The sequence below is a fragment of the Globicephala melas genome, chromosome 7, assembly GCF_963455315.2.
Source record: "Globicephala melas chromosome 7, mGloMel1.2, whole genome shotgun sequence".
NCBI lineage: Eukaryota > Metazoa > Chordata > Mammalia > Artiodactyla > Delphinidae > Globicephala > Globicephala melas.
Window position 1 is genome coordinate 75,906,534 of NC_083320.1, and position 1,153,433 is coordinate 77,059,966.

The 1,153,433-nt window shown below is 36.3% G+C and overlaps 2 protein-coding genes and 1 non-coding gene across 8 annotated transcripts; 2 read left to right on the forward strand and 1 right to left on the reverse strand.

Moving 5' to 3' along the window:
• Positions 1-34,287: 34,287 nt before the first annotated feature.
• GALNT13 (polypeptide N-acetylgalactosaminyltransferase 13) lies at positions 34,288-595,121 on the reverse strand. 6 transcript variants are annotated; one of them, XM_060302436.1, is made up of 13 exons: positions 594,860-595,121; positions 558,350-558,420; positions 527,400-527,645; positions 383,136-383,304; positions 261,759-261,925; positions 260,928-261,135; positions 258,371-258,541; positions 235,967-236,084; positions 207,728-207,908; positions 101,283-101,422; positions 81,159-81,257; positions 55,462-55,596; positions 34,288-35,721 (listed from the first exon to the last, which is right to left on the reverse strand). In XM_060302436.1, exons 3-13 carry the CDS (start codon positions 527,539-527,541, stop codon positions 35,581-35,583), a joined length of 1,671 nt encoding a protein of 556 aa, XP_060158419.1. In that variant the 5' UTR covers positions 527,542-527,645; positions 558,350-558,420; positions 594,860-595,121; the 3' UTR covers positions 34,288-35,580. The 6 variants fall into 6 exon arrangements, with proteins under 6 accessions (XP_060158419.1, XP_060158420.1, XP_030708621.2 ...); XM_060302437.1 differs by having other exon boundaries at positions 594,740-595,121; XM_030852761.2 differs by having other exon boundaries at positions 594,733-595,121.
• Positions 595,122-792,404: 197,283 nt separating this feature from the next.
• Positions 792,405-792,530, forward strand: LOC115851139 (U6atac minor spliceosomal RNA). The gene has a single exon (XR_004038637.2). It is a non-coding gene; the product is annotated as a U6atac minor spliceosomal RNA (small nuclear RNA).
• An 81,295-nt stretch (positions 792,531-873,825) lies between these two features.
• On the forward strand, positions 873,826-875,258 carry RPRM (reprimo, TP53 dependent G2 arrest mediator homolog). The gene has a single exon (XM_030849951.2). It carries the CDS (start codon positions 874,093-874,095, stop codon positions 874,420-874,422), a length of 330 nt encoding a protein of 109 aa, XP_030705811.1. The 5' UTR covers positions 873,826-874,092; the 3' UTR covers positions 874,423-875,258.
• Positions 875,259-1,153,433: the final 278,175 nt, after the last annotated feature.

The following is a 1,153,433-nucleotide window of genomic DNA, read 5'->3' on the forward strand; positions in this document are numbered from 1 at the left end:
TATTGTGTGTAGATTTCTTGGTGATGTCTGTTCTGACTGGTGTGAGGTGATATCTCATAGTTTTGATTTACATTTCTCAAATAATTAGCGACATTGAGCATCTTTTCATGTGCCTCTTGGCCATCTGTATGGAGAAATGTCTAGTTAGATCTTCTGCCCATTTTTCAGTTGGGTTGTTTGTTTTTTGGTTTTTGAGTTGTATGAGCTGTTTGTATATTTTGGAGATTAATCCCTTGTTGGTGGCTTTGTTTGCAAATATTTTCTCCCATTCTGAGGGTTTTCTTTTTCTTTTGTTTATGGATTCCTTGCTGTGCAAAAGCTGTGAAGTTTAATTAGGTCCCAATTGTTTATTTTTGTTTTTATTTTCATTACTCAAGAGGTGGATCAAAAAAAATCTTGCTGCAATTTATGTCAAAGAGTGTTCTGCCTATGTTTTCTTCTAAGAGTTTTATAGTGTCCGGCATTACATTTAAGTCTTTAATTCATTTTGAGTTTATTTTTTGTGTATGGTGTTAGAGAGTGTTCTAATTTCATTCTTTTACATGTAGTTGTCCAGTTTTCCCAGCACCACTTATTGAAGAGACTGTCTTTTCTCCATTATATATTCTTGTATCCTTTGTCATAGATTAGGTGACTATAGGCGCTTGGGTTTATCTCTGGATTTTCTATCCTGTTCCATGGATCTGTATTTCTGTTTTTGTGCCAGTACCATACTGTTTTGATGACTGTACCTTTGTAGTATAGTCTGAAGTAGTAGTCTTAGTATAGTCAGCCCGATTCCTCTAGCTCCGTTTTTCTTTCTCAAGATTGCTTTGGCTCTTCGGAGTCTTTTGTATTTCCATAAAAATTAAAAATGTTTTTGTTGTAGTTCTGCGAATAATGCCATTGGTAATTTGATAGGGATTGCATTGAATCTGTAGACTGCTTTGGGTAACATAGTCATTTTGACATATTGGTTCTTCCAGACGAAGAATATGTTATGTCTTTCCATTTGTTTGTGTCATCTTTGATTTCTTTCATCAACATCTTATAGTTTTTGGAATACAGGTCTTTTACCTCCTTAGGTAGGTTTATTCCTAGGTATTTTATCTTTTTGATGTGATGGTAAATGTGATTGTTTCCTTAATTTCTCTTTCTGATGTTTGTTGTTAGTGTATAGAGTGCAACAGATTTCTGTGTATTAATTTTGTATCCCACAAATTTATTGAATTCTCAGATGAGCTCTAGTAGTTTTCTGGTAGCATCTTTAGGATTTTCTATGTATAGTATCATGTCATCTGCAAACAGTGACAGTTTTACTTATGCTTTTCCAGTTTGGATTCCTTTTATTACTTTTTCTTCTCTAATTACCAAGGTTAGGACTTCCAAAACTATGTTGAATAAAAGTGGCATGAGTGGGCATCCTTTCTTGTTCCTTATCTTAGAGGAAACGTTTTCAGCTTTTAACGAGTATGATTTTAGTTGTAAGTTTGTCATATATGGCCTTAATTATGTTGAGGTATGTCCCCTTTATGCCCACTTTCTGGAGAGTTTTTATCATAAATGGGTGTTGAATTTTGTAAAAAGCTTTTTCTGCATCTATTGAGATGATCATATGGTTTTTATCTTCAATTTATTGATGTGGTGTATCACACTGTTTGATTTGCGGTTATTGAAAAATCCTTGTATCCTTGGGATAAATCCCACTGGATCATGTTGTATGGTCCTTTTATTGTAATGTTGGATTCAGTTTGCTAGTATTTTGTTGAGGATTTTTTCATCTATGTTCATCAGTGATATTGGCCTGTAATTTTCTTTTTTTTTGGTATCTTTGTCAGGTTTTGGTATCTTTGTTGGGTTTTGGTATCAGGGTGATGGAGGCCTCATAGGATGAGTTTGGGAGTGCTCCTTCCTCTGCAATTTTTTGGAGCAGTTTCAGAAGGATAGGTGTTAACTCTTCTCTAAATGTTTGGTAGAATTCACCTGTGAAGCCATCTGATACTGGACTTTTGTCTGTTGGGAGTTTTTATCACAGTTTCAATTTCATTACTTGTGATTGTTCTGTTCATATTTTCTATTTCTTCCTGGTTCAGTCTTGGGAGAGTGTACCTTTCTAAGAGTTTGCCCATTTCTTCTGGTTGTTCATTTTATTGGAATATAGTTGGTTTTAGTAGTCTCTTATGATCCTTTGTAGTTCTGTATCCATCGTAACTTCTCCTTTTCATTTCTAATTTTATTGATTTGAGTGCTCTCCCTTTTTTTTTCTTGATGAGTCTAGCTAAAAGTTTATTAATTTTGTTTATCTTTTCGAAGAACCAGCTTTTAGTTTCACTGATCTTTTCTATTTTTTTCTTCATCTGTTTCAATTATTTCTGTTCTGATCTTTATGACTTCTTTCCTTCTAATAAGTTTAGGTTTTTGTTGTTGTTCTTTTTCTTTCTCTAGTTGCTTTAGGTGTAAGGATAGGTTGTTTATTTGGGATTTTTTTTTTGTTTCCTGAGGTAAGATTGTATTGGTGTAAACTTCCCTCTGAGAACTTCTTTTGCTCCATCTCATAGGTTTTGGATCATTGCACTTTTGTTTTCATTTGTCTCTAGGCATTTTTTGATTTCTTCAGTGATCCCTTAGTTGTTTAGTAGCATATTGTTTAGTCTTCAGATGTTTGTGTTTTTTACAGGTTTTTTCTTATAGTTGATTTCTAATCTCATAGCATTGTGGTTGGAAAAGATGCTTGATAGGATTTCAGTTTTCTTAAATTTACTGTGACTCACTTTGTGGCCCGGCATATGCTGAATCCTGGAGAATGTTCCATGTGCACTTGAGAAGTATGTGTATTCTGCTGCTCTTGGATGGAATGCTCTGTAGATATCAATTAAGTCCTTCTGGTCTAATGTATCATTTTAGGCTTGTGTTTCCTTATTGATTTTCTGTTTGGATGATCTGTCCATTGATAAAAGTGGGATGTTAAAGTAGCCCACTATTATCATGTTACTGTTGGTTTCTCCCTTTATGGCTGTTAGTATTTGCCTTATGTATTGGGGTACTTCTATGTTGGGTGCATATATATTTACAATTGTTATATTTTCTTATTGGATTGATCCCCTGATGCTTATGTAGTGTCCTTCTTTGTCTCTTGTAAGAGTCTTTATTTTAAAGTCTATTTTGTCTGGTATGAGTGTTGCTACTTCAGCTTTCTTTTGATTTCCATTTGCATGGAATACCTTTTTCCATCCTCTCACTTTCAGTCTGTATGTGTTGCTACATCTGAAGTGGGTCTCATGTAGACTGCGTGTATATGGATCTTGTTTTTGTATTTATTCAGCCAGTGCATGTCCTTTGGTTGGAACATTTAATCCATTTACATTTAAGGTAATTATCGATATCTATGTTCCTACTGCGATTTTCTTAATTCTTTTGGATTTGTTTTTGTAGGTCTTTTTTCTTCACTTCCTGTTTCATTATTCTCCTGTGATTCGATGACTAATTTTAGTGTTGTGTTTGGATTCCCTTTTTTTTTTCTTTTTTTTACTTTTTAAAAAACTTTTCTAAATTTATTTTTGGCTTCACTGGGTCTTTGTTGCTGTGCACGGGCTTTCTCTAGTTGTGGTGAGCAGGGGCTACTCTTCATCACGGTGCATGTGCTTCTCATTGTGGTGGCTTCTCTTGTTGTGGACCATAGACTTTAGGCATGCAGGCTTCAGTAGTTGTAGCACGAGGGCTCAGTAGTTGTGGCTCATGGGCTCTAGAGAGCAGGCTCAGTAGTTGTGGCATACGGGCTTAATTGCTTCGCGGCATCTGGGATCTTCCTGGACCAGGACTTGAACCCGTGTCCCCTGCATTGGCAGGCAGATTCTTAACCACTGTGCCACCGGGGAAGTCCCTCCCTTTCTTTTTATGTGTGTATCTCTTGTAGGTTTTTGGGTTGTGGTTACCATGAGGATTTGACATAGCAGTCTATATAAAAACAAGATTGCTTTAAGTTGCTGGTTTTTTAATTTCAAATTCATTTCCAATATCCTTCATTTGTGCTCTCATCCTCTCACAGTTGCTGGTTTTGATGTGATTTTGTGTTCAGTTGATTTCCTACCTTTACTTTATGTTTGCCTTTACCCGTGAGGTTTTCCATTCATAATTTTCTTTTTTTCTAGTAGTGGTATTTTCTATTTTGCTTAGAGAAGTTCCTTTAGCATTTGTTGCAAAGCTGCTTATGTGGTACTGGAATCTCTTAACTTTGCTTGTCTGTAAAGCTTTTGATTTCTCGATCAAATCTGAATGATAACCTTGCTGGGTAGAGTGTTCCTTATTGTGGGCTCTTCCCTTTCATCACTAAATATTTCTTGCCACTCCCTTCTGGCCCACAGAATTTTTGCTGAGAAATCAGCAGATAACTTTATGGGAGATTCCCTTGTACATTATTTGTTGCTTTTCCCTTGTTGTTTTTAATATTGTTTCTTTGTCTTTAATTTTTGTCAGTTTGATTACTATATGTCTTGGCATGTTCCTCCTTGGGTTTATCCTGCCTGGGACTCTCTGCCCTTCCATGACTTGGGTGAATGTTGCTTTTCCCATGTTCGGGAATTTTACAGTTACTATCTCCAAATATTTTCTCAGTTCCTTTCTATCTGTCTTCTTTTTCTGGGACCCCACATAATACAAATGTTAGTATGTTTAATGTTGTCATCTCGTAGACTGTCCTCATTTCTTTTCATTCTTTTTTCTTTATTCTGTTTCATGACAGTGATTTCCATCATTCTTTCAGCTCACTTATCCTTTCTTCTGCCTCATTTATTCTTCTCATTCCTTCTAGTGTATTTTTCATTTTAGTTATTGTATTGTTCATATCTGTTTGTTTGTCCTTTAGATTATCTAGGTCTTAATTAAAGATTTCTTGTATCTTCTCATTTGTGCCTGCATTCTTTTCCTGAGATCTTGGATCATCTTTACTTTTGTTACTCTGAATTCTTTTCTGGGTAGATTGCCTATCTCCACTTCAGTTAGTTGTTCTTCTGGGGTTTTATCTTTTCCATTCGTCTGGTACATATTCCTTTGCCATCTCATTTTGTTTGTCTTCCTCTGTTTGCAGTCTCAGTTCCACAGGCTGCAGGATTGTATTTCCTGTTGCTTCTGGTGTCTGTCCCCTGGTGGGTGATGCTGGTCTAAGAGGTTTTTGCAGGCTTCCTGGTAGGAGGGACTGGTGCCTGCCTGTTGGTTGGTGGAACTGGGTTTTGTCTCTCTGGTTGGCAGGGCCATGTCAAGTGGTGGATTTAGTGGGAAGCTGTGGGCTCAGGAAGATTTTTGGCAGCCTGTCTACTGATAGGTGGGGCTGTGTTCCTGCTCTGTTGGTTGTTTGGCCTGCAGTATCTCAGCACTGGAGCCTACTGGCTTTTTGGTGGGGCCAGGTATTGGTGAGAAAATGGTGGCCTCCAGGAGCACTCATGCCAATGAGCAGTCCTCAGAACCACTGCCATCAGTGTCTCCTCCATCCCCACAGTGAGCCACATCTGCCCCCCACCTCGCCATGAGACCCTCCAAGACCAGCAGGTAGTTCTGGCTTAGGCTCCTTTTTTTTATTATTATTTTTTAATAAATTTATTTATTTATTTTTGGCTGTGTTGGGTCTCTGTTGTTGTTCACGGGCTTTCTCTAGTTGCGGTGAGTGGGGGCTACTCTTTGTTGTGGTGTGTGGGCTTCTCATTGCAATGGTGTCTCTTGTTGTGGAGCACAGGCTCTACGTGTGCAGGCTTCAGTAGTTGTGGCACATGGGCTCAGTAGTTGTGGCTCCCGGGCTCTAGAGTGCAGGCTCAGTAGTTGTGGTGCACGGGCTTAGTTGCTCCACTGGATGTGGGATCTTCCCGGACCAGAGCTCGAACCCATGTCCCTTGCATTGGCAGGTGGATTCTTAACCACTGTGCCACCAGGGAAGCCCTTAGCCTCCTTTTGAAGTCACTGCTTTTCCCCTGGGTCACAGTATGCACAAGACCATGCGTGTGCTCTCCAAGGGTGGAGTTTGTTTCCCCCAGTCCTGTGGAGTTCCTGTGATCAAACCCCACAGGCCTTCAAAGCCACATGCTCTGGAGACTCCTCTTCTGCCCTCCTCCCGATGCCAGACCCCGAGGCTAGGGGGCCTGACTTGGGCCTTAACCTCTCACTCCTGTGGGAGAACCTCTGTGATATAACTATTTTTCACTTCGTGGGTTCCCCATCCGGTGGGTATGGGATTTGATTTTTATCACATTTGCACCCCTCCTACCATCTCATTGTGGCTTCTTCTTTGTCTTTGAATGTAGAATATCTTTTTTGGTAGGTTTCAATGTTTTTAATCGTTGGTTGTTTAGCATTTAGTTGTGCTTTTGGTGTTTTGGGGAGAGGAGGTGAGCTCACGTACTTCTACTTCTCCACCTTGTCTCTCCCCTCCTGTAATTCTGTGATTGCATTGTCAAGAACTCAGGTGCCACCTGTATTTCTTTGAGTTTTCACTGACAAAATATTCTAGCCCTGAGAAAGTAGAGAGTAAACCATGTGGGAGCATCAGAATAGGATGGCTCTGTGCTGCTATTTAAGAAACAAATGTCCTGGATAAGAATTGGCACAGCCCCTCCTTAGATATTGGGACCCAAATAGGAGCACTCTTTTCCTGCAGATGTGGCCACACACGAGCCCTTGTCCGAAAGCCACTGTGGTGCCTCCTCAGCTGGTCCTGAAGAAAAAAAGATCTCTTGACCTCAGGGAAGAATGACTAACAAGTATCTAGGTGCTGAGATGTAAAGCAGTTGGCAGAGACTGGAGATGATGAGGTTTTCCTTACTGCTGCACACTGGAGCAAAGATATATTTGCATATGAGTCACCCTCTTCAGCAAGCTTTAGTTTCAGAGCTAATTACATGTGTTGTCTAGAATAGCACGAAGAGAATTAACCCAGCAGATTTTTCTATATAAGACTAATGTGTTAATATGGACATACACAATCATTTTGTAAGAATATAGCCCAGAAGTCCTCAGTCAAATTTATATGAATATTACATGGATTGTTTGCTTCTAATTTTGATCAAGGGGAAGTACACTGTGTTAGAAGAATGAGATAAATAAAAATAAATCAGTGCCAAGTTCACTGCTGTTTCCCATTGTAGTGATAATAAGTTTCATTTTTCCCTTCTAATATTCTGATTTATCTTGGGAAAAAGACTAACTCACATTCCACATTGTATGTTCTGGATGGTCTTACTGTCTGTTAATCTCATTGCCATACTTAAGAAATATGGAAGAAACTTCTTTTACTGGCTGTATAGCAGAGGTTTAAAAAAAATTCCCTTGACCTTTTCTTTGTTCAGGGAAGAATAAGAAATAAAAATGGATGCTTTCTTGAGAGCTAAAGAAAGAGATGCTCTTTCTTTCCTCACTCACTGCCCCAATGAAATCTCTTTCAAGGTTATTCCTTCAAAACAGAATTTGGTATTTCCTCTACACTAATCAATATTGGAGAAAAAAGGTCTTTGACTTCAAGTGTTTTCAGTGCTCAATATTTCTTTAAAAGTCAGTCTTTGGGCTTCCCTGGTGGCACAGTGGTTGATAGTCTACCTGCCAATGCAGGGGACACGGGTTCGTGACCTGGTCCGGGAAGATCCCACATGCCGCGGAGCGGCTGGGCCCGTGAGCCATGGCCGCTGAGCCTGCGCGTCCAGAGCCTGTGCTCCGCAACGGGAGAGGCCACAACAGTGAGAGGCCCGTGTACCGCAAAAAAAAAAAAAAAAGTCAGTCTTCATGTTTCTGCTTCTAGAAGCTATGTTGTTTTCTTCTTTCTAATCATCAAGTTACCATCTCTTCTACTTTTTAAAGAGAGTTCATGAAAAATTTTAAAATCTAAAATTTAATTGGATTTTTATTTTTCATTGTTTCTTTGTCATACAACTTGTGTTCCTTACGTCTCTCTTGCTTCCCACTGTATCTCCATGCCTGATGCCTGATATGCAAAATAGATACTATTTGTTGAATAGATTGATGTTTTCTATTTCTGTAGGAATCACTTCCCATCCCCAAGACAAAGGACCTAAAAATCCTATCAGTGTTAATTTACTTTTTATGAGTTGTGATAGAACACATGCTTCTTAAAGTTGAACTTAACCAAAACGAAACTTTAAAAAATTAACTGCAAATGCAATGTTCAACGGTCGATTTGGCATAATTTTCATATTTAGCATAGAGTAATTGTCAGGAACAGGGTCTGGATTCATAAGCTTTGGATTGAAATTCTGGATCCGACACTTAACATTGCTTATATGATTTGGGTTAATCACTTGAAATGTTATGTGCTCTGCTTTCATCATCTGTGATAACCAGCTCATGGAAGGCAGGCAGCTTAAATGAGATTATTTATATAAAGGGTTTTGGAACAGTGTCTGATCCTTAGGAAGCTGTTACCTGTATTATATTTATTTCATCTTATCCTGATATGGAGTAGCCTCTGGTGCCCATGAACCTCCCAGTTGGATATAGAGGAATCAGAGTTTATTGTGAGTACAGAGAGAGCAGGTTCACCTTAAATTAATTGGTCATCCCAGACCTAAATGCTACTGCCCCAAATTGTTTTTTTTTTTTTTTTTTTTTTTTTTTGCGGTACACGGGCCTCTCACCGTTGTGGCCTCTTCCGCTGCGGAGCACAGGCTCCAGACGCGCAGGCTCAGCGGCCATGGCCCACGGGCCCAGCTGCTCCGAGACATGTGGGATCTTCCCGGACCGAGGCACAAACCCGTGTCCCCTGCATCGGCAGGTGGACTCTCAGCCACTGCGCCACCAGGGAAGCCCCCAAATTGTTTTTATACCATATACTTGGAAATGGCATGAAGAATAAGCATACAAAAGGAAGAATGCAAATCAGAGAGGACAGGAATGGACACCTCTCTACCCAAGTTGGAGGGCCAGAATTTTCATGCTCCTAAAGAAGGTAGTGATGCTGCTGACCTTATTGCTTTTCCTGCCTTCCTGAGCCTCTTGTTTCCTTCTGTGAAAAAGTTAAGAAGTTATATGAAATGATCTCAGTTCATTTCAGCTCTAAAGTTGTATGATTTTACAATCATACAACTTTATGAGAAGTGTGTGAGTGTGTGAGAAGTGTGTGAGTGTGTTGAGTGGAGTCTCCCTTCTCACACACTCCTCAGAATGGACTACTTTGACATGATTTTCATGAATTTCAAAATTATTAAGCAAAATTTTATTTTGCTTAATAATTACAATATTATACAGTAAACATTTTGTCTTAATTTATAAGCAGTAAATACCACTGACTTGTTCACAGGTAAATAACTATATTTCTCAAATGGAAGCATATTAATTCTGACCATTATGATTATTTTAATCAACATCATTACTAATGTTATTAGAATTGAAAAGAATTGGTTGCAGAGGATTTTATATTAAACGGTGTTGCTGCTCTTTGGGGAAAAATGAGACTTGTGTTTAAGAATCTTAACATTGGGTGAATCTTTAGCTGCACATTTGTGAGGATTTTGATTTTCTACATTTTAGTAACTCTTTTCTAATTATTGGAAATGACCTGTGACAGGAATGAAGTTATATTGGGTTGGCCAAAAAGTTCATTCGTTTTCCCATAAGATGGCTCTAGTAGTGCTTAGTTGTCTTTAACTTCATTCAAAACGATTTTGTTAGATTGTATTGTGACAGCTGTCATATCAGCATGCATTTAAAAAAACTTATCAAAATTGGTGAATTTTTATGTAGCAATTTTAAGATTGAAGATGGAAGAATAAAAGTAACGTTTTTGGCATATTATGCTTTATTATTCCAAGAAAGATAAAAACGCAACTGAAACGCAAAAAAAGATTTGTGCAGTATATGGAAAAGGTGCTGTGACTGATCGAACGTGTCAAAAGTGGTTTGTGAAGTTTTGTGCTGGAGATTTCTCGACGATGCATCACAGTTGGGTAGACCAGTTGAAGTTGATAGCGATCGAATCGAGACCTTGAGAGCAGTCAACATTATACCAAGCGGGAGATAGCCAGCATACTCAAAATATCCAAATCAAGTACTGAAAATAATTTGCACCAGCTTGGTCATGTGAATCGCTTTGATGTTTGGGTTCCACATAAGTTAAGTGAAAAAAACCTTCTTGACCATATTTCCGCATGTGATTCTCTACTGAAATGTAACGAAAACATTTCGTTTTTAGAACAAATTGTGCTGGGCGATGAAAAGTGGATACTGTATAATAACGTGGAATGGAACAGATTGTGGGGCAAGCGAAATAAACCACCACCAACTACACCAAAGGCTGGTCTTCATCCAAAGAAGGTGATGTTGTGTATATGGTGGGATTGGAAGGGAGTCCTCTCTGATGAGCTCCTTCCAGAAAACCAAACAATTAATTCCATCCAACAAATACTGCTCCCAATTAGATCAACTGAAAGCAGCACTCGCCGAAAAGCACCCGGAATTAGTAAACAGAAAACGCAGTCTTCCATCAGGATAACACAAGATCACATGTTTCTTTTGATGACCAGGCAAAAACTGTTACAACTTGGCTGGGAAGTTCTGTTTCATCCACTGTATTCACCAGACATTGCACCTTTGGATTTCCATTTATTTCTTTATAAAATTCTCTTAATGGAAAAAATTTCAGTTCCTTGGAAGACTGTAAAAGGCACCTGGAATAGTTGTTTGCCCAAAAAGGTAAAAAGTTTTGGGAAGGTGGAATTATGAAGTTGCCTGAAAAATGGCAGAAGGTAGTGGAACAAAATGGTGAACAGGTGGTTCAATAAAGTTCTTGGTTAAAATGGAAAATGTGTCCCTTATGTTTACTTAAAAACTGAAGGAACTTTTTGGCCAACCCAGTATTTTTGGAAATATGCAAAATGGTTTGGGATAGGAGTTTAACAACATATATCTTAAGAACTTCAGCCCTGATTATACTGAAGGAAGGTATGTTGCTTCCTTTGGGAGTGACCATATCTGCAGAAAATGAAGGCTGTCTTGATAATGACGTGTATATAGGCTTATTGTATTTTCAGCTATCAATTTGAAAGGAAGTGTCTTAACATTTCCAGCCATCTCGTTATTTTCTTAGTTTCAAGAAGATTCCAAATGACCTTTAGAAACACTTTGTAAGATATCCCGTGTTGCAAACTTTAGGGAAAAAAAATAATTCCCTGAACATTTGGACACAGCATGCTACTATTTGCCTGCCATTAATATACCGTATGGATCTACAGCAGGAGGCAGAAGCCTAGAGGATATATTTTCCAAACTTTGCAGGGTGAAAGCTGCCCTACTCGATGGGTCTATTTGTGCAGCTGCCTTGGAAAACATTCCCTGATGGGGCTCTGGTGAGCAGCTCTTCACTTTTTCAGCAACTCTGTTAGTTGTTTAACCTCTTAGAGCTGGTCTGGGCATTCTGATCTCTAATTTCTCCTACTTCATTCATTCCTTATTGTCCACCCGTTAACCATAATATTTTCAGGTGGACTGGAGAACAAAGGGCAAGCCACAAAGGCACAGTTACTGTCCTTAAAAGAAAATCATCGGGCTTCCCTGGTGGCACAGTGGTTGAGAGTCCGCCTGCCGATGCAGGGGACACGAGTTCGTGCCCCGGTCCGGAAAGATCCCACATGCCGCGGAGCGGCTAGGCCCGTGAGCCATGGCCGCTGAGCCTGCGCGTCCGCGGCCTGTGCTCTGCAACGGGAGAGGCCACAACAGTGAGAGGCCGCGTACCGCAAAAAAAAAAAAAAAAAAAAAGAAAATCATCAAGATACAGTTTCTTTAGAGAAAAATGGGTTTGCAAATGACTTCTGTTGATTACTGTTGTTAGGAAGCTTGCCCCTGCCCACCCATTACCTGTTACAAGGAAACCTGAGAACTTGGAATTCTAGGGAAGAGTTTCCCAAACTCATTTAAGCTTATTATTATGCCATTGTTATATCTCTGCCTATGATTCTGAGCTCATTAGATAAAACTCACTCATTGATTTAAAATGACACACACTTTCATAAATTCACTGCTAGAAGAAATTTTCAAAAAGAAGAAGTAATCAAAATCTGAACTTTGGACCCAAACAAAATTAATAGTAGTGACACACATATTCAGTAGTTTTTTACCACTAAGATTTTTTTAAGGTTTAAAAAAGCAGAAGTCTTTCATTTTTGTAGTTTTGTTACAAAACATGAATTTAAAAACATTTTAAAACCAGAATAGTGTTTTATTTTCTTTTTAGTAAGTCACACATTGCACAAATATTAGAAATATTGCCAAATTTCTCACTTCAAGGGCAACATCTTATTATAATACTTTGTTTTCATTATAGAGTAACATGTATACATACCATTCTTTGTAAAATGAGAAGGAAGAAAAGTATGGAATCATACAATTTGCAGAGTTTCAAAGGACCTTAAATTAAGCTGCTCCTTAAAATGTTTCTTCACCAATATAGAGATATTTCTTTACCAGTGTTACACATAGAAATAAAGAGAATAATAAAACAAACTCCCATGTTCCTATAGCCAAGCTTCAACAATGCTAAACTTTCTGCTCTGATTAATTCATCAATGATTTTCTTTATTTTCTGTGAATAGGTAGCTAGATCTACTTGTTGAGCATCCTCTTGCATGCCATCAAGAGACACGTTTTACCTGGTTGTCTAAATTTATTGTAAAGATTCATCACTAGGTTCCCACAGTGCCATCTCTCTCTCATATATCTATCAAATTTTTAACCTAAGGATTTTAGCATCTATTAATGGTATTGCCTAGATATTTTATTTGATATTGAAAAATAGTGACTTGGTAGTTTTATCATTATCCTTGCATTTATTAGCTGTGATTCTTACATAATGATCTTTATATCCAATTTTATGACTCTGAAACTCTATTGAAGACAGGTAGGCTAGATGCTTGATTGTTCTTGCCAGTTCTCAAAATAATGATGTGGTGCCCTTGTATACTCTTAAGGAGACCAATAATTTGTGCTCTGCTTTGTCATTTAAAATTTTTGTTTTGTTTTCAGAACTCATGGATTTTAACATTTTATGATTTCAGTCCATTGCAGCCATTATTCTTTTGGATGTCCAAGCTGTCCTGTCAATGCCAGAGGTTCTTGGCTCCTCTTTCTTTGATGGATTTCTTCCTTTTTTAGTTACAAATGGGTATTTCAGGTTCATCTTTTATATTTCCTGCCCTAGACTCTGAGTCAGCCATTTGTCCAAGGAGTCCTGCTTCCTTTCATAGGAAGTTGCAGTAAGAAATGACAGTGTGAGCATTAGAGATGCTTTTTGCTTCTAGGACTTCTCAGGGCACAGAGTCAGAAAATATACAAATTTTAGGAAAACAATAAATCTTGAATTCATACTGATATTTGGAATTGGCATTGCAGAGTTTTACTTAATGTATAAAACTTGATTTTTAAAATATGTGTATTTTTTCCCTTTCTGAAAATTTTAGACATTAACATAATTATATTTGCTTTATTTTACAATAATACATATGTATATAAAATAGTTTGTATATACACAAAGTATAGTTACCTGCATTGTCATTAAAAATAAACCTGCCCGCTGAAAGCATTTTAAAATCTGTGTGGTTCTTTTCAGTCCTTAGAATATGTAATTCTGCAATTTTTATTTAAAGTATTGTGTTTTTTAGGAATTCCCTGGCAATCCAGTGGTTAAGACTCGGCACTTTCACTGCCATGGCCTGGGTTCAGTCCCTGGTCGGAGGAACTAAGATCCTGCAAGCTGTGTGGTGTGGCCAAAAAAAAAAAAAAAAAAAGTATTGTGTTTTAAAAAATCATTTGAAATAACCCTTCCATATCTGGTTATTCCACCAACCTTATATACTGTTCATTTTATTTTTGTTCATTTCCATTTTAAGGGATTGCTTTGGTTTTTGTTTTTATTTAATTTTAGCTTTTAATTCATGAAAAATATTGACATAATTCCAAAGTCAAAACTATGAACCAAAATAATTTAGGTTTCCAGCTTCACCTTCTCCCCTTCTTACTCTTTCCTTCCGATGGAGTAACCATTTTTTATTACTTTCCAGATAATCCTTCCACTTTTAAAAATTGAAATACAGTTGACAATACAATATGTTTCAGGTGAAGAATATAGTATATTTAAATATATTTCAAAATGATCACCACAATGAGTCTAGTAACAATCTGTCCCCATGCAAAGTTATTAAGATATTATTGACCATATTCCCTATGCTGTATATTATGTCCCCATAACATTTATTTTATAACTGGAAGTTTGTAACTCTTAAACTCCCACCTCCCTCCCCTCTGGCAACCACAGGTTTGTTGTCTGTATCTGAGTCTGTTGTTTTGTTTTTTAGATTCTACATATAAGTGAGATCATGTGGTATTTGTCTGTCTCTGACTTATTTCCCTTAGCATGATACCCTCTAGGTCCATCTATGTTGTCAAAAATGGCAAGAGTTCATGTTCTTTATGGCTGAGTTATATTACGTTGTATATGTATACCACATCTTTATGCATTCTTCTCTCGGTGGCACTTACGTTCCTTCCATATCTTGGCTATTGTACATAATGCTGTAATGAACATTGGGGTGTATATATCTTTTCAAATTATTGTTTTTGTTTTCTTTGGGTAAATACCCAGAAGTGAAATTGCTGGATCATATGGTGCTTCTATTTTTAATTTTTTGAGCAATCTTCTTACTGTTTTCCATAGTGGGTGCACCAATTTACAATCCCGTCAACAGTGCATGAGGATTCCCTTTTCTATACATCCTCCCTAACACTTGTTATTTGTTGTCTTTTTGCTCATAGCCATTCTGACAGGTTTTAATTGCTGTCTGTATCTCACTGTAGTTTTGATTTGCATTTCTCTGATGATTAGTGATGTTAAGCATCTTTTTATGTGCCTGTTGGCCATCTGTGTATCTCCTTCGGAAAAATGTCTATTCAGGTCCTCTGTCCATTTTTTAACTGGATTGTTTGTTTTTTAGATATTTAATTGTATGAGTTCTTTATATATATTGGAAATTAACCCTTTGTCAGATATATTATTTGCAAATATCTTCTCCCATTCAGTAAGATGCCTTTTTGTTTTGTTGATAGTTTCCCTCACTGTGTCCTTCCACTTTTTCTCTTAAAAAAATAAATTCAGCATACTATACAAGCTCTTCCTTATCTATCAGGATTTGGTCAATGAAGCAGAACCACTGTGAGTGATGTAAAGGATTTATTGTAAGGATTAGACATTACACAACCTGGTTTAGCTGTCTGTGTAAGCCCAGTACCCCTGGATCGGGTCTGGGCTTGAAGTCAGCAGGACTAGCAGTCAGGAAGGAATGATTCACATAAAGTTAAGAGAACAGGGGTGAATGGGTGGGGAGGGCAAACCAGAACCTATTAAGACCTACATCCATCTCTTAACCTGAACCAGCAGTGGTGTGTCAGAATCTCCAGGTCCCTGACTTTGATGGTGTGGGCAACCTGCAAAAGAACTAGGATACTTTGCCACAGCATTAGCACCCAGCATGTGTTCAGAGAAGTTGAAAGAGGAGATCCAGGGGAAGTTGAAGGAGCTGCCTGTCAAACAGCTGCCCTATGCAGATCCACCACAATGTCATAAACTGTTTGAGCTGCAACAGTGTCTGATCTCACACTGACCTGAGTGAACCTAGCAGCTGATTCTGATCAGTCTTCAAATCCTATGCCAGTTTTGCTTGTGGCCAACCCTAAACTAGAACTGTGCATGGGAGAGAATACTGGGAAACTTAGTTCCAACTAAGTTAAGTTGAAACAGTACAAAGCCACCACAGTCCGTCTTTTGTCAACTTGTCATCCAATATATATCCCTCTTCCGCTACATCTACTATTTCCACTTGTCCTTGGCAAGCACCTTGATGAATGGTGGTTCTTTGCCTGGACCTAAATCTTTATTCCTGAACGTCTGGGCTACTAGAATCAGTGCCTCATTGGAGACATGGGTGTTCTCAGCAGTACCCTAGGGGATCTCCTGAATTCAGCTGTCCTCTTTCTTAGCCCCATTGTGTAGTAGCAACCCAAATTTCCCTTGATATTCAGGATCAATCTATCCAGCAAGTACCATAAATCAGTCCCTTTCTTGCCTGCTAATTCTAATTTAATTATTCATTGCTGTATGCATTGAAGGTGGAAACATTTCTCCCTTTTAATCTAAGACCTCTATACTAGCAGAGTCCAGTGTTACAGATATAGGAAGCAACTAAAATATCTCAGAGGTTACAGAGAGACTAGCCACTCCTATTTTCATCCCTTGAGTCCCAGACTCATAAATCCTACCTATGGGAGAAACCGTACACTCATCTAGAATACATACTGCATCCTGGAAAATATACACCTCTACCCCACAAAGTGTTGTAAGCCAGTTGACTCCATAAGTGAGTTTTCAAAAGGCCAATCCCAACTATAAGCATGAACCTATTGTACACTTGCTGCAAATGAGTTTCTTGATCAGAAGTGATACTGTGTGGAATATCTTGAAGGCAAGTAAGGCATGTTATGAATCCAAGGATGGTAATTTTGGAAGAAGCATTGTGGAAAGGAAGGCAAATCCACATCCAGGATTAGTGCCATCCCATCCATGGTGAATGTGGTCAAAAATAACCTGGTGGCTGTAGAAGTTAATTATCTTGGAAGTGACATAATGCCACTTCCACCATACTCTATTAATTGAGACAGTCAAAAAGTCCTCCAGTTTTCAAAGGGAGGGATAAATACATGTATATTCCACCTCTTGAAGGACGAGTAGCAGAGTTCTGATGAACATGTTGGATATTTGATGAAAAATATGTTGCACAATTCCTGGAAAATATAACTGGCTATTTTTCTGCAACCTGATATTTTTATCTATTTAATTTTTATCTCAACTGAGATCATTACAGAGTCATATAGACCAGGGACCGGTTTCGTGGAAGACAGTTTTTCCATGGGGGGGTGGGGGGGGAGGGATACGGTTCAGGCAGTAACGTGAGCGATGGTTCAGGCAGTAATGTGAGCAATGGGAATGATGGAGAGCGGCAGATGAAGCTTCGGTCGCTCACCCATCACTCACCCCCTGCTGTGCGGCCTGGTTCCTAGCAAGCCGAGGACTCGTAGCGGTCCACAGCCCAGTGGTTGGGGACCCCTTATATAGACAACCCTTGCTTATTTTCTAATAGTGTATAATATCCCATTATGTGATTATACCAAAGCTCATTCAACCTGCTCCCTAATGATGGATATTTTAATTTTTTTGGTATAGAAAGCAGTTTTGCTATACAAAAATATTTTTATACAAATAATGATGTAATGCCTAGCCTTGTTTGTAGTCATTTCTTTTTTGTTTTTATTTTTTTGTGTATCTTCAGTGTGAAAAAGTGTGCATCTGTAAATTTTTTACTTTTGCGATTCAGGTACAGTTCAAGGAACAAAAGATTCTCTTCTTTCCTTGAGATGAGCCCCTTTTATTTAAATCTTTTTATTTTATTTATTTAAATTTATTTAAATCTTTTTATTTAAAGATTCTTAGAGAAATGCATTTGTTGGCTATTAATTAACATTATATAATATACATTGAATGATATCCCAGACTATTTTGAAATTGTAGTTCATATTACATAACAAAGAAGCAATCACTGAGTAAACTGTATTAGAATATTCATTATGCAGTATTGTGTTATCTGTACCTTGATGAAAAAGATTAATCCTTCTAGCTGCTCAAACAAGTCCACAAAAAGAAAAAGTTTTTTAAAAGTAGTACTGATTTGTTGGGAGTCAGCATGACATTTTTGACTTCATGGGATACTGCAGAAAACAATGATCCATGATGTTTCAGATCTATTTAAAAGTGGGTCCAACTAATTCTCTGGTGATCACCTAAACATCACACTACATCTTCCTCTGTGAAATGAAGATTTTCCTATGATTCAAGTACAAAACTGATTCAGCCTGTTAAATCTAAGTCCGCAAGTGCCAATTTCATTGAACTTTTCATTTAAAAATAGTATATATAACTCAGCTATAAAAACTGAAACTGATAATTTTCCTTGCTTTTTTTTTTAACACTAAGTTACTCTAAGGTGTTAAGCAATCTAAGAAGTTTACAATAACTGAAGAAGGATCTTAAGCTGATATGAAAGGAAGCTGAATAGAAACTTTTGAAACTGATGAAAATTCAAAAATTACTACAGAAATATTATTATTCAATCATATTAACTCATAAGTTCATAAAAAGTAGGGAGTGGGGGGGTCTATTAAAATCATTTAAAAATATTTAGTTTTGGTCCTCAGAAAATAGGTGCTTACAAGTAGTTTAAATTATGACTATTACTTAATATTCATGTTAATCACATTACTGATATTGTTAACATTAAAATATTTTTAGTTTAATTTTTAGTTTATTTTGGAGTATAGTTGATTTACAATGTTGTTAGTTTCAGGTGTACCACAAAGTGATTCAGTTATACACATACATTCTTTTTCAAATTTTTTTCTCATGTAGGTTATTACAGAATATTGAGTAGAGTTCCCTGTGCTATATAGTAGGTCCTTGTTGGTTATCCATTTTACATATAGTAGTGTGTATATTTAATCCCAAACTCCTAATTTATCCCTCATCCCCACCTTTACCCTTTGGTAATCATGAATTTGTTTTCTAAGTCTGTTAGTCTGTTTCTGTTTGTAAATAAGTTCATTTGTGCAGTTTTTTTTAGATTCCACATGCAAGGGATATCATATGATATTTGTCTTTCTCTGGCTTACTTCACTTATCATGATAATCTCTAGGTCCATCCTTATTGCTGCAAATGGCATTATTTCATTCTTTTTTATGGCTCAGTAATATTCCATTGTAGACATGTACCACATCTTCTTTATCCAATTTTCTGTCAATGGACATTTAGGCTGCTTCCATGTATTGGCTATTAAAAGTAGTGCTGCAATGAATATTAGGGTGCATGTGTCTTTTCGAATTATGGTTTTCTCTAGATATATGCCCAGGAGTGGGATTGCTGGATCATATGGTAGCTCTATTTTTAGTTTTTTAAGGAACCTCCATACTGTTCTCCATAGTGGCTGTACCAATTTACATTTCCACCAACAGTGTAGGAAGGTTCCCTTTTCTTCACACCCTTTCCAGTATTTATTGTTTGTAGATTTTTTTGATGATGGCCATTCTGACCAGTGTGAGGTGATACCTCACTGTAGTTTTGATATGCATTTCTCTAATAATTAGTGATGTTGAGCATCTTTTCATGTGCCTCTTGGCCATCTGTATGCCTTCTTTGGAGAAATGTCTGTTTAGATCTTCTGCCCATTTTTCTGTTGGGTTTGTTTTTGTTGTTGTTTTATGAGCTGTTTGTATATTTTGGAGATGAATCCCTTGTTGGTGGCTTTGTTTCCAAGTATTTTCTTCCATTCTGCGGGTTGTCTTTTTGTTTTCTTTATGGTTTCCTCTGCTATGCAAAAGCTTTTAAGTTTAATCAGGTCCCATTTGTTTATTTTTGTTTTTATTTTCATGACTAGGAGGTGTATCCAAAAAGATGCTGCTGCAATTTATGTCAAAGAGAGTTCTGCTTATGTTTTCCTCTAGGAGTTTCATAGTATCTGGTCTTATATTGAGGTCTTTAATCTATTTTGAGTTTATTTTTGTGTATGGTGTTAGAGAGTATTCTAATTTCATTCTTTTACTTATAGCTCTCCAGTTTTTCTAGCACTACTAATTGAAGAGACTCTCTTTTCTCCATTGTATATTCTTCCCTCCTTCGTTGCAGATTAATTGACCATAGGTGTGTGGGTTTATTTCTGGGCTTCCTATCCTGTTCCATTGATCTATATTTCTGTTTTTGTGCCAGTACCATACTGTTTTGAGGACTGTAGCTTTGTAGTATATTGTGAAGTCAGGGAGCCTGATTCCTCCAGCTCCGTTTTTCTTTCTCAAGATTGCTTTGGCTATTGGGGGTCTTTTGTGTCTCCATACAAATTTTAAGATTTTTAAATTCTAATTCTGTGAAAAATGCCATTGGTAATTTGACAGGGATTGTACTGACTCTGTAGATTGCTTTGGGTAGTATAGTCATTTTGACAATGTTCTTCCAATCCAAGAACATGGTATATCTCTCCATCCGTTTGTGTCGTCTTTGATTTCTTTGATTGTGTCTTACAGTTTTTGGAGTACAGGTCTTTTGTCTCTGTAGGTAGGTTTGTTCCGAAGTATTTTCCTCTTTTTGATGCATTGGTAATGGGGTTGTTTCTTGAATTTCTCTTTCTGATCGTTTGTTTTTAGTGTATAGAAATGCCACAGATTTCTGTGTGTTAATTTTGTAACTGCAGCTTTGCCAAATTTATTGATGAATTCTAGTAGTTTTCTGATAACATCTTTAGGATTTCCTGTGTATAGTATCATGTCATCTGCAAACAGTGACAGTTTTACTTCTTCATTTCCTATTTGGATTCCTTTTATTTCTTTTTCTTCTCTGATTGCTGTGGCTAGGACTTGTAAAACTATGTTGAATGAAAGTGGCATGAGTGGTCATCCTTGTCTTCCTGATCTTAGAGGAAATACTTTCAGCTTTTCACTGTTGAGTATGATTTGAATTGTAGGTTTGTCGTATATGGCCTTTATTATGTTGAGGTATGCTCCCTCTATGCCCACTTACTTTCTGGAGAGTTTCTATCTTAAATCGGTGTTGAATTTTGTCAAAAGGTTTTTCTGATCTATTGAGATGATCATGTGGCTTTTATTTTTCAGTTTGTTGATGTGTATCACACTGATTGGTTTGCGTATATTGAAAAATCCTTGCATCCCTGGGATAAGTCCCACTTGATCATGGTGTATAATCCTTTTAATGGATTGTTGGATTCGAATGGCTAGTATTTTGTTGAGGATTTTTGCATCTATGTTCATCAGTGATATTGGCCTATAATTTTTTTTTTTGGGGGGTGTGTGTGTGTGTGGTATCTTTGTCTGGCTTTTGTATCAGGGTGATGGGGGCCTCACAGTATGAGTCTGAGAGTGTTCCTTCCTCTATGATTTTTTGGAACGGTTTCAGAAGGGTAGGTGTTAACTCTTCTCTAAACTCTTCTCTAAATGTTTGATAGAATTTGCCTGTGAAGCCATCTGGTTCTGGACTTTTGTTTGTTGGGTTTTTTTTTTTTTTAATCACAGTTTCAATTTCAGTACTTTCAGTACTTGTGATCTGTTCGTATTTTCTGTTTCTTCCTGGTTCAGTCTTGGGAGCATGTACTTTTCTAAGAATATTTCCATTTCTAACAGGTTGTCCATTTTGTTGGCATACAGTTGGCTGTAGTAGTCTCTTATGATCCTTTGTATTTCTGTGATGTCAGTTGTAACTTCTCCTTTTTCATTTCTAATTTTATGGATTTGAATTCTCTCACTTTTTTGCTTGATGAGTCTGGCTAAGTATTTATCAATTTTGTTTATCTTTTCAAAGAACCAGCTATTAATTTCATTGATCTTTGCTCTTGTCTTCTTCATTTTTGTTTCATTTATTTCTTCTCTCATCTGTTTGATTTCTTTCCTTCTACTAACTTTAGGTTTTGTTTGTTCTTCTTTCTCTACTTGCTGTATGTGTAAGGTTAGGTTGTTTATTTGGGATTTTGTTTGTTTCCTGAGGTAAGATTGTATTGCTGTGAACATCCCTCTTAGAGCTTCTTTTGCTGCATCTCATAGGTTTTGGATCATTGTGCTTTTATTTTCATTTGTCTCTAGGTATATTTTGATTTCCTCTTTGATTTCTTCAGAGATCCATTGGTTGTTTATTAGCATACTGTTTAGCCTCCACATGTTTGTGTTTTTCACAGTTTTTTTTTTGTAGTTGATTTCTAATTTCATAGTGTTGTGGTTGGAAAGGATGCTTGATGTGATTTCAGCTTTTTTAAATTTACTGAGGCTCACCTTAGTATTAGAACTTATTAAATATTAGGAAATATGCTAATAAGACATGGGAAAAGTTAATGGTCTAATTTTTGATCCTTGATACTAATTAATATTTTTAAGTTCAATACTATTGGCAACTTCAGCTCTTAAAGTTAGAAATAACTTATATAATGATTCGTGTACAGGCACATGTACATTAATATGAACTTTGATGCTAATTGCATCTTTTGACAAACCATGCAGCAATAACCCTAATAGCATTGGATATCATTTTAAAATATTCATCTGTGAAGGCTGGAATTTAGGATCAATAGAGCTTATCATAAGCAGAGTTTTTTATTTCAGTACAGGAGCTACTGAGAGATGGCCAAAAATGATTTCATTCTGGGCTTACTTCTGCAAATGTAAAGTGATAATTTTCAGAGAAGCTGATATGAAGAGTTTCTTACGTAAAGTGCCTATAATCCAGAATGTGACTGCCCCAGGATGCTCTAGTTTAAACCCTACTGCACTGCCTGGGGGGCCACAAGGGGTAAGCGCAGGGCTTTTAGTCCATTTATGGTACAAAACAGAAGCCAATTTTCATACATGCTGGGAAAATGAGGGAAAAGATAGATACAAAATGCCTGGACATTTTTTTTTGAATTTTTTTTTTTATACAGCAGGTTCTTATTAGTTATTCATTTTATACATATTAGTGTATATATGTCAATCCAAATCTCCCAATTTATCCCCCCCCCACTTCCCCCCTTTGTGTCCATACATTTGTTCTCTACATCTGTCTCTGTTTCTGCCCTGCAAACGGGTTCATCTGTACCATTTTTCTAGGTTCCACATATGTGTGTTAATATACGATATTTGTTTTTCTCTTTCTGACTTACTTCACTCTATATGACAGTCTCTAGATCCATCCACATCTCTACAAATGACCCAATTTCATTCCTTTTTATGGCTGAGTAATATTGCATTGTATACATGTACCACATCTTTATCCATTCATCTGTTGATGGGCATTTAGGTTGCTTCCATGACCTGACTGTTGTAAATAGTGCTGCAATGAATATTGGGGTGCATCTGTCTTATTGAAATATGCTTTTCTCTGGGTATATGCCCAGTAGTGGGATTGCTGGGTCATATGGTAATTCTATTTTTAGTTTCTTAAGGAACCTCCAGACAGTTCTCCATAGTGACTGTATCAATTTACATTTCCACCAACAGTGCAAGAGGGTTCCCTTTTCTCCACACCCTCTCCAGCATTTGTTTGTAGATTTTCTGGTGATGCCCATTCTAACTGGTGTGAGGTGATAATCTCATTGTAGCTTTGATTTGCATTTCCCTAATAATTAGTGATGTTGAGCAGCTTTTCATGTGCTTCTTGGCCATCTGTATGTCTTCTTTGGAGAAATGTCTATTTAGGTCTTCTGCCCATTTTTGGATTGGCTTGTTTGTTTTTATAGTATTGAGCTCATGAACTGTTTATATATTTTGGAGATTAATCCTTCGTTGATTCATTTGTAAATATTTTCTCCCATTCTGAGTGTTGTCTTTTCATCTTGTTTGAAGTTTCCTTTGCTTTGCAAAAGCTTTTAAGTTTCATTAGGTCCCATTTGTTTATTTTTGTTTTTATTTCCATACTCTAGGAGGTGGATCAAAAAAGATCTTGCTGTGATTTATGTCAAAGAGTGTTCTTCCTATATTTTCCTCTAAGTTTTATAGTGTCCGGTCTTACATTTAGGTCTCTAATCTATTTTGAGTTTATTTTTGTTTATGGTGTTAGGGAGGGTTCTAATTTCATTCTTTTCCATGTAGCTGTCCATTTTTCCCAGCACCACTTATTGAAGAGACTGTCTTTTCTCCATTGTATATCCTTGCCTCCTTTGTCATAGATTAGTTGACCATAGGTGCGTGGGTTTATCTCTGGGCTTTCTGTCCTGTTCCATTGATCTATATTTCTGTTTTTGTGCCAGTACCATATTGTCTTGATTACTGTAGCTTTGTAGTATAGACTGAAGTCAGGGAGACTGATTCCTCCAGCTCCGTTTTTTCCTTCAAGACTGCTTTGGCTATTCGGGGTCTTCTGTGTCTCCATACAAATTTTAAGATTTTTTGTTCTAGTTCTATAAAAAATGCCATTGGTAATTTGATAAGGATTGCATTGAATCTGTAGATTACTTAGGTAGTGTAGTCATTTTCACAATATTGATTCTTCTAATCCAGTAACATGGTATATCGCTCCATCTGTTTTTATCATCTTAAATTTCTTTAATCAGTGTTTTACAGTTTTCTGCATACAGGTCTTTTGTCTCCTTAGGTAAGTTTATTCCTAGGTATTTTATTCTTTTTGTTGCAATGGCAAATGGGAGTGTTTTCTTGATTTCACTTTCAGATTTTTCATCATTAGTGTATAGGAATGCATTAATTTGGTATCTTGCACCTTCACCAAATTCATTGATTAGCTCTAGTAGTTTTCTGGTGGTATCTTTAGGATTCTCTATGTATAGTATCATGTTATCTGCAAACAGTGACATTGTACTTCTTTTCCAGTCTGGATTCCTTTTATTTCTTTTTGTTCTCCGATTGCCTTGGCTAGGACTTCCAAAACTACGTTGAATAATAGTGGCAAGAGTGGACATCCTTGTCTTATTCCTGATCTTAGAGGAAATGCTTTCAGTTTTTCTCCATTGAGAATGATGTTTGCTGTGGGTTTGTTGTATATGGCCTTTATTATGTTGAGGTAGGTTCCCTCTATGCCCACTTTCTGGAGAGTTTTTAATCATAAATGGGTGTTGAATTTTGTCAAAAGCTTTTTCTGCATCTATTGCGAAGATCATATGGTTTATATTCTTCAGCTTGTTAATATGGTGTATGACATTGATTGACTTGCATATATTGAAGAATCCTTGCATCCCTGGGATAAATCCCACTTGATCATGGTGTATGATCCTTTGAATGTGTTGTTGGATTCTGTTTGCCAGTATTTTGTTGAGGAGTTTTGCATCTATATTCATCAGTGATATTGGTCTGTAAGTTTCTTTTTTTGTAGTATCTTTGTCTGGTTTTGGTATCAGGGTGATGGTGGCCTCATAGATTGAGTTTGGGAGTGTTCCTTCCTCTGCAATTTTTTGGAAGAGTTTGAGAAGGATGGGTGTTAGCTCTTCTCTAGATGTTTGATAGAATTCACCTGTGAAGCCATCTGGTCCTGCACTTTTGTTTGTTGGAAGATTTTTAATCACAGTTTCAATTTCCTTACTTGTGATTGGTCTGTTCATATTTTCTATTCCTGTTTCAGTCTTGGAAGGTTATACCTTTCTAAGAATTTGTCCATTTCTTCCATGTTTTCCATTTTATTCACATAGAGTTGCTTGTAGTAGTCTCTTAGGATGCTTTGTATTTCTGCGGTTTCTGTTGTAACATCTCCTTTTTCATTTCTAATTTTATTGATTTGGTCCTCTCCCTCCTTTTCTTGATGAGTCTGGCTAATGGTTTATCAATTTTGTTTATCTTCTCAACGACTCAGCTTTTAGTTTTATTGATCTTTGCTATTGTTGTCTTTGTTTCTATTTCATTTATTACTGCTCTGACCTTTATGATTTCTTTCCTTCTCCTAACTTTGGGTTTTGTTTGTTCTTCTTTCTCTAGTTCTTTTAGGTGTAAGTTTAGATTGTTTATTTCAGATTTTTCTTGTTTCTTGAGGTAGGCTTGTATAGCTATAAACTTCCTTCTTAGAACTGCTTTTGCTGCATCCCATAGGTTTTGGATCATTGCGTTTTCATTGTCATTTGTCTCTAGGTAATTTTTGATTTCCTCTTTGATTTCTTCAGTGATCTCTTGGTTATTTAGTAACGTATTGTTTAGCCTCCATGTGTTTGTGTTTCTTATGTTTTTTTCCTTGCAATTGATTTCTAATCTCATAGTATTGTGGTCAGAAAAGATGCTTTATATGATTTCAATTTTCTTAAATTTACTGAAGCTTGATCTGCGATCCAAGATGTGATCTATCCTGGAGAATGTTCTCTGTGCAGTTGAGAAAAAAGTGTAATCTGCTAGTTTTTGATGTAATGTCCTCTAAATATCGATTAAATCTGTGTGGTCTGTTGTGTCATTCAAAGCTTGTTTTTCCTTATTAATTTTCTGTTTGGATGATCTGTCCATTGATGTAAGTGAGGTGTTAAAAGTCCCCCAGTATTACTGTGTTACTGTTGATTTCCTCTTTTATAGCTGTTAGCAGTTGCCTTATGTATTGAGGTGCTCCTATGTTGGGTGCATATATATTTATAATTGTTATATCTTCTTGTTGGATTGATCCCTTGATCATTACATAGCGTCCTTCCTTGTCTCTTGTAACATTGTTTATTTTAAAATGTATTTTATCTGATATGAGTATTGCTACTCCAACTTTCTTTTAATTTCCATTTGCATGGAATATCTTTTTCCATCCCCTCACTTTCAGTCTGTATGTGTCCCTAGGTCTGAAGTGGGTCTCTTGTAGACAGCATATATATGGGTCTTGTTTTTGTATCCATTCAGCGAGCCTGTGTGTTTTGTTTGGAGCATTTAATCCATTCACGTTTAAGGTAATTATCTATAAGTATGTTCCTACCATTTTCTTAATTGTTATGGGTTTGTTTTGTAGGTCCTCTTCTTCTCCTGTGTTTTAAAATGCCTGGACATTTCTTATCCATCAAAACCATCCTTTATATCAGCTTTTCTTCTAGATGGAGAATCAACACTCAACATGTCATACATACTATAAACCTGCCCTTAGGTAGCTCATATTTTTTTTCAAGAGGCACTCTACCTGAGTCATTGTTAACTCGTTCAGGTGCCCTTCAAGGAATACCCTTAGTGGGCATGTTGACTGATAAGGACCAAGAAGCTTGCCAGCTCAGCCCGCAGAGAGATGGCAATGTAACTCACCAGGCTTTAAAATTCTTACTCTTCCCACGACACCCTAATTATAGGATTAAAATATCAGGATCTATTTCAAGGTTAAAAAAACTGACCTGAGTTGTTAACTTCACAAGAGTTGTGAAGCAAGAGTACCAGTCTACTGCTTGACTGGTAATGAAAGAGATTTCTGTTGGGTGCAATCAACGATCCTTAGGTCTTCAGAGTCTGCCACCAGCACTTCTACCTCTTGCCAAAAATGATACAGTGTTAGGGCCTCCTGGATCTGTCGGTGGTAGGTGGAATAGAAAAGAGTGTCAAGGTGGAGAGCTGATACTTCAGGTTTGAGAAACAGAAGAGGGAGAAGCCCATCTCCCTACTCAACTCCAGAGATTCGTGCACATAAATGTTGACTCTAATAAAGGTTGCTGTAGGGAGAATTTAATTATCAGTATTTTTAAAATTTGGAATTTATAAATTTATATCTTCACTTTAAATGTATATTCCTAGGAATGTGTAAGTAGTATGTATATAGTGTTTACAAATAAACCTTAGAGAGATATAACAATATATATATACAAATAAAGTTAGTCTGTGATAGCAAATGTTATTTTATGATTCAGGGGTTGATCACATCTCCAGCTGCCTTGTCATCCTAACATTTCATTATCTTATCACAAAATACCATGCTTCTGTTAGAGGGAAAGTGCCCATCTGAGTCATACCAAATTTAATTACTCTAATACTCATATAATTATGGAGTTGTCTTAAGTTCCAAATACATCCATTCCCTTAAAAATTAATAGTTTTGCAATGAAGAAAGACAGTGTAATCTTAGTAGGAGGACATTTAAAAAGTAAAGAGGAAGTTAAAATGTATCAACATAAAAAGAACAAGAAAAATATCAGTCCTTTTCTTTCTGCCTCACCCTAGGCATGGAATATAGTACACCAGTAGAAGGGAGAAAATATGGAATTCATTTGACACACAGAAAATATTTATTGGGTGCCTAGTATGTGCCATGCATTGTTCTAGATACATGCATTATCACAATGTAATTGAGATCCCTGCCCTTTGGTATTTTTTATTCAAGTAGTGGGTGCTTGGTGGGTGTGGAAGGTGGAGAAAAGGAGGCAGTAAGTAAGTGAGCATTAAAGGCAGTAAGTAAATTTTTTTATATTCTTGTTTTAAAATTTTTATTGGAATATAGTTGATTTACAATGTTATGTTAGTTTCAGGTGTACAGCAGAGTGAATCAGTTATACATACACATATATCTACTCATTTTTAGATACTTTTCCCATATAGGCCATTAGAAGGTATTGAATAGAGTTCTCTGTGCTGTACAGTAGGTCCTTATTAGTTATCTTTTTTTCCTTGCGGTACGCGGGCCTCTCTCTGCTGCGGCCCCCCGCCGCCGCGGAGCACAGGCCCTGGACGCGCAGGCCCAGCGGCCATGGCTCACAGGCCCAGCCGCTCCACGGCTTGTGGGATCCTCCCAGACCGGGGCACGAACCCATGTTCCCTGCATCGGCAGTCGGACTCCCAACCACTGCGCCACCAGGGAAGCCCTAGTTATCTATTTTATATCTAGTAGTGTGCTATATGTCAATCCGAATCTCTCAAATTATCCCTCTCCCCTTCCCCCCCACCCGGTAACCATAAGTTTGTTTTCTACATCTGTGACTCTATTTCTGTTTTGTAAATAAGTTCACTTGTAACTTTTTTTTAGATTCCACATGTGAATACTATCATAAGATATTTGTCTTTCTCTGTCTGACTTACTTCACCCAGTATCACAATCTCTAGGTCCATCCATGTTGATGCAAATGGAATTATTTTTTTTCTTAATGGCTGAGTAATATTCTGTTGTTTCAATATATATGTACCACCACATCTTCTTTATTCCTCTGTTGATGGACATTTAGGTTGCTTCCATGTCCTGGGTATTGTAAATAGTGCTGCTATAAACATTGGGGTGCACTTGAAAGACAAGGTTGTGCTTTTGGACAAGAGTAACAGAAAATAATGTAGCAGAAAAAAAGGTGTAACTTGGAGTCCCACCATGTTAGAGAAAGCCAAGAAGGGACTTTTTGGGTGTAAGATATAAAATCTAGACAATATCCTTTACTCTTACTGACAATTATAGAAAAAGTTTTGGAACCAATGTGTTATTCATAATGTTTTCAAATCAATGAGCTTCTCAATCATGCAAACATAATGCAATATTTTAGTTGAGTTTTCTTCAGAATAAAATTATGAAAATAGATATTAGAATCCTCCCTCCCTCCCTCCCTCCCTTCCTTCCTCCTTCCTTCTTTCTTTTCCTTCCTCCTTCCTTCTTTCTTTTAGCTTAGCAGATGAAATGGTATTTTATTATTTTATCCCTTGATTCTATGTGTGTCTAGGAATGTAGGGCTGATCCTGGGGAATCACTTCACTGTAGTGTGGGTAGCCTCCATCTGCTCCTCCAAACTCTGACAAGACTTGTCTTCCAGGATCCCAGCACACGAATCAAGGAATTGGGTATGATGCACAGTATTCTGAAAAATAATTTTCATCATATAATAGCAAACGTTAACTTTTCTATTTGAAGTCATTTTTATAAACAGAAAAAGAAAAAAATCAAACAATTTTAAATAAATGATAAATTTAAAATATGCACATTTTAATGTTTCTATTTTATATATATTTGGTATCAAAATTGTACTGGGACCACAATATTTTTTTACTGCCAAAAGATATCAATAGGCACTTATTATTTATTTAAATAATCTACAAAATGGAACATAAGCATAAAATATTGAAATTATTTGTTTGAAATGCTGACAAAATTTTTTAAAAAGACAACATAAAGGAAGACTAAATTGGTATATTTTAATTCTACAAAAATGTATAAATATTGAAATTTATAGCAGAGGAACAATTATTTAGTAATGCTTACAACATTTAAAATGTGTAATTCTTGATGCATAGTCTACTTTTATAAATGTTAACTGTGTGCCAAGCATGAATCTAAAACAGTTTTGAAATTGTTTCTCCTTAACTGTGGCTATACTGACCAAAAAAGCAAAAGCTCCAAAAAAAAATCATAAAATCATCATGTCCTTTTTTTCCCCACTTGTGCTATTTTTAGCTAAAAGTACAACTGAAACCAAGCAGCAGCTTACATTCATTTTATCCCAAATTAAAAGCATGATGAAAATTTCATTTTTTAACCATTATAGATATAGCCTTAATCATCTAATTTCCCGTCCTCATTTGTGCTCATTAAAAACAGAATATTAAGTGATTTGTTTTCCCTAGCTAAAAACAAAAGCAGAATGATAACTTTTTATAATGATGATATAAATATCATAGAAGTGGTCTTTATCTTAAAAGATAGTAAACAGAAAAGCTGCCCTGCATCACTAGTATTTCAGAAGGATTTTTTTAAACAAATACAATTAAAATTGCCTTTAGAATTTATTGAACAATATAAAACAAAAGTTGGACACAAATTTATACAAACTATTTAAAACACATTGCTGGTATTCATTCAGTACCTTAAATTCATACAATACCTTATACCTAATAGCAGTTTGACCATGGTGTAAGTCACACCAGATGTGTTTATGTGCTATACAGAAGAGTGGCTGATTTATTGATTCCATATTTTGATATATTGAGGAAAAATGGGAAAAAATGGTAGTGGCTGAATCCTGAAACACAAACTGTCTTAAGACTTAACCAGATTTTTGCTGCCTAACTGATTGGAAATTTATTCAAGATTTGTAGATATCAGCTGTGCATAAAGACAGATTGTAGATGATGACACATCTGTTAAGATCTTGAATTTCCTAAATTCTTCATATTTATTAAATCAGCATGCATTGTAACTTGAGAATGCATACAAGTTTTGCCTCTTCTGAAACTAGTTTTAGCATCTGTAAATAAGATGCCAATAAAATGGTTGTGATCAGATAAGATCATCATTTCACAAGTGGTGAAAACAATGTAGGGGGTTAGCCAAAATTTTAATTTTTACGGAACCAATTTGTACTATATTCTTAACCTCCCACCAAAAAATTAAAAAGGTAAAATCTTTCCTATTGTTTTATTGTTGTATTCTTTTCTCTCTTTACTTTTTTTCCCCTTTTTATTATTAGGCTGTTTCTAAGCACCATGGCAAAATTGAAATTGTGGGTTGTGTTTATGACAGTCTACAGAGCTCCACTGGGGCGCTTATAAGTCTCTGCCTATTACCCTGCAGTCTTTGAAGCTGCATAACCTAGAACCTACCCAATAGTCACAGTAATGGATGGTCTAATTCTGTGCAAGCTGTAGGCCAATCTTACTTTTACTTTGAACATAATTATAAGGAAAATAGAAGTGAGGGGGGAGGATGCTCTGTTAGTTACTGCGGAAGAGGCTATTGCCCAGTAATACTAGAATGTTCTGTAATCATGCTGTTTCCTGTTAATCTCTTTATTTTTTGCTGCAGGTCTTTATTTGTTGTCTATAGCAGTATTTTATAGAACTAATCTTATTTAAGCACGAAAGATAGTGAGAATTTTTATATCTCTGAATAATCAATGTACTTAACATAAAATGTTTAACAAAGACATTTTCCTCATTATTGTGCCTTTTTGTTGGAGTGCTTTTTAATTGAAGACAATATTAGGTTATATTAACAATGATGAGTCCTGGCAACACGGATTACAGCTATATGATCTTTGGGCAAGCCACATTACACATCTGGGTATCAGGCTTATTATCTATTAATAGGTAAACAAAGACTAGGTCATCTGTAAAGTCCTTTCAAAGATTCTGCAATTGTGTTTTTTTCATAGACTTGCTCATAGAAAATAAATTTAGTAATTGCTCCTGTGAAACCATGAAAATACATATGATTCTTAAGAGAATGGTATGTCTCCCCTCTAGAAATAAAAGTCTATGCCTTCAAATGGCCACCGAACTCAACCAAAAAATAAAAATAAAAATTATTTTATCTTAATAGAGCAACTTACATAATACAGCAGCATGTTTATAAATGTCTTGTTTCACTTCCATAAGGCAGGATATTTTATCATACAGAATAAAACATAGTCCATACATGAATGTGAAGAATATTAGTAAGAAAATTATATTTGGAGACAGTTACGCAAATCCTGTCTAAATATATTACTAGACTTTACTTTAAAATATAAAATAATGTGCCCAAAATATGATATAGTAGCACTTAGCAAATTAACACACGTTTTTCAGTTCATTAATTCAATAAATGTTTAAAGAATATTTACCATGTGCCAAGAACTCTACCGGGAATATCACAGTGAATAAAACTAACAAAGTGCAGGTTTTTAGGAGGCTTACATTCTAGGGTATGAGATGGGGATGTTGGGGGGTGAGGAAGTAGAATGATAGACAAAATATAAAGAAGCAAATTTGTAGTTTGTCAGAGTGTACAAGGAATAGAGAGGGCAGGAGGGAGAAGGGTTTGCCTTACTGATGAGGTATTTGAACAGAGACCTAAAGAAAATGAGTGAGAGTTCTGTTGGGCAAGAGAACAAAACATTAAGACAGAAATTTGCTTGGCAGTCACAGTAGAATAAGGGGCAATCAGAAATGTGTGTGTGTGTGTGTGTGTGTGTGTGTGTGTTTGTAGAGGGATATCATTCATGAAGGACCTTGAGGACCACTGTAAGAAGTTTGGTTGGAGAAACATGAAGTCACAGGGTTGTGAGCAGAGAAGTGAAACAATCAAATTTATGTTTATCAGAATGACTTTGGCTGTTGTATTGAAAAAAGACAATTAGGGGCAAGGATTGGGAAATTAGGAAACCAAATTATATGCATATTTCAATTTAAAAGGTTACAGGTAGTGACACAGTGGATGTGTGCCAAGTCGTTGATTCATGGTTATATTTCAGATACCGAATCAAGGGAATTTGCTGATGAATTAAAGTTGAGAGAGAAAGAGAGGAGTCAAAAGTGACTCTAGGGTTTTGATCTGAGCATCTGGAAGCCTGGAGTTGACATTAACTTCAATGGGGAAGACCTCAGATGAGGAAAATTCAGGTCATTTGAAATATTTATTAGTCTAGCTCCATAGACAAGGAGTGTATTAGATGAATGCATTGTGAATCCACTCATGATTTTAATTTTCTGTATTGAATACAGTATTTTTTTTTTTTTTTGAAGGGTTCATTTCTGGTTTTTTTTTTTTTGCGGTACGCGGGCCTCTCACTGTTGTGGCCTCTCCCGTTGTGGAGCACAGGCTCTGGACACACAGGCTCAGTGGCCATGGCTCACAGGCCTAGCCACTCTGCGGCATGTGGGATCTTCCCGGACCGGGGCACGAACCCATGTCCCCTGCATCGGCAGGCAGACTCTCAACCACTGTGCCACCAGGGAAGCCCTGAATACAGCATTTTTGAAAAGAAAATTTAATTAGTCATTAGTTTTGGGTGGTTTGTAATATTTAGTATTATTTTTTTTTTGTTTGTTGGACACTAACAGCATTTGCTGAAACCATATGAGGATTCTTTGAAAATTCTTCTCTGGCATTCAAGCTCAGGCAGTTTTCATATTTCCTGTATTTTTGCTATGACCATAATGAACTTTCAGATACTTAAAATGCTTCCAAAATGTGTCAAATTCAGTTTCAGTGGAGTAGCTGTATTTTTAAAAACTTGTCATTGACTCTTCACTAGATAACATATGCATTTTGATTGACAAATCCATAATAAGTGAAACAGATTGTATAAAAGAGTTCTTGAGTGTTTAAGCTTTTTAAATTTAAGGAAGAATGCCTTGCAGGGACATTTTGTCATATTTTAGTCAGGACGAGGAAAAGAGGGAAGAAGAGAGTTAAAATGGAAGCTGTGATTGTCAAGTCAGACCTCAGTTGACTTGTGAGGCCACTGTCAATTTAAGGCAGTGGTTTACTAGCTCTTAGGAGTCACAGCTTCCTTAGAAATTTGCTGTAAGCAATGGATTCTCTCGTCAGAAAAAAATGCCCCGACATTAAAATTTTGTTTGTAATTTTAAATTTAAATAAATTTAAAACATATCAGCACAAATTTCACGGATAGATTTTTCTTCTTCCTTTTCGTGTCTTCTGCTCAAGTACTTTGAATGCAAAGGGTTTTAAAGATGGAAAAAAATTCAGGTATCCTCAGAGACTTTGAGGTGAGGGATGTCTACACTTTAAGGAGTAAACCTGAAATGCTCCATGTAGTGTAATTCTTCCTTAGAGTTATATCAGTTTAAAGCCATAAAAGGAAGGAATGCTAGCTGAGAAAATCGTACAGGATATTACTAGCTTTTACAAAGTGAGCTCCGTGTGTGTGTGTGTGTGTGTGTGTGTGTGTGTGTGTATGTGTGAGAGTGAGGAGAGAGAGAGAGATTGCCTGTAGCCAACCTGATCAAACTGATTAATATTTTCTATTAGAGCTTTTAAAGAAAGGATGAGAGCCAACGATATGACATTCTCTACTCTAAGAGGTCACGTCTTCCATTCCCCCACCACCCCCTCCCTAAAATTTCTCTTAGCTGCTGAGTGCATTTACAATGAATAAAATACATATGTAGAGCAAGTTTATGGGCATTTTAAATGGTGTCACAGATTTTTCTTTTTTTTTCATGTTTTCTACTTACGTAGTTTGAATACAAAGTGTTTTAAGATGGAAAAAGAACATGTGAAGGTAGCCTAATTATGACTGTGTTCCTTGAGTCATAATTTATGGCAAATGATATCTAGCATTTCAGGTAAAATAAATGTTTAATGGATATATATTGAGTTCATTCCCCCAGTGATGAAAACTTTAGATATTCTGGCATAGCAATGAAATTCTGATAGTAATGCATTATTTTATTTAAATATAAAAATAAAGTAGTCACAGTGACTTAACTAAAATCCTAAATGCCAAAGAATTAAAAATTAGGGCTAATACTCTACCTTTCACCTACAATTCTGTGTAGCCTAAGTGACAAGTCCCAGTCTCTAGAGTGAAGAGAAAAACAACTGTATAGTTTATGAGACAACGTGGTTAAAAATTGAGTTTCCCACATCAATTCTAGGACCAAGCTGATTGTTACACTCAGCCTGTGTTAGAAGTGATTGCAACCCAAACAGAATATCTTTTTAAAATGTTTCAATTGTTTTTTAGCTTCATTTTGCTCCCCTCAATGACTAGCTAGTTTCTTCTGATTTCATGTACTTTAAATTGAATTTTCAAATTCTCCTCCACTTTTTTGTTTAAATGTGATGTTTTTATAAGAACTCTATTAGATGTCAATATCCAATTTAAGTTTTTTCCTGGTACAAAATTTGGAACTGATTTTTGAGCAACAAATTCATTGCTTAGAAGTAATTCAATGTAATGGCCTTGCTGTTGACATAGAAATTCAACATGTTTCCATGAAGGTCCAGTAGAAACAGAGTTTATAAAACAATTTATAACATTTCATAATGAAGTTATAAGGCATTTACATTGTCCCTTTTTCCACATTATAAGAAAAAAATAAAAATAGCCCCCCCCCCCAAACTAATCCTGTGACATGATGGCAATAATTTTTTTTTAAAAGGAAACACAATTCGTTTTTCAAGTTGTTCTGATGTTTAATAACAGTTTGCTGTTATTTATTCTATGTGCTTTTTAATCAGATACAAATTTTAGTAGGGAAATAAGCAAACATTCCTAAAAATGAATTATAAACAACTGTGTTTTAGAATACTAAAAGGATTTTAAAACTTTCAATTCAACAAAGTTAATATTTTTTCCTAATTGAAATAATGGAAAAGCATAAGTGTAGACACTTTCATGGCTTAGGGGAAATGGTCTTCATGCCCCCAGAGTCATGTTCCTTAGCAGCCATTGTTGAGATCTGCTTCCACTACAGTCCTGCATGGTAGGCACCATTTTATCGTCTTCAGAAGGTTCATCTAGACATTGATTACTGTTAACATGTCTCAAGGTGAGTCTCTGTAAAAGATAACCAATAATCAGTGCAACATATTTTATCTTAAACTTCACTAGCACATCAGATTAAATCTGCTCTTTAAAAAGTCCTTTTTTTTTTTTGGTATAAACATTGAGATACGTTTGTAAGAGGAACTGTGCACAGGTGGCTCTGAATTAATTATTATACAACTTTCACTGTTATGGTTTTATCATTGTCTAATGCACCTTTGTTTGCAGATGGTTAAAGAAATTGGCCGACATTTATCATGCGTTGCCAAGAATTCAGGCTCCTTTGCAAAAAGCCCATTTGTGAGTTTAGAGTTCAGTTGAGGAGTGCAAATATTAACAAGCTTTTACAGAATCTTAGTTTTCTTGGGCATGTGTTACTTAGTAACCATTTGGCAAATACGAAAAGAGATGTCACAGCTGTGACCCAGATGAACAAAACTGCTGGAGATGTTCCCTTTTCAAAATACTATACAAGCCATAGTATCTGTGACTGTGAGACATTCATTGTAGAAGAGTAATTACCATAGCAACAAAGATCTATCTTACTTGATGGTGTGCTCACCATATTTAGTTTGCATTTTTAAGGATCTTAAAAAATACCAGCATCAAGTAAAAACAGATGTGATGGACATATTTTTAAAATATTATACCTACATATATTTTCATAACAACAGTATTAATAAGCATCCTCTCAGTACCCAAATGCTGAAATGTAATTCCAATAATTGCACCAGGTTAACCAGTCTTCTCTTTTGAGTTCACATTTACATTTTGAAGTCATATTTTTGGACTTTTCAGATATATATTTTAAGTCCACATGGTTTTATATACTAACTTATGCACTAATTGTATACATTATCATATACAGTTCTGCTTAGTTTCATGGGCAATGCCTAGAACCATACTACACGAAAAACTCCCCAGCCAGAAGAGACGTGTTTGAATATGGGAGGTGATTTGGAGATATATCTTGAAAAAAGTATCCATATATTATACTCTTGTTGCAAATTACCAAAATTAAAGGTAGACAAATACTTTTTTTTGGGGGGGGGTGGGCTCTTGATATTATATTGAAAGTCAGAAGATAAAAAATGCAGGGGGCATGCAAAAAAATGGTGGTGAAACACTGCCTAGACACTTATAATTTGTTTTGGATTAGGACTACAAACACCCCGAACTGCGCTGTCCTGAGAAAAGATAGAATGGAAAATAGGCTTGTGGTAAAGGATGCTTAATAGACAACAAACAGGAAATTAAAAGAGCAAGACTATTAGATGTGAAGAAGATTTGAAGATTTAGGCCTTTGTTGTTGCTCTTTTCAATACATGGAATCAAGCCATTTATACTGAAAAATGGACAAAAGAAGAAATGGCCAAAGATAGGCAAGAAGATAGTTGATTTATGCTAATGATGCCAGAAATTATTTTGTTCATTTATGAACCAAAAGCCAACTTGGAAAAAGATACAAAAGAAAACAAGCATTTTTTTCTAGAAAGTTCTAGTTAAAAAATCAAAGTGTTCATTTTTGTTACGTACCTGAGGTCCTCTGTGTATATATGTCCTTTTCCAAAAAAGCCACTTACCCTTGTTTGCTTCTATTAGATCCTTTTAAAAAACACGTATATGACTTTAAGGATTAGATTGAATATGTGTTGTCAATTACATATGTGATAGTTTCTAAAATATTAGTAAGTATTCTTTCTAAAAAATGCATAAATATTTTCTTTGAAGGAATTCATTAGTAGTCAAAAGCCACTGCTGTTAAGATAACCAACCAAGGAAAATACTCTCCTTTTCAGTGTAGTGGAGTAGAAAGATCAGACATTTTAGGGTTAGATAGCCCTAAGTGTGAATTTCTGCTTCCCAAGTTACTAGCCATGAAAATTTGGGCAAGCTACCAAATCATTCTGAGGACATACTTTGTCAGATGCTTAATTATACTTACTAATATGTAAAAATGCTCTTTCCCTTACTGCTTAAAAAATTTGACTTTTAGTCAGCTGTGATCACTTGCAACCTAAGGGTAAAATTGTTAACTATGTTTATAGGCATCAATGACTTACAGTAAAAATGACCTCTGATTGATTAACTGCATCTGCATCTGATAAACTGCATTATAATACCAGATAGGAAGGCAAATAGTGGGCCTCTTAAAGTGCAAAAGACTTGTAATTTTGTGAGACTAAATAGTTAAATCTGAGATGACCACTTGGTGGGCATTGCATCTACCAGGTATGGTTTCTTGGAAAACAAACTAAGATAATATATGCAAATTGCCTTGTGCAAAAGGTCCGGACTTCTTCAGCTTTCCAATGTATGTTTGGAATGCCCTGTCTCATATGTAAGTCTAATCTAAACAACATCCCTCTTCCCCCTCCTCTCCATACTTCCATTCTCAGCCTTGTCACAAGTATCCCAAGCTCAATTGTGTCCTCTACTAACAGCCTTTAACTGATTCATTTGAACCAGAATAACTCCCTGACTTCCCATGTGTTCTCATAGCAAGGTATTGGACAATATAATAGCTTTTATTTACAGGACAATAATCCCCTTAAGATCAAGAACTAGGACAGGTACTTATTGGACTTGAACTGAATAATAATTCATTTTACTGTCTACTGCGAAGATACTCACAAATCATACAAGTCAGAAAAGTACAATTTTTAAAAGCTTTTATTATTATAATTATGTCATTTAACCAGCCACAAAGAAATGCTCAGAAATAATTTACTTCATAAAGTTATTGAAAATTACATCTTAGTCTTCAATAATGCATTTGCTTTAAGTTTCAGGTTAAAATAGTAAATTTTAGAAAGGATATGTTGTATCTGCACACAAAGTATCTGAATAAAAATTAACAATTTAATAATTTCAGTGTTCCAAAAACAATTTTTGGGCTATGTTAGTTTTTTTTTATTGGTTTTTTCAGCTCTGTTACAAAATCTGTTGTCATATAGACATGGCTATAGTTAGAGCTAATATGTCATAATATATTCCATCAGTTATACTTATGCATATGTATATTTGAAATAAAATACCTATTAATAATAAATAATACACAAATACCTATTAATAAATAATAGACAAACCTATTAATAATAGACAAACACCACTTAATATATACCTATTATACCTATTAATACCTATTAGTAGGAAAATACCTATTAATAATAGACAAACACCACTTAATATATACAGCCTCCAAATTAATGAGCAGCTAAGAAGTAAAAGAGAAAAATAACTCCAAGGAGAAATAGCACATAAAGATTTTTTAAAACCACATTTTAAAGAAATAAGTTTAGATTTCAGTACCAAAACACAAGAAAAACACTAAAATAAATTTAATAAAGTCTGCAACACAAACCTCCAAAATTATTTGAGAAAGTAATCAGTAGAATTCTTAAAAATATTTCTAAAAATTTCCTTTCTTGTATAGTTTCTTAGATGCCATTTTTGCAAAGGGTTATCATTACATATTTCCACAGTGGGCTGTTGGGAGCCATCAGCTACTTTGCTTACTGAGAGACAGGACTGGGTGAGTATGTGAAGAAGAGTGTGGGTCTGTTTGACAAAGAAAATAATGAGTAATGACAAAATCTAGTACAAAGGCAGTAATAAATCAATCATTCTCAGCAACATACAATTTCTACTGGATAAGCACTGAAAGCACATGTCACAATAATTGCATCCATGGAGCTGTGAGCCACATCCCTTTAGCTGACTTTCATGTCAACTGTATTCAGTAGGAGTAACTGAAGATAAGACTGAGAATACAGAGAAGAGCCTGAGATCAAATGATGAAACATTTGGGGCAAAAGTTTATTTTGGATAGAAAAGGTTATATTCTTAGTGTTCATTCCAGCAATAAAATGCTCTTAGCATTAAATGAGTTATTTTGTGAGTGCATATTCAAAACCGTTGATTAGTCCAGTGAGTTTTCGATTATGGTCTTTGGCTCCCTCATTCCTTTGCCCTAAACTTGAGTGGATGCCAGGGAAGAATCTAGGGGATAATTTAGCTTTAGGGCTTGGCTTTACTTTGTACAATATGGTACTCAAGTTATTTCCACTGTGTTTTCACAGGGCTAACCTGGTGGCATTAAAAGTGTTCCACATATGCATTGGTGCATTCATCTAAATGTCAATTAGAAAGTTAATGAAGGGAGGAAAAAGAAAATGATTAACTCCATTTGGGCTCTTAATTTGACATAATTCTCCTAATTAATTTGTAATTAATTTATTTGCCTGTTTCTTGTTTTCCATCTATTTCCTCCACAGGAACATAAGCTCCAGGAATGCCAGGGACCATGACTATCTACATCATGAAGTCCAGTGCCTGCTCACATGAGGTACTCTATAAGTTTGTTGATTGAAATATTTAGTGGAAGACCAATGCAGAAAATAAATTCTGATAAAATTAAACTACATCTCTTGGGCAGCTTACTGGATACAAATCATTGGATTTTTCCATTTCAAGGACTTACTTTCTACAGTCAAATGGTAATAAATGATTTACAAAGATAGGAAAGGTAACATTATCATATATAATAAATTTTATTTGTGAAATGATACTGTTCACCATATAGTTGATTTGTTAAGGAGACTAGTTTGGGGGGCTATTTATGAAATCAGGCTTGCCTTTCCTATCTATACTGTTTTAAATTTCTGGGTTTGATAATCCTCTACCCTTAGTGATTTTTGCAATGAACATTTTTTTGGTAAATGTCATGTTAACATCAAAGACCACAGTGTTAGTGAGTATGAATTTCATGTGTTATTAAAAAGAAAAATGAATTATAAAGTTTTCCTTGGTTTAAAACAAAAACTTTATTTTACTTATACTCAGGAAATGTACCTCCAGAATATGAATACAATATAAACTTTTCCATAAAAAATATATTTGTTGAAAAAAATATATATTTGTAATATTTTCCCCCCAAATGTTTATCACATGAATGACAATGAAACAAACTCAAAGAAATTTCACTCTAGGTACTTCTGAAAAACCATAAACCAGAAGAAATTAGAAATCTGAAACAACCCCTTTGAGATAAAAAATTATTTTTCATTTTTAAAAACCCACAAAAACATTTAGTGCTTTCATTTGTTTGGGAAAAAAAAAGTATAGTTTTTTTTTTTTTTCCTGAGTATTCTGTTTAGAAGAGATACCAATTGTTAATATTTTATTGGTTTTCTAGTAATTTTAATCCCTTATGCAAATTTATGTAATTGAGCTCATCTAGTTAAATAGACTTCACTTTATATTGTGGGCATCATTCTTATAATTAATATTTTAAAAACCTAAAAAATAATTTCTACAAAGGAGACTTGCCAAAAATCATTTAACTTTTCCATTGGGGTTGGGGGATAGCCAATTTGGAGCTACTATAAATAATGCTGTGATAAACATCTCTGAACATCTCTCTCCACATCTATAATCATTTCTTTAATGATTCTTAGATGTGAAATCACAAGATCAAAAGGTATGAACATTTTAATACATATTAGTAAATTAAAAAAAAATCTGTAATAATTATTTTGCAATAATAGCAACAGCAGTTTTCTTGTGATTACTCTATTCCAAAATACTGTATTTGTGTCAGTTTCACTGCATCTGCATCAGTATTGTGTGTTGCCACTATAAACATTTCTTGACATATGGACAGGATAAATAAAGAAATGGATAAAAGAACACATATGAAATGACTTTTTTTTAACAGTTATTTAATGGCTTTTTAGTTATTTAAATACCTTTTTTTTCATTTTCATTGGTTAATTTATATATCTCCTATGCTGTGTTCAAGACCTTGGATATTTTTATATTGGATTTTTTTATATTGGATATTTTTATATATATATATAAATGTAAATAAATATATTGTATATTTATATTTTTTCTTTTAAATGCTCTTTTTTAAGCATACCAGCCCTTTGTCATATTTGTTACAAATGCCTCTCGCAGCTGTAGGAAACTGTCATATTAACTCAGTTTTGAAGGCAATGTGACATACAGGCTGACATGCAGCATACTGCCAAATATCATTTCCTATAGCATTTTTTAAAATATTGACTAGAAAACAGGATAATATGAACCCTATGCTGGTATTGGTTTCTCTTTATAACATAGCATTACTTAATTGTTCTCTATTGAAATATAAAGCATTAGTATTTCCTGGGATTTTACAAAATTTCAATCATACTATTTTAAGATGCATAAGAAAAAGTTAATGCTTCCTGCCTTTAAACATATTTTTGCTATCTGAAACAAGATGTGTCATGGAGTATCCTAAATCTACCCTTTATTATTATTTTTTTTTTTGCAGTACGCGGGCCTCTCACTGTTGTGGCCTCTCCCGTTGCAGAGCACAGGCTCCGGACGCGCAGGCTCAGCGGCCATGGCTCCCAGCCACTCCATGGCATGTGGGATCTTCCTAGACGGGGGCACGAACCTGTGTCCCCTGCATCGGCAGGCGGACTCTCAACAACTGCGCCACCAGGGAAGCCCTAAATCTACCCTTTTAAAGGTACAATTACTACTGAAAGCCAACTGGAATTAGGCTAGGGAAACAATTTTGGTGACAAAATAAGAATCATAAAATTATAAAATTAGGTCATACCTTTGGGTAAAAAAGCACGAAGTAAAAAAATTGATATTTTAATGAACAGATAGAAGTGACTGTATGGTTGATTGAAGAACCAGTCATACAGGTCTCAGTTTAAAAGATGCCATACGAAAAGTTTAAAATGAAACTTGGTCAATTTTATTACATATAATCATAAAGAAAGAATGAATTTGGACTGTTATAGGTATTTAATTTAATAGCAAAAACAGGATTTCCCCTATTGATCAAGTACAGAATAACAATTTAAATATTAATATAATAAAGTTCTTATTTAAAATTTTAAGTATGATCTTCTAACAAGGTGATCTGTGCACTTGTTAGAATAGAATATGAGTATTAAAAAAAATAAGTGTACAGGTGTAGGTATTTAACAAACAAGAACTAAAAGCGTAATACTAAACTACTGAAATTCCTATTTACTAATTGTTTCTACATAAGAAATCACAGCTCTGGGTCAGTGGGACTATGGAAATATAATACTTGTCTGATATACACAGCTTTCAAAAGGTAAATAAAGCCACTATTTTTGTTAGGAATCCTACTCAGGGAAATGGCTGGGTTGGCAATTATAGATGACTTACCTTGAAATTATATTCCCATTTACCTGCTTTCTGATAAAGTGAAATAAAAGAGGAGGTATTAAGTAAAATCTAAATACAAGCTTCTGTGATTTCAGTAAATATAAATCCCATATATTTTACCTACTGAAAAAAAATTCCTGATATTGTGTCTCTGAGAAACATTTGACACAGATGGATATCAAATTCATAACAAGCATTTTCTCAGTCAACTTGCTCAGTCACATGAAAAACAAGACTTATTTTTAGCATCATATTTTGCTTCCTTTTTTTCTTTGTTGCATAGTGTTTGTTGAGCATAAGTGTTCTGTTCTAAAATTAGATTCTCACACTGTATGTAGCCGCCTGAATGTTCAAAAAGAAATGTGATTATGTGCACTTATTGCAGGAAAATACAGATTTCAAATGGATTGGAACCCAATTGCAATGAAATAGAATAATATAAGACAACTTGAATACAAGAGAGTGGATGGATGGCAGACCTTTATAACAGTAATCTTTAAAATACTTCAGTGAGATGAAATATAGGTTGTTTTTCCTTTTGTTTTAACTTTGTGGCAATGGGCTTTCACAGCACCAAAGTGTTCAAGGAATTTTTTCAAGAGATTCTAGACCAGGTGGGGATTTTCCAGTTTTGCTAATGATGCTCAGGTTGCCCCCAAAATGAACATATTTGGCCAGGTATAAAGTGATACTGAATTAAATGCATGGTTGTATTGTTTAATAAATACTTAGTTAGGAAAGTGGGAAACTCCATATTTCAAATCAGAATTGGCCAAAGACATGTATTTATTACCAACAAGTTCTTAGTTTCATTCAAATGAAAGGTGAAACAATTAGATATTAATTAATTATATTATGAATACATGTGGCTAAAATTCGTAAGCAATCAGACCATACTGACAAAGTAGTTTTATGACTGCCTGTTTAAATAGACAAAATTTATTGCAGTACATCTTTGCAGTTATTAAGGAAAGGAGAAATTCTGTGTGAATACAATTTGGTACCACAAATAATTGATAATATTTAACCATTTCTTTCATTTGTAATACTGTACATTTAACTTATCAAATTGAGATAGGCTGGGACCTGGGACCCTTTGCTGCAGTGCTTGCACCTGGACAAACATCTGAGCTACAAATTACAAAGAAACTATATAGGACTAAAAAAACTGCATGCACAGGTGGGGCAAATTATGGACAAAAAGACCAAAAATACCCCCAACTGCCACTTCTGAAGAGTGGGGAGCAAAAGCAGGGTACTGTGCATGCCCCCTGTGCACAACACCACCAAAGGGGTGGGAAAAACACCTAAGCCACCCCTCTGGCCCAACCCCTGAACACAGCCCTACCCTCACCCCATGTAAGGAACAAGCTCGCACCCCCCACCCCCCACCTTGGGGGAGCGAGCAAGGGAACCTTTTCACTCCTGTGGCCTTTCCAAGGTGGGGAGTGGCACGAGCTGGTGTGTGCAGGGGGCATGGGCAGTACCCTGTCTTTGCTCCCGGCTCTTTAGAAGTGGCAGTTGGGTTTTTTGGTCTTTTTGTATTTTTTTGTCCATAATTTGCCCCAGCTGCGCATGCACACAGTTATTTTTAGTCCCTTTTAGTTTCTTTGTAATTTGTAGCTTGAGGAGACATTTGTCCAGGTGCAAGCATTGCAGCACTGCAGCAAAGGGTCCCAGGTCCTGCCTGTCTAAGGATCATCAATCATCATTTGAAAGCATCCAATTATATTTAGTTTTTCAATGACCTCAGGAAGCAAGGTAGTGTAGTGGAAAGATTGCTGGAGTTAGTGCCAGAAACCTGGGCTGTGCAGATGTAGACAAGGAATTTAAACACACTAATCACTACTTGATTGATGTGAAAAATACAAATAATAATATCTTACAGAACTGTTGTAAGAATTGCACGAGAAAACAGATAGAATTAAAGACATTCAGTAAACTTTATTTCCTTCTCTTTTCTCCCCCCACTCACTTAAGAAGTAAACAAACCAAAGCAGCTGCATAGATTCCATGTTTTGAGGCTTTATGATACCATTAGGGGAACCACTGACTGAAACTGCACCCTGGCCAGGCCCCATAGTAACTACTTGCATGAGTTATCTTAACAGCAGGAGGTCCTGGTAAGGAACATGGAACTAACAAGCCACCACCAACCGGAAGAATTCAGGAAAGGTCAAATGGAGACAGGAGACGCCAGTCCATATGTCCTTCCAGAATCCTTCTCTCTGGAATCCATCTTGGCTGAGTGATGCGCATACCACCAGGAAGAACCCTGAGTCAGAATGTTTGGCCAGAGACAACCAGAAACTAATCCCATCACTGTAAAATCTGAGACTGTGCGCCACCTGGCAGAGCAGTCCTCCTGGGTTCCCTTACCCTCCTGCTCTCCACCCAGGTGCCCCTTCTCGATAAAGTCTCTTGCTTTGTCAGCACATGTGTCTCCTCGGACAATTCATTTCCGAGTGTTAGACGAGAATCCACTCTCGGGCCCTGGAAGGGGTCCCCCTTCCTGCAACAAATGGCGATTTTGGTGGGACCTCTTCTTTGCTATGACTGACATCCTGACCACTCAGGGTACGCGGGGACCAGCTCACCTGCCGAGGGACCAGACCCAGTGGCCGCAACCGGGACCCTTTTTTCCGTGGTCTCCTGACGTGGATGACTGGCCAGAGTGCCCCAACTGGGTAAGGAACAAGAGATTGTATTGACCTCTTTCCCCTTCCCTCTCTTTCCTCTTTTCAACCCCTCCTATCCTACCCTTTTTTCTTCTGTCCTGATCCTGTATGTAGGAGTCTGCTTGAAGGGCCTCAGCCTGAACTGAGGGTCGGAGCCTGATCACCTCTGGTGGGCAGAGAACTCGAATTCTGGTTCTGGTCTGGTCTCTTGTTTCTGGTAGGGTTGAGTTCCCATCCTCCCTTCCTAGAAGCCCAGGGAAAGGTCCCATGACACCTGGGTGTCTGCAGGTGGCAGGAGACATCCATAAGGCCACCCCTTTTGTCCCCCTTCCTTCCCCTCTTCCTTCAACCTGGCCTCCTTTCCTTCCTTTGAGATTTTTGAAGACCTGAGATATTTCCATTTACTCTGTTAGTACTCGGATCTGAAGTTCTGTGTCTCTATAGGAGGTTTTCTGAGAGACTGCAATCTTGTGCTTAAGCAAGTGTGTGATTAGGATGGCCAGGCCTGTGTGTGTTTAATACTTTGTGTTCTGTGTTGTGATTTGTGATGGCCATTCTGCCTTGTGAAATGGGAATATGTGTGGCCACCATATTGTTTAGACTCCAGAGAAAGTTGGTTTAGGTAAAACTCTTGAAAACTGGTTTTTTTTTGCATATACAGTTAGTCAAAGCAAGCTTGATCAAACGTCTTTTCAGAATTTTGACCCTAAGGGAACAAGTCCTACTAGGAGAACATGATTTTTCTCTCCCTGTGCCTTGAGACCAGGGCTCTCAGGAACCCTTATCTAGACCATCTCTAACTCCTACAACTGAGAGGAAAATGGGAAGAAGCCTTTAAAAATTTTACTTATTCCAACTGTTATTTATAAACTAGTGAATTTTATATTGTGATACCTGATTTATGACTAAGTTTAGAAAATGAAGCTAAATCTTTCATTGTGTCTGTCTGGATATTTGTATGTCTCAGTATGTGTCTTTGTCTTTGGATAATATTGCTGAGGTTAATTTGTAAATGAGCTCTGTTCAACTGACTTAAAGAAAAGTAACTGAATTTCGGGTTCACGTGAACTGGGAAATATTCAGTATTAAATTAATATCTGGTATTAATGTATAAGTTTGTCAATCTAATTGATATAGACATGTCTTTAGAGTTATCAACATTAAGTGTAATACTTTTATTGCACCTAGGTTTAATATAAGCTAAATAAAATCTTGTTATATCTGTTATAAAATTGTCAGCAAAAAACAAAACAAAATTCAATGTAAAGAAACTTTTAAGGAAAGAAAATATAAATGAGATAAGAGCTTTTAGATAAACTCTATTAAGAATAATTATGCTTTAGGAATGTCTGTCTAAAATAGTCTCTCCAGATTCTGGTAACTTGAAATTCTAGAGTTGTGCTAAATTAAGTGATGGAAGGTTATTGAATAGCTAGGTCATTCCCAAATAAGATACTGAAAAATTAATTACTGAACATTGGCTTCCTTTTGCAGAGAAACAAAAGGTATTTAGGACTGTTAATAAATATGTTTGGTGCCACACTGAGATATTTTCTATAAGAAAGCACATTTTTCAAGAAATTATTTGGGTTTATGTTTACCAATCTACAGAGTGCTGATATAAAGGACAGTCCATGGTTGCTTAAAGTAGGGTGTGTGTTTTCAGTAAAAAAGGTATGAGGCATGGAATTGCATTTTATTAAGGGAAAAGGAAGTAGGTCTGACTTACAGGTGGCTGTTTCTGAATGGAAAAATAAAGTGATGGATACAGAAAGTGATAAAAAGTTTTGTGGAAAGTGGGCCCCAAGAAAAGAATTTTGTGCATGGTCAGGACTGACTGAGTTTAAAATAAATTTGATTGAGTAAATGAATTTTAAAAGTAAGCTGGTACAAAACTTGAATTTGCCTTTTCTCTCTGTTAAGAGGACAAGTTTTCTTAAAATGCTGAACTGCCTTTGATAACAGATTTTAAGTTTCTTTACCTTTTGAGTGATCTGTTCTGTATTTGCCTTTGAAATCCTTTATTGTTACTTTGGCTAAGTGAATAACTATTGTTTCACAGTGACCTATGATATTATCTGTTTTAAACCCTTTTGAATTTTTTTGACAAAAGTTCCTAAATCAAATTCTAATGAAGTCCTTTTGACCTCTAGCTAACTTTGGAATGCTTCAAAGGGCCCCTGAAACATCCCAAAGAGAGAAGTAAACTAATTAGGTTCATTTGGTATGTTAAATTACATGGGAACTTAATCTTCTTAGGTTATATTGTGTGGTACATGTTACTAATATAGATATAGAGATTATATGGAATTCCTAAAAATCTGATATGTCCTGGTAAAATATTATCAGTCATAATTCTAGTTATTATCTGAAAGTGTGTCACAGCAGTAACCAAGTTACTTTGTCAGTTGTATTGTAAACAGATTTAAACGTACCTCCTGAAGTCTTGTCATTATAGACAGATATGTTTTCATTCTGATGCCTTTGCAAAAATGCTTCCTCTTCAAGAAGATTTATAGAAAGGACTTTTGGATAAATACAAGTTTCTGACTTTCAGACCATAATGCTGAACTGGGTAAGAAATTGAAGAATTCTAATGGGAAACCTGATGGCTTCGTAAAGCTGTTAACAAAAAGGATTAGTTACACAGGACTGAGTGAACTGGTGAATATGGTTGTAATTTTCATGGTTTCTATCTGAAAAATTACTGGTTTAAATCTGTGTTTTCCAGGTATAAGGAAAACCTTCTCCTTACACTAATTATGACTTACAGTAATTTGGTAAATTATACCTTTGTAAGCAGAATTGAAACATTTATCTTTTCTCTCTATCTGCTCCTTCAAGAGTGAAAGCCCTTAGGTTCCCAGCAGCTTTATCAGATAAATTAGGAAGGCTCCCTCAATAACAGGTACAGAAATCTCAAGGTATTTTGGGGACCTTGAAAAGGAAGGCATTCACTTAGATCTGTTAGGCAAAATCTGTGACAAGCCCTTGGTGTGACTTTCCTAGCCCTGAGAGGACTTTTAAAAGTTCAGTCTGAGACTCCTTATAAAAGTTTCAGCAAGCAGAAAACCCATATGATCAATTACAATTATATAAATCATCAGGCCAAGTTTCTTGAGACCAAACTTATTTTGCAAACAGACTAGTCTTAATTTGGTTATATTTGGTAAAAACGAGGGTAATTTTAGAGAGAAAAAGATTATGTTTCAGTGAATATTAAATTCCAGTTTTGTTAATGGCAGTCTGTTATTTACTAAGACTCACCTCCCAGATAGTTCCTTGCTGTTATGTTATATTAATGTAAAGTTTAATTGAAGGACACTCTAAGTTTGTTTCTGAAGCTTATCTCAGTAATCTATCTTTGGATGAAGATCAGATGCCCCACAACTAGCAACCAGGGGATTATGCATGCTGGAAAAGGCATAATTGAAAGGACTGTCTCCAACATGGACGGAAGGGCCCTTATCAGGTACTCTTAACTAGCTCATGCACAGTGAAACTGAAGGGAATTGACTCTTGGATTAATTTCCACTTACAAAGGGCCCCTGCACCGGACTGGTCTATAGAGAGGACTGCTGACCTCAAACTCACCTTAGAACAATGCTCAAACATAGGAGAAACTACATTCCTCCTAGGATGAGAAAAAGACAATATCAGAAATAGACAGCTAGCCCAAGATCCTGGACCTGACTTGTATGATCATTTATAATGTTTTCTTGATTCTTGGACCTTTGCATATGAATCAGTTGCCTTTCTATCATAGGCACGATCCTATGCTAGTTTGAAAAATCAGTCCAGTTGTTGGGCTTGTGGCCAGTTAACCTGTGTCTAGTACTTCTGGGTTACCTTGCTGGATTTCTCCACTCCAGGGCTCTAATTGGTTAGCTGTGAGGAAATTTACTTTCAAAAAAAAATTATAGTTATGTTCAGGTTACTATTGATATTACTAGATGGAATCCCCTCACCTGGTCAATTAATAATGCCTGCTCTGACCCTGGCCATAAATACGAGTTTTCTTCTATTACGCAAGCTCAATCAGAGCAACAAGCAAAGTTTCAGCCAAGGAATAAAATCTCCCACAATTATGGGGCAGATTTAAGTAGATAACACCAGGCTATGGTAATTTAAGGTAAAAAGCTCCTCTCTGTTGGGAACAAATAAATCATACTAAGGATAATCAGTCTAGTAACACTAGGAAACTGCACTGGGTGCCTTATGGACAATGCCAATATATAATTTCCCTTAAAGATAGGGATTGGTACAGAACAGACTAAGTCAGATGACCTGCGATATACTGGGCTTCACCTAATGGAAGTTCTTGACTTATATTCCTACTTATGACCTCACTAATCTGCCAGCTATATTGTTTTTTATATTGCCTGTTTTACAACATTTTTGTTTCTTGTATTACCAAATGTGTGACTGAGCCTCTGATAAAATGATGATATGTAGTTCCATATGAGATCAATGATTATAATAGCACAACTCAAGATATGGGATGAAGCAACAAGAGGGAATATTTTTCTGGACTGTAAGAGGCTAGTAAGACAGGTGGCCCAGAGATTTTTGGCTACTGTTAATAAGACCTAGTCCAGTAATAGCACACTGAGTGGCCTATCAGCGAAATCTTCACCAGACCTGGGAGTGAGCATTCCCAGCACAGTGGGACGAAATGGTCATGAAATGCCCCCCCAAACCATGGTCGAATTTACCAAATTTATGACCATGAAGGGGCCCTGCTGACTGGAAACTGGCACTTGCCATCTGCTTCTGCAAGGATTAAGTCAATGGCCACTGTGGCCACTGACCTTCAACACCCCCTGAAAGGAATTCAAGGTGGAGATCAGGAATGAGGCACTCTGTGCTCTGAGAAAAACTGACAGAACAGGCCTTTAGATAGTTAAATACTTTCAGGAGATTTTATGAGCCCAAATTCTTACATCTTCCCATATCTAGAGAAATACTAACATCATTAACGGTGACATCTGCTTTATTAAGGATAGTATTACAATTAAAAGTCAAAATGGAGTAGCTGTGGTTCAGATATCCAATGAAATAACTAGGTGACACTATGGGTGTGATTTCAGACAAGTCCTTGTATTGCTAAGAACTTGAGTTTTCTGAGCTGTGTCAGAATTGGATGCTACCAGCCATCCTCAAAACAATGTCTGCTGGCAGCTGGTAGCTGCAACCTTACTTTTTAAAGGTCTCCTCTTGTAACTATTACATTTTAGACAATGGAATTGTTTTAGATCATACATTAACAAAAAGAGACATGTGTGGTGACCAGTAGCACCTGTTATCTATGTGTTAACACCACATTAAAAGTTAAAACCTACTTAGATAAAACTAGACAACTGGCTACATGGCTACAAGTCTCTCCAAAGTGCCTGGTCCAGACTGGGTTTCAGGCTTATTCTCCTGAAAAGAAATGAGATTTATTTTGCCTATTAAAATTCCAGTTGTCACTCTTCCAACTACTTCTAATTTGGTCTGTTACACTAAAATGGCAGATCCAGGGACTGAGATTTGAATCATACAAGACTCAGATCCAGGACTTGGAACTCAGAAATATTTCCAATTCAGTGTCTGTTTTCCAAATTGAGGCAGGACTAGGCCCCATTTTAGCAGGAAGTGGCCAGAGCTGTCATCACCCAGTTTCCTGAATTAAAACTGATAGGACTCTGTGGGGCTCTGGAATACAAATCCTTTCTGTGTCCCCTGTTTCTTGTTTATAGGATATAGACTTCATTCAGCCTCCCAGACCTTCCCTGAGCTCCAAAGGGCAGATTCAAACAGTTGTTAATCAGGGAAGGGAGGGGATGCAAAAACAGGGGAGGAGCCGTCAAATGGTGGTACAGCCTTGGGGCAGGGTCCTGGTTCCTCCTAAGGAGTATGCATAAGAACATCTTTGAGTTTTTCTGCAGGAACTAAGGCCCCCACCCAGGTAGAGAGGATGGTAATTTCAGGCTGAGCACAAGGTTCCTGGAACCACCACCCTGTTACCTCACCACCAACCAATCAGAAGGAAGTCACACACCCTGCAGCTCTCACCCCAGATTTTGCCTTCCTTTTCTGGGCCTGGTGATGACCATCCTGTTAGACCTCCTGTTTGGCCCCTGTCTGTTTCATCTCCAACAGGCTCCAAGAGTTTCAGGCTAAATTGTTACCATGAGGGTGAATGCTGGTTTTGGGCACAGAATACCTTGATTTAGATCAGGTGGAGAGAGACTTCTACTCTACTAGGCAGGACTATGCCTATTCTCAGCAGGAAGTAGTTACAGAAGAAAGAGACCTCTACCCCAATTCCCAAGAAGTATCTTGAGTATGAAGTCTCTCCGGGGGAGTTATTAGGGGAACCACTGACTGAAACCACCCACCCTGGCCAGGCCCAATAGTAACCACTTGTGTGAGTTATCTTAACAATAGGAGGTCCTGGTAAGGAACATAGAACTAACAAGCTACCACCAACCGGAAGAATTCAGGAAAGGTCAAAAGGAGACAGGAGACACCAGTCCATATGTCCTCCCAGAATCCTTCTTGCTGTAATCCATCTTGGCTGAGCAATGCACTTGCCACCAGGAAGGACCCTGAGTCAGAATGATTGGCCAGAGACAACCCAGAAACTAATCCTATCACCGTAAAACCCGAGACTGTGAGCCACATGGCAGAGCAGTCCTCCTGGGTTCCCTTACCCTCCTGCTCTCCACCCAGGTGCCCCTTCTCAGTAAAGTCTCTTGCTTTGTCAGCATGTGTGTCTCCTCAGACAATTCATTTCCAAGTGTTAGATGAGAGCCCACTCTCGGGCCCTGGAAGGGGTCCCTCTTTCTGTACCAATACTGTTTCAATTTTTCTCTGGATATTTGAAGTTCTCCCATTTATGACTTGCTTTTTTAAGATTAAAAGGACTGTGTGAGATAAGGTGTGGAATGTTTCAGTTGTTCACACTGTGAGATTCACAATTGTATTGATAACTAGCTTTCTTTGGTTACTTCATTAGGACCTAAATCCTGCCTCAGCCATGGGTGGTGTAATCTTTGTACTTTAGCCTCCTCCTAATAAAGGCTAAAAGGAGAGAATTGAAAGGTAAATTTCAGCTCTGTAATTCTGTGAACTCCTTATTCTGCTTTGAAAGTGCGCCACCTCAGAGGTTTCTCAAAGAAGAATTAATTTGCCCTTGATAGCCGTAGATAAAGAATTAAAAAAAACAGCAAGTGCTATTTCTACTTTCCACTGGTTGTAATATGAAACTAGAGCTGCTTGGCAATTACTCCCCTTTCTCATCTCAGCAACTCTCACCCTTATGCTCCATTTCCCTCCTCTCTCTCCTGGAAGCCTTGTCATTTTCTAAAACATATTTATGCTTTTTCCTAACTTTGCAATATTTTTCAGTAGTGCATATAAAAAGACTAAGAAAGATAAGCAGATGTTTGGCCACTGTCTAGACTTGTCCTTCCTAAACTCTTACCATGTACATAAATGACCTGGGGATTTTGCTAAAATACAGACTCTGACTTAGTGTGTCTAGGGTGGTCTCTCAGATTCCTGATTTCCAACAAGTTCCCAGGTGATGGCACTAGTCCTAGAATTACACTTTGGGTAGCAGTTGTTGAGACTATTTTGTAGACTTAAAGTGATCATAAACCTAAAACTTAAAGAAAAGGTAATTATAAAAAATAGATATTGTATTTCACTTTCATTAAAAAAATCATGTCTTTCTGCTGACCTCTTCACAAATAAAATCAGTGTTTTCTTTCAAAGTTGAAATTTCCAGGAAGGCAGTACATTATTTCTATAATCTATTCTTGTGTGTCTTCGCTACATTATGATTCTACATTTTTTAATTTGGCAAAAAAATCTACATTATGATTTAAAATTTAGACAAGTTGAACATCACAATTCTGAAAACCTAAACATATAGGAGAGTAAATTAAACTTATATAATTATTAAGATGATTGGATTATTTATTTAAAAATAAACATTTCTCAACATTTATGACATAAGCTTTATTGTATGTGTTTTAGAAATAATGTTTACATGCCACAGAACATAACAGTGCTCTAAAATACTGCAACAGAATAACTTCTAGTTATCCAAAATAGTAAATTTACAAAAAACTATATCTTAGCTGAAGCTAGCTATTTTTTTCCACTTTTCTTTCAAAATCCCCTAATATTCAGTAATCTTGCTACTGGCTGATAAAAATATAAACATATACAGAATTACCAAAAATAGTTATTTCAAATATGCAGGAATTTGAATTATGACTATAGAAGCTGTTGTCACTTAAAAATTATAGAAAAGTTTAAAGATTAGATGTGGTATTCTGAAATTCTGCTTCATCTTATAAAAAATATGTATGCTCATTTCCCTTTCCTTTTAATATATACTAGATTTCTTTGTTTTTTTAGCACAAGCCCAGTAAAGTCCTTGTTTCCTAGTGAAAACTAAAGAGCAACAACAGCAACAACAACAAAAGTTTTTATTTTAAAACTTGCATTGTTTCTCCTTTATTTGTACATTTATCTGTACTTTTCCTCATTGAAGAGGTAGGGAGCTCAGGGTCCAGGATTACCCCCACACATATTATTGGAGGAAACAGCATCCATCCCCAGGCTTAACCTAAAGGATGGTGATGGATGATAACAGTTGAAGAGAAAACTTGGTGGTTAGACAGAGAAGATGAACAACGTATTAGGAAGGCAAGAGTCTGAATAGAACACACTGGTGCAATATAGGAAGGGTTCAGGGTGTTTGTCTTTAATAATGTCCCAGAAGAAAAATATTTGTTGTCTAAGGAGCTTGGTAATCTTGTATAAATTTTAGGGCCCAATTTTAACCCTACATAACTAGTTTCAGATCACATTAGAATTCAGTGTTTTCTTGATATTCCACTTAAGAAACTATATCTTGCAAATTAAATTGACATTCAAAAAGTGTTTAAAAAGATCTTGTTAAACTATCAGTAATACCAACAACTCTGAAGGTTGGTTTTTAAAATGTTACTCTTGCAGAGTATTATAGGCTTGCATCTGCATCTGTGAAATTCTTTTATCTCTATTGTATTATTTATCTTGTAAGAATAAAGTTTACTTATCTTTGAATAAGTCACCGATCATTTAATGATGTGGAAAATGTGGCAAAGATGACCAATTCATTTTGCTAAGCAAAGAGAACTGAAAGAAATGCAGCTGTTTCAATGCACCTTCCTTATGCAGAGGAAAATATTTCTTTTTTTATTAGCTCCATCTGATGGTCGATCTGGTTTTTACACACTGCCTGGCTATAAATTCCCAACAGTAATTTCACTGTTTTCTATCCCTCTCTTCTATCAGAAAAATGTGCTATATTGTGAAGATACTCCTTAGCTGATTATGTATCTAATTAATTCATTGAATTCTGCAAAGTATTTACTAATGTAAAGAACACTAATTCATGCTAATTCTTGTGGCTATTTTCTTTTTCCTTTAAGTTGAGAAGCATAAATATCACAGATTACGTAAAATTTGAAAATATGAGAATATTAGTGATATTGTCCTGTATGCACATTTTCATACAGGACACACATACCTCTCAGATAGGCTTGGCCTGCCCATTACCTAATTTATGTTGAGCATGTACATGGTGATAACAGAGTTTAAGCACATAAAAATGACTTTATTTTCCTTATGTATATTTTCTACTAATGGACTAGTTTGGCAAAAACCTATTTATATGATATACCATCCTAATGTTTTCAGCTATGAGCATGCATGCTTGAAAATACAATTCTTTCAATGCAGAGAAAAAATAGCTTAGGATTTAAATGTATTTGAAATACATAACTGAGTCTAAGCATTAAATAAATAAATTAAGAAAATACTATACCTCAGCATCATACTCCCATAACTGATTTCCTCTCATGTGGTGGCATTTTAACATGATTACAGGTCCGTTGAGTCTAGACACATCCAAGCACAAGTCATCGGTTCTGATTTCTTTGTCAGCAGTATAAGAAAATACCTGAAAATATAAGAGTCAGCCAATAAAATAATATATTCTTTAAAAAAAAAAAAGTTGCAGTATAGCAGATTTATCTGTGGAAGCTTTCATATCAGATAAACTTGTGTTTTCAAATGATCTCTGCTGTGTGATCTTGAGAAAGCTAGTTCATCTCTCTGCGTCCTTTTCTTCAACTACAAAATATGTACAGTGTCATGTGCTTTTTGTGAAGACTCAGTTTAACAAACTAAATTATTATTATTTTTGTAATTCTAACCTTTTTTTCCTTTTTTAAATTGAAGTAACAGTTGATTTACAATGTTTAGTTTCAGGTGTAGAGCAAAGTGATGTATATGTATTCTTTTTCAGATTCTTTCCCCTTATAGGTTATTCCAAAATATTGAGTATTATTCCCTGGGCTATACAGTCGGTCTGTGTTGGTTATCTGTTTCATACATAGTAGTGTGTATATGTTAATCCCAAACTCCTGATTTATACCTTTGCATCCCTACCCCTTTCCCCTTTGGTAACTACAAGTTTGTTTTCTATGTCTGTGAGTCTGTTACTGTTTTGTAAGTAAGTTCTTTTGTATCATTTTTTAGATTCCACATATAAGCAATATCATATGGTATTTGTCTTTCTTTGACTTATTTCACTTAGTATGTTAATCTCTAGGTCCATCCATGTTGCTGCAAAGGCATTATTTCATTCTTTTTATGGCTGAATAAAATTCCACTGTATTTATATACCACATCTTCTTTATTCCTCTGTCAATGGACATTTAGGATGCTTCCATACCTTGGCTATTGTAAATAGTGCTGCAGTGAAGATTAGGGTGAATGTATCTTTTCGAGTTATAGTTTTCTCTGGATATATGCCTAGGAGTGGGATTGCGGGTCATATGGAAGTTCTATTTTTAGCTTTTTAAGGAACTTCATACTGTTTTCCATAGTGGCTATACCAATTTACATTCTCACCAACAGTGTAGGATGGTTCCTTATTCTCCACACACTCTCTAGCATTTATTGTTTGTAGAGTTTTTGGTGATGGTCATTCTGACTGGCGTGAGGTGATACCTCATTGTAGTTTTGATTTGCATGTCTGATAATTGGCGATGTCGTACATCTTTTCATGTGCCTTTTGGCCATCTGTATGTCATCTTTGGAGAAATGTCTGTTTAGATGTGCCTATTTTTTGATTGGGTTGTTTCTTTTTTTGATATTGAGCTGTTTGTATACTTTAGAGATTGATCTCTTGTAGGTCGCATCGTATGCAAATATTTTCTCCCATTCTGTAGGTTGTCTGTTTATGACTTCCTTTGCTGTACAAAAGCTTTTAAGTTTAATTACATCCCATTTGTTTATTTTTGTTTTTATTTTGATTAGGAGATGGATCCTAAAAGGTATTGCTGCGATTTATGTGTTCTGCCTATGTTTCCTCTAGGAGTTTTATAGTATCCAGTTTCACATTTAGGTTTTTAATCCATTTTGAGTTTATTTTTCTGTATGGTGTTAGAAGATGTTAACTAAATTATTAAATTCTTAGTATTTGGTGACATTGTATTTTCTGAATTATATTTGCCTTATAAAACTTACACAACAGGTTCAATAAAATAAAGTTTGTAAGCTTTATGGAGCTCCGTAAAGGGCAGTCCTTGTTGCCACCACCACATGACCAATTCCCTAAGTCTAGAGACAACGATGTTTTTCATCAGTTTCCTTTCTATAACATAAGTACATCACATAAACTTTATTAAATATTGTCAGTGGGTTTCTGAAGGTTGTAGAATTATCTTTAGAGATCTCCTTAAAGGCAGGCTCTATGTTTACCTTTCTCATGTGGTTTTGGCTGGGCTTGACTATAATTCTTCTCAAAATATCCAAGAAATGTCAAGGTAGATAGCAGACTCATTGTTAGCTAATTCAAACTGATGCTTTAATAATCTCTATTATTTTGTTCCTAGTGTGAATAATTTATTTATAACATTGATTATTAAAGTTTTGTAAGGGTTATTAAGTACATAATTATAAAAGTTGTTTTCTTCTGTTATGATAAGCATGCTTCAGTATTCTGTGGGTATTTATTTTTTCTTTGCAATGTCAAGAGGGAGTATGATGAGGAAGGTCATTTCAAGGTCTTTTCATTTCCCAAAGCAACCTGATGAAATCTGAGGAAGTCAGCTCTACAGATCACTTATAAACTCTGAGTCCTAGCCTGTAAGCTGACTAAGTTAGTCTTGAAATGGTTGCCTCTGTAGCACTGGTACTCAGGGCTTCTAGGAAGACTAGGAAGATCACAAGTAGTGGTAAGAGGGAGATGCAAAGTCAGTGATGGAACCCAAGTACCCTCTTAAGCCAACATCTTAAAAGGAAAATTTTCACAAAGGTTATACATTTTACTTAACAATATAAAAACTTGGGAAGTGTATAAAGTTCATTTATTTAAACAATATAAAATATATTACAGATTTCATGTATTGAATTCAGAAAAGATTTTCTTATCTTTGAAGAATCATGTATATGTGTATACTTTTTATACTTTTCAATGTATATACTTTTCATGGAAAAAGAGTAACCAAAAGAAGAATGAAGGAAACACCCATCTAAGATAAGTATTTATATCCTTCCCAAACGTGGCTAGTATTTTTTTAAATACAATTACAAGCATATTTAATTAAATAAATGAATCTGGTAGTACACCTTGATGTGAGAGAGGGTAGTTTCTAGAGAAATTTCTTTTGCCCATTATAGGATTATTTCAATGTGAAGGATAATTTTCCACTTTGAAATTGCTTTATTTTAGTTGTATACAGATGGCAATGTAAACGGAGACACCAAAGCATCCATATTCACCATTAATTTTGCATAATGAGTATAATCATGGCCTGAGCATCAATTATCCTCAGGTCTCTAATGATAGTTTGGAAACTTTAACTATTGAAAGTTCTAGAGAGAAGTCCACAAAGCATTCTTTGTTCCTCAATTTCTAATTTTGATTCACTTTTGGGTCAATTAATAGATATGTAATTTACATCACATTTAAGAAAGATATCTATAGAATACTCTCTGACCCTATATATGAAATTATCTTTCTTTGGACTTTGCAATTGAAAAAAAATTAACTGATGCATCTACAAGTCATGGCGATTGCTGGCAAACACCAGAAGTTAGAAGCAGCAAAGAATGATTCTCCCTTACAGGTTTCAGAAAGAATATGCCCTTTCTGGCACCTTGATTTCAGACATCCAGCGTCGAGAATTGTGAGTCAATAAATTTCTTTTGTTTTAAGCCATCCAGTTTGTGATGGTTTGTTATAGCAGTTTGAGGAAACGAATACACTTCCTTTTATTCCTAATGCTGGTTGAAGCCTTTAAAAGTAATGGGATTAGTTTTCCAAATGTCACTGCAAATTTTTCAAATCTATTGTATCTCAATATCTGGGCCTAAAATTGTACCATCCAGTTATACTTTCCAAAAGCGTCAGAGCAATCATTTTCATAATCATTTTTCCATTTAAATATATCTTTGTAAAGTGGTTCTTTACTATGACTAGATGATTTACTTGCTTTTATGTATACTTTATTGAGGTTAGATTGATTTCTGTCTCTGAACTGATGCAATCAAATGAGTTTAGGAATAACTCCCAACATATGAAAGATGATAGCCAAGCTCAGTCTCAGTTCCTTTTAATCTTAATATTTTTTCAGAGAAGGTAAACTTTTTCATTATATCACACATGCATACAGTTTGTTCTGGATTTTTCTTTTTGGGAAGTGTGTCCAAAGGTATTTTATGATTCTTCAAATATCTAAAATTGAAATAACATTTAAACATTTTTTAAGACTGTGTGAGAATTATCTAAAATATTCTGGAGTAAATTAGTACTTTACTTCGCACAATGAAAGAATGTGTCAATACGTTCTTTTAAAAATTGTATCTTGCTTAAAATCCTAATGTATACCTGTTTCTTTAAAAATACTCTTATATCTTTACCCCTTTGAATAATTGCGAGAGCATAGCAGACATTCACAAAACCTTGTAGAGCAGCCCAAGTTGCAAACCAAGGACACTGTTCTGTTACTGGGACCTGGACCACGCCTCCTTCAGCAAGAGGCTTGGGGACTAAACGCCCTCTGCTGGCTCTGTCTCAACATAAGGTTTCCTTCCTTCTTTTATCCTTAGATAAAGAAATATTTTGCCAAAAAATATGTGTGTATTTAAAAGGCTCACATGCGTATTTGATTCAGCTTTGTTAATTATACAGGTTGTGATTTCCCTAGATTTAGTTCAGAATTTATAAAATACTTTTCCTGTCGAGTTCCTCAGGACAATATTTACTCTAAAGGTTCACAGTTTGAAGAGACTATGTTACTCTATGCCAGCTGCTTCACTTTCTAGATGAAGAAACTGAGGTCAGTAAAGCTACAGGGTTCACCCAATTTGCCAGAGCGTCTTAGCGAAAGAGGTCTCTCTGGACCCCAGGCTCATTGTCACTGTTCCTTCACTTGACCATACTGCCCTTTACATACCCATTTTGGAGCTTTGGGCCCTCTGGGAATCCCTTTAGGTATTTGAAATACAGTCAGTTTGAGAAATCTGTTAACAGCCATCCAGAAGGACAAATTATAAGAAAATAAACATCATAAGAGTTTTTCCCTCATTCTGTAAAAATAGCCCAGGAACATTTGTATTGAAATAACAAAGAAAATTGTTTAGCAATAAAAATTCAACATTTAGCAGTGATTTATTTTTTAACACGTTCTCTCTTACTATATGTCACACCATCCTGATATTAGCATGGAGAATGCATAGATGGAATTGAATTCATCAGTGGAGATGCCAAACAAAGAGACTTTTGCTCTCAGACAAAAGATTTTTGTCTTAATTGATTTCAGATTCTGTTTATAGCCTGTTAGCCCAGTGGTTTATATAGAAGAGGGTAAGGAGATGTAGGTAGCTTCTAGCTGTGTACTCTTATCTTACATGCATACATGGTATCTATGGTCTTTTACAGTTTTAATGCTCTAAAAGACTTGTTAAAAACAGGATGTGAGTGTGTATCTCAAGTTCAGTATTCCCAGTCTGTCCTCAGTATCACCTATGAAGGCTTAACTCTTTCCCCTTTCACTTCAATATAACTATGTAACACTGTGATAGTTCCCTGTTTGTACTCAGCAAGTCACCTCAGTCTTCCATCCCTGACCTGGTATGTGCTGATCATATCATTCGGACTATCCATTTCACTTTGCCCAGGAAAAGATCACCTCCTTAAAGTCTTAGTACATTCGTCACTTTCTTCATGTAGCGTTTTTGTAACTACTCTTACCCTGATAGCTTATCTGCACTTTATTGTAGGTATGATATCATCTGTGCATATCTTTGGAGCAGAACAGCGCTAACACAATGGGCTTTGGAAAATGACACGACCTGGGTTTGAGACCTTCCTCCACACTCTTCAGAAAGAATTACTGTGAGACTTTGACCAAATCTTACCTTCCTTATCTGGGAAAAGGGATAAAGATGCCTCCTGTTTCCTGGGCTATTTCAGAGGTTGAATGAGGTAATTCTTCTAAACTCTAAACACAGTACTTAGCCCAAGTGACATCTCAGTATCAGTAATTATCTGTGCAAAATCCAGGCATATAATCTACATTTGATTACAGTTTGTTTCATCTTTTTGTTTTATTTTTTAAACCTCTTTGCCCCAGTAATAATGCTAGAGATATATTTTGAATACCTTTGGAAACAATTCTAGGAGAAGAGTATGTGTCCAGTAATTACTTGCTGAATTTCAATGAAAGCAATTTCTCTTTGGAGTTCTTTAGTACACTTTATGGAAAACAGAGCAAGAGAATAAGGTAATAAAATAAGCAGGATGCACTAATATAATAAAATGTGACTGTTGTTTCTATTTTCTTTCTACTTCATTGTTAAATCCTCCTTTTTTTTTTTTTTCTGTGTTACGCAGGCCTCTCACTGTTGTGGCCTCTCCCGTTGCGGAGCACAGGCTCCGGACGTGTAGGCTCAGCGGCCATGGCTCACGGGCCCAGCCGCTCCACGGCATGTGAGATCTTCCCGGACCGGTGCACGAACCTGTGTCCCCTGCATCGGCAGGCAGACTCTCAACCACTGCGCCACCAGGGAAGCCCAAATCCTCCCATTTTAAACACTACTGGTGTTAAAGTTTATGTATGTTTAATAACTTACTCTGCCTTGAAGGGTTTTAAAGGAAGTCTGCAATTCAGGAATCTATACTCAAATATTTTCCAAATATTTACTCATATTCTACTATTGTAATGTTGAAGAATATAAATTGCAAATATAAGCCTAGTAGGAATTCCTTCCAAAAGATACCTCAAGATATAATACTTGAATGGTAGATATTGTTTTTTATGTGACTGTGGTAGAATTCTCAGATGGCCCCAAGATTCTTGTCCCCTGGTGTACATGCCCTGTTTAACACCCTGCCCTTGAATGTTGGTGAGAGTGTGACCATGACAGGAAAGTTACTTCATGATTACATTATGTTACATAAGACTGTGTCTTTGCAGACTGAGAAAGATGGGCCCTCAGTCCTCCAACTTCAAGGAACTGAAATCTGCCAATAACCAGGAATCTTGGGCCTCCATTAAGATCACAGCTCTGACCAACACCTTCATTTCAGTCCTGTGAGACCCTGATCAGAGAACGCAGCCACGTCGTGCCTGAATTTCTGACCTATAGCACTGTGAGTTAATAATTTTGTGTTGTTTTAAGCCACTTAATTGGTAGTAATTTGTTATACAACAATAGGAAATTAATACAGTGATCATCAGGTTAAAGGAGATGCATGCAAAAACTAAATTATTCTCACCATGTAGAACACCTTCTCCCATGCTATGTCTCTATCATTTATCTATTCATTCAGTGATTCGTCCATCTATTTATTCCGTGATACTTTTGAGAATGTTAAATGTTTTCAGGCTTTATCTAAACCATATAGGCCATTCATGAAACTTTGATAGCAGACATCCAAGCAAATGCCAACATTTCTGTAAGAGTTTCCTCCACTATTCCAACCTGCTTGAACTCTGTTCTTGATGTTCTCATTGTATTGATTTTCTGTAACAAATTAGCTTTCTCTTGATGATATTCTTTCTTATGTTTTCCCCCACTGAATTATTCCTTAAATATTTTTTATCTGAAGAACTGGCCTTCACACATATAAATTGCAAGGGAAGTAAAGTAAATTCCTGGATGGGATATTCTCCTTCAGTCATGGGCAATTTTATACATACTTTCCCTTTATGACTATATCATTAGTTGGAACCATGGAGCAGCAAGATATCTGGTCTTTGAGGTTCTTACTCATTTATGCCTGTGAATGTAAAATAAACATAGCAGTAATAATATATATTATTCACATGACATATATATACGTATATATATAGACTATACATTCATTTTAGTGTTTGTTTTATTAGCCACAGATTAATGATAGAAGACTTTGTGATATCATTTCTGAATGTATTTTTACTGGTATTTTATATTATTTCAAAACTTTTCCACATACATTGTATTATTAGACACTTCCTAAAACTGGTATGTTGCATATAATTAGAGAAAAATTATATTAAATATATTAAAAAGAAGGCAAATTATAATGTCCTTAAGATAGCACAAAGAAACTTACTGTGTATCTGTTGTAACTGCATCTTATCTGTAAAGGTAAACTACCCTTTAGTTTAAATTAGACATAATTTTTAAAATTCACCTCCATATTGTTAGCACAACATTGGCACTGAATCAAATAATACTGAACTTTTCTAGATGGTTTCAAGCTTAAAGAAATCCTACTTATGTCATTCATCATTGCTGCCAACTAAGATCAATTTAGTTCGGCTTCCTCCAGAAGCTGACATTGAACAAGGATTCAAGTGCAAGTAGTTTTTATTATGTGGATGATCCCAAGAAAGACCAGTAGGAGTGCAGGGAAGGCAAAGCAGCCAATAAAGGGTATATTACAAATTAGTTACACTGTAGATAACTGGAGCCTTATCCTGTTGGGAAACTGGCAACCAGGTGGAACAAGCCTCAGATTCAGTTCCCTGGAAGGGTGAAGGACCTGGGATAATTATACCACTTGCCCTCAGCTTTTGCTTGAGGCGTGCTTCCAGGGAGTAGAGTTGATTAATTCCCCAGGTGTGACAAGGTGGGCAAAGCAGCCTCTGGCAGAGAAAACCAGCAGGCAGAGGGACAGAGATTCTGGCCTTTTGGATGTTGGGCTGGAAGCAGGTAGAAGGAGAGAAAGCCAACATTTTGGGATAATCTGCCATGTGTTTGGCAAGATAGCAGTCATTTTAAATATTAGTATATTAAATATGATATAGCATATATCATAAATTTCTTCAGTAACTTTTCAGGGTCAGTATTATAATTTCTTTTTTTTCAAATAAGGAATGTGACATTCAAAATGGTTAGATAAATTCCAGGTCACTCAGTTTGCAAGTGGGAAAACCTGTCTTTGATCTGTGGTCTGTCAGGCCCCAAATCCCATGCTCTTTTCACACAGTTAACATTTTGCTTCTGGGATATTTAAAAAACTCCAAACTTTATTCAGATTTCACAGGTTTTTCCTTAAATTTCCCATATGGTCCTATGTTCATTTTTCCAGGATCCCATCCAGGATACCACATTACATGTAGTCGTCATATCTCCTTAGCCAACTCTGATAGATGCTCAGACTTTACTCTTTTTGATGACTGACAGTTTTGAGGAGCACTAGTTAGGTATTTTGTGGAGTGTACCTCAGTTTGGGTTTGTCTGATGTTCACCTCATGGTTAGATTGGGGTTATAGATTTTTGGGGGGAAGATCACAAAAGTGAAGTGCCATTCTCCTCACATTTTATCAGGGGTACATGGTATTAACATGACTCACAGTGTAGAGCCTTGATCACTCACCCAGGGCAGCATTTGCCATGTTTCTCCACTGCAGAGTCACCACCACACCCTTCCATATTCTACTCTTAGAAAGCAAGTCAGTAAGCACAGCCCGTCACACACAAGCAGGAGGAGAGATAAATTCCATCTTCTGGAGGGGGACCTGTCTACATAAATTATTTGGAATTCTTCTGTATAGGAGATCTCAGAGATCAATATTAACATGTCCTAAAAACTTCAGTCTAAAACTGGGGGCCATGTCTTTATATCAGATTCATATGTAACCACATTAAGATTCTCATAGTAAAAAATAAATCTAGCTCATGGGCCACTTGTTTGGGCCACTGAAGGAAGAAAAGTTCTCTTTAGTGAGCACATTGTAACGTAATGATTTCCACCACCTAGAAATAGCACTTGGTCTCATCAGTGTGTAAGACGTGGATTGAACACTGGCCACCGTGACCTAGGGAGACCACTTTGATCATTCTTTGGTGTTACAGGGACCATACAGTGCACCTCTGAATTTGCTAGCTGCTGTTTTCTTGGGGCGGGGGGTGGGGGAAAGTGCCTCTTAAAACAAACAATTTCTGCATATCCCAGCCAAATAAGCACATTTTACTTCCTTTAAATAAAAAGAACACTGCAAAATCTGTGCGAGGGCTTTCTCTAGCTGTGGCAAGCAGGGGCCACTCTTCATCGCGGTGCGCGGGCCTCTCACTATCGCGGCCTCTCCCGTTGCAGAGCACAGGCTCCAGACGCGCAGGTTCAGTAATTGTGGCTCACGGGCCCAGTTGCTCTGCGGCATGTGGGATCTTCCCAGACCAGGGCTCGAACCCGTGTCCCCTGCATTGGCAGGTAGATTCTCAACCACTGCGCCACCAGGGAAGCCCCAGAAGTTTGAGTTTTAAGTGTATATTTATTTCCTCTTGGTGCCCATATATTACTGGGTATATATATATGGTGTTCAATGAATTACTGATTAATAGGTTCTTTTTTCTTTAAGTCATTACTTTTTTGTGACTGGCAGGTTGCTCAAAATTTTCACATTGTTCTATCTTCTAAAAACATTTGTTTTCTAAATTTTTTTCCCCTAAATTCAAGCTTTCTAAATTCGTGTTCCTGTCACTGGACTGCAGGTTTCACAAATCATCTGGACTTGTCTCTTGCCTATCTAGCAATAGTGATAAAGAATATTAACTGAGAATGTCTAGTTCAACCATATCAATTTACAGATTAGAAATTGAGGGCCAGAAAGGACAAGGGACTTCATAACACCTGTGGTATGGACTGAATGTCACCCCACCACCCCAATTCATATGTTGAGCTATAATTCCCAGTGTGATGGTGTTTGGAGGTGGTGTATTTGGGAAGTAATTAGGTTCAGATGAGGTCATGAGGGTGGGGCCCCGTGATGGGATTAGTGCCTTTATAAGCAGAAGAAGAGATCAGAGCTTGCTTGCTCTCTGTCATGTGAAGAAGTAGCAAGAAGGTGGCTGTGTGCAAGCCAGAAAGAGGGCCCTCCCCAGAACATGACCATGCTGGCACCCTCATCTAAGACTTCCAGCCTCAAGAACTGTGAGACAATAAATGTATGTTGTTTAATCCACCCAGTCTATGGTATTGTGTTCTAGCAGTCCAAGCAGACTAAGAGTCACAGAGGGATTTTGACACTCAGGTCCTCTGATGTTAACTTTTCACCAAAGCTGACTCAGATTAAGTATGGTGTAGTGTAGTAGGGTATATGAAGTGTATAACCTAATTATGATACCTTCCTCTCAGGGTTATTGGGAGACTCAAATTATATATACATACTTAAAACACCTGCAAATGTTTACTATAGGAGTAGTGTTCAATATAATTTCCACCCCCATCACTGCCATAGGCTTTTGGGAAGAAGCATTCATAATATACCCATAAAGAACTTAATTAATAACTAAACCAACTCATACTGCTGATATATGCTTTAATTTAGTGTAGGACGCAATTAATCCTAGAAAAATTTAGAAAAAAATTGTTTTGTGCAAAGGAGAAATATTGGCTTACATCCATATAAATAAAAACAATAGTTTGTAAAGATGAGGCTAGATTGTTAACTAGGAGAAATACCTAATAAAAATTAGAAAGATTTGTTCTTCATAGTTTATACAGAAAAATGATGACAATTCCATGATATCTTAGGTATAATTTTTTTATTTGATACAAAGAATGTATAATTAGGGTCATTAAAATATGGAAGATATTTTGTTGCTATCTTGTCATTATTGTTATATCAGGATTTCTAACAACAAGGCAAAATATATATGGGATGTATAGTTATTTGGGAACAAATGAAATATTTAAAACATTTTTTTTCTGCCATGTAAGTGTATAAGCTTGCATTTGATTAGTCTCCTCATTTTGGGTTATCCTCAATAAAATCTTGTATATGATGACATCTTTTAAAAATTGGTGAGTTTTAAGCAAAGAATGCCTTAAAAATCTTGGTGCTATAAAAATATACCTGACATTTTATTTGGCTTGCAGATTTCTTAGACTTTTTTTCCTTTTTCTAAACTTTGTTTCTCTTCCTTGCATTGGTTAGTCAAATATTTGAACATAAATTTCTTCTCCAGTTTTTTGTTATCTAGGCTTCATGTGTTTTCTTTCCCCAAAAAACAAGTTTTCATATTTGGAAGGGAAAAAAACCCTAGGTATACCCTTACTTGTTACTTTCTTCCAATACTGTAAGAATTTATTAACTAGGATAGAATTGGGAATACAGTAAGATGAAGAAAATCTTAGGTATAGCAAAGCATATAATCATGAGTATGGGCTCTGCTTGGCTTCTGGTGAATATAAAACTGGGGTAGCCAACACTGTTAATTTAGAAACTATAGACATTATTTACCTTACTTAGAAACTAATAAGGTGGCTTTTTCTACTAGAGTAAGCCAAGTTATTACTTTAGCTATTACAGAGTGCTTCAAATATTAAATAATAATTTATGTCCTCAGTAAAATTTAGGCACACACACTCTAAGGGAGAAGAGGGGATCATTTCAAAGGACCTTAATATTCTTCATATATAGTAGATTCATGCATTCAATCCATTAAATTTTTTAATATTAAATATACTAAAATGTTGGTAGGAAGATGACTTGAACAAGCAAGCAGCTCAGGGTAATGATTAAGACCAGAGTGTTAAGTCAAGAATTATGCATTAAGACAGGATGAAAGCATTTGAAGATAAAATAGAGAAAGGAATGAGGTTCAGAAGATTGAAAAAAATACAGAGGAGAAAGGTTCTTCTGGGACTAAGTTGTTCAGTGGAGACAAACCTATCATGATGAAGTTAGCAGAAAGCTTATAGTCCATCTCTAAGTAACAGAAGCTTCAGAAGAGATAAACTGGTGGGCTGAGGGAGCTAGTAGCAAAACTGCTAGTAGCAAAACATTTTTCTTTTAGTAAGTTTTTCGGTTAACAGTCTACCCTTGTCATTAAGAAAAGTTCTATTGATGGTGTGCAATAAGAGAAGTACATATGCCTGTGTGTGTGTGTGTGTGTATTTTGTAAAAATACAGTAGTATTAAAGTTTCTGCTTTGTGAAAGTGTGTGATATTTCACTTTTCAAAGGGGGTTTTTCAAAATATTCTGGAAATTCCATTAATAAAATGAATACAAATTTATGTGAATTTTCCCAAAGATCTTAAAGTATTTTAATATTTAAGCTTTATAGAAATTTAATTTTAAGCTTTTTAGAGATGGGCTGATATGATGATACACTTTAATTGATTAATCAATAGAATAAGTATTTCTTTTGTCCACTATATGCACATACTTTGATATCATCATCATTTCCTTAGATGCCCTCATAGAGACTGTTGTCCCTTCCAGGTTTAGTCCAGTGCCTTTCCTTTTCCATATAATTCTCTCCTTATCAGGAATCAGGGTAGACATTTTTATTATCTGAACACCAGAAATAATTGAACCTTTTTGAAGCTGGTTTGTTTTTATATTATTATATGGGTATATTATATGGGTATATTATTATATACCCAATAAGTCATATAACCAGTGTTGTACTTACAGCTAGAAAGCTTGGAGCCAAAGTTGTGGCTTATTTAAATGAATGTAGGATTTCAGGTATTAATTTTAAACACTTTACAGTAAAATAGTAAAAGTGGTTTCTAGGTTGACTTGCATTGCCAATTTTTCCGTTGCTTTAAAAAAAAGTGTCAAATGTGATAGATGTTAACTATCATTAAGCAGAAATTCATAAAATTGGACTGTACAACACTTAGAAGAAAAGATAGATCTAAGAAATAGACAATACTAGGGCTCAGTTTTTGGAACTATTAAGAAAACAATCTCACAATCTCTGAGTAACTCCTACAAGGGGAAAGAAAAGGATTGAACACAACAGATTTGCCATTTATTTCTATGCCAGGAAACACTCTGGCCAGGCAAAACTAGGCAGAATAAGATCATTAGTTTAAGTTCCTGCAAGTTTTAATCAACTCCAAGCTTAATACGTGTTTCTTTAATACAAAAGATAATATAATTTGTTTGAATTAAGAAAATGTTACCTGTTGATTGTTTACTCAGTTCTTGAATTAAGATTTGAAAAAACAATTTTAAAACTTCTGTGCAGAAGTTATTAACTATTAATGGAAAAGGCCATCATCATTTAATATTTATGGATTCACTTTTAGTTATTTTATACTTTAAAATTTTTATTAATATAGGATTTAGAGGTATTGACAATTTCATTTACTACTACAATTGCACTAAAATAGAATACAAAAACTCAAGTTAAAATGGAATATCCAAAACCAAATTTTCTATAATTAAAATATTCTGTAGGACCAGTATAATTTAGAGCCATTCTTTGTAGCTACTACTTGATTTCTTGAAGTAGCAAGATAAAGTAATACATGTTTTTAACTTTGAGGAAGGTTTCGTATCTTGTATCTTAAACCTCCGAAGGGGTGGATTGCTTAAGAACACTGAGCTAGAGACTTCCTGGAGTTTTCTTTGTGAGGACCTACAGTAGTTTCCTGTGGCTGCTGAAACAAATTATCGCAAACTTGATGACTTAAAACAATGGAGATTTATTCTCTCACAGTTATGGAGGCCAGAAATTTGAAGTCAGTTTCACTAGGTTGAAATCAAGGAACCAGCAAGGCAGTGTTCCCTCTGGAGTCTCTAGGGGAGAATCTGTACCTTGCCTCTTCTAGCTTTTGGCAACAGACTGTATTTCCTATGCTTGTGGCCACATCACTCCTATCTCTGCCTCTGTGGTCTCATTTCCTTCTCCTTGTCTATGTGTGTGTCACATCTCCCTCTGCTTTCCTCTTATAAGGATACATGTGGTTGCTTTTAGTGCCAACCAGATAATCCAGGACAATCTCCTATATCATGATCCTTAATCACATCTGCACTGTCCTTTTTGCCATATAAGGTAACATTCACAGGTACCAAGGCTTAGGATGTGCATACGTTTGGGGGTCATTTTTCAGCCTATTACAGCCTCAAATCTAGGCATTTTCATAGGAACAGTTTCATCTTCCAGGACGATTTTTCTTTATGTGGTTTCCCCAAAATTTTGAAGCTATTTCTGTGTTAACAGCAGGTCCTTGGGTAACTTTGAAAATTTTGTATGAATTTGTTTATCCATTCATTCTTTCAATAAGCACTTATTACTGTAGAAGGATTAAGAAAAGGAAATTAACTAATACTTGTTTCAAGAAAAGTTTACAGTTTGTTTTTGGAAATGAGTTGAATAAACACAATTGAATGCAAATATGAGAGTTAAAAGAGAAACATGGAGATATGGTATATGAGTAAGTAAAAAGCAAATGTGAAAAATTAAAGTATTGTGAGTTCAGCAAAAGGAAGTATCAATGTATATTGAAAATCAGAAAAAAACCAAATTATTATATGGAGGATGGTGAATTTTGAAGTGGAACTAGAACAATGTAAACTATGGAATTACGTAAACTAGAATTTATGTAGTTAGAAAAGTGGAGAAAGGTGATATCAGGTGGGTAAGAGAAAAGGCAAGGATATGATTTTAAAAAATGAATTTCAGTAACAATTTTTAAAATGTTCTGGCTATACTCAATAGAGTTGATAGAGTTGAGAGTTTGTATGGGTGAGCAACAGGAGATAAAATTACAGGGGTAAGAAGGAGTCAGACTGTGTAGAGCTTTGACTAGTAAAGAATGTTAATTTTATCTTGTAATAACAGGGGGCTCTAAAGTTTTTTGTTTTTCCAGTTGGGAATGGTATTTTTAAAGGAGTTTTCATTATTGAATGAGGGTGGAGTAGACAGGCTGGAGCTCTGGTGAAACTATATTGAAACTATTGTGGTAACTCAAATATGAAGCAATCAAGGCCAAGATTTGGAAAGTAGAATTATTAATAAAAGAAAAGAAGTAATAGGGAAAAAGGACATGTAGAAAGAATCCACAAGGCTTAGTGCCTAGTTCGAGAAGGGCAGGGTGTGTGATAAGAGATAAAAGAAGAAAATGTAAAAGATAGATGAATACAAAGATTGAAGAAAAAAGGCTTTTCATGAAAGATGAGTTAATTATAGACACACTGAATTTGAGGCTACACTTGGTCCTTCAAGTAGAAATGTGCATTAGTTTGAAGCAATGGGTGTAAGCCCAGGAATTGGTATGATTTTGGAGCTTTAATTTCCTGGGAAAATAGAATGAAAAGAATCAAGAATAAACAGAGTAGCATAAAAATAATGGTCTCACTGACTTGTATATGTATCCCAAAGGTTTTTTTGATACCAGACTGATCCCATGATAGCAGGCCCTGCTGAGACTTACTTGGAAGGGAACTAATTTCTTGTATTGATGGACTTGATGAACAGATACCACATGACCCCCTGAAAAACGAGGTCAATGTGAAATGTATGTCTTTAGGTATTTTCTCCTACTAACATCATCTACTAACCTCATCTAGAGTATCTATTATAGGCTAGCATAACCAGGTTTTGTTGGATGAGTGATTGAGACAATTTACCATTCCATCCTCAGTATATTTTAGTCTCCTGGTAGGAGCATAAGCCAACCAAAGTCAAGAGAAGTTCTCCCAGCCAAGCATTCATGAGACTGAAAGGCTCTTGGAATAATCCCTATTTCTATAGAGGTTATAATAACTGCTCTCTTCTAGCTCTCATGTATCCAACTCATTTAAACATTTAATGAATGGTAAATGTTCTTTTTTTTCCCTCACAGGCCGTTTTGGGATTTTACTTTGTGAAATCCCTGGTGAATTTTAATTCCAGTGTGCAAGTTATTAAAAGGGGACCAAACTAGTGTAGAAATGGCTTATAAGTAATTATAAGATGTAAACTTTACGTATAAAAAGGTAAACTTTAAAATGAATACATATCTCTTGAATGAATATATCCATTACAATCTATGAGTATATTAGAATGTATTACTAAAATAATTTTCTCTAGGAGAGGGTCTGTAATGAGGAGAGAAGGTATTTGTTTACTTTCAAAATTTTTAATGTACCTGTCATAAGGTTAGATTCTTCTTAAGTATAAATGATCACGTTTTAGAGGAAGAGGAGACATTTGTATGAAAGTATAGATAATACCTAATGATCTCTTCTTTATCTTGACAGACAATGGGGTTTTAATAAATGGCTAGCATAAGCTTCCCTAAAGGCTTGCTACCTTGAAAAATGGCTGTGAATCATTTACTGCAATAAATTACATGGAATGTTTCCATGTGCTTTCTAGCTCTCTCCAAATGAATGGCTACAGGGAGAAAGAGAAACATTATAAATGCATTTGCTAAAATGTGAGTGTTTTTCCATCACTATATTTTTGGCCTTTTAGAAGGAATAAGTACAATATGTACAAAGGCTGCTTTTCTCCCTATTTTTGATTAAAGATATATTGCAGTTCAAAGGGAAATACCATTGGTTTTTAAAAAATTTTATATTGATACATTATATATTATGTATATGATATATTTATATTTTATCAAAGAAAAATGTTTATTTTATAAATAGTATATTAATCTAATTTGACCCACTTATATAAATTTATATATATTTTAAGTAAAATTTATATAAATTTTAAATAAAAATTAGTGTCAGTATTTGAGTAGATCTAGTGTATGCCCAATGAGGCTAAGGCCTATTTACCATTGACTCCTTTAAGATGATGTTAAATGTCATGTAAAAGCACCTCATTAGAAAAGAATGGTATTTTGACATCAAAAAGAGAAAACATAAAGACAGACATTGGGATAAACTGTTTAAAAGTCTTTATGTGAAAACACAATGTGAACAAAATGTCAAGTCAGAAAAATATCTGTAATGTGTATGACAGAAGATAATAATCTTAATAAAGTGTTTTTATAAGTGGTGAAGAGAATAAAGAACCACCTCAAACTCCAATGAAAGCATAAGCAAAAGCATGACTGAAATTCATGAAGTACTAATGCCAACTTTAAAAATGCTTATGTGCGTTGATAATGTTAGAAATATGATTTAAAGTAAGATAAAATGTTTCTTCCATACTAAACTGGCTAAGATGAGAAACAAGAAAAATACAGTATCCAGTTAGGGTTGGCCACTGTGATCACAGTCCTGGGGAAGTGTGGCTGGGAATCAATACAGATGCAGTGAATATAAAACTGGTGTGGAGTCAGGCAGATTTAGGTTCAAACTGGCTTTACCACCTCAATCACATTATTAATCTCAGGGTTTCCATTAAACTCATGAGTAAAATCAGGATAATAACACCATGTACTTCATTGATTGTTGTAAAAACCAAAGAGGATAATGCATGTTAAATGTATATCATAGTACCTCTTCCTATTTTAGCTATTTGTCCTATTAAATTGGTGAAACATTAAAGAGGACAATTTGTCACTATATATTAAAAACCTTGAAATGTTGCATAACCTTTGATCTAGCAAACTTACTTGTAGACATTCTTCTAAAGAAGTAAATATGGATGGAAGCTCACCAGATTTTAGCTACAAGGGTATTGATGAGCCTGGGGTATAACAATAAAAAGTCATAAATAACATTGTGTGTTAAACAGTACAGGATTGATGAAATAAATTATAGTTTGTCCATTAAAATATGCCTTGTTTAGGGTAAGAAGTTGTTAGCCAATAGGTAACAGAAAAGAAGCTAAATTATTTGGGTTTTAAACAGTGAGCATGTCTTAAGTTTGTGAGTGGAGCAGTATTTGGCCAATAGTGCAATTAGAACAGTATTAGTGAACTGTAGAGACAGGAACGTGCACAGAGCATGCAGGGAATAAAGAATTATCAAACATGTCTAGAGCACAGGAACTATAACATCAAGGGAGATTAAGCTGGAAAGCCAGATGGGGATGAAATTATGAGGGGCTTTGACTATCATAACTAGGGAATTTGTACTTTATTTTTGGACAGAGAAGAATTGCTGGAGATTTTAATTCTAATATGCCATGGAATTTCATATGCTTATGGAATTTCATATGATATATGGAAATAATGAGTTGTTTTTTTGTTTTTTTACCATACAGGTGAAAGAAGTTGTAGGCTAGGACAAAGAGAGAGGTCCTGGTTTTAAAGGGACTTAGAGGTAGGAGTCAAGGGACATTATTTTCATAGAAATAGGGGATTTGGTGGCCAATGAAATTTCAGAAGTGAAGTGTCTATGTCAGATTTTAATTTTGGATGGTTGTGTGAAAGGGAAGAAAATGAGTACAGTTTGGAAAGCTTTGATTTTGAGATGCCTGTAAAGAATCCCAATTATTAATTAGCAATAGATTCCAGAGCTCAGGAGAGAGGTTGGGGATGAAGATATAAATCTGAGTCATTAGTACTGTAGGGGACATGAAACTGCTTCCAGGAATCCACATCATCTTTTCAGAAGTATAAAGAAGACAATCCCATAACTTCTAGTAACACACTTTCTACCAGTAAATGGTTAAGTTCTTTCTTTCACTTGTAGAAATTTATGTTCAAGTTTTAATCATATTCTTATTTTCATTCTTGTGTTTTCATTTCATGTGTTTAATGATCTTCATGATATTACTTGCTAATGAAAAGAAAGCATTTCGAGAGCAGATAGGAATGGAGTATCAAATTTTGTCATTATTCTTTGAGGTAGAAGACTTTTATTAGTAAGGTTTTAAAGAGACCACCTCAAGATGATCAAGTGTTGAATTTAATAATTCTCCACTTGCTACCCTGTTTTTACAGTAATCCTGATAACAAAAACATCCATGCATTCTTTCATCTATTTACTTGACTAATTTTTATTAGGTGCCTACAGTATCCCAAGCACTGTGCCAGGTGCTAGGAATGAGGAGAGAAGAGTATGCTGGCTATTTGATTATCTAAATGTTTAAGAAAAATATTTCCAAGAACTACTGAAAAGTTTCTTTCTGATATCTCCAAAATTAAAAAAACCCAAACTGCAAAAATACCCTTGCAAGGAGAAATGGTTAAAGGTATAATTGTCTAGAAATATAAACTGCATTCTATTAGAAAGGTAACTGAGTAAAACATGCTTAAAAAATGAAACAGCATTGGGCTTCCCTGGTGGTGCAGTGGTTGAGAGTCTGCCGATGCAGGGGACATGGGTTCGTGCCCTGGTCCGGGAAGATCCCACATGCCGCGGAGTGGAAGGAACAGCATTAACATCTGTTCTGACTTTTGTGTAAAAGCAGGAGAAAGAAATTTAAATTTAAAAAAATAATACATTTATTTATTTATTTTTGGCTGCATTGGGTCTTTGTTGCTGTGTGTGGGCTTTTCTCTAGTTGTGGAGAGCCGGGGCTACTCTTTGTTGTGGTGCATGGGCTTCTCATTGCGGTGGCTTCTCTTGTTGCGGAGCATGGGCTCTAGGCACGTGGGCTTCAGTAGTTGTGGCACATGGGCTCAGTAGCTGTGGCTTGCAGGCTGTAGAGCGCAGGCTCAGTAGTTGTGGTGCATGGCCTTAGTTGCTCCGCGGCATGTGGGATCTTCCTGGACCAAGGCTCGAACCTGTGTCCCCTGCAGTGGCAGGCAGAGCCTTAACCACTGTGCCACCAGGGAAGTCCGAGATTTGAATATTTTTAGGAGTTGGGGCTACTTCTAAAAATTCAAAACTAAATAACCATAAAAATAGATGCTGTTTCCATGGTAACATAAAAGAATAGCAATAAAAGAGAAGGTAGCTCTCTCAATAATTTATTCATTCTCAATAAAATCCTAAGATCTGTTCTTTTTAAAAGTAAGTCAAAATTTTAAACATGTCTCTAGTATTAATCATGCTAGAAATATTCAGTTCCATCAAAAAGATATCATAATAGGGTTTTATGTGATGTTTTATGTTTTTCATAATATATATTTGTTAGAATAACAGGAGAGGCAGTGCATTTTATTGAGCTTAACAATACCATGAAGTGTCTTGTGCTTTTATCTTGCCTCTGGCATTAGCCACTGAATAAACATTTTATTTTTTACTTTTAGAAGTAAAAACAGAGATAATTGAGAACACAAATGGAAATAATAAAGAGAATAATTAATAGCAGTAGACCAAAATGTACTATTTAGTATATGCCATGCTAGTATTAGTTGTTTCATAAATTTTTACTAATCTTTAGAGAAAAAAATTGAGGGAAAACTTTTATGCATTTTATAGATAAAATACTGAAGCTCAAAAATACTAAGTAACTTATCATAAGTTACCCAATTAATCAGATCTGAATAGTGTTATAAAATGATCTTTTATTCTCAACAGTTCAATTTCTCCATTTTTATTTGTTTAATTATGAAAGTAGTACATATATAAGGAAAAATATGGGGTAAAAAGTAAAATGTCCTGTACCAGCTTAATCTTCTCTCCAGAGGTCATTTGTATTCCAAATAGATATGTATACATTTCTAATAAATTGTATAGCATTTACATATATATATTACAGATGCTATATAGAGGGAAATGTTCACGTACATTTTCCACAAATGAGATCATTCAAAATTCAAAGTAAGTTGTACTGTGCGTTATTTTTCCCTCTTTTCAATGTTTGATGACAGTACATTTAGACCTCTCAGTCATTTTGGTGGCTATGTAGTAATCTGAACTGTGGATACACCATGATTTATTTAAACATTCTCCTCTTGGTAAATATTTGTTTCCATTATTTGTGTTGTAACAAAATGGGCTTCAATAAGCATCTTCAACATTTGTAGACACGAATAAGTATTCATATAGATGAAAAATTATTGGTTTTAATTTTATCTGATTAAGTAGATAACATAGAGACATTAGAAAATATGTAGGTATGGGTTTTTTACTTACTGTTTATTTGTTCCCTTTATTTATGAATCCCTGAGATTGGTGTCTGTCCATACTTTTGGTTTCTATGATAATAACAGCATTTTTGGCAATGTCTACATAGTACTAAGGTATAAATACATTATTCTGACCATGAATTCTTTCATCTATTTACTTGACTAGTATTTATTAAGTGCCTATCATATTCTAAGTGCCACATGCTGGGGAGGAAGAGAGGAGTTAAGACATAGCCCCAGCCAGTAGGAAGTTTACAGTAGAGTAGGATAGTTTATTTCTGGTTATTATTCATGTAAATGAATAATGTAATTTTAAACATTTATGATCTAGGTGTTCCATGTCATTTAGACAAATTTAAGTATATGACTGGTTATCCTTTTTAACAGTAACCTTGGCACCTTAATGATTCCATGAGGATAATTCACCTGAAGGATCTTCCTCCCTCATTTTCATCTGTATTAGAATCAGAGTGATTTCATAAATAGTGTTTCCCTTTTTGAATTCTGCAGGTAATCACTGTGCAGGTGATGAGCTGGATTTTTTCATAAGCTGTTGAAACACATTATGGGGGACACTTCTAAATGTCCACCCAATACCCATGGTAAATAAACTGTGAGGAGAAGCTGTGATGAGTGTGAGGTGAAGTATTTAGTGTTTTTGTGCCATGAGGTGTCCAAGTAACACATTTCTGGCCAAAGAGACATACATGGAGATGTGTTGAGCCTTTAGGAAGGCATTTGCTTTTGCCTAATAAAAGGACAGACATGGCTATTTCAACTCTTCTCTACCCCCACTTCTTCCTGCTTTGAATGTGGACATGATGTCTCGAGTTTCAGCAGCCCTCCTGTGATCAGCTGATGATAAAAGTTAACTTTAAGAAGAATGGAAAGATAGAAAGCTTCTGCTTTCTTGGTGGACTTATTGAGGACTGGAACAAATTATCAACAATTGACTACTTTCAGATTTCTTATTATGTGAAAAAATTAAACCCCTATATATTTAGTCCTCTGACAGCTTTTGCCATAGGACTGCATTGGGTTTTGGTAGTAGAAGCCTCTCACACTCGTCAATCAGTATAGTAAGCTGGACCATTTTTGAATGCTGTCATTGTTCTGCCTATGTGGTTGTTTCCATCGTCTTCTTTCATATGGTCATTTACCCATGCTGCAATTTAGAAAGTTTGACTCAAGTATTTTCTTGGTTAAATTCAAACTGTGTAGCACTAAGTAACATTTTAATAATTAAGTTTTTTTATTTGTTTGTTTGGTTTTAGGGAGAAACTTCATTTTAGTGTTCTCCATTGAATCATATAAAAGTCTGATTTGAAGTACGGTGCCAAAATTCAACAGGGCCATTTCCTTCTGGCTTTTTCTCTATGGATCCTTTTTTTTTTCTTTAAATTTTATATTAGAGTATAGTTGAGTTACAACGTTGTGTTAGTTTCAGGTGTACAGCAAAGTGATTCATTTATACACATACATACATCCATTCTTTTTCAGATTCATTTCCCATATAGGTTATTACAGAATATTGAGTAGAGTACCCTGTGCTATACAGTAGGTCCTTGTTGATTATCTATTTTATATATAGTAGTGTGTATATGTTAATCCAAAACTCCTAATTTATTCCTGTGTCCCACATTCCCCATTTGGTAACCATAAGTTTGTTTTCGAAGTCTGTGAGACTGTTTTTGTTTTGTAAGTAAGTTCATTTGTGTCATTTTTTAGATTCCTCACATAAGCGATATCATATGATATTTGTCTTTCTCTGTCTGACGTACTTCGCTTAGTATGATACTCTCTAGGTCCATCCATGTTGCTGCAAATGGCATTATTTCATTTTTTTTTATGGCTGAGTAACATTCCATTGTATATATGTACCACATCTTCTTTTTCCATTCCTCTGTCCATGAACATTCAGGTTGCTTCCATGTTTGGGCTATTGTAAATAGTGCTGCAGTGAACATTGGGGTGCATGTATCTTTTCGAATTATGGTTTTCTCTGGATATATGCCCAGAAGTGAGATTGCTGGACATATGGTAGTTCTATTTTTAGTTTTTAAAGAAACCTCCATACTGTTCTCCATAGTGGTTGTACCAATTTACATCCCCACCAACAGTGTAGGAGAGTTCCCTTTTCTCCACATCCTCTCCAGCATTTATTGCTTGTAGACTTTTTGATGATGGCCATTCTGACCAGTGTGAGGTGAAACCTCACTGTAGTTTCGATTTGCATTTCTCTAATAATTAGTGATGTTGAGCATCTTCCAAAGCTCTGTTGAATAAAAGTGGCAAGAGTGGACATCCTTTTCTTGTTCCTGATCTTAGGGGAAATGCTTTCAGCTTTTCACAGTTGAGAATAACGTTAGCTGTCGGTTTGTCATATATGACCTTTATTATGTTGAGGTAGGTTTCCTCTGTGCTGAGTTTCTGGAGAGTTTTTATCATAAATGGGTGTTGAATTTTGTCAGAAGCTTTTTCTGCATCTATCGAGATGATCATGTGGTTTTAATTCTTTAGTTTGTTGATGTGGTGTATCACATTGATTTGCGGATATTGAAGAATCCTTGCATCTGCTTCTGGGTCTCGCAGCGGTAGTGGCATCCCGCACACTACCGGGGCAGCAGGGGCAGTGATTGGCGACTGCTCGCTGCTCATGCGTGCTCCCCAGATGGCAGGGGCAGTGAGCAGTGCCCACTCCTGGGTCTCCCAAAAGCAGCGGCAGTCTGCGCACTCCCGGGACAGCATGGGCAGCGATTGGCACCTACTCCTAGTGGCAGTGGTGGCTCACGCCCACTACTGGAGCTCATGTAGGTCGTGTCCTATTGCCTAAGAGTGCGTGCAGGGAAAGAAGCTCCAGTGGTGGTCCTACCCCCCTCCTTGCACGTTTCCCCAACAATGGCACCTTGTCTCTCTGGTGTGTCCAAGCTTCTTCTGAGCACACCCTTGGTTGCCACACTCCAGCCTCTTCGGGCTGTCTCTGCACAGCCAGTCCCAGCCAATCCTCTACCTAGATCTGACCTCTGAAGCCTGAGCTTCAGCACCCAGCCCCTGCCCGTAGTGGTGGAAAAGCGTCTCAGGCTGGGGAGCACAGGGCGGAGGTGACCATCTGTGCAGGTCACCCTCCGTCTTGCCTTCCTCAAACTGGTTGCTGCACTCTCCTCCGAGGCTCTGAAGCTTCTCCTCCATCCTGGCTGATCTCCTCACCGTAGAGGGGACTTTCCGGGGTGCAGGAACATTTCCTGCTTCGTAGTTCCCTCCCTGGGGTGCAGTTCCCATCCCAGTTCCTTTCTTTATTTTTTTCCCTTTTTCCTTTTGTCCTATCCAGTTATGGGGAGGTTTTCTTGCCCTTTCAGAAATCTGAGTTCTTTTGCCAGTGTTCAGTAGATGTTCTATGCAAATCGTTCCACTTATAGATGTATTTTTGATGTATTGGTGGGAGTAGGTGAGTTCCACGTCCTAGTCCTCTGCCATCTTGATCCCTAAGATCTCTCTATGAATTCTTGATACATTCACCTGCCTTACAGATACAACCATCATGTTGTGCTGATCAGAATAATTTTTGCTTCCTCAGTTCACTCTAAAGCATTAAACAGCTCACTCCTGTGCTTCATCTTGACCCTTTTAGACAACTTGTGTACAGAGGATTAGTTATCTCTAACTGTGCTTTGTTATAAGTTCCCACGAACTCCAAATTTGGCCTCTGAAAGTAGCCATGGCGGCAAGACTCACAGCCAAGTAGCCTCCACGTGGCCCACCTTGCCATGCCACTTTCCAGTGCTTACAGAGAGCACAAGAATCCTTGTTATAGTATAAGTTTCTGCTAATTAATTGGACTGTCACACAGAAAGAGGTGTCCTAGAATTTCAGTCAAGTATAAATCTTGTTTAAAGACTACATTTTTACCTGGTCCAAAGGGCGTCTTCAGATAGCCAAAGCAAAGTTGTAACAGATGTGCTTATCTATGTATGCACTTTAAAATTTTATTAAACCACCAAAAGTCACAGAAAATATGACATATGTAACCATTTGAAAAAGAAATTTAGGATAATCACCATCGGGAAAACATCATAGTTATTGAGTGATTATATGATTCAGTTAACAACAGAATAAAATGTAGCCCTCGTTTTCTCATACATGGTAATATGAGTCTCAAACATCTGGCCTCATTCACCATACGCTCATTGAAGGTGTTGCTCTTTTTATTAAATTCTTCAGTGCTTTCTTACAATACTTGGGATGATAACATAGGCAAATTAATTCTTGATTAGAATGCCCATTAATTTACTAAACTAAGCCGTAGTCTACTTGAATAGTTTATACAACATTTTTCCCCCCAAATATGAAGCTGATAAAAAAAGGGAGAGTTTACCTGATTTCCTCCCATACCATGACAGTTGAATATACCCACTTTTTCATTTTCCTTGCGGCCCATGTTGTCTAAACATTGATTTGTTTCAACATTTCTTATCTAAAGGAAACACACAAAAATGTAAGTCAGAAGGTCTTTCTGATATTTTCAAATTGCAAATTGGTAACAAAATGAGTTTGTAAGGAAATTGCTCCAAGGAGAACACATTGCTTTAAATTTTTATTTTTCTATGTCCATTCTGAGATCTGTGTAAGATTCTAAACTCTCATTCAAGTAAACTTGAATAGCATGAGCATTGTCATTAGCATCCAATCAAGAGGCACTCTTTGTTTATAGCATAGTATCAGAAAAGAAGAAAACCTCTACATATTATAAATTAGGAATTCTTCCCAAAATCCTTTTAAAATTAGGACAGTTTCCAAATTCCACTCAGATAACTATAGTGTATTCGTGATGTCCTATAGAGAAAGGAATAGAAACAAATTGGTCAAATATTCAAATTTATGTATTTTTAGTTGCTTCATTACTAGATGCTCCATTCTGTACATTTATAAAGATTAATTACACTGTTTATTTCTTTAACTAAAATATACACAGCTTTTTTCATTCCCAGTGCCAAACTTAGTGGAAAGCAGCTGACCCTAAGAAAGACTATTACAAGGCTAAATGGTGATTTCACATGAAAATTCTTCAAAACCAAGATTAAATTGCCAACTGTAAACATAAGATTCATGGTTTACACTCAGACACTGCATTAGTCCCATAGTTAACATAACATTAATACATATTTGCGCCAGATGCAATTACAAAAGCCATTTATTGAGTTTCAAGATGCCCAGATTACTAAATCAAGCACAAGTGAATGTAAAAAAGAAGAAAAACCTTTCTAGTAGATGCAGTGTTTTAGAATTTTTTCGTTAGTCTTACCTCCAAGTAGTATGTTTTGTACTTGTCCACTCTGCTTCTGAAAAATTCTTACCTCTGACTCTTATTTGGACACATATTACTGTTCACTCACACATTACGTGGATATATTTATTTATAATAGTTATCTATGCTTTAGGTACATGTTTTTCCCTACTGGCAAATAGGTACATGTTTCTCCCTACTGGCAAATGAATATGATTAGAAACTTCTATAGAGGCTGGAGTAGGTTTATACAATTCAACTTTTTTGTATGGTACAGAACCCTATGGTCAGGTAATGGTTCCCAGAGTTAGGAAAAGTACTGTCATTTGCAGTAAACCCCAATCAGCAATTGAAATTAGTGGGGAGTAGAATTCACACTTGGTAAGGGGTTGGGCAGAACTGAGCAGTGTGGTCAAGCCCTGTTCCAATGATTAGAGGGAGGCAAGAGTGGAAACAGAGAAACAAATAAGGAGACTATTGAGTCATGCCAGCAAGAGATGATGGTTACTTCGAATAATAGGATAACAGTGGAGGTGGGGAGGTCAAATTTAGGATGTTTTTAAGGTAGAGCCAGTAGGACTTGCAATTAAATTGGAAATGAGCTAGGAGAGGAAAAAAAGGCATCAAGAAGCATTACAAGGTTTTGGCCTGAGCAAATAGGTAGATGATGTTTCCATTTACTGGGAACAACATTCTGAGTTCTTAACATTGATAACTGTATCTGTGGTCTTTATGCTTGAAAATCCATTTTGTGGATCTGAAATCCTTGGCTTACAATATATTTCCTTGAGTATCTTTAAAATGTTACTCTATTCACTTCCAGCATAAATAGTTGCTTTTGAAAAGTCTGATGATAGTCTGATTTTCTTTCCCTTATTCTTACAAATGTCTGTTTGCCTGAATGCCAAACTAAGTCCAATAGGTTTACCACAACATATCTTAAAATTCATTCTGTATCATTTGCCCAGGTATATGGTGTTCTGTTTCAATATATAGTTTCAAATTTATTTTCAAGGGTAAATGTTGAACAATATTGTATTATATATAATTGAATTATATATAATTCAATAAATATTGAGTTATAATTTTTAGTGTTTATTTTGTTTCATTGCTTTTTCTCATTAGGAAATTCTATTATTTTGGACCTTCTTGCTTCTCTATATGTCATTTTCTATTCAATAGTTTTGTCTTTTATTTCTTTTTTATTTTTAAAAGTTTCCTCCTTTCTCCCCTCTAAAACTCTATGGCATTTTCTCCTGGGATTATTGACTCATCTATTCTTTAAGTTTATCCTTCATTTCTGAAATGATTCATTCTTTAATTTCTAGTTCTTTCCTGCATTTCAGGCCCTCATTTCAGAGGTTTTTCTAAATTTGATTTATATTTTTCTTTTACTTATTTTATCATTATAAAATTTCTCTTGACTTGTTTTGAAATATTAGTTTACAATTTTCCTCTGTCTTATAAGCGTAAAGTTTTGGTGTGCTTTCATTTTTTGTAGAGCTATCATTTTACTCTTTATTATCTTTATTCTTATGGTAGTGATCCTTTTCTATTCTTTCCTTTCCTTTTTTTTTTCCTTTCAGGAAACAAATTCTCTGGATCTTTTAAGAGGGAGAATTTGATTAGGAAGTAATTTTTCCTCCTTCCTCCCTCCCTCCCTTTCTCTTTCTCTCTTTGTCTCTTTCTTTCTTTCCCTTTTTCTGTCTCTCCCTCCCTTCCTTCCTGATGGGGGGAATCACTTGACATCTTTAAACTATTCTGGTGCTTGGTATCTATGCCCAGATGATTCTCATTTAATTGGTATAGGGTGTAACCTGTCCATCAGGTGTTGTAAAGTCTCCCCAGGTGATTAAAATGTGCAAAGTTTGGCAAACACCATTCTGGAGGAAGGTATGGCATGTCTTGATATTGAATGGTGACATTACAGTTACTTTTCCTTTTTTGAGCAACTTCTTTTTCAGTGGTTTCCACCTGGGCTGCCCTGTAGACTCACCTGGAAAGCTTTTAGAATGTACTTCTACTTTGCTTCACCTTCATAGATTCTGATTCAGATGGTCTAGAGTAGGACCAGAATACAGTTAAAAGCTCCCCCGATAATTCAGATGTGTAATCAGGGCTGAAACTCCCCTTATCAGGAAAACACAACAGAATAGTTGGTAACTAGAAGCCTGTTAATTTTGTGAATCATTTTGAAAACTCAGTGCTGGTGGAAAGGTTAGGAGGTTTTCATAGCAAAGCTGATTTCCCAGCTACCCGTTGGGTATGTTTAAGAATAAATGTTTCCAGCTGTACCTACAGGAAATGTTTACACTGGAGACCATTTCTAACTTCACAAATCTAGATCTGTTCCCGTATTTTTTTGAAGAGTTGAAAAAAATTGCCTTCTGTTTTTTGAAGTCTCTTGGTTCTGTTCAACTCTGCCATTTTTATTTTTAAAAAATGTTTACTGAAATATAGTTTATTTACAATGTTGTGTTAGTTTCAGGTGTACAGCAAAGTGATCCAGTTATATATATATATAATATTATATATATATTATATATATATTTTATATGTATTATTTTTCAGATTCTTTCCCATATAAGTTATTACAGAGCATTGAGTAGAGTTCCCTGTGCAGTACAGTAGGTCCTTGTTGATTATCTATTTTATATATAGTAGTGTGTATATGTTAATCACAAACTCATAATTTATCCTTCCCCCCACATTTCCACTTTGGTAACCATAAGTTTGTTTTCGAAGTCTGTGAGACTGTTTCTGTTTTGTAAATAAGTTCATTTGTATCATTTTTTTAGGATCCACATATAAGTGATATCATATGACATTTGTCTTTCTCTGTCTGACTTACTTCACTTAGTATGGTAATCTCTAGGTCCGTTCATGTTGCTGCAAATGGCATTATTTCATTCTTTTTTATGGCTGAGTAATATTCCACTGCATATATACCACATCTTTTTTTATTCATTCCTCTGTTGATGGACATTCAGGTTGCTTCCATGTCTTAGTTATTGTAAATAGTGCTGCAATTAGCATGTTTGTTTTTGAATTATGGTTTTCTCCATATATGTGTCCAGGAGTGGGATGGCTGGACATATGGTAGTTCTTTTTAGTTTTTAAAGAAACCTTCATACTGTTCTCCATAGTGGTTATACCAATTAACATCCCCACTAACAGTGTAGGAGAGTTCCCTTTTGTCTCTACACCCTCTCCAGCATTTATTGCTTGTAGACTTTTTTATGATGTACATTCTGACCAGTGTGAGGTGAAACCTCACTGTAGTTTTGATTTGCATTTCTCTCATAATTAGTGACATTGAGCGTCTTTTCATGTCCTTATTGGCTATCTGTATGTCTTCTTTGGAGTAATGTCTATTTAGAGCTTCTGCCCATTTTTTGATTGGGTTGTTTGTTTGAGATTGAGCTGCATGAGCTTTTTGTATATTTTAGAGACTAATCCCTCTCCATTGCATTGTTTGCAAATATTTTCTTCCATTCTGTGGGTTGTCGTTTTGTTTTGTTTATGGTTTCCTTGCTGTGCAAAACTTTTAAGTTTAATTAGGTCCCATTTGTTTGTTTGTTTATTTTTTTCATTACTCTAGAAGGTGGATCAAAAAAGATATTGCTACAGTTTTATGTCAGAGTGTTCTACCTATGTTTTCCTCTAAGAGTTTTATTGTATCTGGTCTTACATTTAGATATTTAAACCACTTTGAGTTTATTTTTGTGTATGGTGTTAGGGAATGTTTCATTCGTTTACATGTAATTGGCCAGTTTTCCCAGCACCATTTGTTGGAGAGACTCTTTTCTTCATTGTATATTCTTCCTTTGTCATAGATGAATTGACCATACATGGGTGGGTTTATTTCTGGGCTTTCTATCTTGTTCCATTTATCTATATTTCTGTGTTTATGCCAGTACCACACTTTTGATGACTATAGCTTTGTAGTATAGTCTGAAGTCAGGGAGTCTGATTCCTCCAGCTGCATTTTTCTCTCTCAGAATTGCTTTGGCTATTCGGGGTCTTTTGTGTTAACATACAAATTAAAAAAATTTAAGTTCTAGTTCTATGAAAAATGCCATTGGTAATTTGATAGGAATTCACTTAATCTGTAAATTGCCTTGGGTAGTGTAGTTATTTTGACAATATTGATTCTTCCAATCCAAAAACGTGGTATATCTTTACATCCCTTGGTGTCATCTTTGATTTCTTTCGTCAGCATCTTATACTTTTCCAAGTACAGGTCTTTTGTCTCCTAGGTAGGTTTGTTCCTGGGTATTTTTTTCTTTTTGATGCAATGGTAAATGAGATCTTTCCTTAACTTATCTTTCTGATCTTTCGTTGTTAGTATATAGGAATGCAAGAGATTTCTGTGTATTCATTTTGTATCCTGCAACTTTACCGAATTTATTGATGAGCTCTAGTAGTTTATTGGTAGCTCTTTAGGATTTTCTATGTATAGTATCATGTCATCTGCAAACAGTAATAGTTTTGCTTCTTCTTTTCCAATTTGGATTCCTTTTATTTCTTTTTCTTCTCTGATTAACATGGTTAGGACTTCTAAAACTGTGTTGAATAAAAGTGGTGAGACCATACATCCATGTTTTGTTCCTGATCCTAGAGGAAATGCTTTCAGCTTTTCAGTTGAGAATGATGATAGCTATGGGTTTGTCATATATGGCCTGTGTACCCTCTATGCTTGCTTCTGGAGAGTTTTTTTAATCATAAATGGGTGTTGAATTGTGTCAAAAGCTTTTTCTGCATCTATTGAGATGATCATATGGTTTTTATTCTTCAGTTTATTAATATGGTGTATCACATTGATTGATTTGTGTATATTGAAGAATCCTTGCATACCTGGGATAAATCCCACTTGAACATGGTGTATGATCCTTTTAATGTATTGTTGGATTAGGTTTGCTAGTATTTTGTTGTGGATTTTTTGCATCTACGTTCATCAGTGATACTAGCCTATAATTTTCTTTTTTTGTGATTGTCTGGTTTTGGTATCAGGGTGATGGTGGCCTCAAAGAATGAGTTTGGGAGTGTTCCTTCCTCTGCAGTTTTTTTGGAATAGTTTCAGAAGGATAGATGTTAGCTTTTCTTTAAATGTTTGATAGAATTTGCCTGTGAAGCCATCTGGTCTTGGACTTTGTTTTTTGGGAGTTTTTTCATCACAGCTTCAATTTCAGTACTTGTGATTGGTCTGTTCATATTTTCTATTTCTTCCTGGTTCAGTCTTGTAAGGTTTCACCTTTCTAAGTGTTTTTCCATTTCTTCTATGTTGTTCATTTTATTGGCCTGTAGCTGCTTGTAGTAGTCTATTATGATCCTGTGTATTTCTGTGGTGTCTGTTGTAATTTCTCCTTTTCCATTTCTAATTTTTGCTGATTTGGCCCTCTCTCTCATTTTATTTTATTTTTTTCTTGATGAGTCTGGCTAAAAGTTTATCAATTTTATCTTTTCAAAGAACCAGCTTTTAGTTTCACTGATCTTTGCTATTATTTTCTTCATCTCAGTTTCACTTATTTCTGCTCTGATTTTTCTGACTTCTTTCCTTCTACTAAGTTTGGGTTTTGTTCGCTCTTCTTTCTAGTTGCTTTATGTGTAAGGTTAGGTTGTTTATTTGCAGTTTTTCATGTTTCCTGAGGTAAGAATCCACTGCTATAAACTTCCCTCTTAGAACTGCATTTGCTGCATCCCATAGGTTTTGGATCATCGTCTTTTCATTGTCATTTGTCTCTAGGTACTTTTTGATTTCTTCAGCAATCCATTGGTTGCTTAGCAGCATATTATTTAGCCTCACATGTTTGTGTTTTTTACAGTTTTTTTCTTGTGTTCAGTTTTTAATCTCATAGTGTTGTGGTTGGAAAAGATGCTTTATATGATTTCAATTTTCTTTAATTTACCAGGGTTTTCTTTGTTGCCCAGCATGTTCTCTAACCTGGAGAATGTTCTGTGTGCAGTTGAGAAGAACTGTGTTCTGCCACTTTGGGGTGGAATGTCCTATAAATATCAAGCCCATCTGGTCTATTGTTGTGTGTGTCATTTAAAGCTTGTGTTTCCTTGTTTATTTTCTGTCTGGATGATCTGTCCATTGGTGTAAGCGGGGTGTTAAAGTCCCCCAGTATTCTTGTGTTACTGTTATGGCTGTTAGCATTTGCCTTATGTATTGAGGTGTTCCTATGTTGGGTGCATAAATATTTATAATTGTTATATCTTCTTCTTGAATTGATTCCTCAATCATTGTGTCGTATCCTTCTTTGTCTCTTCTAACAGTCTTTATTTTAAAGTCTGTTTTGTCTGATACGAGTGTTGTTGCTTCAGTTTTTTTTTTTATTTCCATTTGCATGGAATACCTTTTTGCATCCTGTCACTTTCAGTGTGTATGTGTGCCTACCTCTGAAGTGGGTCTTTTGTAGACAGCTTATATACGGGTCTTGTTTCAGTATCCATTCAGCCAGTGTACATCTTTTGGTTGGAGCATTTAATCCGTTTACATTTAATGTAATTATCAATATGTATGTTCTTCTTGCCATTTTGTTAATTGTTTTAGATTTCTTTTGGTAGGTCTTTTTCTTCCCTTCCTCTTTTATTATCTTCTCTTGTGATTTGATGACTTTTAGTGTTGTGTTTGTATTCCTTTTTCTTCTTTGTGTGTATATCTATTATAGATTTTTGGTTTGCAGTTACATGAGGTTTTGATTTGGCAGTCTATATATATATACACAAGATTGTTTTAAGTTGCTGTTCTCTTAATTTCAAATGTGTTTCCAATATCCTGCATTTGTATTTTCCTGTTCTCACGATTGCTGATTTTGATATCATTTGTGTGTGGATGGTTTCCTATGTTTACTAAATGTTTGCCTTTACCAGTGAGCTTTCCCATTCCTAATTTTCTTGTTTAGAGTTGTGGCTTTTTCTTTTTCACGTAGAGAAGTTCCTTTAGCATTTGTTGTAAAGCTGGTTTGGTGGTGCTGAATTCTCTTATTTTTTGCTTGTCTGTAAAGTTTTTGTTTTCTCTGTCAGATCTGAACGAAAGCCTTGCTGGGTAGAATATTCTTAGGTTTTTTCCTTTTATCACTTTAAATATATTTAAAGTGACACTCCCTTCTGGCCTGTAGAGTTTATGCTGAAAAATCAGCTGATAACCTTATAGGGATTCCCTTGCATGTTACTTGTTGCTTTTCCTTTGTTGCTTTTAATATTTTTTCTTTGTCTTTAATTTTTGTAAGTTTGATTAATATGTGTCTTGGCATGTTCCTCCTTGGGTTTATCCTGTATGGAACTCTGTGCTTCCTGGAGTTGAGTGAGTGTTTCCTTTTCCATGTTACGGAGGGTTTTGGCTATAATCTCTTCAAATATATTGTCAGGCCCTTTCTATGTCTCTTCTCATCCTGGGACCCCTATAATGCAAATGTTGGTGTGTTTAATGTTGTCCCAGAGGTCTCTGAGACTGTCCTCTTTTCTTTTCATTCTTTTCTCTTTGTTTTGTTCTACAGCAGTGATTTCCACCATTTCTGTCTTCCAGGTCACTTATCAGTTATTATGCCTCAGTTATTCTGCTACTGATTTCTTTCTAGTGTATTTTTCATTTCAGTTATTGTATTGTTCAACTCTGTTCTTTATCTCTTCGTTAAACTGTTTTTGTATCTTCTCGGTTTGTGCCTCCATTCTTTTTCCAAGATCTTGGATCATCTTTACCATCGTTACTCTGAATTATTTTTCAGGGAGATTGCCTATCTCCACTTCAGTTAGTTGTTCTTCCAGGGTTTTATCTTTTCCATTTGTCTGGTGCATATTCCTTTTCCATCTCATTGTGTCTGACTTTCTCTGTTTCCAGTCTCAGTTCCACAGGCTGCAGGATTGTCCTCTTGCTTCTAGTATCTGTTCCCTGGTGGGTGATGCTGGTCTAAGAGGCTTGTGCAGCCTTCCTGGTAGGAGGGACTGGTGCCTGCCTATAGGTGGGTGGAGCTGGGTCTTGTCCCTCTGGTGGGCAGGCCATGTCAAGGAGTGTGTTTAATGGACAGCTGTGGGTTCAGGAAGGTTTTAGGCAGCATGTCTGCTGATGGGTGGAGCTGTGTTCCCACCCTGTTGGTTATTTGGCCTGAGGCATCTCAGCACTGAAGCCCTCAGGCTGTTGGGTGGGGCCAGGACTTGGTGACAAAATGGTAGCCTCCTGGAGAGTTCATGCCAATGAGTACTCCCCTGTACTTCTGCCACCAGTGTCTTCTTTTCCACAGTGAGCCATAGCCACCCCCCTGCTCTCCAGGAGACCAAGACTAGCAGGTAGGTCTGGCCCAGGCTCCTATGGAGTCCCTGCTTTTTCCATGGGTCCTGGTGTATACCCTCCAAGGGTGGAGTTTCTCTTTCCCCCAGTCCTGTGGAGTTTCTGCGATCAAGCCCCACTGGATTTCAAAGCCAAATGCTCTGGGGGGCTCCTCTTCCCAATGTTAGACCCCCAGACTGGGGAGCCTGATGTGGGGTTCAGAACTCTCACTCCTGTGGGACAACCTCTATGATGTAATTATTTTCCAGTTTGTGGGTCACCCACTCAGTGGGTATGGGATTTGATTATTTTGCACATGGGCCCCCCTTCTACTGTCTCCTTGTGGCTTCTTTGTCTTTTAGATGTATCTTTTTTGGTACATTCCAGTCTTTTTTCAAGTCCAGTGGTTGTTTAGCAGTTATTTGTGATTTTGGTGTTTTTGTGAGAGGAGGCAAGCTCAAGTCCTTCTACTCTGCTATCTTGTCTCTACCGCCACCCCCCTGCCCTCTCCCATTTTTATCTGGACTTTGTCACTGTTGTCCCTACCTCCATAAGCTGGGCTTTATTCCCTGAAGTTTCTCCTGAAAAAGAGCTTCAGTTATTGAGTTGTAAGAATTCACAGGCTGCAGAGTTTTCAGACCGTTCAGACATTTAGAGAGGGGACTTTTCACTGACTTGCACATTGGATTTTATGAAAACACTTCTCCCAGTTTCAACTACTATTTTTAAATTGGCATAAAACAATTTCTCATGAGTATCTATTGGCAACTCAGGTGTTATCCTGGTCTCATTTCCATCAGGCACCCCATTGCTTCCCTTTTTTCCTACTGCAATGATTGTATTATCATATGGTCATGAATTTTACCGGTCATATTTTGGGATTGGTGAGAATACCTTGTCACCTAATTTTATTGTTAAAGTTGTCCATCAGTTTTTGGTTTTGCTAACCTGGATGCTCTCTCTGCCTCAATGGAGGAATTCAAAGAGTTTCAAAACAGTATGTCACTGCTGCTGCTATTTTTTCAGAATTCCAGAATAGACTCATTTTGGGGACTTCATGAAAAGGAGTCTGTTTTATTCATGACATGTTCTAACTTTTCTAAAAATTGGTTTGATGGTTTCCAGACATGTAATATTAATTGTCCCTTAGAATGCAGCAGGTGCTAAGAGGATATAGTATAGGAACCCAAGTTGAATCTGGTGAGGCTGGCTGGACATGGGTTCTAGGAGACTAGAAATAATTAGGAGTCAGTGGTTTTAGGAAAGCTGTCAGAATGAGACAGGAATGGCAAGCACCACAACCACCACAATAATTATTATTATTTATAATTGTAATTGTATGTGCCATGAACTGTCCCAAGCACTTATGTGTAATAACTAATTCAAAACCAACCTATTACCCCAATTTTACACATGAAAACATTAAGATACAAAGAGGTTAAGTAGTTTGTCCAAATAAGTTATTGAAAGTTATTATAGTGAGTTTGGGAATTGCCTGGTCCTGCCATCCAGACAGGTAGGCAGGCAGTGTTGTTCAGAAAGGAGGCCTATAAGGAGGATTAAGTTCTAGTTGAATAAAGGTAAATGACAGGTCATCCAGACAGTGGCAAAGACACATGGAACATGAAAGGGGCCTAGGATCAGACCTGAGGAAGCAGGTCAAAAAGGCTAGAAGCAGGGGCTTCCCTGGTGGCTCAGTGGTTGAGAGTCCGCCTGCTGATGCAGGGGACACGGGTTCTTGCCCCGGTCCGGGAAGATCCCACGTGCCGTGGAGCAGCTGGGCCCGTGAGCCATGGCCGCTGAGCCTGCGCTTCCGGAGCCTGTGCTTCGCAACGGGAGAGGCCACAGCAGTGAGAGGCCCGTGTACCGCAAAAAAAAAAAAAAAGGGTAGAAGCAAAGTGGTTTCCATGCTGAGTGTCTGTCAGACTGTTGGGCCCCTGTCATGAAAATGACTTCTGGCTATCATGACATTGGATACAAATATGGAGTGTCAGGGAACAGGGCTAGCAATACCCATCTTAAAAAATTGAGAAGGACATATCATCTGGATAGAGACAGTATCTGAGAGGTTTTTGTGAGTAGTCCTATGATATCCAGAGTTTTTTAAAAAAATGCATGTACACCTAGAAGGCAGCCTGATGTACATCAGGTTATTCTCAAGTCAATGAGCCTAACAGTGGGAATCTGTAATATTTTCTTCAAACATAAAAAGAGTCACTAGTGTCTTCTGACAGTCTTCAACAAGCAAATCTTAATGCACAATATAAGATACTGGCATACAGGAAAGTTCAAACTATGCATCTCATCTTTTGAGATGCAAAGGATGATCAGATATAGGATGATTTTGCATGATTTTAAAATCAGAACCATTGTAAGAACACTCTGGAACTGAGGTAAATATATATATTCCCAAAGAATGTTATTTAAGCAGAGAAATGAAATTTCAGGAAAGATCCTGATCTTGTCACTGGTGTCATATTACCTGACAACACCAATTGCTTGATCATGCCATTCATTAATCCTGAGAAAAATCTAGGCAAACAAACATGGAGGAACTTCATCCATAGAAACTCCTTACAGAATCCAACCTGTATCAACATATGGGTAGTTCTGCATTCTGAGAAATTGTTGTGACTCATTCCTTATGTTGTGGTATAGCTTTGAATATATGGTGTAGGGCCAGTGTAGTTTTAACTTTGTTGTCTGCTTTGACATTTCTTTGTTTACACATAATCTTTTATTGCCTGAGAACAATCTTTCATGACATAAACTTGGGAGTATTTTTCCCACTTGTGTTTTGATGTTTGAAATCAGCAAGTCTTTTTCTAAATGTTTCTACTCAGTGGTAGTATCATTGGTAATGTTCTTACCACTTGCATGGTTTGTTCATTAGCTTTTGCTCCCTCTGCTGGATTGTAACAGCAAGCAACAATGAGAACTCCAATTCTAAAAAAAGAGTCATAAACTCCCACCCCCACCACCTTTGAACTTCAAAACTAACAGGTAAGCTTCATTCTAAAATAAGAGTCTAAACTTAAACTAGCTTTTTTGGGGCTTTAATTACTCCAACACATGCTTATCTTTCAACTGCACATTATGTTACTCATTATTTTAAATATGTCAACCTCATTTGGTTTCTCTTTACTTTGTAAAGAAGGAAATTGGCACATTTGCAGTGCATTCCAGAGTTTAATGTTAATATTTGCATGTAATTAATTGCAGTGAATATGCATTTAAGTATATTTATTTTCTCTTTACCAAATTATGAATAAATCAGAAGGATGGTTTTACACAGATTTGCAAAATCTATTTAATTAACAAACCCAAGCTGACTTCTCTTATGTAAACCTGGGTTTAGAATGTCCTGTGAGATTTAAAAATTATAAGTATGTGATATCTTAACCTCCTTCAACAAAACAGTAAAGAATACAGAAAACTGAACAATTTCATTTATTTTGGTGGATAACAAAAGCAATCAAGAATCCTAGGAGAATTCATATGCCTAACTGGAATATAGTTTGTTGCAGTTGTTTGTGCCAATACATATTTAAGTGATAGAATTGATTCTAATTTATTTATCAGCAGTGTAAAGTAAAAACAAAAAAAATTTTTTCTAGTAGGATACTTGCTCATTTTGTCCATAGGTGGGTTACCCAGCCCAACATTCTTTAAGGTTAACATCTGATGAAGAGTAATATATTCTGCCTGTATATGTGCATATTTAGTTACACTGGGATGAAAATCAGCTACTGGTCCCAAAGAGTTTCGGAAATATCATCATGGGCAGAGAGAATGCCCCCACTTGTGCCAAGTTGTATAAAATGAGGCTTTCTTACTGGTTATCCTATTAAAGGGTCAAGAAGATGGTGAATTTATAAATAGATCTCCTGATTACCAGCAGAAAGGGTAACACTCTCAAGGTTTTAGCCTCTGCATTTGGCAGTAACTGATTTTATCCTTAATCCCTGCAGTCAATAGATGTCTATTTTTAGTTAAATTTGCTCTTTAACAATATTTAAGGAATACAGTGTCAGTGTGTGCAAGGATCTTAACTAGCTGATAAGGTTAAAGAATACAAGAGGAGAAGGAAGTGCTGAGGTCAAGCAGGCAGTACAAAATGCAGAGACTAATGTCAAAACGTCTTCCAAGCAACATGTAAATGCAAATACTAAGCCCCAAGAGTTAAAAGTCACTTGGCTCCAGCAATCCTCTTCTCTCCCTTCTTGCCCTCTCTATTCTTGTGTTCTATACAGCTCACATTTTTCCAAAATGCTGGCCTGTCTGAGGCCAAAAATTTAGGGTGAAGCATTACTACTTTAGAAAGCCATTTTTCAATCTTATACTTGAATTAGCTTTTACATTTACAAGATCAGAAGCTGACATGCTAAATATACATAAGCTAAAGGGCTACTTAAGAGAGAATTTAATGCTGCAAGAAGCTCTACTTCCTTATTCCATTATGATCTGCTTACTAAGTCTAAAAGGCATATGCTTCATTAAGCTACTTAATTAAAGGTTTTAGTTCAAAGCAATTGCACAGCTTTTAACTTCCCATTGGAAACTGCATGTAATTCACGGGCTGGGTAAAGTAATATTTCAATTACCTGAGTAAAATGCAAATGTAAGAAATTAAGACAGCTATCTGATATCAATACTGATGATTATTTTGGTGACAATACACGATAATAGAAACTGAATACCATGTTTGCCTCTATCTTGCAATACAACTAGGAAAGTTATAAAGAGAAATTGACATGAAAATATTTATATTCATCAATGCACTGCAATATTAAATATCTAGGCTTTGAAAAACACTGAAACTCAAGGAAATTGTAAATTGTTAAATCCTAACAATTTCATTTGAAATTAAGTGAGGAGTACATATGAATTACTACAAAGAAATAACTTTGTCCTCTAGATAAGTAGCTTTGGACACCTGATACCACTTTGAGACTTTGAGAGATAGTACCTTCATATATAAGGAAAGGTAGTTTTTTACATTTTTAAATTGATGGTTAATGACAGGTAGTAAGAAAGAAAAAGATTTAAGTAAATGACTGTTGTCCATTAACAGTTCATCCCGAACTCATTATCAAAGTGTCCATCAAATTATGTATACATGACTAGGCGAAATTGAATTAGAAAGCAGTGCTTGGTGAATTTGTCCTTCTGTTTCCAAGGAAACAGGTGCAGGATTGCATCTCTTTAGGATGGTTTTAAAGTGGAAAACTGCAGTACGTTAATATTCCAGAAAGTTCAAAACTTAATATATCTCATAGAGTTTTGAATTTATTGGGTTTTTGAAATAGCAGCTTATAGCATGCCTATATACCACATGTTTATTTCTACTTAATTTCTTATCTGTTTGTTTGTTTGATGCTCTTTTGCCATCCCCCCACCCCCATTTCAGTAGAATGGCTTAAGAGTAAAGGTCTTTCCTTATTGACTTTGCATCATTAGCATATAACACAGGTTCTAGTTTAATCTCTTATTTAATAAAAGCATTTTGAATGAATAACATATAGTAATATAATCTATTTTCTCCTTCTAGTTATAAGAAAAAGTGAGCTTTAGTGTCAGACTAAAATGTATTGAATCCTGACTCCAATATTTAATTAGCTCTATGAACATTAGGTCAATCATGTGAACTTTCTCCATACAGGTTCCATATTTAATTGGGGATAATAACAAAACCTAAGTCATGGAATTGTGATTTTTAAATACTGCAATTATTATTAAGCATCTAGCATAATGTTTGACATAGTAAGAAAACAATAAATAGTAGCTATAATTACAATACCTGTAACTACTGGTGCTGGTACTAATTCTTGCTAGGTGGTGTTGTAGATGCTCTCTATCCTCAGTCATCACTATAACCTTGTATGATTACCTTCCTGCTGCTGACAGGTACCAGAGAGAAGACCTAGTGCTACTTGAGTCCTAAACTGTGAGGTCAGTATTTAAACCCTCCTCTGCTTGATTCCGAAGCCTGGGGTTTTTTCAGTACAACGTGCTGCCTCTTCTGGATATGTTTCAAAAATCCTGAAAGGTGTAATCTCTATCTTTAAAAGTTTTCCAGACGATTTCTATAAGATTCATTACAGAAGATAGTTACTTTAAAATCAGTAGGTTGTATAAAGGAATTTTCCCACACTTCATTTTCACTTTTTCAGAAAGTCAGTTAATTAGGTTTCTTGCTGTAGTACAGGAAAGCATAAAACTGAATTTTTAACATGGAAGTAAACATCTAGGTTCCATTTCAGAGTCCTGAATCTTGCTCAGGAGTCACCCCGGTGGCCTCAGAGAATTTCCAAAAGCCCTCTTTACTCATGTCTGTCTTGTTATCTAGGCCCTGGTCATCCTTCTTTTAGAAAGAGTTATCAATGTTTACTCATCAGCTGGGTCCATTGATTACCATGGGAGAAATACTCTACTACAAGAATAGAAAAACTCCCTTCTTCTAAAGGTACAGTCAGATTCACACTTGATCCAACAAACTTTTCAGTAAAGAAATGAATGTTAGATATTTTGTTGGGGATCTTCAGTAGAACTAGATTATAATAACTCACATGCAAACAGTGTTCCAGTTTAAAAAACACTCATATATTTTATGTACTGAATATAAATAAATCCCTGTGACATTAGTGCTAACATGGGAATACTGCATATTTGAAAACAGCAATGACACCCTCCCAATGAAAACAAAAAAACCGCAAAACACCAGAGGCCCAGGACTAGTCACTAAAGTTACACCTAGAAAGTAGTATATTCAGTGTTATTCCACATGAACCTTTGCACTACAGTATTCAGATTAATGTTGAATAGATGTAAACTGAAAAATTCTATAGAGAGATACTTACCTGGCTGATGAGTAAGTGGAGATTTGGCAAACAGTGCAATGATAAGGCACAGAAGAACAGCCTTTAAAAACAGTTCAGCTAGGAACAAATTGCATTTTTTTCTTTAATTATTTTCTAGTTAATCACAAGTGATATTTATAGTTATAGAGTGGATAAAGTCATAGATATCTTGGCAAATGCACCAAAAAGTATTAGACTGAATTTTCAGATATTCTACTGTTATGACCTATAAAAATGGCAGATTCAACAAACATAATAAATATTTTTGGAATGCATGTATTATTGCTGTTGAAATGCTTTAATTACAACCAATATTAAATTAGTTTTGATTCTCAAACCTAATCCCCATTAGGTGGGAAATTAACAGTATGGAACATACAATTCATAAAGGAATAATTCTTATTTTGAGCAATTGAATATGTATTAGGAACATATGCTTGTACAGTTATTTTTAAATTTCTAAAGATAATAGATATTTTGTGACTATATTACCCAATCTACAGATTCAATGCAATCCCTATCAAATTACTAATGACATTTTTCACAGAATTTGAACAAAAACATTGTAATTTGTATGGAAACACAGAAAGACCCTGAAGAGCCAAAGCAATCTTAAGAAACATAGAGCTGGAGGAATAAGGCTCCCTGACTTCAGAATATACTACAAAGCTACAGTCATCAAAAGAGTATGGTACTGGCACATATACAGAAATACAGATCAATGGAACAGGACAGAAAGTCCAGAGATAAACCCACGCACCTCTGGTCACCTAATCTATGAGGAAGGAGGCAAGAATATACAATGGAGAAAAGACAGTCTCTTCAATAGTGGTGCTGGGAAAACGGGACAGCTACGTGTAAAAGAATGAACTTAAAACACTCCCTAACATCATACAGAAAAATAAAATGGATTAAAGACCTAAATGTAAGACCAGATACTATAAAAGTCTTAGAGAAAATATAGGCAGACATAAATCGTAGCAAGATCTTTTTTGATTTACCTCCTAAAATAATGAAAATAAAAACAAACAAATGGGACCTGATTAAACGTTTAGCTTTTGCACAGCAAAGGAAACCATAAACAAAATGAAAAGACAACCCTCAGAATGGGAAAAATATTTGCAAACGAAGAGACCCACAAGGGATTAATCTCCAAAATATACAAACAGCTCATGCAGCTCAACATCAAAAAAACAAACAACCTAATCAAAAAATGGGCAGAAGATCTAAATAGACATTTCTCCAGAGAAGAGGTAGAGATGGCCAACAAACACATGAAAGAATGCTCAACATCATTAATCATTAGAGAAATGCAAATCAAAACTACAATGAGATATCACCTCACACCAGTCAGAATGGCCATCATCAAAAAATCTACAAACACTAAATGCTGGAGAGGGTGTGGAGAAAAGGTAACCCTCTTGCACTGTTGGTGGGAATGTAAACTTATCCAGCCACTATGGAGAAGAGTGTGGAGGTTCCTTAAAAAACTAACAACAGAGCTACCATAGTATCCAGCAATCCCACTCCTGGGCATATATCTGGAGAAAACCATAATTTGAAAAGATACATGCACCCCAATGTTCACTGCAGCACTATTGACAATAGCCAGGACATGGAAGTAATCTAAATGTCCATCAGCAGAGGAATGGATAAAGAGGTGGTACGTACATACAATGGAATATTACTTAGCCATAAAAAAGAAAATACTGCCATTTGTAGCAACATGGATGGACCTAGAGATTGTCATACTAAGTCAGAAAGAAAAAGATATCATATGGTAGGGCTTATATGTGGAATCTGAAAAAAGGTACAAATGAACTTATTTACAAAACAGTCACAGATGTAGAAAACAAACTTACGGTTACCAAGGGGGAAAAGGGGGGAGGGATAAATTGGGATATCTAACACACTGCTATATATAAAATAGGTAACTAATAAGGACCTATTATATAGCACAGGGAACTGTACTCAATACTCTGTAATGGTCTATATGGGAAAAGCATCTAAAAAAGAGTGGATATATGTATATGTATGATTCACTTTGCTGTACACCTGAAATTAACACAACATCGTAAATCAAGTATACTCCAATAAAAATTTTAAAAGTCATAGAGAAAGAAGAAATAAAGAAGACAAAGGCATTCTTTTCTTCTCTAGATAATAAAGTTAGGGTAGGGTTATTCTCTGAATTGCACATGGTAATTAGAAAAAGTAGCTTTCTGGATGAGTGTGAGTGAAAAACTTTTATTAAAGAAGTGAAAATATTTATAAAAAATAATATTTTGAAAAAGGATGCTGCAGATCAAGGGTTCTCAGTGTGTCCACAAAGTCTATATGATTTTGATAATAATAAGATAATACTTTTCACTCTCACTTCTCATGAATGTACAAGAAGTCTTCTGTAGGCTACATGGTGTGTTATAATAGACAATATAGAAGCATTTGTAAGAATCCACCTATCTTTTTTTGACCAGTTTTTAATGCAATTTAAAAAAATAAATAATGCTAATCTTACTATTTGGTTTTGCTTTATAAGATATATTTCTTTTTCAAAAATATGTTACTTATATTGTGTAATGGATTATTCAATAAATTAATAAATTTTAAAGTTTCCAGTTTGTTTCAACATAATAAATATTAATAATTAGAGCCCACATAAATAAAAGCTCTTCATGCTCTTCATGGGTTTACAATAAATTTTAAGTGTAAGTTCCATATGACTAAAAAGTTTGAGAACTTTTTAAAGTTCTCTAAAGAAACAAGAAAATACTATTTATGCCATCTTAAACTATGTTCTTTCTTTTTACAAATCCCAGTGATATTTATGAGAAGTCATTTAAAATAGATCTGATTAAAAACCCTTAAAGCATTTTATTCATGACATAAAAAATAAAAACTTTTGCACAGAAAAGGAAAACATAAGACAAAAAGACAACCCTCAGAATGGGAGAAAATATTTGCAAATGAAGCAACTGACAAAACATTAATATCCAAAATTTGCAAGCAGCTCGTGCATCACAATATCAAAAAAACAAAGAGCCCAATCCAAAAGTGGTCAGAAGACCTAAAGAGACATTTCTCCAAAGAAGATATACAGATTGCCAACAAACACATGAAAGGATGCTCAACATCACTAATCGTTAAGAGAAATGCAAATCAAAACTACAATGAGGTATCACCTCACACCAGTCAGAATGGCCATCATCAAAAAATCTAGAAACAATAAATGCTGGAGAGGGTGTGGAGAAAAGGGAACCCTCTTGCACTGCTGGTGGGAATGTAAATTGATACAGCCACTATGGAGAACAGTATGGAGGTTCCTTAAAAATAAAACTACCATACAACCCAGCAATCCCACTACTGGGCATATACCCTGAGAAAACCATAATTCCAAGAGTCATGTACCACAATGTTCATTGCAGCTCTATTTACAATAGCCAGGACATGGAAGCAACCTAAGTGTCAATTGACAGATGAATGTCTATAGAAGATGTGGCACATATATACAATGGAATATTACTCAGCCATAAAAAGGAATGAAATTGAGTTATTTGTAGTGAGGTGGATGGACCCAGAGTCTGTCATACAGCGTGAAGTAAGTCAGAAAGAGAAAAATACCATATGCTAACACATATATATTATATGGAATCTAAAAAAAAGAAAATGTTTCTGAGGAACCTAGGGGCAGGACAGGAATAAAAATGCAGGCGTAGAGAATGGACTTGAGGATATGGGGAGGGGGAAGGGTAAGCTGGGACGAAGTGAGAGAGTGGCATGGACTTATATATACTGCCAAATGTAAAATCGGTAGCTGGTGGGAAGCAGCCGCATAGCACAGGGAGATCAGCTCGGTGCTTTGTGACCACCTAGAGGGGTGGGATAGGGAGGGTGGGAGGGAGATGCAAGAAGGAGGGGATATATGTATACATACAGCTGATTCACTTTGTTATACAGCAGAAACTAACACAACCACTGTAAAGCAATTATACTCCAATAAAGATGTTAAAAAAAATATTGAGCTCCTTAGAAATTGCTCCTTTTGCAAAATATATTTATAACTTAACCAAAATAAATAATTCATACCTCGCCAAGTGAGTAATAACGTCTTGGGATCTGGGAGTCCGGATAGATGTTTTCAAGGTACCAAGAAAAGGGCTTACACTTCAGATTTTCTCTTAGTGTTCTTCTGACTGACACATCTCCATAATCCACTTTGACAACACCTGCAATTTTGCAGAGAAACACACAAATCAGCTTGTGCTATTTTCATTTCAGCACTGTTTCACTCTGTTTACTTTGCTATCAGTTTTTTTCTCTATAATTAAAATTTCATCAAATTGAATTGCATATGCAGCTGCTACTACACTGATTTTCTTAGTATCATCCAATTAGTACATTAAATGGATATTAAAAGGTTTTCCATTGGTTATGACTTTTCAAATGCAAATATTTATCACCAAGTACTTGTACTTCCTAGATTGAATAACTTAGTTAAGTGTAATTTGGTATTAATTTAATCTCTCACAATCAAAGCTTAATTGAGCTGTGTGATAATGTGGTTGTTTCTCTTTAATAAAAATTTCAGTAGCTTCACTTTTTATTATTGCTCATATTTTTCCTTTAGTATAATTTATTCACCACTTGTGGATTTCATGAGAAATTTACATAAATATAATCCTCACAGTGGACGGCACATATGTGTTCTAAATTTTCCTTCTTGAATTTTTATTCTATCTAGGTTTACCATAGACCTAATATTTTTTTTACTGATTTTTTTTCCTATCTTATTTTACAAGTTAGCATAAACCACTTCAAATCCTTGAGTAAGTTAGTAAATATATAAGCATAAAGAAACATAAGTAAATGAAATACACTTACATGTGTATTAAAATTGCTTAATTGTACTTCATATAATAGACTGAATATTTCCATTGAAGATCATAAAAGAATGCTCTTTAGTTGAGAAATTAAAATAACAATGCCACTAATTTTTATATAAAAGATATGGTGACATGAATTGCTCATTAATATTAAAATGACAATTGAAATGACTAAACTGTGATAAGATGACAGTTATTTCTTAGATTATTTTGAAAAGGTCTCTGTTTAACATGTTTAAGACTAGTAAGCAACCAGACTTTGGCACAGGAAGAAAATGGGCCAGTATTTAGTATATTCTATCCCAACCAAACAGCAAAGCCAATTAGTCATTTTGTAAGAAAGGAACAACTGTTTAGGAAATTGAAATGTCTGTAACTAATACCATTATTTGGGTCACTATTTTCAAATGAGGTGATACTCTTGAAGCTCAATCACCTGCCAGTCCTTCCCTCCCCCCACCACCCCTGTTTCTTTCAGAATTTTTGTTTTCTCAAAATTAAATGTCTGACTGTTGTTAGAAAGCATTCTGCTGTGCTTAAGCAGCCAAAGTATTTCCTTCTAAAATAAAATATTGATTTTTCTAGCTAGTGTTTGGATGAAAGCAATGTGATCTTTGTGCTTTTTAGACAGATAAATACTTTCTTTCAAAATAATTCTATCCAGAACTTCCAATCTGGAGTGCAGCTTTCAAAAGAAGAGGTTCAAAAACATTTACAAAATAGATCACGAAAAGAATTTCTCTTTGTGTTAAGAGCCACACATATAGTCTTGAAAATCTTATAAAAAGATGCTATTGGACCCAGAAAAAAAAGGCACTGCTGCTTCAAAGGACTTAGTTCAACAGTTAGTTTTACGGTTCTGGTTTCATTTTCAAGGTTGGCAAATTTAATCAAAGTGTCTTATTTATATATCAGTATGCTCCCTTTTCATCATGTTAAGATTTAGTATTCCTGGCTCCAGAATTGTTTCCTAGGAGGCTTTTATGAGCACTTTCCTGATTGGAAGAAAGTTTAAAGGTTCATTTGCATATATTTTACATGAGATAAGAGAAAATGTTAACTGCCCACATCAGATTTTTCAAAGGGTGGTTGGTGGAGAATGATAGAGCTTATTGAGCTTATTACCATTAGAAATGCACAGAAATACTGTGGACTTAATATTTTGGTAAGCATTCCTTTTCCCCTCTGTATGGATATTTTCCTACTTAGAGGTAAGATATTCAATATTATGTAAGACACAGAAGTGCTCACCAAACATTCATCAATTCCTCCACATTTCTCAGAACGCTGCAGTTAGGCAAGAACATCTGACTGGTTCTGACCAATGTCCCTCTGGTTGTAAGAATAGAAGGACTTGTTTGAGACCCATCAGCTCTCTTTTCCTCTGCTACAGCCCTCATACTCCTGTATGTGCAGCTACAAGATGGTGAGACCTTTGTTAGTTTGTGTCAATGAGTGACTATGAAATAGAATCTGAATTAGATTATTCATTTCCATGGCTTAAAATACTATCTCACTTGTTTCCCAAACTCTTTATTGCCAACCCAAACCTCTCTGAAGTAGTTTATCCCATTGTTTACTCAGCAATTTTACTGGGATTTCTAATAGGCGCCTCAAATTTGACATGTCCAACAAGGTCCTCTTGATTTCCCACATGATCCATCTTCAAGGTTCTACATTTCAGTAAGTAGCACAAATATCCACCCATTTTCTCAAGGCAAAAACAAGGGAGTATTCCTTTTATCTCACAGACACATTCAATTCATTAGCAATTCACAATATGGATCTTTCTACTTACTATGGAGTTACATCCTGAAAAACCTATCATAAGTTGAAAATATCGTAAGTCCAAAATGCACTCAATACACCTAACCTACCAAACATTATAGCTGAGCTGAGCCTACTTTAAATGTGCTCGGAACACTTACATTAGCCTGCAAGTGGGCAAAATCATCTAACATTAATCCAATTTTATAAAAAATTATTCAATATCTCATGTACTTTATTGAATATTGTACTGAAAGTGAAGAACAGAATGAATGGATACAGAATAGCTGAAAGTGAAAAACAGAAATGATTGAGTAGATACGAAATGGTTTTAAGTATATCAGTTGTTCACCCTCCTGATTGCACGCTGACTGGGAGCTGGGACTGCCTAGCTTCTCAAGAGAGCATCACACTGCATGTTGCTAGCCAGGAAAAATATCAAAAACAAATTTGAGAAGTACAGTTTCTACTGAATACATATTGCTTTCATGCTATAGTAGAGTCAAAAAATTAAGTTGAATCATCATGAGTCAGGGACTATCTGTATATCCCCAGCCCCTCTACCATCCCCATTACCATCCTGGTCCCACTCTCTCTCATCTCTTGCCTAGACTAGCATTGCCGTAGCCTCTTCACTCGTCCTCCTGACATCTGACATTTCTCCATCTATCCTTTATTTACTATTGCCTGCTCCCTAGGCGATATATTTGAAATATAAATAAAATCATGTGCTCCTCTGCTCCAGAGCTTCCAGTAGTTTTCCACTGTGCTAAAAATAATTGACAATATCCTAGCCATGGCCAAAGCTTCTTCATGAAATGACTCTTGGTTATCTCTCTGAATTAATCACCTGTATTCACTTCATTGTAGCAACACTGGCTTTCTCTTTCTCTTTTTCCCCCCTGTCTGGAAAGGTATTACCCTGGAACTTAGGTGAGTTGTCCTACACTTTGTCCAAATCTTTGCTCAAACTTTACTTCCTCAGGCTCACCCTAACCTTCCTATCTAAATTGATCACCCTTCCTATCATCCTGGTAATGCTCTATCCCTCTATCCTGCTTAATTGTTCTCCAGCACACTTGCTAGTACTTGATATCATATCACAGGTTTATTCTCTCATTGCCTCCCCAACGAAAACTTTGGACAAATTATTTAATCTCTTGAAGCCTAAGGTATTCTGTCTGATGATATCTTGTACGATGGTGTGAATACTAAATAATATCTGAAAAAGGCATAGTACAGTGCGTGGTATATAATAATTACTGAATACATATTATGTATTTTAATGGACACCTGTTGTTTTTGCCTGCCCAACATCCATTCTGCATTTTGGTAAGAGCATTCAGGTTTTCTTTGGGCAACGATCACAGCCCCACTTTCACTTTGTGTGTCTTGGTGACCGCGTTCCCCTTCCTGCCTTTCCAGCTCCACTGGGATGATAAGAATAAAGGCATTATCACCAATGAATCTTGCTGAAATTCACATTCTGATTCAGGTGGTCTAGAGGTAGGCCTAAGAGTCCGGATACCTAACAAGTTCCCAGGGGATGCTGCTGTTGCAGCAGGCCAAATTCTGAATAACACCCAAGACAATCAAAGCAGTCCATTTCTCAGCCTTACTCAACAACCCATCATAATGATTGGCTCAGGAATGGGCATGTGAACTATCTAGGCTAATAAAAGTATACTCTGACAACTTTCTAGGACTGTTAGGAAGTTGAAGCTCTGTTTCTTCTGGAATTGCTAGCTGTAAAGATGATTAAAGCCTGGAGCTGCTGAGGCTACCATATAGAGAATGCCTAAGACAGTGAAGCCAATACAGGAGTAAGAAACAGATGGAAAGAAAAGCAGGCAAAGATAGCATAAGCCAGGCCAACATTAAGTCAGCAGATATTTATCATGTTCCAACTATATACAGGGCACAGTTTTCTAAGCACTTGGGATACATCAGTGAACAAAAGTATCTTCCTCAATGGAGTTTACATTCTAGGGTAAGGAAACATAAGCAAACAGTAATACATTAGAAGGTGATACATGCTATGACAAAAATAGAATAGGGTGAGGGAAGAAGGTTGCAATAGAAGGAATCAATGAATTATGATTTTTTTCAAAGGCAACTTAGAAGAGTTGCAAGTTTTTAAGGTAAGTCTTTCAATGGGACTTGAACAAATGCTGGAGAGGCTCTGACCGAGTTTCATGATGAATTAGAATAAAAAGTATTTTAAGTAACTCTACATTTGCAGGTTTGCTTAATAGGTAAATGATAACATTTATGGGCAGTTATATTTTATTTAATAACCTGTCATTCATCATTTTAAAATCTATTTCACGGTAGTATTGAATTTAGATACATAGAACAATTATGCTTTAATTCTTTAAATAGATAATAGATAAAAGGTCATAATAATCTCAGTTAAGTTCTTCCCAAGTAGATACCTAATAAGCCTAATAGTTCTGGTTACCTATAATCAAAGTACCTGATGACACAATAGCCTGATTATAGATTAAAGTTTAGAGTTTTGTGCATAAGAATACATATTGCAGCATAGCTTAAAGTGGAGAAAATGGGAAATAATTTCCTTCAATAAGAGAATTCTTAGGTAAATCAATGGTATACCTAATTGACAAAATATAATTGCTGTATTGAAATAATTATGTCTGTATAAAATATGGGAAGTGTAAATAAAATATAAAGAACTTTTATTACACTGTCATTATAACTGAGTAGAATGAAAATATATGGAACAAAAATAACTGAAAAATAAAAACAGTACATTCCCTTTGCTACTAAAAAAAAGAAAAAAACGTTAAAAAATCTTTTTCCTTAAGCACAAAAGTTAAAACTGTACAAAGTTTTTATGTACAATGATATATTAATATACTTATAGATACAATGATATATTAACAATATACTTGCTTATTATAGATATGTATACATAGTTTCAGCTAAGAATTTTTTGATATTTTCAAAATTCCTTATAGAGAGAAAATCGTCCTTATTTTGTTATTTTCTTTGAAAACTTGTCATCAAAAGCTTTTTGAATAAGGATCTACATTTCTTTCTTCTCAAGTGTAATAAAAAGATAGATCATTTTTAAGCCAACTAGGGATTACTGTATTCTAGAGTATCTAAGTACTATATTGTGTCAGATGTTTAGCAGATTAGTTGGAATATTTTTTTTAATTTAAAAATACTCTTTTAATCTGCCATTTTAATTTTTACCCATTCTTAATTTGCATATAAGTTACCCAGGCTCATAACCGTTCATTGAGAAGTCACTGGATAGAACTATATTAAGAGGCTGATGACCCATGCCAGCTAATAATACACAGTGATTATCTGTTAAATTTATCATTTACTATTATTACTTCAATTTTATTTTAACGGAATAAAAATGAGATAATGAATTGTACAAAGATCACAGCTTCTGCTGAGAGCAACAGCACATAGAACAATCAAATATCAGACAACTTCTCAATTTATTTAAGTTTATCTGATCTTTATAGTCAAAAGTGTGGGCAGGTCAGAAGGTGGCAAAGACGGTGGAGTAGGAAGACCCTGAACTCACCTCCCAGAGACAAACCAAAATTATAACTATTTGCATAATAACTATCTATGCAAATGACCAGAAGATTTATTCCAACTGAAGACATAAAGAAGGAACCACATAGTATGATATGAGTCACAGACTTAGAGAACGAACATGGTTACTGGGTGGGGAGAAGGGATAGATTGAGAGTTTGGGATTAACATGTACACACTGCTATATTTAAAATAGATAACCAGCAAGGACCTACTCTGTAGCACAGGGAACTCTGCTCAATATTCTGTAATAACCTAAATGGGAAAATAATTTGAAAAAGAATAGATACGTACATATGTATCACTGAATCACTTTGCTGTACACCTGAAACTAACACAATATCGTTAATCAACTATGCTCTGATATAAAAATTAAAAAAAAAGGAACCACAGTAAGATTAGTAGGAATGATGGAGACACAGTATAGTCAGAACCCAAAACTTCAGGGTTGGCAACCCACAAATAGGAGGGATATCACAATTATAGAGGTTCTCTGCAAGGAATGAGGGGTCTGAGCCCCATATTGAGCCACCTAGCCCAGGGTTCCTGCACCAGGAAGATGAGCCCCTAGAATGTCTGGCTTTGAAGACCAGCAGGGCTTATGTTCAGGAGAGTGGGAAGGCTATAGGAAACAAGAGATTTCACTGTTAAAGGGCTCATGCAGAATCTCATACAATCCAAATCAAAGCCCAGAGAGGGTAGTTTGAAAGGAGCCTGGGTTAGACCCATTTGCTGATCTTGGAAAGGCAGGAGACAACTGGGCCTCCTTCTGGGGATGAAGAAGGAGTTGGCCACTGGAGGCAGCCATTTTGGGGGGCTCATTTTACTCCTATAATATTATTGCTGGCAAGTGACATTTTGAAATCCTCCCTCTACCCTGTAAGTGCCAGGGGCCAGCAACAGCCCCAATTCCCCAAGGTATGCAGATAGCTGAGTGGGGACTGGGCCATGCATACCAGCAGGCCAGCACCAGTCCCATGACCCCCGGGCCCCAGAGTCAGCCATGCTGGGATCCAGCCTGGACCATCAGTGGGCTAGCACCAACCCTGACATCCCTGGTCATCAACCAGTCACTCTTAAGACCTGGCCCTGCGCACCAGCAGGCAGAAACCAGCCCTGCACCCCACTGGGCTCTGCAGCCAGCCACTCCAGGACCCAATCCTGCTCACTAGGGGGCCAGCAGCCACCACACCAGGCAAGGCCTGGCAATCAACCTGGCTAGGGACCAGCCCTGCCTATGAGCAAGCCAACAGTAGTCGGCTCTGCCACAGCAGAAGGCAACATGCTGCCCGCATAGAGCATAAAGAACACAAAGCTCTAGTGATCAGAGGGGAGTGTGCTGCTGGGCCCCATAGGAAGTCACCTAAATAAGGCCACATTTTAAACACTGGAAGACATAACATCCCTAATTCATAGAAATAAACACAGAAAGTTAGGCAAGATGAGGGTAGAGAGGAGTATGTTCCAAACGAAGGAACGAGATAAAACCATAGAAAAAAGCTAAATGAAGTGAAGATAGTCTACCTGACAAAGGCTTAAAGGGAATAACCATAAAGATGTTCAACAAACTTGGGAAAAGAACAGATGAACTTAGAATTTTAACAAAGAGTTAAAAAATATAAAGACTCAAAATGAGCTGAGGAGTACAGTAACTGAAATAAAAAAATACACTTGAAGGAATCAACAGTACAGAGATGACACAGAGGATACAGTCAGTGGACTGAAAGAGTAGTAGAAATCACTGAAGCTGAACAGAGAAATAAAAAAAGTTTTAAATGCTGATAGTTTAATGACACCTCTGTGAAAACATCAAGTATACTAACATTTGCATAATAGGAGTCCCAATAGGAGAAAGGGTAAGGGAACTTACCTGAAGAAGTAATAGCAGAAAACTTCCCTAACTTGGGAAACAGACATCTAGATCCAGGAAGCACAGAGAGTCCCAAACAAGATGAACCCAAAGAGGTCCACAGCAAGACAATTTATAATTAAAATGGCAAAAATCAGAGATAAAGAGAGCATCTTAAAAGCAGCATGAGAAAAGCAACTAGTAACATTTTTAAAGGAAACTCCCATAAAGGCTATCAGTTGACTTTAGCAGAAACATTGCAGGCTAGAAGGGAGTGGCACACTATATCCAAAGTGATGAAAACACCTGCAATAAAGAATATTTTACCTGGAAAGTCTATCATTCGACTTGAAGGAGAGATAAAGAGTTTTACAGACAAGCAAAAGCTTAAGACCAGAACTAGAAATATGAAAATTACAAAAGGAAAAATCTCATTGGTAAAGGCAAGCACACAGTAAATCAACCACTTATAAAACTAGTAGGAAGGTTAAAAGACAAAAGTAGTAATATCTATATCCACAATAAGTAATTAAAGGATACATGAAACAAAAAAATGTAAAATATGATGTCAATAACAAACATGAAGGGGGAGTAAAACTTCAGGTTCTTAAAATGCATTAAAACTTAAGAGATCATCAACTTAAAATATTTATATATAAAGGCTGTTATATATGAACTTCATACTAACCACAAATCCAAAACCTAGAATAGATACACACCCAAAACAGAAAGGAATTCAAACATAACACTAAACACAGTCATCAAATCGCAAGGGAAGAGAGCAAAAGCAGAAAGGAACAAAAAACTACAAAAATAACCAGAAAACAATTAACAAAATGGCAGTATGTGCATACCTATCAGTAATTACTTTAAACGTAAAATAATTCTTAAATTTTTTCACTTCATGTTTTTTCCTAAAGTCCACTATAGATACTCTCATACATACTTTCTCGTTAAATCTCTGTAGTATCCCTATCTATTATTATTTTTAAGGATGAAAGAATTGAGACTTTAAAAGGTTAAATAACATGCTCAAGCTTACTTAGAAAATATCAGGAGGAGGATTAGAAGTCATTCACATCCATTTATCACAGTCCAAGCTCTTGCCCACTCTACTAGAATAACTTCGAAAAACTGGAGAAACTTTGAAAAACCTGTACAGAGATATCTTTCCCTGGATGGTGGTACATGACATGGTAATGTAGGATCCACTTGGCAAATTCTTCCAGTCCTAACAGATCAATGTGATCCAAGGTCCAGGACAAACTTGAATTCACAGAAATAAATGATCAGTAATGACATAATTGGGAGTTTTTCTACTGATTTGACAATTAAATACAAGCCAGAAAGTTTCAGTGTGCAATTGAATGATCAACCAAAATATTTCCATAAAATGCTTCACGAATTTTGTACTATCCATTCCTCGTTCTGCAGGATGCTGGAAGTAACTGTTTCTTCAGTTTCGTGACACATATTATTATATGTTCTCTGAAGTAGTGATATATTTTATAATCAATGGCATCTTACAATTGCTCGAGCGGAGAACACATTGTATTGTAACTGATGCTGCTTGAACATGTGCAAACTTGTTTTCCTCTTTGTAGAATAAAAAGCCAATTGCAGTTTCAGTAATTAATTAATGCAAATTTAAATCAATAGGCATTTAAATACATCCTGATTATTGTCTGAAAAACTTTCCTTTGATACTTCTGGTAAGATCAAGAAAGTGCTAAGATGAAAATTTCGTGAATGGTTTTAGGGACTTTAAAGAAAATCCCAGGAATAACAATGTTTTAAGAAAGCCCACATTATCAATCATCTTGATGGTACTGAGAATGACAGTGGATGGAAAACACATACAACCAGTAAATCTGCATTGAAAAGTGATTCAAAAGGGTCAGCCTCCAAATATGAAGAAGTTGCTTTACCAATTTATTTTGCTTATTTAAAACAAATTCTTTGTAGTACAAGAATGACATATGATCAAAAAGCTATCTGAATAGTTTATGTCTGAAAGAGTTCCCGTAATAGGGACAAAATAATTTTAAGTGAAAAGGAAGTGATACATTATACTTAAAGTGGAGACTTTTTCTCAGCAGCAAATAAGAAAATGGTGATCTTTAAATTGATGACAGTTTAAATTAGACGAAATATAGTATTTAAACATTTATTAGCTGGTCATATTTTAATAGAAACAATGAGCTAAAGTCAAATAAGTATCTTTACTACAAGACTTCTCATAACCTTTACTATGTTACAGTGCATTTTGAATACAAAAATAGTATTTCCCAGATTTAACTGTCCTTTCTGAAAAATTTTGACAATAATACTCCATTGAAAATGTATTGAGAAACATAGCTTTATTGTATTTTCTATGTCTAAGCAAAAAAATTAGTCATTTACAGGACATAAATTGATCCTGTTAGAGAAGAACCTTTGTTGGGGGAAAAATTCTATATGCTTTTCAAATTTTTTCATTAGCAAGTTTCCATTGCAAGATTTTAATTAAACCGAGACAATGGTAGTAAATACAAACACATATATTCATTGATGCGTGTATTTATGTTCAGTTCCTAGAACAGTACCTGGTGCCAATAGTTATTCTTTAAATATTAGTTGTACTAATCTCTGGCACATGTTCTCTCTTCCCTCTTTTTCATTCCATCTCATTCTCTCTCTCTCACTTTCTCCCATATATGTGTGTGTAAGAAGTATGTCTTGGGAACCCTCCTACACTGTTGGTGGAAATGTAAATTGGTACAGCCACTATGGAGAACAGTAATGGAGGTTGCTTAAAAACCTAAAAATAGAACTACTGTATGATCCAGCAATCCCACTCCTGGGCATATACCCAGAGAAAACCATAATTCGAAAAGATACATGCACCCCAATATTCATTGCAGCACAATAGCCAGGACATGGAAGCAACCTAAATGTCCGTCATATACATATATACAGTGGAATATTACTCAGCCATAAAAACGAATGAAAATGCCATTTGCAGCAACATGGTTGGATCAAGAGATTGTCATACTAAGTGAAGACAACATAGAAAAACAAATATCATATATGATATTGCTTATATGTGGAATCTAAAAAAAAGGGTACAAATTAACTTATTTATAAAACAGAAGTAGAGTCATGATATAGAAAACAAACTTATGGTTACCAGGCGATAAGGGGGAGGGGGAGGGATAAACTGGGAGATTGGGATTGACATATATACACTACTATATACAAAATAGATAACTAATAAGAATCTGCTGTATAGCACAGGGAACTCTACTCAGTACTCTGTAATGGCATATGTGGGAAAAGAATCTAAAAAAAAAATAGAGTAGATATATGTATATATATAACTGATTCACTTTGCTGTACACCTGAAACTAACACAACATTGTAAGTCAACTATACTCCAATAAAACTTAAAAGAGAGAAGTATGTCTCTATTTAAGAAATATGCCTCTATTTGCTTTCATGACTTAGAATTACTACTTAACACTTACTGAAAGTGTTGAGAGAGAGAGGGAGGCGGGGTGGGGGGAGAAATAATTGTATACAAAATTTGGCTCCAGAGCATTACCTGGTTTCATTAACAAAGAACATCATTAACAATTTTAAATATTTGAGTGCATTTTCCTAGTCTGTATTTTGTCAGCCTTGTCTGCAAAGCCAATAAGTAAATCTAATTATGTTTTTGGATTGTGAGTTATTAGGAAAAAAAAAAAAAACTAATATGGCCCAGGAAGACTAGTGTGAATTGGTTATTACATTTTATAAACTAAAGCAATACCTGTGATTATATTGTGGAGCACGTTTCAAACAGAAGAAATACTAAGTACACATAGTCAGTTCTTCATTATTTAGGCTAACAAAATGTAAACCTACTGTGTGTGTGTGTGTGTATTTCAACAGGGATGACTTCTGTACCTTTTAAATATTTGTTTATTCAGCAAAGGAAAATAAGCCTGAATATGTGGAGATATGATTAAAGAAGATCAAGAACACACCATTTCACTTAGAGAGAGACTGGTTCTCACTGCCTGGGTTTGAATTCTGCTCTGCAATGTACTAGATGTGTGATATTGAGCAATTTATGTAACCTCATAGGGCCTCAGTTTTTTCCTCTATTAGATGGGCATAATAATAGCATCATCCTTAGAATGTTATTGTGATTATTAAATGAGTTAACAAGTAAAACACTTAAACAGTGCATGATACACAGTAAGTGTTTACTAAATGTTACCTCTTATGTTTGCTATTGTTTTAATGTGGATAATTGTTTTAATGTGGATATGGACCTCAAGGGGCACATCATCCCATCACAGAAGAGTAGGCTAGTAATTCTCTGAGCCTGTGCACTTCTGTTGTATATCAGATGGAGTGGGAAATCAACAACTTTAACATTGGCCCTGATGCCCTTTCAGTGGGAAGCACAGCATACCTCACTTTCAAGACTTCTCAGAATTGCACTCCTATAGGTATCATTTAAGGTCTCAATCCAAGCATTTTTCTAACCCCAAAGTACTAGTAAAATGAAGCTGCAGCTCCACACATCTCTGTACTTTATATTTCCCCTCCCTACGTTTGTGCATTATGGTGATTTTGACACATACGCCACACAAGAAAAACACAGATTCCGTAATCATGGTTTTTCAGTTAAGAAGAACACTACTAATAAAAACAGTAGGAATTCAGATTAAAAGAAAAAAAAAACTTCTAAGAGAACATATTGATTTCTGTTTTGAAATAAAAATTATAAAAATATTCTCAACCTCCATTGTCAACAACAAAATTTCCCCCTTCTGTCCTGAACTACTACACATGAGTGAGCTGAAAAAGGCCACAGAAGAGTCATTAGTCACCCCAGGGATACTGTGCACTCTTACTATGGAGCAACCCGTGACAAAAATTTCAATAAGCATGAGTTTGACTTATGATTGGGAGGAAAGGTAGAGTAACATATTGTTCCTGGGTTTCCCATGCAGCATTTATCTTCTTCTAGCACCAGTCATGTCAAAGACTTGATAGTGAAAGCAAAGCAAAGTTTTGCATACAAAAGATACAGTTCACAAACCACACTTAACACTGCTTGGTATGAGAACTTCTCCGCAGTTACCAAGTAAGGGCAACGTTCAGTAATGATGAAAACAGGCCAAGTGTGTCAGCTGTACTATTGTGATGCTAAAATATTCTTCTACATTAGAGTCTAGTACTCCATTACACAGAGAATTCTAACATGCCTCTCTTCTTTTTTTTAGAGCTTCGTATTGTTCTTAGGATGTCACCGGTCTAAGTCTATGCTACCATCTAATTCAACAAACCCTCTGGGGAGTTGGGCAGCTGAAGGGGAAGGCAGGATGCCAACATCTCGAAAGGAATAGCATGTGTATAATGTAGTTTTTTGTTTTCTGGTGAAGGTTTGATTTGTCTAAGGGAAAGAAAAGCATTTTGAATCATACCATAGCTATGGTATTCAAATGCACAAACTCTGAAGAATATCAGGAGAGTTTCTTAAAATATAAACTTGCAAATGTTGATTCAAGTGTCTCACATTATTTCTCCTGTCCTTTGATTTTGCTTGTTGCAAATAGGTTAAAACCTCAACATCATTGGTCAGAAAATAAAGGAGGTAGTTACTGAAAACTTGGGGAAAAAATTTCAGTGCAGTAAATATCTACTGATAAAGAGCTGTATAAAATCACAAAATTGCATCAAAATTGTAACTGAGTTAGAATTGACCTTTCATAGTTGAAAAAAACCCCCTAAGGCTCAGAAAGCTAATTGGACCTGCATGAAGTAGCACAGCTGACAAGTGAAAGAGCTTGCATTGGAACCTAGGTCTCTCGACTTCAGTTCAGTGCTTTTAACGTGTTTCTTCACACAGTATGTTTTCACTGTTTCTCTCTCTGTGTTATATACTGTACTGGGTGATAGAAATAAAGTGTTGAACAAAAACTACATACAGTTTCTTCCCTCACGGCTTAGTAGTGAATCAAATAACCAACACAAATGAAAATTACCAAATGTAAAATTACAAATGTATCTGAGATATGTTCAGAGTATAAAAGCATAGACTAGGCAGCTGATCCTAGCTGGTGGTTAGGGAGGAGAGGTCAGGAAGGCTTCTCCAAGGAAGTGATCATTGAGCTGAAATGTTAATCAACTATGGGTGTGGTGAGATGGAGAGTGAATTGGATGGGCTTTACACAAAATGCCATCTGGTTTTATTTTTTAGGAATATTTAGGGAAATAAAAGTTATTTTTCTTTGTCTATTACCAAGGATTAATCATTCTTTATTTCTGTATTATTTTCTGTGACAAACAGACTCTAAAACGGCCCTGATTGTCCCCACTTTCTGGAATTCAGGTCCCTGTTGTGGTCCCTTTTCCTTGAGTGTGGGCAGAACCTGTGACTTGCTTTTAACAAAGAGAATATGACAAAGGTGAGGGGATGTCACTAAGGTGATGACGTTACATTAAGATCGTAACTTACATCTTGCTGGCAAGATATCTCCCTTGATGGCTTTGGTGAATTAAGCTGCTGTCTCCCTTATTGGCTTTGGTGATTTAAGCTGCCTTGTTGTAAGCTGCAATGTGCAACTCTTTCAATGGAGAGGCATGAAACTGCTGGCAAAACCAGCAAGGAACTGAACCCCTCACTTTGACAATCTGCAAGGAGCTAAATTCTGAAAACAATCATGTGAACTTGGAAGCAGATCCTTCCCCAGTTGGGCTTTGAGTGAAACAGCAGCCCTGGCTGAGATGTTGATTGCAGCCATGTGAGAGGCCCTGAAGCAGAGGACCCCATTAGGCCTTGCCCAGACTCCTGACCCACAGGACATGTGAGACAATAAAATGGGTGTGGTTTTAAGCCACTAGGTTTGTGGTAAGTTATTACACATCAATAGATAGTCCATTGCCTTTCTGTGTCATTTTAGACTGTATCTGAAATGTTTTCTTTATCATCTTAAAAAAACTTCCTAGAAAACTACAAAAAACTAAAAAAAAAAAAAATTAGGGGGAAATATTTTGAAATTATTTAGATAATCATTTACTTCTTAATATATACATTTAAAAAGTCTTTTAAAGTTGAACATCTGGATGTATTAATACATGATACATTTAAGTATACATAAAGAAAGATATTCTAACACCATTTTTCTCAAATATCGTACTGGAGTCTAAAAAGGATTAGGCTGGGGCTTCCCTGGTGGCGCAGTGGTTGGGAGTCCGCCTGCCGATGCAGGGGACACGGGTTCGTGCCCCGGTCCGGGAGGATCCCGCGTGCCGTAGAGCGGCTGGGCCCGGGAGCCATGGCCACTGAGCCTGCGCGTCCGGAGCCTGAGCTCCGCAACGGGAGAGGCCGCAGCAATGAGAGGCCCATGTACCACAAAAAAAAAAAAAAAAAAAAAGGATTAGACTGAAAACTAGAGCAACAGAAACTTAGATGACTAATTACAGTATTGCATGTGTGAATGATCCACCTGACTATGAATTCCAGATCCACCACATACTAGCCATATGACCCTGAATAAACTACTTTACTTGTATAAGGTACAATAGAGGTAATAACTGTAACTACTTCATAGAATAATTGTGAAAAAATAGATACTGTATACAAAGTACCCTGGCACAAAGTGAGAGCTCGAATATTTTAACTATTGTTATGTCAAAAACTTATAAACGCCTTTTGTTCAGTTATATAAACTTTACAGTAAAGTATTTCATAATCTAATAATAGATTACAGTCTTATTTATTCCACTTTTTGAATTTTTAGATACAAATGGGAATTTTTTAAAATATAATTGCATTCCTTCTGCTGGCTTGGAAAAATTTTAAAGCAATTTTCAGTGATTTGAGTCATGGATTAAGAAATTTGCTACTTCAGATAATAGTTATTAGTTATTAATACTTTCACAGGGCTCACCAATCTTAATCCCTTTCATCTTTTTTAGGTAGTCTTCAATCTTGTATTTTTTTCCTTCCCAATGTTCAGTGTTTACTGAGTTAAGAAATACTCTGCAAGGCAGTATTATCAAATTCATCACAATTTTTTAAGAACATTAAAATTGTATGGTTACTTACTATATGGTATAATTATAGACTTCTGCTTGACAATAAACCAATGCTGTTTCAACATTTACAGAATACAGACACTATAGGACTTATGTAATATTAGGTAATTAAGTAATATTCAGTAATTATTAACACATCAGTATGCTTTTACATTTAAATAGTTTCTAGGTGATTATTAAAAGTTTCTTCTAGATATACAACATGAGAATCCAACAGCCTTCTATGGAACTGAAAATGTGGGAGAATACTGATAATGGTAATAGACCAAAGATGAATTCCTTTAAAATTATTTACACTAAAGCAATATTTTAACTTTCACTCATAGCTTCATAACCAAGGTCTCTACTCTTAAAGATGGTTAATAGTAACACTAACAAAAGATTAAGAACATTTGATCAAACCTTGTTAATAAAATCCAATTTAAAGCTTTCTTAAAAAGGAGGAAAAGCTACATAGCATTTTGGATGGTGGGTTTATTTTATTAGAACATACTGTTAGTCCTTAGCCAATATGACATATGTTTTATTAGCATACACAAATACAAATTTTTCAACAGTCCTGCCAAAATGGGCAAATGACTAAAATTTAGGTGGTTTTGAAAACAAGTGCTGCTGATGTAGTTTTGTTTTCTGCTTAAAAGAGCTAGGTATCATCTATTAAGCACACATTATGTATTTCCAGCCACACAGGTTCTCTGAAATTATTGCTGTTATTATGGTTCCATTTTACATAGCATAACAAGAAATCTTCATGAGACTGGGCATTTAACATTTTTTCTAAGTCACAGTTTATCAAATTTTAAGTGCAGAGAGAAGATTCCTAATTATGTAAGACAAACTAATTATGGTTAATCAGAGAAAAACTCTTTGACGTTGTAATACATGACTTTACATACATGCCTTTGTAATACATGAAATTGTTGCAACCAACCTGCCCTCTGCATTGTTTAACACAGAAAAAAGGAAATGCAATTTTTATGCATGTGTAAACTACATTAGATTTGGCACCTGCAACAGAGAAGCTGAATAATTGTTTTGAAGTAACTTTCCTAGAGTTCAGGCTTTCTTATTAGAAGGAAGCTCATGAAGAAGACATTCTCTCTAACATATTAGTTATAATACACTTCTAGGCTGTCTCAAGAGAAGAGGCACAAAGCAACACATTTCAGGTCATTTGTAAGGTAGCCAGCCAGGAGGGCACAGTAACATCTGGAACAAATAATCAATTTTAATCTGAACGTTGAGCAAGTATAGCAGAGCAACCTCCTGCTATGATCCCTGTGAGCTTCTTGAATGGGGGTTGAATGTAAGTGTGGTATATAAGGATAGGATTCTCTTACAGAGAATTGGTGTTCCCTGCGTCAGTTCCCTGGACAGGAAACTGGAGGTGAAATGGTCATGGGGTCTGAAATTTGAGTAGTCTGCTTGCGTTTAAGGGTACTCCCAGATGATGGGGGTCATAGGAACCTGGTCATGGGGAGGTAGGTCAGAATAACCCAGCTAAAATGGGATGCACCTCAAAAGGCTGGCATGTCCTTAGAGACCCCTGAGCTTCATTCCAGCAGGAGTCCACTGTGCCAGGATGGTCAAATCACTAAAGTTTTTCCGTGAGGCCTTTCTTGACCACCCTATCTAAAATGGCATGGCCATTCCGCTTAGTCGCCTTTCATTATCCACTGATTTCCTTAGCTACTATCATAATCACACATACTATTTACTTATCTCATTTATTGTCTGTCTTCATGCTACAAGGTAAGCTCATAAAAATAATACCTTTGTCTGTTTCTTGTGCTTCTACATCCTCAGGACCTAGAAGAATGCCTGGTACATATTAAATAATGAATGTTTGTTAAGTGAATGAGTGAGTGAACTATTACTTTTAAGTCAGAGGAACTATGTCTGTATAACTTCATTTTATTTCCTTTTTAAAGTCTCTTTTAAATAATTTAAGGTTAATGCATAGACTAAAGCTACAGAGTGATTTTTCCTTTATTGTTAAATTTAGAAGGTCTAGGATTGATTTTGTTAGTGGACCAAGTGCAAAGGCTAATCTTTCTCACAAATGCCAAGAAATCATCTGATTTATAAATAAGATTAAAAAATTTCCCAGGGCTTCCCTGGTGGCGCAGTGGTTGGGGGTCCGCCTGCCGATGCAGGGGACACAGGTTTCCGCCCCGGTCCGGGAAGATCCCACATGCCACGGAGCAGCTGGGCCCGTGAGCCATGGCCGCTGAGCCTGCGCATCCGGAGCCTGTGCTCCGCAACGGGAGAGGCCACAGCAGTGAGAGGTCCGCGTACCGCGGAAAAAAAAAAAAAAAAGAGTCATGTACCACAACGTTCACTGCAGCTCTATGTACAATAGCCAGGACATGGAAGCAACCTAAGTGTCCATAGACAGATGAATGGATAAAAAAGATGTGGCACATATATACAATGAAATATTACTCAGCCATAAAAAGAAATGAAACTGTTATTTGTAGTGAGGTGGAAGGACCTAGAGTCTGTCATACAGAGTGAAGTAAGTCAGAAAGAGAAAAACAAATACTGTATGCTAACACATATATATGGAATCTAAAAAAAAAAAAAAAAAAGGTTCTGATGAACCTAGGGGCAGGACAGGAATAAAGACGCAGACGTAGGGAATGGACTTGAGGACACGGGGAGGGGGAAGGGTAAGCTGGGACAAAGTGACAGAGTGGCATGGACATATATACACTGCCAAATGTAAAACAGATAGCTAGTGGGAAGCTGCTGCATAGCACAGGTAGATCAGCTCGGTGCTTTGTGACCACCTAGAGGTGGAATAGGGAGGGTGGGAGAGAGACGCAAGAGGGAGGGGATATGGGGACATATGTATACATATAGGTGATTCACTTTGTTATACAGCAGAAACTAACACAACATTGTAAAGAAATTATACTCCAATAAAGATGTAAAAAAATAATAATTCTTCTTAATAAGCATGTTCACTCACACTCCCATATGAACATGTACATTTACATGCATGTATTAACATATGCATACACATATATCATTCGTGAGAAACTCATGAAACCCACACACCTACAGAAGGACAAATTAGTTAAGACATACATGAGATGAGACTTCATTGGTGGAACAGTAGTTAAGAATCCACCTGCCAACGCAGGGGACACAGGTTTGAGCCCTGGTCCCAGAAGATCCCACGTGCCGCGGAGCAACTAAGCCCGTGTGCCACAACTACTGAGCCTGCGCTCTAGAGCCCACGAGCCACAACTACTGAAGCCTGTGCACCCTAGAGCCTGTGCTCCACAACAAGAGAAGCCACTGCAATGAGAAGCCTGTGCACTACAATTAAGAGTAGCCCCTGCTCACCACAACTAGAGAAAGCCTGCGTGCAGTAACAAAGACCCAAAGCAGCCAAAAATAAATAAATAAATTTATTTAAAAAAAAGACATACATGAGATAGGTTTATTAGTATAGTAGAATTAAAAAAAATTATTTTGGTGTCTGGGAACACATGTTTAATATAAATATTTGACTTAACATAAATAAGATATATATGTTTGGTTTTTAAAAATTATATTTCAATGGATCTTTTTACATATGAAAAAGCAACAGGTTTTGTATTTTTAAAAATTAACTTTTATTAAAATACAAAGTTTAAAAAAAAATTCCCAGTGTCAATCAACATGAGTCACAGATATGTGAAAAGGTTGGTCACAAAAAAAGACAACAGAACACAGAAAACTCAAAAAGAGGAAGCCACAGGAGTAAAGTAGGTCCTTACTAAAGAGGAACTACTATCACATCATTTTATAATTTAATATCTGTTACATATACCTACCAAGCTAATATATGTAAACAAACTATTTACATTGCCTATTATTCTCAGCAAATCATTTCACTGTCTTCAAAAGTACTATTTTAGGAAATCCTGCAGGTACACTTAAGGTCCTATCTTGACTGGGTCAATCCTAACATTCTAGTATAGTCCAGATTCTGGTGCTAACAGTATTCAAAATGAAGTCTATAGCAACCCTAACAGAATTCTACTTTCCCAAGATTTATTCTTTTCTAGGTATAAAATTTATATTCACTACTTTAGAAGGGAAGGAATTAGTTAAAGCCATAGAGAACCCATCTGGCGATCCTTAGACATTTGTTGTAACTTAGGAGACAGATACTAAGATATTTCTGCTTTATTTCTTCAATCTAGCCTCATGGGACAATGGAAAAACCACAAATAATACTGTCTTCAATATCTATGTGTTTGAGGTAAAAAAAAAAAGTCATGGTTTTAAAATTTTGTCTAATTTTTCATATAATGGCCATAGTTATAAATGGACATTAATCTGCCAATTCTTGCTTATTTTTATTCAGTGTAAAAGATATTCAGTATGATTTTGACATAAATTAGGATTACAAGTTCATGAGAGTTCAGTAAGACCAGACACCCAAAAGTTATGCTGCACCCACATCTTCATTCTGTTACATAATTTGTTTTAAATAAAAGCTCTAAACTCTTACATTCTTTTTAAGAATCCAACTCTACTGAGGAAAAAATGATCTTTACCTCTTCGTACTGACTCAGTGAAAGATTACAGAAAAGAAATATTACATGAATTATCTTAAACTGTATATATACCCTCTAGTATACTTCAAAGTATGTCCCCAAAAGATTCCTGCTATTATCTAAATGTAAGATTATCTAACTGGGTGATGCAACATCTGAACAAGATGGTATGTCATTAAGTAGCATTAGCTGAACTCAAAGTAGGGGCACTGTGATGAAGATGAGATTTGTTCACGAAAAGATAATTTTTAGAAATGAAGAAAAGTGAAGTGACTATAAATAAAACGCCTCATTTTTTCCAATCATCTTGATATTGCAGGAAAGGTTATTTTTATTATGAATTTTCTTAATAAATATAACTATTGTTGATTATATTACTGCTCCATATCACTTTTTCCAAGTGAAAAGAGAGGCAAGTTATATATTTCTTTTGACTCCTTTGTGTGACATAAAGTGGGGTTTATATTTTGTAAAAGCTGAATGTCTTCATTAACAGATAGATTCTTCAAATAAAATGCAATTTAAAAGAACTACGAAACCTCTAAGTGGACATGCCAGGTTATGCATGGCCAGCACCAAAAGAAAATCTGCTGTGGACTCTCATACTCTTTATTACTCAAAGAATCCAGTAGATGGAAGCCTTTTCCTTTTAAAACTCAAACTGCTTCCAAAGCATGCAGTTGGACTTCCTATTCCTGCTGAAAGGGTAGCTGGAAATAGCTGGGAAAAAAGCACTTGCTCTCCTGAGACCATATCAGAAAGACCACAATTTACCTGCTTTGTAAGTGGTTTGAAAATTTCATTATCAAAGTCAAGTTGTTCTGACCCCTATGAGCTGAACGAGAAAGGAAAGAATAAATAAATCGTTGACTCCTGAAGCCGGGCTCTTGGCGGCTGTAATTTTGCTTGTCTTCCTGCATTAGTGTCCACATTCTTGTTGCCCTTTCTCAGTGAAACATTCCTTAGGCTAGTGGTTACATCTGTTTCCTTACATTAGAGTTCTTTTGGAGCAATCCTCAGATGAGCAGAGGAAGACATTCTGAATTAGGCTTTCTGGGATGAGCAAAGGCTTCTTCTGAGGGGTGAGGCTCGTGGGCATGGCCACACGGTGTTTTCTCTTTGTCCCTGTTTATGGCCTCTTTCTGCCTTTCTTAGGCTGGTCACCTCTGCCTTCTTACCAGAGTCCTGAGCATTATCTCTGAGAACATCTGTAGATTATTGTTACACTTGACTGTCCAGGGAATGAATGATTGCATTCTAAATAACTGATCAGATTTAATCATTAGATGAATTAAACCACTATTAGTCTATTAGATTGCTCTCTGTCTCTTTTAAAGGTATGAAAAACCAGGGTAGTTTAAAGAGTCTGGGTTTGGGGCATTCCCATGTACACTCTAAGCTGGGTATTTTTATTTTTTCAGTTCAAATCTCAATATGGAATTTACACTTTGACAGAAAAAACACACTTTTCTTTAATTCTAAATGTGTCACTGAATGTTTTTTCCATGTTTTTATAAATCGAACTAATGAAACAATTATGTATGGTGGCAACCTCTGCAAGGGCAGCCAGGATACCTGACATCAGTACCACCCTCTTTCCACTGAACTGCACCACAGTTAGGTATTGGGTCCCCCACTCCCTTTTCATTGCTCAGTTTTGAAGTGTACAGTTAAGCTTTAATTTAGAGCCTTATCTCTGGTAATGGCTTCTAACTGCTCATCACTTTTCCTTGTACTAAGCAAGGGTCATCAGGTCACATCTCATTGAAAACTCATTTAACCATCTCCTGTATACTTTTAAGGTCAAAAAGGCAATATACTGAATTCAGATGTGAAAAGCAACAACTACTACAACGTCCCTAGGTTAACAGTATGTAAGTGTCCTTTCTCTAGCAGGAAGAGATCTGGATAAACTATTTGGATGTTGTTTACTGAATACTGGAGCTTCGCCATGTATCTAAATGGCTCATAGCAATACAGTGAAATAATGTTCCATTTTGCAAAATGGAGGGTTTCATCTCCCAGAGCCCCAATTTCTATACTGCACAACAGCCAAGAAAGAAGGAAAAAGGAAAAGGGAGGAGGACAGAAATAAAGATAATACTTTGTTATAACTGGTGAACTGCCTCAGCTGACAAGTCTGGAGGAAGAACTCACAAAAGTCTTTGGGAAGTTATAGCATATCTGAACTCAACTGTCGTCTCACAACTTAAGAGACCAAAACTGGTGCTCAGATGTATGAAATCTGCCTTAAACCAACAACGCAACTTACACATAAACCACACAGAGCTCTGAATATCTTTGTTATTACTCACACTCTATTTATAAATCCTTAAAAGTCATCAAAGCAGTACTCCTGCCACACTTGTAAAGGCCAAGGTGAGATTCATACTTAAGATGGAAAAGCATTTGCTGTTACCACTCTGTGATCAAAACTGATTTTGTGTCTTTGACTCAGCCATTTTGTAAGACAAAGCAATTTTTTAAAAATTAAATTAAAAAAAAAGAAACACAGGATGCTTATTTTAAAAGCAGGTATGTTATTTCCTGTCTTTTCGTTGATGGCCGTCCTGACAGGTGTGAGGTGGAATCTCATTGTGGTTTTGATTTGCATTTCCCTGATTAGTGATGTTGAATACCTTTCCATGTGCCTGTTGGCCATCTGTATGTCTTCGTTGGAAAAATGTCTATCTAGGTCTTCTGCTCATTTTTTGATAGGGTTGTTTGTTTTTTTGATATTGAGCTGTATGAGCTGTTTGTATACTTTGGAAGTTAAGCCCTTGTTCATCACATTGTTTGCAAATATTTTCTCCCAGTCTGTAGGTTGTCTTTTTGTTTTGTTTATGGTTTCCTTTGCTGTGCAAAAGCTTTTAAGTTTAATTAGGTCCCATTTGTTCATTTTTGCTTTTGTTGCCCTAGCCTGAGGAGACAGACCATAAAAATATCGCTAAGACAGATGTTAAAGAGCATACTGCTTATGTTTTCTCCTAGGTGTTTTATGGTTTCAAGTCTTACACTTAGGTCTTTTATCCATTTTGAGTTTATGTATGTATATGGTATGAGAAAATGTTCTAGTTTCATTCTTTTACATGTAGCTGTCCAGTTTTCCCAACATTACTAATTGAAAAGACTGTCTTTTCCCCATTGTATATTCTTGCCTCCTTTCATATAGATTAATCAACCATGTGGGTAGGTTTATTTCTGGACTCTCTATTCTGTTTCATCGGTCTGTGTCTGTTTTTGTGCCTGTAGGATACTATTTAGAATACTGTAGCTTGAACCCTAGTACACTGTTGCTGGGAATGTAAATTGGTACAGCCACTATGGAAACCAGTGTGAAGGATCCTCAAAAAATTAAAAATAGAACTACCATGTGATCCAGCAATTCCGCTTCTGGGTATTTATCTTGAAGAAAATGAAACACTAACTCGAAAAGGTATCTGCACCCCCATGTTCATTGCAGCAGCATTATTTACAATAGCCACAATATGGCAGAAACCTAACTGCCCACTGATGGATGAATATATAAAGAATATGTGATATATATACACAATGGAATACTACTCAGCCATAAAAGAAGAATGAAATCTTGCCATTTGTGACAACATGGATAGAACTGAAGGGTATTATGCCTAGTGAAATAAGTCAGACAGAGAAAGGCAAATACCATATGTTTTCACTTACATATGGAATCTAAAAAACAAAACAAATAAAAAATATAATAAAACAGAAAGAGACTCACAGATACAGAGAACAAACTAGTGGTTACCAAAGGGAAGAGAGGTGGGGAGAGGCACAAAATAAATGAAGGAGATTAAGAGGTAAAAACTACCAGTTATAAAATAAATAAGTAACAGGATGTAATATACCATACAGGTAATATAATCAATATTTTATAACAACTTTGTATGGTGTGTTGTCTATAAAAAATATCAAATCACTACATTGTACACCTGAGATTAATATAATATTGTAAGTCAACTGTACTTCAATAAATAAAATAAAAACAAAATAGGTATGGTTTTTATATAAGATTTTGAAGAAAAAATGTCTACTGAGGGAGCTCTCTGTTCTATCTCTTATTATCTTTGTGAACTTCAACACAGAATATGACTTTTGGGACACTGCTTTTTTTCTTAGTAAATTGGGGAGGGGCACTGGATTAAATGACCCTTAAATTACATTCAAGGCTTTGAATTATAGAGATGTGAACAGACAGAATCAAAGAAGAAAGGGACAGAAAAATGTTGGTGTTTTTCAGATTCAAGTCTCAATTTAAATTGTGAGAACTTACGTATAATACATCTTCAATTTTGTCATATCATTCCTGTATTTAGTTTGATTACTAAAACAGCTAAATTCAATGTTCTTTTCCCTTTTTAATTAGTATGCTTTCTCATATATTATGCCAGATGTCTTGATCTCAGCATTAGCATCTGGTAATAAATTACAGGTGGTGAAGCGTTATTATAAATTGAGGAATTCTTTTTGCACAGTATTCATTTTTCATAATGTTTTCATGACTCTGACTTTGGTTTTAAAATACTTTTTAAAATTAGTGTTTTGACTTTATAAAACCAAAATTCAATTTTAGTTTACCTTAGTTCCTGGAAATAGTGTCCTTAAAAAAAGTTCTAAAATATTTTTAGACATATATTAATGTTTATATGAAAGATGGAATCCACCTTTTAACTTATTTTAACATATATTGAAAAGGAATAAAAAGTAAGTGTGGTTATTTATAACATTTTCATGATTTGAGTTCACCTATAAAAGTCATGACTTTTTTTTTAACATGGGGAAGTGTATAGTCATCATGGAAAGTTTCAGTGGAATATATGGAAAGGAAGGATATACAGAAAATATACAGAAAAGAAGAATAAAGTAATAATCACATATAATCCCACTACCCAGAAATGAGCAAAAGAAACATTTTATGACATTTCCTTTTAGTATTTATCATCTATGTATTTTTCATCTAGCTGAAAACCTACTGTATTTTGCATTTTTATTTCACTTTGTTTCCTAAGCAATTTCCTAATAAAAAACACTTTGTAAATATTTGAATGGCTGCATGATAATCTATTAAATGTACCATTATTTAGTTACTCAGGTCCCTACTGTTGTCAGATCTTATCCCTGAACAATATTACAAATGACAGTGTGATAAATGCATTTGTACATAAATATTTGCATGAATTTTGTAATAACCTCTTTCCTAATAGGGCTTCAGAGACCAAAAATCTGTTTTCTATTGCTTCTAGTTACTAGGAAAAAGGTACAACCACACAAATATATCAGTAAAGCAGAGGAAATAGTGAATTCTTCCACACCCTAAGATCTTGAGACCTTTAGGATTATTAGTCTGAGCAAATTCTATTCTCCTCTCTAACTAAACAAGCTTCAAGTTAGTGTGACAATAAAGCCTCACTCAATTTGATGACTCTTGGAAGTTTTGAATTAAACCATCCGTTTTGTATAAATCCAAGTAATTTTCTTATAAACTGGAAAAAAAAAAGGCTTATTTGTTTTTTATAAAGCCATTAGGCTTTAGAATCTTCACAAAGATGTCTGGACTATTAACCAAAAAGTAGCCTTCTGTATCTGCCAATTTTGATGAAAGCATCTCTTCTTTTCTAATACGTTATAATACTTATCAAATTTGATTTTAGGTAATGGCTTTTCATTTTGTTTATGCATGTGTCTGGGTGAGGTATAAGGTCTTAGGCTTGTGCTCTTAAACTTTGAAAAGCTCTGTATCGAATAAATTGTTCATTCCTAATTAACTAAATATGGGATAGATGAGTATTTCTACATGTTGATCATAATGACCCCAAAAGACTAATGCTTCTATGGAAAATTAATATTTAACTAAAGCACTAACATGTATGAGGACTGTCTTTTCAAAATGATTTTTTAAAAAAGAAATTAAAAATTAGAGACAGCCTTTAAAATTGTTTCGGGGAAAGCATTTTTTTTTTTTTTTAAACTAAGGACTTGTTTCATACCTTTTCCCCACTCAGGATCAGACTATAGCCGCAAATTGGGCAAAATGTATTCCTCCAGTGGTGGGAAATAAAAATGTCTACTCCTGCCAACAGAAGATAAGGTGGTTGAAATTATACAATTTCTGTCCCCTCTGGCCTCCTCAAGGACTTTCCTCTTGCTATTGTTTACCTTTACCCTGAATCATCAATTTCTCCCTCTTTACTAGATCTTCTCATGGGTAAATAAATATCCTCCAGTAGTTTTGATTAAAAAAATATCGTCAAAACTACAACAATAATAAAAAAAACAAACACTTTTCTTGCTACATAGTCACCTCCCTGCTCTCTTTCACCCACACAAAACAACTTCTGAAAACATTTGTCGATTATAGTGATTCTCAGTGCCAGCAGCATGATTAGATTTATCTGGGGAAGTCTAAAAATACTCACAGCTCCGAAATACTTCCAAAGTTCTCCCCCTCCCTCCCAGAAGCTCTTTTATGATTGATTTGAGATTAGCCTGCTCTGAGACTAGGTATTGGAAATTTCCAAAGTTCAACAGGTGATTCTAAGGTGAATCCAGGGTTGAAAAACATGGGTGTGTAATTCTCTGTTTCCAATTCCACACTTCCCATTCGGTCTTCAATCTACTCTAAGATGGCTTGCATCAACAGCTCTCCACTGAATCTCAGCAAGGTCACCAATCACTTCCACGCTACCAGATATACTAGTCACTTTTTATCCTCACTTTATATTCTCAGCAGCACTCCAGGAAAGTGATTATTCTCTTTCTGCCAGCTGATCTTTTCTTAGCGTCCACAACACGACACTCTTCTGGCTTTGCTCCTATCTCAGCAGCTACCCTAGGTTCTCTGTGGTGCCTCCTCCTATGCTAGCCTTCTAAGTGTTGCTATGCCCTGAGGTTCGATTCTGAGACTCTCTTTGTTTTAATCTAAGCTTTCTCGTAGGAAATCTCATGCAGTTCAATGGGTTTAAATGCTATCCATAAGCAGATGACACTCAAATTGTTAACACTAATCCTAACAACTCAAGATTTGAGTCCAACTGCCTATTTGACATCTACACTTGAATATCTAGGGGGGTCATCTCAACAAGTCCAAAACAAAACTCCGGATTCAGCCCTACCCAACCTGAAACTGCCCTTCCTCCAGTCTCTCCATCTTAGCAAATGGCACCTCCAACCACCCAGTAGCTCATAAGCAACTAAAATCTTAAAGATTTTTACTTTATTTCTCCTAACATTCCTCTCCATCCAATCTATTAGCAAACTCTGTTGACTCTATCTCTATGGCATATATTAATTCAGATCACTATGCCCTCCCTCTTACTACTGTCCCAGTTGAAGCTGCCATCAGTTCTCCTTTTGACTGTAAAAGTAGCCTTCAAACTGGTTTTCTCAGTTATTCTCTTCCCCCTTTATGTTCAATATTCTACAGAGCCACCACAGTAATTTTTCAAAAATGTAAGGCATATTTTAATATGCTTTAAAAATCCTCCAATGAGTTCCCATCGCTTAGGATAAAATCAAACTCCTTAGAATAATCTAGAAGACTTTTCACGACCTAGTCTCTCTACCTCTCCACCTGTATCTTGTATCAATCCCTCCCTCATTAATTATGCCTCACTAGCTGCTACAGACTGATGTCCCTCCCCTACCCCCCCATTCATATGTTGACACTCTAACCCCAAATATGACTATAGCTGAAGGTAGAGCCTTTAGAATGTAATTAATGTTAAATAGGTCATAAGGGTGGGGCCCAATCCAATAGGGATTATAATCTTACAGACTTCATAAGAAGAGGAAGAGAGAGAGAGGGAGAGATCTCGTTGTGCACCCACAAAGAGGTTTGGAACACACAGCGAGACGGCAGCTGCCTCCAAACGAAGAGGAGAGGCCTGGGAATGAAAGCTGTCTTGCTGACACCTTTATCTTGGACTACTCAGCCTCCAGCACTGTAAGAATATAAATTTCTGGTGTTTAAGCCACCCAGTCTACAGTATTCCGTCACGGCAGACTGAGAGGACTAAGACAGATTTTCTTCCTTTTCCTCAGAAATATCAAGCTCATCCTTATCTAAGGGTTTTGCACTTTGTCTTCTGCCTTAAACATTCTCTCCCAGATTGCTATACGGTTGCACCTACTCATTGGTTAAATGCCACTTTCACGGAGAGGCCTTCTTGAATCATTCAATCAAAAGCAGCCATCTCTTCCAGTTGCTCTTACACTATTTTATTTTCTCAACAGTGCTTTGCCTTTGAAACTGTCCTATTTATTTTCTTACTCGTAAATTATTCATCTACTCCACTAAATTTAAACTCTGTGAATGGTGGAACTGTATCTACCCTGTTCACTGTGGCATCACTAGCATTTATTTATTTATTTATTTATTTAATTTTACAGTTGGTCCCTGTTGGTTATCTATTTTATTTATTTTTACGTCTTTATTGGAGTATAATTGCTTTACAATGGTGTGTTAGCTTCTGCTTTATAACAAAGTGAATCAGTTATACATATACATACGTTCCCGTATCTCTTCCCTCTTGCATCTCCCTCCCTCCCACCCTCCCTAGAACAATGCCTAGTATGTAGTAGTAGCTTAACAGATGCTTGTTGAATGAATAAATATCTGGAACTCAAACCAAAATTTAATAAAGCCAAAAGGCCTTGGGTAAAAGGAGACAAATTCCATGATCTGAAAAACATTCCAGTGATTTCAAAGAGCTATGTGAGGTATTGATACAGTGTTGGCAAACACACAATAATTAAACAGAGGTCTTCGACTTCCCTCCTTTCCCAAGAGCTGACTGGATAGACATTTTGTATAGTTCTTATATACCTGTTTATTAAATAATTTTCACAAAACTCAGGCACATGTGTATTATGATATCATTTCATTTAAGGAAACTGAAGCTCATATAAGTGAACCTTAACCAAAGTTACAGGTAAGTGAGCAGGATTTAGCCCAGGCTGTTTAAAAAGTGTGTGCACAGGAAAGGAAGCCATAAACAAGACGAAAAGACAACCCTCAGAATGGGAGAAAATATTTGCCAATGAAGGAACTGACAAAAGAGTAATCTCCAAAATATACAAACAGCTCATGCAGGTCAATGTCAAAAAAACAAACAATCCAATCAAAAAATGGGCAGAAGACCTAAACAGACATTTCTCCAAAGAAGACATACAGATGGCCAACAAACACATGAAAAGATGCTCAACATCACTAATTATTAGAGAAATGCAAATCAAAACTACAGTGAGGTATCACTTCACACCAGTCAGAATGGCCATCATTAAAAAATGTACAAACAGTAAATGCTGGAGAGGGTGTGGAGAAAAGGGAACCCTCTTGCTTTACATTCCCTCTGCTGGTGGGAATGTAAATTGATAAAGCCACTATGGAGAACAGTAAGGAGGTTCCTTAAAAAACTAAAAATAGAACTATCATATGACCCAGCAATCCCACTACTGGGCATATATCTGGAGAAAACCATAATTTGAAAAGATACATGCACCCCAATGTTCACTGGAGCACTATTTACAATAACCAGGACATGGAAGCAACCTAAATGTCCATCAACAGAGGAATGGATAAAGAAGATGTGGTACACACATACAATGGAATATTACTCAGCCATAAAAAGGAACGAAATTGGGTCATTTGTACAGATGTGGATGGACCTAAAGAGTGTCATACAGAGTGAAGTAAGTCAGAAAGAGAAAAATAAATATCGTATATTAACGTATATATCTGGAATCTAGAAAAATGGTATAGATGATCTTATTTGAAAAGCAGAAATAAGAGATACAGACATAGAGAACAAACATATGGACACCAAGGGGGGAAAGGGGAGGTGGGATGAATTGGGAGATTGGGATTGACATATATACGTTATTAATACTATGTATAAAATAGATAACTAATGAGAACCTACTGTATAGCTCAGGGAACTCTACTCAGTGCTCTGTGGTGGCCTAAATGGGAAGGAAATCCAAAACAGAGGGGATATATGTGTACATATAGCTGATTCGCTTTGCTGTACAGTAGAAACGAATACAATATTGTAAAGCAACTATACTCCAATAAAAGTTAATTTTCAAAAAAAGCAAAAAAAAAAAAAAAAAAGTGTGTGCTCACTCAACAGCACCATGCAGCCTCTCTCAAAGTCCTTTTTAGATACAACTAGACACAATGTCATCTGAAAGAAATTCTGTCTCGGGCTTTTAGGGCTTGCCAAGGAAACATTTGCCTTGAATAAATTAAGCACAACCCTCAGGAAAGTAAACTTGGTGGCCCCTTAAAGTCTCCACCAGATACTCTATGATTCTAGAACACAAGGGAACATTCACTTGATGAACTGTGGTACAAAACCAGCAAGATCTGACCTTTGATGGAAGTTAAAGAGAATGGTACCCCAGTAACATCTTGTTGCCCTCATCTCTTACGAGCTGCCAGAAAGTGGTGGAGAATTTTCTGGGATGTTACACTGAGGTAATAATGACAATAGTCAACATTTATTGAGAATTTCCTCTGTCCCAGGCCCCGTTCCCATAGCTGTATCATGCAAGTGTTATCTCTATTTTAGTAATAAGAAAACTGAGGCTCAGAGAAATCAACTAACTGTGAGCCATCTGACAGCAAGGCAATGACAGAAAAAGGACTCAAGATGACGAATCTGACTTCAGAGCTCTGGCTCTTAAGCTCCACAGTTAGGCCAACTGAAGCCATCTCCTTGACTCTGGCCAATTCCTCCAAAGTTAAAATCCAGGAGGTTTTTACCCCACAAAGAAAACATAAACAAGGTAATGTTAGGGAAACATCTGACTGAATATCCTTCATAGAAGAATTTTCTTCACCCCGCGTAAGCGGTGCCCATGGTTCCTTAAGAGAAAGATTGGTCTGCTCTGGTCAGCCACTCACCCAGAGAGGGCTTTGCCAGTTTCTCAATGTTGGCAGGGATTTCTATGTTGTGGCCAGCTTTTTCTGAGCAATACCGGGCCTTTTCGTTGTCTAATCTCCTATGGGAACAAGCTCTTATTAAGAATATTAGTAAAAAAAATTCATGTGGGCTTCTCATTATCAAGAAGTAATAATATGTTGTGGTAGCAAATCTGTGAGATTTTTCATCAGAGCCAGAAACATTTTGTTACATGTTTTATCCAACTTATTATCCATTGGATTTTCTTTTAATCAAAGTGAATTCATTAGAGACATATACAAATAGTTCATTCTAAGGAAAAACAAACAAACAAACATCAACCTTTTAAAATTCATTCTTTCCCCAAACTCAATCTTTCCTATATGTATTACTGGCTTATTGACTGCTACAATCTACTACTACTCATTTTTATTCAACCTCATTTCAGAAAATATTGTGTGAAACTCTATTATCATAAATTTTCACACTTTACTATTGAATTTTATCTCCCAGTATTCCCATTTGCTATGACAAATGTTTTCATCCTTAAATGCTTTTGTTCCATAGTTGTTCTACTTTGAACAATTTTTTATCCATACCTGTCATTTAAAAATGTTTCTGGATCATATCTTCCCTTCCTACTCTTGCTTTATCAATAGAGAAGTTGACAAGGTCCTAAAAATTTAGCCTTATTTTTTCATTAAGATAGAAATTATAGGGCTTCCCTGGTGGCGCAGTGGTTGAGAGTCCGCCTGCCGATGCAGGGGACACGGGTTCGTGCCCCGGTCCGGGAGGATCCCACATGCCACGGAGCGGCTGGGCCCATGAGCCATGGCTGCTGAGCCTGCGCGTCAGAAGCCTGTGCTCTGCAACGGGAGAGGCCACGACAGTGAGAAGCCCGCGTACCGCAAAAAAAAAAAAAGATAGATAGAAATTATAGCCTGTTGATTATTTTATAGTCAGGACCATCCTTATCATGTTTGCAGTAGAAACCAGGAAAACGTGATTTTCTAAAATATGCAGATGGGAAAACAGCCAATTCCATTGTTATTTTTTACTCATGAAATTGTAAACAATGAAATTGTACATCAGGTTAAAAAATAACAAAGCTGACCTTTGGCTTCAGAGAGTAAACCATCTTCTTAACAATTTACTGGTAACCAGCTAGGGTTTTCAGGAATACGTTCTGACTACTCAGTTGGGGACAAAGGTAACCAGCTCTATGTAACTGGTGGCTAACAAAATCATGCTTTCTGTTGTCTGACTCATTTCTGGACCTTTTGTCTACATTTATCGTTTCCTTCCCTTAATTTTCTTTTAATTTCTTAATATTATTTTTCTATTTCCAGGTACCACATCCGTTTGGGAGGTTGTTGATATGGTTAACTTCCCTTTCCTTGCATATATGAAGGTTCTTAAAGTCTTGAACTCCTTTGTTCCTTGTCAGTAAGCCGAATGATCCTGCTTAGATTTGCATCACTTGTGTTTTATCTCTTCATTCACAGTTTAAATATCCCTTGTCGCAAAACCAGGAACTTTCCACACTATATAAAGCAAATTCTATTTCTACCCCATTACAGAAATTTTAGTTAAAAAACAAAGCTCATTTCTTCATTTTATTGCCTTCAAACACCATCTTTTATTGATATGTTTCTCTTTGATTTGCAACACATGTTTTCTCCTGCTCTTTTAGGATTCACTTTTCCTTTAATCTTTTTTTAAGTCCATTTTCTTTTTTTTATTAATTAATTAATTAATTAATTTTTGCTGCGTTGGATCTTGGTTGTGGTGCACGGGCTTCTCATTGCAGTGGCTTTTCTTGTGGGGGAGCACAGGCTCTAGGTGCACGGGCTTCGGTAGTTGTAGTGCTCTGGCACAGTAGTTGTGGCTCGTGGGCTCTACAGCACAGGCTCAGTAGTTGTGGTGCATGGGGTTAGTTGCTAGCGGCATGTGGGATCTTCCCAGACCAGGGCTCAAACCCATGTCCCCTGCATTGGCAGGTGGATTCTTAACCACTGTGCCACCAGGAAAGCCCCTCTTTAATCTTCTTAATATGTATTTTTAATGGTGATCTCTAAAACCTTGTCATAACTCAGAGGGTTACACCACTAATAAACAGCAACAACAACAACTGTTTATTGAGATTTTACTATGTTCCAAGCTGTGGTGAAAAATCACCTTATGTATAGTAATTCATTTAATCTTCTTTCAAATCTTTGAGATAAAAAGTATTTTCTCCATTTTATATATTAAGAAAGTGAGAATGAAAAAGGCAATATTGCCTTCTCAAGGTCATATAATTAATAACTGATTGGAGTCTGGATGTAAAGGCAGATGTGCCTGATCTGTGCTCTTAACTACTTTATTTTGATTCCTCCAAGGATATAGTCAAATTCTATGCTATTCATCTCCAAGGATAAATTCTATTCTGCAGACCAAATCAACTTTGGGCTCTATTATTTTATTTTATTTTTTTCTTTTTGCAGTACGCGGGCCTCTCACTGTTGTGGCCTCTCCCGTTGCAGAGCACAGGCTCTGGACGCGCAGGCTCAGCGGCCATGGCTCACGGGCCCAGCCGCTCTGTGGCGTGTGGGATCCTCCCGGACCAGGGCACGAACCCGTGTCCCCTGCATCGGCAGGCGGACTCTCAACCACTGTGCCATCAGGAAAGCCCTGGGCTCTATTATTAATATAATAGATAACTTGGTTATGGATAGCCTAAATTTAAAAAAGATATCACGGTGCCTATGGTACTTAAATAATTGAAAATAAAAGGTAGTTGCAATGAAATTCCTTCTTCTCACAGTATCCAACCAGGCATCAAGGAAAGAGTACTCCACAGTATTTCTTGATTTACATCACCCATAATCCAAACCAATCAGTCCCCATATGCTTACTTTCAATATTTGACCCAGTTTGTTAGGGTTCCTGCACCTTTAGTGACATCTTGGAAGTGACTCATTTATGACTGTCTGACCTCAAACTTGGCCTTGCTTTTCTTGTGTAACTATGCTCTCCTCTCCTCCCTGGTGACCTCTTTTAACACATTGGTCATTGTTCATCTCAGTCTCTATCCATCTTATGGACAGGGTTCCTCCCATTGTGTGTGTATTTCTCCTTAGTCCCTTTACAGATCACCTTAATTTTCACTTGATTAACTGTGCTCAGAAGTCTTGATATAACACATTTTGGAAATTGATGCTGATTTGGAGCAGATTTGAATTTGCTTTAACAGTTTAACTCATTGCATTTGTTATCCCATTAGTCCAAAAGAGGAGATGTCTGTTGGCTTACCCAGTCTTCCTACTGGGTTCTGGTTGTCAGTATCACATTCCTCTCTTTAGTAGGTGAACCTAGCATGACTTTTGTCTGAAGCTGTGCATGTATGACAGGCATGGTGTTCATGACTAAATTCTCTCTGTTATATATACATATGTGACAAATGGATAAAATTTGTATATATATATATTTATACATATAAACGTGCATATACACACACATATATATGCATTGTTGTGTATATGTATGTATACATATGTATACACATACATATAATACTTTCTAAACTATATATTTTAGACAAAGACACAATTTTTGAAATCTTTTTTTTTTTAAAGGAGGCAGGAGCCATACTTTCATTTCAAATAAAAATATCAGATTAGTTCATTCTTGGTGACTGGGACATTATTTGATGGGTAAGGAAGAAAAAAAATAAAGAAAAGAATAACCTTGGCTGTGATATGCCACAAAATCCTTCCTAATGGCTTTGGCATAAATCAATGTTAAGTGATGTATGTGCACACAATCAGGAAAATATTTAATGTATTATTAATTAAGATTAATTACAGGAACACATCAACAGGCTATAGTTCTCATCAATGATATTTATTTCTCAAGTACTCTAGTGGAAAGAATAAAAGCATTTGATGATGTCAATAGCATTGACTTTAGAATAATGGACATAGGTCTAGGTCTCTTCACCAAGATATTAGATCAGTTTTCTCTGGAGGGAAATACTCATTCTTCTTTGCACTGAAGACATCATTCAGAAGATCTGGCTACAAAGGGGGTTCCTTTTATAGAGATAGTCCCTTCAGTGCAGTAAAGACTGTTTAGTCAGTCAATCAATCTAATTATATGTATTGAATAGCTAACAGGAAAGAATGTAGTCAATGGAATCCTAGGCCTATGGCTGTTTCTACTTGCTCTGAATAAAACGAGTGAGAATGGCAAGTCTCAGTCCCTTTATAGGATGATCTTGTCATAGCAGCCCATGTCACTTTATGAAATTGATATGCTTTTTGTAAACCGAACCTTAACTTTATTAGGAAAACTTCTCCTTTCAAGCAATTTTGGTATGAGAGTCATTATAGTGCACAAATGAGACTGAGGAGATTTGTGTAATATAAATGGCACAATCTAAGTTCAACATTTTTTATTCTCTTTGCTAAATATTTTAAGCTTATAAACAGAACAACTATATGTTTCTTTCTATTCTTTGATAATGGTATAGTTGAGTTTTTCTAGTTTGTTTAAATTGAAGGTTACCGCAGGAATGATTTGTATAAAAACTATTTACATCCAACAATTGATTGGATTATGGGAGGAACATGTCTATTCTTGTATTCCCAGAACCTAATGTAGTAACAGACTTGACAAAGGTGTCTAGTGAATGGAGTAAATGGATAAATAGAGCCTCGATGAAGTTAATGATTTTACCCATTCAAGAAGAAGAAAGCAGTAGAGCAGAATGGGAAAATCACCGCAACTAAATGGGATTCTATTTCTCATATGTAAAGTAAGGGGGTGTTGAACTAGATTATCTATGAGGTGCAAAACTGGCAGTTATATTTTTGCAGAAAATAGAAAATGCAAATGCACAAAGAAAGGGTAAGGTAACAATACTTAACAGTCGTAGAGGAAAATGGATTAAAAATTTCTAAAACACATCATTAGAAAACAAAGCATTTTAGGTAAGATCTGATTTCACTGGGTCCAAAGTAGTCTTTCTAGGATATTACTTTGCTGTACTTTCTAATTGCTATCACACAATTCTCATAGCTTTGGTGGAATTCCTGGAAATGTTATGCTATCCCTTGAACCTTTAAGCCCCCTCCTCCATAACCATCAAATTTTGCTCATTTCCCACAGGAGAAGTAATATTGAACAATATGTTAATACATCATAAAGTTAGGTTAGGTTAAATGTCTTCTTGCCAACAACAAGTTGTATTATTAATGCTCCCAGAACTGAGGTTAATTAATTGAACATTAAGTTTCTATTTTAACTCCATGAGATAAAATTAGAAATGATCTTTTCATAATTATAAAAGTTGTAAATTATTTCTTTGTCTCTCAATGCAATATTGCTTGCTTACAAATAGATATTCTGTTATCATCTGAATTCTGTAAAGACAGAAAACAGTATCTCACCTCTATTTGCTCAATATAAAATACTTTTCATTGTACTCCATTCAATACATAACCTGTGTGATTTTCACCTTATGTTATTTGCAGCTCAAGGATGGTGAATTTTAAATGCTTTTTACATCAAAAAATAATTATTGAAAGGTAAATGATTTAGACTGTTTCACTTTTTTAGACCACCAGTTAGTTTCATCTGATGGCTATAAAGGGATTAAAACTTTTATGCCAACCCACTGAGCAGTGCTCAACTGTGATTCCTTTGTAGATGGGATAAAGCACTTGGGTGATATTTTCAGATGAATAAAGACACTGACTTAAAAACACGATTGCATAAACATGATGTAGAAGGCACAGGCCTGGGGGGTCAATTCAACACTTCTATTTAACTCCAGTCTTTATCTTTTATATTTATTCTAAAAGAGCTTCACGTAAAAACTCCCTGCAGACAAAGAATTTGCCCAACATTTAAATTTAAGGCTACAGACATAACCGTTTCATTTCAACATGCTGCTCTTAGCTTTTTTTCATATTTCGGAGCGTGGTTTAATTTTCTTTCATTACTATAATGGGTCAAAGTGTGCAGAACAGTGATGGCAGCAAAATTGCATTTGTAAGAAAAGGTCGTGCAATTAGCTGATGCATTGATAGAGATAACTATGGCCGGCAGAATCCTCACTAGTCCATCACAGAAATCCATAGAATAAATGATCAGGACATTTACCCAAAAAAAAGATGAAGCAAATGCCATAGACAGTTCAGAGTGCCACTCCGAGAAGGCTGGAAGCAAGCCAAAGTTTGAGCACATCTAAGCCATAACGTGAAGATGGGTGATGAAAGAGCAGTGATTCAAAATGGGGTGAGCTGGCCGGACAGGCACACATCTATCTAGTCTACTAAGCCTGTTGGGTTTTTGATGCAACTAAGGTATGACACAACTAGAGAGAGTTAGAAAAATAAAAACTGGATTCAGAAAACGTTAGCACCCCAGAGATCTGAAATGCTTGGCGAGAAAGCGAACAACCAAAACAGAGAAACGAGCTTTGAATGCATTTAAGCCTAGAAAATATTACTGGGTTAAAGTAAATCGGACATCAAAATGAATACCGGACAATGACACTTTAAAAGCTGCACAATGGAATTTAGTACCTCGAAAACAGACTGCAAATTTTGTGATTGAAATCTGTTACAGTGCTCCTATCCATCACCCAGCCCCACAGGTGGTACAAAGGAAGGAGAATACAGTTCTTATTCTGAAGTTGGGGATGGAATATGACAGGGGTGGAGGGAGAAGTAGCAGAAAAGTAGCAGGAAACCCAGAGGGGAGGTGGAGTTTAAATCCTGCTAGTTCAGTGATCTCCCAACTCAATATTCCCAAACTGGGCCAACAAACTGTGGCCATCTAGTCAGCAATTTCCTGGGGGGGAAAAAAAATCTGTTATAGTGAAAACTCAATGAAGGTATTTAACATTTTAAAGGACTTTAAAGATTGACCTAAACTAATTATTGAGCCAGTACAGTCTCCTCAGTCATGAAAATGAATATGGGGAAAATGAATGGAATCTCTTCTTGAATGCAAAAGCTAGTTGGCCACTTGTGGAGGATGTCTGAGAGGTGCTTCCTGTATTGGTAAATGTAGCAGTTAGCTTTTGCTAGAGCACAAATCGTCCCCAACTTAGTGCCTAAAACAATATCCGATTATTTAGCTCACCATTCTTCAAGTCAGTAAGTAATCTGGCTGGGTTTAGCTGGGCTTTTTGTCTCCTTTCTTTCTTTTGTTCCTTTTGCATTTGTGAGGAGCTGCTAGGTTGGTGGGGGCTGGCGAGTTTATGAGGACCTTGGCTAGGAAGGCAGGGATGTAACAGAGCATCTCTCCACATGCCTCAGAGCCTCCAATGGGCTAGAAGTGGTCTCCTCACACAGCCAGCCTTCTCCCTTTCAAAAGAGAGAGATGAGCCTCTTTCAAAAGAGATGGGCCTCTCCAGTCCTAGGCTCAGAACTTACTCTATGTCACTTATGCCACAAAGGCAAAGTGCATACTCAAGAGGTGCAAAACTAGACTCACTTTTGATGGGAGGGGAAGAATCTGTGGTCATTTTTGCCACTCTCTCACAATGCATGTTAGAGTAGAAACTTCTAAGGACCACTCCCATTCTTTTGTTTCTGTGAAAAAAATAGGGTGCCACATTTCTCTATGGTCCCTCAATTCTTTACATATCCTCACTGCCTACTTTACTCCTTATTTTCTATTTCTGAAGTGATAGCCTAGTCAGTGTCAATTCCGTGCAACTAGGTTAACAGTGGTGGTACCTCTTAGCCAGAAGTGTGAACAACTAGATCAAGTTTGGCAGTCAAGGGAGAGTTACCTTAAGAAATGGGTCTAGGGCTTCCCTGGTGGCACAGTGGTTGAGAGTCCGCCTGCCAATGCAGGGGACACGGGTTCGTGCCCCGGTCTGGGAGGATCCCACATGCCGCGGAGCGGCTGGGCCCGTGAGCCATGGCCGCTGAGCCTGCGCGTCCAGAGCCTGTGCTCCGCAATGGGAGAGGCCACAACAGTGAGAGGCCCGCGTACCACAAAAAAAAAAAAAAAAAAAAGAAATGGGTCTAATTAGTTTTTCCAAAAATAAATCAGACCTTAGGGGAGTAACAGAAGCTGAACTATGAAGTCCTAGGAGAGCCAGAACTAAAATGCAAGCCTGAGGAGTCACTGACCAAGGCTGAGGTGAGTCATATTGATAAAAAGGCAGGTTTTCTACATTCAAAGGCTAAGAAATTAAGTGGACATTATTATTTTACTAACCAATCCAGTATCATCATAATAATAGGTAGCATTTGTTAAGTACTCAGTATGTGGCAGAAAGTAACCCAAACGCTTTACATTTAACCTGAAGGCAACTTTATAAGTAGGCACTATTTTTTTTTTTTTTTGCGGTACGCGGGCCTCTCACTGTTGTGGCCTCTCCCGTTGCGAAGCACAGGCTCCGGACGCGCAGGCTCAGCGGCCATGGCTCACGGGCCCAGCCGCTCTACAGCACGTGGGATCCTCCCGGACCGGGGCACGAACCCGTGTCCCCTGCATCGGCAGGCGGACTCTCAACCACTGCGCCACCAGGGAAGCCCCAAGGCACTATTTTTAATCCTATTTTATACAAGAGAAATTTGAGGATTAGAGAGTACCCCCGTATTACAGCAAAATGAAAACATTTACACAGCAGGTAAGCATCAGAGGTAGGAGTTGAACCCAAGACAGTCTGACTCCAAATATTCTGCTTTGAACCAAAAAATTATATGGTCACTCCAAAGAACGTTATAGCTGAAATAAATATTAGAGACCATCTAGTTACATTCCAAAAGGGTTAATAACTTGAGCAAAAATTACTTATTTGGCCAGTGTCAGAACTGGAACTATAATCTAATTAAGGCCACACACACACCTTAATCTAATTAAGGCCACACACACACCTTGAAAAGAATGTTTATACTATAAATGTATGTTTGTACTATAAACTGTATATAAATACATTGTTAAATCTATTGATCTACAGATATGCCCACTCTATTACACCCCACAGTGGTGAGCATATTTTGCTCAATAAAATCTTTCTCAAACTTAAATAATCAGACAAAAATAAATAATTTTCCTTTAGGTTTTAGTCTGAAAAATATACAGGGAAAACAGGCTGTATATTCAAGATCCCTCTAGGTTATTTTCCCACCAACCATTCTCTGTTCTAATTACTTATTTAACCCCCCTTCCAAATTTTGCATTGTATCTTCATTTCTCTTTTTTGAATTCCCTAGCTTTTTCACTAATCCCATCTTCTCCCTGCTATTCCAATCCTCCAAAGTGTGATTCATCTTTAACCCAATTCAAATGCTACAATCCTCCCTGGCTGGATTAATATCACATTCTCTCCTCTGAGCTCTTGGGGCATCGTATTCACGCAGCTTGCGTAGGGTTTATATTGCCTGATCGTTATCATGGAGCCACAACAAACTGCGGGTTCCGTGAAAGCAGGAGTTCTGCTTTATGTTTCTTTAAATCCTGAGTGCACAGTATACTACTTGGTACAAAATATATACTCAATAAAGATTTACTGAGCAGTCTCATTTATGAAAATGGACTTTCGGGGGGATATCTATCCACACATAGGTACACTGTTGCAAATCACTCTAAAAATGGACATGGGATCATAAGCACAACCCATGTGATGAGCATCTCTGGTAGGAAACCAAAAGCCCACAATCATTTTAGAACGCGTTTCGCTTTTCGGCCAAAGCAGCACACCGTACTGGGCTAAAACCCTGTCGGCTGCACCCACTCTGGCACCTACCTCTCCTGCCTGGCCTTTCCAAACCTCCAAGATCTAGCTAGGAAAAGACCTGGACAAAGAATAGTCTATTCCTTTAATATTTAGGGACTTGAATGGCTAGACCTTTTTGCGTGAAAGGAAGGAAGTAGCCTGAATAGGGAGCCAATGGACTGTACACAGATTATCATTTTCTTTACATTGTAAGCGACAGCAGTAAACAAGGACGTACATATTAATGACTTTCCTTTAACCGAAGCCATCCAGTCAGCACTCTTGCATTCAGAACAGTACAATGACTCAACTACTGTGATATATATATATATATATATATATATATATGTGAATATTTGCAAACACCCAATCTAGGAAGAAAAGCAGTCAATGTAATACTGTTTAACGCAAAAGAACATGATTATCTTTCTTTTGTACAAGATTTATTGCCAAGCATTTTTTTCCCGAGATTTGCTAAAATTCATTAACTACACTTTCAGAGACACAATATGGTCCCTTCATCTGATATTTATGTCTCTGCTCACTAAATCATATGTTTCTTTTGCAATGCTGACTTTTAAGATCAAGGGCTACATTTTGAGTCAGTCCACCTTAACAGATTGCCTTAGACAACAATTCTATCACATTAGGTTTAAGAAAATAGCCATTTTCTTATAATCCATTCTAACTCATAATCCATTTTACTGGGGAGCAGCGATCGAATTCACATTGATTTTGAGTAAACCTTGACATACACATCTGCCCCATTTTAAGCTGGGCTTGTACAGATCAATGCATCTCTACCGTCCACATGCACTCAGTAATCAATGGGTAGGGAAAATCATTATTTATTGCTCAGTAATTGTGTTTACATTCAAATAAAATATAATAAAATGTGCAAGGCCATTTTGGAGAAAGAACAAGTGACCCATGAACCACAAGCAGATTGTCTTCCTTTAGTCTGTCAACTGAAGCAGAATATCTGAGGAATTTTACCAGGAGTAAGGAGAAAGTCCTGTTCTCACCTTCGCCTAGTTTTATTCCTCAAGTACTGAAGCAGTTGTCAACATTTTCATGATCTTTTAATCCTAGGAAACCTCCGGTTGGTAAACAGTAGTTCCAGCCACCATGGCTCCAGGCAGCAATCCTCTTTGCTGGATTATGATCAGCTCTGATGCCGATCTGGTCTCTGCCCACCTGCTCACTGTTGGCTCTGAACCCTCACTTTAATTATCCCTCTTGTCATCTGAACTTGGAGTATATAGTTGGTCTCTCTAGTGATTGAATCTCAGTTCTCCCTAGCGGATTATAGTTTGGATTCATTCCACTAATGCATTTTGGTCAGGACCGCCTTGAACAGGATACCTGGTCTATTCCAACTCCATCTGAGCTCTCATCTCTGGTATCACCCAGCTACCTGATTGCTGCCTAGGTGCTGCTGTGAAGGGCGGGAAGGGGAGTCAACCAACAGCATAGAGATAGAAATAAATGAATATCTTTGTCATTCTGATTCTCCACACTCTAGTAAGGCAGCCCTACAAGCAGTGGGACAGATAAACCCAGGTTTCTGCCTCACAGCATAAGTAAACAGATGGGCTGTGGTGAAATTGCCTATCAAAATTTGTTTTGTCCTATTTTATTACAGTTATTCAGGCAAGGAATGCAGATTGAAACAAGGAATGGCTGAAAATAGGTTCTGTTTTTAGTGAATTTCAGTGAGTTAAAAATACTTCATAGTACTGTGAATGAAGGCTATGCATTTCTTTCATCGTAGCTACTCGTAGACTTAAAAATGCTGAAGACTGCACTTGGCAAGTATCTAAGTACCAAAGTTAGATGTATGAAAATTGGAACAACATAAAGAAAATGGGCAGGCCCTTTGTTAAAAGATCAAACAAATTTGTGGATCAAATCAGCAAGTGAGGAAGTATTTTGAAAAATGGTAAGATTCATTTCTTTAAATTCTGAAAAGATAAAAAAAAGCAAACCAATAAACAAAACCAAGACAGCACCAATTATGATTCTTACTTTCAGTCCTGTGTAACCTTTTCCCATTGTTTAGAGTATTGCATGGAAATGTCAAATTACGTGATTTTGAACCTAGACATTTTCATGTAAAATTTTACATAAAAGTGAACATAGTTCTATGGATGTTTATAGAAATGACTTAGCATTATAAGTGATCTCTCAGTTCACCTAAAAGAAATCACCTTATGAAAAAAATGACAGAGTTTTCTAAGTTGAGTAATTCTCTAAAGGAAATAAGAGGGAAGAAAAATAATATCAAAGGTAACTGGATCACTCTTCTATGGTAACAAAACTTGCTGTTTGGAAGAGCAGCATTCTTGCTTTTAATATGTATATTTAGAACACCATGTAATTTGTGTCAGGGCAAAGCAAATCAGAGGATGATTTTAATATGTCAAGTATTCCTTAAGCAATATGCAAAAACCGTCACATTTTACAGAAATATCTACAGTTTGCAAGGGCATCGTCCACTTAAAGCTCACATATACTCAAAATTTACTGATATGAGTAAGCTGGAACCTCAGTATAGAGGACCAAAGAATAATTAGTAAATAAAAAGAGAAAAGTTAAAATATTTGTAATTTATCTTAGTTAGTCATTTAACTAGCAGTCTCTTTTATAAGGCCCATTGGAGCATAACAGAGGTTCATAGTCATTCTTTATCCTTTATAAGGTGCACACCGAAAGACCAGTGATATCTACCTACTCCTGCCATCACTCTAGCTGAATGTCAAACATGACTGATATCGGGGTGTTAGAGAGTGTCCTGAGCACCCCACTGAATGATCAGCTATCCCTTGACCAATACTTTCATGGCAGTTTTAATAAATGTAGCTTTGTTACAGGGGAGAATGTGGAAGACCAGAGTATTTGAGTAGCTTTCCCAATGTTACAGAGAATATCAAAGTCAAGTCTTTCTCCAACTGTTCTCTGCCAAAGCACAGTGCCTCATCATTGCCTCCTGGTAGTGACTAAACTCAGCCAACTAAAGAACTTGCATTCATTGAATATCAGAAGCACTATGTCCTCAATTGAACATGTAGCCAAATGAGAAACCACGAATCGACTTGGAATCCCAAGGCAGACAGTGAACTCTAATGAGGTTACAAGAACTCAGATTGATTATTAAAACAAAGGGTAGCACTCTTATCAGTGCTTCAAGACAAGAAAAACAAAACCAAAAAAATAGTAATAGTAATAAAACTTTTAAAAAAATGCATTGCCAAATATTAAGCACTCATCTTTCAAGAGTGCTATAAAGCATTTTTGACTCCCCTAGAGAGTTAAAAGCTAGAAGGGATCTTAAAGATTATGTAAGTGAATGTATACTTTTAATGTGGAGATGAAACAACTGATTTTGTCTCAGAAAAATATGTACTCAAAATTTATCACAAAAAAAAGATACAAAGGGAATTAGAGGGTAGATCTAATTTACCTAATTTCCAATACAGTATTATTTTCAACATACTGCCTGAATCTTCACATCTTTATTTTCAATCAACCCCCAGGTTAATAAAAACAGGTATTGTCAAATGCATGCATTTATATATAATAGATCATATAAGACAACTGAAAGCTTTTCTTAAACAGAGATACCTGTACCACTAGTGGAAAAAATGATGACTTCTAGGTGGTATATGGATATCAATTTACATCTTGATAGCTAAGTATTTATTTAACATGTATCAACCTATAATTTCATAGTTTAAGGCTCAGTTAAATTGTAAGGAGATTTAAAATCAATTTTAAAAAATGTAAATATAGATTATGATATGGCAAAAGTAATGAAAGAGATAAATTAAGGACAGAGGTTCGGGGCATACTGATCCAAAGTAGAATATACTGGCCATATATAATTGAAAAGAGTGCTTATTTGCCAGAAGCTGTACCAGTGATGGGGTTTCCTAAATAAAATAATTTAGTGTAAGTGACAAAATAACTTACTTAAATAGGAAATGACCTAGAATACTCCATGATATCTACCCTATGAATTTCTTTAAAATAATTTGTTTCTCATGTATTGCTTTATTGCATTACTGATTTCAAGAACTAATTAAAAAGCACTTTTTCCATGGATCTAGATTTCTCACAACTAAAATTTAATCTGAACATACTGAAAACTGGCAGCAGTTCTCAGGCTCTTAAGTGAAAGCACAGGACTTTAGAGTCTGAGTTTAGAAAATCAGAATAATACACCAGAGACACATTTCTTCAAGTTTTTCTTTTTTTTCCCAAAGAGTGCTAAGAAAAATCTACTTAATAGCAGTTAGATTTAAATTTACTTGCTTAACAGTAGACAGCTAAGGGGAAAATCTGTAGATAACTTTGTAGAAAATAAAGCAAAAAGGTTTTCAACCAACTCAGAGGCTTTGCTCCCAAATAATAATAGAACGGTGATCAAAGAGAAATCACTAGAAATTGTGTTTAGTAGAGATTTAGTGAACAGTATCAGACCTAAATGAAGTCCACTTGAGATGTTTGAAACCATTTTAATTTCAAGGGGAATGTGATGACAAACAAGAAACTGCTCTCAATAAGAACAACTGGCAATTAAAGATACTGGCAGGAAGGAAGGCAGAATGCTGAGACTGTGACTCTAACCTCTAAACAGGAAAATTTTAAATCCTCTCTTTGGTCCGCAGGCAGCAAGAAGAAAATGTGACCTCGCAGTCCATTATCAAAAACAATTTAACCTCAGAACACAGTGTCTAACTTTCTAGAACATTATTAAGTAGATAATTTTGCTTGAGGAAACTACTCATTTTATGCAGTCTCTCAAAATGAAAGCTGTCCTGTGGATGCTGTGAGATTTTATTATTAAACTTATAAATAAACTCTGGGGTTATCAGTTAAGCATATCAGCAATAACGAAAATGAACGACTTACTTTTCACTGTTGTATAATAAACTTTTACTATATCGTACATATGTTTTATGATTATGTTTCATATATATGATTTCACATATGATTTTAAAAGGCAGATTGCACTGTATTATGTAACATATATTCTAAGGTATCATCCACCAAAATCTGAAATGTATTTCCTAAAGACAAATTTTAAACAATGCCAAACAGAGTTGCAATTCCTCTCATATAGCTAAGGATTTGCCTAAAGAGAGACAATAATCACATTATCTAAAATAAGAATGAAAATGCAATCTGGAATTATCTGCAGTAGTGATGATGGTTCAAGGAACTGGGGCTCTCATCAATTGTACCTAAGAACATATCCCAGATACCTACTAGGTGCCTAGAATTAAACATGTCTTATTCAAAACCCTGGGTTGTCCCATCAATTTCATTAGGAATACATGGCATCTTCTTTTAGGCTCAAGAGTTAAAATAACCAACAAGGCCAATAAATTAGGTCCATAGACAACTTGTTGTTAGGCATCTTAAGAGTTACCATAGTACAGGGATGAATAAGAAATAGCCCAGGGACTTCCCTGATGGTGCAGTGGTTAAGAATCCGCCTGCCATTTCAGGGGGCATGCGTTCAAGCCCTGGTCCGGGAAGATCCCACATGCCGCGAAGCCGCTAAGCCTGTGCACCACAACTACTGAGCCTGCGCTCTAGAGCCCACAAGCCACAACTATTGAGCCCGTGTGCCACAACTACTGAGGCCTGCGTGCCTAGAGCCCGTGTTCCACAACAAGAGAAGCCACCGCAATGAGAAGCCCGCGCACCGCAACGCAGAGTAGCCCCTGCTCGCCACAGCTAGAGAAAGCCCGTGTGCAACAACAAAGACCCAACACAGCCAAAAATAAATAAATAAATTAATTAATTAAAAAAAAGGAAATAGCCCAGACACACATGAACATTATAAGAATCAGCATTATGCTTATGTAATCAGAAGTCTCTTGTAACCATTCTTATGCAGAAATCATGTTACTTTCAACGTTTGAGAAGTTTTACATGTTTTACTACATTAAATTATGTTTAAATAATTGAAGAGTATCTTATTAGGAACTTTTAGAGAATCCCTACCTTCTAGGGAAATATTTTGAAATATTACATCTTCCTAAGATGACCAATCCATTAATGACAAAACTCTAGTTAAATTTTTAGATATATAGACACTGAAGAGAAACAAAAACCGAGTTATTTTAGAAAAGTATTCATATAAAGTGAATATTTTTTGCCAGTTCCTGCTATACCTCCCAACAGTGTAAAACAGCCAATTATTATTTTTAAATGGACAATTAAAATGATGGGACCTACTCTACCCAACACAATCTTGAAAAAGAACCAGTTTAGAAGATTTAAACTACCTGATTTCAAGACCTGTAAAGCTATAGTAAGCAAAGCAGTGTGGTAGGCAAAAGCACAGACACACAGGTCAGTGGAACAAAATGAGGAGTCCAGAAATAGTCATATATTTAAATGGACATTTGATTTTCAACAAAAGTGACAAACCAACACAATGGGGAAATGAAAATATTTTCAAAAATGGTGCTGAAATAACTGAGTAACTTTACAGGCAAAACAAAATAAAACAAAACACTCAACCCCTACCTCACACTACACATAAAAAATAATTTAAGATTGATCACAGACTTAAATATAAAAGCTAAGCCCATACAGCTTTTAGAAGCAAACCTGTGAAAATAACTTTGTGACATGGGTGTAGGGAAAAAACTCTTAGGATATTATAAAATAACCATTGACAAATTAGGCTTCACGAAAATTCTAAAAATTCTGCTCATCAAAAGACATTATTAAAAAATAAGATGCAAACCACAAACAGAAAATACTTGCAAAACATATTTGGTAAAGGACTGATATACAAGATACATAAAGCCCTCCTACAAATCAATAATATAAAAAGACAACTCTATTAAAAGCTGGAAAATATCTGAACAGAGATATTTCAAATAAAAACATTCAAATGGCCAATAAGCACACAAGAAAAGTACTCAATATCATTAGTTACCAGGGAAATAAAAATTAAAACCACAATGAGATACCACCATACATTCCCCAGAATGGTGAAATATAAATATCTTAAGTGTCACCCGCTACCTGATTGCTGTCTTAGCACCGCTTGTTCATAAGTGTTCATAGCATTTTGATTCATAATGGCAAAACAAGACCAAACAGAACAGGAAACTACCCAGACATTCATTAATAGGAGAATGGATAAACAAACTGTGGTGTATTTGCACAATGGCATTCTCCTCAGCAACAGAAAGAGACCACTGAGACATGCAGTATCATAGATAAGTCTCAAAAAACTTGCACAATAAACGAGGCCTTACTATATGATTTCATTTATATGATGTTCTAGACCAGGCAAAACTAATCCATGGTTCAAAAACATCAGCCTTCGGAAGGATGGACTGACAAGTAAAGGGCACAGGGGAATTTTCTGCAGTGATGTTCATGTGCTATAATGAATAGAGTCTTGGTTTACACAATTGTATACATTTGTCAAGACTCAGAAATATGCACTTAAGATATTTATATTTCATTGTATGTAAATTTCACCTCAAAAAAACCTCTAAACAAATACTGACTTTAGTTGGTGCTATTTAAGTGTTTAGTGCTTTTAAAGTACTTAAGTATTAAATATTTAATATTAAACATTTAGTATTTACATACTTAAAGTATTAAATTTAAGTATTTATGGGCAGTGTACTGATGTCTTCAATTTGCTTTGAAGTTGATTAAAAATAGGATGGATTATTAGATAGAAAGCTAGGTAGATGGATAGATATGTGATAAAGGAAGTATATAGTAAAATGTTAATAGCAGAATGTAGGTGGTTGGGTATACAGCTGTTCTCTGTAAAGTTCTGTCAACTTAGCTGTGTGTTTGAAAATTTTCATAAAATTTTGAGGAAAAAATATACTATTTTATCCACAGATAGAATAGTAGACAGGTAAAATCACTGCTAGGACACAAAAAATTTACTGAATAACATATCGCCACAAAACAAAATTATTTAGGGTGTTTTAGCTTAATATAGAGGCTATAAGGACAGTGCTATTATTCATTAAAGTTGTCTTGATAATGACAAAGACTTCTGTGTTCCTCATTGAACACTACACTCACCAACAAGATTTTAAAAATCATTTAAATTCTGTAATAACATCCTCATGAGAAGGTTAGAGGCACCCAGTGGCTTTTGTAAACTAAAGCATAAACAGTATTTTTGTAGTACTTGTCCATGTATCCTTGATCACAACTTTAGTGAAAGGGTGTTCATACAAAAACTACCTTTCTCTTTCATTTTAAACATAAGCTTTGAATTTAATTAGAATATAATCATAATTATTCTTTGCATTTAGAAAAAAAACTTATGCGACTCTCAAGAATCTTGTTTAGTAGTGCTAAGAAGTGTTTATAAAATAAATCAGTAAAAACACAAAGACTTTTAAGTAAAGCGCCCAAGGCATAATGTCTAATTGATGTACGTTATTTTATCTATTCTGAGAAAATTAATGTTTTGGTAACATGATTTAGCTAATTTCATACAAGAGAATATCTCAGAACGAATATATTTCAGAAATCATTTACTTTCAGGTTCCTATTTTTAACAGAATAGATATGAAACTATTTTACATAATAAAATATTAATACACTTATACTACTCATTAAGTTGTACCCAATTAAGTTATTTTATTTAATTTATCAATTCAGTTAAAGACGATTTGTTAAGCAGTTTACAGTGTGTCACTTAACTGTGCTAAGAAGGATATATTGGTTAATACTGTGTTTTATAGGTTTCCACAAAAGGTTACCAGTCCTTCTCATATCGAACACTTAACAGAAGAAGCGTTAATGGATATAAGACTAGGTAAGAACATCTAGGCAACCTTCTAAGTATGGCCAAGAATTTAGCTTCTTGAGTTCTAGAAGAGAAGCAATAAGCTGAGGAGGATTTCATGTTGTGCCAGTTGATGACATCAAGACAGCATCTGTCTTTTGGAATCCTGTGTTTTGTGCCAAAGTAGAAAGCTTCTCTCATTTCAGTGTGGCAAATACCATAATGTCAGGATGAAGTGTGACATTTACAGGTACCTGTGCTGATGCACTTCAAGAACCCAGAAAAAGAACTCACATCCTGCATGTTTAAGAAGGTATTAGATTGAATCATAAGAAACTGTGTAGGTCCAAAATGTTCAAATATCGGCAATTTCATACAGTTAGATTAAATATTATTTTAAAAAGGCAGGTCTCTATTTCTTCATCTGACCCTTTACAAGCCATCAACTGACTTATTGAAAGAATCAAATGAGATGGCAAATCCAAAAGTACTTAGTACCTATATCTACAGGCAATACAACCTGAGCTTGGGAAGAAGCAAGACATGGGAGTCAGAATGGCTGCAAGCCTGGGGGGCATTATTCTGCTGGCAGGTGAGTGGGGACTAAAGCTTAAAAGTTGTTCATAAATTCAAAATCAGTCCACAGAAGTTAGGAACTGTATGATTATTATTAAATTCCAACTAGTAATTCCAGTCTAATTTCTGTCCTTGAAGGATTATAGCAGAGATCCAGACAGCTAGAGAATTGGTATCATAGAAACAAACGGGACGTCGCAGGCATAGAAACACTAGTATTCAAGTACGGGAACCCAGGCATGAAAGAGCTGGAGTAGAGAGGAGAGAATTGGTGAAAACCTAGAGTTAGGAATTATGATAAGAAGGGCTTTTTGAAGCCTAACTATTGTATACAGGGGGCACTATGCTAATGTCCTTTATATCCATTATTTAATTTGAATTGACAATAAGGCTAATGGGCTATATTTTATAGTAATACCATTATACAGATAGTAAAATTAAGCTTAAAGAGTTTAAGTCACTTGATGAAAGTTGCACACCTAGTAAACGACTGAGTTGATGTTTGAAACCGGGTCACTGTAATATAAAACTCACAATCTTTCCATGACTTTATACAAGAAAATTACCCATTCACCAGAGAAAAGGCCAGCACTCATTCCGAGTAGATGTCATTCAAAGTTAGTCTCTAGTTGTCAGAGGACCAGAGCAACAAGATAAGTAAAGATACTACTGGTAAGATTAACTGGATGCTGCCCAGAGAAGATGCTCTCAGTTAGACTCTGCACTGGACTTGTTAAGTCCTCAGAGTGCCTAGGGAGGCTAAATAAGCTTTAGTAGGCAGAGCTGGAGAAGAGCAAGTGGAGACATGGAGGAGGAGGGACACTGAAGATTCCTACACTAGTAAGTACACAGAATAAACATAAGTAGGAGGATTGAGAATCATTTCTTATAATGGTGGCCATGGAAGAGAGGGGCAATGCGGTATTGGCAAGGACACCAGCCCTGGAGTCAGACTGACTTGGATTCAATTCAAGCTTTGCTCCACCACATCCTATGTGGCAGACCCTCATCAGAAGTTCTTCCAGATTTTTGAACCTCACATTTCTCATTTGTAAAGTGAGAAAAATAAAAGGACCTACCTTGGGACTTCCGTGGTGGCGCAGTGGTTAAGAATCCACCTGCCAGTGCAGGGGACACAGGTTTGAGCCGTGGTCTGGGAAGATCCCACATGCCGCGGAGCAACTAAGCCCAAGCGCTGCAACTACTGAGCCTGTGCTCTAGAGCCCGCGTGCTACAACTAATGAAACCCGTGCACCTACAGCCCGTGCTCCACAACAAGAGAAGCCACTGCAATGAGAAGCTTGCGCACCGCATCGAAGAGTAGCCCCCGCTCGCTGCAACTAGAGAAAGCCCGCGTGCAGCAACGAAGACCCAATGCAGCCAAAAATAAATAAGTTAATTAAAAAAATAAAAAAGGACCTACCTCATGGGTTATGAGGCTTAAATGAGATAAGGCACGGACAGCACATAGAACTATGACAGTATTAACAAACACTAAATAAATAGTAGCATTTGTTGACTAGAAGGCAACACAGTTTACTTTTCAATGTGTAAAGGTAACACCTATTTCATTTACCTGAGAATTGAAAATAAGTGTTAAGGAAACCAAAGTTGGTACAAAGTTAGAGAGAGACTGGCCCAGAAGAGGGGCAGGTTGGGTAGAGCTATGGGAGGGCAGTTACAATGACACATCAGTGGTTCACTTTATTGTTTATTAGAGCAAAGGCAAGGCCGGCTGACTTACATGGGGTTGAGGCATGTACATGGAGTGACACTGGGTAAGTCTCTTTTCCTCTTTCGGCTTCAATTTACTCATTTATTAAAAGGGGTAGTGATACTTATTTCATAGAATGTTATAAGAATTACAACCAAATTGTGTAAATATACTCCTTAAATTGAAATAATATGTAATCTAACTTTGTATTATTATTGTCAACCACCACTGAAAAAGTATGAAAAAAAATATCCTCGTGGAACTGAAATGTAGAAAAATTTCACATGAAATAATTAGACTTCCCAAAAGATGGTGCATTTAGTAAATAGCTTGTTTCAAAGAAAAATGACATTATGGTGAAGTTTTTATGGTTTCTATGATTGATTAATATGTGTATTTTATTTTTCCTTTTTTATATGCTTATATAAAACTACTTGTTTCATTGATCAAAGTGTTTAGAACCTATATTTTCCTTGTGATAGAGATGCATGGATAAATATGATTTTATAACAGATATATTTGTGTACTAGGGACTGAATGATCTCGTGAAACAGAACTCTGGCCTTTACTGAATTTTTTTTTTTCAGTTCAGCTCTAGAAGCTCACAACTGAAAACTTCTACAACAAGATGAAAAAAATATTACAATGCTAACTCATGGTTCCAAATGAAATTTTTTCAGGTTTATTAAATCTGAGATCTTTCAAAAACTAACGTCATGTTTACATCATTTCCAAAAGATATTGCATGGCCTTGCCATTAATGCTTAGACTGAGTCGGAATGAAAACTGTGCTGTCATTCCTGTGGTTAAAAGTCCTTCAACGCCTCCCTATGTTCTTCATGATAAAGACTAGAGCTCTTTATGTGGCATACATGGACCTTCATGAAACTGTAAACATTCTTTCTCTTCAGCTTCAAATTCTGCATCCACACCTCCAGCTCAAACCCCTTTTCCCATACATGCACCTCAATCTTCAGGAATAGCAATTACTATACTCCAATAAACCAAGCTTTTACACACACACACACACACACATATACACATTTCCTCTGTCTTACATATTCTTCTTGAAGTGTAACTACCAGTTTCTACTTGTCACTTAAGACATGATGCAAGTGTCAAGTTCTCTGGGAAGCCATTGCCTCAACCCCACGTGCCTGTGCTCCCCGCCACACAATACTACTTCCTGTCTGTTTGCCTGCATGTCTCCTAACTAGAATGTGAGCATATAAGGGCTATTGTGCCTTTTATTGCTACATTCCTGAAACCAGTATGTTCATTTGTCCAGAGTAGGGAATTCATGAATAGTTTTGAATGAACAAACAAATAAACAAAAGTCACTCTTACTGCTATTCTGACTCTGAATTAACTGTCTATTTTTAATACAGCTTTATTCTTTTGTCTTTGAATCTCAGAGGCTCTAGGTTAATGAGTCTCCCTCTTGCTCTTAGTAACACCTAAGAGAACTGACATCTATTTCTGATCTGCACACAGTCTAATGAGCAGAGCCCTGACGCTTTGAGCAGACTCGACTGGCACGGTCCTCCTCCTGCTTTTCATCTAGCTTCATTATGCTCTTCAATCATGAGCCAGACTCAGAGTTACTTAATGCTGGATCCATTTTATGTTGACTTCGGGCCTGGGTGGCCACCTATTATCAGAGTCCATAGATTTAGGATATTAAGTCTGTTTGTTAGATTTGACACTTCCTAGCATCAGATTCTGGATATGTCCATCTCCTTCCCTCCTGGCTTCTTTTTCTGCACCTGTGTCACCCTAGTGTTTGGATTTAGATCAGTTCTCAGGTCTTTACCAATTTGAATGATTTCACAGTAAACTGAGCCATGGTCAGCCACATCCTAAAACATGACTTGTGACAATTTTAATGTTGGACCTAACACAGTATTGTTTGCGAATAATTTGATTTTATGCAAATAACATTTTGATTTCTTCCACCTTCTAAGGGAAATATTTATAACTAAAAACTTTTATCATATTCATCTATATTTTGGCCAAGGAGGAGAAAGACCTGGAAGTCAGTCCCTTTTGTTAAAACTGCTTTAAATTATTCCACATGGTACTTTACATGATCCTTGCAATGTTTCTGTAAGCAAGATAAGATAGTGTTATTTTACCCACATTTCATGGATAGGAAATTATAACAGGATAAATCCAGTGACTTGTTCCCTCATTTATGTGTTTAATTATTGATGATAATTAAATGGAGATCCTTTGATTCCCACTTTATGGCTCTTTCCTTGGATTATACAAATCAGTTTATTGATGATTGTTCATGTGAACATTCTTTGGGACATTCTTGGTACTCTCTAGAATGGCATTTGATTAATAGAACAAGTATAATTTGTTATGATATTTTAAAATACTATGATAATTTCAAATAATTTGGTATCTGAAGTATTTTAGTGAACCTGCAACAGCGGTGATCTTGAAATCACACTATATGTTTCTAAAAATTTAGTGGAAAATGGAGAAAAGAAGAATTATTAGAATGAATCCACTAGTCTTTTCATTTCCATGACCCTTTAAAAAGTTCTGGAAAGGCTCTGTTTGATTCTGACTATGCTTTTTCATCCTTAATGCTCACCTCTGAATAACATGCAGACTCCAGAGAGCCAGATATTCGAGTGCATTTCCAAGACCTTGCAGATTTAAAAGTGTCAGAGACTGCTTTGTGAAGGCTTTCCGACTGTCTAGTATAAAATAGTATTGGGACTTCCTCAAATAGATTCCCCTGCCGGGACACACGGTCAGGAGGCAGCTCATAGCACATCAGAGACAGGCCAGGCCCAAACATGAAACAGACACTGTGGCTTTGTTATGAATATGACAGACTTCAGGGTCAACACTCCTGTGTGGAGGGAATGCATGCTGTTTTTCAAAGGAGCTCTAGGACAGGCTCGGTAACCTAACACTGGTGTTAGTGTTTTTTCCCTCTTGACTGTAAATTCTGTCTGGTAAAAATACACTTAAACAAGCAAACAAAGAAAGCACATTTTAACACTGAGAAACTATTAAGCACTACTAACACTATTAAATTGGCAGTGAATATATTAAGAGTGCCTAATCAAAGAAGTGTTCTAAAAAATTATTTGAGCAATGATTCATAAGAGTAGGTTTTTTTTTTTTTTTGCGGTACGCGGGCCTCTCACTGTTGTGGCCTCTCCCGTTGCGGAACACAGGCTCCGGACGCGCAGGCTTAGTGGCCGTGGCTCACGTGCCCAGCTGCTCCGCGGCATGTGGGATCCTCCCGGACCGGGGCACGAACCTGTGTCCCCCGCATCGGCAGGCGGACTCTCAACCACTGCGCCACCAGGGAAGCCCAAGAGTAGGTTTTTTCCACTCTCAATGACTGGGAAGTCATTTAAAGTATGAGACAAGAGTCAAGTACATAGTAAGTATGAGGCAGGATTATTGAGTGGTTAAGGGCCAAGAGTTAGGAACAAGACCATGGTAATAAGCCTCTAATACTTCATAACTTTGTTACCTTCAGTCTCCATTTCCTCATTTTAAAAATAGACATATAATACCACTCTACATTACTGTGGTCATTATCAAATAAGAGAAAGCATGACAAATCTTGAGCAGAGTGCTTGCTTCCTAGGAGGGGTCAGTAATTATTAGCTATTTCTGAATCATTATTATTACCATGAAGGTACTGGATAAACAGAAAGTCCTTGTAAGGTTAGAGACTTTAGAAATACCTGTCTGGTGAAGAGAATACTGACTTGGAGCCAGCTGGATCTGGCTTAGGAAGCCAGCTCCTCTGATTTCTGGCTGTATGATTTTACCACTGTACGCCTCTCATAGCCTCAGTTGCTTCCTCTGTAAATAAGAATAATACCTACTTTTGAAAGCTGTGGTGAACATGAAATAAGGTCACACATGCCAAGTACCTACTGTAGTACTTGGCTAGTCTCTTGAGCCTTCACGAGAAACCTATTGCTATTAATTTTTGTCCATCATTTCAGTTGGGCAGAAGTGAAAAGACTAGACATTTCCCTTCCATGACTCTTTTCTGGCAATATAACCTCTTAATTCTATTAGCTTCAATATTAGCAGCAAAAGCAAAGTTAAGAAGAAACAAAATATACTGTATAGGCGGCTGATGGGTATGGAGAGACTAGATTTCACAGTAATTGGTTAAACCACGGAAGGATGACTGATTTATAATGTTGAGAAGATATAGAAAAAATTACAAAGAAGAATAATTACAGGTAAAGCAGAAAACAACACACCATTGTAAAGCAATTATACTCCAATAAAGATGTTAAAAAAAAAAAGAAAAATAATTGCAGGTTTTGAATACATAAAAATTTTAAAACCAGATCTTCAAAATGCGTTACCAAAATAAGAACAAAAAAGGAATAAATTTGGATAATTTGGAATACTTTGGAATAAAACGTTATATTTATAACAAACATGAGAGATCAAGGGTTATTATCTTTTATATAGTATGTGCTCACATAAATGATCATTAATGCACTAAGGCCTTGATAAATAAATGGGCAAAAGGACAGACTTTACAAAAGGGGAAATACAACTATTAAATAAACATAAAACGAAACATCCAGAATTTTTATTAATCCAAGGATACAAACTAAAATATTGAGAAAGTATTAATCACCCGTTAATTATTTTAAAATTTAAATTAATGATGATTACTGCTGGTGTTGATGCCTAATAAAACTCTAAGTTTCTAACACTGAATTTCCCCTTTCAAATTTTCTAAATGAGGTTATACTATTCTTAACTGTAAATTTATAATAAATAATTGGATAAAAGATGAACAGAGGCAGGAGTAGTGGACAATTTTCATACCAGCATGAGACCATGGAATGCACAGCTGGTTGCTGTGTACAATGATTATGTATTATATTTTTTTTGAGACTATTTCTGGGAACTCTAAATTGCACAGACATTCAATCAGAGTCTAAGAGAGAATCTATGCATTAGGCAGTAAATACATGGTGTTATATTTAAAAGTATGTTGAAAAAATAATGTCTGCTGTGAATATTAGGGATGCAACTTTAGAAATGGGAAGAAGGGGGAAGTCTGTGAGAAAGCAGATGACTGACAAAGTAATTATAATTTTTGATATTTTCCTAGTATTCTATTTATTTTTTTCTTGGAAAGCACCGTCATATATATTTCTCTAATTTAATCCCTCTAATGATTCTGTACAATATATATTATTTCATTTTTACAGATGAGGATATTGAGTTTCAAAGAGGTTAAATAATTCCCTGCCCCAAGCTCAGATACCAGTAGAACTACAGCTAGGGCTTGGACCTAAGTCTCCCAAATGAAGGTTCTCTGCTTCCCACTATGTTGACCTGGATATAAAGAGTATTACTATATGAGCTTCAATGATAAAGAATCAAGTGTTACTGTAGACTATCACAGAGATTTTGGACAGAGGATGAGGGTAAATAGAGAAAGTGAACACATATAAATGAAGTTTTCTCAAACTTGCTGTTTTGACAACATTGGGATAAAAAGTCCTACTGATGGCTAAAGGAGTTAGACTGCAGTGAAGCTTAGAAGCATTGTCAGTAAATGCTGACTTGAAAGTCTTTACAACAGAGACTCTGAGAAGGTCCATTCCAGAGTTAGTGAGGATCCTAGAAGAGACTGAACGTCTGTAATTATTGGGAGTTTGTGACACTAGCATTCTAGGTCTCAAAAGTGACTTGATTTTAGGGCTGTGCTTTGGGTCAAGCATCATCCTGTCTTTATTCTAGAGCTGTGCTGTCCACATAATTAAATTTATATTAATTTAAATAAAATTAGAAATGCAGCTCCTTAGTCATCTTAGGTACATTTCAAGTCCTCAATAGGCACATATAGCTAGTAGCTACCATACGGAACAGTGCAGGATTATAAAGCATTTTCATCTTTGCAGACTATGCTATTGAGCAACAAATTTCCTACTGACTGGCTACTTCTTTGTTGGGGGAAAACCTTCAACTCAGGGAACATGGGAAGTTATTGAACCATTTGGTGAGCTTGGATTCTTTCTGTGGGATTATTCTTGATCTCAGGGGATCATATGTCTCATGCTCCAGATGTTTGGGAATTATTTATGCACTTTCCACCTACTAAGGAAAGAACAGAAGAGGATAGAAGAATCACTCTCAATCAATAATACGTACAATTAGGAGTGAAGTGCATAGTTATCTAAGAGTTCTTTGGAGAGTCCTATCTCAGGAGATATACAAAGGCTGCTCATGGGAAAATCCTACCCTTGTTGACTTAATTCCCCAAATAGTGGATCCCAAGGCATTTCCAATTTGGAGCAAATTCTACAGAATGTGGAGTTTGCTTTTAGCAACAGTCCCCTATTGTTCTGAGTCTCTCTCTCTATTTTTCCATATTTTTAACCACAATATGCTTGGAGCCCATACAATATCCTCCCAGGGTCTTGAAGCCTATCACCTGATCCTAGTGAACTCTTTCCAAGCTTAAAATTTATCCTGCCTCCTCTACCCTCCACTGGCCAACAAAATACACCTTTCTAGAATTCTATTCTCTCCAGCTAATTGCATTAACTAATTCTTGTCTGTGTAGTTAATGATTAATGGTGATGGCATAATGAGAACACCTTAGAAATAAGAGTACTTGGATTTTCTGGTGTGGGGAGTAGTATTCCAAGACTATATATATATATATATATATATATATATATATATATATATATATTTTAATTCCCTGACCCAGGGCCCCCTTAGTGGAAGCATGGAGTCCTAACCACTGGACCGCCAGGGAATTCCCCAAGACTATATCATTGGAAGAACAAAAAAATGGAATAAGAAAACCTGAGTTCGGTTCTGCCTCCACCATCTCTTAATTATGTAGCTACAGGCATAGTATTTAACTGTCTTGAGCTGAATTCTTCATATGAAAAATGGGGACAATAATACCTACAATACATGGTTTCTGTGAAGATTAAATGGGATGATGGATTTCGATATAAATCCATCTTAACAATTTTTCCCCATGATGTCAAGCTAATATCTTTGCCAGTGTTATTTTATGCCTTTGTGAAAGCACTGATGTCAGCTCAAGGCTGCTTTCCGCGGAAAAATTCAGATGTCCTTTAACACTGTCAGAATGTTATTTGTTAGTTCGAAGATTAAAGGATGACAATAACAGCAATATAATGGCGTGTTAAAAGTCTTTGTCAGGCCAGGCAACAAGCAAGAACCCCTTCTATTTGGAGCTGTGTAGTATGAGTTAATTTACTTTAAGTTGTATAAATTTACACCATGTGATTATAGAGTTTGCAAAGTCTTTTGTGTTTTAAAAGCAGACAGTTTTAGATGTGAGCTTACTGTCACTGCCTAATAAAGAATTTGTAAAGATCATGGAGACAGGAAGCATAAAACCTTTCTTTAGAAACATATTTTATCAAGTAAAGGGTCATAAGCCTCTCAAAAGGCAGAGAAAAGAGTGTATATTTGCAGCTGTATTCATATTTACAAGCCACTAAGGTGCCGCTCAAAAAATTGAAATATCGTCTATAAATAGACAAGTGACAGAATCACATGTCTTCTCAAAATGAAATACGTTCTTCTCAGGGGTGGATTAAGTACAGTAACATCAATAAGAACAGCCACCTTCCCAAGCTTGAATAGCTCATGAAATTTTTTTTTTCAAAATATTTTCATAATCTACTATCTCATTTCAAGCAACCAAAAACCTGTAGGAGGATTCATCTCTTTCTAATTATACCAGTAATTATAAGTGCATTTTACTGAGCATGATGTTGTATCCACAATTTGGGATAGCACATTCAAGATTACCTAGGACTTCCAGGATGTCATCATATGTAAGGTTCAGTCAAGTCAGAATGCCGTTTGAAAGATGCCACAAAAGGCATGCTGGGAAGGGTATGGCTGTAGTTTGTTGACTGACTTCTTATAAATGTCAAGGGTTAGGAATGAATATCTAAATACACTTTAAAAACATGAAATGTCTCATATTTTAATGCATCAGACCTATGAGATCACATTTTATTTGTACCTTATTCGTAATAAAGTTGCCTGTTTACCTGCTCACTGGTTTGAAAATTTCTTGGAGTCGAGGAACGTGTCATTTACCTCTTTTATCTCCAGATCTCAGGAAACTGCCTAATACCATATATTAAAACTATTTTCTTAAAATGAATGAACGTAGGAATGAGTAAATGTATGCACTTACTGATAGCACTCAAGTCCCCACTAAAGCACATAGTTCTAAATCTTCTGAGTCAGGTAACAGCCCTTTAACATTGACACCTTAAAAACCATTTCTCTCACCTTTCTCCAAATTTCTGAATATTCCCTAAATCTCTGGATCTCCTCTGTGAGGACCTGCTGGCTCTGCATACAGTATGTCAGGTGCTGACGCCCCATATGCTTAGCTCCACATGGCAGGGCTGTGGTAGGCTAAAAGAGACCCCAGACTTAAAACCCAGATCAGCCTGAGTTTGTATTCTGATAACATATTCAGTCTCTCGGATCCTCAACTTTCTTGTCTGTAAAATGGGGATAGCAAATTCATACTAAATGTGATAACTTACAAAGCACTAGGCACATAGCAGATGCTCAAGACATGATAATAAGTGCAGTGAGCTTAACTCAGGTGAATTAAATGTATGCTCATTACAAAATAAAAAAATGTTTTAAATGTCTTTAAAAATGCTGAAGAATTATATCTTGCATATATATATATATATATATACATACTCTTAATTACATAATGCACTTTACTGTACATACATACATACAACTGTATAGAATTGTATGAGCCAGGCCTTTTCTGTAAAGGGCCAGGTAGTAAAGATTTCAGGTTTTGTGGAACATTCAGTCTCTGTTGCAACTATTCAGCTCTGCTCTTGGAGTGTTAAAGCAGCCCTAAATAATGCATAAAAAAATGAACATGACTATGTTGTAATAAAACTTTATTTATGGACACTGAAATATGAATTCTACAGAATTTTCATGTGTGATAAAATATTATTCTTCTTTTGATTTTTCCTAGTCATTTAGAAATGTAAAAAACATTCTTAGCTCTCATTTAAAAAAAGACAGCAGGCTAAATTTGTCCCATGGCCATAGTTTGCCAACCTCCGGCATAAACCAAGCCATGTATACTGAAATTTATGGGTGATTTAGGGAATTTTTAAGATTAATGTTTACTATACAGTTTTTCTTCCTTATATGCTGACTTAATAACTCAATCACCTTTTGAGAGGTGAATTAACTCTTCTATTATTAGTGTCTTTGAATTGCCTTAGCACTCATCACTTACTAGATCTCATTTTCTCTACACCTACTCTCTTGGTGAGCTCATCCAGTGTTCTGACCTGATACAAGTTGATGGCTTCCAATTTATATCTTCAACCTGAACTTTTTTCCTGAACCCTAGACTCATATTTCAAAAACCCTGCTTAATATCTCCACCTGGATATCTAAAGTTCATCTCAAACTTGACATGTCCAAAACTAAACTCATGATCTTTCTCCTAAACTTATTTCTCTCATAGTCCTTTTATCCCAATTTATGGCAACTCCGCTTTCTATTCGTTCAGGCCAAAACCTGAGTCTACCCTTGATTCTTTTATTTTTCTTACAGCACAACATCTGTTCCACCTGCAAATACTCTTGGCTCTAACTTCAAAATATACCCAGAATATAATCGTTTCATGTCGTCCCTACTGTTATCATCATTACCATTTACCATTACTGCAGTAGGCTCCCAGTTGGTGCCACTATGTCCCCTCCCCTCAGCCATCTACAGTCTATTCTCAATACAAGATTCAGAGTGATCTGTTACAATCTAAGTTAGATCATGTCACTCATGGGTTCACAACATTCTAATGGCTCTATTTCAGTCAGAGAAAATGCCAGAGTCCTTGCTGTGTCCTACGTAATTCCCCTACATTCCCCATGTCCTCTATTCCCCCTTCCCAACCTGTCTGACCTCATCTTCCTCAGCTCTTGCTGCTGCTCACCTTGCTGCAGCCAAACTGGTCTCCTTGTGGCGCTTGAAGCATGACAGTCACACCTCTGTCTGGAATCTAATGATTGGAACATATGTTTTTGCTCAAATGTTAATTTCTCAATGAGGTATTTCTTGATTATTGATCGATTTCATACTACATCCCATATCTCCAATCCCAGTATGTTCCTGTTTTCCTGCTTCTCTCCATCACATTGTCACCATTTGACAAATACTGCACATTTTAACTATTTAAATCACCTTACTAGAATGTAACCTCCATGATAGTACACATGTTTAATTGCTTCTTTCACTGTACTTCACCCTAGTAGAGTAGAATTGTACCTGGCATAGTAAGAATTCACAATGTATTTGTTGGATAACTGAGCATTTTTTGGTGATGGAATTGTGGGCAACCATTATTTCTTTTCTTTGTGCATGCCTGTATTTCCTACTAAAAAGAAGAAAAAGTAGGGCAGACTTTAGATCAAGAGACACACATATTGGGCTCTAGTCTTGAATATGTCACTTTACATCTGTGTGAACTTCAGTAAGTTCAAAAGTGTATAACTTGAATTTTTATCTGTAGGACTAAAATAAGATAAAAAGTTATCTATTATATATATACACACACGTGTATACATATATATACCTATATATGCATATATACCTATATACACATATATATGATAAAGCAAAAAGATATTCTATAACTGCCTAACATATGTATATTATTGTGATGATAAAATATGATAAATGTTTTTGAAAATATTTTATAAATTAAAGGCTGCTCAACATGAGATCATTACAAAGAGAGGTTACTATATATTTTTCTACTAATCATTTTACAATAAGCAATAGACTCAAGTACACTCACATATTTATTTCTGTCTCATGGCCTCTGTAATCTGAATTTAATGAAGGACTAGTTTTGAATCTAAATTCAAGGTGATGGCATAGTGAGTTTTCTCCAGATATGGAAGGAGCAAAGGCAGAAGAATATTAAAAAAATTCAATTTCACCATCAACAACACTATAGTACATCAGGTGACACAAGGAACAATAAATAAGAAATGAATCAATATTTAAAATACCAAACAACCCAATTAAAAAATGGGCAGAAGATTTAAATTGTCATTTCTCCTAAGAAGACATATAGATGGCTAAAAAGCACATGAAAAGATGCCCAACATCACTAATAATTAGAGAAATGCAAATCAAAACTACACTGAGGTATCACCTCATACCAGTTAGAATGGCCATCATCAAAAAATCTACAAACAGTAAATGCTGGAGAGGGTTTTGAGAAAAGGGAACCCTCCTACACTGTTAGTGGGAATGTAAACTGGTACAGACACTATGGATAACAGTATGGAGGTTCCTTAAAAAACTAAAAACAGAACTACCGTATGATCCAGCAATCCCACTCCTAGGCATATACCCGGAGAAAACCATAATTCGAAAAGATACATGCACCCCAATATTCATTGCAGCACTATTTGCAATAGCCAGGACATGGAAGCAACCGAAATGTCTATCAACAGAGGAATGCATAAAGAAGATGTGGTACATATACACAATGGAATATTGCTCAGCCATAAAAAAAGAACAAAATAATGCCATTTGCAGCAACATGGATGGACCTAGAGATTGTGATAGTAAGTGAAGTAAGACAGAGAAAGACAAATATCATGTGATATCTCTTATATGTGGAATCTAAAAAGAGGGTACAAATGAACTTATCTACAAAACAGAAAGAGAGTTACAGATGTAGAAAACAAACTTATGGTTACCAGGGTGTAAGTGGGGGAGGGATAAACTGGGAGATTGGGATTGACATATACACACTACTATATATAAAACAGATAATTAATAAGGACTTATAGCACAGGGAACTCTATTCAATACTCTGTAGGAAAAGAATCTAAAAAAAGAGTGGATATATGTATAACTGATTCACTTTGCTGTACACCTGAAACTTACACAACCTTGTAAATCAACTATACTCCAATAAAAATTAATAAAAATTAAATTGAAGTCATTACGGAAACAGTGTCAAGTGGCATTAAGAGCTAAATGCTTTTCATGTATCGCTTTTGAAGAATATACGTGTACTATGCACATGAGGAAGGATGAGAAGGGATAAAGGGGTTCAAGTACAGTGAGTGGAGTTGTAAGCAGAAGATGGGGGATGAAGGAACCATCGTCTCCTAATCGTTAGAAAGTTGGGGCAATGGAGATCTGCTAGGAGACAGGCAATGGGAATAACACAGTACTCTGCTGGCTGGCTTAGAAAGTGTCAACGGGTTCTATTACTTCAAAGTCACATACAACATTCCAATTCTTTCCCTATCATTTAAAAACAGAAATAGGATAGCTGCTTTTAAAATCAGTTTGTATTATATCAAGGTATTAATGTACCTGCAAAATATTCCTGTGATAAACAAACATGAAACATATGTTTATAAGACATGTATTACAACTGAAAGTATATTTTATCTACCAATAAACTTCTAGTAGATTGAACATAAAAATCCCTTCTTGTCATTGGGAGGTGCGCCATCAATCTGAGAAACTCTGGTGTATACAGAGAGAGAAGGCTTAGGAACCAAAACTGATTATCAAAATAGAGTTTTCACTACTAAATGGGGTTGAAATCATTCTTAGGGAATCAGAATTTATATCAGTAATTGGCAAAACCTAATCATTTAATTCCCAATGTCATTAAAGTGGATATCCATTTCTGCATGTGAACTGAATAGTATTCAAGGCTAAAACTCTCCCTAAAAACTCAAAGCAGATGTTAACCCTTATTATTCATTATTTCCAGTCAAGTCTGTCTGTGTGAAAACTTCTACATTAGGGAAAAAACGCCTGCAGTTTCATTCCAAGTATAATGGAATAGTAGCCTAAAATATGTTTATTAGTTTATGGAGTCACTGCAAAAAAAGCTTGCAATTATCTAAAATTCCTCCAAATTGTGATCAACAGATTATAAACTATTATCTCTGTTAAAGAGCAAGACAAACTTGAAAAACTATCATAGATAGAGGATATAGAAAATAATGGTAGGTGTACCAACTACATGTTAGTTACACTTGGTTCTGAAACTTCTTCTATTAATATAAACTATGAGAAAACTACTCCAGTACAACGTGTTTGAAAATGAAGTTCAGAGTATATGACAGAAGGGCCTGCATCTGGTTTTGCCCATGACTGAATGCCTAACATGTAGTAGGTGCTCAGAAAATAACTGCCTAATGAATGAGTAAATACTTTTCACAACCACTTTATCTTTGGTCTAGTTCTCTTATCCACCAAGTGCATTACGCACACCTGCTCATCCTTTAGAAGCACCACATTTTATATTAATTTGTATTAACCATGCCTTCTTATTTTCTGTATTCTGATGCAATGACATCTGAGACCTTGCTGACCCTGGATGGACTGACCCTTCCAGAGTCAGTTACTTTCTAGAGATAAACAACTTAGCAGGATGTGTGCCTGCCAAATGCAAGCCAACCAGTACAGAGCTCACACCCCAACCACCTTTTCCACAGGGCTCTCAAACTCTGGGGCCACTACTACCACTTGCTCCAGTCACCCAGGTACCAGACAACTAGGGACAGTCCATATATATTAATACTAGAGCCTAATGAAAATATTCAAATTAGCCAGTCCTAAGCCTGCTCACCCTGCCTTCCCATGGAAACCACAATTGAGGCTCCTGTCTACATTTTTCTCATCCCCTCTGCCTCTTGACTGATTCTGGAACTTTCCCAAGTTGCCCGCCTGTATGGTATGCCATGCCTCCTGTTTCTAGGGATCTGTGAGTATAACAAACATTTCATGACAGTCGTTTCCATGTCCACATGTTTTACTATACCTGATTAAAACATACCGGTATCCTTAAAACACAATTTCTTTGGGACAGTATTTCCATTTCAACTATGGGCAAATTAAACACAACTCCATATTTGGGAAAAAAATTAGTTTCATATAAAAGCAATGAGAGATTTTTCACCTATGAAGTTGGCCAAGATTTTTAAACTGATCATTCTGAGTACAGTTTCATGCAAATGTCGTAAAAGACATTTTGGAAGTACTTAAATCAATATTGCAACAATTAACTCAATTTGTGATAAAAAAAAAACTCTACAACTAAGTAAAATGCCTAATGGAATAGAGTGATGTTAATTCTATCTATCTATCTATCTAAATATGTAGATATATGTACATATATAACCTATAATATGTATTACATGGAAACATATAACACATTGTTCAAACACAAAGATAAAAAAATTACAATTCCACATTTATAACAAAATGTATTTGGTTACTCATATAACAAAGGCTGGAAGGTTGAACACTAAAATGCTGAATGAGTAACACTCTGTGGTGAGTTTATGGGTGTTTTAAAATGTTTTATTTTAGGTTTTTAAATGTTAAAAAATAGATAAGTTAAACCATGTACCCAAAATCTAGGTGTAACACAAGGCAAATAGCTTACCACGTTAGCTTGCGATCTATTTTTAAAAAACAAAGTATTACACAGCTAAACGCCCCACTTATCCCTCTCTTTTCCTGCCTCCCCATAATTTACCTATAATGCCATTATCGTCCATTTATACTTAAAAAATTTCTTCAGTGAATATATATTACTTTGTAATTAGGAAAATCGAATTAAATATATCTGGTGTGGCATTCTAATGTCTCTTCATACTGAACTAATCTGCATCACCATTTTACATTTTAAATGGTAGCGTTTCCACTTAAACCTCGGCCCTAACATGGAATGCTTAACATATGGGACATGAAACTCCACCAGAGGCTGCCAGGCATATCAGGGATTCTTTGATGGAAATACATACATAAGTCATTATAGTAAAATATTTAACCATTTAAAATTTATATTCATTTATTAATAGACATAGTATATTTGTAAAGTTACTGATTATAACTTTTTTGCTTAGATAACATTTCGAGCATGAAAGCAGAAAAGAACATTATATTTATTTATTTACTTAATGAAATATAGTTGACATAAAATATTATGTCAGTTTCATGTGTACTATATAATGATTTGACATTTGCACTCATTGCAAAATGATCACAAGTCTAATAACCACCTGTCCCCATACAAAGTTATTACAATATTATAGATCATATTCCTTATGCTGTATATTACATCCCAGTGACTTATTTATTATATAACTGGAGTTTTGTAATTCTTAATTCTCTTTACCCATTTTACCCACCTCTCCACTCCTTCTGTTCTGGCAACCACTCTTTTGTTTTCTGTATCTGTGAATCTGTTTTCATTTTGTTTTATTTGTTTTTTTAGATTCCACATATAAGTGAGATAATGCAGTGTTTGCCTTTCTCTATCTGATTTATTTCACTCACCATAATATTCTCTGGGTCTATCCACACTGTTGTAGCAAATGACAAGAGTTCATTTTTTTTAATGGCTGAGTAATATTCTATTGTATATATGTACCGCATCATCTGCAACCATTTGTCTATTGATGAACACTTAGCTTCAATAACTCTGGGGAGAACCTCAGCAATTGTGATTTTCCTCCTGTTTGTGGGACACCTACAAATGGGGGTGTGAGTCTTGACTCTACTGTGTCTCTGCCCATCCTTCCTGTCTTGTTGTGGTTCCTTCTTTATACCTTTAGTTGTAGAAAATCTTTTCTTCTAGTCTTCAGGTTGTTCTCAAAGATATCTGTCTATAAATAGTTGTAATTTGGCTGTGCCCTTGGGAGGAGGTGAGCTCACGGTCTTCCTACTCTGCCATTTTGGTCATATCCCCCAGAAAAGCACTCTAACACTCTGAACTAATTAGAATTGTTGCTCCAGGGATTTACACGGTTAGGTATACCAGAAGTTTCTTGCAGTAGGAAGTCCCACTGCAGAGGAGTGCTCAGTTAATTTCACTGTAGCTTCCCTTACGAATAAATATTGGGATGTTAAATTTTTAAACTAGATGCCAAGTTATAATTACAAACAAGGGCTTTTAATCAGAAAATGAATTTGATCATTTTCAAAGTAATGTTATAAATATATTTAAAAGATTGTGGTTTTATTAGTTTGCTTAGACAAAAGAAATTGTCCATGATCTCTGAATTCTAAAAGCATCATTTAAATATAACCACACTGTAAATAAAATGTTCTGCCTACAGAATAACTTTGTACTCCTTTGGTGCTTAATAGGAGAAGTTCTACAAATGAAATAACCTCAATTGATGATTTGAAATTGAAATTGACCCCTGTGGTCTCACAAGTGAGCTAGGAGCCAAGAATATCCTTGATTAGAGCACAGGAGTTATCACCCACGCGCACGGTCTCTAATTGCCTGGGTTGGCAAAGCTTTCTGGTTTCCCTGATGGTCTTTGTGTTGGCCAGGTGAGGTCCACTTTTAAAAGAAAAGCGAAGTCTATGGCTGTTGACTATGCAAACTGTATCTCTAATTTAAAATATTTTTTACCACTAACCATTCCAGTTGTGCCTCATAGTCTGTTCTTTTAATCCCAAACATAGCAGGAGCTCACTGAATCAAAATTCTAGGTGTGCTTAATAGTTCTGTATGCAGATAGCACTCACTTCCTTCTCTGACCCACTATGCATGCTATTCTGCCCTTTGGTATTATTGTGTATTTGTCATTCATCCTGATAGACATATGCTCATTTATAGCCATTATCTATACATTATTCATATTAGAATCCCTAAGGTTTCCTAACAAATTAAAGTACCAAGTAGATACTTAATGAATAGACACAAAAAGACATAAATGTAGACTTAAAGGAGATAAGAGAGATAAAGGAAGCTGTCAGATCATGAGGAAACTTGATTCTTTTATTTTACTAGATATCACAAAATTTTAATTTCTAATAATTTATACTAAGGTTAGGTAACGATTTAATTCCAAAAAGTTCACGGCTATACCATTTATAATAAATGACCCAGAATCCTAGTAATTAGGGTTTGAATAAATAATTTTGATTAATCCACATAGTATAACATAATGTAGTCATAATGAAGTATAAATATAATTTCTGAATTGGAAGATGTTCAACATATGTAGATTACTTGTTTTTCTTTCTTGTTTTCTATCTGGAGATTACAAGAGTATATACAAAAATGGTCATAGTGATTATCACTGGTATTAGATTTATAGTTGTTTATCACTGACTTTTTCAAAAAAATCTTTTTATTTCTACTTTTCCTGCACAGACATATTCTTTTTATGATAACAGAAATATAAATTATTAAACATGATTAAATGAAGTGGTTTAATGATCAAAGTGATTCTTTATCTAGTTGCTCTAGTGCTGCATTAAAGAAAATGCTTTATCTAGGGCTTCCCTGGTGGCGCAGTGGTTGAGAATCTGCCTGCTAATGGAGGTGACACGGGTTCGAGCCCTTGTCTGGGAAGATCCCACATGCCACGGAGCAACTAGGCCTGTGAGCCACAACTACTGAGCCTGCATGTCTGGAGCCTGTGCTCCACAAGGGGAGAGGCCACGACAGTGAGAGGCCCGCGCACCACGATGAAGACTGGCCTCCGCTTGCCACAACTAGAGAAAGCCCTTGCACAGAAACGAAGACCAAACACAACCAAAAATAAAAATAAATAAATTAAAAGAAGGCTCAACATTAAAAAAAAAATGCTTTATCTAAAAAGCTTTATTCGGGCTTCCCTGGTGGTGCAGTGGTTGGAAGTCCGCCTGCCGATGCAGGGGACGTGGGTTCATGCCCCGGTCCGGGAGGATCCCACATGCTGCAGAGTGGCTGGGCCCGTGAGCCATGGCCGCTGGGCCTGCGCGTCAGGAGCCTGTGCTCTGCAGCGGGAGAGGCCACAACAGTGAGAGGCCCGTGTACCGCAAAAACAAAAAAACAAAAAATAAAAACAAAAAGCTTTATTCTTTGAAAGTAAGAAATACAATTATATTATTGGGTTCAAAATAATGATGTTTAGCATTTGCCATTTGTTGAACAAAGTCACTGAAGGAAGCAAATAATTTTGCAAATCTTCAATTGTGCAGGCATTTACTTTCTGTAACACTGCCCTACTTTCCTCTGTTATTTCATATTATAATATTAATTTTGAATTCATTTAAAATAGCAATGAATTCTTTATATCTCTGATTTATAAAAGAAATGCCAAAAATGGTTCAAAACATCAGTGTTGAGCAATGACTAAGTTATAAATGAATAGTTCTTGCTACTGTAAAGGCAATTAGCAGCTTATCCCTTCTCCTAGACAAATTAAAATGATGAATATTTCTCTCTGTGAAAGGAAAAAGTGAGTTGTTCTCTTACCAAATCTGAAAGTGGCAGCTGATGCTTTGTTTGAAACTAGCCTTTTGTTTTAACAAATGAAACTTATCCTATGCCTTTGTTTGGATACTAATCATGAAAGATCATATCAGAGAGGCCTTTATCTACAATTGTAGTAACTTGCAAAGCTTCAAAGACAGCTGAGTTCATTATGTTAGAGCTGCCAATCATACAGCCAGTCATTTATATAGCTTTTGAACTCTCACTGTCATGTTTCCTCATGGACATTTTTTTTCTCTTCTGTTTTATAAGATGTTTAAACATTCCATTCCATCTCCTTACAAATGACATTCTAGAAGATTCCCATAAGATTTTCTTCGCCATAACAGAAAACTAAGACATTTATTCATTCCATTAGTGTTTAAGATATGATTCTTCAAGCTAATCTCAAATTTTTAAAAATCATTTTCCCTGTCATCTTGAGATTTTTGTTTTGCCTGCACTTTGAAACACTGTAGGATATCATAGTATTTGACACACCATAAGCTCAATATGGATCCCTATAACATCCACCAAGATAACTCATTGATGTCTAAGAAATCAATAAACAATCTTTAAACTGAATCAGAACTAGAAGTATTCTAAGCACTTAATAAATTTGAGCCATAAATATGACACAGCAAAAAATGTTGGGTAATGGATGTGGATTTTCAGCCCTTGTCATCTAAACCCTATAGCCACTACCCCAGAACTTTTTCCTGGGGTCCCCATTCAAACAAAGGCACTAACTATCCATCTAGTTGCTTGCTTCAGAAGACTTGCCACCATCTTTGACTCCTTCTCTCTCTTAATTTAAAACTTTCAAGCATTCACTACCTTTTGTTATTTCTACTTCACAGTATCCCTGGACTTTTTGTACATCTCTCCATTCTCACTACTATACAGATTTAGGCGGTCAACATTTTACACTTGGTTTAGAATTCATCCTGCAAACTTCAGTCTCATCCCCACTGCAATTCCTTTACCATATAACAGTCAGAGTGATCTCTCAAAATAATTCACTTTTCACTTATGTCCTTCAATGACACCCCATTGCCCTTTGAGATAAATTCCCATGCTGCTGCTTAACTCTTCCAAACATATTAAAGTTCTCACTTTCAGTTCGTGGAAAGCATCATGCTCTCTCTTAATTCCCTGCACTGACAAATTTTGATCCTTCTGTCAGGAAAACTCTATTTTTCCCACTGTCTCCTTTGTTGCTGGCTAACTTCTGCTTATCATTTATGTTTTGGCTTTGAAATCGCTTCACTCAGAAAGACTGCTCTGGCTTCCTAAAGCTATTTTCAGAAGACTTTCTATACATTCTGTTCCACATCTCTCCATCCCCCATCCTACTTTTTTTTTTTTTTTTAAAGATGTTGGGAGTAGGAGTTTATTAATTAATTTATTTTTGCTGTGTTGGGTCTTCGTTTCTGTGCAAGGGCTTTCTCTAATTGTGGCAAGCGGGGGCCACTCTTCATCACAGTGCGTGGGCCTCTCACTATCGCAGCCTCTCTTGTTGCCGAGCACAGGCTCCGGACGCGCAGGCTCAGTAGTTGTGGCTCACGGGCCCAGCCGCTCCGCAGCACGTGGGATCCTCCCAGACCAGGGCTCGAAACCGTGTCCCCTACATCAGCAGGCAGATTCTCAACCACTGCGCCACCAGGGAAGCCCCCCCATCCTATTTTTTAAACTGCATCCTAATGCCTTATTTACTTGCTTTCATTCACCTCTATGTGGTAAAATTAATGAGAATGGGGAGTATGATTTTTAATTCAACATTTCTTCATGAAAAAAATGAATGCACTCAAGATTTCATAGCAAAAATTATTCATATATGTTTCATTACAACTCAAATTTGTTACCACATAAACAGAACTACCTAATTTTCTTCCAGCTCAGGGCTTTAAACTCCTTAGCCCTATCCTAAGTGTCTAAAATAATATCATTCCAAAGGCATCACACTTCTTTTACATTGTTCCAATGTTTTTTTATTCTCCCCTTTCAACGGCTGGGTTATTTTCTGCTTTCTGCAGAAATAAAATCCATTTTTCTCTCACAAGCATGTTTCCTATTTGTTCTACAGCTGAGTCCTTACAGTGCCAGAACACCGAGGATATTAAGCTTAATAACAGACTCCTAGGACCCTTCTCTGTAATGGCCTTTGTTGGAGTTGCTCTCTCTTTCCTATGTCCCTTCCATAAATGTATTCACATGAACAGAGAGCATTGCTTTGACAAGTGAAAAATCCTCATTTGCTCAGTGCTAAGTTGAAGCAGCGACACAGCCTTCTATTATTACTAAGCTTTCTGAAAAATAAAGTCATGTGCTTTTTCTTTTCCCAAACCTCTCCATTTTCTGCCATGTATTCAAGCTGTCTTCTCTCCTTGCCTCCTTCAGAACATACTTAATACTAAAGGGTCTGAAGGAAAAGTTTAAAACTTTCATTATTTTTCAAGAGTCAGTGTTTCCTGAGGCCCTTCTGAATCCCAGGTGCAGATCTATGCAGGTCCTGGCCATACAAAGAGGAAAAGACTGGCTTCCTAAAACACGTCCCTGTTGGTGGGGAAGGCAGACTCATAAACAGATCATTTCAAATCACTACGACATTTCCAAGGTTTGAGCAATTCTACAGAAGCACTGAGAATGAAATGCCTAATTCTGCTCAGGAAGAATTAGGAAAAGGAGACGTGAGAGGTAGGAAAGTTTCCAAAGGAGGCAGCACATACCTCTGTGCTTTTTATTTTCCTACAACAGAATATTTGAGTAATAGAAAACAGATATATGGTAATTAGATTTCTTATTTTTCATTCATTTTCTTTTGCTGTCAGATAAGAAAACAAATGAATTTTCTTCATTTGATTTTAGGCTTGAATATACTTTCATAACTCTGCCGGATCTCAACAGATACCTTACCAGACATCTGGCTCTGGGAGTGGGGAAGCATAGGCTGCAGCTACTGACAAGTCTGAGCACAGGGAGACCCATTCACTTTCTGGTGATACCTCTGTTGCTGGGCAAGCAACTAGAATAGGTAGGTGTGTTATTGTAAAGCGTCTCTTCAACTTGTTTGTTTGAACTCTCAGCATCTAGAATATTGGGTCCAGTAAAGAATATTACTTAAAAAAAAAAAAAAAGAGATCTCATTTGAAAACCATGAAACAGGGCTTTATAGACAACTTATCATTTCCTTTAATGTCTCACTTGGTTAGATACTCAGTTTTTCTGTGGGGTAGCTAGGACAGAATTTATTATTCCCATTATCCAGATGGGTTTCTGAGACCCATTAAGTTTCAAGGATTTACTGTAACTAGACAAGTCTTGTAAAACCAGGCCTTGAACCATCTGGCTACAAAGTCTGGGTTTATGTTATCTAGATTCAGCTGATGTAGAACACAATATCTCTTTTATCTTTTATACAACACATATACAACATTCATATTCACATGCATTTAATGACAACCTCAATTCTTTTCTCTTTAATACCATCAAACCCTTCAGCTTTTCTCAGAGGTCATAATATCTGAAGCAACTTATATGCTGGACAATATTGGGTGATTAGACATAAATTATAAATACACAGTGTTCAAATATATTCGAAAATATAAATACTACTTTTGTTCGTTTGTTCATTCATTTACCACTTGCCCATTCTCCTATAGAACAGCATTTGCTCCAGGTGTGTGTGTGTGTGTGTGTTTTAATTGCCTCTGACTGGGCTCCTAGTAAGATTGTGTCTTCTCTGGAATCTTGCTTTGAAGATGGGTGCAAATCATCTGCCTGGCTATGATGTGATCTTTGTTTCCCATATAGCTATTTTTTTCTTGTCTGTACACTACTACCACTAAGAACTCATTAGCTACAATATGAAGGGGGTGGGTCCAGGTATGGGAACCTGACTATGACTTCTGTTTCCAAAAATGTAAATAATTAGATGCCCAAAGGAACCAAACTGGCAAAGCACACAATCACACACACACACACAGACTGATGGTCATTATAACAATTGATAATTTCATTATTATTAAAAATAAGAACTACAGTTAATTAACAACCTCATAAAGAGATTAAAATTACAAGGCCCAAACTGGATGAAAATACTTTCAACACCTGTTAGCCAACAAAGGAATAATAAACAGAATATATAAAGAATACCTTAAAATCAATAAGGGAACGATAAAAAGCAAACAAATAAATGAACAAAACATTGATAGCCAACTGAAGTTCAACCTCATTAACAAGAAGACCCAATAGAAGATTGATATGTAAACATCAATTGCATTTATATAAAGTACCAATAATCAGAAAAATAACACAATTCTCACATTCTCCATGTCATACTATTTTAAAGCCTGACAGTGCCATTGCTGGTAAAAGTGTTAGGGCAAGGGGAACTTTGCTGGTAGCAATTAGAATTGGCACATTAACTTGGGAAAAATGCTGGGCTTTAGCAATTTCACCCCTAGATATATCCCACAGACTAGTAGTGCATTTCAACCTTTAATAGCCACAGAAGATACAGTAAGATGCAGATTCTGATTCAGTAGATCTAGGGTAAGGAATTTTTAACAAGTTCCAGGTGATGCAGATAATCCTTGGACCACATGTTTTTGGTATCAAGCCCTACAGAATCTCTTGTACCTGTGCTCCAGGAGCCATGTCAAAGAATGTTCAGAGCAGCATCATTTACAATGAGATAGTTGGAGACAACCCACATGACCATGTTTGGTAGCAGGAATAAACACATTATGATATAGCCAGACCATAGAACACTGTGCAGCAGTGACAATGAATCAGTGTGGAGGAATATTAAAAATATAATACTGAGCAGAAGAATAAGGTTCAGAAGAATACATACAAAATAATTCTAGTTACGTAAAAGATCAAAAGCAAGCAAATAAACATGTATGTAGTAAAATTCAGTAAGCAAGAGAAGCAAGAAAATATTTATCACAAAATTTAGGATACCACTCAACTCTAGCAGCAGGATGGTCAATTTGATGCAGTTAAGAAGAGGCCCACAGGTGATTTTAATGTACAGTTAGTAGCTCTTAAACAGCATTTGTGTAAAAAGATGTTTATTTTGATATTATTCTTCCAACTGTACTTTATCTCATGAATGTTTGTTTGCATAATAAAAACAAACAAAATCTTCTACACTAGGTCCCTAATATAAATATAAATTAATATAAATATTATGTAAATGTAATATAAAAGGGGAAAATGAGGTTAACAAGACTAAAAAGTGAAAATTTAAAAATGCATGCAACTATATCTTATATGACAATTGATAAAATTTGAAGGCAAAACCTAAAAAGAATTCAGAAGAGGCCATTCTCCCAGTGATATGATTACATTTATAGCATTTTGATGTTCTAATTTGATCCAAAAATAGACTTTAAATATACAGAGGAGTGCATTGTTAGCAGCATACGCCTTAAATTATCTTCTATGAGACTTTTGGTAGAAACTACAAATTATACATCAATAATACTCCTGTAGTCAGAGTTTAAATTGCAGTGATAATATTGCTGATTAAGGTCATTTATCTAAGTTCTGGAAACCTAGCGAGCAGGGACAGACTTTACATTATTGAAATTAGAGTGCTCTCATCCAGTACTTTCATTCAAATAAAAGTGCACTTCATCTCCATACAGAGTTGGGCCCAAGGACAACCAATAAAAGATTTCTTCAGGAAAGCGTCTTAGTTACCCCCCAGCACCAATCCTGTATTCAACTGCAAATTACCAGCACAGATTATAGCAGAGACAATTCTGACCTTAAAAAATCCACTCAAGGGCTTCCCTGGTGGCGCAAAGGTTGAGAGTCCGCCTGCCGATGCGGGGGACGCGGGGTTTGTGCCCCGGTCCGGGAAGATCCCATCATGCCGCGGAGCGGCTGGGCCCGTGAGCCATGGCCGCTGAGCCTGCGCGTCCAGAGCCTGTGCTCCGCAGCGGGAGAGGCCACGGCGGTGAGAGGCCCGTGAACCGCAAAAAAAAAAAAAACAAAAAAAACCCCACTCAAAGCAGGTGTTACCAGTTATCCTCCAAGACTAGAGGAACCTTTAGTAGTGATCCAGCAGAGACAGTATCACATTTAAAGCAAGAGGGACTCCTGATGGGCATGCCAGAATGACTTAGCTGTGAAATGTACCCTTGGCACCTGAAAGGTTTAATCTACTGCAGAGAGTTAGTTGCTACCTGTATTTTATGTTGGAGAATATTTTCAAAACAGGATTTTTTGGCTTTTCATAGTTAATTTTAAGTCCTTTCTTCTGACAAATGTTAGAAAGTAGGGTGTTTTGTATCTCAGGGCCAGTTCCTGTTTAAGATAATAAGGCTCTGTTCAATGACATCTTTTGTAGGTATACAAAGGCATACAGATGCTGGCTGAGTAGAGGGCAGAGACCAGGATTTCACTTTCTGTCTGCCAGGAGCTGAAAAACTGTTATATAAAAAGATACAACTGTTTTAGCAAATATTCATATTGATGCTGACAGAAATTACTAGTTTTACAATGGGGAGTTTTGGTCTATAGGTAGAGTTGCTAGATGTAGAAAATAAAAATACAGGATGTCCAGTTAAATTTGCATTTCATATTATCAGCAATTAATTTCTTGGTATACATATGACCCAAGTATCAAGTATTACTCAGAACATTAAAATATTATTTGTTGTTGATCTGACATTCAAATTTTACATGGAGTCTTATTTTGGGAGGAGGGGGACTGGAATCCCTTTGCATATGGAGAAATCATATTATAAAGCTTAGTGCTTTGATCTTAGAATTAAAGGACTCCATGGTGAATAAAAACCTGTGCATCTGTTACAGGGGCCAGAGGAAAACAAGAGAGCCAACCAAAGGGGATAAAAATGAGGGCTTAAAGTTCTCTCAAACTTGAACATGAACAAGAATCACCAGAGATCTTGTTAAAATGCAGGTTCTGTTACAGTGGTGTCTTAGTTAGTTCCGGCTGCTATAATAAAGTACCACAGACTGGTACTTAAAGCTGCCTTGAATAACTGTGTCTCACACTGGGGGCAGGAGGAAAGCTTTCTATTCTGGGATGGCTATGAGCCCTGAGGTGGTACTTTGCTCTCCTGGGAAGCTGATCTGACTCCTTTCTCAAGCTTAGGCTCAGGGATGAGGATGTTCCTATTCAAAGTGGCCAGGCTCTCTACTGGGAAGCACTTTTGATTTCCTCAACCAGCCACTTCTACTCGGTGCTAAGATGCCCCAGGATATGACCTCATAGAGATGAGGTGGTGGAGATTCCAACTACAGTGGACCAGTGCCAGCAGGTTCAAGACTGAGGGAGGAATGCTGGCTGGGTCCCCCATAAAGAGACAGAAGTGAAAAGGAGGCAAACACTTTTAACAGGGTGAAGCATCTCATAAATAAGGTCGAGTTTCTTCATTGGAAACCGCCTACTACTTCTGGAGACCATGTCCAGGGCGCTGTGGTGGGGCTGAAATATTTCCACCTACTAGTCCCACTTGCCAGTCAAGGATGACCACACAACTGCCGGAAGCAGCCAGCCCCAGGAGCTCTCAGTTACAACTGGCAGCCTCATCTTTGCTCTGTGCACCAGAGCCACTGTGCCCACTCCCACATTTTCTGATTCAGGGTCAGAAAAGGCCCACTGGTTCTCCATACCTTCATTGCAATTTAGCTGCTTTCTTGTGGCCACCCTAGTTTAACCCCTTAATTGTGGAACTTGAAACAGGATTGGTTCTTTCCCTTCAGGAAGATCATGGGCTCCTGAGGCAAATCAATCCGCCTTATCTCCACAGATCAGAGCTGCAAAAAAGATGCTGATGTAGCATTTGCCAAGTCATTTGCCAAAGCTTCTCAAAAAGTGTCATTTAAATATAGCAAAATATAAAAACAGAAATCTTCATGCATTGTGCTGCTCAATAACCTCCAGAGGAAAAAGATCAGATTCTATGTATTAAAAAATTAGTAAAGTAAAATTGTACCCTTTGCACATGATTTTAAAGTTAGTAAGAACAAGACATAATTGAGAATATTTAAGACAATACAATATCTCATACTAATAAGATGATAAAGAACTGAAATGTTAAAGGAAAGAATAAAAAATACTAGAAAATGTTTTCTAAAAAGTCTTCAAGAGGGGCTTCCCTGGTGGCGCAGCAGTTGAGAGTCCACCTGCCGATGTAGGGGACACGGGTTCGTGCCCCGGTCCGGGAAGATCCCACATGCTGTGGAGCGGCTGGGCCCATGAGCCATGGCCGCTGAGCCTGTGCGTCCAGAGCCTGTGCTCCGCAACGGGAGAGGCCACAACAGCGAGAGGTCCGCGTATCGCAAAAAAAAAAAAGTCTTCAAGAGCATAAACCAAAAGGCAGGAAAAAAAAATCAACAAATCTGATTACATCAAAATCAAGGATTTCTCATTGGAATGATGCAGAAGAAATTAAGACAAAGAATGGAAGAGGAATGGGATAGGTGGAAATGGGCTTGGATCAAGATTTCTCCGTATTGACCTCGTTATATTATTTTTATTTTTGAACTCTTTGAATACATTATGTATTCAAAATAGAATAAACATTTAAAAGTTATTTTAAAAAATGAATCCTGCTTAATGAAAAAAACATGGACAGTTAATAGGAACCTGGAATAAGATACTTACTGGGATTCTGAAAAACATCCGATGAAATTCTATGACTCACAAATTTTGCTCCAGAGCATAAATCCCCTTTCCCATTCTTATATAAGTTCATAAAAACATGTATGTTGCTACTACTTAGAACAGTGTCTGTCACACAGTTAATATTTGATACTATTTGTTGAAGAAAATAATGTTAATGGTGGCAGGGAATTGGAGCCACTTTGAGTAATCATCATTAAGAAAGTGAATAGTTAAAATGCAGTGGATTCTCACCACTGAGTGCTTTGCAGCACATAGATGTGTGCTTAAAACCCTGGAATGGGTGTTAAAATCACAATGTTCATGTTACAAAGAAAAGAAAAAATGACATATATAACTCAATGCCATTTATACTAATTAAAAATAAATTAACCCCTAACAATACACAGTTTTCAATAAATCGTTCAAACAAAATATACATATTAAACAAATTATAATGTTATCTATAATGAGGGATAAAGGAAATTAAAAAAGAAGGAAGGAAAGAGAAAGAGAAGAAAGAAAGAAAGAGGAGAGGGAGGAGGAGGGAGAGGAGAAGGAGGAAGAAGAAAGGAGGAAGAGAGGAAGGGCAAGAAAGAAAAGAAGAAAGCAAGCCATAGCCATGAACCAAAAAGTATGATTAACTAAATCCTCTTTACCCAAAGTTTAGGGGGAAAATCTGTGATAGATGAAAGATGGTCGCAGATACTTTGTTACTCCTTCCTTTGAGACAGAAGTAGGGTCTAAAATCTCTCTCCTTGATTCTGTCTGCCTTAATGACTTGCTAAACTAATAGAATGTAGCTGAAGGATTCTCAAGGCTCTCAGTTATAATACTTGCGGCTCTGCCCAGGCCCCTTGAAACATTTACTCTGGGGGAAGACAGCTTCCTTGACAGTTAGCTGAGTACCTTGAGAGCATTATGCTGGAAAGGCTGCTGATAAGCACTTCAGCTGACCAGCCTCCCTCAGTCCAGCCTTTCAGCCATCATAGCAAGGGGCCAGATATGCAACAGGAGCCATTGTGGACTCTCCAGACCATCCCATGTGCTGGCTGAATACCACTGAGTAACTTCAGTCAATGCCATAGGGAGCAGAGGAACCACTGTGCTGAGCCCTGCCTCAATTCCTGACCCACAGAATCATGAGATATAATGAAATCTTCTGTTTTAAGCCACTAAGTTTTGGGATAATTTGCTATGCAGTAATAGAAAACAAGAATCAACACTAACTAATAATAATACCTGACTACCACCAATTTTAAAGTCTAGGTATCAAGGATAAAATTATGAAGGACTAAAAGACAAACAAAATGGTATTATAACTTCTGAAACTGCTTTCTACCCTGAGTCAGAGCCTTTCAAACTAAGGCTGCCACAACATCCAGATATATTCCTATTTAATTGTTTTCTTAGTCTCTGAGAGCAAGGCTTTGATCCTCTGTTTCTGGCTCTTGCGCCCTGTGCCTTGTCCCAATTTAAAAGACCTGAGTTGGAGGAAGGCATACCTCCTTAGTGAGTACTGCTGAATCATCCCCTTTATATCAACATAATCAGGTGGCTGAAAATGGTCTCGTCTTTCAAAAGGAGCGGAGAAGCTAGTTGTCTCATAAGAATATAGAAAGTTAGAAATAAAGTTAGAGATCATCATTTTCAGCTGCTAGTTTAAAGAAAATATTCAATACCCCAGAGATTGTCACTTTCCCAAAATAATTTTAAAAATCTACATGTTTAGATCTTAAATTCAAATAGAAGATTTCTAATTTACCTTCTTGCCTTTAAAGCTAGAGTCCTAGACCCAGGGTCCTGGGCTCTAGGTACCTTCAAATTCCATAAATAGGAATGAAAGCTTCCATGAATTCCAAATCTGTATGAATAAGGTTGTGTATTTATGTATCTGACTGGGAATAGTTTATTATATACTTCACAGATTTTCAAAGCAGTTTGTGATCTCTGCCCCAAGTTGACAAACATTGCCTTAAAGTAAGCCAGCAGTGTATTCTTATATCAAAGAAGATGTCATTTTATTATATAAATATTTTGCCACATATATGTTATTTATCAACAATATTTTAAATAACTTTTCCAAAAATAATAGAATACACACATATTTATGTATAAAATACTTGACCCTTGGCCAGTGCTTTCTTTTATTATTTCTTCAGATATTTATTATTATCTATAATTTATTAAGTCTTTAGTATGCTTCAGATACAGTTCCAATATCTTTACATAATTTATCTCATTATTGCTCACAAAAATGGAATATGTGAGATCAACAAGAATCTCAAAATATCAAAAGAGATTCTGTGAGATAAATATTATAAAATTCCCACTTCATAGATGCAGAAACTGAGGCATAAAGAGATTACATATCTGTCCAAGGTTACATAGCTAATTCTGGATTATGACTTTGCTTCTATATTAATACATGTTTGATCAAGAAAGTTGAAATATTTTCTCTATTAATGTTTTAATTTGCAGAGAAGACAAGAGGATGAGAAGAAATAGCAGTTATTGATTACATTCAACTAACTAAGGAGTTTAAAAAGATGGTAGAATAAAAGCAGTTGGAAGAAGGTATGGAAAAATAGGGGTCACTTGGCAAGGATCATGGATTAGGAGAAAGGAAGAAAGGCTGATAATGGAAAACACCACCAAAGCTCCACCTGTAAAAGACAGCTACTATTGTTCCAACTCTTTCTTCATCCAGACGTACTGCCCTTCATCATGATGTAGCCAAGCTGACTCCTGGGTTACAACCCTAGGGTCTCTTTCTCCTCTTCCATCTCTACTCCTCCCTGGCCTATAATCACTTATGCTAGATCCTGGCATCCCCTCTCATCTTCCATTTACCTGGACAACTCTTAAGCAAAACAGATCTATGATGCTAGTAGTTAATACATTTTCCCTGAGCTGGTTTTCTACTTACTTTCCCACCTAGATTTGAGGCTTTTCCCAAGTGAAGCCAATAAATACCAGAAGAAAATGGGAAACCAAAACATCAAGTAACTCTTACTGGAAAAGTTTCTACAGGTAAAAAACATCCTTTCAGTGTTAATGTCCCCAGGAATCTAATCTGGGATGAGGTTAGCAATCAAATTTAAAATCTTGGATGACCTAGGTTTGTGCAAAGAGAGATCTGGCTTTCAGTACCAGAATGAGATGGCATATGAAAGCAGAAGAAAAGAAGAGCCTTCTTGAATCTCTCTGTTCCATGCCTAGGACAGGCTAGACTGGCCGCTGTAAGATAATTAAGAAAGCTGTGGAGACTGAATGTGGAGAAGGTTCGTCATGGGGAGCATTAGTATTTTTACAAATAAAATAAAGCTTTTGTGGTTGGGTTTGTGTTAGACCATGCATTTGTGGTTTTTACCACATAGCCACCAACCTCCTCTACTGCTCTTTACTGACAGTCACGAGGAAAAAGACTCCTGTGTGCACATTGTGGCATGTGACACAAACATTTCTGGACAACATCCCTATGGTACATGCACTTGGAAGCCTGCCAAGAAGCCCGTACCTCATTGCTTTCCTTCCTGTTCACTTCTTTGTTAATAAAATACAGTGATTCTAAACACGGGAAAGCCCAGTGAAATAAAAGAGAGCCAAATAGATGCTAAAGTAGAGCTTTCCATCAAGTGACTCAGAGCCAGGCAGTTATCAATATGGCAGCCACCTGCTCTTAGGCATTGACAATCCACATCAACCGTAACTACTCCATACTACTGCTGCTTCTGAAAAAATTATGCAGAAAGCCTATTTGTTAAACAGCCATCCTACCTTTTCAGAAACTGTCTCCCCTTCCCTTTGCAAAGCCCTCCCCTTTTCTCCCTAATGCACCTTTTCATCCTGGTCTATATCCATTGTTCAGCATTCCTTCCTACCAAGGACTTGATGCAAAGCTCTCTTCAACTCATAACCCCACTAGATAAAGACAACTATGAAAAATAAAATTTTTATTTTCTAGAGAATCTGTGTCATTATGCTAAAGAAGAGCTACTCCCAAGGGCAATGGATTGAAGATTATTAGGATGCTGAGGTAGTCTTTCATTAGAGTTGAATGTCTGGTAAGCAAGTATGTGGGTAGGTTATTTATTTATTTTTTTTGGCTTTGGCTTATTTTTTCAGGGTACTAGTTAAAGAGCCTCAACTTAGCACATCTGAAAAGTTTAAACTACCTGATATATCATTACTGGATCTAGAAAAATTTGTGTTTCCTAATTCTCTAAAAGTTATCCTTGACACTGCTCACTTTCATGAGTTGATGTAACTAAGTAATTCCAGAATTAAACTAATATTTTACTATTTTATTTTAAAATAGCTAAAGGATGATGATAACATAGAAATTAGGCAAAGATGGTCCACCAGAACACCTTATGAGGGGGACTTAAACTGCTAGTATTAGAAATCCGAAATCTGCAATGTGTAACTACCTGACTACCAGTAAATTTATGTAATGACCACTGCTGAGTATTGAGTGATCCACTTAATCCAGTTAAGAATTAGGATTGAAATGCAATGTACTGACTATATAATTTTTAAGCTGGTCAATTTTAGCTATTCTAAAATTAAATAATGAAGTTAGGGCACTCTGAAGACGACAAGATGGAAATAGGTATGATAAAACCTCTGTATGCACCTGAGTCATGTTTGATTCATATTTAATGCTCTTACATAAAACAAAAACTCTCAGCCAACTCCTGACAGTAAAAACCCATGAATCTTACAGAAGTGTTCTTGATCATTTGTACTAATTTAAAAAACATTGACATTTTCTACTTTGACTAGTTGAACAAGCCTTAAGGAAATGAAAATTAATCATGATCCATCCGATCCGACTGGGGTAGAATTTACAAATTGGAAACTTCAGAGGACCACATTGGTTGCATACACACATATACACACACACTGATTAGACTAGGGCCATACACACTTTGTTTGAGGGGGGTGCAAAAACTAAATGTATAAATGATTCTGGTATCTAAACCCTAGAAGGTACTGATTATTCTGTGAACAGATATATACTAGAACTTAGGTTATATTTATTCACTCTAGAAATACTTTGAACTTGCCCAGATTTGATAATAGTAACATTATATAAGGGGTTAATTATCAGAAATAGTTGTTGAATTGCTAATCAAAGACTTTGACAATACAATGATCCACTCTTACTGTTCAATTCAATATTTTTGTAAGATTCAATAAATATTGTTTATACCATGTTTATTAATTTTATGAACCATGAATACAATTCAAGACACTTGGAAAGAATAACTGTAACGGGAACTGATATAATCATATTAATAGATTTATTTAAAATCATAACTTCTATGGCTGATACTTTTATTTATGTTCCATGGATAAAGATAACAATATTTTGTATAAGGAGTGTTATCTGATTCTGGCATTCTGCTCATGCTTATTGCCCAGAGAGCTCACTGACCACTTAAAAAAAAAAAAAGCGTGCATTTTACTCAATAAAACCTAAATCATTCAACAAATACTTCCGGGGCACATAAAATGTACTAGGCTTGGGGGAAACTGTTTTTACAAAAACAAATAATCCCAAATGCCATAAAGCCTAAGATAAACAGATTTTACATAAACAAATTATTTTTTTAAATATCTTTTTTTATATCAGTTGAGTTACAATATGTGTAATAGTCTGGGAGAAAACCCTTGAAATGTATATAACAAACAAAAGGTGAATTCCCAGAATACATAAAAATCTATGAATATATAAAAGAACAAAAGAGATCCAAGAGTAAAATGAACAAAGGATATGAATGAAAAGAAGAAATCCAAATAAAAAAAGTGGTGAAAGACGTTCATTTCTAGCAGCAGTGTGAGAAGAGAAACTGTATATACATGTAAATATATGCAAATATAAATGAATGCATGCATATATGTACACACACAAATATATTTGCAAAAATAAGGATTGAGAATCTGGAATATTAATAGTATAGTGTAAGTGCTCAAGCACTGTTGCAGTCTTTTGGGATGGAAGTTTTGAAAATGTCTACCAAAATATAAATGTACATATCCATTGATCCAATAAATCTACTTCTATGAATCTATCTGGTCAATAACTACAGAAATATCTAACACTAATTGAATGTTTAATATTTGCCAGGTGTTGTTCTAAGTGCTTTATGTATCTTTTTTCAATTAAGTCTCAAAAAACTCTATGTGGAAAGCCCTATTATAATATTTCCATTTGACAGTAAGGAAACTAAGTACTGAGAGGTTTAGTAAATATAGAGGGGTTATATGGAACAAAGATTTAAACTAATCCAGGCAGTCTGCCACCAGAGCTTTCTTTCTTCTTTTTTTTAAAATTTTTATTGGAGTATGGTTGCTCTACAAAGTTGTGTTAGTTTCTACTGTACAGCGAAGTGAACCAGCTATACGTATACATATATCCCCTCTTTTCTGGATTTCCTTCCCATTTAGGTCACCACAGAGCACCTGAGCTATACAGTAGGTTCTCATTAGTTATCTACTTTATATATAGTATCAATAGTGTATATATGTCAATCCCAATCTCCCAATTCATCCCACTCCCCCTTCCCCCTTGGTATCCAAATGTTTGTTCTCTACATATCTCTATTTTTGCTTTGTAGATAAGATCATCTACACCAATATTTTCAGATTCCACACACATGTGTTAATATATGATATTTGTTTTTCTCTTTCTGACTTACTTCACTCTGTATGACAATCTTTATGTCCATCCATCTCTGTACAAATGACCCAATTTCGTTCCTTTTTATGGCTGAGTAATACTCTATTGTATATATGTACCACTTCTTCTGTATCCTTTCCTCTGTTGATGGACATTTAGGTTGCCTCCATGTCCTGGCTATTGTAAATAGTGCTGCAATGAACACTGGGGTGAATGTGTCTTTTTGAATTATGGTTTTCTCTGGGTATATGCCCAGTATTGGGATTGTTGGGTCACATGGTAGTTCTATTTTTAGTTTTTTAAGGAACCGCCATACTGTTCTCCTTAACGGTTGTACCAGTTTACATTCCCACCAACAGTGCAAAAGGGTTCCCTTTTCTCCACACCCTCTCCAGCATTTATCGTTTGTAGATTTTGTGATGATGATCATTTTCTGCCCGGTGTGAGGTGATATCTCACTGAAGTTTTGATTTGCATTTCTCTAATAATTAGTGATGTTGAGCATTTTTTCATGTGTTTGTTGGCCATCTGTATGTCTTCTTTGGAGATATGTCTATTTAGGTCTTCCACCCATTTTTTGATTGGGTTGTTTGTTTTTTAGATATTGATGAGCTGTTTGTATATTTTGGAGAGTAATCCTTTGTCAGTTCCTTTGCTTGCAAATATTTTCTCCAATTCTGAGGGCTGTCTTTTCATATTGTTTATGGTTTCCTTTGCTATGCAAAAGCCTTTAAGTTTAGTTAGGTCCCATTTGTTTATTTTTGTTTTTATTCTCATTACTCTAGGAGGTGGGTCAAAAAGGATCTTGCTGAGATTGATGTCGAAGTGTGTTCTGCCTATGTTTTCCTCTAAGAGTTTTATAGTGTCTGGCCTTAGATTTAGGTCTTTAATCAATTTTGAGTTTATTTTTGTATATGGTGTGAGAAAATGTTCTAATTTCATTCTTTTACGTGTAGCTGTCCAGTTTTCCCAGCATCACTTACTGAAGAGGTAGTCTTTGCTCCACTGTATATTCTGGTCTACTCCATTGTATATTCTGGCCTCCTTTGTCATAGGTTGGGTGACCAAAGGTGTGTGGGTTTATCTATAGGCTTTCTATTCTGTTCCACTGATCTATATTTCTGCTAGAGCTCTGTTTCTTAATGCTATTACTTTCTCAGAATTAATCTCTTAAGTTCACAAAAATGTTGCTTCAAGAATGTTTCTGGTCCTTGAACACAGAGAGTTGGCACCGCACGCAATACTTTTGTGGACTGTGTGCTACTCGAGGGTAAAGAAATCAAAACAGAGCAAAGTGCATGTAACATAAGGTGTGTGCTGTTTCTCATTAAAGTCTGGATTTCTATCTGCCAGAGTTATTCAAAACTTAAAGTATAAGATTGAGGTATTTAAGGTGTCTTTTTGGCACCTTAATTCACTGGCAAGCATCCCTCATACCAAGTTAAGCCGTGTGGCTGACAGGGTCTTGGTGCTCTGGCCAGGTGTCAGGCCTGTGCCTCTGAGGTGGGAGAGCCAACTTCAGGACATTGGTCACCAGAAAACTCCCAGCTCCATGTAATATTAAACAGCAAAAGCTCTCCCAGAGATCTCCATCTCAATGCTAACACCCAGCTCCACTCAACGACTGGCAAACTACAGTGCTGGACATCCTATGCCAAACAACTAGCAAGACAGGAACACAACCCCACCCATTAACAGAGAGGCTGCCTAAAATCATAATAAGGTCACAGACCCCCAAAACACACCACTGGATGTGGTCCTGCCCACCAGAAAGACAAGACCCAGCCTCAACCACCAGAACACAGGCACCAGACCCCTCCACCAGGAAGCCTACACAACCCACTGAAACAGCCTTAGCCACTGGGGGCAGACACCAAAAACAGTGGGAACTACGAACCTGCAGTCTGCGAAAAGGAGACCCCAAACACAGTAAGTTACAATGAGAAGACAGAGAAATACGCAGCAGATGAAGGAGCAAGGTAAAAACCCACCAGACCAAACAAATGAAGAGGAAAAAGGCAGTCTACCTGAAAAAGAATTCAGAGTAATGAGAGTAAAGATGATCCAAAATCTTGGAAATAGAATGGAGAAAATATAAGAAACATTTAACAAGGACCTAGAAGAACTAAAGACCAAACAAACAGTGATGAACAACACAATAAATAAAATTAAAAATTCTCTAGAAGGACTCAATAGCAGAATAACTGAGCCAGAAGAATGAATAAGTGACCTGGAAGATAAACCAGTGGAAATAACTACAGAAGAGCAGAATAAAGAAAAAAGAATGAAAAGAATTGAGGACAGTGTCAGGGACCTCTGAGACAACATTAAATGCATCAACATTTTAATTATAGGGGTCCCAGAAGACGAAGAGAAAAGAAAGGGTCTGAGAAAAAATTTGAAGAGATGATATTGAAAACTTCCCTAATATGGGAAAGGAAATAGTTAATCAAGTCCAGGAAGCACTGAGAGTCCCATATAGGATAAATCCAAGGAGAAACACGCCAAGACACATATTAATCAAACTACCAAAAATTAAATACAAAGAAAAAATATTAAAAGCAGCAAGGGAAAAACAACAAATAATATACAAGGGAATCCCCATAAGGTTAAAGCTGATCTTTCAGCAGAAACCCTACAAGGTAGAAGGGAGTAGCAGGACATATTTAAAGTGATGAAGGAGAACAACCTGCAACCAAGATTACTCTACCCAGCAAGGATCTCATTCAGATTCAACAGAGAAATCAAAACCTTTACAGACAAGCAGAAGATAAGAGAATTCACAAAACCAAACCAGCTTTACCAGAAATGCTAAAGGAACTTTTCTAGGCAGGAAACACAAGAGAAGGAAAAGACCTACAATAACAAACCCAAAACAATTAAGAAAATGGTAATAGGAACATACATATCGATAACTACCTTAATTGTAAATGGATTAAATGCTCCAACCAAAAGACATAGACTGACTGAATGGATATGAAAACAAGACCCATATATATATGCTGTCTACAAGAGACCGAATTCAGACCTAGAGACACATACAGACTCAAAGTGGGGGATGGAAAAAGATATTCCATGCAAATGGAAATCAAAAGAAAGCTGGAGTAGCAATTCTCACATCAGACAAAATAGACTTTAAAATAAAGAATATTACAAGAGACAAAGAAGGACACTATATAATGATCAAGGGATCCATCCAAGAAGAAGATATAACAATTGTAAATATTTATGCACCCAACATAGGAGTACCTCAATACATAAGGCAAAGGCTAACAGTTGTAAAAGGGGAAGTCGACAGTAACACAATCATAATAGGGGACTTTAACACCCCACTTTCACCAATGGACAGATCATCCAAAATGAAAATAAATAAGGAAGCACAAGCTTTAAATGATACACTAAACAAGATGGACTTAATTGGTATTTATAGGGCTTTCCATTCAAAAACAACAGAATACACTTTCTTCTCAAGTGCCCATGGAATATTCTCCAGGATAGGTCATATCTTGGGTCACAAATCAAGCCTTGGTAAATTTAAGAAAATTCAAATTGTATGAAGTATCCTTTCCGACCACAACGCTATTAGACTAGATATAAATTACAGGAAAAAATCTGTAAAAAATACAAACACATGGACTCTAAACAATACACTACTTAAAAAGCAAGAGATCACTGAAGAAACCAAAGAGAAATCAAAATATGCCTAGAAACAAATGACAATGAAAACACAATGATCCAAAACATATGTGATGCAGCAAAAGCAGTCCTAAGAGGGAATTTTATAGCAATACAATCCTACTTCAAGAAACAAGAAACATCTCAAATAAACAACCTAAACTTACACCTAAAGCAATTAGAGAAAGAAGAAGAAGAACAACAGAAACCCCAAAGTTAGCAGAAGGAAAGAAATCACAAAGATCAGATCAGAAATAAATGAAAACGAAATGAAGGAAACAATAGCAAAGATCAATGAAACTAAAGGCTGCTTCTTTGAGAAGATAAACAAAATGGATAAACCGTGAGCCAGACTCATCAAGAAAAAAAAGGGAGAAGACTAAAACCAACAGAATTAGAAACGAAAAAGAAGAAGTAACACCTGACACTGCAGAAATACAAAGGATCATGGGACATTACTAGTAGCAACTCTATGCCAAAAAAATGGACAACCTGGAAGAAATGAACAAATTCTTACAAAAGCACAAACTTCTGAGGCTAAACCAAGAAGAAATAGAAAATATAAACAGACCAATCACAAGCACTGAAATTGAGACAGTGATTAAAAATATTCAAACAAACAAAGCCCAGGACCAGATGGCTTTACAGGCAAATTCTATCAAACATTTAGAGAAGAGCTAACACCTATCCTTCTCAAACTCTTCCAAAATATAGCAGAGGGAGGAACACTCCCAAACTCATTCTACGAGGCCACTATCACCCTGATACCAAAACCAGACAAAGATATCACAAAGAAAGAAAACTACAGGCCAATATCACTGATGAACATAGATGCAAAAATCCTCAACAAAATACTAGCAAACAGAATCCAACAGCACATTAAAAGGGTCATACACCACGAGTAAGTGGGGTTTATCCCAGGAATGAAAGCATTCTTCAATATACGCAAGTCAAACAATGTGATACACCATATTAACAAACTGAAGGAGAAAAACCATATGATCATTTGAATAGATGCAGAAAAAGCTTTTGACAAAATTCAACACGCATTTATGATAAAAACCTATCAGAAAGTAGGCACAGAGGGAACTTACCTCAACGTAATAAAGGCCATGTATGACAAACCCACAGCCAACACTGTCCTCAGTGGTGAAAAACTGAAACCATTTCCGCTAAGATCAGGAACATACAAGGTTGTCCACTCTCACGACTATTATTCAACATAGTTTTGGAAGTTTTAGCCACAGCAAACAGAGGATAAAAAGAAATAAAAAGAATCCAAAATGGAAAAGAAGAAGTAAAGCTGTCACTGTTTGCAGATGACATGATACTATACATAGAGAATCCTAAAGATGCTACCAGAAAACTACTAGAGCTAATCAATGAATTTGGTAAAGTAGCAGGATACAAAATGAATACACAGAAATCTTCTGCATTCCTAGACACTAATGATAAAAAATTTGAAAGAGAAATTAGGAAACATTCCCATTTACTATTGCAACAAAAAGAATAAAATACCTTGGAATAAACCTACCTAAGGAGACAAAAGACCTGTATGCAGAAAACTATAAGACAGTGAAGAAAGAAATTAAAGATGATACAAAAAAGTGGAGACATATACCATGTTCTTGAATTGGAAGAATCAACATTGTGAAAATGACTCTACTATCCAAAGCAATCTACAGATTCAGTGCAATCCCTATCAAACTACCACTGGCATTTTTCACAGAACTAGAACAAAAAATTTCACAATTTGTATGGAAAAACAAAAGACCCCAAATACCTAAAGCAATCTTGAGAAAGAAAAACGGAGGTGGAGGAATTAGGCTTCTGGACTTCAGACTATAGTACAAAGCTATAATAATCAAGACAGTATGGTACTGGCACAAAAACAGAAATATAGATCAATGGAACAGGATAGGAAGCCCAGAGATAAACCCACACAAATATGGTCACTTTAACTTTGATAAAGAAGGCAATAATATACAATTGAGAAAGGACAGCCTCTTCAATAAGTGGTGCTGGAAAAACTGGACAGCTACATGTAAAAGGATGAAATTAGAACACTCCCTAACACCATACACAAAAATAAACTCAAAATGGATTACAGACCTAAATGTAAGGCTAGACACTATAAAACTATTAGAGGAAAACATAGGCAGAACACTTTATGACCTAAATCACAGAAAAATATTTTTTGACCCACAACCTAGAGAAATGGAAATAAAAACAAAAATAAAGAAATAGGGGCTTCCCTGGTGGCACAGTGTTTGAGAGACCGCCTGCCGATGCAGGGGACACAGGTTCGTGCCCTGGTCTGGGAAGATCCCACATGCCACAGAGGGGCTGGGCCCGTGAACCATGGCCGCTGAGCCTGCATGTCCGGAGCCTGTGCTCCACAATGGGAGAGGCCACAACAGTGAGAGGCCCGCATACGGGAAAAAAAAAAAAAAAGAAATGGGACCTATTTAAATTTAAAAGCTTTTCAAAGCAAAGGAAACCATAAACAAGATGAAAAGACAACCCTGAGAATGGGAGAAAATATTTGCAAATGAAGCAACTGACAAAGGATTAATCTCCAAAATTTACAAGCAGCTCATGCAGCTCAATATCAAAAAAACAAACAACTCAATTCAAAAAAGGGCAGAAGACCTACATAGACATTTCTCGAAAGAAGATATATAGATTGCCAACAGACACATGAAAGGATGCTCAACATCACTAATCATTAGAGAAATGCAAATCAAAACTACAATGAGGTATCACCTCACACCAGTCAGAATGGCCATCATTAAAAAATCTTCAAAGAATAAATGCTGGAGAGGGTGTGGAGAAAAGGGAACCCTCTTGCACTGTTGGTGGGAATGTAAATTGATACAGCCACTATGGAGAACAGTAAGGAGGTTCCTTAAAAAACTAAAATTTGAACTACCATGTGACCCAGCAACCCTACTACTGGGCATATACTCTGAGAAAACCATAATTCAAGAAGAGTCATGTACCACAATGTTCATTGCAGCTCTATTTACAGTAGCCATGACATGGAAGCAACCTAAGAGTCCATCGAGAGAGGAATGGATAAAGAAGGTGTGGCACATTTATACAATGGAATATTACTCAGCCATAAAAAGAAACAAAATTGAGTTATTTGTAGTGTGGTAGATGAAACTTGAGTCTGTCATACAGAATGAAGTAAGTCAGAAAGAGAAAAACAAATATCACATGCTAACACATATATATGGAATCTAAAAGAAAAAAATTGTTATGAAGAACCTAGGGGCAGGACAGGAATAAAGACTCAGTCATAGAGAATGGATTTGAGGACACGGGGAGGAGGGAAGGGTAAGCTGGGATGAAGTGAGAGAGTAGCACTGACATATATACACTACCAAATGTAAAACAGATGGCTAGTGGGAAGCAGCTGCATAGCACAGGGATATCAGCTCCTTGCTTTGTGACCACCCAGAGGGGTGGGATAGGGCCGCTGGGAGGGAGACACAAGAGGGAGGAGATATAGGGATATATGTATATCTATAGCTGATTCACTTTCTTATAAAGCAGAAACTAACACATCATTGTAAAGCAATTATACTCCAATAAAGATGTTAAAAAAAAGTTTCTGTAATTTTTTATAATAGCAGACAACTGAAACCTAATACTTGTTGATACTGGTTTGATTAGATACATTTTGATAACTTTGTATAGTATAATATTATTTAGCTGCAATGTCAAATGATACAATCCTTTGTGAAATATGTGAATTATAAAATACTTCAGAACATATTATTAAATTAAAAGAATGGAAATCAAAATAGTACTCATTGTACGATCTTATTTACTTATATATGTGTTTGTATATGTATGTATAGTTATGCAAATGCATAGCAAAAAGATTTGAAGGAAGGGTGACAGAGGCGGTGATGGAAACACATTTTATTTGCCTCTGGACATATGTTATAAAATTAAAAAAATTTTGAGCTTAATGAACTGTATCTAAAAACAGAACCATATTACTCAGCCATAAAAAAGAACAAAATAATGCCATTTGCAGCAACATGGATGGACCTAGATATTGACATACTGAATGAAGTCAGATAGAGAAGAATATCATATGATATTGCTTATATGTGGAATCTAAAAAAATGGTACAAATGAACTTATTTACAAAACAGAAATAGAGTTACAGATGTAGAAAACAATCTTATGGGAACCAGGTGAGAAAGGAGGGAGGGATAAATTGGGAGACTGGGATAGACATATATGCACTACTAAATATAAAATAGATAACTAATAAGGACTACTCTACAGGGAACTCTACTGAATATTCTGTAATAACCTATATGGGAAAAGAATCTAAAAAAGAGTGTATATATATATATAACTGATTCAGTGTTCTGTACAGCAAAGGGTAACACAACATTGTAAATCAACTGTTACTCCAATTTAAAAAAAAAGAAAAATCATAGGCATTCAATAAATATTTGACTGACTGAAAAAAAAAAAAAAAGGAACCAAACAAACACATTAAAAAAGAGAGAGAGAGATAGATCCTTTATTCGTATAGCTTAGTAGAGGAGAAAAAATACTTTAAAAATGAGTAAATGCTACAACAGGGGAAGTACAGGGAGCCATTGGATTTCCTGGGGGGAAATTATACCAAACTTTGTACATGAATGATGAATGCAGATGGATGATGATGGTACTTTATACAGATGTAGCAGCATTCATTAGCTCATCAAATACTGTTTTAGACATATGCAAAAACCTAAAAGCAGGAGGGAGCGTGTTGAGCTTTGGATCTGAATATAGTTCAACATGGTTGGTATGTGGACTGCTAGGGTTGAAAGTATAGGGTGAAAGACTGGTAAACTGGACAAGTACCAGATCACATAGAGCCTTGTTGGCCATGTTCTAGACTTCTGACTTTGTGTTAAGAGGTCCTTAGGTAAATGAGAGATCAAAATTTAGGAAGGTCCTCCAGCAGCACTGTAAGGGTGAGTGAAGGGAAGGCAAGCTTTGAGGCAGGGAGAGCCATCAGGACAGTTAGGAGGTTATCAGGATGCAGGACGAGTGTGAGAATGAGGATAATTGATAAATCTGAGAGAACTTAGCAGGTGGAATAGAAAGAACTTGAGTATTTATTTGACTTTGAAGTTTGTGAGTGAGAAGGAGGAAACTAGGAAAGTGTAAGCAAGTTCATATAAGTATCCCCTTTAATTGCTGTCTGTGTGTTCCTCACATACTATGACTTAATATTATTTTCCACTTAAACTAATTAACTGTGATGATGTAGACAGTTCACTCTTTAAAGGCAAAGGCAATGTCTTTTCCGTGTTTGTATCCCTTTGCCTGGCACAGTGCAAATCAAGAACTTAATAATTCTCATCAAATGAAGACAGAAGCAAGGTAGTATCATTATTATAAAAATACAAAGAAATACCCATGCAATGCTAATAACAATACCAACAATAAAAATTGACCAGTAGACGGCAGACAGCAGAAGCAAGAAGAACTACAATCCTGCAGCCTGTGGAACAAAAACCACATTCACAGAAAGATAGACAAGATGAAAAGGCAGAGGGCTATGTACCAGATGAAGGAACAAGATAAAACCCCAGAAAAACAGCTAAATGAAGTGGAGATAGGCAACCTTCCAGAAAAAGAATTCAGAATAATGATAGCCAAGATGATCCAGGACCTTGGAAAAAGAATGGAGGCAAAGATGGAGAAGATGCAAGAAATGTTTAACAAAGACCTAGAAGAATTAAAGAACAAAAAACCAGAGATGAACAATACAATAACTGAAATGAAAACTACACTAGAAGGAATCAATAGCAGAATAACTGAGGCAGAAGAACGAATAAGTGACCTGGAAGACAGGATGGTGGAATTCACTGCTGTGGAACAGAAAAAAGAAAAAAGAATGAAAAGAAATTAAGACAGGCTAAGAGACCTCTGGGACAATATTACACGCAAGAACATTCGCATTACAGGGGTCCCAGAAGGAGGAGAGAGAGAGAAAGGACCAGAGAAAATATTTGATGAGATTATAGTCGAAAACTTCCCTAACATGGGAAAGGAAATAGCCACTCAAGTCCAGGAAGTGCAGCGAGTCCCATACAGGAGAAACACGACGAGACACACAGTAATCAAATTGGCAAAAATTAAAGACAAAGAAAAATTATTGAAAGCAGCAAGGGAAAAACGAAAAATAACATACAAGGGAACTCCCTTAAGGTTAACAGCTGACTTCTCAGCAGAAAATCTATAAGCCAGAAGGGAGTGGCATGATATACTTAAAGTGATGAAAGGGAAGAACTTACAACCAAGATTACTCTACCTGACAAGGATCTCATTCAGATTCGATGGAGAAATCAAAGGCTTTACAGACAAGCAAAACCTAAGAGAATTCAGCACCACCAAACCAGCTCTACAACAAATGCTAAATGAACTTCTCTAAGTGGGAAACACAAGAGAAGAAAAGGACCTACAAAAACAAACCCAAAACAATTAAGAAAATGGTCATAGGAACATACATATCGATAATTATCTTAAACGTGAATGGATTAAATGCTCCAACCAAAGACAAAGGATTGATGAATGGATACAAAAACAGGACCCATATATATGCTGTCTATGAGAGACCTACTTCAGACCTAGGGACACATAGAGACTGAAAGTGAGGGGATGGAAAAAGATATTCCATCCATGCAAAAGGAAATCAAAACAAAGCTGGAGTAGCAATACTCATACCAGATAAAGTAGACTTTAAAATAAAAAATGTTACAAGAGACAAGGAAGGACACTACATAATGATCAAGGGATCAATCCAAGAAGAAGATATAACAATTATAAATATATATGCACCCAACATAGGAGCACCTCAATACATAAGGCAACTGCTAACAGCTATAAAAGAGGAAATCAACAGTAACACAATAACAGTGGGGGACTTTAACACGTCACTTACACCAATGGACAGATCATCCAAAATTAAAATAAATAAGGAAACAGAAGGTTTAAATGACACAATAGAACAGATAGATTTAGTTGATATTTATAGGACATTTCATCCAAAAACAGCAGATTACACTTTCTTCTCAAGTGTGCATGGAACATTCTTCAGGATAGGTCACATCTTGGGTCACAAATCAAGCCTCAGTAAATTTAAGAAAATTGAAATCACAGCAAGCATCTTTTCTGACAACAACACTATGAGATTAGAAATGAATTACAGGGAAAAAACCATAAAAAACACAAAAACATGGTGGCTAAACAATACGTTACTAAACAACCAAGAGATCACTGAATAAATCAAAGAGGAAATCAAAAAATACAGAGAGACAAATGACAATGAAAACACGACAATCCAAAGCCTATGGGATGCAGCAAAAGTAGTTCTAAGAGGGAAGTTTATAGCTATACAATTCTACCTCAAGAAACAAGAAAAATCTCAAGTAAACAATCTAACCTTACACCTAAAGGAACTAGAGAAAGAAGAACAAACAAAAACCAAAGTTAGCAGAAGGAAAGAAATCATAAAGATCAGAGCAGAAATAAATGAAATAGAAACAAAGAAAACAATAGCAAAGATCAATAAAACTAAAAGCTGGTTCTTTGAGAAGATAAACAAAATTGATAAACCATTAGCCAGACTCATCAAGAAAAAGAGGGAGAGGACTAAAATCAATAAAATTAGAAATGAAAAAGGAAAAGTTACAACAGACATCGCAGAAATACAAAGCATCCTAAGAGACTACTACAAGCAACTCTATGCCAATAAAATGGAGAATGTGGAAGAAATGGACAAATTCTTAGAAAGGTATAACCTTTCAAGACTGAAGCAGACAGAAACAGAAAATATGAACAGACAAATCACAAGCACTCAAATTGAAACAGTGATTAAAAATCTTCCAAGAGGGCTTCCTTGGTGGCGCAGTGGTTGAGAGTCTGCCTGCCGATGCAGGGGACACAGGTTCATGCCCCGGTCCGGGAGGATCCCACATGCTGTGAAGCAGCTGGGCCCGTGATCCATGGCCACTGGGCCTGCACATCTGGAGCCTGTGCTCTGCAGCGGGAGAGGCCACAGCAGTGAGCGGCCTGTGTACCACAAAACAAAAACAAAACAAAACAAAAATTTTTCCAACATACAAAAGTCCAGGACCAGATGGCTTCACAGGTGAACTCTATCAAACATTTAGAGAAAAGCTAACACCCATCCTTCTCAAACTCTTCCAAAAACTGCAGATGAAGGAACACTCCCAAACTCATTCTATGTGGCCACCATCACCCTGATACCAAAAATCAGACAAAGATACTACAAAAAAAGAAAACTACAGACCAATATCACAGATGAATATAGATGCAAAAATCCTCAACAAAATACTAGCAAACAGAATCCAACAGCACATTAAAAGGATCATACACCATGATCAAGTGGGATTTATCCCAGGGATGCAAGGATTCTTCAATACACGTAAATCAATCAATGTGATACACCATATTAACAAACTGAATAAAAACCATATGATCATTTGAATAGATGCAGAAAAAGCTTTTGACAAAATGCAACACCCATTTATGATAAAAACTCTCCAGAACGTGGGCATAGAGGGAACCTACCTCAACATAATAAAGGCCATATATGACAAACCCACAGCCAACATCATTCTCAATGGTGAAAAACTGAAACCATTTCCACTAATATCAAAAACAAGACAAGGTTGCCAACTCTCACCACTCTTATTCAACATAGTTTCGGAAATCCTAGCCACAACAGTCAGAGAAGTAAAAGAAATAAAAGGAATACAAATTGGAAAAGAAGAAGTAAAACCGTCACTGTTAGCAGATGACATGATACTATACATAGAGAATCCTAAAAATGCCACCAGAAAACTACTAGAGCTAATCAATAAATTTGGTAAAGTTGCAGGATACAAAATTAATGCACAGAAATATCTTGCATTCCTATACACTAATGATGAAAAATCTGAAAGAGAAATTATGAAAACATTCCCATTTACCATTGCAACAAAAAGAGTAAAATACCTAGGAATAAGCCTACCTAAGGAGACAAAAGACCTGTATGCAGAAAACTATAAGACACTGATGAAAGAAAGTAAAGATGATACGAACAGATGGAGAGATATACAATGTTCCTGGATTGGAAGAATCAATATTGTGAAAATGACTATACTCCACAAAGCAATCTACATTTTCAATGCAATCCCTATCAAACTACCAGTGGCATTTTTAAGGAACTAGAACAAATTATGTTAAAATTTGTATGGAGACACAAAAGACCCCGAATAGCCAAAGCAGTCTTGATGGAAAAAAACAGAGCTGGAGGAATGAGAGTTCCTGACTTCAGACTATACTACAAAACTACAGTAATCAAGACAATATGGTACTGGCACAAAAACAGAAACATAGATCAATGGAACAAGATAGCAAGCCCAGAGATAAACCCATGCAGCTATGATCATCTAATCTATGAGAAAGGAGGCAAAGACATACAGTGGAGAAAAGACAGTCTCTTCAATAAGTGGTGCTGGGAAAACTGGACAGCTACATGTAAAAGAATGAAATTAGAACACTCCTTAACACCATACACAAAAATAAACTCAAAATGGATTACAGACCTAAATGTAAGTATGAAACTCTTAGAGGAAAACATAGGAAGAACACTCTTTGACATGAATCACAGCAAGATATTTTTTGATCCATCTCCTAGAGTAATGGAAATAAAAACAAAAATAAACAAATGGGATCTAATGAAACTTCAAAGATTTTGCACAGCAAATGAAACCATAAACAAGACGAAAAGACAACCCTCAGAATGGGAAAAAATATTTGCAAACGAATCAACAGACAATGGATTAATCTCCAAAATATATAAACAGCTCATGTAGCTCAATATTAAAGAAACAGACAACCCAATCCAAAAATGGGCAGAAGACCTAAATAGACATTTCTCCAAAGAAGACATACAGATGGCCAAGAAGCACATGAAAAGCTGCTCAACATCACTAATTATTAGAGAAATGCAAATCAAAACTACAATGAGGTATCACCTCACACCAGTTAGAATGGGCATCATCAGAAAATCTACAAACAACAAATGCTGGAGAGGGTGTGGATAAAAGGGAACCCTCTTGCACTGCTGGTGGGAATATAAATTGATACAGCCACTATGGAGAACCGTCTGGAGGTTCCTTAAAAAACTAAAAATAGAATTACCATATGACCCAGCAATCCCACTACTGGGCATATACCCAGAGAAAACCATAATTCAAAAAGACACATGCACCCCAATGTTCATTGCAGCACTATTTACAATAGCCAGGTCATGGAAGTAACCTAAATGCCCATCGACAGATGAATGGATAAAGAAGTTGTGGTACATATATACAATGGAATATTACTCAACCATAAAAAGGAACGAAATTGGGTCATTTGTTGAGATGTGGATGGACCTAGAGACTGTCATACAGAGTGAAGTAAGTCAGAAAGAGAAAAACAAATATCGTATATTAACGCACGTATGTGGAACCTAGAAAAATGGTACAGATGAACCTGTTTGCAGGGCAGAAGTTGAGACACAGATATAGAGAACAAACGTATGGACACCAAGGGGGGTAAAACTGCAGTGGGATGGGGATGGTGGTGTGCTGAATTGGGCGACTGGGATTGACATGTATACACTGATGTGTATAAAATTGATGACTAATAAGAACGTGCAGTATAAAAAAACAAACAAACAAACAAAAACTAACACTAAACTTTCTTTGGGTTATTTGTATGGAAATATGTTAATATAAATGTTTCAGACATTACATGAAATTTCTAAAAATTTATATGTTCTGGTACAATGTTATAAGTCATAATTCTAGTTATTACTTTAAAATTTATATCTCAGAAATAACTAAATTTCCTTGTTAATTGCATTATTATGAACTTTCATCAAATCTTTAACCATGGTCATTTTTAAGTCTTTTGACATTTACAGACAGTTCTGGGTATACTCTGATGCTTTTGCAAAAATGTTCCTATAAAAGGGTTTCATCTTCAAGGAATTCATGGAAAAGAATCTGACAAGTACAGGTTTCTGGTAACTGACTATACTGCTGAACTGAATGAATAAGCATTTTCAGAACTCTAATGGAAAACTGATGAATTCATAAAAGTGCTAACAAAAGATCAAGATGAAAAAAAATGACATGGGACTGAGTGAACTGATGAGGATGATTATAATTTTTGTGACTTTCTGTTTGAATAAAAAAAAAAATCCCACAAGGACTCAGAAGCAAAAAATATACAAATCAATTTTCACTGCAAAGTAAAGGAGCTGTTACAGTGGAGGATTACCTGACTGAATGTCAATATTATGACATAGTGTGAGTGTGTTTCGTGTTTGGTAATTGCAATCATTGTTGCTTTTGTTCTGGTCATCCATTTACAATGCTTGGTGTCAGTTTATTTATCTCTTGTAAAAATAAAATACAGTGTGTGTGTGTGGACAAAAAAGAACAAATTAGACTTATGAACAGAACAGAACTTGCTTCTATGTAGGGGACTTACTGTAGATCTTAATTTCTTCATTCGTAAATAAATTACTATTTTAATAAAAAAAAAAATGACCAGTGATCGACTACAGCAAGGAAAAGCTGTTGTCTGTCCACTACATCATTAACTTCAACATTTGGCTTTTCAAGGGAATCACACAGGTATATGAATTGTGTTATTACAATATAGCATATTAAAATGATTCAGAATTAAATGATTCATATTAAAATGATTCAGGAATCATTCAGAATGATTCCTCCTCATAATATCATATTCGCTCAGTGATACCATGGTTGATACTGCTAAAAAAGCATTTATTAAGTAATAAAAATCCAAAATTCATAGGTACAAACATACTTTACTTTCATAAATGCCACACTCTTTTCAGATGAATTCATGTTAACTCAACCAAAAACTGATATCCCTGGATTATTAAAAATATATATATTAAAAATATATATATCTATGTGCTGCACATTTTGCTGGAAACATCAAAACCTGGGCTTATGAAATCAGCCTGGAACCACATTTTTATGACTCATAAAAGAAATTAGGCCCTAAACGCAAAGGGCTGGTTATTAAATATTGTATCTTTAAAAAAATCAGCGTGTTGAAAAACATTTATATTTTGTAGGTACAAATTTCAAGAGATAGAAATGAATAAAGTCCTTAAACTTTAATAATGATCCGAAGATGCTATTAACAAAGACTACCTTTGATGAGCTGAGTTTTCGAAAGCATTTTTGAAAGGTTAGCAATTGAGAGTTAACCTTCAAAGTAAGTTCAAGGATCCTTCTTTAAATGCTTACTTGGAATACAGATAAAAATACTACAATAATGTCAAGGAAAATAAGCTGTTTTCCCAGTTACATATAAATACTTTTAAAGGTATGTTTGGGGAGTCTTTACCATTTTATCTTCAATTTGTGCTCAAAACAAGAGCACAGCTGTCCATTAAGAAAAGGAAAAAGAACAACCGGAGGTTATGAAAGGACAGCTGCATCTAATCACCATGTCAATTGATACACTGTTAGAAATCTACCTCCGCAAAGAAAGAAAATCAATATTTATAGAACAGCCAGCATTTCAAATATATGGTTAGTGCTGTGACTACACTCTATTTTAAAATTCTTAAGCTTTTTACCTGTGGCCAATAGGATAAAAACGTTGCCATTTATAATGGGGTGTTCTGTGCAGAGTGGTTTCTGCTTACATCACGTCATTTCAAAGGACTTGCTAGGACAATCAGGTTGGCTCAAGCTGAAACTGCCCAATTACTAGTAAAAACTGCCTCAGGCTTTAAGAGCCTACAGGGCGTTAAAACTGGTGATGCTATAGTATTTGCATCCTTAAAAATACAGCCGGAAAGCAAACTAAACAAATGTTGAAAATGCATTCTTCAACACTATTTCAAAGTATTTCTACTCTTCATTCATATACCCATTTAGGAGACATAATTAGACACTGCAACTCTATCAGTATTGTCAATGGCTAATGGGCATAGGGCAAGACAATTAGGACATATAGTAAATACTTTGAAAAAAATCAGATAAAAGTAATTCAGACATGTAGCTATTTATATGACTCCTTTTAACTTTAAAGTAATGGGGGTCATGAGAAAAATACAAATCAACATGTGTAAAAGTATCTTATTTTAAGTTTATGAGCTCTTGTATTATGCTGCTCTATTAGAAAATGTCATTGTCCTTCTAAATTGTCCCTATTAGACTTTTATATTAGTCCTGGAAGGTAAGATTACATGACTGTGTGTGCCAGTGATTACGGTGGAATCATAGAACCCAAAGCACACGGGTAAGCCAATGGAACCTTCTTGTCTGATGGCAGACTCAGAGGAATGACAGTGCAGGCATAGGAAGAATACCTTTCACCTCTCTTTTATCAGTGGGTCCTTTCTCAGGTTGGATTAGAGAAGTGGGACAAAGGGTTCCCATTTGCTGCAATTCTTATGAAGAAATTCCCTGGTATAGAGGAGATATCCATGGAGAATTCAGTAGAAAAGAAGAAACAAAAGTGGCTCCCTTCAAAAATTCACTCATTCATTTAGTCATTCACTTATTCTTCTAATTATTCAACACATATTTTCTTTCAAGGACTGCAAAGTGACAGGAAAGTTGCTAAGCATGGTAAATACAAGTCTCTGAACTACTCTGGCAATAGATATAGGTAATAAAAATTAAACAATGTAGTACATAGCAATGATGGATTGGCCATGGTATCGAAACTGCAGGAAATACACCTTTGAGAGAGAAAGAATACCCAGTTAGTTCAAGACAGAACTGAAGCATCCCTGAAACCAAAAAATAAAGTAGGTAGGAGCATATTGGAAGGAAGCAAAATTGTTGTCAAAATTCAATCATAAAGACTCAGTACTTAAAGATCACATTTCGAACAACTGCATAAGTGGAGAATAAGATGTAGTACTAGAAGCCCTGGTATAAAAAAAAATGGGAGTCTCCTTATAAAACATCTTGGGCAAATGAACAGATACGCGGAGGTGCTGCTAGAAAGAACTGTAACATTTTCCTTAGCCAGATTATTATGGAGGTTCTGGAGACTTAAAAAACTCAATATAAACCATTCTAGAGTTTTTTGTAAACATGTGTGTGTTTGCGTGTGTGTTTATGTATACTATAGAAAAAGATATAATTCTAAGCAAAAATGTGCAACCATGTGTCCCTCCCATCTCCCCCATACCAACTTCTCTTCTTACAAACTTAGATGAAAAACAGAAACCCAACAATTTTAGATGATAGCGAAGAAATCCATGATTTTGATTTTAAGAGTGACAGAAACTGCCAGTAATGACAAAAATAGTTATCCACTCAACAAAGGCTTGCCATCATACAAATGACAGATTCCTGACTTCCCCAATACAACCTACTTTATCTGATTTTTGGATGATCTGAAACCTGCCTAGGGCTAGCATTGTTTATAGGCATCCAACTCTAGTTTCCAGTTTACTTCCCTCCTTCCCTTTCCACTGAGAAGAAATTTATTGTTTCACATTTTTGGTTTTCCCTCTTTGCCCACACACAGCAGGCAGGTTCCACACTCAGCGATGCTGTCTCTGAGACATCCAGAAGCATAAATGCCCCTTAGGAAATTCCCAGATACTTTCAGCATATTCCCCAAGTGTCCTTTTACTGCTTTCCAAAGTAATTTCTGGGCTTAAATGAGCCCATTTTATAAGAATAATAACCTTCCAAATGATATTTATTGTAATGTAAAAACTACATTTTCCAGAATATACAAACAGTCCCTCTTGAGCAGCAAGTCATTAGTTCCAGATAGCAGGCATTTTCTTTCAACCTTTAAACTGTAAACTTGTCATTTCATTACATTTTGAGAAATGGTTCTACCACTTATCTGCCTTTTTCACTCAATGGGAAATTATACAAAAGACTAATACCTGACTTTCTACAAATAATATTCATCATGAGTGAATAGAATACATATGGTTACAATTATTCTCAATTGCTTACATTCCTGAATGTACGCTGTATATAATCACACATAACACATTTCTTCCTTGCATTAATTCTTTCTTCATATTTGAGCTTATATATTTCTACAAGTAATGATCTGAATTCAAAAAGTATCATCAAAAGAAAATGAAAAGGTTATATAACATCTGGACTGGGTTTCTATTGTAAAGAGAAATACATCTATATGCGAAATAGTGTTCCTGGCAATAGCTTCTTGACATAGAGGAGGGTTAAAAATGTGTGAAAAAAATCCATCTCCTAATCACACATTTACACATGCATTGTCCCAATTTTTCTTTTCTGTGGAGTAATGTTGGATCTTAATAAGAAAGTTGATACTGCTCGTTCCCTTTTTCATCTATAAAAGAAGGATGTTCACAGCCTCATATATACTTTCAGAACCAGAGCATGTCAATTAGAACCCACACTGACTTTTCTAAACCTGTGATAGATGATAATGTAGAAAAGAGGATGTGGGCATGGATTTTTGCTGTTGTTCTTTCAGGTTACATAATAATGGCATTGATGACCATAAGGCCTATCATAAACTATCAAAAATAGAACATTACAAATTATTTTATAAATACAGCTGAATTCCTGTTATATTAATTTATGCTTTGGTTTCTTTGGACTTTGAGATCTTGAAGATAAACCTGTGTCTTCCTCTTATTTGTATCTTCTCATATGTTTCTTTTTTTCCTTAAAAAATGTAATACCTCAGAGGTTTTTTTTAATAATTAATATGGCTGTTGGAGAAATCCTAAAAAATTTTAAAGAATGCAATAACTCATAATGATGCCACCCAGTAATGGGATTTTCTCACAATGATTTATTTATTTTCTCCTTTTTAATGACATTTAAAATTTTCTTTTAATTTTTTAATTATTTATTTTCTTTTAAAATTTGTTTTTAATGAATTTTGAAAAATAATTGCTTTATAAAGAAAATTTATAAAATATAGAAAAGTATAAGGAAAATAATGAAATTACTCATAATCTCACTACCCAGCGATAGCCTAAATTTACTTCTATTTCCATAACTATCCTTCTCTGTAACTAAAGTAGGATAATATTTTATTGTCCCATATTATGCTTTTTCACATATTTATCAATGAGTAATTTACTGTCATTTAATATTCTTTAAAAATATAATTTTTTATATCTGCATAGTTTTCCATCTTGTTTCTGTAGGAAATCATTTCACCTTTCCCTACTCAGATATTTAAGAAAACAAGGCAGTAGAAAACATCTCTTTATAAACATTAAAAAAATTCCTTACCAATTCAGTCAGCCTTATGTGTATAACACAGAAATAAAGACTTACTTCCCTTAAAAATTTTTTTTCTTAAATTGAGCTGGTACATGTCAGTTAAATTTGGATGGCCTTATATATTGATTGCTTCATTTTTTTTAGCATAATACTTGTGCCCAGAAAGAAACAAAGAAAAAAGAATATTTAGGCATTTAAGATAAGTATAGTCTTTCTCATTTTAGGTCAAAATTGACTTCATAGGACAACTTCTCAAACACAATTTTCTACAATATTATGGTGATAAACAATATCTTATTTAAACTAGTAGAAGAGGAGCAATAATGCAACACATACTCAGCATGTTTAAAATTGTATTTTCCCCTGCAGAGGAAGAAAATGTCAGAATTGCTTACCTGGGGATATGATATAAAAGAAATCTTTAAATTCATCCATCCAAACTTCTGCCAGTCTCCTGTTGTTCTTGTTGATGACATGACCAGTGCCACCAGGGAAAGTGTATGGAGTTGCCTTCCGAAAAACGTGACCCACGTGGGAGCAAGTCACAATCTCCAATGAGCCTCCACATTGCCAAATCTGGAAAAAAAGAGCAATTGTTATATAGTAATCATTGCAGATAATGCAGTAATATTGTCTGAGAAGCAACTGAGGCTAACTCAGTTAAGACCAAATCTTCAGATCTTACATTGTTCAAACAACGTCAGATGAACACAAAATTTAGAATGGGTATACTTGGGTTTGGCAAAGGATTCTAATTTGGAAGAGTTTGATGTATTTAAATATTGTAGTATTGGAACTGTGGAAGATGTAATTATTTTTATGTGCCTTTATTAGACTACCTAATTTTCAGTTTCTAATACTTAACCTAATTTCTATTTAATAGATATTTGGTATCCAAAATTTTCTATAAATAAATGAATTTGTACATGTTGGATGCCATGGTCAATAACTAAATCTGATTTGGAGAAAATCAATCTGCTATACCCCATCCACCTGGAACTTCAAGTAACCATTCATTTTCACCTCTCCATATCTCCTGTATCTTAGGCTTTTGCATATGCTATTATTCTTATTAAAGCATGCTAAGTATCCTTTAAATCTATTCAACTTCTATGCATCCTTTAAAGCCCACTTCCAGGATCATTTCTTCTAGGCAGCTCTGTGGGGAGATTTAGTACTGTGTGACTTTTCTACTTTAAACACAGTTTTATTAAGAACATATTACAATGTATTGGGTTGGCCAAAATGTTCATTCGGGTTCTTCTGTAACATTGTATGGAAAAACCCGAATGAACTTTTTGGCCAACTCAATATTTTAAATTGTTCACTTCACTATTGCTCCCTTAAAATTATGAACCCTTGAAAGACAAATGCTATATATTTCTTGGTATCCTAGATTTACTGTGCAGTTGAAGATAGGTATTAAGTGTCCATAAAACATTTATTTCTATAAAATTATATTATATAGCCATAGGTTACAATAGCATGTATGTGTATGTTATATATGTATATCATACATATAAATATAATATATATATATACATATAGTACATTTATTCATCCCAGTAAATTAAAGTCATAATTATTGCCATCTGTAATTGGAAGGATTTGGCTTTATACCATAAATAACATTATTCTTATTTTAAGAAGAGCTGTTGGGCTTCCCTGGTGGTGCAGTGGTTGAGAGTCCACCTGCTGATGCAGGGGACACGGGTTCGTGCCCCGGTCCGGGAAGATCCCACATGCCGCAGAGTGGCTGGGCCCGTGAGCCATGGCCGCTGAGTCTGCGCGTCCGGAGCCTGTGCTCCACAACGTGAGAGGCCACAACAGTGAGAGGCCCGCGTACAGGGGGAAAAAAAAAAAAAAAAGAGCTGTTTATTTTGGAAGAAAAGGTTTTCTCCTATTGATCCCTCAAGTAATATTCATCTGAAGATGGGAGAAGAGGGCTGCTATTGGTCTTGGGTAGCAGTAAGAGACATCTTTTCTAGAAGATGAAAGATGATAAATAAGTTATACTCATCAACAACGTTTGTGCATTACATGTACAGTCTATTCTATCTCATTTTCCAATTGTTTAAACAGTGTGATGCTAATAGAAAAGATGTTCCAACCCAACGCTGAAATGATGGACAATATAAAAGAGGAATGGAATTCACCATTTCCCTAGAAAGACGGGTAGCTCATTCTTAAATAATCAAATTACTTAATTGATTGGTAACTTTCTCATCTTTCTAGCATAAAGTCTATAAACTGTCTTGTAATTACACAACTCTTTACATTCCTCCTTTCTATTAAAATGGAGGAAGTTAATCCTTCTCCTACCAAAGACAAATCAATACTTGTATGTCAGTCTAGAGCATATTACTTAAGTCTGTCTTAATGACTTCATTGATTTGGTCCTCCCCTTGAGTTTCTCCTGAAACATCAGTCATTTCCCTCATAATTGGATTATGCCTATCTTTGCATAATACCTCCTAAACCTCCTATCTTTCAAACAGATTTAAAATAGAGATAAACAAATTTTTAAAATTACAAAACACAACAAAAGGTTCATCCCTTGATCTATATTCCCATCCAACATATCTCTTTTTTGTTTCCCCTTACTATAATTAATATACATTTTTTACTGATACACGTTATATCCCTTCCTCAATTTTCATCTGTTCTTCTACTCATCATGAAATGCTGTTTATTTCCGCAGTCCCACAATATTGCCATGATGAAAATCACAAATTTTTCCTTTGATGAATATCTAGCAGACTCCTTTCTTGGATCCTCTTTTCATCCTACTACTTCACTATTTATACATTTTCACTCTAAATTTTTATTTAAATGTTGGCATTATTCCTTCTTTGTTCATTCTCTAGGTGGTCTTATTTGTTCTTATTATTTTATGCATGATCTGAATACACAAACCCCCCCGCAGTAACATCTCAGCCCAGACTTTTCCTCTGGGATCCAGACTTGTGTATCCAAACACCTACTTGATACCTCCTCTTGCAAGACTCAGAGGCATCCAAATAAACGTGTCTGAAGTGGAATTGTTAATTTATCTCCACCTTGTCAGCCAGATCTTATTTTCTTTCCGTTTTTTTTTTTTTTTTTTTTTTTTTTGGCGGTACGCGGGCCTCTCACAATTGGGGCCCCTCCCGTTGCGGAGCACAGGCTCCGAACGCGCAGGCTCAGTGGCCATGGCTCACGGGCCCAGCCGCTCTGCGGCATGTGGGATCTTCCCAGACCGGGGCACGAACCCGTGTCCCCTGCATCGGCAGGCGGACTCTCAACCACTGCGCCACCAGGGAAGCCCTCAGTTTTTTTTTTTAAACCATCAATAAATGGAGCCACTATTCACCCAGGCAGTCAATCCAAAAACAAAACAAAGCAAAAATGACAACAGAACTCCCTTCTCCCCCCAAAAATCCCCTAGAAGTCATCGCCGATTTCTTCTTTTCTTTCATCACTTATATTCCATCCATTAACAAATCCTGGTGGTGCTATCTATAAAACAATTCTCAGTATATCCATCTCCTTCTGTCTCTACTGCCACCATCCTTGTCCTAATCATCAACATCTCTTGTCTGTCAGTTGTAATAGGCTCTTAATTGTTTTTCTACTATCACTGTTGCTCTCCTATAATTTGTTTTCTGCTGAGAAATCAGAGTGGTCTTTAAAATTCTTAATCATGTCATTTTACTTCCCTGCTTCAAATCCTTCAATGGTTTTTCACTGCACCGTGAATATAAATAAAATCCTTTATCAAGGCCTCCAAGAACTACACGACTCTCCCCTTCTGCCAATAAACTATGGCGATATTGGCCCTCTGCCATTTCCTAGAATAACAAATCACATATTTTTTTCACACACCAAAGCTTCAACACGCGCTTTCCTTATACCTGGAAAACAATTCTGTCAGCCCTTCACTGGACTGCCTCTTTCCCATACTTCTCATCTCAGCTAACATATCACCTCATCAGATTTTCCCTAACTGCCATATTTTAAGTGCCGCACCCAAGTTATTTTCTCTAATAGCACCCTATTTGTTTCCTTCATTGCTTATCACAATCTGCAATTTATTTCTCTAACTGTTTGGCTATGCACATATTCTCCCAACTAGAATGTAGACTTTAGAAGGGCAGTGGAGAGGTTTACTCATGGTTGCACCCCCAGAGCCCAGCCCAGTGCTTGTTACATGGTAGGTGTCACTGTATGTTGGTTGAATGGAAGAATGGAAACTCAAATTTAACTACCAAGACTAACATTAAAAAAGCAACCCTGGGGCTTCCCTGGTGGCGCAGTGGTTGAGAGTCCGCCTGCCAATGCAGGGGACACGGGTTCGTGCCCCGGTCCGGAAAGATCCCACATGCCGAGGAGCAGCTGGACCCGTGAGCCATGGCAGCTGAGCCTGCGCGTCCGGAGCCTGTATTCCGCAGCGGGAGAGGCCACAACGGTGAGAGGCCCGCGTACCGGAAAAAAAAAAAAAAAGCAACCCTGGCAGAATGATGAGATTTAAACAGACATATTTTTGGAGGGATTTTAAATTACATTTTTTAAGGAAATATTTTTAGTACCAAACTAGGCAGAGTAGTCTAGTAAAATGATATGCAACTGCTGTTCCACATGTCTTGGGACCTGAGGAAGGTCTTTGGAGGTCACAACACAAAAAATAAACATCAGAAATGGTTGATGGTTTGTGGCAAACAAGGTTGCTAAATAACACATTCTTAATTTTTTTTTTTTTTTTTTTTTGCGGTACGCGGGCCTCTCACTGTTGTGGCCTCTCCCACTGCAGAGCACAGCTTCCGGACGCGCAGGCTCAGCAGCCATGGCCCACGGGTCCAGCCGCTCCGCGGCACGCAGGATCCTCCCGGACCGGGGCACGGACCCGCGTCCCCCACACCGGCAGGCGGGCTCCCAACCACTGCGCCACCAGGGAAGCCCCACATTCTTTATTTTTAATGTGTTTTCAAAGTAATCATTTAGTCCAACTGATACTATCTCTTAAAAACATGATTTAGTAAAGTACTCAGGTGTTTGTACGGCGACCACACCATTCAACAAGGTGACCTGAATTCAGAAGAAATAGCATATGATATGTTATACTTGAGGGGGAATTGAAAAACTTTTCCTTATCGTGAGGAGCACAGTGTTAGTGGTAGAGCTTTCCCTTCTCCTCTATGGATTAGGTATGACTAAAGAGTTCCTTTCTTCCTTCACCCAAGTCATATAAGGGAACTAAATGAATGGAGAGACTGGCATTTCACTCCTGGCTGGACACTTGCTGAGCAGCAAAATCAGCAGATTACCCTGGTGCTCCCACTGGAACATAGCAGAATATGGTGAGTGAGTCTATGGGAAAGCCTCAAGTGTGCGGAAAAACATGACCCTAGTAAAATGGGGACCACCTCTAGTCTAGAGAATCCTGAAGGTGGGCTGGGGTTTATTGAACAGCTTGTTCCAGCAAAATTGATAGGTCCAGTGATGCAGTGACCCTGGGAGGGAGTGGTCTTGGGAGACAACTGGACAAGACTTCAGTGGTTTCAAAACTCTATAGAACATGGAATATAGACTAGAAAAAAAGTGATCTGTGGGACTAGCAATATGGCAGATCAGCAAGGAGATGTACCACTGGAAAAGGCAGCTGGGGACCTCACAGGGTGAGGTGAGAGTAAGATTTCCCTCTTCAAAAGGGCCTTGTATAACAGACGCGGTAAAAGGTGAAGTTCAGAACACTTTTAAGAAAACAGTGAAACCATGTACAGAAGCCTGTCATATAAATGGAGGCCACTAGTAGCAAGTGGAACCACACTGAGCCAACAACAGTCAGACATCATAAAATATATCAGTTAAGACCTGCTGTTTCTCTAGCCCTCTTATTTGACCCCATACACTGTAGAAGTGGCAACCCAGAGAACCCTGACCTTCCCCATTCCAAGAGCTTCTATCAGCATTGTCCTGGGGAGAGAAGAGAATGTGAACTGTGATTGCTTACAAAATCAAAGCCTTTAAGCTGAACATTACTAGTATTTTTAATAACTGAAAGTGACCAGAAAGCTATAAAATCTGTGCTAAATGATGTCAGATTGGAAAGGAATATTCTTCAGAGCATGAAGCAATGATTGGAGAAAAAGTAAAACCATTTTAAGTGTGCATGCTTACTAAATTCAGACTATGCAATAAGCCCTACTGCAAACGAACCAGTGATGTACAGCTGTCCTCGGGGTTCCCAATTTGCCTTTTTGCAAATATGGATTAGCACTGTGGTTGTGTGAGGCCACTTTATTTCTACTCTTCCACTTCTTGGCCCTACCCTGGTTTTGTATGCTTATGGCTTCTATGGCCCAAGCTTGCACACAGAAAAGGAAAAAAAAAAATCTAGTTTGAAATCCTTTAAAAGTAGAGTTCCAGTGGTCTCACTCCTTATACGAAAGTGCTGATTTCTGGTTATCCTCTAAGCAATGAGATCTTTGTGTGTACATGTAAAGGTGTAATTCAATAATGACTGTTGATTTATAAGACAGAAGGAAAACCTGCCCCTGATGTTGATTCTCACAGATAGAGGCAGATTTTTTAGTATATTTAGGAGAGGTAACAGAGGTGGAGGTAACTGTTCTATAACTCAGTGGATACTGGCCTGTGTTTTGCTTGTGGATCATACTCTACTGACTCCTGGAATAAAACGCGTACTTTTCCCATTGCCATCTGTGCTCATAGAATGTGTGAATAAATACTCATATTGCATTTCCAAAGTAAAGCATCTCCCCCAAATTTACACTAAAATAAAAAGATCAAGGTAGAAAAGCATAACGTTATGCATTAATTAGGCTGATATCTGGTCATGCTAATACCCAGTTAATATGAAAACAAAATATTTAATTGATCAAATATTGACCAGACAGTTGCCATGTACTTAGTAGACATTTGGGTAATGTGAAATAATTAAAAAATAAACAGTTCCCAGAAAACTATATGATTAAATATTAAAGTGGAGAGAATTCTAATTGAGTGGAGTCCCTAATGACTACCATGATAATTTCCCTTAGTGTATCTTTAACAAATATTTTGGAAGGATGGATGAAAGGAAAGAAAGAAGAAAAAAAAAGAAGGAAGAGTATGACACAGCCATTAAGAATTTGGGCTTGGAAATAAGCAAACAGAATTTTCTAGGGGCTCGCTCACTTACTATCTATGTACACTGGTGAAAATTATTTACATCTCCAAGACCTTGATGTTCCCATTGGAAAACAAGGATAATAATAACTGCTTCCGAAGACCATAATGAGATTGTGCGTATCAAGCACCATGCCTGACACCTCATATGGGAGGAAATAAAATGTTATTTGTATATTAGTTCCTGCTGTTCAGGAAAACCAACATATGTAGATTATTAGCTGATTCTTGCTTCTTAAAAAATATTTAGCTACATTTTGGTGAATTTTGCCTCTTTTTGAAATTGCAATATCAATGTCTGGGGACTTAGGTGAGGAGTTTAAAAGAATTGCCAATTAGTTCCCAATTAGAATACTACATTTTGTTCTCTGAAATTAATTTACAATGTTTAAACACAATATATAAACTGAAATGTCTCATCCACATAAACATGTGATGTCCGAATTACTTTGTATCATTGAGCATATCTGATTGTTATTTTCTAGGCTTCCAAAAAGATTAACATTTGTATGTTACTTCTCTCAAATAAATTTGACCATGTGTAACATACAAACTGTCCTTTTATCCACAGAGGATTGAAGCTAGCTGGTTACTTGTCTTGGTTCCCAGATATTTTTATGAGAGTCTTTTGATGATGGAGAAGGTTATTAATCAAAATGCAAAATGCCCATTGCTCATTTGATTATGTACTTGATTTTCTTCCCCTAGAAAGAAGACAATTAACTAACATACATTATCCTTTTCATGTTTTTTGGTACCTACATCAGTGACATTTTTTTTAACATCTTTATTGGAGTATAATTGCTTTACAGTATTGTATTAGTTGCTGCTGTGTAACAAAGTGAATCAGCTATATGTATAACATATATCCCCATATCTCCTCCCTCTTACGTCTCCCTCCCACCCTCCCTATCCCACCCCTCTAGGTGGACACAAAGCACCGAGCCGACCTCCCTGTGCTATGCGGCTGCTTCCCACTAGCTATCTATTTTACATTTGGTAGTGTATATATGTCCATGCCACTCTCTCACTTTGTCCCAACTTCCCCTTCCCCCTCCCCGTGTCCTCAAGGCCATCCTCTACGTCTGCATCTTTATTCCCATCAGTGACATTTTAATTAAGGTTCATAAACTTCACAAGCTCCAACTTTGCAATCTCAGTTCTGGTGCTACGATTGTTTCTAGCTGTCCAGATATTATGCCAAACTCATGCAGCTGCTTGATTTTATACTAACCTTCACCCCCCACCCCCGGCCCACACACGTACTGTCACTGGCACCAAGTCACTGCTTAATATGGCTTTAATAGCAACCACCACAACAATATATCATGGAGGGCACGAAGCACAATGGTTATGAGTGTGTAGGCTCTAGTTCCTGAGACCATATCCCAGCTCTGCCACTTACCAGCTGGGTGAACTCATCTTTCTGTGGTTCAGATTTCAGGTAATAACATGACTTGAAGAAGCCACCTCAGGGGGTTGTTGTGAGGAGTGAGGCAAAGCAGTGCACGTAACAATACTTAGCCTTTATATGAAAAAGAATTGGAATGAAGCAAATAGGGGAGATTTATTAAGGGGTTATTGTAATCATCTAGGAAAGAGATGAGAATGACTGGGACCAGAGTGATGGCAAGGGAAATAGAAGGGAATTCAATAACTTGACATAATTTGGGGGATTAAAATTAAGAATTATTGTATGTGCTTTCCCTTATCTATTTTGTCCTCTCTAATAAGCTCATTTTATATACATTTTCTTCCAGTAACCAGTTCTTAACTATGCTTTCACTGATCTTAATTTTCACTGACTCATAGCATTTACTACTGTACATTCATCCCACTCTACCCCATTTAGCTCTCAGTTCTATATAGTATGCCATCTTGATAAATATTTGTGTGTGTGCATGTATATTTATCTGTGTGTATACTGACATAAATATATTATTTGTATATATTAGTCTTATCTCCCTGACCACATTATTATCTCTTTGAGAAAAAATATCACACATTTCACTTTATGAAACTGAACTTCATCGTCACATGAAATTGAAAGTCACTTTATGAAACTGAATTTCATCATCACGTTTCACTTTACGTAACTGGTATAATTCACACATAGTGAAAAAAATCACAACTTAAATATACTGTTACATAAGTGTGTGCAAAGTTTAAAAAATGCTTGAAATATTGGTGCTCAGTACATATTAACTGATTGATCTCTTAATATTGATATAGAGGAATCTGGAAAATTACAGAGTGTACACAAAATGTATCTATTATAAAGTGGAATTGGGAACAAAAGCTTTTCTTTTCTTAGTTCTGGCAAAGCGAAAAATGAAACAAGTTACTATGACTCAGTTTTCAACCTATCTCACTCTACATTCATTGTTTGTTTCAAATAATCCCCATCGGCACTTCAAGTCTCCACTTTGTTTATACATATTCAAGTAGACTGATGACAAATCCTTTAATTCTTACAGTTGAAACAAAGTCTAAAAGAGCCTTCAGTGAGACCCTGAAGACGCTGTGATCTTTGATAAGTTGGCAGAAACACAGGAGGTATGGAAGTCATGATAAGGGGCTCAGTAGGCATTTTCTATTCATTCTGGACAAGAAACTTCCCAGTTATTCTTCATAGTCAGCTTGATTTGGGGAATGTCTTCTTTAATTGGCTGGTTTGTCTCTTAACCTAGTTTTCACTTCATAGTGTAATTGAGGTCATTTATGCAATCTGGAAGAGGTCTCTAGAGCTCAAGTCATATCCTGATATCACCATAACATCTCAAGATGAAGACTCTTGTACATCAAGCTTCTGTGGCCTTTAAGTGCTCACCTGAGTTGCCAGAGATCACAGATTCAACATGTCTGAGGAATCTATCCAGTACTTGATAATTTTTTTTTAATAGAATGATTATTTGTATGAAAAAGAGAAGGAAGCATCTGATTTGAAATTGGAAAACTGGATTCTGGACTTCAAATAAACACAAATTGATTGCAGGATTTGGAACAAGTCACTTAAGCTTGACAGTCCTCAGAAAATTCACATGGAAAAGAAGACTAGGTTTTCTTCTGAGTTTCTAGGATTCAGATTAATCTCTTTGTATAGAGTAAATACCACTTTCAGAGATCAGATTTTTAGATGGGAATGATAAAACTCTCCAAAATTTGAATCCACATTTTCCTCCTTAGATGAGCTTACTTTACTTTAGCTGTATTAGAAGTACATGGTAAAGATACCATTCTCTGAGCAAGAGAAAGTCTGAGTTTGCAAAACTTATTATGAGGCAATCAATGTGTCTTCTCCCTTCAAGTCTGGGAATTCTATTTTAGAAAGGTCACAAATGTTATGAAAACAATGAAAAATACAAAAGCACTTTTGTTCTCCATGAGTTTTTCAAGAAATAGCCATATATTAGAGTAATTTGTTTGAAGATTTTGTTTTCACCTTGGCATTAAATGTAGAAAATTCTGAGTTGAATCTATACCATTTCATATATCCCATTAATTTGGTTCTAAAAATATCCAGTTATTAACTGCTTTCCCTTCTAAAGTACTTTGCCTCTTAACTTAGAACTGAACCTCCTGAAAGCCCCACATTCAAAATGGCCCCTCTTATATCTACTCATTTGATAAAGGACTTAACAAATTAATCCTGAAATGAGTTTAAGGGCAGTCTCCCAAGCCAGTTCATTTTTTCCTTTGCCAAAGACTTAGCAAGTGATTCTTGGGGGTTGAGGTGTAGGGGATGAGGTACAAGGAAGGGAGAGAAGCAACATAGAGCAGAAGCACGAAAAGGTGTGCTCATACTGGGTGTGACGAAGTGGAGGAATTCTTCTGAAAAGGAACTGAGGCAGTCTGTGTGTGAACCAGTGTGCACACAAGTATAGTGAGGTAGTTGTGGTCACAGATGGAGTCCTTTTATCCTCGTCTCCCACTCCTCTCAAACACAAACACCCATTCTCAGCAGTTAAAATGAATAGTGGAAATACCTTTAATGTACACAGGCCAACATTTTAATATATAAATTCCACTATTACTTTTTGCCTCTCAACAACTTTCTTAGCCTTGGAGCATTCTGACCTTCAGAATTACCACACATTATGGCCACTGTGTTTCCTGGCATCAGGAGAATTGTTACCTGTCGTTATTCCACATCTTATTAGGACGGCTGGTATTGCAGAATTTCCCAGTTCCCCTTTAGATCAACAGAGCAACACATAGTCCTGACTGTGTTATGGCAAATCTCCCTCCTGCTGCTTAAATGACATGTGAAAATGAAGACCATCGAGTAGCCTACCGGATATTGAAACTCCGATGTAAGATAAGGTGACTCTGCTTAAGAAAATTAGGGCCTAGTTTTTCATATTTACAATAAAGTATTGCTTTTTTATTAGCATAGATGGTCACAGGCAGATAATTCGTGAAAAAAGAACACAAATAATATGCAATACAGTGACGCTTTTTCATCTTTCAATAATCAATAATCTTAAAGTTTGATAATACTGGAGGTTTTGGAATATTGTCAGTGCTTTTAAGGGGACTAGTGACTAAGAAAAATCTAGAATGATTGGAATTTGTGCGTTCCTCATTGTATAATTAATCCTACAAATACATTTAAACGGTAAAAAATTGTATGTAGGTGAGATTTTTGAGAACTAGATGGAAAGGGTCTGTGATTATTAAATGAGATTTGGGTCAGATATTTTGCATTTTACACTGGTGTCCTCTTGTGTCTGACGATCTGACCGCCTGTCAGGTATCAGTAACATCTGCCGCTTGCAGCCACAGAGCAGCCCACGACAGCTGTGTGATGCTGCCCTAGAATTCATGCCAGAACAGTCCCCTCTGAATACCAGTAGACCACCTGGGTATCCAGCTACAGTGTGTGACAACATCTCCTGCTCTTTATGAATGCCAGAGATACTTAAAAAGAACTTGCATGGGGTAGGAAAAGAAAACCTGGTACCTCCAAAACCGTTATCCTTCAGTTACTCAATTTCTCCATCTTTAAACCATCCACCTCCCCTGATTGCAGCTATAACATTTTAGTTTAAATGAAACTTCCTGTATAATTTGCAAAGCCGTCAAGTGCTTTTCAAATGGAAGGCCCGTGATAAATTTGAGGAGAGGGAATGACCTCTCTCCCCTCAAGCATTTTCCCTCAGAACTTGGCTGGCATCTACCGAGCAAATATTTACTAGCCATTGACTTTGTGTCAAGCACCATGCTGGGCTCTGGGGCTTAGAGAAAGGATAATAAAACACGGCTCTCTGTCTTCAAGTAGCTCACAGGCCAGTCTTAGGTGTTGTGAGTGTTAGGACTGAGCATATTAATGTCTAGTCATCAGTTTGCACTTGACGAGCAGTTGAAGAGCAGTCTCTCATGCCTACAAGGAAAGGACTGTCTTAAGAGTACTCACTCCAACCATAATCCCTTCATGGACAGAATTTTCTTTTCCTGGTTTTTAATTAGCTGGAGACATTTTGTTTTTTTATCAAGGACCTGAGACATTTTCATACAAAGGTATACGTTTTGCTTCAGATAAAGAATTTCCCTTGGCAACACCTATAAAACTCTAATGCCATCTATGGAACACTATGATTCCCTTCCAAAAATCATCTTACAGGTATCTTTTTTTTGCTATAAAATGTTTAGTGAGATAGACGTGAAACACATAAAAATATCCGTATTGATATCGCCTCAAGCGCTCATTACAAATACCCACAAAACCCACTATGAAGGGAAGTTATACTCTACTTTGACAGTTTTAAATTTTTTAAAAACAAATTGGTAGTAGTCAGTGTAGGTTACATTACACTTTAGAAGAAGTGTGATGCATCCAGATATGATGCTTAAAGCACAGGGAAGATAATTTCCTCTTCTCTGTTTCATTAAAATTGCAAGATGTCATTCTTAGGACATTTAAAGTTTGTTTCATAGAGAACATCATTGCTCATTCAGGTGCTTGCTGAAGAAGCTGCCTTTAATCCAAAACTGTCTCCTCTCATCAAGCTCCCAATATCAATCTCATCCTCTCTGTAGATAACCTCCTGCTTTCCACTTTTCTTGAGCTCAGAAACAGTTGAGCCAACTTTCTATTCATTTCCACCTTGAAATATCTCATATAGCCTTAGCTTCTTTTCTCCATTTTAAGAAAAAGAGTCAACTCTCCAAAGATAAATATCCTGCCTTTAGGACCTTAAACTCAAATAGAGGAATTCTAGAGTAGGAGCAGAAGGTGTGGGTTTGATGCTCAGCCCTTACAACTTCCAGCCACATGACTTAGTTTCTTTGCAACTCAAAACCTTTAATTATAGAATAAGACAATAACAACAACTCATCCACAGTGCTGTGGTAAGAACGTAGTGAAATAGTGAGCATAAAACTGTGTGGTAAACTAAAAAGAATTACACAGGTGTACTTTATTATATCTAGAATATTCTTCCAACATCTGTAGATATTTATCTCATCAGTTGTGCCTTTCTCTTTCTTTTTCAGTACATTTTAGATGTTTAAATCCTTTCTATCAGCTTACATTTACCTTATCTCCTATGATAAAAGAATAGCAAACATAAAATAATTACCTTGATCATATTTACCCTTTAAGTTACCATGCATTTTCTTTCCTGTTTGCTGAGAAACTTCTTAAAAAGTTTGGCTTTTCTCTACGTTATCTTTACAATTCAATTTTCTTAACATCTTATATTCTAGTATCTCGATTCTATCATCTGAAACTACACATGAAACTTTTTATGAGCTTTCATTATTCTTTCTCACTTCTCTGCAGCATTTGACACTGTTGACAATCACCATAACATTCTAAGTTCTTCTGATGTATATATTTGTTCTTCCCTGACAGCTTTGTCCTAGCGTTTGCTTTCTCTTTTTTTCTCCCACCCCTAAATGCAGGTGCTACCTAAGGACATGCCTTGCTATTCCGCCCTCTATATTTTCTTTCTTGGCAAACATCCATTCTCATATGCTCATTAAACTATCAACTCTGTAAAGCTAACTCTCAAATCTGTCACCTTCCTTATACTTTGCCTCCACTCTGTAACACATTTCCAACTTCCTCAGGTACACCTTTAACTTTCCATGACCTTAAAGAGCCAAGTTTCCATTCTGTACCCCCAAAATGAAAAGAAAGCTTGTAGTTCCTGGGGTCTTCTCTTGCAGGGCCAGGGAAATGATCAAGGAGCACTAGTCTTTCATTAGGTCTAATTACCATTCATCATTACAGGGTTAGTGTGGGACATTTTACCCTTAAACAATTTATTTATAGATTCCTATCTTAATTCAGGAATTCCAGAGGTTAAGATGATTTCTCAAACCCAAATAAAAATATAGAATATAGAGTTGGTTGACCAATTAAAATACAGAGTTTAAAAACATAAATAAAACAACAAGGTCCTACTGCATAGCACACAGAACTATATTCAATATCCTATGATAAACCATAATGGAAAAAGTATAAAAAAAAGAATGTCTGATGTGTATAGCTGAGTCACTTTGCTGTACAGCAGAGATGGGCACAACACTGTAAATCAACTATACTTCAATAAAAATATTAAAATAAAACAAATAACATTTTGGTTGACCAATTAAAATAGAGAAAATATATAAGATCAAGACTGCATATTGTTGAACTACGAAATAATAAAATGAGTAGAAAAGTGTAGTCAAATCTTTGACAATGGAGGAGCTCATGTAGAAACAAGTTTTAGTAGCCAGGCACATCATGGTGGCAATAGAGAAATGCTACACCAAATTTTGATTTCAATTTTAGCATATTTGCAGTGTAAACCAGTGGTAGTTTGGTAATAAAATATTTTAAGAATTTTTAATTCATCAAGTTTGAATTTTTGCAGATATAGTGAAACTTTTCAACATAGATATATTTTTAAGGGTAATTTAAAAATCTATTTAAAAAGCTCCAACTACGTTTTCAATGGCACTTAAAATTCAATTTCATTGGTACATAATACTCAAATTCTGAACAGTTGGATCAAAGTCTTCCCTCCACATTATCTCACACCCTCAAAAGAATCATTCCTGGCATCTAGAATCAGTTATTGCTGAAATCATTCAGCCTTATTTAAATAAGTCTCATAATAGGTTTCCTTTTTAAACTACATTTCTGGTTGACTAGAACAACAGTGAAACGACTGGTAGTCATGTACTTAAGACAGACATCACTAAGAGTGACAGTATAATCATAGCTTAAGATGTACATTTACTGCAGTGGTTACCATAGAGATCTAAATTTGGCTCTTTAATAAAAAGTACATGAATTTGATTTTGAATGTGTTCATTTTGGTTAGCAAGGTACACCAGGTTTCCAAATTGAATGAACATATATAGAAACAACAGTTTCGGAATTTTGTCCTAGAAATCTTCAAGGGGTCAAATATAGGTATATAAAAAAGTAATAGGTTCAATTTCTGGAGTTTTTAATGGATACTTCATTAACTCTGTCATGTGAAGCCTAGTTTGGCAAAATATATATTTAATGGCTTACTGATATTTTATTCTCAAGAGGGAAAACAAAAGGCGGGGGAACCAGACATTCTAGCCTAAACATAGGTATGGCTCAAAGCACAAAGTAGGATCACAAGAGTAAAGATCTGAGAGTTCACTGATTTCTGGCCCCTGCTCCTCTTCTGTCCTGCTGTCTATAAGGCAAGACTCTTGAATTTTTCATTTATAAATTCTTCCCTGGTTATCTTAGATCACAGAAATCTCTCCCTTCTTTGAACTTAATGAGTTTTATGTTTGCAACTTGAAATGATCCTAGATGCCATTATACTCTCCAAACTCTCAATCAATTTGGAGATGGTATACCTTGCAGATATACCATCCGGAGTGTCTAGTGCAGGTCTAGGTATGTAATTATTTACATTGATTGATGGATAAGATGAGGGTAGATTGATACCTGACTGCTATAGAGAGGTAATCTGAAGTATAATGCAAACATAACAAATGCATTAAAGTTAAAACCAAATATATGGGGGGAGAAAAGCTACTGAGATCCATTACGATAATATGTGTAAAAGAATTCTATAAAGCACTATTCAAATGTAAAGCCTCATCAAAAAATAAAGTCCTAGAGGAGTTTAGTTTGTTCAGCAAATGTTGCTCTGAGAGAATAAATTGTTCTTAACTGTTGAATAAGAAAGCTTTTCTTCCCCCAAAGCATTAGGATATTTGTGCTCCTACAGACTTGGAATGAGAGTTGTAATACTCTGTCTTGCATTATGCTCTATATTGAATGTTCTCTTTGCAAAGCCTTGCACAGCTGGATTCTTCCTGTCCGTTTGGTCTCAGCTAAAATGCTTCCTTAGAATGGTCTTCCCTGACCACTCTAAGGAAATGCAATGCTCTACCTCTCATTTTACTTTCTTCAAGGCACTCATCTTGATCTGAATTTAACAGACTATTTTTCTGTTTACTCATTTATTGTCTATCCTCTTCCCCTAGCACAAGTTCTATCAGACCAGGGACTGATCTTCTACATGTCTGTATGTCCAACTACTAACAAATATTTCTGAGTTAATTAGTGAATTCTCCAAACTAAATTTACTTGCAAACTTTGTTTGAATTTAATGGCAGGTTTATTTCATTTCACCAAACCCAAGATATATAAATGATCCTTAAAATTTCAAAACTAGAAATATTTTTGGAAGTTATTTGCTTTAACTTTCCTGTTCCATTAAGAAAAAAAATGGAACCTTGATTTGTAAAATAAATAGTTCAAAGTTAATTCACTGAGCACATATTTAGATACAAAAAGAAAGTTAAACATTTCATTATCAGAATATTTTAGGCACACTTTAAATGTAAATCAGCAGGATAAATGACTTAATTCTCAGCGCCATTTTGTATGATTAAGTACACTTAACGGGAAGCTTTAGTAAAATAAGGCCATGGCAGAAAGTGTCAAATTTTTCTTTGCAATAATTCTGAGCACATTAAATTCTTCAAAAAGCTCTTTTTATTGCAATAAATTCAAACAGTTAAATTGAAGTCCTTCATATTTAGGATCAGAAGGATCATAAAGATTTTTATAGTTAACATGAATACACATGGGGTAGCAGCACATTAGCAGAGAAGGATCAGAAAACAGTCACAGAATTGGAGTGTGTTTCCCAAAAGTGACATTTCAGATATTTGTCTCTAATAAAGATTGTTGGTTTCTTAATGTGCTAAAACTCAGTAAAAAACTAGGTACATCTGGCTTATTGCTATTGCTATATACAGGGAAATTCCTCTTAGTATCTGTGAAATGTACCTGCATTTGTTAAAGAATAACATCATCAAAAATGTTTCTATCATAGTTCAGAAATCAATAGTTTCTCTTTCCCGTATCTTTATTTCCATTTAATGGTTTAATTCAAGAAGACAGAAGAAAAATTTAGAGTGATCTTTCAGTAAAATTTATTCCCAATGAGTATTTCTGAATAAACCCCGTAAAAATATCACTCAACTCTGGTTTATATATTAATGGAAATAAAAATGTAGATTTTACAGATAACTATTTTTATATCATTTTCATTCCATTTCTTTCTCATTTTATGCATTTCATTTCTATCTATCTTCAGAGTTTCACAGTTCACTAATTCTCCTAATTATCTGAGTCCCAACTCCTTCAGGATGTCTGGTGAGTATCTCTCAACACTCATTTGCAATAGAGATCATTTAAGCTGTAAACTTTAAAATCCATATATTTATTGTCACATTATATCCTTTACAATAACTATGAGACTTGCATTCCGAGTCTTCATGAATATTTAATTATTTGCACTCAGACTCACATACACATAAATTTAGATAGATAGGTAGATCGATAGATGATTGATAGACAGATAAATGGATAAAATAAACAGAGAGCAGACAGAATAAGCTGGACATTAGATGAGTACATTTGCAGGCTGACATATATAGTATATGTTTACATTTTCAGAGAATCACTCATATGATAAGACTTTATGAGGTCATGAAAAAGAAGCAATGAATGTTATTGGTTCAAGAGGTACTAAACTGTGAGTGGTACTAACAACCCCAAAGAATATTTTTCAAAAAAATCACTTTAAGAGATAACTAAGTGACCGTAAAAGGGAACCAGAGATTAATAACAAGTCCTAGTGTACCTAAGTCTCCTACAATGCCTTATATTTCTAAAACTAAGTATGTCTCCATGTAGTGTATGTTTACGAGGTGAAACATCACATAGATGACTATCCAGTGTAAGTCTGTTCTCACATTCTGCTTCAGTGAACTAGAAAGTTCAAATGAAGAGGTAGAGTTATGAAAATTACCAAGCCTTAGGCTATTATAATTTTAAAAGCAAAACAAGTTCTGCTAACATTTTCTAACACTAAAGTTTGATTAATATCTAATTTTCCTGTCGTTAACTTGTGCTTTCTAAGGGAGCACAGGAAATCAGGTATGTATTGTACTTAACATTCAAAATAAAATTCTAACCCATTTATTTTGGTAAAATAGAGTTCTCTATAGACACCTTAATTAAATATCATTATATGATCCTACTGACCCAATGTTCTAAAAATATATAATAGATGTAACATAGTCCCTAGAAACAAAGTCTCAGCTATCCCTTATCTAGAAATATTTTATTCTATAATATCAATTAAACAAAGGATAAGGAGACTGAATAAAGAGAGATGTTTAAACAATTGTTTAAGTTAGAGTGGTGGTCCACATGCCAGAAAATCTAATTGTAAGCACAGAAGCAAAAATTTTAAGCCACATGCAATGTGTTTAAGGTTTATCCTGCACCAGATAGGTAAACTTAGAGTAGTTTGCTGGACTAAATCATTGATATTGGTTTATATTCTTTATGGAGGCTGTACATGAACATGATCTCTTGGACTTTTATGTCTAAGTTTATGACCTCTTAGACTTTTTTTAAAAAAGAGGCCAATAAGGTACAAACTTTCAGTTATAAGATGAATAAATTCTGAGATCTAATGTACAGTATGGTGACTATAGTTAATAATGCTGTATTATATACCTGAAATTTGCTGAGAGTAGATCTTAAGATAACTATGTGAGGCAATGAACGTGTTAATTAGCTTGACTGTGGTAATCATTTCCCACATCACATATGCATAACATCATGTTGTAAACCTCAAATATATACAATTTTTGTCAGTTATACCTCAATAAATCTGGGGGGAAAAAGAGGCTAAGAAATCTCTATGTTAATATTAAGAGAGTACTTTATTATATTTAAATCAAACTATTTCACAAAACCATCTCCACCAAAATCGTGGATAACACATGAACTTAGTTAGATTAAGCTAACTTAAAGATTTCTATTATAGTCTGATTTCTATGACCAGGCAAATAAAAACAGTCAAGTTTTATATATGATAGACAATCCAGTATGCTCAGATTTGCATGAATTAAGTTTAAATAAAAGCAAAGAGTGCTAACAGAAATAATTCAACTAGACTTTTGTCAAAATTGATTTCTATTTAACAAGTTATTATGACTGACATTTTCATTTGTCAAAATTAGAACTGCATGGACATTTCTAGAAAATTCTTTACTTTCTTTCAATACTTTGAAAAGCCTGGGTACCACAATCCCCAAAAAGTCTACAAACATTTTCACCTCATTTACCATGCTATTCTGTTCAATGAAAACTTCTGCCTTTCATTTTTCCATTATTTATTATGTCAACTCTCTTTTCTACTTCATTGCTTGTGCAATTTGGAAATAAATGGATTTCACATCATGAAACATTTCACTTGGTTATGTTCTTCAGATAAATATATTGCTGCTTACAGAGTGACTTGGAAGGAAAGAAAATTGGGGTATTTAAAGTAAATTCCACCTTGTTAATTAAACTATTGGTTGTTGACAAAACAGCTTACTTTTTAAGGGTAGTGATAATAATAAAATTAAAATGTCCACAGTATGGTACAGTTTATAAAAAATTCAATAAGTATTGTCTTATTTAATCCACATAGCTGTCCTGAGAAGTAGATTGTTAGAATCATATCTAGCGTATTTAAAAGAAACCGGTATACTCCAATAAAGATGTTAAAAAAAATAAATAAATAAAAGAAAACGGGCTAAGATATAATGAGAATCTCCCCTAAACTATAGAGGTCTACAGCTGACTAGTTACCATCAATTACAATTTTCCTTCATTTGTTTCTCTTTGGAAGATGCCTCTGTGTGTGTGTGTGTGTGTGTGTGTGTGTGCATGTTTTACTACTTAACAGCTTTACTGAGGTATAATTAATATACATCGGACTGCATATATTTAAATTGTACCATTTGATAAATTTTGGCATATGTGAAATCTGTGAGGCCATCCCCACAATCAAGGTAACGCATATCTCCGTTAGCCCCCAAAGTTTTCATATGACCCTTCGTAATCCTTCCCTCCAGCTCTTCTCTCCCACCCCAATCTCCAGCCCCTAGACAATTTATCTGCTTCCTGCCATTCACAGGTTAGTTTACAGTTTCTAAAATTTTATGTAAATGGACTCGTATGTTATCCTTTTGTCTGGTTTGTTTCATTCATTCGCAATTATTCAAGATTCACAATGTTCTAGGGTGTATCAATAGTTCACTCACTTTTCTTACTAGAATTCCATGTATGGATAAATCATAGCTTATTCACCTTTGATGGAGATTTGCATTGTTTCTGGATTTTGGCTATTCCAAATAAGGAATTTGAAAATTACTGTACATCTCTTTGTATGGACATGTTTTCCTTTCCCTTGGGGAAATACCTAGGAGCTGTTTAAGAAATAGTAAAATTATTTTCCAGAGTTATTGTACCATTGTACCATTCCCACCTCAATTGTATGTGCTCTTCTACATCCTCACCAACATGTTCTTTTTTAATTTTAGCCATTCTGATAGATGTGTAGTGTTATCTCATTATTTTAATTTCATTTCTCTAATAAAGAATAATGTTAAAGATTTTCTCACGTGGTTATTTGCCATCTATCTGCCTTCCTTAGTAAAGTGTCTCTTCAAATCTGTGAGCTATTTTTCCTTGGGTTGTTTTATTACTGAGTTTTGAGAACCTTTGGGTTTTTTTGGATACAAGTCCATTATCAGATATATTATTTACTAACAATTTCTTCCTGTCAGTGACTTGTCCTTTCAATCTCTTAACAGTGGCTTTGTAGAGCAAATTTTTTTCATTTTGATGAAGTCCAGTTTATTGATTTCTACCTTTATGGGCTGCCTAATCAAAGGTCACAAAAATTTTTCTCCTATATTTTCTTTAGAATTTTATAATTTTAGGTTTTACTTTTAAGTTAACTTTTTATATAGTGTGAGGTATGCATTTTAGATACTTTTTCCACATGGATATCCAGTTGTTCCAGTACTATTTATTAAAAATACTATCCTGGGCTTCCCTGGTGGCGCAGTGGTTGAGATTCCGCCTGCCGATGCAGGGGATGCGGGTTCGTGCCCCAGTCCGGGAAGATCCCACATGCCACGGAGTGGCTGGGCCCGTGAGCCAATGAGCCTGCGCGTCCGGAGCCTGTGCTCCGCAGTGGGAGAGGCCACAGCAGTGAGAGGCCCGCGTACTGAGAAAAAAAAAAAAAAAAAAAAACAACTATCCTGTTTCCACTTAATAGCCTTTGCCTATTTCTTTTAAATTAGTTGTCCATATATGTGACATCTTAATAGCATATGGAGTCTTCCAAATCATAAATGTATATATATCTCTCCATTTTTGTAGTTCCTCTTTAATTTCCCTCAGCAATATATTGTGGTATTCAGAGTAAAGGTCTTTGCATATCTTTTGTCAGATTAATCACTATTTCATATTTTTGATTCTATTTTAAATGACTTTTTATTTTAATTTTGATTGTTTGTTACAAGTATTTTAAAATACAACAACTATAGTATTCCTGTATCCTGCAAACATGGTAAGATAATGTTTTAGTAGTTTTTTAAAAACACATCTGCTGAATTTTCTAGACAATCATGTCATCTGTAATGACCAGCTTACTTTCTCCTTTCTAATGTTTTGTTTATTCTTCTTGCTTTATTCCACTGCCTACAAGCTCCACCATAATGTTAAGTAGAAGAGGTAAACGCCAATGCCCTTATCTTTTCCTGATCTTATGGGGAAAACATTCAGTCTTTCAACATGAAATATGATGTAGGATTTTTACAAAAGCCCTTTATTAGGTTGAGGAAGCTCCCTGTTATAATTAGTTTGCTCAGGGCTTTTTCTCACTTACTTTTTATTTTTTAATCAGGAATAGAATTTGGGTTTCATCAAATACTTTTCAGCATCTGTTCCAATGGTTGTTTGATTTTTCTTTTTTTGGTTTGTTAATTTGGTGAATTAAGTTGATTGATTTTTGTATGTTAAGCCAGCCTTGCTTTCCTGGGATGAACTTCAGTTAGTTATGATGTACATTCATTTTACATATTGAGAAGATTGATTTACTAAAGTTTCATTTAGAATTTTTGGATCTATATTCATGAGGGACATTGGTGTGTCGTTTTCAATTCTTGTAATGTCTCTGTCAAGTTTTGCTCTTTGAAAATGCTGACCTCATAAAATGAGTCAGGACGTATTATCTCCTCTTCAATTTTGTAAAACTTTGTATAGAACTGTTCTTATTTCCACCCAAAACGTGTGGTAGAATCCACCAGTGTGGTCATCTGGCAATGGAGTTTCCTCTGTGAAAAGGAATTTTAAACTACAAATTTATTGCTGAATATACGATTATTGGGTTGATTTATTTCTTCTTCTTTGATAGTTTTTATTGTTTAAGGAAATTATCTATTTTATCAAAATTGCCAAGTTTATTGACATAACACTGTAAATAATATTGTTTTCTAATCCTTTAAAGAATTGTAGAAGCCATAATGATGTGACTGTTATCATTTCCAATGTTGGTAATTTGTATCTTCTATTTTTCCTATTAAGTGTGGTCAGAAATGTATCAGTTTTACTGATCTTCTCAAGGTAACAGCTTTTGGTTTACTTACTTTTATCTAAACTTTTCCTCTTTTATATTTCATAATTTCTATTTTGATCTCTATTATTTCCTTTCTTACATACTTTGGATTTACTCTCCTCCCTTTTTTCCAGTCCCCAAAGGAAGAAGCTGAAGTCATTGATTTTAGATCGTTTCTATTTTCTTCTTTTAACATAGACATTTAGTGCTCTAAATTCCCCCTAAGTATTGCTTTTAGTGGCACCACAAACTTTGATATGCTTTATGCTCATTTTCATTCAGTCCAAAATATTATTACTCTTACTTTTGACTTCTTTTTGTTGCATGGCCTATGTCAAAGCATATTATGTAGTTTCCCAATATTTACTCTACACCATGCTCCACAAATCAGTCTGGTTGGAGGGTACAGGCATTATTGCTGGTCCTAAGTGAGCACTGGGGCAGTGAGACCTCTAAGATTTATGAGTTTCTTCCTCAACCTTGGGTCATCTTCTCACACATGTGCACTGTTCAGTACTCCATATTTCATGAGTTCTCTGTGCAGCTCTCTCCTCTCCATTACTCTGTCCACTAAATTCTAGCTGCCTTGAGCTCTCCAGACACTCTGGCCCATTTCCTCAACTCATGGAGTCCACTGGGATCTGGCTATGTCTCCCTTCATGTTGCTGAAGTCTAGACACTATCTCAAAGCAGTAAGCCATGGCAACTCAAGGCCCCTCCTTGTTTGTTTCCCATCTCTCAGAGACCATCATCATTTATGACTTACTGTCCAATGTCTTGAAACTCTTTTTTCATATATATTTTGTCTGTTTAAAAAATTGACTTCGGTTTGTGTGTGTGTGTATGTATAAATTCAGTACCTGTCACACCAACTCTAGATGACACCTTCCTGGTTATTTTAAATTCAGTTGTTTTATTTATGCCATTTTATGAGTGTAGGTAAACAGTTTACACTGTAAGTTCTTAGAATGTCAGTGGTTATCTCAGAGGATGTTGCAGCAGTCTAAAAAGAAAGTTTTTTTGTTGTGGTTGTTGTTGTTTTTTGTTTTTTTCTAAAATGTAATCTCTTTCTGGTCAGGAGAGATTTAGAACCACATATTGACTAACACTTAGAGCAGCAGTATTTTATATATGTATTGCATATTCTGGTTTTAAAGGGCTTTTCATGAACATTCTCTCATTTGATTATCTATGGTTAAGGCCTAGATGCAAACATACTAGAGCTTAGGAGACATGCCACCTTACCCAAATTCGCACAGCTAATAAGTGCTAGAGCTAGGTCTTGAACCCAGGCTGCCTCCCTCCCAGACCATTCTTGTAACCACTAGTCTACGCTTCAGGGCAGTGGGACACTCTTCTGAGTCTTTTGCTGCCTTCTGACTCTTTTAAACGACCTCAGTTGGTTCTACAGTGACAGATTATCTCACATATTGTGCGCTTTTGGAAATAATGCTCTTGTGCTATTGCCTAATGCAAGGCAAGGATTTCAGGTGGTGATGCTTATTGGGTGGTACTAATAACATCAGGGATATTATTCAAAGATAGATGAATGGCTCTGTGTGCAATGGATAGTGCACTGGACTTCTAAAGATAGATGATACCTTTGATGATAAATTCATACTATACTGGGTTAATTTTGTCATAAACTATTTTATATGAATATTCATTTCTGAGTTCTTCCTATATAAAATTTCAACCCCTAACAATTTCCAAGATCTACCATTTCATATTCCTCTTCTCTTCCTTAGTTTTTTCTCTTTAACACTTGTCACCAGTATATATATATATTTTAATAAATTTATTTATTTTTGGCTGCGTTGGGTCTTTGTTGCTGCACACAGGCTTTCTCTAGCTGCGGCGAGTGGGGGCTTCTCATTGCGGTGGCTTCTCTTGTTGCGGAGCACAGGCTCTAGGCGCACGGGCTTCAGTAGTTGTGGCTCACAGCCTTCAGTAGTTGCAGTGTGCAGGCTCTAGAGCACAGGCTCAGTAGTTGTGGCAAATGGGCTTAGTTGCTCCCTGGCATATGGGATCTTCCTGGACCAGGGCTGGAACCCATGTCCTCTGCATCGGCAGGCGGATTCTTAACCACTGCGCCACCAGGGAAGCCCTATCACTAATATATTAATGTATTTTGCTTCTCTTGTTTATTGTCTGTCTCCTTCACTAAAATATAAGTTCCATAAGGACACACAGTTTTGTCTACTTTGTTCACAACTGTATGTCCTGTAACTATTGAGTAGGAAATCAATAATATCAGTTAAAATTTACATTTACATCTTGGAATTTATGTTATTTTGATGATTGTTGTGTAAAGGAGTGGAGAACTGTATCCGAGACTAAGTTTTCAGGAGCATTAGGATCTACTTGTACATATTCTCACTGCTATTGGACATGTATTATCCATAAGAGGCTAAAGCATATAAGAAGATGATAAAGTCACTAGATGAGACAACCGTCTCGGCATTGTTCAGGAAGATTGCATTTGCATGTTAGCTTCTACCCCTCTCCTGATAACACCATCAGCTGTCAGGGCTGTCATGTTACGGAGGGATGGACCTTTACAGGGGAGGTAGTGGTACAGTAATTAGCAGCACGGCCACTGGTCACAGAATGCTGGGGTTCAATTTTCAGCTATTATATTTACTAGCTCTATAAATATTAGAAGTCATTATTATTTTATGCCAAGAATTTTTATCCAGAGACTTCAAGGGATTTTTCAACCCTTTGAAACTGTGTTCAAACCTACTGTGTGTAGGAGACGGATGCCTCTTTCTTGGGAGGTCTACAGTTTTCATCAGATATTCAAGGTCTGTCAGTACTTACAATACTCTGGGAATCAAAGATCAAGTGATACTGTTATAAATAAATCCCCCAAAGTGTATTCTTTTGAATTGGCTTAAACTCCCATAAGGCCAGCCAGACTACTAATTTTTTGCAGGAATTTAATATTTCTATGTTTTTCATCCTCAAATCTACATAGACCAGAGCTATAAGATAACTATAACTTTACTATTATTATAATCACCTTTTCACAGTTGAGGTTAAGTAATTGGTCTATACTAACATGATGGAGACAAGAAAACCTCATACATAAATCTACAAAAGAAATGATGACATTTTACTGTCACTGATACCTATGTATCTCTTCTTTGATATGCGCTTCCCTGAGAGTAAAAGCATAAGGCCTTCTTCACTTTGGCAGTCTCAGGATCCGGAAAGTGTAAAGGACATACTACATGTTCAATATAAGTTTGTTGTAAAATAATTAAGCTGGATATTAGACAAAGATCTTCTAATTATAAATCTCCAACATACTGTCATTTCTTGAAGTCACACATCTCGTTATGAAATTAATCTAAAGGAGAGTTATGAAATTAATCTAAAGGAGAGTGTCCTCCCTTTGCTAATGTACTGTTCCAGCATTTTCTCTCACTCAATATCTTCCTCAGCCAGGGTATCAACTATTAAGCTAACACATATTCATGTCATAGAAAGAAAAGTAAAGTAAAACATGAATCAGGAGTCTAATAAAAAGCAAAATATACATTTTGTTTCTATTGATAGCATACGGAAACTAAATCAAAGACCAGTCACTTAGGAGTACTTTATCTCTTAATAATCTTAAACAACCAATCACAGAAAACCTCCTGTGTTATTATTTAGTGATCTGATCATTCTTTTGGCCACTAGTTGCATTCACTCTGTTCACCTGGTATCTGCATCACATACCATATTTTCAAATCTCCCTTTCTGATACCTTAATATCTCTGTTGTATTTCCTGATTATGTTCTCCTGGCATATCATATTATTCCACTAAATTCCTTCCTAATACATTTCTCCCTGACACATCTTTCAATCAGTTAGATGAAGAGCATCCATCTAATCTGGGAGCTCTGTGAGGAAAGTAAGGGGAGCCTAGTGGCAGAGAATCAAGCTTAACAGGTGAGCAGAAAAGAAGTGAATAAGAATGTTAGGAAAGAAGGAAAAAAAGATGGGCAATAGGATCACTAGGTAAGAGTAGTATTGCTATGTTGATATTTTTTCCTTATGAATTTCCAGCATAGCATCCAAGGAATATTGGTTAATGAATGTATAAATACTCTCTTCATTAAATCTAAGGGTAAGAGAAAATTGTTTTTAAGGTCTTGAGTATACTATCTTTCCTTTCTTCCCCCCTCCCTCCCTCCTTTCCTTCTTTCTTTTTTCTTCTTCCTTTTAAACTGTCAGCTCTTATATTCTGTACTTTGAGAACTACACTGAGTAAAAAAGTTGGGTCCCCAAATGTCCCAAAGATTGTGCAAAGATGTATTCTGTACTTCATAACAAGAAGACATTCCTGAGTATGCTACTAAGTCTTGTGGGGCAAGCTCGGTCTGACTATGAGTATATAAGCAAATATGGGAAGAATAAAATTTCATTAACTAATGATCTTCTCAGACATTGGACTATTAGGAAGATTTATAGGCAAAAAGTTGTATAACAAGGACATCCTAGTCCTTCTAAAATAATTCAGATTATCCAAGATCCATTAACTTCCACATTATATAAATTCAAAGTAATTCTTATTCTCAAATTTTGACATTTGCTTACACAACATCAAACATATTTATATTTGTGAAAAACAAAGTTTACTTTCTAAATAAGAAATTAAAAGGCATAACTCTTGAACTTCATAGATTAATATATCTAAACTCTAATAATTTTGTTGTGCAAATAATGCCAGCAAAACGATAGAGTGTTTCAAATCATTCAGGTTAAATTATAGGCAAGAAAAAACAACAGTATTATTAATTTGACTCATTTTAAAAATGATACTGAATGTGGTTTGAAGAAAAAAACAGTATGTTAGCCCTTATTGTTTCTTAGTAAGATGGAACATTTATGTGTATTTAAAATTTTTGAATGTAATAATATATTAAAATTATTCATATGCTTCCTAGTATTGGTTATACGAGGGATTAATTCTTAATTTTTGTTTGCTTGGAAGGCCATTTAATAAGTGCATTTGCATTATTAAAACTGATTTATCAAACAATAATGTCTATGATTGTGAAAAATCATGTTACTTGAATTATCCAGAATTCCTTTGACCACAGGTTATTCTTAAAGGTATTTGAGAATAACCTCAAGCAGCACTTGCAAATTTAGATATCATAAACACTTCCAAGTTTCAGTTCAAAAACACAAAGTGATTTCATAGGATAATGCTTTATTAAAAAATAAAGCCCGTCTTTTTAGAAAAGCCCTAGTGTCTTTGAATTATGTATAAAAGAATTATTTTGAAAACTTAAAAAATGCCTCTAATTTCCCATTTAACAGTAAATATTGCATGCAAAAAGACTCTAGCAGAGTTTCTAAACAAGTATTAAAATGACCAACTGATCAGTAATTTGTATCACTTTACAGAAAAGATTTGACAGTAAATTACTGAGTCTATATGTGCATGCTACAGCATAGTATGTTCAGAGTCAAAAAATAAAGTAAAATGCAATTACCCTAAAAGACATTTCAAGATTCTCTCCACCCCAGATATCCATTCCTGCATCGTAAGTTCCTATCTCTTCAAAGTAGTTTCTGTCAATAGAAAATAGGCCACCAGCCATAGTAGGGGTCCTAGTTGAAAAAAAACAAAAAGAAAAGAATATCTTTTGAAAACAATGTGTGGAGTTTAATGAGACTACAGCAAATATTTTTGAGACATTTTAAATTAAAAAAATAGTACTCAAAAATCTCAAACTGGAAACATAAAGCCAAGTTGTTAGAGGTTTTAAAATTAATAAATAGCATTTTATTTCACACTTTCTGTAAAACTAAATTTAGATTAGTCTATATTTTTCTTACAGGTGATCAAACGGATACAAGGAAGGAACACTGGCCATTTAAGACAGAGGCACATACATCCTTTCTGAAAGGCATAGTGAAGAGAAGTTAGTGCTCTTAGCACTATCCTTAAAGAGATGAACTGGTCATGAAACTACCAGTTGTCTTTTGTCACCTAATTATAAATTATTTGAATATGAACTCTAGAAATGTATGGAAGTGGTTTCTCTATGAAAAGATCTATAGCCTATTTAAATATGAAAAATATTAAATGCTGTAAAATGTTTATAGGCAATAAGTATCTAATGATAGTCACATAAGTATAAGTACCATAGAACTTTATATCTAACTGTTTACAGCTCTTTACCCAGTTAAAATGATAGAATGAATCATATAACCCTATGGATAAACATAAATCCTGTATGCTATTCACAGTTTTAGAAGGACATTTGGCCAAGATCCAAAAGTTGTTACTAGGAATAAATGCTTTTGGTTCTCATATCCAAACTTTCTCTATAGAAACTAAGAAGTCAGGTGTTAAGTTTCAAAAAGAATAATTTTTAATTTTTAATCTAAAAAGTTTCATTAAAATCAGTGGTTAATGTGTGAACCACACAAGTTTTCTGTATAAGCAGTGTGAATTGAAACTGAAAAAGAAAGTTCTAGTTGTTCACAAATGAATCTATACTAGCAATGATTATTTTTGAATAGAGGTTTTCAACCTTTGTAGCACATTAGCAGCACCTGAAGCACCTTTAAAAAATACATTTCCATGCTTGGGTGCCACTCTCTGCAGATTTAGATTTAATTGACCAGGAGTACGGCCAGATCTTTGATATTGTATAAAGTTCCCAGATGAGTCTACTATGCTGCTAAAGATGAGAAACTGATCTAGTAACTTAGATTTGGAATGCTCATCCAGGTACAGTTGACCCTTGAACAACATGGATTTGAACTGCTCAGGTCCAACTATATGCAGATATTTTTCAACAGTAACTACTACAATACTACAGAACCCATGGTTGGTTGAATCCTCGGATGTGGAGAAACCTTGGATACCAAGGGCTGACTATAAATTATACTCAGATTAACCCCTGAGTTATTCAAGGGTAGTTTGAGATTGTTAGAAAACCAAATGTTCTATTTTTCTCAAAATTATATCCTCTTCTGCCACCGGATATGACCATGTCCTCTAACTGAACAGTGTAGTTCATTGAAAAACTACCAAATAATATTGTACTTGGATATCTACCATATCACAGAGTTCTCTATTTCCCCCAGTGCTCTCACTGTTTTATACTCAGGTAATTAACTGTCCATCAGTTGGAGTAGCAGAGTCTCACTTGGTCTGAGCTGTTTTATTACTTTTGGTCTTGCTGGGTTCCTATCAAGAACAGTATCATTGACCTACCGAGTAATAAAGAGAAACACTAACAAAGCTAAGCAGATGGTAATTATGGAGTAGCCATGACCCTCACCTGATTGGGGTTTTGGAACTCCATGGAAATAACTGTATAAGGTATTACAGTGCTGAACAGTCTAATGAAATGAGGAACAGAAATTGCTGCAATTGCCCTATCATAATGTAACCAGGTGCTTAAGAATGTTAAGGATGCATTTTTAACGATCAGAGTGCCTGTTCACTTATCTATTTACTAATAGGGAACTAATGCATTTAACTTAAATACATGTATTGACTTTCGTCTTACAGTTGGTGATAATTCCTACAAATATGTGAGAAATATATTATAAATGGCTACAATAAATTATATACTTAACCATAAAAATGACTCAAATAAGTTTTACTTTTAGATGAAAAGTAACAAAAGCTTAAAAAACAATTGCTCAAAAAATTCCTGTATTTTCTGAAGATGGATGTTCCTAGGGAGAATTTTTTTGTGTGTATTTGCAATGTCAGTTAGCTCTCTCAAACAGTCCGGGGATGGTGCCTTAAATAATACCTACAGACACAGACAGTGTTGTATAGCATGTTCTGTTCTAAGTTAACTGCTTTGTAATGTCCCCCCATGAACTATTTACATATTCCTGTGCAGACCTTAAGTGTTCAGGGTACCTAGAAAATTAAAAACCTTGATTATAGTTGAGTTAGCTAAAATTGTCTTTTTAAGGTTGTGTCTCTGCAATGTCGGACCAACCAATTCCATCAATTTTATTGGGGAAAATATCATCAGCCCAATGGCTGCAAATATTACCTACCACACAGTAAGTAGGTGAAGATGAATTGAGTTAATAGAACTAAAGCACTTGGCACAGTGCTTGGTACAGTATAAATAGTTAATAAGGCTGGGTAATACATCTTTCTTGTTGTTGCTGATGTTAATCATTCAATCAAAATCTTAAGTGTCCTTCAATTAATTTTGGCTCCCCACACACATGTTGTCATTTTGGATTTAAAAATCATTTAAAAACACTTCAGATCCAAGAGGTTGAACTCTGCCTCTCTGAACACACCTTTTAATTTTTTAACCCCTCCTATTTCAATCCTATGGAAGTCACTTTTTATCCTTCATTGATGGTTATCATTCCTAGCTACTCCGTATTCTCACAGAATAACTCCCTGCAGAAATCGTTTGCCTCCCTCCTCCCATCCCCTCTCCAAGACCCTGCCATGTCAGTGAACACCTAACTGAGAACCCTAGGTTCTCTGTCCTTGCCTGACTGACCCCATTCTCTTCTTATAAATATTGGTTCCTGGGCAAACTTACCCTTCTCATCTACCTCTGCTCCTAAGACCTAGAGAATCACTAAAAAAGTAATAAGCTGAGGTCATCTGGTCCTGCTACAAGTCCATGTTGTTGACCCTCTGCTAGTCCAGAAAGACCTAACAATCCTTTTACCTCTATTTGTTCACCTGTCTCATTTTTAACTGAATATTTTCCAAAGGTTTTGGACTATTCTCAAGAAGTTGAAGATTGAGGCAATGCATAAAATCTAAACTCTCTCAATCATGAACTCTGAGCTCCGTCAATCTCTACGTTAATATGTGTATGTTTCTCAGGGCCTCTTCCTTCCTCTTGTCTCAGAGAAAAGAATGTCTCCTTTCCTCTCACTGTGGGATAGCATTCACCCTTTTGCCCTCAGCCAGCTCTTTTCTGACTATAAGCATACTTTTTTTGTTTTTATTACCCCTTGATTTACTGAGATTTGCAGATATTGTGTATTTTACAAATTGAAGGTTTGTGGCAACTCTGAGTTGAGTAAGTCTATCGGCATCATTTTTCCCAAAGCATTTGCTTACTTCATGTCTCTGTGTCATTTTGGTAATTCCACACTATTTCAAACTTTTAAATTATTATTATATTTGTTGTGCTGATCTGTGATCAGTGATCTTCGTTGTTAACTACTGTAGTTAGGTGCACCACGAACCACGCCCGTATAAAACAGTGAACCTAATCAATAAATGTTGTGTGTGTCCTCACTGCTACACCATCTGGCTGTTCCCCTGTCTCTCTTCTTTTCCTTGGGCCTCCCTATTCCCTGAGACCAATTAATAATCCTGCGATGATCTCTAAGTGTTCAAGTGAAAGAAAATGTCCTACATCTCTCACTTTAAATCAAAAGCTAGAAATGATTAAGCTTAGTGAGGAAGGCGTGTTGAAAATCGAAATAGGCCTAAAGTTAGGCCTCTTGTGCCAAACAGCCAAGTTATGAATGCAAATGGCAAGTTCTTGAAGGAAATTAAAAGTGCTACTCCAGTGAACACATGAATGGTAAGAAAGCAAAACAGCCTTATTGCTGATATGGAGAAAGTTTGAGTGGTCTGGATAGAAGATCAAACCAGGGCTTCCCTGGTGGCGCAGTGGTTGAGAGTCCGCCTGCTGATGCAGGGGACGCGGGTTCGTGCCCCGGTCCAGGAAGATCCCACGTGCCGTGGAGCGGCTGGGCCCGTGAGCCATGGCCGCTGAGCCTGCGCGTCTGGAGCCTGCGTGTCCGGAGCCTGTGCTCTGCAACTGGAGAGGCCACAGCAGTGAGAGGCCCGCGTACCGCAAAGAAAAAAAAAAAAAAGAAGATTAAACCAGCTACAAAATTCTCTTAAACCCAAGCCTAATCTAGTGCAAGGCCCTAACTCTCTTTAATTCTATGAAGGCTGAGAGAGGTGAGAAAGCTGCAGAAGAATGCTTCTAAAGCTAGAAGAGGTTGGTTTATCAGGTTTAAGAAAAGAAGTTGTCTCTATAACATAAACCTGCAAGGTGAAGCAGCAAGTGCTGATGTACAAGCTGCAAATTATCCAGAAATCTAGCTATTATTGAAGTTGCCTACACTAAAACACAGATTTTCAATGTAGATGAGACAGCCTTATATTGGAAGAAAATGCCATCTTAAGACTTTCATAGTTAGAGAGGAGAAGTCAATGCCTGACTTTCAAAGCTTCAAAGGATAGGCTGACTCTCTTGTTAGGGGTTAAGGAAATTGGTGACTTTAAGTTGAAGCCAATGCTAATTTACCATCCTGAAAATCCCAGGGCCAGATGTGCTACATCTACTCCACCTGTGCACTATAAACAGAACAACAGAGCCTGGATGATAGCAAATCTCTTTACAACATGGTTTACTGAATGTTTTAAGCCCACTGTTGAGACTTACTAAGGTGAACCTGGTCACCTTAGTGCTCTAATGGAGATGTACAACAAGATTAATGATGTTTTCATGCCTGCTAACACAACATCCATTCTGCAGCCCATGGATCAAGGAGTAATTTTGACTTTCAGTTCTTATTCTTTAAGAAACCCATTTCATTAGGCTATAGCTGCCATAGATAGTGATTCCTCTGATGGATCTGGGCAAAGTTAATTGAAAACTCTCTGGAAAGGATTCACCCTTCTAGATGCGATTAAGAACATTCATGATTCATGGGAAGAGGTCATAATATCAACATTAATAGGAATTTGGAAGAAGTTGATTCCAACCTTCAAGGATGACTTTGGGGGGTTCAAGACTTCACTGTAGGATGTAACTGCAGATGTGGTGGAAATAGCAAGAGAACTAGAATTAGAGATAGAGCCTGAAGATGTGACTGAATTGCTGCAATCTCATAACAAACCTTTAACAGATGTGGAGTTGCTTCTTATGAATGAGCAAAGGAAACAGTTTATTGAGTTGGAATCTACTCCTGGTGAAGAGTCTGTGAAAACTGGGAAATGACAACAAAGGATTTAGAATATTACATAAATTTAGTTGATATAGCAGTGGCAGGATTTGAGAGGACTGACTCCAATTCTGAAAGAAGTCCTATGGATAAAATACTATCTAACAACATTGCATGCTACAGAGAAATAATTTGTGAAAGGAAGAGTCAATTGATGGGGTAATCTTTACTGTCGCTTATTTTATGAAAATCCCACAGTCATTAGGCATCAACACTGAGGCAAGACCCTTCACCACCAAAAGATTATGACTTACTGTACGCTCAGATAATGGTTAGCATTTTTTAGCAAGTATTTTTTACCTAAGGTATGTATATTTTTTAGATACAATGCTTTTGCACACTTAAAAGACTACAGCATAATGTAAACATAACTTTTAAATGCACCAGGAAACCAAAAATTTGTGTGACTTGCTTTATTGTGATATTTGCTTTATTGCAGTGGTCTGGAACCAAACCCACAGTCTCTGAGCTATGCCTGTACTCTTTCAGCTACCTGTCCATTGACTATTACATTTGTGTTTTATGTGTTTGATTTCTAGATTGTCCCCTTGAGCTTACAAAACTGCTCATCTAAGTTCTACCCTAAACCATAATACATCTTCACTCCATCCTACTACTCATTCAAACCAGGGACATATATTTTCTATTCCCTTCACTGGTGACCTTATTGAAAGGATACTTTCTAACGTACTCCCTCAACTCCTCTTGACCTTCTCACTAGAATCTGGATCTTGCTCCCATCTCTATAATAACCTCTTTCTGAAAGGGCCCATTGATGATGAACTTCAACAGCCTTTCCCTGCCTTCTTCCTTTGAAAGCATTTAACACAATTTACCAACCTCCTTGCTTAAATTCTTTTCACTTCTGACTCCCATTGCATTGTTCTAGAGAGGTTTTTCCTTCTATCAGTTTAAATATTTATTTTATGATGCTTATTGATTCCCCTTCCTCTTCCTTTCCCTTGCTGGCTATCAGATCTCAGTCAAGCTTTTAGTTTCACATCTGTGACATGAGTATAATATACCACTACAGTATTGTTTTGCAGACATATGTGCTTAATAATTATCTTATTTTCCCCAAAATGTAGTCTTCTCAAGGGTCTCTCAGTGGCACTTTTCTCTTTCTCTTTACCTGTGTCAGATCATCGGTCATATGCCTTTAACCATCACCTCTATGAGGATGACTCCTGATCTCTGTTGTCTTTTCTCTCTTCCCTCCTCTGCATTGGTTGTGCTTTTCTAAGTACTCACTAGATGTTTACTTAAAAAACTCCTTCTGACTCTGCTCAGTGTATGTAACATAGAACTGAGAGTGTGCTACCACATCTGTTTCTCTTTCAAAGTCCTCTATTTTTTTCTAGTGTCCTAAGACTTTATTCATCAGACCTTATTTCATCAAACCACCTTCCAGCACCTTTTTCTTTTTTGCCTCATTCGGTCATTTCCCAAATACTTCCTTTTTTTTTCATAAGTATTTTTGACACTTATCTCTGTTATCAGGGTCACTTTCCAATTTTAGTCCTTTTATTTCTAACCATTTGTTAATGGAACTCTCATGCTTCTAGAGTCTGCTACTTCTAAAATTTATCCTACAAATCACAGCTAGATTAACTTCTCTATATCAGAATTCCTCTAAAACTGTTGACCAGATGTTTCAAAACCTATTTTAATAAATGCCAGCTTTTTAGGGCTTCCCTGGTGGCGCAGTGGTTGAGAATCTGCCTGCTAATGCAGGGGACACAGGTTCGAGCCCTGGTCTGGGAGGATCCCACATGCCGTGGAGCAACTAGGCCCGTGAGCCACAACTACTGAGCCTGCACATCTGGAGCCTGTGCTCCGCAACAAGAGAGGCCGCGACAGTGAAAGGCCTGCGCACCGTGATGAAGAGTGGCCCCTGCTCGCCGCAACTAGAGAGAGCCCACGCACAGAAACGAAGACCCAACACAGCCAAAAATAAATAAGTAAATTTATAAAAAATAAAATAAAATAAAAAAAATAAATTCCAGCTTTTTATCCTGGCAGCAGGGATCTGGACCTACCCAATGAGCTCCTCCATTCCCTTTAACTATTTATCTGTACTTAAAGTGTTTAGTTATACCAGTAAATGCTTCACACTTTCCCACCTTGGTGCATTTGTTCACATCAATTTCCCACTTGAATTTTCCTTTGTAAAATCCCCTTATATGTTCATACCTGCTCCATTCTTAAGTCAATGCAAAGTTGATATATTCCATACAGGCTGGTCTTAGTACAAGCCTCTTCCCTCCAGTTTGGTTGTACTCTTTCCCTTCTACCTTGTACTATAGCACTCTGTTTCTCTCAAAGCAATTGTCACTTCTTATTGAGTATTGTGAGTACTGAGTATTTGACTTCCATATTTGAAAGTCAAAATTACCTGCAATTTTACTTCTGAAATTGCAAAAAATTCTTTGCTTACATCTGCTAAATTGATAATAAAGATGCCTTCACTAATTCTAGGGTGTTTAAAGACCTTATCCTCTACTTAGAGTTCTGGGGATTGAGTTTGATAGTATATTAGAATTACAGATATAAAGCTTTATGACAATGCAGACTAGTAAAGAACTCAAAAAGTAAGTATTCGACATGGAAAAATACTGAAGCTTTTCAGCAGAACTTGATAAGTCCAAAGAAATTGTGATAGAATACATTTGATTATTCAGTAATGCTAAAATGCAAGGCCTGTATTTTCTCCAATAAGACAATATAGCCCATACTTCACACTGGGATAACCACCATGTGTGTGAAAAGCAGGTAGACAATAAAGAGACTCTAAGAGGCAGCCAATTAGTTTTTAGGAGTATAGACTTTGTATCTAGATTGACTGGGTTCAAAACTGAGTCCCACAGTGTGACCTTCAGCAAGTCACTTAAACTCTATGCTTTAATTTGATCATCTATAAAATGCGGAAATACTTTTTTTTTTTTTTTTTTGGTATGCGGGCCTCTCGCTGTTGTGGCCTCTCCCGTTGCGGAGCACAGGCTCCAGACGCGCAGGCTCAGCGGCCATGGCTCACAGGCCCAGCCGCTCCGCGGCATGTGGGACCTTCACCGGACCGGGGCACGAACCTGTGTCCCCTGCATCGGCAGGCGGACTCTCAACCACTGCGCTACCAGGGAAGCCCGGGAAATACGTTTTAATGTAATACTCTTAGAATAGTATCATCTCAAAGCAAGTACTGCACATTTAAATACTAATTTTAATGAAGAAGAGGAAAACATCTGTTTATCAAGATTATAATCAAGAAACACAAATACCATATGCTAAGACATATATATGGAATCTAAGGGAAAAAAATGTCATGAAGAACCTAGTACGGTAAGACGGGAATAAAGACACAGACCTACTAGAGAATGGACTTGAGGATATGGGGAGGGGGAAGGGTAAGCTGGGACAAAGTGAGAGAGTGGCGTGGACATATATACACTACCAAACGTAAAATAGATAGCTAGTGGGAAGCAGCCGCATAGCACAGGGAGATCAGCTCGGTGCTTTGTGACCACCTAGAGGGGTGGGATAGGGAGGGTGGGAGGCAGGGAGACGCAAGAGGGAAGAGATATGGGAACATATGTATATGTATAACTGATTCACTTTGTTATAAAGCAAAAACTAACACACCATTGTAAAGCAATTATACTCCAATAAAGATGTTAAAAAAATAAATAAATAAAAACATAATAAAAATAAAAGCTAATGGAGCCATGAATAAAAATATCAGTAAGTAATATTATGAATAGTAATAATAAAAACAGATTATAATCAGCTTTACCTTATTGTTTTCAGAGTCTAATCAATTTTCAATAGAACTGTAATATTTTAGAGCTTTAAAAGCCCTACAGATTTGGTCAACCAAATTTAATTGCAATGTATTTATATGACTTGTTCAAGGACACCCCCAGGTAGTTAGTGGTCCAGTTAGGAAAACAATTTCTTTCTACATATAAATTATCTATCTATTTATCTATCTATCTATCTAATCATCTGCCAATCCATCATCTCTCAATTTATCCTTATAACTCACACAACAAAAGATTTGAGGTAGCTAATTCAAAATACACTTTTTCTGATTTCAAGCTCCAAATTTATGTACCACGTTTTCCTGTGAATGTTAGTACTGCTCTTCAAAGCAATTTCTTTTAAAGTTATTGAAACATCATTTCTTCTCACTAATCCTTTGATATATCAGGATTCTATTTAATCTTACTTGGCAAATAACCAAGATCGCTGGAGAAAAAGTGTAAAGAAGATTTGTGAGACCATAGCTCAGCTTTAGGCTGTTATTTGAAACAGTCAAATTACACAATATCTAGACTGTTAATGTTTAGCTCTGTATTAATAACATTTCTCACATATTATAAACCATGATAAAGAAAAAGGATAAGCATAAATATTTTATTATTTACACAAATGTGAGGCAAATAGTTGAAATGTTTCCATAATTTTGATTTTTTCAAATCATAAAATACAATGACTTCATTTTGTTAACCTCTGTGAAGGTTTAGAACCCAAAGGAAAATTAGACGCTGTGAGTATCTCTCTGTCCTTCCATATTCTGTCAAGTATACTCAATACAGAAAACAGAAGAAAGGAATCAAGGGCATAGCCACCCTTTTACTAGAGTAACGAATAATTGCATGTTGAATGTAATTAAAGTTTTTTTCAGAGAAAAAAATGGGAAGTTTAGTGGAATACTGCACACCACAACACTCATTTGAACATATGCTGAGTAAGGAGATGCAGATTTTGGTAGAGAAGAAACTGTTACTTTAAAAGTTTATGCTGACTTAGGCTCTGAGAAAGGGAAGCTTGCTCAAATCCTGTAGAGTTTATGGAACACAGTTTCAAAGCTATTTTTATTTTTTCTATATTTTGTTTATTTTATTTTTTTAGGTTTTGACAAGGTTTAACTTACTTTTCTTTTTTTGAATTTTATTTTATTTTATAGAGCAGGTTCTTATTAGTTATGTATTTTATACATATAAGTGTATATATGTCAACCCCAATCTCCCAATTTATCCCACCACCATCACCCAGGCCCCACCCCATTTCCCACCTTGGTATCCATACATTTGTTCTCTACATCTGCTTCTCTAATTCTGCCTTGCAAACCGGTTCATCTGTAGCATTTTTCTAGATTCCACATGTATGCGTTAATATATGATATTTGTTTTTCTCTTTCCAACTTACTTCACTCTGTATGATATTCTCTAGGTCCATCCACTTCTGTACAGAAAAAACAATTTCATTCCTTTTTATGGCTGAGTAACACTCCATGGTATGTGGGTACCACATCATCTTTATCCATTCCTCTGCTGATGGACACTTAGGTCGTGTCCATGTCCTGGCTACTGTAAATAGTGCTCCAATGAACACTGGGGTGAATGTGTCATTTTGAATTATGGTTTTCTCTGGGTATATGCCCAGTAGTGGGATTACTGGGTCATATGGTAGCTCTATTTTTACTTTTTTAAGGAACCTCCATACTGTTCTCCATAGTGGCTGTATCAATGTACATTCCCACCAACAGTGCAAGTGGGTTCCCTTTTCTCCACATCCTCTCCAGCATTTGTTGTTTGGAGATTTTCTGATGAGGCCCTTTCTAACTGGTGTAGGGTGATACCTCATTGTAGTTTTGATTTTCATTTCTCTAATAATTAGTGATGTTGAGCATTTTTTCATGTGTTTGTTGGCCACCTGTATGTCTTCTTTGAAGAAATGTCTATTAAGGTCTTCTGTCCATTTTTTGATTTGCTTTTTTTTTTAATCAAAGCTACTTTTTTAAAATTTTATTTTCTAACATTTTTATTGGAGTATAATTGCTTTTCAATGGTGTGTTAGTTTCTGCTTTATAACAAAGTGAATCAGCTATACATACACATATTTCCCCATATCTCCTCCCTCTTGCATCTCCCCTCCCATGCTCCCTATCCCACCCCTTTAGGTGGTCACAAAGCACCGAGGTGATCTCCCTGTGCTATGCACCTGCTTCCCACTAGCTATTTATTTTACATTTATTAGTGTATATATGTCACTGCTACTCTCTCACTTCATTCCAGCTTACCTTTCCCCCTCCCTGTGTCCTCAAGTCCATTCTCTACATCTGCATCTCTATTCCTGTCCTGCCCTTAGGTTCATTAGAACCATTTTTTTAAATTTTAGATTCCATATATATGTGTTAGCATTAGATATTTGTTTTTCTCTTTCTGACTTACTTCACTCGGTATGACAGACTCTAGGTCCATCCATCTCATTACAAATAACTCAACTTTGTTTCTTTTTATGGCTGAGTAATATTCCATTGTATATATGTGCCACATCTTCTTTATCCATTTCTCTGTTGACGGACGTTTAGGTCGTGTCCATGTCCTGGCTACTGTAAATAGAGCTGCAATGAACATTGTGGTACATTACTCTTTTTGAATTATGGTTTTCTCAGGGTATATACCCAGGAGTGGGATTGCTGGGTCGTATGGTAGTTCTAGTTTTAGTTTTTTAAGGAAGCTCCATACTGTTCTCCATAGTGGCTGTATCAATTTACATTCCCACCCACACAGCAAGAGGGTTCCCTTTTCTCCACACCCTCTCCAGCATTTATTCTTTGTAGATTTTTTGATGATGGTTATTCTGACCGGTGTGAGGTGATACCTCACTGCAGTTCTGATCTGCATTTCTCTAATGATTAGTGATGTTGAGCATCCTTTCATGTATTTGTTGGCAATCTGTATGTCTTCTCTGGAGAAATGTCTATTTAGATCTTCTGCCCATTTTTAGACTGGGTCGTTTTTTTGATATTCAGCTGCATAAGTTGCTTGTAAATTTTGGAGATTAATCCTTTTTCAGTTTCTTCATTCGGAAATATTTTCTCCCATTCAGATGGTTGTCTTTTCATCTTGATTATGGTTTCCTTTGCTGTGCAAAAGCTCTTGTTTGCTTAGGTCCCATTTGTTTTTTGTTTTTATTTCCATTTCTCTAGAAGATGGGTCAAAAAGGATCTTGCTGTGATTTATGTCATAGAACATTTTGCCTATGTTTTCCTCTAAGAGTTTTATAGTGTCTGGCCTTAAATTTGGGTCTTTAATCCATTTTAAGTTTATTTTTCTGTATGGTGTTAGGGAGTGTTCTAATTTCATTTTTTTACATGTAGCTGTCCAGTTTTCCCAGCACCACTTATTGAGGAGGCTGTCTTTTCTCTACTGTATATTCTTGTATCCTTTATCAAAAATAAGGTGACCATATGCATGTGGGTTTATCTCTGGACTTTCTACCCTGTTCCATTGATCTATATTTCTGTTTTTGTGCCAGTACCATACTGTCTTGATTACTGTAGCTTAGTAGTACAGTCTGAAGTCTGGGAGCCTGATTCCTCCAGCTCTGTTTTTCTTTCTCAAGATTGCTTTGGCTATTTGAGGTTTTTGTGTTTCCAAACAAATTGTGAAATTTTTTGTTCTAGTTTTGTGAAAAGTGCCATTGGTAGTTTGATAGGGATTGCATTGAATCAGTAGATTGCTTTGGGTAGTAGTGTCATTTTCACAATGTTGATTCTTCCAATCTAGGAACATGGTATATCTCACCATCTGTTTGTATCATCTTTATTTACTTTCATCAGTGTCTTATAATTTTCTGCATACAGGTCTTTTGTAACCTTAGGTAGGTTTATTCCTAGGTATTTTATTCTTTTTTGCTGCAATGATACATGGGAGTGTTTCCCTAATTTCTCTTTCAGATTTTCCATCATTAGTGTCTAGGAATGCAAGAGATTTCTGTGCATTAATTTTGCATTCTGCTACTTTACCAAATTCATTGATTAGCTTTAGTAGTTTTCTGCTAGTGTCTTTAGGATTCTATATGTATAGTATCATATCATCGGCCAACAATGACAACTTTACTTCTACTTTTCTGATTTGGATTCCTTTTATTTCTTTTTCTTCTCTGATTGCTGTGGCTAAAACTTCCAAAACTATGTTGAATAACAGCGGTGAGAGTGCACAACATTGTCTTGTTCCTACCTTAGAGGAAATGGTTTCAGTTTTTCATCACTGAGAATGATGTTGGCCATGTGTTTGTCATATATGGCCTTTATTATGTTGAGCTAAGTTCCCTCTATGCCTACTTTCTGGCGGGTTTTTTATCATAAATGGGCACTGAATTTTGTCAAAAGCTTTTTCTGCATCTACTGAGACGATCATATGGTTTTTATCCTTCAATTTGTTAATAAGGTGTATCACATTGATTGATTTGCGTATATTGAAGAATCCTTGCATTTCTGGGATAAACCCCACTTGATCATGGTGTATTATGCTTTTAATGTGCTGTTGGATTCTCTTTACTAGTATTTTGTTGAGGAATTTTGCATTTATGTCCATCAGTGATATTGGCCTGTAGTTTTCTCTTTTTGTGACATCTTTGTCTGGTTTTGGTATCAGGGTGATGGTGGCCTCGTAGAATGAGTTTGGGAGTGATCCTCCCTCTGCTATATTTTGGAAGAGTTTGAGAAGGATAGGTGTTAGCTCTTCTCTAAATGTTTGATAGAATTTGCCTGTGAAGCCATCTGGTCCTGGGCTTTTGTTTGTTGGAAGATTTTTAGTCACAGTGTCAATTTCAGTGCTTGTGAGTGGTTTGTTTGTATTTTCTATTTCTTCCTGGCTCAGTCTCGGAAGGTTATGCTTTTCTAAGAATTTGCCCATTTCTTCCAGGTTGTCCATTTTATTGGCATAGAGTTGTTTGTAGTAATCTCTCATGCTCCTTTGTATTTCTTCAGTGTCAGTTGTTACTTCTCCTTTTCCATTTCTAATTCTACTGATTTGAGTTTTCTCCCCTTTTTTCTTGATGAGTTTGGCTAATGGTTTATTGATTTTGTTTATCTTCTCAAAGAACCAGCCTTTAGTTTTATTGATCTTTACTATTGTTTTCCTCATTTTTCATTTATTTTTGATCTGATCTTTATGATATCTTTTCTCTGCTAATTTTCAGGTTTTTTTGTTCTCCTTTCTCTAATTGCTTTAGGTGTAAGGTTAGATTGTTTATTTGAGATGTTTCTTATTTCTTGAGGTAGGACTGTATTGCTATAATCTTACTTCTTAGAACTGCTGTTGCTGCATCCCATGGGTATTGGGTCATCATGTTTTCATTTTCATCTGTTTTTAGGTATTTTTAGTTTCCTCTGATTTCTTCAGCAATCTGTTGGTTATTTAGTAGTGTATTGTTTAGCCTCCATGTGTTGTTATTTGTTACAGATTTTTTCCCATAATTGATATCGAGTCTCATAACGTTGTTTTTGGAAAAGATACTTGATACTATTTCAATTTTTTTAAATTTAGCAAGGTTTTATTTGTGACCCAAGATATGATCTACCCTGGAAAATGGTGTATGAGCACTTGAGAAGAAAGTGTATTCTGTTGTGTTGCGATGGAATGTCCTTTAAATATCAATTAAGTCCACTTTGTTTAATGTATCATTTAAAGCCTGTGTTTCCTTATTTGTTTTCATTTAGGATGGTCTGTCCATTGGTGAACGTGGGGTGTTAAAGTCCCCTACTATGATTGTGTTACTGTTGATTTCCCCTTTTATGGCTGTTAGCATTCGCCTTATGTATTGAGGTGCTCCTTTATTGGGTGAATAAATATTTACAATTGTTATATCTTCTTCTTGGATTGATCCCTTGATCATTATGTAGTGTCCTTCTTTGTCTCTTGTGATAGTCTTTATTTTAAACACTATTTTGACTTTGAGAATTGTCTATTAGAACTGCTACTCCAGGTTTCTTTTGATTTCCATTTGCATGGAATATCTTTTTCCATCCCCTCACGTTCCGTCTGTATGTGTCTCTAGGTCTGAAATGGGTCTGTTTTAGACAGCATATATACTGGTCTTGTTTTTGTATCAATTCAGCCAGTCTATGTCTTTTGGTTGGAACATTTACATTTAAGGTAGTTATCAATATGTATGTTCCTATTACCATTTTCTAAATTGTTTTGGGTTTCTTATTGTAGGTCTTTTCCTTCTCTTGTGTTTCCTGCCTAGAGAAGTTCCTTTAGCATTTGTTGTAAAGTTGGTTTGGTGGTGCTGAATTCTCTTAGCTTTTGCTTGTCTATAAAGGTTTTGATTTCTCTGTTGAATCTGAATGAGATCGTTGCTGGGCAGAGTAATTTTGATTGTAGGTTTTTCCCTTTCATCACTTTAAATATGTCCTGCCACTCCTTCTGGCTTGCACAGTTTCTTCTGAAAGATCAGCTGTTAACCTTATGGGGATTCCCTTGGATGTTATTTGTTGTTTTTTCCTTGCTGCTTTTTTTTTTTTTTTTGAGTTTCCTTGCTGCTTTTAATGTATTTTCTTTGTATTTAATTTTTGATAGTTTGATTAATATGTGTCTGGGCACGTTTCTCCTTGGATTTATCCTGTATTGGATTCTCTGCTCTTCCTATACTTGATTCACTATTTCCTTCCCATATTAGGGAAGTTTTCAACTATTATCTCTTCAAATTTTTTCTCAATCCCTTTCTTTTTCTCTTCTTCTTCTGGAAGCCCTATAATTCGAATGTTGGTGTATTTAATGTTGTCCCAAAGGTCTCTGAAACTGTCCTCAATTCTTTTCATTCTTTTTTCTTTATTCTGCTCTGCAGTAGTTATTTCCACTATTTTATCTTCCAGGTCACTTATCCGTTCTGCCTCAGTTATTCTGCTACTGATTCCTTCTAGAGAATTTTTAATTTCATTTTTTGTGTTGTTCATCATTGTTTGTTTGCTCTTTAGTTCTTCTAGGTCCTTGTTAAACGGTTCTTGTATTTTCTCCATTGTGTTTCCCAGATTTTTTTTTATCATCTTTACTGTCATTACTCTGAATTCTTTTTCAGGTAGATTGCCTATTTCCTGTTCATGTTTGGTCTGGTGGGTTTTTACCTTGCTTCATGTGCTGTGTGTTTCTCTGTCTTATCATTTTGCTTATCTCACTGTTTTTGGGGTCTCCTTTTTGCAGGCAGGTTTATAGTTCCCGTTGTTTTCGGTGTCTGCCCCCAGTGGCTAATGTTGGTTCAGTGGGTTGTGTAGGCTTCCTGTTGGAGGGGACTGGTACCTGTGTTCTGGTTGGTGGGGCTGAATCTTGTCTTTCTGGTGGGCAGACCGCGTCCGGTGGTATGTTTTGGGGTGTTTGTGACCTTATTATGATTTTAGGCAGCCTCTCTGTTAATGGGTGGGGTTATGTTCCTGTCTTGCTAGTTGTTTGGCATAAGGTGTCCAGCACTGTAGCTTACTGGTTGTTGAGTGGAGCTGGGTCTTACGTTGAGATGGAGATCTCTCAGAGAACTTTAGCCATTTGATATTACATGGAGCCAGGGGGTGTCTGGTGGACCAATGTTCTGAACTTGGTTCTCCCTCCTCAGAGGCACAGGCCTGACACCCAGCCGGAGCACCAAAACCCTGTCAGCCACACGGCTGCTAGTGTTGGAGGGTCTCCTGCAGAGGCGGGGGTTGGCTGTGGCATACCACGGGGACAAGGACACTGGCAGCAGAAGTTCTGGGAAGTACTCCTTGGCCTGAGCCCTCCCAGAGTCTGCCATTAGCCCCCTCAGACCTAGGTTTTTGTTTTATGGGATAAAATTTTCAACATGTAGTTAAAGCTGGTCTTCCTAAAGCCAGGCTGCCTGCAGCAGCAAGTTTTTCCAGTCCCTCTTCCAAGCCTAATCAAAGCTATTTTTAAGTTCTGCTTAGTATGGGCAAGTGGCTCGTTTTTCTGCCAAAGAATCCATTTACCAAGAAATACTGGAATCAAATACCTTAACCTGTGCTTAAAGACCTATATTACCAAAAAAGGAATAGTTATTTTTTCCTTTTTCCTTAATCCTTTTTCATAATCCTCACCACCTGATAAAACTCTAAGCTTCCAAAGAGAATGTATAGTAAATGGTGCAAATTTTAATCTTTCCTTTTGCTTTCATTTAATGCATCAGAGGGGTCAAAATAACGATGGGGCCAGATGTTTTTAAATGTTTTTGTTAATGTGATACAATTATTCAGTATATAAATGTGATATTTAGTTCATCACCCTGTAATCTTTCTATACCACTCCTGTTTTCTTCTCATCTCAATAGACTGCTAGGAACATCTTGTAAATTATCTTCTAAACCATTAGGAAGTAATATACTGTAAATGTACTATTTTCTCCAAGGAATACAGATTTAAAGATTCCACTTGAGGTAGAATTTTTCTTTTTCTCAAAGTCAACATATATTAGATTTTAACACAAGTAGGGTTGAATGTTGGACTGTTGAACATTCTGAAGTCCTTTCAAAGTCTGTTCTATGCACAGCCTTGACCTTACCCTGTGCTGTTGCTTTAGTATCTCCTATTGTAAAGAAGTGTCTCACAGGCTTTATCTGTTTCTGCTTTCTTTCCTCCAATTTAAAAGTGTATTTTCATTGGACTGAGGAAAATACAATAAAGAAAACCTGATAGATAAAAATTAAGAAATATATTACTAGTTGCTATTATAGAATTAGAAATATTATCATATTTGTATAAGATTTTACAGAATAAACTAGGTGTTTTTCATTTATTATACTTCCTAGAAGAACTATAAATTGGAGTCAGTAATGATTTGGGGGGAGAAAATCAAATTGGCAAAAGTTATACAAGAATACTAAATCAAATTTCATATTGCTTGATTGCATAATTCTAAAGAGACTACATTATTGCAAAAACTGTGGATCACAGACATACATGGCAAAAACATAAAGTATAAAACTCTTAGTTGACTTTAGACTATTAAAAATAGAGACAGGGCTTAGTAAAAAATTTAGATATTAACCACCATTAAAATTTTTATTTGTGATAAAATGTTAATGGTATAGAAAAATACTAATGATACATCAATTTTTAGATTGTGTGGAAATGTATCTGGAAAGAAATGCTCTGGAAGTAAATATAACAATATACTAAAAGAACTGGTTCATTGGTGTTCTGCTTCTTTAAACTTACAGATACTCATCACATTTATTTTTCAATGCATATATCTGTTACTTATATTACCAGAAATAAATTTAAAATAACTATTTTCAAATAGTTTCAAATTTCATTTAATATTTTATAGCACTTCACCAGTTAAGCAAGGCAGGGAGAATAATTTTCCACTTTATAGTTGAGAAGAATTGGGTAAATTCCCAATAGGAGGAGCTTGAAATAAAACCCAGATCCTCCAAAGCCAGCTTTAATCCTTCTTCTATGATATCACACTAGAAGGATACAGGAAATAATATATGTGAATATTCTATGAGTTTTTCGCAATGATTGTAATCCAAGTTGTTATTAATACCATTGTTTAATTTATTTGATCTTCTTTATAAATTCCTAATTCCAATTGAGGGAAAAATAAATGTATGAGATCAGACAAATGTTAATAAAAATGGATACCAAAGTCAAATGTGTCAGAAGTAAAAACTCATAATTATCAATACATCTGTGTTTAATTTATTATGCTAGCATGGATTAGAAGAAAATCTAAAACTCTTTTGTTTTACTTTAGAAAAATACTGAACATGGTACTCAATGTAAGAAAGAGGGGAGTCATACTGAGAATATTAATAGTGACTAAATGTGAAAAAAGTCCATAAGGTAAGACACAAAGGGTAAAGAAAGATAAATAGACTTGATAAATAACTCATAGGCTTTTAATTAAGTAATCTATTTCAATCAGTGAGAAATTAAAGTAGAGACTAATACTTTTATAACTATTTATTTAGGGTTACTTACAGAGCATAATTAGGAGACTAATGCCATCAATAAGATTAAAGAGCCAGGGTCTTTTCCAGAAGCACACACCACTCTATCCGTTGACACAATTTAGCTCCTGTACATCCACTTGCTAACCAGTTGTCCTGGCCTCTTCCCCTTATCCAGCAGACTTACAGCTGGTGCCAGATAGTGAGCAACTTTAGTGCAGAGATAGCTCTATTCAGCTTTGCATGTGTAGAACCTAACACAGTGCTCAACAGTGTTTGCGTATGTGTTTTTTCATGTGGAAAAACATGCAAAACTAAACTATTGCTCATTTCAATAGCCTGAACCAAATCAACTGAACAGTTATATTTATTATATAGAAAAAATGCATACTACACCCGCAAACTAATTAAATGATTTGGGAGATTATCTGCACTACCAGATAACTTATGCTACCAGTTAAAATATCTCATTTTTAAAATGTTGGTAATTTTAATAAGTGCAAAACATTATGTAGGCGAAAGAAAACACATCAACAGAGCATATTTGACACACAGCCTCTTGGTTTATGACCCCTGGTTTAACGATTTGATTACTGTATTGTTGCACATATAATTGAGATATTCCTGAAAAGTCACATAATTTGACTACTAAAATATCAAGGACAGTTTACTGATTAAAGAAAACTAAATAGAAAGAAGAACAAAAGCTGGACTATGTATGCTATGCTATTATTCCATACTCATAACTTCACAATTGCCAAGCATGTCGCAAACTCCACTTATTATCAAAAAGAAAATATCAAAGCCCAGAGGTTGGGCTTCCCTGGTGGCGCAGTGGTTGAGAGTCCGCCTGCCGATGCGGGGGACACGGGTTCGTGCCCCGGTCTGGGAGGATCCCACATGCCGCGGAGCGGCTGGGCCCATGAACCGTGGCCCTTGAGCCTGCGCGTCCGGAGCCTGTGCTCCGCAACGGGAGAGGCCACAAAAAGGGAGAGGCCCGCGTACCGGAAAAAAAAAAAAAAAAAAAAAAAAAGCCCAGAGGTTGAGAATAGAATAATAAGTATAACGATTATAAACTTTACTTTAAATGAGGTATAACTAAGGTTAGGTTACAAGTTCAAGTTGTTCCTCTATGTATGCAAATGCATGATTGTATTTCTAAATGATGACTAACTAGCCAATTACAGTCACTAGAAAGTTCTGTCATAACTGACATTTTAAATAAAGCATTATAAAGAAAACCAAAATTTCAACCTAATTTTAATCACTTTAGCTATTCAGAATTCTGTTAATCAAGTAGGAAAAAAATTGTCTTTAACACCTAGAATGATTTATCTGTTTGTATGAATGTGAGAAAAATGATCACATCCTCGAGTAATAGATTACAAGTACAAAGAAAGTTCACATTACAGCTATGCTGATGAAAATTACCTGCAGGCTATTACAACACAGCCAGTGAATTAATTAACCTTTTGCCATAAGAATCTAGAAACTTCAGCAAAGACTGAGCTTTCTCTTTCTCTTGCTCCAGCTCTCTTAGCATTGAAATACTGCTCCTTCACAGTGAAATACTGTGCAGTTACTAAGGCAAACAAATAAAATATACTCAGATTTCATCATCTCTCCATGTTATTACAATAAAATCACATAAATTGTGATGAAAATATAGCAATTTGGATGTTTCCTCTTTTGCTTTAGTTAATGAAAGATGAGAAATAATGGTAGATTTCTATGTAGATCTTTACTTTTATGAATAAGATGAGCAATTTCTTACTATGAATGTTGGCTAGCTCTTAATTATTTACCTTTTGATTCTGTGAGAAGATAAAGTTTAAAAAAGTATGTCTTTTGCCAATGTGTTAAAAAAGTAAGGATGCACATGCAATCTTTAAACCTCTTTTTCAAATAACACATTGTCTATATTTGAGTGTATTGGTCATGTATTTCGATAATTTTCACTTGGGATCTGAAGCTGAAAAATTATCTAACACTAAATGAAACCATGATCTAAGAAAATAGGATTTTTAACAAACAATGGTAATATGAGCCATTGTATTTCCTCAAGTTGTTAGAGGCAAGGATCAATAAGACAAGATGAATGTGAAGATGACAGCAAGAGTTAAGGACTGCTAAATTACACTCCAAATATTGACATAATAATTTCACATCCTTACGTAACTGTTTGGAACTACATGTTATTTTCTTTTTGATGTAGTTAATATATCCTTAAGAGGGTTAACAGTGCCAATATTTAATTGTCCAATAACAAGTATTGAGAGCTGTTCACTTCCATTAGCCAATTTTTTGAGCTAGTTTTAATTAATTCATTATATAATTAGTCTTGTCAATAGATAAGTCATTCTCTCAGTAGGCTAGGAGACATTCTTGTCTAGATAATGCGTTATATATATTGTTTTAGAATGTTAGGGTACTTCTTTATTGTTCCAACCAAATGATGATTTACCAGATTCATCTTTAAAGAGCTAAACTAGTGAACTCCCTCCCCAAGTATTGTTCAGGAAATCAATTTTTGGTTGCAGGCAAGAGGCACACAATAGTATCTTAAAATAAGAAGGTGATAATTTTATATTAATAAATCAGATAATGCTTATCTAGACAACTAAAGATTTATATGATAGTTCTTATTTTGTATTAAGGGCAAACATATTTTAAACGTAAATATTTCAACTTAAGTAGCTTTTTAAATAATTTGGAACAAACAATAAATCCTTCATAATTGTTCATATATTAAAATTTTCCAAATGGAGCTTTCTTTTGTATCTATAGGGAAGATAGCTCTTTAAGGTTGGTAAATTTAAAATATTTACTAAAACATTTTTGGTTATATCTCTGTTATAAACTATATTACATCTACCTGAAGTATCAAGGTTAACACATACCTGTCACATAGAAAATTCACAATACATATGTTTTGAATATAAGAATACACAGTTTCAAAAAAATTGGCACTTCTTCCAGTACTTAAATTTGTCTGTGCAATTTAAAGTAGATTTAATATTGTCATTGATTCTTATATGATCATGTAAAACGTGATAATACATATATGCATATGAATAAAAAGTATATGTCTTCAAAAGTCTAAAAAATGATCATACAAATTGATAATATTCCTTAATTATTATAGGAATACACATGCTATGCTTTGGAAGATATGCTCTACATACCTAACAGGTAATGTTCTGTCTCCTTTCCTTCTATCCATTTCTCTTTGGGGAACAGGATACCAACGGAAATTCAGTTTCCAGTTAAAACCCCCATAAGTCATGTCTGACCCGGCCATATATTCAAAGGTATCATCACTAATCACATCAATGATGGGGCATACAACTGTTTTCCTGCAGAAAAATTAAAATCAGTTTACATATAAATAATAATTTAAATGTTACCTTAGCTTCTTTAAACTTAATATAGCTGACATGTTGAAATTTATTTTGTGACTTTAATTTGCCTTTATTTTCATGTTATCCTTTTTCTCTGTAAAATTACTTCCTTTTACTGCATCTTACTTCAGTCTACTTTTATTCTATCATGTATAATCTAATCAAATATACTAATTGATCTTCAAGCTGACTTCCAAATGCATTCTAGATACTAACTCAGCGGGATGAACATGGTCTATTTTTCATAAAACCTCCACTCACAGCATGATTAGCAGAGCTGCTTTGATATTATGCATCATTTTAGCTATAGACCACTGAAAATCAACAGCATGCGGGGAGTGATGAATGAATGATGGCAAATTAGATCTGGTAGTTTGACTCTCAAAGGCACTAGGTAAGTTTAAAGAGATAGTTCACAGAAAACCTTCATAGAAAAACAAACAAATGAAAATCCAAGAAGCAACGATAAAAATCATGATCATGAGTACAAGTAAATATTTCCTATGAATGACATTAGTGTCATGACAATTTCTGAGTGAACTGTCCTAGACTTATAGTTTACACTAAAATAAAAAAAAAAAAAGCTTACACTAACAATCTACATATTTTAAGATGGGAAAAGATAAGCAACTTCAGTTTCTGGTGTTTTATGATCCATTTTTTCTTAAAGTAAGAGGAAGAGCCAGGACATTTGGGTTTTTTTTTTATTTTATTGAAATATAGTTGATTTACAATGTGTTAATTTCTGCTGTACAGCAAAGTGATTCAGTTATACAGATTTGATACTCTTGATGGTGGCTTTTTACGGTAAGGAACTTTTCACCATGGGAGATCATTAGGTACTCTTTTAATCCATGTTGTGCTTTCTCCAGTCTTCTCCTACTCCAGGTTTATATGTTTTATTATGGGATCAAGCTTTTGTCATCTTCACAGTAAATGTTCAAACAACTGTGCCTTGTTTGTAGCTAATTCCTAAGAGTAGAGCTTGCTTTTCATATAAGATAGAAGGTGAACATACAACTGAATCACCCATAGATGTAAACATACAATTGAATCACCCATAGATGTGGAAAGCAAGGACATGCTGTCCATTATTTATTCTGGTTTTGTAACACCAGCATCACCAACACTCATTTTCTATTTGGTCTTATATGCCACACAATTGGCCCATGCATAGAGTTCTCTGAAATTAATAGATTTAATTTAGCCTTGGAAAAGCTTCTTGGTAACTTTGGTCCTTATAAAAGCAATATCTTTCTCTCTTTCTTCATTACATTTAATAATTTAAATTATAGGGAGATGAAATTAGGTCTAATAACCTTGAATAGGACTTTATTATCTAGTTATGGCAACTTTACAACATATAAGTAGGACAAGGCATTAGAGTTCATTATATGCAAATACAATCTAAATATGTTGTTAGATGAAAAAAATAAATGATCCATTCATGACCATAGTGAAACAACATTGTATTAAAAACTCACTAAGTTGAATACGAAACACATGTTTTAAAAAGCAGCATAATGTATGAAAAGCTGTCAGGAAATGAATTTAAGAGGTTCTAAGTTCATTATACTTTGCCAACCTTACCTTCCTGTGCATACTGTACAATACACAGAATGGAAAAATGTTATTAGCCATATATTACACTCAGTTGACTAAAAGGTTCCCACTGCTTTCTTCAACTGCTATGGTTCATTTTACTGACAACTTCTATCCATCTTCCTGGCAAGTACCAAATCCTGCCATTTATGTGATATAGCTGCACTAGTTCACACTAAGCAGCCCCTGTCTTGGAAGCTTAATTAAAAACTTCAATTCTAAAAAGACCTTTCGACTGTAGGTGAAATGACTACACAAGCAAAGTGTTATGCAATGCTTTGTTCCTGTATCAGACAGCAATCAGCATAGCTGTCTTCATTAGGCGCTTAGGAATGACACTCATTTTATTTAACTCATTTGTTCCTCCCTATTATTAAATACAGACAAGAATACCTTTATTACCTACCTCACAGGGTGATGGAAGACAAAGGTGCTTTGAAAATGTATTTTATAAAATATGATACTATTTTTGATTGGACTGATTTCCGTCACCTATAAAATGAATATTCAGCACATCTTTACTATTTGAATTGTTTGACTATTTCTTAACCAAATATTCAGATTCAGCATAAATAAGCCAAGGTCTTTATTAAATAAGGAGTAGGGGGCCTACTTTTTTAAAAGCTAGGAAATAAACATTCTGAAAATAGCAACTTGGAAGAAAGGTTTTGATGGACAGCTGAAAATGTCCTAACGGGTTCAGTCAAAACCCAGACAGACATAACACATGAATTCTTACCTGTCTTCCTTTATTCTTGCCAGCAAGGGCTCCAACCATCCTAACGTGCATTCACAGTGTGCATCGAGAAAAGTTATGACCTGTCCTTTTGAAGCAGCTGCTCCTCGAAGGCGGGCACGTATTAACCCAGAGCGCTCTTCCATTCTAATAATTTTCACCGGCACTTCTAAATTTTTCACATAATTATCTAATGTCAACTTGAGAAAATCTGTAATGTGCAATAAGAATTTATAAAGTTTTGAAACTGTTTTAAGACAGAGAAGAGATACTACTACCCAGATGGAAATTCAACATGCAGAAATGGTGGTAAACTCCTATCAACATTTTTTGCATTGTACAAAAGAAAGATGTAGAGATTTCATCAGTGAATTAGTATACAGTTCATTATGATTCTGTCACTTGGCTGACAAGGATAAAGATATACTAGGAAGCTAATATACCAGAATCTAATTTAGAAACTGGGCCACAATGGCAAATGCAATCTGCTTAATTATAAGTTATTTTTCTTTTACCTTCACTAAAAAAAATAAAAAGACCAATATCCACAAAGTCATATAAATGCTCAGTCACAAGATCAACTGAGTTTGGAAAAAAAAGAAACACTCATGAAAGTCATTTTGGCTGATTTCTTAGGTTAGTAAGAATCATGGAATCATGAGATAAACTGAAAGAATTTGTTACTTGTTTCTGGAGTTGGTATATTAATGAAAATTTGATAGGTGGTTACAGAGTTAGTATAATTACAAGGAAAATACAGATCATTGCCCACTTACCTTTTTGAACACAGTTAAGCTTTCTAATTAAAAAAATATACAAAAAAAATATTTGTACCTCTTTCACTGGCATCATCTACCAAGATGACCTCAGAGAGTAGATAGTGTGGAGAACGATTTATAACACTGTAAACAGTTCTAAGGAGAGTGCTCCAAGCTTCATTATGAAATACAATGACTACACTTGTGTTTGGAAGTTCATCAGGGTAGACCTTTGTCTTGCATCTGGAAGAGAGGAAAGAAGAGGGACATGCTAAGAAGTTCATTTTTCATTCTGATCATTGTAATAAAAATATCCATTATGACACAACTTTAGACTTGAAAGCCCCTTACTACAGAAACACTTTATGATTATCTAAAATTATTTTCCTTTTAATATTTGCTGTGAGTAATCACTTGGCACTTTGAAAATTAAATATGTATACTTACTAATATTATTTTAACTGATTTTATTTTTGACTAATTTTACATTAACTCCAGGGAACAAAGAGGCATGACTTACACAAGTCTAAGAAAGCTAAAATAGCATTCTGAGTCTATCAATAGAAGACCAGGTACAACAGGGACAGATGAATTCACTTAGTAGATATAATTGTCTTCTTTGTTTAGAAAAAGAGTTATTGTATAACTCAAAAAGTCTTAAGAACATAAAAAGGCATCTGTTCACAGGGTTTTGAAGCTTGTAAAACTGAAATGATTTTTCTATTCTAAAATCTAGTCACGAACGCTTCCTATTCTGTTTGAGAATGCCATAATCCATGTCTACTTTGAGGTAAAGATTTAGGGGCCAGGATACACTTTACAGATTCTCAATGAGTACTATACAATTAAAATCGGAGATTATGAAAGGGTATAGGCTACCAGAACATCTCAAACTTTAATGTGCAGAGGAATTGCCTAGGGATTTTTTAAAATGCAGATTCTGGTTCCGAAGATCTGGGGTGCAGCCTGAGAATATGCAGCTTTTAAAAAGTTTCTAGGGGCTTCCCTGGTGGCGCAGTGGTTGAGAGTCCGCCTGCCGATGCAGGGGACGCGGGTTCGTGCCCCGGTCCGGGAAGATCCCACATGCTGTGGAGCGGCTGGGCCCGTGATCCATGGCCGCTGAGCCTGTGCGTCCGGAGCCTATGCTCCGCAACGGGAGAGGCCACAACAGTGAGAGGCCCACGTACCGCAAAAAAAAAAAAAAAAAAAAAAAAGTTTCTAGGTGATTCAGACGCTTCTGATCACTGGAGCACACTATTTAGTAAGAGCTTACATCATAATTGTTATTACTTTTAGAACTTGATATTTTGAGAAAAACTTTTAATTTTGCTTATAAGTTAAAAGAACTCCAGATTTTACTTTTCAAGCCATCAATTGAAAAAGGTACATTTTGATAAATAACATGCAGTGTGTTCTAGGTGGTCATCCCAAATTTAACATGCAGATGGCTCTCACCCATATCAACTTTCAACATTTAGACATTTCTGTCATGTAATGTTAAATCACTGTGATTACAGAATATTAAGAAAAGAATGTCACTGGGTATCCAGAACAGGAATAGAAGTTTATTCACCTTAGGTTATTTTTTCCTGTAAAATATTCTAAACAGCTAGAAAATTAAAATAATTCCATAAAGTAAAATGAACCAGATACAGCCTGCCACCAATAAATGACCTAATCTCTGACACAAAATTAGCATCGTTAAAATTAGTCCCCTTCACAGGTGAGTGAAAAAAAATCCACTAAAGTGTGGGCATCAAAGGCATGTAATAAAAGTCTGCTGAGATTTTAATCATCTTTTAAAACAGTCTAAAATATCACCTACTCAGTGAAGTGCTCTGCAATATAGCCAGATAAGAATGTGCATGTGTCTAACCATAACATTTTTTCAGCAAATAATTATTTGAATAACATTCATTAAGCAGCCACACTATATAGGACACTGTGTAAATAAGAAAAATCAAAATGTAGGGGGTGAAAAGTAGGTTGATTCATAGTCATCTCATCCCATTCTGGTAGCAAGATTCAAATGGTTTCTATACGCTTCATCATCATTTGACCTGTACCTCCAGGCAGTTCATCACTAAATGAACTTAGAAAGCTGTCTTGGTAAGTCAGAAAGGTTCTTGCCATGATTTTCCTCAAACCTCCATTCTTCTTCCTCAGCAAAACACCCCCTCACTTTCAGCATGCTGAACAAAATGTATCATAAAGATAATCATTATCATCAATAAAGAAGTAAAGCTGGAGAAGCAGGCTGAAATCTGTCCAACAGTCAACAAACACTGGTTTAACCCAAGGATAACAGTCTATAAAGTCTACTTAGTATCATTTGGATAAAAATCATTTCTTTTAAATTAAATCTCTCACATGTTACACTAAGTGCTAATAAAGAAAAAAATGAATGAGATATTAATTTAGATAAATCATTTAAAATATCGAAATAAAAGCAGACATGTAGATCCAGCTTCTTAAACTATTTCCGGCATGCTTTATTTTTGCGGTTAAAAAAAGTCCACTCACAAATGTTAATTTTATATTCATCATATGTGACGAAGTTATAATGAACTAATTTACTATTAATGTAGCTATTTTGCTTACTTAGAGAAAACTTCCACCATGTCATTATTTAATGTAGCATAAAAATAAAATGTGGCTAATATGTTATTAATTCTTCCTCTTCCTCCTATGTATGCAGTTATTTAGCAAAGAAAACTTTATATAATAATAAAATAATTTATAGGATAATTCTTGTTACATAAATTAATCATTTTCTATGTCAGTTTATCCAGTTATCTCAAGTGCATAGATACGTATGAACAAGAGTTTTTATTTTCGTGGTTTTTAATGGATTTGTGACACACTGAACTTGAATTATTGTCCGTAATTCATCAAACCTATTGTTTCACCTAGGGTTAGATACATCATGATTTTATGTTCCACTAGGAAAGAAAAATGTTTCACTAGGAAAAATTTTATGTTCCACTAGAAAAATGTTGTCAAATAAACTATAATATAATGCTTTCTTATCTTGAATAGGCTCTATTCAATACCTAAGTAAAGCCTATAGAAAAAGCTTTTAAACTTATTTGGACATAGATTCCTATCAATATTTTCAGGTTTGCTTATAAATCAGTCACACTAGTTTCTTGTTGCTTTGAAGTTTCTTTCATCTATTCTAAGGGGATTTCTCCAGCTTTAGGTTGTATTGCTTAAATGAGAGGCATGCGTTTAGCACGTACCTCAGTAACAAAATACAAAACAACTTCATCTTGTGAGTATCCTCCTTGGTACTATAAAGCTGTGCTTTGCAAAATTTAGCTGCAAAAGAATTATGTTGGAATCTTGATAAAATTCAGATTCTGATTCAGTAGATCTGGGATGGGCCCAAGGCCCTGAATTTCTAATAAGATGCCTGGTGATGTGGACACTGCTGGTCCTGGGCTGACATGATAAGCAACAAGCCTATGTAAATCAGTTAGCTGTTGATTAACAAGAAAATATGAAATTGCAGTCATTTCTCCAACCATAAATATTGGCTTCATCAAATGAAATATAATTTTTGCCACTGTTTCCTTGTCTTTCTGTTCAGACAATAACTTTTTGTTCTAATACTGAATCATATTGTAATCTTTCTGAAGAAATGTTGAATGACAAACTCTACACATACAGTACAAATACTGCACATAACTTAGTTGAAGTTTAACTATGTAAATGGCCATGACCACATTCACACAAACTTAAGGAATATTGCCTACATGACAACTGCCAGCTGGTAGACAATGTTTGTAACTAATCATTAACTGTAAAACTCATCCTGATTTCAGACATATAAAAGGTATAAAGTGTACACTTAGAACAGGTGACTACAATAATTTTTCTTTAGCCACAGAAAAGTACTAAAGTGTTGTTTGATTTTTTCAGGTTTTTTTTTTTTTTAATGTCTTTAGTATCTAAACTGGCATAGTTTTTTTTTAACTGGCTGATTTTTCCAGAAATAATTAAAAACAAAAAAAACAAAACAAGGAACCTATATGATGTAGGTGGAGGTAAGTACTTAAAATAAATAGATAGTTTGGATTTCTCTAATAATCTCTTCACCCTCACACATGACAAACTCCTTCTTCTGTGGTATTACAGAAGAATTTCACCACTGTTCACCTCATCTTTTACATCTCTCATAATAAGATTAAAGTATGTACTCTGAAATGTGTGGTAGACATTGCTTGGTCTACACAGCTGAGTAAAGCTCAGAATCTCCAAAAGGTGGAATTGCAAAGGACTTTCAAAGTTGACTAATTCAAATATTTATTTCACAGAATACAAGTCTCAAGTCACAGAGCTAGTTCAATACTCTGCATAATAAAGTAATAAATAATACCACTAATAAAATAATTTATTATTTAATAATATTAGTAATAGTAATGATTTCTGCTCCATATTATATGCTAGATGTCTTAAATGATGTTGTTGGTATCTGAAAAATTAGAAAAAAAGCATTTTTATGCCTTTTAAAATAATTTATATCTTTATAAATATCTTTAAGTCAAGAGAAGTAGATTCTCCTAGGATCATTTTATTAAAACTAAGCATAGAAAGACAGCTTTCACTGAAATTAGGTACATATAGATCAAATACTCTTAGCAACCTGTCTTTCGAAGATATTATTTCTTTTATGTGAACATCTAAATAGAACTGGAAAATTTGACATAATTGTGGGGACACAATGTGCATGTAATTAACTTTGAGAGTAAAAGTGGCAGACTGCAACAGTAATTTTCATCAATTTGAAAGGAATATCTGATACCCAATACTCAAATTAAGCTCCTGAAATCTGGTATTCCAATAAGATCATAAGCTTTATCATAGCAGCATTTCATATTTGCACTATATTTTGACATTCTAAATCTATAATAGTTGAAATAAAATGAAGGTTTATTTCCTTTTAATTCTGTAATAATATATCTCTGGCTCTAATTCTTAGCTGCACATAGGAATCATCCCATGAGCTTGAAAAAAAATTACTGATATGTGGGTTTTAGCCACAGAGATTCTGATTTAGGGGTCTGGGGTGTGGCCATGGGTAATGGGATTAAAAAGAAATCTCTCCTGGGGATTTGAATGTGCAGCCAAGGTGACAACTGTTACCGAAATGTATTTAACAGAAACACTGATATGATATACATACATATATATGTATATACATACATGTATGTATGTATATGCATACATACATATATAAAACCTTTTTGCTTACATCAACATTTTAAAATAGGATGTATAAGGTTAGTATCTCTTGTTGTGTTTGTATGAACTAAAATAAGGCACTATTTCCTTTAATTATAAGTACTGGTGTCAGAAAGTCTCTACTTCAATTACAATCTCTTCTGTCATCTGGATACATACTAATGTTCATCCAGTTTTCTGTGTATCAGCTGTTGATTTGTAAATATATGAGAAATAAATGCAACTGCTCTTCTTTGGAGAGAATTCGGGGGTAGAATCACTTTTCCACTGTCTGGAACATGGAAATAGTGAGATAGTGTACCTATTTACCATCTTTTCCCTTGGCTATGCCCACATTATGGGAACATAGACTGTTACAATTTGATTTTATCCTTTTCAAAACCATATTGATGATTTCAGATAAGCTACTGGAACACAACATGCCATATCAAAGAAAAATTGACTACAAAATGAGAATGGGAAATCACAAAGGATCCATAATTACACAGTGGTTTAGGTAGATACAGTGCATTTCGGACTCCAAACAAAGGCTGTCAACACTGTAGTTTGCATGACTTTTTGGATCGCTGCTCAGTGAATCAGCGGCTACCTTTAACTGCCTCAAACAAAGAAGAGTAATAACAGTGATTTAAAATAAAGACTTACAAGTCCTCTATACACTTCTTATTTTTAAGAGCTGTGGGAATTGCATTGAACCTTGCAGAATTATGTGTGGTTTCCATGTTTCCCCGTCATTAACATTTATATTCACAGAGAGAAATTCCATCATTTTCCAATGCACCCATGCAAGAAAACTTGGGCAACAGGAAAGTGTTTCTTCCATAATTGAAAGCTTGGTGCCTCAGTAAAATGAAGCACTTAATTTTGCATGGGTTTCTATATGTTGATTTGTACTTCCGTGGTGTTAAACCTTCCAAAAGTTAAGTTCCTGTAAGTCACAATTACTTGACTATTTCAATTTTTTTCTTTTTTTACAAAATCAAATTGTTCTTCACCTGTCCCAATCACCTTTATTTTAACATCCAGGTAGACCCTGTACTCATCCTTAGCCTATTTGCTATCAGATCTATTCTTTGCTCCTTCTGTTTTCTTCTAAGTATTGGGGTGGGGGGAGCAGGAGAGTTTTTGAGCAGGATGCTTTTCCAAGACTCCCTTGCTTGTCAGTTTCTCTTTGAAATACGCCACGAGAACCTTGGGTGGAGAGCGCTGTGCAGCAGAAAGGAGGAAGAGGGAGCCAGGGAATTTCTTTCTCTCTACTTCCCTAATCCCAGAGAAGACTACTCAGCCCCTCCCCCAACCTTGTACTTCATATATGCCTCAATCCTTTTACTTATTATACTCTTTCACAACAAATACATCTAATCCAGTAGACTAGGGGCTTCTTAAAAAGAAGAGGGAAGGTTAATCTTATTTATCTCTGTGCTGCCAGAAACCAGCCTTCTGCATGTCACAAAATATATTTAGTAAGGGGTTGATGCATGAAAACTTCACCAAGAGGCAGGCTATTGTATTAATTATCAGATTAACTTCCCAATTGTAGTTTTTAAAAATAAATTTATTTATTTATTTCTTAATTTTTGGCTGTGTTGGGTCTTTGTTGTTGTGCATGGTCTCTCTCTAGTTGTGGTGAGCGGAGGCTACTTTTTGTTGCGGTGCGCAGGCTTCCTCATTGCAGTGGCTTCTCTTGTTGTGGAGCACGGGCTCTAGGCGCGAGGGCTCAGTAGTTGTGGCTCACGGGCTCTAGAGCGCAGGCTCATTAGTTGTGGCACACGGCCTTAGCTGCTCTGCGGCATGTGGGATCTTACTGAACCAGGGCTCGAACCCGTGTCTCCTGCATTGGCAGGCGGGTTCTTAACCACTGTGCCACCAGGGAAGTCCCCCAGCCATAGTTCTACACTATTATAATCTGAACTAGAGGCGTAGAAATACCCGTTTTTCTACATCTTTTTATATTTTCAGTTGGTTTTGGTTTTCAAGCTTCTAGAGCCACGGCAAATAAATGAGCTAGGGATAGAAAAGAGGAGGAGTATCAGCAAATTGGTCTGCAAGTCATTTTATTATAACACATTCCCCTCAAACATAAGTAACATCGTTCTATTTTGATATACTGGAGAAGGCTCTGTGTCTGGAAAATCTATGTTTATCTCCTCATTCTGCCATTAGGATCTATGAGCAAACTCTTGAAGCTTCAGTTCTGGCATTGCCTAAATTGGAGTAAAACTGCTTGCCACATCTATACCACAGGACTTTTGAGGAAAGAAATGGAATTATTAAGGAATTATATGAATGTAAGTTATTATTATGCTATTCTTATATTATCAAGTACTATATGAAATATTACAGATAAGGTCTTTGGTTCAGCCTCGCTGCTGATAGTATTCTGACCATAGCCATATTAACTTGTCTTTTATTCTTAGTTTCTGTGGCCAAGCATCCATTTTATTCCTTACTTCCAATGCATTTTCAATAACAGGTCTGGTGTCTAGACCATCCTGGCTTGAGAACTGCTTTATTTCTTTGTCCAGGGTAGCAGTGTGGAATAAAGGTCCTGCCTCTTTCGCTTTTAGTTCTTTCAAATCATTTATTGCCGTAATCTGAAATTTCTGCTGCTGGCTGTGGCTGCTTGCTATTAAATCTTCCTGCTTACCTTAATCTCTGCTGGAAGATCTCAAAGGGTCAATTTCTGCTGAGATCTCTGCTTCTTGCCTGCTCTTGAATATCCATGAGTTAGGTCTATCAACCTGTGTTCCCTCCTGTTACCAAAGCTGGAAGAGATCCCCACCCTATAGGTCGGTCTGATTATCCAATCCTGCATTTCTCAGCTAGGGTTAGGCCACCTCCTCCTGTAGTCAAGCTCTGATTTAAGAAACATCATAATAAGAAAGCTAGTACTAAGTGGCGAACATTTACTGAACTCTTAGTTACGTAGCAGACATTTTACTATACGTTTTCTATGTATCATCTCATTTGACCCTGAGAACTGAAATCTCCTGCAACCACACAGGTTAAATATCAGAACTAAGAGAAGGCTATGAACTCATAAATAGCTTCACTGCATGCTTCAAGAACTTCCAGAAAATAAATTTATTCAAACAATTAATTGGTCAAACAATCCCCTTTTAAGGAGAGTACGTTGCTTGGTTGTCTTCTCAGGACAATGTATATCTTAACTAGACAAACTGCTTGCCTATCAGTTGACCTCAAGACGTTTTCCTCAATATGTCCACCAATCCTAAACTATTACATCACACACTGACCAGGCTCAATAAGATTCCTGCATTAAAAGACCAGTCTTAAGCCACTTAAACCCAGACCCCCAATCTCGATAAATCACTAATGTGGCCTCTCTTTCCAAGACTACTAGAACTCATCAGAACTGTCTGTTAAGGGTGGTTATTCTGGTGATCTTTTATGGAGTCCTTATACTATTCTTATAATAATCATTAATAACTATATATTATATAATAATCATATAATAATATTATATAATCATATAATAATTATTCTTATAATAATTATAATTGCAGTCCCTATAATATTCTAAATTATTCCCATTTGATAATAACTTAATGTTCAGATCAGTTAAGTAACTTGCTTCTAAATGACAGAGCTGGGTTTCAAACCCCGGAGATCTGACTTTAATAGCTGCTATTCAACCTCTTTCCTGATAGGATAAGGCCTTTCTCATTTAGAGAAGAAACTGCCTTTGTTAGGGAGAATTCTTAGAATAGGTACTTGGGGAGCCTGAAGGTATGCATTCCCAGAAAACAAAAGAAAACATTAATTGCTTTGAATGAGGTGAGGGGAAATTTTGCTTTGCTCCAGCGGGGGTGGGCACTTGAGGTGGGAAAGACTAAAGAAAGGAGTAAAAAGGGACTAGGGAGAGGAGATGAGCAAGTAAAATGATGAGAGGCTAAAGTGGCCAGTGGACTTTCCTCAGTGATGAGACAACTGCAAGAGGTTTTAAAGATGAGTTATACCTAAAATTCATATTTGACTACAATGTTATAATGCAACCCCACCTCCCTTCCTACTATCCATTAAATTTGCCCTACTCATAAATGCACTGCATTGGTGATTACATAAGTATGTCTCTCATTTAAGAAAGAAGCCAGGTGTAGCATCTGTATTGCACTGTGAGGAATTGAGACAGCAGTCACAAAAGCAATCATAAAAGAATGTCTACCAGGGAAATGAGTAAATCTTGGGAGGACGATTCTTTTGGCTTTAAGCTGACTTATCTTGACAGACTAGGTACACTAAGTTGACATCTGCTTTATATTAAAAAATAAAATATCATAAATCTAATTTCTACCAAATAAATGGCAACCACATACTCCCACTGGAGTTACTTCCATGTCAACAGTTGCTAAACAATCTCTTTTTTCCAGCACATAAAAATAAGTACTGTACAAGCAAGTTTTATATTTTTTCTATTGTGAAGAATTCTCTTTTTTGGAAATGAATTATAATTCAACACTGTATCTAGAAGTAAAAGAATACCATTCAAGTAAGTGTTGTGGCCTTTGTTGTGCTGGAACATGAATTTAGAAGGCTGTTCTCTTTCTATGACCTCTGAATATAATTCTTTCATGCTATTGAAAGTACTTAACAATGAGTTGTCTAAATTGAATGTGCTTATTGAATGCAGTAACTATAATTAAAGTGACTTTGCAACAAAATTACTCACTATTGTCATTCATAAGTTTAAACTCTCACATATGTTAGTGAAAATAACACTGATTTCAATAAGGCCTGGATTCTGGAACAAGCTTTGCTTCTGTCCTCATTCATGGCCTTATCCAAGTCAACTGACCACCCTAAGCCTTATAGGTTTCACTTCTCTTAGACAATGAAACCACCGCACAGGTTCACAGGCAGAAACTTTGATATTGACATTATGGTGGTGATGTTGACATCATGAGTCACCAATCCTGATGATTCCTCCCTCAGTATCTTTCTTATCCTTCGCAGTAACTATGTCCTCTACATAGACTATCATCCCTTCTCTAAGTTATTGCATGGCATCAATATGGTGCATTTGGGGGACATTTTGACCCCCAAAGTATATCCTTCTCATTGCAGACCAGAATGCAGATCTAAGCAGCCACTCTTTTATTCAAATGTTCTGATGGCTCTTCGTCACCTAATGTTAAAATCTAAAGGCTTTTCCTGGCTTAGTCTCACACATGTCACCTTCTCCTCTCGTCATGGCATTTAACTCTTCTGCAATACTGAACATCTCAAAGTTCCTTCAATAAACAAAGCTTTCTCATGCCTTTATCTTCCTCAATCTCTAGAATTCCTTGTATTTGGAATGCTATCTTCCCTGAAGTGCTCACACACATTATTCATGGTAGGACTCAAGTTGCACTTCCTCAATGAAACCGTATTTCCTGCACAGATATCCAACTGTTCACTCTCCTAAACTCCCAGAACATTTTATGTATTTATTCCCTTTTCCTTCTCTTTCTTTTCATTTTCACAAGGGTTTTTTTCCTGGTCCTTGTGCATTTACATCTTTTGCATGATTATGACCACATTGCAAAATTTGGGTTTTCAAACATTTTCCAGTTTCAATGTAATCTACGTAACTATCGAGAATGGAGTCATTCTGAAGTGTGTGGAAAACTCCCTATCATACTGTAGCTACTGTTTTCAAGAAAAGCTCTGAAATGTTCCCAGAAAAGATCCCTTTCTTCTCATTATTCTTCTAATGAGACTTTCTAGCTAAAGGATTCTCTGAATATAAAATATTCATTTGTGAATCAAGTACATACATATATATATTATAAACCATACCTTCTTGAGGAAAGATGGAGTTATAGATAATGAAAGAAAGTTCAATTGGTCAAGTGGCGCTCTATATCCAGAGTGAATTGTGATGGATGCTGTTTCAGAGTACAAGTCTGTATCAAGAACAATGCAGTGGGGTAGACCTTCAAGATGGAGGAGGAGTAAGACATGGAGATCACCTTCCTCCCCACAAATACATCAGAAATACATCTACATGTGGAACAACTCCTACAGAACACCTACTGAACGCTGGCAGAAGACCTCAGACCTCCCAAAAGGCAAGAAACTCCTCACATACCTGGGTAGTGCAAAAGAAAAAAGAAAAAAGAAACAAAAGAATAAGGACAGCACCTGCACATTGGGGAGGGAGCTGTGAAGGAGGAAAAGTTTCCACACACTAGGAAGCTCCTTCGCGGGCGGAGACTGCAGGTGGCAGAGGGGGGAAGCTGTGGAGTCACGGACGAGAGCGCAGCAACAGGGGTGCGGAGGGCAAAGCAGAGAGATTCCCGCACAGAGGATCGGTGCCGACCAGCACTCACCAGCCCGAGAGGCTTGTCTGTTCACCCGCTGGGGCGGGCGGGGCTGGGAGCTGAGGCTCGGGCTTCGGTCGGAGCGCAGGGAGAGGACTGGGGTTGGCTGCGTGAACACAGCCTGAAGGCGGCTAGTGTGCCACAGCTAGCCGGGAGGGAGTCCAGGAAAAAGTCTGGAACTGCCTAACAGTCAAGAGACCATTGTTTCAGGGTGCGCGAGGAGAGGGGATTCAGAGAACCGCCTAAACAAGCTCCAGGGATGGGCACGAGCCACGGCTATCAGCGCAGACCCCAGAAACGGGCATGAGATGCTAAGCCTGATGCTGCTGCAGCCACCAAGAAGTCTGTGTGCGAGCACAGGTCACTCTCCACACCTCCCCTACCGGGAGCCTGTGCAGCCTGGCACTGCCAGGGTCCTGTGATCCAGGGACAACTTCCCCTGAAGTTGAACACAGAGAATACAGAGAACACACGGTGCGCCTCAGTCTGGTGAAACGTCACGCCAGCCTCCACTGCCGCAGGCTCGCCCCGCATCCGTAGCCCTCCCTCCCACCGGCCTGAGTGAGCCAGAACCCCCGAATCAGCTGCTCCTTTAACCCCGTTCTTTCTGAGTGGGAACAAACTCCCTCAGGCGACCTACACGCAGAGGCAGGGCCAAACCCAAAGCTGAACCCCAGGAGCTATGCCAAAGAAGAGAAAGGGAAATTTCTCCCAGTAGCCTCAGGTACAGTGGATTAAATCTCCACATTCAAAGTGATGTACCCTGCATCTGTAGAATACCTGAACAGACAATGAGTCATGCCAAAATTGAGGCAGTGGACTTTGGGAGCAACTATATATATAATTTTATCCTTTTTCTCTTTTTGTGAGTTTATATGTGTATGCTTCTTTGTGTGATTTCCTGTGTATAGCTTTACTTTTACCATTTGTCCTAGGGTTCTGTCTGTCCATTTTTTTGTGTGTTTTTTTTAGTATAGTTTTTAGTGCTTGTTATCATTGGTGGATTTGTTTTAGGTTTGGTTGCTCTCCTTTCCTTTTTTTATTACTTTTTAATTTTTTAAATTTTTAATAATTACTTATTTTTTATTTCAATTACTTTATTTTATTTTATTGTATTTTTTCCCTTCTTTCTTTATTTCTTCTCCCTTTTCTTCTGAGCCGTGTGGCTGATAGGGTCTTGGTGCTCTGGCTGGGTGTCAGGCCTGTGCCTCTGACATGGGAGAGCTGAGATCAGGACACTGGTCCACCACACACCTCCCAGCTCCACGTACTATCAAATGGAGAAAGCTCTCCCAGAGATCTTCATCTCAATGCTAAGACACAGCTCAACTTAATGACCAGCAAGCTACAGTGCTGGACATCCTATGCCAAACAACTAGCAAGACAGGAACACAACCCCATCTATTAGCACAGAGGCTGCCTAAAATTATAATAAGGTCACAGACACTGCAAAACACACCACAGGATGGGGACCTACCCACCAAAAAGACAAGATCCAGCCCCACCAACCAGGACACAGGCACTAGGTCCCCTCCACTAGGAAGCCTACACAACCCACTGAACCAACCTTAGCCACTGGGGGCAGACACCGAAAACAACGGGAACTATGAACTTGAGGCCTGCAAAAAGGAGACTCCAAACACAGTAAGTTAAGCAAAATGAGAATACAGAGAACACACAGCAGATGAAGGAGCAAGGTAAAAACCCACCAGACCAAACAAAGGAAGAGGAAATAGGCAGTCTACCTGAAAAAGAATTCAGAGTAATGATGGTAAAGATGATCCAAAACCTTGGCAATAAAATGGAGAAAATACAAGAAACGTTTAACAAGGAACTGGAAGAACTAAAGAGCAAACAAACAATGATGAACAATACAATAAATGAAATTAAAAATTCTCTAGAAGGAATCAATAGCAGAATAATGGAGGCAGAAGAATGGATAAGTCACCTGGAAGATAAAAGAGTGGAAAAAACTACTGCAGAACAGAATAAAGAAAAAAGGATTAAAAGAATTGAGGACAGTCTCAGAGACCTCTGGGACAACATTAAACTCACCAACATTTGGATTATAGGGGTCGCAGAAGAAGAAGAGAAAAAGAAAGGGACTGAGAAAATATTTGAAGAGATTATAGTTGAAAACTTCCCTAACATGGGAAAGGAAATAGTCAATCAAGTCCAGGAAGTGCAGAGAGTCCCATACAGGATAAATCCAAGGAAAAACAAGCCATGACACATATTAATCAAACTATCAAAAATTAAATACAAAGAAAAAATATTAAAAGTAGAAAGGGAAAAACAACAAATAACATACAAGGGAATCTCCATAAGGTTAACAGCAGAAACTGCAAGCCAGAGGGAGTGGCAGGACATATTTAAAGTGATGAAGGGGAAAAACGTACAACCAAGATTACTCTACCCAGCAAGGATCTCATTCAGATTCGACGGAGAAATCAAAACCTTTACAGACAAGCAAAAGCTAAGAGAATTCAGCACCACCAAACCAGCTTTACAACAAATGTTAAAGGAACTTCTCTAGGACAGAAACACAAGAGAAGGGAAATATTTACCATAAAAAACCCAAAACAATTAAGAAAATGGTAAAAGGAACATACATATTGATAATTACCTTAAATGTAAATGTATTAAATGCTCCAACCAAATGCCATAGACCGGCTAAATGGATACAAAAACAAGACCCATATATATGCTGTCTACAAGAGACCCACCTCAGACCTAGAGACACATACAGACGGAACGTGAGGGGATGGAAAAAGCTCTTCCATGCAAATGCAAATCAAAGTAAAGCTGGAGTAGCAATTCTCATATCAGACTAAATAGACTTTAAAATAAAGACTATTACAAGAGACAAAGAAGGACACTACATAATGATCAAGGGATCGATCCAAGAAGAAGATATAACAATTGTAAATATTTATGAACCCAACAAAGGAGCACATCAATACCTAAGGCAAATGCTAACAGCCATAAAAAGGGAAATCAACAATAACACAATCATAGTAGTGGACTTAAACACCCCACTTTCACCAATGAACAGATCATCCAAAATGAAAATAAAAAAGGAAACACAAGCTTTAAATGATACATTAAACAAGATGTACTTAATTGATATTTATAGGACATTCCAACCCAACACAACAGAATACACTTTCTTCTCAAGTGCTCATGGAACATTTTCCAGGATAGATCATATCTTGGGTCACAAATCAAGCCTTGGGAAATTTAAGAAATCATATCAAGTATCTTTACCAAACACAATGCTATGAGACTGATACGAATTACAGGAAAAAATCAGTAAAAAATACAAAACATGGAGGTTAAGCAATACACTACTTAGTAACTAAGAGACTACTGAAGGAATCAAACAGGAAATCAAAAAACACCTGTAAACAAATGACAGTGAAAACACGATGACCCAAAACCTATGGGTTGCAGCAAAAGCAGTTCTAAGAGGGAAGTTTATAGCAATACAATCCTACCTCAAGGAACAAGGAACATCTCAGATAAACAACCTAACCTTACAATTAAAACAATTAGAGAAAGAAGAACAAAAGAAACCCATGGTTAGCAGAAGGAAAGAAATCATAAAAATCAGATCATAAATAATGAAAAAGAAATGAAGGAAACGATAACAAAGATCAATAAAACTAAAAGCAGGATGTTTGAGAAGATAAACAACATTGATAAACCAATAGCCAGACTCATCAAGAAAAAAAGGTAGAAGAATAAGATCAATAGAATTAGAAATGAAAAAGGAGAAGTAACAACTGACACTGCAGAAATACAAAGGATCATTAGAGATTACTACAAGCAACTCTATGCCAATAAAATGGACCACCTGGAAGAAATGGACAAATTATTAGAAAACCACAACATTCTGAGACTGAACCAGGAAGAAATAAAAATATAAACAGACCAATCACAAGCACTGAAATACAGACTATGATTAAAAATCTTCCAAAAACAAAAACCCAGGACCAGATGGCTTCACAGGTGAATTCTATCAAACATTTAGAGAAGAGCTAACACCTATCCTTCTCAAACTCTTCCAAAATATAGGGAGGGAGGATCACTCCCAAACTCATTCTATGAGGCCACCATCACCCTGAGACCAAAACCAGACAAAGACGTCACACAAAAAGCAAACTACAGGTCAATAAACACAGATGCAAAAATACTCAACAAAATACTAGCAAACAGAATCCAACAGCATGTTAAAAGGATCATACACCATGATCAAGTAGGGTTTATCACAGGAATGAAAGGATTCTTCAATATACACAAATCTATCAATGTGATACACCATATAAACAAATTGAAGGATAAAAACCATACGATAACCTCAATAGGTGCAGAAAAAGCTTTTGAGAAAATTCAACACCTTTTATGATAAAAACACTCCAAAAAGTAGGCATAGAGGGAACTTACCTCAAACATAATAAAGGCCATATATGACAAACCCACAGCCAACATCATTCTCAATGATGAAAAACTAAAACCATTTCCAATAAGATCAGGAACAAGACAAGGTTGCCCTTGTCTCACCACTGTTATTCAACATAGTTTTGGTAGTTCTAGGCACAGCAATCAGGGAAAAAAAAGAAATAAAAGGAATCCAAATCAGAAAAGAAGAAGTAAAGCTGTCATTCTTTGCAGATGACATGACACTATACATAGAGAAACCTAAAGATGCTACCATAAAACTACTAGAGCTAATCAATGAATTTAGTAAAGTAGCAGGATACAAAATTAATGCACAGAGATCTCTTGCATTACTATACACTAATGATGAAAAATCTGAAAGAGAAATTAAGGAAACACTCCCATTTACCACTGCAAGAAAAAGAATAAAATGTCTAGGAATAAACCTACCCAAGGAGACAAAAGACCTGTATGCAGAAAATTATAAGACACTGATGAAAGATATTAAAGATGATACAAACAGATACAATTTCTATATATAGAAATATACTATGCCCCTGGATTGGAAGAATGAGAATGAACATTGTGAAAATGACTATACTACCCAAAGCAATCTACAGATTCAATGCAATCCCTATCAAACTACCAATGGCACTTTTCACAGAACTAGAACAAAAAATTTCAGAATTTGTATAGAAACACAAAAGACCCCAAACAGCCAGAGCAATCTTGAGAAAGAAAAATGGAGCTGGAAGAATAGGGCTCCCTGACTTCAGGCTATACTACAAAGCTACAGTAATCAAGACAGTATGGTACTGGGACAAAGACAGAAATATAGATCAATGGAACAGGATAGAAAGCTGAGAGATATACCCATGCACATATGGTCAGCTTATTTTTGAAAAAGGAGGCAAGAATATACCATGGAGAAAAGACAGCCTCTTCAATAAGTGGTGCTGGGAAAACTGGACAGGTACATGTAAAAGTATGAAATTACAACACTCTCTAACACCATACACAAAAACAAACTCAAAATGGATTAAAGACCTAAATGTAAGGCCAGACACTTTAAAACTCTTAGAGGAAAACATAGGCAGAACACTCTATGACATAAATCACAGCAAGATCCTTTTGACCCACCTCCTGGAGAAATGGAAATGAAAACAGATATAAACAAATGGGACCTAATGAAATTTAAAAGCTTTTGCACAGCAAAAGATTCCATAAACAACACGAAAAGACAACCCTCAGTATGGGAGACAATATTTGCAAATAAAGTAACGGACAAAGGGTTAATCTCCAAAATTTACAAGCAGCTCATGCAGCTCAATATCAAAAAAACAAACAACCCAATGCAAATATGGGCAGAAGACCTAAATAGACATTTCTCCAAAGAAGATATACAGATGGTCAACAAACACATGAAAGAATGCTCAACATCACTAATTATTAGAGAAATGCAAATCAAAACTACAATGAGATATCACCTCACACCAGTCAGAATGGTCATCATTAAAAAATCTACAAACAATAGATTCTGGAGAGGGTGTGGAGAAAAGGGAACCCTCTTGCACTCTTGGTGGGAATGTAAATTGATATAGCCACTATGGAGAACAGTATGGAGGTTCCTTAAGAAACTAAAAATAGAACTACCATATGACCCAGCAACTCCACAACTGGGCATATACCCTGAGAAAACCATAATTCAAAAAGAGTCATGTACCACAATGTTCATTGCAGCTCTGTTTACAATAGCCAGGACATGGAAGCAACCTAAGTGTCCACTGACAGTTGAATGGATAAAAAAGATATGGCACATATATACAATGGAATATTACTCAGCCATTAAAAGAAATGAAATTTAGTTATTTGTAATGAGGTGGATGGACCCAGAGTCTGTCATACAGAGTGAAGTAAGTCAGAAAGAGAAAAACAAATATCGTATGCTAACACATATATATGGAATCTTAAAAAAAAAAAATAGTTATGAAGAACCTAGGAGCAGGACAGGAATAAAGAGGCACACGTAGAGAATGGACTAGAGGACATGGGGAGGACGAAGGGTAAGCTGGGACAAAGAGAGTGGCATGGACTTATATACACTACAAAATGTAAAATAGATAGCTAGTGGGAAGCAGCTGCATAGCACAAAGGAGATCAGCTCGGTGCTTTGTGACCACCTATAGGGTGGGTTAGGGAGGGTGGGAGGGAGATGCAAGAGGGAGGATATGTGGGGATATATATGTGTATGTAAAACTGATTCACTTTGTTATAAAGCAGAAACTAACACACCATTGTAAAGCAATTATACTCCAATAAAGATGTTAAAAAAAAAGATTAAAAAAAAAGAACAATGCAGTGTTGGCAAGGGGTGAAAGCACTGCCATGGAATGCCTAGAAACAAGCAAAAGAAAAATACTAACAGAGAAATCAGTGATATTTTTGGGAATAGTATCAAGTAAGAAGGATCAAATCCAGGGGATATATTCAGAAATAGAAGACCATAGTCCCTGAAAGTTCAGAGAAAGTAAAGAATTCACTCATGAAAAAACTGGGGTTCTGCTTTATTGGGCTAAATGTATTGACACACAAGTACAGGAAGCACGCTCAGTTCATGGATTAGGGGATAACACAGGAACTACGTCTTAGGATCAAAGTGGTAACTGAAAGTGATACACAGGATGAGGGAAGATGTGAAATGGGCTTGTTGAACTAGAATCAGGGCCACTACTAGCTTACACTGTGTGATTAGAAAAATGTGTGCCTTCTGGACAGAGGAGTCCTGCTACAACAGATTTAATAGCAAATTTGGCTTTTGTACCCAGAAAGAGGCACTCTTTCTTCCAGTAAGACACAGCCCCTCACCGAGGTCCACAGCATCGTTAGACTGCACCACTCACTCCTTCAGCTGGATGACTTTGTGCAGTGCACACACTGGACAACTCTACAGGGGTGTCCTAAGCTTTAAAATACTTTAATTACCCTGACTACAGAGATGATTAGCTCTGTTTTCAAATGCACAGTTGTATCTTTAGATTAAGAATTGGGGATATGGGCTTCCCTTGTGGCACAACGGTTGAGAGTCTGCCTGGAGATGTAGGGGACGCGGGTTCGTGCCCCGGTCTGGGAGGATCCCACATGCCGCGGAGCGGCTGGGCCCGTGGGCTGTGGCCGCTGGGCTGGGCCTGCGCGTCCGGAGCCTGTGCTCCTCAGCGGGAGAGGCTGCAGCAGTGAGAGGCCCACGTACCGCAAAAAAAAAAAAAAAAAAAAAAAAAAGAATTGGGGATATAATGAATAGTGGGGCAAAATAGCAGGCAGGTCATTGCACTTTATTTGAATGCGGTAAATGTGCAAAGCCTATCTATATGGAGTAAAGTATGTGGGCTTTGTAAGAACTTATTTTTTTCCACTTTGGCTTAGTGTTTTCACTTATTTCTAGCTTTGTTTGCTATAATGCACTACATGTCTATATACCTATCTATAACTATATTTATATTTATTTATAAAAATAAGTAAAACAATATAAGTTATACTCAATAGTACTCTATGAAATTGAATATCATGGATTCCTGACACTGAAGGAATGATTCAGGGAACAACTATACTTTGTTCCCCTATCACAGAACATAAATACCATATGTTATATATTTTTACAAAAATATTTTAAATCCATGAATGAGAACAAAATTAAGATCAAAGTCTCATGTATGAAACAAGTGAAGAAATTAAATAATAGAAACTAAGTTTCATTATCTACTAAGATAAAAATTTAAAAATATCAAATAGCAGTTGCAAGGCTTAATTGCTACTAAATTAAGTATCAATTAAAAGACTATATGCATCACGAAATTCTTTTTTTATATATTTCTCCCACCCAGTTTTAAATAAGAAATAATTTCTTTTCTGTCCCCATTATTTCCCATTAAATACAACCATTCTTATCAATGGCAACAACAGGCACATCATTTTGGGGGAAGGGAGTTTTGTCTGCTGTTTCTACATCATTAGGTCACCATCTGGGGGCAAGAGTACAACAGAAGTGATGTTGTGCCATCCTTAGTGCATCATAACAGGAGGCTCATGATGTTGATTTGTGTCATTGCTAATATTAATGTTGACCACTTGAGTAGGGTGGAGTCTGCCAGGTTTTCCCAATGTATTTTCCCATTGTAATATCTTGTGAGGAGATAACTTGAGATTTTGTAAAATATTCTATTTTATCAAAATTTCACTCCCTAGTTATACCATCCATTGATGATTATTGTCTCTAATATATGTCTTGTGCATGTATATTTTTCATATATTTCAAGGGGTTGTCTCAGGGTAACTATCTAGATGTATAATTGCTGATTCAAAGGTAAATGTATATACAATTTTATTAGACATTGACAAATTTCTGACTATAAAGGCTGTGCCAATTTGCTTTCCCATCATCAATGCTTGACAGCTTTTGTTTTCCCATAGTTATGCAAACAGGAAGTGTTATCAAACTTTAAAATTTTTACCAGTCTGATAGGTGAGTAAAAATATCTCAGAGAAGTTTTAACTTGCATTTTTCTAAGGAGGAATGAAGTCAAACATCTTTCAATGCGCTTAACATGTTTAAAAGTCAACTTTCTATCTGTGTGTGTGGTGTGTGTAAACATCTGTTCTAGTTTTTTGTCCATTTTTGTATTGAAGGTTTTTTGTTTCTTTGCTTGTTTGTTTTGCTTTGTGCCCTTGGATTCTTCAGAAATCTTCAATTATAGAAATAATGGTCCCTTTATTTGTGATATATCTGCTAATATTTTCTATCAGTTTGGTAGTTATATTTTTATTTTACTTATATTTTTCCATGTGAAAGGCTTTTTATTACATGTATTCAAATGTATCAATATATTCTTTTATGCACATGCATTATAATGATAAATAGAAGAGTATTTCTCTTCACCAAGGTTATAGAGGAATTCACCTTTTTTTTAAAATTTAGATTGCTGATTGATATGGTGCTTATTCTTTAGCACGGTGTGAAGTATGGATCCAGTTATATCTTTTTCCAAATGACTAACCAATTATTATTATTAGGAGCAGGACAGTGATTTGAGATGTCACTTTGTTATATTAAACTTCCATTTATTCTTGTTATTTATCTCTATACATCCTATTTCATTTCATTGTCTGTTTTTCTATGTTCCACTACCACACTGTTTTAATTATAGAGCTTTATACAGCTTTTTTTTTTTTGCATCGTTATTCTGGCATATTTATTCCCTGTGTGAGGCTCTCTATCCATCTTATGTTAATGCATTTCAAAGTATAAGTGCACTCCCCCCTAAATTTTGCAGCGCAATTATTAGAGTTTGATTTTTAATTACTTTTTTCTTAGTTTTTTTTCTTTTAGTATAAAATGTAAATAAAGTGAAATATGTAAATCTTATGTCCTCTTTTGTATAAGACATTATATTCTCTCTTGGTCTCTCTCTTTACACACACACACACACACACACACACACACACCCCCAATTAAAAAAAAATGTAAACTTCTCTTTCTACCTAAAAAATCTGAAGAACAACATATTACCAAGCATTTCCTGAATTGTAATGAATAACTGAAGTCAAAGCAATCTCCATATATCAGTTACTCCCTTCTCATCATTACACTTCATAAATGTCCTGAGCCTCAATTGTTATTGCTAAATGTAACATAAAATGTCATGCTTCAGTGACTGCAAGCAATATCAAAATGTCAAATACATCTATTCTTAATTTCAATGTAATGTTAGTTAAGAGCAGCTATTACTATTAAAGAATGAGAATCCTGGGTGATAAATAGTTTTACCTTAATAAGATAATTTCCAAATGATTTATTAAAAATGAAGTAAGGAATTCTAGCAAAGTAGACCACTATTCATCTACAATCACTTAGTGAAGAGAAATAGTGACTATAATTACTGCCAGATAGGTTTGTTATCTGTCCAGCAGCCTTTGCATGTTGCTGATGTCTGCTGTATTGAGCTATCTAAAACATGTATGTGCTCACTTAATTTCAGTATTTAAAAAATTCAGATCTGTATTCTATAAAACAAATTGAATATCAGTATAATGGGTTTCTCTTTTAAATCATATTTAAGACTTTAGACCACCTGATTAAATACTTAAAGGTGAATACTTTTCTAATTTTATATGCTAAAGAAATTATAGATACTATGTTCAAATAAATTAACCAGGAGCTACAATTTTATATTTAAAAAATAGAAATCACATACCTAAAATAAGTATTTCTGCTCTGCCACACATAAGCTCTGGACTAGGCCTGGAAATTTTTCATAATCTACTCTTCTTTATGATTTATTTAATTGACACGCTCCTTTGCTTTGTTCTTAAATCCTTTGGGAATAAAGTAGGGAAATAAAAAACTGTTTGCCTCTCTCTTCTGTTCACATCTGTATTTCCTACTCCATCAATGGTGCTCTCTTGCTCATAAAGCTACTCCATACACTTACATTTGCTCAATCAGTCCCTACCTGAAGAGACAACATTTGTGCACTGACTCTTTTTCCTAACTTCTCCTCCTGAGAGATAACCACATTGGGGAGGTTTAGCTTCTACTTTCTCATTGCAACCCCTGTTTCATTTAGTTTTTAGATGGCTTAGACTCCTGGTACCAGCAATGGAATTTACTCCCTGGGACAGTTAACCCAATTTCCTTTCTGGACAATTATATCCATAGAGACATTTGGCCCCATGATGTAGGGAGCAGAGGTGGAAGCTAGCAAAAGAGGAGGGGGAAATGACTGATATCAAGACTAGGTCTTACTAAGGAACCAAGACCCTTAAGAAACCATGCTTCTTGCCACATGAGCAAAGCTGTGTGTGAGTGTATATTTCCTATTCCCTTGTTTTATATTATATTTGTAATAGTATTCACAGAATCACAGACAAAGAAGGTGCCTTACAGACCACCTAATAACTTTAATTTTATGGATGGGGCAACTGAATCACAGACAAAGAAAACAATCTGACAAAATCTCTCAAATAGTTGGTGGCTGTGCTGTGATCAAATTCTAGGTCTTTGAAATCCCTGAACAGTGACCTTGTCTCTTTAGTATATCTAGGAGCTACTGGGGCAAATTCCCCCATAAAATACGAGTGCTTTACATATTTCACCTCCTTTGAAACATATAGCAACATATTAAAAACCAAAGGAACAGGCCATCTCAAAGTTCATTCTGGTTTTTCAAAAATAATTTTAGGGATTACTATAAGGTACTTTTTCTTTCATTTTTGTATAGTCTATCCTTATCTGGTTTTCTTATTATTAAACCTTGTTTATCTCTCATGATGTTGGCTGTTTAAAATACATATTTTCATTGAAACAACATAGTACTGATTAGGAAAAGCAGTGAAAGTTTTCAAAAGCTTTTCTCACTAACCAATAATTTTTATAATTCATTGTAGAATTTACTATAGCATTCTTTGAGGAATTTAAATTTTATCTAGGTTAGATACTTGATTTCATTAAGACTTCCTGTGTAGGATTTATAGAGTAAATACTCAATGCTTTCTTCTCTAGGGAGAGTGAGATCAACATGTAAATTGTACAAAGGGAGCAGGCAGGAATAGAACAAAGGTATATACAGAATAAATGGTGAATAGAAAAGATAAAAATGTTCCTGAAATGTTAGTAAAAGGCAGTCATACCTAGCATTTAAAATTTTTCCCAATATAACAAACACAGCTTGAACCGAGACAACTATGGAGGAACTGTAAACTATTACAGAGAAATGTTGGGGTGATCCCATCTCTTGGAGGACTACAGTAGTGTAGCCTCTTGGGAAAAAAGGAAAGGCCACTTTGTGCCCCACTTCAAACACTAATAAAAAGTAAGACACATGATTTGCTATAATAAGAGAAATAAGAGGTGTTTTTAGCCAGGACAAGAACAAACTTCATGTTAACAGCAATCTTTGTGTTCCGAAAGAGAATGTCTCCAGGCCGTAAGAAAGGTTTCAAGAGCAGTGAGTAGAGTTAGGGTCAGATCTAATTCCTTTTCCACATGCTGAAGGAATAAGTGAGTTATCATTAGAATCTGTTACTAGAAACCTCAACTAGTATTTACTGCCTTTCATACTTCAAGGAGAAATTACTGCAGTGTGATTGTCAAATTGTTACATACTCAAGGTCACTCCTCTCTCAGATCTCAAATGGTACATTATGGATTCCAATTTTAGGAAACAAAATTAACCTCAAGCCAACAGTCAAAAGAAATACCCATCCCCAAAACAGAACAATTCAATTAGGTGAAGTACTAAGTCAAGGATTTATTCTCATAAGAATCCTAATTACAATAGATACTGGCTTTGAACATAGTGATGAAGATGATTCATGCTTGACTACTGATGTTACAACTTGCTTTTTAGTGTTATTAACACCAAAATAGAATTCATAATAAGAATTTCCAGTGTAGGATTTTGTATAATACTAACATTTTAAGAACTTCTAACACAAGATCATAATATAAATATCCAAGTTAAAATAACATTTGATTCTTCAGAAATACATATATTTGTTTATATGCACATGTACATGTATGCATATGTGCACATGTATTTTTGAGATCTCAAGTGAAGAAATAAACATAAAGGAAATTAACATAAGAGCCTGTGATCTAGAAGAAAATGATTTGATAATTTCTGAGAGAATGTGAGTACTGGAAAGTGGGTGATTCCTTTTTGTTTTTTTTTGGTTTTGGGCACGTCACTGAGTAACTTAGCTTCTCGTCAGTTTTTTGAGCTTCAAGATTTTCCTAATCCTAATATTTATTTTCAGTTTCTTATTCTAATTTGTAACCTCTAAAATCACTTCAAGTCTTTTTTTTACTATACATTCAAACTTCTCATTTATGTCTCATGGATAAAATTTATTCTTGGAACATATGGAACATTCACTCATGGGGGGAACTGTTGAGTCAACATGATTCTGATACTTAATGAAGTGGATCGAGGCAGACGTACCATAAAGCCAAAGAAGATCAAGCATCAGAGCCCATTGCACAGCCTATTCAGCACACTATCGAATTTCATAATCTCATTTTTTATTATTTTTCTCTTAAAGACCACAAAATAGTTTGTTTCAAGCCCCACAAACATAGATCTGCTCTGGAAGCTGAGTAGGAAGTATATGAGATATTTCATCATTCCTCACTTATCAGAAATTAGCTTCCTTCTTGCTGAACACAATCTTGTCTCAGTGCATCAGGCATCTAGAGGTCATCTGTGTTCACAGACTGAGATTTCAGCACTAAATGTTTTAGAAAACCACAAACTGTGCTAAAAACCATCATTCTCAAGTGGAGAGTGGCATTCTTCTACCTCAGCAGGGAACAGGGTCTGATCATGGCATATTTGGGGCCAGAGACCATAGAGGTGTGTTGGCACTCTGTTAGCTCCCAAAGCGCTCCCAAGGCCAAGGCCATCTCAAAACAGCTCAACTGGGAGCAGGAGCAGGTGAGGCATGGCTTCATCACAAGTAGAAGCTGAAGTGGTTTATTTATAAGAGAATTTTGAAACAGTGAAACCAAACTTGAGGCATGCTAGCGGTGTAAAACATACTATTAATGTGGATTTCCAACTGGTATTGCCTTAAAAATATGCATAGCAAGATTTAAATTTAGACTTAAGTTTGGGAAGTGGTAATATTTGAAAGATGGAGACAGATAAGGAGATTAGGAGGCAAGCTTTGGAATCAGAACGCCTAGACTCAAACCTTGACCCCATCATTTACTTGGGATGGCAAATTGCTAGAGTGACCTTATCATCTTTCATCTTTTCTCATTTTAAAAATGGAATTAATTACAACACATAAAGATGTTGTATCAAGCGAACTGAAACATGTAAAGCACTTGGCACAGTGACTGCATCACAGTGAGAACATAGCTAATAATGTTAGCTATTATTATTATAATCATTATTAAAATAGGCTAGGAAGAAGATAAAAATTAAAGAAACACAGTAGATATTTGAGTCTTGGTGATTAATTTTGATGTGTGGGGGAAGATATGGAGGAGTTTGAGATGACCTCAGATTTTCAAGTATCACTAACAGATATAAGCAATACCCTAAGAGGAACTGGTATGGAAGAGGCAAAGAGAGAGATCATGCATCATTTTAGGTTATTTGTTGACTTTGATTTTGATAGATACAAGAAGATATGGCAAGCAAAAGATAAAATATTTGACCTTGAAGCTCTGGGGTTAGTCAAATGTAGAGACAGATAATGGGAAATTATCAACAGATAATTGCTCACAATTGGTAATAATGCATGAAAAAATATGTGTCAAGAATGGATTCTAACGCTCAAGATGTGAGAGGCAAAAGAAGAATTCATGGAGGAGCCTTGGAAGAACTCAGAGAAGTTAGATAAGATTCAAGATAAAGTGCTTTCATGGAAGGCACAGTCAGTAGCACATAGTAAGACAAAGACTGAAAACTCCCTGCTGGATGTCTCAACACAGAGACCCTCTGTAACCCTAGTGAGAGAAATTTCAATACAGAGTCTTGGGGACAGAAAGATTACACTGGATGAGTTATAAATTGGAGGTAAGTAAGTCGGGACAGTCAGTGAAGACTACTTTCTCTAAAATCTTGGCTGTTAAGAACAGTGAGAAATAGTGCAACACATGGAGGATTGGGGGTTGAGGGCATATTTCTTGTATGTAGGCTTATTTACCTGGTTGTTTATATGATAGAAGTGATGTCAGAGTGATTATAGGCTGTTGGAAGAGTCAGTAGAGAAGGAGAGTTCAAAGAATGAGGAAAGAACTGTGGTTACTGACACATCTATGTCTATGGCTGATATCAGAACGTGTAGATAGCATCATCTCTTCACAGTCTCTGAGTAAATTGAGTAAATATCAATATAATCCTGCTTGAATGCCAGTGTCTCAGGCTGACTACTGACACTCCACTGTCAGACCATTCTCTGTTTGGGTTCACTGATCTATGTATTTGACCTTCTACTGACTAGCTCCTTCATCAGATTTCTATTATTTCCTGGAATCTAGTATCTGATCCATATCTGCTGTCATTCTGGTGTCCTGGAAGTTGAAATGTCCTCATGTCCCCATACTATGTCATTGTTAGATGCTTCCTGTTTGGTGACTATTCCTGGTCTTGCCTTGCAGTGTATACCTCCTAGACTGCTTAGGTGAGATCTTCTTTTGGATGATTTTTCTATTGTCAACTAAGGCCAGAGGTTTAGTCTAACAAATTCTGTTCACACACTCTTTTGAAAGTAAGTCTTGAAATGTTTTTCTGAAAAGGGTTTTTGTTTGTTTGTTTACTTTCTACTTTAAATACTGTGCAGTTTTAATTTGTTGCTTTTTTATTTTTAGCCATGAGCATTCACTTTGCTTAGAATCATGGAAAATGAAAATTATTTTAATCTTGACATTGCATAATTTTTATATTACTGGAGTGCTAATTCCTCAGCAAGGGATTTTTTTGGATAGCTATTTCCAAAGCTTTGTGTACGTAAGGGAATTATCAGAGCCAGCCTGGGCTATAAAATTCGTGAAGCTAACAACCGCCAGAACGTGTGTATAATATCATTTGATGCCACTGAAATCAAGAGGTATATAAATTAGAATAAAGCATACAATATACAAAATTAACATATACATTTTAAAATGTTGATAACCTTTCTTTCCACTAACTTATACAATTACATTTTCCCTTCAAACACACCAGGCTGGTTTCCAAGTGTATGGCCAGATATAATCCCCTCCAGAAATAGTACTTTGCTCAATTTTATGTTTCAAAATAAGAGGTTAGGGCTTCCCTGGTGGCGCAGTGGTTGAGAGTCCGCCTGCCGATGCAGGGGACACGGGTTCATGCCCCGGTCCGGGAAGATCCCACATGCCGCGGAGTGGCTGGGCCCGTGAGCCATGGCCGCTGAGCCTGCGCGTCCGGAGCCTGTGCTCCGCAACGGGAGAGGCCACAACAGTGAGATGCCCGCGTACAGCAAAAAAAAAAAAAAAAAATAAGAGGTTAAATGTGAGTTATGTACTAAATAGTGAGAATTTCATCACTAGAAACTGAATTTTAAATTTTATTTGATATTTGACATGTTCTTCAAGGTAGTGTTTACCAGAGGTAAGACAAATGATAAAGACCTTTCCTATCTCCCACCCTCCCCATTAGTACAAAATATAAAAGTCTTTTAGGAAGATAGAAGCAAATTGAATAAATTTAAAAAATAGAAATAAAAATAAATGGAAGATATTTAATATATCTGCCGTTTACAAAGCACTTTAAAGAAGGGAAGTAGATTAATATTGTATTTTCTTCCTAAAACATATATGCAAAAACATTGATAAAAGTCTATGGAAAGTGGTTATCCTGAAAGTTCTACCTATACAAAATTGCAATGATTTAAAAACAAAGAAAAGTGGGACTTCCCTGGTGGTGCAGTGGTTAAGAATACACCTGCCAATGCAGGGGACATGGATTCGAGCCCTGGTCCAGGAAGATTCCACATGCCGCAGAGCAACTAAGCCCATGCGCCACAACTACTGAGCCCACGTGCCACAACTACTGAAGCCCGCACACCTAGACCCCGTGCTCCGCAACAAGAGAAGCCACCGCAAGGAGAAGCCTGTGCACTGCAACAAAGAGTAGGCCCTGCTCTCCACAACTAGAGAAGAGCCCACGCACAGCAACAAACACCCAATGCAGCCAAAAATAAATAAATTAGTTAATTAATTAAAAAAAAATAAAAACAAAGAAAAGTGCAATAATATTGTAATATTTTGGATCTTCCTGGTTTAGTCTCATTTTAATAAATAGAAGGGTAATATTTGGAGTATTTTTGAAATGGAAGTCATTTACATTTCAAAATTTGTTATAATGAATAATCAGAAAAACAATTATGATTTTTTTCATATGGAGGAAATAGGATCTATAAAACAACTACATTCTTACTAAGTTCTTTTTTTTAGTTTTTTTATAGTTAATGAACAAAAATGTTTAATTATTAAATCTTATCTAGCCGTTTCAGATAACTGCTTACTTAGAAGATAACTTAATTGCATGGGGATATGTCACAATAGATAAAATTAAAAACTAGATCAATTTTTAAAAAATAAATTACACATGCACTTAAAAAGTACTGGAAACACTGTGAAAGGTTGGGATTTCTTACACTGGTGGGATTGTAGGTGATTTTTATTTTCTTGTCTCTATATTTTAAAATTTCTATTATACACATTAATATTTGTACAACTAGAAAACAATATTCAAAGAACTGCCCATGTGGGCTTCTGTGCAAGTTACTAGAATAATGTCAGTATAAAGCAAATTAAAGAATTGGACCTTTCACTTTGGAGCATGCATTTTCAAATGGTAAATAAATGAGTTGCAGGAAGAATCTTAGCATTACTGTAAGTGAGATCTTAAAGGCACCTTAGAGATCATTGCATCAACCTCTTCATTTTGCAGATGAGAAAACTGAGAAAAGAACAGGAGAAGAAAGTCAGCATTCTTGACCCAATAAGTCATCACCCTCTTAACAAAATTGAGAATGGACATTAATTCCTTAAAAGGTTTTTGATCTCTTCCTCTTCCGAAAAATCAAAATCAAAATTAACAATGTGATCTTTAGCCTCTGCCCTGAGGGCAGAATTTAACTAGCATAGAAAAAATGAGTGTTTTGTAGAATTCATTTTCTCTTTAAAAGCTACAGAGATTTAAAAAAAACCAAAAAACCAAAAAACCAAACGCTGTTCCTTCCCCTCCACCAAAGCAAGTGTTGTTCTTGCTTCCATTCCTAAGAAGAAAAAGACCCCTTGGAGGACATTCTCTTTCTTTTGCATGCGTGCACGTGTGTGTGTGTTATTTCTGACTGTGAAAGCATTAGACATCCATTGTGGAAAATGTCGAAAATGCTGAAAATGATATAGAAAATCTTACGCATATATTATATCGTCACTCCAAAACAATGATAGTTAACATATAGTTCTTTTTTTTTAGTTTTAATATATTTTATTTAAACTAGTATGTCCAAAATATCATCATTTCAACACATAATCAAAATTAAAATTGTTGAAGTTTTTTACATACCTTTTTTGCACTGTTTTCAAAATCAGTGTATATTTTACACTTATAGAACATCCCAATTAGGGCTAGCCATATTTCAACTGCTTGATAACCTCATGTGGACAGTGGTACTCTATTTCACTGACTTCTTGAATATTATTGAAAAAATACTCAAAAGTCAATCAGTTTTTATACCTGGAAAGTGATGAATATGGAAATATATAAGGAAAACAGCTCTCTAATATTATGCGGTATTTGCAGTATAAATAGGTTTTTAGTCTATAAGAATGAAGAGCCTTCAGTCACTCCTTCAGATGCCACAGTTTATAATGATGACATACTCTGAATCTAGTCTTGAATATCCAATTTTAAAAGAAAAACATTCACTCAGGGTGTCTTCTCTACTGTTAATATTCAGCTTCACTTTTGTCACTTCTGATCACCAAATGTGGGATAGTCTTTTCAAATATCAAGCAATCCTTGCACACAGCTGGATATCCTACAGTTTAACTCAGTTCTGACACTAGCTGCCTGGAATTGGGAGTCAGATCTCACAGATTAAGGGCTCAGTTCCACAAGACTGCCTACCCCCGAACTTCAGAGGCCAATCACAAATTCAGGTTGTTCCCTGTGCTTCTGACTGATTTGCTCTAGATCAGATGTTCCCACAACCCCCTCCTCAGGTTTAGTTAATTTTCTAGAGCAGCTCACAGAACTCAGGAAAACAGTTTACTTGTTGAATTACTAGTATATCATAAAAGAATATAACTTAGGAACAGCCAGATAAAAGTGATGCAAAGGCAAGGTATGAAGGAAGGGGCATGGAGCTTCCATGCTCTCTCCAGGTGTGCCACTTTCTCCACAGCTCCATGTGTTGACTAACAGAAGCTCTCTCTCCTTTTGGGTTTTTATGGTTTTCATGAAGTCTTCATTACATAGGCATGATTTGTTAAATCACTGACCAGTACTGACTGAACTCAACCTCTAGCCCCTCGTCCCTCCGTGGAGGTCAGGGGAAGGGGTTGAAAGTTGCAACCCTCTCCTCCGTCTAGGTTCAATTTTCCTCTATGTTGATTTCCCTTTCCACATGTGGTTGCAGAATTAGCCACCAGAAACTTTTGACTTATATACACCACTCAGCTCAGCAATACTTCTGAAAAATATGGCATTTCCCCAAGCAGCCCAAATTCAAATTGAGTGAGCGTTCTCATAGATCATCTTTAGTCAAGTGCCATTCCTGAATCCAGCACTGTGGCTAGAGGAACACACTGCTCTTAACAGCACACCCATCACAAGCCCACCCCTCAAGGCAGGGAGTTGGCAGCAATTCCACTCTAATCAACATAGACTGATAGTAGCGAATGGATGGTTCCCCTTATTATGAGCTGGGATAATGTTATCTAAATAAGATGAGAGTGAGGATGAGAAGGAAAAACAAAAGCACAACAAGCTAGTTTCACATGGTGGATCACGAGTGAGAAGGTTTTAGTAAACCATGTAATAAATGATGAGGTTTTACACTAAGGAGATGGAAAATTAGAGCTGGATTCAAGATAAGCTTAGGACAAGTGCAAAGAATGGACGTACTTGTTGGATGTCGCACAGATATCTCAAAAGTAACAGGCCCAAAATTTAACTATCAAACCTACCACGCTTCTAGTTTTCAGCATCTCCATAAATGATACCCACATCCATTAAGTTATTTAAACTACAAACCTATGAGTCATTTCTAATATTGCCCCACCCGCTCTCACTCTGTCAACTGTATTTCCTAAATATACCTTGAATCTATCTACTCCTATCATCATTATACCTCCTTAGTTCAAATCACCATAATTCCCTTGCCAATAGTAGAAAAACATCCTCCTAAAGGCTTTCCCTGCCACCATATTTGTCCAATTCCAACCCACTTTTCAGAAACCATTCAAACAATATTTTAAAAATGGAATTATGATCATATAATTCCTCAGGGTGAAACCATTAAATGGTCCTCATTACATTTAAATAAAATACAAACTCTTCAACATAACCCTCAACACCCTGCATAATATGGAATAGGCCTATCTCTCAAACCACGTTGTCTGACATTCTCTCAGTAACTTATATATGTAGGCATATGGACCTTCATTTACTTCCTTAAACGTGCCAAGATTTTTCCAGCTTCAAGTCAGGTTTTTCTCTTTAATGCAAATTTTATTCTCTATTTTCATCTGGCCAGATGCTAGTCATTCTACTGTTCTCAGCTTGAATATATATATTCCCCCAAATATTATAAACATATATTATCCCAGATATATTTGTGAACTAAGTCCCTTCATAAATTATCTTATCTCATAATACCTTGACATTTCATTTCCACTTGTTATAAATTATAGTTACAGGTCCCTTTTGTGGCTTAATGATTTGCCAGCTATCTTCTTCTCAACTGTAGGCCTCACTGGGGCAGAGTCTATTTTGGATCAGTCACATTGTATTCCAGTAATGTAGCAAGTTCCTGAGTATATATATTCCATAAGTACATGAATTAATAAAATGTTATTTAAAACGCACTTTACACCTTATCACTAAGAGTTGGTAGCATTTTCCACTAAATATTCATAAAATATGAGGAAAATACAAAAATCAGGGAAGAAAACCTATGAACACCATTGTTAAGATAAACGACCTGAATATTCAAGGAAATTTAATGATCTAAATTTTTTACATGAACATGTAAGAAAGTTAAAATACAGAAAGACTGTATATCACTCTAGTGTAGAAACAAGAAGGTTGACATAATATCCCTCAAGAAGTTTAAATTTACTGATTTTGTCATGAGAGATATATAGACATACGACTAGAACTGAAGAAACATGTAATGATTACTCAGATGTTCAAATACTGTCCTAGGCATGTAGGACAATATTTGAAACATTGAATTTTGTTCTAAAACTTTTTACTGGGAACAAACCTTCTAATATTAGCATTATGTAAATGATGGGAGGAGATGAGTGCTAAAGCACTAAATAAAAGAAATGTTGTAGCTTAGAAGGAAAACATCTTTAGCAGGAGAGAGTGGAAGCTGAGGGCACTTCAGTAAAGTGAATCTTAATTTATAGATATGGTCAGAAGTTATTTACCTAAAGTCCATCCTTTGGGTCCTATTCCCTGAAATTATATGAAAAAAATTTGTATTTATTTGAATGCATGCATTTGGCTTGGGAGAAAAGAATCTAAGCTTTCATTAAATCCTCCAGTGAGGATCTGTGACCTAAAAATAGGTCAACAACAACCATAACAGCAGAACCCCATGTATCCTGAGATTTAATTAAATTGACTTTTATGAAGGATTTGGGTATTCTCATTTTATCCAGTCAGAAATCCTATTTACTTCCCTTTATTGATTTTCTTTTTCCTGAACTTTCAAGAACTCTTTTCCTTTCCTTTTTTTTCCCTTTAATTCTTCCTGTTTTTGTTTTAATACATCAACACACCAAAGATTCTGACTCTCTGATCTGGAATTAGGACAGATTGATAGGGACTTGATCACTGTTTTTAAAGTCATACAGAAAATATACAGGGGATAGATGGACCTACTCATCAAATTCTTAAATACTATCATTATGGGTACCCCTTCCAGCACAACAGAGACCTAGTTGAAATAAAAGAAATTCTACTTCTTTGTACTTCAGTACAAGTAACACAGTCATGGTCTCCTTAAAAAAATATTCAGGTGGGATATAAAATATATGTAGATTCAAAAGGATCATGAAGGGAAATTATAATGTGATTATGAAAAGCTATGACACGTGAGGGCATTTATGGTGATAAAAACATATCACGCTCATCTAAAGTATGACTAGCACTGTTCTAGGCATAAATATTCAATAAGCTACACACACACACACACACACACAGACATACACACATAAGTGACTAAAAGAAGACAGTGCAGTGCTTCAAATATCAGACTACAGGGTCAAACAGATCTAGATTGGACCTTGTGCTTTTGTGACTTCATGTCTCCAGGAAACACACTTAATCTTAGCCCCATCTTATTGTAAAGATTAAATAAGAAAACATAATAATCAGTAAAATGATCTAATATTATTAGATTTTGTATACCATTTCATATATTACATTTATAACAAATATATATTCAATACTACTATATTCATTTTTATATAAATACAATATACAGATTCATTTTTTCTGACTCTAAGTTCTATTTTTCTCATAATAAACACTCAAAAGCCCAGGAACTAGGCCTATCCTATAAGTCAACATATTATGTTTACTGAATAATGAGTGTCAGGCACAAAGAGAAAACCAACAATTAATACAGGAGGAGCTTCAAGATGGCAGAAGACTAAGACACGGAGATCACCTTCCTCTCCACAAATATATCAGAAATACATCTACACATGGAACAGCTCCTACAGAACATCTACTGAATGCTGCCAGAAGACCTCAGACATCCCCAAAGGCAAGAAACTCCCCACGTACCTGGGTAGGGCAAAAGAAAAAAGAATAAACAGAGACAAAATAATAGGAACGGGACCCGCACCAGTGGGAGGGAGCTGTGAAGAAGGAAAGGTTTCCACACACTAGGAAGCCCCTTCGCAGGCGGAGACTGCGGGTGGCGGAGGGGGAAAGCTTCGGAGCCGCGGAGGAGAGCACAGCAACAGGGCAAAGCAGGGAGAATCCCGCACAGAGGGTCGGTGCTGACCAGCAATCACCAGACCGAGAGGCTTGTCTGCTCACCCACCGGATGCGGGTGGGGGCTGGGAGCTGAGGCTCAGGATTCTAAGGTCAGATCCCAGGGAGAGGACTAGGGTTGGCTGCGTGAACACAGCCTGAAGGGGTTAGTGCACCACGCCTAGCCGGGAGGGAGTCCGGGAAAAGGTCTGGAGCTGCTGAAGAGACAGGAGACTTTTTCTTGCCTCTTTGTTTCCTGGTGCATGGGGTGAGGGAATTAAGAGAGCTGCTTAAAGGAGTTCCAGAGACGGGCGCAAGCCGCGGCTATCAGCACTGACCCCAGAGATGGGCATGAGATGCTAAGGCTGCTGCCGCCACCACCAAGAACCTGTGTGCGAGCACAGGTCACTATCCACACCTCCACTCCTGGGAGGCTGTGCTGCCCGCCACCACCAGGGTCCCGGGATGCAGGGACAACTTCCCCGGGGGAACGCACGGCGCACCTCAGGCGGCTGCAATGTCATGCCGGGCTCTACTGCTGTAGGCTCGCCCCGCACCCGTACCCATCCCTCCCCCCGGCCTGAGTGAGCCAGAGCCCCCGAATCAGCTGCTCCTTTAACCCTGTCCTGTCTGAGCGAAGAACAGACACCCTCAGGCGACCTACAGGCAGAGGTGTGGCCAAATCCAAAGCTGAACCCCTGGAACTGTGCAAACGAAGAGAAAGGGAAATTTCTCCCAGCAGCCTCAGGAGCAGCAGATTAAATCTCCACAGTCAACTTGATGTACCCTGCATCTGTGGAATACCTGAAAAGACAACGAATCATCCCAAATTGAGGAGGTGGACTTTGGAAGCAAAGATATATTCTTTTTTCCCTTTTTCTCTTTTTGTCTGTATGTGTATGTTTCTATGTGTTATTTTGTCTCTATAGCTTTGCTTTCACCATTTGTCCTAGGGTTATGTCTCTCCATTTTTTTTTTGTTTTACTTTAAAAATTTTTTTAAAATAATTATTTATTTTAATAACTTTATTTATTTTATTTTACTTTATTTTATCTTCTTTCTTTTTTTCTTTTTATGTTGTCTCCCTTTTATACTGAGCCGAGTAGAAGAAAGGCTCTAGATGCTCCAGACAGCCGTCAGGGCTGTGCCTCTGAGGTGGGAGAGCCAACTTCAGGACACTGGTCCACAACAGACCTCCTAGCTCCACGTAATATCAAACAGTGAAAATCTCCCACAGATCTCCATCTCAACGCCAAGACCCAGCTCCACTCAATGACCAGCAAGTTACAGTGCAGGACACCCTATGCCAAACAATTAGCAAGACAGGAACACAACCGCATTCATTAGCACAGAGGCTGCATAAAATCATAATAAGGCCACAGACACCCCAAAACACACCACCAGATGTGGACCTGCCCACCAGAAAGAAAAGATCCAGCCTCATCCACCAGAACACAGGCACTGGTCCCCTCCACCAGGAAGCCTACACAACCCACTGAACCAACCTTAGCCACTGGGGACAGACACCAAAAACAACAGGAACTACCAATCAGCAGCCTGAGAAAAGGAGACCCCAAGCACAGTAAGTTAAGCAAAATGAGAAGACAGAAAAACACACAGCAGATGAGGGAGCAAGGTAAAAACCCACCAGACCTAACAAATGAAGAGGAAATAGGCAGTCTACCGGAAAAAGAATTCAGAATGATAGTAAAGATGATCCAAAATCTTGGAAATAGAATAGAGAAAGTACAAGAAACATTTAACAAGGACCTAGAAGAACTAAAGAGCAAACAAACAATGATGAACAACACAATAAATAAAATTAAAAATTCTCTAGAAGGGATCAATAGCAGAATAACTGAGGCAGAAGAACAGATAAGTGACCTGGAAGATAAAATAGTGGAAATAACTACTGCAGAGCAGAATAAAGAAAAAAGAATGAAAAGAATTGAGGACAGTCTCAGAGACCTCTGGGACAACATTAAACACATGGGAAAAGAAATAGTCAATCGAGTCCAGGAAGCACAGAGAGCCCCATACAGGATAAATCCAAGGAGAAACACGATGAGACACATATTAATCAAACTGTCAAAAATTAAATATAAAGAAAACATATTAAAAGCAGCAAGGGAAAAACAACACAAAAGGGAATCCCCATAAGGTTAACAGCTGATCTTTCAGCAGAAACTCTGCAAGCCAGAAGGGACTGGCAGGACATATTTAAAGTGATGAAGGAGAAAAACCTACAACCAAGATTACCCTACCCAGCAAGGATCTCATTCAGATTCAACAGAGAAATCAAAACCTTTACAGACAAGCAAAAGCTAAGAGAATTCACAAGACCAAACCAGCTTTACCAGAAATGCTAAAGGAACTTCTCTAGGCAGGAAACACAAGAGAAAGAAAAGACCTACAATAAGAAACCCAAAACAATTAAAAAAATGGGAGTAGGAATATACATATTGATAATTACCTTAAACATAAATGGATTAAATAATCCAACCAAAAGACACAGACTGGCTGAATGGATACAAAAACAAGATCCGTATATATGCTGTCCAAAAGAAACCCACTTCAGACCTAGGGACACATACAGACTGAAAGTGAGGGGATGGAAAAAGATATTCCATGCAAATGAAAATCAAAAGAAAGCTGGAGTAGCAATTCTCATATCAGACAAAATAGACTTTAAAATAAAGACTATTACAAGAGACAAAGAACGGCACAACATAATGATCAAGGGATCGATCCAAGAAGAAGATATAACAATTGTAAATATTTATGAACCCAACAAAGGAGCACCTCAATACATAAGGCAAATACTAACAGCCATAAAAGGGGAAATTGACAGTAACATAATCATAGTAGGGGACTTTAACAAACCACTTTCACCAATGGACAGATCATCCAAAATGAAAATAAATAAGGAAACACAAGCTTTAAATGATACATTAAACAGATGGACTTAATTGATATTTATAGGACATTCCATCCCAACACAACAGAATACACATTCTTCTCATGTGCTCATGGAACATTCTCCAGGATATATAATATCTTGGGTCACAAATAAATCCTTGGTAAATTTAAGAAAATTGAAATTGTATCAAGTATCTTTTCTGACCACAGCGCTATGAGACTAGGTATCAATTACAAGAAAAAATCTGTAAAAAATACAAGCACATGGTGGCTAAACAATACACTACTTAATAACCAAGAGGTCACTGAAGAAATCAAAGAGGAATTCAAAAAATACCTAGAAACAAATGACAATGAAAATGTGACGATCCAAAACCTATGGGATGCAGCAAAAGCAATTCTAAGAGGAAACGTTATAGCAATATAATCCTACATAAAGAAACAAGAAACAACTCAAATAAACAACCTAACCTTACACATAAAGCAATTAGAGAAAGAAGAACAAAAAGCCCTAAAGTTAGCAAAAGGAAAGAAATCATAAAGATCAGATCAGAAATAAATGAAAAAGAAATGAAGGAAACGATAGCAAAGATAAATAAAACTAAAAGCTGGTTCTTTGAGAAGATAAAATTGATAAGCCATTAGCCAGACTCATCAAGAAAAAAAGGGAGAAAACTCAAATCAATAGAATTAGAAATGAAAAAGGAGAAGTAACAACTGACACTGCAGAAATACAAAGGATCATGAGAGATTACTACAAGCAACTCTATGCCAATAAAATGGACAACCTGGAAGAAATGGACAAATTCTTAGAAAACCACAACCTTCTGAGACTGAACCAGTAAGAAATGGAAACTATGAACAGACCAAACACAAGCACTGAAATTGAAACTGTGAATAAAAATCTTCCAACAAACAAAAGCCCAGGACCAGATGGCTTCGCAGGCGAAGTCTATGACACATTTAGAGAAGAGCTAACACCTACCCTTCTCAAAGTGTTCCAAAATATAGCAGAGGGAGGAACACTCCCAAACTCATTGTATAAGGCCACCATCACCCTGATACCAAAACCAGAGAAAAATGTCACTAAGAAAGAAAACTATAGACCAATATCACTGATGAACATAGATGCAAAAATCCTCAACAAAATACTAGCAAAGAGAATCCAGCAGCACATTAAAAGGATCATACACCATGATCAAGTGGGGTTTATTCCAGGAATGCAAGGATTCTTCAATATACAGAAATCAATGTGATACACCATATTAACAAATTGAAGGATAAAAATCATATGATCATCTCAATCGATGCAGAGAAAGCTTTCCACAAAATTCAACACCATTTATGATAAAAACCCTGCAGAAAGTAGGCATAGAGGGAACTTTCCTCAACATAATAAAGGCCATATATGACAAACCCACAGCCAACATCGTCCTCAGTGTTGAAAAACTGAATCATTTCCACTAATATCGGCAACAAGACAAGGTTGCCCACTCTCACCACTTTTATTCAATATAGTTTTGGAAATTTTAGCCACAGCAATCAGAGAAGAAAAAGAAATAAAAGAAATCCAAATGAGAAAAGAAGAAGTAAAGCTGTCACTGTTTACAGATGACATGATACTATTCATACAGTATCCTAAAGATACTACCAGAACACTACTAGAGCTAATTAATGAATTTGGTAACGTAGCAGGATACAAAATTAATGCATAGAAATCTCTTGCATTCCTATACACTAATGATGAAAAATATGAAAGTGAAATCAAGAAAATACTCCCATTTACCACTGCAACAAAAAGAATAAAATATCTAGGAATAAACCTACCCAAGGAGACAAAAGACCTGTATGCAGAAAATTATAAGACACTGATGTAAGAAATTAAGGATGATACAAATAGATGGAGAGATATAGCATGTTCTTGGATTGGTAGAATCAACATTGTGAAACTTACTACCCAAAGCAATCTACAGATTCAATGCGATCCCTATCAAACTGCCCCTGGCATTCTTCACAGAACTAGAACAAAAAATTTCACAATTTGTATGGAAACGCAAAAGACCCCAAATAGCCAAAGCAATCTTGAGAAAGAAGAACAGAGCTGGAGGTATCAGGCTCCCTGACTTCAGACTATGCTACAAAGTTACAGTAATCAAGACAGTATGCTACTGGCACAAAAACAGAAATATAGATCAATGGAACCGGATAAACCCACACACATAAGGTCACCTTAAGTTTGATAAAGGAGGCAAGAATATACAGCGGAGAAAAGACAGCCTCTTGTATAAGTGGTGTTGGGTAAACTGGACAGGTACATGTAAATGTGTGAAATTAGAACACTCCCTACACCATACACAAAAATAAACTCAAAATGGATTAAAGACCTAAATGTAAGGCCAGACACTATCAAACTCTTAGAGGAAAACATAAGCAGAACACTCTATGACATAAATCACAGCAAGATCCTTTTTGACCCACCTCTTAGAGAAATGGAAATAAAAAGAAAAATAAACAAGTGGGACCTAATGAAATTTAAAAGCTTTTACACAGCAAAGGAAACCATAACAAGACCAAAAGACGATCCTCAGAATGGGAGAAAATATTTGTGAATGAAGCAACTGACAAAGGATTAATCTCCAAAATTTACAAGCTGCTCATGCAGCTCAATATCAAAAAAACAAACAACCCAATCCAAAAATGGGCAGAAGACCTAAATAGACATTTCTCCAAAGAAGAAATACAGACTGCCAACAAACACATGAAAGAATGCTCAACATCATTAATCATTAGATAAATGCAAATCAAAACTACAATGAGATATCATCTCACACCAGTCAGAATGGCCATCAACAAAAAATCTAGAAACAATAAATGCTGGAGAGGATGTGGAGAAAAGGGAACCCTCTTGCACTGTTGGTGGGAATATAAATTGATACAACTACTATGGAGAACATTATGGAGGTTCCTCAAAAAACTAAAAATAGAATTACCATATGACCCAGCAATCCCACTACTGGGCAAATACCCTGAGAAAACCATAATTCAGAAAGAGTCATGTACCAAAATATACATTGCAGCTCTATTTACAATAGCCAGGACATGGAAGCAACCTAAGTGTCCATTGACAGATGAACGGATAAAGAAGATGTGGCACATATATACAATGGAATATTACTCAGCCATAAAAAGAAAAGAAATTGAGTTATTTGTAGTGAGGTGGATGGACCTAGAGTCTGTCATACAGAGTGAAGTAAGTTAGAAGGAGAAAAACAAATATGATATGCTAACACATATATATGGAATCTAAAAAAAAAAAAAGGTCATGAGGAACCTAGGGGCAAGATGGGAATAAAGACACAGACCTACTAGAGAATGGACTTGATGATATGGGGAGGGGGAAGGGTAAGCTGTGACAATGAGAGTGTCATGGACATATATACACTACCAAATGTAAGGTAGATAGCTAGTGGGAAGCAGCCGCATAGCACAGTGAGACCAGCTCGGTGCTTTTTGACCACCTATAGGGTGGGTTAGGGAGGATGGGAAGGAGATGCAAGAGGGAGGCTATGTGGGGATATATATGTGTATGTAAAACTGATTCACTTTGTTATAAGGCAGAAACGAACACACCATTGTAAAGCAAGTATACTCCAATAAATATGTTAAAAAATTAATATAGAATTATTCTTTTTACAGCTCTTTCTGGGATGATCTTTTGGTAATTAATGCTGTTTTTAGAAATTACATGATATACTTCCTATTTCATCTAATTGAAAATTTAGTAAAAATTGCTAACAGCTTTACTCTTTGCTTAAAAAATTACCCTATTTATTGTTTAAGTAGAAAAGAGTCAAATTAGTAGTACAGAACTGTAGGAAGTAAATCAGGATATTGCTATAGAGGGTACACTGAAAAGTCCCATTTCATCATTACATACGCTCCCTTAATCCTATCCAACATCAGCTAATACTTACTATGGTCTCTGAGGGAACTTATAATGACTATGTGAAAAATGAGTCCTCAGGGGACAGTCAAACTGAGTGATCAAAGTTCAGACAAGGATGGAGGCATGACTAGTTTTAGCTGAGGTTTTCTGGCCTCAAACTTTCTTATCACAGTTCTGTCTTTCTTAATTCAATCACTTCTCTTCCTGTCCCTTATTCTGGGTTCCTCAGTGAAGTTGATTACCTAATTTTATTCAGTCTACATGAGTGCCTACTATGTGTCAACAAAGTGATAATAACAAACTATTACTGCTATTGATAATTATAATAACGACAATATAATCTCAATATAACTAAAACAATGAACACTGACTATTTGCCAGGTACATGTATTAACTCACTCCATCCTCCTACAAAATAAGTAATGTGTCATTCTCACTTATGAGGAAACTGAGCCACAGAAAATAAGGCAAGATCTCAGGCTTATAGTAAAGTCAAGTGGGGAGATTTATAATAAACAGATACATAATCAAATGGGTTTGGAAATGATAGATAAAGTAACAGGTTATTAAGGAGAGAGCAACAGAACTGAATAATGGCAAACAGAGGAGCACAGAGTGGAGATGAGAAAGATGCTATTGGTGTTGCTAGAAAATGTCAGGAAGTAGAGAGTAGGCAGCAAGACACAATGCTGGCGAAGCAGCCACAAGTTCAACTACACGGGAGCCATGAATGCTCTATCAAGGGGTTTAGACTTCATCTCTGTACTTAATGAGCTCATAGTTAATGATTAACAGGGGCTCTTACTTAGAAAAGTGGTATTTTCAGATTATAAATATTTAATCATCTCTCTGGTAGTCATGTGTAGGGAGAATAAATTTGATGAAGAGAGTACTGGGTAGCAGTTAGGAGATTTCTGAAGTCATCCAGGTAAAAGATAAGAAAGTCCTAGAATAGGACATGCTATCAGAGGTGAGGTGGATGAACAAATTTGATACATGCATCCTGATGGCTGATTCTACCTGGTGAAGTAGACTCTTTACTATTGACCTTATACTTACTCCTTAACTCCAAAGTCCACTGCCTCTTTCACTCTGAGACAAATGTGACCCTAAACTTAGGATGTTTAGTAGGTAAATATCTGTGCCTGAATAAGTAGATCTTTTCAGAACCACAACTTCAACTCAAATGAAGAAAAAAAATACATAAAAGTTTTCAAAAACCGAACCTGCCTTACTATAAGTAAACATAAAAATCATAAATGTCTCAAACCGTGTAAAGCAGATCTTATACATAGGACACAATGCAAAATAAAACATTTACAAATAAAACTGAATGAAATTTAAATAAAGAATACTAAAGCCGTAAATTTTTTTCTGATACTACAGTTGGGCATATTCCAAAATTTTGGAAATAAATAATCTCTAGAGTTTTCAGGTGGTGGAGCTAAAAATGAAACTGAGTCACTTGGTTATTATGACTTGGGAGGGTTACTGATAGAGACACTCATCTGAGTTCACTATTTAATCTTGACAAAAAGAAAATACGATGAAAAGAGCAACTCCTAGAAATAGAATGGCATCATGGGCATAAACACTGCATGCGTCAGAAATGACTGCTGTTAACAAAAAGAGACATGTTGGAAAAAGACAACTACAGTTGTAATAAAATAAAAATAAAACACAAGTCATACATGTAACTACATTTTTTAGTTTGCCAAATCAAAGAAGAAAAAAGTAACATGAATTGATTTAAATTATTTAGCTTATGTAACACAATATATCCAAACTATTAACATTTCAATATGTAATCCAGTTAAAGTTATTACCTAGCTAATTTACACTCTTCGTTTTTTTCTACAACTATGCAAGTATTTTATATGTATAGCACATTTCAGTTTGAACAAGCTACATTCTAAGTGGTCAGTAGAATCAAGTGACTAGTGGCTACTATATTAGAGAACACAGGTGTAAAAGACAGGAAAATATACTTTTTTAAGAGGAAAATAATTTTCCTTCAGATAAAGATATTAGAATACCATTATTTTAACCACTTAATAAGTAATTAGGCAGTCCCTCCCAACAGGAAACTTGCACAAGCCTCTTAGATAGCCTCATCCACAAGAGGCAGACAGCAGAAGCAAGAAGAACTACAATCCTGCAGCCTGTGGAAACAAAAACCACATTCACAGAAAGGTAGATAAGATGAAAAGGCAGAGAGCTATGTACTAGATGAAGGAACAAGATAAACCCACCAAAAAACAACTAAATGAATTGGAGATAGGCAACCTTCCAGAAAAAGAATTCAGAATAATGATAGTGAAGATGATCCAGGACCTTGGAAAAAGAGTGGAGGCAAAATGGAGAAGATGCAAGAAATGTTTAATGAAGACCTAGAAGAATTAAAGAACAAACAAAGAGAGATGAACAATACAATAACTGAAATGAAAACTACACTAGAAGGAATCAATAACAGAATAACTGAGGCAGAAGAAGGGATAAGTTACCTGGAAGACAGAATGGTGGAATTCACTGCTGTGGAACAGAAAAAAGAAAAAAAGAATGAAAAGAAATGAAGACAACCTAAGAGACCTCTGGGACAACATTAAATGCAACACATTATAGGGGTCCCAGAAGGAGAAGAGAGAGAGAAAGGACCAGAGAAAATATTTGAAGAGATTATAATCGAAAAACTTTGCTAACATGGGAAAGGAAATAGCCACCCAAGTCTAGAAAGTGCAGCGAGTCCCATACAGGATAAACCCAAGGAGAAACACACTGAGACACACAGTAATCAAATTGACAATGCCGAGATACACAGTAATCAAACTGACAAAAATTAAAGGCAAAGAAAAATTATTAAAAGCAACAAGGGAAAAATGACAAAAAACATACAAGGGAATTCCCATAAGGTAAACAGATGATTTCTCAGCAGAAACTCTACAAGCCAGAAAGGAGTGGCATGATATACTTAAAGTGATGAAAGGGAAGAACCTACAACCAAGATTACTCAACGCAGCAAGGATCTCATTCAGATTCGATGGAGAAACCAAATGCTTTACAGACAAGCAAAAGCTAAGAGAATTCAGTACCACCAAACCAGCTCTACAACAAATGCTAAAGGAACTTCTCTAAGTGGGAAACACAAGAGAGAAAAGGACCTAAAAAAACCAAAAACAATTAAGAAAATGGTAATGGAACATACATATCGATAATTACCTTAAACGTGAATTGATTAAATGCTCCAACCAAAGGACAGAGGCTTGCTGAATGGATACAAAAAGAAGACCCATATATATGCTGTCTACAAGAGACCCACTTCAGACCTAGAGACACATACAGACTGAAAGTGAGGGGATGGAAAAAAATATTCCATGCAAATGTAAATTAAAAGAAAGCTGGAGTAGCAATACTCATATCAGGTAAAACAGACTTTGAAATGAAGAATGTTACAAGAGACAAGAAAGGACACTATAGAATGATCAAGGGATCCATCCAAGAAGAAGATATAATAATTATAAATATATATGCACCCAACATAGGAACACCTCAATACATAAGGCAACTGCTAACAGCTATAAAAGAGGAAATCAACAGTAACACAATAATAGTGGGGGACTTTAACACTTCACTTACACCAATGGACAGATCATCCAAAATGAAAATAAATAAGGAAACAGAAGTTTTAAATGACACAAGAGACCAGATAAATTTAATTGATATTTATAGGACATTCCATCCAAAATCAGCAGATTAAACTTTCTTCTCAAGTGCACAGGGAATATTCTCCAGGATACATCACACCTTGGGTCACAAAGCAAGCCTCAGTAAATTTAAGAAAACTGAAATCATATCAAGCATCTTCTCTGGCCACAACGCTATGAGATTAGAAATCAATTACAAGGGGAAAAAGGTAAAAAACACAAACATATGGAGGCTAAACAATACATTACAAAATATCCAAGAGATCACTGAAGAAATCAAAGAGGAAATCAAAAAATACCTAGAGACAAATGACAATGAAAACGCGAAGATCCAAAACCTATGGGGTGCAGCAAAAGCAGTTCTAAGAGGGAAGTTTATAGCTATACAAGTCTACCTCAAGAAACAAGAAAAATCTCAAATAAACAATCTAACCTTATACCTAAAGGAACTAGAGAAGGAAGAACAAACAAAACCCAAAGTTAGCAGAAGGAAAGAAATCGTAAAGATCAGAGCAGAAATAAATGAAATAGAAACAAAGGAAACAATAGCAAAGATCAATAAAACTAAAAGTGGTTCTTTAAGAAGATAAACAAAATTGATAAACCATTAGCCAGACTCATCAAGAAAAAGAGAGGACTCAAATCAAAAAAATTAGAAATGAAAAAGGAGAAGTTACAACAGAAACTGCAGAAATAGAAAGCATCCTAACAGACTACTACAAGGAACTATATGCCAGTAAAATGGACAACCAGGAAGAAACTGACAAATTCTTAGAAAGGTATAACCTTCCAAGACTGAACCAGGAAGAAATAGAAAATCGGAACAGACAAATAACAAGTAATGAAATTGAAACTGTGATTAAAAATCTTCCAACAAAGAAGAGTCCAGGACCAGATGGATTCACAGGTGAATTCTATCAAACATTTAGAGAAGAGCTAACACCCATGTTCTCAAACTGTTCCAAAAAATTGCAGAGGAAGGAAAACTCCCAAACTCATTCTATGAGGCCAACATCATCCTGATACCAAAACCAGACAAAGATACTACAAAAGAAGAAAATTACAGACCAGTTTCACTGATGAATATAGATGTAAAAATCCTGAACAAAATACTAGCAAACAGAATCCAACAACACATTAAGAGGATGATACCCCATAACCAAGGGAGTTTTATCCCAGGGATGCAAGGATTCTTCAATACACGTAAATCAATCAATGTGATACACCATATTAACAAATTGAAGAATAAAAACCATATGATCATCTCAATAGATGCAGATAAAGCTTTTGACAAAATTCAACACCGATTTATGATAAAAACTCTCCAGAAAGTGGGCATAGAGGGAACCTACTGCAACATAATAAAGGCCATAAACAACAAACACACAGCAAACATCATTCTCAGTGGTGAAAAGCTGAAAGCATTTCCTCCAAGATCAGGAACAAGACAAGGATGTCCACTCTCACCACTACTATTCAACAGAGTTTTGGAAGTCCTAGCCATGACAATCAGAGAAGAAAAAGAAATAAAAGGAATACAAATTGGAAAAGAAGAAGTAAAACTGTCACTGTTTGCAGATGACATGATATTATACATAGAGAATCCTAAAGATGCCACCAGAAAATTACCTGAGCTAATCAATGAATTTGGTAAAGTTGCAGGATACAAAATTAATGCACAGAAATCTCTTGCATTCCTATACACTAATGATGTAAAAATATGAAAGAGAAGTTAAGAAAACACTCCCATTTAACACTGTAAAAAAAGAATAAAATACCTAGGAATAAACTTACTTAGGGAGACAAAAGACCTGTATGCAGAAAACTATAAGATACTGGTGAAAGAAATTAAAGATGATACCAACAGATGGAGAGATATACCATGTTCTTGGATTGGAAGAATCAATATTGTGAAAATGACTATACTACCCAAAGCAATCTACAGATTCAATGCAATCCCTATCAAATTACCGGTGGCATTTTTTACAGAACTAGAACAAAAAATCTTAAAATTTGTATGGAGACACAAAAGACCCCCAATAGCCAAAGCAGTCTTGAGGGATAAAAAGTGGAGCTGGAGGAATCAGACTCCCTGACTTCAGACTATACTACAAAGCTACAGTAATCGAGACAATATAGTACTGGCACAAATATGGAAACATAGATCAATGGAACAAGATAGAAAGCCCAGAGGTAAACCCACACACCTATGGTCAACTAATCTATGACAAAGGAGGCAAGGATATACAATGGAGAAAAGACAGTCTCTTCAATAAGTGGTGCTGGGAAAACTGGACAGCTACATGTGAAAGAATGAAATTAGAACACTCCCTAACAACATACACAAAAATGAACTCAAAATGGATTACAGACCTAAATGTAAGGCCAGACACTTTAAAACTCTTAGAGGAAAACATAGGCAGAACACTCTATGATATAAATCACAGAAAGATCCTTTTGACCCACCTCCTAGAGAAATGGAAAGAAAAACAAAAATAAACAAATGGGACCTAATGAAACTTAAAAGCTTTTGCACAGCAAAGGAACCATAAACAAGACGAAAAGACAACCCTCAGAATGGGAGAAAATATTTGCAAATGAAGCAACTGAGTAGGATTAATCTCCAAAATATACAAGCAGCTCATGCAGCTTAATAACAAAAAAACAAACAACCCAATCCAAAAATGGGAAGAAGACCTAAATAGACATTTCTCCAAAGAAGATATACAGATGGCTAAGAAGCACATGAAAAGCTGCTCAACATCACTAATTATTAGAGAAATGCAAATCAAAACTATAATGAGGTATCACCTCACACCAGTTCATCAGAAAATCTACAAACAACAAATTCTGGAGAGGGTGTGGAGATAAGGGAACCCTCTTGCACTGTTGGTGCGGTATGGAGGTTCCTTAAAAAACTAAAAATAGAATTACCATGTTATCCAGCAATCCCACTAGTGGGCGTATACCCAGAGAAAACCATAATTCAAAAAGACACATGCACCCCATATTCATTGCAGCACTATTTCCAATAGCCAGGTCATGGAAGCAACCTAAATGCCCATTGACAGACAAATGTATAAAGAAGATGTGGTACATATATACAATGGAATATTACTCAGCCATTAAAAGGAACGAAATTGGGTCATTTGTTGAGACGTTGATGGATCTACAGACTGTCATACAGAGTGAAGTAAGTCAGGAAGAGAAAAAGAAATATCGTATATTAACGCATGTATGTGGAACCTAGAAAAATGGTACAGATGAACCGGTTTGCGGGGCAGAAATTGAGACACAGATGTAGAGAACAAACGTATGGACATCAAGGGGGGAAAGTGGCGGGGGCTGGTGGTGGTGGTGGTGTGCTGAATTGGGAGATTGGGATTGACATGTATACACTGATGTGTATAAAACTGATGACTAATAAGAACCTGCTGTATAAAAAAATAAATAAAATTTTAAAAAAACTTATAAAAAACAATAATTAGTTATTTTACACAGTCGTTTGAGAGTGTTAAGACCTTAGCACGTTTAAAGCCCTGTGTCAAGGCAAAACTCAGATGATTTAGAAAGGATCCTGTCCACATGATAATCATGGATTACTAGGAAGACATCTTCCATCCACCAATCCATCTCTCATTCAGTTTGCACATTTGGAACATGTGCTGATCACTATGTTAGTCTCCAGAGCTACAATAGCATATAAAGAGTTAATGACCATTTGGCATAATAAATGCTAAGATGGAGACTTGTACAAGCCATTAACTGCCCATGAAGAGGGGAGAACTGACAAGGAGGTGAACATCCATAGAAATAATGTACTCACATGGGCAAAGGCATGGATCACAGAATACTATGGTATGTCTGAGACTATACATAGTTTTATGTGATTGGTTAGTAGGGTTCATAAGGGGAAGTAGCAGAAAATGAAGGTAGAAATAAAGATGGAGACTAAACTACAAAATGCCTTTAGGCTGTGCTCAGGACTTTGGACTTTATCTTATGGATTTGGGGAACTGTAAAAGTCCATCATCTTATTGGTTTAGCAAATTAACTTTGGCAACTCTGTGGAAGACAGACTGCAGAGAAATCAAAACTGGAGAAAGGAGAATTGTTAGAATATTAATAATTGGGAGTTTAATAAAAGAAAACATACTGAAGTCCTCTCATAATTCAGGAGATTTTAGAATGGAAAAAAAAGTCAAGAATTTAAGTTACCATGCATTGAAATGTATTAATTCATTTATCCAAATAATATTTATTATGTACCTACAATGTATAAGGCACTTTTCCAGGGTGAGGGATATGGTAATAACAGGACAGAGAAAATCTCACATTTCAAGGGGAGCAAGGTTTTTTGTTTTGTTTTGTGTTGTTTTTGAAGTACGCAGGCCTCTCACTGCTGTGGCCTCTCCCGCTGCGGAGCACAGGCTCCGGACGTGCAGGCCCAGTGGCCACGGCCCACGGGACCAGCTGCTCCGCGGCCCGTGGGATCCTCCCGGACCGGGGCATGAACTCGCGTCCCCTGCATCAGCAGGCAGACTCTCAACCACTGCGCCACCAGGGAAGCCCGGGGAGCAAGTTTTGATTAAATCAATATACAATTTAAAAAAGTTAAATTCCATGAAACAATTAGATGGGGTAAAGTATTGAGAGAGAGAATGGAATGGTAGCACTATAGTTAGGCTGTTTAGAGAAGGCTATCTGAGGTGAAGGCTATCTGATGTTTGAACTTAGACTTGATTAACAAGGAGTCAGTCAGGAGTGAAGTGCCTCAGAGGATGACAAAGGGCAGTGGTCCAGAGGGTATGAGCTTCAATGTCCAAAGAGCAGTATTATGTCCTGTATGTCTGACCACAGTGAGCTCATGGGACTGTGATAAGTATGGTCAAAGAGGTGGGCAGAAGCCATATTGTTGAAGACCTAGTAGGTAAAGATTTTGCATTTCATTTAATGTATTTAGAATCTACTGGGAAGTCGCTACTGAGTGGTCACATTGTCATACGTGATTTTTATGAGGTCCCTCCCTCTTGCTACTCTGTGGAAAATGGATTGGAGATAGGCAACAAGGGCAATGGCAGTGATGTAGGGTGACAGCTTAACCGTCAGAGAGAAGTGGACTGACTCAGGATGCATTACGGAGTTAGATGAATAAGTGTTTCAGATAGTTGAAATTGAGGGTGGGATATAATTGAAAGAGAAATATCTAGAAAGACTCTTGGAGTTTTCTCCAAAGCACTGGGTGGAAGGTGTTGTTACTCACTCATGTAGGGAAGACTGGAGGTCGAACAGATGAAGGGGGTCCCCTAGGATTTAGAAGTTAGGGCAAGCCTCAGGCTTCTAGTGTGAATGACTGAAAGAAATTACAAGAGTAGGAGGTGGTTTTGAAGCAAAAGGAAAAATTGACATTAAAAATATACATATATGTAGAAATGTGACATGAGACATATAACAGAAAAGACAATTCAGTTACAACTGGGGATGCCAATCCTGATAGCTTGACAGCATGGTTTTCAACCTTGAGATATTAAGAGCTTCCTAAGGCAAAATATTAATAAGTTATTAATCATCCAGATGTTTAACAGGAAAACAGAATTGGAAGTGAACAAGGAGGAATAAAAAACACTCACATTCATTCTCCCATCATCTTTTGCCAGGGCTGCTCAAGACAAAAATGGCTGACTGGTTATGAGTACTCACAATGAATTTAATTATGAAGTATCTCCCCTAACTGGGTTGCAGTAAGTTTTAAGTGCTGGGATATTTTTGTTTGGGAGCTAATCACAGCCCCTGAGAACAAAAGCACAGACGAGAAAATGTAAGAAATGCATATTTCACCAACTGGTATACAAAATCTAAATCAATGGTTTCCAGGCCCAGTTCACAGACTAACAATGAGAATCACCTAAATTACATATTCAAAGTCCTTATTTTATTTTTCTTCCCCAGACCTACTACAGCAAAACTTTCAATGCTAGGCTCAAGCTTCTGCCTTTTTATTAATTTCCCTGGGTGAATGTGATGCCCAGTTAGGTTGAAATCACTCACAGTGGTCAATTGGGATTATTAATGTATATCATGAAGTGCTAAGGAATATGGTCTTAGCCTATTTGGAATATCAAGAGTCTAGATTCTAAACATAAAAAAGCATCTCTCTATATAGAATGTCATGGTGGTGAAAGATGGATAAAATTATGAGATTAGTAAATATTTCAGTGACAGAAGCTTGGACCTTTGTATTGGCCATCAGGTTGCCAATAAAACCCCTAAATTCTCTCAAGCTAATAATCTGTTACTTCACCATATGGTTTTAAGTTATTCTGGTACTGGTCAAAGAAAGAGGATACTGTTAGCCATCGTCCTAATCTGTGAAGAGTCCACCTGAAGGATCTGTATTAAAAAAAAAAATTGCTGCTTTCATTAATTTTTATACTAATCCAAAAGCAGAATTGTGTTCTCAAGGACATTCAGAGATGCAGTGTTCCCTGAGAAAAAGATCCTTAATCAGGGAACATACCGTACTTGCTATATGCAGTTTAAATACATATATCTTTCAAAGTCTAGTTCAAATATTCCCTTACTAGGATTTCTCTGACTACCCTAATTGAGCCTCTTCCACTGAAAGGCAAAGTTTTCATTTTCTCCACTACAGATACTCCATTAACACTTTATATGTGTCTGCATTTTTCTTCAGTCATGTATTTATCTATCTGTCTTCCCTGCTAGACATAGAGCAACTTCTCCTGAAGCCAGACATAGAGTCAGTGTTTCATAAAAGTATTTTGGATTGAATTAAATTTCAGGGTAAGCAGTATCAGCAGTATAAATGACAGAAGGTTACTTTCCTCCATGCAGGTTAGTTGTAAAAATGTGACTGTCAAGAGACAGATTGTAAACAGCAATAATAAAGTTAGGTAAAACTCTCAGTCTTTGAGATGTCAAGCACGAATCACAGACAGCACCCAGTAACCTTCAACATGAGTCACTCCAGCTGAACAAGAACTTAGGCAAAAGGAAACCACTGACAGACAAATGAATCTTTTTGGACATACCTGCTCAACTAGATGCCAGTTCTGTAAGTGAAAAACAAAGAATTCTCAAATACACATGCTTGTGGCAAAAAACATTTAGCACGGGCTCTTAACCGTTAACAGAACACAAATGAAGATAAAGGAAGCCTGTGAAAGGAGCAGAAAATGAAGGATGTTTTAAAAAAAATGTGGCCTAAAGAACAACATTTTATGGCTTATGATTTTGATTGTCTCTGTGTTTAAGTGGCAAAATTATCTAAGCCCATTGGGGTTAGTTATTTGAGGGGACCAATCCCATGTCACTCTAAATAAAGTAAGAGGGTGACAATACACATGTGTGCTGTCATCACGAATGTCTTCTTGTCATGACTGCTAATAGGTGTGAGACAGCTTTCAATGCCATGCTTCACAAAGCAAGTAACAGATGCGTTGGTCTTAGAACTTCCTTCCTAAATTGAATTTCTGTCAAGAAAGCAACGTCAACAAATCAGACAAAGCCCCTATGACACGCCAGGGTTTCAAAAGTGCACCTAGAGAGAATTATTCTCCCACAGCTGTCATCGATATACATTCATGCAAGACTTTCTATTGCCTTTATTAACTACTGTCATTATGATTTCACCACTGCACAGTCATTCAGATTAAATTATTAAAACCTATGACAGAGGAATTGGGAAGCTGGCAGAAGAGTAAGACGAGGAGATCACCTTCCTCCCCACAGATACACCAGAAATACATCTGCATGTGGAACAACTCCTACAGAACACCTACTGAACGCTGGCAGAAGACCTCAGACCTCCCAAAAGGTAAGAAACTCCCCACGTACCTGGGTAGGGAAAAAGAAAAAAGAATAAACAGAGACAAAAGAATAGGGACGGAACCTGCACCAGTGGGAGGGAGCTGTGAAGGAGAAAAAGTTTCCACACACTAGGAAGCCCCTTCGCAGGCGGAGACTGCGGTAGCGGACGGGGAAAGCTTCGAAGCCGCGGAGGAGAGCACAGCAACAGGGGTGCGGAGGGCAAAGCGGAGAGATTCCCGCACAGAGGATAGGTGCCGACCGGCACTCACCAGCCCGAGAGGCTTGTCTGCTCACCCGCCAGGGCGGGCAGGGCTGGGAGGTGAGGCCTGGGCTGCGGTCGGAGCACAGGGAGAGGACTGGGGTCGGCTGCATGAACACAGCCTGAAGGGGGTTAGTGCACCAGAGATAGACGTGAGGGAGTCTGGGGAAAAGTCTGGACGTGCCGAAGAGGCAAGAGACTTTTTCTTACCTCTTTGTTTCCTGGTGCTCCAGGAGAGGGGATTAAGAGCGCTACTTAAAGGAGCTTCAGAGACGGGCGCGAGCCGCGGCTAACAGCACGGAACCCAGAGACGGGCATGAGACGCTAAGGCTGCTGCTGCCGACACCAAGAAGCCTGTGTGCGAGCACAGGTCACTATCCACACCTCCCTTCCGGGGAGCCTGTGCAGCCCGCCACTGCCAGGGTCCCGGGATCCAGGGACGACTTCCCCGGGAGAACACACGGCGCGCCTCAGGCTGGTGCAACGTCCTGCTGGCCTCTGCCGCCGCAGGCTCTCCCTGCATCCGCACCCCTCCCTGCCCCCAGCCTGAGTGAGCCAGAGCCCCCGAATCAGCGGCTCCTTTAACCCCGTCCAGTCTGAGCGAAGAACAGACGCCCTCCGGCGACCTACACGCAGAGGCAGGGCCAAATCCAAAGCTGAGCCCCGGGGGCTGTGCGAGCAAAGAAGAGAAAGGGAAATCTCTCCCAGCAGCCTCAGAAGCAGTGGATTAAAAGTCCACAATCAACTTTATGTACTTGGAATACATGAACAGAAAACGAATCATCCCAAACTGAGAAGGTGGACTTTGAGAGCAAGATTTATCATTTTTTCCCCTTTTCCTCTTTTTTGAGAACGTGTATGTGCATGCTTCTGTGTGAGATTTTGTCTGTATAGCTTTGCTTTCACCATTTGTCCTAGGGTTCTATCTGTCTGTTTTTTTGTTTAAAAAAATTTTTTTTCTTAATAATTATTTTTTATTTTAATTATTTTATTTTATATTACTTTATTTATTTTATCCTCTTTCCTCTTTCTTTCCTTCCTTCTTTCCTTCCTTTCTTTAATTCTTCCTTCCTTCCTTCCTTTCTTTCTCTTTCTTTCTTTTTTCTCCCTTTTATTCTGAGCCGTGTGGATGAAAGGCTCCTGGTGCTGCAGCCAGGAGTCAGTGCTGTGCCTCTGAGGTGGGAGAGCCAACTTCAGGACACTGGTCCACAACAGACCTCCTAGCTCCACGTAATATCAAACAGTGAAAATCTCCCACAGATCTCCATCTCAACACCAGCACCCAGCTTCACTCAACGACCAGCAAGCTACAGTGCTGGACAACCTATGCCAAACAACTAGCAAGACAGGAACACAACCCCACCCATTAGCAGAGAGGCTGCCTAAAATCATAGTAAGTCCACAGACACCCCAAAACACACCACCAGACGTGAACCTGCCCACTAGAGAGAAAAGATCCAGCCTCATCCACCAGAACACAGGCACTGGTCCCCTCCACCAGGAAGCCTACACAACCCACTGAACCAACCTTAGCCACTGGGGACAGACACCAAAAACAACGGGAACTACCAATCAGCAGCCTGAGAAAAGGAGACCCCAAACACAGTAAGATAAGCAAAATGAGAAGACAGAAAAACACAAAGCAGATGAAGGAGCAAGATAAAAACCCACCAGACCTAACAAATGAAGAGGAAATAGGCAGTCTACCAGAAAAAGAATTTAGAATAATGATAGTAAAGATGATCCAAAATCTTGGAAATAGACTAGACAAAATGCAAGAAACATTTAACAAGGACCTAGAAGAACTAAAGAGCAAACAAGCAATGATGAACAACACAATAATTGAAATTAAAAATACTCTAGATGGGATCAATAGCAGAATAACTGAGGCAGAAGAACGGATAAGTGACCTGGAAGATAAAACAGTGGAAATAACTACTGCAGAGCAGAATAAAGAAAAAAGAATGAAAAGAACTGAGGACAGTCTCAGAAACCTCTGGGACAACATTAAACACACTAACATTTGAATTATACGGGTTCCAAAAGAAGAAGAGAAAAAGAAAGGGATGAGAAAACATTTGAAGCGATTATAGTTGAAAATTTCCATAATATGGGAAAGGAAATAGTTAATCAAGTCCAGGAAGCACTGAGAGTCCCATACAGGATAAATCCAAGGGGAAACACGCCAAGACACATATTAATCAAACTATCAACAATTAAATACAAAGAAAACATATTAAAAGCAGCAAGGGAAAAACAATAAATAACACACAAGGGAATCCCCATAAGGTTAACAGCTGATCTTTCAGCAGAAACTCTGCAAGCCAGAAGGGAGTGGCGGGACATATTTAAAGTGATGAAGGAGAAAAAACTACAACCAAGATTATTCTGCCCAGCAAGGATCTCATTTAGATTTGATGGAGAAATTAAAACCTTTACAGACAAGCAAAAGCTGAGAGAGTTCAGCACCACCAAACCAGCTTTACAACAAATGCTAAAGGAACTTCTCTAGGCAAGAAACACAGGAGAAGAAAAAGACCTACAATAACAAACAGAAAACAATTAAGAAAATGGGAATAGGAACATACATATCGATAATTGCCTTAAATGTAAATGGATTAAATGCTCCCACCAAAAGACACAGACTGCCTGAAGGGATACAAAAACAAGACCCGTATATATGATGTCTACAAGAGACCCACTTCAGACTTAGAGACACATACAGACTGAAAGTGAGGGGATGGAAAAAGATATTCCATGCAAATGGAAGCCAAAAGAAAGCTGGAGTAGCGATTCTCATATCATGCAAAATAGACTTTAAAATAAAGACTATTAGAAGAGACAAAGAAGGACACTACATAATGATCAAGGGATCGATCCAAGAAGAAGATATAACAATTGTAAATATTTATACACCTAACAGAGGAGCACCTCAATATAGAAGGCAAATACTAACAGACATAAAAGGGGAAATCGACAGTAACACATCCATAGTAGGGGACTTTAACACCCCACTTTCACCAAAGGACAGATCATCCAAAATGAAAATAAATAAGGAAACACAGGCTTTAAATAATACATTAATCAAGATGGACTTAATTGATATTTATAGGACATTCTTTCCAAAAAAACAGAATACACATTTTTCTCAAGTGCTCATGGAACATTCTCCAGGATAGATCATACCTTGGGTCACAAATCAAGCCTTGGTAAATTTAAGAAAATTGAAATTGTATCAAGTAGCTTTTCCAACAACAACGCTATGAGACTAGATATCAATTACAGGAAAAGATCTGTAAAAAATACAAACACATGGAGGCTAAACAATACACTACTTAATAACAAAGTGATCACTGAAGAAATCAAAGAGGAAATCAAAAAATACCTAGAAACAAATGGCAATGGAAACACAATGATGCAAAACCTATGGGATGCAGAAAAAGCAGTTCTAAGAGGGAAGTTTATAGCAATACAATTGTACATTAAGAAACAGGAAACATCTCGAATAAACAACCTAACCTTGCACCTAAATCAATAAGAGAAAGAAGAACAAAAAAAACCCTAAGTTAGCAGAAGGAAAGAAATCATAAAGATCAGATCAGAAATAAATGAATAAGAAAAGAAGGAAACAATAGCAAAGATCAATAAAAATAAAAGCTGGTTCTTTGAGAAGATAAACAAAATTGATAAATCATTAGCCAGACTCATCAAGAGAAAAAGGGAGAAGGCTCAAATCAATAGAATTAGAAATGAAAAAGGAGAAGTAACAACTGACACTGCAGAAATACAAAGGATCATGAGAGATTACTACAAGCAACTCTATGCCAATAAAATGGACAACCTGGAAGAAATGGAGAAATTCTTAGAAAACCACAACCTGCCAAGACTGAATCAGGATGAAATAGAAAATATGAACAGACCAGTCACAAGCACTGAAATTGAAAATGTGATTAAAAATGTTCCAACACACAAAAGCCCAGGACCAGGTGGCTTCACAGGCGAATTCTATCAAACATTTAGAGAAGAGCTAACACCTATCCTCAAACTCTGCCAAAATATAGCAGAGGGAGGAACACTCCCAAACTCATTGTATAAGGCCACCATCACCCTGATACCAAGACTAGACAAGGATGTCACAAAGAAAGAAAAGTACAGGCCATATCACTGATGAACATACATGCAAAAATCCTCAACAAAATACTAGCAAAGAGAATCCAACAGCACATTAAAAGGATTATACACCATGATCAAGTGGGGTTTATCCCAGGAATGCAAGGATTCTTCAATATATGCAAATCAATCAATGTGATACACCACATTAACAAACTGAAGGAGAAAAACCATATGATCATCTCAATAGATGCAGAGAAAGCTTTTGACAAAATTCAACACCCATTTATGATAAAAACCCTGCAGAAAGTAGGCATAGAGGGAACTTTCCTCAACATAATAAAGGCCACATATGACAAACCCACAGCCAACATTGTCCTCATTGGTGAAAAACTGAAACCATTTCCACTAAGATCAGGAACAAGACAAGGTTGCCCACTCTGACCACTATTATTCAACATAGTTTTGGAAGTTTTAGCCACAGCAATCAGAGAAGAAAAGCAAATAAAAGGAATCCAAATGGGAAAAGAGGAAGTAAAGCTGTCACTGTTTTCAGATGATATGATACTATACATAGAGAATCCTAAAGATGCTACCAGAAAACTACTAGAGCTAATTAATGAATTTGGTAAAGCAGCAGGATACAAAATTAACGCACAGAAATCTCTGGCATTCCTATACACTAATGATGAAAAATCTGAAAGGGAAATCAAGAAAACACGCCCATCTACCATTGCAACAAAAAGAATAAAATATCTAGGAATAAGACTACCTAAGGAGACAAAAGACCTGTATGCAGAAAATTATAAGACACTGATGAAAGTAAATAAAGATGATACCAACAGATGGAGAGATATACCATGTTCTTGGATTGGAAGAATCAACATTGTGAAAATGACTCTACTACCGAAAGCAATCTACAGATTCAGTGAAATCCCTATTAAACTACCAGTGGCATTTTTCACAGAACTAGAACAAAAAATTTCACAATTTGTATGGAAACGCAAAAGACCCCGAATAGCCAAATCAATCTTGAGAACGAAAAATGGAGCTGGAGGAATCAGGCTCCCTGACTTCAGACTATAGTACAAAACTATAGTAATCAAGATAGTATGGTACTGGCACAAAAACAGAAATATAGATCAATGTAACAGGATAGAAAGCCCAGAGATAAACCCACGCACATATCGTCACCTTATCTTTGATAAAGGAGGCAGGAATGTACAGTGGAGAAAGGACAGCCTCTTCAATAAGTGGTGCTGGGAAAAATGGACAGGTACATGTAAAAATATGAGATTATTTCACTCCCTAACACCATACACAAAAATAAGTTCAAAATGGATTAAAGACCTAAATGTAAGGCCAAAAACTATCAAACTCTTAGAGGAAAACATAGGCAGAACACTCTGTGACATATATCACAGCAAGATCCTTTTTGACCCACCTCCCCGAGGAATGGAAATAAAAACAAAAATAAACAAATGGGACCTAATGGAACTTCAAAGCTTTTGCACAGTAAAGGAAACCATAAACAAGACCAAAAGACAACCCTGAGAATGGGAGAAAATATTTGCAAATGAAGCAACTGACAAAGGATTAATCTCCAAAATTTACAAGCAGCTCATGCAGCTCAGTAACAAAAAAAACAAACAACCCAATCCAAAAATGGGCAGAAGAGCTAAATAGACATTTCTCCAAAGAAGATATACAGACTGCCAACAAACACATGAAAGAATGCTCAAAATCATTAGAGAAATTCAAATCAAAACTACAATGAGATATCATCTCACACCAATCAGAATGGCCATCATCAAAACATCTAGAAACAATAAATGCTGGAGAGGGTGTGGAGAAAAGGGAACACTCTTGCACGGCTGGTGGGAATGTGAATTGGTACAGCCACTATGGAGAACAGTATGGAGTTTCCTTAAAAAACTACAAATAGAACTACCATATGACCCGGCAATCCCACTACTAGGCATATACCCTGAAAAAACCATAATTCAAAAAGAGTCATGTACCAAAATGTTCATTGCAGCTCTATTTATAATAGCCAGGAGATGGATACAACATAAGTGTCCATCATCGGATGAATGGATAAAGAAGATGTGGCACATATATACAATGGAATATTACTCAGCCATAAAAAGAAACGAAATTGAGCTATTTGTAATGAGGTGGATGGACATAGAGTCTGTCATACAGAGTGAAGTAAGTCAGAAAGAGAAAGACAAATACCATATGCTAACACATATATATGGAATTTAAGAAAAAAAAATGTCATGAGGAACCTAGGGGTAAGACAGGAAAAAATACACAGACCTACTAGAGAATGGACTTGAGGATATGGGGAGGGGGAAGGGTGAGCTGTGACAAAGCGAGAGAGTGGCATTGACATATATACACTACCAAACGTAAAATAGATAGCTAGTGGGAAGCAGCCGCATAGCACAGGGAGATCAGCTCAGTGCTTTGTGACCGCCTGGAGGGGTGGGATAGGGAGGGTGGGAGTGAGGGAGATGCAAGAGGGAAGAGATATGGGAACATATGTATATGTATAACCGATTCATTTTGTTATAAAGCAGAAACTAGCACACCATTGTAAAGCAATTATACTCCAGTAAAGATGTAAATAAATAAATAAATAAATAAAATAAAAGGCATGTTTAGTCCATTTAAAACAAAAAACAAAAAAACCTATGACAACTCTTCATAGGCTGACCATGATTCCTTCAATCAGGCAGTTGAACTTGATAACAACTCTCAGGAACTAATACAAAACATATTATTTACACATATACCACCCAATATGATAACACATACACACACACACACACACACACACACACACACACACACAGTGACCTCAAATGTAAGAACTGATAACATTCCAAAACATCTTTTTAAAGTTCATTTAATTGTTGCAAAATTGGATTGCATTTTCTTAGAAAAACAAAATTATATAAGGTGTTGAATTTTATAGGCTAAGCCCCTAAAGCCTCTTTAGCTCACAGTATAGTTAAAAAGATGAACAGTATCATCATATACATTAGCCAAACTGTATAGCATTGATTCCATGGGAAAACGCATTTACAAGTAGTGTAGTGGCATTCCTCCATCCTCCTGGCACACCCTCAGCAAACCACACATTCCTATCTTTGGAGGGATCCTCTCCTTATTCACCACCCCACTGCCACGGTTTAAGCAGCAAGAGCTTTTAATTAGAAGGAGACAAGAGAAAGTATTCTTCATGCCTAAGTTTAATATCTAGAGAATTGACTTCAATATGCAAGGACAACATGTAATTCTATGCTCAATGCCCAACATATCATTATGATTCCTAAAATAAAATCTTTATGGATAACAATTTATAGAAACTTCAATGCCTTAATATTTAAGTTTCTTTGAGTTAATCCCTCCACCACCTTCAGCCAAAAAAATTGTCTTGCTAGTGGAAATAATTTTACGTATGCTGAAGATATGATTTCTGAGGAGTCTATGTGGAATATGGCAACTGTGCATGTCTCTGGGATTCTTGCTCTGCAATTATAAGATGAAGGACATACTGCATATTTGAATAATGTATTATACTTTCAATCCAAGCCTTGATTATGACAAGTCTTAGAAAATTCAAGACAGAGTTCAGATAAAAGATTTCTTACCCTGGGGTCAAAAAATCTTGTTTTGGAATCCAAAAGAGACACATTTAAAATTAGATTTAAAAAAAAATGTAGAGTCTCCGAACTCTAATAGTATTACACTCTCCGGTTTTATGTCCCTAATCAAATTTTACGACAAAATTATAAGACATTATTTTTGCACGAATAAAATATTTTAACATATAAATAAGCAAAAATGACTTCACTCAGACATACCTTGTTTAGCTTCTACTGTTAAATAGTTGCAAAATCATCTCACTAACTACTTTGTCTTAAATTGCATAAAAGTTAAAAATCAAATTAAGTAAACCATTGTGATATTGGATAAAGTGTTAAGGAAAGCAAAGTGATTAAATCTCAAGCTTCCTGAAGTTTAATGTACACACTGTGTGCTTGTGTTTGATTATAAAGAAAGCATAATACAGCTTAAAATCTTCCCTAAAATCAAGGTATTTCAAATATACTAAACCTAAAAACATTTATTTATAATGTATTTTATTCTACTTCTTAGAGTGAAAATATTTTCCCTTTCCTCTTGCATTCCATTTTTTACAGTAATCCTATAATAGGTTTACTCTTCCATTAACAAAAAAAATTAAAATTTAGATATAACACACATTTAAAGAGTCACTAGTATATAACACACATTTAAGAGAGTCACTAGTGGCAGAACATAATCAGTTTTCTGAACTTAAAAAAATGATTGAAAAAAAATTTAATAAAAGCAATACATATAAATGGTTAAAGGAATTATAGAGAAACTTACAATTAGAAGCCATAATCTCCTGATTATCCTCCCCACTGTGTCCAGCTCCTCAGATATATATACTTAGAGCCCCTTTCTGTTGTTAATTTTCCATAGCTGCAAACAATAAGCTATTATTTTTTTTTAATTTGAACATATATGCTCATTTTTATTCAGTTATTTAACAATAACCATTGAAATTCAGCTATAATAGGTTAATATTTAGTTTATTTATATCATGCTCCTCTTTGCAATATAGTTTTAACACTATTGTCAATTACTCTATTAGTGATATTTGTATATTTGTAAGTACCATATTTAAATCTCTATTTCTTGCTCTGTCAACCACAAATAGTGTATCTTGATTTTCCAGTTTTTAAGATGAGCATATTAACGCCTCAACCCTTGAACTCTACCCCATTCTGTCTTCTTGTTGCTGTCATTTTACTTTTTATTTTGTTGAGGTTAATAACATTTATATTCTGTTCTGTAATCTCAGCTGAAAGGGCTATGTGCTCAAAGTATCCCTTAGAACTCTAAGTCACATTCCATAAAAGTGGAGGAAGTTACAATCTCTTTCAGTTACCTTCTCCATCCCAATTTCCTGTTCCAAGATTGTAGTCACATCCTTAAGGGGAAAGCACCCTGTTATATTTATAACACATTGAAAAGTAATCAAAAACTTGAGAATGTTGAAGGAATTTATCCTGAAGAAGATGTTAGAGGTTGGGGAAAAAAGAGTTATGAAATGTATGTTTAAATTTCTAAAAGGCTTTCATGTGTAAATAGAATTTCTATTGGGCACCAAGGGAATGGAATAGCAATGGAATAATTCATGTTTTGATGTAGAAAGCAGGAGAATAACAGAACCAGTCAAAATTAGAACTCATGGGGCTTAAACATAGGCTGATGACCCCTTAGCAATTACACTGCCAAAGGTATTCAAAAGAAAGTTCATGAAATGATGGTTTTAACAGAACTTCATTATTTGAAATTGGAATACAAAGAGCATCAAAAAACAGAAAAGTCCACATCTATAATTACAACGTTAACTATTCAAACATGGTTTTATTTGTAATTATCACAGTTGATATAATTAAAAGTAAACTTACCAACAGTGACCAGTAGTAGCCTCCTATTAGCTTCACCATTGCTTTCAAATACACATTGATCGTTTGACTTAATCAAAGCCTTTAAACATGAATCAAATTATATTATATTACATATTTCTGTCTTGATGTTACCTCTGACTCTATGATTAGATAAGGAATTCACTTCTCTGTGTCTTTGGTGTGACTAACACTGGTAGCTTAAAAAAAATTAAAAACAAATAAAAGAACTACTGTAAAGATTTATAATTCAAGAATGAACTCCTCTTTTTCTCTCTTGAAGTATCATTAGGACTTTTTATGTTGTGTGTAATCAAATTCCCAGACAACATAGCGGTAAGCATGAAAAGTTCAGGGTTCTCTGACTTCCCATATGGTTTGATCTGAATTCTCGCAATGCTGTTAGAGATTATTTTTTTCTTAATATCATATCCTTCCTAGGACTGGCTTTTCTCTCTCTCTAGTAAATAGCTGCAACAGTCCCTTTACAATCTTATATCCCAATGTCCAAAAGAAAAGAGCCCATATTTCCCCATGTTTCCTCAGAGGAAAGAGGAAGCTTCATACTCAGAGGACACCAGCAAATATTTGCAATGTCTTATTGGTTCAAACTGACTCACAGACCCAGGCCTGATGAAATGAATGTGGGCAGGAGAGTGGGCTTCATAAATTCAGCTTCTAGCCTGGTTGGGTCAATATTACCCAAATCATTGTTCTATGAATAGAAGTAGTACAGTTCTTCAGAGTGAAGTTGGGGTTCTGTTACCACGAAGTGGGTGTGGGCAGCAGGAAGAATGTTTGCCAGTGGCAAAATCATTTCACTGTAAGAACTTAGTTGTGCAGGGTTGGTTTGCACATATAATTATCCACTAGTCTAAAATTTGAGACAGAATAATTCAAGTCTAATAGCTGCGACGTTTTCAAAATTTGAAGAAGTTCATGTTTAATTACCACTAAGAAGCTATGTGCTATGTTCCCCATCTGTTGGAAGGCCTTAAGCACTAAACAAAGAAAGATATATGAAACCTTCTTTGTCAGACCAAAGTGTTGAAAATCTGAGAAGTGCTAAGGGCAGAGAAGATTGGAATGATATGGTTAAAGTTGAATTTAAGGTGAAGTATTTTATCTGAACAATTTGAAGTGAGAAGCAACTTTAAAACTTATGAGAATTATGGTTTCTTAGGAATTCCCTGTTTCACCTGGTTGAGCACATATATTGATATAGAGTATTTAATCATGTCTAAAGGAAAGAACCCTGAAGGAGAAATGGCTGTATTTCTCCCGTGGTAAATTTTTAGAAGAAAATGGAAAACAGTTCTCAATAGCATTCAGGCTTGAAATGCTAAGAACAGCCATTTCAGCTAAGGAGGTATGGTACTGGCCAGATCTGGGAGCTAAAGACAAGTCAGGAGAGAGAAATTCCTAAGGAAGAATATTTTCATTTCTCAGAAACAGTAGTCTATATAAAGGGATATATTTATCTCAGAAGGATCTTGCTGAGGAATTGCAGTTGGGGGAGACAGCAGCACAGAGCAGTGGCTAAAAATGTGGCTCTGGGGTTGACTCTTTAAGGTTAAAATGCTTAAAATCCTGGCTGTATCACTTCTAAATTGTATGGTTTTGGGCAAGTTGCTTAAGCTCTTTGGTCACACATCCCTTATAGGTAAAATGGTGATATTACTAGCTCCTGGTTCATTGCATTGTTGTGATAAAATCATGCAAAGCCCGTACAAGTATAGTGTTTGACTCCCAATAAATAGTGTTTGACTGCCTTTAATAAATCTGAGCTAACAATAATAATGGGGATAACCCAAGAAGTTTATCCTGAGTGGAGTGCAGTTGTACTCTGGAAGGAACTGTGGAAGTCTAGGGGAAAAGAAAGACATAAAAAGATTTAGATGCACCATTTGGTTCAAATAGACCCAACAAGTTCACCATCAATCCCCTAGGAAATGATGGTTCATTCCAAGGCGCTTAACAGAAATCTTGATTTCTCTCTTTGTCTACATTTTCTTTTCACGGCTAAACTTTGACCGCTTGTGCACCTTTTTCTAATTCCACTGTTTTCACTACATGTGTATGGAATAGATAAAATGAGTCTCATCCCCTCATTTGAGATCGCCAGGTAAATATAGATATTAAATAGCAGTCTAGAATCAAAACACAGCGTGCTCGCTGTTAGTACATGATCAGTTTATAACCACTCAGAACTGGACATCCATTAGAATGATAATGTCTCCTTAAAGCAGTCAGTCTCCAACTTGGTTGCATATCAGAAACACTTGTAGTACTTTTTTAAAAAAGAACACATGATGGAGGTTACTTCTCAAGATCTAATTCAGTAAGTCTAGGTTGAGGCTAAAATACTGTGATTTTTAAAAATTTTTTGGGGTAGTTCTGATGTACAATCTAAAAATCACTGCTGTGAGAATACTATTATCCTGTAATGATAGTAACTGATATCCATTGGTCGTTTACCAAGTGCCAGGCACTATTCAGTGTGGTTTACATGAATTAACTCATTTGACCCTCAACTCATCTAATCCTCACAATTATCCTAACAGGTAGGCTGCTATTGTTATTCCATTTCACAGATGAGAAAATTGAGGCATGGGGAGGTTACCTAACTTGCCCAAAGCAGCATGGCTAGTAAGAAGTGGAGCTGGGATTGAAACCCAGGAAGGCTGGCTCCAGAGGCCACTTATTGCCTGGAAGTATTAGAAAGCAAAGCAAACTTCTGGCATTCACCCTCAAGGAATTAGTGGAGGTAAATTAGGTGAGGAAAATTATCATTAGTTATTATCTCTATGGCAAAGGGGAATTCTGTGCAGCACTACAGTGGGAGCTTCTTTGGACAGAGCAGTGTGTTTCTGTCACACCCTGTCAAGAAAAGAGTGTGACTGATCACAGACCAGGTGTCTGGAGGAAATCAGGCCCCCTGAGGAATGTTGTAGAAGGAGGAAAACTTCTAACGTTCAAGTGATATTTAGTCATGGTTCTTCAGGAACTAATTGCCTACAGCAGACTGGTCAGCTCTAAGGAAGGCCAGCAACTGTCCCAGAAAGATGGTCGCCCTAATTCTGGAGAGACAACTGAAGGAGACAAACTTGGATACCTTCAGCCTGAGTCCATGGGTTCTATTTAGTAATAATGAAAAACAACCAGCTAGAGCTATCAGTACCATCTAAGTTTGTTGGAGAGAAGATGGGGTGAATCATATAGGTGTATACATATATTTATGCTTATCTGATTCTGTGGGCAAGAATTATAAGTTCTTTACAGGCATTTTCAAACAAAATTATTGGCCATCGTTGTTCAGAAATAGCCAGAGACATCTGATTTCTTATCGTGATCTGAAGCAAAACACATGCATGATACTCATATTTTTTTGTTCAGAAACACATATGTGATATTTACTCTTTACTTTAATGTTTGTCAATGGCTCTTTTATGCAAGGAATGGAACTTAGAGCCAATTTAAAGAACTTGACAAATTTCAATTTGTGTTGCTGTGAATGTGAATTATTAATGTCATTTTTAAGTTAATGTGTTTCTAAAATACTGAAGCAAGCCCTTGGCAACAAAGGTATTTTAACATTTTATTCAAGCTACACCTAAGTCTTAAGTAAATCACGAAACAACAACCTTAAAACTTTTAGAATTTGCTGAGAAAATTCCTCGTCTTCCAAGTACTGACTTCAAAAAATTTAAAAGGTGTTTCTGAAAATGTTATGTATTTGACATAAACAAATGGAAATTATTTATTAGAAACCTCTATGAACATCGACCTAATTTCTAGCTAAGAAGGATAATGAAAAAGCAAATTTTATAAAGATAAACGTAGTGTTTTTCCAAGTTCACTTACAAAATCAAAAAGGCAAAACACAATTTTAGTTCGTATTTCTGTCAAGTATAGACAGTTGTGTACACTATTTAACTGGTGACAGGCACACTCAGTTAAAAATAAAGCTATTCCGTCCATCACTTAACCCCTGTGAATATAAACGTAACCCAAATAAACCTAGCCAGCTTCATAAGCCATCTAGGTATCACGTCACATTCTAAAAACCATTAATTCAACATCTCATCACGCTGAAAAATGATTTAAGTCTTTACCAGAGGCAATGGAATGGATAATTCAGGGTGATTACAGTCCCATCCCACAAGGAAATGTTCTCTTCCTTCAACCTCTCCCATCACTCTCCCAAAATCTCATCCAACAATGACACTTTTCCTGCTTCCAGCTGTAACCTTTCCAGATCTACCTTTTCTTCTGAAACAGTAGTTTTCTAGCCTTTAAAATCTAAATAAATCTAAACTTCTTAATCCATATTTTGCTCAAGACCAGGAAAGTAAGTAAGCCAGGGAAAGAGTGCTCTGTGTGTGTGTGAATATTTGCTATTGTTTCCATTGTACATGAAAGGAAACATCCTTTATAGCCTTATCATATTGAAAAAGGCCCCAACTAAAGTAAGTATCCTTGTCATTTCCTCTCAACCATTCCACATCTCCAGTGTTTGCCACTTATTAAAGGGTTCCAAGAACTCTTGAGTCCAGATTGTTTTAGGATTTTAAGGATAATGGACCTGTACCACCCAATAACAGGATCATGTAGCTACTGAGTATTTCAAATATGGCTGCTTCACACTGAGATTACAATAAGTGTAAACTAAATCCCACATTTCAAAGACTTAGTATATAAAAAGAATATAAAATCTCTCATCAAACATGGTTTTTACTCATTGCATTGAAATAATCATGTATTTGATATATTGGGTGAATTAAAATATATGCTACTGAAATGAGTTTCACCTGTTTCTTTTTACTTTTTAAAAGTGACCCCTTAGAAAAAATAAAATTACATATTCGGCTCGCATTTGTGGTTCAAATTAGATTACTACTGAACAGCTCTGTACACTATTACCTTTTTCAGACTTCACAGGCCTCAGTGGAAAAAACAAAACAAAACAAAACAAAACAAAACAAACAGCACTTAGGGTGTTTAAATTAATGAGGAAAAGATAAATTGACTGTTTCAGCATAGCAGATGGTCAGAGACAAAGCTGAGCTAGACTTTGCCTCCTTTATAATTTTTAAACCTGGGAGAATTTTTATTAAAAGAAATTTGTTTATATCTAATGAAAACATTTTCTAGTCAATTTAAAAAATACAACATCTTCCATCTGTGCTATAATCCTATCTGGTTCTTTTTAACCCAGCATGTTAATCACATAGTGCTTAGATTCTAATAAAAGCCCCATATCTATTTTCACCTTGTAACTGTCGGTAGAGGCATATTTTCTTCAGTAGGGTAAACAGAAAAGCTTAACTCTGATTCCAGCAACAACTGGTTGGGTCAACAACTGTAATCACAGTAGACATCAAGTCTTTGAGCCTTGATTTGCCAGGCAAAGGGGATTGCGCTACATGAAGGTGTTAATTTCATGCTTGAATAGCCCTGCACTATTAAATCAGAAAATTGCGTTACAGTCCTCTCACATCATGGAAACTGCTGCAAGCAAGCCTGCCTCTAAGGAGCATTTGAGAGAATTTCACTGAGAACAAGACACTGAAAACACAAACACACAAGAAGAAAAACAAAGTTTCTTTTATGATTGGACACTTTGGCTTAAAACTTTTATTTTCATACTTTTTATGGTTTGGATTACCACTTGCATTTTTCAAGTTAAAGCTAATGACAGAAGAATTCAAGCAGCACTATTGTAGTTATAAAAATGTGCATCTTTCTCTATTTTTTTTTCTCTGAGGTGAGGCAATTTTTACTAATGTTGGTAAAACAGCTTTACTTATCACGAAAACATTCTCCCTGCACTCCACCTTAGTAAGAGCGGGTGATGTGTGTTGTTAGTCATACATATTCAGTCTCAATCTATTTTTTTCTAAATTAACTTCTAATTTTTATCCCACTTCTTAGTTTTATATGCCCTATTTATGACTAAGAATGTCTCCATTCTCTCTATATGTGCTATTATCAGAAAGGTTAGAAAAAAAACGAAAGGTCAGGAAGAAGAATTATGTATGAAGAGAAACACATTAATCATCCCAGTTCAAAGTGTTTCCTTTATATCACCTCATTTAAAACTTTCACTCCAAAAAAAAAAAAAAAAAAAAAACTTTCACTCCTATGACATAGGATTATTCAATCTGTTTTTCATATTAGGAAACTGAGGCACACTACATTTAAATAATTGATTCAAGACTATTATAGTTAGTAAGTGGAGAAAGCAGAGACTTAAAAATAATTTCAATTTAAGGCAAGGTGCAGAAAACTGAAAGGCTGTATTTTGAGTATGAGATAATGCTTTATATTTTAAGAATGAAATAAAATACTTGTTTTCCCTATGATGACTTTTTGTTTCCAACTCAGAAGTAAACAAAAATAATAAAAGTCACGTCTTACTCCATTTGTTATATGCAAGTATAAATGAAACATTCACCAATCTAATTTAGAAATAGTCTGCTGTTTATCAAATGTTCTTTGCTGTTAGGAGATTAATATGCTTATCTTTTCCTGCTTTAACATTAATAAGTACTAATTAACTTACATGCAAAGCTTCAGCTGGGCTAATAATCATAGCATTTTTTTGTGTTTTTGTTTTCCTCAGCTGGTAGTCAGCCTAGTAATGGATTTTACTTTTATTCAGAATGGATACATTTTATGACTATAATTTATAATAACTTTTAATAGACTAATTTAAAAAATCTTGTAACAATGAATCTCTGCAGTGCATACCTTTATTTTTCTGCCTACTAGCTACTCCCTTCTTCAGGGACAATGCTATTCTTTATCTGGGTATTGTCATCATCCTATACTCTATCCATTTAGTACAAATGGGGACTTTCGTGATTTCAGTTCTTGGTCATTATTCTGTGTGGTCCAGAGTGTTTGTCTGACCAAAGGTGGTCCAATGAGTCCCTTCCCTGTTAGTTTTTGGCCATCTATCCAGAGGAGTCAAGTTACTATAAGATAAAAATTTGGAAGGCCATGTTTTCCACTGTTTGGGGAAGTGGTACAACAGTGTGAGCACATGAAGTTAGTGCAGAGAAAAGAGTGGAAATGAGAAACAGAGAAAGATGCCCAATTCCCAGCTGCATCACTACTCTTTCCTTGGCTTAATTATTCTGTAAAATAAGGAAATTCTTCTCATCAACACTAACAGAGGATGACAATGTACATTATTTACCTCATATTGGTGAACTAATGAGTTGTATTTCTGTTACTTATAGTCAAAAGAACCCTGATAAAAATGCCATAGGAACAGAAAAGATTTTTACTTTATTTTTAACTGTAATATAAACAAAATTCCATCTTTAATATATTCAATATGTACTTCAAATTAGTTGTACTTCTTTCCCCCATTTTCAGTTTTTAATTTCTAAGTGTGATCTCAGGTAGTTGTTCAAGCTTCGACTCTAATAGTTTTGAACTAATATGTATCCCTGTTCTACTAGAATTTTTAGCATGATTACTGAGTCATGTGCTGTAGTAATTATAAAGGATAGATTATCTATACTTATACATTTATAAATGTACCACTGGACTTACTTGCCTCAACTAGCATTGTCAAAAGAGGGAAATGTCCAAAATCACCAAGAGGTGAGCACTGATATATTAGATGCTTGCTCTTGCTCAAGCCCCTCAGAACTGATTCCACCAGAGGTTTCAACACACGTTTCAAAACATTTTTTCTATCTTGTCCTTATTCATTTACTCATCTATTTCAAGAAGTTTCTAAGAATGATTAAACAAAAGAAGTTATTAAAATTATATTTAAATAATCAAAACCACATTTATGTGGACAGTTGAAAATAACTTGAAATCATATATATTTGACACAAAGCATCAAGTTCAAGGATTTTATTATGTCTTGATTAAGCAACATGGATTGGCAGTCCAGAATTTGCTGTTCCTCGTATACCCATGACAGTTTTCTGTAGCACAATAAATTCACCAATTCAGATCGTTGTTGTAAAATGTATAAAACTAGAAATATCGCAAGACTGCTTAGGTGCCATTTCATTTTCACAATAGACTCAGTCTCTTTTGGTTCTCTTATTTTATCATGCTTCTTACATTTACTCAGGTTAATATGGTGGCTAGCGAGAAAAGTGCTCTCCTAATATACAGTTTGTTTATATAAATTTTGAAGAGATGATGGAACACTTCCTTGACATCTGCCTTCCTATATGGTTTAGCTTAAGTTTGAAGACAAAGAGAGGGACTACAAGTAATGCAACCCATTATTCTATTTTTGAATTTTAATTAATTAATTTTTATTAAAAAATTTTTTATACAGCAGGTTCTTATGCAACCCATTATTCTAAATTAGTCCTCCTGTGCATTCAGGATCAAAGTCATAGGTTTAATCTGAAAATCTCCTTAAAACTGTGAAAAACAATTTTACAACTTTAGCTCACAAATATCCATAGCTAATTTCAAGGAGAATCAAGTAAAGAAACGTGGATGGATTGTTGCAGTGTTTCTCAAATAGCTTCCAAACAAAACTAAGATGTTATTTGCCTTTATTTCAGAGTTGACATTTGCACTGATGGTTTAAAATCAATGGTGAGTGATTGTTGGCTCCTTCAGCATGAAACTGTATGAGAGAACATTAAATCCTTCAATATACCTCCCAGTAAAAAGCAATAGTAACACATCTCCCAGAAAACAAGCGATACAAACACCTTTAAATGTTCTGTGTGATGAAATGGAAAGTACGCCTCTGATAGTTAATTTTATGTGTCAATTTGACGGGGTGAAGGGATGCCCAGATAGCTAGTATAACATTATTCCTGGATGTGTCTGGGAGGATGCTTCCAGGAGAGATTAGCATTTTAATTGGTGAACTGAGTAAAGCAGATGCCCCCCCACCACCACCAATGTGGGTGAGTATCATTCAATCTGTTGAGGGCCTGAACAGAACAAAAAAGCAGAGGAAGGGAGAATTTGCTTTCTCTCTGTCTGAGCTAAGATATCCATCTTCTTCTGCCCTTGGGCATGAGCACTCCTGGTTCTTGAGCTTTTGGACTCAGATAGGGATTTATACCATCAGCCTCCTTTGCCGCCACCCCCAACTCCCATTCTCAAGTTTTAGACTCAGACTGAATTACACCACCCACATTCCTGGTTCTCTAGCTTGCACACGACAGACAGTGGGACTTCTCAGCCTCTATAACTGAGTGAGTCAATTCCTATAATAAATCTCTCTCTCTCTCCACACACACACACACACACACACACACACACACACACACACCCCTTCTATGGTTCCATTTCTCTGGAGAACCCAGACTAATACCATGCCTACAGCACTCCTGCAACATACCTAAATTTAATGGCTGTCCAAAGAAAAGCACTCTTGAGACCACCTGAGTTGCAAATTAACTAGCTGCTTGTTCCATGGAATGTTATTGTTACCTGAAGGAACAACTGACAGACAAACTATCATTTAACAACTGGGAATTTGCCTGATGTTTTCTTGAAAATTAACAAAAATCATTGTTTTTTTCAAGGAAAACAAATGACAGTAGTAGATTTTTGCCAATGATAAAAAGTCAAGACTTAGAGCAAAAATTACAATCTGGGAGAACTTGGATCCATCTCTTTGAGCTCAACAGCTTCATAAATAGCTTAACAGCTACATAAAAGTTATATGATGAGATTGGTTGTGATATTTACCAATGAGATTTTTTGCTACTGTAAATCTGTCAAACTGTGTGATAGGAAATGGGTTAAATTTGGAAAACAAACATAATTCAGTGAACAAATATTTCCCTAGTGAACAATAAATAATGTTACCAATATTGCATGAGTAGAAGACTTTAATACAGCAGAGTATAGAAAGTTCACTGATGTTGTTTCAGATGCTACATCGCAGGTGATCTTTAAGAAACTACCTTTCTTAAAGTTTTGGTGTAGTATCTTTGAGTTTTGGTAGAGTATTAAATTTTAAATATCCATAATTATCTTCAAGGACTATTAAAATACATCTCCCCTTTCCAACTATTCATCTCTGTGAGGTCTAATATTCCTCATATACTTAAACCAAACCAACATTTCCAACAGATTGAACGCACAAGCAGATACAAGATTTCAGTAGTTTTCTAAGACTGCTATTAAAGAGGTTAATACTACTCAGTTTCTAAATTTGTAAAATACTTTTCATAAAAACATTTTATTTAACATACAATGGGTTTATTGTTATTTTAAATGAATCAATAAATGTTTACTTAAAATTTTCTGTTTTATTTTTTAACACAATAAATATCATTTGTTATAATCGATATATATAAACCATTTGAGGGTCCTTTAACAAATTTTAAGATTAAAGTTCGAGAACTATTAGTTTATTCTCCACATTGATAGCGGGAAAGAAGTATCCTTAATGACTCCAGAATAGAACCGATATCACTGTAAACCAGAGCAGCCCTTGAGGCTCACACTAGTTCTGACCATGGTATGTAGAATAGGATGACAACTTTCAAATATCTGAAATACTGCTACCGTATTCACAAAACAACTGTAGTACTCTGTGCTTTTGCCCCTGGTGTAACTAGACATGCATGGAAGAAACAAAACATTGTCATAGAATGAATTGGTAGTCAGATGATGGGCACAACTTTGGAAGCCAGACAGCCTGAGTTTGAAGCTGTTTCTCAATTTACTAGCTCTGTCAGCCTGGTCCATTTACTTGACCTATATATCATAAGTCTGTTTCTTTATAAGCAAAGAGAGCTGTGATAGTACCAGCCTCAACAGCCCTAAGATTTAATAGACAACGCATATAAAATATTTAGCGAAGCATCTCACAGTCAGTAAGAATCCTCTAAGTATTAGTATTTCAATTACGCTATCACTCTTATTTATTGTTCTTATTAGGTTTCCAGATTAAAAGACTTTCTGAGACAGGAGAGATACTAATAATATAAGAGTAAAAAAAGAGAACGTCTGAAAATGTTATTAAAGAATACACTAATTAGTGGACTTTGACATTCATAATATTGGCTTAGATATTAAGGGAATGACTAAAATGATGAAATACTGTTAATATTAAGTATTTATCTGTCATGCATTTTTTTTTTTTTTTTTTGCGGTACGCGGGCCTCTCACAGTTGTGGCCTCTCCCGTTGCAGCGCACAGGCTCTGGACGCGCAGGCTCAGTGGCTATGGCTCGCGGGCCCAGCCGCTCCGCGGCATGTGGGATCTTCCCGGACCGGGGCACGAACCCGTGTCCCTTAGCATCGGCAGGCAGACTCTCAACCACTGCACCACCAGGGAAGCCCATGTCATGCATTTTTTAAAGTAAGAAAAATTGTTGACACCCTCCAAGAGACATGTAAATGTAACTTGCAGTTATCCTGGATCAAATAAGAAAATAAATGATTTCTATTTTTACTTATGAAATCTAGTAGCTGTTTAGAGTTAACTGCAAAAAGTGTTTTGTAGTGAAAACTTAAAAGGTGGTATCTCTCGCTAATGGGTTGGGTCTGAGAAGGGGCGTGGTCACAAATCCCTTAGGCTGAGGGACCACATCTTCTCTGAGCCCGGCTCTGTACTGAGGGCGGGGCTTTGGGTGGTCCGGGTGTCACACTGGAGACTCAGGCCTGTACCATTCTCTCGTCTAGGCCGGGTTAGGTATATTCTCTGAGGCTGACAGTGTCTTATGTTCCCCCATCAAACTCAGAGCACGCTGTTATCACTGCTTACATGGATGGATGCTCTCCCATCCTCCACCCCTCCTAGATAGATGGCGGCGGGGGAAGACAGGGCCTAGGTCAGGGGGTCCCCGGCATTGCTGAGCAGGGGCCCGGCACATGGGAGCTGCTTATGAATGTCTGATGAACGAATGAATGGCGGGCCCAAGATTATTCACAGGGAAGGGAAGCGTGGGGGGGATCGCTAAGGCTGGGGAGGGAGATATAGAGGCAGTTACGGATGGGGGGCAAGACTTAGAGAAAAGGACAAGTTTCCACCCCAAGATGCAGGGGTGGGCCCTGGAGGGTGGTGGGACAGGGAAGGACCCTCTCACAGAAGAGAGGGTGACATCGTAAGTTCAAACTGGAGAGACAGAAATGGAAACGGGGAAGGCTGGCACCCGGAGTGCGGAGTGTCAGGACCTTCTGAGGTTTGAGATCTCAACCTTCTAAATTGTAGGTAGGGGGCTCCTTCTGGTTTTGGGAGTGGTGAATGACATACAGCCACGCTTTCTGCCCCTGTCCATCCGTCTCCGCCTCTGTCTACGCTCTGTCCCGTCTACATTTTGCCTTTGTCTCTTCTCTCTTTGTCTGTGTCTCTACTCTGAATCTGTCTACACCCTCTCTGCCACTGTCTATACTCCCTCTCTGTGTCTTCCCTCTCTCCCTCTCTCTTACTATCTATTGTACATTGCATCTATTAAAATTTTGGAACTGTTAAGAAAAGCTTCCAAGCGTATTTCTAAAAACTCTGTGGTAAAAATAATTATAATGAATTCCTTCTCCCCCACATGCCCATATACCCCCATACCCCATTTTTTAAAAAGAACATATCTTTGGGACTTCCCTAGTGGTGCAGTGGTTAAGAATCTGCCTGTCAGTGCAAGGGACATGGGTTTGAGCCCTGGTCTGGGAAGGTCCCACCTGCCGCGGAGCAACTAATGCTGTGTGCCACAACTACTGAGCCTGCGCTCTAGAGCCTGCGAGCCACAACTACTGAGCCCTTGTGCCACAACTACTGAAGCCCGCACGCCAAAAGCCCATGCTCCGCAACTAGATAAGCCACTGCAATGAGAAGCACGCGCACCGTAAGGAAGAGTAGACCCTGCTCACCACAACTAGAGAAAGCCCACACACAGCAACAAAGACCCAACGCAGCCAAAAATAAATAAATGAAATTATATATATATAAAAGAACATATCTTTGATTCCCTGGCTGTCCAGTGGTTAGCACTCCATGCTTTCACTGCCAAGGGCCCAGGTTCCATTCCTGGTTGGGGAACTAAGATCCCACGTGCCGCAGGGCCAAAAAAAAAAAAGGTGGTATCTCATGCTGTGAAAGTTTATCAAAAGTACTGGCTTTAAAAAAGTAAAATGGCATTGCTTCATCTTCAAGTTTTAATTATCTTTTTGGGAAAAGCACGTATTCAATTTAAATCACGTAATAAAACCTAAAATTGTTATTTTACTAAAGTACTTACCAGAAAGGAAAATGTTAATGTAAATGGGAGAAATGCTACAAATATGAGTATTAAATAAATGCCTTATTGGTCATGAAGCCTTAAAATGTTTTCTTCTTGTCAAAGATAAAATACTTTTATTTTAAAGACTAGATTCTCATTTTCTTAATGTGCTTCTGGATTCTGATCTTACTTCTAAAAACTATTCTCCTATTAAATGCTTGTCAACATGGTCTACAACAACATAAAAATGACTCAATATACAACAATGAAAGAGTAATTAAATAAGAGTATATCTATTCAATACTTGTTTTATCATTATCATAATTATGAAAATCTACAGTTAATTGATATTGAAAGATAGCCGTGAAATTAAATACACAGAGCAGATTTTTTAAAAAGTATCCATAAAATCTGCCTAAGTAATACATAGACAAATTGCCTAGTTATATGTACAGATAGAGATAGTTATATGAGGTATTAGTTTAGAAAAAGAAGTTTGGAATCATGAATAGCAAATGTCTATGCTTATTTGGGCAGTAATTTTTAGATTTTTTTGTTACGTGGTTATAAATTTTTTAGAAAAATTCCCAAATGCATTTATTACATTTATAAGCAGAAATAAATCTACTTGCTTCAACAAATACATAATGATAGAAATGTGTACCTTTCATTAAGAAATTGTAACTGTAGATATTCAGAAGGAATATTTACACTGATTTTTTAAAATAAGTGGTTTGTTGAACTGAGAAACCACACACACACACACACACACACACACACACACAAACAAGGAAAGAAACTGAACTACCAAAACATATTTAACATACTAGCTATGTTAAAGTAATAGAAGATTACAGAATAATTATATACAGTTTTTAATTTTTAATGCTCAGGAAAACAATTTCCATGTTGCTATGAATCTCCATGTATTTGAAATAGCTTAAAATAGTCACTGAACAAAAATCACAAAAACCTGAAATGATTATGAGAAGGCTACAGATGTCACAAATTATTTTTCAGGCACTGATGCCTTCAGTGTCGTCTGTATTATGTGTGTTTGGGTTAGTTTAAGCAGCCTGGTGACACCTTCATAAATCGGGTATTCATGCTGAGTATGTGAATTACACTACAAGCTAAGCAGCATATTTCTGTAAATTTTGCTGTGATATTTGTCTTCAAATCAAGCACATAATACAATGCACTCTAAGTCAGCTATAGAGAAATGCGTGTCCAAAAATATCTGCCTCCCAAAGTATCTAATTGGATATGCAGTCAAGTAACAAATAGAATTATGTCAGAGTTAGCTGAAAACACTCTTCAAAATTTTCATCATGAAGGAGGGCCCCAAACCCAGCAACACTGACAGTTAAATGTTTTTCTTGAAACGCTGTTCAGCCTGGATACGAAAGTATTGCTGAAGCCTCTTTAAGTTATAAATGTCAGATGAAAGGAACAGCACTTAAAAATTAACATTTAGCGTATCCTCAGGGCTTATTTCAGAGTAAAAAAAAAAAAAAAAATTTACAAGTGTGTTAGTAAAGTCATTTGACACTCAATCCTACAACCCTGGAAAAATCACTCTGTTTCAGGGATTATCTTCCACATTTTATATAATTTCCCCCTACCCTCTCTCACTTTGGAAAAACTACGCACACTTCTAATTTTAAAGTGACTATGAGAAAACCTACAAGAAGTTAAATCATATGTGCAATTTGCCACAAAATTTCCTTTTCTGTAATTTAACTGTAATGAAATCAGGCTGAAAAAAATAACATTATGGATTTCACATGCAGATTAATTCACCCATGTATGCATGTATCTGTTTGCTGACTGGTTACTCAATATTTACTATACGTTAGGAAAAGAGAAACGAAGGAAACATAAGTCCCTGATTTGTACTTTAGAGGAGGGAAACAGACATGTAAAAAAAATAATCATAATAAACCATATAATAAGTGCTATTAAAAAGGTGTAAAGAGGGTGCTCTGGTTAGGGGTACTTCTTACCAGACCTGGGGTAGAATTAGGGGTGAAAGGAATTAGAAAAGATTTTAGAGGAAGGAGATGATTTTGTTGGGTGGTGAAGGATGAGTGGGAGATTATCAGGCAGACTTGGTGAGGAAGGAAATTCTAGAAAAGAGAACAACATAGTAAAAAGGTTATGTCAGTAAGAGAAAACTGAGTGCTTTAAAAACACCAAGTGCATCCTGTATGTCTGGATCCTAAGGCACCTTTGGAGCAGTGGCCGCAGATGAACTTAGAAAGGCTGTCTGAAGGAGTTTTAAATGATGCCAAGGCATTTCGACTAGGATGTCAGTGAAAGATGTTAGGTAGGGAGCCATATGATCATATTTGCATTTAGAAGATAATTCTAGCAGACTTGTGAAAGAAATTGGAGCTGGCTGAATGGGGAAGGAAGTTGACCGCAAAGCTGACGGCAGGGAGATAAATTAAGGAGCTATTGCAAACCCTCAGGCAGCAAATGATGAGGACAGTGCAACTGGGAAAGTAGGGAGAGACTTGAGGAATATGTCATTGATAGAATTAAGGACACAGTGACTATCAATATGAGATAGTCATATGAGAGGGAAAACATGCAAAGTTTTGAGTTATTTCTCAAACTTAGCAGTTCCCATGTTTTAGCCATTATTTCCTCATTCTATATTCTACTTCCCATTTGAAAAACCCCTGTCAAACCTGTCGAATGCAAAAGTTGTCAGGCACATTTTGGTCAAGGCCGGCAATTCTGAGCACTGGCTTTGTATGCTGGTAGGCAGGTAGACAAGTGCTACCACTTCTTCCTTTTAGTGCTCCTATGACCTCAAGCAAGTAGCTTCTATCTTTTAGCACGTAACTCATAGAGGTCAACCTAAGAGTAGTAAACCAGCTAGAATAAGCAAGGCATTTCCTGGTCCATCCGAGGAATGATCACAGCGAGGTGTAGGAGTAGCAGATATGGAGGCAGGTCATTTCACCGAGAGTCCTCAAGAGCACAGGACTTTAATTATGGAATGAATGTAATGACAATTCTGCTCTTAAAACTTACTTTTGGATTATTTGAGTGATTAAGGTGTGAGGGCTTGGAGTATATAAATCAAATTACTAAAATGGCAAGTTGGGCATTGAGGCAAACTGATGTGTCTGGGCCCTTCAGAAGAGAATGGCTACTACTCAGCTGCAGGGTATTATTATACTAAAAATCTAGCCCAGTGTTGCTAGATCCTTTTTTTGGTCTGGTGTCTACATACATATTTAACAGACTTTATTTTTTAAAGTAGTTTTAAGTTTGCAGAAAAAATGAGCAGAAAATATAGACTTCCCTTATACCACCTTTCTCTCTACACCCCCGACCTGCACAACACAGTGTCTACAGTCATTAACAACCTGCATGAGTGCGGGATATTCAGTTACAATTGCTGAGCCAGTATAGAGACATCATTATTAACAAATGCATAATGACATGTATCCACCATTATAGTGTCATACAGAATAGTTTCATTGCCCTAAAATCCTGGGCTACACCTATTCATCCCTCCTTGCCTAGGCCCTAAGCCCTGGCAACCACTGATTTTTTTTTACTGTCTCCATAGTTTTGCCTTTTACAGAATGTCATGTAGTTGGCATCATATAATATGCAGCCTTTTCAGACTGCCTTCTTTGACTTTACATTATGCATTTAAGTTTCCTCCATGTCCTTTTGTGGCTTGAAAACACATTCTTTTTATCACTAAATAATACTCTGTTGCCTGGATATAACACAGAAGATTGGCCTTTTCCTTTTTTTCATGAAAACAGAATTCTAGATTCTTATAATGTGAAGTTCTTTTATTGTTTAAATATTGGCAACTAATTCAGGTTGTTGTTACTGTTGTTTACCATTCTCTGTGTCTGTTAAAAGATTGATCCCTTGGCCATACTCCCCCAAATTATGACTCAACACAGATGATAAGGGAGCTCATGAATTTGCATATCTAACACTTTCCCAGCCAGTGCAGATGCTGCTGGTCCCTGGCCCACAGTTTGAGTAACACTGGTCTAGATCATCCGAGCTATAAATATGGCTTAAGAATAATTTTTGGATAAAATTAAGTCACTGATAATATTCTCATGAAGAATATTTCCTTAGCTTTAGTTGACATGTTAAATGAGACATAATGGACACTATTTTCAACGTCCACATTTTTAGGGGAATATGAATACAGCAATAACCATAACAGAAACACTACAGAATAAAGAAACATCTCCATCAGAATTGTTTCCTCTTTTCCATTTTGTATAAAAGCATTCATACCAGTATTCCTAATAGACTTGTACCTTAAACCAAAGTAACTGCTTTTCATTCTTTTGATACCAGGTTTACTTAAGATGATTATTTATTAATTAAATTATATGTTCCTCTACTAGAACTTCAACAAAAATATTCTGGATCGCGCAGACTTTCCAAGAGGCACATAACCTCATAAAAGAGGGACAGAAATTCAAATACAAAATGGGAAACATTCCTTTTTTTCCTGCGTGTGTATGGGACAGTGGTGTGTGTGTGTGTGTGTGTGTGTGTAATCTAAGTAGCATAGTCCAAGACTTATTATAATTTCTACCTCTCAGAGGAACGATTGACACAAGGTTGCCTGTTGTGGATTTCTATTACCCCAAAGAGGGTGCATGGATATAAATCAGGGTTTCATAAACTTGGATAGCAAAAAGTACATATTTCTAAATGAGAAACAGCATTTACTTTAATTATAAATGTAGGCAACAAACTATGGACATATTGTAGTACCTGTTACTTTCACTCTAATAGTAATCATAGATATTTTCATAAGCATATCATAGTTGCATCTCTATTTGACACTGTTTTGAAATTATGGTAATTATTAAAAGTACCTCAAGATAGAAGTAACATGGCAGGCCATATTATTCTATTACAAAATTCATTTTAAAATAGTTTAGGGGATATATTTCTGTATAATTGGCTTTTTTTCCCTTTTCTTCATATTTTTGTATATTCTGAGAAAGGGCCCATAGGTTTAACCAGATGTCCCAAGGAGTCCATGACACCTAAAGTTTAAGAAACCCTGCAGAACTTGGTAAAAATATTCTTCCTGTTCCAAGTTAGCCGTAAGGATCCCATTGGCTTGAATTATTCCATCCAGAATAGTTCTCAATCCTGCCATTTGATTACTGCCTTTTATATTTGGTATGTACATTAGAAATGTGGTTATTCAGGCAATAGGAAGACTCAGGTCTTTCTCAATGAACCTCTGGATGTCAAAAGTGATATGATCAATGTGGTTCTCTGTAAATTGAGTTGACCAGGGTATTGATCAGGAGAATAGCCGAAATGAACGGATTAGTTATGCCACACACAGATATATTCGTTGCACAAACCAAGCTTCCTCAGAAAGTGAGGAAAGCTAAAAGGAAAAATTTTCAAATTATTAGTTAAATTCCTAATGATGTCATAGATTTATTTGGTAAGACAAGGCAGATGTTTGGCTCACTGGTTCTTTTCAAAGACTAGAAAACCTGAATTTACAACTTCTCTAATCAAACTAACAAAATGATAGGAAATATTACCACAATTTGCTTAGGAAAAAGATAATGGTTATTACAACCAAATTGAAATGAAATAATATCAGCTCAAGTTTTCACAAGAACTCATGATAAATCTCTTTTTAATATGCAGAGACTTTTTAATCAAGCATATGGGCAGCAATGTAGTTATGTTGACAAGAAGAATTTCCTTATTTCCCTAAGACTAAAAACATTTCCTTATGATAGATATGCAGCCAGAAAAGTGTGGTGATGATCTATTGTAGTCAATAATAAAAAATGAGAGAGAGCAAAAAGAAAATCCCACTTTCACAATTGCTTAGGATTTTCAAAAAGCTTCCACTTTATTTCTCAAAGCCAAATCTGAAAAGCGAGTAAAGCAAAAGTCAAATTTCCTGTGGATCTTACACAGAGGCTAAAATATATAAGTTATACCTTCAAGTAAATCTAATAAAAGTCAGAAACTCCCATTAGTCTTGCTTAAAAACTTCCTTTGACTAAAAAGAATTATTTAGACAAGTTTTCAAATTTTATGTGTGTCTACTCCATTAAATGCTTTCCAACAGGCTCATAGAACTGGATGCAAGCTTAGAAAATCCTAAAATTTATTTCCCTGAATTTCTTATTTAATCATACCCCCTATATCCCATATTTCCCTGATTTCTCAGCCTTTTTTACTCTATAGCCTGGTATCTGCTTTCTGTGTGGCTCCACAGATTTCGTGCTCTAGGCTAGGGCTATGTATCCTAGCTCACACAGTGGCTGCAGCTGCTTCACTCCATGTCCCCTTAACACGGCCACTGGTATTTGAGGAGAGGTTTGCTGACACTGTCTAGCTACTCTTCGACCATTCAACCTATCAGTGAAGAGACTGAGCCTGCACAATCTCAAGGCAACTTAAATCTCCTTCGTGAAGATAACAAGCTAAGAAAATCATACACTGTAAACATGTTGCAATTAAATTATGCCTAATTTAAGTTCAAAGATTTTTATTGGGGATGGCCATTTGAAACTGACCCTCAAAATTCTTTTTAAGTAATTTAAAACTCAGTTTTAAGGAATCCAGATTCACAGTTGATATTCAAACTCAAGGTCAAGTAAAACCTCACTTGCTTAGCTTAACACTGTGTGTGTATATGTATGTGTTTCTGTATTTCATTCTATATTGAGCACAAATACCATGTCTAATAAACAACAAAGTATCAGATGGAAAGTGAGGGCAAGTAATTAATAAGAAACTCCTAGCAAAGTTATCATAACCCACAATTTACCACCACTTGCACAAATGGATTATATCATTAGTGACTCACAGCAGGCCAGAAGTACAAAACTCTCAAGTGGAATAATCTTGAAATAGCTGATAAAACAAGTTGTGAAGCTGAGAAACAGTTTAGCACTTACGTGTTCATACTTCACTGGTGCTCACCTTGATAAGACATCCAGGAGCTTCTATTTCAAAGTCAAGGACCTCAGAGTGTTCAAAGTAGACAGACACTTTGGAGTCAAGAAAACTAGCTTTCTATCCTGCATGTCTCTTCCAATTATTAATGATATTGGCTATGTCAAGTCAGTTAACCTCTTGGAATTTCATATTTCCCATCTGTGAAATGGGATTATTATCTAACTTGCCAACTCACGTGCTGTTATGAAATTCATCTGAGATGCAGTATGTGAAACCATTTTATAGATTGAAAGCATGCAAATTTATAATATAGTTATTATAGGTTATTATGTTTCAAGTTATAGGGAAATGGTGGGAAGCAAGTGGGATTGAGGAGGAGTTCCTAGAATGGCAGGTAGTGTTAACCCCTTCCCGTCCCACCCTGTGAATGAGAATTCTGTAACTTGATAAAGAGCGGTTGGGGTTCCTCTGGCTGAGGAAGTTTGTTTAGAAGACTCCTTCCAAGCCCTTTATGTAGTTGTGCAGTCTGAAAAAAGATTTCTAGGCTTAGTCACTTTTTTCAGCCAGGAGAAGGAAATCAACATGGCTGAGTGTCTAATAAGGCCAGCCAGATACTATGTGCTTTAAAGATATCATTTTTGATCATTAACAACCCAACAGTTGAGAAGAGCGAGGATGAGAAAATTTAAGTAAAATACCCAAGGCACGACTACTGCTTGTTCAATTTTGGAGTTGACTAAGGCCTTCAGAATCCAAAGATTTCCCAGCAAATTACACAAGTTGTTCTGGAGGCATAATTTGTTAAGTTAAACATTTCTTTAATCACCAGTGCTGGATGTTTTCATGTTGGAATTTTATTATAGGGTTATTTTATTATTTAATCATTTTGGGAGAATACAAAATGACATCACAAGGAAAATGTAATAATACTCAGATGCTGTTCCAATATTTTAGCATTCATATTTTTGCGTATTTTAGCTCATTTAAATCTCACCACAATCTTAAAGGTAGGCATTATTATTATTTCCAGGTTACAGATGAAAGAGGAAGTCTGTGACACTAGCCATGATGCTATGCTGCCTCTCTGGCAGAAGCAATAGAGTTATAATAACTATACAATTTCTTGTCCATACTGGGCTCTTAATAATTAGTAATTATTCCAGGCAGCAGGTATAGACCTGAGTCAATCAGATTTATGGTCACCACAAAGTGGAGAGCCGTCAAGAATGACATCTCCTACATCCCCCGCATTGACCACAGTCTTGGTAGACCTATCAGTTAAAAGTACACCTTTTCTGTGACCCAAGTTGGACAATAAAAAGCTTGTTTTTGGAATCTGAATCTTGGCCTGCCCAAAAGCCAGGTGAGCTTCATTCATTCCAGAAGTCATGCCCCTACTCCCCCGATCTCTGGACACGCTTGGGGTTCTGTGCATTTAGACGTTCGCTTTTCCTCTTCCCTTGGATTCTGTGTATTACTTCATATACTATAAATATATTTAGTTTGTGTTTCAGTTAGAAATGGCTTCTCATCCTTGAAACCAAAGAAAAATAGTTGGTACAAAGGTCAACCTAGAGGACTCCTTACATACCACGAAAGCCGCTCATCACCTACAATCAGCATCTCAAGTCCTTGTAATCCTTAAGCAGATTTTGAATGCCGGACCTAGAAGAACACCTTCAACTCTGGGGCTCTCCTTTGGGTAGGTTGGTGTATTCATATCTTATGGCTACTGTAACAAATTACCACAAACATGGTGGCTTAAAACAGCACAAATTTATTCTTTTATAGTTCTGGAGGCCAGAAGCCTGAAATTAGTTTCACTAGGCTAAGGCTAAGGTGTCAGGAGGGCTGGTTCCTTCTGCAGGCTCTGAGGGGAGAACCCACTGCCTTGCCTTTTCTAGCTTGGAGAGGCTCTTACAGTCTGCCTTGCAACTCCTTCCTCCCTCTTCAAAGTGTGTCATTCCAGTCTCTGCTTCCATTGTTACATGGCCTTCTTTCTGACCCCTCCTGCAGCCTCTTAAAGACCCTTGTGATTATACTGGGCCCACCCACATAATCCACGATGATCTCTCCATCTCAACATACTTAGTCACAACCACAGAGTCCCTTTTGCTATATAAGATAATGTTCACAGGTTCTGGGGATTTGGATGTAGACATATGGGGCAGGGGGAGGGGGGAATGACACCATTCAGCCTCCGAAAGCTGGCAACTTAATGAAACACTATGGGAATAAAGATGGACTATCATTGCAAAAAGCTACGACCAAAGAGGGAAAGAAATTGCTTTTTCTACATATCCCAGATTATCATTCTATTTAAAAAGATTCTTCAGAATTATAAAAATGCACACTTTTCATAACTTTTTTGTTTTAAATGTCATTGAATGCACTAAAGTTAGGAGTTTTAAGTAAAACTGACTGGAACTCCTGATATGGTGTGAGCAGATACAGAGTTGGGAGTGAGAAGAGTTTCTTAGAGTCTGTCTCTCTATCTCTCTCTCCATATGTATATATATATATATATATATATATATGCTCCCTGATTTCTTCTTGTGAATTGAGGAAGACCCAAATATGAGGATTCATCACTGAACGTGATGGGTGCTATGATGTGCTGCCTAGATTCTTCATACAGGGGAAAACAAACAAACAAACAAACATCCAAATGCTTGAGTGCTGCTGGCAAATAGCCCCAGTTGCCAGGCTGGCTTTGAAGACTGCCTGGGGGGAAGAGAGCTGATTTTTCTCAATAGCATGCCCTCTTCCTAAGGCATCTGTATTCAATGGTTGATCAATCCATGGGTATAGTGATCTGGCCCACTTGCGCCAATCTGGGACCATTTTGAAAGTGCGTTCTATGTTCAAAACTCTTCCCATAGGACTGGCTGAGGCTTGCATTCAGACTGCATCACAGCTCAACTCAGTGATGTGCTGGAACTGGCTAGTACCAGCACACCAGAGCTGGTTTGTGCATCTAACTGCTCCTCTACTTCACGTCCAGTGACGTCAAGTGGGTACCTTAAAATCTGCCAGAGTGAGAGTACTTACACTATGGGAAAGTATAAACAATATAAATCAGGGCTTTAAAAATATCACCATTATTTCAGAGAACCATATATTAAACATTTGTCACCAAACCACTGGAATTTTCCATCTGCACAATCCTGCTTCCTTCTCTTCCTGCCCAAAGACATTAACCCCAAGAGCACTCCCTAATAAACCTACTGTAAAATAATCTTCCTAAGGAAACTAATCTATAATACTTAAGATACTACAAACATATTTTTTTCAGCTTCTGAAATAATTTTGAACAAATGACCCATCTTCAATTAAGTCAAGACTTAAAAAAAATTGTATTTTCAAAAACACAAAGTAGCACAAATGATGTGAGATAGTTATTCGCATGATGAGCCATCAAATTCAATACTTTAGAATTTTCTGCAAATAAGGATATTCTTTTATATAACAATTAAAATAAAGAAATTAGAATTGATCCATTACTACCACTTAATCCTCAGACACTATTCAAATTTCACCAACTGTTCTAAAAAAGTCTTTATAGCAAAAGGCTCAAGTTCAAATTCATGAATGGCATATGACTATGTCTCATTAGGCTCTTCAAACTCAGGCTATCCTTGACATCTATGACCTTGACATCTTGAAGTTTACGGGCCAGTTTTTGTTGTTGTTGAATGTCCTTCAGCTTGGATATGTTTAATGTCCCTCATGATTAGATTCAAATTACACATCTCTGGCAGGAATATTGAATAAGAGCTGCTACACACTATCAGGTGGGGTAAGATTTTGACTCATCCGATTGCTGATGGTGTTCACTTTCATTAATTAACACAGTGTCCTCTATTTTCCCTTTGTAATTAATAAGTATTTTTGTATGGAGGACAATTAGAGCTGTTTAGATGTTCCATTGCTCACCAGAATGTCTACTTACGTATTCATTTATTCGCAATAGTATAGATTCATGGAATCTTATTTTTTTTTTCCATAGGTTATGGTCCATTCATATCATTATTTATTTGACGTTAAATTTGTCCCAAATTGGGGTAGTTGGAGCCCCTTCACCTTGGCTTCTGGATCCTCCATCACTCTGTATGCCCTCCCCTACTCTTGGTACAAGATGTTCTAAACTCACTTACACTATCCCTGACCCAAGACAGCAATCAGGCATTTCTCTAAGGAGCTCTGATTCCTTTTAGATTTATTAAGAAATTCAAGATACGGGTGATAGGTATGCTCACTGTTATTGGGAGGTCACTGTTCCCAAGCCCTCTCAGTGGACAGCAGTTGGAATATATGTGTGTGTATGTGTGTGTGTATACACACATACACAAACACATAGGATGCACGTGCACACTTGCCTTTAAAATGTCTTTTCACCTTTCTTTCTATAATAGAATCTAGAAGTTGATATTGATATCCCCAATTGCATTCCAATTCCACAGGGTTCATTCTAAATTTTCCCTTTCCATGTTTTTATCTCCCTTTTTTGACAGTAAGAATCCTGATTGATTTGATCAATCCCACTGTATGAAACCAATCTCCCATCACCTCTGTCGTCATCTCCCCCATACACATGACCTCTGAAACTCAGCATAGGGTGCTGCCCTAACTCTATGTGGCCAGCTTCCTCCACACCTTATCCATGCAGCTCTGGACTACCCTGACACCCAGCAGTCCTCCTCAACCTTACCTAGAATCCAACATCCTGCCCTGAATCAGCTTCTGCATGGAAACCTATTCACCCCACTTGGACTCCTCATGCAAAATGCCTCTCCTCATGCATTGATGTCCTGCAGATCTGACTTGGCTATGAATCCGCAAACAGGCTGGCCCTCACGTGAAAGCACTCTTCACCTCAATCAGGTGCTAACCATTCTTGGAAGCTCTCCTGTGAGGATGCTTTCTTAGTGCTGGTCACGTTCTGATATGCCATTCCAGGCCACCTCCCACAGGACTGACATCTGAACTTACACAGCTTCTGATACCCCATACAAGTGTACTTAGCTATGAGGCCTTTCTCCTCACCCTGCTTGGGCTCGGATGCCTGTGTGTTTGTCCTCCTTGTACTCCACACGCTCTGACACTAGCACCACACATGGACACTTTCCTCATCCTGCATGGCCTCTGACTCTGGCTGACCATGGCCCTCCTCCCATGCTCAGCCCTACCTAATGGCTTTTGGACCAAAATGTTTAGGAAGAGAAGGGGAATGAGCAGGAAAGGAAAAAGAAAAAAGCCTTTTCCTTTTTTGAATGCAAAAGGGAAGTTTGCTGTTGGCAAAGGAGAAGTTTGCTGCTGTTGTGACTACGTCCAAAAGCTCATTCGAAGAAAATTTTGCCTTTTCTTTTTAAACTTTCAGATGTTTAAACTAATTCCTCAAAGTTGCTTAATCATCAAAAGCTCAATTAGTATTAAAAGTCTTCTATCAGCCCTTGAAAAATACAATTAAAAAAAATTTGATTTATTTACTTTTGGCTGTGCTGGGTCTTTGTTGCTGCGCGTGGGCTTTCTAGTTGCGGTGAGCGGGGGCTACTCTTGTCTGCTCTGTGTGGGCTTCTCATTGCGGTGGCTTCTCTTGTTGCAGAGCACGGGCTCTAGGTGTGCAGTCTTCAGTATTTGTGGTTCACGGGCTCTACAGAGCAGGCTCAGTAATTGTGGTGCACGGGCTTTTCATTGCGGTAGCTTCTCCTGTTACAGAGCACGGGCTCTAGGCGCGTGAGCTTCAGTAGTTGTGGCGCACGGGCTTAGTTGCTCCGCGGAATGTGGGATCTTCCTGGATCAGGGCTCAAACTCGTGTCCCCTGCAGTGGCAGGTGGATTCTTAACCATTGTGCCACCAGGGAAGCCCCCAAAATACAATCTTTAAAAGTGCTATATGTGTGTGTTAGAGAAACAGATCAATTGATCATGCAAAGTTTTCAAACATACAAGGTGTTTCTTGTGTATGTTTCTCTTTACCTCAGCTAGAATTTAAATCCCACAGTGGCAGGGAATATGTCTAACTCATATTTGCAGTCATAGGATCTGGCACAGTTCCTGGCATGTGGTAGGCTCTAATAACATGTATTTCTTGAACGAGTTAGTTGAACTAGTTTGGTGTGCTCTGCATCAAAGAATGCACAGCTATCATATGTCAAATGGAAACCTGCCCCAATGGTCACATAGCTGCCCAGCCTAGGTGACAAATGGACAACAGCAGTGAGATGGAGAGGGAGCTCTTATGTATTCAAAGACTGTGGGTTGAGACATAGTGTGGTCCTTTTTCATAAATGACTTTGGGAAACTCAGCTAACCATTATAAGTGATGATGATGACACTAACTCATCTGACATTCTGTGTACTGGACGTAATAAAACATGTGAGTGGGAAATATAATTGTAAGCGTAAGGGTCGCTACAAACACAACAAGGGCCATGTGAAATCTATTCGCATCTTTAAAAGTGGCACCAAACCAAAACTTTCATCATTATAAGTTCATAAAGGTAAAACTAATAATCTACCCATAAGTATTTTGGGTTGTCATTTTTAAGCATAGTGAAAATGGGTACCCTGTGTTACTTTATCTCTTTCCAACAATGTTCTCTGTAAGATACAAATATTCCATGCATATATAAAAACAAAGGAATATGCTTTATTAGGGAGACCCTATCTCTGTCTACCCCCTATATTATCAAGAATAAATATGAAAATATGGTAGTTGTGTAGCCCCAGCCAGGCTCTCCCAGAAGGTATCTGCCACAGCCAGGCTATGGCTGAAACATATGCATCTCATGTCTACCTCATGTCTTTCAGCCTCCTGTTTTCAAGTTGCAGTTTTGTGACACAGTCTATTAAACACACAGTTGAAGCAATTTACTTCTGTTAAAATCACTCACAGCTGAACTGACTCTCAGATGATTGAAACTGTTTATGAAAGGTACTAAATGTCTTTTTTTTAAGTTACTATATTATTTTGGAATTGTACATGACACAAAAATTTTGCAATTAAATCGACATTTCCCCACATATGCACATTGGTGGCTCTTCTACCAATGAAATTTTCTTTATTACTTAAATTCCAGGTATATGACAAAGTTTCTCACTCAACTTCAGTTTGTTTGTTTGCTTCTGATGGAGTATTTATGTTAGGATGGAAAACCAACAATTTTTTCTAAAAAGATACACTTGATTCTGATATGTTGCTCAGTCTTATCTTTTCTTATTACCTGATTCTCTTGACTATAATAAGAGGTTATAATAAAAACACTGAAAAAAACATTCTTCCAAGTGTTATTTGATCTTGCATAATATTTATTGTCAAAGGTAGTAAACATTTAAAGTTTACTTTAATAAACTTTATAAACTATTATTGTCAAAGGTAGTAAACATTTAAAGTTTACTTTAATAAACTTATAAAGTTTACTTTAATAAACCTACTTTCCCTGAATTCTTAAAATGGGGTTGTCCATGGCCAGTTTTTCCTTACTCCTCAATGCTACCCTCATTATTATTTACCCACCACCCTGTGGATTTCTTTGTTTGAAGTCTACACCATCTGTCTCAGACACCTACTTAATCAGTCCTGTTGTTCCTCTTATCCCCACTCCCACCACAATGCATGTCAATTCTGAACTCCCTAAAATGGTACCACTGTAGGACTCACATTTATTTTCCTTTCTATTCCAGAGTTCACTTAAATCATCTGGTCTTGAGATGCATTTGGCATGAGCTTCTAGATGCCTTAAACGCAGACATATCCATTCTAGCTGAATACTCATTAATAGTACAGTACACAGTAACTGGACCTCAAGTTTACATTGAACAAGATACACTGCAGCATTTCATAGATATGTATGCTTGCCCTTTATCATCTCAATCTCCTTACCATTGCCTCCTCATTGTTCTACACATATTTCATTGTCCTCTGCCCTCTCAAGGAACTCAAGTAAGGAACATCTGGAAGGGTACAACTTCGGAGTCATAGAGCCTTGTACAAATTCTGGCTTTACAACTTGTATGCTGTCTGATAAAAGATAAATATAGATAGGTATAATGGCATAAGAAAAATACTTTTTTGGAATTTCAGCAAGTCTCAAAACTGAAGCCAGCAAGTGATAGGTAACCCAAATTCTAAAAGAAACTGCTGGGAAGATATCAGAGTGGATACTGTGACTCTGAATCTCTATCACCCCCCTACAGACTCTATGAGAGAAGAGTAGGAATTTGAAGAATAGTTCAATGAAGTAAAGAAATTCAAAGGCATTGGATATGTGGTGGTAGTTCCTACTTCTGGGGCAGGGAAGAAAGGTACTTTTCACTTCTCAAGCCAAATGACAAGGATCCCAAGATATTAATTTTCAGAGGTTGTGACTGCTTTTTAGAGATCAGCACCTCACTCTTGCATAGATATTTATTGGCTGTGAAACTGTAACCTGTAGTAATGCGCTGGTCTCATACAATGAGAAAGCACTTGGGGAACTGTGACAAGACTTCCTTGATGTTTGGAGATATGTGAGGCAGGAAATATTCTAGGGGAGTCTGAAGGACCAGGTGGGGAAAAGAAGTATAAGTGATTGAAGAAGTACATTTCCACACTTTCTTGTGGCAAGGAGCCACGGGTTTCTAAGAACAACTGGACAGGGTAAAAGGTAGCTGGATTCAAGCCCTCGAGATTGGGCTCTGCACTATGGGACTGTCTGCTGAGGCAGGGAGCCCCAGAAGCAAGTCTTTGGCTGGTTTATTGCCTGAAGAAGAAACCTGGGCTGGGGCGGGAGACAGAACGATGTCAGATGAGGTGTTTGGTCCATTTTGACAACTGTTCAGTGAAGAAGTCTCCAAAATACCCCTCACTAAAAATGAAATCATGGATGCCTGCCACATTGGAGAATATGATGGCCACTCACTTTTACCCAAAAACTAGGTTACACCATTACTATTTGAAAATGTGGCTTTTGTACTAGTTGAAAATAGCCAGAAGATGCAACTAAATCAATCATCCAAAGACTGGGAAGACAGTTCTGGCAGCAAGTTTAGAAGAAATTTGGAAAAAAAGCCATTTCCAATAGTTCAGCCTAAACAAAAATGTCTCTTCTCCCCTCAGTTCCCTTAATTGTAAAATGGGAATAATGCCACTTACTTTTAAAGCCCAACTTGAGTATTGAGAAGGAGAACTGAAGGTTGATGGTTTATAAGTACCTAGCATAGTGATTTGCACCCAGTAATTTCTCAATAAACGGAAACTAAAAAAAGGAGGACACTTCAACTTAAAAGTTAACAATTTGTTAGCACTGTCTTAGCTAGCACTAAATTCTAGCTATTCATTTTTTTCTGATCTTTTTTCACAGAACACATTGTAGTATTCCCAACATGGAACTATTTCCAATTTTCATTCTTTTCTTATTCTGCTCCAGGCTAACTGTCCTGCTGAAAGAAAAGATGACAAAAATGCCAGTTTAGCCCAATGCAGATCTATACCTCTGTCATCATGTCAGTTTCCCTCTGAAAACCTGTAACAGCTCTCTTTTGATTACAGAATCAAAGTCAAGATTTTCCACCTGTCACATCCCCTATATACCATCAGAATATATACTATCATTTATTAATTTATAAATTTGCTCAAGAAATATTTATTGAGTGCCCATCATACAGCAAAAACTCTTCTAAGAGCTGGGGATACAGCAGTGAAAAAAACATAGAAAGATCTCTGCATTCAGTGAACTTATGCTCTAGTGTGGGAAGCAGAAAATAAAGAAGATAAATAAGTAAAACATGCTCTATGTTAAGTAGCCAGTAGTATAAAGGAGAACAATAAAGTAGAGAAAGGAGATAGAATGTGTCATGGGTGTATAATTTTATATAATGTGGCCAAGGAAGAGCCCAGAGAGAAAGCGACATTTAGCAAACACCTTGAAGGTAAGGGAGCAAACCATAAGAATATTCAGGGAACAAACATCCCAGACAGAGGGAATAGAAAGTTCTAAAGCCCTGAAGTGGGAGTGTTCCCCGTGTGCTCCAGTGTTGACTGTACCTGGAACTGAGAGAGAAGGTGGGTAAGTACTAACACAGGATGTGGGAGATGTAATGGGAAGCTAGATCATGTAGAGCTTGGTAGGATATTAAAAGGACTTTGGTTTTTTCACTGAAGGAGATGAAAAGCATTGGAGAGATTTAAACAAAGTAGTAGCAAAAACTAGCTTAAATTTTAATAGGATCACTCTGACCATTATATTGAATTAGAGACTGTAGGGTACACCAAAGGAAAAGCAAAAATCAAAACAAAACAAAAAGCACATAGTAGGTTACTACAATAATTCAGGGGAAAACTGTTCATGGCTTTGACTAATATGGTAGCAGTGGGGATGATGAAAAGAGCTAATATTTTGAAATTGCTGATGTGTCAGTGTTGTGGGTTGCAAGAGAGCAACCAAGGTTCCAAGGTTTGGCATGAGCAACTGGAAGAGTGACGTTTCCGTTTCCTAAGATGATGGACTCCATGAAAAGAGGGGGTTTCATGGGATTATCTGGTGCTGAGTTTCGGAGATGTTAAGTTTCAGATGAGTGTTACATATTCAAATAAAGAGATGAACATTAGATGTTCAATTCTGGATGTCAGAGGAGAGGTCTAGATTGGAGGTCAAGAGGATATTTATAATGAAGAGACTACGAAAAGGGAGTGAGTACTGACAGAAAATAGGCCCACTCCAAGGACTTATTCTTGGGACATACCTATGTTTAGAGGTTAGGGAGAGAAAACAAAAAAGCACCAGTAAATAACAAGGAGATATAAGGCCATAGAGGTATAAGAAAATTAGGACAGCCTAGTAACTTGAAAGCCAAGTGAAAAATTTGTTTCAAAAAGGAGATAGAAATCAACTGTGTCAAACCATGCTGCTAGCTCAAGAACTATGAAATCTGAGAATATATGATTAAATGGAACAACATAGAGATCATCAACAACCTTGGCAAGAGCAGTAGTGCCGGTATTGTGAAGAATAAAGTTAGCTAGAGTGGGTTTAGGACAAAATGGAGGTGGGGAGTGGTTGAAGACAGTGAATGTAGACAATTCTTTCAAGATTTTGAACGAGAAGTGGATATACCTGTGAGAAGTGTTGTCTCAAGAGGTATTTTATTTATATGTTTGTTTGCTTTTAAGGGAGAATAAACAGTTTGCTTCCATGCTGCTAGGAATAACCAAGAGAGAAAAAACAATTGATGTCAAAGAGGTGGGCAGAGTTGTTGCAACGATGCACTTGCGTAATTTAGAGGGGAGGGCATCAAGTGTGCAATAGATGGGCTGCCTGTAATTAGAAGCAGGGACAATGCACTCATAGTAATAGGACAGAAGGCAGAGTACAGGACTGCAAATGCAAGTAAGAGGGTGAATGTGATGGTGGGACTAGTGGAGGTTTTCTTCTATTTCCTTCTATTTTTCTCAATAAAAAAGAAAGTAATATCATAAGCTGAGAGTGAGGATTGGAGAAGAGGTATTGAAAGTGTAAAGGGAGTGCTGAAATTATGAAATAATAATGCACAAAGTGGAAGAGAAAATAGACAAGGGCAGTTTCATGTAATTGATGGACAGCATCAGGGGCTTCCTTGAATGTAGTGATCATAACTGTATGAGTCAGAGTGACTACACGAGCAGTCCTTAAAATAACTCACTACTGGGCTTCCCTGGTGGCGCAGTGGTTGAGAGTCCGCCTGCCGATGCAGGGGACGTGGGTTCGTGCCCCGGTCCGGGAAGATCCCACATGCCGCGGAGCGGCTGGGCCCGTGAGCCATGGCCGCTGAGCCTGCGCGTCCGGAGCCTGTGCTCCGCAACGGGAGAGGCCACAACAGTGAGAGGCCCGCGTACCGCAAAAAAAAAGAAAAAAAAAAAAAAAAAAACTCACTACTGTGTTAGGTCATTCTCTTCAGCACACCATATATAGTCATCGTATTTTGTCCACTCCTCATCTCTTCCTCCCTTGGAAACTCTATGCTCTCTTATATCTGTATGTCCCACATAATTATTCAAGGGCTAACTCGTGGCTCATGTTTTCTACAAGGCTCTCTGTAACATAACTCTCTATCTTGTTTTTTCCCCTGTTACATTCATTGGTGTTCTCTGGTGGTTGAGAGCACACACTGGGAGTTATACTGCCTCGAATCAAATGTCAGCTGCATGAGCTTGGAGAATTTCCTTCACCTCTTGGGTATGTTTCTAAATCCATAAAACAAACACAATAAAACATAGGATATACTTCATGGGGCTTTCACTGAGAATTTGATGAGATAATGCATGTAAACTACTTAATGCAATGCCTGTCAGGTAGTAAAAATTCAACAAATATTGACTATTAGCTACATTTACTATTATTACAGAATTTATTAATTCATGTATATTAATTGAGTCATGGGAGAAAAAAATCTTTCCCTAACCACCATGTTATGCAAGCTCATTAAGGATACGGATGGTGTGCTATATTTGCTTGAAAATTTCTCACAAAATACTCATCAGAAAGGAGGCACTGGATGAGTGTTTATGAAATTGAATTTTACTTATTAACTTACATTGTAAAATTTAACTTTATCTTACTTAGTATGATGATAAAATAATTACTTTATACTGGATCTTTCCATCTGAATTTCTTAGAATACCATCTTAGAAAATTATCTCATAAAGTATAACCAGATAGCTTCCTATGACATTTTAGTGAAAATGTCTGTATCTATGTCTATACTTTTTCACTGCTAAGAAAGAAAAAGACAAAAAAGGAACAGAAAGAATGCCTTTCCTCAGGGGAAAAATAAAGCAAGATGTGTTAAATGCAATAAATAAGGGTATCGTAGGACATGTATTTGTACACATATATTTTCTGTCCTAAAATTATAACTATTACATATGCTCCACACAGTTCAAGTTGAACTTGGAGTATACATAGTGAAATTTATTTTTGACATTGTTTTCAATGTTTTGATACAACAAAATTACATAGCATTTAAGATATTAAACATTTAAATTCAAAGACTAAGCACAAATTGTCTTATTTATAAAGCAACTGTAATTCAGAAAGTGGACTGGCTTCTATAGGAGACATTTCAAGGTCATGAAAATATTAATTGCAATATACTATGAGAATTTTAGACATGCCAACATCTCCATGTCAATGAAACTATCTTACTTTCATGGGTTAAATTATATTAACTATGAAATCAAATTCTTCCTCAGAAAAATAACATTGCAAGTTGGCATTAGACCAATTTAGCCTTCCTTTAAGGCACAAATATGTGTATAGAAAACATCTGTCCATGGAAAAAAACTGGAAGATTTTTATATAGAAGTCATATATTTCTTTGACATAGGATTTTTGTAGCAAAAGCAGAACTACATACTTTCTTAAGTTGAATCAATATGCAAATGTTTCTTAAAAAACTTTCTTTACTTTTGAAATCGGATTTTTTTCATACAGTAAGGAAAAAACTCCACATTTTAATGAGAAAATCCACTTGCAAGGGCCAGTTTTAGAAATATTAGAATCTTAAAATTTTCTTAATTTATATTTTACTCAATTTTGCTAACACTGTAAAGATAAATATAGTAATGATTTCACAAAGAAGAAATAGAAAATGAGAATATTAATTGGATTTCCAATCTTTGTTCCACATCTTTTCTTTTTAATTTGAGAATTACTACAACTTTCATATGCTGGCAAAAACTTTTATAGAAACTAGAGATAACAATAATTTCTATAACCCTTGGTTTTATCTAATGTGTACATTTTAATTTCACTACCCGGATTAAAAGTGGTAGGTATGCCTCTGTATATGTGAGAGAGTGTATGTGTGAGTGGCATCATGTGTGTGTATGAAATCAGCAATACCACCCATCTCCTGGTCACTCAAATTTGAAACATTAGAGTCATCTGTGACTCCTCTGTTTTCTCTTGCCTTGTATTCAGTCAGCAGTTCTGACATATCACTTCAAAATATACTTGGGATCATCTCTACTTATGGTTCCTGTCCCTCGTCCTTATCTGCTTCAGGTTCAAAACACAAACACATGCACACACACATAAAACTGAAAATTCAATTACATGCCCATCTCTCCTGAAGCTATCCTGAATTTGTTCTTTACCATTTCCCTTCATTTTAGCACATTACTACACATTGCTTTATATTTCTACGGCAGCTGCTATAGACAAATTCCTATCTAATCATATCTACATGAATATAATAGCCAGTAGGGAATCCTATTAAATTCAAGATTCTCCTATCTATAATATTTGCTATATAAAACTTCAGATATATCTCTTCCTAAGTATCATTTTGCTCATGGCATATTTCTGCTCCAATGCCTCCAAGTTGCCTACCATGACACGTCTAAACAAAGGCAGAGGTATTATTTTTAAGATTCTTCATCTTCTCTAGGCCTGTGATCCAGAATGGCTGGTTACAACTTCCATTCTAGTTGTACAAGGTGTAACAAGGCTTCGTACAGTTTCTGTCTAGCCTCTATCACATTTTTCCATTTAATCATCCAAAATCTCTGCATTTTAAAGACTGCTTTTCTCATTACCTTTTAAAATTTTTCTTTATTTTTTAGAACAAAAACTATCTCATTTTATTTATATGAGCCTATTTTTAATGAAGATTAAAAAATAAACGTTCTGCCCCAAATTACAGAGCATCCATATGTAGAAAACTATATATATATGTGTGTGTGTGTATATGTATACATACATGTAATAAAAATATATATACACACACAGAAGAAAACATTAACAGCCATAATAGTGGGTAAGTATAAAAACCCTTTTAGTCCTAAATTACGTGAGGAAACATGTAAATAAAAATATAATTGCCATGGTAGATTTAGAAAATAAAAATTAAATTCTCTGCTTTCTCAATCATAATTTACAAAACAAAAGAAAAAATGTATCTGGCCAGCTTGAATATATAAACTCTTAAGAGTAAAAATGAAATAATAGCCAGATACAAAGCCCAGTTTGCTTATAATCCATGTTCTTAACAAGTTGTTTCACTGTCTTTGATCTAATCAGAATTGGCTTTCTCCTCAATATGCTTTTCTTCCTGCCCCAAAAGTTATCTCCTTTCTACCTAATGTGGTTCCACACATATCCACCCTATAAAGCTTGGCTCCAAATGCACCCTCTTATAAAGCTTTCCTTCACCTCACCTCCATACAATGGTACTTCTAAACTCATATTTCCACATACCATATTTTTTAATACATTTTCTGTCTTGCATGCATAACATTCTCTAATGGAGAACTGTATCATTTGGCTTTCATGGCTACACAACTAGATCTTGATAAGTGCAAATATATAAGCTAATAGAAGATTTTTATACAAAGATGAGGCAGTGAATGAAAGCTGAAAACTATAATTGCAATTCTGGGAAGAAAGCGTCTACCTTTAAAAAAACTGTTCAAAGATCAAAGTTGGAAGTCTTACACTTCCAGATTTCAAAACTTATTACAAAGCTACAGTAATCAAAAAACTCTAGCACTGGCATAAAAACAGACACATAGACCTACGGAATAAAAAGAGGGCCCAGAAGTAACCCCTTTCAGATACAGTCAAATTGTTTTTGATGAGAGTACCAAAACTACACAATGGGGACAGAACACTCTTCAAGAAATCTTGGTAAAACTGTATATATACATGCTGAAAAATGAAGTTGGACCCTTACCTTACAACACATAGAAAAATTAACTAAAGTAGATGAAAGACCTAATCACAGGAGCTAAAACTCTTAGAACAAAGCATAGGGGAAAAGCTTCATGATATTAGATTTGGCAATATTTTCTTATATATGACATCAAAAGTGCAGGCAAAAAATACAAATAGATAAACTGAACTATATCAAAATTAATAACTTCTGTTTTTAATCAGAGGATAAAATCAACAGAGTGAAAAGGCAATCTGTAGAAGGGGGAAATATTAGCAAATCATATATCTGATAAGGGGTTAATATCCAGAATTTATAAAGAATTCATACAACTCAATGACAACAAAAAAAACAAATACCTCAATTAAAACATGGGGAAAGGGCTTCCCTGGTGGCGCAGTGGTTGAGAGTCTGCCTGCCAATGCAGGGGACACGGGTTCGTGCCCTGGTCCGGGAAGATCCCACATGCTGCGGAGCAGCTGGGCCCGTGAGCCATGGCCACTGAGCTTGCGCGTCCGGAGCCTGTGCTCCACAACAGTGAGAGGCCCGCGTACCGCAAAAAAAAAAAAAAAAAAAAAACAAAACAAAAAAAAACATGGGGAAAGAACCTGAATAGACATATCTCAAAAGACATACAAATGGCCAAAAAAACACATGAAAAGAAGTTCAACATCACTAATCATGCAAACCAAATCTACAATGAGATACCACCTCACACCAATTAGGATGGCTACTATTAAAAAAAAAAATTTTTTTTAAATTTTGGCAAGGATGTGGAGAAACTGGAACCCTTGCGCACTGGAATGTAAAATGGTACAGCCCCAAGGTTCAGATCAAGACGATGGAGTAAGAGGGCATGAAGCTCATCTCCCACCATGAACACATCAAAAATACATCTACATGTGGAAAAATTCTCATTGAAAACTAACTGGAGACTGGCAGAAGAACTGCTGTACAATGAAGATCGTAAGAAAGATATACACATAATTGGATAGGAAGGGAAGAAAAGCAATTAGTTTGGGAATTGTGCCCCTGGAAAGGGACTCAGAGGAAAATGCAGATTACAAGGGGGGGACACCCACACTGAGGAGTGAGCAGTTTGAGCCACATACTGGGCACCCCAGTCCTGGGATCCTATGAGGGAGAGACAAGCCCCCTTGGCTGGTTGGAGGACCCCTGGGACTAACGGAAGGGCTGTGGGAAGCCCGGACTCTGCTCATAGGGAGTACGCACACTGGCTTGCCCCTGAGGCAGGGAGGAGAGAGGTTTGCTCTACTGGCTGATGAGTTTCTTGAGACTGCCTCACAGCACACCTCAGACCAAGTTGGGCAAAAATTCTGGCCCCACTCACACCACATCACAGTGCAGCACTGGATCTGGGACAGTCATGACCAGGGAGAAGACTCGACTGTGGGACGCAGATGCGACCTGGTCCCAGGGCTTAGCATCAATGGGGAGGGAGTGGCATTGTTGGAGCTTACTCAGTGCAAAAAAAAGCGGCCCAGATCTCTGATGGCAGCCACTAAACTCCAGCTCACCTGCCCCATACACACTGAGAGGCCACAAGGGCCCCACCTTCCCTGCAGAACAGTTCACAATAGGGTGGGGGCAACAGAGGCTGGGGACAGTTATATGCTGTGAAGCACAAAAAGGACTTACACCCAAGGCTGCATCTGAGCAGAGCCGTGGTCACCTGCACAGGCAGTGAACAGGACTTCGGTCTGTAGCTAATATGAGCTGAGAGTCCACATGGATTCCACTTGTTTCAGCACACTGACCCTCTGAGGCAAGGATCCCAGTACAGGGAAAGGGGAAAACACACACTTAAAAGGAACAGAGCAAGCTTGAACTCATCCCTCAGAGTTTCTGCTCCAGCAACTTGGGATCAGACCACACCCTCTATAGGGTGGTGATGGCCACTGAACTGAGAGGAAGTCCCAACTCACACCCGATGCCAGCTCTATCCCCTCTACCTCCAGACCCACATCAAATCCAGCTCTCTCACAGAGGCATTGGGCATATGTAGACTGCATAGGGATGCTCTCACACAAGAGCCACAATCAGTAAATGTTTAACCTAAATTAAAAGAGGCAGAGAAAGTTAAGCAAAATGAAAAGGCAGAGGAACTACTCTCAACTGAAAGAGCAAGAGAAAAACCTTTGAAAAAATAAATAATGAAACAGAAATAAACAATTTACCAGATAAAAAATTCAAAGCATTGGTAATAAAAATGTTAAAAGATTAGGGGGAAAAATGATGTATACAGTGAGCACTTTAACAAGGAACTAGAAAATATAAAAAAAATTTTTAAATATTTTAAGAAGACCCAATCAAAAATGAAGAAGTCAACAGCTGAAATAAAAACACACTAGAAGGAATGAATAGCAGACTGAGTGATACAGAAGAACACATAAGGAATCTGGAAGATAGAATAATGGAAATCACCTAATCATACCTTTCTTTCACAAAGAAAAAGTAAATTTATAAAAAATGAAAAGAATTTAAGAGGTCTCTAGGATAATATTAAGTATACCAACATTCACATTATAGGGGTTCCAGAAGGAGAGAGAAGCAAATCAAAAATGTATTGAGGAAGTTATGGCTGAAAACTTCTCAAAGCTGAAGGAAAAAAAACAAAAACAGATGTCCAGATACAGAAAGCACAGAGGGTTCCAAACAAGATGAACCCAAACAAATCCACACAAAGACATATAATTAAAATAGCAAAAGTTAAAGTTAAAGAGAGAATTCTATAGGCAGCAAGAGAAAAGCAAAAAGTTATATACATGGGAACCTCTCTAAGCCTATCAGCTGATTTATCTGCAGAAACTTTGCAGGGCAGATGGTAGTGCCATAATATACTCAAAGTGCTGAAAGGGGAAAAACCTGTAACATAGGATATTCTACCCAGCAAGATTAATTGACTACCAGTTTGAAACAAGTAGATATAATTATGGGTCAACAACTATGAACCCCATGGCAACCATAGTGTGACCACCTAGAGGTGTGGGATAGGGAGGGTAGGAGGGAGATGCAAGAGAGAGGAGATATGGGGATATATGTATATGTATAGCTGATTCACTTTTTTTATAAAGCAGAAACTAACACACCACTGTAAAACAATTATACACCAATAAAGATATTTTTTAAAAAAACCCTGCAATAGATTCATAAAAACCAAAAAGAAAGGAACACAGCATACTATGAAAGAAAATCATCAAACTGCAAGGGAAGATACAAAAAGAAGAAATGAACAGAGAAGAACTACATAAACAACTGGAAAACAGCAATAATTACATACCTGTCAATAATTATTGGGTTGGCCAAAAAGTGCCTTCGGTTTTTAAGTAAAAATAAAAGACACATTTTTCATCTTCACCAAAAACTTTATTGAACAATGTATTTACCCTTTTGTTCCACTACCTTCTGCCATTTTTCAGGCAACTTCATAATTCCATCTTCCCAAAACTTTTTATCTTTGAGCAAAGAACTGTTCCAGGTGCCTTTTACAATCTTCCATGGAATTGAAATTTTTTCTATTAAGAGAATTTTGTAAGGACCTAAATAAATGGAAATCTGAAGGTGTAATGTCTGGTGAATACGGTGGATGAATCAGAACTTCCCAGCCAAGCTATAAGTGATTTTGTCTAGTCATCAAAGAAACATGCAGTTTTGCGTTATCTTGATGGGAGATTATGCATTTTCTGTTGACTAATTCTGGATGCTTTTCATCCAGTGCTGCTTTCACTTGGTCTAATTGGGAGCAGTACTTGTCGGAATTAATTGTTTGCTTTTCCAGAAGGACCTCATAATAGAGGACTCCCTTCCAATCCACCATATACACAACATCACCTTCTTTGGGTGAAGACTGGACTTTGGTGTGGTTGGTGGTGTTATATTTTGCCTGCCCCATTATCTCTTCTGTTCCACATTATTGTACAGTATCCACTTTTCATTGCCCGTCACAATTTGTTTTAAAAACAGATGTTTTCATTACGTTTAAGTAGAGAATTGCATGTGGGGATATATGGTCTAGAAGGTTTTTTTCACTTATGTGGAATCCAAACATCAGGAGATTAAAATAACCAAGCCGGTGCAAATGATTTTCAATGCTTGATTCGGATATTTTGAGTATGTCGGCTATCTGCTGCGTGGTATAATATTGATTGTCCTCAATTAATGTCTCTATTTGATTGCTATCAACTTCAACTGGTCTACCTGACCATGGAGCATTGTCCAGTGAGAAATCTCCAGCACGAAACTTTGCAAACCACTCTTGACATGTTCGATCAGTCACAGCACCTTCTCCATACACTGTGCAAATCTTTTTGTGTGTTTCAGTTGCATTTTTACCTTTCTGTAAATAATAAAGCATAATATGCCAAAAATGTTGCTTTTTATCTTCCATCTTTGATATTAAAATGGCTACACAAAAATTCACCAATTTTAATGTCTTTTTTTAGGTGCACACTGACATGACAGCTGTCACACGATCTAACAAAATTGTCTTGAATGAAGTTAAAGAGAACTAAATGCTACTAGAGATATCTTATGGAAAAAACCAAACAAACCTTTTGGCCAACCCAGTACTTTAGATGTCAATGGACTAAATGCTCCAATCAAATGACATAGGGTGGTTGACTGGGTAAAAAAATAAAATCCTTATGTATGCTACCTACAAAAGACTCACTTCAGAGCTAAAGACACACAGACTGAAAGGGAGAGGATGGAAAAAGATATTTCATGCAAATGGAAACAGCAAGAAAGTGAGGTTAGCAATACTCATTTCAGACAAAATAGACATTACAACAAAGGCTATAACAAAAGACAGAGAAGGGCATTACATAATGATGCAGGAATCAATACAAGAAGAGGATATTACATTTGTTAACATATCTGCACCCAATACAGAAGCACCTAAATATATAAAGCAAATACTAACAGACATAAAAGGAGAAATTGACAACATTATAATAATAGTAGGGGACTTTTAACAGCCCACTTACATAAGTGGACAGATCATCCAGACAGAAAATCAATAAGGCAACAGTGGTTTTAAATGGCACAATAAACCAGTTGGACTTAATAGATAGCTACAAAATTACATTCAAAAACAACAGAATATAAATTCTTTTAAAGTGCACATGGAACATTCCCCAGGATAGGTCACATGCTAGCCACAAAACAAGTTCCAACAAATTTAAGAGAACAGAAATTATATCAAGCACTTTTTTTTCTAACTACAATGGTATGAAACTAGAAATCAATTACAGAAAGAAAAATGGTAAAGAACAAACACTAAACAACAATAAGATTAACAACATGCTACTAAAAAAAACAATGGTTAATGAAGAAATCAAAGAGGAAATAAGAAATTAACTCAAGATATAAGAAAATGGAAACACAACAATCCAAAATCTATGGGATGCAGAAAAAAGTTTCTAAGAGGGAAGTTTATAGCTATACAGGCTTTCCTCAATTAAAAAAAAAATCTCAAATAAACAACCTAACCTTAAAGGAATTAGAAAAAGAAAAGCAAACAAAGTCCAAAGTCAGAAAAAGGAAGGAAATTATAAAGATGAGGGAGGAAATAAATAAAATAGAGATTAAAAAACAACAGTAGAAAAGATCAATGAAACCCAGAGCTGGTTTTTTGAAAAGAGAAACAAAATCAATAAACCTTTAGCCTGGTTCACCAAGAAGAAAAGAGAAAATACCCAAAAAATAAAAAAAAATAAAAAAAAGATGAAAGAGGAGAAATAACAATTGATATCATAGAGATACCAAAAAATAGGAGAATAAGAATAGTTATAGGCCAACAAACTGGACAAGCAAGAAGAAATGGACAAACTTCTAGAAACACACAACCTGCCAAAACTGAATCAAGAAGAAACAGACAATTCAAACAGACCGATCACTAGCAGTGAAATTGAATTTGTAATAAAAATTTCTCCCAGTAAACAAAAGCCTAGCGTAGAATGGCTAGGGGAATTCTACCAAACATACAATGAAGAATTGATACCTACCCTTCTCAAACTATTCCAAAAAACCAAAGAGAATGAGACACTCCAAAATTCATCTTACAAGGCTACCATTACCCTGCTACCACAATCAAAGACAGTACAGAAAAATAAAGTTACAGGCCAATATCTTTTATGAATATAGACACAAGAATCCTCAACAAAGTATTAGCAAACCAAATTCAACAATATAGTAAAAGGATCATACATCATGATCAAGTTGGATTTATTCCTGGAACTCAAGGATGGTTCTATATTTGCAAATCAATGAATGTGACACACCTTATTAACAAAAGGTAGGATAAAAATCACATGATCATCTCAACATATACACAAAAAGCTTTTGAAAAAATTCAACATCGATTTATGATAAAAACACTCATCAAAAAGGATTTCAAGGGACCATATCTCAGAGTAATAAAGGCCATTTATAACAAACCTTAGCTAATCTCATACTCAGTGATGAAAAGCTGAAAGCCTTCCCTCTAAATTCAGGAACAAGACAAGGATGCCCACTCTTGCCACTTCTGTTTAACATAGTATTGAAAGTCCTAGCCACAGCAATCAGACAAGAAAAAGAAATAAAAGGCATACAAATTAGAAGGGAAGAAGTAAAACTGTCATTATTTGCAGAAGACATGATATTTTACATAGAAAACCCTAAAGTCTCCATCCGAGGACTATTAGAATAAATGAATTCAGCAAAGTTGTAGGATACAAGATTAATATACAGAAATCTGTTGCTTTTCTATACACCAATAATAAACTATCAGAAAGAGAAAGTAAAAAAAAATCCCATTTAAAATCACATCAAAAATAATAAAATACCTAGGAATAAACTTAACCAAAGAGGTGAAAGACCTATGCTCTGAAAACTATAAAATATTGATGAAGGAAATTGAAGATGATATAAAGAAATAAAAGGATGTCCCATGCTCTTGGATTAGAAGAATTACTACTATTAAAATGGCCATAGTACACAAAGTAATCTACAGAAATCCCTATCAAAACATCCATGAAATTTTTCACAGAATTAGAACAAATAATTCTAAAATTCATATGGAACGAAAAAAGACTCTGAATTGCCAAAGCAATCTTGAGAAAAAAGAACAAAGCTGGAGGTATCACATTCCTTCACTTCAATCTATACTACAAAGCTACAGGATTCAAAACAGCATAGTACTGGCATAGAAACAGACACATAGATCAATGGAACAGAACAGAGATCCCAGAAATAAATGCACACACCTTTTGGCAATTAATCTATGGCAAAGGAGGCTAGAATATACAATGAAGAAAAGACAGTCTCTTCAATAAGTGGTGCTGGGAAAACTGGACAGCCACATTATAAAACAGTGAGATTAGAAGATTTCCTCACACCATATACAAAAATAAACTAAAAATGGATTAAAGACCTAAATGTAAGACCTGAAACCATGAAACTCCTAGAAGAGAACATTAACAGAGCACTCTTAGGCATAAATTGTAGTATTCTGTCTCCTAAGCAAAGGAGATAAAACAAAAATAAACAAATGGGACCTAATTAAACTTAAAAGCTTTTGCACAGCAAAGGAAACTGTTGACAAAATGAAAAGACAACCCACTGAATGGGAGAAAATATTTGTAATGTTAATATCCAAAATATATAAACAGCTCATACAACTTAATATTAAAAAAACCAATCCAATCAAAAACGGTCAGAAAACTCGAATAGACGTTCTTCCATAAAAGACATGCAGAAGGCTGACAGGCACATGAAAAGATGCTCAACATCACTAATCATTAGTGAAACGCTAATCAAAACAACAATGAGGTATCACCTCACATTTGTCAGAATGACTATCATCAAAAAATTGACAAATAACAAATGTTGGAAAGGGTGTGGAGAAAAGGAAAACCTTGAACATGGTTGGTGGGAATGTTAATTGGTGCAGTCACTATCAAAAACAGTATGGCGGTTCCTCAGAAAATTAAAACTAGAGCTACCATAATTCCACTCCTGGACATATAGCTGGAAAAAGTAAAAACACAAATTTGAAAAGATACATACACCCCAATGTTCATACCAATACTATTTACAATAGCCATAATACAGAAACAAACAATATAAATATAAAAAACCCGATATAAAAAAGAATGAAATTCTGCCATTTGCAGCAATATGAATGGACCTAGAGAATATTACGCTTAGTGAAATAAGTCAGAGAAAGATAAATACTGTATGATATCACCTATATGGGGAATCTAAAAAATGATAGAAATAAACATATATAGCAAAATAGAAATAGACTCACAGATATAGAAACAAACTAGTTGTTACTAGTGGGGAGAGGAAAGAGGGGCACATTAGGGGTATGAGATAAAGAGATACAAACTACTATGTATAAAATAGATAAGAAACAAGGCACAGGGAATTATAGCCATTATCTTGTAATAACTTTCAGTGGTGTATAATCTGTAAAAATACTGAATCACTATGCTGCACAACTGAAACTAATATGATATTGTAACTCGACTATGTTTCAATAAAAAATAAATAAATAAAAATAATAAAACCATTGCCAAAACCCAGGATCAAACCAGGGGCCTTTAGATCTTCAGTCTAAGGCTCTCACAACCAAGCTATTTCAGCTACTTCTGGAGAACTTTTCCTACATATCTATAATGAAATGTTTGTTTAACTGTAACAAAAAAGGTCAGTATATAGGTTCAGCTGGAGGTGGTCATTTAACAAGTATTACAGTGGTGATGAGGCAAGGCCTCGTTTCTAAGCTAGAAGTGATCAATAATTTTACTTTTCTCAGTTGTTTTTTAACTGCCCTGTAATTTGTTTTTCTCATTTAAAAATAAGCCATAGGGACTTCCCTGGTGGTCCAGTGGTTAAGACATCTCCTTCCAATGCGGTGGGGGTGGGGGGTACAGGTTTGATCCCTGGTGGGGGAACCAAGATCCCACATGCCTCGTGGCCAAAAACCCAAAACATTAAAGAAAACAGAAGCAATATTGTAACAAATTCAATAAAGACTTTAAAAATGGTCCACATCAAAAAAAAAAACTTAAAAAAAAATAAGTCATAGACTTATTTCATGTCAAAAAATAAAATAAAATAAAATGGTACAGCTGCTACAGGAAACAGTATGGTGCTTCCTCAGAACATAGAATTAGCATATGATCCAGCAATTCCATTTCTCGAAAGAACGGAAAATAGGATCTTAAAGAGAGATTTATACAGCTATGTTCATAGTAGGATTATTCACAGTAGGCAAAAAGTGGAAGGAAACCAAGTGTCCACTGACAGATTAATGGATAAACAAAAGTGGTATATACATATAATGGAATATTATTCACCTTAAAAAGTTAGGAATTTCTGACACATGCTGCAATGTGGATGAACCTTGAGGACGTTATGCTAAGTGAAATAAGTTACTCATAAAAAGACAAATGCTGTATGATTCCAATTATATGAGTTACCAAGAATATCCAAATTCATACAGACAGAGATTAAAATGGTGGTTGCCAGGGTCTGGGGATAGTGGAGAATATGGAGTTGTTGTTTAATAGGTATACAGTTTCAGTTCTGCAAGATAAAGAGTTCTGGAGACTGGTCCCACAACAGTGTGCATATACTTGTAGGGGAGTGAAAACACTTTGGGTTATTCACCTTGGGTTAGTACCAGAGGCCAGCCAATTAAACGACAAAAGAAAGAGTAACAGGAGAAAATGCATATAAATTTTATTTTGATGTTAATGTTTTGGTTTTTATGTATACGGAGGTCTTTTAGAAAATAGAGGAAGACCCAAAAGAAGTGGTTAAACTCGGGCTGGGGTTGGGGGTCTTAGATGTCATTTTAACAAATGGTGATGAATCATGGAAAAGACAAAGGAAAAGGTATTTGGGATTTAGGGGTGGTAAAATGTGGGAAGGCAAATATATGGGGGAAACTAACAGAAGATAAGGGTTATTTAGTAAGGTGGAGTTTATGCAGAGTCATCTCAGTGCCACGTCCATCACCAGTGATAAAGGTTATTGATCCTTTTCTTGTTCAAGAGACAGGGGCATCTTCACAAGGGAAACTTGCCTTGCTTTTAGGCAGACGAGGGAGGGAGGACAGCTTTTCCTGTGCCTGTTTTTTCTAAATTGCCTTTAGTCAAAATAATCTTCATGCCAAAGTGGTATATTTAAAGATGGCATATTCTGATCCCTTTCATAATTAACACTACTGAACTATATATTTAAAAATAGTTAAGATGGTAAATTTTGTTTTGTATAGATTATAATTTTTAAAAAGTCAAAGTAATAGTTGTTAGAAAATTAAATAGATTGTTGAGAGGTAGTTCAGGTGTAAATGGAGTTATGCAGCATGCTTTCTACCTACAGTGGTACACAAATGTATCCCTGAAAACATACCCAGACACGTTGTAATCAACTTTCTTATTTGAAAGGAAAGTTACAGTGAAACAGTATTATTATTTCAAACATAATAATAATACCTATCATCTCTATCTTCTTCAAATAAATATATATAAATGTATATATTTATGTGCATACACAAACACACAGAGACAGAGATTCTTACATACCACTTCTAATTGGGGAAGTGAAATTAATTTTACACATGAGCACATTACATAAATCAAAGTATTATAGAAATTATTATTATCTTCAGAGGCAAAATTTTTGCCAGCATATGAAAGTTGTAGTAATTCTCAAATTATAAAGAAAAGATGTGGAACAGAGTTCAGAAATCCAATTAATAGTCTCATTTTCTATGTCTCCTTGTGCAATCAATGCTACATTTATGGTATTTTAATTCATAGGAAAGACAATCCATATAAAGGTATACTTATGAGATTGAGCACAGAAAAAATATATACTATGGCTTATTTCTGACGTAGTAAATAAGGTCTTTGTCCTTTGAGAGCATCTTATTCAGAATTTGTATGCTACAGCTCCTTTCCACTAATATCGCAAGACCGCTAGAGTCTTTTTCTCTTTATCAGCTTGCAAGTGTGCATAAGTAAGAAGCAGTTATTTGTCTAGGATATAAATAGCTGAAATAAATTTCCAATTTCCTCATTTTTTCCCTGATGAAATATATTTAAATGCCAGCTGCATTATAACCTTCAAACAACTCAATACCAGAACTTGAAGTGCTATTAAATGTCTGAATACAAGTAAATGCTAAAAAACCTTAACATTTTGTTTTAATTGGCCACAGCTATTTTATAAATATTCACTCAATAATTACTGTTAATTTCTTATTCAAAAAGAATGGCAGAGTAAAGGGAGAAGCCAATTGCTTAAAAAGTTTCCTTGCTTAGTCCAAAAAAAGAAGGCTAGGACATAAAAGAATTCCACAGAATAATAATGATAATGAATCTAAAAATTTCACTAGGAACTCAGCACAATTCTATCCTTCATCATTTTTGGTGTGTTCATACGATACTATAATTTGTTGTTTATGTAAATATATTCTTTTTACTCTTCAGTCAGGGGCTATTATATCCATTTTCTTGTTCTCAAGGCTAAACCTATATTAGGTAAATGACAGGGATTGGCTGGTTAACTAACTGATTACTTCGTTTCATCAGTAAAGCAAACTGGGGCTTAGAAAATTAATGGCTTACCCAAGATTCAGTAGGAAGCCATAGAGCCAGATCTTAAACCTATGTGTTTTGGCTCCATACCTAGAGATTTTCCCCCTAATTATTTAAAAAATTTCTCCACTGTAGGCTTTTTGTTCCACCTATTTGTTTTGCATATAATGGAATAGAGTCATGTATGTCATCGATTATAATCATTGTCATATTGTTTTCTCTGCTTCAGAAAAGCCGAGGCATGGGATAACATTGGCTACAGACAGCTTCTGCAAACCAAATTGTGATTTTTGCTGGATTTCATGGAAATATAGCTCAAACACTCTTTTCAAAAAATGATACAAATACACACACATGCACAAACAAACATACATCTATGCATTTGCTTAACATTTGTTCCATTGCTTTTGTGTCTTTACGGAGTTCTATATATGCATAAGTCTGCTATATTTCTAGCATTGTCTGTTTCAGGATCCCAGTAAATATGTAACAGCTCTGTGTATCACTAAAGGAAATTATAACATTTAGTTGCTTAAGGTCCACTCAGGTTACTCAAATGAGAGTTTCTTAAAGAGGCTTCCCCTTACTGCTCTATTCTCTATCACTTACCATTCTTCATTCTTTTATTTGTTCTAAATTCCATGAAGCAGAGACTTACTATTAGTTTTATTTACTGCTATATCCCCAGCACACAGAACAGTATTTGGCACATACCAGCATATTAGGTGCTAAAATGATGTGTTTAATATCACTTAATGGGTTTCTTGAGTTTGGTAATATATTCTCTCTCTCTCTTATTTAAATATTACTTGAAAACTCTTACATTGAAAACCAAACAAAATGACACTTATTTACTTGCTTATTTAAACAGAAATATTTAGGCCCAGTTTCTTAAATTCAAACTATATCAATTTACAAAATATTAGACCCATAATAGATGAGAAACATGCTAACTAATCCCTAATACTGATCCATCGACGCAAGTTGCTAGTCATTTTTTGCAATGTTCTGAGTAGAATTTTATGACATTGTACTATTTTTTCTTTTAATTTATGGAGGATGGGCAAAGGGGAGAGAGGATTGGTTATATTTGTCAGGAATTTAATTTATATAGATATAACCAAAAGAATCCCAGAAACTGAGGGCCTTCAAAAAAGTAAGAAATTTGGTAAGTGCTTCAGCCTTGACTGTACTTAAAATATCCAAGTACCATGATTATTTGTGATACTATCATTTTATGTCCCTCAAATAATAAAGATAATATATAAGTGTAATATAAAATTTAATAAATATATTAAGTAAAGAAGCAAATTAATATAAAAATTTAAACATCCCTAGGGATGGACATTCTAGAACTTAACTCCAATTTGTCCTGATGTTTCATCACAATTGCCTCCATGGAAACAGTTTTTATTTAGTTTCTTCTCTTTGAAAACATGGGATATTTACTTAGATTTATTCCTCTTGTAAAACAATTAATAAAGACAAACCTCAATTAAACAGGGTCAGGATATCAGAAGGGGGAGCTCTCATGCCCCGCATTGACAGTGGAGACCAACAGGAAGAAGAGAGACTCCCCTTCTTTCCCAGCAACAACTCAGCCAATGAAAAGCCATAGACTTTTTTTTCCCACCCTCCCAACTTCCTTTTCCTCTCTATAATAGTGTCTATAAAAGTGTCTCCCTTTCCTTGCTGTGCAGGGACTTGCCTGTGGTTTGCCATGTTTGTAGACCCTGAATTGCAATTCTCTGCTGATCTGAATAAGCGCATCTTTGTTGGAGATGGCAGTCTATTTGCTTCAGGTCAAAATTTTGGTGGCTCTTTCAGGGACCAGAGGAGACTCCCTATGGCTCCAGGGCTGGGGAACAAACAGGGGTGGTACCCACAGTTGAGCCCATTGCTTCTCACTGCATTTCTCGCCAGCACTGGAATTTGAAGTTTTCCCTGGATTCAAGCTCACATTCTCTTGTGTTTGAAGCCCTGCAGGCTTTATTCAGGATCTATTTAAAGCCTTTGTCTTTCTGCTTAAGGTTTTGTTCTGTGTGTAACTACTCCTTTGGCACTTTGGTGTGATCTTGAGATCAGACTGTTTCAACTGAACCTGTCTAAAAATGCCTTTGGCTCAATTCTTTCAGGAAGGGGCCGCTTCAGATGAAATTGTTCTGGTTTTTCAACTTTTGGCCTATTCCTTTAGAAGGGCTGTCCTCTGAAGACTGCCTAAAAAACAAAAAAAAGCCTTCAGCCTGGCTCCTCCAGGACCAATGTTTTCTAAGGACTGGCTAGGACTGGCTTGCAAGCTTTTGAATTAAGCCATTTGTTCTACAAACTGTTTAGACTGTTTGAAAATTTTCTTTGCTCTAAAGGAAAAACCTCTAGGAAATGGGATCCCAGTTATCTAGCTTTTTTGAGGGTGCCTTCCCTATAGGGACTCCAGCTAATTTTATTTTTAAAACCAAGGTCCTTCCCCATGCACAATTTCTAAATAAATGGACTGACTTTACCAAAGGCAATTTAGAATCTCAATGGCCATGATGGGGAACTTCTGAAATCCCTAAACTTAATTTCCTTAAAACTGAACTGGTTCAAAAATTTCCAAAACTGACTGGAACACTTATTTCAATTGGTATTTTGAGGCTTCCCAATGTTATCAGGTATCTAAAATTGCCTCTCTGCAAAATATGATTTTAAGGTTAACTAAGGCAAACAAATGATTAAAGAGAGAAACAATGGCTCCCAAAGCCCCAGGCTCTCCTTCCTTGGCTTCTTTGTCTTAGGCTCTGCTTCTAGTCCCATCTTGTCTCGATGCTCTTCTCCTTATGTCTAGACTCCACCTTTAGTGCCATCTTCCTCCATCCATTCTACGTTGCCTCCAATATACCCTCAATTCCTCCATACTTAATTTTCTTGCCAATCTTTCCCTTTTCTCTGAAACTCTCCCCACTCCCTTTTCCTCTTAAAGTTGTCAGAACATGCACCTTTAAAATTAAGCTTTCTGAGGTTCCAGAGGCTAAACCCTTAGGTTCTTATCTCCCTTGACTAAAGCTGAACTAGGAGCCATAGTCAAAGATTTTCTCAAAGTAACCAAAGGTTCTCTCAGATGGTGGAGAAATTTATTATAGTCATTCAAACTTATCACCCTGGTTTCTCTGACTTATAACAGCTAGATCATATGCTTGTCAATTAAGGTCAGGTCTAGTATTAGATGAAAACCACTAATTGGGAAAGTTCTGCAAGGTCACTAGAATTATAACCAGGCGAACAGCCCACTAACTTATCACATGATCAGTCTCAGGCAATTGCTAGATGATGTCATTGAGCAATTCCTAGAGTTTTTCCAAAGCCTGTTGATTAGAAAAGAATTCAGGCTTGCACATAAAAATATGTTGAACCTGTTCATGATTTTTTATTATTAAATTCAGATTGTTTTTAAAGAAAATTCTGGTCTTCCTTCAGATGTTGATTCCATCCAAGTAGCTCTTAACTCTAGTTTATTAATGGGCTGAACCGGGACCTCTTCCTTCTAATAAAAAGGACCCAGATGGAATGGGAAACTATGTCCACTCCACATTTACTTAATCTGGAAAGTAGCTCTCTTACTCTAGATGAGTCATCTCTGGAGAAGGCCACCAAATTCTTCATCTTCAATTCCAGCAAATGGAAGCTCTGACACAAAACGAAAACCCTCTAGTTTCTGCTATTAATGCAAAGAGCCAGAACACTGGAAAAGAGACTATTACAAATGTAAGCACTTCAGGCACCTTCAGCCCGCTAACCAGCCTTCCCAACGTCCTTATGCTCAATGACAGGGTTCTGGGGATCTACAGGGGTTCTTCCCAGTTCTCCCTCCTAACTGACTTGGAGAAACATTTCTTCTGATTGGGGATGAATTTCTTCCCATCCTAAATGACACCGCAGCCACATGCCTAGTGCTCAACCCCACTATTATAAAGCAACCCCTCCCTCGGAGTACTAAAACAGTTCAAATAGTGGGGATTTCTAATGAACCTCAAGAGGTCCTTGTCTCTGAACCTATTCCCTTTTGTTTAGGCCCTCTGAGAGATGCCCACTCTTTTATCCTTAGTTCCTCTGCCCCTATTCACTTACTAAGCAGAGGCTTAGAGAAGCATCACGCCAGAATTTATTTTTCCCAGAGGGGAAATAATTCTAGAAATTGACAGTAGTCATCAAAATAACCCCCAGGTGAATTAAATAGCCCTTTGACATCTTTTATTTGTTCCTACTCTGATGGTACTAAAGCAGATTCTGAAAACACTGGTCACTTGTCCCTACTGAATCAACTACCGCTTTCCATATGGGCAAAATCTCCAACTGATGTGACAAAATTCACAGCGCACCTCCAGTCAAAATTCAATTAGATCCCTCAAAACCTCTTCCCAGAATGAATCAATATCCTATACGTAAAGAAGCCCTTCAAGGCATAAGCCCATAACAGAAGATTATGTGGCTCAAGGACTCATTATCCCTTGTACTAGCCCTTGTAGCACTGCCATTTTACTGGTGAGAACACCTTAAGGGCTGAGGGTAGAGGTTTGTCCAGGACCTCAGAGCAATAAATAACATTGTTATCCCTGGACACCCTATTGTTCCTAACCCTCATACCTTACTAACATCCATTCCCACTGGAAGTAAATTCTTTAATGTAATTGAGTTATGCAATTACATGCACTTGGGAAGAAAAAACAATTCACCTGGGCAGTAATGCCTTAGGTTTTACTGAGAGTCCTTATTTCTTGCAAATCCTGAAGGCGAATCCGGATGACATCAAGTTCCCTAGAGGTTCTACTCTGTTGCAATATCTGGATGATTTGTTTCTTTACTCTCCTTCTCAAGTCCCCTCACAGGAAGACAGCATCCGCTTGTTAAAGCCTTTAGCCTTAAAGGGACATAAGGTCACCAAAGGAAAATTGCAGTTTGGCCAAACCCAGGTTTGATATTTTCTTTTTTAAAATTTTTGGCTGCATTGGGTCTTCGTTGCTGCACACCAGCTTTCTTTAGTTGCGGCGAGTGGAGGCTACTCTTCGTTGGCGTGCATGGGCTTCTCACTGTGGTGGCTTCCCTTGCTGCAGAGCACAGGATCTAGGTGCACGAGCTTCAGTAGTTGTGGCATGCAGGCTCAGTGGTAGCAGCTCGCGGGCTCTAGAGAGCAGGCTCAGTAGTTGTGGTGCATGGGCTTAGTTGCTCCATGGCATGTGGGATCTTCCCAGACCAGGGCTTGAACCCATGTTCCCTGCATTGGCAGGCAGATTCTTAACCACTGTGCCACCAGGGAAGTCCCCCAGATTTGATCTTTAGGGCATATGCTATCAAAAACAGGGCTCTGCCTAGATCCACAGAGACTTCATGGTATCCTAAGTTTCCCCAAAACCAAAAGTAAGCACCAACTGTGAGGTTTCCTTGGGCTACTTGATTCTTGCCAAAATTGGATTTGAAATTTCTCTCTTATAACCAAACCTCTGTATGTTTTACTCAACAATAACAACCCTAACCCAATTTTATCCAGTTTCATGGAAAGAACTGGAAGACACAGCTTTCAAGGCCCTAAAGGAGAGTTGATGAAGCAACCTGTCCTTTGGCATCCCAATTATCAGATTCCTTTTTCCTTTTTGTATATGAAAAGGAAAGGAATGCCGTTGGGGTACTCACCCAAAAATATGGAGACCACCATCGACTCATAGGTATTATAGCCAGCAACGAGACCCTGTGACACCGGGATACACATCTTGCCTTAGTGCCATATCAACCACTGCCTTTTTGGTTAAGGCCACCAAGAAAATTGTTGTGGAATTCCCTTTAACTATTTTTGTACCCGATGCATTAGAAGCCCTCCTGAATTCTCACCACATTCAATATTTCTCCGCCAGCCATCTTACCTCCTATGAAGTCCTTTTGTTAACTGCCCCTCACATAACTCTTTTCTTTTATAACAACCTTAAACTGGCTACTCTTCTCCCCTCCATCACCCACAAAGTTCCTCATGACTGCTTAACACTGATGGACCGCCTCCTGACTCCTCATAATGATATATCAGAAATTGCATTAGGTAATGTTGCCTTCTGAAGGTTCACCAATGGTTCTTATTTTAAAGGTGACAATGGCAAATAGTGCTCTGAGTATGCTGTCATAATTTGTTTTGATGTTGTTGAGGCAGCGTCTTTATCTGTGGCTACTTCAGCTCAACAGGCTGAATTACACACTTTTACATGGGCCTGAACTTTAGCCAGGGACAAAACTGTTTATACTGACAGCAGATAGGCTTTTGAAGTAGCTCATGATTTTGGAATGTTGTGGAAGCAACATTTCCACAACATCCTTATTTCCAGTGGAAATAACATTGAAAATGGCCCTTATGTTCAGGAATTATTGTGCACAATAATGTTACCTGCCATTTTAGCTATTATTAAATTCTGGGATAGTCTAAACTTGAAATCTCTGGACGCTAAGAGAAATTACCTTGCTGATATTTCTGCAAGGAATGCTGTCCTTAAAGGGACCAACAGCATCCAAACCTCTGTCGTGGTCCAAAAGGTATTTCCAAATTATCCAAATGATAATTTAGAAAAACTGGCTAGAGAGGTCCAACAATTGGCCTCAGAAAAGGAAAAACAAGATTGGAAATTCAATTATTGTTGGTTTGATAAAAAGAGAAAGCTCTGGTTTGAACCAAATAACGATGCAGGCCTACCCGAGACTCTAAAATGCTCACTTCTCACTACTATACGTGCATTAAACCATTGATCTACTGACAAAAATGATAACCTTCATGAATCAATATTGGTGGGGAAACATTAACAGGGCCACAAAAAGTGCCTACCTCACTTGTTCCACTTGTCCAAAGTACAGCCCAGGGAAGTCTGTTCCTACCGCTCCCAGACATTTTAAACTGCCAAATGGACCATTTGAGGTCTAGCAACTGGATTTCATACAACTTCCTCTGTCTAATGGATATAAATATGTTTCAGTCACAGTCTATATGTCTTCACCGTGGACTGAAACCTTCCCTTGCAGACCATTTACTGCCTATTCTGTGGCTAAAGTTGGGAAAGATTATTCCTTCCCGGAAGAAGTCTTCTTGAGTTTCATAGTGTTCGAGTAACCCATTTTATTGGCCGGGTGCTTTGCCAAGTCTTGGCTGTTTGGATGGTTTTACAGCACTGTCACTGGTGTGGACTGTTGCCTCAATCCTCTGGTTTAGAAGAACACACTCAGTGCATCATTAAGACTCAACTGGCAAAATTTGTAGAGGCTCTCCAAATAGCTTGGCCAGAAGCACTGTGGTTGGTCCTTCTAAATCTCAGATTCACCCCTTTTTGAACTCATAAACTCTCACCCTTTGAGATAGTGATAGAATCCCAGTGCACTTGGCTCTTGCTTCTTTTGACCCACAACTGCTGAAAGGAAAGACCCTCCAATACTGCAAAGACCTAATTCATTCTATTAAAAACCACTATGAGTTTTCGAAGAGCAATCTATTCACAGTGCACCCTTGCGAGACGAAGACCTCAAGCATCATACCTTGCCACCTGAGATTTTTTCTATTGAAAAAGACACTTCCAGAAGTACTCTCTTCAACCTTGCTGGAAAGGTCACTATCAGGTTACTGCTAAGCAACTCTTGTGCCACGGAACCCCAAGGAATAGACTCTTGGATTTTCATGACATACCTAAAAAAGAGCGCCAAGCACTGACTGGACCTGCATATAATTTGGTGGCCTAAAAGTAAAAAAAAATTCCCAGTATTGGAGGAGAGAGGACATCTGATGAGACAGTGTTCCCAAGATATCCAGAGCAGGTCTGTTGGAAGTTTGTTGCTAAACCTTTGATAATGATATAACACAGCAGATGATCTCCAGTTTCTATGATCTTGACAACATAGAGACTTTAAATAATAATGCCTGAGAGTTCTCCCTCCTAACCCTCCTTGTTACCTGAATATGACTTTAATAGGTTTCCAATCTGAGCACTTTCCTTCTGACATGAGACACCACCCAGGAAAGATCCTTCCTGACACTGAGGGACAAAAAGCCACTGAAACCTGAAAACCTGACTCTTGATCAGTGATGCTTTTAGAGAAAGATCATGATCAAAAGAGGGATATGTAAAAAAATTAATAAACAGAAACCTCAAGTAAAAATAGAGCTTGGGCATCAGAAAGGGGAGTCTCATACCCTGCAAGAATAGCAGAGCCCAACTGGACAAAGAAAGACTTCTTTCCTGGCAAGAACTCAGCCATTGAAATGCCATGGACCCTTTGTTTACTACAGCCCTCCCAACTTCCTTTTTCACTCTATAAAAGAGTTCTCCTTCCCTTGCTGTGTGGGGACTTGCATGTGCCTTGCCATGGTCACGGACCCTGAACTGCAATTCTCTGCTGATCCTAAATAAACCCATTTTTGCTGGAGAAATATCTAGCAGTCTATTTGTTTCAGGTAAACACTCTGAACACATCTTCAAATATTTGTAGATTGATATTAAAGCCAAACACAACATTAAACTATTTGGACAATTTTCTGAATGCAGTCATAAAATATGCTGAGATATTTTAATAAATTCACAGTATGGGCAGTTCAGACCCTTTCTAAATAAATATCAACTCAAGTTTTCACTAAAATAAGATCTTTTTAAACTAATTATTTATAAATCCCATCTTTTTATATCTTGATATTTCAGTCATCACTGAGGCTAGCTTTATGTGTCATCTCATGAGATGTAACTATCCAAAAACTGAACTGTAATACCAAAATTGGAAAAAATATAGTTTTCTACATCAAATGAGTATTAACAGCTTTTTACATCTTTTAAATAAGTTTGGATATCTGATTCATTGTGTGTTTCTCAACATTAGTTGTTCCCAGGCAGTCACACAATTGAGTCATTCAAGATGACTTGCAAATGTCCTCAGTGAACTTCACACACACTTTATGATTTGTCTAGAAATTGTAGATGGTATTTCTTTCTTTCTTTCTTTCTTTTTTCTAATTGCATACACTGTGATGTCATAAAAATAAAACAGGAAATGATTTATTTCACTACTATTATTTGCAAAATCTCAAAATTCAAGCAATAATATCTACAGTAGGTATGGCATTTTTTTATAGTTTTTATACTGAGATTTGAATCCTACATTTTTTAACTTTTTTTTTTTTTTTGGTGGTACGCGGCCCTCTCACTGTTGTGGCCTCTCCCGTTGCGGAACACAGGCTCCGGGCGCGCAGGCTCAGCGGCCAAGGCTCACGGGCCCAGCCGCTCCGCGGCATGTGGGATCTTCCCGGACCGGGGCACGAACCCGTGTCCCCAGCATCGGCAGGTGGACTCTCAAGCACTGCGCCACCAGGGAAGCCCTGAATCCTACATTTTTTAAATGTTGAATTGTTCCATAGTTTAAGACTTAAATCTTCAACTACTTAATACACTCAGTAATTCTTAAAACAAGTAATACCACTGGCCACAAATATTTTAAATGGAAGCTCAATAATGATGTTGCTTCTTTTTTACTTTTGTGACAGCTCTGTATTAAAATAGTTCTTACCTTAATTTTATACCAGATCTGATATAAAATTTAATGTTATATGTTCTGATAGTTGAAAATGAAGGTTTAAAAAAATTTGAAATAGTGTGTACATGGTTTTCCTGAACACATAAGTATCACATTTTCCCATTTTATCACAACATAGTATATAAAACAAGGTAATAAATGCAACATTATAACATTATGAACTCAGCATATAAAATGCTCAAAATTACTTAGAAGAATATGCCCACTGTATATCTTTAAAAATTCAAATGTATCTACGCATATACAAACACACACATACAAATAAGGACAGAACTACCTGTAAAATTATTTAGGCCTCTGGAATGCAAAAATGTTAAATTTGATGCTTAAGCTATTTGCTAGGAACCAAAAATATCCATAATATGTAGTTACTTGTGGTTTAGTTGAGAGAGACATTTCAAAAGCATACAGGGGTATACAAAACCAGTTACTTTGCTATCAAATGAACCTTCTGACAACCCAGGCCAGCATCTCAACAAGGCTTGGATCAATTTATTTTGATCTTATTTGAAGTAATTCAGAAAGGAAAAAAAATCATGTTTAGTAAATATGTTAATGTCACCATCGCACTAATGTAATATAACCCATTATATGTAGCAAACTTTGTAGGTATCAACTATGTATAGGCCATTACATGTCTAAAAGAACAAGTTCGTTTTAAATAGAAGTGTGTTCTGGAGGATATTTGTAAACTTGGAGATTTTCTAAAAACTGAGGACATATCTTTTCTAAGTGCCAAGAGTTTTCTTTATAAGGACTATATACAAGGATGACTATACTGCCACTAAATATTCTGATTTTTATTACCTCCATTTAAAATATGTTCAACTATCTAGAGCATGGCTTACAGTTAATCACGTAAGTGTTAAATTCTTCAACATAATTTTTCATGCAGTATTATTATTTCCAAGTGAGTATTTCCTCCATGGCTGATAACTGAGCTTTCTAATTATATCGATAAATAGCATCATAAATTGCTAAAGAGCCCACAATAAATAATTTTAAAGGGTCAAAGAATCACACAGGCAGTTGGCTATTTTTATGCTGGAATAGCAAAGCGTATAGTTTTTCAAAGCAAAGTATAAGGGCTTTTTATACAGGCCAGAAAATAATTTATCAAAGATCATGTTTGCTCTATTTTTAGCAAGATAAAGCAAAGCAAAACAAAAAGACATCTCATGAAGGAAAAAACCTGTTAGGTTGGTGTATTCTGCAATGTCTTTGCAAGTAACATATTTTGCTCTGCCAGAGAAAGACAGTTCATATCTCTCATCATAGCACAGTTAATTCCTGCTCTGGCAAAGGTATTCAGAACCATTTAGTTCTAGATTTCAAATAATCTGAGTTAATTGAAGTTCTGAGATATTCTGAAATTCGGGGATTGCTAACATATAAGATTATAAAACAAATGTAAACTCACCCTTCTAATCTTACATCCGGCAAACTTCTGTTAAGGGCAATCAAATCGCTGGCCATAAGGTTAAACTGATTGATTTTAAACAGTTCTTTCATTTTCTCCTGGTCATCTTTAGGAATCAGCACAGCCTTTCCCATTTCTCCTGGCCCTTCTTGGTTTCTTGAAATAACAGCTGTAAGACACACACAGGTACACACATACATACAAACATACAGATAATGAACTGAAAATATAAACTCATGTGTTGGATTAGATTCTAAAGGGTATCACTTATAAGCTGGCTTAATCATAAAATCATCAAATCTCTATTGCCACTTACAAACCATGCACTACACTAAAGAAACAACTTATTTTAATTCATTAACTCAATGCTGCATGTTGTCCTTCAAGTCTATCACATATCATATGATCTGACTAATCATTAAGACAATAATTAAGCAACACAAAACACCAAAACTTAAAACTTCTCTTTCATGTTTTTTAATACACTTATTAGAGAGGGATGAAGTTGAGCTCTGGGCAGACTAAGTTGTACAAAATGATAAAAGAGAAATTTTAAAAACTTACCAAGATTAATTTACTTGTACATCCACTTAAATATTTTGGTATTTCAAATATCTGCTGCCATTATATCTTTATAAAAGCAAGCAAGGTTGGCAACGCTTTATCCCCATCAGAATTTGATTTCTTTGTCAAATCGTTTTCAAATAAGTGAAAAGAACTTTCATAGCAGTGACATATAATTTTAAATGTCAAGTTGGATTTGGAGGCTATGTGTTCCATAACTGGAATTTCAGAGCAATATTCTGGGCTTGATTGTTTTTATTAAGAGCATTCAGGATTCTATACAAGCTCATGTTCTTGCCATTTCCTCCAAGTTATCACCACACAAATGTCCCTTCTAGCTATAAAATCATGGTTCAATGTGTGTGTGTGTGTAGGCACATGCATGTATGCATATGTCTGGATGTATGCTAATATATAGTAATAAGACAAGGTTCCAGTCAACCCTAATGTACCCTTAATTTACTTTTCATAATGATATTAAATTAGGTTACCATGAAAGAAACGTAGTTCTGGTCTTGACTCTTCCAATGTTTTGCTGTATTATAGCACCTAACACATTAATCTTACTGAGTTTAATTTCCATATACTTTAAAGGGCAAATATATGGACCCTGATTACTTTAAAATGTATTTAAAATTTAAAGAATATTAAAAAGCTAAAACTAGAAATATCATATGATCCAGCAATTCCACTCCTGGGTATACATCCAGAAAAAACTAAAACAATAATTTGAAAAGATACATGCGCTGTACCTCAATGTTCATTGCAGCACTATGTATAAGAGCCAAGATATGGAAGCAACCCAAGTGCCCATCAACAGATGACTGGATTAAGAAGATGTGGCAAGCATATATATATACACACACACACATATATATATATGTATATGTATATGTATAGAATATTACTCAGCCATAAAAAAGAATGAAATATGGCCATTTGCAGCAATCTGGATAGACCTAGAGAATAGTATGCTTAGTGAAATAGGACCGACAGAAAAAGATGAATACTATATGATATTACTCATATGTGGGATCTAAAAAATAATACAAATGAGTGTACATACTAAACAGAAACAGACTCATAGACATAGTAAACTTACTATGTTTACTATGTTTACTACTCACCCTACAAATTTAGGGTTACCAAAGGGGAAAGGGAGGGGGAGAGAGACAAATTAGGGGTATGAGATTAACAGATACAAACTACTATGCATAAAATAGATAAGCAACAGAATTTACTGTAGAGCACAGGGAATTATACCCAATATCTTGTAATAACCTAAAATGGAATATAATCTGCAAAAAAAAAAAAGTTGAATCACTATGCTGGATACCTGAAACTAACACAATTTTGTAAGCCAACTATACTTCAATACAAAATTAAAGGATAAAAAGCATGTGAAAATAATCCATAAATTACAGCATTTCATAGAATATAAATTCTAATATAATATAAGAATATGGTCAAAACTAGGGTAGAACACAATAAGGAGACTTTCCTCTGATTTGACCATAATTATAAAACATCAAAACTGATATTACCAGTACTAATACACAATGGGTCTTCCAGTAGATTATTTTCTGTGAAAGGTTATTCTGAGTTTGGAATGGCAGGAGTCAAACTATAAAAGAGACTTAGGCATATCTGGGGAACTTCAGATACGGGTATCATGAAGGTAATTAGCCTGTAAATCCTCTTATATGTAGAAAAATGGTAAGAACTGGGAAATTTTTAAATGAAAAAGATATATGTATTCAACCTCAAACTATTAAAAAAAGTTATCTTAAAGCTTATGAAGACTCTCATTCACTTTAAGAAGCAAAAATAGAAATGATGGCAGGAATTTTATGAAAAAGCATGTTTTGTTCAATTTATGAATTAGAATTCTAACAGTGATATGTTCCCTCAGGAGTTAGTAAGCCTATTGTCCCTGAAATCAGATGGAGTTGTTGGCATTGGCTTTGGGTGAATTTGTGCTGCTGGTGAGATGCTGGACTTAGATAGGGCTTAAAGTACTTTTCATTTCTAGGATTTCTTTAAGTTTTGATTCCATAGAAACTGTTAAAAAGAATTTTTATAGTTTCCATAGGAGTCCTTCTAATTCTGAAGTAAAGGACATAATCAAGCTATATAATACTACCCACTGACCATAGATATTTTATATATGTGTCTGTATCTATATCTAGAAGGAAATACATTTTCAATCTAGATTGGTAGAAATAGATAGATAGGTAGATGATAGATATTTTACATATTCTGGTCTGTAAACTTAATGTCAGAAAATATAGGATTAATTTTTTTCTGGGAAAAAGAATTTTTGGTTTTTGATACATTAAAGAGAGCTTAAAGAATTTGAGGTTAAAAAAAATTAGAATTTTTAGAAATTAAGAAAGCAATTCATTCACCATTCACAGTTCTTTAAAATGTCCTCTATAAATTCTAACAAAAACACCTTACATTGCAGAGAAAGGCACTAGCATCAATGCAATGCTACCAAGACTGTGAAATAGATAGGAATGACTTTTACGCTATGTAGAAAAACCATGGAGCTCAACTCCATCATTGTAGACAATGAAGATCAAGTTATAGCACATTGAAGTACTTGTTTTTTGTAATATATTCAAAGCTGTGACCTGGGCTTCCCTGGTGGCGCAGTGGTTGAGAGTCCGCCTGCCGATGCAGGGGACGCGGGTTCGTGCCCTGGTCCGGGAAGATCCCACATGCCGCGGAGCGGCTGGGCCCGTGAGCCATGGCCGCTGAGCCTGCGCGCCCGGAGCCTGTGCTCCGCAACGGGAGAGGCCACAACGGTGAGAGGCCCGCGTACCGCAAAAAAAAAAAAAAAAAAAAAGCTGTGACCATTTCCTTTGCTTAGCATTTTGAAAATTATAGTTTTGTCAGTGGTATGGTAGAGTAAGTATCTCATTTTGTAGTCTTATCAACAAAAATAAAATTGTCATAAACAGTATCCATATACTTAGAACTAGTTTGCAAGCACATATAATCATTCTCCTTAATTATTCTCAGCTTCTTAGTGAAGAATAGATGACAACTTAATGTGTATCAGGTTAAGTGTCTCCTCCCCAAAGTTAAATATACCTTTCTATAATAACCTCTAATGAATGCATATTTGACATTTTACAAAATGTGTTTTTCTTATGCATGAGCAGACCTATTGGTATTTTTCACCTTGCTCAAGGAAAAAATGCTAAGTGATTATAACGTGGAACCAGCCTTTTTCTTTTCCTGGCTCTTACCCGGCAGAATACATATTGCTAGAAGAAGCAGGTTTTTTTAATTATTATTATTCAAATAATATAAATAGGAAATAGAAAAGATTGTGCAGTTTAGTATGTAGTTTATCTCTGATCTCCAGTACCTTTAAATAGCAACTTCTATTTTTTTCTCACCTGTTTATTTCTCTCCTCTACATAGTTTAAAGAAAAAGAAAATCCACCCACACACCTACAAGATACCATGCTCCTCCACAGCCAAAGTAAAAAAACAGAAAGAAAAGTCATTGAAGTGTTGGTGTTACTTTTCCACTCTTAATAGGCAAATATATTGGAGAAGGCAACTAAATCTACATTATACCTTGACTATTGATTTAAATATGGATGGAAATGTCCCAATTCCAAATCTGGTTTGGACTGTAAAAATAAATTAATATACTACGCTGGAAGGTATTTTCTTCCTAATTATATGGTTAAATAATTTAAAATGATAGATAATTTGACTCAATATGACATTATAAAACTTGTTGAAATATAAAAGCAGAATCATTATATATATGTACATATATATAACATATATCTTTCATTTTCTTTAACATAGTGCATACCGTATAGATTAAATGAGATTTATTTTTATCATAGAATTCCCATTGATAAAATGATGGCCACGAAAATATAAATAAACCAACTGATCAGTCTACCAAAACGAACACTACATATTAAGTGCATTATGGCTTATGTACATTATGAACACTTTTTCAGTTGCAGAAATATCCCATTAACAATAAGCACTGTCTATTTGAAAAAAGAGAGATAAGACAGTTTATATTTAAAAACAAACTAGAGTAAAATAAAAGTTAGTTCATTTTAAAGTAAAGATTTTATTATGTTAAAGAACATAGTAATATATGATGCATATTGGTAAAAGCATGACACTGGACCAAAATCTAAATGATATCCCATCTGCCATACTTTCCAAAAAATTACCTCAAATTATATTTCTATCCTCAGATCTACGCAGCCGTTAATTTCTGTATATTTGCCTTTAAAATCTTTCTTTTCAATGATACTGCAGCTCTTCTCTAATTTTCATCTCTTCCAAATCGTCAATTGAAATAAATTTAAAACCTTGACTTTTAATCTCTCTCATCTTTGAATATTCATACTTCATTGCTAATAATCAGTTTCCCTAAGACAATGCTGTTTGCCTTGTCAATCATAAACAAGTCTGCAGTGGAGTCAGAAGATGAGGAAATCACACTAGCGGTTGGATCACCATCCCACCATCCAAACCATTTTGCCTTCCACTCAGTGTTCTGTGGGCCATGCTCTTTTGCAAATCTACAGACCCTGAGTTTATAAAGAATAATTCTTGTTAAAGTAAAGGAACTCCGTATATCTTTACTTTGGCCCATTTCTATTAGAAACAATGATAGACTTCAAATATCAATATTATAATACAGAGCTTAATATATATATATATATATATATCAAACAAAATTCATTCTATTTAATGTGGGAATAAATGGTAATTCACTTGCTACACTTTTGAAAAAAACTATGCATTTTTATAAATCTGATACATCTGTCAATAATACTTTTTTAAAAATTTTAACATGGACATATATGGTGCTCTGGTTTCTGCCCATTACATTTCAGTAACTAGATTTTTTTTTTTTTTTTTTTTTTTTTTTGTGGTACGCGGGCCTCTCACTATTGTGGCCTCTCCCGTTGTGGAGCACAGGCTCCGGACACGCAGGCTCGGCGGCCACGGCTCACGGGCCCAGCCGCTCCGCGGCATGCGGGATCCTCCCAAACCGGGGCACGAACCCGCGTCCCCTGCATCGGCAGGCGGACTCCCAACCACTGCGCCACCAGGGAAGCCCAGTAACTAGATTTTTATGCAGCAAGAATATTGCAAATAGCAAGCTCCAATGGGATCAAGTCCAGCAGATATTAGCTACTATTTCCCAGTAGGGTGGTACCCCTTGTTAGATATTAATAAGGCAGCATTTTCCACCAGCTAAGTGAGAGATCATTCACAGGACCAAGGGAACACTAATTTCCAAAACTGTCTTTTACTTACTTTTTAAATCAAAAATATATTCTTTTCATTATATATAAAAATAATACATGCTCATTTAAAAGAATAAAGAGAGAAAGGGGGAGGAAGGAAGGGAGACAGAGAGAAAGAGATAGGTAGGCAGCCACGATGAAAAAAAAGTGAAAAATCAGTTAAACTTCTGCTTGAATGGTCAACTTTAATTTATTCAGAAACATACTTATATATTTAAAATATGATCGTTCATGCATGCTGAATTTTATCACTTCATTTATCATTATGATACATACTTGTTTTTAATCGTTTAAAAAGCAATTGTTAAAATCTACCCAAATAAATATGTGAATCCATACCTACCTTATAATGGCTGCAAAATATAGCATAACATGGTCCTACCATGATTTATTTAACTAATTCTTTGTCTTTGAACATTTATGTTGTTTCTGTAATCTCTATTATAAACGATGATTCAATTAATTTTCTTCCTTAGTCTACATCTTTAAAAATTTGTTTAAGAATTTGTTTTGAAAATATGGTAGAAATTTAATGAGGAAATTACAGATTAACCATGCTATAATATAATTATTGTTTATCTTATCTTTTTTGACTTTCCTTCTGATATTCCTCTGGCTAGGAATTTCCTCCTATGTCTGATGACTGAAATAATCCCTGTTCACCAGTTTCAACTTTCAGATAAGGTAAACACTCTCTCTTCTCTGTTTTTATAGCTCTTTTACTTTATTCCATTACGCCTTTTATAATACTCCATTACCATTATCTGTTTACATGTAATGGCAGAGAGTCTAACTAGTGAACTGTCCCATTTTACTTCCTCCTAGATACACAGATATACAATATTCCTCAGCCTCCCCTACATTTAAGTGTGGTTTTGTAACTGAGGATAGAAATGCTATGGGCCTGGCCAATAACAATTTCCCATGTGCAATTCTCCATGCTCTTTCCTTGGCTCTAGCAACTTTGGAAGCCACGTGTTGAAAACGGCAAAGCCATCACAAGGAGGCGGTAACACAGATGCCTGAATCACCACTTGGAGGACAGCCACCAGCTGATCAGGTATGCCCACTGCATAATTTATATGAGAGCAAAAACACTGTATTTTGCTAAACCATTGGGACTGCAGACCTATCTGTTATACCTGATAGTGTTATTTTTATTAGAGCATTTTATTCTTTCCCCTTTCGTCTATGAAGACTCACCAACGTATTCTGCCTCAACTTTGACTCAGCTCAGTGCCTGATCCCATTCATTCAATCAGTGAATAAGTTCAAAAAAGTAGAAGGAAACTTTGAGACAATCTAGTTCTATCGAGAGACTGAGGAACAGAGCAATTAAAGTAGAGGTTTTTCCCACCTCAAAGATGTATAAAATGATCCATGTGGTATTTAAAAAAAGTAAAATCTCTGCTTCATACCTATTTTTTATATTAAAAATTAGTCCTCACTAGTATTTAATATTTAGGTTGAGAATAATATATGTATGCATAATAAATAAATTTAGATACATTAATACAAGCTGAAAAATTTCTACAGATAGTGGCACACAGTTAAAATGTGTGAAGACTATGGTCTTAAGAGGTTTTAATTAGATCACAAATCAGACCCTAAGCAGATAGTTAAAGAAACCGTTTAAATAAAGTGAAGTATGCAATTAATCTATTTCAGACCCCAATGGTAATTTTTAATAAAAATAGTAGTTTGTGGAACTGTTACAAATGGTTCTCAATAATAACTCAATACAAAGTATGGCTGCTTAAATACTGGCAGCTAGTAGCCTTACAATAATGGACTTTTCTTTCTTGTCCATAATTTCTTCTTTTGTAAAATATTTAAATAACTTCACAGTGTTATATAAATGGAAGTTATATGCCAATGCATATATGTACTACAGTAGATGCCCATATCACACATTCCTGTAATATTCTATAAAAGAAAATGAAACATAGCTTATAAATTATGACTCAGAAATCTTTTATAAAAATATAATTGTAAGGAAATATGGATATGCCCCAAATTTTACTGGCATAGATAATTAAAGTAATATTATGTGTTTTTACATGCAAGAAAAAAAATAAATGTATATTTTCTCCCTCTCCATATAGATACTATATACTACATATGTATTATACTAAATACTATATATACTACATTTTAAATACAATATAAATTGTGTTATATCCACATACAAAAAACATAAATTAAAATTATGCTATAGAAAAATATTTAATTATGTAGATGTTCATATTATACTTAAGTGAAAAAAGAGGTCATGAAACAATACTAAAAAATAAGCCCATTTCTATAAAAAAAAGTTATATGATGTATAAACATATGTCACCAACGGAGACTTGCAGTGGTTTCTTAGATTAGAAGAACTTTTACATTCTTTCTTTAGCATCATCTGTATTGTTTAAATCAGTTCAACTGTACTTAATAAGGGTATTTCAACTGCATATTAACCAAAACTCTGGTTTCAGTGATGATGGATATAACATGGCTTTTACAGTGATAGATACAGAAGGTGAAGTTAGTGGATGTTGGGGGAATGAAAAAGAAGGGATCAGTGTTGAGTGGAGTTCCTGAAAGAAGGAAAGCTACTTAATGTACCTAAGATGACAAGCAGGTAGAAGAGTATCATAAAGAATTATGGTTTGTTTTAGCAGGAAAGTTCTCACAGGAGCTTCACTATAATTTACAGATAAGGAAATTATAGGAGCTTCACTATAATTTATAGATAAGGAAAACTATTTAAGTAAGGACAGATAGCAAAGTTCTTGTTTCCTCTTTTATGAAAAAGCAAATTTCTATATTAGTATAAATTTTTTTCACTCTCCTTTCACAATCGTCCTTACAAAACCATCTACATGTCTATTAAAGCCACTGCTATTCTTCTGTACATTAAGAGGTTGTTTGGCACCTGTTACAGTCATAAATATTTCCTAGAAACAATGGACCCAACTTTTAAAATGTTCACTAAGGTAATATAATAATGCTGAAACATGAAATTATTTCCTTCTGCATGAAGAATGAGATTCCTCATTAAAAGTATTGAAAAGGTCCTCAGCTTGCAATGGCTCTAGTAATAACCTTAGTCTCAGCTTTAAATAGGAAATCTCCCCATCCCCCAACTTCTGCCTACACTGCCCCCCCCAAAAAATTTTTTTTTTGGAAACAAAACTCGAATTTTGGCTTCAAGATGCATTGGGAAGCCCTTTGTAAGGAGACAGCATAGTGGAACAATGGCCATTTTAAAGAAGCCCCTTACATAACCCAACACTACAAATTATTCCTAAAATACACAATAATAAACTCAGCATTTGATATATCATCACACATATGATTCATCAAGTTCGCAAAAATATACCCACTTTAGCCAAAAAAAAAAAAAAGCACTGCATTCATTGACTGTACATCGAATTGAGGTAGTAGATACATATTTTTTAAATAATTTCTGAATGTAACATTTTACTTATGCAACTGCATAAGATGTCCAATAAAGCTCGAAATTAGCTACTATTAGTCACAGAAAATGTGAAGCAAATATTACTCAGGAGGTTCTTATGATTCCACATGTCAGAAGTAAAAAAAAAAAAAAATCCTTCACAAAGGTCTGCAATTAAAAATTATACTACTGTGAGCAGAAAAATGGTTCATCTCAAATACCCTAAAGTATTTTAAGCCATAAAACTAAATTTACTGCTGGACTGTGCTTTTCTGGCGGCAGTTGTGCTGAATGTCTTTATTTGGTCCACTAGGTTTCCCTCTGCACCATCTCCAGCCTGCTGTGTCAAGGGTTGCTGACCTCTATTTCACATCATCCAGGTTCCCTTGTCCTTTGACTTCTGGTTGGGAAGGCACTGACAGATATTAGGGGATAGGAGACGAAAGAGGTTGAGGTATTTATTTCCCTGGTTCCTTCTCTGTGGGGTTGCTGACGGTTGGTTCTCTCACTCACAACTATAATTTATTTCATGGGGAGTTTCCTATGACCAGTTAATGAAGGAAGAAACAGTGCAAGGCTGGATTAACTAAGAATTTACTAGTCCTTGTTAAAAGCTGCTACTTTACAGCCCTACTCAGGGGTGGTCCTGAAAGTCAGTGGGTGAAAGGAAATCCTCCCATCATGCAGAAAGTCAGAGAGGAAATTCGGCTGAATACTGTGTGAAAGGAGAGATGGCTTGAGTTAGGGATCTACACTCATCCATGAGCAGTGGCTAACAGGTTGGACAACTGATAGGGGACTTAAAACACCAAGACTGGAAAATCAATGGCAAAGAGGTCTGATGGAGGAGTATATGAGTGGTCCTCTTGAAATGGGCACAAAAGATGGAGATTCAGGTCCCATGTAATCTCCCAGAGAGGGCTTCCATGGCAGAGGAGCCCCTCAATAATCACATGGACAAAATTAGCCTTCCTATAGCTGTCATTCTTTTTTTTTTTTCAATTAATCCAGTGCTTGCTCAATGGGAGAAGTACTAATAGGCCAGGATGGCACAAATGCACACTATGCACTGATTTGACAACATGAACTTCTCACCACAGTTGACATGGTTATGGCCACCCGACTTGCCAATAGTAAAAGACAACACACAGCCAATCATATGGCACCATTCTTGACCAATTTGTATGAGGTCAATTCTATTGGACCCCCTTCATCATTGTGAAAGAAAAAAAAAAGTCTTCTTAAAGGGAGAAACAGATATCTGGGATCTGTCTCCTCTGGCCACAATTCTGTCAGCACCACCATTTGTAGACTTACAAAATCTTTATTTTACTTGGGTTTTGACATAATCTTACCACAGACCAGGGGAAATAATTTATGGGGGGAAAAAGAAAATGACCCACGGGCTCACCAAAAAAAAAAATCTCAAGCCCTCAACATCTAGAAGCAATTGACTTGATAGAATGGAATAATCTGCTAGACTGCTATAGAAACTTTGGGGAGAAAAATCTTGTGGATTGGGGATGCCATCCCACAGGATGCTATGTACCTTAAAGCACTATCCAATGCATAACGTCATATCTCCTAAGACAGAATGCACAGGTCCAGGAACCAAGGGAGGATGTGAGAGTGGCCTCTTTCAGCAAAGTCACTGAAGGAAAATTTCTATCTCTACAACCTAGCCTTTATGGGGAGAAGGGTACTAGTTTCCATGGGAAAAAAATGCTTCCACTAGAGAACACAATCAAGGATCTGTAAAATTGGAAATTGAGTCTGCCCTCTGGCCATTATGAACTCCTTAAGCTGTCTAACCTTCTCTACAGAAAAAGGGACAACAATAGTGGTTGAGGTGATTGATATTATTTACCAGTAGGAAATTAGACTGCCACCACATAACGGGGACAAGGAGAACTATTTCTGAACCTAGAGGTTTCTCTGGAGTATCTTATTTATGTGATAGGCTGGGTAATAGAATAATGAGGCAACACAATAAAGGTAGACCAATCAGGCTTATAACACAGGATCATACCACCAGTAACTAGTCTGATCATACCATACAGACTAGTTACTGACACAGCTTAGGATACACGTAGAGTAATTGCAGCTGATAGAATGTATAATTATCATCTAAGACCTCATGAGCAGCTACATGTCATAAGACTATAGCAGCTATATTTTATATTAAGAATTTGTTTCCTTACTTTTTTTTTCTAGATTACCTTATACAAAGAGCACTGAGGTTTACTAACATTTTAGATTTTGTTTGGGAATATGATAAAACTGATATAAATTCATAAGAATATGGTAGTTGATACGATTCACATATCCCTTATACTAGGGACACATATTTTTTATCTGGAAAAGAGATATGCTGAAAAAAAAAAAAGAGAGGAATGGAATGCAGAATTTTCCATTTGTTCCTCCAGATCCACATTCCACTCGACCTTTCTCAAACTATGCCCCAGGAGGCTGACTTTTTTTTTTTAATAAATTTATTTATTTATTTGCTCTTATTTCGGCTGTGTTGGTTCTTCGTTGCTGCGCATGGGCTTTCTCTAGTCGTGGTGAGCGGGGGCTACTCTATGTTGTGGTGCACGGGCTTCTCATTGTTGTGGCTTCTCTCATTGCAGAGTACGGGCTCTTGAGCACAGGCTCAGTAGTTGTGGTGCACGGGCTTAGTTGCTCCGCGGCATGTGGGATCTTCCTGGGCCAGGGATCGAACCCATGTCCCCTGCATTGGCAGGCAGATTCTTAACCAATGTGCCACCAGGGAAGCCCGAGGCTGAATTTTATAGACTTTTTTCTCTGGCTTCAGATTGGATTTGGCCAATGAGACTAACCAGTAAGAAGTTGGACAGTAAGACAAAATAAAATTAAGACATTTACTCCCTTGGGTCTTTCTTGTGTAGTAGCCACAAACTGGCTATGTCCTCAAACTATAGGCCATAGTCTCTCAGGTAGCCCTCTCCATAGAGGTATTTTTTACGAGTTCATATAATTGCTTCCTTCCCTCCCACTTAAAGTCCAGGAGTGGTAATGACTTAACCCCTGATTACTAGTGCCGGTGTACAACCATTTTTTGTTGCATTCTCTAAACTCTGTTGATTCTTTTGTAAACAGCCTTGTTATTATACTCTCCTTGGCTACTTGCTTGAAAGTGCCATCTGTTTCCTGCTTATAAGAGTTTAAAAAGGAAAGTGGGAGCTGTAGTGGATTCCCCACTTACATGACAAAGTTTATGGTTTGACCAGTTTAGTATGATAATTTTAAAATGTAAATGCTGTTATAAAAATCAACACAATGCTCAACCACCAGTAAGGTACATATTTAAGTGAACACACTCTTTCTTAAAACTCATCAGATCTATATGAAATACTGTCAAATATGCCCTGGCTTTTATTATCTAAACCATTTTTATTAAAGGAAATTTTGGTTACTTCATAAGGTCAAGGGCGAATTGTGGGTGCTTACTCACCTAGACAAGCTACAGATTAAATTAGTGACCCAATAAAAAACAACAGACGGCGCTCTGAGCCTGAGGAGAAACAATGACCCCTTCCTTCTTCTTTCTCTATATAGTTTACTCTTAAAATCCTTAACGTTTTACCTGACTGTACATAATATGTATATCATATACATGTATGCATATACACACGTTTATATTTGTGCAAAAATATATATGTATACCCACATACATACATACACAGATTTGGGGGGATGGTAATGTTTTAAAATATCTTTACCGATACTACTTTTTTCTTTCATATTTAATAATTTAATTGTCACCTTTTCATAACTACCTATAGAAGTGTTTAATTTTCATTACATACACATTGCTAGTTTAATCCTCTACTACTTAAAACCTATTGAGGTTAAAATTTATTTATGGAAATTCTGCCCTAGGACTTGAGTTTCAAGGTAACTATGAATCTTTTGAGTAATTTTTCCCATGAAATTATTTTAACCTGAAGGAAAAGCAGTTTACTCTGGCACAGCTGTCTTCCAACATTTATAATAGATCCAGTTTTCTGTAGGAATAAGTAATAGCAGTCACTTTAGGAAACAACTTTAAAATTTGTTTGCATTAGTAGTTAATGTTATCCAATAGGTAAATTCCATTGCAATTTGTGGTTAATAGCTCTTTATTCATGCTACTGGGAAGGGGCAGCTAATTTCATATGTATCATTATATTGTTTTATTTTCAGTTATTTTATATTTATTCCTCTGCATGAATAAACTGATTTGAATTATTACCTCTTATTTTATATTTCAAAGAGGTAAAAATACTCCAGTGATTTCAAAATGAGGTGGTTTTGCTTCCTTTTTTTGAAGTGCAGTTATGAATTTTTTAATAAGTGGACTTTAAGATTGCTTATTGACCATATTTTAGTTCCTTGTCCATTGTGGCACAGCAAAAAAAAAATTTCACTATCCTTTTGATATTGTTTCCTTCCAGCTCTGTTTCTTCATTCTGGCTTCTTTTTTCCTATGTACTCTGCTAATTCATACAGTCTCAAACGGGAGACCAATTGGATGAAAAGATTTAATCTGGATAGGTTATATGCAACACGTTTTGCCATACTGACTTGCATTCATCAAAACCCAGACACCTACATATCTTATAAAATTATAGACTCACAATATCTCAAGATTGGAAATTTAGGTATTTTGTCTGAATGCACAAGTGTTTTCAACAGAGAATTGTTTAGAGCCAGTTTACCTCAGCTGACACACAAAACAGAATTTAGCTTGCAAATGTTTTGCAAATTTATCTCTATGATCTTAACAATAAAAAGTGTCTCAGGAAAAATAGATTGATGGGAAAATAAAGCAGGTAGACTAATGCAGTAAAGTTCCTTTACATACTGAGTATCACATCTAACTAAGCAGAATCACGTGATAGTAGCAAGTTGCTATTACCTTGCATTAACTGACATAATATGTTCACTCACTGAAAACTACTTAGGGATCCCCAGCTTGAGATGGTAAAGATGGTACGATATCTCCCTTGTAAGAAAGAACATGGGATCATTATGTGAAAGCATTCTGCTCTTGCTAAAAGATGTTCCCATAAATTTAAAGCAAGCTTAAGAGGAGGTGCAAGGCAGAAGTTATAATTATTTAACTGTAATTATTTAGGTAATCTTCATTTTAAACTATGCAGATTAGAAGAAAGGAAGCAGGGAGACAGAACCAAACTTTGTCAAGTTTAACTGTGCAAGGTTCAGGATATATTTCCCCACAGAGTACAACTCAGAAATTCATATATTAATAAAATTTTTTCTTCTTAGAGTTTTTCCTCTTCTTCCCATTTTTCTCATCTAATGTGAATTATTGTTGCCTTCTCTTTGTCCTGTCAGATCCCAACAACTTATCAAGATATTTTGTAGCCTTTCTTCCTGCGTACAAATTATCCAGTTCATGCAGATTTCCTTTTTCAAGTGTGGGGTAGTATTTTTTAAAATAAATTTATTTATTTCATTTATTTATTTTTGGTTGCATTGGGTCTTTGTTGCTGCACGCAGGCTTTCTTTAGTTGCGGCAAGCGGGGGCTACTCTTTGTTGCGGTACGCGGGCTTCTCATTGCAGTGGCTTCTCTTGTTGCGGAGCACGGGCTCTAGGTGGGTGGGCTTCAGTAGTTGTGGCTCGCGGGCTCTATAGAGTGCAGGCTCAGTAGTTGTGGCACATGGGCTTAGTTGCTCCGTGGCATGTGGGATCTTCCCAGACCAGGGCTCATACACAAGTCCCCTGCATTGGCAGGTGGATTCTTAACCACTGCACCACCAGGGAAGACCCATGTGTGGGGTAGTATTTCATTAAACAGTTTCAAGTTCTGTTTTTATGTATATTGCATGTTTAGTTATAATTGTTGAGATATACCCGAACACTTAACTCTTATAAGATATGATGAAACCATCTCCTCACAGTCAATTCAATTTAATTCAACAAGCATTTATTGACTTCACTATGCCAGGTCTATTTGGGATGCTGGGCATATATCAGTAAACAACACAGAAAAAATTTCTACCCTAGTGTTTCTTACATCTTATACATCCACAGTTCTGCTTCACCCACCAACAGTTTTCATTTTCTTCTATGATATCTTTCTTACCAGTACCACTAGAAAATTTTCGTTGGAAAGTTGTGTTACTGTCCAATATAAACAAGAACAAAACATGCAAAACTTAAGCTGTGTTCATGTGCTAGGCACTGCTCTTAGCATGTTATATACATTAACTCAATCTGCATAACAAGTTTATGGAATGTGCACTAGTTATCACAGTCCTAATTTTATGGAAGAGTAAACACAGAAATAGAGAAAACTTAAATAATGTCAAGCTTGCCCAGTTAATAAGTGAAGTCCTGATCAAACCCAGGCAGCTTGACCTCAGAGTTTGTGCTATTTACCAGTAAACACACACACACACACACACACACACACACACACACACACACACACACACACACACACACACACACACACACACACACACACACACACACACACACACACACACACACACACCGTAGCTGCCCAAAATCTCTCCAGAAAGGTTTTTATAGCATTCCTTTTAATGTGGTTACTTTAATTATCTGTTTGATAGCAAAGAAATCCAAAACTCAATTCAGGATCTCTGATTTAGCTGAAACTATGCTGTATATTTAAAATCAATCTAAAGGCATCAAATTCTACTGAATAATTTTCAGAGCACAGTATTTTTCCTTTTTGTAATCAGTTTAACTTTTTAAAGGAAAGCAATCAGTTTAACTTCACTGATTTAAAATGTCCCTCTTTAATACTGAACTGATATTCTTCATGTTAACTCAGAGAATTCACATCTGTTAAAAATAATTAAATTTTCCCTACAAATGAGAGAGAAATTGTATTAAGAGAATAGTGTGTATATTTTACTACTCCCTAATGCCATGACTTTTCTGCCTTGTGACAAAGCAGTCTATACAACCAAATATTTCATCCTTGCAAAATGATTCTAATAACTGTATAATTATTTCTGCAGGAAACATAAAGTCCCTTTAGATAGTAGCTTAATTTGCATATTGTTAATTTGACACAGACATATAATAAAACATAAAAGAGCAAACCTTAGTGAGTCAGAATAAGTTAATCAATTTAATACCTAATGACAAATGTACCTGGTTCTTATTCTAAATCCATTGTTCCGAGCCTGTGAGCATATTTCTCCTGGCTAGAAACCTGTGAATGCTGGATATCTCTTTCTTTTTTATAACATCTATATACTTATTAGATACAAATATAGTTTCCCTAACTTCCGTATAAATGAGATTGCCCTCTCTTGGATGATTAAATATCTCCTGAGATAATGAAGTAGATTCTAGTTATATCCATCTTCAGGTGAAAAATTAAAAAAAAAAAGAAAACTCAGAAATGCCACTAGTTTTAAGGTTAATTCTTGGCCCTCATAGTTAAGGTGTATTTTTCAAAACTAACTTTATTTAAATATTATTTAAACACAATAAAATACACTCATTTTGTGTACAGTTCAATGAATTATGACAAACGTATATACCTATTTAACCACCCCCCCAACCAAAACACAGAATATCCATCATTCCCAAAGTCCCCATGTGCCCTTCCAGTCAAGCCCACACAGATGCTCAAACTTGCTCCTATGTCTTCTGTCACTAGAGTTTAGATTTGTTTTTTATAGCATCTGTATAAATAAAATGATACAGTATGTAGCCTTTTGTGTCTGATCTCTTTCCCTCAGCGTATTGTTAAGATGCGTCTGTAGAGATGACTACTGACTGTATCAGTAGTCATCTCTCTTGAGTTAACACTTAGGAATAAAATTGTTGGATTGTATGGTAAGAGTATTTTTAAATTCATAAGAAATTGCAAATCTTTCTCCAAATCACATTCCTGCCAGCAATGTGTGAGAGTTCCAGTTGTTCCACATCCTCACCACTACTAGATGCTGTTATCATTTCTGATTTGGGCCTAAAAATGAGTATGCAGCTACATCTCATTGTAGCTTTTATTCTACGGGTAAAATATATTTTATTTGATAGTTTGATATTGATTTATAAATTGTAAATATTTAGACAAATAGTATGAGTGTCATACTTGTTGTCTTGAGCTCCATCTGGCAAACCTTTGGAGGTGAGTTTAGATTGAGGCATTGTAGGGGCATCAATAAGGAAACAATTAGCTTCAACTCCCCTACACAGTTCTGGAGAGGACACTATAGAAATACATTTTATGTCCACATGACAAAAATTCCTTTCTCTAGATGGACATCATAAAAGCTGACTTATGCTTCTGTGTGTCAGTCACACATGGTCCCATTTCCAATTTTTTTGGATCTCAGATATTTCAATAGATATCACCTCTACCTCTCGTGGTCCTTGTTTGTAAAAATAGATCTTTTGCGTGTAGAACACTATCAATAATACTGATATTCATTTGTTTTTTTCCTGACACATTTCCTTTATGTAGATCTAACTTTCTGCTATGTTATTTTGTTTCTTTAAAAGAACTTCTGGTTTTCCCTGGTGGTGCAGCGGTTGAGAGTCCGCCTGCCAATGCAGGGGACACGGGTTTGTGCCCCAGTCCGGGAAGATCCCACATGCCACGGAGTGGCTAGGCCCGTGAGCCATGGCCGCTGAGCCTGCGCGTCCGGAGCCTGTGCTCCACAACAGGAGAGGCCACAGCAGTGAGAGGCCTGCGTACTGCAAAAAAAAAAAAAAAAAAAAGAGAAAAAGAACTTCTTTCAAAATTTCTTACAGTACAGGTCTGAAAGCAATCAATTTCCTCAGTTTTTGTTTAAGAAAATGTTTGTTTCACTTTCATTACTGAAGGATAATTTCATTAGATATAGAAATCTACACTGGTAGTTTTTTTTTTTCCCCCAACGCTCTAATAATTTCACTCCATTCTCTTCTTGTTTGCGTGGTTTCTGATAAGCAGTTTGTTATAATTCTTATCCCTTTGTAAGGCTTTCCCCTTCACATTTTCTATTTGTCTTTGGTTTTCTGCAATTTTAATATGAGATGCCTAGGTGTGTGTTTTTGTTATTTATCCTATTAGGGTTCTCTGAGCCTGTGGGATCTGTGGTTCAAGGAAACAATTATTCCTTCAAATACCTTATCTGCTCATTTTCCTTTTCTTCTCCTTCTGTTATTCCAATTACACAAATGTTACACTTTTTACTTGTTCTTACAGTCTTGGATTTTTAAAAAACGTTTCCAATCTTTTTTCTCTTTGCGTTTCAGGCTGAGTAACTTTTACTGCCCTATCTTCAAGTTTGTTCTTTCTTTCCTTGCTTGTGTTAAGTCTACCAGGAGCACATTGAATGCATCCTATATTTCTGTTATGGTGTTTTTAATTTCTAATATTTCCTTTTAAATTTTTGTTATAGTTTCCATCTATCTGCTGACATTATCCAAGTGATGCTGCATGTTGTCTACCTTTTCCATTAGAGTGTGTAACATATTATCATAATCATTTTAAATTTCATATCTGATACTTACATCTGAACCATATCTGAGTCTTGTTCTGATGATGACTTTGTTGCTTCTCAATATATTTTATCTTGCCTTCTGGCATGCCTTACAAATTTTTGTTGAAAGGCAAACTTGCAGAGGGTAATGAATACTGAAGTAAGTAGGCCTTTACTGTGAGAATTTATGATAATCTGGCCAAGAGTTGGGTTGTTTGATGTTTATTCTATCTATCCCATTAAAGTTTTTGTAATCAGATATATTAATATAATATACATACAATAAAATTCATCCTTATTAAGATTAGTTTTGACAAATGTATATAGATATAATCACCACCCAAACCAAAATATAGACTACTTCCAGACTTCAATTAGTTTCATTGTGCTCAGTTGCAGACAACCCACTTCTCACACTTCCAGCCCAATAGCCACTGTAACTGTCTTGTTACAGTTTTTACTGTTTTACTGTACTGTTACAGTACAGTTTTACTGTACTGTTACAATTTTTACTATTTTAGAACTTCATATAAATAGAATTGCACATTATTCAGTTTTCTGTGTCTTTTTGTGTGTCTGCCTTTTACTTAGCATGATGTTTTTGATATTTAGCCATGTTCCTCTGTGCATTAATTTATTTTTTATTATTAAGTAGAACTTTTCAGTAAGTATGTATCAAAATTTGTTTAATTCATTCACCAGTTAATGGACATTTGATCATTTCCAATTGTTGGATGTTAAAGATAAAGCAGTTATAAACATTTGCACATGGGTATTTGTGTGGACATATCCTCCCAGTTAAATATTAAGGAATTGGATTGGTGGAGCATATGGTAAGTACATGGTTAAATTTACAAGAAGCTATCAAACTGTTTTCCAAAGTGTATCTTTTTCCATCTTTACCAGCAATTAATAAGATTTCTAGTTGCTCTGCATTCTAGCCAGAACTTGGTATTTTTAGCCTTTTGGCTTTAGCCACGTGTTCTTATTTTGAATTTAACTTGAATTTCCCTAATGCTATGATGTTCAGCATCAGTTTATGTGCATATGTGCTGTCAAATGATCTTCTCTGGTGAAACGTCTGGTCAAATTTTTTGCCCATTTGTTTTACTTGGGTAGTCTGTCATCTCATTATAAACTTATAGGAGTTCTTTATGCATTCTGGATAAAGTACATTATAAGATATGTGTTTTGCAAATATTGTCTGCCACTTTGTGATTTTTTTTTCCTTAATGGTATCTTTTGAAAAACAGAATTTTAAATTTTTATCAACTCCAATTCATCAATGTCTTTTTCCTTTAGTATTTGCTCATTTGTGTCCTGAGAAATTTTTTTTTTGCGGTACGCGGGCCTCTCACTGTTGTGGCCTCTCCCGTTGCGGAGCACAGGCTCCGGACGCGCAGGCTCAGCGGCCATGGCTCACGGGCCCAGCCACTCCGTGGCATGTGGGATCTTCCCGGACTGGGGCACAAACCCGTGTCCCCTGCATCGGCAGGCGGACTCTCAACCACTGCGCCACCAGGGAAGCCCAGTCCTGAGAAATTTTTAACTGCCCTAAGTCACTGGATTTTCTCCTACAATTCTTATAGTTATGCCTATTACATATAGGTCTATACTCCACTGAAAATGAATTTTTAATAGATAAGTGTTTAGTTTAAGGTTCAGTTTTCTGTTGTTGTTTTATATCTGCATGTGGATAGCCAACTGTTTTAGCACCACTTGTTGGAAAGACTGTCCTATCTCTTTTGAATCACCTTTCCAAGATTGTTTAAAATGACCAATAACTGTCTAAAGTAATAATAGTAATATGATACTGGTTGATGACAGCATACAGATAAGAGCAGTGAATGAAACAAATGTCACGAGGCATAGGATGGAGGTATTGGTAATACTCTGTTAAAAGTTACCTGTACTATAAATGTCTTGGAGTATAGTAAGACCAGCTATTGTAGTTAGGTTTTAACTTTCTATTAAAATGCATAATTAAAAAGGAAAAAAAAATTACCTGTACTATATGTGAAATGGTATGGCATCATTTGAAGATATACTTAGATTAGTTTAAAATATATATTGTATTGGAAAAGAAGAAGTAAAACTGTCACTGTTTGAAGAAGACATGATACTATACATAGAGAATCCTAAAAATGCCACCAGAAAACTACTAGAGCTAATCAATGAATTTGGTAAAGTTGCAGGATACAAAATTAATGCACAGAAATCTCTTGCATTCCTATACAGTAATGATGAAAAATCTGAAAGAGAAATTAAGGGAACACTCCCATTTACCATTGCAACCAAAATGATAAAACACCCAGGAAAAAACCTACCTACGTAGACAAAAGACCTGTATGCAGAAAACTATAAGACACTGATGAAAGAAATCAAAGATGATACAAACAGATGGAGAGATATACCATGTCCTTGGATTGGAAGAACCAATACTGTGAAAATGACTACACTACCCAAAGCAATCTACAGATTCAATGTAATCCCTATCAAATTACCAATGGCATTTTTTACAGAACTAGAACAAATCATCTTAAAATTTGTATGGAGACACAAAAGACCCCGAATAGCCACAGCAGTCTTGAGCAAAAAAAATGGAGCTGGAGGAATCAGACTCCCTGACTTCAGACTATACTACAAAGCTACAGTAATCAAGACAATATGGTACTGGCACAAAAACAGAAACATAGATCAATGGAACAAGATAGAAAGCCCAGAGATAAACCCACACATCTATGGTCAACTAATCTATGACAAAGGAGGCAAAGATATACAATGGAGAAAAGACAGTCTCTTCAATAGTGGTGCTGGGAAAACTGGACAGCTACATGTAAAAGAATGAAATTAGAACACTCCCGAACACCATACACAAAAATAAACTCAAAATGGATTCGAGATCTAAATGTAAACCGGACACTATAAAACTCTTAGAGGAAAACATAGGAAGAACACTCTTTGACATAAATCACAGCAAGATCTTTTTTGATCCACCTCCTAGAGTAATCGTGGCACATATATACAATGGAATATTACTCAGCCATAAAAAGAGATGAAATTGAGCTATTTGTAATGAGGTGGATAGACCTAGAGTCTGTCATACAGAGTGAAGTAACTCAGAAAGAGAAAGACAAATACCGTATGCTAACACATATATATGGAATTTAAGAAAAAAAAATGTCATGAAGAACCTAGGGGTAAGACAGGAATAAAGACACAGACCTACTAGAGAATGGACTTGAGGATATGGGGAGGCGGAAGGGTAAGCTGTGACAAAGTGAGAGAGAGGCATGGACATATATACACTACCAAACGTAAGGTAGATAGCTAGTGGGAAGCAGCCACATAGCACAGGTAGATCAGCTTGGTGCTTTGTGACCGCCTGGAGGGGTGGGATAGGGAGGGTGGGAGGGAGGGAGACGCAAGACGGAAGAGATATGGGAACATATGCATATGTATAACTGATTCACTTTGTTATAAAGCAGAAACTAACACACCATTGTAAAGCAATTATACTCCAATAAAGATGTAAAAACATAAATAAATTTAAAAAAATAAACAAATGGGACCTAATGAAACTTCAAAGCTTTTGCACAGCAAAGGAAACCATAAACAAGACGAAAAGACAACCCTCAGAATAGGAGAAAATATTTGCAAACGAATCAACGGACAAAAGATTAATCTCCAAAATATATAAACAGCTCATGTAGCTCAATATTAAAGAAACAACCCAATCCAAAAATGGGCAGAAGACCTAAATAGACATTTCTCCAAAGAAGACATACAGATGGCCAAGAAGCACATGAAAAGCTGCTCAACATCACTAATTATTAGAGAAATGCAAATTTTTAAAAGTATATATACAGTAAGAGAAAATAGAATAGCATCATATAAAACCTCAATTATATTAAGAGGAGGCAGAAGTAGTAGAGAATAAAGGATGCAAGGCACAACTGTAATAAATAGAAAACAGTTACAAACATGGAAGATATTAATCCAACACTACAAATAAACAAAGTGTAAATGGTCTAAATACACCAACTAAAGGAAAATTGTCAAAGTGGATTAATAAAGTGGAACTGCATCTCTGCTGTCTACAAGAAACCACTTTAAATATAAAGACTAGGTTAAAAGTAAAGGGATGAAGAAAGACAGACTAGGCTACCTCAAGTCAGAGAAAGCTGAATTAGCTATCTTAATTTCAGACAAAGTGGACTTCAGAGGAAGGAAAATTATCAGGGGTAAAAAGGTGCTACATAATGATAAAGTAGTCAAATGTCTGAAAAGAGATAATAATCCTCAACATATATGCATCTAACAAAGAAACACCAAAATAAATTAGTCAAAATCGGATAGAACTGTATGGAGAAACAGAGAAATCCACTGTATGATTAAGGATGTCAACACTCCTCTTTTAGCAATTGATAGATCTGGTAGGCCAAAAATCAGTAAGGATACAGATGATCTGAATAGTTCTATGAGTCAGTTTGATCTAACTGATATTTATAGAATACTCTAATAACAGGAAAATACACATTCTTCTCAAGCTCACATGTCAGATCGGTACAGTCACTTTGGAAGACAGTTTGGCTTCCAAGTGACTGTACGATGGTTCTTACAGAACTAAACACTATGTTTAAAATGCAGCAATCACACTCACGGGTATTTAGCCACTGATTTGAGAACTTTTGTTCACATGAAAACCTGTGTGTGAATGTTTACAGCAGATTTACTTACAGTCACCAAAATCTATGAGCAACATTTTTGCAATAACATAACACCATATTTTATAATAATAATGCATATTATTTTAGTATATTTTACTGACTCCAAGTATTTTGTCAGAGACAAATTCAGCTAGAGAAGAGCAGATTTTAGTCTCCACATAATTTTGAGGGTTTTTTTTTTTTTTTTTTTTTTTTGCAGTACGCGGGCCGCTCACTGTTGTGGCCTCTCCCGTTGTGGAGCACAGGCTCCAGACGCACAGGCTCAGCGGCCATGGCTCATGGGCCCAGCCGCTCCACAGCATGTGGGATCTTCCCAGACCAGGGCACGAACCCGTGTCCCCTGCATCGGCAGGAGGACTCTCAACCACTGCGCCACCAGGAAAGCCCAATTTTGAGTATTTCTTTCTACCCATATATTTTTCATTTCTTCTAGTACTTCCTGTGCTGTGGTATAAATAGCTTCAGCTTATTATCTGAAGTATAAGTGCTAAACAACTCAAGTCTGAGCATTGCCTTGTCCTAGAGTTTATCCCTTGTTAACAATGAAATAAACAACCTCTGACCAAAGCAACACTAACAGGACTCAATTCAATTTGATTTGATAATCATATCGTACAACCCTAACTGAAAAAAATATATATAATATACTCTCAAACATCCTTTTCAAGTCTACCTCAATATATCCATTAATTCCACTGAGCCAAAATGAGATCATTGCTAACAAATCAAAAGCATTTTAAAAAGCTTAAGATGACTAAAGATAGTCTGACTTACATTCTTTTGCATATTATGTTCATGAAAAGTTGTTATCCTTTGTTTGTGAAGGGGAGCAAAATATGGTATCCCCAAAGTTGCACTTTGGCATATGGATTATTTGAATTAAAGTTGCTTGAGAAACAGCCAGTGCAAGAAGGACCCTCTGACCCTTCTTTATGCCCGTGAAAGCAGGAAATAAATCTCCCATGTAAAAGGTACCCTCCTGTACCAGGAAAAACAGAGACATCCTTATCACCAGAGACAGGGAATTTAGGGGCAAGAAGGCCATATAAATAAACCTTGTTACTTCCTCACTAATTTATTACACCAAGCCCAAATTTCTATGTCTTGTAAATTCTTCACAAATTTATTGTTTCTTTGATTAAAGGATATAAAAGTGGTCTGCCTTGGTCACTTCTTTAAGTATCATATGTTTAATGGGTCTCTTGTACATACGAAATTAAATTTTTCTCATTAATCTGGCTTATGACAATTTAATTATTAAATCAGCCAAAAAGCCTTGAAGAAAGGAAAGGTTGGGCTTCCCTGGTGGCACAGTGGTTGAGGGTCTGCCTGCTAATGCGGGGGATGTGGGTTCGAGCCCTGGTCTGGGAGGATCCCACATCCCACGGAGCAGCTGGGCCCGTGAGCCACAACTACTGCGCCTGCACGTCTGGAGCCTGGGCTCCGCAAAAAGAGAGGCTGTGATAGTGAGAGGCCCGCGCACCGCAACGAAGAGGGGCCCCTGCTTGCCGCAACTAGAGAAAGCCCTTGCACAGAAACAAAAACCCAACACAGCAAAAATAAATAAATTAATTAATAAGCTCTTACCCCCAACATCTTCTTTAAAAAAAGAAAGGAAAGGTTTTTCACCCCTACAGTTTTCTATAAATAAATGAAAGGATATGGTGTCAGATTTCAAAAAAAGAAAAGGTGTTGAGACATTTCTATATACAGGTTCATAGTATAATTTATATATACACACACACACACACACACACACACACACACATACATTTGGGAAGAGCTCTTAAATGTTTTGAAAATGATCCCACTCATGTATGTAACTGATACTGATTTTCTTTGCTGATCCTCTGTTAACAATAAATCAAAGTTCTCATTTGAATCTTTAATGTATTCTTCTGCCTATGAAAACTGATGTTTCGATTGTTAATATTTATGCACACAAAATAGGAGCACCTCAATACATAAGGCAAATGCTAACAGCCATAAAAAGGGGAATTGACAGCAACACAATCATAGTAGGGTACTTTAACACCCCACTCTCACCAATGAACAGATCATCCAAAATGAGAATAAATAAGGAAACACAAGCTTTAAATGATACATTAAACAAGATGAACTTAAATGATATTTATAAGACATTCCATCCAAAAACAACAGAATACACTTTCTTCTCAAGTGCTCATGGAACATTCTCCAGGATAGATCATATCTTGGGTCACAAATCAAGCCTTGGTAAATTTAAGAAAACTGAAATCGTATCAAGTATCTTTTCCAACCACAATGCTATGAGACTAGATATCAATTACAGGAAAAAATCTGTAAAAAATACAAACACATGGAGGCTAAACAATACACTACTAAATAATCAAGAGATCACTGAAGAAATCAAAGAGAGACGAATGACAATGAAAACACGACAATCCGAAACCTATGAGATGCAGTAAAAGCAGTTCTAAGAGGGAAGTTTATAGCTATACAAGCCTACCTCAAGAAACAAGAAAAATCTCAAATAAACAACATAACCTTACACCTAAAGCAATAAGAGAAAGAAGAAAAAAAAAAACAAAGTTAGCAGAAGGAAAGAAATCATAAAGATCAGAGCAGAAATAAATGAAAGAGAAATGAAGGAAACAATACCAAAGATCAATAAAACTAAAAGTTGGTTCTTTGAGAAGATAAAGAAAATTGATAAACCAAACTCTATGCCAATAAAATGAACAACCTGGAATAAATGGACAAAGACTTAGAAGAGCATAACCTTCCGAGACTGAACCAGGAAGAAATAGAAAATATAAACAGACCAATCACAAGCACTGAAATTGAAACTTTAATTAAAAATCTTCCAACAAACAAAAGCCCAGGACCAGATGGCTTCATAGGCGAATTCTATCAAACATTTAGAAAAGAGCTAACACCAATCCTTCTCAAACTATTCCAAAATATAGCAGAGGGAGGAACACTCCCAAACTCATTCTACGAGGCCACCATCACCCTGATATCAGACCAGACAAAGATGTCACAAAAAAAGAAAACTACAGGCCAATGTCACTGATGAACATAGATGCAAAAATCCTCAACAAAATACTAGCAAAGAGAATCCAACAGCACATTAAATGGATCATACACCATGCTCAAGTGGGGTTTATCCCAGGAATGAAAGGATTCTTCAATACACACAAATCAATCAATGTGATACACCATATTAACAAATTGAAGAAGAAAAACCATATGATCACCTAAATAGATGCAGAAAAACCTTTTGACAAAATTCAACACCCACTTATGATAAAAACCCTCCAGAAAGTAGGCATAGAGGGAACTTTCCTCAACATAATAAAGGCCATATATGACGAAGCCACAGCCAACATCGTTCTCAATGGTGAAAAACCGAAACCATTTCCTCTAATTTCAGGAGCAAGACAAGGTTGTCCACTCTCACCACTGTTCAACAGTTTTGGAAATTTTAGCCACAGCAATTAAAGAAGAAATAAAAGGAATCCAAATTGGAAAAGAAGTAAAGCTGTCACTGTTTGCAGATGACATGATACTATACATTGAGAGTCCTAAAGATGCCACCAGAAAACTACTAGAGCTAGTCAATGAATTTGGTAAAGTAGCAGGATACAAAATTAATGCACAGAAATCTCTTGCATTCCTATACAGTAATGATGAAAAATCTGAAAGTGAAATTAAGGAAATAGTCCCATTTACCATTTCAACAAAAATAATAAAATACCTAGGAAAAAACCTACCTACGTAGACAAAAGACCTGTATGCAGAAAACTATAAGACACTGATGAAAGAAATCAAAGATGATACAAACAGATGGAGAGATATACCATGTTCTTGGATTGGAAGAATCAACATTGTGAAAAATGACTATAATTCCCAAAGGAATCTACTGAATCAATGCCATACCTATCAAACTACCAATGACATTTTTCACAGAACTAGAACAAAAAATTTCAACAATTTGTATGGAAACACAAAAGACCCCGAATAGCCAAAGCAATCTTGATAAAGAAAACCAGATCTGGAGGAATCAGGCTCCCTTACTTCAGACTGTACTACAAAGCTACAGTAATCAAGACAGTATGGTACTGGCACAAAAACAGAAATGTAGATCAATAGAACAGGATAGAAAGCCCAGGGATAAACCCATGCACATATGGTCACCTTAGTTTTGAAAAGGAGGCAAGAATACACAATGGAGAAAAGACAGTCTCTTCAATAAGTGGTGCTGGGAAAACTGAACAGCTACATGTAAAAGAATGAAATCAGAACACTCCCTAACACCATACACAAAAATAAACTCATAAAAATTGAAGACCTAAATGTAAGGTCAGACACTATAAAACTCTTAGAGGAAAACATAGGCAGAGCACTCTATGACATAAATCACAGCAAGATTCTTTGTGACCCACCTCCTACAGAAATGGAAATAAAACAAAAATAAACAAATTGGACCTAATGAAACTTAAAAGCTTTTGCACACTAAAGGAAACCATAAACAAGACGAAAAGACAACCCTCAGAATGGGAGAAAATATTTGCAAACAAAGCAACTGACAAAGGATTAATCTCCAAAATATACAACCAGCTCATGCAACTCAGTATCAAAAAACAAACAACCCAATCCAAAAATGGGCAGAAGACCTAAATAGACATTTCTCCAAAGAAGATATACAGATTGCCAAGAAACAAATGAAAGGATGCTCAACATCACTAATCATTAGAGAAATGGAAATCAAAACGACAGTAAAGTATCACCACACACCAGTCAGAATGTCCATCATCAAAAAATCTACAAACAATAAATGCTAGAGAAGGTGTGGAGAAAAGGGAACCCTCTTGCACTGTTGGTGGGAATGTAAATTGATACAGCCACTATGGAGAACGGTATGGAGGTCCCTTAAAAACTAAGAATAGGACTAACATACTACCCAGCAATCCCACTACTCGGCATATACCCTGAGAAAACCATAATTCAAAAAGAGTCATGGGGCTTCCCTGGTGGCGCAGTGGTTGAGAGTCCGCCTGCCAATGCAGGGGACACTGGCTCGTGCCCCAGTCCGGGAGGATCCCACATGCCACGGAGCGGCTGGGCCCGTAAGCCATGGCCGCTGAGCCTGCGCGTCCGGAGCCTGTGCTCCACAACGGGAGAGGCCACAACAGTGAGAGGCCCGCATACTGCCAAAAAAAAAAAAAAGTCATGTAACACGATGTTCATTGCAGTTCTATTTACAATAGACAGGACATGGAAGCAACCTAAGTGTCCATAGACAGATGAATGATGTGGCATATATACACAATGGAATATAACTCAGCCATAAGAGAAACGAAACTGAGTTATTTGTAGTGAGGTGGATGGACCTAGAGTCTGTCATACAGAGTGAACTAAGGCAGAAAGAGAAAAACAAGTACTGTATGCTAACACATATATATGGAATCTAAGAAAATATCGTTCCTAGAACCTAGGGGCAGGACAGGAATAAAGACGCAGATGTAGAGAATGGACTTGAGGACACAGGGAGGGGGAAGGGTAAGCGGGACGAAGTGAGAGAGTGTCAAGGACATATATACACTACCAAATGTAAAATAGATAGTTAGTGGGAAGCAGCCGCATAGCACAGGGAGATCAGCTTGATGCTCTGTGACCACCTAGAGCAGTAGGATAGGGAGGGTCAGAGGGAGATGCAAGAGGGAGGAGATATGGAGATATATGTATACATATAGCTGATTCACTTTGTTATACAGCAGAAACTAACACAATATTGTAAAGCAATTATACTCCAATAAAGATGTTAAAAAAAAAAGAGGAAAACATGTTTTTATTTCACTTTATGTACCTCATAGTTGTGAATAAAATACAACAATGGTAGTCTTAAAACAAAAAATACAAGAAAAATACCCAATCTACTTAGTGTTTGATTTAACCAAAATATGGGGGATGGTTTCTTTTTTGTTTTTAATAATGTGGAGAGTAAACATTACCAAAGTAGGCAAGCATAACCAGGTCCTTCAAGTAAATTCCAGGACTACAACAGCATCATCTTGTCCTTCAAACCAACCTCTTTCCCTGGGTATTTCTGTTAATGGCTCCCAATTTTTCTTTGTGGTCAACTTTGAACAAATCTCTCCAGAGCCCCTTCATTCCATTAACTCCAAATGCTAGGCATTCTACTTGCCATCTTTCCCATTTGTTTACTCCTTTCTGATTATAGAAATTATAGAATTATAATTATAGAATTATAATTATAGAATTATAGATTATCATTTTGTTTGATGATCTACTCAGCAAGGAACTGAGTGTTTCCTATTGGGCATGCACATAGACAAGGAAATTATGAAATCCATTAGCTGTGACTTTCCTGTTGCAGGTGGCTTCACTTTGCCACCTCCTACATGCATCATTTTTCATGATTCCAATTGTCTGGATCACTTGTTCCTTTACTTGTTCTTTACATCAAGTGGGAAACCTACCTCATTAGTTATGAACTGAAGGAGAAGAGTGAGGGCTGAATGAGCTTCAGGGACTAGGAGAGGCTTCAACAGTTTCTACCTTGGTTTGCCATTCTGGCTTCCTTGTCTCATCAATTAACCAAGAATACCCCAGATAGTTTTCATAAATACTCTCTAAAGCTGTGTTGTGCAATATAGTAGCCACAAGCCATATGTAGCTGTTTTAATTTAAATTAATTGAAATAAAATAAAAATTCAGTCCCTCAGTTGCTGTGGTCACATTTCAAGTACTCAAGATTCACATGGGGCTAGTAGGTACTTTACTGGACAGTGAGAATTTAAAATATTTGTAGCATTGCAGAGAGTTGTATGGGACAGCACTATCTAGATTCTCTGGACGGGTCCAAATAAACTTTTAAAAATCCTGTCCAAGTTGTTTATAATACGAAAAAATAAGATGTTGTTAAGCTTCTTATTTTTTTCCTAAGCAAAATCTAAATCTGAAGGACCTTTCACAACCTAACAGTTATTGTATTAGGCATATTAATGGAGATGATGAGTACTGCAGTATTCGATGAAGTGTCACAATGGAACAGGTACTAAAGTTTCAAATTTCAGAATATTTCTAGAGAGATGTTTCAATAATATGATTATTTTAATGAATAGTGTATATTATTTTCCATGTTAGGTTTATCAAGATAAATATAGAAACAAGCTTTTTCTTAATTCTGATTTATTTAGAACATTTTTGTTTTAAGTAGGATCTCTTGTTGAACGTAAATTTAACTTTCTTCCTTCCTACTGACATAGCACATCATTCACATGTAATAGCATTTCCCATATTTAGTGTCATCCCAGAGGTTTTGTGTTATTGTTTTTATTTGTGCATCCATCTTACCCACTAGTTTATGAACTATGGGAGCACAGAGACTTTCCTAGTCTCTATTTCCCCTTTAAACCTAGTACGATGCTTTCAACAGAGTAAGCACAAAATAAAATTTCCATAAAACAATAATCTAGCACTAATTTGAAAGAAAAAACTGTAAATGTACAGCAAATCCCCGTTAAAGACTTACAATCACAAGAAACAAGATCACTCTGGATGTGATCTGTTGCATGTTTCAAGGCTTTAAAAATTATTTATTTATTTACTTACTTATGTTGATGGTACAAGATATGTATTCCCAAAGTACCCTGGGTCACACTGGACAGGTGTGCTTGATTCTCTGATTCATTTAATAGGACCATTTGGTTCTCATACGAAGCTCCGTCTTGCCATTTAATCTTTATCATTAGAAGTCCTATTTTAACCTGCAAATACTAACACCTTTTTCTATTTTTCAGTTTTTTAGAACCCATGCAGGGAAGAGGGCTTCTACTTATTGGTATTCCTCATAGTCATTGCCCACAAGAACTTGCTAACTATGCTACTAATTTTGGATTTATCCTGGAAGCGAAGTAGTTATTAATCATATTTGAACTACATGGTGTAGATATAGTATTTTATAACTAATCAGTGTTAGCAAAGGGAGTGGCTGTTTATGATAAAAATGAAAAGCAAGAATATCATTGGAGAAAATACTGTAAGTGATGATAAACATTTCTGTGTATCCAAGTCTCTGAGTCACTGTATACATGCAATGAGAAGGCTTGAGAACCATTCCAGTGTTGAGACATATTTGTTATTTTTAACTCAGTTTGAGATTACTATAGCCATTTCATTGTCATTGCCCAGAGCCAGTTGGAAAGATGGCATGTCTCTTATGCACTTCTTCTGATTCATAACGAAAGTATTTGTCTCTTTTCTCCACTCTACCGATTATGCTAGTTGCGTTTGTTCTAGAGCCAGAAGCCAGAAGAGGAGTAGGTATGTACCTAGTGCCAAGAATGGTATCAGGAATAAGGACGAAAAACAATATTTTGTGATTTTATTTTCTTGTGATTTTCTTTCAATATGTTACATAAATTTCACTGGAAGACTTCAAATCCTGTTTCAATTTGCTTGTCTACAAAATATGTATTTTAATAAAAGTGATATCTTAAGGATAAATATAATTTTCCTTACTATATATACACTAATAATATATAGAATAGAATACCTGTTCTCAGACATGAGAGAAACTTCAAATCATTATTGGGTCTAGCACATTGCTAATGAGAAAATAAACATTATCAACAGATGTGGTATCTGGAGAGAATAAAACCAATTATTGAATGTACATATTTTATGGTTTATAGGAGCTGAGGAGCATACTTTGAAAAAAGACAGTATTCAATTTATAGGGGTTCATGATTAACACTGAAATCTTTCATAAGGTATAAAACCAAAATCAATGTATTCAATATTACAAATATTAAAGCCAGTGCCTCTTAAAATATGATAAAATATGATCTATTTAATTTCCTAAAATTTATTCAGATAAAACATGCAAATTCTAAATAATCCCATAAGTAATCCATGTTATTCACTTCTTTTCTAAGTTTAATAAATAGAACACTTTTGGGCACAACCCATGAATAAATAGAACTAAATAAATAGAACTGAATTCTATTCAGATATAAAGAAAAAGCTGTTCTCTTCCTTTTCTCTGCTTGCAGAGAGACCATATGCATTATGCATAAAGAAAGAGATTTGAGGACAAAAATGAATTTGGAGTGGAGTGCAAAAATTAGCCTGTTTTTGGCAATGATTTGAAAGTAAATATTAAATTAAACCTTTAAAAGTAGGAGTCATCATCACCCTTCATTTTTTCCATACATCCCTTTGGCATTCCAGTGAAGCTCTTATAGCTCTTTTCAGATTAATGTTTTAAATATATAAAATAAAATGTATAGGGTTATAATAGACATTAATTCTACTGAAATAGTTATAAAAATATTAAAAAAGCAAATTTATGATACAGTAATATAAATTCTTCTCTGCTAACTCATCATATAACATGACGAAGTACCAAATCTACTATCTCCAATAATTTTGAAGTAGTGATTAGACTAAATGATACTTAAAGATATCAGAACATCTGGACAGTTAACAGCTCAAAGAATCACAAAAAAGATCTAGCCATTAAAATTGTCGGTGCAACATTAAATTGGCTATATCTGAACAACACAGGTCAGATTTATTAAGTACTAGACATTTGCGATAGGAATTCTCACTTCGAAAACATCGCTCACATCAGTCAATTTTGCATCAGGTAGAGCTGATAGACATTCATCCTCTGTAAATAAGTATTTTTTCTATTGAAACAAAAAATGTTTAGCTTTTTTAAAAAATTGGAGTATAGTTGATTTACAATGTTGTGTTAGCTTCTGGTGTACAGCAAAGTGATTCACTTATATTTATATATATATATATACACACACACATATACATATTCTTTTTCATATTATTTTCCAAAAATATTCAGTTTTTTAAACTAGACCTGGAGTCAATGAAATAAGTGTAGGTATTGGGAAATTAACTGACAGAAAGCACTGTATAGTAACAAAGATAGTAATATGCATTATATTATGTTGAACATAAAATTATTTTATTCCTCTTTTCTCCTTAATTCAACAAATAAATTAGGTTACATAAGACTGAGAGCTCTGAAAACAGAAATACTGAAGATGAGGGCAAGCAAGATAATTAACTGGGAGAGAGATAGTTAACGTGTAAACCAAGAGAGTGTGTTAAATAAATATTTTCCTTCGGAAGTGAAATCAGTCAGCCAATTAAGTACTGTACATAACTACTCAGTGCCAAGTTAAATATTGAAATGTATTTGGGGAGAAACAGAGAGAGAGAGAGAGAGAGAGAGAGGAAGGGAGGGAGGGAGGGAGGGAGAAAAGGAGGCAGAGACAGAGAAAGAAAAATTGACTGAATACAAGATTATGATATGTACTAATTAAAATGAAATATCTTACTTTTTATTTTAAAAGATACATTTATTTGTCAACCAAATAGGTCTTTAGAGTTTATCTGAAGTGGCAATTTTAAGACAAGAGTTACTGCTGGCAAATAATTTTTACACATTTGATATCCTGTGTCTTAAAGTCAATGCCTTATTAATCATAGGTGACTAGTGTAGTAAAGGATGATAAGAGTATATGCTGAAGCTGCACAGCATTCCGTCAAGGCTTTGAGCCCAGCAAGCCATCTCACAGAAGGAAACCTCATTGCCCAAATATTTCCTTTCGTGACTGCACTTTTTGCTCATCTCACTGGGAAGCTACTCTACTTTGCTACCCTGGAAACTGCCTGGTGGCCTAGTTTTATAGGAACTTGTCCAGCTGGCTTTAACAGGCTGCTCAATAGCATTGAGTTTTATACAGAAGAAACAAGCTTGAGAAAAACAATAATAATAACTTATCTACACAGAACATGTGCCCAGTTTTAAAGACACTTTATATTTATGAACTCGGAGATAGCTCTCTGCAACATCTTGGGAAAATTAAATGCCAACTTCTAAACAGTGACAGAATCTACTTGTAGCAAATGGGCACAAAACCACCACATCAAAAGATACTACTTTTAAAATAAGTCAACAGGCAGTTCCATTTATTGCCTTATGTGGTCGTATTTATATACTACTTTTATTCAGTTTAACAAACAGCTTGATGTAGTTTGGGGGTCGGGGGGGTAGTATTTAGAACACGATTTCCTGGGTTGGAGTTAAGTTTTATGATATACTAATTGTATACTGAAGTATATGGATATTCAGCAAGGATATTTACCATATTATGAGAAATTGTCTCATTTGCAAAATGAGGAAACTATCCTGTGAAATGTCTGGAATCTCCATGAGATTCAAATGAAACAAAGTCTGGCAAAATAATTTAAATGTTAACAGGATATTTTGTAAATGGTTTTCTGTATTTATTTTTATTTAACCGTTTTACCTTTATTGTGGCAACTCTTCCAAGAAGTCTCCCCTAAACTTTCAGTTTGGACTTTGTTTTTGAAGCTGGTTCAAATGAGTAACTAATTCATCTTCCTCAACAAACCCACAGCAAGTATGTACTATTCAGTTTTGTACCGGCACAGCATAGTATATTACAGATGCTAAACAAATACTGATGAACTGCATTAAGCTAAAATTAATGTTTTTTAAATGCTTAAGGGGATTAGTGTTGACTACAGATAAGCATTAATTGTATTTTGGGTTTCTCTTAATCTCCGCAATCACTAATATTTTGGTTATAAATATCACTTAAAGAAAAGGCACCAAAGAAAAAGATAAAAGAGAATCCTCTATCCTCAAATAGTTGATAAAAATACAGTTTAAAAGAAATATTCAGCATTTACTACCTATTTCACATCTCATTTTCTTTATTCATATTATTTTATTTCTTCTACAATTGAGATTCTATTGAGACATAAGTAGGACTATATTATTTTCATTTAATGGGACATGAAATCTTTTGAGCCTTTAAGTACTTGAATTTATATTTAAAATTTTTCTACTTAGTGCTATAAAAGTAGATGTGTTGAATATTCTATATTTTTTGAACAAGCAGTGGGATATAATCCAGATACTTACTTGGGCACAGCAAAGAAACAAGTCATTTTTCTCTGCAAGGAGTCCTTTAAAGTAAAGAAGTACCTTCAGCTGCCTACATCCCACAATGTTCCCTGTACTCATGTTTCATGCCTCTTACCAAGTACACACAATTTATTTTTCTTATTGAAAATTAGGTGCTAACCTAACCTCATCTCAGTTACCATTGGTAGTGCTGATTATAGAGTAAATGATGCTTCTGTACAACCATAAATTTCTCTTAGTCTTGATGCTAAGTACAGTCCTAGGTCCTCTTAAAGCAACTTCTGGTTCTAGCAAGAATAACTGTACATTTTAAGTATTTGACTATGCCAGCGCAATTCCAACAGTGACAGTTTTCAGTTAATTAAGTTAATTGGCAGAGATATTTCCAGCATTCCAGGAGATATAGCATGGAGCAGGCATTTCAAATTGGGTAGCTGCTTTTAAACTCCAGAAGATCCATATTATAACAGACATTTTGCATATCTCATTTAGTCTAGCAAAACACCTTCACAGAAAAGATAGGGCCTTCTAATGCATACAAAACGTCAAACGTTGCCTCAATTTTCTTCTTAATAATTTTAATTGGCTCTTATTTTAGAACCAAATTAGTTTTGAAGAGAGCAGTGTAGAGTAATCCCTACCAATATAAATGAGATCTGTCAAAAATTACTGCAGTTAACTTGGCTGGGAGTTTACAATTTTTCACAGGAGGACTCACAGGCCTGAGCAGCTGGAACTTAGACTGTCAAAGCACTGATGTGAAACAATCTGAACAACCGTACACAACTAAATTACAGCATTTTTTGCGGACATGAAACATAAAATGCCTCCGCTGACAGCAAGATTCTCTATACTTAGCTTGTGATAACAGCATTGCCAGGCAGGGCTTCTGCCTATCTAAATTTTGATAATAAACACTCAGGATACCATTAAATTTCTGATTAGTTCAAATCAGTTCTGTAATCTAACTGATCCATTTAGTTATTGACTATAGAGCCTTACACTGGTCACCTGATCTCATTAAGCCATTAATTAACATCTAAATAAATATTTATAATTACCCCAATAGAGTGGAAAAATAAAAACTTTCAGTTTAACCATTATGTGTCATTGTCTGACAGAAACGCTTATAATTCTGAGGAAAGGGTTTATGAACAATTCTATATATAACTTAGACTATTTAAAATGATTTAATATAATAATCCCCTATTACAAAAGATACTGAAAATGGCAAAGTTCTTAGTCAATGGTCTTCAATTCTTCTATTTAAAACTGTTAAAGGCACAAGTTTAATAACATTCAACCAGAAAATATGATGTATGCTATAAAAATGATAAATGGTAATGTCATCCCTTTTATTTAGCATATTTTAATGCTTAATACAGACTATATGTATATACTGATATGATCATTTTCTTCAGCTTGTGAAGATTATTTCGAGAGTCTTGAGTTTTTGAGCCACATAATCAATATCTTCCCCAAGTTGACCATCTTTTAACATGTAATAAGCATGCCCTTTTATCATCATTCTAATCAATAATAAGAGATTAAAAACTGAATACAAATCAAATTTATTTATACATTTATAAAAGTACATAAAATTATATAAATATTAAAAATAAAACTATCAGTTAAATAAGTTAATGAAACTATACAGACATAGGTGAATAAACCTATATAAATATGTCATTCAGCATATACTGCACTGTCTCCATTCTAAAGTGAAATCTTCTCAACAAGAGTATTACCAGAGACTTCAAATATAGTCTTAGCAATAAAACGGGGAAAAGATTAATTATTGTATATCATTACACTATTATAGTTTATTTATGTAGTCTAAATCATTTTAAGCAATTTTTTTTTTTTTTTTTTTTTGCGGTACGCGGGCCTCTCACTGTTGTGGCCTCTCCCTTTGCGGAGCACAGGCTCCGGACGCGCAGGCTCAGGGGCCATGGCTTACGGGTCTAGCCGCTCCGCGGCATGTGAGATCTTCCCGGACCGGGGCACGAACCCGCGTCCCCTGCATCGGCAGGCGGACTCTCAACCACTGCGCCACCAGGAAGCGTCTAAGCAATTTTTATAACAACAGTTGGCTCTTACTGAATTAAACTTTTTCATCCCTGCTAATAATTTTGATAATTCTATATTTAATATTTAGTCTGGTCCATCAAATTAAGAACCTAAACCATTATGCAAAAGATTCTAATGAGAACATTTGTTGTTTTCTTCCTATATCAAAGAAATCTAATACGGTGCATTACATTCTTTAATGATGCATTTTAGATTTTTAAAATTTTAAAGGGTGCTGATGTATAGATATTTCTGTTGGATAACTGTAACATACATGTTTATGCAAAATGGGGAAAGAAATAGGGGCATAAAAGGGAGTAGGATAAATATAAATTACCCTAATTGAGAAAACTTATTTTTATAACAGTAAAGGAAATTTGAGTTGAATATCCAGAGCAACTTCCTGACTACGAACAATAAAATGAATTATGGAACAGCTTCCTGAGATTGTGGAAGAAGCTCACCATGGAGGTTATTTTAAAATAGACGGGGAAAAGTGCTGAAGGTACATTTTGCAGCATAGGAAATCTGAGTTTTCAAAAGGATAGAATGAGTAAAACAAGTTTGCTATTTTTAATGGGTTTCCATTTGGGGCTTGAATTAATAAAATAAATTTTAAATTGTAGACAGACAACATTCTCATCAGCCCTCCTCCACCAAAGGTCTGTGTTGCAGAAGCTCTATTCCAGACAATAATGGCTGAGTGGCCTGGGTATGCCATACCCCATACCCCAGGTATGGCAGGGTGAAAAAACACCTGGCAGGCCAAGAATAGTGGGGGCCTAATCACATGTGCCCCAACACACACCCATAGGCCAAAAGTTCTATGCTAGGAGAGGCAAACCAAGAAAACCAGAAGCTACCACCTCCATCAGTATCCTTCTTATGAAATAGGAGTGTCACTCCTAAGAAAAGTAGACCACTGTCCCACCCTCAGCTTCAGAGCAGACAGGCACAGAGATTTTGGCCAGGGGGAAGGCAGGCCATAAAAACAGAGAGCTCCAGAGTTCTTCCCAAAGGAACAAGCTTTGTTTAGAACAGAGTGCAGACAAGATCAAGACTAAAGGCATTCTCTATAATGAGAATTATTGGGAAGTGAGAACTGGAGGGGGCAGGTAACCAGATAAAGAATCAGGCAAGAAGAGTCCTCCTGGATTCAGAACAAATCTCAAAGACTAGTCTCTAACATTACCTCTGCAAAGGAGTCAATGTAATTGGATCAGACTCTGCAGAAATTTATACTCCCAGGCATTTTTAAAAACAATAGAGCAATCAGTTGGCGATTGGTGTTGAACAACAAACATAGCTCTAATACTTTGTGCAAAATGCTTCCCAAAGTTGTCCTGATATTTATTTTAAAACATGCATGGTTACCTCTACTTTTTGCTGTATATAGAAATAACTATATACAGAACACTCATAGAAAAGGTGGACAAATATTTTTAAAATACATAGAATATATACGATTAAAGTAAGATTAACAGGCAAAGGAAATAGGATCTGAATCTAGTTCAATGAAAGTACAGAATAGTTTCTTCTTCATATCTACTAAAGATTAAACAAGAAAAAAGAATAGGATAGAACAGAAGAGATGAAAGCTGGTGTTACTTCTACAAAATTAGAGCCTCAAGGCTACTGTAAAGAATCAAGTATAAAGGACACAGCCTGTGACCACTACTGTTAATACATTTTCACCAAATGGTAAAACTTTTCACCCTGTATTATAGTTCTCTATTTATTTTTTATTTATAATCTACCTCATTCAAAAAGGATATAAGACAATTTACAGAAACACTTTGAAAATTCTCCAAAACAAAAGCATTAATGGAAAGTGGAAAACAATCAGTAGCATAAAGCCATGAATAATTCCTGCAAAAATGTTATAAGATTCAAAATAACTATGAAGTCAAGATACAGATTTAGTTCTGACTCTTTTTTTTGACAAAAAAAAGAGAAAAACATGAAGAGTTTCAGTTACACATTTTTATTCCAAGAAAATTATACTGTTGCTCTGAAGGTCAGCCTATCCCAGCACTGAGGTCTGACAGAAACATGTCCAACAAGTCCTCATTCTGGGAATATTGAGTAACGACAGGAAAGTGCACCATAAATATAGTAGCATCCTAAATTGAATTTATCAAATTTGAAAATATTATCGAATTTACACAATTTTTTTCAGTTATTTTAGGGGGTGCATGAATAAATACATTTGAAGACTACTAGTCAAGCAAACATAATCACATTTTAGAAGAATAAAGTCTTTCAACTGTTTAGAGTCAAGAAGCGATGGTGACAAACAAATTGACAGCAAGACCTAGACAAGTAAACTTATAATAGATTATGATATCAAATCATAGTCTCATTAAAACAAAATGAATTTGAAGAAACTCCAAGGCAGACTTATGAATGTTAAAGTAAAAAAGGACCCCGTAAAAAATAAAAAAGGTCTCTGTATAATCGGAATATAAGTGCTATGAATTCCACACACAATGTGCCTTCAGTTAACGTGCAACATATTTTGATACTTAACGATTCGGAGACTTTTTAAAAAAAATCATGTACTATAGTACATAGTTTATCTAAGGCTCCACTGATCTGTACAACTTCTGAAAAATTAGCCTATGAGCCAATGGTATAGGTAACACTATACAAGAGCAATTTTTTTGACAAACAGTTAAGGTTTCTATACAGATAACTAAATTCTTTCATGAAAAACAAATGATGATGACAGAGTGCATGCAGTGAACTAATTCCACCTATTTCATCGCAAGCTAGATTTGTTTTCATCCAGAAAGCTGTTTTAGTTGTGTTTAATAGTGTATCTGTAAATTAATTCCATCTTCTTTAATAAAGTCACTTTCTTGAGGTTATAAATCTGCCAGTTCCCTCTATGTTATGTTGATAACATTTAGAAATATAAATAGGTATACCTTGCTTTAGTAAATATTTAGTTCCCAAGTTGTAATTTAAATAGTAGTTTTCTAAAAGTTAACTTATGCTTTAAGGTATCACCAAAAACAAATTCAAAGGTAAATCTTCTGTGGACAGATTTACATTTATTGGATAAAAAAAAAATTAGTGCTCTGAATAAAGATGCGTACAATCAAAAGTTTAAGTAGACGAGTACGTAGAATACTGATTATAAATTTACAAGTACTCATATCTTTACCTGAGACAAAACCTTAAAAGTATATATAAAAAGATTTTTCTGTGCAAAGAGGAAAGTATATATCTCACTAAAGGCAAGGGGAAAAAGGGTTGGTCAGTTTCATACTACAGCTTGCTGAAAGTTTGTCTACTGACAATGGGCAACAAACACAGTATAATAACTTTTTAACATAGACTAATAATGACACTGTAAAATTAAACAAACCAAATTACAAAGGACTTGAGAAAATAAAATTTTCACGAATTGATCTTCATTTGAAAAAATCAGAAGGTGGGAGATGAACTCTATTTATGCCTAAAGCTTAAAATGTATTATCACATGTAATCCTCATAGAAACTCTGTTATTTGATCAATGAGAAAGTGGGGCTCAGAGTTTAAGTAATTTGCCTGAAGTTTACTTCAATGAAATGATGGACGCAGAAATCAAACCCAAGACTCTGGAACTCTCCAGGCTTTAGTGCCTTCTTTGTAGCTCATTAGTTAGGGCACACAGACTCTTAGCACACCCTCCTGTCTCTCACAAAGTCAAGGAATTCTGAATGAAACCTCTAAGTGCGGTTTCTCCAATTTGTTCCTTTGGATGTAATTACTACAACTAGCTTTGTGAGGCTAAGCTGCACCTGAAAACAACAAAGGTTTACAGAAACAGTCATTCATATACCTCACTTTCAGCTTATATTAAAATCATAATTGTTCGTTGTCATAACAGTGAGTCCCAATCCACAATTTTCAGTTCCCGCTATTTCAAACCTAAGCAAGAAAATAAGGAACATTTTTCTTCTTCAAAGAAACTATCTAACTTGGCACTTTTCTTCCATTAGAGTGTTTTTATCTTCTGAGAATTAGTCCTGCCAACTATTTCTATTTCCTGAGCAAGGGGAGGGGTGGGTGAAGGGGCACTAACACAGCTCAGCAGGAATATAAATATAAATCAATTGTGTGGAATTGGGTTCTCTGGCATTTTCATTCCGGAAAATCTTCTGTAGGACCAGGCACAGGACCAATAACTAAGCATGACCTTGAAATTGCTTGAAAGCAATTAAACTGCCTCAGTGAGGGGAAAAAAAAAAAAAAAATTGAACAGTGACAGAGAATATAGGAATTTCACTCTTAGCCACAAAATTTGATGTGAATGTTCAAAATTGATGCTTGTGGTAAATTACTTAAAATATAAAAGATTTCTGAACAATTTTAAATAAAACATGACTAATCATTGGTCTATGAAGAGGAGTAAAAATGAAAGAATAACATTCAGAATGATGAAGGAAATATTCATAATATCTTAGTACTGAAGTTTACCTTAGTTTATCTCAGTACTCATAGCATGAAATCTTATCTGAACATTAAGAGCAAGCTTCCCTATTATTTTAGCTAAAACAAATACCTTCGTTTTAGTTGGCATGAAAGATGAATTTGTTTTCATACATGGGTTTTTCAGCATTTGTGATAGAGGCAAGTGAAAACATTAGTATTATAGTAGTTTTAAATAAAACATGACCTTTCTAAGAATAGTTAAATAATTTAGGGATTATGTTATACTTAAAATTAATTTCCTGATATTTAGTGAGCTTACCTTAGAGTTGTAATACTGTTTTATGGATCTAACTTAGTTTTAAACAGTCCTTTTCATACTCAAATATTTTATCAACCAATTTTTTTAAATAAAATCCAAGTCGGATTTGTATACTAGAAACTATATAAACCAAGAATCTTGTTAACCAGTTCAGTAACAAACTTCCTGTAATAAATTCATAATTAGATTATAGAGAGAATCCCAGGAAAACAAATATAAGGAACTTAATAAAAATGATTTTGTCATATCCTTTAATCTATTACAATAAAAAGCGACATTTATAGTTAAAATATTACTTATGGACCATTACTGCTTGGGCCTCTAAAAACAGCCACCAACAGTAGCGTTTAAATTAAATCTCTCCTTTAGTAAAAACTGAAAAGCATATATTTTTAGTATTCCTGAGGCAGCCATTTGCATACATGGTAACTGTCTCAAACCCCTTCAATCTGCTCTCCACTTCCACCAGATGGACAGTCTCAAAATAGCTGCCCCTTCAGCCCTTGGGTTCAGAATACAGCCCTTTCTCCCTTCCTATTATCCATGAAAACATCAAGGTTGAGTTATTCTTCAGGACATTTAACACTTATTTTCCAGGACTCCTCTGTCCTGGCCATCTCCTCTTGATACTAAAGCCTGTCATTGTCACCCGTACCCTGCACATTACTTTGCTGCCTTTTTCACTTCAGCAGAGACTAAACTAGAACGGTTGCTCCCACAGAAAGGGAAATGGCACACAGAATGTGACTATCAGATGAGAGGACACAGACACTGCTTAATTATCAGTGTGCAAGTCATTATAAAAAGGTGAGTCCCAAAAAGAGGTATCCATGCATCAGAGAGCAGAGGACAGAAGGAAGATGTCTTTCTCACCTTTCACTCCTCAAGGAAGCCTGTTCTTTCTCCAGCTTAGAGAGCTGAACACCACTTATTTCTTTTACCAATCATTTGGTATTTATCATTTCTTCCTTGGAGAGAAGGAATTATTTGCTACATTTCATGATATTCATCATAACAGAGGTGCAGATAAGGTATGTTCAAAACACAACCATTACTGCTAGTTCAGAAAATGAGAGCATTAAAGAACTTTAGACAACATTGTGTTCAACAACCCAAATTAAGAAGTGAGGAAACAGAGGTACAAGGAAATTAATAGAATCGATAATCAAATTAATTTTCCCAGTTTATGAAATAAATATGAAGAGATTTTTAATGTCATATAGAAATTTCAATTGCTCTGAAACATGGCAGAGAAAGCTTCTTGCTTTGAAGACAGAGCACTTGGCCAAATGTCAGCTCATAAAACCATGATCGTATTCTTTTTCTTTACACTCATGGATATAAGGCACTCCTAATAGTTAAGAACAAGCCTGTACCCAGAGAATCTGTTTGGACACGGAATAGTATACTGGTTTCTGGATTTTACCCTGGAGCCAGGTACTAATAACTTATGTTATTTGAGAAGAAAGCTGTCTCATTTATAAAATATTTGAAGAATCTTTTGGTTGTAGAGACGAGAAATTGCTTGAATTAGAGCCCAGAGACTAAGAGAACCGAAGGCTCAAGCACACTGCTTTATTGTGGTTCGACCACAAGTGTCCATTTAAGGTTGAGGCTACTTCATATTGTTAAACACCAGACATATTATCCAAACATGAAAAAGATAAATCAATGGTCATTTGACAATGGTCTATTTTCAAAGTGAACTGTATTTGGTTTCTGATAGCATTCATATCCATGGGAAGTCACTTAGTATGGGAAAAATCATTGCAATATGGGGTAAAGGGGTATAATCTGGGCGTGGAATAGCAGTAGCAAGTAATTCAGGGTGTGTTCAGTGTCTACGACCTGAGTTTGGTCCATCAGAGTCCATTTTTCTACTATCATTCACTCATAGCAAGGACTAAAATAGAACCGCTGGTACTGCTACATAAAAGGAACTCAGGGGCAGTGATGTGGATTTTCTGGTAAGAGGACACAAAGGCACTGCATAATTAAAACTGATGCAAGTCATTATAAGAAGGTGAGTCCTGAACAGAGGCAGTCGTGGAGAGCAGACATAGAAGGCTAAGAGAATGCCTGCTTCTGTCTCAAAAAGAAGTGTGTATGCTAATACTGAGGTGGTATCAAATATGAAAAGAATGTAGAAGGAAATTAAAAATGAAAAAGTCAAGAGAAGGGTGCTAGGGTGGAGATCAGTATCTAGAAATGAAGGAGAGATTTAGATAGATGATGAGTCTGCAGGCTTCATAACTTCCTTGTGGAGTTTATACTAAAATCAACTGGATTATAGAGGTTCTCCAGGTACATCCAGACAGCAAGGGCATAAAACTCAGGATGTATGAGAAGTATCAGGGAATCCTGTATGCACAGCAACATAAAATATAATATCAAATGTTTCAGTGTGACCACATAAAATGGTGACATATACTAGAGGCCATGGAAAGAATGAAAAAGTAAACTTTCTTCAAAATCCAACACTTTCTGCTCTCTCTTTCAGAGAATACATGTGACGCTCTGCTTAGAGAGCCTGATCTCTGAATTTACCCAAGGAACTGCAAAATTTCTAACACTAGTATGAACAGCAGTATAGTTTTGCTGATGTAGGTTCCCAATGCACAGAGACAAATAGCTGAAATCATCATGCTTTGATAACTTCATTAGAAGAGCCTAAGGATTAGGGAGAAAGTGAATATACAGGTGCCTCTGGAGTATGGAAGGGTGCTTTGGGCTCTTGATGTCCAGGACTTTGGCAATGTAATATGTCAGGAGAATCTATAGAGGCTGCCAAGTTAGAAATCAAGTAAACACTCCTCCCCCTTGCCACCTCCTTATAGGAAAACCATGTTTTTTAAAAACCCTACGGGCAAAAAATCCTAAAATTTCCTTCTACTGATTACTGGGTCTAGAACTTAATCATATTTACAGATTGATATCCTAGTCCAGGTGCATTTTAACTTTACCTTATCGCTATTTAACTCTCTGTTCTCAATTTATTCATAAAATGTTAAAGCAACCATTTCAAAACCTTGGTCATAAAGATAATCCCTAATCCTTCTTCTTCTTCTTTTCCCCCTTTAGTTTCATTCAATCATCAGTGGGGAGGACTGGACGAGAGTCACCCATATTCTAGTCCATATCCAGTGAATTTTTATAGAATAAATAAATGATGCCAAGTAAAGCAGCCAAGTTGCCTAGTTAAAGATTTCCACAGTATACTTCCTTCCTAGCATGCTTTGTTGAAATAATACTTGCGCAGATCATCAACTCTATTAACTAAAAGTTGTTAAGAAAACAAAGGGATGGAAGGAGTCCAAAGTATTTTGGGGGCACATTATATTCAAATATCCTCAAGTCCATAATATGGATTACCTTAAAAAAAAAACTATTTAAAAATAAACAAAAGGGTAAAATGTAATGTTCATTTAGCTCAATATTCTTTCTCAATATTTTCAATGTTATTAAAGAGGGTTCAAAGTTATTTGATTTTTTGTATTAATTTTTTATGTTTGATAATGAGTTATTAATAAGAGAAGTAGTATCACCTTACATTTGTAAATTACTTAAAAGGTTATTTTCTGTATTTCAAAGTATTCTTATTTATCAATTATCTAAGTTTAAAAAAGAAAATTTCAATTAAGGAAAACTATTTGCATAATGTCTTCTATCGAGATTAAAGACTTGCTTTTATCCTGCTCCACGAATATTTATCAACATACCGTAAGAGTATCCTCCTCTAAAAGCTCATGAATGTTATGGGATATCATTAAAAAGTTTTATCTAATTATAAATTAAGCAATCAGGTTATCACACATTCCTGATTAGCCTACATGTTGATTATCTCCAACATCCCTACATATAACAGGAGAGCTCCCAACAAATTATTCCCAGGTTTGCATATGTTTATGTTTATACTGCAATCATTGTAGTCATTGAGAAAGGAAATTATCTTCCAATAATTATAACTAAATGTGCTATGTGCCAGAAACTATTCTAAGTGTTTTGTAAGCATTAACTCAGGCAATTCTCACAATTCTGGAGATGGGTAGCATTGTTTTCCCCATATAAGTATACTTGAGATAACTGAGGCACAGGAAGTTAAGTAATTTTCCTTAGGTCACATAGTAATACATACTGGGATTCAAACACAAGCGATTTGGGTCCAGAGTTTGCTCTTTCAAGCATTGTATACTGCCTGTCTGTGTGAATGCAAACACGTGTTAGTAATTTAGTCTCAATCATTTATCTCACATGTGCAATGTATTTGGTAGTTTGGAAAGATACAGAAAGGGAAGAGACCAAGATGGCAGAGTAGGAGGACACTGTGCTCACCTCCCTCATGAACACATCAAAAATACATCTACATGTGGACAGCTCTCACTGAAAACAAACCAGAGACTGGTAGAACGGCTTTTCTATAACCAAGGCTGTAAAGAAAAGTCCACACAGAGTCGGGTAGGAAGGGAGGAAAGCAGTCAGCTAAGAACCCACCCTCCTAGGAGGAGTCACAGAGGAGGAGAAGGATATCAAGGGCTTGGAGACCCTCCTTGGGGAGTGAGGGGTTTGAGCCACATGGTGGGTACCCAAGCCCTGGGGTCTGACAAGAAACTGTAAGAAACCTAGACTCAGCCTGCGAAGAGCACACACATGCTTGTTGCCTCCTGGAAACAAGGCAGTGGAAGCAGATTGACACTGCCCGGGACTCTGGCCCCTCTATCTGCAGCATAGCTCTCCACTAGGTTAAAGGCTGCTTTTGCCCAGGAAAGTGCACACTTGTGAGGGACGCAGCCAGCTCCATCTGGCACTGCATCCGAATGGGGTGAGTACAGCCATTACTGGCTCTCACAGAGGCAGTGGATCTGGAGCTGTCTGGAACTCTGACTGCTGTGAAGGGACTGACCCAGGGCATGCTCTAACCTGCACAAGGTGCCCCTTCCAGCCCCTCTTGCTTTAGCACTGGTTCCCTCTGGGGCAAAGCTGCCATTGCTGGGAGGGGGAGAGTGCACACTTAGAGGGAACGGCAGACCCAGCTTAGACCCTACATTCATGGTTTCTGCTCCAGCACTTTGGGACCCAACCCACCACTGATAAGGTGGTGATGGCCACTGAATATAAAAGAAGCCCCAGCTCACACCTGGCTCTGGCTCTAGCCCCTCCGTATCCAGCCCCACCTCCCACCAACATGATAGCTGCCAGCACACCCTGGGGGAAGATACAGCCAGTGCTCACTTCAGATCTAGCTTTCCCATCAAAGCCACTGGGCACACACAGACTGCATAGGAATGCTCCCATACAAGGACACTCCTTCCAGGCCAGGATAGGTAACTGTTTCACCTAATTTCATAGAGACAGAGAAAGCGAAACAAAATGAGAAGACAGGAATTTATTTCAAATGAAAGAACAAGAAAAAAATCCTGAAAAAAAACAACTAATGAAACAGAGATAAATAATTAACCAGATAAAGAGTTCAAAGCATCAGTAATAAAGCCGTTAACTGAATATTTTAACAAGGAACTAGAAAATATAAAGAAAGAACCAATCAGAGCTGAGGAATACAATAATTGAAATGAAAAACACACTGGAAGGAATGAAGAGCATACTAGGTGACACAGAAGAAGGTATAAATGACCTGGAAGACAGAATAATGGAAATCACCCAATCAGAGCAGCAAAAAGAAAAACAAATTTTATAAATGAGAACAGTTTAAGGAACCTCTGGAACAACAAGCATACTAACTTTTGCATTAGGCGAGGTCGGGGTGGAGACGGTCCCAGAATGAGAAGACAGAGAGAAAAGGGTCAAAAGTGTGTTTGATAAAATTATGGCTGAAAACTTCCTGAGCCCAAAGAAGAAAACTTGTCTACAGGCACAGGAAACACAGAATCCCAAATAAGATGAACATAAAGACACTCACAACAAGACATATCATATGAACAGACCATGCATGATTTGCTTAACCATTCATTATTATTTCCAGTTTTTCAATATTATAAATAATACTGGTAGATACATTTTCATCAAATTTATGAGTATTCCCAAAGGATAAATTCCTTGCTGTCAATGTGTAGAAATATTTATAAAAGCTTGCTCTACTATTTCAGATATTTTTCCGCAGAAGTTGTGTCAATTTAAACTCTCACTGGCAGTATATGAGAATGCTCATCTAACCACACCCTCACCAACACTGAATGTTATATTTAAAAAAAATTTTTCCAGTTTGGTAGATGAAAATGGTGTCTTATTTTAATTTAAAGGGGTATTCACAAATAACGTCACAAGTGATAGGGAATATATTTTTGCTTACTATTATTTTATATTTCTTTTGGGAATATTCTGCTTATTTCAGATCCTGTATTTTCCAATTTCGAACGTTAGAAGCCAATAGAAGCCTTGTAAGTAAAAGTTGTACCAGGGCAATTAATGAGTCTGGTAAGCTTATAAACACTTGTAAACCAAAACTCCCCTAAAGGTTTCTAGTACATGAATAAGCAATGTTAAAATTAATAAGCTTTTATAGTTTGTATACTCAGCTACATTTATAAATCCCTTCACTAAGCACACATAACAATAGGTACAGAATCTCAGGTCAGAAAATCTTGGGCCTTTTCATTGTTACACTAATCAATTCCTAGTTTAAGTTTTATTATTTATTCTACTCTAAATATAAAAACTTTGGAACTATTATTTAGCATCCTTTAGGGATATCTACTACTTCAGAGTAGTTAAAATAAAGTAAAATAGAGCCAATTTTAGAGATCATCTTGGAAAACACTACAAAGATTAATAAGTTTCACTTACAGTGTACAGCAAACAAGCAAAGCCAACTTAGAAATTTACTGTGCCTTGAATGGTATTACTTCATGTATTTTGCAGGGAAGCCTCTGTGTTTACCTGATTAATATTCCTTATACAAACTTGCCAAAGCCCTTAATTACTGACAAATAGTACAATGTTTTATAAAAATTGTCTCTAGTTTAACCACTCATCTTGGTTTCCTTGGGATAGCCCTAGGTTAAAACTGGTCCATATAGCCCATTCAGTTAAGCATTATCAGAAAAGGGGCCCAGGTTTGGACAATAAATTATAGATCTGTCATATTTATAAAATACTATGAGGTGCTAGTTGATTTTTACTGGATGTAATTTATTTTGTATCACTGGACCAGAGCACAGTCTCTAAAACCAGAGTGCCTGGGCTTGTATCCCGGCTCCAACATTTACTAAATCTCTGAGTATGGGCAAGTTACTTAAACTTGCTGTTTTTCAATATTAGAAACATTGGAACTCTGTTTTCTCAACCATAAAATGTGGAAAGTGATAGTATCTAATGTGACAGATATTTTTGTTCCTAAATATTTTCCACCCATCCTTATGGAGAAGGTAATATTTTCCATTCCCCATTGAAAAGTATGACTGATCTGTGATTTGTGTTGCCCCTCCACATGAAAGGATTATACATTCTCACCCCATTAAGATACGTTTAGCCATTTAATTCTTTTGGTCAAGCCATGTGAACAAAAGTGACTTATACACAGAAATTTTAAGAGTCATTGTACGGTTTTCTTTTCTCTTTCCCATTTGTCATAAAATTGACAAAATCCCAATAGAGACTAATTCTTCAGCCTGGGTCCTATAATGAAGAAAAGGTAGAGCAGAGATGCTATTGATCAACAACAGATATGTATGTGAGCAAGGAATAAAACACGGTTGCTGTTGTATGCTCCTGAGATCTTGGGTTGTTTGTTACATCGGTATAATATGTATATGTATATATATTTGTGTATATACATACATATATATATGACATTTAGAACAGTGCATGGCACACAGTAATTAGTATATAATTGATGATTCTTACTTCTAGTAGTATCTTAATATTTTTAATTGTAAATAGCTTATGATCATATGAAACAACGTAAAGCTCATTGTGATATTAGCGATAAAAATAAAAAATTAACATTAAAACAAAAACATTTATTCCAGTAGTAACCTAACAATAGATATCAGAATAGATTTATATTAACGTATTCTGCAGTACCATTCAGAGGTATATGTCAGTAATTCCAGATTCAATATTTTTCTGGGGAAGGAATGATGGATATATTCTACATTTTAATTGAAGAGTATCTACTGCTACATTATTTACAGTTGCAAAATATTGGAAGCATATTGATCCTTAATAAGAGGAATCCATTAAATAAATTCTGGTATAGCCATACAGTTAAATTCTTCTTAGGAAATTAAACTGAATATAGAGGAATATCAATGATACATAAGAATGTTAAATATATATACATTTATGAAGATATTATAGACATATATTAAATGGAGTATACAGCAACTCCATTTCAGAAACATGGGTAACTTTCTTGCCTTTTATATTTTCAATTTTTACATGCATTATTTTATAATAATAAAAATCAGTTAAAATTAAAACATACCAGGTTTTATTTATTGTATGTATATGGCTCAAAACCAAAAAAGGAAAAAAACAGAAATCGTTCTCATTGCAATGTGGTGCAACAGAAATAGCAAGGACCGTGGTGTTGAGAATACCTAGTCTGAGGCTTAACTCACTTACTTTCTGTGTGATTTCAGCTTAGTCAATGAGCCACATTTTCCACAACTACCAAATGATGATAGTAGTACCCACCTCAACTGGTTGTGTGGAAAGGAAACAAAATCATATATGTAAAAACTGTTCTCAATAAATGTTAGCATCTTACTGCCCACTCATGAATAAGAAGAGGTGTTACGCGATACCAGTTGACTGACTCTCCAAACCTCAAGCAAGAAAAGTATTTCTTCTGTTCTTGTGGTTTATCTACATCCTTTCACCACATAACAACTGAATAAGATTTTGCTGTCATTCTTTTCCCATGTACTTACTCCAGGGACTGTGTCAAACAGTACTACCTCAGTTGGTAATAAAATAGCTAAGTCCCGAGACCTTCCTTTTGATTACTCTGTATAACTGCCCTCTTTACTTTTAAGCATAACTTAATAATGGAAATTTATATGCATATTGAGATATCTTCAACATGTAGTGTAGCAGCTCTCAAACTTTGCTTTTAGGACTTCTTTACTTTCTTACAAATGATTGAGGACCCAAAGAGCATGTTTGTTTTGGCCATAGCTATCAACAATTACTGTATTACAAATTAAGACTACCTATTTCAAAAATTATTTTTAATGTAAAATAATAATAAACCTAATACATGTTAACACATAAAATATTTTAATGTAAAATAATATTTTCCAAAAACTGGTGAGAAGAGTAACACTTTTATACATTAAAAAAATCTCTATAGTATCTATCTTTAAGAAAGCCAGCTGAATCCTCATATCTGCCTTTGAATTCAATTTGTTGCAATATGTTATTTTGGTTACACTGTTTTGCTGCACACATATATTCAGTTAGAAAACAGAAGTCCTTTTGTAGCATTTTTCCAATAACTGTGGATATGCTTCTTTGATACTACCTCAAAATTCAACAAGTAGGGCTTCCCTGGTGGCGCAGTGGTCGAGAGTCCACCTGCCGATGCAGGGTACGTGGGTTTATGCCCCGGTCCGGGAGGATCCCACATGCCGTGGAGCGGCTGGGCCCGTGAGCCACGGCCGCTGAGCCTGCGCGTCCGGAGCCTGTGCTCCGCAACGGGAGAGGCCACAACAGTGAGAGGCCCGCGTACCGCAAAAAAAAAAAAAAAAAAATTCAACAATAGTTTCTTTTTTTTTTTTTAAACATCTTTATTGGAGTATAATTGCTTTACAATGGTATAAGTAATAGTTTCTTAAAGGTTACTTGCAATGAGGAAATGGAAGCCATACAACGAATATTTGATACTAGAGTAGATTAAATTTGCTGGTCCATCTTGCACTTTGAACTGGCTTTAAAGCTATGAATAATTTTGTAACATCATGCACTGTAACATTATGCATAGGAAATACTGGTTTGAGTTATGCAGATCTTCCAAATGTTGGGACATTTCATATAGAATATAAAAAATCACATCTGCTTATATCATCACTGATCTCCTCTGAAAAGCCTTTAAGTATTAGGGAACTACGAACTTCACAGTGAAGACATACAAGTTTTCCAAAATTCTAATTTCCACTTGAAAGCTCAACTTTTATCATTGGCAATAAATACTGTTAATTGGTTTCCCTGAGGTGAATGACTCACTTTATCTTTCAAGGAAAATGTCTACCAAATAACCAACTTTGAATCCCCATAGTTTCTCTGTCATTCTTCCAGTTTAAAATGATGCTATGAAACGAGTAGTTAGTTTAGCTTACGACTCAAACAACTGCACAAGAGCTTTTACTCTAGACAGCCACTGCATAGACAGTATGAGGTATAAGTGCTTTACGTTTACTTCCCATTTTATCATAAATGATATATACTCACTGACTTCATTCTTATGAAGGTATCAGCAGTTCTACTCAACTATTTGTTATCTGCCTAAGAGCAAATTTAACAAAATGAAAGGGCAAAGAATATTTTGGTATGATCATGAAAAAAGAATATTGATCTCATGGACCCTCTGGAAAGGTCTCAGGGATCTCCAGAGGTCCACAGACCTCAATTTGAGAATCATCAACATAGAACATATACAAGTCTTGGAGTCATACAAATGTTTACATATTCTTACTTCTCCAAGGTAGGGAGGAATTTGTTACACTTTGCTTTACCCTTCTAGGAGAAATTTCTCCTGTCATCATTTAACCCTTCACTTTCCTGATAGCCAGTGAATAATTTTCCAGTAAAAAATCTGTTAGCAGATTTCAGTCTTATCGTATCAACTTTATCTACAGGCTGAAGCTGCAGACCCACCTCTACCTGTCCTAAGGTTTCCCAGGGGTAGACAGATGGGTAGCCTCAGTCTTATGAAGCATACTTATGAAAAGGCAACAATGTTCAACTGATTCTGTTAAAGCATTACATAATCTCTTGGGTGAAATGCTGTAGATGAGGGAGCGTTAAACAAGAAAGTATAGGTATGGGCTCTGATAAACTACTAACAGTTATGAGCTGTAGGGCTAGGTTGTGATTTTTTAGCCAAGTCTTGAATACATGGTAATGAAAAGAGAAAAAGTTGCAATTAGCTTTAGTGTCTTTGACAGTGAACAATAGAATGTAAGCTATATGTCAATGTTTTGTTTTCCACCCTAGATATGAACAACAGTCCCATACAGAAGCCTGATGCTCAAGCACGATGACTATGCACATATGTAATATATAAAGTACAGTTGATTCTCATTATTTTCAGTAGTTATGTTCTATAGAGTTTCTGTGAATACTGAATTAATCAATACTGAACTATTGCTCTCAGGGGTAATACAGAGTTCAGTTCCTGCAAGCCTGTGGTCACAGCATTTTTATCATTCAAAACACTATTTGCGTCATATAGGTTTGTTTGCTAAATTCCTTATAAAATAAGGTAGACATATCTGCCTTGAAAATCCACTCTTCTACATAACCCTTTTCGCAGGGTTGTTTTTTTTTTTTAATTGTTCTATAGCCTCCTATCTGCAGAACCTGCCTCACTTGCAAGTTTAACATTTTCTTGCTATATTACCCTTTGAAATGAGCAAGCCAGCTAGCAGTAGCCGAGAAGTGTTTAGCGTTTTCCTAACCCTGGGTAACGTGCACAGTAAATTTCTTTGGCTATCACCCCCACAACAATGCTGCCCACTATGCTTTCTATTGGTCATCATCTCATGAATGTACAAGTTTAGCCACTTTCTCGTCTTTTCCACAGCTTTATCACGCACTACACGTTAGTTTAGCACTTTGTACAGTGTCCTCATGTACAGATCAGTGAACTTTCTCTTCCTTTTTCTGGATGGACCATATTGTTGATTCATTAACATTAAACTCACGGCCAACAGCACTATAACTCACGGTGGAACAAAGCTTATCTAACACATGTACTTTCTCCATAAGGCACATCACAGCCTTTTGCACTTAGGAACACTAGACAGCACTTCAGCACTACGTTTGAGGGCTATTTTCAGCAGCAAAAGCACCAAGAAAAAAAAAAAAGCAAAGAACGTGGCACTAAATAGACTGCTAAAAGGATGCTTTTTTACAGCGTAAAAGCTAAAACAAGAAGGCAGGCATTACCTTCTCAGTTGGGAATGTGTATATTGGGCAACTAAAAAATTCTGCTGCTCTGCATATGTGCAAGAATAAGTATAAAAGCACCATAACAAGTATTGATTTTGTGGTTACAAGTATATTTTCGTGAGTAGGTGAATTCACAAACACAAAATCCACAAATAATGAGGGTTTACTGTACTTACACAGAATTTAAAGTTCAAAGGTATTTGGAATTATAAAAAAGATATAATCAAGAACAGAAAGATGAAACTGAAAGTGTATTTTTTTTTTTTTTTGCTTTCGGTAATGAAAGTGTTCACCTATAAATTTCTAATGTTTAGAGATAACACTGTATTACTATTAAGGATATTAAATTAGCTTGTTACATATGGTGTAACATTAAAAACCCAGAAATTCTGAACAATTTTAATTATGAGCTCTTCATCCAAATGCATCAATTCCCAGTATAAGTCCAATGAAAGAAAATACATTTCAGTTATTAGTTTTTGGTATTGAATGGAATATTGGTAGAAAAGTTATGATGCTTGAATTAAGAAAAAGTGCCAACTTGAATAAAAAAGTAATAAATCAGAAAACATTTATGAAGCATTCAATTTTATTTTGAAAATTCATTTCTGGAAAATTACAATTTCCCTGATAGGATTAATTCCAGAAGTTTTAGAGAAGGCAACCAAATGTAGAAACACAATTTATAGAAAAACCTCATTATTATCCATTTTAAATCATCCATAAGTATTTTAAGATCTCCTTAATAACGGCTAAATGCTACAACTTTTCTTATCTCAAACTTGAATCATGCTTTATCACAATATGAAGAGGAAAGAGTAGTAGTTTTTTTTCTTTTTTTGGTGACTTAACAGTTTTTCTTTGTTTCTTTTTCCACGTCCTCTCATATTCATTAAAATATACCAGTCCCAAGTTATTTCATCCATATTAGTCTCTCCTATATCTGGTTTTCATGGTAAGTTAGATTAAACCTTCTTGAGTCAACTAATTTGTATGGAGTTATCAATATGTGGAACTATATGATAGTATCATGTTAAATCTCAGAAATTTAAGAATTCATCTTATATGATGAAGTTTCCCTTATTTAGTGACAGACAAGCAACACGAAAGACTACCCTTCCACTTCTTCTTTGCTCTATTAACTTCAAAACCAAGTAAAGAATTCTGCTTTGGGATAGGCTCAGTTAATGCAAAACTATAAATCCTTGGATGACAGTTCAGTTATGAATCTCTTTAAGTTAAACCTGGGTCATATATCAAGCACCTGTAGGAACAGCCCTCATTTATATTCCTCTAACCCTCAGTAGGGAAGGTTCTAGGAGGCTAAACTCTGGATCAGTCATATTGCTAGTCTTAACTTAGCATTCTAATAAAATTTTCTCAGTAATGAGGTTTATGTTAAGTGTCATTGATTAATCAACTATTTATTTAATATACGCCTTGAACTGTGTGAGTCACCTGGGATAGAAAATGAATGATACTGTATATTTCTGTCCATTGCCATTTTTCAAGTTAATTTTATGTATGGAAAGAAAGAATCACTATTTTCATTAGAAGATCATCCTTTCCCCAATGTATATGTGTTGGTCTATTTCTATACTTCAGTCTGTCCTACTGGTTGACCTGTTGATCCCTGCACTAATCCAATACTCTATTAACTTCTCAAACTTTATGATGAGTCCTGAAATCTGGTAGCATGTATTCTTCTTAAGGATTGTACTAGCTATGCTATATCCTTTGAATTTCCATATAAACATGAAAATTACCTAATTAATATCCACCAAAATGAAAATCTATACTTATAGTTGGAATAGTAATAAATCTATAGATCAATTATATTCCTTATTTATTTAGCTCTTCATTAAATTCTCTAAGCAATGTTTTAAGGCTTTCAGTATAGAGATCTCACACATCTGTGAAGTTCTCTCCTGGGTATTTTGTGGTTTTATGCTGTCATAGCTGATATTTTTAAAATTTCATTTCGTAAGTGTTTCGTTACTAGTATATAAAAATAGAAGTGATTTTTATATACTGACCTGTATCTATAATTGACCACTCTGGAGCTGTTTTACTATTTTTGCAGTGTGTGCTTCCATTTGGAATTATTTTCCTTCAAGCCAAAGAACTTTCTTTAGTATTTCTTGTAGTGAAAGTTGCTAAACACATTGTTTTGTTTAAAAAGTATTTCTTTTGTACACATTTTTGAAGAATATTTGTCAAGTATAGAATTCTACGTTGACTTTTTTTCTTCTTTTAGCCCTTTAAATACATCATTTCATGTTTTCTTGCTGCAACAGGGAAAAGTCAGTTACCAGTCTTATTATTGCTCTTACAAAGGTAATGCATATTTTTTACTCTGGCTATTTTCAAGATTTTCTTTTTACCTTTGGCGTCAAATATCTGGCCCTGCTATGCCTTGGTGGTGTTTTCTTCACATTTATACCTTTTAGGGGTTACTAACTTTCTTAAATCTGTAGATTTAGAAATGTCTCACGTATTCTTTTTTTCTAATATTATTTCTGTCCCATTCTGTCTCTCTCTTCTCTTTCTGAGATTTTAATCATTCACATTTTTTACCCTTTTGACTACATAATGCATCTCTCCTATAATATATTTTCTTTTTCTTCAGTTTTTCGTCTTGAGCTTCACTTTGTATGTTTTCCATTGGCCTGACTTGAGCTCATTAATTCTGTCAAGATTGCAGTTAATCCTCATCCAATGAATTTTAAATTTCATATATTGTATTTTTCAGTTCTAAAATGCCCATTTGATTTTATATTATATATATATATACACATATATTCAGATATTGTTTGAGATCTCTTGTCATTGATTTTTTTTCCATTCTTCCTTCTATTTTCTTGAACATATTTATAATAGTCATGTGTGAGTCCTCGTTTGGATCACCTGTGGTTCTGCTTCTATTATCTGCCTTTTCTCTTACTGGTCACATTTTCTTGCCTCTTAGCATGTCTAGTATTTTTCTCTTATTAGGTTATGTAGACATTAAAAATATCTTTGAGATAAAATTCCTACAATTCCCCAAGTGGGCTGCATTTCTTCCATTAGGCAGGTAGACTGAGAAGCTGAGTCGAGGCTAGGTTGGAACTTTACACTTAGCCCACCCTCTATTTTCAATCATCAAAAGGATGAAATCTGTTTTGTGGTTATTTCAGGCTCCTCCCTCCAGTGGGACTTTGGGAAACCTGTTTCCCAAGCACCATAATAAGAAGGGAAGTTGATTCTGACTTTCCTAAGAACCTATTCTCCTTTATGATCCCAGAGCTCAGCACATGCCCATGAGGGATGGGATAGGAAGAGCTGCCATTTGGCTCTCCTTTAGTTTTCGATCTATGACATGACAAAATATGAAAAGCTCTGATATTTCATTCCTCCACGAGACTAATTCTGTCTAACCCAAACCCACCCTATGTCCAGGGTGCGTGGGAGGAAGAGAGAAAGATTGAGAGAGACAGAGACTGAAGAAGAGAAAAAGAGAAGAAAAGCCAATGACATAATTTCAGGACACCTGGGAAAGGCTCTCCCCTATCTGAAACTTTAATTCAACTACTCTTTGTTTTCACAGCTTTCTGCCATCCTTTAAAAATAGAAATCTGTAATATATCTGTCATTTTTCCCCCCAAATTCTATCAGTGACAACAATGGCATGCTACCATCAACTTCATTCTACCAAACAGTGGAAATTTATCTGAAAATTTATCTCATTTTTTCAAGGTAGGAACATCCCACCTAAACTCATGTTCAGTTTTTGACAGTCATTAAAGTTAGATCTTACTGACTTCTAAATACTCTAAGTTATAATGATGTTATTAAAAGAAGTGGCTAATTATATTAAAATGCCTATCAAACTGTCAATTTAGTCAATTTTGTCAAAACATTAAGTATGCCAACTGTTTTAGAAAAAGTCAGAGATAAACTACAATACTTAACATTTTCTCAGAAACTTGCAAATACGTGCTGGTTACTAAACATTTTTCTTAATGTTATTCATGATTAATTATATCACTACTAAGCAGCAGATTAGCTTTGTGTCACAAATATTTTAATGTCATTAGAGTATCAAAATTCTAAAAAAGTATGTCTCTTGTTACTTGTGTTATGCTAATAAGAAACTTTATATATTGTTCTTCTATAGAATATATATTTCTGCAAAAAATCGCTTGCTTTTGAAACCAGATCTCTCATTTCATAATCAACATTTTTTTTTAACATCTTTATTGGGGTATAATTGCTTTACAATGGTGTGTTAGTTTCTGCTTTATAACAAAGTGAATCAGTTATACATATACATATGTTCCCATATGTCTTCCCTCTTGCCTCTCCCTCCCTCCCACCCTCCCTATCCCACTCCTCCAGGCTGTCACAAAGCACCGAGCCAATATTCCTGTGCCATGAGGCTGCTTCCCACCATAATCAACATTTTTAATAGTAAAAGTTTGTGATTATTTAAACAAAATAAAGTTTTTGAAGTTTGCTGCTGTTGTTGATGTTGTTTAAAATAAAGATAAATGAATATTGCTGGGCTTGGAGAACAATGATGGCCAACTGACGCTGAATCTCCCCCACACACCCTTCCAAATAAATCATAAAAATGACAATAATGGCAAATCCAAAAATAACCCATGACTTCAACATCACTAAGAGACAGAGAATACAACAATCTTTAAAAACAGAGAAAAGAAAATTCCAGCAGAGTTTCCACCTGATGTTAAGCCTGTAGGTATGGAGAGGGAGAGAGAAAAGGCATAAGAGACTCTGAGAAAATATGTGAAGGAAGCAGAGGACATAGATGAAACACAGACCAAATCACTCCCCAAAAAACAAACTTCAGCATTACATTCCAAAATAATAAATTCAGGTAAAATGTAGTTGATTATAACACTAGCTATAGAGAAGGGGCTTGGTAGTATACAGGATCAGCAGTGGCAGCCTGGAAGAAGCATTGCTTCCTGAAGAGAAAGAAATATAAAGAGGCTGGAATGAGGCATGAAGGAAAATGAGAAAATAACAGGGCAAAATTAATGCTTCTTGCAGAAAAAGGTGACAAAACACCAACTCTTCAACTCTCCAACACCAATCAACAACAACATTCTTTTAAAAACTGAACAGAAAAGAGCAAAAATGACAAACTGTACTTTTGAATTAAGAATGCTATTCATAGAAGAAACAATAGAAGAAAGCAGATAATGTCAATATAAAATGACTTAAAATTTTGAAATTGTGACTAAAGCAATTCTACTGATGAAAACTATCTCCTAAGAAACAAACATGAAGCTAAAAGAAATAACAAAAACATTCCAAGTTGAATTAAACATCCTAAAACATGTATTTGGGGTCATGAAAAAAACACCTTGAATTATAAATACAAAAACTAATACCAGAAATGGACAAATTAGAAGAAAAGAGAACTGAATGAACTCACAAAAGAAATAAAAGAAAAAGAGTAACATATCAGAAATAAAGACTAAAGGAAAAGATTCCCAAGGGAAAAGAGGTTCAAATGAAAATTTAATAAAGGCCATTGTATAAAAGAAGTAAAATCCCCAGGAGAATAAAAAATTCTATTTAAAAACATAAAAAGGGCCAGAAAGAAAGTGTTTGAATTGGAAGACAATCAAAAATAGTCCAAGGTGGAGGTGGGGGAGGGATGAATTGGGTGATAAGCATTGACATATATACATTAATATGTATAAAATAGATAACTAATAAGAACGTGCTCTATAAAATAAATAAATAAAATTTAAAAAAATAGTCCAAGGCATGTATAATTATAGTCTATAAAAAGGAAAATCAAAAGAATAAAAACTAATATTTCAATATTTATAATGATAATCAAAAAACATTCTAAAAACAAAAGAATGCCTGATTCCATATATTGAATTTACTCTGAACTCTGGCACATATCTAGCAAAGCTATTAAAGTTTAAAGACAAAGTCCTCAGAACCTTCAAACAAAGGGATGCAAATTCAACAGAATTAGAATGTTAATAGACTTCTCAAAAACAAATACAAAGCAAGGCACAAGTAGAAAGTTAAAGAATAAAAGCGTGAGCCAAAGGCATTATCTTTAGTCAAAACCTTTTTTTAAGTATCAAGGCTACAGATAAACAGATTTAAATGTGAAGGACTCTGGGAATATTGTACACATGTACACTTCCTGAGGAGTCCACTTGAGGATGAGCTTCATCTAACCAAGAGAGGACTGGAAAAACTTGCAAAGGCAGTGATGGTGAGCATTCCATATGTTTACTTTTAGAATTAAGACTAAAACAAAGGTGGAATCACAGGTAGAAAAATAATATTCATGAAATTATAATTTATGACAAAGTTTGAAGAGTCTGGCTCCTGGCCAAAGTCCAGTGTTTGGGTGTGTGATCTTTCGGGCCTCACAGAGGAAAGCAGCCCACATCAGACTTTGTGGGTGCCAGCGCACTGCAGTCTCTGAGGAAGCTGTTAGTCAAGGACCCAGGTCCTACTGGCTGGCCATGTTCTTAGAACAGAATAGTATAACATAAAATATATTAGAGAAAGAGGTGAAGAGCATATGGTAAGGCAAAAGCAGTATAATGTTTACAAAGGATAAATTTGGTTAAAGGATATACAGATATTCTTCATAATACTCTTATTTTTGCAACTTTTCTATGTTGAAAATATCTTCTAGTAAAAATTCAAAAATATGTATAAACTAAAAAAGTAAAATTATTTGCAAAATGTATTTACTGGGGAGTATAGTGAGGGGTCATAACATTTGATGTCTGTGGATCTCAATATAAATCAATTCCTCCCTTACAAAATATAATTTCACATTGGCTGGATTTCTCTGTTCCTCCAAATCTTGTCTCTGGCTCTCTACAGTTTTCTGTGTCCCTCTGGATGCTGACATTTATGGACTGAATGAATTGGCTCCCTTTTCCTAAGGTATTCTCTTGTGTTTATCCAATGAGATATGCAAGTAGGATCACCATGTGTGAGATAAGTTAGGTCAAGCTTGCTTTGTTCAAGGCTTTGTTCCTCTGTTAAAGTTTACTATTTCTTTTGAGTGGTCCTTTTGAACAGACACAACTGTACTTAAAGCTACAACTCTATCTTCAGGAACCTGCAAAACTATTTCTTTCCCTTGCTTAAGGGATGTAACAGCAACCTTAGTCTGTGAGCCTACTGCCCAAGCTTCACTGTCCCTTGTTGGTTTCCTTTAACCCTGCCCACACTTTTGTAAATATTCCCTTAATTAAGCTTTTCCGGAGTCACTCTTTTTTGAGAGGGCTGTATCTTTCTTGCAGGGATCTTGTCTACGTAATACTAATGGAAAAAAAAAAACCCTACAAAAAAATGGAATGTATTTAAATGCTGAAAATATTCTGAAAACTGTATATTACAAAAAAAAGCAATTATTAGTAGAAGCAGTGAAACAGTATGTAACATTAATCATTTTGAAATATCTACATGGACTGTTTCATAGATGAAAAAAGGATGAAACTTACTGTGTTAAGAAAGCATCATATGTTTTCTCAAAAGATTTCTACAGAGTAGCTTAATGTAACGGTGCATATATAGTTTGGTAGGGATTAAATATTTATATATGGATACCAGAAGCAATACCTTAAACACGAAATGAAGCCCATGCTATTTCTGATCATTTACATTATAAATTATTATCACTTAACTTTCATCACTCTCCTTGCAGCCATGGTTAACATCCTAAAGACCATTCAAGGGAAAGGAAGGGTCAAAGTAACTAAAAGCAATTTAAATACAAAAGATGGCTATTTTCCCTAATTTTTCTTTATCTTCCCTCCATTTTTCTCAAACTATTCTGTCCATATTCTTTAACAAAATCCACCTGAATTCTACCACTGAATATTAATATCAGCAGGTTAGGTAAAAGGGGACATTTTCTTTCATTCAGTTTATGTTAACTCCATGTTCTAGTTGCTCAGTCTCAAAATTTTGGAGTCATCCTGGATTCCTATCTCTGTCTTGTACCTCAAATCCTATCCATCAGCAAAAACTATTGGTTCTGACTTCAAAATATAAAATCTGACTAATCATCACTTTCTCCACTGCTCCACCCTCATCTGAACTACCTTCTCCTCTCACTTAGGTTACTATAATACCCTTCCAATTGCCTCTCTTAATATCTCTTCTTAACACAGTGGCCAGAACAATCCCTTTAAAAGGAAGACAGACTATGTCACACATTTCCTCAAAACTCTACAATGGTTCCTCATTTCACTCAAAGTAAAACCCAAAGTCTACACCTGCTTAAAAGGCCCTATGTGATCTTCTTCCCATTACCTCTCAAAACTCACTGCCTACTAATTTTCAACACATTCTCTCTCCTCTAGCCAAACTGGCCTCCCTGTTGCCCCACAAATGCAGCAGGCATGATTGCCACCTTTATACTAGCTATGCTCACTGCCTGGAATGCTCAACTTCCAAAGATCCACAAGATAAACTTTATGTATTTTCTTAAATGTCACCTTTTCAAGGGGTCTACTAAGACCTCCTACTTAATATTTCTAAGATGTCCCTCATCCCCAACATCCTATCCCCCACTCTTTTCTATTTTATTTGTTTCACAAGAATTATTGTCTTATAACTTTCTATATATTTATATATTCCATTTATTATTTATGGCCTCCTGTGACTCAAGTGCAATGACTGGCACTAAGCAAGTGTTCAATAAAAATTTGTTGAATGAACTGATGAATTAATACATGCAAAAAAATATGTATTGGGGCTTCCCTGGTGGCACAGTGGTTGAGAGTCCGCCTGCCGATGCAGGGGACACGGGTTCGTGCCCCGGTCCGGGAAGATCCCACATGCTGCCGAGCAGCTGGGCCCGTGAGCCATGGCCGCTGAGCCTGCGCGTCCAGAGCCTGTGCTCCGCAACGGGAGAGGCCACAACAGTGAGAGGCCCGTGTACCGCAAAAAAAAAAAAAAAAAAAAAAAAAAAAAAATGTATTGAATGCCTCCAAAATTGTTAGGTACTCTAAAAGGTTTTTTTTCTAATAAACATATATTCTGTAGGTTAATGATATTGAATATCTAAATGTATTAAAATCATAATACAATTTTATCACAAAAAAGGAATTTTTAATTTCTGAGTAAATCCTACTCAAATATTTCTGTATATATATTTCAAACATACCAAAACGGAAAGATTTATCTTGTCATTACTCCCCTTTATATTTGCTCTCCACTCCCATCTCAGCTCCAAAGCTGGATTATGTGGTTCTACTTCTCTTTGTACCACCATGGCACTTAATATATTTGATTGGGGTTATCTCTTAACATGTCTCTATCCCATAATCGATTAAGAAATTTTCCAGGGCTATGTCTATTGCATTCACCTTAGTTTTCCCAGCACTTAAAGTCGGTACTGCATAAATGTTTAATGAATAAAAAGGAGAAAAAGAAAAGAATACGAAAGCACACAGACCTCCCTGTATATTTTTTTTTTGCAACTTGTCAATGTATTAATTGTTTCAAAATTGAGAAAAAGAAGAAGTAAGTTTCCTTCTTGCCTTTTTCTTAAAGTTTTCTTCAGTTGTAAGTAGTCAGATAAAAGAAGCCTATATAAAAGCCCAGACAAAAGAATGAAAACTCAACCTAAGACTGAAATGAATTAATTTTTCTAATGTTTTAGTTTTACTACATGTAGGTAATTGACTGTTTTCAAAATGTCACAAAAACATGCTAACATTTTTATTGTTTTAACACTCTTTATCACCCCTAGAGTACCATGAAAATTTTATTAGTGTTTGTAACAAATTCAGGGATCCTGGGTCATGGTGCTTTAAGCAAAGGTATATTTAAGAGCTTAATTAACATTTGAGCAATCCTTCAGTATCAGCTATGGGTTTGATTTCAAATTCCCATTTATTTAATGATGGCTCTACCAACAATAACTTGAATTACAGTAAGAAGACTGAAAATTAATTCAAGCACAAGAATCAAGAATTCAAGATTTTCTAAGTACTATAAAAAGCACTTGATCTATGAATCTGAAGCTATCAGAACAGTTAAATTGATCAGCTAATGTATTAACTACATCCTAGGACAAGCTGATCAATATTTTGCCTTAGATTAAAAATGTAAGGATGCTACTAAGATATTTCTATGATGAATAAGATAAAGCTAACTCTCCAGTAACACTTAAATTATTATAGGCAAATAAAATGTATCATCAACTCAGGAACTTGTTTATTTATTTATTTTCAAATTGGAGAGCATTTTCGGAGAAAAACTCAGAGTTGTATTGACTTTAGCCAACATGTTTTCCAATTATTTTATCCAGAAAAATAACTCATTGGTTTTTTTTTTTTCTTTTCAACTTGACAATATAAAAAGATGCACAGCTCTAAGAAATAAGGGTAAAATCAGCTTAACACATTTTTCTTACCTAAGCTTTTGTCTTTATGGGGGATCAATAATTCTGTCATGAAGAAAAGCCTATCACAGAATTCTAACTACAAAGATAAAACTTCTCATTGGTTTATTTAACAGTAAAATTTAGATTTCAGTTAATCTCCTTTGCCTGACGGAATAGCCAATGCTTGATCCAGTAGACAGATATATTATGCATTAAAGTTGGAGAATGACCATTAGATCATACCCTATTGCCTTTATTCTGGTTAGGTCACAAGCCTCTCAAAGCCTATTTGAAATGTAATATTCTTAATGAGAATGAGTCTGAAACTGGAAATTTAACAAGCATATGTTTATGAATACAGACACTAACTTGCCTTTGTGCTGTCTTTGTAGTTAGCTGATTTTTTTTTTTTTTTTTTGCGGTACACGGGCCTCTCACTGTCGTGGCCTCTCCAGCTGCGGAGCACAGGCTCCGGACGCGCAGGCTCAGCGGCCATGGCTCACGGGCCCAGCCGCTCCGCGACATGTGGGATCCTCCCAGACCGGGGCACGAACCTGTGTCCCCTGCATCAGCAGGCGGACTCTCAACCACTGCGCCACCAGGGAAGCCCAGCTGCTTATTTTTAAAAGTGAACCTCCTCTACTCTACTCAGACTGTTTTAATTCCATAGAACAGCATCCTTCCTCCTATCCATAGAGCTTTCTTCCCTAAAATTGTACTTAGGATACTTCCACTAAATAGTCACTCCCATTCTTATAGCTGAAACTCAATGCAATCTTGTAATTATGTGCTTATCCCTGTTTTAATGATTATACATTTGTTTTGTTTCTAAAACTCTGTACAGGTTGCAGAGGAAGGGATATGTTTGAATTGCTGTGAATGCTGTGGTCGGATAATAAATACTAGATGACTAATGGACTGATCACAGTCCCATAAAAAAGGCATTGTATTTACTTCAGTCTGTATTTCCTGAACAATACTGGTTTAAACAAAAAGAAAAAAAGAAGATCTACAGGTTACAGGCTAGAAAATGTGGCTCAAGAAGAAGGATTCCTGCTGTGGATAAACCTATCAAAGATAATATCTTGCCTTCTCATAGGGAGAATTGCTGCTTCAGAGTGATAGCTGTATCTACATAAGTAGTAAGTAAAATACTGTATGGCAAAAATCCCTACTTATAAGGGAAATCATATGAGTAGAGAAATACTTATGTGGGATTTAGTGACCCAGAAAGTCTAGATCCTTGATCAAACCTCCACTTAACTTTGCCTGAGGAGAGTAATTTGGCATACATATGCAAAGGGTTACAATAGGAATTCTTTCACTTTTAACAAAATTTGTCCCACATCACATTTTAGCAATATAATTAGGCACTGAACATGTCATACAGCCCACCGAAATTATATAGAGCATTTAAAGACCATTTTAAGGTATTCTCATAATTTCTAATTGCTTAGATATTTTATTATAGATACAGTTTTCACTTCATGAAGCTTCCTGTAAAGAAACTTCTACCAATATTTTTATTGCCAACTTGATCAGCCTGATTGCTTTTTTCCTGCTACACAGAAGTTGCTCTGTTGGCTACCAGCATACATTCCTCAAGGGATGTTATAAATGGAAATAAGGCACTTAGGGATGTTATAAATGGAAGAATAAGGCCAAGAAAGGAGTCAATAAAGAATGGGGAAATTATTCTTGTGAATATTTGTACACAAATATAATTTCGAGGAATTGTACATATGCTTGCACACATGATTTATACCTTAATTTTTTTTAATGAATAAAGAATTTTTTCCCTATTTATCATGGGTTTTTAAGTGAAATGCAAAATATTTCATGAATAAATCTCTTAAATACTAGAATAAGTAATCAACTGGCAGCAACTTTGATAGTTCAGTTTATGTTTCTTTTATCACTTTTCCATCTTTGTTCCTCATGTGGATAATAGCAGAGACAGAGAATGTTGCTTCAGAGCATGAAAATAGAAGTATATTATTTGAAATTCACAGCACAATTGTTCAGAAAGCATTCTGGAAAAAAAAATAAGAAAAAAGTAGCATGAAAAATATTCACAGTAGGGGGGGGGCACAAAAAGGAAACCAAGAAAAAGATGTTGAATAGTCAAAACAATCTTGAGAAAAGAACAAAGCTGAATGCATCATGCTCCATAATTTCAAGCTATACTACAAAGCTACCATAATCAAAACAGTATGGTACTGGCACAAAAACAGACACAGAAATCAATGGAACAGAACTAAGAGCTCAGAAATAAACCCACACATATATGGACAATAAATTTACAGCAAAGGAGCAAAGAATATACAATGGAGAAAGGATAGTCTCTTCAATAAACAGTGCTGAGAAAACTGAACAGCCATATACAAAAGAATAAAACTAGGCCACTATCTTATACCATACACAAAAATTAACTCAAAATGGATTAAAGACTTGAATGTAAAACCTGAAACCATAAAATTCCTAGAAGAAAACACAGACAGTAACTTTATTGACATTAGACTTAGCAATGATTTTGTGGATCTGAATCCAAAGGCAAGGGGAAAAAAAGCAAAAATAAACAAATGGGATTACATCAAAGCAAAAAGCTTCTGCACAGAGAAGGAAATTAACATCAAAATGAAAAGGCAACCTACTGAATGGGAGAAGATATTGGCAATTCATATCAGATAAGGGTTAATAACAAAAATATCGAAGAACGCATAGAATTCAACAACAACAACAAATGAACAATTAAAAAATGGTCAGAGGATCTGAATATGCATTTTTCCCAAGAAGACATACAGATGGCCAAAAGGCATATGAAAAGATTTAACATCACTACTTATTAAGGAAATGCAAATCAAACCACAATTAGATATCACCTCACAAATGTTAGAATGGCTATTATCAAAAAGATAAGAAATAACAAATATTAGAGGATGTGGAGAAAAGAAAACCCTCATGCATGGTTGATGGGGGCTGTAAAATGGTGCAGCCACTATTGAAAACAGTATGGAGATTCTTCAAATAACTAGGACTAGAAATACTATATGATCCAGCTATTCCACTTCTGCGTATTTATATAAAGAACATGAAAACACTAGTTCAGAAATATATATGCACCTCTATGTTCAATATTCATTGCAGCATTATTTATAATAATCAAGATATGGAAGCAACCTAAGTGTCCATGGAAAGATGAATGGATAAAGAAGGTGTGGTATATTTATATATACGCTACTCAGCCATTAAAAAAAGAGAATGACATCCTGCCACTTGCAACAAACTGGACAGACCCTAAAGATGTAACACTAAGTCAAATACATCAGACAGAGAAAGACAAGTACCATACGATTTCATTCATATGTGGAATCTAAAAAAGAAAGAAAAACCAAACAAACTCATAGATACAGAGAATAGATTTGTGGTTTCCAAAGGGGAAGGGGGTTGGACAGTGGGTGAAATGGGGAAGGAGGTCAGCTGTATGGTGATGGATAGTAACTAGATTTGTGCTGATCACTTTGTAGTGTATACAGATGCCAAATTATAATGCTATGCTGTACACCTGAAACTTATATATATATATTACATTTATAGACACTGAACCTGCACTATAAAAAGGAAACAATCATACATAAAAACTTCCCATCAGTATAATAGAGATTCAAATGATAAAATATTAAAAGTGAATGTAAAAGAAAAGTTTCATGCAAAAACAATGCATTGTATTCATATGAAGAGAGTAAAAGCAGAGAAGAAAACTACTGTGAATGGAAATAATCAATTCCTCATGCAAGAAGGTGGTATAATGAGAAAGAGAAGTGTCAAGAACCCAGTGTTTTACCTGTAGGTACACTAATAGGAAAATCTAATAGGAAAATCTACCCATTCTGTTAAATGTTTATCATCACCCAAAACATAGTAGAACAGATATACTCTTTGATTTTATAAGAAAAGGAAAGTCAGAAAAAGAAACCAAAAAAGAGCATTTACCTCAAAAGTGACTCTCAACACTGGCCTTTCATCCATTGTTAGCCCAAATTCAAACTACAAGTTTCTTTAAACCCTATTTCTTTAAAATCTAAGTCACAAAACTGCAAATTATCTAAACTCCTTTACGAATACTCTAATATCTAAAAACATTCACTCTACTGTTTGACACAGGATCTAAATACCTTAACACAAAAAGAACTCAATGTTAGAAATGATACTTGTCTCAGGCAGGGAGGCAAGATAGCCCTATAGAAAGAGAACTTGTTTTAAATAAAAACAAGCTAAGTTTATTGAACACTTATTATGTGTCAAACACTGTTATTTACATGTATTATTTCACAATGATCCTATGGGATAAGCGCTATCATTACAATTACTTTGAAAAACTGTGGTGCAAAAAGTTAAGTAATTTGTCCAAGGATTTAAGTCCTGTAGTTGGGGGAGGTGAGAAGAATATAAACCTGACGTGGGTAAACCCATAAGGCTGAGCTTTTACTCATGAAGCATCCTATGTTAATGGGCTGACCTGGCAACTAACTAGCTATGCAACTACAGGCAAATTATTTAGGCTTTTTGCCATGCCTCAATTTTCTTTAATTATAAAGGCACTTTAAATGTTTTTCACAATAACTAAATTCTCTAGGTTTCAAATAAAAACAATTTGAATTAAGCACCATCATTGAGTGAGTCATCCTATGAAGCTATATGATGATATAAGAGATCTTTTCTCTTAAAAAACATACTTTTTCTTTCTTCTTCATATTTATTCACATGTACTTGTCTCTGAGGATAGGAAAGAACAATATTTCTCTTCCTGAATCCATGAGTATAAAGAAAGAAGCCACACAAGACTTGACTCTGTTTCTTCACTAACGAACCCACAAAATTTATGAGTGTCATTTTAATTGGCCAAGGAGAATGTAACTCGTGCAGGGTCCTCCAGCCAGAATTCCTTTGCCTACTCACTCTTTGCATCAAACCAGAAACACCGACCCCACACCCAGTAACTCTTAACCTCCCAGATATCTTAGTAGAGGTAGAAATACCCATAACAGGACCCAGAAATCACATCAGCTGTGGCAACACCGGTCCTTACCCTCCAATCTTCTATTTAAACCAGAGTTTACTTAGCACTGACTTATGTAATTTTGGTTCCAGGGTAACCAGAAGTGAACTTTCTCTGAATGATTATGAAATAATTTTTTAAATTAAAGCATAATTTAGCTTCAGAAAAACCTACCTTTTTTTTTATGTACAGTTCTAAGAGTTACAGCCATGTAATCACCACCAAAACTGAGTTATAAAATAGTAGTTCCACCACTCCCAAATTCACCCTTTTTGGCGTATCAGTTCTGGAAAACACACACAGTTGTGTAACTACTATCACAATCAAGACATAAAACAGTACCATCCCCACAAGACTCTCTTGTGCCCTTCTGTAGAAAATTTCACCCTTTGTCCCCTTCCCTTGGCAACTATAGATCCGTTTTCTGTCTCTATAATCATCTTTTTTCCAGAATGTCATATAAAAAGAATCATACAGTTTATAGCCTCTTGAGTCCAGTTTTCCACTTAGCGTAATGAATGTGAAATTTATTCAAGTTGTTGCATTTATCAGTAGCTAGTTCGATTGCCGAGAAGTATAGCATTAAATGGATGTACCAGTTTGTTTATCCAGTCACTAGTTGAAGGACACTTGTTGTGTCTACAAGTGATTAGGAACAGAGTTGCTCTAAGTATTTGTATACAGGTGTTTGGGTAAACCTAAGTTTTTACTTCCCTTGGGTAAATCCCTAGCAATGGAATTGGTGGGTTGCACAGTAACTGTGACTTTACCTCATAAGAAACAGCCAAACGGTCTTCCTAAGTGATCATACTATATTGCATTGCCAATAGCAATGTATGGATTTAAAAGTCCAATTTGCTCTCCATGGTATTATCAATTTTGTTGTTGCTAACTATTTCAATAGGCAAAAGATGGTATCACAGTGTGGTTTTAATTTGCATTCCCCTAAAGACTAAAGATGCTGAGCATGTTTTCATGTGCTTACTTGGTATATACCTTTTTGATGAATATCTATTCAAATATTTTGACCTTTTAATAATTGGGTTGTTTGGATTTTTTTTATTATTGAGTTTTGAGAACTCTTTTATAATCTGGATAAAAGAACCTTATCAGGTATATGATAACTTACAAGTAGGTTGATTGTATTTTCATTTTCTCAACAGTGTCTTTGAATAGCAGATTTTTTTATTTTGATGAAGGTCAATTTATCAGTATTTTCATTTTATGGGCTATGCTTTATTTAGAAAATCTTTTTGCCTGACACAAGGTCACAAAAACTTTCTACAACATTTTCTTCTGAAAGTTTTATAGTTTTAGGTTTTAGATATAGGCCTATGACCCATTTTTTAGTTATTTTTTATATATGGTACAAAATAAGGATCAATGTTCATTTAGTCAGCATATGGATGTTCAATTGTTCTAATGTAATTTTTTAAATTGCCTTTTCACCTTTTTTGAAAATCAATTGACCATACATGTGTGAGTCTACATCTGGCCTCTCTATTTAAGCAATTCATTCTGAAGGAGACTTAGGAAGTAGATGCCAGAAGCATATCTAGGTATTGCCAACCAATAATGGTTCTTAAAATAGTTGTATTCATATACTTCATCCTAGGAGCTTAAGGCAGTACTGGTTCACTAGTCTTCTGCTTTATATAGTCAACTTAAAACAAATAGATTTCCCATGTGCAAAAACTGGACAAATTTTAAGGCTCTGAAAGAAAAAAAGATGAATTGATATAAAATCCAGGTCATAGAAGTTTTCAAAGAGTTAAAAGTTTAAAAGGATTAAAATTTATTTAAGAAAATTACTATTTTTAAATGGGATGCCAGAAAAGGAAAGGAAAGGAGAATAGGAAAGTGAAGGGAAAGAATAATAGAAAATGAAAAAAAGGGGGGAGGGGGCATTTACTGAGCACCTATTATTACCATACACCATATGAGGTGTTTTTTCATGTGATGTTAGTTATTTTGAATCATTCTTTCTGATACCAGTTTATTCAACCAGTTTGTAGAGAAGGCAATCATAGAAGTCAAGATTCTTCCACCCAGTTCAATGTTCAATCCTGTTATGTATCTCACATCAAAAGTTATTCTTCAGATAACTGTAAGAGCCAAATTCTGTTGAATTCCTAATGAATCACATGAACTGTGGGAAGTTTTTAAGATATCCAGGAAAAACATGACAAACTAAAAGATAATCAATTCTGTAGTGAAGTGTGGACAAGGAAGCCATGTGTCCATTCATTCAACAATCATTGAGCATCAGCACACTGAAGGGTCTATGCTGGGTACCACTGAAGCAAGAGGAGTTAAGACACACTCCAACCTCTTAGACTCAGGCACCTCAAGGAGGCGATAAAAGATATATCCAGTAACCGTGATTTGAAAGAAAAGAGAAAAATATTTAGTAAAAGAAATGCAAACAAAATGCTGAGGTAGTTTTAGGAAGACAAAAAGAAAAAAATCTAAATGGGAAGATTAGAGAAACCATAGGAACAGACTACACTTGAGCTGGTGGTTCTTAGAACGAGAAGCAGATATGATGACACGCCATGTTAAGGAGAAAAAGCACTTAAAATGCATGGAGAAAGTGGAGGTATGTGCAGGGAACAGAAAGAATAAGCTCACTGGGTTAAAACAGAATATGTGGAGATAAGTTATGGGAGATAACCTTGGGAAAGTAGACTGAGGTCAGATAATGCATGCCTTGCTATGACATTTATTCTTCCTACGACAAATATTTCCTGAGTGCCTACCAAAAGACAGGCACAACAGCAGGCACTGACAATATTAGCCACAAACAAGACACACAAGGTGCCTGCCCTCATGAAGGCAAAGTCTAGAGGCTCAGGAGTTTGGACTTTATTCAAGAAGCAATGGCTCTTGCATAGCACAGGGAGATCAGCCTGGTGCTTTGTGACCACCTAGAGGGGTGGGATGGGGGGTGGGAGGGAGACACAAGAGGGAGGGGATATGGGGATATATGTATATATATAGCTGATTCACTTCGTTATACAGCAGAAACTAACACACCATTGTAAAGCAATTATACTCCAATAAAGATGTTTAAAAAAATTGGTAAATACTAGATTTAACAAAATTAAACAGCTTTCTTAAATGCAAAAGAAATAAAATAAAATTTAAAAATAAAGATGCAGACGTAGAGAATGGACTTCAGGACACGGGGAGCGGGAAGGGTAAGCTGGGGCAAAAAAAAAAAAAAAGCAATGGCTCTTAATGAAGATTTTCAAGCAGTCAGGCTGGTTTTGGGAGGTAGGATGGTAGAGGAATATTAGTATAACCAGAAAAACAAGTAAAAATATTCAAACTATTTTCTTTTGCATCCTAACTTTGATTTTGCTAAAAAGTGTGAACAATGAGAAATATATAGTGTTTTATAAATGAAAATCATTTCTAAATAGACTTTTGAACATTTAGAGTTTGGATGGGACAGTACACTGAATGTTTTGCTAAATAGGAGAATCACATTATAATGTGCAATATTCTGCACATTTGATGTCTCCTGGCATTATCTTCTGATCTCCACTCAGACAATGCCCGATTCATGAGATGATCAGACAGATATTGTCACTGAGAGTGAGAACTACTGCTGGCTCTTATCTGAGTACCATATATATATAGTATATAAACTATATATCTCTATATACATCATATATAGTATACATAATATATATCATATATACATATCATAAATATCATATAGTATGATAGTATAGTATATATATAGTATAAATATCATATATAGTATGTATATATGTAATATATATTTACATGTATATCTCCTAATATTGTTAAACCTTGAAAATAAAGCAGGTTTACATATACAGCATAAAGTTCATATAGTGGAGTGGAATTTATAATATGTTAATCTAGAAAGAAAAGTAACTTGTATCTAAACACCTTAATGACTTCCATCCACCTAATAATACTTGTACCAATGAGTATGTACACTCTATTTAGAGGAGAAAAGCTAAATTAAATAGATTCTTTAACTAGATTCAAACCCCGATTAATATTTAATTGTTAAAGGCTTAACTTCAAGGAAGGAGATAATTTTTCACCACCTGCTTCTTTCAGTAATTGAGATTTAAACAGGAGTGAAATTTAACAAGTTTTACTCTACAGAACATTCTGCACAGTTGATGTCTCCTTGGCATTATCTTCTGATTTCCACTCAGACAATGCCCAATTCATGAGATGATCAGACAGATATTGTTACTGAGAGTGAGAACTACTGTGGCTCTTATCTGAGTACCACCCCTCAGTCTGACACAATGCTCCCAAAGTTTCCAAGAGAAATTCTATTCTGGAGTTTATAATGTCCTATGTCCTCACAGTGGGGGTCAAATAGTGTGTCTGTGCTAAAAAACAGAAAATACTCAGCTTTGGTTATTGAAACAAATGACATGTGATTTCTTTTAAACTTTTCAATGATGTATTCAGGGCTTTTCCAGTATAGTACAATATAAAGACACAGTATTTCTGAAATGATGATTAATTGATTTTGAAGATGATGAGTATGTAGAAAAATGCGATAACAAAAATATTAAGCATTACAATATTTCACTATGCTGGATCCCATGAAGTAAAACAACTCACTTTTCTCTCTACTATATATATAGTATATAAACTATATATCTCTCTAATATCATATATAGTATACATAATATATATACATAACATATATCATATATACATATAAATACCATATGGTATGATAGTATAGTATATATATAGTATAAATGTCATATATAGTATGTATATATGTAATATATATATTTACATGTATATCTCCTAATATTGTTAAGCCTTGAAAATAAAGCAGCAATCTATTCACATATTCCCTCTTTGAGCACTCCACCGTATCTGATATTTAACTGTTAAAATGCATATTTATATTTCAATATTATTTCCCTTCTAAACTGGCTGCTGTGTTTTTCAGCATCAGAAGGAGAGATTCTCAAGGCTTTGTAAAATGAAGAAAAGTTGGGGGGAGCAGTACTTCATCGTCCTCCAAAACCTTGTGGCTCTCTTTATGGGTCTTTCAAAGACCCCACCAAAAGGAATTACACATTACAATAAGGAATCCAAGTTCATTTTCTCAGCAACAAATGTGAGAGAAGTTTATCCAGCAGACACTGTGGTGTAACAAAAGAGCACCAGCTATGGAGTTGGAGAAACGAGGATCAAATACCAATTCTGCCTCTTACTGCTCCACCTACCAAGCCCTGTTCAACCCACAGGCTCAAGTTTTCCCATCACAAGCAATTACATCTGCATCACCGTACTGTTATGAAAGTTTTTAAAAAGTCATGTATGGGAAATTATACAAATGTTAATTACCATTACATTTAAAATCCCTTGTTTCTCTTTCTATTATTGATTTCAATGTTGACTCTATAACACGTAAAGAAGAAAGGAGAAAGGGAGTAGGACTGAAAAAATTTTGCATCTAAATTTTTGATGGCACAATTAGAATAACATTGAGAAAAAACCCAAACCAATAATAAACATTTAAAATAACTGAGGAAGGAAGATATGTTTAGATAGAGCTATATTCTTCTTTTGGAAAGACTTGCAGCAATTGGTCCAAGAGAAAATGTATCCAAGAAAATGAAAACAAAAGAAGTTTAAAATTCTGAGAATGACAAAAACTGTATGATACATGTATTAAAGAAATATGTATATATATACATATATATATATATATATATATATACACACACACACATATATTACTATTCCATGGACCAGTATATCGGTAATGATACACCCCAACTTCCAAGGAGCAAAGGAGTAATGGATGGTTATTGACAGGTGCTAATCATTTTGACTGATCCCAAAGAAATGTCAGAGATAAGATTTGATATATTATACTTTGGGATTTACACAAATACATTGGACTTTTTTAAAAAACTTTCTATTGTTTTATTGGTTCTATTGTTTAAAACACAAGAACACCACATTAATACTGTAATGTAGCAGGATGGAATTATTCGTACCCATATAACCATCATGTATTTTATTTCTCTAACAAAATATACACCTATAGTACTTTCTAAAATTCCCCACATACTTCATCTTTCTACACCTTTGACCATAAATACGGCAGCACACTTTGATGAATATTTAAATTTCTCTCTCCTACACCCAATACTACTTTAGTCAAAGTTTTCTACAGTACATGAGAAACATCAGACAGTAGTTACTTCCATTGCTGATAATATTTGGGTTTACTCTGATAAGATGTGGGTATAACTTGTTTTATCCAAATAGAGATCTTTATGACAATGAATCTGATCAATTTTTAAGTCAATTATATTTTTTCATTACTATACATTATTATTTAAAAAAAAATATATACCAAGATATTTTGGGCTTATGCCACAATAAAAGAAATTATGTGTTACATTTCAGCTGACCTAGTTTAACTGTATTTTAAAAGAAAAACTGTCTTACAAAATCCCAATAGTAACACTTAAAATAAATCAAGCATCAGGTTAGCTTACTTAAGCAGCAGGCCATAGCTGTAATATTTTCCAAATCAGGTTTTTATTTGTCAATCAAATATTTTCCAGTGATTCTCAACTGGAGACAATTTTGTCCCCCAGGGAACATTTGGCAATGTCAAGCAGGTGCTTTTAGTTGTCATAACTAGGGGCCATTGGCATTGGCTAATGGAATCTGATACACAGAGATCACGGATGCTACTAAACATTCTGCATGCACAGGATAGCCCTCACAATAAAGAATTATTGAGTCCAAAATGTCAACAGAACCAAGGGGGAGAAACCCTGCCTTAAATTAATATCACAATAAGGTTCTAATAGGAATATTAATACAAAATGATTTTTCAGACCAGCAAGCAATAGGATTCAGGAAAATAATAATAATAGCTTAGATGTAGGGAGTATTTATCATGAGCCAGTGCTGTTTTATTAATTCTCTTATCAGTGTTAACCACAGTCCTATGTGTTTGGCACCATGATTATCAACCTTCTTCTATGGATGACAAAAATGAGACTTTAACTTAATTATCTTGCTCAGTGTTACCCGTCTTCCAAGAAGCTGAGCCAAGATTTCAACCACAGCCTGCTAACTCTAGATCATATACTCTCGACTACATCACTATACAGTTGACTCTTGAACAACACAGATTTGAACTGCACAGGTCCACTTGTACGTGGATTTTTTTCCCTAAACATGTACTAGAGTACTACCACCTGCAGTTGGTTGAATCTGCAGATGCAGAACTGTGGATATGGAGGACCCACTGTGAAGTTATACTCAGAGTTTTGACTGCAGACCATCCCCCACGTTGTTCTAGGGTCAACTGTACAGTCTTCGTGTTGATTAGAGAACATGCTTTCTGACATAGGTTTATGAAAATGCATCATATTTAATAAAATCTATAGAAACCCTGATGTATTATTCTCTACTAGAAAATCCCATGCTTGAAGATCAATAAAAGTTTAAGACACTGCAGATGTCACTAAATCATTATTTATTCATTTACTGAGATTCTCATTTCAGCTTTAGCAAATGTACTCACAATGTCTAGAAGAATGAAAGACGCAACTAAGTGAAACACATCACACTAACAAGAAAATGAGAACAGAAAACACTTAGCTCTGGTATAATACTGCAAGTGTAAAAGCAAGTTAGGATAAGAGAAAGCCTCATCAAATCATCAGGAGGTCTCATATTTTCAGTACAGCAGAGATAAGTTATAGGCTACCTAAAGTTCTCTCAGGAAAACTACAAACTTACTAACTGGAAAATACAGTGTACTCGTTTTCTAGGATTGCCAGAACAAGAACAAAATACCATAGACTTGGTGGCTTAAACAACAAATTTATTTCTCACAGTTCTAGAGGCTAGAAGTCCAAGATCAAGGTGTTGTCAGGTCTGGTTTCTCCTGAGGCTTCTCTCCTTACTTTGCAGATGGCTGTGTCTTCACATGGCCTCTCCTCTGTGTGCACAACACTTGTTTCACTTCCTCTTCTTATAAGGATACCAGTCACACTGGATTAGGGCCCCACCCTAACAGCCTCATTTTTACTTATTTAAAGATCTTATTTCCAAATATGGTACATTCTAAAGGTACTGGGGGTTGGGACCTCAACATTAGATTTGGGGGTACATAATTCTGCCAAACTACCAAGGACAATTTCTGAGAACACATGGGGTTTCACCTGCCCACAATTTTTTTTTTCATTTTAACATCTTTATTGGAGTATAATTGCTTTACAATGGTATGTTAGTTTCAGCTTCACAACAAAATGAATCAGTTATATATATACATATGTTCCCATATCTCTTCCCACTTGCGTCTACCTCCCCAGCCCCCATCCCACCCCTCCAGGCGGTCACAAAGCACCAAGCTGATCTCCCTGTGCTATGCGACTGCTTCCCACTAGCTATCTACCTTACGTTTGGTAGTGTATATATGTCCATGCCTCTCTCTCGCTTTGTCACAGTTTACCCTTCCCCCTCCCCATATCCTCAAGTCCATTCTCTAGTAAGTCTGTGTCTTTATTCCTGTTTCACCCCTAGGTTCTTCATGACATTTTTTTTTCTTAAATTCCATATATATGTATTAGCATACGGTATTTGTCTCTCTCTTTCTGACTTACTTCACTCTGTATGAGAGACTCTAGGTCTATCCACCTCATTACAAATAGCTCAATTTCGTTTCTTTTTATGGCTGAGTAACATTCCATTGTATATATGTGCCACATCTTCTTTATCCATTCATCCGACGATGGACACTCAGGTTGTTTCCATCTCCGGGCTATTGTAAATAGAGCTGCAATGAACATTGTGGTATATGACTCTTTTTGAATTATGGTTTTCTCAGGGTATATGCCCAGTAGTGGGATTGCTGGGTCGTATGGTAGTTCTATTTGTAGTTTTTTAAGGAACCTCCATACTGTTCTCCACAGTGGCTGTATCAATTTACATTCCCACCAACAGTGTAAGAGGGTTCCCTTTTCTCCACACCCTCTCCAGCATTTATTGTTTCTAGATTTTTTGATGATCTGCCCACAACTCTTTCATGGAGGTTTAAAAGAACAGTTTGTCAGATATTAGGAAAAATCTATAAAACAGTTATGAGAATAAATAGCACAGTGTCATTCCAAGGTGGCACCACAGGCACTAAACCTAAAGGGAGATGGTCAAGATTCAACTCTTTCCAGACCCATGTTGAAATCTGTGTCTACAAATGGCAATCATGGTCTCATCTATAGCCCTATAATGTTTTCCCCACATTTATTAGACAGAAAAATAAATTAATAAATGAAAGACCTTAATGGCAAAAATGCACTGACAGTCAAAGTGTATTGGATCTTTGTGTCAGTGAGGAAGAGATAAATGCAATCTGGAGTCCCTCTGCTTTCAGCTAGGTTTCTTTTTTGTTTGTTTGTTCTTGCTTTTTTTTTAATTATTATTATTTCCCTAAACTCACAGGAACCTCAGAACTGCTGCCTTGAAACTAAGGGAGTTGTTTTCACTAGAATTTAAAGCCTGCTTGTCTGTGCCTGCCAAGAAAGCAGATCATAACTGCAGGACATGTTTTTCTTCCCCATACTCTTGAAGCAACACAACTTGCCTCCAGAGCTGTCTGCCTACTCAGCAGGACAGCAAAAACAAAGAGGAAAAGATGAGTGAGAGTCAAGCAGAACAGAAGGAAAAACCAAATGGAGAGATGACTGAAGCAAGCATCATAATGCTTTCTTAGAAAAATGGCTAATTGGAGCAAGATAAGAAGAAGCATGATAACAACAAAGAACATTTGTTAAGTATAAGCAAATCACTAATATAATTATCAATCTTGTGTCATTTTAATATAAATTTCCATTTCATTATTTTTCTTAGTTTCCTGTATCATGTCTGTAATGTTCCTCTATCTCTTCTAACCACAGGAACCTAAACTCACATGGGTTTGACTGTAATAAGCTCTCCTCCTTCAACCTCAACTTGATTATTTACCCTTAAACAGCTCTTTCATCATGTGATTTCATTCCCCTTTTCTGAAAGTCTCTTCAATTAAAAAGGACTCAATCATTCTATTACTTCTCTGCATAATTTGGCCTCGCCCTGTAGGTCCACGATCCATCCTTATTACTCATTACTCCAAACACACTCAGTTTAGTAATGCCTGTCTCCTCATTATTCTAAGATCATGTCACCAGTCAGCCCAGAATGTCTTCTCTTTTCCCCTGTACTGACCATAGACACCTCATCTTCTGAAGCCCAGCTAATAGCCAGTCCATTTCCATTTGATGCCTTCCAAATGGACAATACCAGAACTGAACCTAACAATCCATCTACCCTCTGGATACCTTACTCTGTATCTCCCACAATTACCTCGGGTTAAACATAACAGTTCATTCATTATCTCCTGCAAAAATAGCTGCTCTTGTCCCAGGGTTCCCTTTACATACTCAGCCAAGACAGACCCAAGAATCGACCTTCACTATCTCTCCCCTTTACCCTCCCCCACATCCAGTCATTCATTAAATACTACCGAACTGACTCCTTAAAAGCCTCTCACATCTAGTACTGCCTCTTTGTGTTCTTCACCATGTTATTCATCATCCCCCACCTAGCCCAGTGTGTTAGCATCCTAAGTCTCTTCTTTGTCACTCCATCCTTTTTTAATGCACCAAACTATAGCTCTAAGCAGGGGAACCAAGGCCAATCTTGACCTAGCACCTGGAGTAGTGGTCAACTTCTAACCACTGTGACATCCTCAAGCCAGCAATATCATCCTGGCACATGACTGATGGTGAATGTCTCCAAGTTATTACACTGGGAGATTCGATCTAAAATGCCTTTTCTTCTGTTATCCTTCACATAAATTCTTATACATGTGTTAAAGCATTTCAACTGCACCTATTTGATGAAGTCTTCCCTGACTTCACCAGGCAGACTTGGTCACATCTTCTCCAAAATTCTATTTTGAACAAACTCTGTTTTTACACTGATAATCTTATAACATATTCCTTGTACATTATCCCAGCAAGTAGCCTGTGAGCCATTTGAAGGTTTGGATCATGCAGGTTTTTTTTTTTCATTTATATATTCCCAGAATATATTAGAGTAATTATTCCACAGAAGATTCCAAATAAATGCATGATAACTGACTGACAAAACAAGGATTAGGGCTTCCCTGGTGGCGCAGTGGTGGAGAGTCCGCCTGCCAATGCAGGGGACACAGGTTCGTGCCCTGGTCCGAGAAGATCCCACATGCCGCGGAGCGGCTGGGCCCGTGAGCCATGGCCGCTGAGCCTGCGCGTCCACAGCCTGTGCTCCGCAGCGGGAGAGGCCACAACAGTGAGAGGCCCACGTATCGCAAAAAAAAAAAAAAAAAAAAAAAACACCAAGGATTAATCATCTAATATATGTATAGTAGCATATTAGTTGGAAGCATTATAAAAACAGATAATCCACAAACAACTTTTATAGATGTAAGAGAAATTCTGATGTTTAAAAACCTAAAGCATTACTTCACTTCAGAGTTTTAAGAAAATTGTAAGTCTTGGTATCTTTTTATATTAAAATGTGTAGGAGTATATTAATGATACTCTAACAATATTTTAAACAAAAACAATGTTACTACATGTGACATGATATCTTGCGAAATATTCCATGGAAATCCTAGAATACCTTACCATTACATGAGATATAAAATTGATACAAAGTAAATCCATAGCAAAAGTATCCATTACATCAGTAAATAACTAGCTTTAACCAATTTAAGAAAAGCAATATTTTGCTATTTTAAAGGGCCTTGTGAAGAAGTATTTGTACATGTTTTAGCAAAAATTGTTACTTAAGCTCAATATTTTTGAAAATAAAAATTTAGGATGTTAAGAAGCAATTCCATGAAACAAGAAAGGTGTTTATCTCAAAAACAGGAAAATTACTTTGAAGGCAATATTTTTAAGAGAGATCAATTTATATTATATTTGAAGATAATTCAAAGTTTCAACTCATACATAAATGATAATATTATGCTTTAGAAAGCTTTTTAGCCAGTTTCTCTAGAATTTTAACTAGAGGTTGAATTATTTTCCCTTTGTAATTCATAGTGCAAGATCTACTTCATAATAATATTTTATCAAGGTAACTTTCAATTAAGGTCTTGGTTTTTATACTCTTGAACTTAGTCTTTTCATAAAAATCAATCTACGTTAACTTTACACATCTAGCTAACTCTTACTTCTTTGACTTGGACCTTGGCCTTTGTTATTAACATTTTTCCCATTCTCCCCACTTATTCATTAATATACACATTTTTTCAAAATCGAATTCAAATCTGATCCCCTGCAGAGCTTTAAATACTTAACTAAGCCCAGATCTTACTCATCTCTTCCCTTTTAAATTATGTATCATCCTTGTGTTTGCTACGATACTTTTTACATATATAAGTTTTAACTCTCAGTTGATTTTTTGAAAGTAGAACTAGCTGTTTTATCTCCTTCTATGCCAAGTAGATATTCAATAAATAGTTTGACTTATTTATAAATGTATTTGCAATTTTCCATTCTCTATTGTTTTTACTTTACTTCAGTTGGAGAGTTTTTTATTTTCTCAAAGATTTACCTATCTAAATATAAGCAACTAGCAAATAACTGTTGACAACTGTTTCATAGATATCTTATTTCTGTGTGCAATGGGTGTGTGTGCCTGTGCATGTGTGTGTGTGTAACACATTTAAATCCTTACAGTAGAAGTAGGAGAAGAGATTTTGAAAACGTTGATCTTTCAAAGTAACCCATTTATAGCTCAGGACTATATGTATCATTGACTTTTTTCCTCTTTTCCTTTGCTTATATTATTTCCTCTCTATATATTTTGCTTTTTGATATTAACTTTAATATGGAGCAAAATGCTCTACATGTTCTGGGTTCAAGATCTTGGTCACATCTCTCCTACTGTACCATGTGCTCCCTAGAGTTCATCCATACTTCTTTCACTTTCTTAAAAGACCCCAGCTACCACCACCACAGTGCCTTTGTGTATGACAGTATCACTACCTTTGCATGGTTAACTCAAGTCACTCAAGTTTTAGCCCAAATGAAACCTCCTCAAAAGGCTTCTGATCTCTCATATTAGGTTATATTTTGTTACATGGTTGTATGCCACCCTGGACTATTCATTCATTGTATTTACAATTATTTGTAACTATATAGTTGGTTGACATCTGTCTCCCCAGCAAGCTAAGATACACACAGTATTCCCAGGAGCAAGTACTATGCCTCTGAAACACAGTAAACATAAATACCCATTATAAATACCCATTCAATGAATGAAGTTGCTTTATCTGTGCTTATTTATTTGCCAGAAGGGCTGATGAATACACCTGAAAGCAGTGTGACCCAGCAGTGCTCAAACAGAGAAAGGAAGGCAGAGCCAGTAGTTTTGCAGAGCAAAGCCAGTAGCCCTATTCAGCCAGGAACTTGGGGTGCAGGTCAGCTTGAGTTAAGACAACAAAGTGCTTTACTGGTTCTAGAGCTGCTTCTCTTACTTCATCCAGGCAGGGAATCTAATCCATACCCCTAACTCATTGCTAAATACAGCTTTCAGTGGATCTGACTAGGCAACCTAAACAGAGCACACAGGAAGCTACAAAGCCCATTCACCAGCCCTACATACAGTGACACTTGAACAGAGAGAAAATCATGTAGTTTCTCCCATCTGCAGAGTAAAACTGATGGCCTCACCTAATCAGGGAATTCACTGCGCACTCAGGACCTGATTCAGGTCCCCAAACAATGAGCTGTATAGGCCCTGGGACCTGGTCTACTGTCCTGCCAGAGCAGGGAAGCTAATTCATAGTCCCATCTACTACTGAATATAGTATCCAGTCCTGACCATCTAGTACGTCTGACTAGATATTCCAGGCAACCCCAGAACTCATCCTACAGCCTCACTTGGGCAGGGAACCAAGCCAGCAGTCCTATCTAACTTTCTCAGCCAATGCCACATCTCCCCTTCTCTGTCCACAGAGCTCAAACAGTTGCCTTGCTCCAAAACAGACCATAATAGCAGGCCCCACCTGACCAAGGACATTACAGCATACACACCCAGAAATCCAAATTGAGCTGACTGATGAAGAATTGTCTCAGCCAAAGCAAACTTGTAAAGTCTGGAAGAGGAGCTCCATTACTCAAATGTGCAGATACCAGCATATGAAATCAAGAATCATGAAAAGTCAGGTAAATATGACACCAAAGGAAACTAAGAAAGCTCCAATAACTGACCCTAAAGAAACAGAGATCTATGAACTGTCAGGCAAAGGATTCAGGATAATACTCTTAAGGAGGTTTAGTGAACTACAAGCAAACACAAACAGACAACTAAACAAAATTAGGAAAACAATGCATGAGTTCAACCATGAAATAGGAACCATAAAAAAAAAAAAAAACAGAAATCATGTAGTTGAAAAATACAGTCACTGCACTGAAGAATTCAATAGTTTCAAAAGTAGATTCAACAAAGCAGAAGAATGCATCAGTGACCTGAGAGATAGGATGCTAGAAATTACCCAGTTAGAGGAGCAAAAGAAAGAATAAAAAAGAGTGATAAAAGCCTATGGGAATTATGAAATACAATGGAAAACAAATCACATTATGGGAATTCCAGAAGAAGAGAAACAGACAGGGACAGAAAGTATATGTAAAGCACTATGGCTAAAAACTTGCCAAACCTGGGGAGAAAAATGGACATCCAGATCTATAAATACTCCAAATAGGTAGAACCTGAATAGAGCTATACCAAGACACATTAAATTAGCAAATGTCAAAGACAAAGAAAAAATTTTAAGAGCAGCAGGAGAAAAGAGAAAAGTTACATACAAGGGAAACCCCATAAGACTAGGGGACGTTTTCTCAACAGAAACTTTTCAGGCCAGGAAATGAGATGACATATTCAAAATATTGAAAGAAAATAAATGTCAACCAAGAATTCTATATCCAGTGAAGTTGTCATTCAGAAACAAAGGAGAGATAAAGACATCCCCAAAACAATCAAAAGCTGAGGGAGTTCATTAACACCAGACTTGCTTTATAAGAAATGCTAAAGGGAATTCTTTGGGTGGAAGTAAAAGAATGCTAATTAACATCATAAAAATATAAAAAGGCAGCATAAGTCTCATTAGTAATGGTAAATACACAGTCATGGTTAAATTCTGCAATATGGTAAAAGCAGTACATAAGTCAAAACTCTAGCTTAAACGTTTAAGTAGTAAAAATAACCATAATTACAATAATTTGTTATTAGCTGCACTACATAAAAAACATAAATTGTAATAGCAATACCTAAAATGTGAAGGGAAGGAGAAGTAAAAGTGTAGAGTTTATGAATTCTAATGAAGTTAAAGTTCTTATCAGTTTAAAATAGGGCTTCATTTGTTTAAGATATTTTATGTAAGCTTAATGGTAACCATGGAAAAATCCTGTAGTAATTATACAACAGAATATGGTAGAGTCAAAGCATACTGATACAAAAAGACATCAAAACACAAAAAGAGACAGCTAGATAAGAAACAAGGAACAATGGATGTACAAAAAAAACCAGAAAAATTTAACAAAAGGGCAGTAGTAAGTCTTCACCTATCAATAATTGCTTTGAATGTTAATGAATGAAAGTAATCACAAGACACAGAATGGCTTAAATGAATGAAGAAACAAGATCCAACAATGCTGTCTACAAGAGACTTATATTAGTCTTAAAGACACACACAGACTGAAACTGAAAGGATGGGAAAAGACATTTCAAGCAAATGGTAAACAAAAAAAGCAGGAATAGCTATCCTTATATCAGACAAAATAGACTTTAAACTAAAAATAGTAAAAAGAGAAAAAGAAGGTCACTATACAATTATCAATATGAAACATCACATTAATAGAATGAAAGTATCATATGATCACCTCAATAGATGCAGAAAAGCATTTGACAAAACTCAATATCCATTCATGATAAAAACTCTCAACAAATTAGGCATAGAAAGAATGAACATATCTCAACAGAATAAAGGTCATATATGACAAACTCACAGCTAACATCGTACTTAATGGTGAAATGCTGAAAGCTTTTCCTCTAAGACCAGGAATAAGACAAAAGTGCCCACTCTCACCACTCTTATTCAACAAAGTAGTGGATGTCTTAGCTAGAGCAATCAGGCCAGAAAAATAAATAAAAGTTATCACAATTGGAAAGGAAGAAATAAAACTGTCTCTTTGCAGGTGATATGATTTTATATATAGAAAATTTTAAAGATTTACCCAAAAATCTGCCATATCCAATCAATGAATTCCAGATCTAATCAATGAATACCATAATGTTGCAGAATAAAATAATTAACATACAAAAATCAGTAGTGTTTCTATACACTAACAATAGTTACCTGAAAAAGAAATAAACAAAATCTCATTTACAATAGCACCAAAAGCAATAAAATACTTAGGAATAAATAAACTAAGGAGATGAAAGATCTCTATGCTGAAAACTACAAGACCCTGATGAAAGAAATTGAAGAATGAAAAGGTATCCCACGTTCATGGATTGGAAGAATTAATATTGTTTAAATGTCAATATTAACAAGTCATCTGTAGATTCAATGTAATCGCAATTAAGATTCCAATGGCACTTTCTTTTCCTTTTCTTTTTTTTTAACAGAAGTAGAAAAAACACTCCTAAAATTTATATGGAATCATAAAAGAGCCAAAGAAATCCTAAGAAGAACAAAGGAGGAGAATCTTCCTGATTTCACACTAAACTATACAGCAGTAGTCTTAAAAACATACAGGTACTGGAATAAAAACAGACAAATAGACCAATGGAACAGAATTGAGAGCCTGGAAATAAACCCAAGCATATACAGTCAATTAATATTTCACAAGCAAGCCAAGAATACTCAATGGAGAAAGATAGGCTCCTCAATAAATGGTGCTGGGATAATTGGATATTCACATGTAAAAGAAAGAAACTTGACTTATATCTTACACCACTCACAAAAATTAGCTTGCAGTGGATTAAAGACTTAAATGTAAGATGCAAAACAATGAACATCATAGAAGAAAACATAAAAATAAAGTTTTTTTTTGTTTGTTTTTTGCGGTTCGCGGGCCTCTCACTGCTGTGGCCTCTCCCGTTGTGGGGCACAGGCTCTGGACGCACAGGCTCAGCGGCCATGGCTCACGGGCCCAGTGGCTCCGCAGCATGTGGGATACTCCTGGACCGGGGCACGAACCCGTGTCCCCTGCATCAGCAGGCAGACTCTCAACCACTGCGCCACCAGGGAAGCCCAAAAATAAAGCTTCTTGACATAGGTCTTGGTAATGATTTTTTCGATATGACATGTAAAACATAAGTAACAAAATAAAAAATAGACAAGTGGGACTACATCCAACTAGAAAGCTTCCGCACAGCAAAAGAAATGATCAACAAAGTGAAAGACAACCTACGGAATAGAAAAATATATTTGCAAACCATATATCTGATAAGGGGTTAATACCCACAATATATAAGGAACTCAACAGCAATATAAACAATAACCCAATTAAAAATGGGCAAAGGACCTGAATAGACATTTCTCCAAAAAGATATATAAAAGGACAACAGGTACATGAAAAGATGCTCTACATCACTAGTCACTAGGGAAATGCAAATTAAAATCACAATGAAATATCAACTCATATCTGTTAAAATGGCCATCATCAAAAAGACAAGAGATAACAAACACTAGAATGGATGTGGAGGAAAGGGAATACTTGTGCACTGTTGGTGGGATTGTAAATTGGTAGAGTCACTATGGAAAACAGTATGAAAGTTCCTCAAAAAATTAAAAATAGAACTACCATATAATCCAGCAATTCCACTTCTGGGATTATATCCAAAGGAAACAAAAATAGTAACTGGAAAAAACATCTGCACTCCCATGGTCATAGCAGCATTATTTAGGCAAGACATAGGTAAGATATCAAAATAGCCTAGGTGTCCATCAATGGATAAATGGATAAAGAAGTTGTTGTATAAATATTTGTGGAATATTATTCAGCCATTAAAAATGAGGAAATTCTACCATTTGTGACAACATGGGTAGATCTTGAAGGCATTATGCTAAGTGAGATAAGTCTGACAGAGAAAGACTAATACTGTTATGATCTCACTTAAAATAAAAACCAAACTCAGAGGAAAAGAGATTAGGCTTGTGGTTACCAGAAGTGAAGTGTGAGGGAAGGAAAAATGCAGGAAGTCAAAAGATACAAATTTCCAATTATAAGATAAGTGAGTACTAGAATGTAAAGTACAACATGACGACTGTAGCTAATGCTGCTGTATAATATATAGGAAAGTTTTAAGACAGTAAATTCTAATGTTTCTCATCATCATAAGAAGTTTTTTTTTTCTTTTCATCTTTCTTTTCTTTTTATTGTACCTGTATGAGAAGGTGGATGTTAGATGAATGTATTATAGTAATCACTTCACAATATATGTAAATCGAATCATTATGCTGTACAACTTAAACTTATGCAGTGATGTATGTCACTTATTTTTCGATAAAACTGGGGAAAAAGTGAATAAAAAAGCATCTGCTGTCACAGGACTGACATTTCATTTGGGAGAAACAAAACAGATGATTAGATAGATGATAGACCGATCGATAGATAGATATAGATAGACAAACGAATGATAGGAAGGAAGGAAGATTTAGAGAGTGTTGTGCACTTTAAAAATGATTATGATATTGTCAGGGAGACTGCTTTACACTGGGTGGTCAGGGATCTCCTCTCTGAAGATGTGTCATTTAAGCTGTGACCAAGAAATAAAACTCAAATTATAATGCTGTAACATGTAACCCTGTAATAAAAGAGTCTGCTAGTTTGTCTACCCCACTGACTGTAAAATCCTTCTTTGAAGGTAGGGGTTAAACCTTCAGTACTTTGAAGAATGAGTAGCACATAATAGTACTCAGTACCTATTTTTAAGGTGGCTGAAAAAAAAAAAACTGATTAAATGGGGCAAATGTGATCATTTCCAATTTCTGTGCAAGGTAAGAGATCCAAAGAAGTTAAATCATAATGGATATTCAGAGTAGAACCCAAGTTCTGCCTGAGTTGCTTCTCCAATCTTTTTACCCATCAAAATCTTTATCTTGCTCCTCCTTTTAAAAGCTATGATATACTGCCAGTAAGTCTTCCGTATCAAGTCACAGAGTTGATAATTGTAGTAGATGGAGTACAGTTATTGTATAGAAAGAATACCACTTGCATTGTGATTTGTTTAAATCAATTAGAAAACATTGCAGTTTAAAGTTTTTGGTTTGAATCTGTTCCATAAATTCATCAAACATCTAGTTTATACAATGCCACGGAAAGAAAGAAATATTATTTTATTGTCGTGAGATTTAAAAACTAGTCAGAAAGACAAACATGAGAAAAACTAACTATAAACACTATAAGGCATGAAGTTTGATGGAAACAGCAGAAGTAGCACCCAAATGTTCAAAGAACTGTTCAAGGTACAGAACAAAAGAAAACACACAAGCTTTAGCCCTAAAAGGCTTATTGAAGCTTACAATCCAAGGGGAAAATGCACCAATAAACTGTTTAACTGAATTAGATGTTTCTTGTAGATAAAGCTGTTTCACCTATTCTGAATTTTTTTTTCTTTTTCTCTGTCTTTATTTCTAAATGTCAGGAAAAATAAAATAAAATTAGCAGTTGATTTGTGGCTGTACACATATTATGGTGATTTAATATTAAGTCTTAGACATAGCCTTGTGATGAGGAAAAAAATCATACCTTAGTTCAATTTTATTTTTGGTTGGTGTAGCAAACAAACAAAGAAACAAAAGTGTAGAAACAAAGAAAAAAAAGTAGTAAAATCTATATCTGAATTAGATATGTATTATAAAGATCATCTCCAACATCATGATGATTTTGGAAGACATTAGCGGCTTCCTATATCAGGAGTAACTATATACAAATTATACTTTATATTGTAAGAGAAATTTTCTGGAGTATCTGTATAAATCCTTACATCAGTTTAAAAATATATACTCTCAACAGGATAAGCCAGGCTGAAGGAATTCTGAACTTCTCACTTTTCAATAGGTTTTATGGCCATCTTGATGATTTATGTAAATTAATTCATGGTATCCTTCTTTTCTCATGTGTAAAGTTAATACTGTGTTTACATTGGTTTTGTTCAATTCTGTCATAATACTGGCCCAGAAAGAAAACCACAGCGCATTTTCTAAGATAAAAATTACAATTAAAAGGCAATGAGAATATATGTATTTGTATAACAGATTCACTTTGCTGTACACCTGGAACTAACACATTGCAAATCAATTATACCCCAAAAAAATTTTTTTAAAAAGGCAATGAAAATTTTCCATTTTTTGAAACTATCAAGAGACTCCTTCATAATATATATATATATATATATATATATATATATATATATATATATATAAAGAAGCAAGAGTGTAATGCCTAAAAGTTAACTGTGTACTTATTGGGAAAAACAAGCAAAATACCATAGTCTAAAAAATGTCCAGAGAGCTCCCCACTTAAGTTATTTTGAGTAATTTTTACAAAAAAACACATTTAGCCAGGGAAGAGGAAGCCACATTTCATAAGACCCTTCAGAAGCCCTGAAATCTATAAAATAATGATTTTTATCCAAGAACAAGATAACCACTGAATTTACAATATCAATCCATCTGAAATGTGCAGTTTAGCTTAAAACTGTGTCCTACACATAATAAACAATCAAATCAATATAAATCCCATGCCTTAGCAGTAGTCCTAAACTTTTTATAGGAGGTTTACTATTTTTCTACTGATGAAGTTTCATAGCAGCACTTTCTACAAAAACAGATGTTCTCTTTAAAATTACCACATGGTATTATAAAGGATACGAGTATCTTATGAATAATAATGAATAGGTTTGCGTCAGAAAGCAGAAAAAGAAAATACTGATATGATGATTTAAAATAAAATATTTTCACATTTGCCAACTTTTTCCTTTATCTTGCTAATTAAATCATTTTTTCTCTAGTTCAGTAATGGCTGAACTAGAGTTCAGCCTTAAGAGTAATATTAAGAGTAATATTGTTCCACTTAAATATTAAGAGTAATATTGTTACTTAAGAGTAATATTGTTCCACTTAAATATTTTGACACATACAAAAGCAGAAAGGATATTCTCCCTAAGTAATACCATCAGAGCAATTTTACAACAAATTGTGACTAATGCCCCTTCCCTATGTCACACATCAAAGAAATTTAATGGTATTACCTCATTGATTCTCACAATTCTGAGAGGTAGGTATTGTTATTTTACAGATGAGGAGAGTAAAACAGAATTTAAAAATCTGCCCGAGGTTGTGTGGCTGACTTCCAGTAGAGCAAAGATTTGAAGCAAGACAATATGGTTTCAGAGCCTACACCTTTATCCATTAGTAGTTTATACTACCTCCCAATAAAAACGTTTTTTTAATCACAGTGTATTCCACTCAATGGACCAAAATGTCAACGCCCAAGAGACATCAGAAAAATGTCTTATATTTGAATCCATTTGGTTTAGGCTTTAAAGGACTCCAAAATGGATTTGGCATTTTCATATTTTAGTGATGCATATCCTGGACTTTTAGCTTTCTCTCACCATCAAAAATACAAATGTGTGTGTGTGTGTATCTCTCTTCTGCATTAGACAGTGATTCAACTGAGACAGAAACCAAGTGTGACTCTGTATCTACAATACCTAGCAAGGGTCTGAAAAACACATAGCAGGCATTTGAATAAAGGATTACTTAATGAAAACATACATGAATGACTTAACAGTAAATACGTTAGTCAGTAAAATGATCTCAAAAACATACATTGTACACAAAAAGGCTAGAGATAACAGTGAATAATTACATCTAAAATCTGTGCAGTACTTATAAGATTAAGAATTTCCTTCACATACTCCATTGAATTTTCAAAATACCATAAGGACTACAATACTACCTGTACTTTATACATAAGGAAGTTTCATAAGCAGCCCAGCCAAAGTAATATACTTAGGAACTGGTAAAATCCCCACTCAAACCCATGTTTTCTGACTTTTAATGCGGGTCATTTTCCCTTACATACATTCCACAAAAAGAACAAGTTACACTTTAATTCATACCCCTTCTTGAAGATTGCTATGGTACATCAAATCACGTTAAATTCCTGATAAAAATAACTTCAGCACATTTTTAAATCATAAAATGTTAATAAAATGGTTGCTTCTTGTTTTAAAATACACAAGCTTTGCTTATTAGGTACTTATATATACCACGTTTTCTAGAGCAGTGGTTTTCAAACTTTACTGCACATTAGGAACATCTGGGGAGTTGATATTTTTAGAATCCTAATATCCCATCTACGTACCAGAAATTTTAATTAGAATCCCTGTGGCTGTGTCCAAGGCATCAATATTTCTTTAAATCCCCACAGGTGTTTCCAATGTGCAGCCAAGTTTGTGGACTTCTGAGTTTTCATAAACTCTGGCAGTGTTGTCTTTCTCCCCTTATTGGATTAGAGGGCAGATCTGTGTTAGGTTGTAGAGGTAAAAGCAACAACAATGATGGTGTAAAGAAAAATGAAAAAAAAAGTTAAAAGAAGAAAGTTTATGTGAAAAATATACATATATATACATGTGTGTACACACACAGACACACACACATGGGACTTGAAGAATACAATGTCTCTTTAATACTGTATATTTTCTTGCCATTACTTGTATGCATCAAATGAGTCAATGGTAAGTCAAGGCTGATTTCCACTTTAGGAATGGAGTCTGAGATGTATAAACTACTTTGTGGTGAAACAATTATTCTCTCAGAAGCTTTTGTTTTGTCATCATTCTATAAATTTTGCATAAGGTAAATAGCATTTACCATGACGGTAACTGCAATGCAGAATTTGTGGTCACATTCTAGGCAATTAGAATATACCGAGGGATCAATTTTGCTATTTTCAGTAGAGATAAATGTAAACAAAGGAGCTGTAATATTAACTATTCTGACTTTAAGATTGAAGAAGGTCTCTAGAGAAGTCACTGCTGCTATAGCAGTATTTAAGTTGGACACTAAGAGTTGGGAAACTGCATCAATAAATGGGACAAAAATGTTTCTTAATAAATAATTCTTCAAAATAGATACATTTATATATATGTGTGTAATACGTTTATATATATGTGTGTATATATATATATATTTAGGAGAAATAACCATTCAGCTCTTATTAGGGACAAATTAGAAACACCAGAACAAAGAAATCATCAAAAAAATAAATACATAATAGAAAGCCAGGTTTATAAGTCTATCAACAGCGAAGATTATTGGGTACCTACAATATTAGGCATGGAAGGAGGTCTTCATCTAAAAGCGAATTATTTTTCACTCTTCTGTCCCCCAACTATGAGTAAGGTTCAATCAATATTTGTAGCACAATAATACTAAAATCCTAAAACATGTTCAAGGGTTGTGTGTGTGTGTGTGTATTCTAGATTTTACTAAAGCATGCCTTAGAAAAATGGTTTTGTTATATTTAGTTGTGTTCTCATTATGGATTCATTTAACAAAATTTTCAACAAATATGCATAGATAACTATGCAATCACTGATGTAGGCACTAATAAATAACACAGTGATCAAAATATGTCTGCCTCCATGGATCAAACATACTGTTTAAACTAATATCAATTAGTAGTTTAAACGACTCCACTTTGAAATAGTTTTCCTCCTTAAAAAAAATAACTGTTCAATCACAGCACGCTAGACATCTGCTAATTTTCTTACTATATATATAGTTCAGTGATGGAAAGACAATTTGCAGTGACATTAACCAGTGTAGGTGAAATATAACCTAGTTCTGAGGCCAGTTTAAGTTCTAGATTATGCTCAATCCTGATGTTTGACTTCCTACTCCTTTTTCTTCTGGATTTACTTCTGATGAGAAGTCAGCTGTGTATAATATATCTTTTCCTCCTGATGTCTTCAAGATTTTGTTTGTCTTTGTCATTTGGTTGTAATTTCTTCTTTGAGCTTCTTCAATCTGTGCTTTGGTGTCTCTCGTTTTTTTTTCTCATTAGTTTCTCAATGTTTTTCTTATTAATTAAAAAAATTATTTGCCATTATTTCTTCAACTTTTATTTGGTTCTGTTCTCTTTCTTCTCCATCTTGGATTACAATTACACATATGTAAAACTACTTCTGGTATTACAAATGCACTATTTGATATTATAACTCTTGTTTTTTTCTGATTTTTCTATGTTTTAAACTTTTTTTCCTCTTGGTTTTTCAGTCGGAGTCATTTCTGTGAACCTACTATTCAAGTACAATAAGTCTTTGCTCAGCTGTACCAAGCATACTGATGAGCCCATAAAGGCATTCTTCAATTCCATTACTGTTTTTCATTACTAACATTTCTGTTTGATTCTTTCTTATGGTTCCAGCTTTGCTAAAATTGCCTATGAGATATGCATATTATCTGCCTTTTACCTTAGGGTCTTTAAAGTATTAATAATAGGTATTTAAAATGTGTCTGATAGTTCTCTTATCTGGGTCATATGTCTGGTTTGTTGAATTTTTTTCTTGACAGTGTGTCCATTTTATTGTCTTTTGTGTGCCTCATAAATTTTTATTAAAGCTGGACGTTAGAGACTGAGTAAATAGTTTTTATGTTTTTAAATGAGAGTGACTGTCCTTCTGTTAGTGCTAGGGTTTGGATCAATATACTCAGGAGTTGAGCCAGATTTGGGATTTATTGTTACCAAGTTTACTGTCTGCATCACAGGATTCATATTCTTCAAGTATTATCTTTGTTTAGGGTAGGGACTAGTTGGATCGAGGGATTTTTCTCAATAGCTTCTCAACCCTCAACTTTAGTCTTCCCTTTGCTCTGTGCCTCTGAGAAAGTCTCTGCATGTTCTTTTACTCACCCAGCAGTGTTCCACTGCTACTTTTATTTGAAGCTTGTTAGCCTGGTTGGTGGCAGACCGGGATGATGGGTATTCTCTTTTGTTCTGATTAATCCTCAGTCTTAACTAGATTCTGTGGCTCTGGGCCTAGAGGTTCTGGTCCTCTCAGCACTTCAATTTCTTCCTCCAGCTGTAGATCTGAAACTAGGCGTATTCTTGCTTTTTCTCTAGGGAAAGAGAGTATTTCTCTGCTGTCTTTCCCCTGCTTCAGTGGGTTTTCAGCTGGGATGCTATGAGTCATGGTTTGTCCTTCCACTAGCAGCTTGAGGCTTTTCTTCTATAAAGAAGGAGGAATGAAAAATCCAGGTGGTGTTTCCTGCGCTTCCTAGAGTGGCTGCTGCATCCTACACTAAGCCTGTGCTAGAATAGATGCTTTCTGAGGACTCTAGCCAATCTTTTTCTTAATGAGCATCCATTAAGGTTCATGGAGAAAAGCATACAAGTGAACAAAAATTCCCCTTAAATCTGCGGCCTCTGGGTATACTATATTCTCTTTCTAACCTGTATTGCCTTTATTAATTAAAGAGTTCAGTTAAATTCATTTTTAAATTTGTTTTTACTGAAAAATATTTGACACATAACTTTGTGTAAATTTAAGGTATATAACATCGATTTGTCACATTTATATTTTTAATTTGATTGCTATTAGAGCAATAATTAGCACCTCTCACATCAAATAATTACCATCTCTTCTTAGTGGTTAGAATAATTAAGATTAGTCTCTTAGCAAGTTTGATGATTATAATATTGTTGTCTATATTCACTACACTGTGCATTAGATCTCTAGAATTTACTTTCTACATGATGCAAGTTTGTACACTTAAACATCTCTCCTCTCCCAACCCCCAGCCCCTGGTAAGCACAATTTTACTGTTTTTATGAGTTAGCTGCTTTAGATTCCACATATAACTGATTTCATACATGACTGCTGACTGATGGCATCTGACCCAAGCAAACAAGTGCTTGTGTCCTGTCTTAAGTTTCAAGTTAGTTGGTTGCCCTATCACCTCAGCTCTCTGATGTGTCCAAGAGAAACTGTGAATTTGCAGATTGTCCAGCTTTTATTATTACTGCTGTTTTAAAGGTTAGAATAATGCTCCATCCAGATTTCTATATCCCAAGCAGAAACTAGAAGTCTCTTGTTTACTTACTGATCCATACATTGTATCATATGTCTTTATAAAGGCATGATCATGTCCCTTAAAACGCAGAATTAAAAGCCATAACTAAAATATAAGCAAATTCTCATAAATACATGTCAGGTTAAATTATAAATAAATTTTATGTACTCTGGGCAAGGCTCCACTTACCTGAAAGAATTGGTAAAAATAATTACAGAAAAGATACCTATTATTTATTAGAACTCATGGAATATTATTAAGATGTTACAAGACTGGAAATGGGCAATTATGTTGCATTTCCTAAAACCATATGTTTATGTAGAAAGAAGTAAATGAAGGAATAACACCCCAATTGATAGGGATACTAAAGTTTCATGCTTGCAAATATACTGGTGCAAGTCATAAAACAAAAAATCAATTTGCAAGCTATAATAAAATTACAGGCCATTGAAGAAAACAAAAATCATCATGCCCTTGTGAAGAATAAATTTATCAAACGATCAAATTTATTTCCATAGCAAAATATTATAGGCAAAATAATAAGCTGCAATATACTGTGACCTTACATAGCTTCTGATTTGGGCCTCAATTAAATACTTTAAAAAATGCAGAAAGTAATGTTTAAGACAAAGTCAATATTCCTTCAGTTCATATCATTGTCTAAATACCAAATGTCCTTACATGCTAGGAGGTTCAACATTAACTAATAGTTTGCCATACTTCTTTGGCCACAATGCTCTAGAGATATGGCTATTACCAGGTGATAACCAAGGTTCATGTTTGATAGCAAAAACCAAAATTTTATAGGCAAAGTTTACCAAAAAAGAAGATATATAATATTCATGTCATTCACATATACTTTTGATATGTAATACTTAATAACATATGAGATGAATTTTAACAAATATTTTTTTAATTCAACATAATTTTTTTAATTCAACATAATTTTTTTAATTCAACATAATGTTAAATTTAAGCTTATGGAAATGCCTTTGTCATCAAACTGTTCTGTGGAATATCTGGAGACAGATTTCCAGTTCCTACTTATACATTCCTTCATTATATTTCTATATATTATACAGAATTTATTTTGTAAATCTTTTCCTAACTTTCTTTTCTTAACACTAAAAATGTTAAGTTCTCTTAACACTAACTCTCAATATCTCTCCTTCTGAAAACAAACTCTTTAAAAATTTTTTCTTTCTTTCAGGAAAGTTCATGCTTGAACAGTTCTAAGCTCATGTCCTCTGAGTTATATATCTCGTGTATCATTCGAATGACTCCAAATAGAGAACCACTGTGGTTTGGCATCTGAAGGGGGACACATCTGTGACAGATTTTCTCCAACTGGATATTGTCTGCCTATTGGACAATCTGTCCCTACTAATCCCATGCAAACTTTCATCAATGACCATTTTTTAAAAGATCTAACATTAAAATATTGTAATCTGCTGACTATGGAAGAGTAGACATCAAACAACATTTCTATATAGTTGGCAAGTCTAAACGCTGTGCCATTAACAATGTTCATTAAAAACAATGTAACATAGAATCATAGAGCACAACATGAATCTTTGAGTTCTTGACCCATTTCCTTTCTTACTCTGGATGTCCAACCTGGGCATACTCATCTATTCTCAACAGGCATACTCAACTATATCTCCAGTTCCAAAATGTCACTTAAATTCTAGGTTTATACCTAGCTTCTATGGACTACATTGTGTCTCCCCTAAATTAATATGCTGAAGTCTTAAGCCCCAAGGTAACAGTATATGGAGATAGGATCTTTAGGAGACAATTAAGGTTAAATGAGGTAGTAAGGGCTGGGCCCTAATCTGATAGGACTGTGGCCTTAGAAGAAGAGGGAGTGAAAGAGCTTGCTTGCTCTCTCTCCACCCTGTGAGGACACACAGAGAAGGCGGGCACTGCAAGCCAGGAGAAGAACTCTCACCGGAACCTGACCATGTTGGCACCCTGATCGTGGACTCCAGCCCCTAGAACTATGAGAATACATTTCTCTTGTTTAAGACACAAGTCTATGGTAATTTTATAATCAGCCTGAACTGATGAGTACACAGCTGACTACTGATCATCTCTACCTGGATGTCAACAGGTAACTCAAGCCAAACACATCTAAATTAATATTCCTCATCTTTCACTAAACCTGCCTCTTCTCTTGTATTCTAAGTAACAAGTAATAGTAGCAAGCCAGAAGACAGAACAATCTGGGATTCTCCTTACCCTTCACCTGACAGTCATCAACTACCATAAATTATCTTTTCAATATATCCATAACTTAATCTTTCTCCAATCCTAATGTGGTGATATTGGATCTCTTTTTTTTTTTTTACATGGACTATTTTAGCAGATTTCTCACTTCGAGTAGCTTCCTTACATCAAGTTTTACACCTGAGCAATCCATCTTCTGCTGTCACATAATCAATTGAAAATGCAAATCTCCCAAGCCCCCCTCCTCCTTGAAACTGTCAGTTTTATCCATTACTTATATAATGGCCATGATTTGGGCCCTGCTTACCTTTCTAATTTATCTCATGTTGCTTCACATGTACCCTCCTCTCCAGTCATTTATTCATATGTCAATATTCAGTTCAAGACCCAGTTTCCCCCTAAGAAGCACTTCTTCACCTCTTTTCCCTCAAAGAAATGACTGATCTAAATTTGATGAACATATTGCTCTTTTACAATAAGGCTCTAATCCCCACAAGGTAAGCAAACATATCTTATTAGCTGGCTGTATCAAACTATTTGGTACACAGTGGACACAAGATTTGTTGAATAAAAAAGAAATTAAAAAAAAATCAAAGAACCAATGAGGCTACAGTTAATATCCTTTAAGTTAAAAATCAGAATGATCATAAACATGAAAATGGTTCATTAAATGGTGAAATAAAAACCATCTCCAAAAATAATTGTTAAATAAAAATAGTAAGACATAAAACTATAATGCTGTTGATCATGATTCAGTTAGAATTAATATGTGTGTGTGTGTGCTCAAGTGCACGCTGGCATACACAGAAGATTACAACAAAATATACCAAACGTTAACAGAAGCTACTTCCAGATGGTGGGATTACAGGCAAATTTTATTTTTGTTAAACGTGTGTATTTTCAAAATATGAGACTGGTAAAGCTTTAATTTATGCCTCAGTTAAGGTTCTTAGGGTTGTTAAGAATGAAGCAAAATAAATGAACAAACAATACAAGTGCAACTCAAGGAAGCCAAGAGCAAGTTGTTCAGTCAAGATGCTGGGAACTAGAATGAGGGAATAAAAAGATGTCTGCAACCTGAATCTTTATTTCTCTGAGGATACCTAATCTCTTGATCATGCTGTTCTCCATACATCTGATTTGTTTTTTTCTTAGAATATCCCCCCTCCTCACTCCCTCTCTGGGTTGGCTTTCTCTGCTTTTCTGTACACATAGACTAAGCAAGGCTGAACCCTTCCATTTTGAGTTCATATTACTTTAGTTTGAGTGACCATAGAGAGCTAACATCAATGAATCCCAATTCTAAACTTCTGAAAGAATTTGACTGGCTCAGCTTGGATAATGTGTGGCCAATCAGCTGTGTCTAGGTTGCTGGGGAGGGGCTAACAGATTACAGTTTACAAATACATTTTTTTTCCTCCTACAGTTGTGAATGACAGTTTATAGGACAGAATAAACCCTAAGCAATAAATAACAATGCAATAATAGCAACACAAATGAAAATATAAAAATTGTTTTTCACTCATACATTTACTAGGATTTTGAATTTATAGCTGGGAATATACCATCTGAGATTTCCAAAAGGATAATTTTCAGGTTGCTATCACCCTTGAATATTTACATATAAAAATAGAAACAAAAAAACAACCTATAGAATGGGAGAAAATATTTGCAAATGATGCGACTGACAAGGATTTAACCTCCAAAATATACGAACAGCTCAAACAGCTCAATATCAAAGAAAAAACAACCCAATCAAAAAATGAGCAGAAGACCTAAACAGACATTTCTCCAAAGAAGATATCCAGATGACCAATAGGTACATGAAAAGATGCTCAACATCGCTAATTATTAGAGAAATGCAAATCAAAACTACAATGAGGTATCACCTCACACCAGTCAGGATGACCATCATCAAAAAGTCTACAAATAATAAATGCTGAAGAGGATGTGGAGAAAAGGGAACCCTCCTACATTGTTCGTGGGAATGTAAATTGGTGCAGCCACTATGGAGAATAGTATGGAGGTTCCTTAAAAAACTAAAAAAGAGTTACCATATGATCCCACAATCCCACTCCTAGGCATATATCCAGAAAAGATGAAAACTCTAATTGGAAAAGATACATGCACCCCAGTGTTCATAGCAGCACTATTCACAATAGCCAAGACATGGAAGTAATCTAAGTGCACACCAACAGATGAATGGATAAAGAAGATACACACACACACACACACACACGATATTACTCAGCCATAAAAAAGAACAAAATAATGCCATTTGCAGCAACATGGATGGACTTAGAGATAATCATACTAAGTGAAGTAAATCAGAGAAAGAAAAATATCATATCACTTATATGTAGAATCTAAAAAAAAATTGATACAAATGAACTTATTTACAAAACAGAAACAGACGCCCAGACACAGAAAACAAACTGTGGTTACCAAGGGAAAAGGCAGGGGGAGGGATAAATTAGGAGTATGGGATTAAGAGACACACACTACTATCTATAAAATAGATAAACAACATAGGGAACTATATTCAATACCTTGTAATAAGTATAATGGAAAAGCATATATATATTTATATATAACAGCATATATATGTTTATATATATATATAATCACTTTGCTGTACACCAGAAACTAACACAACAATGTAAATCAACTATACTTCAATTTTTTTAAAAAAAGAATAAAAACAATTGGACACAATAGAACAAATATTGCTAACAAAAATAGTGATATGTCAGTATACATTGTTTGCTCTTCTGTTTGACTACAACTACCTAATCCTCTAAAAATCACTCAAATTTTATTATAACAAATTAGAGATATATAATGAAGACCACAAGACATGAGATTAAGAACTTGAGTCTAAACCAGTTTTCTCCTTTAGAATATATGTGACAATGATAAAATCCAATAATTTCTCTAACTAGCAGTTTCCTCAGTTGCAAAAGGGAGAGAATGAAATCTGACATGATTACATCTTTACATTGCTATGAAAACTGAAGTGGAATAAAGGTACACTGATTAAAAAGAACAACTTTGGGGGACACAAAAGAGCAATACACAATGACAAGTGTCAGCAAATAACCTCATTTCCACCTGTATGTACTAAAGATACAAGTTAGAATTTGAAGACGGTACATGTCATAAAGCTCATTTCAGCATTTCAGAAGGCAGTTATAATGCAATGCCAAATACTGTCCATATGAAGAATCAAAATAAAGTCCACACTGTGCACGTCAAGTCGCAGTGGCAAGATACAAACACAATAAGTTTCAAAAATATTAAAAATGGTTATTTAGAGAAGAAAACTTAACCCTGTATTTCAGTAAAGTGCTGGTTTTGCTCTTGTTTGGCAGGAAATCTAAATACTTTTGTCAGTCATATATAGGAAGTTAATTTTTGTGCATCTAGGCAATAAAAAATACTAGTCATTACATCCGTGCCAAATTACTTGTAAACTATGTAGATTTCCAAATGTTACTATTATAACTAACACCTTAGTAATTTATAAATAACAAAGCTTTGAATAAGACCTAAAGTAGTGTGTTTATTTCCAAAGACAGTGTTCTTCAGTTTACACTGTAATATCATAGCAATTATTTAAGAAGAGAATTGCTTTTGGTGGTTTTTTAAACCAGTGAGCATATTATGGTTCCAAAGCTAGTACTTCCACACTTCCCATTCCCACTTATACAGGTAAGTTAAGAGTATATGCAGATATAAGTTCATTTACATTTAATAATAACAATTATAACATTCACATAACTTAGTTTTAAAAATACACTCAAAACTTCATATTAGAATAAACAGAATCAACAATTCCCACTTCATGAATAAAAAAGGAGGTCTCTGAATTCCTAGCGTGCTTTTTATGGGATACCACACTGCCTATGGATACACCGTTGCTCCCAAGATCATGTGTTCCTCATCAACCTATTATCTGTGTGATAATCCTGCCAGATACGTTATACAACTCCTCCATGTCTCTACTTGTACTTTCCTACCCACACTCTCAGGAAATTCTTATTAACTCCATTTTCTTCATTCTTAAGCTCTAGCACATTAAGAAAAACCTCCCCTTGACTTATCACTTTGTCCCTTCAATAATGATCATCTACATCACACCCGTTAGCATTCAGTTATTTTTTACCTCATTTAAAAGTAGAGATTATTACTGTAATTCAGTTTCCTAGCTGTTTCGTATAAGTTATTCAAATCATCTGGTTGGCTTGATTTGTTGATTTAAGGGTCTGGCACAATGACAATCTGCCCAATCCCTTCTGAGGAGGCTAACAATAAAAACTTAAGTTTCAAAAACTAAAACTGTGGGCTTCCCTGGTGGCGCAGTGGTTGAGAGTCCGCCTGCCGATGCAGGGGACACAGGTTCATGCCCCGGTCCGGGAAGATCCCACATGCCGTGGAGCGGCTAGGCCCGTGAGCCATGGCCGCTGGGCCTGCGCCTCCGGAGCCTGTGCTCCGCAACGGGAGAGGCCACAACAGTGAGAGGCCTGCGTACCGCAAAAACAAAACAAAACAAAAAACCTAAAACTATAAAAATTGTCTCCACGTTCATGAACAATATTATAATCCTATGTGCAACTTAATTTCTGTTTCATTCACTTTGTCCCAGCTTCCAATCTTGGCAACTGAGATCAATTGTTCATGGAAAATTGAGAGGGAGCCATCTAAAATTATTTAGACTGTATTAAACTAATTTATAGTTATAATATTCAATATTCCCATTCCACTATCAATCAAAGGCACATGCTTCTCAAGTGGTCCATGTCAGTCTGTCAGGTATTTCTCCAGAGTGGGACACATATAATTTGGGACGCTTTGATTACTATAGCCCTCCCAACTTCCTTTTCCTCTCTGTAGAAGAGCTCCTTCCCTTATAGTGGGGGGACTTGCACGTGGCTCACCATAGTTGCAGATCCCCAACTGCAATTCTCTGCTGATCCCAAATAAACTCATCTATGCTGGAGAAATTTCTGGCAGTCTATTTATTTCAGGCCAACAATCTATCTTAAGACAAATAACCTAATTTGCTACATATGGGTTGGTAACTGCCTAGAACAAGTAGATTGTAATTAGTTTCATTTTGGTTGGCACCTGAGGCTGTACCTAAAACTCTCACATTTTCACATCAGAATTCACATAGTTACCAGTACTTGCTTTTTGTTATGTAAGATGTTAGGGGGACTAAAAAGATTTAGAAGTTTAAAGAAAGAACATAGATTTATTTTTCAGGTAGAAGAATACAAAATTATGGCGCTAACAAGCTAAATACCGGAGGAAAAAAAAACATGATTGCAATTAGGAACATTCAAAATATCTGGGAGTAAAATCCTCCCTGTAGACATTATCTTTTTTAAATTTAAGCTTTTGTTCATTTCCTCCAAGCCTCAGGGCAACTAGTGTAGAAGAAGGCAATGTGGTGAGTAACATATGTTTCCAAGTGAAATTTAAAAAGATTAGTTTTTAAAATCCAGAATAAATAACGTTGTTCACTGAAAGATGGTGTTTCTCATAGAGGAATTGAGAAACCACGGAGGTATCGTTAAGGAGAAGAGAACATGGCGATGTCACCAGCCACAGTTTACAGATACCCCTTATTGATATAAATGGCAGAATCCCACCTATTAACTGCAAACCCCTACTTCAGCAAAGGAATTTCCTAAAAAATTAATCAGTGATGCCATGCCTTGGGTCTTATCTAGTATCAGGAAGTAAGCAATTTTGTTAATTTTTTTCTCATACTCTCCACTCACAACTTAAAAATAAGATGCTTAAATCTGCTAAATTAGATTTCTTTCGACGGCGATTTTATATTTTAAGTTATTATGGCAAATCTTAAAGTTATGTAAAAATTGAAGCACTTCAAACCCTGATGTTGGAAAAGCAGTACCTATTATCTTTTTAAATTTCCTGTGCTGACATATATGAATGCTTGTTTCCTGGCTTAAAGATTGGATAAATATTTTTCTGTACACAGTATGTGCATGTTCTGTTTTGTTTTTCTATTTCATATATATGTCAATAAAAGGAAACTATATATTTTCTATTGGTATATTTAGTCGGGTAGATGCAGGTAACTGTCAGACAGATAAAGTTGCAGAAAAAACAACTAGAAAATTGACCCCAGAGAGGAATAAATCATTAGCACAAGTAGTAATACACTAAGGTCAGATAGAAAGAGAATATGGCATTACGTTGCAAGATAATGGGTAACCCAAATGTCCATAAAGAAGCATGGAGTGAGTAAGCAGACTTGATTCCCTTTATCTTGAGAGAAATATTTTGGATCACTCTACCAAGTACAATAAGATTCTAATAAAGAATAATGAAGTTAATTATAAACTGAGGTTGACAGCCAGAGACCAAAATTTGATGGTTATGGTTGTAGTTGGGAAGCACCAAAAAAGGAGTGGATATGGGGAAGAAGTGCAACATGAGGGCTCTTTCTTTTCACTGAATACAGAATGGATTCCTCACTAGCATTAAATCTGTTAGGCTGTAGTTGGTAATGGACTCCCTCAGGACTGCACATTGAAATAATTTTTGGCCCTAGTGTGGATATCAAAGTTGATATCAAGGTGCAAGAGGCTGAAGAGTAAACACTCCTACCAAAAAGTCAAAAGTATAGAAGTGTATAAAGAAAATGTTAGAGTTTTCTTCTCTTTCTCTCAACCAGCACTTTCTAATCCTATGCCTAATGTAGCCAAAATGACATCAAATGTTAAGGATTTGGCAAATTTTCTCATAGGACTTTTCCTAGGTATGTAAAATCCTTTTAAATGAAACAAAGAACAAATCTCTTCACACAGAGTCCATTCTAAAAAACTCAATTCAGGATTTAATATTAACACAATTAGGGAATAATAACACTTAGAAATGAAAGGCACTATACAAATTACTTAATCAAAACCTTTCATCTTACCTTTGAAGATTCTCACAGTTTCCATGGGTTAGTATTCCAGGCAAAGTTGAGCTAGGCCATCTGCTCAGGGTCTTACTAAGGCTGAAATTAAGTTGTTAGCCAGGCCATGTGCCTTTCTGGAGTTTAGAATCCTCCTCTAAGCTCACATGATTGTTGACAAAATCCAGTTCCTTGCAGTTACAAGAGTAAGGTCCTAGTTTTCTCGCGGTTCTCAACTTCTAGAGGCCACAGGGCCCTCGCACAACATGGCTACTTCATACTGCAAGGCCAGCAGGAGAAGCTCTCTCACTAGAAAGTGCCTAGTCACTCTTTTAAGCAATTATGTAAATAGGTTGAGTTTACCCAGGAAAATCTCCTTTGTGATTAACTCAAAATCATCTGCAAAATCTCTTCACCTTTGTCACACAGTTAAATCGAATCACAGGATAATATCCTATCATACTGAGAGGTTCTCTTAACACTCAAGAGAAGGGGATGATACAAGGATGTGGAATATTCTAGGCCAGCTTAGAATTCTGCTGACCCCAGTATTGGGGAGTCATCTTAGAATCCTGCCTAGCACAACCCTTATATCCAAGATGTACCCTTCAGTGCTTCAATTGGAAAGCTTGCATATTTATCACAGCTCCTCATGGGATGCTTGGTATACTCCATAGCCCTGGAAAACTATCAGAAGCTCTGCTTGACTTCCTAGTCTAGTAACTATCACTTGCAAATTAGCAATTACTGGAAAAATAAATCTGAATGCAGTTTCCCTGCTTTCCAGGATCCTTGGCCCCTCGTGTGCTCCCTGCCTTGGCTTGATTTTCAAACACGTTAGCTAAATTTATTTATTAAAAAAAAATAGCATCCAGGTTTCCTGGGTGTTCATATTAGGAATGCTAATCTGCAACAAGATGGTCCACCATCACTGGACCCCGAAATTGTTTATTCGGGTATCTTATGAGATTTTATTTGCAAAAGGCGAATTTACAAGATGTAGCATAACAATAATAAGCTAGCAAGTTGTAAAGTTTGAAAAAAAGCTGCTTTTTTAATCAGTAACATCTGTGATAAATTACTTAGAAAATAGATTTTAAAAATCTGCTTTTAGTGTTAAGCGTTCTACTTAAGTGTAATTCACACCACCAAGGACATTAAGCAAAAATTTTAGTGTATGCATCAGACGCGATATTTTAAAAAATATTCCTTAAAGTAATCAATAATTTGCATGTTATTATTTTTCTTTGATAAGTGATCATTAATAGAAACAGCTTTTATTTTGAGGCTTAAACTAGTTCAGTGAGTTTTGGGAATTAAGAATCTCACAGGATTATTCTAATGTAAAATTTTTATGAAACAAAATAGATGTTCAGCATAATTGCCACCAAATTTGGGCCCTTAAAGTTCTGTTAATTATCAACTTTCAAACATGTGGAAGATGTTTTCTGTGTGCCTAATTAATAAATGTACTCATTCTCCTCAAAGGTTTAAACATTTGGTTGATATCTCTTCTTGGTTAACATTATCCACCTTAGTGCTACTCATCAAGTGGTCCATGAACAGGCAGCATCAGCAACACCTGGGAGCTTAAGAACCCTAATCCTACACGTACTGAATTTGAATCTGGGGCTTAGAACTAAGTATCTGTGTCTTAACAGTCTCTCCAGGTGATTCTGTGGCATGCTAAAGTTTGAGAAGCATTAATCTAGCTCATCTTGATAGCAGTAGGAATTTTTAACAACCACAAAACAAAGAGATCAAAGCATATATGTGAAATTTCCCCCTTATATTTGTACCCATCTTTGAATTAGTCCATAAGCTGTCCCATCAAGAAGAAAGAGGATAATAAATCCACCCCATGCTTGGATACACCTCTGGGACACAGGGCAAAGGGCCCCAGACTGAATGTAGATTCCAGTGTTATTTCTCATTTCCACATGATGGTTTGGGGCCATAAATTCTGTCACAGTGCAAACAACTGAACAATAAATCAGAGATACTAGCACTTCAGTCTCGCAGATTATGTAGTGAAGAGTTTAAAGTGGATTTTAAAAATATATAATAGTGGGTACAAGTTTCCAACACGCCAAGAATCTCACAGAGTAAAAGCATAACCCTGAAAATAAAATTCACAACCAATAAAAAAAGTGATATAAGTAATCAAGCTTCCAAAACTATATTATAGTAGTATCTTGCTTGGAATTCCTCTGAAAGGTTAGTTAATTACTGCTTGTATGTCAATATCAATATGACAGCCATTTCACCAACCAACAACTTAAATCATTTTCAATAAAACCATGATATAAATTTAAAGTTTAATTATTTAAAATGACCTAAAAAGACAAAGTTCAAAAATATGTAGTATTCACAGAAATTAAAAGTGGTAAAACCTAAGGTCAAAAATGAAACACACGCAGAATATGATCATCTTTCCTCACAGTGACTGAATTCTAAAGCTACATATTACGTAAATCCTAAATTTAAAATGACTAAATTTGCCATTCCATTTTTCTCTAACTTGAAATATAACTCTTTAGTGACTAAATATTTTCCTGCAACTACAAGCAATAAAATAATATGTAAAATCCAGATATTACTGAGCCACTATCCACCTGGTATGTGTATTTGCTTATTAGAATTTTGTAAAGATTTATTCTCTTCACAATCAAGGATACGCATTTGAAAGATAATTATGCTAAAGGTATTCTCACCAATGGAAAAGTTGTAATACCTGCTCATCCCATGCCATCAATGAGCTAACTGAGAGAAAGCAGATCAATTTTTGTGGCACTGGTACCATTAAAGGTAAGTACTAATCTTTGGACCCACTGAGATGGTAGCAGCAAATAAAAAAAACTTTTGAAAGACCAATTTACAATACATAGTAAGAAAAGTTGACCCAGATTTATTTTAATTCCATGTTCTGTTAGAAACTAATCTCATTTTCAATGTACTGTATTTAACTCCATTTTATGAAGTCAGGTCCATAGTGAATAATTTCAGGGGAATTGAATAATTTATTTGGATACTCTATAGTAAACTAGTAACAATTAGGAATAATCCTGTGGGGGGAAAAAGAAACCAAACGTAGACAAGAATACTATGTATTCAACATGATTAAAATAAAATTAAAATGTCAGTTATGAAATAACTGAAAATATGTCTAAGTTGCCTCTAAGTTGAGAGCAACAGCAATGTCTTATCTTATTAATTTATTAAAAAACGCTTTATTGGTTCCAAAATTAATACGCAGTTGGTGTTTATTCATATATCTGACACAGCACTAAGTTAGGAAGAGTAAAATAAAGTGAAATATGTTTTAATTAAAATGAATTGAAAGTTCTTTAAAGTTTGGTGGGTTTTTTTTACCACTTAAGCAATTCAAGAGTTGATTTACTTATTTTACACAAGTTACCAATGTGTGTTTTAAAACTGGTAAATATATAAATGAACTTTAAAAAATGAAAAGATTCAAACAGATAAGCAAATGTTTATAACTAATCTATTTAAAAGTTGATAAATAATAATTTTTGCATGTACAAATAATTCAAAAGCATCTATACTAACCTAAGAGGTATCCATGACAATATTCCTTATATTAATTAGATATATATGGGTTCATTCCACTAGACTTCAACTTTCTTAAATTATTTGATATTTTATACTATTTAAAGTGTTTTTTTAAATACATGAGTTAAATAATAAGAAAAATTTTCTTTTATTCTAAGTAATTAAAGTATGATCATGGATGCACAGTGGGCTTATACACATTTTTTGAAAAGCAAGAGGATAAAAATCATTACCACAAAATGTTTGCATTTTTACAGCATTTCTTCTAAAATGTTAGTAGAATTTAACCATATTAATGCTGGCTTCTACAGTGAATTTTGGAAAAAATCATTTGTTAATTTTTCTAGTATAGCTGTTATCAATTCAGTATATTAAATAATATTAACATTTTAATCTGTTTTATTTAGTGAATTTACAGCCATTTAAAAAAATTATCCATCTATTCAGCATGAATTGGATATTTAATTTATTGAAAAAATCTATAGTTGCTAAATATAGCAACTTAAAATATTTAATTATTGTAACACTTTGGTGTTTGAATTATCTAAACTTTTTGGTGTGTGTTTAAAAATTGACTTTATATACTTGGTAAGAATATAAAATATATTAGTCCTAATAGAGGACTTCTGAATTTCTCAAAATTACCCTGTAAAGAAAAGCTTGGACTAACCTTTCCTAATCAAGTAAATGCTTCCCCAAACTATATTATGTCTGATTTCACAGTATATTTTCTTATAATGTAGACATTTGTAAGGTTTTAAAGTTTTAATGATGGGAGAAAATTGAGAATTTGGGAAAGATACAAGGTGTGCAAGAAAAACAATCATGAAAATTAGTTTACTTCTGTGGGCTTCGAGGATAATAATTAACTTGACTAATAGGCATGGGTGATGAAGCAGCAGTTAGAACACATTGACTTTTTTGCTCTTAGTGCTGCCAGGAGTTTTTATTCCACCTTCTTTTCTAAAATAGAAAAAATTATGAGTACTGTCATATTTTCCCAAACTAAAATGATAATCCAGGACATTATATTACAAATGCACTTTGTATTTTAGGAAAGTCACCAGAAACAGATACACTTATTCCAGAATCACCATTATTACTAAGAAAACAGTTCTGTGACCATAGAAGCCCAGAAGCAAGTTGTAAAATCAGGTCATTCAGTGTTCAGGTTGAATCCAACTTTGTCCATACATGTTTTTTCAATGAATTATATACAAAATGAATAATTTAATATTAAATTACTTGGTCTCATTCTATTTTAGTTCCAGATATGTTTCTAAAGACTGAGGTAGTTTGCAATATGCATTCTAAACAGCTTTAAATATTCCTGATATTCACTGTTTTTATTTTATTTTATTTTTATTATTTTATTTTATTTTTATTTTCATCAAAGCATGGTTTGTGCCGGAACTTTTCCTTTAGAAATTAGTCAAATGAACAAGTATACGTTATCTTACCACACTAATTGCAAACATGCATATGAGATATTAAAATACACTGAAATATTACTTATCACTTCATTTTGAGTTCTTCTACCTCATGATATTCAAATATTTAAATAAACACAGTGGTTGATTGTCGTTATTTAGAAGAACCCATGGATTGAAAGCATAGCATAAAAATATAGCAATGATAATTGACTCATTCTTCAAATTTTAGGAAAAAATAATATTATTTCTATAAAAGGTTTAGTTTTCCCAAGTAGTGTAACAATTATGAAATTAATATTTCAGTAGTGTGACTTCACTCTCGCATTATTTCAAACATTATTGATGCCATCAGCCTTCCACAAAGTTCACTTCTATCTTTGGCATTAAGTCTAATCTTGACCCTAGTAAAGTGGAAGGGTTTGATAATCTTCAAAATACTGATCCACAACAACAGCCCAATAACATCAGTAATGTTATTCACCCCTTTTAAACAAGTGGAAATAGAAGTTTAAAAACTAAATAATCTCTCAAGGTTAACTTGTCCAGGAGTGGCAGAAATAAGAATCAAATGAGGGGCAAGCCCATTCCCTTGACCACTATATGATAATGTCTCTGTTTAATACATTATATGGTAATTATGTTTATAGGTCTATATTCACCACTAGCTTCTAAACCCTTCAATAGAATGAACTACACCAAATACATTCTCTTTTTTTTTAATAATTAACTTATTTATTTTTGGCTGTGTTGGGTCTTCATTGCTACATGTGGGCTTTCTCTAGTTGTGGCGAGCAGGGGCTGCTCTTCCTTGCAGTGCGCAGGCTTCCCATTGCGGTGGCTTCTCTTGTTGTGGAGCATGGGCTCTAGGTACGCAGGCTTCAGTAGTTGTGGCTCATGGGCTGTACAGCACAGGCTCAGTAATTGTAGCGCATGGGCTTAGTTGTTCTGCATCATGTGGGATCTTCCCGGAGCAGGGCTCAAACCCATGTCCCCTGCATTAGCAGGCAGATTCTTAACTATTGTGCCACCAGGGAAGTCCCCCAAATTCATTCTTTTCTTGTAACATAACTCAACAGTGCTTGAATGATAATTCATTCTTTGAACAGTCTCTGAGGGAGAAAACGCTCTTTACACTCCCCTGCCCGTAGACTCCTCCCTGACTTGCACCTTGGGAAAAAGTTCACCCTTTCTCTTCTGAATCTTGCCACGTCCTGCAGTGCAGTCTCAGGTGTCATATCTCTCTGATTTGGATTGACCCTCTGTACTCTTGGTCTCTCTCTCTCTGCTACCATATTCAGGCTCAGCCTCAGTCCTCTCCACCCCCAGCCTTCCTCTCTGCCAGGAGTCAGCTCCTTCTCACATTCTCTGTCCCAACACAATCCAGCCCCAGCCAGATGGTTTATTGGAATGAGTTGTACACTATTCCCCACATTAGAGATTCTGTCCTTCTCCCAGTTAGGCTTCAATTTCTATGAAATGTATGTGATGATTTGTTCTGGTTGACAATCCCGGAGAAGGTTTTGCTGAGTGAAACTCCGAGTGTGGTTTTCTATAAATCTGCCCTGCTTGTCTTTGTTCCATTTCCTAAAGGTCAGTTGAGCACATGTCTCCAGAGATTTGAAAGTTACCACAAGTGAGTTTAGGCAGAACTCTGGGCACCGACCCCAAATAGAAGTCGATTTGCTAGCCTCAGTTGTTTTCCCCCTCCTAAAAAGTATTTAAGCTTTAGGCTAATAGCCAATTTTGTGTTTCAGTCTGCTCAACAAATGTTGAGACAATAGCTATCATCATTTGTACAACAATTTTCTAAAATGTTAGTCTGAACCAGCTCAAAGTTTCAGAAGAAAGCTTTAAGTTCTGCTTTGTAAACTGTATGACTAGAAAAGTGCACATTAGATTATTCATTTAAACTGGTTTCCAGCACAGTTTATTTATCATTTTTCATTCCATATTCTCAAGCCTACTCTTTTGTTTTGCTTTCCAAAGTAACAGAGCACCACTCTATGTAATGAATGTCACGCCAGACTCTGAAACATATTTTTAAAATATGATTAAGTGAAGCTAATTCCCTTGTAAGGATCTCTAAAATTTATCATCCTCCAGTGACTCATTTTCATTTCTACATTAAACGTGGAAAAACTTTATTCTAAGAAACTGAAAGCACATATTAGTTACTCATTTATTCATTCCAGGTATGCTGTATACCACAGAGATTTAGGGTTCTAACATTGGCAATCCATATAATTAAGTGTGGAAAGTCTTCTAAATACAAATTATGATACAAGAACACATTGTTGGTAAATATATCTTCTCTCTTGCTCCTCTGCAACAGCTTGCCACCTTTTTACATATTTTTCATCTTTTCTTAAATGATAGCTGACTCATTTAGAATGCCAGCTCCACCATTTACTAATTGTATAATCTGAGCAAGTTATTGAAGCTCTGTGTGACTTAATTTCTTTACATCTAAAAAATAGGGGAGGGGTGAAGCACCAACCTATAGATAGAGTAAATAAAATAATACTTGTGCTATATAGAACTGTTCATTGGAAGCCTTCGATAAATGCTAGTCATTTTGCTATCAATAGTATACCTCCTCTAGACCCGAGAAAGATTAAACTCTTATGTGAGGCTCCATTTGAATGAGCATATTTTGATACACTGTTGATCTTTTTTGTTTTGTTTTCTCTCTACAGGTATCATCCTTCTCATAAAGGAACTAATACTATTGTCTTCTGACAAGTGTATTTACCTGTATTCTGACAAGTTTATTTACCTCTAGACTTTTCTTTGTCCAAAACTTCATGAGTTCTGAGATCCTTATCAACATGCCTTAAAATATCACTTCAGTCAGTATCTTTTACTACCTAACATTTCTAACTAAATTCCTAAGGCACATAAGAGCAGGAAAAAGGCTGTGCATCTTTTTACTGCTGCAGTATTTTATATGGAAAATGCTCAGCAGAGAGTTCTCTGTGATATTCATTCTCTCCCTGAAATTGTCCTGGGCTTTCTACATTCATATACATTTCCTCACACAATCCAACTGGCCAAGACCTTTCCACATCTTTACAGATATCCAAATTCTACCCATCATTTTGCTTCAAAGTTCACTTCATCTCCATGCTTCCTTGTGCACCACCCCAAAGGGGAAAATTAAATGGATTGATTTTTAATATCATAATTGGGCCACACTTATTTAATAACTGATGGCTTAGAGGAAGGCATATAAATAATCAGGCAAAGACTAAGAACTCTCTACTCTCTGCTTCTTTCCTTCTGGCCATAAAGGATGTGGCCTTTTCAAGCAATAGGGGGGTATGATTTGAGACTTAGCTTTATACTTAGACCTTGAAATGTACAATGCAGACCTATCATTGTAATTTGATCTAGATTATTAAGGCCACAAGTCAGATAATGGAGTTTTCAACAGAACCAAATCTATCTTCATAAAGCATTGCTTTGCCTTGGTTTAAATATGCATTAATTCCCTAGAAAATTTCTGGGAAAGTTGGACTAAGAGAGGATTCAGGGATTCCAGATACACTGGTCAAGCTATTTTAACAATAATATCTACGAGTTGCTCCATAATCGCACCTCTATCATTGCAAGCATGTACCATGGCCAGGATTAATCAAATTTGACATAAATTACCCCATCTTGTAGGATTCAATTTAAATCCAACATGATAACTCTCTCAGGGAGAGGGGATCATCCTTTTTCACTACGATCTCTGGCATTTACTCTTTCATAGACTCAATATATTTCCTGATTTATGAATAAACCACCCTTCTCACTTCGTCACCTGAGTTCAGTAAAAAAAAAAAAAGTTAATAAATAATTCAAAGGTTTAAAAAATATATGTATAGCCTTTACTACATATTTTACAATTTCCTCAAGAGTGGAGGTGGACACATACTACTCAGAGGGCCACTAATGTCCTTGCTTCTCACAACCACATGATGTTGGCTGACTTAGACATCACCGCCAGTGCTTTATTCCAACATTGCCCATATTTTTAATTCCTGATTCACAGTGTTCTTTCCCACCATGTTCTTATAGAGCTTAGTGCTTACTTTGTGGATTGCCGAAGAGCCCTTAATATTACAGTTCTTTTATTTGACCAAATCTTTTCCATTTAATTCTATTGCAAACGATGCAACAGAGTTAGAAAAACAAATGAATGACTCTATAACATCCTTCTCTGCAAAAAATATATTTCCATTGGCTTAAAGTCAGTTATCCCCAAACTCAGGATGAGTTCCATTCGATCTGGTACTATGACTAGGAAATTAAGGGGAAAATCTTATTTTTATGATTTTTCTACGAGGCCAAGACTTTGAGGTCATCTTTCAGCACTTACTTTTGTAGTATAATTTCTCCAAAGACACCTCACACTAATATAATCCCTATGTTTTGCTCTGGCATGAGTTAACATGCCCAAATTCCTTACAATAAGCACAACATAGGCTCTATCCTGGGACTCTTTAAACGTGTATATATATATTTGATCTCTCCAATTAAAATGTAAGATCTCTAAACACAAAGATTGTGTCTAATAATATTGATCTCCTTTAATGTTTGGATATGTACCTAGTTTCTTGTGAAGTATTTATTTTGTTTCCAAGGTAGAAGCAGCAAAGTCCTCTTACCTAAGCCCGGACTAATTTTTCTACCACTTACCTAACAACTCCACTTAGATGGATTATGAGCCTCTCAAATCTAATAGCCAACACCAAACTGGGGTTTCACAAGAACGCTCCTTCCCCTTACTCCCAATCAATTCCTCTCCCCACAAGGTTGTTCAATTTTATTTAAATGACTTCAGCATTTATACATTGCTTAGGCCAGAGTTCTGAATCTCATCCTGATTCTTCCCACTCATTCATCTTTCAGATCCAATCTATTAACAAGACACATTTGTGTATAAATGTATCTCAACTTCACTCATTTCTCTCCATCTTCATTTCTTCCTCCTAAGTTCAAACCCCCTTCTTTTCTTCCCTTGGATTACTGTAATAGACTAGTTATTGGTCCTCATGCTTCTCCTCTTATTTCCCTCCAACTCTTTACAAAATACTATCCACAATGAGATTTTTTCAATGTAAAGCTAATTATGTCATTTCCCTCTCATGCCCCTCCTCTATTGTCAATATTCTTCAATGGCTTCCACTATACTTCAGATAAAATCCAAAGTTTTATCAGGACCTAGAAGATCCTGCATTAGCTGCCTCTGGTCTAACCTTCTACAGTTTTCACTTTCCCCCTTCATCCACTGGGCTAAACCCAATATGGCCTTAATTTGGGGGGCAGGCTGGGCTCTTTGTAGAGGTTTCCACAATTAGAGGGTGTTTTACTTTTCAAAACACTAGTACAGAACCCTGAGTCTTCCACTCTGACATGAAAATCTAACCACAAGTGATTGGGATAAACTTGAGATAAAAGGTTTTCAGGGTTGAGGGGTTAAAAATAAACACCAAGGCAATTTTACAATTGAAAGTGTCCATAAATTCAAATTGGGATGCCAAGATTATGTCTCCATCTTAGTGATTTTCAAATGTGTGATTACTAAATCCTGGTATTTATATAGCTGATGGTTGTTATATGATCAAATATACTGTTGTAGTTCTAGTACCCATTAATCATATTACAGCTAATTAAAACTGGAACGTCTCCTTTGGAACAGTAGCAATCTTTCCCTTTTGCTTGAATAAGACATATATATACATTATTTGAGACTGTCATGTTTCTCCTCTGATTTGAAAGCCCAGAGTCAAGAAGAAAATATTGTAATCTCTAAGTGACACTCTTCCAAGAATAAACCAACCTCCATATCAATGGTTGTATCATTCGATATTTGGAAGCCAACTATTTACTCTAAAAAGCAAATGTAAGGTGATGATTTGGAAAGGAGGCAAAGTCACAGAGATGTAGTTGTCTTTTTATTGCCAGAATCAAATAGTAGGAGAAAGCTAGGTCCCAGGGGCTCCTGCTCAGTGTTTCAGTACCTCATCATTGGAAATGCTATCTAGCAACTTCACATTACTTGTAGATAATGCTTGGTAATCTGGCTGAGGGCCAGTTTTAGAACTACCACAAGAGTAGAAAAGTGCTCTAACCTGTCCAGCTGTGCTGAGATCACATAACAAGTTATACCAAAGAAACTAAATACAGCCAAAGATTTCCGATAAAAACACAGCTTTGCAAACCATCACCAAATCTGGCCTCCTGAAGAGCTTTTTCACAAATAATGAAACAGAGAAATGCATTGGGCAAACAGGCCTGGAATGCTTCTGGAGACATCTGGTCGGGACATGTTTTCATGTATTGTCAAGGAGTTGCTGGGGTGACTTCTTCATATTCTGCAATTTGCCAACATAGGTAAGAAGGAAGGCCATTAATGTGTGAAGCTGATGTATTCCATCAAAGCCGTTAAAATGAAAATGACACATGTGAAAGTTAATTGTTTTTTCCAGAATTTGTTTATTTTACCTATTGCCCTTCAATATTATATAACTATTATGCCAGATATTATGTTTGGTACTGAAAATACAACAAATAAGATGAAAACCCAATTTCTCCAGGAGTTCCCAGTCCAAAGGAGAGGAATTCATAAATAAATCTTAGTTTAATATAAAAATTGATATAAAAAAGAATACTAAGGGAATAGGAAAGGAATTCTTCACAAAACTCAACTACCAGTAGAGAAGCTATGTTGTATGTGTGGAGGTGAGGAGAGGAATCTGAGCAGAATGCTGCCAAGAGGACTTCAAAAGAAATTGACATTTGAACTTTGGAAGGAAGAGGAATTAACCAGGAAGCAAGGGGCCTTTTCTTAGGAAAGTGATGCTCTGACCTGACAACTAGAAATAATGAACATATTTAGTTATCCAAGAATCGTCATTTAATAAGTCGTGAATACTAAGTAATAATAAAAATAACATGGAGAGTATCCACGGAGAGTTTATTATTTACTGTTCAGGGCTATACATAAATAAATAATTGCATTTAATACTATGAGGCACATATAATTTTTTTTTTCATTTTACAAATGAAAGTCCCCATGTTCAGACATCAGAGACAGGATTTGATCCTGCATAGTCATTTGAAAAATTATGAATATTTTATTATTGAAGTCCCTATAGAGATGGAAAATACAGTAACAGAAATGAACAATGAACTGGGTAGAATTAACAGTAGTTTCAATACTACAGAAGATAAGAGCAGTGAAACTGATAGTGATGAAAACTATCCAAAATGAAACAAAGAGAGGAAAAGAAAACACCTTAAGAAGTAAACAGAATCATCAGTGACATGTTAGACATAAACTATAGTTACAAAAATAAGGTCAGTGATTTCCAGGGGTGAGGGGAGAGGACCATGGGGTAAGGGGAGAGGACCATGTTGGTGACTACACAACTGTGTATGTTCGTCAAAACTCATCATGGTGCACCCTCAAAATTGGTGAATGTAATTGTTTATAAAGTAGACTTCAGTAAGCTGATTAAAGAAAAAACTGAAAGGGGGTAACTTACCATTTGGCTTAAGAAAAGACTGTGATACATCTCATGGAAATTAAAAGTTGGAATTTATGTAATTCAATTAGTAAGAGTTAAATATTATTAAAGGTAACAGTAATACTAAACAATATTACTAAAATATTACTAATATTAATATTACTAGTAATATTTAGATAATATTAAAGGTACTTGTTTCTCTAAATTTCACTTTTAATATACATACATGTGAATTTTAACTTCTCTTGCTGCCTTCAGTACATCAAAGTCTTCTGGAGCTAGTATAGTACCTTTTATTATACTAGCCTCCAAATATACTTTTAAGTATCTAGGATGAAACTACAAACACAGTGGTTGTGTTCTACATCAGAACTATTGCCAGTGATCTAAGTAGTCAATCACAAAAATAAGGTTTCCATAAACGTGGCCTCTATTTTATTTAATTTCAAATTCCACATAACTCCTAAGACATAAGAACTCAAAGAAAGCATTATATTATTGGAAATCATCCCTGACCACAATACAATATAAGAATTAGGTATATCATTAAATTTTTAAATCTACAGTCCTTATAAATAAAAAATTAGCATTCAATGTATTTCTTTAAAGAAGCATTTTATTGTAAAAAATAAAACTTTAAAATTAAAGATGGCAGGTATAATCAAATATGATAGATCTTTCCTTAAGCTAAACAGTAAAATTTATTGCAGTTCTGTGACACCATTAAACAGTTACCTATTTCTATTCTCATGTTATCTTTCCTTTCTTTTAGGATGCAGCACAATATTTTCTCTGAAGGGAACAAGGTAAGTGACACCACCTTTCTTGAAATTGCCAGTATATCACACTACAAAGGGCACAGAATGAAATATGTTTATTTCATTTAGACCATACACACTGCCACATGTTAAATGGGCATTAAAAGTTAAAATAGAATGCCAAGGACATAAAGGGTTGCAATGAAATAAATCCCTCAAAATCTTTCTTATTACTTCATTATGCAAATGAATTTTAGTTTGTCATATTTGGAAATCAGTTTGAAAGAATGTTTAAAGCCTAAACCTTTCATTACTATGAACATAAACCATCTAATGGACACTTCAGTGTATGATCACAGACTAACTTTACCAAATAATCTTAACCAAAGCAAAAATTAAATGGAGGACAGAGGGTGAAAGGAACTAAATTACATTATTTTAAATTTATAATCTAAGTTGTAGTTTCTAATATTTACAAAGTTTATAAATATATATATTAGACTGATTAACATACCTTAGTTTTTAGGTAGAAATAACTGGGATATATATTTAAAAGAAAGAAAAAGAAAGTAATTTTCTTACTTAAAATCATATAATGTGGAGACGATAACATTTCAATGCCATAAATAATTATATTTTTAAGCTAATGTAATAACCTCTGTCAAATTTCTTTGGACTTTCTACCCCAGCTCAGAATTGATAAAGATTAAAGTAACATTTGTATTTATTTAAAAAGAAGTAAAATTTGCAGAAAACTATAGCACATCCCACTACACACTACTGATACCAAATTTCGCTCTGTACATAATAGAGAAAATTAGACAGTATAGATAGAATAGACACATCAAATTTTCTTTTTTTTTCTGAAAAATTAACTCTAGAAAATACATCTTATTTTTACCTAAATTATTTCCAGATAGAAATAGCTCACCTTTCAATAATTTAAGTAAATTTAGTCTTCTTGTTTTTTTTCTTTCCAAGTGCTAACAAAAATTCTCAGCGTCTTAAATATACCCAGTACCTTAAATACTCTCAGCACCTTGGTACGGAAAACACTAAAACATTTTATCGAATACATTTTTTTTTTTCTCCAGGCAGATTAAGAACTACTGTTATCTGTTTTGGGGGGCTTTTGTCGCTGTTGTCCGTGTGGTGTTTGTTTTGTTTTGTTTCATTTTTGTATAAAGTTATGTGATCATCTATACATCATCTCGATAAACAAAACATCATGTGTGGTTAAGATCATTCAACTTATCTCTGAAAGTCAAGTTGGAAGTTATAACTTCATCATGCTACCTGTTAAAGGAAATAGAGAGTGGATCTTAGAGTCAGCACTATATTACCTGCTAAAGATAGTTAAGCTTTTCACCTATAAAATGAGGTAGCTATCTATACTGACAGATGCTATGAAGAAACTAATCTGTCCCTGTCACTATCTTTTCTTAGGAACACTGACTTCAACATATAAACTTGGTGATAGATGATGGTTACAACTTACAACAGAATTTGCAGTTATCAGCAATCTATTTACAGACTTGTAAAGGGAAACCTCACAGGATTTGTATACAGTAGAAAATGTTTTGCATATATTTATTTATAACTTCCCCATCTTGAACTTCATTTAATCCTTCTACTGAAAACAGATCAACATTTAAATAAATTTAGCAGTATTTACGTATTAAGATGAGCCACGTACATTTTCATCCTTGCAAATGGATCATAAAGTTTAATTCCACAGTATAACTTCTCTTTGAGCCTGTCACTTTGACTCCTAATGTTTCACTGGCCTAAAATGATCAACGTTGAAACTGTGTTTGTTCTTGTGGATTGTAGTGAAATATGAGAGAAAAAAAATGTTAATTTCTTCCAGCATAGATTTGTTAGAGTTGAGTGTTAGTTTAAAAGAACATCAGAAAACTGAAATTATACCTTTACAGGTACTGTAGTAGAGGGGCATTCTGTGTGTGGTAATTGTCCTTCATAGCAAGAAAAAGGGCAAGACTACTCACTAATCCTGCAGATGACATTACATTAATAGACATGATAAAATGTATAGTATATTAATAATAAGACTTTAGAAAAAAGTAACTAGGCAAGACAAAATAGGCCATTCCATCTCAAGAAGAGGAATACTGGACATGGATCACTAGTCTATAATCCATGCAACTAGAAAAACTCTGCAAGCTGAAAGGAGATAATCTGGTTCAGTGAATTGCTAATCTCAGGTGACAAGGCAAAACTCACAATATGAACCTGCAAATTGAAGCTACTTTTGCTCTATCATTTCTGAAAATTATCTTTCAAAACTATCACAACGATGAAAATAAATTTGCATGAGACCAAGCAAACAGTACTTCCAATCCAATATTTAGTTTCTAAAGAAATAATTTGGGAGATAATTATGAGTAGTTGTCCTTCATGACTTCAACTTCATGGGTTATGGATGTGAACTGAGACCCCTCACTCATCTTTAATAATGGATCAGAGCATTTCCATCCAGGAATGTAAGTATTTTTTAATTTAAAAAATGAATCCTTTTAAAAGTATAATATTTGAAATTGTAACTCACATTTTAGATAAGAGAACTCCTTTCCTTGAAAAGGAGTTTAAGGGCCTAGCTTCCTATGCCCAGACACCACCTTAGTACACAGGATGTTCTGAGGCTCCTTCACAATACCTTAGAGCTCTGAGAAAAGAAGAAAAAAAAAAAAAGCTTGCAAACCACTGCATGCTTCTAAATCCTTTGCAAGGCTACTATTTCCTACTCACATTTCAAGAAAAGTAAGATGACAAGTTTCCTAGGTTCATATGATGAGTACAGAAGTATTTCCTTTCATTTGCCTTAAAATGATAGTTTTCAAATTTTAAATTTGCCTCTTATTTCTTTAAGCCTCAGAAACATGTATCCAACGGCCTACTCAACACTCTTCCATGAATCTCTCAAGGGCACCTCAAGTGTAACATATCCAAGACTAAGCTCACTTTCTTAGCAAAGATCACGATCAAGAAGGAAACCTGGTATTGTCCTCATCACCTCCCTCTCAATCATCCTCAATTTCCAGCTGTCTATAAGTACCATTACTCTTCTTAGGTGTTTCTTTCTCAAGTCCATCTATTTTTCCCACTCTCCATCTCTACTGCTACTAAAAGGTTCAAACTACCATTATGTGTCCTTCAGCAATTACTTCGCAACAGGTCTTCCTTCCCACACACTCTTCAGGCTTTCTAATCTATTTTTTCACACAGCAGTTAGTTATGACCTTAGGTCTTCCCTGTTTAAATTCCTTCAGTGGTGTCCCACTGCTTTTAAAATTAAAAGCAAACTTCTTAATAATAACCTAGAATGACTTGATCACACCACTAGCTTCCTTGGGCTCTGTCCTCCAGCAATATTACCATTCTCTCAGTCTTGAAAATCTGTCAGTTCCTGTTTGCTGCAGGGCCTTGATGCAGATAAGATCTGGTGGTTTATTTAAATGCTGTCATATCACTTTGGATTAGAAGCATTTATCTCAACTGTAAATCAACATGCAATTCTGTTTTTAAAGTTTATGTTCATATTTGCTGGACTGTCTGGCTTACGCTCATATCCCAGCACATAGCATAATGCCTTGCACATAATAGAGCTTCATGAGTCTATCAGCTGAATTAGTTAAGTGATAATCTGGGATCTGGGGAAGAGTACGACCTATCTTTCATTTGATTTTTGTAGACTTTTGATAACATTTAAAGTTTTAAATCCTTTTAGTCTCTTTTCAAGAAGCAGATCAGCCTCATTTTAGATTCTGAAATTGCTCTTCTCTATTTTATTTCCACTATCTTATACATTTAATGAGGTTGAAGAATGTCTAGAATCATACATACAAATGTTTTATTTGTACATATGATGTTATGTACAAAGATTCTACTAGAGAATGATTATGATTTGCATTTGTATTTTCAAAGCTTTTACTGATTAAAGAGCTTGACTCTTTAGTATCTTTTAAGCATCCAAGCATATCAATACCTACTGATATTAACAAGAATTACAGAAAGGGAGGATGGTAGAAGAGGAATATGTATTCAGGCCACTAAGTTTGGCAGAGACCATACTCTTAGATCCCTAGCTCCATCCAACAACAGTGAATCTATTTTTATTTCATTCGTAAATATTTAGCCGTAAGTGCCTCTAGTTCACTTACAGATATTGATCTGTTCAAAAGCAAGGAAGCCTTTATTACCACATTAATTTTTTGATCCTCTGCCCCTCAACAACCTGGCAATTATTTAAATAAGTGTGGCTTGCTGAATTACTGATAAAATTCATGAAACTATCCATATTTAAAGTTCAAAACCATTGATTTTGTGTAATTTTATTAAAGATGAATATAACTTAATTTTAAGAAATTTTGCATGAGCTTTCCCTGGATAGCTACACTAAAGTAACCTAGATTTAAAATAACAAAATACTACTACTAATTTAATTAATAATAGTCATTTCGGGCTTCCCTGGTAGTACAGTGGTTAAGAGTCCGCCCGCCGATGCAGGGGACACGGGTTCGTGCCCCGGTCCGGGAAGATCCCACATGCCGCGGAGCGGCTAGGCCCGTGAGCCATGGCCGCTGAGCCTGCGCATCCAGAGCCTGCGCTCCGCAACGGGAGAGGCCACAACAGTGAGAGGCCCGCGTACAGCAAACAAACAAGCAAACAAAAAATAATAGTCATTTCAGAATGTTCTAAGGACCATGCAAAACTTTCTGCAGATATTACATAATTTAATCCTAATAATAACCCTATGAAGTATGTAGTATATTAATGTATTGTTATTATCCCTATCTAATAGATGAGGAAACTAAGACTTAGAAAGCTAATAAACTTGCCAAAAATCACACAAAGCAAGAATTCACACCCAGGCTGCCTCACTGTAAGTAGAGATGATGATACAGCATAACTCTATAGGGTCTCAGCCATAATGAAAATGTAGGGAGCTTCTTCAGCTTTTTTTTCATCAACTTTTCTTTCCATCTTAGGGAGGGAGAAAGTGGAAAGTTTCTGACTCAGAACCAGCAATAACAGCAATTAATCAATAGCTTATGGAGTTTATAGACAATACTCTGTCTTCTTACCTCAGAGAAATTTAGTTTGCATTAAATTCAGTATTCCATTTGCAAAGTTCTGGGAAGCATAGACATTACTGACAGAATATTTTTAGGACATCTATGAAATCCATTTTGCTACAGGACGATTTAGGCATGAATAGTATCCTCAAGGAAGAAGGCTGTATACAAATAATAGTAATTAAAGGCAATATTTTAAAAATACAATAACTCCTAGGTTTGATACATTATATTTCTCTAGAGGATTCAGGGAAGACTTCAACAGAAAAGGATGTGAGTGTGATCTTGAAAAAAGTTAGAATTTCAAAAATTGAACCTTCTGGAATTTTAACATGCGTATGAGTACCACACCACTCTCAATCAAGCATTGAAGACTGCCAATTCACATATTTCCATGTCATTCATTTTTTACCGAAAATGTTCTAGTAACTATACAAATATCAAATGCTCTGCAGCAATTAATTACTTAACAGTATGGAATTAAATATATTTACTAAGTAAGTTATTGTAAATAACCCAACATAGAAGACTGACAGAAAAACCTGTTTCTGAAATAAAAGCTAAAATGAACTCCTCTTGTTTTCCAAAGAGAGCTATTACTTCAGACATTTATTATTGGTTCCAAATGTTTTATTCACTCACCTCACATGATTCCAACACAGCCTGTTCTTTACAGGAGGATTATATTACTTGTGTAATTAAGGTAATACAAATATTATTCTGATAGATTAATATCTGATTAGCTTGGAAGAAAATTTAGTTGAGATACATGTGACATCCAGGTTTTACAAAGCTTGAAATATATTAATTTTGGAGGACGTCTTTACAAAGAATATAAAATTAAAAATGGTTCCTGATCATATGGACCCTAAAGCTTACGCTTCAATAGCTTTATTGTCAGTAAGATTCAGTTTAGGAACTCTAGAGCCCAAATTTTGTTGTACAATATTATATAATTGTTGATTAATTAATTAATTATTGGGTACCTACTGTGTTCCAATAGTATGTTCCAATATTACAGAATAACCAATACTATTCTAGGCACTGAGAATGAAATGTTGAATGAAACATACAAAATTTTCATCTTCCTAGAGCATATGTTCTAAAGGTGAGAGACACAATAATACATAAATAGATTAGACAAATCCAGAATACATAACAAGATAAGGGCTATAAATTTAAAAGGGTAAGGAGATAGAGAATAGCTTAGAACTGGCTATTTCCACTAAAATGGTTAGGGAAGGTGCATCAGGATTTGATATTTAAATTGAATCATTTAATGATGAGAAAGAGGCAGCCAAGCTAAGAGGGATTTTGTTTTTTCAGTTTTATCCACAGTAGGGAGAGAAGGTGATCAATAGACATTTGTTGAAATGTTAAGTGAATGCATCTGTGGGAAAGCATTTTCAGTAAAGTAGAAAATGCAAAGATCCTGAGATGAGCGTAACTTGCAGTTTTGGGGGGATGGAAAAAAGGCCTATGTGCAGAGAAAGGTGATTAATGGAGAGAATGGTAGGAGATGAGGTTGAAGAGAGGCAAAATCTAGATCAGTTAAATCAATAGTTCTCAGGCCAGGTTGCATGTTAAGTCACCTGAGGAATTTTACAAAGCACCAGTGCCTATGCCCCACCAGAAGCCCCGTCAGCAGAGGGAGGGAGAAGTGGTATTCAAACAGAAGCATTTGTTTTTAAGTCCTCCAGGTTAAGAACCAATGATCCACAGACTTGAAGGCACAATAAGAATTTTGGTTTTAGTCAATGAATGCCAATGAATGCCTTGTCAGGGTTATCAGGGGGAAATCAATAATGTCATGAAGATGTATATAGCCTTGAATTAAGATTCAGAATAAATACTTTGACCAAATTCTTCATGTGTTTTTCCTTGTACGTAATTTGTATATTTATACACAAACACAGAGAAAACAAAGATGGTCACGTGCAAGCAGAGAATGGTATAAAAACAGTTTCTATTCTTTCTAATGGTGATACCCATAGAATACACTGATCAAGAATTCTGAAAGTTTCTCATCACATAAGAAAAAAACATTCATTTTTTTCTTCATCTAGACTATTTTACGTTACAAAGACTCAGGAAGATTAAGGTGCCAAAACCAAGTTCTTTTCCTGACACACAACTCCAGTGTCCTAGGACCCTCTGACCAACAAGTAATAGGAAGCTTGAATCAGTTTTATCTCTAAAATCTGAATTCTTCTGGTAGCTCCGTGACCTCTGGAAAGCAAGGCAGGAAAAATACCTCAGTAGTTCCACAACTGATTTCCATCCTCCCCCTTCATTGCCACCTCTTCCCAATTCTTAAAATTCCTTACCCACATTTTTTCATAGCACTTATACCTTCTGAAATAAGATTTCTTATTTTTTATTTAGGTTATTCATTCATTTATTCCATTTCTTATCTAGCCTCCCCCCTGGCATTCAAGCTCCATAATACTTTTGTCAAATTTGTTTATTGATTTATCCCAACATCTACAGAAGTGCCTAGCACATAGCTCTGATTCAATAAATGAATATTTATTGAAGAATGGAATGAAAGCACATGTGGTCATTATTCTTATTTTTCAGATGAAGAAACTAAGGCTCAAAATGGCAAATGAAGTGTATAAGGTCACATCTTAAGGAAATAACAAATATAGGATTAAAATGCACATCTTTCTCACCCTAAAGTCCGTGTGTTAACCACTACACGCTAATCTTTAGTAAAGCATTTAAAGCTGATACTAGAATTCTGTGCTGTGGTCAGACTGCAGACAGCCTCTAGTACCAGAGTAAGGAGTTATGACTCTGAGCTGCCATTAGTTGGAAGTTATTGAAGGACACAGAGCACGAAAGTAACAGCATCAAAGTAGTGTTTCAAGAAGATTTATCTGCCATCATTGTGGAGAATAGATGGGAAGGAGAACAACAAGGCAGCAAGATAGTTCAAAGAAAAAAGCATGACGTCCAGATAATTTCAGGAACTAGTCAAAATAAAGTCTATAAATCACTGGCAACATCAGATTACTCTTCACCTGTGAAATGCAGACCTGTTATAAATGTTCATTCAACAAATTTATTGAGGGCACACAATGTTCATAACAGTCATCAACAGGTTCTAGCAAACATTTTATGTCAAGTAATAAGACAAGGTCATCTGTACATGGTCATGCCCATTTCATTCCACTTAGTGGGCATGTGAATAGCACAGATAACTGAAAGATCTTCAAAGAACCACAGTAAAAATAAAAGTGAAAGTAGAAAAGGATCCAAAGCAGAAAAAAGTTTATTCATTCACCAAATGTTGGTTCTGTACTTGCTCTATGAAAGACACTCAGATTATTTCCTGAGTCAGAAATGGATCTTAATCCCCGAATACGAAGTGCCCTTAGTAAGAACAATACCAACAACAACAAAATGCACATAAATAGCCTGAAAAAAAAGAGATTATGATGGAAGAAGTTTAGATAAAGTACTATGTGAACTGAGAGGAGAAACAGATAACCTTAAACTTGGGATTGCAGAAATCTTCAGCGAATTGCTAGTAACTGAGCTATAAAATATATTCCACCAAAGTACATCCAAAATAATGCATTAGTGGATTTTGTGTGTAATTCTTGGTAAACATAAGTAACTTTTAATGACACTGGGAAAAATATAATGATCGTGATGCATTTCTGGAAGAGACATTGTAAAACTCATGAGGCCAAAAGCAAGACTGCCAATTGTACAGGTCCTTTCATGGTCACTATAATTTTTAAGTAGGGTTCTAGGTTGGAATCCTCAAGACTCAGTAGGTTTACCTTGGCCTCTACTACTTGTCTAAGTTTGATAGTTGATATAACTTCCTTGGATCTTCATTTCTCTGTTAGGAAAAAAAAAGTATATGAACCAGTAACCACTTTTCATTTGCTCTTTGTCATATGCGTATCAATTCTAAAATGCTATATAATATAAATTTTATCAATAGGTCACTTTATAGATAACCCTGAGTGATCCATACTTGTGAGATTTACTCTGCATACCTACTGTAAAGAGTTACATGCACATATTATGACATAGCTTCCAATTCATTGTAGCTCCTTTTGTCATGAGAAATGAGAACTTCAAATTATGAAATAAGACAATCACTCCAGTAATCTGCTTATATAAGTTGGTAAAAGTTCATATAGTCTCAATATTTCTTAACTATTTTTTCTAGCAGAGGTGACTTTCTGAAATATGTATTCCTACATAACTCTAAAGTATTTTATTTTTATCTTTATATTAAAGTTAGAAAGATGGAGAATTGTATTTGCGATAGTACTTGAACCAGAGATGAAGACTTCTTAATATCACTGTCAGTATCCTGACTGAGCTACTTTGTGATTTGGGACAAGCCATGTCTTCACTCTTTCTATGCTTTCAAGACTATGGAACATTTTTAAAATGGTTCTTAGTGGCTGTATTCATTTTCTAGGGTTGCCATTAACAAATTACCACAAGCCTGGTGGCTTGAGACAACAGAGATTTATTCTCTCACAGTTCTGGAGGCTAGAAGTTCAAAGTCAGGTTGTCAGCAGGGCCATGAGCCTTTCAAAAGCTCTAGGGAAGAAGCCTTCCTTGACTCTTCCAGCTTTTGGAATGCATTTCTTGGCTTGTGGCAGCATAACTCCAATCTCTGCCTCCATTTACACATGGTGTTTTTCTTCCTCTGTCTCTCTCTCTGTCTACTCTTTCTGTGAAGGACATGATTCATTGCCTTCAGGGTCCACCCTAAGGCAGTAACTCTCATCTTAACTACTTACGTCTGCAAAGACCCTATTTCCAAACAAGGTAACATTCTAAGGTTCCAGGTGAACATGAATTTTTTTCAGACATTATTCAACCTATTAAAGCAGTTATGAAATATTCTACCAATTTATATAAAATTAGCATATATATCAAGGCACAAATTTTTATTAATGTTATAAAGTTATATGAAAAAAATCACTGATGCTTCCAGCTGAGTGAGTGACAGACAACGAAGTGGTTTGAGCAGAGGCAAGGCATTATCTGACTTAACTGTTGAGAACAGATTATAGGTGAGCAAGGGTAGAAACAGGGAGGCCAATGAACTGGTGAGAAGTGCTTGAATTCTGAATATATTCTGAAGGAAGAATAAATAGGATGTGCTAATATAAAATGTGAGAGAAGGAGAAGAGTTAAGAATGACTAAGATTTTTGGCTTAAGCAACTGGAGTGCCAAAACTGCTAAAAACTGAGGGAGAGAGGACTGCAAGTAGGGAAGTCTTTGGTGGAAGATTCATAATTCAATTTCAAACACAGTAAGTTTGAGAGGTCTCAGAATCCAAAAGAATATATCTAGTAAGCCTTGGTTGTAAATATCTAAAAATGAAGATAAAGGTGGGAGCTGGATTTATCAATTTTCAAGTTGTAAAATTATAAGATGGCATATAAAGCAAAGAGATCAGATTGGATGAGATCACTAAAGAAGTGAGTATAGATAAAGAACAGATAAATCCAATCCCATTTTCTGAGCTACCTCAACATTAAAAGGTGACATGAAGGGAGGAAACCTGCACAGGAGATTGAGAAGGAGAGTCAATGAGGTAGAAAATCAGGAGAGTGTGATACCCTCTAAGACAAGTAACAAAAGTATTACAAGGTGATAGGAATGATTAAGGTTGTTTCGGATGTTATTTAGTAAGAGGGAGGAGGTAAGTTGTCTTCATAAAAAGTCTTTTTGCTGAAGTCATAGTGGAAAGAAACTGATTGGAGTAGTTTATATTTAAAAGCAATAATTCAAAACAGTGAGTTCACAAAATTCTATTAAGATAATTTTCTCTTAACTTCTTCATGAAGGTGTCTGAAGACTAAACGATACAGCACATGGTTGAGTGGAAGGCTTGGCATACAGTAGACAATAAGCAGTAGCTCTAATGATGGTAAAGATGTTATTAATTATGCACACAAAACTTCTAATTCTATAGGAGTGCCAATCTCCTCAACAACAATTTCTCACCTCCAGGAATCTATCTTTTGAGATCCAGTTTATATCTCATGTAATAATGAGTAAATTAGGCATGCCCCAAATGGGTACATTAATAATGAAATAAATTACAACTCATCAATTACACTAAAGAAAAAGACAAAACTACAATAGAAACATACTACACAGCAGCAAATAATGAAGACAGTTATAAGTGAGGAACTAATAAAGACTTTTGATACTTTTTATCCTCCCTTTAAAAGCTAGAGGGAAACAAATTATGATGTATGAGATACAATATTGCACAGCCAGTAAAATTGTTTTAAGGAATATTTGATGATGCAGGAAAATGTCCAAAATATAAATTCAAAGGCTTAAGCAGAATATAAAAATGAAATAAAGTAGGATCTCTCTTAGAAATATAAAGAAAAAACCAAAACTTTAATTATAATAATCTATATGTGGTTTGCTTATAGGTATATTTATATCCTTTCTTATATTTTTCTACATTGAAAAAACATTTTTTAAATAAAGATTGTGTTACTGTAACTTGAAAGAAGAATTAATCTTCCAAAGAGGGAATCATGTATTATATTTAAAGCATTTTTTTTTTTTTTTTTGGTTGCGTTGGGTCTCCGTTGCTGTGTACGGGCTTTGTCTAGTTCCAGAGAGTGGAGGCTACTCTCCGTTGTGGTGCCCAGGTTTCTCATTGTGGTGGCTTCTCTTGTTGCGAAGCATGGGCTTTAGGGCATGCTGGCTTCAGTAGCTGTGGCACGTGGGCTTAGTTGCTCCACAGCATGTGGGATCTTCCTGCACCAGGGATTGAACCCATGTCCCCTGCATTGGCAGGCAGATTCTTAACCACTGCTCCACCAGGGAAGTCCTAAGGGATTTTTAATAATAACAATATTTGTAAAGTATTTTTATTTAAAGGAATAAGATTTTGTTTTGAGAACTATTAACTTCAGGTAAATTAGGGGTCTTTTGCACTAATTTCTTTTTGTAGAGTTTTGTATGATTCCTAAAGCATTTTTTTAGTGCATCTATTTAATCCTCAAAAGATGGAGGAAGTGAGATTCTGTTTGGATAAGGCTTCTAGTTAAGGCCAGAGCCATGATAAAGTCCAGATCTTCCAACCATAGGACGGGTGTTCTTGCCACTATACTATTTTATATCCAATATCCCCACTCATTATACCAACAAAATAGAATCAGTGAGACAGACCTATAAGAAAACTCATGTGAAAGTACTTCCAAAAAGTATGAAACAAAACAGATTAAGGATACTGGTTCTAGTAATGCCAAATATAATTTTTAGATGAATATTCTAACACATTTCCACAGCCTGATGCTATTTAGAAATATGGTGAGATTCAATGATAACACAATACTTTCCATTCATTTATCATGAAAAAAAATCATAAAGTTTAGATACAGAGAAGAGTAGGTCTGCTCCAAGCCTCTCATTTTATAGATCAAGGCACAGTGCTACAGGGAGAGGGAGATACCCTAAAAGTAGCAAAGCCGAGATTAGAACTATAATGTACTCATTTTCCTGACTACTGCAGTTTACAACTTGTCAAGTGTTTCATCAGATAATATAAAGCTAAATAATTAAAACAGTTTAACTCTGGAATACGATTTAAAATCATATCACTTTTAGTCATATGGAAAGGAATCAATGGAATCAAATAAATAGATCATATAAAGACCTTGCTAGATATAAAGATTTTCTACATGCCAATTTTAACATTACAAATCAGTAATGAGGGGAAAGACGTCACAAGTAATTATTGAAAAAAATACACCCTCATTATTACACAAAAATAAAATACATACAGATCAAATCATTCAATGTGAAAAAAAATTAAAAACAGGAAAACTCAAAGAATTTGTGAAGACAAGAACCTCTCAGTTTAGTCCTGAACAGGTCTTTCCTCCAATTACAGCCCAAAGTTTTATATTTATCTTCCTTTCCCTATGGAGTTTACTGGTACCACCAAATGTGTCATAGTTAGAAGCAGAATTTTACCAACACCCAGATTCTGTAATTGCTTAATATATTCTACAATGTCTAATATATCACATCTTTTAAGCCTTCGTCCATTTATCTTTACATTTCAAAACTCTGAACATGAGGACAGCATATATTTAAGTTCAGTATTTAATAGTAAAATTTTAATGTAAATACAATAAAACATAAAAATGTAAGTACAATAAAACATAAAAATGATTTTTAAAATTGTGATTAGAAAGTACTCTAATTAGCAAATGTGTTTTAAATTAAATTACAAATAACATGGTGAGATAAGTATTCTCATATATTGATAATGAGATGTGAATGTTAGTGGCCTTTCCAGGAAGTCATTAAAAATGTCTATCAAGAAACTTTTAAAAATATGTACACCTTTAAAAAATAAATCCCATAACCAAGAATATAGCCTAAGAATATAATCAGCAATATGTTTAAAACTGTTTAAAAACAACTTCCTAAAAATGTTCATAACATTATTTAGAGGTAAAAAAATTAGGAGCAATACACATGAAAATTAATGAAAGGTAGTTAATTATGGAAGTTATGATAAATACATATGATAAAATATTACCCATTAAAACTATGTTTTGAAAGCTATCTCATGCAGGACAAAATGCTCATGCTATATTGATCAAAAAAAGTTTAAATATTAAATTTTATTTTAGTATGTGGAAATTTCTAGATGGCATTCCACATTATTTTTCTTCTCTTTATTTGTATTTTATATTTTACTACAATAATTATTTATTAATTTTATTATCAGAGAAATAAATAGTACTTTTTTATGTTAATATAATAGATTAGATTTTTCATTTGCCTTCAAGTTAAAATATCTAAAGAAGATTTGGTTAGTAACAGTTGGATACTTTTCAAGTTACATAACAAATTTTACATCAATTCGGTATAATAGGCAATGAATTCTAGAAAATAAACTCAAATATTTATAACTCAGTCATACATATAAGCAATAGAAAAACTTATAGATGCATACTGAGAAATATTACAATGAAGTGTTGTTCTTATTTCTAAAATCCATTCCTTTCTTCTCTTCAAGGAACAAATGTTTCTGGAACAGCTGAGTTTTTATTTTGGAAAAATATAACCTTGAGTCTCTTCACATCATACACAGAAATTAACTCAAATCTTATAAACTAAAACCATAAACCTTCTAGAAGAAATACAGAGTGGCCTCGGCGTAGGCAGAGATTTCTTAAATAGGATACCAAAAGAACAACAAAAGAAGAAAAAAAAGATACACTGGACTTCATCAAGATAAAAAATCTCTGCTCTTTGAAAGATACCTTTTAAAAAATTTTAAAAGGCAAGCCATAAACAACCCAATTACAAAATAGCCCAAAGAACCTGACAAACACTTCATAAAAGAAAACTGGCCCAAAAAAAACATGAAAAAAAAATCAATATCACTAGTTATCATGACACACAAATTAAAACCACCATGATATATCCTTACGAACTCACAAAAATGGTTCAAATTACAAACACTGACTAGAAAGTGTTGGCTAGGATGTGAGTAACTAAATCTCTCCTATATTGCTGATGGGAATAGCAAAGTCTAACAACTTGGGAAAACAGACTGGCAGTATCTTACAAAATTAAAATACATTTAGCATATGACTGAGCACTACCACTCCTTGATATTTACCCAAGAGTTGTAAAAACATATGTCCACATATGTAAACAAAGATTTGTGTACAAATGTAGCAACTTTATTCATGACAGCCATGGAAAGAATATAAATGTCCATCAACAGGTGAAAGGATAAACAAATTGTAATATATACATACAACAGAATACTGCTCAGCAACAGAACCTCTGATACACTCAACACCATAGATTAATCTCAAAACCCATATGCTGAGCAAAAATAACCAGACACACAAGAATTCACAGTCATCGTCAGATTTTCTAGAATAGGCAAAACTAACAAATAGTCACAAAAGACCTATCAGTAGTTGTCTGGGGCTAGAGTGGAGGGATTGACTGCTTGGGATGTGTGGGAACATTTTAGGGGTGTCATCCTTGTGAGGTTGAACCCTGGGATTCACTTGTCAAACTCATCAAATTGCACACTTAAAAGGGAGCATTGTTATACCTCAATAAAACTTATTTTAAAATAATATTTCTTACCTAGCTACTATCCTCAATCATTCCCAAAGTTATATTTACATTGAGCCTTACTTATTGACTAACCATGGGTCCTGTTCTACAGCTCCATCACTTTATTCTCGGTAATTTTCCTTTTTTATTGGATTTTTTTCACTTTTCAACCTGTCCCGTATTACTTTCTTTTATTCATTTTCCATCATCTCCATTTTCCCATCTTCTTTTTACAGATGAATAAAATCTACCACACACTTACATCTTTTTCAATATTCCTCAGTCGAACTTTCATAAATGTTCCTCTGGGTCTTCTATGTATTAGTTCATTCCACACATCCTACCTGATCTGCCTGCTCTGCTCCATCAGAGCTCTCTTCAATGACAGCACTACCATGTGTCAATATGCAGTGTTCTTAGACACCCTGCATCACAGTGACTGTGTATAACAGTGCAATGCAAGACACATTCTGAAGGAAAAAAAGAGAGTCCCTTGGCTATACATTTGCCAGCTGGGGCTGTAAATCAAACTACATAAGCCAATAAAAAGTAAAAGAAAAGGTTTGGACTATGTGTGTAAACAGTAACAACAACAAAAATATGTTTGCCATGATAATTGAGTTATTTCAAGTTGCTTAATCATCCACCTATACCGGATACTCTATTATCATGAGAACACTCAGAAAGTGCCACGCTGCTTGTGCATTCATTCTTCATTCATTCAACAATTATTAATTGAGCACCCAGGATGAGTAGCTGTCTCTGCTGCAACACAGCCCTTTAGTGACCATGATTTCCAGTGGGCAGAGATAAAATTTGTCCATTTCCATTTTACTGGTGGACTATTTGGTAATACGTTTTGTCCTCCATTCTCTGCTCAGTCTACTCTAGTCTTTATGGAATTGACAATTAGATCTTGTCCTCAGAAGGCAGATATTGGCTTATTGATGTTTTTTCTCTTTATTTCATATATTCTCACTCCTCCTGACAGCACAGCATTGATATGCTGACATTTTATTCATACAATTCTGAATTCCTTTCTCCCCCTCTAAACGTGAAAATAAGAGTGATTCTTTATTTTTCTAACCCCAGCTCTGACACAATCAAGCACTCAAATGTTTGTTGAATGGATTGTCTCATTTTACTTCATACTAAATAAGCAAAGATTTTGAATAGTTACTTTTTTATACACTGTCTAAACTTGATTTTACGAAACAGAAAACTTTCTTGTTCTACCAGTTAATTTACAGAGCAAAGAATTTAAATGAATTAATATTCCATTTAGTTACCATCTAATTCAAGTGTTTTAATTAATAAATAAAACTTAAGCATCTGAGTCTCTATCTGAATAAAGATAAAAATGTATTAGTGCTACTCTCTTGCATATTTAATGAACAGCACTGCATTACCCTTCCAAACTTTATCTGACAATAAACACATCTTTTCTTTTCCAGAAACCTTCAATGGTTCCCCATTTCCTAAAGAACAAAGTTAAAAATTCATTTCCCCAGTACTCAAAGTCCTTTAAAATCTGTCTTTATCCTAACTTTTAACCTAAAATCTAGAAATCCCCTTTGAGTCTGACTCTGCCCCAATCAACCGATTCACTGATTTCTTACATCCTCATTTTGGGAAAGCCAATAGCTTTCCTCTGATAATTTATTCCCTCCTGGTACTTGCTTCCTCCCAGTTTTCCAATGTCCACATAATTTATGTATGTCAGGGCCTCTCACAGCAGTTTACTTGGTATCTCTCTTATAGCAGCCACCACTTTCTATCTTGTAATGTACATGTCACGTCTCCAGTAGACTGTGTGATTCCTGAAGACAGATGTTCTATTTGATTAAACTTTGGATATTTCATATTACCTAGCCCAGTACCATTGAATAAATGGATGCAAAAATTGTATCAATCATTTTTATTAAAGTTTTGGGAAAAAACAGTGCTTCCCTACTGTTCAGAACTTTTAATCATTCTTTGTAAGACTTCAGAGGCTTGGCCCCAAAGGAAACTGCTGAGGAAAATTGCAACCTAAATTAATTAGTATACTGTAGAAACTCAATAAATGTAAAATTGCTAAAGTCTGAAAGCCTACCTTTCAGACAGGTAAGCCTGCCAGAGTACTATTCTCCTAATTAAATATGACATTTTTTTACCCAAGGTCGGTGGCCACCTCCTTCTTTGTCCTCCAGAAATATTCCTATATGCGTAAATATTTTATAAATACTATATAAATGTTATGATTATTTTGCCTTAAATTAGTCTAGGCACCTGAGTCAGGGACACAGCATAACACTGTGGTTCAAAGTGTGGGCTCAAAAGTCTGACAAACCAGGCTGTGAGCCCTTTCTTCCCTCTTCTTAGTTTTGAAACCTTGGGGAAGTTAATTAACCTTTTCAGATCTCAGTTTCTTATATGTAAATAAGAATAATAATAGTACCTACCCTCAATGCCACTGTGAGAACTAATTGAAACAGTGTATCTATAAAGCACTTGGCACAGTAAACCTCATAATTATTCATTATTACAATTTATTTTTCTTCCTGACATTGCTATGCCCATGTGGACTGGAGAAGGGCTCAGAGTGAATTGTAAATAAAACTATGAAAGGCAAAAGCAAAATCAAAAGTCAAAATTTTATAAAGTCTATTAACTTTTGAAAACTATTTATAAACTTGATCGAAAATTATCTGGGACATATATGCCTTTAATCCAAGGTGACTGTCCATATGTCCCACTTTTTGTATGACTATAAATATTATCACCTGAAAGTTCCAGTGGTCATCATAATTTAGGTGGGGCAATTCCAATACTGACAGTGCATTTTAACCAATCACACTCTTCTACCCTCCCCCCAAAAGGTAAAGCCATATTTTTAAAAAACAAGAAAAATGTGGCATTAGGGTTCTTTTCCTTTTTAATTAATTAATTAATTAATTAATTTAATGGCTGTGTTGGGTCTTCATTGCTGTGCATGGGCTTTCTCTAGTTGCGGTGTGCGGGGGCTACTCTTCATTGCGGTGCGTGGGCTTCTCATTGCAGTGGTTTCTCTTGTTGTGGAGCACAGGCTTTAGGCACGTGGGCTCCAGTAGTTGTGGCACGCAGGCTCAGTAGTTGTGGCTCGCGGGCTCTAGAGTGCAGGGTCAGTAACTGTGGTGCACGGGCTTATTTGCTCCGCGGCATGTGGGATCTTCACAGACAAGGGCTCAAACCCGTGTCCCCTGAGTTGGCAGGTGGATTCTTAACCACTGCACCACCAGGGAAGTCCCAAATGTGGTGTTAGTCTTAACACTTTAATTCACAAGTTTTCGGTTTCCTCTCACACCTAGTCACAGGAACTCTCCCCTGAAGCACTAAAGATTAATCAAACAAAATCAATAAACATTTACTGTTTAATAAATAAGTACATGGCTAGGCGTTAATGTTATGAGAAGATCATTTAGAAAGAAACAAAAGAGGGAATTCCCTGGCAGTCCAGTGATTAGGACTCTGCTCTTTCCCTGCCAGGGCCTAGGTTCGATCCCTGGCTGGGAAACTAAGATCCTGCAAGGCTACCTGTGTCCCCAGATTTATGAGAGGAAAGCAGGGAGTGTCCCAGGCAGGATCAAGGGAAACATGGAGGTATGGCATCGAGATTCCAGTCAACAATTCCACTCATCTTCTTGATTTCCCCCAATTCAGAGCAGCAGTGAAGAGGTCTTAAGGGATACAAGTGGATGAAAGTAACTTTGCAAAACCTTAAAATACCAGATAAGGTGATACTTACTGTTTTATAAATGATCTGAAACCAGAATGGTCCCTAGGAAATATTTTCCTGACTGGGATTTATACATCCTACTAGACAGGGAGTTTTGGCTGAGTCTCTCTAGTGTCTCTGAGAATGAAGACAATCCAGTCAATTCACATTTTCAGACTGTGTACTCCATACTGGTATTTGAATGAAAGCATGGCACTTAAACTCCAATGCAAACTGGCATTAAGTGATAACAAAGCCCTTTACTGAACTTGCATTGTAATACCCAACTCCTGTTCCATTGGTTGTTAAAATTCTGGCACTCCCTCTTAACCACACCGTGAAATCATAGGAGGTACTGTTCTCTGGATCCAGCTCCTGGCACAGCGCTACTCTAACCCTTACAATGTCCTACGTTATAAGAGCACCAGAAGCATCTTTTGTTCTAATGTTTGGTCCATGACCCTGGTTCCTGACACGGAGCTCCTACATCCCTTGGAATTTCCTGGGATTAGAGCATCTAATAGGAGCATCTTTTGTTTTAATGAGGTGACTCTGGGTGGGCTCCTGGATAGCTCCTGGATGGGGCTGGTCACCAGAAAGACCAGGCCATGATTAGATGCTTGGAATATTCAGCTCCACCTCCCATCCTCCAGGAATGGGAGAAGGGCTGGAGACTGACTTGGCAATCGATCATATCTATATGATGAAACCTCCATAAAAATCCCAAAAGTATAGGGTTCAGAGAATTTTTGGGTTGGTCAACACATCTACATGACAGGAGGGTCATATCCCCAACTCCATGGGCACAGAAGCTCCTGTACTTGTGACCTTTCTGGACCTCAACCTATGTAACTCTTCATCTGGTTGTTCACACATATCCTTTATTATATCCTTTATAATAAACTGGTAAATGTAAATAAATGTTACCCTGAGTTCCGTGAGGCATTCTGGCAAATTATCAAACTCAAGAAGTGTTCAAGGAAGCGCCAAGTTATAGCAGGTTGATCAGAAGTACTGGTGACAACCTGGGACCGGCGATCCGTGTATGAAGTGGGGGCATCCTTGTGGGACTGAGCCCTTAACTTGTGGGGTCTGACGCTTACTCCAGATAGGCAGTGTCAGAATTGTAGGACACTCAGCTGACGTCGCAGAGAATTGCTTGGTGTGGGGGAAAAGTCCACACATCTGGTGTTAGAAGTATTGCGTGTGTGAGTAAAAGAGAAACACAGAAGTGATTCCCCATATGCTCGCTCTGCCTCAGTTTCCTTATATGTAAAAGAAGAAGAATGTCTACTTCACATATTTTTTGTGAAAATTAAGTTAACATGTGTCAATAATTTAGAGCAATCATAGCTTATAATTATTTTTGTTATCATTGGCTAATGTACTTATCTTTGTCTATATACAAGCAACAACTTTCTTAGATATTCCTCTCCCTCCCCTTTTCTTGAAGGTAAATTTTATTTCATTTCCCAAGTATGTGTAATATGTTCAAGATTCAAGATCAGTTAAAGAAGTGCAGGTTCCTTCCCTTCTCGAATATCATAACTTTAGATCCCTTTTGTCTTCTGTGATGATGAGAAGGCTCTTCTGGGGTTTCCAAGCAGACCTCTCCCCATGTCACTTCCACATCACCAGTTCTCATAGCAGACTACACATTGTCTATGGACTGACCAAAAGCCAGATACGAAAATAGTTCATTTTCCATAGTTTTATTGAAAAAAATAGCTAGAAACATAATTCTTCATTTGGAGATGAGCGTGACTTAAAACCATGACTCATATCCATTTTGTTTTACAGATGGTGACTGAGGCCCAGAGAGACAAATTAACTTGCCTGAGGACGTGCGGCCCTGGGTGGAGGTGGTGGAGGAGGACTCATTATGCATGGTGCTCATGCAGACTGGCCACACGACCTCAGATTTCCCCAAAGCGTTTGTGGGTGCACTGCAGCAACACCGGTCTTTTTAAATACCTGTTCTCTCAAATAGCTATTCTAACTCTTCCAACTTGGGAGCAGCACCACTTAGTACTCCATACCAGTTAGGAGTTAGAAATATCCTTCGGTGCAGGCTTTCCTGGTTGCGCAGTGGTTGAGAGTCCGCCTGCATCAGTCCGGGAAGATCCCACATGCCACGGAGCAGCTGGGCCCGTGAGCCATGGCCGCTGAGCCTGCGCGTCCGGAGCCCGTGCTCCGCAACGGGAGAGGCCACAGCAGTGAGAGGCCCGCGTACCGCAAAAAAAAAAAAAAAAAATATCCTTCGGTGCATTTCAGCTCTAAGTGGCCCCAGAGTGGCATAAAAGAGTTAATATGCTCCCCTGACAAGAACTTATGTTACCCAAAAGCAATCCTCTAGAAAATAGGAAAAGGAAAAGGATTCATGGGTCTGTATCTAATATTGGAACAAGTCTTTGTGCTCCCATGAAAGTCCCTAAAATAATCATTTTTTACAGCATCGTTCAATAATTGATGTGCGAAATGATAATGCTGACTCAGAAGGAAAGATTTAATTATATCCCATATACTCCATTTAATAAGGAAGAGAAGAATGTAATCCGTTTTAGAAAGAATAATGATGGCTTTTAAGTTTGATACTTAGAGTTTAATAATGTAGTCAACTTCCTACTGAACAGTTCCATTCAGTTGCCCAACATGTGTCTCAAACTCAACATGTCCAAAATAAACTCAATATCCACCCTCAAAACGTCTCCTCCTCCATCTCCGCTCTCAGGAAACTGGATCAAATAATGCCCTGCAAGAAACCTGAGATCTGTCCTCGGCACTTCCATCTCCTCCACCCGCCAGAGCCAGTCAAGCAAGCTCCCAATATCTCAAATACCTCTTCATTATACCCACTTCTCTCACAACTCACTGGCACTGCTCTGCTCTAAGCAGCCCTCACCTCCCACACAGAATTCACGAAAGGCTACCACAACTTCCTACCCTGCCTCCGTGAAGAGATGGCTCTTCCCCAATCTAGTCTCCACATGTGATCTCTCCACAACACAGAGGTGATCATGTCTGCTGTCTTTTAAACCTCTTCAGTGGCTTCCCATTTTTTTCAAATCCATTCAGTGGCTCTTATTCACTCGCTTAGTTATCTGTATTATGTAACAGATACATCAAACCCACACCCAAAACAAACCTAGGACCCTAGTAACGCTCCACATTACTGTTGCCCCCTGCACATGACAAACGACATCCTAAATCCTATGTTCATAATTAGCTTTATTGCTTCATAAAAAGTCTTGTCATATCTCTGTAGAGTCCTAAAGCGTGTATTTTAAATTTTTAGTTAGTTTTAGCTTTTCAAATTGTACCATGCCATATATCATCTCTGAAAGATATCAATAAACTTCTGTACTTACTATTGTATCATGAGGATTAATTCATACTGGTACAGGTTGCTGTAGTTCATTCATTTGACTAAAATATACCATTCTTTTTCATTTTATATCACTATTCATACATCAGCTTTTCCTTTGACTGACCTATGGATTATTTTCAGCTTTCATTTTTATGAACAGTAGCACTATGAAATATTTGTTTATATGGAAAAACTTATATCACTAGGAGTGCTGAGTCATCCATGAATTTTTTAGATTTCAGAGATGATGCCAAACCGTTATCTGAAGTTACTATAAAAATGTGGAGGTGCATCACCTCTAACAACTGGTATTATCAGCCTTTTTAATTTTTGCCAATTGAATGAATATAAATACATCATTATAGTCTTGGTCTGCATTTCCCTCATCACAATTAATGTTAAATATTTTTTCATAAGGTTCTTTTTTTGTTTTGTTATATTTGTTTCCTTTTCCAAGGAGTATCTATTCATGTTTATTGCCCATTTTTTCCTGTTGGCCTATGTGGGCTTCTCATACTAATAACGGGAGTTATTTATATATACCTGACAATAACCTCTCAGTTACATGTTCTTTGAACATCTTCTACAGTTTGTAACTTCCCTTTTTACCTTTTTTAAGGTATATTTAAGTGAATCAACTTTCTCAATTTTAATATAGTCAAATTTATCAATATTTTCTTTTATGGTCAATGATTTTGTATAGTGTTTTAGAATTGTTCCTTAATTCATGGTCTTATAAATGCCTATTTTTTTTTCTGCTAAAAGTTAAGTTTTCTTGTGACATTAATATTTCCAAAGTATATCTTGGTTTATGACATGAGTTAAGCATCCAGCTTCATCTGTTTTCCACCCAGATTACCATTTTATTTTCAGCTATATTTATTGAAAGAGCTCTTCTTTCCCACATTGATCTGTAGTGCTTCCTCAGTCATATACTGAATGGTCCAAACTTGTGTGTGTGTACTACTAGGGTCTCTATTCTGTTGCATTGTGCAGTTTGTCTACCCTTTGTGCCAATTACTACAGTCTTGATCACCAAGGTTTTGTTAAGGAATTTGCCAAAAGTCACACAACTAATTCAAGGTGGAGGAGGTGAGGACCAGGCCGGTCAACAAAGCTGGGCTTTTAACTGTGGGATAATCTTGTTATACCACCTATGAAGCCAGAGGTCCTGATGCTTGGGATGTTTTTCTTTGACCATTACTAGACTATGTTCTTCTTTTTTTTTAAATTGAGATATAATTGACATGCAACTTTGTTAAGTTTAAGATGCACAACTTGTTAACTTGAGAGGCACTTAACAAATAATTGATGATTTGGTGAATGAATGAACATATCTCAAAAATTAATTCAGAGTGTATGCTAATATTGGGTATTTACAAGTTGTTTAAAATTTAGAACTAGAAGGGATCTTAGAAAACCCCTAGTCCAAGCCCTTTGTTTTAATAATGGAGACACAAAGGTCTGGAAAGATCAAATTTTTTGTCAAAAAAGCCTGTTTTTAACATATCTAGAACATGAAAATTTCAGTCAAGTGCACTTTGCACAACATCACCTACCTGTAAATAAAATATTATTTGAAATACATGGCACAAATTCCTAAATAAAGTAATATTCTGAAATAATAAGTAACAGTAGAAGATGAAATTAAAAACCATAAAGCCTAATTTTCATTTTTTCAAGACAAATATTACTGTATAACATTAAATAAGTCTTAAAAATAAAGAGAGTATTGTTTAATTTTACATTTTAAGTACATGGAAAAATTACTATTTTTGCCTTGCATCATTAAATTTTACTTTTTGAGATTTGAAACTTAGCATTAAATCAGCAAAACTGCTTTTTTGGTACTTCCAGAAAAGGCTGTCATAGTTTTGCTGAATCAGATTATAACATTTTTTGTGACCAATCTAGAAGTCTCCATTCAACAAATGACAAAGTGAACATTCTAAACTGATGTGATCCATCAAAACACATTTCCACTTTCAGCCAAGCAGCAGCTCAACTGGTTCTAACAAAAAACCAAAAAAGGCTGATTTATTCTGGGATCCTAACCAAAGATCAGCAAATTAATCCCCATATTCATTTATCGAAAACTGATGGACTCATAAAGTTCTCCTCTTTGAATAATTCTAATTAAAGGCATAAAAAATGTATATAAACTACCTATATGGGTCTAGGTTCTGTCAGTTCCAAAGTACTTTCTCTCAATTCTTTGTATTAGTCAAAAAATGTAGTGAGAGAATTAGCCTCATTTTGAAAAGCGGAAGATAATCAGAATTTCTCCAGTTGGACCAGAGAATTATTGCAAAGCAAACTAAAGATGTCCAACAAACTCTTTCAACAAAAATTAATTTTTGGAAATGCTTTTCTCTGTTTCCCTAAACTTCACACAACTGATAATATCAATGAAATTCATTTTATTAGCATAGTTTGATTAATAAATAATCTCAAAAATATCTGTAACATTAAAAGCAGATTACATTCATTAAATAAATGCAAATCTCAAGTCAGTAATTTAGATTCACTTTTCCAAAAGGTACAAACATATCAACAGGAACTCAAAGTTTACCTTTTGTCATGTTTATAAAGAAACATTTTGCTAAGTAGAGAATTAATGTAAACTAGATTTTTTTTTAATGTTTAATTCAATGAGAATAAAACTAATTTCAAGCATGCTTAAGTACTTTAGAAGCACTCATTTACTAGGAATATTTTAGAAGTAAATTAATAGGTATTTAAGTCAACAGAAAGCATAGGAAAATTACTTGGAATAACTTCAGGAAATGAATCTCTATGACTTTACTTAATAAATCACCATTTATATAAATTATTATGTTTCTTTAGCATTCACTCTTATCTGGTCATTGAAACTGTTTCCTAAATAGGGAATATTGAGTTAAAGTGACTTTATAATACACTTGAAATTATCTTTTGCCTTTAACATAGGGCAACAACCTGGTAGCCCACAGGTTAAATCTGGCCACCAACATGTGTTTTGTTAAAAATACATTGTGCCTTTTTTTTTTTTATTGCTTTTGGAAGTTTTAAGGGCTGTCATGTGTAGTCTCATTTTGCTACAGTCCTCACCATCTCACTGTAGTAGTTTTCCTCTTTTATGTTATGTGCTTGGACTCTAAAGGCTTATACTTCTGGAAGCCAAAATTTAAAATTCTGTCCAATTTGAATGTTCACTACAGTCACAAAACATTGGAATTATTAGAATTAGAAGGTACCTTAGAGGTTAGCTAACTCATTTCTTCTGACAAGACACCTGAGGCCAAGAAACATAAAGTAGCTTTCCCATGGTTAAATGTACATTAATAGTTCTGCCCAAATGCTTTCATGTTTTGTCATGAGTCACCACCATTTTCATCGCTATGAAAGAAACATTTGCTTCATAAGCACTTACCCCTCAGGGCAGGTAGCAGGGACCTCTCCTTCTTGTCATCACATTTGTTACATTCACTGAAGTACAGGAGTAAGAAGACATCAACAAGAACCCACATCAGTGAAGTGGCTAGAACCACCTTGCAGTAAACAAACCTCCTCATGTCTTTCCTTGATTTCTAGTTAACACAGAGATCGAAGACAGATACAACTGTGATAAATCCAAGCCACAGGGGTGAACTCCAGGATAAAAGCAGGATGCACCCCACTGTATTAAAAAAAAAAAGAAGAAAAATTAATTATTGAAAAGTTTATTTTGCATAAATGTGATATAACATGAAATATATGACTTATTTAATGCTCCCATATATATCGGCACTTGGCCTTCAAGTTCAGAATTAAAAGCCCAAATAAATGAAAGTTTTGTAAGTAAGCCAGGTGGCTAAAATTCTAACAGCTAATCCTAGATCTGCCACTACTCTGCTGGGCCCTTGACAACTACTTGATTTCTTCAAGTTGTATTGCCTTTTTCTTAAAGTCCTTTCATGGTATTCTGTAAAGCACCAGGTTGTAAAATAGTGCAATTCTAAATTTACTGGGATTCAGCACTTTTAAGGAGCCAATACTGCTGAACTAGAAATCATCCTGGACTACTATCTATTGCAGTGGCTAAGAGCTGGACTTTATGCATAGATAGGCCTGGGCCTATTTACTTCCTATGTAGGGGAGACTTTCTAAGCCTCAGTTTTCTCATCTATAAAATGAAAATAATAATGTCAAACTTAAAGATTTGCTATGAGGACCAAATACGATAACACTTGTAAACTGTCCTGCAGAACACATAGTTATTACTGTTAAGATATAAAACAAACACACACACAAAATTCTCAGATTCTCAAAAAGGGCAATTACATGGAATAAGTCACCAGTTATTTAGGCTTAAAAAGCCCATCTGCTCTGCATAGAAAGTATCCACTACAAATGTGCATTTGAGAATGGGCAGTACACATTCAAAGAAATTATCAGAGAATAATTTCAGAGGATAATACATTAATATAAAGTGACTTAAAATAACCAGAGCAAGGATTCTAAAGGCATAACAAAGACATGTGTGCAATTATTGAGAGATATTCAATACCATACACATATTTGTTTTATTTACACTACATAGAACATTAACTACCTGGTTAATTCATTTCTATCTCTACAGTAACTATATCAAAATAAAAGTCTCGTATAATTTGATACATTAAAATAATAGAAACTGGAGTATATATTTATTGATGTGAATAAGATAAGTAACAGTTTTGACAGATATTTGAGGAGAACAGCTATTAAATACAAAGATACTTGGACTATTTCACAAACACTTGTCTCAAAATAAAAACATCAAAGTACAATTTGCTGAGGCAGAAGTTCTTTAAATTAATGGCAGCTGACTTTGCATCATAAAGCAACACAAATGCTGTTGCCTGTTACAAATCTAACCAGACTAGTAACAAAGTTTACATGAAGCGACAATTTAAAAAATTATTATAACAAAGACTCTACTTTCAATATCTACATAAAATTTACATTTATTCAACATATATTTAAAACAGAAAGATACAAAATGTACAAATCTAAGGAATGCATGATATTTGAGGTTTATTTGTTATTTTTCTTGAAAAAATGGCATACTAATTATTTTATTTCGTTTCAACTTCATTTTTCTGTAAAAATTATAACTAAACACTGGAATTCAACCTCTAAACCTGACGACAAGGGAATGATTCCCATATATATATTTCCTGTTACTTTATGTATATTTCACTGAATATGATATTTGAAACAATTCAAGCTATTAAATTTTCTGTCTTTTTTTGGTCCTAAGATGGAACAGGCGCCTTCAGTTTGTTGTAGAAAAAAGTCCTATGGAAATGCATATATAACACTGATGGTAACTAGATGGCCATTCCCAGATTTAGAAGGAATACCTTAAAATAAAATATCCTATAATAAAAATCTATATATTATATAAGATCTATATATTACAGGCTCTTTTTATCATAAAGATCTATAATAAAAGACATAAAAAGAACCATCCCTGGCTCTGAGTTTAGGTAGGCATTTTGCCTTTCTATGCTTCATTTTCTTTACTTATATTTCCTTCCCCATCCATCTCACAAAATTGTAAGGCTTAAGCAAAATAAAGAATGGGAACATTTTTTAAAAGAAATATAAAGAATATTATTATAATAGAAAACCTGAAATCACTTAATATTAAAATGTCTAAGATAAGTCATTTCTTAATAAGAGCCTAACAGTAGAGGTTATTGAGAATTTAATTTAAACTTTAGCCATAATAGAAAGTGAAAATCACATCTTATTGCCACTTCAAGCATCATTCAAATTATTCTAATTTCATACCCTGGTACATCTATATGTCAAGATATTAACATTGAGAAAACTCTGACTTTACTATTTTATGTGATAAAACTAAGCTGCTGTATACATTTTTGTTTATTTATGAAACAATCTTTCCTTATATATTTCAAGTTTTTAATTCTATCTACTGTGAAAACACCTCTACCTAAACATATTAAATTTTATCATTCTTTATCTGCTGGTACTTGTAAAATAGTAATCTCGTACACTGTTTCAATACTCTTCTTCATAAGAACGAAACTGATTGAGCAGAAGGATGGTACAATATACAAAGTAACACTAACCAACATAAGCACAGTTGGTGGCCCAGGTTTATTTAAGAGAATCAGCATCTGTATTATGTTTTTATTCCAGTAAGTCCCTATTTATTTGCAAACACTACTCTGTTCCTCAAGCCAAATCCAAGTTCTGCAATATCTCTGGCTTGCCAAATCAATGTGGAGCATGACTAACTTTGCATAAACTACAGGCTCTTCTATCCAAAAATACGACCCCTTTTCTAATCGTTTCAAAATCTTTTGAGCACAGTTATTCCCCTCTTTAAAAATATATCTCTAGATAAGAAAACGTCAGGAGTTAGAAAGCTATCAAGTGCCATCTTTTTATTTTTTTAATTAATTAATTTATTTTTATTTATTTTTGGCTGCGTTGGGTCTTCGTTGCTGCGCGTGGGCTTCCTCTAGTTGCAGTGAGCGGGGGCTACTCTTCATTGCGGTGCGCGGGCTTTTCATTGCAGTGGCTTCTCTTGTTGCAGAGCACATGCTCTAGGCACTCAGGCTTCAGTAGTTGTGGCATGTGGGCTCAGTAATTGTGGCTCGCGGGCTCAGTAGCTGTGGCTCGCGGAATCTGGAGCGCAGGCTCAGTAGTTGTGGTGCACGGGCTTAGTTGCTCTGCGGCATGTGGAATCTTCCCGGACAAGGGCTCAAACCCGTGTCCCCTGCATTGGCAGGCGGATTCTTAACCACTGCACCACCAGGGAAGTCCTCAAGTGCCATCTTGCTAGTCATATTGCCTTTCCTTTTCTTCTTGCCCACTAGATAATGGTGTTAGCCAGAAATTCTGAGAGATTACAGAATTTTTGTTTGAAAATATACACCATTTTTGGGCTTCCCTGGTGGCGCAGTGGTTGAGAGTCCGCCTGCCGATGCAGGGGACGCGGGTTCGTGCCCCGGTCCGGGAAGATCCCACATGCCGCGGAGCGGCTGGGCCCGTGAGCCATGGCCGCTGAGCCTGCGCGTCCGGAGCCTGTGCTCCACAACGGGAGAGGCCACGACAGTGAGAGGCCCGCGTACCGCAAACAAACAAAAAAAATACACCATTTTTACTATTCTATAAAAAAATGTATTTCAAATATAAAAAAATAAGATGTAAGTAAAGCTTAGGAGTTTGGTAACTATGTTTTTAAAATAAGAAAGAAATTTTTGTTTTTAATTAGGAAGTTATCACTTACCCGGGGAATCTACTCTAGTTGCTTTCAGACATATTTTTATCTGTAGCCAAATATTTTCTTTTGTAGAAAACTGCATAATAGGTGCAAATTTATTAAGTCTGTTTTATGAGGCTATACTTGAGGCTGCCAAAGGATGAAGCTCATGGAAGAGTGCGGGCAGTACTTCCAGAACTTTCAGGGACCCAACGCACTTTAAATGTTTTAAATAGCTAGGCAGGAGCTTCTGAGAGCTGATGACTGAACAATTATGCAGTTTGGTTTAAGGACTGATAAATCTAGTGAGTAAGCTTTGAAAAAATACCATGAATTAGTTACAGGTCTTATTGACAGAAAGTCTGATCTTCACATGAATGAAGATTTAAAATTCACGTGGGCTAGAGGAATCTATCTGCAGCCTAAACCAGGGTCCACCATAAAAACCACTGTAAACCGTAAAACCCATGCCACAAGGAAAGATACACTAAGAGACAAAGAAGCAGTCAATGATAATGTTAAATGAATGCCTCATGTGGAAAGATGGTGGAAAAGAAGAAAAAAAAATACTTCACTTGCATTTAAACTAAGGAAATTTCAAATATTCATAAATTTGACTATTAGGATGAAACCAAGCATAAAACCTATGACTATATATTGCAGAGTTACAATGCCATGATCTGAATCAGGGTTCCCACACTCACTAATTGTAAGGCTTAATTCAAGTTTCTTAGATATTCTATGCCTCCATTTTTCTATTCACAAAATATGAACAGTAGACGCTACCTCATAAGACTCTGAGTATCTGATGAATTAATACACATAAAGCTCTTATAACAGTGCCTGACACATAGGAGGAGTTCAATATACACTAGTTATTATTAGTAGCAATAGTAATACTATCACCATGAACAGCATAGAAAGAACAAGAAAAAAAGAATGAGAATTCTCTTCCCCAATCCTTCTAGAAGCAGTATATGTTCAGTGTGTATGTTTAGGGGGTCAGGAGACAAGATGAGCATCGCAAATATATTCAGTATTTAAAGTATATTTATATTAAATTGAAAATGTATTTAACGTTAAATATATTCAATATTTGAGCATTACAAATATATTTTATATTTAATTATGAGAAATATATTTAACAGATGTAGTTGCTGATGGAGTATGGGTTACACAGGATTTTACAATTGTCAAAACTCATTGAACTGTACACTTAAGATCTGTGCATTTCACTCTATGTAAATTACAGCTCATTTTCTTAAGGCAAAACCAAAATGTTAATGTACCTATTATATGATTCCCTGATTTAATGACATTTTGATTAACTAAAGAAATTATAGTCCAATTGCATCAGATAAGAGTGCTTCTACTTATGACCTTTCTGATCTCATTTCTTACCAAGTGACCAGTCCGTTTTCCCTGCCCACTGATATGGTCAGAGCTCCCTGCTCTTACTTCCTTCAAATCTTAGGTTCTAGCACACGGAGTGCCTTCCTACCAACCTATATAAAAGAGCACACAACTTAATCACTCTATATTTCCTTGGCTCACTTTATTTTTCTCTTGGTACCTATTCACAACCTCCCAGCATATTAAAAAAATGTTTTTTGTAATTTGTTTATTATTTGTCCCTTTTTCTTAAATAGTAAGCTGTATGAGAACAAGGTTTCATATCTCTTACATATGCCCTCTCTCACTTCAATATATTTAAATTTTAAAACTCCAGCAGTGTTTTATGTGCAGAATTGTACTCCTCCCTCCCCGCAGAAGATTCATATGTGAAGTCTTAACCCCCAGTATTTTAGAATGTGACTTTGGGGATAGATCCTTTAAAGAGGTAATTAAGTAAAAATTAGGTCATACAAATGGGCTCTCGTCCAATACGACTGGTATCTATCTAAGAAGAGGTTATTAGGACACAGACACACATAGAGGAAAGGCCATGTGAAGACAGAGAAGGTGGTCGTCTACACACAACACAGAGAGGCTTCAGAATGAAACCAACTCTACTGACACATTGATTTTGGACTTCTAAAATCTGCGAGAAAATTAATTTCTGTTGTTTAAGTCACCCAGTCTGTCATACTTTGTTATGGCAGCCTTAGCAAACCAATACACTGGTTAAATTTAACTTTCCCCTACACCACTCCTACATGCAAACAGATGAACATGACTAGAAAGAAACCCCAAAAATATGCTGCCTGTTCTCACTTTAAATCTATGAATTCACACTGGACTTGCAGTGCCTGGCAGCCATCCTGCAATAGTTCTAGTCAAATCAATCTCCATCCCTCGGATAACATTTGCACCTTGTTTGCCTTCAGACTGCCATCTCCAAACTATTTCCTGTCAGCTCATCACTACATGTATTCATTTAGCAGAGAAGATATAAACAATCAGAAGAGAATTTTGCATACTGCCACGTGGAGTGTATCAACTTGCTGGTTCCTATTACTGCCACCCCTAAATCTGCAAGTCCAAGTGTGACAATGGAGGAACTATCCTTTTAGGAGTACAGCACCCTCCGCTCCCACACATTCACGAATTTTACTGATGCACTTTTCTCTTTTGCACCAGTTTTTCTTCTCGAATGAGTCATTTCTATCAATACAAAGATGCTATATGGAAAATCATCTTAAACCAAGTTGACCCCACCCACATTCCTCTTCAGCGATCCTTCCTGCTCTCTGCTCACCTGTAATACAAAATTCTGCAAAGAATTATGTATAATCACTGTCTACACATCCCATATCCTTATCCTCCCATTCTCTTTTAAACTCAACAGGCTTAAGCTCCTTCCACTATATGGAAAACATATTGGATACAGTCATGGCCAGGTCCAATTGTCAATTCTCAATATCTTATAAAACTCCTAGGCAGGATTTCACGTAAATTAGCCAAAATACTTTGTACTCTTTTCTGGCAACTCTTTTCTTTCACATCCCCTATTTGATCTTACAGCAAATTCTGTTGGCTCTACCTTCAGATTTAACACACTTCTCACCAATTCCACTGCTGCCATTCTAAACCAAGCCACCATCACCAACTTGACATATTGTTTCAACTTTTTTTTTAAACATCTTTATTGAGATATAATTCACATACTATTAAATTCACCCATTTGGTGTACAATGCAATGGCTTGTAGTATAGTCACAGAGTTGTGCATCCATTACCACAATCAATTTTAGAACACTTGCATTACCTTGAAAGAAAGCAACTCCCCTTTGCTATAACCCTTCAACCCTCCCATTGCCCCTAGCTCTAAGTTACCACTAATTGAGTTTCTGTCTCTATAGATTTGCCCATTCTGAACACTTCATATAAATGAAGTCATACAATATGTGGTCCTTTGTGACTGTCTTCTTCAGTTAGCATAATGTTTTCAAGACTTTATCCATGTTGTAGGATATACCAGTACTTTATTTCTTTTTCTTGACAAATAATATTTCATTGTATGGATATACCACATTTTATTTATCCATGTAGCAGTTGATCCCCATTTGTGTTGTTCCCACTTTTTGGCTATCATGAATAATTTGGTGATGAACATTCATGCACAAGTTTTTATACAGACATATGTATTTGTTTCTCAAGTATATACATAGGAGTGGGATCACTCAATTATTTTCTTAAATACACCCCCATAGAAATCTATTCTCCACACAGAAGGCGGTCTGATCATGCTAAAACTTAAGTTTGATCAGATCTCTTCTATGTTCTGATCATTATTGACAAATGGCTTTTTTGTCACATTTAAAGTAAATTCCAAATCCCTAACTTCGCTGTAACACAAACAAATCTGGACCTTGACTGCCTTTCAGATTTCATCTTCTAACTCTCTCTCCTTTACTTAATGCACTCCAGAATCTTTGTGCTTGAAGTACCCTCTAGAACGCTGTTCGCCTAAGTAATTCAATGGCACAACCCTTCACCCTTTATTCAGATCTCTGCTCAAACATCCCCAGAGTCTTCTTTTCTGGGCCAACTTATCTGAGATAATGCCCTTCCACCATCTATGCAATATACTTATGTGGTTTATTCGGAATACGTATCACTAGTACTTGTTAATTTATTTATTGCGTCCTTCCGCCCCATGGAATTATGTCTGTTATTCTCTGTGCTATCCTTAAGACACCAAAAACATTTTCTGGCACAAAATAGGTGCTTGATAAACACCTGTTAAATGAATGAATGCAAGAAGGACCGAGAAGTAAAAGGTCTGGTAAAAATGTGGGGAAAATTAAACAAACCTTGGCAATCATAATAATGAAAACTGAAAACATTAAACATTCATTTGGTTGAGCTGTGGGTGAATGGTGTTCTAAACTGAAAATAACTTGTTCACCAGCATAAAGCTGCTCTCTTGCTTCATGCCCTCTGATACCTCTGGTCCCCTCTACCCTGACTTCAACTGCTTTAAGACAAAAATATGATTAAGGGTGAAGGTGAGGCAGGTTGTCACCAGAGCAGACTGAAGTTCCTATGCACCTGTATAAATATGGTTCAGAGGTTAAGGGGGGATGGTGGGAGTAGAATTTCCACCTACAGCTCTGTTTGAGTATGGCTCTGTTTAGTACAGGCACCTAAGTCATCATCTTACCCAGTCTCAGGTTACACTGTTGCTGTTCTCTTCCAATCAGCCACCTCTGGCAACAGTACTGTGGCCCATGAAACTAAACTGGGTCGGTTTTCTGATTTCCAGACCGCCTACAGTCTGACAATGCTGTGTCTTTTGTTGCAAAGGCCACTCAATGATGGAGTAATAGGAAAGGTATTAGATTTTCCATAAACACTACCAAAGTTTTTGCTGAATGTTGGAATGACCTCCTCAGAAACTGACTGAAAAAGATATCTGACCAAACTTCTAATCAACTCCTGGTCCACCCACCTGAGCAGGACAGTGGCTTACTAAGTTTGGCCTTCCCAAAAGAAAGTTCATCTTCTCTTGGCCACCTACTGATTAATGATCAGGATGAAATGGGTGGGGAATTTTATAAAATTATTTTTGAAAATATGGATTCCACCCCGTCCATTCCTGAACATGGTGCATTTTTCTCTCCCCAACAACAACCTCAGGTCAGTCCGGTTGGCATACCTCTAACAGGCAGTGCAGCCACAAAGAGGCCTGGAGCATTAAAACTTAATTCTGACTCCACCACGTGGATTCTTGTGTTGGACTGACATGGTCCTAGACCATGAGGATAATAAGTTCTTTGTTGTGTACACTGCTAATGGAATCCAACTACAAGGGACAATGTGAGCCAACATAGGTGGTATCTGTAAGTTTTGTAAAAATGCCCTTGTCCCACTCATATTTAACCCTTCCATATGAAAGGTCTGGGTCACAGTAAAAGATGTTGTAAAAAGAGAGATGATGTTATATTTATTAGGCTAGGACACACAAAATGTCATGGCTATGGAGGGAGCTTAACAACCCTGATATCTGAGGAGAAAACAAATTGTATCCGAAGAGGTGGAGGGAAGTGGTGGGTGAGGGGCGGTCAATTCATACTCTCTTTGTCTCCCCAACATTAGAGCCTGGCAATATAATCACATGGCCTGCCCGAGTGAAGCAGCTTCCGCAGCTGGCAGTCTGAACTACTATCTCTTTGTCACCTCATCCCTATGCTATAAAACCGAAACACTCATGTGGGCATGACCAGACCTGAACTACTAGCCTGCTGTGCCTGATGCCCTCAATGGCAGCTACCAAAAAAGAGACCCTTTCTCTGCTTCCCCCGATGTCTGAGCAGCTTTGGGTTATGCTCTATATGGCCATCCAGGCTATAAATAAGTCTTCAGTGACATGGCACATGCTTAACCGTATCAATATAATGGTAATCCAAATCAAGTTTACCAGCAAATATTGAACTAGAGTGACCCGTGTCCCTTTGGACTTTATGTTTGGATCTGGGGCAGAATGGCCTAGGGACTGTCTTGCCACTGGGGACTGAGGTACTTGATTGCCTACTGTAATGACAACCAAGGATCAGCAAATCGGGCTAAATTCTCTTGCACTAGTCCCCTGGATAATAAGGTGGCCTTAGGCTACATCTGGGCTGCATAAAATAAGACCTACTGATACCCTCTGAGACTTCTTTACAGAGATTGAGTCCAGGACCCTGGGAGACATGATTGAAGTCAAAACTGCAGGTTTGCCTAATCCTGCTGTTTTAAGTTTTGCTCATAATAACCTTAAGTAAATACAGTATGAGAAAAATTGAATGGAATCGTTCCCAGCCTCTATCAGATTAATCAAGATGTTCAATGGAATGGCAGGCTCCTGTGAAAATTCACCAGAAGCCAAAATGATGGAGGACCCAAAGGTAGCTATTGTTGGGAGACCCTCCTCCTTAGGGTCTCTCACACTCCTACACTTCTCGCTGTGTGTGCCTATATGCAGGGCCCCAAACACTCTTCACACAGGCCGTTTCTCAGGGCTGTGTTTACAGTGATCAACTTAAAGAATGAGGTGAGGTCTTTCTCTGGGACAAAGAGCAACCTTTTACTGCTTTCTATAAAATGGTGGATTCCCTATGGCTATTGTTCTTTTGCTGAAATGCAGCCTATCGTGTGTGCAGACATCCACTGGTGCAGTCCACACTACCTCTGTGGGATCTGGGAGGCAAGGGGAGCTGACACAAACATGTTGAAACTTAAGCTACTTGCTGTGCCGTGACTAAAAACGTCCTTTGCCCTGACACAGGAGTCTATTCTGCCAACGTCCATGAAACAGTAACAATCTAACTTATTAGTGTTTAATTAAGTACAATCAAATTCCAGACCCTTCATAGACCTGAAATCATCACACACAGAAAAATCAAGAAGTGTGTATATGTGTTGCGTGGATTTTCATACATATAGAAATTTTTCTAAAAGGATACACCCGCTAAACTTGATAATCTCTAGGAGGAGAATTGATTTATAGTCTTCTGTAGTTCTGAATTTTTAATAAAAGCATGTATTATTTCCAGAATAAAACTACTACTTTAATTATAAAAAGTAATGTATGCCTTTCATTTATCCTACAGACAAAACTGAGTATCTACACAGATGCCAACATCTATGCCAGGCACTAAAGATAAAACAGATGAAAAGATGCAATCTCTGCCTTCCTGTTTAGGATCCAGTAGGGGAGATAGACAAGAGCATCAGAGTAGGGATAAGAAAAGAGGTAAGCGAAACATTTGGAGTGATTCCAAGATGTGGAACTCTTTTCAACAGATAGTTATAATGTGTAATTATTAATGTTAAGAGAATATAGCAACAGAATAATTGGGCATAGAGAGAGTGAAAGAAAGCTGAAGCTTTATAGAGAATGTGAATATGGCAGACATCATTTTTCAAGGCAGTTTTTTACACCCTGGTCTTTTCAGTCACGCTTGGGTATAGCGATATCCATTCTATGAAGATACTGTGAATGTCAAAGCCTAAAATATATGTTAATGAGACTCTACAAGCAATAGATTCTCATTAAAACATAATGAAATTAAGTCTTCATTAAAAAAAAGCTTGTAAAAAGCAATACATGACCCTCAAAAAATAATGAAATTAAATGCTGTAAAAACTGTATCAACCTAAAAACTGCTCATCTTTTATTTGTTTAAGGTATTTAATAACTGCTCAGTATTCATTTTATAACATGACATACCAGTGGTTTAAGCTTGTTCATTAATAGTTGCCAAGAGAGGCAAACAGAAATCCAAAGTGTTCAACTGGATATAAAACCCAGAGATTTAAGACAACACTAGAGCATTTAGACAGTTCCCAGTAGACTTTCACCAGCAAGCTGGCCATCTTCTGCCATAAATCACATGATTAAAAAGAAAATAATGAGTCCACTGAGACATTAAACCATTAGAAAATCTTAACCTCAGTTTCCTACTTCCTAGCTGGCCTTAAGGATTTTGAATTCTTCATGACAAAAGATGTAAGGAATGAATTACAAGTGTTCCTTCATTGAAATAGTCAGGGTAATGTGGCTATTTCTAGTCTAGATATTCTTTTCAAAACAGGGGTGTTTATTTGTAGAAAATAATGAATAATATTAAAATAGCTTGTAAAATTATATCACAGCCACTCTGTTTCAACAAGCAATTAGTGCGAGATAAAAAGAGAATGAAGTATCATCAAACAAAAGCCCAGAACTCTAGGGCACGAAAGGATCCCAGCAGCACAAAGGAAAGGATGCTGAAGGGACTTGGTTACAGAAAACTCCAAAAGTTAAATAGACTAAATAAAGCTGCTTTCTGATATTCTATCCTAAAATTACACAAATGTAAATAAAATTTTAGTTGTCGGCTTGAATATTTTAATTTAGTAAAATTTTTACCATAATTGATACGAGAGAAATGCACACCTTTCTTAAAAGTAATTTTAAAATTATTAACAAGTAAAATATTCAGCTTCTTCCACTCAAAAGAAGCAAAAATCAAAACCACAAAACACTTTATTAAAGCCACTATATCCTTACTTATTAGTCTGATTTGCAGCTTCAGTTTTCTCGGGGTTTTTTCTGCAACCTTCCTGGTGAAGTTATTAACCATAAATTAAGTGCCATAAAAGACAGTCAATTAGAGGAAAGAAGTCAATAAAGAGCTAAAAATCAGGATATTGAATAATTAGCCCCCAATTAATGAAAAGTTAAGTGAAATTATTATATCCCCCAAGAATTAACATTCGTATTCTTATTAACAGAGCAACATTGTTATAGAAAATTGCTAAAAACTGTAACTTGTTAATCAATATAAAGCAATCTAATATAACGAAGTATGTAATCCAATAATAGAAAACACAGAAATATTATAAAGTAAGGATATTTGCCAAAAATACCTGAGAAAGAGAAAAATGTGCCTCTTTACAAAATTTAAAAATTGAGCAGAGATTACCATGATATATAAGCACATGAAAAGCAAGCAGAAAACAAGGCTACATTTACCCTGTCATCTGGGGAAACTATTAATTCATTTAATTAGGGATTATGCCAATTAAAAAACTGTAAATTAAATACTGTTTTTCAGAAAATTATATTTTCTCGAAGATGGGATAAAATGGGTCCTTACAGGTAGAAATGTAAATTGGTAAAAACTTTTTTGGGGAGAAATGTGGTTTATTAAAAATAAAAATGATTTTTGACCTGCTTTCTTAAAAATAATCCTAAATTTCTCCACTGCAAAACTCTCTTGTTAAAACCCCATACTAAAGAAAAGGCTTCATGGACAATGCTATGACAGCATTATTTATAAAAAGAGTACATAGGTATACAGTTATGATAAATTATAACAAATAGAGAGACCCAAAGGATTGTCAAAAATTATTCACAGGGCTTCCCTGGTGGCGCAGTGGTTGAGAGTTCGCCGGCCGATGCAGGCGACACGGGTTCGTGCCCCGGTCTGGGAAGATCCCACATGCCGCGGAGCGGCTGGGCCTGTGAGCCATGGCCGCTGAGCCTGCGCGTCCAGAGCCTGTGCTCCGCAACGGGAGAGGCCACAACAGTGAGAGGCCCGCGTACCGCAAAAAAAAAAAAAAAGTTATTCACGAAACTGAATAAATAAGAAAGAAAAGGAAGGCAGAAACTCCCATTAAAAATAAAGCTTGATTTAAGTATTCTGTTTCAGAATTTCTCTCTTCTACTGCTCTCCAATATTAGAGAATCTATGTGACTTTGGAAAGATAAAATTTCACCCTACATGTCATATTCTATTAACCTCCACATTCCTTTTAAAAAAAAGTGGCTAACTTTCCAAACCTGGAGTTTCACCCAAGATTCAGGAGCTATTTTTTTTCTGTTTGCATTTGTGACCTTTCTTCCAAATAAATACCCTCTTAAAACCATCAGGACCAATATTTAAAAGCAATTACTGAAACTGGGGAAGACTAAGGACTTGTAATCACTCTCACTGTTGCAGCCTGCATTTCATCAAATCCAACTACATTTTTACGAAAGAAACAACACGAATGGATTTTGTATTTCACTTATGTAAGGAAACTGTAAAATACTGAAGACATACCTATTCAGACCCCAAAATGTTCTTCCCTTATAAATGATTTAGGTTAAAATGGCATGTTAATTGAAATACCTGAGAACTACAGTGATTGCTGCTCTAGAAAAACAGTCTCCTATCAATAGTAGACTGTTGTTTGAGAAAATCTTTACTGAGATAATGGCAAAAATGATTAGATTGAAAAATCAAATTTCCATGAACAAGAAAACCTCCCTGATAAAAGCAAGGCACCCCAGTATTTGTTTTTATTCAGAGTCCAAAAAAAAAAAAAAGCCAGATGTAGTATACAGCTAATATAATCTATCCTACAGTCTGTTTTTAAACAACCAATCTAAAAATACTGTCTTAAGTGACCTTAGTTATCATTTTAATGCAATAATTAAATCACATTACATCTCTGGGATACAAAATAATGTATGTCGATTTATCATTTTGGGCCTGTTGTTGCCAATTAAATCAACTTCTGGAAACAATTCTTCTTTCAGTATTATTCACCAGAAATTAGCAATGGGGAGTATGGTGGGGGGCTAGGGAGTAGTAAAGGGAAGGAGAGAAGTCATTATCACCCTACTCAAACTTGTCTCAATTGTTAGATTCCTTTCTAGAAATTGTATTTTTATAGATTATATCATAGCAGTGAGAAACAATGTTATTAATAGGCAGTTTTTCTTATTACAGCTTATTTTTGAGTCAAGGTCAAAATTTTAGAGTCAAATTCTAAAAGCAAACAACTCATAAATTTTCTGCAAAGGTTTTACAGTTTCATAGCTTAAACAGCGAAGTATAAAGCTTCAAGATCAATAACACCTGTTAGTACAAGGAAAAGCTCCACTATTTATGTGGCTGAATGTTTATATTTTCTTTTGCTTTTGATAGGCAGAATAAATAATTCCAACCAGTGATTGACCTCCGAACAAATCAGTAGGTGTGCTCCACATCAAAATCTCTTATCGAACTTCCCTGGTGGTGCAGTGGTTGAGAGTCCGCCTGCCAAAGCAGGGGACACGGGTTTGTGCCCTGGTCCAGGAAGATCCCACATGCCGCGGAGCGGCTGGGCCTGTAAGCCATGGCCGCTGAGTTCGGAGCCTGTACTCCACAACGGGAGAGGCCACAACAGTGAGAAGCCCTCATACCGCCAAAAAAAAAAAAAAAAAATCTCTTATCTATTAATTTCTGTGATATGAAACAGTGTTCAAACTGAGAAAGAAAATGCTGGTATGTTTCTTCTCTTGCAAAAAACCATAATCAATATAAAAATTATCAGATTTCCCACATCCATTCAACTCCATCCCAGCAGAACAGCAATCAACATTTTATTTTTCTTTTTGCTTCACATTTCTGGCAGATAGGTACAAAGGCAGCCATCTGAATCAATGAAACCTATTAACTGCTGCATGGGATTTTTTTCTTTATACCAATTTTAATTCCTGGTTATTCACACTCTCTCATTGTATTAAATTACATTTCTCTTTGATCAGATTTAATCATGTTACTCTTCATCATATTTCATATATTCCTTTTTTATTCATCTCATTTCCTCGCCATATTCTCCTCTTTTTCCAGTTATAAAAGTCACCGAACCAGGATTTTTCATTTCAATTTATAATTGGCTTTGCAGGATATATTTGTCAGTTGTTTTTTCCACATGTCAATTATTTTTCCCATTCTTTTCCAGCTTTCTGGTATTTTCTTCCTCTTCTATGAAGAAAACACCATATCTCTTGACCATCCCAATATTTCTCCATAATCTCCACTTGCCATTATACAGAAGCTCCTTTTCTCTTACCCAGTGCCTGAACGCATATTCTAAGTTCTTTCTTTATTCCAACCAAAACCAAAATGACAATTGATGATCTCCCTAAGAAAGACTGTACTTGTAGTCATGTGCCACTACTGTGACACTGAAAAGGCTAAATAATAGCAAAAATACCAGAACAATGAACATTTGTATGAAAGAGCCAGAAACACACAAAGTGTTGTTTCTAAAAATTCAGCCATATGTAGTATGGTTAGGGGTATTAGGCAGACTTTGATTCAAGTCCTATCTCTGCCATCCTTTAATTTGGAGATATTGGAGAGGTTAATTTGCCCAGCTAAGTCCAGTTGTTCCCAGATTTATAAAATAGCAATAAGAGCTCTCCCTACTTAAAAGGTCATGGGAAAGAGTATGCACATAAAATGAGAATCAGAGGCATCTGCACATAGTAACTAATCAGTACATTTTAGCCATTGCTACTATTGCGATCAATATTATGATGAGCAAAAAATTTTGTTAATACAACTCAGAAAGAGAAAAGCATTTAAGATTCCTTCAAATATAAGCTATTTATTTCATTTATTTGGCAAATTTAAGTACCTAAAGTCTCTCAACCCTATGCTAGATGCTTGGGACATCTTTCCTCTCAGAGCTTTTAATACAGTATTTCCAGATAAAATCAAAGACCTGCTAAGAGCAGGTCCATTGTTAAGAGTACCCATTTTATTATTTTTACTTTGTTCTTTATGCATTCCATCACTTTATATATCTTAATTAAGTTTATTATAGAAAAAGTTAGGGGTATTCATAAATTTGCTGGTAGACTTTGACGATTTTGAGGCAGCTATGAGACATAAAGTAGGACTTCCCAGAAGGCAGGTGAGTATAGGAGTTGAATTTTAGGACAGATAAAGATGAGGGAGTTAGCAAACCAATGTTAATTAAAGGCATGAAAATTTCCACAAAGAGTCCTATAGAGTGCACTTTAAAAGAAAGTTAAGCCCACAAGTGAAATTGGGCGAGGTCTATCAAGGGAAGAGAAAATCATGAGAGTGTAGTGTTAAAGATTCCAATAGAAGGAATATTGTAAAACAGAGGGCATGATTAATGGTACAAAATCATGCTAAGAGATCAAAGAAGTATAGTCTATATGTAGTCCCAGGACTAACTTCAGTGGTGTAAGAGAAAACAGTTTCAGACAAGCAGGGAAAGCAAGCCTCCGTGTGTTGAGGTGTGAATGGAGGATGAGGATTTGGGACAGAGAATGGAAACAATTCTTGGAAATGTTTAATTGTGAGTAGAGATAAGAGTTACTGTATAGCTGAAGGTGGACTTGGAATGAAGGGAGGATTTGTGCAGAGATGCTTATTTGTTTTTAAGCAGAAAGATACTTTGACATGTTTAATGCCAATGCGAAGGAAATCAGGAGAGAGGGAGAAGATTGAAGATACAGAAGAGGAAGAAAATATTCATTTGAGTTATAGGGCTCTTAGGACACATACAGGTATAAGGTCCAGAGCATGCATGATGGCACTGGCTCACGGAGGAAGACACGTCAGAAGGGAAGAATGAAAGGATTTATGGATAGAAGTAAATTAGCAGGAACCCTGAAGTTCACAGATGCTATTTTCTCTGTATGGCATCTTTTAAGAAGGAGAAAAGGAGAGTAGTGGGGAGTTAGAGCACAGGACAGTAGAAAATGTTTTATACCAAATTATGGAGAATGGAAGATATATCTCTCTAGAAAAATACATAGAAGTTGCATCTCAGAGTAGAGGGCTCAGCTGAAGTTGTCAGCCCAGATTCTCACCCTGTTTGCCTGGGGTATATCACCTCTGATGCCGGCCCAGAGGAACTCAGGCATGCCTCCCTCGCTATTCCTTTATGCCTTCCATGAAAGGGGTTAACTCCAGGCAGTAGGTATTTTATTTTATACTTTTCATTTTTTTTAACAAAGTATATCAATTTAAAAATCAGACTAAGTATGACTAAAGCAAACAGAATACTGTATGATTCAAATCTCAATGAACTCTTAGTTAACATGATTTGGATGGACTGAAAATGACTTGTAACACCCTGCTTTCCTAAAAATTAATGATGATGCATCTTGCCAAACCTTTGCACTCACACCTACAGACACAGCAAAGGAGGAAAGCACAGTGAAGTAAGTAGAAACCCAAAGAATTTTGCTCTAAGCTAGCTGCATGTTACTGGGGCGGGGTGGGGGAACTGTGGTCGTGACTAACATGGATAAATGCCCAAGTGACTCTATTTCTCTCTCTCTCTCTCTCCCTCCTCCCTCCCTCTTTTTCACCTGGACCCTACTGTTTCCAAGATACCTTCTAGTTTGACTCTCTGCTGCTCAATTGGGTGTCTCTGATACTGACTGAGGTTGCCTGGCAACATGACCGATGGAACACTCACCAGCCTGTGTGGTGGCTCTATTTTTTGGTTCGCAGGTGGGAGATTTGGATAGAATTTCATAAGGTTTCCACATTGCAATTCTGTTTCATTCCTGTGAATGTGTAAGGAAGTTTATTGCTTACAATATTATTACTATAGTTCATTGCATTATTCATCATTGTTTAGAGGTTTTTATTTTTTGAAACTATTATTAATACTTCCAAAATTTTTAAAGAGGTTGGATTGCCCTTCAAAAGACTTCCTACCTTTTCATACACTCATTATCATAAAGCCAAAATTTTAAAGAATATTAAAAACCAAAAGGTTATTGATGGGGAAGAGATATAAGGGGAACTTCTTGGGGATTGGAAATGTTCTGTGTCTTGATCTGGGTAGTAGTAACACAAGTACATAACTATGTAAAAATTCATCAATCTGTATACTTAATATTAGTGCACTTTACACACTTTCATATACATATGGCATACTTCTAGAGTTTTAAAAGGTGCTGACAAGATGAATAAACACACATACACATATAGAAACAGAAGCTATATAAGCTTCGTATAAGTTTTAAAACAAAAATAATCTCTAGGCTTTTATCACAGAACATAACATCTTCTTAAAGACCAGACACTGTTGTTGCATTTAATCAGTTTAACAACAGAGACATTTTGCCATATGGCAACCATGCTTTTACTAATAACTTGCTATTTATAGAGAAGGAGACTTAACTGTCACTTCGACTGGACAAATTGAGGAGAGTAGACAGCCCTAAAAGCCACACACTGCAGATGATTTGCTTTTTGTTTCAGCCTCACTGGATAGCAAGCTGAATGCCTTAGATGGAGAGAAAGATCACATCTAGAAATTCACCTCAAGGAGAGACTTCATACACAAGTCATACACACGCCTTGCTGGTCTGGTCTCTCTGGGGTGAACTAGATGTACCACTTCCTACAACATAACATGGACAGAAAAATACATTGGCAAAATCTAACACAAACTTTAAAACAGTGGTCCTTAGTAGCTTTATTTTGCTGTATTTTATTTATAAAATTTTATCTTACAATCTCCATACCAAAGAGTGAGGGTATTTTCTGTACTTTACCCATTGGACCTGCTAAAGAGCTTAGCACTAAAGTTGCACAGCTTTCAAAAGTACTTTTATGTTGTTCTTTATGCTCATCATGGCTTTAATAAATACTGCCCAATTTATAAATGAGTAATCTAAGGTTCAGAGAATTTAAGTGACTTGCCCCAAATGACACACTTATCTAAGCCAGCATCTTCCTAACCAGAATTTGAAGCCAGTTTTCCAACATACACCATGTTGTTTAACGAACACCTATTGTTTCTTTCAGAACTGGCAAAACCTCCCCACCAAGCCAGTTCCTGTAAAAATTCAACTTTAGTTTGACTAAATATGTCTTTATCACTTATTTCCTGGTCTTTAGGATATTTCTTTTGACAAGAAGATCTGTCTGGGGCAAATAAAAATGCATAGAATTGTGGTGCTTTAAAGCTGTGGAATAGGTAGTGGAGGTCCACTCATATACCTAATTCGTTGTCAGCTGACAAAACTGAGGTCCAGCGAGTTCTGATGACTTTCACAAGTTTCATAACTTTTAGCGGTAGAATTCAAACTAGAACTCCTCTTATCTGTTTCTCGGTTTGACATTACATACATATTACTATCATAAACCTAAATTTTGAGCAATATTTCAGTATAGCTCAAAGAATATAATTGATCTATTTAAAGGGTAGAAATTGAGACTCTCCATCCCAGCTAAAAGGTAAAGCTTTACACAAGAGAAACAATGCAAATTGCCTTTCTTCGCTCTCAATCAGTATTAGTCATGAATAGACTCTGTCCTCCCTTAAACAACTGAATTTATGTTAACATAACGTGGGTAAAATAAAACATACCACTTATTGATCCTCTCCTATGTGATAGACCCTTTGCATGTATTATCATATTCAATATTCACAAAAATGTTTCAAGTAGTTGCTATCATGCTCTCTTACAGCTGAGCAAGTAGGACCAGTTAGGATAAAGACCTTGCTCAAGGTCACATAGCTAGTAATTTGCAAATCTGAGATCAGAACCCAGTTCTGTTTGATGATAGAACCTGTGTATTTTAATCCACACCGTCCTGCCTCAGAAATCTGATTACTTAAATGTAGTCCCCATCCTCTAATTGTGTCTAAGACTGCTAAGCGTCTACCAATACTAATCTTCCCCTTCCTTACTAGGGAGTCGTGTGTGCAGCTAAAACACTACGTAATAGCTTTGTTTGCAGCAAAGAGTAATGATGGTCAGGCAGAAAATACTGGGTAAAGTTTCCAGGGAATATTTTTGAGCGGGGCTAAACCAGCTGGTAGCATGCCCTTTTGCCACTGCATTTTTTTTTTTGCGGTACACGGGCCTCTCACTGCCGCGGCCTCTCCCGTCGCGGAGCACAGGCTCCGGACGCGCAGGCTCAGCGGCCATGGCCAACGGGCCCAGCCACTCCGCGGCACGCGGTATCCTCCCGGACCGGGGCACGAACCCGCGTCCCCTGAACCGGCAGGCAGACTCCCAACCACTGCGCCACCAGGGAAGCCCTGCATTTTTTTTTTAACATCTTTATTGGAGTATAATTTCTTTACAATGGTGTGTTAGTTTCTGCTTTGTAACAAAGTGAATCAGCTATACATATACGTATATCCCCATATCTCCTCCCTCTTGTGTCTTATTTTTTCATTCTTGCTGCATAGAACCCAGATATGATGGCTGGGATCCAGGAGTCAGCTTAGCCATTGGAAAACCCTTGAGGATGAAGTCATACTGCTAAAATGTTGGAACAGAACTAGATAAAGAAACTTGATTCCCTAATGACCAAAGTACCACAATTCCAGCCCTACATGCCAATGACCAGACTCCTTTATGCAGGAGAAAACTTGAATTCTACCTTGTTTAAACGAACGAAATTTTGTTATACATAACCCACTGAGCCTCCATTGCTCACAAAACTGTGATAGCAACAAATTCACTTTGTGTGGAAAGACTACTAAAAATAGTATTGACTCAAGAGTTCTGGCTCTGGTTAGTACAGACTAGGTAATGTATAGAGAAAAAAAAAACTCATCTTGCTTTGGAAAACTTGAAAAGCTGGGTTAAAATATATATAGATGAAAAAAATTTTTCAGTTTTTCTACCACTTAGAAGGCGAAAAGCCACAACAGAATATCACTCTTATTCTAACAATGAGTAAGGGCCAGATAATCTATAATGTAATAACTTTTCTTGAGCTCATCTGAGAGCTGGGGTCACAAGGCCAAGAGATTAACTAAATTTCAAAGGGTAACAGCCATTCTGAGGAGAGGCAGGACACAGGAACGATTTCACCTTTAGCAGAACATGAGAGGCATGGGTGCTCATTTTGAAAGTGGGTAAGAAGAAAACAGCTAAGATGGTAACAAATACTCAAAGGCCAGAATGGGCTGGCAGAATAGTATAGACACCCTGGGATCTCCCAGACACAAAGGCATACACACTCGTTCATAATCTCTTTTTTTTTTAGGCATCTCCTGGCAGCTCAGCAGCAAGATTAAGGTCAGGGCAGAAAGCCAGAGAGAGAGCACTTTGGTGACACAAAGGCACAAAACCCTTTCTGCTTCCCCACACCCTTCTCTAATAAAAAGCAAACTTTAGCCTTTTAGGACAGAAAACCCTCATACCCCCAAGGGCCCTGGAAAAGATGCACAGTCTCTGGGAAAGAGGTAGAAGCAAAAGTCATCAGACCCTGCTGGAGGAGCCGGTAACTCTCTTGAGCCCAGAATCTCATCCTAACACATTGCAGAGATCTGTTCCCACTGGGGGAAGAGCAGGACACTTTCTCTCACCAAATATAACCCCAGAATCAAGGAAGAATGTGAGCATGATGAGAGGAATGGGTAGGAATACTGAAAAAGCCACACAACTAAGGCCCAGGTGCACAGGACATTGTAAGATTAAGACTGGAGCAAAGTAACCCAGAACTTTTCCACTCTCACCAGGAGCACAGCACCAAGTAACCAGCAGTCTACCCTGGGGAGGTACAAGATGTAACATGAGGCTTCCTGCATTTGGCAAGCGTAGGAGGGTAGAGAACAAATGCCGAGAAAAATCCTCTGGCCCTCTAGGACCCACACTAAGCACAAGGAAGCAGCAGCACTGTTGCTGGAACTGGAAGTCTTTAAAAAAACACCCATCGGTATAAACTGTTAGATGAACAAAGAAAAAAAGAAAAATCATTCGATAATCTCAATAGATACAGAGGAAGCATTTGATGAAATGTAAAACCCAGTTATGATTCAAAATCCCAACAAAATCAGAATAAAAATAAATTTCTCAATCTAATGTATGATATTTACAAAATACATCACAATAAACATCATGCTTAATAGCAAAATGGTGACAGTATTCCCTTTGATTTGGAAATAATAACAGAATTTCCACTCTTCTTCCCACTGTCATTCAGCCTTGTTCTGAACATTCTAGCTAATTCAATAAGATATGAAAAAAAAGTAAAAGTATAAAATTTAAAAACTATTAAATAATATTATCTTTGATCACTGACAACATAGGTCTTTATGTAGAAAATCCAAAATAATCCACTCAAAAACTATTAAAATTAATAAGTGAGTGTACAACCTGCTGTATGTAAGGTCAATATAAAAATTACATTTCTTTATATGAGGAACAGAAAATAAAGTTTTTAAAAATATATAATACATAATAATATTAAGCTGTGTAAAACTGCTAGGAACAAATTAACCACAATGAATAAGACCTCTATGCAGAAAGCCAGAAAATATAATTGAGAGAAATTAAAAAGACCTAAATATATAAAGTATGTACTTTGTATATGTTCATAGATTAAAGGAGTCAACATTGTAATTATGCCAATTCTTTAAGAATTTATTTAGCAATAGACTGAATGTAATCCCAACTAAAATCCTAATTTTTTTGTCAAATTTGACATAGTAATTCTAGAATGTATATGAAATAAGGCTAAGTCAAGATTCCTTGAATAAAAATATTGTGGGAGAATATTTTTTAATTGGTATGTAAAATTATATGTTTCATGTGCCCAGTAGTGTTTTTTGACGTCTGTATACACTACAGTGTGTTCACCACCAAAAAAGTTTAGTTTCCATAAGTCGCCATACTGCTGACCCCCTTTCCCCATTTCACCTTCTACCTCTTCCCCTCTGGTAACCACTACTCTGTTCTCTGTAACTATGTGTTTGGCTTTGGTTTGGTTTGTTCATGTATTTATCTATTTATTTTTTATATTCCACATATATTTCGACAACATGGATGAACCTTTAGGGTATTATGTTAAGTGAAGTAAGTCAGACAGAGAGCGTGTTTTAATAGATATCAGGAATAATGAAAAAGTGGCCAGAGTTAAAATAGTGTCATAAGTAGTAAGAAGACACTAAAAGACAAATTAAAAAGAATAATTGCCCCCAAAACATAGACATATGGACATTTAATTTATGATGTTGGCAATAAAGAGTAGTAGGCAAAGGAAAGAATTTTCAGCATGATTCTGTAACAACTAGATATCCATTTGAAAGGAAAATAGGATTTCACGTCTACCTCAAACCATTCATGAAAATCAACTGAACGGGAATAATCTAAATGCAAAGAGGCAAAAATATAATTAAGATTAAACTTAAAAACTTTTCCTCATCAAAAACTCCATTAAGAAATTGAAAAAGCAAGTCACAGAGAGGGAAAAATTATTTGCAACATTTAATTTATAGGGGGTTCTTAATCCAAATATAACTAATTTCTGCATATTAACAATTTTAAAAATCACCACAATAGAAAAATAAGCAAAAGCACCTGAACAATTTATAAGTAATAATAAACATATGGCAATGAAACCACATAGCATGACCGCCTTATTCAACAAGAAATGTAAACTATACTTTCATCAGAATGGCTAAAATTAAAAGGACTGATTAAATCAAGTATTGGTAAGGATGAAACAGCTATGAATTCTCATATACTACTGACTGGAGTGTAACTGGTATAGCTACTATGGAAAACTGTTTGGCAGTATCTACTAAAATTGAAAATTTGCATAAAATATAACAGCATTTTCACTGGCAAGTATATATCCAATAGAAATGCATGTACATGTACAGCAAGAAACATTTAAAAGAATGTTCATGGTAGCATTATTCATAATTGCCCAAACCTAGAAACAGCCCAAATGTCCATCTACAACACAGTGGATAAATACTATGTAGTATTTTTATACAATGGAATACCATACAGCAATGAGAATTAATGAACCACATAAAAAAATTAATGAAACTTAGAAATACATGTACAGGAAAGGAAACCAAACACAAAAGAATACATGTTATATGACTATTATCTATGTAAATTCAAAAATCAAGCTAAATTAAAATTCTGTATTTAGCAACACATAATGAAAGGTTAAAACTATAATGAAAAGTAAGGAAATGATTACTGCAAAAGTCACAAAAATGTTATCTGTCAGGGAATTGATGGAAGGGGGGGGGGTTAATCTTTAGGAGAAGAAAAAGCAACATTTCTGGAATGCAGAAAATGTTCTGCTTCTGTATCTGTATGATGGATGCATGGGTCTTTGCTTATAAAAATTATTGTTTTGTGTGCTTAATGTATAAAAATTCACAGTAAAAAAAAGTTTAAAATGGCAATAATTCTGTAATTAAATTTTACAAATTAAAAATTATGATACAGTTGACCCTTAACCAACATGGGTTTGAGCTATGTGGGTCCACTTATACATGGATTTTTTTCAATAAATATAGTACCTGTATTTTCTTTAACTAAGTGTGGGGAAGAGTTTGTGTTTCATTAGAGATCACAGTGTAAAATCAAAAGAACTAGTGTTTGAGTCCTGATTCTATCCAAACTGTTTCAGCTTCCTGCCTTTGGATGAATCATTTATCAATTCCTTTATTTTTTTTTATTGTTTTTTTTTTCTTTGCAGTACGCGGGCCTCTGACCGCCGCGGCCTCTCCCACTGCGGAGCACAGGCTCTGGACGCGCAGGCTCAGTGGCCATGGCTCACGGGCCCAGCCGCTCCGCGGCACGCGGGATCCTCCCGGACCGGGGCACGAACCCACGTCCCCCGTATCGGCAGGCGGACTCCCAACCACTGCGCCACCAGGGAAACCCCAATTCCTTTTTTTTTAAGGCAGAGATAGCAGTAAGCGTACTTTTGACTCCACAGGAGTGGGCATCCCTAACTTCCCTCCCATGTTGTTCAAGGGTGAACTTTATATGAGACAAAGTTCAATTAATATAACTAACATCTACTGAGAATTTACTGTGTTAGGAGCCACTGTAAGTACCTTATCTCATTTGATCTTTACAATTTTCAGAAGACATAGTACTATTACTGTCACATTTCAGAGGTGAAGAGACTGAGGCAGAGAGACCTTACATGTTACACAGCTACAGAGGTCTCATTTTAAGATCTGAACCCATGCATTAGTATGGTTCTGGGGTCCATGCTCTTAAGTAGTGCATTCTACTATGTCTCCAATATAGAAAAAGAGAGATACTCCCTATGCTAGGTGTTAGTTTTCTTCTCTTGTCAAAATTACAATTTAGTTTGATAGGTAAACTAAGTCTGAAATACTAATCTTTCATGGATACAAGATATTAAATCTTTAATTTAGCACTGTATCCTTGTTTCATTGTAAGCTCTGCTAAGGAAGGGAGATAAATCACATTAAGATGACATATTTATTTTCCTCATTTATAATTGAGCAATATCATAAATTACACTGTTCCTGTTGCCCAGCATAGAAGTGAATATGTATAGAAGATTCATCCCAACCATAGGGATATTTTTCCCTGAAGGTCAGAAGAGTTTTCTCCCTACCAAAGACTTAACTAAACAAGGGGAAAACTCTTAAAAAAATATATATGTTTCTCTGATTATTGGTAACATCATTTTCCAGTTCAGTCAACCTGGAAATCTCAGTTATTTTTTAGAGGAATGATATGTAGTGGTGAACTATGGATCCTTCGGAGTTTGACTGAATGGGCTCAAATAACTTGCTATTTTCTAGTTATTTAACCTGGGACAATTTACTTAGTTAATTCTGCCTCAGTTTCTATTGCGCAAATGGGGATGACATTAGCGTCTACTGCTCACGGTTGTTTCAAGTTAAATAATAAATGTAAATCATTTAAAACAGAGCCAAGTACATAGTAAATGCTACACAAGTGTTAATTACTATTACTACTCCCTGACCTATTGCCTTCAAAATCTCACCCACATCTATTCCTTTCTCTCCATTCCCACTGCTATGACCTAGGTCTCACCTTCATTCCTTCATTCTTATAGTGCTACATTTTCCTATAAATTGTTCTTGACTACGACTGGAATCCTTCATGAAGACAACACCAGATTAATATTCAAATAAGAAACTTTAGTTCACAGGATTGGCCTTACAAAATATTCTCTTTGTTTTGTCAATTGCCTAGTAAATTCAAATTTCTTATTCTGATGATCAGTATTTCCTACAAACTAGCTCCAGCCTTATTTTCCAGCGTTTTCTGTTTTCAGTCCAAGACAAGAAACTTATTCTGTTGTCAAACTAATTAACTGACCATTCATCGAATGTGAAGTATACCTTTTCACCTCTAACCCTGGATATGTCATTTCCTTGATTTTTCTGTTAATATTTTCCACCTGCATAAAGATCTAGCACAAATGTAATCTCCACGGTGAAACCTTGAATGAATGCAGTTTAGAATTGTATCTTCTTTCTTAAATCTCCTCTAATGCTTTATTTTTCATATATATGTACACATTTATATAACATTATTTCTCAAATTATTTGAAATGACTTTATTAATTTGACTAGTTTAGACTATTTTGATGATATCATAACCTAATACCACATCCTCTGCTTTATTTAGGCCTGGGCATATCTTATCTCCTCAAATTGAAGAAAGAATTTTCTTGAAAGTCATTTTTGTCTCTGCCTCCCACCTACTCTCATACTTAACCAACACAGTGCCTCTCATATTATGGCAGCATGTGGTATTTATTGAATTGAGTGAAATAGAATTATTAAATATAATCACTAGCTTTGTCTTTCAGAGATCAACTCTGGAAATTGAAAGTAGAAGAATTCCATAAGTCCTTCAGGCTCAAAACCAAGAGTAGTGTGAGAACAACAAAAGACTTGACCCATTCATTTTTAGAGCAATAATATTTTGTATACTAATAAGTTTGAAAATATCCCTGAGGTAAAATGTTGCTAATGGTTTGTTTCAAGAAGTGATGTGTAAAGGGACTGGGATTGATGGATGACTGAAATGGAAGAAGATGAAGATCACCAAAGAGTGAAAGGGAAAGTATCATTGTGGCTGGTGTGTTGTTAAGGATGTCCCTGAGTTTGGACACACCTGAAAATGATGACTAGGGAGGAGAATGATTAAGTCAAGCTGGACTCTTCAAACCTCTCAGCATTGCATGAAGTGGCTGGAGAACTGCAAGAAAAAGGTGTGTTCAGTCACTTCAGATTCTAAGAAGTAAGATTAATAGAAGCATAAGATATGATCTCTGGCCTTAGGGAAGAAACTTTGGTATTTTTCAAGTTTTCTGTACTCAAACAGCACTTTTTTCAAGGTAATGAGTTTTGGGTTGCTGAGTGGTCCTACCAACACTTAATATAAAGCAATTGTCATTTATTTAGTTGAAATTCAAGTATCAACTACTTATTTACTAAAGAATTAATATCTATGATCTGAGGTTTGAGAGTAAATGTTTTTAGGCAAATAAAAGAAAGATCAGTCACTGAATTTCAGTGCTCAACGTCAGGTTAAGAGGATAAAGAAAAGGATAAAGCTTTAGAATTAGATCAACCTCTAAATAAATGGGTGGAAGATTCAAATTAGACATTTTTCCACAGAAGACATACAGATGGTCAACAAACACATGAAAGGTGCTCAACATCACTAATCATCAGGGAAATGCAAATCAAAACGGCAATGAGATATTACCTCACACATATTAGAATGGCTATTGTCAAAAAGACAAGAAATAACAAATGTTGGTGAGGATCTGGAGAAAAGGAAACCTTTGTGCACGGTTGGTGGGAATGTAAATTGGTGCAAACACTGTGGAAAATAGTATGGAAGATCCTCAAAAAATTACAAATAGAACTACCACATGCTCCAGCAATTCCATTTCAAGGTATTTATCAGAAGAAAAGGAAAACACTAACTTGAAAAGATATATGTGTCCCCATGTTCACGGCAGCATTATTTACAATGATCAAGATATGGAAACAACCTAAGTGTCCACTAATGGGTGAATGGATGAAGAAGATGTATATATATGCACAATGGAATACTATTCGGCTGTGAAAAAGAATGGAAGCTTGCCATTTGCAACAACATGAACAGACCTTGAGGGCATTATGCTAAGTGAAATAAGTTAGACAGAGAAAGCTAAATACCATATGATCTCATTTACATGTGGAATTTAAAAACAAACAAAAGCCCCAAGCTCACAGATGCAGAGAACAGATTGGTGGTTGCCAAAGGAGAGGGTGAAGGGTGGGTGAAAGAGGTGATGGGGGTCAAAAGTACAAACTTCCAGTTATAAAATAAAAAGTCATGGGGATGTGATGTACAGCATGGTGACTATAATTAATAATATTGTATTGCATATTTGATAGTTGCTAAGAAAGTAGATGTTAAAAGTCCTTATCACAAGAAGAAAAATGCATAAGGATATGTGGTTACAGATGTTAACTAGACTTACTGTGCTGATCATTTTGCAATATATACAAATATTGAATCATGTTGTACACCTGAAACTAACACAATGTTTTTGTCAATTATGCTTCAATAGAAAGTTAGATAAACCTCAAGCTTCAGTCCCATGAATGATAGATTTAAACTTTCTGTGGTGCATTTTCCTCACATGAAAATTGAGATAATATCATATCTACCTCATGATATTATTGCTTACATTAACTTAGATGTTGAATGCAAAGTGCATGGGATAGGGTCGATACTTAATATATATTTTTTCTTGCCCACATCCCTTCAATTTCCATGAATCTTTTAACAAAACATTGGATGAGATTGTTCCTCCAAATTAGTTGACAATCATTTTAACAATTCTCTTTATTCTGTATCTATAAGTTTGCCTGGCTTCCTTCAAAACAAGCATTTCAGATTCCATAAGCACACAACTTCCCCCTCTTTTCTCCAAAAAGCACACAAACACACTTTCAGTCTAGATTTGCTATCACCACATAATAGGATATATATATTGTTTGACTAAATAGTTTGTTTCTTCACTAAGAGTTCAAAGGAGGAAAAGTATCTACTAAGAGCATCTTGATTTGTGTATGAAGAAAGCTGAAGTTTAGTTTCTTTTTGAGCATGTCAATCAACAGTATTCACTGAGTACCTTTGTTGTATATTTTATATGACGTGATCATGAAGTTATGATGCTTATTAACAAACGTACTTGAATTGAAATATCCAAATGAATCAATTCCAATTTAATAACCATGAACATTTATCAAGCATTAACTATGTAGATGGAATTGTGCTATAGTTTACATGTATTAACTCACCACAAATTCAGCAGTTCCTAATCTTATATCCATTTTAAAGAGACATTTTAAAGTAATTCAAAGTCACACAGCTAAAAAGAGATAAATCCAGAATTTAAACCCAGGAAGTCTGAATCCAGAGTCAAAATTCTTAAAACACTACACTATGTCACCTGTTTGTTTGTTTTTTTAAAGTAGTTATACTGGGAGACAATGTACAAATATCAATACTGCCATCATTGCCTCTACATTTTCTGGAAATTTTAATTTAGAATTGTCCTCCAGATTATCGCAATTCATCAAACAAGGAATGGGAGCATGCAGAGGCTAGGACTCTATGATTCTATGGTTCCTTCCAACTTTAAAATGATAATATGAGAGCACTTGCTTTTTTTAATAAATGAAAGATGACTTTTAGAGAATTTCAGAACTCTAATTCTAAACACTTTTCATCAAAGAATAATTTAGGTGATTCATTAACTTTCTTTCAGAATCCACGTTTTCACTTATTTCCTACTAGTTCAAAGCCATCCAAGTCAGGAATTGAAAGCATCATTTGAAATGGAAGCAATGACATGACAGATGATACAGAAAAAAAAATTGCAACATTTCCGTGATACTGCTTAAGCAAAACAAAAATCCAAAGAAATAATTAGAACATGTTTGTATTCTTATTAAATATTAAATAAATATTTAAATATTCAGGCTCTTAAATAAAATTAATTTAACTTTTTCTAAGTTGTTGGTGAAGGTAATATTTCTTGAAAAGCTGTGTGTTTTGATCAAAGCCCAGGTCTTCACTTTGAATAGATATTGAGCAAGTTATTAAAACTTCTTGGATCTCAGTTTTCTCATTTATAAAATGGGAATAAAAATAGTAATCTTAAAATATTTTGGGGAGAATTAGGACAAAATATATAAATGCCTGATACACAGCAAATCTTAATCCTCAGCAAATCCAAATATTTAATTCTGTACTCCTATTTAAAATTTCCATAGCAACACTGGCTAATAACACTAATTTTTCTTCATGCTTGTCAACTTATGATTAAAAGGAAAAAAAAACTCAAATAAAAAGTGATAAATATTATGTACCATTTATATACATAGAACAAGTGTAAAATCAGTCATTAGAATCCTTGAAATTATACAACTTAATTCAGACTAGCAAATAGCTCAAATCTTTATCTTTTATATACATTTTTCCTCAGTATTCACAAATATAAAGAACTGTAAATAGAAATGTATTCTTTCATGACTGTCTGCCAAATTTATTCAGCATGACTGCAATTGAGTGGAAAAATAAAAATACATATTACTTACTGTATGTGGCACTTGGTAATTTCAAAATGATTTGCAAACATTCATCCTCAAAATACTCCTACAAAATGCATCTGGGAAAAGAAAGAAATGCAAAAGAGTAAGCAATTTGCCATGGTCACAGAAAAACTAATCCAGAACAACACTCACTTAGACACCACATATTTTAACATACCGAAATGAGCTTTTGTAAAATATAGATTATACATACAGTATGTTATAATGGGCTGATGAACAGAAATGTTCCCAACTATATGCAAATATTCTACACATCAGTCAAGGAGGACACTCTTAAGATGAATCTGCACATTGGCTTCCAAAATACATGCAAGAAACACAGGCCCCCAGAACAAGCCAGAATAACATAAAAGCAATTCAAAAATGAGATATTTATAAGTAAATTTTAGTTGGAGATTTTAGGTGGCTATTACATAATTCAAGTTTTGCAAATGTACTTTTGTCTAATATATGAAGATCACTGAGTCGGAGGAGAATTTTGCTTGATTTATCCAGAGAATTACACCAATTCACTTTGTAACTGCGTTTCAATTCTAATTGAAAACCATGTACTGAGAAAAATGCAGGCATGCCACTTGCACACCTCACAAAAATAGACAAACATTCATTTTTTTTTCAGAAGGCCAATTATAAGGAGAAAGTTATTTAATCAGATTTCATTAATTAATGTGTTTGTTTTAGGGGAGAGGTGTTAGGGAAAGCACAGTAATTTCAAAGTGCAAAATATTTCAGCTTAAGTGAATTTTATGCTTCTGGGTATACTGTTTTATAAAAGAACTGTTCAAATGAAACAAAACAAAACATAACCTAATGATAATTAAAGTAACCCTTCAAAGTACCACATGTTGTTTCAGACAGATTAAACACACTATGGACAATAACAAAGTAGCAAGCATCTTTAGAGAGACATTAGTTTTCAGCAACCAGCAGAATTTCCGCCCAGATATTTAGTTGTTTATAGGACTAAGCAGAAATACTAGCTTACCAAATCAACAGTTCAACTGCAGAACAGGCATTCTGAGTCGAACGTCTAATTGATTTATCTTCCTCTAGTGTGTGAGAGACAACGGGATGGCACTGGCCTCTACCTGGTACAGGAATGAATGATTTTACTAATCCTCAACAGAGAGTTTCTCAAAAGGAGGAAACTAGAGATAGTTAGCGAATTTATAGTTAAAGGTCAAAAGTAAGTCAAAAAGTTTTTAAGAAACCATGTATTTTTATAAATTTCATTTTTCTAAGTTTAAAACTCAGAGATTAATAGAAGATACAAACTCATGTCCACATATAATTTCAATAGAATTATAAAGTTATAACAATTAGCAGATCTGTGTATTTCTTCATGCTTTAGCATAGTCATCCTCTTAGGCAAGAGAACTGAAGTTAACACTAATTCCATGACTTGCCCAATTTGACACAGCTAATAGGGGTGATCCTGGACTCAGAGCCAGCTTTTCCGACCCCAGTTTCTTCCACTACAACACCTACTAGTCCCTACACCTCATGCAGGGCAGAAGTTGCAAACTGGGGCATGTTAAAAAATATTCAAAAGCAAGAGATTTCTCATAAGAGTTCTAATTTCTTTTCTTTTCTTTTTTTTTTTGAAAGAGCAAAGATATCTTAAGGCTGGGTTCGCAGCTTCCAGAGAGCAGAGAAATGGTTGCCAGTCTCACATGGACATGCCTCCTGCACTCATCTAATTCCTACTTTTGCAAATTGTCTTCTACTCTGCAGTTGTCAAGCACCAGAGAGTTTTGCTCCTGATCCAAAAAACCCCTTTACCTACCAACTACAATCAGACCTCTTTGCTGTGAAACAGGAAGAATAATATTAATTATCCTCCAAGAGCATATTTCATTAGTTGAAGTGACTGCTTCTAACTACATTTCACTATACTCTCCTAATCAGGTGTTATTGATTACCATATTTTAACCTACATATACATTTTAAAATTTCATGGGCTTGAATTTCCAGGTATTTAAATATATATTTGATCATTTTTAAAGCTAAAGGAGAAATTCAAAAACACAGTTGACTGGTACACAGTCATAAGCATTAATCATCTCAAATCATGATTTTTCATTTACAATGGACACATCTTTCAGAGAGATACCTCCTGGGGTGATAGGTGTACTATTCGACAAAATAATTATAATGATAAAGAAAAAACCTTTAATTTAATTAAATAAACTAGATTAAGAGAACAGTGACCACTAAAGGTAAAGCAATGCAGCCCACACATTCTGGTTACATTATGGCATATTGCAAATAACTTAAATATCAATATGTTTTGTAGAATGCTTAAAAAATATGGACCTGTAATTTGGGATAATTGTAATAGCAGTCACCTAAATCCGAAACTCTTCACACACACTGTAAAATATACAGGCAACAAAAACAAATAAAAACACACAAATCCTAGGCCTTCAGCATAACTGGAAGTTGGAGGATAATAAAAATGTCAGATTACCTGTAAACAGAAAATTAAACACCAATTTCTAACAGAGCTATCTTTCAAGCTCCCACTATATGTATTACAGTGATCTATCTAAAGGGTCTAGAAACTGAGGGAGAGAGAAGAAGAAAACAAAGGTCCTAAGAGTGACACAAAATTCACTCTCAGAAAGTCCACTGAGACTGTGAAAATGTTGAAAAATTATCCTGACATATTATAACGTGAACACAGGAAGAAGACTTAAAAGTATACGGAATTCAAGGTGACATTTTTTTTTTCTTGGGGAGGAATAAGGCATTTTAAAATGATGGGGCTAAGTCAAAAGAACTTAGGCCTCAGCTTCAAGAGATTCTCAAAAGTCAAATCTGGCACAATTGGAAAATCAGAATAAATAATTATAAAGAATTAAACTTCATTACAGAATATAAAATATAAATAAAAGAAAGTATATAAGGAAGAATTGGAAAACTCTTCCCTTCTGTAGAATGTACCTTGGAGTTAGAAAATCACCACTAAGCACATATTATAGTTAACTGATTTAGTCAAGAAAACACCTGCGGATCAACACTCATGGGTGAAAGTGTGCTGACAAACAAGATATTTCCATAGTCTTGAAGTATCTTCCCCAAATCACTTACTAATTACAATGGAGAAAACAATGGAGAAACTTGGCAGAGATCACCTTAACTAAATGATTGAAGACAACATCATCAAAACGGCACAAACATACATGACAAGTCTCCAAGTATGATGCCCTTGAGAAGGACACATCACTTCTGTGATAAGTCTGCCAAAAATGTATAAACTGAATCAATAATTAGGAAATATCAGGAAAACCCAAATTGATGAAAGTCTAAAAATATCTGGCCTGAACTCTTCAAAGTCATTAAAAACTGAAGAAATGTTCCAGATTGAAGGAATTTTTCAAAAGACATGACAACCAAATGCACGGGTGATCCTAGATGCACCGTGAGTTACATAACAGTATTTTGTTAAAAATGATATTCTTAATTTTTACAACTGTACTGTGGTTATATAGGAAAATGTCCTTATCCTTAGGAAATACACACTAAAGTACTTCAAGTAAAGAAGCATGTTGTACGTAACTTATTCTCAAAGGATTCAGGGAAACATTATATATATGCACATATATACATACATATATGTATATATAATTATGTAATTATACAATGCATATCTATATCTCTCTCTCTATATATAGAGCATATATGGAGAGAGAAAGAGCAAGCAGAAATAATAAAGCACAAGGGGTAAAATGTAAATAACTAACGAAACTGGACAGAGAGTATTCAGGGTTCTGAAGTATAATAATTACAATTTTCTGTATGCTTGAAGCTATATCAAAATTTTAAATTAGAGGCAATAGGTAGAAATAAATAAATGTCTTACTTTCATTGAGATATTTTGGGATCACAGAAAAATAGCCAAAGAGATAATCAATGACATGTTTTTAAATTAAGAAGTTAAAAACAAATCAGAATCATTGCTCAATGTTTTTGGACAACTAAAATAACAAAAATCCAGATATATATACACATTCTCCTGCATTTTATATATTATATATAATTCATATATTAAATATGCATATATTTAAATCAGATATCTTTTAATAACATATTTATATATGCATATTAAATTCATAAAATAAAGAATGAAAGTAAATATGGAATTTAGCTTTGGGTTTTTAAATAAACCATATAAACAATATTAAAGTCAGTGAATTCAGCAACGTAAAGTTAAATAATAAAGTGATATGCATAAATAAAAGTGTTCAGCAATTAAAGAAAAAAAAAAGATTATCAAACAGTCCTTGAAGGTCATCAGTATAACTGTTTCTTCCTTATATAACTGTTTTTCTAAATCAAAATTACCAACTTCTGTTTTTTTCAAATTCAGGACAAAAAAGACACATAAAAAAATAAAAATCGGGCTTCCCTGGTGGCGCAGTGGTTGAGAGTCCGCCTGCCGATGCAGGGGACATGGGTTCGTGCCCCGGTCCGGGAAGATCCCACATGCCGCAGAGCGGCTGGGCCCGTGAGCCATGGCCACTGGGCCTGCACGTCCGGAGCCTGTGCTCCACAACGGGAGAGGCCACAACAGTGAGAGGCCCGCATACTGCAAAAATAAAATAAAATAAAATAAAAATAAAAATAAAAAAAAAAATAAAAATCGCCCTTAATTCCTAAAACAATATATTTCATTTCAAACAATATATTTACTGTCTTTATTTCCAAACCATTAAAGAATTATACAATATAAACTCATAATTAGAGTCTTTTTTTTTTTACTCTATTGTGAATTTCATTCCGTGACAACATTATGTTTGTTTATCATTACAATGCAAAATTATTTCACTGATTGGTATCCCATAGATGTAATCATTGATTTAATATTTTTTATCTATAACTTGTTAGCAAGTATCAGTTACCAAAAAATAAAAAACACTGCAAACGTATTTCTGAATGTATCTTCTGCCATATCATGATTGTTTCCTCAGGATAAAATACCCAGAAGGGAAATTACTGGATCAAATAGCATGAGGCTGTTAAAATTTGCTCAACTATATTTTATTAACACAGATGCACAAAATTTTCATATTTGAACAACGCCACAATCAGTTTATATTTTACAGTCACTGCAGCCATTTGCAGTTGTGACACAGTATTTTTTGCGTGTTTGTGTCCTGACTTGGCCCTAGTTCTTCATATTGTCATGTCTTGAATTGAGTTTTATGCATTCTTGGTGTTACAAGTGTTGAGTTTACCTTTTAAAATGTCTACAAAGAGGTTAGCCAAAAATTTGACCTTGAAATAAAAAATTATTCATATGGAAAAGCATGGAAACAGAGCAGTTTTAGTAAAATATTTATTTTTGGAGGAATTAACACTTCCTATTTTCTTAGGAAGCAACAGTTGAGATTTTACAGGACCTAAGGAAGAAAATAGATGAAGATATGTTACAGTCTTGTAACTGAGAACATACAAGGGGATTGATTACTACATAACGAGTGATGCAAGCAAAGACAGAAAACACTACAGAGCCCCCTGAATAATCCAAGCCCCTCTACAAAGTTTCATTTCTAATTTATAGCAACAATGCGTCAGTATGTCTAGGTACTACCATTTACATTTTATTACGTTAGATATTAGCATTTTAAGAGCCACTTTAATTGATAGTTTTCAACAGTCTTCAAGTTACTTTAGCCACCTTTCCTTTTTCCTATATTTACTTTGTATTCTTGCAAATTCACACAGACTTAGCAACTTTCCTAGTCTGTAGAATCCATATTTTGTATTATTAAGTTCTGGAGATTAATACAAATATTATTCAGTATAAGCACCCAATCAACCCTTCTGGAGTCTCAGTTGGTCTGCCCTGGCAGGTCACTGATTCAATAACACATAACAAACCATGCCTCCCTTCACCCAAGACTACATTTTCTTTACTGGTTGATGAGAATGTCATATGAGATAAAAACTAAACCTTACTGAAATGAAGATATATGAACTCTTTTGCTTCCCCTCATATTTAAGTCCTGTCATTGTGTCAGATAATAAAATTAGATGAACTTGCCGTGACTTACTTCTTTTAAAGCCATGTTGGTTGTTACCCCCATTTGTTCTGCTCTTTGAGGTGTATGAAAAATGTCTTTTTGATTTATTCTATTTTCCTAGATATCAAAGCAAGCTGATGAATCTATAACTTCTAAAGTCATCACTGTGTTCTCTCTCTCTCCCTCCCCATTTTCATTTGGCATTCAAGAACCCTAAGTCAACTCCTTGTACACTTTCTATTGTAAATACGGCTTGGTAATAATCTTATGATAATTTCTATCATGAACAGCATGCCGAATCAGGATCTCCTCAACATTGCATTTAAAAATGTAATTCTCCTGAAGTCCATTAGCCAATTTAAGTCACTGCATAATTCCATATCGGGTTCAAACAGTAGGCAATGCCTTGACCAAGATCCTGAACACCCTCACCCCTTGATTTTTGACAGTGTGCTTACCTTGCAGACAGTGTCTACATTGTGGCATTCCCTAACTGAAGACTGTTTCATCCGTCCCTCTTCTCTGTTCATCCAGTTGAGAAGTCAAGACCTGTTTCCTAACTTAAGTGAGTTTTCAGTCAATTCTTTGTTCCCTTTACTTTATTTCACTTTTTTTCCACTGAATGTTCAAGGAACTGGCAAAGTGATTGTTCCAAACATTCACTAGCCTCTCCTGTAAAGAACACTGAATGCCTTCACCTTCATCCCCTGCTTCTAATCCACTGGCAGAGATATGAGAAGATGTTGGTTCCTTCATCCTCAGAGATGAAAGGTGAAACATGTTTGCTTAACTCACTTAACCCCACTCTCAGCAAACACACAGTAAAGCATGACTTATTTTATATCCTTCCCTCATTACTTTCTACTCACTGTAAAAATTTCACCTCTTCCTTTACATATCTCTATTTTTTGCTTACTTCACTTTCATGAAGTTTTTCCAAGAACAGATTAGAGATTCAGGCAGATTTATGTTCAGAGAACTTCATCAGTGTCATTTATAATATTTATAACTGTAAATCCTTAAAAGCAACTAGAGTGTCTAACAATTAGAGATCAACAAAGTAAGGTGTGGTTTGTGTAGATGATAGAATGCCAGGCAGCCACAAAACTCATGTCTCAAACAGTATTTATTTATATGCAGAAATCTTCAATATATCAATATATTTTTAAAACAATATAAATACTTTCTAAAATAACATGATGAATAAAGTAGCAATTGTGTAAATAATTATAAATATGTATACACACATGTATTTACATATACACAAATATATGTATAAAATTCAGAAAGACTGGAAGACTATATAGCAAAATGGTAATAGTTATGATCTCTGAATAATGTAAAAATATAAATAATATGAACTTACTTTTTAATATTTTACTTAATTTTGCAAACCTTCTGCAATATATATATATATATACATATATATATATATATATATAATCTTATCATTCAAAAAGAAAGAATACTAGTTTGAAAACTCAGAGGGAACAAAAGCAACACACTGCATATGTAAGAACCAAATACAGAGCTATAAATCAGGCAGAACTTCAGCATTAAAAGAGCTGGAGACTAGTATAGACAAAATTGGGGCATAAATAAGCAGTAAGAGTAAATTCTCAAAAAGTTCATAAAATGTGATTTTTTTGATGTGGTATGGCTGGACCTACCAGTTGCCTCCCCAATATTTATTCTCTTCGGCCTTAGATGCTATATGTACTTTATGCTCTTTGGCCTTTGCCTGCCCAACATGTAGATACGACTGGAACTCTGGCAGCTATTTTGAGATCTTAAAATGTCTACAAGAATCCAAGATCCCTGGTGACATTAAAGAGCCAGGCTTCTCAGGCTTGGACTGCTGACATCAAGACTTCATATTTTGTGAGGGAAAAATAAAAGCACTAATTTCTTCAGGCCACTCTGGGCAAACACTGGACACAATTTCTAAGTGATACATACAACTACTTGAGAATTTGCAGGTAAGAATAAAGAAAATGTTTCTCTGTCAAGGATTTAATGATTATTTGACCAGAATATATTAGCAAATGTTAGGGTTCATATGTCAAATAATACTTAAAATGAAAAAAAATTCAAAGGAATTCAGAGGAGAGAAATGGAAAGAATTAACATTTAGGAAATTACAATACATTAAAAATGGCTCAAATAGAAAAATTTATATTTCATAAAAGGAAATACCTAGTAGTTTAGTTATATTTAATTGTATGAAGGATTATTTTTAAAGTTAGACTCCAAGTAATGAAATTGCTTTAACAGTAGGAGAGATTATATTACACACTAAAAATGAATTTCCAGAAACTAAAGATTATTTAGCTATTAGCTTTTTTTTTAAGTGAAGTTTCTTTTGAGCCTAAATTTAGAACTGGGACCTTTCAAATCATGAGATCCAATTAGAAATGTGGTGTAAATATGTGATGAACTTTAGGTAGAGGATGTGAGTTAGTTTCCTATTATGTTTTATGGTCAATTTTGGTGCTTTCTTCATGTTTTACACCACTGTTTAAACGTACACATTTGTATTTACTTCTTCTGAGAATACGTTAAAACTGATTGAAAGTGTATCCTTAACTCCACTACACCATCCAAATATAGAGTGTGGCCGGTTGTATCTTCCAGAGATGACCGCAACATGTCCCATCCTGCATGGTCTACTGCAATGTGAGCTTGACATTTCGCCCATCACAAGATGAAGCTATTTCTTTGCCTCCTGGAATCTGAGCAGACCCTAGGACTCCTTTGGCCAAGAGGATATGATAGAAGCAACACTGTACCAGTCCAGGAGTAACCCTTAACTCGCATCTTCTGTCTTCTGCCTCTTGGAGACCTTAGCTGCCATGGAAGAAGTTCAGGTCACTCTACTGGAGAGAGTGGCCATTTTGAGGAGCACAAGGCATCAGACATGTGACTAAAGAAACCATACTGGACGTCCAGTTCATCCGGCCTTTAGACGACTCTGGTCCCAGCCACCACCTGATGGCAACTACATGAGAGACCCCAAATGAGAATCTCCCAGCTGAGCTCTGTCAACCCACAGAACGATGAGAGATTATAATAAATTGCTATTTTTAAGCCACTAAATGTATGGATAATTTCTTGCATAGCAATAAAATAACCAGAAAATGTGATCATCCTAGAATTTAAAATCTAGAAGTATAACGCAATATTTGTCATCCTTTATTTATGTAAGTTCTAAAATTATACATATGAACATATACTGACCAGAATGTCAATTGTTTATATGGTAACCTATTTTTCTGTCTCTGTCTCTACCTCTATCTATGCAAGTTATCTTATATCCAGTTAAAATGATTTCCGATTGCTTTCTGGCTGATCGTGCACTAACACAGAAGTTTTATATATATGTGTATAAAACATGGATATATATATATATATATATATATATATACGTGTGTGTGTGTATTTATGTGCACATACAAACACACACACAGTGGAATTCGGGGCCATTCAGCCTGTAAAACAGAATATATAGCAGAAACCTGAATGTTGAACTGACAATGTGGAAAACAGCTTAAATTTGTTTTCTGTGCTCCCAAAAAGCAGGACTAAGACCAATAAGACCAATGAGAAAAGTCACAAGGAGCAGAATTTAAGCTCAGCATAAGGAAAAGCCCTCTTACTGTAAAGAATGACAAAATAGAATGGGCTTCCCTAAGAAAGGGCCAAATGAAGAATTCAAGAAGTTGAAGGTCCACTGTCCAGAAATGCTGAAAGGGATTTCAAGTTGTGGTTTGTTGACGGAATTAAATGTTTTTTAAACACCCTCTTGAACCCACTATTTTGATAAATTTGTGGTGATTATCTTTGGAATAGATTATGGTAATATTTTTATATTCCCATCGTATTCTAGAAACAGACATGAGGAGTGTCACAAAGATTCATTCAATAGAGCATCATTAAATTCACAGCCCTTTATCCTACTGAATCAATGTTTTCAAGACATTTATTGAATAACTAGCTATATTATGGACTTTAGTAGACCTCGGGGGAACAATGAGGAATGTGATGCCTCCACTGTGAAAAAGATTATAATTTAAAATCGGAGACAGAGGAAGACACAACCATGATAACATGGTATAAGTTAGCAACAGCAATAAGAACAAAGTACTGTGGGAACTGGAAAAAGGAATAGAAAAAATTCTGTCCTGGAGATTGGGGAAATCCTGTAAAAAGAGTTAGCATTTAAGCTGATCCTTGAAAGGACAAGATAGGTAATTCAAGGCTACAAAGCAGTGTGAGCAAACAGTCATGGATATCTATGACATGTCCAGGTAACAAAAAGATAATTCAGTGAATCCTTAAAATAGATTAGGAGGGGGTAACAAATGAGAAGTGAGGCTGCAAAGCTCATTGGGATAAATTTCTATGAAGGGTTTTGAATGATATATCAATACTAAAGAAACTGAAATTTAACCTGTAGAACTTTCATAGGTTTTTATACCCAGGAGTTACATGCCCAGAATTATATTTAGTGAGATCCCCCTATTGGCAGTGTGGAGTAGGTAATGGACTATACGATGTGGAATAACTTTATTTTAAAGAAAGATGTCAATCTTGGGTGTAGATTAGGCACCACTTTGACTGAGGGAAGGTGGGTGACAGGATCACCCTCAAGATCCCTTTCAATCTTAAACCCTGTGACTTACATCACTTGCAAAGGAAACAAGTTGCAGACAAATTCTTTAAAATGACAGAGGTGGCAGAACTCTTGGGCCACTCTGGTGAAAATCACAAAGACATTGCTATTTCAAATACCCAATGAGTTTGACAAGAAGTACAGAAAGTGCACAATCTTTGACGAGCTGACAATGGAACGTGAGAGGAAAAAAAATCACAAGGAAGAAATTAATACAGCACAGGAGAAAGGCATATTCAACTATCCTTCTGGGAAAGCCAGATAAAAATTTGACTGACCTAAATCCTTTTGGGCCTGCATCATTTTCCAAAGTAGCGTCTACAGCTTTGGAAGGCCTAGGGGACCTCTCTGTACATGTGCAATCTAATTAATGCATGTAGGAAGGACTTAATTGTGTAGGACATTTTGCTAGGTACAGCACAAAAAGAACTACGTTTGACTGCCTTCTCGCATTTCATAATCTATTAAAGACAGATGGATGTAGATATACATCTACAATTTAGGAAGATAAAAGGAAGGATTCATTAAACTGCAGAAAGAAAAATGTATGTACTTATGTTAAATGCTTCATGAGCATCAATAAGCGGGACAACTTGATTAGTGCCATTTCAAGGAGAAACAGAGCTGAGGGTCAGAGGCTAAATGCCAGTGACACAATCTCACTCCCGAGACTTGTTGGAAGGAAAAAGGAAAGCTTTGCCTTATCCATATTTAACAGCACTGTAAGCCAAGGTCAGTGAAGGGGTCTGAGGCACAACAAGCCACAGGACTGCAGCTGCTTAAAGGGAGGGAGGACAGGCCAACCACAGCACGGAATCATTCTGGGGAATACGATCTCCTTTTCTTCGCTTACTTCCCTTTTGTTGTCGTTGATGTTGGTATTGGGCCACTTGGCCCTGCCTAGGGAGCTCTATATATATGGGTGTCAGCAAGGAGGCAGGAATTCATGAAATTCCTAATGACTTGAAGGTGTGAACCTGGATTGAGAAAGTAACACGTGAAAAAGTTTGAAATTGGGGTGCAGTGTGAACTTTTACCCTGAGACTGACACACGGTGTGTGAAATCAGAATTCTTAAGTATTCTGAATGACTTGCTTGATGGCAATCAGCCAAGCATATCATCAGATGAGAATTTTAGCTACTGAAGAAGCTCACTGTCCTTGAAGCCCCCGCACAGTGGTAAAGGCTATTTTCCTATAGAATACAGCCAGAATAACACAGTCTGAATGCCTTTGCTGAAAAACACAGAGAAGAAAAAGTAAATATTCTACAAGATAACAATATGTCTCTTATTAATGCCCCTTATTAAAAAATTTGTAATATTGTTCACATGGAAAGATTTGACATTTATATTTTTTATGGTATGAGACCCTTTCTTGACAGAATGGCTTGGCCTTATGAAAATATGTAGCTCTATTGTGCAAATGTTGTTCATCTCGAACGAGGACATAACCCCCAGAAGCAGGAATGAGAAAGTCATCTTTTTAATAGTATGAGACTTCAGTAAGGCAGAGATATGACAGAAAGAAAGACGGGCAGACCCAGAGAAAAAAGGATTTTGCCACGTGGACCCCCAGGGCTTTAGAATTGCAAAAGCACTAAGTAATTGCATGCAGTGCACATGAACCGTTGCTGAAAACCCATCTGTAAGTATGTGCCTCTTAACGAAATTTTGGAAGCTACTGATCTTGCATTTACATAGTGTCTTAAACCAAGTAGACCCCAAAACCACTAGCCAGATTTATTAACTGATTATGTATACTGACTGCTTAAGCAGGAATCATTTCATGCAGCAATGAAATGCACTTCTGTATTAAAATGTGGCAACATTTTATTGGCCCACAATTTTATATATCAAGTTATTGTGAGATGTAGCCCTCTGGCCAATTAAAAATGCATGGGTATTTACAGATTTATAATAAAATACAGATGCATACAACTTTATTAAAATCACGTAATTTTTTTTCCTAGGCAAATACTAAATACATATATGATAAAAATATAGATGGACAGAAAATAACATCAGCTAAAAAGTGACTAAATGGGGGAGTTTTAGGGTGTGTTATTGTGAAGAGGAGTGAGAAGAGTAAAAGGGTATATGAAGAGTTGTTGTTGGTGAAATGTTGTTGGCATCAAGCCATTTCAATAAACACACCTGGCCCTGCAAAGGGAGCGCTATATATGGGTATCAGCAAAAAGGTAGGAATTCATGAACTTTCTAATAAATTGAAGGTGTGAACCTGGAAGATTGGCTAAAAACTCAAAACTATTGAATTAAACCTGAACATAAAGTTATAATGAAGATAAGGTTTTAGATAGGGAAATTTAAAAAACTTAGACCAAAACTTAATTTGGTACAACAAAAGGTCAAAACAAACTCTAAAGTTAATAAAACAGCTAACAGTCAAGAATAAATCTGAATTATCATAAAATAAGTAACTTGAGTGGTGCCCAAGAGATCATGGAGAGCCACACTTAAAAACACCCAGGAGAGGGCTTCCCTGGTGGCGCAGCGGTTGAGAGTCTGCCTGCCGATGCAGGGGACACGTGTTCGTGCCCCGGTCCAGGAAGATCCCACATGCTGCGGAACGGCTGGGGCCGTGAGCCGTGGCCGCTGAGCCTGCGCGTCCGGAGCCTGTGCTCCGCAACGGGAGAGGCCACAACAGTGAGAGGCCCGCGTACCACAAAAAAAAAAAAAAAAAAAAAAAAACCACCCAGGAGAAAGCTGGACAGCCGCGTATAAACCACTAAAGTTAGAACACTCCCTTACACCATACACAAAAATAAACTCAAAATGGCTTAAAGACTTAAATATAAGACATGACAACATAAACATCCTAGAATAGAACATAGGTAAAGCATTCTCTGACATAAATAGTAGCAATATTTCCTTAGATCAGTCTTCCAAGGCAAAAGAAATAAAAGCAAAACTAAACAAATGGGACCTAATCCAACTTATAAGCTTTTGCACAGCAAAGGAAACCATAAACAAAATGAAAAGACAACCTACACAATGGGAGAAAATATTTGCAAATGATGCTACCGACAAGGGCTTAATTTCCAAACTACACAAACCACTCACACAGCTTAATATCAAAAAAACAAATAACCCAATCAAAAATGGGCTTAATTTCCAAACTACACAAACCACTCACACAGCTTAATATCAAAAAAACAAATAACCCAATCAAAAATGGGCAGACCTAAATAAACATTTCTCCAAAGAAGACATATACATAACAGGCACATGAAAAGATGCTCAACATCACTAATTATTAGAGAAATACAAATCAAAACTATAATGAGGTATCACCTCACACAAGTCAGAATAGCCATCATCAAAAAGTCTACAAATAATAAATGCTGGAGAGGGTGTGGAGAAAAGGGAACCCTCCTACTCTGTTGGCAGGAATGTAAATTGATACAGCCACTATGGAAAACAGTATGGAGGTTCCTTAAAAAACTAAAAATAGAACTACCATATGATCCAGGAATCCCACTCCTGGGCATATATCTGGAAAAGATGAAAACTCTAATTGGAAAAGATACATGCACTTCAATGTTCACAGCAGCACTACTTACAATAATAGCCAATACATGGAAGCAACCTAAGTGTCCATCAACTGAGGAATGGATAAAGACAATGTGGTATATATACACAATGGAATATTACTCAGCCATAAAAAAGAATGAAATATTGCCATTTGTTGCAACATGGATGGACCTAGAGATTATATACTAAGTGAAGTCAGTCAGACAGAGAAAGACAAATATTATATGACATCACTTATACGTGGAATATAAAAAAATGATACAAATGAACTTATTTATAAAACAAACAGACTCACAGACATAGAAAACAAACTTATGGTTACCAAAGGGGAAGTGGTGGGGGGGACAAATTAGGAGTATGGGATTAATAGATACACACTACTATATATAAAATAGATAAACAGCAAGGACTTACTGTATAGCACAGCGAACTATATTCAATCTTATAATAACCTACAATGGATAAAAATCTGAAAAATAATTTGTGTGTGTATATACATGTATGTATAACTGAATCATTTTGCTGTATACCTAAAGCACAATATTGTAAATCAAGATTCCATAAAATAAATAAATAAATACCCAGGAAATCCATAAAAAGAAAAACTCAACTTTCAGTAGAAGCCCTCTGTGGAACACGCATGCTCATGCGCGCACGGGCGCGCGCACACACACACACACACACACACACACACACACACACACACATAGTGGGCATCAGCCCTGCCCTGTGACAGGAAAGAGTATATATCTTTGATTTAGTGTTAGTCAAAAACACACTGCAAAACCAATGATAATGCTAAATCTTTCTATATCTTGGTTTTATATTTACAATGATGGTGAATATTTTTGTGAGCTACTAACTTCCAAAGCACTTTTAAATAAAATGAAAACTGTTCACAAAGTGAGTTTACAAGGTTAATTATCGGTGGACTATCACACTATGAAATAATTATAAGTGGAGTATTTTGGCAGTTAGATGCAACAATACAAAAAGATCAATTGTCTGTCTGTGACTTAATGTAACCTTGGTTGAAAATGGTTAACCTCATACATGGTTCCCAGACACAGAAGGAGTTATTACTTGATTGTAATTATTTCTCATGTAGAAATTTCTTGCAAGGCTGTTGAAGTTTAAGTTAAACTTTTCTTTTTAATCACTTTTAAAAAATATTCAAACACAAAACTTCAGAATGGGAGGCAACAGGAGTACTAGGCAAATGTAAGCTAAGGACCCAACGTTATTTTAGGCAGCTCTAGAAAACTGTTTGGATCACAATAAGAAAAGTAGTAAAAGGTTATTTAACTAATTTCATTATTTTTAATATGAAAAGGATTTCTAAACACAGATAAAACACAAACTATTTAATAACCCATACAACCACTTCTTATATTATAAACTCTCACAAAACATAAGCTAGTCCTTCATCATTTTTTAAAAATAAATATTCTATTTTACTGAACATGTTTTTGGAGTTGAGGAAGTTACAGGTTACATTAAACAATTAGTCCTGGTACATTTCAACAGACTGTAAATGATTCAGAAATAAATCAAAAACATCATGATGCATCATTAGATTCCCACCAGCAGTTTATGAATTTATGTACAATTATCATTTGTACAAATTATTGTGAAGGAACTGACAAACTATCAGTGTTCAAAACAACATATTCTCCTCATATGACAAGAAAAGAGAACTGGAATTCAAATATTTCTAAATGAGAAATCAATGTGTCCTTCTACATAAAAAAATAGAAATTCTCCAATTAAGCATTTATAAAAATCACTAAAAACAACAAGACATCACATACTAAAAATGAAGTCTGGTCTCTAAAGAACAAAAAATAATAATGTTTCATCTTTTTCACTCAAGGGACTAAGGCTAGGATTGGAAACATTTTTAAATTGTTACTATTTTTCATACTCAAACGAAAAAAGCACTCACTTTTCAATTTCTCTAAGAATCAGCCAAGAAAAAATAAGTCAAAGCTGATCAAAAAACTAAGGGGAAAGGGGAGGATGACCGCTCAACATAGCCAAGAACACCTAACAAAAATCATCAGTGACACTAGAATTTTTTAACTAGAAGTTAAAGGAAATAGAAGAATCTTACCACCTTTTTTTTAAGCTAGATGCACTTTCTGCAAAGTGGCATTTCAGTGTTTAGCACTGTGTACAATGTGTGCAATTATACGATATATTTATCATGACATGGTATTCCTTTGCCTTCCCTCTTTTACCTTCACCTTTCTCTTAAACAAGATTTATAAATATTTCACCAATATAGTTTTACTGTGTTTCTATTTTGGTTGGCTTCAATCCTATCTTTGACTGCTATTTATTTATTGCCTCCTGGGATCGGATTTTGCAGTTACTCTTCACAATAACTCTTCCAGGTCTGAGAATTTTATTTCAGAAATCAGTTAAGCAGGCAAGATTTACTAGGCACCTGCCATACTAAATGCCCATAGAGGACCCTGGAAGAGGAGATACACTAATAACAGCTAGTATTTGTTAAGCGCATGCTAAGTGCCAAGCACAATAATCAGTACATTACATGCATTGTCAATGTGTCTCAACACATTAAAGCAGTTATAATTATTAGGTAGATGAAAATAAACATCTAGCTCTTAGAATTGTGAGAATTAAAAGGGCTAATATTATGTAAAGCACTTAAAAGAGACCCGCAAAACCAGTTAGAAACCTGCATTGTATTAGTGTTAGCCACTATTACTATTACCCTCACTTTAAAGATGAAGTAACTAAATCCCACAGAGGCTATCTAACTATGCTTTGTCATTCTGCTAAGTAATTGGATAATTCAGAACTTCTGAACTGCATTTATGCAGGCACCATAGTCTTAAACTTGTAGCTTTAGCACAACCATGTTCCACTGCCTCTTCCAAACTTGAGTCCAGGCATTTTTCTTACCTTAGAATCAAGGGATGGTTCATATGCTAACGGTTCTAATTAATTGCCAAGAACTTCACATTTAAAAGGAAATTTAATGGACCCTGGATTCATCAAACCAGGTGAGATAACAGGACAGAGCAGGTCTTCACTGCCCCCAGTCACTGTCCAAAAACCAGATCACTCAGTAAATGGTAAGAGGTGACCCAAGGGATTATTATCACAACCTGTCAACAGAAACCAGATATCCACAGCTTTAAAGAATGTCTCATTGTTAACTTTTTTCTCATTTCAGAATCCCCTATCCTTCTAAATCATAAAAATACTAGATCGATCTTAACATATTATTTAATATGTAATTTGTGTTCACAATACTTTTTTGTGGTATACAAGCCCCAAGTTGGTGGTGGGGAGAGACTGGGAAACTTCCTCATTCCTCCTTATCTCTCTTCCTCTCCCTGTCTGTCTGTCTCTGTCTCTGCCTCAGTCCCTCTCTCTGTCTGTCAATCTCTTTATTTCTATCTATCTACAGAAAGCTATTATAACTTTCTTTTGGCTTGTTGAATTGATATTCATAATTAAAAGATGCTAAAGCACACATGTATGCACACACACACACACACAGAAATCTAACAACCAGCAGGTTAGACATTTCTTATGGGACCCATCTGTGTTCTCACGTTCATTAGGAATAGCTAACATCTTTAAAGCAACTATTTCTGATCAGCTACAAAATTAAAGTGTTAGTCCAAATAATAAGAAGCAGTGAGAACTTCCAGAGCAGCTGCCGACCTAAGATGGCAATATCCTCACATCTGTGCAATGTTGGAATGGCCATCCTTCATCTATCAATTCCTCTGTGAATCTGCAGACACATCAGGTAATCAGAATAACTGGTATAATTTAATAACACAGAGGACTATAAAATTTACCATCTCTATCTGGAAACCACTACAAAATGTTGTTTAAAATTGTTTAGTACTATTAAAATGTTCAGGAAAACAGAGGTGGAATGGAGATAAAATCTTCTAGAGAATCATTCGGTAAGGCTTGCATTTTTACATCAGCAAAAATAAAAGTTATTTTTTTAATTATAAGAAAATAAGACCTAGAAAATTTAACGTTCATTTCATTCTCAAAGAAAATGATAGGTCTACATTTGCAAAATAAACAAACAGTAGAATATAGAGTCATACCAGGTTTTTTTTTTTTTTACCAGTTGCATTTCAAAGATAAGGAAACGGAGATCCAAAGAACTTAATGACACGCTACAGAATTTAGTAATGGTTTTACCAGAACTAGAATCCAATTCTCTCCTCTTAGTCCCATAATCATTATCATACTGTAAGGGATGACTGCTAATGTGTTTAGAACAGAAGTTCCAAGGATTTCTATTTCTTTATACAGTGGAGCCCCCTCTCCGAACCCCAACCTGTTCCTTTCCTCAGAGGGAATCACCTTTAATTGCTTATTAGTTCCACAACAAAAAGCTTAAATTCAAATGTCTTTATGGACCAGGGGGATTCAACAGACAGTGACTGCAATCTGTGGAAATCTGGTACAGATACACCTAAAGAAACCACATTTTTTTAAAAAATCAAGGTAAAACATACTTTGACCAAACAAATAGACCCACAGTATTTTAGACATTATCGAAATTATCTCACATACCACACTCCACATTTATCCCTACTCTTCCTATTAATATAGTCAATTATTCCTTCTCTTAATTCTCTTTGGAATTTTGAGTTGCAAATCATTTTCCTTCATAAATTTGAGAATTATTCTATTAATTTTTAAAACATGTTCTCACTATATTTCTTTGTTTTCTTACAATCAGATCTCCAATTAGCAGGAAGTCACACTTCAGGGAGATTCAGTGACTCATCTTTTTCATCTTTTTGTTCTTTTTCTTTGCACTGTAGAGAGATTTTCTCTACTTAAAATTACAAATGTCCCTTAAAACTACTGATATGAAAATCTTTAATTTCCAATAGTTATTCTCGTTTAGTTTTTGTGTTTTATGAATGTAAAATTTTCTTGAATCTCTTTAAAAAATTTAATTTTTTGGTCTCTTTTATGATTTTTTTTAATGATCTGTATCATGCAAGGTCATTTTTTGTCATTGGTTTTCATTTATCTTGGTGTCGCTTTTTTTTTTTTAACATCTTTACTAGAGTATAATTGCTTTACAATGGTGTGTTAGTTTCTGCTTATTAACAAAGTGAATCAGTTATACATATACATACAGCCTCATATCTCTTCCCTCTAGCAGCTCCCGCCCTCCCACCCTCCCTAGCCCACCCCTCTAGGTGGTCACAAAGAACCGAGCTGATCTCCCTGTGCTATGCGGCTGCTTCCCACTAGCTATCTATTTTACGTTTGGTAGTGTATATATGTCCATGCCACTCTCTCACTTTGTCACAGCTTACCCTTCCTCCTCCCCATATCCTCAAGTGCATTCTCTACTAGGTCTGTGTCTTTATCCCGTCTTGCCCCTAGGTTCTTCTAGACCTTTTTTTTTTCTTAGATTCCATATATATGTGTTAGTATATGGTATTTGTTTTTTTCTTTCTGACTTACTTCACTCTATATGACAGACTCTAGGTCCATCCACCTCACTACAAATAACTCAAATTTCTTTCTTTTTATGGTGGAGTAATATTCCATTGTATATATGTGCCACATCTTCTTTATCCATTCATCTGTTGATGGACACTTAGGGTGCTTCCATGTCCTGGCTGTTGTAAATAGAGCTGCAATGAACATTTTGGTACATGTCTCTTTTTGACTTGTAGTTTTCTCAGGGTATATGCCCAGTAGTGGGATTGCTGGGTGGTATAGTAGCTCTATTTTTAGTTTTGAAAGGAACCTCCATACTGTTCTCCATAGTGGCTGGATCAATTTACATTCCCACCAAAAGTGCAAGAGGGTTCCCTTTTCTCCACAACTCTCCAGTATTTATTGTTTGTAGATTTCTTCATGATGGCCATTCTGATCAGTGTGAGATGATATCACATTGTAGCTTTGATGTGCATTTCTCTAATGATTAATGATGCTGAGCATCCTTTCATGTGTTTGTTGGCAATCTGTATATCTTCTTTGGAGAAATGTCTATTTAGGTCTTCTGCCCATTTTTGGATTGGGTTGTTTGTTTCTTTGATATTGAGCTGCATGAGCTGCTTGTAAATTTTGGAGATTAATCCTTTGTCAGTTGCTTCATTTGAAAACATTTTCTCCCATTCTGAGGGCTGTCTTTTTGTCTTGTTTATGGTTTCCTTTGCTGTGCAAAAGCTTTTAAGTTTCATTAAGTCCCATTTGTTTATTTTTGTTTTTATTTCCATTTCTCTAGGAGATGGATCAAAAAGGATCTTGCTGTGATTTATGTCACAGAGTGTTCTGCCTATGTTGTCCTCTAAGAGTTTGATAGTGTCTGGCCTTACATTTAGGTCTTTAATCCATTTTAAGTTTATTTTTGTGTATGGTGTTAGGGAGTGTTCTAATTTCATTCTTTTACATGTAACTGTCCAGTTTTTCCTAGCACCACTTATTGAAGAAGTTGTCTTATCTCTGCTGTATATTCTTGCCTCCCTTACCAAAGATAAGGTGACCATATGTGCGTGGGTTTATCTCTGAGCTTTCTATCCTGTTCCATTGATCTATATTTCTGTTTTTGTGCCAGTACCATACTGTCTTGATTACTGTAGCTTTGTAGTATATTCTGAAGTCAGGGAGCCTGATTCCCCCAGCTCTGTTTTTCTTTCTCAAGATTGCTTTAGCTATTCCGGGTCTTTTGTGTTTCCATACAAATTGTGAATTTTTTTGTTCTAGTTCTGTGAAAAATGCCAGTGGTAGTTGGATAGGGGTTCCATTAAATCTGTAGATGGCTTTGGGTAGTAGAGTCATTTTCACAATGTTGATTCTTCTGATCCAAGAACATGGTATATCTCTCCATCTGTTTATCATCTTTAATTTCTTTCATCAGTGTCTTATAATTTTCTGCATACAGGTCTTTTGTCTCCTTAGGTAGGTTTATTCCTAGATATTTTACTCCTTTTGTTGCAATGGTAAATGGGAGTGTTTTCTTAATTTCACTTTCAGATTTTTCATCATTAGTGTATAGGAATGCTGGCGATTTCTGTGCATTAATTTTGTATCCTGCTACTTTACCAAATTCATTGATTAGCTCTAGTAGTTTTCTGGTAGCATCTTTAGGATTCTCTAGGTATAATATCATGTCATCTGCAAACAGTGACAGTTTTACTTCCTCTTTCCCAATTTGGATTCCTTTTATATCTTTATCTTCTCTGATTGCTGTGGCTAAAACTTCCAAAACAATGTTGAATAATAGTGGTCAGAGTGGGCAACCTTGTCTTGTTCCTGATCTTAGTGGAAATGTTTTCAGTTTTTCACCATTGAGGACGATATTGGCTGTGGGTTTGTCATATATGGCCTTCATTATGTTCAGGAAAGTTCCCTCTATGCCTACTTTCTGGAGGGTTTTTATCATAAATGGGTGTTGAATTTTGTCAAAAGCTTTCTCTGCATCTATTGAGATGATTATATGGTTTTTCTCCTTTAATTTGTTAATATGGTGTATCACATTGATTGATTTGCACATATTGAAGAATCCTTGCATTCCTGGGATAAACCCCACTTGATCATGGTGTATGATCCTTTTAATGTGCTGTTGGATTCTGTTTGCTAGATTTTGTTGAGGATATTTGCATCTATGTTCATCAGTGATATTGGCCTGTAGTTTTCTTTCTTTGTGACATCCTTGCCTGGTTTTGGTATTAGGGTGATGGTGGTCTCATAGAATGAGTTTGGGAGTGTTCCTCCCTCTGCTATATTTTGGAAGAGTTTGAGAAGGATAGGTGTTAGTCTTCTCTAAATGTTTGATAGAATTCGTCTGCGAAGCCATCTGGTCCTGGGCTTTTGTTTCTTGGAAGATTTTTAAACACAGTTTCAATTTCAGTCCTTGTGATTGGTCTGTTCATATTTTCTATTTCTTCCTGGTTCAGTCTCGGAAGGTGGTGCATTTCTAAGAATTTTTCCATTTCTTCCAGGTTGTCCATTTTATCGGCATATAGTTGCTTGCAGTAATCCCTCATGATCCTTTGTATCTCTGCAGTGTCAGTTGTTACTTCTCCTTTTTCATTTCTAATTCTATTGATTTGAGCCTTCTTCCTTTTTTTCTTCTTGAGTCTGGCTAATGGTTTATCAATTTTGTTTATCTTCTCAAAGAACCAGCTTTTAGTTTTATTGATCTTTCTTATCCTTTCCTTCATTTCTTTTTCATTTATTTCTGATCTGATCTTTATGATTTCTTTCCTTCTGCTAACTTTGGGGGGTTTTTTGTTCTTCTTTCTCTAATTGCTTTAGATGTAAGGTTAGGTTGTTTATTTGAGATGTTTCTTATTTCTTAAGGTAGGCTTGTATAGCTATAAAGTTCCCTCTTAGAACTGCTTTTTCTGCATCCCATAGGTTTTGGGTTGTTGTGTTTTGGTGGTGCTGAATTCTCTTAGCTTTTGCTTGTCTGTAAAGGTTTTCATTTCTCCATCAAATCTGAATGAGATCCTTGCTGGGTAGAGTAATCTTGGTTGCAGGTTTTTCTTCTTTATTACTTTAAATATGTCCTGCCTCTCCCTTCTGGCTTGCAGAGTTTCTGCTGAAAGATCAGCTGTTAACCTTATGGGGGTTCCCTTGTATGTTATTTGTTGCTTTTCCCTTGCTGCTTTTAATATTTTTTCTTTGTATTTAATTTTTGATCATTTGATTAATATGTGTCTTGGCGTGTTTCTCCTTGGATTTATCCTGTATGGGACTCTCTGTGGTTCGTGGACTTGAATAACTATTTCCTTTCCCGTATTAGGGAAGTTTTCAACTATAATCTCTTCAAATATTTTCTCAGTTCCTTTGTTTTTCTCTTCTTCTTCTGGGACCCATATAATTCGAATGTTGGTGTGTTTAATGTTGTCCCAGAGGTCTCTGAGACTGTCCTCAATTCTTTCTTTTTTTTTTTTTTTCTTTATTCTGCTCTGCAGTATTATTTCCACTATTTTATCTTCCAGGTCACTTATCCATTCTTCTGCCTCAGTTTTTCTGCTATTGATCTCTTCTAGAGAAATTTTAATTTCATTTATTGTGTTGTTCATCACTGTTGGTTTCCTCTTTAGTTCTTCTAGGTCCTTGTTAAACGTTTCTTGTATTTTCTCTATTCTATTTCCAAGATTTTGGATCATCTTTACTATAATCATTTTGAATTATTTTTCAGATAGACTGCCTATTTCCTCTTCATTTGTTAGGTCTGCTGTGTGTTTGCCTTGCTCCTTCACCTGCTGTGTGTTTTTCTGTCTTCTCATTTTGCTTAACATACTGTGTTTGGGGTCTCCTTTCGCAGGCTACATGTTTGTAGTTCCCACTGTTTTTGGTGTCTGTCCCCAGTGGCTAAGATTGGTTCAGTGGGTTGTGCAGGCTTCCTGGTGGAGGGGACTAGTGTGTGTGTTCTGGTGGATGAGGCTGAATCTTGTCTTTCTGGTGGGCAGGTCCACATCTGGTGGTGTGTTTTGGGGGGTCTGTGGCCTTATCATGATTTTAGGCAGCCTCTCTGCTAATGGGTGGGGTTGTATTCCTGTCTTGCTAATTGTTTGGCATAGGGTGTCCTGCACTGTGGCTTGCTGGTAGTTGAGTGAAGCTGGGTCTTGGCGTTGAGATGGAGATCTCTGGGAGATATTCGTCGTTTGATATTACGTGGAGCTGGGAGGTCTCCTGTGGACCAGTGTCCTGAACTTGGCTCTCCCACCTCAGAGGCACAGCACTGACTCCTGGCTGGAGCACCAAAAGCCTTTTATCCACATGGCTCAGAATAAAAGGGAGAAAAAAATAAAAAGAAAGAAGATAAAATAAAATAAAGTAAAATAAACTTATTAAAATAAAAAAGTTATTAAGAAAAAAAATTTTTTAAGTAAAAAAAAAAAAGGACAGACAGAACCCTAGGACAAATGGTAAAAGCAAATCTTTACAGACAAAATCACACACAGAAGCATACACATACACACGCACAAAAAGAGAAAAAGGGAAAAGAAATATATATATCTTTGCTCCCAAAGTCCACCTCCTCAATTTGGGATGATTCGTTGTCTATTCAGGTATTCCACAGATGCAGGGTACATCAAGTTGACTGTGCAGATTTAATCTGCTGCCCCTGAGGCTGCTGGGAGAAATTTCCCTTTCTCTTCTTTGTTTGCACAGCGCCCGTGGTTCAGCTTTGGATTTGGCCCCGCCTCTGCGTGTAGGTCGCCGGAGGGCATCTGTTCTTCGCTCAGACAGGATGGGGTTAAAGGAGCAGCTGATTCGGGGGCTCTGGCTCACTCAGGCCGGGGGGGAGGGAGGGGTACGGATATGGGGCGAGACTGCAGTGGCAGGCTATGTTGGCGCTATGTTGCACCAGCCTGAGGCACGCGTGCGTTCTCCCGGGGAGGTTATCCCTGTATCACGGGATCCTGGCAGTGGTGGGCTGCACCAGCTCCCAGGAGGGGAGGTGTGGAGAGTGACCTGTGCTCGCACACAGGCTTCTTGGTGGCATCAGCAGGAGCCTTAGCGTCTCATGCCCGTCTCTGGGGTCCACACTGATAGCTGCAGCTCGCGCCCGTCTCTGGAGCTCCTTTAAGAAACACTGTTAATCCCCTCTCCTCACGCACCAGGAAATACAGAGGCAAGGAAAAGTCTCTTGTCTCTTCGGCAGCTCCAGACCTTTTCCTGGACTCCCTCCTGGCTAGTCGTGGTGCACCCACCCCTTCAGGCTGTGTTTACGCAGCCAACCCCAGTCCTCTCCCTCGGGTCTGACCTCCAGAGCCCGAGCCTCAGCTCCCAGCCCCCACCCGCCCCGGCCAGTGAGCAGACAAGCCTCTCGGGCTGTTGAGTGCTGGTCGGCACTGATCCTCAGTGCGGGAATCTCTCCGCTTTGCCCTGTGCACCCCTGTTGCTGTGCTCTCCTTCGCGGCTCTGAAGCTTCCCCCCTCTGCCACCCGCAGTCTCTGCCCACAAAGGGGCTTCTAGTGTGTGGAAACCTTTCCTCCTTCACAGTTCCATCCCACTGCTGCCGGTCCCGTCCTGTTTTTTTCTTTTTTCTTTTGCCCTACCCAGGTACGTGGGGAGTTTCTTGCCTTTTGGGAAGTCTGAGGTCTTCTGCCAGCATTCAGTAGGTGTTCTGTAGGAGCTGTTCCACGTGTAGATGTATTTCTAAAGTATTTGTGGAGAGGAAGGTGATCTCCGCGTCTTACGCTTCTGCCATCTTGAAGCCAAGGCTCTGTCTCTTTTTCATGTTGCATATTTTTGTTAACTTTTTTCTTAAATTATTTCTTAAATGTCTGGTGATACTTGGTTGCTGTTTTATATTTAAGAATAAAGGAACAGAAATGGCTGAGCCCTCTGTACTTGAGTGGGTCTTGTTGTTTAGAAGACTTTGCTTTAGGGTAAGCCAGGAGCTGATCATTAGGCTGAAGTATGCCACTAAGTATCAAAATAAAAGGGAATTCATTCTACTGTTGTAAGATGCATTCCTAATTGCCCTTACTGTCCCTCAGCAGTCCATGTAATTTCATTAGTCTATGTTAAGGGGGATGGTCAGGAGGGGCAGTGAAAAAAATCTTGCTACAAGGATATTTGCATAGGAAGTAGAATTGGTGAATACAAGGGTGGCTAGTCCATCTATCCATGTTGATTATTTTGTTTCAGCCCCAGCGTCTCACTTCTGCCCTCTGTTTTTCCTGGCACTGTTGAACCTTAAGCCTTTGGGTGCTTGTTTAGGGCAAAAGGGCTCCCTCCTCACCCCATCTTTGGCAGTTTCCTCTGCCTTGCTTCATTCCATCTAATTTGTAACAGTTTGATATCTTTTTAACTCCTTAATTTAATGCTTAAATTAATGAGGTTTCAGGAGGAAGTTTAGATAAAGGTACGCCTCAATCTTTCCTTGTAAAATGAATACTTGCCTGTTTAAAAGGCTTTTCACTGACCTAGAGAAGCTGCCCTTAAAACACCTAAAATGAAGAAAACCCAAGAACAAACGTAATTATTGTACTGTTGCGTATCACCATAGTCAGGATGGCGACAATGCTGTTAAGAATCATTCAGACAAGGCTCTGTACTGAAATAAATGCAAACTGCATATCTGCATGTATCTTAGGGTACACAGGGTAAAAAGGACTACTGATTTCATGTTTCTGAAATGTCCTTTTTGTGGGCAATAAGATAACTCACTAACATTCTCAAAAAAAAAGATGTATTGAAGTTCAAAATTATTTAATGAGATAGTTGCAAATATCTTATATTTGTGGAGGTTATTTTTCCCTACAAAAGGAATGGAAATGATGCATACATATTATCCCACTTGAATTAGAATTTTATATAGATAATAAGAATTTGTGCATTGTAGAAGCAAACTGGGCCTATTGTCTGCAACACCAAATGAAGAGTCTCATAACCAGCAATTCAATGTGTTAATTCAGCTGCACCATCCAATTACCTACGATTCATCACAACTTAGTGCACAACAATAAAATTCTTTAAAAAATCTGTGACAAAATATATGCTCTAGGTTTAACTCATGGGAAAAATACTATTCTGAAGTCAGGGAGTAGGAGCCATGGAACATAAATTATAAAAATTATCCATCACAATCTATCAATTAATATCACAATGAATTTCTGACATGAAGTCAACAGTCTAGAGTTAATAATGAAATATACTGGAAATTTTATATGGAAAATCTGACCAAGGAATGTGAAAACTGTGTGGCCACTGAAATTGGCATCCCCTCAAATAATACAGCAGTCCTTTGGAGCCAGAGCCTGCCAACTGACCACGGGGCCCAAGCACACAATTCTAAAAGTAGACAAAGGTAATGAGATGCGAATTTAGAATCCCCATCCTCCGGTTAAATGACCCAGATGCAAGAGCTGGAGAGTCTGTTTATTACCTACTCAGGGACTAAATGATGAAATGAACAGGAGCTCTTTTTTATTTATATTTTTATATAGAATCAAGAGAACTAATAGATAGTCCAGGCCTGCTCCATGAGGATGTATTAAGCCACAGAAGAAAGACAATTGAAAGTCGAGAGCATCATGAAGAAGGAAGAAAGGAAAAGAGGAGCGGGAAAATGATATGGAAGAAAAAGTGTATTGAGAAATGATGAAACACAGAATTGAGAAGAAAATGCAGAGCTGCACTTAAAATCTATAGGATATGAGTGAAACCTGAATCATGAACAGACACAGGCTGGTTTCTAATATTTTTCAGGACGAGGGATGTATAGTCCCATTTGAGACTGAACTATCAAGAGAATCAAAGAAATATGAGTCTTGAGGATTCAGAAAGAGGTGGAATTTGGCATGAGAGAAAGAGAAAAGACTGTAGTACTAAGTGTTAAAACTCAGCTAGTCAGTAATCTCATAAACCCTCACTTCACTTACAGAATCTGAAAACAGAATTGTTTTTAAGTAGATTTTTATTTTTTAAAAAAACCAGAGTGACTCATTACTAGGCTATCTAATTCAAATAATTTACACAATCTAATCAAGTATCAGTCAGTCTAAAATAATATTTTTAAGACTGAAGAAAAGTCATTAAACACTGCAGGAGTGTATTAAACAAAAATAAGTAACAGAAAGTTGCTAAATATCAACCAAAGGCCAGAAGTAAGGAGAAATCATCAAAGATTAATACATCAGTTCTTTACAGATTAACAGTGATTACAAATTAATATAGATATTCTATAATGTATAAAGCTTACAAAAAAACATATTTGAGAAAAAAATCCAGAAGTTTCAGGAGGATTTTTCCAATACTAATATTTATGAAAATATTAGTATTTCCTAATGTAATTTAAACAATTTATGAATAGTACTGCAGGAAAATAAGCTATTTCTTATTAGGTTAGTTACAGATGTAGATCTTAGTTATAGATTAAAGTATATATATAGAAATCCTACTTACAGATTTTAATTTTTTTTCTTTTGTCTGCATCACTGTGTGTTAACTTGTTTTTTGTTTTCTTTTTTACTGGGGATTGGGGTGGGGAGGGGGGAGGGTGGCCTGCACCTATGAAGAGACAAGAATAAATCTACTTGAAGAAAATCACTCTGATTTTTCCATATTTATTTTATTGTCCCTTTCATAATTAGTTTTCTTTCTTAATCTAGTGCTATGACTTCTAAAAGGTAAATATTTTTTGTTTCCAACTCCACAAATCTGATATTGTTGGTCAGATTTTCCTCTTTCACTTTCAAAGGCAAAACTTATTCAAATAGGAAACAAAACATAGAAACACGGGTTCCATTTCCAATTCTGTTGCTTCATACTTTGTGACTTAAAGCAGATCATTTTAATCATTTCATCAAAATAGCATAGTCTGTACCCCATCATTCATCAACTTACCCTGGACAACTTACTTAACCTTTATGGGTCTCAATTTCCTTGCCTGTAAAATAGAGGTACTAATAAAACCTACTTTGGAGGGTTGTTATAATTAAATGAATTAATATCTGTAAAGCACTCAGAACAATGTCCAGAACATAGTAGCTTTTATATTTTGTTAAAGAAATAAAAATTAAATAAATCTGAAAAACGTACTATATGTAGTTCGGTTGCTTGTAACCTCATTGTACAACAGACTCATCTGGAAAAATGTTTATAAAGATAGATCGTTATGGATCCATCCCAGGCAAATGAGAATCTGTATCAGTAGGATCTGATAACCTATATTAAAACAAGCAAACAAACAAAAATCTCTTGAGGTAATTTCAATTTCCAAACTGGTTTGTCAGCAGTGACATCATACGATGCCACAGGTCAGTTTAACTACATCTCACACACTCTATCAGTGCCCTTTTCCTCTTCAATGGCTGCAATAGTCACTATCCAAAGCAACTTGGGATTTAATAGCATCAGCCAGTTTTCCAAAAGCAGAAGTTTAGCTTTGGAATTTTCTTTCTCACCTAAAGCAAAACTGCTTTGTCCTCACCAAGGCAAACAAAGACGTAAAAAAGGAGCAAACTGATCCCTAAAGGCTGGAACGTACTGGTTAAAGGGAAGGACAGAATAAGTTCTTAAGACATGCTCCTTTTGTTTTTGCCCAGCATTCATTCTTTTTTCAAAGACACAGATTGGCACCATCTCAGTGACAGTGATTTGTGGTTAAGTGCCATGAAGGAGCAAGTTGCCTCCAATTCTCTATTCCTTTCAATAAACACTGATGCAATAAACTGAGGCTAGTGTAATTGCTATCATCCTTCCTAGGTACAAATCTTATCGCCCAAACTTCCAAGTAGAAAGAGAAGGGAATAGCTATAAGGACAAAGTCATGAGCATCACAACCATGCTGGCCTGTGTTGCTTGGGTGCTCGGGATCCACTGAGTAGGCAGTATATCTAGTGGTTCAGACTGAGGAAGTGTTCCCAATCGCAGGCTACAGAATGTGGTGAAATAAATTACCAGACTGTGATGAAATTTTCTTCAGTCTTCGTTAAATTAGAAAAATAAATGCAATGTAGAAAAATGCACAGGAAGTTAAATTTATGCTATTTTAAGAACTATATTTTGAGATTTAGTACTGCCACCTTAGTTGGTGTTACAATGTGCAGTCTTTTATAAAATGATGGTGGCAATAGAGTTTTAAAAATCATTCTTACCATGCAAAAGAAAATGTTCACATGGAGGTTGATGCTCATTTTTTTTTTTAAATTTTATTGGTCAGTGAAAATGTCAGACTGGGAACTCAGAGCACTGGCTTCAGAGACAGACAGAACTGATGTGATCCCCGGCCCTAATGATATATATTAGCTGTGTGACTTTGAGCAAGTGACTCCTCATTTATACAATGGGGATAGTAATAACTACTTACAGCTCATACGATTATGAGGATAAAATGTAGTACAAGCTATTAGATGTTTACTTACAAGTGCAAAGTATGTATCCAATAAATTTTAGTTATTTTATCAGTTTGTAACTCTTTATTTTTAACTCCCTCATAAATAAGTTGAAATGGCTGTAACTTTACATATATTTGTTTCCAAGTATTTATTCCCAATTTTCTTTCATTAGACTAATGGCAGTACTGCATGGGGGTCTTGATAGTCATGTAAATCTCATCCTCTCTATCTAAAACTAATTATATAACAAAAATCTCAAGAGGAAATTAAGTTATTATTCTTCTGATGTACAATAAGATAATCCTCCCATTATGTCAAAATTCATTTCTTAACAAAAAAAAGCACTGTGCTTATAATATCAAGGCAATTAATATTAGGCAAGAGACTAGGTTGACATTTACTGGAGTCTCTGAGGTGTAATTTAGATGATTTTGAATGTGCAGGCTGTGCTTTAAATTCTTCTATTTACAGTGGCTACTTAGCACATGTATTATATTCACCAAAGTGCCAACCAAGAATTTAATCACACTCTTCCTATACTGTTCTACAAGATCTTAAATAAGATTTAAGTGACAATTCAATGTAGTTTAATGTACTAAACAGAGTCCCAATTAATTCTACATCATGTTAAAAATCCTGATATATCTTGGACAGTTCCCATATATCTTAACAGTAAGTGCTCCTGAAAAAAAACAGGAAAGAAGCCTGAGTATTTAATATGGACAGTGTGTTTAATCTTCTCACATAACAGAAAATAGAATCACAAATATGTTCACACCTATGATGGTAACAGTCACTACTTTCCCTACATCCCTCTCAAGCTATGTTGGGAGGATTAACCGTTAATATGGAACAATTTTTAACAACTGATACTTTGCATCTTGCTTTAGGTCTATTGGGAAGGGAGGACAATTATAGTAAACATTAAGAGAGAACCTGATAGTTCATAAGGTCTGTAATTATGTGGACATCTGAGTAAAGCTGGGCCCTCAGAGGAAAGTTAGGCCCCAGTAATCTCTTAATAACCTGCAGTAATAACTTTTAAAAATTAAGAATTTCAGCTTAAATAAATAGGTCCCAGATATACTTAAAAAAATAAAATTGGAAAACTCATAGCTAAAAATGAATTTTAGCTATTGTATTTAAAAGGGACATTAGAATACATATTAATCACACAGAGGTCTTTAGCCACCTGTAATTATTTCTTGGTAATCATCTTGGACCAATTAAAAATATTATTATAAATAAACTACCTTGAAAACATACAAATAGATATAAATCTGAATCAAAAAGAAGTATCAAATGAATAAAACCTATTTGATTATACTTTGCTCCCAAAGATAACTGCTTATAATGCCCTCAATGAATGACCAACTACTACTAAATTCATATGTGTATTCATTTTCACAAATTTCTTTGAACTCTCTAAGTACTAAATTTAGCAATAGAAAGCTGGACTCTTCAAAAATATATATGCCTGTTTACAACAGAATATTACTCAGCCATAAAAAGGAACGAAATTGGGTCATTTGTAGAGATGTGGCTGGACCCAGGGACTGTATACAGAGTGAAGTAAGTCAGAAAGAGAGAAACAAATATCGTATATTAATGCATATATGTGGAATCTAGAAAAATGGTATAGATGATCTTATTTGCAAAGCAGAAGTAGAGACACAGACGTAGAGAACAAATGTATCCATGCCAAGGGGGTAAGGGGGTGGTGGTGAGAGGAACTGAGAGGTTGGGATCGACATACATACACTATTGATACTATGTATAAAATAGGTAACTAATGAGAACCTACTGTATAGCACAGGGAACTCTGTTCCATGCTCTGTGGTGACCTAAATGGGAAGGAAATCCAAAAAAGAGGGAATATATGTATACATATAGCTGATTAACTTTGCTATACAGTAGAAACTAACACAACATTGTAAAGCAACTATACTCCAATAAAAATTAATTTAAAAAAATAAACAAAAAATAAAAACACCATCTAAACTCTGAAAAAAAAATATGTATGCCTGTAACTGAATGGCAGAAATACTTAACTAAACAATGTGCTTTAAGATAGAAATTGTAAATAGAAGTCTAATCTGCTAAAATGGTAAATGGTTTATCAAAGCAGGTAGTACATGATCTTTAAATGTGATTTATGTGTTCAAACATATGCTTAGTATGTATCTGGTGGAGAGGGCAGGGAGGATATTAAGAAATGTCATCAAATAGACTTCAGAGTCAATATGAGTATAAAGTATACTTAAGTATAAAGTATAAAGTATACTTAAGTCTTGACTTGATGCTTCACATGTGTTTATTCTGATGACAGGAAGCATTTAGAACCAAAGCCCAATTAAAATTCTTGAATAATTAGGCATATGGTCACTCAGATTTCAAAGTAGTGATCCTGCTAGATCTCAATAGGTTTAAGATGTCTACATGTTCTTACTACTGATGGCGACATAAGCCCAAAAAGGTGATGTATTAAAAGTCACAATCCAGAATTTGTTGTTTATTGCAAAAGGTGCCTCTTGAAAATAGGATGTTTAATAAGGCAAATTAAAGGACAAAACTATAGGATCTGTTCATTTTCATAAAGCACAATAAACACTTATCAGAGACATATAGTATTGTTATTTATTTCACATGGTGGGACTTTATTCATACTTTACTCTCAGCCATTTTCTATACTTTTCTTGTTATTCAGAAACACCAATATCCTCTTCATTTTCCTAACCAGAAAGAATATAAATATTCATTTATTTCATGTTCTCTCACCCTCTTCCTAAAATGCCAAAGTTTTAAAAAGCTGCAAAATCTCTATTACATGGAAATGTTCCTAGTACAACTACCACTTCTAAAAATCAAGTTGGCAAATGGAAGCACTGTATTTCACTCTGACATAACTTTAACCTGAAAGTAATGTACATTAAGTTAGAAAGTTAAATGTGTCTCAATATTCTTATCAGTTAGAAATCAGAATGTAACTCAACCAATAACAGCATGTCCACCTTCACTATCTTTGATATTTTTAAATACAAAAAAAAACTGCGTAGAGTATGAGTTGATTTATAAGTAATATTTTTAAAGCAAAATTTCCTTGAACATGCTCCTGAACAATACTCATGGTAAATCCCCAACTATTTTAAGAAGTTACTAACATATCATCAGAACAGCAATACTGCAGCACAGGGATTCCTACTAGTACATTGTATCAGGAGGCGTTACATTTCCAGGTACTTTGGCAAATTCTCATATACATGTAGTATCACACCTCTCATATATATTTGAAGCAGTAAGGAAACCTATAAATTATTCAAGGTAAGTGATTCAGTTTGAAGATCAGTTTATAGCCCCCAAATATTTTAAACTGATACATCTGTTCTTTATATTAAAAAAGAGAACTTTTCACTTGTTAAAACCACAGGAAAAGGGCTTCCCTGGTGGTGCAGTGGTTGAGAATCTGCCAGCCAATGTAGGGGACACGGGTTCGAGCCCTAGTCTGGGAAGATCCCACATGCTGCGGAGCAACTAGGCCCGTGAGCCACAACTACTGAGCCTGCGCGTCTGGAGCCTGTGCTCCGCAACAAGAGAGGCCGCGATAGTGAGAGGCCCGCACACCGCGATGAAGAGTGGCCCCCGCTTGCCACAACTAGAGAAAGCCCTCGCACAGAAACGAAGACCCAACACAGCCAAAAATAAATTAATTTAAAAAAAAAAAAAAAAACACCACAGGAAAGTATTCACTAGCAAATGATGTCATGCCCTAGTTTACTTTCAGGTAAGAAGGTTGAGAGAGGCCACCCATCAGAGCCTCTAAACTCATTTCTTTAGTTCTGCAGTGACTGTTAAAGAATATCAGTCAAGTTAAACACTTGCACAGAGGAGCAAATTCAAGCAGCGAATGAGTTAAAACGACACAGAGGACTCACGTTTCAACATCCCTTCTACTAGTCTTCAATTCCCATTCATAAAAGACTAAATGAAACAAAAAAGAGAGGCAGAATTCAAGTTCTTGTATGTAGGCTTATTAGTATAGCTAGGTAACTTCAAAGCCAATAATTAGCTCCATGCTAATCAATCAACCAACAAGTTTCCAGCAAGCATTTACTAGTTTTCCTACACTGTGCTAGGGTCTGCATATCTGAAACAGCACCTGTCCCACTCTGGACACTGGGATCCAGAATTAATCTATACCAGCAGCACTGTGTTTCCTTTGGAAAAGCTTTCTTTTCCTCTTCCCCAAATCTTATCTGAGACACAGTGCCTCTACTTAAGCAAGCAGCTTAAGCCCTAGAATGGGATGAGCATCACAGAAATGGTGAATTAAAAACATTTAACTAAACAAGCAAAAGCAGCCAGGGAAAAATTCTCAATGGAGTTGAAGGTGGGCAGGGGCATAAGGAAGAGATGTGAAATCCTGGTTTGTGGTGAATGGTGCAGAGAAATGCACGTTTCTTATGTTCAAAACCCACCATAGGCTATGAAAATTCTCCAAATCTATTCACCTCTGAAATCACTCAAACGGTTTCAATATTAAGGTTCCAATTCTGCAGGAGGAGTTTGAAGAGATCAGGGAAAAGGAAAGATTAGTAATGCAACAGAAAAGTCAAGATGAAGAAAAGGAAAGGATGGGTGAAGGCAAGGAGAATGATCTGGGAAGGTAAGAGATCAAAAGTAAGTCACCAATAGGTTAACCTCACTTTGCAATAGTCTCAAACCAGCAGGTTACTCTAACACTAGAGGGCATGAACGCGCAAACACACACACACACACACACACACACACACACACACACACACACACACACACACACACACGGTGGTGGGGGCAACCCTGAGCAAAGGCAGCCTTCATACAAAGCTGAAGATATGGGGTCTCCAAGGATACTCGAAATTTCAGGGGGCTCGGGCAGCCAAGTGTCTTTACCCCTGCAAATAAAATCTTCATGCTGCATTTGTGGGAAGAGTGATCGCGCTCTCTCCCAAGGAAACCGCTCAAGGATTGAGTGTTAACGACAGTCGAAAGCAGGCAATCCCCAGTGCTCCTGTCCTCCGTCAGCAACACCTTTGCCTCAGGAAAGCTCCCACCCTTTCCAGGTTAGTTTTCCCTGGATCCCGAAGCTTCTGTTTATCTGCCCACTGCCTCCTCCTGTGGCTGCCTGCAAAGGTTGGAGATGTAGGCTCTCCACCTGGAAATTCAACTGATCCTAGTCAAAGAACGGGGTAAGGGGAGGGGCGCCCGCAGCTTTCGCTGTCCAAACCAGCAGCCTCCGTGCGCCCGGGCTCGTGGCAGCGCAGCTCCCTCGGACCCAGGGAGGGGAGGCGGCCCTCGCGACCCTCATTCAGCCCGTCGACTCTACGACAGCCCAGACAAGAGCTCTCTGTTTCCAATCCCCTCGTCCCTTCCGGCCCCGAGAAGGGAGGTCTCCGCACCTGGAGATCTCTGTACCTGGAGGTGCCCAGAAGGTGGGCCGGGGTGTGCTCTCCTGGACAAGGAGCCTCGGGATCTGGGAGCTGGTGGTGTTCGGGAAGACCAGGCAGGAGAGATAAGAGAGGGAGACAGAGACAGGCAGCGAGAGGCAGAAACAGAAAGAGAAAATACGGCACGACGGAGAGACAACGGAAGAGACAGAATAACAGGCACACGGGAACATCCCAAGAAAAACAGGGAGAAAGAGAATGTAAAAGGAACAGTGAGACCCGGAGCGGGTGCGGTGAGCCAGAGAAAGAATCAGAGTCAGAAACAGACAGAGAGACTGAGAGGCAAAGGAAGGCAGAAATAGAGAGGAAGGCAACCGTCGAGGAAGACACCCGAGACCCAGCGTGTCCCCGGTGTCGGACGGACGGTGTAGAAGCGCCCGCGCACCGCAGCCCCCGGCCGCCCGCAGCTAGTGGGAGAAAGTTGCCGGGGCGGGAAGGCCGAGCCGCCCCCGGCGCCGAGCGCCACCGGAGCGCAGAGGGTGGCCAGCGCCCCCCACCTCGGCCGGGTAGCGGAGAAAGCAGGGTAGAGGGAGGGCGGCGGTAGAAAGTTCCGCGCCTCGCGGTCCTCCCTCGGCACCTGCAGCAGCGGGAGAGCGCGCTTCGAGAGCCCGGGAGGCCGCCTTATCGGGTTCGCCGGCGCCCCCGCACCGGGACCGACCCTGGGCGCTCGGCTCTGAGCCCTGCCACCGACTGCGGGAGTTTGCGGCGCCCACCCGGGCACTCCGGGCCGCCCAGAGAGGACTCGCCCCAGACAGAGGAAGAGAGGAGAAGCAAGAGAGAGACGGAGACCTGCTACCGTGGCCAGGGATCCCGCGAAGAGGGAACGGCGGTCCACGCACGGAATTCAGCCTCCGACCCAGACCGGCAGGCGCCAGACGGCCGCGCCGAGTGCGGGGCGCGCGGAGCCCGCGCTCACCTGGAACACGCGCCGGCCCGCGAGCGCCGCGCGCAGCCCCGCTTCCCGCCCGCGCCTCTCTCTTCACACTTCCCCGCGAGCAGAGCGAGCCGGCTCCGGCCTCGGCCAGCCCCGAAGAGGCGCCCTCATAGCGCAGCGGCTGGCTGGAGGGGCTCCGCGAGAGCGGGCGCCGAGGCCGAGGAGGCGCAGGAGACCGAGCGAGGGCTCCTAGCACATTGTCACCTCGGCAGAGACGCCGCCACCGCCTGGTCACTTCGCCCCCCTCCCCCCTCCCACCCCGGCCCGCTCCCTCCCAGCCCCTCCTCCTCGCGTGGTTCCTCCCCCTCCCGTAGCCCCAGCCTGAAGGCCTCTCACTGGGCTAGTATCATTTACGTAACCAGCCCCCCGGCCCTCCTCCCTCCTGGTTCCCGCTCCTCCCCAGGCTGGGGCGGTGCGCACAGAGCGCGCTTCAGTTGCTCCTGGAGCTGCCGCTCCTGCGATGTGCACAAGTCCCGCGATAGTTGGCAGTCACGGCCCCCAGCTGGAACCGCGGTGTCGGCTCCTTTCCGCCGAGAGCGTCCGGCGACCCCTGGCCGCCCCTGGGCCCCACCGTGAGAAAACAGGCTTGCGTGCACTGTGTCGGCCCAGTGCACCAGAGCGCCTCTTAGAGGGGTGCTGGCGGGGGGAGGAGGGTGCAGGGGCTCGCAGGCGGCCCTCGGGGAACGCTTTAGCAACCTCACCCCCGCTGTCGGCTCTCCAGTGGAGAGAGGCTGCGGGGAACTTGAGGTTTAGGCGCCCTGAAGCAGAAAGGACAGACAAGAGTTTGACCTCTTGTCCATTACAGTTCGTTTATCTTGCCAGGAGCCTAGTGTTCTGGCTAGCGACAGCTGCTGCCACCAAAAGCACTGTAAGAGACTTGGAAACGCAAAGCGCTTCCTTGTGCTCTTGAATTTTTTAGGGAGCGGTGAAGAAAAAAGCGAGGCTTTGAATTCCTTTCTCAGTCAGGAAGATAGGGTCTTTGACACCACACACCCACACACACACACACACACACACACAGGCGCCTGAATGCTTGCATTTCAGAGTAAAGTTACTGTGTAGTGTCATAGAAAGTCCATGATACTAAATGAGGAGTCCATGATAATAAATCCTTACATACTACATGTAAGGATTTTAGAACAGTGCATGGTACAAGGCACAAATTTAAGACTGAGGTATTATTAGCATTCTGAGACTTGGGACCTATCCCCCATTGCCATGTGGGAGGGACTCTTCTAGGAAATTGGGGTTGCTGAGTTCAAGTCTCTGCTTTGCCATTTATTCACTTTTGGCTCTTGGTTAGTTTTGGTTCTTGACAATACAGTTTCAGTTTTCTTATTTGTAAAAGGGGGTAACATAGGGGTCCTTTCCTCCTCTCACAGGGTCACTTCATGTTGTCTTAGCTCCCTCTTTTTAGTTTATGTGGCAAAAGTAAGGGAGGATATGAGACCTACTCCAAAAATATTAAGAGCCATATTGTACAAACATATATTAATTTTAATCTAGTATGTCAATGACATTCTTGATTATATTCATGAAAGGCAATTTTTAGAGATGTTATCTTTATATCCTTTCATGAATCAATTATTATCTAAACTGGTATGATAATAACTATTTAATGTTTCCTCCTATGCTGTCCATCCTGCCCAACCCCCCGCCCCCATCTTCTCATCAATTAGGGAGCATCTACCAGAGGGGTTTCTGTGCATGTGTGAGGACAGAGGGTGTCACTCATAACACCAAGGACACTGGTCTTTTTCTCTATTGCTTGCTTTTGTGAGTTCTGTCATCACATCACTCACCTCTGTATGGCATATTTAGAAAAGTTATGGACCAGCAGGTAAAAGATTGAGCTTCTAATGCTGGCAGAGCCACTTATTAGGCATATATCCTTGAAAAACATATTAAGCCCCCATTCTTACATTCTTCATCTCTAAAAAAGATAGCAATAGCATTTTGCAAGCTTTGTAGTAATATTTAACTAAGGCAAGAATCATAAAACTAGTTGGTAAAAGTTATACATGCAGTTAATTATGTAGTCCCAAAGTATCTCCCTGGGAATTATTATCTTTTGCTGTATAGCACACCATTCCCAAACTTAGTGGCTTAAAACAATAAACACCTACAATTTCCGAATTGTTCCAAAAAGCAACAGAGGAGTGCAAACTCCAATGTAGAGCATTTTTCATAGCTCTGCTGACACACGTTTACCCAAGGAAGTTACATGGCCAAGCCCAGGTTCAAAGGATGAAGTAATATACTCCATGTCTGGATGGGAGAAACTGCAAAATCATATTGCAAAGAAGAATGTACACACAAAGGGGAAGGAAGTACCTGAGGCCATTTTTGTAATCCATAGTTCCTTCTCAATTACAATGGAAATTTATAAGGAAAAAATATTCCTTATAGTGAATAAATCTGGTAGACATCATCTTAACCAAGTGATCAAGATTAAAATCACCAATAATGGGATCAGGTGACATTATGAGCCTCATGATGTGATGCACTAAGAAATACACAATATAATTTATTTAGTATTCCAGACCAAAAAATAAAAGCATAATCAACTATAATCATGGGGAAGCAAAAGACAAACCTAAACAGAAACTCCACAAAATATCTGTACTTTTCACATATGACACTGTGATGAAAGTTAAAAATAAAAAAGGCTGAAGAACTATTACAGACTAAAGGATATTAAAGAGACATGACTACTAAATGCAACATGTAATACAACCTGAATTGAATACTCAACTGGAAAAAACACATAACTATAAAGGACATTGGAACAATTGGCAAAATATGAATAAACTCTGTAATATCTCATCTCTAGGTCTTTAATCTACGTTAAATTACAACTACTTTTGTATCAGTATTAAATGTCCTAGTTTTGCTAATTATACTGTGATTACTCTAATGAAATATTTTGGAATAAAAAGGGCCTAGTGGCTACAGTTTGTTCACAATGATTCAGAAACATCTATAGAGAGAATGATATTAACAGTTGTTAAATTTGGGTGAAAAATATAAGGGAATTCTTTGTAGTAAGTTTGCAACATTTTTTAAGTTTGAATTTATTTTTTTTTATGGTAATTCTCTTTTTAACTTTTCATACCATTTTCCACAGCAGCTACACCATTTCACATTCCCACCAACAGTGCACAAAGGTTTCTATTTCTCCACATCCTTGCCAATATTTGCTATTTTCTTTCCCTTTTCCTTCCTCCCTTCTTCCCTTCCCCTCCCTTCCTTCCTTCCTTTCTTTCCTTCTTTTTCTTTCAAATGAGACGAGAAACCGTCTTCTTATCTTACAAGAAGGTTAGATGTAATAATTTATGTAAATGAGTGTTAAATATAATAAAAATTTATATTGTACTTTTTTTCAAATAGGACACTGAAAATTTATACTTAATCCATAAGGAGTTACTGCACGTATTTGTTTACATAAATGGGATGACCAACACTGTACAATTAATCAGTTATAAGGCACAGAGTGACTTAGATGGAGAATATACTGAAGATATGAATATGAGTTTATCAGGTACACTTGCCCATCCTGTGGTTAACCAAGTAGGCAAATTACATATACACACATATATATGCTGAAATTAAATTGTCAGATTTGGGCAAATTATTAGCAGTGGAGGAGAAGGAAAAATGTATTATATAACTCAGAGAGTTTAAGACTGGATGAGTAGGAGAAAGGAGATGCCTAACATTTCTCTGTTAAGAGAATCAGAAAGCAAGAATTTTATTTTCTAAAGTGAAAATCTAATAATGCTTCTTTTTAATTGTAATACTTCAGTGGCTTTTCATTGCTTTTAAGAAATAGTCTAAAATTCCTACCATGTCCTACAAAACCTTTATAATCTGGGCCCTACTTACCTCCTTAGTACCTACGATGAGCTAAGCACTGGGGTGGGTACTGAAGATAAAGAATAAAGATGGCCCCATTGAACTTAGAGTCTAGTCCTTCATCCAATGAATATCTATGGAATACTTAGACCATGCAACTTGGCTACAACAGTGAGCAAAAAGACAATGACTCTGCTTTCACGAATGCTACATTTTGTTGTGCTATGTTCTAAACAATATTAAACAGTATTAAACAATAATAATATATATTATTTTTATAATAATAATTTAATAATGTGAAGAAAATGTAACTAATTTTTAACCAAGCTCCATATTACACTAATATTTGCTCTAGTTTATCTCATGATCCACAAAGACCTATGTCCTTCTTAGCATCTAACATAGTTGCAAATTTAGTTTTCCATATTTGTGTGATTAATGTCTATTTCCTCCAATATACAGCAGGGTAAAGTACAGGTATATAAGGTGGCAGCGGGGGTGGAGGGAGTTGTTGTAGCTTCACTCCAAGCAGGGTGCCTGTTGTACAGTAAACTTTTGTTGTTAATGAATAAATCAATCCAACCACCTATTAATCAACAGCTATGCCTTTCCTGTAAACCTTTCTCTTTTTTATCCTTCCCTTTCCTTTATCATGCTATCTTATCTTTCCTTCCCTTTCCTAGACTTTTTCTCTCCTTGTTTTGAATTCTTGATTGGGCAGTAATGATTAGTGCCAAAGAATTAGGGGAAACAACTAATGTTTAGCCCACTAAAATCTTTCAGCACTACGGAGAGCGACAAATGAGTGTCTCCCAATTAACTTAGGGGTCACACCAGCCTGACTATGCTATTATTTAACATACATTGACAGGGATACGTAAATAGATAGTAAGTAGGCTAATGTGGAAGAAACTAAGCCACTATTCAGCATTCATAAATAGAGATAAATAAGTAGACGGAAAGCAGGACAATGTGGAAAACCACTGGCATTCACTTAAGGGAATGTGGGTTTGCTATCATTTAACCTCTCTGTATCTCCATTAAATCAAAAGGCAAATATGAAGTAAAATGTTAAGTACCATCAGAGTTCAAAACATGAAGCAGTCACATATCCACAACCTCAGAGTTTTTCACTTATATATATACCATATGGATGTAACCCTTCTTAGAAGATAAATCCCTAGAAAGCAGGGACTGTATCACTGAGTACAACGCCTGGCACATAATGAGTATTAGCCATGTATTCATTAAATATATGTACTAAATTATATCATCCTGTCAATAATATTACACTTGCTTGTTAAAGGTCAGGAATAATCTATTATATTGGCAAAACTATTTTCACATCTAAGAATCTAGTACTCTCTATTTAAAATTTGAATATGGATGCTTATTGGAAACAACTACATGGCAGGTAAACTTTATTGATTTCTGTATTTTAAAGCTATACTTAAAACATCACCCTCTTGTAATGACGAATTTTCCAGTGTGTTTTAATTAGTTATTTGAAGCTTTACTCAACTCCAGCATATTAATGTAACAACCACAGGATATTTTAGCCAACAAATAGCTACCATAGCTCTCTACTCCATCAATGCACAAAGATAAAAGCTATCATCTTACAGAGTGAAAGTCAGATATAAGGAACAAAGAAAAGTATCAAAGCCACTATTTTTAATTTTAAATATTAAAAAATGATGCCCAGAATCATATGAGGTTTTCTTTTTCGCCTCACTTTTCTTCAGCTATCCTATTCAAAGCAAATTATTTATGTTGCTACACAATGTGCAAAACAAAAATTATGTGTACTGGACAAGAAAATTTTAAATAGTCAAGTTCATAAATTATTCAATGTTTAACAGGGAACAGGAAGTAGAAAGTATTCAGTAGAGTGTCACAAATTTTTTGTCTTGAACTCTATCTAAATATACAGTTAGAGTCTGGATAAAAGGAGAGAATCTGTTTCACTTTAAATCCATTTGTGTTGCCAAATTTACGTGAAGAGGCAACTGTCTCAACATTAAATGACAGAAAAATGACTATCATTTAGTAAGAAAGGTGAATACAATTAACTGTGAAGAATTTATGAAATTTAAATAAAGACATATTTCACTTTATTTTGAAAGATTAGTAGTTCATATTATACTACAGGTTAAATATAAAAAGTGAACATGTTATTATGATCTTTCATTAATTAGCCTGAAATGCATAATAATCTGTTAAGTCAGAAATATGTAATAGTTATATTATGATATAGAAAGAGGAAATATATTTATGTATATATGTATATATATATATTTCCTTGAAAAATAGAAAGCATTTTACAAATGTAAGGTATTGTAATAACAAGTATAGAATTAAAACTTAACAGATTAAGAAAAATTATGGAACATTTAAACAATAGGCCCCATGATTTTAAACTTAATAGACAATATTAAGGAAGACATGTTAGGGTAGAGTATGCAGTGATGTTTTTTGTTTTTTGTTTTGCTTTTTAACATCTTTATTAAAGTATAATTGCTTTACAATGTTGTGTTAATTTCTGCTGTATAACAAAATGAATCAGCTATACGTATACATATATCCCCATATCCCCTCCCTCTTGCGTCTCCCTGCCACCCTCCCTATCCCACCCCTCTAGGTGGTCACAAAGCACCGAGCTGATCTCCCTGTGCTATGCAGCTGCTTTGCAATGATGTTTTGAGGTACTATTGTCTTGGAACAATCACTAGTATCATATAAAAGCAATCAATTTTATTAGCCATAAAGAGAATAATAATAGACTCCAAGAAGAATTTCATAAACAAGGGAGTTGACCTTTCACGATTTATATACTAAGACGTTAACAATTACTCAAGTTTGTAAAGAAAATAGATTCTAATGTATTTAAGTGTATCTTTTCTCCAAGAATATACAAAACAGTTCTCAAAATCTTTCCGTATTTTCAGCTCTATAAATTTTTTTTCAGCTATATAAATCTGATTGACATATTTTTGCTGATTCTCTGAACAAAACGTCATTATATATGTACATATGTATGTGTGCACATGTGTGTCTGTGTGTGTGAATCTATGAATTATAGTAAAATTAACTTTTATAACTTTTAATTTTATGAATGCCCAGAGTTATCTTTCTAAGTGTGCAATTCCTCTAAGATTCTTGAATGTGAAAATCAACTTTTAGAGTTACCTCTCATTAAACACAGAATGGGACTAAGTACACCATGTAACATGTAGGCGTTATATTGACTTTCAAGGATACTTCAGTACTCAATGATGAAATTTTTCAGTGAAAAACTGAAATTAATACTTCCTTCCTCCCAAATCCACAAGCCATGTGAGCTGCCAGTAGCTAGATTTTAAAAATTGATATAAAACTTAGTGTCATATCCTCTAGAAACCCACTGAAGAAAGGAAAGCACAGCAAAAGTTAACTATATTAGAATCAGCTTTTCAAAAGGGGTGCTTCCGCTTCCGTTTCCATCATAAACAAAGCACAGAAATTAGGAAATGAAAAAATCACACTCATATTTACTCATCAACCTATACAAAATTGTGTGTGTATGTGTTTTCATATATACATCATCTTTCTTCTCAAGCTCAGAGGGCCACAATCAGTTTGTAGACTTTAAAGCAAAACAGACATGGAGTAAATGTTCTGACACTTAGCAACAATGTGACCTTGGGCATGTACCTTTCTGAGAAGTCACTTTTTTGTAAAATAAGTATGCACTATATAACAAAGTAGATGTTTTAAGAATTAAATGATGCAGTATATATACCTGGCTCATACTAGGTACCCAAGAAGTGATACTATTTCTAAGTTTCCTGTATTTTAAATGCTGTTGTTATCAATTTTCAAATATAATGGGTTCTTAAGGGGAATCTTAGATTTCATGCTCCCTGCTTTGGGAACAATGTTGGGATAGGAGCTAAGGTGATCAAAACTGAGTACATATCAGAAATTCTCACTGCTTTTCCCCCTCCTCAAATCTCTCAACTCAGTAATGGTTCTAACCCAGAATCAGAATAAACATTTGTACTATGAAGAGTTGCCAAGTCTTAATTGCTACCCCTATCATTTGCACAAGTGCACATGTGCAAGCATCACACACACAACTCTACTTGAGCACACATATTCATACAGATTCCACTTTAAAATGTAAGTTCCATGGGCTTTGTCTGCATTGGTCATAAAAATGTCCCAGTAGACAGAACTGAGTGGCTCTCACTTAATAAGGGCCCAATAAGTAGCATGTATCATCACATAGGCCTATATTCTTCTCTCCTCAATAACCACTGCATACCAGGGGAAAACTGGCTTTTTATCCAACAGTCTCTTCATGATCAACCTTTTTAATGGCCCCTAATTAGGCAATGAATGCTCCTCTGTGAAGAACATCTTGCCAACAACCACCTGCTGAATCCTCTGTAACTTTGCACATAGAAGAAGAGGATACAATCCAACCAATTTAGGACCAACTAAATAAGCAGGTAACTCTCTCTCTCATATTCCTAGTTTGGCCTGAAGTTTGTATAGCTAACTGTAGCAAGTACAAAGATGTCCAAAACTGCTAAGGTGTGAAAATGTAGGAAGCTTTTAAGAAGGAACAAGAACAGACGTAGGATCTGTTTTTCAGGACTCAAAGCACTTTGATAATAATAACTGCAACATTTTGCAAATTCAGAACTTTTCTTTACCAAGAATTATGGGAGATAACTTTCATTTTAGCACAATATTTTGCCTTTTGACAGCCCATTTCCAGAGTTTCAGAAGAAAGTAGAAAATTCCTGAATAAATTCACATATTTGCATGTGATTTATTTACCCATTATTGAGAAGTAGATATCTAGGACTTCTTTTTCCCACTTTTTAAATCTACCTTTTAACTACTGACTTTTTGTTATTGGTGCCAAAGGAAAGAAGAGCCAATTTTATACATATAAATTATAAACTTCACCATGATAAACCATGCTACAGAACTATCTGAATTCTAAGCCAATTATTCTATTAATACTGAATAATATTGCAGAATTTACTACAAGGTTTTGCAAAGTCTCCCATTAGAAAGTTCTGAAATGACGATTTTTTTTTTTTGACCGCACCGTGTGTCATGTAGGATCTTAGTCCCCTGACCAGGAATTGAACCCGTGTTCCCTGCAGTGGGAACACAGAGTCTTAACAACTGGACCACCAGGGAAGTCCCTGAAATGATGATTTTTAAATTTTAAAATAAATATTCACTTTTAAATAGAAATTTAGATGGGTATGTCAATAACATTAGAAAGTGTTCCCCAATCTGCACTTGATAGTCACTATCTGTGGTTCAGAACCAATCTATGTTGTTGCTTTTTTTCTTCTAATATTAATAGTTGGATAGTGTTTTACTCATCTACTTCCTCTGTCAGTTATTAACCTCTCATATTTTGAGATAAATATCAAAGAAAAAGTATTGCCAAAAATAGCTCTCCGGGGCTAAAAGAACACTAGTAAGTTTCCTATTTGTTTCTTCTAGTAAGGGATATATTTCTCTAATAATGTGTCATATTTCAAGATTCAGTACTGGAAATGAAAGCCAATACCAAAAAGTAGGGAATAAGTAAGGAGAAACATCAAGCCAGAACCTGATTGGAGACTCACCTGTTTATGAAGAATAGACCTAGCTACAAAGAGCAGTCATGAGGGCTAGAAGCAGTATTCCAGCGACACAACGATTCTAGTAAAACATCTGTAGATATAGGTTTTGTATATGTGTCTTCATGTGTTACAAAACAAAACAAATTAATTCAATATTAGAAAATTAGGATATTTTTCACTAAAAATCTTGATATGTGGCTTGTCTTAAAAATTAGAAGGTCTAGAAAAATTGAACCTACTTTGCTAAATGCAAAATGGAGCTACTTCACTGGACTAAGCAGCTGTCATTGCTCATGTGGATTATTATAACAACCTCCTTTTTCCATCCTTGCCTTCCTTGAATCTATTGTCAACAAAGCAGCTAAACTGATCCCATTAAACACAAGTTAGGTCATGTTACTATTATGCTCAAAACTCTGCACACACCCGCATCTCAGAATCCTTATGGTGGCCTATATCTCTGACACTTTCTCACTCTACTCCAGTCATACTGGCCTTCTTGCTACTTCTCAAATAATTCAGGCATGATTGTGCATGTCCTGTCCCCTCTGCCTATAACACCTTTCCCCTAGAGTTGTATCTTAAGCTTTGACTTAAATGTCATCTTCTCTGTGAAAACTAACCAGGTAATTGAATATTAAGCCACTAACACCCCTATTTCCCTTCCCTAGTTGACTTTCCTTCATGGCTATCACCACATAAAGATTTTACTTATGTACCTTATTTATTTTGTGTCCATCTTATAATAGAAACAATTTTAGATAATGAATCTTTGTATATTTTATTTCTTGCTATATCCCATTCTCTGAGAATCTCTGGCCCATAGCCCTTGCTCCATAAGTTTCCTTGAATGAATAAGTGATGGGGTATGATTATTTTCACTACTTTGCTAATGAGGAAACTAGAAGCTAGAGTTATATAATTTGTCCAAGATCATATAACTAAAAAATATAAAAGCTATATTCAAACCTTGTCAGTCTGATATAAGGGCTCAATATCCTAATAATCAGGTTACAAATATATCAAGAAGAAGTATGTGATTTTCAAGGAAAACAGAAAAAAGCATTTCTGTGTGGAGGTACAGAATATTCCTATGTGCATAAATATGCAAACTCTATCTTCATTCTTTTATGTCACCTGTCTGACCTCTAAAATTAAAAGGTCATGACCTTTGACTTAAGCAGTGAAAATGGATAAATCAATGATTGTATTAGTGCTTTGGCCCCATTGCTTCTCCCAGCTGCCTACCTAGCTCTCCTGCTGCACTTTCTCTGGATTAGGATTAACCTATACTAAGGATATTTGTTTGAAATTATAGTGACTTACACTTTTTTCTCATTTGAAATATGAATTATCTTTTGAAGTAGCACATAAATAAAGAAAAGTTCACAAATCACATGTGCATAACTCTGTGAATTTCACAAAGTGAGCACATCTGGGACCAGTATTATGCTAGTAAATATATAACAACTAGTCCCCCCACCTCAAAACAAAACAAAACAAAAGCACATTGAATAAACACGACATCCATAATGTGAATACTCCCAGCATGGCCAGTTTCAAGCTACCAAATTGACGCCAACCAGCTTGCAAAATTAAAAATTTAACAATCAATTCTTGCAACTTGATGCAATGCAGTTGCAACATATCACTAAAACCCAAGAAGCTCTATCATGTTTCTCCTCAAATCACTACTTCGCTCTTTCCCAAAGGTATCCAGTATCCTGATTTCTAACATCTATTTTTTAACCTTAATATAAAGTAATCATACACACTCTTTCACATAGGGTTTCTTTCTCTCATTTTTGTGTTTATGAAATGTGCCCATGTGTTAAAAGTACTGGTAGATCATTAATTATCAATGCAGTATAGTATTCTGTATGATGCTATGATTTATACTCTTCTTTAGAGTTGGCAAACATTTAGTTTGATTCTAGTCATTGGTTATACAAATAATATTGCTATGAAAATTCTGATGGATGTCCTTTGGTAAACACATACACTCATTTCTGGAGGCTGATATTCGCCACACTTTCTTCCTTAGAGAAGAATTGATGAAATCAGAGGCTATATCAGATTTATTTGAAACGGCCAAAAATGGTTCCAAAGTAATTGCATGAATTTACACTACTGACTAGAGTGTGTGGGAATTCCAGTTTCTTCACATTTTTATGTAGGCAAGAAATTTTTAGTCTTTTAAAATTTTATGCATTCTGGCATGATATATCTCATTTGGATTTCAATTGATTTCCCTAATGACTGCTGAGATCAGATCAGTACTTTATTCTTTTTTAAAGCTGAATAATATTCAGTTGCATAGATACATTACATTTTATTTATTAATTCATTCAACATTTGAATTTGTTTTCACTTTTTTTCCTATTATGAATTATACCGCTATGAACACTCATATATGAGTTTTGGGTGGACATAGGATTTCATTTTTCTTGAGTATATACCTAGGAGTAGAAGTGCTGGGTCATACAGTAGCTCTGTGTTTCACATTTTAAGGATTTGCCAGACCCTCTTCCAAAGCAGCTGCAACATTTTAAAGTCCCACCAGCAGTGTGTGAAGGTTACAATTTCTCCATATCATTGACAATACTAGCTATTATGTCTTTTTGATTATAGCCAACCTAGTGAGTGTGAACTGGTATCTCATTGTGGCCTTGATATTCATTTTTCTGATGGCTAATGATGTTGAATATTTTTTCATGTGTTTATTGGCATTTGTAATCTTCTTTGGAGAAATGTTTATTCAGGTCCTTTGCCCATCTTTTGTTTGTTTTTCCTTTGCCCACTTTTTAATCAGATTATTTTTCTTATTATTATTGAGTTCTAAGAGCTCTCAATCTTTTTTATGATTACTGCATTAGATGTCTTTTTCAAGAATCATTTCCCCACTCCTAGGTCATGAAGATATTCTCTGATGTTAATTTCCAGAAGCATTACTGATTCATCTTTGACATTTGAATTTATATTATGTTGGAATTTATATATATATATATATATATTTTTTTTTTTTTTTTTTTTTTTTTTGCTGTACACAGGCCTCTCACTGTTGTGGCCTCTCCCGTTGTGGAGCACAGGCTCCGGACGCACAGGCTCAGTGGCCATGGCTCACGGACCCAGCCGCTCCACGGCATGTGGGATATTCCCGGACCGGGGCACGAACCCGCGTCCCCTGCATCGGCAGGCGGACTCTCAACCACTGCGCCACCAGGGAAGCCCCTGGAATTAATTTTTAATATATGATATAGGTCAAGATTAACCCTTTCTATGTGGATATTTAATTGATTCAATACCATTTATTGGGAAAACAATCTATTTCTCACCATTCTTAAATTCTAACTTTGTCACAAATATAGTGTTTATATACAGGTAGAACTGTTTCCAGAGTCTATATCATTGCAAGATATATTTCATAGTAATATCACATTGTCAGAATTAATATAGTATGATAATGTTTTGATTTCTGTAGCTGAATTGTCCATTTTTCTTCCTCTTCTTCAGGATTGACCTGATTATTCTTAGCCCTTTGCATTTCCGTACATATTTTAGAATCATTCTGTCCATTTTCCCTCCAAATCTGCTTGGTTTTGTTTGAGTTATACTGAAACCATATATTAATTTGTGAAGAATTGAATCTTTTTAAAAAAAAAAAAAAAGGGACTTCCCTGGCAGTCCAGTGGTTAAGACTCCACACTTCCAATGCAGGGGGGCATGGGTTCGATCCCTGGTTGGGGAACTAAGATCTCACATGCCGTGTGGCACGGCCAAAAAAAAAAAAGAATCTTTAAAATATTGACTCTTCCTATTTGTTAATATGTTATATGCTCCCATTTATTGTTTCCTTTGTTTACTTTCAATAATATTTGAAGTTGCCTTTGCAAATATTTTGTGCATTTTTATTACATCCTGAGGAATTTGACTTCATTTGATAACATAAATTGTATTTTTTAATTTATTTTAAAATTATTTCTGAAATTTGGAAACATAATTGCTTTTTATATATTAATTTTATATCTAGCAACATATTTCTAACAGTTTATCTGTGGTTACTTTTGGATTTTCTAGGTCCTTAACTGTTACTTGTAATAATGACAATTGTATTTCTTTCTTTCCAATATGTATAGATTTATAGATTTGTTGAGGTATAATTAACATATAATGAACTTCAGAGACTTAGAGTGTACAATTTGATGAATTCTGACATATATGTACACCCTTAAAACTATCACTACAATGAATAATGAACATATCCATCAGCCCACAAAATTTCTGCATGTGTTTTTGTAATTGCTCCCTCATGAGTTTCACACCAACTCCCTTCCCTTTTCTAAGGCAATCATTATTTTGCTTTATGTCACCATAGATTAATTTGCATTTTCTAGAATTTTATATAAATGAATTACACAGTTTATATTATTTTTTGTCTGATTATTTTGGTATTAATCCACATTGTTGCATGTATCAGTAGTTCATTCTTTTTCATTGCTGAGGGGTATTCCATATACATATCAAAATTTGTTTATCCATTTGTCTGTTGATGGATACTTGGTAGTTTCCAGATTTGGGTTCTTACAAATAAAGTTGCTATGAACATTTGTGTACAAGTCTTTCTGTGGATATATGCTTTTATTTATTTTGACTAAATACCTGAGAATTAAATGGCTGTTACATGGCTGTTATATGTTTAAAGTTTTTAAAAATCACCATAGTTTTTTTTTTCAGTATTTATACCATTTTACAGTGTGTGTTCCACTGTCGTTGCATGGGTTGTTCAATAAATTTTAATTAAGTCAATTCAGTTGATAGTGTTTTTCAAGTCTTTTATATAAGTACTGATTTTCCATGTCCTTCTTCTATCACTTATAGAAAGAGCACTGTTGATATCTTTAAATATTTATAAATATGTCTATTTCTCCTTTCATTGCTTTGCATTTTTGTTTTATGTATTTTGAAATTCCAAAAACCTTGTTGACTAGGTAACCTACTTCATCTAATATTACCATAACCACTGCAGCCTGAATGTTTGCATAGTATTGATATACATTTAAAGTATCTTTCTTGTAAACAGTGTATAGTTAAGTTTTTTTTTTTTAAGTTATTCAGTCTGGCAATTTCTGCCTTTTAATTTTTGTGTTTAGACCATTTACATTTAATGTGACTATTAATAGAGTTGGATTTAAATCTATCATCTTGCTCTTTGTTTTCTATTTATTGCATGTATTAATTACTTGTTTCCTTTTTCTTCTATTTCTGCCTCCTTTTAGATTGAGTAATTTTATGACTCCATTATATCTCCTTTTTTGGATTATTAGCTGTAATTCTTGTTATTTTGACAAATGATTTAAGATTAATAGTATACATCTTTAACTTACCACAGTCTGCCTTCAAGTAATATTATATGTCACATATAGTATAGACCTTACAACAGTATACTTTATTTCCCTTCTTCCAACCTTCATGCTATTCATGTTATACTTCTTATTTCTTCATTGGTTGAAAATTTTATAATACATTTTTATCACTTTTGCTTTAAATCATTCATTATCTTAAAAAAAGATATTAAAACTAAGAAACATGGTCTTTTATATTTATCTATATATTTACACATTTGGTGCCTTCGTTCATTTGTGTAGATACATGGTTTTATGTGGCATCATTTTTCTTCTGCCTAAAGAGGTTTCATTATAATTTGCTATAGTGAAGATCTGCTGGCAACTAATTCTGTCAGCTTTTCTTTCTCTCTAAAAGTCCTTAATTGGCTACATTTTTTAAAAGAAATTTTCCCTTATATAGGATAAGGATATACAATTCAAGATTGATTGTGGGGTTTCATTTTTCTCAGCATTTCAAAGATATTGCTTCATTACCTTAGACTTGAATTATCTTCAACAAGAATTACACTGAAAGTTTTTCTTTGTCCCTCTGAATGTAATGTCTTTTTTTTTTCTCTTGGTAATTCTGAGATTTTATTACTTATTTTAAGCAATTTGATTATGCTAAGTTACAGTGTAGTTTTCTTCTTTCTTGAGGAGATTTTAAAACTATGGGTTTAGAGTTTCCATCAAATGTGGTAAATCTGTAAATCTTTATTTTATTTTATTTTATTATTATTATTATTTAAACATCTTTATTGGAGTATAATTGCTTTACAATGTTGTGTTAGTTTCTGCTTTATAACAAAGTGAATCAGCTATACCTATACATACATCCCCATATCTCTTCCCTCCTACATCTCCTTCCCTCCCACCCTCCCTACCCCACCCCTATAGGTGGTCAGAAAGCACCAAGCTAATCTCCCTGTGCTATGCAGCTGCTTCCCACTAGCCATCTATTTTACATTTGGTAGTGTATATATGTCCATGCCACTCTCTCACTTCGTCGCACCTTACCCTTCCCCCTTCCCGTGCCCTCAAGTCCATTCTCTACATCTGCGTCTTTATTCCTGCCCTACCCCTAGGTTCTTCAGAACCTTTTTTTTTTTTAGATTCCATATATATGTGTTAGCGTACAGTATTTCTTTTTCCCTTTCTGAGTTACTACACTCTGTATAACAGACTCTAGGTTCATCCACCTCACTACAAATAACTCAATTTCATTTCTTTTTATGGCTGAGTAATATTCCATTGTATATATATGCCACATCTTATTTATCCATTCACCTGTCGATGGATACTTAGGTTGTTTCCATGTCCTGGCTATTGTAAATAGAGCTGCAATGAACATTGTGGTACTTGACTCTTTTTGAATTACGGTTTTCTCAGGGTATATGCCCAGTAGTGGGATGGCTGGGTCATATGGTAGTTCTATTTTTAGTTTTGAAAGGAACCTCCATACTGTTCTCCATAGTGGCTGTATCAATGCACATTCCCACCAACAGTGTAAGAGGTTTTCCTTCTCTCCACAGCCTCTCCAGCATTTATTGTTTGTAGATCTTTTGATGATGGCCATTCTGACCAGTGTGAGATAATATCTCATTGTAGTTTTGATTTGCATTTCTCTAATGCTTAATGATGTTGAGCATTCTTTCATGTGTTTGTTGGCAATCTGTATATCCTCTTTGGAGAAATGTCTATTTAGGTCTCCTGCCCATCTTTGGACTGGGTTGTTTGTTTCTTTGATATTGAGCTGCATGAGCTGCTCGTAAATTTTGGAGATTAATCCTTTGTCAGTTGCTTCATTTGCAAATAATTTCTCCCATCCTGAGGGTTGTCTTTTCATCTTGTTTATGGTTTTTTGCTGTGCAAAAGCTTTTAAGTTTCATTAGGTCCCATTTGTTTATTTTTGGTTTTATTTCCATTTCTCTAGGAGGTGGGTCATAAAGGATCTTGCTGTGATTTATGTCAGAGTGTTCTGCCTATGTTTTCCTCTAAGAGTTTGATAGTGTCTGGCCTTACATTTAGGTATCTAATTCATTTTGAGTTTATTCTTGTGTATGGTGTTAGGGAGTGTTCTAATTTCATTCTTTTACATGTAGGTGTCCAGTTTTCCCAGCATCACTTATTGAAGAAGCTGTCTTTTCTCCACTGTATATTCTTGCCTCCTTTATCAAAGATAAGGTGATCATAGGCGAATGGGTTTATCTCTGAGCTTTCTATCCTGTTCCATTGATCTATATTGCTGTTTTTGTGCCAGTACCATACTGTCTTGATTACGGTAGCTTTGTAGTACAGTCTGAAGTCTGGGAGCCTGATTCCTCCAGCTCCGTTTTTTTTTTTCTCAAGATTGCTTTGGCTATTTGGGGTCTTTTGTTTTTCCATACAAATTGTGAAATTTTTTGTTCTAGTTCTTTGAAAAATGCCAGTGGTAGTTTGATATGCATTGCATTGAATCTGTAGATTGCTTTGGGTAGTAGAGTCATTTTCAAAATGTTGATTCTTGCAATCCAAGAACATGGTATATCTCTCCATCTGTTTGTATCATCTTTAATTTCTTTCATCAGTGTGTTATAGTTTTCTGCATACAGGCCTTTTGTCTCCTTAGGTAGGTTTATTCCTAGGTATGTTATTCTTTTTGTTGCAATGGTAAATGGAAGTGTTCTCTTAATTTCACTTTCAGATTTTTCATCATTAGTGTACAGGAATGCAAGAGATTTCTGTGCATTAATTTTGTATCCTGCTACTTTACCAAATTCATTGATTAGCTCTAGTAGTTTTCTGGTAGCATCTTTAGGATTCTCTATGTATAGCATCATGTCATCTGCAAAGAGTGACAGCTTTATTTCTTCTTTTCCCATTTGGATTCCTTTTATTTCTTTCTCTTCTCTAATTGCTGTGGCTGAGATTTCCAAAACAATGTTGAATACGAGTGGGGAGAGTGGGCAACCTTATCTTCTTCCCGATCTTAGTGGAAATGGTTTCAGTTTTTCACCACTGAGGATGATGTTGGTTGTGGGTTTGTCATATATGGCCTTTATTATGTTGAGGTAAGTTCCCTCTTTGCCTACTTTCTTGAGGGATTTGTTTGTTTGTTTGTTTGCGGTACGAGGGTCTCTCACTGTTGTGGCCTCTCCCGTTGCAGAGCACAGGCTCCAGACGCGCAGGCTCAGTGGCCATGGCTCACAGGCCCAGACGCTCCGCAGCATGTGGGATCTTCCCAGACCGGGGCACGAACCTGTGTCCTCTGCATCGGCAGGCAGACTCTGAACCACTGCGCCACCAGGGAAGCCCTCTTGAGGGTTTTTATAATAATGAGTGTTGAATTTTGTTGAAAGCTTTTTCTGCATCTACTGAGATGATCATATGTTTTTTTTTCTTCAATTTTTAATATTGTGTATCACATTGATTGATTTGTGTATACTGGAGAATCCTTGCATTACTGGGATAAACCCCACTTCATCATGGTGTATGATCCTTTTAATGTGTGTTGGATTCTGTTTGCTAGTAGTTTGTTGAGGATTTTTGCATCTATGTTCATCAGTGATATTAGCCTGTAGTTTTCTTTCTTTGTGATATCTTGTCTGGTTTTGTTATCAGGGTGATGGTGGCCTCGTAGAATGAGTTTGGGCGTATTCCTCCCTCTGCTATATTTTGGAAGGTTTGAGTATGATAGGTGTTAGCTCTTCTCTAAATGTTTGATAGAATTCACCTGTGAAGCCATCTGGTCCTGGGCTTTTGTTTGTTGGAAGATTTTTAATCACAGTTTCAATTTCAGTGCTTGTGATTGGTCTGTTTATATTTTCTATTTCTTCCTGCTTCAGTCTCAGAAGGTTGTGCTTTTCTAAGAATTGGTTCATATCTTCCAGGGTGTCCATTTTATTGGCATAGAGTTGCTTGTAGTAATCTCTCATGATCCTTTGTATTTCTGCAGTGTCAGTTGTTACTTCTCCTTTTTCACTTATAATTCTGTTGATTTGAGTCTTCTCCCTTTTTTTCTTGATGAGTCTTGCTAATGGTTTATCAATTTTGTTTATCTTCTCAAAGAATCAGTTTTTAGTTTTATTGATCTTTGCTATTGTTTCCTTCATTTCTTTTTAATTTATTTCTGATCTGATCTTTATGATATTTTCCTTCTGCTAACTTTGGGGGTTTTTTTGTTCTTATTTCTGTAATTGCTTTAGGTGTAAGGTTAAGTTGTTTATTTGAGATGTTTCTTGTTTCTTAAGGTGGGATCGTACTGCTACAAACTTCCCTCTTAGAACTGCTTTTGCTGCATCCCATAGGCTTTGGGTCACTGTGTTTTCATTGTCATTTGTTTCTAGGTATTGTTTTATTTCCTCTTTGATTTCTTCAGTGATCTCTTGGTTATTAAGTAGTGTATTGTTTAGCCTCTATGTGTTTTTAGTTTTTACAAAGTTTTTTCCTGTAATTGATATCTAGTCTCATAGCATTGTGGTCAGAAAAGATACTTGATACAGTTTCAATTTTCTTAAATTTACCAAGCCTTGATTTGTGACCCAAGATATGATGTATCCTGGAGAACGTTCCATGAGCACTTGAGAAAAAAGTGTATTCTGTTCTTATTGGATGGAATGTCCTATAAATATCAATTAAGTCCATCTTGTTTAATGTATCATTTTAAGCTGTGTTTCCTTATTTATTTTCATTTTGGATGATCTGTCCATTGGTGAAAGTGGGGTGGCAAAGTCCCCTACTATTATCATGTTACTGTTGATTTCCCCTTTTATGGCTGTTAGTATTTGCCTTATGTATTGAGGTGCTCCCATGTTGGGTGCATAAATATTTACAACTGTTATACCTTCTTCTTGGATTGATCCATTGATCATTATGTAGTGTCCTTCTTTGTCCTTCTTTGTCTCTGGTAATAGTCTTTGTTTTAATGTCTGTTTTGTCTGATATGAGAATTGCTACTCCAGTTTTCCTCTGATTTCCATTTGCATGGAATATCTATTTCCATCCCCTCACTTTCAGTCTGTATGTGTCCCTAGGTCTGAATTGGGTCTCTTGTAGACAGCATATATATGGATCTTGTTTTTGTATGTATTCAGCCCGTCTATGTCTTTTGGTTGGAGCATTTAATCCATTTACATTTAAGGTAAGTATCAATATGTATGTTCCTATTACCATTTTCTTAATTGTTTGGGGTTTTTTATTGTAGGTCTTTTCCTTCTCTTATGTTTCCTGCCTAAAGAAGTTCCTTTAGCATTTCTGGTGAAGCTGATTTGGTAGTGCTGAATTCTCTTACCTTTTGGTTGTCTGTAAAATTTTTAATTTCTCCGTCGAATCTGAATGAGATCCTTGGTAGGTAGAGTAATCTTGGTTGTAGGCTTTTCTCCTTCATCACTTTAAATATGTCCTGCCACTCCCTTGTGGCTTGCAGAGTTTCTGCTGAAAGATCAGCTGTTAACCTTATGGGGATTCCCTTGTATGTTATTTGTTGCTTTTCCCTTGCTGCTTTTAATACGTTTTCTTTGTATTTAATTTTTGATAGTTTGATTAATATGTGTCTTGGCGTGTTTCTCCTTGCATTTATCCTGTATGGGACTCTTTGTGCTTTTTGGCCTTGATTAACTATTTCCTTTCTGATATTAGGGAAGTTTTCAACTATAATCTCTTCAAATATTTTATCAGACCCTTTCTTTTTCTCTTCTTCTTTTGGGACCCCTATAATTCGAATATTGGTGTGTTTAATATTGTTTCAGAGGTCTCTGACACTGTTCTCAATTCTTCTCACTCTTTTTTCTTTATTCTGCTCTGCAGTAGTTATTTCCACTATTTTATCTTCTAGGTCACTTATCCTTTCTTCTGCCTCAGTTATTCTGCTATTGATTCCTTCTAGAGAACTTTTAATTTCACTTATTGTGTTGTTCATCATTGTTTGTTTGCTCTTTAGTTCTTTTAGGTCCTTGTTAAACGTTTCTTTTATTTCCTCCATTCTATTTCTAAGATTTTGGATCATCTTTACTATCATTATTCTGAATTTTTTTTCAGGTAGACTGCCTATTTCCTCTTCATTTCTTAGGTCTAGTGGGTCTTTACCTTGTTCCTTTATCTGCTGTGTGTTTCTCTGTTTTTCCATTTTGCTTAACTTACTGTGTTTGGGGAGTCTCCTTTTTGCAGGCTGCAGGTTTGTAGTTCCTGTTGTTTTTGGTGTCTGCCCCCAGTGGCTAAGGTTTGTTCAGTGGCTTGTGTAGGCTTCCTGCTGGAGGAGACTAGTGTCTGTGTTCTGGTGGATGAGGTTGGATCTTATCTTTCTGGTGGACACGTCCACGTCTGGTGGTGCTGGGATGAATTGGGGCACTGGGAAGCTGTAAATATTTCTTAATATTTCCTCTATCACCTCCTTCCACCCTCATTGGGATCTCTAGTTACACCAAGGTTACTTGAAGATGTCCCATAGATCCTGATGCTCCTCCACTGTTTTTTTTTAGTCTTTTATCTCCTGTATCACTTTAGTTTCTGTTACTATTCTACATTTTCTTCTACAATGTCTTATCTGCATTTACTCTTATTCTGTTCATTTCTCATCTCAGAAATTTTATTTTTCACCTCTAGTTGTTTGATTTGTTACTTTTTAAATATATATTCGCATTTCCTAATCATGCACAATCTTTCCCCATCATCTAAATATATGGAATATAGTTATAAAAATTGTTTTAATGTCCATGTCTATTATTTACCATACATGTCTCCTCTGTTTCTGTTTCTACTGATTGATTTTTCACCACATTATGAATCAGATTTTCCAGCTTCTTTCCTGGTAATTTTTGCTTGGATGACAGACATTGAATGCTGAAATTTTTGTATTTCTATACATTTCCTTGGGCTTTGTTCTGAAACACAGCTAATTTGTCTGGCGATAGATTGATATTTTTCAAGGCTAGATTTTGAGATTTGTTAGACAGGACCAGAACAGCTTTTATTCTAGGCTTTTTCCCCATTATAGAGATGAAATCGTTCTGATGACTCTATCCAGCGTCCTACTAATAGGAACAGAATCCATTCCCAGGCCTGTGTGAACTCCAAGGATTGCTCTTTCTGCTTTGGCAGTCCCAGGTAGGTTCTACACATATATGCTTATTAGTACTCAGCTGACTATTTAGAGAGCCCATTACAGACTTCTGGAGTTCTCTGTGCAGCTCTCCAGACTTCTGTTTTGCAAACTCTACAAGCCTGGCCTCTCTGCCCTCCCTGTCCTCCCAGTTCTGTCCCCTCAACTCAGGGAGACTGCTGAGACCTATCTCAGTTTTCTCTCCCTACATTCTCAAGGTCACAAACTGTGGTAATTGTAGAACCCACCTTGTTGTTTCCCCTTTCTGATAGATCGGTATCTTCCATTGCCCAATCATCGCTGTCTGAAAACTGTTTTTTCATACATTTTGCTGGAAGCAGAATTCTAACCCTTTTATCATTATTCCCTTTCCTGCCTCATTTCACTGCTAAGCAAGAATACAATATTGAATTCAGTTCATTATTGATATAAGAGACTTAAGAGCAGACATTGTTGTCTTGTTCTATTCTCTAAGGGAAAGCTCTAGATAGTCCACTATTTAGTATGATTTTTGTGGTAGAATTGTGTGATGTTCTTTTTCAGCTAAGGTAGTTTTTTCTATTCCTAGTTTCATCCTGAATATTTTAACTTTTCTCATGTGCTTTTTCTGCTTCCATTGAGATAACAATATAGTTTTTACTACCTTATTCTGTTAGTGCAGTGAATTGAATATTAAAACAATCTTACACTCCTGGAATATATCCAACCTGATCTTGATATAGTATTTTTCCATATTTCATTGGTTTTGATTGCTAATACCGTATCTAAATATTTTTACAGCTAAATAAATGAGAGAGAATGACCTGTAATTTTCTTTCTTCTAATGTCCTTGTCAGGTTTTGAGATCAAGATTTTGCTGGTCTTGGAAAATAAATGTTTCTATTCTCTGAAAGAATTTTCATAATATTATACAATATCTTTCTTTGATATACTGTAGAAGTCACCAATTAAACCATCTGAGCCAGTAATTTCTTTGGGAAGATTTTCAAATATAGATTTGATTACTTTAATAGCTATGAAAACTTCAGATTATCTATTTCATATTGTTTCCATTTGGGGTAACTTTATTTTTAGCCTAAGAATTTGTGTATTTCTCTACATTTTTATTTTTATGGCATAGGGTTTTTTTTTTTCATTATTTCCTCATATTATGTTTTTATTACCTGTAAGGTCTGTAATGATACTCACCTTTTCTAAAATTCCTGTTATTGGTAAATAGTATTTCTTCAGATTTCTTGATAGGTAATATTACCAGATTAATTTCACTAGTGTTTTCCAAGAAACAACATTTGGCTTAGTTGGTTTTCTCTCTTTCATATTTGCTTTCTAGTCATTAATTTCTATTCTCATATTTACTATTTTTCTCTTCCTACATTGTTCACATTTAATTTACTTTTATACTTTTATATAATTTTTTATATAATTTACTTTTATACTTTTCTGACTTCTTGAGATGGAATCTTAGAGACTAATTTTCAGCCTAAGTGTATCTGGTGGACACCATCAATGCCTTGCTCAAATCCTCTTGTATTCATTTTACCAGTGCTATATACCCATCTCCTTGTTTCTATCTTCTTTGTTGCTGACCATGGATAGCTATAATCTTTCTCTGAGTATTACCCTCAGGATACTGAAACTACCTCATCCATGAAGATCCATAAGTGCCCAGGAGCTTAAATCCCTCTTGTATGGTACATAGATTCCCTCAAATACCTTTTACCAGTGACTTTGAATCTCCCAGTTCTGGCTTGCAGTTGAGACCATCCTCAAAGAATTCCCTTTGGAATACTTAAGCCACGTTGACTATTTGGAGAGGCTGAAGTGCCTAGAAGTTTACACCTTCCCGGAATAGACTAGTCAATTGCTAACTGATTCAGAGGCCCAGAAGCCTTCTCTCTGGCTTCCAGAGGAGACTCACACTGAGACAAAGTTTTCTCTCTAGAGTTCTTCACAGGATCAGACTGAGGTTGAGTTTTTAGAGGAAATCACATATTTTGTGGCTTTTTACATTTCAGCAACCTGCTTTCTCACTCACTCCTTTATCAGTTTCTCTCTGGAGCATTTCCCAATACATCCTTGACTTAGGGAGAGCTTCTGGGAAAATCAAACCTAATACATACTGCACATTTTCCTCTAAGCACTGCTTTAGCTGGATAACACTAATTTGATATATATTTTAATTTTATTATCACTTAGCTCAAAATGTTTTCAAATTTTCATTATAATTACATTTTTACCCCTGGATTATTTAGAATTATGTTGCCTAATTTCTAAATATGTGGAAATTTTCATGATATCTCTATTACTGATTCCTAGTTTATTTCCAGTATGATCAGAGAAAACATTCTGTATGATTTCATTTTTTTCAATTTTTTTTTTAGGACTTTGGTATATGTTCCATATCTACATCACTCTTTTTTAGTTTGGGGTGCAATATTATGTGTGTTGGGTATGTGTGTTAGTGAACACATATATTTGTTAATCATGTTATTCAAATCTATTTTTTATTTTTGTCTGCTTCTATGAGTTACTGAGAGACTTGTATTCAGAATCCTTGGTTATGCTTGTAGATTTGTCTATTTATTCAAATCTGTCAATCTTTCTATATAATTTGAAGGGAGGTTAGTATTAGACGCATTAAAATTTACAATTGCAATATAAATAATCTATCCTGGTAGACAGATCCCTTTATCATTGTGAAATGTTATTTATATTAATACTTTTTTTCTTAAATTCTTTGATAATCATTTGACTACACTGGGTTTTTGGTTAGTTTTTACATGCAATATAATTTTTCATGCTTTTACTTTCAATTTTCATGTATCCTTATATTTGTTTCTCTTATAAACAGCATGACTTATATTTTGTTTCTATATTTATTTTAGAAATCTTTACTGGAAAAAAATTGTTTTAATGTGGACATCTCTACAGGTTATCTAATTCTAGCCTTTTGTTATCTTTGAGCTATTTCATAAATCGGTAAATTTGTATATATGCAAATGATGTCTGGTTTGGTGGAGATTTATCTTTCCTCCCATACTGAGGAAAAAAGTTTCCCACTATATACATATTCATTTTATTATTCCTGATTTATAAATATGCCTGTTCTTAGAATTCTCTTTTGAACTGGTTATAACATATGCCAAGTTTACTCATGAATCTGAGTTAAACTCTTTAATAATAAGTGTTTATTTTTATTTCTATATTAGACTCATGAATTAATTTGCTATGAGAATTATCTATTATCATCTTCACATTAAATTTAGACCATTTGCATTTAATGTGATTTCTACTTAAGTTTAAATCTACTATCTTACAAGTGTTTTCTATTTGTCCCCCCTATTTTCCTTTTTTTTTTTTGATTAATTGCTGTTTTCAGCACTTTTAAAATCTTCATTCACTTTTCTTTTAATTGGGATACAGTTTTACAATGTTGTGTTAGTTTCTACTGTACAGTGAAGTGTACTCCCGTGCTGTATAGCACAGGAGTTCCCTGTCCTATACAGCATGATCTTATTAGTTACCTATTGTATACATATTAGTGTACATATGTCAATCCCAATCTCCGAATTCATCCCGCCCCCCCACCCTCCCCCCCGTTTCCCCCCTTGGTATCCATACATTTGTTCTCTACATCTGTGTTTCTATTTCTGCCTTGCAAATTGGTTCATCTGTACCATTTTTCTAGATTCTACATATATGCCTTAATATACGGTATTTGTTTTCCTCTTTCCTATTTACTTCACTCTGTATGACAGTCTAGGGCCATCCACGTCTCTACAAATGACCCAATTTCATTCCTTTTTATGGCTGAGTAATATTCCATTGTATATATGTACCACATCTTCTTTATCCATTCTTCTGTTGATGGACATTTAATTTGCTTCCATGTCCTGGCTATTATAAATAGTGCTGCAGTGAACATTGGGGTGCATGTGTCTTCCTGAATTATGGTTTTCTCTGAGTATATGCCCAGTAGTGGGATTTCTGGGTCATATGGTAATTCTATTTTTAATTTTTAAGGAACCTCCATACTGTTCTCCACAGTGGCTGTATCAATTTACATTCCCACCAACAGTGCAAGAGGGTTCCCTTTTCTCTATCCCCTCTCCAGAATTTATTGTTTGTAGATTTTTTGATGATGTCCATTCTAACTGGTGTGAGGTGATACCTCATTGTAGTTTGATTTGCATTTCTCTAATAACTAGTGATGTTGAGCATCTTTTCATGTGACTCTTGGCCAGCTATATGTCTTCTTTGGAGAAATGTCTATTTAGGTCTTCTGCCCAATTTTTGATTGGGTTGTTTGTTTTTTTAATATTGAGCTGCATGAGCTGTTTATATATTTTGGAGATTAATTCTTTGTCCATTGATTTTTTTGCAAATATTTTCTCCCATTCTGAGTGTTGTCTTTTTGTCTTGTTTATGGTTGCCTTTGCCGTGCAAAAACTTTTAATTTTCATTAGGTCCCATTTGTTTATTTTTGTTTTTATTTCCATTACTCTAGGAGGTGGGTCAGAAAAGATCTTGCTGTGATCTCATTCCCTTTTTAAGTATGCATTTTGTTTTCTTGATGAATATCTGTATATATTACAACACACATTCTATTTTTGTTTCTTCTCTGACAATGGTAGTGTTTTGATAACTTTCTCTCTCTTTACCTCCCTCCCACATTGTATGTATTCTGATCCTCTATTTGAATTCTACATATATTTAAACGCCTGATATAATAATTATCAGTGTTTTACAAAACATTTATTTGGATTTCCCCATTTATTTATCATTTTTCATGCATCTTCCTTTATTTCTTTATTTTTATATTAAATCATTTTGCTTCTGCCTGAAGAACTTTCTTTAGTAATTTTTTAGTACCTATATACTGATACAGAAGTCCCTAAATTGTTGTTAGTCTGGAAAAGCCTTTCCTTTACTTTGCCTTTATTCTTGAAGGATATTTTAGGGGGATGGCAGTTTCTCTCAGCACCTTAAAGATGTAATTTTACTGTCTTATTTTCTCCTTTATTTCTGTTGAGAAATCAGCTCCCTTGTTGTTTATTCTTGGAAAATAATACACTTTTACCCTGGCTGCATTTAAGATTTGTGTTTGGTTTATAAAAGTTTGACAGTGGTATACTGAAGTGTGATAATTTATATTTATCCTGCTTGGGTTTCAAAGAAATTCTTGAATAGCTTAATATCCATATTAGTCGGTGTTCTCCAGGACAAATAGGATTGCGTATGTGTGTAAAACAAATTTGCTTCATGCTGTGATTATGGAGGCTGAGAATTCCCAAGATCTGTATATAGTTGGCAAGCTAAAGACCCAGGAGAGACAATGTGTAGTTCTAGTCTGAGTCCAAAGGCCTGAGAACGAGGAGTGCTGATGGGATAAGTTCCAGTCTGAAAGCTGGCCAACTCAAGAACCAAGAAGAACTCATGTTTCAGTCTGAGTCTGAAGGCCAAAAAAATACCAGTGTTCCAACTCAAGCCATTAGGCAGGAGGAGATCCCTATTACTAAGACTTTTTGCTCTATTCAGGCCTTCAGTTGATTAGATGAGGTCTTCTCACATTAGGTCGAGCAATCTGCTTTACTCAGTCCACCAATTCAAAGGTGGAAAACCCTCACAGACATATCCAGAATAACGACTGACCAAATGTCTGGGCACTCCATGGCCCAGTCAAGTTGACACATAAAATTAACCATGACAATATCTATTGCCAATTTTGGAAAATATTCACCACTATGTCTTCAAATATTGCCTCTGCCCATTCTCCTTTCTCTCATTCTGGAACCTCCAAAATACCAATGCTTTATCTTTTTATCATGTCTCATAAGCTCTTTTTACATACTCTGCATTCTTTTTATTCTCTGTACTTCAGAATAGATAGTTCCTATTGACATATTTTCCAGTTCACTAATCTTCTTTTTTGCTATGTTTAATTTGCTATTATATATTTATATATGTATTAAATTCTTAATAAAATCTATTGTATTTTTTTCAGTTCTAGAATGTCCAATATATTCTATTTTATATATTCCAGTTTCTTGGTGACATTTTCAATTTTGTGATAGATTTTCTAGGGTACTTTAATCTCAGTTATTTTAAAGTCCATGTATGATTACTCCAATATTTGGATTATTTGGTGGAGTAATTTGTTTTCCTTTTCCTCTGATTTTTATTTTATAATTTGCCTTTCTTTTGGCAGTGTTGATATTTTTATTTTTTTATTATATGCCAGTCCTTGTGTATAAAAAATAAAAAATTAATCAGGTTCTAACTGATATAGTCTCTTTCCATAAGAAAAAAATACATACTTCTGATTTATTGCAGGCAGTCTGAATAAGAAAAGATGACCTTCATCCAGTTGGGGACTGAGCTAGTTTGAAGATTTTTTTCAGTCCTTTGTGAAAGCTGGTGTATTTCCAGGTCACTCTTGCTCTCAGGTTGTGACACTTTCAGGTTCCCAAATGTACTACCCAGGATCTCTTCTCTTCGATACTCTCTGTTCTCCAATATTTGTCTCATCAGTTTATGAGACGTCTGAAAATCTGTGCAGTTACTTATCCATTAAATGCCTCTTTTTGTTTAACTTCTTGGTCTCTCACCTCTGTATGACATGAATTGGCAAATAATTTTAAAAGAAAAAGGGATTAAATATCGGGCTTATTTCAATTTATTTCCCTTTCTTCACATTCTGGCTACCTTGCTAGTCAGATTTTGTTTTGTTTTTGTTTTCTCATCTTTTCTAGTTGTTCTCAGTGGTGTAGTTGCTCACCAACAAGCTATTTTACCATTATTGGAAACATAATCACTCTAAACTACTACCCTCCTCCTCTACATGCATTGTACTTTCTTTTGTACAGGAAAACACATTCCCTAAGATTTTTGTACTTGCCTTATTTGTTTTCCCTTGGATCAACAAGCTTAAATCTTAAACCTGAAATATGTCAATAATAAAAATTAAAAATGTAAACACCATCTTTTGTGTACTTTGAGTGTTGAACTCGCTAGATCTCAAAAATACATTGTTATAGACACAGATCACTTACGAAAAAAGGACCTCAATATAGGGCTTCGCTGGTGGCACAGTGGTTGAGAGTCCTCCTGCCGATGCAGGGGACACGGGTTCGTGCCCCAGTCCGGGAAGATCCCACATGCCGCGGAGCGGCTGGGCCCGTGAGCCATGGCAGCTGGGCCTGCATGTCTGGAGCCTGTGCTCTGCAAGGGGAGAGGCCACAGCAGTGAGAGACCCGCATACCGCAAATATATATATATATATATATATACACACACACACAATAAATAAATAAATAAATAAATAAATAAAATAAAAAAGGACCTCAATATAATTCTGTACTTACAGATGCTCCACTTTAAACTTTAAATCTAACCATAACACAGATGTTCATGTGATTTCCTCAAAACATAGGCATATCTTGTATAGTAAAAATTATTAGAGAAAGCTGGAAAAGAGTATAAATACTATGTTGTGTATTTCAGGAAGTGAGATGGATAAGATGGATATGTGCTCAAATCCCGGCTTGACGACTTATTATTTATGTGACGTAGGATTTAAAATCCTTACTCCTCAATTTCCTCTTCTGTTAACTCAGTCATTAATACATATGTAACAACATATGCAACATATGTAATAACATGCGTAACATGTGCAACAACACATGTAACACGTGCAAACATGTTACATATGTGATAACATATGCGCCAACACATTTAACATGTAATGACATATGTGGTGACATATGTAATAACATATGTAATATGAGGATTCTGTAAGTTTAAATGAAAAAATAGGTATAAAATGTGTAACAAAATTTGCTTGACTCAAACTGCTCAATCAATATTAGTCACTTATTCATATTCTTTGAAAATAATTTTTCATGCTAAGTAAAAGTATCTAGCAATAAATTAGAATTACACTTGAATTCTGGGTTTTTAAATCACAAGGGAATAGATTATTTTAGGTTAAATATCTACATTTTTTTAAGGTGATGAAAATTTTTACATATAAAACAAAATGAATTATAGAGGAGAAATGATTTGAGGCTCAAAAGAATTCCTTTATAGGAAGGAAAAATTTTAAATAGCTAAAGTTTTTACTAGAGAACCTTTGTACTTAAGGTTAGGTTAATTGACAAGATTAAGTAATAGGGTCATAAAGGCATATAAAAATTAGGAGTAGTTGAAAGTAAACCTTTAAGTTGTTATGAGATTTTAAAGTATATTTTAAAAATAGATTTTAAGTAGCATAAAACCTTGCAAATTAAAGCAAAACTGATTCTAATGTTGTGTTCAGAGAATCATGATAGCTTAGAACTGTAAGGGGTGGCATTTAAAAGATGGTATTTAAAAGATTATCAGACCTAGAAAGGTTAAGTAACTTTCCAAGGTTACACACATACAAAGGCTGAGATATAAGAAATTGGAATCTGTGTTGAATACCTTTGATCTACCTCTTCAGTTGCACTCTCCATTCTCATGTAATCTGAACTGTGGTCTGAAAGGCTTCTTGTTGACTTCACCCAATGGGCAACATTATCAGGAGATTAGAGGGAGGCAAGAGAGTGAGGTCAATGTATATAATCCTTGTATCGCCTCCCTCCATGGTCACTCTGGGCTGACCCTATTGTTTGCTTAAGGTTATATTTTATTTATATATTGTTTGCCAGGCAGTCCTCACAACATAGCTGTTAAAAGCTGCTGTTACAAGCCTCAGGGTATTGCACTATCCCTGTGGTTTACCTCTGTTCTTCCCTTTATTAAGCTTTTTTCAAATTACCCAGTTGCATGCTCCATCTTTTTTCTGTTTGGACCCTGATACACACAGAAAGTCTTTAACTGGAAGCTCAGAACTTTGTGGTTCTTTACTAAACATTTTATGCTTCTCAATACAATCAGATTGTTGCTTCCTGAAAAGTTATTGATTTCCTACACAGATTACATAGAATGTTCTGATCCTCAAGTATGTTCATAAGGCCAATCACTCTTGCACATGTCGCATATTCCTACTTTGTTTCTTAACATGTAGTTTTAATTGTGAAAGTAAATTTATGTAAATAGATATTTTAGGATAATAATTACATAATGCCAAACATTTTCAAAACCCTGAGAAAAACAGTGTATCCAAAACAGTCCAGTGAAATGTTCTTGCCAATGGATTTATATTATTTTATTTGTTACTTTATTTGTATATACTTTTTTGTAATTAAAGTTCTTCAGTGCATTGGGGCAAATTTACATAGAAAAATGCAAGTAAATGAACACGCAATAGCTACACGTGCCAACCACATTAATTGGCAGTAGAGAAGAATAAGCATAGTCACTTACCAAGAGTACCTTTCACTCCATCTCCTAACCCACCACTTTTTGAAAAGAATGTTTTATGTTCTCACCATTACTAAGACATCTTCTAATGGCAAATTTAAACTCTTTATAGAGCCAGATTTTCATGATTGTTTCAGTACATTTACTAACTTTAAAATTGTGTTTTATTTACTCCTTACTCCCTGTCTTGAAGTTGTATTTTAGTTCATGAACATGCAAAGTCTCCATGGTGATTCAGAAGAGAAAGTCCATCTAACATGGGCCCAGATTTTCCAGTTTCTAATTGTATTATTAATTTTAAAAAACAATAAAAATGTACATTTTAAAACAGTTCAGGAAAAGTTCAGCATCGAATGAAGCTACAAATTATGAGTAATTTGTTAGGTACATGGATTTCAAGTTCAAAAGTACCGTGAGATGTTTTCATAATTAAAATAAAAATTTATAATACTTTTTTTCTTATCACAGCAATAAATTCTTCTTGTGTTCTCACCTTCATTGCATTCAGATTTTAAAGCCATAGCTAAAGCTGCATGTTTTCTCCAGATTTTTTTGGATAATTTGTCAACTGGAAATGGAAGTCTAAAATTAAAGTCTTTAAAATTATATTATCTTAAGCAAGGATTTGTAGGAAAAAAATCAACCCATATTGCTTTATTTTATTCAGCACATAAAGGCGAATTTAGTGCTCTTGCTAAATTCACTATTCCAAAAAGTGGCACGACTAAAATGGGCTTAGTATAATCTGATATTCAATCTTAGAGTAGCCAAATTGCCTCAAGTCACGTGGAACAAGTGGCCTTATTACCCATTAAAATCTGAGTTAATCCGTTAGTTTTGAAACCAAGCAGGACCCTGTGGGGCTCCTGGGCACAGAAGACTTTACATGTCCCCTATTTCTTGTAGGGAATAGACTCCAGCCTCCATGACCTTCCCTGAATTCCAGAGGGCAGATTCAAATAGTTGCTAATCAGGGAAGGGAGGGGATGCAGAGATAAGAGAGGAGCAGCCAAGAAACAATAGCTCAGCCTTGGGGCAAGGTCCTGGTTCCCCTTCAAGGGATACACATAACAATATCTCTTGAGCTCTTTATAGAACTAAAACCCCCAAATGGAAGATGTAGCATTCTTCATTCCAGAGAAGACCACTTGAGGCCAGATTAAAGGAACCAGAGAAGCTCATCAAGATATTACCTGAAGCCAAATTAAAGGAGTGAAGGCCCTGCACACAACCTAATCGTAACAGCAACCCCACACTTGAACTATTGCTATAGAACTCCTCACCAAATCCCCCGGGTGGGGACACACAGTTTTCGAGGGCAGGAGCCCACTGTGTCCCCCTTTGCCTGTCAAAGCAATAAAGCTATTCTTTTCTACTTAACCCAAAATTCTGCCTGCCAGATTCGATTCAGCACTGGTGTACAGAGGCTGAGTTTTTGGCATCAGTTTCCATAAATCTAAAATCTGTTCTTGAAATGTATATTTAAAATATTTTAATATGACATCAAATGATAGTACTAAAATGATATAAATATATATGATAGTTGGATACTCTCTTTTATATTATGAAGTATACATTTATTGGATAACAAAGCATTTGTGTATTTTGAAATTTTTGCACCAAAGATTGCATCAGTCTTTGAATGATAGGTAACGACTTTTATAATCTTAAATTAACTGACAACAATGTACATCATTGGATGATGAATAATTCCTATATTTAGGAGTTGAACATATTTTACCTATGGGCTTTCTTTGGACCCCACATGTTAAGATGAACCACCATGATCCTATATTCACTGATTTTACAACAACCAGGTATACTCAGTAATGTTATATGCTTGGTTAAGATTCTTTAATCACAAAGAAAAGAAATCCACTGAAGTTAGCCCAGGGTAAGCAGACTTTATTATAAGCTTACGTGTGGTAAAGGTCCAGAACTAGAATGAATAAGCATCATGAAAAGAAGCAACTCCAGTGACCACATTCCTTCCTTTTTCTCTCATAGAGTAAATGATCACCTTTTTGAGTTTCTATTTTTCTTTGCATGTCTTTTCTGCTCTTCTCTCCATTGATTTACTGCCAATTGACTTACTCTGCTTACTCATACTTTATGGTAGCTCAAATATTTAACTTGAAGATTTGTTTATTCAATTTGAAAAGCAAATATTTACTAAGCACAACCTGTGTTCTAGGTACAGATGATTTCATTTTGCCATGGCTCCAACTCTGTCTCACTTTCTGTCAGTTTCTTTCCTCCTCTTATGCCTCTTACACAAGCCTATTACCTGCTTCTTTATGTTTCCAAATTTAAATTCTCCAAAAAGAAACTTGCTCTCTACTACAGAAGCTGTAAATTGTGGCTCAAGGGTTATTTCAAGCCATCCAGATCTGTGTTGTTTGAAACTGACACATTATTGGCCCCATAACAGGGTTTTATCCCAACATTTATAAGTTGAAAACTTCTTCCAGAAAAAAAATTTAATTTCTGCTATCCCTTGGCGGAAGGGGGCGGGGAGAATTTCTGGCAACACTAGACATTCTTTTCAAAGTAACAATGACTTGGGGCTGATTAGCTACAGCGCTCTAGACAGAGCTGGTGTGACCAGGTTGCCACTTCTCCCAGTTGTGCCCCACACTAAGCTGAAATTCTTTTGCCTTTTACCTTTGTCTTTATGCACTGACTTATTTTAGAGGAGAACCTCTAAGCAGCAGAAAGGGAACTACTTGTTACCCTGGCCTCCTTCAATCTTTTATATTATCTGCCTGGCCTCTGGGAGCTTTCCAGTTTGCATCTCCTGGTTTATCTCATCTTGGCACACTAGGAACATCGCAACACGGTGGCCAGCCTGTAACTGAGCTTCTGTAGAAGAAATCACAGGCCCCTGATCCAGAAAGTGAGGGTGGCTTTAGAGCAGAAAATATAGCTACCTAACTAAAAGAAGCTACAGGTGATGCAATTTCCCTTGCAAGAGAGTAAGGATAGGCAGGCCAATATATTAACATAGCTAATTTATCATAATGAGAACAAACTTAAGTATGTTTAAATAACAAAAGAAAAATTCCACTGGAGGAAGATTCAACAACTTTTATCAGTAACATGACTTAGAAATCATACAACACTTTTCAGGGTGATAAGTCGGAAGACTGCAGGGTGCAGATACCCAGTAGTAGCCTCGGAAGGGGATCACATGGAAGAGAAAGCTTGGTGGTACAAAGCCCTGAACTCTCACCATATTTTGAGAGCTGCTAAAAACCAAAATGTTTCTTCCTGGCAAGTAGACTTTACATTCTCTCTTCTAATATTCTAAAGCAGGGGTTGGCACACTACAACCCAGGGCCCAAATCTGGCCTGCTGCCTGTTTTGTAAACAAAGTTTTGTTGGAACACAGCTCTGACTATTTGTTTATTATTGTCTGTGGGTGCTTTCACACTACAGAGTCAGAGTTGAGTAACTGTGACAGACTGACTGGCTCACAGAGCCTAAAATGTTTACTATGGGACACTTCACAGAGAAAGCTTGCCTATCCCTATTCTAAAGAAAGACATACTAAATAAATATATTACAAATATGTTATATAAATATATTACAAAATGGCCCTTCTAATGCAATTAGGTAGGAGAATGGCCCTTCTCCTACTTAATCTAAATTCTGGCTCAGTTTAATTTAATCCCCTCATCTTGACTTTGGCAGAAATGAAGGACTATAACACAATATCACCAATGACATTTATTCATATTGAACTCTGTTAGCAAACAACCAATTCTAATTCTAATCCTAATTCACATCCACCAATAACATTTGTAATTCACTATAAATAGAATTTCTTTTGGAAATAATTGTCAGTTTTAGTAATGCCTCCTGTGACATTTCCTACGTTTACTAGTCTCCACTAAGCCTTCCCCATTTTTTTACCAGTGAATGTGTATTATGATATAGACCTTCACCTAGGCAGGTTGTTCAAGCATTGATGAAACAGGTAGTTTCAATTTATGCTAGCACAGGCTTTTAATGTATACTGTTAGAAACATAATTATCCTTGCAATGTATAGTTCTCCTTTTTCATTAACTGCAGAAAAAAAAAAAAAACCACTTAAAATGAAAGTGGAAATAAAGTTTTCCTTTATCCCAGCAATAATCTACTAGAAAGTATATTGGAAAGCTACTCCCTGCATACAAATAACAAAGTATAAAATACTTCATAATTAACTAGAAATGCATAATATAGAATGTACAGATATAACTATGAAATTCTGTTGAAAGACTTAAAAGTTAAGTCAATAAATGTGGATGTGATGGTTAATTTTATGTGTCAACTTCACTGGGCATTGGGTTGCCCAGATAGTTGGTCAAACATTACTCTGGGTGTTTTTGTGAGAGTGTCTTTGCATGAGATTAACATTTAAATAGACTAAGTAAAGCAAATTGCCTCCCTAACGTGGGTCCTGCTCGTCCAACCAGTGAAGGGCTGAATAGAAAAGCTGATATTCCCCCGAGTAACAGAGAATTCTTCCTGACTGATTGACTTGAACTGAAATACTGGCTCTTCCTGAGTCTCGAGCTTGCCAGCCTGCACACAGGAACTAAATCAGCAGTTCTGCTCGGTCTTCAGCTTACAAAAGAATTTCATCCTACAGATCTCGGGACTCGCCCATCTCATAACTGTATATAATCATATATAAGTATACATCTTATTGGTACTGTTTCTCTGGAAAACCCTGACGAATATGGAGGAGAAATACTTTGTTCCAGTTATTAGAACCCAGTCAGGAAAATAATCAACCCAATCAAAAGAGAAAGGTATAAAGCCCCTAACTAGATCACTGAGGTAAAAAGAGAACTCTATAATTCACAAGGATACCACTCCTAGGACTGAGGAAACAAAGGAAAGAAGTTGGATTTATTAATACTTTGAAGTTTGTGGAGGTCTCACAGAACTGAAAGACCTTTGAGGAGGGGGTACTGGCAGAGGTCTCTGAGGGGACATAGTTAGGCTGATTCTGTGAAGGTGGGAAAATCTGCAAAATGAATACAGTTGCTGCTGCCAAAGGGGAGAAGTGTTGCTAGGGAGATGCTCACAGGAACAGAAGTATACCTGGAGCCCACAGGAAGCAGATAAGAAGGAGCTAGTTCCTTGACCCTTCTCTTGCCTTATAGCCTCCCTCCAAGAAGCTGACACAAAGAGGAAATGTGGCTTGTAGAGCCCGAGCTCCAGCATCACAAAGCAAGGTGTAGAAGGGTGGGTTTGGGTTTCAGAGACAATAACATAGTAAGTGGTACAACAGATGTCCGTTTTCCCCAAGTACCTTTATAGATATAAATGGTTTGGGTGGCAGAATGATGGTAACTTAAATATTTTAGAGTTCAGCTGCAATTTTAAAAAAATTGGCAAAGATAATCAACAAACATAATAAAAGTGACTTTATATTATGAACATGAAAATTCTTGATAAACAATACTCCAAACAATACTCCACAATATAAATAGTGAAATTAATTAAATAAAACAAACTGTTGAGAGACTCTGTTATATCTTCAAATTTGTAATGATTAATCAATACATGCTGTTAGGAAGAAATCTAAGATATCTTTATTGTATATATCACACTTGAAACCAAATTTATTTTCAGTTGAATTAAAATTTCAAGTACGGGGGCTTCCCTGGTGGCGCAGTGGTTGCGAGTCTGCCTGCCGATGCAGGGGACACGGGTTCGTGCTCCGGTCTGGGAGGATCCCGCATGCCGCGGAGCGGCTGGGCCCGTGAGCCATGGCCGCTGAGCCTGCGCGTCCGGAGCCTGTGCTCCGCAACGGGAGAGGCCACAACAGTGAGAGGCCTGCGTACCACAAAAAAAAAAAAAAAAAAAAAATTTCAAGTATGTAATATAAGGACACTAAAAAATAGAAGAAAATAATGGTTACCATTTACTTGTTCAGAGTATGGAAATAATATGTAAGCATACAAAGAAAGGACAACTTCAAAGGAAGAGTTCGACTGACTACACATAATGTGCAAATTTTATAAACAAAGTCATTACGGGCTTCCCTGGCGCAGTGGTTGAGAGTCCGCCTGCCGATGCAGGGGACGTGGGTTCGTGCCCCGGCCGGGAGGATCCCACATGCCGCGGAGCGGCTGGGCCCGTGAGCCACTGAGGCTGCGCGTCCGGAGCCTGTGCTCCGCAACCGGAGAGGCCACAACCGTGAAAGCCCCGCGTACCGCAAAAAAAAAAAAAAAAAAAAAGTCAACAAAGTCATTATATGCAAAAATGAAAGGGTGATGGTACATAGGGACAATTCTGCAAATTTGTACAGAAAAAGAGACACAGTTCTTGTCATGCAAAAATTTTACAAATAAATGATAGATACAAACATTTCTCCTTAGAAAAATGAGCAAAGTGTCTGAACATGGAATGAGAAAGAAGAAACAAAAATGGCAAAAAATATATGAAAAATTAATTCTCTTTAGTAATTAGAGAAATGCAGATAAGATGAAAAATTTATATATATATTTTGTATGAAATTGCCAAGGCGATAATAAGGACATCCCCACACTTACCTGGCAGTATTAAATTGGCACAGCCTGCTTAGAATACATGATAACAAAATGTGCCTACAACCCTAAATAACTTTCTCATTTCTAGGTATCTAACCAGAGAAAATGAACAGAGGTATAGTCAAAGGCTTGGTAAAGGTATATTCTATTATAGTAATAGAAAATTGTAAATAAACTCAATGTCTAACAATAAGTAAATTGTAGTAGAGCTATGTGATGAAATATGTTGCACTGATATGTTTTAGTGTTCTAAAAATAAACATTTGATCAACTCAGAAACCTTTCAAAACATGCAAAGTAAAAATTAAAAGCAAAATACAAAATAATGTTTCGGGTATGATGTTAGATCTAATATGCAAAAAAATAATAGTTATTGTCTCAGTATGGTGAAGTGATTAATGATTGTTTTACTTCTTAAAATATTTTTTTAAAGTTGACATTTATAAAATCAGACTGCTAAAGTATAGTTGTTCTTTTCATATAAGAAGGAAATATTTACTCAGAACTTGAACATCATTCTTAGAGCCAATAGGTTTCCTCATTACCCCCAAAACTAAATTCGGAGAGACTTGTGACTTCTTCTACAATAGCAAAATAAAAGAATTCAGACTTCTCTAAATTCAGACTTCAACTGCTAGTTCTCTAAAGTTCAGTAGTATACAAGCATTTTTCTGAGCATTTGTCAGATATCAACTATCAAATTCTATTTTCTAGGTTAACTAATAGGTTAAATGCTAGTCATATGTTTATTATTTCAAGCTTAATTTTTTGACTTCTTCTCAGAGCTCCAGATTCACACATTTAACTGTCTACCCAGCACCTAATCTTAGAAGTTAAAGTTCACCAAATGACCACGTGTAAAAAAAATAAATTTTTATTCCCTCTGCCATGTTCTATATCCTCAGCACCCATGCGTCAGCAGCTTCCTTTTCCTCATTTTCTTAAGAACACATCTAATTATTCATGCCAAAATTTTCACATTTTTCTCAATCTCCAGCTCCCTCCCTAATCTACCCAGCTGACCTAATGCAATGCTACTATCTGGGTCCAAGCCCCCAGCATTTTTCTTGAACTACTGAAACAGCCTTCTACCTGCTTTTCTTGCTTACACTATTGCTCACCCTCCCAATTGCCCATTTGTTATGAAACAGCTACAGTAGCTATTTAAAAATATCAGTTAGATGACATCGTTCTCTGGCTTAAAAATCTCCAAAAGTTTGTCTTAATTTGGGTTTCCCCAGAAGCAAACCTTGGTAAGGGATGAAGTACAAAGAATTTATTTGACAGCTGGTCCCAAGGAATACCAGTCAGACTGGGGACATAAGACAGAAAAAGGGAAGAAGCCATAAACAGTGCATTACTAAGCAAACTGCCACTGTGAGCAAGTGAAGATGAATCCTATAGGGAATTCTAGAAGCCAGCATAGAACACGTGCCTCATGTAATCCCACTTAGCTGAGCAAAGAAGTCAGTTCCTGTTAGACATTTGTTGAGGTTGTTCCTACAAGGGATGGTGGTTGGGGACTGTAGGCATTGATTCCCCAGCATTTCTGGCCTGCCACTCATTCATGTGGAACAGCCTTCATGGACCAAGAGGGAGAGACCAAGACAGAGAGAGAGAGCACTCAAGCAAAGAGTCATAGACACTGACAACTGGAAGGCAGGCCTGAGGGCCTAGAAAAGTAAGTTCCATCAAGGATGGAACCCTGAGAGCTAAATGATACTGCACCTTTTGTACCACTCTGATCCATGCATGACTTACTTAATCTCAGGAAAATGGCTTATTCTTTACATACATATAGACATACAACAGTACGAGTCCATTCCTGAAATTGATCTCAAGGTGGAGATTAATATCTATCATCTTCCTCTATCACTGCTTCTACATTCCATTTAACATTGGTCAGCCTTGATGTTGAATTAAGTTAGAGTTCTTCAACCTCAGCACTATTAACATTTTGGGACAAATAATTCTTTGTTATGGGAAATGCCCTGGGCATTGTAGGATGTCAGGTATCATCCCTGACCTCAACCCACAGACACCAGTAGTACACCTTCCCCCAAATTGTGATCATAAAAGTCTCCAGATATTGCCAAATGTCCCCCAGGGGACAAAATTTTCCCCTTCTCCAAGCTGAGAATCACTAGGTGAATAGCCTTTTGGGTCATCATTACCTTCTACCCTTAGGGGTTTGAACATCTCATTACTGTACACTTGTCAGGCTGAATCTGGCAGGCTGTAGCTGTTGTAATTGCCTAATCATGGCTATTAATGGGCAAAAATAAAACAAGAGAAGCCCTAATAAGTTCCCTGAGTTCCGAGCATAATCATGTCTGCCTCCATTATATAGGATCATCACTATTTCTTCATGAAAACCAGGCTTAATTCTTTATGCCAGTAAAGCGATTCCATTCTTTATCTGTACTTACTGGTGTGAGGACCGATAAATGACCAGGTGGCCACCATAGCTTTAGGTTTATTGGAACCTTACCTGCATCTCCTGGTGGAAGGCCATATCACGTCATGCCTGGAACCAAGATCTCTAGTCCAAATGAGCCTAAAGTTGTAGAGATGAAAAGTACAAACTGACAATTAGATAGTCCACTCGTACTTCCACCTTTCTGTCCCCAGACCTTATGATTCTACCTATTAGGACATAACGCCATATAATAGCTGATAATTCAAAGTATATGCTGCAGCTTGAAAGAAAATGTCCCAACTCCATAAGATTGGCATTCTAGGTATACCTTTCGGAGGCCATCTGTATTAGTTTTCTACAGCTATGTAACAAATTACCACAAACTTGGTAGCTGAAAATAACTCCCATTTATTAGTTCACTTCTGTAGGTCAGAAGTTCAGTACAGCTTGGCTGGATTCAAGGCATCACAAGGCTGAAATCGAAGAGTTGGTTGTGCTTAGTTCTAATCTGGAGGCTCAGGGACAAAAAAATCCACTCCCAAGCTCATTCAGGTTATCGGCAGAATCCAGTTCCTGGTGGTTTTAGGACTAAAATCCCCTGTAAAGTCCTTGCTAGATGTCATCAGTGTGCTACATTCAGATCATCAAGGGTGTTTGAATTCCTTGCCAAGTGGCCACTTCCATCTTCAAGTCAGCAACAGTACACCAAATCATTCTGGTGTTTTGAATCTCTAACTTCCCCTTCTGTCACCAGCCAGAGAAAACTGTGTGCATTTAAGGGCTTATGTGACTAGATCCATCCAGATAATCACACTATCTTAAGATCAGCTGATTTGGAATATTAATCACATAAGCAAATCCCTTTACAGAAAAGCTAGATTAGTGTTTGATTGAATAAGTGGGAGAAAATGTGTTGTATACACCAGGGGGTGGAACTCTTGGGGACCCATCTTAGAATTCTGCCTATCGCACCATCCCAATGTTCTATCAATCTCTCAGCTTCGCCATGATATGGTATAAGGCAGAAGCAGTGGGGTCCATGGTCATATGCTCATTATCACACCTCCTTCAAAAAGAGTGGATTCCTTGGTCCAAGGCTGTATTATGTTGAGTCCCATCTTGATAAATCAAACACTCGGAACCCTTGAATAGTGGTGCTAGCTGAGGCACTGTTGGCATGAAATGTAAACCCATATTCATAACATGTATCCATCTAAATAGTGTTGAATTGATGCCCCTCTAAAGATGGAAGAGGTCTGATGTGATCAACTTGTTCCAAGTTACTTGTTAATCTCCTGGAAGAATGGGGTCTCAGAGTGTTTTCTGAGGCTGGTTAGATGTTTGGCAACAACGGTAGCTAGGTCAGCCTTGGACCTATATATATTCCCCATCCTTGCTCCCAGAGCCTCTCCAATTTGGGCCCATTGCGCAAGCAGTGAAGTGGTTGAGGGCAGAAATTGGCTGATCTCTGTGGGATGATCACTCTAACCACTGATTTTCAGTACGGTGGATGTTGCTGGTAGTCATTAATGTGACACAAAAAGATCCACACATTTTGTGCTCATTCCTATAGATCTATCCACATGCTCCTTTCCCAGACCTTACTGCACTGGATCTTCAAGGCCTGCTCCTACCACGTCCCTGACCAATCAACCGAACTATTTGCCACTGATGAAGAATCTGCGCATATCCTTAATTTCAACCACTTCTCTCTCCCCTCTAAATTGATGACTAGGAGTCCTGCTCAAAGTTCTGCCAATTGGGAGGATCACCCCCCCATCACTGTCTTTCAGGACCACTGCTACCTATAGCTATAATGTATCAGTAACCAATTTTAAGCTTTTAGCATGCTAACAAGCCAATCCATCTTCTTTTAAAACAGCTTTATTGAGATACAAAGCATGCGCCATACAATTCACCCACCCATTTAAAGTATACAACGCAATGACTTTTAGTATACGCACAAAATTGTGCATTCATCATCACAATGTGGCCATTTTAGAACATTTTCATGACCCTCCTTCCAAAAAAGTGCTATCCATCATCCACCAAACCTTCCATCTGCCCCAGCCATGGGCTGCTTTCTGTCTCTGTAGATTTGCCTACTCTGGACATTTCATGTAAGTGGAATCATATAATATGTGGTCCTTTGTAACTGACTTCTTTCACTTGGCATAATATTTTCAAGATTAATCTATACTGTATCATGTATCAGTACTACTTTCTTTATATGGTTGAATAATATTCCAGTTATGGATATACCACATGTTTTATTCCATTCATCAGTTGATGACATTTGGGTTGTTTCCACTTTTTGGCTACTATAAATAATGCTGCTAGGAACATTCATGTACAAATTTTTGTGTGGGTCAATACACCTTTGAACTCAGCCAGGATTTTTCCTCCTCTATCAGACAGACTTAATAAACACCTTATTAAATTCTGTATGTAATTATACTGAGGGAGAGTCACTGGTGCAAGGAACGTCATTGGGTTCTGAGCCAGCTGCTCAGTGCTGATCCCAAATGTAGCACTCCTCTTATATGGTGGATTGCTGCTGTTCCTGCCAGACCTTATAACTTGGTGGGTGATATTCTGTGGTCAGTTACTTTCTCTACCAGGGCCCAATACCATGGCAGGAGATGCTTTTTGAACAATGTAGGTTTCTCTTCTGTATAATGTCTGATCTTGCTCTAGAACCTAAAGACTCTGCTTTGAAATCTCTTATTGGGGTTGCCTGAGACTCAACATGTTGCCATTATTTACCACAAATACTTAAAGAACTCTGGAATTTGCCAGACCTTGTGCATCAAGTGGCAAGACTGCTTGCACCACAATCTGAATTTGTCACAAAATTGTCTCTTGCTGTAGATCCTACTAAAAAATGGCAGCCTTTTACGTAGCCTGATAAATGGATCTAAGAATACTTCTAAGTGTGGCACCAGCAGTTTTTGCTACAGTTTCCACTGTATTCAAAACTAAAAGCTGAACAATGTGTGCATGGCATGCAAATCACTTCACGAACTGTCCTTCTGCACCTCCCCGACCTCAGCTCCTATCACTCCCCCTTTTCTTACAAAATTTGATCCACCTTCTGGCCTTCACACGTTCTGTGCCTCTGACCTGAACACCTGTACATCTCCTCAGACTGTCTCCTTCTCAGGAGTCAGGTCTCTGTTCAAATACCACCACAGATTCAGAGAGCCCTTCCCGGACTGCCTGTAAAGTAGTTCTTCCTTCCACTCACTTCTCCTTGCTTTGCATTACTTTTCATTCTAATCCCCTCTTTCATTTCTCTATAGAACTTATATCTAAAATTATAACATATTTTTAGTTTTATTTTTTCCCATAAGAATGTAAGCTCCACAGAAGCACGGAACTTGCCTGCCTGGACCACTGGTATATGCCTTCCATCTAGCACAGGTGTTGAATGAGGGAATGAAGAAAATAGAGGGATTATCATGGATAGTCATTTTATAGAAAGAAGAAACTGACATTTTAAATGAATAAATAAGTGTATATCAGGGTATAGGATTAAAAACTTGGATGGGTATTAGAATAAAGAATCTCAGGTGTGAATACTTTTCTTAATACAAAAGAATAAACCTTCAGCACATTTTAATGGAACACAATAATAGGAGTTGAGACCTATAACCAAACCTTACCTCAGGATTTTATGACAAGTAACTATTTGAGAACATTTTTTTCTAAATGCTCCATTATGTTTAGCGAAAACTTATTAAGAATGGAACCATTCTTATTTTAAGACATGCAGAGTTAATGACCTTACTTAACCAGATCTGCATTGCCCCCATTATGAAGTAGCTTATAGCTATTACTTAACAGTATCAAAATGTGTATATTTGGAGATTAATGAGTCTGAAGGAGTATATCTTAACAGTATTAAAAATTATGAGTTTCTCATTTAGAAGTTTTATTTGAAGATGTATACACCTCAATTTTTTTGTTGGGCTCTACCTGAGTGAGGTGAATGTAAATTTTCAATAGTTTCATCAAATGTCCCCAGATACTTCACTTAAGTTTATACACAGAAAAATGGATGTATTATCTCTAGGATGAGGAAGGGATGACTGGACAGAAATTGTGACCAAAACCTAAGAATTTTTGTTTGTTCGCAAGCTCAAACAAAGACAAGAGTGTCAATAGATTTATAGTGTCCAGAACTAGGCCATAGATGACACTCTCTATTTTTTACTGCCCAGACTCTCCAAATGAACTGTGTTCCTATTAAGCGATATATCAGCCAAAGGAAGCCTATAGGTAAGACAATGGTCAGGCTAGCGAAGGGTTTGGAAACAATGACAGAGGATAGGGGTGTTTAGCAAAGAGCAAGCAAAAGCTTAGATGGGAGTGGGGTAATGGTCTTTAGTACTTAAATAGAGCTTACATATAAAACTAAGAACAATTAATAATATTTATAAGGCACTGAATTGTAGTTCAGTCTGTGGAGAATCTTTCTGACAAGCAGAGGTGTTTCAACACTGATCGATTCTTCCCTACCTCCCCTCAGTGAGGTGGGATTTTCAACCTCAGGCAGTTCAAAGAATGAGCAAAACTGTATTTCAGAAGAATATAAGTGTTTACCAATTGATACTATAATGGTAGACATACATCATTATAAATTTGTCCAAACTCAATGAATGTACAACACCAAGAGTGAACCCTAATGTGAACTATGGACTTTGGGTCCGAACATAATGATGTGTCAATGTAGGTTCATCAGTTGTAACAAATGTGTCACTCTGATGGGGGAGGTTACGCATGAATGGGAGCAGGCGAAATCACTGTACCATCCACTCAATTTTGTCAAGAACCTAAATCATTCTAAAAACTAAAGTCTATTAACATATTATAAAAAATTCAGTTGGGTCAGAATTAGTGTTCAAGATTAGAATTCATAAAGCCTGAGTCAGAAGGTCTTTGAAACTGGGTGGAGAGAACATGGGAATGAAAACAATCAGGAACATTGATTGGCAGAGGGTAAGGGAGAAGAGGTAGTCCTGGCCCATTTTATTACATTCTGGATGTGGTTGAATGTTTCCAAAGGTGGCTACAATGGTATCCTATCTTGCAACCTTTGGTGATGAGATACTGTGGCCCCTCTAATCAAGAAATGGAGTCTATTTTTATTGTTCCCCACTCCACTCCTTGATTTAGACTGCTTGGGACTTGTTTCAATAAATAGAATGTGGAAGAAGTGATGATGTACCTGTTCTGGATCTGGACTCTAAGATGCCCGGCAGCTCTGTCTTCTCTCCTGGAAGGCAGATGCCATGCTACAGGGAGTTACAGATTAGCTTGATGGGGAGAGAACCATGTAGAGACTAAAGGATGAGACACCACAAGGAAAGAGAGATGATGTGGGGAAGTATCAAATTGCCTTTGTGAATCTTCAGGCCCAGCCTGGCTTCCAGGTGAATGATCCCACTGACAATATGCAGTTAGAGCAACAACCCTAATCTGTGGGGTTTTCAAGATGGGATTAGTGATTTTATAATAAATCATCTCTTTGCCTCTGTCGGTCTCTCTGTCTCTGTCTCTTTCTTTCTTTCTGCGTGCATATACTAAGGAAAGACCAAGTAAGAACACAGCTAGAAGTCAGCTGTCTGCAAGCCAAGAAGAGAGCTCTCACCAGGAACCGAATTGGCTGACTGGAACCTTGATCTTTGACTTCCCATTTTACAGAACAGTGAGAAATAAATTTCTTATGTTTAATCCACCCAGTCTTTGGTATTTTTTTATAGCAGCCTGAGCTGACTAAGGAAGGGGAATTGGTCTGGGTGATCTGTTACTTTCTGATTCCAGAATTTACTCAAAGTTGCTTAGGTTTAAGACTTAGGAAAACTGAGAACAATTTTCTAGTTTTCTTGATAGCCAATAAATATTTAAAACATATTTTAAGTAACAGTATTACATGATACTAAGTTTGTTTTATCAATATATAAACGCTTCGGTCCCCCCAAATCCTGAAAAACAGGATTACACTTGTTCACTCTCTTTCTAACTCCAGTTTGGTAATATTAATTCACTGGTTTGCAATAGAGAACTGTATACTTAGATTCTGAATCCCTGTAAAGAAAATAGATAAGAATACAAAATTCATATACAGACTCTAACATAAGTAAAGAATGATAATGTGATGATGAACTCAACAAGAAATCAGATCTCTGTAAAAAGTTGACAAGAAATGAAACATAGATAAAAAGAGAAAATGTAAGATGAAGGGGAAAACCATTTTGAATTTTTTAATATATTTTAATCTATCAGCAATATCATTGAATAAGATAACACAATAACTATATGTCTGCATGTAAAATTGTTCAGATAATTTTGTAAGGATGAAGAAACCTGGAGGATCTTTTAAAGTCACATTCCTATAAGATATCATCATTTATATAAGATAAGAAAGGGAACAATTTCTGTGCATAGAGAAAGCAGTACAAACAGTATAGAGAAATTGCCAGTGTTTGCTAGATAAGATCAGATTAGGAAAACCATTGGGTATTCTCTGCCTCTACCTCAGATAAGCAAAGGAGTAAGGGGGCAACGTTAAAGAGAAAGGAATATATATTAGGACTGGGGAGGAAAATAATCTGTAGGAGATGGCCACAGCTAAACAAGCCTTTTCTTCCCTCTATTATGCTATGGGTGCAAAGTAATAACGGTAAAACATGGTGTAAAGAAAACTAAAATTTCTATTAGTTTTGTGATTCTGAAGAAATTGTGTAGAGAAATATTTTTCATAGTAAATGAAATTCTCCCATTCCATCCTTCTAATGGGTATTTTATGTCCTTTAGCTTCCTTTCCTCTTCCTTTGCAAGACTTCCATCTTTATCATATTTTTACAAAGAATCGAAGAGTTTCACAACAAAAACCCAGGAGTGAAGGAAAGTAAAATAATATATGTCTTTATAATTTTGTCTCTTCTACATCATATAAATACTAGATGGAGATGGTTTTACAGCCAATATATAGTGTTCAAAGTGGCTTTACTCATAATATTCCCACACTGGAGACAACCCAAATGTCTATCAAAAGAAGAATTGAAATATACATTGAGGTATATTCATACAATGGAATAGGACATAACAATAAAATAGAATAATCTGTTGTATTAGCTAAATAGAGCCTTTTAGGTGTAGCAAGCAAGCAAACAAATAACACCAGACAAATACCAGGCACAAGAAAAATATGGATGAATCTCATGGACATGTGAAGTGGGAAGAAAAAAGCCAGATGTACAAAAAGGTTAATACTGTATGTATGACTTCACATACAGAAAGTTCAAGAACAGGCAAAACTAACTGATGATGATAGAAGTCAGAATAGTGGTTACCTCTTGGGGGAAGTGGTATAAACAAGACAGGCACAAAGGAGTCTCATGGAGTGCTGGAAATGCCTTATATCTTTATCTGGGTGGTGGTTAAAAGGTGTAAACATGCAAATAATTCTTAAACTGTGTACTTAAGAGTACTGTACTTTATACACTTTACTACTTATATTATTTCTCAATTTAGAAAGAGACAGAGATTGAAAAAAGGTAGAGGTTCTGGGGTAAATGTGTTAATTTTGAAGAACCCTGGTGTGAGCACTTCAAAAGAAAGACTGTCGTGCCCCAGAGCAGCTGAGCCTGAGAAACAAAAAAGGCTTGTGTAACTGACAATTGGAAGAACTATTCCGCATATATTAAGACATCACAGACAGAGAAAACAAATAATGGTTTCAATTATGAGCCCTAAATAAAGAGCCACAAGGGTGGAAGCTTCAAATTTGTAGGCTTTGGCTTGCAATTTACCTACTTCTCACATGGGCAACTCTACATTGCAATTTCCAACAATGGTAGTAGCAGAAATTTATTTGTTCAACAGTGGTGAGTAATTCTTCTAAGAATTTCAGAAGGACAGCTAATAAGAAAATATATATAGAAAATAATTACCAGGAAACGCAGAATACTAATAAGACATAGATAAAAGCCATGAAGATAAAGGCAATAAAGACTGATAATTTGCTATGATTACACTTTAAATTTGATTCAGCTTCTCAGCAGCCAGTGAAGAGAGGCAAAGCTAATCAGTTTTTTAATTCTCATTATCTGGAAAGAAGACAAATATCAATCTCCCAAAGGAAATAAAAATTTGCCTGGAATTAAATTTATGTTTAAACCCATGCTAAGTGATACCCACTGAATCCAATGATATGGTAAAGCAGAAGATCATTTAAAACTGAAAATACCCGGGGCTTCCCTGGTGGCGCAGTGGTTGGGAGTCTGCCTGCCGATGCGGAGGACGCGGGTTGGTGCCCCAGACCGGGAGGATCTCACATGCCGCGGAGCGGCTGGGCCCGTGAGCCATGGCTGCTGAGCCTGCGCGTCCGGAGCCTGTGCTCTGCAACGGGAGAGGCCACAGCAGTGAGAGGTCTGCGTACCGCAAAAAAAAAAAAAAAAAAGAAAAGAAAATACCTGGACTACGATCAAGAATTCATCATTCGCCAGTCTCTAGTTGGGTAATTCTAACCTTTATGAATATCAGTTTTCCTTTCTTTAAAATAATATTAACAGATAACACAAATACCCTTGCTATGTGCTGGGTGCTAAATTAATTCCATCCTCACTAAAGCTCTATTAATATGGGCCTTTATACTCATTTTACTGACGATGAAATTAGGGCTCAGAGAGGTTAAATGACTTGTCCCAAGTTACAGATACAATAAAACAAAGATAGTCATTCTTATTCAGTTTTCCTCACCAAGTGATTGTGCAAATTACATGTGATGTTTGGTTAGTCTTTCTGAAAATACTCTACAATTTAAAAATTTTAAATGGACAAATAACTACTTTGTACCTATTTATAAGCAAGGCATTTTACTAGACAAACTGCAGTCCACAAAGATGTAAGTGGTACTCTGTGATGATTTAATAAAAGGTCATGACTCTAAAGACAATGGCCATGACAGTCCCTCATATAAAGATGTCTTCCCTTCACTCCATCCTTTCCTATACTTTTCCAAAAATTTTGCTGATCTTTTCCATACACTTATTATCCTCTCCTTATTCTTCAATTCTCTTTTCCCAGCTCTCTTTCTTTTCTATTTGGTATTAATTGAAATAATGGATGCTATTATAAAATAACAAAGATATAAGTAAGAAGACAAAGTCAATGGAACTTAGTGAAACACATTTAGAATACTTGTGATGACAGTAACCCATAATAATACAAAAATTTTAATTAGATAAAAGTTCTTAAAATGTACTGTAGATTGCCAATAATTTAATCTCATTAGAGGGAATAAAGAAAAAGTGAAGACAGTAAAAATACACAACTTTCAAAAATTTTTCTTTCTTTGGTGTAATTGGTGGGGATCTTCAGGTTAAAAGGAAGAATTTTTCAATGAAGTAATATTAAAGCATATTTGTATGATAAGGGGAATAATTAATTAGAAGGGAGAAATTACTGATGCAAAAGAAACTGGGGTTATTTGAGGGATAAAATCGTTGAGCAAGTAAGAGGCGATAGGATCCAGTAGATAACTAGAGGGATGGATGTTTAATTAACCATTCCTGAAATGACATATCTCTGGTTTTCCTTAAGAAAATTTCAAAAACCCTACCTTAACACCAGTTTTAGGTGGCAGGACATATTTAAAGTGATGAAAGGGAAAAACCTACAACCAAGATTACTCTACCCAGCAAAGATCTCATTCAGATTTGACAGAAAAATTAAAACCTTTACAGACAAGAAAAAGCTAAGAGAATTCAGCACCACCAAACCAGCTTCATCAGAAATGCTAAAGGAACTTCTCTAAGCAGGAAACACAAGAGAAGGAAAAGACCTACAATAACACACTCAAAACAGTTAAGAAAATGGTAAAAGGAATATACATATTGATAATTACCTTAAATGTAAATGGCTAAAATCCTCCAAACAAAAGACATAGACTGGCTGAATGGATACAAAAACAAGATCCATATATATGATGTCTACAAGAGACCCACTTCAGCCTTAGGGACACATACAGACTGAAAGCGAGGGGATGGGAAAAGATATTCCATGCAAATGGAAATCAAAAGAAAGCTGGAGTAGCAATTCTCATATTAGACAAAATAGACTTTAAAATACACTAATATGAGAGAAAAAAAAGGACACTACATAATGATCAAGGGATCAATCCAAGAAGAACATATAACAATTGTAAATATTTCTGCACCCAACATAAGAGCACCTCAATACATAAGGCAAATGCTAACAGAAAAAAAGGGGAAATCGACAGTAACACAATCATAGTAGGGGACTTTAACACCCCACTTTAACCAATGGACAGATTATCCAAAATGAAGATAAATAAGGAAACAGAAACTTTAAATGACACATTAAACAAGATGGACTTAACTGATATTTATGGGACATTCCATCCAAAAACAACAGAATACACTTTCTTCTCAAGTGCTCATGGAACATTCTCCAGGATAGATCACATCTTGGGTCACAAATCAAGCCTTGGTAAATTTAAGAAAATTGAAATCATATCAAGTATCTTTTCCGACCACAACGCTATGAGACAAGATATCAATTACAGGAAAACACCTGTAAAAAATACAAACACATCGAGGCTCAACAACATGCAACTCAATAACCAAGAGATCACTAGGAAATCAAAGAGGAAATCAAAAAAAACCTAGATACAAATGACAGTGAAAACACAATGACACAAAACCTATGGGATTCAGCAAAAGCAGTTCTAAGAGGGAAGTTTATAGCAATACAATCCTACCTCAAGAAACAAGATAAATCTCAAGTAAACAACCTAACCTTACACCTAAAGCATTAGAGAAAGAAGAACAGAAAAAACCCAAAGTTAGCAGAAGGAAAGAAATCAAAAAGATCAGATCAGAAATAAATGAAAAAGAAATGAAGGAAACGACAGCAAAGATCAATACAACTAAAAGCTGGTTCTTTGAGAAGATAAACAAAATTGATAAAACATTAGCCACACTCATCAAGAAAAAAAGGGAAAGACTCAAATCCACAGAATTATAAATGAAAAAGGATAAGTAACAACTGACACTGCAGATATACAGAGGATCATGAGAAAATACTACAAGCACTCTATGCCAATAAACTGGACAACCTGGAAGAAATGGACAAATTCTTAGAAAAGCACAACCTTCCAAGACTGAATCAAGAAGAAATAGAAAATATGAACAAACCAATCACAAGCACTGAAATTGAGACTGTGATTAAAAATCTTCCAACAAACAAAAGCCCAGAACCAGATGGCTTCATGGGCTAATTATACCAAACGTTTAGAGAAGAGCTAACACCTATTCTTCTCAAACTCTTCCAAAATATAGCAGAGAGAGGAACACTCCTAAACTCGTTCTACGAGGCCACTATCACCCTGATAACAAAACCAGACAAAGATGTCACAGAAAAAGAAAACTACAGGCCAATATCACTGATGAACATCGAAGCAAAAATCCTCAACAAAATACTAGCAAACAGAATTCAATAGCACATTAAAAGGATCATACACCATGATCAAGTCGGGTTTATCTCAGGAAGGCAAGGATTTTTCAATATAAGCAAATCACTTATTGTGATACACCATATTAACAAATCAAAGGATAAAAACAATATGATAATCTCAATAGATGCAGAAAAAGCCTTTGACAAAATTCAACCCCCATTTATGATAAAAAACCCTCCAGAAAGTAGGCATAGAGGGAACTTACCTCAACATAATAAAGGCCATATATGACAAACCCACAGCCAACATCGTTCTCAATGGTGAAAAACTGAAACCATTTCCACTAAGATCAGGAAGAAGACAAGGTTGCCCACTCTCACCACTACTATTCAACATAGTTTTGGAAGTTTTAGCCACAGCAATCAGAGAAGAAAAAGAAATAAAAGGAATCTAAATGGGAAGAGGAGAAGTAAAACTGTCACTGTTTGTAGATGTCATGATACTATACATAGAGAATCTAAATATGCTACCAGAAAACTTCTAGAGCTAATCAATGAATTTGGTAAAGTAGCAGGATACAAAATTAATGCACAGAAATCTCTTGCATTCCTATACACTAATGATGAAAAATCTGAAAGACAAATGTAGGAAATACTCCCATTTACGATTGCAACAAAATGAATAAAATACCTAGGAATAAATCTACCTAAAGAGACAAAAGATCTGTATGCAGAAAATTATAAGACACTGATGAAAGAAATTAAAGAGGATAAAAATAGATGGAGAGATATACCATGTTCTTGGACTTGAAGGATCAACCTTGTGAAAATGACTATGATTCCCAAAGCAATCTACAGATTCAGTGCAATCCCTATCAAACTAACAATGTCATTTTTCACAGAACTAGAACAAAAAACTTCACAATTTGTATGGAAACACATAAGACTCTGAATAGCCAAAGCAATCTTGAGAAAGAAAACCAGAGCTGGAGGAATCAGGCTCCCTGACTTCAGACTATACTACAAAGGTACAGTAATCAAGACAGTATGGTACTGGCACAAAAACAGAAATATAATCAATGGAATAGGATACAAAGCTCAGAGATATATCCACACACATATGGTCACCTTATCTTTGATAAAGGAGACTAGAATATATATAATGGAGAAAAGACAGCCTCTTCAATAAGTGGTGCTGGGAAAACTGGACAGCTACATGTAAAAGAATGAAATTAGAACACTTCCTAACACCACACACAAAAATAAGCTCAAAATGGATTAAAGACCTAAATGTAAGGCCAGACACTATCAAACTCTTAGAGGAAAACATAGGCAGAAAACTCTTTGACGTAAATTATAGCAAGATCCTTTTTGAGCCACCTCCTAGAGAAATGGAAATAAAACCAAAAATAAACAAATGGGACCTAATGAAACTTAAAAACTTTTGCACAGCAAAGGAAACCATAAAGAAGATGAAAAGACAACCCTCAGAATGGGAGAAAATATTTGCAAATGAAGCCACTGACAAAGGATTAATCTCCAAAATTTACAAGCCACTCATGAAGCTCAATATCAAAAAAAGAAACAACCCAGTACAAAAATGGGCAGAACAACTAAACAGACATTTCTCGAAAGAGGATATACAGATTGCCAACAAACACATGAAAGAATGCTCAATATCATTAATCATTAGAGAAATACAAATCAAAACTACAATGAGGTATCACCTCACACCAGTCAGAATGACCATCATCAAAAAATCTACATGTATAGCTGGCTCACTTTGTCATACAGCAGAAACTAACACATGAGTGGAAAGCAATTTTACTCCAATAAAGATGTCAAAAAATTAAAAAAAAAAATTTTAAAAATCTACATACGATAAATGCTGGAGACGGTGTGGAGAAAAGGAAACCCTCTTGCACTGTTGGTGGGAATGTCAATTGATACAGCCACTGTGGAGAACAGTATGGAGGTTCCTTAAAAAACCAAAAATAGAACTACCATATGACCCAGCAATACCACTACTGGGCATATAACCGAGAAAACTATAATTCAAAAAGAGTCATGTACCACAGTGTTCATTGCAGCACTATTTACAATAGCCAGGACATGGAAGCAACCTAAGTGTCCATCAACAGATGAATGGATAAAGAAGATGTGGCACATACATAAATGGCATATTACTAAGCCATAAAAAGAAATGATATTGAGTTATTTGTAGTTCAGTGGATGGACCTAGAGTCTGTCATACAGAGTGAAGTAAGTCAGAAAGAGAAAAACAAATACCGTGTGCTAACACATACAGATGGAATCTAAAAAAAAAAGGTTCTGATGAACCTAGGGCCAGGACAGGAAAAAAGATGCAGAGGTAGAGAATGGACTTGAGGACACGGGGAGGGGGAAGGGTAAGTGGGGACAAAGTGAGAGAGTGGCATGGACATATATACACTACCAAATGTAAAATAGATAGCTAGTGGGAAGCAGCTGCATAGCACAGGGAGATCAGCTCGGTGCTTTGAGACTCCCTAGAGGGATGGGATAAGGAGGTTGGGAGAGAGATGCAAGAGGGCGGAGATATGGGGATATAATGTCTATGTATAGCTGATTCACTTTGTTATACAGCAGAAAATAACACAACATTGTAAAGCAATTATACTCCAATGAAGATGTTAAAAAAAAACAGAACAGTTTTAATAGTGTATTTTGCTGCTTGGTGGCAAAAGCATCCTAACTGGTTCAATGAGCATTGGATGCATGTGCATGGAGTTTGAAAGATTTGATGATAAAAAGACAAGGGAAGGGCTTCCCTGGCGGCGCAGTGGTTGGGAGTCCACCTGCCGATGCAGGGGACACAGGTTCATGCCCCAGTCCAGGAGGATCCCACATGCCGCGGAGCGGCTGGGCCCATGAGCCATGGCCGCTGAGCCTGCGCGTCTGGAGCCTGTGCTCCGCAACGGGAGAGGCCACAACAGTGAGAGGCCCGCGTACCGCAAAAAAAACAAAACAAAAAAAAAAAAAAACAAGGGAATTGTCTCCTGGTGGCTTCTATGTTATCAGTGAAGCAGGAATAGATGTTACTGACTGTCCTTGAGGAAAATGAGAGGGTTTAAGATGTCTGATAGAGGGTAAATAGGAAAGAATCATCTTGATGAGTAGACCAGCAAATTTACTAGGGAATTAGAGGATTGCTTAGCACTCCTAAGTGCCCACTGAAGATTAGTGACTAGAAATCTAAAGTGCAAAACAGTCAGTATGGTTCTGTTTTCTCTCCAGGCATGTTCAGATATTCAGGTGCATGTACAGAGTAAGCAGAGTGATGTGCATAATCAGGTTTGGCATTTTGCCAGGCAAGTTTTGAAAGCACTGGAGAAAGGCAAAGGAGTTGAGGGCTTCTACAAGGGAGTGATTAGTCATGGAAGCTAGCATGGTTAAAGAGATAACTGAGAATAAGATAAGGCAGATGATGGTGCATAATAGGTTGGGTCAAAAGATTGGATGCTTCAGTGAAGCCAAAAGAATTGCTGGAGAGAAGAAGCTAAAGTGAATACAAAAGAGCATGGAGGTGGTCAGAGGAGGGTGCTTATATATGACATTTTTGAGAGGCTAAGTACTGAACACATCAATAAAATGGAGGGTAAAATCATGGGAAAATGATAGGCATAAAGTTGGAAAGTGAATGAGCTAAGTACTAAGATATTTAACGACTAAGAGAAGAACTTTCAAAACTTTGGATGACAGCAAAATGGAGAACTAATAGGAAATCTAGTCTGAAATCAGGCACTCCAAAGGACTGTCTTTAAGAAAAGGGAGCAGAAAAGAGAAATGGGCTGAAATTGGTAATGAGAATTAAGGAAAAAAATTATTCCACCTCCAAGTCTACAGTAATGGAATGTGACAGAAAAACCAGACACAAACTGATAATGCTGTGGGAAAAAGTTAGCTAAATTCTATGAACTTTAGTTTCTTTAACTATAGAATGTGGCTAATATTAACTGTCTAGAGTAGTTTGAGGATAAAATGAGATACCATATAAAACACAAGAAGGTTGTCAGTATTATAGGACAAAAAACATAGTCATATCCCTATAACTCACATTTTAAAGTGCTACCCACAATATTAAATATAGCTCTTTTGGCTGTTTGTATTGATTTTTACTTTGTTCCATGTACTCTTAAGTAGACATTGAAGAGCCAGTGATAAGAAAATTCACCTCTCTAGGGTAGCCTTAAAAATCTCAAGTTGAAAGTTCATTTGAAAATGCTTCCAGGTTAATAGTTTAGCCAGGCATCTATCAAAAGCATATGCAAATTTTCATTAGGAAAAAAGACACCTTTAATCTAAGCTTCAAACTGCATTTTCATAAATAAGGATCCAAAAATTATGGACTCATGGAAAAAAGAATTACAAAATGTACAAGAAGACAAGATCCCATGGTCAAATGGAAATTCTAGACAGCATAATCTCAAGATCTCAAGACTAGATATTGGAATTATTAGACACAGACTTTAAAATAACTGTACATAACATATGTAAAGCAATGGAATAAAATCTTGGAAAGAGTACAGAACAAGAAACTTTGACAGTAGCCAAGTTGATTTATGCAATAACCTATGAGAAAGAATGGGAGGTCTGACATATAGAGAATTTCAAAGTTACTAACATATTTCTTAAACTGAGGGATAAAACACAAGTCTTCACTGTATCACTATTCTTTATATCTTTCATATTTTTATAAATGTTTGTAAATACATAGTATTTGATAAAACAATTAAAATAATTTTATGATCCTTCTAAGAAATACTGTATAGCCATTCGACAGCTGTCAACTTAATAGTATTTTAATTCCATCATTTATTGCTTATTTTTTAGCTGAAGTATTACTAAAAGAGATACTCCTCATCTATTATTTAGTTAGCCAGTGGTACAAGATATGTGCTTGTTTCTTTCCCCTTATTTAACGATTTTAAAGATAGTTTATCTATAAATTTAAATCAATTGCAATTATTATCCTTATTGAAGTATAAATTATCCCATCTTTGTCCAGTGGGAGCTTCTTCAAATTTGCTCCTTTTGACATAACCTTAGTCATTTTAAACATTATCCTAGTAATCTTTGATAGCTTCATAACCAACTGGTATAACGAAGTGTTCTAGGCTTAGCTGGTACGTATGATGCCCCAGATCTGCCATCAGATATTTTTCCAAGCATAGTATTTTGATGGTAAGAGATATTTCAAGACTACAACCTGCATACTTGGTGCTAAAGATTCTAATTATTCCTGAGTTGGTCACTGTTTCTAGACTTTTTGGTGCTAAAGCTATGAATACATTTATACTTATATGTATGTATGCATATGTATATACACACACACATACACATACTATTTGTGTATATATGTATATATATACACACATGCATGTACATACTACATATATGCATATAATATGTATCAGGATAAATACTCTTGATTTCATACTTCCATTTCAAATTTAGTACTACAGGATTTTAAAATTAATCATTTGTATTACATCTAAATATGTTTTCTTCCTCACCATGAATTAGAATCCTGGTTTTAAAGAACACAGGGGATTTTAGAAATGAAAAATTCCACAATTACTAATTTTTCCCACACATTACATATACTGAAGTTTTATAATAACAATATTAATATCACCACTTCCATTGATAATTCTCAAAAAATATTTTTGCATATATTATTCTCATACTCCCTGCCCCTCATTTTTGGGATAGGTGTACTATATCTAGATGGTCTGAAGATATTATAGTCTCTCCCTTTTAACTCTCATTTAAAATTAATTCTACAAATAACTATGTTTACAGTTCATCACTAGTTCTTATGTTAATGTCCCTAGTCATTTTGATTTTCTGAATGGCTGCCCTCTAATGGATTCCTCAGAAAAGGGAACAATTTTCCCTGAGTTTATACATGTCAACAACAGTTAGTCTGTCACCTTTATGTAAGAAAGTAAGTTGTGCTTGCTGTAAAATTTGTGGCTCACATTTTCATTTCTTGAGTATCTTACTATATTGCTCAATTTTCTTTTGACATAAATCACCGGTGTGGAAAAGTTTAATGACATAAATTTTTCTTTTCAGTATAAGTTACTTGCTATATTTATTCTATACCCTTGCTGTGAATTTTTTTCCGGAGATTTCTGTTATGCATATATTGGCTTTTCTTTACCTATTAATAGCTCCCACTTCCTAATTTAATCCTTTTTTCCTTTTCCATTTTTTTTTTAACATCTTTATTGGAGTATAATTGCTTTACAATGGTGTGTTAGTTTCTGCTTTATATCAAAGTGAATCAGCTATACATATACATATATCCCCATAGCTCCTCCTTCTTGCATCTCCCTCCCACCTTCCCTATTCCACCCCTCTTTTCTTTCTGATTTTTAATTTTTCTACTGTTACTTTCATTTCACATACATTATACATTATATTTCATATGCTATATTATACGTTACATAATTACATATATACTTATATTCCAAATTTATGTTCATTTGTTCTTGTGTTTAATTTAGTCTAGTTTTAGTTTCTAATAATATTTTCTTTTATATCTAATATTTTCTTAAATTCTGTCACTCATGTTCCAAGCTTTTCTAAGTCTTATTAAAGTTATTTCTTTTATTTTATAACATTTTTATGTCTTTCAATTCGCTTAGAAATAAAATGTGAAATTGTTCATATTTCATTTGACTATATCTTTCTGATTTGCTTCATTCTCTGTAGATGTCATTCTGATCCATTCTTTTATATTATAAAAATGTATGGGGTTTGATATTATACTTTTCTGTCACCTATTCTAACATGAAATAATTACATTTTTCTTCTAGTTATTTCTACATCATTTACTCAGAACTTCTTCAGACCAGAGGGAAAATATTAAACATTTTCTTTAAATAATTAAGAAAGAAATAACTATACTCTTCCTTTTCCATTCTAACTAGTCACTAGCTTTTCTGAAAACCAGGGAAGGAGAACAGGAGGTTCATCAGATTGAGGGTTTTCCACATAATTCTTGTCACCTCTGACACATTCCCCTTGTTGGCAGAATCTTTTATCTACACTTTATTATCATCACATTAACGCTAATTTTATTCGGCTGCATGTTACAAGCCAGACGTTCCATCCCTACTATTTATGCCATTTCACTGGTTTAAGGATGTCTAAAGAGGCTTTTGACAAAAGCTGACATTTCCACTCCAGCAGGTTGTGCGTTAGGAGGATGGGAGGTAATATAGTGATTAATTACGAAGTCAGCTCAGAGTGCCGTAACAAAGTACCATAGATTGAGTGGCTTAAATAACAGAAACTTCTCATAGTTCTGGAGGCTGGGAAGTCCAAAGATCAAGGTGCCAGGAAAGTAGGTTTCATTCTGAGACCTCTTTTTTTGGCTTGTAATTGGTTACCATCTTGCTGTGCTCACAAGACCTCTTCTTTGTATGTACGGGGAGAGAGAAATCTCTTTTTCCTCCTCTTCTTATAAGGCTACCAATTCTATCAGATTATAACTCACCTTTAGGACCTCATTTAACTCTGATTACCTCCAGAAAGCCCTGTCTCCAAACACTGTCACACTGGGAGTTAGGGCTTTAACGTATGAAATTTATGGGGACACAGTTCAGTCCATAGCATTAGTACAATGAAATAAATTAATTTCTTAAATAAGACAATGAAAATATTCATCTGGATTTGGAACAGGGGAAAGATGAGTTTGAGAAAGGTGAAAGTGTGAGATACTGTTTGGCCTAATAGGCTAACATTGGTCCTGAGGAAGACTAAGCTTACAGAGGCAGAATGTAATTGTAGACATTGAATTAGGGGAATATAGGATGTCATCAAAATGAGAGTCTCCAATTAGTTGTACTGAATACTGAATCTAATTTGTGTTATGGTTTTGAGCACTGAAATTCAAAGAAGCGAAGATCACACACCCAAAAAAATAGCAGAAACATTTAAGGCCAAGACCCAGTACTATTTCTAATGCATTCTTTCTCCCTCTGTTGTCATTAAAAACTTCACAGTTTTTCTGAGGGTTTTCCCTAGAGGTATTTTGAACCTTTGGTTTCTGTAATGCTGTAACTAAATGAAACAGGCCTGCATAGGAATATTAACTTGCGAAAAATTTATCGAACACAAATGAAAGAACATTGAAGTTATTTCTCCTCTGCAGGATGAACACTCTAGTTATAAAAATAAGTCAGGATGTATTATTCTCAGGGATGTTTCATGAAATTGGCATCCATATCCACTGATGTTTTAAGAATTGTAAACCTGAAAAGTGGTTTTAAGAATTAGATGGACTCATAACACAGCAATTTTATTATAGCTTCTGGTTACTTCTGGATTTCCTTAATACATTCCATGGTAATATAGTACAGTTACTCCATAAATAGATGCTAATGTTTTGAAAAAGCCTTGAAGAGGGAGACTCTAATAACTATTCATTATTTCTAAGAAAACTTAAAGCTATGCAATATTTTTTCAATCATGGAAATTGATACCAAAATAATAACCACATAGCAAATGCCATGCCAGAACAGATTCCTTATATATACCAATATAAAGGCTGACTAGTGGCCAGTTAAGCGGCTGGGCGTGAGAATTCCATTCAACAAGGATGATAAAACGACTTATGCTCTTGGGCATTTTAATGAGAGTCTTAGAGGGTTGGTAGCAGGTGTTAGAAACAGAAGAGGAAAGACGTAGAAGTCCAAAAATAACTAAAGTCACAATACGAGAAGACACGATACTATATACATAAGCAGAAACAATGAAAAAAATATATATAACGTTATATATAAAAGAGAGAAAGAGAACACACGAGAGCAAGAATGAGGAGAGCACTAAAGGAAAGAGAAATTAGTTGACAAGCGACAGAGGATAGCTGATCATTTTATCAGTCAGCCTCGTCAAGATCATGCGACCATAACAAACAACCAAAATTTTCAATGCCTAAAAATAAATTGCTTATCTCTCCTTCACATTATGTACAACATAAGTCATAGGTTAGCTGTAGCTTTGTTCCATTTCTTCACTCTAGGATTCAGGTACACGCCACTCTCCTGGCCAAGAAAAAAGAGAGATAGCACTTATCTCCTCTAAAGAGAGAGGGTTTCTGTTTGGAAATAGCATTTGTCACCTTTTGCTCACATTTCATTGGCCAAACTAAATCATACAATCCAGCCTGATATAGGGATATGGGATAGGGAAATATATATTCTTCATAGGAATAGACAGTAAGTAATTTGGAACCATAACATGATTGAGGACAGTTACCTTAATGGCAGTGCAATAGAATAGGAAGCAATGGATAGCTACTTGACAGTTCTTGGTTTTTAAAGAGGTTTGGCTTGGCGATTGTTGAGACTCCTGGGTGTCTGTCCAGTTCCTTTACATCACTCCCTGTTTCATTAGCACATACGAATGTTTTCAGGGTTTCAGGGTGGAGAAATGAATGGAATTTCCAGCAACTCTAGGAGGCTTTCTGGTCAGGGAGGCTGGGGGAGGTAAGCAGAGTCTGGAGCCACCTAAATAAGAGGTTAAGAAGCCCCAAGAAGCTCTGGCTTATGCAGCTGCCCTTTTAATCCTTTCAGGGAAATGAAGCAAGATTGATGTTTTAAATTTAACAAGAACACATACAACTTGATAAAATAAATATTGACTTTTAACAGAAAATATCCACCAAGATTTCACTTTATTTAAAACTGCGTTTGGCTTTTCTTATGGCATTCAAAATCCTCATTTTTCTCCATATGGACACTTAAGTCATCCAATAGATGGGGTAGACTTATGAGCTGGCATTTTGCATTCTGGAAAATTAAAACCTGTTAGAACTAGTTAACAAGTATAGAGTTGGTGTCTGTATGATGTGAAAATAATCTACCAGTACTTCTCAGATGCACATACATGCTTATTCAGAAACATTTATAATATCCTCTTTAAAACATCAGCAATAATGCACTCAGTGCTATCCAGATAGAAATGTGGAAAAATCAGTTTAACTATTTTTAAGTAAAAGGTAGTAAACTCTAAACAATTGTTGGTTTAACTATACCATGGAAAAATACCAAACATAACTTTTTAAAGAGTCCAATTTGAGGGCTTCCCTGGTGGCGCAGTGGTTGAGAGTCTGCCTGCTGATTCAAGGGACACGGGTTCGTGCCCCGGTCCGGGAAGATCCCGCATGCCGCACAGCAGCTGGGCCCGTGAGCCATGGCCGCTGAGCCTGCGCGTCCGGGGCCTGTGCTCCACAATGGGAGAGGCTGCAGCAGTGAGAGGCCCACGTACCGCAAAAAAAAAAAAAAGAGTCCAATTTGAAAATTAATACATCTGTTACAATAACTTAGGTAAAAGAATCTTTCCCCACACAACAACACTGTAATGAATTTTCCCCTTAAAACTGGTTCTTAAAGGAGTCTTTTTGGAAATTTAATTATTCCCTATTCACTAGGAAACAGGAGTTAATTGATTGCAAGTATATCTTTATGAAATCTAACAGGACATTTTTACGTTGCGTTAAAATCCCAGTTCATTTTTGAAGATTTTGGAATCCAATTTACTACCACTGCATCACCAGTAGTAAACACTGAATCTATCTTAAGAGATAAGTGCACATAAAACATAGAAGATTAAACAGTGACACACACACACACTCAGGAAATAACTCAGAAAATATATAATTCACTTATATGTTCTGTTTTACCTCTAATTATTCTACTCCTTGTTATATTTATTACCAGTAAATTTTGTTCAAAATTTAATTGAAAACTGAAAAGTTTAAGTGATTTTCTACGCATCCAATGAAAAGTAAAAAGGCAACAGGAGAAAATGCACAGGAAACCCTGAATTGTAAGATTAAGAGAAACTATTGGTTAGCATAGAGCAAGTTATGTATTGATTTAAATCAAATAGGGAAAACATAGAATAGGGCTTCTAAAATTTCAATGTGCACACAAATATCCTGGGGATGTTTTAAAAATGCAGATACTGGTTCAGTAGTTCTGGGAAGGGGCTGAGATCCTTCATTTCTAACAAGCTTCCAGGTAATTCCAGTGGTGTGGCCCACAAGTAGCTGGGGGCTAGATGATAGTAGAACCTATGTCAGAATTACTCCAGAAAGACACAATAGAGTATAGAAGGCACTCTACACCACGTGCTTCCACTGGTTTTAGGCCAAATGTCAGTGTATTTCTAATATGCTTACGAGAATACTTCAATAGGCCAACAATAACACGAGAGAGGGGTCTCAGTAAGGTCAGACGGCAGGCCTATGCACTGCTTGTCTTTGTTGTAATTTTATCTTTACTTCATTTCAAAGGTGTAACTGAATCCCACAGGAGTTCTACCTCTGATTGTAAGGGGAGGTTTTTAATTCATTTATAATGTACTACTAGTGACCAAAAAGAATGTAGTTGGCGGGCTCTTCAGGGAAACACATTAAGCCTTTGATCTCTACCCCTGCCGACTGGAGGTGAAATAGGAAGCAGACTCATAAGAAACATCCTAGAGGGATCCCATGAGATTAAACATGTTTAGCCAACGTGATTAATTCTTAGGAGAGTTTGATCGTCTCTAACCTGTGTAAAGTGAATGCTATTTTGTCAGTTCAGAGAGTGGTTCGAAAAAGGCCTTTGGTTCGATGACAACCTAACACTTTTTAAAAGACCAAGAGCAACACCAAGTCATTTTTTTTTTTTTAAACTACTTATGGAAACACAGCTTACCTCTTTCCAATAGTGATTTATAGCCTAATGGCAATGCTTCTGGACATTTTTCTCTCTCAGACTGAAGCTGGGTACTAGATGCTTTTACCGTCTAAAAAAAATTTTAAAAGCCTTCTGTCAATGGCATACTTAACAGACTTGCCATTAGGCTCTCTTCACCTCTCTTCTGTGTCTGCTGACTAGGTAAGCTTTAATTGTGGCCCGTGTGCTAGCTTTCATGTTAATGATCATCAAATGCATTATTAACTCTTCCTTTGATAATACAGGTCATACAAAACTAAAGCTTAAAACATTTTTGTCCATTTATGAAAAAAATGTGACGAAAATGAAACTAATGGTAAAAAATAAACCTTTTAATTCATTGCACCAAACATGTAAGGGAAGAGATATTTACTCCCTTTAATGATTTATATTTATTTGCTGAAAATATAAAATGTATTTTTTGTTCACAATAGAAGGGCTCAGTAATCAAATAGGCAGTAGAGAAAGAATCGACATTAACTTTTTTTTTTTAAGTTTATGGCGCCAAAGAAAATACTGAGAGGCAACAAGGCCATTTTCACCTTCATGAGATATTATACAAAATTCTATAAATAGACACCTCATTACATTGGAAACAGAATATTTTGGCTAAAAAATGTATTTTATAGCCATGTCTTCTATGCTTATTTGGAAACATGCATTTAATTTCAAACATTTTATACAGCCAAAGATGTTTTCTTTAAATTTCAGTGTACTAAATTCATGATATAACTTCTGTTATGCTTAACTGATCATCTTTATTGTTGTAAAAGATCATTTACCATGGCAATTGATAAGCCAGGGCTTCAATTAGTTACTCCATATGAGCAATTTCAGTGTCACTAGATTGCTTGCGGAATATGAACATTGGAGTTCGTTATGACAGATATAATGTGTTTTATTAAATAATGTATAGTGCAGATCACAGCACAGATACCTTTTTCTTTTCTTTTCTTTATTATTTTTTTTGAGATACACATTGTATTCGGGAGAAAACGTTTCCCACTCTACCCTCTCTTCTCTCCTCTATTCCACAGTAACTGGCCTCACACTCTCCCAATCTGTGGCATCCCAGAATCTGCCTGACCATGGGCCACAAGTCGAGTGGAAAACATTGATCCTGTGCACTGTAATGGGTTCTTTCCTGCATGAAACACATCATCTATATAAACTCCCCATCTGCACAGAAATGCCCTCAGTACTAAAGTTGCATGTGTGCAAGAAAGGAGTCAAGTGAATTTTGTACTCTCTGATCTACCGAGTGTAAGAGAAGGCTTTCGTCTTCCTTGCACTCTGGTACAATTTTATCTGCAGTGCATGCCAGTTAAGGGTGGAGGAAATAGCACATGCTTAGAAGAGAGCACTCCAACCTACATACCCTATTATGGGTATAAAATGGACCACAGATAGTTTATTTTAAGTAAATAATTGTGAATTGACTGCCTGTGGGCATGGGTTTTCATCCTTGACTTAGCAGGTGAATTTAAGAAGCTTATGACATTGAGAGTAGCCTTTTACTAACTTGAAAAAAGAAACAGACTCGGGGGGACTTCCGGGAAGATGGCGGAAGAGTAAGACGCGGAGATCACGTTCCTCCCCACAGATACACCAGAAATACATCTACGCATGGAACAACTCCGACAGAGCATCTACTGAACGCTGGCAGAAGACCTCAGACCTCCCAAAAGGCAAGAAACCCCCCACGTACCTGGGTAGGGCAAAAGAAAAAACTAAACAGAGACAAAAGGATAGGGACGGGTCCTGCACCAGCGGGAGAGCTGTGAAGGAGGAAAAGTGTCCACACACTAGGAAGCCCCTTCGCGGGTGGAGGCTTCGGGAGGCGGAGTGGGGGAGCTTGGGAGCCGCGGAGGAGAGCACAGCAACAGGGGTGCGGAGGACAAAGCGGACAGATTCCAGCGCAGAGGATCGGGCCGACCGGAACTCGCCAGCCGAGAGGCTTGTCTGCTCGCCCGCCGGGGCGGGCGGGACTGGGAGCTGAGGCTCCGGCTTTTGTCGGAGCGCCAGGAGAGGACTGAGGTTGGCGGCGTGAACACAGCCTGCAGGGCGTTAGTGCGCCGCGGCTGGCCGGGAGAGAGTCCGGGGAGAAGTCTGGAACTGCCGAAGAGGCAAGAGACTTTTACGTCCCTCTTTGTTTCCTGGTGCACGGGGAGAGGGGATTAAGAACGCTGCTTGAGAGAGCTCCAGGGACGGGCGCGAGCCGCGGCTAAAAGTGCGGAGCCCAGAGACAGACATGAGACGCTAGGGCCGCTGCTGCCGCCACCGGGAGGCCTGTGTGCGAACACAGGTCACTAGCCACACGCCCTTCCGGGGAGCCTGTGCAGCCCGCCACTGCCAGGGTCCCGGGATCCAGGGACAACTCCCCCGGGAGAACGCACAGGCGCGCCTCAGGCTGCAACTTCTCGCCGGCCTCTGCCGCCGCAGGCCCGCCCCACACTCCGTGCCCCTCACTACCCCCGGGCCTGAGTGACCCAGAGCCTCCGAATCAGCGGCTCCTTTAACCCCGTCCTGTCTGAGCAAAGAACAGACGCCCTCCGGCGACCTACATGCACAGGCGGGGCTAAATCCAAAGCTGAGCCCCTGGGAGCTGTGAGAACAAAGAAGAGAAAGGGAAATCTCTCCCAGCAGCATCAGAAGCAGCGGATTAAAGCTCCACAATCAACTTGATGTACCCTGCATCTGTGGAATACCTGAATAGACAACCAATCATCCCAAATTAAGGAGCCCTGTGGATGAAAGGCTCTTGGTGCTGCAGCCAGGAGTCAGTGCTGTGCCTCTGAGGTGGGAGAGCCAACTTCAGGACACTGATCCACAAGAGACCTCCCAGCTGCACATAATATCAAACAGCAAAAATTTCCGAGAGATCTCCATCTCAACGCCAGCACCCAGCTTCACTCAACGACCAGCAACCTACAGTGCTGGACATCCTATGCCAAACAACTAGCAAGACAGGAACACAACCCCACCCATTAGCAGAGAGGCGGCCCCAAATCATAATAAGTCTACAGACACCCCAAAACACACCACCAGACGTGGACCTGCCCACCAGAAAGACAAGATCTAGCCTCATCCACCAGAACACAGGCACTAGTACCCTCCACCAGGAAGCCTACACAACCCACTGAACCAACCTTAGCCACTGGGGACAGACACAAAAAACAACAGGAACTACGAACCTTCAGCCTGCAAAAAAGGAGACCCCAAACACAGTAGGATAAGCAAAATGAAAAGACAGAAAAACACACCGCAGATGAAGGAGCAAGATAAAAACCCATCAGACCTAACAAATGAAGAGGAAATAGGCAGTCTACCTGAAAAAGAATTCAAAATAATGATAGTAAGGTTGATCCGAAATCTTGGAGATAGAATGGACAATAGAATGGACAAAATGCAAGAATCAGTTAACAAGGACCTAGAAGAACTAAAGATGAAACAAGCAACGATGAACAACACAATAAATGAAATTAAAAGTACTCTAGATGGGATCAATAGCAGAATAACTGAGGCAGAAGAACGGATAAGTGACCTGGAAGATAAAATAGTGGAAATAACTACTGCAGAGCAGAATAAAGAAAAAAGAATGAAAAGAACTGAGGACAGTCTCAGAGACCTCTGGGACAACATTAAACGTACCAACATTCGAATTATAGGGGTTCCAGAAGAAGAAGAGAAAAAGAAAGGGACTGAGAAAATATTTGAAGAGATTATAGTTGAAAACTTCCCTAATATGGGAAAGGAAATAGTTAATCAAGTCCAGGAAGCACAGAGAGTCCCATACAGGATAAATCCAAGGAGAAATACGCCAAGACACATATTAATCAAACTGTCAAAAATTAAATACAAAGAAAACATATTAAAAGCAGCAAGGGAAAAACAACAAATAACACACAAGGGAATCCCCATAAGGTTAACAGCTGATCTTTCAGCAGAAACTCTGCAAGCCAGAAGGGAGTGGCAGGACATATTGAAAGTGTTGAAGGAGAAAAACCTGCAACCAAGATTACTCTACCCAGCAAGGATCTCATTCAGATTTGATGGAGAAATTAAAACCTTTAGAGACAAGCAAAAGCTGAGAGAGTTCAGCACCACCAAACCAGCTCTACAACAACTGCTAAAGGAACTTCTCTAGGCAAGAAACACAAAAGAAGGAAAAGACCTACAATAACAAACCCAAAACAATTAAGAAAATGGGAATGGGAACACACATATCGATAATTACCTTAAATGTAAATGGACTAAATGCTCCCACCAAAAGACACAGATTGGCTGAATGGATACAAAAACAAGACCCATATATTTGCTGTCTGCAAGAGACCCGTATGCTAACACATATATATGGAATTTAAGAAAAAAAAAATGTCATGAAAAACCTAGGGGTGAAACAGGAATAAAGACACAGACTTACTAGAGAATGGACTTGAGGCTATGGGGAGGGGGAAGGGTAAACGGTGACAAAGCAATAAAGAGGCATGGACATGTATACACTACCAAACGTAAGGTAGATAGCTAGTGGGAAGCAGCCGCATAGCACAGGGAGATCAGCTCGGTGCTGTGTGACCGCCTGAAGGGGTGGGATAGGGAGGGTGGGAGGGAGGGTGACGCAAGTGGGAAGAGATATGGGAACATATGTATATATATAACTGATTCATTTTGTTGTGAAGCTGAAACTAACATACCATTGTAAAGCAATTATGCTCCAATAAAGATGTTTAAAAAAAAAAATATGTTATGAAATAATTTCTGGACATATATGTACAATATAACATTGCAGCCAACTTAGGACAGTTTAAATGCAAAATTAACTTACATTTAAAGAAAACAAAATGATAGAAATTCAATTATCAAAAGATAAAATTTGGCTTCCTTAAAGTAAAATAGTGTTCTGGATCCAGGAGCAGTTCCTGACATCTACCAGGGTCCAGGTCTAAGGGACTGGTTTCTCGCATTCATGGCTAAGGGCATACACTCTGGAGTTGTCCAGCTTTGGTTAGAATACTAGCTCTACCATTTGCTGTCTGTGTCCCAGTGGAAAGTCAGTTAGCCTTTCTGTGCCTCAGTTTCTTCACATGTAAAGTTGAGATAGTGCTAGTTTTTATGTTAAAGCTTTCTTATAAAGTTTGAACAAATTAAAGTGTTTAGAATGGTGCTTGGCACATAAATGCTATCTGTTTAACTCTTGTTATTATCATATTATTATTCATCACAACTTTTGACTAGTGGCCCAAATAACATTGTAAGATGCTGTAAAATGCTAAGAATAGTGCTTGACACAGAAAGTTTTATATAACTGTTGACTATTAGTATCACAGCTGTTTTTTTATTGTCATTAATGGTATTACTAGTATTCTTCTCTTGGTTTGGAAAAAATTCTCTGGTGGAAAATACGGTCTCTCTGAAAGGAGCATGGCTTGATCTTGAGGGGTGGCGTATAGAAGGAAAACTTGACTACTTTGGCAGTATTAGCTAATTCTCAGAAAGCTCACCTACATAGTAAAATCACATTACATTTCAACACTTAGGAAAACTAAACCTGATTTTTTCACCTCTACAATAACCCCATGAGATATTGCAAGGAGGTATTTTCTGTGGTGTGTTTACTTTTTCAATTGCCACTTTGAGAAAAATATATTATCAATTGAAGAAATACAGTACCATCTTCCATCTATGTATTCAAATTAACAGTTCATGACAAGCTCTCAAATATCTACAAATAACTAAAGGTCATAATTGTTCCTATTTTATTCTATTATTTTTTTAAAATAAATTTATTTATTTATTTAAAAAAAAAAAAAAAGAAACAGACTCGGTGATAAAAACGTGAAATAACCTTTTCTAATAGTGAATATCCACAACTGGCTCTCTTTGAGGAATCAGTTGTAACCTTAAATTGGGTGGAATCCAAGAGGAAATTGTATTTTTTGTAGAAGTCATAAAGAAAACTTCCAAAGATTGGTTTTTATGAATGGGACAAAAAAGATGTCTAACTGAATTTGCTTTTCTGAATATATTTCTTGTTTTGGATCCAGGAGTTCATCAGGTAGTTCCTGTGATCATTGGCAGGTGTGTAGCAAGTCCAAGGTCAGGTAATTCGGCTCATTGTTTCCCCCACTGAGAATAATCCCTTAAACTTTGATGGCGGTAAACAGGGAGTGCATTTCCTACTATCTTTGTAAGGAAGGTTTCTACAAAATTAGCTACTGTGCTATAATTTCCCCCAAGTTGACCCAATTTTCAGCCAATTTTCCAACCAGTTTAAATAATGCAGGAGGATTATTTTGTCTATAAATTATAATATTATAAACAGACTATCAATCAATTGCAAGGTATACTAGTGCAACTCTTTTAAAAAGAGAAATGAATGCAAACTGACACAGAGAGGAAAGTTTCAAACAAACAAATTTAGGCCACTCACCGCCACCCTCAGATAAAAGTCAAACTTGCCAGGCTTGTTTAACCTTTTCTTACCTTCTTTTTCATTTGTGTCACCTGTGTTTTGAAACTATGGTAAGGAACAAAATGGAACGAACTGTGCTAACGTGTTATTTTATCTATAAGTGAAAGATTTCTTTACCAGAAATAGAAATAACACATCTTTTTACTATGCTTATCATTGCTTAAATCTGTCTCATTTCTGCTTCAAAAAATTTGATATATTGCTTTTATGTGAAGTTTTCCTAATATACTTAACAGAATATGTTCTGAGAACCTAAGCTAACATTCATTGGTTTAAAAAATTTTAGGCATAGATCTGTTTAGCTGCATGTTGCTATATTAAATTATTTTTTATGGTGCTAGAGATCTTTGTGAATAACTGATGATAAACTAATTCTAAAAGAGAAAAAATTGAAAGGAGAGAAATTTTAAAGAAAATTCCAGTGAAATTCTCTGAATTAAAAAAAAATAAAGGTAGGACACTAAATTATCACCTAATATCTTTATGTTAAGATTTTTAAGAAACACTTTTTTTGAATTTTAGGTGAGATTTAATTTAAAAGTTTATTAACTTAGATCTTAAGAAATAAATAAAAGTCCTTTTTGATGGGTAATTTTATTTTTTTATTTTTATTTTTTTTTGCTGTACGCGGGCCTCTCACTGTTGTGGCCTCTCCCGCTGCGGAGCACAGGTTCCAGACACGCAGGCTCAGCGGCCATGGCTCACGGGCCCAGTCGCTCCGCGGCATGCGGGATTCTCCCGGCCCGGGGCACGAACCTACGTCGCCTGCATCGGCAGGCGGACTCCCAACCATTGCACCACCAGGGAAGCCCTTGATGGGTAATTTTAAATTCCAAGATTGAAGCTGCCCATCTTTGTTTCCTGTCTTCAAGATGGAACTCAACACTTTGATACTGACTGCTAAAACAGACATTTCATAGTAAAAAGGACATTTCTTTCACCTTCTGAAAATTCAAAGTAATCTGCTAAGAGGTATCACAATAAGTATAGCATTAATAGGATCAACTTCCTTAGAAGAGAAAATCTATGTACACTGTAGGAAATTACATCCTGAAACTGCCAAACTTCTAGAGTATTCACTCGTCTGTTTAACTAGTGTTTCTATCTTGCTTGCATCTTAGGTTTTATGGAGATGCATGAAATACTGTTGGGATAAAATATAAGTAAATGTTCTCTTTCATTCTACTTGCCAGGTTAGATTATTAGTCCTTATATCCAAAGATGTGAAATTTCCTTTGATACATATCATGTCAAACAGGAAGGCAATTTTCTTGTGTGGAAAAGAACAAAGAAAACTAACAACGCCATTGTCTAACCTTGGAAGAGTATTTTCAAAATAGGTTTCAGTTTTACAGTTTTGATTCCAGAAGTGAGAAAGCAGAGTGAACAAGCAGTAGGAAGTAGTATAGCTTATCTTTGTCATTTGAGGAACTATCAGTTGAGAAACATTCTACTATACAATTAAAGGGTTAGGAAGCTGAGTTATAGAGTATAGAATATTGTGCTCATTTTCTGAAGAATGTCCTGGGTTTTGATTGTAGAGAGAAAATGAAAGAACAATTTTATCTCAAAGAAGAATATTAAAAATGCACAGGAAATTTGTATAAAACTTGTATAAAATAGTCTGTAAAATATTACCTCAGAACACCAAGTCACATCAATGAAGAAATCTACCATGTTTCTGCCAGGAAGCACGTATGTTGTAAATATGCCAGTTCTTCCCAAATTGAACATACAACTTTCCTAGGGAACTCTTTGACAATACAAATCAAATTTCTTAAGAACGTGCTTATCTGCTTTTAGAAATTTATCTTAAAGATAGAGTGTGATTCAAATAAGCATTTCTATGATACAGGAAAATCACTTTCACAACCAATAGTAGCAGACTGATCATATAAACTTGGGCATACAAAACTTTAACATGTAGCCTTCAAAAATCATGCTGGGAAAAATAAAGCTTTGTAAAACTTTCAGCATGAACTTTACATGATAACAGTAAGTTACAGTACACTATAAAGCATGATCCCAACATAAATAATCTAAACACTCAATAAAATAATTACATACAGACATATATATATAGAAAAAGACTGAAAAGATATGGGCCAACATTTTATAGTGGTTACCAACAGGTAGTAGAATTATGAACAATTCCTATTTAACAAAAAATTATTTCCCATGGCTCCCAAATATTTTTTTCATTGGTTTAGTTTATAAATAATGAAATATTTCATACACAGAAATGTACAGAAAACAATACAAATGGCACACACTCAAATTTAGCATATGTCAATTTTTTGAGTTATGGAATTAGAAATAATAAACTGTATATAGGAGGCAGTAATAAGGAGATATGATGAAATAGAGCAGAGAGATGAGTACACATGGCAGGTATAAGGCTTGGTCCTGGCCAACTAGAAGGAGGGGTGGAAATCCAGGTTGTGAGTAAAATGCACCCTCAAAGCAATAAGGAGCCATTGATGGTGACTGATGAAAGAAGGGAGGTGGAGAAAATAGGGTTGTAGAAGATTTTTCTGGTATATATACTCAACTAGGAAAAGAAACAGAAACCTTTGCTCCAGGGATTATTTCTTCTTTTGTCTTGTTAACCTCAAGATTTGGTCATCTCCCCTTGGTTTCAAGATACATTTGTAGCTATCTCCCTTCTAGAACTTGTCCTTCCTGGGCTTTCCTGCCAAATCCTCTCTTCTGTGTTTATGCTATTTTCCAAAGTTGTATTCTTGCCACATTGATATTCTTGCTATGTATTTTCTGCATCAAATATGTAATGTATTCAAAGATGTTTCTATCAATGTGAAGTCATCTCACTCTTAAACCCCAGTCTCAAATAGCCGTGACGCCTTTGGATGAAATCACTTCCACCTTTACACCACAGCCAAATACATCCATCATTTTTCACCACACACTGGATTCCCTTTCCTGGCTTGCCTATTTCCAGTACATCTGCAACCATTTCTCAAGTCTCAGTCTGGGGAAGGACCTTCTTCCAAACTCACTCATCTGACTGTTGACAGGCCTCAAAATATCTACTGACACACTCACATGCATGGTTGTTGGCAGGTGTATTAGTTTGTTAGGTATAAAAGACTGGGTGGCTTAAACAAAAGATTTTACTTTCTTACAGTTCTGGAGGCTAAAAGTCTGAGAACAGGGTGTTGGCAGGGTTGGTTCCTTCTGAGGAAAGGCTCTGTTCCAGGCCTCTCCCCTTGGTTTGTAGGTGGCTATCTTATACTTTTGTCTTCACATCCTTTTCCCTCTGTAGCTGTGTTCAAATTTCCTCTTTTTATGAGGACTTGGTTCACATTGTATCCGAGCCCATGCTAATGACCTCACTTAATTACCTCTGAGAAACCTTGCCTCCAAATACTTTCACATTCTGAGGTTTTGGGAGTTACAGCGCTAAAACATATGAATTTGGTGAGGGGACATGATTCAGCCCATAAAGCAGGACTCAAGTCCTCACTGGCTGCTGCCCACACATATCAGACCCTTGTCCTCAGGGCCTGTCCATGGGCAACTTGCAACTAGGCAGTTGGCTTTCCTCGTAGTGAGCAAGCTAAAAATTGAGAGAGAATAAGTAAAACAGAAGGCAGAGTGTTTCTGCAACTGGATCTTGGAAATGTGACACCCTATCGCTTTTGCCATATTCTATTCTTAAGAAGCAGTGTCTAACCCCAATTGTTTGTAATTCTCTGTAGAATTGGGAGCAATTGTCACCTCTTGTCTCAACTTTGACTCCTATTGACTAATTCTGCGACAACAGAAAATGTCACATCTGATATCCTGTTCCATTTAGGTTTAAGTTTTTTGGCTTTTTTTTTAATTGAAGACGGTTTTTCGAGGGAAAAAAGTGCCCCATTTTTATTCTTTCTGAGATCTGTGACAATCAAGAATATCTACTTCATATGTTGGCTAAACAAAAGTCTCCTTTTCAAATGGCAGTTTTCCTCGTCACCAAGAGATATCCGCGCTCTGGATGGTAACTACCTACTTATTCTTGTCTGGCATGCACGCCAAAGCTTCATCATCCAGTGCATGTTGTACATCTTAACTAGAAAGAAAACTAATCAATTCTCTACGGAAGTGTGCATTCTAATTCTGTGACACCGAGAAGTCTGTAAGTGCATTTTCTTGTAACAATATGAGATGGCAGGGTGAGGGTCAGGAAAATGAGGCAACAGAAAGTCATGCCACACTCCTGAACCTGTCCTGTGACAAAGCTGATGTGACAACTTTATAGTTTCTGACACTACAGTTGCTTTCAATCCAATATGCTGCCCTCCAAAATGGAAAAGTGTAATATTAAGGCTATTGGATGATTCTAATGTTTCATGCAACAAGACTTCAATTTGTTGAAAGCAAATGAACAAAAATCCTCAGTCCCTTTGCACATGATGTTTTCTCCGCCAAGAATGCTCACGCCACTGCCACTTCACTGAGCTAACAGCTAATTATCTCTCAGGTCCTACGATCGTGCTTTGGAAACATGCATCTGACCATTTTGTATATTCACCAACAAATATGTTTTATCATACTGAATTGTAGTCTTACGTTCAGTTACCCATTTTCCTCATTAAACTATGAACTTCTGGGAGGCAGAAATCATGTCTCTCAGTGATCACAGTGTCCCTGGCACCTAGTTCACTGCTTGGCACATGATAGGACCTCAAACTACTGCAACAAATGAGTAGACAGTATTTTTTTGCTCTCAAACTTGGGTGAAAAGTAGTCTATATTTTTGGCATATCATTAAAAAAGAAAACATCTCCTGAAGAAACATTAATTGTGCGTCCTGTAGTCCTCCCACCCAGAACTATTTATCTTATTTCTCTAACTTAAAAGGTTTTATCTAGTGGTTGGTGTTAGGGCTTGACTCTGTAAGCATCAAGAAGATATTGTAAGTAGAGAGAGCAAGAGATTCTTTTATATAAGAGTCTGTTAGTAAAAGCAAAGATTTATACTAAATCCTAAGTCCAGAAATATGATTAAAATTGGGAACACAGGACAAAAAGTTTGAAGTTGGGTAAGATTTGTAGCAATAAGAGGTTAGGTATAAGCAAGCACTGCCCAGTGTGATTACAGTTTATAGCACTGAGGGATCAGCAGTAGCCCACACTGATAATTTAAATGACTTTGGTTGTTTGAGAAGTAGGTTAAAGTGATGTTTAAGAGGAATTAGATTAAGGTCAAATGTGCAGGAAGAGAGCTTCAAATGTATAAATGTTAAAAGTCTGTCCAGGGCTTCCCTGGTGGCGCAGTGGTTGAGAGTCCGCCTGCCGATGCAGGGGACACGGGTTTGTGCCCCGGTCCGGGAAGATCCCACATGCCGCGGAGCGGCTGGGCCCGTGAGCCATGGCCGCTGAGCCTGCGCGCCCAGAGCCTGTGCTCCTCAGCGGGAGAGGCCACAGCAGTGGGAGGCCCACGTACCGAAAAAAAAAAAAAAAAAAAAAAAGTCTGTCCAAAAGAAGATGATGCTAGTAAAGAAGATGTGATTTAAGATATGAGCTGTATGGAAACATTATATAATGGATCACTGGCATGGAAGAGAAAAAATGCCAGCTACTTTGTAAGACTATTATGGTATTCAGACTGAGATAGAAGGGCAGTTCACCAAAGCTATCATTGACTCTGAGGGTGTTTTGCTGAATCATGCATGGTGTCAGAAGAACAGAAAATTTTCTGGAAAAATGAATACATTACATTCACCACACATGTTAAACTAGATGGAAATGAAGCTGAACAGTGAACAAAATGTAAACAGTTCTTGATTTATTTAGTGACTACAGGGGCTGACAAAAAGAAAGAAAAGCTGAAAATCCTGTTATGCTCCGTATGGATATTATATTTACATCTAAGAAAAATCTAAACCATTTTAGCTATTGTAATCCAGATGTTTTACGAAAACTGCAGTCTCTAGTAAAACCATCACTCATGAGAAATTACACCTTTTCTTTTTACTGTGAGCCTGGAGATATACAGGTTAGTTTTGCCTTCCAGATTACCTTATAATATAAAAATTGAACATAGCAATGCATTTGGGACTTACATTGAGATCATAAGAATATACTGCTCATAAGAATATACTGAAATAAATGTACTATTTAAAAAATCTTTCTTGTATATCATGGGAGATAAAGTTAAAAGATGCTTTATATGAACTGTATTTTATATTCCATTTTACTGAAGTTCTAAAATCCAATTACTAATAATATGGTATGTGCACTTGAAGAATTAAACCACAGCAGTGAATTTTTAAAAAGAGACACTTGAGAATCAGAATTGTCTTTGTAGTAACTGTATCAAACCCATAACTTAAAAATTGTGTGCCGTTGGCTCTGTTTTTAATAGAAAGACAATACACTCCTAACACTTTAGCTACTAATTACCATCTCTTCACAGGCTCAAGTCGAATTTTCAATGAATAACATAAATGAACTTGCATTCTTCCCCTCTATGCATAGAATTCTTTACAGTGAAAACAAGGGGAAAAAAATGTCACTGCCCTATATATGTGCCCATCTCTGAAGTCAGTTCATTTAATGAGTACTTACTACGTACTAGGCTGGGTTAAGAACTCATAAACATTAGTTGGCCTTTGTAAAACCCTAGTAATAGGTCATTCCAAACTTTAGCTGAGGAAACCAGATTCTGAGAGATTAATTAATGGGTCCAAGACCACACAGCTAATAAATTTTAGAGCTGAGATTTGAATCTGGATCTGCCTTGAATACTTGCTATCCTATTACTATTCTATTTTCCGTCTTTGCTTTACTATATGGATTAACTTCTAGCTTTCAAAGAAGAGTTCAGAAAAAAAATAAAGAAAAATCAATTAAAAGTTTAGAAATAGAGTTTTTAATAGAGATTGAGAAAAGTTGGAATAATTTAGCAAAGCAAATAGGACTAAAAAGTCTTTTAATATGATAATTTTTGTGCTAAGTTTCTTCTACTACTAGTTTTCAAATACTTGGAAATAGAATTTGGTAGGTTAAATAAAAGACCATTTTAGTAAACATTTCTACTGTTTCCAATATCCTGTTCTCTTCCCATTATGGAAGGAAAATTGCACTCACATGCCTTTTAGAGTTAGGCTTGCCATGTGACTGTGTTAGCCAACGAAATGTGAGTGGGAGAGGAATGTGTCGGTTATGTCTATGGACACAAGCAACTATCTTGGCTCAGTTCTGCAGCCAACTCTTTCCTGCCATCACTGTCAAGAGAGTTCATTTGACAAGCTTTATTGTATTAAGCCAGTGACATTTTTGCATTTTGTTATTGTACTTTAGCAAAACCTTACCCTTTTCTGACCTGTAAGGACCCTGTTTGTTACTCCTAAACTGACTATGCCATTCTTATATGACCCTATTTCAGGGAAAATAGGAATTCCCTCTAAAACACACATAGCTTTTCAACATATAAATCATATCTGAAATTCTACCAAAACAGACAATATGAGTTATTAATCATTTTTGTCTTTAAAATGCAAATACTTTTGGAAGAATGATACATAAAAATTTATCAATTACCAACATTTTAGTGTACATCAAATAGTTCTAGCTAACAGTAATTCCATGTAAATATTAGGCATGCATGTGGTGTGTCTGGGCAATTCCTGGTCAGAATGAGGACAGGAAGAATGTACAAAATGGTTTATATTAAAAGAATCTAGAAGAATGATAAAAAAGAGGAGTGTTGAAAACCATAAAAAGTTAATTTCAGTGCAGGGCCCCAAATGAGATTGTACTAAAGATTCTATTGTTTAAAAACTTATACTTCAAACTGCATGAGAGACATGAGGTAGAAATTGGTTATTTTTTTCATTTAAAAAATGACATTTACGTGGTTTTATTTAATACAGAAAAGTTTAAAATGAAAATGTGCATTAATGTCCCAGCTCAGACAACCGCTTTTGACAGGAAAAAGGGATACATACACATGCACAGAATGCTCAAATAGTTAATAAAAACACAAAATTAGAGTCTGATCTCCTTCATCCCAGCCCTCTGTCTTTTTCACCAAAGTTAACTGCTATTACCAATTCTCATATATCTTTCTGAAAAATTATTGTCATATAACAACATCTAACTCCATGTCTATCTTCATTTAGATTTTTATTTATTCAATCCTAGGTATACACATATATTCTTTGTACTTATAGAAAAGGCATCACATCATACAAATATAATACCTTGATTATTTTTCTCATAATAATAACTATGGAAAGCTTTTCATAGCAGCACATATCGCACCTTTATAAAGTCACCAAGCATTTAATTCAACCAGTCAGTGCTCTACCCAGGACACTGGAGTTTTTAGTTTTGCAATATATAAAATATTATATAATAATAGATATCCTTTTTCATATACCTTGTCATTAATTTGAAAATACATCTTTGAGGTAAATTCCTAGACCTGGAGTTGCTGAATTTAGGAATTTCTGCATTTTTCATAAGTTGGATAGATACTGCCAAAAAATGTTGCATCAATTTACTCTTCCACCAAAGAATATGTGTATGTCTATTTCTCCATCCCTTACTTAACCTGAACTAGGTCTTGCCAACTTTCAGGTTTTTTTTTTTTTTTTTTGCGGTACGCGGGCCTTTCACCGTTGTGGCCTCTCCCGTTGCGGAACACAGGCTCCGGACGCACAGGCTCAGCAGCCATGGCTCACAGGCCCAGCCGCTCCGCGGCATGTGGGATCTTCCCGGACCAGGGCACGAACCTGTGTCCCCTGCATAGGCAGGCGGACTCACAACCACTGCGCCACCAGGGAAGCCCCAACTTTCAGTTTTAATGAGGTATATATAATTGACAAATAAAATTGTAAGTTATTTTAAGTGAATAATTTCACTGATGTTAAAATTTTTCAATTCTGGTATATAAAAATTAATATCTTTCACGATTTGCTGTCCTTAAACTATGAATGAGATTGAGTATTTCTTCTTGCTTTCATTTTAAATTTTTATCAACAATTTGTTAATAATTTGTAGTCATTTATTTAAAGTAATTAATGTAAGTGGAGAAGGTTTATTTAGCTTATCAAAAAATAAGTGATCTTGTATCTAAATCCATTTTGTTCTGTGCTATATTTTTACATTTATCTTGTTGATTTATGAGAAGACAGGAGGGAGAAGAAAGAAATGTAGAAACTGAATGAGCAGGAAGTAACATAAAGATGATACATACAAATGCAATAGAAATAAAAACAAACAAGGAGGAGAAGAAAGCAGTGATAAGGGAGGAAATAGAAAACCATGATGATAATACTTTATTGCTGCATTTGTCCACAGCCTAATAGAGTTGGAAACAAAAATAGGAGATTTAGTACAAAGGAGAACATTTCTGACTTCTTTATGTATTGTGAACTCAAAATGTCTGCCAAAAAAAAGGAAATAGCTATCATCTTCTCTTTGGTTAGACTAGGACTAGCAGTGAATCTAATATATTACCTCTATGCTTCTGAAAATTATATAAAGATTTTGTTTTTTTTCTTCTGATATTAAGATTGTTCTTAGAACAGTCTCTCAGTTTTGGTTTTAGACATAATTTGAAGTAATGGTTCTATATTATACATACGCCAAGGAATTTTGCTTGCCGCTGTATAAACAAATGATGATGTAGTCTTAGTTCACTAACTCAGAGAAGAAAATATAACTTTATTTTCTGGTAACACTTAAATTTTAGTATGATTTCTCACTCCACCTCTCACTGGATTGAGGATTCTCAGTCAAGACATTTTAGAATTACTACCCTTGACCATTTATTCATCTTTAATTCCTGAGATTTCAGGTTAAGAGGTGGGCTAGGTAGCACAAAACTTGGGTGGGCACACCTGGTTTATCTTAGTATCTGTGCTCACTGGCAACCAATGGAACTCACAAAGTATAAGCTGAATGGTCCCTATTTTCGGCCTTAAGCCTTCTTGGAATCTATTCCTTTTCTGTCCTACACTTCTGTTCTTCTCAAGTGTAACAAAAGAGGGCAGAAATGGCTGTACTACTCACTTGCTACCCTGAAGTACACAAGAATAGACCCACCGATCCTGGGCAATGCCAGGGTATGGAGTAATTCTGAGAGGCTGTCTGAAGCCCCTTTGGCTTAGAAGTATCATGTAGTAATTTCTGGGCTCACACCTTAGTATATAAGCTTGGTAAATAAATTGAATCACTAAGTTTAGAATTTAAGCTCTTTTCTCCACCCTCACTAGCCCTCAATCTGCTTCCCCTTACAGTCAAGAATAGGGTAGGAATAAGAAGTAGAGTTTGTGGCAGGGAAACTTTGCCAAGATTCTTTATGATATCTGAAATCTATTGCTCATAGCTTGAATGCTTATTATTTGTCTGTAGCCTAGGTTATGAAATTCAAAACCCAAGAATGGACTTCTATTCTTGTTTCTTCTTTCTTTTACAGTGCTTATCCCTTCCCTGAAGCCTGGTGCAGAATGCTTACCTGATTGCATGTGAAAATAGTCATGAAGAAAAATAAAGTAGTATGAAGGAGTATGAATAAAATACTCAAGTAATTTTCAAAATTTTAAATTTTCTAAATTACTGTTGCCATTAGAGGTTTTGTAACCATGCCCTTAATCAGGTAACTAGTTGCTTAACTAGTATCTCAATCTCATCTCTTATTACCCTCAAAATTATTAGAGGATTGCATTAGATTGCTCTAGAAAATCTACTATTCTTGAAATGTACAGCATCTAAGTCCTCTCCACTCCCTTCCTTGTGCCACCACCTCTCACGGGAACAGGTAACACTCAGAAACACTGAAAAGTGTTTGGTGCACTGAAAGATGATAGGGGTGACTTCTTGTTCTTTCCTTTAATTTTGGTGTATTTCTTCCCTAAGTGTTTATAATTCCTTACAGTGTTTTATTTCAATTTGAAACAATCTTGATTGTCAACAAATCTTATAAAGAAGCTACTAAATTTCACAGGTACTTATTATAAAGATTTTTCCACCAGCTTTGCAGTTATTACAAAATGCCAATCAGCCTCTTCAAAAAAAAAAAAAAAAAAAAACCAGAAACAAAGAAAAAAGCAGAAGAAGAAACAAAAACTTCCACAGTAAATTTAGCTCACCAGACTGAGCCTTAGAAGAAGACAGGAAATGAAGAAACCACTTTTCACCATGGGTATTCCATTTTCACTGAGAAAAAAACTTGATTCAGACATGTTGACAGGCTAAAAGCAGCCTTGGCCAGGGCAGAGAAACTTAGTGCCTTAGTAATCAAAGCGGAGAACTTCTAAAATAAGAAGTCTAGTAAATGTTTCATCTAGGGAAGGCACAAAGCCTGGTGGCACTAAGGTTGAAGCAATTACTGAAATGTCAGGGCTGCACAGCAAAGGGAAGCTACAAAGATTCTTATGGAGGGTGACAGGCCTTTTTTGTTTTTTTTTAAACATTCACTTTTCAACTGTTTTCAGTAAATATGTGCTTTAGAGGTAGGTAGTTCAGAAATCTTTGGGATAGAGAGCATCAGGAATGAAAGGCGTGAGCAACTGAGAAACTGAAGAAGCATCTTTTAGAGGTTAATGCTTTGCTGGCATTGACATTTTAGAGCCACAGAAAGTCATTTAATAGCTGCAGTGAAGCACTGAGGATGTTTTGCCCTTGGAGAAAACTAGCAGAGTGCCAAGGGGAGGATAAAGCGGGGGTGTGTGGGGGACCTAAAGTGTTGGTGTTCTTTGGCCTTATGGCGCATATTTCATGGGAAATTTTTGGAGCTTTTAAAAATTGACTTAGAGTAGGATCACCAGTCTTGTACAGATGTTTACAAAAAATGCATACAACCAGCGGTGACAAGTAAAACACAAACAACGCTCCATCTTTTTGCACTTTGATTTTTAAAAATATCTGGATACAAACTTTAAAAGTATTTTATTCTCAACCACTTTCTTAGATGAAAGCACACTTCAAAGGAAATAGTAGATTTCATAATTTGTGTTTTGCTTCTTTTCTATAATATTCACACCTATGTAAAAGTTCCGTATTAAATACAAAAGTGCTTGAACAGGCAGGATCGATTTTCCTTATTTTAATACTAGCATCTGTAATAAAATTTTTCTTCTCTTATTTCCTATTCAATCACCTGTATTTTCAGTTAGGAGGTCATCACCTCATTTGAAGGATGATTTCATAATTTATTATGAACAAATTTTCCAATGAATAATATTACAGTTTTACTAAAGGTACAAGCAAACAGTGGAATAAAAAAGAAAAAAATCCAAGAAATCTTAGAGATGTATATTTAGTATGGACAATTTCTAACAATTGTACAGGACTTAGTTATTCAGTATTATTCAGTGCACTACATGGTGTTTGAGGAAGGCTCTAGAAAGATGATACAACTCTTGGTCTTAGATAAATGTACTTTTGAATATTTTTAAGACAGCATAAAATTAAATATAAATAGTGTGATACGAGCTTAGTACATGATGAAGAAAAAAGATGTTAGACATACTGTGTTTTTTTTTTTTAACGTTTTTATTGGAGTATAATTGCTTTACAATGGTGTGTTAGTTTCTGCTTTATAACGAAGTGAATCAGTTATACATATACATATACCCCCATATCTCCTCTCTCTTGCGTCTCCCTCATGCCCACTCTCCCCATCCCACCCTTCTAGCTGGTCACAAAGCACCAAGCTGATCTCCCTGTGCTATGCCGCTGCTTCCCACTAGCTATCTATTTTACATTTGGTAGTGTATATATGTCCATATATACACTACCACTCTCTCACTTTGTCCCAGCTTACCCTTCCCCCTCCCCGTGTCCTCAAGTCCATTCTCTAGTAGGTCTGCGTCTTTATTCCCGTCTTGCCCGTAGGCTCTTCATGACCATTTTTTTTTTTTTTAGATTCCATAAATATGTGTTAGCATACAGTATTTGTTTTTCTCTTTCTGACGTACTTCACTCTGTATTACAGACTCTAGGTCCATCCACCTTAGTGTTCTTAATCTTGGAAATAATACATTTTGGTCCAGGGTAGGTTCATGTTTGGGGAAAGAATGAAGAAAGTTTACAGGGAAGAGGTGAGGTATTGTTAGTAATTGAATAGTTTGTATGATAATATGAGAGCTTTTCGTTTAATAACTGGGAACTTTACTTTTAATAGAAATCTAAAAAGTGAGCAGACTATATCAAAACATTAATGAGGCAGTGTGGAGCTACTATGCACCCTCTCTATGGGTTTTAACAATACATTGAAAAACTAAATTTCAAATTTAGTTTTCCATAGTAAATAAATCAATACTTATTCAATTATGTTATGTTCTGTGTCAATATTTGACTTTATTTTGTTTCTGTCAATGTATTGTATCCAAATTAATGTCCTAATAAGTTTTAAAAAGGTGAAAGCATCATGACCTATTTTTAAAACTCTGCATGACATTATTTTAGTAATACATTCAGTGTCCTAATGAGCAGAGAAACTTTCCTCCTCTGTCTCTACCTCTCCCCATTCTCTTGTATTTACTTCTTTTAAAATATCGCATTATTTCTTATTTGACCAATTAAGCCAATTACTTTTTTGTAAAAATTCTTTGAATTAATTAATTCCATTTCTGTAAAAAATGACTCACGATTCAGATGTTTTCTACTTTCAGAAAATATGCTTGCACATTTGCAGAATTTGATCAGAAGTAAGTACCGGAAATTATTTTTGTTCTTCAGTAAGTTTTAACATGGGTAAGTTTACAAAAAGAGGAATTTTTCTTTCAAAGGGATCGGGAAAAGTGAATATTTGGATTTTATACCTTTATAAATAGTTTGCTGAATCAAGTAAACTCTGCATTACCTGAAAAGCACTTACAGCTTCCTTTATGTAAGATATAATTAAATGTGTAACTTATCTTCTATTTTTCCTGATAATTGCAGTGATATCATCTATTAAATAATATTTTTTGATTATAAAATTAATTTATACAAGGGGATATGGGGATGTATACATATAGCTGATTCACTTTGTTATATAGCAGAAACTAACACAACATTGTAAAGCAATTATACTCCAATAAAGCTGTTAAAAAATGATAAAAAAATTAATTTATACAAAACAGAGGAAATTTGGAAAAAGAAAAAAAATTAAAAGGGAGAAAAAAAAGAAACATCACCTATAAGCCCATACTTCAGTGATGTACACTAAACAAGTTTTGCCATATTTCAGAATTTTTTAATTGATTTTTCTCAAGATAACATTTATCATGATTTATTTATACATATTTATGATTTATTAGATATAATTACCTTCCCCATTATTAAAATTATATGTATAATTTGAATACTATAAATATATGTTAGTCTATATACTTTAACGTAAGAGTCAACATTATGTATTTCGACTACCTTTCCAGAGAGGTTCATTAAAAATTAAATTCTAGGGCTTCCCTGGTGATGCAGTGGTTAAGAATCCGCCTGCCAATGCAGGGTACATGGGTTCGAGCCCTGGTCCGGGAAGATCCCACATGCTGCGGAGCAGCTAAGCCCGTCTGCCACAACTACTGAGCCTGCACTCTAGAGCCCGTGAGTCACAACTACTGAAGCCTGTGCGCCTAGAGTCCGTGCTCCGCAACAAGGGAAGCCACCATGTTGAGAAGCCTGCGCACCACAGTGAAGCGTAGCCCCCACTTGCCGCAACTAGAGAAAGCCCGCGTGCAGCAACGAAGACCCAACGCAGCCAAAAATAAAAAAATTATTAAAAACAATTAAATTCTATCCCATCAGCAATATAATTATAAATTAATCACTTTATTATTTATTTATTAATCATCAATTATATTAATATCAATAATTATAAAAGAAAGAATGAATGAATGAATGCATGCACATTTGGTGTTCCTGGCTCTGGGTGTTCTAAAAATATAAAAGGAAAATAGAAATAAAATCTAGGGCACTGGGGCATGTATTTTAAATTTTTTTTGAGGAAAGCCCACCTGTGGTCCCTAAAGAGATGAAACACTGGCCTGATAAATTTCACAAAGCATTGTGAAAACACTGGTCTAGAATGGAAGGCCCAGTCAATGGTGAGTTCTAAAATGGTATGCCTGGGAAGCAGAAAAGGCTGTTGAAATACAGAGCAAATGTTCTTCTTAGTTAAAAAATATATGTACCCAACATGTACTGAAATAAAAAGAAGGTATTTGAAGCATGTTTTGTTTGTCTGTATAGTAGTTTTCTTTTAAGGGAAATCTTAAGGTATGATTTAAAAGCAAGCTCAAATTTAAAAAAATTGGGCTGATAAAATATGAGTTACTAGTCTTATTTAGTTCTACTACAAGGAGACAAAAGTAAATTGAAATCTGTTTAACTGTATGAAACAATTATTGCAACCAAATGTGTCATCTGAAATGATTCATTTAACAAAGCAAAGCACAGCATATAAACACTTAAAAGAACATATTTATTGACATGGCTTATAAATATGTTTTGTCACCAAAGTATTTTTCCCTTTTCGATCTAAACAAGGCAAAATATTTATTTTGATAATCACCTTTTCCACAAAAGACATTAAATTGATCCTAGTAAATTATTCATGTATGTGATCTTATTTATATGATTGCCCTCTGAGGATATGTTTTGTATATACTTCATGCTTAAATGCTTTTTTCTCAATCAACTTTAAAAACTTAAGAAATATAAAATGTATATTAACCAGACTTCTACAATTTTACTATATAATCTTATAACTTATTTTTTTACTTTTTATTTTTTATTATCTTTTTAACATCTTTATTGGAGTATAATTGCTTTGCAATGGTGTGTTAGTTTCTGCTTTATAACAAAGTAAATCAGCTATACATATACATATATCCCCATATCTCTTCCCTCTTGCATCTCCCTCCCTCCTTAGGTTGAAGGTTTTTGTAGGAACATACTTTTCCAACAACTTGCTTACAGATCATTCTCTGTTGGAAATGTGGTAGTGAATAACAGGAAGCAACTTCTTTCAAAATCAATATGATATAAGCATTAATCAGGAATAATCACTTAAGGCTACAGGAAGTGTTCATTACTTTACCCTCTGGTGAAGTGGGTAAGTGGGAGATGGTTTGAGCACTTATTGAAAGATATTTTAAAAACAACCAACCACAATAAATGTAGTCCAGTTAAATAAAGAAATAAATTTTGAATATTCATCATACCTAAATTGCTAACTATGAGAAGTAGTATGCTCTAGGGAAAAGTGACAAGTCCCATTTCTGGGGAAAATTATAATGTATGTGTAGATTCACAATTTTCCTTTATAAAATAGCTTGAAATGAAGATAGAGAACTAAAAAGAGAAAATACAATAACAATACTGAAACCAGTGTTATAATGGAAAGTAGATTAACATACAGATAATTGACATGATTGGAGAAGAAAACTGAAATAGTGAAAAAGAAAAACATATTTAGACATATAATACAAGATAACATTCCTAAATGAATAAAGACTGAAATGGCTCATCATAATCCAGAAAAATAATAATATAATACTGAGACATATACTGATGAATTTGACAAATTTCAAATTCAAAGAAAGAATCTTAAGAAACCTAGATAGAAGTTAGATGCATAGAAAAAATATAGAATATTTGCCAATTTCTGTTAATCAGCATTAAATGACAGAATACAAGGCAGTTGGGCTTTTGCTTCTGGGGCAGCTAAGGTTCCCAGCTTTAAAGTGAAGGTACTGCATGGGAATGCTAAAACTGTGGTAGAAAATCCAGTCTTCCTGGTCTTAAAGATAAGAGGAAAACCACTCAAAATTGAAAGGGAAATATTGGAAAACAGAACTAGCATGAAGCTTTCCCAAATTCTATACAGAAACTCTCCTCAAGTTTCTGGCTGAATCCAATCTGTGCATATATAGGGCATTCATAAAGCAGCCCAACTGAGATGTGAGCTGCCACCCAAGAGATAGTGGTTTCAATTTAAGTTGAATAAAGTTAATAGCCTTCTAACACAACAACAATATCTCTTTGATTACTTGAATCCAAATACCCTCTCTGAAGGAATATTATGAAACTCGAAGTCTTCACAGAAAAACATTCATAATGTCCAGGCTATAACCCAAAATTACTCAACATATAATGATCAGGAAAATTTTAGTAAGTCTAGAAAGAAAAGAATAATGCCAAAATTATCCAGATGCTAGAATTAGCAGAGAAGGACTTAAAAGAAGCCATTAAGAAAAATATTCCCATGATGAATACAGAGATAAGAATTTTCAATTAAAAATAGAAATATATATAATATAAATTCTAGAGATAAAAAATACCCCATCTGAAATTTAAAATTCACAAGATGGTTTTAACAGCAGAATGGAGATGGAAGAGAAAAGAATCAGTGAATCTGAAGATGGATTAATAGAAGTGATCCAATATGAATAAAAAGAAATAATTTTAAAAGATGAACCATCCCTCAGTAACCTGTGGGGGTAATATCAAAACACAAAGCATAAATGGAATTGAAGTGGGAGAGAAGAGAAATAATCAGACAGAAAATGTATTTAAAAATAGTTCCACAAGTGTAGTGAAAAAGCCATTTAAATATTCAAGAATCTTAGAGAATTCCAATGCAACAAATTTTAAAACTGAGATAATATAGATAATTCTTTGTAAAATACAGCTTTCTGGAACTGACATAAAGGAGAAAATTTAAATACTCCTATATCTATTGAAGAAACTGCATACTTAATTTGTTATAGAAAGTCTTTCCACAAATAAAACTCTAGGTACAGATGATTCCACTGGTGAAGTCAATTAAATATTTAATAAATGAAAACCACCACCATTATGCAAACCCTATAAGAAAATAGAGACTAGTATAAACCTACTATCAAAACCTGATGGAAACAGTACCAAAAAAAATATTTGGTAGTGTATATATGTCAATGCTACTCTCACTTTGTCCCAGCTTCCCCCTCCCACCCCGTGTCCTCAAGTCCATTCTCTGTGTCTACCTCTTTACTCCTGCTCTTCAACTAGGTTCATCAGTACCTTTTTTTTTTTTTTTAGATTCCATATATATGTGTTAGCACACAGTATTTGTTTTTCTCTTTCTGACTTACTTCACTCTGTATGACAGACTCTAGGTCCATCCACCTCACTACAAATAACTCAATTTCATTTCTTTTAATGGTTGAGTAATATTCCATTGTATATATGTGCCACATCTTCTTTATCCATTCATCTGTCAATGGACATTTAGGTTGGTTCCATGTCCAAAAAGCTAAGATAAGTAAAAGGAGATCTAAATAAATTGTGAGATAAACCATTTTCATGGTTTAGAGGACTCACTGTTGTAGTCAAATCATTCCATAGATTCAATTAAATTAAAACTAAAATCTAATTTTTTTAAAATAAGTTTACTTATTTATTTTGGCTGCGTTGCATCCTCGTCACTACGCTCGGGCTTTCTCCAGTTGTGGGGAGCAGGGGCTACTCTTCATGGAGGTGCACGGGCTTGTCACTGTGGTGGCTTCTCTTGTTGCGGAGCGCGGGGTCTAGGCGCACAGGCTTCAGTAGTTGTGGCTCATGGGCTCTAGAGCACAGGCTCCGTTGTGGCGCACGGGCTTAGTTGCTGTGTGGCATGTGAGATCTTCCTGGACGAGGGCTTGAACCGGTGTCCCCTGCATTGGCAGGTGGATTCTTAACCACTGCGCCACAAGGGAAGCCCTAAAATCTAACTTTAAATAAAGATAAAGTCTCAGATATTTTGTAGAAATTAACAGATTGATTCTGAAATGAATACGGAAAGTCAAAGAACCTAGAATATCCAAAGCATTCTAGAAAAAGAATGAAGTTGAAATATTTGCTCTATCTGAATTAAAATTTCTTATACAACTTCAGAAATTAAGACGATGAGATATGGTTTACTAAAAAAGAAAAATAAAAGGACTGACAAATACGTAAGTGGAACAGAAAAGAGTACAGAAATAGATTCACATGTATATCATCATTTTCACAAAGGTGCCAAGCAATTTAATAAGGTTTTTTTCAACAAATGGTGCTGAAATAGCTTCAAATCCATAGGGGATAAAAGCAAATATGACTTCTACCTCATACCACATACAGAAGTATATTTAAGTTGGATCATTATCTTAAATGTAAAATCAAAAACCATTAAGCATTTAGAGGAGGATATCTTATTGACTTGGAGATAGGCCAACGTTTCTTAAAGACACAGAGAAAGCAATACCATAAAAGAAATAGTTGACAAATTATTCTTATGCTTTTAAAAACACCTGTAAGGAAAGGAATAAGCAGACACTAACTGGTATAAAATATTCATGATATATCTAGATATGTGTACAGACACAAATAGAAGGAGAACAAATATGCAAGTTAAAAAAGAACGCTTACAACTAAATAATAATAAAAAGAACAAAAATCAAATTAAAAAAATACAAATTAAAGCATATATTGATACCTGCAATAACTGATTGAATCTTAAAAGCATGCCAAATGAAGAAAATATTATACAAAAAATACTGAATGCATAATTCTATTTTTTAAAATTAAAAAATACATTGAACAAATCTATACTGATGTGAAAAAAAGCAGCTGGAAAATACTGCCTCAGAGAGTGAGGCTGGGATTGACTTGGAAGAGGCATCAGGGAACTTTCTGGGGTGGGGGATAATATTCTACATCTAAAGAGGGATTTGGGTTATACAGTGGTACCCATTTGTCAAAATACTGAAAACATATATTTAAGATTAGTGCATTTTATTGACTGTAATTTACACATTTAAAAATTATAAATAAATATCAAAATGTAGTTAGTGATTTACATGTGAAGTATTTGGACAGATGAATGTACTGATATCTTCAATTTATTTCAAAATCATCAAATAATAAAATGGATTAAGAAATGGATACAGGGGTGGATAGGTGGATGGATATATGATAAAGCAAACATGGTAAAATGCTAATGATAGAATCTAACTGGTCAGTATTTGGGTGTTCATTGTAAAATTCTTTCAACTTCCCTCTATGTTTGAAAATGTTCATTAAAAAATACGGGGGAAAAAAGAAGACAATGGAGCAATATCTATAGTATTTTGAGTGTAAAGTGGATGACTCAAGGATTGTATACTAAGATAAGTTGATTGTAAAATACATAGGCAATAAATATACATGTTCAAATATGAAAGAGCCCAAGGAGTATATTATTCATTTATCTGTCCTAAAAAATCAACTTGCAGACATAATCCAAACAACAGAGAAAAAAAGATATATAGCTATCATGTTTATCTACATTTATAAAGACTGTAAATATTATAATTTTAAAAACACAAACTAATGTAAATATGAGAACAATTAGAGTAAAACAGAAAGCTCATTGTATATTATTCAGAAGTCAGAGGTGGTACATATACAGAAAGTAGGAAGAAATAAAAATTAAATTTTTAAAGGAATTCATGGGGAAGGCAAGATTTCAAAAGCTGATAAATAAAAAATATAATTTTAAGCAATTTGTAATGCTTTAAAAGTAATTATCAGACTAATAAAAGTGAAATATAGAACTTTCAAATTGTTGTGTTGGGGAAATGGGAAGGTAGTATCACTTTCAAGAAAACATGTGAAATAGAGCAAAAGACTGAAATAGTAAAGAGACTGAGAATAAAAACAGAAAATGTAAATTATGATGAAAATAGGAAGTCCAAATATTTGATATAAATATAAAGCATTGATATATACAAATCATATATTAAAGTCAAAGACACTTAAATGATTAAACAAACCCATTTAAATGTTCTGAGAGAAAATGATCAATAAAAAATTTTTAATTAAAATATTAACAAAAACATATCGGAAAAATAAAAATCAAAGCAAAGGGCTTCCCTGGTGGCGCAGTGGTTGAGAGTCCGCCTGCTGATGCAGGGGACACGGGTTCGTGCCCCGGTCCGGGAAGATCCCACATGCCGTGGAGTGGCTGGGCCCGTGAGCCACGGCCGCTGAGCCTGCGCGTCCGGAGCCTGTGCTCCGCAACGGGAGAGGCCACAACAGTGAGAGGCCCGTGTACCGCAAAAAATAAAAAAGCAAAGTAAAACAAAAGGGATAGAAGGATTAACATCAGATAAAGTATAAATCAAAAGGTATTAAGTAGGACAAAAAAGATTAAGATGGTTTGGTATATTTATGAAATATATAATCCCCAAAGCATATTACTTATGTTTATTTTTATAATAAATACATAAGTAGCATGTATTAGAAACTAGACACTATTCCAAAAACTTTACAGCTGTCGGATACAAATGACAAACCCATGTGGGAATTTAAATTATTATCTCAGTTTTGCAGATGAGGAAAGTGTAGAGTTTAATACAGTAGGTAAACGTGACTCCTACTCTGTGCTCTTAATCACTGTGGAAAATTCTCTTAGATCTTCACATGCTAGATAATATTCTTTTATAATATATAAATAAAACTCTTTGAATGTAAAGGAGAAATTGAAATAGAATTGTTATATAAAATTTTGATACATTTTTTAAGTCTTTGTAAGGAAGAAGAAAATCTGAATATCCTAAGGAATATATAAAATCTTGTAGATATTTATCAATTTTATTACAGTGAAAACAGAAAATGTGCTTTATTTTCAAACTCACATGGGGAATGTCAAAAAAACCCTAATAATATGCTAGGCCACCAAAAATTAAAAGACCCAATACATTCCAGTGAAACATAGAAAGCCTGTTGTAAAACAATACAATTGAACAAAGATATTAAGAGGAGAAAAAATGAAATTCCTCAAAAATGTACCATTAGAAAATGTAAAAATAATTTCCTAAAGATTTCTTGGGTCCCCACTTTCCTGATTCTTTAAAATTCTTCTCTTCCTTTCACCTTATCTCCCTTCCTTCCTGCCTCCCTGAATAAGTTAAGTCTATAAAAGAAACTTTTAAAAAAGAGTGGATATATGTATAACTGATTCACTTTGCTGTACAGCAGAAACTAACACAACATTGTAAATCAACTATACTCCAATAAAAAGTTAATCAAAAAAAGGAAAGAATAACATGAATGATCATTCAGGAAAAAAGAGTGCATGCCTGGGAGGGAGGCCTGGCCCTGTGTGGGATGCTGGAGCCTGACTAGGATGAAGAGGATGTCTGTGGCAGAAATGACAATAGCCCAGCACAGAATACTGCATCCCAACTGGGTTCAAGAAGGACTTTCCCTCTGGGAGGGCAATGGTGATACCATAACAGTAGCCCAGGATAGGATGTCAGAGGTTGTGGAAATGAAGAGGAATCCACAGAGAGAGGAACACAGTAATAGCAGCCCCAGAGCTAGGCTGCATATGTTGACAGGGACATCTACATGGCAGCACATGGCATCAAGGACAGCAGTGAGAGGTCTAAGTTGCATTCAGAGAGATGTAAAATAATGTAACAGATTTGTCACTGTCAAAGAAAAAAGGAACAAATATAAGTAGCTGGAAAGGTGAAATGTAAAATGCATCCTTTGGAGGTGGATTACAACTGGATGTATCAGTGGTACTAAAGTTTTAAAGATAGATGAGAGATACACATGAAAATGTTGGTGTTTTGCTGTGAATACACATGTAAACATATACATATGATCCCATATTCTGTCTACTGACAGGGCATATCTGGTTCCTAGATCTTGGTTTCTAAATACAATTCAACACTGAAAGGAACCAAGGTTCTTGGGAAAGAGAAATATCTGATTCCAGGGTTGGAGAAGGGAGAGAACAAGGCGAACTTACAACAGCTTAAAGATTAGTAGGGTATGTCAAAAGGACACAGGAGCTCTCTCAAAGGGGCTCCCACTGACCAAATCTGAGATAATTTGGACATCAAAATAAATAATGATAGCGATGGATTAAAATCCATTGAGTAGAATGAGAATCCATGACTTCAACCAGATTTAAATGCATGGATAAATAAATGAATGAGAGGAAAAAGCTTTTGTCTTGAGATGGAGTGCCAGTTAACAAGTATAGGAGAAATGCCAGGAGAAATGGAAAGTCATCTTTGGTAACCAAAATCACCAATGGATGCTTTTACCAGAGGATGAAAGTTTGGTAAGGAATGGAATGTTTACATAATTTCAAAGCACCTCCCCATAAAATGCTTATTATTTCAAATATAAAAAGAATAATGTTACAATGGAGAAACTTGGCAACCACCACCTGAAATCAAGTGATCAGAGTTAACATCTCCAGTAATGGGACAAATTAAAATCATATTCTACCTGCTAGAAAGCAATAGAATGATCATAGCATCACTTCTGTTACATCTCTGCCAAAAACACATGGCCTGAATCTAATCATATGAAAACATCAGGTTGAGGGATATTCTGCAAAATTATTGCCCTGGGATCTTAAAAATTGTTCCCAATGGGGCATTGGGACATTCTTCTAGACTGAAGGAGACTAAAGAGGCATGACAACAAAACATGGCACATGATCCTGGTTTGGATGCTCTGGCTACGGAGAGCACTGTTAGGACAACTGGGGAGGCCTGAGGGGGTCTGTGGAATGCATGGTAGTAATATCTATCTCATCAGAGCTTATTACTAAAGGCAAATTCAATGTCTGTCATCATCGAGATGGCCTACTGGCAGCATGATAATATGAAAAAAAATTATATTTAGATTTTCTTTCCAGTAACATCAATTTTACCTATTTTTAAATTGCAACTTCTTAAAAAGGCAGCTTATTTTGTGTGTCGCTTAAAAATTCGATGTGTCTGACAACTTAATGTTTTTGGTACATGAGAGCTTGGGGAAAAAGTCTATTCTCTCTGTAGAACAACAACCTAAAACCATTTTTTTAAAAAATAGTAAGCTCTAAGAGACCAAATTCAAAGTTCTTTTATTTTAAAAATTCCATTAAGCAAGAATTGCTCTCAGAAATAAAAGCAGGGTAGGGCACACCTATGGATATTAATTAAATTCTCTGAAAATAAAAATTCAGAAATGCAGTTCCAAACATGACACAGAACACACTGTAAAGAATCCCTGCAGCTGTGACACTTATGTTTTTTCCTTCAGGTAATATCAAACAGTGGTTCTGTCACTCTGCCAGACAGCCAGGGAACTACAGGTCCTGATGGAGATTCTTGGTTCAAGGTCATGTCCCTAGAATACTCAGGGAGGTGCAAATGAAAGGACAGATCTATGTCTTGATTGTGGACTTCTAGTAACTTACCATCTAAAATTCAAAAGCTGGTATTTTCAATTAAAAACAGAATGCCAATGTGTATGGAAAAATTTAAACAAACAAACAAACAAACAAACAAAATGTCCGAAAACATTTAACTCTGACTTGGGCCAAAATATATTAAATTGATCAGAGTGTAATTTCTGACCTCAAAAGTAGCACAGAATACAAACTCTATCTAAAGTTACAGCCTAGAGAGGAATGCATGTTATACAGAGGTAAACCCCATGGTTGCTCCTAAAAAAGCAGCAGTGCAAATTACTGGTTAGGATCCATCCCTTTTGTAACCAATCAAAACTCATCAGTCTTTAGGATGTTAGTAGATGTGCGTGACACTGACTACGCACATCTACTAACAGCCTGCAGTTTAAGCAAGCTGCTCCTGCGTGCAAACATATCCCTGAGCCCTTGTTTATGTCCCTTTAGATTCCACTCCTATCTTGTTTGCATACAGTAAATTCAGGAGATGAGACTTGGCAAAGCTGTGTTTTGATAAGTCAGTAAGTCAAAACAGTTAACAATTCAGGTGACAGTCTTTTCTCACTAGCAGCTATAACTTTTCTAGTGGAGAATATCATAAGGGGCCCACACATGAGAGAAAAGGGAAAACAATTATTTATGTGAAAGTATGTTAATTATAACATATGAAACTGAAAATTAAAACCTCTTCCTGGTAAATGTTTTACAGGGCCGAGGATAAGGCCTCCAAGTACAGAAAAAAAAAACAAGCACATTTTTTGGGTGCACATGGAGGTGAGCAGAGGCCAGTAAACTTAATTGAAATACTTGAAACATGGTTTCTGGCTTAGATAGTTTAAGGTAGTCACAAGCCTTTGTGAATTAAATAACATCTTCCTAAGCATAAAATAGACACCCAATATGGTCCTGAGTTGTGCCAGAGTGTCTGAGACAATCAAACAACCTACTACTTTCCTGTGAAGGAAGAAAGTGCAGACAATGATGAAATGAAAAGAAATGGCTCTAAGATGAATTCAGCAATATGAAAGAGAACACTGTTGCATAGTGGAGGGGATTCAGATGTTTTAAATGGACAGTCTGCTGGAAAATCCACTGGAGGCCTTGAGTCCATACTCTTGTGTTACTCAAAAGGATTTAACTTACATTAAGTTTTACTCCACAAGTTCACCTGCTATGAAATGAACACTTTACCACTACATGCCTGCAGTGGCTTCCACTTTAGACTACCGTGATATTGCCAATAACCATTAGTTCAATAGCAGCTGCAAATGCCTTACACAGAGAGGAAACTACTTCTGAGATTAATAACACTAATTTTAAAAGTCTTCACTGAAAAGGGCTGTATTGCAAGGTTGCTGGAATTAGTCCTTTTATAGGGAACAGAAACATGGCAGCATGAATGTGCAAATATGTATGCATGTGGGTATTAGATATGAAAAGGGATAATTAGGAAAAAGAGGAGCTGCACCCAACTGATCTTATCACTGTGGCTTAAAGAAAATCACTCTACAAATACTTGCTGAAATGTTTTTACCTGTAAGGAACTGTATCAGGAGCTGAATATGAATAAACAAGCACAGGTCCTGCCCTCTTGAAGTTTACAGGACAACTTAAAGGGCAGGCTAACTTCACTAGCTCAATTTCTTGCATAGTCTAATCTACATCAATGAACACATGATGGATGAAAAGGATAGATTATCTACAACCCAATAATGTTTATGTTTTATTAGGTAGGAATGCTTTCATCCATAATAACTCATAGCTTAATCAAATAAGGGTTCAGTTTTCCTTGCATTAGAAGAGCTATGAAGGTAAGCAGTGACTAACATTTGTTCATGTCCTCAGTGATTCAAGATCCCAACATCTTTCCATTCTTCTTTGCCATTTCTACGTGTTGAATTTTAACCTTGGGCTTGTTGCCTCATGGTTACAATATGGCTATTACAACTTCAAGCAACACAACACCTTAAAAGAAAAAGGGTAGGAGAATGGCCATAGCTGAGAAAGAACTTTTCTTTCTCTATGCTTTCATTAGGGAGAAAAATATTCCAGAATTTCCAACTAACAAAGATTTCTTTATATTTCATTGGCTAGTATTGGGTCATATGTCCATGCCCAGTATGGAGGCTAGATCCACCTTTCTTGGAATTCAGTCCTCCACGCATTTACCTAAAAAATAATCAGGGTTTATTTAGTAAAGAAGGAAGGACTACTTGGATAAGCAGCCACAGATTCTGCACATGTTTTAATACCCATTTGCAGACTCTTCAATGGTATGGGTTTCTCTTATAAAAATATGTTCCCATGCATTTACTAATAGAGAAATATGCACTTTTAATTATTTTCTCCATATAGAAGATAAAATTTGTATCCTCCTACATGGACCTTGATTCAGCCATTGTACTCATTTTCAAGTCTGGAAGGTGCTAGAGTAGAGTTCATGATTATAATACAACACAAAAACTGGTCTATCCAAAAATTAAACCCATGCCTTCTGCCTCATTAGCCCTTTATGATAACCAACTGTGATAACTGTTCTCAAACACAATTATAATGTATAATGTTCTATTTATATTCTTTCAATAGAATTAATGCACACGTTCACATGCTCACATGAACTAGGCAAATGATTCAAAACTACTAAATGTGAAATCAGAAGATGTTGGAACAAGATGGTGTTATTGGCTCTCTTTACAATGCTGCCTCAAAAACTTAGGGATGTATCCTTGAACCCCACTTAATCATCTACCATGGATTTAGCATATATGAATTTATCTAAATTTGCACACAATCCAGTTTCAGCCCAGAAAAACTTTTAGAATGATAAATTTTCCTGAGATCTCATTGTGTTGCCTCTATAGAGTATCAGGTAATTCAAGGTCTCAATATATTTCTTTTTTCTAAAATGAGAAAGAAGAGTATTCTACTCATTTCAAAAAGAAGCACATGACTATCACTATTTATTAGCACTGGGAGTGTGAGTGGCTGTTGATACATACCACGGTAAAGCATGTTGCTTAAAACAAAACAGAACAATGCAAAATGGTTATGTGCATTTAGTCTCTTCACCAACCAAAGAATCTTTTCTCCAGTTTTATTTAGAGGGTATCTTTCTCACATTCCTTTAGAGTAGCTCCACACTGCGGACAAAATGTCAAAATTTGAAACTGACAAATGTAAACTATTTCTTAACCTCAATCCTTAACTTGAAAACTTAGTGTCACAGTAGCAATGAATAATTATCTAAAAAATAGATTTAACCAACAAAAATAGAATTAGCCTCCTCCATGGTAAATTTTGAGTCCCATATTTATATCACTCTACTTTTATATTTATACAATACACTTCAGCAATGCCATGTGCCACTATCAGTCAGGTATGGACCTGGTAAATGAGTAAGTTAATGTGACCACTGAAACTACATGTTATTTTGATATTAAACTCAGGCCTCTAGCTGATTCTGCCATGTTCAGACATGAATAAGGCAATCTGGATGACCTGAAGTGTATCAAATATATTCCTACTTTATTTAATAAGTAATATTTCCAGTATGTCCATACTTCAGAAAACAGCAACCATGTACCTTCCCAGCTTCATATAAATTTTCCAAATTTATATATTTAAAATTATAGAGCTAGAAAAGGTTTCAGATTTGAACTAGTTTTATAGTTGAAGAGACTGAGGACTGTTTATGACTTCTTTGCAATTTGGGAGCAGAGCTAAAACTAAAACCCAATTCTTGTACCCAGATCATAGCTTGTTTTTGTTGTTGTTTTAACAACACAAAATTCAATTCACGAAGGGCTAATTACTTGGGGGATCTTATGTGCATTGAAAGCATGGTTAAAAGTTAACCAGCGCTTCCCTGGTGGCGCAGTGGTTGAGAGTCCGCCTGCCGATGCAGGGGACACGGGTTCATGCCCCCGTCTGGGAAGATCCCACATGCCGCGGAGCGGGGGCCCGTGAGCCATGGCCGCTGAGCCTGCGCGTCCGGAGCCTGTGCTCCGCAACGGGAGAGGCCACAACAGTGAGAGGCCCGTGTATCGCAAAAAAAAAAAAAAAAAAAAAGTTAACCAAACTTTTATACTGAAAATGACAAAACATGAGAAAAATTAAACAAATAATGGAAGTGTAACATGTTCATGGATTGGAAGTCTCAATCTTAAATTAATTAACTACTCTTGGATCCAATACATAAAAGCATATCCTTGCAAGAACTTTTTGTAGAAATTAAGAATCTGATTCTAAAATTTACATGGAAGAGAAGTCAAGAATAGTCAAGGCAAATTTGAAGAAGAACAAAAGTGGATAATTTATCTATCAGAGAACAAAAACTTTGACAAATTATGGTGGTTAAAATAGTGTGTTATTGGCATAGATAGATAACTGACCAGCAGAAAAAAATACAATCTACAAATTTAAAAATTATATATAGTATATGTATTTATGTATACATATGTATATGTATATCATACATGGTGTTAACATATACATCTGATTTGTGACAAAGGTATAACACAGTACACTGGAAGAAGGATAATCTTCTTAATACATGGTATTGGGTCAACTGTAATCCACTGGGAAAAAGTTAATCTTGACTCCCCACCCTATATAAAACTTGACTCCAGAGGGATACAGATCTAAATATGAATGGTAACACCATAAAGCTTTTAGTGACAAACATAGCACAATAACTTTGTAATGGAATAGGCAAATATCTCTGAAACAGGACACAACAAACAGTAACCATAAAATTAAAAACGATAAATTATACTATATTAAAATTAGGAACTTATGTTCTTACAGGTAGTATTAAGAGTGAAAAGTCAATTCATAAAAAGAAAAAGATATTCATAATACATACATCTGACAAAAGATTTGTATCCAAAATATCTTAAATAACTCTTACAAATCAATAAGGAAAGGTCAGAACATCCACGAGAGAATGTGGTGAAAGGCTTTTACATATACTCCTTATAAGAAAATAGCCAAATGACCTTACTGTATGCTTACTGCACACAAAAAGGGCTCAACTACATTAGTCATTAGGAAATATAAGGTGAAACCACAGTGTGATAATATTACACACCTACTAGTTTGGCGAAAATGAAAACTACAGAAAATACCCAGTGTTAGGCTGTGGAGAAACTCAGATGCACATAGACTGCTGGTACAAATGGAAATTGGTAAAGCTGCTTTATAAGACTCTGTGACAGTATCTTTAAAACTGAACATGCATACACTATTATCCAGCAACTCTATTGCACTCCAGTCCTAATAGAAATGAATGTTAAGTGGTCATAGCAGCAGTATTTGTAATAGCCAAAGGGAAAAAGAAAAAACAAAAAAACTACTAAGTATCCATCAACAGAATGGATAAATTGTGGCCCATTCACACAATGGAATAGTATGCAACAATGAGAATGAATGATGTACAACTATGCACAAAACTATAAGTAAATATAATAAATCTATTTTTGATCAAAAGAATCCAGAAACAATACCTTGCAATTCTATTCATGCAAAGCTTCTAAAGAGACAAAACCAATCTCTTCCGTTAGAAATCAGAGTAATGTTTACTCATTGCAAAGTTAATATGGCAATGGAGCAGGATTTCAGAAAATACAAGAGAAATGAATGAGTTCAGAATAACCCTAAGTGTGGTCTTTTCGATTACAGTTTTCTGAGAAAAGTAAGCTTTAGAATCTATATAACTGAAATTCATATGATAATTAGCTAATGTTACACAGGTCTCAATATTATGATTTAGAAGCTCTAATTTTGTGATTTCAGGTCAGCAGCAGGGACCCCATGAGTTGCTACTATTCTTGTAAACAGGAAACAAGCTACTTAATATGCATTTCTTTAACAGAAAAAGGAGGGAGAAAGCGTGTGAGCTAAATGCTGTGCTTTGGTTGTATATAACTTTAAAATGAAGAAATTTCTTATGTAGAAAATAGACGAGGCAGAAGTTTGGGCCTTCATTGTCTGAATGAGTTTTATTTGGTCTATCAACCCCTAGCTTGCAGTATCCTTTATCAAATTTACTTTTTGCAGGAATTTCATGCAATATGGCTGGCTAAGCCATATTTCATTACACTCAAATTATGGCTGCATTAGGGAATGCCTAAAGAAAAATTAACCTAAAGTATTGATTCCCCATGAAAAAAAATAAATTTGCAATTTTTTAAATCTACACAAGATATGTCTGTGAGAGTAACTAGACACAGCATTGGCTTATCATTCCAATCAGTCACTTAAATTGAACCTTCACAATGGCTCAAGTTATAATTTAGAATAACTAACATATGATGTCCATGTACATGGAGATGTGTACCACACTTGGGTCATTTTTTCACATATACGTGTATGTGTGTTTGTGTGTGTGTTTTCAGCAAAGGACTATAAAAACCATTCCAAATAGACAGGAAATATGTTAATATTTTCCTCAGAAGTCTTCATTTTAAGATTTATTATGTTGGAATTAAAATCCTCCTCAACAGAATAATAACTCTATATCAACAAAAAAAAACATTGTTAAAGAAAAAATAGAGGCTCTAAGCATTTCCTAGTAACGCTGTACACAAAAAAATAATTACTAATTCAGATAATCACATATGCACACAAAAGATAGTACGAAGAATGTTTTATAATTTACTCCCAACGAAAGGGGGAAAAAAAGACCTCTTAAACATTCAGCATAATGCGAATACGCCATAGAGTGGAAATTCAAGAAACACCCCTTTTTTCATATGATTAAACTGGACAGCACATTAAGAATGCCAATTAAAGTTTCAAATTACATTTTTGGAACCAACTGCCAGTGGCATCCATCTTCCTCAAAAGTAACACCTGTGAAGCTGGCAGCATGGGACCAGATTGTTGGACACTGTGGGGTGGTGTATCATAAGCTTTATGTTTTTCCCCACGAAAAATGTCTCCTTGAACTTTTTCTCGACCTATCCTTATCCAGTTATTTTTGGAAGCTTTCCATGGCTTTATATTATCTTGGAATTTAAAGGCAGAACATCTGCATCTTAGTCATATTACCTTTTTCAAAGGAATTTTGGACAAATACAGAAACAGATACCTCTACATCATCAGTTACATATTAAAGAGGTAACTTTCAGTCAATGTCAATTAAGCCCCCAGATAAAGGATTTTTGCAAGCTAGCCACTTGAACACAGAATCTAACGAGTTGGAGGGGACTGCAGATAAATCCAATCTATTTTCATGTGACAGGAATTCAAACATTTGATAACATCTGTAATGGTTAATTTTATGTTTCAACTTGACTGGACTAAGGGATGTCCAGATAGCTAGTAAAACATTATTTCTGGGAGTGTCTGTGAGAATCCTTCTGGAAAAGATTAGAGATTAGCATTTGAATTACTAGACTGAATAAATTAAGTCCCCTTTTACCCATGTGAGCAAGCATCATCCAATCTGTTGAGGGTCCAAATAGAACAAAAAGGCAAAGGAAGGGATAGTTCTCTCTCTCTCTCACCTTGAGCTGGGACATCTTCTCCTGCCCTCTGATATCAGAGCTCCTGGTTCTCAGGCTTCTGGACTCTGAGACTTACACCAGTACCTCTCCCTGTGTCCTCCTGCAACCACACCACCCAGTTTTTAAGCTTACTCAACTGAATTACACCACCAGCTTTCCTAGTTCTATAGCTGGCAGAGTGCAGACTGTGGGACTTCTCAGCCTCCATAACCTTGTGAGCCAGTTCCTCCAATAATATATATATATATATATATATATATATATATATATATATATATATATATATATATATATATATATATATATATATATATATATCTGTGTCTCTATATATCCTATTGGTCCTATTTATCTGGAGAACCCTGAATAATATAACACCCAAACCATAACTTCTATCTCAACTTATCAACCTAGTCTTCCTTTTTCCAAGCCAAACATTCTCAGCTTCTTTAAACCACTACTGATCAGATGGTTGTTGCAATCATCCTAATAGTATCTGCACCAAACGTAAAGACAGAAAACTAAGGCTTAGTTTCCCTGACATCATTGTCAGATATTCAGTGGAATAAAAACCCCAGAAGAGGTCCCAGTGGGAGTTAACCTGATCTAGTTAATTACAACCAACAGACAATTCTTCCTTGGAACTCAAGGGACATCTCCGTGGTATTCCTTCCTTCATAAACATGGAATCCCAGAGTTTAATGAGATATTGAGTATAAAAACATATGGCTCAGATGCAGACTTTAAACATCTTGTTCAATAGCAGCACGCTGTGTTTATATAGTGCCTTTCGTTTTTCAAAGTACATTCTAATCCGATCCTCACAAGAAGTCAGCAGAATAGGTGTTATTGTTCTTAACAACATATAGATGAGAAAGCTAGGGTTCACAGAGGTAAAGGGAATACAAGTTCTCATAGTTGGTGAGGAATGAAAACAAATCCTCCACCCAGGATTTCTTCTCATGCTCATTCTGACCACACTTTCCTGCCTTTTCATGTCATGTAGTTAAACAAATGTGCAGAGGATTATGGAACATGCTTTGAAGGACACCTAGAAGGCCCATAGCTGCAAAGATCAACTCCATTACCTTTGTCAGCCTCAAACTCCAAAGTAGGGATTTATTCTTGTGGAGTTTAAAAGCTTTCTAACTTTTTAAGAATAACTTGTAAAATTAAACAAAACAAAACAAAACAAATTTTAACCTTACACCAGAATATCTTGTAGCAGGAAGACAGTTTATGGGAGACAGTGAAGGACAACCAAGACACATTTCACTATCTTACTTTGTGTCCTGGTACTAGCTTTTAATCAGTCTCAGTTCTGATTTTTGTTTTTGTTTTGCATTTGGCTGTTATCAATCAGTTTCATCTCTTCACCTCTCATATGATATCCTAGCTTATTTTTTAAGCATCTATGTTAGGTTTGCAATGGGATAGTAATAATAATAAAGCTGCATTTATTTTCAAAATTACTTTTTGAAAATCATGGACTTCTTCAGTAAGTTAAAAAACAAAACATTGAATCTTATTGACGTGGTTAAGGGAAAAGGTGAGGTAAACAGTATTCTCACAATTTCAAATGATTCCAGAGAAACACCAAAAGAAGAGTTTACAGACCTCCTGTGGCTTTGAGTAAAAAATTTACTAATTTTTAGGTATTTTTATTTCTTATCTCTACTAGGTTTGAGGACTTAGTAAGTAAATTTAGCTGTAAATAATTGATGACCCAGTGCTAAATGTTGAGAAAGTTTCGACTTGATTATTAAATATGACTTCTGGCTTGTTGCTATACAATTTGTTCAGTTCTTATTCAGAGTAAGCCAGTTACCAGACTGCCATTAGATTAGCTTAACAGTCATTATAAAACCCTCAATCATTAAAAATTAGCATGTTATTGAAACATTAAACATTTGTGCTTCTTCTTCCTTTTTTTTTTTTTTGCTATGAAATGTTCTACCAGAGCAGAAAGGTTTAAAATTTGCCTGTAGAAACTTAAAAATTAACTGTAAAGGTTAAATACAGGCATTCTTGGTATCTTATGTAAGTGATAATATTGTAATAGTTCTTTGAGTTGTGTTCTTTCTCTACATAATACCATGTTCAAGAGTATTTACACACACACACTCACACACACACAAATCCAAATAATTTAAAAGCCAAACCTGAAATGCATAAATCCAACCTAAAATGTATAAATTGATATTTTGGAATAATTTAGAAGTTATTTCTTCTATAGATGCTTAAATCTCTACTAAAAATGCCACAATAGTAGCAGAAAGTCTGCTTCACCTATTGTTTGAAACAACTGCTGAAGTGGAATGGAATCCCTGTGGAAGGGAAGTGGAACTCGCTAATACGCACTTTTATTTTCTGTAAGTGGCAACATTGCTAGCAATTAGAAACAACAAACAACCAACAGAAGGGAAAAAAAAAAAGGCAAAGCAGAATGTTTATTATTTTGAGAGGTTCATCAGGGAATGCTTTTACCTCAGGGGAATAAACACTGCCACCCAACAGGGAGGCTTCATTGCTTCCAAAGCGCCCCCGGCATTATTGAACAAAGTTATTAAAACACTTTTTATCCTTTAATCTTCACTGCTATAGATGAAGTGACAAGGGTGTGGTTCAGAGCATGACAGATGAGATGGCAAACCAATGTTTTCGAGTCAGTGGTTTTATTAGGATTCAGGATTCATCTTGAAAGGAACAGTCTCTTTATGAAGAACATGAAAATACTATCCTCTACTACATGCTTTGAGTAGGAGGCGTTGCTGTTTGCTTGGTTTAGGAACAGAGAAGCTTGAAGCTGTTTATTTTTCAGCTCCCTTTCTATGGATCTAGGAGTAATTTTACTACTACTCCTCACAGTCTGGTTTATTAGATATAGCAGTTCTTTTGTAGTGTTGGTATGGCATTTGAAACTCAGTAAATCATTAGTGAGCCATTAAAAGGTCTCTGGCAGTCATTGTAATGTTCCCTAAATTCAGTCATATGCAGGTTAGGTCTTCAGTGGAGACCAATGCACAATAATGCAACACCTTACTTAAAATTTTTAATCTGAGCTGTATGTAATACAGAATATTTCCTACTCATAGAGGCTTAATGAAAACCATCATTTCTGAATTTCAGAATTAAATGTCATGACTGGCTACTCTGGCTGACTGGAAAATACCACATTGAGTAAAGCTCTCGAGGATCTGAGATACGCAGTGAGCCCAAAGCTCCTTGAGGAAATTAAGTTCCATCTCACTTTCTCTCTGGCTCCCACTCACTCCTTTACATAATGGTAGTAGGTCCAGCCACAGGTGAGAAAGTAACTGGCCCAACTGATACCCTACAGAGCAAGGGTTTTCTTTGCATCTCCAGCATCTCTTATTAATTCTCAAAACTTTGTTACCAATGAAACAATCACTGCCCTTTCAATGATAAGAGAACGAAAAGAATACTCAGTTACCCCAAAGTCCTTTACCCAGAGAAACCATCGCCTGGTCCTTTTCCCTATATGTGTGTAAAATGGAAAAACATCAGTGTGAAATTGTGGCCACTTTGAGCTCTGAGAACCAAGCCATAAATCAGACAAAACAATGACAGGGAAAAGGGAGAGTTAAAAGGTAAACAAAAAAAGGCTGTGAATTTTGGGTTGAGGGTGAAAATGTAGGGTAAGAAAAGAGCAACAGATGGATTAAAGACAGAAGGTCCAGGACATAGTTGGGAAGCAGAGTGGGGAAATACTCTGACCCCAGTCTGCTGGAATGCCTTACATCAGCCATTTGCTTTTTGAAAAGTTGACAAGTAAAACATGCCAAAGCCTGGAGATGGAATTATAGCCTTAATTTATGTATGTTTTCAAAGTACATTGTGCTTAAAGCAATACGAGGAACCAAAACCTGCTGGGAGAACTGCAAGACTGCAAAGCCATTAGCATCTACCATTTAAGCTGTTAAAAAAAAAGCAGGGCACCGGTCACAGTTGAGAGAGCTGCCGATACACTGTAGAGGGGCCAAAGCCAGCCAAAACCCCCGGGAGCCAAGGGGACTGAAGGGCTGCAGAGCAATCAGCCACTGGCTCTGAGGCTCTGTGTATTTCCAAAGACAGTTTGTTCTAGACTTCATTCCAGGATTCAATCACCGGCAAAGCCATTGGTAGCAATTAACACTTAGTAGGCACACGAAAATACCCTTGATTACAATTAGCCCTTTCTAGATCAGTTAAAATAATAAATTGCACACATCCCAGTGAAGTTTACAACTGAGGTGTGTGAGCCTGACAACTGGATTTTGAGTGAAACCAGTGTGACATCTTGAGCCCTCCTTTTCCTTGAAAGCTAACTGTTCCCTAAAAGCGATACCCCTCAGAGCCATGGCAGAATAGAATGACAGACAATGACAGAGAAAATGAACTACTTCAGACATAAATTTTATATTCATGGATAAACTAATGAAATAAGGAATGTGAAACTCCCAACTGGCACCTGAAATTTTAATTAGCTCTCAATTAAGAGCTCATGGAGATATTCTCTACCACTGGCACTTGAGAAAAGGTATAATGAAGGAGACTTGAAATGAATGAAAAGAAGGAGGTAAGGGCTGAGTCTATAGTAGTATCCTGTTTGTTTGTTTCTTGACAATTAATATTCAGACTAAATAGTAGGATGAAATAGACAAGCCTTAGAACTGTGGAGACCCATGATTTTAGATTTTGCCATTTTCACTTTGCCTTACTTCATTTAGGCTGGTGGAGGCTCTTGGGAAGATTGAATAGATACATTAATTGATTTTTTTTACATTAATTGATTTTTATTGCAGTACTTGATCACTGCCTATTTTCCACTTCCTTAATTATAACATGGCATATTGTTTAAGCTTAGCAGTTCCAGTGTTTCACCATTAAAAAAAATTGGTCTATGGCTATGACATATTTGTTACTTGTAGGATAGTGGGAAACGTGACTTTCAGAGCCTAGGGGTGCACATTAGAATGTGGTATCTTGAATATGGCAAAATATTGGGAAAATTTTGGAAGTTTATGGTGAAATAGTTGAGTGAGTGAAGGCAGACTTCATTCATTATTTTATTTTATTTTTTTATTTTTTTTTGCGGTACGCAGGCCTCTCACTGCTGTGGCCTCTCCCGTTGCGGAGCACAGGCTCTGGACGCGCAGGCTCAGCGGCCATGGCTCACGGGCCCAGCCGCTCCGCGGCATGTGGGATCTTCCCGGACCGGGGCACGAACCCGTGTCCCCTGCATCGGCAGGCGGACTCTCAACCACTGCACCACCAGGGAAGCCCTATTCATTATTTTAAAATATGATAGCCATATACATGCCTATAAAGTATTATACTTAATTACATAATCAAAAACTTACCGTGAAAACTCAGTGATACAGAACAAGCCTTCAGTTTTCTCATTTGCACGTGAAGGCTCTCCTAGGTGAAAAAGTCAAGGGGGTTTTGGTAATAATAAATACGTTCTATCTCAATGGAAATATCAAATCTAAATGAAAAAGGCAACCAATGTGTCTAAATCTCTGGAGGAGGGTCCCAGGCTAGCAAGAACTCATCATGCTGTAGGATAGATTTAAGGAATTTGTTGTGGGATACAGAAACTACAGGGAGAAGTGATGTTCCAATACAACACTGGTGTCATTCAATGCCTTATGTCTAGTCTCTAGGAACTCTCCCCAGACTCAGTGATGGGGACTTAAAATTTGGGAGAGGTCACTTGGAGGAGAGAGAACAATTTATTTAGGGCAGTATTTATTGCTAGAGAAGAGGAGGCACTCTTCAAGAACTTCAGAGATCCTGGCAGCCAGCAAGTAGAAGAGGCAGTGAATAATACAATTTTAGCAAGAAGGGAAGTTGGAGATCTAAGTGGTGGCAGAATAGCTGTCAGGGTACTGGCAATTTTTGTTTCAGATTTGACTTTGTTCCCGTTGGCTGTGGTCACTGAAGGACACTGCCTCTTTATGGAAGAGCACAGAGCCATAAGAGACAGATAGTAGTAGAAGAGAACTGACTTTAGCCAAGTAGCAGTGAGAGACACTGAGATACCAGCAAGGAGGAAACCCAGGACTCAGGATGTTTGTAGCTCCAATGATGTTCCTGAGCGGATGGTGGAGAACTGGGAATAGATAGCACTGCCATGGCTGCTCAAGCTTCGTTGGCTCTCAAGCCAATCTGTTCAAAGGAACTAAATAAGGGTAGCATCTATTCCACATAAAGTAGAATGTTAAAACATATTTTATATTTTATCTAAAAGATAAAATTATTTGATAGTAGTACTTGTTCTGGTTTCAGAAATGCTAATATTTTACCAACAAAACTTTAACCTCTATATCTCTGTAATGTAAATTCTATATCCATCATAACTCTTGGTTCATGCCATTAACAGAGTGCCTGGAGTAACTCATCTATATGTCGGCCTTGGTAGGAGCTTCTGCACAGTTGGACAACAAGTTACCACAGCACAGACTGCTTACTGTGTCAGCCTCCACCCATCCTTTCACAAGAAGGCTGACATGGATCTATTTATTTAGATTCCCTTATGAGGCAAGATGACAGCCTTTTCAAAATGGTGGGCCAAGATATATTTGACTTCTGGGGGCAGGGGTTTCTGCCTGGGCTGACTGTCAAATGTCTGCTCCAGTGATTAGATACCAGCTACCTGTCACTGATGATTTTCAAAATTATGGTAGAGGAGACAACCACGCATGAAAGCAATCTTTGTCACTTAAAAAGGGCCATTTCCAAAAAGTGCACCTCAAAGTTGCATGTGAATGCATCCAGAAATAATCATGTGCTGGGGTGGCAGGCCTCTGTCCCTCCTCACCTCTGTGGGTGCAAGAGGAACAGGTTTTAACACAAATCACCAGGCAAAAAAGCCCGAGAATTTTCCATGCTGTACCACGTCCTATCCATTCTCTTCAAACCAATAACTTATTCTCTAATTATAATAAATAAATGAACTTGGCTACAACTTCAATGATATAATGAGATTCCTTTTTTGTAGATGAAAAGATTATGTGTTACAGTGATTCGTGAGCTTTGATACGAACTGTGAGCTTTGATACGAACTGAGGGGTAGATTGGATACAGACTGAAGTGACGTTAGTTAAGGGCTGAGAAAGGAGACATGAAAAAACATGGATTTATTAAATCACAAAGAGCTTCTTCTTTGAAGGACTAATAAAGTAGTAGCTTCTATCAAAAGGCAAGCCATAATTTCTAACAATGTCATGTGCAATAGTGTAACTATCATATTGAAATAATATAAACACTGTACTTCTAAATATGTTAACAAAAATTGGAGGTATAAGCATTGCCAATTATTTTTCTGGATATTTTATATTTTCTAGATACATTACTTATCCCTGAAGTTTCTAAAGAAGGAAGAAAAATTATAATTGCAAGTGTCTATCGCCTCAAAAATAATCACAAACCACCAAACAATTTTATTCTTCATTTCTAGTGGTATCAAAAAACCTGACATTTGGAGAAATAGTGGCATTTTACTCAAAAATTCAAAAAATGTACTGTGATTATGGTTTTTCTTCTTCCCAGAGTACAGGAGGATTGCACCTCCGCAGCCCCTCAAAGTTAGGTGTGGACGTTTGCCTTGGCAAATAAAATTGAAGCCTTTAACAGTCAGTTCACAATTCTCCATGTCCCCTTTCCCTGGCACAGCAAACACTGATAATCCAAAGGGTAGACCCCTTTTAACTTGCATTTCTGAGTAAGGACAACATGAGCAGAGCCCACAGCTGCCCCATGATGGACGTATAGCATGAGTGAGCAACAAAGTTTAGTTGCATTATAGACATTGCAAATATGGGTTTATTTGCTACTACTAACTGAAGTTCTCCTGATCAGTATAATTGCTTAACTTCTTTGCACCAGGGCATTTATTTGAAAACACAGCTTTAATGTCAAACAAACGGTAGCTCAAATCCTGATTCTGCCACTTTTTAGCTGGGTGACATTGCTATGGTTCTCAGCCTCTCTGAACTTTCGTTTCCTCATCTATGAAATGGGTATGATGATAGCTACATCCCAGGATGACTGAATCAATTACAATGGAGATATTTAAGAACTGAACACAGTTCCTAGCATATTTTATTAAGCTACACAACCCCTGGTAGCTTTTATTATAATTACCTTCTAGAGAAAACTATAGCTTAAGCTATTTCAGGTTACTTATGATGACATCAAGTTCTAACTTGAGGCCAGGTTTTCAGTTAATGTTTCCACTAATGTAGCCCCACGCACACTATGAATGCTAGAAAGCTACAGATTTAGGCCAAATTATGATAGCAGTTTTTAAGAATCCATTTCAGCATCCTGAGCTTAGTAATTTTGATAAATGGCTCCTTCAAAAACTTGGCTTTAGTGACTAAAATGGTTGAGAGAGCTGTTTAGAGCTGAGTAATTATACAACAAAACTCCTATGGAAAAAAGTTCAGAAAAAAAGGACCTTAAAATATTGTTTTAAAGGCAGGTCTTTTCACTCACAGTACAAGTGTTTCTTGTTTATTTTTTCAATAATATCAAGTCCAATTTCCAAGATGTTTATTATTAAAGGAAACAGATTAAGAAGAAAAATAGACTGGAGAATAGTGACCTTTTGCAGCCTACGATGGCATTGCTTTTGGATATTTGTACTCTTGGAGACCACCTGATTCTTAAAAGTAATCAAATTCACAGTGTCAATAAGAAATGTATGAACTTGTTGATGTGACTGATATATTCATTTACCATAACAAGGTCGCTTAAATAGTTCCCAATGTCTATGATAATCGTCTTATTGACAAATTGATAACAGTATTAAAGCAAGGCACACAGAGTAAATGAACTGAGATTGTTGGATGGTTGGATGCCTACTACTGTGCAGCAGAGAGAAGCATAAAACAAAGATATTTCCTCCAGGAGGTGTAATCTAACTGAGAAATCAAAATATACATTCCTTCTTCTGTTAAGGTTAATGTGTGCAGTTCAGATAAAGGGAGAAAGATTTACACCAATTGTTCGTAAAGTGTGGTTCAGGAAATGCTAGGTGTCACTGAGACCTTTTAAAGGGTCCACAAGGTAAAAAATATTTTCAAAATAACATCAAGATATTTTCCTTTTTCACTGTCATTCTGAGTGTATGTGGAATTTCCAGAGGCTACATGATGCATGATAATACCACCTCTGTGACAGCAAGTGGAAAGAACGCTTTTATAGTTTTCTGTTCTAAAAAGTTTGTCAGTTTCAATTTTTAATTGATAAGTATGAATAGATAAATCTGTATAAACACAAGCTCTTTGAGTCCTCAAAAAAATTTAGGCTAGGTATGTAAAGCATCCTGAGAACCACTGATTTCCATTAAATCTAACACTTCTTCCATTTTTAAATGTTATTAGCAGATATTCTTTCACCTGATGAAACTGGAAGACTGAATGACATGATAGCAACAATTTGAGTTGCTTATACCTAAAATAAAGTTAATTGATACATACCTGATCAAATGCATAATTGTTACATAATTGTATAATAGTTAAGGATAGATAATAGTTTTATTTTATATTCAATCTCTCTCTCTCTCTCTCTCACACACACACACACACACACACACACACACATACACACACACCCCACAGGGTTAGGATTGTCTGGCAGAATAAAGCTGCTTTGAAGTCCTTGCAAAGACTATGGAACTCATACCCTGGCATTATCCAGGCTTTTTCTTGTTTCTGCAGAGAACAAACATACACCAGTTGTTGTAGGAGGCCCTCTGTCCTCTAGTCTACACTTCTATTCTAATGGTAATTACTTTTTTTTCATTTCAAAATAAATATTGTCCAAGGACTGCCTTATACAGAATATAGAATTGGAAATGTAAAAGTGAACCAGATTTCCCTCTATGGGGGAAGACAAAGGGGATAAAAAGAACTTTTTTCAATATATTGAATCTACCCCAAACTACTGCTCTCTTTCTCCCTATATCTGTGGATTTCTTTCTTTCCATTATACCAAACGTCATTTGGTATAATGTCTGGCATTTTAATTGTCATTTAATGTAGGCTATGGTAACAGTTGTAATAGTTTCATCACTTTGTTTAATAGTGATACTTCCATTAAAGGCTAGACATTTCTTCATAAAATCTCCTGGAAGTGCTGCCATGGCTCTCATTAACAAACATAATGACCTAGTTGGGACAGATAGTATTATAATCTTTACTTTACAAGGAGAAGGCAGAGACTGAGGACAGTCAAGCGACTCTCCCAAGACTGGCCAACGCAGGAGTCACAATTCAAAACCAACTTTGGACTCCCACTTCAGGGCTCTATTAAAACCCCTAATATTTATCAATATTTATGTTAGCTACACAGTACAAAAACACATTTCTGTACCAAATCAACATCTTCTGCTAAATCTATACCTATGGATAATATTTAGTACAGTCTAATATACTTGGATGCTTTAAAGAATGCTGAGGTATGAAGTGATCAGTGGCTGACATGATCATTCCAAAATTATCTCAGTCAGTATAAATGAAATTATTGAATTTCCCCACAATTCTAGGAAATTTACTGTTAGTGTTTATCATAGGACTAGTAAGTGGATCCAAGAATTAATTTAGTGGCAGTCACTGGGATCTGTTTATTACATTTAAAAATAAATATCGGAAAGATAATGCTCTGTTCTCACGCTACAATAAATCCTTATGTTGTTAATCTATGAAAATATTTGGGTTTCTATTTACCTAACTACAAGAATTCAGTCTACATTTGCTATCTGACTGGAAATAAGTCACTGGTTCAGGTAGCATTTATATCCTAGAAAGGAGGTAGCTGCTGTTGAGAAGCAGAAAAATGAAAATATTATTCATTCCAAAGCAGTTCTCCAAAGTCACACGTGCACTTAAACAAAAGTCACCTTGCCTATTTCATTATAATTGCAATAAGCTCCAAAGTTTTAGGAAGGAAGATTTCACTCTGCTGTTTTGAAAACTGAAGTGCATTTGTACCTTGAGAGGGAAGTGCATTGTGTTTTCAATCAGAAAATTACACTCATGTCACTCACTGTGCACTGAAAATTAGAATAAAATTAGTGGTAGTTTTTGAAGGTATTTAAGGAAAAGTTAATATGATGTTCAAATAATACAGTTGTGTTCAGTGTCAGTCAAGTGAATGGCTTATTTTCCTTAACTATAATTTTTTTTAAATAAAAAAATTTTTTAAACCTACTTAATATGTTTACAAATAGGTTAGCATTTAATCATAACTTTTTGTAATTGGACTAAAAAATTGTTCTCTATGAGTGAAACCGTTGAGTGATATTTGTGCTTTAATGTTTTGGTGATGAGAAAAAAGAAAGTTTTGGTGATGAGAAAAAAGAAAGTTTAGGGTATTATAATGCCTTATATGTAAAAGTTAGCCATCTTCTCTGATTCTTATATTACTCTCTCTGTAAAGTAAGTTTTTAACCAGAACAAAGTGCACTGGTGTCCTTAAGATTTAATATATTGAAAAATGTAATAAAATATTTGTGGAATTGAAAATAAATGGAATATTCCATTCTATGTCATCATATGTTAAAGTAATCAGAAATAGAAATTTTCATCCAGAGTGGCTTTAGAAATAATTGAATCTAATACCTTATTTCACTCAGGAGAAGCTGTGCTACAGTGATTCAGGTGACTTGAGTGTTATACCATAATAATATCATCCATGTTCTCTCCATTATTTGACAGTCTTTAACTAAGCAGAGTGTATACTGCTGTCTGTGAGCTATTTTTTGATAGTTGCTATAAAAGGAAGTGTAGGATGCAATTAATTTGATTCTACTTTCATCTTAGATTGATGAAGCTGAACATAAGTAAGTACCAGACAAGTTGGGCAAAGAGGAAACAGATTTCAAGCACTATCTAACCATGCTACATTTAGGCAAATAAAAATTCCAACTAGAGATGTTTATGAACAAGCTAGATACAATGAAAAGCAACTCTTCAAAATCACTAAGAAAGGTAGGCAGGCAGACAGAATGACAGCTGAAAGGGAAAGGAATAAGGAAGAAAGGAAAGATTAAAAAATATGTTCTAGAAAAAATATATACCTTCAGGAAACAGAAGAAAGATGTATGCCAATTAAGTTTATATCCTCTAGGAATGGAAAAGAACCTAAAGAACATGAAACAAGAATAAAAGAAGAAAGCAAATTTAAGACAAAACTTACACCATTAAGAAATAATAAATGAGATACAGTAAGGAGTAGAGTCAGTAACCTGGAATAAGGAATTAAGATGACTTCTTTAATGAAGAGGAAAAAGAATGATGGTAAAATATTTGGAAAGCATAAAATGTGTATGGAAAACTGTTATCATGCTTTAACTCACATCATTTCATAGAAATTGCTATTATCAAGATGCTTCATATCATTGAAGCTAAAAGTCAATTCTCAAGCCTCTTGCTACTTGACTAGCAGCATCACCTATCTATTCATTCTCCCCATTGAAACATCTCCCTCACCTGGTTTCTAGGATACCCTACTTGTCTTGCTCTACTCTTATTTCACTGGCCTCTGCTTCTCAGTCTCTTTGCTGGTACCTCCTCATCTCCACAACTTCTTAATGTGGAGGCATCTTAGGGCTCAGTCCTTGCTCTTTTACTTTTCCCTGTCTATGTCCACTCTTCAGGTGATCCCACCTGGTTTCATGTCTTTAATTGTTATCTAATTTTTGATGACTCCAAAATGTACCTCTCTAAAATATATCTTAGTCCTGCACATCAAACTCATATATTAATCTTTTTACTTGGAATTTTCATCTCAAACATAACACACCTAAAACCAAGCTTCTAATATCCCCCCAAACTGCTTCCTCTGAAGATGATGCCACCCAAGTTAAAAGCAACTCTATCCCTGCTGCTGTTCAGGCCAAAAACTTGAAGTCATCCTTAATTCACTCCTTTCTCTCATATAGCACATTCAGTCCATCAATTAATCCTGTGACTACATACTCAAGATATACACAGAAGCGCACCACTCCTCACTACTCCCACAGCTGCCACCCTGGTATAAGCCATTATCTTTCATCAGGATTATGTCAGTAAACTACAAACTGCTTGTCTCCTTATCAGAGTGACAAAAGCAAATCAATTTTAAAATACAGGTCATATCATGTCACTCCTAGGTTTAAAACTCTCTAGTATATTTGCGAGTTATTCAGATTAAAAGTCTAAATCTTCATTAGGACCTTAGAATCACTTTGTGATCTGACCCACCATTACCTCTGACTTTATCTCCTGTGACTCTCTTCTCAGTCACTCAGTTCTAACCACACTGGCATCCTCACTGGTCATTGAATATGTCAGATATTTTCCTGCCTCAGGTTCCTAGTAATTTATTTTATCCTTATCTGGAATATTTTTCTCCCCACATATTCACATGTCATGCTCATAAACATCTAGTTCTCCATTCCTTTCTAAGCATACTGAAGCTTACACCTCACTGGGTCCCTGTTGTTTGTGGATGGGGAGCAGGGGGATATGACTATTTATAGGCAATTAAATCTGAGTGAAAGTGATGTCATTTCTGGGTCAAGCCCTGCATGATGTTCTTGTCTTTATTTTCTCTTTCTGTGGTAAATATAGAAATAACTGTGTTGATTTGGGGAAGACACAAGATTTTAGAATTTATAACCAAAAAAATGCATAGACAGAAAGTCAAGTAAAACAGAAGCCACACTTGGCTTTATAAGCAGAAAGAATTTAATGTAGGGGATTAGGTGTTTACAAAACCAGTGTAAGTGCTAGAGGAGAAACAGACAGAAGGGACCACTGCTAGCTTTGAGATTTACCACCATCACTGTGGTGCTAAGAAGAAAGAAATTGCTGTTCCTACGCTAGTTAGGATTGTGGGAACTACTTCTGAAATCAGACGCCTTGGCAACGGAGCATGTTACTTTCAGGGAAACACATAAAGCCTTCTGCAAATCCTCACAGTTGCAGGAGCCCATCCCTCTATGTTACTACTTTTAGAAAATGGCTTCTGACTCCTATTCTCCTTTCAGTTCTTATAAGAGTACATCTCCTTGGAAAAGTGTGGCAGAATTCAGATCCTTAGAGACAAGAGACTCTGAGAATGTAGGCCCACATATTCAGCCCATCAGAAAAGGGGAAGATCTATAAAGGGATAAGTTTGCCAAGAAAAAAAGTAGCATAATTCCCTACTTTGGTTACTCGGCATCTACATTCTAACCATATTATCCTTGCAAACAAAAAAGACCTAGAACAACTTGCCTCTGCTTAACATCATGCAATCAACTCTGCTTACTTCCTTTCAAAGAGGAGACCCCAAGTCCCATCCTCTGTGTGATGATAACTTCTTCCAATTTAGTTACAACCCACATTCATAAAAATACAATTTAAACTATGGATTAAATCAACAATAACTTTATTATAATGGCAGGAAAAGAACATCCACAACTACAAATTTCCTCCTTTCTGAAATTGATCATGAGGCCATAATTGATATTTTATCTTCTGTTTTCTACCACATGTTTTGAGTATCCTTACCCTTCATCCACCAGCTCAGCTAGTCATGATTCTTACTTAGTAGACTAAATCAAATCTCCATTCTTGAAGTACTGGAGACTGTAGTGGACCTGCCCGTATTCTGTTGCTATGCAGAAAATAGTTAACTCTTCAGGCCTGAGACTGCTATCTTTAGAAAGGCCCGCTTGCAAGGTTGGTTGGCTAATATCTGGGGACCTGGATTTTGGGAAGGGTTCCCACCATCACCTGATAAGAATGGCTCACTGTACCTATACTGTTTGTCCAAACCATGTGGTTTATTCTGAACACCTGCTTTTTTCCTAAGAGTCTGGACTTTTGTTACATATCTAGTAGATGCATAAGTGATAAGCCCCCAATAAAAACTCTGGGAACTGAGTCTCTGTTGAGCTTCCCCGGTAAAGAGTATTTCACATGTGTTGTTATAATCCGTTGTTGGAGAAATTAAGTGCATCTTGTGTGACTCCAATGGGACGAGACTCTTGGAAGCTTGTGCCTGGTTTCCTATGGACTTTATTCCATGTGCCTTTTCTCTTTAATTTTTCTTTGTATCCTTTTGCTGCAATAAATCATATTTGTGAGTACAACATTATGCTGTGTTATGAGTGTGCTCCTAGCGAATCATTGAACCTGGAGGTTGTCTTGGGGACCCTATACCATGGCTGTGATCTTTTATTATTTTTAAAAACCATGTTTTAAAACGTATTATCCAATCGTAACATCTTAGCTAGACCCATTATATAGAAATGAGGAGCAGATTTGTGAAAACTCTCTCTGATCTCTCATTCTAACATTTAATTTTTTTTTACTTGAGCAAATCAAATTTTAAGTGTTTAACTCAGTGAGTTTTACCATATATTCATAACTCATCCATATCAAGATAACAAATATTGCTAACATGCCAGAGGGTCCCGTGTGCTATCCTATTAATACTTTCCCGAAGTTAAACACTGTTCTGACTTCTAACACCATTACATGTAGCACTAGTTTTTAAACTTCTGTCTACAGATCTTAGGAAATTCTTCTGAGGTCATATATGTACTTTAAGGATAGGCAAAGCAACACACATACACACAGGGGATCCTAAGAGTCACCTACACTTGCAATCTCTTTGCCCCTTTAGGAGCTGCTTAGCCCAATTTAAGATGCATTTGGTCTTGGGCTGCTATACCTGCCCAATATTATGGCATGATGAGAGGGAAAATACCCACTGAGGAGGGGCTTCTTGGACCTCCTAGGGCTCAGGAGTAAAGCTGAATCTCTTTCACAAAAATAGAACAGTTATTTGAAGAAGGCATGACTTTTTTCCCCCAAATCCAAAGCATTTGTGTTATAATTCTATTATTGGGCCTCAAAAGATATGATAGCATTTCTAACAACCACAAAAATTTTAAGTACCATTGGATATGCTGGGTCAGAAAATTCCAGTGTAGACCAGCTTACATTGTATCTAGAACCATCTTCAGAACACTTTCTTGCTCTGGCATCCTCTCAAAGCTGGATTAGATATTAAATGGATTGTAGAGCACATTCAGACATCCTATATACTGCCTCTAATACAAAAAAATGCCCACCAAGCTTTTAGTGTTGAGAGTACAATGTGTAACATTGTTTTCACTAGAAGATAATATCACAACATAAGCCTTGCCATTGGAACTCTAGAAACTTCCCAAGGAAGCAGTGCAAGAGTTTTCATGAGGCATAATCTTCCCTACCCTCTGGCACACTTGTGTCTTATAAAAGCACCCAGGAAACGTGTTTATCATTTTCAAACAATGAAATAACATCAATATAGTAGACCACACATACGTCCCCAATATATGTGGAATGGCAAATTGATTAAGATTGCTGGGTACTAGATTAAAACAAAGAGCCAGAGGTAAGACAACAAATAGATGTCCTCGGTATGTGTGGGATGGCAGGTTGATCAAAGTTGCTGGGTATTAGATTAAGACAAAGAGACAGAGGTAAGACAATGAAGGTGTGCTGCTGTCCTGCCAGATGAAAGCAAATTGTTTCTGGTGGTCTTTGCTAATCAATATAGAGAAAACAGCTTTTGCCAGATCAATGGCTGCATACCAGAAGCCAGAGCCTGAGTTGATTTAGTCCAACTAAAGAAGCGGTATCTGAAATAGTAGCAACAGCTTAAATCAAGACCTGATCAAGTTTATGATAATACACTGTCATTCTCTAAGAGCCTATTTTTCTCCTGTATGGGCCAAAAAGAATCGTCATATATATGTGGTTTTCAAGTCTTTGAAGATGGTACCAACCTATGATATTTCCAGGGATACACTATTTTTTATTTAAAAAATTATACATAACTACAATGCTTATAAGTATATACCTCCATAAATTTTAAAGAACAAACACACCATGTAACCAGCTGCCAGACAACAGAACAGTACTAGTATCTCAGAAACCTCCTTTGTGCTCCTTTCCAGTCACTACCAACCCCAAAGGTAACCACTATCCTCACCTCTGACAAAATGGATTATTTTTCCTTGTTTATATAATTTATATAAAAGGAATGATGTGTACAATTTTGTATCTTGCTTCTTTCAGCCCGTATTGTATTTGAGAGATTTATTCACACTGTTGTGTGGAATTATAGATGTTTAACTTTTATCATTGTGTAGTATTCCATTATGCAAATATATTACATGTTACATTATCAATCTACTGTTAGTGGGTGTTTGGGCTGTTCCCAGTTTTTGGCTAATTCAAATAGCATTGCTATGAACATTCTAATACATGTCTTTTGGAGAATATCAGTAAACTGTTGAGTATATATCTAGAAACAGAATTTCTGGCTCATAGAGTATGTATATGTTCAGATTTACTAGATATTGCCAAACATTTTTTCCCAAAGTGGCTGTGCTGATTTTCACAATCACTAGCAACGTATGAGATTCTAGCTGTTCCATATCCTCGCCAAGACTTATTTTCTATCATTTTTATCATTTTCATTTTCATCTCTTCTGGCGTGTGTGCTGTATTTCAATATAAAGTTCACTAAAAAAAAAATCTCTTTTTAAAAAATTAAGAAGAGGGTAAAAATACTTAGTGATATTGGGAATCTACCATCTTGTTAAAGTTAGAGAACATGGTGACTCCTCAAGCTATTCCAGGAAAATTTTCTCCCATCAGAAAGTTTTAAGACAAGATCAGCAAACTTCTTCTGTAAAGAGCCAGATGGTAAATACTTGAGGCTTTGTAGGCCATACAGTCTCTTGCAGCTACTGGACTCTGCCACCACAGCAGGATAACAGCCAGAGATACCATATAAGTGAATGCATGAGGCTATGTTCCAACAGAACTTTGCTTACAAAAACAGGTGGTAGGCCATAGTTTGCTGACCTCTACTTTCAATTAAAGTAACAGCCTGAAAGGAATTTGAAAATTTTACTGGGATTAAAAGCAACAAAAACAACTGTGTAGTTACTTCGGCATATTTTCAACATTTGGGGGTAATGTCCATATTTACTTTAGTGTCTCCTATGTTTTTTTGTAAATATGGAATCTTGAAAAGTAACTAGTAATTTTCATAAGCCAGAATGTGAAAGGATATGTATAAAGAATGTACCCCATACTGTCTTTTCTTCCTATTTCCTATATTTTATAACTTTTAAAGGCAATCTGTGCTTTTAGGATGTATCTTAACGTACTTACATTTGGAAGCCGACAGAGAGATTCTTCCGTGTATGCTAAATCGTTTGCTTTTGATAGGGTTGGTGTTTTTCACTCGGCTGCAAGTTATTGCACTAAAGAATTACTGAAATTCCATCAGGATCAAAGATTTAGTAAATTACTATTAATCGTTATGCAGATGAAAACAATATACTGATATGAGTGAGTGCCAGGCTCCATAAAAAGAAACATTTTTTAAGGTAGAAAAGAAATACAGTGAATTTTGAAGATGTGGTGAATATTTCTTCTTCTGACACTATCAACAATGAAGTCAATCAAGAACAAACAAATAATTTGAGAGAATCACTGAAGCCAAAATAAATGTGTTCTAATGATGTTTCACACCACTTGTCACCATCCTGCATGGTTGAATGCTTAATGGTGCTCCCTGATACCCAAGTTAAAAATTTTCATATGTAATGTGATGCGATTCTCAAGCAGAAAAAAAAAATTAGGTTAATTATCCCTTCTGTAGCATTTAGTTGGAATAAAATAGTCCACTTTCCCCTGTGAAGCAATGAGGAGTTCATGCATAATGATAGTCAAAAGAGGCATAATACAGACACAATACCCCAGACAACTGTTATGGAAATAGGCTAGGAACAATGAACAATGGGAAAACAACATGAAGAAAACATACATAAATTCACACTAATAATTATCATAACAAATTTGATTCCATTGCTTCCACTGTATCACTTCTGTGTTACCTATGTCAAATTTTAATTTCCCCCAAGCTAACTGTAAAATGATATAAAACTTTATAAATAAAAGCTTTGACTATTTTACTGGCCTGTGTATTCTTATCATGAAGAGGAAATACTGATATGTCAGTAAGAGCTGATGATTTCATCAAAAACTCCTACCTTTGATTTCATCAAAATCACCTATCACTCCTAGGTGATCTTTTAAATGCTGATTTCCAGTTTCTGAAGGAGAGTGGTAGTTAAATGTGAGGGGTAATTTTTTCTTGTTACCTAGTTTTTATTGTTTGTTTGTTTGTTTTTACTCTTTGAAGTTGGCTTTCAACATTTTATTATTCAGTATGGACAATTTATGAAGTTTTTTAAAATTTTCTAGGTGCTTCTTCTGGGAAAATGATTCAATTTTGTTATACATTTGAAATTTTTATTTCTTTTGTCCAGTTTTATTGAGATATAATTGACATACAGCACTGTATAAGTTTATGGTGTACAGCATAATGATTTGACTTACATCCATCATGAAATGATTACCTCAGTAAGGTTAGTGAACATCCATCATATATATACAAAATTAAAGAAATATAAAAAAATATATTTTTTCCTCATGTTGTTACTTAGTTTTGTCCATTTATTTGCTTCTTTCTAATATCACAGGTTTGAAATGAAAACACAAAAGCTCCTAGGAGGTGTCAAAACATACCACTGAGGATATACAGATCTTAGAAGAAGTAGTTATCCTCAAAAGCTTAGAAATCATAAAGACTGGCAAAAGATATTTTTACCATTGAGTTCAAACCTACCTAAGTAGATTGCATCTGAAGGCAGCGATGGCCTCCTTGGTGTGGTGGTACAGTTTAAGAGGCATCAAAAGGGCAAGGGCATTTCTCTCACTGGATTTGTTATTATGTTTATCTACTCATTCCTTCCAAAAAATATATTAGATAACTAACACTGGAGAATCATAATAGATTAGAATTATAACAGACAGTAGATATTGTATAATACAATTCATTAATTCCCTCAAAAGCAGTGAGGAGTTGTTGAGATGAAGATAATCTTGAACTTTATCAAGAGAAATTTCTTGAAGTTAAACTTTCCAATTATGTACATACAAACTATACTTTTTCATGAAAACTTTTTTAAGCTATTTCACTCACTGATAAGTATAACTAACAATTATTGACCACTTAATACGTGTCAGGCACAATGCCTAGGACTTCACCTATATTTCTCATTTTAATTCTTCCAGTCGTTTAATGAAGTTGTAGGAACTAAAGGTTGGAGATTTAAATGAATTGCTCAAATTTCATACAACTATGGAAGGTCATGACCAAGATTGCTTGATATCAGCACTTGAGCATTATTCAGTATGCTGTACATCTCCCTGATCTATATCAAAACCTTTTAAGTATTTGAAATTAGTTAATGGAGCTTTTGTGATTCTCCCTCAAGCAAAGTATTCTCAGCATTGTTTTCCCTTTTTCCTAATCATTTACTTGGCTTTCATAAAATACTTCTTTCCAATTGTGCAAGATCTTTAAGTGTAGAAACTATAACTAAATACGTTAATAGAGATGTGTTGTATCGATCCAGCACAGAGAAAGTCATGCTCTCCCTTCTGGTCACTTCATTTCTAATTAAATTGGACAGGAGTCTTGTTGCTTTAGAACATTGAGCCATACTGTTCAACCATGACAACATATTCTGTAGTTGTGTGTGTGTGCGTGTGTGTGTGTGTGCGTGTGGGTGCATGCTTCAGAACCAAAAGTAGGATTTAAACTTTCTCCCAATTACATCTTATATTATTATATAAATCAAATAATTTCAACCTGCTAAATATTTCAAGACAACAAGTTGGTCATACATAACAATGGTACACTATCCGTTTATCTGTAGATTTTGTGAGAAAGCCACTTGGGGTCTCACCCAATCAATGATGAAAATGTTGAATATAAATTTCTAAGGAACTACACAATCAATTTGTTTTACATGTATTTACATGAGGTCGGGTTTTCTTACTGCCTTTGGAGGATAGAGAAGTGTGCATAGTTTGCACAAATAGTAGTATACGCACGTGGGTAAGTCAAGTAAGCAGTTGGAAATCCGAGCTGGAGTTCAAAAGGGAAGGCCTTTGTAAGATACTGATTTAGGTAGGAATCTGTATAAAGGTGATGGCTGAATTATAAAATAGCCAAGGGAGTGAGTATAAAATAAGAGGTAATTGTTACTCAGATATTATACAATCTTGGGTGATCATATGTAACAAGAGAAGTTTAAAGAAGAGAAACTGGAGGCTCAAAGAAGGGGATATTAACACTTTCCACTGTTAAACAAATGTCACAAATATGGCAAAAAACAAAACAGATATGGATAAAGAAGAGTTCATGAGGCATCTAGAGGCAAGCCTCCAAACATGAACTCTGATGATCTCAATATAATTCTCTAAAAAGAAATAGCATATAGTGCATACCAGTGTGTATGTCATAACACTGAACATTCAGGATGATGTTTAGATGCTAGAGCAAGAATGCCCAATAACCTTATTCAACAGAAAGTGGTCCACACCATCCAGTTCTGGTGCATAGGAGAAATAGCTTGAAAACTGTATCAAGGATTATCTCCTGAAACTGAGGATTCAGTGATAGAGACTTAACTTGTGCATATGTGTATAAGAACTCTACGCTCTGTAGCATTTTAATCCCAGACCATTTTTGTCTTGTGAAGAAAAACCTGACATCATTCCTTTGGTGTGTATCTCCTAAATGTGAACTTTTGGAATGAGGCTCAGATCCTAGCACACAGCCACTAAGTTTCACAGGAGATCATGATATGCTGAATGATAAAAAGAGCATTTTAGTAGGATGTTGAGAACAGAAAACAGATTGCAAAGTGTCAAAGAGTGGGTGACAGAGGAACAGAATGTGGAAACAGAGATAGTGAATGAAGATTATTCTGAGGAGGGACATTGAAGGGAAATTGAGAATGGTGCAGTAGCATGAAGAGGAAAGTTTTGTTGTCTTTTTTTTGTTTTTTTCTTGTTTTTTTTAAATGATGAGGAGTGAGGAGGTGAGCATATCTGTAGATTCAAGGGATGTCATCACTCCTGAAGAGGAGAATATTAAAGTGAGGAAATAATTGGTAGAATAATATTCCAGAGAAGATTACAGGAATGGTAACAAAACTGCAGAGTAGTTTAGTCTTCCAAATATCTCTAAGACTGATATTACTATGACATAATTCAAGGTCAGAATCTGGTCTTTTCAGCACAGAATCCTGTAACTACTTGGTTTGTTTAAACCCTTGAGAGGTACCATTTATCAAAAAATTTTTAGCAGTTTATGCCAGGTGTAATCCCTGTAGGACTGAGGGTCTGTTCTTATTTTCCCCTTCACAAAGTGTCTCTATCCATGACAGACAGGATGGAGCAATTCTTCTAGCTTTATCAAGGATTTACCATAGGAATGTCCCCAGGAAATTTGGTGGAGTTGCACTAGTTTGTTGGAGGACTTCTCTTTATAACCTTATCTTCTCAGGGTCAGATGTAGTGTTTTGGCCAAAGGCCTGGGAAGTAAAAAGAATTTATCTAGCATCACTAAAGGCTATTATTCCTAGCAAACTAATACTAATTGTATCTGGGTTTTATGTACAGTGTACTTCTAATCATTGTTTAGAAGTACATTGTAAAAATAGCAACATGGTAAGATATTTATGCACAGTAGCCCTCTCATAGGATGGGCAAGTATTATAGTCTTGAATGAAAGAAAGGGGCTGGTCTGGGAACATACAGAATGTGGGTCACATGGGCAGAGAGGTAAAAAAAAAAAAATTCCATAAAGACAATTAGAACTTTCATGGTCACTCTAACTGACTTTGTAAGCAACTGTCTGGAAATGCATTTATTCATGCTTAAGTCAGAGGTGATCAAGTTTAAGACAGCCTATGGGTACTCTGTTGTTCTTTTTTTTTTAACATCTTTATTGGAGTATAATTGCTTTACAATGGTGGGTTAGTTTCTGCTTTATAACAAAGTGAATCAGTTATACATATACATATGTTCCCATATCTCTTCCCTCTTGCATCTCACTCCCTCCCACCCTCCCTATCCCACCCCTCTAGGTGGTCACAAAGCACCCAGCTGATCTCCCTGTGCTATGCAGCTGCTTCCCACTAGCTATCTATTTTACGTTTGGTAGTGTATATATGTCCATACCACTCTCTCACTTTGTCACAGCTTACCCTTCCCCCTCCCCATATCCTCAAGTCCATTCTCTAGTAGGTCTGTGTCTTTATTCCTGTCTTACCCCTAGGTTCTTCATGACCTTTTTTTTTTTTTCTTCTTAGATTCCATATATATGTGTTAGCATACAGTATTTGTTTTTCTCTTTCTGACTTACTTCACTCTGTATGAAAGACTCTAGGTCCATCCACCTCACTACAAATAACTCAATTTCGTTTCTTTTTATGGCTGAGTGATATTCCATTGTATATATGTGCCACATCTTCTTTATCCATTCATCTGTTGATGGACACTTAGGTTGCTTCCATGTCCTGGCTATTGTAAATAGAGCTGCAATGAACATTGTGGTACATGACGCTTTCTGAATTATGGTTTTCTCAGGGTATATGCCCAGTAGTGGGATTGCTGGGTTGTATGGTAGTTCTATTTTTAGTTTTTTAAGGAACCTCCATACTGTTCTCCATAGTGGCTGTGTCAATTTACATTCCCACCAACAGTGCAAGAGTGTTCCCTTTTCTCCACACCCTCTCCAGCATTCATTGTTTCTAGATTTTTTGATGATGGCCATTCTGACCGGTGCGAGATGATATTCTATTATTCTTTGAAGGTGGCTATGCATCTGTGCAAAATTTATGTGGAGAGAGGAATCCATAATTTCTGTATTCTTACCACTTACACATTTACACATTGAGCATATTTCCACTCTATTTTATACAAATTCTAATCATATATATATATATATATATATATATATAATACATCTAACTGCTGTTTATTGTATTCTATTTTTAAAAATTCTAATCTATTTTTTCTCCAGGTAGGGAAGAAATCTTTTTGTTGACTTTCTTTTGGGTAGTGGAAATAGGCACATTTATTTTCTCTATATATAGGACAAGAGATAAAACAGCAGTTATCTTTTCATAACTCCACTTCTCATTTATCACATGGCATGATAAAACATTTACCCACTTCACTCCACAATGTACTCCACTTGTTTTATTCTTAAACTTCTTTTCCTTTCCCACATCTTTTCCTACATTTATTCATTCATTTGTTCATTCAAAAATTACGTAGTGCCTTCTTATTCGAGGATGAAACATGATCTCTACCCATAGTCTTTTGGGATGGAGGTAGAGGACAGGTGATAAATACATAAAACAATAAAATCTTGGGCAGATGATAAACTCTGCATAAGAGAAAAACTATGTTATGGAGTTTAGAATAATGAAGGATTATATTAGAGCAGAATTGTTTTGCAGGTATGGGAGTGTATTGAGGAAGTTTAAGCAAGATTCATGAAAGAAACTCAATTTAGACTGTGATTGAAGGATGGAGTGTGGGGATAGGGAGATAATTGGGAAAGAATGCACATGAGAGACAGCCATATCATAGCCCAAATTCAAAGGATTTGCAGAACCAAACTGACAACGATTTGCAGAATTAAACTCATCTGTTGAGGTCTGGACTACTAGGAAAAGAGTGACACCGTTAACAGCTTTAAAAAATAGGCAGAAGAGGAGTCCAGCTCAAGATGACAGAGTAGGAAGATCCTGAGCTCACCTCCTCCTACAGATACACAAAACTACAGCTACATATAGAACCATGCCCTGAGAATGACCTGAAGATGAGCAGAACAGATTTTCTATAACTGAGGATATAAAGAAAAGGCCACATTGATATGGGTAGGAGGGGCAGACACATGGTTGGTCTAGGCACTCCTGGTGCAGTGACCACAAGTGGAGAAATATCACCAGCTGCAGGAGTTCCCCCCAGGAGTGAGGGGTCCAAGCTCCATGTTGGGCTCCCTATCCTGGGGACTTGCACCAGGAAGAAGATCCTCCATAATATGTAGCTAACCAGTGGGGCTTATATCAGGGAGAGCCAGAGGGCTATGGGAAACCAAGACTCTGTTCTTGAAGGGCTTGTGAACAAACTCACTTGCACCAAGCCCCAGCATAGAGGCAACACCTTGAAAGTGCCTGGGTCATATGAGAAGGAGATTTGTTGAACAATTTTAGGGTGTGTGCTGGAAGGGCAGGGAGTTGGTGGAATTTTCTGTGGGAGTAGAAGTGGGACTAGAGCCATTTTCATTTTTTTATTTTTTAAATCTCCTTTCACCTAGCTGGCCCAGGTACTGATGGGCACCATTTCTTTCACTCCTCATCAGCCTAGCTAACGCTATGTACCCAACTCCAGCACTCCCCTGAGGACCTGCCCTTCCAAATTGGCTGTCACAGTGCCCTACCCAGCAGGCAACCATGGCCAGGACTGGTGTCCCTACAAAGTCACAGCCAGTTGCACCAGAGCCAACCTTACATATCAGCATGCATCTGCAGCATTTGCAGCCAGGCCTCATAGACAGCAGGGCTGGGGGTCATATACCTAATACATAGAAACAAACATAGAGAGTTATGCAAAATGAGGAGACAAGGGAATATCTTCCAATGGAAAGAACAAGACAAAACCTCAGATAAAGAATGAAATAAAATGGAGATAAGTGATTTACGAGATATAGAGTTAAAAGTAATAGTTATAAAAATGTTCGATGAACTCAGTGTGATCTTCAACAAAGTGATAGAAAATATAAAAAATAACCAATTGGAACTGAATAATACAATAACTGATATGTAAAATACACTACAGGGAATCAACAGGAGATTAGAGGATGTAGAAGAATGATCAGTGATCTGGAAGACAGGGTAGTGGAAATCAACTAATTGGAATATTAAAAAACTTTTTATTTAAAAAAAGAGGATACTATAAAGGACCTCTGGGAAAACAGCAAGTATACTAACATTCACATTATAGAGATCTCAGAAGGAGAAGAGAGAGAGAAAAGGACAGAAAACCTACTTGAAGAAATAACAGCTGAAAAATTCCTTAAAAATTCCTGGCAAAGCAAACAGACATCCAAGTCCAGAGAACACAGAGAGTCCCAAACAAGATGAACCCAAAAAGATGTACATCAAGACACATTACAATTAAAATGTCAAAAGTTAGAGATAAAGAGAGAATCTTAAAGGCAGCAAGAGAAAAACAACTTGTTATGTACAAGGGAACCCCCATTAGACTATCAGCTGATTTTTCAGCAGCAACTTTACAGGCCAGAAGAGATATCTGCACTCCCATGTTCATTGCAACATTACTCACAATAGTCAACATATGGAAGTAACCTAAGTTTCTATCAACAGAAGAATGGATAAAGAAGATGTGGTGTGTATATATATATTGTGTATTACAATGGTGTATTACTCAGCTATAAAAAAGAATGAAATCATGCCATTTATGACAACATGGATAGACATAGAGGGCATTATGCTGAGTGAAATAAGTCAGACAAAGACAAATACCATATGATTTCATTTATATGTGGAATCTAAAAAAAACAAACACAAAAACAAAAAATAGATTCATAGGTACAGGTAACAAACTGATGGTTGCCAGAGGAGTTGGGAGTGAGCATTGGGAGGTTAGGCAAAATAGATAAAGGAGATTAAGAGGTACAAAGTTCCAGTTAAAGAATAAATAAGTCACAATGATGTAGCACACAGCACAGGGAATAAAGTCAATGATATTGCAATAACTTTGTGACAGATGGTTACTAAACTTATGGTGGTCAATTTGTAATGTATATAAATGTCAAGTCACTATGTTGTACACCTGAAACTAATATAATATTATATGTCACCTATATTTCATTTTTTAAAAAGGCAGAAGAGAAGATTTATGAAAAGGAAGATTCTGAATTTGTGGGAAGGATAACCAGGTGAAGGCAATCTCAGAAAAGGACTCGAATTGGATAGATTTGCCAAAACTGAAGATATACAAATGAATGATGTAGATTATGCATAAAATGTGCATATTTCTGGAATGGATTGAGTTTATCTTCTGATTTTACACATGAAGAAATTGAGGCAAACATGTTTGCCATGATATATTTAGTGGATCAATGATACAGACAGGAGAAAAATACAAGTCTAGAGTTTTCTTCATCAAACTATTGTTATATGTTTCTGAAATCTTAACAGTCAGTGTTTGATCAGAGAAGCAGAATCACTATGGGTGTTACAGAATATGAGATTTATTATAGAAATTAATCTCTAAGCAGTCATGGGAGCTACTTAGGCAATCTAGTGTAATTCTGTTGCCCCTGCATCTGGTGTCTTCTTATCATCAGCAGGGCTGGAGGTTGGGAAGGAAATGTAATGTACATAGTTGGAAACAAGGAAAAGCTGGAATCCATGAAGAAAACAAACAGGAACTTCCAAAGACAAACTGGTACCCACGCCTGTCTCTCACAATCTCCAATCATGGTGATAGAGATGGTACTCATGATAAGCTGGCTCTCTTTCCTCCACAACTTGTCATGCACCTGGCCCAGAATTCAAAGAAACTGATCCAACAGGAGGATCTCCAACAGGACCTGGGAAGCTGCTGAAACAAACACTGCCTCACACAAACAAGGTGAACCAGCAGACTCAGCAATGTGCGTGGGCTTCAACAATGCCTGGATCCATTTTGACCTACTGAGCATAAAGAGATGGCTGCTGCTTCACTTTCACTTTCCAAACCCTGAGTTAATTTCTCTTGTGGCCTACTAGGAAGCATATAGGAAGGGAATTCTGGAAAATATAGTTCCAACTTAGCTAAGCTGACACAACACAAAGCCACCAGAGTCTATCCCTTGACAATTTAGTATTATACCATCTTAAACCATTCATTTAATCATACCTAAAGGCTCCAAGTAAATACAATAGCCAAATTGTGTTTTTACTCAGTATGATGCAATTATGCCACATACAACCAAAAACGTCTGACCCTCTCCCCTAAAAAAAAGATATCAAGTCCCTTTATCCATCTTTGGACAATGCTTATTTTTCTTCTGAGTCACTCTTCCCTTTTGATATCTGTAATTTAAATAAAGAGATACGATGTTGGCAGCTGTTAATACAGTCTATGTTAAATAGGGGGATGTGGTAGGGGAAGAGAATTGACTCATGTTACCCATATATATTCAGATGAAAATTAATAAATATTCATAACTATTGCAGATTCTGATTTTTGCAACTTATCATGTGGTTGAGCTGATATTTATCATTTTCTTTTTCTGTTACCCATTCTAAATTCTCTTTTCCTTCAGTAAGCACTTCAGCTGATCGTGGTTTCTTGCCAGGTGGAGTGACCCATATCCTCATTAGGGACACTAGTAGTACTGGGACATTAGTAGTACTGCCTGTGTTGGGTTGTAGCTTTTTTGTTGTTGTTGACTTTTACGACAGGACATAAGAGGAGAGACTTCAGAGGATCTTTATTCTAAACATTCTCCTCTGTAATTTAGGCATGTAAAGCATCCCAGTTTTTCTTTAAAAGTCAGGATCAATCAACCCAGCCAGCAGAGTAAACCTCTTCCTAGCCTGTTGATTGGCTTGAGAAGCCCAGACTGGCCAGGTATTTAATATTTGTGTGAGTCTGGATTCAATTTTTGGTACCAAAATCTTATTGGAGTTACTAGTGTAGTTACTATTGCTGCCTATAAAAGTGCACAACCTAGTGGTATAAAATAACTATTTTATTTTGCTCACTATATGTGGGTCAGGAAGGTGGGAAGGGCCCACTTGGGAAATTTTCATTTGGTTGCAGTTAGCTGTTGGCAGGAGTGGCAGTGGGCTGCCCGGGCTGTAAAAAATGGTTTGCTGACAGGGCTGGTAGGTGAGGCTGGAGTTCAGGTGGGCTATCAACTCCAATGCCTGACCACCACCCAGTGCAGCAGTCTTGGGTGGTCATATTTTTTACATGGTGGCTGGCGTTCACCAGAGTGAATAACCTAATAGAACTAGAAAGAAGCTGCATGGTCTCTCTCTTACGACCTGGCTTCAGAAGTTCCACTGTCCTCTACTGGTCAAAGCAGTCACAAGCTTGACTTGTTTCGAGCAAAGTGTATATACCGACCCTAACCTCTGATGGAAGAATGTTGCGGAAACTGGGACCATATTTTTACAAACTGTGATAATGGACTTTGATTCCTTTCACATTCTCTACACTCCTGTTAGTTTAGACTACCCACAATTTTCCAATTACCTTGTGTTTTCAAAAGTATGAGCAGTAGTACTTACATTGCTTTTTGCTCCAGTGATATCTTAAGCTTGTGTCTCTTCCTATCAAGATTCTGTTATTTTTAGATTGTGCTTTAATTATTATTCATTTCTTTCTTTATGCATTCATTCACTCATTCAACAAATAATAAGGTACTTTAGATTTCAAAAAGCATATCCAAATGCCTTCTCCTAGAGGTGAATTTTTCCCTTTCTTGAGTCATCAAGTTATTCATTAAATTCAAATTGCCCTCTCTATCTACTGTCTTAAATTATAACAAGTCTGATTTATGTTATTCTCCCTCTACCCCAATTATGGTTTTTTTTTAATGCAGTGAATGTATCTTGTATTTCTACCCCTAAATTTACGACACTTTACTGAACAGACGTTATTAGTGGCATAGATAGGTGACTGAATGGCTGTCTGGCTGGACAGATGGACAAATAGACAGGTAGACTGATAGCTGGATGAACTAAGACAGGAATATAAATGACTTCATTTTCATTTATCTTAGTAGAAATTAAGATCTTCCTTTAATGCCTTAATTGTGCAGAAACAGATAAAGTTCAAAAGTGACTTTACTTTTGCTGCTGTAGTATAGACAGAATGTCTTAGATAGAATGTCTAATAGAGAGAATGTCTTTATCAGCAATATAGAAGTTACATGCTACAATGACCCCTTTCCTAGGACTCACACCTCTTTCAGGTGTATACCCAGATGGGACAGAGAGACTAGGCTATAAAATGAAATGAGAATTCTGAGAAAGTTCAAAGTCTATTATGGAAAATAAATTGAGAAAAATTCTATAAGTTAAGCTGAGCTAGTTGATTGCAATACTGAAATAAAGTATTCTTTTCTCTCAAAATTTTATTGGCAAAATCAACATATTAAATGCATATTTTGTACCTGGTACTATGATAAATGCTCTCAAAATTAATGCATACCTATATTTGGACAGTATACATATGCATTTTTTGTGAATGCTGTTTATCTCAGAATCTGTTACCTGCATCTGTAAAATTCAGATAACATAATAATAAATAATACATCTCTTGGAATTAATTGTGAATATCAGCTAGAATGAAGCAGCTCAGTTTAGATAAAAAATAAAACTTTATTCTGCAAAACCAAACTTTAAACTCAAAAGTAAACAAGTCAAAAAATTTTTGAAAGAATATGTCCTATTAGTTTAAGTCAGTTTTATTAACAAATATCTATAAGCTCTAGCTAAATGACCAGCTTCTCGAAGACTATAGTTGTTTCACCTTACTTTAGTGTATATCACTTCAGATCCTCTAACATCCCTCTATGATCATTGAAGGCATTCAATAAACATTTAGAACTAAGGTTGAATGAATGAATTCATACATAAATGAATGCAGAAATAAATACATCTATGTTTGGAAAGCATATTTCTCTGTGTAGGTAAGCTTGCTTTGTGAAATCTTTGGTATTACTCTTCTCAGCAATTATTTCTTCAAAGATGAGATAAGATCTGTGGCATGAATGATTAGTGATCCCAAATGAGTCAAATTCAAATTAATAAAGACTTTATATTCATCACTACACTTGTGCATGTGACCAACCCTATTGTCTGGTTCCGAATTCTACAAAAGAGCCATACCAGGTGTCTGCTGTTCTGGCTTGTTCCTAGAAGAGCTCCATACACATGGTGGTATTTAATTCCTCTTGACAATGATTATGACACGTGGTCAGAAAATGAAGTTAGGTGCCTTGGACACATACACCATGTTAATTCCCTACAGGGACACTTCTTAGACATGACCTAAAGCCCCAACGTGGGGCTTCAGAAAGAAGTGAGAATTTGAGTGATTTAGTTGAGCTTTAGGAAGACCTGGTGCTGTTTTAAACTATCACACCTAATTTAATGCAATTAAGCATGACTGACATTTTCTTTTCAGGAAGGAATTGGAAACAAGCTGGCAAGAAGAAAGAGTAACTTCCCCTGCCCCAAATAGACAGCTCTCCCAGGGTGAAGTTGAGCTCATTAGCAGGGCAAGACGTTGATAATAAAGGAAGAACACTCTACCATCAGCTGCTGCCATTTAGTTTATTATCATAAGCACGATGCTGTCCCTCAGCATAGAGCTACAGAAGATTGTTCTTTGCGGGGGGAATTCTCTAACTGGATGAGATTTGTTGCAGTCATATTTCAAACTGACACTCAAAATGTCAATCATTTACTTTCAGGTAATGAAATCGATCTATTGTATTTCTGTGCAGTACACGGAATAGCTTAAAGCTCAGTAAACATTTTCTTTTCACTTTTTTTCTGACATGGCCAAAATTAATTAGTGATTTATTGTCAGCACATTGCAAGGAAGCTTATCAACTTAAAGTATAGTCTTTCCATATCGGCCCCCTCTTACTTACTTAAAGGAAATCTTGAAAAGTCTAGTTGTATAACATTGTAGTTATTATACCATACTTCTCTGCTGATTTTACTGAGTACATTTTATATGCTTCTGGATACACTCATTTTGTATTATCATTATACTTTTAAAGGGAAGAGTTAATAATTATAGAAACTTCTCAAATTAGCTGTGTCTACTGGAACATCAAATATCTTAACAAAATTATTGCCAGATATTCAATCTCACAGTAAAAGCAATCCTGGCGTTTATTTTTATTGTTGCTTTTAAGAGTTCCTTCTTCCCACCCTTGCTCTTTTCCCTCCATCTTCCTTTCACAAGTCTCCCTGAGTGGGTCTATGTGTATCACTGACAGGAGAGCTGGGGAGCACCTTGAAAGGGTTGCTATGGGAATGGATTGCTTCCCACTATTAAGAAAGTTCCTACTTAATAGTCTGACTCTGAGAAATAGTATTGAGGTTTCAGACAAAATGATAGAAATCTAGCTGAACACAGAAAAATGAGGGTAAATCATAAAAACTTTGTCTTTTGGTTTTGTATACCTAATAAATATAAATTCTGGCTTTGTAAATACTTTGTAAACATTTGCTTCATTTATTGTAAGTAGTAAACCCTTATCTCTCTGAAGACAACTGATATCAAATAAATGATTTATATAACTATCCTAAACCAGGCACTTTGATTACTGAAGATGATTATTATTTGGACAAAGTGAACAAATCATTTATTGTAGTGAATTTTCATTAGAGAAGACTCAGTAAAACCAAGAGACAAATTGCTGCTGAGGAAGTCTGAGTGACAGGATGCTCCATTCTATGGTAACTGCACTTTGTTAAGAAGTCTACAGAGCAATGTTGTAGTCTTGACTTCCTGATTATCAGAAAGATCTAAATAGTCAATACGGAAATCAATCTGTCACTGTCACAGGCTGGGCACCCTGGGGAACAAAAATGGAGATTAGTGGGATTAACATGCAGCAGTCTGTTGGAGAATACTCTCAGTATAAGTACCTGTGAGGGAATGAAGGAAGCCAAATTGGGCAAATGGAGTAGTTGAACTTTGTTGCAATTGCAACAAAGACACAGCCAACCATACTGGGAGATCTAGAGCTGGGATGGCCCTTTAGACTTGTCCCAGTTTGGAGCAAGAAGACTAGACACTTATACCCCTGCATCAATCAGTCATTAGATGTGAAATGCACTCTTGATAGGGGCATGAACTTTCATAACCCAATAACTTTGGGGTCATAGTCCAATAATTTTTGGGTTATTCAGCTCTGTTCATCCAGAGAGGAACTCAGCTGAGAGAAGTTGGCCATCAACATTCCCAGCAGCTGGGAAATGAATGCCATAATCCTGGAGGGGAGATCTGTGCAATGAATCATGACATTCACTACTCCAACAAAACAGGGTGCACATACCCTTGGCACAGAAATCCCGCTTGGGAGAATCTATCATAAAAAAATAGAGGCAGTAACATGTAAACAATTATCTGCAACGATATTTATATTAATGTTTTATAATAAAAAATTTATGAAGAAAATCCTAATGTGCTTAAATAGGTGAATGGTCAAATGCATTACGGAGTATTCACACAATGAACAATTATAAAGCTAGTGAAGATAAATTAGTACATAATGTATACTACTCTGAAAGGGTCTTCACAATATATTACATAGGAGAAAAACCGTTGTGGAAAATATGTTTGGTCTAAATTTATTTGCATCATCCTTTTTGTAAAGAGTAAGCATGATTTAAATTATGTATTATAGAAGTGGCTATATATGCTTGCATATTCATGGAAAATAACATGGAAGGATTCATACCAGGGAGCAAACATCAAGTATTTACAGGGTTGTTTAGAGACTATTAATTGTTCCTTTGTATTGGTTTTCTTGTTATATCAGTATGCTTTAATTGAAAAAAAATGGAAATGAAAAAAAGGGATTTATTAAACTTGGGGATTCTATGTGCCTCAGCATGTATGTATGCAGAATTTTAAAAGCTGACTGTACACATTAAAAGTCATTTTTCCCTAGTTGTTTTTTGTATCTTTCTTCAGTTTCCAGTGTTTTGATCAGCTGAACATCCTTTTCACAGAAAATATACATAGTCAAATAATACCACATAAAGATAACTATCTATATAACTATAATATTAGGGGAGATGGGCCTCTCAAAAGCCAAGCTACTCTTCCCTAATTCTAGTATAACTTTATTATTTTGAATATGAAGAAAATAAAGCCCAGGTAGGTTAGGTGACTTGTTCAGGGTCACAAGTTTGTTAGTGGTAAAGCAAGTTTAGATCCCAGGTTACTCTTCCTCCTGTTACATGATTTGTACTCTTCTGTATTCTCATGAACACCTTTTCATTTTCTCATTTAAACCTATCGTCTTTACCTCTTGTGATGGATTGTTACTACTATGTATATCCAACTATTCACTCCCTCCTCTGTAACAGAATTACATAAACTCATGTGTTGTTTGACTGGCAGCTCCCCAGAGAAGAAGAGAGTGATCCCATTGTCACGCTTGGCCATGTGACTTGCTTTGACCAATGGAAGTGAAAGTGTTTATACCACATCTGGGAAGAAACTTTAGAACAATTTCAAAATTAGGCTCCAGCTCTTGTTCTTTGCTCTCTGCTTTGAGACTAACATGTCCCAAATAGGGTCTGCTCCTTCAACCTGGTCAAGTGATAAAAAGGCACAGAGAGCAGATCCACAACAGCAGAACTGCAGCAACTGACAGATAACATGGAATGAGAAATGGTTTGGTAAACCATAGACATTTAGGGGTTTGTTACCACAGAAGAGCTAATACACTCCACAGCTGTTGCTTCCGCCCACATTTTCTATCTCAATAAATGAATACCATCTACTCAGTCCACTTAAGCCAAAGTGGACTTTTAAATATGTAAATTATATAGTATTAGTTCCTTGCCTAAAACCCTTCAATGGCTGCCCATTACACTTCAAAGGACTTCCAAAGTCCTTATGCTTGACAAGACCCTGTATGATTTACCTTTATTTCCTAACACTCTTCTCCTTGCTGACCCTGATTCTTATCACTCTTGTCTTCTTTCTGTTCATAGAATATGCCAAATTTGTGCCCTCTGCCTGGCTCCCTGGTAACATATCTGGTTAACCCCTTATTACTAGAATTCTGCTCAAATATCATCTCCACAAAGAGAGTTTGTATGACCAACCTAAATAATGTTGCTTTCAGTTCATACTAGACACTTTCTATCAAATTATGCCGTCTTATTTTCATATACTAAAATGTTTATATACCCAGATAACTTTTTGTTAATTCCTTTAAAGAACCTGCCAAAATATCTTTTGTATAATACTTATTTGAGTATTGGTCTTACCCCTCAACTAGACTCAAGGAATGTTGGATAAGATTTGGGCTTTGAGTGAATAGGCAGAATTTAGATAGGCAAAGAAGATGAGAACAGAGGGTAAATCACTTTACTCATTTTTGTGTTCTCTATAGCACCTACTGTTGGGTCTCACTCAAAGCAGACGTTCAACATATGTTGGTTGAATTGAACTGAAACCTAAACTCAGGAAAAAAAGAGAGAGCAATAATTACATTTTCTTGGGTTTTCACAGAAATGCTTAATTATTGCAGATACAGAATCTGGCAACTGCTAGTAGGGCCTGACAAATATCTATATTAATACTTCTATAAATGGTATAGTAATTCATGCTAGAATTGATGGCTGCATTTCCCACCACTACTGCATTTCAGTGCAATAGGAAATTGTTCCTCAAATCTCATTGAAATGTATGTATGGAATGGAATTTTGTAATAGTGCTAAGTCCTGTTTTATTTTAGGTTACATTTTAGTCTGTAGGAACAAATAATGTATACTAATGCATTAGATTGTGATGATCATGCTGTGAGTACAATGTTCTAAATATTACATTGAAATGACAGATACACATACATTAGAAGGCAAAACATGTGGGCTGATAGATGGACCAACAGATGTGTTTATTTTGCCTTGCATGGGTGTTTAAAACTTATTTCAGCAAATACTCAACATTGAAGAAATTTCTCATGAAAGTGTGGATTTCTGGATTTTCTTGAAAAATAAACAAGGTCTGGTAACGCTGAACATTCACTCCTACATTAGAATAATTTGCTACTATAAAGTAGTGTTTTCCATTTTAGGTAAGGCATGTAATCTCCAAATGACTTGCTAAAATCTTATCTATGTCATCCCTCAGTCTGGGGCTCCAAAAATACATATATAATATACACTATTACTTAATAATAATAAAATAAAAACAATTTGATAACTTTTAAAGATGTCGATACAATAAGAACACTTATTGGAGGTTTATGTGGAAATTACTGTGTTTTATAGTATTCAAAAATATAAATAAATGTTAAGGCTAAGATCCTGCTCTAGTTGGGTGGGTCGGCGTGCCTATAATCTACTGAACTAAAACTGATATGGTCACATAAAAATATGATTAACCACATAAAGGAGTCAAAGAAATTACTAATAAATGCTACTTCTAATCAGAGCTATGAGAGTGCAGAGAGGCAACCCCAGGGCCTTGGAGGTCGGCCACCAGCAGAGGTGGGAGGTGATCTTGATTTTGAAGGAATGAGTGGGATTCAGGTATGCAATGAATATATTAAAAGGGATACATAGTATTCAAGCATTTTAAAGAATAGAGGGTAGTTAGGTCAGATGATAGAATGAAAGATTTATATAAAATAATAGAAAAGATGTGGCTAGAGAAGTGTTATAAGCCAAAATTCTGGAGGGGTCTTGAATGAGACTGGTGTCTATATTTTTGGACAATAAGTTGTTGATGATCCTATGTGAAAGGTCAAGAAATATAGCTGCCTGCAAGCTCGTTCTTTAAAAATTAACTTCAAGCCTGTGCTACAGAACGTAGACTTGGGTATATTAATAGATCTGCCTGGAATCAATACCCAAAGTCAGCCAGAGGCTGTGTCTAAGGCTCTAAAGGACACACCATGGAAGGCATAATAAGAGCCCAGGCTTGTTACACTACAGTGAAATCTGCCAAATTGGTCTCAAACATATGCTTAATTGGTTTATGCTATAAGAAACAAATTAGAGATTAAAAAATAAGTTAACTTAAACTGTGAAAAACTTGATTCACAGAGTTATTTTGTTCTAAAATGTGTAATGATTATAACTCTGGATGAGAGCTCTGTCTTAATATCCAAACAGACATTGCCTCCTGACTGTACCCTCCCATCTTCTAGCACTCTGACCTTAGTGCATCACACAGGCTCCCTGTACTTCAGATTCTTCTACTGTAAAATGGAGATAAAATTATTATTTACCTCATAAGATTACTGTGAGATCAAATGGGGACAATACACATAAATTGCTTAGTACTCTGCCTCTCACATAGCTAAGGTTATTATTTCTACCATCTATTGCGAGAGTTCCCTGCCACTCCAACCTTAATTCTCTTCCCTCTTCTGCTCATTCTGGACACTGCCATAATGCATACTTCTGATCTTACCTCTTTGGTTCAAAAAATTTAATAACTACCCCAATGCCTAAAAATAACATCCTCTATTCTTTACCCTGGACTTTCCATCTGAGACCTGGCTTTGCTGTGTATTTTTCTAGAACATCCTCACTGAACCAAATGTAACATACCTTACATTTTTCTCAGTACACTCTGGGTTTCCTATGGGAAAGCCAATAACTTCATAGAGATTCATCTGAAGGATCACTACCACCTGCAACCCTACTACAAGATTCATTCACCCCTTTTCCATTTTTCTCCATTTTTTCATCATGTGGTCACTGAGCCAGCTGAGGATCTAGACTCTTGTCATTCTTAATTTTTTTCACATTGTGACAGCTTCCAAGCCCTTGCCGTCTTTTTTTTTTTAACATCTTTATATAATTGCTATATATAATTGTATAATTGCTTTACAATGGTGTGTTAGTTTCTGCTTTATAACCAAGTGAATCAGCTATACATATACATATAGCCCCATAGCTCCTCCCTCTTGCATCTCCCTCCCTCCCACCCTCTCTATCCCACCCCTCTAGGTGGACGCAAAGCACCAGGCTGATCTCCCTGTGCTATGCGGCTGCTTCCCACTAGCTATCTATTTTACATTTGGTAGTGTATATACATCCATGCCACTTATAGCTGGAGCTGCACATCCTATTCCGTCTGAACCCTAGGACTCTAACCTCACTTAAACATCCCAAAGTCTGACTGTTGCCCACTTCCTCAATAAATTTCAACCCATTCAAATAACATTCTTCATTATGATGGAATTTCCCCCCAACATTTCTTTTCCCTATATAGAAGCCTTAAAATTACCTAGATGGCATTTACAACAAAAATAATCCCACCTTATTGCTTATGGCATCACTTGTCTTGAGGTTTAATGGTTAGAGGAACTTTATCACTATTGTAACAACGTTTCCTTTTTTCTCTTGCCTAAGATTCAACAAACATTGAGGGTCTACAATATTCCAGCTATACTGTGGGTTGCAGGAGAAACAGAGGAAAGAGTCTCTATTCTCACACAGCCCACAGCTCTCTGTTCGGAGGCAACTCAGCTAAGTGCAATATTTTTCAAACTTTTTTTTTATTATTACCCAGTTAGAATACTTTTTTACATTATGGCCACACACGTGCGTGCACACACACACACTCACGCAATGGAAGAGCAAAGGTGGTCAGACAAACATGCAAGAAAGCAATCACAGATTTAAGAGATGTATAGGTTTTTTTGATGTTAGATGATGTTGTAATGCTCTAAAAAGAGAGATTTTTATGACTACCAATAAATAGATCCAAATTATGAACATGAGAATTGTAGATAGCTATGGATTTGAAAACTGCCACCCTAAATATCAGGAAAAATGGCCCAAGTGAAGGAACAGCAAGTTATGTAAAGCCACTTAGAGTTATTGGTGCCTTGAAGATCTCGGAATAGAATATTTGTGTATTTTTGTCCAGGAGGAAACTGAAAATCTGACATTTTATAGAAGCTGGGACATTTAGAAGCTGAAAGCTTTTAAACCTTATTTCATATAAGAAAAAAATCTCACTCTTATTAATAGAATATTTGAAAAAATGCTTTTTTTTATAGTATTATGTCATTGATTGATGGGTGGGGAAGGGTGACTGAAATCCAGGAGGTGAGATTAACGTAGATGCCACAAAGTGAGCAAATATACATCCACAAAGTGAGCAAATATATTATAAGGAGTGTATAATATAATTCAAGAGATATCTTAAAGTAAATCCTTTAATAGGTATATGATTTCACATATAAAAATTTTCTATCAGTATTTCATTTAAACTTTATCATTGGAAGGACTTTCCTACTACGTTCAACAAAATGTAAAAGTCTCAGGAATTAAACATTTTAATCGGCTTATGAATTAAATTTAAAATGTCTTAGTAATAAAGAGCTAATTTTAAAATTCTACCAACAGGTTTATTACTTCTGTACGTATTTATTTAGCACCGAATTTACAGCTGATGCTCTGCAGATTCTAAAGAACAAAATGGATAAGACAACTAGACAATGTGCACACATTTTGACCACAGCGGTTGTCACAGTGCACTGTGAAAGGGTCAAAAGTTGCTGTTAGGGAATACCAAAATTTAAAAACATAACTTACACAGGAAAAATATACCTGTGGAATCATATTTTAGTTAAAAGTCAACTGAACACTTTCCATTATGAAGAAACTGTCTGCTTTCTGCTACTGTTACCTTCCATCTACTAACAAACACAAATATGTTTAATATCTCAAGTATTTTGGGGTGGATGAATTACAGGGGATGAATAAGTCAACTTTACAATCGAAATCTGTGCTATTTCTCAAGAGAAATCAGAGCAGTGTTTGCCAATAGAACAGTAAGAGAATTTGGTGCGGAACGATGTAAAAGGCAATTATTTCAATAATGTCACTCCTCAAAGTGAAAGTTTATCAAAGGTGGTAATAACATTCAAATTATGATATCTCTAGTTAGGTGCATTTATTCATTCAATAAACATGTCTAATAAGCATTTACTGAGTCCTAATGTCTAGTCCTAAGCTAGACAGCATGCTAGGTGACTGGGAACTAGAGTAAAATATCTCTGACAGCAGGAATTCACATGTAACGTGGAGGTGGCAAAAATTCAGGTGGCAGGTGGATCTACTACACTGAAGTTTCTCCAGAAGTAGGAAGCAAGATAATTTTAGGTCGCACACAGTTGAAAATTTGTTTTTTGCTCATTGTAAATATTTCAAAGCCACTTTTTAAAAGAAAGAAAAAATACAATCATGGTGCTGATACACATTTTTCTACTTAAATAAATTTATGTTAAAATGGATTTAACTTAATGAAGTATATTTTATAAGTAATTGTGCTCATATAGTAAAAATTGTAAAGGATTTTATACTAATGACTCAAGTTTGGGAAACCTTGACTGGCAAGCATCAAATGTTGCTCTCAACCCTCAGATTTTCTAAGCCAAAGACTGAACTTTCAGAGACTTAAATCCAATAGGAAAAAAATGTATTACTGTGCAAATGACTACTATATTCAGTAATAGTCCCTTGTTTTTTGTGTTCAAATGAGGTGTTGCCTTCTCTCAGTTTCAGCTAGCTGAATAAAATTTTAGCAGGGGAAGGAAGGAGACTCTGAAGAAATAGAGCCCTCCCAAAGAAATTACCCTTGTGAAACAGATCTACACTCAAACTAAACTATGACTTGGAAAGGTAGAGCTGGAGAGCTCCATTATTTGGGCATTTGGGGAGGGGGCAGGACCCAAGCCTGAGGTGCTGAAATACTAAGAAGTGAGAACTTAGCAATGAGCCAGGGAGGGAGTAAGAGGAGCAGACTAGCTACCGTAAAGCAACCTTTTCTACCCAACCTAGTATCCAGAGGGATCATCACGCATATTATAGCAAGTACATTTGATGAGCAACAGTGATGTCAGACATCAAGACAGTGCACAAATTATGCCCAATAGAACCTGATTCAACATCTTAAGATGATAAGAAAGCAAAAATCAGCATTTTCAAGCCCATTAATTATACAACTAAAACTGCAGAACTAAGCAACCTCAGTTATTATGAAATGAGAACAAAACAAAAATGACTTTGCATCGACTGTTTAAAAAAATCTTCAGAAACACAGTGTAATCCACTTCAAGTAATGTAGGCTTGCTCTTTTTCACAAATTGCAGTTAAGTTAGCTTACCTTCATTCTGACAGTTTGCAATGCACTTATTCCTGTTAAATTTTATCTTGTGGGATCTAGCTTACAATGACGATTGCCAACATTCCTTTGAACCAGATTTGTCATTCAACCTCATTTATGACATTTTTTGGTGTGTTAGTTTAAATAAGACTTCTAATAAACTTTTAAAGCCACAATGACATTATTATACCTCCAAAATTAACAATATTTTGTTAATATCATCTAATACTTATTCCATGATAAAATTTCTATATATAGTTGATCTGTTCAAGTCAGCAACCAAACAAAATTTGCACAATTGCATCTGGTTTATACATCTTAAAGGTCTTTTTAAATTTATAATAGTTCTTCCCTTTCTTTTTCATATTAGTCACTTGTTGAAATTACTTGTTGAAAAAAACCGTCTTATAATATTTTCCACGTTCTTGTTTTAGCATTTGGCTGTTATCTATATTGTTTCTCTATCTTTCCTATTTCCTATAAACTCAATTAGAGCTAGAGATGTAATCAGACACAGGGTTAATTACTGGTGCGGCTACTCCATAGGAGGTACCATGTATGCCTTAATGCATCTTACCAGGAGGAATACATTTGTCCAGCTAGGTAAGACTGAATAGCTGGTTCAGGTGTTTAAACCTGATTCATCAATTAGCTTCTCCATCAATCTTTCTCCTAATGTTTGAGCATTCCTTGGTGATCATTTCCTAAATCCACTATTTTATTGTGCTTCTAAATGATAATTTTTTCTATTCAACCATTCCTTCTGCATAAATTACCCGAAATTGTCTTATAAAAATTGTTCTCAAATGTTTGGTTACTCTGAAATATATCTGTACAAGAGAGGCAGAAAAAGTGCTAGGTTGTTTCCTTTATTTATTTTCAAAATAATGAGTAGGTGCACCCAAGTAACCTCCCAATATGATGGTATTTAAAAAGGTTAGGTTATTATTAAAAAATATATATATATACGTATTTTGATACTTTATTGTCTTTTGGGGGGGCAGGGTGTCATGCTCAAATTGTCCCATCTTTGGTCATTGGAAACCACTTGAACTTGGTTCTTCTCTTGTTTTTTCTACTTTAACTTTTTTTTTAACATCTTTATTGGAGTATAATTGCTTTACAATGGTGTATTAGTTTCTGCTTTATAACAAAGTGAATCAGCTATACATATACATATATCCCCATATCCCCTTCCTCTGTGTCTCCCTCCCACCTTCCCTATACCACCCCTCTAGGTGGTCACAAAGTACTAAGCCGATCTCCCTGTGCTATGCAGCTGCTTCCCACTAGCTATCTATTTTACATTTGGTAGTATATATAAGTCCATGCCACTTTCTCACTTTGTCCCAGCTTACCCTTCCCCATCCCCCGTGTCCTCAAGTCCATTCTCTACATCTGCGTCTTTATTCCTGTCCTGCCCCTAGGTTCTTCATAACCTTTTTTTTTTTTTTTTTTAGATTCCACATGTATGTGTTAGCATCTGGTATTTGTTTTTCTCTTTCTGACTTACTTCACTCTGTATGACAGACTCTAGGTCCATCCACCTCACTACAAGTAACTCAATTTCATTTCTTTTTATGGCTGAGTAATATTCCATTGTATATATGTGCCACATCTTCTTTATCCATTCATCTGTCGATGGACACTTAGGTTGCTTCCATGTGCTGGCTATTGTAAATAGTGCTGCAATGAACATTTCCATTTTATCTTAATCTCACACAATATGCCATTATATTCATAAATATTTCAGTAAGTATTTCTTAAAAATAAGGACTCTTGGGCTTCCCTGGTGGCGCAGTGGTTGAGAGTCCGCCTGCCGATTCAGGGGATGCGGGTTCGTGCCCTGGTCTGGGAAGATCCCACATGCCACGGAGCGGCTGGGCCTGTGAGCCATGGCCACTGAGCCTGCACTTCTGGAGCCTGTGCTCCGCAACGGGAGAGGCCACAACAGTGAGAGGCCCGCGTACCGCAAAAAAAAAAAAAAAAAAAAAATAAGGACTCTTTCAAACATAAGCACAATATTTAGAACAAATAATTTCACAATAATTCCTCACAATGTCATGTTCTTCCCAAGGAAGCCCACATCTGATGACAAAATTAGAAAGGTTTATAAAGGTCCAGCCATTTTGACTCAGTGTGGGAGTCTCTAAAGGGCACTTCTGTCTTCAAAGCTCCCCAGTGGGTTAATGGAGACTTTGTTGAGCCTGAGTCAGTTAATTTTTTCCTCTATCCGGTCATGCTTCTCCTTCCTGCCCTTCACATGTGCTGGTCCTTAATAAACATATTTCACCCCAACTGTTATTTCAGTATCTGTTCCCAGGGAAGCCAAACTATGGCACAAATACTCCACGAATTTGAACCTCAAATTTGATCCAATTGCAAGAATAATCTCTCAAAATTATGTTCTACCTATGATATGTATTTCTGGTCTATAAGTTTATATATATGTAAAATTTAGACTATCTTATTTTTATTATCAATAGCTACACCCAAGATTTTTTTTAAAGAAAACAAAATGAACATTTTTATTCTTTCTATGAATTTTCTATTGCCTAATCATGAATTCTTTGATAACATAGTATTAATCTGAATATAGCTTTTTCCTATTTTAGAATATCAGAATTTCAGCTTCAGACGGTAAAGAAACTAGAAGGGATTTCTAAATGCATATAAGACTAATTACATTTAGAAGAACTGGTGGCATTTTGCATTTTATTTTTAAACTAATGGCAAGAGTGCAGAGGAACACATATCAATCATAGTCACTGGTTTTTTGTCTATAAATTTACGTGTCTCTTTATATATTATCAAGTTCAAGTTCATTGTAAAATACTTTTACAAATTTTGATGATGGGTTCAGATATTTGAATGTACAAATTTATTACAAAATATATTTGCTTAAACTCTCAAGATATCACCAAAATGAAAAATTTGGCAAGTCGAACTTTATACATGACTTATGTGACACATACAACAAAACTTTCATCTATTATAGACTAGTGTAGACTAGACTAAAAAGAGGTAGAAAAGGATTTTGAAATGATGACTATTGCTGCTTCTGTCTTTGGTTATGACAGTCATTGTTTTTTTTCACAATCTGTAACCCCATCAGCTAGATAATACTGGAAAGCTTACAGGTCATTTACTCAGGAAGACACCCACTGGTACTTAAAATGTTATGCAAAAATTATGTTGATATTGGTAACCAGAAGCAGATATAAAAATAAGAGATATACAGATATTATATCTTTTCCCTTGATAAAAACTGTAAGACCACCACCTAATACATTTTAAGTAATGGATGCTATCAACCCCCATTTCTCAACCCATTATCTCAACAAGTTTGATAACAGGAAATATGAATGTGCACCACACCCAAGTTTTAATCTTATAATTCTTAAACTTGAGTGGAATAGCACTTTGTTTAAAATAGTTTAAACACAGCTCCTCAGTTAAGGAACTTTGTGATACTTATCCAGTATCACATAAACTTTGTAATACTTAGCCAGAGTTCTAAGTTATTTCATTTTGTAGATATTTTTTCTCTCAGTTGAGGAACATTTTTCTTTATTATTGGAGTAAATAATAATTTTATTGGAAATGCAGGGGCCAAAATCTTAACATTATAATCTTCTAGTGAATAATATTTTTGAGAAGTCATTAAAATTTTCTTAAAATTATTTATATATGGTTTTAAGCTGTGAGAAAATATTCTATTTTTATTCAGTCAGTCAGACAACAACTATTTGAAAGTTCACTGTATGCAGTGAGGTAGAGGAAGAACAGATATGGAATCAGAATTCCTGGGTTAAATTTTATCTTCACCTTTCACTATGATATACAAAATAGTCTCATTCTACTCCATATTTGGCATTATTAATCACAAAATAGAAATAATGATAATATTTTTCCTGCATACCCCACAAGGCAGGGGTCAAGTGAGATCATGCAAATGTGAACCCATTTTGTAAAGTGTAAAGCACTCTCCACAAATTTAAGATTTTAGTAGCACATTGTATGAAACACTAGATGGATGTTGGTTGCCTAGATACCTAGTGTAACAACAGGTCTCCCTGCTGCTCTATAACCTCTTTTCACTACCTCATTTTTTGGGTGGGAAATAAAGAAGTACACAGGAGAAAGGAATGTAAAATTAAGAGCCTGTGAAAGTCTTGCCAGGAACATTTGGAAATAAGTGCATTATTGTGAAACAAGCTTTCCCCCCACCCCCTATAAAGATGCTTTTCCTTATCTAATTGTCCCTGAAATTTTCTGGAGGCATTTTTTTTTCAAGATATGCTTTCTCTAATACAAGATTATCTTAATTTACAAAACACATAATTTTTTTTAAAATTTATTTATTTATTTTTGGCTGTGTTGGGTCTTCGCTGCTGCACATGGGTTTTCTCTAGTTACAGCGAGCGGGGGCAACTCTTCGTTGTGCGCGGGCTTCTCATTGCAGTGGCTTCTCTTGTTGTAGAGCATGGGCTCTAGGTGCGCGGGCTTCAGTAGTTGTGGTGCACGGGCTTAGTTGCTCTGCGGCATGTGGGATCTTCCTGGACCAGAGCTCGAACCCGTGACCCCTGCGTTGGCAGCTGGATTCTTTTTTTTTTTCGGTACTTGGGCCTCTCACCGCTGCGGCCTCTCCCGTTGCGGAGCATAGGCTCCGACGCGCAGGCTCAGCAGCCATGGCTCACGGGTCCAGCCGCTCGACGGCATGTGGGATCTTCCTGGACCGGGGCACGAACCCGCGTTCCCTGCATCGGCAGGCGGACTCTCAACCACTGCGCTGCCAGGGAAGCCCCGGCAGCCGGATTCTTAACAACTGCGCCACCAGGGAAGTCCCCAAAACCCATAAATTTTGATGAGTGAAAACCAGCTTTGTATGTACATATGAAGATAGATTTAATCAGTCAAAGAAAAGTAGGTACTTGCATAATTAAATTTTTTTTCCAAGCCAAAAGAAGCATGATATTCTGCTTTAAACAATTTTGTCTCAGAATTTTGTCAGGACTGGAAAAAACTTGCAGGGCTATTAAAGAAAAAGCTTTTTAAAACCGATGAAAAATAGTTAAAAGTATACTGGGAAAGAAAACCCTATCAACTATACTCCAAAATGTTATTTCTGCAATACTATGAAATTAGGCTACTGAAAAAGAAAAAGAAATTGTTTGGGAAAGGCATATTACATTTAAAATATCATTAAATTTTAATGTGTAAAATTAAGTATATAACTCGAGCTTTGAGCAAAGCCACATCAAGCCCCTTGCTCAGTAGAGAGCATTATACCATGAAGCACACATTTTTCTTCATATTCTTATAGGATATAATCTGAAGTAACCTTGCCTCTAGCTCTTTACAGTAATTTTTATGAATGTTTTTAATTAGGGAAAATGTTTCACAAGAGTAAGGAGCTGGCAACTTGCCACATGCAGACAGAGTTTCCTCTGACATGAATTTTAAAAGAAGCACACTGACAAATGTTTCATAGCAGTGTTGAAATAGTAAAAATTGGAATGTACGCACAGCAAAGGGACATATAGAATATTATCCCCACAGATTTTGCCCCATAGACACATTTGTTCATGAAGCAAAGTGGACAGAAAGACTATTAAAAGCCCAAGAAGTGAATCTTAATAGTGACAAATTGGTACTATCATTGGCTTGGTCCCAATCTGAATGTAGAATTTTTATACACTTTATCTGATCTTGAAAATGCACTTATACATCATGTTGGATTCTAATGTAGGAGAACTGTACAGGACCAGAAAGACTGAGAGTATAGCCAGTGAGTCAAGAAGTAGGTTCAGGTTTGGAGATGGGGGTGGAAGAAGGGAAGTCAGGTAGTTTTACACTTCATAGCTAGAGTGGAGACCAAGACATATAAACCATTATATACAATGTCCCTGGAGCCTAGGTATCAACAATCACAGGAAAGAAAAAAACAAACCCCAAATTCTGGACATCCTCCTACCAGTACTACTCACAGTTCCAGTTTTCCTCTCCACTTACCTCAGTCTGAGAGATAACTGAACTGATCTTATAATTATCTTAAAATTATTACCCTTAAGCTTCAGAGATGAGGAAAGGATTTTAATAAAATCAAACTGAACAGTGAAAGGGCCAAAGAAGAATGCATTCTCATTGTTCAGGAGGGGAAAAAGTTAAGGAACTGTCATTCAGAATATGTTTATTTCCCGTATTTTGCATATATTAGATAGGATGCTCTCTGCATTAACAAAATATTTGTACTAATCATATATGAAAATGAAATATATCTTATATATATTTTCTTATATCCAGCAGCTTACTGAAGTTTTTCATTGATTTTAATAATTTTTGTTGGTACTTTAGTTTTCTACTTAAACAATCATATACAAATAATGACAGTGTCTCTCCTTCATTTGCAGTCCTCATAGTTTCTATTTCTTTTATGGTCTTACCTTACTGGCCAAGATCTCCTCAGAAACGTTGAAAAGAAATGTTGACAATAGATGTTCTTGCCTTCTTCCTGATATTGAAGAGAATAGTACAGAAAACTATTAAGAATAATTGTTCTAGGTTTTTGTTAGATATTTTTATAAAGTTTAAAAATATTCTCTTCTATTGCCAGTTTGCCAAATCTTTTATAGTGAGCATCTATTGAATTTTATCAAACATTTTCTTGCGTCTATTGAGATGATATGCTAATACAATGAATTATATTCAATGATTTTTGTAATATCAAACTACCATTCCAGTGTTAGGATAAACCAAAACTGATTGTGATGTATTTATCTTTTGATATACTGTGGACACAGTTTGCTAATATTTTTAAATATTTTCATCTATATTCCTGAGTGAGATTAGACTAAAATTTCCACCCACTTTTATTTTTTCTAACCATTGCTAGGTGATGTTAATATCTTAGAGTAGTTTTTAGAATTTTACTCTTCTATAACATGGAAATTTTGTATAAGATTGGAATTACTTGTTCTTTGAAAATTTGATAGCATATGGATCTGGTGGTTTCTTTGGGCTAAGATTTTGAAAATAAATTCAATGTATTTAATTTTTATAAAACTATGTAGACATTCTTTTTCACCAAGAGTCACCTCTGTTAAATTATATTTTTTTCAGAATTTTTCCAGTTATTCTAAGTTTTAATATTTACTGCTATATAGCTATTTATATTCTTCTACTGACTCTTTAATTGCTGCTCTTTTTATAGATATGACCCCTATAAAAAATAAAAACCCTAATGAATTGCTTAGTTTTGCCTTTTCCATCTTTTCCCAAATTAGTCTTACTAGAGATTTGTCTATTTTACCAGTCTTTGCAGAGAATTTTTTTTTCTTTGTGGATCTATTTGATCATATGTTTATTTTCTATTTTATTATTTCTGCTGTTAAATTTTTCATATCTTTACTTCTAATTTATTTGTGTTTATATTGCTTTACATTGTTCCAACTTCTTTTTTTGTCCTTTTTTTTTAACATCTTTATTTGTTCTAACTTCTTTATTTGAATTTTGTAACATAAAGTTTAACATTTGGGAATTTAGGACTGCTTCACCCCACAAGTTACAATAGGTAGTATTTAAATTACTAGTAAATTCTAATAATTTTTAAAATTTCTATTATTAAATTTCTTGGCCTCTTAATTACTGAGATCCATTTCTTAACAAATGTGAGGGTTTTATATATTTTTTTATCAAGTTCTAACACAAATGCATTTGATTGGAGAACTGGTGTAATAATATATTTGAATTTTGTGAAAATCTCTTTACTACCTAGTTCATGAGCAATTTTTATAAAGGTTTCAGTTATGCAGTAAAATCATGTGTCTTAATTGTAGGTTCAATTAAGGCAAACTTGTTATTATTTTGCTCAATAATTACTGAATATTTGTCCTTTCAATAATTAACAAAATGCTGTAGAAAGCTCCTGCTATATGGTGTATTTGTCTTTTCCTCCCCGTAGTCTTGTAAAATTCTTCTGTATATGTTTTTGAAGATATATTATTAGGTACATACAATTTTAGAATTGCTGTATCTTTCAGGAGAATTAAACCTTTCATCATTTTGTAGTGAAGTGACTTTTGTTCTTTAGAAATGACTTTGTTGTTGGAATTTATTTTATCTGATTAAAATTGGTACTTGTTATTTGGGTAGTATATTCCTGCTACATATATTTTCATTCTTTTATTTAAATCTTTCCACATTCCTGTATATTAAATGTCTCTTGTAAACAACATATAGAATTGGAGTAAAATGTGTTCTATCACAATTAACATATATACACAAAAATATACAAAATAAGGTCACCTCAATTTAATAAGAAGAAACTTGAAAAACATCAAAAATTTATTAAAAATTATCAAAAGGCAACAAGCCCAGCAATAAATCAGCTAGAATAGCCAAGAAAATATGGGAAAATAATAATAAATGAGGGCTTGAAAATCCAGACTTTTAAAATCCAGACTTTAATCCAGGGCAGTATGAAGATAAAATAATTTAAATAGCTTAGTATTCCCAACAGAATAACCAACCTAATCAATTGAAGAAAACAGAAACTCTATCCCAAAACACCTAAATAAGTGTAAGAATTTGATGTACAACTGAAGTGAAATGTTAAGTCCTTCAGAAATGTTATTAAATAGAATAATTGTGATATAAATTTTATAACTAGATTATAAATGATAGTTAGAATATACTAACAGGAATAACTGTTTAATGAATTGAAAAGAAATACACAGTTTGATTTGTACTTTTTCTCATGCTATATTCCCAAATAGATTTTATATTTGTTAGAGTATCTAAGTAATCATTAAGAAAATGATATAACTAGAAGAAAAGGTGTGTATTTTCTAAGGATGACAACAGAAGCAAGCAATAATAAAGGAAACCCATATAAATGATCAGGGCTGCTCTGAGAGCTATACCCATAAGTATAATCTTTTAACATGCAATGTCCCCAATCACAAGTAAATACAGAGCAAGCTCTAACATTGCATTTAACTAACAAAAATTGTTAATTCTTCCTTCCTAATTTGGGCAATTCCAAATGGGGTGGAAAGAATGAGTGAGAATTAGGAAGCAATACTCATAGAGATGATATGGTCAAGGTTAATATGATAGTAATTTTTTTTAATAAATCATGAAAATATAGATTATTACCCATGTAAAGTTGTATGCTCTTTTACTTTCTATCTGTGTCAGTTTGGATAAGTTTGAATAAAACTACTCATTTAACAAATATTTATAAAGAACTTACCAACTATGAGACACTATCAGACATAAGATATAGTATGAACAAGAGAGTTCTAGTTCTTATATTTACATTAGAGTAGATCCTTACTTTCCCAAACTGTACAATAACTCAGAGCATTAAGGTAAGATTTGAAGTAGATAATATTTGAAGTGCTTATTAAGTTTGTAAGGAATGATTACTTGAATACAAGTTTAGATACAAGAAAAGATTATTTGAAAAAGAATGTCTGAAGCACTGCCATCTCACACACTTCACTTTTCTTCCTGTACTAGAAATACAGAGGGTTACCATTCAGACTGCACGAAAGAGAATTCCTACAGTCTTTTGTCTCCTGCCATGATGATAAAGAGCTGGAAAGAAATAATGTTATTTTACTCTCTCTACCTATTATGATTTTTCAAGATTAATATGAAAGCTGCCACTTTTTAAGCTAACATCATTCTCCACTACTTGGCAACATGTGCCCTCCACTGCAGCAAAGACCACCTTGCATCTGACAGACTTTTCATATTCCCCACAATGCCTTTGATTCTGGTCTCCTCATTGAGTTATACTGACTTTTTATTTTCAAATATAGTCAATATTTAAGCTCAGTTGTAAGCAAGTCCACAATGAACACTTTCTCAAAAACAGGTTGGAACACCTCTCTTTCTTGGATGTTTCCCATACCACCACTTATCCCTGAACTTTAGAGTGGTCCATGAGCTAAAGATGTGATAACCCTACTCTGGCCACCAGGTCTCCACTGGAAGGAGACAAGAAGGAATACTGGTGCTCTTTGAGCTTTGCTAAGGACTGCCTTTCTCCAGCTTCCTCATCGTTGAGAGCTAGAGACAAGAGGAAGCCACAGAGCCTTCCATGCCACATTTAAGACCAGTTTACTTCTCTCAAACACCATTACTAGGTGAAGTCAGGCCTCCAGAACTCAGTGTAATTTGAAACTGCCTCACCTACCTTCCTATCAGCTCTCAAGTCTCTCCAACAGTGCCTGCCTTGAGATCAGCAGGACAAATCCCATTGTGCTCTTTATCCCTGAATGTATCGTCACTACCAGAAGCTGAGAATTCTCAGACCATCCCTCATCCTCAGAGCTCTAACCCTCAGATTGCCTTGTACACCAACTCTGGCTCCATCTTCCAAACCTGTCCATCTCCTGAAACACTTTCACAGCTGTACTCTCTGAACTGGTGGCCAGTCATCAGCAGAATCTCTCACATCCTCAAACCCCTCTTTGAACTCTTCCTTCCATTCCCTGTTTTAACCAAAATCAGTTTAAGCCTATAATCCTCACAGGTAGGGAAAGTTTACCCTCACACCTCTCCTATCTCCAGTGTTTGAGATGGAGTAGATTATTCCTCATTGCCACTTTCAGAGCATTCTTCCTCAGCCCTATACTGTCCTAGCTTTGAGTCTCCTGCCAGAGCTGTCATGGTAAATTCCTCTCACTCCTTGATAATTTTATCCCCTTGCACATGGCTGTCACTCTTTCCAACAACACCCGTTTTATTCTTGGTGGTTCCAAGTTCATGTATGTGGTCATTCAAATTCTTGGCCATCCAGTTCCTTGAATTTTTCTCTTCCAAAAATTGGACTGTTCACAATCATATTCTTAGAAATCTTGGCATTATCAATTACTTTATTCCCTCCAAAATTGTAATTTCTTGCATCTTAATTCTTCCACCTATCAACTCCTTGCCTTCTAGCTACCTCAGTTTTGTTGTTCAATTCCAGTAAGTGTTTAATTAAACCAAGATACAGACCTATTGATCCTAAGCTTTTCATTGGTCCTAGTAGCTCTCATGTCCTTCATTTTCACCCATTAAAAACCATGTACCATAATTACAATCACCCTCTTCTATTTATTGCTGCCTTCAGCATTCCTCTCTTCACAATAGTACCTGGCAAAAACACAATTCTGATTAAATCTAATTCTCTAAGTACTCTTTATCTAGACACATGCAATTAAAGACTGGAGAAAAACACATAGATGTGTTCTCTAGTTTACATTCATTTCATGACCAAAACCTCAAGTGACTCTTAATGTTACTCAACAATCCTGCTTCATTGTACCAGTACATTTACTCTCCCATTCCCTTTAAGGAAAAATGCACTTTTTGCATTTTCTTCAAATCACTGGGATTTCTGCCAGTCTTTACCCTTAGGCAATTACATTTATTTCTATCCCACTGAGAAAGCAGAGGCATCAGAAGAGAATTTCTACCATTCCCATCACTATACTTATCATACCTATACACCTAACTATCATTGTGGCCACATAAATTAGGTTTAAGGTTAGGATTAGGGTTATGAAAGCTACTCTTCCATTGCTCTTAGTATGGAAGAACTGCTCATAACCAACCCTCCACTTGTGTACTAGATTTCATCCTCTCTCATGTATGCAAAGACCTATTATTCCAGCAATTCTTCTTTCTTGTCCCTATTTCATCAGTTGTTCATCCTCTAGCGATTACTCCCATCGACAAAAATATTATAATCTCAACTCTCTCAACTCTCCTCCAGGTACCACCTCATTTCTCTGTTCCCTTTGTCATCAAAGCTCCTCAAACATTTATATTTAATGTTTCAAATTTCTCACTCCTTATTCTCTTTCAAACTTACTAACAAGAAAATATGTGTTCTCACTGATTCACTGAAATATGTATTTTTAAGGTAACCAGTAAACTTAATAGTGCTAAATTCGACGATCAGTCTTCATCTTATGTACTTATCAGCAAACATTGGACATAATCAATTACTTTATCTTCCCAAAATACTTTCTCCCCTTGGGTGCCACACTCTCTTGATTTTCATCCTACCTCAGTGAGGTCTTCTCTCAGTCTGCATATTATGGTAGATTCTCCCAAGATATCAGTCTATAGACCTCTTCTCTTTCTACACTCAAGCCCTTGATAATATTATGTTGTCTTATGTTTTCCAAGCTATTTTTAAGCTGATGGCTTTTAGAGTTATTTTTCCAGCCTGGATCTCTCTCTGCACTCAAAGCCGTATGTACAAATATTTATTCAATATGCTTCCTTGGATGGCTAGTAGGTGTTGTAAACTAAACATGTCTAAAAATCCAATCTCTGATTTTTCCACCCACCACAAATCTGATCTTCATACCACTATCTCAAACACAACAAATTGAAATATTAATTTTCTTTTGACCATATGAAAAATCTTGAAGTTTATTTTTTATTTCACTGTTGCTCTGCTGCTTCACAGTCAATCTATCAGCATTGCTGCACATTCTAACTTTAAAATATAATCTAACCACTTTTCACCATTGTTACTGCTACCTTCAATACCCAGGCAACCATTTTATCCAGCCTGGTTATTACAGTAACTCCTTATGTGTCTCCTTGCTTTGCCTTCCCTCTCACCCTCCCAATGCCCATTCTCAATGGACATCCAGAATAACTGTATTACATATAAGTCAGATGATCTCAGTTATCTGCTTAAATCCCTCCAATAACTTCCCATCACAGAGATCAAGCCAACGTCTTTACAATGATCTACAAGGACCCAGATGATCTGCCCATCAGTACTCCTCATATTTCCTCCCCCTCCCCGTACTACTCTGACCCAAGTTTACTCCATTCCAGTCACCTCAGATGTCTCCGAGCCTTTACCCTCCTTCTATCTGGAATGACCCTGCCAAGATATCTAAAAGGCTTGTTCCTTTAGCTTCTTCAAGGGATCAGTGAGGCCTTCCTGGCTACCTATATAAAATGGCACCCTTCTTTCATGCCCCCCAATACTCCCTAGCTTTCTTAATTTGCTTTAGTTTCCTTCATAACATTCACCAATATCTGATCATTTATTTACATGTTTATTATGTGTTTTCTCATTTCAACCCTATTTAAAACCATAGTTTCATGATGGCAGGAATTTATGGCTCTGTCCTCTATGCATGACACTTAGTACTCACTCTATAAAAGTTTACTGAATGAGTGAATGAATGGACATAGTATGTGCTCAAATATTAATGCACAGTGTAATCAATCCTGTTCTCCTATAAGCATTTATAACACATAAAGTCTGTATCATGTTAGTAGCATCTAATTATAAAGTTATTTTTATCAATAGCTACTACTAAGAACTCATGTATAGAGACCATATTTTAGATTTCTCTTACATTCTCCACAGTACTTTTAATTACTGCTCAATTACTGACAGTTGCTCATAAAATCTTGTGTATACATTAAAATACTCACTGAATGCATGGATCTAAAAGCTCCAAGCAAATGTGACAAATTTCATTTCCCTCTCACCCTCTTGCTATTTTTTTTAAACAAAGTCATTTCCCTCTTCCCCCTCCTGCTATTTTTTTAAACAAAGTCAGCTAAGAAGTAATCTCATTAGGAAATCTTAAATTCTTAGTTCTTCTGTGTTCTATCCTATAATCCAGAGAGGAGCTTATCAGTGATGAAATGTGGAAGAAGAATAACTGAAGCAAAAGGAGAAAAAATGCAGAAGGGAAACCAGAATTGGAATTCCTACTGCATGAGCAGATCTTTTGGATTTACCCTGAGGTACTGTTGGTTAATTAAACATCATGTGATAGATTGCAATATCTTGAGCTTCCTTCCAGTTAGAATACTCATTCAACTGGGAGGAGGTAATGTGGACTTCAAAGGAAATTAACACATCATATAAATATCTTTATACATAAGATTTAAGCATTTTAGAAATTCGGTAATCTGGTATATGACAAGCTTGAATAACCACAAACAATCTTATAATCAAGTAAAAAGGATCCTAAGAGTTTATTTTCTTTACTTCAATGTAAACAGAAATTTCACCCCTTTTCTCACTTATTCTTGAATTTAATGCACCCCATGTTATCTTACATGTGACCCAGTAGTTCACCACTGTATTACACCATCTCCTTGACACTTCTTCACAGGACCATTTTACTTAAAGACACATATCAAGTCACCTTTCAACCTTCTCTTCTCCAGGCTAAACTATCTCAACTGCTCTCTATCTTTCCTTCATAGATTTTGCTTTCTTACTGTAATAATTTCCTTAAGTTCTAATTTTTTTTCTTTCTTAAATCTCTGGATAGTTAGGAACAAATAACTGGACACATTATTTCATAGGGTTTAAATGATGCACAATGAGAAGCAGTAAGAGCCCTGACCTAAGGGATGAAAGGCCTGGATTATAGTACAATTTCAATCATTCACTAGAGTTGCCTTAGGCAAAGCACTTACCACCCTGAGCCCTAATTTCTCCAAGTTTTAAAAACCAGGGAAATATCCCATTTTATCTAATGGGGACTTTGGGGTAGGAGAACGCTTCCTGAAATATAAAGCATTTTGTAACAATATACCGTTATATTTCCGGCTAAACATAGTTTGCTACTCTCCTAAAAAGAGAAAATTAGTACTCTCAGATATTAGTGTGTAAAAAGTTCTCCTGTGATTTTTACTTAATTGGCAAAATTTCCCTTTAGACTATCATATAAAATATGACCCTTTGAACCTCTTTACCAAGACATTTAATTTTTTTAAATGTATATTGTGCTGTTCATGTCTTTGTTAAAGGCAGTAATAGGGAAGAGAGAGGAATATAAAAAGATAACTAGGTAACTGCTTGTCTTGGTTTAAACTCTTTTCCCATTCATGATGTGACTATGTTTTGATTGTGTGGAATTAAACATAAATGGGTATGTATTCAGCAGGGTGCAGGGGAATTAGAAAAAAATATTCTTACGTAATGGGTGTTTTGTGGTTGATTTCCTTCCCAGCACGCTAAAAATGTAATCACCAAATGTGATATAGAAACGCATAGTCTGGAATTTCCTCTTTACAGTCCTCCCATCATACATGCACACACATACACACACACACACACACTCATCTCTCTCATGGTTACACATTTAGTTTCTATTTAATATGTTATTCTAATGAAGCATTTCTCTTGTTTCTTTTTCTCCCTGTCTCAAGTCATCTGATATTTAAAAACTCATTTTCTAAAACGTGCATGACAATATGATACTAGAAACAAATTATAACCCCCAAATAATCTGTGAGTCCTTTGAGTCCATTGAAGTTCATTAACCTACAAAATATGGAAACTATAGAAGCATATAATTCATAGATCTCTAGTCAGTAGCATAAAATTAGTAGAGTCTTGGGGAGAGCAGGCATGGACACAGAACCACCAGACCTTTTCATGGCAAAGATATGAATGACTCTTAAGGGAGTGAGAGGTACCCCTCTAACTCTGCAAAATTCATCCTTAGGCTAAATACCTTGGTATAAATTTTAAAATATCTACATTTCCAACTTCTTGCCTTAGCTTAGTTTTAGTGTCATGGAATTTCTTACAGTCATCCAAATAATTGTTTCATTTGATCTTGAAGGCTAAAAAGGTAAAATGAAAACAAAATTTTTTCAACTATGCTATGGGTAGAAAAAAATCATGTGTATAGGGTCCTCTGACTACAAATACCAGGAACTCACTTCAAATTACCTGAAGCAAAAGAAATGTATCGTGAAGGATATTGTGCTCCACGACCACCACTTGAAGAATGTAAAAATTCTCAGAAAAAAATAATTTTCAGCTGGGTAGACACCCAGAACTGGGTCTACTAAAAGGAGTATAAGGAAAGGACTAAAGGACAAAGGAAAATAATAAAGCATATGCTTTGTTTCAAGAGTCTCACCTCCATTCCCTTTCTTAGAAATTATTTTTTCTTCTCTTTCAAAATCCACTTCCCTCCAGAGTAATTGTCAGTGTCATGCTTCCTAGAATACCTGATTTTCAAAATCACACTGCTTTAGCACCTAATATCTCTCAACTTCAATTTTCATACTTCCAAATTGGAGCTAAAGACGCCTGCCTCCCAGAGGAAGATGAGATAATGCATGTGAGAAATCTATCACAGTGCTTAGTGTGTAATTTATGCTCAATAAAGATCTTTTTGTTTTCCAATCCTTAAATCATATAACAAGTTAGTGACATAATACGTGATTTTTCTCAAGGATGTATGGATGAAGAGAGTCTATAAGAGCAGAGGTTTTATGTGTTTACCTCTTGGAGTGGATATTATAAAGAACAATTATAAAAATGTCCCAACAGTATATTTATTATCAGAGAAGAGTATGAATTGAATGGGCAGCTACAACATTCTATTACTTGCAACATTCATACTACTTTCAACAAAAATGCCCTTCTAGGGGTTTCCCTGGTGGCGCAGTGGTTGAGAGTCTGCCTGCTGATGCAGGGGACACGGGTTCGCACCCCGGTCCGGGAAGATCCCACATGCCGCGGAGCGGCTGGGCCCGTGAGCCATGGCTGCTGAGCCTGCGCGTCCGGAGCCTGTGCTCCGCAACGCGACAGGCCACAACAGTGAGAGGCCCGCGTACTGCAAAAAAAAAAAAAAAAAAAATGCCCTTCTAGATGTATAATTGTAGGTAACATACAAGGTAAAAATTCTAGTTTGATTAATTATTTATACTTAATTACTTACTTATGCTCAACATGTGTTTCTCCTGGGTAAAATCACAAAACTCACAATTATGTATGGCTTTTACTTCAGAATTTCCCCAGTGGTTCTGGACTACTGAGTCCCTATATAACTTCTGTTTATTTTCCTGACAATTTGTCAATATACAACACAAAGTTATGGAAATTCTTCTACATTGCATCTGACATCTTTCAATAAAATGATGGAAAATCATGATCTTTGTGTCAACAACACTCAAAAGATAGCTAATTAGATTTTTAAATCTTTAGGATCTGTAGAATTGAAAAGTCAAGACATCAGGAATTATTAAAAGAAAAGAGACTGACAGTTCTGTCTACAGACTTTATTGATTACAATAAGATGTTTATAAGACCACAACACTAGAAAAAAATAGTACTATAAATATTCTGCTATGAAAAATTGAAGGGTTTTTATATAGGATGCCAAGGAAATGTTAAAGGCTTTCACAAATCTTCAGCATCAGAATTCAAAAGCTTGGTGTACTCTACAAATAAGCAATGAACACTATACTTATAAATAGATTACCCACTGGACCCATTACTTAGTCACTCCTTAAAAACCTGGTAAAGACCAACTTCTTAAGAAACTGCAGCAGGTTACTCACCACCAAGTGATGAATGTTTCCTGGGGGGAGAGGGGGAATATTATAGCAGGCAAACAAAAAGAAGACATTTCTTGGAAGAGGCTATGGTTTTAGGGTGTCTAAAAATAACAGAAACTCTCTAAATATATTTCTAGTCTCTCTATAATTGGAACATTCTTAAAACCTTCAAGGGAAAAAGACCTAATATTTACTCAAGTTTATTATCATCTGCAACGATGAAAGGAAGTAAATTGAATGAGAAAAAAAAAAAAAAGACCACTTGGTGAGACAATGTCTTTTTTCCTCTAGCTTAAGCACATTTATTTCTTCTAAGAAGAAGGCTTTATGTTCTCAGCTATGCAATTTACAAATATGCATTGAACTGTACACAATTTCAACCTTGTGGGGGATGACAGAGCTTGTATTTCCTATTTTATATATGTTGGAAATTAAAACTATACTTAGCAATTTCATTGAAATTCAGTTGGATGGTTTGATGAGAAGCAAAAGGCATGACCATTCTCTCATATCAACACAGCTATTCTATACCCTGCTGATTTTCTTACAATTCTAGAATAGACAGACATGGAAAGTGCTATTAATGATAGAATTAAAAGCCTCTCAAGAGGTTTCATTAAGCAAGAAACTATCACCTGGAAAGAACTCATGCAGCTCTCCATTAGAAATATAGATATACTGAAGTGAGATATTTTTAGAATTGTTACTGTGATGATTTAATGTTTGAAAATATCCTTTGTCCTTCACCACCAATACCAATCCTCTTTCATAATTTCTCAATTTTGGTTGCATCTGCTTGTTCAGAAAGTAAGTCTCCTCTCTGTTGTTAAAGTCCAACAACAAAAGACCACCAAATGCAAAGCACATATCTGCTAATGGACTCGCATCCAAAATATACAAAGAACTTTCAAAACTCAACAGTAAGAAAACAAACAACCCAATTAAAAAGCGAACAAAATTTCTGAACAGACACCTCACCAAAATCATGTACAGATGTAAAACAATGATATACCACTCCATACTTTCTAGAATGACTAGATTCCAGAACACTGACAACACCACATGTCGGCGAGCATGTGGAACAACAAGAACTCTTACTCATTGCTACTGGGACTGCAAAATGGAATGCAAAATGGTACAGCCACCTTGGAAAACATCTTGACAGGTTTTACAAACCTAAACACAGTCTTACCATACAATTCAGCAATCATACTCCGTGGCGTTTACCCAAATAAGTTGAAAAGCTGTATTCACACAAAAACCTACCTGAGTATATTTAGTCACTTTATTCATGATTGCTAAAATATGAAGCAACCAGGATGTCTTTTGGTAGGTAAATGGATAAACTGTGGTACATCCAGAAAATTGAATATTATTCAGTGATAAAAAGAAATGAATTACCAAGTCATGAGAAGGCATGATGAATCCTAAATGCATATTATGAAGTGAAATAAGCCATTCTGAAAAGGCTACATGCTATACGATTCCAACTGTATGACCTTTTGGAAAAGGCAAAACTATAGAAACAGTAAAAACATCAGTTGGCGGTTCCAGGGCATGTGGTGTGTGTGGGGGGAGTGTGAATAAGTGGAACACGGGGAATTTTTAGGGCAGTGAACCTATTCTGTATGATAATGTAATGGTGGCTAGATGACATTATGCATTTGGCAAAATTTATAGAAACGTGCAACAAGAGTTAACCTCATGTAACTATGGACTTCAGTTAATTATGTCAATATTGGTTCAACAATTGTAACATACATATCACACCAATGCAAGATGAAACTGAAGAGGGGTGAGGGAGAATATATAAGAACTCTTTGTACTTTCTGCTCAGTTTTTCTGTAAACCTAAAAATGCTCTAAAAAATAAAGTCTATTGATTAAAAAATAATAAAAAGGCCACCAGGAAAATATTTGTAGTAACAAAGTTTAGACAACTTTTTACAGCAAGAAAAACATAAACCAGAAAAAATTTGAGAGATTATCAGTAATAGGGTCTCGGTAGTGGCTTATTGTAAGATTGAGCTTGATAATTTTAAAGAGGGACTAGGGAATCTTGGGCCACTTCTGGATTGAATGCTATCAGAGGTGGGAACAACAGGTATATTAATCATTTTTAATCCAAGAAGTGGGGGATTAAAGCTAGTCTATAGATATTATTAGTAAAGAAGCAGTAGTCACTTATGTTACTCAAAAGAGGGGGATGTTTAAATCATTTTTGGGGTTATGTTAAAGCCTCATGTCTGTCTTCCCAAACATGGCTATAGAGAGGACTTGCCCAAGTATGGTCTATATTTTATGATCATTTATTTTAATTGGGACCATCATGGCTTAGATGTTACTGGGACTGTTTTTTACTCACTCACTATAATAACATGACAACAACTGAATAAATCACACCAAGACTTTTTTGGTGTAGAACTAAAGTACCTGACATGCTCACTTGCCTAGCTGTCCTCTATTATCTAAGCAGTTCACAAACCCCAGCAAGGTATTTTAAAGAATATCTGACTCTTCTACTTTACAACCAGATTTCGATTATAGCATCATTCAGAATGCTTTCAGATGCAAGGAACGTAAAATTTGAATGGACTGACTTAAACAATAGGGAAAAATTATTATCAGTCATAGCAAGATACATAATTATGATACTTCTAGGTTTGGTCAATTCTGAGGTTTAATGACATTATTAAGGATCCAGGTTTTCTTCATCTTTTCACTCTACAATCCTCAGTGTGTTAGTTTTCATCAATAGGCTTGTCCCCTCATGGTCTCAAGATGGCTGCAAGCACCCTCAAGGATTATATCCTCACATAAGAAAAAAGGAGAAACACTGCATCTCTTCTTTGTCCCATTTTAAGACTGAAAATAACTTTCCGGCAACTTCCTCTTTCCATATGCATATTCCTCTATTTGTAATATTGTTTCATAATCTGAAATAAAATTACATGTGTCATTGCATAAGTTCCTGATGTCTGGGACTAAGACCAAGAAATATTCTTTGAATTTAGACCAAGGGCCAGCAAACATTTTCTGTAGAAGGGAAGAGAGTAAAAATTTTAGACTCTGCAGGCCACTTACGGTCTCTATTGCATATTCTTGTGTTTTGTTTTTGTTTTTCTTTACAACTCTTTAATAATGTAAAAGCTATTCTTAGCTTTAAGGTTGAGCAAAAACTGGCTTTCAACAATAACGATGGTAAACTGTACAATGTTTTATGTTTTTATCATGAATACAGTTCAATTCAGCAAATTGTTGAGCACTTCCTATGTGCCAGGCATGGAGAATGCAACCATGTATAAGGGAGCCAGGTTCCTATTCAGACAACAAGTTCCGAACTGAGGGCTTCCCGGGCTTCCCTGGTGGCACAGTGGTTAAGAATACGCCTGCCAATGCAGGGGACATGGGTTCAAGCCCTGGTTAGGGAAGATCCCACATGCTGCGGAGAACTAAGCTGGTGTGCCACAACTACTGAGCCTGCGCTCTAGAGCCCATGAGCCACAGCTACTGAAGTCCATGTGCCACAACTACTGAAGCCCACATGCCTAGAGCCCGTGCTCCACAACAAGAGAAGCTACTGCAATGAGAAGCCCTCGCACCACAACGAAAAGCAGCCCCCGTTCGGCGTAACTAGAGAAAGCCCGTGCACAGCAAAGAAGACCCAACACAGCCAATAAATAAATAAATAAATAAAATGTTAAAAAAAAAAAGAAGTACTGAACTGAGAAAGTAATTATATAATTAGGGGAAATCACTGAATATAGCAAATCCTTAGATTCCAGAGGCTCCCTTATAAAAGAGAAAGTAGCATTCAGAAATTTTGCTTTTTTTAAAAAAGCTCATATTCAGAAGAATATGTTTCTTATTTAGCTCTTCTCTTCAAATACCATGCATTCCTTGATTATCTTCATGTGCAAGCCTGTGTGAAGAATTATGTGTTTCTGTTATGATAACATTTATCTTTTTGTTGGGTTCTTCCTCTTTTCACTTTTCACCTTCTATATGCTCCACGAGTAAGTTTATATTTCTCCTTTGAACAAGTTGGGAAAACCTCTATATCTGCAGCTAGGAACCAATTCCTCATGTGGGAATTAGGAAGCTGGTGACCTTCGTGGAGCATTGGGATGGTATCTCTATGGTATACATCTCTTATGAGGGTGTATATATGATACCCTTGAAAGATTATGATTTCACTTTAGAGCAAGTTTTCCAATTTGCAAAATTGAAGGAGTACATAGAAACGAGTAACGGCTTGTGAATAGAAGAGATGAATGATACCTTAATCAGTTTTGGACAGCTCCAGGATTTCAGTGGATGTTCTACATTATCATTTTTTTCCACTCATGTGACATGCAGGCTGTAGGTAGGCTATGTCTGTGTTGGGACTGATCAGTTCTCTGCCAACTTTTCATTCTGGAATCCAGACTGAAGAAAAAGCTCCTATCTGGGACATTTTGTTCCTACAGCAGAGGACTGGAAAAAAGACCAAGATGAATCAAGCAATCATGTCTAAAGATTCTCCATTGCTCTCTTTAGATGTAACCAAGGAGAATAATAATAATAATAACAACAACAATAATAATAATATAAAGGTAAAAGTTGGAGGATCAAGCTTTACTGATATCTTGAACAGTCACAGGGTCTTTGTTCCAGTCTCTTTTTACTTTTGCCAATACAATTATTCAAAAACAGGTTATTTTTTTAAAGTTCTATTTCATTACAGTCAGCTCCGTAAGCAATCACTACCCCTACAATTTCTTTTGAACATAGCTCTTTCTCCTGACTTAATTTTAGGTACTTTGAGTCTATCGGATTTTTGTAGAATTATGCCCTTCTCTTTACCAGAGCCATTTTCAGAGTCCAACTGAAAGACCACCTTGATCCACTCAGAAATCTTAACATGGTGTATGACATAGCCATGTTTGGTATTTAGACTGTAGTTCAAAAGATTTCCTAATTTTATGTTTTACTGATTGGAATTGAGGAATCATTCCATTTTCCAATTCTGCAATTTCCAGAATTGCTGAGATCTGTATCTCCTTTCATCCTCACCTTCAAACACATCAATTCTTTTCCGACCTCAGCTTTCTTACAGTGCTTTCTCAAATGCACCTAATAACAACCAACTCATGCTAGTAATGTACTGTTTTGAAACCTTTTTGCCCAAAGCCACAGCCCTTCACTGTACATCAACTGCCTTCCAAACAATCTCAAACAAAAATATTACAAAACACTTTGCCACTGTATAACACTTTTCAAGTTTCCCATAATAGTTTCTCTTTCTCCTGGCATCCAGAAAAATCTCTGTCACATATATTCGGCATTTTTGTTACATCAACCCACAGGTTTAGCAGTTATTTTCTCAACTGGATGTTTTTGCTGCTGTAACAAACAATCCCCATAGCTCAGTGGATTACCTCAGAAGCATTTTATTTCTCTCACGTTACATGCAAACTGTGGTTTGGCTATGGCTGCTTTGACAGTGTTCAACTGTGGTTGGCTCTGCTGTGAGCCTTCTCATTCCTGGACTCACTGTGGAGGTACAGTCCCTGTCTCGGACATGTTTTTATGGCGGAGGGCAAAAGAGGCTGAGATGAACCATGAAAGCTCTTTCAAAATATCTGTCACATTTGCTCATATCTATCGGCCAAAGAGGGCAGGGAAGTATCTCCCACTAGAGGAAGGCACCAAGTCACAGGGCAACAGGCAGAGAGGTGAAGAGAGGGAGCAACATGCCTGTAATATAGTTTCAGACAAATGCTGTGCAGCAGGAAGCTCCTTGTGAGATACATTTCGTGAATGAGTTACTATTTGGATCATAAGAAAAGTTCTGAAATAGGGTATAAAGAATCACAATAAGCCTTTCCATTTTTCATTTAACTTTGTAATCCTTTGGGATAATGTGCTCAAATAATCAAGACAGTATCTGAAGTAAGTTAAATATCTCATATTCTTCTTCTCCTCTCCTAACCATCTCCTTCACTCAACTTCTCTACACCATCTTCATTAGAGAAGATAAAAAGATTTTCATGATTAAAACAGATAGTTGAAGACCTGTAATGGGAAAGAGCTTTTCTAAATGACTTCCACATAACATAGGCAGAGGGGTTATATTTAGGTCAATCTGTGTATGGGCTCTGTGGAGAGTACCATCCCTAAAGAAATTTCTACAATTCCTCACTTGTCAAATAAGTACCTGCCTTACTAGATCCTAAATAAGAATTATATCAGTAAAGGTATAAAAAAAACAAGTATGAAATTCACTTTTAAGGGTATATAAAATTTTATCTCTGATTTTTAAATCATCCCTTATATATATCTCTCTCCCTAGAAATGCAACTGTTTCTCATCTACATGAATTCTTCACATTACACAAGATTTTAAATAAACCAAAGCATAGTATTCTTTATCACACAGGTTATATATTTCTGTAACAATTATATTTAACCCTATTCTCTCTATAAAACTGCTCCATTTTTATTTTAATTTAAGGACCTAAAAAATATTTGCCATCATTTGGAAGGAACCTGCTTAGGTTCAGCTGTTGTTAGAATAAAGGCGGTTTCTTCTTTTGTAGCAGAACAAACTACTTCTCATTTGTCCTTGGAAAGCACATTTACAGAGAGAGCCATTTATAAAGATTTCAAAAGAAAATCTGATGCCAAGTGCCAGAGTAAAGCCAACTCCACCAAAACTACAATTTTTTTTTTTTTTTTTTTTGCGGTACGCGGGCCTCTTACTGCTGTGGCCTCTCCCGTTGCAGAGCACAGGCTCCGGACGCGCAGGCTCGGTGGCCATGGCTCACGGGACCAGCCGCTCCGCGGCATGTGGGATCCTCCCGGACTGGGGCACGAACCCGTGTCCCCTGCATCGGCAGGCGGACTCTCAACCACTGCGCCACCAGGGAAGCCCCCAAACTACAATTTTATACTTCAAGAAGCTAATATGCCTTTAATAAAACACATTTCCTGTTGAGATAAGTAGTGCTAAGTATACTCATTCTACAGATGAGGGAAAGCAAGGCTGAGGAAGAGTGCAAAGTAATTTGCCCAATGTCAAAGGAGTCAGAAGTAGATCTTGGAAGGGGGCCCTAACAGATTACAGTGAAAAAGACAATTATAGAAATTATAAACCTCTCACTCATATTATAGTGTTTCTATTGCAGGAATAAATAGCCTCATCCATGGGATTAAATTAAACATATCTAACTTGTATGGGGAATACAAATTTAAGTAGCTGAGTCTCAAAATTAATAGAGAACAGTCACAATACCCACATCATTTCAATGCACATATTAAACATAAAAACTAGAAAATTTATATTATTACAGAACTCAGGACGTGCCTACACTCTTCTATTTTCAACAGGGATGGCCATATCATTCATTTATTTACCAAGAAGTCATTCCAAGGTCAGAGTACATATGTGTTCATTTCATATATAAGCTTAAAAATTCTTATTATTATTTATCTGCCATATAATGTAACTTTAATATTGGGGACAAAGATAAAAGCAAAATATAGTTTACTGACAAGCTCATTGTGGAAACTTATGAAGGATGAGACTATTGAACATTATATATTAAAGATATAACTTTTATTAACAAGAACTTTAAAATTTTGTGTACAATTCTGGGCATGCATAATAAATATGAATATGATCACCAGCAGAATGATAAAGGACATTGTGCTTGGATTTTCCTGAGACGTTTGGACACTTTTTCTAGGAAAGTTTATGGAATGTCTCCATTTTCATATCTATTGTGTGTGACTGTGGTACCAATAATCATAGTGCCTTGGCCCTTGGCTAGACCATAAATTAAATACACAAATCATCTTTGCCTCACCTTAACCTTGAGAGGGCATGTTCAGTCAGTTTCTAAAGAAATGCCATAAAATGTGCTTCTGTGGCTATTTTAATGCTTCATGATTCAAGCAACTACTTCAGCATATTTCAGGAATATCTTAAAATATGACCGTAATCTTGCCTCTTAGTTATAAATTAATATGACTCACTTCCCTGTCAAAATCACTTAAAATCTTTGTAAATAAGACTTTTGATCTCTGAAAGTTAAATCATATGTCTTATTTCTAATATCACTATAAAATCCGATTGTATGTGTGGATGAGAGTTTTGAAAAGTAGTAATAGTTATTCATAATTAATATGTTAGAACTTACATATACATGAAATGCTATTATTCAAAGTTGTGACCTTAAACACTTTGAGTGAATTCCAATGATGTTACCTTTTTCAAAACACCGCAGATATCAGTGTAAATACTCATCAGTATTGGGCTCCCTTTATAGTCATACCTTACTTTAAAAAAACGGTATGTCCAATCTATCACTCACATTTTACCAGATTCTCTTCTAATTAATATTAAGCTGCTTCAAAAAATTAAGGTCACCCTGCAGGTTTCACTCTGTATTACCATCAAAACCAATGTGTTCAAACCTAACTTTCTAAAGGAACTAGAGGAAGAAGAACAAAAAAACCCAAAGTTAGTAGAAGGAAAGAAATCATAAAATCAGAGCAGAAATAAATGAAATAGAAATGAAGAAAATAATAGCAAAGATCAGTGAAACCAAAGGTTAGTTTTTTGAGAAGATAAACAAAATTGATAAATCTTTAGCCAGATTCATCAAGAAAAAAAGTGAGAGTACCCAAATCAATAAAGTTAGAAATGAAAAAGGAGAAGTTACAACTGACACTGCAGAAATACAAAGGATCCTAAGAGACTACTACAAGCAACTATATACCAGTAAAATGGACAACCTGGAAGGAATGGTCAAATTCTTAGAAAAATACAACCTTCCAAGACAGAACCAGGAAGAAATAGAAGATATGAACAGACAAACCACAAATCATAAAATTGAAACTGTGATTAAAAATCTTCCAACAAACAAAAGTCCAGACCAGATGGCTTCACAGGTGAATTCTATCAAACATTTAGAGAAGAGCTAACACCCATCTTTCTCAAACTCTTCCAAAAAATTGCTGAGGGAGGCCCACTCCCAAGTACATTCTATGAGGCCACCATCACCCTGATACCAAAACCAGACAAAGATACTATAAAAAAAAAGAAAATTACAGACCAATATCACTGATGAACATAGACACAAAAATCCTCAACAAAATACTAGCAAACAGAATCCAACAACACATTAAAAGGATGATACCCCATGATCAAGTGGGATTTATCCCAGGGATGCAAGGATTCTTCAATATATGCAAATCAATCAATGTGATACACCATATTAACAAATTAAAGAATAAAAACTATATGATCATCTCAATAGATGCAGAAAAAGCTTTTGACAAAATTCAACACCCATTTATGATCAAAACTCTCCAGAAAGTGGGCATAGAGGGAACCAACCTCAACATAATAAAAGCCACATATGGCAAACTCACATCAAACATCATTCTCAAGGGTGAAAAACTGAAAGCATTTCCTCTAAGATCAAGAACAAGACAAGGGTGCCCACTCTCGCCACTATTATTCAGCATAGTTTTGGAAGTCCTAGCCACGGCAATCAGAGAAGAAAAAGAAATAAAAGGAATACAAACTGGAAAAGAAGTAAAACCATCACTGTGTGCAGATGACATGATACTATACATAGAAAATACTAAAAATGCCACCAGAAAGCTACTAGAGCTAATCAATGAATTTAGTAAAGTTGCAGGATACAAAATTAATACAAATTTCTTGCATTCCTAGACACTAACAACAAAAGATCAGAAAGAGAAATTAAGGAAACAATGCCATTTACCATTGCAACAAAATGAATACAATACCTAGGAATAAACCTACCTAAGGAGGCAAAACACCTGTACTCAGAAAACTATAAGATACTGATGAAAGAAATCAAAGATGACACAAACAGATGGAGAGATGTATCATGTTCTTGGATCAGAAGAATCAACATTGTGAAAATGACTACACTATTCAAAGCAATCTACAGATTCAATGCAATCCCTATCAAACTATCAATGGCATTTTTCACAGAACTAGAACAAAAAAATTCACAATGTGTGTGGAAACACAAAAGACCCTGAATAGCCAAAGCAATCTTGAGAAAGAAAAACGGAACTGGAGTAATCAGGCTCCTGAACTTCAGACTATACTATAAAGCTACAGTAATCAAGACAGTATGGTACTGGCACAAAAACAGAAATATAGATCAATAGAACAGAATAGAAGGCTCAGAGATAAACCCACGCACCTGTGGTCACCTAATCTATGACAAAGGAGGCAAGAATACACAATGGAGAAAAGACAGTCTCTTCAATAAGTGGTGCTAGAGAAACTGGACAGCTACATGTAAAAGAATGAAATTAGAACACTCTATAACACCATACATAAAAATAAACTCAAAATGGATTAGAGGCCTAAATGTAAGACCAGACACTATAAAACTCTTAGAGGAAAATATAGGCAGAATACTTTTTGACATAAATTGCAGTAAGAAGGTCTTTTTGAACCCACCTCCTAGAGTAATGGAAATAAAAACAAAAATAAACAAATGGGACCTAATTAAACTTAAAAGTTTTTGTACAGTAAGGGAAAACATAATCAAGATGAAAAGACAACACTTAGAATGGGAGAAAATATTTGCAAATGAAGCAACTGACAAGGGGATTAATCTCCAAAATATACAAATAGCTCATGCAGCTCAATATCAAAAAAACAAACAACCCAGTCAAAAAATGGGCAGAAGACCTAAATAGACATTTCTCCAAAGAAGATATAGAGATTGTCAACAAACACATGAAAAGATGCTCAACATCACTAATTTTTAGAGAAATGCAAATTAAAACTACAATGAAGTATCACTTTACACCATTCAGAATGGCCATCATCAAAAAGGTACAAACAATAAATGCTGGAGAGGGTGTGAAGAAAAGAGAACCCTCCGACACTGCTGGTGGAAATGTAAATTGATACAGCCACTATGGAGAACAGTATGGAGGTTCCTTAAAAAACTAAAAATAGAACTACCTTATGACCCAGCAATCCCACTATTGGGCATATACAGAGAGAAAACCATAATTCAGAAAGATACATGCATCCCAATGTTCACTGCAGCGCTATTTACAATAGCCAGGACATGGAAGCGACCTAAATGTCCATCAACAGAGGAATGGATAAAGAAGATGTGGTACATATATACAATGGAATATTACTCAGCCATAAAAAGGAATGAAAGTGTGTCATTTTACAGAGACGTGGATGGACCTAGAGACTTTCATACAGAGTGAAGTAAGTCAGAAAGAGAGAAACAAAATATATGTGGAATTTAGAAAAATGGTAAAGATGTTCTTTTTTATTTTATTTTTTTAAAGGGCTTCAAATGCTTGGCTTATTTATTTATTTATTTATTTATTTTTGGCTGTGTTGGGTCTTCATTTCTGTGCAAGGGCTTTTTCTAGTTGTGGCAAGCGGGGACCACTCTTCATCGCGGTGCGTGGGCCTCTCACTATCGCAGCCTCTCATTGCAGAGCACAGACGCGCAGGCTCAGTAGCTGTGGCTCACGGGCCCAGTTGCTCTGCAGCATGTGGGATCTTCCCAGACCAGGGCTCGAACTCACGTCCCCTGCATTGGCAGGCAGATTCTCAACCACTGCGCTACCAGGGAAGCCCCTAAAGATGTTCTTATAAAGCAGAAATAAAGACACAGATGCAGAGAGCAAACATATGGATACCAAGGAGGAAAGGGTGGGTAAGATGAATTGGGAGATTGGGATTGACATATACACACTACTGTGTATAAAATAGATAACTAATGAGAACCTACTGTATAGCACAGGGAACTCTACTCATTGCTCTGCAGTGACCTAAATGGGAAGGAAATCCAAAAAAGAGGGGATATATGATATTGCTTATATGTGGAATCTAAAAAAAAATGACAAAAATGAACTTATTTACAAAACTGAAACAGATTAACAGACTTAGAGAACTAACCAATGGTTACCCAGGGGTGAGGGATATATTGGGAGTTTGGGATAGACATGTACACACTGCTATATTTAAAATAGATAACCAACAAGGACCTACTGTATACTGGCAGGGGACACTGCTCAGTATTCTGTAGTAACCTAAATGGGGAAAGAATTTGAAAAAGAATAGATACATGTATATGTATAACTGAATCACTTTGCTGTACACCTGAAACTAACTCAACACTTTTAATCAAATATACTCCAGTATAAAAAGTAAAAAGCAAAACCAACAACAAAAACAAACAAAAAAACCCCCAAAAGCAACATGTTTAAGGATTGATAGCATTTCCAAAACAGAAATTCAGAAATATTTTGAGAAAATAGCAATAAAAGTAAAGTAGAAATAAAGTTCCCAAAAGTCCTTGGAACACTAGTCACCACTCAAGTCGTTGTGCCTATGCTTCAGTTCAAGGTAGGAAGCTGACCTCTGACTTGTGGCATCAACTCCAGTCTTCTGGAGGATGCTAAACCACTTTCCCCAACGTGCTGGAGAAATCCACATTGTTTTACTAGTTTCTTCACAAATGATAATTACAATAGTAGTAATCATATTAATAATTATGATGCATATTTATAATGAGCCAAGTACTTCCTAAATGAAATATTTCCTTTAATCTTCATAATAATCCAGTTTAACTCTCAAAACAATCCTATCAAGTAAGGATTGTATGAATTTCATTTTATGCATAACGTCTTTAAAGCTGAGATGGGACTTCACTCTAATGCTATTATTGATTTGGCATTGGTCATCAGTAGAGCAGTCCTAGACAATAAGTATTTACAAATCACTGTAAAAGAATAATTATGCCTTCATTCATTCCTCATCCCCATTTAGGAACCACTCAGATAATAGTTTCTGGAATTCCTTCAGTGATAACCATTTGTCAGTTTGGGAATGCCTGGTTAAACACTTATGGCAGGATTTCTTATTTTTTTCTAAAACATGAGCATTATAAAGTTCTAAGAAGTTAACAGGATATATATTTTCCTGAACTAATTTGGTTATGAAATCTGTCTCCCCAGAAAATATTTTAAGCTTATATTAATAGGAAAATACTTTCTCACCTCACATAAGAGATAATAACCCTAATAAGGCTGAATTATCTGAGTGCCATTCTTTGCATGGTGTTGCATCCCATAGAAAGACAAATCCAAGCTTAATATTCAGAAAGTAATGCACATATTATGGAACTCTAAAATTGCCAGCAGAGGGGTAATTACATTAAATTTACATACAGCAAAGCTTGTTTAAAACCTCCACACCCTGTTGGTGTACTCTGTCAAATTCCCTTTCTATCTGCTAAAAAAAAAAATCTATTTGCTTTCTTGCCTTCAAAATGCTCTAGAAAAATCTCAGATCTGCCCTGATTCTATTTTCTTCTCCTTCCTGTCAACTTCCAAATTAATTTTCTGCATAAGTATCTCCCTGTCTGTATCAGGATGCTTTCAGCTGCAGGTAAATAAATATATTTTTTGACAGAAATCACATGAATAATGAGGAATTTATCTTCCTACATAAGAAGAGTAGAGGCAAGGTAAGTTCACAGTGCTTATTTAACAACTCACCAATGTGAGGCTTTCAGTTTGGTCGTTCTGCAATTTTTTTGTTTGTTTTTGTTTTCCTTTCATGGCAGTAAGATGGTTGCAACAACTACAAATACCACAATCTTATCCCAAAACATCTAAAGGCAAGAATAGGACTAAGCCCCTTAGTCATGTCCCTTTATAAGAATGAAGAACACTTTCTCAGAAACACCCACTAATATTCTAATGTCTCATTGGTTAGGATTTTATCATGTGCTCATGGATAAATTAATCACAGGTAAGAGGAATGGAATAACTATTATTAGCTGGTCTAATCAAAACTCAAGTCACGAGGCTGGAGAGGAGCCCACGGAGTACCTGACAAAATGCTGATTTGTTCAGAAAGAAGAGGAGACATATTTTTGAGTAGGAAACCATTAGTCGCTATTACCTGCCCTTTCTATGTAGCTTCTCTCTCACTCTTGTAATGTCCCACTATTCATTATTCCTATTCAGCCCTACGAAAAGACCCTACAAATGAAATCCTCTATAAGAAGACAAGGAGAGATGAAGTTACAAACAATTATACACCATTTTTCTATGCCATATATATATATATGTTTATATAGCATGGACAATAATGCATAAATATAATATTATCCTATTGTTTCTATAGCCTGCATTTTTCTTTTAACAGTAGATTGTTCATCTTTCCATGAAAATTAATAGACTCTTACAACATTTTTACTGACTGGCTATTAATTTTGTGACTACTAAAATTATTAACCATTTGTATATTTTCTTGCATGTTCTTTACCTATTTTTCTTCAGGTTTGTTTTCTTATTGATAAAAGCCCTCTAATGTACTAAGGATATTAATAATTTTTTTCATATATATTACAACTATTTTCTCAGGTGACTTTCAACTTTGTTATGTATTTTTTCACATCAGAAGAATTGCAGTTTTCATGTCAAATTCATCAAATTTTCCTTAAAGGGCCAATCTTCCATGTTACTCTTAAAATGCACTCTCCATCCTAGGATTATATATGGTTTCTTTGTCTATGTTTCTTACCCAAAGCATACTTTAAAAGCATTGACCCTGGAGCCAGTTTGCCTAGGTTCAAATCTCAATTAGCTACATATTAGGTGTGTCATTTAAGACAATTCAATTGAATTAATTTTGACTTAATACCAAGTCACTTAGAACCTACAATACTTGGCTATTCTTCCAGTACTTTTATTATATATGTTACAGGTGAAGTTTCAATCCATTTGGATTTAATTTGGTACAGAGTACAACTTAGGGAGTTAACTTTATATTTTCAAAATGGTTAGCCAATTGTCCCAAAACCATTTAAGTAAAATAATAATTCTTTTTCTGCTGATTTAAAATGTGACCTTTATCATAATTACATTCCTTACCTGATTTATTTGTTTCTGGGCTTTCTATTTTGTCACATTTCCTTGTATTTCCTGTAGTTTTCCCTTTATTTCAATATTATGCATCTTTGTCCAAAAAAATTCTTGAGGCCCAATGTAGACTGTAATCTTTTTAAGTTCCTTCTCCTCTTTCTCTCATTGAAAAAGTTTGTCTTGGCATTGATATTTTTTAATATTAACAATACAATTCATATTTTCTTATTGTTGGCATTTTCCTAGTATATCATTATTCTCACTTTAATCTTTTACTTTCCATGTGTCTGAAACATTTCATTTAGCTATATTTATTACATGCAGCTTACAATTGGGCTTTGATTTTTTACCCAATCTGTTTATTTACACATATTAAAATGTTTTCTTTAATGTCAAGTTTCCTATTTCTAATCCTTTATTTTCTTTCTTTTAATAAATGAAGATTTTTGTTTTGTTTTCCTTGTGTGTTGGTATGTGCATGTTTAGTATGATACTTTAGGTACTTTCTCATCTGGTTTCAGTTCTACTGGCTATAGTGCCAACCTTATATAATATACTTAAAATCTTATTTATTTTTTCATCAACTTTGATAATATTCTTTAACTAACCTTCAATATGAATGATAAAATATAAGCATATTCCCTGGGACTTTCATCCCACTGCCAGCAGTCAACAATAGACAGCAGAGCAGAAGGTTGGCTACACGCCTACACTGTAGCACAGGGAAGCTTTAGAAGTGCTGGCAGTATATCTGGTTATGAGTAAAATCATCACCCCTTTACCCTAACACATTTTCCTCAGTGAAGTAGAGTGACCCAAGACCCAGAAATTAGCATGGCTTAAAGAACATTTCACTGAGCCTGTAACCACCTCTGGGATTCTCAGATACATATATCTATACATCAATAATATATCAATACAAATATATGGTCTCAGATATATATACACAAATATGTAGATACACGTATACACATATATACATACATATATATGCATATACACATATATATACACACACATATATGAAAAAGAAGGCACAAAAATAAATTTCTTCAAAACCCTTCTGTCTGGACTTCCCTGGTGGCGCAGTGGTTGAGAGTCCGCCTGCCGATGCAGGGGACACGGGTTCGTGCTCCGGTCCGGGAAGATCCCACATGCCGCGGAGCGGCTGGGCCCGTGAGCCGTGGCCGCTGAGCCTGCGCGTCCGGAGCCTGTGCTCCGCAACGGGAGAGGCCCGCGTACCGCAAAGAAAACAAAAACAAAAACAAAAAAACCCTTCTGTCTTTTCAGACAAAAGCTGCTGCTAAAGCATAAAGTACTATCATTGTTATGGGTACTCAGGTATCATTTTAGATTTCAGAAGCAACTAAACCAAACACTGAGTGTGAATATGTTTTTTAAAAAACCAACAAAATATTTCCCTTTTAATCTTCTACCTGTTTTTAAATTGCCACATAATCTTCTTTCTTTCTCAATCTATGTTCAATACATTTCACCACCATGGGTGGGATGTAGAAGAGAAAAGTTGTGGGACTTAAAAAATACCACTTGTCATCTTTACTTTTACTAAGCCCTCAGAGAAATGAAACACCTTTAAATATGTTATAGAACCAGATACAAGCTTAAATACAGCTTGTTACAAGATTTTTAAAATGTGATTCATCTGCTATTAATCTCTTAACCTCCTCTGCAGTATGCTGTCACCGAACAAGGAAAAATCTAGAAGGCTTTTAGAATCTGACACTTCTGCTAGAAACATTTCAGATTAAAGACCCTGGTGCTTGTTCAGAAACGTCTTGATCCACCCAGGGGCCACTTCGCCTCTTTAAGAACAGAAAGAAAGTTGATGACAGGCTGCTAAAGGAAAAAAAAAAAAATTTAACATCTTTATTGGAGTATAATTGCTTTACAATGTTGCGTTAGTTTCTTCTGTATAACAAAGTGAATCAGCTATACATATATTCCCATATCCCATCCCTCTTGCATCTCCCTCCCACCCTCCCTATCCCACCTCTCTAGGTGGTCACAAAGCATTGAGCTGATCTCCCTGTGCTATGCGGCTGCTTCCCACTAGCTATCTATTTTACATTTGTAGTGTATATATGTCAATGCAACTCTCTCACTTTATCCCATCTTACACTTCCCCCTCCCTGTGTCCTCAATTCCATTCTCTATGTCTGTGTGTTTATTCCTGTCCTGCCCCTAGGTTCTTCAGGACCTTTTTTTTTTCTTAGATTCTATATATATGTGTTAGCATTCGATATTTGTTTTTCTCTTTCTGATTTACTTCACTCTGTATGACAGACTCTAGGTCCATTCACGTCACTACAAATAACACAATTTTGTTTCTTTTTATGGCCGAGTAATATTCCACTGTATATATGTGCCACATCTCCTTTATCCATTCATCTGTCGATGGACATTTAGGTTGGCTCCACATCCTGACTATTGTAAATAGTGCTGCAATGAACATTGTGGTTCATGACTCTTGTTGAATTATGGTTTTCTCAGGGGATATGCCCAGGAGTGGGATTGCTGGGTCATATGGTAGTTCTATTTTTAATTTTTTAAGGAACCTCCACACTGTTCTCCATAGTGGCTATACCAATTCACATTTCCACCAACAGTGCAAGAAGGTTCCTTTTTCTCCACACCCTCTCCAGCATTTATTGTCTGTAGATTTTTTGATCATGGCCATTCTGACTGGTGTGAGGTGATACCTCATTGTAGTTTTGATATGTATTTCTCTAATGATTAGTGATATTCAGCATTCTTTCATGTGTGTGTTGGCAATCTGTATATCTCCTTTGGAGAAATGTCTATTTAGGTCTCTGCCCATTTTTGGATTTGGTTGTTTGTTTTTTTGATAATGAGCTGCTTGTAAATTTTGGAGATTAATCTTTTGTCAGTTGCTTCATTGGCAAATATTTTCTCCCATTCTGAGGGTTGTCTTTTCGTCTTATGGTTTCCTTTGCTGTGCAAAAGCTCTTAAGTTTCATTAGGTCCCACTTGTTTATTTTTGTTTTTATTTCCATTTCTCTAAGAGATGGATCAAAAAGGATCTTGCTGTGATTTATGTCACAGAGTGTTCTGCCTATGTTTTCCTCTAAGACACTTTATAGTGTCTGGCCTTACATTTAGGTCTTTAATCCATTTTGAGCTTATTTTTGTGTATGGTGTTAGGAAGTGTTCTAATTTCATTCTTTTACATATGACTGTTCAGTTTTCCCAGCACCACTATTGAAGACGCTGTCTTTTCTGCATTGTATATTCTTGCCTCCTTTATCAAAGATAAGGTGACCATATGTGCGTGGGTTTATCTCTGGACTTTCTATTCTGTTCCATTGATCTATATTTCTGTTTTTGTGCCAGTACCATACTGTCTTGATTACTGTAGCTTTGTAGTATAGTCTGAAGTCAGAGAGCCTGATTCCTCCAGCTCCATTTTTCTTTCTCAAGATTGCTTTGGCTATTTGGGGTCTTTTGTGTTTCCATACAAATTGTGAATTTTTTTGTTCTAGCTCTGTGAGAAATGCCATTGGTAGTTTGATAGGGATTGCACTGAATCAGTAGATTGCTTTGGGTAGTATAGTCATTTTCACAAAGTTGATTCTTCCAATCCAAGAACATAGTATATCTCTCCATCTCTCCATCTTGTATCACCTTTAATTTCTTTCATCAGTGTCTTACAGTTTTCTGCATACAGGTCTTTTGTTTCCTTAGGTAGGTTTATTCCTAGGTAATTTATTATTTTTGTTGCAATGGTTAATGGGAGTGTTTCCTTTAGGAAGACATTTTTAAAGAAGAAAAATATATATTGGATACAAACAAAAGAAAATTTTAGGGAATCTAGCTAAATATGTGTGGCTTTTCCTTTAAATAACTGTTATACTTTAAGTACATGCAGCTATTTGCTCTAGTTAAGTGCTAAGCATCTTAAATTTAAACAAGAGCTCATATATGTATGAGTTGAAAAAAACTCATTTTATCCTGATCAAAATGAGATAATGACATTAAATTCTACTTGTCTTCCCTTTCTGGTAAGTGTTCGTAACTCTTTTTCTGGAAGACCCTCCTAGGGGCATTTTTTCCATATGCTTGATTCCCAGTTCCATAATATAGGTTTTAAAAATTATGATGGGAATATCTATGAAGATTTCCAAAAAAATAGGGGTATGTCTAAGAGCTATGGAGATCGTAGCTACAAAACTACCAATAATCATTTGATAGTTTTATTAATACCAAATACCACTAACTTTTCCTGCTAAAAATACCTGATAGCTGAGTTCATTAAATTAAAAGAAATAGAAGAAGAGAGCTTTGTCTATTTCAATGCAAATATATAATTATATTCAACTTAGGCTCAGTGCCCAATTTTGTAGTTTCTAGGAATTTTTAAAAATTTTAGATAACATTTATAATACTTCAGTTGAAATAAAAAATGACAATAATTTTGTTAGTCTTGTTTTGGTGGTGCTAAGAGTTGTGATTAGAAGAGATCCTAATTGAATATTTTCTGCGTTTACTCATACTTGAAACTTTGCTGTGTATTTTTTCTTATTTTTGCCTTAAACCACAGAATAATTCATTCAATATGAATTTCCTCTGATGATTTTCTGTATTTAGAAAATAAGACTATACATATCATGAAGGCAGTCTGTTTTACTGTCTGTCTGACTTTACTTTTTATTCAATCATTGTTTATCCAGTGCCTAGAATGATTCTTTGTAAATACAAGGCACCAATAAGTATCAATGATGAAGGAATGGAGCCACCATTAAACTTACTCTAAGGGCTTGCCTAACTTCTGGTGTGACTCAGCAATAAATACTGGACACCTACAATGTGTGTTCTGAGACTTTCATGGCAAAGTAGCCATGGTAGCTTCATGGAACATAGGGTCCTAGTGGATGAAAATCTGACAAGCAACTCCAGTAACTGCCCATACAGAGATGGCACTGAGTGCTATGGGAGCACACTGAGTGGCACCTCACACACTGGGCCAGAGGAAGTGGATGTATATATACTGAAATTTGAAGCCTACGTAAGTGTTACTCAGGTGAAGAGATAAAGAGAACAGAAGTGGTTGATGGAGGGCATGGAGATAGAACCCATCTGGTATATGAAAAATACTTGGAGAAAGATAACACAGAATGTTTAGGGTAATTTAAGTAGCTCAATAAGTCTGGAGAGCAGAATGTGAGGAGGAGAGAAGCGAAAGGGGAGACTACAGAGGTGAGAAGGAACCAGATCTCCAAATTGAGAAAGAGATAGAAGCCTCAAGTCTGGGCCATGTGACTAGTCACACCACTTTGAAGGTCACTAGTCCAGGGTTCACAGTGGGAAATCCATTCGGGATTATCTGGTTTGGCCTGAGAGTTCAAAGTTATGTCTTCTTAGTCTCCAAAATATTATCTTAGACTAGGGTTTATTGGCTGACGCAGCAGACTTCTCTTAAAAGTCTGTGTTTCTAATAGGCAGAAATAGCCTATGGAAACAATGCCTTCAATAGACTCCCAAGGCTTTGACTGCATGCAGAGTAGTAGATAGATACATAGATAGATAGATAGGTAGGTAGATAGATAGATATTGTGTGTGTGTATGTTTGATGATATATATCATATAATCTCTGGTGAGTGACATCAGAGGTTAGGCAACCTCCCTACAGTAAATCTAAGGGTAGTTCCATGCCTTCATCCCTTCATCATTGGGTAGTATTTATTGGTGGCTTCTACATAGAATGAACATGTCCTGCTTTGGATCTAATGGGTACTCATTGCTCTTGCATGAAACTCCTTCACTATTTTTGCCCTCAACAGATGGTTGTAAGAATATAAATATGAGAAATTGAATACTGCCTGGTTTAGAACTGGCCTTCTGGCTGCCTTTTCCCCCTCCTTTTCATGTTCCTCTTCCTCACTATTGTTCTAATTATGAGGACCCTCACAGCATATCACAGACCCTCTACTGTTAGAATTCATGAAGTCCATGACATAGAAGGATGCTGCATGAAATCTCAGCATGAATGCAAATTTGGCTTCCTCTTCTCCTCTGATTTTCTCCTTTCAAAGTGGTTTAACTCAGAACAGCTTAAATTTCCTGAATTCTCTAAACATAGAAATATATTTACACACCTTATCCTCAAAACTCTGACCAACCTCTCTTGGAGATAGTTTTGCTAAAATGTGTGGAAAGAAGCCAATTTATTTTTATACGGCAGTAGAAGAGAGGCCAAGAACTGATAACCAATTTTTTTTTTTTTTTTACTCTGGTAAAATAAAGTCTGACATATGCTCACCCACATTGCTAAAGTGAAGACAAGAAATGACAAGTGCCTCCAGAGGAAATGATTTTAGACTGTTTGAATCTGGACCAGTCAAGGGGAAAAAAATCTACTAAAATACTTTCATCAAATATGCCATGGTCTCTCAAAGAACAACCTAATATGTAAGAAGTTTTTTTCAATTCTTTTTGAGTGCTAATAGCTCACTGCTGTATGTTGAAGCAATTCTTAACAACAGAGAAAACGAGACAATTTTAAGAGCAGGTATGATGGTCTTGGATAATTGAAAAGCCTATGTCCATAAGGCCAGATGAGCTTGCTTAACAAAAGAGAGTTTAATTTTGGTCTGGAGTCAATCAAGAAGTGATTACCAGCTCCGTGTAAAGAGCCTATCTATTACTTGCTACCTGACAGCAAAAATAATGGGATTTAGACTGAGCAGAATTGACAGCTGCCAAAAAGCTATTTGGAATTTCAGGAATGGAGGAAAATGGACTGAGCATATAGAGTTTTTCTTTTCTGTGCTTTAAAGCACCCAGATTGGACAAAGGGAGTCAAAATATTGTAGAAGTAGAATTGCACTGAGCAGACAGATGGTTGGAAGACCTGACTTTTGGTCCTGGCTAATTGTATGATCTTAAAGTCATTTAACTTACCTGGGCCTTGTATTTCTCAGCCATAAAAATGAACAATTGAACTAGATAGTCTCTAAGCTCTACTCTATGAGCTTCAGGAAAACAAGGACAAGGTGTTTGTTCTTAGCCTCTGTAACTAGCAAAGGGCCTGGCACACAATAGGCACCCAATAAATACTTCTTATGTGAATAGAAAAACTATTTGTAAAACTTCTTCTCAGAGAAAGGCATCATGCTTATTCATGTATTGTATATAGAGAGATCAAAATAATTATTAAAATATATTGATAATATACATTGAGTTATTAGAATATCAATTTACATAACCGAAGTAGCCACAGATAATTTGAAATATTAAGCTTAATTGAAATAGCACTTTGACATAGGCTCTAACTAGTAAGTGTAATGAATATTTTCCATCAGATTTGTCTGGATATCAATTTAAATAGGTATCTTGCTCATGAGGTGAAATTTGTTTCAGCTGAGACTTTAATGTTAAAAATGGTCAAAAGCCAAATAACCAAAGGATGAGACCAAATCATTGGTTGCACTGAAGTCTAATAGCAATTATTTGTTTTCTGTAGGTCCCATCCAGATACAAGAGAGAGGGGAACTGGTAAAAACGATATTTGCATAAAGTTTCACATGCCTATAATAGTATGACATTTAGTTTCACAAATTTTCAGTTTATGCTGATGCCCCTTTCAAAGAGATGGAGTATGGTGCTGTCATTTGTGACACTTAATACAACCAAAGGGCTATAGACATAGGGTGATGGCCCCAGAGACAGTCAGAACACAAGGGGAGACAATGACAGAAGGAAAGGGGAAAATCATTGCAAATGCTACATACACCTCCAAGTGTTTCCCCTGGTCAAAAGTATCTTGATTTCTGGCTACCCTTACATTGTAAGTAACTCATTTGATGGTGATGGTGATTCAACCATCTTACCAATGAAATGAATATTAAAGACAAACATAAAAGGTATTTGTGTTGAAGAGGAAGCTCTCCTAACAAAGATACAACAGATAATGATGAATACACAGAAGACTTAAGGACTTCTTTCGAACTTTCTTATATCCAGAGTTTTAAATATGGGTCTAGAAGTTGAGACAAGACACTAAACCACCTGGTGACTTTCTTGAGACCTAAGCCAGAGGATCTTTTACATGGAGTTTTACTGTTTCTACTTCAAGTATAATCTCACCTCAAGCTTGTTGATTTTAAAATATTATTAATAAAATAGCCTAATGGAGAATTTCGGTTGTCAAGATTCAAGACATTACAACAGGAGACATGTTTTTCTCTTTGCTAATAGGAAAAATTGAGGGGTAATTATTTTCATACCAAAGCCTATGGTAGTTTTTACCAGCAAAAACTGAAAATGAATGAAATCTTGAAAATTTTTAGTCTGTAGATAATACTGTGGTCCCATCTATACAAACATTAAAAAGACTAGGGTTATAATTATCTTGAGACAGATCACTATTTTCTAAACACACCATACCCACAAACATATGGTGACATCTGGGTATCCATTCCAAAATGGATCTAACTAAGTTAGAATTAATCTTGATGTAGGCTATCTACGTATGGCAGCTTTGATTCATAAATTCCTCAGGATTCCAGGTATTTTCCTCGTGTTTTTGTGTTGTTAGTGGCTTGCATTCACAAGGTTACCTGATGTTAAAAAATGCTTCTTTTTCTCCAGTCATTATGTCTTATGGAAAGGAACAATAAGGATACATCCCCTCTTTAGAAGATACTTCCCAGAAGATGCATACATACTACTTCTTATGTTCCATTGGTCAGAACTTAATTATAAGATTGCACCTGACAGTAAACATAGCTGGAAAACATGGTCTTTATTGTAAGTGGTCATATGACCCTGTAAATCATGTGACATAAGGGGGAAAACTAGAAGACTATAACAATACACTTGTTTTTGAGATGAATCATAAATATAATCTGCTATTAAACTACCCAAGATATAATAACTGCATAGCTATGACAATCAAGTTGTATTGAATACAGACCTGTCTTTTAATTATCAACATCTGAACCCATTCTTAAGTTCCTTGATTAAAGGATGACATTAATAATACTAATGCTCAGATATCATGTCCCTTTAAGTGTCAGTTTCTTTGGTTCTTTTTTTTTTTTTTTTTTGCGGTACGCAGGCCTTCACTGCCGTGGCCTCTCCCGTTGCGGAGCACAGGCTCCGGACGCGCAGGCTCAGCGGCCATGGCTCACAGGCCCAGCCGCTCCGCGGCATGTGGGATCTTCCTGGACTGGGGCACGAACCCGTGTCCCCTGCATCAGCAGGTGGACTCAACCACTGTGCCACCAGGGAAACCCTGGTTCTATTTTTAAAAGCAAACAATACCCAAAATCCATCTCATAAATGCATTCCATTAATCATAAAGGAAACCAAGTCAGAATTTCAAATTTAGCACACCATAAAATCAACTATTTTAAGATTAATATTCTTCTAACAGAGAATCATAAGTCCATTATACTCAAAAGGATAATATGTGTCAGATTCTATCACAGCGTGCTATATCAGCAGTATGTAATAAAGTTGATCATTCTTCCCCTCTAGAAACATTCTTCATTTGTTTTCCATGACTCCATACTCTCCTGGTCATTCTTTTTGTTCACTGGCCTCTTATTCTTTTTTTTTTTTCCTTTGCTAGTTATACACTGTCTCCATGACCACAAAACACTGGAGTGGTCCAGAGCTCATTTCTTGGATCTTTGCTTATCTTATCTAAACCCATTCACTTGGTGATATCATCCAGTTTTATGACTTTATGAACAATCTGCTAGTGACTCCAAAATTTGTATCTGCAACCTAGATCTACCCCTAAATTCCAGACCTGTATATCCAACTGCCTTCGCAGTATTTTTATTGGATGTCAAATGGGCATCTCAAAGTTATTATGTCCAAATGAAGATTTTGGCTCTCCTCATCCCAATCTACTTCTCTACAGTCTTTTTAGTTTATATTAATAATAACTCCATCTCTCAGTGTCTCAGGCCAAGAAGTCTTAAAGTCATCCTTCAATCCTCTTTTTTTTTCACTTCCATATCCAATCCAATAGAAAATTACTTGGGTTCTTCAGTCTATCTCCACACGGAAGCCAGACAATATTTAATAATCAGATTAGGTCAGTCCTATGATGCCAATGCCTTCTTCTTTTACTCAGATGATTAGTCTCTACTATGATCTCCAAAACATTATAAAATCAGGTTGTCCATTATCACTTCCTCTTATTCCCTAGTAGTCTCCCCTTGCTCACTCCTGTCAACCACAATTGTTTACCTCTAGTCTTTATGCACATCAAGAATGCTCTTACCTCAAGGATTTTGCATTTGCTGTTCTCTCTTCCTCAAAACTTCTTGCCCCATATATTCACAGGGCTAACCCCCTCACCTTTTTCAAGTCTTTCTCCAATGTCACCTTTCTGGTAGGGTATTATCTGACCCCTTATTTAAAATTAGCTCCCTCACCCATCCAATAATCTAAATCCACCTTTCTTTCTTTATTTTTCTCCTAAGCCCTTTTCACCAACTAACTACTATGACATGATGTATTGGGTTTATTTTCTGTTTCCTCAAACTAGAAATAATCACCATGAAAGCAGGAATTTCGGGGTGGGAGGGCTTTTACTCATCTTTAGTGCCTAGAGCAGTACTTATAACGTAGAAGATGCATAATAATATTAATAACATGTTATATCTAGCTTAAAAAGCATAAAACATGACCTGTACGAACTCCTCCTATCTACCCTTCTGTTTGCTAAGCCAGATCCATAATTAATGGAGACTTACTGATCTATAAATTCCCTTGGTTTGCTCTTTGCCTTTCCCTATTTTTGTTTTATTTATGCAGTAGTAACAGATCTGTTGACTATAGATCCACATTGGACTAAATATTTTCTCTTTTGAGAATTTGCCAGTGTATGCATTTTAATTGACCTATTACACATGGCTGAATGAATCAAGCAATTTACCATGGTTAAGTCCCTTGATTACATAGGAATCATGAAGCATTCTAGAACTCTTCCTTGCCTAGATACTTAAGATTATTTGGTGTATATTCTTCTTCAATTTATATTCTGTCTTCTACTATTTGGTGGAGTCTTTTTTGCATTTTTCTTTAGAGTAAGGAACATTTTATGTGTGCCCATGTTATACTAAAAAGTCATATAAGGCCTAAGTATATGTAACATTTGTTTCTGTGCACTGAAATCACTTTCTGGCACTACAGCACATGTAAGGGTCTATTGTACAATATGCTTTCATTTCATTTATAAACAAACTGAAGAGGAGTGACATTGTGGAAATGAATAGAGTTTACTCCTGCTCAGTTTGAAAAATTGCATCTGACATGAAGTGAAAGGAAATATGTGGAAGGGTTGAAACCAAAAAAAAAAAAAAAAAAAAGGAGAGAGAAATGAAAAACAGTGAAATTTTCTCAAAGAAAAAATACCATTCTTTGCCTTCCCCTCAAGGAAAAAAGCATATATATCATGTTTTTTTACCAATTAAAAATGTCAGCATCATTTGCAAGTTATTTCTTATTATAGTTCACTTAAGTATAATGTATGTTTATCATGTTGCATAGTCTCAAATCACTAAAGACAATATTTTGCCATCATTACTAATATAAACTCTGTTTCAGGAATACGTATTATTAAAATCATGGCAGGAAAACTCAACAGTGGGCAAGGTACTTAAAATAGCTCTTGATTTAGAAATAAATTTCTAACCAACATTGTACTATAAATTGGCAAAACAAAAAACCTTACAAAAGAAGTAAGTTTAAAGACGGAACAATAAATGCTGGAGAAGGTATGGAGAAAAGGGAAGCCTCTTGCACTGTTGGTGGGAATGTAAATTGATACAGCCAATATGGAGAACAGTATGGAGGTTCCTTAAAAAACTAAAAATAGAACTACCATATGATGCAGCAATCCCACTACTGAGCATATAGCCTGAGAAAACCATAATTCAAAAAGAGTCATGTACCGAAATGTTCATTGCAGCTCTATTTACAATAGCCAGGACATGGAAGCAACCTAAGTGTCCATCGACAGATGAATGGATAAAGAAGATGTGGCACATATATACAATGGAATACTACTCAGCCATAAGAAGAAATGATATTGAGTTATTTGTAGTGAGGTGGATGGACCTAGAGTCTGTCATACAAAGTGAAGTAAGTCAGAAAGAGAAAAACAAATACCGTATGCTAACGCATATATACGGAATCTAAAAAAAAAAGGTTCTGATGAACCTAGGGGCAGGACAGGAATGAAGACGCAGATGTAGAGAATGGACTTGAGGACACGGGGAGGGGGAAGGGTAAGCTGGAACAAAGTGAGAGAGTAGCTTTGACATATATACACTAACAAATGTAAAATAGATAGCTAGTGGGAAGCAGCTGCATAGCACAGGGAGATCAGCTCAGGGCTCTGTGATCACCTAGAGGGGTGGAATAGGGAGGGCAGGAGGGAGATACAAGAGGGAGGGGAAATGGGGATATATGTATACACATAGCTGATTCACTTTGTTATACAGCAGAAACTAACACAATGTAGTAAAGCAATTATACTCCAATAAAGATGTTAAAAAAACCCAAAAAGACATGGAGTACATCTAAATACGGTGTGGTAAAGATTTATTGTTCTATTTAGCATCTAACATCTTTTTCTGTTCTGTGGTTAACAATGCCTTGTATTTCTTTCCCAGAACCATTATTTCTCCTTTCACAATTTGTATATGATTGGCTAGTTTTGACTCCTTTCTTGATTGTTACAGACTGAATGTTTGTGTGCCCTCAAAATCTATATGTTGAAGCCCTAACCACCAATGTGATAGTATTTGGAAGTAGAGCCTTTGGGAGGTAATTAGTTTAGATGATGTCATGAGGGTGGAGTTCTCCACGTGGGATTAGTGTCCTTATAAGAAGAGGAGGGGAGAGAGCCATCTCTCTCCTACCATGTGATAACACAAAGAGAAGGTGGCCATCTGAAAGCCTGGAAGATAGCTCTCACCAGAACCTGACCATGCTGGCATCCAGATCTTAAACTTTAAGTCTCAAGAACAGTGAGGAAATACATTTCTGTAGTTTAAGCCACCCAGCCTATGACCTTCAGATGCATTAGGTCTGGCCAATCTGTATATATCATGCTTCTGGCCATAATGACTGAATCATGGAGGATTATCTGGCATAACTCAAACAATTAAGAGTTAGATCTGGATATTTTTAGAATTCCATCAGTCTTTCACAGCTGGGATTCCTCTCTGAATCACAGCATAGAAAATGATTTCAATGTCTACTTTTTCAGTTCTCCCGAAAATAGTACCCCATATTACTATCTAAGATGTTGCATAAGAAAGTTAACTGTTTACGAGTGATACATCCACTGTCTTGAAACAATGAATTTGTTAAGGCACCAGGACTTAAAGCCCTAATATTTAAATTTTAGTTGAGAAAGTCTCCCTTACTGGGGAGTATAAGATTGGAAGAACGTAAAGATGGAGCTACTAGCTCCATGGAGCCTATTAATTCTTGGATGTCAGTGTGATGCTTCCTCTTAGAAGCCTTCCTTGACCTCTATCTTAATCCACTTGAACAGCTATAACAAAAATACCATAAACTGGGTGCCTTGTAAACAACAAACATTTATTTCTCACAGTTCTATAAGTTGGGAAGTTTAAGTTCATGGGACTGACAGATTCAGTGTCTGGTGAGTGCCTGCCTCTTCATTAACTCTTGTCTTCTCTCTGTGTCCTCACATGGCAGAAGGGCAGGGTTCTCTATGGAGACTCTTTTATAAGGGTACTAATCCCATTCATGAGGTCTCCAGTCTCATGGCCTAATCACCTCCAAAATCCCCACCTCAAAATATGTTCATATTGGAGATTAGGTTTCAACATATGAATTTTGAGGGAACACAAACATTCAGACCATAGCATCCTCCATGATAAGTTAAATCTCTCTACTATGGACGCTCAAACACATTCTTTTAGCAGGTATCACAGCTATAATTTTAAAATTGTGTTTGTGATTATTTGATTAATGCCCAGCTTGCCCATCAGAATTTAAGCACATAAAAAGTAGAAATCGTGTCTGGTTTTGCTTAGCATTTTATCTCCATTACCCAGCACTGCACCTGGCATGTAGTATATGCCAAATAATTGTGAGATGGATGAAATGAATAATCTTAAAAATAAAATAATTATTTTCATATTCAATAAATGTACTCTGCACTGAAAAATTTATGCCCATTAAAGCTACAAAATACAATACAGTAAAGAAAAAGCTTAAAGCACCTAATACATTCAACTTTCTTAGTAGTAGGAAAATGAATTTTTATTTTTCTAGTGTATTATTTTTTATTTCAAGGAGATGTAAAGTTAATCTGACTCACTTAAAAGACTGAGTTATTTCTAGATACTTTATCAAAGATAGCAATTCTACAGGCATAAATAATTTTTAGACATATAATTTTTAAACCATATTCTTATAAATATCTTTTTTTTTTTTTTTTCAGTACGCGGGCCTCTCACTGTTGTGGCCTCTCCTGTTGCAGAGCACAGGCTCTGGATGCGCAGGCTCAGCGGCCATGGCTCACAGGCCCAGCCGCTCTGCGGCATGTGGGATCTTCCCGGACCGGGGCACGAACCCGTGTTTCCTGCATCAGCAGGCGGACTCTCAACCACTGTGCCACCAGGGAAGCCCCTTATAAATACTTTTAAGATAATTAAAATGGTAGAAAATTCTTGCTAAAAAAATTTTAATTGAATTTTAGTTATTAAAATAAGTTTTTGATTTATTTTAAACAGGATAAGTATACTTCTTTTGGCCAAAAACTTTAAATGGTTTTTGGCAACTGAAGTTATTGAATTGCTGTATCACCTGAGTTTTACTCATTACTCAGTTATAATCAATTCTAATAGACTAATTTAAAAACACTCTGTTCAGGTATTCAAATGGTTCAAAATTCAATAGCGTATAGCAGAATAATTATGTACACGGATAAATAAAATCCCTTAGAAACGACAATGTGCCAAACTAGGCAAGTGTGTATTTACTTCTGAGATGGTCATCAATGTAGAACATTAATCAAGTCAAGTGAAAATTGAATGCTATTAATGGCTTAGGAACTACAAATATTCTCTTGACTAAGCTGAAAAATGGCTGATTGATTCTCCATTGCATGGTAAGCATGCAGTGGAATTGGAAATATTTTGGCAAATATCCAGGAAATTTTGAGCACTTTCCCAAATATTTTAGAGTTCCCACCAAATAAACATACAGATACTAAAAGGTACATAGAACAAACTTCCCTCTCCTTACAGGAACTAGAGGTTATGCTTTGCCTTATAAGTGACAGCTGAAAAGAAGACTCAAAGTTCTTCCAGGACTCAGTATTATAAACAATAAATTCTAAATATTTTCCAGTTATGAAGAGATGTGTGAAGGCCAAAGGAATGAGAAAGTAAATAAATGGAACCAAAATTACTGCATATTCCATTATTGCAAAAAAAAGGGAGAGGCAGGGAATCAAATGATCTCTGAGGATAAAACCTAGGCCTTTTGCATGCTTCTGGTTTCTTACAAATAGTAAGTCATCAATATATCTTTGCTAAATGAATGAATTGAAGGCTGTGCATCTTTTTTCTTATACACCAAGCTTTACTTTAAATAGAGAAGATTCAGAATCTTACTTCTAATTACAGCAGCTTCAGTCTTTAGGGATATTACAAGAGAAAACAGTAAAACATACACACAGACACACACACATACACACACAGAGAAGATGGAAATTTTAGGTACGAATACTTATTTTTGAAAAGAAGTATTAGCTTGATTTTCATTTTGGGGTACTTATTTTATGCCAGCTTGTAAAGAGAATATGAATAAAGACAAAGGACAAATGAACAGTTCAGTATTTGCTAATGAAAGAAACATGGAAGAAAAAAAATGGAAAAGGTAAGAAAAAAGTCAAAGATACTTATGGTGAACACACTGGAGTAGCAGAGTGCCTGAAAATTCTAGATACTTAATATTTATTCACTGATCAAATGACTCTGAGTCAAAAAGAGAATTATTTAAAAAATTAGGTGCCATTCTAGAGAAGAGTCCTTTTTCAATCTATTTAGTAATCTAATGAACATTTATTGGGCAACTCAATGTCCTATATACTGCCCAATACTGAAGATACAAACAAGACATTAAGAAAGGTCATAAACATAAGATATGAAGAAGACAAAGATATGTAACAATGACTTATAACATAAAAAGCTGAACACTATCATAGAGGATGCCTAAGGACCTCTAAATGGGAAGGATCTGGATTAGATCAATAAAGGCAAGACAGGAGGTGTCATTTGGAATTAGGCCTTGAAGGGTGACAGGAATTTTACATATGGACAACGATATTTAATAGTTCAGAAAAAAGGTAACCAAAATAATTTCTTTATACGCAACCAAGTATATACCTAAATAGGAGTGACTGGAGTATATCCTACTGCCGGAACTGCTATTACTACTACAGTGTACATTTTTGCTGTTAGTCCTATTATTAGTAATTCCATGCCAAAAGTTGTTTCTTTTTAAGCATTTTTCACAAAAAATCCATAATTTTAAAAGCATTTTTACTGAAAGGTTATATTTCCATTTTTATTTCACTAATAAGATGCAGCAAAACCCCTTTCTTTGATTTTTATAAAATTTCAGAGTTCCGGTCCAAGATAGTGACATAGGAGACTCCTGAACTTGCTTTCTCCTATTGACACACCAAATCTACAGCTACGCATGGAGCAATTCCCTCTGAAAGAAATCTAGAACCTGGCTGAGAGACTCATATCATATGCATCGGGTAAACAAGAAAATACCCACATCAAAATGGTTGGAGAGGCTGAGACACACTCTTGCCATAAACCCCATCCCTAACACAGCAACATGCAATTAGGAGGGAACTTCCAACTCCCAGCTTCTTCCTGAAGAGTGAAAGTTTTGGACCAACATACAGGGCCCCAATTTTTAAAACTTCCACCTGGACGATGGGCCCTCAGAACACCTAGCTCTGAAAGCCAACAGGGCTTTCTTGCATCCATGAGACCCGTAAGACCATAGCGGAAAGAAACAATTCTTGATGGACTCACAAGGCCTTGTTGAGGCTATCCTCCCAGAGCTCAGCACGTAGGGAACAGACCAAAACTCCTACTCCCAGTTTTTCCTTAAAACAGGCCTATTTGTGTACTTCAAAAGCTGCTGCTTAACAGTCAGGCTTCTGCTTTAGCACATATATAGGGGCTGACTGTGAGCCTCCCCACAGACTTGGGAGACCGGGGGTCATGGTGAGGGGCACCACCTCTGCATTTTCCCTCTGGCCTACAATAGGACACCAGTGTCTCCTTAGAGGGAAATTATCACATGTCTGTCACCCTGGTTTTTGCAGCTACTACCAGGGGATGCACCTTGATCACCTGGCTCTGGTGGCCAGTGGGGCTTATGTTCACAGGCCTCATACAACTGTAGCAAACAGATGAGTTCTTAACAAGCTATTCCTCCTGAGCTCAGCACATAGGGGACAGACAGAAAAGCCCATCCTTCAGTCTTTCCCTGAAACTGGCCTACTTCAAAAGCTACTGCCTGAGGTTTTGGCTTCCGATCAGCCTACACCTAGGTCTGAGATCCTCCCCACTGGGATATGGACAGGTTTTGGCATCCGATCAGCCTACACCTAGGTCTGAGATCCTCCCCACTGGGATATGGACAGGTTTTGGCATGCCCTCCACTACTGAGACCTACTAAGAACAAAGAAGGTAGTCTGGACAATCACAATTGTTTGAGAGACAACAAAGAACTTGGACTGAGCTAAGCAATAAATTTCATCTCCTACATGAGACCTTTCTGTCAAGACTGGAAGAGGTGACTGTTTTATCTAATGTGCAGAAGCCAACAAGAGAGTCAAGGAAAATAAAGAAACAGAGAGATATGATACCAATAAAAGAACAAGATAAAACTCCAAAAATAGACTTTAATGAAATGGAGATAAGTGATTTACCCTATAAAGGGTTCAAAATAATGGTCACAAGGATGCTCACTGAGGTCAGGAAAACAATGCATGAACAAAGTGAGAATTTTGACTAAGAGATAGAAAATATAAGAGTGTACCAAACAGAAATCAGAGAGCTGAAGAATACAGTAACTAAAGTGAAAACTTCATTAGAGGAGTTCAACAATAAACTATATCAAGCTGAAGAAAGAATTAGTGAATGCAAAACAGGGCAGTGAAAATAATCCAGAGGAGCAAAAAGAAAAGAGTGACAATAGCTCAAGGGACACATGGGACAACATAAATAGACCAGTAGTCAATTTATAGGGGTCACAGAAGGAGAGGAGAGAGAGAATGGGGCAGAAAGCTTACTCAAAGAAATAATGGCTGAAAACTTCCCTAACCTGGGGGAAGAAGGAGATACAGATCCAGGAAGCCTAGAAAGTCCCCAAAAAGAAAAATCCAAAGAGAACCACACCAAGACACATTATAACTAAATTGTCAAAAGTTAAAAACAAGGAGAGAATCTTAAAAGCAGTAAGTGAAAAGCAACTTTTTATATACAAGGGAAAACCCAAAAGACTATCACCAAATTTTTCAGCAGAAACTTTACAGCCCAAAAAAAGTTGTTTTGTATTTTTTTTGCAGTCAAAATATTTATTATTTTCCTTAACTGGGTTAAATGACAATACAAATGTTGTGATCCTGTTTTAAATTTCTCATGTACTATACTTTAAATATTCAAAACTTTGTATAAAACCACACATGACTTAATTTCTTTCACAATGCCTACTATAGAAATCTTGATTTAATTGTATACGTTTTGAAATAAATTCTCTCCTTAACCTTATTATTATAGATTTGAAAAGACTAGCTACAACTGCAACAGTAATATCTATCAGGTCCATACTTATAAACAACACACAAGAAGAAGAAAGGAGAGAACAGACTAGGGAGAGAGAAGAAGAGATGTTCATTTATATTGTTTCCAACTGGTAACAACCAGATCAGAGTATTAGTGTGGTGTGAGTGCTTCTTGAGTCATTAGGAAGATTTTAATGTATTTAAGGGGAATAACCACAGAATAAATTCAAGTGCTGGAAAAAAAAAAACCCTACCAACCAAGAAGGCTCTACCCAGAAAAGCTGTCATTCAGAATTTAAAACGAGGTAAAGAGTTGTTCAGACAGACAAAAACTGAAGGAGCTCATCTCCACTAGAACAACCTTACAAGAAATGTTAAAGGGACTTCTTCAAGCAGAAACAAAAGGATGCTAAGTAGTGACAGGAAAACATATGAAAGTATAAATCTCACTGCTAAAGGTAAATATGAAGTTGAATTCAAAGTACTCTAATGTGCAATGGTTGTGGGTAAATTATAAATCTAGTATGAAGGTTAAAAGACAATAGTATTAAAAACAACCATAACTACAATAATTTGTTAATGAGTTCACAAGCTAAAAGATGTAAATTGTGACATCAAAACATGAAATGCACTGGGGGAGAGTTAAAATGTAGACCTTGTGTATGCATCTGAAGTTAAGTTGTTATCAGCTTAAAATAAACTATTAGAAACATGTTTTATATAAACTACACGGTAACCACAAAGAAAAACCTATAGTAGGTATACAAAAGGCAAATAGAAAAGAATCTAAGCATACCACTACAGAAAATAATCAATTCACCATGTAAGAGAGCAAGGGAAGAAGAAAGGAAGAAAGGAAATAAAACAGCCAGAAAACAATTGACAAAATGGCAACACATACCTATCAATAATTACTTTAAATGTAAATGGGCTATTTCTTCAATCAAAGTACACAGATTTGCTGAATAGATAAAAAATCAAGACCCAGGGCTTCCCTGGTGGCACAGTGGTTGAGAGTCTGCCTGCCGATGCAGGGGATGCGGGTTCGTGCCCCGGTCTGGGAAGATCCCACATGCCACGGAGCGGCTAGGCCTGTGAGCCATGGCTGCTGAGCCTGTGTGTCCAGAGCCTGTGCTCTGCAATCGGAGAGGCCACAACAGTGAGAGATCCGCGTACCACAAAAAAAAGAAATCAAAACCCAAATATATAGTGACTACAAGATACTCATTTCACTTTAAGGACACACATAGACTGAAAGTAAAGGGATGGAAAAAGATATTCTTCCAAATGGAAACCAAAAGAGAGCAGAGATAGCCAAACTTATATCAGTCAAAACAATGCTTTAAATCAAAGACTAATAATAAGCAAAAAAGTCATTATATATTGCTAAAGGGATTAATCCAATAAGAGGACCTAACATTTGTAAATATTTATGCACCCAACATAGACACACCTAGATATATAAAGCAAATACTAACAGACCTAAAGAGAGAAATAGACAATAATACAATACTAGTAGGGGACTTCAATACCCCACTTTAAATGATGGGTACATCATCCAAAAAGAAAAGTAATAAGAAAACATTAGACTTAAACTGCACATTAGACCAGACAGACTTAAGAGATATTTATAAAACATTCCACCCAACACCAGCAGTATACACATTCTTCTCAGGCACACATGGAACATTTTCCATGATAGATCCTATGCCAGGCCATAAAACCAGTCAATTTAAAAAGTAGGAAATCATATTAAGCATTTTTTTTCCCAAACACAATGATATGAAACTAGAAATCAATTACTAAAACAAAAGTAGAATATTTACAAATACGTGGAGATTAAACAACATGAACAACCAATAGGTCAAAGAAAAAAATCAAAACAGAGATATCAAAAACTGTCTTAAAAAAAAAAAAAAACTGTCTTAAGACAAATGAACATGGAAACACAACATACCAAAACTTATGGGATGCAACAAAAGCAGTTCTAAGAGAGAAGTTCATAACAGTAAAGGCCTATATTAAGAAAAAAGAAAGAGCTAAAATTAAAAACCTAACTTCACCCCTTAAGGAACTAGAAAAAGAAGAATAAACAAAGCCCAAAGATAGTATAAAGAAGCACATAAAAAATCAGAGTGGAAATTAATGAAATAGAGGCTGAAAAGACAATAGAAAAGATCATAGAAAAGATCAATGAAACTAAGAGCTCTTTTTTGAAAAAACTGACAAACCTTTAGCTAGATTCACCAAAGCGGGGGAGGGGGAACTAAAATAGATAAAATTAGAAATGAAAGTAGACACACTACAATTTATATCACAGAAATACAAAAAATCATAGATGTTAATATGAAAAAGTATACACCAACAAAGTGGACAATCTAGAAGAAATGGATACATTCCTAGAAACATACAACCTATCAAGATTGAAATCAGAAAGTAATAACAAAAAATCTGAAAAGACAAATTTCCAGTAAGGAGATTGATTTAGTAACCAAAAAACACTGACAAAGAAAACTCCAGGATCAAAATGCCTTCACTGGTGACTTCTACCAAACACTTAAAGAAGAACTAATACCAAATCTTCTCAAACTCTTCTAAAAAACTGAAGAGGAGGGAATACTTCCAAACTCATTTTAATAGGCCAGCATTACCCTGTCCAAAGCCAGAAAAGGATTCCACAAGAAAAGAAAATTATAGGCCAATATCCCTGATGAACACAGATGCAAAAATCCTCAACAAAATATTAGCAGACAAAATTCAACAGCACATTAAAAGGATCATAACATGAACAAGTGGGATTTATTCCAGGGATGCAAGGATGGTTTAATAGCTATAAATCAATCAATGTGATATATCACCATAGGCAATGAAGAATAAAAATCATATGAACATCTCAATAGATGCAGTAAAAGTGTTTGATGAAACTCAATATCCATTCATGATAAAAACTCTCAGCAAAGTGGGTATAGAGGGACATACCTCAACATAATAAAGGCCATATATGACAAGCCTACAGCTAACATCATACTAAACGGTGAAGAGCTGAAAGCTTTTCCTCTCAGAAAAGGAACAAGACAAGGATGCCCACTCTTGCCACTTTGATTCAACATAGTACTGGAAGTTCTAGTCAGAGCAATTAGGCAAGAAAAAAAAATAAAAGGCATCCAACTGGAGAGGAAGAAGTAAAACTGTCTCCATTTGCAGATAACATGATATTACATACAGAAAACCATAAAGACTCCACTAAAAACTACTGGAACTAATAAATGATTTCAGTAAAGTTGCAGGATACAAAATCAATATACAAAATTCAGTTGTGTTTCTATACTCTAACAACTATCAGAAAGAGAAATTAAGAAAATTATCCCATTTACAGTTGCATCAAAAATAATAAAATGTCTAGAAATAAATTTAACCAAGGAGGTGAAAAATCTGTTTATTTAAAACTGTAAGACATTAATAAAAGAAACTGAAGAAGACACAAATAAATGGAAAGATATCCCATGTTCATAACATTATCAAAATGCCCATATTACTCAAAGCAATCTACAGATTCAATGCAATCCCTAACAAAATTCCAAAGGGAGTTTTCACAGAAATTGAAAAAAAATAATCTTAAAGCTTATGGAACCACAAAACACATGAAATAGCTAAAGAAATCTTGAAAAAGAACAAAGCAGGAGGCATCACACTTCCTGATTTCAAATTATGTTATAAAAGTATATAAAAGTTATATAGTAATCAAAACAGTATGATATGGGCATAAAAACAGACACATAGAGTGTTGTACAAAAGGAGAGAAGATTAGCACTGCCCCTGACAAGAATGGCAGAGCCTCTCAGTCCTGACAATATTCATGTGGTTAAGGCATTACCACCTACTTCATGACCTCTAACCACCGTTTTTGAAGAAACAAAAACACTAATTTGGAAAGATATACACACAGCAATGTTTATGGCAGCATTATTTACAACAGCCAATATATGGATGCAACCTAAGTTTGTATCAACAGATGAACAGATAAAGAAGATTTTATATATAAACACAAACATACACATACATACAATGGAATATTATTCAGCCATAAAAAAGAATAAAATTTTGCCATTTGCAACAACATATCTGGACCTAGAGGATATTATGCTTAGTGAACTGTCATACAGAGAAAGACAAATACTGTATGTTTTCACTTACATGTGGAATCAAAAAATAAAACAAATGAATGAATATAACAAAACAGAAACAGACTCACAGATACAGAGAACAAACTAGTGTTTACCACAGGAAAGAGGGGTGGGAGAAGGAGCTAGATAGGGGAAGGGGATTAAGAGGTACAAATTACTAGGTCTAAAATAAGATACAATGATGTAATATACAGTGCTGGGAATATAGGTAATATTTTATAACTTTATATGAAGTATAATCTATAAAAATATATCACTATGTTGTACACCTAAAACTAATATAATATTGTAAAAAACTATACTTGAGTTTAAAAAAAACAGACACATAGATCAATGGGAAAAGCCCCCCCAAAAATCCATATATATATACGGTCAATTAATTTTCAACAAAGTAGCCAAGAATATACAATTGGGAAAGAATAATCTCTTCAATAAATGGTGTTGGGAAAACTGGACAGCCACATGCAAAGGAATGTTATTGGATCCTTATCTTACATCATACACAAAATCAACTTAAAATGGATTAAAGACTTGAATATAAGAACTGAAGCCATAAAAATACTAGAAGAAAACAGAGGTAAATTCCTTGTTATCAGTCCTAGCAATGACTTTTTAGGCTTAGACACCAAAAACAGAGATAATAAAATAAAAAAATAAACATATGGGATGACATCAAACTAAAAAACTTCTGCACAACAAAGGAAACCATCAACAAAATGCAAAGGCAACATATGAAATGGGAGAAATATCTGCAAATTATATATCTGGCAAGGGGTTAGTATATAAGAAACTCAGACAACTCAGTAGCAAAAACCCCCAAGCAATCTGATTTAAAACATGGGCAGAGGATTTGAATAAACATTTTTCCAAATAAGACATGCAAATGGCCAACAGGTACATGAAAAGAGCTCAACATCACTAATCATCCCAGAATGCAAATCAAAACCATAAAAAGATATTACCTTATACTTGTAGGAATAGCTATCATCAAAAAGACAAGAGATAGCAAGTGCTGGTTAGGATGTGGAGAAGTGGAAACCCTTGTGCACTGTTGATTGGGATGTAACATGATGCAGCCAGTAGGAAAAACAGTATAGAGGTTACTCAAAAAGTTAAAAATACCACATGATCTAGCAATCCCACTTCTGGGTATATAGCCAAAGGAAATAAAATCACTATCTCAAACAGTTTTCTGCTCCCCCATGTTCATTGCAGTATTATTTACTGTAGTCACAGCATTGAAACAACTATCTATTGATACGTGAATAGATTAAAAAATTATGGTATATATATATATATATATATGTATATAATGGAATATTATTCAGCCATAATAAGGAAGGAGTTCTGCCATTTGCAACAATATGGATGGACCTTGAGGGTATTATGTTAAATGAAATAAGTTAGAGATAAACAAATATCATATGATCTCACTTATATGTGGAATCTGAAAAATTAAACTCACAGAAAAAGTGAACAAGCTGATGGTTGCCAGAGGCAGGGGGTAGGTGGGAGAAATGTGTGAAGGTGCTCAAAAAGTACAAAATCCAGTTATAGGATAAATAAGTTCTGGGGATGTAATATATAGCATGGTGACTATAGTTAGCAATATTGTATTGTATATTTGAAGTTTTCTAAGTTTAGATCTTAAAAGTTCTCATTACAAGAAAAACTTGCAAGGTGCGTGAGGTGATAGACATTAATTAAACTTATGTGGTAATTATTTAGCAATATATATGTATATCAAATAATTATGTTGTACAACTTAAACTAATACATTATGTCATTATACCTCATAAAACCAGAAAAAATAAATTTTTATTTTATTCTTCTCTGTATTGTCTTTTTAAACTCATGGTCCTTTCTGTCCCCTCTCAGTCCTCTTGCATCAGTTGTCCACTTAAGTTTAGATTTTTCTAGCAAAAAACTTACTGCCCATACTCCATTGTCTTGGTTCTATTACCTGGTGTATCAGTGGGTATGTTGGAGTCCCTCAGCTAAAGCTGAGTTTCTAGGTGGGCCTATGGATTATCCACTCAGTTCTCCAATGAGAACTGGAAACAAGATGGTGTGGCTTATCTCTAGCAGCACTTATTTTGGTCAAATGAATTTGTTTGCTGCTAGAAAGCATTTGTTCAAGTTAACTATTCCAGAAATTTCTCTGTAACCATGAAATTTTCTACAAAATGAAAACTTACAGACAACTCAGGTACTCTGTGAAGATGGCTTACTTTGCAAAAAACTGTTAGGATTCACCTAAATGGTTCATTTTACCGCCCATTCTGTGTTTCATGTGACTATGACACTTTGTTTCCCTGAAGAGATGAGAAAATACCCAAACTTCAATTTGAGTGTCTGAGCTAAGCTAAAATTCATGGGAGTTTACCCTGGGTGCTCTAGATAGGATGCTTTCCCTATCTCAAGAAATCACAAAGATGGAGGTAGGTTACAATTCACTTAAAGTCAATGAATTACGTAAAATCCTGTGAAGAATAAACAGGAAAGCATCAGTGCCGTTCTACGCCTTGTCTCAAAGTATACTCTGCATCATCTCTGTATCATGCCTTATAGATCATTTTTAACATGTGTTTATTTTATAAATTAAAAATAAAAAATTATTCAAAATAACATTACAGTCAGAACAGTAGCATATTCCCTCCCCGTATTGTTCCTCTGAAAGACGTATGACTTTCTGTATCTGATTGACCTCACTTCTATTGATGCCTTAACAGTATGTTTCATAATCATTTTAATTGTAAATAGAAAGCCATAAGACTTGGAAGCCTATATTAGCAAATAAAAATTTGGAATTCTGTGCTAGAAAAAAAAATTTTCCATGTCTTTTTGTTTTTAAAGCCAGAATACTCATGGGCAAAGCCCCTTTGATATCCTGGTTAGATTTTCCAATAAATATGGGGTCAACCACACCCAGGATAGATCTTAATCCCTAGATCAGGGAGAGAGGCACAAAAATCCATCACCTAACAGGGAGGTTATGTTTTCCCATGCCATGAGCTAAAACCTCTGGGAAAGCTGCAGTTTTCCTGCTTCCCTCTCAATACAAACCAATATGCCTAAGAGACCCTAGGAGACAGTAGAACCTTAAGGCTAAGGTTGTTCCTTGAGACTGACTAGAATTTATTAGCCAGATAACTAGCACAGCCAAGGCTTTTGTTCATTGTCTGATTTAATTGTCATGTTAGCAATGAAAACTTTATCATGTAAGTGCTCATAGCATTTATGTCTATTTTATGGTCTCCTGTGAAACTCCATTTTAAATTGCAGGTGACTGCTAATAATTCCAGGAGTAATGTCCATGTGTTTCACACACCTGATCAATCTTAGCATTTGTGAGTTTAACTCTATAAAATATTACTTACTGACCATTGCAACAGACCATATATACTGCTCTGCTGACTTACAGTCCCTGGATCTCTACTATCCACAGACGAAATGGTTCTAATCCCCTGGGATGAAATCACCTTTTGTTCTCATCCTGTGTCTTCTGGCTAGGTTTAAACAGCTAAAGCTATTGACTTTGTGTCTTCAGAATCGTTAAGTCTTTATTTCCACTCTGACAGGTCTACCGTCAATGTTGCTGAGAATCAGTCTTCTTCATACACTTCATTTTCCCTTCGTGAATTTTCAGCTGGAGAAGAGGTTTGATCTAACAAGCGATGCATCGTTTTCTGCTCTGGGTAATTTAACTTCCTCATGGTCTAATGTTATCAAATCTAGGCTGCTATTAAAATCACTCTATGCCAAATGTGTTTTCTTAGTGTTGACATTACAGCTTATGAATTTAAATTTTAGGTCATACAGTGGAATAAGACTTAAGATTAAAATTAGTTTTGTATATACTATTTTCCTGGAGATAAAATTAAACTATAACAATCTAACATGAAACTAAAAATGTTTTATTGACTCAGTTATGGATCTAACCTTGAGGTTTAACCTCAAGAACTGACATAAAAATCATTTATTACATATATTGGTGTTGTGATAAATGTGCAAAGAGAACTATTTTAAAGCCAGGCTCCCTTAGGAATTTAGAGTTTAAAACATTAAAAAAAGACTCTAAGGACATATCAATACTTAGAAAATAATATGCATGTGTGTAAAATTGCATATAAATGTATGCACAGAAATATATTTTGATTATATTTTCCTTGAATAAAAGTCTTTTATATGTGCTTATATGTGAATATATATGTATGTATGTTTATAAATATACATACAGAGATGGACTGTCACAATCTTTAGAGAATAGAGTAAATTTCAGTCAATATACATTTGTTGAGTATATTTAAGTAAAATCTTTCAGTCAGACACAGGAACACAATATTTTATATTTAAGACATTGTGACTTTTTAAAAAATATTTTGTCCATTACAAGGATGCAGTCTTTTATGAAAGAAATGTTGTGTTTGAAATAGTTAGTGGCCTAAAGCCACCAGTCCAATTTTGTCCAAGACTGTGATTAAAACAAGAGCATCTTTTGCAAATATATATTTATATATACATATATACACATATACATATATATGTGAGTGTGTGTGTGTATATATACATATAAGTATATATAAATAAATAAATATTTATATATATGTGTGTATATATATAGAGAGAGAGAAAGAGAGAGGGAGAGATTGTAGTACCCAACAAAGAAAATTGAGGAAAGGAGTACAAAAAAAGCAAGTTTTTCTTTTTTTTAATGTCTTCAAAGGCTTAATATGAATATTTATATATTTCTTAATTTTTTTTCTCCTTCAGATAAAGGAAGTAGCTATTCTGTGAGTTAGAAAGGCAAATTAAATGAAATTAGATAATTGACTAGAAGAATAGTGATAAGGAAACAGACCGTGTCTGAGAAAGACAGGATGTTTGGCTTCTAAAAGATAAGCAATCCAGCAACGCTTTGACACCATGGCCTTAAAATTTTGACACATTACTAGCTAAGGTTTTTTTTGTTGCAATCTACAATTTAGGATAAGTCAAAAAAAAGTTTAAGTAACAATGGGAAAGGTAATGGCATGTGCCTAGAACATGTCTTTCTTTTAAAAGTTCCTCTAGAAATGTCATGTCAAAATACATCACTGCAATACAGTGGGGCAAAGATGGTGTATTTAATAAATAGTTCTGGGGCAATTAATATCCATATGAGGGGTGTGGAAATATCTTGACTTTCTACCTCATACCATTCACAAAAAGTAAATACAAAATGGTTTTCAGATGTAAATTTGGGAAGTAAATCAATGAAACATTTAGAGAAAAACAGGGAACATCTTTTGAAACTTACAGTAAACGAAGATTTCTTAAATAGGATATAAACACACCAACAATGACAAAAAAATTGATAAACTTAACTATGTTAAAATTAATTACTCTTGCTTATCAAAAAAGACCACTAAGGATGAAAAGGCAACCACAGAGAGTGGGAGAAGACATTTATGCCACGTATATTCAACAAAAGACTCATATAAAATTACATAAAGAACTCAAAATCGAAAAACAAACAAAAAAGGCAACCAAACATAAAAATGTAAAAAATCTGAAGCAAATTAAAAGATTATATTCAACTATTTAATAAACATAGAAAAAGCTGCTCAGCTCACCAGTCATCAAAGAAATAAAAGCTAAAACCCAAAACAACATCAGTACACAGGCTCCAGAATGGCTAAAATAATAAAAACAGAAAATAAGTGTTGACAAGGACACAGAAAATCTCAGACTCTCAAGCACTGCTTATTTGTCAGCTTCCCCTAAAACTGACATGAGCATAAGCTATGGCCCAGAATTCCACTCCACTTGACAGAAATACATTTACATATTTTCTAAAAAAACATGCACTGAAGTGTTCATAGCAGCACTATTCACAATAGCCCTAAGTCAGAAACTACCCAAATGCTCATCAATATAAATGAATTCTGGCACATTTGGCAAATGAAACACTACATAACAATGAGAATAAATAAACTATAACCACGTTTCAATATTATAGGTGAATTTCAAATGATGCTGAGAGAAAAAAATTAGACTCAAAAGAATACATATATTAATAAGGAAAATTTATTCTATTAATATATAATATAAAATATGTAATAAAGAATATTTATTATTATACATTTATTTTTATATTAGATTAAGGGCTAGTTTTATGTTGTGAGATATATCTTGTTAATAAAAGCCTTGATAAAATATTTAAATTTTAATATATAAAATAGCATATTCAAAGAAACAAATGATGATTTGGCCTCATGACATAAATTAATCTATGTTTAAGATTTGAAGTTCAAAGTTAAAAAACTTTCCCCTCATGAGACTAAACCCAAAATTAGAATTTCAGGCCCAATTTATCATTTGAAAATTTCCTTAGGTGCAGTTAGAAATAACAGAAATCACCTGGCTAGAACAAGTGGCAACAATTCAATGGAAGCCTTACGGAAGCTGAAGCGTTTCTCTGTCCTGCATTCCTCAGATGCCCAAATCAAATGCTAATTAAGCTCTGTGACCTACATGCTCGCCCTGCCACAGATTCTGGAATCAAATGTAGGGAGATCTTTAAAGAATCTTATCCAGGAATTCAGTAGTTTGATAATGTCAGTCTTGTAGTTCTCGATATTTCTCTAGACTAGCATTATTTGTTTTTTATAATTCGTTCTTTCTTTTATATAACATGTTTTTATAACCAGCTCTTGCCTTTTCCTTGTTAAGCAGTTCTTGCCTAGTAACCCAGTTCCTGTTCATTGGTTTCTGCTTTGAGTGATCCATCCAGGAGTGTCCTGCTTGATGTCCTGCCTCCCATCACAGCACTTTCTAGACAGAAGTCTCACTGTGCTTCTCTTTTTCCTGTGGCCTGCATGGTTCTCACTGGATTTGCTTGGTGCTGATAGCCAGTGTGTTCCTGGACAATGAACCGTTGCCTATTTCCAAGCTTTACCAAAACCCTGCTTTGCCTGCAAGCCAGGACATTCACCTGTTCCTCCTCACCCAGACCTCTGTGGACTTTTACCAATGCTAGTTTCCAAACCTCTTTTTCAGCCATCTCACCTCACCTGGGAAGGTATCCTAAGGTAGCCATAAGCCTGGCATGCATTATGCTTCCTCCCTCTAGAATCCCTCACAGTGCTGATCTCCGAGGGGCATGACAAGCCCAGTGGATCTTTCTCACCTCTGAGCTGCAACTGCCTCAACCAGGCCTTTGTGAAAACTGCAGCAAGAAGGTGGCAGAAATTAAGAACAGAATATTTTTATTTTTGACTCAGTCAGACTCAGGATGTGACAAGACAAAAAACAGCCTGGAATTCTCCATCCTTAACAGTGTTTACCAAATCCTGCCCCACTTGGGCATGCATCAGAGCATTGAGAGGGAACTGAAAGACAGGAAAGGCTGAGAAAACAAAAGAAGATGCAAGAAACAAAAAGAAGAGTATGAGATAAAAGGAAGAATATGTCAGAGCAATTTGTGCACTTGCTTATTCAGCTGTTACTTTGAAGTCTCCTATGTATTGAGTTGGTCAAAAAGTTCGTTCGAATTTTTCCATAATGTCGTATGGAAAAACCCGAACGAACTTTTTAGCCAACTCAATAGAGGACATTACTGCTATAGCCTCTTTCTCCACTATTTGCTTATTCTGGCTTTGCCCTGTTTAATCAATCACTGGGTGTCCATTCCACTTTGCATTTTTTCTTTAACTATGAAGAGCAGACTTTAGTTGTCCTAGACCTTGACTTATCCTCAGACCTAACCACATGACTTTGGAAATATCACTTTAGTTGTCCTAGACCTTGACTTATCCTCAGACCTAACCACATGACTTTGGAAATATCACTAACTCTTGTTGGTTTCCTCATTTAAAAATGGCTTGTTTGGATTAGATCAGCAGCTCTTTTTATTGAGGAGAGTAAATTTCCTTTTATTTACTAAAGTCATAAAGTTCATGAGAATAATTAGGGTGCGTCCCTGACTTAGTCGGAGTGAAATGAGGGACAGAGGACTGACTGCTAGAACCATGGTGAGTACTCCAGATTCCAGAGCCAGATAAAGAGTTTGAATCCTTGCTTTCCCATTTACTCACCATGATAGTCAGACATAGATTCAAGCAGCCTCAGTTTCCTCATCTATGAAACACAGATAATATTAGGGTTGACTCCACTGGGTTATGACTCAGAACATAAAAGGCACTCAATAAATATTTGCCACTACAAATTTTTATTTTGAGATCTACTAGTCTAACTAGAAAAGTTTCAGAATAATGCTAAGAACAGTGAAGTACAAATAAATCAGGACACAGTTTCAAATCCTACTTTGGCTACTTGGCCACTGTGGTACCTTGGATGAGTGACTTAACCTGACACTTCCTCCTCTATGAAATGTGATTAGAATAGAAACTTCTAATGTATCTTCCAATTCTACGTGCTATAATTACCTAGCCTGTTATTTTGGAAAAAGTCTTTAAATATTTGTGGGGCTCAGTAGGGACTGAATCTTACCTTACTGTAGTTCAGCACCAAGACTTATCATAAGAACTCCAGGAACCCATATTATAATAAACATATTTTCCAAATAAAGAATTCTGTTTTAAAATATTATTTACCATGATATGTTGAAGTTTATATTTATCATGCTTTTCTTTCTGCCAGGTTTACTAAATAATTTTGTTTAAAATAACAAAAGAAGTATTTTATTATTAAAGATGTACTGAATAAACTTTGAAACCATATAATCAAGGGGCATAAAAAAGGCAGAAATAAAACTATATTAAAAGCGTCAGTACAATACAGTTGCATGTATTTCACTATACATTTTTTACCTACCAGTCTTTATTTTGAATTTGTATTTTCTTCTCAGTTGTTTTTGCCTAAAATAATTAATAAACCTTGTAGAGAAGAAATTTTCATTAGAAGTCATAAGGGAATTGAATGTCAAGTAACTTCAGATTAAATTATGTGTGCATATGTATAAAGGTGTATGTATATGTATGTGTATGTGCATATTTGGTTATGCACAAGATGTATTAGAGAGGTATTATAAATATTATAGAGATATAAATCCATGCTCTTATCTACACACACACACACACACACACACACACAATTTTTAGGCCCTAAAACTTGCTAAAAAATAATCTGCAAGCAAAGAGATAGTACACACAAGATATGCCAACCACTAAGAAAAAAACATATCTGCCTAGTAATTAATGTAATTCTGAAAGTTCACTATCATTTTCTAATGTATTTGAAGAAAAGCCACTGGATTTGAGAGGTTCTAACCCTTAGTGAGATCACATAGTCAAAACATCCATGTCAGTGTATATTTCCTTTCTCCTCTCTCTTTTCCCTTCTCTCCTCCCTTCACTTTTTCTCTTCGTAATGCTCTGTGTATTTGTTTTCTACTGATGGACAACAAATTACCAAAAACTTAGCACTTTAAAACAACACACATCTTTTATCTCACAGCTTCTGTAGGTCAGGAGTCAAGGCATGACAGCTTAGGTAGGTCCACTGCTCAGGCTTTCACAGGTTCTCAACTGAAAGATCAACTAGATAAGAATCTGCATCCAAGCACCAGCTGTTAGAAGAATGCATTTCCTTGTGGCTATTGGAAGACGCCCTCATGCCCTAAATGCTGCCCACAGGTCCCTGCTGTGGGGCCCTCTCCATAGACAGTTCACCACCTAACTGTTTATTTCGTCAAGGCCATCAGAAGAATCTCTGGCCAAATTCTGCTAATACAGAATCTTATACAACACAAACATAACCATAGGAGAAACTTTCCAACACCTTTGCAATATAATATAACCTAATCAAGGGAATGCCCTTTGGCAGAAGGATGTGATTCATTGAGAGTCCACTTAGGGTGTGTTTGCCACACTGTATGATAGTAATTTGCTAAGAATTCTTTTCCAAAGATCACTAGTAACCCACACTGCTGAACTTCAGCCTTAGAATAGGGTCCACTGAGTTTTTTTTAAATCAGAAACAATGTTTTTAACTTCAAAAAGGAAACTAATGCTAATATGTTGACCGCACTTGACCTTTATCTCCACAGGGTCATTTAAATATTTACACCTACTGTATTCACAAGTTTGATTGACAAGCACTTTATAAAATATTTATGCTGTCAAAAAACAGCATGGATCTCATGAGAATATTGCTTTTTGGTTTAAAATTTATACTGAAAAGTTGTTCTGTATAATGACAATGAAGATATACTTCACTTCTTTTAAAAGCCAAGATGAATATTATTTTAGTACAGTATTAGTATTTGCAGAAAGTTGTGAAAATGGAGAGGATAGAGAATTGAGAGTGCAGACAGTGTGTAAAAAGGAGATTTATTAGTGTAGTCTTCAAATCTCCTCAATCTTTTCATAAAACAAATAATCAGAGTAGTGAAAAGAAAAAAAAATCCATAAACATCTGGAAAAAATCTAGTGACAAAATATCCCTAACAACTTTTGAGAATAAAAATTGGTGGTGTCAAACCATCACCTGTAGCATGATCTGTACAGGACAAAGAAAGTACAGAGAAAGGGAGCTCCTGTGGTACTAAGAGCTCAGAAACAATAAGTAAGCCAAAAGATTCACGTGCAAAAAGAAAGAACTCTTTCTGGAATCCTTAGCCATTCAGAGCTAAGAATATTCATGAAAGTTGGATAAGGATACACTGGCTCCAATTTGAGAGTGAGTTCCAAAACAAGGAAAATATCAGAAGGTGCTAGTTAAGTGCGCCCATGAAGGAGTTTGGAATTATTGAACAAAAACTCTCTTATGGAAGAACAGAGACCCAAGGGGGTTAAAAAAATTTCTGTGACTAGATGGAAAATTGAGTGAGGCAAAAATCTTAGGCATAAAGGAGCAAGAAGTTTCAGATTCTGAGTAGTAGATGGGAAAAGGTCCTAAGGAGGTAGTTCTTAGAACTGTGGACATGGCCACACAAAGAAGACATATTTTTAATGCTTTATGATGGAAGAGGGCTATCAAGAAATAAAGCTACCCTGACCCACACACCATCACAGAAACATCCCTCTAAAGTACAAGAAAACTCATGTCAATTAACATGAATAACAGAAATGGATTATGATCAAACTTTATACAAAGATGTTGAAAGAAAAAAAGGAAAGAAAATGAACTTACTATAAATACACAAACATGAAGGAAGGTCCACTAAAAAGTCCGACTACAAATCAGAAGTAAATCATGTAAATTAAGAAAACTCTAATGTGCTTAACTGAAAGTACAAATTCAAACATCTCAAAAATGAGATTATAAAACAAGAGGAGGATTTGAAAATAGAGTTTTCAGAGCTAAGTACAAAATTAGAACAAAAAAGAAAGAAGTATTTTTTTCAGTAAGGAATGCTCAACTAGAATAAACTTGAATGAATACCATGGAAGGTAAAGTAAGGAAAACAAAAGATAAAAAGGAGGAAAAATAACAAACAGAAATTATATATATGTATGTATGGATGGTTAGATAAAGAATACAAGAAAAGAAGATGTCATATAGATATAATAGGTGATTCTAAGAAGGAAAAAATATCACAAATACTAATAATTCATATAATCTTGAACAATAAAAGGCTTGAACCTACATATTTACAAGGGTACGTCGTGCAGTTGGGAAAATTATTGGTGAATGGTCACTACTGAGACAACTGCTAGTAAAGCTATTGGGTTTAAAGTTAAAGAAAGAATTCTTGAGCATATAGGCAAAAAGACCAAATCATGTATAAGGGAAAGATAGTGAGATTGGCAACAGACATCATCAGCAACACTTCATAACATAAGACAATGGAGATATAAATACTCAAGGAAAAAGTATGGGCTCAGGTCTTAAATGGAGCCAAACTCATTTTAAATAATACTGTTATAAATTTGCAAAAGGACAAGGGAATATTGATCCCATGATCCATTCCTGAGAATGTATTAGAGAAGGAGCCCACCATGAATTTAGGGGAAGTTTTAGCATTTTCACTGCAAAATTATGACTAAAATAAATTGAATATATGTAACTGTAAAGCTAACAGCAATCAATAGGGATAATATGACAAAGAGAGTATAAATATGTTTTCTGACAAAAGAAATGTATTACAGCTGAAACAGTGGGTAAGAAAAGCAGTGTATGGAGTATACAAGTTTGCTGGCTCACAGGATGTGAATTTGTGTTAGAGGCTATCATATCTAATCAATTCTGGGGAAAAGGGAGAGAAGAATGAAGAGGAATTTACTCACTAATTCCATTATTGTTACATTATTATGTAAGTGGTAGATTGGTAAAATAATGGACTAAGTGTATATATTAAGGTAACTATTAAGGAAAAACACAAGCCATCAGTACACACTGAATAAAGGGCATAGTACCTCCAACTTAATTACAAATGGTTCAGTAAAAATATATATACATATGCCCTGTGTGTGCACCCACATGTGTGTGCGCACACACACACACATATATACATATTAATATGTATGTATGGAGAGGGAGAGAAAGGGGAAGAATGACAAACAAAGGGGCAAAAGTGTAAAAAATTGATGAATACTGATAAAGGGAAAATAGGAGTCTCTTATACAATGACCAAAATATTATTGTTCTATATGTTTGATACAAAATTTGGAAATTTAATACAATACATATTAATAGATCTAAGAAAAACATAATTTACTAAATTAATAGTTAAAAGAAATTTCCTAAATATAATAAAATCTGTATTACTCCAATTCAAAAGCTAACACTTAATCAAGTTAACACTTGTCACAAGACAAGTGACCTAGCATCTTCAGTTGTATTTCACATTAAATTGGAGCTATTATCTAACCCGGTTGGGGTGTGTGTGTTTATCTCATAAGAATCTAGAAGATTACATGCAGAAGTTATTGTATTACAAAAAACAAAACCCAAAGAATCAATTAGAATCTACTACAAACCATAAAAGAGTTAAGTAACGTGCCAGGATATAAAATTAACGTTCCTAAAGCAATAGCCTTAGTATTTACAAACAATAGCAATAACCACTTTCAAGACATAATGGAAAGAAAGGCTCTATTTAAGATAAAATAATGATGATTATTATGTATTTAGGTAGAAACTTTCAAAAGTGCAGTAAAGATATGAGAAAAAATATACTCATCAAAGAAGCAAAGGATACATGATCAAATGGAAATGTATATCTTATTCTTGAGTATGAAAATTCAACTTCATAAAGGTGTCAATTCTAAGTTAATTGTGTAAATATAATCAACACCCCACCAAATACTATGACATTGTTCTTTGGAAAAAGTCAAGTTGATTATAAAGTTCATAAAAGGAATAAATAAGCAAAGTCAGCAAAGGAAATCCTGAAAAAGTATGCAGTGAAGGAATTTTACACCTAATATTACAACACTTCAAAGCCTCCAGAATTAAAGCAGCATGGTGTTATTTTACTAATAAACTGAAAGACCAATGAAAATAAATAGAATATGCAAAACAAGATCAGATATGTATAGAATTTAGTAATGATAAAAGTGTCATCTCAAGTCAATGGGAGATCAATTTTTAATGAATGGTATTGGGACAAATGGATAAGAATATGGAAATTAATAAAATTTTATCTATTCCACATATAGTGTACTAGATAAATTCCAAATGAATCAGAAATTTCAAAATAAAAAATAAAATTATAAAACTACTAGAAAACCTGAGTGAATTTGTTTTTTAACCTGGGAGAGGAAAATATTTTCATTTCTGTCTATCTACCTACCTATCTATTTATCTGTCATTCATCTATCCATCCATTCATCCACCCACCTACCCACCCACCCACCCAGCATTCAAGGACTTAGATACTAAAAAAAAAACAGAGACGTATAAACCTTGTAATTGTACATTTGAATATAAAACCTCATATACACTCAAAAATTTTCCCTTAATATATTTACATTGTCCAGCTCTGTCCATTGAGAAAGTCTAAAAGCAGTATCAACTCACCAGCAAAGGATACCTTCAAGGCCCAGATTGTGGTTTCTAAATATTGTTTCTCATTAAAAGGAAATAGTGCTCTTTGGGAGAAATAGCTGATACCAGGTCTGGGGTGGGAAATGTAGAAAATGATCCCAGGGTACCATGTCTAAACATTGTAGGAGCCAACTTGATGGGATCCCACTGGTCTAAGATACATGTGATTGAGCATCAGACAGTATAAAAAATGCAATGGACTGAAACACCTGATACAGTAAAACCTGTAAGAAATAATATCTTTAAAACTGATTAGATATAATAAAACTTGTTAGAATATATCTTATTAGCTTCAAAATTGATCTTTTTAAGAAAAGAGAAAAATTAAAAATCTCCTAGCCAAATAAAGTAAGTTCTTTGGAGAAGTTACAGCTCGTAAATGCAGATAAAATGATAAAATTAGAACATCACCATTTTGCAAACTAATTAAATACTGTATATGGGCAATAATCAAGGATTTTAATTACCAGGTAAAAAATTGCTGTGAAAGAGTCAAGCTTTTACTACTTAACTATAAGCATTAATGAAAGTGAAGCCTTCTAAGGTGATGCATTTAGAAGTACAGAGCACAACGTATGTCTTGTCATAACTGAATCTGAATCTATCTCTCTATATATTACTATGATTTTACAAGAAATACAGGGCATAGCAAGACAAGGTAAATGATATCCCAAAGAAACAATCAGCCAAAGTCAGGGTATAGGACATTCCACAAGATAAAAGACTCAATTTCTTCAACTAAACTGTGGCATGGAGGAAAAAAGGAGGGGAGATTGTTAGAGCACAGGACACTTAAGAGACATAAAAATGAAAAGCAATGTGGTATCTTGCTTGGATCCATATTCAAACCAACTGTAAAAAGACATCTTTAAGACAATTAGGAAAATTTCAACACAAATTAGGTATTAACTAGCATTAGGGAATTATCGTTAATTTCGTTAGCTGTAATAATGCTGGTTATATTACAAAAATAAATGCCTTTATTCACTAGCGATGCATACACATATATTTAAGGGTGAGTTTGCATAATGCTTGGGATTTGCCTTAATACAGTCCTGAAAACAAAGTAATACATGTAGGGTTTTCAGAGTTGCTAATATTCATTTTTATCACCACCAAAATATAATGAAATTTCTACATGCCAAAATATCCACCTTCTCAGACAGACTACCATATCTTGTTATAATTGTCCAGTGTTCCTGATGTTTTAGTTATCTATATTGATGAAATTTCCACTGTGTTCAAAACACTGCATTTGTCAGTTGGAAAAGAAATGAAAGTGAAATTGATGATCACTTGACCTGTAAGATTTTATGATTTTTCAGTGGAGTTGTAACACATACTTTGAGAAATATGCGACCAATATATTTTAACAGAAGGTATCCACGTACAGGAATACTGTAGAATTATTTCCCATTGGGGGAGGGTCACTGCCTGAAGGCAGTTGATTTTTCCTACACCTGTTTTAGGATTATTGTTAAAAACAATAGAACTTGGTGTGGATTTACAAATGTCAACCTACAAACAAACTTGGGAAGGGGAAGACAGCAGAGCTCAATTTGCTACTTAAAGTACAAACCACTGTTGGAAACCACAGTAAGGAGGTCAGCACTGGATGGTTACGATGCCATCTCTAAGATATGTGGGCTGCAGCTGAAGGTGCTATTGCAAATAACAGAACAACTCTTCCTACGCTGCCGCTGGCTGTTCTCAGAGAACCCCAGTTAGGTCTATCTGCAAACTCTGCCCACTGAGGATATATGGAGTTGCCTTAGGCTCAAGCAGAGCAGTGGAAAATAACAGCATCCCCTAACAGTAAAGGCCTGAGAAGCTCAGCTGCTTGTTAGGTGTTCCTACAGTCTTTCTAAGTTGAAAGTCTTTCTAATCACTGGTTGTACTGAGCATTAGATTATACTTTATTTAAACATACGCTCACTCAAAAATACTTATGATGCATGTAATCTCTGAGCAAAAGCAGAAAAACTCTGCTCTGCCGGAGCTTCCAGCAAAGTGAAAGAGACATGCTTTCACCAAATCATCACACTGATGAGCACATACAAACTGTGATAAGAAAAGACATATTTCTTCATAAGTGTATATCAAAGGAATCCTTTTCTAGACTGGGCAGTTTCAGGAAAGGTTTTCCTAGGGAATGACACTTAACTGAGGCTTGAAAGAAGAGTGTGCTCTGGGCAAGGTTAGTATAGCAGAAACTTTCAAGGCAGAAGGGACTGAAGGAGTGAAGTCGCTGCTACAGGAGGCCAGATGGGCTACCGTGCAAAGAGCTAAGAGGAGAATGATGAAGTTTGAGGATGAGGTAAGCCTAACTTTACAGAACGCTGGAGCCATGTTAAGGAGTTCGAATTTTATTTTAAGAGTAGTGGGAAGTCATAGAAGGGTATTGAGCAGTGGGGTAATAAGATCAGATTTATATTTTAAGAAGATTACTCTAGTTTCAGTGTAGAGAATTGGATTGAGTGAAAGCTGAATAGATGAAAAGATTGTAAATGGGTGTCACAAAAGTCCAAGCAAGAGATTATAGACAATGAAACAAAGTTGGTGGCAGTGGAGGTGAAGAGAAGGCTGAAAAGACATGTTAAGAAGGTGTAACTGACAGGCCTTGGTAAGGCATCAGACAGGGGAAAGTAGAAGGAGGGAAGTGAGGTAAGGCAGAGGGAGTCATCAAGGAAACCCGTAGTTGTCTTTATTTTTCTTTTCTATTCTATTATTTTTCTTTTCTTTTCTATTTATCAGAGGATAGTTAATATAGTTTCCTGCGCTATACAGTAGGAACTGGTTGTTTATCCATTCTATATATAATAGTTTGCATCTACTAACCCCAAACTCCCAATCTATTCCACCCCCACCTCCTCCCCCTTGGCAACCACAAGTCTGTTCTCTATGTCTGTGAGCCTGCTTCTGTGTCATAGATAAGTTCATTTGCGTCGTATTTTAGATTCCACATATAAGTTTTTGACTTACTTCACTTAGTATGATAATCTCTAGGTCTATCCATGTTGCTGCAAATAGCATTATTTCATTTCTTTTTATGGCTGAGTAATATTCCATTGTATATATGTACCACATCTTCTTTGTTTATCTGTCAATGGACATTAAGGTTGTTTCCATTTCTTGGCTATTGGAAATAGTGCTGCTAGTGAACATAGGGGTGCATATATCTTTTCAGATTATAGGTTTTTCTGGATATACACCCAGGAGTGGTCTTGCTGGATCAAATGGAAACTCTATATATTTTTAGTTTTTTGAGGAACCTCCATACTGTTCTCCATAGTGGCTGTATCGATTTACATTCCTACCATCAGTGTAGGGGGGTTCCCTTTTCTCCACATCGTCTCCAGCATTTGTTATTTGTAGACTTTTTAATGATGTCTTGTTTGTTCAGCGGAATGGGTGGGAGCCAATTTTGGAGATAAGGAACATTTGGAGAAAACTAGATTTAGAGAGGTTTGGTCTGAGATATGTTGAATATAGGACATCTTACTGGAAATGTCAAATGGGCAAGTGGATATAAAAATACGTAGCTCAAAAAAAGGTCTAGAAATTTGAGTGCCATTAGCCAAATGGTAAGTGAGGCCAGAGGCATAAATGAGATTTCCTAAAGGGAGGGAGTAGAGGAGGCCTTCAATGAGCTGAATCAAGCCAACAGAGAGGGTTAATTATTTAATTTTTTAAATTGTTTGAATTTTACCAGCCAAATGTTTTAAATTTTTCTGATTTAATAGTATTTAGATATTGCATGAATTTTCCAGTTCAACAATTTTCCCTCTCTTCTGCCATTTTAACACATTTGCAATACCTGCTGGCTTTGAAGTCATTTGGATTTTCACTATATGGCTTGAGAAAGAAAAGGATGTAGGATAGTCTTGAGCAATTTCATTATATATTGAACGTTTGGGTAGAGACAGATGAAGCCTGCAAAGGAGATTAAGAAAATGGCTGAAGTGGGAAGGGTTAGCCAAGAAATCTTTTTTAGAAGTATTATATCTTCATAAAAAAATTATAAAATTATATTATTAACATGGTATTTTTACTTAAAGATGTATTTTATAGTATCTGAACTGTGATCATTTATGTACTATAAATATTCATTTTAAATTTCATATGATTTTTTTTCTGATGTGCAAAGGATATAAAATGTATAGTCTAATAGGGAAGCAGACATTTAAATGATGTACAATTTTTAAAAAATTTAAACTGCATCTTACTGTCATTTTTTCTAATTAGAATAATCTAAACTTTAAATATAATAGAAATTGTTTCATTAGGATATCATATATAATTCTTTATTCCAGCATAGTCTAATTTAAAAAAACTGGAAAGTCATTATAGAATTTCAAGCATCACCATCTATGAAAAGAGAATAATGGATAAAAAATATTGGAAATGTGTGGAAGCACTTGACTGAAAAAAGTTATTTCACTATAATTATAGAAAGAGATATTAGAATGACAGAGAATCATCATCCATCTGCAATCTTTATAATAAAAATTTATAGTGGCATTTGTCCTTTCACAATAAATTTATTTTCCCCAGCTTTAGGCAAACGCATTATGCTGTGTTTAATGCAATGAATTAATGAATATTCAAATTAGTTATATGCTAATAATAATCTTCTTATGTAATAGTCATTTTTCTCCTTTTTTTTTTTTTTTTTGCGGTACGCGGGCCTCTCACTGTTGTGGCCTCTCCCGTTGCGGAGCACAGGCTCCGGATGCGCAGGCTCAGCGGCCATGGCTCACGGTCCCAGCCGCTCCGCGGCATGTGGGATCCTCCCAGACTGGGGCACGAACCCGTGTCCCCTGCATCGGCAGGCGGACTCTCAACCACTGCGCCACCAGGGAAGCCCCTTTCCATTATTTTTAATACTGTAAATTGGTAGAATTATAAATAAGAAAATAAAATCTGTTCTTAAGAACGATCATTCAGAAGCACTGTAACAAAGCAGTTAAAAGCAGGCACAGTAAAGGTCCAGACTGCCAGGGTTCCAATGTCCAATACTGCCACTTTCCAACTGTTTAATTCTTAATATTTTATGTCTCAGTTTTCCCATATGTAAAATGGGATAATAATGGTAACTACCACATGGGGTTGTCAAAGAATCAAATTAATCACCACAAGTAAAGTGCTTTGAACAATGCCTAGAAATAATAAACCCTAATCGGTGTCTTTTATTATTACTTTTGTTGTTATTATTTAAAATTGAAGCTTCTGTTTCCCATTAATAAAACTATAATCAAGAGTATACCAAAATATTTTTGGGAGATGCTACTGATTGAATGTTTATGTCCCCTGAAAACTCATATGTTGAAAGGCTAAATTCCACTGTGATGGTACTTTGAGGTGGAGTCTTTAGGAAGTGATTAGGTCATGAGTGGCATTAGGGCCTTTATAAAAAAGACTGGAGAGAACTCCTCTCCCCTTTCACCAAGTGTGGACACAGCAACAATACACCAGAAAGCAGGTCCTCATCAGACTCTGAATCTGCCTGAGCCTTACCCTGGAGGACTTCCCAGCTTCTGCCGCCACTGGCTTTCTCACTTGTGTAGCACAAAGCACCACATTAGAGGCAAATGACCAAGTTTTGCTTCTTTTTAATTTGACAGTATCACAGAACTTTGATATTCAAGCTTGTTCTTAGAAGACACTGCAGCTAGCCCTCATTAGTTCCTCTATCCCTGTTTATGCCAAACATCACAAGAAACGCACAATGCCCAGTTCAATCCTCATCCCCAGGACTATCATCCATTCCCCAACTTGGGAAACTTGGATAGATTAGGTAGACTCTTTATTCAGGGTCCACAAATAACATCCATGTTGTTAAACCCAGTGGTAAATTTTTGATCATCATTTCATTTGACCTAACAAGAAACACTTTTTCCAGCTTTACTGAGATATAATTGACATGTCAAATTTTGTAAATTCACTGTGCACATGTTGATTACATATATATTACAAAATGATTACAACTAAGATTATTAACACATCTATTAACACATCACTTCACACAGTTATTTCTTTTAAGAAGTACTTTTAAGAACTTTTAAGCTCTCTTAGCAACTCTCAAATATACTATACAGTATTGTTAACTACAGTCACCATGCTGTACATTAGATCCCCAGAATTTATTCATCTTATAACTGGAAGTTTGAAACCTTTGACAACCTTCACCCTTTACCTTACACCCTCTCCCGCCCTCTGGCAATCACCAATCTACTCTATGTTTCTATGAGTTTATTAATATTATTATTATTATTATTTTTTGCGGTACGCGGGCCTCTCACTGTTGTGGCCTCTCCCGTTGCGGAGCACAGGCTCCGGACGCGCAGGCTCAGCAGCCATGGCTCACGGGCTCAGCCGCTCCGCGGCATGTGGCATCTTCCCGGACCGGGGCATGAACCCGTGTCCCCTGCATCGGCAGGCGGACTCTCAACCACTGCACCAACAGGGAAGCCCTATGAGTTTATTTTTTAAGAGGCTACCTATATGTGAGATCATGCATTATCTGTCTTTCTCTGATTTATTTCACTTAGCATTGTGCCCTCAAGGTTTATCTATGTTGTTGCAAATGGCAGGATTTCCTTCTTTTTACTGCTGAATAATATTCCATTGTATATATATGCCACATTTTCTTTATCTATTCACCCATCCATGGACACTTAGGTTGTTTCCATGTATTGGCTATTGTAAATAATGCTGCAATAAACATGGGGGTGCAGATATCTCTTCGAGATAGTGATTTTATTTCCCTTGGATATATACCCAGAAATGCGATTGCTGAATCATATAGTAGTTTTATTTTTAATCTTTTGTGTACCCTCATACTGTTTTTCTTGGTGGCTATACCAATTTACATTCCCACTAATAGCCTACAAGAATTCTCATTTATTTCATCTTCACCAGCACTTGTCTCTTATTTTTTTGACAATAGCCATCCTACCAGATGTGAGGTGATATCCCATTGTGGTTTTGATTTGTATTTCCCTGAAGGTTAAGTGATGTTGAACACCTTGTCATGTACCTGTTGGCCACTTGTATATCTTCTCTGGAAAAAAAAAAGTACGTTCAGGTCCTTTGCCCATCTTTTAAATCAGGATATATGTTTCTTTTTCTTTCTTTTTTTTTTTTTTTGTTTTGCTATTGAGTTGTATGGATTCCTTATATATTTTGAATATTAACCCCTTATCAGATATATGGTTTGCAAATATTTCTCCTATTCTGTAGGTTGTCTTTTCATTTTGTTGATTGTTTCTGTTGCTGTGCAGAATCTGTTGGTTTGATGCAGTCCTACATGTTTATTCTTGTATTTGTTGCTTGTACTTTTGGTGTCATACCCCAAAAGTCATTGCCAAGACTGATGTCAAGGAGCTTTTTCCTACGATTTCTTCTTGAAGTTTTAGTTTCAGGTTTTATATTTAATCCATTTTGAGTCATTTTTTGTGAGTGGTATAATATAGGGGGCCAGTTTCATTATTTTTCATGTAAATATCCAGTTTTCCCAGCACCGTTTAATGAAGAGACCATCCTTTCCTCATTGAGTATTCTTGGCTCTCTTGTCAAATATTATTAAACCATTTAGGCATGGGTTTATTTCTAGGCTCTCAATTCTGTTCTATTGTCCTATGTGTCTGTTTTTATGCCAGTACTATACTGTTTTGATTACTATAGCTTTGTAATCAGGAAGTATGAAGTCTCCAGCTTTGTTCTTCTTTCTCAAGATTGCTTTGGCAATTGGGATATTTTGTCATTCCATATGAATTTTGGAACTGTTTTATCTATTTCCATAGAAAATGACTTTGGAATTTGACCTACCAGAACCATTTGACATAACTGACTATTCCTCCTTGCAACACCATTTTGTTTGGTTCTCAGGATCTCCCACTGTCCTACATATTTTACTACTACTGTGGCCTCTCCTTTTGAGGCTCCATTGCTGATTCTTCCTCATGTCCATAACCATTATGTAGTGCTGCACTCCAGTGTTCTGGCCTCATGCTTCTCTTTTCTATCTATGCTCACTAACTTGATGATTCAGTCAATTCATGCCTTTAATTATCATCTATATGCTAATGACTCCAAAACTTACATCTGCAGCCGACAGTTATGCCCTGATCTACAGATTTCTATGTCCAGCTACCTACCCAAGGTTTATACTCTGACATAGAATGGACATCACAAATTTAATGTGTCCTAAACTGAATCCCTGATATCCCTCTCACAAACTTCCTTATCACAGTAAATGGAAACTGCATTTTTCCAGTTGTTCAGCACCCCAAATTTTAAGTTATCTTTGATTGCTTTCTTTTTCTCATATCTGACATTTGTCAGTGAACACTGTCAGCACAAACTTTAACATACATTTAGAATTTTACTCCTCCTTACTACCCCCATTGCTACTCTCTTAGTTCAAGCCATAATCACATCTCATCTGTATTAAACAGTCCCCTACCCTGTCTCCTTCCCTCAGCTATTGCCTTCCTTAATCCTTTCTTTGCCTCCTTACAGACTATTCGCAACACTGAAGCCAGCACGTTGTTTTATGATACTAGTCATATCTCATTACTCTTCTACCCAAATGCTCTATTGGTTCCTGGGATAAGCATGAAGATGCACCACCAGGATCCCATTTAATGAGGAAATTGTTGCCCACATGTAGAGAGTGTGGTCGGAAGGCGGCTTCAAGTTGTCACTCCCTCAGGATCTGCTTCAACTTCACCTGCATCCAATGACTAAGCAAAGCAGGGTCATTTTGGCCTGATGTGGGACAACTCTGATGGACCATATTTGCTCTGGAGACCCTAACTGGGTTGGTCAAGGTTTTGTTGAGCCTGCACCACAATTTGATTTCTCCATTTAAAATTGTAACATCTCCCCCAGCAGTCCTCTCTAGACCATCTTAGTTTTATTTTTCTCCATAATATTTATCATTATCTGACATATCTTCTAATCTACAGATTTAATTTGTAATCCCCTTCCACCCCCAACTACAATATATTCTCCAGGAAGGCAGTAACTTTTTGTTCATTGCCGTATCCCTAGTGCCTAGAAAATTTAGGAAATTGCCAAACCTGGTAGTCACTCAAATATTTGTTAAATAGGTTGAAAATTTAGATAATTTTTTCAATTATATAACAATCATTGTTCCATATATTCAATGATAATGTTAATTGTCACTGAAGATAAAGAATTATAAATTATATAAAGTTGAGCATTACATAAAAGTATTTGGAGACTAGCTTGGATGTAGATAAGGTTCATTACATGTACTAGGTATTCATGAAATACCGATTTTTAGTGATGGTAATAGTGATGGGCATTACAGTAGTACCTACTGAATGTCCCAAGGACCAGTGAACACTGCTCTGCAGATCTTAATGGCTAAATCAAAAGTTAAGAGACCAATCAGTTACCAAGACTGCTTTTATATATTGCCAGCATGCAAATATGTATGAAAATAACTGCCCCAAATAAACTTATATATAACCTTGCTTCTAGCTAGTTGGCATCTTGTAGAGCCAGGCTCTCAAATGGTATTCTAAGAAACAAGGAGCAGAAAAGGAAAGACCTCCATGTCTTTCAGTCAAGATCTTTCTCTCTGGGATAAGACCAGGTGCCCATCTGGACCTATCCCATGAAATCTCTTAAAGATGCTGTGGTCTTTTAGAGGTCAGGCCTTTATTCAATCAGAAGAAGACTGAGCTAGAAAGGTCTTGCAAAACCAAGGTTGGAGAGAAGAAGGAGGATATAAAGAAGATATTAAAAAAAGTCTAGTCAGATGCTGCCAGATATTTTAGTCTTTCTTATTTTTAGTATGGTCTTCAGCAAAGTCCTGTTAATAAATGATAGCCATCCCACCAAATAGGAACTTGCTATGTAACTAATGACCCCAGAACTGAGTGTTTTCAAACAACTACTATTTATTTGCTCAAGATTCCATGGATAGGCAATTTGGACTGGGCTCTTCATGGAAAGTTTGTCTCTACTGATCTCATTTTTGTATTTGGGCCTCCTGCTAAGAGAGCTGGGATGGCTGGGAAAGCTAAGGCTATTCCCCCCATACTCTCTCTTTCTTATGCTTGGTCACATACCTGTAGTTTTCCAAGAAAACAAGAGTGAAAGCACAATTCTCCTGAGGCCCATCAAGGCAAGCCAAGAGACCATTCCAGTTTCAAGGAGTGGTGAAAGAGACTCCACCTCTTGAATTGAGGAATCACAAAGAGTGTATTTGTATTTTCATTCTACCATTGACCTATATAATGAAACTGGGTCCTTTAAATCAGAATTAAAGAATATAGCTAAAGTCTTCCTGTATTTTGTTTGTAGGTCTCCAGCTGTTGAGGCATCTAGCACTTGATATACTTTTACTTTTTGCATTTTTATTGATATATAATTCACATATCATAAAATTCACCATTTTGGGCTTCCCTGGTGGCGCAGTGGTTGAGAGTCCGCCTGCTGATGCAGGGGACATGGGTTCGTGCCCCAGTCCGGGAAGATCCCACACGCCATGGAGCGGCTGGGCCCGTGAGCCATGGCCACTGAGCCTGCGCGTCCGGAGCCTGTGCTCCGCAACGGGAGAGGCCAAAACAGTGAGAGGTCCACGTACCACAAAAAAAAAAAAAAAAAATTCACCATTTTAAGGTGTGCAATTCAGTGGTTATTAAGATCTTCACAGAGTTCCACAACCATCATCATGATCTAATTCCAGAAGATTTTTATTACCCTAAAAATGAAACCTATGCCCATTAGCAGTCATTCTACATTCTCCCCTTCCCACAGCCCCTGGCAACCATTAAACTATTCTCTGTCTCTAAGGATTTGCCTTTTCTGGATTTTATATAAATTAAATCGTATATGGGGCCTTTTGTGTCTAGCTTACCACAATGTTTTCAAAGTTCATCCAAATTGTAGGATGTATCAGTATTTTATTCCTTTCTTTGGCTGAATAATATTCTATTGTATTAATATAAAGATTTTGTTCATCCATTCATCAATTGATGGACATTTGGCTTGTTTCCACTTTGGGACAATTATGATTACGCTGTTATGGACATTTGCCTACAAATTTTTTTATGAACATATGTTTTCAATTCTCTGGAGTATACATAGGAAGTGGAATTGTTGGGCCTTGCTATACTGTAATACTCAGTAGTTTTTACTAGATGGATGCTTGATTGAGGCATACCAATGTGTTTTATACATTCTTATAGATACTGAGATGAGAACAAAAGTCCATGTTGATATATGTTTCTAGTAGGGGCCCTTATCCCAGCAAGTTCAAATTCACTAGTGTGATCCAAGGTAATCAGTACAGGACAATCCACCAGAAGAAGAGGACAGTGATCTCTGTTCCCATGACTCTCAATCCTCTGCATACTCCACCTCTCACATATGTATATATTACAATAAACAAGGTATCTCCCTTACTGTCTTTGGTGTTATTAATATACCTCATCAACTGAGGTCATTGATATCCCCTTTTGTTTGGAGGCACACACTTTGCTTAACATCAACCTACAGTGTCAGGTCTTATTATTTCTCTTATCATTGTCAAATCAAGGTGCTTTATAACATTGCTACCTAGGTATGATCCACAGAGCAGTAGATGCAGCACAGGCATTACCTATGAGCTTCTTAGAAATGCAGAATGGCAGGCCCCACTCTAGATATACTTAATAGGAATGTGCATTTGAACAAGATCCCTATGAATTTGCATGCACATCAAAGTTTGAGAAGCAATGCCATATAGCAATCTTAATTCATCGAGCTCCTATAGAAAAATACGCTAGAGGCTCAGTCTCCTAGTCAAAGTCTTCTGTGAGAATACACACATTAAATACTATTATTACCATTAATACAGAGAATAATTACTGACTATCAACTATGCTTCAGTCACTATGCCATGTGCTTTCCCGGCCTTTTGTTATTCCATCCTTATGGCAATCAACTACTTTTCCCTGTTTTACAGATATCAAAATCAAGGCTCAGAGACCGCAAGCTTCTTGCCAGAAGCCACAGCTTTTAGAGAAAGAGCCAGAAGTCAAACTCCAGTTTATCCAGCTCAAGCTCCTCTCCATTACTCTATCTTTCCCAGTAATTCCTGCAAATAGTATTTCCAGAGTCTAATTCATAAAAAGGAAGAAAAATAAATAAGATATTTCCATATAATTTCTAAACTTCCTTAACTAGTTACATGTGTTTTTACCTATTCATGAGGACTAAAGCTCTATAAAGGTAGGAATTTTTGTCCTTGTCACTGCCAGTATCTGGAATAGACCCTAACATGTATTAAGTCCTCACTAGACTTGTTGAATGAGCAAACAAATTTATGCATCAAAACCTCACCTATGGTTGAGAGTCCGCCTGACGATGCAGGGGACGCGGGTTCTTTTAGAGCAGAAGGATCCCACATGCCGCGGAGCGGCTGGGCCCGTGAGCTGTGGCCGCTGAGCCTGCACATCCGGAGCCTGTGCTCTGCAGTGGGAGAGGCCACAGCAGTGAGAGGTCCGCGTACCGCAAAAAAAAAAAAAACAAAAAACTCACCTATGGCTTATTAAAATGAGCAAAATTTCATCTTTACTTATTTCTCTTCCAATTTTTCAGCCTTCAACTTTACCTGTAACATGAATGCAAATGGCTGTTTTGTTGTGGCACTGATGCATTTGTCCTCCATGAAAACAGAAGTAATATGGTGTTATACATTGGCAGTAACTCCTTACCATGCCGTCTTATCACAGAGCATTTTGACACAGTACAACCTTGAAGGAGCTGTATTGTGGCTGAAAATGCATCTTGTCAGTTGTTGTTTCCTTAGAAAACATCAATGTGTAAATGTCAGTCTGGACCTGGCACACTGGTGCATTTTGCAAGAACTGAAAATGTGCAGCATACTGGTGGTACAATATGCACTGGGAGAAGTTATGATGTATCACCCAAGGGACTAATAGTGCAGGAAATTTTTGAAACCAAACATTCTTCTTCATCCATCTTACACATGATTATTTTACAGTGGGATCACTTGTTATTCACCTCCATTTCATTAGGCAACCAAATTACATGCCAAGCTAGCTTTATAAATAGAACCATGAATAGGTGGGCCCATAGCCCAAGGAAAACAAGAGAATAAATTCATTTATATAATCTCATCTTTTAGAGCAGAAGTTGTCTTTTCCATTTATACGTATGCGAACTGCCAGAATTAGTCCGAGAGATGTAGGAAAGGGTACAATTACTCAAAAATAGGAAAACACAGAAGACCTTCAGTATTTCTTTAATATAATAAAAGGAGATAAATCTATATCAGACATGCTGGAAATTTTATTATGGTTATCTAGGCAATATACACACTGATTTATTCACAAGGCTATTTTGTATCTAATGCTAATATCAAATTTGATCTGCACACAAGTCATTGGCATTAATGAGACTATCTCATTTGGCCATGGATGGTGAATGGCTGAGTAGGTAATGAGATGAAGGTGAGCATATAATCTTGTTTGACACCTGACAAAAAGGGCACACCTGCACAGCCAAAGCGTGGCTGTTCTAATTAATCCTTTCATGAAATTCTACAAACTTGCGTCCAAAACTTCAAAAGCAAAATTCTCTTATATTTCAGTAGGGAAACTCACCTACATGATGTGTAACGTCAAATGCAAAGTGAAAGTGTGGAGCTTCCTATTCAAAAAAGCAGAGGTCGAGGTAGGGGAGAGAGTGCCATTGAAGGCATTTAAATATAAGGCTTTTTCCTTTCTTCTGCAGTCTCTCTTCCAATTTGTCATGCTGTTGTTATATTTTCTACTTAATTTCACTCTTAGTAAAGAATATTAAGATTTTAAATTATTAGCATGATTTTACCATTCATCCTTATGTGATGAAATGTCAGTTTTTTTAATTTAATTTAATTTTTCTTATTGAAATATAGTTGATTGACATTGCACTAATTTCTGTTGTACAGCAAAATGACTCAGTTATACACATATATACATTCTTTTTCTATATTCTTTTCAGTTACGGTTTATCCCAGGAGATTGGATATAGTTCCCTGGGCTATACAGTAAGGACCTTGTTGTTTATCCACTCTAAATGTAATAGTTTGAGGAAATGCCGGTTTTAAATGCAATTAACAGAGCATTTAACTCATATTAGGAATGACTGAAACGAAGACTAATTTTGTGGCTCATCCCTTGAGAGTACCTGGAGCTAACAAGAAGAGACCACCTTAAGACACATGCAGGAAGACAGTATCCCCCAAGGCCAACTTGAATACTCATGGGGCAAGTGCAGACCCTCACAACCACCAGAGGCTCAGCTCACATCCCAGGGATAACATGTCGGGACCTGACCACAGCTGGGTTCTGCTTCCTGCCAGCCACCACACTGATAAGCCCTGCCTTGGTCAGGGTGGGGAAGTTGAGCCAGGCATATCCTCTCCCCAAGGGCTGCCGCTCCAATACATCACAGCCAAGGCATGCTGAGTACCTGAGTACTGGGTCAGGTGGAGGAGGGGCTGCTGTGGTGCCACCGGGCCAGGGTGGAGATGGCTGCTACCGAGAAGCAGATGCAGGGTCATTACCCCAGCCCTTGCTACAGCCATACCCAGGCCCTCTCTGTAGGGCAGGGTGGCAGCAGTGACTGGGTGAGGTAAAGAGGAGAAGGCCGGATGGTGTCCAGAGCATGGAGAAGTGAGCAACCCAGAACTCATCCCTGGGGGCTTAGGCACTGCACGGGTCCACACGCATGAAACAGCTCTGCTTGCTAACGCATCGTTTCCAGCCTGGGCAGGGACTGCTGTTTGCCCTCTAATATCCATTCTCCTCTTCTCCTATAGTTACAGACCCCTCGACTTTTGGCATTTTTCTAGTCAGACTTGCAGATAATTATGCAGTGTGACTAAGTCATGGCTAATGATGTGTGAATGGAATCAGTATCTGCAAGGGCCATACTTCAGGGATGACTGAGCAGGAAGCTCAAAGGAATTGAGTTTCTCAGGATTTCATGCCACAGTGCCACCTCGCCAGCTGTGGACTGCCCACCACCGATCTTAAGGAAAAGAGATAGAGATGTCTAACTTAAACATCTAAGCCTTTCTTTTCTGGATCTCTTTCTCACAGATGAACTGTAATCCCAAGCATAGCATAAAAGATAGTCTGCTTTTTATGCTACTGTGCTCACCACTGACCCCTGTTGGGAAGATAACATCCAACCATAAGACCTCTTCTCTCCTCTACCCCTGCCTTATCAATGTTTTTCCTTAAGCTATTTGAGAAGGATATTCTTCAATGTTCGCATTTTGCCATAGCTTTATCTTACCTTATATGACTCAACAGGATTCTAATTGCTCTTATTAAGATTCGATTCCTTTCCTGAAAAGAGGTAGCAATGCTGACTATTTAGGAGTAACTACATATTCTAGTCTCCACTATTATAGAGAAATTGAGTTCTCAGCTACAGAACACTTCGTTCTTGTAACCCAGTAGAAATTCTTTAGGAAATTTTTCCAAAGCCAATTCTAAATAAATAATGAGAACCTCACTTGAATCCTGGGTTGCTATCTAAACTGGACAATAATTTCTGTTCATTTCCCTCATTCAGGTTTTTTCTTCAGTGAGCTTGGGAAACAAATTAAAGTGACCCTCCACTCTGGAAGTTAGAAGGAAACAACTAGCAAACTGACACGTATTCAAGTATCTAAGTGATTAAAATAACTTCCTGATTTAAGTGAAACTAATAAAGAGTTTATGCAATGTTTATATTATGTCCAACCTGCTAAGAATGGTTGTAAATGTTAAAGTGCCCACAGACTTATGAATTGTTAGCAAGGGGAAGAGATCAAAAAGCAATGGAAGAGGGCTTCCCTGGTGGCGCAGTGGTTAAGAGTCCGCCTGCCAATGCAGGGGACACGGGTTCGTGCCCCGGTCCGGGAGGATCCCACATGCCGCGGAGCAGCTGGGCCCGTGAGCCATGGCCGCTGAGCCTGCATGTCCGGAGCCTGTGCTCCACAACAGGAGAGGCCACAACAGTGAGAGGCCCGCGTATCGCAAAAAAAAAAAAAAAAAAAGAAAAAAAAGCAATGGAAGAGAGAGAGGGCCACAATCTAGAATTACTTTCCCCTGGATATTGGGGATTTAGGGAATTCTAATATTAATCAGCAGCATTGATTAATTAAACTCAAACATGAACCCCATATTCAGTGTATATTTCTTAAATCATACTGTAATTATTTTTGTGTCTTTCCCTCTCTATTGTGCATATGATCAATCACCAGGCAGAGGATGATAAACCTCTGAATATTTATGTGGAGCACAGGAAAGGACCCTGCTGTGAGCTATTAGCTCAGTGGATGACGTATGCTCCCAGTTGGAAGCTGAAGAGATGGGAAAGGCACGGCTTCAGCCCTTTATAAGAGGAACATAAAAAGCACCTGTTTGCCTGCTTCATTAAACTTCCCCTAATGAACACCTCCAGGGAGTAGAACCAGGAAACTTCTTTCCTTTCCTGCTATAAATAGAGAAAGGTATTTAAAAGTTCTCATTTAAATGTGAGTACTGTTATCGGTAACAATTTGCAAGAATGTAATACTCTTCAGGAATATAAATGAGCCAGTACTTGCCTGTATTCATGATGATGACAGACAGAAGGAAGGTGGTTCCTTGTACTGTATTGAAAATTTTGTTCTTGGAGAAGATCAGAGTCACAGATGTTTTAAGCTTTCTCTGCCTAACTCCTGCTCAACAACTACAATACAACAAAATAACTCAGTTCAGCTACTACATCCTCTAAGAAACTTTCTTAAGCATCTCACCTCCCTAACACACATAAGCACACCTCCATTAAGAATACAGAATGTGTATTTTTTAAATTAAAGCACTTATTACCCTGTAATATTATCATTGATTTACTTTTTGCCTCTCTCAGGCAAAGACAATGTCTCATTTTACACTGAGTCTCCAGCCCTTCACCCTCCAAATGTTTCTGCCACAGAGCATGCACTCATTAATAAAGTGTCGGTTGGTGCAATAAACACAAGAAGCATTGTCTCCTTTCAGCTTCTGTGAGATTGCGCGTTAGCCTCTGGCCACACTATCTTAGTCACCTTGGTAGTCAGTCTCCTTTCCTTCCGTTTAATTCTTAACAATTCTTAGATGTGGGCACTGCCAAGCATCCACCTTCACCTCTCTAGCCTTTTCACTCAGCAATTATTCTTCGGGGACCTCATCTACAGACTTGTTTTAAAGCAGAGCCTTCCAAATTGCAATATTCAAGGCAATCAATGGAACGTGGAAAGAAAATATCAGAACTTCTATCTATGGATATTTTTCAATCTCAGTCTTTTACAATTTCTATTTATAATGTGCATTGCACACAAACTGTATAGGTATTTAAGCCATTATAAACATATATAAAGTTGGATGCAAGCTCAGAATTTCATTGGATATGTATTTTTATTGATGAGGTGGTAAATATGCAAAATAAAAAATATATCTGCTGCCTCCCCAGTGGGGTACAAGTCATAATCTTTCTCATCAGATCTGTTCCTCTTGATCACTTCCCCAACTTGGCAAATGACACCAGTATTCACCAGCCACTCGCCACTCAAGACCGAGGATACACTCCTCTTGCCAAAGAATTTATCCTACAGACAGATGTGAACACTTTTTTCCTATGAACATATTCTGACAGCTACAGCCTTATTCAGGCTCTTGCCTCATGGTAGGGACAGTGTTCAACAGAGTCCAGAGTGCTCTTTGGAAAACCCAACTACGAACCATTTAAAAATACTTCAATGATCACCCCCAAGTTTCCAAGGCCAAGTTTAGTGTTCATCTTCATGTCCTGCCAGCTCCTGCAGCCTCATCTCTTCCTCTCATGTACCCAGAGATAACAAGCTGTGGTTCCTTAAACACAGGAGACACTACACACCTCCGAGCAACCATACACACTGATTTCTCTTACTGGATTATCTTTTCCCTACTGTGCCTACTAAATCCTACACTTCTTCAGAAGGCAGCTCAATATTCACCTCCAATGTTATACACTAATTACCTCTCAAAGTTGGAAAAAAAAGTGTGTGTAGTGATTTTCCAGTCAGATGTAGTTAGTTTTTAACTAAATGCACATAGCTCTGTAGGCAAAATAATGTCAAAGCCTTAATTACACTTTCATAAGTATGTATTTATTCATAGGTTATTATATATAATGTCTTTTATAATTTATTTTACTTTACATTCTTTTATAATTGTGTCTTACTTGCACAATTTTGTAATTATATTTTCTTTGGACTAAAACCTTTATCTCACTGTTAAAATTCCTGATTTACATGTATGTGTGTCTTCCCACCAAAGTGTAAGTACTTTAAGAGTAGAAATCATCATTTATTTCATAATAAAGAGTTCTATACTATTAGATACTCAGTGTATACTAATTGAATAAACAAATGACAAACTAAATTGGAAAGGATTATCATAGTCAAAAACAAAAATAAGCATTTTTCACAGAACTAGAACAAAAAATTTTACAATTTGCATGTAAACACAAAAGACCCCAAATAGCCAAAGCAATCTTAAGAAAGAAAAACAGAGCTGGAGAAATCAGGCTCCCTGACTTCAGACTATACTACAAAGCTACAGTAGTCAAGAGAGTATGGTACTGGCACAAAAACAGAAATATAGATCAATGGAACAGGATAGAAAGCCCAGAGATAAACTCACACACATAGGGTCACCTAATCTATGACAAAGGAGGCAAAAATATACAATGGAGAAAAGACAGCCTCTTCAGTAAGTGGTGCTGGGAAAACGGGTCAGCTATATGTAAAAGAATGAAATTAGAACACTCCCTAATACCATACACAAAAATAAACTCAAAATGGATTAAAGACCTAAATGTAAGGCCAGATACTATAAAACTCTTAGAAGAAAACATAGGCAGAACACTCTATGACATAAATCACAGCAAGATCCTTTTTGACCCACCTCCTAGAGAAATGGAAATAAAAACAAAAATAAACAAATGGGACCTAATGAAACTTAAAAGCTTTTGCACAGCAAAGGAAACCATAAACAAGATGAAAAGACAACCCTCAGACTAAGAGAAAATATTTGGAAATGAAGAAACTGACAAAGGATTAATCTCCAAAATATGCAAGCAGCTCATATAGCTCAATATCAAAAAAACAAACAACCCAATCAAAAAATAGGCGGGAGACCTAAATAGCCATTTTTCTGAAGAAGACATACAGATGGCCAACAAACACATGAAAAGCTGCTCAACATCACTAATTATTAGAGAAATGCAAACCAAAACCACAATGAGGTATCACCTCACACCGGTCAGAATGGCCATCATCAAAAAATCTACAAACAATAAATGCTGGAAGAGGGTGTGGAGAAAAGGGAACCCTCATACACTGTTGGTGGGAATGTAAATTGATACAGTCACTATGGAAAACAGTATGGAGGTTCCTTAAAAAACTAAAAATAGAATTACCATATGACCCAGCAATCCCACTACTGGGCATATACCCAGAGAAAACCATAATTTAAAAAAACACATGCACCCTGATGTTCATAGCAGCACTATTTACAACAGCCAGGACATGGAAGCAACCTAAGTGTCCATTGACAGATGAATGGATAAAGAAGATGTGGTACATATATATGTATATTGGAATATTACTCAGCCATAAAACGGAATGAAATTGGGTTATTTGTAGAGATGTGGATAGACCTAGAGAGTGTCATACAGAGTGAAGTAAGCAGACAGAGAAAAGCAAATATCATATAATAACGCATATATGTGCAATCTAGAAAAATGGTATAGATGACCTTATTTGCAAAGCAGAAATAGAGACACAGACGTAGAGAACAAATGTATGGATACCAAGGGGAAAGGGGTGAGGTGGGAAGAATTGGGAGACTGGAATTGACACATATACATTATTGATACTACATATAAACAACTGATGGGATCATACTGTATAGCACAGGGAACTCTACCTAACGCACTGTGGTAACCTAAATGGGAGGGAAGTCCAAAAGGGAGGGGTTATCTGTATGTGTATGGCTGATTCATTTTGTTGTGCAGTGGAGACTAACACAACATTGTAAAGCAACCATACTCCAATAAAAATTAATAAAAATTAGTTAAAGATAGAGAGACAAAAAGGAGAATGTGGGCTTCCCTGGTGGCACAGTGGTTGAGAGTCCGCCTGCCGATGCAGGGGACACGGGTTCGTGCCCCGGTCCGGGAAGATCCCACATGCCGCAGAGCGACTGGGCCCGTGAGCCATGGCCGCTGAGCCTAAGCGTCCGGAGCCTGTGCTCTGCAACCAGAGAGGCCACAACAGTGAGAGGCCCGCGTACCAAAAAAAAAAAAAAAAAAAGAGAATGCTTTAGAAGAAAAAGAGTCAGACTAGACTCTGGATTTACAGGTGCCTTAGTAAAAGAAAAAGAGAGATAAGCAGAGTGGAAGCTGGTTCCACTCCTCTATCACACAGGGCTCAGAAGTTTACCTAAAGTTGAAGCTGGAGACACAGATATGGAGAGGCAAGAACACCTAAAATAATAAATATCAGAACTGGTAAACATATTCTTTCAGGGAATATTGTGAGTTTGGAGAAAAAAGGAATATATCTAAACTAATTAATAGGTGAGAGTAACAATTTTTTCAGTTTCTCAATTGAAAACAATGGGCTTTAGAGTTTATTTACAATATTATCATAAATTTAGATGTTTTTATTGCTTCTATTATTTATGGTTAAAATGATTTGATAGCCTATGTATTAAGAGTTAGTGCAAACATGGTAATGGAAATAGTATGCAGAAAATTTTAAATATAAAATTTATTAATCAAACATTTTGGTCTTATTAAAAATGCTTTCAAACTCTACAACTGTAGTTTGATAACAGTTTGCTACTAATTAAAGATACATATATAAAAATGTGAAAAAAATAAGAAGCAAATATCTGTTTTGTTCAATTTAAAAACTGATATACTTTATGCCCTTGGACTATGTAAACTTAGGCAGGGAACTTAAATTTTATGCTGTAAATTTTCCATTAGAAAAATTATCTAATAGTGCTTATCATCCACTTTACATAGTGTTCCTGAATAAATTAATTAGACTGCTTTAAAAAATGCTTGGAGCTCCATCGTAGGAAGCACTATGCACTGAGATACCTATCTATACCAAATACTCTTTGTAAGTACCCTTTATATGGTGATTTTTAGATATATTTCCTAAATGTCACTGTCCTCCTTTAAAAGAAAATAAGCACATTTAAGAGTATAAAACAGGATTATAATTAAATCTGTTGTATACCAAAAGGAAAGTTTTGAAGCTATAATGGATGTCATAAAAATCCACTGACAAAATGTGCAGTTTAAAAGCAATTTCCATTTAATTATCTCAATGAGCTCATATTTATCAATAAAATAACCTATTTGTGATTTACATAATATCTCATGGTCTCTTCTGTCCACATACTTTTGCCTATGGCCAGGGAATTACTCAGATTTGATGATTATATGCTAATAATTCCCATCAAGATAATAACGTGCCACTAAAAGGGCTCAAGCTATTTTGGAAATTATCAAAATGGAAGAGAAAATGTCTTTAAAATGAGTCTTTAATAAGAGAAATGAAAAGCAGTAGGGTAGCAGTACCAGGAAATGGGAAAAGTCACTATGCTAGCCCTTCAGTGTTTACTTTTATTTCTCAGGCATCAAGATGAAACCCATCCTTGGAACCACTAATGAGTTCTCCTTCTCTTACCACAGAGTAAAAAAAGAAAAGAGTCATTACTAAGGACAGACTGAGTTCAGACTCCTTCAGATTGCATTTTTGTATAAATCTTTAGATCCTCAACGAAGCTAACAATCCCTAAAGTTTTGAGAGCCCAAATTAAGCTTGAAAAAAGATCTTCATTCTTTAGTCACCAGCAAATTTTGGAGAATTATAAACTTCAATGACTCTCCTGAGGTCACTAAATTTAGCCACTAATCTTCTCAACAAATCAGCAACTCAACATGCCTGAATTGCTTAGTGTGCATCTTATCTTTATGATCCCTGGAGAGAAAGATGCAACAATTATCCATTCCTCAGGTGACTTACTGTCTAAAATAAGTCACTATACCTAACAAAATAATTAATATAAATGATAGCTCAAATTCATTGTTACATATCATTTTTTAAATGAGTGAGTTTTTTTTCTGGTGATACAGGTGGGTGTCCAGCTCATACTTACATCATCGTATGTTTACGTATTCAATTCAGCATCTGCTGCTTTTGCAGCCCAACAAGGAGAGAGGCTAAAGATTGACCACATCTGCAGTTATTAATAGCCACAAAAGTAGTCATGCTCTAAAAAGCAAAGATCTTCAGGCCACATTATGTGATGCTGGGATGCTAGTCATCATTTATGATAGATCCAGAACACTCTAGGTATTCTAGATTCATCTAAGAAATAATACAAAAGTGTTAAAATAAACCCAGAGCGACTAAATGTAATAGATTATGTCAGTGCCTTGTCATTTCGTTTTCTAACTACCACAACTTTAGCTTCTGACAATGGCATTCTATTTGTGGCATAAGGTGGGGGAAAAATCGGTTTTAGAACTTTTGTCACAGACATATTTCCCATTCAAGCCTATTGCTGTATAATTTATAGCAAGAAAGAGCTGGCAATAGAACGGCTTGATTTTACAATTAATTGAAAAAGAAATTTTATGTGAATAAACCCTACAAGATAAGGTACTTGGAACAACCTGGTAAGACAGCAACGAACTCATGAAACAGTAATAAAACAGTACTTCTGACCAGCAGGTGGCGCTGCAATCCACTATTGTTAGCCATTGGAGATTTATGAACTACTTTCATGATCCTGTTTACTTACGTCTACTTTCCTATTTGAATTTTTCCTATCTTTTTAACTTGGGGCATTATGTCATGCTGTGCCCAGTTTTTTTCCAAATAAGCAAAGAACTCAAAGGAAATTGTTAAACCTCCAGGACTGATCGATGAACTCTGCTAATAAAGTCAACTGTCAATATTTTATAATAAATATGTTATCAGCCCTGTGGGTTATTAGGCAAAGCCACTTAAACTTTGGAAAATATCTATTTTACAGTTCATAAAAATAATCTTATTTAGATGTTAACATGCATGAACTATCAGCACTTCAGTGTAAACTTAGGTTAAATGGGTAGCTAACAATCATAGGAGCCTTGGACACAATAGACTCACTCACTAACTCCTAAGTATATGTCTTAGGGACACTTATAGATGTAAGCAATTTAACATGTATAGAATGACGTAATTAACAGAAAATTAAGGAACATGATAAGCCATCTAGTCCAAGGATCAAAATGATCTGGCTAACATATGAATATTATGCACCCTTACGTGTCTAAGGCAGAAATCAATAACCAATCATAGTACTGTATTGTGCTGAGGCAAATCAAGCCTCTTGTTTTCAATACAGTTCTTAATTCAGGTGAAATCAATTTGTCATCCCTAGGATTGATAAGGAAAACAAGGCCCAGAGTGATATCACCAAAACGGTGACATAAGAGACCCCAGTCTTCATCTCCTGACAAAGATCAATAATTAGACAGCTATCCAAGAACAAAAATAGCTCTGGGAGAGCTCTGGAGTCCACTTAAGGAACTTTAGCAACGCGGTGGAACAAAAAGCCTGAGAACAACTGTACGAGAAGGAAGGCAGCTTAATTTTGCCTGCATCATCCAATCCCCAGGCTGGCGCTGCTCAGTGCCATCAGGGAACTTCCCAGCTAGAAAGTGTTCCCCTCACCAGGAACACAAGAACAGGGAGAGTGACCAGCTTCCATAGCCTTTCAGGGCACTGCACAAAGGTCCTGCCTCCACCTAGACTGGCAAAACCGAGACATAAAGGGACAAACACGAATGAGGAAGAAAAGCAGGAGCTACCAGTAGCAGCCACACAGCAGGAACAATCATGGTTCACAGTGACCTGCTCTACAGATACACCCAGCAGCTTTCAACACCGAAGAAACCAATGACCAGCAGCCTCCATGGACCCCTTGCAGATTTCACTAGTTTTCACCCCACAGGTGTTCACATTCACTAAGAACAGGCACCCGAGTCCCTCCCCAGCCCCACCACTACCACTGGAGGCCAGGAGCTGAACTGACAGCTAGTCCAGACTTCTGTGGCTATGTGAATGCAAGACGCCAGCCTAGACCCCTCTGGCTGACCCCCGTCACCATGCTTGGGGCTAGCCCTTGAATGTACTTGTATGCCAAAGTCCTGACACCCATCACTGGTCTCCACTGCATGCCACTGCCCAAGAGGAGATTGTGCAACCATGGGAGATTGAGCCAATAGCCAGGACCAGTGCAACTACTTGTGGGCCCAGATCAGTCTCTGTCTTCTGTCACTGGCTTGCACCACTGTGCTCACCTGCAGCTAGCTCCTGCAGCTGTGCATCTGCACACCTTCAGCCTGAACCCCATCACCAGCCTCCACTACCATGCATCCTCGGTGAGACCTAATAGCCACAGGAGTTCACGCCAACAGCCAGGGCCCCTGCAGGTGCTTGTGAGTCCATGGTTGGCCCCAGCCCCTGCTATTTGCCCTGGCACACACCACTACATATGTGTCTGTCCCTGGCATTGCACAGGTACCTGCAGCAGGACCCCAGAGCTGGGTGTGTGCACACAACTGGCTCCAGTCTCAGAAGGAGAAAAGGGTAGAAAGCTTATTTAAAGAAATAATGGTTGAGAACTTCCCAAACCTAAAAAAAGATGTGGACATCCAAGTACATGAAGGTTATCCCAAAATTTCAACTCAAAATGACCTTCTCTGAGACATTATAATAAAACTGTCTAAAATCAAAGACAAAGAGAGAATTTTAAATGAAGCAAGAGAAAAAAAATATCTTTTATACAAACAAACCCCCATAAAGCTATAAGCAGATTTCTCAGCAGAGAACTGGCCAGCCAGGAGAGAGCAGGATGATATATTCAAGGTGGTAAAAGAAAGTGCCAACTAAGAATACTTTAACCAGGAAAGTTGTCCTTCAGAAAGGAAAGTGAGACAAAGACATTTCCAAACAAACAAAAGATGAAGGAGTTCATCATCACTAGACCTGACTTATAAGAAATGCTGAAAGAAGTTCTTCAAACTGAAATGAAAGGATGCTGATTAGTAACATGAAAACATATGAAAATATACAACACACTGGTAAAGGTAAGCATAGAGTCAGATTCAGAATAGTCTAACACTTGTAATATGGTAGTGTGTTAATCACTTAAATCTACTCTATGGGTTAAAGGACAAAGGTATTAAAATAGCTATAGCTACGATAATTTGTTTGTGAATAAAAAATAGAAAGATATAAATTGTGATATCAAAAATATAAAAGGAGGGAGTAAAAGGATAGAGTTTTTGTGTGCAACTGAAGTTAAATTGTTAGTGTAAAAATACACTCTTCTATCTATAAGATGTGCTATGTAAGCCTATGGTAACCACAAAGCAAAAACACAGTATTTTTACAAAAGATTAAAAGAAGGGAATCAAAGTATACCACTATGGAAATACAGAAATTCACAAAGGAATTCCCCAGATGAAGAAAGTAACAAGGGAACTACAAAACAGCCAGAAAACAATTTAAAAGATTGTTTAAGTTCCTACCTATCAATAATTACTGAAAATGTAAATGAATTGAATTCTCCAATCAAAAGGCATAGTGGATGAGTGGATAAAAAAACAGCCCCCAACTATATGTAGCCTACAAGAGACTAACTTCAGCTTTAAGGACTTAGTATGCTCCAAGTGAAGGTATGGAAAAGATATTCCATGCAAGTAGAAACCAGAAGAGGGCTGGGGTAGCTATACCTATATCAGACAAATAGACTTTAAGCCAAAAACAGAAACAAGAGACAAAGTCTATATATAATGATAAAGTGGTCAATTCATTAAACATATATAATAATCAAAAATATATATGCACCCAACACTGGAGCATCTAAATATATTAAGCAAATACTAATAGCTCTGAGGGGAGAAATAAACAATATAATATAACAGTAGAGGACTTCAATACCCCGCTTGCATCAACAGATAGATCATCCAGTCAGAAAATCAACAAGAAAGCATTAGAACTGAACTATATGTTAGACCCAATAAACCTAATAGACATATACAGAACATTCTGTCCAACAGCTGCACCTTCCCATAATAAAGGCCATATATGATAAACCCACATCTAAAATCATATTCAATGGTGAAAGGTTGAAAGCTTTTCCTCTAAGATAAGAAAGACAATAAGAGTACCCACTCTCACCTCTCCTATACAACATAGTTATGGCAGTCTAAGCCAAAGGAATCAGGCAAGAAAAAGAGATAAAAGGCATCCAAAGTGGAAAGAATTAAAATTGCCTTGGTTTGCAGATGATATGATCTTTTATCAAGAAAATCCTAAAAACTCCACTAAAAACTGTTAGAACCAATAAACAAATTCATTGAAGTTGCAGGATACAAAATCAAAATACAGAAATCAGTTGTGTTTATATATGCTAACATGGAAACATCTGAAAAAGAAACAAAAAAAAACAATTCCATTCACAGTTGCATCAAAAATAATTTAAAATACTTAGGAATAAATTTAATCAAGGAGATGAAAGATCTGTACACTGAAAATTACAAGATTTTGATGAAAGAAATTAAAGAAGACACAAATAAATGGAAAGGTATTCCGTGCTCATGAACTGGAAGAACTAATATTGTGAAAATGTCCATACTACCCAAAGCCATCTATAGATACAATGCAATCTCTATCACAATTCTAATGGTATTTTTTCACAGAAAAATATATGCCATGTACCTTGAAGAATAAAACAAAAATGATGCTTTCCATCAAGAAGCATAGAGTGTAGACACTAAATAAGTAAACAGACAGGGTGAGTCTCATTATTAAAAGAACTATAAGGAAAGAACTATGAAAAAAAATAGGGGATATTTAGGTTGGTTAGTCAGAGAACATGTCTGAATCATGGAAGAAAAGAACTGAAAACTGAGAAAGAACCAACCTTAGTAAGAATACAAAATATGTGTGTTGGGCAAGGATCTGGAAACAGGACAGTCCATTCAAGAAAAAAACATGTGTGAGTGCAGAACTATCAGGTTTTCTCATGACTGTAGAAAAAATATTCATTTCTGTCAAAAAATACTTTAAATGATGTGTCCTTTTCAGTGTATCATATCAAAGGTTTCATGATGTCTATATGTCTCATCACTAGTGATGAAACTGAAGGTCTATTGAATCTGAATTTCTGAAGATGCAGCCTAGATACCTGAATCTTTAAAAAGCTGTACAGGTAAGCATGTGCATTTTCCTGGATGAGATTCATGATCCTGAACAGCATGGGAAGTGTCTGCAATGTTTATAACAATAAAAATGAAGGTGAAAATCTTCATAGACTTACCCATCTACTACTACTAGCCCACTGGTAGAGAATCCTCTAATAGCAAACCCAATGTATCTCCCTTCCTCTGCCCAGCCTCTTATCCAGATCAGCTACTACTCTCCTCTGATCTAGAATCGAAGCCTGGGCAGAAAAGGCTAGTCACAGGGACAGAAGATACTAGGAACCTCGAATAGAAGAATGATTACTAAATTTAAAAAATAAAGAATGGAGAAAAGCATAGAAGATACAACTACACCTTATAAGAGGACAAGTTATTTATTTGTGGTGAGAAAATAAAAGAACCCCACCTGAATACTGTGTACAAGAAAATTGTAAGAATCAAGGGAGTCCATTAGTATTTCTGTGGGCCCTGAATTTGATCCTTTATGTTCTTCTATAGACATGAGTAAATGACGGAATTCATTTATAAATATTTAGGTTATTTAACAATTTCTCAAACATAAAAAGGACTCAATGCACGGCAATTCTACTATAATTTTCTAGGATGTTCTCACTCCCTAGAATGGCTATTTCACATCTTCTCCTCTTACCCCAAATATCCTACGTCCACGCATACACATCTGATGCTTTCTCCTTATATTCCATTGAGAAAATAGAAGCAACCACACAAGAAATCCCTCCTCTGCCCACGACCTAACTTGCAATCTACCCAAAGCTATATTCACACTTCTCATTTCCTCCTGTTACTATGAATAAAGTGTCTCTCTTCCTATAAAAGGCTACCACTCATCCTCTCCCATCCCCCAACTACTGCGAATTCCCTAACTCCTAATTGATTAGGTCCCTGCCTCCAGACCCTTCACCTCCTTAATCCATTCAGCCAAATTAATCATCCAGTAAAGTAATTCACTCTCATTCTACAAATATTTCTTGGGGATTTATTGTATTTTCGGCATCGAGAATTCATGGTCCAAAAAAAAAGATAATAGCTACATTAAGCAGGTCAAGTCTAAATTTTGGAGACATACATGTTAAACAGATAATTAAAATACTGAGCTATAAATATGATAATAATGGCACATATCTAGTCAGAAGCAGCATCAAGGAAGAACTTTGCCCTTCCTACCCTAATTCAAGTCATATTATTTATTTGGACTAGAATGCAACAGTTTCACAATTGGTCTTTCCCTTACAGTCACCCCGACCCCACAGTTCTTTCTGTATGCAGTAGCCAGAGCGATTCCTCAATAATAAATGTAATCATGTAATTGCTGTCACGGCCCTTTGGGAGGATACAGGCAGAGCTCCTTCATGTGTCCACCAGGGTTCACAGTGGCCTGGCACCGGTCCATCTATTTAGCCCCTCGTCACTCTTCCAGCATACATTCCCACAAAAAATGAGCCCTTTTAATTTCTCAGACACTTATTTTTCCTCTTACTGTAGGATCTTTGAACATAAAATAGTAGTCTCTTTGTCTCTGGATCTTTTTTGTCCAGCTAACTCCTAATCAATATTTAGGTTACTTCAAGCAGCAAGGGTTCCTAAATTCCCCTGGTTATGCTACACTGGGAACCAGCACTAAGTGATCCTACTGAATCACATACTGATCGTAGCACATGTCACACTGTATTATGATTTTATATTCATTCTCTTAAAAGCTGTCATTTTGTACTAAATGAGGTTCTAAGAAACATCTTTCTCACCTTGTTGTCTTGGCATATATCCCAGTTTTTGGTACATGGTTGTTGCTTAGCAAATATTGTTAACTAAATGAATGATCAAGATTGTTCATTGCTTTTCTTTTTTTGAAAATTACATGCTTTTTATTTGATGATCAAGATTGTTTGATTGATTTGATTGATCTTGATCAATGATCAAGATTGTTCATTGCTTGCTGGCTGTGAAAGGACGGGTAAATATTTTTTAACAATTTTGAGACTTTCATAGCAAAGAGACTAGCAAGTACCAAGCACCAAAGCCTGAAATAGTAGCATGTGTTCCAGGAACTGCAAAGGACTCCCTGCTGCTGGAGCAGAGGGCACTAGGCAAGGGAAGTGGGGGCGTTTGGCTGGTAACAAGATAGACCAGAAAAAAACAATGATCTGTTAAGCAATTTATACTTTAGAGTGTATCTTTAGGAAGTCACGAAGGGTTTAAACCCCTTTAATTTTGCTAATGGAGAAAAGATAGTGAAGAAGCTGGGGCTACAATCCCTTCCCCAAAATCCAACCTGGAAATGGACCAGAAAGATGGGAAGGACAATGGATCCTAGGGTGATACTTAGTATTTAACTATGCCATTTAGAAACCCCTAGATCTTGGGGGAAGGGGTGATAAAAGATGTCTACTTCTGAGAGAAGGCCAGGAGACATGAGACTAGGAAGATCGGCGTGGGGGTGAACAGCCACAGGAAAAGCATTGTCTGTGTAAGTTGACCGCTGAACAACACAGGTTTGAACTGTGCAGGTCCACATATATGTGCATCTTTTTAAGTAGTAAATGCTACACTGCTTCATGAACCAAGGTGGGTTGAATCCACAGATGCGGAGGAACAGAGGATGTGGAGGAACTGCAGATATCCCGGATTTTCCACTGAGTGGAGGGTCAGCGCCCCTAACTTCCCCATTGTTGAAGGGTCAACTGAACTTTTCTTCTCCCACGTTGCCCTGGACTGATTATTGACCAGGATTACTGGGCAGGAAATCAACATTCTAAGCATAGCACCTTCTTGAGGCAGCAGAATCATAGACATCTAACAGCATGAAGGAAGAAGCTGATAGCACAAAGAAACAAGCATCTGAGGGTCCTGGATTCTGACTTCTTTACAGATCCATGGACAATTTCAACATGAGTGATGGCCCATGGATAACAGCAAGGACTGGAGTAGAAGTCCTGGTAAGTTCCCTGGGAGGGAGAGGAGGTGAGCGATGGGGAGGAAAAGAGAAGGGATGGTTTGAACCTAGATTCTAACTCTAGAAATGCTCATCCATTAAAAGGCCCTCATCACCAAACCCTGCAACTCTTCTAGAGGAGGAGAAGCCAGGGCCCAGGATTTTACCTCATTCTTCCAAAGTTACTATTATTAGCAAGAAGTGGGTGATAAGTTGGCCAATCACTACAAAAGTCTGAAACAGGGGTAGCAGAACTATGGAACAGAGAAAAGTAAGAGTATAAAACAACCATTTGCTTTCAGAGAGCTGGGGAAGATATGGGCAGGATAAAGAAGGAACATGAAGGAAGAAAACAACCAATTGGTGATGGCGGGCTTAGAAAATAAAGTCACTGAAGTAAGGAACTCAATGAATGTGTTTAAAAAAAGATTTAATAATTTAATAGACCTAAAAAGTGATTTCATAGGCTGGAAGATTAGGGCAAGGAACTCTTGAAAAAGAAATGAGCAAAAGATAGAGGGAGGAAAAATGGAGATAAAATATGAGGATTAAGTTAAAATGTCAACATTAGGAATTCCAGAGTGAGAAGAATAAACAGAATTATTTGAAGATAAGGAAAAAAATTCCCCAGAATTAGAGAAAAATAAAAGAGCTTAGATTGGAAATAATGCAATGTTATAAATATCCCCTAGAAAACAGAGCTTAAAGCAACATTCATAGGCTGAAGATTTTTTGGAAACTGCAATTCGAGGGTGGCAAGAATGAGTGAAAAAGGGAAGTGAAGCAAGGAAAGAGGAAAAACAAATACAAGGTGGTGTGTTTCCAAGCTCACCACAGCTTCACAAAAATAAATCATAGCTTGGCACTTGGGTATACACATGTATTCCAGACAAGCAAGTGTTTCAGGCAATAGAATTTATCTGCCAGCTCCTCCCATTTTCTGTCCTTCATTGCCTCACAAGGCATAAACTTCCCTGAATTTCTGGTTTGTGTTACGTGCTCCTCCTACCCTCCAACCAGGCTCCTCTAGGGCAGCTGAATGCCTCACCCTACACTTCTGCACTTCCTCTGAGATTGAAAGTAATGGGAAAACCCATAGCAGACCTGAATCCCATCAGGTCAACCCCGATCAAGAAAACCACATCAGTTGGCATAATCCAGGCAGTGCTGAAGCTCTGGCCTTAATTTGGGGGAAGCTGAGACAGCTATCAGCCTTAGTGGAGTCCAGGATGTTCCTTAAGCAAGTAGCCAAAAACTGTGGACAGGAGGGGCCAAACAAATCTGGGAAGGTCCATAAACTGGATCCAATACAAATGCCAACTGGATAGAAGACATCCTCTGCACCACCCTAGCACCACCAAATAAAACAGTATAGTTATTTTTAAAACCGCCAGAGATGCATTCCTTGGTATTTACCCAAAGGGGCTGAAAACTTATGTCCACACAAAAACCTGCACATGGATGTGTACGGCAGCTTTATCCATAATAACTTCCAAAACTTGTAAGCAACAAGATGTTCTTCAGTAGGTGAATAACTGTGATACATCCAGACAATGGAAAATTATTCAATGTCAAAAGGAAATGAGTTATCAAGCCATGAAAATAAATGGAGGATAGTTAAATGCATCTTACTAACTGAAAGCCAATCTAAAATGACTATATATTATATGATTCCAACTATTTGACCTTCTGGAAAAGGCAAAACTATGGAGAGAGTAAAAAAGATAAGTGTTTCCCAAGTGGCTTTCCCAGGTGGAGCATAGAGGATTTTTAGGGCAGTGAAACTACTCTCTATGATACTATATTGGTGGGTATATGTCATGGTACATTTATCCGGACCCACAGAGTGTGCAGCACTAAGAGTGAACCCTAATGTAAACTACGGACTTTGGGTGATTGTGATATTATGATGTGTCAACGTACGTTCATCAGTTGTAACAAACGTATCACTCTGGTGGAGGATGGTGACAAAGGGGGAGGCTATGCATGTGTGAGGGCAGAGGATATATGGGAACTTTCTGTACCTTCCACCACATTTTGCTGTGAACCTAAAATTGCTCTAAACTATAAAGTCTATTAACACACACACACACAAAAGAAAGACAAAATCTAAAATCTTCCAGAGATAAAGAAGATCACTTATAAAGGAAAGTGACACCAAATTTATCCATAACAAAACTGGATACAAGAGGCTAATGGAACACTCTTTTCACAGCTTGGGAGGAAGAGGACTTTTAATTTACATCTTTATTTAGAGTTAAAATTTCACTTAAAAGTAAAACAAAGATATTCTCTGGCATATAAGGTCTTTGGCAATTTACAAAATAAACTCCTCTGTCTTTTTTTTTCTCTCACGTTTAGAGGTTGCTCTCTAGCAAGAAGAAAGGATTGTCCAGGAGGAAGAAACAGATTTGGAAAGTACAGTAACTGAATTAATAAAGTGTTTTGTTTTCTAGATGAATGACAACCAGAGGGAAAATAAACACAACCAAAACCCAGGCACCAAACTGACCAAAGAAGAATGCTGTTAATAAAAGGGTGAGAGGAAACATTGGGAGGTGATATATTTATGGCCTTGATGGTGGGGGGTTCACAAGTGTATACTTATTCCCAAACTCACTGAGTTGTATACATTAAATATGTACAGCTTTTTACATGTCGGTTATACCTCAATACCTTTTTTTAAAAAAAGGTAGAAATTTTCTGAGGGAAGTGCAAATCTGCTCAGATTACTTTCTTATTCACTAGATATAGGTTTTGATAACCTTTAGAGATTAATAAGGAAAATAAGCAAAAGTTTTGGTCTGAGTAATTTAGACCAAAAAATTTAGGAAGAAGCAGAGGAATTTGATTTGTTCAAGGGGATGAGGAAGGCAAGAAAAAGAAATTATGGAAAATAAATTTCCCTGAAAAGAATGGCAAAATTATGTTCTAGGAGAGCAGCAAATTCAATAAATATAAATCTATAAAAGTAACTAAATAAGATTAGAAGCTCTCAAATTAGAAGGAGGAAAGGACCAGGAATACATTGTCTGTAGGAAACATATTAAACTCAAAAGAAGACAGAGAGACTGAAAATAAAAAAGGGGGAATAGTATATTTGTTCAATTATTTATCTTTACCAGTATGTATTTAGTGGATATTTACTTTATCCTATGGGTTAAAATTCAATACTATGTCCGAGGCTCAGGCATCCAACAGATGTTCCACATTTTGGGGATTTCTTTTCCTGGAAGATTTTAGAATTTTTTAAAAAAAATTAACAACATATGTTGAGAATTATCAGTTAATATTACAGAAGCCTGATGCTACAGAGTCCTAATATATATCATATGGAGACCAAATGTTTAAACAACATTGGAGTAAACTCAGCTGGGCAGAAAACTGTTTCACTTCTTCTTTGCCAGGCATCTGTTTTTCTCTCCCCAGTGGCAAATTAAGAATGAATAATAATAATAACAATAATAATCTTTTTTGCTCCTCAAAGGCAAATTAAAAATGAGTAATTGTCATAATCACCATGTTTGTTTATCAACTGCATACTCTTAACACAGGCCAGGTGTTATCCTAAGTCTTTTAATGTCTATTAACTCATTTGCTCTACACCGTAACCCTATGAGACAGATACTGTTATTCTCCCAGTTTTATAGAGGAAGAAGTCAAGGTACTAAAGTATTAATATCACAAAGCTAATAAGTAAAGCAGCTGGGACTGGAATAAAAACAGTTAGGCTCCAGAGCTCATGCTCTTAACCATCATTACATATCCCTGCTGTCAATGGATTCACAAAGGTTGCTTTTATTCTCATCTGGTGTAAGAAGTCTGCAGCCTTCTCAAGTGGCGGCTGTTTTTTCTTCCACAGGCTTCATTCATTATGCCTGAAAGTGGCATAGGTGTTCTTCACGCCCCTCATTATTACTTCCAAACAACTGACCCTCTTTCTTCCCCCAAAACCCAGTTTTAAGTTCAAAACATATCAGTGTCTACCATAAGCTCCTTTACTTTGCACAGTCAACTCAAGGCTCGGTCCTCCTCCCTTCCTCAAACACTGAGAGCCTGATCAATGCAATTCTCACCAATACTCCCCCGGCCATGGGTTTAGTGGTCCCAGTGTCTGTATACGTAACTCTTCCAACTCCCTGGCCTCTCAGTTCAGTTATCCCGACTCCTCCAATCACCCTGTCCCCAACGTATCTCAGCCCCTCTCACCCAAGGTCATGCATAGATGAACAATAACTGCATCTCCCCCAACATCTCATATCCAAGAAGTCTCCTCTCTGACCACAGCCTCTTGTCTTTCCAGCACACTAATTTTAGCACCCAGACTCCAGTTACTCTTCATCTTCATTGGAATCTGCTTTATTTTACTGACCACCTATTCCTGACCCCACCTCTCCTTCCGGTTTTAGCTTCTCTCTTCCCAGTATGACATTATATCGATCATCATTATAAACACCTTCTTGTATTCATGCAGGAAACTCAGGCTCCTCCCTCATTTTGTAGTATGTGTTTGGCAACACCCCAACCCTGGTAAAAATCAACTTACTTCATTTACAAATTCACTTACTTCATTTACTCTGTACCTGTACTAACATAGCTGACAGTGGCTAGTGAAAAATACACAACCATGTTAACTGGCATAAACTTAATTCATAACCACTAATCTCATGTGGTCCTGGTCCATTCATGTTCCCTCTCTCCTAGAATTATGTTATTCTCTTGCCTCAGACATCTAACACATTCCACTCTCTGGCTTTCTATTTCATTAAGACAAAAGAAATAGTCTGAAGAGAAGTTCCACTGCCCCTTGCAACCCCTCTGAATCTGTACTCATACACTTGGGCTCCCATCTACAGCCACTCCCTTTATTTTTGCACCAGATCCCAGCCCCTCTTCCACATCTCTTAAAAATTTCTCCTTTGTTCTGTCTCATCAATTTCTTCCTTTCTACTGGATCATTCCCATGAGCATACAAACATACTTTAATATCTCCTATCAAAAGAGATAGATAAAAAGGAAGTAAGGGGGAGAGAGAGCTTTCATCCTTACCTCTCTGACGAGTCTGTGCCTCTAGCAGTGCCCTCCATGTTGCTAAATACCATGCAGCAGTCAATTCTCTGCTCTCAGCAGTGTCTGACTGTTTACCCTCTTTTTCTTGAAGCATTTTCTTCAGTTGAAACCTGTAATGCAGCTCTGTCATTTGCTTCTTCCTTTCCTTTGCTGATACCACACTATCTTCGTTTCCTTTGTTGATACACTCTACTCCCTCCAGTTTCTAAACCAAGGCTTCTCAATTCCCGCTGCACATAAGAATCACCTGGTAAGTTTTTAAAATACATTGATGCCCAGGGCTCAACCAGACTAATTAAATCAGAGTCTCTGAGGGCCAGGTGACAGGCATAGACAATTTTGTTAAAGGTTTCCCAGGTGATTCTGATGTGCAGCCAGGCTGAGACCTACTGCTGTAAACATTGGAGTCCCCCCAGGGCTCCATCTCAGACCCTGAGTATTTTCCATCTACACTTCCCTAGGTGATCTCATTCAACCTCCTGGCTACAAATACCATCAGTACCTGGTGTCTTCTAAATTCATATCTGCAGCCCAAACTTTTCTCCCGAACTGTGGAATTCTATATATGACTCCCTGTTGCCATCTACGTTTGGATGTATAATATTGTTCCCAAAGTTAACATGTCCTTCTGCATTCATCCCTAAGTAACTAGCAATTCCATCTTTCCAGCCACAGCGACCCATGCAGAGGTAAATGTTGTTATCTTGGAGCCATCATTTATGGCTCTCTTACTCTTCTGTCTCATCTCCAAACTGTCAGCCAATTCTATTTCAAAATAAATTTAGAATATGATTACTTCTCTCACCACTTTCCATGTTAAACTCTGATTTTAGCCCTTATCTTCTTTTACTGCATTATAGCTATAGTTTATAGCTGGTCTTCTTGAGCCTACCCTTGTACCAAAGACAGCAGTAAGAGTGATCTTTTTATATTATTTAGACCATGTCATGCCATCACTCAGAAACATCTAATGGCATCAATCACCTAAACTCCTTTATGATATGAGCCCCTGTGACCACTCTGAACTCATCTCCTTCCACTCTCTCTCTTTTTACACCTTCTACTCTAAGCACACTAAGTATGTGTACTATTCCTGAAGCATGACAGGTACACTCTTGCTTTTGTACTTGGTGGTCCACCTCCCTGGAACGTCCTTCTCTCAGATATGTCCCCTGACTCACTCAAATGCCATTTTATCACCAAGGTCTTCCCTGGCCACCCTAAATAAAATAGCACCTCCTCAACCTATACACCCTATCATCCGTCTTTGCTTTGTATGTGAGTTTGTTTTCAGTCTTTCCAAATAAAATACCAGCTCCTCGAGGGCAGGAGCCTCGAGGCTAAGCCTGAAATGGTTCTTGGCCTCTCCTAGACATTCAGTAATCACTTTCTGAACAAATGAGTCCAGCTGGGAAGCTAAGGATTCTAGCCATAGCCTATGTGGTGCTATCACAATCTTTAAGTCATGGAACACCAAAAGACCAGACATGGCTTCTGGAAACAAGACACCTCAGAAACCTTTGCCCTTGCCCCTTTCATTAGGATTATCCCTGGGATTTGGGTGGGGAAGTTGGGACAAGACTAAAAAAGATAGTGCATTACTGCGGCTTAAAATAAATCATTGTGAGATTTGTATTTTCTGAGTCACGCTTGAGCTGGAACATTTTCTGATTGCATTTAAATACTCTGTCTTTTTCTGAAATTCTTTAAGACCCTAAAGAACCATAGCTCCTGAGAGATAAGTCTTGGTACTAGTACCAAAACATTCATCAAATAAGTAAAATCAAATAACACAGTGCAGGGTAAAAATGAAATAAAAATATATTGTATAGTGAAAATAAGTCTCACTAAAAACCAAACTCAGTCTTGTATCTGCACTAAAATTTTTAAATTACAAGAACTCCAGCCCCTCCATCTCCTGCAATTAATGAAATGAACTTGGACTTCTTCCTTAGAAACTTTATAATCCACTGAGCCAAAAACTAAAGACCTTTTGCCAGAGTCAGTTCTGAGAATCTCTTAGGGACCAAAGATTTGCATGTTATAATCCTGAGAGAGGAAGAAACTAGTTGTAATTAGTGACTGTTAGAGTTAGCTACTCCCTTGGTTAAAGTAAGATCACACACACACACACACACACACGCATACACACACACACACACGCACGCATACACACACACACACACACAGTGTTGAATTCTGAAATTTGATACCTCCTATTTACATGGTAGCAGCTAAATGACCATCTACAATAATACTTTGTTTTTCTTTAATAGATCTTTATTGGAGTATAATTACTTCACAATACTGTGTTAGTTTCTGTTGCACAACTGACACTACAATAATACTTTTAACGAATTCCATCAACTCAATTTATTTGTAAAACTTCTTTAAATATTTTATCCAGGCTTTTTCTTTACTGCCTGTGCATTAAAATTTTCTAATTATTTATGACAAACAGTTTCAAGCTCTAATATTAGCAAAACTTATCACTACCTTTACTTTACAACTTGAGGGTAAAATCTTTAAAGGTTAAAAAATAAAAAGTTCTATCTTTTGAGAGTCAGGTGGATATGTGAATCCAGCACACTGTCTCCTACACACACTAGGTGTCACTGTATGACCTGAAATATTGGCTGTAATTTGATCTATTTCTTTACTATCTTTATAGGCAAGATTAGCACATGGTACCAAATAATCTCAAGGTATATTTCCCAAAGAGCAGGCACTGTTGCTTGTATCTGGTCAATTGCATCCATAAAAATAAATTCTTTTCACCTTCCCCAGCAATTCTATACATTAAACTACAAAACAACATTATAGTTTCTCTATTCATCATCAACTCCCCCCTTCTCAAATTCTAATATCAAATAGAAGTGTTTGCATTTGATGAGTAAATAATGGTCCCTGGTCTAAAAAATGCTGGGATTGGGAGAGACTTAAAGAAGTAAAAATTAGCTAATTCAACATATAATTATTGAGTGCCTTCTATATGTCAAACATCATAGGCAGCAGGAGATCGAAACATGAAGGAGGTATAAACAAAACCTGTGGGAACATAAAGGAAGAGGCTCATAAGGGATTTAAACCATAGACATCAGGCCCAAAAGAAATATAGCTAGTCTTTATTTTAAAAAAGTCATCTATGTTTGAGGTGGTTTATTACTTGTCCTTCCTTAGCTTACAACAATATTTATCAACGATATTTAGTGCTCTGTGAGATGTTAATAGCAGAAAAGAATCACATTATCAAATAAGTTTGAGAAACATTTGGCTATTAAAAAAGTTGGTTTTGTTGAAGCACATTTTTAGTAATTCTCAGTTTCTAATATTTAAATGTGGATTGTAAATTTCTAAAAGGGGAATGCAGTACATATCATGTCTTATTTAACAAATGATACCATCTTAAGGAATACTTGTCTCTCACTGAACAGAGTTCTACGGAAAAGCAGTAGAAGAAATGGCAGTAGATGCTTGGAATGTGAAGGTTTAATATTTATGACTTTTAATATTTTATAGATTTGAGAAAAAACATGATCTTATTTTTACTTAATTATTAGAAATTAACAGATCTGAAAAGACTATATTAAAAAGGTAGGGTATTTTTTAGTTTGATTTCTTTTTCCTTTTTGTAAGTAGCTTTGATATAAAAACAAATAAATGTTTTATGCAGTATAATTCAAAACTCACATCAATTATTTAACTGAAACAAACAAAAAGAAACAGAAGAAATTTCACGTGCACCATAAACTTTAAGCTATACTCCCAAATTTCCTGGGGGTAAATATGTATTCTCCTCTGCCATTAAGGATCCTTGAAAAGAAAAGATTCAAAAAGCATTGTCTCAGGAGAAACCATGGTTGATATGAATTTGTTGACCTAAAGAAAATGGGGCAGTGCTATGAAAAAATACATTGCAACAGAGTCTGTTACTGAGGCTTAGGGAGAGTCAAGTCCTAATATTTTGTCTGAACATTGGTCAATGATCAGTGCCAGGTATCTTCCATTTGCCCCATTCAGTTCTACTCCTCCCTTTGCCACCCTGCTTTCTGCTGCCGAAGACTGGTCTGTATGGACAACATAAACAGGGCTGCCATAATCTCCGGTTTCCTGTCACTTATTAGTCAATGGGAGTGTTGTCTGGCAAGAGATGAAGGAAAGAAGAAGAGTGAGGTCAGGATATTTATTTTCCTGGTTCCTTCCCTGCAAGGTTACTTCAGGCTAACTTTTCCCTCAGTGGAAAGTCATTGCTCCTCTCAGGTCGGCCTTCAGTAAGTTTGGACACATGTATTATATATACACAGAAAACAACCATCACAAACAAGACCAAGACAAAAAATTCCTGATGTCCCCTTTGCATTCCATCACTCCCTCCTGGCCTCAGGAAATCACTGTTCTGTTTTTTGGTACTATGAATTAGTTTGCATTCTCTAGAATCTTAAACAAATAACACCAAATATTATGTACTCTTTTGTGTATGGGTTTTTTCACTTAGCATTGTGAGATTTGTCCAATTTGTTGTTTGCATCAATAGGTTTCTTTGTGCTTTTTGTTTTATTTTTCTGAGATGTATTCTGTTGTATGCATAGAAAAGAATTATTTACCCATTTTATATCTTGATGGAAAGCAGGGTTGTTGCCAGGTTTGGGCTAACATGACGTAAGCTACTATTAGTATTCTTGGATAAGTCTTTTTGTGGACAAATATTTTATTTTCTTGGGTAAATTCCAAGGAGCAGAATGGATTAGTCCTATAGTAGGTGAATGTCTAACATTTTCTAGATTTCTAAAGTAGCTGTAGCATTGTACAGTCCTACCAGTGGTGTATGGGAATTCTAGTTGTCCCTTTCCACATCTTCACCAGAACTTAGTATTTTCACCTTTTAAATTTTAACCATTACAATAAGGGAAGAAAAAAAAAAAGACCAAAGAGAAATAATCAAGAAAAAGAAGTAAAACTGTGTCTATTTTTTGACACGATTGATTAGGTTGTATGGTTACATCTCAGTGTGGTTTTAATTTGCATTTTGCCAGCTGAGATGTTGAGAATCTTCTTCCATTGTACTTATTGGTCATTGATACATATTTGGGGGGAGATGTCTATTTAAATCTTCTGTCCATTTTTATTAGGTTTCCAGTCTCCTTATTGTTAATTTGTAAGAGTATTAAACATATTTTGGATATGCATATTTTCTCCCATTATTTTCTTACCTCTGTTTTGCTAAAGTTATCTTGCAGAGAGAAAAAGTTAAATTTGGATAAAGTCCAATTTAACTTTTTTTTTTCTTTTATGGCTTATGTATTTTGTGTCTTGTCAAAGAATTATTTGCCTACATCAAGTTCACAAAGATGTCTCCTTCTTGAAATATTATATTTCTTACATTTAGGTCAATAGTCCAGTTGTTATTAGTTTTGTGTACAGTATAAAGTAAGGTTCAATATTCATTTTTTCTCATATATTTATCCAGTTGCCCAGCAACAATTTCTTTTTTTAATTTATTTTTTTATACAGCAGGTCTTATTAGTTATCCATTTTATACATATTAGTGTATATATGTCAATCCCAATCTCCCAATTAATCCTACCACCACCACCACCCCTGCCAGCTTTCCCACCTTGGTGTCCATACGTTTGTTCTCTACATCTGTGACTCTCTATTTCTGCCTTGCAAACCGGTTAATCTGTACCATTTCTCTCGATTCCACATATATGTGTTAATATACGATATTTGTTTTTCTCTTTCTGACTTACTTCACACTCTATGACAATCTCTAGGTTCGTCCACGTCTCTACAAATGACCCAATTTCGTTCCTTTTTAAGGCTGACTAATATTCTATTGTATATATGTACCACACCTTCTTTATCCATTCGCCTGTTGCTGTGCATTTAGGTTGCTTCCATGACCTGGCTATTGTAAATACTGCTGCAATGAACATTGGGGTGCATGTGAATTTTTGAATTATGGTTTTCTCTGGGTATATGCGAAGGAGTGGGATTGCTAGGTCGTATGGTAATTCTATTTTTAGTTTTTTAAGGAACCTCCATACTGTTCTCCACAGTGGCTGTATCAATTTACATTCCCACCAACAATGCAAGAGGGTTCCCTTTTCTCCATACCCACTCCAGCATTTATTGTTTGTAGATTTTCTGATGATGCCCATTCTAACTGGTGTGAGGTGATACCTTATTGTAGTTTTGATTTGCATTTCTCTAATAATTAGTGATGTTGAGCAGCTTTTCATGTGTTTCTTGGCCATCTGTATGTCTTTTTGGAGAAATGTCTATTTAGGTCTTCTGCCTAAATAGATTGGGTTGTTTGTTTTTTCAGTATTGAGCTGCATAAGCTGTTTATATTTTGGAGATTAATCCTTGTCCATTGATTCATTTGCAAATATTTTTTTTCCCATTCTGAAGATTGTCTTTTCATTTTGTTTATAGTTTTCTTTGTTGTGCAAAAGATTTTAAGTTTAATTAGGTCCCATTTGTCTATTTTTGTTTTTATTTCCATTACTCTAGGAGGTGGGTCAAAAAAGACCTTGCTGTGGTTTATGTTAAAGAATGTTCTTCCTATGTTTTCCTCTAAGAGTTTTATAGTTCCCAGTCTTACACTTAGGTCTTTAATCCATTTTGAGTTTATTTTTGTGGATGGAGTTAGGGAGTGTTCTAATTTCATTCTTTTACATGTAGCTGTCCAGTTTTCCCAGCACCACTTATTTAAGAGACTGTCTTTTCTCCACTGTATATCCTTGCTTCCTTTGTCATACATTAGTCGACCATAGGTGCGTGGGTTTATCTCTGGGCTTTCTCTCCTGTTCCATTGATCTATATTTCTGTTTTTGTGCCAGTACCATACTGTTTTGATTACTGGAGCTTTGTAGTATATTCTGAAGTCAGGGAGTCTAATTCCTCCAGGTCTGTTTTTTTCCCTCAAGATTGCTCTGGCTCTTTGGGGTCTTTTGTGTCTCCATACAAATTTTAAGTTTTTTTGTTCTCGTTCTGTAAAAAAAATGTCATTGGTACTTTGATAGGGATTGCATTGAATCTGTAGGTTGCTTTGGGTAGAATACTCATTTTCACATTATTGATTCTTCCAATTCAAGAACATGGTATATCTCTCCATTTTTTTGTGTCACCTTTGATTTCTTTCATCAGTGTTTTATAGTTTTCTGAGTACAGGTCTTTTACCTCCTTAGGTAGGTTTATTCCTAGGTATTTCATTCTTTTTGTTGCAATGATGAATGGGATTGTTTCCTTAATTTCTCTTTCTGATCTTTCATTGTTAGTGTATAGGAATGCAAGAGATTTCTGTGCATTAATTTTGTATCCTACAACTTTACTAAATTCATTGATTAGCTCTAGTAGTTTTCTGGCGGCATCTTTATGATTTTCTATGTATAGTATCATGTCATCAGCAAACAGTGACAGTTTTACTTCTTATTTTCCAATTTGTATTCCTTTTATTTCTTTTTCTTCTCTGATTGCCATTCCTAGGACTTCCAAAACTATGTTGAATAATAGTGGTAAGAATGGACATCCTTGTCTTCTTCCTGATCTTAGAAGAAAGGCTTTCAGTTTTTCACCATTGAAAATGATGTTGGCTGTAGGTTTGTCATATATGGCCTTTATTATGTTGAGGTATGTTCCCTCTATAGCCACTTTCTGGAGAGTTTTGACCATAAATGGGTGTCGAATGTTGTCAAAAGCTTTTTCTGAATCTACTGAGATGCTCATATGGTTTTTATTCTTCAGTTTCTTAATATGGTGTATCACATTGATTGATTTGCATATATTGAAGAATCCTTGCATCCCTGGGATACATCCCACTTGATCATGGTGTATGATCCTTTTAGTGTGCTGTTGGATTCTGTTTCCTAGTATTTTGTTGAGAATTTTTGCATCTATAATCATCAGTGATATTGGTCTGTGATTTTCTTTTTTTGTAGTATTTTTGTCTGGTTTTGGTATCAGGGTGATGGTGGCCTTGTAGAATGAGTTTGGGAGTGTTCCTTCCTGTGAAATGTTTTGGAAGAGTTTGAGAAAGATGGGTGTTAGCTCTTCTCTAAATGTTTGATAGAATTCACCTGTGAAGCCATCTGGTCCTGGCCTTTTGTTTGTTGGAAGATTTTAATCACAATTTCAATTTCATTACTTATGATTGGCCTTTTCATATTTTCTATTTCTTCCTGGTTCAGTCTTGGAAGGTTATATACCTTTCTAAGAATTTGTCCATTTCTTCCAGGATGTCCATTTTATTGGCATAGAGTTGCTCATAGTAGTCTCTTATGATGCTTTGTATTTCTGCGATGTCTGTTGTAACTTCTTTTTCAATTCTAATTTTATTGATTTGAGTTCTCTCCCTCTTTTTCTTGATGAGTCTGGCTAAAGGTTTATCAATTTTGTTTATCTTCTCATAGAACCAGGTTTTAGTTTGATTGATCTTTGCTGTTGTTGTCTTTGTTTCTATTTCATTTCTTTCTGCTCCGATCTTCATGATTTCTTTCCTTCTACTAACTTTGGGTTTTGTTTGTTCTTCTCTCTCTAGTTCCTTTCTGTGTAAGTTTGAGCTGTTTATTTGAGATTTTTCTTGTTTCTTGAGGTAGCATTGTATTGCTAAAAACTCCCCTTTAGAACTGCATTTGCTGGATCCCATAGGTTTTGGATCATCGTGTGTTCACTGTCATTTGTCTCTAGGTAGTTTTTGATTTTCTCTTTGATTTCCTCATTGATCTCTTGTTTATTTAGTAACATATTGTTTAGCCTCCATGTGTTTGTGTTTTTAATGATTTTTCCTTGTAATTTATTTCTAATCTCATAGCGTTGTGGTCAGAAAAGATACTTGAAACAATTTTAATTTTCTTAAATTTACTAGGGCTTGATTTGTGACCCAGGATATGATCTATCCTGGAGAATGTTCTGTGTGCACTTGAGAAGAAAGTGTAATCTGCTGTTTTTGGATGGAATGTCCTATAAATATCAACTAAATCTATCTGGTCTATTGTGTCAATTAAAGCTTGTGTTTCCTTATTAATTTTCTGTCTGGATGATCTGTCCATTGATGTAAGTTAGGTGTTAAAGTCCCCCACTATTATTGTGTTACTGTCGATTTCCTCTTTTATAGCTGTTAGCATTTGCCTTATGTATTGAGGTGTTCTATGTTGGGTGCATATATATTTATATTTGTTATATATTCTTCTTGGATTGATCCCTTGATCATTATGTAGTGTCCTTCTCTGTCTCTTGTAACATTCTTAATTTTAAAGTCCATTTTGCCTGATATGAGAATTATTACTCCAGCTTTTTTTTTGATTTCCATTTGCATGGAATATATTTTTCCATGCCTTCACTTTCAGTCTGTATGTGTCCCTAGGTCTTAAGTGGGTCTCTTGTAGACAGGATATATATGGGTCTTGTTTTTGTATCCATTCAGCGAGCCTGTGTCTTTTGGTTGGAGCATTTAATCCATTCACATTTAAGGTAATTATTGATATGTATGGTCCTATTACCATTTTCTTTATTGTTTTGGGTTTGTTTTTGTAGGTTCTTTTCTTGTCTTGTGTTTCCCACTTAGAGAAGTTCCTTTAACATTTGTTGTAGAGCTGGTTTGGTGGTGCTGAATTCTCTTACCTTTTGCTTGTCTGTATAGCTTTTGATTTCTCCATCGAATCTGAATGAGATCCTTGCCAGATAGAATAATCTTGGTTGTAGGTTCTTCCCTTTCATCACTTTAAATATATTGTGCCACTCCCTTTTGGCTTGTAGAATTTCTGCTGAGAAATCAGCTGTTAACCTTATGGACGTTCCCTTGTATGTTATTTGTCATTTTCCCTTGTTGCTTTTAATAATTTTTCTTTGTCTTTAATTTTTTTTCCATTTGATTACTATGTGTCTTGGTGTGTTCCTCCTTAGGTTTATCCTGCCTGGGACTCTCTGTGCTTCCTGGACTTGTGTGGCTATTTCCTTTCCCATGTTAGGGAAGTTTTCGACTCTAATCTCTTCAAATATTTTCTCAGGTCCTTTCTCCCTCTTTCTCCTTCTGGGACCCCTATAATGCAAATGTTGTTACATTTAATGTTGTCCCAGAGGTCTCTTAGGCTATCTTCATTTTTTTTTCATTCTTTTTTCTTTATTCTGTTCCACAGCAGTGAATTCCACCATTCTGTCTTCCAGGTCACTTATCTGTTCTTCTGCCTCAGTTATTCTGTTATTGATTCCTTCTAGTGTATTTTTCATTTCAGTTATTGTATTGTTCATCTCTGTTTGTTTGTTCTTTAATTCTTCTAGGTATTTGTTCTTTAATTCTTCTAGGTCTTTGTTAAACATTTCTTGCATCTTCTCCATCTTTGCCTCCATTCTTTTTCCGAGGTCCTGGATCATCTTTACTATTATTATTCTGAACTCTCTTTCTGGAAGGTTGCCTATTTCCACTTCATTTAGTTGTTTTTCTAGGGTTTTATCTTGTTCCTTCATCTGGTACATAGTCCTCTGTCTTTTCATTTTGTCTATCTTTCTGTAAATGTGGCTTTTGTTCCACTGGCTGAAGGACTGTAGTTAATCTTGCTTCTACTGTTTTCCATCTGGTGGATGAGGCTATCTAAGAGGCTTGTGCAAGCTACCTGATGGGAGGGACTGGTGGTAGGTAGAGCTGGGTGTTGCTCTGGTGGGCAGAGCTCAGTAAAACTTTAATCTGCTTGTCTGCTGATGGGTGGGGCTGAGTTCCTTCCCTGTTGGTTTTGGCCTGAGGCAACCCAGCACTGGGGCCTACAGGCCCTTTGGTAGAGCTAATGACGGACTCAGGGAGGGCTCACACCAAGGAGTACTTCCCAGAACTTCTGCTGCCGGTGTCCTTGTCCCCGTGGTGAGCCACAGCTACCCCCCCACCTCTGCAGGCGGCCCTCCAACACTAGCAGGTAGGTCTGGTTCAGTCTCCTATGGGGTCACTGCTCCTTCCCCCTGGGTCCTGATGCACACACTACTTTGTATGTGCACTCCATGAGTGGAGTCTCTGTTTCCCCCAGACCTGTCAAAGTCCTGCAATCAAATCCCACTAGCCTTCAAAGTCTGATTCTCTGGGAATTCCTCCTCCAGTTTCCAGACCCCCAGGTTGGAAGCCTGATGTGGGGCTCAAAACCTTCACTCCAGTGGGTGGACTTCTGTGGTATAATTGTTCTCCAGTTTGTGAGTCACCCACCCAATGGTTATGGGATTTGATTTTATTGTGATTGTTTCCCTCCTACCATCTCATTGCGGCTTCTCCTTTGTCTTTGGATGTGGAGTATCTTTTTTGGTGAGCCCTAGTGTCTTCTTGTTGATGATTTTTCAGCAGTTAGTTGTGATTCTGGTGCTCTCGCAAGAGGGAGTGAGTGCATGTCCTTCTACTCCGCCATCTTAAGTCAATCTCCCCCAGCAACAATTTCTTGAAAATGTTTCTTTCCTCATTGAATTGCTCTGGATCATTGATAGAAAATCAATTGGTTATATACATATGGATCTATTTCTAGACTCTATTCTGTTCTACAGAGCTTTATGTCCGTCTTTTTTTGCCAATACCACACATAAGGTGGTGTATGTTCACTAAATTTGCTCTCTTTTTAAATCCTTGAGTATTTTAGGATGTTTTAATTTCTACATAACATTTAGAATCAACTGATCAATATAGATTTTTTAAATGTCTGTGGGAAATTTTGATTGGAATTGTGTTGAAATATATATATATGTATATATATGTATATGTATATATATATATATATATAAAAATAAACTAAGGGAAATTACCATTTTAACAATACTGAGAATTCAAATGCATGAACATGTTATACGTTCATTTACCTAGGCCTTTTAAATTTCTCTCAGTAATGTTCAGTAATTTTAAGTAAAGAGATCTTGTTCAGCTTTTGTTAAAATTATCCCTAAGTATTGTTTGGAGCTAGTACACAAAAACTCAATTGTTTTTTGTATATTAACCCTCTGTCCTCTGACATTATAAAGTTCATTCATTTGTTCTGGTAGTTCTTTTTTAAATTCTTTAGTCCTGTATAACTCAACAGTTCTTCTGCAAATAGAAACAGTTTTATTTTATTTTTTTCTTTCTGAACTTTATAATTTTATTAATTTTCTTACTTGATTACAATAGCTAAAATTGCCAATACAATATTGAATAGAAGTTATGAGAACACATGCTTCTCTTGTTCCCAAAGGGTAAATGTTCAAAAGGGTATTTGTAAGTTTTTGTAAATACCTTGTATCAGATTGAGAAAGTACCCTCTTATTCCTAGTTACTGAAAGTTTAGAAATTGGTAATTCAACATGTATTATATCAAATACTTTTTATGCATCTCTCAAAAAATATGTTGTTCTGTCTCATTCTATTATGGTGAATTATATTGATTGATGGTTTTTTTTTTTTTTGCGGTATGCGGGCCTCTCACCGTTGTGGCCTCTCCCGCTGTGGAGCACAGGCTCCAGACGCGCAGGCGGAGCAGCATATGGGATCCTCCCAAACCGGGGCACGAACCCGTGACCTCTGCATCGGCAGGCGGACTCTCAACCACTGCGCCACCAGGGAAGCCCCTGATTGACGTTTTTTAATATTAAAACCAAGCTTACATTCCTGTAGTAAACTCTACTTGACCCAATATATTTTCCTGTTCATATATTTCTAGCTTTGATTTACTAATATTTTATTAAGGATTTTTGCATCTATGTTCATAATGAGTATTAGTCTGTAATGCTTTTTTTTTTTAATGTCTTGTCAGGTTTTGGTATTAGGATTATGCTGGCCTTATAAAATGAGTTGGGAAATGTTCTCTTTACTTTTGTATTTTCTAAAAGATTTTGTTTAAGATTGGTTTTATTTCCTCTTTAAATTGTGACAGAATTCAGTGAAATCATCTGAAATAAGATTTTTTGATTTAAAAAATTCACTTTAATAGATATAGGCCTAGGATGATTTTCCATTTCATATTATAGGTTATATTTGTCAAGGAATTTGTCCATTTCATTTAAGTTGTAAAATTTTTGAAACAGAAGTTGTTTACAACATTTTATTATTTTCCTTTTAATATTTGTAGAACACTTCATTTCTAATATTGGTGATTTTATTTCTCTCTCACTAAAACAATGATCATTTTCTCTTGGGGTTTATCAATTTTATTCATATCTTCAAAGAACCAAGTTTCCATGTTAATTTTTTCTATTGCTCACTTGTTTTTCTATTTCACTGATTTCTTCTCTTAGCTTTCTTACTTTCTGCCTTCTACTCATTTGGGGATTACTTTGCTCTTATTTTTCTAACTTCTTCTGTTAGAACTTTAGGTCATTCATTTGAGGCCCTTCTGATCTAACAGTATTTAAAGCTATGTGTCCCCTTAAATGCTGCTTTTGCTATGTCTCATATATTTTGATATATTGTTTTCTCATTATCATTCAGTTTGAAAATTTTATTTTCTTTATGTTTTTTCTTTTGCTGATGGATTATTTAAAAGTATGTTGCTAAATGTTCCAAATATTTGGGGTTTTCATAGATGTTTCATTATAACTGAATACCAGTTTAATTGTCTTATCATCAGAAAATATGGTCTATAATATTTCAATACTTTTAAATTTAGTGAGACTAGTTTCAGGCCCAATAAATGGTCTATCTTGGTAAATGTATCACATACACAAAAAAAGTGTATTCTATAGTTATTAGGGTGGGTACAGGTATTCTATAAATACCAGTTGGGTCAGAATGGTTGCAGCTTATTTTCTGAGTTCTCCTAGCTCTACAACTATCTCCATTTTTACATGAACATTGTTTTTGTTTTTCTTTGTTGTTCCTGTTCTGCTCAATTTGTTTTCTATTCCCTGTAGGGTGGTGCTTTGACATGGAAGGGAGATTTGGCTGATTCATCTGAGAGGTCATGATCTCAGGGTCTCCTGTCAGCTCCTTACATCTTTTCTGTGGACCACTTGTACTCACCCACTATTGGATTTTTTTATAAAGTATTAGCTGATGTTCTCCAGTTGCTTCACGAGCTTTTGGATGAGTACCTGTGAGTTGATTTGGTGTTCTTATGTCCTTCAGATACTCTGTTGCTTTGCTCTGTTTCTTCCTGCATAGATGCTAATAATACATCCATCTTATAGCTGTTGGTGGTTTGCCTATATTTTAGGGTTTAATGGGGATATTCTGTCACCTCGTTTTGTTATAGATGCTGCCCTGGGGTTTGATTTTTATAAACTGAATTTTTCTGTGTCTTTTAATGGGGGGATTTGAGAAGATACATAAACTATTCCATCATTGGCATCATCCTCCCAGAATTCTCTGAACTCTGAATATTTTACTTATGTTTCCTCCTTTATGTGTAATTTACCATTTTAGTCACTTTTTATAATTAATTTTTAAATTGAAACTGGAATTTTATTTTCCCCAAACAACCAGTTTCCCTGAGCCAGCAAATTATAAAATTCAACTTTTGATTTGAAATTCTTACTTAATATAAAAATAAACATGGTATGGTTTGGATCTGTTTCTGAGTTTCCTAATATGCTATTTTGGCCTTTTTTTCATTAGTACTATACTGTTTCATTTCTCACAGGGAAAGTCTATGCTCATTAGTAACACTTTAGAATGATTTCAAATATTTTCATAAGTATTAAAGTAAATCCCTTTGGGATTTTGACAGAAATAACCTTGTACCTTATAAATGAATTTAGACAGAATTACAATCTTTAACTATATTAACTACCTCATCTAGGAATGTGGTACATTATTTGTTTATGCAAGTCTTCTTTTATGTTTTCTAGTAAGGTTTTAAAGTTCTTCTTTGTAAAACTTCACATTTAAATTTATTTTATACATGTTATACATTTCACTACTGTCATGAAGTGACTCATTTCTAACATATAATAATCTGTTATTCCTGAGTTAAAGGAAAATTATTATTGCACATTGACCATTTGGCTTTTTTCATGTAACCTAATTAGAAAAATTATGTTCATATATTAATAACAAATTAATATGTAATATGTTAATGTGTTTATAGTATTAAGTCATTAACTTATTCCTATAATTGGTTGGGGAATAGTATTAAGATATTATTAGGTTGAATTAGCAGGTATTTTCTTTATAATTTTGCATTTATTCTTAAGTAAGGTTAGTTTGTGTTTTATTTTTGGTATTGTCCTTCAGAGTTTGGAGTATCAAGGTGAAGCCACATTTGCAAAATGTAAAAGGAGACTCTTCAATTTTATCTATGATCTAGCACAGTTTATAGAGCATGAGAGCATTTGCTTCTTGAAAGCCTGATTTAATTCATGAGTAAGATGGTTTAGGGCCAGTGTCTTTCTTTCTTTTTTCATCTTCCAAGTACTCCTAAAACTTATTGTTGTTGTTTTTTAAATTTTTATTGAACTATAGTTGACTTACAATGTTGTGTTAATTTCAGGTATACAGCAAAGTGATTTAGTTATACATATATATGTATTATTTTTCACATTCCTTTCCATTAAAGGTTATTACAAGATATTGAATATAGTTCCCTGTGTTATACAGTAGGTCCTTGTTGTTTATCTATTTAATACATAGTAGTGTGTATATTTTAACCCCAAACTCCTAATTTATCCCCTTTCCTCTTTGGTAACCATAAAAGAAACCTAGTTTGTTTTCTATGTCTGTGAGTCTATTTCTGTCTTGTAAATAAGTTGATTTGTATAATTTTTTTAGATTCCACGTATAAGTGATAACATATGATATTTGTCTTTCACTGTCTGACTTACTTCACTCAGTATGACAATCTCTAGGTCCATCCACACTGCTGAAAATGGCATTATTTCATTCTTTTGTATGGCTGAGTAATATTCCATTGTGTATATCTACCACATCTTCTTTACCCATTCACCTGTCAATGGACACTTGGGTTGCTTTCATGTCTTGGCTATTGCAAATATGGCTGCTATGAACATTGGGGTGCATGTATTCTTTTGGATTATGGTTTTCTCTGGATATATGCCCAGGAGTGGGATCACTGGATCCCACTCCATACTGTTCTCCATAGTGGCTGCACCAATTTACATTCCCACCAGCAGTGTAGGAAGGATCTTTTTTCTCCACACCCTCTCCAGCATCTATTATTTATAGACTTTTTGACGATGGCCATTCTGACTGGTGTGGAGTGGTACTTCATTGAAGTTTTGATTTGCATTTCTCTAACAATTAGCGATGTTGAGCATCTTTTTATGTACCTCTTGGCCATCTGGATGTCTTCTTTGGAGAAATGTCTATTTAGATTTTCTGACCATTTTTTTTTTTTTTTGCGGTACACGGGCCTCTCACTCTTGCGGCCTCTCCCGTTGCGGAGCACGGGCTCCAGACACGCAGGCTCAGCAGTCATGGCTCACGGGCCCAGCCGCTCCGCAGCATGTGAGATCTTCCCGGACCGGAGCACGAACATGTGTCCCCTGCATAGGCAGGCGGACTCTCAACCACTGCACCACCAGGGAAGCCCTCTGACCATTTTTTGATTGGGTTGTTTTATTTTTGATATTGAGCCATATGAGCTGTTTGTGTATTTTAGAAATTAAACCCTTGTCGGTCACATTATTTGCAAATATTTTCTCCCATTCTGTTGGTTGTCTATTTATTTTGTTTATTGTTTCCTTTGCTATGCAAAGCTTTTAAGTTTAATTAGGTCCCATTTGTTTATTTTTGTTTTTATTTCCATTACTCTAGGAGACAGATCCAAAAAGATATTGCTGCAATTTATATCCAAGACTCTTCTTCCTATGTTTTCCTCTAGGACTTTTATAGTATCCTGTCTTAGATTTATGTCTTTAATCCATTTTGAGTTTATTTTAGAATATGGTGTTAGAGCATGTCCTAATTTAATTGTTTTACATGTAGCTGTACAGTTTTCACAGCACCGCTTGTTGAAGAGACTGTCTTTTCTCTACTATATAGTCTTGCCTCCTTTGTCATAGATTAATTGATCATGGGTGTGTGGATTTATTTCTACACTTTCTATACTGTTCCATAGATCTATTGTCTGATTTTGTGTCAGTACCATTCTGTTTGGGTGACTGTAGCTTTGTAGTATAGTCTGAAGTCAGGAAGCCTGATTCTTCTGGCTCCATACTTCTTGCTCAAGATTGCTTTAGCTATTTGGGGGTCTTTTGTGTTTCCATACAAATTAAAATATTTTTTGTCCTAGTTCTGTGAAAAATGCCATTGATAATTTGATAGGGATTGTACTGAATCCATAAATTATCTTGGGTAATATGGTCATTTTAACAATATTGATCTTCCAATCCAAGATCATGGCATTTCTTTCCATCTGTTTGTGTCATTTTCAATTTCTTTCATCAGTGTCTTATACTTTTCAGAGTACAGGTCTTTTGCCCCCTTAGGTAGGCTTATTCCTAAGGTATTTTATTCTTTTTGATGTGATGGTAAATGTGATTTTTTCCTTAATTTCTCTTTCTGATCTTTCATTGTTAGTGTATAAAAATGCAACAGATATCTTTCTTGAATGGAAAATTTTGATTACTTTTCAAATATAGTACCTGAGTTTTGACCTGCTAGGTTTTCTTATTCTTTGGCCAATTTTGATAATTTACATGTGTCTAACAAATCAACAATGCTTTAAACTGTATTTTAATAGGACTGCTACAATATTCTAAGTTTGAAAACTACCTCTAGTTCATAGTTTTCTTTGACTGATGCAATAAATTACAACAAACTTAGTGGCTTAAAACAATACAAATTTGCTATCTCATAGTCTTGGAGTCCAAAATGGGGTTCCCTGGGCTAAAATCAAGGTGTTGACAGGCTTGTTTTACTTTCTAGAAGCTGCAGGGGAGAGTCCATTTCCTTGACTTTTTCAACTTCTAAAGGCTGTCCACATTCCTTGGCTCATGTCCCTCTTCCTCCATCTTCAAAGCCAGCAATAGTGATTAAAGTTCCTCTCATATCATATCACTCTGGCCTCTTCTGCTTCGCTCTTCCCCATTTAAGGACCCTTGTGATTACATTAATCCTACCCAGATAATTCAGGATAACCTCACTATTTTAAGGTCAACTGCTTAGGAACCTTACTTCCATCTGCAACTTTCCCCTTTGTCATGTAAGGTAACATGTTCAAGGGTTCTGGGGATCAGGACACAGACATAATTTGTAGGGGATTTACAATTTCCACACTATGATTGTAAAATTATTCTTTTAAATTAACTTTTAGAGCATTTACATTGCACTGTGGTCAAAAAATGTGCTGAGGGCTTGTTTGTTTGTAGTTTCAATGTAGTCAAATGCTATTTGTTCAGTTTCTGTTACTTTTATTATGAGAAATCTCTTTTATTTTAGTCTAGATATTATGACTCATTTATGGAATGGGTTTTATTTTGATATATGATATGGAATAGAAATCTAATTGGACTTAATTTAATCCAGACAACTTATAGCACCATTTATTCTATAACTCATCCTTTCTCCTATTGATTTGTAATAGTTCTACTTTCTCACTTAAATTCTTAAGTACACCAGAGGACATGTGGTCTATTCTGAAAGAGAATGAGCTTACATCATACACAAAAATCACTCAAAATGTATTAAAGACTTGAACAAAGACCTGAAATTGTTAAATTCCTAGAAGAAAACATAGGCATTAAGCTCCTTGATATCTGGGCAATGATTTTTTTTTTTTTTTTTGTATTTGATACCAAAAGCAAAGGCAAAAAAAGGAAAAACAAGTGGGCCTACATCAAACTAAAAAGCTTCTGCACAATAAATGCAACAATCAACAAGATGAAAAGGCAATTTATGGAATGGGAGAAAATATTTGTAAACCATGTATCTGATTAGGGTTTAATATTCAAAATATACAAGGACCTCATACAACTCAATAGCAAATAAATAAATAAATAATCTTTTAAAAAACTGGCAAAGGGGGACTTCCGCAGTGGCGCAGTTGTTAAGAATCCACCTGCCATTGCAGGACACATAGGTTCGAGCCCTGGTCCGGGAAGATCCCACATGCCATGGAGCAACTAAGCCTGTGCACCACAACTACTGAGCCTGCGCTCTAGAGACCGCAAGCCACAACTACTGAGCCCACGTGCCACAACTACTGAAGCCTGCATGCCTAAAGCCCGTGCTCTACAACAAGAGAAACCACCACAATGAGAAGACCGCTTACCGCGACCAAGAGTAGCGCCCGCTCGCTGGAATTAGAGAAAGACCATGTGCAGCAACGAAGACCCAATGCAGCCAAAAATTAATTAATTAATTAGTTAAAAAAATAAAATAAAGCTATTAACCCTTTGTCACATGTTAAAAAAAAAAACAATGGGCAAAGGACCTGGCTAGACACTTTCCAAAAGAGAAAAAAACGTACCAATGGATGACAGATATGTGAAAAGGTGCTCAATGTCACTATTCATCAAATAAATGTGAATCAGAACCACAATGAGATATCATCTCACACCTATTACAACGGTTATTATCAAAAAAGTCAAAAGATAACAAGTATTGGCAAGGATGTAGAGAAAAGGGAACCCTTGTGCACTGTTAGTGGACATCTAAGTTGGTACAGCCACTATGGAAAACAGTATGGAAGCTCCTCAAAAAATGAAAAATAGAACTACCATATGATTCAGAAATCCTACTTCTGGGTGTATATTCAAAGGAAATAAAATCACTATCTTGAAGAGATATTTGCATTTCCATGTTCATTGCAGCATTAGTCACAGTTACCAAGATATGGAAACAACCTAAGTGCCCATCCATGGATGAATAGATAAATAAATTGTTAAATATACACAAATATATACACACATACACTGGAATATTATTCAGCCTAAGAAAAGAAGGAAATCTTGTCATTTGCAACAAAATGGATGACCCTGGAGGATGTTATGTTAAGAGAAATCAGCCAGACAGAGAAACACAAATACTGCATGATCTCACTTATATGTGCAAACTAAAAGTCAAATTCATAGTGACACAGAGTAAAAGAGTGGTTACCAGGGGCTGGTGGGGTAAGGAAACTGGGGAAATATCCATCCAAAGGCACAAACTTTTAGTTATAAGGTTTATAAATTCTGGAGACCCAATGTACAGCATGGTGACTATAGTTAATAATAAAGTATTGAATACTTGATATTTACTGAGAGAGTAGATCTCAAGTGTTCTCACTAGCCCCCCCCCAAAAGGTAATTATATGAGGATATGGACGTATTAATTAGCTCGTTTGTGGTAATCATTACACAATGTATGTGTATACCCAAACATCATGTTGGTTGTACACCTTAAATATATACCATTTTTATTTGTCATTTATACTTCAACAAAGTTGGGAAAAAGTAAGTTTGGAGGTTAGTAATTCCACTTGTATGTAGTAATTACTATTGACCGTTTACCCTGCAACAATAAAATATAAGCTAGGATTAAGAAAAAGTAAATATACCTCACCAATTTTTCTCTAAATATCTAAGTGCTATCCAAAAAAATCCTTGGACAATAAGGGGCATGAAGAGATATTTAACATTTAAGGATTAACAATTTTAAAAGAGGGATGGGATGGGGCTCCATTATGTTTTTCCTTGGGATTCTCAATTGTCTAACTCTTCTTATATTGAAAATAGCTTTGGATGTATCACAGATGTATCATCCAGAATTTGGATGAGTTTCAACAACGCCACTACATGAGCTCCATAGAGATTAAATACAAAGCAGGCTCTCCAGCAAGGGCTTTGTAGAATGCAGTCAGACCACTAGATGGATTCATGAACCACCAAAGACATCATTAGCTGAGCAGGACAAGGAACTGGTTGGTAACTATCACAGTGAAAGTGGATCACCCAGCAGACTGAAAAAAAAATGATTTGGAAAGCATCACAGAAGCTCCACTTGAAGCAGAGTATTACAGCTCTGGTTTGCTCAGAGACAAGTAGTGCCTAAAAGAACACCCTAGCAGGAAGGACTCAGAGTCACTGCTCACTGTGAGTGTATGTGACATGCTGAATGCAGACAAACTGCAAGAGGAGCAGTCATGACAGAGGAAGAACTGAAGTTCACAGGGTGAAGATGCCTTCTCTGGTCACTTCAGTCGGGTTCACTGTGGAGACAATGTCCTCTTTCACAGAAGTGAATGTTTATCTTCTGGATGCTGTCTTCTGTGAATTACTAAAGGAGTTCTAAAAAGGAAGAGCCACTTCTGTCAATGTTCTACCAGGCATCTTTGGTGTGATTTGTTTAATATCACAGGACTGTATGCTCTTCATGGAGACTCATTTACCTTAATAATCCTTAGCACCGCCTGCAGAGATTCTTTCTAAAATGCAAATATGACTTTTTTTCTGTCTGCTGCTAAAAACCCTTCAGTGTACCCCCATGGCTTTCAGGTGGAAATCCAAATTCCATAAGATAACATAAAAGCCCTCCACGGTCTGGCCTCTCTGAACTCTTTACTCATTCTCCATCTTGCAGTGGTCAGTACTCCAAAAATACGGAATTACTTGCAGATACAAAACAGTAAAATACACCTTCTCTCAAACATTGGTGTATTCAGCATACTTCACCTGGCTAACCCCTCTTCTACTCATCCTTCAAGGCTCAGCTCACTACCACTTTCCCAATGCCCCAGTCTGGATTAGATGCTCTTCATATATCTCCCACAAAACCAAAGTCTGCAATATTGGTCTCTCTGTTGGCCTACCTTCCCAATTAGTGGAGGGCAGAGACTGCATCTCTTAGTTCTTCTCTTTGTCCTTTCAGGATGCTATACAAAAATACCATCGACTGGGTGACTTAAACAGCAAACATGTATTTCTCATGATTCTGGAGGCTGGGAAGTCCAAGATCAAGTTGCTGACAGGTTCAGTGTCTGACGAGGGCCCTCTCCCTGGTTCAGAGATGGCTGTACTCTCCATATAACCTCACATGGTGGAAAGGGCAAGGGAGTCCTCTGGGGTCTTTTTTATAAAGGCACTAATCTCATTCATAAGGGTGGACCCCTCATAACCTAGTCACGTCTCAAAGGCCCCACCTCCTAATACCATCATATGATGGTTTTCAACACATGGATTTCAACATATGAATTTTGGGGGGACACATTCAGTCCCTAGCAGCTATATAACCCTAAATAGTCTGATGAATGGATAAAGAAGATGTGATGGACTATTACTCAGCCATGAAAAGAAACAAAATTGAATTATTTGTAGTGAGGTGGATGGACCTAGAGTCTGTCATACAGAGTGAAGTAAGTCAGAAAGAGAAAAACAAATACCGTATGCTAATATATATATATGGAATCTAAAAAAAAAAATGGTTATGAAGAACCTGGGGGCAGGACAGGAGTAAAGACACAGACATAGAGAATGGACTTCAGGACACGGGGAGGGGGAAGGGTAAGCTGGGATGAAGTAAGAGAGTGGCATGGACTTATATATACTTCCAAATGTAAAATGGATAGCTAGTGGGAAGCAGCCACATAGCACGGGGAGATCAGCTCAGAGCTTTGTGACCACCTAGAGGGGTGGGATAGGGAGGGTGGGATAGGGAGAGTGGGAGGGAGATGCAAGAGGGAGGAGATATGGGGATATATGTATATGTATAGCTGATTCACTATGTTATAAAGCAGAAACTAACACACCATTGTAAAGCAATTACACTCCAATAAAGATGTTTAAAAAAATAGTCCATAACTATTTCCCAAGTAAATACACTAATTACTCGTCATAAAAGTCTTGGGAGGGGAAAGAGAAATGGTTGACAGATAAGGAAATTGAGCAGTGATATTGGTAAGTGACAGATGTGAATACAGTAAATGTTGGACTACTGTTACCACTATTATCAGTGTTTGAATACAGAAACAACACCACTTGTTATTTGAAAATAAGTGACTTTCGTTGTTTCCTTCCATTGTGTGTACAAATTTGCAGAAGACATAAATCCTTATAAGTTCAAATATATAAGTCTAAATTCAACATGCTATGGGAAAGATTTTGTTTTCATCCTTTACTTCCAGTCTGATTTCTCCTCCATATTTTTATATAGTCAAGGAAAACAGTACACACTTATCCTATGGAAATGAAAGATATAATCCTGCCTCAGATTAATTGAGCTGAAGCTTAGAAATTGCATTTTTCATGCCTCTTTGCAGCCACCTGCTTCTCCCCATTTGCAGGCTGGTACAGATCCTGTTTCTCTAATGTGGGAAGGGATGCATCAGTAGCACTAAAGGCTTTAAGCAGCTCAGTAGCTTTTTCACTTTAAAGTCTAAATCATGCAGACTTTAAAAAGTGGACAGAAAATCAGAATGAAATAATGAAAAAATTCCATGGAGACCAAAATTGTCTATGCTGCACATCTAAAAATAGGATACCTTAGGTCTACGATGTATCATTCTGAGAACTTCTCAGCATGTTCAGTGGTGAGGGTTTTTTAATCAAGCTTGGGGGTGAGTTACTGCATGCTTTTCTTGGCCCTTTATCTCAACAGCAGTAAAAAGGTATTATCAGATGAGAACATTGTGGCTGCTACTCACCATATTACTCCATGTGCCCATGCACTGAAAGAACGCTCTGACTCAAAGAGGTCACCTGTGTAACACAAGGACAGTGTTCACTCTCCTTCCACAGAAAGAAGTTGACTGTCACCAGATGGACTCAGGTCAGAGATCCAGGGAGTGTATTTAAACACAAGAGAAAGGGAAAGACACTTGGTTTAACTGTTACTGTTTCCTTCACTTGCTGGCTGTATTTCCTCCGAAAAAAGTAGATGCAAAAATCAAAAGATAAATTAAGCAGATATAGTCTCTATACTTTAGAAGCTTAAAGTTTAAAATTTTCATTAAAAATGAGTTTTCAGGGCTTCCCTGGTGGCGCAGTGGTTGAGAGTCCGCCTGCTGATGCAGGGGACACGGTCCGTGCCCCGGTCTGGGAAGATCCCACGTGCCGCGGAGCGGCTGGGCCCGTGAGCCATGGCCGCTGTGCCTGCGCGTCCGGAGCCTGTGCTCCGCAACGGTAGAGGCCACAACAGTGAGAGGCCCGCGTACCGCAAAAAAAAAAAAAAGGAGTTTTCATTAGCACAGGGAGAGCAGCTCCACGCTTTGTGAAAACCTAGAGGGGTGGGCTGGGGAGGGTGGGAGGGAGACGCAAGAGGGAGGAGATATGGGGATATATGTATACTTATAGCTGATTCACTTTGTTGTACAACAGAAACTAACACACCATTGTAAAGCAATTATACTCCAATAAAGATATTTTAAAAAATGAGTTTGCATATTTTCTATTATAAAGAAACTGATACCTGAAATCTCTTAAGTTCTAAACTTTAAAATTTTGTCAGTGTTATTATTTACCTATTATGGTCCCTTTAGGGTGGGAGTAAACTTATACCAAAACACCTCCCAGATAGATCATTATGTTAAATATAAAGCAATGCAAATACAAAAAGTGTTTTAAAAATAAAAAGAATAATATATAAATAATAAATTCTGGATGACGGTAAATTTTCTAAGTTTAGAAGCAATAAAAAAATCCCCCTCCATCCATAACTTGCCAAATACATAGCACACACTAGCTTTGCTGATGGTAGCAATTCACCAGATAATTTTTCTGCATGGGGTCGGGGACCTATCTCTGCAAAATGCTTCAGCCTGTTTTTCTTTCTTCAGTGAATTCTGGGAGACACTCTTCTTTCTATCTCTTAGACAACTAATTAATTCTTTTTTAAAAAACAGGTTTATTGTGGTATAACTTATATACAAAGGACTGCATATATTTGATGTGTACAATTTGATGAGTTCGGACATATGCAAACACCCATACCACCATTGCCACAATTAGGTGACAGACATATCTAACACCTCTCAGAGTTCCCTTGTATCCCTTAGTTTTGTTTTTTGGGTTTTGTTTGTTTTGTGGTGAGAACACAATGTGAGTCTACGCTCTTAATGAATTTTGAAGTGCACATTACCATATTGCTGACTGTAGGCACTATGTTGTACAGTAGATATCTAGAACTTACTCATCTGGCATAACTGAAACTTCCTACTCATTGAATAAATGCTCATTTTCCCAACCCCCAGCGGCTGGCAACCACTATTGTTTTCTCTGCTTCTATGAGTTTTACTATTTTAGATACCCCATATAAATGGAATCATACAGTATTTGTCTTTCCGTGGCTGGCTTATTTCACTTAGCTGAGGTGGGCTTTATGTATTACTAGGGTTGGCTAAACTGTGTACATCATAGGGACTCATTTTATTTCATTTAACTTTCATCTCTGTGCTAAAGTTTTATGGCTGACCAAGAAAATGAGACCATAGATGTGTTTGCTGGTGTGAATGGACCATCTACCTACACCATCCACTGCTCACCATTCTTTTCCAAGATCAGCCAAACAATTTACAAGGCGGATGTGAAAGGTCTCCTAGGGTGGGTTATTTCTAAATGTCTTCTGGTGGATGGCTGTGGATAATCTATATAATCTGAGATTCAGAATGGCTTTCCTGTACCTGGCACCTAGTAAGGAAGCAAACTCAAAATGCTGACTTTGAAGGAGCTGATGTTGGATATAAAATGTAGATATTGTGTTTTATTGGGAAACTATTAATTTTATGATAGTAATGCTAGATTGTTCGTAAGATGAAAAACCCATACATGAATCTGCAACATTTTCACATCCTAGTTTGATGCCTTGGCAGATATTATAGAGCATTCTGCAAGATCATTAAAGCTGAGCCAGGTCAAAGTGTATGTCCCCAGTGAGCCACCTGCCCAAAGCAGCTGTGGTAGAGACTTGCCTAAACCTGTGTCCCCAGCATGGGTCTTATGTGAAAGAACTTTCTCTGATGTAATAAATATGTGCTTTCCTCTTAAAAAAAAAAAAAAAAAAGCAATGAAAGAAATCACAGGTGAAAACGTTGAAGTATTTACATACGTAAGAAAATTCCATGTACCCAAAAAGGATATAGTCCAACTTAAAAGGCAAATGAACTGGAAAAATATTTATAAATATGCCATACTTAAGGTTAATATACTTGATAAAGACTTATTATAAATCAATAAATCAATATGGACAATAAAATGTCAAATGAGAAATAGACAAAGGACCTGAACCTGAATATAAAGATTACCAAGTAGGACATACAGCTTTATAATACATATGTAGAAACACAGTCCACTACAATTGATAATACACAACTTCAAACAAGGTACTGCTTTTTTCCCTATCAAGCATGCAATGATAATTTTTAAAATCATACTTGGTGTTCAAGAACAGCATTTCCTAATGGTACTTGCTAAGAATTCAAATTTATGGGGCCCATCTCAGGCCCACCAAAGCAGAATCCCAGTGGATGGACCCAGAAATCAAGTTAGGGAAATTCTAATTCAATTGGGTTGCAGTAGGACCTGGGAATCAGTCATTTCCCAGCCCAATCTAGGTGAGATAAGATAGGGGAAATTTGAAAACACTACTCTGAACAGTGGTTTTCAGCTATAGCTGGTCTATAGAATCACCTGGGAAATTTTAAGAAATACAGACACGGGTCCTACCCTCAGAAATTCTGATTTAATCCTTGTGGGTTTGATTTGGATAACAAAAATTTTTTAAGTACTTTAGGTGTTTCTAAAAGTAGCTGAAGTTGAGAATACCTAGAGGGTGTGATAAAATGTGTATCTGTATGCTTTTCAAATGAGAGTGAAGATTGGTAATACAGTTTTTACAAACGATTTGGCTGTGTGCTGTATTTTTTAAAAAAATATTGTTTTCACCAAAAATTTCAATTGTGCAAATTTATCCTATCAATGTAATCTAAATATAGAAACATGAGCAAGAACTTCTCTGTGTGTAATTGATTCAATAACAATATGTGAGAGGAACATAACTGCCCTGCTACAAAGTAATGGTTTACAAACAATGGTATGTTCAATAATGAAGTGCTATACACTCATTAAAAATGTGCATATAATAATTTTTTAATGCTATGGGAAAATATAGGGTTAAGGGGAAAAAATAACATATAAACTGTATTTACTGCATGGTCAAGACTAAGTTAAAATAACGATTGCAAAAGACAGGAAGAAAATACTCTAACTTTCTAAGGGCTTTGAGCTATGGGGAGAAGAATAATGACTTCTGGGGGTTATTTTCTAACTTCTCTGAATTGCAGAAATTTATATAGTATTTATGTTAGATCTAATTAAAATATTTAGAATTTTTATTGTGTTATGCATAACATAAAATTTACCATTTTAACAATTTTCAAGTGTACAATTCAGTGCCATTAAGTACATTCACACTGTGGTGCAAGCATCACCATCATTTATCTACAGAACTTTTTCATCTTCCCCAACTGAAACTTTGTACATTTCAGTTAAACAATAACTCCCCATTACCTCCGCTCCCTAGCCTCTGGTAACCAGTATTCTACTTTCTGTCTCTATGAATTTGACTATCCTAATATAAATGGAATCATATAATATTTGTCCTTTTGTGTCTGGCTTATTTCACTTAGCGCAATGCCTTCAAGATTTATCCATGTTACAGCATGTATCAGAACTGTATTGCTTTTTAAGGCTGCATAATACTCCATTGTATGTATATACCACCATCTCGTTTATCCTTTCATCCACTGATGGACATTTGAATTGTTTCCACCTTTTGGCTACTGTGAATAATGTTGCTATGAACGTTGATGTACAAATACCTGTTCAAGCCCTTGCTTTCAATTTTGGGGGGAATATACCTAAAATCAAACGGCTGGATCATATGGAAATTCTATGTTTAATTTTTTGAGGAACCGCCATACTATTTTCCACAGAGGCTGCACCATTTCACATTCCCAACAGCAACTCACAAGGATTTTAATTTCTCCACATCCTTGCAATTTTTTTCGTAACAAGGTCAATCACTACATATGGCGATATTTCTAAAATGTATCACTCACTTTCCAGCCTTCTTAAAAAGAAAATATTGAACAAAATTCAGCCTTTTTTTAAAGAACTATACAATTGATGCCTCCTTGGGAGCTATTGCAATATGTTTTTATTTGGTAACTATTTTGTTTGATAACTATTTTATTTAATAACTATTCTAAGATATTTCCATAGATTAGATCAATCTTTTCAACCTCCTGTGAAATATCATCCCCATTTCACAGATAAGTAAATGAGGTACAAAGAAGTAAAGGAACTTTTCCAAGATCACATAGCTAGTAAGTGAAGACAGCAGGATTCAAAGTCCATGTCTTTACACATTTTGCTAGACTCCTAACCATCTAAGAATGTCTGTCTCTATATTTAACGTCCCCAAACCAATACTGTACACTCTTAGAAAATTTGTGTATGTTGTTTAATGTTTTTCCTTCTGGTTGTTGCTGTCATTCCTTGTGGCTGTAAAAGCACCTACCTCTGGCTGTTTTCTCCTCTCCAACCCACATGTTGATACTGATGTCCTGTCATCAAGAAAAAGAGAAAAAAGAGAGAGTTAAAACTGTGTGAGCAGTAAAAACGCATAGATTTGAGAGAATTTGAGGGATCAACCTCAGGAGAAAAATATACAAGCTTAGGTACTTGGCTTTCATGATATCTATTTTGGTGGTTTGATGACCTATTTGGCTTATTTCTGGCTTTCCTCTTGTGTTCCAGGTGCTGAGTCTGCCTTTATGAATGAATATGAGTGCTTACTCTTACTTCTACTTACCTTGTGTAATATAGAGTAATTTATTTTTTAAAAAGCTTGCCTCAGAGTTATAAAGATCCTTTATATATCTGATATTCTCTTTTTAAAAATGTCTACTTAATATTTTCATGATATACACAGAGAGAGATTCAAGGAAAAGACCTTTGATATTGAAAGTTTCTGGTCCTATAGCAAAACTATTCAAACTATAGATCCAATGTCTACTGATCACAGATGCCCATCAATAACAGCCTGGAGTATCTTTATAGAATTTATTATGTCATAGATATATTTTCGGGAAAGAATAGACAAATGTTTCCTTCCTTGTGTAACATGTATATTGTGAAATGCTGAGTACTGTATTTACTTTTTTGAAATCAAACATTCTTTCCAATAAAGTAGGAGAGGTCACTAGTTAAATAAATATAACAGTGAGTCACTGTATGTATCAAAATCCTTTTATTTTAAGTGAGTTATCAATACATTATCCCATTTCACATCACCATCTGTTCTTCTAGAAATTAAGTTTTTCTATATCAACATTTCTTTTCCACATCTCTAAGATTTTTCTAGGAAATAGGTTAATAACTGGAGTAAAGCTGAGAGAAAAATTTTCCAAATATAAAAGAGAAAAATAAACAATCTCTGTAGAAAAGCTCTAGCCATCCGTACCCCCTTAAATCCAGTAATAAGTGAGTGATAAATGTAAGTTTTGTACTACTAGGTTCATAGTTAATTTCCATCTAAATACTCCAAGCAATCTTATTCAACAAAATCAGGTTGGTGGGAGCAGGCGTGTGTGGGGGAGTAAAGAAAACAAAAGAGAGATCTGAACTAGCTGATGGGAATAGCGCTATCTTACCCACAGCTTTGAGGCTGTTGGGAGTAAAGCTGAAACAAAATAAAGTCAGAGTGTTACATTATTTCTTTTAAGAACATACTCCTCAAATCTAGAGGTTTAAAGATATAAAACCTCTACTGGACTCCAAAATTTGATCCTTTTAACAATGACTTCTGACTAAAACAGTAGTACTGTTAATATCAATAAATATACTCAAATTCTGAAATGATTCAATTAACACTTTTAGGAACTTTTTGTAACCAGACCTTACAAATGTACTATAATTCTCTTTGTTTTTGTCACATAAAGATAGGGCTATTGTCTCTAATCATCTGTACCCAACTTCTACTAAACATACAATCCTGTGCAAATTAATATCCCTGGAAGTGGACCTCTATTCTCCACCTTTTGTTTTTCTAAATTTCTACTACTTGCCTCTACCATTCATGGTAGTATTGCTTTATATTATCTTAAAATCTCCTATAATTTTTTCACATATGCATTATGTTTTACTGTTAAGTGTCACCCATATTAACTAAGATAGTCTGTATAGTGAGATTTAAATTTTTTTTTTCCAATCAATAAATAATAACTTTGTCCAAAGAAGAAATTGTTGGGAGTGGAAGCATTCTTCAAGGCTATTATAACCACGGGAAACTAGAGCAATAAACCAGGTGAATTGAGGATGAGGCCCAGAAGCCTGGGTCTTCAGCTATTAAACATCCCTTCAAAACAAAAACAGCTATTTAGAAGGGTCTAAACTTATTGAGGCTGATATACAATCAACATCCAAAAGTCGAAAACTCTTCAGTAAAATACAGTTCACTGTTTTATTGTGGTCACGAAGTACTATGAAAACATTTAAGGAAACCTTTGAACATGGAGTAAATAATGTTTGGGGAGACAAAAATCAGAGGGTTTAACAAGAAAATATAATGGAATTGAGAATAGAGTTGAAAATGGCAAGACAGCTACTTTGTTTTAATAGAAATTGAGTAAATATAGTCTATCAGAAATTTGGACTGGGCTTCAAGTTACTGGTTTCCAGCTGTCACAGTTGAAAGAAAAAAGGAAGGAAGGCAGAGAGGAAGAAGAGAGGGGGGAGAAAAAAAAGTAGAAAGGATTTAAAAAATAAAAACCTGAAGTATTCTTCTAGAGCTCAAGAAACAATCCGACAGGTTCGTAACATTTCACTGAAACCAGAAGCAGAATCATAACGGACTGAAGTCTCAATCAGGCCCCTACTACATATGTAGCTTTGTTTAAAATGACTAAGGTGAAATATATCAGCTTACGGAAAATGGGGAGGGCTTCCAGCATTTGGCTAGTGTACTAGGTGATGGATGTTGATGAGCAATTCCCTTAAACAACTGATTTACTGCCAACAGAGAAAAACATTGGAAGCACATCCAAAAACTCATTTGCAATTGAGATTACAAGGGTAGCCATTCTGTCCACCTTCCCCTCCCTCACCAGAGAGGTGACCCTGTTCCTGGTGACCACCTCCACACAAAGGCCACGGAAGAACCCCTCCTTCTCCTAACTCCCTTTCCTTTGCCTCAAAAGTCACTATAAAGCCTGCCTTACTCTGTCTTCCAATCGCTTCCTCTCTCCCTCCTTTTCTTCCTCTCCTTCCTTCCCTCCCAGCTTTTCTTTCTTTCTTCCTAAAATCATTGCTTTTGTAAAAATACACCCCTACACCACTAGACATACGTCGCATGCAAGACAAAGTCAGGCACAGGCGGCGGGTCCATGCATTCGCCAGCACCATCTGCCACCTGCGATTCATCGCCACTTTCCACCTCCCGGAGGTGAAAGGGGCGGGAGGCAAAGGACACGCAGAGCTGGTGTGACCCAGTTCTTAGGAAACTTTCAGCTGGTCGCAACCCCTCCCCCACCCGAAACGCTTCCATCATCCATCAAGCCCAGAAAACTACAGTGACCTCTGCCTAGCCTTTGGAGCTGGAAAAGAGGCGAAGCAAGAAAAGCAGGAAGAGGTTCGCCCCTTTGCTTCCCACACCGCCCAACGGCGGCGGGCGCACAGCTGCGGCACGGCCGGAAGGGGCCGCTGTTCGCTCAGAGCAGCCGCCCTACCGCCGCCGTCCGTACCTCCCACGGCCCCGCTGGCCCAGCCCCGCCAAGTTCCAAGAGTCCCCAGTCGAGCAAGCGCCGGGAACGAGCGCCGCCCGGGCAGGAGCAGACGGCGCAGACCAGCAAGGCTGCGGCGCTCGTCGGAAAGGCTCCGGGGAAACTCCCAGGGCCCCGGGGACTTTGGAGAGCGCGAGCTGTCCCCGCGCGCGCAAGTCCGCCAAGTGAGCGCTCAGCTCACCTGTTTCTCCCGCGCCACCGCCTTCCCACCCCTCGGACTCGCGCCTCCCGAGGTGCCCGACCGCTCCCGCGATGAATCCGGCGCTGGGCAACCAGACCGATGTGGCCGGCCTGTTCCTAGCCAACAGCAGTGAGGCGCTGGAGCGCGCCGTGCGCTGTTGCACCCAGGCATCCGTGGTGACCGACGACGGCTTCGCGGAGGGCGGCCCGGACGAGCGTAGCCTGTTTATCATGCGAGTGGTGCAGATCGCCGTCATGTGCGTGCTCTCGCTCACCGTGGTCTTCGGTATCTTCTTCCTTGGCTGCAACCTCCTCATCAAGTCCGAGGGCATGATCAACTTCCTAGTGAAGGACCGGAGACCGTCTAAGGAGGTGGAGGCGGTGGTCGTGGGGCCCTACTGACCGGCCCCCGGCCCCCGCGGCAGCCGCCCCATGCCTCCCCACTTCACCAGCCGGGCCGCGCCCCCTCACCATCCGAGACTGGGCGAAGCAAACCTGTCGGAGTCAATTATTTCTCTCGACTTCTGCTTTTCGGGATGAAGCGACCCGCTTTCTCGCAGGCTCTCTGAAAGTCCCCAGGCCTGGCTATAGAAGAGAGACCTGACTCTGGACTCCAGCAGCAAGTGGCAAGAAGGCGGCGATTGGGGCGCAGAACTTTGGAAGCTGCCGCTGGCGCGGGATGCGGGGACACCGGCCGGGCCAAGGCCCCTTTCCACCCGCAGGTGGGCCAAGCTCTGGGGGCAGGTGGAGAGGGCGGGCAGGGAGAGACCAACGGCACCGCTTGCCTGGTGACTGGAAAAGTGACCCGCGTATACTCCACTTAACCGAACTAACGGGGACACACAAATCCGTGTCCGGCTTCGCGCCCGTTCCCTCCCGCTCCTCCCAGCCCTGGCAGGAAGGGCGATAAATACCTTTGATTGATTGTAACGTGCCGTTTTAAGGGATCTTGTGTTTGTTTGCTTGAATACAAATATTTGATAAGTCTTTTTCCGCCCTAGTGGCCTGTTTGCCTGCCTGGGGGTTAGAGTTTTGTGTTGGGAGAAGGGGTGGGGGGAGGGGAGCCTGTGAATGGGGTGAGTTGTTTCTTTTCATGCATTTCCAACTGGGTCTTTGGGGGGCGGGGGGAGGGGCTGGCCCTCCAGCTGGCCCCGGGACAAAGACTCGGAATAGAACTCCGAGCTCGTGACTGCACGGTTTATGCCACAAAAGTGCTCTTGACATTCGTGACACCGTTTTGACTCTCCCCCCCCCCCCCCGCTTATTTAACATTTCCTTAATAAATGCAACATTTAAGTGTTTTGTTCCTGGCCTCCTGGTGGTCATTCTGCGTTCCCGGCAGAAGGGAACGGGCGACGGTGAGGACTCGGGTTACCGGTTCGGGGTGGAATTCTCTTTGGAGAGCTGCGATTCAACTCGTGGATCCTACGCAGGGACGAGGGTGGGAGCGAGACAGAGAGGCCCAGGGACGAGTGAGACATGGCCAAGCCGCAGGCACAGGAGCCGTCTTGGAGGCAGCATCCTTTGTTTTCCTTTACAGTTAATATTTTATATTTCATTTAGGCTCAGCTCTCTGAGCCAGGCGAGACGACGGGAGGCCCCCGCGGGAAGATGACACTTCCGTGCAGGGCTCCGGTGGGAACACAGGGTTACACCGCTAATGAAAGGAAGAGACGGCTTGTCCAGCCTTCAGGGAGGGCATCTTTCCCCTGACCAACGTCAGCAAGACGGCGTCAGGATGCTGATCAAAAAAAAAAAAACCGAAGAAAAGTAGGTCCTAAAGTACATAGTGACGCTAATTCTCCCTGGGGTAAACCATTGTTACTAAAACAAGACATGCATTGTCTTTGCCATATTACGTTTCTAGCTAAAGGGCGGTATTAAAAGAGAAACCCGGCCTGGGTTATCAGCCCCAGGCCGGGCAAAAAGGTTCAGAGGAGTTAGCCGAGGTCCTGAATATAGGAGATGTGTGTTAAAACTGGGAAACTGGGAAAGTTGGGCTGGAGGGAGCTACAGATGGTCTTTGGGCTCAGAAATTGAAGGGAATCTGGAAAGAAGAGCCTGGAAAACCGTGCATGTGAAAATAACCCAAAGGATACAGTAGCTTCAAGCTTAAACTTGACAAGAGGTTTTGAGCAGTTTATTTTTACACCTGGGGTAGGATCCTAAATATTTTCAAGAATATAAAGAATCCTCTACTATGCTATAGCAATTAAAGGCTTCACAATAGCAGATATAAGATGGACTAAAATTTTTTAAAAAAGCAACGAAGTGTCCCATTTAATTGGGAAGAGGCACAACTGGTATAAACAATGTCAGTGACTCAAGGGTTGGGATCGAAAGGTTTGAGTGTCCTTTGACATCCTGTCTGCTATAAAGTGTCTGTTCCACTCCCAAAGTAAATCTTGTCAGGAATTATGACCTAGAATGGTTTTTAATAGATATCAGGCTTGCAAAAGCAAGGATGTTGAAGTTTTGCCTATTGTTCCTGTATTTTCAGCAGGTAAGCATTTGCTTGTTTACTTCTGTCTAGGCAGGGGAGCAGGGTCAACGTGTAGTCAAGAGTGAGTCGTGGAAAGCAGTTTACTTTTTTAATGAGTAAGATAGGGAATGGAGACTTCTTATTTTGTAGACAGTTTCTGTGGCCTCCATATTTCAAAGAAAGAAACAAAGCAGAACAACCAGTTCACTCAAGGACAAACCAGACTTTTAAAATTAAACTCAGTTTTTTGGTTTTGTTTTAGTTTTTGGTTTTTGTGGCTGTGATGTCTTGCTGAGGGTCTCATCTTCCCGCAGATTTATTAGCCCACAGTGCTGTAGTGGAAACTGATTTGGGATCAAAAACCAATCAGCTAGAGTGTATGTGTAGGAATCTTACATTGTGGTCTGCTGAGTACAAGGTACCTGCTTACAGTGAATGTCAGACACAGAAAGCTCTCAAACCTACAGGTCAATTTGTATTTGTTCGTATAGAACAGAGGTTTCCATTTAAAGCCAAATTCCTGAAAGTTGAGAGAGGGGCTTGCCCAAGGCCCCTACTACTCTTTCCTCTACTATTACTCTTTATCTCCACTATCACTATGATCACTCTCCATCCTTTTTCCTCTTAATACTTCTTCACACTGCTTTCCTCTTCCCTGAACCTCGAAAGCAAAATTTACAGTTTCTCCTTATCTCAACTATCCAGATTTATTCTCTTACCACCAGAAACTGTGATAGTCAGACAAATCATAACCTGCAAAATTTAGTCCTTAGATAGAAAAGACACGTGAACAGAGTTCTGTAATCCATGAACTATGCATTATAGGGAAATGCACATGATCTGAAAATATCATAGCCCTGGGGACCATTTCCTGGCAACTCTTCTCGACAGCCCTTAGATCCATTTGTTACTTAGACAGATGCCAAGTGGTTCTGGTTTTTATAGATGAGGCGATGTGTGCAAGAAGCTTTTTACATTCCCTGTTCCCCAGTGGCCACACGGCAACCACTTTCTCAGGCCCTACACCACTCCCTGTCTCACTCTGCCTTTGACTGTCTTTTTTTCCTGATCATAACAAATGCATTAAATGAAACTTTTAAATCCTGCCTAGAGTTTATGGCACGTTGATCCTTTCCCGCAGATGTGCTACAAGGAAAGTAAGTTTTAAAAGTCACTTTCTGGGTTTCATATAAGAAAACAATGTCAGCCTTAAGAGACTGGGAATTGAGAGGGATAGATGCAAACAGGCAGATTTTATCATCCCACACTTAAGTCCACCATGTGGTCAGTAATTAGTGGGAAGTCCTGAGAGAGAGAGAGAGAGAGAGAGAGGAGAGAGAGAGAGAGAGAGAGAGAGAGAGAGAGAGGAGGAGAGAGAGAGAGAGAGAGAGAGAGAGAGAGGGGGGAGAGAGAGAGGGGGGGGGAGAGAGAGAGAGAGAGAGAGAGAGGAGAGAGAGAGAGAGAGAGAGAGAGAGGAGGGAGAGAGAGAGAGAGAGAGAGAGAGAGATGGCTTCCTGTAAAAGCTTGCTGGATCTGGTATGTGATCCATGGGGAGGCATCTGATACTTCCTGAAACCCTTCTGGAAATACAGCAGAAACAGGGAGAGGTTTTTCTGAGACACAGCAAGTGGATTAGCAGGGTTGTAACCCCTCTCAGGCTGTGCAGATAGCCACTGATGCCTCTGAGCCTAATTGGGTGGCCTCTACATAAGTAGCTTAGCCAGTTGTTACTAAATGTTATTTTTCTTAAGATTGTTGTTATGAATCTTCCCACTTTCTCTGAAAATGTATAAGGACTTGAGCGTTGAACACCTTCAAGTCTGCTTGAGGGAGTCTAAGCATAAAGGTCACACTACTGTATTAAGTCTAAGGCTCCCTGTGCCTGTTTTCTGATTTTCAAGCCATGCTGGCTTCTCATTGGATCCTGGGCCAGTCTGTTACTGTGTCTTCTTACACTAATTCTGAGTGAGGGAGGAAAAAGCATACTGGCCTATGATGTAACAAAGTTTGGTTCCGGTCTCTAAATAACTGAGTGGCATCAGCCCTAAAATGAGGAAGATAGATTCTATGTATAAAAGGATACTCCTATTCAGTGATTCTATTGAATTAATTTGTTTAATATTTCCTTGTCTCTTAAGATGTTTCTTAGCTCATTTCAATAGGTATCTTAGAATATATTTTGTCATTCCAATCTTGGTCCTTCAGGTAGGAAACACCCTCCCGCTAAAGTCAAGTGCTCCTCAACTTGGGATGTTATTTACAATAGCCAAAGCAAAATTTCAGACACCTAGCCAGGCCTAGGTAGACAGCAGTTTCTATGCTGACAGATCACACATCATCTAACCAGTGCCTTAAATATCCCAGATCTCTGTGTTGTCACTGGACGAAGCAATGAAAGAAAAGCCCGGTGAATCGGGGAGCACATAATCAACAAACGATTCCTCTAAGTCCATATACATTTAGACTAATATGCATTGTTGTTTATAGAAACTTTTTGGGTGTTCGAAGATTAATTAACAGCCATATTTTCTCCCTCAAAGCGTTTTTTTTCCCTTTGAGCTTCTGCAAGAGCACACAACAGCTGTTTCACATGCAGTTTATAGCCTTCCTTAGCCCTGGCTTATTAGACTTGTCACTTTGGGGGCTGCAATGCCAGGAAAGGATTCCAGGGTTCAGTTTGTTCTGGAAGACTCAAATCTAGTTTGAAAGCCTGTTGAAGAAGTAAGTCTATAGCAATACCCCAAACAGGAATCAATACATCTTTTACCCACCTGCCAAATTCCATTTAGGTATGTGCACAATAGCTCAAATGGGATGTTTTAAACTCCGCTCCAACAGTAGTAATAGTTACCTAATGTCTGAATTTAAAGGCTCAATGGTTAACTGCTTTCATAGCCAATATCACTCTGTCCTTCTTTCCAGATATTTTTGTATTGTTTTAAATGCTTAAAATGTTTAAAAGTCCAGGATTAATTTTATAACATCAGCTTAGATTTTAAAATTCTTGCAAAGTATAGTTCAGGAGAAAATAAAGTATATAATAGTACCAGCAAGTCATGTAACATTTCCGGTGATCATAATAGAATAATCTAAATTTATTACTTATATTTGAGAAATTCAGAATATACCAGAGGGGAGCTCTACAAGGACTATTATTGTAAGGATAACTAAATGTATTTTAAAATATTCCTCAGTAAGCTTGTAAACAGTGGCTTACTTCCAACTCAAATAACAATCCATCCTAAATGAGAATAAACAAGTTATATTTTCATTTATTTGACTGTTTATATAGACTTTGAAGGGATTATGGGCAAATAGTTTCCTAAATACATGTAAGCGCTCGGTTGCTGAATATTTCTGTGTGGGTAAATGCAAGCACAGAGTGATCAATATATAGAAGGTCAAACGATCTGGGATAATGTTGGAACCAAAGTCTGCCCTGCCCCCATTTTAAAAGTGATTTCTATTAGATAGTAATATGTTTTGAACTTGTAATTCAAACAATTAGATATATTTGTCAAGCACCCATGTGTATGTGGTACAACTTATTACTAAAAATAATGAGATGATTTCTATTCATTTGAGCCATGAAACACAGGCACAGATAAACACACATAAGGGAAGGCATATGATCTACCCACAAAGTCAAATAATAAATAAACTGTTTCTATTTACTATGTCTGGAATTATGTAATTATGCTATAGCCCAGGCACTGACATGGTTAATGACAGTGAGACAATGTTACAGTTTCTCTTATCAATTTTTTTTCATATTTGCCTTCTATCCTCACCAATTCCTCTCTCATTATGTACTCCTTCCCTGACTCACATCTAAAGATCTACTGCCCTGAAAGAGTCATTGATTTTTATCAGACCAAAACTCCTGATGTCTGATTGCTTTGGGAAAAGAATCCCTCTGGGATACAGAGTGTCTCTTTGGCTTTATTTATTTTCCTATAAATTGAGCGGGATCTTGTAGTTCATATTTTAAATAGTATTGATTGAGGCAGGCGCACATGCGCACACTCACACTCCGTGTTTCTCGTATTGTATACCGATGAAACACATCCATTTCGCTGCAGACTAAATGTAAGCATCACATATTCCCCAGTTCTTTGTTTTACACTATTTACTTGCTTACAAAACAATGCATAGAAAAAGTTGCAAGTAAATACTCCCAAAATGTTCAGTAAATAAGATTTATAGAAGGTGCCTGGAGTCTTACAATACATCTATATCTTGAGATATATGTTTCAATCTTCATCTAAGAATTGGAAAGAAAAAGAAGCTAAATCCCCAAGGAACAGAAAAGTCAAAGATAATATATTGTACAAGCTTGAAAATCTTTAAACGCTAAGCTAAGAGAAAGGAGAAGGGACCCTAAATTTGAAGAAGATCGATGAAAACAAAAAGAACCTATCAAGTTTCTAGAAATTGACAGGCAGATTCTAAATTCTCAAAACAGTGACTAAAAACTTTTACATTTAGAGGACTTACTAAAAGGATCAAAGACTACTGAGCTCAGCAATGTGAGCAGAACGTGGAAGACTGCTAATTCCTTCTCCATTTCTCTCTTCTACTCTGCAAAGTCTTGGACTAATTGCAAGCATCCTGTTAGCCAGCTCAGTTTTCTTATACCCAGAGGTCAAAGAGGCCTTGCCAGATCTTCTTATCTTTATCATCAATAAATATGTATTATTTAGTGTCCATTTGGCATGACCCTGCACTGGGTACTAACTTAGATCTTGGAAGTTGAGTGCAAAGTATCATGGAATTTAAAGGGGCCTTCTACGTTTCCATCCGATCTTCTGCTTGATTTGCGCCCATGTGTCCTTGGAGATCCAGCTGTGTGAGCCAGCTGTATGTATGCACACTTGTGACTTTTCCCCTTACACATGAAGTACCCTCCATTCTTCTCTATATTGATTCGGGGGATCTGACCTACTCAACTTAATTTGACTTTTCCCTGTCTTTAGGCAGCATACACAAGGCTCACTGTATATTACATACTCAAGCTCAAGATGAGCATGAAGGTGGAGGCTGGAAGAAAATGCTGCAAATGAATTTCTGGAGGCTACTTATATTTTTCTACAAATTCAGGTTGGGAATGAGTGTTCTATTCACTGCCCCTACCAGGAATTTTCAATGAATGAATAATTAACGAAAGGATCAAGTGTGAAATTCCCTAACTTCATAGATGAACTTTCTAAGAAAATAATCTCTCCTTGTTTTAAGTAACGTAAGTATCTTCTAAATTCATGAAATGTTCAAGCGAGATATGGGCTGGATTAATTAAGATTCTTTGGGTCGCAACCAACATAAACCCAATTCAAGCTAATTAAAAAAAAACAACAAAAAAAACTGAATTTACTGACTTCTGTGACTCCCATGTCCAAGGATACAGGTGCTTCAGTTGTCTGAAAAGCTGATATATGATGTTACCAGATTCTTCCATTCTCTCCATATTTCAGTAAAGCTCTTTCCACATGGCAGGAAAAAGAAAAGAATAAAAGTGATTCCGATAGACTCACACTCACATCTTACCATATTATACCAGCTTAACAACCATAGCATATGCTAACAACCATAGCATTGTCTTTTCCTGGGCAAACTCTGGCCTGTTTGGGTCATGTACCCATCCCTGAAGAAATCTCTGTGACTGAGGTAGGTGCCAGAAAAAGGGTGTGCTCAGCCAATACTACCCATGTGGTGAGAGGGGAGATAGCAAGGGGAAATGGAGTCAGTTCAACTTCCACAAGGAGTAAAACCACAAGGCCGCGAGTGCTTACATGAGAAAGAGATTCTATTATTAGAAGAAGCAGTAGCCAGTGGTGAAGCCAGTAATGGGACCTGCATCTTTTGACTCTTAATTTAGTATTCCTTTTAAAATTATTTACTCTATTTATTCTGTCAACTGTCTTCCAGCAAGGCTCAGAAGCCTTTTATAATTTCTTCCAAGAGTCTCTGTGTCTGAGCTGATGTTCTAAGAGCCTGGAAAACAACCTGGATTTGGAGGACAGGCATTGCCACCACCTTGTACCTGGTGATATGAATTTCTACCAGTTATCTGACATCTCTGTTCGTTTATGAGAATAAAATCATCTGCCCTCCATAGACCTGACAAGGCATAAAAATGTCTTCAAGATGAGATGGTAAATTTTGTGCTAAAAAGTATCTTTAATATGATAAAGTAGTACTAGACAAAACTAGGCAGATTCATTTGCTGCAGGATCTCTCTTCTAGGCTTCATGACTCTCCATGGGATAGAGAAAATATTTAGCATTTCCCAAGGTGATCTGACAAACTCACTTTGATGAAGCCTCTGTCGTGACCCATCTTCCTTGGAAATGCTGCTGCCCTATAGGTACATGTGATATTTTTATTACGTTTCTTTGAATCCTTCCTTATTCTCTTTTCCTTAACTGTCCCTCATCTAAATTCACTCTAACCCAGACAGTTGGCTTAGCTTTCTTATCTGTATAGAAACTGAACTGTCATTGTTCATTTTGGGGGGTTCCCAGCTGCTCTGCCTGCTCCACACTTCTGACTTAGGGAAATTACCTTGCTAACTGTGACTAGCTGCTTTGCAAGTGTCTTCTCCTCCCATGAGACTTGTATGAGTGGACCTTTTCATTCGTATTCACAAGTGGGAAGAGGAGCTGATGGTGGGGCTTAGAGAGGAAATCTATCAACCATAAAGACTGGTGTTTAGGAGTGTGTTTCTCATATGGCTCATCACAACAGGAAAGCTCATCTTATCTCTTATTTGTTGTCTTTTTGATGATAGCAATTCTGACAGATGTGAGGTGGTGTTTCATTTGGGTTTTGTTTGCATTTTTCTGATGATTAGTGATGTTGAGCATCTTTTCATGTGACTGTTGGCCATAAGTTTGTCTTCTTTGGAAAAATGTCTATTCAGGTCCCATTTTTCAATTGATTTGTTTTTTTTTTTTTTTTTTTGATGCTGAGTTGTATGAGCTTTTTGTATATTTTGGAATATTAACCCCTTATAAGATATATCATTTACAAATAACTTCTCCCACTCAGTAGGTTGTCTTTTCATGTTGTTGTTAGTTTCCTTTGGTGTGCAGAAGCTTTTTAGTTTGTTTATTTTTGCTTTTGTTTCCCTTGCCTGAGGAGACAGATCCAAAGAAAAATATTTGACATCTAAGACTGATGTTAAAGAGCTCACTGCCTGTGTTTCCTTCTAGGACAGGGTTCCCCAACCCCAGGGCCACGGACCAGTACTGTTGCACAGCCTGTTAGGAACCTGGCCGCACAGCAGGAGGTGAGCGGCAGTCGAGCGAGTGAAGCTTCATGTGTCGCTCCCCATGGCTCGCATTACCGTCTGAACCATGTCCCCACTGCCCACACCCTGGTCTGTGGAAAACTTGTCTTCCACAAAACCGGTCCCTGGTACCAAAAAGGTTGGGGACCGCTGTTCTAGGAGTTTTATGGCTTCAGGTTCCACATTTAAGTCATTAATCCATTTTGAGTTTACTTTTTATGTGGTGTGAGAGATAGTCCAGTTTCATTCTTTTGCATGTAGCTATCCCGTTTTCCCTACACCATTTATGGAAGAGGGTATCTTTTCCCCATTGTATATTCTTGCATACTTTGTCATAGATTAATTGACCATATGGGTGTGGGTTCATTTCTGGGCTCTTTTTTTCTGTTTCACTGATCAATGTGTCCATTTTCATGCCAGTACCACACTGTTTAGATTACTGTGTCTTTATAGTATATAATTTTAAGTCAATGATCTCAAGTTAAAACACATTCTAACCACCCTACATTTTTACTGCCCACCCCCTCCCCTTTAATGTTTTTGACATCATATTTTACATGTTTATTTTTCTGTATCCCTTAACTACTTATTGTAGATATAGATGATTCTACTACTTCTTACTTTTAACCTTCCAACTAGCTTTATAAGTGGTTGATCCAGTACCTTTACTACATATTTACCTTTAACAGTGAAATTTTCTTTTTATAATTTTCATATTTCTATTTGCGGCCTCTTCTTTTCCACTTAGAGAAATCCCTTTAACATTTCTTATAAGGCCGGTTTAATGGTGCTGAACTCTTTCAGCTTTTGCTTGTCTTGTAAATCTCTTTATTGCTCCTTAAAATGTGAATGCTAACCTTGCCTGGTGGAGTATTCTTGAACCCATGTCCCCTGCATCGGCAGGCAGACTCTCAACCACTGCGTCAACAGGGAAGCCCTGTATTCTTCATTTTAAAGGAGTTTTGTTAAAGGATTACTTTAGCTTTTGGACAAACATCTATTTAAAAATTACAGTAAATCCATGTTTATCTTTTGGATGAGATTGTACACCTCAAATAGTATAATACAGAGATTAAATTTTATTGAATTCTTTGCAATTGTTAAATGTATTTTAATTTCCCAACATCATACTTCATTCTACAAAGCAAATAAAGACTTCACTGACTATTAAGATAAAGAAAAGCTACTCAAAGGATGAACATTTGCTATTGGTATTGTTTCATTTCATGCTTAAAGTGCTATGTAGTAAAAGAAAGGAAAAGTTAACAGTGTTCCGTGATTCAAGGATTTCCGAGTTAAAAATATTTTCAATTTACAATTCTATGGATTCCTAAAGAGTGCTTTAGACCTTGAAGAGTGCTATGAGAAAGGTTTTATGACCACCAAGGACACTGCCTTCTTAGAGTGTGGGTTACCTGGCATGAAGCAGTCACTTAAGAAAGGTTGAGTGAAGTTACAAAATTTTAGTATTCCCATGTTTTAATGAAATTACATGACAGAATATTAGACCATGCTATAAGCTCATCTGGCTTTCTTCTATCCTGGGTTTTCAATTAAGAAAAGTTATTATTGGGCTTCCCTGGTGGCACAGTGGTTGAGAGTTCGCCTGTCGATGCAGGTGACACGGGTTTGTGCCCTGGTCCGGGAGGATCCCACATGCCGTGGAGCGGCTGGGCCCGTGAGCCATGGCCGCTGAGCCTGCGCGTCTGGAGCCTGTGCTCCGCGACGGGAGAGGCCACAACAGTGAGAGGCCCACGTACCGCAAAAAAAAAAAAAAAGAAAAAAGAAAAGTTATTATCTTAAGAGAATCTTACTTTCACACTGATTCCAAAGCACTTAAACACAATACAATACATTCCCATTTTTAATATTCTCTTGCTATTATATTCTATTGGATTATATTATTGGCATGGCTGATCTTCAAATTCTGCTCATGGAAACTGGGTAGGCATCACATAAATTCTAGTTGACTGTTGTCATTATCATCCATATGAGTGACTGATAAAACTGCTAATATTAATCATAGTTGTTACTTTTTCATATGTTACTTCAAATTCCTTACAATTCTAGAAGTTACTGCTACCCCATTCCCATAAATGAGAAAATGGAAGGGCTGAGGGTTAGTAAATTTTCCAAGGTCACACAGTTAAAATGATCTTGTGCTATGATGTGAACCCAGATCTGAAAGCATTACAAGCCAAGAGCATTTTCAATATGTCATCCTGCTAATTCTTCTGGTAATGAATTGACAGTAAGGAAAATTTCAACTTTCTCACACACATGGAGATTTGTCATTAACAACTCACCCCTATAGCTTTGAGTAATGATCTCACATAGAGGAAATGCAAAGCAATTTATCATTTTGGTAGATTTAGGGTTTGCCAGTAGCAGATGGCCCTTAGGAGGTGGAAATGTAGATTTTAGGAGGCAATTCAAAATGAGCCTCAACTCATCCAGTTAGGTAGCCTTCTTACTTGGAAATGCATAGAGATTTAATTTTTTTTTCTCTTCTAATTCTATAATTGTAAAGTCCTCTAGAATTCACTTATTTCATGTTGCTCTAAAATTTTTTCATTCAAACTCTGCCTACAATATAGTTTTGACTAAAATATTTTATTCTAAAATGTTGGGGCTTATTTAGATGATGTCAACAATTATACTTTAAGGTTAAAAGACTTTTTTTTTAGACTGGGCTTGCTTACAAAGTGATAATAATATGCTTTAATGAGCACTTACTATATATTTGTCCCCATGCTAATCACTCTCCATGTGTTGGATCACACAGTCTTCACTATCATCTTATGAGGTAGTTTGTATTTTCATTTATGAGGAAACTGAGGAGCAGAATATATTGACTGACTAAATCTGGGTACCAAAAGATTCTGAGAGATTTTAAGTAATAGTCTGATTTTAGCAAGATAAAATTTAATCTGGAAAAACACAAGGTCGTGTACTTGGGTCTAAAACCACTGTGCAAGTATAGAATGGGGGAAAATGTGGCTTATCAACAGATCATAAATATAAAAGATGTAGAGTTTTGTTCAAGAACAATCTCTGGACAGGCCAATGAAATATTGAGATTGCCAAAAAGAAAAAAAAAAATAGTGTGAACTTAGTCTGCGTTAATGGAAACAAAAAAATCTTATAAGGGAGAGCAAGAGGCCAACTCTCTTGTTTCTAGATTTTTCCAGTTTTAGAGTGGTTCTGGTCCTAATGCCTTATTTTTAAAAAGTTGTAAACACAGTCAGTGTATTCAAAAGAAAACAACTATGCTGGTAAAGGTTCTAAAACCATGTTAGATGAAAAATGGTCAAAAGAGCTGGCAGTGTTTACCACTGAAGAAAAATAAATAAATAAAGCTTCGGGGATAACAAGATAGCTGTGCTTCAACATTTGAGAAACTGTCACAAACAAGAAGGCTTACTTTTGTTTAGTATGAATTCAAGTAGTAAAACTGGCAACAGTGAGGAGTAGAGGAAGCTACACGCAAAAAGAATTCAACTCTAACAGACGAGATTTTTCTAATAGTTGGAGCTGTACAAATATGAAGTGAATTGCCTTTGGAAAGAATAAATTTCTTGTTTCTGGATGTCCATTCAGCAGGGATATTACAGGAGATTCAAGAATTAGACGGTTAGGCTAGATCTGTGAGGCACCTTCCAATCTTGTGCTTTCATTATTCTCGACTCTTTTTTGCGGGGGGGGGACAGGAAAGCACAGGCACCTAGCAGGTGGCTCTGCTGTCCGGCTCAAACAAGCAGCAGCCTGCTTAGGGACTTAGGAGAAAGCCTGCCTGAGTTACAGGATTTGGGCAGAAGTAACCAGACCTGAGGTACAAATAAGAAGGCTGAATCCTCCTTTCTCACTCACATGCCTGCATTTTCTCATAACTCTCCCATTGTACTAAAACCATCTTTCATTGTATCTTGGCCATAAATATAAGTTTCTGACCTCAGTTCTAAATGGATCACTCCTAATTGGTTCATCTAGAAGTTACACTCAAAATGACTTTGAGATTATTTTACTGAGGCAGGTGCAGACATAGCCTCTCAGCTTTCTTCAAGTTCAAAGGCTAATTCTTCCATTAAGCTTCCTGCCTCTAAAGAAAAACTAAGCTGGCTTGGGGGCACCCATTTATCCCAAACAAAAGGATCCCTGAGGTACAGACTCTCATAGACTTAGCAGGATTTTGTTTCCTTACTGTATGGGTGAAAGGTGTTAATGGATAAATCATTCTTTCTAATACAGCACAAGATGTGGTCTCTGCCACACCAAATAATCAGATATAAGAAACCTTTCATTGTTTCTAGAGAAGAAAATTTAATACTTTTATGTCTCAAGCCTTGAGAACACACAGAGAATCCAAGCCTGTAATTATAGCATTGTATTTCAGAATCTTCACAGCATTGCAAAGACACAGTCACTGCTCTGAAGAATAGATATGAGGATTTTGCCAGTGTGCTGTCAAATTCCAAAATACCTTTCCACAATACTATAGTTTAGTTTGTCATGACTCCTAAAATTTTTTTAAAAAATATTTTTCCAACAAGAGTAATGTTTTAGGATACACTTCTGGATGGCAGAGATGTTCTTAGTTGCTACAGACACAGTGGAGACATGAAGACTGCCTTTCTGAATACAGATTGATTCTGTTCATCTCACTGGAAAGAGAGGAGGTAATAAGTTTCACTGAGCAGGAGACTACTCATTCATCCTGAATTAAAATCAGTCCTGTTGGAACTGTGTCACTGTGCTGCTTGTCTGATCCCTGGCACAAAAGCCTTAGCTATTCGTTTTCTAGTATGTAAATATCTATTATAGTTTGGGGAAAGTTTATAATATTCTCCACATATCATCTGCTTTTTATCATTTATTTCAATAAAGAAATGTTATACACTTAACATTGGTTAAATGTCTTCTTAATGGCATATGTTTTACATTTTATGATAAAAGGAGAAAAATCATGTAATCCTAAAACCTGAGTTGCCTATGTTTCTAAGTGACACCGCTCTTAAACATACCTTATTATCAAAATTGACCTAATTTTACAGCCTCGCGTGCCCTCTCATTCCTGTATTCCAAAGTCGCTGTAATTGGCATTGCCATTTTATGATCTTGCTTAGATACTCCTTGCTACAATATAATATCATGCCCTGTCCTCGGAGTGGCCTTTATTTTGAAATTCTGCCAAGAACACCATCATTCTGAGTGCTAGAGTCTGATTAAACATAGCCTTAAAGAACGTCTTTCAAAGGATATATCTCACCGAGTATCCATTTATAAAACACAAAGTAGCATATGCTTTGAAATGACAATAAATCATCTTCAAACTTAGACATAAAAATAACAGATGGGGCTTCCCTGGTGGCGCAGTGGTTGAGAGCCCCCCTGCTGATGCAGGGGACACAGGTTTGTGTCCCAGTCCGGGAAGATCCCACATGCCGTGGAGCAGCTGGGCCCGTGAGCCATGGCCGCTGAGCCTGCGCGTCCGGAGCCTGTGCTCCGCAACGGGAGAGGCCACAACAGTGAGAGGCCCGCGTACCACAAAATAAATAAATAAATTTTAAAAAATAACAGATGATTTGGTGTTAAACTCTGATTGGGAGAGAAATGCTTCATAGAAGGAACCTTGTGGTTCATCCATGTCCTAGACCTCTTGGGCACCTGGAAGCACGATGGTTGGGTGGGCGAGGACTCTAAATATCTGGCTAATAGACATAACGGATGCTCTTGACTTTCTCAACTATGCTGAATCTTCAGCCCTGAGGCCCTCCACCAAAGGCTCATTTCTGCCCAGTTTCTGAGACAATTAGAGAACATTATAGTAGCTCCCAGAGGACTAGCTGGTGGGATCTTACAATATCTGGTGTGTTCAAGGTGATGCCCAGACAATCCTGAGTCCAGAGAACCACAGCTTTTCCCCTGAAGTCCACTTGTTTGTCTAGTCTACATAGCTGGTTTCTGCCCAGTGTCCTGGCTTCTGCTGCAGAACTGCACTGATCCTGATACCCAGCCAAAATTTTTCTCTCAAGAAGCTGGAACTTTGTTTGGATATACTTCTAGCTGTTGCTGTGACAATCTAGTATTGTAATGCTCTTTACATAGAGCATAATGTTCCTTTGAAACTATTTCTATTATGTCTCAACAATTACAGCATGTGCTCTGGGTACTTATGATAGTCAGGATAAATTCAAGTTACCCATATTTCTATGTATACAGGGATTTGGACAGCTGATGGCTCCTCTCATCTGGAGCCAAAATTACAGTTGAATTAGCTTCCCAACTTTGGTCACTTGTTCCCTATTTCTTTTCCATTCCCCTGATCTGCTATGAAGCCCCCAGTGTGCTTTTCATCCCGGGGTCTATACGTATGCCATGCTGACTGATATGAATCAAAAGAAAAAGGACAAATGTAAGCCTGAGAGCTACATCTCCTCATGTCAACTATACATTTGTGCTGCTTTCTCTACCTGCATATTCAGTGAGATCCTAGGCAAACAACGAAGTGTTCAGGGAGAGGCTACGTGTTCAGACACAGAGGCCAAGAGGATGATTTAAGATGCTATTTTGGCCCTGAATTTGAAGAGCACTGAATATAGCCACTCCCTTAATACACACTTGAATTTTGGTTGGGTCAACTAATAAAGCTCTTAAAAACATTACTAAGATAACATTACATTGTTCTTCACTACATAATGGTCCCACCACACTGCAGGGCAAGGTTAAATTACTTTTTAAGTTATTTATCATTGTGTACTCACTGGTTCACTCATGTTTTCCATTACCTGGGTTAAATCAAGAGTTGATTTTATGTGGAAGGAGTTACTAGAAGTAAAGAGGGTGAGGCTATAAATTATATCTTTAGAGAAACTTCTTTCCTCAAGATATTTAAAAGTAAAGAAATAATCTGTGTAGAAGTATTAATTAATTCTTATGTGAGTGGAATGAATGATAAGATTTCTGCAAAATATTTCTAGCAGCCTATGAAAAGATACAGTCTATATGGCAGCGATTAGGAATTATGGATTCATGCAATAATATTCTGACTTAGCCTATTTGTAAGCCAGGACCATAAGGGATGCTCCATCACTTTCGTATTTATAGATAAATGTGTCAACCTCCATTTTTTCATTGCAAGACAAGTCTTCTGAACAGTGACAAATTTTAAATCCTTTTGGGAGTGGAGGCTCAGTAGTGTGGCTCAGTGAGTCTAATTTGGATTCCATTTCCTTTGATTCCAGGGAATTGGGAAGGTGAGTGTAAAATGACTTTTGTTCCTGACACCAGTTGCATAGATTTATTTCAGTGATTGATTAAAAGATCACATGTTTTGCTAAGCACTGCAATGCTGCATCAATCTTCAAGAGAGCTAAAACTGCCATTAATTCTGCCCTGCTGTCTTAGGGAGAAAATTCTGAAAGATGCATCCAGTCATTAACAGGCATAAGCAGAGTTAAAAGTTACTTCAATTGATGTGAAAATTGAAGCTACGAAAAGAAGAAGGTCCAACTAAAGCATTTCATAGTATTCTTTTTTTTTTTAAGGCTTCATCTATAATATTTGGTCAATTAACTTAAATTTAAATGAAGAAATACAAGCAATTACTGCAGCTAATAATTAAAGGAATGCTTACCTTGGAAACATGTAACCTTCAGGTCATTTGAGATTTATTTTACCCTGCTGTTTTATGTGTATGGGGGTGGGAGAATGTCAATTATTATTTTCTTTATGGTTTTTAATTACAGTAGAAATGTGTACTGCTGTAAAAAGTTCAACACAGCATAGACGTTTATAAGGAAAATAGTAAAAATCTCCACCTGCTCCATAAAAACTCTTGGTGGGGGGAACGCTACTACAGTGAGAGTCTGGCATTTAAAGAAAGTGAGAGAACAAAGAGAATGATTCAGGTGATGATGGATACAAATTTCACTCTACAAACTGAAGTATATCAAAATGATAATTTTCTTTTCCTTCAACCACTTAACTTAGAATAGGAGTTTCCCTACTACTGAATAACTTCTTCCCCTCCATCACACCCCACCTCTTTCCTCAGAGTTGGGCCCACAGCTGTGAGTTTACAAAATGCCAAGCTTTGGGAAGAGCAATGGTGGCATCTTGTTCTCATCCTAATTTATCTTTCCACTGTGGCTTCTATTGAGATGATTCTTGTCTAATACAGTGCTGGGTGGTAGATTCATATAGGTCCCTCCCTGCAGAACCTCAGAAGGTCAGATGGCACGCACATTTAAAATCTTCCAACATTTTTACCAATTACTTATCTACCAAAAGAATGGGTATGCCCCACAATCCACACCCTTGATAGCACTGAATATTATAATTTTTTAAATGTTCACCAATTTTTAGGTGAAGAATATTAGCTATTATTTTAATTTTTATTCTAGTATGACAGGGCTTGTGTTTTCTGGACACTTGTACACTTTTTCTCAAACCTACCACTTTATTTATTTATTTATTTTTAAAATTCTATTTGTTTGACTTTTGTTACTGATTTATAGATGCTCTTTGTTAGTGATATAAGTTTCTTGGAATCTTATATGTGTGGAAATATTTTCCCTAAGTCTATCAATTACTTATGTGTTTTGCCTCATATAAAACTTTTCTATTTCTGAAAGGTCATATTTATTTATTTATTTTCTATTTAAGTGCTGTATTTCCTGTGTTAGTTAAAAATCTTTCATTTTAAAATTATTTTATAATACTTGGTTCTTAAATTTAGATCTTTAATTTTTACAGATCTTTTTGGACATGGTGTGAAGTGAATGCTAACATGTTTTTCCCCAAGTTATCCCAATAGTTTTTCAAATCTTATACTATTTTCACAACTGATTTGAAATGATAATTAGCATATTCTTCCAAATGAAGATATTTGTCTATTTAAGAAAAATACCAAGCTGCTTAAATTACTGTAACTATTTCTTATACTCTGATATGGGTTAGAGCAAGTCAGAATTCATTACATTTTCTAAATATGCTTAACAATTCTGGAGTACAGTTGACCCTTGAATAACAAGGATTTGAACTTCACAGTTTCACTTATATGTGAATTTTTTTCTTTTTTTTTTATAAATTTATTTATTTTTGGCTGTGTTGGGTCTTTTTTGTTGTGCACGGGCTTTCTCTAGTTGCAGTGAGTGGGGGCTACTCCTCACTACATTGTGTGGGCTTCTCATTGCGGTGGCTTCTCTTGTTGCAGAGCATGGGCTCTAGGCACGCAGGCTTCAGTAGTTGTGGCACGTGGGCTCAGTAGGGGTGGCGCATGGGCTTAGTTGCTCCGTGGCACGTGGGATCTTCCCGGACCAAGGATCAAACCCGTGTCCCCTGCATTGGCAGGTGTATTCTTAACCACTGTGCCACCAGGGACGTCTGTGATTTTTTTAAAAATAAATACAGTACATGTATTTTTATTTTACAGATCTTTAAATTACTAAGTGCAGGGAAAAGTTTGTGTTTGATTAGAGATCACAGTATGTAGAATCTAAAGAACTAGCATTTGAATCCTGATTCTATCCAAACTGTTTCAGCTTCCTTCCCCTTAGGTTTTTTAATTCCTTTGTTTCTGAGGCAGAGAGAGCAGTAGGTGGATCTTCGACTATGCAGGGGGTGGGTGTCCCTAATCCCCCACATTGTCCAAGGATCAACTGTATTTCCTCTTAGATTTGAACTTCAGAATTAATTTTTCAGGGTTAAAGTCATAGAGTCAATTTTGAGAATGTCTATATTTTTTCCAGTGATTGAGAGAAGCATAAATAACATAATTAACTGCTCCTTGAAGACTGGGATAAAACAGCATACAACCACTGGTGTCAGGTGCCTTTGGAGATGGAGGATATCTATGTTTTGTCTATTTTCTTCTGTGTCCTCTATGGTTATTGATCTATTTGAGTCTTCTCACTTTTTTGAGTCAAATTTATCCTTTATATTTTTGAAGAATTCTGTCCCTTTAAGTTCATAGTTTTAAAAACATTAGTAAAAGATTACAGATGCTTTTCTTTCATTATCTGTTAATTTTATGTCTATGATAATCTTATTTTTCTTTCTAATATCATTTGTGTTTGCCCTCTTCTTTATTACTCAGGCATGCAAGAAGTTTGTCAGTTTTACCGGTGTCTTCAAAGAAGCAGGTCTTGTCCTCTGTATAAATTTTGTAGTTTCTGATTAATTCACTTCTGATTTTGTTTTATTCTTATAGTTTCCTTTTGGCTTAAAAAATAGTTTCTCTAATTGAACACTTAGTAGAGTGTTTTCAGATTTTTTCTTTTTGTAGTAAGCATATTTACTAGACTAAAATGGAGATTAATATTTAATAACACATACAAGGTGAAAGAGAAACCACCACCTAGGAGAAGATGTTTTCAATCTGTACAACAAAAAATGAGAATCCATAGTAACTAACAATCTCATAAGAATAAGAAAAATAACATGATTTAAAATGATGAAAGTATATGAAGAGGAAACACAAAAAACAATATGCACAAGAAAATCGGTTCAACATATAGTAAACAGGGAAAATGCAAATAAGACAACAATGAGATAATTGTGTACCTATAAAATTGGCAAAAATAAAAATGTGTTAAAAACATTGACTTAAGGATTTGAGGAAATGGGAACACTATAGTATAAACTGTTGCAACTATTTTAGAGAGCAATTTCACAATATCTAGCAAAGTGGAAGAACGTGTACTCCACCATCCTGTAATTACACTGCAATTCACTTTTTAAGTATAATATATACGTAAATAATGCCAATTCTTAAGTATAAATCCACTTCTAGGTATAGAGAAATTCTTTCACAAGTAAACAAAGGAATCAGTACAATGATCATTTTCTCCATGTTGTCTCTAATCAAAAACAAGAAAAACTACCTATAAGACTAAGAGTAGAAAAATGGATTACATAAACTAAATGGGATATTGTAGAGCAGTTAAAATGAGTGAATGTGATCTCTATATGCATTTATCAGTTGGGTTGATCCTGAAAATATAATGTTAAGCATAAAAGCAGGCTGAATTTTGTTACCCACCATATATGTAATTAAAAGCAAAATTATACTATGGCTTCTTATGCTATAAATAATTATTATGAGTATAAAAATAAGTACTTTAAGCACATCCAATTTGTGATAGAGGATGATGGACCTTGGAGAAAACTGGGGGGAAATTCAACCTTATCTGAAGTGGTTTATTTATCACAAAAAGATCTATAGTAAATATCACAAAGCATCAACATTAGTCCAAATATCAGTATATTTTATCTTATATATTTAAATACATTTATTTTAATTTTAAAGTCCTCATGTGATACAATAAATTTTCTTCTAAATACCACCTTTTTGCATCCAGTATAATTTGCTTATATATTCCACACGTTGGGTTTTGTGATTTCGTCTTTAAGATTTAAGAAATTAATTTGTAGGGCTTCCCTCGTGGCGCAGTGGTTGAGAGTCCGCCTGCTGATGCAGGGGATGCGGGTTCATGCCCAGGTCCGGGAAGATCCCACCAAGCCGCAGAGCGGCTGGGCCCGTGAGCCATGGCCGCTGGGCCTGCGCGTCCGGAGCCTGTGCTCCGCAACGGGAGAGGCCACAACAGTGAGAGGCCCGCGTACCGCAAATAAAAAAAAAAAAAAGCACCAATAAGAAATTAATTTGTGCTTTTTCCAAGTGATTAGATAACTTTTCACTATACTATCTAGCTATTTTGCACTATCTCCCTACAGCACAGCTTTAATAGTATCTAGGTTTAGCAATTTATGGGAATTTAGTTTGACCCTAGCATATGAAAAACTTCTATAAGTACCATGAAGGCATTAGCAAATGATGTGAGGTCCCTACAGGGTTCAATGTTGTATGTGAGAATGTGTGTGTTCCTATGTGTCTGTGTGTGTGCATGACCATTTTTAAGATAGGTTAAAGCTTCCTAGAATTATTGTTAGTTCAGTCTCTCATTGTACTTCTGTCAGTCTGTACTATATTTATGTTGATCTTATGTTCAGTGCATATGATTTTACATGCAAGAACTACTTAATGGATTGGCTCTTAATCAATATAAACTATTCCTTTTTATTTAAAACTAAATTTTCCCATAAGTTCCATTCTGTATAACTTTCATATTTCTATCCTTAATTTGTTTGTTGGCATTTGTCTATTATGTAGTTTTCCATTTTTCTCTTTTCAATAAATCTTTGCATTTTGCCATATTATTTTTTTAAACTTCCAAAGTTGGGTACACATAAAATTCCAAAAAGAGAGTGATGTTAATTTGCCAAAGTTGTTTCCCTCATACTCCCTCCATCCATTTCCTAATGAGTTTCATGAAACCTCACACCAATTAGTATTTATTTAATACCAAATCTAAATTAGCAGTATTTGTGCAACAAGAAGTAGCATAATATGGAGAGAGGCAGTAGAGGGGGTGAATCAAAAAAAGTATAAAATATGACCCTTGATTTTAAGGGGCTTATTTCCTAGAGAAACAGAAAAACAAGTAAATGCCAATAGAAATTTATAATATGTGTGACATTCAAAGAAGGAAGATAATGCTTACTGGAATAGTCAGAATGAACTATATGGACCTTTTTAGTTAATGAATGAAAGGAAGACCATTTTGTTATTTTTTATGGGGAATAACATAAACGAAAACATTCATTCAACAATTCATTCAACAAACACTGACTGAGCGACTACTTTTTCCAAGAATTGAGATGTGTTGGAAATACAATAGTGTACAACAATGGCTCCATAAAATGAAGCTTAGAGTCTATCAGGAGATTATATCATCCAAGCAGGTATAAAATTAAGTTTTGTACCCAAAAAGTGAAGTGCTGGATCATCAGTAGGAGGGAAAATCTGGTTAGGCAGGCGGGAAAGGCTTTCCCAAAGTACAAATATTAAACTGAGGTCAAAATTAAGAGTGGTGGGAGGGTACTTATGAGGCAGAGGAACATTGTGGGCTCAGGCTCCAAGGCAGGGGGCACCCGGCCTGTCCTACCTCTCTTTGAAGCTTGAATGAAAAGAGAAAGGGGTCACATGTCATGGGAAGCAGTAAGAGGTATACTAGAGCAAGATAAGATAGGCATTTTAGGTCAGGTTAAGGATTTTTTTTTTTTTTTTTTTAGTATGCGGGCCTCTCACTGCTGTGGCCTCTCCCATTGCGGAGCACATGCTCCGGACGCGCAGGCCCAGCGGCCACGGCTCACGGGCCCAGCCGCTCCGCGGCACGCGGGATCTTCCCGGACCGGGGCACGAACCCGTGTCCCCTGCATCGGCAGGCGGACTCTCAACCACTGCGCCACCAGGGAAGCCCCAGGTTAAGGATTTTGATCATTGCCTTTAAAAGGATAGGAGGGCTTCCCTGGTGGCACAGTGGTTGAGAGTCTGCCTGCCGATGCAGGGGATGCTGGTTTGTGCCCCAGTCCGGGAAGATCCCACATGCTGCGGAGCGGCTGGGCCCGTGAGCCATGGCCGCTGAGCCTGCGCGTCCAGAGCCTGTGCTCCGCAACGGAAGAGGCCACAACAGTGAGAGGCCCGCGTACCGCAAAAAAAAAAAAAAAAAAAAAAAAGGGATAGGAAACACTACTGAAATATTTAAATAGAGTGAGGACTTGAGGGTAGAATGATGCTGATTGATTTGCTCAATATTTGCATTTTAGGAGTATCCCTCTAGCTGGAGGGATCTCCCTGGCTCTCCCTCTATGGATAATGGATTCAAGGCATAGAGAGAAGCCATAGGGGAAGGGGCTGCTGCAGAAGTGCAACTGAGAGATCATAGTAGTTTTGTCTAGCATGGTAGCATTGAAATGGAAAGAACAATTTGTAGTGGAACAATATTTAAGAGGCAAAATCAATAGGGCTTTATGATGGATTGGATATGGGATGAAAAAGAGATGGATGTGTCAAGGAAGTACTCCAGGGTTTCTGGCCTCTTCAACAGGATGGGGAGGGTATGGAGCAGAAGTCACTCATGAGTTTTGTTCATGACATAATTATAGTCATTGAGAATGGACTGTACATGCAGGTGATGACAATGATATCAACGTGGCAGCAGCTGAAAATGCCTAATGGAGACCGGTACCATAAAAAGGAAAATTAAATGGGTTGGGAAGAGGCAGAAAAAAAGTGACTGCAATTAAGGCAGTGATATTTAGAATCATGCACAACCAGGCTGTGTGTGACCACGTACTTGGTGATTTTTTAAGATACACAACTACTTCTCAGAGTCTTGGTTTTCTCATATTAACAGTATAAAGTTCTATCCACTCATAGGATCCTTATGAGGGTTAAATGGGATAATATGGGTGAAGTGTCTAGTTCAATAGTGCTTAATAATCTTTTTTTTTTTTTTTTTAAGAGTAAAGGGAGAGAGAAACAAAGTCCCATTTTCAATCTGAGCTGCAACCTTATATATTGCTTATCACAGTCTCTATTTCAGATGTTTCGGAAAAGAAAGAAGGAGATTAGATGATTTGTCTCCAAAGACATTTATTAGTTAAGTATGTTCTCTGAGTACTAGCCCAGCAGGCAAGCTGGCATTCTCCTAGCACATGCTGCAATAACATAAATTTTGAGACTGAGATTAAAAAATTATTGACCTGTTTTATGAAAGTTGTCCAAACTGTCTCCACACAAAACACAGTTGTCATTTTGACAGTACATCCAAATATATGGCACTCAGTAGGAATGAAAGTTTTCAGGCTGTGGCAAATTGGTTTATGCCAAAGAAACAGCCAGTTGCCTGCCTATCCTGTGTCAAAATACCCAAGAAAGCAAGCATCAACCCAAAATAAGGCAATAAGGCCTGAACATACCAACTCTAAGGGGATCATTCTGGGTTCTGGCTTTTCATAGAAAATAGGAGATCTGACAACACCAGATCTGCTTTCAGCTCTCTAGTTCACATAGTTCCCACCAGTTCCTGCTTGATACCTTACACCTGGTCCTTTGTGTTCACCTGTACTACCTTCCTGGACCCTGCATTTTTCTAAGTGTGTCACCCAAACTTTTCTTTCACTAACACCTGGGTTCAAATCCTGACTCTGATGCTTCGTATCTGACCATAGGCAAGTTATTTAACCTTTCTAAACTATATCTTTTTCATCTGTAACATAGGGACCCTAATTACTTAATTTAAAAGTTGTCATGTGTAGGGTTTCCCTGGTGGCGCAGTGGTTGAGAGTCCGCTTGCCAATGCAGGGGACACGGTCCGTGCCCCGGTCCGGGAAGATCCCACGTGCCGCGGAGTGGCTGGGCCCGTGAGCCATGGCCGCTGAGCCTGCGCGTCCGGAGTCTGTGCTCCGCAACGGGAGAGGCCACAACAGTGAGAGGCCCGCGTACCGCAAAAAAAAAAAAAAAAAAAAAAGTTGTCATGTGGATTAAAAACATAATATATATATATATAAAGCCCATAGGACAGTATGTGACAACAGATTACTGCTCATGGCTGGGTAGTGAGGAAGTGAGTAATATTTTTCTTAGGTGTTCTTCTGAGAGTACATACAAATGGATGTTTTCAGAGGTACAACTGTTCTCAGAAAGCCACTCCCATTAAACACCACTCACTTTCTGGAGCTTCCCTTAACCACGGTTTATCAATACTCAGCTACACCTTATCAGCACATCTAGATTTTGGCACTTGCAACTCATGTTTTCTGTTTTTTCTTCCAGAGGATGACTCAAATCTGGGCTCTGTGAAAGCCTGGATAGAGCCCATTTTAGTGACTCCAGAAAAAGGGGCCAACACTTTGATGCAATTTCAGTATTTCTGAAAAGATATTGATAATTACCAGCCACCCTCCTATCTCATTCACCTCATGTAATGTGTTTTACTCCTATAGTTATGTTCCTTGAGACTAAACTTTGTTTCCTGTTTGTTAATCCTTATAAATTATCATCATATGAATAAGTCCACTGGAATTTTTAAAATTGTTTTTTAAGGAAGAACTGTATTAAGAAAAAAAATTCAAGCATCACCTAAAACAAAGAGAAGAAAAAGGAAAATCTTTCTTCCTCACCCAATCCTTCATTCTGCTCTCCAATATAACCACTTTGTCAGTTTTAGGTTATGTTCTTCCCCCCAAAATATCAAGTTCACTCAACTATACACGTGTGTGCGTTTTTAATTACAAATGGAATTATACCACTTATCTCTTTCTGTAAAATTTTACATGTAAATGTTATATACATATCAACATTTTAATGGCTACACTATATTCTATTGAATGAGATATGCGTACGTGATTTATGTAACAAATTCTCTATTATTGGACATTAAAATAATGTTACAGTGTGTGTATATATATATATATATATTCATGCATCTTGGTATATTTTTCATTCAATACATGCAGGAGACCTGAACTAAGTTGTTGACAGTGGAGATGGCAAGATAGATGGAAATATACAGAGGGGCAATTTCCAGATTTCTTTCTTGGATAAATAATTATATGGGATGACACTCACTGAACTAAGGAATACCAGCATAGAAAGAGTTTTCACAGGGGAAAATAATGGCTTCAACTTTTTACAGGTTAAGTTTCAGTTAGTCTGTGGAACTTCCAAGTTGAGCTTTCCAGTAAGTAATTAGATATAATTGCCTGTAATTCAAGAAATAGGCTTGGCTGCCAAGTTTGTTCTGTAGCAGACTGTAGAAATGAACAGTGTCAGAAATTGGTAGCCTGGTCTAGGAATTACTTAAAGTAGGCTTCTAGATGAGTCAGAAAGGAAGAATGTGGTTCTATTATGGTTTGAATAATAATACTTAAAAGGAGATTACTTCCAACTTGAAAAGATTTACTGCTATATAGTAGTCATGTATTTCACTTATTAAGCCTAAATTCGTATTTTTGATACTTATATTCTTTTTTTTTTTTTTAGGGGGCAGTGTGCGGGCCTCTCACTGTTGTGGTCTCTCCCGTTGTGGAGCACAGGCTCCGGACGCACAGGCTCAGTGGCCATGGCTCACGGGCCCAGCCGCTCCGCGGCATGTGAGATCTTCCCGGATTGGGGCACGAACCCGCGTCCCCTGCATCGGCAGGTGGACTCTCAACCACTGCGGCACCAGGGAAGCCCCACGTATATTCTTTTATGTTTAAATTATGGAAAGATTATACCCTAAATTCTTCAATTTGGTCACAAACCCACATGTTAATTTCAGGAAAATTAGCATACTCTTATGCCATATGTTTTGTCGTTTGGTCCACAGCACCAGTTGGAGGGAAACTTCTAAGCAGGCAAAAAAGAATCAAGTACTGAAACTGCAAACCCAAAGTTTTAAAATTCTCATAGAACCATGTCAGCCAGAGACGGAATCAGTATCTGCTATAGAAGATTTATAAGTGATGCTGGCTTTTTAAGAGGTTGTCACTTAGGTGCTTTCCAACTCTAACTCTGATTCTGACTGGTCGGAAGGAGAATCCAAGTTTTTATTTAGTCAGGAAGCCAGGGCTTATTCCAAAACCAGCCCTGAAGGCAAAGGAATCCTCCACTTACTCCCAGGAATCCCCCAAACATCTGGCTTCCAGAGCCTGTCAATCAAGAATGAGTCACCTGTGTCTGCACCTACCTAGTCACCTGGGGCCAGAATGCTCTAATTGCAGTGAGAAGGGAAACAGCAGTCATTCTGACACTGCCTGGGGACATTCCTTTCCATTTCTTGCATAGCAAATTTAAAGTGTAGAAAGTAAAAATTTCTCCCAAGCTCAGTTTTAGCTCAAAATAAAAACATACAGTATACTTGAATTATTGTAAAATACTGGTTGTGGTGGAGCACATCAGAACACATGATCTGCATCTGATATATAACTGTCACTTTCTCTATTTATACTGCATAACAGTTGGGCAAACTTCTCTTACTAAAAAAGGGACAGAGGCAGTTAACATAATCGTTGTCTCCAGCCTAGCATCATGAACTTGGGTGAAAGCAATAAGTATTATATGATAATGATAATGGTATTGATGGTATCAATGGTATTGATAAATTGGTACCCTCCTCCCAAGCTTGAGAAGAAAAGGGTTCTATACATTTAAAATTCTAATAGCTTAGCTAAGTGGGTCTTTGTGACACAAGATGGTGTCACATATGGATTGGAAGAGGTTATTGAGGCCAAGCTAATGCCAATTCCAGTACTAGTTGGGAAAAGAATACTATTTGTTTAGATGAAAATCTGGAAGAAAAAAGAGCACAGAATTTGTAAATAAATGCTAATAATTTTAGGTCAAAATATATTTTATGAGGGTATAAATTAGATTATTTTTATAGTTTCAATTAAAGTATTGGTTTATTAACATTTATATAATTAAACAATGCCTTTTTGGTTGAATGAGGCTAAAAATATATAGCAACTGAGAAGAAAGCACACCACATCTCCCAGGGGTATCAATAAATATTGAAATATGATAATGAATTGTGTATAATAAACACTTTGTATTTACAGTCAAAATCTATAGAAAACACTTTCTGTGGGACACTAGACAGGTAGGTCTTATTTAAAATCTTGTATACATTTTCTTGCAGCCCTCACTGTAAATATGCTAAAGAAAACTCAAGGTCCTGAAGAAAGAAATCAAAGTGAAGAACATATTCAGACAAGTTTCCAGTAGAGCCCCATCAAAGTTTCTCCTAGTCAATTGTGACTGGCTACTGTTACATAAGAGAGACATTTCAGTGGCCTGTGTGCTACTATATTACAAGGTTAGCTTCATGCTAATAGAAAAAGCTTTAGAAGACTGACTAGATATGCATTCATCAGAATATAATAGACATCTACAATCAAATTCCATCCAGAGAATTTTCTAGGTACATTTAAAGTGTGGACCAAAAAAAAAAAAAAAATTAAACCATCTATGGGAAGCAGAACTCATCACCTAGTGCAACAGCTAAAAGACCATTGCTTAGAGAAGCAATCACAGTGACAAAATCAGTGTCTGAGTTCATGATTTTTCAGAGTCTCTTAGCAGTAAATTTTATCATGGATCATTTTGGTTCCATCACTTTTTTATTCAAACTGACATATTTATAACAAAAAAGTAAGTGAGCAAGAAGGAGGAAGAACATGAAAGAAAATAAAAGTGAACACCGTAATTTATGCTGTTTTGCTCTTTTAATGCATATGAGTTATGAGAAAAAAGAGAGAGAGACTTTAGCAGAAAATGAGAAACATATTTCACATTACCAACTAATCAAGTCCAAGTGGATTGCAAGACCTTCCAACAATTATTGCCTGAAAGATGTATTACCTAAAAGACTCATTCTAACCCCTGAAAGAATAAGCTTTGTTGTTAAGTAAAAGGCCCTGGTATTAGGGTATTAGTCAAACCCTACCCAAGAAAGTGGAAGCCACTCTAGGTCTTTAATTCAGAAACATTTATATAGAAACTTGTTTCACAGATGATAGAGTTGTTGAGGAGCAAACAGAGGCAAGTAAGGCAATAGCAGGAAGCCATTACTACCTCAAGAGCAGGAGGAACCATGGCAGGTAGTGTTATCCACCTGGTGGGAACCAGAGTCACAGTGGAAATGTCTTGATCAGAACTGTAACTTCAGAGTGAAGGGCTTCCTGGAGGGAACTGGAGTTATGGAGAAGCAGTCACTGATAGACATACCACAGGAAGCAGAAGGAAAGGGGCAGAAACAGACTTCTCTCCTCCTTCTGTCCTCTAATCTTTGGGCAGTGCCTGCCTGTATAAGTCTGCTTGGGATACCTTAACAAAGTACCATAGACTGGGTGGCTTAAAAAACAAATTTATTTTCTCACAGTTCTGAAGGCTAGAAGTACAAGGTCAAGGTTTCTGGTAAGATAGCTCTTCCTGGCTTGTTAGACCACCTTCTTGCTGTGTCCTCACAGGGCATGGACAGGGAGAGAGAAAGAGAACAAGCTCTCTGGTGCCTTCTGACTATAAGGACACATTCTATCAGACCAGGGCCCCACCCTTGTGACCTCACTTAAACGCAATTACTTCCTTAGACACCTCATCTCCAAATACAGCTGCATTAGGGGTTAGGGCTTCAAAATATGAATTTGGGGGAGACATTTAGTCCATAATACTGCCTCTGGCTGAATCTTCTGGATGCCAGTGGGCAAGGGACCTTAGGAAATGTTCTGAGATACAGCAATAGGGGAGGGGAAGAATAGATCTGAGTGTGTTAACCCATAAAATTGCATTTGGAATTATTTTAATCTGATTTTTAATGGAACTTGTTGAAAAACAAATAGTAGCATTGAGTGGACATAATATAATTTGGTGAAATATGTGTTCCTTAATTACTATAAATGGCAGATCAGTATATACTCATAAATTTGACAGTTGTGATCAAAATCTCGGCTACAGAAAGTGGCTAATTTATCACTAAAAATAACTCCCCCTAAACCTGAAATTTTATGATTACTGAAGCATTATAGAAATTTTCTTTCTATACAACAAAGATTTTTCTGCCTGATGAAAAAGATAAACTATTATAGGAATAAAATAAAAATAGGATTCTATTCTAATAAGCTGGAAAACACATAAAAATAGGTTGATTTCAAGATTTCCTTATGAATCCCCCCATCCCACCCGCTCATATGGTTGCAGATGCTATTGACAAATATAGAAAAGTAATATTTCTCACTTAAATAGGATCAAAACACAAGAAAACCTGTTATAATTGTTTGTACAAGGGGTCTTTTATCCCAATCAGTAAATCTGGTAAGTCACACAAAATCCAAATACAAATGCACAAACCTAACTTCCAGTTATGCTGGCTTTGCAAACCCTTAGTAGGAGAAGCTACAATTGCTCTGTAGATCAGTCAAGGCAGTTTTATACTACACTCAGCAGATACTGTTTCAGGTAACAAAGGAGGCAATGCATATGGCTAATCAGAATCAACAACAATCAATCCATAAGAAAAGTACAGTGGCCCTTTAAGTGGGGTTTCCTAGAACATGGTGCCTTCTCATTTAACTTTGATCTCAATGAATGATCAAAGTTCCTACTTAGAAGTTCATATATTTTGATTCATTGATTTCATTTCTGGGAATCTAAGGAAATAAAAAGTCTGAAAAACCTTACACATAAAAGTGCTCATTAAGTCATTATTCATAATATTACAAAATAGAAATAGTCTAACACTTTTGACAGTAAGAGAATGCTTAAAGAAGCCATGATACAGAGATACAACGGACGGTTATATAATCAATAAAAACTGTAATTATAAAGAGAATTTATAACATGGTGCTGCACAAGTACTACCAGAGCAATGTGATATGAAAAAACAGGGTGGAATGCAGCAAGTGTTAATATTTACGTTATAATGTTACAAATGTTAACAGTGGTTGTCTTTGAGTTTGGGGATTATGGATGTCTTTCTCCCCTTTCTCCTTTTATCTGGGGTGAATATTTTTCACATTGACCATCTAATACTTCTGGGGGAAAAAAGGTTATAAAAAATTAATCATTGCTAGTACCCCACGCCACTCATCTTTTTTCTCCAGTCTCCTTGACTTGGCACAGTAGTTTGGAAGCCCAAAGCTATGAGACCTCAGCTACCCATTTGGCCAGCTGCTCACTGCTTCTCAGAGCTATCCCAGCCTCTTCAATTAAATTCACAAATTTATTGAGAATCTGCTATCTGCTGAGCATCATGTTAACACAATAGGAAATCCAAAGAGTTATGCCATGTCTCTCATTTAAACTTACAATTTGGGGACACAAGTCATATATTTGGAATAAAACTTAGGGAGTACAACAGCATTTAATCAGACACTTTGGGCCATAGACTGGAGATACTATTGATAGCGAAGTTATTTTATGAAAAACAAAGTTATAACTTTTTTCATTAATTCATAGGAATTTTTCAAATTGCTTTAAAAGCATAAATATCAAAATCTGATAAGGACATTATTTCTACTTCTTTCAAATGTATTTTTTGATTTAGCCATATTAAAACTCTTCTCCCTGCAGAGCAAGAAGTTGTTAAAGTACACAGAATTTTTTAATTAACCTTTTTAATTTAAAAAAGAAAAACTTTGTTTTACTAAACTCTGACTTACTTCTGAGGTATTGCTAACTTTTTTTGCAAACTTTTTTTGCAACTTTTATTGCTAACTTTTTTTGCATATTTACAAAATATGTTTCACTCTATATTAAGAAACAAATTTATTATTAAAATATGAAGATTTGCTTAGAAATTGTGTGGAGTAATTAATGTTTATTTCAAAAATAATTAAAAATATATACAGAAAGAGGAAAAAAAGGAAAGTGTATATTATTCTACAAGAAAAATTATACAACAGTAAGAGTTGCCAAACCTAATTTGGTGTGGGAAATTAATTATCAAAGGTATTGTATATAATTGTCTGCTAAATTATACTTGACATTAAATCAAGGGGAAACAGAAACACCTTAAATCATCCCATTGCCACTTCATGTAAACTATGGAAGAATATAGTAGATGAGAACCTTATAAGACCACAATTTAATATTTTTTAAAAGAAGGTAGCAAAGTTGAACTGTGTTTCAAATTCTCTTCTTAACTTAATGAGGCTTTGTTTTGGGGGGGGGCATTTCCTTTCCTCTTAGAATACACAGTGAGTCTTTTCACTCATTCCTTAAACAAATTTCTCTAATTATTTCAATATTCTCTTACAGTTAATAGCTGACCTGCCAGCTTGCATTACTAGATAATATACAGAGGAGAGTCTCTAAATGCTTCTGTGTGTGAGTGTTGTTTATGTTTAGCCTTAAGGAAAAAAAATAAAAGATACTGCTGAAAAATAGGCAGACCATTAAATCAAGTGGGATTTTATGAAACTGTCTGATAAACACATTCTATTTGATGTCCATTTAATATTTTTCAGAAGGAAAAATGAACCTGAGTAAGACCATTCTCTGTCTTATTTTTAATCATTACCTGTTATGATTCATCCTTGGATAAAATGAAACATTAAAATGCAACACTGCGCTCATTGCAATGCCTTTTTCACATACACACCCCTCCCATAAAACAAAACGGTGCTAAAACTTTCTGCGAGAAAATGTTGGTCCAGAGAAAAAACTGACAGCAAGATCAGGTAGACGGCAAGCAGCATGGGGCGGGGCTGGAGGGCAGGGGAGTGGGGAGGTGAGGGGAGGTGAGGGGGGGTGAGGGGGGTTGAGGAGGGGTGAGGGGGTGGGAAGCTCTGCCAAGCAGTGGTTAAACTGGAAACCCCCTGTGCGTTAATCTAAGCTACCCATCAACTTGTAAGGTCATTGACCTTGAAGAAATGAATTTATTTCCTGGTCAAATTTTCTGAATAGGTGCCCTCAGTTTAATCAGTTTTCGAGCGCTCACTCAGGTCCAGATTAATTCGTGTGGCTCAAAAGTTAATTAAACCCCTTCCTCCAACAAAACAGATTTGTTCCAAACCATTTGATGGTAGCTTACAGCCATTTCTCAAAAATGCTTCTGAAAGAAACACATCGATGGTAATAGAAACTGAGAATCCTGGGGACCCCTTGTGCTGTTGCTCACAGAGGCTTCAGAATGCTGTCCTGTGGCTTTTAGGTAGGAGTGCTAACAAATGTCAGTGACACGTAAGTGTACTATTGACCTCGGTCAGAATCTGCTCCAGCAGTCTCAAAAGCAAGGTTGTTGGTTTTATGGAAATTGAAAAATCACAGATAAATTCCTGTGAGTTTTCCTTTCGTTTCCAGTTACCTTTATATTTCCCAAACCAGAAGACTAAAAAAGAAACAAAAGAAATAATTAATTATTTAAAGATGTTATACAAGAAGAAAAAGTAGTTTGAAGTCTGAGTGTTCTGGAGGTTTAAAATGTTCTTGCATAGTTTTAAAGCTTCCTAACAGCTATTCCAGCTGCAGTGCTTGAGGGGGAAATAAATGAAGTATGCAAATGCCATTCAATATAATGTGATTGTCTTCTGGCTGTATTTCCAACTGTCTTCAGCAATTGTTAAGAAAACAATAGTGTTATGCATGTAACTGGTTAGTTTTTCATAGCCATTGCAAGTGGAATATACTAGATGTTTAAAATAAGTGGGTGACCCCTTTAAAATATCTCCTTTAAGAAAGAACTGAAAAAGCAACTCTTCCCCATGACTTTGGCAGAAGCAGAAAACTGGAGAACAACCTACTCTAGTCCCATTGCTACTTGTCTATTCAGCAGAGCTCTCACCTAAAGCAAAAACCAAGGGGCTAGAAGCTCCAAGGCGGAAGGGAGGATGACTTGCACATACTGTGTCTTCTTTAATGGGACAAAACATGGCCTCGACAACCAAGGGACAAAACAACTGCCATTTTCTTTACCTTTCTGTACAATTGTAATTTGAATCAGTGCCGTTATCAGCACAGCCACCACTTACAGGCTCAGTTTGAGGACTGCCATTTATTAGTTGAAAGACTTGGACACACGACTCCCCCATGCTTATCTCTAACATGTTAAATCTCAAAGCCAAAATAATGGGGAGCTCAACAGAGAAAATCTGGAACAATGCCTGAGGCCTAAGAAAAGAAAGGGTAAAAGTAGGTTATTAACTTTAACTAGGCAATCCTAGGGTTGCCTAATTTAAGTTAATAACATCAATAAAAACTGTCCTAATAAAACAGAATGTTCCTAAGTATATCAAGACTTTTAAATATTGCTCCTCTTTATAAATGGTTTAACTGCTATATAAAAATATAAGAGTAACGGGTGAGAATTTGGATTAAAATAAGTATATTTCATTTATAAAATATTAAATGGTTGAGCAGGTCAATCAAAGGGTCTGATATCAAGATAATATAACTATCTTCAGGTGAGTTCTCTATACCCAGGGTCTAAGCAGTTTACTAACATATTCAAATATATGAAGCAAAGGTCATAGGAGGTCAATGGATACTTAAAGACTCAAGTGGTCTGTGACTCCCTAGAAATATAAACTAGATATAGTATCTATCTATGTATCTAGGTATCTACCTACCAACCTACCGATTTATCTTTCATCTATACGTTAGGGGAAAGAGGTTCCTAGTTTTCGTGAGAATCTCAAGAGAATACAATTACCCCAACACTCTGTGAATCACATACATAAAGAGTCAATTATTAATGCTATTTATTTCAATGTCTAATCATGATGCTTACAACAGCAGACAGTATCATAACCACTATCACTAAGAGACTATTTCCTTAAAGTAATAACTATAATTTTTTAGCACGCTTTCACCATAATATTTAAACATCATTTTCCCCTACAGAAAAACTCAGATTGAAATTGGCTATTCATTTTGAAAATCATGGCTCCAGTTTTTTCTTAGAAGTCATGTGCTCTAGGATTTAAAGTACGTAAATTTGTTTCTCAAACCTCAATAATCCATACTGCTGTCTCTCTATAGAATTACACATTTAATGGTCCAATCCAAAACTTGTCACTCAACATTGAGGCAAGTCTTCTCATACTGTGAAAACCTAATGATTCACACAATTCCAGTGATTGCAGCTCCCACTTGCAGTATAAATGCAAGCAAAAAAATTCCTATGAAATTCCTTGTAAACAGAACATATTCTTGTATCTATTAGTATTTCACTCTCTTCGTGAGGATACAATTTACATTTGTTGTGATGACTTTAAAAGTAATAAGTGATTGTTACCATTTTTATATTTGAAATCTGGGTAAAACCTTTTGAAAAAATACATAATTGTGAGGGGAGAGTGAGGTAATACATGTCAAAGCATTTGGATGAGGAAGGCAAATGTGTTTTATAAATTCAAGATATATTAGCAATAATATGGGGTAGAGAAATTTTAAACTTCAAAGTTTATTAAATATTTTATGATGTTAAAAGATTGCTGAGTTTCAAAAAGCAATAGGCAGTATATGAAATGAAGTCATTCCATGAAATAGAAGGCACACAAAAAAATCTAGTTTTCTTTAGATAAGTACCTGTAGCAGATAAATAAAGAAAACTAATATTTTTTTTTTCCGTTCTTGAACTCTGAGATGAATTTTGCTCTGGGATTTTAACTAATGCTGCTGTCTCCATTTTTGTAAGGTAGTTGATATTGTAAAATGGAATTGCCAAGATGATATAACTATCATCTACTAAATTAAGATAAAATTCACTATGTTTTCTTTTAAAGTTACTTTTCGATCACTTAACATATTTTATATAAAGAAATCATTTTTTGTCAAATTAACTCCAAACTTATACAAAATAAAAGTTCTGTAGATTAATTATATTTGTTTTTGTAGACAAAACTCACATTAAAATCTCTCCAGTTCACTAAGGGTCCACAGTAAGTCACAGGAGTTATGTCTGTTATGCCTGTATGATATACTAACAAATAAAGGAGGGGAATCAGGACATTCAAAAGAAATAGACATCTCTGACTTCTTAAAATGAACTTTAGGCCAACAAAGCTTTGCTTGCATATTTTTGAAATTTTCACAAAAAATATATAATAATGATTTAAACTCTTTTTCAGGCTAAAATCCTTGCAGTATAAAAAGAAAAACAACTTTTCCATTTACTCTTTTTTTTTAAACTTATTTATTTATTTTTGGCTGCGTAGGGTCTTCGTTGCTGCATGCAGCCTTTCTCTAGTTGCAGAGAGAGGGGAATACTCTTCGTTGTAGTGCGCGGGCTTCTCATTGCCATGGCTTCTCTTGTTGAGGAGCACCGGCTCTAGGTGCGTGGGCTTCAGTAGTTGTGGCTTGTGGGCTTTAGAGCACAGGCTCAGTAGTTATGATGCACAGGCTTAGTTGCTCTGTGGCATGTGGGATCTTCCCAGACCAGGTCTTGAACCCGTGTCCCCTGCATTGGCAGCTGGATTCTTAACCACTGCGCCACCAGGGAAGTCCCTCCATTTACTCTTTTAATTGGTGATGAGTGGACTACAGGAGGTATTTGATGACCATGGTGTTTTGTTCTTTTTTTTTTAAACATTATCCTATTGATCATATGAGATAACTTATGTGGGCACTGTGTACAGCAGGGTAAGGATTACTAGAATCTAAAAAAAATGTACCTAAACCACAGTAGCTGTGCTCATCAAGAAGAAGAAAATGTTTGATGACTGGAAAAGAATACTGTTTACTTCCATGGAACTTAGCTTCTTACAATACAGGCAATGTTCTCTCACAGTAAAGGAGATGCACATTACCTTTCTTATTTTATTTATTTTATTTTTATTATTATTATTTTTTTGCCGTATGCGGGCCTCTCGCTGTGGCCTCTCCCATTGCGGAGCACAGGCTCCTGACGCGCAGGCTCAGCGGCCATGGATCACGGGCCCAGCCACTCCGCAGCATGTGGGATCCTCCCGGACCGGGCACAAACCCGTGTCCCCTGTATCGGCAGGGCGGACTCACAACCACTGCACCACGAGGGAAGCCCACCTTTCTTGTTTTAGAGTCAACTGACAAACTTCATTTGATCACCATCCATGCCTCATCAAACTTAGTTCTTCCCTTTTCTAAACATAGTTTTCTACTTCCCCAGACCCAATGAAGCTTTTTTTTTCCCACTAGACTCAATTGTCAGCTGATTACCCAGACTACCATCTTCACTAGCCTTCCGGCTATACTGGAAAACTTTGCCTGTTCTTTGTCACTTTCCTACACTACTCAATTCCTTTTCATATTAATCATCTCTAATTCAATTTTTCATTCAACACTGGAATTTTATAAAGGAGTATTTTATAACAGAATTTTTTTTAGATCATCCTAGAAATATAGAGATCTGGTTTACTTCACATTCACGCTGCCTGGTTTCAGTGAGGTCTCTTTGGCAAAAGTAATCCTTTTTTTTATTGGCATATTACCTTTTTTAACATCTTTATTGGATTATAATTGCTTTACAATGTTGTTCAGTTTCTGCTGTGCAACAAACTGAATCAGCTATATGTATACCTATATCGCCTCCCTCTTGAGCCTCCCTCCCCGCTTCCCCATTCCCCCGCTCTAGGTCATCACAAAGCACCGAACTGATCTCCCTGTGCTATTCAGCTGCTTCCCACTAGCTATCTATTTTACACATGGTAGTGTATATATGTCAATGCTACTCTCTTAATTCGTTCTAACCTCACCTTCCCCCACTGTGTCCATGAGTCCATTCTTTGCCTCTGCATCTCTATTCCTGCCCTGCCACTAGGTTCCTTAGTATCATTTTTCTAGATTCCATATATATGCATTAATATATGGTATTTGTTTTTCTCTTTCTGACTTACTTCACTCTGTATGACAGTCTCTAGGCCCATCCACATCACTACAAATGACTCAATTTCGTTCCTTTTTATGGCTGAGTAATATCACATTGTATATATGTGCCACATCTTCTTTATCTATTCATCTGTCGATGGACATTTAGGTTGCTTCCATGTCCTGGCTATTGTAAATAGTGCTGCAATGAACATTGTAGTTCATGTAGTACATGACGCTTTTTGAATTATGGTTTTTCCAGGGTATATGCCCAGGAGTGGGATCGCTGGGTCATATGGTAATTCTATTTTTAGTTTTTTAAGGAAGCTCCATAGTGTTCTCCATAGTGCCTGTATCAATTTACATTCCCACCAACAGTGCAAGAAGGTTCCCTTTTCTCCACACCCTCTCCAGTATTTATTGTTTCTAGATTTTTTGATGATGGCCATTCTGACCGGTGTGAGGTGATACCTCATTGCACTTTTGATTTGCATTTCTCTAATGATTAGTGATGTTGAGCATCCTTTCATGTGTTTGTTGGCAATCTGTATAGCTTCTTTGGAGAAATGTCTATTTAGGTCTTCTGCCCATTTTAGGATTGGGTTGTTTGTTTTTTTGATATTGAGCTGCATGAGCTGCTTGTACATTTTGGAGAGTAATCTTTTGCCAGTTGCTTCATTTGCAAATATTTTCTCCCATTCTGAGGGTTATCTTTTCGTCTTGTTTATGGTTTCCTTTGCTGTGCAAAAGCTTTTAAGTTTCATTAGCTCCCATTTTTTAATTAATTTATTTATTTTTATTTTTCTAGCAGGTGGGTCAAAATAGATCTTGCTATGATTTATATCATAAGAGTGTTCTGCCTATATTTTCCTCTAACAGTTTTATAGTATCTGACCTTACATTTAGATCATTGATCCATTTTGAGTTTATTTTTGTGTATGGTGTTAGGAAGTGTTCTAATTTCATTCTTTTACATGTAGCTGTCCAGTTTTCCCAGCACCACTTACTGAAGAAGCTGTCTTTTCTTCATTGTATATTCTTGCCTCCTTTATCAAAGATAAGGTGACCATATATGTGTGGGTTTATCTCATCTCTGGGCTTTCTATCCTGTTCCATTGACCTATATTTCTGTTTTTGTGGCAGTACCATACTATCTTGATTACTGTAGCTTTGTGGTATAGTCTGAAATCAGGGAACCTGATCCCTCCAGCTCCGTTTTTCTTTCTCAAGATTGCCTTGGCTATCTGGGGTCTTTTGTGTTTCCATACAAATTGTGAAATTTTTTGTTCTAGTTCTGTGAAAATGCCATTGGTAATTTCATAGGGACTGCACTGAATCTGTACATTGCTTTGGATAGCAGAGTCATTTTCACATTGTTGATTCTTCCAATCCAAGAATATGGTGTAGCTCTCCATCTGTTTGTATCATCTTTAATTTCTTTCATCAGTGTCTTATAGTTTTCTGCATACAGGTCTTTTGTCTCCTTAGGTAGGTTTATTCCTAGGTATTTTATTCTTTTTGTTGCAGTGGTAAGTGGGACTATTTACTTAATTTCTCTTTCAGATTTTTCATCATTAGTGTATAGGAATGCAAGAGATATCTGTGCATTAACTTTGTATCCTGCTACTTTACCAAATTCATTGATTAGCCCTAGTAGTTTTCTGGTAGCATCTTTAGGATTCTCTATTCATAGTATCATGTCATCTGCAAACAGTGACAGTTTACTTCTTCTTTTCTGATTTGGATTCCTTTTATTTCTTTTTCTTCTCTGATTGCTGTGGCTAAAACTTCCAAAATTACGTTGAATAATAGTGGTGAGAGTGGGCAACCTTGTCTTGTTCCTGATCTTAGAGGAAATGGTTTCAGTTTTTCACCATTGAGAATGATGTTGGCTGTGGGTCTGTCATATATGGCCTTTATTATGTAGAGGTAGGTTTCCTCTATGCCTACTTTCTAGAGAGTTTTTATCATAAATTGGCGTTGAACTTTGTGGCAACGTTTTCTGCATCTATTGAGATTATCATATGGTTTCTATCCTTCAGTTTGTTAATATGGTGTATCACATTGATTAATTTGCATATATTGAAGAATTCTTGCATTCCTGGGATAAACCCCACTTGGTCATGGTGTATGATCCTTTTAATGTGCTGTTGGATTCTGTTTACTAGTATTTTGATGAGGATTTTATATCTATGTTCATCAGTGATATTGGCCTGTAGTTTTCTTTTTTTGTGACATCTTTATCTGGTTTTGGTATCAGGGTTATGGTGGCCTCATAGAATGAGTTTGGGAGTGTTCCTTCCTTACTATATTTTGGAAGAATTTGAGAAGGATAGGTGTTAACTCTTCTCTAATTGTTTGATAGAATTTGCCTGGGAAGCCATCTGGTTCTTGGGCTTTTGTCTGTTGGAAGATTTTTAATCACAGTCTCAATTCCAGTGCTTGTGATTGGTCTGTCTATATTTTCTATTTCTTCCTGGCTCAGTCTTGGAAGGTTTTACTTTTCCAAGAAGTTGTTCATTTCTTCCAGGTTGTCCATTTTATTGGCATATAGTTGCTTGTAGTAATCTCTCATGATCCTTTGTATTTCTGCAGTGTCAGTTGTTACTTTCCCTTTTTCATTTCTAATTCTGTTGATTTGAGTCTTCTCCCTTTTTTTCTTGATGAGTCTGGCTAGTTGTTTATCAATTTTGTTTATCTTCCCAAAGAACCAGGTTTTAGTTTTATTGGTCTTGGCTATTGTTTCCTTCACTTGTCTTTCATTTATTTCTGATCTGATCTTTATGATTTCTTTCCATTTGCTAACTTTGAGTTTCCTTTGTTCTTCTTTCTCTAACTGCCTTAGGTGTAAGGTTAGGTTGCTTATTTGAGATTTTTCTTGTTTCTTGAGGTAGGATTGTATTGCTATAAACTTCCTTCTTAGAACTGTTTTGCTTCATCCCATAGGTTTTGGGTCATTGTGTTTCATTGTCATTTGTTTCTAGGAGTTTTTTAATTTCCTTTTTGATTTCTTCAGTGGTCTCTTGGTTATTTAGTAGTGTATTGTTTAGCCTCCATGTGTTTGTATTTTTCACAGTTTTTTTCCTGTAGTCGATATCTAGTCTCAGAGCGTTGATGTTGGAAAAGATACTTGATACAATTTCAATTTTTTTAAATTTACCAAGGCTTGATTTGTGACCCATGATATGGTCTATCCTGGAGAATGTTCCATGAGTACTTGAGAAGAAAGTGTATTCTGTTGGTTTTGGATGGAATAGCCTATAAATATCAATTAACTCCATCTTGTTTAATGTGTCATTTAAAGCTTGTGTTTCCTTTTTTTTTTTTTTTTTTTGCGGTACACGGGCCTCTCACTGTTGTGGCCTCTCCCGCTGCAGAGTACAGGCTCTGGACACGCAGGCTCAGCGGCCATGGCTCACGGGCCCAGCCGCTCTGCAGCATGTGGGATCTTCCCGGACCGGGGCACAAACCTGTGTCCCCTGCATCGGTAGGCGGACTCTCAACAACTGCGCCACCAGGGAAGCCCTTGTGTTTCCTTTTTTATTTACATTTTGGATGATCTATCCATTGGTGAAAGTGGGGTATTAAAGACCCCTACTATGACTGTGTTACTGTCAATTTCCCCTTTTATGGCTGTTAGCACTTGCCTTATGTATTGAGGTGCTCCTATGTTGGGTGCAGAAATATTTACAATTGTTATGTCTTCTTCTTGGATTGATTCCTCGATCATAATGTAGTTTCCTTCTTTGTCTTTTGTAATAGTCTTTATTTTAAAGTCTATTTTGTCTGATATGAGAATTGCTACTCCAGCTTCCTATTGATTTCCATTTGCATGGAATATCTTTTTCCATCCCCTCACTTTCAGTCTGTATGTGTCCCTAGGTCTGAAGTGGGTCTCTTGTAGACACCATATATATGGATTTTGGTTTTGTACCATTAAGCCAGTCTATGTCTTTAGGTTGGAGCATTTAATTTTCATTTACCTTTAAGGTAATTATCGATATGTATGCTTCTATTACCATTTTCTTAGTTGTTTTGGATTTGTTTTTGTAGGTCTTTTCCTTCTCTTGTGTTTCCTGCCTAGAGAAGTTCCTTTAGCATTTGTTGTAAAGCTGGTTTCGGTGGTGCTGAATTCTCTTACCTTTTGCTTGTCTGTAAAGGTTTTAATTTCTCCATCAAATCTGAATGAGATCCTTGCTGGGTAGAGTAATCTTGGTTGTAGGCTTTTCCCTTTCATCACTTTAAATATGTCCTGCCACTCCCTTCTGGCTTGCAGAGTTTCTGCCGAAAGTTCACCTGTTAACCTTGTGGGGATTCCCTTGTATGTTTTTTGTTGCTTTTTCCTTGCTGCTTTTAATATTTTTTCTTTGTATTTAATTTTTGAGAGTTTAACTAATATGTGTCCTGGTGTGTTTCTCTTTGGATTTATCCTATGTCAGACTCTATGCCCTTCCTGGACTTGACTGACTACTTTCCCATGTTCAGTAAGTTTTCAACTATAATCTCTTCAAATATTTTCTCAGACTCTTTCTTTTTGTCTTCTTCTTCTGGGACCCCTATAATTCAAATGTTGGTGCGTTTAATGTTGTCCGAAACATCTCTGAGACTGTCCTCAATTCTTTTCATTCTTTTTCCTTTATTCTGCTCTGCAGCAGTTATTTCCCCTTTTTTATCTTCCAGGTCACTTATTCGTTCTTCTGCCTCAGTTATTCTGCTACTGTTTCCTTCTGGAGAATTTTTAATTTCATTTATTGTGCTGTTCATCATTGTTTGTTTGCTCTTTAGTTCTTCTACATCCTTGTTAAGCATTTCTTGTATTTTCTCCGTTCTATTTTCAAGATTTGGGATCACCTTTACTACCATTACTCTGAATTCTTTTTCATGTAGACTGCCTATTTCCTCTTCATTTATTTGGTCTTGTGGGTTTTTACCTTGCTCTTTCATCTGTTGCATATTTCTCTGTCTTCTCATTTTGTTTAACTTACCTTGTTTGGGGTCTCCTTTTCACAGGCTGCTGGTTTGCAGTTCCTGTTGTTTTTGGTGTCTGCCCCCAGTGGGTGAGTTTGGATCAGTGTCCTGTGTAGGCTTCCTGGGGGAGGAGACTGGTGCCTGTGTTTTGGTGGGTGAGGCTGGTTCTTGTCTTCCTGGTGGGCAGGGCCACATCCAGTGTTGTGTTTTGAGGTGTCTGTGAACTTAGTATGATTTTAGGCAGCCTCTCTGCTAATGGGTGGGGCTGTGTTCCTGTCTTGCTCCTTGTTTGGCATGGGGAGTCTAGTTCTGGAGTCTGCTGGCTGTTGAGTGGAGCTCGGTCTTAGCACTGAGATGGAGATCTCTGGGGGAGCTCTCAGCTATTGATATTATGTGGGGCTGAGAGGTCTCTGGTGATCCAATGTCCTGAACTCGGCTCTCCCACCTCAGAGGCTCAAGCCTGACACCAGGCCAGAGCACCAAGACCCTGTCAGGCACACGGGTGGAAATATATTTGTTCTTGATTCTTGCACGTTCCTGGCCTGTAAACGTAAGAGACTTGTCTCCTGCAGCTGTTAAGACAAGTAGTTCTCTGCACCTGCCCGCCAGAATCTTACAAGTTTATATAGAGGCTTTAACTGTGTTTCAGTTGCATATTCAGTGCCGATGGTCTCAACACTGCCTTACTCTCTCAAAGGCTCAAGACACTTTTTATAATCATAAATTTGATACAATTGTCAGACATTATTAAGAATACTTAATATCCAATGTTTACATTATTCTGTTGCAAATGTCATATTTCATTTATAGTTTGAATCATGATCTGGATAGGGACTACACATTGCAAATGGCTGATATACTTCTTAAGGCTTTTTCAGTCTATAGACTACTCCCACTCTCTTTTTCCCCTTATAACTAATTTGTCAAAGTAATGGAACATTTTTCTCCTGAAACTTATTTCCCACAACCTGAATTGTGCTGATTGCCTTTCCATGTGTGTTTTACATATTCCTCAGTCCCTTGTAGTGACCAAAGCATCTGATTCATGTTCAGATTGTGTGTATGTGTGTATTTATTTTTAACATACGTTTTCTTTCTTGCTTGAGAACACACATAACAGTGATAGTGATAGTCTTGTTGTCTATCTTTTTTGGTGATGTCACAGCCATTGATGATGAATATCTAGATCCATAACATACTGCTAAATGGTGATACTTTAATTCTATCATTTCTTCTTCATTTATTAGCTGCAATACTTCTATTAAACTTCCTCCCATCTACCTTTAAATTATCCAGTGTTACTGTTCACATAGGAAAAACAGAATAAGTGACTAATTCTTTTATTTATTTACTCATTTCAAAATGATAATTTGGTCTACAGGTATGCTCCCATGGTGACCAGTTATTTGTATAATTATAAACTCTTATTTAAATTTTTTTGAAGTGTGTTTGTTCATTAGCATTATTATTCTTATTGATGCTCAAATAAAAATATGTTTTGAATGTGACTTTTATTATCTTTTGATGTGTCATTCAGGTATTTGGCAGCAACAAATATTAAACAACTATTAAACAAGGATTGTGTACAACTTGTATATCTAAGATGAGAATAGGTGCAACCTTCCTCCCCCCTCAAAATTCATGCTCCTTCTAGAACTGTGGAGAATGTTTTGCTTGTATCAAAGGACTGAAATACCTAAGCAAGCACACACTCTCAGTGAAGGAATACCTATAACCTTTCCTGAATTATAAAGGCTGTAGGCACAAAAAGAAAACTCTTTATAATTACTTTTTTAAAACACTCCCATGTTCATTGCAGCATTATTTACAATAGCCAATTATGGAAACAGCCTAAGTGTCCATTGATGGATGAACGGATAAAGAAATGTTGATATATACTGGGGGTTCCCTGGTGGCCTAGTGGTTAGGATTCCAGACTTTCACTGCCATGGCCCAGGTTCAATCCCTGTTTGGGAAACTGAGATCCTGCAAGCCACATGGCATGGTCAAAAAAAAAAAAAAAAAGAAAAGAAAGAAAATTTTATATATCTACACACACAATGGAATATTATTCAGCCTTAAAAAAAGAATAAAATCTTCCCACTTGTGACAACATGGATGGACCTTCAGGACATTATGCTAAGTGAAACAAATCAGACAGAGAAAGACAAATACCATACGGTCTTTTTTATATGTGGAATCTAAAAAACAAACAAACCAAGTTCATAGATACAGAAAAGAGACTGGTGATTGCCAGAGGTGGAAGGTGCGAGGTGGGAGAAATGGGTGAAGGGGGTCAAAAAAAAAGATTTTAAAAATTTCAATTCCTGTCCTCACTGATGTGAGCTAGCCTCAGTGATCCTTGGCTATTTATACAACTGGAAAAGGAACTGATAACTAACAGTGGGCTTGCAAATCACAGACTGTCAGTGGAACTGTGACACTGGCTGGAATGGAGTAAGCCAGTCCTGATTGAGAAGTCAGCAGTGACAAAGCCAAACCAGGAGAGGGTAAAGCTCTGGGGGCTCTGTTAGAAAAGTGGGAGTATAGTACAGTGTGGTGATTATTCTTTAGAGCCTTAGGAAATGTACAGTCCCCAAAGAGATCATTTTGTTCCAGGTTTCTCTGATGAAAAGGCATAGGGAAAGTAACAGTGCAATTGTGTAATTTTGTTAGAGAAAACACTTTCTCCCTGTAATGTGAAAATACTTAAGGCTAGGTTAAGCAGAATGAATCCTTTTCTTGTCAAATTCTAGGCCATACCAAATTCTTTGCCATACTACATTTTTGTGACTAAAGTTAATGCACTGTTTGACCATGACTAGGCTCTTGACAATTGAAATGTGGATTTCTGGGAGGACCAGAAGAGGTGGGGAAACCCCTAACATCTGGGCTGCTCAAAAACACTTCTCAGTACAACACTTTTCCCCCACCAAAATAAAAAACAGTAAAAATATTAAAAGTTTTATTTAGTACACATTTTAATGTATATATCAATGACCTTAATAACTGTACAGTTGTGTAATAAGCACAACAAAATATAAAATATTGCCATTGCTCCAATAAGTTTTCCCCTACTCATTTACAATCAATCACTTGCCCACATTCCCAGTCTCTGGCAACCACTGATCTAATTTCTGTGCCTACAGTTTTGCCTTTTCCAAAAGGTCATATCAATAAAATACATAAATGGAAACACAGAATATTTTTGTTGCCTTTCATGTCTGGATCCTTTTATCTAGCATAATACTTTTTAGATTCATCCAGGATGCTGCATGTATCAGTAGGCTGTTATTTTCATTGCTGAGTAAGCTTCCATTGCACGGCTGCTGCGTACTTTCTTTACTCAACTGGTGAGCATTTTACCTGATTCCAGTTTTTGGCAATTATGAATAAAGCTGCTGTAAACATTTGAATGTGAGTCTTTATGTGAGAATTCATTTTCATTTCTCTTAAGTACATATCTAGAAGTGAGATTAGTGGGTTATATAAATGTATATTTAATTTTATAGGTAACTATCAAACTATTTTCCAAAGTGGTTATACTATTTTGCATTTCCATCAGAAATATATGAGCGTTCTAGGCTTTGCCTCCTCAGCAGCACTTGGTACAGTCTTTTCAATTTTTGTGATTTTATTAGGTTCGTAGTGGTATCTCTTTGATGAGTTGAGTTATAAGAGATTTTTTTCTATGTTTTTTTTTTCAGAAGTTTTATAGTTAAGGATTTTTGTGTCTATGTTCAGGAACACCGTCTGTAATTTTTTTGTGGTGAAGTCTTTGTCTAGTTTGGTATTAGGATAATGCTGGCCTAAAACAGTGGGTTCAGAATGTAATAAGTTTTCAAAGGCTATGTCTACACACAATTAAATAGAGTTCTTTAAGTTCAGTAGGCAACTTTATACCTATAGAGAACCAGACTATATCATATGACCAAAACAAAAACTGGGTCTTCTATTTCTACTATGATGATATTTAGTGATATTATATAATATTTGAGAAAGCACTCATTCTGGCCCTTCATCCTTAGTAGATGCTTGATAAATCTTAGGTATTGATAATGATAATAATAAATAATTACAGTGAGCTAACTACCATATTTTGAACCTTAGGCTATGCAGAAAATGGCTTTATATAGAACGTCTCAGACACCAGACACAACATATTTATACTCAATTATGTGGCAATAATCATTTTGGCTTTAATGGAATTTTAAAGGTAAAAAATAACTTTAGTATAGCCCTTAGAATTCTAACATTAACAATTCTTTTTAAAACTTCCAAAATGCAACATTTTTCTCTATGGCCATCAGAGTGATAAGATAGCATAAAGGCCATAGTTTCCCCTCTCCCCCAACCTTAACATTAATCTTCATGAGGAGAAAAATGTAGAAGCTAAAAGCCTCAAGTCTGGTACATTTCCTACTCTGCATTCTTGATAATGTAGTGTGCCACAGTGGTGCTTGCAGAATCAGCAGCATCGGCATTATTTAGGAGCTGTTCCTGAAGCAAATCCACGTCCCCACCCTGCCTAAATCAAGGGGCAGAGGAGCGAGGCTGTGTTTAACAGACTCTCCAGGTGTTTCTGATGTTCACTAGAGCTTAGGAGCACTGGCTGAGCAGACTGTTGGCAGGGTGTGAGGTGGCTGGAAACAGTAAGAGTTAAACATGGTACATTAAGAAGAGGGCTGGTTCCCCTCTATTCATTTAAAATACACTGTGTTGTCAGCTGCAGTCTGAACCATAGAAAAATATATAGGTTACTTACAACAGGTAACACGCTCAGGAACATCTTCCGGCTTCTTCTTTCCCCACTTATGCCATCTGCAGAAAGCGACCCTGAGGAAAAAAACAGACTTTATGGAGAGAATAGAGAAATTTGCTCCAAAACCAGGTATTCAGGAATCTGGGTGCTGTGCCTCTCCTGTAGTTTCCCGAACAGCCAGCATATTCAACTGTCAAATGCCGAAGAACATTCAAAAACTTGCCGGTATTTAATAGGCCTATTCTTTTCTTCCTTCTCCAATTCTCTTCAAATTACTAGTCTAGTAGAATTTACAAACATGTTAATAGTTCAAAACCTAACCTAGTAAGGAAAACATGAACCATGCAAAAATCTTTTAATACCAGCTTCTTGATTTTATCTCCCCCCTGCTCAAACCCCATCTTAATTTACCTTAACCTTTTCTAATTTTTTTATTACTCTGTATTGTCTTCTAAAGAACAGTGTGCTCATCTCATTGTGCACATTGCATCATTATGCTCATAAATTAAGTTAAGGGAGTTTAAAAATAAGAAGCCTCTAATTTAGGAAGATAATCTGAGAGCAAAAGAAAAAGAGGATGATTAATTCTTGCTGGTATTTGCAGTTTAAATTTCCTAAAAACAACGTCAGGTAACTTGTGACTCAGCTGACATGAGAATCTTCACTAGGCAAAAAATACATCTGAAATGATGTTAGAAAAAACATTTTTTTTTTAGGCCAAATATTATATACTGTCTTTTCATAAATAAACAAAATAGAATCTGAAACTTAATCTCATTGGCTTTGGACAAATCAAATCAAAGATTCAAAGAATCAAAGAAATCAAAGATTCTTTTTATTTATTATTATAATTATTAATCTGATAACATTAATTAGATTACACTGTAGTCTGCCTGCTCAGAATAGAAAATGGACTTACTTACTTACTTACCTGATTTATTTGTCCTTACAGAAATTACTCTTTAGTATTACAAAAGAGATAAGGCATTTGTGTGACTGCTCAGTTGGTTATATCAAGTTCTGTTACTGTGTATCAGAAAATAGATTACCTGTCTAAGCAAAATATTCTTTAGTGAAATATTACTCAGAGCAGAGTTTTTATACATCCATGATTAGCTAAATTGAAAAATATTTGAACACTGCCTTATGTTCTTGAAAAATTCAGCAGGTATACATAGAGTACCTGCTATTGTCAAGAACTGTGAGGGGCTGTAATTCTGCCCTGCCTGCAAGCTCACAAGTTAGCCTGCCACGCCAGACCACTGGGATTGCATCATTCAGCACAGCAGGAAGCATAAGCTTCTATCATTGGTTTGTTTCCATAGGTTATATTTTCATTGGATCAGTTCTGCCCCACCTCTCAGGTCCCATGTGGGTGTGGAAAGCAGCCCAAATGGATGAAGCACACACAATGGGTTTGTGTCATAGTTGAGGACACTGAGCTTTGAAACCCCTCCCTTCATTCTTCTAAAGAGACTTGTTAGCCAAACCTGCCTTTGCTACACAGGGACACATGATCTTTATTATCCTGGAGAGGAAACAAATCTTCCTCTGCCTCAGAAGGGAGACACTACGTGTATCTTCCAAGGTTGTTTGCTATACAAACGTCATTAGATAGTCCAAGGATGTGCAGAAATGCCATGAAGAATTGTCTCTCAACATTATGTACTTATTACACCAGGTGCTGTAAGGGTATAAGAGAAGGGAGAAGATACCAATTATGTGACTTGGTCTTGAGGGGAGAAAACATAATGTATTGGGAAGAGCTTATTTGGAGAATCACACAGATGGAGGTTCCAATCCAATTTCTGCTATTTACAGCTGTGTGATTTTCGTCAGATTTCTTTATTCTCTGAGCCTCAGTTTTCTCATCTGTAAAGTGGACACAATATCTGTTTTCTGGGACTTCTTTGAGGATGAAATGAAATAAATATACAGTGAACTGTGGAGCATTTATCAGCTGACAATGGAAGTACTGAGATGCTAATGAGAGCTAGTATTCATTAAAAAGAGTAGTGCTCTCACAGAGAAGAAGATAAGACCCTATGCTGGATATAACTCAGTTTATCTTTGAAGGAAGGAAATCTCAGTCATGATGCAACACTGATGTCAGACAAGAATGAATCCATGTGTTCTTTTCTAGTGAGAGATGGTCTCTAGAATTGTGTGCACTAAAAATATTTGTTATTGGTTTAATTTAATTTTTTCTCTTTTGTCCACCAAGTTTTGAATGAATGAAGTGTTTTAAAAGAGTCGTTTGTCCTAAATAGTGGTTAGGAATCCTGTAAAATGTTGAACAGGGCCCTGGATAATGGAATGCCACACAGCATATCATACTCATGAATGGTAGACTCCTGGGCGACAGTAGTCTCCAATGACGAATTCTATATTGACAAAGCTAAACCAGGGAAACACGTGCCTTTTAGGGCAGTTGACAGTAGCTGATGAATGACAGCATCCCATGCAGCCCTTCTGTATGGGAGCACATTTATGATGACTCAATGACAACTTGAAATGGAAAAAGGACCGTTTGCTAGGAGGTTATAAGAAAACAGATATTCAATCACTGTAATTCCTATTGCATAAACTTACCCACTTTTTGTGAAATCAATTGTTATGAAAAGCAGATTGCATACTGTTGACACATGGAAGCTTGTCACGAGGAATTACAGCAGGTGACTTTAGACTGCTTTGTCCTGTGTTATATGACAGGCCACCACGCTGAAATGTTCTCTTTTAATAGTTACTATATAAAGTCAGGTTTTTCCTTTTAAGTAAATGGGACTTCAAACATTTGCTCAAAATTTTAAATAGTAAGGCTAGTATTTTAATATTTAGAATAACATAGTTTGATCATTTTAGAATAAGACTTAGAAGTTGATTTGTGAAAATTTTTTAGTTAAGGTAGGTAATGTGCCTGCTAGATTTGTAAAATGAGATATTAGAAAAATGAAAGTGTTTGATTAATAAGGATGTTTTATTAGGGAAGTCTTAATTTGTAAATATCCCTGAAAGTTACCTAAAGATATTGAGTCCCCAAATACCATCCACCAATGAGACTATGCTTATCTCTCGTGAAAGTATTTACATGTTGGAACAAACACCATCCTCTCGAATCCTTTCTAAGCTAGCTTTATTACAGCAATTCCAGAAGCCACCACCGCTATTCTTGGAATATCTTATAGAGGCCTTCTGAGTGCCAAGTCCCTAGATGGGTTCTTTATATCTTGTCTGTTTAATTTTTTAAATTTGTATTTTGGATAATGAATTCATTCACATGATTTATTACCAAAGTTTTCTGAAAAGTGTCCCTCTTGTTCTTTGCTCCTTTTCCCCAAATTCCCACAGAAGTAGTCACTGTAATTAGTTTCTTACTATCCATCAGAGATTTTTAAAAAATGCAATCAAATGTAGAAGGTGCATATTTCCACACAGCCGCACCAAATACAGTACCTTATTAAATGTAAAACAATTTACACATTAGTTTTTATTGCCATTTTATAGATAAAACTGTCACTCCATAAAGTTTCATAACTTACTCAATATCATATAAAATTGAAAGTGAGAGGATTTGAAATGAGGTCTGTTTGTCTAAAAGAAAAATCCGTGTCGTTCCCCTACAAAATACTAACATCTTACTTTACCATGGATGAAACTGAGAAGGTCAAGACCTTTCCCAGGACATATAGGAAGATGGCACAGGTTCAGGATTAAGACTGAATCTTCTAAAAAAAAAAAAAAAAGACAATCTTCTAATGTTTTCTCTAATGTTATTTCTATTACATCATGCAGGCTGTTTAGATATTTAATTTTCTGTTAGTATGTGTTAATTTCTGTATGTCCTGTTTTTCCATTAGATTGAAAATTCAAAATAAATCTTTTTAGAATTTTTTTCCACCCCATGGGGTTTTAAAAAGTGCTTTATCTAATTTTATTTCAACATAGTTTAAATTTTTTTTTAATTTACAAAACAGTAAAACTCACACTTTGTGATGTTCCATTCCACAGATTTTGACAAATACTTTGAGTACTGTATTTACATCATGATCATGATACAGAAGAGTTCCATCAACCCCTAAAATTTCTTCAGGCTTCCCCCTTGAAGTAAGCACTTCCCTCTACCCCAACCCCTGGCAGCCAGCAGTATTTTCCATCCATTATGTTCTACCTTTTCCAGAGTGTCATATAAATGAGGTATCACACTATGTATTTTGGTTGGGCTTCTTAGAATTAGCAAATGCATTGAAATTCACCTATATTGTTTCATGTATCAATATTTCATTCCTTTTTAATGGATGAGTAATATTCCATTGTATCACTGTTCCCCAGTTTGTTGATCCATTTGCCAGTTGTATCAGTTTTTAGTGATTATGCATAAAGCTGCTATAAACATTTCTGTATAGGTTTTTGTGAGAGCATTGTTTTTATTTCTCATGGGTAAATATCTAGGAGTGAGACTGCTGGGCCATAGACTAGGTATTTGTCTTCCTTGGTAAGAAGCTTCCAAACTGTTTGCCAAAGCAGCTGTACCATTTTATATCTCTGTTAGCAGTATGTAAGACCTACAGTTGCTCTGTATCCTCACTGATGTGTGGTATTGTAAGTCCTTTTTTAATTTAAAATTTTACCCATTCTAACAGGTGTGTAGTAGTATCTCATTGTGTTTTAAATTTACATGTCCCTAATCACTAATGAAGTTGAACATTTTGTTCATGTGTTTATTTACCATCTGTATAACATCTTTTTTTTTTTAACATCTTTATTGGAGTATAATTGCTTTACAACATATAATGTCTTCATTGAAATGTCCGAATTTTTTGACTTTTTATTTTGGGTTGTTTTCTAATTGTTGTGCTTTAGAGTTCTTTGTGTATTCTAGATACAAATCTCTAGTATCTAGTTTGTGATTTGTAAAGTTTTTTTACTAGTCTATGGCTTATTTTTTTTAATTCTCTTAATAGAATTAAAAAATAGAATTATTAAATAGAATTATTAAAAAATAGAATTAAAAATTAAATAGAATTGTCTTTCTTGCTGTTGTTGTAAGGGGAAGGGAGTGACACTCTTTATAGCTCTCTACATTCCAAGAAGAAACTAGAAATATACCTTAATTTCAGTTTATGTGTACATACAACAGAACAGTTGCAGTTTCAATCAGATTTAATCTCAGAGTCTCTTTCTGGGATGGCCACCTAATAGGATAATTAATAAACTGTGTGTCCCAAAACATCCAATCCAATAAAGAATTTATCCTTTACCCATTCAGCCATTATCTCTGAATTTTCTTCAAGAAACCAGCAGGAAGCTAGGGCTCTGAGTTGATAGCAATTGTTATTACTACACACAAATGGAAACTTATAAAGTAAGTTTTGAAGAAAATGTTTTTGGTAATCTCCCTGAGCATTGAATATGCTCTGGTTCATTGGCAGAAAATGGGAAACTTCCATTTGAAGTTCAGACCATTTTTCTTACTCACTTCATGGCAGATCTATAAGCCATTTCTGTGCTGTATATAGGGTATTATGATCCTCAATACAGAGAAACCAACCGGTGATTTAATCCATTATTTCTCAGCAGAGCAGCTGTCTCAAGGATTTTAGAACTGCCTTTTCTGTACTGTAGGTGATTTAAGCGCTGAGCCTAGTGAGTACCAATTTTCCAATTTTATACCCACTTTAGACTGTTTTGGTATTTTGACTCCTGTGATATCAAGTTACCCATTCATTTTACACTGTACAGTCTAGTATCTACTTTAGGTATGACTCAGTTTAGGATTGGGAAAAATATACTAGAATAACTAGTTTGTGCAATATGATCATTTCTCAACTGAAACATTTTAGCTGATGTAGAAAGCTCTAGATAACAAATCTGTTTCAAAACATATCATTGATACGGAAAAATTTCACCCTTTTCTGTTTGAAAGTGCTCTATGCTGAGTAATTGCTGAACCTGAGAGAAAAAAAATACAGAATGCCTCATTTCTTTTATATAGGAGTAAATATATTTAGTCTGGTATAATTGACAGGGGTTGCTCCAAAATTTATGTGTCCTGAATTATGGTCTGTCTTATAACACTAGCTTGTTGTGAAAACTTGGGGAAGTCACTTGTCCTTGATCCCCAGTTTTTGGATGAAAACACTACTTGCTCTTTTTGCTTTTGAAGATGAAAATATCAAGTTAGGACCTTGGCTGAGTATTAACAGAGCCTTAACCCAGTGCTAGCCAAGTAGCAGGTGCTAAATAAATATTGGTTGGCTAATTTATTAATAACTTTATTAGGAAATAGCATATAACATATCCCCAATATAACTTTTCTTGCAGTCAGATGCAGCTAGTACATATTAGAGTAATTATTGTAATATACATTAATCATCTGTCTACAACTCTTTTTTTCCTTCTAGATAGTTAGCTCCTTGAGGGCAGTTTAATTATTCTTGTATTCCTCAAATATAATGTAGAACCTAGAGCTGTTATTACTATAACAGTAAAACTGACCATTTATTGAGTACTATGTTTCAGCAATAAGCTCAGTGGTTTAGGTACATTATCTTATATAATGCTTTCAACTACTTTGGGAGACAGTTTAAACTCCTGGGGCACAAAGTTTTAGGGAGACCCCACACACACACTTCTGCGGGTTCCACTGTCAGGAATTCATGGTGAAGATCTGAGAAATATCCCGTCATGGCTTTGACAAAGGGAGCTAGTGAGTAGTTATGCTACACATCTAGAGCATTCTTCACAATAAAATCTGCTCTTTAAGTTTTATTCCACCTCAGGGAAGAGAGTTTTTTTCCACGCCAGGCCTTTCCAGCTTTCCTCTTTTAGTTAAGGGAAGAAAATAGTCAACATGGGTTAGGGCTGCAAGGAAATGGATTGTGAACACTGCTGCCAGGGAAGGGGTTAGGGGCTGGCATTGGAGAAACCCATGTGAAATTCAAAGGCCAGAGATACAGGGCTGATTCAATACTGAGATTTAATCTGAAGATTACAGAATGCTCACTTCCCCCACACCTTACCATTATACCAACAAGGCCCTAGTGTAGAAAGAGTGGATTACAGCTGGAAAAGCTGTATGATGCAGACGTCAGTGAGCTTGAAGATAGCAGTAGAAATTTCCCAAACTTAAATGCAAAGAGAAGATAGAACAAAAACAAACAAAACAGAACATCTAAGAATTTAGGGACAGTATAAAAAGGTGTAATGTATGTGTAATTGGAAAACCAGAAATAGAAGAGAGAATGGAACAGAAGAAATATTTGAAGTAATAATAGTTGAGAGATTTCCAAAATTAATGACAGTCAACAAACCACAGATCCAAGAATCTCAGAGAACACCAAACAGGACAAATATCAAACTAAATCAAACATATGCAGCTATCTCATATTCAAATGGCAGAAAACTAAAGACAAAAGAAAAACCTTGAAAGAAGGCAGAAGGGGAAATATATCTTATCTATAGAGGTGCAAGGATAAGAATTAAAGCAGACCTCAAATCAGAAATCATGCCTGTAAGAAGACAGAGGAGTGAAATATTTTAAGTGTTGAAAGAGAAAGATCACCAATCTAGCATTCAACATTCAGTGAAATTATTCTTTAGAAGCAAACAAGAAATAAGGACTTTCTCAGACAAGCAGAAACTGAGGGAACTCATCACCAACAGAACTTTCCTGCAAGAAATGTTAAAAGAAGTTCTTCAGGAATAAGGAAAATAATATAGGTCAGAAACATGAATCTACATTAAAAAAAGTCTGCATCAGAGAAGTAATGAGTGAAGGTTAAATAAAATATATATTTTTCATTCATAGGATAAAAGATAACTATTTAAAGCAATAATGATAATAGTGGATTGGTGATTATAGGATGTGGATAAAAGAAATCAATGTCAGCCATGTGATAAGAGATCAAAGGGAGGAATTGGGAATATCCTGTTATAAGGTACCTGAACTACACGTGAGGCAGTACAATGCTATTTGAAAGTGAACCAGACTAGTTTAAATATATATTGTAAACTCTAGGGCAATGACTATAATTTTGAAAAGAAGTATACTTGATAGACTAAGAAAAGAGATAAAATAGAATTATATATACTATTCGATTTAAAACAGAGAAGGAAAAAATGAGGGGGAAAAGAAAACAATGACAAATAGAAAACAGTAACAACCATGATAGATATTAATACAACTGTATTAATAATCACTTTATAAGTGAATGGTCTAAATAAGCCAATAAAAAGACATTGTCAGTATGATTAAAAAAACAAGATGCAACCCTATGTTGCCTACAAATAAACCACTATAAATATAAAGACTCAGATAGGTTAGAAGCATAGGAATGAATAAAAATACACCATGACAACATTAATCAAAAGAAAGTTGGAGTAGTTATATTAATTTTATACAAAGCAGACTTCAGAACAGAATTCAAAGATAAAGAAGGTCATGAAATAATGATAAAGGGGTAAATTCTACAAGAAGATAAAACAATCATGAATGTGTATGCCTCTAACATAACAGCATCAAGATACAGGAGGCAAAAACTGATAAAACTGAAAAGAGAAACAGGCAAATCCAATGGTATAGCTGAAGACTTCAATAGCTCTCTGTCAGTAATTGATAGACCAAGCAGATAACAAGTAAGCATATGGAGGACCTGAACTTCACTACTAATCAACTTGATCTAACTGACACTATAGAATATTCCACCTAACAGTAACAATACAAAATTTTCTCAGGCTCATATATAACATTCACTAAGATACAACACAATCTGAACATAAAATACACCATTTACACCATAAAAATGTAGAAGAATAGAAATCATACAAAGATCTTAATAGAATTAAACTAGAAATCAATAATATTAAGAATGCTGGAAAATCCCCACATCTCTGGAAATCACACAAAACACTTAAGAACACATGGGTCAAAGAAGAATTTAAAAATATTGGAATTTAAAAATATTGTCAACTAAATTTAAGTGAATATGAAACTTATTAAAATTTGTGGCATAACATGAAAGCAGAGCTCAGAGTGAAATTTATAGTATTAAATAGATATGTTAGAAAAGAGATGTAAAATCCATAACCTAAGTTTTCACCTTAGGGAAATAGAGAAAGACCCAGGTAGACAGTAAATCTAAGTCAGGAGTAGAAGTCATAATCAGGTAAATTGCACTAAAATCAAGAGAATAGAGAAGATGCCTTTGGAGATACAAAGTATAATGAGGAAATAAGTGCGGAGGTGACAGTCTCCCGGGGTGGAGCAATATATAAAGAAGGGACAGATTAAAAAGAGTCTATTATGAAGCCAAAGAGTAAATGGTCAGAGAGATTGAGGGAAAACCAGGAATAGACGGAGGTTGTAGAAATCAAGAGAAGAGGGAATTTCAAGAACAAGGTGGTTGTCAATAATAGAAATTAAGGTTGGGGGGAAGGCTAGTAAGATTAGGAATGAAAAATGCCCATTGGATTTGGACATTATGACTTTGGTAATCTCAAAAAGGGCAGTTTCAAGTGAGGGTAATAAGAAAGTGATTTATGACCTTTGCCTTCAAGTACAGAAGGGAGCAGAACCTGAGTCTAGTTAAGGGAATGGGTATGAGATGAAGGAAATGAAGATAATAAGTGAAGACAATTTTAAGAAGTCTGTCCATTATAGGAAGAAGAGAAAAGAGGAGCTTCACAGAGTCAAAGGATGGCTTTGTTTCTTAAAAGTTCAAGAGAATATGGGCAGTTTTACAAACTGAGGGAAAGGATCAGTTGACAGGGAGGGGCTGAAGATATAGAAAGGGAAGGGATAACTCATGTAGGAAGGTCTCAGAAGAGAAAGAGGAAGGGGGGGTAGTAAAGAATCTTGGGATCAGAGGCAGTTTTGAGCAGCAACATGGCTATTTCATCCGCTGAAACTGGAGAATAATACAAGTACAAACAGAGGTCTGCTTTTTTTCTTAAGAAGGTGTATTTGGACAATTCAAACCTGATTATCCTAATTCATCTATGCTATCTTTGTGAAGTAGGAGATCATATCATTTGATGAGAAAGATACTTGAATAAACTGGTAAAGTTTTAGAAAAGACATCAAGGAAATGAGACTGAAATCTGCCAGATGGGGATAAAGAGATTTGAGTGGGCCACTAAAATTATAATTCTCAAATCTGTCATGGCATTGACTCAAGTGATTGTATGGTATTTGCTAAGACACCTAGGTAGATGAGTATGAGCATGCAAATTACAGGACTGACCTCTGGCTGGGGATTTTTAGGGCCAATGAGGTAGAGGAGAGAGGGTAAGGAAGGTGAGATTGCTTTTTAGAGAATTTTTTAGAGAATCAGCCATAGTACTTGGAGTGGAGAGGAAGACCATTAGAGTTGATGAGGTAAAGGAACAATACAAGCTTGAATGAATAGACCACATGGTTGCTGTAACTGCTTAGGGTGATGTCAGGAGTTGGCAAAGAATTATGCTAACGTGGGTGAGAGCTGATATGGTTTAATTCCATTGCTAGTTTTTAAAAATTTGTTTAAATTTTCCCCAACCTCACTTAAATACAGTAACTAAATCTGTATTTAAAAGCCTTCAACTTCTTCTTATACTTTAATATATGCTTGGCTGCATCTTTAGATGATGTACTCATATTCTAGTTTTTCTAGGAATCCAACAGAATTCAAGGACTGTAATAAAAGATAGTCCTGACTTTATGGGGATTTTGGCGAAAACAAGATAATGAAAAATTGCTGGATGATCCATGTTCCTACATATTATGCTTTGACAGAATTATTAGTGAATCCTAGAGTAAATGGTCATATTCTTTTGGCTCATGTAGAATAAATTCAGAATCTGAGAAATTTAAAATTCATCATTTCTATTCATAGCCTAAGCATAATTAAGACCAGTTACAGGAATGACAAAAATTTCAACAAAGACTCAAGTTGCTATATTTCTTACAAATTGGACCTGGATGTGGATTGGTATAATGTCCAACAAAGCTCTCAGATAGTCAGTATTGTAACATAGAACACTGAGCTTTAAGATACAGTACCTAGAGTTGCTGAAGGATGCAAAGCAAAAAGAAAACACAAAAGAAATAAAAGGAATCCAAATCAGACAAGAACAAGTAAAACAGTCACTGTTTGCAGATGACATGATACTATACATAGAGAATCCTAAAGATGCTACCAGAAAACTACTAGAGCTAAACAATGAATTTGGTAAAGTAACAGAATACAAAATTAATGCACAGAAATCTCTTGCATTCCTATACACTAAAGATGAAAAATCTGAAAGTGAAATTAAGGAAATAGTCCCATTTACCATTTCAACAAAAAGAATAAAATACCTAGGAATAAACCTACCTAAGGAGACAAAAGACCTGTATGCAGAAAACTATAAGACACTGATGAAAGAAATTAAATATGATACAAACAGATGGAGAGGTATACCGTGTTCTTGGATGGAAGAATCAACATTGTGAAAATGACTCTACTACCCAAAGCAATCTACAGATTCAATGCAATGCCTATCAAACTACCAATGGCATTTTTCACAGAACTAGAACAAAAAATTTCACAATTTGTATGGAAACACAAAAGACCCCGAATAGCCAAAGCAATCTTGAGAAAGAAAAACAGAGCTGGAGGAATCTGGCTCCCTGACGTCAGACTATACTACAAAGCTACAGTAATGGAGATAGTATGGTATTGGCACAAACACAGAAATATACATCAATGGAACCGGACAGAAATCCCAGAGATAAAACCACGTACATATGGTCACCTTATCTTTGATAAAGGAGGCAAGAATATACAGTGGAGAAAAGACAATCTATTCAATAAGTGGTGCTGGGAAAACTGGACAGCTACATGTAAAAGAATGAAATTAGAACACTCCCTAACACCATACAAAAATTAAACTCAAAATGGATTAAAGACCTAAATGTAAGGCCAGACACTATCAAACTCTTAGAGGAAAACATAGGCCGAACACTCTGTGACATAAATCACAGCAAGATCCTTTTTGACCCCCCTCCTAGAAAAATGGAAATAAAAACAAAAATAAACAAATGGGACCTAATGAAACTTAAAAGCTTTTGCACAGCAAAGGAAACCATAAACAAGATGAAAAGACAACTCTCAGAATGGAGGAAAATATTTGCAAACGAAGCCATTGACAAAGGATTAATTTCCAAAATATACAAGCAGCTCATGCAGCTCAATATCATAAAAACAAACAACCCAATCCAAATATGGGCAGAAGACCTAAATAGACATTTCTCCAAAGAAGATATACAGATTGCCAACAAACACATGAAAGGATGCTCAACATCACTAATCATTAGAGAAATGCAAATCAAAACTACAGTGAGGTACCACCTCACACCGCTTAGAATGACCATCATCAAAAAATCTACAAACAGTAAATACTGGAGATGGTGTAGAGAAAAAGGAACCCTCTTGCACTGTTGGTGGGAATGTCAATTGATACAGACACTATGCAGAACACTATGGAGGTTCCTTAAAAAACTAAAAACAGAACTACTATATGACCCTCCAATCCCACCACTGGGCATATACTCTGAGAAAACCACAATTCAAAAAGAGTCATGTACCACAATGTTCATTGCAGCACTATTTAAAATAGCCAGGACATGGAAGCAACCTAAGTGTCCATCGACAGATGAATGGATAAAGAAGATGTGGCACATATATACAATGGAATATTACTCAGCCATAAAAAGAAACAAAATTGAGTTATTTGTAGTGAGGTGGATGGACCTAGAGTCTGTCATACAGAGTGAAGTAAGTCAGAAAGAGAAAAACAAATACTGTATGCTAACACATATATATGGAATCTTTAAAGAAAAAAAAAAGGTTCTGATGAACCTAGGGGCAGGAATATAGATGCAGATGTAAAGAATGGACTTAAGGACACGCGGAGGGCGAAGGGTAAGGTGGGATGAAGTGAGAGAGTAGCATTTACATATATACGCTACCAAATGTAAAATAGCTAGCTAGTGGGAAGCAGCTACATAGCCCAGGGAGATCAACTCGATGCTTTGTGATCACCTAGAGAGTGGGATAAGGAGGGTGAGAGGGAGATGAAAGAGGGAGGGAATATATATGTATACCTGATTCACTTAATTATACAGCAGAAACTAACACAACAATAAAAAGAAGACACAAATTAAGCACATGCGTTGTAGATGGATACCTAGGTAAGGGTCATAAATTCTGAATTCTGTGCTCTGGTTATTAAAATCCTGCCTGGTCTTGAGTAAGTGACACTGTAGGAGTGTAGTTATATGATTCATAATATGAGAGGATCAAAAATACATCTTAGAAGTGGAGGTGCTTCATGATGGCAGAAGAGTAAGACGTGGAGATCACCTTCCTCTCCACAAATACATCAGAAATACATCTACATGTGGAACAGCTCCTACAGAACACCTACTGAATGCTGGCAGAAGACCTCAGACCCCCCAAAAGGCAAGAAACTCCCCACGGGCAAGAAACTTACCCTACCTGGGTAGGGTAAAAGAAAAAAGAAAAGACAGAGACAAAGAATAGGGACGGGACCTGCACCAGTGGGAGGGAGCTGTGAAGGAGGAAAGGTTTCCACACACTAGAAGCCCCTTCGCGGGTGGCGGAGGGGGGAAGCTTCGTAGCCACGGAGGAGAGCACAGCAACAGGGGTGCGGGGGGCAAAGCAGACAGATTCCCACACAGGATCAGGGCCGGCCGGCACTCACCAGCCCGAGAGGCTTGTCTGCTCACCCGCTGGGGCGGGTGGGGGCTGGGAGGTGAGGCTCGGGTTTCTGAGGACGGATCCCAGGGAGAGGACTGGGGTTGGCGGCGTGAACACACCCTGAAGGGGGCTAGTGCGCCATGGCTAGCCGGGAGCGAGTCCGGGAAAACGTCTGGAGCTGCCGAAGAGGCAAGAGACTTTTTCTTCCCTCTTTGTTTCCTAGTGCACGAGGAGAGGGGATTCAGAGCGCTGCTTAAAGGAGTTCCAGAGACGGGCGCAAGCTGCGGCTATCAGTGCGGACCCCAGAGACGGGCATGAGACGCTAAGGCTGCTGCTGCCGCTGCCAAGAAGCCTGTGTGCGAGCACAGGTCACTATCCACACACCCCTTCCGGGGAGCCTGTGCAGCCCGCCACTGCCAGGGTCCCGGGATCCAGTGACAACTTCCACGGGAGAATGCACAGCGCGCCTCAGACTGGTGCAACATCACGCAGGCCTCTGCCGCTGCAGGCTCGCCCCACATCCATACCCCTCCCTCCCCACGGCCTGACTGAGCCAGAGCCCCCGAATCAGCTGCTCCTTTAACCCCGTCCTGCCTGAGCGAAGAACAGATGCCCTCAGGCGACCTACACGCAGAGGCGGGGCGAAATCCAAAGCTGAACCCCAGGAGGTGTGCGAACCAAGAAGAGAAACGGAAATTTCTCCCAGCAGCCTCAGGAGCAGCGGATTAAATCTCCACAATCAATTTGCTGTACCCTGCATATGTGGAATACCTGAAGAGACAATGAATCATCCCAAAATGAGGAGGTGGACTTTGGGAGCAATGATATATATTTTTATTTCCCTTTTTCTCTTTTTATGAGTGTGTATGAATATGCTTCTGTGTGTAATTTTGTCTGTATAGCTTTGCTTTTACCATTTGTCTGAGGGTTCAGTCTGTTCTTTTTCTTTATTATTACTTTAAAAATATTTTTTCTTAATAATTATTTTTTATTTTACTAACTTTATTTTATTTTATCTTCTTCTTTCTTTCTTTCTTTTTTTTCTCCATTTTATTCTGAGCCATGTGGAGGAGAGGCTCTTGGTGCTCCAGCCAGGCATCAGGGCTGTGCCAATGAGGTGGGAGAGCCAAGTTCAGGACACTGGTCCACAAGAGACCTCCCAGCTCCACATAATATCAAACGGTGAAAATCTCCCAGAGATCTCCATCTCAATGCCAAGACACAGCTCCACTCAATGACCAGCAAGCTACAGTGCTGGACACCTTATGCCAAACAACTAGCAAGACAGGAACACAACCCCATTCATTAGCACAGAGGCTTAATATCATAATAAGGCCACAGACACCCCAAAACACATCACCAGACGTGGCCCTGCTTACCAAAAGACAAGATCCAGCCTCATCCACCAGAACACAGGCACTAGTCCCCTCCACCAGGAAGCCTACACAACCCACTGAACCAACCTTAGACACTGGGGACAGACACCAAAAACAACGGGAACTATGAACCTGCAGCCTGTGAAAAAGAGACCCCAAACACAGTAAGTTAAGCAAAATGAGAAGACAGAGACACACACAGCAGATGAAGAAGCAAAGCAAAAACCATCCAGACCTAACAAATGAGGAGGAAATAGGCAGTCTACCTGAAAAATATTTCAGAATAATGATAGTAAAGATGATTGAAAATCTTGAAAATAGAATGGAGAAAATACAAGAAACGTTTAACAAGGACCTAGAAGAACTAAAGAGCAAACAAACAATGATGAACAACACAATAAATGAAATTAAAAATTCTCTAGAAGGGATTAATAGCAGAATAATTGACGCAGAAGAACAGATAAGTGACCTGGAAGATAAAACTGGGGAAGTAACTACTGCAGAGCAGAATAAAGAAAAAAGAATGAAAAGAATTGAGGACAGTCTCAGAGACCTTTGCGACAACATTAAATGCACCAACATTTGAATTATAAGGGTCCCAGAAGAAGAAGAGAAAAAGAAAGGGATTGAGAAAATATTTGAAGAGATTATAGTTGAAAACTTCCCTAACATGGGAAAGGAAATAGTCAATCAAGTCCAGGAAGCAAACACAGTCCCATATAGGATAAATCCAAGGAGAAACACGCCAAGACACATACTAATCAAACTATCAAAAATTAAATACTGGCTTCCCTGGTAGCACACTGGTTGAGAGTCCACCTGCCAATGCAGGGGAAGCGGGTTCGTGCCCCGTTCCGGGAGGATCCCACATGCCGCAGAGTGGTTGGGCCCATGAGCCATGGCCCCTGAGCCTGCGCATCTGGAGCCTGTGCTCCGCAATGGGAGAGGCCACATCAGTGAGAGGCCAGCGTACCGCCAAAAAAAAAAAAAAAAATTAAATACCAAGAACAAATATTAAAAGCAGCAAGGGAAAAACAACAAGTAATAAATACGGGAAATCCCATAAGGTTAACAGCTGATCTTTCAGCAGAAACTCTGCAAGCCAGAAGGGAGTGGCAGGACATATTTAAAGTGATGAAGGAGGAAAACCTACAACCAAGATTACTCTGCCCAGCAAGGATCTCATTCAGATTTGATGGAGAAATTAAAAGCTTTACAGACAAGCAAAAGCTACAGCTTTTACAGCACCACCAAACCAGCTTTTCAACAAATGCTGAAGGAACTTCTCTAGGCAAGAAACACAAGAGAAGGAAAAGACCTACAATAACAAACCCAAAACAATTCAGACCTAGGGACACATACAGACTGAAAGTGAGGGGATGGAAAAAGATTTTTCATGCAAATGGAAACCAAAAGAAACCTGGAGTAGCAATTCTCATATCAGACAAAATAGACTTTAAAACAAAGACTATTATAAGAGGCAAAAAGGACACGACATAATGATTAAGAAGGGATCAATCCAAGAAGAAGACATAACAATTGTAAATATTTATGCACCCAACATAGGAGCACCTCAATACATAAGGCAAATACTAACAGCCATAAAAAGGGAAATCAACAGTAACAAAATAATAGTAGGGGACTTTAACACCCCACTTTCACCAATGGACACATCATCCAAAATGAAAATAAATAAGCAAAAACAAGCTTTAAATGATACATTAAACAATATGGAATTAATTGATATTTATAGGACATCCCATCCAAAAACAACAGAATACACATTCTTCTCAAGTGCTCATGGAACATTCTCCAGGATAGATCATATCTTGAGTCACAAATCAAACCTTGGTAAATTTAAGAAAATTGAAATCGTATCAAGTATCTTTTCCGACCCCAATGCTATGAGACTAGATATCAATTACAGGAAAAAATCTGTAAGAAATACAAACACATGGAGGCCAAACACAGTACTTAATAACCAAGAGATCACTGAAGAAATCAAAGAGGAAATCAAACAATACCTAGAAACAAATGACAATGAAAACACAACGACCCAAAACCTATGGGATGTAGCAAAAGCATTTCTAAGAGGGAAGTTTATAGCTATACAAGCCTACCTTAAGAAACAAGAAACATCTCAAATAAACAACCTAACCTTACACCTAAAGCAATTAGAGAAAGAAGAACACAAAAAACCCAAAGTTAGCAGAAAGGAAGAAATCATAATGGTCATATCAGAAATAAATGAAAAAGAAATGAAGGAAACGATAGCCAAGATCAATAAAACTAAAAGCTGGTTCTTTGAGAAGATAAACAAAACTGATAAACCATTAGCCAGGCTTATCAAGAAAATAAGGGAGAAGACTCAAATCAATGGAATTAGAAATGAAAAAGGAGAAGTAAGAACGGACACTGCAGAAATACAAAGGATCATGAGAGTTTACTACAAGCAACTATATGCCAATAAAATGGATAACCTGGAAGAAGTGGACAAATTCTTAGAAATGCACAACCTTCCAAGTCTGAACCTGTAATAAATAGAAAATAATAACAGACCAATCACAAGCACTGAGATTAAAACTGTGATTAAAAATCTTCCAACAAAGAAAAGCCCGGGACCAGATGGCTTCACAGGCGAATTCTATCAAACATTTAGAGAAGAGCTAACACCTGTCCTTCTCAAACTCTTCCAAAATATAGCAGAGGGAGGAACACTCCCAAACTCATTCTACGAGGCCACCATCACTTTGATACCAAAACCAGACAAAGATGTCACAAAGAAAGAAAACTATAGGCCAATATCACTGATGAACATAGATGCAAAAATTCTCAACAAAATACTAGCAAACAGAATCCAACAGCACATTAAAAGGATCACAGACTATGACCAAGTGGGGTTTATCCCAGGAATGCAAGGATTCTTCAATATACACAAATCAATCAACGTGATACACCATATTAAAAAATTGGAGGAGAAAAACCATATGATCATCTCAATAGATGCAGAGAAATCTTTTGACAATACCCAATGATGATAAAAACCCTCCAGAGAGTAGGAATAGAGGGGACTTTCCTCAACATAATAAAGGCCATGTATGACAAACCCACAGCCAATATCATCCTCAATGGTGAAAAACTGAAACCATTTCCTCTAAGATCAGGAACAAGACAAGGTTGCCCACACTCACCACTATTATTCAACATAGTTTTGGAAGTTTTAGCCACAGCAATCAGAGAAGAAAAAGAAATAAAAGGAATCCAAATCAGAAAAGAAGAAATAAAGCTGTCACTGTTTGTAGATGACATGATACTACACATAGAGAATCCTAAAGATACTACCAGAAAACTACTAGAGCTAATCAATGAATTAGGTAAAGTAGCAGGATGCAAAATTAATGCACAGATATCTCTTGCATTCCTATACACTAATGATGAAAACTCTGAAAGAGAAATTAAGAAAACACTCCCATTTACCACTGCAACCAAAAGAATAAAATATCTAGGAATAAACCTACAAAAGGAGACAAAAGACCTGTATGCAGAAAATTATAAGACACTGATGAAAGAAATTAAAGATGATACAAATAGATGGAGAGATATACCATGCTCTTGGATTGGAAGAATCAACATTATCAAAATGACTCTACTACCCAAAGCAATCTACAGATTCAATGCAATCTCTATCAAAATACCACTGCTGGGCTTCCCTGGTGGCGCAGTGGTTGGGAGTCCGCCTGCTGATGCAGGGGATGTGGGTTTGTGCCCCGGTCTGGGAAGATCCCGCATGCCGCAGAGCGGCCGGGCCCGTGATCCATGGCCGCTGGGCCTGCACGTCCGGAGCCTGTGCTCCACAATGGGAGAGGCCACAACAGTGAGAGGCCCACGTACTGCAAAAAAAAAAAAAAATAAATAATAATACCACTTGCATTTTTCACAGAACTAGAACAAAAAATTTCACAATTTGTATGGAAACAAAAAAGACCCCAAATAGCAAAAGCAATCTTGAGAACGAAAAATGGAGCTGGTGGAATCAGGCTCCCTGACTTCAGTCTATACTACACAGCTACAGTAATCAAGACAGTATGGTAAACAGAAAGACAGATCAATGGAACAGGATAGAAAGCCCAGAGATAAATCCATGCACTTATGGTCACCTTACCTTTGACAAAGGAGGCAAGAATACATAGTGGAGAAAAGACAGCCTCTTCAATAAGTGGTGCTGGGAAAACTGGACAGCTACATGTAAAAGAATGAAATTAGAACACTTCCTAACACCATACACAAAAATAAACTCAAAATGGATTAAAGACCTAAATGTAAGGCCAGACACCATCAAACTCTTAGAGGAAAACATAGGCAGAACACTCTGTGACATAAACCACAGCAAGATCCTTTTGACTCATCTCCTAGAGAAATGGAAATAAAAACTAAAATAAACAAATGGGATCCAATGAAACTTAAAAGCTTTTGCACAGCAAAGAAAACCCTAAGCAAGATGAAAAGACAACTCTCAGAATGGGAGAAAATATTTGCAAATGAAGCAACTGACAAAAGATTAATCTCCACAACATACAAGCAACTCATGCAGCTCAATATGAAAAAAACAAACAACCCAATTCAAAGATGGGCAGAAGACCTAAACTGACATTTCTCCAAAGAAGATATACAGATTGCCAACAAACACATGAAAGAATGCTCAACATCACTAATCATTAGAGAAATGCAAATTAAAACTACAATGAGATATCATCTCACACTAGTCAGAATGGCCATCATCAAAAAATCTACAAACAATAAATGCTGGAGAGGGTGTGGAGAAAAGGGAACCATCTTGTACTGTTGGTGGGAATGTAAATTGACACAGCCACTATGGAGAACAGTATGGAGGTTCCTTGAAAAACTAAAAATAGAACTACCATATGACCCAGCAATCCCACTACTGGGCATATACTCTGGGAAAACCACAATTCAAAAAGAGTCACGGACCAAAATATTCATTGCAGCTCTATTTACAATAGCCAGGACATGGAAGCAACCTAAGTGTCCATCGACAGATGAATGGATAAAGAAGATGTGGCACATTTATACAATGGAATATTAGCCATAGAAAGGAAGGAAACTAAGTTATTTGTAGTGAGGTGGATGGACCTAGAGACTGTCATACAGAGTGAAGTAAGTCAGAAAGGGAAAAACAAATACTGTATGCTAACACACATATATGGAATCTAAAAAAAAAGAAAATGAAAAAAACGAAAATGGTCAGACGAACCTAGGGGCAAGACGGGAATAAAGACACAGACCTACTAGCGAATGGACTTGAGGATATGGGGAGGGGAAGAGTAGGCTGGGACAAAGTGAGAGAGTTGCATGGACATATATATATACACTACCAAACGTAAAATAGATACCTAGTGGGAAGCAGCCGCATAGCACAGGGAGATCAGCTTGGTGCTTTGTGACCATCTAGAGGGGTGGGATAGGGAGGGTGGGAGGGAGGGAGACGCAAGAGGGACGAGATATGGGGACATATGTATATGTATAACTGATTCACTTTGTTATAAAGCAGAAACTGACACACCATGGTAAAGTAATTATACTCTAATGAAGGTGTTAAAAAATATATATATATATATATCTTAGATCTTTTCTAATTTTGAAATTCTATTACTCTCCTATGTCAAGGGCTTAGATTAGTTTTTTTTTTAAATATTGAAAATGCCTGCATTTAATTATTTTGGGTACCTCTATGAATGGAGATAATACCAGGATATCAACAAAGCACAATTACACTAATCTTTATTAGCTTTCAATTCCAACATATACTTGCACTTATTTTATTCCATCTCTAAAAGTTCTGTGTTTAGGTAGAAAAATTAAATTATTTGACCAGCGCTAGGAATTTCTGAGTAAGAGGTGGTTAAGGATGTAGAAATGACTTGTAATTGATTATCTTGTATTCAAATCCAGATATTTGAGGCAGAAAACTACTTTGACCAACTTTGTTTTCAGTAAAATACAGGGAACCAGGGTCCAAAGGCTCTCTAATATAGTTAGAGTGTGAACTGACTTTTTTTTTTTTCATTCTACCCACTGCTTTCTCTGAGTGAGTCCACTCTACAAGGTTATGGTTCTTTCTGTTCATGCTTTTTGTACCAGATCTAGTTTTCAGGTGTGAGTGGTGCACACACTTTAAAGCATAGCTTTCCTCCTTCTTCATCTTATTCTCCATGAAAGGGAACTTGAATTTGAGAGTTCTCCAGCTTTATATCAGAAATGTCATCACTCTCACACCTTTCTTCTTCAAGACTTTAATCTTTCAAGTAAATAAGCAAACTGGTTCTAATATTGAATCTTGTGACATTTGGCTGGTCACTCATCTCCAGGCTAAACTTCTTCCTTACCCTCCCTGTACCTTAGCCAGGCTGCCTCCTATCATGCCAAAGAATCTTTTTCTTGAGTTCATATTTATTAACCTTCTGGGTAAATTCTTTATGTGGTGTTTAATCAGCAGCCTTTTGTAAAGTGCAAGTAAATTGCCGACCACTTATCTGGAGCAATCATCTACCATTTTTGAGGCAAAAACCAATTCTATTTCCTGAAAATGATCATTGGTTGAATGGGTCTGTACATGATACACTAAATTTTGTCACTCATTTTTAGTTGTTCCTTTTATTATAAGCATGAATAGTATTTCTAGACTGGTATATATATTTTTCTTTCTTCTGATGACTTGATAGTAGTCTGAAAAGTATCCATTTAGTAGTGTTCAGTCAGGAAATAGTATCTCCAAATTTCTGTCTGCCCAGAAAGCACTTAAATTCCCTGGGAAGTCTTTTGATCTCTCCTCCATTTCACAAGTTGCCATGACATTTGACAGATGTCAAAACTATGGCAGTTTTATAGCATAGCAGAGGGAGAAGACAGTCTTAAATGGTAAGAGAGCGGAGAACACTTGCTAAAAACTCTTTTCTTAATGGAGTTTCATTGCTATATATTCATTCACTCAGCACTTTGGTACCGTGATGCCCACTAAAGTATGTTCCAGTTGTCGGATAATATTAGAAAGCTTTGGACTCTCTATTCTAAGAAATTTGATAGAGGCATTAAATATTTGGTCAAATGAATTCATATGTGGTTCCTCTCCAGAAGCCTGTGAGTACACGCTGGGTGGTTATGAGGAAGTGGGTGTCGGGAGGGATTGAATTAAGCAATAAATTATCAGGCCTGCTAATTTACTTCTATGTGCTGAAGATTAACGTAATTTTGGAATAGGGATGAATCAAGGTCTCTAGTGGAATTTGGGGAAGAGCTGCTCTTATTATTACTCTTTTAAAATTTTCCTTGTAAGTAGATAAATAACCTTGGGTATGATTCTCTTTTTGGGTTAATCAATCTGACATAGTCAGAAATATAGAAGCATTATGACTTAGAGAACAATTTTACCTTTCAGGCCAACAGTGGTGAATATTTTCCTGCACTCTACACCATTCTTAAGCAGCTCCTCTTATGACAAAGATGTATCTTGCTGCTTTAAATCAGCTTCTGCCTGATGCTGACTTAATAATGGCACAAAGCCAGAATCTTATTAGCTGTGACACAGAGGAGCCCCAAATAATTCATCGTGATGTTATGACATTTCTTTTATGTTGCTCACAATGGCTGATAGAGGGCAGTCAGATACTCAGGACTGCAGTAAAGCGACCTCCTAGGATGATTACAACTCATGATTTAAATAGATACATACACATCTAGGAATAGTTTCAAAATTAAGAAACTATATCCATCTTCCCCGTAGCAAGTTGACAGGCCACTTCCACATCCCTTTATTTTCCTCTTCAATTTTCCCTTTTGATTCTAGACTTAGAAAGGAAGAAGACAGGCTTTCAGTCTTTAGGATTTGAATTTGGAGGGTTTTCCCATGTATACAGTACCATGAAATCTACAAGATAAGCTATAGACCTTATTAAATTATCTAAGGAGAGCCCCAGCTTTTAAAATTTTCTTTCCTGATTTCCTTTAGGCTCATCCAAATTTCTTTTAGATCTGGTCATGGAAACCTATGATGCTTTTCTTGATTGTCCTAACCTGTGGCTGGCGGGAGAGATTGATTAATGTTCCTCCACTGCTTTGCATGTTAGGCATTTTCCTTCTCCAATCTCTTTGGTTTAAACTGCACTTTAGCTTTTTCACCTCTAGCTAATGGAGATACTCCCAGGAATGTAGGCCAATGATACTGAGGCTGGAACAATGCCAGCAGACGCATTAGGTTTCTTCTCCCACCCCAAACCAATTGTCTGACGTTTTTAAATGAGAATTTTGAAATTTGAACTCAGTTAAAAAAAATAGAGGCAAATTAGCTCTAGGGCACAGAGAGTTCACATCTTCCTTGGTTTATCACATTCTCTTTTTCAGGGAAGAGTTTGCAGATGGTGAAGTGATGTGATAGTGTTGTTAGTATGGAATAGGGCTCTCATTTGGACATGATAAAGTCATGTTCTTTTAAGATTCTGCATTGCATTTGCATCTTATTCATGAGAGGAAAACAGAACAGCTTAACGGTTGAATTCATAGAAAGTTTTTTGTTTTTTTTAAAATAAACATCAGAGTAGACTCTTAGGATTCTAGCCTAAACATATACACTAAGAATAGGGTAGATACTTTTCAGTTGCGCAAATATGGTTCCTTTAAGCTATCTTGTGAAATAAATGACACAAACTCATCAATTATCAGCTATTACGTCTATTATTCTCCCTTTTCAGAATTTTTCTCTTGTTGAAGGGATCACAAAGAAGTAGCTCATAAGAAGGATTATTTAGAAATATAGACATAGCAAATTTTATTTCTGGCTCTTATTGTCCTGAACTTCAAAACAATGCATATTTTTCCTAGATGAGAAAGAAAGGACAATTTACCTCTTCTTTATGCAGAGGTCCCACTAGCAAGGGAATATTTAATTTAGGGTTAAATTAGATTGGTTTCAGCAGCTGTACTTGTGATTCTTAAGGACCTGACTCTCAGAAAAGATCTCCTTCCCTAGTTGCATATGTCCTGTTATCTTCTATGGTGCTGAGTGGTGGTTTTCAGCTGCTGGAAAAGGAAATGACAAAACATGCACTGCCCCTTGTCAATATTCAGGAAGGATGTCAGAATAACATTAACCTTTAATTCCAACTTCAGCATCTGTTTTTTTTTTTTTTTTTTTAAGAATCAATTTCAAAGCAACACAAACACATGCTTTGATATGTTCAGGAATTAACAGATTGTAGTAAAATAATCTGTGGTAAAGACATAGGATGTGATACTTCATTCATAGCACAGAATGTGTGTTGCAAGGGCACAAACCTAAACCTTAAATTCAGAGCTGAACAAAGCAAGCTATTTTAAAACCACAGATTCTCTGTTTAAAAACATCAGAGGCTGCCTAGAGAGTGTATAATTGTCATCGGTCACATGATACCTCCTAGGTGCGACTGTTTCATTTCTGTTGCTTCCTGGGTAGAAACTCTAATAAAGTGAATTTGCTTGTTTTATATATAGAGCTCTTCTCTTAGGCCACATCCACCACAATGAAAGTCCCTATCATTTAAGGTTTCTTCATAATTCCAGAGAATCTTATTCTACTTGTTGTCTCATAAAAAAATTCATTCATCTCCACAGTGAGCTGTATATTGGAAAAACGGCAAAGCTCACAGCTTTCAGCTATCAATGATAACTCATTCTGAGATGCTGGAGATAGTTCTGGGAGTAGCACATGAAAGGGTTCGTTGTAAGACCCTCAATACTTGGACTGTGTTTCTCTCACCTAACCCTCTTATCTGCCTCTCCCAGAGGAGATCATCTTTCTCGGTAGTACTGGCAGTTACTCTCTGCCCAGGAGGCTCACTCTGAACCAATGGCTTCTAGAGACTCTTCTTAACTCAAGTTCTTACCAGCTTACTGCCATAGGTCACAGTGGTCTCTCCTACTGGCTAGCATTGGTTATGTCTCTCCAAAGTAGCTGCGTCTAAAAACCTTTCCTTTATGACTCCCATGGGGTCACCTTTACCCCTTGACCTGCAGAACAGTTCTGAATAGTGTCCAGTCAGCACTAATCAGAGATTAGAAATTATGGCTCTCAGGGCACATCTGGCCTACAAATATAAATTTGCTTGGCCCATAGAGGGCTTAACATTTTTAAATTACTTTACAAAATTTAGAGTTAGAAGGTTTCACATACAAATCTTGATTTCCATTTCTCCTTTTTTTAAAAAAACTGAAATCCATGCAAAATTAAAACATGGCATGGTTCTTACATGGCCACCATATTCTGGTGGTGAGTGGCAATTTCTTCTTCAGGCAGGTCTTTGTCTCTCTAGTTTATGATAGATCACACACCCCTTAGGATTACTTCTGAGCTAATGCTTCTTGTATCAATATTTTTGATTCCTGTAAGTTCTCAAGTCTATGTAGGATTCTTACCAAAATTCTATCTCTACAGGGAGGTTCACAGGATCTCAAATGGGAGTCTGTGGACCCATTCAGTGCCTTTGTACTTATTCTCAGTGGCATATGAATTTATGATGGGAACTGTTTTAGTCTGTTCAGGCTGTGTATATGGTATAACAGAATACTATAAACTGGGTGGCTATAAAACAACAAAAATCTATTTCTCACAGTCCTGGGGTCTGGGATGTCCAAGATCAAGGCACCAACAGATTCAGTGTCTGGCCTGCTTTCTCACTGACAGCCATGTCTCACTGTATCCTCACAAGGGGCAAGGGATCTTTCTTGGAAGCTTTTTATAAGGGCACTAAAACCATTCATGAGGCTTCTGCCCTCATTACCTAATCACCTCCCAAAGGTCCCACCTCCTAATATCATCACATTGGGGGTTAGGTTTCAACATATGAATTTTGGAGGATACAAATATTCAACCTGTGGCAGGAGCTTAATATTTTTTTCTTTTAGTTCAATGATTATTTATCGATTGATCTATTGATCTGTGAAATTACCTGGATGATGCCTTTAATACTTACCTACTATTCCAAAACTACTTTAAATTCTATGAGTTAACATACAAAAATATATGCAGACTCAGAGGTAAATGATATATTTGTATGAAATGAAGGCCAAATGTCATATGGTGCTCTATGTAGAAGATTTTATAATAACTTAATCTGGAAGAGGGGATGATAGAATTGAATCGTCACATGGCATTAGGATTGTGGAAGATCCCAAGAAAATCTGCCTTGAAGCAGTCAGTGTTATATTCATACCAAAAGCAAAACATTTATTTTCAGCCAAACAATATTAAGTCACATTATATTAATTTTGTTAATCTGAATTGTATTTGTTTTGTAGTTTCTACTTAATTTGGCTTTATAGATGTTTAGGAATAGTTACAAAAAGGTATAAAAGAAGCATATACCTAATTTCATGTCTGTACTTTAAAAAAATTTTTATTTATTAATTTAATTTATTTATTTATTATTTTTGGCTGCGTTGGGCCTTCGTTACTGTGCACAGGCTTTCTCTAGTTGTGGCGAGCGGGGGTTACTCTTTGTTGTGGTGCACGGGCTTCTCATTGTGGTGGCTTCTCTTGTTGTGGAGCACAGCTCTAGGCCCGCGGGCTTCAGCAGTTGCAGCTTGTGGGCTCAGTAGTTGTGACGCATGGGCTTAGTTGCTCCACGGCATGTGGGATCTTTCCGGACCAGGGCTCGAGCCCGTGTCCCCTGCATTGGCAGGTGGATTCTTAACCACTGAGCCACAAGGGAAACCCTCATGTCTGTACTTTTTAAAGTCACATTCTATTTAAAAATACTTTAAGTTATGATTCAGGAAAATAAATATTTTCCTTTAATAAACATCCATTTAATGCTCAAATTTGAAAAATTCTGCTTTGAAAATTTTTCTTGTTTTTACGTAGGATCAGGTTTTGGCTTGCTTGCCTTGAGAGGGGGTTTCATTCCATGGATTTGGGTCTCTACCCTGGAACACAGCCCAGGAGAAAGAGAGGAGCTAGCTGCAGAGTAAGCTCCAGGTGCATAAGGAGAATATTGATGAATGCCAAATTGAGGCGGAAGGAATAGAAGTGATGATAAATCAGAGCTAAGTTCAGGATCTAGGTCAGGTGAAAGTCAGTCAGTGAGGGCAAGGCTGCAGCATCCTGAGCAACTGTTTTGAATACTAGGTGGTACCTGAGGTTCCACTTTTATGACATAAGAAGAGTGCTACGTGGCTGGAGCAGTCTGGTTAAAAAATATCTGAGCTGGGTAAATAGCAACAACGGTGCTAACAGGTCCATTAGGAGTAATTCTTCAAAGGGACTAATTTAAAGCTCCAGGAATTATATTATTAAGCATCCCAATGTATTACCTTAGTGTCATATACACAAGGGATTTTTCATCTGTCCTTAACATGGGTCTACTTGAGCCTCATTGTCATAATGTGCTCTCATGCTTCCTAAGGAGGCCTACCTGGGTTTTCAGAGAGCACAGCACACTGTCCTGAGGTTGGGCATTCCTCTTCACATCTAATTTTGAAAGGTCACTGGGATCCAGAATAATCCTATCTCATAGTTGCCCAGTCAAGGCATATAAAGTTAAAATTTATTATATGAAATAATGAAATCCGTGACTTTGATATTATTGTCTGATATCTATTTGAGAACGAATGATAGTGGTGCTTCAATGAAATGTGAGATTTTCAACTGGAATGTTAATTTGAGATATTTGACCAAGTTAGGAAAAGACACGTCTCTACACCACTAACCAAGTTCTTTCCCTTACTCAGTCTTACAGCCCCCAAATGTAACTCTGAATCAGGGAGATAGGGATCTTTAGAAGGAAGCTTAAGCTAATTAAACGAGTATGGGTCTCCAGGGATGGAAAACCTTATTTATTCACATGATTGTTTCAAAAGACCCAGTTTTTGAGATCTAGAATTTGGTTTTGAAAGCTGATTTTCAACTCCTGATGCAAGTAATCTGCAGTCCATATGTAGTAATCTGCACATGTAGCAAACTGGTTTTCCACAGAAACATTCCAACATGTGATATACTTTCTGGGCACCTTCTCTGTGTCAGACACGTTACGTACTGAAAAGATCATGCTGGGTAACACAGCACTTCTATTCCCATGGGCTAACAGTCTAATGCCAGGCATTTAACTGAGTTCTCCCCAAATCAGCTCACTTAATTCCAGCATCAACCCCATGTCCTAGATGGTAGAGTTTTAGTAACTTTTCTTAAGATTCTGAACTAGCAAGTGATACAGCTGAGATCAAAACTAGGCAGTTTGACTTCAGTGCCTAAACTCTCACCTACTATATGTAGTGTCTACCTCTTAGCCAGTTTCCTTTGCTTTGGTTCCAAATGCAATTTAAATTGCAGAGACACACAGTCATGATTGTTAAAAAGTGAACACATGCAAAAAACAAAGAGAAAGAGATTAGATTATATGAGGTAAAAATAACAGATTTAAATGGTACTAGGTAGAAATTTGGTAGGAAGTGCTGCTTCTTTGTCCTTTGCATAGAGTCGTCTTTATGGTTTTAATTAAATTGTCTCCAATATAATGTTTCTTACCCTATACTTCTTACTTACTGGAGTCCAAAGAATGGCCCACCATGATGGCTGGATTTGTCATCTGCTGATGTAATGCTATGAACTGAAGGTGATATTGATCATAGTTATTATAATTAACTATGATAATTAAAAAGTGTCTGCAGAGTCATGGTTGGTGCAGAAATATTTATATATTGCTCATGATCAAATTGGGGAATTAAAATGGCCTTGCTCATGAAGACGCAACATGGAGGATTATATTAAGCTACTGCTGGTTTTCAAGGATGGTCACAGGAGGGTGAGTTTTTCATTTAGTTGTCTCAACTGGAGAACAAACAAATGTCATGGCTGTTGGTCAAATATACTGTGTATGTGTGATTACATAAATTTTTCAGATCCTTAATTTTATATAACATTTGAAACTAAATTTCATCCTTTTTGTATTTCTAATTAGTTCCTGAAATAAATGTCAGAAATAGCATGAAGATTAGACTGTTTTCCTTTTTAGCTCAGTTTATTATTTATTGTTTACCATAGCAAGCATCTAGGAGGACTCCTTGGGGATGTTCAGCAGGAGTAGCTCTGGTAATTCTCATAAATGTTGTTAAGATAATTTATATCTTTCAAGCATAGCCTGCCTGCCATTATCTGATACCTGGCTCACTGGGTCTTTCACTGTAAGAACACCACACTGGGGGCAGAGACTATGAGACTGAAGCAGTGGTCAGCTAGAAATGGGTACCACCTTTCTTCTGTTCTTGCTGTTTTGTACCAGGACATTCTCTAGCCAACTCCATTTTGCTTCTAACAAGCAGAAGTGGGCAGAGTGAGTAACTGTAAAGGAGAAGGAGATGTTTACAGTGGGGGAGTTCTGTATAGAACTGCTGAAGAGGAGATGCCAGGGGGAGATGTGGTGATAAAATAAATCTGGGAACTCAGTACCTGACGTCAGTTGTAACTGCTCCATATACTGGCTTCTCTATAGCTTGGGGCTGGGAATCCAAATTCCTGTATTTGGTAGACTCCGCATTTGGAACCTTTCCTCTTCCTGTCAAAACCTCCTGGTCTTCTAGGTATGGATGCATTCTCTTTGCTCTCACCTCCTTGGTCTTTCATTTGCTACCAGAGGTTTGAATAATATTAAAGACCTCATGTCCTCTACTTCCAGTTACTCTCAGGATCTTATCCACTTCCACCTCTTGTTGCCTTCACGTCAATGGATTTTTAAGGTGTACACTATGAAGACTGTCTCACAAATGTTGCCTACATTCCTTCTTTCCAAAGACTGTAGGTGTTACCAACACTGTGGTCAACCAGATTTGGCATGTTAGCATTCTTTTCTTTCTATCATTAATCATTTGGTAAATTACAAATTTCTAACTGCAAGTATGTTCTTTTTTTAAATTATAAATGTAATACATGAAATACCTGATATAGATAAACAAGTCAAATAATAAGAAATTTAAAATCAAGTTCTAACTTCTGATACTCCTCCTAGCCCAGTTCCTCAAAAGTAATTACTGGTAATAGTTTGGAGGGCATTTCTTCAGACCTTTTTAATAGAGACACACACATTTAACTTAGGGATTTTTAAAATGTCATAAATGGCATCACAGTAAACTATTCCTTTACAACTTTCTCTTTGATTATAACAATATGTCTTGGAGATTACTTCACATCTCTCTCTCATGTCTCAACAGATATTGCTACATCCTTTTTATTTTCAAAATCGAAACTTTTAATGAGTAAAAGTTTGATGGGAAACAGAATACATATAGTCTCAAAGTACCTCCCCACAAGATATTTATTAATTGCAAAGGGAACAGTAATTACTTAACAGTGGAGAAATCTGGCAGATAGTATCTTACCCAAAGTAAATAGAACAAAAGGATATCCTTTTGTCTTCTGGCTACATCATTCTTTTTAATGGAGAGAAAGTATTCCATGATAAGGCTATATTCTGATTTATTAATAAGTGTGTGTTTTCTAGTTTTTTGGCATTACAAATAGTATACTTTTATATACATGTGTCAGTGTTTCTGTAAGGTAGATTCCAGGAAGTGAAACTTGAGGCTAAAATACAGACAAATTTTTTTTATTGATCCTTCCCATTGAAATTGAAACACTGAAGTTGCCAAAGTGTCAATCATATTCCTACCGAGTGGCATGGACATATATACACTACCAAATGTAAAATAGATAGCTAGTGGGAAGCAGCCGCATAGCACTGGGAGATCAGCTCGGTGCTTTGTATCCACCTAGAAGGGTGGAATAGGGATGGCAGGAGGGAGACACAAGAGGGAGGAGATACGGGGACATATGTATATGTATAACTGATTCCCTTTGTCATACAGCAGAAACTAACACACCACTGTAAAGCAATTATACTCCAATAAAGATGTTAAAAAAAAAAGAGTTTATGAGAGTACTTGTTTCCTTACATCATCACCAATATCTTTTCATATTTTTAGATGTCATTTGAATTTCATTTTCTGTTTATTATTTCTAGTGTTTGCCTGTTTCTGTATCAGTGTTTTTCTTACTGATTATAAATTAATTTTATATATTATTGATAAAATCTCTTTGTCTATTATATATTGTAATGTTTTTCTTTCCAGTCTATCACTTGTCTTTACACTTTGTATTGCATAGGAAAGCTTTATACTTTTAATTAGTTAAATTTATTAAAACTTATTCCTTTATATATATTTTTTGCTTTATATAGGAAAACTTTGCCCAGTAGAAAAATAAAATATATTCTTCTGTATTTTCTTTTAATAATTTTAATGTTACACTTAGGTCTTTAATCAGTCAAGAATTTAAGTTTCTTCGTAAAATAGATAGTGGGAAGCAGCCACATAGCACAGGGAGATCAGCTCGGTGCTTTGTGACCACCTAGAGGGGTGGGATAGGGAGGGTGGGAGGGAGACACAAGAGGGAAGAGATATGGGGACATATGTATATGTATAACTGATTCACTTTGTTATAAAGCAGAAACTAACACACCATTGTAAAGCAATTATACTCCAATAAAGATGTTAAAAAAATTAAAAAAGAATTAAAAAAAAGAATTTAAGTTTCTTTATGATGTGAGGTAGTGATCTAAATATGTTTTCTAAATGGAGAGCCAATTTTCCCCACACCATGTGCTGAATAGTCTCCCCTTTTCAAATTAATTTGAAATGTCACCTTTCATAAATGAAATGTCTACATATATATGACATTTCTTACTCTGTTTCGTGTTTTGTTAATACAGTCTGAAATTTCTAGAAGACATAGTACACATTTAATTTGTAGTTTCTAATGACCAGTTAAACTTGAGCACATAGTCTTATGTTTATTGGATATTTGAATATCCTCTCCTTTATCAGGTCTTTAGCTCCTTTTTAAGTTGGTTCTTTTGGCTTTTTATTGTTGATTTTAGTTATTTATATATTCTAAATTCAGATCTTTTGTCATCTGTGTGTATTGAAATATATTCTCCCACTTTGTAGCTTGACTTCTAATGCACTTTTTAAAGTAAAAATTCCTTAATTTAATTCAAATTTTAAAATGATTATGCAATCCTTCATTAGATAGCTGACAAATCACTAAAACAGAACTGACTAGCTTCAAAGCAACACTGTTGTAATAAGTCAAACAGTAGAGAATGTACTTGTCTTTATACTATCAGTGGAATAAAATATAAATTCAAAATGATAGTCATCCAAATTGTCAGTCATAAGTTTTAATTCAAAAATCAACACTTTAGAGCCTTTATCTCTTTATTTGTATTTAAAAATTAAAAAAAAAATTGACCACATGATGGCCAATTTTATTTGCTAAACTTATATCCCTGTCTTTAGAATATTCTCCACCTAAGTCACTCTATGCCTTTTAGCTGATTAATTGTACAATGTTGGTCATCCCATTTATCTAGACCAATACTTGCAATAACTCCACTGATTAAAGATAAATACCTAGCTTTCTCTCTCTCTTTTCTGACATTGAATACATTTTTAAAAAACTTTTTGAACTTCTTCACCATTTTTTCCACCCCCCAACCCCATCAATCTGCTCTTTGTATCTATGAGCTTTTTTTTTTTTGGGTTTTGCATAAAAGAAATATCACATGGTATTTGTTTTTCTCGGTCAAACATTTCACTTAGCATAATGCCCTCAAAGTCCATCCAACTGTTTCAAATGGCAAGACTTCATTCTTTTTATAACTGAATAATATTCCACTGTGTGTGTGCATGCACATGTGTGTGTATCACAATTTATTTATCCATTCATCCATCAATGGATACTTAGGTAGTTTCCATATCACACATTATGAATAGTTCTGCAGTGAACATGGTGGTGCATCCATTTCTTTTTTGTTAGTGTTTTCATTTTATTTGGATAAATGCCTAGAAGTGGAATTGCTGAATCATATGGTAGTTCTATTTTTATTTTTTCAGGAAACTTTGTACTGTTTTCCATAGTGGCTGCACGATTTATAGTCCCACTAAAAGTGCACAAGTGTTCCCTTTTTTCACATCCTCACCAACACTTGATATCTCTTGTTGTTTTGATAATAGCCATCCTAACAGGTGTGAGGTGATATCTCACTGTAGTTTTGATTTGCGTTTCCCTGTTGATTAATGATTTTGAATATCATTTCATATACCTGTTGGCCATCTGTATGTCTTGTTTGGAAAACTGTCTATTCAAGTCTTTTGCCCATTTTTAAATCAGATTGTATGTTTTTTGCTATTGAATTGTATGTGTTCTTTGTGTATTTTGGGTATTAGCTCCTTACCAGATATATAATTTACAAATACTTTCTCCCATTCATTAGGTTGCCTTTTTATTTTGTTGATGTTTTCTTTTGCTGTGCAGAAGCTTTAAGTTTTATGTAGTCCCACTTGCTTGTATTTTCTTTTGTTGCTTTGACTTTTGGAATCAAATGCAAAATATCATTGCCAATACCTGTGTCAGAGAGCTTATTGCCTAGGTTTTCTTCAAGGAGTTTTATTTTTTCAGGTCTTACATTCAAGCCTTTAATACATTTTGAGATAAATTATGTGTACAGTGTAAGACAGTAGTCTGATTTCATTCTTTTGCATGAAGCTATCTTTCCCAACATCACTGATTGAAGAGACTGTCCTTTCCCAATTGTTTATTTTTGGCTACTTTGTCAAAAATTAATTGACCAAATATACATGAATTTATTTCTGGCTCTCTGTTCTGTTCCATTGATTTATGTGTGCATTTTATGCCTATACCATACTGTTTTAAATACTATGGCTTTGTTATAGAATTTGAAATCAGGGAGCATGATGTTTCCAGCTTTGTTTGTTCTCAGGATTGCTTTGGCTATTAAGGGTCTTTTGAAGTTCCACACAAATTTTAGGATTGTTTGTTCTATTTCTGTGAAAAATGCCATTGGAATTTTGAGAGGGATTGAATTGAATCTGTAAATTGCTTTGGGTAGTATGGACATTTTAACAATATAAATTCTTCCAATCTATGAATATAGAATATTTTTCCATTGAGTTGTGTCTTTTAAATTTATTTTCTTAATGTATTGTAATTTTCAGTATACACATCTTCCACCTTGATGTTTGAATTTATTCCTGGGTATTTTATTCTTTTTTGATGCTACTGTAAATGAGATTGTTTTCGTAATTTCTCTTTCTGATAGTTTATTATCAGTGTATAGAAACACAACAGATTTTTGAATATCAGTTTTATATCCTGCCATATTAATTGATTTATTAGTTCTAACAGTTTTTTGGTGATGCTTTAGGGATTTTCTACATATAATATCATGTCATCTGCAAACAGCGACAGTTTCATTTCTTCCTTTTCATTTTAGATTCCTCTCATTTCTTTTTTGTTTGTTTGATTTTTGTGGCTAGGACTTCTAATACTATGTTGAGTAAAAGTAGTGAGATTGGGCATCTTTGCCTTGTTCCTGACCCTGAAGGAAATGCGTTCAACTTTTCATAGTTGAGTACGACGTTAGCTATGGACTTATCATATATGGCCTTTATTATGTTGAGGTATGTTACCTCTATACCCACTTTCTGGAGAGTTTTTATCATGAATGGACGTTGAACTTTGTCAAAAGCTTTTTCTGCATCTGTTGAGATATCATATGGTTTTTATTCTTCAATTTGTTAATGTGGTCACATTGATTTGCAGATGTTGAACCATCCTTGCACCCCTAGGATTAATTCCAATTGATCATGGTATACGATTCTTTTAATACACTGTTGGATTCAGTTTGCTAACATTTTGTTGATGATTTTTATCTGTGTTCATCAGTGATATTGGCCTGTAAGTTTCTTTTTTTCGTGATATCTTTGTCTGGTTTTTGTATCAGGGTGATGGTGGCCTCATAGAATGAGTTCAGAAGCATTCCTTCCTCTGTAATTTTTTAGAAATAGTTTGAAAGAATAGATTTTAACTCTTCTCTAAATGTTTGGTAGAATTAACTTATGAAGCCATCTGGTCCTGGATTTTTGTTTGTTGGGAGTTTTTTGGTTTTTTTTAACTGATTCAATTTTATTGGTGGTAACTGGTCTGTTCATACTTTCTATTTCTTTCTGGTTCAGTATTGAGAGACTGTACATTTCTAAGAATCTGTCCATTTCTTTTAGGTTGTCCATTTTATTGGCATATAACTGTCCATAGTAATCTCTTATGATACTTTTATTTCTGTGGTGTCAGTTGTAACTTCCCCTTTTTCATTTCTGATTTTATTGATATGAGCCCTCTTTTTTCTTGATGAGTCTGGATAAAAGTTTATCAAATTTGCTCCTTTTCAAAGCGCAAACTCTGAGTTTTATTGATCTTTTCTATTGTTTTTTTAGTCTTTTAAAAATTTATTTATTTATTGTTGGCTGCTTTGGTTCTTTGTTTGCTGTGTGCGGTTTCTCTAGCTGCAGTGAGTGGGGGCTACTCTTCGTTGTGGTGCACGGCCTTCTCATTGTGGTGGCTTCTCTTGTTGTGGAGCATAGGCCCTAGGCGCATGGGCTTCAGTAGTTGTGGCATGCAGGCTCAGTAGTTGTGGCACATGGGCTTAGTTGCTCTGCAGCATGTGGTATCTTCCCGGACCAGGGCTCGAACCCGTGTCCCCTGCATTGGCAGGTGGATTCTTAACCACTGTACCACCAGGGAAGCCCTGTTTTGTTTAGTCTTTATTTTGTTTATTTTGGGTCTGATCTTTAAGATTTCTTTCCTTCTATTAACTTTGAGTTTTCTTTGGTCTTTTTCTTGTCCTTTTAGTTGTAAAGTTAGGTTGTTTATTTGAGGTATTTCTTGTTTCCTGAGGTAATCTTGTATTGCTATAAACTTCCCTCTTAGAATTGCTCTTGCTGTTCCCATACATTTTGGATCATTGTGATTTCATTTTCATTTGTTTACTGTTTTTTTTTTTAATTTCTTCTTTGATCTCTTCAGTGGTCCATTGGTTGTTTAGTAGTATATTGTTTAGCCACCACCTGTTTGCGTGGTTTTTTTGCAGTTTTTTTTCTCATAGTTGATTTCTAGTGTCATATGTTGTAGTCACAATATATGCTTGATATGATTTCAATTGTCTTAAACTTACTGAGCTTGTCTTGTGGTCAGTCTAGCATGTGATCTATGCTGGAGAATGTTCCACGAGCACTTGAAAAGAATGTGTATTCTGCTGCTTTGGGATGGAATGTTCTCTATATATCTATTAAGTTCATCTGATCTAATGTTTTATTTAAGGCCACTGTTTCTTTGTTGATTCTCCATCTGAATGATCTATCCATTGATGTAAGTGGGATGTTAAAGTCCCCTACTATTATTGTGTTACTGTCAGTTTCTCCCTATATGTCTGTTAATATTCGCTTTCTGTATTTAGGTGGTCCTATGATGGTTGAATATATATTTACAATTATTATTACTTCTTCTAGGCTTGATCCCTTGATCATTATGTAATGTTCTTCTTTGTCTCTTGGAACAGTCTTTGTTTGAAAGTCTATTTTTTCTCATATAAGTATTGCTATCCTGCCTTTCTCTTGATTTCTGCTTGCATGTTTGTGCGTGAATACCTTTTTCCATCCTCACTTTCAGTCTTTGTGTGTCTTTATATCTGATGTGAGTCTCTCATAGGCAGCATATATACAGGCCTTGCTTTTTGTATGCATTCATCCACTGTAAGTCTTTTGATTGGAGCATTTAGTCCATTTACATTTAAATTAATTATTGATAAGTATATACTTATTGCCATTTTGTTAATTTGGGGAGGTTGTTTTTGTTATTCTTTTTTGTTTCTTTCTTCTTTTGTTCTCTTCCCTCATGATCTGATGAATACCTTTAGTGTTATGTTTGGAATCCTTTCCCTTTTTTGCATGTTCATCTATTATAGATTTTTGCTTTGTGGTTACCATGAAATTTATATATAGCAATCTATATATATTCTTGATTATTTTAAGTTGCTGATCTCTTAATTTCAAAGACATTTTAACAACCCTGTGTTTGTACTTTCCTCCCTCATGATTACTATTTTTGACATCACATTATACATTGAATTGTTTTTTGTATCCCCTAACTGCTTGTTGTGGATATAAATAATTTTACTACTTTTGTCTTTTAACCTTCCTACTAGCTTTGTATGTAGAAGATTTACTACCTTTACTGTATATTTTCCTTTATTGATGAGCTTTTTCCTTTTGCAATTTTCATGTTTCTAGTTGTGTCCTTTTATTTTTTGCTTGGAGAAGTCTCTTTAATATTGCTGGTAAAGCTGGTTTGGTGGTGCTGAACTCTTTTAGCTTTTACTTATCTGTAAAACTTGAGCTCTCCATCAAATCTGAATGAAAGCTTTGCCCAATAGAGTACTTGTTGCAGGTTTTCCTCTTTCTACACTTTAAATATATCATACCACTCCATTCTGGCCTGCAGGGTTTCTGATGAAAAGTCAGCTGATAGCCTTATGGAAGTTCCCTTGCATGTAACTTGTTGCTTTGCGCTTGCTGCTTTTAATATTCTCTCTTCATCTTCAATTTTTCCTATTTTAATTACAGTATGTCTTGATGTGTTCTTCTTTGGGTTTACCTCGTTTGAGATTCTCTGTGCTTCCTGGACTTGGATGTTTGCTTTATTTTTCCCAGGTTAGGGAAGTTTTCAGTTATTATGTCTTCAAATATGTTCTCAGGCTCTTTCTCTTTCTCTTCTCCTTTGGATCCATTTGTACTATAGCTTAATGTTGTCATAGTGGTCTCTTCAATTGTCCTTATTTCTTTTAATTCTTTCTTCTTTATGGTATTCATCTTCAGTGATTTCCACTACTCTGTCTTGCAGCTCAATGATCCATTCCTCTGTATCATTTAGTCCACTGTTGATTCCTTCCAATGTGTTTTTTCATTTTAGTTATTGTATTCTTCATCTGTTTGGTTGTTCATTATATTTTCTAACTCTTTATTAAAAAATTCTAACTTCTTGCTCTTCTTCTCCTAAGTTCTTTGATCACCTTTACAATCATTACCTTGAAATCCTTCTTGGGTAGACTGCCTGTCTCCATTTCTCTTAGTTCTTCTTCCAGGTTTTTATCTTGTTCTCTCATTTGAAACATCTTCTGTTGCCTAATTTTGTCCAGCTTTTTGTTTTTATTTCTATGTAGCTGGTACATTGCTTATGTTTCCCAGCCTTGAATGAGTGGCTTTTTGTAGATGTACCATGCATCCTAGCAGTACACTCCCCTCTCATCACCAGTACTATATTTTCTATAGGTGCCCCCTATGTGGGCTGTGTGTGTTCTTTTGTTGTGGTGGGATGAATACTGTACACTGTCTGGGATTCTTGGCTGGTCCCCTGTCTGGTTGGTTGCCAGGCCTTGCCTTGTGCAGAGGCTCTGGCCACTGGTTTGAGGGGCCAGGTTACAAGGTGGCTGACTGCAGAGCCCTGGCGGGCCCTGGGTTTAGTGCTGGATCTGGTGGGTGGAGTAGGGGTCCAGAAAATCCCAGGTCTGGTTCCTGCCCATCTGATCCAGTCTGCTTTCAAATTACTACTTCTGACCTGGGTCAGAAGAGCTTGTGAGATTATGTGTGAACACTTTAAGAAAGGAGTCTCTATTTCTGACAGACTACTGGGTCTCCTGAAAGTAAGCCCTGCTGGCCTTTATGTTCTATGGTTTCGTTTTTCTAGCACAGGACCCGCATGCTGGGGATCCAGCTGTGGAGCTCAGACCCCTCACTCATTGGGGAGAATCTCTGCAATTGTACTTATTTTCCCATTTGTGGATCACCCCCGTGGTGGACTGGGTCTTGAATATACTGCAACTCTGCCCCTCCTACCTATCTTGCTGAGGTTCCTTCTTTATATCTTTAGTTGTAGAAGATATTTTCTGTTATATTCCAGTCACTTTCACTGAGAGTTGTTCTGTAAATTGTTGTAATTTTTTTTAACCTTTGTCTAATTTTAAATAAAAAATTCTGAGCAAGAAATACATTGAGATTTAATACTTTGTTAAATACCTATACCATAACTATTAGTAAATAAATGTTAAATTATGATGAGCATTCATAGCATAGTATATTTTGGAGTCATCAGAAAGAAACATATTTTTTTAAATCCCAATTTAATTGCATTACCATGCTGCTCAGATTAGTGACTAATATATTTAACAGAATGAGACTCATGTATAAAATATATCCTCCTCCTTATCATACTCTTTCTCTCTCTCCCTCTCATTTTCATTTCCCTTCTTATTTTCTCTCACTAAAGAAAGTAGAATTATGTAGAATGGAATTATAAATATTTAATATTTAAAAATCTGTTATATAGATCTGACAGATCCAAAGAAAAATATTAATATTTACACATTATGCAAGACATATTTAATACATTTTGGAATTTATTTGTAAGAGAAACTCATGTTAGTATGTCATGGATATACATTTATTATTATAAAATACATACTGCAAATTAAAAATTCCTATTGTGTTTAATGGTGAAATATTAGAAGCAATATCATTAAATTAGACACTATAAACATAGGCAGAACACTCTATGACATAAATCACAGCAAGATCCTTTCTGACCCACCTCCTAGAGTAATGGAAATAAAAACAAAAATAAACAAATGGGACCTAATGAAACTTCAAAGCTTTTGCACAGCAAAGGAAACCATAAACAAGACCAAAAGACAACCCTCAGAATGGGAGAAAATATTTGCAAATGAAGCAACCGACAAAGGATTCATCTCCAAAATTTACAAGCAGCTCATGCAGCTCAATAACAAAAAAACAAACAACCCAATCCAAAAATGGGCAGAAGACCTAAATACACATTTCTCCAAAGAAGATATACAGACTGCCAACAAACACATGAAAGAATGCTCAACATCATTAATCATTAGAGAAATGCAAATCAAAACTACAATGAGATATCATCTCACACCAGTCAGAATGGCCATCATCAAAAAATCTAGAAACAATAAATGCTGGAGAGGGTGTGGAGAAAAGGGAACCCTCTTGCACTGCTGGTGGGAATGTGAATTGGTTCAGCCACTATGGAGAACAGTATGGAGGTTCCTTAAAAAACTACAAATAGAACTACCATATGACCCAGCAATCCCACTACTGGGCATATAGCCTGAGAAAACCAAAATTCAAAAAGAGTCATGTACCACAATGTTCATTGCAGCTCTATTTACAATAGCCCGGAGATGGAAACAACCTAAGTGCCCATTATCGGATGAATGGATAAAGAAGATGTGGCACATATATACAATGGAATATTACTCAGCCATAAAAAGAAACGAAATTGAGCTATTTGTAATGAGGTGGATAGACCTAGAGTCTGTCATACAGAGTGAAGTAAGTCAGAAAGAGAAAGACAAATACCGTATGCTAACACATATATATGGAATTTAAGAAAAAAAAATGTCATGAAGAACCTAGGGGTAAGGCAGGAATAAAGACGCAGACCTCCTAGAGAATGGACTTGAGGTTATGGGGAGGGAGAAGGGTGAGCTGTGACAGGGCGAGAGAGAGTCATGGACATATACACACTAACAAACGTAGTAAGGTAGATAGCTAGTGGGAAGCAGCCGCATGGCACAGGGATATTGGCTCGGTGCTTTGTGACAGCCTCGACGGGTGGGATAGGGAGGGTGGGAGGGAGGGAGACGCAAGAGGGAAGACATATGGGAACATATGTTTATCCATGACTGATTCACTTTGTTATAAAGCAGAAACTAACACACCATTGTAAAGCAATTATACCCCAATAAAGATGTTAAAAAAAAAATTAGACACTATAGAAGGATGTCAGTTATCATACTTGCAATATAAAAGTTATGAAAGTATAAAAGTTATGAAATTACAAGTTGTTCATCCTTTTCTAAAAGTACTAGTGAATGTAATTAGACAAGTAATTAAGTATTAAGAAAATAAGTATGGGGCTTCCCTGGTGGCGCAGTGGTTGAGAGTCTGCCTGCCAATGCAGGGGACAGAGGTTTGTGCTCCTGTCAGGGAGGATCCCACATGCCACGGAGCGGCTAGGCCCGTGAGCCATGGCCACTGAGCCTGTGCGTCCGGAGCCTGTGCTCCACAACGGGAGAGGCCACAACAGTGTGAGGCCCGTGTACCGCAAAAAAAAAAGAAAAGAAAAGAAGTATGAATACTAGAAAAGATAAGGTTAGATTATCCTTAGTGTTAAATGACATGTTTAATTTTAAGGCAAGGTAATTAGAAGAAATATATAAATTAAAAAACTAAAAACAGAGGTTGGGATGGGAAAAAAAACACTAAAAAATGGGCTAATCATTATTTTATCAATAATTTATCATTATTTAAAATGAAATGATTATATCTAGAAGACACAAGAGAATAAACCCAGGAATCACTGTAAACTGCAGGATAATTTGAATGTCAACTAATAAAATTAATGTATGAGAAAATATAATGACTAATAGCAGAGGGAGACTCCTTCAAAATGAGCTGAACAAAACCATTCAGCTTCTATATATGTGAAAATTTAAAGTCCTAGAAAATGATGTAAAAGGAACCTTCCTTTGAATTAATGGAAAGAATAACCCATTCACTTGTAGAAAGCGTGATATTGTAAATATGCCAATTTTCTTTGAATTATTCTATAAATTATAAATAATGACAGAATCACTAATATTTATAATGTTGACCATATGCCAGGCATAACGCTAAGTATTTTACTTGCTTTTGTTTCTCCATAATCCTCACAATATTATGAAAAAATACAAGCACTATGGTCATTGTATATATGAGAAAACAGAGGCACAGGGCATTTAAATAACTTTCTCATGTGCATACAGCTAATAATAACCCAGGGACCCTAAATGTGCCATATTGTCTCTCAAAATTATCAATCAGACTTTATTTGTATTCAACAAAATTCATTTAGAATATGCGATTAGCCAAGAAAATTTCATGAAAGGAAAGTTATGTGAACAATTAAATGTGTTTGATACATTTAAAGCTAACATGTATAATATAGGTCTAAAAATACAAAGGTGAATTAATGAAACAAAATAAAGAGTTCAAAAACATACACCAATGCATATGAGATTTTAGAATATGAACAATTTCAAATCAATGGAAAAAGCTTCAATAATTTTTTGTGAGGACTGTGTATCAAGTGGGAAAAAAATTAAACCGCATTTCTATATCACTAGATACATCAAGATGGGATCACAGGTGGAGTTCATATGTAAACACTGAAACAAAGGCATGAAAATAAATTTTTATGTGAATTTATAATCCTGAGTGACAAAAGCCTTTATACAAATGAACCAGAGTCTAAAATTCATTAAAAAAACGACATAAAATTTGTTTAAAAAGTTTTAGATTGTCAAGAAAAAAAACCCCTTATAAACATAATCAAAAGATGAGGAACAATATAAGAAAATATTGCAATGCTTTAAAAGGTTAATTTTAATTTATTAGCAATGCTAAAAAGATTATTTTCTTTATATACAAAATCTGTCACAAATTTAAAAAAAATATGAAAATGAGCTAATGGTGGTTCACACAAAAAGATTTACAAAGGCAAAAAGAATATTTTCAACCTTTACAAATGATTAAGGTAATGCAGTGAGATTACATTTTTCTCTTCTCAAATTGTCAAATATTAAACAGTAATAGAGAGATTGTGAGTGAATAGCCACTCACACACTGTTGGAGGGATAAACAACTTTTTGGAGTACAGTTGGTAAAACTTATCACAATTAAGAATGACTTGTCTGAAATCTACTTCTAGGATGTATTCTAGAGATAGACCTTCAAACATGTGCAAAGATTTATGTTTGTTGCAGTATTGTTATAATAGCTCAAATGGTTTAAAGATGGCAGAAAAATGCTGAATTATGGAGTAGTTCAAAGATGTTATAAAGAATGTGCTATATTTAATATAAATATATGCATATATGTGCATGTCTCTATATATGTGTGGGTGTATTCACATAAATATGTATTTATAATCTGTTTTATGTAGATAGCTACATATAAATACTAATGTCCATATGATTATTTGTTATAAAAATGCTTAGAAAAAATATAGAAAGTATAAGGGTATAGATGTAACTGGCAGTAATTATTTCTGGAGTGTTGTTGTAGCTTTGAGTCAGATGACTTTTAATTTTATTCCTATTAATCTTTGGATTTCATTTTGCCATAAGCATATATTCATTTTTATAATTAAAAATCTAGTTAGACATTGATTCTCTTTTCATTTAGCCCAAGAATATATTGATCTTACTCTTCAATTTTAATTAAGCTTCTAATCTGTATTCACAATGGTGAGTAGGATCATACCCTGGAGACAGAGCAGAAGGGATCTTTATTATTTTATCTACTGACCTCGTTTCTTCATACATTTTAACTTAGTCCTCAGTCATTGCCAACAGAAAATAAAATTTATTGAGAATCTGTTAGATGATAGTCCGTTGGAGGGTTTATCTGTATATTCTAATTTAAGCCTCACCACACCCCGTGGGAAAGGTAATACAAGCTCCATTTTATAGATGATGAAACTGAGGCTCAGACTATTTTGGAAACTTGCCCAAAGTAGTCAGATGAGGATCTATGTCAGAGCTGGTGCTCTTTCCACTGTTTTACATGTGCTCCTGGATGAGTTATTTAACTTTTCTGTGTATAGGCATAGTACTGCATCTCTGTTAACCTTTCAGTTTATTCTGAGTAGCAAGTGCAATTAGGAGAAAATACATTGAAAATAATTTGAAATACAGACTATGCTATCTTAGAGGTTGTAACTCAAATACATTCAGTCCCAGGGAAGAATGAGGTGGGAAAGAAGTAAACTGTCAACCAAATAGAGTATACTTTGGGCACAACTTGACACAATGAGCTGCCATGTAGGACCTCTTCAATAAACAAATGCAATGAAATGTTGTGGAAGAGTATTATTTTAACTTGTTTTCTTATATTCAAAGGCTGTACAGCAAGGAAGTTAGGAGCATGGAAATGGAGTCAAGATGGACATGGATCAAAATCCTGGCAGCATCATTTCCTAACAGCGTGATTAAAGGCAGTTTGCTTCCTTCTGTGAAGCTCAGTTTTCACATCTGAACAATTGCAAGAAATTGATTTATTTTTAAATAAATGTCTGTTTTTGTATTTTTATTATGCCCTTCTTCAAATCATCTTATTATCTATTAAAAATCCAGATAGGATAATTATTAAATAAATAAATGCAATCAGACATAAACAGAGTCCTTGTCTTTTAAATTTTTAATTGCTTGCTTTGCCCCAAAATTCTTAGCTATATTTTTTAATACTGTGATTACTATTTTTAGCTAGGAATTTTAGCACAAGGTAGGCTAGCCTTGAACTTAATCTAAGCAGGAATGTTTGAAGTGTCAAAGAGATCTGATAACATGGCTATTTCACACAGAGAGCATTATTTAAAATTAAAGTTTGAAAACCATTCCCTATATGTTTCTTCATGGCCATTACAATTTTATAAAAGTGCTTTATTCTCTAAAAATTTATTAAAGAATTTTGGTGGCAATGGTTACTAAAATGCTGTCACTGTTAAAGAAGTTACCTCTGAGTGGGATTACCTTTATTATACATCATCACCAAACTCTTATTTTTATTTATTTATTTTTGGCTGCGTTGGGTCTTCATTAATGTGCGCAGGCTTTCTCTCTACTTGCAGTGAGTGGGGGCTGCACTTTGTTGCAGTGCATGGGCTTCTCACTGTGGTGGCTTCTGTCTGTTGCGGAGCATGGGCTCTAGGTGCACAGGCTCAGAAGTTGTGGCTCGCGGACTCTAGAGCGCAGGCTCTGTAGTGTGGAGCACGGGTTTAGTTGCTCTGCACCATGTGGAATCTTCCCAGACCAGGGCTCGAACCCGTGTCCCCTGCATTGTCAGGCAGATTCTTAACCACTGCGCCACGAGGGAAGTCCCCCAAACTGTTATTATTAAGCACCTCCTGTGTTAACAGGGCCCAGTGCACCATACTCATCTCCTCATTTTGTTTCTATTGCACTTCTGTAACTTTGTGTGGTGGATCTTTTTTTCATGTTCAGTACTCTTTGTAGAATAACTGAGGGCAAGACCAAGGCATGATTTTTTAAAATTCCTACATATTATGATCCTCTGTCTTTTAAAAGTCTTATCTTGCACCTTGCATGGAGAAGTTTCTTGACAGTTTCTTTAGAAAAACTGAAGATATACTTTAGTGCTACAACTTTATGTATAAGGAAAATAGAGTATTAGATGTATTTAGTATTATCCATTTGTGAAAATATAACCTGATGCTGCAATTATCATATAGTTATTAACATGACAGAATAAACAGCATTTTCTAAATTGTGATCTATGAAATTTAAAAGATCCAAATCTAGACTTTGTTTTAAATTTTCCTTGCCTTTTCCCCCTTGTTTATTTATTCTTTAAATGTCTTAGCCATTAAACCATTCTATCTTCTTAGAAAATAAACAAAATTGATCTCTAGGGATTGATTTGACAGAGGTTCAAGGATCCGTTAATGTTGACTGTGGCCACCAGTCTCAGTCATGACTGTTAATTGGGTAGTATTGATAGAAATATCAGGATTAAGATAGATGATTCACCAGATGGGTTGTAATTACAGAATGATATATTGTCTGAAGCATTTCAGAAAACAGCCCTGTTGTTACTTTTTTATCATTGCAATACTTATGTAATATGCTACAACTTGAGTTTTAGACTGAAAAAGATATCAACATCTGTACTGTGAAGAGAGAGAGTGCTGAAAATAGCATCTGTCTTCCTCACCAACTCACTAAAGTTGGGGGTTGTGATTTATCTGTTTTACTCATAACGTAGGATCACATAGTGGCACAAAGAAAAATAGGAAAATTTTCTAAAGATTTCATATGTGAACATTTCCCCTTAGTGTTACTCTGGTCACTGCCTGAGCTCTGCGTCCCTAAACCACCATCCCCACCACTATGCTGGCTTGGGAGTTACACAAAACTGTAAGGGTAACTTTTGTTTCTTGAGCTGAATCATGAGGCATTACCCCTCCTCTTGCTCTAGAGTTTCTGACAGATGGTCTAGTTCATAGAATAAAAAACATGTCCATGTCATAGTTAATGGATTTATTGGATATTTGCTGTTAGGATGCTTATCTTCAAAAGGAAATAATCCATTTTTTGGACTACCAAATGAAGTATCAAATCTGTCAAGTGTGTATAAAATAACTAATTGTCTGGAGACATGTAAGAAGAACTCCTACTATTTGACTGAGTTGAACTGTGTGTGGGTATGTCTTCGTGTGTGTGTGTGTGTGTGTGTGTGTGTATGTGTGTGTGTGTGTTTGTGTGTATGTGATGCTCTGGTTAGTTCACTGTAAATAATAGCAAGCATTTTCTCTAAGAGGAGATGCATAAACCAAATTAAAAACCATTTTAAAAATAGAAAGCTCAAGGCTTCCCTGGTGGCGCAGTGGTTGCCGATGCAGGGGACACGGGTTCGTGCCCCGGTCCGGGAAGATCCCACATGTCGCGGAGCAGCTGGGCCCGTGAGCCATGGCCGCTGAGCCTGCGCGTCCGGAGCCTGTGCTCCGCGACGGGAGAGACCACAACAGTGAGAGGCCTGCGTACCGCAAAACAAAAAACAAAAAAAAAAAAGAAAGCTCACTACACATAATGCCACTACAGTAACAAAACTATCTTAGATTTGCTACAGATGCTGTAGATTTTCTGGTGCTTGCTTATATCTATGTTTCCTATCACTGTGACCAGAGTTCATATACAATTAGTCATTTCTTTGCTGTCTTAATGATTAGCTTTCTGAAGTGTATCACTTTCGGCCAAAGGATGGAGACCAATGACTATTGGGCTCTCATGGATAAAGTTCTCTCTTAGAAAGAGTAGTTGGCAAGATGTTGGCAACGGCACACTCTATGTTCTTCTCTGAGAAGAGAGGAAGGAGTACCTTATCTGTATTTTTATTTTAAAAGTGGTGCATTAATTATTTATTAAGTACATTTGCTAAGAATTATTATATGCTGGGCATCATGTCAAATCCTGGGTATAACAATCCCTGCTTTTAAGGAGATAGAGTTTAGTGAAAAATCAGGACAGCGTGAAATAGTAGGGGAGGTATTCAGCGTTCTCCGGGAGAACACAGCAGGTGGTCTGGTTTCAAGGACCATCAGGAAGTTCAGTGTGGCTGAAGCAGAGTGTGTGAGAAAAGCCAGCCAAAAGCTGAGGGTGGAGAAGCAGCAGGGACTAAGGTGGCAGATATGCCGTTTAGAATTCTATTTTTGGATGATGCTTGGAGAAGAGATTAAAGGAGCAAACATAAAAATAAAGAGACAATTTTAGAGGCTACTGTAGTAACCCCAGGGAGAAGAGATATAACCTGGACTAGGGCAGTTCACAGCAGGAGCAGAGAATATTAGAAGGTAGATTCAAGAGAAATTACAGAAAAATAGAAGAAAAACTTACCCATATAACACCATGAATAAACAACCAGTATAATTGCCATCAAATATGTTTATATGTATATACATATTTATGTATATACATATATGTATATATAGTCATAAGCATATTTGTGCTTACCACCTACATATTTTTTATTTCGTAGCAGAGACAAAGCAAAACTATAAAGTAGGTGTAATTTTCCTTCATCGCTTTTCATCTTTTTTTTGTTAGGGCTTTTCTCCCTAATTTGAGCTTCTCTTTTCCAGGTGTTCAATATTTTTACTTTGGTGTCGACCCATTCTTACCCAGGTCCTGCCTCCTAAATCCTTTGCTACTTGTGTTCTATTATCAAAGTCAACCTCTTTCTAGAGTAATTTTCTAGATATAGTGGTAGGCAGAATAATGGACTCCCAAAGATATTCACGTCCAGATCCCTGAAACTTGCAAATATGTTACTTTCTATGGCAAAATAGATTTTGCAGATGTGATTACGGACCTTGAGATGAGGAGATTATCCTGGGTTATGTGGATTGGCTCAATGTAATCACAGGGTCCTTAAAAGATGGAAGAGGGAGACAGAAGAGTCAGAGAAGGAGATATGAAGGTGAAAACAGAGGTCAGAGAAAGAAAGAGATGTTTGAAGATACACTATTGGCTAGGAAGATGTAGGAAGGGGCCATGAACCAAGGCATGTGGGTGATCTCTACAAGCTGGACAAGGCAAGGGAATGAATTTTCCCCTAGAGCTTCCAGGAGAAATGCAGCCCTGCTAAAACCTTGATTTTAGAATAGTGAAACCCGGTTTGATCTTCTGTCTTCCAGAACAGTAAGTAGTTTGCGTTGTTTTAAGCTGCTAAATTTGTGGTAATTTGTTACAGCAACAACAGGAAACAAATATAGAAATCTATCTGAAAGAAGGAGATTTACTCACATGGAGTTCTATTCAAATGACAAAGTTTAACATATGGTCTTTTCTTTTTTAACTCCAAAGAAAGTCCAAAGACTGTCTAATGTTAAAATTTCAGGAATCAGTCTTCTAGGGAAGATATGTGGGGTTGGGTGCAGGCAGATGAGTGGTGAGCATTAACAATGGGAAGAACTTTCCAGGAGACCTTCACAGTACACAGGTTCCCAGGAATCATCTTTCTTTCTGCAAGTCTCACAGAGACTCACCAACTCAACTGTGCTCAGTGCAAGTTTTTTTTTTTTGCTTCAGTTTTATCAACATATAATTAACATACAGCACTGTATAAGTTTAAGGTGTACAGTGTAATGACTTGACTTACATACCTCATGAAATGATTATCACACTAAGTCTAGTGAACATCCATCATCTCAGGTAGATACAAAATTAAAGAAATAGAAGAAAAATATATTTTTCTTTGTGATGAGAACTCTTAGGAACTCTTACTCTCTTAAAAACTTTCATCTATAACATACAGTATTAATTATATTAATTATATTTACCATGTTGTACATTATATCCCTAATACTTTTTTTTAAGTTTTGATTTTATATTGGAGGAGAGTTGATTAACAATGTCGTGATAGTTTCAGGTGTACAGCAAAGTGATTCAGTTATACTTATACATGTATCTATTCTTTTTCAAATTCTTTTCCCATTTAGGTTGTTGCACAATATTGAGCAGAGTTCCCTATGCTATATAGTAGGTCCTTGTTGGTTCAGTGCAAGTTTTGCATATGAAATTCTTTTGAGTTATAAAGGGTTAAAATTTGTTTGTGCATATATGTGTATATGTGTGTTTATCTACCGTTTAGCATGAATGTGGATTCAGATACTTTTTAGAGCATTTTTACATATTCAATTTCACTTAATTTTATTTTTAAAGTCAGTACTTTGGATTTCGTATTGGCTCAGATACTTATTTCCAAGGGATTGTACATTCATGTGTCTTTGAATTATGATCTCTCCCAAAAGGGAATTTCCTGCATCTTGAGTAAACAACAGATGTTGAATGTGAGGGAGCTGGGAGTGGAAGGGGATGCACTCGGAAAGATGAGAGGATATTTCTGCTGGCTGATGGGACTATGAGATTGAATAGATGTTCAGTGAAATGGAAGAAATAGAAGAGCTAGAGTATCACTTGACACTTGCATTGTTTTCAGTTTATCAAAAACACCGTCATCACTTTAGCCTCAGAGACGTGTCTGATGCAAACACCAAAGGTCACTGATCCTCTTTTTTACTCATCAGGGAGAAAAAAAGAAATCGTCACTGCATCATACAGGTCTCTAAACCAAAGGCTTAGGCTACAAGGATAAAAGAATATAAAGGTATTATTGGAGTGTGAAGAGAAACGTGATCTCTTAGGAGATTGGGGCTTTATAGATTCAAATTTGCCTCTGCAATTATTCCTGACCTGAACGATAGCCAACTCTAACAGACGCAGGTGGAGCTGTCTCTCTGGCTGACTTTCCTAAGTAAATGCTCTGCTGCATTTCTCAGCATCTGAGGCTTACTGGTGAGGTTCCAGGACTCCCTCAGAGCATTCTACTGTGATCCTCCCTGAATATTTCAAAGCATGGAAAAGCGGGACTGGCACCACATCAGGGAGAAGGTGGTGACATCTCGGTATCAAATGACTCTGAAAATGATTACAGAGGGTGAGGGTGGTCAGACAACTTACATTCGTACAGCTCATAAACATATGATCCCACTGGAACTTCACAGTAATGCAAGGATGCCAATGGAGCAGATGATACAAAACCCACTTTAAAGCCTTGGGAACTATGCCTAAAAGATGTTACTTATCTCAGATCACAGACTTAGTAAGTCATAAAGCCAAGAATGGCACCTTGGCCTGATGCCTTGCCCAAAGTTGAATCCCACTCATCCCGAACTTGTCCTACTTAACAAGTGGTCTGCTGATGCCCTGAAGCCTAAGCATCAGGAGTGCTTTTCAAAAACTTGATGCCTGGGCTACACCTGAGATCCTTTGAGCATGGAGTTTGGGGCTCTGGATTTTAAATAAGTTTGCCAGGAAGTTCTTTGGCACACCAAAATCTGAGAACTTCTAAGTTTCTGGAGTCTCTTATTTCTCAGAGTGTGGTCTGTGGACCAGCATCAGCATCACCTGGGAGGCTGTTAGAAATACAGAACCCCACGACAATTCCAGACCTACTGGTTGAAAATCTGCATCATAAGGTTTTCAGAGAGTCAGACACACTGAAGTCTGAGAAGCACTGATAAAACTTGGTGTTAAAGGCCAATGTCTTGTCAAATTGAGGAAAACACAGTTGAGATTTAATACATTTGACTTTTGGTTTTCCATGAATGAAGCCCAAGTTAGCTGGTCCTCATTTCTATGTCTGACACAGGAAGGGTCAAAACCTGCATTAAAGGACTTACGCAGTATTTGACCCTACGTATCAGACAAGCTTATGGAAAATGTTGCTCCACTATCCGGACTCCTGAAACAGTAAGGCCCATCAGATATGAAAACTCTAGCTATCTTGTTATCTCTGCATACAGTCTGTTACACAAAACTGAACCCTGAGATAATCCTGATCAGCATTAACAACTGAAACTTGAGGAAGGAGAATTTGAGCAAGTGGAAAATTCTGGAAAGGGGACTCCAGATCGGAATTGAAGTTAGCACCAATACAAGTACCTGTACCTCCTATTCCTGGAGAACTTCTGTTTTCAAAACTACCATAGTGGATAGAAGCCTATCCACTGAAGTTAAAATCCCTGAGGAAAGACTTCTGATAATTGTCACCCACCTTGCAAAACTGACAACTTCTTATCCCTTTGGGAAATTTAATATTTGTTCCAGAAAATCCAAGTGTTTTCCATTTCAGAAAATCCCAGGTTTTAATATCATTTTGGTAATTAGGGTTCATGATGGAGAGAGAAACACAGCAGATTTCCTGAACTGTACATGACTCATATGATAGGTCATCTGTGAAGAGTTATATAAAATCGCCAGCAGACTAATACGGCAGGATGTATTCTCTGCTGATGCGGAGTGAAAGGGTATGATTTAAAGGCCCAAAGAAACAAATTGTGTTTCTAGTAGTTCCTAGCAGAGTCTAGGTAGTTTTGACTTTAGCCTGAAATATTCCAATAGAAGAGAGAAATAAATGTACAAAGAAAGAAACTGGTAAAAATACATAGCAGAAAGGGATTCTGAAAAAAATGTTTATTAAGGACAAATATTGATTTAAATACCTGTGTTAAGTTTTCACTTAAAAAAAATTTACCTTGACTACTGAGCTCCCTAAATCCCAAGACGACCAAGTGAACATATTTCCCAAAGGAATACATGATTTATGTTTAATTTCAAAGAACTTGGTGATTTGAGGTTGCTTTAAATTTAAAGGACAAATATAAAAAATGGAATGGAAGCAGATGCGTTAAATCTATTTTGAGGAAAAAGAATTCCTAACAAGGCAACCAGACTCCAGGACAGCACTAGCACTCCCTTGAAAAGTGAAAGCAGACAGTATTAAACTTTTAAAAGCTTACTTTGAAAGAATGTGGAATTGTTTAATATCATTTTAGTGTGGAGGAAAGAACTAGACTATGTTACATTATTTATCCCAGGTTCTTTGAAGGCAGATTTTTTTTCTCAGCTGGCTCATTTTAGTGTTAATGAGAATTAAGCTCATGTATCAGAGAGAGAATAATAAACCTTTAAATGTCAACCCAAAGGAGGTCTTTATTTTTCTACTTACAACTGTGAAGCAGGGAAGATAATTTAAGATATGAAAACCAGAAAAATTACATGAAAATGTATTAATGGGAAACTGGAAGAGGCATGAAATTGCAGAATATGTGAACAAGAAAGGATTTTACCAGCACGCTCAGCCCACAATAGTGAGGGAAATGAATACTCCTTTCAGGAATTGACAACATGGAATTAGAAACTTGCAGTAAAAATATGGAAATGTAGTCCCTTATATTTGTCTTTGTAATGGCAACTGTGAACATTTACACACTAACTTTATCATTATCTGTAATGTTGAGCTGATTGATGATTTAGAAAGCAAGACTTCTGTCTTGTACATGATACTAAATTAGAAAAAATAATAAGCAAATAATGAAGAGCCATTCAGGGTGCTGCTAAAGGACTTAAATCTTTGCAGCACAATTGTTGAGCCAGCAATAATAAATATGCTTAGAGTTTAGGGTAGAGTAAAATGTTCCTTTTGAAGACAGCAAGAGCAGGTCTCTCAGAGAGTGTCACCAGGTGCCAACCAAAAAGATATCTGAGTTAGAAAAATCGTTCAAACTGAGTGATTCAACAAATTCAACAGAGAAAGAAAAATTATTATTCAAGAATAGAACACACATCTGGGCATAAAGGAATTCTCAGAGAGGCCTGTGTACAGCTAAACCAGACTTGCTCTGAGCATACAATTTAGGAGAAATTTGGAACATATTCAAACAAATGAGCAGCTTATCTCAGAGAATTAAAGGATGTGCCTTCTTTCTCCCCAGCACCAAGGTTTTGTTACAGCTGTTTCTGTTGTTATTGCGGTTATTCTTAGCATATATCTACTACGCTTCCTAAATCTGATTACTTTTTTACTTTCTTAATACTTAGGTGGTCTATGACTTTAAGTCATGGAAGGTAGAAAAGTTGAAAGTGTACAACGAGGGTGGAACTTTGAAGAAGAGCCATTCACATAATCACTGATACCCAGATTAAGGCTGATTTACGTATCTGCAGGCTTTCTGATCACTTCTGTGATGGGACTGAGGACCACGTGAGGCTTCCTGAAGCTCAAACCATCTGTCATTGGGACCGATATTCCACTATTAGAGATTCAGTCCTTGAAGAATTTTTTGGGTTTTGCAGTTACCCACATGCAGGTAAAAGCTTGTGAGAATGGTGTTTTATGTCATTGTGAGCTCAGTCTTTAGCAAGAGGTCAAAGAACAATTTGTTATATCACAAGTAGGGAATAGGGACAGTCAGAAAATATTTCATAATTTAGTTTACGGCAATTAACTCATGGGTTACTACGTGGATTTAATGGAAAGTTTCCAAAGTGCTACCTCTTTTTCTTTTCTTTTTCCTCTTTACTCGTCCTTCTCTGTCTCTTTTTAAGGGCTTTACTGAGAAACTTGTGCTGCCCACCTACAGAAGTGTGCACTGTAAATTACATCAATTATGAAGCACATAAAGCATCTCTATGCTGCACTTTCCTTCTCTGTTTGCTAGTCCCCCCTCTCATGTTTACAAAAGCCCTGTACTCTTAGGCAGCTTGCAGGCCTTGCTCTTGCTAACAAGAGAAGATCTGATAGAAAATTCACTGTAAGCTATTAACGATTTATTATGTGGCTCCTGCCATATAGATAAATGTTTCTGCAAAGAAGAGGATAGAGAGAAGATAGAAAGAAAAGGGCAATGGTTAACCAATTGCTTAACCTAACCCAAAGAATCACTAATGGAAACCTTTCAAACATTATGACACTTTTAGGAGGGAGAGACTTTTGGGGCTATTGGAGGCTCCCCTAACATTCTTCAAATCATTGTTTCTGTGTGAGGCTAACATGGCTTGCATTTAGGAGGAAGTTAACGTGTATGTTACAGGGAGGTCAGGTCAATACTTTATTAAAATTACAGTCATATTTTTCATCTCAGGACAGATTTTTTCTATAAATCAGCAGTCTTCTCACTCTCAACCCTCAAAAGCAAACTGATTTGGGGGCACAAACACAAGAAATCTCTGAAGAGAAATGTATTCCCCATCTCACACCACAAATTATAATGCAATACAAAGACAAATATAATTTTTAATAGAACTTCTTTTGTATTTTATGTGATAGAATATTTTCCTTTAGCTTGGATGTATGAGGATGTGTCACACTGTAAAGAATATTGATGGGAGAAGATTGTGGGAAGTTAATGTAGGATAAGAACAAAAAATAATTTTGTTCGGAAATTATTCACAATGTTGTTTCAGAGCATGGCAATCTTTTTTTCTTTCCCCTTTTAAGAATTCTGAGTTAGGGTGCTGTCAGGAAACAGCACACTTGAACTCAACAACTGAGAGGAATTTGATAAAGGAACCATTTGTAAAAGAGTGGGTGGGGTTTACAAGGTATACTGCAGTACCAAAGGACAAGCAAGGAGGAAATAAGAACGAGAAACTGCGTGGGAAGTTCGGGGGGAGGGACAGATTGGGAGTTTGGGATTGACGTGTACACACTGCGATATTTAAAATAGATAACCAACAAGGACCTACTGTATAGCACAGGGAACTCTGCCCAATACTCTGTAACAACCTAAATGGGAGAAGAATTTTAAAAATAGATGCATGTGTATGTATAACTGAATCACTTTGCTGTATACCTGAAACTGACAGAACATTGTTAATCAACTCTACTCCAGTATAAAATAAAAAATTAAAAAAATAAATAAAAAATAAAAAGTATATGTAATACTACCAAAAACAAAGAGAGAAAGAAAAAAGATGGGAAGGGCTATCTGATAGGCCTATGGCCTTCTGTAATGGAAGCAGCCATATGATGGTGACCTAGCAGGAAAGAACAGGAAAAATAAAAACCTTAGCCAGCCTCCCTCTCTTCCCATCAAACTAGTTCCTGTCCCTACTTCTCAGCAAAACCAAAGGGAAGCCAAATTTTTATCCAATTTAATTTAACATTTTTCAATTTTTATACCTGGGTTGTTCATTTTACCATCTTCAAGATCAGCCTCATTGAAGCATTTCAGTTTGGTGCTCTCTCTATGTTTTCAGACTATTTCTTCTATTCTCATTTTGTTCTTAGTAATTTCAGAAGATTTTTATTACCCTCCCTCCCACTAACATCATACCATGATGCTAAGTACAGTCATGGTTTATACTGGTAGGTCTCAAATTGGAGCAATATTCTGACAGCTATTCTTGGATTCCACAACTGTTCCAGAAACTGGGAGGGCTATATTCCATGAAACATGTAATGCTTTCTCAAATTACTATTATTGAGACTTTACACTAAGAAGAGAAAATTGGTTGGAGTCCAAGGAACAGGTAAGTAGAAGGAACATTACTTCAAACTGTAATGTAGTTTGGCCTCCCCTAGTGATACAACAAGAATTAACATTGGAATGTTCACAGCTTTCTTTTCTCCAGAATCCTACGATAGTCATGTTTTGCTTCCTCTTTCTCCTTCTGTAGAGAGAGTGTTCTTAATTGATAAGACAGATATTAGATTCCGTAACATCATACAGTGATAGAGTTGCAGGAGAGAAGAAAGGAAGAGAATACTTGCATGGGAGATGGGTATGAAGGGAAAGCTGGGGTTAATATAATGAAATTGTTTAAAATACCTGAAGTATAAAGAAAGCAGGTAAAGGGGATTCCTAAGGACTAAGCATTTAGAGCCTTATCATAATTTTCCATGCAGGCAAATATTTTTGAGTGTTTGTTAGACTCCTTTTAGTTCCCAATCACGCTTCCTCAAACTATGCCACTACTTTGAATCAGGACTATGTAGATACCAAATTTATAAAAATTATTCTTTTGGAGACTGTCAGGATTCTAGATCTTACATAGGCACATGACCATACTATACTAGAGCTGAGAGATTATTTATCATGATCGCCAAATTGTTGGAACAGTTGTGGAAAGATGAGGGGAGGTTAATTGGCAGAAAGTGGTATCATACCTGAATTGATGGTTATTGGAATAACTAAAGAAAACCATAAAGACCACACTGATATGACTGAAACAATCAAATGAGAATTCACTAAATTAAGAAAGACATGGTTCAGGAATTGGCCATTTTGGAGTCAGAGAATGGCCGTTACTCTTAGAAGAGAATGCCAGGTCTAGCACTAAAACATAGTATGAAATCAAAGTTACAAAGAATGAGGTTCCTGAGGAGACTGACTCACTACCTGGAATGAATGTATGGTAGGCTGGACCATTACCCATAATCAGATGCTACAACTATTAGTAAATATTTGTGAACAAGGGAATATTTTTCTGTCTTTGTGTCCATACTAGAAGAATTACTATGCCATCTGCCAAGAAACAGTATGAAAAGTTTATACTTTCTGAGTTTATACTCAGAAGCACCTAAGTCAACTTCATATGAAAGCAATTTGCAGAAATTAGTAAGAATTAGACTGCTGCTCTGCTGAGCTTGCCTATATCATCTACAGGTGAACTCAACTGAGCTAAGGTGAAAAGGCATCAAATCTATTGACCATCAAGGAACAGGATGAAATTCAATCCTGAGGTGCTAGGGCAAATGTGAGAAGTCAGAAGTCACCCAAGTATTCCCCTATTCCTTGAAAGTTGACACTTGAACTGAAATCCAATTGGGTGAGTGTAAGAAGGTCCACTAGTCTTAATTAAAGGATGCCCCAGAGCCAGGCTCATGGGAAACAGACCCACTAAATGCTACCAGTGAGTCATAAGCAGCATTGCTGTGATTTGTGACACAGTGGGATATCTAGTAGCTAAATATTCCCATGCAATCTTTCCTCCCTTTAATGAAGGCAAAGCCTTGGAGATGGAGGTGTTAAATGCTAGAGCCTCATGTTTGTTTTTGTTTGTTGGAAGATTTTTAATCAGTTTCAATTTCAGTGCTTGTGATTGGTCTGTTTATATTTTCTATTTCTTCCTGGTTCAGTCTCCTGCTTTTCTAACAATTTGTCCATATCTTCCAGGTTTTCCATTTTATTGGCATATAGCTGCTTGTAGTAATCCCTCATGATTCTTTGTATTTCTGCAGTGTCAGTTGTTACTTCTCCTTTTCATTTCTATTGATTTGAGTCTTCTCCTTTTTTTTCTTGATGACTCTGGCTAGTAGTTTATCAATTTTGTTTATCTTCTCAAAGAACCACCTTTTAGTTTTATTGATCTTTGCTATTGCTTCCTTCATTTCTTTTTCATTTATTTCTGATCTGATCTTTACAATTTGTTTCCTTCTGCTAACTTTGGGGTTTTTTCGTTCTTATTTCTCTAAGTGCTTTAGGTGTAAGGTTAGGTTGTTTATGTGAGGTTTTTCTTTTTCCTTGAGGTATGATTGTATAGCTATAAACTTCACTCTTAGAACTGCTTTTGTGCTTCCCATAGGTTTTGGGTCGTCATGTTTTCATTGTCATTCACTTCTAGCTCTTTTATGATTTCCCCTTTGATTTCTTCAGTGATCTCTTGGTTATTTAGATGTGTATTGTTTAGCCTCCATGTGCTTTTAGTTTTTACAGATTATTTTTCCCTGTAATTGATATCTAGTCTCATAGCGTTGTTGTCAGAAAAGATACTTGATATGATTTCAATTTTCTTAAATTTACCAAGGCTTGATTTGTGACCCAAGATATGATCTATCCTGGAGAATGTTCCATGAGCACTTGAGAAGAAAGTGTATTCTGTTGTTTTTGGATGGAATGTCCTATAAATTTCAGTTAAGTCCATCTTGTTTAATGTATCATTTAAAGCTTGTGTTTCCTTATTTATTTTCATTTTGGAGGGTCTGTCCATCGCTGAAAGTGGAGTGTTAAAGTCCCCTACTATTATTGTGTTACTGTCAACTTCCCCTTTTATAGATGTTAGCATTTGCCTTATATATTGAGGTGCTCCTATGTTGAGTGCATAAATATTTACAATTGTTATATCTTCTTCTGGAAATAATCCCTTGATCATTATGTAGGGTCCTTCTTTGTTTCTTGTAATAGTCTTTATTTTAAAGTCTATTTTATCTGATATGAGTATTGCTACTCCAGCTTTCTTTTGATTTCCATTTGCATGGAATATCTTCTTCCATCCCCTCACTTTCAGTCTGTATGTGTCCCTAGGTCTGAAGTGGGTCTCTTGTAGACAGCATATATATGGGTCTTGTTTTTGTATCCATTCAGCCAGTCTATGTCTTTTGGTTGGAGCATTTAATCCATTTACATTTAAGGTAATTATCGATATGTATGTTCCTATTACCATTTTTTAAATTGTTTTGGGTTTGTTATTGTAGGTCTTTTCCTTCTCTTGTGTTTCCCGCCTAGAGAAGTTCCTTTAGTATTTGTTGTAAAGCTGGTGTGGTGGTGTGAATTCTCTTACCTTTTGCTTGTCTGTAAAGCTTTTAATTTCTCCATCAAATCTGAATATGATCCTTTCTGGGTAGAGTAACCTTGGTTGTAGGTTTTTCCCTTTCATCACTTTAAGTATGTCCTGCCACTCCCTTTTGGCTTGCACAGTTTCTGCTGAAAGAGCAGCTGTTAATCTTATGGGGATTCCCTTGTATGTTATTTGTTGCTTTTCCCTTGCTGCTTTTAATATTTTTTCTTTGTAGTTAACTTTTGATAATTTGATTAATATATGTCTTGGTGTGTTTCTCCTTGGATTTATCCTGTATGGGACTCTCTGTGCTTCCTGGACTTGATTGACTCTTTCCTTTCCCATATTAGGTAAGTTTTCAACTGTAATCTCTTCAAATATTTTCTCAGACCCTTTCTTTTTCTCTTCTTCTGGGACCCCTATAATTCGAATGCTGGTGCGTTTAATGTTGTCCCAGAGGTCTCTGAGACTGTCCTCAGTTCTTTTCATTCTTTTTCTTTATTCTGCTCTGCAGCAGTTATTTCCCCTATTTTATTTTCCAGGTCACTTATCCGTTTTTCTGCCTCAGTTGTTCTGCTAATGATTCCTTCTAGAGTATTTTTAATTTCATTTATTGTATTGTTCATCATTTTTTGTTTGCTCTCTTGTTCTTCTAGGTCCTTATTAAACGTTTCTTATATTTTCTCCATTCTATTTCCAAGATATGGATCATCTCTACTTTCATTATTCTTTATTCTTTTTCAGGTAGACTGCCTGTTTCCTCTTAATTTGTTTGGTCTGGTGCATTTTTACCTTGCTCCTTCATCTGTTGCATATTTCTCTGTCCTCCCATTTTGCTTAACTTACTGTGTTTCTGGTCTCCTTTTCACAGGCTGCAGGTTCGTAGTTCCCATTTTTTTTAGGTGTCTGCCCCCAGTGGGTAAGGTTGGTTCAGTGGCTTGTGTAAGGTTCCTGGTGGAGGGGACTGGTGCCTGCGTTCTGGTGTGTGGGGCTGGATCTTGTCTTTCTGGTGGCTGGGCCACATCCAGTGGTGTTTTTTGCGTTGTCTGTGTACTTAGTATGATTTTAGGCAGCCTCTCTGCTAATGGGTGTGGTCGTGTTCCTGTCTTGCTAGTTGTTTGACCTGGGGCATACAGCACTGGAGCTTGCTGTCCTTTGGGTGGAGCTGGGTCTTCACGTTGACATGGAGATCTCTTGCTGATTGATATTATGTGGAGCTGGGAAGTCTCTGGTAGTCCAGTGTACTGAACATGGCTCTCTCACCTCAGAGGCTCAGGCCTGACACCAGGCCAGACCACCAAGACCCCGTCAGCCACATGGCTCAGAAGATAAGGGAGAAAAAAAGGAAAGGAAAAAAATTCCAAAAATATAATTAAAATAAAATCATGAAAATAAAAAAAATTTTAATTATTAAAATTAAAAAATTAATTAGTAATTTAAAAAAAGAAGAGAACAAACAAACCAATAAATATATCCACCAGTTTTAGCAAGCACTAAATACTATACTAAGATAAACATAAAAATCAGAACAAGTCAGTCACAGACAGCAAACCTCAAGTCTACAGTTGCTTCCATAGTCCACAACCTCAATTTTGGGTTGATTCGTTATCTATTCAGGTATTCCACAGATGCAGGGTACGTCAAGTTGATTGTGGAGATTTAATCCACTGCTCCTGAGGCTGCTGGGAGAGATATCCCTTTCTCTTCTTTGTTCGCACAGGTCCCGGGGTTCAGCTTTGGTTTTGGCCCCACCTCTGCATGTAGGTTGTCCTTAGGCTTCTGTTCCTTTTGGGAGGTCTGAGGTCTTCTGCCAGCATTGAGTAGGTGTTCTGTAGTAGTTGTCCCACATGTAGATGTATTTTTGATGTATTTGTGGGGAGGAAGGTGATGTCCATGTCCTACTCCCCTGCTGTCTTGAAGGTCCCACCTCCCATTCAATATTTTTAAACATTCTTTTACAAGAAAACAAGCATTAACACTCTGAAAATATAACAAAATAGACTGAATTTGTATACAAGAGATCAGGGACCCATTTCCAATTATTATTCGTCATTAGTCCTATCATCTAATCAGATGTGTAAATGAACTCAATAATTTACGTTTATTTTTGCACTGCATGTTTCATGCAAAATGTTACTGCAAATAAACAGATTTTCAAATACAAACAAGAATTTGTGTGGGTGAGAGACAGAGGTAGTTATTCAATGTCTCTTTTGAAAGACAAGACAAAAATAATCAGAAAAAGATGCTGCTGATGAAAGTGATGAAAATGTAGGGGCTATTTTTATTTTCTTTGTTACAGGAATGCCTCATCATTCTAACACTGCTGAGTACTGAGGGGTTCTTATTAAAACTGTCTTTTAAGCACTAAAACTAAAGAACAAGTAAACACGAACAAGTATTTTGATGGGAATCTTTCTGGAATGTATTACACACTTCCCTGCCTTCCTAAATGGTATCCACTGAATGTAATCTGACCTTTTTTGGTTTGACTTACATTAATGGCTCTACACTGCTGAGCTTGTACAATTCTTGTTTTGTAGTTGCTTTATCTCTTCCCTCGCTAACAAATGTTACTTCTTTAACAAATAACATGAAGCTGCCTTAATAGAACCACCTAATACTTCCATTTGTATTTCCTGTGTCCAATTTTCTCTAATCAGGTCAACTCTGTAATAAGCTTTTTTGAGCTTTGCATGTTATGTGGTTAATGATGTAAATCATTTGACATTCTGAGGAATAAAGGTCTGAATTTTTGCAAAGTTCTTTTGACAGGCCAGAGGCTGTGCTCTTAATTCTGAATGTATAACTATATCCTGGAATGGTCAGGCTTCCAGGAATCTGGCCCCCACATAAGTGTAGAGCCACAGAACTACTGTGATGCAGAACCAGTAGAAAACAGGAAAAAAATGCTGATTAGCAAAGTATGTTTTGTGGATGTTGTGTTAATGGGTAAAATGGTAGAAGTAGTCCAAAAAGAAGCCAGGAATTGGAAAACTTCCAAATGGGCAGAAGTTAGCACATGGAATAATGAAATTCAGAAGAGAAAGGAGAGTCTTTTCTATCATGAGAGCTTTCAATATTCAGTATGTACGAGGCTTTTCCCATGGCAGCTGAATGTGAGTTTTTCTGAATGCCCAGCAATTAATACTGAAGGAAAGAGCAAGTAGACTACAAAAGTTCCCCTAAAATGGAAGAGACTAAAAAATTCTAGTAGCTTTACATAAAATAGACATTTCTAACTGTTACATTCTGAAGCCAGTATCAGAGATTTTACAGAAGATCTGTATAAACTCATGAAATGTAATAACCCCACTACTCCAGCCAGAACAAAATTCTTACGTTTTAAGACTGGGTGGGAAGTCAAAGAACTCAGTTCTATTTCCAGAATTACTTTTCTATAGCATGGTACAAGTTCTTTCCTCTTTCTGGACCTTTTTCTTTCTTCCTTCCTTACTTCCTTCCTTCCTTCCTTCCTTCCTCCCTCCCTCCCTCCCTCCCCCCTTCCTTCCTTTCTCCCTCTCTCCCTCCTCTCTGCCTCCCCCCTTCCCTCCTTTCCTTCCTTCCTTGAAATAGTTGTAAAATGAGGGCATGGAATAGAACACTGCTAAGGCTCCTTTTAGAGCTCAAATACAAAGTCATCATCTTTCACAACTTTTCTATAACATTGTAAGAAGTTAACCAATATCTCCTTGAAACATTTTTTTTTTTTTTTTACTTCCATGGCACATCATTCTCCTAGATTTCCAATTCCTCCTCTGATTGGTTTTTCTTTGCTTTGTCAGCAATTTCTTTTCTGAAAACTTTCAACTATTAATGAGAGTCTCTTTGGGTTAAATTCTGGTACCTCTTTTCTTTAAACTCTAAATTCTATTCCTGGGAAAATTCATTCATTACCATTTTTTGAATTAAAAAATATCTTTGAAATACAATGTAATAAAATTACATAAAGCATAAATGTATGGTTTTATAGATTAAAGAATAATTATAAAGCATACATTCAGTAAACACCACCTAAATCAAGAAATAAAACATTGGGAATAAAAACATGTAAATGTCTATGGTCATAAGCCACTGAGTTTTCAGGGTTATTTGCTTTTGCCGCAAATCTGACTGATATAATAAACCCTAAAATTTTTATTTTAAAGTCCCATTGATAAGTTTTATGGCTATCCTCACAATCATATTTTTCTTGGCATTAAAGGGAAGTATTTAATCACTTCCCAGGAATTCATTTTCTGTTACCGTGGAATATTTGAGAAAAAGTATTTTTCAAAATCATGCATGGAATTCAATTTTTATTACATAATTTTCATTCATCTATTATGTTATAATCTGTTAATATAGTAAATTACTTTATTCAATTTTTAAATGTTGAACCAACCTTGCATGTAAACTTACTTTGGTTATGTTGAGTTATTCTTTCTAAAAAATATTTCTGAATTAATACTGTCAATATCTTGTTTAAGAATTTTAGATTATAAATCAGTGATGCAAGGATGGCTCCACCTCTGTAGCAGCTCTGATCCACTTGACTTCTTATTCTAGAACCCAGGCAGAATGAGTAGTCCCTACCTGGGATACTACATTGTGTGATAGAAGAGTGCTGGAGGAAACTTGTGATGCCTCCTACAGCTTTACAAACAATGGAGTAGATGTGGTGGTCATTAAAATCACCCTCATGTTCTGGCCTGACGCAATACCTTATATAAAAAGCAAGACCATATTTTTGAGAAATAAAATATACACAATAAAAAATAAAGCAATGTAATTTTTAGGAGCAAACGTATAGACAAGGGTCATAAACAATGCCTATAGCCTTAGAAATTCATACACAGTGAAAGTTTTGATAATACATAGAAACAATTTAAATTTTCATACAAAGGATAAAAACAACCTTAAAATTTTGGTGGTTTGGTCATCATCTAGATTTGGAGGACTGTGACTCATACCTGGAACACGCAAAAGGAAGAATATACTTTAATCAAAACAAATAACCAAATACCAAATAGAGGGGTTGGATAGGGCTTGTGGGAGGGAGATGCAAGAGGGAGGAGATATGGGGATATATGTATATGTATAGCTGATTCACTTTGTTATAAACCAGAAACTAATACACCATTGTAAAGCAATTATACTCCAATAAAGATGTTAAAAAAAAAGCAACTAGAATAATGAAAAGAATTTCTACTGACTTTTATCAGAAACTATAAGCCAAAAGACAATGGAATGGCATCTTTAAAATGATGTAAGGAAAAAAATTGCTGTTAGTATGTAAGTATATATTGCTGTATATAAGTCTATATACAGTGGAAATATCCTTCAAAAATGTAGGCAAAATTTTCAGGTTGACAAAGGTGAGAATGTGTTTTCAGCAGACCTACACTATAAGAAATATTAAAGAAAGTTCTTTAGTCTAAATGAAAATGATACCAGATAGAAAGATGAAGAAATAAAAAACCAGAAATGGTAAATATGTGAGTAAAAATAAAATTTTTTTATTTTAAAAATTTTTAAGAAGACAGTGGACTGTTCAAACAAAAATAATGACAAAATGTTATCTTGGTGCATTTATAGTGTGTGTAGAAGTAAAATTCATGGCAACAATAGTAAAAAGAAAGGAAATAGTATAAATGCAGATATAGTAATAAGAGGTTCTTACGTCATACGGAAATTAGGTGACATTAAGTCAAAAGTTAGGGATGTGTATTTTAACCCTGATAAAATTACTACAATGTAAAATTAAACAATAGAGGATATACAATGGAATAGTTAGAAATACTCAATCCATAAGAAGGCAATAATGGAAGATAAAAAGGAAAAAAGCTGATGGGACATATAGAAAACAAGTAGTAAGACAGTAGAACTATACATTAACATATAAATAATTACATTAAAATGGATTAAACACTTTAATGAAAATAAAGAGATCAGATGAGAAATTAAAAGAACAACAACTAGATGGTCTTTACAGGGCATACAATTTAAATGTATATATGCAAGTTAGTTAGAAGTAAAATGCTGTGGAAATACTAATTATAAGCAAGCTGAGCAAAAGAATTAATTTCAGACAAATAGATTTCAAGAAAAGAATTATGGGAGAAAAGAGACATTTTATAATAATAAATGGTCAATTTATTAGGAAGATATGACAAACTTAAGTGAGTATGAACCAAATAAGTATTTAAAATATATTAATCAACAACTTCCAGAACTAAAGAGAGAAATAGACAAGTCTATAAATACAAAGATTTTAAAAGCCTTCTTTCAGTTATTGATAGAATAAGTAAACAAACAAAAAAGAACACTAAACCCAAACACAGCAAAATACACATCCTTTGCAAGTGAACATTAAACATTCACTAGGATTGGCCATAAATTAAGTCTAAATAAATTCAAAGGATTAAAAATTTGATTTTATAAAAATGTAAAACTTATGAGAAAATGAAGAGGCAAGCTGCATACTAGGAGGAAATACTTGCATAATTTATATCTAAAAACCTGTATCTAGATGATATAAAATACTCCTAAATTCAGTAATAAGAAGAAAACATCTGAAATGGAGAAAAAAAAAAAAACCTGAATAGACACTTACAAAGAATGATATACATATGGCCAACAACACATGAAAACATGCTCACCATCATTAATTATCAGGGGTATATGAATGAGATAGCACGTAGAGTGGTATACAATTTAAAAGACTGACAATACCAAGTATTGATGAGCATACAGAGCAACTGGAACTCTCATGCATGCCAGTGGGAATGCAAAATGGTAGAACCACTTTGGAAAACTGTTTGGAAATGTCTTATAGAGTTAAATGTCTACCCTAACTCTAACCCAGCACTCCTACTCCTATCATTTATTCAATAGAAATAAAAATATATGTCTATAAAAGCACTTGCACAAGAATGCTTACAGAATTTTTATTCATAAAGTCCCCAAACTGGAAATAGTCCAAATATCTCCCAGCAGGATTATGAAGAAACATGAGATATTATTCAGCAACCAAAAGAAACAAACAAGATTCTAACAGGACTGCATAGGTAGGGGTGAGGGGTAGGTGGCATGGTAGGGACTGACTCAGTAGTTTTCCAGAGTAAAAATTCTGGAGTGACATATTCTTTATCTTCATAGGTATGTGAGTTCCACAGGTATATGAATTTGTCAAAATTAATTGAACTGCTCTCTGAAAATCTGTACATATCTTTATGAACAATAAAAAAAGAAATGCTTCTAGGGACAAGATATTTACAAATAAATGCAAACTTCTAATTTTTCTCCCTAAGTATAGTTTTTTTCTCTCTCACTTTTAGGGTTACACCAGAGACAAAATGAAAAATTCAAAACTCCTGGCTAAGAAAATTTAGCAAGTCAGAGACACCTTAAAAATTCAACATTAGTGTTGTGCTCCTTTTGAGTTCCTGTAGTTTTATGCTGCCGAGATGGAGGTTAGGGCTCATTCAATATACTTTAGGCTCCAAAAATGCCTAGTTATTGAAGAGCTTCTTATCTTCATTCCCCCAACACCTGCAGAGGCTTATAAAGCACTCTACTTGTATCTTTAAAGTTCCTGGTGTGTAAGCAGAAATGAGAAATATTTAAAAGCTCTATGACTTCCCACCTGCTGATTTTGAGAGTAAGGAGAATCTTTAATCAAACAAACTGCAATTCTTTAGGGAGAATATTTTATATATATTTTGCTAATGTTGAAGCTGTTTCCATGGAATAATCCTATTTTTTTTTAATTAATGCTGACATTTTGAATTACTCTTCAATATTCGGTGAAAAATTAATTGTTGATGAAATATCCCTTATTAAAACAAAGCCTAGAATCCCTGAGGTTGTTGTCCTGCCAAATGAATCTCTTGATAGGGACAGCCAACTGCCATTTCCACACTGACCCCACGGATTTTTTTCTCCACCTTTTAAAGCTTTCACTTGAGCATGAATAAAACCATTTCCTCTTGATATTTTCAGTACAACTGAGATAGTCTATAATTTTCAAAAAGATTTTAGTTAAGCTAATAATCAAGAAAAGAGAAAAAAAATCAGAGAATACGGGAAATAAAAACAGCTGATAAAATGCAGGTTTTGAAACCTATTCTTTCTAGTTTGTCCCTATATCTTACCTTTCAAGAAAGAGATTATTTTTCCGCCAATGTCTCGCAATTTTTTTCTAGCATCCTTACTGGAGTATCTACTTCTCAATCCTTGGTTGGCAATTTTGTGATGATCAGTGACATAGTGAAACCAGAAAAGCCTGCTGTAAATAATGGCTCTACCAATTTTTAAACATTTTTTTGTTGAGATATAATTATATAACACTGTGTAAGTTTAAGTTGTGCAACATATTGATTTGATACATTTACATATTGCACTATGACTCCCACCGTAGCATTAGCTAATACCTTTATCACATCACTTAATTATCATTTCTTTTTTTGTGGTGAGAACATTGAAGATCTAGTCTCCTAGCAACTTTGAAGTATGTAATGCATTAATGGCTTTGCCATGTTATCCTAGACCTAAAAATAAAAGCCAAAACTATGAGTGCTAAAGAAAACATGTGATAATAATATCTTTGCAAAATAGCATACACAAAGATTTATTAGGACACAGTTTCTTACTTTGTAAAATATAGACATGGAAGACATTAGCATCTATCCCTCATTCTGCATGAAAAGACTCATTCTGATGCAAAGAATCGCCGTTTTTATTTGGAAATTCAGCTCCTCTCCATTCTTTACTCATGTCATCTGGATGGAGCCCTGTTCACAAGGACTGGGGGTGATTATGTAAAAGAGATTTAAGCCAATCAGGGTGCCCTACGTCTACATCAATTTGTTCAGGAATGGGCAGGTAACCTAAGCCATGCCAATCAGAGTAAATCTTTATACAGAATTCCCAGAGCAAGAGTTCCTTGAGTATAAAGACTTGAGTATAAAGACTCTACTTTTTTTTTTTTTTTTTAAGTTGGATTTGACTGGGTTTGCCAGTCCCATAATCTCTAGCAGCCATTTTGCAGCCACGAGGGAAGAGCCCTCTAGAACGAATGAAATTAGATATGGATGACATTGCTTTATCCTTTGTTTCTAGGAGAGCCTGATGCCAGGCATACCCTTGAATGATTGAATTATTAGAACCAATGTATTCTATTTTTTACTTGAGGCTAATTCAAATTGGGTTTTCTATGCAGCTGAAAGAATTTGCAGTGATACAAGAAATATTATCTATGACACAAGATTAGTCAGATGTACTGCTGTAAGAACATATAGAAAATATTTTGTGATAGGTTATATAATGAAATGGAAGAAAGATAGGGTTTAAATTCTCTACCACTTATTAGTTATGCTATCTTTTATTTAAAATGGTATCAAGCATTTTTATGGCTGAGTAGTATTCCATTGTATATATGTACCACATCTTCTTTAACCATTCCTCTGCTGATGGACATTTAGGTTGTTTTCATGTACATAGGGGTACATGTATTTTTTTGAATTATAGTTTTGTCAGGACATACACCCACAAGTGGGATTGCTAAATCATATGGTAATTCTATGGGGAACCTCCATACTGTTTTCCATAGTGCCTGCACCAACTTACATTCCCACCAACAGTGTAGGAGGGTTCCCTTTTCTCCACACCCTCTCCAGCACTTGCTATTTGTAGATTTTTTAATGATGGCCATTCTGACTGGTGTGAGGTGGTACCTCATTGTAGTTTCGATTTGTATTTCTGTAATAGTTAGTGATGATGAGCATCTTTTCATGGGCCTATTGGCCATCTGTATGTCTTCTTTGGAGAACTGTCTATTTAGGTCTTCTGCCTATTTTTGGATAGGGTTGTTTGCTTTTTTTGTTGTTGAGTTGTATGAGTGTTTATATATTTTGGAAATTAAGCCCCTGCCAGTCACATCATTTGCAAATATTTTCTCTCATTCTGTAGGTTGTCTTTTTGTTTTGTTTATGGTTTCCTTTGCTATGCAAAAGTTTGTAAGTTTGATTAGGTCTCATTTGTTTATTTTTGTTTTCATTTCTATTGCCTTGGGAGACTGTGAAAGTCACTGTTAATATAAATTTTTAATCTTTGATATCTGCTACACCCACCTTTTATTTTTGACCCTCTGACCTGAAGATCCTCACTCTATTCCCCTGAAGTAAATTGCATAGGAGCTTAACTAGTTTAGAAAATACATTAGCTTCCATGGCCCCAATTTCTCAACCAAGTCCTCAGGAATTAGGCAGAGTGAGAAGAGAATGGAAATTAGTACTTGGAGATGAAAATGCAGGGGCTTTTTAGAGAAAGAGATGATATGTAAAAGATGGAGAGCTAAAAAGGAGTTCTGTGATCCAAAGAGTGGGCTAGCTGTTGTTCTCAACCCTGGCTACACAGTGGAATTACTGATGGATAGTTTTAAAAATAGTCATACCTGGGTTTCACTCTGGACTAATGAAATCAGATCTCACGGCTGAGGCAACTGACATTTGACTTTAAAGCTCCACAGATGATTCCAGTGTGCAGGCAGGATTGAAAGCCATTGGGATAAAGGAAGAAAAAGTGGTGCTTTTCTTTTAGTTATGTCATTGTATTTATTTTTAAGCTTCAATTTTAATCCACGTATTCATTAGCTCACTAACTCCTGCATCTGTTCATTCATTAGTCCTCTCATTTATTCAGTTACTCATCTACACACTCATTCGATCAGCCACCCATTTATTTGTTCATCAATCCACTGACTTAGGGTCAGTCAGTCATGTAGTCAGTCATAAATATTATCATGTGCCTAAATTCTGTGCTTCTGGAGATAAAGAAGTGAATACAACAAAATAGGTCATTGCTTTTCAAAACCACCTGTTGGTTGTGTCAGTGTTTCTCACAGTTTGTGCTGAGAAATTACTTTGCTGCTTTATTAAAAGGGATTATGAGAAACACTGGCTGAAGTTATGAAAACTTTTCCTTTAATGTCATTTGCATGGACTGGTAATATCTCTGCATCTTTGACACATTTAAGGATACTGGAAGTTCTAATTTTAAATTTGCTGAAGTGAGATGATGACTGAGGAAAATAAATAAATAATGTGTAATTGCCACTTCCCTCCCACCTCACACCAAATAAAGTTTGGTTTAATATCTTCAGCTGAAAAAAATGCAGATAATCACTGTGATTAACTTCGGTTCAGTTCTTAGTCCTTTTTCTATTTCCAGATATTTCTAATTCCCATAAAAGGCTAATTTATATATCTTTTAATCCATTCAATTAAAACTTCTCTTTATTAAAATGAGCCAAATTTTGGGTTGATATGCTTTGTTTTAGTTGCTGCTTATTTATTTGTACTGATTCATTCAGGCTTAATATAGATCATGTTACAGAGTCTATGGTTGCTGTTTATTTTTGAGCAAGAACAGGATGTTAAGTACTACATGTTCTTGAACATCAATACCAATTTGATCTTTCTCACTTGCTGAATCCCATGATTGTTAAAGAAGCTTTACCCCTAGGGTATAATGTACATTTTAAAGTCATAGCTGTATTTAATGAGAAAGAAGGATTTGTCAGACTTCATCAAAAATCCATTGGTCCATACTACCAATTATATATTCCTGAACTTTTACACCTCCCAGTTTTCATGTGCAATTTCTTTTAACAGGGCTTCCCAAATGAGTTGATAAAAATGTCCATCAGAGGTGCCTTGGGCTTAGCTCTTTGGAATTCTTTTGTTTACCCTGTTTTAATGAAATAATTTTTTAAAATATAAGTGTTAAATTATTTTTAGTGTGAGCGTAATATAAACATGTTAACTTTTTTCAAAAGATGCAAAAGGGTATGAAAAAGTGAAAATACATCACCTTGGTTTTCTCACTACCAATCCTACTCCCTAGACGTTAGCCAGTGTTTATTATTTCTTAAGTACCTCTTCCTGAAATTTTATATGTAGATAACATTGTACCTTTGGTTCCCCCAAAAGGGAGAAAGAAAAAAATTTCCCAACAGCCTCTACCTCCAATTGATGAAAATTTTCCAAACAAACTGTAACTCCCCCAAACTACCACATTAAGCTTGCTGGGTGTGGGACAGTGTCGCCTGGGGAAGCCTCAGGGGAGGATGTGAGAAACGCTTGGTGTGAATATGAGGAAAAACGCTGTCAAATTAAGTCTCCTCCTCCTTCATGAAAACTTGGCCTTTCCATCACTGGAAAAAGAGACAGCTGAAGCTGAGAAAGTCTGAAACTGGTGCATGAGAGTTGCTTAATATGCTTTGTATGTATTAGTATGTGTGTGTGTGTGTGTGTGTGCACGCGCGCACATGCGCGCACACGCACATGCTCTTAATTTTATGTACTGAAAAATTATCAGTCTTTTAATTCATGGCTTATGGTATTACATTTCAAAACTGTTGGTGGATTAGATATTTTTCACTTCACAAAAATTTCCAGCTATCATTTACAATTGGTTGCCAGAAAAATTATAGTCAAGCTTAAGAAAGTTACTCATGGCCAAATAATTTCAAAAGGAAAATTATAAAAATCTTTCAAATATTTTTTACAGAAAAAAAATCATACTTATTATGGCATGTAGGTATATTTTAATGAGTTTTTTCCACTTTGTGTGGGGCCCCTGCAAGTAAGAAACTTAGTTAGGGTTAGTGAGGATCTTAAAGTGGCCTTGTGCTTAAAGGGCCATTTCTGAACCCTAGGATCGATACAGATTTTCTCTGACTCTTATCTTTGTTTGAAAATTCTCTTTTCAGAGGACTTAGATATACTCTTAGAAGAAGAGACCTATTGGCTAGAAGTTAGGGGTATAGCTAACATGCATGCATGCATGCATACATACAAGCGTAAAATACTTAGAACAAGTCTTAGGAAAAATGACAGAAATTTGGAAGATCTGGTACCCTCAAAACATCAATGAAAGAAGAAGTAAGAAAAACAGATTTTTATTACCCCAAGTAAACGTGTATGACTTGTGGAGATAATAATTTTCATTGGATTGAACTGAAAAAAAAGAGATGCAATGGGAAACATGGAGGTGTCTGCAGCCTCAATTTAGAAAAGCCATGACATTGGCTGGTGTAGGTCACTGTTTCAAAGATAAAGAGAACATTGTTCATCTCATGAGAATTTCTTTATTAGATGGGGAAGAGAAACTGTGTTCCCAGTGAGGGTTTATATATAGTACATCAAGATTCACTGTACTTGAACCAGTAGAGGTAGTTCCACACAAGCTTTCCTAAATTATCTCTGAAATTGATGAAAGCTAATTAAAGTTCAGGACTTTTACTTATTAATTAATTTATTTTACTCCAGCATGCCCCCTTAATAGACAAAATTATGGAATTTTTTTTTTTTGGCAAATCAACAGTGTCCAAACTGAAATGGGAATCTCAGAAACAAGCCAAAACTTTAAGAGTTTTTTCAGAGTTTAATTGCCTTCAAAATGTGAATTCTTTCTTTATGTTCCAGAACTTTAAATTACACATGAAATAACTTGACACGTTATAAAAATGTAATAGTCTATCTGAAATATTTTGGTTAGATATTTTTCTGAAGGCATCTTCTGTTTTCTTTAAATACAGTGTTCATTTCTCATTCCCTCACACACTTGAGGACTATTCTCTGAATTATTAAACATGGTCTGTGCATGGCAAGTATATAAGAAATATTTGGATAGGAATACAAATTTGTGATTAACACAAGGTAGGTTTGTGTGAGATAGCATAATTTGCAAACAGCCTGAGAAACAGAATTTCTTTGGATTTAAAGATTACTTACAATCCATGGGAATGTTAGGAAGCAGCACCTCCACCACCTCAACCAATGCTCACTGTAGTCAGGCTTTTCAACTTGCCCACTTTCCTAAACTTTAAAAAAAAAATTGCGAGACAGCCTCATCCACAAGAGAGCAGACAGAAGCAGCAAGAAGAACTACAATTCTGCAGCCTGTGGAAGGAAAACCACATTCACAGAAAGATAGACAAAATGAAAAGGCAGAGGACTTTGTACCAGATGAAGGAACAAGATAAAACCCCAGAAAAACAACTAAATGAAGTGGAGATAGGCAACCTTCCAGAAAAAGAATTCAGAATAATGATAGTGAAGATGATCCAGGATCTCGGATAAAGAATGGAGGCAAAGATGGAGAAGATGCAAGAAATGTTTTAAAAAGACCTAGAAGAATTAAAGAACAAACACCTAGAAAAATGAAAGCACAAACAAACAGAGATGAACAATATAATAACTGAAATGAAAACTACAGTAGAAGGAATCAATAGCAGAATAACTGAGGCAGAAGAACGGGTAAGTGACCTGGAAAACAGAATGATGGAATTCACTGCTGCAGAACAGAATAAAGAAAAAAGAATGAAAAGTAATGAAGACAGCTTAAGAGAACTCTGGGACAACATTAAATGCAACAACATTCGCATTATAGGGGTCCCAGAAGAAGAAGAGAGAGAGAAAGGATCCGACAAAATATTTGAAGAGATTATAGTCGAAAACTTCCCTAACATGGGAAAGGAAATAGTCACTCAAGTCCAGGAAGCACAAAGAGTCCCAGGCAGGAGAAACACAAGGAGAAACACACCAAGACACATAGTAATCAAATTGACAAAAATCAAAGACAAAGAAAAATTATTGAAAGCAACAAGGGAAAAATGACAAGTAACATACAAGGGAACTCCCATAAGGTTAACAGTGATTTCTCAGCAGAAACTCTACATGCCAGAAGGGAGTAGTACAATATAATTAAAGGGATGAAAGGGAAGAACCTACAACCAAGATTACTCTACCTGGCAAAGATCTCATTCAGATTCAACAGAGAAATTAAAACCTTTACAGACAAGCAAAAACTAAGAGAATTCAGCACCACCAAACCAGCTCTACAACAAATGTTAAAGGAACTTTTCTAGGTGGGAAACACAAGAGGAGAAAAGGACCTACAAAAACAAACACGTAACAATTAAGAAAATGGTAATAGGAACAAACATATCGATAATTACCTTAAATGTGAAAGGATTAAATGCTCCAACCAAAAGACACAGGCATGCTGAATGGACACAAATACAACACGCATATATATGCTGTCTACAAGGGACCCACGTCAGACCTAGGGACACATACAGACTGAAAGTGAGGGGATGGAAAAAGATGTTCCATGCAAATGGAAATCAAAAGAAAGCTGGAGTAGCAATACTCATATCAGATAAAATAGACTTTAAAATAAAGAATGTTACAAGAGACAAGGAAGGACACTACATAATGATCAAGGGATCAATCCAATTATAAACATATATGCACCCCACATAGGAGCACCTCAATACATAAGGCAACTGCTAACAACTATAAAAGAGGAAATCGACAGTAACACAATAATAGTGGGGACTTTAATACATCACTTACACCAATGGACAGGTCACTCAGACAGAAGATTAATGAGGAAACACAAGCTTTAAATGACACAATAGACCAGATAGATTTAAGTGATATTTATAGGACATTTCATCCAAAAACAGCAGATTACACTTTCTTATTAAGTGCACACAGAACATTCTCCAGGATAGATCACATCTTGTGTCACAAATCAAACCTTAGTAAATTTAAGAAAAATGAAATCATAGCAAGCATCTTTTCTGACCACAACGCTATGAGATTAGAAATCAATTACAGGGAAATAAACGTAAAAAACACAAACACATGGAGGCAAAACAATATGTTACTAAATAACCAAGATTTCACTGAAGAAATCAAAGAGGAAATAAAAAAATACCTAGAGACAAACGACAACGAAAACATGATGATCCAAAACCTATGGGATGCCGCAAAAGCAGTTCTAAGAAGGAAGTTTATAGCTATACAAGCCTACCTCAAGAAACAAGAAAAATCTCAAACAATCTAATGTTACACCTAAAGGAACTAGAGAAAGAACAAACAAAACCCAAAGTTAGCAGAAGAAATCATAAAGATCAGAGTAGAAATAAATGAAATAGAAACAAAGGAAATAGCAAAGATCAATAAAACTAAAAGCTGGTTCTTTGAGAAGATAAACAAAATTGATAAACCATTAGCCAGACACATCAAGAAAAAGGGGGAGAGGACTCAAATCAATAAAATTAGAAATGAAAAAGGAGAAGTTACAACAGACACCACAGAAATACAAAGCATCCTAAGAGACTACTACAAGCAAATCTATGCCACTAAAATGACAACCTGGAAGAAATGGACAAATTCTTAGAAAGGTAAAACCTTCCAAGACTGAACCAGGAAGAAACAGAAAATATGAACAAACCAATCTCAAGTAAGGAAATTGAAACTGTGATTAAAAATCTTCCAACAAACGTAAGTCCAGGACCAGATGGCTTCACAGGTGAATTCTACCAAACATTTAGAGAAGAGCTAACACCCATCCTTCTCAAACTCTTCCAAAAAATTGCAGAGGAAGGAAAACTCCCAAACTCATTCTATGAGGCACCATCACCCCGATACCTAAACCAGATAAAGATACTACAAAAAAAGAAAATTACAGAACAATATCACTGATGAATACAGATGCAAAAATCCTCAATAAAATACTAGCAAGCAGAATCCAACAACAGACTAAAAGGATCATACACTATGATCAAGTGCAATTTATCCCAGAGTTGCAAGGATTCTTCAATATATGCAAATCAATGTGATACACCATATTAACAAATTGAAGAATAAAAACCATATGATCATCTCAATAGATGTAGAAAAGGCTTCTGACAAATTTCAACACCCATTTATGATAAAAACTCTCCAGAAAGTGGGCATAGATGGAACCTACCTCAACATAACAAAGGCCATATAGGACAAACCCAGAGCAAACATCATTCTCAGTGATGAAAAACTGAAAGCATTTCCTCTAAGATCAGGAACAAGACAAGGATGTCCAATCTCACCACTATTATTCAACATAGTTTAGGAAGTCCAACTATGGCAAACAGGGAAGAAAAAGAAATAAAAGGAATACAAATTGGGGAAAAGAAGTAAAACTGTCACTGTTTGCAGACGACATGATACTATACACAGAGAATCCTAAAGATGCCACTAGAAAGCTAGAAAATGTTTCTAATCTAAAGAGCTAATCAATGAATTTGGTAAAGTTGCAGGATACAGAATGAATGCACAGAAATCTCTTGCATCCCTATACACTAACAATGAAAGATCAGAAAGAGAAATTAAGGAAACAATCCCATTCACCACTGCAACAAAAAGAATAAAATACCCAGGTATAAACCTACCTAAGGAGGTAAAAGACCTGTACTCAGAAAACTATAAGACACTGATGAAAGAAATCAAGGATGACACAAACAGATGGAAAGATATACCATGTTCTTGGATTGGAAGAATCAATACTGTGAAAATGACTATATTACCCAAAACAATCTACAGATTCAGTGCAATCCCTATCAAATTACCAGTGACATTTTTTACAGAACTAGAACAAAAAAATCTTAAAAGTTGTATGGAGACACAGAAGACTCCAAATAGCCAAAGCAGTCTTGAGGGAAAAAAACGGAGCTGGAGGAATCAGACTCCCTGACTTCAGACTATACTACAAAGCTACAGTAATCAAGACAATTTTGTACTGGCACAAAAACAGAAATAAAGATCAGTGGAACAGGATAGAAAGCCCAGAGATAAACCCACACACCTATGGTCAACTAATCTATGACAAAGGAGGCAAGGATATACAATGGAGAAAAGACAGTCTCTTTAATAAGTGGTGCTGGGAAAATTGGACAGCTACATGTAAAAGAATGAAATTAGAATACTCCCTAACACCATACCTAAAAATAAACTCAAAATGGATTAGAGACCTAAATGTAAGACCGGGCACTATAAAACTCTTAGAGGAAAACATAGGCAGAACACTCTTTGACATAAATCACAGCAAGATATTTTTTGGTCCACCTCCTAGAGTAATGGAAATAAAACCAAAAATAAACAAATGGGACCTAATGAAACTTCAAAGCTTTTGCACAGCAAAGGAAACCATAAACAAGACAAAAAGACAATCCTCAGAATAGGAGAAAATATTTGCAAATGAATCATCGGACAAAGGATTATTCTCCAAAATATATAAACAGCTCATGTAGCTCAAAATTAAGAAAACAAACAACCCAATACAAAAATGGGCAGAAGACCTAAATAGACATTTCTCCCAAGAAGACATACAGATGGCCAAGAAGCACATGAAAAGCTGCTCAACATCACTAATTATTAGAGAAATGCAAATCAAAACTACAATGAGGTATCATCTCGCACCAGTTAGAATGGGCATCCTCAGAAAATCTACAAACAACAAATGGTGGAGAGGGTGTGGAGAAAAGGGAACCCTCTTGCATTGTTGGTGGGAATGTAAATTGATACAGCCACTCTGGAGAACAATATGGAGGTTCCTTAAAGAACTAAAAATAGAATTACCATATGACCCAGTAATCCCACTACTGGGCATATATCCTGAGAAAACCATACTTCAAAAAGACACATGCACCCCAATGTCCGTTGCAGCACTATTTACAATAGCCAGGTCATGGAAGCAACCTAAATGCCCATCAACAGACAAATGGATATAGATGTGGTACATATATACAATGGAATATTACTGAGCTATAAGAAGTATTGAAACTGGGTCATTTGTAGAGACTTGAATGGATCTAGAGACTGTCATACAGAGTGAAGGAAGTCAGAAAGAGAAAAACAAATATCGTATATTAACACATGTATGTGGAACCTAGAAAATGGTACAGATGAACTAGTTTGCAGAGGAGAAATTGAGACACAGATGTAGAGAACAAACGTATGGACACCAAGGGGGGAAAACCGTGGTGGGGTGGGGATGGTGGTGTGATGAATTGGGAGATTGGGATTGACATGTATACACTGATATGTATAAAATGGATAACTTATAATAAAATAAAATAAACATACAAAAAAAAATTCTGAAGACTGAGGTCAGATATCCTGCTCCTTTTTGCCTCCAAGGAAAGTTATCAGTCTCATGTGTAACCTACTGGATGCAAAAGGCTTTTGAGGAGAAGAACCCTATAAACTCTGCCCACTAATAGTATGCAAACACCAAATGCAAATGGATGTCTTGTAGGAAATGTGACATCTGCCTCATCCAGAGCAGACAGAGGCTGTGCCCTGGAAGCTTATCTCACAGCTAAAATGAGTATCACACATACATGTGAATATTTTTATAAAACTTTTCATTTCACTGTTTCATGGGAAAATTAAATCTCACCCTTAAATCTGTAGACTAGAAATGTTTATTACTTTGGTATTTAACCAGTTTTGTTTCCTGAATTTATTTTCAAATATGTACACTTCCACGTATGCATTAACCAATAAGTTATTTTTTCATAGTCACTAATACCAAAGACACAAGAGTTGCAGAAATTGATCCTGAAATGGTGTTCATCACATGATTGTAAAAAATTGATCAGTCTTCCCTAGGCGCTAAATTTATTATCAGAGACAAATAATAAGGACTAATAGTTTATTATAATTTTACATGATAATAGCAGCAAAATGAGAAATACTACTCCTAGATTCTCCTTTTTCTAATTGAAAGAACATATATCTGAAACAAAATCACAATTAGGTGTATCAATTAGAAAGCTTTTACCTGCAAGGAACAGAAAATACAACTTGCTTAACAAATAAGGATATTGATTGTCACATAACAAAAAGTCCAGAGGCAGGGCAGCCTTCGGGATTAGTTGATTGATGGCTCATTCTCTTATTAAGATCTCTAATTCATTTTCATTTTCTGCTCTCACAAATACACATTGACTTCATCCCATGGCTAATTACCCTCGCCTTCATGAGATAGCTTTCACCAACAACTGGAGCTATGTGTCTGTTCATTCAGGAAAAAGAGTAGAAAAAAAATCCTCTCTCAAAAACACTGAAATTAACAACCTTCCCATCGGTCAGCTTGGACCAATTTGAGAGTCCAGCCCATTCCTGGACTGGTTACAAGCCACCTGGGTTTTGCACTAATAGCCCTAGATCAGTGTTCACTACAACTTCCCTAATGGCAGGAGAGTTGTAGTGTTCGGTAGAAACACAGATTTCTGAGACTCCCAACTGAAACCTACTGAATAAGAATTTAAATAGAAGAGTCTGATAATGTAACAAGGTTCTCAGGTGAGTCTTATAATCAGGGAGATATAGGAAGCCTACAGATGGATCAGAATCCATGACTAGGCTTGGGATGAAGTCAGCTCTGAGTCATTCAGGGGAAGGGTGGATTCCTCAATAGACTGGAGTTCTGCCAGGATGGAGGAAGACAGAATAGATGCTGGACACCAAGCAGAAGCAACAACCAGAGCAGCAGATTTCATCTTCTTAGTGCTGTACCCCAGTTCTTTCCCCTTGGCTAGGCCTTTCCCACTCTGCCTCTACAAGCCCTCTCTCCCACTCCACTGCAAGGCATGGCTTTCTCATACCTAATTCAATTCTGGGTGCCAGGCTGGGAGCATCTACTGAAAATATTGGAGCCGTGGGTCATCACTGGGTGAGGTAATTTTTTTTCTGGACTTCTCTACACCCTGAAAATATCAGCACATAAGTTGTGACTATTTGGCTTTCATGGAAGGACAGTTCTCCTGTCCATTCAATCCTGCCATGGAGAGCTTTTACAGATTTTTATTGATTCTTCCCATGCTCTGCATTAACTCATAGAGTCTTGTACCTTGTCATTAATGAAATAATGATAAAATATATAAAGTCTCCTGAGGTTGAACATATATCTCATATAAAATGCATTGATTTGAAGATTCATCCAGGAGACACAGGAAAAATAAATATCCCACAACAAGAAATGAGCAACAGCATCATTTTACTCCCTGACACTTACAATTTTAAGGGCATTTTTCATTAGAGCAGTGCTGATTATAGAGGCACTGGTTGGATGTTTTATATATAACTATAAGCTTACAGAAGAAACAGTTATTAAGGCTGTGGTTACTTTCTAAATGTGGCTCAGAGGATTCAAGCAGATGATAAAACCATCTACAAATTACTCTCCCGTCATCCATGTCATAGCTTCTCATTATTTCACATCATTATTCCTTGTCATACTCACACTCAACACATACCATAGTTGGAAATGAACTTTTCTTGCATTATTAGCTATGAGGAGCCTTTCACCTGGCCTCCTGAATGGGCAGCTGGACAACACAGAGGGCTGGCAAAGGTCAACAAGAAAGAGGGAATCCAATGTTCCTAATAAACCAAGGCCCTCTTCACATCTTCCATAAAAGGGTAAGAAATCATCCAGCCTTTCTGTGAAAATTGCCACTTGACCCCCAGATGGCTGCATGCTTAGTGTCCACTGATAGGAGCATCTGTTTTATTATTCTTTGCTGTACGGTTCTTGTTCAATTCACTGTATGGTCACATTATTCATCCTTGTGCAAAATTAATTCTCTATCTGAGGCTCCATTTCATTCACATGGAAATATTTTCTTATGTATGCTGATTATTTTTTACACATTCCATTGAGCAGAAAACACATGGTAACATATGTTTATAGATTTAAAAAAATGAGTCAATGTGTAATTGAGGAAGCTTTCTCTAATTAATACCATGTTTTTTTTGCACCATCCTGGACCAGCCACAATGGATTTTTGTGAATTGAAATAGGGACTTTCTAACCGCCCCCCCCTCTGCCAACTTATTTATCTTCCTTTCTTTACTAACAGGTAATCTGCGTTGTAGAATGTTTGTATTTAAATTTTTCCTAGAATGAAAACTCTATTCAAGAAGGAATTTTTGTCTGGTTTGTTCACTGCATATCTCCTTGTGTCTAGAAGGGCACCCAGCCCAAAATAGGTGTTCCAAACATGTAAAACTAAGCCAATCAATTCCATCTCCTGTCCAACTCCACTGTCATTGCTTTAGTGCAGTAATGGTCTATTACATATGTCCGTAAACCACAACCAGTGGTCCAAATCCAGCCTGCTACCTGATTTTGTAAATACAGTTGTGTTGAAACAAAGCCACACCCATCTGTTTACATACGATTTATGGCTGCTTTCACACTACAACAGCTGAACTGAATCACTATGACAACGATCCTGTCTGGACCACAAAACCTGAAAAATTTACTATCTGGCTTTTTATAGAAAATATTTTACAACCTCTAGTCAGTTGCAATAGTTTATAATAATCTCCCTTTATCGACTCCATCCCTTCCTAAACACACTCTCCCATCCCAGTCCCTTCTTCACTGGTCCCAAAGAAATCATTCTTAAATACAAATATGTTCTTATCAATTTCCTGATTCTTCCCTGAAATATTCATCAGCTGATTCCCCTCTAATATGCATATATAACCTTTTCTCAATCTTCAAGGAAAAAACCTTTCACAATGAAGCTTCAAGCTTACTCTCCCATATACCATAAATGCACATCTCCAACCATCTTGCAATTATACATTCTTTCTAAATAGAAACTCTTGAGCTGGTATTGCTAGGACAAGGAAGGGATTAAAATAAAAAAGAAGGGTTGCAACAGAGTTTCTGAAAATAAGAAATAAGATGCAGAATGGGAACAGTATCCAAAAGGGATATTCCTTGATATCCATGGAGGTCTGTGCATCAAGGTCTTAATGCATTCATGTGGTTAAAGGGATCATAACTGATAAATTAGGAATGTCACCTGATCTGTTGCCCCAACTTCCCCTATCTATTCTGTACAACTTTGACCCCGTGTTTCTAAGATGACCCCCAAAATAATCATTCCCTTGTGTCCACATCTTGTATAATCCCCTGACTTTGAGTATGGATGGAACTTGTGAATATGATGGGACAGTCAGTCTCCTGACTAAATTATGTTATATGGCAAATGATGACAGGATAGTCATTCTGTGATTACTTTTAATTACATAAGACTCCTTCAGAGCAGACTGAAGAGAGATTGGAGTATGAAGGCACCTAAGAAGGGGGCTCTTGGCAAGGATCTGGGAGTGGCTTCTAAGGACCCCAATCATGCAACTGCAAGTAAATTAATTCTGCCAAAAAACTGAAGGAGCTTGGAAATCTGTCTTTCCCTAGAGCCTCCAGATGAGGACGTAAATGGCCAACACGTTCAATTTAGCCTTGTGAGATCCTCAACAGAAGACACAGCTAAAACATGCCAGAATCCTGACCCTGGGAGGGTCGGGACAACAGCAGCCAGAGTTGGGGGGTACCATCATGGCCAGGCCTAAGCCCAGTGTCACTGAGGTGGGAGAAGAGGTTGACCCCTCCACACATGCTCACCAGCCTTTCCAAGGAAGATTAGTGGGCCCACTGTGACATCCACTTCTTCTGTCATGTGCCTGAGACTTTTGGAAGCAGACTTGTGCCACTGACTCACCAGGTGGGACAACCTCCTAGAATGGCCTGGAATGCCACAGCTACCCTGAGATCAGAAATTTGTGTTGTCTGGGGCTTCCCTGGTGGTGCAGTGGTTAAGAATCTGCCTGCCAATGCAGGGAACACGGGTTCAAGCCCTGGTCCAGGAAGATCCCACATGCCACAGAGCAGCTAAGCCCGTGAGTCACAACTACTGAGCCTGTGCTCTAGAGCCCATGAGCCACAACTATGAGCCTGCATGCCACAATTACTGAAGCCCATGCACCTAGAGTCCATACTTTGGAAAAAGACAAGCCACCTCAATGAGAAGCCCATTCACTGCAACAAAGACCCAACACAGCCAAAAATTAATTAATTTATTAATTATTTTTTAAAAATTATTAAAAAAAAGAGAAATTTGTGTTGTCCTAAGCCTCTAAGTTTGTGGTAATTTGTTATGCAGCTACAGAAAACTAACATACCCTATTACTGGAAAAAAACAAAGATGATTATTTAAACTTTTCCTTAGGGTTACAAAGACATATTGATTTGGAATGACAATACTTTTTGATCACTACAATTGTAACATCTTCTGTACAGTCCTCAGGTTGTCAGGTATCAGAATACTTTATGATGAGAATATCCTAAGAGAGAAGTTCATGGTCAGGTTCTGCAAGTGCAGGGTAGTCAAATACTTTTTTGAGCCAGGGAAATGAGGATGAATTAGCACTTGTGTACCCTGGATTTGTTGGCTCTACACTCCTGAGGAGATGAAGTTTTCTTCGAGTCAACTGGACTCGAAGTCAACTGGACTCGAATTAAGCAAGTGGTTCAGGTATTTGCATGAACCCAATTTAAATTCTTGTAGTCCCAAGCTAAAAATAGAATTAGGTGAAATAGTAAAATCTAGGAGGGGAAGAAAATTCTGACCCTGAAGTGTAAATTTAGAGATTGTTGTATCCATCACAAAAATATAGGTGATATCATAATAACGAACAATCTCCAAATTATAGAAACCATATAGAAATGTAAGTTTAATTCTTATACAAGTTCTATGTTCATCATGGTTTGCTCTGAAGGCTCCATTTCTCTGTTTTCACATTTTCCGAGGCAAGAAAAAGCGAAATGGCAAATCATGCACTGGATCTTGAATCTTATGCTTGAAACTGACACACGTTATTTCTGTTCACATTTCATTGGCTAAAAAAAGTCACATTGGCTGGTATTAGTCAGGGTTCTCCACAGAACAGAACCAGTGGAATGTGTGTGTGTGTGTGTGTGTGTATGTGTGTGTGTGTGTGTGTTTCCTTTATTTTAAGGAATTGGCTCACATGACTGTGGAGACTGGCAAGTCCACAATCTGCAAGGTAGGCTGGTAGGCTGGAGACCCAGGGAAGAGCTAGTGTTGCAACTCGAGCCCAAAGGCAGTCTGCTGGCAGAATTCCCTCTTCTTCTGAGAAGGTCAGTCTTTTTTCTCTTAAGACCTTCAATCATTTTGATGAGGCCCACCACAACATGGAGGGTAATCTACCTTACTCTAAGCCTACTAATTTAAATGTTAATCTCATCTGAAATATACCTTCACAGAAACATCTAGAAAAATAGTGTTTGACCAAATATCTGGCTACTGTGGCCTAGGCAAGTTAACACATAAAATTATTCATTGTACGGCCATACCTAACTCCTAAAGAAGTAAGGAAGTGCAATGCTACTATAGGTTTGGTAGGCAGAGAGCTGAAAACATTGCTGAACACCACAAAAACAAATTGAAATCAGCCAAAGAAATTAGACAGATCTGTTTTGCCATGTATCTATTTCCCTGAACAGATCAAAAAATTAAAGACTGTTGAGTTGGTTGTTGAGACTATAAAGCAAATTAAGATTAGATGTCTGATGAAAAGCTGGAAAGGTTTCTGGCATACGGTTATATATCAAACTACAAGGACAGTTGTGGCTCTAACTTTATGATTAACCAGCACAAGGTTTGCATAAAGATCTCAAGAAGATAATTGAATTGGGAAGAGAGAGGGCAAACAAATTGGGATTCACATGATTATGGAATACTTATGCTCAGAGATTCAAAGGGTCTGCCTACCTAAACAGCTCTAGTCTAATTGGTAAAACCCTGTCAGCAAACTCAGTGGCAGCCAACATCTTTCCCTAAGAAATTATACAAGATCCTCAACTAAGGAGGTTCGTCTGCTTTGAGATGCAAATAAATGCCCTCTTAAAATAGCAAAGTTTTTTTTTTTAATTGTTTATTTTTCCTAGTAAAAAGTTTGAAGATGATAAATTTAAGCACTTCAAAAATCTTATGTCTTTTAAAAAATTTACAGAAAAATGTGTATAATACTTATAAATTAGGTTATTTGTGAAATTTACAAAAGTACTGTAATGTTTATTTCATGTTAAAATTTAAAATATACTACATAGTTAATAAAATTTATTATACATATACATAAAATATATTGCATATTTAGAGTTATTAATATTATATATATATATACATATATTCCAAAGGGTAAGTGTGGGTTCAGAATCATTTAGTTGGAAGACATAGGGCTTAGAAACTAGGACTCCCATTGCAAAGTTGTTTTAAAATAGGTAATTATATTTTTTTACCAATATGAATGTACTAAAACCAATAAGTATACTCCTCAACAAAATTTGCAAATGAAAAGGCACAGGAGCAATCCTTAGCACTGAAAAAAAAAAAACGACCTGTCAAATTTCTTACTGGTGAGAGTCATATTGCATTGAGGAAGTTCATGCTCTACCATAAATTTTAAAAATCCATTCTTTTCGTGGAGGAGATCATGGGGTTTGGTAAAAAGGACTTGATTTCCAAACCTCGACTGCAAAGCTTTTATGTTTCAAATCCAAAATGATAGAGATACATTCTGTCTGTTCTTAAAAAAAAGATGTATCCACAATATTGCCAGTAGGAATGTCCTACAGTCTGCCTTATCTTAGGATATACCCTAAAATGCCTTCCCCAGCTGCTAGTCATAAGTATAAACGAACACTAAATAGAAGACACACTTGTTACTAAAGTAACAGTATGTCAGCTAAGCTGTTGCACAGCTCTACTTTGAGTGTATCCACCTCTACTGTGTGGAATGAACTACCACCATTTTGCTCCTAGACTCCTAAGTTACCTCTTAACTCCTATCCCTGCTGCCACTTCTGTCTCCCCAAGGCCAATTCTCAAGAGAGCAGTCAGAGTGACAATGTTAAAACATAAGGTAGGTCATGTCACTCCAGTGCTCAAACCTTCCCAAAGACCCCATTTCTCTCAGAATAAAAGCTCATGTCCTTAAAACCACATGCAAGACCTAACATGACCCCACACTCTATAACCTCTCTAGTACTTCCTCCTGGAATGCTCTTCCTCAGATACAGGAATGGCAAATTTCCTCATCAACTTGAGTTCTTTGCACCTTCTTAATAAAGCCAATTCTGATCACCCTATTTAAAATTTCCCCCAATAATGACATTCCCAGTTTTCCTTGCCATGTTCCACTTTTTCTTTTCTCTCTACGTTGATATGAAACAAATAGACTGCCAGATATACCTCTAGCAAAGTTGTTTTTTTTTAAGATCAACAGAGAATTGAGATTCTGGGTCTGCAACCATGGAGAGCCATATGCAAATCCCCCCATGGCAAGTGAAGGAGAAGGCTTTTATAGAGGGGAAATGGAAGTTGGGAGGGCTATGGTAAACAAAGAGTCCATGGCTTTTTACTGACTGAGTTGTTACCAGGAAAGCAGAGGAGTCTTTTTTCTTCCTGTTGGGCTATGCTATTTGTACAGGGTATGAGAGTGTCCCCTTCTGGTCTCCCAACTCTATTTAATTGAAGTTTCTGTGGTTTTTGTTGTTGTTTTGTTTTGTTTTACATTTTCCCCTTTTGGTCAAGATCTTTCTCTGAAAGCCTCACTGATCAAGAGTCAGTTTTTCTAGTTTCAGCTACTTTTTGTCCCTTTATGTCAGGAAAGGTATTTTCTGGGTACAATATCTCACTTTGGAGGAAAAGTGCACAGATTAGAACACTATTAAGGTCACATTCATATAATAAAGAGAGGTACGAGGGAGAACTCTCAGGAACTTTTATCTAAAGTTCATATGTTATCAAGATCATATAGACATTGGAGATCATCTGAAGCATTTATGTCATCATCAAAAGTTTGGCAAAAACTTCCGACAGGCCTGGTCTGGATTATATTGGGAGAGCTGTCTCATCAGATGTCCTCTGCTTCAATTCTGGGATATCTTTACTTTGAGGTCACCAGGTGATGTGTAGTTCTAGTCAGGGTTTGGCATTTTCTTTAGATGTTTCACTTGAATCCAAGAGTCTATTCCTTGGAATTTAGTGGCGCAAGGATTGGTTAGCAGTACCTGATGGGGCTTTTCCAGCAAAGCTGAAAAGAGTTCTTCCAGAGGTGTCTTTTCTAATAGACAAAATCTCCAGGTTGCAAGGTGTGATGCTTAGGTCTTGATCTCCTGAAGGTGCAGCCAAGATTGCTATACAAAATCATGGTTATTTTTAATAAAAGCAAGCAGGCCTTTTCAACGGTGGAGTATCTTTTTATCAGTTGTGGGGAAAAAAAAAAAAAAGAAGGAGCCAAGTGCATTGGATGTCCTGTCACTATATGAAAGTGTTAGAGCTTATGAGTTTCAAAAGGGATAAATCTGAGATTTAGAAAGACCAAAAATGATGCTTTTGGCCAAGGTGGTTGGAGGGCCTCTACAAATTCTGCCAACTGAGTCTTAATAATTCTGCTAGTATGTTCATCTAAAGCAGTAGTAGGAGAGTAGTAAGCACCGTGACAGTGTTGTAAAACGGGTCAAACAGCATAGACTTGTGGAAGCATCTGGCAAGTAAAATGGGATCACTATTAAGTTCAAGAGGAGTTCTTCCAGGTAGGGATAATCTTTTCCAAAAGGACTTTAGCCACAGAAGCAGCAGTAGCCGGTCTACAAGGGAAGGTTTCAGTCCAGTGTGAAAACATACAAAACCATGACTAAAACATATTTATATCCGTTAGACAGAGGAAGTTATATGAAATCCAGTTGCTAGACCTCAAATGGTCCATTTGGCAGTTTAAAATGTCTGGGAGCAGTAGGAACAGACTTCCCTGGGCTGTACTTTGGACAAGTGGAACAAGTGAGGTAGGCACTTTTTGTGGCCCTGGTAATGTTTCCCCACCAATATTGATTCATGATGGTATCAATTTTGTCAGTAGACCAATGGTTTAATGCATGTACAGTAGTGAGGAGTGAGCATTTTAGAGTCTCAGGTAGGCCTGGATTGTTATTTGGTCAAAACCAAATCTTTCTCTTTTTATCAAACCAACAATTGTTGAATTTACAATCTTGTTTTTTCCTTTTCTGAGGCCAATTGCTCTAGCCAGTTTTTCTAGATTATTGTTTGGGAAAATGTCCCTTTGGACCATGACAGAGGTTTGGCTGCTGTTGGTCCCTTGAAGGGCAGCATTCCTTGGAGGAATATCAGCAAGGTGATTTCTCTTAGGTTCCAGAGCACCGAGTTTAGAATGCATCAGAATCTTAATAATAGCTAAAGCAGCAGGTAAAAGTTTTGCATTCAATATTCCTGAATATAGGAGCCACTTTTAATTTTATTTTTGCTGGAAGTAAGGAAGCCATGTTGCTTCTACCACATTCCAAAATTATGAGCTACTCCCAAAGCATATCTACCATTAGTATAAATATTGGCAGTTTTGTCCTTGGCTTAAGTACCAGGCCATGTAAGAGCTTATTGGGTCAAAGTAGCCACAGTTAGTTAAAGATGCTGCCTCAACAACCTCAAAAAGATTTATAAAAACATACCCAGCACATATTTGCTATTGATACCTTTTACATAAGAACCATCAGTGAACCATGAGAAGTCAAGGTTACCCAGTGGAATTTCCTTTAGATCATTATGAGCAGTTAGGAGGTGGGCTGTCAGCACTGAGCAGTCATGAGAAACTTTGTTGGTGATGGGAGGGAGAAGAAGAGCCAGGCTAAGGTTATTACATTGTAAAAGAGTTATGTGAGGAGCAGTTAACAAAAGGACTTTGTAGGTGAGGCAGCTGGCTGAGAAATGTTGAGTGTGATGAGAATTCAGGAGAGCTTCTATTGCATGAGGTGCAAAAATGGTTAAAGGGGATCCCACAATGACTTTCCAGGTGGTCTTAACCAAAAAAGCTGTGACTGTAATAGCTGTAAGGCTTCTACAGTTAGAGAAGGAACAAATAAAAGATGTCAGAGGGTCATTTAATTCACCTGGTGGGGTGCTTTGATGCCTACTGTCAATTTCTAGAATTATTTCCCCCTTCTGGGAAAAAGAAATTCCAGCATGATACTAAGGAGTAGCAGCCTAGCGAGTGGATAGGGGGTTGAGGAACTAAGGAAAAAAGAGTGGGCGTCTCTTAAAGGGCCTAAATCAAAGGGAATAGGTTCAGAGACAAACTTCTCGAGATTTGTGTGCAAGCCTGTATTTTGTTCTAATAACAGACCATTGAAAAGCCCTAAGAATTGCTCGATGAAGTCACCTATCAACTGCACAACGCTGACTGTATAATAAGTTAGCAAGCTGGTCTCCCAGTTATAATTCTAAAGACCTTTCAGAATTTTTCCAATTAGTGGTTTGCATCCAGTGCTGGGCCTGGCCTTTGCTGACAAGCACATAGACTAGCTGATATAAGTCAGAGAAACCAGGTGATAAGTCTGACTGACTATATTAAATTTCTCAGCAAATCTGTGAGGATCTTCAGTTACTTTGGGAAAATATTTGACTATGACTCAACATTCAGCTTTAGTCCTGGGAGTATAAGAAATTGTTTAGCCTCTGGATCCTCAGAAGCCTTAATTTTAAAGGGACAGGTTCTGAAAAGTTCAGAGGAAAAGGGAGCGGAAATAGTTCAGAGAAAACGGAAAGTCTGGTAAGGGAATTAGTATGTGGGAATTGAGGGTGTAGAGAAGGCACAGATGGTGAAGAAGGGAGAAGGAAGATGACTCAAGACACAGAGCCTGAGACAAAGAAGCCAAGGAAGAGAAATCTGAGGCTTTGGGAGCCATTTTATCTTTATAAAATTGTTCATTTGTCTCAGTTAATTTTAAAAACTTACTTTCCACAGAGACAATTTTTGACTCCTGATAACATTCGAAAGCTGCAAAACACACTGGATGGTGATAAGTATTATATGTAAAAAATTAATACACAGAAACCTCAGTTAAATAGAGCTGAGAGATCAGAAGGAGGCGCTGTCACGCACTGTGATGATAGCAGAGCCCAAGAGCAAGAAGAGAGACTCTTCTTTCTTGGAAAGAGCTCAGCTAATGAAAAGCCATACGCTCTTTGATTACTCTAGCCCTCTCAACTTCCTTTTCCTTTCTATAAAAGTTTTCTCTTTCCCTTGCTGAGGGGGCACTTGCACGTGACTCACCATGGATGCAGACCTTGAACTGCATTCTCAGCTGATATTGAATGTCACTCTGCTTTTCTCAGCAACCCTAGTGTTTGAAGGCGCATCTTTCTCCTGGATCAGAGCTCATGCCATCTTTGCATCTGAGGCTCTCCAGGCTTTTTTGGGGATCTATTTAAATGTTTTGTCTTTCTGGTTAAGGCCTTATTCTATATGCTAGTACTTGTTTGGTACTTCAGTCTGATCTTGAAATCAGACTGTTGCAACCACAGCTGGCTGAAATGCCTTCGGCCCACTTCTACCGGAAAGGGGCTGTTTCTTTGAAACTGTGCTGTTTTTTCAGCTTTTGGCCTATTCCTTTGGAAAGACTGTCCTCTGGAGTATGACTGAAAAAAGCCTTTGGCCTGCCTCCACTGGGACCAATCTGTCTTCTTAGGACTGGCTAGGATTGGCTTACAAGCGTTTGAGTTAAGCCACTTGTGCTGTGAGCTGTTTAAGCTGTTTGAAAGTTGTCCTTTTGTCTAGAGAAGAAAAAAAATCTGAGAAACGGGATCCCAGTTATCTAAGTATTTTGAGGGCACCTCCCCTATAGAGACTCTAGCCAATTTTATGTTAAAAAAAACTGTAGTTCTTCCTCATGTGCATTTCTAACTAAATGGACCAATCTGACCAAAGGTAACTTAGAATACCAGTGGCCATTATAGGGAACTTTTGAAATCCCCAAACATAATTTCATTAAAACCAAACTGGACTACATCATTCAAAAACTTCCAGAAATGCATGGAATGCTTGTTTCAGTGGGTATTATTCATAGGGAGAAATATTAATAATAATATAATAACATTAATATTAATAAATGAAATGTAATACTAATATTAATCACTGCTTTCTGATCTGGACTGTAATCTAACCAGTGCCTATCTATGAAATGTAGAAAGTCTTCTATGAACGATTTTGTTACGATGTAGGGTATATTTTGACATTTGTTTGGAGCTTTATCATCTCCAAAGTGTTTTTATAAGCACTGTTATTCTGACTTGTATAATAAGCTTGTGAAGTGAGTAAAAATTATCATTTCAATTATGGATTCAGAAGTTGAGTCTCAGAAATTGAGTTTAAGACACTTACCTAAGATAAACAAGCCCTGGTATTTTCCTCCTGGTCTGGAGCCCTCTCCAATATACGCTCTCCCAAGTGGTACCATGGAAAGTCCTATTTATATGAATTGGTTCGTAACTCTTTCACCACCATCAAGGCAAGTTTTGTAAAATTCTTTCTCACATCTGTATTTTATAAGCTAAAAATGAACCTTCAGGGCCTTCCTTTACCCTTTAAGTTTTCCTGATGTTAATTTTTTAGTTCATCCTGCTGACATTACAATATAAAATGTGTGTAATAGTGGTCCAATGTATTTGGTGAACGATGTGATTGGCTCTAGATCCTATGCCTCTTTGGAGCTGAACCCCCAGTCTGGAGTCAGTGGATGTGAGTGTAGGCTTAAGATTGCCGAGGTGAGCCTTTCTCTCTTATGAGTTTCTGGTTCAGACAGCTCATTCCCCAGCTCCATCTCCCTGCTTGTCCCTGTGCTACCTGTATGTAAATTTCTACCTGGGTACAGCAAAAGAAACTCGAACAAACCATCACTAATGAGAGTATTCAAATTCAAAACTTATACATCCTAATGTATAATTCAAATATTAGCAAAGGACTGTAGCTCTCAAATTTTGCTGTGCTGCAAATAAACAGTGTACAAATTAGTAACAGAAAAGACACAGTTTGAGTCAGTGTTATAAGGAGATTTCTACGCAGGTATTAGCAAATTAACAACTCCATGCATGTAGGCAGTGAGTGGAGCCGGCGTTCCTCAGAGCATACGATGAACTCTGTTGACACAGCCACCTTACCAAGGACCTAATTCTGTTGCAGACCTAAGGCACCTTCTTATGGTCAAGATTTTTCATTGTGGCCCCTGAGGAAATGCCCAGTAGCGCTGTGTGAAGGTCTACCTTTACTCTCTCCAAGTAAACCTCAGGTACTACCTAATTTTTCAAAGCAAAAAACCACAGGGAATAGGGGTGGAGAAGTGTCAGGATATCAAAGCAGAGAAACTTGTATTACAACACTCAGCCCTCCTGCATTTCTAGGCTTGAGTTATTTCAAGAAATATACCCTAAACTGGGAGTTAGGAGGCCAGAATTCTACTACTGGCTTTGCAACTAGACCACTTATGGTCTTAGCAAGTCCCCAAAACTTGCAATTCCTGTTCCTTAATTTGTATAAGGAGTTGGACTGAAAGATGGCAAAGATCCCTTCAAACTCTAAAATCTAATTACTCTATGCTCTGGCTAATGAATTCATGGTTAATCCTTCCTTGATAGATGCCTAGAAGTTCTCATAAAGATTTTCTGTGTATCAAGAATGTGCCATATACCCGAAATCCTGACAATGAGCCAAATGCCTGACACCAAACTAAACACTTTGCTGCCAGTCCGTCCTCACCACAACCCACTGAAGCCAGTACACCTGTGCTTTATAGCTGAGGAAGCTAAGGCTCAGGAGAAACCTGTGTAAGGGATGTCTGAGTCTGAGGCACGTTCTCTGTCCTTATTCCTTCCATACCACATAGCCGCTCATAACCAACTGGCTTTTATTACCACTGGAGCTTTGAAGAGCCAAATATAAAAATACTGCTACCATTTATTTAGATTAATGAATGAGTCAGAGAATGTGGAGCTAAGGTACACTTAGAGGTCATATTTCAGCCCCTAAAAAATTAGGATGTGGAAAATAACAGCAAGGGAAGACATTTAACAAGCTAAGAAGTAACAAAGCAAACTCTACAATCCATATTTCCTTTCCTTTCCTTCCTTTCTCCCTCCCTCCCTCCCTTCATCCTTCCACCTCCCTTTTTTCTGTTCATTCCACAATTCCCAAAGTAACTATATGATATGACATATAGATTAGAAGGAATTTTTATGTGCTATAAATATTCCTTTCCTCCCAAGGGCTCCTTATGACTTATTTTGAATACTACTATAGCGTGACCTCTTTTTCTTTACTGATTTACATACTGTTATCAATCCTCAATATTCAAACCAGAAGAAGATGGAGTGTTTTTATGACAGGTGCTTTTAATTACACCATCTCACTTCCAAAAATTCATCTCTTTGTACACGTGGATAATGGGAATCATTAAAATCTATAGCCTTGAAGGTGTAAAAAGTAAAGTTTTAGCTACTATTTAAAAGTCATGCTGAGTGACTTTTTATTTATATAATAAGTAAAAATAAACATTTTTTTCTGCATCTTATACAGCTATGAATGTCTCAGAGACAGCAAATAAATTCAGTAGGTTGCTAATAATGCATAAATTTCCCAATAATATTTGATGTCTACTCTTCTAAAGAGAAGGAAAATACACTGATAGCTTAAGCTTTGAAAATGAAACTCCTTTACAACAAAGTTAGTCAAATGAAATCAAACAAAGCGGCTAATAGAAAAGCAATAACTAGAAACCCATCTTCCAGGACTCCGAGTGGGATATGGGAGCAGATTTTAAATGAAAGTACCTGTTGGTAGCAAATTTTAAAAAGCACACATATACAATCTAATTACATGTGTGCATGTGTGTGTATTTATGTGTGCATGTTTGTGTATTACACTTACTGCAAATTCCTACTCATATTGTTTAAGCTTATCATCATGGAATAAATATAACACTGTATATTATTTAAATCTGCTCAGAAACCAAAATAAGTAGAAGGAGGTTTTTATAGAGTCACATCATTCTGTCTTCTCACTGCCTCAGAAGTCAAATGGCTCCCTTTTAGGGATTACCTTTCATCTCTTCTCTTTCAAGTACATGTCTTTACTTTTTAGACTCTAGAATAAAGCACCAGAGCCAAAGGCTATGAGGCAATGATCAATACAATCAGCTTTTCTTTTCCTTCTCCAAATCAGGATTTCTGAGACTGGATTGTCAACAATGAAATGTTTTGGGGACAGAAGGACAGAAATTTATTTTTTGAAGTTTGCTCAGCACTATAAACCTGAGAGAGTTGCTGACATTATTATTTTGATTTTTACTTAAAGCATTCCAGGCTTGGGTGGGGATGGAGGGAATAACCTGGAGCATCCAGGGGATAAGTAAATATGCAACTGTTAGGAGGCCTGAATCTAAATATACATCCCCGGAGACCTGGCCACTAATACTTGTGGAGGTAAAGTGCGATGTCCAAGTAGAAGTTCAGTTATACTAAATACATGTGGAGGGACATATTGACCTGGCCCTGGGCCTTGTTGGCATTGATGAATCTAACAGTTTCTAAGCTGGGAGTGGAGACTTGAGCAAATGGGATAAGGCATACTCCTCCCTACTTCCCCTTGGGTTGCATTTACCCCCTGGAATGTTCTCCTCTTTCTCTTTCTCCAAGCATATCAGGTCTCACATACACCACAAGCCACCTTTGCCTATTTCAGCTCCACTCACATTTCATTTCCAAAGCTCACAAGATCCAGAGGAGTGCATTTGCCCTTTACCAACTTATTTTGCCTTTTATTTTTATCTGTTGCTTTGTCTTTTCCTTTTTTTTTTTTTAAAGCTCATTTTTCTTATCTGGATGTGTGGTAACTCTAGTAAAGATCATACTTTAATTAGACCCTGTACAACACTCAGCACATACTAGATATTCAACAGTTTATTGTTAACTTGCTATCTGATAGATTTTTAAGAAAGATCACAATAATGGAGTAAATCCTAAGTATGCTTCAAACTTTATATTCTGAGGTATGAATAATTAGAGATGCCTTTCTGGGTCTCAGACCATAAAACTTCTTCACCACTTTGGGGACAAAGCTTTTCCTTTGGATGCCTCTTAGCACTCCTGAAAAGCCAAACAGCAAGACAGAAATGAAAAAAATAAAGTTAGCAGTAGCGCTGAAAAGGAAGGGAACAGAGTCAAGTCCCACAAGATACTAGGCATTATCATTTAATTTCATTCTAACAAAAAACCTTGCAATGTGTATATTTCTTATCTCTACTTCACAGGTAGAGTCTCAGAGGGTTTTTCATCAAAAGTAAGGCAGAACTGGGGTACACACCCAGAGCTGACTGGCTCCTTAGTTCAGAACTCCAGGACATTAATCCTCCCTGACTGGCGGGCAAGAGAGAAAGAGAGAACAAGAGGGAGCAAAAGACTGAGATGTATTGTGAGGGAGGGTGTTAAAAAACCAGGTTACAAGGCACTTGGAGCTCTGATGATCCTTGTTCACTCTTGGTACAGAAGATGGAAGGATTATCCTTGTTGGAGAAAGAAAAAAGAAATCTACTAGAGAATTTGGGGGAGAAAAATACTGTCTCTTTCAGTAGACTGGAGAAATGTCACTTCAAAACTATACAATAAATTATCAATGCTTTTTAGGTTCCCTGAAAACTTCTCATTCCCTTTAACGCAGTTCCCCACTTAACTACAAAGAGAAAGACTTACAAATGAACTACCTAATTAAAATTGCCCTTAGTTCAAGCCAGCTACTTTAAGACCAATTTTCTTCTGCTTATTTAAGATAAGGGTTCACTGTTTTGCTGACACATCAGTTCAGCACAAAATTTCCCTGCATGCTTAGCAGTTATTCAAATCTCCTAAAAATCTAGCACATGTTGACCACTGAGTACTGAATTTAGAGCTTTGTACAAAATAATAAAATAAAAATTCTCCTTTAAGGTGTGGGATGATATTTTGACTTTGGCATTGATTCCTTAGAAAGTAAAAATTCCCAGAATCAAGAAATTTTATCATGTTATGAAGCAGCTATTTGCTTTTATATGAAAAGATACAAGTTACTACTCTGTCTTTATTTTCCCACATCAAGGGTGGATTTTAAATAGATTAATTTGCCATTGAAATATGCGTGTGTGTGTGTGTGTGTGTGTGTAGCAAAGTGGGCAACATAAACACTGATGATCCATTTTATGTTTTTATTTTGATGTGTGCTCACTTGTTCTCTCAAGTTCTTCAAAGCCTGTGGCCAATATCTTACACATTTTTTGGGTACCTCACAATACCTGGGACATTGCCGTGCTTAAATTATACATTTAATGACTAGTTTCTGAATTGATTTTAAAATAAAGAGATTTTTAAAAATCTGAAACAAAAATACCTTCAAGACAGAAGTAGTAAGCTAGCAGCCTGTCAGCTAGACAGGGTGCACAGATGTGTCTTATTTGGATGAAATATTATTCTTTAGATTTTTGTAAGAATTTATTTGAAAAACCAAGAGATGTTTACATAAAGGTCCAGATTTTTGTCTTGCCTTTAAAAATTGGAAGATCTGTCAAGATGGGCATTAATTTCAATGTGGCAACAATGAGCTGGAGTGAGTGGTGAATGTCTCCTTTGAACAGGACACCCTCCCCAATTTACTACAGTCCATGGTCCCCTGCTGTCCTCTACCCAGCCTGCTTCACTCATGTATGTTACTTGCCTGATTAAGAATCCCTGCTTTCAAGAACAGCCCTACTGCTTTCAATATTTCTCCAAAAAGGACCGATAAGGGTGAAGTTTTGCAGAGAAATAGAATGTCATAAAATTTCATTTGGTCACAGTAATTAATCACCTACTCGATACAATCAGTTCTACAAGTAATGAAGATCTTGTAAACAGGGAATTACCACAAGAAATCAACACTATTTCCAGGGGGTGGAGAGGAGAAAGAAAGAAAAGAACTCATCAAATTTGAAATATTTTTTCCACAGAAATGTTCCTGGTATTTTACAAATGAAGGAATAGATAAAGGGTGTTTGTTATCTAAGTTCTCCCATAATCAACTTCTTTTCAAATTTCTCCTGGTGAGAATTCAAAACTTCTGCCCCCAGTTCCATCTCTTACCCTATTTTTTTTTAATATTCACCCACTTCCACTCTTTTAATTTATCATACTGCTTCAAATACCAAAGCCCATCAAGAAACATTCTGTATCTTCACAATGAGTCTGAATATTCTTCTGTCTTATGAAGAATTACAGTGATTTATCTGCCACCTAACAGTGGCTCATAATAGCTCTGGAAGTGGGGTTTTGGTAATGCTCTCATCCCATTGATACTGTGGTGCCTCTTAATTGTAAATTGGAGGCTTTAATGAACAATCAATTAGGGAACAAATTTATTCTTAGGTATATGTGTTATCATGACACTCTATATGAATTAATTTAAAACATACCGATTAAGTAACTTCAAGGAGGCAATGCAGAAAGCCAATGATAAACTTGGAAACATACCATACTTTTCCTTCTTCAACTCCACCGTAAGCTGCTTTCCTACCAATATACTGTTTAGGTTGTTTTCAGGTACCAGTTTAATTCATGACATACAACAATTCCCAATCTAATTCAAGCTTATGCTTCTAGATAATTAGTTGTGGTTAATTTTTTAAACATTCTCAAAACCAATGAAACTGAATTTTTCATTTAGAAAATGAATTCAATTAAACATTAATTATGGATATTTCAAAATGGAAACATTTGATATAATTCTATATAACATTCTTAGGAGTGTGTGTGTGTGATCATTACATATTTTATAAGCTCAGCAGACAGGCCCTCTGAATTGTGAACTCCATACTATGCAATGGTTACTAAGCACTTGGAAGATAGTGGGATTTCCTTCTATTGTATTGCAATATGTACTATACTTTTTTTCCCCCAGAGACCTCATTATTTGTAAAAGGGAAAATTATTTAATTCAAATTTGCTTCAAAGTAAGGCACAGTGTCTAGTTAATGAATTTGCTACTGAAAGAACCTGGACGTTCATTTGAACCAGTTTCTTAAATATATTAAAATATAGATAGCTACAGAAGTCAACTTCCAAATTAGTTCTTTAAAGATTCCTATAATTGCCATATTGTATCATAATTGTATATTATGATACTTTTGGTGCTTCCAACAGGAAAAGATTTTTCATAAGTTTAAACAGAAAATTCAGCTTTATTCACCTAGAGATTATAACTATTGCTCTTTATTAATAGTGCATTATACTGGGTGTTCCCTGGTGGCGCAGTGGTTGAGAATCTGCCTGCCAATGCAAGCGACATGGGTTCGAGCCCTGGTCTGGAAAGATCCCACATGCCACGGAGCAACTAAGCCCATGAGCCACAACTACTGAGCCTGTGCATCTGGAGCCTGTGCTCCACAACAAGAGAGGCCACGATAGTGAGAGGCCAGCGCACCACAATGAAGAGTGGCTCCCGCTTGCTGCAACTAGAGAAAGCCCTCACACAGAAATGAAGACCCAACACAGCCAAAAATAAAAAATAAAATAAATAAATTTTTTAAAAATCCATTATACTTCCAATTTTTAGCTTACTGACCATTGGTTGATTTTTCACTCTGCCACACACATATTATGCACAATTTTGTCATATAGTGAGTAAAATTAAAGTTTCATTTGAACTTACATAAAAGCTTATTATCTATTATTTCAGATTTGTCCTTGATCGTTATATTTATTATTCAGACCTCAATGTTACACTTTAGTCATAAACCCAGTAAAAAATAAGGAAGTTGAAGCAAATAACTGAAGTAGGAACATTTATTCTGTTGCTAAGTAAAAATTATTTGGTCCTGAAGTAGGTGGTTAAGTAGGTAAAGGAGGCCAGGACCAGGGAGAAAATTGATTCTATCAATAGATCGTCCCTAGCAGACAGAGTTCTTTATTAGGTGTGCTGAGAATCACTCCAGTTTGTTTAGAAGAATCTCAATCTTGGCTACTGGCATTGCTTGTTTCTAGATATTTGCTGCATTACATTGAGTTTTTACTTTTTTGCCATTGGGTTTATGGCGTTATTTTCCTGCACACTACAGTCCCACTGGGGTAAAGTGATTAGAAAGTCCTTTGTGTAACTATATGTTTCTGTCAAGAAAGAATTCTCACAGATAACAGTATAAATGCAGGATGATTGGCTGGATCAATATTCAATACCGGTCTCAAGTAGGTGCTTATAAAATTTAGATGACTCTTCAGTAAAATGTTAATTCCTAAAATCAGCATCTGCATAGACATTTTTAAGGCTAACTGAGCTCCTGTATGTCCTAGTTAATCTATTCTTTTTCTGTCATTCTCTAAACACCTCACTACTACTTTCGGATCATAGGTTCCATTTCACCCCATTTGCTTCATAACTCACTGCAAGCTTGCTCCCCAGGACCACTGCTCTGAAACTTGCTTGCTCAAATACTTCATATCATTTTTGTAAAATTTGACACGGTTTCTCTGCAAAATTCTCCCCTGGGTTCTGTGACCCTACTCTGCCCTGGTTTTCCTGCTACTTCTCTGACCAGTCTTCACATTCTCTAGCTCCTTTCCCTCTCTCTGCACACTTAAATGCAGTGATTCTCCAAGATTTTGCTACATACCTTCTCTTCTCTGTAATCTGGCCCCTGACGGTCTCATTGTCCCCACAAAGTCTATAAATATAGAGATGAATTTCAGCCTTACATCTAGTGTCACTCAAATTCCAGATCCATATTTTCAGTTTTATATTGCATACAAGGAAACCTGAATTCCACAGACAAGATATCCATAATTATACCCATTTTCTCTACCATCTTCTTTCTTGCTTTCTCTTTCTGGTTAATGTCATCATTTTTAAAACACTTCTGCAGTAAATATTAATGACAGTCACCAGTATTTCTGGTTCTCTACTCTTCTAGGCACACAAGAGGATGACACTTCTACATTCTCTTAAAGTTAAGCATGATCATGTGACAGAGTAAGAAGAAAACCTTTGTTGTTCTGAGCCATTGAAATTTGGGGATTGTTTGTTATTAAAATGTAACTGAGTCCACTCTGACTGCTACATAACTTCTCACATATGAAATCTGATGTCACTGAATTAATCAGGAATAAGTTTAGGTATATACAAAACAAAAAATTTAAATGTGAATGATAGAAAGATACTTCTACCTTTTTCTGTGGCAGATGAAAGGTGTCCAGAAGCAAGCATCCTTGAGCTGCCCAGCAATCATCAGTGATTCAGGCTCCTGACTCTCTGCTGCTTACCAGCAGGGAAGTCGTCTGCAGCATGTGGCTTCCACTTCAGGGCACAGGAGGGTTGGTGGTGCTTTGGCAATTCAGTCCACATCTCAGTGCCTTGAAGAAAGAAATGGGAGAAGGAAACACTTCTCTTTTAATGAGAATTTCTAGAAGTTGCACTTATGCCTCACAGGCTCAAATTTAATCTCACAGCCACATTCAGTACGGAATCCCCCAAATATAATCTTTTACCTGGGTGGCCCTGTGTCCAGCTAAAATTCTGGGCAATGTTATTAAATATGAAAGGGAGAATAAATATTGAAAGGTCACCAGGATTCTCAGCCACAGTTATGTTTGACTTCAACATTTACCTCAACCTTCATATCATCAAATTTATTAATCCCACTTTCTAAATGTCTCTCATTTCTGACTCTTGCTTTTCACCCCAATGATAACTATGCAAATGGTTTTCATAGGACTATTGTGATCATTTGATAACTGTTTTTCCTCCATCTTCTTCCTCCTTTCCTTTGAAAATTGGAATTTCTCAATGAACAATGCTTCAGGCAACCATAAGAATTCTTAGTCTCTATAATCACTATTTTATTAATCCTTTACTCTGTCATTGTACATTCTTCAACAGTTCCCCACTATCCATAAAATGGAGTTTAAAATTTTTAGCATGAGACTAGGTATCTTTCATTGTAAATTTAGTCATAATATACCTTTATACCATCATTTCCCACTATGTGACCTACATTTATGTATATTCCTCATTAATGGCATCACTCTTTCTAATTCCTGGGGGTAGGCAGAGTCCTGTCTCACATTTGCTTATCACTGTTGTTCTCGTCTTTCAAGCACCAGTTGAAATATCACTTCCTTTAGGGAGACTTTTCACATCCCCCAGGGTATTCACATTGCTCTTTCTTCTACCAGAATTTTATTTATATTTCTTTTCAGTACTTAGACTTATCTTCATGTATGTATATATCTTCCCCATCAAATTGTAAGATCTTTGAATGTAAGGCATGTGTCTTTCTTAATTTTGTATCTTTAGGATATTCAGGAAATGATTGTTGAATGAGTGTATATATGAGATTCTGTGCCACAGAGATAATATTGTATCCATGCAATAAATATTAAGACATGAATATAAGTGATGTCTTATTTAGCTGTCATCTGGAAACATTAGCTCTAAACCAGATCCCAACTTCTTCCTATACCTGTCGTTTATCTTAAATATCCTTCATGCCCTAATTGAGAGTCCTAATCAGAGTAAATGACACAACATTGTCATATTAACTGCTTTATTTGGAATACAAAGAAGCCTGATTGCTGCCTAATCAGCTAGATTAACACCTAATAAAATGTTTTTCCCTAAAGGAACCTTGTAAGTATTGATTTTTAATTCCTCATCTCTACATTAAATCAACCAGTGGGCTCTTCTTAGAAAATCTAGGCTCAATTAGATGGTCTCCTACCCTTTTCAAAATAAGCACAGTAGTACTGCTCTCAAGAAATAAAGATACTATCTATGTCATAAATTTGCTTGGTTATTCTGAGACGGACATACTGTACATGCCTACATGTGTATTATTCTAAAAGCAAAATTATTTGGTCATTATTAGAATCAAATTCATGGACTAGTGATTCACTCAAAATAAATTTTGCTCATTTTTACGTAAAATAAAAAAGACCTTGGTGCATAATCACATCTAAGGATAGAGGGGCTTTTTTAGTATCTCCTTTCTTTGGGCTGCTACTAGGAATTAAACCCACTCCAGTCTCTAGGGTGAGTCCTGTTTAGCCACAATTCACACAGTAAGGTCAAGACCTGCTATAACACTTCTAAGACCTTGAGAGAATATGGCCAAACAAGCCAAGGAGGAATTGCCAAAAGAGTTCCAGAAAGATGGAGTTGAAGCCTGATTAATCTGTGTCTGTAGTCTGCCAATACTCCGGACTTTTCAGCATGGGCACCAGCAAATTCTTTCTATTGTTTAAGCCAGCTCGACTTGGCTTCCAAACTAATGAATTACCCAAATCAGAGGCCCAGGGTCACAGAAGCCTGTCTCATCTCTGCAAATGAGACTTCATTATATTTTTCCAGCACTGAAAGTGGAAATCATATGCTTTTAAAACATAATCTAAGTGATACTTCTTTAAAAAGTAAATCCACCAATGGGAAAAAATATCACTTAAATCTTGGTCTTTAGAAACATTTAAAGGTGAACACTGTTGGAAAACTTGTGTACACTCTAGCAGAGAGGCAGTGATTGGGAATAAAGTACCTTGAATTTAAGTGGCCTTCAGAAACTACCCTCTTTGACTACGTGGCTATCATTGATCCAGCTTTCTCAGTCCAAAGAATTTGAGCAAATTATGTCTGCAAAAGATTTATTTTCTCTTCACAGCTATTGTTTTCATATTGATATCACAAACTATGTGTTCCAAAAACACTGAAGTATGAGTTTATTTCCTACCAACAATTGGTTAAAGGCTGAAGAACTGGAATTTACTCAAAAAAATACAATGTTATTAACTCTGTTATTTACCCTTCTGAAAACACTGCTTCTGTATGATACATTAAGAATAATGCTTCAGGGCTTCCCTGGTGGCGCAGTGGTTGAGAGTCCACCTGCCAATGCAGGGGACACGGGCTCCTGCCCCGGTCCAGGAAGAACCCACACGCTGCGGAGCGGCTAGGCTCGTGAGCCGTGGCCGCTGAGCCTGCGCGTCCGGAGCCTGTGCTCCGCAACGGGAGAGGCCACGAAAAAGAATAATGCTTCAAAAATTAGCTTATAAACGAAAGGTCAACATACTGAAGCATAACACCTAATAACTCCATGTCACAGAATAAGAAACATTTTAATTTATATACTTTATCCTTGGATTGAATCATTCTGAGGCTCTAAACAATAATAGAAACTTCACTTGTCACCAAAGAAAATAGCAAAGATAATAAAAGAAGTGATTCAAACATGTACAAGTTCTATTAATAAATTATACCCCTTGCAGAAAGAATACAGTCCAATTTAATATTAATTTAAATATTTAGTTACTCTGAAAAATGTTTAAGAAAAATGTATTATTTCAAGTATTGTATACTTGAAAGTACCTGAGAGTAGATCTTAAGTGTTCTTAACACACACACACACACACACACACACACACAAGTTAAGTATGTGAAGCGATGGATGTGTTAATTATCTTGATCTTGGAAATCATTCCACAACGTATATGTATGTCAATCAACACACTGCACATTTTAAATATATATATGTCAATTATTCCTTAATAAAATTGGAAAAAAAGAAAATATAATTCACGTTCACCTTCTTTATCTGGTTTTTGATCTCCCTGTCATTAATTTATTTGCTCTGTGTGCATGTGAATATATGTTGTAATTATCAGTTACTGTATTTCTTTTCTAGGGCTGCCATAACAAAATACCACAGGCTGGATGGCATAAATAACAGAAATTTATTTTCTCCCACATCAGGAGGTTGGAGTCCAAGATCAAGGTGCCAGCACTGCTGGATTCCACCGAGGCCACTCTCCATGGCTTCCAGATGTCTGCCCTCTTGTTGCCTCTTCATGTAGCTGTCCCTCTGTTCATGAGCATTTCTGGTGGCTCTTCCTCTGTTTACAAGGACACTAGATATACTGGGTTAGATCTACACTAACGGCCTCATTTTAACTTAATCACATTTTTAAAGGTCTTCAAATATCCTTACATTCTGAGGTACTGAGGATTGGGACTTCAACATATGAATTTGGGAGGTCAGAATTCAGCCATGATAGCCACTTTTCTTGCTTTTTGAACATAGAATGTTTGGATATAAAATTACAAGTATGTTCACACTTCCTATCCTCTATTGGTTGTTACAACAAGGAAGGGGGCATATCCTAATATATGGTCCTGCCAGGAAGAAAGTGTCTGACACGGAGAGAGCATTTAGTCAATATTTGTTGAATAAATAAATGAATAAGTGGATCTAACACACAGATATATTTAGTAAATTAATATGTATATGTTCTGCAGGCTTCTCAAATGCAACTTCACTCATCCTCTCAAACTCATCCTCTTCCTCTCACAAATCCTTTCCTTCTTCTCCAGCCACTATTCCAGAGTCCTTAAACCCTCCCTTTCCTTTCCTCTCCCTGCCAGTTAGTCATCAACTCTCACAGATTTTATCTCATTAATATGTATTTGACCCATGCATTCCTCTTTATTTATAACACAAAATTTATCTCCCATTTTATTGCAACACACTGTACCAGCCATTTTAACAAACCAAAAACAAACAAACAACCATTCTCCACTTTGGCAGAGTCCTCCTAGTTCCTTTGATGCTAAAATCCTTCAGTTGCTTGTTCTCAGCATAAATCCTGACCTCCGTCCTTGTCCATTGCCCCATGATAATGATGTCCTCATGTCAATGATATGCATTGTCTCTTCTATTATGATACATTCTTTCCTTAATCTAGAACATTTCTCTTATATTCCTCTCACCTTTACTGACAACTATCAAAATCCCACTTGAACTGGGGACTCAGCTAAGGAACACATCCTGTTTGAAGCTTTTATAGAACACACAGTCTGAGTGCTTCTTCTATATTACTATTACCAAAGACTGGTTAAAGAAAAACTCAGAAAATTTGTAACTATTACAAACATAAAGAAAACTCAGTAAAGTGGCTGGGTTCAAAACTAAAATAGTCATACCGAGAATCACTAGGCTTTATATGCACAAACAAAAATCTACTACAAGTTATAATGAAAGAAGACAACGTTTACAATAACAACTTTGATAAAACACCTAGAGTAACAAGAATTGTAAACAATCTCTGCAAAGAAAACTCTGAAAAGCTAGTGAGAAATACAAATGAAGACTTGAACAGATAGAAAGAAGAGTGGTATGCACACTCATGACTAAGTGGACCTATAAAGATGTTACTTATCCCTAAATTAATCTATAAATTTTATTTTTGTTCAGTAAAATTACGAGTAATGTATTTTTAACTTAATAAGCAGACTTTAAAAGTCAAACATAAATAAACAAGTAAGAATAGTCACAAAATTGTAGGAAAAAATGAGACATACCTCATTTCTAATATTACAATAAATACCAGATGGATAATAGATTGGAATATAAAATTTCCAGCCATAAAAGTAAAACATGGGATACTTTATTTATAGAATATTTGTATGAAAAGGGCTTTTTAAAGTATGACAAAAATCCAGTCAATAAAATATTGATAAACCAAGACTTTCTATATATAAAGTCCACTATAGTCAATGTCCCAGCTAGAAAATGATGGTGCACCCAAATTGAATGATTTGAGGAGTGTTGAATGAGAGGACTATTTACAAAGCTAAGCATATGATATAAGGAAAACACTAGAGTTAGTGCACTGTCTGAGAACTGCGACTAGCAGGGCATATTATCCCCTTTAAGCCTGAAGAAGTGAAGGAAGAACCGTTACTGGACTTAGTGAGAGAAATTCAAGATAGAGAGCTTCCTGGTAGAACCTGATCCTGCAGGAAAACAGACAACCCCCAGGGATGGAGGGAGGTGACCAGGGTTAAAAATAACCTGCCCTCACTCTCCTCTCTTCCTTTAATCTTCTGTATGAATATCACTGGTTGGTAAAACTTAACTGATATCCATTAGTCAGTCCATAGGGTTCATTCTCTTAAGGCATAAAAACTAAAAGATACCATAAGAAAAATTAAGAGTTTAATAGATGGGTTTATTAGATTGGACACAGCAAAGATAATTATGAACTAGACCTTACATCAGTGTAAATTACCAGATTAAATCACAGAGAGAAAAAGGGAATGAAAATCATAAACGAGTAAGAGATGTATTGTATATTGTTAAAAGTTCTAAAAGAAAAATAGGCAGGAGAGTATATAACAGAAGGAATATTTGAATATATGCTGTCCAAATTTTTCAAAAATCAATGAAATTTTTAACAAATGATGTTAGGGAAACTGGATATTCTCATGCAAAAAAAATGAAATTGAACCCTAACTCTACACCAAATACAAAAATTAACTCAAAATGAATCAGAGACCTAAATGTAAGACCCAGAACTATAAAACTCTTAGAAGTAAACATAGTGGAAAAGCTTTATGATATTAGATTTGACAATGATTTCCTGGCTATAACATGAAAAGCATAAGCAACAAAAAGGAAAATAGATACATTGGACTACATTAAAATGTAAAACTTTTATACATCAAAAGACACTATCAACAGAGTGAAAAGTTAACCCACAAAATGGGAGAAAATATTTTCAAATCACGTATGTGATAAGGGGTTATTATCCAGAATAAAGTACTCCTACAACTCAACAAAAGCAAAAACAAATAAACAAAAAAACCACAACTCAATTTAAAAATGGGCAAAAGACTTGAACAGACACTTCTCCAAAGAAGATACACCAATAGTTACTAAGCACATGAAAAGGGGACCCACATTGCTAATCATTAGGGAGATGCCAGTCAAAACCACAATGAAATAACACTTCATACCCATTAGGATGGTTATTATCAAAAACACAGAAAATAACATGTGTTAGATAGGATGTGGAGATATTGGAACCCCTGTACACTGTTAGTGGGAATGTAAAATGGTGCACCTGCTATGGAAAACAGTATGGAAATTTTTCAAAAAATTAAAAATAGAATTTTACCACATGATCCAGCAATTCCACTTCCAAAACAATCGAAAGCAGTTCCACTTCCAAAACAATTGAAAGCAGAGTCTCAGACAGATATTTGTATACTTACATTCACAGCAACATTATTCACAATAGCTAAAAGGAGAAAGCAAACCAAGTGTCCATTGACAGATTAATGAATAAACAAAATATGGTATATACATGAAATCTAATATTATTCAGCCTTAAAAAGGAAGGAAATTCTGACATAACCTATGCCACATCATATATTAACCTTGAAGACATTATCTTAAGTGAAATAAACCAGTCACAAAAGGGCCAGTACTGCAGGATTCCCCTCACATGAAATACATAGAGTAGTCAAATTCCTAGAGACAGAAAATTGAATTATGACTGCCAGGGGCTGGGGACAAGGGGAAATGGGGAGTTAGTGTTTAATAGCTATGGCGTTTCAGTTGGGAAGATAAAAGAGTTCTGGAGGTGGATGATAAGAATACTTGCATAAAAATGTGAAGACACTTAATGCCACTAAACTGTACACTTAAAAGTGGTTATAGGGCAAATATTCATTTTTTGAAAAATACAATTTTGTAAAGAAGTAAAGTTCCCACAAAGTGGTCTATAGATTAAACGCTATCCCAATCAAATTTGTATATAGTGATGCTCAGGTCAGAAGCAAGTCGAACAACTGAGGTCAGGTGGGCAAATGGGGCTGAGTGCACCTAAGGAGTTACAGAAATTAAATCCTGTTCTTTGAGAAAAATAAAACTCAGTCTTGCAATTCCACTTAGCAGAGTGTGTAATATGTAGTAGAAGCTTTATAAGTCTTTTTTTTTTTTTTGGTGATGCCGCACAGCTTGCAGGATCATAGTTCAACAACCAGCGACTGAACCTGTGCCCATGGCAGTGAAAGCTCCAAGTCCTAACTAAATCGCCAGGGAATTCCCTCTTTTTTATGATGAAAAAGTTTTGTGGTTAATATATTTTGATTTTCTTAATCAAAGGAACATCATATTTGTGTGTCTTACTGACCCAACTTTCGTTCATGTTCCAATTATTTTTACCTCCCAGGAAGTAAAGATTGCCTACAAACAATAACACACACACACACACACACACACACCACAAAAAAATGGGCAAAAGCTGACAATTCACAAGAGAAAAACAGAATGACCAATAATCATAAGAAAATCATATCAACCTCAGATATAAAATTAAATGGCTTGAGTTAAAATGTTCATTTATCTCTGCTGTCTTATGCAACTCTACTAAAATGACAGTAAGCAGATATCAATAGAAAAGAAATCAATAGTCAATAAAAGATGTCCATAAATATTTGCAAGATAGAAGGTGGACAAAGGCATGGTTACTGACATGAGTAAAGAGAGTTTAAGCCTCAATACTAGTACAGAGATGCCTATAGAGAGCATAGTAATTCACCAACTAAAAACCTTTATAAGGCTCGGGGTAGAAGTACCATTTACTTCTGAAGGATATGAAAGATGGGATAAAAGCACAGTGACAAATGTAAAGCATAAAATGGAGATAAAGCCAAGTTCTCCTCTGCTTCTCTACCAATCATGTGTATATTCCTCTCTATGAGGAAACCAGAAGGTTTTCCTGGAAAAATTGAACTACAGAAGCAACATGTTAAGAGAAAACAGTCAATTTAAAGTGGCAGTGAGGCATTGGAATAAAAACAGGAGATTAAGTAAAATTTTACCCACTAAAAATTACATTTCCGGGCTTCCCTGGTGGCGCAGTGGCTGAGAGTCTGCCTGCCGATGCAGGGGACACGGGTTTGTGCCCCGGTCCAGGAGGATGCCACATGCCGCGGAGCGGCTGTGCCCGTGAGCCATGGCCGCTGAGCCTGCGCGTTCGGAGCCTGTGCTCCACAACGGGAGAGGCCACAACAGTGAGAGGCCCGCGTACCAAAAAAAAAAAAAAAAAAAATTACATTTCCCACTCCAGCCAATTTTATTTCCCAGCTCATTTTAACAGAATTTTGACAGCCTACCATTTATCAGCAACTACTAAATCAGAAACTGATTTTTTTTGTTTACAAGAGAAATTGAACATCTCACAGAAAAACTCGACAAACACTGTCATTTAGGTCCCCAACAAAATGTGGAGGCACTGCCCTGGCATCCAGAGGTGAAGCCACTAATGGACATATGTCACCAAAACACACAGAGGTTTCAGTGAGCTTTTTAGAGCCTAATCCTTACATTTTAAAAGTTATCCGAAAATCACCAGATGTTTGGAGAAAGGATACATTTCAGTTATCAGCTTATCAATATCTACAAAAAGTCTGCTGGGATTTTGACTGGGATTTAGTTGGATTCATCAATCAAAGTGAGGAGAATTGACATCTTAACAATATTGAGTCTTCTAATCCATGGACAGGATATATCTTTCCATTTATATGTTTTTTAAATTATTATAATTATTATTTCTCTTGTCACTATTTCATAGTTTTCACCTTACAGACACAGTATTTTTCCTTTAGAGTTATATCCACATGTTAAATTGGTTGGTGCTACCAGACAGTACTGCTTTTATAAGTGTATATCATAAATGTTTACTTAATGTATAGCAATACCATTGATTTTGGGGTATTAACTTTGTAGCCTGAAAGCTCCTTTATTAACCTGGATAGCTCATTTATTAAATCTGAGAGCTTTTTTGTAGATTCTTTGAGATTTTCCAAACAGACAATCATGTTACTTCAAATAGTTTTATTTTCTTCTTTTTGGATCTCTATGCTTTTAATTTCAGTTTCTCAGTTTATTGCACTACCTAGATTATAGTACAACACTAAATTGGAGTAGAGAAAAATGACACTGTGATGGTCTCTGAATTTCTGGATCTGTGGTTTAGTGTCTGTCATTAATTTTGGAACATTTTGCTCATTACTTCTTCAAACACTTCTTCTGCACATTTTCTTTCTTATCTCCTCTGGGATTCTGGGATCCCAATTTTACTTACGTTAGAATGTTTAATATCATCCCATAGCTCTTGAAATTTCTGGTTCTGTTTCTCTCTCTCCCTATCTCTCTTTTGTTTTTCTCTTTGTGTTTCAGTTTGGATCATTTCTATTACCCTACCTTCAAGTTCACTGATCCTTTTACTGTGCCAGATTTACTGATGTGTCTTTTAAAGAAATTCTTCATCTCTATTACTGTGTTTTTCATTTCTACATTTTGATTTGATTTGTTTTTATAATTTTGTCTCCGTGCTGAAATTATCCATCTGACCTTGCATGTTTTTCACTAGCATCTTTAATATATAAATCATAGTTATGTAAAATTCCTTGTCAGTTCCAACATCTGTGTCATATCTGAGTTTGATCCTAATTATTGCTTTGTCCCTTTTGAGTTTTTCCTGCCTTCTTATATGTTTCAATTTTTTGTTGAAAGTTGGATGTTCAGACAGGTGAGTGAGTGCTCATATCTCCTCTTTCTCTATAGGTACTGTCTCTCTTTATATCTTGGGCTAGTTATTTGCCATGCATTCAATGAATGTTTTTTAAAAAGTTGTAATATTAAAGTTATTCTGGCTATTTTTCCTTGAAATGTTGGGATTGTTGCTCCTTCTTTCTTTCTATATCCTGGGACAGAATTGGACATATTTTTTACTTTTCAATTATATGTTGATATTATCTTAATTTAAAAATTTTAAAAATCCTTAAGGGTACTAGTTTTCATGAAGTATAAAACATTTATTTCATATTCATAACACTGACAAAAATTTTAAAGTGTTGCTTAGGATGTGAAGTAGAAGGAACTTTTTTTTTATTCACTGCAAATGAGAGTATGATTTGGAAAATCACTCTGGAGCATTTGGCAATATTCATTAAACTTGCAAAATGTACACCTTTTGATCCAACAACCTCAGTTTAAGATAAATATACTAGAGTACTCCTTATACATGTGCACAGGCTGCATGTATCACAGCATGTATCACATTTTTTATAAAATGGAAATCATTAATAATGTCCTTCAATAAGAAAATAGAGAAATCAAGTGGTTTTTTGAAAATGATGTAATAATATATACATTAAAATGAATGAACTAATCTACACACATTAAAACAGATAAATCTCAAAAACAAAGTTCAGTTAAATTAGCAGATTACAAAAGAATATGTATAATACCACTCATATAAAATGGAAAAATGTCTAAAACAATTATTTTTATCATTTATAGTTTTATACCTGTGTTTTAAAAGTATAAAGGCATGCTTGGGGATGAGTCACAGCAGCCACAGAATAAAGATAATCTCTGGTGGGAAAATATGGAGGAAAAGAGAAAACCGGAAGAGGTGATTTAGATGTATCTGTGTTCTTTTTTTGTTTTGTTTTTTTTTAATGGATATTGTCTTAGTCCATTTGGGCTGCTATCACAAAATACCACAGACCAGATAGCTTAGAAACAATAGAAACTTATTTCTCACAGCTCAGGAGGCTGGAAGTCCAAGATCAAATCTCTAACATGGTTCTGTTCTGGTAGAGGCCCACTTCCTGGTTCAGAGCCAGCACCTTTTCACTATATCCTTACATGTTGGAAAGGGACAGGGATTTCTGTAGAGTCTCTTTTTTAAGAACATTAGTCCCATTTATGAGGGCTCCACCTCCTCATGACCTAAAAATCTCCCAAAGGCCCCATCTTCCAATACCATCATCTTTGTGGATTAGGACTTCAACATATGAATTTGGGGGCAACACAAACATTCAGATCATAGCAGATACAAAGTAACATCTGGTAAATATGGGTTATGACCACGTGGATGTCAGCTATACATTTGTCTACACTTTTGAAATATTTCATAATTAAACATTTCTAAAGAAATTCAGTATATATTGCTCCCATGTGAATTGTTCCAGTCTAATTAGAGATAATTTATTTCAAACCACTTGCACCTGCCATAGATAAGAGCTGCTCATATCAACTGTTTTTCAAACAGTTTATGACTTAAAATGGAAAATATTAAAGTCTCACTAGTATACAAAAGTCATTATTGATCTGTGTACTTCCCACCAGGTACAGATTAACTAGGAGACAATGTCAGTCCTTAGTTGTTGTGAAGTTTACTGCCATGTGTCTTCCCTGTGAATGGTTGAAACAGTTCTGTAAGTGGTGGGGTAATGGCTGTGGTTCCACATTACCTTCTATAAGTGGTGCCGTTAGGCATCTATAACCCTATGTTGCTATTACCTTCTGGTCAATTCAGAGAGATTTAGAGTGATAAAGACATCTCTATCAGATTTATATTTAAATTATCTTCATTTTCAAACATCTCATCATGGTGCATGTACCTAACACTAGACTTAGGTAGTAGTACACTTCAGGGTAAGATAAAAAAGTAAAGATGCACCGGTGCTTAAGGCTATTCTTAAAGGCCTTTTGCATAGAACTTTTAAGTAGACTACAGAACAGCAAGCAAATGTATACATTCCCGTTTATATTTCTAAACCTCATTTCTTGGTTTGTGTAAATTCTTAAACATCTCTGGCATTATTTGCATACACAAATATTCAATTCAGTCAAAAACAAGCTGTAAGTACCTAAATACATCTTGGTAGGATATGTAGTGATATCACATTATAGGGATTTAACATGACAGTATAAAAATTATACAAATTTAGTGTTGTAGCTAAGACTTTTTTCCTCATTAAAATCACTACAAACAATAGTAATATAATTAGAACCAATATCTGCTACTTTCAGATGCATCAATTTGACAAATATGTTTACAAATATATGAAGTATTTTTGATATTATTATCACAAATAAGGGCTAGTGTAACAGACTCTAAGCAAAGTGAAGATGGAAAATTAGGCTTGGAGTGGCTACAGATAGTTCTGGATTCTGCTTCCATTTTTATATTTTAATATTTATAGAAATGGTATCTTACAAGGTTCTAGGCAAGCAAGCTTTGTGAATGTCTTAAGGACAACAAAAATGACTAGGACAGCTTATGTCCCCAAACTGCTTCTGCTCATCTTACTTTGAAATCTCTTATTCCATTATTTAGTACACAGGCAAGCTGAATTTCTTGTAAATGTTTCATTCTTACTAATTTGGGAAAACTAAAAACTTTAATTATAATCCTTTAATAGCATAGAATGTTAACATTTTAATCAGTATAAATTGGTAATGCAATGTAATAAAGAATAATCTAGTTGAAATAAACTCCTTCAGTAATCAGGTTTAACCCAAATTACTTGCAGAGGCACAGTCCTTAAATCTGAATGATTTTTTCCATTAAATGTATTCCCAATTCTGAATCAAGATGACATATTTATGAAATGGAAAGTATTCAATTAAACTATTGCCTACTGTTGTATGCATCACATCCCAACACAGCAGGAATATACCTACACAGAAAAAGAAGATAATCCATTATCTAGAATGATCAAATTAATTGGAAAGTTTCCAGATCTTTATTTTTCTCTATATTCTGTAGACTTATCTCTGTCTTCCATCTATTCAATCTGGGAGTGATAGAGCACCCCAGAAACATACTTGCAACCAATCTATTTATATCTAGAAAACTGATTCATACATTAATTTTAAAAGTATTTTATGGTAGGAAAACTAGACTGAACTTTAAACATTATAAGGTTTTACTTGCTTTTATCCAGTTAGTATATTGGGCATATTATTGGGCAGTATCTCACTTCAGCAGCTCTGGATAATAAACCACAGAGTAATCAGTCATTGATGAACAATTCTGTATTGATTTCTTGTTATATATCCTTTACTTAGGGAAACACTTAGGAAGATAAAGAAAAGTTGTCAGACACAGCCTCTCTGCTCTAAACACTTACAACATTGACACAGTGAACTTTCTACTCCATTCAAAGACTTTCCAGAAAGACAAAATCACCTGAACAAGTGGGAAGAATATCTTTGATATGCAACAATATCATGTTTTAATTATTGCTCTCAGCAGTACAGTGTGCATCTATGTGACTTTATTATTACTGTTGACCTGATAAATATACTGCCAGATATTTCTCCAGCAAAGATGAATTTATTTGGGCCCAGTAGAGAATTACAATTTGGAGTCTGCAACCATGGTGAGCCACGTGCAAGTCCTCACATGGAAAGGAAAGGATAATGCTTTTATAGAGAGGAAAAGCAGTTGGGAGGGCTACAGCAAACAAAGAGTTCTGACTTTTTATTGGATGAGTTGTTTCCAGGAAAGAAGGGAGTCTTTCCTCTTCCTATTGGGCTCTGCTATCTTCACAGGACATAGAAGCTCCCCCTCTGGTCTCCCAACTCTATTTAATTGAAGTTTCTGTTTAATTTTTTTTTTTTTTACATTACCCATGGTTCTCAAATCTACTTTTTAAAAATTTCTTTTGGGTGACTGATATATAATTTCTGCAATGCAAACTAATCCAATCATTGAGTTAGCTAAATAGAAAGTGACATATATTGTGCTACTACTCTGCTTTAGGCACTTTGCAAATATTATTCCATTCAATTCTCACAACAAACATGTCAATTAAATTTTAATATCTCCTTCTAGAAAACACTTAGAGAAACAAGCCTAAGGATTCTTGTGGCTACTAAGAAGTGTCAGAGCTAGAATTCAAAGACAAGTGTCTTAACTTCAGTGTTCATTCTCATATTCTTTTATATTATTTTAAAGGGCCAAAGCTATAATATGTAAGAAGGGTGATAATGTATTTAATTTTTAAAATGTACATATTAATAACTAATATTCAATGACCACTTGATATGAGTCAGGCAGTCTTCTGAAAACTTTGGAAGAAAACTTTTGGACTTATGTGATCTTCATCAAGACCTTGTAGGCACTACAATTGCTCTCATGGTAAACATCAAAAACTAATACTTATAGAGGCCCAGTAAATTGCCCAGGGTCACAGAATTAGTGAGGAATGCTCCAGATTTACAAGCTGTTTGATTAAGGAACCCAAACTGTTAGCCACTAGATGAAACTGAGATCAGGCATGACATTACAAAACGATTCTGTTTTTGATTCACTGTTTTCATATTCATGTATTATATATTTACAAGACACTATGCCATATGTTGGATTCACACATTGAAAGAGCCAAAATATATATGTTCAGAGTTTATGTTATATTGAAGGAAAAAATAAAACAATTACAATGTTCTCTGATAGACATATACAGAGATTAATTATGGATGGGCACGTAATCCATGAGGGATAGAGAAATATGAGCTGAGTCTTATACAAATATATATTTTTTTCATAGCATTTTCTCTTCATAAAAAATTAGTACATTTTATATACTTATCATATTTGGTTATCTCTGCTCCAAATTACTCTGATTTAATAATATTTTTAAGAGGAAAAATTCTTCTGCAATATTACTTTTGTCCAGATTAAATGACAAGTCTAGCTAAATTATTATCCTGATGTCACACTCCCTATAAAAAAAAATAAAAGTTTTTTTTAACCCCTGTGAACAATGGGATATTTTGTGTGGAATATGTGGGATGAGAAGAAGCTGTCAGTTCATTCTTCTCTAGCAGATGCTCTTGATTTGATAGATTGGGAATTGAGAAATCCAATGTATTTGGACATTTCAGTTCAGAAAGTACCTGGCTAAACTGTTCTCCATGCTTCTGTTACAGCAACTGAAACACTGGCCTTTAATATGAGCACTGACCCAGGTGTCTTGGTAAAAAGATGGGTCAGACTGAAAAGCTATTTCTATAAATGTAAATTAGGAGATAACAATTTTAGGTATCTTGAAATGTCAATTTTAATCCTTGAGGAGAATTGTATAGAGTAGAAAATAGTCCTTTTGTTATAAAATACAAACTGAACTAGCTAAAATTCTGAGTGAAACTCTCAGTGATTGACTGGGCTTTCAGAAAGGCAATAAATTAGACTAGGTCGGTCCGATTCACCTGAAACAGGTAAAATGTGAACAAGCCTGTGAATCTTACCTGGAGTAAATCATAACTATTAACTCTTATAGTTGCTTCTGAATCTGCTGTGGCCATGAACTAGCCTTTGCAAGGATTGTCACATACTTGCCATTGTTCCATACTACCATTTTGCATCTCATTCTTATCTTACTGCATATATAACTTCCTCTCTCCAAAAATAAAATCCAACCCTTCAGTTAATTAGTTATTGGGACAGAGAATAATGTTTCATCATGAGTTAAAAGACCAACTTGCTGCTGGCACACCAATAAATCAGTTTAACATTCTCCCACCCTGGCAAGATGGCCCAGGATTAAAGACAGAACTTTGTGATGACTATAAAGAGAAAGTGGTTTCCACTCCTGTGAGAACTTACCACTTGGGTGGTGTTCACTCAAACTCTGGCACTTCAAGAGAAATAGTCAAATTCTCTTTCAAATTATAAGATTTAAAAAAAAAAAAACCCAAACTTTTTAATGTGTTTGTTCCCCTTAAAAAATTAATCACATGGAACTTTAGCATGCTCCTTATTATTTAGTTTATAATCAAAATTTTTTTAGACAAATCAGCTCAAGAATGAGACAAAACAACACACATATGCAACTTAGTTCAGGCAGCTCTAATAAGGTTGCCAGCTAATAATTTTAAATATGTTTAGTAATTTTACTTTTCTCTTGTTCTAACTTGGAGACACATTAACATGAGATGATCCTTATCTAGTTTTTCTAGAGAATTTGTCTTGAAAGGGTGAAATTTATCATTCCTCAAAATTTACAAATCATTTGAAAAATTTATTTTTCTGTTAACTTTTAGAAGAAGATTGCAAAACTGGATCAATACATTTTACCCTGAGACACAGGACTTTGTTTTTTCCTTTGTATTAGGAAACCCGAAACAGAGAAGATTTTTGTTTCTGCTTCAGAGTGTAAATAGGAACTTAGAAAGAGAGCTACATGAATAGGCTATTTCTTCTAAACTTGGGTGGCATCATCATCATCACTAACAACTCTATTATGTAGCCAGATTAAGGCTGCACCCCCTAGAAGTTAGCTCTCAAGATGGCAGAGTAAGAAGACCCTGAGCTCACCTCCTCTCACGGGCACACCAAAACTACAACTATTTATAGGACAACTATTGATGAAAAAAACCCCAGAAAATATCTTCCATAACTGGAGATATAAAGAAGGAACCACAATGAGATAGACAGAAGGGAGGAAGTCTCAGTATAGTTAAGACCCATACCCCCCAGGTAGGAAACCCACAAACAGAATACGTACAATTACAGAGGTTCTCCCCAAGGAGTGAGGGCTTAGAGCCCTACATCCAGAGGTCCTGCACCCAGAAGATGAGCACTCAGAACATATGACTTTGAAGGCTAGCAGGGCTTACTTCTGGGAGACACTGAGGACTGTACAAAATAGGAACTCCTCTCTTAAAGGGAACACACAAAATCTCTCACACTCAAGGCAGAAGTAGTCATTTCAAAGGAGCCTAGGTCAGACCTACCTGCTGATCTTGGAGTGTCTCCCAGAGTGGCAGGAAGCAACTGGGACTTGCCACGGTAACACAGACACTGGAAGCTGCCATTCTGGGGAGCTTGTTCTACCATGCAGACATAGGTGCTGGCAAGCACCATTTTGAAGTTCTCCCTCCAACTTTTTAGCCTCAGGACCCAGCCCCACTCCCACCCACCAGCCTGTAGTCACCTGTACTGGGACACCTCAGGCCAAACAACTAACTGGGTGGGGATACAGTCCCACCCATTAGCTGACAGGCTGCCTTAAGAACCCCTGAGCCCACAGCTGCTACTGGACACGGTACCACCCACCAGAGGGACCAGGACCCGGTTCCACACACCAATGCACAAACACTAGGCCTGGGACCCCCAGTGCCCTGAAAACAGAGACCCTGGGACCCAGTTCTAGTGGGCAGGCACCAGCTCCAGACTTCCCGGGTCCCAGCCCTGCCCACCAGCAAGCTTGCTTTAGCCTTTGGACAGCCTCATCCACCAATGGGTGGACAGGACCCCCAGGATAACCACAGCCCTGCAGCCTGCAGGACCCAGTTCACCCACCAGCAAGCTAGCACCAGACCAGCCCTCCCCCACCACCAACAGGGCAACATCAGCTTTGAGACACCTTGGACCCCTCAGCCAGCCACACCAGGATCCAGCCCGTCTCATCAGTGGGCCAACCCAAGCTTTGGGGCTCCCAGGACACCACAGCCAGGTGTGTCAGGAACCAGCCCCACACACCAATGGTCCAACACAAGTTCTGGGATCCCTGAGCCCTGCAGCCAGACCTGGTCTGCCCCCACCACCGCCCCCGCCCCCGCTCCAGTGGGCCAGAAATAGCCTCAGGACTTTTCTTCACAACCAGTGCATGGGCACAAGCCCGAGGATCTCCAGGACCCCAACTCCACCCACCAGTGAGCCAGCAATAGCCCAGACCCCCCTGGGGTTTCCACAGCCAGCTGCCTTGTGATCCAGCCCCACCAAACTGTGGCCAGCAACCTCCACATAAGGCAGGGCCTAGAAACTAACTGGACTAAGAGTCAGACAAGCCTACCAGATTGCCCATAGTAGCCTGCCCACCACAACAGAAGGACGCAGGCAGCCCACATATGGGGCAACCCCTAGAGAATATAGCTCGGGTGAGGAGAGGGGAGTGAACTGCAGGGATGTATAGGACATCTCCCACAAAAGGACACTTCTCCAAGGTAGAGGAAACATTACCAACCTAACAAACATAGAAATAAAAACAGCAAATTAGGCAAAATGAAGTAACAAAGGAACATCTTCCAAATGAAGGAACAAGATAAAACCCCAGAAGAAGAACTAACTGAAGTGGAGATAGGTAATCTACCCAAAAAAGAGTTCAAGGTAATGATTGTAAAGACGGTCAAAGAACTTGGGAGAAGAACAGATGCACTGAGCAGGAAGTAAGAAGTTTTTAACAAAGAGTTAAAAAAATATGAAGAACAACTAAACAGAGAGGAAGAATACAATAACTTAAATGAAAATACACTAGAAATAATCAAAATTAGGATTAAGTAATACAGAGGGACAGATTGGTGAGCTGTAACTAGAGTAGTGGAAATCTCTGAAGCTGAAAAGGAAAAAGAAAAAAAAAAAGAAATAAGGACTGTTTAAGAGACTATGATATAACATCAAGCATATTAATATTCACAATATAGTGGTCCCAGAAGGAGAAGAGAGAGAGAAAGGAGCAGAGAACATATTTAAAGAAATATATAGCTGAAAATTTCCCTAACCTAGGAAATGAAACAGACATCCAAGTCCAGGAATCACAGAAAGTCCCAAAAAGGATCAACCCAAAGGGGCCCACAACATGACACATTATAATTAAAATGGCAAAAAGTAAAGATAGAGAGACAATATTAAAAGCAGCAAGGGAAAAACAACAAGTTACATACAAAGGAACTCCCATTAGGCTAAGTTGACTTTTCAGTGGAAATTCTGCAGGCCACAGATAGTGGCACAATATACTTAAAGTGATGAAAGGGAAAAATCTACAACCAAGAATAACTGGCAAAGTTCTCATTCAGATTTGATGGAGAGATCAAAATATTAACAGACAAGCAGAAGCTACAAGAGTTCATCACCACAAAGCAAGGTTTACAAGAAATGTTAAAGGGACTTCTCAAAATGAAAAAGAAAAGGGCACAATTGGAAATATGAAAATTATGAAAGAAAAAAGCTCATCAGTAAAGGCAAATATATAGTAAAGGCAGTACATCAACCACCTACAAAGCTAGCAGGAAGGTTAAAAGACAAAAGTAGTAAAATCATCTATATCCACCATAGTCAGTTAAGGGATACACAAAACAATTCAATGTATAATATGATATCAAAAATAGTAATCATGAGGGGAGGAGGGTACAAATGCAGTGTTATTAAAATGTGTTTTAAATTAGGAGATCAGCAACTTAAAATAACCAAGAATATATATAGATTGCATATATGAACCTCATGATAATAACAAGCCAAAAATCTATAATAGATACACAAACAAAAAAGAGAAAGAATTCCAAACATAACACTAAAGACAGTCATCAAATCATGAGGGAAGAGAACAAAAGAAGAAGGAAACAAAAAAGAACTACAAAAACATCTTCCCCCAAATTAACAAAATGGCAACAAAATGGCAATACATACATACCTATCAATAATTACTTTAAATGTAAATGGACTAAATGCTCCAATGAAACGACATAGAGTGGATGAATGAATACAAAAACAAAAGCAAGGCCTGTATATATGCTGCCTCACTTCAGATTTAGAGACACAAATAGACTGAAAGTGAGAGGATGAAAAAAGGTATCCAATGCAAATGGTAACCAAGAGAAAAATGGAGTAGCAATACTTATATCAGACAAAATAGACTTTCAAACAAAGATTGTTTCAAGAGACAAAGAAGGAAATTACATAATGATCAAGGGATCAAGCCAAGAAGAAGATATAACAATTGTAAATATACACGCACCCAACATAGGACCACTTAAATATGTAAAGCAAATATTAACAGACATAAAGGGAGAAACTGACAGAAACACATAATAGTAGGGGACTTTAACACCCCAACTTACATCAGTGGATTGATAATCTAAACAGAAAATCAACAAGGAAATACTGGCCTTAATGACACATTATCCAGATGAACTTAATAGATATATAAAGAACATTCCATCCAAAAGCAGCAGGATGCACCTTTTTTTTTTTTTTAAATGCACAAGTAAGACAGATTACATGCTAGGCCACAAAATAAGCTCAGTAAATTGAAGAAAATTGAAATCATATCAAGCATCTTTTCCAACTACAACACTATGAGACTAGAAATCAACTACAAGAAAAAAAAATGCAAACAACACAAACACATGGAGGCTAAACAATATGCTACTAAACAACTAATGGATCACTGAAGAAATCAAAGAAGAAATCAAAAAATACCTGGAGACAAATGAAAATGAAAACAATGATCCAAAATCTATGGGATGCAGCAAAAGCAGTTCCAAAGTGGAAGTTTATAGTGATACAAGCCTACCTTAGGAAACAAGAAAAATCTCAAACAAACTAGCCTTACACCAAAAAAAAAAAAAAAAAAAAAAAAAACAACCTAGAAAAAGAAGAACAAATAAAACCTAAAGTTACTAGAAGGAAAGAAATCATAAAGATCAGAGCAGAGATAAATGAAATAGAGAATAAAAATGGAAAGATCAAGAAAATAAGAGCTTGTTCTTTGAAAAGATAAACAAAATTGACAGACCTTTAGCCAAACTCATCAAGAAAAAAAGAGAGGTACCAAATTAATAAAATACAGAAATGAAAAAGAAGTTACAACTGACACCACAGAAATACAAAGGATCATAAGAGATTACTGCAAACGACTATATGCCAATAAAAGGGACAACCAAATGAAATGGACAAATTCCTAGAAATGTGCAATCTCCCAAGAAGAAATAGAAAATATGAACAGACCAATCACTAGTAAGACATTGAATCAATTAAACAAACAAAAAAACCTCCCAACAAACAGAAGTCTGGGATCAGATAGCAACACAGCTGAATTCTACCAAACATTTAGAGGAGAGCTAACACTTATCCTTCTCAAAATATTCCAAAAATACTGCAGAGGAAGGAACACTTCTGAACTTATTCTATGATGCCAGCATCACCCTGATACCAAAACCTGACAAAGATATCACACACACATAAAGAAAATTATAGGCCAATATAATTGATGAAGTTAGTCACAAAAATTCTCAACAAAATGTCACCAAACCAAATCCAATAATACCTTAAAAGACTCATACACAATGATCAAGTGGGATTTATCCCAGGGATGCAAGGATGGTTCAATATCCACAAATCAATCAATGTGATACACCACATTAACAAATTAAAGTATAAAAACCACATGATCATCTCAATAGATGCAGAAAAAACTTTTGACAAAATGCAATATCCATTTATGATAAAAACTCTCCAGAAAGTGGGTATAGATGGAACATATCTCAAAATAATTAAGGCCATATATGATAAGCTCACAGCTAATATCATACTCAGCAGTAAAAAGCTGAAAGCATTTCCTCTAAGATCAGGAACAAGACAAGGATGCCCACTCTTACCAGTTTTATTCAACATAATATTGGAAGCCCTAACCACAGCAATCACATAAGAAAAAGAAAAAAGAGGAATCCAAATTGGAAAGGAAGAAGTAAAACTGTCACTGTGTGCAGATGACGTGATACTACACATAGAAAATCCTAAAGACATCACCATGAAACTATTAGAGTTCATCAGTAAATGATGATCAGTAAATTCAGTAAAGTTGCAGCATACAAAATTAATGTACAGAAATCTATTCCCTTTCTATATGCCAACAACAAACTGTCAGAAGGTGAAATTATAGAAACAATCTCAATTATAATCACATCCAAAAAATACTTAGAAATAAACCTACTTACAGAGGTAAAAAATCTGTACTTGGAAAACTATAAGACAATGATAAAAGAAACTGTAGACATACACAATTAAATGGAAAGACATACTGTGTTCATGGATTGGAAGAATCAATATTGTTAAAAGTACACAAGGCAATCTACAGATTTAATGTAAGCCCTATCAAAATACCAATGGCATTTTTCACAGACCTAGAACAAATAACTTTAAAATTTGTATGGAAATACAAAAGAACATAAATCACCAAAACAACCTTGAGAAAGAGGAACAGAGCTGTAGGTATCACGCTCCCTGGCTTCAGACTATACTACGAATCTATAGTAATCAAAACAACATGGTACTGGAACAAAAATAGACATATAGATCAACAGAACAGAATAGAGAGCCCAGAAATAAAACCATGCACTTATGCTCAATTCATCAACAACAAAGGAGGCAAGAATATACAATGGAAAAAAGATTTTCTCTTCAATAAGTGCTCCTGGGGAAAGTGAACAGCTACAGGTAAAGGAATGAAATTAGAACATTTTCTCACATCATATACAAAAATAAACTCAAAATAGATTAAAGGCCTAAATGTAAGACCAGAAACCATAAAAGTCCTAGAAGAAAACATAGGCAGAACATTCTTTGATATAAATCATAGCAATATTTTTTTGGATCTGTCTCGAAAGGCAAAGGAAACAAAAGCAAAAATAAACAAATGGGACCTAATTAAACTTAAAAGCTTTTGCACAGCAAAGAAAACATTTGACAAAACAAAAAGACAACCTACAGAGTGGGAGAAACTATTTGCAAATGATATGACCAATAAGGGGTCAATATCCAAAAAGGGAAAAATATATATATATCTCATACAACTCAATATTAAAAAAAAACAACAAATGACCCAATTGAAAAATAGGCAGAAGATCTGAATAGACATTTTTCCAAAGAAGACATATAGATGGCAAACAGGCACATGAAGCAATGCTCAACATCACTAATCATTAGAGAAATGCAAATCAAAATCTCAATGAGATATCACCTCACACCTGTCAGAATGGCTATCATCAAAAAGACCACAAACAACAAATGTTGGTGAGGATGTAACTTGCAGTCACTGTGGAAAACAATATGGAGGGTCCTCAGAAAACTAAAAATAGAACTACAACATTATCTAGCAATTCCACTCCTAGGCATATATCCAAAGAAAATGAAAACACTAATTCGAAAAGATTCATGCACCCTAATGTTCATAGCAGCATTATTTACAATAGCCAAGATATGGAAGCAACCTAAGTGTCCATCAACAGAAGAATGGATATGTGTGTGTGTGTGTGTGTGTGTGTGTGTATATATATATATATACACACACGCACACACACACACACATACACACAGTGAAATACTACTCACTTATAAAAAAGAATGAAAGTTTGCCATTTGCAACAACATGGATGGACCTGTAGAGTATCATGCTTAGTGGAATAAGTCATACAGAGAAAGACAAATACTGTTTGTTATCACTTATATGTGGAATCTAAAAAATAAAGCAAACTGGGCTTCCCTGGTGGCGCAGTGGTTGAGAGTCCGTCTGCCGATGCAGGGGACATGGGTTCGTGCCCTGGTCTGGGAAGATCCCACATGCCGCGGAGCGGCTGGGCCCGTGCGCGTCCGGAGCCTGTGCTCCACAACAGGAGAGGCCACAACAGTGAGAGGCCCGCGTACCACAAAAAAATAAATAAAGCAAACTAAATAAAATGAAGCTATAATTGCAAAAAAAATTAACAAAGGCCAATTTTTATCAATTGTCATTTAATCAACCAAGCAGACAATCAAAATAAAAGGTACCTCGAAAGTCCCATAAAAAAAGAAAAAACAAACTAATGAATATAACAAAAAAGAAACAGACTCACAGATATATGGAACAAACTAGTGGTTACCAGTGGGGAGAGGGAACTGGGGAGGGACAAGATAGGGGTAGGGGATTAAAAGGTAAAAACTACTATGTATAAAATAAATAAGCTACAAAGATATATTACACAGCACAGGGATATAGCCAATATTATATAACTATAAATGGAGTATAATTTATAACAATTTTGAATCACTATGTTGTACTAATTTACTGTAAATCAACTATACCTCAATTTTAAAAAGACAAATGTTCCTCTGGGGGGAAAGAAGGCTGCACCCTCTAGGTAAGACATGCTTCCTCCCTTCAACTAGCTTAGTGATAATTGAGGTAATATGGATTAAAAACTGATGAAGTTTAAATGAATGACTGATTATCCTGTGATACATGTAGGCTACAAAAAATACTTAGTAACTTGTTCCTGAAGGTATGTTGTGAGGCTGGCAGTTCTGGTCTAAGCAAAGAAAGTTTCCAAAGGAAACTATTTTAAACATTTATTTTATATAGCTCTTAATTTTGCTTATTATTTTATTTTTAAAATACACTTTTCTGATTATGGAAAAAAATGTATGCTTGTAACATAAAAGTTAGACTGCATAGAAGTGGGTAAAGATTATAATACAATTGCATATAATTCAACCACTCCCAGATTGCATGTGTTAAAAACCAGAGAAGAGAGAAGTGCCATAGCTAGGGAAGTGTCTGTAACACCAGTCGGGATGGGAAAGAGAAAGTCAGTACAAGCAGTGTGGAAAGGAGGTGCAGGTATGTGAGGTGAGTTCTCACTGTGAAATAATTGGTGTTTTAAGACTTTTGAGAAAACCACCAAGTTTCAGTTAAACTTTGCGTCCAAATCGCCTACTATTTGGAAAGATACACATGGGTTTTAAAACTCCTTATGTTTAATTGAACCCTTCTCCAATGCTGAAGGGAGATGACTTGTATGGAATTCAAGCCAGAGAAGTCGGCTAAAAGAAGAATATTCTGCATCCACAGCATATTTCTCTGACATGGCTTACAGCATTTTCTTTGTGTGGAGCACTGGGGCAGGTAAACATCATTCAGCTAGTAGATGGATTAAGGCAAATTTAGGAGTGATTCTACCTTGGTAGTGTACAAGAACAAAGAGCTCCGAGTGCTTTTCAGAAATGCAGCTTGACTCTTCACATCATTCCTGGGACTCTGCCATTCTCTTTAAGAACTGTCATTTAGGACTTTCCTTCCTCTAGCTATTCTTCCTCCTCTGTGTAGGCAGGATAAATGACATCAATTCCAGCACTGTCTTGAATGCTTTCTTTATTGAAGCCATAGTGATGCAAATTTTTCTAGTCCGTGGATTATTTTGAAATATGTAGAAATATTGTCTTAATAACACCGGGAACTATTGAATAGGGAAATCATAAAGTTGAGTCATTGCACCAACAAAACTTGTATGTCCATCACATAATCAAATGCATCCTTTATGCTCCCTGATGAATCAGAGGCATCATTATTCATTAAAAAAAGAAAATGCATGATTCATGGAGCTTGTCTTTCTTATGAACTTTCCCCCCTGAAGACAATATTCTGAAGATGCTATAGGAGAGCGCCAGCTGATAAATGCATGACCCATCAAGCTCCATCTTTCTTTCTGGGAGTCCATTAGGTGGGATCTAAGGCCTAGGAGTTTGAAATGTACTTAGTTATAATTATTCCACTGCCTGGAAGGGTGGCTTGAATATTTGTAGTTTTAAGATGTTTTGTCATTCTCTAGAAAGAAACTATGTTGATTGTAGTGATACACAATAGAAGCTTCCAGGGGGATGTCAAGCTACAGAAAATCCCTGACCTCAGGAGGCCAGCTCAAATTCCCTAAGCTCTGCTCTTCTGGCTCCCATCTGATGTAGAAGACTGCTGTGTGCTCTGAATAGGGTAATAATTAAATCCCAGTGCTTTTAGCTGCAGTGATTTGTTTAGAAATTAAGGGTGCTTTAATGTCTATCATGTTAAAATAAGGCTACATATATGAATTTTAATAGTTTCTTAAAAATCTAAAAATACACAACAGGCTATATCCATTCTATTTTCAAGTCAGGCACCCCAGAAGAACTGGGCTACCCTATGTTTTTGGAAAATACATTTTATTTTCTATCCATAATTTTCTATATCATGCTTTAGTTACAAATATTTATCCCACAGAGTTAATTTGCCACATTATTAAGAACAAACTTTTCAAGAAAAACAAAGCCTGTCATTTTCTAAAGAGCAAAAGGAGGAAGCCTAAGGAATACAAATTCATTTCTGGGCACAACTGCTCACAAAATGAAATGAATTTCACAAAGTATGCCCTAGAATTCATCATTTTAAGTCGCCTAGGTTGGTTTACATAACAATCCACTTCCCCAGCATCTCCCTCTGTGACCCGCCAGGCTTCAGTTATGCACAATGGCATAGAGACAGTCTGCTGAAAGGTCTATTCTTTCAAAATGTCACTCCTCACTGTGGAATATGTTTTATTAAGGGTAATAGGAAACGTGCAGGTCCGGTGGTGAGTTTGCTTTTCTTTCCTCACGTGAAATTTGAACACAGACTTAAAAGGGAAATTTGTCATTAAATTATAACAGCAGTGTGGGCTGGGGCTGGGTATCAGCCTTGTCTCCAAACAGAGGACTCCAGCCTAACTTCTTGAGGAGGTTGGCCATCACATCCGAGGATGGCCCCTGTCTGAGGCTGAGAATCACATAGTCAAGATGAAGCATTGCTTCAGAAGAACCTAATTAACAGGGAAAGGAGGAAAGTCACCATAATAGGAAAACTTTCTTTAAAGTAATTATGATGCGTTAACATGACTCATATTGCATGCTTTCGTAGAGATAGTAATATGCAGGTCAAGTAATTTGACAACTGAGAGTCAGAGCCTTTAATGACATACTTGCCTAAAAGATGGGAATTATTCCTCCCCAACATCAGACCTATATGAAGATTCCTCTTATCTTAGTAAAAACCTTCAGTGGGTGGTTTTTGTTAACTCCTGTTTCCTCTATGAAATAACATGATTTCCAGGACAGGAAGGTTTGGAATCCTACATAACTATGTTAGATTCCAAACTTGTAACAGTGCCAGCGTCATGGCAGTATAACTTTATAAAGTTTTATGAACTTGAGTCTTTTTTTTTTATGAACTCTTTCCCTCTGGAGGCAAGGGTCAGAAGAGGGTCCCATGTTCAGGTTTTAATGTTTTGCAGTGGTTGTCTTGAAATTCTTCATAAATTTATTCTGAATTTGTGATTTGTTAAGCAAAGTCAGAGGGGACTATGGCACCTATGCCTCTCACAATGTCCTGCCTTCCTGGGACTGGCTCTCAGCTACCTGCTCCCTCTTCCCTGGTACCCAAGCCACATCCAGGCTTCCACTCCCATCTCCGCCCAGTGATCATGGTATATTCTGCCCCTGGCAGGGCCTGGGCAGGGGAGGGTCAGGGTCGGCTTGCATGTCCAGTACAACAAGTTATTGGGAGGGGCTCCAGTCACCTGTTAAGAGTTTGCATGTATCACATGAGTAACCTCATACCCAAGCAAGGACAACATTCTACAGCAAATAAAAAACACAATGACAATTTGAGACAGAGACCGTAAAAGGAAAAGCTTTTTTTCCTACTTTTTGAACAAGGAACCCACTTTTCATTTTGCACTTGGCCCCAGAAATTATATAGCTAGCCCTCACTATCAATATGATCTTATGCAAAGCATGTAACAGTTATAAGCCTCAGTTTCCCCATCAAGAAAATAGAATAATAATGTTACCTATAACATAGAGTTGTAATAGGGATGAACGTTTTTTAAATTCATGTAAAAGGCTTAACATAGTACCTGGTGCACTATCAAGGGGACTAATAACATTAGCTATTAGTTTTAAAAGTTATAAAGCAAACAAAAACATGCTTTGAGCTCATATAATTTTGTGAACAACAGAGTAAATACAAGACAAACTTGTAGTTCAAGGTATCTCAGAAAATACAGGGTTTATGTTAAAAATATTTTGGCCCATAATTTCTTAAAGTTCAAACATATCAAACAAAAATGGATGTTTTCAGGGTTACTGAACACCTTGGCATTTAAAGAACAAGAGAATCTTTCATTTAAAAAAAGAAAATATTTATAAAATATAGAAAATATTAGGAAAAAGGACCTATTAAGAAGCAATTGCTAGAACATCACTCTCCTGTGCCTGGAACCACATGGAAAGAACATATGATGCAAAGGTCATGGATCTAGGGTGTCCGGCCTCAAAGGAAGGCCAGTGCACCCCTGGGTGACAGCGAGTCCCTCATTCTCCACTTTTAGAGGATTCTCAAGGAAAATATTCCAGCCTGAGCTATAACTAATCTCTAAAAACAATTTGCATAGAGGAAATGGACAGGGAAGGAAAGGGTTAAGAAAAGAATAGGAATGATTTGCTAATTTCTTATGTAGAAAAGTAAAGTGTCCACTTTCTATAATTTTGGGGGGAAATTTTTAACGTGTTATGTATGAGCATACCCCCTACAAAATTCCAGGAGTCATTTCATACCCTATCCCATCCTGAGAGTGATTTCTTACCTAGAACAAAACTCCCTTGCCCCTCCAGGAATTACATTAAACTCCTCAGAGGCATTCAGAATGAATCAGACCCTCAGGCGGGGCATCGTCCAGTACCAGAATCATGGCAACTTTCTGGTTCACAGAGCTCTGGGCCCTCCGTGCCTCTTTGCCAGTGACCCTTTAAGGACACTCTATAGGCAACATCATTGGCCATACCCATGAGGAGGAAAGCTATGACTCCTTTTTTAGATTTATTGCCACTATTGCTAGACTGTAATGGAAGATGAAATCACCTGTCAAATAATGCCCACCTTCTACATAAAACTCATAAAAATGATTTTTATTTATCTACAGTGTGATAAGAGCAAGAAAAATATAACAGAAAAAGTATGCCATAAAACACATGTAAAAAAAGAATAAATCTAATATTCAGAAATTATTTTCCCTGAAGTGAAATTAGTATCTTATTGGAATTAATCTCTTCCAGTTTAGTGTTTTTAAACATACTATTTTTACCTCTGTTATACTTTCATGTTCTGCCCACTAATTTGTAAACATATGTCTCTTCTTGAGATTTTTAAACGCTTGAAAGACAAGTATCATTTCTAATTGATCATTGTATCTTCCACATCAGCTTCTAGTTTGATACTTGATACACATACAGTGTAGATTAATGCTTGAATACTTGAACTGTTATTCCCTAAGCAAAAACTTTTTATTAACAATATTAAAAAATAGCCCCACCTTGTTAGAGCTTCCTTACAGCTTAATGTTATCCAAACTTTGACATCCATTTTCCTGAATTCAGTTTACTTCTTAGGAGAGACAGCATGGTATAGAACACTGGATCACAAAGAGTGGTCCTCAGATGAGCAAAGATCAGCATCACTCAGGTATGACAAGTTAGGAATGCAAATTCTTGGGTCCCAGCCCAGACCTACTGAATCACAAGCTATGGAATGAGGTTCAGAAATCTGTGTGATCCTCACGCACACTAAGGTTTAAGGATGAATCATGTAGAGTAAGAAACAAATTATGGCAAAGTGACCTGAGTTCTAGTCCCAGCCCATACCTGGTTTTATAAATTTGTGCAAATTATTGCACCTTGTTAAATATCAATTTCCTTCCCTGAAAAATTAAGGATAATAATTCCTCTTCCATGGGCTTGCCATAAAGACTATATACGATAGTTTGCTAGGAGTCTGACACATAATAAGCACTCAATAAATGGTAGTCATTGCCAGAAGATGGTTCATTCTGAAAGGTCTAGCTTATAGCCCTTCACAAATGCCTAATCTGTTTACTCATAGCTCATATGACTTTTCAGCAGCTAATATATCATCCCAAGTTAAGAATCAGAAATAACAGTTATTATAGCTTTTACATTTGGAAAAAGTGTTCCTGATACAATTAGCTTTTTTGCAGCTAAAGAAGCTGTTAGAGTCTGTTTGTTAAGTACTAACCAAACATTTCTTTTTACAGCATATCAGTGACTAGCCCTAGACTTTGTATAAGGCACAGATTAGGCACTCTAAGAGGACAAGCCATTTCCAGGGAAATCTAGACAGTGGTAAGCAATGAATAAAACTAAATACTCTAGATAAAGAATACCTGGGTTTTTTCAGCAAGACTAACAGGAAAAATTACTCTAAATCCTCACCTTCTAATTGGTTCCTCTGTTAGAAAACAAATGTCTTGTGCATTGTGCTATATAACTGACAGGAAAAAATGTAAAAAAAAAAAAAAGAAAGAAAAAAAAAGAACTGTTTTGGAAAGGGCCACTTCCTTGGCAGACTTACCAGGCTATTATACAGTTATGGAGCTGAACTTACCCCAAGGCATTAATTACCAGAAATGACCACCTGGAGGATGGGCAGCCCCTTTGTTCTGTGTCTCCGGTTGCACAGCTCTGTGATGAAAACCCTCACCATCTGTAACCACCAGCGGCAGCAAGGTAATGAGATCAAATCATTCCCCTTGCACTTCAGCCTGTCTGGGTGAGACAAAGGCTTGGCAAAGAGAATACGGCATTAAATTTAATTTAGACTTCTGGAGTTTAGACTTTTGTTTTTATCAATAAAATAAATGTTTAAATTTAAAGCCATTTGCAGAGGCAAAAACAATGAAACATTGACTTACTAGTTTCCACAAAACACTAGGTTCTTGCCAGTGCATTGATTCCTAATAAAAGCAAGAAAAATTAAAATGGCAAGTATTATCTATTATCCTTTTAAAAGATATATTCTGGTCCATGTGTCCAGTGATCTTATACACATAAGTTGTACTTTTTTTTGATGTTTATAATATTCATCTTTGAGTCTGTGAATAATATTGCAATTATGTTGAACTTAAATTATAGGTTTGCATTTGCTAAGCAGAAGATACTGTCGTGCACTAAATGACTTTTTAAAGACTTTCCTAATGAGCAGTGGTATTCAATATGTTGGGAGCCATGAGCACCACATGTATCAAAATGCTAGCTATTAAATAGGTTTCCTTAATTAAAAGGAATTAAATTATCTTTAAAGGAGCCATTTGACTTTATCAAATAAACACATCACAGTGATATGGGGGAGGAGACAGGCTCATTGCAGGTGTTAAAGAAGTGACTGGAGAGGAGATCAATTAGTTTCTTATTTTCTTCCTCCTCCTCCCTCCGTCAGCTGATTTATTTGCTTCTAAGTTGACATCAATACAGATGCCTCATCTTCATTTTGACCCTAGCTTGTGGTCAAGGTCTGAATTTGCCTTTGGCAGTTTTGATTCCACAATCATCCCAGGTTACTCCATCACCTCGGACTTGCACATCACCATTCCATATCGTAGACTACAAATATTTTAAACATGAGTTAATCGTACTATGTGTTTTAACAACTATGCAAATTAACATTACACATATGCCGGGGCTTCCCTGGTGGCACAGTGGTTGGGAATCCGCCTGCCAATGCAGGGACACGGCTTTGAGCCCTGGTCCGGGAGGATCCCACATGCCGTGGAGCAACTAAGCCTGTGCACCACAACTACTGAGTCTGTGCTCTAGAGCCCATGAGCCACAAATACTGAGCCCGTGTACCACAACTACTGAAGCCCGCGCGCCTAGAGCCCATGCTCTGCAACAAGAGAAGCCACCGCAACGAGAAGCCAGCGCAATGCAACAAAGAGTAGCCCCTGCTCGCCGCAATTAGAGAAAGCCCGCGCGCAGCAACGAAAACCCAATGCAGCCAAAAATAAATTAATTAATTAAAAAAAATAAACATTACACATATGCCAAGGGAAAGACTAAAAGATAGAAAGCCTAAATTTAAAAAAAGAAAACAGTATTGAAGGCAAGTAAAAACCTACATGCTGTATAATCTATTATTTCATAACTCCATGAAAGTTTCCTTATAAAATGCATAGCATTTGCCATCACATTATTTGTTGAATATAAGTGATGACTGACTTTAGGTCTTATTAGACTGCTTAGTTGGCTGCTTGGACATGTACCGTCACTATGGTTATAGGAAGAGTGTATGATTATAAGACATCCAAATAAGCCTCATTATGTTGTGGGCTAATGTATTTCTGTTTTAACATTTATCTACCAAGCTGGATGAAAATGAACATGTAACACAACATCCTTAACTAAAATATTATTGAACAATGAAAGAAGTTTACAAAATTTAATAGTTATTATTTTCATTATTAAAAGGACTTATATTTTTAAGATCAACGAGTGTTTTATCTCAGTGTTCTGCAACTAACTAATTACCAGGGACATTGGACAAACCCTAAATAATAAATTTTTAATAAATCTTCAACAAATTATTTTTTTCTGTCTAAAAAGTAACATGTATGTTTATTGTTAAAAACTTGGAAAACAAGTAAAACAGAGAATAAAAAGAACCCATACTTCTACCACCTAAAAATACTCTCTCACATATTGTATATGTAGCTCATTCTTGCATATCATTTCCATACTTTTCAAATAATGGACATCATACTTCCTCTAGGAAGCCTTCTCTGTCCCCTTCATCCTGACTAGAACAGTTTCCTCTCCCAGGAAATCCATATTTTCCCTCATTTCCTCACCCCATTTTACTCTAGGCATTTATTGAAAGGTTTGCCCATCCATCTCTACTAAGAATTCTAAATGAAAAAGATCAGGTAATTCCTCTTTGCAGCTAGCACCAAGTGTTCTGCATCTGTAAACATTAAACCCAGGATTGTTAAAAGAACAAACGTATAAGTGAGTTCAACTGTGTATATCCAACCTTCTTCATGTAACATTATATCACAAGAATTGTCCCATGTCATTAAACTTTTTCAGAAATTTCATTTTTTGAGGTATACTATTTCATCACATGGCTATACTGTAATTTCTTTAACCTTATATTATTAATCATCCCTCCCTTTCTTTGCTATTGTAAAAAGCACACATTTATAGCAAAGAAATCACTGTAGCACAGAAACTGAAAGTAATTATCTTATCATTAAAAAATGGGGGAGGGGGCACTATTAACAATAGAGGGTGTGTTCGGTGATATTTCTGAATTAATGTTAAATGTCCTACCTGTAAAGATGGCATGTGCTTAAGCAGGAGAATGTTCTTATTCTTTGTAGTACATGCTGAAAGTAACATTTGGGGGGTTATATATATAGAGAGAGAAAGAGAACAAATGTTGCAAAAATTTAACAATTGGTAAATCTGATTGAGTAGGTGAATGATTCATTGCACTCAGCTCTCAACATTTCTATAGACTTAAAGTTTTCAAATGGGGAGAAAATTGTAGACCCTGAATTTCTACCCACCTAGGTTTTAATCCCAGTTTCACCATTTATTAGTTGTGTAATCGTTAGTAAATTAACTTCACTGAGCCCATTTTCTTACCAATAAAATAGAGGCAATAATAGTAAATATCTTATGGAACTGTTTTGAGAACGATTATATGGGATAATACATTTAAGAAATTTATCATAGTTCCTATTGTATAATAAGTGCCTTATAAGGTCAGCTATTATGAATATCATTATACATAAATGTTTGTCTATATTTTGCATTATTTAGGCTATTATAATTTTTTTTTTAGGTTAGAATCCCCAAAGTGCAACTACTAAGTCAAAGTGCACAGGCAGTTTTTAGACTTTCTGACTGATACTAACAAACTGCTTGCTTTCCAAATAGGTTGGATCAGTTTATATTCAGTCAGCACTGTTTCCAGCACTGGGAATTTTTATTTTTTACAAGTAAAGAGAGTAAATAACTAGTTGCATTAATTGACTATCTTAATATGTCTTAATTATGATCAGTGTCAAATAAATATTGTCAAATCTTACTGCCATCCCTAAATTTGAGAAGCAAATTTTGAGAAGGCTGACATTCACTGGACTTGCTTAAAAATAAGAGAGTAGGATGAGGATTGTTGTCAATCCTTAAATATCCTGAATTTAACAGTTTCTGAGTGTTGTGTATTGTACCCATTTTTTCTTGATTTTCCTATTTCTGATTATTCTGCTTTGAAATGAACATTACTTATAATCATTAGTAAGAGAAAAAGGGAATCACTTTTCTCAAAGCAATTTTTTTTGTATTTTATTTATTTTTTATACAGCAGGTTCTTATTAGTTATCTATTGTATACATATTAGTGTGTATATGTCAATCCCAATTTCCCAATCCAACCCACCATCACCACCACCCCTGCCACTTCCCCCCATTGGAGTCCATACATTTATTCTCTACATCTGTGTCTCTATTTCTGCCCTGCAAACTGGTTCACCTGTACCATTTTTCTAGGTTCCACATATATATGTTAATATATGATATTTGTTTTTCTCTTTCTGACTTCCTTCACTCTGTATGACAATCTCTAGATCCATTCAAGTCTCTAAAAATGACCCAACTTTGTTCCTTTTTATGGCTGAGTAGCATTCCATTATATATATGTACCACTTCTTTATCCATTTGTCTGTCAATGGACTTTTAGGTTGCTTCCAAGACCTGGCTATTGTAAATAGTGCTGCAATGAATATTGGGGTGCATGTGTCTTTTTGAATTATGGTTTTCTCTGGCTATATGCCCAGTAGTGGGATTGCTGGGTCATATGGTAATTCTATTTTTAGTTCTTTAAGGAACCTCCAGACTGTTCTCCATAGTGGCTGTATCAATTTACATTCCCACCAACAGTGCAAGAGGGTTCCCTTTTCTCCACACCCTCTCCACCATTTGTTGTTTGTAGAGTTTCTGATGATGCCAATTCTAACTGCTGGGAGGTTATAACTCATTGTAGTTTTAATTTGCATTTCTCTAATAATTAGTGATGTTGACAAGCTTTCCTTGTGCTTCTTGGCCATCTGTATGTCTTCTTTGGAGAAACGTCTATGTAGGTCTTCTGCCCAGTTTTAGATTGGGTTGTTTGTTTTTTTTAATATTGAGCTGCATGAGCTGTTTATATATTTTGGAGATTAATCCTTTGTCCATTGATTAGTTTGCAAATATTTTCTCCCATTCAGAGGGCTATCTTTTCAACTTGTTTTTAGTTTCCTTTGCTTTGCAAAAGCTTTTAACTTTCATTAGCTCCCATTTGTTTATTTTTGTTTTTATTTCCAATTCTCTAGGAGGTGGATCAAAAAAGATCTTGCTGTTATTTATGTCAAAGAGTGTTCTGCCTATGATTTCCTCTAAGAGTTTTATAGTGTTTGACCTTACATTTAGGTCTCTAATCCATTTTGAGTTTATTTTTGTGTATGGTATTAGGGAGTGTTCTAATTTCATTCTTTTACATGTAGCTGTCCAGTTTTCCCAGCACCACTTATTAAAGAGACTGTCTTTTCTCCATTGTATATCCTTGCCTCCTTTGTCATAGATTAGTTGACCATAGGTGTGTGGGTTTATCTCTGGGCTTCTATCCTGTTCCATTGATCTATACTTCTCTTTTTGTGCCAGTACAAAATTGTCTTGATTACTGTAGCTTTGTAGTATAGTCTGAAGTCAGGGAGTCTGATTCTTCTAGCTCCGTTTTTTTCCCTCAAGACTGCTTTGGCTATTTGGGGTCTTCTGTGTCCCCATACAAATTTTAAGGTTTTTTGTTCTAGTTCTGTAAACAATGTCACTGGTAATTTGATAGGGATTGCACTGAATCTGTAGATTGCTTTGGGTAATATAGTCATTTTCACAATATTGATTCTTCCAATCCAAGAACATGGTATATCTTTCCATCTGTTTGTGTCATCTTGGATTTCTTTCATCAGTGTCTTATAGTTTTCTGAGTACAGGTCTTTTACCTCCTTAGGTAGGTTTATACCTGGGTATTTTCTTTTTGTTGCAATGGTGAATGGGATTGTTTCCTTAATTTCTCTTTCTGATCTTTCGTTGTTAGTGTATAGGGATGCAAGAGATTTCAGTGCATTCATTTTGTATCCTGCAACTTTACCAAATTCACTGATTAGCTCTAGTAGTTTTCTGGTGGCATCTTTAGAATTCTCTATGTATAGTATCATGTCATCTGCAAACAGTGACAGTTTTACTTCTTTTCCCCAATTTGTATTCCTTTTATTTCTATTTCTTCTCTGATTGCCATGGGTTGACTTCCTAAACTATGTTGAATAATAGTGGTGAGATTGGACATCCTTGTCTTGTTCCTGATCTTAGAGGAAATGCTTTCTGTTTTTCATCACTGAGAATGATGTTTGCTGTGGGTTTGTTGTATATGGCCTTTATTATGTTGAGGTAGGTTCCATCTATGCCCACTTTCTGGAGAGTTTTTATCATAAATAGGTGTTGAATTTTGTCTAAAGCTTTTTCTGCATCTATTGAGATGATCATATGGTTTTTATCCTTCAATTTGTTAATATGGTGCATCACATTGATTGATTTGCATATATTGAAGAATCCTTGTATCCTTGGCATAAATCCCACTTGATCATGGTGTATGATCCTTTTAATGTGTTGTTAGATTCTGTTTGCTAGTATTTTGTTGAGAATTTTTGCATCTATATTCATCACTGATATTGGTCTGTAATTTTCGATTTTTTGTAGTATCTTTCTCTGGTTTTGGTATCAGAGTGGTGGTGGCCTCATAGAATGCGTTTGGGAGTGTTCCTTCCTCTGCAGTTTTTTGGAAGAGTTTGAGAACAATGGGTGTTAGCTCTTCTCTAAATGTTTGGTAGAATTCACCTGTGAAGCCATCTGGTCCTGGACTTTTGTTTGTTGGGAGATTTTTAATCACAGTTTCAATTTCATTACTTGTGAGCGGTCTGTTCCTATTTTCTATTTCTTCCTGGATCAGTCTTGGAAGGCTATACCTTTCTAAGAATATGTCCATTTCTTCCAGGTTGTCCATTTTATTGGCATAGAGTTACTTGCAGTAGTCTCTTAGGGTGCTTTGTATTTCTGTGGTGTCTGTTGTAACTTCTCCTTTTTCATTTCTAATTTTATTGATTTGAGTCCTCTCCCTCTGTTTCTTGATGAGTCTGCCTACAGGTTTATCAATTTTGTTTACCTTCTCAGAGAACCAGCCTTTAGTTTTATTGATCTTTGCATATAAATTAAATCTATCTGGTCTATTGTGTCATTTAAAGCTTGTGTTTCCTTATTAATATTCTGTCTGGATGACCTGTCCATTGGTGTAAGTGATGTATTAAAGTCCCTACTATTATTGTGGTACTGTCAATTTCCTCTTTTATAGTTGTTAGCAGTTGCCTTATGTATTGAGGTGTTCCTATGTGGGGTGCATATATATTTAGAATTGTTATATCTTCTTCTTGGATTGATCATTATGTAGTGTCCTTCCTTGTCTCTTGTAACATTTTTTATTTTAAGGTCTATTTTATCTGATATGAGTATTGCTACTCCAGCTTTCTTTTGATTTCCATTTGCATGGAATATCTTTTTCCATCCCCTCACTTTCAGTCTGTATGTGTCCTTAGGTCTGACGTGGGTCTCTTGTAGATAGCATATATATGGTTCTTGTTTTTCTATCTATTCATCGTGCCTGTGTCTTTCGGTTGGAGCATTTAATCCATTCACGTTTAAGGTAATTATCGATATGTATGTTCCTATTACCATTTTCTTAATTGTTATGGGTTTGTTCTTGTAGGTCCTTTTCTTCTCTTGTGTTTCCCACTTAGAAAATTTCCTTTAGCATTTGTTGTAGAGCTGGTTTGGTGGTGCTGAATTCTCTTAGCTTTTGCTTGTCTGTAAAGGTTTTAATTTCTCCATTGAATCTGAATGAGATCCTTGCTGGGTACAGTAATCTTGGTTGTAGGTTCTTCCCTTTCATCACTTTAAGTATATCATGCCACTCCCTTCTGGCTTGTAGAGTTTCTGCTGAGAAATCAGTTGTTAACCTTATGGGAGTTCCCTTGTATGTTATTTTTTGTTTTTCCCTTGCTGCTTTCAATAATTTTTCTTTGTCTTTGATTTTTGCCAATTTGATTACTATGTGTCTCTGTGTGTTTCTTCTTGGGTTTACCCTGTATGGAACTCTCTGCGCTTCCTGGACTTGGGTGGCTCTTTCCTTTCCCATGTTAGGGAAGTTTTCGACTATAATCTCTTCAAATGTTTTCTCGGGTCCTTTCTCTCTATCTTCTCCTCTGGGACCCCTATAATGAGAATGTCGTTGCATTTTATGCTGTCCCAGAAGCCTCTTCATTTCCTTTCATTCTTTTTTCTTTATTCTGTTCTGCAGCAGTGAATTCCATCATTCTGTTTTCCAGGTCACTTACCCGTTCTTCTGCCTCAGTTATTCTGCTATTGATTCCTTCTACTGTAGTTTTCATTTCAGTTATTGTATTGTTCATTTCTGTTTGTTTGTTCTTTAATTCTTCTAGATCTTTGTTAAACATTTCTTGCATCTTCTCGATCTTTGCCTCCATTCTTTTTCCGAGGTCCCAGATCATCTTCACTATCATTATTCTGAATTCTTTTTCTGGAAGGTTGCCTGTCTCCATTTCATTTAGTTGTTTTTCTGGGGTTTTACCTTGTTCCTTCATCTGGTACATAGTCCTCTGCCTTTTTATCTTGTCTATCTTTCTGTGAATGTGGTTTTTGTTCCACAGGCTGCAGGATTGTAATTCTTCTTGCTTCTGCTGTCTGCCCTCTGGTGGATGAGGCTATGTAAGAGGCTTGTTCAAGCTTCCTGATGGGAGGGACTGGTGGTGGGTAGAGCTAGCTGTTGCTCTGGTGGGCAGAGCTCAGTAAAACTTTAATCCGCTTGACTGTTAATGGGTGGGGCTGGGTTCCCTCCCTGCTGGTTGTTTGGTCTGAGAAGACCCAAAACTGGAGTCTACCTGGGCTCTTTGGTGGGGCTAATGGCAGACTCTGGGAGGGCTCACACCAAGGAGTAATTCCCAGAACTTCTGCTGCCAGGGTCCTTGTCACTTGGTGAGCCACAGCTGCCCCCCGCCTCTGCAGGAGACCCTCCAACACTAGCAGGTAGGTCTGTTTCAGTATCCTATGCGGGTCACTGCTCCTCCCCCTGGGTCCTGATGCACACACTACTTTGTGTGTGCCCTCCAAGAGTGGAGTCTCTGTTTCCCCCAGTCCTGCCGAAGTCCTGCAATCAAATCCCGCTAGCCTTCAAAGTCTAATTCTTTAGGAATTCCTCCTCCTGTTGCCAGACCCTCAGGTCGGGAAGCCTGACGTGGGGCTCAGAACCTTCACTCCAGTGGGTGGACTTCTGTGGTATAATTGTTCTCCAGTTTGTGAGTCACCCAACCAGCAGTTATGGGATTTGATTTTATTGTGATAGCGCCCCTCGTACTGTCTCACTGCAGCTTCTCCTTTGTCTTTGCATGTAGGGTATCTTCTTTGGTGAGTTCCAGTGTCTTCCTGTCGATGATTGTTCAGCAGTTAGTTGTGATTCCGGTGTTCTCAAAATATGGAGTGAGAGCATGTCCTTCTACTCTGCCATCTTGAACCAATCTCCTCCCAAAATTTTATATATAAAAATACATCTGATGGGTGGGTACTCAGATTGCAAGAAGACCAATGGGTTTTCTACATAGGAATAAGGGGTCGAAGCCTGTGTGAAGATTGAAAGACAAAGCTTAAGGACTGGAAGGGAATAGTGCTTCACAATTCCATGGAAAGCTGAGACCAGGATACACTTTAGTCAATCTGACATCAGGGAGGGCACCCCAGGGGAATGGCAGGTGTGTGTGTGTGTGTGTGTGTGTGTGTGTGTGTGCGCGCGCGCGCGCGTGCATGCACGCATGCACATGCTCTTGCTTTTGTTTGTATATGGCACTGTGCAGCTTGGCTGAAGGACACTCCTTGACTGACCACATCACAGTGGGAGGGAGCATTATCCCTCACTTTGAAAGGGCCTGCAGGGCTGTCCTCAGCAGTTAGCTGGTGCTGATCATGTTCCCATGTAATTATCACTGAGGCTATTGTTTTGTAGGTCATCCTCAGAGGATATCTAAATTCCTGCTCTCCCAATGAGCACTGAGGGTGACTTGGAATGATTTACAGCCATGGATTCTCATAAATAACTGAAAATGGAAACCTTAAGAAAATACTGGAATTTAGGAAGTCAAACAGAGGATGGGGGAAACGAGATTTCAAAGGACTAATACAAATATGATCTTATTGGCATTAAGCTGATGAAACCTCGGACATACTAATTATGATTACCTTATAGGGTGGTGGTATGTAATATTAACTACCCTGCATAGAACTTTGACACTTCAGCTTTCCTACAGGTCATACCTTATGATGCCCCAAGAGAGCTAACAGAACATTAGGCACAGACCAGCAAACAAAGATGTAAATTCACCAGCATTCCGAGCTCTTTGTAACATTGCAAGTGTGAGGAAGCTAAGATTGACAGGTGATGTAAACTAGCAGAAGTAGTACTTCCCTCTCTGATCCCTGAACTAGGGAGGGGGGGAAATTGCTGGAAGGAAAATGTTAGAAGCAGCTATGAGCAGGCATTCTAACATACCTCCTTCCCCAGCTTCATAAGTAGTGCTGGAATAGAAGGGAGCATGAAATAATTTCCCATGTAATTTGGGGGGTTTCAATGTAGTTTTGACATCTTCGATGGCGGTTTTTCTGCACACACAAAAAATTATCCAGAGGCTTCTTCTTTTTTTAAATTACTTGTGTCATTGATATTTCAAATTAAATCCTAGCTCTCCGTTATACTTTGAAGTCCAAATTTAAAATTTTATAATTTTATTTATGTTTATTAATGTAGCAAATTTTAACATTGCTTTTTAAAAATCTATTTATTTTTGGCTGTGTTGGGTCTTCATTGCTGCACACGGGCTTTTCTCTAGTTGCAGTGAGATGGGGCTACTCTTCATTTTGGTGCATGGGCTTCTCATTGCGGTGGCTTCTCTTGTTGCGGAACACGCATTCTAGGCACATGGGCTTCAGTAGTTGTGGCTCCGGGGCTCTAGAGCGCAGGCTCAGTAGTTGTGGCACACAGGCTTAGTTGCTCCTTGGCATATGGGATCTTCCTGGAAAAGGGCTCGAACCTGTGTCCTGTGGATTGGCAGGTGGATTGTTAACCACTGTGCCACCAGGGAAGTCCTTAACATTGCTTTTAAGGGAGATTTTACAACTTGGTTAATTAAATTATCTTAAGCACTTTAAACTACATTTACAAATTTAATACATTCAAATTTCTCTTTAAGTTCTTTGTCTAACAAGGAAAACTTCCCAAGTATCAAAGCATATCTTGTAAATCTAATGAATGAAACATACACATAGCATAGTAATTATAACAAATAAAAAGTCTCTAAGTCCATGCGCCACAACTACTGAGCCTGCGCTCTAGAGCCGGTGCTCCGCAACAAGGGAGGACACCGCAATGAGAAGGCAGTGCACCGCAGCAAAGAGGAGCCCCCGCTCGCCTCAACTAGAGAAAAGCCCGGGTGCAGCAACAGAGAACCATTGCAGCGAAAAAGGAAAAAAAAAAGTCTCTTAAATATTCCAACATTGTTTTCACACTTGGTCAAACACTCTTATACTTTCAAAATAAAACTTTAAGTCTAAATCAATAATTCAATTACATATTTAAATTGGAAGCATGAAGTTGATTTTAGGTGCTCTAATATTCTAAATTCTCTTAAAGATTAAAAGCAATTAAAACAATAAATGTACAGTAACTACTCCCAAATCTTACACAAAATATTAATATTATAATTTGTAGTTTTACTTCCATTTCTATTTTTAGTTCTCAAATGTGGTCCCAGTAATAGAAGCATCAGCATCACCTAGGAACTTGTTAGAAATCCAAATTCTCAGCCTCCGCCCCAGACCTTCTGAATCTGAAACTCAGTCATGAGGCCCAACAATTTGTGTTTTAATAAGACCTACACGTGATTCTGATACATGCTAAAGTCTGACAACTGCTATGTTTAACTGAAAGTTCCTCAAGGGTAAGGCATTCACCATAAAAATAATTAAATTATCCTAAGCATCTGGAGTTACCTTCTCAGGTAAATTTGGGGTTGAATTTTTAGCTGGTGGAAGTTGCATTTTAACGATAGATTTTTGTTTTGTTTTGTTTTGTTTTGGCCAGACAGGAAATTTGGGACATTAGGTATCTTGGGTGATTTTTCTAATGACAATGGGTTACACATAGGGACCTCATGTAAACTAGCCCATTATCCTTAAACATAGTTATTGCATAGCCCCCATCTGTTGTACTCAAATCACACATTAATTAGTTATCAAATCTGATTTAAGTTTGCAGCTCCTATCCAAGCATCTGTGCCACTTGATTAGATTCAAGTAATCTTTTTCTTGCTTTGTCCTCATCTGGATTCATTTCATGTATTAGTAATTTCTTCACTGGTAAGACTACAATTCCTATAGGTATTTAAGTGATATCCACTTTTTTTTTTTTCGGTACACAGGCCTCTCACTGTTTTGGCCTCTCCCATTGCGGAGCACAGGCTCCGAACACGCAGGCTCAGCGGCCATGGCTCACGGGCACAGCCGCTCCACGGCATGTGGGATCTTCCCGGACCAGGGCACGAACCCGTGTCCCCTGCATCGGCAGGCGGACTCTCAGCCACTGCGCCACCAGGGAAGCCCCTCCACTTTGTTTTTTAAGCGATATGCACTTTGCTTCTGTCTAAAGTTTTTGTGTCTCTGGACTCAGCATTAAAATCTGCTAGTAACAGAAAGTTTCAAGAGGAAGGAGGTGGCTTGTGTGTTTTGCTTTCATCTGAAATTTTGTAAAGCAGGGCTCTGTAGAGGTACCCCGAACGAAAATTAAGGGAGGGGAAGTGGAGCTGGTGTCATGTCATCCAAAGGCATTATTTATAGTAAAACAAAAATAATGTGGATGCGGAAATTCCCTGGTGGTCCAGTGGTTAGAACTCAGCACTTCCACTGCTGGGGCCCGGGTAAGATTCCTGGTTGGGGAACTAAGATCCTGCAAGCTGTGCAGCACGGCCAAAAAAAAAAAAAAAAAAAAAAAGTAAATGGTACCCATCAGGGTTGTGCAACAAAGCAGCCCTGTGTCTGAGCAGGAATGGGCAGGAGACCCCAAATTTCCCCTGGCTCCTACTGCATCCCCAGTAGGTGTTAGAATTGTCTAAGAGAGTATCCACAGGCCTGCCAGGAAAAGGGTCACCAGGACAGGTGACCATGTTACAGAGGATGAGGGCTAGACTATGCATTGTGTCGTTAGGAAGAGAATGTGGCTCATCTTAGAAGGAATTCCAATCCAGGGAACTGATATCTGGTTGTCATTCCTGGGAGGGCTGGTGTGGCATGTGCTGAATGACACCTGTAGAGAAGAGCTGACAAGATGAGATACATCTGGAATAAATGACCAGCATATGACCAAGCTAGAACAAAACAACAATAAAATAAGAAGAACAATAAAACAAGATAAAATAAGCAAAAACCATGAAGAAGTGAGGAAGTGAAGAAAGGAAGGATGAAGGGAAGGAAACATACACACACACAAACACATGCACACCCTCAGATGTGGAGGTCATGCAGTGTGTCAAGCACACATAAAGGAAAATATTCCAAACCTGGATACAACTTAGTAAAAGTTGTGAACTTCAAGGGGAAAGAAAAACAAATTCCTAAAAGTTTTTAGAGAGAAGCAATAGATTATTTACAAAAATGAGAGTCAGAGTGGTTTTAGTCTCCCACACAGCTTGGGATACTAGGAGACAACATAGGGCAAAGTTTCAAAGTTCTTAATGGAAATGCTGTTTAACCTAGAATTCGATATTCACATAAATAGTATTCAAAAATGAGGGTAAAGCAGAGACCTTTTCAAACATGCAGTGAATTTTAGAAAAATTTGTTTTGCAAGACAAAGTCAATCAATTGATCAATCAATCAAACTCATTAGAGAAAAAGGGAAAGAGGAAGACATAGAAGACAAAAAGCAGTGATGATAAAACAAAACCTGTAAAACTTGTAGTTAAATTCAACACCTAGGTTAAATAATATTTGGTGGGATGGTAATTCTTTTGTTAAGAAAGGATTTCTGAAAGTGTACAGACATAGTGTAAAACCATTAATAATACAATTGACCCTTGAATAACACAGGTCTTAACAGCATGGGTCCACTTATAGGTGGATTTTTTCCAATAAATAGACAGCCCTCCATATCCTTGGGTTCTGCATCTGTGGATACAGAGGGCTGACTATGGCACTTGAGCATTTGTGGATTTTTGGTATCTGTGGCAGGTGCTGGAACCAAACCCATTCGGATAAGTAATCTCAATTAAAATTCCAAATAGTTTGAATAAAACATGGGTAAGAGATTGATTATATAGTTTTAGCACTAAGATATTTTAAATTCTAGAGTTTGATTAAAAAATTTAAATGTATGTATATTTAAATGGAAGGGTAATACATTCAGAGATTAATACAGTAAATTCTTTCATTCATTCAATAAACATTAGTTGAATACTTGTCCCATGGCAGGCACTGGGCTCAGTACAGGGAATACAACAGGAATATATGGACTTTCTCACAGAAGCCTAGGATACGCTTCAGTGAATCACGGACCTGACATGGGGGCTCAAGGTGCTGCAGGAGCACACAGGAGTGGTACCTGACCCAGACTTGGTGAGAGGTGGGGGGGACAACTCATTCCTTTAGGAAATGAAGGCTAATATGAGATCATAAAAAGTTATCCAGCAAAAGAAAGAAATGTATGCCTGAGGGTGTGACAATGAAAAAGTTCTTGGTGATTTTAAAGAACTGGAACATTTTCAGGTTGGCTGGAATATAGAGTTTAGTGGGATGAAGATGCATGTGATGATGCTGGAAAGGCAAGTGAGCTGGATCATGCCAGTCTTTCAATAACAGCCACTGAAACATTCTTAAGCGTAGAAGAGAGTGGCTTGATAGATCTGCGTATCAGTGAGTTAACTTCTGGTTAAACATGATAGAAATACATTCTTTTAAATCTCCAAAAGCAATAAAATTTTGCTGTGAAGAATTTATTTAATGTAACTTGAGTTTATAATTTTGGGTGCAGTTCTTAGCTCTGTCACTTACTAGCTGTGTGATCTCAAATATATTACTTAACTTCTTTGAGCTTCAATTTTTGTCTTATAAAAGAAAATACTGATATCTTCCCTGTAGGGCTTTTGTGAAATAAAGAGCTGCAAATGAGAATTTAATATGAAAGCATTAAGCACAGTGTCGGCTGTATGCTGGATCTTTTGTTCCAAGTAGCATAAGTTCAACCTTAACTAGGTGAAGTCAAAAGGAGGGAATTGTAAGAGTGCCTTGGCGAGTCTCCCAGAAGCCAAGGGTGAGCATGAGCTCACCCTTTTTGAAAACTAAAGATCTGGCACCTGTCATCTACAGTTGGTTTTCTTCTCATCCCCTAGGGTCTGAGATCTTATTGTACCCACCAAAAGCTTGGGGTTGATGTTTCTTCTGTTCAAGGTAACAGTCTGACTTGTAATTTCTTAATTTCATTTCCAAGTTTCTTGGATGGGATTCTTCTTTGCTCATCTTGGTCTTGTGTGTATTCTCTACCCAGATGACCGTGTCAGTGAGTGTGTTCATGTACTAATGTGGGGATGGGGATGGGGCTACCTCCCAGGAGAGGAGTATCTCTTTAAAAGGAGATATAACAGTCAGACCCTCATAAATTAGGGTAATTCAAGAAAAGTTTCTAAAAAAGTGACTCCAGTTAACCCTGGAAAAATGCAAGTTTGAACTAGGCAGGTCCACTTATACACAGGAGGAACCACAGATACAGAGGGCTATACACTTATTAACCCCTGGATTGTTCAGGGGTCAATTGTAATTACAAAAATGTGGGCAAGTTGTGGAACCATAAGGGATCATGCACAAACCTGGTTTAGCCACATCTGTAGACTGTTAAGGATGAGAGGAGGGAAAATTTACCAGGTTCCAGGACACTTATATAGCTCAGGCTGCCTTAAAAGGAGAAGCGACCTGTTTGGAGATATGGCCAGCTCAAGGCAACCTCAGGGAGAGGGAATTGAGAAATATACGCTTGACCCCATATCTTCCCTCCCATATCCTATCTGAGCTCTCCATTGGCCAAAATCACGTGGAAGGGCACAGGAATCTATTGATGTCATTCATACAGGTCAGCCTCCTGGGGCAGACAGTAGAGTGGAGATGCCTGCCTCAGAGAGCTGTGGGGCAGACACAGTAGTTAAGTGTCCACTACATTACTATATAGCATACACTTTTAAAATTTTAATTGCTGTCTTCCAAAGCAAAATCCACATTATATTCAGTGTATGTGTGTATACATAAATATATATTCTATTTGGATACTGACTAATTTCATCTATTGACTGCTAGACAATAAACTACATTTTTTAGAAATAAGTGGTAAAAATGTCAGTTATAAAACTACAATGGTTGGCCTTTATTGAGTCCATTTGAAGTAGAACCTCATTTGTTCCAATCCCTAATACTCAAAATATCAATGGATAGACTTTAGCTGCAAACATGAGTCTTTAAAGGCAAGTGCATTGAGACAAATGTTTGTAGGAAAATGTCACTTTCTGAGCAATTTCATTTGTCTTGGCTAACACAGCTTGTATATTAGTGAATACTGAGTGTTTCAGAGTTTCAATATAGACATTTTTGAGACTCCTAATTTCTCATAACTTAGCATCTAAATATTAACTTCAATTAATTTGGATTGCTTAAAAGTATAAACTTCATTATATATTTGGGACAAATCTATACATTCTGTGACTATTCTAAAAATAATGAATTCTTAAGGGAGAATGGGAGAAAAAAGCCAGAAAGCTTTAAAGTGATTTCTCTTTTGGAGTAAGCTGTATGAGAAACCTAAAACCGCCCTTTCCTTCTTTTTAACTGATAAAAATGCTAGGCATGTAAGTTAGGAATGCTAACAGGGTAGAAAGATTTTTTTAAATTGATCTTTACAGCTGCCACAAAAATGAAAGGTGAAGTCATGACAAGAACCACTAAATGAAATACATGCAAGTAATTCAAAAAGAAAAATCTTATCACTCTAATGGCCCTTGGTTGGATTTGTATATAAACAAATGGAATTAGACATGCAACAATATGGAATGATATTTTAAGATTAAGAAGAGATTCAAATTTAACAATCTATTTATTCACTAGCTTTTACAGTTTAAAAAATACTCTCTTTTTTCCTACTCTACCCTGGGGGGGTCGTCCTTAACTCTAAAAATACATTCCCACCTTCAGCCTTTGAAGTTTGTAAACACTGAAAGGATAAAATGTGGCATTTTCCTCAGACCAACTGTTGACATTTAGGAATCAAAGTATATATATATATATATATATATACACACACATACATATATATATATTTTCTTTTTTGCTGTACGCGGGCCTCTCGCCGTTGTGGCCTCTCCCGTTGCAAAGCACAGGCTCCGGACGCACAGGCTCAGAGGCCATGGCTCATAGGCCCAGCTGCTCTGCAGCATGTGGGATCTTCCCGGACCGGGGCACGAACCCGTGTCCCCTGCATCGGCAGGCGGACTCTCAACCACTGCGCCACCAGGGAAGCCCCAAAGTATATTTTTAAAATGTTTCAGGCCAACCAGATTGCAGAACCCTGGTAAGGAGAGGGCAATGATATTCCTTGGGAACAAGGAAGGAGTCTTAAAGACATAGTCAATTATAATTGCTTTACTGCCCCAGGTAGTAGGAGTTCCAGACTTTTCTGGAAAGCACTGACATTATTTAGGGTCATGTTTCTTAATGTAAATAAAAGTAAATCTGACTTTTATATAAAATTAGCTACTTACTATTTTATTTTTAAACTTTAAAAGCCAGGAGACATTGTAAAGGATGTTGGCTTTTCAATATCTTCCAGATGTTCAAAAATTCGTAGTCTTGCTCATTCGGATGGACCACCCAAAGACAGTGCCAGAATTGTGTGATTCCATCATTAAAAGAATGCCAATTAGTTGAGCTGCAATATCTCACTGTACTGGGGAGGATGACTAGTTCACAGCCTTCAGTAAATAGTCATTTGGGTCTGAAGTGGGATTACCAAGGAGAGCAATGGGCTGATGTATTTTATGCAGCCTGACTCGTTGTATAACAGGCAAAGCAATTTAATGAAAATGGTCCTTAGCTCTGGTTTCATTCAAATGAAATCTTTGATTCCGGTTACTTACAGACTATTGTGTTAAACTTTAATCAATTCCATTTAGGTCTGCATAAAAATAGGGGTACATGATCAGTTTTACCATATAAATAAAATACAATGCATTTATAAAATTAAAACTGTGAGTTTTGAAATTTTTGAACAACATATGATGTGAGAAAATGCTCACAATATGTAACTGAATTACAAAATTGAGAAAAAAAATAATATTTAGAGTCAGATCCTAGCTTTACTAAAATATAGTTTAAAATTTACTATAAACTAAATTTACAAAAATAGAAACTGTTTATGTGGTGAGGAGAGGAAAAACTTTCTTCTTTATCTGTACACTGTAATTTATTTTACAATGAATTAATAGAAATTATTTTTATATTCAGAAAAAAAATAGATAAATGTTTACAAAGCAAAAAGAAAAAATTTCTGCAATGGCAATACATGCAGCCCATTTAAAAATGTTTAATCATTCTAGGTAACTGTTTAAAGAATATTTGCTACAGATAAACAAGCATATCAACTATTCTACTGGAATTAGGGCCTATATTAGAAAAAGTAAATGAATGTTGCTTATAACTAAAGACAGCAGTATAAAAGCAGCCCACTGGTTTTTTGGCTTGTGACTCATAACCAATCATTTCCTTATTCAACATTAATAAATACTCCTAAAATTACTATTGTATTAAGAATAAGAAAATATACTTGTGTACTCCTTGAAAAATGCAAAGTCCAAAGCCATGTGACTGCTTCTGTTTTGTGAGAGCAGTCCATAGTGTCTTGGTGTGCTGCAGACATCCTGGAATACAGCCAACATAAGCATATTGGTCAAGGCTACACTGAGCTGGAAGCTGGTGTGTGGGTGGGCTTCAAGCCGCCAGACACTGGGACCTTCGTCTATTAGCCTCCAGGCCCGGATATAGAGGATGCTGTCGTCCTAGGACTTTTCGCCTTCTGCTCTCTCTGCCCTAGAGTTTAGGGTACCCAGAGGACAGTGGAAGTAAGACTGGCATCAAAACATCTTGATCAAAAATGATGACAAGTTCTCCTCTGACTCCACTGCTTTTGGAGAACAGCCTCCACACAGGATGTATTAACCTGGTTAAGCAGAGCCACAGTCATCAGAGTTACTTAAATCACTTCTCCTGTTCAGCTTTGTGATTCTGACCGTGTGGCTGACAGGGTCTTGGTGCTACGGCCTGGTGTCAGGCCTGAGCCTATGAGGTGGGAGAGCCAAGTTCAGGACATTTGACCACCAGAGATCTCCTGGCTCCATGTAATATCAATTTGCGAGAGCTCTCCCAGAGATCTCCATCCCAATGCTAAGACCCAGCTCCACCCAATGACCAGCAAATTCCAGTGCTGTACGCCCCAGGTCAAACAACTAGCAAGACAGGAACACAACCCCAGCCAACAGCAGAAAGGCTGCCTAAAATCATACTAACTACACAGACATGCCAAAACACACCACGAAATACAGCCCTGCCCACCAGAAAGACAAGATCCAGCCGCACTCACCAGAACACAGGCACGATTTCCCTCTACCAGGAAGCCTGCACAGGCCACTGACTCAAACTCATCCACTGGGGGCAGACACCAAAAAAAACAAGAACTACGAACCAGCAGCCTGCGAAAAGGAGACCCCAAACACTGTAAGTTAAACAAAATGAGAAGACAGAGAAATATGCAGCAGATGAAGGAGGAAGGTAAAAACCCACGAGACCTAACAAATGAAGAGGAAATAGGCAGTCTACCTGAAAAAGAATTCAGGGTAATGACAGTAAAGATGATCCATATCTTGGAAATAGAATGGAGAAAATACAAGAAACGTTTAACAAGGATCTAGAAGAACTAAAGAGCAAACAAAAAATGACGAACAAAGCAATAAATGAAATTAAAAATTCTCTACAAGGAATAAAGAGCAGAATAACTGAGGCAGAAGAACGGATAAGTGACCTGGAAGATAAAACAGTGGAAATACCACAGAGCAGAATAAAGAAAAAAGAATGAAAAGAATTTAGGACAGTCTTAGAACCTCTGGGACAACATTAAATGCACCAACATTCAAATTATAGGGGTCCCAGAAGAAGAAAAAAAGAAAGGGACTGAGAAAGTATTTGAAGAGATTATAGTTGAAAACTTCCTTAATATGGGAAAGGAAATAGTCAAGTCCAGTAAGTGCAGAGAGTCACATACAGGATAAATCCAAGGAGAAACATGCCAGGACACATATTAATCAAACTATCAAAAATTAAATACAAAGAAAAAACATTAAAGCAGCAAGGGAAAAGCAACAGATAATATACAAGGGAATGCCCATAAGGTTAACAGCTGATCTTTCAGCAGAAACTCTGCAAGCCAGAGGCGAGTGGCAGGACATATTTAAAGTGATGAAAGGGGAAAACCTACAACCAAGATTACTCTACCCAGCAAGGATCTCATTCAGATTCGATGGAGAAATTTAAAACTTTACACACAAGTAAAAGCTAAGAGAATTCAGCACCACCAAACCAGCTTTACAACAAATGCTAAAGGAACTTCTCTAGGCAGGAAACACAAGAGCAGGAAAAGATCTACAACAACAAACCCAAAACAATTAAGAAAATAGTAATAGGAATATAAATATCAATAATTACCTTAAATGTAAATGGATTAAATGATCCAAACAAAAGACACAGACTGGCAGAATGGATACAAAAACAAGACCCATATATATGCTGTCTACAAGAGACCCACTTCAGACCTAGGGACACACAAAGACTGAAAGTGAGGGGATGAAAAAAGATATTCCTCACAAATGGAAATCAAGAGAAAGCTGGAGTACTACTTCTCATATCAGGCAAAATAGACTTTAAAATAAAGTCTATTACAAGAGACAAAGAAGTACACTACCTAATGATCAAGGAATCAATCCAAGATGAAGATATAACAATTGTAAATATTTATGCACCCAACATAGGAGCACCTCAATACATAAGGCAAATGCTAACAGCCATAAAAGGGGAAATTGACAGTAACACAATCATAGTAGGGGACTTTTAACACCCCACTTTCACCAATGGACAGATCATTCAAAATGAAAATAAATAAGGAAACACAAGCTTTAAATGATACGTTAAACAGGATGGACTTAATTGATATTTATAGACCATTCCTTCCAAAAACAACAGAATACACTTTCTTCTCAAGTGCTCATGGAACATTCTCCAGGACAGATCACATCTTGGGTCACAAATCAAGCCTTGGTAAATTTAAGAAAATTGAAGTCATATCAAGTATCTTTCCCAACAACAATGCTATGAGACTAGATATCAATTACAGGAAAAAAACCTGTAAAAAATACAAACACATGGAGGCCAAACAATACACTACTTATTAACTAAGAGATCACTGAAGATATCAAACAGGCAATCAAAAATACCTAGAAACTAATGACAATGAAAACACGTTGACCTAAAACCTATGGGATGCAGCAAAAGAAGTTCTAAGAGGGAAGTTTATAGCAATACAATCCTACCTCAAGAAACAGGAAACATCTCAAATAAACAACCTAACCTTAAACCTAAAGCAATTAGAGAAAGAAGAACAACAAAATCACAAAGTTAGCAGAAGGAAAGAAATCATAAAGATCAGATCAGTCATAAATGAAAAAGAAATGAAGGAAACCATAGCCAAGATCAATAAAACTAAAAGCTGGTTCTTTGAGAAGATAAACAAAATTGATAAACCAATAGCCAGACTCATCAAGAAAAAATGAGAGAAGACTCAAATCAATAGAATTAGAAATGAAAAAGGAAAAGTAACAACTGACACTGCAGAAATACAAAACATCATGAGAGATTAATACAAGCAACTATACGCCAATAAAATGGACAACCTGGAAGAAAAGGACAAATTCTTAGAAAAGCACAACATTTTGAGACTGAACAAGGAAGAAAGAGAAAATATAAACAGACCAATCACAAGCACTGAAATTCAGTCTGTGAGTAAAAATCTTCCAACAAACAAAAGCCCAGGAACAGATAGCTTCACAGGCAAATTCTATCAAACATTTAGAGAAGAGCAAACACCTATCCTTCTCAAACTCTTCCAAAATATAGCAGAGGGAGGAACTCCCAAACTCATTCTATGAGGCCACCATCACCCTGATACCAAAACCAGACAAAGATGTCACAAAGAAAGAAAACTACAGGCCAATATCACTGATGAACATAGATGCAAAAATCCTCAACAAAATACCAGCAAACAGAAGCCAACAGCACATTAAAAGGATCATACACCATGATCAAGTGGGGTTTATCCCAGGAATGCAAGGATTCTTCAATATATGCAAATCAATCAGTGTGATATACCATATTAACAAACTTAAGGATAAAACCCATATGATAATCTCAATAGATACAGAAAAACCTTCTGCAAAATTCAACACCCATTTATGATCAAAACTCTCCAGAAAGTAGGCATACAGGGAACCTACCTTAACATAATAAAGGCCATATATTACAAACCCACAGCCAACATTGTTCTCAATGGTGAAAAACTGAAACTATTTCCACTAAGATCAGGAACAAGACAAGGTTGGCTACTTTCACCGCTATTATTCAATATAGTTTTGGAAGTTTTAGCCACAGCAGTCAGAGAAGAAAAAGAATAAAAGGAATCCAAATCAGAAAAGAAGAAGTAAAACTGTCACTGTTTGAAGATGACATGATACTATACATAGAGAATCCTAAAGATGCTACCAGAAAACTACTGGAGCCAATCAATGAATTTGGTAAAGTAGCAGGATACAAAATTAATGCACAGAAATCTCTTGCATTCCTATACACTAATGATAAGAAATCTGAAAGGGAAAATAAGGAAACACTCCCATTTACCACTGCAACAAAAAGAATAAAATACCTAGGAATAAGCCTACCTAAGGAGACAAAAGACTTGTATGCAGAAAACTATAAGACATTGATGAAAGAAATTGAAGACGAATGAAACAGATGGAGAGATATACCATTTTCTTGGTTTGGAAGAATCAACAGTGAGAAAATGACTATACTACCAAAGCAATCTACAGATTTAATGCAATCCCTATCAAACTATCAATGGCATTTTTCACAGAATTAGAACAAGAAATTTCACAATCTGTGTGGAAACACAAATGACCCCAAATAGCCAAAGCAATCTTGAAAAAGAAAAATGGAGCTGGAGGAATTAGGCTCCCTGACTTCAGACTATACTATAAAGCTACAGTAATCAAGACAATTTTGTACTGGCACAAAAACAGAAATATAGAGCAATGGAAAAGGATAGAAAGCCCAGAGATAAACCCATGCACATATGGTCACCTTATCTTTGATAAAGGAGGCAAAAATATACAATGAAGAAAAGACAGCCTCTTCAATAAGTGGTGCTGGGAAAACTGGACAGCTACATGTAAAAGAATGAAATTAGAACACTCCCTAACACCATACACAAAAATAAACTCAAAATGGATTAAAGACCTAAATCAAAGGCCAGATACTATGAAACTCTTAGAGGAAAACAGGCAGAACACTCTATGACATACATCACAGCAAGATCCTTTTCGACCCACCTCCTAGGGAAATGGAAATAAAAACAAAAATAAACAAATGGAACCTAATGAAACTTAAAAGCTTTTGCACAGCAAAGGAAACCATAAACAAGATGAAAAGTCAGCCCTCAGAATCAGAGAAAATATTTGCAAACAAAGCAACTGACAAAGGATTAATCTCCAAAATATACAAGCAGCTCATGCAGCTCAATATCAAAAAAACAGACAACCCAATCCAAAAATGGGCAGAAGATCTAAACAGACATTTCTCCAAAGAAGATATACAGATTGCCAACAAACACATGAAAGGATGCTCAACATTACTGATCATTAGAGAAATGCAAATCAAAATTACCATGAGGTATCACCTCACATCCGTCAAAATGGCCATCAGCAAAAAATCTACAAACAATAAATGCTGGAGACGGTGTGGAGAAAAGGAAACCCTCTTGCACAGTTGGTGGGAATGTATATTGATACAGCCACTGTGGAGAACAGTATGGAGGTTCCTTAAAAAACTAAAAATAGAAGTTCCATATGACCCATCAGTCCCACTACTGGGCATATACTCTGAGAAAACCATAATTCAAAAAGAGTCATGTACCACAATGTTCACTGCAGCAGTATTTACAATAGCAACCTAAGTGTCCAATGACAGATGAATGGATAAAGAAGATGTGGCACATATATACAATGAAATATTACTCAGCCATAAAAAGAAACAAAATTGAGTTATTTGTAGTGAGGTGGATGGACCTAGAGTCTGTCATACATAGTGAAATAAGTCAGAAAGAGAAAAACAAATACCATATGCTAACACACATATATGGAATCTTAAAAAAAAAAAAACTTTTTGAAGAACCTAGGGGTAGGACAGGAATAAAGACACAGACGTAGAGAATGGACTTGAGGACACGGGGAGGGGGAAGTGTAAGCTGGGACGAAGTGAGAGAGTAGCATTTACGTATATACACTAACAAATGTAAAATAGATAGCTAGTGGGAAGCAGCTGCAGAGCACAGGGATATCAGCTCAGTGCTTTGTGATCACCTAGAGGGGTGGGATAGGGAGGGTGGGAGGGAGACGCAACAGGGAGGGGATATGGGGATATATGTATACATATAGGTGATTCACTTTGTTATACAGCAGAAACTAACACAACATTGTAAAGCAATTATACTCCAATAAAGATGTTAAAGAAAAATAAAAAGAAAGGTAAGGAAAGAGTTAAGAGCTGGGAGTATAGATAAAATAGAATTGTCCATCAGTTTGTAATTGTTGAATCTGAGCAGTGGGTACAATGGGAGTTCATTAAACTTTTCTGGCAGCTTTTATAAGTGCTTATAACTTTCCATAATAAAAAAAAAATTTTAAGGAGATACAGAAATGCGCACAAAAATAAAATGTTTCTTGAACTTATTTTAGCTGGCTCTAACAATCACATCACAATTTCAAACTCTAATACAGCCAACACTTTAAGGTATGAAGAGGCTTGACCTTTATTATTTTTTCTTTCAGATATAAATTTTCTTTGCCCTTTCTAATCTTGTAACTAATGAGCTCTTCAGTTATACTTATCATTAAGTATTTTAAAACCAAAGTTCCTTTCAGGATGACCCTTCAAAATGCCCTTTATCATCACCAATTTGCTTCTCAGCCCTACTCCAGCACTGCTAGTACCTAGAAGTAAACAGCCTTATACAATTGGTTGTAAAAATGTCCACTTTGAAAAGTGAACTCTGGTATCTAAATATCACAACAACCCTTCAAATTCCTTTATAAATTATTCCAAATGTTGTCTTCTTATTATGGTAGCATATTCTGTACTTTTGGCTTTGCTCACTGAAAGCAATACTAGGTCTTTGAATGAGGAGTCTACTGTTCTTTCTTTTTTCCTTTCCTTACTCAGTAGTATTACTATGAGAATACTTATTCACTCTTATTCAACAAATATTCAGGACCTACTGAGTGCTCTGAGGAGGGTATGAAAAGGAAGGCAATCATTGCTTTAAATTTGATCAGATCATAGGAAAGAAAAATATTTTTAAAACTAGGAAGGATTAGTAAGTTAATAATAATTTAGTCTGAAGTATATGTAAATTTAGTTAATACTAAATGTTCTAGGTAACCTTTGAAAAAAACCAATCTTCCACAAAGTTTTAAAATTAAATTATTTCAATTGATGAAGATGAATCAGAACAACTTTCAGGGCAAAGTGAAACAGTACTAGATTTAAAAATGGTGATCAACATAATGTATGAAGCAACTCCTGTTGTGCAAAAGTGCTGGATAAGGCTTATTGGAATGAAATATAATGAAAAAGGCTTCATTCAATTAGATCCATTGGATTGAATGGATTGACTGGGTTGCTGGAGTTGAACTGATTGGGTTTAATTTAAAAAGAGAAGAGCCTTTTCTGGGAAATAATGAGAATAAGAGGATGGGTAGATATGAGACCACCAGAACAAGGAGCTTGAGTTTGGCTCATTAGATCTTTAATAAGAGCTGTGCATCCTTAAACTATCATTCACAAAATTAAAACTATGATTCAAATTTAAATTAAACAAATAGTTATTGAACACATTCTAGCAGGCACTATTAACTTTATAATTCTGGTTAAGAAAAATTATCTCAGTGGCTCTTTTAGGATGAACTTGAAGAGGAACAGACTGAAGTGACAGAGTTCAATAAGAATGTCATTGAGTTCCTCCAGGCATGAAATAAGAAGGTTCTGATCAAGCAGTGAAAAGCAGACTGCCAGGATTTCAGTAACTTGACCCCTATTGTTGAGGACCAAGTCCAACCAAATTTATACCAAATTCTGTTTTATATCAAGAAATATTAAAGTTCTAATGTATTAATATTAAAGTGGCCTTGCAGTCAGTTTGCTTGGTGAATATTTTACACTTGTCACCTTCTACCACAAGTATCAACAATAGAAAATAAAATAAATCACCCATGTTTTCCTTTACTGTCCAACAAGCAGAATTATTCAATAGAGAACATTTTTTAACAGTGTAGTGAGTTCCCAAATGGACCATAACCCAGAATGTCTAGATAGTTGATCCTCCGGCTTCAGGCTCCATTCCTATTTGCATCTATTAATTTGCAAAGGGTATCGAAGCCTTCTGAGAAGAGAACTCAAAATAGTTTGCACTTGTAGTTGAAGCAAAAAGAAGAAGGAAGATCTAAGAGATCCTAACAAGGAGTACTCTAGAGTTTCTGGGAGACGATTCATTTTTGAGGAAAAAGTCCTTAGGCATAGTGAGTTGGACTGAAGTATGTCTGAAGACATTTATAGTTTATAGTGTAGCCTGGTAGCTGTTAGTGAACTTAAGTCAAAACCAGCCATCCTGGGGTGTATGTATTACTAAAGAAAAGTCAGCAGCAGGACTAAAAGAGGTGTGTATGAATAAATTCAGCAATACCTTGGTGCCCAGTGTCTCTCCGTAGAAACAGTGGAGGGGACCAATTTCTTAGACCTTAAAATACTGGTAAAGGCAGGCCTGTGGAGGCAAGACAGAGGAAACAGCAACCAAATGAGGCATCAAGCACTAGTCCAGGATGAAGGGACAATAAAGCCAACAGCAGTTTCAGGGAGCTTCAAGAATTTGCTAGATAATCTTGGGGGTCTCCTAAAGTTACAGCAAGGAAAGGAAAGCTCCAATAGAAGTCTAATACAAGTCTGCATACTTGTATTAGAGACTATCAAAACAGCAAGATTCTGATTAACACAAAGCTGCCAATAAGGTGAACAAGTGAGGAATAAATTGCAGTTGTATCACAAGATCCTAATCCCTTCATCTCTCAGAGTAGACAGAGCCCTGGGCAGCCAAAGCCCCACCCTCCACCCCAGCAGGAGAAAACACCTTCATCTCTGGCTGCTCCAGGACAAGGCACTACTTGCAGCCAAGGAGGTGCTCTATCACCTGGCCAGATGAGAGCCCCAGACAACGGGCCTATGGAGCTGCTGGAGGGGTGTTCTAGGAACCAAGAAGAAAACCGGAACGAAGGCATGGGGGAGTTCGGGGTGGGATGGAGATTGAGGATGTGGGGCAGGGCCTAGGTCTAGTAAGTGCAGCTCCATGCAAATAGCAGGGTGCCTCTCTTCACATGTATGGGATAATGCTCTCTGTGGCTGATGTGGCCTTTACTAGTGACATCCAAGCCAGTGACTGCCCCAACAATGTGTGCATGTCCTATGAGTGAGAACATCATCAACGCTTCGAAATGTTTAATACGAAAAATTCTATTGCATTCACAATCTGCTCACATTATTCCAAGAAACTGCCATATTTCACTTGCTAATAAAAGAAAGAGCTGTAAATTTGTTTAAAAATAATTCCAAATCTTGTGCATTCTTGCACAGTTGTGAAAAAATTTTATCACTGTCCGTTGGAACAGTCTAGATGATGAGGGAGAATTTAATTGCTTTATTCAACACATATTTATTGAACATCTATTATATGCCAAGCATTGCTCTGGGTGCTGAGGATTCAGCAGTGAAAAAAAGAAACAAAAATGTATGCCTTCTTGGGATAGGTCAGCAATGAACACTTATGGTATGTATGTATGTTGCCTATTGTCCACTGGTCTCTCCTCCATTTATGAAAAATTTGATTACCAGACTCATAGTCTTCCTTTCCAATCCAAATCTGCCATTATCCTGACAGAATCCAATGCTCAACATGAGGGCAATTCAGCCAATATTCTAGCGTCTCACCTCCTTAACCATGTCATGTTTAATGACCCTCAATTCTACTCCACTGGCTTTATTACTTCCCATATTCCCACAGACATACTGTTGAAATGTGTCACTACCAGAAAGTAAAATTGCTTATTCAGATGTCCCAGTCATTTATGCCAGTCGCCACCTATCCTTCCAGTGTATTTGCCCAATTACTCTCACAACTGATCTACAACCTCATAGGTAGAACCAGTCCAGAGTTTCAACCATTCTCTTTCAATATCCAAAACTCTTTGGTCCCATGTTTCTTTCATTCCTTCCATCTGGCAAAACGTCAACTTAGAATTAATCCATGTGTCTGCCTTCCCCAATCCTGTACCCAACAAAGCGCAAATATCAGACAAAGCAAGAAATATTTACAGGAGAGTGACTAGGCAAGTTTATAGAGTACAGGTAGAGGGTTATTCATAGCAGAGTGGAATTACAGGAGAGAATGTGTTATAAATAAGCTTCAAAGCTTTTCCTAATGAATTTATTGGTTAAACCAAAGGAGAAAAAAGGACTCATTCATTCCCTCCGTACTCATTAAGATATTTGGATAATTGTAACTAGTACCAGCTAAAATTTCACTTTGCTCCATCCAAAACATAGCTGATTAGGAAACTATCGAAAGTGATTAGCCTGATTAAAGTTGAAGGCCAAGAAATTCTTTCCAGAGAATTATAAAACCACTTTATGGGTAAAAAAATACATTTATATGATTTTTTAAGACATAGCCTAGGGGCTTCCCTGGTGGCACAGTGGTTAAGAATCCGCCTGCCAACGCAGGGGACACAGGTTCAAGCCCTGGTCCAGGAAGATCCCACGTGCCGCGGAGCAACTAAGCCCATGCACCACAACTGCTGAACCTGCACTCTAGAGCCCATGAACCACAACTACTGAGCCCATGTGCCACAACTACTGAAGCCCGCGCGCCTAGAGACTATGCTCTGCAACAAGAGAAGCCACCGCAATTAGAAGCCCGTTTGCAACGAAGGATAACCTCCTCTTGCTGGAACTAGAGAAAGCCCACGCACAGGAACAAAGACCCAATGCAGCCAAAAAAAAAAAAAAAAAAAAAAAAGACATAGCCTACTTTCCGCTTTCCTGCCCCTGTCAGCAATGTGACTAGAGGCACTTAAAAATAATAAAACTGCACTTTTAAAATTAATGTTCTAAGTCAACTTGTTACTAAAACAGGCAGCCTTTTCTCCCAATTAGGATAATGTAGACTTGTTTACTGCATTTGAAGAGGGTTTCTGCAGGTGTGGTCAACCATAATTAATTTAGATTTTCAAAGTTATTGAGAATGCTACTCATTTGAGTAAAGATAATCATTAAACAACATGTTAAAAGTTCTTTAGTTTCATTGTTTTTAGGTGAAGTTGTAATTCTAAAGTGAGGAAGTTGAAATTTGTTCTTAACAAGAAATAGAATAATGTTCAAATGTGCGTTGTCCTTTACCCAGAGACACCAAGAACCACTCCCAACTATATTTGCATGCAACATATTTGCAACCACTGTTGCATGAAATCTTATCTGAAATCTGTTGGAAAAACCTGTAGAGCCAGTTCCTGAGCCTCTCAAAAAAAAAAAATAATCAGCCACAGTAACTTTAATGTAACCAAAAACAGTATTCTTGAGTTTATTCTCCAGTCTTGACCACTATAGAAAATTGGCTATTTCTACAAAAAAAAAAAAAAATCCCTTTCAAAGGATATAATTTATCATTATTAAAGACATTTGAAAGAGTATACTCTGCGGAATAATTCTAACAGAGATTTCAAACATATTTTGAACAATAAGAGTATCATTTAAATAAATATGTATCATCCCAGTGAGGCTGCTTAAGGAAGTAATACCCAGTGAGAGGTCAAAGTTCTAATGTATTTATAAAAAGGTCATATCACTGGATAGTCACACTTTTTATTTATTCAAAAAATACTTATTGAGTACCTATTTTATGCCAGCACTGTACGAGGAGCTAGGTCTACAGTGGTAAACTGAGATAGTCTCTACACTCATGGAGCTTAAAGTGTAGTGGGGCAAACAGACATAGGTGAATTAGCAAAGAAATAGAGTATAAAAAGTATGTGCTACAAAGTGAAGGAACAGAGTGAAGAGGTAAAGGATTTCAGTGGGGCTGTCTCAAGACAGATTGGTCAGGGAAGTCTTCTTAAAGGGCGTTACATGTGAGCTGAGATCTAAAGGCTAAGATGGAGCCAGTCATTTGAAGAAGGTGGAAGCTCTGAGGTCCAGCCTGAATAAAGACCCAAATGAAGGAAAGGCTGACTGATTCCAAGGAACTGAAAGATCATGACTGTGGCCGAAGTGCAGAGAGAGGAGAGATACGGGACCAGTGAGGCAGAGGTGACCAGGCTATGCAGAGCCTGGTGTACCTTGGTTAAGAAGTCACTGGCACAAGGATGTATGCCAATTTTTTTAAAAAAAGGACTATAAAATGGTCTGTGCATGTTGATTAACGGTATGTAAAATGCTTTGCAATTATAAAGAGATCACAGAAATACTGAAACCATTTGTGTTTGAAAATACTTTAGTATTTTCTTTTAGAATTGGTTAACCAAATAATACTATGATTACATTTAGATAAAGCAATGTTTTACTGTAATGTGCCTGAAACTCTCATTCTCTTAACTAAAGATTTGCTTTAAAATCTTGGCTACACTAATTGCTTTAAAATCTTGGCTACACTAATTGCTAATTGCTGGCTGTAGCAAACCCTGTTGGCATTTCACTTACGTTCTGTCAATCCCTCTTACTAGCGCTGGGGATCAAGCCTCCTGACTTTACGTATTTTGTTGCTAACTGCTCATTATGGAAACCTTAGATTTGCCCTTGGACTTTGGAGCTACCTACAGGTGAGAGTCAGAGGGACCCAGGAGTTTGCTGTCTTTCACAACTTGTGCTGAGTATAAACACCTAGTTCATCTTCCCTGGAATGACAACACTGTGAGGTGCAATGTGTACTTCAGAGCCCCAGGGGTGTTAGGCTGAGACCAGGACTTTTACTGGAAAGCAAACCTTTGGCTGTCTTCTTCCCCCAGTTCCTTCCTGGATTCTCTTGGGAATGTTCTAGCACACCAGTTGAACGCAAATCCTCAGCTCAAGTTCTTTTTAAGGAATAACTAGATATAATCACTCCTTAATTTATACATGCAAGCTTTTATTTATTCACCTACGCATTCTTTCACCCATCTTTATTGAGCCCTTACCAGGTAGCGTGCACCATGCAAGGCAGTTCTTGTATAATGAAAAGAGGTGTTTTAGTCTACCCCTACATCTAAGTATAACACATCCTAAGTTAATGACCTGTATTTGATTAATCAAATAATTATTATTTGATTAAATAATTTAATCAAACCTGTATTTGATTAATCAAATAATCTGTTTTATGTGATTAATCAAATTAGTTAAATGAAGTTATTTGTACTTGATTATATTTAATCAGCTAACCAAAAGAAGAAGGTACAACTAAAGATGTAATGTTTTCAGAAATGTCCATACTCTAAATTGTTCCTGAAATAAATACATCTAACCCCATGGGGCTGGCCTCTAACACTTGGGAAAATTCATGTGCCTAATTAGTGAAACATTCATACACACACACATTCACACAAAGATTCATTCACATACACACTTGTATACTCTCTTACATTCACATTTGTTCTCAATCTTTTTCTCAACCTCTCACATTCACAATCTGCCGAAAACTTACTTACACGTGCTCTCTCTCTCTCTCTCTCTCTCCTTCCACATTCTCTGATGTATTCATTCTTTATCTCTCTCACATACTCTTTACTGAACACTCACCTATACTTTCTCCCTTTCATGCTGATTCTTATATATACTTTCTCTGGCATGCACCCTCATACTCTTACACTCTCACATGCTCACACTGTTCCACAAACATATTTTCCCACAGTCTCACACTCATTCTCATACACTTATCACTCTCTCTTACATACTCTTTTACACACCCAACTCTTATACTCTCATACACAATCTTTCACTTTTTCACACGCACACACACACACACATACACGTGCTACATATTATGGTCCTATTTTCCTAGTTTTAAGTAAATGCTTTGTGAAATAGTTGAAATGGAAATAACGGAAAGGGTGAGAGTAACACATCCATAAGTGGGATTTCACTAGTTTTAAACTACATTCTGGTTCTAAAACATACATAGTGGTAAACCCAGCAACTAAGTGATGCTGAGTGTTATAGAAATTTTTTAGAAGAGGCAATGTAATCTCTCCAAGGATTCTAATTCCTAATCCCTCATACAATTATGAAACTGAAAAAGACAAAAATCACCATTTTGAACAATCCTCTTTTGTAATAAATGAAGAATCTGAGACGCAGCCAGGTTACGTGATTTCTCATGATTTAAATAGTTAAATAAGCCACTATGGAAATTAGTCTTGGGCAACTGTTCAAGTTAATTATACAACACAGTGATTAAGAGTGTGGCTTGTGGAGTCACACTGCCTGCATTGGAACCTCTGCCCTATCGCCCATTACCTATTTCCTGTAGGCAAAATCACTTTCCTAAACTTCAATTTCTCCATCTGTAAGAATAGTATAAGAGTATCTACACATAAGGTTGCTATAAAGGATAAATTAGTTAATCCATGGAATGTCCTTAATCTAGTTCTTGGTTCATAAAAAATGTTCAGGAAATATTAACTATATTGCCTACCAAATATGTACATATATTTTCAAGATGTTGCTTTAAATTACATCAATTTTTATCAGTTAGGAAAGTAGGTGGAAAATGCACTCTATCTAAAGTTTCTGTTCCCAGAAATTGTACAAGAGTAATGGACCTTATCCTACAAGGAAAAAAGAAATCTCTCTGGGAAGGGAATGAGAGCCACCGGGACTGTTTCAGGTTCTTCAAGGTACCATCTATAGTATGAATCCTGAAAGTTATAGAAATGAATACATGACACTACCTTCTTGAAAGCAGACTTATAACATCCTTCCTGACTTTTGAATCAGACTCAGATGGTGGCCTCAGGGGTGCACCAAAAGGCACATTGGGTCAGATTCTGGAGAATTCAGAAGAAACTGGGAGGTAAGAGAAGAGGGAAATCAGTACTGGCCCACACAATGAGAGTGATAGAAAATAAAATTCTTGATTGTGAGATTAAAAAAGCAGAGAAAGACATAATATACATGACTTAGAATTTCATTATAGTAAATTATTAAATAGAAGCCCCTTAATAATATGTATTTTTAATTTTGAATGAATTATTAGAAAGCAAAAAATAATAGAGTGTACTTTTTTTTTAAATTAAAATCTTACCATTCCCATCTACTCTGGTTAGAATAATCTAGCACATTGTTTTGATATCACAATTTACATTCTGGATGAGGGTAAAAACAACTTTTTTTCTTTATTAAATTCTTTATGATAATATTACTGAAACACTATAGTTACATATGTTTTTGCATTCTTTCTGAGTGACAAATAGCATAACAAAATTGCCCTCATTCTTAATACAGACTGTCAAGACTGGAGTCTAGTTTTCATACTGACTAGAGGTTAGCGAGGATTGTGGCTAGACTCCCCTAGTTATGCCATGGCTTTTATGTATGTCAGTCTTAGTATTCAGCGATTATACCACTCAACTAGCCCACAAGAGCACTGTGCTCTCATCTACCGCTTCTGCTTCTGGGTGTTTGTTTTTATAAACTACTTTATTGAGGTATGATTGACATACAAAAAGCTGTATATATTTAATATATACAACTTGATGAGTCTGGAGATAAGTTTACATCCATGAAACCCTCACCACAGCCTAAGCCATAAGTATATTCATCACCTCTTAACATTTCTTCCTGCCCTCTTTATTATTTTGTGATAAGAGTACAACATAAGATCTACCTCTTAGCAAATTTTAAAATATACAGTATAGTGTTATTAAGTACAGGCACTTTGCTACACAGGAGATCTCTAGGACTTATTCATCTTGCACAAAAGAAACTTTGTATCCTTCAACTCAGACTTCTCCATTTCCCCCATCCCCAGCCCCTGGTAATCACCATTCTTCTCTCTGCTTCTGTGAGTCACATTTTTAGATTTTAGGTAAGTGGTATCATGTAGTATTTGTCCTCCTGAGTCTGGCTTATTTTACTTAGCATAATGTCCCCAAGGTCATTCATGTTGCAAATGGTAGGATTTCCTTCTATTTTTAAGGCTGAATAATATTCCACTGTGTGTATTTACCACATTTTTTAAATCCATTCATCCATCTATGGACACATTAAGTTATTTCTATATTTGGGCTATTGTGAATAATGCTACAATGAACATGATGAGGGGAGGTGCAGATACAATCTTTGAGATCCTGCTTTTAATTTCTTTGGATATATAGTTAATTCTAGGGCACACCTGTATACTTATGAATAAAGCCTGGAGAGCTGTCGGGGTGGGAGGATGCTGGATCAAGAAAGCAGGGGAAGTACTGCACGTGGATGGAAGGCTTAGTCCGGATCCTCATAAAGAAAGTGGGTAGAGAAAAGGGTCACCCCATGGAATCCCAGTATTTGGAATGACTTGTCTGTTTTGAGTGATGTGAAGAAAATGGAGACTTAGGTCTGGAGCTTCAGCTACTTCTATCTTGGGAGCCATGAACTGCATCCCAAAAGGAAGTGTCATTCAGTAAATGGCTGACATCACAGCAGCCTTACCAGGGCAAGAACACTATGGTGACCAGCGTCCACCTTGTGCAGAGTACACTATTGTGTGAAATCACATTGAAATATGGCCTACATTTCACATTGTAATTTAGAATATAATCTCATTTTTTGTGTTTTGACATAATTTGAATGGTTGTAGATGGACTAAAAAAAGTTGGTGCAAGATAAAGGGCTACAGAGGTCAGCATGTTCCCTGCATGCCATGTAAAGTCACTTTGGGAAAAACATGAGAGTGTCCCAAAGAGTGTCCACGAAAAAGTCTTTGCTTAGAAACCTCTAATAATTAGCTAATGACATAAATCAAGTTAATGCATAACCGATATAATCCCAACCCATTATTACCAACAGTAAAGTAGGTGTCTGTGGAGGAAGGATATGAGGATGCAGGTAAATTTAGTTTTAAGCTTTGTTTTCTCTGTAGTCCTCTCTTTTAGGCACATTGTCAGCATAGATAAGCAGGCACCCTGTCCACCTCCATCCTACAGGAAATAAGTACTTAATATAATTCAAAAGGACAACAGACCCACCAAGCAGCACAATCCAAGGTAAGGTCTCCTGTGCCACAACTGCAGGGCCAGCCATAGAAAGCTCTGAAGAGAGCAAGACTGTTCCCACTTCAGGGACACATAGATGGGGACAAGCAGATGTAGGACCAGATGGAGTTGTGTGATTCTGTCTTATCAACAGAATCAGCAAAGTGGGAATTTCAGGGGAAATTACTAATGGAAAAAGATCTGTTCACTCCCTAGCAGGAACATGAGGAAGTCCATTATGGAAAGTTGTAATTAACTCTTGTGTCTCGAGACACAAAAATAATTGCGGTCCCACTAAGAGTATTATCACCTCCCAGTAAGCCTCTGGATTCATTCTGTTTTTGTGGAAATGGGTCCTCTCAGAATAAACAGAACCCTATTCTAACTTTCCTGTAAGACTGCTCCTTGTGCTGATCTGTCTCTTTTATGACCCTAAAATCCAATCTGACTGCATCTACTAACATTTTTTCCCAATTAAACCTGAAGGAAACATTCTCATGAAAACGTAAGGCAAGTCTGGTAATCTGGCTTCTGTATTTTTCCAATCCTCAAAATGATAAAACTTTGTTCTTTCTTTTGAGTGTTTTCATTCAGTCATCCAACAAACATTTCCAGAGCTTTTCCTATATTTTAGGCTAGAAGATAGATCCTGCAATCCCAGTGATAAATGAGTCAGTCTCTCCCTTCAAGGAGCATGCAGTCTTAATTTTTCCATGTCCAGCTGATTGATAATGGTTCCTCTAACGTCCCACTTCTCACTGTACTGGCTCCCTACATAAAGGGGTTTCCATAGAGCATACTAGCCATTAATGGTCTATTCTGAACTGTGCAAATGCATTGCTCATCACATTGTCCCAGCCTGTTTTCAATTCTCCTCACCACCAACTTCATTATTAGTTCTTACATTTCCATCCAGCCCTACCTCCAACAGGTCTTTGAAGAAAACTGCTATGATTATGACATTGTTTTTCTCAATAATAATTGACAATTATTGTCCTCCACCCTGACAGCACTGCAGTCTTAGCTTGTGTCAGGTATGCCCTTGCTAGTTCATAATAGTTCATACATCTGACTTCAACCTCAAGGATACAGCCCAGAGACCAGGAAATTAACTATCAACTCCAAAATCTTCTTTGTTTCTCTCAGCCAGGGCTGTCCCTAGGGTATGTGAATCCCCCTGTTTATGTAAGCAATTTTATTTTAAAAGGATTATAAAATCCTTGGGTCCATGTGAAGTATGGTTATTTATCAATAAATATTTAGAAACATGGGTAGAGAAGTCCTTAAATATTTCTTGATTGCCCAGTCAGAGAAGATTCTTCATAGTGTTGAGGCAACATCTATTCCTGTTCAGGTCTGAGAACCATCTTGTCATGTTCTTTATTGTCAAATGTGTCATTCCTATCTAATTTCATATCTCCCACTGTGAGAAAAAGGTAATAGTGCTGTTACTACCTACAATACCACAGCCTTCAGAACTTGTTTGCATGGAAACAACATAGATCTTGTTGCCTCTACAGTTCACTGATACTACTTATTTAATTCTTAGGAACCAGTTCAAGATGAGAGGAGCCTGGGATGACCCCGGAGGATCAAATCCCAGAACATTTCTGAGCATCTGGTCTTCCTAACCTTACAGAGTAGAGGGACTGAGAGTGCCCCAAAGAGGAAAAATAGGGACAAGGACTTACAAAAATTTCTGTGCACCTGATCTGGAAAGTGCTCACTGGCAGCCCTGTTCAGTTCCAGGCTATGAAAGGAGACTTAGAAAAATTTTTATAAAGGCTCTACCCAAAGTCCAGGGTCCGTGGTCTATGCCTCAGGGATAGAGGCCATACTTGCCTAAAAGGCAGTACTGCTCAATGGGATCAGAGAATGCAAATAAAATTCTTAATGATTTACTTTATCATCCCAAACACTCTGAGGAAGGCAAAATCTACAATCACTATAGCCTTACTTCAACTACTCTTGATTTGGCAAGAAAAACAGGACTAGGGAACTAAAAAGTGAAGAAGGCAAAAAAGGGAGAAAGGTAATGGGAACTTGATAATAAGCTATGAATCTACAAAGAAATAACAGAAAAGGAAGAGGTCAATAAATTATAATCATGCTAGAGAGAACAAATATTACCCTAGAAAAGATATTTCTCCCATAATCCAATATCTCTTTTTCATTGTTCCAGGTCCTCTCCACCTCCCAAGCAAATTCATTATTTTAAAATTATTAATTTGAAAGTTAATTTTAGATATTTGGGTATTGCTGCATTGAAAAGATAATTATTTTTTCAGTCATACCAGAAGGAAAAGCTTCTGGAGTTGGACAAAGCTGGGCATACCTGCCCCAAGCAGTTTTTACTGGACTAGCGTCCATCATCTACATATCTTTCATGGAGAGAGAATTACAGTTTGAACATTGTTTTTTCTTTCTTCTTTCTATTATTACACTAAAGCTAAATTTTAACTCACTTAAGAATTATACCTAATTTGCCCTTGAAATTACTTTAATGCCATTATTATTTAATGTTTTCTATTTTAAATATTTTAGGTGTATTAAAGTTCTATACTTACCACTGCAAACAGACTACCTAATAACCCCATCATTTTTATATTATAAAAGATGATTTAAATGCCCATAAAAGGAGGTAAAATTACATTTCCTCAAAATTTAAGATAAAAATATCACACACTAAACTTACCTTTTTTGTTCAGTGTGAAGAAATTACCATTTTATAGCTCAGAGCAACAAGAAGAAAACCATAAAATTAATACATGAGGAAACAACAATTTTCCTATAATTTTTCTCCCTTTCAGTAATCGATATTTCAACAAAAGTTTCTGGATTTATTTTGGATGTTATGATGTTTAGCCATTGAGATGGATATGATATTTTTTATTTATACTTGATAAATCTATAAAATGTATACCTGCGCAAGACGATAGAGATCATACAGCCCAATCTCCACTCTGTCCATGGGAAAACTGAGGGTCTGAAAGATTTCCTGGCTTGCTCTCCCCAGGAGGTCTGTGACAGAAATTGGATACAGATCCTGACTCCAAGACTGGTACACTTCTTTTTAATCTATCAAATAAGAGACAGACAGTTTGTGGATATAGAAAAGTCAAAAAGTATCTACAAACTAGAAAAGTTAGTAAGTGAATTTAACATGACTACTGATTTAAAATTTATATGAAAATTGGCTTATTTCTACAAAATGGAATTTTGATTGAGATTATGTTGAATCAATAGAGTAATTTGAAGAAAACTGATATGTTAACACTATTGAGTCTTGCAATCTATGCACATGATATATCACTCCTTTTATTTATGTCTGATTTCTTTGAGCAGTGCTTTGTAGTTTTTAGTGTAGATTACATATCTCTTGTTTTATTTATTCCTAAGAATTTTATAATTTCTGATCTTGTGTTAAATAATGTTTTTAAAGTTTTATTCTTCAGTGCTTATTGTTAGTATATAGAAATAATTGACTTTTGAATGTTGATTTATATTCAGCATACTTGTTAAATTCTATTGCTAATTATTCCAGTTTTTTGCAGATACTTTTGGATTTTCTATATTTACAATTGCATCACCTATATTTCATGGCAGTTTTGCTCCCTCTTTCCAATTTTTATTCTTTTCAAATTTTTCTCTTACTCCAATGACTAAAATAACTAAGACACTGCGATTACAAGTCGTCATGGTATACATCATTTTCTTCTCAACTTCAGAAAGAAAATTTTACTATTTCACCACTAACTACAATTTTAGATGTAGATTTTTTTTGGTAGATAATCTTTATTAAATTAAGAGCATTTCCTTTTATTATTATTTTGCTGAGTTTTTAAAATAGAGAATGACTGAATTTTAACAAATGCTTTTTACACATTGATTATGTTAATGTGGTGAATTACACTGATTAATTTTCAAATATTAAACCAATCTTTCATTTCTGGAATAAACTCTTCTTGGTCACAATATATTATCTTTTCTTCATATACTGCTGAACTTGATCTGTTAATATTTTGTTTAGCATTTTTGTATCTAAGTGTACAGATATTGGCTTATAATTTTCTTTTCTTGTGTCCACATAGAGTTTTGGGATCAGTATATTTTGTCCTAAAAAGAAATAAGGGAATGTCCCCTTTTTTTTCTATTTTCAAATGTTTGTGTGAAATTGCTATTATTTTTTCTTTTTAATATTTGAAAGAAATCATCAGTGAAACCTTATAGGCCAGGAATTTTTCTTTGCAGGAATGTTGTTTATATTCAGATTCAATTTATTTAACAGATATAGCACCATTCATAATATCAACTTATTTTTACATCCCTGTAAGATCTATAGTAATAGTCCCTTTTACTTTCTTTCTATTGAACAGCTGTTTTCTACCTTTTATTTTCTTAGCCCATGTTTATGGAAGTCTGTCAATTTTATTAATATTTTCAAACAACTCATCTCTAGCATTTACAATTTTTCTCTGTTTCATTGACTTGTTCTCTTTATCTTTCCTCCCTTCTTCTTTCTTTGTATTTTACTTGCTCTTCTTTTTCTAGTTCCTGGAGATGGAAGCTTAGATAACTAAGTCTTAATCTTTCCTCTTTTCTATTTATATTTTTAAAGCTATAAATTTCCCCCAAGTCCTGCTTTAGCAGGATCCCACAGGCTTTAACATGTCATATATTCATTATTAGTTCAAAATTTTTTCGAATTTTTTTTCAATCTTTATGCCTTTTGCTTTTCTTGTCTTATTGCACAGTACAAGCTTGAACAGAATCAGTGGAATACACATACTTGGCTTATTCCTGATATTTCTATAGCTTGAATATCACTTTTGTTCACACCTCTCAGGGTCCATGCCATCCCCCCAAGACCTCCCCATTTTCACCTCCACAAAGGCAAAACATCAGGGTCATGGGCAGTGTGCCCTCTGCCCACCCATGTAGAGTCCAGAATTTAGGGCCAGCACCTAAACCAGGGATCAAACCAAACTATTCAGACCTTAACTGCTCCTCAGGGTGGATATGGCTCAGCCCAGGCCCAGAGCCACATCCTGGGGGTCTGGGTGGATAGAAGAGAAACATGGAGATCAAGAAGCTATCTGATATCTCCCAAACCCTCTGACCAGAGTCAGTTTCATTGCACATCTATCTGGGAGTCTAGTCCAGATAGAAATGTTTCGTCTATTCCTGATTCTTGGTGGTATCTTTTTTATTTTTGAAGTATAGTTTACAACATTGTGTTAGTTTCAGGTATACAGCAAAGTGATTCAGTTATATATATATATATATATATATATATATATATATATATATATATATTCAGATTCTTTTCCATTACAGGTTATTACAAGATATTGAATATAGTTCCCTGTGCTATGCAGTAAATCCTTGCTGTTTATCTATTACATAGTGGTGTGTACCTGTTAATCCCATACACCTAATTTATCCCTCTCCCCCTTTCCCCTTTGGTAACCATAAGTTTGTTTTCTATGTCTGTGAGTCTGTTTCTGTTTTGCAAATAAATTCATTTGTATCATTTTTTTAGATTCCACATATGAGTGACTTCATATAGTATCTGTCTTCCTCTGTCTGACTTATTTCACTCAGTATGATAATCTCTAGGTCCATCCATGTTGCTGTAAACTGCATTATTTCATTCTTTTTTATGGCTGAGTAATAGTCCATTGTTTATATATATCACATCTTTTTCTAATTTTTTTTTTTTTTTGCAGTACGCAGGCCTCTCACTGCTGTGGCCTCTCCTGTTGCGGAGCACAGGCTCCGGACGTGCAGGCTCAGCGGCCATGGCTCACAGGCCCAGCCGCTCTGCAGCATGTGGGATCTTCCCAGACCAGGGCACGAACTCGTGTCCCCTGCATCAGCAGGTGACTCTCAACCACTGCGCCACCAGGGAAGCCCTCTTTTTCTAATTTTAACTGTTATTTCTTTTCCATGGATTATTTAGAAATGTGACACTTAATTTTTAAGAATTTATAAATGTTCTGGTTGCTGTTCTGTTACTGGTTTCTTGATTAATTCCACTGTAGTTAGAGGCTGTATCTGTATGATTACAATCCTTTGAAATTTGTTGACACTTGCTGTTCTGTTTAGCATGAGGTCTGTTTTGGACTTAAGAGTTGATGCTGGAATGATTAAGAATTTTGGGAATGTTGGGATGTGATAAATGTACTTTGCATGTGGGAAGGACATGAATTTTGGAAGGCCAGAGAGTAGACTGTTATGGGTTCAAATGTGTTCCCCCCCACCCCAAAAAAGGAGGTGTGTACTCTCCAGTACCTCTGAATATGACCTTTTTTGGAAATAGAGTCTTACAGAGGTAATAAGTTAAAATGAGGTCATTAGGGTGGGATCTAATCCAATATACTTACTGTCCCTATACAAAGAGAAAACTTGGACAGAGAGATAGGCACTATGTGAAGACAGCCATGGGGTGACAGAGGCAGACATTAGATTGATGCAGCTGCAATCCAGGGAATGTCAAGGACTGCCAGCAACAGCCAGGAGCTAGGAAGAGGCAAAGAAGAGTTCTCCGCAGAGTTTTAGCGGGCCCTGCCAATACCTTGATTTCAGTTTTCTAGCTTCATAACTATGAGACAATAAATTTTTGTTCTGTTTTTTAAGACACCCACTGTATTGTATTTTGTTATGGCAGCCCTAACACACAAGTACAACAGTCAAGTTAATTGTTCATCTCAATGGAGTTATTTGCCACTCAAGTCAAAAATCATGTACTGAATTTACAAAGTAGAAAATTGGCTCAAAATCGGAGACTGATTCAACTAGACAAAACAATATTCTGATGTCTATGTCCATCCCAACTAGACCAGATTCCCATCTCTAGCAAGTGGAAGCAAAGATACCACCTCAGCTGCCTCCCTATGAGCACTGTTTCGTTTTCCACTCAGCTCCTACACTGAGGCATTTTCTATTGATATATATTTGGGGATGCTAGGTAGGTGTTTCTATGAATACAGGTGAGGTTTGAATGTTTGGGTCTGAAACGTGAAGAAAGTTGAAGAACATTTTCTTCATGATGGAGGGATGAAATAGGGATTCAACTACCCATGAGGTTTCCTCTCCTCTCATATTCCCTGGGTTACCCCAACTCCCCAAACCTGGGCCAAGTTAATCTCCCCACCTCAAGACTCTGTCCTCCTCCCAGATCCTGTGTGAATCATAACTTGATTTCACCAGACTCTGACAAATGTATTGTGATATCAAGTCACTCTTGGTTCTAGGCTCAACCCCAACAGAGCATTTCCAGGGGTGACCATTGCTTTGATCTCTAACTCACAGTTTACCCCAGGGTAACCAGTCTCCTGCCTGGGATAAATCATCCAATGTGCCCCATCTACATTTCTACTCTGGTCTTCAGAAGACAAAAGCACAGTCATACGGTTCATGTCAAAGTAATCTACCTTGCCTGGTTTGGTACTTTGTAGATGTAACTTGTAATGCTCACAAGAGCCCTAGTGTACAATTTATTATTCATGTTCATGACAGGTGTCAACTAAAGCTTGTGAGGCTTAAATTATATGCCTTAGCAATGCAATTAGCAAACCATGGGGCAAAGATTCAAACAAAGAACTGCCTGTAACAGGGTCAGAGAAGCACGAAGAAAACATGTAATGCTTGGTTTCAATAGCCTCTTAGGGATGCTTAGTCTCTTTCAGTCTTTCAGGTCTCCTCACCTTCTCTCTAGTCTTCCCCAGGTGTCATCTGGGAATGGCTCATTGGATCCTTTGTTGGCATAGGAAGAGAGTCTCTTATTTATACTAAGTGCCCTGTGCAGCTCTCTTTGCTCATTTTTTTTTCCTTTGGGGTGGTGGGGCTGTGTTGGGTCTTTGTTGCTGTGCACGGGCTTTCTCTAGTTGCAGCAAGCGGGAGTTACTCTTCGTTGTGGTGCGTGGGCTTCTCATTGCAGTGGCTTCTCTTGTTGCAGAGCATGGGCTCTAGGTGCTAGGGTGTGCAGGCTTCAGTCGTTGTGGCTCGCGGGATTTGTTTCTCCACGGCATGTGGGATCTTCCTGGACCAGGAATCGAACCCGTGTCCCCTGCACTGGCAGGCGGATTCTTAACCACTGCACCACCAGGGAAGTTCCTCTCTTTGCTCTTAATCAACTCACATTTCCTTGTTTGCCTGGTCACTAGTGACCCCACTGGCACCCATAACTTATACATACACTAGAGAACAAACTCATGACCTGTTCTCCTTCAGCTTGCTTAGGGCTCAGGGGTTCTCCCTACTGGCCTGAACTCAGCTCTCAATGGTGTTGCAAACACACTTTGGGCTGGCTGTGAATCCTAGGTAGTTTGCCAAAAAGTCCTTGGATACTGCACTCACTACACTTTTATACTTACAGTCACTATTTTTTCTGGCAAGCTCCCCACCCAAACTCTTGGCTAACTTTCTGTCTTCATACCTCAGAGGAATCCTAGGATTTGGGATCCCTATTTCTACTACATGAAAAACAAAGTTGGCTCAGAGGAGCTACAATGAGGCCTGCCCTCTGCCAGTACCACTCCTCTAACATGGATGCAATCTCCCACATGTTGGTCCAGGCTCTTTACAATACAATCTTAGCCTAGAATTTCAAATATCAGTTGGTGCAAAAGATGCTCTGCTTTACAGTTTCTATATGTCCAGGACTTCAGTCAATCAGGAGTAGTCCATGTCTCATCTTCACCCCTCTATTCCCATAATTCCTTGCACAAGAATGGTATGTTTCCCCTTCCTTTCTCAAATAGACTCCCCTCACGTTATACCATTCTTATTCCTCTGTGAACTATTTCTATGTCTCCTTCTTAATGATGGAAGGGCTATACTCTCTAATATTATGGAAGAAACTATAATCTAGATGGTCAGGCCTGGCTCTTGATATGTTAATGAACAAGTATCAACTAGAATGCCTTCAGTGGCAGATAACAGACAATGTCAACTCAATTTGACTTAGACATTAAGGAAATGGCATTATCTGATGTGATTATTCCCAAGGTAGGGCCATTACAGGTTGGTTAATTCAGTGCTCGACTGTATCATTAAAGACAGTTTCCCTACATCTTTCTGTCCTGCCATCCTTAGCCAGTTGACAGCCACATGACAGCTGCCACCATTTAGATGTCACAGGAAAGTGCAGTACTATCTAGTGGCTGAAGATAACTGCTTTTTCCTCTGTCAGATTTATTTTTTGTAAACTTTTAAAAAAACTCAAGAGTAACATACATCAGCAGCACATAAGAGTTATGGTTGCCTCACATTCTTGTCAACCCTTGTATATTCACTTATGTTTCATTACCCATTCTAGTGAGCACCTCAATGTGGGTTTGGTTTTACTTTTGGCATCCTGAATAATAATTAGTTATTTAATGCTAATTAAATTAATGCACAGTGCTTCCTCTATAATTATTTTATATACTACATGCCTATTTAAACCTACTCTCACTAACAACCAAATGATATAACCATTTAGCTAATTCACGCATTCAATTAGTTGCCAAAGCAACATTAGTGGGACTTTTTATAGCAAGGAAAACCTTGATCAGAAATATCTTCAGCATCTCACTTCTCAGAAGTGCATCATGTGCTTATACCTAAAACTACTTTTTGGCAAAGGAAAGGGAACAGCATGATTGGCTCAGACCTGTCATGTTTCTTCCCTGTGCTGGTGCAGTCACATATCTTGCCTAAGAAACATGGCCCAATAGGGTAATTGAACCAAATCAGGTTCTGTTAGAACGGAGAAGGAAAAGTTATTGGTTACTGAATAGGCAAACAAAAGTGCACACTAAAATGCTAAAGGAATTATTAAACTCATTTTCTCTCTTAATAAATTCTAGGTTTCATAATTATTTTCTCTACTCGAAACCTTATTTTGTTAAACTAAAGCTAATGACTGCTTTATTAGGCAAATGGATGAATCAGACTAACTAGTCAGAAGATCACGTACATGCAAATGCAAAAGAGAGAAAAACGTTAATGTATCTCAAACAGTTTTTCCACTGACTTAAAATCAGTCTGTCACCAAAATATTATGAGCTATAGTCTGAATTTCAAATGAGGTAACATTTGTTAGATAATGTTGACTTCAGTTTTTGTTTCAGCTGGCTAATGACCAACATATATTTGGAAGTCAGCAAGTTTGTGTTTATCTATCTAATGCAACATTTGGCTGGTAGCAGTGTTATTTGACTTACAAGGAGAGTTGGTTTTTTTCCTGTATGACACTTTGGTTCTCAGCCAGCTGTTTAAGTTAATTATAAATTTTGCTATTGATTATCAAAAATCACGTGTTCCAGACTTTGGCTATAACACATATGTTTGTATAGCCATATATATTTCTATTTATGACTACCAGAAATTCAAAGAAAGGTAAAATCCCTCAAGTCAGGGGTTGAATCTTCTTCATTCCCCTGATAAACAATAAAATCCCTCACATCCCAATAAGGTATGATTTTCTTTTGACAAAAATTTTCCATTTAAAAAGTAACTAACTTAAAAGAATCTTTTTTGATATATTATTTATTTTATCAATCAAAGTAAATACCTTCATGTTTAAAAAATCTCAGGTGTGAAAATTTAAAGAACATATTAGGTTTATTCTATAATTACTGTTTTTTGTTAAAAAGATCCTAATTTAGCCTTTTTATAATGATGTAGTCATCTAATAAAACATACTCTCTTAAGATTTAAGGATTTAACCACCATTTTCCTTAAATCTCCAAAGTAAATTTGATAGGATTTTATAAATTAGTTAACAATTGTAATTACCCTTACTAGCTAATTAATTGGCTTTACTTAAATAAACATTAAGCTTAGTTTGTTGGAAACAAACATGTTATTCAAATCTAATTTTGGATAAGGGCATTTACATACAAAAAAGTGAAACTACACATGCTGATGAGGTCAAGGACCAGATCTTTCCAAATTTCTCTTTCCACACATGTCAGCAAACAGCTGGAGGCTAACAATAGTAGAGGTTGTTCTTTTGACCCCTTTAAAAATATAAAAGGCTATACTTTGAGAAGGCAAAGAAAATAATGCATTAAGATTTAAACTCTATATCTGTTTCAGGCTCACCCCAAGTTGCTGGTAATAGTGTCTTCCTCCTGAGAGTTCAGCCCTAGCCAGGCCCTGGTCCAGTGCTATCAGGCCTGGTGGTTCTCTTTGGGTCTCACTTTAGCACATAGAAGCATCCTTCAGTGAACAGTGGCCTTGTTCCCCAAATGATTGGTGAGCTACATGCTTCCTCATCAACCCCCCATCACACTTGGAGGACCCTAGAGCCTGTTTTGGCTTAACTTTCCACCCTGAACAATATGGTCCTGTCCCTTTCTCCTAATTCCTATAGATACTTTTTCTCCAGGGCTGGACCATGCTTTCAGATCCTTCACCTCATTTCAGTCAGGCCTTCCTTTATCCTCACACTCTAGATACCAAACACCATTCTAAAGCCTCCCATTGACCCAAACCCTGCCCGCTCTGAGCAGAACCTCTCAAACCTTAACCTCACTTAGATCTAACCTGATTTTGATGCTTTACTTCAGACTATATTTTACACTGTTTGCCTTCCACTAATGACTAGTTTTCCTCAGCCTCCACCAATTAATTACTAATTCTGTCCTGTCCTCAGGTCAAGCCTGTTGCCCTAGAAGGAAATTGTATTATACTATGCAGGCAGGCAGGGCTGCTAATGACAAAGGGGTAGAGTGCATATCAGAACACTTGCAGTTAGCTGATGAGTTGGTGCAAAGAAAGCCAGTGACTATATCTAAAGCAAAAACCTTTTTTTTTCCTTTATTAGCATAACTGGATTTTTTTTAACCATAGTTCTAACTTTGTTGCTAGAGCGCAAACAGCTGGTAGGGGGACTATAACAAGAAAGGAGGCTTAAAGAAAGCTGTGATTTTTTACAGTTTTTCTAATAAATGTGTGATACAGCCAATCTGGAAGCACAGGAAAAGAACTGAAAGTGAATGAAATGCTACTTTGGATGTACTGAGGTCTCCTCAACAATAATACGGTCAGAAGTTTTTTCACTATGAAGCACTAGACGTAATAATAAGAGTTAGGTTAGGTTTATTAAACTTTATTAAGCAGGCACTTTACATGTACTAGTTAATCCCCATAATTCTCACAGAATCATAGGAGATCAGTGTTTTTTATAGATGAGGAAACTGAGTCACAGAGAATTTAAGGATCTTATCCAAGGTCACACAGGCAATTAAATGGCAGAGTAAGAATTCAAACCTAGGAAGGCTTATTGCAGGGTGATCTTAAGTCAACAGAAGTCAAAGTTAAGTCTCATGTAGAAATAAATGCACAAATTCCTATGTACCCTGTTTCACATTAAAATATTTCCAAAGGAATTTAGGAATAGTCTCCATTTTGTGGCTATATAAAAACACAAATTTTAGAAATTTCTTGTCCTTCGTTAAATGATCAACTTCAGGTAGGATTTGAGTGAAACATACACCCTTGCTTTTTTCTACTACCCTATCCTTAAACATTTAAGTACCATCAGTACTGTTCACTAGGTTTCCAAATAGACAGATGCTAGGAATTTCAAACTCCCTAAATCCTTGATCAACTACTTAACATGGCTAATTCTTGAAGGGTCAAAGCATGGTAGATATTCTGAGAAAAAGAAACTGTTACCAGTTAGAACTTGGTTTTCTACCCTGATGAAATTGGCTGTACCACTTATGACCTTGGGGATCCCTTTTTCCAAGTTAGAGACAGACCAAATGTCCTCTTTAGTCCTTTCCTCCTGAACCCCACCCCATTTTACTCTTTGAAGTCCTTGCTCTACAAAGGTGAGGAGGAGGATGCAAAAACTAGCTCACAGAAAGAGCCTTTTCTAAGGGCTTGAGCAGTGCCCTTCACCTGTCCTTCCCCTTGAACTCTGTCCTAATCCTCAGAAGTCTTTCCAGATCAGAGTCCCAAGAATACCCAGCTTCAGACTATCCCACTGCACCAGACTCTGTTTACAGAAGACACAGAGCACAATAATATGTGAAGCAATCACCAAAGAAGATAACACAATGAGGGAAGTATCTAAGAGAGTCTGCCACTTGAAAGACAACATTTTTAGAACTCTGCACAGCAATTTGACCCAGTTATGTCTGACAGAATTATTCTCCTCAGAAAGACAAGGTTATGCTGTAGTAACGTAAAATCTTCAGGGGCTTCTAAGAAGAAATGTTTATATGTCCAACGTAGGTCAGACACAGGTAAAGAAAGAAAAGAGAAACATAGCCATCCTCAAGCTGGCTCTCAAAGTTTTTGCTTCCATGCACATTCTGTAGGCTAAAAAAAATCAGGTGGTTGCTCCTGAGTTCAAAGGGCAAGAAAGTATAATCCTTCTGTTGGGATGGGTACTACATACCACACAATGCCAATGGAATAGGGAACTGTAATTCGCCTCCAGAGAAGGGCAGTAAATATTTTGAGCAAAATTACAGTATACCACAGGTTTTGGTTTTTGTCTATTAGTGTATTATTTATTTTCTATGCTGCATAACAAATTACCACAAATTTAGCATCTTCAAATAATATACATTTTAGTTTCATAGTTTCTGTGCATCAGAAGTCTGGGCACAACTTATCTGGATTTTCTGCTTCAGGGTTTCCTAAGCAGAAATCAAGGTGTCAATCAGAAATTTGGTCTCTCCAGAGCCCTGGGGTTCTAATCCAAGCTCACATGGTTTTTGGTAGAATTCAGTTTCTTAGAACTCTAGGTCTGAGGCCCTCAGCTTCCCCAGGCCATGCTCAGCTCCTTGCCAGGTAGGCCTCCCTATAGAGACAGCCCACAATGTGGCAGCTTGCTTCTTGTAAGGAAGTCTCTAGAGCAAGGCTGCAAGGAAGACAGAGTCCTATAAAACATAATGTAATCATGGGAGTGACACACCATTATCTCTGCCATCTTCCACTGCTTATAAGTAAGCCACTAATTCCATGCACATTTAGGGGAGAGGATTGTAGAGGGGTGTGAGTACTAGGAGATGGAGATCATGGGGGTCAGCTTAACGTCTGTTTGTCACAGGAGGTAGGGTGGGAAATGAATGGGGAGTCTTAAGGCTCCCTCTAGATAATAGACCATGTTGTTAATGTATACTTTAGACATATCCCAAGTATTACCAAAAACATACCCGTACACGTAAGATTACTTTATTTAGACATTGAAATTATAGCACCAGTTTTATTTTAACTCCATAATATTTCCCCTGCCCTGAGGCTGCTATTTTTCATTTAGTAGGAAAACCATTTAAGAAAATACCTGGTCATGATATTGATGAAAACCATCTTTCATGCTCTACTTTTATCTCACTTTCTAGAAGAGGACTGTATTTCTTTTAATATGTACCAACCCTAAATGTAGTCACATTCTAAGGTCTTTTTCATCTGCTCCCTGTGAACTATCAATTAGCATTTCTACATTAGTCACAGATGATGTGTGTCACTAGAATAGCTAATAAATACAACCTATGCAAAGCAGCTTCTATCAAAATAAGAGAGAATGCCAAGCTCCTGGTTTCCACAATTAGCTTATATTATGTGTATACAAGCCAAGCAGCTCAAATAAAAGGCACTGCCAGAGAACATACCAAATGAAAATGTTTGCTTACCAAAAAGAAATTTCTAAATGTTAATTATGACCAATGTGCTTTTTCCTAAGACCAAAATAAGTCTGCAAAAGACTTTCAAATATAAGTTGGCAACACTAAATCTGGCCATTTGTAGCAGTTTATGGTATGTAAATCATGAGGAATGTTTTGACTAAAATTCATTTCAAAGGAAAATGCAAACATTTTCCAGAGCATAGATTGTGTTGTATTGTAGTGTTAATCAAATGCCTGTTGGATGAGAAGTATAATGCTCCTCTCACACTGTAATAATAGAAGTACCCTTGTCTTTCAACAGAGTTTCATAATAAAATAATACTGTATTTATACACAGCTGCTAGACATCACTGGCAACACCAGTGACAATGTAATTCATGACCCCAAAGGGTGCATGTTGTTCTTGTTCTCAAAGACACTAGAAGGTAGCATGACAATCCCAACAAAAACTGGGCTTATAAGCAGGTCAGAATATGTTCAATCTGACTCATAACTAAGGACTAACTCAAATCATGAGATAACTTTATATCTAATACAGTGTCAAAGATCAAAGTGTTTGAAAGTGCTGTGTGGGCCATGGTTTGGAGAAATAGGTATTCTCATATTTGGTTAATGAGACTAGAAATTGGGGCATCCTCCTTGGCAGGCAATGTGATAATATCCATCAACAAATTAAAATACATATAATCATTGACCTAGGAGTTCTGCCTAGATTTAAGCTCACATAACAGCATAAAGACATTTTCTCAAGGATAACCTACAAAAAATATTATATAGTAAAAAAACAAAAACAAAAACAAAGCACAGATGTGTGTACATAACGTGGTCCCACTCATTTAAAGAAAGCGGGGGGAAAATTTATATGTATGTTTGCATACATATTTTTTTTCCTGGAAGGATAAACAAGGACCTGTTAGCAGTGGTTATCTCTAGCAAAGGGAGATGAATTATGGAGTAGAATTACACATTACTTTTATTGTATAGCTTCTAGTACTATTTGAAATTTTTATCATTCTATTGTTTCAATGACAAATAGAATAAGAAAATGAAACCTACTTCAACTGAATGAATCAGGTATACCGAAAGTCATTTCTAATTAAAATTATGGAGTTCTATTTTGGTTTCTTGGCCTTCCCATATTTTAAGTGTCCTTAAGAGGCAAAATGAGTGATAGGACAGTTGCCACTCAGAATGCTAATTCCTTTCTCTGGCATTCTGAGTGATATTAATGCTTCAGACACTATTCCAAGCTAGCGTGACCTCAAAAAAATTCATCTTGTTGGGTTCAGGGTCATTCTCTGAAGGTGAAAAGGCTGAGGTTCTGAGATTGAGAGCATAGTCTGGGATGGACCCAAGCCTGTATCATATCTCTGCAGACGTTAAGAAGTCATTTGTTGAGGAAGAAGTCAAGAACCCTCTAAAAATGTGATTAGGAAAAACTGCTTTGAGAAGTTTCTTTATGCCCAAAGGATAAGGCAGTCCTAAAACTGGATTCCCAGAGTTTGAAGTCCAAGAGTGGACCAAAAAAAAAAAAACCCCTGAAATTCTCAAACCTACCTCAGTTTGATCTATTCGCTTACTCTTAAATCATATTCAGACTACCCCCTGGTGGTTAACTGTAGAAAGAGATTCCTTTCTGTCCAACACACTGTGGCCCTTGATTCAGACAAATGGGACTTGATTTATTACACAATCAAACTTCCAAGAACTGAAAAACACAATACAAGTTACTACCAGGCAGGGAACAAGATTCCTAGTATGGCAGTATGAGTGGAGGCTGAGATGGAGAAGACAATTATTGGCAGGAAAAGTTTATGTTTTAGACAAAATGTTTTTAAATGTTTCCCTGATTTACAAAGGCCTCTTCTTCTGGTCTCATTCTCCTTTCAAATGCCACAATTTTTATTCTACTTAGTGCTGTATGCCCCAGCCTCTCTGAGCTGCATCTGATTCATTGGCTCTAATTTATACTCACATGGGTTGATAACAAGACACCTTGTTGTACTCTAAGTCACCAAAGATACATAAGCGCTACCTCATCTTCTAAATTACCTAACATCCTTAGGAAGAATTTGAATCTTGTGGTCAGAACCAATCCACTTGTATTTGTGTCACTAGAGTTGGTGTCCTCTGAATTTAGTGTTAGTATAAGCATTGGTGTCTGAACATTGTTCCTAGAATACATGGCATCTTTATATAAATATCAAAATATCTACAGGCTTCAAAGCAGCATGTGTTAATAGAAAGATGAAGAAATATATGTTTGCAGATTCTACCAAGTCTCAGCTATTTGTTCTGCTTTATTTCATTTTAGTGAACCTGCTACACTCCCTAAAGAGCAGACTGCTTGAAATTGCTTTTTCTCATCTGATGCTGGAATGAGAAATATGTTTTGATATCACTGGAAAATCCCTACAGAGTTAGAAGATGGAGGAGAAGGGGTCTCCCACATTTCCAGGATTTAAGATAAGCTCCTCAGAACCTCCTCCCTTATCCTGGTGCTTCTCTGTCTTCATTTTAAAAGAAAAAATTGAAATGTAGTTATTTTTTCTCTTTTGACTGAAGTATTATTGGTTTACAATATAATTAGTTTCAGGTGTACAACATAATGATTCGATATTTTTATACACTATGAAATGATCACCACAATAAGTCTAGATACCATCTGTCACCATACAAAGTCATTACAATATTATTGACTAAATTAATTATGCTCTACATTATATCCTGGTGACTTACTTATTTTATAACTGGAAGTCTATTTCTCAGTCTCCTTCACCTATTTTTCCCATCTCTCGACCCTCTTTCTCCTCTGGCAACCAGTTTGTTCTCTGTATCTGAGCCTGTTTCTGTTTTGCTTGTTCACTTTTTTGTTTTTTTACATTCTGCATATGAGTAATATCATAACAGTATTTTCTTTCTCTGTCTGACTTATTTAACAGTATAATACACTCTGGGTCCATGTTATCGCAAATGGTAAGATTTCTTTTTTATGACTAATCATCTATTGTATATATACCACTTTATCCATTCATTATCAGTGGACACTTACATTGATTCCATATCTTGGTCATTGTAAATAATGCTGCAATGAACATTGGGGTGCATATATCTTTTAGAATTCGTGTTTTCTTTTCTCTCAGATAAATATCTAGAAATGGAATTGCTGAATCATATGTTAGTTCTATTTTTAATTTTTTGAGGAAACTCCATACTATTTTTCATAGTGGCTGCACGATTTACATTCCCACAAAGAGTGCACAAGGGTTCCCTTTTTTCCACATCCTCACCAATACTTTTTATCGCTTGTCTTTTTGATAATAGCATTCTAACAGGTGTAAGGTGATATCTCATTGTGGGTTTGATTTGTATTTCCCTGATATTAATAATTTTGAACATCTTTTCATGCACCTGTTGACCATCTGTATGTTTTCTTTGGAAAATTGTCTATTCAAGTCTTTTGCCCATTTTTTAATCGAGGGTTTTTTGATATTGAATTGGGCGAATTTTCATATATTTTGGATATTAGATCCTTACCAGATATATGATTTGCAAATATTTTCTTCTATTCAGTAGGTTCCCTTTTTATTTTGTTGATGTTTTCTTTTGCTGTGCAGAAGCTTTTTTAGTTTGATGTAGTCCCATATGTTTATTTTTGCTTTTGTGGTCCTTGTGTGAGAAGACCAAAAAGAATAAAATAGCTAGGAATAAATTTAACCAAAGAGGTAAAAGACCCATAATCTAAAAACTATGACATTGATAAAAGGAAATGTAGACAACACAATTAAATGAAAAGATACACTGTAATCGTGGATTGGAAGAGTTAATATTGTTACTATAACCATACTACCCAATGCAATCTACAGATTCAATGTAATCCCTATCAAAATACCAGTGGCATTGTTCACAGAACTAGAACAAATAATTCTGAAATTTGTATGGAAACACAAAAGACCCTGAATAGCCAAATAATCTTGAGAAAGAACAAGGATGGAGAGACATGCTCCCTGATTTCAAATTATACTACAGAGCTATAGTAATCAAAGAAGTATGGTACTGGCACAAAAACAGACACATAGATCGATGAAATAGAATAGACAGCCGAGAAATAAACCCACAATTATGGTCAATTAATCTATGACAAAGGAGACAAGAATATAAAATGGGCAAAAGACAGCCTCTTCAATAAATAGTACTGGGAAAACTGGATAGCTACATGCTAAAGAACCAAACGACTACTTTCTTACACCATATACAAATATAAACTCAAAATGGATTAAAGACTTATATGTAAGAGCTGAAACTATAACACCCCTAGAAGAAAACATAGGCAGTAAGCTCTTTGACATTGGTCTTAGCAATATTTTTTGGATCTGTCTCCTTAGATAGTTGAGATTTTTAAAAATAATAAAGTAGACTAAAAGATAACATAAAAAATGGATAAAAGTTTTGAAAACCAACAGCTAAAATTAAAACTACACATAGTCAAACAATTTAAAGAATAACTCTTGACCAAGAAATGGCTTTTTGATGTATTTAAATAGCTAAAAGGTGATTTGCATTTGTCTGCATTGTGAATATAGGATATTCTGATTGACAGAGTTTCTTGGGGAGATCCTGGGCTGGGAGCTTTCCTTTACCTCATGGGAAAGGTTCATGCCTACAGAAACAGGGGTATATTCATACATTCAGATGGCACAACCAACCTCAAACCAGTAATCAAACACCAATAATCAACCTCAACATTCTTCAAACTAATCATCAGCTTATGGAAAATACAAACTCTCTTTCCTCCCACAATTCTTTCCATCTTCTTAGAAAGTCAAAATCTATTAACTGACCCTTATTAGGCATTGAAACAAGTTCAATTGATCACTGGCTGCATAGTGTCAGGGTCACCATCCACAGCCAAGGCAAGTATAGGAACGGAAAAGTGACTTACAAAACTTTATGAAATCTGAACCCAGTCTCTCTCTGACCTCATTTCTTGCTAGTTTCTCCCCTCTTGCTCTGCTCCCACCAAGCTTACCTTCTTGCTTATCTTCTCACACACCAGGCACACTTCTGCCTCAGGCATCTTCACTTGTTTTCTCTGCTTAGAATGCCCTTTTCAGGTATATTCATGGCTAGTCCTTCTCCTTCAAATCTGGCTCAAATACCACCTTAACATCACTATTCCCTTCCCTCGCACTCCTGATCCCCTTACCTTAATCTATTTTTTACTTAATACTTACCACCTTCTTAAATAATATATAATTTAACTATTATGTTTATATATTCCTATCCACCCCAACTCCCCCACCCCCCCACACACATTGTAATGTAATCTCCACAAGGGCAAGAGTTTTGTCTGTTTTATTCACTGAGGTATTCTCAGTGTCTAGAAGAGTGTCTGACACATGATAAATACTCAATAAATTCAATGTTGTTCAAAGAATGAATGAAGACATTAACATTGCTCGGCAGATCAGTTCCTTTACTGTGCAGTGTAAGAGCAAGTCCAGGTAAAAGAGACACAGCCCTGGGTCCAGAGTTGCCAAGTGGTGTACAGAGGATATATGGAATGGCAGAAGTGAACAAGGTCAAAAAGTTAATGTAGCAGACCTTTCTGGAGTCTTTCATAGAAATTTCTAGAGTAAATCTAGGACAGGTGTTTGTCTACTGCTGCCCAAAGGATTTTTCAGTTTTAAATCTAGAATATCTCTAGTCTACCATCTAGTCTAGTCACCCTGTCCTGCACAAACATTGCCTCTGGCTTAAAGAGATTTCAGTCATTTTCTGATTATAATCCCTCATTTCCCATTTCTCCATGAAGTAATAATGCCTTCTCTGAAAGGATAAGGACCCTGAGGGTAAATCTAAATAACCCATTAACTTGAAAGTTGGTCCCATTCATTCTCATCAGCACTTTCAACCTCAGAGGACACCACTCTGATATTAGCAAGAAGACCTGCATCATTTATATTCAGTTGATTAGGTTCGGAGAGTTTTAACCACTCTCTTCCATTCTCTCAGAATTATTCTGTGACATACCTAGAATGTCTACCTTTGCGATGAGTGCTTTTCTGCTATGGATGTACGCCTCTGTCTCTTATTTGCACACAAGTTACAGAATAAATTTGTGTTTTCACCTTCTCCCTGCATCACTTATAGGTTCATGACTCGCATTCAACGGGTAATCAAAAACAATATTGCTTGAATGTTAAATCTTCTTGGCAACCGAGCACAATGAAGTATCCTTTACAAGGAATTTTCACAAGAAATGAAATATGTTTTACTCCATCAATTAATGAGATTATAAGCTCCTTTGAATAAGTGACCATGCTTATCTTGCTTATCACTGTATCCCTACATCTAAGATGCCTGGATCGTAACAGGTGCTCAGTAACTAGTTTTGAATAAATGAATGAATAAAATTATGACATGGTAGTTCTTCTTACTTATAAATCTAGCCCAAACTCCAATTCTACACCCTACTTCATTAGCTGTATTTCACTCATAAAGCTGAGCTTCACAAGATGGTGAGTATATTCTTTCCACACCTTAAGACTGTTTCTTAATGCAAACACAGTGATCACTAGAAACTCAATTAATATAGAGGAACATCAGGCTGTCTCCAAATGATTTAATTTGATTCTGACATAGAATCTTTAGGAGAACATCCATTATTTCAAATACCATATTGGCCTGTTTTCAGATGGATCATTGAAGCAGCCTAGGATGTACAACAGAGCATTTTCATAAATATATCATGTTCTTAAATCGTGAGCTTTCTCCAGGACACCTTCTGTCAGCTTATAGGTCATGGAAGCAGCAAAGCATTTTATGGATTCATTTTCATTCCTGTCTATCCATTAGGTGTGAATTAGACAACAAATCTGGATCTGTTTCTTGGCTTAAATCTTTTTGTAAGATGGTATTGACACAGAGTTAAGAAGCCAGAAATAGACTCAATTTCTTATAGTTAAGCATAACTATTTATGGATGATGATTTTTCACTGATTCACTATTTTTAGTTATAATAAAATATTCTGGCCATAGACTCACTCAGAGACAACTTAAAATCAGAAAAATAATTTTAACTTTGATTTAATTATTTAGTTTATTACTGAAACTAACTGATGCCACTTCACAGCCTTAGAGGTTTTTGCAGTAAAATAATAAAACCCACAAAGAATTATTTTGTCAGAGTCCTATTCTCATAAAATCCTATGAATAAAACTTTTAAAGGTAGTTTGACTTACATAGAATTAATTCAACCAGGAAAAAAAACATGAAATGTGACATCAATACTTTGAGCTATGAAAAAGTGCTGTGTGAACTAATTTTTTAAAAGAGTTATGAGTTGCTATTAAAATAAAACTGAACTATCCATAAAATTATGGCCAGTATCAAGAATCACATAAAAAGAAGAGCAATAGGCATTTTCCTCTTTGATTTTTCTTTGACTTTTTTCCATTTTATGGAAAAAAAATGGAACTTTTTTTCCAGGCAAACTTTAGAATCAAGGTACATAAAGAGTCCCATTGGGATCTTTATTACAATTATTACTTTGAATTTATAAATTCACTCAAAACTATTTGATGTTTTTACCATATTGAATAATCTACACCAGGTACGTGTTATACTTTTCTGTTTTTCAGTATTTTCTGTACCATTCAGTACAAGTTTATATTCTTTGGAAAGTATGTACCTTGAACATTTTTTGTTCAATACATTCATAGGTATTTTAAAGTTTTTCGTGTTATAGTGAATGGACTCCTCCTGCAAATACACAGAGATATAAGACACAGCAAATTACATTTGAATTCTAATGTTCTTAGACCTGATTATCAATGTGACTCATCAGGTCAAGTCACGATCCAGGAGTAGTTTTTCAAGCTCATCTTTTTAACTGCATTAGAAGATGATGATCCCAAGAAAATATTCAAGGACTTCCTGATAAGAAACATATGTGCAATCTAATAATGTTTATATTTATCTTGAAACAAGCAGTTGTAAGACAGAAAAATGAGAAATAACCTGAGATAACTTCACAGAATATCCAATTACACAGAGTCCATTGTGATGCACTAGTTTTCAGAGCCAAGGCAAAAGGATGGAAGGGCAGTTTTATCCCAGCAATAGCTGCCAACAATTTTATGAGGTACACGCAGAGATAGCAGCTTTGAAATTTCAGTTTTATTCATCTCCCCAAATCCTGTGTTAAACACCTGTGGACTGAGTTTATCATTGCAAATGATAAATTGCAACTGTAAACTCAAGAAGATTACTAAAGAGACAAATAGATGACTTTTATTAAAAATAAGGTTTATGGATTGGGAACACAATTGTGTTTATCAAAAAAAATTATTTGCTGAGCTTTCGTAGAAACAGAATCAGTTGCTAGACATTTTTTCTCCATATGCTGTATGTCTCCATTTCTTTCTCATTTAGATTTACAAGTCACATCTTCCACCTATTGAGTTCACTGAGAAGCCCAGTCTTTTCCAACTCTTGTGAGATGAAGCAGGCACTTCATAGAGCTCCAAGAATAGTTTGTCCTATTTAAGAAACACCAGATGGAACAGCTAATGCCATGCCTTGCCTCATCTGTACTCTCAATGTGGCACAACTTTAACTTTCTATCAAAACCAGAAAAGTCTTTACCTTTATACAAAGAGAAAGGGGCGAAGCATCTTTAGATTCTCATCTTCTAAGAGTTGCATCATGTCCTGGATCCCTACCCAGGATCAGTTTCTAAAACAGTAATATCATCAGGATTTGTAATTATTAAATAAGTAAAATTTTAAGCAGGGATTTGGATAATGGTGTTAGGCTGGTGTTGACATTTCAGTGCTAAGTTATCTATAGAAAATCTAAAAGAAGGGAAAAGTAGCATATAACTAATCTATTAGCAGAATCAGAAACACTGAGGTTTCTGATGGCAGCAATCATGTAGAAGGAAAAATGAAAACTCCAACTGTTAATTGTCCTCCCAGAACACCAGTTTTCCCTTCTCCTGAATGTATAAATCATATATCTTCATTCAACTTCTATCAGTGTTTAAGGAAGTTATAATCACAGTTTACTTTCACTGGAGACACATGTGCTTGAGGGAGGATGTATTTAAAATATATAAATGACTATGTTAGAGAAACCTGAAATAGAGAGTATCTTAAACCAAAGGTCCAGCCCTATGTGGTTCCTGCTCTAGAGGTGACTAAATGACAGATGGAATTAATAGAATAAAGTGCTGAGAAATAAAGGTCTTTCTTAATTAAAATTTTCCCAACAGAACCCTGATATTACCAGTTGAACTCAATGTTTTATCTGGCCATCTCCAAATCAGCTACCATTGTCACATACAATTTATGATGTTTCCCTGGGGAGAAGTTGTTCCCTTGCATCAGTCATTTGCACAATCAGCATTTTATAATCAAGAGCATAGTTATCAAATAACAAAGAAATCAAAGGTCATTCCTTATCAGGAAAATTTTGGAGTTCCTTGTTACAGACTTCAGAATACCTAATAAGGCAAGGTGTCAGTTACCAAGATTTAGTAATAGCTGTCCTTCAGAAAACAGAGTTGACCTCATATGCCCCATCTGTAAAATGAAAATAAGTTAGACCTACTCCTCTCAGGATACAACAGCTGGCCAGCCTCTTATATGTGCTTATTAATGGAACACATGTATCACAAATTTCTCCTTCTACTAAGTCCATCTCCTGAAATCAAAGGTGTTGTGGAATCAAATAAGCGAAGGAATATAGTATTTCAGACTTTCATTTGAAGTTATTTGAAGGGGAAGAGAACTAGTTTAATTCACAGTTTGGTCTTTCTTCATAGATATGCTGATTAGAGTGAAGTTGACAAGAGATCATGGGCTATACAGAGATAAAAGAGATCTCAAACCATGAAGTGTTCATATATTAGATGAGCAGGCCCCTGAACCACCAAATTTGATTACAGCCCCAAAGGCATTATCTTCCAGCAAAACTGCCACTCTTAATTTTTTGTAAGTTATTCTTTATTCTAGATGACAGTTTTTAGAAATAATATTTTGTCAAATTTGATTTTTTTATCATCTACTGATTCTTCATGTGTAAGAATAAAACATGGAGTATACTGTGTTAACAGCTAAAATTTAAAGGAGGTAAGGTAAAGCACAGATGGTGAAATATATTAGTCAGGACAGGGTAGTCTATGCTGTGGTAACAATACACCTTAAAACATGAGTAGCTTAACAATGATTCGTTTGTTGTCTACATCACAAACTTGTGTGTTGGAAGGATCTCCTTGGTGATTGTCATAAATTGATACTCAGAGTTCTTCCATCTTGAGATACTGACATTTTCAAAACACATGAACTTTTTACTCACAATGGAAGGGGAAGAAAGAACCAGGATGAGGAACAAAAATTCCCTTTTTAAAATACGTTTTATTGAAGTATATATTTGATTTACAATGTTGTGTTAATTTCTTCTATATAGCAAAGTGATTCAGTTATACATACATACATATATTTTTCACCATGGTTTATCTTAGGATATTGAATATAGTTCCCTGTGCTATACAGTAGAACCTTGTTGTTTATCCATTCTATATGTTATAGTTTGCAACTACTAACCCTAAATTCCCAGTCCATCCTTCCCCCACTTCCCTCCGCCTTGGCAACCACAAGTCTGTTCTCTATGTCTGTGAGTCTGTTTTTATTTCATATTTGTGTTGTATTTTAGATTCTACATGTAAGTGATATCATATAGTAATTGTCTTTCTCTGACTTACTTCACTTAGTATAATTTCTAGGTCCATCCATGTTGCTGCAAATGGCATTATTTCATTCTTTTATAGGGCTGAGTAGTATTCCATCATGTGAGTGTACATATATATCTTCTTTAACCATTCATCTGTTGATAGACATTTAAGTTGTTTCCATGTCTTGGCTATTGTAAAGAGTGCTTCTGTGAATATAGTGGTGCATGTATCTTTTTAAATTAGAGTTTTGTCTGGGTATATGACCAGGAGTGGGATTGCTGGATCATATGGCTACTCTATTTTTAGTTTTTTAGGTCTTCTGCCCATTTTTTGATTGGGTGGTTGGGTTTTTTTGTTATTGAATTGTATGAGCTGTTTGTATATTTTGGAAATTAAGCTCTTGTCAGTCACATCATTTACAGATATTTTCTCCCAGTCTGTAGGTTGTCTTTTCATTATTTTTATGGTTTCCTTTGCTATGCAAATGCTTATAAGTTTGATTAGGTCCCATTTGTTTACCTCTGTTTTTATTTCTATTGCCTTGGGAGACTGACCTAAGAAAATATTGGCATGATTTTATGTCAGAGAACATTTTGCCTATGTTTTCTTCTAGGAGTTTTATGGTATCATGTCTTATATTTAAGTCTTTAGGCCATTTTGAGTTTATTTTTGTATATAGTGTGAGAGTGTATTCTAATTTCATTGATTTACATGTGACTCTACAGCTTTCCCAACACCACTTGCTGAAGAGACTGTTATTGCCCCATTGTATATTCTTGCCTCCTTTGTTGAAGATTGTCCATGGGTGTGTGGGTTTATTTCTGGGCTCTTTATTCTGTTCCATTGATCCATATGTGTGTTTGAGGGAAAAAAAAATTCTTGATTGATTCAGTCCAAAAGTCACATGTGTGACCTCTACTACCAGAACATAGCAAGAAGGCTGGGAAATGCAGTCTGCTTAATGCCCAGAAAAAAGAAAGTAAACACAAGTCACTGTCTCTACCACAAGAGGCATGGGCTTTGGAGTCAAACAGCTGAGGGATTGATTCCCATAGCACTTTGGACAAGTTGCCTAACTTCCCCTCACCTTAGTTTCACCATCAATCACATAAGAATAGCAAAACTCCTTGCAGAGCTGTTGTGATGATTAAATCAATAATCTGCATAGATTATCTAATTTAGTGTTCAGTATATGACAGCCATTGTTACTACTATTTAAATAGCTCCTGGTTTTCATAACTGACTCTGAGACTAGAGCAGATTTTAAGTTTAGGACCATCAGATCACAAGACTGTTCTGGCCTTTGAAATCATCCTGTGTAGATCTGAGCTTGTGAACTTTCAAGCTTACTTCCCCAGATCAAACTCTTTACACACAAATATCCACCTTTCATGTACTACAGCCCTGTCTTCTCTGCTTTTTAATGAATGCTTAAATTGTAAAATTTCTGAGGCTTTTAACATGATTGTTAGCCTCTGGAGTTTTGGTATTTGCTTTTTTATTCCCTTGTTTGTATCTTTCTTTTTTTTCTTACTTTTTTTGGAGCAACGGATTGAAAGCATTAGAGATAACGTTCTGTTGATCAAATGCCTCTTTCGTACTGAAGGTTTACTATGTTCTCAGAAACTAGTCAAAAAAAATTCAGAACCCCTGAATGTCTTAATAAGCAATGAGACCTAAGTGCCAGCATTTTTATTCCTTCCCTTTCTAGCTTTGCCTTCCCTCCTTAAAGAGCTCAATTTAATGCAGGTAAATGAATATACCTTCCACACTAAGCGTTGGGGATCCAGACACAGAAGAGACACATCTATCTTCCATCTTTCCAACTCCCTATTTTGAAACAACTAAATAAGTCTTACCAAAAAAAGTGGATGAGAACTCTGGCATTGCTTTTTCTCATTATGCCTTTAAGATTTGATTCATACTACAAAGATCTGTCAACACAATCATTCAGGTGGCAAGAAGAGACAGCAGCTGCTGCCTAACTAGGAAACCGATATTATTCCTGCAGTATGTGCCATCCTGCAGAGCTTGGATTAACTCAAGATGGATACTTTCTCTCCCGTGCTTCTTTACAAATTACTTCTGGTAGTACCAGAGGTACTGCAAAGAAGCATTCAACACCGGCAAAGAAGTTATTTAAAATGAAATATGAAGCATTCTGACTGCTTCTGGATTATCTTTTCTGTTTCTTGATGAATTTTTAAAAATGAAGTAGCAGTTTTTCTTCTATTAGAGTTCCTGAAAATGTGCTTGTGCATATATCAACCACGGTCAAGAGGAAACTGTTGAAATATTACCTTAGGAAATAGCAATCTATCCACTAGACATAGTCCTTCTTGTACATCTAGTTAGTATTTTTTTGTCATAACTCAGAAAAATTCTGACTCAAGCATGTTCGACTTCTACAATGCATCCTGGAGTCCTCCAGTACCTAGCAGAGCACTGAGCTCCCAGCTACTGTTACTGCAAACCCATCCCTCTTTCCCCACTACCTACCTACCTACCTACACACACACACACACACACACACACACACATACACACACACAGGAATGAGAATTCAAAATACTCTACAGACCATCTGACAATTGCCTAATGCTCCAGGGCAGTGAAGCCATCAAAAATACTCAAGGACCTGGTTTTCAGTAGAGCAAGGGCAATGAAATTATATCCAAATTTTCCTATAAATCCAGTGTCTTTAGCTTCTCCAATTCCTGAAATCACCTTGCACCTTAAATTTTGCCTTATATAAGGTAACTCTTCTGGATCCCTGTAGACATCTCTAGGAGCTGTTCCTAGTTATCATAACTGATTTCAAAACACCTAATCAAAGTGGCAAAAAAAATTTCTCATTATTCCTGATCTCCCTGTGAAGGGAGTATGAGGTCACAAATGTCCAGAAATTATTGAATCTTCTCCTCTCTGCCATTTCGCTCCTTTAGAGCCTCTTTATACTCATGTGAATAAGAAAAAAACAAGATAAAACAGGAATCCTTTAACTTTGCTATTTGTTAGTTGCTAAGAAAGCACTTTGATAATGAATTTAAATCCTGAGTAGATTTTATAATGCCAGCCGCCCCTGACTCCTCTGAGCATGGAAAGTTTGAAGCCAATTCTGACCACATTCTAACTAACTCTGTTATTTGCCCATAAATAGTGTTATATTAGGATCAGATCCTGGAACCCAAGATAATAAGCATAGCAAGCAAGAGCTACTCTCACCATGTACCAGCTATTTTTTAATGGCCCGGAAAAGAAAGGGGTCTATTTAGCTGCATGTCTTAGCTCATTTCTCCTCTCTGAATCTTAGTTCTTTATCCACAAAATGAGATATTCCTGACCTATTCTTCGGAGTACATTAGGCATGAATCAATGGTTTCATCTATTATATTCTGCTACCTTGTTTCTGGGATAAAGTGAAAATAGTAAGGAATAAAAGAGGTGAGTGTTAATGAAGTTCATTGCACACATAAGGAGGAGATGATTACTGGACGAAAGTACACAAGAAAAACTCTGAGTATCGATGAATGACAGGCTCCATGTGTTCACCAGGGATGGCCCAACACATAGAATGTGATTTAAGAAAAACCATGGAAACCAAAATGCCCCAATGCACCTCCCTCCATCAAGCTGTCCCTGGTACCTCAGTTGAGATCTTGAGCCCTTTAAATATCCAAGCATACCTGAGCAAGGTAAGTTATATAGTAATGCCTTAGCTTTATTGGGCTTATCAGAAAACTGGACCCTTTCAGAACTCATGAATCGGTTCCAGAAGGTTTTATAGTGGAGAAGGCAGGACCCCTGGCCCAGAGGAAATGTGTAGCTCCTAAAAGGGCTAAAGACAGGATGTGGTTTGGTGGGGAGAAGAAACAGAATAAGGTACCAGAAAACTGGATATAAAGGAGGGACCAGATCACAAAGATACAACAAAATTCCAGATACTATTGACGGAGGAGAAGGATAGGACCTCCAGAGAGACAGCCTTCAACCCACTGGTCTAAGGTATCTAAATGCAAGATCTTCCAAGGACCCAACTGATCCTAAAATATGACTGAAGCTTAAATGTACAGTTGGTGGTTCAATGGTAGCTGTAACAGAGTACTTCAAATGCAGGGAGTTAAATAGGTAATTCTGTCACCACTTCACCTAAGGCTTCCGCTATTAGAGACGACTAGAGCTTGAAAGTAGCCCCCTATGTCAATAGGTATTTTCACCCACTCCTTTCACTGAACACCTCATCACCTTCTGTGATTCTATAAGGATTTCTGGGCTAGGTTTCTAAAAATAATACTGAGAGATAAAAGCCCACCTCATTTGTGGCCTTATCCTTTCATAGCAAGGGGTCAATTAAAGAATTCAAGCTAATATTTAAAACCAATGCTCTGAACATACCAGAATGAGGAACAGAAAGGAAAATTCATCTTTCCACTAGTTTTTTTTTGGATCTTTCTATATATGAAATAGTAGTTAAGGGTTTTTAGCCAGGATCGTTTTTTAGTTCTCCCATGTGTGGGGGAAATTTTCCCATGTCCCAGAGCCTCAGGCGAACAAGCAGACCCTCAATGGGCTAGGACGATTCTTCTATCCCTAATCAAGATAGTCTCACAGAACTCACAGCTGAGTTCTGGACTCACTATATTGGCCCTAAGGTCTAATAATAAATAAGAACAAGAGCTAGCATTCATGGAGCACTTATTACATGCTAAGTGACATTCTAAACACTGTATATCTACTTACTCATTTAATCCTCATTGAAGATTGCTGGAGTAGCACCATTCATAACTGCATTTTCCAGATAAAACTGAGGCATGGATAACTTCGGTAACTTGCCCAAGAACAAAGAACTAGTAAGTGGTGGAGCTGTGATCTGAAAAGAGCCGGACTGACTCCAAAGCTTTACCGCCTTGCTGCTCTACCTCCCATTGCTTATACCTGCTGCTAAGTTTCCTTCAAGGGACTTAGAGGGGACCTCTTCTTTGGCCAAAAAAAAACTCCAGTGAAAAGTAGAGCTAATGTTGGATGTCCTTGGGTACCATTTTCCAAAGAGTATCCTTCAGAATTCTATTCTCAAGGACATCAATTAACATGCTTTAAAAAAAGGAATATCTGTTGAAATAAGTTTGGGAATGCTGAGTACTATATCCTCTCGCAGAGAGTTCTAACTCACATGAGCATTTAAAAGGTGATGAGAAGCCCTGCAGTAAAGAAATCTGTTTAACTTTGTTTAACACAGCATGTGTCAAGCATACTTGACATTGTTGTTAACCACGCATCAGTTAACATTCTAGAGAATAACATTTGTGGAACATCCACTTGGGGAAAGCTGGTCTAGAGCCATGACAACATACTCAAATTATTCTAAACATGGCTTATGGGATATGTAGACCCTGATCCCTGAATGGAAGCTGAGAAATTACCCCTTCCCAGGTGACTTTAGAGGATCCCAAAGAGTAGGATGCATGGTATTATGGCAGCATCTGGAGATAATTTTTTTTTTTTTTTCTTTTTTTGCGGTACGCGGGCCTCTCACTGTTGTGATCTCTCCCGTTGTGGAGCACAGGCTCCGGACGTGCAGGCTCAGCAGCCATGGCTCACGGGCCCAGCTGCTCCGTGGCATGTGGGATCTTCCCGGACCGGGGCACGAACCCGTGTCCCCTGCATCGGCAGGCGGACTCTCAACCACTGTGCCACCAGGGAATCCCTGGAGATGATTTTGACCCCAAGGGACATTTGGTAATGTCTGGAATCCATTTGTTGCAACTACAGTTGGTACTGGCATCTAGTAGGTAGTGACCAGAAATGCTGGTAAACATCAAACAATGCAAAGTACAGATCTGCACAACAAAAAATTGTAGGGTCCAGAATATCAATAGTGCCACTATTGAGAAAGTCTGCCTAAAAGGAAATAACTTCATCTATCCCTGTTCTGTACTTAGGCAAGAACCTGACCTTCTCCACTAGACTATAAATCCCAAGAGCAAATAGCCAAGTCACCAAGACATGGCACTATTACCATTATACAATAAACACTCTGAATATTTGTTGACTCAGTGTCTAGGCTAAAGGATCCTTCCTTAGCTTCCACAGTGTCTTTTCTACTAGAATCTCAGAGCTCTGGGAACTTCTAGCTGAAGGAAACCCCTGAGACAAGCCAGTCTGATTCAGGGAAACTGGCTGAATTGGATCTTAGTGGGCAACAGGAGGAGATGCTAGACTCAGGGCTAGTGAGCACATTTCTGGGGCATGCCCCATAGTCAGAAGAAATGTCTGAGAACCTGTGCCTACCATTAAATGCATGGGCTGGCCAAAGCGACCAATTAGAGTTTCTTTGTTCTAGAAGAATGGTTTTCTCCCTGACTTTGAGGTTCTTAGGAAGAGTTTCTCCAACCCAGAATAAATGGGAGACTCTGGCCCCCTGGGTTTGGAAGAAACAGATTAAAGCCAGATGTTAAGGAACTTGGCAAATAAATAAACTGAATGGAAATAAACTAGATTGTGTCCTCAGAGCCCCCAAGAATAATGTTCCATTCTTTTGGGAAACCAGATAGAGGCCTAGGACAGGTAGATTTTGATACTTTGAGGTCATGCTAGTACACAGATCCTCCTTCAGGATTAGGTACACAACAGTGTTCTTGGTGGCCACAGATTCCCCCAAACTCAGTACACATATGTTCATAATGGACTAGGTTTCAGCCTCTGAGCATTTAACTTCTTACACATTCCAAGTTTGGAGTAAATGCACTGGGAGCCATCTGCCACTAAGTGTCTGGTTGGATTTGGACCTAATCCATCTCTGCCAGGTGCCTGACAGTCACACACACTGAAAACCTCAATGCCAAAATTATATGTGAATCAAGGACCTGAAAGTTCCAAAATGATCCAATTAAGAAATATTTTTAGAACTGAGCTTAATTTTTCTAAGGTTTAAACTTTAACGATTATTATTACATAATCAGTGATCTTTGAAATGAAATCCAATTGAATATACTGTTTAAACTAGAGCATTTCTCACCATAGTTTGGTAACTTTGTTAATGTAATTAAAATATAGCTAGCCATACTTTTTCTCATAATATAATTTTTAAACATCTTTTTCAGCATTAGTATTCATAAGTCTGGTTAAAATTAGTAGATAGCTGGGAAATATTACTTTGTTGTATTTTGTTCCAGTGACCAAATACATGAACTACAGCCTTGTATACAATGTCTTTTCAAACTGCTATCCAAGAGCACAAAATCTGCAAACCATCCACCCAGCACCGTAAGAGGTGACCAATCTGTCTCAAAAATAGGATTTTAAGTTTTTTGAGGAATAAAACCATTCCTTGCACTTCTTTATATCTACAGTGTGCATAATAGGTATTTATTATATAATTCATAAAGTAAACCTAAATTTCATCACCCTATGACCTTACTAATAAAAATGGGAATGATAGCAAATACACATTGTGAACCTTCTGTTTACCAGACATTGCATTAAGCACACTTGACATATGTAATTTTCCCATTAATCATCTGAGAGAAATTCTGACATACCCTATTTTCCAAACAAAGCAACTGAGGATTGGAAAGGGTAATAAATTTTCCCAAGGACACAAAGCTAGTAAATGGCAAACTGGAGACACAAACTCAGATCTGTCTGACTTCACATTAGTACCATGTGGTAACCGGTTATGCCACTGGAGTTCCCAGATTATCTGTCTGACTTCAGAGCTCATTACCTTAATTACTGTTTTTCCCCATTCATGAACACATCCTTCTACTGGTCTTCTATTAGCAATAGGCCTTGTGGGAGAGGATTGTTATATATTCAAGAATTCCAGGAGGTGACCAAAATGGCAGAGTAGGAAGACCTTGAACTCACCTCCTCCCATAGACACACCAAAATTACAACTACTTACAGAACAACAATCTATGAGAATGACCTGAAGACTAGCAGAAAATATTTTCCACAACTAAAGATGTAAAGAAGAAACCACAACTAGAATGGTAGAAAGGGCAGAGTAGGTCAGGACCCACAGTCCTGGGTTGGCAACCCACAAATGGGAGGAATATCACAACTGTGAAAGTCCTTCCCAAGGAGAGAGGAGTTCGAGCCCCACATCGGGTTCCCCAGCTAAGGGAATCTGTACCAGCAAGATGAGCTCCCAGAACATCTGGCTTTGAAAACCAGTGGAGCTTGTGTTCTGGAGAGTCAGAGGGCTATGGGAAATAGACACTCTGCAGTTAAGGCAGTATGCAAAAATTCACATGCTTCAAGTCCCAGCCCAGAGCAAGTAGTTTGAAATGATCCTGAGTAAAACTCACTTGCTGATTTTAGCAAGCCTCCTGGAGAGGCAGGAGGCAACTTGGATTCCCCCTTGGGACAGAGACAATGACAGTAGCCATTTTGGGGAGCTTGTTCTACCACGATGACACCTGTGCTGGCAAGTGCTATTTGAGAATCCTCCCTTCAGGCCTAAAGCACTGGGAACCCAGGCCTGCCTGCAAGCAGACCAGCACCAGCCTCAAGCTCCACACTGAGTGGCACAGACAGTTTTAATGGGACCTGGCTCTGCCCACTAGCAGGTCAGCACCCCAGCTTTATACCACCCCAGGCTGTGCAGCCAACCACATGAGAAGCCTACGCCATGTTCTAGTGGGTCCATAGCTACCACACGTGGCATGGTCTCACAGACATATGGCTGGGGCCAACACAACCTACCAGTACACCCAAAGTAGTTGACCTTGCCATAACAGATGGGTGCATGCAGCCACATAAGGGGCACCACTAGAGAATACAGCTCTTATAACCAGAGAGGAACATACTGCTGGGCCCCATAAGATATCTCCTACGTAAGGCCACACCTCCAACATTGGGAAATGTAACTGACATGCCTAACACACAGAAATAAACACAGAGTCTTAGACAAAATGAGGAGACAGAGGACTATGTTGAAAACAAAAGAACAAGACATAACCTCAGAAATAGAATTAAATGAAGTGGAGATAAGCAATCTACCCAATAAAGATCTCAAGATAATGATCATAAGGAAGCTCACCAAACTTGGGAGAAAAATGATTGAACACAGTGAGAATATCAACAGAGGTAGAAAATATGAAGAAGAACCAAAGAGAGTTAAAGAATACAATACCTAACATAAAAAGTAAGCTAGAAAGAATACACAAGTACACAAGTAGATTAGATGATACAGAGGAAGGGATCAGCAAAATGGAAGACACTGTAGCAGAAATCACCCAAGCTAAACAGAAAAAAGAAAAAAAAAAGAATTTAGAAAAATGAGGATAGTTTGCACTTGGACAACATCAAATGCATTAATATTCTCATGATAGGAGTCCCAGAAGAAGGAGAAGAGAAAAGGACAGAGAACTTATTTGAAAAATAATAGCTGAATATTTCCTTAACCTGGGAAAGAAAACAGACATCCTGGTCCAGGAAGCACAGAGAGTCTCAAATAAAATTAACGCAAAGAGGTCTACACCAATACACATTATAACTAATATAGCAAAAATTAAAGATAAAGAGAGAATCTTAAAAGCAGCAAGAGAAAAGCAACTCATTACCTACATGGGAACTTCCATAAGACCATTAGCTGACTCTTCAGCAGAAATTTTGCAGGCCAGAAGGAGTGGACAATATATTCAAAGTAATAAAGGAAAAATCTATAACCAAGAATATGCTACCAAGCAAGTCTATCACTCATTTTGAAGGAGAGATAAAGACTTTTGCAGACAAGCAAAAGCTAAAAGAGTTCCGTACCACTAAATTGGCTTTATAAGAAATGTTAAAAGGACTTCTCTAAGCAGAGAAGAAAAGGTCACAATTAGAAATATGAAAATTATGAAAGGAAAAACTTCATTGGTAAAGGCAAACATACAGTAAAGGTAGTAGATCAAATATTTATAAAGCTAGTAGAAAAATTAAAAGACAAAAGTAGTAAAATCATCTATAGCCATAATAAGTACTTAAAGGATACACAAAACATAAAGATGTAAAATATGACATCAAAAATATAAAACAGGGGGCGGGGGAGTGGTCAGAAAAATGTAAGCTTGTTAGAATGTGCTTTAATTTAAGAGATCATCAACTTAAAATAATAAGAATATATATGTTGTCATATATGAACCTCACAGTAACCAAAAACCTAAAATAGATATACACACAAAAAAGAGAAAGGAATCCAAACATAACACTAAAGATAGTCATCATATTTGAAAGGAAAAAGAGCAAAAAAGAAGAAAGGAACAAAAAAAGACCTCCCAAAACAACCAGAAAACAATTCACAAATGGCAATAAGTACATACCTATTAATAATTACATTAAATACAATAATAGGAGGGGATTTAAACACTCAACTCACATCAATGGACAGATTATCCATTTAGAATATCAATAAGGAAACACTGGCCTTAAATACACATTAGACAAGCGGGAATTAATAGGTATATATAGAACATCTCATGCAAAAACAGCATAACACATTCTTTTCCAGTGCACTTAGAACATTTTTCAGTATAGACCACGTTAGGCCGCAAAACAAGTATCAATAAATTGAAGATTGAAATCATATAAGCATCTTTTCTGAACACAATGCTATGAGACTAGAAATTAACTATAATTAAAAAAAACTGCAAAAAACACAAACGTGGAGTCTAAACAACATGTTACTAAACAACCAATGGGTCACTAAAGAAATCAAAAAAATACCTGGAGACAAATGAAAATAGAAACAAAATTTTCCAAAATCTATGGGATGCAACAAAAACTGTTCTAAGAGGAAAGTTTATAGCAATACAAGCCTACATCAGAAAATAAGAAGAATCTCACAGAGTTTACACTAAAGGAACCAGAAAGAAAAATAAATAAAACTCAACATCAGTAGAAGAAAAGAAATAATAAAGATCAGTGGAAATAAAAAGAGATTAAAAAAACAATAAAAAAGATCAATGAAACTAATAGCTGGTTCTTTAAAAAGATAAACAAAATTGATAAACAGTTAGCTGTCATCATCAAGGAAAAGAGGACCCCAAAAGATAAAATCAGAAATGAAAAAAGAGAAGTTACAATTGACACCATAAAAATATAAAATGTCATGAGATTATTATGAGCAATTATACCCCAATAAAATGAGCAACCTAGAGGAAATGGATAAATTCCTAGAAACGTACAATCTCCAAAGACTGAATCAGGAAGAAACAGAAAATATGAACAGACTGATACCAGTAATGAAATTGAATCAGTAACAAAAAAATTCCCAACAAACCAAATTCCAGAATCAGACAGCTTCACAGCTGAATTCTACAAAACATTTAAAGAAGAGTTAACACCTTCTCTTCTCAAACTATTCCAAAAAATTAAAGAGGAAAGAACTCTCCCAATGTCACTTTATGAGGCCAACATCACCCTGATACCAAAACCAGACAAAGACATCACAAAATTAAAAACTTACAGGTCAATATTCATGATGAACACAGATGTAAGAATTCTCAACAAAATACTGATAAATCAAATTCAATAATACATTAAATGGATCATACCCATGATCAAGCAAGCTGTAACTCAGGGACGCAAGGATGGTTTAATATCTGCAAATCAATCAGTGTGATACACCACTTTAAAAAACTGAAGAATGAAAATCATATGATCATCTCAACAGATGCAGGAAAAGCTTTTGACAAAATCCAACATCTATTTATGATTTAAAAAATGCTCAACAAAGTGGGTGTAGAGGGAATATATCTCAAAATAATAAAGCCATATATGACAAAACCACAGCCAACATCACACTCAACAGTGAAAAACAGAAAGCATTTCCTCTGAGATCAGGAAAAAAAAAAAGGATGTCCACTCTCACCATTTTTATTCAACATAGTATTGGAAGTCCTAGCCACAGCAATCAGACAAGAAAAAGATATAAAAGAAATCCAAATTGGAAAGGAAGAAGTAAAAAGACACTGTTGGCAAATTACATGATATGATACTATATATAAAAAAATCACAAAAATGTTACCAAAAAAACTATTAGAAGTAATAAATGAATTCAGTAGAGTATCAGGATACAAAAATAATGTACAGAAATCTATTGCATTTCTGTACACTAACAATGAGCTATCAAAAAGAGAAATTAAGAAAACAATCTCATTTACAATTGCATCAAAAGAATAAAATAGGGGCTTACCTGGTAGCACAGTGGTTGAGAGTCTGCCTGCCGATGCAGGGGACACGGGTTCGTGCCCCGGTCTGGGAAGATCCCACATGCCGTGGAGCAGCTGTGCCCGTGAGCCATGGCTGCTGAGCCTGCGCGTCCAGAGCCTGTGCTCCACAACGGGATAGGCCACAACAGTGAGAGGCCCACATACCACACACAAAAAAAGAATAAAATAACTAGGAATAAATCTAACAAAAGAGGGAAAAGGCTTGTACTCAGAAAACTATAAGACAATGGTGAAAGAAACTGAAGATAACACAAAAAAATGGAAAGGTATACTGTGCTCACTGATTAGAAGAATGAATATTGTTAAAATGGCCATACCATTCAAGGCTGTCTATAGATTCAATGCAATCCATATCAAAATAACAATGGAATTTTTCACAGAACTAGAACAAATAATTCTAAAATGTGTATGGAAACACAAAAGACTCTGAATAGCTGAAACAATTTTAAGAAAGAAGAACAGAGCTGGAAGTATCATGCTCCTTGATTTCAAGTTATACTACAAAGTTACAGTAATCAAAACAATACGATACTGGCACAAAAATAGACACATAGATCAGTGGAAGACTAGAGAGACCAGAAATGAACCCACACTTACATGGTCAATTAATCTATCACAAAGGGGGTAAGAATATACAATGGAGGAAGAGAGTCTCTTCAATAAATGGTGTTGGGAAAAGTGGATAGCTGCATACAAAACAAATAGACTGAACTACTTTTACTTTCTTACACTATATACAAAAATAAACTCAAAATTAATTAAAGACTTAAATGCAAGACCTGAAACAATAAAACCTGTAGAAGATAACATAGGCAGTACACTCTCTGACACTGCTCTTAGTAATATTTTTTTTAGCTCTGTCTCCTCTGGCAAGAGCAAAGAAAGCAAACACACACACACAGACACACACACACACTCAAACATACAAATGGGACTACCTCAAACTAAAAATACTGGCACAGCAAAGGAAACTATCAACAAAACAAAAACGCCACCTACTGAATGCAAGGAGATATTTGCAAATGATATATCCGGTAAAGGGCTAATATTCAAAATATGCAAAGAACTCATACAACTCAACATCAGAAAAACAAACAACTCAATTAAAAATGGGCAGAGGACCTGAATAGACACTTTTCCAAAGAAGCCATATAGATGGCCCACAGACACGTCAAAAGATGCTCAACATCACTAATCATTAGGAAAACACAAATTAAAACCACAATGAGATACTACCTCACATCTGTCAGAATGGGTATCATCAAAAAGACAACAAATAACAAGTTTTAGCAAAGATATGGAGACAAGGGAATCTTTGTGCACAATCTTGGTGAGATTGTAAATTGGTGCAGCCATTATAAAAACCAGTATGGAAGTTCCTCAAAAAATTAAAAACAGACTGCCAAATGATCCAGCAATTTCACTTCTGGGTATTTATCTGAAGAGAACAAAAACAGTAATTCAAAAAGATATATTCACCCCCACATTCATTGCATTATTTACAATAGCCAAGATACGGAAGCCACCTAAGTGTCCATGGATAGATGAATGGGTAAAGAAGATGTGGTGTATATATATACAATGAAACATTGCTCAGCCATAAAAAGGAAATCTTGCCATTTGTGACAACATGGATGGATCTAGAGAGTATCATCCTAAGTGAAATTCATCAGAGAGAAAGACAAACACCATATGATCTCACTTATATGTGGAATCTAAAAAGTAAAACAAACAAAACAAAATGAAAACAGACCCATAGATACGAAAAACAAAGGTGGTTACCAGAGGGGATGTGGATGGGGGGTGTGAAATAGGTGAAGGAGATTAAGATCTACAAGCCTCCAGTTATACAATAAATAAGGTATGGGGATGTAATACATAGCATAAGGAATATGGTCAATAATATTGTAATAACTTTGTATGGAGACAGATGGTTATTAGACTTATCATGGTAATTATTTCATAATGTACACACAAATGTGAAATCACTATGTAGTACATCTGAAACTAACATAGTATGTATATCAACAATATTTCAGTTTAAGAAAAAGGCAGTGAGCTAACATCTTAAATAGTATATGCTAACCGCCAGCTGCTTCCTAGTACACCAGATCTTCTATTTCCTGCCTTGGTACACCACACCAACTTCTCTCCCTTAATGGAAAACCTGAAATCTCAAATGTTCAAGTGTTCAGACCAGGCCTCCTGCATTCTCTACAAAGTCAGAGGAGCCACTTACCTAGTGACAAACTAGGAACTACTATGCAGATAGTCCAAAGAGACTAAAAAAAGTGGCACAAAGGTAAAACAAGTGTTCACAGAATATTCAAAAATCATCTTAAATATCATTAAGTTCAATCCTCATTCTACATATACAGGTTCATGAGGAGAAGGGATTTCTCAGAACTTACACAGGTAATTAGTGACAGAGCTGAGACTAGATACCCATTCTCCTCTCTATCAGGACCTATTTCCATCACACCATTTTCCCTCTCCTTGAATTGCTCCAAGACAAACAAACACCAGTCTTTTATGCAGGGTGATCCAAGGATTTTTCCAATGACCCTTCTTTCCATGGAGCTTTCTAAAACTGGAGAAAGGAACTATTTATAGTTCTTATTTCAAGGTGCTTTTCAAATATCTAATTATCCCATGACCCACAGGAGAGCTAGAGGTGGCAAAGGACAGTGAATGTAGACGTGTATTTTGCAATCATTCATGTGATGACTGAAACTCCAGTGCTTAGACAATGAATGCCAAGGATGAGGATGCTAGGAAGTGAAAGCAAACATCTGTGCCTGTCATTTAAAGATATACTGAGGGCAGGAAAAAAATCTTTGAAATGCTTTTAACCCACTAGAGGTAGGTAACAAAGTGTTTGATCTCTAATGACATCAGCAAACTTTGCAAGAGTTATCTGGGGCAGATTTTCTGTTCCATTTCATTTTATTTTTAAGTGCTCTTTTGGACTTTCTAAATGATATAGTATAGGAGAATACAGTTCTGAGTTGTATAAGAGACTTCAACTGACAGCATTTGTAATATAGTCCATGAGTCTTAGAAATGTTTCCATCTACCATATTAGACTATGTCTATCTGGCAGACGTTGCTACTTGCTTTGGGAGATGAATGGAGCTAAAACAACCATGGCTGCTTTTCAAGCCTTTAATTCAATGTAGACAGCACTCTCATGCCCAGGTCTAACTTGGTTTCACTGCTCTGAGACTACAGCACCTCAGCTATTATAGCCCAAAGAGAAAGATTAACTGCTCTGGAGGAACCAGACAAGACAAAATTATAATCATAGATCCTGGCATCTGGCTTCACGTGTTAACAGGCAAGAGCCAGAGTTCTTGCAAAAGGATGGATAGAAGAAAGAGTAAAGAAAAGCACAGAAATCATCAGAGTGCAAAATGTTTCCTTTTTTTTCTTTTCCCCATTTTAGCCATTGTTTCAAAAGAGAACACCATCAGAGAAACACACATGACTTGCCCTGTGCTTGAGACACTATCAAGGCTGGGAGTACCCACCAGAAATAACTGAAAATGCCAGCTTGCCAGGTCCCTTCTTTGCTGGTGTAGTTCTGGGCTCACCCACTTGTGTTCTTCTTTAGCCAATGATAAAAGTTTCCTTTTATCATTGCTGCAGTTACCTTCCCATTCACGCCCTTGAAACTCCTCTTCACTGTTTTCTATCTTTCCTCATGATCTGACATCATGTTCTCCTTCAGAAATTACCCCTTTCTGAGCTACTGCTTCACATATTGTAAAACTGGGACATACTAAGTACTATGTAAGGGTCTCATAAATTGGCTGTACAGCATAACTTGGTCATGAAGATCAATAGTTTAGGTACAAAGTTTGAGAATTCTGCAATTTCTAAGAAATTGCATTTTTTCTATAATAGCAAAAAAATGCTTCATGATATCTCTCTCAACTCAACCCTAATAGCCTTTATTTTAACACTCTTCTTGAAAAGTAATTTTTTCTAAAATTGTATTGCTTGACTTTTTTTGGTTCATTAATTTATTCAGCAAATATTATTAAGCACTTGCCACAAAGCAAGATATGGTGTCATGTGTCTAGATTCAAATCCTGGCTCTGATATTTACTGCCTCACTTTTAGGTTGTTGTAAAGATTAACAGAGATAATAGGCTTAGCAATTAAGTGTATAGGGAGATGACTTCTGCAATGGCAGCATGAGGATCTCCAAGACCTTCTCCCCAGTGAAACAAATCATAACTGGCTAGAAATAATTTTAAAAACAGACAAACAAAACTCTGGAAATGGGCTTAAGAGAATACAGCAAATGAAGAAATATTTACTCAAGAAAATTTACCAAATCTTCATAAGAACAGGAAGAAGCTGTGGTATTTAAGTCACAAGCTTCCATCCAAGTTCACCGTGATGGAAGCTCCAGTCTGGATGAGTGCAGTCAGGAACACAGGGCTCACTTTCCTCCCAGCTCCCAAGTGAGGGCTACAGTATTTCTTCAGGAGGAATAGGCTGCCAGTATTTCCCACTACTCCCCCACCCACCCACCCTTATCTGTATTGCAGAGGTTCTATTCCAGGCAAGAGAAGTTGTGAGGTCTCAAGGCCTCTTCCTCTAACTATCCTCCACTCATAAGGTGGAAACTCTACACTAGAATTAAAGGCCTTTAATACAGGGACCTAGATCACCCTTGCCTCAGCTCAGAGAGCAGAGGTTCCATAACAGGAAAGATAAGCTAGGAAGATCAGCTGCCCTAGCCCAGGGAAGCCAGGGTGTCATTCCAAGAAAAGTAAGTCACTGTCTCCGTACCCAGCTCTGAAGCAGTGTACAGAGGTTTTTTTTTCAGAGTGAATATCTGAATATTTTCCCAGGGGAACAAATTTTATTGGAAGAGAATAAGGGGAAATTTCTATATTATGTTAAATGTCCAATATTCAATAAAAACATAGACTACATGCAAAAAAAAACCCCAAAAAACAGGAAACTGTGACTCACATATGGGAAAATAAAAGCAAGCAACAGAAATTACCTTTGAATGATCCCACATGTTAGACATTGCAGACAAAGACTTCAAAGCAGCTATTATAAATATGTTCAGAGAACTAAAGGTACTCTTGCTTAAAGAAGTAAAGGAAAATGTGATGACAATGTCTTATCAATAGAAAATATTATCAATACAGAGATAAATTATCCAAAAAAATGGATTTGGGAGTTGAAAAATACAATAACTGAGATAAAAATTTCACTGGAGGGGTTCAACAATAGATTTGAACTGGCTGAAGAAAGAATCAGTGAACTTCAATACAAATCAATAGAGATTATGCAATCTGAAGAATAGAGAGATAAAAAATAAATAACATCAGAGAAATGTGGGGCACCATTAAGTGCACCAGCATATGTATAATAGGAGAGAAAATAAAAAGAAAAGATAGAAGAAGAGAGAATAGAAGAGGAGAGGACAGAAACAAGCAGAAAAATTATCAAAGAAATAATGATTGCAACATTCTAAATTTGACGGAAAATATTAATATATCCAAGAGATCAATGAACTCCAAGTTAGATAAATACAAAGAAATCCACACCGAAACACATCATAGTAAAAACGTTGAAAAACAAATACAAATATAAAATCTTTAAAGTAGCAAGGAAAACATGACCAAACATTTAAAGGAGAATTACTACCAAACTTCACAATTTCTTCTCCAAAAACAGAAAAGCAAGGAACACTGCCCAACTTATTATATGATGCACTATTACCCTGATACAAAAACCAGACAAAGATATCACTGCTATAAACTGAATTGTGTCCTCCCAAAATTCTCTACCTCTTCAAATTTTGGAAATTAGACCTTTATGAGGTAATTAAGGTTAAATGAAGTCCCTCTCTCCCTCCCTCTCTTCTCCCCTCTCTTCCCTCCACACACTCAGAGGAAAGGCCATGGGAAGACAATGTGGCCATCTGCAAATCAGGGAGAGAGCTCTCATCCAGGAACTCAATCAGTCATCTTAATCTTGGACTTCTCAGCCTACTTAACTCTGAGAAATAAATTTCTGTTTAAGCCACACAGTCTGTGGTATTTTAGACTAATATAATCACCAAAAGAAATATAAAACTATAGACCACTTTGAACATGAATGAAAAAATCTTCAAGACATTACTACCAAACCAAATCTAACACATATAGATATGATTACACACTATACCAAATGGAATTATTGCAAGAATACAAGGTTAATTCAATATCCAAAAATCAATTAACATAATATACCATATCAATATAATAAAGTACAAAAGCCACATGATCTTAATAGATGAAGAAAAAAACTTTTTACAAAATCCAGTACCCTTTCATAATTAATGAAAAAAGTTAAAAATCACACAACCAACTAGGAATAGACAAAAGTTTCCTCAACCTCATCTACAAAAGGCACCTACAAAAAATCCACAGCTAGCATTATATTTAATGGTGAAAGACAATGCATTCTCCCTAAGATCAGGAGCAATATGAAGGTATCTCCTCTACCCACTTCTATTCAACATTGTACTGGAGGTTCTAGCCAGGGCAATGAGATAAGAGAAGAAGAAAAATATGAAAACATATGTTCACATAAAAACTTATACACAGATGTTCATAGCAGCATTACTTATATTAGCCAAAAAGTAGAAACAACCCAAATTTATATAATTATATGCATGGATAAATAAAACCTAGTATATCTATACTATGGAATATTATTCAGCAATAAAAATAAAATGAAGTACTGATACCTCCTACAACTTGGATGAACATTGAAAATATTATGCTAGGTGAAAGAATCCAGTCACAAGAGAACACATAGTTCATGATTTTATCTATTTGAAATGTCTAGAAATAAGGAAAACTATAGACACAGAAATTATTGGTTGCCTATGGTAGGCAGGGTGGTAGGATGGGGAGTGACTGCTAATGGGTACAGGATTTGAGGTGGATGACTGATGAAAATGTTCTGAAGTTGTATTATGATTATAATTGCACAACACTGAATATACTAAAAACCACTCTAAAGGAGTGGATGGTATCTCAGTCAAGGCATTTTTAAAAATTAAGTTAAGAAAACATTATACCAGATCTGCACTAGGTGTTCTGTGAATGCTATACCCTTTCTCTTTTCTTTCACTGGATTTGATAAGAATGCAAAAATGAAGAAGTGACTCTCTCTTGGATATCCATCTTCCCTAAGTAGACCAAAAGTTACTCGAGAGCAGGTTCCTCATGGTGGTTAACATATATAATCGGCCCTCTGTTTCCACGGATTCCTCACCCCTGGAAATTCGATCTATGGTTGATTGAATCCATGAAGCAGAACTTGTGGAGATGGAAAGCCGACTGTACTACATCATATTATGCATGTAAGGGATTGAAGCATCTGCAGATTTTGGTATCCTTAGTGGGTCTTGGAACCAAGCCCCCGCAGATACTCGAGGATAACTGCATTTCATATAAAAGGCACTCATTATATGTATTAAGATTTGTAAAACTATTAGTTTTACAACTAGGAGAGCACTGTAAAATAAGGATTAACAGCGTGGATTCTGGAGGCTTAAAACCTGGATTCAAGTCCTAGGATTTAAGATACAAACCTCAAAGTTAGACCTGCTCGATTTGAATCCAGGCTTTAACGCTTAACAGCTGTGTGAGTTATTAGCCTCTCCCAGCTTTTCTTTACCTTTTATGAAAATACATTTATATGCCTACATTTGCTCACATTCTTTCTATCAGGATGCCCTGTTCTTCTTTGTATCCAAACTTTGGAATCCCTCCTTTCTCTAAAATCTTTCTCCTCCATGAAGTCTCCACCAACTCCACCTCCCAGGCCAGTTATTTTATAGGGTTCTTGTGGAGGTTGGAAATGTAATAACATGTGAAGCACCTAGAATTGGGCTTGAATCATACCATGTGATTTTTAAATGTTAGCTATAATGTTACTGTTATTTTTATTTCTTTCAATGATAAATAGCTCTTGGTTGGGTGAGTATTCACTTCAAAGCTGGTATAACAAATCTTTTTGAGAAAGTTAATAGTAGGATTACCACATCATCAAATGCCAGATATGGTGTCCTCTCTGCTGATTTTTCCTCTCTGTTGCTCGTAAGAACTGATGGAAAATTAAAGAGCAATTGTAGGAGGGGGCAAATCAATAGTTAAGAATCTCTTTTAAACGCGATCTCATCACTCCTATTTACTAGAAACATCCAAAAATAAGAATGATAAAAATTACAGCCATCTATTAGACAACTGCTCTATGCCCTGTGCTGTATACAATGAGCTCATATACATTACTCAATTAAACAACTGCTTCTTTTGCCCACAAAACAAAGTCCACACTAAAAGCATGCCAAGACCTTCCATCATTATTCTCGAGTATCTTCCCATCTCTCTCAGCACAGCACTCACATCCCCCTGTGCTTAATGCATGTGGGGATTGACCATGCTCTCAGAAGACTTGCCCTTTTCCACTTTGTCATTTGCCTTATGTGTCTTTGCTTTTGTTGTTCTGAGCTTGAACTGTCCTTCCTACCCATCTCTATCCTGTTTGTCTCTATCCTGTTTGTTCATATCTTGTCTCTCAAGTGTGTGTTCATATGCCACCTCTTCTAAGATGCCTCCCCCAATCTGTTCCCTCTCCTCCCATCCCATCATAAACAATCTCTTCTTTTTTTGCCTCTCTGCAGCCCTTTGCACTTCCACTGTAAACCTTATAGTATTCTGCTTTGTAGCCCTTCTGGACATAACTTCTTGAAATCAGGGACCTCATCTTCTGAAACTTAGCATCCAAAAAAGGAGAGGTGAGCACCATGCCTTGCATGTATTAGGTGCTCAAAAATTCCTGAAATGAATATAAAAGCTAGTCATGAAGACATTCTTGGTTTCATGTCTGTGAGAAGCAAATTCTGGCTTATATCTGGGACTAACAGAATGTGCTGTGTGTAATGGCTCTAGAATAATCTTGAAGCACCACCATTTCATCACAGAAAATGTCCAAAATAGTACCTTACCCTTCAGAAATCTCATGTACCTTACCCTTCAGAAATCTCAGCCAAATTATACAAAATAAGATGAAATGAAAAATATATTAAATAACATGAAGATAGTGTGCCTTCTGTTGAATTTAAGTTTGTGACTTAAATTAAAGGAAGAAGTACTTGGAATAAAACATTTGTGAATTCTAAATAAATCTGTAAAAAGGGGACAGACTGAAGATTTTCATATTCTCAAATATTTCCAGGAAAAGTGGTAAACTGGATGTGCAGAGAGAAGATTGAGAAAGCTTTATGCTTATACATTGATCCATCTGCACAACTAACCATATTTAGGCTGTGATAGCAAAACCATGCAACTATTAATCCAGGTTTGTAGCAGAGCCACTTACTAGTAGTCAAGAGACTAACAAAGCTGTGTGAGTGTGTCCTTGGAGTGGAGAGGGTCAGGATGGAGGCAAAGAAGACAGATTTTCATTAAAAAGAATTACTTAATTCAAAATACAATGTAGATAATGTTTAGAATCTAGGTTAAGCTGACAATTATGTGACTACACAAATCCACATAGTCAAAATAGTTAAACGTTTAAGTATTTTCTTCTATCAAATCTCTTCCTTTTTCCTTCTTTCAAAGGAACTAGCTCACTCTAAAGACAAATCGCTTTCATATGTGATATGACAAATTGGTAAGAGAAAGTAAAAAAAAAAAAAGGAATCCCAAAGATTCACACACTGGAAAATCAGGCCTTGGATGTCATTTGACAATATTACTATCCTGCTTTTTATGGTATACTTTCCCCCATGATACTCATAGCCCTTAATCACCGGGTTTAAGTATGTGTCTCAGGTTACATCTCAACAAACTCAGATGTGCAGGCGAAGCCAAGTTTCAAATCAGTGACAGAGCTTAAAATGGAATTCTCATCATGATTCCAGGTACTACTAGTTAGAATACACATACAACACACAGTCACCATAAGGATAGTAGTTAACAACATGGACTCGGGAACCAGAATTTGAAGGTCTGAATCCAGGCTCCTTCACTTAACAGCTGTGTGACCTTCTGCAACTTACTCAACCTCTCTCTGCCTCAGTTTCCTCATCTGTAAACAGGGATGATAATAGTACCTATCTGAGAGAGTTTTTATGATGATTAAATAAGTAAATATTTGTAAAAGCTTCAAACAGTGTCTGGCACATACTAAGTTCTATGTAAGGGTCTGTTAAATACACATGGTTGTGCAACACCAAATAGAATAAAAACCCCTAGAAATGCATATTGGAATCAAGAAATTTTGACTACAGAGTCTTTTACTCTAAAGGGTGAATGACTGTAGTGTCACCACCATCCCTGTTTGCGCAGGACTGGACAGTTCCAGACATCTGGGACTTTCCATGCTAAAAACCAAAGAGACCAAGACTTTCAGTGCAAACCTGGACAACTGATCAACCAAAAGAGGCTCAAGTAGGTAACAGTGATAGACACCATTTTTTTTTTAACTCCTATCATGTACTACTGAGTATGTAACATATATTACCTCATTTACTCTTCCCAACAACTCTGCAAGTAAGGTAATTTTGTTTGCACTGCTTGGGAAAGAAAATTCAGTTATACAACAATAAAGTAATTTGCCCAAAGACACACTGTTTTAAGAAAAATGATCAGAGATGGATCTCAAATCTGCCTGATTTCAAAGCCTATGCTTTTAAATGTTTTGTTCTACATTGTACAGTGATTATAAGATAGCTTCATAGAGGAAGGAGTGCCCCAGCCAGTTCATGTCCACTGGAGGACAGACCTGGAGTAGTGAGTTTGTCAAGATGGACCCTTAAAGTTAAAAGGCCACTGGTCTGGCCACGATGTCCCTGACTTTCCACATAGTATGTGCTTTCCTGGCCGACTTTCATAAATCTACCTGTTCAACCTACAGCTGGACCGACATAAAATAAGAAGTCAAGCTCTTGCCATTTTGTTGGAACTGAGTAAAAGCATCAGAGTAAGTTCTTCTGTTGCTTAACGCTTTTCATTTACTCTTTACCAATTATTCCCTTTCAAAAATTCAGCCCTGTTTTCAGCATAAATTTTTGAAATTTATCTACCCTAGTCACTTTTTTCCTCCAACGCTGCTATTATTTTACTAGTATAACTGGAATAAAATAAACACAGCCAGATCCATTTAAATTTCTTTTCTCTGAAACTTCATCTCTTAGCATATTTCTAGGATTCTTCTTTCTATGACCTATTAGCCATGGGCTAATTATATATCTGGGAGAGGGTCTCACTTGAAAATAACACCCTCAGAACAGGCAGGTGTAGCTCTGTCTCTGTAGAAGCCACTGAAGCCACCCGATTGCTCCTTGCCGCTCTAGACCACAGACATAAGCGTGTGGATGGTGTGAATGCCACAGTTTGAACAAGGAGTAAAACACCAACAAAAGAGCCCACACACTCTCTCTATTTTGGGAACCTGCTCTAATTTATTTGAAATGTTCAAGAATACATATTGTATCATCTTCACCTTTCCATGCAAAAGAGGATTAAAAAAATGATGAAGGACAGTCTTGGTTATGCAAGTTTTTAATAATAACTCTGATGTTAATTAAAAACTCACTTGCTACTGCAAAATCTACTTCTTAAAGTACAGGTTTTATTTATTTCAGCTGAGTAGCTGAAAAATATTTCTACACCCTGCCTTGCTGGTAAGCAGATTTGTTATGTTTTGCAGTAACTGCTCACTCCCCTTTCCTAGGAATAGCTACAGCCCACACTCTCAGTCGTGTTTTTACTCCCCTCCCATTCCCTAGTCATAGCTGACCAAATCTGGAGTATGGTCAGACCCAGGCAGCATATGCACTGGCCAAGCAGCTTCTCTCAGGATTCTCAAATAAGAAACACGCAGAGGGTACTCTGTTGGTAGTTTCATCTTTGAAAGTAAGCACTTCTGCACCCCCAAGTACCCATTTTCAAAATAAGGCTTATGATGCCTGCCTATGTGAAGTGATGTTTATGAAAGTGTAAATGAACGTCATCTCTAAACCAAGATATTGTATAGAGGCAATGGACTTTTTGTTGCTTGAGTTTTTTGTTTGTTTTTATTTTACAGAGTAATTCTTTTGGGGTGGGTCCAACCAATTCAGTTGGAATTCCTTTGCAGTTTCTGAAGGAATTTTCTTATGTAGTGACAAAATATGGTTTAGTTGAGAATGGCCAAATACGCAAAATGCAATGAACTCACTTTATATAAATGCACATGTATAATATATAAATACATATGCTACATATAATACATTACATATGCATTGTATGTATGCATACGTAAAGATGCACAGAGCATTCCCACATTACAGGAGATAGTGTGATAGTGGTGCTAGAGCTAAGTATCACTAAGGTATTGGTGAAATCCTTAGTCCTATATCCTAAGTCCTATTCCACTGCTATGACGCACATAATAAATGGTAATATTGGTACAGCACACTGGAGTAAGCTGCCAGTAAGATCAACATGTGGAACATGCTGATACTGGAAAAGTCTTATCCTATAACCATAACTCTTCTATTTCTGTGTTTCTACTCATAATTTTTTGTGCTCCTCACTTTCTCAATCTCCAGGCTTGTCTAACTCAAAGTGGTCACTTCCTCATATCAGGGCACTTATACTTATTTCAGGAAATTCTCAATCCCCTTGCACCAGCTAGGAGATACAGTTTAAACAGAGTCTTCATCCAACTATTTCTGTATAGCTTAATCTACTGCCGTTTCTAATTTGTTACTGAACAAATTCCTGCAGATCTTCTTAAGGACAATCAGCATTCTAGCCATCCTCTCTCTTTTCCATATTGCTGCAAATGGACATGCTGCTTTGTACCTCTGGTCGGCAAACACAGCAGTTTGTTCACACCATAGGCCTTCATCCTAGCTGTGCCCTTTGGTACTTCTCCCTTTCCTTTGCAATGACTGACTCCTTGTCATTCATGTCTTTCCTTAAATCTGAATGCTTTTCCTTAACCACTCAATCTGAAGCAGCACTCCAGGTACCCTGCCAAGTCAGCCCACTTTATTGCCAGCTGGTGTTGTGTTTATTGTATTTGTTTATTGCCTTTCTCCCTCCCCATTCCATGTGAGCCCCTGCAGAACAAGGGCTTGTCAGTCTTATTCTCAAGTGCTCCCTAGAAGCTAGAACAGTACTGGCATTTAGCCTGCACTTAAATATTTCCTGAATAAGTAAACTTTAAATAATTGATCTCCTGCAACTGCCTCCTACCTGGAAATTGTTTCCAAACTCAGCTTTTAATAAGAAGAGAGCAAGTTTCCATGGAAGGACTTCTGAAAACATCTGTCCTACCACATAGAAATTATTGACTTTTCCTGAGTCACATTAATCAATATCTTCCTGAATTAATTAATAAACAAGTCACCTGGAGTTTGTACTTTATTTCATGTTATTTTTTATGTGAGGGTTATAAAAGCATTTTATATATCACAGTGTCATATACAAAACTTTGGGTTTTTATAATTATTTATGGTCAGAGAAGGACACTACCTATGAATATTTTCAAAGAATTTCTAGGTCTCCTTACCCAAATATAATCCTAATAAGTACCAGGCTACTCATGACCTTAAGTTATGCTATTCAAGCCTGTTAAAATCATATGTATAATGAAGTCCTGTTCAGTTCTAAAGGCATTCCTAAGGTGAAGAATCACACACTGACCAAATTACCCTTAAAACTCCCTTAAGTCACCCACGAAGTATAGCATGCACATATGCCATTTCTCAACAAATCAAACATAGTCAGTTTTTTTCCTTCCCCAATATTATCAGAACAGAGAACTATTTCTTCAACTGATCATCAGATGAAGTACTTGGACATACTCTAGGAAATGTATATATATTTAAATTTTAGAATCAAATTCAGCTCAACAAAACATTCACAAAATGAAAACAGAAATTTAGAGACTTACAAAGGAGAAACAGATATATACATATTACTATCTTGTTCATTCCCAATCATCCATAGGTGCAGTAGAATGAATGCCATGGACTGAATTGTGCCCCGCCCCCCAAATTCATATGTTGAAGTTCTAGCCTCCAGTGTGACTGTATATAGAAATAGGGCCTTCGGAGGAAATTAAAGTTAAGTGAGGTTCTCAGGATGGAGTTCTAATTAAATGGGATTGGTGGCCTTATAGTAAGAGAAAGAGAGAGAAATCTCCTATAAACCAGATGAAGACACAGACAGTCAGCATCAGCAATCTAAAATGAGAGTTCTCCCCAGAACCCGACCATGCTGGCCTCCTGATCTCGGACTTCCAGGTTCCAGAACTGTGAGAAATAAATGTCTGTTGTTTGAACCAGTCTATGGTACTTTGTAACAGCAGCCTGGGCTGAATACTGCAATGGGGAACACATGATAAATCACACTTCTTTCTCTTTTCTTCCTTAATACCCAAACCCTGTGCTCAAGCTCAATTACTTAACTGTGGAAATGATGCAACTCTTCTGTAACACATTGAATCATAATTGATTATCTCTACCCTGAATGAAGGAGTTGATCTAATTTGTTAGCCAGTAACCAAGCAAAGCCTGGGAGGATGGAATACATGAGAGCCAGTTAGAACAAAGAGAAAAGAGTCAAGGAAAGTTGGGCACAAAGCTTCTCTGGAAGGAATATTGAAGCGTATGCCAAGGGGTAGGTTGGGGTTGAGGCATCTAAGGGGCAGCAGAAAGGTTAGGCACTAAGTGCTAGAAGTTTGGAAAGGAGACTAACAAAGGAGATAAAGAAAATAAAGATATGTTGGTAGCAAAGACATCTCTCTTGGTTTTGCCTAAGGCTCTTCCTGCTCATAAATGTAATAACTGTGAGAATCGCTTAGTGTGTTATTAATCTTACAGCAGACAGATAAACAGCCCCACTTACCAGCTCTTCATATGCCCTCCTCTATTCATCCTCTCAAAGAATGAAAGGAGAAAATTCACTTCCAGAAATGACAAAGGGAAAAGATTACCTATTCTTATTCACACCTATATAAAATTTTAAGTACACTTACACACAAAGGTAGGAGAATCACCTCCAAAGTGAAATGGTTTTTGTGATCTTCAGGAGGGAAAAAAAGGAGCCACTTCGTTTATGCTTTAACAGGAAATTTTAAGTTAGAGACTTTGGATGCTGAGGATTTGAGATAACTTTTAATCAACTAATGGATTCTTTTTTAAAAGACCGTCCTTTATGGTCTTTTCGAGTTTTCAATTTCCTCCATCTTAACTGTCAAAAGGGAAGGGGTGCTCTGCCTATTACAGTAATTAGTTGAAATGAGGAGAGAGCTGTGAAAGGAATTCAGAAGCCACAGAACGTTGGTATTAATGCTGTTTGTGTTTCAAACATGAACAATAGCAGCAATATGCATTCCAAATGACTGAAACACCCAGACGTTTGGTCAATAGAATTCTTTGACACCTATTGTGTGTGCAGAACACTATGCCTGGCTGCTGTCTGAAGAAAGAAAAGAGACACAGGACGGCCCTTATCTTCCAGCTTACAAGGCTACAAGTCTCAATAGACCAAGACATTATGGGAAGCCATTCCCACAAGAAGAGGCCATTTTGTCACAACTGATGACAATTGTTAAAGACAAAGGTAAAGTTGTGTTGCCTTAAATTTAAAGAGAACAATTAAGAGACTGCGATTCTTATTTTTCTTGGGAAAGTCTCAATTTTGTCTATTACATGATGTAGCTAAAAATAATAATAATAATAATACTATAGCCTATTAAAAGCAGTTCCTTAGTGCCTTTACCACTGGTAATCTCCATAGATCAAATCAGCATAAGATGATCTTTGTGTGACTGTGTGAGATTTTAGAAAGTGAGATTTAAGCCTGCTACGGGAGACTGTCCTACTAACAGGAATTGGATTTACTCCAATCCTTTGACCAACCCAAAGCAAAGACTTTCTTGACAGGCTCTCCTTTTAAAGACTGAAAAAATTAATCCATTGTAATAATTCCATGCTGATTTAAAAATAACGTTTGTGCGAAATTTCAGCACCAACTGAAAATGTGCTTGACTTACTGATGTGTTTGACTTACTACAGATAATGTGTTTGACTTACTACAGATATATTTTAAGTCTGACATGAGAATCGATACCATGCTAATCAAGGCAGAGCTGTGAAGGAGACATAGTAACAAGTTTGACTCATGGGATAGAATTATAAACAACTTCACTTTTATCGCTCACTGTCTCTTCAAATTTATTCTGTTGGGTTAGTATTTCGACTGTCTCCAGATGAAAATTTGGGCAGTCCCCATTACTTTTTCTGGGTACTCTTAAGTAATAAAAAGTCCTAGAGTCACTTTAAATCACAAAACAATGTTTTAGGTCACTAATAAATCAAAAGTCTAAACTTGAATTAAAGCCAAAGATTCTCCCTCCCCACAGCTGAGGCCTGTAGGAGAGAAACATACCCCTGGAGAAGAGTGAATGGGCTTCTCTCTTTTTCTACTTTGTACTTCTACTTGTCTCCCCCGCAGCTTAAACTGGAAAACCTGGAAGACAGGAGGTTCAAAAAAGAGCTTACTTGGCTGATACTCCTGTGAGCTGGTGTTAGTCCTCTCCAGGTTCTGTCAAATATTTAAAGGTGAGTTCTTTTGTGGGTTCTTCTGAGATCACGCCCCCATACAAAGCTGGAGTGTTCTCAGCTACAGTGCCCTTAATACAGGAGATGAATTCTTCATATTATCAGCTAATGCTCCTTCCTCATCTTTGGACATGTGGTAATCCCTGTGTTGTGGTCAGGTTGCTCTTTGAAGGGTTTCTTTGGACATACGATAACCTCAGACCAGGTCTCTCTCAAAGCATGGGGCCTACATTTGTTCCATAAAAACTACTCAACCCATCAATTTACTCATTCTCCAAATGCTTACTGAGCTCCTATTAGGTATCAAGCACCCTTAAAAATAGCATATGCTGAAATATAAATGAGTAATCAGCCTTAAAGTGTACCTTTTCCAAGGGGTATTGGCATCTTTAAAAAAATAAATGCTTTAAACCCCATGAATAAATTACACGACCCTAATGACACAGATAAGCTCCCAAAAGCTTATCCAGAAGGCCCAGCATGAGACTTCCACATGGGGGATGCTCCAGAGACATCAATGTGCTCTGAAGTGTAAAGCCGGGGGCTATAAATGTTCAGTGTGCAACAAGACCACTGCTTTTCCTTAAAATGTGTGGTTATTTGGCGTCACTTGAGGGTGGCTGATGTATTACAGGGAATGGAGGTGCTAAATCCCTTTAAGCTGTTCCTTGATTCTGTTTTCATATCATTAATATTTATAATTCTGCGTTAGTATTAATTTTCAACATCAGAATCTTAGAATATCTGTGCTGGCAGAGACCTTAGAAACTCTGGTCAAAGCATCTCTGCACATGATTTTCCTGTGTATGTGAGGTTACATGCATGTGTCTACAGGGACTTGGTTAGATAAGAACATGCTCTGAGCATGTATGCAGAAAATTCACCAATACTAGCTCTGTTTCTTTTGGGCAGTTGTTTGGACCGCACAACCATTTATCTTGCACCCTCAGCTCACCAGGATGAAGGTTAAATTATCAAATGACAGATATATTTATATATGAGGGAAATTCAATCTAGTATAGCTTGAGGAGTTTGAGTCAGGGGAAAAAATTACAAGAGACTAATCAAGGTCCTTCCACTCATAATTTTCTAGGGGTCCTTGTGCAGCATGCTTTGACATTTTAATACCCTGAAGGAGGCTCACTGGAGGGAGTATGAGCCAGCACAAAGACTCTGAAGTGGCAGATCTGGTGTGTTCAGGAAACAGCCAGGACGTCTGTGTGTCCAGAGGGTGTTAAGGGAGAGGGCAAAAAGAAGGTGAGAGAAGAGGGCTGAGGAGGAAAGCTGAGAGCAGATTATAGAGGTCAGTGATTCTCAACTCTGGATGTTCATTAGAATCACTTGAGGACCTTCCAGCAAATATAAATGCCTCAACCATAAAACCAGTAAAATCAACATTTCGGGAAATCAGACCCCAACATGAGTATTTCTTTAAAGCTCGCCAGATTGTGTCTAATGTAAGAATCTCTTGCAGGACACTGTAGGTAACTTGACTCTGACTTTGAGTAAATGGGAAACCACTAGAATAGGGGTTTTGAGCAAGGGAGTGTCTGATCTTGCTTAGGTTTTCTAAATGTCCCTCTGGCTACTGTGTTGAGAACAGATCCTAAAGGGACAGAAATCAGAACTTGTTTTAGAATGCCTTTGCAATAATCTAGATGATGGTGGTTTGGTCCAGGGTGGAGCAATAGTGGTGTGAAAAGGGGTTGGATTCCAGATATATTTGAAGAGAGAACTGATAGGATTTGCAGATGTGTCTGATGTGAGGTAGGAGAGAAAGACAGAAGTCAAGGAGGATTTAAAGGCTATTTCTTGGCCCAAGTACATTCTTCTGACAAGCTCCAGAAGTGCCTGTTGTGTTTGCACTTTTTTTTTTTTTTTTTTTGGCCAAACCACGGGGCATGTGGGATCTTAGTTCCCTGACCAGGGATCGAACCCACATCCCCTGCATTGGAAGAGGAGCGTCTTAACCACTGGACCACAGGGAACTCCCTGCACTCACTTTTTGAACCTTCTCCCCTCTCTGTGGTTATTCCATTCCCTCCACGTCCCTCTCCTTCTCTCCCATGTTTCCTTCACAAAATCTTGCTCTTATGAAGAGATCTTAAAAATGTATCTGTTGATATATAAATGAATAGTAAGGCTTAAAGTGTACTTTTCCCAAAGGATATTTGCATTTTAAAAGAATAGTTGTATGTGAATAATGTGCCTTTTAAACTTCATGAATAAATACTTCTTCTGATCCTAATCACACATATTGATTTATTTTATGGAGCAAGTTTTAACAGTAGTAGATCAAGAATTTCTACTTTAGAGAGGCTTTAGAGACAGCGACATGAGGTAAGGGAATGGTCAGGGAGCTTATCTTGAAGCTGAGTTTGCATAACAGCATCATTTTTTCTTTAGATCACAAGGCTATTTGAAGGAATTTGTAGGTGACTGATGGATTGGTAGGTAGAGGGGAAGGAGAGGATTAAACTCCAGCCATCCCTTGGCACCACCACTATTTTCACATATATTTATTTATTATTATTTTTAAGCAATAAAATAGAATATCTGTGATAGAAGAGGTCTCAGACAGCATCTGTTTTATATCTCTAGGATTCCACAAAAGGACACTGAGCCTTGGAGAGGCTGAGTTTCTCATATAAGTATCCAATGCTATATCAGATAGGAGGGGCTTTCAATATTCCAACAAAACTCAAGATCCAGGCTTCCCTGGGAGTGCGGTGGTTAAGAATCTGCCTGCCAATGTAGGGGACACGGGTTCAAGCCCTAGCCCGGGAAGATCCCACATGCCACGGAGCAACTAAGCGTGTGCACCACAACTACTGAGCCTGCATGACACAACTACTGAAGCTTGCGTGCCTAGAGCCCATACTCCACAACAAGACAAGCCACTGCAATGAGAAGCCCGCGCACCAAAATGAAGAGTAGCCCCCACTCGCCGCAACTAGAGAAAGCCGGTTCGCACAATGAAGACCCAATGCAGCCAAAAATAAAAACAAATAAATAAATTTATTTAAAAAAAAAAAAACCCTCAAGATCCTCCTATTACAAAGCTACAGTAATCAAAACAGTGCGGTATTCGTACAAAAACAGATAAACGGATCAATGGAACAGAATAGAGAGCCCAGAAATAAACCCTCACACCTATGGTCAATTAATCTTCAACAAAGGAGGCAAAAATATAAAATGGGAAAGTCTCTTCAGCAAGTGGTGCTGGGAAAGTTGTCCAGCTGCATGTAAATCAATGAAGTTAGAACATACCCGCACACCATGCACAAAAGTAAATTCAAAATGGCTTAAAGATTTAAATATAAGACATGACACCATAAAACTCCTAGAAGAGAGCATAAGCAAAACATTCTCTGATATAAATCATACCAATGTTTTCTTAGGTCAGTCTCCCAAGGAAATAGAAATAAAAACAAAAATAAACAAATGGGACCTAATCAAACTTACAAGCTTTTGCACAGCTAAGAAAACCATAAAAAAAATGAAAAGACAACCTATGGAATGGGAGAAAATATTTGCAAATAATGCAACAGACAAGGGCTTAATCTCCAAAATATACAAATAAGTCCTACAACTCAACAACAAAAATACAAACAATCCAATCAAAAAATGAGCAGAAGACCTTAATAGACATTTCTCCAAAGAAGACACACAGATGGCCAGTAGACATATGAAAAGATGCTCAACATCACTAATTATTGGAGAAAAGCAAATCAAAACTACAATGAACACCACTAATTATTAGAGAAAAGCAAATCAAAACAACTACCTCACACTGGTCAGAATGGCCATCATTAAAAAGTCTACAAATAAATGCTGGAGAGGGTATGGAGAAAGGGAACCCTCCTACACTGTTGATGGGAATGTAAGTTGGTAAAGCCACTACGAAAAACAGTGTGGAGGTTCCTCAGAAAACTAAAAATAGAATTACTATATGATCCAGCAATCCCACTCCTGGACAAAACTATAATTCAAAAAGACACATGCACCCTTATGTTCACAGCAGCACCATTCACAATAGCCAAGACATAGAAACAACCTAAATGTCCATTGACAGATGAATGGATAAAGAAGATGTGGTACATATATACAATGGAGTACTACTCTGCCATGAAAAAGAACAAAATAATGCCATTTGTAGCAACATGGATGCAACTAGAGATTATCATACTAATTGAAGTACATCAGAAAGAGAAAGACAAATACCACATGATATCACTTATATGTAGAATCTAAAATATGGTACAAATGAACCTATCTACAAAACAGAAACAGACTCACAGACATAGAGAACAGACTTGTGGTTGCCATGGGGGAGGGGCATGGGGGAGGGAAGAACTGGGAGTTTGGGGTTAGCAGATGTAAACTATTATATATAGGATGGATAAACAAAAAGGTCCTACTGTACAGCACAGGGAACTATATTCAATATCCTGTGATAAACCATAACGGAAAAGAATATTTGAAAAAAAGAATGTCTATGTGTATATAACTGAGTCACTTTGCTGTATAGCAGAGATTGGCACATTGTAAATCAACTATACTTCAATTAAAAAAAACCCAACATCTCAAGCTGTTCCATTCAAGCATCAATGATCTCTTAACTAGACTATAGTCTCCCTTTAAGATTTTATTTTTAGTACCATATTAAATATAATGCATATTATCATAACTAGTCAAACACGCAAGGTTGTATGAACAGCAAGTTAGTGATTTCCTTAACTCATTCATTCCTACTCTGAAGTAACTTCCTCTGTGTTCATACAAATATTTGCATATACATACATACACAAATATGTAATTATTTGTTGTTTTTACAAAGAAAGCAAGTGATGTCATATACATGTGTATATATATGTATATATATAAAGTATATATATATATATATATGCAATCAAACTACAACTTATTTTCTCACTTAATATTTCATGTATCTCTCTCCCAGGAAATAAATATAGAGCTATTTTTAAACAGCTGTGTTATAGAATGGAAATATGAAAATTTATTCAACCATTCTAATGCTTGATAAACACTCTTGGGGTGTTTGTATCTAGAAACACTGAAAAGAGCTGTACATTTATCTTTATATCACTTTTTTTAAACATCTTTATTGGAGTGTAATTGCTTTACAATGGTGTGTTAGTTTCTGCTTTATAACAAAGTGAATCAGTTATACATATACATATGTTACCATATCTCTTCCCTCTTCCGTCTCCCTCCCTCCCACCCTCCCTATCCCAACCCTCTAGGTGGTCACAAAGCACCGAGTTAATCTCCCTGTGCTATGCAGCTGCTTCCTACTAGCTATCTATTTTACGTTTGGTAGTGTATATATGTCCATGCCACTCTCTCACTTTGTCACAGCTTACTCTTCCCCCTGCCCATATCCTCAAGTCCATCCTCTAGTAGGTCTGTATCTTTATTCCTGTCTTGACCTTAGGTTCTTCATGACATTTTTTAGATTCCATATATATGTGTTAGAATGCGGTATTTGTTTTTCTCTTTCTGACTTACTTCACTCTGTATGACAGACTCTACATCCGTTCACCTCACTACAAATAACTCAATTTTGTTTCTTTTTATGGCTGAGTAATATTACATTGTATATATGTGCCACATCTTCTTTACCCAATCATCTGTTGATGGACACTTAGGTTGCTTCCATGTCCTGGCTATTGTAAAGAGAGCTGCAATGAATATTTTGGTACATGACTCTTTTTTGAATTATGGTTTTCTCAGGGTATATGCCCAGCAGTGGGATTCCTGGGTCGTATGGTAGTTCTACTTTTAGTTTTTTAAGGAACATCCATACTGTTCTCCATAGTGGGTGTATCAATTTATATTCTCACCAACAGTGCAAGAGGGTTCCCTTTTCTCCACACCCTCACCAGCATTTATTGTTTTTAGATTTTGTGGTGATGGCCATTCTGACTGGTGTGAGATGATACTTCATTGTAGTTTTGATTTGCATTTCTCTATTGATTAATGATGTTGAGCATTCTTTCATGTGTTTGTTGGCAATCTGTATATATTCCATGGAGAAATGTCTATTTAGGTCTTCTGCCCATTTTTGGATTGGGTTGTTTGTTTTTTTGATATTGAGCTTCATGAGCTGCTTGTAAATTTTGGAGATTAATCCTTTGTCAGTTGTTTCATTTGCAAATGTTTTCTCCCATTCTGAGGGCTGTCTTTTGGTCTTGTTTATGGCTTCCTTTGCTGTACAAAAGCTTTGAAGTTTCATTAGGTCCCATTTGTTTATTTTTGTTATTATTTCCATTTCTCTAGGAGGTGGGTCAAAAAGGATATTGCTGTGATTTATGTCATAGAGTGTTCTGCCTATGTTTGCCTCTAAGAGTTTGACAGTGTCTGGCCTTACATTTAAGTCTTTAATCCATTTTATTTTTGTGTATGGTGTTAGGGAGTGTTCTAATTTCATACTTTTACATGTACCTGTCCAGTTTTCCCAGCACCACTTATTGAACAGGTGGTCTTTTCTCCGCTGTATATTCCTGCCTCCTTTATCAAAGATAAGGTGACCATACATGCATGGGTTTATCTCTGGGCTTTCTATCCTATTCAGTTCATTTAGAGTTTTGTTTTTGTGCCAGTACCATACTGTCTTGATTACTGCAGCTCTGTAGTATAGTCTGAAGTCAGGGAGTCTGATTCCTCCAGCTCTGTTTTTCGTTCTCAAGGTTGCTTTGGCTATTCGGGGTCTTTTGTGTTTCCAAACAAATTGTGAAATTTTTTGTTATAGTTCTGTGAAAAATGCCATTGGTAGTTTGAAAGGGATTGCACTGAATCTGTAGATTGCTTTGGGTAGTAGAGTCATTTTCACAATGTTGATTCTTCCAATCCAAGAACATGGTATATCTCTCCATCTGTTTGTATCATCTATAATTTCTTTCATCAGTGTCTTATAATTTTCTGCATACAGGTCTTTTGTCTCCTTAGATAGGTTTATTCCTAGGTATTTTATTCTTTTTGTTGCAATGGTATATGGGAGTGTTTACTTAATTTCATTTTCAGATTTTTCATCATTAGTGTATAGGAATGCAAGAGATTTCTGTGCATTAATTTTGTATCCTGCTACTTTACCAAACTCATTGATAAGCTCTAGTAGTTTTCTGGTAGCATCTTTAGGATTCTCTATGTATAGTATCATGTCATCTGCAAACAGTGACAGCTTTACTTCTTCTTTTCCAATTTGGATTCCTTTTATTTATTTTTCTTCTCTGATAGCTGTGGCTAAAACTTCCAAACCAATGTTGAATAACAGTGGTGAGCGTGGGCAACCTTGTCTTGTTCCTGATCTTAGTGGAAATGCTTTCAGTTTTTCACCATTGAGGACGATGTTGGCTGTGGGATTGTCATATATGGCGTTTATTATGTTGAGTAAAGTTCCCTCTATGCCTACATTCTGGAGGGTTTTTATCATAAATGGGTACTGAATTTTGTCGAAAGCTTTCTCTGCATCTATTGAGATGATCATATGGTTTTTCTCCTTCAATTTGTTAATATGGTGTATCACATTGATTGACTTGCGTATTTAAAGAATCCTTGCATTCCTGGGATAAATCCCACTTGATCATGGTGTATGATCCTTTTCATGTGCTGTTGGATTCTGTTTGCTAGTATTTTGTTGAGGATTTTTGCATCTATGTTCACCAGTGATATTGGCCTGTAGTTTTCTTTTTTTGTGACATCTTTGTCAGGTTTTGGTATCAGGGTGATGGTGGCCTCATAGAATGAGTTTGGGAGTGTTCCTCCCTCTGCTATATTTTGGAAGAGTTTGAGAAGGATAGGTGTTAGCGCTTCTCTAAATGTTTGATAGAATTCGCCTGTGAAGCCATCTGGTCCTGGGCTTTTGTTTGTTGGAAGATTTTTAATCACAGTTTTAATTTCAGTGCCTGTGATTGGTCTGTTCATATTTTCTATTTCTTCCTGGTTCAGTCTCGGAAGGCTGTGCATTTCTAAGCATTTGTCCATTTCTTCCAGGTTGTCCATTTTTTTGGCCTAGAGTTGCTTGTAGTAATCTCTCATGATCCTTTGTATTTCTGCAGTGTCAGTTGTTACTTCTTTTTCATGTCTAATTCTATTGATTTGAGTCTTCTCCCTTTTTTTCTTGATGAGCCTGGTTAATGGTTTATCAGTATTTTTATCTTCTCAAAGAACCAGCTTTTAGTTTTATTGATTTTTGCTATCGTTTCCTTCATTTCTTTTTCATTTATTTCTGATCTGATCTTTACGATTTCTTTCCTTCTGCTAACTTTGGGGGTTTTTTGTTCTTCTTTCTCTAATTGCTTTAGGTGTAAGGTTAGGTTTTTTATTTGAGATGTTTCTTGTTTCTTGAGGTAGGACTGTATTGCTATAAACTTCCCTTTTAGAACTGCTTTTGCTGTAAACCATAGGTTTTGGGTCGTCGTGTTTTCATTGTTATTTGTTTCTAGGTATTTTTTGATTTCCTCTTTGATTTCTTCAGTGATCTCTTAGTTAATAAGTAGTGTATTGTTTAGCCTCCATGTGTTTGTATTTTTAACAGATTTTTTTCCTGTAATTAATATCTACTCTCATAGCATTGTGGTTGGAAAAGATACTTGACATGATTTCAATTCTCTTAAATTTACCAAGGCTTGATTTGTGACCCAAGGTATGATCTATCCTCTAGAATGTTCCATGAGCACTTGAGAAGAATGTGTATTCTGTTGTTTTTGGATGGAATGGCCTATAAATATCAATTAAGCCCATCTTGTTTAATGTATCATTTAAAGCTTGTGTTTCCTTATTTCATTTTGGATGATCTGTCCATTGGTGAAAGTGGGGTGTTAAAGTCCCCTACTATGATTGTGTTACTATCGATTTCCCCTTTTATGGCTGTTAGCATTTGCCTTATGTATTGAGGTGCTCCTATGTTGGGTGCATAAATATTTACAATTGTTATATCTTCTTCTTGGATTGATCCCTTGATCATTATGTACTGTCCTTCTTTGTCTCTTCTAATAGTCTTTAAAGTCTGTTTTGTCTGATATGAGAATTGCTACTCCAGCTTTCTTTCGATTTCCATTTGCATGGAATATCTTTTTCCAACCCCTCACTTTCAGTCTGTATGTGTCCCTAGGTCTGAAGTGGGTCTCTTGTAGACAGTAATATATACTGGTCTTGTTTTTGTATCCATTCAGCCTATCTATGTCTTTTGGTTGGAGCACTTAATCCATTTACATTTAAGGTAATTATCAATATGTATGTTCCTATTACTATTTTCTTAATTGTTCTGGGTTTGTTTTTGTAGGTCTTTTCCTTCTCTTGTGTTTCCTGCCTAGAGAAGTTCCTTTAGCATTTGTTGTAAAGCTGGTTTGGTGGTGCTGAATTCTCTTAGCTTCTGCTTGTCTGTAAAGGTTTTAATTTCTCCATCAAATCTGAATGAGATCCTTGCTGGGTAATCTTGGTTGTAGGTTTTTCTCCTTCATCACTTTAAATATTTCCTGCTACTCCCTTTTCGCTTGCAGAGTTTCTGCTGAATGATCAGTTGTTAACCTTATGGGGATTCCCTTGTGTGTTACTTGTTTTTCCCTTGCTGCTTTTAATATTTGTTCTTTGTATTTAATTTTTGATAGTTTGATTAATATGTGTCTTGGCGTGCTTCTCCTTGGATTTATCTTGTATGGGACTCTCTGTGCTTCCTGGACTTGATTAACTATTTCCTTCCCATAGGAGGGAAATTTTCAACTATAATCTCTTCAAATATTTTCTCAGTCCCTTTTTTCCTCTTCTTCTTCTGGGACCCCTATAATTCGAATGTTGGTGCATTTAATATTGTCCTAGAAGTCTCTGAGACTGTCCTCAATTCTTTTCATTCTTTTTTCTTTATTCTGCTCTGCAGTAGTCATTTCCACTATTTTATCTCCCAGGTCAGTTATCTGTTCTTCTGCCTCAGTTATTCTGCTGTTGATCCCTTCTAGAGAATTTTTAATTTCATTTATTGTGTTGTTCATCACTGTTTGTTTGCTCTTTAGTTCTTCTAGGTCCTTGTGAAACGTTTCTTGTATTTTCTCTACTCTATTTCCAAGAATTTGGATCATCTTTACTATTATTACTATGAATTGTTTTTCAGGTAGACTGCCTATTTCCTCTTCATTTGTTAGGTCTCGTGGGTTTTTGCCTTGCTCCTTCATCTGCTGTGTGTTTTTCTGTCTTCTCATTTTGCTTAACTTACTGTGTTTGGGGTCTCCTTTTCGTAGGCTGCAGGTTCATAGTTCCTGTTGTTTTTGGTGTCTCTCCCCAGTGACTAAGGTTGGTTCAGTGGGTTGTGCAGGCTTCCTGGTGGAGGGGACTAGTGCCTGTGTTCTGGTGGATGAGGCTGGATCTTGTCTTTCTGGTGGGTAGGTCCAAGTCTGGTGGTGTGTTTTGGGTGTCTGTGGCCTGATTTTAGGCAGCCTCTCTGCTAATGGGTGGGGTTGTGTTCCTGTCTTGCTAGTTGTTTGCCATAGGGTGTCCAGCACGGTACCTTGCTGGTCATTGAGTGAAGCTGGGTTTTGGCGTTGAGATCAAGATCTCTGGGAGATTCTCACCATTTGATATTACGTGGAACTGGGAGGTCTCTTGTGGACCAGTGTCCTGAACTTGGCTCTCCCACCTCAGAGGCACCTCTCCCAGCCCTGCCGCCTGGCTGGAGCAGCCAGAGCCTTTAATCCACACGGTTCAAAATAAAAGGGAGAAAAAAAAGAAAGAAAGAAGGAAAGAAGATAAAATAAAATAAAGTCATATAGAATAAAGTTATTAAAATAAAAAATATTAAGAAAAATTTTTTTTGAAAAACAAAAAATAAACGGACAGAACCCTAGGACAAATGGTAAAAGCAAATCTATACAGACAAAATCACACACAGAAGCATACACATACACACACACACAAAGAAAAAAAGGGAAAAGAAATATATATATCTTTGCTCCTAAAGTCCACCTCCTCAATTTGGGATGATTCGTTGTCTATTCAGGTATTCCACAGATGCAGGGTACATCAAGTTGACTTTGGAGATTTAATCCACTGCTCCTGAGGCTGCTGGGAGAAATTTCCCTTTCTCTTCTTTGTTCACAGAGCTCCCGGGGTTCAGCTTTGATTTGGACCCGCCTCTGCATGTAGGTTGCCTGAGGGTGTCTGTTCTTCGCTCGGACAGGATGGGGTTAAAGGAGCAGCTGATTCGGGGGCTCTGGCTCACTCAGGCCGGGGGGAGGGAGGGGTACGGATGCAGGGCAAGCCTGCGGCGGCAGAGGCCAGCATGATGTTGCACCAGCCTGATGCGTGCCACGTGTTCTCCCAGGGAAGTTGTCCCTGGATCACGGGACCCTGGCAGTGGCTGGCTACACAGGCTCCCAGGACGGGAGGTGTGGATAGTGACCTGTGCTTGCACACAGGCTTCTTGGTGGCTGCAGCAGCAGCCTTAGCGTCCCATGCCCAACTCTGGGGTGCCATGAGTAGCCATGGCTCGCACCCGTCTCTGGAGTTGCTCTAAGAAACACTGTTAATCCCCTCTCCTCGCGCACCAGCAAATACAGAGGCAAGAAAAAGTCTCGTCTCTTCGGCAGCTCCAGACCTTTTCCTGGACTCCCTCCCGGCTAGCTGTGGTGCACTAGCCCCCTTCAGGCTGTGTTCACGCAGCCAAACCCAGTCCTCTCCCTCAGGTCTGACCTCTGAAGCCCAAGCCTCAGCTCCCAGCCCCTCCGCCTGGCCCGGCGGGTGAGCAGAAAAGCCTTTCGGGCTTGTGAGTGTTGGTCGGCGATCCTCTGTGAGGGAATCTCTCCGCTTTGCCCTCCACACTCGTTGCCGTGCTCTCCTCTGCGGCTCCGAAGCTTCCCCCGCTCCGCAACCCCCTGTCTCTGCCCGCGAAGGGGCTTCCTAGTGTGTGGAAACCTTTCCTCCTTCACAGCTCCCTCCCACTGGTGCAGGTCCCATCCCTATTCTTTTGTCTCTGTTTTTTCTTTTTTCTTTTGCCCTACCCAGGTACGTGGGGGAGTTTCTTGCCTTTTGGGAGGTCTGAGGTCTTCTGGGAGCGTTCAGTAGGTGTTCTGTAGGAGCTGTTCCACATGTAGATGTGTTTCTGATGTATCTGTGGAGAGGAAGGTGATCTCCGTGTCTTACTCTTTCGCCATCTTGAAGCTCCTCCTCTATCCTTATATCTTGATGCTTTTATTATTACAGGATATATTCTCTTAAGGCTTGAATAAAGTATATGACTATTTTTGAAAGTTTCTTCTAATCTCCTTTCTATAAATCCAGTCTAGACTCTCAAATTTAGCCTTTGATTTGTTCCTTTTATTAATTTATCCACTCTACAAATATATATTTACTGCTATTAA

Excerpts from the sequence above, each read along its gene's own strand:
- RPRM (XM_030849951.2), top strand. The coding sequence starts at position 874,093 with ATGAATCCGGCGCTGGGCAACCAGACCGATGTGGCCGGCCTGTTCCTA.
- GALNT13 (XM_060302436.1), bottom strand. The coding sequence starts at position 527,541 with ATGAGGAGGTTTGTTTACTGCAAGGTGGTTCTAGCCACTTCACTGATG. Across the intron at positions 55,597-81,158 it reads ATGGTATGGGAGGAAATCAG|GTATTTTCTTATACTGCTGA; the intron begins GTAAACTCTCCC and ends TTATATTTTCAG. Across the intron at positions 35,722-55,461 it reads TATGGGAGTATGATGCTGAG|AGACTCACCTTGAGACATGT; the intron begins GTATAGTATTTT and ends TATCTTTTACAG.